Raw genomic sequence first — 1,120,047 nt, 5'->3', positions numbered from 1 at the left:
TATACCTGTCCCCTGTCCTTAAAAGATCTAGGCACTATAAAGCCATGCCTTCTAAATTGTAAGCCGCTGATTGTGTACTGAATCACTGGTGAGCCACATGTCTAAAGAACATGTCCTATTTTAATTTGGTCCATTTGTCTTTTTTTGCATTTATTTAACTCACTGCAAATTCACTTAATTACACTAAGAAATCAATATATCTTATCACAAAAGTTCTCATAAGAAATATTATGGAACTCCTTGCAGCTAGTGACATACACCATGACATTTCCATGACCTACAAGTCTAGAAATCCTATGCCAAATAAGGTTAATATTTAATAGTTTAATCCATTAAGTAGATGCTTATTAAGCATTTATATTTTTCATATTTGTAAAGTACGTATTGTGACTCAGATTTATCACAAGCTCACAGACCACTAATAACAGATAAAATAATTGCATATATAACATTAATTACCAAGAAAGATACCGATTAGTACCAATGGGGAGATCAGAGAATATATCCCAAGAGATCATATAAGGAAGAAATTAATTTTAAATTGGAGCTTCAAACTTTCACTTTCAGCCAAGATGAAGTAGCAGGGACTGATTACCCTCCCACCTGAAACAGTAACAACAACCAAAGCAACCCAGACAACATGTGTGAAACAGTGGTTCTGAAGACCCTGAACGTGAGTCAACGAAGGACAGACATGCTTGAGAGATGGAAAACAATGGACCCAACCCACTGACTGGTGGAAGTTTTTAAGCCATAATGTGAAGAAGGGAGCCCGTGGAGCCTGGAAGCCTCCCCAAGTTGAGGGGAATGGGACTGGGAATCTGTGTTGGGCAAGGTGGCTAGAATTCACAGGGCAGAGTACTAAAGAAAGGAATGATGTACTACTGATAGAGGACTTCAGAGATTTGCAGAAATCCCTCCTCAAATATTCAGCTGAGACTCAATTAGTGAATACATGTGAGCAAGCTATCCAAGGCACAGGAAACGGCCAATGGGAAGGATGAGAGGGTACAGTACCTGAAATTCACGTAAGGCAGAAGTAGTAGTGCCTGTTCTCAACAGATTGGGAAATCGCATCACTCAAAAGTCATCAGGGAGAGTACTAAGAAGGGACTTCCCTTAGTAGTGAGATAAAATTAACTTTAGACAGGGGTTTTGGGAAGATGGTGGAGTTGGAAGCACCAGAAATCTGTCTCCCACCCAAACAACAATGACACTGGCAAGATCTGTCTGATGTAGTTGTTTTGGAACTCTGGAGTCTGTTGGAGGCTTACAACTTCCAGGAAGCTTAGATGGTAAAATTTGGTTGACTTTAGTCAATTTCAGCTCTTAGTTGACAGTAGCAGCGGCTACACATCCCCACCTCCAGCCACATGGCAGAAACTTAGCAGCTTGCACTCAACTTGCAAGAACCAGGGTAGGCAAAAAGGACCCCATTCTCCAAATATTGGGGATCTGAGTTCTGGTCACTGATTACTGCTTCTGATCACAGAGGTGCAGAGAAAGAGGCTGGCAGCCATTGTTGCTGCACCTACCCCATGCCATTGCTTTTTGGGGGCAGGGGGAGCCAGACATTAAAGACTCAGACATTCAAAAACAACTGCAATAATGGAGGAAATTATAAAGTGAGTAAATGTGCTCAAAGAAACGTTCAGAAAAGACCTAAGAAGACATTATCTTTACACCTTAGGCTGATTCTTGGCCCAGAGATAGCCTACAACAATTTTTTAAAAATAACAAAAAATCAAACCCTAGGGAATGGAGAGAATCTGATTTCCAGAGATATACTATTAGATGCAAAAATCTAGTGTTCATTCAACAAAAACTCACACAAAGCATACAAAGAATTAGGAAAGTAGAGCCTATTCAAATGAAAAATACAATTCAACAGAAGCTATCCCTAAAATAGAGCTAATGGAATATATATTAAACAAAGACTTTAAAATGAATGTCCTAAGATGCTCAAAGAACTATAGGAAAATGTGCAGAAAGTAAAGAAAAAGAAGTGTAAACAAAATGGGGGGGGGGGGGGGAACCAACCAAAAAGAACTTCTGGAACTGAAAATTCCAATAACTATAACTGAAATGAAAAATTCACTAGAGGGACTCAAAGACATTTAACCAGGCAGAAAAAGTAATCAGTGAACTTGAAGATAAGGCAATGGAAATTATCCAGGCTGAAGAACAGAAGGGAAAAAAATTGAAGAAAAGAAATGGAACCTAAGGAAACTGTGAGACACCATAAAACATACCAACCTACTCATCATGGGAGTCCCAGACAGAGAAGAGAGAAAGAAAGTTACAGAAAGAACATTGAAGAAATAATGACTGAAAACTTCCTGAATTTGATGAAAGACATAAATATAAACTTCCAAGAAGCTCCACAGACTCCAAATAAGATGAACTCAAAGAGACCTACACTGAGACACAAAATCAAACTTTTAAAAGACAAAGAGTGGGTCTTGAAAGCAGCTAGAGAGAAGCAAATAATTATATATAAGGGATTTTCAACAAGTACAAATTTCTTATTAGAAACTTTAGAGGCCAGAAGACATTGGGACAATATATTCAAAGTGCTAAAGAAAACAACCATAAACCAAGACTCCTATATCCAGCAAAAGTGTGGGAGAAAACAAGATGTTCCCAGATAAACAAAAGCTGAGGGTGTTCTTGGCCACTAGACCTACACTGCAAGAAATGCTCAAGGGAGTCCTACAAAGTAAAATGAAAGGACATTTGACAGTACTTCAGAATTGTATGGAAAAATAGAGATTTCACATGCAATTTTAAAAGCTAGTATTATTGTAGAAATGGTTTGTAATCATACTTTTTGTTTTCCACATGATTCAAGAGACTAGTACATTTAAAAAGAAAAAAAATTAATATAAAAGCTAGTGTTACAGTAACGTTGGTTTGCAACCCCCAACTAATGCATTTAAAAGAATTATTAGTTTATGTTTTGGACACACAATGTACAAAGAGGTAATTTTATGACATCAACAACTAAAAAGGGGCAAAATGAAGCTGGAAAGGAGCAAACATTTTGTATGTTGCTGAAGTTACAAATACTTTCATTATAATTTCAGATTAGAATGTTACTACTTCAGGATGTTAAATGTAATCCTCATGATAACTACAAAGAAAATAGCTATAGGATATACTGAAAAAGAAATTAAGAAGGAATTTAAGTGTTTTGTTACAGAAAATTCAACTAAACATAAAAGAAGGCAAGAATGCAAGAAACGATAGCAAAAAAAAAAAAAAGACTATAGGGCATATAGAAAACAAATAGAGCAATGACAGAAATAAGTTTCTCCTTATCAGTAATTACTTTAAGTGTAAATTGATTAAACTCTTCAGTCAAAAGATAGAGATTGGCATAATGGATAAAAACACATGATCAGCTATGTACTGTCTACAAAAGACTCATTTGAGATCCAAAGACACAAACAGATTGAAAGTGAGAGGATGGAAAAAAATATTCCATGCAAATAGTAACCAAAAGAGAGCCTGAGTAGCTATACTAATATCAGACAAAATAGACATTAAATCAAAAAATTACAATACCTGACAGAATGACCAGACAGAAGATAAATAAGGAAAGACAGGACTAAAATAGTACAGAAAACCAACTATATCTCACAGTCATATACAAAACACTCCACCCGACAACAACAACATACCCATTTTTCTTAAGTGCACATGGGACATTTTCCAGGACAGACCATATGTTAGGCCATAAGTTAAGTCTCAGTAGATCTTAAAAGGTGAATATCATATAAAGTGTCTTCTCTGACCAAAACTGGATGAAATTAGAAATCAATAACATAAGTAAAACTGGAAAATTCACAAAGAATGATCAATGAAATAGACATTGATAGTCTACTAGATCATAATTTCAAAAAAGGAGTGATCAAAGTGTTGAAGGAACCAAAAGATATTGTGTTTAGAGACAGAGAATATATCAAAAAGGAAATTGAAATCATAAAGAGGAGCCAATTAAAATTGGAAAACTCATTTGCTGAGATAAGAGCTGAGCTAAAGGCTGTACAAAGCAGGCTAGATAATGCAGAGGAACAAATAAGTGACCTAGAAGACAGAACAATAGAAATCACCCAATCAGAACAGCTGAAAGAAAAACAAATAAAAACCAATGATTCTGGGACCTATGAGATAATATAAAGCATGCCAACCTAAGCAAAATAGGGGTCCCAGAAGAAGAAGAAAGGGCAAATGAGATTGAAAAGGTATTTGAAGAAATCATGACTGAAAACTTCCCAAACCTAAAAAAGAAATCAGATATACAAGAACAGGAAGCACAGAGGGTCCCAAACAAGAAGAACCCAAACAGACCCACACCAAGACATATTATAATCAGGATGGCCAGAGTCAATGGTAAAGAAATGATTCTAAAGGCAGCAAGAAAGAAACAAAGAGTTAGTTACAAGGGAACCCCCATAAGGCTTTCGGCTGATTTCTCTACACTAACATGACAGGCCAGAAGGGAGTGGCAAGATATATTCAAAGTCCTGAATGAAAAACAGATGCAACCTAGGATACTTTATCCAGAAGGAAATCCTTTAGAATAGAAGGAGAAACAAAGAACTTCACAGACAAGCAAAAACTAAAAGAATTTAGCAACACTAACTTATGCTAAAAGAAATATTGACAGGTCTACTCTAAATAGAAAAGAAGCAGAATGCTACAGAAAGGAGAAAACCATAATTGGAAAGGCAATAACTACAATGAATTACAGCAGAATAAACATTAAATTGTAAGAGAGAAAATCTAAATCATTAAGGGTGGGAGAGGGAAACAAGAAAATATAGAGGTTTTTTTTTTTCTTTTCTTTTCTTTTTTTTTTCTTGCTAGGATGGGTTTGAGCTTATATTACTATCTGTTTAAAACAGATATAGTTATGGGTTAATGTACACACAAAACAGTGTAACCACAAGCCAAAAGCTTACAATAGAGTCACAAAAACTAAAAAGAAACCAAGATAACACAAAGGAAAATTATCAAACCACAAAAAGAAAAAGAAAAGAACAAAGAGGAAATACCAAACCAACTGCAAAACTAAGTTCAAAATGGCAATAAACACACATTTATCAATAATTACCATAAATGTCAATGGACTAAATGCTCCAATCAAAAGACATAGAGTGGCAGACTGGATAAGAAAACAAGAACCTACAATATGCTGCATACAAGAGACCCACTTTAGGTAGAAGGACTCACATAGATTGATAGTGAGAGGATGGGAAAAGATATTCCAGCAAATGGAAACAACAAAAAACAGGAGTAGCAATACTGATTTCAGACAAAATAGACTTTAAAAGAAAGGCCATAAAGAAATACATTATATAATGATTAAAGAAGAAATGCATGATGAGGATATTACACTCATTAACATATATGCACCCAATATAGGAGCACCTAAATACATAAAGAAAATACTAACAGATACGAAGGGAGAAATTGATAGGAATACAATCACTGTAGGAGACTTTAACACCCCATTAACATCACAGGACAGATCTTCCAGACAGAAAATTAACAAGGCAACAGAGAAATTAAATGATACAGTAGAACAATTAGACTTGGTTGATATTTTCAGAACATTTCATCCCCCCAAAATAGAATAGACATTCTTTCCAAGTGCACATGGAAGATTTTCTAGGATAGATCATGTACTCATGCACAAAAGAAGCCTCAGCAAATTTAAGAAGATAGACATTATTTCAAGTATCTTTTCACAATGCCATGAAACTAGAAATCAATGACAGAAAAACAAAGGAGAAAAAAAAAATCACAGCATGGAGCTTAAACAACTTGCTACTAAAAAAACCAATGGGTCAATGATGAAATCAAAACAGAAATTTAAAAATACTTTGAGACAAATAATAATGAAAACACAACAACACAGAATCTATGGGATGCAGGAAAGGCAGTGCTAACAGGGAAGTTTATAGCGATACAGGCCTTCCTCAAAAAAAAAAAAAAAAAAAGATCAATCTCAAATAAACAATCTAACCTACCAGCTAAAAGAATTAGAAAAAGAAGAGCAAACAAACCAAAGTCAGCAGAAGGAAGGTAATAATAAAAATCAGGGAGGAAATAAATAAAATAGAGATTTTAAAAAGAATAGAAAAAAATCAATCAAACCAAGAGCTATTTTTTTTGAAAGAGTAAACAAAGTTGACAAACCTCACACCAGTCAGAATGACCATCATTCAAAAGTCCACAAATGATAAATGCTGGAGAGGGTATGGAGAAAAGGGAACCCTTTTACACTATTGTTGTGAATGCAGTTTGTTGCAGCCACTGTGGAAAACAGAATGGCGATTCCTTAAAAGACTAAAAATACACTTACCATAAGACCCAGTAATCCCACTCCTGGGCATATATCCAGAGGGAATCCTAATTCAAAAAGACACCTGCACCCCAATATTCATAACACCACTATTTACAATAGCCAAGACATGAAACAACCTAGATGTCCATTGACAGATGACTGGATAAAGTTTATACAATAGAATACTACTCAAAAATGATAAAATAATGCCATTTGCAGCAACATGGATGGCCCTGGAGAATGTTGTTCTAAATGAAATAAGACAGAAAGAGAAAGAAAAATACCATATGGTATCACTCATATGTGGAATCTGGGATTAAAAAGACAAATGAACTTATATATAAAACAGAAACAGACTCACAGACATAGAGAGGGGAGAGGCGGATGGGAAGGGATAAACTGGGAGTTCGAGATTTGCAGATACTGACTGGTATATATAAACTAGATAAATAAGTTTATACTGTATAGCACAAGAAAATATATTTAATATCTTGTAGTAGCTTATGGTGAAAAAGAACACAAAAATGAATATATGTATATTCATGTACAACTGAAGAATTGTGCTGTACACTAGAAATTGACAAAATATTGTAAACTGACTATGCCTCAATAAAAAGAAAGAAAGAAATTACAGAAACTTAAATGCATGGGAAGACATGCCTTGTTCATGGATTGGAAGATTTAGTATTATTAAGAAGATAGTACTCCAAAAAGGTATTTAGAGATTCAATGCAATATGTACCAAAATTTCAACAACAATTTTCACAGAAATGGAAAACCCATTCTAAAATTCAAATGGAATCTCACAGAATCCCAAATAGACATATCAGTCTTGAAAAAGAAGAGCAGAGTCCGTGGACTCATACTTCTCAGTTTCACAACTTACTTCAGAGCTATAGTAATCAAAACAGTGTGGCACTGACATAAGCATGGACATATGGACCAATGAAATAGAATAGAGAGCCCAGAAATAAAACCTGACACAGACAGACAATTGATTTTTGTTAAGAGTGCCAAGACCATTCAATGGGTAAAGGACAGTCTTTTCCACAGGTGGTGCTGGGAAAACTGAATATCCACATGCAAAAGAATTAAGTTGGACCCTTGCCTCATATCATTTGCAAAAATTAATTCAAAATGGATCAAAGACCTAAACTTAAAAACTGAAACTATAAAACTCTTAGAAGAAAACCCTTAGTGAAAATTATTAAATTTAAAAATGGTTAAATGGGAAATTATATGTGATATATATTTCACCAAAATTTAAAAAAATAATGTTGTAATTTGCCAAAAACCATTGAATTGTACACTTAAATGGATGAACTGTATGTGAATTGTGTCTCAATAAGCTTTAAAAAAAACACAATGAGATCCCACTGCACACCTATTAGAATGGCTAAAATTAAAATGCCTATTACCAAGTGCTGAAGAAGATACAACGGAACTGGAATTCTCACACTGCTGATGGGAAAATAGTCTGGAACGTTCTTTAAAAGTTCTGGTAATGGCGCCCCTGCAAGCCAGAGAGTGTGACAGTAATCCTCGTTTTGGTTTTGGCATTTCTTTCTAATTTTTTTATCTGTCAGTCTTGACCACAATTTGACCCTCATCATGGAGAGAAGTACCGCAGAGGTCGATGAGGTAGCGGTCAACTCAACCCTAAGAGAAAACCTGTCCTTCCAGCTAGGGAGGCAGGAAGCAGTGACTCTGCAGTCTGAAGAATGTGGAAGGAATCTATGTTTATTATTTTCTCCGTTTTCTCTCCTCTGTTTGCCAAAGGGCAGTTCCTTTTGATGAAATCATGGGGCATGTTGGCAGGTAACACTCAAAGAAAAATCTCATCTTTCTAGCCAGAGCACCAGGAAGAGGGGCCCCCAGGAGCCAGAGAGTCTGGGAGACATCTTGGAGAGAGGAGACCTGGAAAGTCTGTGTATGAGCAGACAGATGTCTGAGCTCAGCACAGAGCTGCACAGCAACACTTTGAAAATGAATTGACATTGGAACCACTGCTAACAGAGGGCAAGACAGGATTTTTCATTCTGAAGTTAACCTGGGTGATTGCCTGCTAAAACAAAAAAAAATCAACAACCTCCAGATAATTGTTTAGAATTTTAGCACATTGAGTCAACCAACATAAAACAGATGGTTTCTGGCTCTGCCCGGCAGAATAGAGTAATAAAAATGGTTGTGCAAGCTGAAACTGTGCCATATGATCTTAAAAATGAAGGAGTAAAATTATGATTTTCCGAGACTTCTAGAAATTTTCATCAAAACCTTAAAAAACTCATACTGCCAGTTATAAATGCATAAGGAAATGAGCAAAATAGTAAAATTCATGTTTATTTTACACACTGTAATTGAAAACATTAGCAACACTGAGAATTCAAGTGTTTTAGTCTTTATAAAATGTACTGAGTCATTTGAACAGTGCTTGTCTTCTTCATAAGTCACATAACTTATTTGACAACCTCATATTCCTTAGTTTGGAATAACTTCCAACGCTTTCTCCTTTGTGCTTTTAATGTCATGAAATATGTCCAAGCTCCTTTAATGTCAAGTTTCTTTTGCTGGAGTCCCTTCCTCTGAAACATCTTCATCTTTTTTTTTTTTTTTTTTTTTTTTTGTCGCAAGCACTTTCCTTACGTGTTTGATAAATTTATCTTTTACTAAGTTCCTCTAGTTGCACATGTGGCGTCCAGAATGACAGCAATGATGACATCCCCACAGCCAGCTCTTTCTTTGATGACACCATTTATATGTGTTTTGAATTTTACTTTCAGTGTATCCAGTTTTCATTTCTTCACTGTACTTTCATCATTGGAGTGATCGATTTTTGTAAACTGTCATGTGTGTTTATTCCTGGGAGACAAGGAGGCAACACAATCACATGCTCTGCTGTCTGTGCATGAACTAACCCATCCTTGTGACCAGTCACTGACAGATTCTGCAAGAAGTGAGGCCATTGGTCTCTGAACATGGTAGCTTACATTACTTACATAGTGATCGGTGGATGGGGAGCTAACGGCACGGTTTGTAGCAAGTCCGTACTTCATGCAGTTACTCGGAGTTAATATACTGTGGTAACTGAAATTTGAACCGTGGTGTTGTGGTACTGGAATCAACTAAACTGTGGTAACTGCAATTTTAGAATCATAAAATGTCCCTTCTGCTATATCCTATTCATTAGAAATGGATCACTAATTCTGCCTCACCCTCAAAAGACAGGGAATTTGACTCTAACTTTTGAATGGAGGGTGACAATGGATTTGTAGACATATTTTAGAACCACCATATTCTTGAAGAATATTTTCACTGAATATAGAATTCTGACTTGATGGCCCTCTTATGTCTACTTTAAAGAGGTTTTTTCACTGCACTCTGGCTTACATGATTTTTGATTAGATATACATGGTTATTCACAATTTAAATGGTTGTTCCTTGTATTGAAAATGTTGTTTATCTCTTGCTTTCAACATTTTTTTACCTTTGGTTTTCAGCTGTTTGATTATGATATACTGGGCATTTTGTTTAGATTTTGCTGAGTTTCTTGAACCTGTAAATTTATATTCACCAAATTTAAGTTTTCAGCAATTATTTTTTCAAAACATTTTTTTTTCTGAGTCAGTTTTTCTTCTCTTTATGGGACTCCAATGACAAAAATACTAGGCCTTCAGATATTGTCCCACAGCTTCCTGAAGCTCTTTCCATTTTGTTTTCTTTTTTCTCAGTGTTCCTCATACTGTTTAATTTCAACTGATCTGTCTTCCATTTACTGATCCTTTGTCCTTTTATTTCCATCTTGCTATTCTATCATTACATTTTTTAATTTCATAAATTATAATTTTCCATTATAAAATTCCCAACTGGAATTTTGATAGCTTCTATGGCTCTAGCAAGAATTTCTTTCTATTTGTCTTAAGAGTATGGTTATTATGGCTGCTTTCAAATCTTTGTCTGACGATTGAACATCTGGGTCATTTTGTCTGTGTTGATTGACCTTTCCCTTGTGAGTAGGTCATATGCCCCAGGTTCCTTGTGTGTCCAGTAATTTTGTATTGCATCCTGGACATTTTGATTATGTTGTGAGACTCTGCAAGCTGTTAAAATCCTCTGAAGAATATTGATTTAAGCAGGTAATTAACCCAGCTAAGTTCAGACTGCAAATTCTGTCTCTCCCTCTTTGGGTGATGGTTCCCATCACAGTTCAGGTTTCAAAGATTTTGTTCACTTCTTTGCATCTGTCCCTGAATATGTACCTAAGGCCTGAGGCCAGGACTTGTGCCAGTTCACATGCAGAGTTAGGGGCTCCCCTTCTCTAGTTCTCTCTTCTGTGGGATTCCCCAGAACATGGGTTTGGCTCCCAGGAACTTCCTGGAGTTTTTGTTGCCTATTCTGCCTTTTCATAGTACCAGGGCCGGGCTCTCCCTCAAGCAGGGCTAGGGGGAGAAAAAGAAGGAAGATATGCTCACATCTGTATCTACGCCTCCATCTCCATCCATGTTTATATCATCTGTATCTATGAGAGAGAGAGAACACACAGGGATTTCTCCCCACCATCCCTCTGGCTCACAGGGACCTCTTTTCCTGGTCCTTTGGCCAGAAAGACGGGGCTTCATTTGCAGTTTTTGTTGTATGTGCCAACTGGAGAGTTCTCTGCAAGTGTTACGAGAACAAAAAGCTCGGAAACTCACTCCTGTACATGCCACTTTTTCAGGCTTTGACCTCCCCCAACCCCGCAAAGTACCTGCTGTTGTTTACTTTTCAGAGTTCACAGGAAGTTGCTATGTCATTTTGTCCAGAAATTTTAGTTATCATGAAGTGTGAGTTAGGCTGCAATGTGCTTACTCTGTCTAGGCCAGCATGAAAAGTCCAACATTTAAAAAATCTTATAACCTGTGAGCTTGAGTCCATTTATTTACTTATTAAGTAAGCAAGTCTTTTTCCCAAGTGGTTTTAGCATTCTTTTTTTTTTTTTTTTAAACTCCTTCCCTAGCAACAGGGATTTTTAGAACCGTTTTTTTTTTTTTTTTTTTTGGCAAGTAAAGAACCTGACATATTATAGTCTTTTGCTACTAAGTGAGAAATGACCATACTGTATGTACCTTCTCCTCCCTTGCTCCCTGGGTCAATAGACCTGAACTTTAGAATTTCTTAAAGCTGTTTTTTCAAAGTTCTTGATCTCTCCAAGTATCATAGTACTGCATTTTTGAATCTGGAATTGGCTTCTGCTGTGTATTTAAATTTGATATAAGTGATAAGAAGATTCATTTGTCACTAGTCTATTCAAAACACCATTTATATGAAGCAAACTTTTAGTAAGAAAAGATGCTTTGAACGAGGTTTTGTGATTAGCTTCAAATCATGTCTATTTATTTGATTCAAATGTAGGGGGGGAAAGATTTAGCTTATTTCAAGAAATCTCTTCAAGCAAAAAAGATTGTTTTAAAATCAAGTGAAACAAATAGGCAAATTTTAATAAGAAACATTTGATTTTAAAACATACTTTTTTCTCTTGTTGTAAAGACAGAAAAATTATACAGTCCATCAGTTATACAACATACGAAATTGTATCTGAAGTTACTTGATGAGGAAGAGTGTGTGGAGGTTCTGATCAGCTCTTTTGTAGTAAGCCACAGAAAGGAAAAGCTACTTAACCTGTTGCTAAGCAACAATGCTTCATAGACCAGAACTTCTGGAAACCAAAGAGAGGGTAGGGGGTATGAATTGCCCAAATTTACAAAGAGAAAGGCAGGGTGCAGTGTACACATGAATGGAGATCTGGGGAACTACCTTTTGAAACTAAGCAAAGGCAATTCAAGTGAGTATTTGAAAAATAAACCGAAGGCCTAATTCTCAAGTTATTCCATGAACTCCAAGGAGTTTTGCATGTGGAAGGGCCAAATTAACCCCCAAAGAGCTCAATGAAATCAAAGTTAAAAAATAATGATAAAGTGAATTTTTATTAACACACATAAGGAAGGCATTTTGCTAAAAAAAAAAAAAAAAGCCACCTTTCATAGGCAGCAAAAGATAATCAACAGTAAAGTTCTACTGAGATGGTTAAATTTCAAGTCTGAAGCACAAAAGAATTCAGCAAAATTTCATGAGAAGGTTCGCATCGCTGTACATTTGAGAATTTGGTGTTTCCCTATTTAAGCTGCTAATACTACAGAGAGAAAGTACTGAGAGAAAAATGTGAACATTTCTGTTTTACCTCTGTTGTGACGAGGTTAAAATTTCTCTCTCTCTTTAGGCAGTCTTAAATATGCAATTATAGATTCTTTTCAAGCAAAACCATGGAGTTCTTGACTCATAGCCTTTCTAAACCTAGGGAAAATACTGAATTGAAAACCTAGAGAGTAGTCAGAATGGGAGATACCATTATCCCAAGTGCTCTGGCTACCAAGTCATTTTCTTTCCTTTATTTCTGTGGTTTCATTAAATTTTCCCTCAGCTTTGACATAAAACTGACAAGTAAAATTATAATGTATTTAAAGTGTACAATGTGATGATTTGATATATGTATACATTGTGAAGTTATTCCCACAATCACACCCATAAACTCATATAGTTTTATTTTATTTTATTTTATTTTATTTTATTTTATTTTATTTTATTTTATTTGGTGAGAATGCTTAAGATCTACTATCTTAGCTAGTTTCAATTATACAATACAGTGTTATTAACTATGGTCACCATGCTATGCATTAGGACCTCAGAACCTATGCATCTTATAACTGAAAATTTGTTCCCTTTTACCAACATCTCCAATTTCCCCCACACCATAGCCCCTGACAACCACCATTCTACTTTCTGTTTCTAGGAGTTCAACTCTTTTTTTTTTTTTTTGTAACTCCATGTATAATTGATACCATGCAGTATTTGTCTTTCTCTGTCTGACTTATTTCACTTAGTATAATACCCTCCAGTTTTACCCATGTTGTCACAAATGGCAGAAATTCCTTCTTTTATAGGGCTGAATAATATTCCATTGTTATGTATGTATATATGCCTCAAATTTTCTTTGTCCAGTCATCTGTGGGTGGACATTTGTTTCCATACTTTGACTATTGAGGGTAATGCTGCAGTAAACAGGGGAGTACTGACATCTTTTCAAAGTGTGGTTTTATTTCTGTTACATATATAACAAGAAGTAGGGTTACTAGAAAATATGGTAGTTCTATTTTTATTTTCTTGAGGAAACTTTATACTGTTTTCCATAGTGACTGTACCAGTTTACATTCCCACCAATAGAGTACAGGATTCCCTTTGCTTGGCATTCTCACCAGAATTTATTGCCTGTCTTTCAAATAATGTTACACATCCTAATAAAAGCTAGTTATGACAAACCTACAGCCAGCACAGTACTCAACAGTGAAAAACTGAAAACCTTCTCACTAAAATCTGGGACAAGAAAAGGATGCCCACTCTCACCACTTCTATTCAACACAGTCTTGGAAGTCCTAGCCACAGCAATCAGGCAAGAAAAAGAAATAAAAGGGATCCAAATTGGAAGAGAAGAGGTAAAATTGTCACTATATGTAGATGACATGATACTATATATAGAAAACCCTAAAAGCTGCACACAAAAACTACTAGAGCTAATAAAAGAATTTGGCAAGGTAGCAGGATACAAGATTAACATACAGAAATCAGTTCATTTCTTTACACTAACAGTGAATCAACAAGAAAAGAGTCTGTGAGTCTGTTTCTGTTTCGTAAAGAAGGTCGTTTGTATTATTTTTAAAGTCCACACATAGGTGATATCATATAATATTTGTCTGTTCCTGTCTGACTTGACTTAGGGAGGGTTTTTTAACACAATGTGAAGGAGTAGGTTACAGGGTTGTGACTAGCTTTGCACCAGTCCCCGTTTGGTTGGTGGTGAGGTAACAGGGTGATGTTTCTGGAGTCAACATCATCAATCTTCTGGTTCCAACCAGTCTGAGATGTACTTGCTGGTGGTCAGCAATTAACTTCTTCTACTTGGTGGGGGTTTTAGTACCTGCAAAACAACTCAAGGTATGGCCCAGGATATTATCTACGGCCCTGGAGGAGAAACTAAGGTCATTCTCTTTGTTTTGTGGCTGAACAATTCTTATTGTGTCTTGCTTGACTCTTTCCCTTTGTTTCTGCATTTTCTCACTTCTCTGATTAAATTTGCTATTTGGAACTCGGGAGAGGCCTAGGAGGCTAAAGATTCTACAAACAAGAGGCAGGTGGGAGACACAGGGTGGGCTGGTGTCTGTCTCTGGGAAGGCCACAGGGCCTCCTTGGTTACACTATTTTTTTTTCTATAAAAACAGTCTATATACTAAGCCTGCAATGGAGTACTTTCAACTTCAGATGATGGAATGACAATTTACATCTCCTCCACCTCCTCATGTCTCACTAACATTAGAGGAACACAATAAAATATATTTAATCTACAGCTATAAGGAAAACAAGAAATGAAACGTCAGCAGTAAGGGTTATTTTTGGAAAAGGAGAACATGAAGCAGAGGTGACTGGATTAGCAGAGTGGAAGAAACTATGTCCTAAAGAGCTTTCAAAAGAATACATTGGGAGTTCTAACATTATACACAAAAATCTTTTTTTTTTTGAATTTTTTTATTGAGGTATAGTGAGTTTACAATGTTGTGTCAATTTCTAGTGTACAGCACAATGTCATACATGCATATACATATATTCATTTTCATATTTTTTTCACCATAAGCAACTGCAAGATCTTGAATATATTTCCTTGTGCTATACAGTATAAACTTGTTTATCTATTTTATATATACCAGTCAGTATCTGCAAATCTCAAACTCCCAGTTTATCCCTTCCCACCCCCCTTCCACTTGCAACCACAAGTCTGTAGTCTATGTCTGTAAGTCTGCTTCTGTTTTATATATAAGTTCATTTGTCTTTTTTTTTTTAATAAAAATCATTATTATTTTAAGTTTCAAATTTATTTTTGGGTGAGGTAGTTAGGTTTGTTTGTTTATGTATTTACTTTTTAATGGAGATACTGGGGATTGAACTCAGGACCTTGTGCATGCTAAGCAAGCACTCTAACACTCAGATATACCCCCATGTACAAAAATTAAATCAAAATGGTTTAAAGAACTAAATGTAAGACCAGAAACCATAAGACTCCTAGAGGAAAACATAGGCAGAACATTCTTTGACATAAACTGCAACAATATTTTTTTGGATCTATCTCCTAAAACAAAGGAAACAAAAGCAAAAGTAGACAAATAGGACCTAATTAAACTTAAAGGCTTTTGCACAGCAAAGGAAACCATCAACAAAGCAAAAAGGCAACCTAATGAATGGGAGAAAATATTTGCAAATAATATAACTGATAGGGGGTTAATAGCCAAAATGTATAAATAGCTCATACAACTCAACATCAAAAAAGAAAACCCAATCAAAAAATGAGCAGAAGATCTGAATTGACATTTTCCCAAAGAAGTAATAATACAGATGGCCAACAGGCACATGAAAGATACTCAACATTGCTAATCACCAGAGGAATGCAAATCAAAATCGCAATGAGATATTGCCTCACACCTCTCAGAATGGCCATCATTAAAAAGAACACAAATAACAAATGTTGATGAGGATGTTGAGAAAAGGGAACTCTTACATTGTTGATGAGAATGTAAATTGGTGCAGCCACTGTGGGAAACAGTATGGAGGTTCCTCAAAAAAAATAATAATAGAACTAGTGTATGCCCCAGCAACTCCACCCCTGGGTGGTGTTTTGAAAAAAAAAGAAAACATTAACTGGAAAAAATACATGCACTCCAGTGTTCATGGTAGCACTATTTACAATTGCCAAGATGTGGAAGCAGCCTAAATATCCATCAACAGATGAATGGATAAAGAAGAAGTGGTACACACACACATACACAAGCACACAAATGAACTACTACTCAGCCATAAAAAAGAACAAAATTTTACTATTCACAACGACATGGATGGACTTGGAGGGCACTATGCTAAGTGAAATAAGTCAGACACAGAAAGACAAATACTGTATGATATCATTTATAGATGGAATCTAAAACATACAACAAACTAGTGAATATAACTAAAAAGAAACAGACTCACAGATATAGAGAACAAACTAGTAACTGTCAGTGGGAAGAGGGAAAGGGGGAGGAGCCGGATGGGGTAGGGAGCTAAGAGGCACAAACTACCAATAGCTACAAGGATATACTGTACAACACAGGGAATATGACTGATGTTTTATAATAACTGTAAATGGAATATAACCCTTAAAAATTGTGAATCACTATGTTGTACATCTGAAACTTATATATTGTATATCAACTATACTTCCATTAAAAAAAAAAAAAGAATATGCTGCCAGGGACATTGTTGCTCGCCTTGCAGAACTCCTGAGTGTTATCAGAACTGAGGCACCAAATACTTCAAAGCGCTGGTGCTGAAACAAGTGACTGGCTGGAAGGCTATGCGCAGAGTGGGTTGCCCTGACCCCTTGCCCTATCACTAGCAGTCCCGGTGGTTACCTCTTCCCCTGCCCCAAGTCACACAGCATAGATTTATTTTCTGTAGACGTTGACATATAGCAGCTCCAGACACAGGGACACCAGACACGGATGAGAGATGACGTTCTCAGCTGGGAGAAAAAATAAAAGAAGGAAGGGCTTAAAACTAAATTTGCACACTGAAAATGAAAACTTTAGCACATTTCCTTCAGCTGTTCCTAGCTAGATTACTTCTGGTTATCAGGCTTCTGTCTCACCCACTACCTACAGGCAAAAGGTTATTCACTAGGGAAATTCTAAAGAATAGTAAAGAAAGTTCCTCCCAATTCTGACTTTGAGGTCTTTAAAAAAACAAAAAAGAATTTGGCTTGCAACTTGGTTATCCTATAGTGAACCCCCCAAACTGACAATCTCTGGTCATTCTCCAGACACATGACACATTCTCTAGACTGTTTGAAGATAGACTCCTACGCTACAGATTTGACCAAACAAACACCAAAGAAAATGGAATTTAGGTGAAATAGAAATGACAAAGAGAATAGCATAAAACTTTAAACATTTCTTATTAATAACCTCAGGCAAATGGAAGAAGACATTACATTCATGAAAGAGACCAGATGTTTTGATAAAAGAGAGAACAACAACAACAAAAAAAAACTCAATGAGCTTAAAGTTAGGATAGCTGAACTAAAATGGTTGGAGTGAAATATTAAAGAAGAGTTCCAGAAAATAGAACAAAAAGAAAGTAAAATAGAAAAGGATAACAGAGGGAGGATGATTAATTTAGAGTATCAATCCAGGAGGTCTGATTTCTGACTCATAGGTCTTTCAGAGAGACAAAAGGATAGGAGAAAACTGCAAAATAATAATAATAATAATAATAATAATAATAGTAAAAACAACAACATCAACTCAAGGAATCATTCAGAATTGGAATATATGGGTCTCCAGGTTAAAAAAGGACCATAGATGCCTAGAATGAATGAATGAAAAAGAATGAAATGAAACAATGAAAAAGAACTACACCTAGATGTAGTTAGCCTGAAGCTTCAAAATATTAAAGATCAAGAGAAAAATCCTAAAAGTTTGTAAATCCAGTGCCCAGCATGGTAGTCATTAGCCATATGGAAATGCTGAGCACTTGGAATGTGGCTAGTTTCTGAGTTGAAATGTGCTATACGTGTGAAATACACACTAGATTATGAAGGTTTAGTATAAAAATGTAAAATACCGCATTAATTTTTCTATTAACCACATGTTGAATGTATTTTCACATAATGGGTTAAATAAAACATAGTGTTGAATTTTTATTTGTTTCTTTTTACTTTATTTTAAGGTGTCTACTAGAAAAATTTAAATTATGTATTATATATCTGCTGGACAGTGTTGTGCAGAAAGAAGCAAATAGATCATATTTGAGGGGGTGGAAGCCAATATGACATCAGACTTTCACCAGTAACTCTAGGAAGCTGAAAAAAAAATGATCTCCCAAATTTAGAGGGAAGTAATTTTTCAATCTGACAGTCTACATTCAGCCAAACCTTCAGTCAGCTGAAAGACATTTATAGACATGTGAACACTCAAAAGTTTGCCTTCTTTGTCTTTTCCTTGAATACTGCTGGAGGGTGTGCTCCAGCAAAACAAGGTTATAAGGAAACAGCCTGAAAACAGTGGAACTCCAAATGATGACAAGTTGAAGGAACTCCTGAGGTAACAGCTGTGCACCAGGTCTAGGAAACCCACGTAGAACAGGAAGACAGAGGACTCATGGAAACAATGGAACCATGGATTTGCTCATACAGAGAGACTTTTGGCAGACGGGACCCTCGTGCTTTGGAAGAATGCAAGGACAGATCCATTTTAAAAACCTCTTTTTTTTGATACTTCACTCAAAGAAAAAAGTTATATATTACACAGTTTTCCAGTGAGCAGTATTCTATGTGCAACAAATAACAACGTAGCACAAAAATTGTGGCATGAAGAAGGGAAAGCAAAAGTGCACGTGAGCCACGTCCATATCTTTTTTTAATTGTTTTTTTTAAGAACAAAGTATTTTATTTTATTTTATTTTATTTTATTTAACATTTTTTATTGATTTATAATCATTTTACAAAGTTGTGTCAAATTCCAGTGTAGAGCACAATTTTTCAGTTATACATGAACATATATATATAGTCATTGTCACATTCCTTTCTCTGTGAGCTACCGTAAGATCTTGTATATATTTCCCTGTGCTATACAGTACAATCTTGTTTATCTATTCTACAATTTTGAAATCCCAGTCTATCTCTTCCCACCTCCCACCCCCTTGGCAACCAGAAGTCTGTATTCTATGTCTATGAGTCTATTTCTGTTCTGTATTTATGCTTTGTTGTTTTTGTTTGTTTGTTTGTTTGTTTGTTTTTAAAGATTCCACATATGAGCTATCTCATATGGTATTTTTCTTTCTCTTTCTGGCTTACTTCACTTAGAATGACATTCTCCAGGAGCATCCATGTTGCTGCAAATGGCATTATGTTGTTGGTTTTTATGGCTGAGTAGTATTCCATAGAATAAATATATCACAACTTCTTTATCCAGTCATCTGTTGATGGACCTTTAGGCTGTTTCCATGTCTTGGCTATTGTAAATAGTGCTGCTGTGAACATTGGGGTGCAGGTGTCATTTTGAAGTAGGGTTCCTTCTGGATATAAGCCCAGGAGCGGGATTCCTGGGTCACAGGATAAGTCTATTCTTAGTCTTTTGAGGAATCTCCATACTGTTTTCCACAGTGGCTGCACCAAACTGCATTCCCACCAGCAGTATAGGAGGGTTCCCTTTTCTCCACAGCCTCTCCAGCATTTGTCATTTGGAGCCACATCCATATCTATCAAAACAGGAACACAGAAGATAATGTCTAAAATAAGTATATTAGGAAATAACTGCACATGAGCATTATTTAGAAACATGGAGGTAAATGACAGAAGAAATATCTTAGCAAGTTGAATGCCGTTTCTTCTGATGACTTCTGATGACTCCATAAGAGGAGGGAGCAATGGGGGGGAGGGTAGGGTGTGCTATTTTTGTTTCTATTACTATTTGATTTTTTAACACTAAAATGATAAGCATTAAAATTACAAAGAACAACAACAAAAGCAAATACAAAGCAAACAACAGCAAAAGGCCCTACTGGATGCCCACTATGTTGATGGTACTATGTGAGGTCCTCCAGGGGCTAAAAAAATAAGTGAATAACCAGCAGGCTTATAAATAATGTAGTGAGTTTGAAAGGTATCATTTAAAATATAGTAATAATGTATATAGACTCCAGTGAAGTGTGGTTTTGTTCTCAGTTCTTCAGTTGCCTTATAATACTCATCAACTTTTCAAGAAGAAAGAGAATCTGCCAGAGTTTTAACTTAGCAGTGTATCACATGCATTTCTTATAAAACTGCGTCTGTTGAGCCATGGCGTACCAGGTGTGTCCATGAAGACATCTTTGCGAGGGGCGTGCTCTGGCAGGGTCTGCGCTGGAATGTTTACTGATGTGATCCTGCATCGGCTCGTCCCTGGTTCTTTACATTCATCACCTATCAAATGTGGGGATCCACAGGGTGTGTAAGATCCTTTTTTTTTGTCATTTCCCCTCCAAGTCTACATTTCTTTAGTCTCATTCATCTTCCTGATTATATAATTGTCCAGAGTCAGGTATTCCCTTACTTCTCTGATTTTAAGGCAATATATGCTCATTGTCAAAATTCTGTAAAATGCAGAAAAGTATAATAAAGGAAATTTGCATGCATAACCCTACTATCTGGTGGTGACCACCGTTAATATTTTGAGGTACAGACCACATTATGAGTACTTGGTAAATGCTAGATAGGATATGCAGTAGCTATTAAAATCATGTTTTCAACAAATATTTCGGGTATTGAAACCATTCACGCTTTCACATTGAATATTATACATATTTTGGTATCTATATGGTGTGACTGCAAAGTGTTCTGCCCAATGAATGTGCAATACTGTATCCTCTGGATGGACCAAACCATTATTTTTGGATATTTTTATTTGTTTTCGATCTGTTGTTATTATAAATGACTTTGTAACAAATAGCATTGAGCATAGATATATTTATCTCTACTCATTTCCTAAGGATAAATTACAGAAATAGAATTATGAGGTCTGATAGTATAACCATTAGCCTTTTGATACATGTTGCCAAAGATTGTATCACGACACCACCACTGACACAGACAAATGTCTCTTTTCCTGCCCCCAGCAGACTCCAGAAGTGATCATTTTCAAAGATTTGCTAATCTGATAGGTACAAAATTATACTTCTTGTTTTTACTGAGATTGAGTTTTTAAACTATTTTTGGCCATTTAAATTTTTTTTAATAACTTCCCCATTTATGACTTTTGACACCTTTTGTATTGAGATCTTAGTCTCTCACCCTTCATGTTAAATGTGATAACACTTTGCCAAATATAGTGTAAATATTTTCCCCAGTTTGCTTTGGTTTATTAGATTTTTAGGACTTTTTTAAATGTAGAGACTTTCTTAATTTTTACATAGATCAATCAATCTTTTCTTTATTGTTTTTTCTTTGTTTTTATGCTTTAAAAGTATTTTCCATATCAATCTTTTTAAATTGAAGTATAGTTTACAATGTGCCAATTTCTGGTGTACAGCATACTGTTTCAGTCACACATATACATACATATATTCATTTTCATATTCTTTTTCATTATAGGTTACTACAAGATATTGAATATAGTTCCTTGTGCTGCACAGTATAAACTTGTTGTTTATCTGTTTTATATATAGTAGTTAGTATCTGCAAATCTCAAACTCCCAATTTATCCCTTCCCACCCCTTTCCTCCCAGTAACCATAAGATTGTTTACTACGTCTGTGGGTCTGTTTCTGTTTTGTAGATAAGTTCATTAGTGTCTCTTTTTCCTTATTTTAGATTCCACATATTAGTGATATCTTATGGTATTTTTCTTTCTCATTCCGGCTTACTTCATTTATAATGATGATCTCCAGGTCCACCATCCATGTTGCTGCAAATGGCATTATTTTATTCTTTTTTATAGCTGAGTAGTATTCCATTGTATAAATATACCACAGCTTCTTTATCTAGACATCTGTTGGACATTTAGGTTGTTTCCACATCTTGGCTATTGTATATAGTGCTGCTACAAACATTGGGGTGCATGTATCTTTTTGAATTAGAGTTCCCTTCAGATATATGCCCAGGAGTGGGATTGCTGGGTCATATGGTAAGTTTGCTTTTAGTTTTTTGAGGAATCTCTGTACTGTTTTCCATAATGGCTGCACCAAACTGCATTCCCACCAACAGTGTAGGAGGGTTCCTTTTCCTCACACCCTCTCTAGCAGTTATCATTTGTGGACATTTAAATGATGGCTATTCTGACTGGTGTGAGGTAATACCTTATTGTAGTTTTGATTTGCATTTCTTGGATAATTAGCAATATTGAACATTTTTTCATGTGCCTATTGGCCATTTGCATGTCTTCATTGTAGAGTTGCTTCTTTAGGTCTTCTGCTCAATGTTTGGATTGGGTTGATTTTTTTTTTTTTTTTTTTTGTTATTAAGTTGTATGAGCTGTTTATACATTCTGGAAATTAACCTTTGTCATTTGCAAATATTTTCTCCCATTCAGTGGGTTGTCGTTTTGTTTTATTTATGATTTCTTTTGCTGTGCAAAAGCTTATGAGTTTAATTCAGTCCTATTTGTTTATTTTTGCTCTTATTTCCATCACCAGGGTAAACTGCCCTAGGAGAACATTACTAAGATTTATGTCAGAGAATGTTTTGCCTGTGTTTTCTTCTGGGAGGTTTATTGTATCTTGTCTTATATTTAAGTCTTTAAGCCATTTTGAGTTTATTTTTGTGTATGGTATGAGGGAGTGTTCTAACTTCATTGACTTAGATGTGGCTGTCCTGTTCCATACTAATCTTGAGTTCAAACATTTAACTCTATTTTCCTCTGGTTCTTCCCCAGTTTTATTTACATTTAATTTTTTAATAAATTAGGGTTTTACTTTGGTGCTTGCTGTGAGGTATGATCTAACAATTTTTTCCATCTAGTTAGCCAATATACTAATCCCTTTTACTTATTTACTTTAAATTTTTGTTAAGGAGTATTCCAGCTAAATATAAAAGTGAAGAGACCAGTGTAATTAATTTCCATGTATCCATCACCCAACTCAGTAATTAACTCATGGCCAATTATGTCTCATCTGTGTCCATTTCCTCTCCTGTCCTGGATGTTATTAAAGCAAATCTCAAGCATCATATAATTTCACCCATAAATATCTTAGTATGAACTCTAAAATATAAGGGCTCTTTTAAAAACGTAACTATAATAGTTATCATACCTAAAATGATATCCAGTCACTGTTCCAATTTCCCTTTTTACCACCAATTAAAAATGAGATTCTTGCAGTAAGAACAATTATTATCAAATAATTAAAGGGATGAAAAGAGTTGGCAAGTTGATTGGTGCTGGGATGGCTCAGACTGGGGAACAAGAACTCAGAACCAGGCAGGTGCATAGGTGTCTGGAGAGACAAGCTGGGAGCAGGGGCATCTCCCTGGCATCTGATCTGTAGGCAGAGACGCAGGAGGAAAACAGAGTCAGGGCTTCCTTCTCCGGAAGCAGAACTCCAGCCCTGAAGGAACCGGGGAAATGGGAAGGATCCCGAGACCAGGGCTTCAGTGTCACACAAAAGCTAGTGACTAGGCTACAGGAGTAGAATACAAGGCTGGGGCTTGCTCACAAGTGAATAAGGGAGATATCCAGATTTTGGCATCACCAGTGAGTCAGAGCAATGCTGGCCTAGTGCTGGCTGGGGGAGTACGTGCTGTCTTTATGGGTAGGATTGGTCCCAGTGTTTGAATTAGCCAAATATTATCAACTAAAGATAAACATAGATTTCAGTGACCTGGACACATGACCCATAACATTTTGTCTTCATTATTATAAATTCATAACAAGTAGGCTAGCCACTTTGTGGACTTTATCGCTCCACTCTTGTCTCCTATCACTTCCCCTGACCCACTTCGTTCCAACCACGTGGCCACCTTGCTGTTTCTGGAATCTGCCCAGTGTGGTCCTGCCAAAAGACCATATTATTTGCTGTTCCTAAGGATAACCAAGTGGTGTGACCTCTCTGCTCCCTCAGGTCTTTGCCAAAATGTCTCTTTCTCAGGGAGGCCCTCCCTGACTGCTCTGTCTAAAATTCAAATCCATGTCTCTTACCCTCTTCTTTATTTTTTTAAATCCACAGCATTGATTATATCAGATCTATTATATATTTTACTTTTTTTTTTTTGGACCCACCCACTCGGCCACCTGAATATAAATTCTGAGAGGACAGGGGTCTTCATCTATTTTATTATCTGCCCTAATCTTCATGCTTAAAACAGTGTCTGGCATATAGTTTGTGCTTTCAAAAATATATTTGCTAAATGAAGCAAATGAATGAATGAATGAAGCTGGCTGGGAGAAGTTGGTTTGCAAGAGTATCATCTGTCAGGGCCCCACAAGGAAACAGAAGGAACACGCAGATGGGGTAATCAGGCAGAGTGTAATGAAGGATTATTTACAAAATGCGCATAGGGATAAGGGGCAGTGTAGTAGCATTGCCATGCCTAGGCTTGAAAAGGAAAAAAAAAAGGAATAGTTACCAGAACCTTGAGAGAGCCAGTGCAGAAGACGGTGCTCTGAAAGGCCTTCAGGAAAGGTACATAGTCAACCCACGCTGACCCAAAAGAGAGGGAGGCAGGGGAGTAAACACTTTCCTCACTCGCACCCCACACTCTAGTCTTCTGCTAGTGCTTTCCATTGGCAGACCTAACAGGAAGCTGGAGGTCAAAGGAAGCTGTCAGTGAGGTCCACAAAGATGAGCAACATTGTGGGGCCCAGAGCAAGATGGAGAAGGGTGGAGAGAGGGTCTGAAAGGAAGAGAAAACGTATGCAGTGTTTAAAGATACCTGTTTGAGCACAGCAGACAATATGGGATATTTAAGTGGTTTTCCAATTTTCATTATATAACATTTATGTTGGTAAACATATTTACCATATTATTCCCTTCTGTGATTTTTTAGTACCTTAATTGTAGAAATGGAGTTTCTGGGTCAAAGGATTCCATTAAGGTCAATGGATTCCATTAATGCATATATTAAGGTTTTGATGCTTGTTAATGTTGAACTTTGCTAAAGGAATTTTACAAAGAAACTAAAGGAGCAGATTTCTGGAGGAGCGCTCTCTCTCTCTTTTTAAATTATGATAAAACCCACAAAACATGAAATTCACCATCTAAACTATTTTCAGGGGTTAAGTGGCATTAAGTACATTCACATTGTTGAGCCACCATCACCAAAATCCATCCACAGATCTCTTCTCATCTTGCAAACTGAACACTACACATATTAAAAATAACTCCCAAATGAAATGAAGACTTATGTGCACACAAAATCCTGCATATGGATATTTCCAGCAGCCTTATTCATAATTGCCAAAGCTTGGAAGCAGCCAAGATGTTCTTCAGTAGGTGAACGGATAAACAAACTGGTCCATCTAGACAATGGAATCATTATTCAGCACTAAAAAGAAATGAGCTATCAAGCCATGAAAAGGCATAGAGGAAACTTAAATACATACTGCTAAAGGACAGAAGCCAATCTGAGAAGGTGACATTCTGTATCATTTCAGGTCTGCCTCAAAAAGTCTGCCTCGAAAAGGCAGAACGATGGAGACATAAAAAGATCAGCGGTTGCCAGGTATTAGGGGAAGGACAGGTGAATCCTTTCAAATTAAACAATATGAATAGTCCATAGCTATTAAAGATCTCCGAGCTCAGACAGTTTCATTGGATAATGGTGCCGAAAGTTTAAAGAGAATTCAAACCAATTCTACATAATTTTATTTGTAATTATGTAAAATGTCTATCTACAGAGTTCTGAAGTCAAAGCAATACAGAAACACAATCAAAAATATTGTAAGAGATCGGAAGGAAGAATTGGGAACGCTGTTACAAGGTACTGACACTAGCAGTGAAGTGGTGTAGTGTTATTTGAAAGTAGATTGGATTCATTGTATACATAGGAAACTAAAAAAAATAAAAAGAAGTATAATTGCTGTGTTAGAGAGGATATAAAATAGAATCCTATAAAATGCTTAACTAAACAGCAGAGATGGCAGGAAATGAGTGGGAGACAAAAAAGAAACAAAAGACAAGGGCAACTTGTAGAAAATAGTAACAAATACAGTCAATATCGGTCTAAATAGATCAATAATCAATTAACACATCGTGGTCTAAATACAAGAATTAAAAGGCAGAGACTGTCAGAGTGGATCCAAATATGAAATCCGACCACTTATCGTCTACATGAATCCCACTTTAAATATGAAGACACAGTTTGACTACAGGTAAAGGGATGGAGGAGGCTCTGCCACGCTAATACTGATGAAAAGAAAGCTGCAGCCACTCTATGACCACCAGGCAGAGCAGACTTCAGACAAGAAGGGTGTCAGGGTTCAGGGATAGGGAGGGAGGGGTGCAGAGGTGGAGCACAGGTCATCTGCAGGGCGTCAAAGTATTCTGCACCATGGTGGATAAAGACATCCCGCCTTTGTCAAAACTCACCAAACTGCGCTCACGAGGAGTGAACCCTACTGCAAACTCTGCACTTCAGCAGATAATAATGATTCAATAATGACTCATCAGTAGTGAGAACGGTACACACTAATGCAAGGTGTTAGCATGATGTGTGAGGATATGTATGAACTCTCTGTACTTTCCATATGATTTTACTTTAAACCTGAAACTGCTCTTTAAAAGGTCTAATTAAAAAGAAAAGGAGAAATAACTCACTTTGGGCCTATTGCGCACTTCTTCTCCCGTCTCTCAGCCTGGTCAGAGCCTCTGTTCGCTGCATCCGAGGGGCCCCTGTGACCTGAGCCCAGACTGGCCTCAGCTAACCCTCTTCTCACTTCCCTCCGCAGGGAGAGTTCTGGGGTCAAGCCAGTCGTGGTAGAATGTAGGGAACGGACACAAAGGCACTGAGCATGGGCCTGCCTTAGAGACAATGAGAGTGAGGTGTAGTTTACCAAGTAAAAGGTGCAGATTTAGCCTGTAGAAGGACCTGGCCCTGCCCAGAGATCCATTTCGGAAGATGACTCGGTGATTGAGATCAGGGCCAACTTGGGAGGATGAAATGCATACTGCAGGGCTGCGTGAGAGAGGTCACTGTGTCACTCCCGGAGCATGCCGTCACCTCCTTCCAGGAACACTTAAGTTGAATGAGGAAAAGCTGGATCCACTGAAAATCCATGAAATTTTGAGGACCCCCCCCCCAGTTCCGTTGTTTTCTCCTGAGTTGCTATGATTCGAATCTATTCTGTTAGTTGGTATCTTTGGGAGGACCCTTCAGTCCGGGGCCTCAGCTGGTTGGCATTCTCTAAACTCTAGGGCAGGGGGAGAGTAGGAGGGAGGGATCCCCGGGACCTTTGCGGCAGGACCAGACTTCCCTGCGCGGAAGGATGCTGTTAAGCAGGAGGATGAGCCTCACCTGGGGACACTCCCCCCCCCCATGCTGCTTCATCCACCTCCTGCACAGACACTTGTGCTGAGAAGGGACCTGGTGTGGCATTGACCCTTCTAGGATTCCCAGAGGGCCAGGTGGGGCAAAAAAAAGCCCAAGCTTCAGGATGCAGCCAGCCATCCCCACTTCCCCTGTGCACTGAGTAATAATATCACTTTCCTTTTGTGCAGTGAGCAGAGCAAAGGTAGACAGATGTGTTTTCTAAAAATCAACGCCCCCCCTCCACCCCAGGCCAGCTGTGGTCAGTCCCTGTGCCAGCCACCTGCTTGCACTGGAGACACAAACCTCCACGCCATTCCAAGTGGTCAGTGGTAACTCTTAAGATGCTGGCAATCAGGCAGAGCTTCAAGGTCCTTTGGAGACATGGAGGGCCAGCTGGCAGTCTCCGAAAGGTCTCCTCAGCTAGTCCTGGAGCAGCCGTGGGCTGCCCTGCTGATAATATATATGAAGGCTTGCAACACATGCCAGGAGTCTTCAGCTTTCCTTGGGAGACCCTGGCATGTGCTGCTGAAGTGGTCTTTATAGTAGAGAGCCAACATAGTTCAGAGGAGGAAAAGAGTTGCCGAAAAGGCTGCCTATCCAGGGAGAAGCCTATGGGAAAGCCATGGAGAAGACTGGACCAGTGGCACAACCCAGTGCAGCCCTCATGTTGCCAGTGGTAGAGGCCACCCCTCCACGTTACAAACCCTGTCTCTGTCTGAACTGAATAGAAATCCAAGTTGGTCTTCATTGCCAGATGCTGGAGAATTTTTTTTTCAAGAAGGGTGGAAAAGCCAGCTCTCTAAACTTTCCCAAGTGGCTGATGAAAACTTCTCTTAGAAGCATCACAGGGTGATGGAGACAACTTGGGGGGGGGAATAACAGATGAATCGAACACTAGCCCTGGTCTTCAGGAAAATCCAGAACTGGTCGCCCAAGAAATTGTGAGGTGGAAGCAGAGAGTGCAGGAGAAGACAGAGGAGAAAGAAAGAAAGGCTGGAGCTCTCAAATGCACAAACGCAACAGGTCTTGAGAGATGATATGAGCTGATTAAATTCCCTGAGTCAGACCATGTTGAAGATGATCCATTTGCTTGACCTGGTTAGGATCACATGGGGGATGAGAATTTGGAAAAGAGCGAAGGAAGGAAGTAGAAAATGGTGATTGGTCCATCCATCTGTTAGAAGTCCTTCAGAAGAGTGTCATTCTCTAGAAAAAGAAAAAAAAGAAGGGTGTCATTGATAATGGTAATTTAAATGGGCTCTTTGACAGCCCCGATGGGGAAGGGGAATGGTAGGAAGAAAATCAAAGGATTGAAGAGCTTGCAGGACAAAATAACACGTCTCCAAACTGTGTCTGCAGTTTAAAATTCACTGCTTGAAAGTGAGATTCAGATGAGGTATCACCTGACACCAGTCAGAATGGCCATCATTCAAAAGTCCACAAATGACAAATGCTGGAGAGGCTGTGGAGAAAAGGGAACTCTCCTACACTGCTGGTGGGAATGCAGGTTGGTGCAGCCACTGTGGAAAACAGTATGGAGATTCCTCAGAAGACTAGGAATAGACTTACCATATGACCCAGGAATCCCGCTCCTGGACTTATATCCAGAAGGAACCCTACTTCAAAATGACACCTGCACCCCAATGTTCACAGCAGCACTATTTACAACAGCCAAGACATGGAAACAGCCCAAATGTCCATCAACAGATGACTGGATAAAGAAGATGTGGTATATTTATACAATGGAATACTATTCAGCCATAAAACCCGACAACATAATGCCACTTGTAGCAACATGAATATTCCTGGAGAATGTCATTCTAAGTGAAGCAAGGCAGAAAGAGAAAGAAAAACACCAACTGAGATCACTCATATGCGGAATCTAAAAAAAACCAAAACATAAATACAAAACAGAAATAGACTCATCAATATAGAATACAAACTTGTGGTTGCCAGGGATACGGGGTGGGAAGGGACAAACTGGGATTTCAAAATGTAGAATAGATAAACAAGATTGTACTGTGTAGCACAGGGAAATATATACAAAATCTTGTGGTGGCTCACAGCGAAAGAGAATGTGACAATGAATGTATGTATGTTCACGTGTAACTAAAAAATTGTGCTCTACAATGGAGTTTGACACAACATTATAAAATGACTATAACTCAATTTAAAAAATGTTTAAAAAAACCCACAGCTTAAAAAAAAAAAAAAAAGAAGCTCCAACTGAAGCTTCAAATAAAGCCTGAATGACATAGAGGGCATATCATGCAACATGGGAGAAAAACCATCTGAGAGGAAGCACAGTGTAAAAATCAAGAAGAAACTTTCCAAAGTGTCCAGGTGCCTGAATTCCAAGTGTCAGACCTGCAACCTGTCAAAGATATGGGCAGAGAATCGGAGAGAACTGTGTCCTCTTGTCAAAGGGAGATCCTCTTGTCTGAGATGAGAGTTCCGGAAATCTGGATGGAAAGAAAATATTCACCTCAGGGGAACACTGGCCAAAGTCGAGTCCAAGTTCCATCCTGTCCCAAGTGAGCCTTGTGCCCCGGCTGCTCCACCTGCAGCCCCCAGGGCCTCCCCTGGCCCCAGACCCCCCAAGAGAGGAGGCTCTTGCTGGGAGGGCTCTGGGGTGGGGGGGTCACCTGCAACGTTGACTTAACTTCACAGCTGCGGGGTCTGGCCTCCCACAACCACAACAGGACGTCTGTCTGTGTTTCCCCCGCAAGGCCACTTTAATTTCTCTCTTGTTAGTTTAGCTGCCGTTAATTAACTGATGTTTCATAGTTCTTATTGAAGTTTGTTATGGCATTGTAACTGCAAGATAGTATTTTTCAATAAAGTTTGTTTAATCCAATTCTTACTAATATATTATTTCATGCTGTAAGGCCATCTATAATTATGGCCTGTAAGTATTATATTTTAAATTTTAATAGGGTCCCTGTTACTTCAGTCATTAGTGAAGTTGGCATGGATAGAGAGGCTTCAACAATAAAACTATTTTAACATGTATGACCTGTCATTAGAACACCGTATAAATAGGGGAGAGGGGATGGCTCAGTGGTAGAGCGCATGGTTAGCATGCACGAGGTCCTGGGTTCAATCCCCAGTGCCTCCTCCAAATGGAAATAAATAAATAAACCTATGTACCTCCCCCTCATAAAAACAAACAAACAAAAAGAATTCTGCATAAATAAATTTATCTCATAAATTTATTCATTCCACATAGGTTTATTGCTTATTAAAAATATTGCAAAAAGAGAAATATATACAATACCACCCCATTCAAACTTCGTAATGTCATTATTAGTTTAATTCTTACTCTCATAGATTAGTTTAGGAGAGTTAATCTTCTGCAGTCATTTTTGTTTCTTGCCTTATATTTGTTTTATTTTTGTTGTTTTTTTAAAGTAGTATTTGTTGCTTAACTAGTTTAAATTTTATGCAGTCAAAAACACAATTTCCCATAAATGACACAACTACACACACACACAAAAGCACAAAGCAGTTACAAAGCATGTTAGTTGTCATGTCAGTATCTGAGGAAATAGTGAAACTGAAGAGAGCTGTAATTTTTTTTTTATTGAAGTAAAACTGATTTACAGCATTATGTTAGTTTCAGGTGTACAGCATAGTGTTTCAATATTTTTATAGATTATCAAAAGTTATAAGATAATGCTTATAATTGCCCATGCTGTACAACATATCTTTGTTGCTTATATATTCTATACATAGTAGTTTGTATCTCTTAATCCCATACCCCTAACTTGCCATCCCTTCTTCCCTCTCTCCTCTGGTAACCACTAGTTTAGTTTCTATGGGTAAGTCCATTTCTGTTTTGCTATATACAGTCATCTGTATTATTTTTTAGATTCCATATGTAAGTGATATCATACAGTATTGGTCTTTCTCTGTTGGACTTACATCACTAAGCATAATATTCTCTAGGTCCATACACGTTGCTGCAAATGGTGGAATTCCATTCTTTTTTATAGCTGAGTAATATTCCATCACATATATATAAATACACACACACACACACACATATCATCATCATCATCTTGATCCATTCGTCTGTTGATAGACACTTGGAGAGAGCTGTAAATTTTGAAAATGTTTTTTGATTGATACAGGGAGAAAGAAAAAATTGTACATACGTTATTCATATATACCCCAATGATCTCTAAATATATACATGCAAAAGAGGAGTTGCTTGATGAATCACGCAGGAATCTTTGAAGAAGCATTTCATTCAAATGTTGAGATGAAGAGACAGTGATGGAAGCACAGTCCCCCCACGGCGGGCAGGTACAAGGGAAAGGACAAGGAACGCTGAGGCCCCCAGAGACTTGCAATTGCCTCCCTAAGCCTGGAGGGATGCAGGAGGAAGAGGAGTCACTCAAGCCCAGTGGGGAGCTATCCAGGGTCCTGGGAACTCTGCCTACACTCTCTCCACACCCGCTTCCTTCCATTTACAGCTGGAGCACTGGGCAGTCGGCGGGTGTGCAGCCCAGACGACAGAGCCTCCTGAGGCAGAGCAGGTCAGACAAGGCCTAGAACACATGAAGAATGACCAGGACCCTTAACTGTATTCCATCTGAAATGCGTGTGCTTTTCATTGCCTTCATTCATAACTACTTATTTAACAAATATTTCTTGAGCTTCTACAATGTCATTGGCACTAAGGGCTTGGGAGATGGACAGAACAAATCAAAGAGGCCTGTGGACCCTCAGAGCTTACATCTAATGAGAACCAAGTTCAGAAAATAAAGAAAAAATATAAAAGATGTTAATCCATGTTTGCAGACAATCACAGTATGGCAATGGTGTATTGACCGTGATGGGATAACACCCAGGGAGTGATATTGCCTGAGATTAAAAGTAAGAAGAGGCAGTTAGGGGGTCATGGGGAGAATATTCCAGGCAGAAGAAAGCAGGTAGAATAAAGGCCCTAAGAATTCCGTTTCTGGGGCTTGGGGACTGGAGCAAAGGGGATGAGGGAGGAAGGGCGGTGAGTGAGCAGGGCTCACGGCACAGATGTTATCTTAGTGCAGTGCTGTAACCCCAGGGAGGATGTGGTCATGTGAGGTGGAGGAGGCGGGGTACAGGTGTGACTTGTGTTCACATAGATATCTTTGACTGTGAAAGAATGGGATGTGGGAGAGGGGCGGGATCTGGTGAAGGGCTTTACAGGAGTCTGCATGGGAGCCTGACCCTGGGACGGTCATCATGAAGGTGGAGAAGGGACCGACTGGGTTTGAGCTTGGGTGGTCGTGGAGGGCAGAGAAGAAAAATGAACAAGACTCCTAGCTGCTTTCAATAAGCCCTGGTTATTGTGGGGCGCTCCTTTAAATAAGCCTTGGTAAAAATCTCCATGGAACCTGGAAAGCCAGCAAGGCATGCGTATGTCATCCCTGTGAAGACCGCTTCTCTGTGGACCTGCAGGTGGGGAAATACGTGTCCTTCTGCGTCTCCACTGGTTTCCACCATAGCCGAAAATCGTCGTGACCACGTGGTTTCTTCTCAGGGGAGTTTCCACAACCTGTCACGTGCGGGACAGGAAGTCTGAAGTGCAGAGAGGACTCCCTGGTGTGAGGGATTTGCAGCCTACGTTGGGTCTGTACGATGGTGGTCTAGGAGACACCAAGATGAATGAGAAGTTCAGTCCCCACCGATCATAGGCAGTAGAAGGGAAAGACTTATGTACCGGAAATGTCATGAATGCACTGGGTACCCTCATAGCTGGGGCTGCCCTGCCCTGCAGGGGGCTTGGGCGACGGGGGAAGGTCACAGAGAGCTCCCTGGAAGAGGTGGCCCTTATCTGAAGTCTTCAGTATGAAGGAGCCGTCTTCAATGTTCTTTGATCTAGGGTCATGGTAATCACTTGGAGACCTTGTTACAATCAGATTCAGGTTCATCAGACCTTGGTGGGACCTGGGACCCTGCATTGCCACAGGTGATGTGTATTCTGGAAACTGATGTGGACCATCCAGATTCTTTTTGATGATCATGGTGTAAGAGTGGGATGAAAATGAAGAGTTAGGGACCTTGCTCTCATTAAGTCACAGCAAATCAAAGACATATGTCTAAACAACCAACTTGGGGGACAAAAGAAACAGGTGGCTAGTTTGTGCTGTCACCTTCTAGGGTCCAGGACTAAGGTGGGAGGGTGGGGCCATGAGCAAAACCTGTGGGGTACTGACCACCAAGAAGTCCTCTCCTTCCAGCTTCCTTTGTGTTCAGCCACTGGTGAAGCCAGAGGGAGACTGGAGGGAAGGAGAGTAACCCAGAGCATTTAATCTGGTTCCTACCTGACAAGGTCACCTTGAGCTGGCACACTCCATGGGCGTGAGACCACGCTCCTTGTCAGCGGCTGAGTCTACATGGCGTCTCCTGAGTTTCCTCCAATCTTTCCCTTTGTCCCTTCAGTCTTGGAGGTGGTGATGGCTCGATCCCACCTAGTCTCAGGCTCATGCCTGTATTCATTCCCTTCGGTTGTTGGAACAAGTCACCATCATCTTGTTAATTTGAATAGCAGAAATTTCTTACCTTACAATTTGAAGGACAGAAGCTCAAAATCAGTCTTTCTGGGCTAACGTCAAGGTGTCAGCAGGGCTGCTTCCTTCCGGAGCACCTTCTACCTTTTCCAGCTTCTAAAGTCCACCTGCATCCTTGTCTGAAGACCCCACATCTTCAAGGCCAGAAACATGGTGTCTTCTCTCCTCAGTGATCTCTGCTTCTGTCATCACATCTCCTTCCCTCATCTGCCTGTTTCTCTCCTATAGAGATCCCTGTGATTACACGGAGCCCGCTTGGATGACCCAGGATAATCTACCCGTTACAAAATAATTTCTTTAACATAATCACATCTGCATGACAGATTCACATCCTAAGGATCAGGATGTGCCCTTCTTTGAGGGCTACATTCTTCTGTCTACCAATCAATGCCGTGTGCACTGCATTTCCCCACATCCACGTGTTTGTAAAGCGTCCCTAGGTTTACAAACCTTCCTCAAATTAATCTATGTCAACCATCAACTGTATTCTTGATCGTGTGTGTCATTGTAGGTACTTATTTCAATAGTGGGTTAAGAAGGTAAACTTAATAATTAAGCAAACATATTTCCAAGGAAATGAACACATTATATTGGTTATTGCTAACTATAGGTACTCTATGGAAATATCCAAAATATGGTTGAGATTCTTGTTGGTTTATTGGTGCCCAGAACTGAAACTGTCTGACGGGGGTAAAAATGCTTAGGAGGCTCACGGAATACCAAGCAGGATAAATGTCAAAAAATAAAAGAAACAAAAAAAAATTACACTTAAGCATGTTATATGGAAACTACAGAAAATCAAGATATGGAGCCAGTGAAAACAAAAGGTTTTGGTTTGGGCTGGTGATTACATGACTCCCAGCTCAGTGCAACACATTTGGGATAACTCTCAGCCCAGAAAATTTCCCTGGGGTGGAAAGAAGAGACTGAAACACACCCAATGTCCAGAAATGTGCAGGGGCTGCTCAAGGCATTGGTTTCTGACCTACCTGTCTCAGAGTGCTAAAAAAAACCAGGTATAATCAAGATGTCTGAGCACTGCTGAGAAATAACCGAAGATTTGGACAATTTGCTGTGCTCCATAGGACCTGCAGTGTAAGTGAGCAAACACCAGAGGGAGCAAGAGAGTAATGTCACCTTGAAAAAAACCAGCAAACCTTCCCTGATTTCAAACTATATTAAAAAGCTATAGTGATAAGGTAGTATAGTGTTGGCATAAAAACAGACACTTATGTCAATGGAACAGAATAGACATCCCGGGAATAAACCCACTCATACACGGTTAATTAATTTATGACAAAAGAGCCAAGAATATACAGTGGGGAAGGGATAGCCTCTTCCATACATGGCGTTGGGAAATTTGGATTCTCATTTAAAAAAAAAGAAAGAAAGAAACTGGACAACTGTCTTACAGCATACACAAAAATTAATTCAAAATGGATTCAAGACTTGAATGTAAGACCTGAAACCCTAAAACTCCTAAAAGAAGATACAGGCAGTAATTTCCTTCACACAGGTGCTGACAATGAGTTTTTTTAATCTGACAGCAAAAACAAAAGCACCAAAAGCAAAAACCAGAGGGAATAAATCAAACTAAAAAGTCTGTACAGTAAAGGAGACTATCAACAAAATGAAAAGACAGCCAGCAGAATGGGAGAAAATATTTGCAAATTATATATCTGATAAGAGACTAATATCCAAAATATATAAACACATAAAAATCAATAGCAAAAAGTCAAACAAGTCAATTTAAAAATGGACAGATTTGACCTGCAAATCAGTGAAGTTAGAACACTCCCTCACACCATACACAAAAATAAATTCAAAATAGCTTAAAGACTTAAATATAAACAAGACAAAATAAACCTCGTAGAAGAAAACATAAGCAAAACATTTTCTGACATAAATCTCAGAAATGTTCTCTTAGGGCAGTCTACCAGGCAATAAAATAAAAGCAAAAATAAGGCAAATTGGGCCCAATTAAACTTACAAGATTTTGCACAGCAAAGGAAACCATAAACAAACAAAAAGACAACCTATAGAATGGGAGAAAATATTTGCAGATGACTAATTTCCAGAATATACAAACAGCTCATACAACTTAATAACAAAAAAACCAAACAACCCAATACAAAAATAAGCAGAAGACCTAAACAAGCAATTCTCCAATGAAGACATACAAATGGCCAACAGGCACATGAAAAAATGCTAAATGTCACTATCAGAGAAATGCAGATCAAAACCACAGTGCCACCTCACATCTTCTATGATCAAAATGACTAGAAACTAAGTCTTGGCAAGGATGTGGAGAAAGGGAACCCTTGTGCACTTTGGTGGGAATGTAGATTGGTACAGCCACTAGGAAAAATGGCAGACCTAAAATTAAAAAATAGAACCACCATGTGATCCAGCAAGTCTGCTTCTGGACATTTATCTGAAAAAAATGAGAGCACTAACTAGAAAAGATACCTGTATCCCCATGTTCACTGCAGCATTACTTACAATAGCCAAGACATGGAAGCAACCGAAGTGCCCCTCAGTGGAGGAACAGATAAAGAAAAGTGTGTGTAGGTATACAACGGAATGCTGTTTAACCATAAAAAAAATGAAATCTTGCCCCTTATGACAACACGGATGCACCTCAAGGGCATCATGTGGTTAAAATAAGTCAGACAGAAAAAGACAGATACTGTATAATTTCTTATATGTAGAATCTTTAAGAAAGAATGTACAAGTGAACAAACAAATCAATAAAACCCCAAGCTCATTGATACAAAGAACAGATCGGTGGTTACCAAAGGCTGGGGGTCGGGGTGAGAGGAAAGGGTAAACTGTTTTTTTTTCTTTTTTAAGTTAAAATAAATTGATTTAAACTGAACTTTGTCAAAATTCACTGAACTGCACAACATAAGGCGTGAACCCTACTGTAAACTATGGACTGTAATTGACAATAATGTCTCATCAATTGTAAGAAATTTACCACACTAATTAATGCAAGGTGTTATCATCGTGTGTTAGGATGTACAGAGGTGATGGGAATTCTCTGTATTTTCCAGTCAGTTTTTAGGGGGTAAAAATAAAACCAAGACTTTATTTAAACCACCATTATTTGGGTTTGAGGCCCTCCACAGTCAAACTTGAATTCTGACTAATACGAGTATTATTTGATAATTTTCACCTTAATTTTTTTCTGTTCTCCTATTCTTCATAAGTCAGAGGTTAAACCTTCTGAATTGATCCTTTTAATTTTTGTTTGTTTTCCATCCTTTGGGGTTTTTTTAATTCTAATTTTCCCTTCTTCCTTTTCTAATCTATTGAAAAATTTCATTTCTGCTCTCCTATTCTCTCTTTTTTAAGTTTGGTTGTGGGGGGGGGGGACAGGGGAGGAGGTAATTAGGTTCATTTATTTATTTTTAGAGGAGGTACTGGGGCCTGAACCCAGGACCTCACGCATGCTAAGCGTGCGCTCTACCACGTGAGCTATGCCCTCCCCCATCTCCTACTCTCTTTCTCTCTCTCTCTGGTAATAGCTTTATTGAGATATTATTCACAAACCATACAATTCACCCATTTAAAGTGTCAATTCAATGGCTTTTATTATATTCACAGGGTTGTACCAGCATCACCACAAGCAATTTTAGAACATTTCATCGCCCTGAAAGAAACCCTGTCCCCTTTAGCCCTCGCCCTCCGATCTCCCAGTTCTCCCAGGCCCTACGCAAACGCTGATCTACTTTCTGTCTCTGTGGATTTGCCTGATCTGAACATTTCATATAAACAGGGTCATACGCTCTGGGTTCCTTCGTGACTGGCTTCTTTCACTCAGCATGTTTTCAAGGGTCACCCACGTAGTGCCATGTATGAGTACTTCATTCTTTTATGACTGAACAATAATCCGTTGCATGAATAAAACATTTTATTTATCCGTCTGTGATCCTATTCTTAATTTCCAAGAATTTGCTCATGTTCTCTGAATTTTGTTCCTTTTCATAAGATGGTGTTATCTGTGTCATGAATACAGTATCTTCACTGTCCTCTCTGAGGATATTAATCATAGTTCTTCTGAAATTGTCTTCTCCCTGAATTGTGTTTTCTGAGCTCCTTTTTCTCTTTTTTTTTTTTTTCCCCATCCTTGGCCTTCATGTTCAGAGCTTTCCTCAAGTGCCTGGTGTTCCTTGATTGCTCATATTTAAGAGTAAGACACAAAATTGCTTATCAAATTCAGTATACGTGTAATGGGTGCGACAACTGGTGGACCTTGCTATACCGTGACAGAGAGTACCTGGCTTTTTCTCTCGGGCTCCCTGGATCTCCCAGGGCCACCTGATCACACGGCTGCAGGGAGCACTGCTCACACTGTAGTCTGTGGAAGGATGGGTCCCTAGTGAGTCTGCAGAGAAGGTGATGTGTCAGTGTACTGACTCGGGGGTGCTGGGAGACAGTGCCTGTCATATATGACTTCTTCATTGTTTTCAAACATGTTTTGTGTTCTTGCCCCCAGCTATGCCTCATGTTCCTGGATGAGAATGTCTCTGGTTCATCCTTCAGAGGGCAAACCTATCATACACTGAACGACAGAGGGGCAGAAGCCCCTGGATGTGCGGGGCAAAGGGGTCTGGCTCCTACTTTGCAGATTTAGGAATGAATCCGCTTGTTTTTAGCCCCATCCTGATCTTGGATTCAGAGATGCCTGGCTCAGATCCTCAGCCTTTTGATCATTCTTGGTGGATTCAATTTACTTTTTGTTGGTTTCTCCAGGTACAGACAATAGCAGAATGGAGAAGGCTGAAACTAAATTAGATGCCCTTTGTACATCTAATTAGATGTAAGACAACATCTTCCAAAACTTTGTGGGCATTTTTTTGCATCTTTTGTCTCACGGTCCTGGAGGCTGGAAGTGCAAGACAGGGCAGTAGCCTGGTTGGGTTCTGGGCAGAGGTCTATTCCAGGTATAGACAGCCAACTTCTTGAATCCTTACATGATCTGGAGAGAAGGAGGGAGCTCTCTGGGGTCCCTCTTATAGGGTCACTAATCCCATTTACTGGGGCTCAACCTGCCGACCCAATCACATCACAAATACCCCACCTCAGAATGCCATCTCTTTGGTTGTCAGGATTTGAGTGTACAAATTTTAAGGGGACATAACACCTAGCATCCTCCCAAACAAACTGATTATAAAATCTTGAGTTTTCCTTGTATGATTGTATGAGTCTTCCTTAATATAATTATAAAATCTTGAGTTTTCCAAATATTTGATGTGTTTCAAACCATTGTAGTTATTACTGTTACTCAAATTACCCCATATTTGGCCCGTGGAAGCCTCTTCGTGGTCCCTGTGTCTGTTTCACGTGTGGCCACTAGTCCTCGTTGCGTCCCTGCTGTCTGTTACAACAAGGAACTTCAAGTTCATCTTGTACATTTCCTACCTCAGATGCAGACCAGCCGTTTCTCTACAGGGTCCTGGTTCCTTTTAGTGGAAATGATACCTACATTCCACAGAGAGGGCACCAGATGTGTTTGGCTACTGGATTTATTGTTTCAAGGAATTGTTTCAAGTGGATAGAGCTAGAACATACAAATTTTAATTAACATTTTAATTCTGAGATAACCGTGTAGATTCACAGGCATTTGTAAGACTGTATTTCTTACAAACAAAGCCCATGTACACTTTACTAATTTTCTCCCATTGGTGACCCCTTGGAACACTACAGTACAATATCTCAGTCAGGCTATTGGCCTTCTTACACTCAAGAAACATTTCCATTACGTCTTATTTCCCTTTTATAGCTACATCCACCTGCCCCTGCCTCCAATCCCTCCTTAATTCCTCTAAACCACTCTTCGCCATTTCTGTAATTTTGTCATTTCAAGAATGTTACAGAAATGGAATCATATGTTGTAGAACCTTTTGGGGTTGCCTTTTTTTCGTTCAGTATGTGCCTCGTGATTCACCCACACTGTTGTGAGTATTCAGTTTGATCCTTTTTACTGCTGAGTAGTGTGACACTGTACGGAGGTACCACATCTGTTTCATCATTCACCTATTGAAGGACATCTGGGTTTCTTTTCCCAATTTTGAATATTACAAATATTAAAAATCTCTAAAAGTTTGCACAGGTTTCTGTGTGAACACAAGTCTTCATTTTTCTGGGACAAGTGTCCAGGGTACAGTTGCTGGGTTGTATGGTAGCTGCATTTTTAGTTTTTACCTTTTTAAAAAAAAAATTAGTTTTTTATTTTATCTGGGGGGAAGGTAATTAGGTTTACTTATTTTTAATTAATTTTTTAAGAAGAGGTACTGGGGATTGAACCCAGGACCTCATGCATGCTAAGCATGTGCTCTCCCATTTGAGCTATACCCTCCCCCTTGCATTTTTAGTTTTTAAAGAAACTGCAAAACTATTTCCAGAATGGCTGTACCATTTTAAATTCCCAGCAGCAATAAATGAGTGACCCATTTTTCCACATCCTCACCAGCACTTGGTGTTATCACTGTTTTTTATTTTAGCTATACTGAAAGATGTGTGGTAATTTTAATTTTTTAAAGTGAACTTAATTTTCATTCCCCTAATAGCTAATGATCTTGAATACTTTGTCATGTCTCATTTCACATTTGTATAAGATTTTTTGCTAAAATGTCTGTTTTTAGCAGACATGTCAAAACATGTCTGTCATGACATTTGCCCATTTTCTAACCGGCTTATTCTGTTGCAGTGTTGAATTTTGAGAGTTTTAAAATATATTCTAGATGAGTCCCTTTAAATATATTTTCTCCAAGTCTATACTTGTTTTTTTCATCCTCTTTACAGGGTCATCTGCACAAAAAAATGTTCTTAAAATCTGATGTCTTGCAGTTTGTCAGTTTTCACCTTTGTGGGTTTTAGTGTTTATGAAAGTCTAAAGATTCTTTGCCTACCCTTACGTCCTGAAGAGCTTTTGATATGCACATTTCTCAAAGATTTATACTTTTTCATGTAAATTCATGATGCATTTTGAGTTAATATTTGTATAGGGTTTTAGTCTTAGGTCAAAGTTTATTTTTTAGCCTACAGATATACAAATGCTATAGCAACACTTGTGTATATGGTTTCTTTTTAAGAGAAAACGCTTTTCTTCCTCCATTGAGTTGTTTTTGTACTTTTGTCAAAAATTAGTTGACCATATTCCTGTGGGTCTATTTCTCAATTCCCCATTCTGTTTATATGATCTATGTGTTTCTCCTTCCTTTAATACAGTCTTGATTTCTGTAAGCTATATAATATATCTTGAAATAGGGTAGATTGCTTTTTTCTAACTTTATGCCCATTTAAAAACTTAATTATTCTACCTTCTTGAATTTGCATAAAATTTTAGAATAATCTTTCCTATTGCTACCAAAACATCTTTTTGGTATGTTGATAGAAATGTCATTAAACCTGGATATCTGTTTGGGGAGAACTGACATCTTCACTCTGTTGAATCTTCTAACCAACGAACGTGGCATGTTTCTTCATTTATTTACATTTTTTTTCGAATCTCTCAGCAGAATTTTGTGTTTTTCAGCATATGAATGTTTCACTAGATTGAGATCTAAAGTATTTAATTTTTTGAACAATTGTAAATGGTATTATATATTTAATTATAATGTGTTCCATGTGTTCATTGCTAGTATTCAGAAATACAATCATTTTGTTTGTTATCATGTATCCTGCTCCTTTGCTGAAGTCATTTATTGGTTCTAAATGGCTTTTGTTTTTGTATCTCCTTCGGGACTTTCCATATAGCCAAATATGTTATCTACAAATAAGAACAGCTTTATTTCTTTTCCTTCCATATGTTTTTATCTCCTTTTCTTACTTTACTGCGCTGGCTGCATTGAATTACAGAGAGGAGAGCAGACATTCTTGCCTTGCTCCCTTTCTTAGGGCGAATTATTCTGTCCTTCACCATTAAGTTGGTTTTCTTGTAGGTGCACTTTATCAAGTTGACAAAGTTTTCTCTAGTCTATGTTTCTGAAGGTTTTTTTATATCACAAATAGGTCTTGAACTTTGTCAAATGAATTTTCTGCAGCCGTTATTATGATCATGAGATTTTCAATCTTCAGCATGTTAATTGGTTAGAATTTGACTTTTTCTATATTTTTTTAACTCAGGTATAGTCAGTTTACAGTGTTGTATCAATTTTTCATGTATAGCACAATGCTTCATTCATACATGAATATACATATATTCGTTTTCATATTCTTTTTCACCATAAGTTACTACAAGATATTGAATATAGTTGCCTGTGTGATACAGTATAAACTTGTTTTATCTATTTTATGTCTATTACTTGGTATCTGCAAATCCCAAACTCCTAGTTTAACTCTTCACACTCCCTTCCCCCTCTGGTAACGATAAGTTTGTTTTCTGTCTGTGAGTCTGTTTCTGTTTTGTAAATTCATTTGTCTCTCTTTTTTTTTTTGATTCCACAGATAAGTGTTATCATATGGTATTTCTCTTTTTCTAGTTATTTCACTTAGAATGACAATTTCCAGGTCCATCCGTGTTGCTGCAAATGGCATTATTTTATTCTTTTTTATGGCTGAGTAGTATTCCATGGTATAAATATAACACAACTTCTTTATCCAGTCATCTGTCAATGGACATTTAGGTTGTTTCCATGTCTTGGCTATTGTATATAGTGCTGCTATGAACACTGGGGTGCATGTATATTTTTGAATTAAGTTTCCCTCTGGATGTATGCCCAGGAGTGGGATTCCTGGATCACATGGTAAGTCTATTTTTAATCTTTTGAGGAATCTCCATCCTGTCTTCCATAATGGCTGCACCAAACTGCATTCCCACCAACAGTGTAGGAGGGTTCCCTTTTCTCCACACCCTTTCCAGCATCTATCATTTGTGAACTTTTGAATGATGGCCATTCTGTCTGTGTAAGTTGATACCTCATTGTAGTTTTGATTTGTATTTCTCAGATAATTAGCAATATTGAGCATTTTTTTTCATGTTCCTAGTGGCCATTTGTATGTCCTCCTTGGAGAATTGCTTGTTTAGTTCTTCTCCCCATTTTTGGATTGGGTTGTTTGTTTTTTTCTTATTAAGTCATGTGAGCTGTTTATATATATATAGTGCTTTTTCCTGCCCTCGCCCTGCTGTGCGAACTCCACTCACTCTTTCCAGAGGCCCTTGTTGTGACCCAGGTCTGTGCTGCTCCCGGCGCCGTGTTCCAGCACCACGTCCGTGCCCCCTCCCACCACTGCATCCTGGGGCCAAGCCAGCGCGTGGTAGGTGGACAGGTCGCTCCCCAGTTCAGTGCCTCTCCCCGTGCCACATGGCTTCCATCTGTGCTGTCAGAAAACAGCCACACCAGCCCTGGCCCCTGCTCTGTGCCAGAACTCCGTTCCTTGTTCGTTTGTCTATTTCTCCTTTCAATTCTGTCAGTTTTTTCTTCATTTATTTTGATAATTTGTCATTAAATACTTGAATGTTTATAATTGTTACATTCTCTTTTGGAATTGATCCATTTTTCATTATATCATGATCTTCTTGTCTCCTATAACTTTTTTTATTTAAAGTCTACTTAAATCTGATGTTAGTATAGTCACTCTTACTCTTTTGGCCATCATTTGCATGGAATATGTTTTCTACTCTTTTGGCCATCATTTGCATGGAATATGTTTTCCCATCCTTTCTCTTTCAGTCTGTTTATATTTTTGGATCTGAAGTGAGTCTCTTATACACAACATATAGTTGGATCATATGTTTTTATCCATTCTGCCAATCTCTGTTTTATTGGAGAGATTAATCCATTTTCATTTAAAGTAATTACTGATAAGGAGGGATTTACTTCTGTCACTGTGCTGTTTCCTACGTGCTCTACAGCTTTTTTTGGTCCCTCATTTCCTGAATTCCTATTTTCTTTTGTGTTCAGTTAATTTTTTTATGGTGAAATGTTTATAGTCCTTCTTTATTTGTTTCTGTGTATATTATGTAGCCATTTTCTTAGTGGTTACCATGGGGATTACATTTAATTCTTAAAGTTATAACATTCTAATTTGAATTTACAGCAGTTTAACTTCAAAAAACCTACAAAAACTCTTCTTCCAACTCCATCCCCACATCTTTTCAGTTGTTGATGTCACAAAATTCTATCTTTATACATTATGTGCTCCAAAATATAAACTAATAATTCTTCTAAGTGCATTAGGCTCCCAAATTATGTGGAAAACAATATTTGGAGTTATAAACCCTAGTTCCAATAATATTAGCTTTTACATCAATAATTTTTGCAACAGATTTTTGTATGTTGATTCTGTATCTAGCAACTTTACTGAATTTATTAGTTCCAATAGGGTTTTTTTTTTTTTGGAGTCTTTAAGGTTTTCTACAAAGAAGATCATGTAAATTCATGAAGCCTTCCTGTAGTTTATATTTCTTCTTACTTTCCTTTTGTGTATATTCTATAGCTATTTGCTTTGTGGTTATCATGGAGATTACATTTAATACCATAATGTTATATTACTCTAATTTGAATATACAGCAGCTTAACTTCAAAAACATACAAAAGCTGTCTTCGTTTACAGGTCCACCTCAACCCCTTTCAGATGTTGATGTCACAAAATTATACCTTGTGTGTCTAAAAAACATAAACATAAATGCATTAGTCTCCTAAGTTATGTAGAGCACAAGATTTGGAGTTAAAACCCAAGTTACAGTAATAGTAGCTTTTAAACAAGTAATTGTCTTTTGCCACTAATTTTTGTGTGTTGATTTTGTATCATGCAACTTTGCTGAATTTGTTTATTAGTTCAAATAAGGGGTTTTATGGAGTTTAGGCTTTTTTTTTTTTTTTACGTAAGAGATCATACTATATATGAACAGAGATCATTTTACTTCTTCTTAGTTAAAATATCTTTTATAAATTTTTGTGCCTAATTGATCTGTCTTGGATTCCAGTACTATGTTGAGTAGACTTGGGGAGAGTGTATATCCTCGACTTTTCCCTGATCATAGAGGAAAAGCTTCCAGGTTTTTTTACCAACAACTATGCTGTTAATTATGGGCTTTTCATATATAGCCTTTATTATATTGAGATAGTTTCTTCCATTCTAAGCTCGTTTAGAGGTTTTACTATGAAATGTGTTGAATATTGACTGATGACTTTTCTGCCTCTATCAGTATGATCATGTAACTTTTAGCCTTCATTCTGTTAATGAGACATATCAGATTGATTAAGTTTTATATATTGAACCATTTTGCATCACAGTGATACGCCCCGCTTGGCTGTGATATATGATACTTCAGTGTAATGTTGAATTCCATTTTCCAGTATTTTGTTGAGGATTTCCCATCACTCTTCATTTGGGACTCTGGCTTGTAGTGTTCTTCTAGTGCCTTTGTCTAGTTTTTGTATCTAGATAATCATAGTTTGGAAGTGTGCTCTCCTCTTCAGTTTTTTGGAATAATTTAAGTAGAATTGGTATTCATTCTTCTTTAAATGTTTGATAGAATGTACCAATGAACTATATGGATCTGGGCTTTTCTTTGTTAAGCAGTTACTGACACCTGACTCAATTTTGTTACTATTTATAGATGTGTCCTGATTTTCTGTTTTCATGATTCTTTTTTTAGGTTATATGTTTCTAGAAATTTATCCTTTTTTTTTCTCAGTTATCCAATTTATAGGTTTTTAATTGTCACAGTAGTCTCCTGTCATTCTTCTTATCTCTATGTCATCTGTTGTCATGTCTACACTTTTATTTCTGATTTTATTTGAGTCTTTCCTTTTTTCTTAGTCTAGCTATATGACTTTCATTTTTATTGATCTTTCAAAAAGCCAAGTTTTAGTTTCATTGATTTTTTCTATTGTTTTTCTATTCTGTTTTGTGTATTCCTGCTCTAATCATTATCATTTCCTTCCTTTCCTAAATCTGAGCTTAGACTGCTCTTCTATTTGTAGTTTCTTGAGTGTAAGTTTACATTATTTGAGATCTTTCTTCTTTTTAAATGTGGGTGTTTATCCCTGTAATGTTTCCTTCTAAAATTGCTTTTTGCATACCATCAATTTCGATCTATTGTGTTTTCATTTGTCTTAATATATTTTCCATTTCCTCACTTAATTTCTTCTCTGATCCACTATATTTTCAAGATAATTTATTTAATTTCCTCCTATTTTTGAACTCCTCAGGTTTTCTCCTGCTATTAATTTCTATTATTCCACTATGGTCAGAAAATATGCATGGTTAGATATTAATCGTCTTAATTTTGTTTTATGACCTAACGTGTAATCTATCCTGGAGAATGTTTCATGTACACTTGAGAAAATGTATACCCTGCTGTTTTTAGTGTATGTCCTGCGTGTGTCCATCAGGTCAATGTGGTATATACTGTTCAGTCCCTCTGTTTCCTTGTAGATCTACTATCTAGATGTCCTTTTTATTATTGAAAGTGGGTTATTGAAATCCTCTATTTCATTATTTTGGTCAGTATCTCTCAGCCAATGTTTGTTTCATGTATTTGGATGCTCTGTTATTGGGTGCAAATGTATTCATAGTTGCTACCTATATATAGGCAAATAAATTATTTTATTATTATATAATATCCTTTTTCTCTTTGGATTCTTTTTTCTTTTCTTTTCTTTTCTTTTCTTTTTTTTTTTTTTTTTTTTTGAGTAAAGGTAGATTTATTTAGAGAGATACATCAAAAGGGCAAGAGAAAGGCCATGAGGTGTGGCCATGAGGTGTTGAGGTGTGAGATTAAAGTAGATACACACTCCATAGACAGAATGTGGGCAGTCTCCAAAGAGGAGGCAGAGAGAGAGGGGAGGCCATGAGGCCACAAGGCACCGTGTTGCCAGTTTTTAATGGGCTCATGTGCTTAAAGTGGAAGGACTAGTCTAACTACCCTGGGGAAGGGGCTAGGACTCCCAGGAAGTTGGCCATTTCCCACTCTCTGGCCTTTTGTGGCTAGCCTTGGGACTGTCGTGGCGCCTGTGGGCGTGTTATTTACCATGCTAATGTTACAATGAGCATATAATGAAGCTCAAGGTCTACTAGAAGTCAACCCTCCCTCTTTGAACATGCTTTAATTTAAAGACTATTCTGTATGATGTAAGTATGACCATTTTTGCTCTTCTGGGTTACCATTTGCCTAGAATATCTTTTTCCATTCTATGACTTTCATTAATTGTGTGTCATTAAATCTCAAGTGAGTCTCATAGACAGTACAAACTGTGCCAGTTTCTCTTAGTTCTGTCTGCCAAGCGGCTGCCACCTTCTCCTCCACGCCTCAGAAGCTCCGCTTCTGTCCCCACTGACCTCCCAGCTAGAGATGGGTTGTCCTAGCACGAAGGTGCCTTTCTTCCTTTGCCACTCCCTCCCTGTGGGACTGGTCCCACACCAATCTTTTTTTTTTTTTTCCTTCCTTTTTTTTTCTCCTACAGGTTTTTGTGAGGAATCTTCCTATATTTCGAAGGAAGAGACACTCTACCAAAGTTCAGTAGGTGTTCTGTGTGATTCAGTGGGTCTACAGATTTAATTCTTGGTGGATGTGTGGGAGGGCCTGAGCTGTGAGTCCCTCCACTCCGCCATCTTGGCTCTCTCCAAAGTCATATGTTCTTAGTGATTGTTGTGGTCACTTCGCAGAAACAAGGAGGGACCTCCACCCAAAATTTGGCTTGGATATTGATACTGATGATGTGCGTGTGCACACACGCACACACACACACGAGAGGATAGAAAGTTTTGTTACTCACATAAAGAGATTTTAAGGTCCAAAATGGATTGAGTGAGCAGGGCAGGGGAACTGGCTTGTGGTTTTTGCAGTGGTTAGGGAGAAGTGTTAGGATGAGGCCTTCTATTTACAGCATGAATTTCCCAAGGTGCCAAGGGCGGGCTTCTTATCAGCATGCCCAGATGTCAGCAGGAGAAGAGGGAATGTGAAGCTTAAAAGCTGTCAGCACTCAGAAACCAAAAATGGTGTCACACCCTATTACGGTGGCTTTCTGTCTCCTTGTCTTGTCACTTACTGAGGGATAGATACTGAAATATCTGTCTGTGGGTTTGTTTGTTTCTCTTCTCAGTTCTCTTTTTCTCATGTAGTTTTAAAGTTGTTATTGGGGGTAGGAACAATTTGAATCATGTTTTCTCAGTGAGTCGACCTGCTTTCATTATGAAATGGTATCTTCGCTTTCACAATAAGCTTTGCTCTGAAATCCGCATTGTGTGACTCCAGCTTCCTGTTGAATGATGTTAGGATGATATATCTTGATCAGTCCTTTTATCTAAACCTATGTGTCTTTATATGTAAAGTATGTTTATTGTACACAGCATATAATTGGGTCTTTTTTGGATGAGACCAGACACGTTTAGGGTGGTAGGGCCATAGTAATTGGGTCTTTTTAAATCCAATGTGACAATTTCTTTTAATCAAGGTGACCAGACCATTTAGATACCATTACAGAATTGTAGCTATTGATACAGTTAGGGTTAAGTCTGTCATCTTCTTGTTTGATTTTTATTTATCTCATCAGTTCTTTGTTCCCTTTTTTCTCTTTTCTACAATTCTGTCCACTTGAGTTTCTAAACTGAAAGCTCTGTGGCCCTCAGCACTGGTGCACTGACCAGTCCCAGGCAGCTGGCCGAGTCTGTTCACCAATGGGTGCTGTCCCTCCGGTCCATTGTTGCTAATGCTTTAGGGTTGGAGGGGGTGATTCCCCATCTCCCCACGAGTTCACCTGGGGCCCAGCAGAAGGAGCAGTGGGCAATTCCTTCTGGTTTTCTGCCACAAATATGGCTCTATCTCCCCTCCCACCTTCTTTCTGTACATACATACATTTGGTATGCACTTAATTTTAGCTTTAAAATATGTGTGTCCCAGTAGAGACAAGTAGGGACAGTTTCCAGATTGTGTACTAGAATTATTTAGAAAGCCACATGTTATGGGCTGAATGTTCGTCCCCCCAACCCCAAAGTTGGTTTTGCAGCTCTAATCTCCAGTCTATCTGTGGATAGGGCCTTTGTGGACAAAATTAAGACTAAATGAGATCATAAGGGTGGGGCCCTGATAGGATTAGTGTGCTTATAAGAAGAGGAAGAGAAAACAGAGCTCATTCCTGCTCTCTCCACATGGACACAAAGAGCTCTGTGGGGACATGGTCAGATGACAGCACCCAGACACCGAGAAAAGAGGCCTCCGGATGAAACCTACCTGCCAGCACCTTGATCCTGGCCTCCCAGCCTCCCGGACTGGGAGAAATAAACATCTGTTGCTTAAGGCATCCCGTCTGTGGTGGTGTGCTACGTCTGGGGACACCTGTGACAACTACGATGCTCTACAAAGCATCTGTGTGCTCCAGTGGTGACACATCCCAGGTGCCGCTGCTCCTGCCCTGCATTCATCACTAAACTGCAGTCAGAGGTTAAGGAAAATAAAGATGCAGTTTCTCCACCCCAGCGTGGGGGTGGCTACCCGAGGCCTCGGGTCCCAATGTCAGCCTCCATTCCCACTGGCCAGGTTGCATCTTTGTTACCCTGTGAGGCCACTAGCAGGTTTCCTGTCTTTCATACTGTGCTTTGGACACCGTACCACGGTGGTGATGCAGCCCTGTAAGGGCCGGCCACCGGCCATAGCCAGGGGTCTCCGACCCCAGGGCTGGCTCCTCCCAGTGACACACATGGATTCTAGAGGAAGGGCCATTTCAGGTCACTGTGGATGCCTGTCCTGTGCATGGGGGATGGATGGTGAGCCCTCAAGACAGAGTGGGGGGACCCAAGGGTCAGAGAAACGAATGGACCTGTGTGCCCAAGGCCCAAGCCTCTGAGCCAAGGGACCATCACCAGAGATGGTCACCATGGTCAGCCTCCCAGGGTCTGATGCCTCATGGGCCTGGAATAGAATGACGGGTGAACACAGGGGCCAGGCCAGCTAAGATCCAGCTGCCTCAGCGGCTTCTCTGAGAGGTCACCTTATTACACATTTGACCCACCCCAGCTGCTATCCCAACACAACGACCCCGAGCTACCAGGGCCACTGTAAAGCACAGTATGAAGTGTCATCACCGCATTCGGGGCCCCTCAGCTAAGGGTACCCACCCCACGCCCCGGCCCGCCGTGTCGTCCCGGGAGTTTCGCCGACGTCCTCATTTGCTCACCACCATCTCGGGTCACCTGCCTGTCTAGGGGTCACCAGAAAGGAGAGTTTGAAAAACCAAAGTCCTGTTTCCCCCAAAATATTTTTTATTCTTGCTTACATTTGTGTTTCCAATTGTGAATAAAAAATGCTTAGAAAGTGGTTACAAAACATCGTGAACCGGACACGAGGCGTGGGCTCGCCTTCTCGGCGTGAGATGACACGGGGCCTGGCGTCTGGGTCGGCCTGCCTGGGCTCAGTCGGGCTTCTCACTTTCAGAATCTAGAAAACAAAACCGCCACAGCTCATTACAGGCCCAATGCGGTCACATGAGGCCCTGGAAGTGGCCTTCCTCGGAGGGCCAGGCCGCCTGACCACAACCCACGCGCTACGCAGACAGACCCCCCCAGGCTGCCTCTGCCATCTGACTACCTTCCCTGCTGAGCAGCTGCCCGACCGGGCGGGGCCTCCCAGTGCCTGCAACCCTGGAGAGCCGGGTGCCTCTGGCTCCCTGGGCACAGCACGAAGAGCAGCAGGCCAAGGTGCCCCTGCCCCTGCTCAGGGCCAGCCCTGGGACAGGGCACGCAAGTGGCCCGAGGCACAAAGCCTGACTGCATCTCAGTGGGGACGTAGGGCGAACAAACCAGGAGGCCACCCAAGCTGGGCGAGGCAGGAGGCAGCACGAACCCCAGCTTGAACATAAGGCCATCAAGGCTGTGCTGAGTTCCAGAGGGCCTCCCCAAACCACAGCCCTGCACCTATAGGACAGCAGAGCCCCTCAGGTGACCCCTGGGCAGGTGGCCCCAGCCCCACCCAGCTCTGTCCACAGTGAGTCATGCCAACCTAGCTTTCTGTGAGACAGCCAACATGGACAAGGGTCAGAGACAGTGTTGAGTTGGCCACGAGACTCACACACTCCATGGGGCAGAGCCCATTGCACATCTAAATACAGGTCAAGTTCAGAATTTGAAAGCCAAGTGAACAGGCCGGCCTAGGCCCGGAGCCAGCAGAGCTGGCAGGGGGGCTCTGCCCAGTGGCCCACTCCCGTCCTGAGCCAGGCTGGCTCAGTGTCAGTCACATGCCAGGAAGCCAGCATCTCCTGCTTAGCGCCCAGGCCCCTCGTGGCCACCCTGTTCTGCTCGGCAAGCTGGTGACAGCAAGCATGGGGCTGAGACTGAAGCTGTGCCCAGGACAGGGCAGTGCTGCCTGCCAGCGCTACCCACCCCTGTCCTCCCTGCAGGCTGGCTGGTTCAGCTCTTACAGGGACAGAAGGTAAGAAAAAGAGGTTGTTCCACACTGTTTTCAAGCAAAAATCTTTATTTTTTCTCCATATATACAGACTCTTGGGGATTCTGTACCACTGACCGTTCACGTACAAGGCCAGGACCCCAAACCTCACGTCCGGTACAGAAGGGGGGGGGGCGGGGGAGGGCAGCCTCCACCACCCTCAGGAACCAGGAATACATGACTCCCAACCAAAGGGCTGAGGGGCACATTACAGAGGACAGAAATCTCTTACTATAGCGTCGTGCCCTGGCAGAAGATTCTGCATAATCACCCAGAAAATTCAATTCTAACTGAATTGATGGAATAATATATATTTAAACCAAAATAATTTAGCTAGTTCTAGTGAAGTCCCGAAAGTATAGCAGTACTGTACAATGCACAGCTGGGCAGCCCAGCCTGCTGCCTCCCAGTGGGAAACGCGAAACGTCTTGGCCAGTGGGGAGTGGGGCCTTCAGCTCCCTCCAAGGGCTGTTTGGTGGATGAGTCCCACTGAAATCTCCAGGAGAGGGACCTTCCCACCCGCAGCAGGGTGGCCTCGGGGCCTGGAGAACCAGGCTGGGGGCCAGAGGTGGGCGGGGCAGCCTGCGAGCAGGTGGCAAAGCTAGGCCCAGCTGGCCACAGGACCTCAGTGCAAACGACGGGAAAGGAGGGCAGGCCGGTAGGAGGGCCGGCAGGCCCCCGAGCAGGAGGGGGCCGTGCTGAGTCTGCAGAGCGGGTGGCCTGCCTGTGCTCCCGTACGGGACACTTATCTTTACCTCCCCCCACACTCACGGCAGCCCTGCAGGCTTTGGGTCACGAGGGCGTGTCTGCTTACCTAGCAGGTTGCATACAGCCAAACACAGACGCTGACATTCCTTACTAAGAGACCAGCTACCATCAGCAAGTACGGCCCCGATCACCATGCATCCTGGGCAGCTCGCTGGCAGCGCCCACGACGCCGCAGGTGACAGCATGTATGCATCTGTTTGCTATCAGTGACCATACACAGCCAGAGAGACCTTGTTTTATGAATACAAAGGAGCACTCCCACAGCATTTGCAACTCTTCAATATTCAAGGTCACTAGTTCAATTTTTTTTTTAAAAGCATGTACAACAAAAGTAAAGGTCAGACTTTAGCTTCAGATTTGGAAACCATTCATATCTCTGCAACTTAAAATGGGAAATAGAGATATTAACACACAAGCCAACTGTAAACAAAGTACACCTTTTCTGATACATAATTTTTTAAGAACATCTCTTTCCATCAGGGAACGGAAAAGCTGGAATTCAAGGCACTGTACTTCTGCAGGGTGATTACGAAGTTCTAACCATTGATTCAAGTACAGGAAGTGAGTGCAAAGACAGCAAGTATGGAGCACAGGAACTGAAGAGGGAACAGTCTGTAGCAATAAGGGAAGTAAGGATTGCCACCCATGTGCCACCCGCCCCGGCTGGGCGCCCACGGGGAGGCAGGGCAAGACTCGGAGGCCAAACCATAACCCGACTCCTCCGGGCAGCTCACTTCAGGCTTGTTCCATCTGGCAAGCGGTAGGACAGAGAGCTACGTGATCCGCAGCCTGGGGCCGGGCGTGCTGACCGTGGGCGGCCGCAAGAACACGGGGAGCGCTGGTGCGCCTGCTGCACCCAAGCCTGGCCCCCCAGTGGGGCTCCGGCTGCCTGCCTGGGCTGCCCAGGGCCCCCAGGACACTGGAGCTGGGAGCAGGTTTCCATACTGGCCCAAAGGCAGTGCATAGGGCGGGGCTGGGAGGCAGGAGAGAGCAGTACCTGGCATGGGCACAGGCAGGGCTGGGGCAGCTCCAGGAATGACCGCGGTGGGTAGAGGACCGGGCGCCGGGGCCAGGCATGGCGTCCCCACTGCTGTTCGAGGTGTGTTCATCTACAAAACAAGAAGAGGAAGACACGTGGCTTCTATCCCCTGGCTTCCCTAAGTGGCCCTGGGGCTCCCTGCAGTTTCTCCATCCTCAAGAAAGCGCAGTCTCGGGACCCGCCACGGAGCACCTTTCAATGGGACACCAAAGTGAAAGTGCAGGGTTGGGAAGCAGCCACCCTCCCTCCCTTACTCTGCAAAGCTACAGCCCGGCCACCTCTGGGCCACGTGCCCTGACTGTTCACAGGCCAGAGCAGGCTGCAGAGCAGAGCCCGTAGAACCTGAACCCTGAAGTCACAGTGAGGGGACCACAGACCTCAACCCAAAGGCCTCCTGTTTGACTGGTCAGTGCCATCATAGGAGGACCACAACAGCTGGGAGCTGTGCAGGGTTGTGTGCCCAGAGTCCCAGGGTCAGTGGCAGGACAGCCCCTCTGCTCTCCGCACCCCAGGTACAACCCCAGAGGAAAAATAGCACAAGGAATGAGAAATGAGCTGTAATGGTGAGACCGGTATGGCCGTGATGCAGAAACCTGCTGAGCTACTAGAAAGGAGGGTATGGACCAACAGTCTTCAAACCCTGGACACAATGTGGGCAGATCTAACCAAGGAACTATAAGAAAGCTAAAACATCAGAGCCAAGTGAGGTTTGCCCCAGGAATGCAATGCTGCTGCCCCAGAAGAAATCACTGCATCTCACTGTAATTACACCCCCCAAGGGAGAACCCCATGTGGTGCTCCCCACAGATGCAGGAAAAGTGTCCGACCAGTTCTACACTCGTTCATGGAAAGGACAGCAGCCGAAGCTGGAGAGTGCCTCCTCCATCCGGAAGGGCTTCTGCAGAACCCACAGCCAACCCTGTGCTGATGGTGCAATGCCAAACGTACTTCCCCCATCATTCTCCCTGCCCTAGAACACTGTTCAGAAAGTTTCAACCAATAATAAGAAAAAGAATTAGTGGTATAGATTGGAAAAGCAAAAGGAAAACCATCCTTACTTGCAGATGACAAGATCGTGTATAAAGAAAACCCAAAAGAGCAGACAAACCAACTTCTAGAACTGAGAAGCAAATTTAGCAAGACTGCAGGATACAAGGTGAAGAAATCAACCATATTTCTATATACTAGCAACACACAGCTGTAAAGCGAAATTAAAAAGCAATATAATCTACAACCACATTCCAAATATCAACTATCTTCGGGTAAATTAAAGAAAGATGTGTAACACCTTTACACTGAAAACCACAAAATGCTACTGAGTGAAAATTAAAAAGACATAAACAAAGAAATGTCATGTTCATAGAAAGACTTACTACAGTTAACGTATCAAATCTTACCCAGGTGATCAACAGACTCAATACAATCCGAAACAAAATCTCATACAGCAAGTTCATACAAATAAATGGACTGTTTCTAAAATGTAGAAGGAAATACTAAAGACCCAGAAAAATCAAGAAATTCTTGGGAAGGAACAAATTAAAAGTATGGAATTAACAGATACAAACTATACATAAAATAGATAAGCAATAAGGATTTACTATGTAACACATGGAATTATATTCAATATATTGTAATAAACTATAACAGAATATAGCTTGCAAAAAAAAAAAGACCACTAGCTATGCCTTCAGCAAACAAAAATCAGCAAATGCCAGTGAAGGAAAGAATCTGTTTTCCAAGGTTATCACTTATAATATTCAGATGTCCAGTTTTCAACAAGAAATCATAAATCTTTACAAAGAAAATGGAAGGTATGATCCATACACAGGGGAAAAAAGGACAATTTAACAGAAACTGTTCTTGAAGAAGTCTAGATACCGCACATAGAAAATAAAAACTTTAAGTCAACTGTTTTAAACATGTTCAAAGAGTTAAAGGAAATCATGAACAAAAAAAAGAAGCCAGGAAAATGACACATGGACAACATGGGAATATCAATAAAGAGACAAACAGTAGTAACTTACGGTGGAAAAGAATATGAAAACGAATATATGTATGTTCATGTATGTCTGAAGCATTATGCTGTACACCAGAAATTGATACAACACTGTAAATTGACTATACTTCAATAAATATAAATATATATATATATATATACACAAAAAAGAGAGATAAGTAATAAAAGGAACCAAATATTACAGCTGAAAAGTATAACAACCAAAATTAAAGTTCCACTAGAGGGGCTCACAACAACAGATTTGAGCAGGCAGAATAAAGAATCAGCAAACTGGAGGCCATACAATTGAAATGATCAAGGCTGAGGAGCAGAAAGAAAAGAAAAAAAAAAATGAAGAAAAGGAAAATGTACAGAGCCTAAGGGATCTGTGGTATACCAAGGAGAAGAGACAGGGGAAAAAAAATACTTCAAGTGCAGAAAGAAAAGACTGTCAACCAAGATTCTACATCTAGCAAAACGATCCTTCACAAAGAAGGGGAAATTAAGACACATGGATAAATGAAAACCAAGAGAAGTTGTTACTAAAAGATTTGCCCCACAAGAAATGCTTAAGGGAGTCCTTCAGGCTGAAATGAAAGAATAGACAGTAATTCAAAGCTATGTGAAGAAATAAAGAAGGGAACTACATAGTTAAATGCATAAGCCAATAATATGGTCCTCTTGGTTTTAATTCTTTTTCCCCTATATGAGTTAAAAGGCAAAAGCAATATATAATAATTATAAACCTATGCTAATGGGCACCCAATGTCCAAAGATGCAATATGTGACAAAAACAACACAGAAGAGGCGGGACAGAAATGTAAAGGAACAGAGTGTTTGAAACAAAGCTGACATTATAGGTTGTTATAAGTTTAAGGTTTTAATTATAAGCCTTAAGTTAACCAAAAAGAAAATAACAAAAACATATACAGAAAAGTAAAAAGGAAGTGGATCAAAATTATACACTACAAAAAAACTCTAAAATTTTTGAAAAGACAATAATGAAGGAATTGAGGGGAAAAAAACCTTTAAGACACACAGAAAACAAACAGCTAAACAGCAGAAGTCCTTTATAATCCATTAATACTTTAAATGCAAATGGACTGACCTCTCCAATTAATAGGCAGAGATTGGCAGAGTGAGAAAAAAAAGCATCATTGATCTATAGAGCTGAAGAACACAATAACTAAAATGAAAAACACACTAGAAGGAATTAACAGTAGACTAGGTAATACAGAAGAATGCATAAGTGATCTGGAAGACAGAACAATAGAAATCACCCAATCAGTACAGTAAAAAGAAAAAGAAATTTAAATGAGAACAGTTTAAGGGACTTCTAGGACAACATGAAGCATGCTAACATTCAAAATATAGGGGTTCCAGAAGAAGAGAGAAAAGAAAAGGATCAAAAATGTATTTGATGAAATTATGGATGAAAACTCCCTGAACCTAAAGAAGGAAACTGATATTCAGGTACAGGAAGTAAAGAATGTCTTAAACAAGATGAACCCAAAGAGATCCATCAAGACACATCAAAGAGACCCACGAAAAAAATTTAAATGGCAAAGGCTGAGGATAAAGAGAGAATTTAAAGGCAGCGGGAGAATAACAAAGAGTCACATACAAAGGAAACCCCATGAGTCTATCAGCTGATTTTTCTGCAGAAATTTTGCAGCCAGAAGGGAATGGTGTGACATACTTACAGGGCTGAAAGGGAAAAACCTACAACCTAGGGATACTATACCCAGCAAGATTATCATTCAGAACTGAAGGAGAGATAATAAACTTCTCAGATAAGGAAAAACTAAACCAATCCTAAAAGAAGTGTTAAAGGATCTTCTCTAAGTGGAAAAGAAAGATGTAAGAATTTAAACGAAGGAAAAATCCCAATAGTAAAGAAAAATATATAGTAAAGGCTGTGGATCAACCACTTACATAAGCTCATACAAAGATTAAAAGACAAATTTGGGAAATCAACTGTAACTACAATAAACAGTTAAGTTATAAATGGGAAGATGTAAACTATGACATCAAAAACACAAAATGTGGAGGAGGGAAGTGAAAATGTAAACTTCTTAGAATATTAACTTAAATGATTACTAGTTTAAAACAAGTAGACAGTACCTTCTCAAACTATTCCAATAAACTGAAGAGAAGGGAACACTCCCACATTCATTCTGTGAAGCCATCATTACTCTGATACCAAAACCAGACAAAGACATTACAAAGCAGAAATTACTGGTCAATATCTCTGATGAATATAGATGCAAAAATCCTCAAAAAATACTAGCAAACCAAATTCAATAATATATTTAAAGGATCATACACTATGATCAAGTGGGATTTGTTCCATGGATGCAAGGATGGTTCAATATCCACAAATTGAAAAATGTGATACATCACATTAACATATTGAAGGATAAATATCACATGATCATCACAATAGACATAGAAAAAACAGTAGGCAAAATTCAACATCCATTCATGATAAAAACTCTCATCAAAGTTGGTATAGAAAGAACTTATCTCAACGTAACAAAGGCTATTTATGACAAACCCACAGCTAACATCATACTCAGCAGTCAAAAGCTAAAAGCTTTTCCTCTAAAATCAGGAACAAGACGAGGATGCTCACTCTGGCCACTTCTATTTAATGTAATATTGGAAGTCCTAGCCACAGCAATCAGACAAGAAAAAGAAAAGCATCCAAATTGGAAGGGAAAAAATAAAACTGTCACTATTTGCAGATTACATGATACTACATATAGAAAATTCTAAAGTCTCTCCACTGAAAAACCATTAAAACTAATAAATGAACTCAGTAAAGCTGCAAGATACAAGATTGAAATACAGAAATCTATTGCTTTTCTTTACACTAATAATCAACTATCAGAAAAAAAAAATGCAAGAAAACAATCCTGTCTAAAAATTGCATCAAAAAGAATAAAATACTTAGGAATAAACTTAACCAAGGAAGTAAAATATCTGCACTCTGAAAACTATGAAACATTTGTGAAGGATTTTGAAAATGATTCAAGGGAATGTAAAGATAACCTGTGTTCTTGTATTGGAAGAATTAATATTATTAAAAATGTCAATACCACCGAAAGCAATCGGCATATTTAATTCAACCCCTATCAAAATACCCATGGCATTTTTTCACAGAACTAGAACAAATAATCCTAAAATGCATACGGAACAAAGACCACAAAGACCCCAAATCGCCAAACAAATCTTAAGGAAAAAAACCAAAGCTGGAGGTATCATGTTCCCCAACTGTACTACACTATGCTATACTACAGAGCTACAAATAGTAATCAAAACAGGATGGTACTGAAAAAGAAAAAGACACATAGATCAAAGGAACAGAATACAGAGCCCAGAAAGAAACACACTTCCGATCAATTAATCTAAAACAAATGAGGCAAGAATACACAATGAGAAAAAAGCAGTCTCTTCAATAAGTGATGCTGGGAAAACTGGACAGCTACACGCACATGAATGAAATTAGACCATTTTCTCACACCATCTACGAAAATAAACTCAAAATGTATAAGACCTAAATAAGGCCGGAAACCATTAAATTTCTAGAAGAAAACATAGGTAGAATAATCTGACATAAATTGTAGCAATTTTCTTGATCAGTCTCATAAGTCAAAGGAAACAAAAGCAAAAATAAACAAACGGGACTTAATTAAACTTAAAAGCTTTTGCAGAACTAAAGAGACCTTTGACAAAACAAAAACACAAACTACTGAATGGGAGAAAATATCTGCAAATCATACGACTGATAAAGGGTTAATATCCAAAATACACAAACAGCTCATACAACTCAGTATCAAAAAAAAAAAAAAAAAACCAAAAATCAAACAACCTGATTAAAAATGGGCAGAAGATCTAAATAGACAAATCTCCAAAGAAGACATACGAAGTTTTTTAACTACCAAACTGGGTAACTTAGATGAAATAGACAAATTCCTAGAAACACCCAACTACTAACCTGACTCAAGAAGACATAGAAAATCTGAATAGACCTATAATAAGCAGAGAGATTGAATTATTCATCAAAAATCTTTCAAAAAAGAAAAGCCCAGGATCAGATGGCTTCCCTGGTGAATTGTACAACTTAAGAATTAACACCAATATTCCTCAAACTCTCAAAAAGTTGAAGAGGTGGGAACAATTCCTAACTCATTCTATGTAGCCAGCATTACCCTGATATCAAAGCCAGATCAAAACAAAACAAAACAAAAATTACAGACTAATACCTTTGATAAATACTAACGGAAAAATCTTCAATAAAACATTAGCAACTGGATTCAGTAACACATTAGAAGGAGCATACACCATGACCAGGGCAGTTCAACATATGAAAATCAATCATTGTAATATACTGTTAATAGGATGAAGGATTAAAAAATACATATAGGATCATCTTAATCCAGAAAATAAAACATTTGGCAAAATCCAACACTCTTTCATGACAAAAGCACTCAACAAATGAAAAATAAAATAGAATTTTCTCAATACAATAAAAGCCATATATGGAAAAACTCATAGTTAACATCATACTTGATGGTGGAAGACTAAAAGCTTTTCCTCTAAGATCAGGAACAAGGCAAAGATGCCTACTTTTGCCACTTCTAGCCAATATAGTATTTGAAGTTCTAGTCAGAGAAATGAGGCAAGAAAAGGGAATGAAAGGCATCCAAATTGGAAAGGAAGAAGTAAAACTATCTGTTCAGAGAGAACATGGTATTATATGTAAATAACCCTAAAGAACACACACAGATACACACACTGACACACACACACACACACACACACACACAAACTGCTAGAACTAACTCATGAATCCAGCAAAGCTGCAGAATACAAAATCAACACGACACAACCAGTTGCATTTTTTATACTCTAGCGATGAACACTCTGAAAAGGAAATTAAGAAAACAACTACATTTAAGGATAGAAAAGAATAAAATACTTCGGGATAATTTACCAAGGAGTTGAAAGACTTACACACTGAAACTACAAAACACTGCCCAAAGAAATTTGAAAAGACGTAAATAAATGGGAAGACATCCCATGTTTGTGGATTTGAAGACTTGTTATTTTGAATATGTCAGTACTATCCAAAGTGAATCTAAAGAGATTCAATGTATCACTATCAAAGCCTCAATGGCATTTTTTCTTTTTTTAACATTTTTTATTGATTTATAATCGTTTTACAATATTGTGTCAAATTCCAGTGTAGAGCACAATTTTTCAGTTATACATGAACATATATATATTCATTGTCACATTTTTTTTCTCTGTGCGCTACCATAAGATCTTGTGTATATTTCCCTGTGCTATACAGTATAATCTTGTTGGCATTTTTTCAAGAAATAGAAAAACTCATCCTAAAATTCATTTGGATTCTCAAGGGATCCCAATAACCAAAACAATCTTGTGAAAGCAGAGTAAGGTTGGAGGACTCACACTTCTTGACTTCAAAACTCACTACAAAGCTACAGAAATCAAAACAGCATGTTATCAGCAAAAGGACAGACTACAGACCAATGGAACAGAATTAAAAATCCAGAAATAAACCACTGCATGCATGACCAACTGATCTGCAACAAGTGTGCCAAGACTATTCAGTGGGGGTAAGGACAGTGTTTTCAACAAATACTGCTGGGACAACTAGACATCCACACATAAACAAATGAAGACAGATCCTTACTGAACACTCTATATAAAGATTAACTCAAAGTAGATAAAAGCCTAAACATAAGACCTACAGTTATGAAACTCTTAGCATCTTTAAAGATCTCTTTATTAAACCCTTAGAAGGAATCATGGAGGAAAAGCTTTATGGCACTGGATTTGGCAATGATTTATTATATAATACCAAAGACTTAGGCAACAAAAGAAAATAAATAAATAAACTGGACTTTGTGCAAACTAAAAACTTTAATGCATCAAAAGACATTATAAACAGAGTAAAAAGGTAACCCACAGAAAGGGAGAAAATTTTTGCAAATCATGTATCTGAAAAGGATTGATATCTAGACTGTAGAGAGAACTCCTACGATTGAATAACAACAAAAAAAGAAACAACTTGATTTAAAAATGGGCAAAAGACTTTAATTATTTCTCCCAAGAAGATGTACACAATGGCCAATAAGCACATCAAAAGATACTTTTAACATCACTGATATTAGGGAAATGCAAATCAAAATTATGAGATACCACTTCACCTATTAGGATAGCTACTATTTAAAAAAATCAGAAAATAAAAAGTATGGGCAAAGATGTGGAGAAACTGGAACCCTCGGGTACTGTTGGTGGGACTGTAAAACGGTACAGCTGCTCTGGAAAGCAGGTGGGTGATTCTTCAAAAAATTTAAGCTAGAATTACCGTTTGGTCTAGTGATTTCATTTCCAGGTATACATCCAAAAGCAGGGACTCAAAGAGATATCTATACACCCATGTTCATAGTAGCATTATTCATAACAGCTAAAAGGTAGAAGCAATCCAAGTGTCTATCAACAGATGAATGGATAAAAAAACGTGGTACGTATATACAATGTACTATCACTCAGTGTTAAAAAGGAAGGACATTCTGACATATGCTTCAATATAGATGAAACTTAAAGACATTATGCTAAGTGAAACAAGCCAGCTATAAAAAGACAAATACTGTACAGTTCTACTTACATGAGATCCTAAAGAAGTAAAATTCATACAGACAGAAAGTAGAATAATAGTCGTCAGGGGCTGGGGGGAAGGAGGCATATACAGGCAGTTATTTTACACTGGATGTAGAGTTTCAGTTTTGGAAGATGAAAAAATTCTGGAGATGGAAGGTGGTGCTGGTTGAACAACAATATGAGTGTAATTAACGCCACTGAACTGTACACACTTCAAAATGGTTACGATGTTAAATTTTATGTTACGTGCATTTTACCACGATTTAAAAAAATCAAACCTTGAAAACTGAAAACTAAGTGAAATAAGCCAGTGACAAAGGGGAAAATATTGTATGATTCCACTTATATGAGGTACCAAAAGTAGTTAAATTCACAGAAACAAAGTAGAACAGAGATACCAGGGACTGGATAACCAGAGTGACCAGAAAGAGGGATTGCAGAGTTATTTCTTAAGGAGTAGTTTCTTTTGGGAATGATGAAAAAGTTCTAGGATAGTGGGGATAATTGCACAACACTATGAATATAATTAATGCCACTGAATTATACACATAAAAATGATTAAAGTGGTAAATTTTATATTATATAGGTTTACCACAATAAAAAGAATAGTTTTGTTTTTTTTAAACCACCTTGGTAAGAATTCCAGACACCTGGACAACAGGATGAGCTGAGCTGACCAACAGGGCGTGGCCCAGCACAGATACCAAGAGCTCCTGCGGGGGAGTCTGGACAGCAGAATAGAGACGAGCCTGCCCAGGACTCAGGGTGCAGACCCCACAGGGCCTTGGTCCAGAATAATGGAGAATGGATCTGATGAGTTAAACTCACAGAGGTGTGGTTGTCAGGAGGGAGCTACAGAAGATGAACAGAGGAGGTTCAGACGGGGAGTATGGACGTGAGAGGGAATGAAAAAGGCTGACCTCAAGCATCCAGGGAGCAGTGACCAAGACCGACAACTGGGGTTAAAAATCCAGTCCCAGCAAATTTTAAAGAACTGAAGCCACACCAAGTTTATTCTCCTATGAGACTCCTCAAGACTAAAAATAGATGTACCATTGACCCAGCAATCCCACTCCTGGGCATATATCCAGAAGGAAGCCTAATTCAAAAAGACACCCGCACCCCAATGTTCATAGCAGCACTATTTACAATGGTCAAGACATGGAAACAGCCTAAATGTCCATCAACAGATGACTGGATAAAGAAGTTGTGGTATATTTATACAATGGAATACTATCCAGCCATAAGAAAGACAACATAACGCCATTTGCAGCAACATGGATGTTCCCGGAGAATGTCATTCTAAGTGAAGTAAGACTAGAAAGGGAAAGAAAAATATCATATGAGATCACTCATATGTGGAATCTAAAAAAAAAAACAAAAAAAAGACAAATGAACTTAAATATGAAACAGAAACAGACTCACAGACATAGAATACAGACTTGTGGTTGCCGAGGGGAGGTGGGTGGGAAGGGACAGGCTGGGAGTTTGATTTGCAGATACTGACAATTATATATAAAATAGATAAACAAGTTTATACTGTAGAGCACCAGGAAATATATTCAAGATCTTGCAGTAGCTCATGGTGAAAAAGAATATGAAATTGAATATATGTGTATCCATGTATGACATTGTGCTGTACACCAGAAATTGATACAACATTGTAAACTCACTATACCTCAATAAAAAAAAAGTTTATTCTCCTATGACAGTGCAATTAGGCTAAAAAAAAAAACACTAATAGAAAGATCACGAAGAAATAACTATATTACTTCAAATCACCATGTAAATTATAAAATATTTTGAAGAGGTAAAAGAAAGTGCTAAGTATCAAAACCTTTGGAATGTAGCTAGTACCATTAGAGGGACTTTTATAGCCTTAATGCCTCAAAATCAATGCACTACACATCTGAAGAAACTTTCTAAAACAACAACAAAAAAAGTAACACAAAGACAGAAGGAAAGAAATAATAAAAGGAAGAAACTAATAAAACATATAATGAAGAATTACCATCAAAGACAAAATGATGAGTTCTTTGAAAAGGCTAATAGGATTTTTAAACCCCTAAGGGAACTGGATAAGGAGAGAGAGAAAGAGAGAGAGGGAGGGAGGGAGAAAACACACCCATTTAAGAGAAATCACCCATTTAAGGAATACAATATAAGACATCAATGCAAATCCTGCAAAATGTGAAGAGAAGTTATTATAAACAGGTTTACGCCAATTAATTTGAAAACTTAGATAAATTTAGAGATGTACCAACTGCTAGAAAAGTACAGTGTAACAGAGAGAAGAAATAGAAAATCCAAATAAAGCTGTAAAATAAATTGAATCCATAATGAAAACCTTACCCTCCAGAGATGGAGAGATGCATGATAAATATAGCAAAAAGTCAATCATAAATCGGAACATTCTCTAACACCATATACAAAAGCAAACTCAAGATGGACTAAAGACCTAAATGTAAAATCAAATAGTCTAAAACACCTAGAGGAAAACACAGGCAGAACACTTTGACGTAAATCACAGCAGTATTTTTTTGGTTCCATCTCCTAGGAGAAATGGAAATAAAAGCAAAAATAAACAAATGGGACCTAATTAAACTTAAAAGCTTTTGCACAGCAAAGGAAACCATAAACAAACAAAAAAGACAACCTACAGAATGGGAGAAAATATTTGCAAATGACACGACCAACAAGGGATTAATTTCCAAAACAAATGAACAGCTCATACAGCTTAACATAAAACAAACAAACAAACAAACAAACAAAAAAAACCCAATCAAAAAATGGGCAGAGGACCTAAAAAGACATCTCTCCAATGCAGACTTACACATGGCCAACAGGCACATGAAAAGATGCTTAATATTGCTAATTATTAGAGAAATGCAAATCAATACTACAATGAGGTATCACCTCACACTGGTGAGAATGGCCATCATCAAAAAGTCTACAAATAATAAATGCTGGAGAGGGTGTGGACAAAAGGGACCCATCCTACATTGTTGGTGGGAATGTAAATTGGTGCAGCCACTATGGAGAACAGTATGGAGGGTGCTTAAAAAACTAAAAACAGAGTTACCATATGATCCTGCAATCCCACTCCTGGGCAGATATCCAGATGAAAAATTCTAATTCAAAAAGACACCTGCACCCCAATGTTCATAGCAGCACTACTTACAACAGCCAAGACATAGAAGCAACCTAGATGTCCATCAACAGATGAATAAAGAAGATGTGGGAGATATATATATGTGTGTGTGCGTGTGTGTGTGTGTGTGTATATGCAATGGAATATTACTCAGCCATAAAAAGAATGAAATAATACATTTCTTAATCCATTTGCATAAAATGGATTTATTAATCCATCTGCAGCAACATGGATGGACCCAGAGATAACATATTAAGTGAAATAAATCAGACAGAGAAAGATAAATATCCTATGATGTCATTTATAAGTGGAATCTAAAAAAAAATGATACAAATGCATTTATTTACAAACCAGACATAGACACCCAGATGTAGAAAGCAAACTATGGTTACCAAAGGGGAAAGGGAGGCGGGGAAGGGATAAAATAGGAGTTTGGAATTAGCATACACAAATTACTGTATATAAAATGGATAAACAATCAGGACCTATTATACAGCACACAGAACTATATTCAGTGTCTTATAATTATAGATTACTATATAAATATACATATATAATTGAATCATTTTTGCTATACACTTGAAACTAACACAACACTGTAAATCAATTATACTTCAGTAAAAAAATGTTTAAAGGCCTTGGCATAATAAGAAACAAAATCATGTAAATGGAGCCTGTGAAGGCCAAGTTGAAAGACTGATCATTAAAGCACATATTTGAAAAGAAAAAACATTAATAAAACATTTGGCAATAAGCCAAGATACAAATACAAGAAGAGTGTGAAATTACATGTTGGGAGAAGGACTTTATGTGGCCCAAATTTTCCATATACCAAAAGAAAGATTTTTTTTTAAACAAAGGACAGCTTCTCTTTAAAAAAATAAATATAAGACAGCTTCTCTTTGGAATATAATTCCATAAGTCCTTTTGAAGTAAATGAAAGCCTAGAATGAATGCTACAATCATCCTATGAGTTACAGACTTTAATATATGCTTCTTGAATAACAATCATGCTAGGACATCTATTTTTTTTATATTTTTATTTAAAGTTTCTCTTTTAGGCTCTTATTCATTCATTAAATGTTTATCAAATAACTACAACACAGCAAGAATGTTCAGAGATGGAAGCAACTCAGACATGTTAGTGTCTTTGAAGAGGTTTTGATTAGGCAGGTAGAGACTTATGTGGAAAATTAAGCATTATAGGTGAAATGAAAAGCATTTATATAGATTTAAATGTTTATAATAAAGTGGAAAAATACACACAAGCAAAATTGCACATAATGTACTTATGAGTAACATACATTTTTCATATATAGAATCCAAATAAAATGAGTATTTGAAACACACACACACAAATGTCAATCATAGGGGGTACCTGACAGTTCACTGCAGAATTTTCAAGCTTCTGGATGTATGTTTGAAATTTTTTGAAATAAAACGTCATAGGGTAACCTTCCTACACTCAAAAAGCAAAACAAAACAAAAAGCCCTTCTGGCCTAAATGACTTCACCAGTGAACTTTGCTAAACATCTCAGGAAGAAATAACACAATCTTGCACACACTCCTTCAGAAGATCGAAAAAGAGGGACAAGGTTTTAAAGTCAGCAGTCCTGATACAGGAAAGGATCACACAACAAAACCTAAGACTTCTGTCCTCCACAGCCTGGACGCACCTGAGCTACAGCCCAGTAGGAAGCGTGCCCCTGGGTGTGGCGTGCAGACTCTGCCCCCTCTGCCAGCCTGGGCTCAGACAGACGACAGGTGCAGGTGGGCCCACCAGGATGAGGCCACACCCACCAGCATGGCCAGTGCCACCTAAATGCTGCCCAACACTGGGCGGGGGCCTGCCGCTCTGCCGAGACCGGAGGTCGCAGCTTCACTCTCACCCCACCCCTCTGGCCCTGGGCAGCCCACCCCCACGGTGCCCCACTTACAGCCCGAGCCTCGCCAGGGGCCGGGGGCCGGCCTGCTGCGGCCTCCATGTCATGCAGCTTCTGCGTCTGCTTCAGCTGGTTGAGCGATGGCTTCAGCGGCGTGGCCCCCACCGTCTTGCTTGTCCACTCGTCCACCAGTTTGTGCAGGTCATCCGTGAAGGTGCCTTTTTTGTTGTTGCTGTTGTTTACCTGCGCCTGGATGTGCAGGGCAGGCTGGGGGCCCGGCTCAGGGCCCGGGACCAGGCTGCTGGTGGAGGACCCTGGGGAGGCACACACAGGCCACGGTTGGTGACACCACACGCCAGTACCACGGATGGGCTGCAGTTATTCAGACAATGGTCTCGCTTAGGCCAGGCAACGCCTTGCTTCAGGAGATGGTCTGCACTGGGGGTGGGGGGGTCCGTGCATCAGTTTTAGACACGAGGGAGCATTTCCATGGACCATCACCCCATGTCATCAGCCAGGTCAGGGAACAGGACTCCAGCTGCTGGCAGCCTCACTCAGCATCCACTCTGTGCCCACGCTGCCAGAGACCACCAGACTCCCGTGTGAGAGTGCACAGAACTCCCGGTGCAGCTGGACACAGACTGGGGGCGAATTCCTCAGGCTTCTCAGCTCTAAACACAAGGATCTGGAGAGGAGTCAACAATACTTTGGGCAGGGTGCTTAGTAGCTGCCACTACCCGTCAGCAAAGGGAAAATGCTTGTGACAGGCTGGATTACTGACGCTCCTGGAAATGATAATGACTTGGTGATTTGGAATTTAAGACAGAAACTGCGGCTCTCCTCACCAGAGCATACGGTAATAAGGGGGTGCAAACACCCAGAGCCTTCTAAGGTGGGCTCAGTGCCCGGAGCAGGAGGAACTGGGAGTCCCAGCTGCCCGGGGAAGCCTGGGGCTGCAGCTTAGGTGGCACTGGACAAAAGTGAGTGCACTTGGCCATTTCACCGAAAGATCTTTTTTAATGGCCCAATCAGGACTTTTTATTTTATTTTTTTAAATTGTGTCCCTTTCCTCTCCCCAACACATAATTTCTGGTTGGCAATTTTGAATAAGCCAATTTTTAAATTTTCTGCATCAAGTAAATGACGTGGTGACCATCTCTTCAAACAAGCCACTGCAAAATGTAGTTTACTTTAGAGGCTAGCAATGAGAAAGCACAGACACAAACAGGTAAACATCAGTGATGAGGTTTCACACGAAGAGCTATTTCTACATGAACATTTCAGCCAGAAAAGAAAAACGGAACCATTAAAATAAAAGAAGGGGGGAGGGGGGAGGCACAAGATGAGAGCAGTGGGAAGCCCAGGTAAACTGATACCCATTTCGTCCCGGCATCTCTCCTCTGAGTGGGGGGGGGGGGGGGCACTCATCTTTAACGCTTCGAGGAAATACTCATTCCTATGGTTTTTGGAAAAGGAGCCAATTAATGACTGGTCATGTGTGGGTATTCTGGAGTAGGAGAGCCTGTTCGATGTAAACTGGTGACAATGCACAAACTCTAGGAGCCATGGCGACTCAAAAGGGTGCCCAAGGGTGGCTGTCTCACCGGGCGGAGGCCAAGCAGCACCCGCGGCAGGTGGGCGCAGGGCTGACCCACGCCCACCCACCCACTGGGCCCTGAGCTCCAGGTCCAGCCATGGAAACCCTGATGCGCACTAGCCACAGCAAAGCCCATGCGATGGAAGCGGACAGGGGGTAAAAAACCCGATAATTACGACTGCTGTGTTCTTTGCCTAGACAGAGACGCTTCAAGGCAGACCCTGCAAGGGAAGAAGAAATGACACAAGACCACAGGGTTAGGCAGGACAGCACACAGGGGGGACAAGCCACCACACTCTAAGCAAAAGTCATCAGTGTGCGAGGAGGAGCAAAGGCCAGCAGTTCAGAGAAAGGACCAGCCTCCTGGGGTAACTGGGCGGCCCCCAAGTCAGTGTGGAGGTTCACATGAGCTTCGCCGAAGGGCGGAGGTGCAGGGCCAAGCCCCAAGCTTCAGGTAGAAGTGTGTGTGTCTCTAGAAGCATATTCCAAAAAAAAAAAAAAAAAAAAAAGAAGAAAGAAAGAGAAAAAAAAAAAAAAAGCAAAGCACACCGCTTGGTTTTCAAATGCAAGGTTTTTGGGAGCCCCACTGATGGGGGCAGGAAACCCATTAAAAGTCAGCCAGGAGAGCTCTCAACAGAGTGGAGCCTGGCTCTGCCTGGCATGAGGCCTATGGGCGGTTTTCCAAGTGCAAAAAGATACATTGTCTTGCAGGTTTGAGGCCAATCCCGGATCCTGGATGGCTGCCCTGAGCAGGCCAGAGGTGAGCGTGGAGGGGGAAATTCAAGGGGTCCTATGTGAGAGGCGGGAGGCAGGGCTAACCCCGGCTCCCTGTTAGCGCTGCTGTCTGGTACTCCATGCCCACCAGGGCAGCGCGGGCCTCCCTCACAGACCAGCACTAACGGTGCTGCACCCTGCACCCCTCAGAGGCTGCCTGTGCTGAGACAGGCAGTACGCTGGCTTTAGTGTCTGGCACTGACGGTCAGTGCCCACCTGGAGGGCGAGTGAGCTGGCTGGGAGGGGCTGCACACCGGCTTACCCTGTGCCATTCCAGGGAGCCAAGCAGGCAAAGATAGGGCAGGTAAGGACAGCTCAGGTATCCCCAAGGTCACTCAGCAAGGCCTCACTAGCACAGAGGGCCTGTCTGTGCTCCCGCTCACGGCCCCTCATTTGGAACACGATACCCTGTACACCCTACACTCCCTAGACGGTGCCCATCACAGCACTCTCTTTATGCAAGGCAAGACACTGCCTCTTGTGTTTGGGGACGGGGACAAAGGGCAGCCCAGGCTCCCTGGGGGAGAGCTTTGCACGCTGGGCTCAGAAACCTAGCAAAAGTTGGGTTGCACTTCCTTAGTTCATACTGTGTGTGTTCTCTGAGGCTGACTTGGTAAAAAGGGAGGGGATGTTCTGTTGGGATCTCTAGTGTGTGAATAAAACTAAGAGGGCCAGGCAGGGGCAGTCCAGACCAACTGATTTTCAGTGGGCGCTTTGAAGGGCCTTAATTGGTCTGTGTCCTGAGATGGACCCCAACTTGGAACACAAGGCCCTTTGGGGGCGCCAGGCACCAAGGGAGGAGGGTCCTGGGCTCTCTGTGACTGCAGGGCACAGGCTGAGTGCAGATTTTCCTAGCTAGGTTCCTGTGGCCGCAGCATCCTCTGGACCTAGGCAGCCCCCCAGACAATTCTGCCAGGTCCCTGCAGCCTGACGGTAGCAGGTTCTTTCAAAATGATGCTCTGTGCCTGCCAGGCAACTCCCAGCGTGGCTAGAGCTCTGTGTTCAGGGCTGCCTCCCGTCACCCTCATGGGAAGCACATGCCAGCGAGCCACAGGAGCTGCCAGCTCAGAACTACTGGAGGGAGACTGGGCCTGAGATCAGGCCAGGAACCCAGGGTGGAAGCCACTGGCCACCAGGGCACAGTGCTCAGAGCAGGGATCAGTCTCTCCATCCTCGCTGGACAGAGCCCAAGATGACGAGCATGTGTCTGCTCCCGGCCTTCCACACTCTCCCCGGTCATAGGCCCTGAGGTGACCAAGCAAAGTCAGCTCTCCGTCCTTAGGGTGGACCTCTGAACAACCAACCAGATCTGAGTCCCTCTGCACCGAGTGCAGAACCACAACTGAGCAGGCGTCATGTAGCTGGTAACCAGCCCTGACTCACGCCAGAGCCCCGTCCCTCCGCACAGGAGCCTCCTCTCTCACGTCTGTGCGCGGGTCTGGGTCCTGCCCTCAACAGCCACAGCGCAGGCGACGTCTGAGGGACGAGCCCTCACCCAGCCCTGCTCACCTCGCTCTCCATACAGGGCCCACAGGAAGCCCACATCAGACCCCCGTGGGGCACGACGGTTTAAACCAACCCCGCCACTGGTTTCCCATAAAGACTGGAGTCCTCCCCTGCAGGATGTCTGTCCTCTGTCAAGGGTATGTAAGAGCTGGCTTGGAGGCCCTACAACTACTCAGAGAAGATTCCACACGAGCAGATCCTGGGGACGCGGCGCTTGGCGGCCTCTCCCAGCTACTGGGGAAACTGTTCTTCCCAGACTGTGAAAGGGCACCACGCAGGACGACCTAACGTCTTGTCCTGGTGCAGCACGTGTCTGCAGGGGCTGCCCGCTGCCTGCCCTCACAAGCCAGGCCAGGGTCTCAGGCAGCCCCCAGGCCTGCGTGCAGTGAGGCCTCTGCCCCTCTTGCCCCTCCTGGCACAGAAACACACGCTGCTCCTGGTGTGCACAGCCAGCCCTGCCGGGCACCCACTGCCATCCAGGCCCTCGAACTGCTCGAAAAATGCCTCAAATCCAAGAGTATCCAATGCCAGGCCCTGCAGCTATCACCATACTTGCCCCTTTATCAGTGTTCAAATACTAACGACACTCACGAGGAACTGGGGACAGCAGCCTCCGTGCAGACCAACCAGGGGCCTCCCTGCCTCCCCCATGACAAGAGGTGCGCCTCTGACGGGGCGGCCTTACCCCCCAAAGCAGCATTAGACGCCATGTCCAGGCCCAGGAGAACAAATGGGCGGACAGAGCCAACACACCATTCAGGGTGTCTCTGTATCCAGCCACCAAGTTCTCAAGCTGAGAAAAGTGCCAAAACTCGTCCATGAAGCGTGAACAGGGAAGCGGGATGTGTCTCGGCTCTGCCCTGGGGCGACTTCACCCTGGCTTCATCAACTGGGTGGCACGGGGCTGCCCGAAGTACAGCCCAAGCTGGGTGGTCACAGGGCAGGGTGGGGCTTGAGGTGGGCGGTGTCCCCTCCCTGGGGGTCCTCTCCTGGCTGGGTCCCCACAGGGAGGGACAAGAACATTCCAGGGTGAGGGAAGGGCCTGGGAGGCTGCACAGAGACACCAGGGTTCTTGCTGCGGTGTGGACACCGGGCTGCAGCAGGTGGACGCCTGAGAAGGACACAAAGCAGGCCCCGTTCCACATGCACAGAGGAAGGCCTGGAAGGCACCTGCGCCTGCCTCTGGTCAGATGGGGGGGGGGGTGCCAGAGGCAGGAAGGATCAATGGGTCTGGCGACAGCTTCCGACCAAAAGGACACTAGGACACGACCACTTCTGTAACCCAACTGACTCCCGAAACATGGTCCCCAACCCTCCACCAGCTGCGAGGAGGGGTCTGGGACCAGAGCCTCCCTCCCACGCCTGCCCTTCTCTGGGGGCCCACCCTGAGGAGGTGCCGAGGCTTCACCCTCCCCGTACTCTCCACCCTGGGCATGGTCGCCTCTCCCACCCCGAGTCACCCTCCTACCTCCTGAAGCTCTACCTCAGGTGCCCCACCCGTCTCTGACCCCTCTCATCTTCTCTGAGCTCCGTGGGAGCTGAGACTTTCTTTCTGTACTTCAAAAAATAACCAGTTTTATTTTCCCAGGGTCTTGTCTCCTGTTCAGCTCAAGGCAGCAAACTAAAAAGCTCTCTAGGCTTCAGCTCTAGGCTGGGCCAGCTGCCCTCCCACTCCCACAGCCACGGCCCTCAGCACCCAAGCTCCAGCTCTCTCCGCGCCTCGCACACGACCCAGATCCCACCACGTGGGCCCTTCCAGCCGCTCAGCTCCTGCAGGCTGTCCCAAATGCCCTCCTCTCTGCCGCCTTTGCCCAAAGTCTTCCTGCCTCTCAGCTCTCGGGGGGCTGCGGCCAGCTTTGCATTTCCCGCAGTCTATCCAGGCATGTGCTCAGCCTCCTCTCAGATCTCAGAGCTGCCTGGCCACCAGGAGCCAGCAGACGGGAGAATTCCCAGAGGAGTTGGAGAAGGGCACACAGGACAGGAGAGGGTGCCTCAGGGTATCCCATCCCATCAGAGCAGCAGGGCGGGCTCAGGCAGAGTCTTCACACCCGCAGTTAGAGGCTGTGAGAGGGCCGAGGGCAGGGACCCACAGCACACTCTCCCGACCAGCAAGCTCAGGGCTTGTGGGGGCCACACTGTGGCCCAGAAGGACTAGGAACCCAGCCAAGGCTTGACTAAACGGGCCAGGATGTGCAAACAAGCAGTATCGCTGGATCCACAGCATCAGAGGAGACAAGGCCAGTCTGTGCCACTGCCTTTGTCCCTACTATGCCTCAAAAAGAATTTTTTTTTTTTTCATTTTGGAATAATAGTGAAACAAATGAAAATCTAAAAAAAAAAAAAAGCAGAACCACATGGGTAGAAAGGCAGCCTGGCAATGGCCTCAGAGGCGTACACGGCACTGACCACTCACACTTTTACCCCAAGGGCCCTGGGAAAACTACCAGCTGCTCTAATCTGCTTCCCATACCCAGCCGGCAGCCCTCCTGGTAGTGATACACACACTCGTCAGATGGTGACACGCCTCGAGACCCAGACACACATGGGCAGAAGAGGACCAGAGAGTGATGGGTGTGCTGAGCCAGGAGCCAGGATGCACGCAGGCCTCCCAACCCCCCACCCAACTCGGCAACTAACCAGCAGCCTGATGACACTCAAGCTGAAAAGGGGCACCTGTCAGCGGACAAGGAGCACTTGGCAGTCCCTGGACACTTCTGTGTGGTCCTGCGCCTCCGACCTGTCCCTCCCGGGGGAGGGTGCCAAGGTTCCTCTGATGGGGATGGACACTGAACTCTGACGGATGCCTGCAGTGGATGTAGCCTCGGATCCCAACAAGCACAATGTATCTTTATTGTACCAGCAAAAGCCACATGCCCCAAACCAGCATGTCCAATCCAATTGGTAAAAAGCTTAATTTTTCTGCTAAAAAAACAAAAACCTGAAAGCCTCACAGCTTTTCATTCATTTGCCAATTGGTCTGAGGGATGATGATGATTTTGGACAGCCCCGAGCAGGTGCGCCATTCCTGGACACAGAGTCCCTGAGCACTAGGAGGGTGTTCCAGGGAACCTGAGGATGACTGGGACTGAGTTTTGGTTTAGCAGAGCTTGGAGGAACTGCGTAATTGACTTCATCTCTGAGGTCCATGAGATGAGAGGGAAATACACCAAGTAAAGTGCTCCAGCTAGAGAGACGAGGTGGGGCCGGGACCAGGAAGAGAGCCTTGGCGGGAGGCTGGGAATCACATCTCTCAGGGTTGGAGAGATTTCAGTTCAGACCAGGAGTGGAGGCGGGGCGGGGCTGTGGCTGGGGCATCCTAGCTGGAGCACGTTCTCTTAGCATTTCCACATGCAGGGGGCGGGCAGTGGGTTAACAGTACTGAATGTTGTGATACGGCCCTTGTACAGAAGTTACACCCTCCAGTGACCTTCTAGAATTGTCTCGGCTCGCTACATGCATGTCTTCAGAGTCCAGACACGTGTGAAACACACCATGCGTCTAGAGAAGGCCGGGGTTGTCTTTTTGTTGTCGCTGGAACTGGGGACAGCGGACGTGTAAATTTGCCACAATCGCAACAGAAATAAACTTACGTCCAACATAAAAAAAAAAAAAAAAGAAAACAAAAAAACCCAAAAAACACTAAACAAGTGACGAGAAAAATAATGCAGAGCACTCTGAGGTCTAGGGGCAGAGCGCCCAAGGCCGGGAGTGGGTGAGCCGCTGCACATGCTTCTGGTGTCCGGGCACAAGCCAAGAGCATGCACTGGTGCTTTCCGGGGCCATAAGGGTGGGCATGGACGGGGTTCCATTGTTTATATTAAATAGGTGATTTCAATGGGGGAGGGGGAGGCGTCCTACAAAATGTATGGAAGGTAATGAAGACAGGGAGGGGCAGGGGAGAAACCAAGGGTCAGGAGGTGATAAAATACAAAAGAACAAATACAGACAGATGGACACAGACACGGGTCCACTGAGGAATCGAGCGCGAGGTTTGCTACTAGACTTATAGGTCACTCTCTCAGACGTTGGGTGGTAAACCGTCCAGCCTGCAAATGAATATAGAGGGAAGAAAACAAAGAGACAGGCATCAAGTACAGTCTCTGGGATTCCGCCTACACACCACCAGCCACATCCGCCTCTTCACTTAGCGTCCGCGGCTGCACCTAGCCCAGCCCGGAGGCCCGCAGCCACTGACCACGCAATGGAAAGGAGGCAACGCTGGAGCGGAAGAGAAGCGGACCCCGGGAGAGCGTGCGGGGCGGGGCGGGGGGTGGGGGTGGGGCGCCAGCCGCGGTCACCACGACTTCTCTGAACAGAGATGGCAGGGGCTGGAGCACCTCGTCGCGAAGCTGCTGCGTCCACGGCAGCGGTGACGAGCATTTCCTCCTCAAGGCCCATCTCCCAGCTCGAGAGCTGTGCCCTCGTCCCCCCAGCCGGCCCTCCTGACGGAAGGACCCGCATTTAGTGGGGAATGGGGTGGGGCGGGGCGGGCCCGTGCCTGGGAACCAGCGCAGAGCACACAGCGGATGCCGCGTCCGACCTCTCGGTGGTCCCGGCGCCTTCCCCAGGCCGGCTCTAGCAAAGCGCACCTCCCTCTGAGCCGCTCACAGCAAGACTCCATGATGGGCAGGCCATCCACTCTTTTCATTCAAAAGCTACGTCTATGACTTTTGTCTGTGAGAAGCTGTCGGCAGCCCTGGCCGCAGCTCACGTCCCCTCTATGCCACACGGGCCCTACGAGGCTAGCACATGCTCGGAGACGGGCGAGCTGGGAATCACCTGGGCCGTGCGCTCCGCCTCCGTCACTGGCCAAGCCGGAGCAGATGTCTGCAGACAGGGAGGCCCGCATGGAGCAAGGCTGCTGGGTCTGAACTGCCTTCCCACATGGGTCTGAAGCTGCTGTGGGCCCCGCCCCAGCTTGGGCAGGGTCCTTAGCAGGAGGGGCTCTGCTGCACTCTGACAAGTGACCTGGGTGGAGGGGGAGAAGGGGGTGACAGGCACGATGAGGCACCACAGGACACACCAGCCAGTCAGGCCACATCTATCCTCCCTGCACTTTGCTAGGTGACCTTGGGGAAGCTGAGTCCCTGCAGGCAATGAGTGTGTGGCTGGGTCACCCGTGGGGGGGTGGGGGTGGGGGGGTGTCAGGAAGGTCAAAGAAAATGACTGCTGTCTCCACCAGTTAACACTGTGCCAGCTCGAGCTGTGCAAATGCATGGAAAGGACCACAGCACACCTGGAAATGCACACCTGGGCTCAGAGGGGACCTGTGGACTTCATAACTCTGATTAGCCTCATGTTAGCTTTAGGAATTGGCATGGAATTCATGTAATTTGTGTAATTCTTGGAATTCATGTAATTTGTGTAATTCTTGCAATTCATGGATGGGTACCCTGCAGGTTATCTGCAACATGGAGAGGAAGGGGTTAAGGTCAGCTCACTGCTGGCTTCCCACCAGGTGCACCCGGCTCACTGGGCCTGACCCCAGAGTGTGGGGGCTCGCGGTCAGTGTGTACTCTCAGTGCCCAGGCATTGTGGTTAAGGGCTGGGGGTCCTCACCATCCTCCTCCTTCCAAAGGCAGATGCTCAACCCCCGCTATCAGGGGGTGACAGATGCCCGAGAAACAGGGTCAGAGGAAGCAGGCTCCGTCCCAGGCAGCACCATACAAGGAGGAGCACGCTGCAACCCACAGGCGGCAAGTCGGCCTACCCAGTCCTTCCCTCCCGGCAAGAGGGGCCCAGGCTCCAGCTCTCGCAGGCCTGAAAAGGCTTCCCTGCTCCAGTGAAGGAGATCTGAGAAGGGCTCCTCCGGTTCTCAGTGCCTGCCTCCCGCCTGCCCCACCCCCATGCCCGAGGGCAGCGGGAGGGCCCCGGGCCAACCTGTGCTGGAGGCCACGACCTTGAGCTGCTGCACCAGGGGGTTCAACAGCTTCCCCGCCTTCAGCTTGCTCTTGCTGGTCTTCCTCCGGCGGCCGACAGGGGGTGCTGTGTGGAAGAGGCCCAGGTTGGGGGGCAGCGGCTTGCCCAGGCGGTGGTACAGGGCCTCAATCTCCTGCTTCTGCTGACTCTGTAGCTCGGAGATCTCCTTCAGGTGCCTGCGGGAGGGGAGAAGAGGGACGCCAGGTGGGCATCCCGGTCACTCCCAGCACACGAGGCCCCTCCAGGAGACGCCGCTGCTGGTCGGAGAGGCAGGAGGGGCGGGGCGGTGAGCCCCACGCATTAGCCTGGGCAGATGGGCCGTGCACAGGGGACACGGGCATTTAAACATCACTTTCTGTTTACATCTAAACCAAGTGGGGGTATTGCCAGGGGCCTTCAGCACCAACACCCCCAACAACACAGAACTGCATGAAGTCCAGCCTAAGGAGATTCAAGTTTTCTGATATCCAGGCGCCTAACACTGGTTTTCATGGTGGCGGGTGGAGGGGTGCGGTGTGAACAGCTTCACACATTTCTGCTCCCAATACGAACCCTACCCATAAACACAAGTGAAGAGACGAATAATCAGTGGCCAGAACTGGAAGGCTGCCTCAGCTTTCAGGCAAATAACTGTCACTTCCTCCGTGGGAGGGAACAGCCCAAGGGGCCTCAGGTGAGAGGAAGCCTTACAGAGCAAGCCTATGGAGAGCATGCCAACAGCCAGGGGCCTGGGGCTCCAGCCCGGGCCAGTGGACCTTCCAGCTCGGGCTGACCCCATAAGTAACACCACCCCCGGGCACAGAGCTGAGCTGACAGGTCACACGGGTGGGAAACTGCCGTTAAGACTCAGCTGGAATCACTAGCTGTCGGCCAGGGCAGTTTCTAAAGCCAGGAAAGGGCCGAGTGGTCCCCGCCGGCCTTCCGCAGGGAGCACGGGGCCAAGGCTGGGGCTGGGGCGGGTAGGGGGCGGGGGCAGCAGGTGCAGGGCATGGGGTGAGGGCAGAGCTAGCAGTGGGACAGAGGCACCAGCCCCTCCTGCCCATGTCCCCACTTCTGGGCCCACTCCAACAGCTCTCAGCCCACGGCCACCCCTTCCCAAGGACGAGAGCCTCTCCATGCCTTACTAGGTATTCGGCGGGGCCCTCCTGCCCTGAAGGAGACTTCAGGGTGTAGCTGTATCTCAGTGACCCTGACCACAGTGGGGGCAGATGATATTTGCAGAGGGAGAGAGCTAGCGTGAGCAAGGCCTGTGTCTGAGTGTTGAGTGTTCCCCCAGGGGGCTGGCCCACTGAGGCCACAGGAGGGGAGGGGTGGTCCCCAGGGACCAGGCCTGACAGCGGGGACGACACCTCTGCCCTGTCACCCGGCCCAAGCAGCTCAAAATGCAGTTGGCAGGACCTGGACTCCTGCTGCCTGATGCTTCCCGGACCCCTGGCCCGTAGGACCTACTTCTCTCGCAGACTCTGCAGCTCCTTCCTGATGTCGGCATCCTCGATCTCTGAGTCATTGTCACTGCTGATGTAGGATGACTGGGAGTGGAAGGAGGTCACGCTGATGGTGGGGACCTTCACGCCCATCCTGCTGGGTGTCTCCTGGCTTGGGGAGCCAGCCCGAGAGGACCTGTGCAGGAAGGCGGTGGCCTTCTTCACAAAGTCACTAGCCACACCACCGCCACTGCCAGGGAGGGAGGCACGCTTCTGCGCCGGGGACCTCCCACGCGGGCACTCGTCCCCAGAGTCGCTGGACACGGGCTCGCCCATGCCGACCTCGATGGAGGAGGCCGTCTGTGCCCGCCGCACAGCCAGCTTCACGTCTGGGCTGCGAGGGGCCTGGTCCAGGTACACGTCGGGCGGAGCGGAGTACCGCAGGGTACTGGGGGAGGCCAGAGTCCACTCATCCTGGGTGCTGACCACTGAGAACCGGCCCACAGTTTTGGCTGGTGAGCTGCCGTCCTGCTGCCCTGGCCACTTCCGGGGGGACCCCGAGACCAGAGGGCCGTGTGTCTGGGGGTGGCTGGCCTGGCCACCCTCTGTCAACGTCCCTGGGCAGCTCTGGGTGGACTCGGCCAAGGTCTCCCCAGGGACTGTGCCGGTCCGGTCTGCGGGCTCCAGACGTGCAGGGATGGCAGAAGCAGGGGTATCCTTGGGAAACAGTGCAGAGGACAAGATTCCAAGCGAACCCCAGCAGAGAGCAAATCCAACAACCCACCGGGCGTCTCACTGGAGAAAACTCCTTACCTGGAGGGCGCTGGGCACTGCGGGTGAGCCTGAGGCCACCTGTCCTCCCTCACAGACCAGCATGTTGCTCAAAGATGACTCTGCTGCAGGAACACCAAAATCATTACTTGGGCTGGTGCAGCCAAGCCAGAAGGGAAAGGGAGCCGGCAGGGAGAAGCTGTGTGTGCAGCTAGGATAACTGAAGACCCTCCTGACATCCTAGCCGCATCACTTCACAGGAGATGCCCTGACTCCCAGGAAAGGGAGCAGGCGTCAGCCCAAACCACTCAGCTCCCTGAACACCTGTGCTCCAGACCCTCGGGCGCAGCCGGGCCCTCCACACACCTGACGGCCGTCACCTGTCTCACCTGTCATTTCTCTACACCTGCTGATGTCACCCTGTCTCATCTGACATCTCTATCACCTGAGGGCATCACCCTCTCTTTCCACGACATGTTCCAGTAAGAAAAGGGCCTTATAAGGTCCTAGAAGGATTAGCTCAATAAGGATGATTTCTAACCCTGCTGCTCCGATGTCCGGGAAAGGCCCGTGTTGTCCAAACCTGTCTCAGGTTCCCACCTATAGAGTGGGGAATCAGCATATTTCTGACCAGCCTTCCTGGGTTGCTGTGAGGAGCAAACAGCAAGAGCAGAAGGGGCTGATGTGTGGGAACCTGGCCCTAGCTGGGACCTGCACACAGCAAAAGAAAGCCAGGGCTGTGTGTCAGCCTGAGCTGGACTGACACGTGGGGGTTGACAGGGGCTGACCGAGCCTCCAGCCAGGCTGGGGGGCTGCCCACTGCACAGGCTCCTGATGAAATGTAGACCCGTCTGTCATGCAACCCCAACCCGTAGGCAGTGGTGACACTCCTCACACGCCTGTGGTGGGGATCGTCCAACCTCGCTTTGCATACCTCCAGGGACAGGGGGCTCATTACCAACTGTCCTCTGTTTCTGGACAGCTCTGACTGCCAGAAAGGTTCACCTTGTCCAAACTAGAAGCTGTCTCCTCAGAGCTCCCCCATGATTTTTGTACTCCCGAAGGCTCCAGCACTCGAAGTGGCTGATGCTGTCGAAGGAAGCCCACGGTACACACCTCACACTCACACACAGAAGTCAGAAGGAGACGGAGCGGGCACTCAGGTACGACCTCTCAGCTCCTCCCTTCCCCGGTACATTCCCGCTTCACCCCTGACCCTCATCTTCCCCAGGTAAACATCACCTGCTACAGCTTCTGCTGAGAAGGAACGCACAGCTTAGAAGGTCAGACAAACTCCCTTGGCCTGAACACAGGAGCCATGGAGGAAACACTATTTCAGAACATCATGAGTGGCTCCAGCCTGGCAGCTTCCATACTGGAACTCCCCAGCCCCAGCCCTGCACTCTGTCCAAAATAACCATAGGCACCTTCTTCTAAAGAAATGGGAGACAGGGATGCACACTGGAAAATACTGAGAGCACGTGGGGGCCAGACGGGTCCTGACAACACCCAGTCCTTTTACCCATTTCCACAGAGGACCTTCTCTCCTTGGAGCATGAACACATGGTTTGTGCCAGAACTCAGTGGGTTTTAACTGAGGCATCATGACAGGCTCCTGCCACGTCTCGGTCCCACCCAAGATGCTGCGGGGATGAAGGGTGAAGAGGCAGAATGTTCCAGAGCAAGGAAGGCTGGTAGCATCTGGGGCTCATTACCTGTCACTGGCAAGGATGTGGCCTGCTCCACTGTCAGGGCTGTTTCTGACTTTTCCAACTGAAGAAAGAAACAGAAAGGAACGAGCTGTGAGCGTCACTTGCTGACATTTCTGCAGCTAAACTGCAAATGCTCTCCTCCAGTCCAAGGGCTGTGCTCCCCCCGCCCCGGGCCCGTCTGAGCATCACACGTTGCTGTGGGTCAGGCATGGCATGGCTCTCCAGGACAGGATGGCCTGGGCTGGGGCACGGGGGCTCTACATGGCCAGGGTACCCCCTGGCCTGGGCTGGAGTCAGCTCCAAGCCCTGTCCAGGCCCCCACGCAGGGAGAGTGCCTCCGGGCGAGGTGGTACTCACTGCAGGCTGCGGCAGCAGGGCCAGGTCCCCCCTAGAGGCCTCTGAGAGGGGCCAGTCCCCTCTTGGGGGCTCCAGGGTGAAGTCTCGGTCACTGGGCTCCACGGGGGTCCCGGCCGAGGCTGAGGAGGTGGGCACGTGCTCCTGGTAGAGCAGGGTTCGCAGCTTCTCATCCAGGCTCTTGATGGTGCTGTCCACGAAGCCCACCCTGGGGGGCGGCCCTTCCCCATCTGACTCCAAGGCCGAGGGCGCCAGAGGGGGGCTGGGGAGCTGGGGGGCGGCCAGGCTGATGGCCCCCACCACAGTGGGGAGTGGGGGAGGGGGCTGGCCCAGGGTGGGCTGAGGGGCCCCGCCAGGGGCACCAGACACGGCGGCCGAAGCTGACAGGGGCTCCCCCCGGGTGCTGGCCTCTCTGGCTGACACCGGCTCCCCCAGACCCATGGGGTGGAGGGGGACCTCCAGAGATGGGGTGCGAGGCCCTGGGCCCACACCCAGGGGCTGTGCAGGAAGCTGGGCGTCATGAGTCTCCACTGGTGGCCACGGGGCCTTATGCTCAGTGGCCAGCCCCTGAGGGGTCCCCGGGCCCCCCGCCGGCATGGCTGCCCCTGTCGCTGGCTCTGGCTTCAGACTGGCCGCTGGTGGGGCCGTGTCTTGGAGCACGGCAGTCACGGGAGGGGAGGATGGCACCACAGGGGCTGGTGCACTGCCAGAAGGGTCCCTGGGGCCCGCTTGGCTCAGAAGCTGTGGACCAGCAGGGAAGCTGGCTTTTTCCTTTGAGGACAGCTGGTCTTTACAGGGAACTGTATCTAGAAGAAACAGGAAAAATGCCTCTGTATCAGCCTACTCTGGTCCTGTTTACCGGGCACTTCACTGGCCAAAAAGACATCTGCTATGAACTAGACCTACACATCGTTCCTCTGTCTTTTCCTCCGATGCACCGGCTTCCCGCGTGCTGGCCCCCGCCTGAGACACCTTGCACAGGTCCTCCCGCCGCCCTGCTTCTCACCCCAGGCTGTGCTCCAGCAGTGCTCCCTTCAGCCGAACTAGCGCACCCATCCCTTCCTCCTGGCTTTTCTGTAGCACTGAGCCATCAGGCATAGCCCGTCACCCATCTGCTGCCTGTTTTTCCAGCCCCCACGCGCCAGGTGAGCTCCATAAAAACACGGCCCTGGTCACTCTAGCACTGGTCAGTTCCACATAATTTTGAAATGAAATGATAAAATTAAGGTGTTTCTGAGTAGTGAACTATACACACTCCCCTGCCTTGGAGTGAACAAGAACTCCTGACGAACTACCACCATGCTTTGTTAAGATCAGAAGCTCAGACCAGAGGAGATGGAGATGGTGGAGCAGGGGATAACAAGTTCCCCTTGCCCCACAAACACATCAAAAATACATCTACATGCCAGACAATTCCCACTAAAATCACACTGAAGGCTGGCAGGAAGCCTCTTATACAACCAAAGCTCTAAAGATCCACACAGAGTCAGGCGGGAAGTGATCAGGTCAGGACCAGCACCCCTAGGAGGGGACACAGAAGTAAAAGGAGTTACACGGGCTCAGAGATCCTCCCTGGGGAGTGAGCGGTTCGCACCATGTGCCGGGCATCCCGTCCCCAGGGTCCAACACCGGGAAGATGTGTCCCCCTGGTTGGTCTGAAAACCAGTGAGACTAACAGGACTGTAAGAAACCTGGCATCCACTCGTGAACGAGGCAGAGGAAGCAGACTAAAACTGCTGAGACTCTGGCTGGTTCCCGCCACTGCTCCAGCGGTGCCCTGGCCCACGCCGAGCGCCCGCTCTGGCACCTCTAGCTCCGGCCTCCCACTAGGTCAAAGGCTGCCGTGGCCAAACTAAGTGTGCACCTGTGGGGGACAGAGCTGGCTCTGACCCGGCCTTGCGTCGTCGGCACGGGGCAGGGGCAGCTGTTGCTGGTGTTCACAGAGGCAGAAAGGGGGATAGTCTGGGGCTCTGACTGGTGTGCGGGAACTGCCCCAGCGCACACACCGGCCTACACCAGCACCCAGTCCAGAAGCGCGGCTCCCCTCTGGGGCAAAGGTGCTGCTGTTGGGAGGAGGGGAGAAAGCACACTGAGAGGAAATTTAAAATGGAGTATTATCTATAAAATTTTGAATCAGTATGTTGTACACCTGAAACTCATAATATTGCACATCAATTATACTTCAAAAGAAAAGAAAGAAAAGGGAGGGGGGGAGGAAGGAAGAAAGAGAAGGAAGGAAGGAAAGAAAGAAAAAGAAAGAAAGAAAGAAAGAAAGAAAGAAAGAAAGAAAGAAAGAAAGAAAGAAAGAAAGAAAGAAAGAAAGAAAGAAAGAAAGAAAGAAAGAAAGAAAGAAAGAAAGAAAAGAAGGAAGGAAGGAAGAAAGGAAGGAAGAAAGGAAAGAAAGAAAGAGAAAGAAAGAAAAGAGAAAGGAAAAGAGGGAGGAAGAGAAAGAAAGAAAGAAAGAAAAGAAAGAAAGAAAAGAAAGAAAGAAAAGGAAAAGAAAAGAAAGGAAAGGAAAAGAAAAGAAAAGAAAAGAAAAGAAAAAAGAAAGAAAGGAAAGAGAAAGAACGAAAGGAAGGAAGGAAGGAAGGAAGGAAGGAAGGAAGGAAGGAAGGAAGGGGGAAGGAAGGGAGGAAGAAAGGGGGGAAGGAGGGAAGGAAGGAAGGAAAATAATTTTTTAAAAAAGCAGCAGCAGCAGCAGCAGCAGCAGCAGCAGCAGCAGCAGCAGCAGCAGCAGCAGCAGCAGCAGCAGCAGCAGCAGCAGCAGCAGCAGCAGCAGCTCAGACCACAAGCATCCTGTCAGGAGCCGGAAAGGCGTCTTCGTCGGGGACCAATCAATGGCGCACAGCTCCACAGCATCCTACCCAGGACCTCTCAGAGCCTCTGTGTGGTCCCAGAACTGGGAACATCGAGAGGAGGATGCAGTGGTTTCCATACTTACTTAGCCTTTGAATCTACTTTTCTGTACTTAAAAAAAAATTATCTTAATAACCAAAGCCAAATTCATACAATGAAAATAAAGAAAAGCTTACCCAAGAAATGGTATGGGGCAGAGTGCCAGGATCCCAAGCCCCAGACTCATGTTGCCCCTCCCCAGCAACTGTAAATAACTTTTACTACATAAGTGTGTGCTCCAAACACCATAATTTACTTTTGCCTAATTGTGAATATTGTATCAGAGGGCTCACATTTATTCGTTCCTGTCTGGCTTCTCTCTCATCACTATATCTGGGAGATGCATCCACGCTGGGTGTCTGTAGACTAATTCACTCTAAGACTGTCCCACCACTCACTCGTCACTGTGTGGCTGGTGCCCTTCGGCTTGCTCCCAGTTTGGGACATGACTAATACTAACACACAAGCGTGAGTGTGACCGTGCGCACCTGCTGGGTGTACACCCAGAAGCAAAGTCGCTGAGTCAGAGTTGCTTCAGCCTTCAGAGGACACTAGCCGGCTTCCCAAAGCAGGTGTGCCACCTCCCCTCCCATAGCAGCCTCTGAGCACTCTCAGGGCTTCCTGCCTTCCCCAAGTCTTCCTGGGGGGTGTACAGGATCTTAACGTGATTTTGTCGTTTGCTTTATTGTGGGTAGTACCCTCGATGGGAGATCTGCCCTCTTAACATTCTAAGTGCGCAGTACGATATTATCTGTAGGTGCAGTGTTGCACGGTAGACCTCTAAAACTTACTCATCTTGCATAATTGAAACTTTATACTCACTGAACAGCAATTCCCCACTTCCACCCCCACCCGCCGGCCCCAGGGCCTGGGAACCACTTTCTACTCTCTGCTTCTGTGAGTTTGACTACTGGATACCTCACAGAAATGGAATCATACAGTATTTGTCTTTTGTGATTGGCTTATTTCACTTAGCATAATGTCCTCCAGGTTTATCCACGTTATCACAAATGGCAAGATCGCCTTCTCTTTTTAAGGCTGAGTAATATTCCATTGTAAGTAACTACCACATTTTCTTTTTTTTTTTTTTGCCACTTGTACATTGTTTTTATTGTAAATCAGTGGAAAATGCAGCATGAAACACATATGTTGCAAAAAGATCTAGAGGCAAATCAGGTTTATGATTTAATTCTTCTAGTAATTGTTACTGAGGTTGTGTCACTGAATTTTTCACTGTTAAACAGGAGACCACATTTTCTGTATCCATTTATCTAGTGATGGACATTTAGGTTGTTTCCACAATCTGGCTATTGTGAATGAACAGGCTGTGCAGATTTCTCTTCAAGATAGTGATTTTATTTCCTTTGTATACAAATCCAGAAGAGGGACTGCAGAATCACATGGCAGTTCTGCTTTCCCTTCTTGAGGAACCTCCATACTGTTTTGGTGTGCAGTGTGCACCATTTTACATTCCCAACAACGGTGTACAGCGTTCCCATTTCTCCACATCTTCATCAATGCTTTTCTTTTCTTTTCTTCCTTTCTTTCTTTTCTTTTCTTTCTTTCTTTCTTTTTTTTTTTTTTTACAGTAGCCATACTGACAGGTGGTGAGGTGATTTTTATCTCTGGATAATGTCAGAATTGGGTTGAATTCTCAGACACCCTGCTGGCATCCAAGAATTTCCTATTCATGTGGGGAAGCCTACACACACACACACACAAGTTGGCACTGGGCCTGGGAACCCTTTTATCCTGTCTTACTCTACACTGCACTACCTAGGACTTCCAGTAGGACACTGAAAACAAGTGGTGACAATGGGTGTCATTATATGGCTCTCCATCTCAAAGAGAAAGCATTCTGCATATCGCCATTAAAAATATTTGCTGCTGTTTTTAAGGCGATATCCTGTATCAGATTAAATAAATTCACTTTTATACCTATGTTGATATTATTTAAAGTCATTAATGGATGCTGACTTTTATCAAATGCTTTCCTCCGTCTATAGAAATGATCACATGCTTCTTCTTTAATCTGTGTCTCTGGCAACTAACATTCCACTCGCTGGTTCTATGAGCTCAACTTTTTTTTTTTTTGAGATCAAACAGTATTTATCTTTCTCTACTTGACTTATTTTATTAGCATAATGACCTCCATGTTGTCACAAATGGCAGCATTTCCTTCTTTTTATGGCTGAATATTCCACTGTGTGTATTTTCCATGTTTTCTGTATCCATTCAGTTGATGACACATAGGTTGTTTCCATGTCTTGGCTGTTGTGAATAATGCTGCAATGAACATGGGAGTGTGGATATCTTTTTGAGACAGTGATTTCAGTTCCTTTGGATGAATACCCAGAAGCAGGACTGTTGGAACATATAATACTTCTACTTTTAATTTTTTGAGGGATCTCCATACTAATTTCCATAATAGCTTTACCAATTTATATTCCTACCAACAATGTATAAGGGATCCCTTTTCTCCACATCTTTGCCAACATTTGTTATCTGTTGTCTTTTTGATCATGGCCACTCTAACAGGCATGAGGTGAAATCTCATTGTGGTTTTGAACTGCATTTCCCTGATGATTAGTGATGTTAAGTACTTTTTCATATACCTGTTGGCAATTTATATATCTTCTCTGGAAATATGTCTACCTGGGTTCTTGGCCAATTTTGTAACTGGATTATTTGGGGGTTTTGTTACTCAGTTGTGTGAGCTCCTCACATATTTTTAGATATTAACCTTTATCAGATAAATGATTTGCAGGTGTTTTCTACCATTTTGTCAGATGCCTTCTCACTTTGTCGATGTTTCTATTGCTGTGCAGAAGCTTTCCAGTTTGATGTAGTCCCGTTTTTAATTTTTGCTTTTGTTTCTTGTACTTTGGATGTCATAGCCAAAAAAGCATTGCCAAAACCAATGTCAAGGAGCTTTTTCCCTATGTTTTCTTCCAGGAGAAAGGTATCAGGTCTTCTGTGTAAGCCTTTAATTCATTTTAAGTTGATTTTTGTGAGTGGTGTGAGTTAAGAGTCCAATTTCATTTTTCTGCATTTGGATATCCAGTTTTCCCAGAACCATTTATGGAAGGGACTATTTTTTCCTCACTGTGTGTACCTGGTGCCTTTGCCATAAATTAGTTAACCACATATGCTTGGGTGTCTTTCTGGGCTCTTTATTCTGTTCCACTGGTCTATGTCTGTTTTTATACTAGCACCATACTGTTTTGATTACCATAGCTTTGTAATATAGTTTGAAATCAGGAAATGAGATACCTCCAGCTTTGTTCTTTCTCAAAACTGCTTTGGCTATTTGGCTTCTTTTGTGACTCCATACGAACTTTATGATTGCTTTTTCTATTTCTGTGGAAAATACCATTGGAATTGTGGTGTGGATTGCATTCAATCTGTAAATGGCTTTGGGTAGCATAAACATGTAAACAATAATAATTAGTCCAACCAAAGAACAGGCACTATCTCTCCATTTATTTCAGTCTCTTTCATCAATGTCTCACAGTTTTCAGTGTCCAGGGCTTCCACCTCTTGGTGAAATTTATTCCTGAGTATGTTATGATTTGTGATGCTATTGCAAATGAGACTGCTTTCTTAATTCATCATTCAGGCAGTTCATTTTAAGTGTATAGAAATGCAACTGATTTTTGCATATTGATTTTGTATTCCGCACAGAGTTCGTTTCTTAGTTCCAAGTTTTTTGGTGGTGGGGTCTTTAAGGTTGTCTCTATATTAGATTATGTCACCAGCAAACAGACATAATTTTCGTTCTTCCTTTCTGATTTGGATGCCTTTTATTTCTTCTTTTTGCCCAGCTGCTCTGGCTAGGACTTCCAGGATGACATTGAAAAGAGGTGATGAGAGTGTGTATCCTTGTCTTGTTCCTAAACTAGAAGGAAAAGCTTTCAGCTTTTCACCACTGAGTATGATGTTAGCTGTGGACTTGTTACACATTGCCTTGATTATGTTGAGGTTCACTGCTTTTACTCTTTTTTTTTTTTCTTATCATGCAAGGATGCTGAATTTTTCAAATGCTTTTTTCTGCATCTATTGAAATGGCCATTTGATTTTATCCTTCATTCTGTTATGTGTTGTGTCAACGTTTATTGATTTGCTTGTGCTGACTCACCCTTGCATCTCAGGAATAAATACCACCTGATCCTGCTGTGCAATTCTTTCAATGTGCTCCTGATTCAGTTTGGTAGTATTTTGAGAACTTTTGCATATAGATGCAATACAGCTTCATCAAGGATACTAGGCCGTAGTTTTCTTTGCTTGTAGTGTCCTTGCCTGGCTTTGATATCAGGGCAATGCTGATGTGGTAAAATGAGTGTGGAAATATTACTTCCTCTTTAATTTTTTTGGAAGAGTTTAAGAAGACTGTTGTTTATTCTTTAAATGTCCGGTAGAATTCACCAGTGAAGTAATCTGGTCCTGGACTTTTCTTTGTCAGGAGATTTTTATTACTGATTTAATTTCCTTACTAGTTATAGGTCCATTCAGATTTTCTACTTCTTCATGATTCAGTCTTGGCATGTTGTATGTTCCTAGACATTTTTCCCTAGGTTATCCAATATGTGGGTATGTAACTGTTCATAGCATTTTCTCATGATTCTTTGTAGTTCTGCGCTATCAGTTGTAATGCCTCCTCTTTCAATTCTGATTTTATTTGATTTGTTGCTCTTTTTTTCTTAGCCTAACTAAAGGTTTGTTTTGTTTGCCTTTTCAACAAAAAAACTAGCTCTTAGTTTCACTGATCCTTTCTATTGTTTTTCTAGTCTCTATTTCTGCTCTGAACTTTGTTGTTTCCTTCCTTCTGCTATCTTTGGGCTAAGTCCTTTTTCCAGTTCCTTGACGTGTGAAGTTAGATTGTTTATTTGAGATCTTTCCCGCTTCTTAACATAGGCTTTTATCACTATAGATTTCTTCTTAAAACTGTTTTTGATGAATTACGCAAGTTTTGGTATGCTGTGTTTCCATTTTCACTTGTATCAAGACACTTTCTATTTCCTTTGTGATTTCTTCTTTGATCCATTTGCTATTCAGAAATGTGTTGCTTAATTTCCATGTAATTGTGCATTTTCCAGCTTTCCTTCGGTTATTGATTTCTAGTTTCATACCATTGTGATCAGAAAAGATAACCTGATGTGATTTCAATCTTCTTAAATTTGTTAAGACTTGGTTTGTAATCTAACAAATGACCAGTCCTGGAGAATGTTCCCTGTGCACTTGAGAAGAATGTGTGTTCTGCTGCTGTTGGGCGGAATGTTCTGTTTATGTCTCTCAAGGTCTATTTGTTCTAAAGTGCCATTCAAGTCCAATATTTCCTTATTGATTTTCTGTCTGAGTGATCTACCCATTATTGAAGGTGAAGTGTTAAAGCCCCTACTATTAGTGCATTGCTGTCTATTTCTGCCTGCAGATTTGTTAGTATTTGCTTAATATATTTAGGTGCTCTGATGTTGGGTGCATATATATTTACAATTGCTATATCCTCTTGATTAAATGATTAATTTATCATTATATAATGATTTTTGTTGTCTCTTGTTCCAGACTTTGACTTGAAATCCATTTTGTCTGATATAAATAAAGCCACCCCTGCTCTCTCTCGGTATTCATCAGCCTGGAATACATTTTCCCATCCTTCACTTTCAGCATGTATATGCCATCAAAGTCGAAGTTAGTCTTTTGTAGACAGCATATACTTTTGTCTTGTTTTTTTAATTCATTGTCTATCTTTTGATTAGTGAACTTAACCCATTTACATTTAAAGTAATTATTGATAAGAACTTCCTACTGCCATCTTATTCATTGTCTTCTGACCGTTTTGTAGTTCCTTTGTTCCTTTCTCCCTCTCTTGATGTCTTCCTTTGTGGTTTGATGATTTCCCATAGTGTCATGCTTTGTTTCCTTTATCTTTTCTGTATCTATTATAGACATTTACTTTGTGATTACCGTGAGGCTTACAATAAAAATGCTGTTATAACTGCCTACTTTAAGCTGATAACTTTGGTCACAAAGACTCTACACTGTTACTTCCCCCACTTTTACACATTTAATGTTTTTGATCTCACAGTTTGTATCTTTTATTTTGTGTATCCATTTTAACATTATTATAACTACAGCTATTTTTCACCCTTTTGTCTTTTATCTATTAGAGTTAAGTCATTTACACACCGTCATTATAATGCTATTCTGAATAACTATATACTTAATTTTACAGGTGAATTGTATACTTTCATGTGTTTTCATTTACATATTACTGTCTTTTCACTTTAGCTTAAAGAACTCCTTTCAACATTTCTTGTAAGGCAGGTATAGTGGTGATGAACTCCCTCAACTTCTGTTTGTTTGGGACAGTATTTCTCTTTCATTTCTGAAGTATAGCTTTGCCAGTCAAAAAAGTAAAGTAGTAACTTTTGGTCATCAGCTTTTTTCCCTTTCAGCACTTTGAGTATATTATTCCATTTTCTCTCCTGAAAGCTTTTTGAGCATTTTCTGGTGTGAAATGAGTATTTTTCCCCCCTCTTGTTGCTTTCAAAATTCTTTGTCTTTGAATTTTTATAGCTTTATTATAGTGTGTCTTGGTAAAGTTTTCTTTGGGTTAAATCTATATGAGGACTTAAGAGATTCATGTACCTGGATGTGCATCTCTTCTTAGATTTGGGAATTTCTTAAATAAGCTTTTTGCCTTTTCTCTCTCTCTCTTCCCTTGGGACTCCCATAATGCAAATATTAGTTGCTTGATGGTGCCCCATAACTCACATAGGCTCTCTTCACTTTCTCCCCATTCTTTCTTTTTTCTTCTACAACTGGATAATTTCAAGTGACCTGTCTTCAAGTTCACAGATTCTTTCTTCTTCTTAGCCAGGTCTGCAGTTGATGCTCTTTTCTGTATTTTTCATTTCATTCATTGTATTCTTCAGCTCCAGAATCTGGTTCTTCTCATGATTTCTATTTCTCTGTTGAACTTTTCATTTTGTTCATGTATTGTTTTCCTGATTTTGTTGTCTACATGTGTTCTTTTGTAGCTCACCAAATTTTCTCAAGACAAGCAGTGTGAATTCTATGACAACCTGGACATCTTCAATTCTGTGGGGTCAGTTACTGGCAAATTACTGTGCTCTTTTTAGTGGTGTTAACATTTCCTTGCTTTTTCATGCTTCTTATAACCTTGTGTTCATACCTGTGCATCTGATGGAGCAGTCATCTCTTCTAGAATTTACAAATTGATTTCGGTAGGGAAGACTTTTACCTGCAACTGGGTGCAGGGACACCAGCTGGGTGGGGTATGTTAGTTCCAGGTAGAGGGCAGGCCCAGGGGTGTAGTCTCTGTGTAGCTCCATCAGCTGGGGTCAGCACTGGCAAAGATAGCAGGGGGTCCTCACCTGCAGGTGGTTGTGGGGGCCACTGAGGTCTTCAGTGGTGAAGGCTGCTGGTGCCTCCTGATCTCTTCTTCTCCCATGGGGATGTTGTGGCTGAGGGGATACCTCTTGGCACTGGGTCCAGCTTATGGGCACCCTCCTGGTAGTAGTAGCACTGGTTTCTGATGTGTAGGTGCTCATGGCACAGAGACAGAGCAGAGGTCTAGTGCACAGGCACTCACAGAGGGATGATGGCTCCAGGTTCTGGCCGGCCGAAAGCAGTGGCCGGGTGCATGAGTGTAGAGTTATCACAGAGCTGGGATCTGAAGTATGGGTGCAACCAGAGCAGCCAGGGTTCTGGGGTCTAGGGTGCACACAGGGCTGGGGGAGGCAGCTGGCAGTCCTGGTCCCAGGGCAGCAGTCCAGCAGCTCCTTCTGGGGGAGACAAATAAGGTGCAGCAGCATCCCTGGGGAGTTTGTGGCAGCAATGACTGTTGGTTACCTCAGTGGTGAAAGCTTCTAATATCTTCTGTGGAGCAGGCAACTGGAGTCCATGCCTACTAATGCTACAGGGTCCTCTACTGTGAAAGCTGTGGGGAGCCCATAGCTGCCACGGTGGCTGTGAGATCCTTAGCTGCAAAGGCTGCTGAGTCCACAGAGCAGGTCCCTGGGGACCATGAAGGCACAGGCTGTGCAACTTACGGATACTTCCACCTCCTTTATCCCTAGCCACCTCCTGACATCTCACGTAAGTCCATCTCCTCCAATCCTTTCTGTGTAGCTATTTTGTTTTGGCTCCACTCTGTTGCCACGGGTTCTTAACTGAATTCTTGAGCCATCCCAGGGCTATTTCTGTTTATAGATAAATGTCTAATTGTTGTTTATAAGGGAGGATGAATGCTATCTCTTAGTCTTCATTCTAGCTGATGTCATTCCTCCCCGTTTTCTCCTGAGGGTCTGTTTCAATCTGTTTTCTAATCTGGAAAAAGTTCTCCATTCCTCACATGAACCTTTTGTCTTCTCTCTTTTTTTCTCAACAATTATCCCATCTTTCCCAGCATTTGAGTGAGTCTACTTCTGTCACTATCATGAGCATGTTTCAGGTTTGACTATGCAGCAGTCACCCCCTCCCTCATGTAGCGGCACTTTGAATTTCCTCTAGGGAACAGTTGTCCCTACTATCAACTCCAGGGTTGCGCATGCAACTTGGGAAAAGTCAGTCTGTGCATTCCAGCCATCTGGTCACATGATTGCTTTCGAGACAGATATTAATCCTAATTATGCATAGTGGAGTCAGGCCGAGAGCTTCTGAATGAGAGAACTCTGTTTCCTGCCTGCACTTGAACCTCGAAGGCTATACACTGAACTGCATCGGCAATCTTGCCACCACAAAGCATAAACGTGAAGTTTTTAAATACGGATTCAAATTTTTTTAAGTTTATAGCACTTTTCAGATTTCCCATTTCTTCTTACATAAGTGTGGCAGGTTGCACTTCTCCAGGACAATACCCACAAAAGTTTTCAAATTAATTGGCATGGACTTATACACTCTTGTCTTTTTCTTTAAGTTTGTCAGACTGTAGCAATGTCCTTCTTTTTCATTCCTGATATTAACTGTGCCTTCTCTCTTTTCTGTAGTCAGTCTGACCAAGGGCTTGCTAATTTTATTAGCCATTTCAAAGAACCAACTTTAAGCTTTGTTGATACCCTATTGTATATTTATTTTATATTTCATTAATTCATGCTTTTATCTGTTTTCTTTCTTTCATTTCCATTCAACTTTCTCTTCTCTTTCTAACTTTTTACAGTGGGTATACTTTCAACTGTGATTTTTAGCCTTTTCTCCCTTCTAATAAATGCATTTAATGCTCCTTTCTAATGAGTGAATTTAAAGCAAAATATAACTTTAGCTGCATCCCACAAGTTTTGATATGTATTTTTTTTCAAAGAGTGGTAGAATTTTATTTTTTGATTAGCTTGAACAAATGGTTTATGATGATAACTTTTCTATTTGTTCACTGATTTTTTTTTTAATTTTCTGAATGCGTGCTATGCTTGCAGAATTTTTAAAAATTGAAATATATTCAGTTTACAATGTTGTGTCAATTTCTGGTGTACAGCATAATAGGTCAGTCATACATATACATACATATATTCATTTTCATGTTCTTTTTCATTATAGGTTCCTACAAGATATTGAATATAGTTCCCTGGGCTATACAGTATAAACTTGTTATTTACATATTTTATATATAGTAGTTAGTATCTGCAAATCTTGAACTCCCAATTTATCCCTCCCCAACCCCTTTCCCTGCTCCAGTAACCATGAGTTTGTTTCCTATGTCTGTGAGTCTGTTTCTGTTTTGTAATATTTTCATTTGCATAATTTTCATATTATTATAATTCAGAATTTTTTTTAATGTCCATTATAATTTCTTTCCTGCTTCCTGGGATTTTAAAAATGTTTTTCTTAACTGTCAAATATGTGTAGACATTTTAGGTATCTTCTTGTTTTCAAATTCTAGCTTACTCCCAACTGTAGTTAGAGAAAAGCCACTGAATGATTTTGGTCCTTTTAAATTTGTTGAGATTTGCTGTGTGTCCTGAATATGGCTAATTTAAAAATATTCCATGTGGATTTGAAAAAAAAAAAGTGTATTCTCCAGCTGTTGGGTGTCCTATATATAAAACAAGACTGCTAATTCTATTGTTGAAATCCTTTATATCCTTACTAATTTTTGTCTTCCTGTTCCGAAAGTTAAAACTCCCATGATGACTGTAGATTACTCTAGTTCTTCATTTAGTTCTGTTAATTTTTGCTGTATTTATTTTGGGGCTGTGTTATTAAAGACATGCAAATATAGAATTATTCGACCTTCCTGGATAGCTGAATCTTGTACCATCATGTTTTTGCCTTAAAGTCTATTTTGTCTGATATAAAAAGATCTACACCAGCTTCCTTTAGGTTAGTACTTGCATGCTTTATCTTTTTCCATCTCTTTACTCTTCACCTTTTGTAGTCGTATCTTAGTCTTATTAGTCATTCTCTTTTTTTCACATTTGACAAACTTTGATATTTATTTCATTTGATTTAATTATTGCTCTATTACAGTTAAAACCACCATCTAACTAATGACTTTCTATACATTCATTGTGCTCGATGTTGCTTTTTCTCTCCTTCTTTGCCTTTTGTTCTTAAAAAATTCTTCCCCACTCCCCTACTCCCCCATGAGTGTGGAAGTTACCTATTATTTGACAGCTCTCAAGAGTATATTCTATAGACTGCAATATACATTCTTGATTTTGGTTCTCTTCCCCAACAATGCAAGAGCCCGGGAGCCCTGTGAGTATAATTCCCTCCCTCTGATAAATGTGCCCTTATTTTCCTGCATTTTAACACAACAAATATATTTCAAATCTCAGAAGACATTATGCTCTCATACAGTCAGCATTCCTTTAGACCTACCCATGTGTTTATAATTCCATTGCTTTTATTCCCTCTTGCATTTCTGACCTTACATCGGGGGTCACTGTTCTTTGGCATAAAAATACCCCCCCCGGTATATATCTTTAGTTGAGATGTGCAGGTGATGAGTCCCTTTAGTCTTTACTTCATCTTAATTGATACAGGACACTGTCATCAGGTACAGATTCAAGTTCTGTGCTTATTTTCCTTAGCACTTTGAGGATAGCAGCATTCCTCGGTGAACTGGCAAACCCCGTCTCTAATGAGATGGGAGCTGTCCAAGTCAGTCTTGCAGGTACTTTAAAGGTACCTGATATTTCTGCTAGCATCCTTTAAACTCCTTTGTCAGCATTTGGTATTCAGTACTTTAACTGCAATATATTTAAGTGTAGTTTTTCTCTCTCTGAGTTCAGAGGGCTTCTTGAATTTGTGGCTTAAGGCCTTTCAATTCTCTGCATTATCTCGTCAAACTTGATTTTGTCTCATTCTTCTACTTTCTAGGAATCCAGTTATATATGCTTGACCATCTCATGGTAATCCCTACATATCTTAGCTCCTCTTTTGTATTTTCCATCAGTTTCAATATCCTTATTCTACTTTAAACATTTTCTTTTGAGTTACTTTTCAGTTTGCTAATTCTCTCCCTAACAGCGTACAAACCATCCAGTGAGGTCTTACCACACTCAGCTGTTGGGTGAGTTTCCTTTCAGCTTGTTTTTGGGTTGTTTTTTTTTTCCTTGTTTGTTTGGGGGGTTTTTCTTTTTTCTTTTTTTTTTTTGGTATAGTTTGTGATTGTCAAAAGTTTCACTCTAGTCATTTATTTATTTTAATACTAAGCAGGTAGTTATCTGTCTGGTAACTCCACCATCTGGAGCCCCTGGAAGTCAACTTTCTTTGTTATTGTTCTTTTGTTTTTAACCACTATGCTGCAGTACAATTGACATGCAATAAATTGGACATATTTAAAGTGTAGAGTTTATAAGTTCTGACACAGGCATATAAACAAAACTCTCACCACCATCAATATAATGTATACGTCTATCATTCTACCAAATATTTTTTCATGAATCTTGTAATCTATCCCTCTCTCCCTTTTCTGCCGTACCATCGTGCCCAGACAACCACTGATCTGTCTTCTGTCCCTACAGATTAATCTGCATTCTCTTTTTTTTTTTTTAGGTTTCAAGATTCTTTAATAAGTTGAGCAAAACGTTAACAGTAAAATTGAGAAAAATAACACAAAAGGAATATAATAAATAATGGCACTAAAATTATCCTTAAAGCCTTAGCAAATAGAATCTAGCAACATGCTACACATATATGAAAACGCAGCCAAGTGGGATCCATTAGTCTGCATTTTCTAGTCTTTCACATAAATGCAATCACATAGTATCCTTTTTTTTCATCTAGCATCTTTCATCAGTATATTTTAAGAGTCACCCATGCTGTAATGAATATCAATTGTTCGTTCCTTTTTATTGCAGAGTAGTATTATACTGTATGGATAAATCAGTGTTTATCTGTTCACCAGGCTATTTCTAGGTCCTGGCCATTATAAATAAAGCTGCTATGAACATCCTATATAATTCTTTGTATGAACGTCTGCTTTCATTTCTCTTGGATATGTACCTAGGAGCAGAATGGCCAGATACTGTGGTAGCTGTATGTTTACCTTTTCAAAAAAAATTAAATTGCTTTCCCAAGTTTTCTAATTGCTTTCCATTTTATACAGTGTATAAGAGTTTCAATTCCTACACATCTTCACCAACTTGGTCTTTTAAATTTCAGCTACTTTAATAGGTATGTAGAGGCATCCCCTTGCAGTTTTAATTTGCATTTTCCTACTGAATAATGACCTTTTCATACACTTATTTGACACCCACATATCTTAGATGAAGTGTCTGTAAAAATATTTTTGTTAGCTTTTTAATTTTATTCTCATTGCAGTTTGAGAGTTCCTCGTATTATCTGGACAAAAGCCCTTTATTACATACATGGTTAATAAATATTTTCTCCCAATCTCAGGCTTATTTTTTCACTCCCTTGGTGTTTCTCAAAGAGCAGACATTTTAAACTTGATGACATTTAATTTACCATTTTTTTTTTTTGTAGATCATGCTTTGGTGCTATATCTAAGAATTCTGTCTAACTCAAGGTCACACAAACTTTTACCTACGTTTTCTACTATAAGTTAGTTTTCAGTTTTACATTTAGGTTTATATTCCATTTTGAGTTGATATTTGTGTACAGCATTAAGTACGAATTGATATTCATTTTACATACGGATGACCAACTGGGAAAAAATTGTTTTCTCTTCACTGAATGTCCTTTGCACGTCTATAAAAAATTAAGTGTCTCTGTGTGTTTGTGTCTATTTCTGGACTCTATTTTTATTCCACTGATCTGTTTACTTGTATTTATACCAATATCACCTTGTCTTGATCACTATAGTTTTATAATAACTCCTGAAGTCAGTTAGTGTTAACATTCCAATCTAGTTCTCTTATTTCCAAATTCTAGTGTCTTTTACTTTTTCACATGAAATTCAGAGTCAGCTTTTCAATTGCCAGAAAACACTTCTGGGATTCTGATGGTAGCTGCATAAAATCTGTTGACCGATTGAGAGGATTAACACTGTAACAACACTGGGTCTTCTGACCCATGAACAGGATGCTTCTTTAAGTCGTTTAGTTTCCATCCACATTGTTTTTTAGTTTCCACTGTACAGGTCTTACAGATACCTGATCAGGTTTAACCCTAAATAGTTCATATAGAGTTTGCTGAGGATGTTTATAGTTGCTGAATTTTATCAAATTCCTTTTCTGCATTTATTGAGCTGATCATATGGATTATGTCTTTTCTATTTTATCAATATGGTAAATCTGATTCCTTTCCTCCAGTTTTTAGGACATACGGAATACAGCTGTAATAACTGTATCCATGTGCTTGTCTGCTAATTCTAACAACTGGTCAGCTATGGGTGGGTTAGAATGCAGGATTTTTCTCATTTTGTCCTGCTTGGTAATTTTGACTAGGTATCAGGCAATGTAAAATTTACCTTCCTGGGTGCTGGATGAATTTGTATGGCTAATAACATTCTTTGTCGTGGGATACAGTTAGGTTATTCTGGCTTGATCTTTTCAGATCTTGTGCTTGAGATCTGCTAGGTGGGACAAGAAGAACATTTTGTGTAGGGCTTATTTTTCTCCATGACCTTCTCCAAGGCCCTTTTCAGTACTCGACCCAATGCCCCTTAAATTGTAAGTTGTTCCAGCTAACTGCTGGGAACAGACATTCCCTGGCCAGTTCCAGTATCCTTGGGGGTGGCTCGTCTCCTGGCACTGGCTAGCATCCTCATGTACAGTCCACTGGCAAAATAATCAAGGGGAATCCTCTGTCAGTCTCCAGCATTTTCCCTTTGTGCTGCTCTCTCCTCTCCAGAAGTCTACCCTGAAAACTCTTGCCCGCAGGCCTCCTCAGACTCTCAGGCCAGTCTCCTCACCACAGGAAGCTGGCTGAACTCTACCTGCGTTCCTCCCTCTCTGCTCTGTGGTGTGGCAACTTTCTCAGCACAGTCAGCTGAAATGATCATACAATTTTTTCAGTCTTGCAGGGATCAATGTCCTTCACTGCCTTATGTTCTAAGTTAAAAAAAATAGTTTCATATTTTTGCATGCTTTTTTAAGTCATTTTGAGGGAAAATAAATCAAGTGCCTATTATCCATTGCAGCCTAAAGGAGAAGTCTAAGGGTCTTTTTTATTGTCTATTGTTGCTTCTGCTTTTCTTTCATGCTGTCTTGCCTCATTATCTGCCTGGTTATATACTTCTTTCAACATAGGTCAGCTTTTTTTTTTTTTCCTTCACTTTTTAAGTTATCCTACAGTAAGATAGCCTTTTTCTGTAGGTGTAGAGTTCTGAGAATTTTAGCACACATATATCATATAATTACTTCCATAATCAAGACACGTAATAATTCAATCACTCCCAAAAACTTGCCTTGACTTACCCCTTTATACTCGCATTTCTCCCCCACTCCTAACTCCTGGCAAACACTGATTCCGTATCTGCATCTTCGAAAATGTCATCGTAGGTGGGATTATACAGTATGCATCCATCTGAGACTAGCTTCTTGCACTCAGCATGCCTCTGGGGTTCACTCATGTTGCTGCACGTGTCAACAGTTGGTTTGCTTTTCAAAGCACCACAATCTGTTTGTCCATTCACTTACTGCAGGATATTAGGGTGTTGCCAGTTTGGGCAATTGGGAACTGAACTCTTATAACCACTTATACATAAGTGCTTAGTGGACATGAGCTTTCATGTCTCCAGGGTAAATACTGAGGAGTGAAACTGCTGTGCTGTATGTTAAGCACATCTTTTATTTTAAAAATACCAAACTGTTATCCAGAATAGCTGTACCATTCTGCATTCCCACTAACAATTTATGAGACCCATTTACTCCATAACCACACCAAAACTTAGTACTGGCAGTTTAGCTGTTCTAACAGGTGATCCCTCACTGTGGTTTTAATGTGTATTTCCCTGGTAGTCAATGGCATTTTTTTTTTTTTCTAATGTGCTTAGCTGCCATCCTTCTATTCTCTTTGGGGAAATGTCTCTTCAAGTCTATTGTCCATTTTTCAGTCGAGTTTTTTGTTTTCTTACAAGTTTGCGAGTTTCTTTATAATAGTTCAGGGACAAATACTAGGCTGAACATGTAATTTGCAATCATTTTCTCCCAGTCTGTAGCTTGTCTTTTCCTTCTCTTAACAGTGATTTCCACAGAACGAAAGAGTTTTATCTTGATGATGTCTGATTTATCCATTTCCTTCTTTTACAGGTTACCTTTTGGAGAGAGGTCTAAGAACTCCCTGGCACAGGTCACAAAGGTTCTTCTCCAAAGTTTTCTTCTAAAAGTCACATAGCCATATTTTTATGGATGTATTTCTGGGCTCTCTATTCTATTCCATTGATCTATGTATCAATCCTCTTGTCAAGGGGATTGATATTACACTGTCAAGGGCACTTTAACATTGTAATAAATCTTAATATTGGGTGGTGTGATTCCTCCAACTTGTCCTTTTTCAAAAACTGCTTAGCTATTTCAATTACCTTTGTTCATTCATATAAATTTTAGAGCCAGCTTGTCTATATCTGCAAAAAATATGCTGTTTGAATTTTTATTGGTATTGCATTAAATCTGTTTATTACTTTGGAGAGAACTGACATTTTTACTATGTTGAATCTTCCAATCTATAAACACAATATGTTTCTCCACAATTTAGGTCATTTTTAATCCATTTCATCAGTGTAGTTTTCACCATACAGATCCTGTATATATTTTGTTAAATTTATAGCTACGTATTCCTTTTTTTTTTTTCCTGAGCTACTGTAAATAGTATTCTTTCAAAATTTTAGTTTTTTTGTTGTTCGTTCACTGTTAGCATATAGAAATACAGAGTTATTTTTGTTATTGACTATGCATCCTGTGATCTTGCTAAACTCACTTACTGGTTCTAAGAGTTGTTTGTTGTTTAGAATCCTTGTGATTTTTTTCCATATAAAATCATATTAGCTGCAGGGACAGTTTTATTTCTGCCTTTTCAATCCACATCGTTTTATTTCTGCTTCTTGCTCATCTGGAATCTAAACTTCTAGTTTGATGTTGAATAGGAACAGAGAGAGTGGACATCTATGCCATGATCTCAATCTCAAGGAAAACACATTTGGCTTTTCACTACTAAATACGATGTTAGCAGTCAGTTTTCTGCAGATGTGTTTCATCAGGTTGAGGAAGTTCCCGTGTTCCTACTTTGTTGATAATTTTTTTATCAATATTGAGTGCTCTATCTTGTCAAATACTTTTTCTGTCTCAACTGATACGATCATTTGTCTATCCCTGTATAGGGAAGGGAAATTCCCATTGATATTAATCTGGTGGAGTAACTGATTTTTAATGCTGCCTTCCAAGGATAGACTCCACTTTGTTACGGTATGTTGCTCTTTTTATATATTGCTGGATTTGACTTTTTAATATTTTATTGAGATATTTTTCCCTCTATATCCATGAAAGATCTGGGTCTGTCACTCTTTTGGTACTGCCTTTGTGTGGTTTTGATATCAGGGCACTGCTGGCTTCATAAAATGATTCAGTAAGTGCACCTTCCTCTTCCATTTTCTGGAGAAGCTGGCATAGAACTGGTGCTATCTGTTTTTTCAAATGTTTGATAGAACTCACCGGTGAAACTATTTGGGCCTAGAAAATCCTTTTGGCAGTTTTTCACTGCAGATTCAATCTTGTTAAATAGGTATAGGAGTATTCAGGTTATCTATTCCATCTTGAATGAGTTTTAGTAGTTTGTGGCTTTCACAGAATTAGTCTCTTTCATCTAAGTTGTCAGTTTCTTATGTGTGTAGGTTTCGCCATAGTATTCCATGCCCTGATTTCATTTTCAGTGACTTCATAATTATCCATAATGTGAGGTCTGTAGTGATATCTCCTCTTTTATTACTGACACCGGTATTCTGCATCTTTTCCTTTGACAGTCTTACAAGAGGCTAATAATTTTATTGATTTTTTCCCAAAGACTCGGTTTTTTGTTTCACTGTTTTTTCTACTGTTTTTGTCTCACTGTTTTTCCTACTGTTTTTGCCTCTAATTTCATTAATTTCTGGTCTTTATTTCCTTCCTTCTGCTTGCTTTGGATTCTGTTCTAGTTCTTCTGGTTTCTTAAGGTGAAAGCTTGGGTTACTGATGAGACTCCTTTCTTCCTCTAACCATTTAGTGCTATAAATTTGCCTCTAATTACTGTTTTGGCTGCATCCCATACATTTTATTATGTTGCATTTTCATTCTTGTTCACATGAAAATGTTTTATGATTTTTCTTAGGACTTTGTCTGCAACAACACTGGTAAGAAAGGGTGAGGGCAGAGCCCTTTCAGTACACACCTGTGCAGCCCATGTGCCTCACCTGCACAGCAAAGGTAATGGACAGGCCCAAGCCTGAGGGCTACCTTGACTTGGCTCATTTGGTGGAAAACCAGCACAGGGACACAGACAAGGACACAGCCCCACAGACTTCTATGGGCCTTGGGTCAACAGTGCAGAATGAGACCCTTGCACTTTGCTGGGCACCCAGCACATGCTGGTGGAACATGAGCACAAGTAAAGCCAGCCTGAGGACCATGGGGTGATGTGGAGTAACAGACAGGAGGAGGCACACTGAGTTATCAGGGAGGAGGGTTTAGGGGGTTCTGGATGCTCATACCTTGGCTGGTTTCTGGCTGCAGGGAGCTCAGAGGAAGTGGGGGTGAAGATTCGGGGGCTTCTGCTGCTGGGTGCTCTGCCACCGGACAGATGATAAACCACCTCTTCCCAGTGTGTAGGACTAAGGGGTAGGACAAAAACAGCTGGTGAGAGCGAGCAGGTTTCTCCCTAGTCTGGTGTGACCCTTTGCCACAGGCACTAGACCTGCCATAGGGGAATCTGGAGAACTCTTCCTGCACCAGTGGGGAGGATGTGCAGCCCACTCAGGGCTCTCACAAGTCCCCCGAGCACAGGCTTAGTGCCCAGGACACCCGCAGTGCATCAGTGAAGGGGTGATGCTGGCTGGGGCACCAGCTGGCCGCAGCGAGTCCATGCCACACTCAGTCCCCACCTGGGCCAGATGTGACTCCTCAGACAGGGTGGATGTCCCCAGATGAAGGCACACTCACCACACACCGCAGCAACACCCGTGTGTGATGGCCAAAACCCCTACAATATGCTCAGTGGGGCTCTTATCAAATGCCTGCTTGAAGGCCGAGTAGGGACAATGACAGAAATGACAGAAATGCCTCCTCTAAATGCGTGACTGGTTGGCGGATGTGGCCTCGAAGGGAGACGTACCATTTTGTTGATACACTGGGGCATTTGCTTGGGATTGGCGGCTCTCCTGAAGGAGGTAAAAGATCAGAAATCAGCAGACTGCATGGAACAAGAACTTTACAGCGCAACCCAGCCTCAAATCATTTGAGGGCCTTTGGGAGTTCGGATGTTTCTAACTGGACTAAAGGCACTTGCCCTCCTGGCCCCCTCACCCAGCGCTGCATAACCTACAGGTTCCTCTACAAGCAACATCACAGTGTTGTATTTACAGAGCCTGGAGCTGGGGGGATAAGGAGGCCCAGGCCCTCTCAGGACCCCGCACCTGGGACTCACCTCCCTGGCGCCCAGGCCACAGGTGCTGAGGTGTGGCGGGCTGACCCCAGGGTCAGAGCCACGGTCCACATCCGTGTCCTCACTGAGCATGTCCTCCGCCTTGTCCATGACGTCCTTCATCTGCTCGATGAATGTCTCCCTCTCAGCCTGCAGGATGAAGTCGTGCTCCACCTGCAACAACACGGGCAACCCTGCTGGTGGGGACCTGCCCCAGAGCACTGGCCACAGTGGGTCTTCACTGACTGATCTGCTTCATTTCAACTCTGGACTAAGCCCAAGAGGGGAGACACAGCCAGGGGGCCCAGTCCCCCCATTCTGGGGGCTGCATGGGTCAGCAAGAGAAGCAGGCTCTCCAGGTGATGGGCCAGCACTGCCCACAACAGGCAACCACCTGCAGAGGCTGGAGGCTGGGGAAGCCTGGCAACCAAAATTCCCCTCAGTGGGGCTGGCAGACGTGAGCCCAATCTCAGTCCCAGGGAAAGCACCACTGAGTCATCGGACAAGGCAGGACACCCAGCCTCACCATGTAGGTAGCAATCTCGTCAGGCGCATCCCCGTCCAGGTCGAACTTGAACGTCACCATCTTGTGGTTGTGTGTCTCCAGCTGGCACTCCACCATCTTGTCACCCGTGTTGCACACCTACAGGACACTCAGGCGGTTGAGATCAGGGAGGAGACCGTGCCTGGCGAGCCCTGTCCTGCCGGCCCATCACGCCTGGCTACTCACATTCAGGATGGTCAGCCGGGGCCGGCTGGCCCTCTCCTGGCGGGAACGCGCACGGGTGGACCTGCGGTGATGTTTCCGGGCGGTCTTGCCTTCCTGCTTCCCCCCACCAAATGCACCTTCACAGCTGTCGCTCATCTCTCTTCCAGAAGTGACGTCGGAACCTCCGTAGCTGTGTGAAAACCAAGAACGTTACGGTCTCCAAGGGAAGGGCCTGCAAGCCGGCCTCGCGTGGGAAACCTGGCTTTTCAGGAAACAGCCAGAAGCTTTTGTGTCTGGGTGTCCCCAGCTGGAAAAACCTAGAGCGCCTAAAGCTAGCCATGCTTGGCAGAGAGACTCTGAGCCTGCTGCCCCTTCTGCCCCTGCGACGTCTGTCCTGGGCGGTGCTGGGGTCCTAGGGAACACACAGGCTTTCTGGTCTGGGACCTTGGTCCTCTCAGCTCCTGACCTGTAAATCAGGCTTCACCAGCTCACAGTAAATGTCAGGATGAAGACACAATCCTCCCCCGTGCCTTGGTTCCCCTACCTGTTCAACAGCGATGGGAACTGGCCAACCAGGCTGTCGTAGGATTTGAGACTTTGCGGAGCACCAAGCTTGGTGCTGGCGTACCAGAAAGGTGGGACACAGTCACTTCCCTTAACCAGTTTCCTCCCCAAACTCGACGTTCCCCATGGCGAGGTGCTGGGAGACCTGGGGTGTGGGCTGGACTCTGCCCTTCCCTCCTGGGCTACCCCCAGCCCCTAGGCCTACTGACTCTCCATCCATAGCTTCTCTATTCTAGAACATCATCAGCATTGCAGACCAGCACCAGGACCCAGAACACAGCTGGGAGTATCTGGCTACCAAATTTCAACAGACACTGACAAAGACCCCAGAAGAGCTCCAGGAGGCCCCACCAGGTCAGGCTTGGAAACAGGTGACATTGTTAGAAGCACTAGCACAGGAGGGCCAAGTGTGCCATTACCTCTCACAGCTCTGAGGGAGGCTGGGCTGCTTGTCCTGCGAGGCCTGCTCCTGAAATAAAAGCACGGGGAGGAGGATGGGTCAAGTTCACTTCCCCACGACACAGCCGCACACAGCTTGCTGTCTGCCCAGCTCCACAGCCCAGCCCACCACCTGCTCCCTTCTGACTACAGCGAGCAGACCAGGCAGGGTAGCAGGAGTGAGGGGTTTTTATCCTGTTAATGCTCACAGCCAAGCAGATTCTTAAAAGCTGGGGCCACGCCCTTTCCAAACATGCCAACCCACTTTGATCATCCCTGGGAGCACATGGCCCAGGAAGAACTGTCACAGGCCTTCCCCTCGTCTCCAGAGAAAGGTACTCTAAATCCATGTGTGAAGATCACGGTCTCCACCCAGGCATGTGTTTAAGGAACATGTGACATCCAGGAACAGCAGAGGGAGATAAAAAAAACACCACCCGTGGCTGTCCCTGGGCACACGCTTCCACCTTCCCAAGGGCATCCCCAACTTCCAGAGCTGAAGTCGCCACGCAGGAGGGCTGCCGTGATGCTGGGGTCAGGGGTCAGGGTGATGGACTGCGGGCCAAGCCCCGAGCAGCGGGCCACGCACCTCCGCAGCCGGCTCCACAGTCAGCTGAACGGCCGGGCGGGGGCCAGGGACCCCAGGCCCGCCGGAGAGTGGCAGGCTAGCAGGCGGCAGCAGCGCAGCGGTCTGGCCAGGCAAGCTGTGAGCAGCCGCCACCACCGTGGGGACCAGGGAGCCGGGGAGCTGAGGCAGGAGCTCGGGGGCGGCGGGCGGCCGCACTTCCGGCAGAGGTGGGGAGAGAACGGCGGCGGGCGCAGGCACCGTGGGGACCTGGCTGGCGACCTGGGTGGTGACATCCACGGCGTACGGAGGCGGGTGGCCAAGCAGGATCTGGGGGTACAGGGGACAGGCATGCAAGTTGGGGTACAGGGCCATCCCCTTCCCTGGGGATCCTGGACCAAAGCAGGCACTTCCACCACCCAGGTGGGTAAGCACACCACAGGGTACAGGCAATGCGGACATCCCCCTCCATCCACCCACACCCTGCAGATCCTGGGGGTCACCGCATGTTTGCATGCGGATTTAACAGAAACAAACAAGAACAGGCACTCTCATGTCGCCATTTGTATAAAATCAAACCTAAAACTGCACTTCATTTATGAACCTCTAGCTGAGTCAGCCTGCGAAGCTGGAAGTGTGGCATATACTTAGCACCAGTCATGAGCTCCCAGCCACTGCCCCCAGGGCCATGGTACCAACTACGCCATCCCAGCCTCCTGTCAGGTCACAGCCTGGGTTCCAATCCCAGCCATGCACAAGGGGGGCTGTGCACCTCAGCCTTCCATGGGGCAACTCAGGAGCAGGGCCTGACTCCCTACGGTTCCCGCCTTAAAAGCTCTCAGCCCCACCTTACAGGGGAGAAGCCTGGGCTCAGAAGGCAAAGGACATGCCCACAGGCACACAGCTGTTGACGCTTAGAGCCAGGCTAGGGCCAGGTGGGAGGGCCCCAGGTAAGCAGCCCCAGGGTGGGAGGGGTTCCAAGTGAGAATCCCCTCAAGGAGAGAGCGCCCCCCAACAAGAGGAGAGGTCCCCCCCAACCACTGCCAAGATGAGAGGCCCCATGCAAGCTCCTCTCCTCACCTGAGGTTCGGTAACAGCCCTGGAGCTCCAGAATACACATGGGCTGCACAGGTGTGTGGAGCCACGGGGGCTACTCATCCAGCAGGGTGGGTGTCCCCATATCCCTTCACTGTCAGCCCAGCAAGCTGCCCACGGCCCCACATGACTGTGAGATCATCCTTGTCTACCATGGCACCTTGGAACCAGCAGCCCAAATACCCCCGGCACTGCCCAGTCCACAACCAGCAGACCCCTCTCAGATCACCATGTGCCTCAGTTCCTGGTTGCTGAAATGGGGGTTAGTGATCCATTTCACTTGGACAGTAACACAACAGGTAGTGTGAGCCTCCCTGGCACCCGTGGAGAGGCTGACGGAGCTGCATCAAGGCTGCCAACCCCACCTGGGTGAGGGCAGGTGCCACGATGCCCAGCGCGGCCAGGGGCCCCTCCACCACAAGCAGCTGCTACTGACATCTGGGAAAGAACCAGCCTTGGAGCTTCTGGCCACCCCAATTCTTGAGGTTCCTAACCCGTGCTGGGAAGCAAGAGGAGGCAGCAGACACCCCTACACACACACACTGGATGACAGGGGACAGCCCTGCCTGCTTATCTGCTCCCACCGTACTGCGGGGGCAAGGTGCTGAGGAGCAGAGGTCTGTGAACCTCTTGCATACTAAGGGGTCTCCCAGCTCCTGGAGGGTGGGTCCTGGCCAGCAGGTGGGTTACCTGGCTCCCAGCGCCGGCGGCCGGAGGAGCCTGCTCCGGAAGGCGGGCGACACTTGGCTGGTGGGGTTGCGGCAGAATGGGGGGTGCCGTCTGCGGAGGGGCAGCCCGCACAGTCTGTGCTGCGTGGAGAGGAGAAGGCGGGACCTCGCTGGGCATCATCTGTGGGAAGGCTGCCGGGTACCCGGGCTGGGATGGGAGCTGAGCCACGCTGGGGTGAATGGACAGGGCAGCCACGCCCTGCGGGGCCACGGCCAGCAGAGGGATGGTGGTGGCGGTGGCCGCCACGTTTGGCACTATGGTCCGGCAGGGCACGGACAGCGGCGCCCCAGGAGGGTGGGGCAGCTTAACCGCCTGCAGAGGCAGGGCCGGCGACACGGGCAGCGGGGCAGTGGCCGCGTTGAGTGGGAGGCTTGGCAAGATGACAGCCGGGGAGAAATACTGAGAGGGAGGAGGCACGGTGGGCCCACTGGTGGCTGGCAGGTCAGGGAGGGCTGCGGGGAGGCTGTCGACGGTGGCCAGTGGAGCGATGGGGGGGACCACAGGAAGCGGAGGCATCTGAAAGAGAACAGGTATGTCGGCCCCACCGGAACTCGGCCCCGCGCACCTGCAGCACATCTGTGCTGGGTGAGAGGGTCCACATCACCCAGTCTCTGCCCGAGATACATCTGTGTAGCTGCTGCAGAGGGGAACCAAAACGTAAACCCAAGTTAAACGGAACCAAGTGAAATGCAAATTAAAACCACATTACTCCACACTTAGCAGACGGCTGAAGTAAAAAGCAGTGATAACGCCAAACAGCCGGTGAGGATGTGGGGAGACTCACTCACTCTAATGCTGCTGGTGGGAATGTAAAGCAGCACACTCATTCCAGAAAAGAATACGCAGTTTGTCAGCAATAAAATGGATTTGCCACACCACCCAAAAAAATAAAAATAAAATAAATAAATGGAACCAAGCGTATAACGCTGTCAAACGGAAGGAAAGGCAAGAAGCCTCAGAGGGGTGCAGGGTGCAGGAGACCCTGAGGAGAGCCTTCCTTCAGCACCACCACGAAGGGGTCCTGGCTGGGCCCCTCTGGGGTGACAGCTAGGTGACTGCAAGGACACCCGGAGTCACATTAGTGACCACCAGCTTCACAGCTTTGGCGTATCTTCATTCAGAAAGACCAGGACTGTCAGAGCTACCAGACTGGCTCCAAACATCTGAAACTACTTTGCCTGATTCCCTTCAATCTGTAGAAATTCACACTGAGACCACACTACTCAGAAGGTTCTTTCAGGGAAAGCGTATCTTCAAGCCCCTCCTGGCTGGCTGAACGTCCTATGCCATGAGGCCTGAGGAAGAGTGGCATCTTGCAACAGCAGAGCACTGGAACCTTCCACATTGACCTTCTATCCTGGAGATAGCTCCTGAATTTAGCACTTCACGTATTTCAGCAGGTTCCCTGACAGTTCTCTCTAAAATGAAGCCTTTCTGGTGGCAGGCACATCTGCATCTCATAATATGTGCCTTTGTGCAATTATAAGGCTGTGAAATATGCAAATTGACTTCTGTGTTTCTGAAAAGCAACTCAATGCGATGACCACTGGGAGCAAGGTGGCACTTTAACTAGACGTTGAACGTGACTCTCATGCAGGAGGGATGAGGACAAGGCTGAGTGACAGGTGGCAGCCGACACGAAAGAAACTTCTGGGTGGCGGCTGTAAACCACAGGAACATTCACATCTTCCTAATGAAGCAGCATTTCCCATCCTAGCCCTGCTCAAACACTGTGATGGGACCCATCAAATGAAAGCCATCCCACGATAAAGGGTCACTGGAGACACGTGTGACCATCCACAACATTAGCCTGGGAGGCAGCACCCAAGCATCAGCCACGTGTTATCAAGTGTTACTAGTCACGTGAAGCTCCCCTCCAAAGACAGGCAGCAGAAGTCACTTTTATAGTTCTCAGCTTATAGGTTTTTCACCTCCTTGGTTAGGTTTATTCCTAGGTTTGGTTTTTGGGAGGGTTTTTTTTGATGTATATTTAAACGAGATTGGGTTTTTTTACTTTCTCTTTCTGATATTTCATGGTCAGTATAAAGAAATGCAACAAATTTCTGTACATTAATCTTGTATCCTGCTACCTTGCTGAATTCATTTATCAGTTCTAATAGTTTTCGTATAGAGTCTTTAGGGTTTTCTATATTGAGTATCATGCCATCTGTATATAATAACAATTTTACCTCTTCCTTTCCAATTTGGATATCTTTTATTTCTTTTTCTTGTCTGATTGCTGTGGCTAGAGCTTCCAATACTATGTTGAATAAAAGTGGTGAGAGTGGGTATCTTTGTCTTGTTCCAGAATTTAGTAGGAAGGCTTTGAGCTTTTCACCATTGAGTATTATATTGGCCGTGAGTTTGTCATAGTGGGAAATTAAAGATGACTCCAAGAAATGGAAAGATATCCCATGCTCTTGGATTGGAAGAACTAATATTATTAAAATGGCCATACTACCCAAAGCAAGCTACAGATTTAATGTGATCCCCATCAAATTACCCAGGACATTTTTCAGAGAACTAGAATAAATAATGCTAAAACTTATAAGGAACCACAAAAGACCCAAAATTGCCAAAGCAATCCTAAGGAAAAAGAACAAAGCTGGAAGCATAACCCTCTCAGACTTCAGACAATACTACAGAGCTATAGTAATCAAAGCAGCTTGGTATTGGCACAAAAATGGACATATACATCAATGAAACAGAATAGAGAGTTCAGAAATAAACCCACACACATACAATCAATTAATCTTCGACAAAGAAGACAAGAATATACAATGGAGGAAAGACAGTCTCTTTAGCAAGCAGTGTTGGGAAAGCTGGAAAGCCATATGTAAATCAATGAAGTTAGAACACTCTCTCACACTACACAAAAATAAACTCAAAATGGCTTAAAGATTTAAATACAAGACATGACACCATAAAACTCCTAAAAGAGAACATAGGCAAAACATTCTCTGACAAAAATCATAGCAGTATTTTCTTAGATCAGCTCCCAAGGCAAAAGAAATAAAAGAAAAATTAAATGAATGGGACCTAATCAAACTCATAAGCTTTTGCACAGCAAGGGAAACCATAAACAAAACAAAAAGACAACCTAGAGAATGCAAGAAAATATTTGCAAATGATGTGACTGACAAGGGATTAATTTCCAAAATATACAAACAGCTCATATAGCTCAATACCAAAACAAACAAACAAACAAACAAATAACCCAATCAAAAATGAGCAGAAGACCCAAATAGACATTTCTCCAAAGAAGATATACAGATGGCCAACAGGCACATCAAAAGATGCTCAACATCACTAATTATTAGAGAAATGCAAATCAAAACCACAATGAGGTATTACCTCACACTGGTCAGAATGGCCACCATCAAAAAGTCTACAAATAATAAATGCTAGAGAGGGTGTGGAGAAAAGGGACACCTCCTACATTGTTGGTAGGAATGTAAACTGGTGCAGCCATTATGGAGAACAGTATGGAGATTCCTTAAAAAAAAAAAAAAAACTCCTTAAAAAACTAAAAACAGAGTTACCATATAATCCTGCAATCCCACTCTTGGGCATATATCCAGAGAAAACTCTAATTCAAAAAGATACATGCACCTCAATGTTCATAGAAGCACTATTTACAACAGTTAACACGGAAGCAATCTAAATGTCCATCAACAGGTGAGTGGATAAAGAAGAGATTATATATATATATACACACACATATATATATACACACACACACGCACACACGTACACACACATATTATACATATATATACGCACACATATACATATATATACATACATATACAATGGAGTATTACTCAGCCATGAAAAAGAATGAAATATTGTTATTTGCAGCAACATGGATGGACCTAGAGATTATCATATTAAGTGAAATAAGTCAGACAAATATCATTTATATGTGGAATCTAAAAAATGATACAAATGAACTTATTTATAAAAAGAAACTCATAAGAGACTCACTGACATAGAAAACAAACTTATGGTTAACAAAAGGGAAGGGCAGGGGAGATAAATTAGGAGTATGGGGTTAACAGATACACACTACCACATATAAAACAGATAAACAACAAGAATTTACTGAATAGCACAGGGAACTATATCCAGTATCTTATACCTATAATGGAAAAGAATATGAAAAGGAATATATATATACATATATATAACTCAATGACTTTGTTGTACACTTGAAACTAACACAATATTGTAAATCAACTGTACTGCAATTAAAAAGCAGTCACTTTTACAGTTGAGTTTGAGCTTTGTGGCCAGTCTTCTCTGCAGTCGGCAAGCTGCTCAGCTGTCCTCTGGACCCCCAAGGAGCCATGGTCAGCACAGTCCCAGGTGGCTCCGTGGGAGGGAGTGACCCTAGTTTTGTGCTCACAGCTCCATCCTGGCTCCTCTGGCCCTACTCTGGACTAAACCTTCCCCCACCCTGGATGCATCTGGGACAGAAGTCAAGGGCAGGAGAGCACAGCAACCTAGCCACCCCAACACTCCAAGTGTTCCTATCTTAAGGGACCCATGTGCCCAGAGGACAAAGAACGGCCAACCAGGCTGGGAAAGAAGGCGAAGCTGGAGGGCAGGGGACGGGGAGGTACCTGTGGAGGGACTTGAGCAATTGGCTGCAGGGGCACCGGCGGCATCTGGAGCGGCTTCAGCTGAGCAGGGGCCACCACCTGGGAGGCTGGAGCCAGGTATGGAGGCAGGTGAGGGGGCACTGGCTGGAGAGGGGCCACGGCTTGTGGGGCCAGGACCTGTGGCAGCGATACCGGCTGGGCCAGCAGAGGAGGCTAGAAAGAGAAGGGGCTTCCCTTACACCAGCACCCTCCTGAGATACCCCCATGTGCTTAGACACAACAGAAAAAATCAATTCACACACGTATACCGACATGTATGTTCAAACACCCAGCCTAGAGCCTGGGACACACAATCTGGGAGAATTATTCTATGCAACGGGGGCCCTCTGAGTGTTATGGACCCCTGAACTCCACAGAAACAAGAGACCCGCCCCCACTCCCATCTACTCCCTGGTCCCAGGGGAACTGCAGAGAAGGGGCATGGGGGCCTGGACCTGCCAGGAGGCTCACGGACCCCGGGCTCGGGCCAGCCAAAAATGGACAGGCAGGGTCCGGGGGAACCAAGGCACTGATGGTACTCATAAGGAGGGGTAGTCAGCACTTACCTGGTGGCCAGCGGGTGTGGGCTGGCCTGGGCCCGTAGGCACAGGGGCAAAGCTCATGGCCGTCTCTGGGAAATGCTGCTGTGGGAGCGAAGGGTGTGTGGGGGGTGGGACAGAACCCACCGACAGGCCAGGCTGCAAAGAGCACCCAGAGCCACGCTCAGCAGCGGCCCTGAGGACCCCTACCCAAGCACACACTTGACATCCACGGGGACCCATCTCTCAGCCCCCATGCCTGCCGGCCTGCCAGGGACACTTATCCTACGGACATGATTCAGGAGAAGCAAGGTGTGGAGGCCCCCAAACCGAGAACGGCCACACCGCCCAAGCAGGGAATGTCCTAGAACAGCAGCTCCAGAGTATCATGCAACCATGAGAAAAGATCATTAAGAGACTTGTGGAACCCTTTGTGGCACCACAGAGAAACGGTTGTTTTGACATTAAATGAAGGAAAGTTAAAAATGCATGTCTCTTGTTTACAGGATTATATAAAAATGTATACATGTGGATATATTCACAGACTGTGAAAACATGGGAATAAATGTCAGGACAGAGCCAGAGCACGGGATGCTCTGCACAGCCAGGAGTCTCCAGTGACTCGCCCATTAGGAGAGAACGAGGGACAGGAGTGAGCCCTCGCTGCCAGGGACAGCACAGACACAGACTGGGAAAGTGTCGGAAATCTGAGCACTGGATGTCTGATGCCGCTAAGAACGGCTGCTAACCTGTTGATTTTTAGGTGCAATAATGGTACTGGGCTTTGTTTTCAGAGTCTTGATCCTGCAGAGATACAGACAAATATTTGGGGGCAAAATAGCTTTCTGTCTAGGGTTTACGTCAAAATACTAGGGATGTGAGAAGCAGGTGAGGGCTGTGGAAAAAACAGATTCGAACACAGGTAACTTCTGAAGCTGAGAACCTGGTTCCGTGCAGGCGGCCTGGAGCCTCAAAGGAGCGGCTCATACTCTGGTCCTAAGGGCACATCACCATGGTAACTAACCCTCCCCAGGAGCCCTGGGGCAGCCTGGGGACCCCCTCCAATGCCACCCTTCTGTCCAAGGTGTTTGTGTGTAAATAGGCAAGACACGGGAGAGAGCGCTCCAGCCCAGTCTGTCCGGTGCATGCTGGCTGGGCCCGGGACCTCCCTGTGCTCAGGCGTCCTGGCCCGTGAGCCAAAGCTGGGACAGATGCAGCGCAGCAGGGACCTGGTGGAGAGCGCAGTGTGGCCAGGGAAGGTCTGACCCTGCACTAGGAGGGACGAGGGCTGGCAGAATGCCCTGGCTCAGCCCCAGCACAGGCGACCTAAAGCCAAGAACCAAACCACCACTCTGAGAAGCAGGTGGCCCTTTTGTAAATGAACTCTTCCTGTGTAAAATCATATTTTATTTCATTTAATGAAATGAGTCAAACTGCAAATGTAAATTGCTAACAAATCCTGGGCTCCAGTCAGCAGAGGCAAATGCTTCAACTTAGTCTTTCCAAAGTGTACAAATTACACCACAGGCATAACACGGAGGCCCTTTCAGTGCTACTTCTCAAGCATCACTGAAAACGTTTCCCGTGGTTTGGTCGTTCACATACCTCCCTTCTGTCCCCCCACACCTCTAACTCTTAACGGCTGCCTAATATACAGTGGAGAAATGCCAGGAGATACTCAACACTCCCTCAGTGAAGCTGGACCCTGAGACAAAATCAAAGGCTTTATTACTGTAAGTGATGCTTGTCTGTCACCTCTGCAACAGTCAGAAGTAACTTCCACCCTGCCAGCTTTAGCACAGATGTGCCCGCACTGGGTGTCACTGGGCTGTCTGTGGTATTTCCTCATCTGGCAGGTCTTTCAGGGTGCATCTCGGGCTGCTCCCGCCTGCAGCCCTGCAGTTACTGGCCAGGATGGCCCTCTGGTGGGTATGCTTTCGTATGGTGGGAACTGACCATGGACCAGCACAGACTGGACGGCCCATCACAGACGGGCCGTGGGGACGGGGACGCTGGCCCGAGGGGGAGGGCTGACTCACCGCAGGAGGCTGGTAGGCCCCCAGGGAGGGCAGGCCGTGCGGCAGGACAGGCCCGTCACTCACGCTCACGGGGGGGCTGCACACACACTGGCTGGGGGGCGGGGCTCCATCCGCCAGCGAGCCCAGCACCACGCTCTGCTGGCTGCTTTGTGAGTCCGAATACACCGTGGATCCCTGGCCACTGTCGAATGTGCTGTCCGCTGGGGAGGGAGGACAAAGGCATGGCTCAACGCAGGCACCCCCAAACGCTCCACACAAGTCTCAGGGAACGCAAATGTGGGCTAGCCTGTCCGTGTGTCTTCTGCAAAACCAAGACTTGGTTGCATTTCCAGATCACATAGTAAATGTGTGCCATTTTAAACAGTCAAGTCTAGAACAGCACAGGGGCAGTACTAGCACCAGAAATGGCCCTAGCAACCTGAGTCCCCACTGCCTGACATCAACAGGAGCCCACCGTGGGCCACCACGGATCCCAGGTGGGCACCTCGCACCATCCTCCGTAGGCAGGAGAGCCGCCCCAAGGGCTCACAGCCAGGGACCTCACCTGGTACTTGACCTGGCCTTAAAGAGGGCGCTCTTACAGCTCTTCAAAGGCACAAGATGGATTGTCCAGGTTAGGAAAAGCTATAGTCACACAGAGGAAATAATGATCACCTGTGTTTTATGGGGAGGGGTGTCTCAGGACCCTGACCACCTTCACTCAGCACGGCAAAGAGTCAGAAGTGGGAAGATCTGGGTCCAAATCTGGCTCCTCTCTTCACGGGCCCCGGCCTAACTTGGTTGAAAAATGGGGCTGACGAGGCCCCCACATCACAGAGAGGCCACGAGAGGGGGACCTGGAGGCCCAACGCAGCACCCCCGACTCCAATAAAAGGCCAGCCTCACCCAAGACGAGCCAGACTGGCCCGTCAAACCCAGCCACAATGGAAGGAGCCGCCTGCGCACGGGGGCACGGACAGAAATGCCGTGGCACACAGGCTCGCTTCACCAAGACGCACCTGGGAAGACAGGGCACCCGCATGGCCAGGCCAGTCAAGAGTGAAGAACAAAAACCTGTCTGAGGTGGCACTCTGGTTTCACTGCCTCCAAAAGCTACACAAGCATTCGGATTTGCCACCTATGAACACCAAGCTATTTCTACAGGAGATGCCTTTCAGTGCCGGCATCATGTCCACGTATAATTTAAACAAATAATAAGGGGACTCTTACTGGCTTTCCAACAAAATGATCTTTCCCAGGGGCTGGTCAGAACTGATTCTGACCTAGTAAGAGATAAGAATGCTGAAGTTTGATTGTGCAAAACTAATTAAACAACTGGCCCTGATTTCTGATGAGGTGGCTGGTGGCCATTTCTGCTTACACAGAGGGAGGAGAGAGACAGAGTATGTGCACATGAGGGAGAGAAAGAGAGTGTGGGCACATGAGAAAAAGAGAGAGAGAGATCAGACCAAATTTCAAGGAAAGCGACTCTAACCATATATGCAACATTTTATATTTTTTAAGTGACGATATCTATTATTGGTATAATTAAAAATTAATTTTAAAAATCATGTTTTAAACCTGTTGACAAATTGCATTCTTGCTGTCATTAGGTGCTGGCCCCATCTTGAGCCTGATCTGGACTGTCGTGAGCAGCTAACAGAACCCATAGTGGGGAATCACACAATATGATGTCTGCTGCACCTTCTGACATATGGAAGCGTGACTGTGAGCCCATCTTGTCACCTAAGACCGGGTTCTTTCTCCAGTGACGTGTGGGCTGCTTGGCGTCCGCATCCGTTCACCTTCGTGAAGCATAAGGTGGCCCAGCCAGCCACAGGTACTGTGGCCAGGGGGATGGCTGAGCACAGGTTTCCTGTTCTGACCCACAGCAAGGTACAGAAGAGCACGTGCAGGGTGCCGTGGGTCACAGATCAGAGGGAGACACGGGTGTGTGTGTGTGTGCGCACTTGCACGTGTGCTTAATGCACTGTATACACGCACGTGCACATGCATTTGTGTGGGTATGTGAACAGGTGTATGTATGCGTGCATATCTTGATGAGTGCATGTGTGATAGATTGCATGTACAGATTATGTCTGGAAGTTATTACCTCTGGAAGTTACAGTTAAAAGATGCATAATATCAGTGACATCCAGAGGAAAATTAACCAGCTTCTGCTGTATACTCTCTTCGACTTTCTCAATTTTATTCAATGTGACTATATCATCTACTTTAAAGAAGCTACAATAAACAGGTAAAAATGTTTTTGAGAAGTGCGGCTGTGGTAAGCCCACTCTAGCCAGACAGGAAGGGAATCTGTCTGCAGACAGAACGCCCACCCCAAACTGAACGCGTTCCATCTATACAGGGGGTCACACCTGTATCATGACACATCTGACCACAGCAGAGCCCCTTCAAAGTTCAACAGAAGGAGATTTCTTAATTCCTGCCCCAGAACTTGTCAACCAACAATTACGTTTTTAAAATAGTGGTATATCAAGTGTGGAGAGTTCTTTCCTACAAAAAGTTTACACTCTTGCATTAATTTTTTGGTTTATCAGAAAACGGAGCAATGACACAGTGAGTCCATTCTCCAAAGCAAATTTGAGCAAGCTGGAGGGAAGTAAACAGCAAGCAAACTGTCTCAAAGTGTTGGCCAGCTGCTGGTTTGAATTTACAGTTTCTGCCTCTCTTTGAAGAATGGTTAGCTATTTTATTGATAAATTAAAGGATATAACTATTAAATGGATTAAACAGATTATTTTGGTCTTTCCACACAAAAGCCCTGAAATCGTGGCCTGGATAGGCTTGGCTCTGCAATTCTCTGTGCTCAGTCACAGAACAGACAGAAAAGGAAACATCTTCCATCCTCAGCTCACAGCTGAATTGTTAGTACACTGAGAGCACGGGCAGGACGCTTTTCCACCTAGACATGCAGAGGACACTGGATTCCCCCTCCCAGCGGTCTGAGATGAAGCCAGGTACACAGTGACTCCCACCAATCCATCCGTGACATTCCCTGGGAAACGTACTGAAGGTCTCAAAGGTCTCAAAGGTTAGGTACCAAAACAGAGATAATCTTGGGGACGGATAGTCCCAGCAGCAAAAGTCACAGCCAAGACCATGACATGACCGCCCAAGGCTGCAGTCATCCATCGGCAGCCCCAGGGCCACAGCAGCTGGCAGGGACAGTGAGCCCAGGCTGAGGTACTGCCCTCAGGTGCCCTGTGAAGTTGGGACCGGTACCTTCCAGGTGGGATGAGCAGCCAGCCGGACTGGCCCAGCTCCATCCGCACCGGCTCAGGGACCAGGGAGGTTCTGGGTCTGTCTGCACGTCTGTTCCCCACCCATCCTAGGAGGCTGCACTTCAGGGAGCCTTCAACCCCTCTGGTCACAGATCTCTTTGCAACGTGGAGATGCTCCCAAGCCCCTCCCTGGATGAATGCTGGTCCACACCAATCATCCATGCCCGCAGGCTGGGCTGGAGGGAGTGGGGGACAGGGGGACACAGGAGGAGGGCAGCACTCACAGGCCAGGGAGGTGGCGCTGGCCGGCAGCGCAGTGGGGAGGAGGTGCTGGTCGGCCTCGGGCTCCTCGGGCTCCAGCGGCCCGGCCTGTGAGTGGTAGGTCACCTGGACCTGCAGGGGCGTGGCCGGGCCCTTGGCCTTGTCAGGGCTTCCAGGGTCCCGCTGCTCCTGGGGCTGCAGAGCTGGCCAGATCCTCTTCCGCCGCCACTGGATCAATGCCACGCGGTCACGGATGGACTTGGCCACAATCTTCAAGTCACTCTCGTGGAAGAATCCTGACTCAATCTGCAAAGGAGATCACCACATGGTTACTGGGATCAGCCCCATCTGCATGCCCCACTACCAGGCCAGCCCTACCGTCTGTGTTACCACCTCCTGCTTGTGGGGGGTCTCTGCCCAAAGTCCCCTCCTTGGACCCCTTGCCCCCATCACCAAGCTCATTCTTTTCAGGGACACTCTTGTCACTGACTGTAAATTCACAGGGAGAGTGACCATCTAAGCTCACACTGGCCCAGCTCCTGGAGCAGACAACACAGCAGGTGCTCATAACATGGGCTGGATAAGCGAGGATGTGAGGGGACCCTAGTCTGCCTCCTGCAGAAATTCAGAGCAGCCCCCACCGGCTAGGCCCCAGGGGTTTCCTGGGGCCCCTTGCTCAGGCTGGCCGAGGGCAGGAAGGGGGTCCTGGCCTCATCTGTGTGCTCAGGAACAGGGACAAGGAGGCTTGGCCAGTGCTGTCCGCAGTGCTGTCGTGGGCATTCTCTGAGCAGTCAGAGGCCATGGGAAGTAGGCATATTTTGTAACTGGAGACTAGAAAGCTGTGCACGCATGCCTAGGAAAATTCTGAACCCAGTTCACCCAAAGGAGTGTGTGAGAGCATTTATACAGGAGTCGAGGATCTCCAGGAAACATCACAGCGCTTTCTGAGGATATTTATGGCAAAACCATGAAACAGCAAAAGCCAGGCTCCTTGCCATCAGTGTGGGATTCCCCATGTGAAATGGGAGAAAACCACAGAAAAACCCTGCGGTGCTGGATGGGAGTTGCGTGAACTCAGGGTTTTCAACGTACAACGTTGAAATGCACCAGATGTAGGTGCAAGTGTGCATGTGCACGGTGTACGTGCACAAACACAACTGCACAGAACACGTGGGCCTCTGAACCACCCATGGAGTGGGCCTGGGGCAATGACAGCCGAAAACGCAGCGTAGCCACTGTGAGAGGGCATGGCTCACCACAAAAGGGCAGATTCAAGCTTGTAGGGAAAGGACGAGGGGACCAGGACACCTCACTGTGCCTGAAATCGAGGACGTGCTCGGAAATGACAAGGGAGCCAGCGCCCAGGGCCTCCCACTGGCCAAATCTGGGACATTCTGAACACCAAAATAAACAGTGATGTGGTGACGGCTTGAAGGACGTGTCCACAAATGCATGTGGGAGAAATGCAGGTGATCTGTGGTGACAGAAGTGATGGGTGTCACTGCCAGCACAAAGGGGGCCATATATATGTAGTCTCTCAGTTTCTGTGTCTCTGTATCTCTCCCTCTCTCTGTCTGCCTGTCTCTCTCCTGTGGACCACTTGCTCCTGTGAGGCCATACATGACCAGCCCTATGGAATGTCCCAGCTGGATGGGAACTGAGTCTCCCGCCACCAGTCACGTGAGCAAGCAATGACCCTCACCTCTGGTCTGCCCTGGCGGACAATCTGGCCACACCTCACGAGGGGCCCTGAGCCAGAAGCACCAATTCCTGACCTCAAGGACCATGCAAGCCCGTAAGCACGTGCAGGGCTGTGTTTGAAGTAATTTGTTGGCAGGGATAGGTTAACTCACCAACAGCATATGACCTACTGAATAAAAGAGAAACCATGAGCCCACAGAGATGTAAATAAATGGAGCCTTTGGGGAAAATGGGATATTTACATGGTTTCAAGGTACATCCCCACAAGATCATTATTTACTGTCACTGCATGTGTGGAACGCTGGCAGACAATGTCAACTGATGTCAGGGAGTGTCCTCGGTGGGCTGGCCATGGTGAGCCACCCACGAAGGTGTCCCAGGACAGTGCGGACCCTGGGTGGGGCTGGGCTGCTCTCGGGGTTCTGACACCCACGGTGGCTGTTAGGAAAGTCCCCATCTGTGGGAAAGACACAGATGTATTCATGTTCAGTCCGGAGATGGTATCTCAAACGGCTGCCTCGAATTTTCAACTTTTTTTTTGTAAGTTTGTGACTACTTGGAAAACTCATTTCTGAAGACACTCCATCTGAGGGAATGAACTGTGCTGAAATCCCACAGACACCCTCACCGAGGCCGCCCCGCTAGGCTCAGCCCAGGATGGCGACAGAGGCACGAGCTGGGCTGAGCGCGTGGTCAGGACCTGCTGAAGAGGCTGAGCCGGGGTTCGGCGCCCACCCTCAGTGCCGCCCACCTGGCCGACCTGACCAGAGGTCCCTGAGAAGAAGGCATCCCACAGACACACCTGCCTGCCATTTCTATTTTCAGCCCATGACCCATTTTTCCTTCCGTCCCGTCTTCACAGTCACCCCCTTGTGATTCTCTCCGAGGTGTTTCTTCTATTTTTTCCCAAACAGGAGAGAACCTGGCCACATTCCATGCCACACTGGAACATCTTACTATCTGCAGGCTGTGAAGGCGGAAGGAAGGGCTGGCACCACAGACAGGAGAATCCCCTGGGCTAGGCTGCAAGGCCCCTCCCCTTCCTTCCCAGCCTGGGGGTCTAAACGAGGGGTTACTTTCAGATCAAAGCTGGCCCAGATCCCCAAGGAACCTGCCCTTCTCTCAGCCCTGGGGCATCTTTGTTCGGATTCACATCCGCACAGGGGCCGGCCTCCACCCGTGTCCCCCACCCACCACTGGTGCCCCACCGCCCACCCTTCCACCGCCTGCAGGACCTGTTGGGAGGAAAGAAAGCTGTCCCATCGGCCTCCCTCCCACCCCCGGGGAGCCTCAGGAAGGCAGCCTCATCTGGCTCCAGGACATCTTCAATACTCGGCACTTGTTAATCCCAGGGGATAACAACGGGGCAGCCCAGGCCTGGTCCGGGTCCTAGAACTGGTGACACCCCCGTGCTTCCAAGGCATTTCCTTCGTGAGGTTACCATCCGTTTATAATAACCAACATTGATGTTTCATTTGTAGTCATCGCCTCTTCAAATTAAGTTTTGAAGAACTATGTGTATTGAGTTAAAGCTGTCAGCAAGTGACGACCCAGCAGAGCAGCCTGGCGGGAGGGAGCCCTGAAACGCTGCCCCACCTAGGCCCCTTCAGGGCCCAGACAGCCGGCCCAGGGACAGCCCAGGAGGGGCCCAGGCAGCTGCTCCCAGGACCCCAGGGAGAAGGAGAGCCCCAGACCCCCGAGTTGGTTCTGGTGTTTACAGATGGGAGGGGAGGTGGGGGAGTGGGGACCGGAGGGGGAGTCAGGCCCCAGCCAAGGGCCTCAGGACCAGCGCTGAGCTGCAAGGCCCAGCCAGGAGCCAGGAGCCAGGAGCAGCGGCCAGCAACAACCCGGGCACTCACTTGAGGGAAGACGCCCCCACGGGGGGACAGCTTCTTTCAGCTCATCACAGGCGCCCCCAAGGCTCCGGGCTAATTCTGTTTCTTCAACAGAGCCGTGAGCATGTAGTTTTAGTTTTGTTTTGTTTTTCCTTAACTGAACACAGCGATGCACCCTCTCCTACACGGATGTCATAGGGCACGGAGGACGCGCCCCATGAAAAGATGCTTTGAAAGGAGACAGAGGAAGGGGAGGAGGAAGCACCGAGCCCAGGGCCTCCAGTGTGAGCTCCTTGAGACACCTCCCAACCGTGAGTCCTGCCAGGTCCCAGGGACTTGGTGAGGACGGGGCCGCGGCTACAGGCACAGGCATGAATGCAAGGCCCTGGGGACCCTTCCCTGCAGCAGGAGGCAGAGAATGGATGAGCCCTCTTGGGAAGGTGGGCAGGTCATGGGAAGGGGCCCAGACCATGTTTGGCGCCACCATCTTATAACTAAAGAGTGTCTGGAACAGAACTGAGAACCGAACCGGGGCTGGAGGAGGTACCCGGTCCAGCAGACAGACAGCACCGTCCGTCTGGGTCTCCGGTGCCTCCAGGACATGCCGCCACGTGGAATCTGTGTCATCCTTAAGCCATCACTATGCAATACTTGTAGGGGAACGAGAACACTGCTCACCGCCTGTGCTTCCTGCCTGCGCCCCGGTCTCAGCAGCCCCGATAGACACGCCTCCTCAAGGCGGCCCCAGGGATCAGACACAGCTCCATGCAGGGCTGTCCCCCCGAGGCCTGCCTCCCCTCCTCCTGTCACCGGGACAGCTGGAGCTGCTGGCCAGGTACCTCAGTCCCCAAGGTCCCTCCAAGATGCTCTCCACACGCAGCCCGCACTCCTGAACCTCAGTTCATAGGCTACCAGTCTGCACACCACCTTGATCATTACTTCTGTTTGCACTTTAAATTTCAGCAAGAAGCATGAAGGGACCACGGTGTCACAGAACAGAGAAACAGATACCCTGAATTCACAGGACTGCTGTGCTGGTAATCATCTTTTTTTTAAAAAAAAGTTTAACGTGGAATCTAATACAAATAAATCTACATACAAAACAGGGGGAGGTATAGCTCAGTGGCAGAATGTGTGCTTAGCATGCACAGGGTCCTGGGTTCAATCTCCAGTACCACCATTAAAATGAATAAGTAAATAAACCTAATTACCTCCCCCTCAAACAAAAACAAACAAACAAAAAAGCCATACATACAAAACAGACACAGACTTAAAGGCGTAGAAAACAAACTACAGTTACCAAAGGGGAAAGCAGGGGAGAGGGATGAACCAGGAGTATGAGATTAACAGATACAAACTATTATACGTAAAATAGATAAGCTGATAATAATCTTAATGCAACAGCCAGCAAATACGCAGCCATTCAACAGCTCCCCACAGAAGGTCATGGAAAGATCCTCCCAGAAGCATGGAGCTAAACAGCCCCATTAAATCCGATTACAGCAGAGGTGTCTGTTTCTGGGCCCAGGAATGTAACCAGCAGCTGGGAAGGAGTCCTGCCGTGGCTTCTAGGCCATCAGCGACGTCACACCCACCACACATGGCAGACGCAACAGGGGCACAGGCTGCTGTCCAGCGGAAGGGAGGGTGCTGGCTGGCCATGCACCACCCCCCCAACCCATGTCCTGCACTGACCTGCTGCACCGCTTACATCAAGCTCCAGGGATCCCCCACCTGACATGTGCCCAGCCCCCACCTCCTGAACCCCACCTTGGTCCATGGCGCCCACACCTTATGTGGCATGGCCAGCCTCAGTTTCCTCATCTGAGCAGGGCTCCAGTGTCCTACTAGGGTCCAAGGAGTCCAGTTATAAAGAATTCATCAGCCACATCTTTGTGACTTACTATGTCTTAGATGTACTATTTTCAGTGACACGTTTATTTAAGAAAAAGAGGGAAAAAAAGGACATGCATTTCTCCGGTTTTCAAAGGCACAGACAAGGGCCCGCTCTCCTGCAACAGGCAAGCAGATTTTTACTTTTGCTCAGATTTTCCAGTAAAAGTCAGTGTCTAATCTATTTCTCACGTACACTTCCTTTTCCTCTGTGATACTGGACGCCTCTACACCCCTGCTGCTCGCCAGGCCCTCCAGACCACAATGCCCCTCAGAAACAAAATGAAATAAAGATCAAAGGCCCACATCTGCACCAAGTTAGCAAGAATCTGATCAAAACACAGCCCTTCCGGACACGCTCAAGTCCTCAAGTACCTCTCTGCGCCGGTTCCCGGAATCCCCTCACTGCCCCATTTCCAAGGTGATGCCCCGCACCCGTGCAGGAGGGCGATTCTGACCTCTGCTGTCCTTCACGGCTGCACTGGACAAGCAGGGGTCCTCGCTCCCCGAACTGCCCACTGACCGCGGGACCACGTCCCTCTTCTTACTTTTCTAAAATCTTTGGAAACCGCACACGTTCAAGGCACACACCGGGATGTGGCGAGGCCCGCGCACCCGCCGCACACAAGCACACGGTACCATTTCCTGAGCCACGTCATCTGGGGTCTCCCTCTCCAGGTCGAAGGCGAACTCTATGGCCCCGCTGTCCTTGGGCTTGCCCTTCAGTTTCTTGGGGTCCTCGACCCAGAGCCGCAGGGCGATGGTGGACTTCCTGCCGTGGTCCTCCTCCGCCAGCTCCACCCTCACGCCCGTGTCCTCCGCAAAGAAGGCGTGGCTGAGCAGGTCCTTGATCTCGTACCTGGGGAGGGGATGGCTCTCAGGCAGGGCCAGGGCACACCTGCAGAGGGGGCCCCGACTTGGGGTGCAGGGCCCACGACCTGCCCAGTTCCCTCCGGAAGGTCCTCTGATCCTACCCGGTGGGCAGTCTTCCCCGCTGAGGGCAGCACAAACCAGTTTACATCTGCATTCCCTGGGTCCCAAGGGAAGAGGAGAAAACTGCTCCTAAACATATCTTAAATGCACAATATGTAAGATTTCTTTTTTTCTCTCATTATAAAAATGAAACGTCCCCATCATTAAGAGACTCAGGGAATTCAGAAAAGAATTTTCAAACCTGGCTCTGCACTGCACAGACAAGGCCTGCTGAGGAGCTGGGGAGCTCTCAGTTGTCACAGGATACCTGGCTCCAGATAAGACTGGACCCAGAAGAGGCAGGCTCCCACCTCCCACAGCTCATCACTGGGTGCCCTGAGGGACCCTGGCCTCAAGGAAGCAGGGAGGTTTTCCAGGGCTGCTCAGGATGGCAATGGGGGCTGGATGTTGCCATGGTAACCACTTTGCCATCCAAATTCGCATCCCTAAATGCTCTGGTGGTTCCTGTCTCTGGCAGAGACAGATCATGGGCTGTCCTGGGCCTCGCCTCCTCCCAGTGTCCTGTCTGTGGTCTGTGGTCACTGTGTGTGGCCCTCGAGTTCCAGGGGCCCATCCCTGACTGCTGCTGACGGCAGCATATCCCATGGGTGGGTGGAACCCATCCCCTGCACACGGCTGCCATGCATGAAAGGGAGACAGCAGGGTGAGAAACCTTCAGGGAAGGCAAAAAGTGCCTGTGAGGACCCAGGGGAAGGCCAGAAGCTGGGGCTCCTGGGAGCTCAGAGGTCATGACCCTGGGGCTCTCTGTCCTGGTCTGGGAGGTGGTCTCCCAGGGTCTGCTCTGAGGATTCATGGCTCTATGTGGTTGTTTCTGTACTTTTCTGATGTGAGCCACATTTCAGTTTTTTTAATATTTTTTTCCTTAAAAAAAAAATGATAACCTGCAGGGGGCAAGAGAGAAGGCCACTTAGATCAGGACAGGGCCTCTGCATTAGAGAGGACGGTAGCAGAAAAGGACAGTGACCAAATCTGGGCACAGGGATGGGGGGAGGGGGCGTGAGCTGGGTGTACGTGGGCAGGGAGGGCACATGAAGGGGCGCGGAAGAGATACAGTGGAGAGGAGAAATGGGGAGGGTGCAAATGGGCAGGAGAGGAGGGACATGAGGGAGAGAGATGGGAGGGCGGAGATGGGAGGAGGCAGGGAAAGAGGGGGAGGGAGGAAGAGAGGACAGGAGCAAGGGAGGGGTGGGGGAGGGAGGGGGAGGGAGGGAGGGAAGGAGGATAGGAGGGAGTGGGGAGGAGAGAGGGGGGAGGAGGGCGGGAGGGAAAAGGAAGGAGGAAGGCTCAGCTTCCTGACGGACCAGCTGAGGAAGGAGGGTCCCTGATCTGAGATGAGCGCTGGTTTGGGGGGCTACTCGAGGGCTCTGAGTTGAACGTGGTGGTTCAGACAAACAGGTGCATGAAGTACACAGCTGGAGTTGAGAGTGAGGGCAGGATGCAACTCGCTGGGGAGCCTGGGCACGAGGGTGTCCTCCAGGCCAGAGGGCTGGGTGGGGACACCACAGAGAGCAACCACGGGCAGAGGGTGGCCCCACTCACCCTCATGCTCCCGGCTGGGAGGGCGAGAAGCAGCCGGCAAAGGGGGTGGGGGCTCCAGAACAGTCCCCAAAGCCAGGGAGCATGTTCCCAGCAGCCGAGGTCAGGCAGGTGCTGCCCACCAACTGCCCAGCAGGCTCGCTGGCACCCAGGACACCTGCGGCCTGACGCGGCCTGCCTGCCCGCCGACGCGCGTCTCCTGGGAAGCAGCTGCAGCCAGGACAACAGCGCAGACCCCAGGCGGCCTGGGGAGCTCACCTCTCCTCCTTGTTTTTGCAGATACATTCTCCGATGATCTCCTTGATTTCAGGGTCGTGCACTTTCTCGAAGCTGGCCGGCTTGATGCCCTGCGGATGAAATGAGCAGAGTCACCTGACACCCAGCTGGGGTCTGTTTCTTGCTCACCTCAAACTAACCCCAGGAGAAGAAAAGCCTTGTTTGCAGTGGCCAGGCAGGAGGGCTGTTTCATTCTAAATCCCCACTGAAGGGCTACTGAGAGTAGTGAGGTCTGGGGAAGAGAAAGACTCAGGGGAGACTCAGAGCAACCATCAAGAATGCTCGCTCTTTCCAGTCCAGCTCCCACTAAGGGAGCACTTGCCCCCCCCCCCCCGGCACAGAGGACGCGGAGTGGGACAGGGCACACCTGCCGGAGGCCACACACCGGTCCGCCAGGCCCTCCCATGCCAGCTGCTCAGAGGGTCTCAGAGGCTGGACAGGGAATCCCACAGAGCTGGCCTTTCTCACCTCATCCCACTGGAGGGTACAGAGGGCACTAATGTGGTCACTGCTGGCCAAGGGCCACCATAAACTCTGGCCCCAGTGTGGTCACAGGCGGAGCTGACTTCCAAGGCCTGGTGGCTCGAGGGGTTTGCAAGCAAGCGTCAGTGTCAGGGAATTCCACCGCCAGCAGTGAGATCAGATGACTTTCAGGCAGCAGGAGCAGGAGGTGGCCGAGCATTCATGCTGACCAGAGACCCCATGGGTGCCAGGGGTGTGAAGCCAGAGGCACGGAGGGAAACAGACCACACAAGAAAATGGGATTCCAGGAGAAGCAGGGGCTGGACTGCAGGGTTTATCTGCATTCTGCTTCGGGGAGGCAGGGAAGGGGGTTGAGGGAGGGGATCCTGGTTTTTAAACATTTTGAACACACTGAGATCTCAACCAGCACATTCTTCCTCCTTCAATGAGACTTTGCCTTCAAAGTACCCATCCTTTTTTTTTTTTTTTTTAAGGTAGACAAAGTGAAGCATACATTTTCCCACAGAGAGGGAGGGTTGGAGGAGGGCAGACCTGGGAGTGCAGGATTTCCAGCAGCTCCCACTACCTGGCTGGGGCCCCCTGGGGACCACCAGAACCCCGACCAGGACCTGTGCCCACAACCAATGGGGGTCACGTTGTGCCTGACACGCAGGGGCTTCTGTGCAGCAACAGACACAGCACCCTGGGTTTTAGGGGCAGACAAGAGGTCCTCCTTGAAGAGGAGAACCTCGTGCCTTTCCACAGAAACCAAGAGAAAAAGGAGTTCAATTACACCAGGAAGAAAGGCCATGGTCCAAGGTTGGGGAACCGGGTCTGGGAAAATACAAATTCAGGTAAGTGTATATATACACTGTCACTTAAATTTCTGAAAGGCTGCGGCCCCCAAAGCAGGGGAAGAATGGGCCCGAAGCACAGCGCCAGGGCAGCTGAGAGCCAAGGGCGCCAAGACCCAGAGCCCCCAGGGAGTGGCGTGGGTGCCGGAGGCTGGCCAGCATGCGGGTGCGGAGTGAGGGACCAGAGCGCCCAGACTGTTACTGCAAGCAGAGGAAACACCGCGGGTCAGGGGCTGAACCTCTCATTTGACTTCCCCAAGGAGGCAGGGTGGGGCCAAGCCCTGCTTTGCTCAAACCCACATGGGTCTACATAGGAGCCGTGGGACCCTGAGCAGTGTCCTACTTCCCAGACCTAAATGGGGGCAGCAGGGCTGCTGGGAGGACTAGGGTGGCTGAGAAGCGTGTGCCTAGGGGGCTCAGTCCCTGTCTCCCTAAGCCCGGTGGGAGGACCACCGCCCTACCCACCTGTCAACTAGACCGAGGTGAGCAGACGCTCGTCCTACAGCCCGGGCACCAGCGTCCACCACGGCCCAGCAGTGAAGCCCTGACCTTCCCTGGGTCCCTCCCTGCCCTCCGGAGGGCCAATGCCCACAGCTGATGGGCCCAGCGCCACTGGGCAGCTACACACCTATCTGTGGGTCTCTGACCCACAGCCACAAGTGCCACTAATCAAGGCCTCTGCCTTCCCACCTCCCACTCTCAGCGGCACACAGGAGGGGCTCAGAGTAATCAAATGACCGAGAATTAAAAACCAAGAGAGAGAAACCAGCTGCAATCCGTGGGGAGGGCTCTGGGTGGAGGGCGGGACAAGGGCAGGTGCTCCAGGGGTGCCAAGAACCATGGCTCCTCATGTTTCTGCAGAAGCGAGGCGGGTGCCCTGGGGGCTGGGGGCAGGAAGCCAGCACCCCTGCGGTGCAGCCTGGTGCTTGCAGGTGCAGGTGGACGGTGAGGTACCACAGCCCCAGCTGCCCCACCCTGGATGCTGCCCCCGCGCTGCCTACTCCATGGGACAGCCAGAGAGGGAGGACAGGATGCTGTTTGCACAGCTGAAACCACCCAATTAAAGCTGACAACTGCCTGGGGCCACGCCAGAAAGCGGGAGAGCCAGCAGCCCCCAGGAGGCACAGAGGAGGGGTTCTGCGGATGGGCGGCCTGGGCGCCTCCCAGAGAGGCCGAGTCAGTACTCCCGTCCCGTCCGCCCCGGGCAAGGTCCCGGTGATGCCTCCGGGCACCGCCCTCGGCACCCACGTCACTGCTGCTGCCATTCCACCGCAGCTCACAGAGCTGGGCTGTCACCCCACTGAGCCTCCAGCTCCCCGTCTGTAAAATGGCTTACTTCCCTTCCTCACACAGCCTCCGTGAGGATTTCACGAAGTACATGGAGCCCAGCCCGGGACGCATGGCCCATCACGGGGGCTGGTGGACTCACACAGGTGACCTTCCTGTAGATCTGGGCAGCATTCTGGCACTCGGAGTAGGGGTACTCTGAGGTGGCCATCTCGAGCATGCACATCCCGAAGGCGTACACATCCACAGACTCATCGTAGTGCTCCTCATACATCTCCGGCGCCATGAACTCGGGGGTGCCTGTGCCCAGGAGCAAAAGACGCAGGGGTCAGCGGTCAGCGGTCACCGGGCCACGGAGTCCCTTGGGCTCTCAGAGCCCCGTGCCTCCTCCCCCATCCACATGCCAGAGCTAGCTCCTCGCCTTTGGTCCCGGAATCCACGATTCAAACAAGATTTTGCTCTGCTGACAGAAGTTCCCCACAATTCCCCCTGGAGCCTAACTGCAGGTCAGGTCAGCTCACAGCGCCACCCCCTGACCACAGAGCTGGGAGACCATTACTTCCCACGAGACAGGGTCTCTGCCGGAAATGACCCTGAGCACACCCCTCCTGGCCACTGGCCCGGATAACCCAGAGCAGACATCACCACGGTGCTACTTAAATTGCAAACACCCAGACCAGCCCCAATGTCCATCACGCAGCACAGTGACTGTCTCCCCTGAAGATGACTGCCTGGGGACAAAGGGCAGGTGCCATTCACCTGGCAGGTACCAGCGAGGTGTTAGGGTGAGAACTGCTCATCGATTCTAAGCACGAGGGATATTAAAATAACGCTTATTCTGAACTTTTAAGGACATGGGAGACTTATAATAGGCTGAATAAAACAGACCGCACACGCATGCTGACCACCCCGTATAAAACAATGAGTTAAAATGACTTGTCTAGGAGGTGGGGTTACACCTGATTTTTTTTCCTTCAGTTACACTTGTCTGGGTTTTTTACATTTTCCTGTGACAAACACTTGCTTTAAAAACCTTTTATTAAAATTGGTTCAGCTGAGCATCTGTCAACTGAATGAAAAGGACAGGGGCCATTGACTTCAAAAAGGCTACTTTTAACTTCTCCATCTTTGTTGACTTTGGAAGATTCTCAAAATGTTCCAGTTGTTTAAAAAAACCAGATGCAAAACAGCACAAACCATTGTGTTAAAAAGCGTGGGGGGTGGGGGGTCTGGGATGCAGGTAGATTAAGGATAATTTTTATTTTTTCTCACTTATTAATGGTTTTAATTTAAGATGCACTGTATGTTTAACATTTTGGGTTTAAAAGTGGGGCAAACAAGAATCTATGTTACGATTTACGGACATGCATAAAGAATTCTGGAAGATTCCATCAGAAATAATGAAGAGCAGAAAGAGGACAGGCGTTTGAGGGAAGTTGCACTGGGAATTTTTCATCCTTTTGGGTTTTTGAACCACATGACTGTACTGAAAATTTTTTGCACGTGGCCATATCCATCCACAGAAAAACAGGGAGAAGGGATCCTCAGGGCTGCTGGCAAGAAGCTGGGAGCTGAGCTGGCCCTGGGGGAACCCCCACTCATCTAGTCAGGGTTCCCGTTCATCCACCTCGGTCACTTCTGAAACCCCTGAGAACCAGGAATGCTGCTTTGCAAGAAACACCCCAAAGCCTCCAGATGTCCTGGCACTGCGGGGGTGGGGGTGGGCGGCAGGGGTGTGGGGGGCCCAGCTCCAGGTGGGATGGTGGGAGATGCCACTTTGGCACATGTGCTTGGACCATGGACCCATTTGAACCTTCTCTTTCCTTACAATGCAGCCATTTAAATCTAAACATTAAGAAGAATGTGTGCGTGGTGGTGCACATACACACACGTGTCCAGTGACCTCTGGGCACACCTCCTCTGCACTACAGCTCCACATCCCCCACGTCCCAGCCTCTGGGCCGTGAACACCTGCAGGATGGACTGCGCCCACTCCACCTCCACCCACTCAGGGCTCTACCAACACAAACACAGTGAGAACACGCCATGATGGTGTCAGATCCAAGGGGCCCTCAGGGACAAACCCTACAAGGGTCATGTAACCTATAGCTGTGTGCCCATGGACACAGCACTGACCATGAGGACACTGCCCAGACACTGAGGATCTTCTCACCCCATCCATCCACCTCCAAGTTTGCTCGGCTGGCACAGAGCCCCCAAGGCCCCATTCAGCAGGGCCAGCACGCGGGCAGCACCTGGGAGGCTGCCACCACCAGATGTCTCAAATGGGCCACGTCTTACCTGCACAAAACCTAACGGCTGCACCCAGGATGGGTCCATAGCATCAGCTGCCCCCACAGGTACCTGGACACAGCATGGAGGGGAAAGCCTCTTCACAGGCCTGGGGGACCCCCTCACCTGACCACAGACCCCCACTCAGCTGATGGCCCCTTGCTGAGGACGGGACCCTGCTGCCCAGGGCCTGTGGAGACACGCTGACCAGCCCCCATTCACGGTGAGTGCAGAGTTTCCTGGGCTCCAGCTGAGCCAAGGCTGGAGTGACCGGGGACCCCTCCAGAGACAGGCACCCTGTGTGGGGCTCAGGGCCCACTGTGCTGGCTGGAAACACCCACCCATCACATCACCCAGCAACTAGAAAGCCTGTTTCCAAGAGGAGAAAGAGCTGCTGGCCAGAGAAACCCTGGAGGGCTCTGCCAGGTGCCCCACTTCCAAGGCCAAATCTGTAAAACCTGCCTGGACTCCTCCAGCAACTCAGAGGCCCGCGGGGTGCACCCCCCACAGCCCTGGCCCCCTCAGCCAGGCCCTCACCCGCTCCACCCATTTCTCAGAAACGGAACCGAGGCCTGGGTCGCCCCGTGCCCCACCACACAGCTCCCCTGTGCAGCCAAAGGCCCCATGTCCACAGGGCATCCCCAGCGGCCACCTTGCCCTAGGTGTCACATTCTGAACCCACTACCCTGCCACAGAAGTTTCCAGATTCCCAGTGGTTTCGTTTTCCAGAAACAGGTCAAGTTCTGTCTCCAACCATACAGCAAAACCATGAACTTGCAAAGCCCTGAATCACTCTCTCAACCTGCGTACGTGGGAAGAAGCCCGCACACCACAGCACGCAGGGCCTCAGTTAGCAGCAGCACCTCGTCTCTCCCAGTTCCACCCAACCCCACCTAACCCACGCTGCTGGAGAAACACCCTGGAGCCACCGGACCCCGCAGCACCTGTGAATGGCTGCCCCAGAGCCCCTTCAAGCACTCTGTGTGCAAAGCCCATGGGAGGCCCCCGCCCAGGTATGGTGGGGACACAGCGCCCACTGTGTACCAGGACCCGGCCTGGAGCTGGCACACGAGACGCAGACCCCATCTCAGAAAACCAACATCCACACTGAATCCCTCAGCCCCCCATGCTCACTCTGTGCCCCAAACTATCCCACGGGCTCCCTTCTGTGAGCCTCCAAGCCTGTGGCTCCCTCCCCACCCCACAGCCCTCTGCCATCCAGACCCCCTTGCCACTCCCAATACCCACAGCAGCCACAGCCCCTCAGGTGCCAGCCAGCCTCACCACCAGACCCAGATAGCTAAGAAGGTCACGTGCAGGGCTGCAGGGCTCACACCCAGGGCTGCAGCCGGCAGGGAGGTGCAGGGAGGGAGAAGCAGTGCGCCTCACTCTTGGAGGATGGTGACCTGGGGCAGGCAGGGGCCCTGGGGCACAGGGGCACAGAGAGAAGGGCTTACCTATGACACTCTTGGCAAAGGATGCTCTCTTGAGGGTGGCCAGGCCCAAGTCGCCGATCTTCACAGAACCTGTGGGCCCGGTGATGAAGATGTTGTCACACTTGAGGTCCCGGTGGATGATGGGGGGCGTCCTGGTGTGCAGGAACAGCAGGCCCTTCAGGATCTGCCGGCACCAGCTGCGCAGGACCTTGGGCTTCATCACCTTGAACCGCTTCAGGTACCTGAGGGTGGGGGTGCGGCTCACCAACGGCTCGCGCGGGGAAGGGGCGTCCAAGGGCTGGGGGTCGTGCATTTATCACCCCAATAGGGCTACTTCTGAGAGAGGACTGCCCCAAGCAGACGGGAGGCATGGCACCCCAGGCATCACGACTCCTGCACCCTGGGCCAAGCCCACCCCGAGGCCCCGGCTGGCTGGGCGGGTGGCACGCTCACGTCTTCAGTGTCCCCGAGGTCATCAGCTCGGTCACCAGCACGATGCACCGCTTCCCCCTGGCACTGGACTCCCAGAAGTCATAGAAGCGCACGATGTTGGGGTGCTGCAGCCCCTTCAGCATCTCGGCCTCCTCCTTGAAGCGCTGCCTCTCCAGCTTGGTGAGCTTCCGGTCCTAGAGAGAAACACACACAGGCTGAGAGGGACTCTGCCCGGCCGCTCCCTCGGCTCCTCACACACCGCGCACAGCAGAGGGGAAGCACTGGACATCCGGGGTCGAGGGACGTCTGACCCAGTCCTGAGTCCTTCCCGTCCACCCGTAGGGAGCAGAGCAGTCCGCCAACCTAGACAGCAGCACAAGCCACTCCTAGTTCTCCAACCTCTGTGACATCAGACCCTGCAGCCTCATTGACCCCAAGGGAGCCCCTCCCTGCACGGTGAGCTCAGGAAAAAGGTCCCCGCGAGCCAGGGACATCTCGAAAACCCATGCTCCAAAACACGCATGAGCTTTTCCCCTAAAAACACCTCTGAGGCCTTCCTCCTCCACGCCCACTTACTGAGCATTGTTAAAAGAAAGGCGCATCCATTTACTTCTAATTTACACACAACTTTGAGGACATGTTCATGACCACAGCAGATGAGAATCTGAAAACTAGGAGACACTGACAAGAAACAAGAGGCGTCAGCAGAGAAGGAAAAGCAGGGCCACAGCCAAGCCCGCATCGGTGCTGGAGGACACGGCAGACACACCTCCTGGGGCCTGGGAACACGTGGGAGCACCGACCTGGACTTTAAGTTTAAATGGGGAACTGCAACCACACCATGACGGTGCTGGGAGCCAGCTGTGCGGTATCTGTCGCCCACACCTGTCCTCCAGCCACATCTCAGGAGGAAGACCACCGACACCCTCAGCACATCCCAACATCCCAAGAGCCTTCCCTGCCCCCGCCCACCTGCTCCAGCATCCCCCGACCTCCATCCATCACCAAGCCTGCCCCCGCCCTGTCCCACCCCAGCTACCTGGATCCCAGCCCCTCCCTTCCAAAAACCCCCCAAAGCGTTCCCACCACAGAGCGCTCAGAACAACCCCAAGAGCTCTGTTGTTTTCAAATTCACCTCATGGATGAATCCTACCTCTATGGGCCCCCTCGTGGCCTTCTCTCCCAGCCCGAGCGTGTGTCCTCAGCGTCACCTCCATCCCAGACCCACCGGCCCACAGAGCCCACGCCTGCACCCTCCCACCAGGAGGAATCTCAGAAGGAAACATAAATGCAAATGAGCACGAAATGGTGAGTTTTGAGACGCTCCAGCAAGTCAGAAGCGGGGAAATTTGGACAGACGTGGGGGAGAAAAAAGAGCTGAAAGGAAACACAGACCAAGACCCCTCGAGTCCTTTGAAGGACAGTAGACATCAAGCCAGACTGCAACCAGTCCACAGAGAAGGGGGCCCTGGGACCGTGACAAGGTCACCCGGTTAAGGAGCCCCATCCCACGTGGCACTGCACCCACTGCGCAGCCTCCCTCCCGCCAGCCCCACCCCCACAAACCCTCCGTCAGCCGCTTCGTGCACAGGTGGGACTGACGGCATGATCACCAACAGAACAAAGAAACACCGAGGCTGATCCCAGAAAAGCGAATCATTCAGGGACAAAAGGAACTTTCAAAAAATCTAGTTCATGTCCTCAGGAGGTTCCAAGACGCTGACACACATAAATAAGAGGAAGCTTCTACCTAGACAGGAACAATCAAGGAAGAGCTTCGGCAAATTAAAGCTCCATATTTTAAAAAGAAGATACTCTGTAATGCAGTGAAACATTAAACACCAAAAGCTACCCCTTAACCAAGACAATAACACAGAAACACGTTCTGCTCGTCAAAAATGATTTGTTTGGGGGGGAGGGAGGGAGGGAGGGAGGAATGAATAGATGGAGCACAAGGGATTTTTAGGGCAATGAAGTTATTCCATATGACACTATAGAGGTGGCTACAAGTCATTATGCATTTGTCAAAACCCACAGAATGTACAACATCGAAAGTGAACCCTAATGCAAACCATGGACTTTGGTTGATAATAATGTGTCCATGTCGGTTCATCGATTGTACCAAACATGCCACACTGGCGAGGGATGATGAGGGTAGGGGAGTATATACGTGGGGGTGGGGAGGGCTATGTGGGAACTCTATTTTCTGCTCAATTCTGCTGTGAAACTGAAACTGCTCTAAAAGAATAAAATCTATTAAAAAATAAATAAATAAATAAAAATAAATGAAAAAAAAAGATTTGTTTAAGAAAATAGTTCAAGCCACCAACTGGGAGAAGCTATTGTCAACACATATATCTGACATGGGATTCACATCCAGAGTACAGACAGAAGTCCTGTACCTCAGTAATAAAGACACAAACAGAGAAGCCACAGGAGAAGATGCACACGTGGCCGACGAGCACTTGAAAACATGCTCAGCATCATGAGCCACCAGGAAAATGCCAATCACAACCCCAGGGCACCACTTCACGCCCACCAGAACGGCTAAAATGAAAAGATGGATCATTGCGACCACAGGGCGGTCCAGACCAGCTGAGCCCTCTGGGCACACATCTGCTGGAAGAGCAAGTCTCCGAGAGCCCCCCGCAGGTTCACGCATGCTCTAGGTCCAGCCACTCCCCTCCAGGACCCACCCCAAGACAAGGGACTGAGAACAGCTCCACCTGTAATATCTCCGAAACGCAGAACTAACGTGTGAGGTTGAAACCAGAACAAGTGTTTGCCTCTAGGGCCGGGGGAGACGCAGGAGCTGAGAACCAGGGGGCAATGGGAACATTCTACGTGGTAACAGAGGACAAGGGTTACACCATGGCACGCACCTGTCAGAGCCTGTCGGCGTGTACACTTAAGATCTATTTCATTATATGTAAGTTATACTTCAGTTTTTCAAATGTAAAAAATTAAATGAAAGAAGCATCAGAAAACTGAATGAGAGAAATAGAAGAAAAACATCCAGAGACATGAAAGAACGAGCTGGAAGCCCTACCAACAGGGAACAGGAGTTACAAGAGGAGAGAACAGATCAAGGAGAAAGGGGAACAGCATCTCCTGCGTGAAAGGAGAACTATTTAGAATAAAGGCACGTGCCGCAGCCAGAACCCACCTCCAGCCTCATTCCAGCAAAATTCAGGCTCCCAAGGACAGAGAGCAAGTCTTACCCACCGAGGAACACCCCGGCAGGCACCCTGGCTCACCAGCAACGCTGGCAACATCTTCAAAGTGCCGACTCGGATCTGGATTTATACAACCAGCCAGACAACATCAAACCACGAGGCCCAAAGACTCGTTCTCAGATACCTGAGAACCCAAAGGTCGCTTCCCAGCACCCCAGGTGAATCAGCTACTGGAAGAAGCATTTTTGCAGAACCCAGAACAACACAGAAGGGGCCTTGGCAAAGCTGACCCCACTGGCCTGCGACAGGGGACTGAGCTCGGCTGCACTGCGTGAAGGAGGCCAGGAAGGCCCCGCTGTGCCCCGCTGTGCCCCTCCCCGCCCCAGCAGCCAGCCAGCTCTGGGCAAGGACATTTCCGCTGCAATTCCCCTCCAGTGGTCTAGTCACTGATCCTAGAGGAAACTCACAGGATTATATATAGTTATAAAAAAATTGTTTTTGTCAGTATTTCAGCATCAACCAACAGCAAAGTAAAAGATTTGATTACAGTTTCAGAGCAAAAGGTTCATGTTATAAGTACCGTAACTGACAAAACCTGAGAGGGAGAGGGAAGTGCCCTGCTGATGCTTCAGTTTTTGTTTTTAGATACCCCGTTAGGTTCAAGTATAACACAAGTCAGATCTTTAATGACGGCGCTTCTTGGAGCTGGGCTGGGCGTGAGGGTGGGAGGCAACAGACCTTATTTTATGTTCTGAGCCACGGGGCTATTTTTAACTAGGTGACACACTGCTTGATAATTTAAAAGGTCAGTTGGCATGTCCTCAGAGCACTGCCCAGATCTGCCTGCAGTGTGCTGCCCAGTATCCCCTCTCAGAGCTGGTCGGGGTCCTTGTCACTGTTTGCTGATCGCTGGTTCACCCCGTTACATCAGTGACTCCATGGAGTCAGGACCACCCCAGTGACTGGTGCATCATCACTGTTTGTGGGGTGGATTTATTAACTGGTGTGCTCGGGGCTCGGGGTCGTGAACCAGGGTAGGAAGAGAGCGTCTGATCCCTTCGAGACCCCCAAATCCTGCCAGCATCAGTTGCTGAGGTCTGGTGTTGAGGGGGTGGGCTCTGGCTGCTCACACAGTATCACTGTGGGACAGTTCTTCACCCCAACCAGAGAGGGACATGAGGTCACTTAGACCAGGATCCCTCCCACCCGGTCCCTGGTGCTGGGTAAATTAGTGGCTCCTGTTTCCCCAAAGATGATGAGAGTCAGTCAGATTATAAAGGATAAGAGCATTTTCGGACAATGCTGGCTTTTGTCTCCTATAGGGAAAAGGCTATTTATGGCACCTCTAAGCGGGGGCAGGGAGGACGGGTGGCCAAGGGGGTCAGAGGAGAAAAGCCTTGGGTCTGACAGACCTTCCCATGACAACCACAGTCACCAGCTCCACCCTGGTGGCTCTCAGGGGATTCGGTGGCTCCTCTCACCAGGCAAAGCCCAACCAACTCCATAAGGAGCAGAGCTGCCTGGTGACCCACAAGTCCAGCCAGGGAAAGGACGGATCCACACACTCAGAGCAGAGTGGGATGTTAGCAGCTGTCGGAGAGTGCCCAGAACAAGCACAGCCGGAGTCCTGGGCTTGACAACCCGGACCTCCCTCCAACCCCATCTGGTCATATAGCAAAACAAAAGCAAGCCTCAGGGGTCTTTGTTGGGAACAGTCCCACGTATAGGGCATCACCCAGGCCAGGGGCTCCAAGGACAGAGAGAGCCGGGGCAGGGTCCCTGGCCCTGCCCAGTGTTCTCTGCACACTCTAGGCCCCGGATGCCCCGGTGGGAAAAACGTTCCCAGGTCCGGAGGATCTGACCCAGGCTCCCACTGCTGCAGAGCTGGCACTCTCCTCGCTGTCCTTTCATCCTGAAGTGCAGAGTCTGGGGTTCAGGGGTGGCGGTGCGCAGGGAGCGGGGTTGTCAGTGGAGAGGGTCCTGCTCTATCCCGACTCCCGCTTCCAGCAGGGGCCCATGCGCCTCACTCAGTCACCAGAGGATCACTGAGGCTCTGGGCATGCAGGAAAGGGCTGTGGACAACCTCGGGGGGTAGAGGGTGGCAGGCAGATAAACGCACAATTACACTATGCCAAAAATCAGAGCAAAGGGCTAGGCTGGACGCACCCCTGGGCCAAAGGAACACCCCCGTGGCCTGGGAAGAAGAGGCAGGGCAGGGGTCCCAGGAGGAAGCATCCTATATGAGGGTGTGGGGTCCCAGGGAGAGTGGGCTGACTGTGGTTTATTTCAGCACAGGGGCCACTGGCTGCAGGGGCAGCAGGCAGGGGCTGGGCTGCCCCGAGGCAGGTGGTTCAGTGGGGCTGTCCTAACCTCTCTTAAGAGCTGAGCTCCCACCAGGGCAGCAAAGGAGAGCCTTGGAGAGAGGGCGATATCTCACACTTTGGGTTGTGATCTGCTCACTCTAATATTCACTGCAGTTTTAAAAATAAGTTCACTTCTTTTAAACCCAAGTATTCTCCTTAGCCTCATCTAAGCCTTAAAATATGTGAAATCACAGGGGAGGGGGTGTATGCTTTTTCTAATTCACATTTAAAACATAGGCATCCTGGGGAGGGTGTAGCTCAAGTGGTAGTGCGCATGCCTAGCACGCCTGAGGTCCTGGGTTCCATCCCCAGTGCCTCCTCTAAAAATAAACCAACCTAATTACCTCCCCACCACACCCCCCTGCCAAAATAAAATAATTAAATAATACAATAATAAAATATTTTAAAAAGTAAAAAACAAAATAAAGGCATCGGAGAGGATGTGCTGTAGCTCACACCTCTCCATTCTTCGATCACAGAATAAAGCTTTCCTTTGCTTCTAAAAAAAATAAATTAAAAAAATAATATAATATAAAGGCATCATTATTAAAATGAAAAGTCCTCCCACTGCTACCACATGAGATGTGCTCCCCACACCTGAGGGAGCACAGACCCAACGTGGAAGGGTCCGTGGAGCCACAGAAAGAGGAAGATCTCACTGGGGACAGACCGAGAGTCAAATCTCAGCGGACAGACGGGCCAGCGAGGGTCAGGCGCTCCGACACTCCCATCGCCTTTGTCATGGGTGCCAGCAAGGCTGCGACTCCCTGGGGAGGAAACGTGACCGTCACTCTCCAGCCCCTCGCTGCTTTCGTAAATATAACCATCTTCTTTATGGAGGGAGGTTTAGGTGCACAAATGACTCAAAACTAACATTGTTAAGGGGGCTTTGTTCTTTTAAGGCCACTGGGCCACTGCCCTTCCCACAAAGGACAGAGCCACCAGCCGCCAGCCGCCAGCCCCCACTGGGCCCTGCCCCATCTGCCACCTACAGGACACGGTGCCCTCACCACGCAGGATCTGGGGTCAAGCCGCAAGTTTAAGTAGCTGTAAAGGATGCCACCTCCGGCATGTTGTAAACACTGCCACTACTTTAATGGTCGATGACACGGTTCCCATGGAATTTGATGGTCTCCCCAGTTGTAGTATAAAAATATGCAAGTAAAAGCATCTCTAGCACAGTCTGGATTCTCATTTCCACTCCACAGACCTAATATAACACAGTTTTTTCCTGAAAGCCTTTATTGATCACCTGATCACTCCTGTATGTCATAAAATGAGGCATGCTGGAATTTAGGAGTTTTTGGTTCCTGTGGTCATCCGGCTTTGAGAGACAAACATTTCCTTCTGCACTGAGGTGTTGTTACAAAACAGTCCACGGCTGATCAAACAAACAGGTAACAAACGTGACCGAACACGCACCTGTTACGGAGCCGGGTGGAGCCTTTTCCCAGTCACTACGCACATCCTCCATGGGTGCACCTTGTCACCAGGCTGAGGCTGGGCCAGCATCAGTCCTGCTCACGTCAGCCAGCAGGTGGGGTGCGGGAGCAGCTACGGCCCCTGCCCAGAGCGGTTCCTCAGGCCTGGCTGGCAGCCCCACCAGGGCCCCCTCCAGTTCTATGGACGCAACAGGGTTCGTCACCTCGTCTGTGGCAGCCCCGTCCCCTTACTGGGGTCTGGTGTCATTTTTGACTCTGGAAAGGGTCAGAGGTGAAGTCCAGGGTGGGCGGGGGGTGCCCCCTGCCTACCTTTAGGAAGGCCCTGTCCCTGGCACAAGCACAGTGGGTCAGTTTCGGGACAGGCCCTTTGTGCTGGGCACCCCAGGGTGGAGGCCTCTGCCCCGTACTCCACCCCAGGCTCTGGGTCGTGGGCAGCTAAGGCCCCCACCCACCATCCTCATCAAAGGACACAGACACAGGGCCATGGTAAGAAGCCAGCGGGAGCTGTCGCCACTTGGTAGGGACAGGCAGAGGAAAGGAGCCAAACAGAGGAAGAGGACCAGATGCAGGATGAGGGACAGCTCTGAGAGAGCAGACAGGCTGGGGGTAGGCGGCACCTGAGAGGGGACAAAGCCACAGGCCACCCGCATCCCGAAGGGCAGGAGCTCGCTGGGCAGGCCCAAGCCCTCCACCTCACAAAGCCTTTCAGGGGGCCTCAGCCGCCACGTGGGCCACGGACAGACCTGTTCACTCTGCAGACAGTCCCCAGGTGGTGAAAGACGGCCATGGCCGAGACACGCTACCTCTGGACACGGCCGCTCTCAGGCAGGCCTCCCCGACAAGCCCTCGGGCAGTCAGCCCGCCACGGTCCAGCTCGCCCCTCCTGGGCGAGCCGTGGGGTCTTTACAGTCCTGGCCTCACCGTTCCTCACTCCCCTCCCGACAGTGGGAAAGGACAGAGGTCTTGGTGGGGGGGGGGGGATGGGTACCAAACTCAGGTCAGTTCTGTCCTGGAAGCAGGCAGACAGGGAGAACAGGGCATGGGGCCACCGGGCCAGTGGGGCAAGGCAAACCAGGAGGCAGGGGCAGCAGAGCCACACAGGACAATGGCAACCGGGGCCGGCGGAGCTTTGCGTTTCTCAGAGGAATGCCTGCTCTAACCCTGGGACCCGGGGCCAGGGCAGTGGCTCAGCGTGGTGTGAAATGCAAACAGGAGGCTGGTGAGCATGGGAGCTAACAAGAGACATCCCCCCGGCCACTCCCTGCTCTGGCCCTGGCTCCCTCACCACCCCCCAACCAGGAGCACTTGCCTGGGGTGGCCCCAAGGCCCAACTGGCAGGGGCTGGGCAGCAGCCACCCCCTGCACCTGACCACACCACATGTCTGGTTTCTAGGAAGGGCAGGTCCCTGCAGGGACACCTAAAGATAGATGTGGATGCACCACAGACACGGGTCAGCCAGGATGAACATTCCCCACCAAGGACAGCGACTGTGGACAGGGGCGGGGCAGGGCAGCCACCACGGCCCAGTGCCAGGGCCAGGCTACGGACCGATCACCCCTGTGGGGCCTCCTCATTGGCTCCGCTTCCTGTACCTGTACCTTCCAGTCGACTGACTGGGTCACCCTAGGGTAGCAGCGGGGTGCAGGGTCCCTGTGACAACGTGCTGAATGCTATGGACACTCCCCCAGAAAGTGGACCGCTCCCCCACACCTCCAACCCCAGGAACACCCAGACCCACAGCTCTGGCTGCTCAGGAGCAGAGAAGAGGGAGGAACTGATGCCCCCTACTGCAGAGGGCCCCATCCAGCCAGGCCCTCTATGCCCCACCTGAGAAAAAGCTGGTCTGGACTCATTCCTCTCCTGTCCAGACGCCCCAACTAATCCAACCAACAGAGGTAAGGTGACCTCATGGGCCAGGCTGCAGAGGCTTTGGCCACCGATGGCCTCAGGCTAGTGTCTGCTGAGTGAACGTGCTCCCGGGCCTGGACACCCATGATGTCCCTCTGGGCCAGGCACTGAGCCAGAGTAAAGGGTAGGGGGCTGTCCCTCTGGGCCAGGTGCTGCACCAGGAAGGCACTGACAGGTGGACCAGCACATGTGACCAAGGCCACAGAGGACCACAGAGGCTCAGGGCAGCCTGGAATGAAGGAAAGCCCAGTGGCTCCCATCTGCCCCAATCCTGTGAACGGACTCCTTGGTTCCTCCCCAAGTTGGCATCAAGTGCCCTGGAGCCACAAACAAGACCAGACAGCAGGCGCACAGGGCATGTGCATGTGAAATGAGCAGAAGGTCTGAGTCTGACTCCTACAGAGAGCAGGGAGCCCCCCACATTCAGTGCATTACCCCCTAGAGCCGTGCAGCCCAGGCCAACGGCTATGAGCCATGTGTGGCTATGAGCACCTGACAAGCGGCTGGTCCAAACTGAGATGTAACCTAAGTGTAAGATACACAGTAGATTCCTAAGACACGGCCTTTCTTAAAAGGAATTTTATGTCTCGTTAATAAGCTTCTATTAATCACAGCTGACCCTTGAGCAGCACCTCGGCTAGGAGCGCTGATTCTCCCCACAGTTGAAAATCCGCATACAGCTTCACAGTCGGCCCTCCATCTCCACAGTTCTGCATCCACAGATGCAACTAACCGCAGATCATGCAGTACTGTGGTACGTATTTCTTGAAAAAACTCCATGTATTAAGTGGACCCATGCAGTTCAAACCTGTGATGTTTCAAGGTCACCCTTACATGTTAAAAAGACAGTATTTTTTTACATACTGGGTTAAGGAAAACATATTATTAAAATTAATTCTAGGAGGGAGGGCATAGCTCAGGTGGTAGAGCACATGCTTAGCATGTACAAGGTCCTGGGTTCAATCCCCAGTACCTCCTCTAAAATAAATAAATAAATAAACCTAATTGCCTCCCCTGCTTCAAAAAAAATTTTTTTTAAATACAATAAATTAAAAATATAATTAATTCTACCTGTTCTTTTTATACTTTAAATGAACTTATATTAAATATTAAGTATGACACATATGGCTCAAAATACATTTCCAGGAGACAGTCGCCCCTTCTAGCATCAACACCGTGCAGCAGACCAGATGCTGATGAAATGCTGCAAGGAGCTTCCGCAGGCCCTGTTGGGAAGGGAGGCCTCAGCAAATGCCCAGGCTTCAGTCTAGTCCCCTCAGAAGGGCTAAATGCTAGAAAATGGACAAAATGGAACAGGGCAGCCCTTAAAAAGGCTGAAGCATGGCTTTGAATCAGCTCAATTTCAGACTAGAGTAACATGATCTCATCTGATTATAACTGCCTTCTGAGGACAAAAGTAAACCTTCTCTAGAGGAAGACGAAATCACCCACAATTTCCCTCACATATCTCCGTTTAAGTTTTCAACATCTCAATCAAAAATGGCCAGGCAGACCAGGAGACAAGACCAGATGACAGAAAATCAAGAGAGAAAAAAAAAAAAAAGACAGTGGCAACGAACTCTCAGAGGATCCAAATATTGTAGTAATTAGACACAGACATTAAAATCCTGGTTAGTGTGGTCAAGAAAATAGTGAGACAGAGAATTTCAAGAGAGCTAAAATCTATGGACATACAGGAAAGAGGCTTTTTTAGAAACTCTTAGAACACAGTGGAAAGGTCCAACCTATACGTAAAAGGGGTTCTGGAAGAAGAAGGCATAAAGAATGAAACAAAAGCAATATGCATAAAATAACAGCCCAAAGTTTTCCAAACTGAAACAAAAAATCTAGACATAGATTCGTTAAGTACTATAAACCTTACGAAGATTAAATACGAGGAAAATCACACCACAGCAACTGCAGCCAAATAAAACTCCTGAAAACCAAGCATACAGGAAAATCTCAGACACAAATCACAAAAGGCAGGCAGGGATGGGTGGACAGAGTTCAATGTTCCAATACCCCTGCCTTGCGCAGGATGTGGCAGAAGTTCAAGTTCTTATCAGGCTCTGGAAATCAAGGATACGTGGTGCAATCTCCAGTGAAACCACTAAGAACTTTAAAAAGAATGCACAGCAAACTCTCTAAGTTCAAACTCTAAACTGCCCAAAGCCCAGAGTTCTAAGATTGGCCCGTTCAATTACAAGGTGGACACGCCTGAATCCACACCTCAGCTGTTAAAATTACCACTACGTGGGTACGTAAGTATGCAATGAAATAATGACCAAAAATTACAAACACATAGCGAAACACAGTAAAATGAAATGACAGGTGAAGTAAACACGCCAGCCCAATTCCCCTGCTCTGTCATCCTCCAGCCTGCCCTCCTCAGTTATCCAGCCCTACAGCCCAGGTCTCCCTGAGAGCCTGCCTGCAAAAGCACGACCATCCCTGCCGCGGCCTCAGTCACCCATGGGAAGATGATACAACCTTCTTCCCAAGGTCAGAGCAGAATCCCAAAGCCAACACAGAGCCAGTGCTCAGCGGAGCTGCTTTCTGCAGGACGGTTTGTTCTCCAGGTGACGGTAAATTCACCTCCCCATTTCACAACTGAGACCCACAGATGCAGGCAGGGTGAGTAGATGGAGTTCAGTGTTCCAAGACCCCTGCCTCGCCCAGGATGCAGCACCCCACAGGATGTCTGGCACCCCGCAGGGCCTCCTCTGCCTCCACCTGCTATGGGGCTCACCTCCAACGGGCAGGAACAGCCCTGAGGCCTGGGAGCGAATCTGAGGTCTGATACCTGCGCACTCCAGGTGGGGAGAGCTGAGGCAGGGAGTCTCTCTCCTTGCCGCTTACACCCTGACGGGTGAAGCAATGCCTCTACCCCGTCCACGCCTGCATCAGGCAAACGCTTACCAACAGTCATGACCTGCTGGACAGCCCCGGAAGGTGACCTAAGACCAGACCTCTGCCCTTGGTGTTCAACCCTATGAGCCAGGCAGCCTGGTGCTGCCCCCATTTTACAGAGGGAAGCTGAGGCTCAGGGAAGCTGAACACCTCTGCAAGCGGCATGTGTGAATGTGATGCCTGGCCACTTTGGCTCCCACTGCCTCCAGATGTGTGCGGGCTCCCAGGAGCAGAAGCAGAGTTGACACGGGTGAAACATGGCTGCGGAAGACAGGCAGACCTCAGTCGGAGTGGCATACGCGCATCACTCTGGGTGGGGAGGCGTGAAAGAATCCAGGACCCAGGCACACGCAGAGAGCAGGGCGCGTTCCCAAAGCCCACCCTCCAGCTCGCCTCTCCAGGGCTGCTCCGCAGACAGCCAAGTCCTGCTCACACCCCTCGCTGGCCAGCCCGCCCCAGACAGCACCCACGCTGGGGCAGGCACCACAGTCACCAGCAGCAGGATCATGTGGCACCTGGCCTCCCCACACCCACCCCAGCGGCACTCCCTCCAGGGTCTCTACACCCTGGCCGCAGGGGCACAAACAGCTCCTCCTTCCCGCACACCCCACGGGTCTCGCCAAATCCACAGGCAGGAGCATCACCGCGTGGGGAGGTGGCACTTAGCAGGGACAGCTGGGGTGCCACTCCCCATGAGGGAGAGTGCATGGAGCAGCCAGCAGGTCAGCCACCTGGCCACGAGGCCTGCCCACCCTAGGAGTGCGGGTCGGGCCCCGACTCAACCTGACTCGGCCATCTCACAGCACAACTCCCCTCCCCATCAGAGCCCAGAGCATTGAGAAAGTGACCGGAGTCTTCAGTGGCCTTCAGCTCCCCTCATTCCTCAGGCCATGCTGGGGCTCCTCCCCTGCAGGGCACCCATGACTCCCCAGGCTAGGGCCAGGGCTCAGGCATCATGTGATGCACATGAACTAGCCCCATCAGCTTCCTTGCCCTTGACACGGGGAAACACCTTGTGTGGTCCAGCTGCGCAGGAATTGCCTAAGACAGGTGCAGATACTCGGCCAAGGTAAACCACAGGACACAGCCAACACGCTGGCTCACAGCCTCCTCTGCTGGGATCACCAGCAGCTTGTAACTCTTTGCAAACCAGTCGTGCCGACCATCCAACCCCTGAGCCAGGAAAGAGCCTGGGGAGGGTGTCCTGCAAGGCCACTGGGCAGCGGTGACTCCCAATGCTCGCAGCACCCTCACTGGGCTGCCACACAGCCATGCACCCAGCTCCCCGTAACACAGGTTTTGTTCTCTCTGGGGGCACAGCTCTCTCCTCCGGGCTGCTGCTCGTCAGCAACGACCCCCAAACCCTGCAGGCCTCCCCAGGCATCTGAGCAGCTGCGGGAAGTGCCCGGCTCCGCCCGAGTGCACGTGTGTGACGGTGCACACGCAGGACACAGGCAGAACCGGCTGGGACACATGCAGGAGACAGCACTCACACTCGGATCGGTGCCAGGAGTCGGGTGTTACTTCCCTATGAAAACCTATTTCCTCTATGGTTTTCAAAACATCTCTCAGGAGAAGACAACGTAAGAGGTGGCAGACAACGTTAACACGGAAACTCCGTCTTCAGACACAGCGTGCCACGCAGCAGGCAAGTGGCCCAAGAAGCGCGCCCACAGCCCGCGCCGAGTCCCACGGCACCCACCTGGGACCCGCACAGGGAAGCCGTCCACAGCCACGACGCCTGTGTGTGTGTCTGGAACTCTTTACCGGACAGGTATTTATAACTGTGAGAAACAGCCGGACATCCCAGGACGGGCCTGGCGGCGGTGATGCTGCCCCTGCGGTCCACGGGGCAGTTACAGACCCCAACCATTGAGGATAGTGGTGAAACGGGCAAGGGCAGAAAGCACCGGGCTGGGGTTTAATAAAATTAAACAGTGAGCTCAAAACAGCCAGCAAGACGGGGGCTGCATTCCAGGAGGGGGGCATGGGGACCTTTTTCCTTCCTTTCCTCTGTTTCCCCAGTTCTCTGCAACCTGTTGGATGTGGTGAAGCTAAAGACAGAGCGCACTCTCCGGCTGCATCCCCAGGCCGTGTCTGGGCAGCGGCCGTGCTCACCACGAGGCTGTTTTCCTCCCCAGAGTCAGGTTACCATGGCTTTTATTTCAAGAGCTCCCTTTGGCGGCTGTTCTATAAACGGCTTTGGGTTTGCACCAAACACACTCACTGGGGAAAGAATTCCTGATTCTGTAAAACCCACAAACCCTGAATGCTTCTCCCTGTTGGGCTCCGTCTCCTCCAGCGGGTGAAGAGGAGGGATGGGCCCGATCCCCCCGCCAAGCGTGCACTGAGCACTTACTGTGCACTGCATAATGGGAGACATGACCCTCCGCGGGAGCTGGGGGCAGGGAGGGGGCCCTGCCTGTGGGGGCAGCAACCAAGGTCCCCCAGAGGCCCCGGCAGGTCTGACCCCTAGGTCTGCACTTGGGACTTGAGCCAAGACTGAGGGTGTGAGAAGATGAATGCACAGGAGACTCCTGATAATAACTCAGGGTGGGATGAGGTTTGTCCGTATACTTTCTGGCCTCTTTGGGATTTCCACGATGGTAAGTTAGAAATAGCAACACTGGGGTGTTCTTGCCCTCAGTCAGCATGTGTGGCCTTGCCTCAGATTTGGACACCCCGGGCAGGACACTGCCAGGAAGACCTGTCCAGGCACGGGCATCGTGGGCAACGCCGTGGCCTCCTGCAAGATGCCACCTTGGCAGATGAAGAGATGCAGGGTCCGGGAGCACCCCCTAAAGAAATGGGCCCCACACATTAGGGGAAGAAGCTGACCCCAGACAGCATGCCATCCACATGGGCCTTGGGGGGACAGGAAGATATCTGAGAAGACACCCAGCAGAGATGCCCAAGACCACTCTGATGGCATCAGTGTCCCCATCTGTAAAATGGGTCCTGGGCAGCATCGCAGGAACTTGCAGCATGAGGCTCCACACGGGGCTGGGTTGGTGCCCAAAATCAATCACCCCAGGTGCTCCCAATGAACAGGCCGAGGCTAAGGGGCTTCAGTCACGCCCCTTCAGACAACTCTTGCTGTCCAGAGTCACTGCCAGAAGCCCCCCATACAACCTGTGGACCCCATGACCTGCTGCCCCAGAGGCTGCTCAAAGGAGCCAGCGTCTCTGGCCAAGTCCACAGAATCCAATGGGGAAGGGCCTGCACCTACACAACCACAGGGTGGCTCTCAGGCCCGTGCCCCCCAGAGCAGAGGCTCCTGTGAACGCTGCCCCCAGCTCTGTCTGTGTAGTGCTCATGCAAACAGTAAAAGTCAAAACCGAAGATAAAATAAAATCTCTCTGCAGTGCCAAAAATACCTCCCCATGGGATGAGGGAGCAGGCACCAGCTTCCACAGCAGCAACTGTTGCTATGGATACAGGGCTCATGCCAGCAGGGGGTGGGGACAGATGGGGGAGGGGTGAGTGGGGGAGGGGAGTGCAGAGATGGGGCTGGGGAGAACACAGATGGGGTTGGGGGCTGAGATGTGGACAGAGATGGGGGCTGAGGGGGGCAGAGATGGGGAGGGAACAGAGATGAGGGAGTGGGGACAGAGACAGGGAAGGAACAGAGGTACCAGCAGGCAGCAGGAGAGATGGGCTGGTCAGCTGGAAGGAGGCACCTGGCCCTTGTGCCCCCCGTCACTGGTGAAGCTGATCTGCAAATTCAGACTCTGGGGAGGGGGGGCCACTAAATGGTAATATTTGTACCAGAACGGGAGGAGGGAAAAGGGGTCTCCCACAAATAGGAACACACATCTGGTTTGAGCCTGACAAGTGCAACACACTCCCCCGGGGAGGCCCGATTCCTGACACTGACTCCCTTCCCCTAAAACTGCCACCTCTGGGGGCTGACGTCACTCTCAGGCTGTGGCAAGCAGCAGGACGGCCCTCCAGTCCTGCCCACCCCTCGGCCAAGCCCCCCAGCACCCCCAGGAGGAGGCCCAAGGGAAGGGCCAGACAGCTGGCCACGTCCTCCCCCGTCCTCCCTCCCTGCCTGCCATGGAGACCCCAGCCCTGCGAGGTCCCGCCCGGCAGATAAGGTCCACTCGGCCCCAGGAAACTTGCGGCTCTGTGATGGGGGCACGTGGGCCACCACCCCCAGAGCCAGGGCTGAACTGTGCCCTGACCAGGAGGCAGGATGGCTTCCTGTCACGACTGTAACAAGCTGCCACCACTGCAGTCCAAACAGCACGTTTATTCTCTCTAAGTTCTGGGGGCCAGAAGCGAGAAGGCAGCCTCACGGGCAGAGTCAAGGTGTCGCTGGTAGCACTGCTTCCTTCTGGGGCCCCGTGGAGGATCCACCCCCTCGTCCACTGTCTACAGGCCACACGTTCCTCAGCACATGGCCTCACCCTCCACCTTCCCTCGTCTTGTCCCCTGGGACCCTCCAGCCACCTTATAGAGACCCAAGTGATGACCTGGGCCTACCTGGATAATCCAGGACCATCTCCCATCTCAGGGTCCTCAACCCAACCGCATCCGCAAAGTCCCTCCAGCCACACAGCATTTTCACAGGAAGCCTCCATCATCCAGCTTCCCACACCCCTCCCACTGTAGGGTCCCCTCCAACCTTCCCCGTGATCGGCTGTCAACCAGCTTCATGGCTGACCTTAAGGTGGCAACACCATCTCTTTAAATATGCCTTTTCCTTCTCTAAATAAAGAAGGAAGCCCCACATGGGCCACCTTTCATCTGCATCCCGGCTATCCCTCCCCGGGGGGCCCATCTGTCCATGATGCCGTGCCTACGACCCCTCCTGGCTCCACACCTTCCAGTGGGCCACACCCTGCCCGCCAGGCCTGCTGTCCCCTCACCCCAGCTTCATATCACAAGCCAAGCTCAGCAAAGCATGCTCATGGCTCCCGGCAGTGCCCCCAACCCTGGTCAGACTGGCTGGCCCCCTTCCCACAGCCGCAGGCACTGGGGGCTCCAGTCTGGCCCCCCACCCAGCAGGGTGGCGGGTACTCTGAGCGGCAGACAGGAATCCCAGGCAGAGGCGGCCCCCAGGCAGCACAGCCTTCGTGGGCCTCAGTCCTCATACCCCCCAGGGGTAAGCCAACCTCCCGGGGCTACAGCCAGGACTCGGTGACAAGCAGAGGGACACACGGCAGCACGGGGCCTCAGCGAGCTTCAGAACATCACTGCCGCAGCTGCTCAGATGCAAGGTCTTCTGAAACCCTCAGAATTCAACCTCCACCACACAGCACCTACCCCCGGGCCCACCCAAGAGAAAACACAGGAGAAACCCTTTGTTGAGAGACCGTCAGCCGTGGAACACCCACCCCCACCCGCAGCACAGGGGCCCACCAGCAGTTTCTGCCACCCCGCCCCCAGGGAGAAAGCCTTCGTTACCAAAAGCCTGGGGGCCTGCTCCCCCGCGGCAAGGCTGCCTCAGAGGGCTTGTGATGCCCATGGAAGCACCCACAGGGCAGGCAGGCCTCTTCTCTGGCACACACACACACACACACACGCACACGCACACACGCAAACCCGAGGCCAGCAAGGCGTGATGGTGTGTCTTCACTGCACATGCAACCTGGATAAGCAACAGCCAGTGGCGGGGAAGCCAGAGTCAGGTGCCACTGCAGCCACATGCAGGCCACGAAGGAAGGACCATGGGAGTAAGACCGAAGGAACAGGGTCATGGGGGCAGGATCGTGGGGGCAGGGGCACGGGGGCAGAACCACGGGAGCAGGGCCGTGGCGGGCAGGAACACCATGTGCCTGTGGTAGCCCAGCCAAGCCCCCCAGGGCCCAACAGTGCTGGCCAGCCACTGACCCTTCTGCTAAACGGCCGGGCACCCCAGTTCCTCTGAGGTCCTCCCCAGGACCTGGGACCAAGGATTTGTCCCAAGTCACGTCTGAAGGGCAAGACCCCACTGTGACCTCTGCCCTGGCCGGCAGCACTCACAGAGGCCCAGCCAGGCTCCAGGTGGAAAGTTGGCTACGTTGCCTCCGCTCTGCCTTGCCAGACAGAGAACACAAAGGGCCTGCCTCAAAAATGCATCCATAAACTGCTCCAGGAAGCAGCCAGCAGGGCCAGAATGTTCCAGAGTCACCATCTTGCTCCCCTCCAGGAACAGAGCAGGCCTTTGTTTTTTATCATCGCCGTCATCAAATATTTACAGAGGCTGACAGACATCTCAGGCAGGCCAGCCATGAGCCAAACACCACGCTTCCCAGGACACAGGAGGTGCAGGTGAGTAGGTGGGGCGGTGAGAGGAGTGAGGCTTCCTGCAGGGCAGCCACTGCTGTCTCAGGCTGCAGCAAGCACGCCCACCAGGGCTCTGAGGCCCTGCTGTCTGGACACCGAGCCCAGGGCATGCTGCCGCCACACTGTCCCACTGCAAGCAGCACACACGAGCAGGCTGGAGGGCTCTCCACATGCAGGCATCCCAGGAAGCCAAGCGCATGGGCGTGAGAGGGCACCCACTCCAGCCCAGGCAAGCAGGGGCCTAGCGCTGCTGAGGACCCGGGAGAGCGCATCCCTGGGTCCCCACGCCCACCTCAGCCAATCCGTTACAGTCCAGACTGGAAACCGCCCAAGTGTCTGTCCGCAGACCCACAGACGCTTACACAGGAGAAGAGGGACCGGCTGCTGATTGGTGCTGCCAGAGCTGAGTCCCAGAGGACACGCTGACGTGCAATGACAGCAGACACAAAAGGCTGAACACACACTGTGTGATCCACATGCAAGAAATTCTAGGGCAGCCAGGCGAGCTACAGGACAACAGGACCAGAGGCCGGGGGTTACAGGTCACAGGTCGCAGGCCGCCCCGCTGGGCGGGCTCCCAGCGCCCTGACCTGCCATGGGGGTGGGCTCCAGCAGCTTCACCTCCAAAACAACAAAGCAATGCCCGCCCCTACCATTCTGTGTTTTCTTTGCCTTCACTTTCAAGGAATACCAGTCATCCCTTTCTTTTGAAAAACTTTCACTGTTTATTTCCACCCGCTTATGTTTCATTTTCTTTCAAGCTGATAGCTTTCAACATGTTTTGCCATTTCCCCTCTGCTCATCCTGTCCTCTCAGAAGCATGCTTAGCTGAGTTTATTCACTTCCCCGTCTCCTCTTCAACCTTTTCACAAATGGCAAACGCAGTCCTCTGTGCAAACCTCCCCTCGGACAGAGCCAGGTCTGCAGCCACAGCATCCCCACCGCAGCCTGGGCAGGCTGCCTGTGGGCCCCCAAACGTGCACTGGTCCTACCGGTGCCCCAGGGGTGCTTTCCAGGGGACATTAACCTCAAACTTGCAAAGGCAACTAAGCAAGACAGGAGGGGGCAGGCAAGCCCCCCGAGGCTGGGCCCCAAACCCCAGGAGGCAGTGGAGGTAGGGAAGGTGGGTTCACTTGGCCTTTAGAATCCTCTTTTAGAATCCAATTCAAGATTCTAAAGGCTAAGAACCCCACTCATAGTCAGGGCCACTGAGGCCTGGGAACACCCCTGCCTCGTGCCCTCCACCGCCCCCAGGAGCCAGCCCCCTCTGCGTGAGTCCAAATTACAGCAGCATACCTGTGCGAACAGAGGAGCCTCGGGGCTCCCCATCACCCCATGGTAAAACCACAAACCCCAGCTGTCTCGCCCAGGCGGCCCAAGACACCAGGAGAGCCCCCCCCCCCCCACAACACGACACAGCTCCTACTCCCCTCCACGCAGTGGCTCCCCTTTGCCTGAGGGTCTCCTCTCCACCGCCACCCACACAAGGCCAAGTCCAGGCCCCATGCCCTCAACTCGAAGTCCTCACCTGGACCCCTCAGGGGCAGCTGTCCCGGGGCAGAACCACCCCAGAGAGTCTGTCCCTAAGGAAACGTGAGGAAGCTTTCCAAAGGACAGACGGCCACCACCGAGGGCAGCTTTTGTCCCCCTAGGAGCCCAACACTCCAGGCGACCACGCCAACCCCTCCATCGCGCAGGGGCGGCAGTGGGGAGGAGAGGCCAGCCAGCCCACAGCCAATGCTAGGGCAGCTCATATGCACGTGTCACAGCGCACAGCCAGGGTGAGGCGGGTGCCGCCTCTGTCCCCAGGGCCAGAAAACATGCGAAACTGAGACTGTTTCACAGGGTCCACTAGAACCAGCCCACTCTGCCTGTGGCTGTGGCCAACCAGACCCAGACCTCCAAGGACCTGCTCCCAATTGGGAGCACAGGACGGCCCCAGTGACCCGGGAGGATGGGGCGGGGGCGGGTGGGGGGCGTCTTCAACAGTGGCAGGGGACCATCTCACTGCGGATAACCAATGAGCCTGCAGTCCTGTAAGTTGATCACTGGCATTCTGCAAAAAACCTACAGTATTTCCAAATTCCAAGCATGTGTGGGCCCCCACCACACTCAGGAAGACACTTGGCGCCTGCATCCCTGCCCTGCTCCCCATCTTTTCCTCTGCCCTTCAAGTTTGCAAAGCTTCTTCCAAAAAAGCTGAATTCACTCTCCCACTTGAACCTTGTAATTAAAGAGAAGAAATGCCTGGGAACCTGTCGGGGCAGATGTCAGTGGATTGCTGCTGGCCAACACAGCAAGATGACTTCCCGGCTTGAAGACACAGCACGGCAGCCACCTTCCTTCTGGGGAGCCCCAGGGACCCCAAGTGCAGCCAGGCTGCACCCCACAGGACACAGGGGGAGGCACCCTGACGGTCTGGTCCTAACCTGGAGGTGAGAAGGATGTCCAAACACCTGCACCCAGTTAGGGGCAGGGCTGGGGGTGAGCGCACCCTGCACTCACCCCCCGGGGGACAGGGGAGGTCCACCCCTGCGGTGGGCTCTTGCCAAAGCCGGAGGAGGTGGGAGCTACAGGCCCTGCAGTGATTCACCATCACTGCACACGTTAGCACGAACGCTACAAGTATGACTCTGCAAAATACCCAAGAACATCAAAAAGAGACAAGAAGGACACGTACCAGAGTGAAAACTGCTATGTCAGAGGAAGGAAATTTGGGGCAGTTTTCTCTTTCAGGTTTCAGCATCTGTCATGTCTCTCACCTTCCTAGGAATTTATGTAGTTGGAACCATCGCCCCCAAAACCCCACAGGCCATCGTCTACCACCCCCCCATCCTCACCACCCCCACTCACTCGGGTGCAGTGCTAGCACAGTGGGGGGACTCCGCCCTCCCCTCCCCCACCACCGCAGCCCGGGGTAAACGGTCCCCTGGACGTCTGGGTCCTCCTGACAGCAAGTCCCACTGCAAGGTCCCCTTCTCCTGATTCAGGGGCTCAGGAGAGCTTGAGATTGTTGGGATTCCCCTAGCTGAGTGTAAGACCTGGAAGGATCAACAATTCAACTTAAAAACAGGCAGGGTCATTCCTGTTCAGGTGCAGGAAGGAAGGAGGCCGGGCAGCCCTGAGCTCTGGAGCAATCCACGCCTGCAGTCCAGCCTCCTGGCAGGGCGCCTAAGTGACCTGGTTCAGGTCCTGCCTCTGCCACCAACTGCCCATTGGGAGGCGGATTAACGCAATCAGCTTTGTCTTTCCAAAGGGTCTGGATGATCCTGGCAGGATCGTTCCAGGATGCTGCAGTCATGGATCAAAGGTCGTGGGGGCAGCAGAGTGACCCCCTTGCAGAATCTGTTCTTCACCACCGACAGTGGACTCACCCCGGCCTAGAGACCCCAGTCAACGTCACCTGCAGGGGGCCAACCCACCCTGTGCCTGTGAGCGACACCAGCACCACCCATGGGGCACCAGCGCTGGAAACGCAGCTCCAGTGCAGTCGTGTGGGAACACCTGACAACTCAGAATGCAGCCTCCATTGGAGAAAAGGGCAGTGCTGCAAAAGATTCAGCAATGAGGATACTTAAAAGGTGGAAGGACTGTTCTGTATTAAACCTGACATGACAACCAGATGCAGCGCATCAACCAACTGACTGGATCCTGGATCCAAACAGGAAAACCATTAGGAATGCAACTGGGAGGCGCGGTCCACGTCAGACACATGGCTGACAACATCCAAGTTAGATCTGAATGTAACACAGCTGCGGCTTTGTAGGAAAATGTCCTCACTCCTATAAAAAACATGGGCTGAAGTATTCAGGGCAAGGTGCAAATGGGCCAGAATAAAACATACACAAAGATACAGAGATAAAGCTAATGTGGCAAAATGTTAACCCCTAGTAACCCCATCCTTCCTGTCCAAGTTTTCCAAAATAAAAAGTTTGTAGGGAAATGAAAATTAAATTGCTGGCAGAGAGGAGAAAGCTAGAGAAAGAGGGAAGGAGGGAGGATGGGGCCGGCAGGTGGAGAGCTGGAAGGTCACAGGATCCCAGCCCCAGACGCCTGGAGGTGGGAGGGTGGAGGAGCAGGATGTGGAAGCCCCTGGAGGCATCCAGGAGTATGTGGGTTGTTCTGTTCTAAAGCCAGACCCAGGCAGAGGAGGGCCTCATCGCACATTGGCACCAACAAGACCTTGGGGGATAAAGTAATCAAGACAGACACAGGCAGGTGCCCCCTTCCCACCTTCCTGCCCATAGCCTGCCACCCCTCTCTACCAACAAAACCCACGGTGCCCAGCCCCAGGGAATCATAACCTATCTATGCTATAAAGCCCTTTCCCAGATGTCTGTGTAGCCAAGGGAGACCACACAACCTCATTCTAACCAGAAAAACCAAAGAGCCTTCCTGGTAAACATTTTCCTTTATGGATTAAGATATGGAAACCCTACCTAACCTCCACCTAACCACCTCCTTGCTTCTCGCCTTCAAATTATGGTTGTGATGCCTGGAGCTATGGCAGCCTTTCTGCCACCAAGAAGCAACAAGCCTGAGAACAAATCCAACGTGACTGAGGAAAGTAGATGAGAAAGTGGGACGGCACCTTTGTTCCTGCTGACACTGCTGAGCCAGGCAGGCCCTGGGGATGATCAAAGGTCTGCATTGCTTAGCCACACTTGGCTTGCAGCTGAGAATTTTCCCAGCTTATCCACTCCTGAGCAAGCACACAAAGAGCCAGTAAAGCAGGAGGCTTGGGGGGAAAAGTCGACATTGGAAGGAAGACAGGTCCTTCCAGGGCAGCTTCTGGCCTGAGACAGGCAGGGAATCTCAAGGGCAAGGCCAGCTTTCCATGTCTAGATCCAAATGCTGCCAACAGTACCACCAATGAGTGAGACAGGAACCCCCATGGTGTTTGCAACAGAGCCAAGACACGCCGTGGGAACACGCGCACTTCTACCAACAGTCAGCCTACACAACACTGCCCAGAGCCCATCCAGGTCCCACGAGACATTTGCAAGATGAAAGAAAAGGTGGAAGGGTGCAAGGCCTCCCACGCCCCACCCACCAACAGCATCACAACACAGCGAGTGTTTTAAAGGCTCTGCGAAGCCCCACAACAGCAATGTGTGCTTGGCCCAGCACTTCCCAAGCCTGCTTAGTGGCACCCCTTTCCACAGCAGCCTTCTGAACACACGTGAAAGATGACGATCCGGGGAGAGGCCACCAGCTGCTGTCTCCGTGCAAGCTTGGATGTGAGCCACCTCCCCGAGTCTCCTTCTCATCTCTGAAAACACAGTCCCAAAACCTCTCAGCGTGCTTCTGAGGACCTCACAAACTCACACGTGGATCTAGACATCAAAGAAAGTCCTCACCATGCCACAGCGTCCCCCCTGCCCTCCGGCCTGCATCCTGCCCACAGCCAGCTGACAGCCAGGCTGGCACCTCCCTGCCAAGGAGGCCCCCGGAAGCCAAGCCAGGATGACCCTGAACAAACCAGAGGACTCGTGAGCACCAGGCCCCACCAAGCACCCCTCTCTACTCCACTGGCTCGTCTGGGCAGGGCTCATGCCATGACATCTTTAATTTCTGGACCCACCAGAGAGAGACCCCCATTCCTGAACACTTGGGAAATATGTCCAGCTCAAGGGCTGGCCAGCCCTGGTCCTCGGGGAAGTGGGGTGTGAGGGGGACCACCTGCCCAGACTCTCTAGACATGTGCATAAAGGCATGGAGACCACTCAGCACAGAGGCCCCCAGAAGCAGACGCTCAGGGAGCCCCTGACCCGTGGCCACCTCTCTATGGCCAGGGATGCGCTGCCCAGCCTGCAACCTCCTCCCCGCAGAGCACAGCTGGGCAGAGCTTTGTGGACAAGCCCTCCATGAGGACCCGAACAGCAAGCACAGAGACAAGAACGAACCCCAAACCACAGCCTCTCCTTGCAAACCGGTAAGTAGCATTCACAGACTGTCGAGAAACAAAAAGATAGATTTTAAAGGCTATGATACCCAAGGATTGCAGCTGTAGTTTAAAAACAAGTATGTGTGTGGGAACAAGAACTTGAGGGTATAAGATGCAAAAATAATAAGTAGTTATATTCACTTGGACTAGGGGTAATTTTTCTTTCACTTCCACAAACTTTAATGTAGCTGTTACACTGTTTTGTTTTTTAATTAATTAACTATTTTTTTAAAGAAGGTCTAGGTTTACAGAAAGGCTGAGCAGAAAGTGCAGAGTTCCCTTGCACTCCCTCACTCCCACAGTTTCCCCTGTTATTAACATCTTGCATTGGTGTGGCATTTTATTAAAACTGATGTGCCAATATTGATATATTATTACTAACCAAAGTCTATGGTTTACATTATGGCTGTCTGGGTGTTGCACATTCTATGAGTTTGAACAAATCGATAATGACGTGTATCCATCATTATAGTTTCACTGCCCTAAATTTTCCGCCCTCTACCTATTCATCACTTCCTCCCCCCAACCCCTGGCAACCTTTTCACAGTCTCCATAGTTTTGCCTTTTCCGCAATGTCACAGAGTTGGAATCACACAGTATGCAGTCTTTTTAAATTGGTATCTTTCACTCGGTAATATGCATTTAAGGTTCCTCTGTATCTTTTCATTGTTTGAAACTTCATTTCTTTTTCGTGCTGAATCCCATTGTCTGGATGTACTACAGTTTATTTATCTGTTCAGCTACTGAAGGACTGCTTCCAGGTTTTGGCAACTATGAATAAAACTACTATAAACATCAGTGGGCAGGTTTTTGTGCAGACATAAGTTTTCAACTTACTCAGATAAATACCAAGGAGCATGACTGCTAAATCTTATGGCAAGAATATGTTTTGGGGGGAGGGTGGAGCTCAGTGGCAGAGTGCATGCTGGGCATGCACAAGGTCCTGGGTTCAATCCCCAGCACCTACATTAAATAATGATAAACAAATAAATAGAAATAATTAACATCTTCCCAATAAAAGAATATGTTTAGCTTGCAAGATGTTGCCATATTGTCTTCCAGAGTGGCTATACCATTTTGCATTCCCACCAGTAATGAACGAGAGTTCCTGGTGTTCCACATCCTTGTCAGCATTTGGTGTTGTCAGTGTTCCAGACTTTAGCCATTCTAATAGGTGTGTAGTAGTATCTCATTGTTTTAATTTGCCTTTCCCTGATGAAATACGATGCGGAGTGTCTGTTCATGTGCTTTTTGCCATCTGTGTATCTTCTTTGATGAGATGTCTGTTAAGGTCTTTGGACCACTTTTCCCCCTCCACGTGCTTTCCTCTGTTCAAGAAGCCAAGGTCAATAGATAAACAACAAGTTTATACTGTACAGCACAGGGAACTATAGTCAATATCTTGTAGTAACTTATGGTGAAAAAGAATTTGAAAATGAATATAGTATGTTCATGTATGACTGAAGCACTGTGCTGTACACAGAAATTGACACAACATTGTAAACTGACTATACGTCAATTAAAAAATTATATATATACAAAAAAAAAAAGCAGAGACAAGGAGGGGGCCATGATTCTGTGTCCCCCTTCCCTGACCCACAGAAAAGGTCTTTGGCCCATTTTTTTTTAATGTGGTTGTTTGGTTTCTTATTGTCGAGTTTTAAGAGTTCTTGATATATTCTGGGTAATACTCCTTTATCAGGTATGTGTTTGGTAAAGATTTCCTCCCAGTCTGCATCTGGTCTTCTCATTCACTTATAGGCCTTTGCAGAGAAGTTTTTCATTTTAATGAGGTTGAACTTATAAAGTTATTCTTCCATAGATCACATCTCTCGTGTTGTATCCAAAAAGTCATTGCCAAACCCAAGGTCACCTTGGTTTTCTCTTATGTTTTCTTCTAGGGGATGTACAGTTTTGCATTTTACATTTAGGTCTATGATCTATTTAAAGTTAATTTTCATGAAAAATATAAGGTCTGTGTCCAGATTCATTTTTCTGCATGTGGATGTCCAGCTGTTCCAGCACCATTTGGGGAAATGACCATCTTTCTCCATTTATTGCCTTTGCTTCTTTGTCAAAGGTCAGCTGACCATATATTCAGGCGGATCTGTTTCAAGGCTCTCTATTCTGTTCCATTGATCTGTTTCTCTTAACCACACTGCCTTGACCTCTTTTCTTTTATTCTTTTCCAAAAACTTCACCATATATTTAAAGAGAGCTGACATAAATTGGAGGTAGTAATCAAGCAGTCCAGGAAATCTTAGATTTCCAGCCTCCTGGGAGTAGAACCGGATTTGAAAACTATTTGAAGCAAGAAACCCTGCAGCTGACTCAGGCTGCCAACCTTGGACAGGCTTCTGCAGTCTCACGGGGTGAGGGTGGGGAGGGTGGGGGGACTCTCCACCCAAAACACAGCCTTTGGATCGTCTGTGTCCAGAGGCAGATCCTAATCTGCTTCTTAGAGATTCCAGCTGCTGTGTTCACACCCCGTCCTTATCTGCAGCTCAGACAATAAAGCAGCAGCAGCCAGGTGCTCAGGCAGAGGTGCACAGGCCCTCAGTCTGCCTGGGCCCCCAGTGCCACCCCAGGGACCCGCCTCCAGCCGAAGGCAGGCCTCCCTGCTCCCCCAGGTTCGGCTGGCTCTCCGCTTCAATCCCTGCTTCTTAAAACTGCAGGAAGCAGTGAGTGTGGGGTGAAAAGAGGCTTAACTCTGAGTGCCTGCTCTACGCTCAGTGCTGGACGTACTTCTCAACACTCCCCATGGCCCTGTGAAAGTCGGCCGGCACTATCCCCAGTGCACAAACGGGTAAACTGAGGTTCTCAAAGGCAGATGCCCTCCCTATGGCCTCCCTGCTGGGAAGCTGCAGGGCTGGGGTCTGAACGCAGCAGGGCACCCTGCTCCCAGTGTCTGTATGCACTGGGCAGGGTGCCCAGCCTGGCTGCGAGACTCCCGACACCCCTTCGTAGCACATCAGGCAGACGCTGGCACCCACCTCGCCATTCAGCCAACACAGACCACAAAAAAGACCCAAGCCTGCAGCCTGCAGGACTAGGTCAAGTTCCCCTCCATCAGTAGTGACCTGGAGCTCTGCGCTGTCACCTTGGGCATCATCCAGTTCCAGCCTGAAGCCAGCCCAAGGCACTGGCCCCAAGAGATGCCTACAGCCAGGCAGGGGGCTGCTAGTCCCAGCCATGCTGGAAGGCGAGTGGCAAGCACCCAGCAGGTCCAGCCAGCCCAGGACTGGAGGACAGTCTCTCCCTAGTCTCACTCTCTTGCCTCCTTGCAGGCTTCTGGCAAACATCCCTCTTCAGTGAGAACCCAGCTCTCCCACCATGACCGTCCTGCTCGCTGTGGTACCCCAGGGCTGGAACCTGGACACATGCTCAAAAAATGCCTCGTGAGCCAATAAACCACACTGGCCTGCACTGCTGAGCCTGGGCACAAGACCCAGCACTGCGACATCCACTCTCTACCCTCCTCCTGGCACTTCTTTTTCCTGCCACCATCACGTGCTGGCTAACAGTCCACCAGCAAAGTTTCACCCAACTCAGAGTGATACTCCAGCCACCATCTAGAAGTGGCACAGGACGTAGGGAGATGCCCACTAGCCGTCCACCCAAGTTAGACCGTCTGGGGATCCCTCCTCTGGGGTCCAGGTCACGGGACAATTTAGGCCTGAATCAGGCTTCACCTGGAACCCTCACATGCCAGAGCCTCCTGGATAGGCACACATGCAGCCACAGGAGCACCTGCTTCCAAGAAGGAACAAGCTGCGATGCCCAGTGTGCCCACAGAAGTGACCCACAGCTCGAGCCGCTTGCCCATCGCTGCTGACCACACTCAACTCACCAGCATCACTTGGGGGCAGGGGAGGGGCCTCTGGGCTCTGGACACCCGCACTTCTGCACCGGTGGGGAGGTCAGGAAAGCCCCGTCTTCACAGGCCTCTGCGGCAGCTGGCAACAGCCTTGCTCGCCAGCCAAACCAGAACCGTAGTCAGGGTGGCACAGGAAGTATCATTTGAGAAAGCAAGCTCAGCGTTGACTCCCAACTGCTTTCAAATTATACCTCTGCCGACAAAATTAAGCTCTGAGCAGATTTTAAAAATAAAAATAAAGAGGAGGGTGACCACCAGGCAAACTGAGTTGAGCCCTTTCTAAGCAGCCTAGTCCAGCAGACAAGCACCGTCCTCTCCGCAGAGCCCCTCCTCTCCCCTCCTCAGCCGGATCAGGCTGCCTGTGGCTCCTCTGAAAGCAGACGAGGCCAGCAGTTGAGCCTCCGACATGATGATGCTATGGGAGGGGCCTCTCAACCCCAGGCCTGGGGCTGCCCCGCATGGCAGGACCTGTCTATGAGAGGTGATGGTACACCTGGATGGACAGGTATGCCAGCTCAGCACCCAGGACAAATGGGGCACCCACAGCCATGGGAGAGGTGCCAAGCCACACCAACAGCAGGTGGACCTGGCCATCCTCAGAGGACAGTGAGGGGACCAGCACGTTTAGCATGGCCGCACACAACAAGCCCCTACGGGCATTAAGAAAGCGCAGGTGGGTGAATGGGACACAGAGGTCCAGCTGGGGTGAGCTGAGCTGGGAACACATGGGTCCTCAGTGGCCACACAAAGGAGATGCCAGCAGGTCACACATCATCAGGTCTGTGATCCCCACACCCACAAGCCCCGCTCTGGCCTGGAGCACAAGGCCATGGCCGCCCCATGGGGGCCCAGTCACCTCTGGGCAGTGCAGAGCCGCAGGAGGACAGCTTCATGACAGCACCTGGGGGAGCCAGAGATCTGTCCCTGGCTGGCCAGGGCTCAGGCCCCATGGTACCTCTTTAGGACTCTCACACCCCTGCGAAGGCCCTGCGAGTACTCCAGACAAAGGGACAAGGACCGATACCTCCATGAGGCAAAATGACCCCCACACTGGGCACAGGCCAGGACATATAGTGCGGGAAACATGAATTCTGAATGGAATCCCCCAAGAGGCAGTGCCCAGCCTTGCAACAGCCGCTCACAGCCGTCTTCGGTGAGGAGGGGGTAGCACAGAGGAGCTGAGACCCGGTCTTCCTTGAAGGCAGGGGACTGCTGATGGGAGGGGGCAGCACTGACCAAGGAGGCTAAAAACCAAGGCTCTCTCCAAGCTCCGAGGAAGACAGAGGAGAAGCAGGTGGTCAGGAGGAGCCAACAAGGCTGCCTCCGACGAGGCTCCTGGACACTGGCCGGGATCCGGGCTGGCTGCATTTTCTCTGCTCGGAGACCCACGCCTTCGGCTCAGAGGCATCAGCAGGTGAAAGAGGGTGCCCTGAGCCACCTGGGGCAGGGCTGGTGGCCCAGACCTCCCCCGCTCCCCACCCAGGCAGCCCAGAGCCGACCAGGAGCCCCCAGCTATTTCACGGGGACAGGATGGGGTCTGTGAGGGGCGGGAGCTGGCCGTGGGGACAAGGGAAACGTGAGCCAGGGTGAATGCAGTGGATCTGGGTGTGTTCGCACTCCCCCTGTTGCCACTGTAATGTGCTCTGGTGCCAGAAATAAACGGTTCATTCAAAAGGAAACAGAAGGGAAGGTAATACTTTAAAATGGCTTCCCCCCAAAGAATCAATGTCAGCTTTGAACGTCTGGAGAATTCAGGACGTGGAAACACCTCGCTGCCCTTGGCTGTGATATGAACACATACTGCGCTTTCTGCAAAGCTCTTTCAACGCTAAATTATATAAGGAAATTGGAAGTCAGGGACCTCACATTCTCCAAGCCGGACTTACTAGGTCCAAAAATGCAGCCTTTCCTTCCCTTGGCAGGGAACCCTGGAACAAGCAAGCAAGTGACACTGTCACAGTTCTGGGGCAGGCCTGCGGGTGCTGACAACCCTCTATGCTCCCAAGGGTCGGAGGAGGAAACAGACTTTGGAAGGTCGATTTTCAGGGCATTCCAAACCTGCTGGCTGAGGGGCTTCTGGAGGTTGGGGAAGAGGGAGTGGGGGTCAGACGGCAGGAGGAATCCTGCAAAGCTCCTTGCACCGAAGGCAATACTCCTGTCAACTCGTCCTCCACTAGGAGCCCCGATGCCTGGGAATTCTGGGGGCCGGGTGGAGGCTGAAGGTCTCCACACTGTGCACTAGGAAACCCCCTTCTCCGGCACAAAGCCAGCATGCCACCTGTCACCCTTCCTGGTGGTCCGAGAGGCCCAACGTGGTGCCCTGCTCTCCACCTTCATCTCCTCTCCTAAGGACAGCCACGCCAGGCTGGTGGCCTCCTCCCATCATGCTGCAATCCCCCTCTGCCATCTACATCCTCGCAGGTGACCTTGGAAGGTTCTCAACAATAAAACAGGGGAAACAACAGCCTCCCGTTTGGTGAGGAGGAGGATGCCACACAGCAGGCTCTTAGCTGCTGTCCTAAGCTGGGTACTTCTGGGGTAAAACCCTCTCAGACCCGCCCAGCAAAAGGCAACTGACCCGAAATGCTGCACATCAGAACGGCTTCCTGGCTGGCTTGGGGCCCCCGGTAACTACTGTATAAGAAACATAACCAGACAGATTAGAAGCCAGCTCCCACCTTCCCACTCCTACCCAGAGTTCAGGACGAGAATCCCCCTGGACAGCAGCCAGGCTCCGCTCCGGTGCCACTCTGCTTAGGGACCCGGGGGCAGAACAACCTGTCTTGCCCTAAAGGGAGTGGGGATGAACAGCCTCCTCCGAGGGTCACATGAGCCTGCAATGCCTCAACCAGATCAGCTGGGCTCCGCTGCTCAGGTCTAACCCAGCTCCCGCCTGCTGCAGCACCCCGACTCCCACCCTCCACCCTGCAGGGGCATTCCGCGGCAGAGCCTCAGTGGGTGCTAGCACTGCCACACTAGGTCACTTGGTAAGAGCAAGAAAGTGGGGAGGGAAGGCACATGGCCACGCTGTAGAATTAGGAACCCCTCCTCTCTCTCTGGTCTTCCCTTTCTGGGTCCTCTGTGTTCACACGCTGCAGTGATGCCCAGCTCACTCCCATGCGGTCCCCGCACACCCCAGGACCCCAAGGCCAGCCCTCAGCAGGGCCCGAACCTGCCGCTGTGAGGGAGGGGAGCTCAGGCCCTCCTGAGGGACTCAACAGTTCACTGGACCCACCATGAAAAGTCCGTATTTCCACAGCAGAACCAAGGAACAGTGGGGAAGGGTGGTCTCTGGAGCTCTGCCTTGGGAGAAAGGCTGAGGACAGGTGGACACCAGATGAATTCGTCCAGCTCGCACATGCACACACACACACAGGCCAGCCTGCAGGAGCCCAGAGGACAAAGCAACCAAATCCCCTTTCTGAGCCAGAAAGGCAGACTGCCTGCAGTGTGGCAGGCGGCCTGAGTCAGGACTGGAAGGGCCCAGCTAACTTTACAGGGTGCTGAGGCAGGCTTACATCCGCACAGCCAGCTCTTGCACAGGCCAGCCCCGTGCCTGACAGCTGTCCCCCCAGACAAGGGAGGGCCCGTAAACACCCACTGAGACAGGCACTGCCCCGTGGCTGGCCCAGGGCAGCTTGAGTTACCGTTTATATAATCTTCCAGGGCTAGGGCTGACACAGTCAACGTGAGCGCAAGGTTACGAAAAATGTATGTCCAGAGCCTCTGCATCCATGAAAACAAAACAAAAGAATACAAAACAAAACCCCACCTGCATTTTGCACGACTTGGTTTTAAGACTGCTCTCACACTCATTTTGTGAACGAACAGGATCTCGGAGAACCAAGAAGCCAGTGACAATACTTCCAGGCTCTGTCCACAGGCCCCAGGGCCCACCAGGCTCACCTTAAACAGACCCCAGGTCAGAAGAAGCCCCTCTGATATCCCCATCTGGGGCATCTACGCCCTGCAGGACACAGGAAGGTGCTCATTTAAGAGCAGCTCAGAGTCCCCCAAACCGCCCTGTGCCCACCTGGACAGGGGGCCTGCAGCCCCCACCACTGCTTCTGCAAATACACAGCCGATCCAGACAGCCTGCGTCAGTACGGCCCAGAATTAGGAGTAAAGACGGAGCAGCACTATAGACACGCTCTCCAAGCGCCCACTCTCCAGCACTGGCCCACACTGTGTCACCCTTAGATACCACACACCGGGAGGTCCAGCCTCCATCCCCCAACCTTCACTACACAGATCGCCAGCACAACCAGCCCCCTACACCGAGGGTGACACACACGGCCGCCTAAGGCCAGGCATGGCCCTGGGCAGAGCGCATTTGCACACCACCCACCTGCAGCCAGCACGCTCCTCACCTGCAGCTCGCACCAGGCCACCTCCACCCAGGTCTCCGTGTCCAGCCCCTTGTAGACTGTCTTGAAGGAGCCGCGGCCAAGTTCAATGTCGAACTTGAGGAAGCGGCCGTCCAGGGAGGTGGCCACAGCCTTGAGGTCGTCCTCGTCGTCCTCCTCCTCCTCGGGCTCCTCCCGGCGTGCGCGCCCGAGCTCGGGCCTCACCTCGGGCGCCTCCGCGTCCTCCTTCCTCGCAGATGCTGCCTCCTCCTCCCGGGGACCGCCGTCGGGGGCGGGCGCGGGCACCGGGTCCGGGCCAGGCTCCTGCGAGCCCGGGGGCTCGGGCCCGGGATCAGCAAGGGCTCCCGGCGACGCGGCAGGAGCGACAGGAGCGGGGGCGGCCGGGCGGCCGCGGGCGCGCTCTGCGATGAGGCGGCGCGTCTTGCAGAGCAGGAGCACCCTGCGCTGCAGCGGCTGCGGGGGCTGCGCCCCCGGCGCCTCGGCCGCCTCCAGGCCCGGCGGCTCCTCCTGGTCCGACTCCACCACGCTGCGCCGCAGGAAGCGCTGGGGCCCGGGCCGCGCCGCCCGCGCCCGCGGCACCGCCGCCGGCTCCGCCATGCCCGCGGGCCCCGCACCGCGCCCGGCCTCCATCAGTGCGCCGGGGGCGTCTCGGCGGCCGCCATCGCCGTCCATCTCTGCGGGCAAGGACACGCAGGCCCGTGTGAGCGCCGGCCTCGCCGCACCTGCCCGAGCCGTGGGATGAGACAGGGCCGCCCCGGGACCCCCGCCCTGCCTGCCCCGGCCGCGGAGGGGCCTGCTGGGCTACCCCTGCGGAGGGGACTACAGACAAGACCGGGAGAGCCGGTTGGGAGCTGGGCTGTCCCTGGGGACCCCGGGGGAGCCTGCAGAGGGAACAGGAGGCTGGGGAAAGGGGCACCTGTGCCCTGCCCTGCCCCGGCGAAGGGGGCCTACCGGGATGTTCCTGGGAGGTTGGGGGGTGGGGGTGCAGACGGGACTGGGAGGCCTAGGTTGGGGGGATGCGGGTGCTGTGCTCTGCTCAGCCCAGGGCCGCAGAGGGAACAAGGAGGTTGGGGGAGCGGAAGGTACTGGACAGGCGGCGGCTCCACAAAGGACGCGGCCGGGGGCGCAGGAGGGACGCGCGGGGAGGGGGCTGCGGCCGCGCGGCGCGCACACAAAGGCGGCAGGCGGGGGGGCTCGGCACTCACAGGGTGAACCGGCGCCGTCCATGCCCGCGGCCGGGCGGCCGGGGCGGGCGAGGCCGCACTCAGGGCCGGGATCCGCGCTCCGGCCCGGAGTCCGCGCTGGGTCCAGGGTCGCTCTCAGGGCCAGGGTCGGCGCTTTGGGGCCGGGTCACCCTCGGCGTTGCTCGCTGGGGCCGGCCAGCTGCGAGGCCGCGCTCCCGCGTGCTGCTTCGGCTCCTCGCGGCTGCGCTCCCGCACCGGCTCCGACCCGGCGCGCGAGGAGGGCGGGGCATTCGGCTGCCCGCCCCCGGCCGGCGCGGCGGGGCGGGGCCTGGCACGCCCACCTGGCCTCGGGCTCGCTCGGCCACCTGCGGGCCGGACCTCGGGGCCGCGCAGGCCCACTTCGGCCTTCATGCTCCCCCTCTAGGCTGCACTGCTGGCCCCTGAGGCTCTTTGAAATATGCCCCTCGGGGCTGCGGGTCATGGACGGTCTGTTATCCCCCCTACAAGAACTGGCTTGGCCATCCTGGTTTGTCCACCTAAAAAGGCTGCCGGTTCCTTCAAGACTTGGTCAGTCCAGGAAGACACCCTGAGTTTCAAGCCTGTCCGTGATGGACATGCATAGACCTGTCCAAGGGAAAACTGAGAAAGGATGGAACTAAGCATGTTCCAGACAGACACATGTAAGCCAGTCTGGTCTCTGTGGGACACACTGATGGCATGTGGGGATCACGCCTGCCTGGTGATGGGGGAGACCACTGGCTATTCACATCATTGCCTGCAGGAGGCTGCCCACCCGCAGCTGGCATATGTGCACAAAATGGGAACAGTAGCCCCACACATTGCAGGGGCAGCCCAGGTGCTGGGGGATTGGGAAAACCTGTTGCTGACTGAGTGTTATGTGCTCTCTGAGCCCTTAGGGGTAGTTTCATGCAGCCCTGCTTACATGCCTCTCATGATAGGGAGATCACTCTCTGCTGACCCATGACCACTGGAGTACACAGCTAAGCAGCTAGTGAACAGGTCACAGTTTGCACATCCATGAGATTGATCTAATGTTCAGCACACAGTTGGTGTTCAACAAATGCTCACGGAGGCAGGAAAGAAGGGAGAGAGAGCCTGTCCTCTGCCTCTGCTCTAATCAGTCCCCAGAACAACTCACCGGGAGGAAGGTCAGGGTCTAGCCTTCCCCCCAGGGAGCCTAGTCAAGAGGTATTTTTGGGGTGTCTGTCTCTGAGTGGACTCAGGCAGCCGGAGGCCAGTCTGTTGGTCACATCTAGTCTCGACAACTATGTGGGGCCCATCCCAGGAGCGAGTGAGACAGCAGAGAGCCCAGGTCCCATAAAAGGGCAGGGGCAAATGGCGGCGGGACTGTACCAGGAGACCAGAGCAGGACACAGCAGGGGTGTCCTGGGGTGATAGGGGCAGGGCAGGCCTCCCAGGGACCTGAAGGCGATGGAGGTTCCTGCTACTGGGAGGGCAAATGACTGGGCCCTCGAGTCTCCAGCCTCTTGAGGAAGTCTCCCCATCCAGTGGGGGCCAAGAAATTCTGTAAGACAATTTTTTTCTTCTTCTTTTATAATAAGATGATATAACATTTCCCTTACTCCCAAATTGGGAAATGTATTGCTTTTTAAATCACAGCTTCATTGGAATATAAGTTACATCCCATAAAATTCATTTAGTGTACAGTTCAGTGGTTTTTTTTGGTATATTCACAGAGTTGTGTGATCATCACCGCTGTCTAATTCCAGAACATTTTCATCACCCTAAAAAGAAACCCATGCCCATTAGCAGTCACTCCGCATGCCCTCTCTCTCAGCCCCAGGCTAGCAGTAATCTACTTTCTGTCTCTACAGATTTGTTGATTCTCGACACTGCATGTAAATGGGATCATACAACGTGTGGTCTTTTGTGACTGGCTTCTTTCACTCAGTCTAACATTTTATGTCATCCACGTTGTGGAATACATCAGGTCCTCACTCCTTTTTGTGGCCGAATAATATTCCATTGTAGAGATATACATTTTGTTTTTTAAGAGCAAGTCCTCATTATATAACTTTTATAAGACAGAAAAAGTAGAAACAAAAACTTTTTTAAGTCATTCACGTGTCACTACCCAAGTGTGACTCCCATGACGCCCCTCGCCCTGTGACAGGCACATGTCTTTTCATCTGCAGCTGTCATTCGGGAGACTCTCAGCAGGCTTGCATCAAATAACCAAATAATGATTCAAATCTTTTTTTCCTATGCAGAGAGTTACTATCTAATTTTACTCAGGCTTATGCTAGAAGCTAGCTTATTCAGTCCAGAGAACTCGGTTTTAGCTCTCAGATGTCCTGGGATGTGCAGGTATTTGAAATCCTCTGCCCAGGACCCTGCTGAAGCAGGCCTGCTGCCAGGTGTGGAGGATGCTGTCAGCCTCCAGTCTCCCCCTAGGGACAACTCTCAAACTGCACAGCTCAGCCCCTGGCCCCAGGAATTTTTTTTTAATGGACACAACTTTTAGAAATGGTTGGAATACTACTTAACCAAAAAAACTGATAAAAATAATGCCATTTGCAGCAACATGTATGGCACTGGAGAATGTTATTCTAAGTGAAGTAAGCCAGAAAGAGAAAGAAAAATACTATATGATATCACTTATATGTGGAATATTAAAAAAAAAAGACAAATGAACTTATATACAAAACAGAAACAGACTCAAAGACACAGAAAACAAGCTTATGGTTACCAGGCGGGAAGAGGGTGGGAAGGAATAAACTGGGAGTTCAAGATTTGCAGATACTGACTGGAATACATAAAATAGATAAACAAGTTCATACTGTACAGCACAGGGAACTATATTCAATACCTTGTAGTAGCTTACAGCAAAAAAGAATATGAAAATGAACGTATGTATATTCATGTATGACTGAAGCACTGTGCTGTACACCAGAAATTGACACAACATTGTAAACTGACTACACTTCAATTAAAAAAAAAGAAAGAAATAGATGGGGTGTGACCTCCCGCAGTTGCTTGCAAGAGTTGATGCCAGTGTCCACCACCTGAGACCCGCTGAGTGAGCCTTCTTTTAGTGTCTCAGAGCAGGATTCAACTTGGTCTGCAAACAGAAGGGCCAAGTGGCTGTAAAGATCTGCATGGATCACGAAGTATGGAGATGGGCAGAAGAAAACACAGGCCATTTGCCACGTGTCCATCTTCTCCTAAAGCCCCAGGAATTTGATCCAGGGATCTTGAGTAACTAATAGCTGTCCAAAATGGGGGTGGGTGGCTGAGCCCACTGGGCGGTAGGGCCCCAAGTAAGTCATGCTGCTGAAATAATGATAATGATGATAATCCCCAGTGCTGAGCTAAGTCTTCGCAAAAATTCTCACCTTGCCCCACACTGGCCTAGAGGGCCTCATTATCAGATGGGAGACAGCAGAGAGGTGAAGAGACTTGCCTGAGTTTGTCGGCTGCAGGCAGTGGGCCTGGAAATGAACCAGGCCAGCTTACCTGCCTACACTCCACTGTGAGCTGCCTCTCGGCCCGTGTCTGCTGCCATCCAGCCTTTTCAGGCCTTCGTGGCCAGACCCTGCCCATCAACTTTTGCTGGCTCCAGGGGCCGGTCCTCGGGCAAGCGCGCACACACCCCATGATGCCCGCTCTCTTATATCCTCTCATAACACCTCTCTCCACGTGGCGCCTGGAGCTCCAGATCTGCTGGCTCTACTGTCACACACCCATGACCCAACTCACCCCTCACTCAGCCCCTGACAGCACTGGGGCCAGGTCTGCGCCCCAGTTCTCCCAGCCGGCCTCTGGCTTCAGGGAGGCATTGCCAGTGGAGGTGCTGGCAGGGGGTACAGAGGGCCCTCCATCCATCACATGGGTCTGCTGCCCTCCAAGGGAGCAGCCAGTGCCCAGCAGCACCCCCCACACACACACACTCCCAGTCCCCCAGGCTGAGCATCCCTTGGGGTTGCTGTCCCTCCATGCTCCACATCTTCCTTCTGTCCCTATGCCGTGTTCACCACTGTCTGGGTTCCAGTGGGAGCAGAGCCCCTACTATGATTGCTCAGCCTGCCAGCATCTGGCATTTAACCCCTGGTATCAAATTCCCTGTGTTGGAAGTACCCACTGTGGTTTCTTTTTGCTGAATGGATGCTCCGCCCAGTCTCAGCCTCAACTCTGTCCCCCCAACTCTAAATTCCTTTCTCTTAGGGGCTTCATCTTAATGGACAGGCCAAGGGGTCAGGGCCCTCCTTCAATTCTAGCTTGACCTCGGGCCCAACCACGTCTGCCCTCCACAACAGCCCCTGCCCTGAGCAAAAGGCCCCAGGCTCTGGGTTATGTGCTCCTCTTGGGCTCACGCCAGCCCTCACTCACCACGGATTCACTGCCTGTGTCTCATCCTGCTGCCCAAATGGATTCACGGGGCAGACTGGCACAGGCTTCCTGAAAGTAATTCGCGGTTGCAGCAAGAGTCTAGAGAAGTGTTTATACCCTTTAAGTCAGTAATTCCCTTTGGGGGAATTTATACAAATGAAGTGACCAGCTATGCAGACAGTGGTGTGTGAAGATGTTCACTGAAGGGTTGTTTATAATAAGCATTAGGAATAACCTAAATTTTCAGCAATTGGAAAAAGGTTCAGTAAACTCTTATTCCTACATAATCAAATTTGATGAAGAACTCTGAATGCTCTTCAGGGAGTGTTACAATGGCACAGGAAGTGATTACAGAAAATTTGAAGTGACAATGCACAGGAGAAAAACCAGAAAGGAACACACCAAAATGTTAGCAGTGGTGCTTCTGCTTTTGTGCTTTTTTCTGCACTTCAACAAGAGACGGCTGCACCTAACGTCTGGCCTGTGTCTTTGGGAAAGGGGGCGCACTGATCCACCAGGGGACTGGAGGCATGGATCCAATTCAGATCCTAGCACCACCCACTGGCTGTGACCTTCAACCCATTAATTAATTTCTCTGAACTCCAGTTTCCTTGTTGGTTACAGAGCAGTGGTGACGCCCAGCTCCCAGGGTTGTAAGAGAATCACTAAAGAAATCCCCAGGGGTTCCAGCAGCCCATTAGGATGGAAACCTGATAGCCATCTTGGACTCTGGCCACCTCCGGCCCTGCCACCTGTCTCCTTGCCGGTGTGACCTGTCCATGGAATGGCCCCTGGTTCAGGAGAGCCATCCAAACCCCATTTCCACAGGAGAACCCACAGGTTTGAGGTCTTGGCGACCTGCTCAGGACCACCGAGCCAGCCGATGGAGCAGACACGTGGGCTCGTGTGGACAGAGCAGAGAGAAGGAGCAGGGGGAGCCAGGCCCCACAGGCCCTTGGACCAGAGCCCACGCCACTGTCCAGGGCAGGTTCTGACGCATGGCCTTGATGGGTTGTCCTGCCAGCTGGGGTAGCTGACTTAGGCCCAGGGTTCACAGGGCTCTCTCCCACCCAGAGTTTCCATTTTACACTCAGGGGCCCTGTCAGCCTCCATGAGAGCCCGGGCAGCCACGCCACTCTCCATGTGATGCAGAAGAGGCTTCTTCCACTGGCTGGAAACTCGGCCTGCTTGACTTGGGGTTTTCCTGCAGACCCAGTTTGAATTGCAATGCCTGTTCGCTCAGAATGAAGAGGTGCCTGGGTGACGTAATGCACCATCCAGCACCTGCCGGGCCTGTTGTGGGCCTGGCCCAGTGTACACAGTGAACAGGACCGCATCACGTGAGGAGGCACCGCCTGTCTCTCAGCTGTGCTTCCTTCTCTGGTGGCTTCATGCGCAGTCTGACCCGTCCTGAAGGAGCCACCCTTGGCCACCAGCAGCTCCACGTCAGCATTCCCAGCTTCTCCCTCCACAGCCGTAGAAAAGCCCTGGGAGGGAACATCTTTAGTTGGCAGGTCATGTGCCCGTCCCTGAACCACCCCGGTGGACAGGGCTAGAATGCTCTGATCGGCCAGACTGGGCGTGTGCCTCCCATGGGCCCAAGGACTAGGTGTGGGAGGAAGGCTTGTTCCGAAATAAGGGGAAAGTATCCCACCTACACCCTGATCTTGACCTTGGGGAAGCAGGCTTGGCTCCCCCTTTGAAGGGCTGCACCAAATCCCCCGGGAGCCCCAGGCACACTTCTTAGCCTCATGGCCTCAGTTTGCTCATCTGTTAAATGGCTCGCCTCATCAGGCCATGCAAGGGTGAATGGGAGGGCACACAGTAGGTGCTCATTAAATGTTAACTCCGCCCTCCTGGAGTCAGCACTCTGCACATACCTGCCAAGGGAGTGGATCACAGCCTCTAGGGCCGTCAGGCCGCAGCATGTTTTTCTAGAAGGTTTTATGTGAAGTGCATCCAGGAATGAAGTCACCGATCGATAAACCACAGCAGTGACCCCTCGATTAACAAACCCTTATTGATCTTAGAGACAGAATTGCCATTTTGCAAGATAATTTGGCACCAAGGACCAGAAGCATACTCTGCATTTGAATAAAGATCTGAAATATGACTGGCACCCACAGGGCATCAGCAGGGTCCTGCAGGCAGCCTTGGGCCCTGGGGAGATTTCTGCAGCAGCATCACAGGGGCGCCCAGGCTGGGGCCGAGCCCTGGAGCCCACAGGATAAGGATGTGACAGAGCAGCATGTGCGATGTGAGGTGTGACATGGTTCTAGTCTGTGTCTTTGAGGATGTGAGGGCTGCGGTGGGAGTGGCGGGGAAGAGGTGCCTTGGGCCTGACGCTGAGGGGCGGAGGCCAGCGCAGACACCAGCGAGACCAAAGCAGGTCTCTTAACCCAGAGAGGGAAGGGGAGCCACCCAAGGGCACACAGTGAGCAGGCCTCAGAACCAGATCTACAAGTTCAAAAGTTCTACAAGTTCTCGTCCCAGCCAGAGAGAGCATTCCGTGAACATTCAACAGGCATGTGTGCAGACTTCCAGGCACAAGAGCAAAAGGAGGCAGGGAGGGCGGGCAGGGAGATTTTCAAAGGAAAGCTAAAACTGGCTAAATTTTAAAATATCAAGAAACAAGATCGAAAGGCAGGCATTTCCTTGAGGAAAAAGACTCAAAGCAGATATGAAAAATAAGGTATCGTTAATGTGCAGAAGCTCATTTGAGTCATTATGGGTTCAATCTGAGTGGAAAAGACCAGACTCCCAAAAGAAAAGGGAACAGAAGCCGGGCTCAGACAAGCACAGAAGGTCACAGAACGTGTAGAGCCACAGTTTGGTCTCACTGGGAACTGTCGCGAGGCAAGTGAGACAAACGGGCATCCGCACATGGAGATGAGCGGACCCGGTTTAATACTAAGGCCCGGTGCTGGCGGAGGGGCGCAGACAGGCAAGCCGTGGGCAAGTCCGTTGGTCCAGCCTTTCAGGAAAGCAGCTTGGAAAGGCTTCCTGCTTACTTACCCTGATTCACTTTGAGGACCTACCCTGAGGAAAGCAAAGATTTGGACCTAGAGTTGTTTCTCTCATATAGTTACTATAGATGCCGAAAGATTGGAAATGATCAGGTTCCAGCAGGAAGGGTGGGTAACCCTTCATTATCCAAAGCCAACGGGTTTGCCATCACCTGTTGCTGCAGCAAACGTGGACTCATACACTCGGCACTGAGTCCCTGGCACAAGAAAGCTTGATGTATCCTGGAAGCTCAAAGAACAATTGTTAAATCAGCAAATAAAAGAATGACCTCAAAGAAAGTACACCGGCTATCAGCAGTGGACTTCCGCTTAGGTGAATCCCATTTTTTTTTTTCAATTTGTGCTATTCTAGTGTTTTCCAACGGCAGTCACAGCTGTCCGTCCCATGGCTGTATCATGCGCCCACCTGCTCGGCCAGCCCTGAACCAGCTGCTGGGTCAGAAGTTGTGATCAATTTTGCCAAATTGTCCTCAGGAGAGGTTGAGCCAATTTACACTTCCACCAGCAACGTAGCCTTGCCCACAGAGCACGCTAATTGGCTTTTGCATTAGGAGAAATGTGGTACCCCAGCAAGGCTTTAATTTCCGTGTCTCCTGTTACAGGTGAGTTCAGCCTCTGCACACAGATCCAATTCTCTTTTCTTTGAATCGCCCACATAGGGGCTGGTGTCTCCTGGCCCTGCTGACCCCCAGAACACCTTTGCTCAGTTTCCAAGTGGCCAGTTCTATCTCCTCTGTCAGCCCTCAGCTCGGAAGTCACCTCTGCAGAGAGGGGAGGTCCCTGCGGATCCCGCAGCCCTGCCTGAACTCACTGGAGCATCTTCCTCCCTGCAGCAGACAGTCAGCTCTCAGCCCAGGGACCCCACCCCTCTGATTCCGGCCCCTGACTCACCCCGGCAGGGCCTGAGCCAGTTGAAGGCAAATCTGTGCCTGCCAAATGACCCATCTTGCTCTTTTGGGAACCCCACTGAGCAAGATTCTTAGCCCCAAGACAGAGGCCAGTGTGGTGGCCACCAAGAGTGTGGCCTGGACTGAAGTCCAGCCCCTGGGATGCCTGGACTGGGGGCCCTGCAAGAAGCTCACCTCTTGGGCCTCGGCTTCCTACCTGCTGACCCCCAAGGTCACCGTGAGTGTGACAGAACAGGTGCCTGCAGGGCTTCCAGCAGGCAGCTCAGGCCAGGGTGTAAGAGGATTGGTCCAGACACGCGCCCCTGAGCACCCCCTTCCGGTCTCAGATTACGCTGGGGCTGGGTCAGCGTCTCCCCACCCAAGGCCCCCTGTCGGCCTGTGCCAGGGCTGGGTGGGGGCTGCTGGAATGACTGCTTAGTCCATGCCTGGTTCCTGCCAGCCAGAACCCCCGACCCCGTGGTCCCTATGCCTGCCTGCAGCCCATGGCTGGTGCTGGTGCTCGAGGTCCCCCACACCACGTGGGCAGTGCTACCTGGAGTCCAGGGTGTTCTCAGGGTGGCACCTGGGGAGGGGCTAGCATGGCCCAAAGGTGCACAGCGGGTTTGCTGCTCATGAAGCACCAACACCAGCATTCACTCACAGGGTCCCAAGGCAGCCTGGGCCATTGCCCGCCCACCCCCACCCCCACCTAAAGGAGGGCTGATCTCCCAAAGGGCAGAGACATCCATCAGCTCACCTCAGCCAGGCCCCATGAGGCTGCATCCTGCTCTCCTCAGACTGAGCCCACCCCCATCAGCCCCTCCCTCCCCGCAGCCCAGGCAGGCCAGGGCAATAACTCTTGCCACTCAGAGCAACAGCTTGGGAGTCCATTCATTGTGGCATTTTAACCTTCATTTTTCCAACAGGAGGACAGCACAGGATTTAGCATTCTGGGGCACGAGCAGGTCTCTCCCATCCCCATCCCCGCCCTGTTTCCCTCCACGTGGCCCACAGGAGGTGCCGGCTTCCGCGTCCTCAAAGGCATTTTCTGCACATGGACCCTTTCACTGTTAGATTTGCCCAAGTCAGGGTGGGCCAAGCACACTGCTGCCTCACTTTCCTCAAAATTCTGATCCTTTTCTTGGCTCATCTGTTTATACTGTAAACACTTTACTGCAAACTACAATGTGAACCCAGAAAAGTGCATTAAACAGCTTAGAAGATGACTACAAAGTGCACACTCACATGACACCCTGGGACCCCAGAACTCTGTGCTCCCGTCTTGACACTCCAGAAATAGCCCCAACCCTGCCTTCACAGCACGCACAGCCCAGACGCTATTATGTTGTCTACCATTTTGCTGCCCGGTGAGCACCCTCGAGCCCTGCAGATGACTTTCAGGGCAGGAGAGGCACTGGGTGAGCCTTTCCAACCTCAAATGTGGCCCAAGGGCTCAAGGAGCCCAGCCCGAGCCTGAACGCTCTGTATGGAAGGTCACAGAGCAGGGCCCCACGCCCAGAAGCCCATGGTCAGCGTGTGGGTACCAGCTGCGCAGAGGACCACGGCCGGATACTCCGTCACTCGGGTGATGCTGGGGAAGACTGCTCAGAGCATCCTGGCGAGGTTTCTCACGCTTTTCTTGGGCAGGTGCCAGCCGTGAAACTGCTTTCGTGGTGGGCGGTCCTGGGGGCTCCCCTCGGTCCTCCCCAGGTGACCCAGCCTAGCCGATGGGCCAGTGGACCTTGCTGTATTGACACTCATCGAACACCATCGCTCCCAGTTCGTCTTCCTCTGCAGACGGCCCCGAGGCGTTTTGTTGCGTGATGTGCTGTGTTCATCTTCCCAAGCCGTGTTGTGGGCGTTTTGGTGTTTCCATCCTTTTGCTTTCACAAACGCAGAATAACTTGTGCCCACGTGGATATGCAGCTTGTGAGGTAAATTCCTAGACGTGGAGTCAGCTTGCCCCCACCATACACACTGAGGACCCATCCAGGTCCCCAGACTCAGTGTCACTAACAAACCCCTTCCTCTTAGATTCCCCAGCCCTCCCGCTGGGACGGGCGGCCACACCTCAGTTCCTCAGGCCTTCACATCAGACCCCTGGCAGCATGGAGGCCAGACCAGCCCCATGAACTCCCTCACGGACGGGGCTCCCGTCCTCGGGAATCCCTCATTTCACACCCTCCTGTCCACTACAGAAGGTGTGTTCTTTGAGATAAGTGCCTTCATCTCATGAACACGTGCACTTTTTCTTTGATGACTTGACTGAAGCAATGTGCTATCACAGAGTTCTTCTCTGAGAAGGGGACTTGACCCAGAACTCGACAGCCACCATGCCGCAGTGTGTCCCCTCTAGACTGTTCGTGGGCACACACGTTTCAAAGTGTGTTTGTTCATTCCTTCAGCAAACCCTCACTGGGTCTTTGTGAGTGGGGCCAGCACACTGACAGGTCCCAGAACAATCTAGTCCCTGGACAGGTGCACTGATCAAGTCCTGCATGACCCTAGTGTCCAGGCTCATCCCCGACTCGGCAGGTCCCCCACAGACAGGCTTGTGGAGTGAATTGTTTCCCTGCCGAGGTCCAGCCTGCAGCCTTGCACCCTCACCTTCTTCTGCAAGAGTTGAACGCCAATAGCACGAGGCCCTGCAGACACAGACAGAGGCAGCCAGGAGGCTCAGTGGCCTTGAGAGGATGTTGGTGACCCTCCCCATCCCGTTTCCCCCCCTGCAAGATGAGGAGGATGGGCGAACAAATGAGTGAATGGATGGTAGTGTCTGCTCAAATGATTGCAGGCTGGAAAGAAGGAAAGGGAAGGAGGGCGGGAGGGAAGGGAGGGAAGATAAACAGGGGAAATGACAGGATAACGATCTATTAAGATAAAACTAGAAAGTTTGCTGACCCATAGGGTCAGCTATGAAGCCCTGGGCGGGTTTGCTGACCTCTCTGAGCTCACCTTGGTGACCTGCAGAATAGAAACCATTCTAATCGAGGGAAAGATGGCTTGTCTGGGATTCCCAACACCTGGGGCTGCCAGCCCAGCATTGTTCTGGCACTTTTCTTGGCTGTGCCCTTTAAGGAGCACAGCGCTGTGCTCAGCACACAGTCATGGGTCACTCATATATACACCCCGCTGTGCTGGGCTCCTCAGGGTCGGGGTCGGGGAGGGGGGCGGTGTTGGCTCTGTCTGGCCTCACCCCAACCTCATCACAGGTCTGAGAGGTAAGAGGGCATCACTGGCAACTGGGCAAAACAGACGCACCTTTTGGACCTATTGTAAAACAGCATTTGTTTGCTATTTAGCTGAATAATTTAATCTGCCCTGAGGTACCGTTTGTAACTGGGGCTGCTTTTAAAATTCGTGCATCCTAGGACCTGAGGGGTGACGGCCGGCCCTGCTAGCATCTCTCCAGGATGGGAGTGCACGGCCTTTAAGGTGCGCAGATTTACTGCAGACCTGACACTCTGCTGTCGCTGCCCTGGGACAGCCAAGCAGGGTCCCAGGGACGGTGAACATCCCCACCCCACCTGCAGAGCTGGCCCCCAGCTGTGCTCCTGTCTGCCGCATCACAGTTTTCCATCACATCCTCCCAAGAAAGAATTATGGGGTGAAATGAATGAGGACTTAAATTTGACAGAAAGCTGGGCGTGTCTGGAAACTCACAGAAATCTTTAACCGTGTCCTGGCCAGGGAGGAGGGGCAGGTGATGGGGCCAGAGTTGCAAGGCCACGACCAACCGTCAGCCACTACATTTCACACTGACCGAGAAAGTCTTTTATTTTACTTGAGACATAATTCACATACCATAAAATCCCCCATTTAAAGCGTACGATTCAATGGTTGTTTGCACATTCGCAGTCTTGTGCAACCATCATCACATAAGCAGAACATACTTATCACCCCAAGAGAAGACCCGGCCCTCCCGGCTGAAGCAGGGAACATGATGGCCCTTGACGACCATAACCTGCTACTTCGACTGCAGAGATGAAACAAAATTTAAAAACTTACTGTTTGGCTTGAAGACCAGAAAATCAGGCACTACAAAACTGAAGACAGAGGGAATCTAAGAAATGCCACAGCTGTGACCAGCCCAAGTTCTTTGAAAAGTATCTCAGTGCTGTTGAGTGTCCTTTCAAGATTCAAGATGGATGAGAAGCAATTGACTGGCTTCTTGATTTAGCTGTTAGACTTGAATAGGGAGATAATGCTGAAAATGCAAGGACTTGGTACCTGATAATGCAAAACATGCCAGCAGTGGAACTAAAAATGCAGGGCCCATGATCAATCTGGATGTAAATATTGAAAAGTCTACAAATGATAGGTGCTGGGGAGGGTGTGGAGAAAAGGGAGCCCTCCTACACTGCTGGTGGGAGTGTAGTTGGTGCAGCCACTATGGAGGACAGTATGGAGGCTCCTTAAAAACCTGAAAATAAACCTACCATGTGATCCAGCAATCCCACTCCTGGCCATATATCTGGAGAAAAATAAAATTCAAAAAGACACATGCACCCCAATGTTCATAGCAGCACTATTTATAATAGCCAAGACATGGAGGCAACCTAAATGCCCATCAACAGATGACTGGATAAAGATGTGGTATATTTATACAATGGAATACTATTTAGCCATAAAAAAGAATGAAATAATGTGATTTGCCACAATATGGATGCTAAGTGAAGTGGGCCAGAAAGAGAAAGAATAATGCCATGTGACATCACTTATGTGAGGAATCTTAAAAAAAATGATAATAATAATAAGGCCACAAATGAACTAATTATTATTTTGATTTCTTGAATACATGTAAGCACATCTGACTGTCCTTTATGATTGGATTACGGCCTTCTGTTGATTCTTGTTTTGTAGTTGGCTTTATTTCTTTGATAACCATGTAAGTTTAAAAGCTAAAGCTCTGAGGAGGGGATAGCTCAGTGGTAGAGTGTGTGCTTAGCATGCATGAGGCCCTGCGTTCAATCCCCAGTAAAATAAATAAAATAAATAAATTTAAAAAGTAAATAGATAAAATAAAAAAATAAAAAGCTAACGCTCTAATCTGTTCTTAGAAACAATGATCAGTACATATACATAAACTAAAAAACTGTGCAGTATACTGAATATATGTACTTACATGCAATATAATGTGTATGTGCAGTCAAACTGTAATAATTCTACCTAATAAAACTGAAAAAGGAAAAAAAAATCTGGATGTAAATGATCCTAATTTTAAAGCCGGTGTCGTGGCTCAGGCTAACTTTTGGGGTCAGCTCGCGATGATCACCTGCAGTGCTTCAAGCAGTTAGCATCTGGTCCCGGAGCCCTGACACAGAATGCGGCTGCTAACACAGATCTAACAGATGAGGGCTTGCCTGGTGTGTCAGGATTTTAGCTTCTCCCCTACCTAGTGTGCCTCCTCTGGCATATGTTTGGGAATTAAATGCCTCATTTTCGATGGAGGAATGCCCCCAGATTTGACTATGTTCTAGAGACCTCCCATGATTGCTTTTTCCTTCATAAAATTTGTGAAAGTGGAAAGCAAAAGAGACCCGTGCCCACCAGGCCATTAGTCCCCACTCAGGACCCACCCCACCCCGCCGACTCCAAAAGCCGCTAATCCATTTTCTGCCTCTGGATCTGCCTACTCAGGACATTTTATACAAAGAGAACCGTACCATGTGTGACCTTTTGTGTCTGGCTTCTTGCACTCAGCATGTTTTCCAGGTTTGTCCACGTTGTAGCATGTAGCATCCTTCTACGGGTGATTAACACTCCATTGTTTGACTTGGAGAGCATTATGCTAAGTGAAATAAGTGGTTTCTCAGACAGAGAAAAAAACCACTTACGATATCACTTACATGTGGAATCTAAAAAATACAACAAACTAGTGAATATAACAAAAAAAGAAGTGAACTCACAGATACAGAGGACAGACTAGTGGTTATCAGTGGGGGGTGGGGAGGGGCAGTGAGGGGTGGGGGAGGGGTATAAACTACTGGGTGTCAGATAGGCTACAAGGATGTATTGTACAACACGGGGAATATAGACAATAGTTTATAATAACTATAAACGGAATGTAACTTTAAAATTGTATAAAAATTAATATTTCATTGTTGAGATATACCACATTTTGTTTATCCATCACCTAGTGATAGATATTTGGGTTGGTTCCACTTCTTGGCTGTGATGAACATCCATGTACACATTTTTATATACACCTAAGTGGAGTTTCTGGGTCATAAGGCGATTCTGTGTTAACCATCTGAGGAACCACCAAACTGTTTCCTACAGCAGCTGCATGAATTTTACTTTCCCACCAGCAGAGGATAAGTTCTCCAATTTCTCCGTGTCCTCGGCAACATTTTCCATTTTTTCTATTCTAACCATCTTAATGGGTGTGAAGTGATATCTTATTGTGGTTTTGATTAACATCTCCCTGATGGTTAGTGACGTTGAGCATCTTTTCATGTGTTTATTGACCATTTGTGTATCTTCTTGGAAGAAATGTCTATTCAGATCCTTTGCTCGTCTTTGAAATGAGTTGTTTGGGGTTTTTGTTGTTGAGTTTTAGGAGTTCTCTACGTATTCTGGACACTAGATCCTGCTCAGATCTGTGATTGGCAAATATTTTTTCCCATTCTGTGGTTAGTCTTTTTACTCTCTTGAGAGTGTCCTTTGATTCACAAAGTGTTTAATTTTGATGAAGCATTATCTGTTTTTCCCTTGGTTGCCTGTGCCCAACAAAATCTTTGACTAAATTCTCCACACTCCTCTGGTCAAGCCCTGTGCCTACTCCTGCCGGGCTCAGTGTCCTGGACGGCAGGTCCGTTTGCAGATCCTGGTGCACTGCGCCCCCTACTGGCCCCTGGCCGTGCAGGACACGTGCTCAATCAGGCTCTGAGGGCACCTGGGTGAAGAATGTTTATTTGACAAAGCAATATCTGTGCTCAAGGCTACTTTTCCTCCTCTGGGAAGAGAGAAAGAGGAAAACATTGCCACTTCCCGAGTCCCAGGTGCAGCTGACCACTGGCCATCTCTCTTTGTAGCCTCCTACCATACTGTGAGAGGAAGATTCCTGCCCCCATTCTACAGAGGAGGAAACTGAGGCCTGGGGAAGTGTAGTAAGTGCCCAAAGTCCAGAGTTACTGATGGAGCTGCAGGGATGGACTGATCATTCATTCATTCATTCATTCATTCAACAAACATTCCTGAGGATGCCCTCCTACACAGACCCCCGCTGAGCCCTGGCCAACTCAGTCTCATGAGATAGACCTCACAGGGTCAAGGCCATAGGGAAGTTCAGCTCAGGACCCCAAGGAGCCCAGCCTAGGGCCTGGGGTCAGGGTCAGGGGCAAGCGTTGGAGAAGGGATGGCATCGTTCCCAGCCTGGCAGCCCAGAGCTGACTGCTGACTGAGGAAAGGAGATGTCAGAGGCCTCATTGCTCCTGCTCCTGCTGTGAGTGGGACCAGTTGCCCACGGTGCTCCTGAGCCCTCCTGGAGACTCCATCACCAGACAGAAAAGTCGAGGAAAAGTGCAAAGTGCGGGACTGTGAGAATGCGGCCCTGCCCTCATCTGTGTGTGTAGACAAAGATCATTGGTCTGTATCTGACTGCTCCTTCTGAGATTCCAAAGGAAACAGAAGACCCAAAGGCAGTGGTTTCCAGGGTGTGGGGGCACTGAGTGGGGTGGGCAGGCATGGAGGGGAGACCTTCTTAAAATGTCTGAGTCACTTCGATGACTTTTCAAAAATTATATTTTAAATTAAAAATAATGATCCAAGTGTCCTAGAATCGATTGCGGGCATTGATACACAATTCTGAACATACTAAAACCACTTTAAGTGGGTGAAATGTACGGAGTGTGGATCACATCTCAATCAAGCTGTTAAAAAATGGGAAATTGTCTGTGGTCTGACTGTTGCTCAGTGAATCAGAGGAAGGACAGCAGGACTGCTGGTTTCCACTGGCACACACGGGCTGGCGCACCTCCAGACATAGGTGTATTTGCAGACTCAGGACCCCCACGGGGTGGCTGAAACAAATTCCTGGCTCTCTCCCAGACCATCCAGCTCAACAGGTCTGGGGCAGGGTCTTGAGAATCTGCATTTCTTAAGGCTCCGGATGACACTGGGCTGGTCCTGGGACCCACTTTGAGAACTGCCTAGACAATCTCTGGTGGTACCGAGTACCTCTGGGGACAGGAACGAGAGGGAGAGGCTTCACCACACGCTGTTCTGAATTTCATACTGTGTGATCAGGCTACTTAACAAAAAGTACGTAAATAAGATTTAAACTGACAATTATTAGAACTTATTAGAACTAGGTGTGTGTAGCAGAGACGGCTAAGTGTCCACTTTCCATTTTCTTCCTCCATCATGGAAACCCTGACCTGTAGTTGGGAATATGGATGCCTGGAAAAGAAAGCACGTGTCCCTGCCTCCCTTCCATCTAGGTATAGCCATATGGCAACTTCTGACCATTGATGTGAGTGGAAGTGTCCAGAGACTTCTAAGAATGCACCCTTCTTTCTCTCTTCCTCTCTCCTGCTGACTGGGATACAAACACGATGGCTGGAACTCAAGAAGCTATCTTAGGCTATGAGATGGAGGAACCACTCTCAATAGAACAGCAGAGCAGGAAGCTAGGAGGAACCTGGACTCCTGACAGCTTGGAGCTGCCACCCCAGCTCCGCCCTGCTTGCTTCAGGACATCCTCTATGTGATAAGAAAGTATTTCTTGATTAAGCAACTGGTATTTTGGGGTTTGTGTCACTCACAGTCACACTCACCCTGAGTGACACAACACATAAAGGACCTTGCACAGCATCTGGCCTGTCAACGGCACCCCAGCTGAGGATCCAAGCCAGCTATGACTGGGGTGGGGTAGAAAGGAACCCAGGCCTGTGAATCTGGGAGGGAAACTGACATAGAGAAGACCAGGAAATTCCACTGCCCCTCCCAGCCCTGGCCCAGCTGCTGGTCATTGGTCCTTGGTCTCCAAAGGCCGACCTACCTAACAAGACGACATGTGGTAAGCCACGTGCTTTTCTGACTGTACATTTTGCCAATTCAATTAGATTTTCCTCTGGTTGATACTGGAGTGAATCATCATTTCCTGACCATCTGCTGTTTGGGTGGCAGGAAAGTCCTCTGAGTGCCAGCGGAGAAGCAGCACAGATTGAACACGCCCCACGGACGCCGCAGGAGCAGGGGGGCTGAGGGCGGGGCGCCCAGGGAGGCCCCGACAGCCGCGCGCACGCGGGAGCTCAGGCGCTGCCAGCCCAGGGTCTGAGCCTGCGTCCAGAGCCCCTCCCACTCCAGACACTCAGTTCAAAAAAGAAGGGAATTCTGACACGTGCTAGAACAGGGTTGAACCTTGCTAAGTGAAATAAGCCAGTCTCAAAAGGACAGATACTGTACGATTCACGATTCCATTTAGATGACGCACCTACAGTCATCAAACCATAAAAAAAATGGTAGGATGGTGGGTGTCAGGGGCTGAGGGAAGGGGAATGGAGAATTAGTGCTTAAGGGGGTTAGTTACTGCTTGGAATGATGAAAATGCTCTAGAGAACTTTTGCATAACAATGTGAATAACATTTAACACCACTGCACTGTACACTTAAAATGATTAAGTGGTAAGTAAATCAGAAAGAGAAAGAAAAATACCATATGATATCGCCTATACGTGGAATCTAAAAAAAAGGGACGCAGTGAGCTCATCTACAAAACCGAAACAGACTCACAGACATAGAAAACCAACTTATGGTTACAGGGGGGAAAGGGGAGGGAAGGGATAAATTGGGAGTTCAAGATTTGCAGATACTAACTGCTATATATAAAATAGATAAACAACAAGTTTCTACTGTATAGCACAGGGAACTATATTCAATAGCTTACAATAACCTATAATAAAAAAGAATATGTATTTTGTACATGTGTGTGTGTATGTGTGTGTGAATGAATCGGTGTCCTGTATACCAGGAACTAACACAGCATTGTAAATCAACTGTACTTTAATTAAATAAAAAAAGAGTTGACTAGATAAACAAATTATGATACATGCATACAATGGAATACCACTCAGCAATATGGACTAGGGATAAATGCAACATATATCAATCTTAAGATAATTCTGCTGCGTGAAAGAAGCCAGACAAAAGAGAGTACGTACTATATGATTCCACTTATGAAACATTCTGGAAACTGCAGATTAATCCACAGTAACAGAAAGATCTGCGGTTGCCCAGGGATGGGCGGGGAGGCAGGGAAGGGCAGAAGGGAGGGATAGAAAGGGGCAAGAGTCTTGGAGGGGGAGGACATGGGATATGTTCATTACCTCAGTTAGTTTCATGAGGTTTCACAAGTGTACACTTTAAATACACTTAATTTGTTATATGTCAATTACACCTCAATAAAGCTGTTCTAAAAATGATTTTTTAAAAAGAATATGAAAAGGAATATGTTTGTATACATATGACTGAGCTATTAGGACCCAGGTGGAGGCCCAGAGCGGGCAACCTGGATTAAGAGGCCCGGGGAAGGTAATCACCAGAGTGAGGCTGCAAGGTCACAAGGGAATGTCCTTTGGAGTGCGTGGCTGGACACCAAATGTCCTCACCTCCCCATCCCTGGGACCGCCAGGCATCAGAGCCCCTTCGTCTGCAGCGTCCATCCCCCCAGCACCCTGTACTGGGAGAACCTGACATTTTGCTCACTGGGAAGGAGGAATGTCCAAGGATGTTTGGGGCTCAGAGGCAAGGAACTGGTACAGTGACCTCGGGGGGAGAAACAGACTTCTAAGACAGGATGCCAAAAGAAATAACCATAACGTCTGCAAAACTGGTCTTCTTAAAATTTAAAACTTCTGCTTATGAAAAGATACCATTGAGAAAATTATAGATAAGACACAGCCGTGGAAAAAACATGTTTAACACCTCCCTCTATCTGAAAAAAACACATGTATCCATAATACATAAAGAACTCCTTTAAAAAATCAAGGCTAAAAAGAGGAATAGCCCAAATTTTCAAATGAGCCACAGACCTGAATAGACACTTCACGAAAGAAGATGTATGAATGGCTGAGCACCTGAAAGTGTGCTCAGTGCCGTGAGTCATCAAGGAGGCTGCATTGATGTATTAAAGCATCAGTAAAGTACCTCTCCAAGTCATTTCAATGGCTAAAAATTTGAAAGCCAGAAAACACCCAGTGTTAGGGAGGGCACGGAGCAACTGGGCCTCATACTTGGCTGGTATGAAATGCTACAGCCACTTTGCAAATGGTTGGGTGCTTTCTTATAAAACTAAATACACACAAGAAATTCCACTCCATTTGCCCAAGAGAAATGAAAACATATGTTTACACAAGTCCTTACACAGAGTGCTAAGAGTGGCAGCTAGTACACAAACAGCACTGGTGAGTCTCAGAAACATTTTGTGAGTAAAGAAAGCCAAGCGTGTAACAAATGCATCCGTTTGTTTGTGGTTCCAGAGCAGTCAAAATGAACCAGGATACTGGTGGCCTCTCCGTGTTGGGGGGGGGGTGGTGGAGGCTTGACTGCACAGGGGCAGAAGGGAACTTTCCTGGGGACAGCAATGTTCTAAGACTTGATATTCATGATGGTCCATCTACACAGTTCTCAAAACGCATCAGTCTGGATCCCCAAGATGGGTGCTTTCTTGGTGTGAGTTATCATTCACTGCTAAGATCTAGAGACAGAGGGGGACTCACAGCCATGCAGAGGGAAGGCTAGAGATGGTGAGAAGGTTTTGCCTGGAGAGGAGAAGCAGCCTCATCTGATGGACAAGTCACGGATCAAGCTCTGGGATGGGATTTCACTGGGCTGAGCAGAAAGCCAGGGCAGTGGTCTCCCTGCATCGACACCTCCCCACAACCCCTGCTCCCTTCTTTCTGATGAACACAGCTCCAGTGTGTTGAGGTGATGGAGTGGAATTCAGTCACCTGGCTGTTAAAAAGACAGGAAGATGTGGTCTTCAGGCTGATCCAGTTAAAAATCTGGGGGTTCAGCTACCAAAAATCAAGAGGGGAAGAATGGATACGGGTGGCAGTCTTGGCCCCGGGGACAGCGTATTCAGCCCAGGTGACAGGTGTCTGGCCCCACTCTGTTGCATATTCCCCAGCCTCCCTTGCAGGGAGAGGTGGCCCTCAGACCTAAAGGGCAGTCTGCCAGGGAAACGCGGGGCTTTTGCTCTCATGATAAAAGAGAGCAGAGGTGGCTGGTGGGCCCTCCCTGTTTCTCCCTGGCCTGCACGCAGACCAGGTGATGCTTGATGCTGTGGCAACGAAGTTGTGACCATGAGGGAACAGCCCTGAGGAGAAGGCCAAGGGCACGCAGGGTTACTGTCTGGACATCCAGCTTCTGAGCAAGGCAGCAATGCCCAGGTGATGGGAGGGGAAAAAACCATTTCTATGGCATGACACCCCATCAGTTCCTAATGGGTAGACGAGATTTCGCTTATAAACCAGCTCTGACATCTTCCCCCAAGGATGAGTTTGGGCACTTGGTGGGTGCTGTGTGTTCCCTGGCCACCGTCTCCCAGGTCAGACTGCAGAGCAGAGGGAAGGATATACTTTTAGTGGCACAATTTGCAATGCCGCCTAAAAACTCACTCACACAGCCTTGGGTCGCTTTTCCTGATACCCCAGTCTCAGGGTGAAGAGTGAGCCTCTCACCCACCTTGATGTTGCCACGACCACGGGTCTGCGTTGTTCCTGGAACCCACCTCCACAGAGTCAGGTGCCTCCCTCCATCCTCAGCTGGGCTGGGCCAGGAGCCCATTGTGGAGGGAAGGAGAAAAAACTCATCTGAATCGACTCTCATAAACCCATGCTTTTTAAGCAGCCTCTGGAAAACATAAGAAACAAGGCAGAAAAACAAGTGTTTCCACTTGCAAATATGGCTGGAATTTTTAAAAGAAGAAAGGGCCTCTGAAGTCCTCAGTGCTAATGTCTTTTAGATACACAAGGCCTAGGTGGACAGCACAGGTCGACCTAGAGTCCAGTAATTGCCCCCTGCGGCTCACCGCAGCCCAGGGGTTAGCGTCGAGCTGAGCCCGAGCCTGAGGGAGTGAGGGCAGCTGTTAGGACCCATGCCTGACCTCTGTGGAGCTGGGTGTCACCCCAGGGCCGCCCCGTCTCAGCCTCAGCACGGTGGGGAATACCACGATTGCTGGCCTTGGTGACAGCTGTACAGAAAGAGGAACTGCCACCCCAGTGGGGGACTGGGCACCAGGGTCCAAGGCCACGGGGGAGACAGTGGATCCCAGGTCAAGGAATGTCGCGGGACCACCTGCAGGAGCCCTGTTTTCTCTGGGGCTGGAGCTGCGGGAAACGCCCATCCCCAAGCCAATCGCTGAACGGCGGGCTCCCGGCGGGATCCATCCCCGGAGGAGCTCAGAGCCACCGTGCACGGGTGCAAAGTCAGAGGGAGGTGGGCAGCAGCTTCAGGGGGCAATGAGACGAGCCCATGAGCCTGAGGGGCCAAGAGGCCGACCCACCCTCCCCTCACTCCGGCCGTCTCCTTCCTCTCTCTCTTTCTCTCCATCTCACTCCCCCTCCCAACTCTGTCCCACCTCCTCACATTTCTTTCTCTCTCACCACTCCATCTCATTTTGGTCCATCCCTGAGAAGCTTTACAAGAACTCCACCCTTTTAAAGCCCTGTTTTCTCAGCATCCTGACAGCAAATGCAGGCAGAGGAGTGAGGCAGTGACCACATGCCCTCCCTCCCTGGGCTCCGTGTTAGAAGGAACCCCGTTTCTCCACCCCCTCGTCCTGGCCGTGTGACCATGAGCAAGGAGTCTCCTCAGCCTGGGGTCCTGTCTGTGGCAGGGAACCAGACGCACAATCGCATGCAGACATTTGCAAAATGCCCACAGGTCCAGGGTTTGCTCGGCTCCCAATAATCTCATCGCAGCGCTTGGCTCACACGAAGTCTGTCTCTTTTAGTCCTCTGGCTGCCCGGACCTGCCTTGGTCTCGCGCAGGACCTGAGCCAAGGCCAAGTGCCTCAGGGGGATGTTGGGCACACCTAGGCCTGGCCATCCTCCTCCCGTCCTGCCACTCAGCTCTCAGACACAGCCCATGGCCGTGGCACAACGACTCTCTGCAGTCTGAGCTTTGATGGTGGCCCCTATTGTGACCAGGGCCAACCTCCATCCTATGTTCCTGTCCCCACGAGCCTGGCCTGCACCAGCATGGAGCTGCAAGTTCTGGGCAGGACTCTGAGCTCTCAAGCCCTCTCTTCTACCCATTAGCTCTGCCACCCTCTGGGCCTCAAGTTTCCTCATCTACAGTATGGGATAATAGTACCTATGGTTTGGCTTATTGTGAGGGATGTGTGTAGGCCAGTCCCCCCACTCCAGGATGCCATTCACCAGGACCACAGGTCAATGCTCCTCAGAACACAGGCCTGGGGAGTCAGCTCCAACATGGGCTCTTCCTGCAAGGTTGGGGGAAGCAAGACCAAGGGCTGAGGCCACCCTGCCAGAGGGCAGAGGCCAGTCTTGAGATGAGTGGGCCCTTCGGGTTCTCTCTGCCCAGCCCAGCCCTAACTTCTGGATCTAGGAGCATCCTCAGGCCTCCCTCTTCTGGCCACTCAGCTGACACAGGGCTTTCCCTGAGGAGTATGTGATGGGCAATGCAGTTAGTGGGGTATGGGTTGGGAGCAAAGGCCACCTTTGAGGGCATCCCTCAGTGTCACTGGTGGGCTGTGATCGCCTTGGGGGCCTCAGACATCATGAGGGTCATAACCATCATGGGGGCCGTGAGCATCACTGGGGACATGGACATATCATGGGAGCCATATGTAGTGTGGGGGCTGTGGGCACCATGGGGGGCCAGAAGCATCAAGGGAGGGGCAGTGAGGTGGGAGATGTCCCCAGACTGAGGTCAGGCTGTCATTTTGGCCTGAGTGGGTGGTGCCCAGGAGCCCAGGATTATCCTGCCCCATCCCTGGGGATGCAGGACCATGACCTGGTGCTCTCTGAAGCATCCCCATTCCTGCCCGTGCCGCCAAATTCATCCACTCCTGCGGAAGCTTAGGGAATGCTGGGAAGATGTCACCTGAGATGGGACAGGGAAGCCAACGGACATACCTTTGATTAGGGGTCAAAAACACCAGCAACATTTTTTAAGTTGTTTCTTTTAACTTTTTTGTCTGTCTATAAAATAATGTAGGCAGTACACACACAGAACTGTGCCTGACAGAGGCAAGTCCTCTAAAGAAAGGCATTTTTGTCATCCAACATACAGATGGATGAATAAAGAAGCCGGTGGGGACAGATGGATGAATAAAGAAGCCGGTGGGCTTACAAGGTGCCATGTGCCTACTGGAGGAAGACTAGTAAGGCAGCAAAGGTGATCAGGAGGAAGACCACATCCCACCATCCAGGGGAAACCATCATTCACATCTCAGTGTCTCTTTTCTAAACAAGCATGTTTACAACATTGAAATTATTTACTTTTGCAGCCTCTCCCCATAACACTCTCGTGTCAGCTCTGATGAGCTGTGCAGCCAGCATCCCTTGTGATGGTTACATGATGCCCTATCATGGAAGGGCCATAAATTATCCTTTCCCCGGCATACATTTAAGTCGCCTATAATTTTTCATTACTTCATATAACACTGTGGTGAATTATACATAACGCTTTTAGCGTAGTAAAGAATACCTCTGTAGAATAGGTTCCCAGCAGCTAAATTACTTGGGTCAGAGGATATAAATATTTTAAAGGCTCTTGGTATACATTTGCCAAATTGTTGTGTGGAAGAGTCGCTGTGTTTGCAGGTGTTTGTCATGTAGCAACTATGGAAGTTTGAATACATTTCAGGGTCTGTTGCTTATTGTGAATCAGGGTTTCAATATATAGGTCTCCAGTTCTGAGGCTATTTTTCTAAATGTGTAATAGCCATTTATACTTCTTTTGATTCACCTTACCCCGTCTCTCTGTTCCCAGCCTCCTACAGACGCATGGTATCTAGTGATAATCACAATGCACATTTTGTTATCCTGTCTTTTCTCTGAAGTTACAGCATAAACACTCTTTTTGTTACTACGTGTCCTTCACAAGAAACATCTACGGTGACTGACAGAATATCCCACCAAGTGAATATAATATAGCTTATGTTCCTGTGTTTCCCCTGCTGGGAAGTTACAGTTAAGTTACAGTTTGTTTCATTGTGCTTTGCAGATACTACATTTTTTTTTTTTTTTTTTACAAATTGAAGGTTTGTAACAACCTTGTTGCAACCTTGCACCTGACGATGCACTTTTAGCAATAAAGTATTTTTTAATTAAGGTATGTACACTGTTTTTTAAATGCATAATACTATCACTCACTTAATAGATAACAGTATAATGTAGGCATATTTTTAATTTGCTCTGGGAAACCAAAAAATTTCTGTGACTCACTTACTGCTATATTCACTTTATTGCAGTGGTCTGGAACTGAACCTACAATATCTCTGAGAATGTCCGTATTTTGGAATTGTCGTGCTCAGTGAATATGAGACCATGAATATACTCATGCAAGTGCATTTTGTTTTTCCCTTTGCTTCCTCAAAATAAAGTCACAGACTTGGGACTACACAGGAGGGAATAAATATTTCACTCCTTCTTGATATATATTTAAAAGTTCACCTTTGGTTCCAGAAGGAATCAGCCACTGCATCTCTCCACCGGCTGTACTCACAGGTGCCAGCCTGCAGAAGACACCACAAATCACCCAAACCCAACTCCCTCAGGAAATAAGCCCTGATTTTATTCTAGAGGAGCAATTTGCCCATCCCACCCTGTATCCAGGGGTAGCTAAGAAGATATAAGCAGAATTTATGGAGTCGGTCATCTGGAAAGCTCCTTAGAAGGGGACAGACAACTGGAAATGAGCCCCTTTTTGCTCCCTATGCCTGCCTTTTGAAGTGATGGTTGGATCTCCAGCAGCCATATTGCATCATGAGATGACTTTGAGGATGGAAGCCCCACACTATGTGAGGCAGAGAAGAAAGATCCCCCAAAATACTGTAGTAGAGCCACGCCAGCCTTAGATTTCCTATCTCCAAGTTTGTTTCAATGTGAGAGAAAAATAAATCTGGTGTTAGCTAAGTCTTTGAATTTTAGATCTTTATTACTAGCAACTGAGCTACTTCTTCAACTCTCCAGAACATTCCTAACACTGGTTTTAGCACATTAAAAATGTTCTAATTAGGTATAGATGTCAAGTGAGACTTGTTGCTTAATTGCACATTTTGGGAGGGATATTACGGACAGAAGAAGTAACACAAACAAAACTGTGTACACTGGGAAGGACAACCATTTTCAGGGACCTAGGAGCCACTTCCTGGAGCGTGACACCATGTGCTCTCATCTTACTGGGAGGGTGTCAGGTGAGACCTAAATGCATGTCACTCCTGTCATGGAGAGCCACTGAGACAGAGCATCCCAAGGGAAACAGGCTGTGTTTCCACGTTTCCAATCTCTCTCTCTCCTTCTCCCCTCCCCACTCCCCTCTCTGTTTCTCCCCCTCCCCCGTTTGCCCTCTCTCTCTAACAGTTTTGGCAGGAGAGGAATCGGAGAGTCCCCGGCCCAGGATGGAGAGGTTGCACAACTTGGAGAAGGAGCTGGAAAACTGACACCCTCAGAGCAGGAGAGCCCCGCCCTGCTGGCACTCTGTGAAAGGCTATTTCTGTCCTCCCTGCATTCAGACAGAGACACCCCATCCAGTCCAATAAATGCCCCTTTGTGCTGAATGGGTTTCCATCAACTCATGAGATGCCCTTAATGAGAGCCGGCTGTACGCTGCCGTGTCCTCCGCACAGCAACAGGCCTGCCAACCTGGACACCATCAGAGCCAGGAACAGATGTGGCCTTTAAGGGAGACACCCCAAAGACTTCACCCCCTGCACAGCACAGACATCCAGGGCCAGACAGGTAACCAGTCCCACATACAGGGCCGGGCTCTTGGACCTGCCTTGAATGTGTGCCGGGAGCCCCAGTGGTCTGATGGCTCAGCCCCCGAACAGCCACGGCCCCAAAAAACAGCCCCTGGGATCAAACAGCCCCCAACCTACTCCATGCCCAACCAGGAGGACATATCTCCTCCCTGCTCCTAAAGGAGCCAGGTGAGGGTCCTTTCCTGGGCAGGCAATTCACCCCCAAACCTCCGCACCCCCTCCCTCAGATGGGAGGGAGCAGCTGTGAAGACAAAATGGAATGTCTCAGTTTCCAAATTCTTCCGATCAGCCTTGGCTAAAAGCAAGGAAAGAACCAAGGCTAGCTGACTGAACAGGATTCAAGAAAAGCTTAAAAGAAGAGGGTGTGGAGACCAACGCCAGACTGAGAAGCACAGATCAGGCATTACAGCCTGCAGGCAGCAGCCAGAGGGCAAAGGGCGAGTTGACATGGAGACACCCTGCTCCCTCACCTGGCTGCCCTGCTGTTTGTTGTTCTCAGCAAACAAGATCCTCTGGGACCCCTGCTTTTCGACAAAACAGGCTTTACCTGGATGAACGCAGCCTTGCCATCTGTTGGACTGAATTTGCTCATCAATTGTGAGACGTGACCAGTGACAGGACATCATCTGGTCATGGGGATCCCAGCCAGCAGGAAAAGCCTGTCGGCTGACCCTAGAACCCCTGGATAAGGACCCCTCTGTAGAGGGTCCCTCTTTAGGGCTCTTCCCTTCATGGGTTTATGCAAGTAAAATAACTAAAGATGGTGCTTTGCAGTGTAGTGATTTCCAGCACGCTGCACTGACAAGTCTAAGATTTTCCACAGCAGAGGGACACGTGCCCCGCGCTGAGGGGCGATTAGCGGTAGCATCTGTGTAAAGGTGCTGGAGCCACGGCAGGTGCTCAGAAGTAGAGTTCTGCACACACACACCCTGCCCCCGCCCACTGCACTCCTCAGTCAAACCCACAACTTGACCCAAATTCCCACCTTGGGGCTCAGAGTGGGGTCCCCGGAGCAGCCACATCAGCCTCCCCAGGACCTGGGTAGAAATGCAGGGGATGGGCCGGCAAGCAACGTCCCTCGGTGGTTCTGATGCTGGCTCAACCAGGATCAGGGCAAGGACAACCCTTTGGATGGCTGGCACTGCATGGCATCCAGCTGGCACAGGGGCCGGCCACTGTCCCCTGTCCCTGCCTCAAAGCAGGGACAGGGGACAGGAGAGATCTACGCCTGACCCGAAGCCCTCGCCCTGCTGTGGCTCCTCGGGCATCTGCAGAGGTCTCCTCAAGGATACTGAAGCCGAGGGAGAGCCTGGGACCTGAGGTGGCCCACGTTTCTCCAGGGAAGAGAGAAAAGGCCCTGAGGTGCCTAAGTGCTCCTGTGGGACTCACTACAGCCCCATGGTAGCCCCCAGCATCCATCTGAGACAGGTGGGGTGGGCTCAGGAAACTTGGGTTCAAATCTTAGCTCTGGAGCCTTAGTATTCCCACCTGTAGAATGGGTGCATAGTGAGCTAGTGCACACCAAAGCCCCAGACCAGGGTCCCTTAGCAACGCCTGCTAGTTCCATCCTTGGCCTCTCAGTGGCGGTGTTTCCACTTGACCATAACCCATGGAAAGCTGTGGGTGCTAAAGGAGACAGCCCCTACCCTGAGCCTCCAGAGCCTCAATGGGAGTGGGGGTCCTGGAAGGGGATGGGAGAGACCTAGGGGTGTAGAGAGCGTGCCCTCAGGGGCATCTGGGGGCTTCCTGGATGTGGTAGCCCCCAGGCTTGGATAATGAGGAGACTCTGACCCTGGGTAGGAAAAGGCAGGAAGTGGGCACTGCAGGCCAGGTGAGCTTGGGCCCCACCCATCCCTCAGCAACTGTTCTCTGAGCACCTGGTGTGGAGATTTCAGACACAGTTTACTATGGAGGAGACATCACCTGTCCACAGGGCCTCCTCATGGCTCAAGTTTGGGCCCTCAGTCCAGCTGGCTCCCTGGACAGGCCAAGGCCAGCCTTTGGGAAAGGAAGGGGGTACCTAGACTAGACCTGACCTGCCACCAGATCCCTCTTTGCCAAACCACAGGCCACTGGCCCCACCTGAGCGCCAGATGCCTATCCTCACTCCCACACTCACCTGTGGCCCAGTGGCTTCGTGGTCTGAGTCAGCGGTCAACGTAAGGGCCAAGAATATGGAGCCCCATCATTAGCGGTTTGCTAACCACAGGCTGGGCTGAGCTGGCTAGGCTGAGGGACACCTGGAGGCTGGACAAAGTGGACATGGCCAGGGTATGCCCTGGGCAGCCACCAGGCGTGGGCTGAGGGTCAGCAGTACCTGGGGCTTTGTGTCTGTGGGGGAGGGGGCAGTCCACACACACACACAACAAGCACAGTTCTTTCAAGGGCTGCCTCAGGGCACCAGGTGAGGGGGCCAGGGGCTACTGCAAACAGGCGGTCTGCAATCAGGTGATACAGAGGAGCTGGCCACGCATTCTGGGGGCAGGATCTTCAAGTGAGGGAAGTGGGGAGTGCAAAGGCCCTGAGGTAGAGAGGAGTCCATGGAACAAACAGAAGGGCAATGGGGAGGGTGAAGGGAAGGGAGGACGCAGGAGTCTCAGGTGTGCAGGATCCAGGAGTGAGGATTTTCATGAGAAGACTGATTTAAGCTGATCAGTGATATAATCTGATTTACTCTTTCAAAATAGAATTTAGGGGGAGGGGTGAGTGTTTCAGTCTGTTACACAGTCTGTGCTTAAGGCAAAAACCTATTTATTAATGAAATATGTAACACAAAAAATAGAATCGAGATCAGCTGTTATGAGAAAAAAACCTACAAAATTACAGCACCCTAAAACAAGATAGTTTTTTTACATTTAAGTATTGATGACACAACTTTGTAAACTGACTATGCTTCAATAAGAAATATATATATATATATATACCAAAAAAAAAAGTGAAATTAGAAAAAAAAAAAGTAGTATTGAGATGGGCAGCCCAGGGAGGGTCTGTGTTCCGAGAACTGGAGACACAGGCTCCTTCTGTCGTCGGCTCTGCTGTGTGAGACTCCTATGCCCAAGATCTCTTTCATGGTCCAATACAGCTGCTGGAGGTCCAGCCACTACATCCACGTTCCAGCCAGTAGGAAGGAGGAAGTAATAGAGAATGGACACCCCTTCATTTAAGGTCCCTCCCTAATGTTGCACACCCTTTCCGTTGTCAGCATGTAGCCAGATGGCCACACTAGCTACAGGAGAGGCTAGGAAATGCATGAAGGCCCCTGTTCTGGGAAGCCATTTGTTGAGCTAAAAATCAGGAGTCTGAATGAAGGAGAAGGGGAGAACCGACAGTCAGGGTGACCACTGTCCCTGCCACCTTTGCCCTGGCTGCTGGGGACAAGGACTTCGCTAAGGCAAGACACCCATAGATGGCAAGTGGAGTCATCTCTATGGGGTCTGGGGACGCATCAATGCACAAATGAGCAGGACAGACAGGTGGGTCAGGCCCCCACAGAGGAAGCTGCATCTCACTGTTGTCTCTCCGCAGCACCAGGTGGGCACCACCAAGCCAGTCAGCCTGCCTCTCACTCACTCTGTCGATGCTGCATTGTATTCCGGACAGTGATGAGCATAAGTCAGCAACACCCTTGTGGGGGAGCACCCACTTTGCTTCCGGGGTTGAGGGCCTTCTAGGGGGGTTACACCTTACTGTGTGGCCTTGGGCACATCACGACTTGCTGGAGGACCACGGGAGGTGATGCATACCCCATACCTCTTTATGCTACCTGGCCCGTTCCCATGATTGACCCAGGCCCAACCTGGGCAAGTGCCCACCCCTGTCTTTAAAGTGTGAGTGATGACACAGCACCTCCTCGCAGGCCTGGCCTCCTCCTCTGTCCCTTCTGGAAATGGGGCGGCAGGCCTGCCCTGCCTTCCAGCTCTGCGCTCTGAGCTGGTGGAAGCTGTGGTGCCTGGAAGTGCCTAACAGAAATGCAGAACCTTGGGCCCACTCCACTGCCATGAGATGGTTCCCCCCGGGAGGGTGACGAGCAGGTGGGCCACCAGCACCCAGGGAGTGCCTATCGCCCCAGGCTGACAGCCAGCCTGTCCTCCCCCTCCTGCTCTCCCTGGTGGTGGGCATGTGTGGACCAGCCTGGGCCCTGGCAGAGGCAGGAGCTGCAGCTGCGAAACCAGCCTCCCAGAGCAGGACCGGGCCCAGGCCTGCCTCACTCAGCCTGGAGCACCCCAGGTATGCAACACCACCTTTCCAACCTCGGTGTTTCCCTCTGTAAACTGGAAACCCCATCCCTGCCTCCAGGCCTCTAAGAGAGGGCCAGGGATTTGGCCATTTTCAGAGGCTCCTGTTCATGAAATGTGATCTGTCTGAACACACATCTTCCCAGATCCCAAGTGACATATCCATGCTCCCCCCACAGTAATTCAGGTGCGTAGGCAATGCTCCTCCCCGCCTCTGGAGCTGTGTTCAGCAGAGTGGAGACCAGGCCCTACTAGTCATGAGACCCCAGGTTCCCCCGATGAAGAGCGAAGCTGCTCCGGCATTCCGGTCTCTGCTCAACCCAGGGCAGGAAGCCACCACCCCAAAAGCCACCCACTTCTGAGGTCTGCTCTGGGCAACATGGCCCTTGTCGATCACTTGTGGGCAGGATTTCATTACCTGCTCAAGGTATCAGCATGAGGAGGGGGCTGGGGTCAAGGCCACCATCACCCTCACTGCTGGGAGCTGGTTCCGGCTTCACCTGGGCTGGGTCATTTCATCTTCATGGCATCCTCACAGGAAATGCATCCTGCATGTGTGTGAGTGTGTCTGCATGTGTGCCCTGACTGCACACGCAGCCCCTCCACCATGTCCCTGTGTCTCTTTGCTGGAGCACGGCCGCTGGCCCTGTACCTCCCCAGCCCACCCCATCTCCTGGGACATTCCCCAGTGGTTACTTTCCCAACGGTCACTTCCCCATGGACCTGAACCTCAGGGTCAGCACCTAGGAACTGGCCTTGGACACTCATGCTGGTCTTTCCAGAATTTGAAACCAGACATGGGAACACACTGAGGGCACTGCCCCTTTCAGTCTGTACTGGGGACAATCTGGTAAACAGACACGCGCAGGCAAATAAGGATGACACGGCAGACTGGGGAAGTCCCTCCCTGAGAACAGGCAGGCCTAGAGGATGAGACTCTGCTGAGGGTTGACTACACCCCCACAGCTCACCCCTGGAAAGCTGAAGTGCCTGCCTGAGTCCCTAACGTGGTCAGAGCAGCCTTACAAACCCAAGTCTAAACGCCCAGTTGTTCCACCATGATCTTTCCTGGCTTCCTCTTTTTGGATGGAGGGCTACCGTGGGACCCACACGGGAGACTTCCACGCCACCCACGCAAACTCTCTCATCCAGCAGATGGGCAGGGATGAAGCCCTCTCAAGCCCTTTTGTCTGGCCTCCCTCCTGCCCTACCCCCAACCTGGGGCCTCCCCTGTACACTCAGGGCCCTTTCTCCTGGCTACCCTCTCCCTAGACCCTCCAGGGGCCAGTGCCACCCCCAAGGCAGAGAGGTGAGTGCTTTTGTGTGAACAGTGCCAACTTAAACATGAATAGTTAGGTTATGTCAAAATAACAGTAACTGGTACTGTAATGGCCACCATGCCCAGGCCTGCCCAGACCCCCAGGCACTGCTGTGTCCCCACTCGCGGCAGCACACACAGACCCCAAACCCAGGCCCACTAGATGGGCAGAGCACTGAGGAATCAAGTCCAAACACCTTGCTGAGAAGAAGGGGAAACCAGCCACATCTTCCAGTGGGCGAGGGCCCAGCTGAGTTCAGCCAGGGCTGGGAGCACCCTGCAGCCCCCAGCCTGTCCCCCCTCCAAAGGCGGTGTAAGCACACCAGCAGGTCAGGAGGGAGGGCCTAGAGCACGGTTTAGTGGGAAATTCCTTTTTTTGCTAAATCCCCAGGATGACTTGCATTTTCCATGCCTTTGGTTTCACTTCCAAAACTCCCGAGCAGTGGGGGTGAGGCACTGGGCAGAGGGGACAAGGAGGTCCCAGTGTCGGGGGTAATCACAAGAGATGCAGGCTCTAGGTTCTAACAGCCACAGGTGCCTACCTCCTGGCAGGGCATACTCGCTAGGGGAGCATCCAGTCCACTGCTTACAGGACCTCACAGTCTCCCTCCAGAGTTCTGAGCACGGCCTCCTGGGTGTCTTCCCAACTGGGCCTCAGCGTCCTCCCCTGTCAGGTGAGAGGGTAATACCTCCTTGCCAGGGCTGTAAGACAAAAAGTGATGCACCTGGCCCCATGTATGGCCCCAGAAGCCCCACTCTGGCTGCCCTGTTCCAGACCCACAGCACTAGAACAGGGCCTGGTTATAGAAGGCATCCTGTGATTACAGGATGAATGAATGAGCCTCCAGTCCCAGGCAGATGTCACTCACTGCTTCCTGACCTTGGGCACTGCTGCTTATGGTCTTTGATCTTCAGTTTATGTCGAGGGGGAAAACATCACAGCCCACCCACATGGCCTTGATCAAATGCCTTGGGCTAAGAGCAAGATGTCCCCCTTCACAGATGGGGAAGCTGATGCACAGAGAGGTCAAACCACCTGCCTGAGGCCACACATCGACTGGTGGCAGTTCTAGGTCATAGAGTCCGACAGTGGCCAGGATGTAGAGTTCTTACAAGGGCCATTAACACCTCCCCAGGGTGGCTGGAATGATCGAGGAGGGGGCCAGTGGCTCTTCTGGAGACATCAGCAGACACCGTGAGAGAAGGAAGAAATGGAGAGGGGGCGGGTGTGACTTGGTGGAGTAAAAAGAAGCTGAGCCCAGGAGCCTGGTCAGGGTCTGGACAGGAGAACACAGTGGCCTGGACTTTGCATACCAGCCTGGGGAGCTAACGCCCGGCCCCTTCGCACCCGCATGGCTTCTGGGAGAGGCTCGCGTCTGGGAAACAAGGGCCAACTGAACCAAGGGCTAGAGGCCGCCCCGAGGGGCTGGCATGGGCACAAGGTGCCACCCCAGGCAAGGGGGCCCTGCCTCCCGTCTGAAGACCCGGAGGCTGCTTCATGAGGGGCGCGGGAGACGGGGCACTGGCAAAAAGCTGGCCCAGGCCGCGGTGATCCGCCTCTGCCTCCCCGCTCCCTCCCGTCCTGAGTGCGTGGGAGGCCTTCAGGCCCCCATTTCCAAGGCGAAAAGACCGAGGCTCAGAGTGTGAGACCCAGACTACTCGCTGACTCAGCTACGGTGTGCGGGTCCGGCAACACGTTGGCGACGCCTGCAGCTGGGCCCCCGGGTGACAAGCGCCTGGTAAAAAAAAAAAAAGTCCACACCCGCGGCAGCGCCCGTTCGCCTTCCTGGTGCGTCAATTAGCAAAGCAGCCAGGCAAAGGCTGGTTCTTGGCCTCGTTTTATAGATTAAAAGTGTCCAGGACAGGAGCACAGAGGGCGACGTGCCTTGCCCACGAACACGCGAGGTCTGGGGTGTGAGAGAGCCGAGATGCAGCGCGGGGTCCTGCGGCCCCCGCAGTCCGTGCGGGAAGAGAGACCTGACTTCGACGTCCGGCTGGCGGGGTCTACGGGCCCCGGCTGGGGGCGGGGCCTGAGGGCGCTGCGCGCGCAGGGCGGGCCGGGGGCGTGGTGGGGGCCGGCCGGGGGCGGGGCCGGCCTGGCGCGCCGCGGAGTCTCGGTAGCGGAGGCGCCAGCCGAGTTGAGACCCCGAGTGAGGCTGCCCGGCGGCCGCACCATGGACTCGCGCCCAGAGGAGTACGAGCTCAACGGCGACCTGCACCCGGGCTCGCTCGGCCCCCCTGATGCCTCGGTAAGCACCTCCTTCCCCCTGCGCCGCTGTGCGACCTTGGCCGGCGCCCGCCTTCTCTGGGCCCCGCGCCGGAGGCTCCCGGGCACCTATGGGCGCCAACCGGGCGCAGCGTCCGCCCTGAGGGTGGCGGTGGTCACCGCTGCCTGTGCGTCCCGCCCCCTACCTGCGGGGTTGGAGGACCCAGCGGTGCCGCTGGGGACGCCGGCCACCCTGACAGGTGAGCGGGGGCGCGGGCGGGTTGGCGGGCTGCCCTGCGCGGGCCGGGGTAGGTACTGCCCACACCGAGCTGCACAGCCAAGGGGCTTGGGCGCCACCTTTCCCCGCCCCTCGGCGGGCCCCTGCCTTCCGGGCTCCCACACCACCTTCCAACTCTGCATCTCCTCCGGTTCGTTGTGCGCCTGGACTGGGTGGAGAGGATCCCGGCTTCTGGGCCCCGGGCCAGCAGCGGGCAGACAGTTACGTCACCCACGGTGTCCACGGCGACCGCACAATCTTGTGCATGCCCTGATGGGGAAACCTGGGGCCGCTGTGGCCCCCTCTCCTCTCTCCACTCGCAGGTCCCCGCGGCCTGTCCAGAGCCTGCCCTGCTGGCCTCAGAGCATCATGGGCATGGGGCAGGTCCCGGCAACGGTCCCATATTAGAGCTAGTACCCTTCTGCCCTGGGGTCCTGTCCCACTGCTGGGACAGGGCCAAAATAGCGGTTCCTAACTGGCTTTGCCTGGGACCAGCACTTCCCCAGGGCCTCTGTTTGTGGTGCGGTCCTGGGCACCGCCCTCTGGTAACTTGTTGACTTTGGACATTCCTTCAGTTTCTGACCCCCTGGGGGTGGGGGCAGGGACCATGGCCTCTCAGCCATGTGAGCCAGACTTGGGCAGAGACTGCCTAGGTGTGGGTGACCAGTCCTCGGCGATGCTGTGGTGTCAGGCCATACTTAGGGGGTGGGGAAGAACAGGTGGGGAAGGCAGGCCCTGGACTGGGGGAACGGGCCCTCCCATGTGTCCCTGGCCCTACTGAATAATCCTCTCCATTCTTCTCTATGCCGAGCACTGCTTTTCCAGGGCCCCAGCCATCGTGCCCGCCCTTCAGTAAAGCCTGACAGCCCCGGGTTTATCCCTGGGTTAGAGATGAGGAAACTGAGAACTAAGAAGAGCCTTTGTGTGGCCTTTCCCTGGTTTGTGAGCACTTTGGAATAGTGAGCTGTGTGTCCTTGGGGAGGCTGCTTCACCTCTCTGCTCTCTCTCTCCTATCCATGATCTGAAAAGGAAGAGCAGATGACCCGGGCCTGCATTCGGGGATATGGGGGTTGCACATCAGGTTACACATGGGCCTAGTGGCTTGGAAGCTGGTTTGAAAGGAAGGGATCCTGCTCACCTCCCAGCCTTTGGCTGCACCCTCCACTCCATGCCTGCTCTGCTCAATGCATTGGCTTTGGGACTGGTTGTGCGCAACGCAGCTCTATAACACTCAGACTCCATCTGAGAGCTAAGACCAGCCTTGGCACTGAGCCCTGGAGGACTGGAATGAGGTGTGGGTATGGCCCCTGCGCTGTGTGAAAGGGCATCCCAGGCAGCGGGAACAGTGGGAGAAAGGCCCAGGGGCTGGACCATCAAGCACCCCGGGGCTGGGGAGGAGGAGGTATGTGAGGTTGTGCCTTGGGAAGCGTGGAGGCCATGGAGGGGCTGGGGGCCTGTGTGAGAGTGAACGCGTTTTTCCAGGGGGACTCCAGTCACAGGCAGGGAGGCCTGGGGAGAGATAGTCAGTACTGAAGGCCGCCTTGCTCACCCTGCCTGGGGCCCAGGCCCACCCAACACTGCTCTCCAGCCTCCGCCTTCCCCTTCCCACCCTCAGGACCTGCCTCACTGTGTTCTTGGGCACATCATTCTGTGACTCAGTTTCTCATCTGTGAAATGGGATGAGAGCAGTGCTTCCCTCAGAGGGTTGTGCCGAGGATTAAATGGGCTGATGTGCGTGAAGTGTTGGAGACTGGACACAGTATTGTTAATATTCCCACCTACCACAGGAGACCCTCTCCCAAAGGTGATGCCCAGACAGGGGTTGGGAAAGGGCACTGCGGCCCTCCCACTGTGCCTCACCTGGCTCTTCTGCAGCCTTCCCTCCTGGTTGCCCTGGCCTGAATCTGAGCTCCCGGCACCTGCTTGAGGGCGGGAAGAAAGGCTTGCTGGGAAGAGGGGCAAACCCTAGGGTCTTCAAATGTGTCCCTACTTGAGCAAGAGCCCCAGACAGCTGAGTGTGTGGGCTGGGTCACTGCTATGTCCTCAGCGTGCCCCTGGCCACGGGAGGACTGACTGGGAGGCCCAGGCTCAGAGCCCCTGTCATTGCCGCGGGCAAGTTCAGACCCTCTCCGAATCTCCATTTCCTCTTCAGGGAAGTGGGGCAGAATCACTCACCTCCCACAGTGGCCAGGCTCAGGGAAGAGGTGTTTGTGTGACCCATGGGCAGATGAGCCCTGTTGGGCCGGGGCAATGGGGGAGCTCTGCAGATGTCCCCCACGGCATGCCCCGTCCACCATGGCCTCCATGCAAGGCCAGTCTGCTCAGGGCCCCTGCAGAAGTCAGTTGGCGTCTTTGCTAAGTCAACTCACTTTTGGCTGGCAGCAGAAGGAATAGTAAACATCAGTTTTATTGTGAAAATAAATGTGGCACCCTCAAGGGTGTATCTCAGCCAGGGGGGCAGCCGGGTTGGACCCTGCAGCCAGTGGCGGACACAGAAGGGAGCTGACAGGATAGGGTGGGATGAGGCTTCTGGGGCCGCATCTGGGCCCGGAAGCTGGGTCCTGAGAGGGAGGAGTGTGTACACAGCCTCAGCTGCCAGGGGAAGTTTGCTTTTTCCCCCTCATTTCTGCTTTCCCAGCAGATCCCAAGGCCAGCGGGGTCTTGGTTACGTTCTAAAAGGCAACATTGACGTGGCTGCGGGGTCATTGCTGGCCAGTGCTGAGCCCACAGGAAGTGGGACTGCCCAGCCCAGCTGCTGCAGGGAAGCCTGCCCCGCCACGGGAGACTTCCTGCCAGGAACTCAGGCATGGAGTGGGAGGCCTCTCCGGGCTGGCAGGGGTGCAGAGGGTTCGAGGGCGGTGCAGGTGTAAGGCAGCATGGCCTGGGGCAGGTGCCTTCACGCCTAGCACAGTAGCAGCTCATTCCCCGCGCTGGTGGATCAGGCAGCAGACATCCCAGACCACAACAGATCTCACTGCGTTCTCAGGTCCCAGCCCAGAGGTGAGGACGCCAGCACTCCCACATCTGCTGGTGCCCGCTGAAGCCAAGGGGAGGAGCCCTGTGCAGGGGTGGCTACGGTGGGCCAGCACCCCACCACACCCCGGCTCCCACTCAGCTCACGCAGCCCTGCTTCTGAGACTAGTACTTTCTATTCCTTGTTAGGGATTTTTTTAATGGAATTAATTACAAATTGGTACAGTTCTTCTGGGAGGCAGTCTTTCAAAGTGGCGCAGAACATCCAGTCCTGCCTTGCACCAGCTGGGCTCTGATCAGCCACTGGGCCCCCGAGCCCTTTGTTTGTGCCCCTTTATGTCCCCGTCTGCCCATTTTACAGATGAGGAAACTGAGGCACAGACCAGTCATTCTGCTGGTCTGTGGTGTGGCATGAGGATGCTAGAGGGGTGGTGCCGATGGAAGCCCTGCACCCCATGTCCTCCCAGGGCAGCTGATGACCCTTACAGATTTGTTGGAGGCCTTGGTCCCTCCTCTTGCAGATGTGAAATTGGGCTCGGGGAGGGCAGGCAGGAATTCCCACGTGGGCTCCTCATTCTGTACTTGTACATGGGGCTTGGAGTCAGTGGTGGAATTAGGGGCAGGCAGGTTTGGACACAATCTGTAACCAAAACCCTGAGGTCCTGCAGGGCTTCAGTGGGCCACAGCCCTGGCCAGCCCTTGTCTACCAGGGGAGCAGAGGGTGTGCAGGCAGGAGGCTGGGAGTGGGCCAGACCTCCTGGGCCCAGCTGGAGGCCATGGGCAGCCCCTGTTTCCTCCCATCCAAGCCTGGAGTGGACTGGAGGATGTGTTATGTCAGAACTGGGTGCTCTGGGTGCCACAGACTGCCTGCTTCAAATCCTGCTTCTGTCCCAACTCCCCTCCCGTGTCCAAGCTCAGGTTGCACAGCAGTGTGACCCTGGGCCAGGTGGCCTGGGTACCCGCAAGCTGCCTGTGGATGGCTGGGATGAGGCCTCCTGCCCACGGAGAGTGGGCTCCAGTGGGCACGAAGCCAGCTTCCTCCACACAGTCTCCTTCCTGGTTTTAGGAGAAAAAAATTTGGCAGCCTCGAGCTCACGCACTCCTGGGACCACCAGAGAGGCTTTAGGGACGTCCTCTTGGCCCCAGGGACACATTAAACAGGGCATTGCCCAGGTCATGGGCAGAGGTCTCCGTGGGAGGGTCCCAGCATGGCTCCTGGCAGCTGGGCAGGCAGGTGGCCTGTCCGGACCCACCGGGCTCCACACCTGTGAGAGGTGGGCTTCGACTGCCCTCCAACCCAGGTGGCCTTCTCAAGGCAGCAGCCTCCGGGGCTCACCCATGCAGTGGTCACTTGTGGGGTTCAGAGCTCCCCCCGCAGCTTAGAGCCCCTTCCCAGGAGGCCTGAGGCACCAAGATCAGGCTTGGGGGAAGCAGGTGAGCCCTGTAGCCCGCTCCCCACCCACAGCTCTGCCACTGGACAAGCCCCACGGAGCCTTTGTCTCCCTCTCTGCACACTAGGAAGACAGTGCTCCTTCTCGCTGTTAGTGGGGGTGCTTGCTGGGTGGTAGAGCTTCCCAGGCTGCGACCTGGCGTGTACAGATGGGAAAACTGAGGCCCGGTCTGGTGGGGGGCATCTTGTCAAGGCCACACCACCAGGCTGTGGTGCGCTGGGGCTCGACCAGAGCACCCCCACCAACCCCCTGGCCTGCAAGCTCTGGCCAGTGCTCCTGATTGCTACACAGGTGGAACAGGAAGCAGTTATATCTGCGGGCAGGAAGCACCCTGCACCAGGAGGGGCCCAAGGGCTGGGGCCCTTGCTTGCTACTCAGGGCCCTGAGACAGCAGCCCGACCCCGCCAGGGCTCCCTGGCATGCTTGCTCCATGGCCTCGTTGCACTTGAGGGAGACTGAGCCCCAGAGGGGTCTGGCCATCCTGGAGTCCCACAGCTAGACCCAGGGGCTGGGGAACCTCTGAGCACGCAGCCCCCACAGGGTGGGCCCGACCCCAGCCCCCCTCTGCATGGCCCGAGGGGACTGTGGTGTCAGCTGCCAGGGCTTCTGAGCACGGGAACCTGGATTCAAATCCCAGTGCAGCCCTCACTTGCTATTGGCTTTGAACGAGGTCCCTCCCCATATCGCTTCAATTTACCCACAGTAAGTGGGTGTGAGGTCAGGGGGACTTCCTAGAGGAAAGCACCCAGCAGAATGGTGAGTAAGATGATGGGCTGAGCCCTGGGCACCGCCCGAGGTGGAGGACAGCGCAGCACAGGCTCCCTGTGCTGGGGGCGCTGCCGTGATGGTGTCACTCTGTATTTCAGGGCTCGCGTGGCTGCATGGGCGTAAAATATTTAAACAGTTCAAGAGAGCACAGAATTAAAAAGGAATTCTCCCTCCTGCACAGAAGCCACCACAGTTCGTCTGGGTGTATACATACGTGTGGATGTGTGTTAATGCATATGTACGTGTGTATATGTGTGCATGTGTTTTGTATATATGTATGTCCGTGTGTGTATACATGTGTCTGCATGTGTGCTCATACATCTGTGTGTAAGTGCTGGTGTGTGCATGTTTGTGGGTATGTTAACACATGCATATCTGCATGTGTGCTTGTGTGTGTAGATATGTATTAGGTATTTATGTGTATGGGGGGTTGTATGGTGTGTATATGTGTGTTTATGCTCGTGTATGTTTGTCTATATGGCTCCCCTGCCCCCAGAAGGCGGGAACTTCTCACTTGGTCTGTACCTGGCTTTTTCTCTGGGACTGGGGACAGGGATGAGCCTCAAGGGGAGACATTTGGCACTTCTGGGTTATGAAACTTAGGGGCACGTGACCACTGGGCCAGCGCCCTCAGGATGCTGCACCCAGAGGAGCACACGCATGAGGGAGCCTGGCCAGCTGGGCTGCTTTGTAAGAACCTGTGTGCTTTTGAGGGAGCGGTGTGCCCTGGACATTTGGGGTCTGGGGAGCGGCCCACCCAGCTGTGAGTGCAGCTGTAGGCCTGGTGTGGAGAGGCAAAAGGGAGACCCCACTTGGAGAAAGAAAGAGGAGACTCCGGGCTGCACATGGAACTTCCCAGAGAGCAGGGCCAAGGCCCTGGATCTGATGGAGGCAGCTTTCCCTGTGGGCTCTTGGGTCTAGAATTTTAAACCAAGTGGATTTGCTACTTAAGAACTGACACTGAGGGGAGGCAGAGCAGATAGCAGAGCTGCCTGTGTCCCCATCCTCCATCCTGGGCGTTATTATAGATTAAACTTTAAAAGACACAGTGTAATTCTAGGGGGCTGAGCCAAGATGGGGGAGTAGAGAGACTCACAGCTCGCCCCCTGCCACAAATACACCAAGAATTACATCTCCAAACCCACTGAATCGCACAGAACACCTACTGAACTCTGGCAGAGTGTTTCTCGCTTCAAAATATAGGAGGATTCTCACAAAATCCAATCAACAACAAGTTTTTACTATATAGCACAGGAAACTATATTCATTATCTTGTAGTAGCTTACAGTGAAAAAGAATTGAAATACGAATATATATATATATTCATGTATGACTGAAGCATTGTGTTGCACACCAGAAATTGACACATTGTAAACTGACTAGACTTCAGAAAAATTAAAAACAAAGAAACCATTCTAACATTAAATCATTATGTGCATACAACAACAAAAAGACGCAGTGTAAAAGTGAAGACCCCACCCTACTGTGCTTCTGTGTAATTTCTACGGTGAAATATCTTCAGCTGCAGAAATTAGAAGCTTACCCGCCTCAAACCCCCACCTCCCATCCCTGCATCTTTCATGAGTCTAGAAACAAGATCTCCTGGGTGGCCCCAGGAGGCCCGGTGGCTCAGGGACACCGGTGGACACGTGGCCAGGGCTGAGGGTTACAGGTTTGTCTTGGGAGGCTGGGGAGGGGCCTGGCCAAGGGCAGGTTGCAGAGGGCGGATGGGCTCAGTAGACAGAGGAGGCCTGGCAGCTTAGAGCAACTGCCTTCAAGTGAAGCCACCACCCCGAGAGGCAAACTCCCGACCCAGGACGGGTCTCTGTGGCCTGGACCCCAGCCTCGGAGGCAGGCCTTCTCCTGTCTACCTACCCTCCCAGCCTCTGCCCCAGGAGAGGAGGGCCTGTCCTGCCGGGGAAGTCACCTCTGGGTGGAGCCTCGGGGCACGGAGGGCACTTGGGAGTGACAGGGGCCTGGCGTTGCGATCTGGGGATGTTCTCAGGCAGAGGTAAGGGAGGAGGTGACTTGTGTTCCTGTTTTATCAACATGAAATGAAGGCAGAGTGAGCCCTGAAGATCCACTGTGCGACATGTCGTGGCCAGTGTGGCACAGCAGGGGTGACCTCACGTGTTCTTAGTCACAGATAATGATACTACGAGGGTGGGAGGAGACTTCGGAGGTGTGATGGCTTGGCTGTGGTGATGGTGGCATGAGGCACACTTAGCGCCGAACGCTTTAAGTTGTTCACGTTGGTTACATGCAGATTTTGTGGGTCAGTCACACCTCAGCAAAGTGGTTTTTAAAAAATTTTAATGAAAATGAAGGAAGAAGCTAAGCTCCAGTGTAGACTCCAGCCGGCTGTGTGCCTGCACAGCAGAGAGGCGGCTGGAAGGCATCGGCCCCCCAGGAAGGCGTGTTTCACGTCTGGGCGAGTGTGCAGGAACCCGGGATCCAGCTCCCAGCCTGGCACCAGTCACCTCCTGGAGGAGAGGGCAGGCAGTGGCACGCAGGGAAGGCTGCCCGACGGCTCCGCCCATGGCAGGCGGACGATCAGCGTATTTCCCATCTAAAACCAGAGGGCGTGCTAACGTGCTTCGTCTCCTTTCTCCAGGGCTCGATTCCTAGGGTGGGTTTTGCAGGGGCTGCACAGCCTTCTCTGGGCCTCGTATTCTATTAATAAGCACGTCCCTTTCCCTCATCGGGGCCCCCACCTGCTAACCCCATCAACCCCCACATCCCTGCCAGCACCTGGGAAGGAGACCAAGCTCAAAGTGGAGGGGACACCAGGGTGGGCCCAGGCCTGTTGCCCCACTGCCACAGAGCCTGGGCTGACCGCCTCCCTCCCCGCAGCCGTCCCTCTGGGGCAGGAACCGGCCCATCAACATGAACCATTATGCCAACAAGAAGAGCGCGGCCGAGAGCATGCTGGACGTCGCGCTGCTGATGGCCAACGCCTCCCAGCTGAAGGCGGTCGTGGAGCAGGGCCCCGGCTTCGCCTTCTTCATCCCCATGGTGGTCCTCATCTCCATCTCCCTGGCGCTGCAGATCAGCGTGGGCGTGCTGCTCATCTTCCTCGGTGCGCGCCCAGGCGGGAGGCCCCGTGGTGGGAGGGCCCCGGGGCTCCCCGGCCCCACGGTCAGCCGACTCTGCTTGCTCACCCCCTGGGATGGGTCTCTTACCCCGTGACAGTTCTGAGCGGGTTTGCACGGGAGCCCCGGCTCTCCCGACTGGGACACATGGTCCAAATTGTAGCTCCCACCATGGCCCCCCAGAGGTCCCCCTGCGTCTTATCCTTCCACTCACCCAGGCTGAGGGCACAGGAAGCTAACTCATAACCATACTAAGTGTTGACAAGTATTGGGCACCTACTGTGTACCCTCTAGTCCTTACAGCGGTCTGCAGGGACTAGATGGTGGCCCTGCCCCCTCCTGCACCCTCGCCCCCAGGGGAGGGTCAGGGCTAGGAGCAGCGAGAGCTTTGGGCTCACCCCCACCTCTGCCTGGCTGTGAGGTCTTGGGCAGGATGCGTGACCTGTTGTTTCCCTGCCTATAAAGTGGGCATAAGGATGGCCTTCGGTAGGTGTGCGGGGGACTAGATCACCACGGACATGCACCAGCGCTCGGAAAGGTGCTTGCTTGTGCCCGTTCAGCACACTGTGCTTTAAAATCCAAGCCGGTCCCTTGGTGGCCAGGTGCCGGGCCCCCCTGCGCTTCTGTCCCTGGAGTGAATGGGGGCTGCAGCAGTCAGGCCACAGAGAGCAGACGGCCCCGGCCAGGGCCCATTGTCTGTAGTGTATTAAAGCAGGCATGTCTCTCTCTGGGGGACAGAAGAGGGCCCCCCAGTGTCGCAGCCCTGGGCAGCGTCTGCTCCTTCTTGCCCACAGTCAGGTACGACCTCAACAACCCTGCCAAGCACGCCAAGCTGGACTTCCTGAACAATCTGGCCACCGGCCTGGTCTTCATTATCGTCGTGGTCAACATCTTCATCACTGCCTTTGGTGTCCAGAAGCCCGTCATGGACATGGCGCCCCGGCAGTAGGGGCTCAGGTGAGCCGGGAGGGCTGGCCCCGGCAGGGTCTGCACCACTACAAGCCCACCCGCTCACCCCGCTTGGCTGCGGACCCAGCCTGGGGGACTCGGGACCTTTCGTGCAGCACCCCCGAGACTTTGCATCTGCCCTCACCCAGGCCTCGCAGGGTGGGCACCCCGGTCGCGTGCACCCGTACACCACACTCAGCCCTCTGCCCCTGCTCAGAGAGACCCAGCACCTGCCCAAGGTCGCCCTGCTTGGGAGCAGGAACTGCAAGGAGGTCGAGTGACCCTTGTAACACACTCAGTAGGCTCCTACTGTATGCAGCCTGGTCGGGGGTCAGATACAGGCAAGCCTGATGGGAAACTGAGGCTCTCCCAGTCAGATGCAGAAGGTCAGCGGATCTCACGTGTGTCGTGTGTCCGGTGTCTGGAGCCTTGGCCGGGGCTGCACGACACAGCGGTCCTCAGGCCTGCCCCAGAGGAGAACTGGGTGCCACAATCAGACCGCTGTCCGTCTGCCAGCACAGCAGAGTGGACAGGAGGCTGTCCCTGCACAGCAAGCACCCATGTGTCAGGGACATATGAGGCCTTCCAGACTGACCACGTGGGCAGTGAGGCAGGGTGCTGGGAACAGGCCTTCGTGTGGCCCAGCTGGAGCGTCAGGCCTCCACTAGCCCACACACCACTGCTGTTGACTCCGCCTGGTGTCCAATTTGGTGCCCAGCTGCTGGCCCCAGTTTGTCGTTAGCTCTGTCCTCCGTGGAACCGTCGGGGTGCCAGCTTGCTCCCTCACTCATGGCATGACGACTGGGCCATTAATCACCTGCTGTGTGCCCCAAACAGTCCTGACTCTCCCCAAACATCCGCCTTAGCGAGGAGACCTTGCGGGCCCCACGGCACATGTCCACCCGCCAGCCCTTGCTCTCGAGGCCCCCTGTCAGAGCGTGCTGGGGCAGGCCTCTAATCCTGACAGGGACCCAGGAGGGGGAACTGAGGCTCTCCCAGGTCAGAGTGGGGCTGTCTGATTCTGGAGTCGGAGTGGCACCAGTGCTCAGGGGCTGGTCGCCAGACACAACACTGAGGCCAGGTCACCAAGACGGGACTGGAGGCCCCTCCGGCTTTGGCGGCCCTCACGTCTCTCCTCTCCCTTCTTAGCAGATGTCCCTGGATCGTGCCTGGCCGCAGCTGCCCAGACCTAGGAGCCGCCTCGCCCTTGAGGCCCACCCCACTGTGCGCGGTGCTCCCCGAAACCGCCAGAGCCCCGGCTGGCCACACTGTACCGCATCCGGATGAGCCGTACATGGTCAGGCCACTCTGGCCAGCACAGGGCCTGCTCTGTCCTCAGCTGCTCCTCTTCCTGGAGCGTGGAGTGGCGAGGCCAGGGAGGCAGAACGGGAGAGCCCTCAGTGGAGTCATTGCCACCATGGACATGTGGCAGGCCCGAGGATGGGGGGCAAGGGCCTGAGGCCACCTCAGGACGTTTCCAGAGGGCTGAGGAGATGCCTGTCCTCCGCCAGCACAGCAGCATCCTGGCCTATGTGCTGCCCACCTTGGCTGACCCACAACCTCTGTGCTTCCTAACCCGGGACAGTCGACACCAGCGACCCTGTGGGCCGCCCGCCGTGGCCACTGACCCAGGCTTCTCATCCTCCACCAGCAGGGGCTGGGCAGGGCCGTAGCACCTCCCTGGGGGTCTGGGCCCCCACTTTTCTAAGTACAGATGAACAATAAAGCTGATGCTTCTCTTCGTGTGGCTCCCAGCATTATCCCTCCCCCCACCCCAGGCCTGGGTGCTGCACTCTGCCCCTCAGAGCCCCCAGCCCATGCTGCCCCCCCACCTGCCTGTGACCTTTGTAGGGGGCAGCCTCTGTTGGCATCTCCAGATGTCACCCCATGTGTCCTCGGGGCATTCAGCCTGGTGACCCCCTGACCAGCCCCTCATGGAAAGTTCCAGCACACTCACATTTCCTGCATCTTGCATGTCTGCACATCTCCCCTCCACACCCGCAGTCCTGGCCCACCCGGCGGTGGTTCTGATCAGTCAGGCCAAGGGGACCGAGGAGGGTGGGGCTGGTGCTGAGCAAGCCCCGACCCTGTGGAGACCAGCAAGGGCCAGGCGCTGTCTCTGGGGCCACAGATTGCTTGACTGGGACCCCAGCTCCCTCGGTCCACTCAGTGGCCTCTAGGGCCTGAGTCTTCACTCTCTGCCCCCTTGTCACCTCCCTTCTGAGCCCTGCTGCCCCCACTCCCTCATCTCCTTATGCGGCAATGCCCCTATGTGGTCTTCTCCAGGCAGGATACCCAGGAACCCCTCCTCCAGGCAGCTGGAGCCCCAGGTGGGGATGCAGCCCCCAGGAGCTCACAAGGTCCCTCTCCCATCACCTCTCTTCCCCTTCCTGCTCTAAGTCTGGGGCAGCTCCAACACCTCGTTCCCTTGAGACATTCGGACTCTTCTGTGGGGCTGAATGATCAGCTCCAAAGAAAATGATCAATAAACAGGAGTCCTTATGGGGGAGATGAATCTAATCCTGGGCTTTGCTTTAAAATAAATGCTCCAGAAACTAGTGTAGGCAGATGGATGAAACAAGATTGAGAGTGCTGGTAACTGCAGAGCTGGGGCCACAGCACCAGCTCTCTGCTCTTCTGAGCATCTGAATGTCCCATAAAGGTTTTAAAAGGTGATCCACACGTGGGACAAGGTCCATAAAGGAAGACCAGCAGGTGGGCAGTGGGTGGACACATGTTCCCAAAGGAGCCAATGTGCATGGGGCCACCGTGCCCGGGAGGGGCCGATGCAGAGCTGTGCGGGTGGCCTGGCCCTGGGGGGCGAGTGATACAGAGGACTACCCCTCCTGCCGGTCACTGTGAGCATGTCTTACTTTCATTGTCTCATTTTTGCCAGGAAGCTGCAGAGGTTAGGCTCCTGGGTCTGAACTGCCCCTACCACCTGGCCCTCGTGGTGTGTCCAGAATGGTGGCTGGGGCTGTGCCTCCAGATCCAGCCCTGCCCAGGGCCCGGCACAAGTGGACGCCACCCAGTGCTGTGTCCCTGGGGTGGCCTGGAGCAGCCCGTGGCCTGTGGTGTGAGCTGACTGGCAGCCTCACCAGAGGGGTGCTAGCCTCTGTGCACCATGGACGTGGTCAGCAGATGGCCTAGTTCATCCTCTGGCCAGGACAGGAAGTTCCCCTAAACGTGGCCAGAGATGGTAAGCCCCAGATGGCTGGACTGGGGCCCAGGTCACCAAGCCAGGCTGGCCTCCACCGATGCTAGGGGCATTGGGGACGGGGCGCATCTTGGCCCCTACGGCGCCTGCCCCAGCTGCCCCACCCTTTACACACAGTACACATGACAGCCCCTCACCTCCCCACCCACCAGCACTCAGGCTCATGTCTCCACAGCTGTTCTGGACCCCTGACCCTCACTCCAGATGCACTCCTGTCTCAGGACCTGTCTCAGGACCTTGGCACATGCTGCCGCTCCCTAGGGTCAGGGCTCTGGCTGAGGCCCTCCTAACCACTTCTGCTGGTCACGGTCATGGTGGGCCATTTGGCTTTACTCTGCCTTAGGTGCCATGGGCTAGCGTCGCTGTCCACAATGTCCTGCTCGGGCCCATATCTGAGCACTTCCCATCCCTGCACCGCCTGGCCCAAGACAGGGCTGCCTCCTGAGGAAGGTTGTGCCCACTGTCTCCCTGAAGGCTGGGGGGCTCTACCTGAGCTGTGGGAGGAGGTGGACCCCCTACTCATGCCTACACTTCTATTCGGTCTGACCCAGCTCTCCCACAGGACGCCACCAGCCACAGCCTGTGTCCCCAGGACACTGTCTGGCATACAGTAGGTGCTTAGTAAATATCTGAGTAGACCCACTCACTCTTCCACGAGTCCTGAGCCCTGTGCATGTGTCACAGTGGCCAAGGGACAGACCAAGACCCAGAGAGCTAGTCAGGGCCAAGCCAGCCCCCAGGCAGGTGTGATAACCCGTGGGGGGGTCCTCCAAGCCTCTAACAGGCTCACTGCCTGCTGACTACCCCCTCTGCCCTGCTGTGCGGCTGCCCTCCCCAGGGACCCCACCTCTGCCCTCCCTGGGGATGGCGAGACCCTGAGAGTGAGTGAGAGGCTTAGGGAGTAATAAGCAAGGAAGTGTACATGCCGAGTTGGGGGGCCTCCACAGAGAGACACACACAGGGAAGTAAAGGGGTGTGGGAGGTCCCAAGGCCGATGCTCCAGGACCAAGGGGACCCTTTGGAAGGACAGCCTGTGGTGCATGAGCCCTGAGGCTGCATGAGCTGGGGCTGGCCTTGAGGGGTGTAGGGTGGTCAGTGTGGGGGAGGGGGCGGTCCTTGCCCCTCCGTCTCCTCGTCTCTCAGTTTCCCTGAATGTGTCCAAGGACACGCGTTTATTCCTGCCTGGCTAGACCCCTGAGTGTGTTCTAGGTTGAGTTCCTCCTACAGGTCCTCCTTCCGCATCCCCACTGTCCACCCCTCAAGGCCCCAGCCTACCCGACCTGAGCGGAGGAAAGGCAGGGTAAGTGAGGGGCTCTGAGGAAGGCAGGCCAGGATGGCTTGGGGGTCCGTGGACTGAGAAGGTGGACTTTTGCTGCAGGATTGGGTCATTCCTGCTTTGCACACCTGCCGCACCCACCCACCCACTTCCTTCCTCCCCTTGCTCTCAGGTGCCTTCTCTCCCCACTGCCTTTAATTTAATTTCTCTTCTCTCACCGCATGACTCTTAAAAATCATGGAGCTGAACGCTTTAACATTTTTCTTCCCTTTCAAGTATTTATTTCAGGGGAAACTAAGCTAACTAAGCTGTTGGATCTGTGCGGCCTGCCCAAGGGCGCCCCTAGACCCTGCCCCAGCCCTCGGTGCCCTCAGAGGGGAGACGGGGCTCTAGTCCTGCTCCAGCTGGGCTGAGACTCAGGTCTCAGCTGCCACCTGGCCAGTGCAGAGGAAGGGCCCCTGCTCCCTGCACTGAAACCCTCATCCAGTCTATGAGATTGGGGTCCCAGGGCCTCTCCTGCAGGTCGGTGTGTCCCGGGGCTTGTGCAGAGGTTTTGAGGGGCAAGGGGTGGGCAAGGTCCTCTCTGAGAGAATCCACAGAGCACTGACCTGAGGCAGGAACTGGAAATAACAATGCTGATTCCAACAGTGTCAGCAGCCGCACCTGGCCCCTACGCCCTCTCTCCAGAGGTTGTGCAAATTACAGTTGGATTTCCCGTCTGTGACCTCACCGGCCTGTAACCACACCACTGCTGGCCGGAGCATCTAGGGCCCTAACTCCCTGCGTCATGGGACCACCACACTTCGCACACACACCTCCTGACAGACACACCTCTCCCCAGCACCCCCGTCACCTCCCTCCCTCCCATCCTCCTCACACCCTGCCTCACTCCCCGCCCTGCATACGGGAGTGCTTCCCCTCCCCAGGCAGCCTGAACACGGGACAGTCATCCCAGCACTGGATGAGGAACTACTATTCTTACTGAAGTGTTGGCAGGATGGGGGGGGGGGGGGGCTTCCTGGTGGAAGTGGCATTTTGAAGTGGGAAGGAAGGGGGCAGGGCACAACCACTGAAGAAGTGACACAGCCATTGAGGACAGGACCATCTGGTTAGAACCAAGATGGCAGAAGATTCGAATTCCTGGAGACCTTGAGCCTCATGGCGCACCCACAGGCCCCATGACAGTTCCCAGCCTGACCATAAAAGGTCAAAAAGTGGGTGGGAAGGTGTTTCCTGGAAATCCTCGCCCCTTCCTCAAAGTGGTTGGAATAATCCTGCTCATTAGGATATGAAATTACCGAGCCTATAAAACCTAACAACTCCACACCTCGTGGTCCCTCTCACCTGAAAGGTCCCACACTCTGTCTATGGAGTGTGTATCTCTCTAAATAAACTTGCTTTCGCATTACCACGCCTTGCTCTTGAATTCTTTCCTGCATGAGGCAAGAATCTATTCTCCCCCAACAGTTTTACCAAAGACCTGCAGGTTGAGTAGCTGGTGGAAGGCTGGGGGGCGGGTGGTTAGTAAAGAGCGTTCCCGCAGAGGGAAGAGCATGTGCAAAGGTCCAGAGGCATGGATCACGAGCAGTTCTGTTGGCAGAGAGAGGCACCCCCAAGTTGGAAAGCCCACTAAAGGGTGGGCAGGCAATCCCCCCAAATGTGTCGTCCCTTGCCCACTGATGGGAGAAAGAATTCTCAAATGGAGGCAGAGGGACATAGTAAAAAAGGAACAGTTTTTATTGCTCAGAGAGAGAAAAGAAAAGCCTTTGAGTGGGGAGCCGCCAGCCAGGTAACCAGTGGAGACAGCTCCAGCTCCTGATCGGGCCACAGGCCCTTTTATTGAAAGGCTCTGCCATGGTTATCTACACTCCAGTGATGTCAACTTTTATTACTGACTCTTTCCTCCCGTGGAGCTTGGCCCTGAAACAGAAACTTTGGCGGAAAGGAGAACAGAGAAGATACTGGGGTATGTTCTTGGAATTAACGTAGCCATTGTGGAACATCAATTGTCCTGTGTGACTATGTCCTTGGAATTAAGGAGCCAGTTGCAGGATAAGAGAAATGATCTGTTTGTATTTTGTTTTTTTTTAAACAGCCTGGCACTTTCAACTCTTGTCGTTAATCAGCCAGCGTCAGTGAGCCTGACTGATCACCTCTCTCAGTTCCAGTTGTGGAGGTAGTGGGGTGGGGACTGGGGACAGAGGATGAGGGCCTCAGTGCCCAGGGGGCCAGCAGGGGAGGCTGTGGCCTGTGGTCCCTTTCACGCCCTGATGGACTCAGTTCATCCCGGGTCATGGTCACTGGCTGATCAGGTGTTTGGCAGGGCCTGGCCTCATGGCGGGAGGGGCTGTGCCTAGAAACAGAGGCCCCATCGCTCCACCTGCCTCAGCCCCGGCCTAGGAGTGGAGGCCACCAGCCAGGGCAGACCGATGGGAGAGGGGCTGGCTGGTGGCCTGCGCTGCTGTCACAGGCACATAGCACAGGCAAAGTCAGGGAAGGGGCCCTTGAGGCTGGGCTCCCAGGAAGGGTCCAAGAACAGCCTGGGCCCAGAGTTTGCTTTGGACCTCCAGGGCCAGGCCTTGGTGGGTCACGGATAGGAAGTGAAAGTTTGTAGTCACAAGAAGTGACCCAGCTCAAGCCAAGCGAACATGTGCCTCGGACGATCACAGCTCACCAGGCGGGTCATGAGACCTGGGACAGGCACTGACCGCCCCTTGCTCAGGGGACGGAATCCTGCCTCAGGGCTCCGGGGTGTCCTGGCCTTACAAGTCTCACATGGCGGACGGTCCCAGGGCCCTCCCCCGCCACAGGCCTGCTGGGCCCGCTTGTCGCCGGGATGTTCCCTCAGAGGTGCCGTTTTAGTTCGGGACTGCTCCAACGAAGGCCCAGAGACTGGGTGGCTTATAAACAACACTTACTTCGGGAGGTTGGAAGTCTGACCCCCGGGCACCGGCTTACTCGGTGTTGCTACACCTGTGACCTTCGCACAGTGGCCTCATTTCCGTTTACCTGGCGACTCCAGCACCTCTAGTCGGGCATCACCGTCACCCAGAAGTGCCCTTTACCTCGCTGCGTCTGTCACTTTCCCCAGGTGTCTGCCTTCACCCGGGCATGTCTGTCAGAGGGCAGGACAAGCAGCAAGAGTGCCCGGGCATCTGCCCAGGAAGAAATTTACCCTGCGAATCAGGGTCTTCCCCGCTCACGATGGCTGGAGGGGCTGCAGACCGGACAGGACATGCTGGGCTGGGCCTCGGGGGTGCGCTGACCTGGAGAACCCCTGCCACCCCGAGTTTGGAGTCCAGAGAGGGTGCAGGGACTAGTCCCCTGGTCTGGCTGGCCAGCCAGGAAGGTGGCCTCTGGTCAGTCTCTGCAGCCGGTGAGAGCCATGGGGCTTGTCTGCAGGAGATCTGGAGCGTGGTGCGCGCTCACACCCCCCTCACCCTGGACCGTGAGCAAGGTGAAGAACCTTCACGGGGGGCACAGCCACGGGGGGCTCTGTTGTGGCATTTGTGTCCTCACCACTGAGCACCGGCAACGGCGCTCACTCCACCCAACGGAGGGTCTGTCCCAGAGAGAAACGTGCATGGGCTTCGCCTTCCAGCAAAGTAGTAAATTCATGAAGCAATTCCCAGTGAACAGCAGTCTGAGAGGTACTATCCAGCTCAGGACATCCGTGCTCAAGGAGGGGTCCCCAAGGGTGCGTCCCTTTTTACAGACGGGCAAACTAAGGTTCAGAGTTTGGAAACACACGCCCAGGGCCCGCAGTGCGGGCGTGGAGGGGCGAGCGGGAAGCCGTGCCGTCTCGGGCTTCAGGGCAGGATGGAGGGCTCCCGTGCCCGGCCCTCACTTCAATGACCGGGCACACAGATGAATGAATCAGCCCACAAACTGGCTGAATGGGGGCCAAACACTATGTCCCGAAGCTGCCTCCTCTGCCCCCCATCGTGTTTCCGTCCCACGTGCTCTGAGAGACTGAGACCCGGGAGTGGAACCCCTCCTGGGCGCCCAGTGGCGGTGTCATTCCTGGAGTCAGCATGCCCTGGCACCTCCGGAAACCCACCGTGGAAAATGCAAGCTCATGATTAATTCTCGGGTTGACAAATATACTTCTGTTTTCCCAGAAAGAGGCTGGAGGCGGAGAAGCTGACAGGGGAGGCCGTGCAGAGAGGAACCCAGCAGGGGCCAGGCCCAGGCCGCAGCAGCCCATGCCTCGTGCGTGCACACGGGTACCTGTGCAAACTTGTTTTCACATATGTGTGCACGTGCGGATGTGCGCTTGCATGTATGAGAGGGTGTGTGTGTGTGTGTGTGTGTGTGTGTGTGTGTGTGTGTGTGGAAGGTGGGGGGCAGGTAGAACCCCACTCTCGGCAGCTATGTGGTCCTGGGCTCCGAGCTCCACCTCCTCATCTGTAACGAGGGCGGTGACGGCTCCACAGAGAAGGCGGGAGCCACACAGTCACAGCCTGCAGGAGGGTAGTGGGTGTCCACGGGCCTAGCACCGAGGACTTCGTCAGCTCACAGGGCCCCCGGAGGTCTGACCAGAGGTCTGACAGTGGACACCAAGGGCAGAGCACCAGGCCTCTTGTGTCCATGAGGGACATTTCCATGAGCAGGTCCTGAGCCTGAGGCCGGCAGGTGAGCCAGATGGCTACAAACACCCTGGTCAAGGGAGCAGGCCCATGTCCCCAAAACAAAGACAGGGGCTTGGCTCTGAGAAGGACAAGGAGCTGGGTGCGGCCAAAGCCCAGGCTGCTGGGGGAGGGCGTGAAGAGCCAGAGCCCAAGACCTCAGACAGCACAATTACATTTTTCATCTCTAAATGTTCTAGAAGGTTCCGTGAACTCTTTTGTTCTCAGTCTCAACACCCTCTCCACCTGGGATCAAGGTGTTCATTTCTAGGCTCTGACCGTATCTGTGTCCACTGAAGCCCCCCCAGACCCACCAAGCCCAGGTCACTGCCTCCTAGGCGGGGGGGGGGGGTCTCCATTCCTAGGATGATGGTCTGAGGGGCCTCAAGGGGCCCAGGACCTGGGTGTTGGCCTGGTGACAAGGGGGCTGAGACAGGGTCTCCTTGGGACATATCACAGGAAGGGAATGAAGACAGTGGCAGAGCCCTCATGTGCCAGGTCCCCCCTTTCCTTGCCGAGTGACCGCCCCTTTCGGCCTGTTTCTTCAGCAGGGATGCAGGGACAACAGCCCCACCTCCTGGGGCCACTGGGAGGAACCAAATGAACACACATGGGCACTAATGCATCACTGGGCATGCGGCCCAGAGCTTGGATAACAGGGCAGCCCAGTGGTCCCTGCCCATCCTCCCCACCTGGGGCAGGGGGCTGGGGCTGGGGGCTGGGGAGGGAGGGGATATGGGCAAGGGTGGCTGTGGGGACCAGTCATACCCCAGGCAGGGGATGGCAGGAGGGGCTGAAGGTGGGAGGGAAGGGGACATACGGCAGGGGGACAACTGGGAGAGACAGTGAGGCAGGGGGACATGTGGGGCAGGTGGCTCCTGTGGAGGGGAGAGGCCCAGGCCCACAGGGGTCCAGGAAGGCGGCCCGCGCAGGACCTGAGCTTCGGGTTGGACTCAGGAAGCCGAGAGCCCTCAGGGTCAGCCCCAGATAGAGATGCTATTATGGCTTGAGTTGGAATCATCTAGAAAACACTCTTAAGAGAAGGGTTGAGACTCAAACATTTAATATTGCTGAGCACCTTTGTACAGTGAAGGTAAAGTGCTTGTTACAGAAATTATAAATAGTGAGAAAGAAACACTTAGAAAAGAAGGAAGTCCCCGGGGCGGCAAGCGGGCAAGTGGCAGGGCTGGGGTGCGTCAGAGCCCCCCCAGGTCGTCTGTGAGGAAGGCCAGCAGGAAGCGGCTGACGTGTCTGTCAACGATGACGGGGGAGAAGCCCAGGACGCGCCGGGCCCCTGGCAGCACCTTGGGGTCTGCAAGACGAGGGATCTCAGAACTCATCGAGAGGGCACCTGCCCGTAACCTCACAGCATCTCACCAGCCCCACACCTGAGTGATGTGCGGTCCCCCTGCCCAGGGGGCCTGCCTGGCACTGGCTCCCCCCACGTGACCTCACCAAGCTCAGCATGGCAGGAAAGGGACAGCGGGGCCGCCAAGCTGGCCACAAGGAGGGAGCCTCCGCCCATCCGTCAGGGCTCTGCCCCAGGGTCTGGAGAGGACTGGCCGAGGCCCGGCCAGGCAGCACCCACCTGGAGGGCAGCAGTAGAGCAGGAGGGCCAGCCCTGCGGCCAGGCCGAGGCAGGTCAAGAAGGCCATGGGTCCTGGGGAGAAACGCACATGAGCAGCTCCCCGAGCCCCGGAGGGTGGGGAGGGGTCCAGAGGCCTAAGGGACAGGCTTACGCCCTGTGCCAGGGTCAGCCGGGCAGGGACGCCCTCAGTGAGCACCCTGGGGGGGGGTTCTGTCCAGTGAGAAGCCAGGAACGGAACCCGACTTGGAATGGAGAAGCCCCCGAGGCAGAGATGGAGCCCTGGGTAGGGGGACAGAGAGAAGGGACATGGGAGGCGGTTACCCCTGTCACTGAGCTCACGGCTTGCGGTGCCCGAGTCTAGCTCTGTGCAATCTGAGTTCTCTGGAAACAAAATCACAGGGCACAGTTAGTCGTGGGTGTGGGTGGACTGGAGGGGAAGGTGACCGCCCTGCCCCTGGGGAGCCGAGGGGCTTGCCGAGGCCCCGCCCCCCGACCACCCAGGGCCCTCAGGCTTGAGGGCACTGAGCCCTCCAGGCTGTGTTCAGGGGAGTCAGCGCCACGGTTTGGGGTCTTCTCCTTCACGGACCTTGAGGACCCTGGGGTGGGGGGTCATGGTTCCTGGGTAAACACAAGGCACCAAAGGCAGCATGAACACCTGCCTGTCCCAAGTCTGATGATGCTGACATGAGGGGAGGGCGCTTTCTCTTTCCCCAGACCTCCGTGTGGCTCCCCAGCCAGCCAGGTGCCAGACAGCCCTGGCAGGGCCCCCTGGAAGGTTGCCTGACTCCACGCAGGGCTGTGGGCCCCGGACGGCTGGGGTGACAGAACCATCCCATGCTGAAGCTCAGGGCCCAGTCCTGCCAGCCTGTCCTTGCGGCCAGAGACGCCGTCCCAGGTCCAGCTGAGCGGCCTGAGGGGAGATACCTTCTTCCTCCGGGCCTCCCCAGCCACTCGTCCTGGAGACCCAGGTGCAGATGCCTCAGGACGAAGCTGCCATCCACACCTGTGCCTCCACTGTACCCATCCTGGCAGCTCAGAGCATCCCTCTGGGCTCACAAGCCTCCTGGGCCCATAGGCAGGACCCTTGAAACCGAAACACACGTGTCTCTGACCAGCTATCTGTGCCGGACACTGTTCTACAGAAATGCCCACGCCACGGGGATCCACCTGCTGACACGGGCTCAGCGTCTGCCGCAGGGGTCACTTCACTCAAGGCTGGTACCGCCCACGGCCACCAGCTACTTCTGATCAGAAGCGTAAGGATTCCCAGATTCACTAGATTACGGAGGGAAGGGGCAGAGCTGCGTGCATGAGGTGCTACCTTATGTGTAAAAATTGGCACAGGAAAAAGGGCTACAGAGGGACAGAAGGACAGAGACATGCAGAGACATGGAGAGACAAAGAGAGGGAGAAGGGGAGACAGAGATATCCGTAATGCCTGAAATAGTATCTCTCCTCTCTCCAGGGGCCGTACGAGATGCAGCCAGAGGGCGATCTCTGGCAAAGGGCTGAGCAGGGAGACGCCAAGGCCTGGGGACCGGGACACACACTTACGCAGGGCGTGGCGGCTAGGCAGGCAGCTGTGCAGCGGCTGGGCGTGGATGTACAGGGCCCGGTAGAACTCCTGGCAGTCCCGCTCACCGCTCCGCTGCAGGTGGCCCAAGAGGTCACAGAGCCGCACTCGCAGAGATACTTTGGGGTTCCGGAACTAGGGGTGGAAGGCACACAAGAGAAGGTCAGGCTGGAGGAGCCCGGGCTCAGCCCCCAGCCCCAGCTTCCGCACCTAGGTGCTCAGAACACCCATGGAGAGGTAGCAGTCGCCACCACAGCCTCATCCATCCCCACGTGGCACCTAAGGCTATGCGGCACAGCCGCTAATCCTTACACTCCCAGTGGGGGCCGGGACAGGTCACCACGAAAGATGGGGCGACATTACCCCAAGTGAGGGAATTCAGTGGCTTGATGATAGCGTAAGTGATAATTTCTAGGAATATGATTCAAGTTTTAGAAAATAAATAGAGGGTTAAGGAGAAGAAGTTGGCTTTTTGGTGTGGCTGATGGAGAAATGTGTGGTTCTAAAGATTGGTGGGCAGAGTACTTAGCATGGAGAACCCCCAGCACCTGGAGGCTATGGCCCGGTGCTGCCACCTGGTGGCAGTGTACCATCCTACAAAGAACAAGAGTTGAACCTTGAAAGTACAGAAACTGCAAAACGAAGACAAGTGCGCAGCCCCGGCCTATGAGGAAAGGACCCAGGGGGTGGGGGGGCTGCAGGGGACTTTCCTGTTCCTTGTACAAATGTATTAAGCTTTTCAAATTTTTCTTCACAATGAATGTTTATTAGACTTTTAATTACGAGATATAAATTTGAGCCCCTACTTTGTAACTCACTGTACAACTTTTGTAACTTAAGAAGCATCTGGGCCATTAGCAGGGTCCATGTGGATTCTAGTTCCGTCGGGGAATCAATCTCACCTGTCCCCAGGAGAGGCCCGATCCTCCAGACAGCCCTGCACCAAGGCAGGGCGCTGCAGCTCCAAGAGAAGGGCTCACGCAGCTATCCAGATGGGAGGCAGGTCCTGCACCCCAAAGACCAGGCTGGTCTCTGGTACCCACCCCCAGCCCCATGGGGGAACCAGAGAAGTGGGTGTGGTGGGCAAGGTGCGTCAGCTCTCACCCAGTGTTCCTGAACAGGACGGGCCAGATTACACCCAAACTGCTTGCCATCTTGAGCTTCTGGAAGGTGCAGAGTGAAGAGCCCTATGGCACGGGGTAGCGCCTGTCTGGTGTCCCGGTGCCCCCCTCTCCCCTAGGCCCCCCCCCTTTCCCAGGCCTGTCTCATGTTGTGGCACGTTGTCACACATCTCCTGTGATCCTCCCAGCACCTCTGGAAGGGGCCAGCAGGCCTGATGACATATAAAGAGACTAAGGCACAAAGAGCTGATGTTCTGGACCCAAGGTCACCCCAAGGAGACAGGTTTTCACCTCCAAGCTGTCCTGTTCCCGCTTCTCCCAGCCCACAAAGGAAGAGATGGGCGCGCACCCTCAGGCCCCCGGCACCTTTTCCGCGTCCTTGTTGCTGAGGATTTGGGGGTAGTAGCGATTCAGCTGGAGGATAATCCTGTCCACTTGCTGCTCACTCAGGCGCCCGAGACCTGTGAGGAAGGGTGTGTCCTGGACCAGGCGGTCGCAGTAGGTCTGCTCTGAAACAGAAGCAGAGAACATGTGAGCCTGCGTGGCCCGAGGAGGGGGTGGTGAGTCCCACACACCACGACGCAGCCATGGCAGGAACCCTTCACGGCAAGGTCCCCACGCCCGCTGGGAGGTGCACGAGCTGTAAGGATCTGGACTGCTGCCAACATCCCAGCTCGTGCACAGCCCAGAGCTCCCCTCGTGTCCTGCCAGCACCCTTGCCAGAAAATGGAGTGGGTGGGCGCAGTGAGAAAGGTACAGAGTGCTCAAAAGCAGAACAGAGCCTCTGGCTCCTCTCTTCTGTGCCTGAAAAACTCGGGCAAAAAACTCAGAAGGGCGAAGAGTCTGCTGTTTGTGGGGCCTCCCAGCACCCTCGGGAAACAGCCAGGCCTGAGGAAGGGCACAGGCAGCCTGGAGAAGGCCTGAGCCCCAAGCTCCCACGGCCGCTGTTGTCACGGGGACAGGAGATGCGCAGACAGGAGCACAGGGTTTGGGGTGGCCTGTGCTGGCATGGCTGCCAGAAATAGGCCTTGAGAAGCTGCCATCAAGGGAGACCAGCATCCTGCTTCCCAGGAGGCTGGGGACAGCCTTTTGTCTTTTCTTTCAGAATCCGCATTAAAGCATCACTGTTGCACTATCTTTCCCATTAAGAGCATCCCTTAGAATGGCAAGCCTTTAAAGACAAGGGGTGGGGAGAGGTTGGTGGGCCGGGGCCAAGGGATCTCTGAGGGAGGGTCCCGAGTCTCTGCAGCACCAGCTGCCTGACCAGGTGTACCACCCTACCCACCTGCGGCGGCTTGTCTCGTCTCCTGGTGGACCCAGGGGATGGGGGGCAGGCGGAGCTGTGCAGGGGGAGAGTTGCTGTATGTGACTGAAGTTAAGTTGGTATCAATTCAAATCAGACAGTTTTAACTTTAGGATGTTATGTATAAGCCTCACGGTGACCACAGAGAAAATGTCCATAGAAAATACACAAAAGGAAGTCAAAATGTGTTACTACAGAAAAATCAACGCAAAAGAAGGCAGTGATGGAAGATATGAAGGACCAAAAAAGCTTTAAGACATACAGAAAAAAATAACAAAAAGGCAGAAACAAGTTGTCCCTTACAGGTAATCAGTTTAAATGTAAATGGATTAAACTCTCTAATCAAAAGACACAGATTGGCAAAATGGATTTGTGATATGATGACTTATGATAAGAAATATGTGTTTGGTCTTTGTCCCAATTCCTGGCACATGGTGCCTTAAACCCAGGGAATTTCCTAAGTGATGAGAGCCATGAAAAGTGAAAGGATATCTTTTGTTACAATAACAAGCCTCTTTCCACCTCATCTGACTTTGTGTTAACGAGGTGATTTTGGGAAAGCCCCTAAATTAACCACAGGGTGGGAGCTGACTGCCAGGGAGGCCAAACCACAAAATTAGAGGGATGGAACTTTCAGCCCTCCCCATTCCCCTTGCCCCCGAAACATCTGGGGAGGGGAGAGGGGCTGGAGGCTGAATCAATCACTGATGGCCACTGATTTAATCAATCATGTCCGCCTAATGAAGCCTCCAAAAACCCCCAAAGGACAGGGTTTGGAGCACTTGCAAGTTACTGAACAAGTGTAGGAGCTGGGAGGGTGGTCTGCCTGGGAGAGGCACGGAAGCTTTATGTCCCTTGTCACACGCTTTGTTCTATGCATCTCTTCCATCTGGATGTTCATCTCTAGCTTTTGAAATATCCTTTGTGATAAACTGGCAGTAGTAAGTGTTTTCCTGGGTTCTATGACCTGTTTCAGCAAATGATCAAACTTAGGAGAGGGTTGTGTTCAATTTATAGCCAGCCTGTTAGAAGCACAGGTGACAACAACCTGGACCTGTGACTGGCATCTCAAGCAGGGGCAACCTTGTGGGACTCAGCCTAAACCGAACCTGTGGGGTCTGACACTGTCCATGGACAGCTGGTGTCAGAGCTGAGTTAAATTTTAGGACACCCCGTTGGTGTCCACCAAAGAACTGAAGAATTGCTTGGCAGGGAAAATCCAAACATTTGGTGACCAGAAGTGTCAGAAGTACTGGGAAATATGAGCATTGTGTGTAGGAGTAGAAGAGAAACAGAGCTTTTTTCCTCTCAGAATTAAAATAAGATATGATTCAACAATATGCCGTCTTCAAAAGACTCACTTCAGATCTAAAGACAGAAACAGGTTGAAGGAAGAAGAATGGAAAAAGATATCCCATGCAAACAGTAACCAAAAGAGAACTTAGGTGGCTATATTAATATGAGAAAAAAATAGACTTTAAGTCAAAAGCTGTTATGAGACAAAAAAAGTACACTGTATATTAACAAAGGGATCAATTCACCAAGAAGTAATAACATATATGCACCAAGTATCAGAGCCCCAAAATATATGAAGCAAATGTTGGCAGAACTGAAGGGAGGAAGAGAAAGCTTTATAATAATAGTTGGAGGCTTCAATAGACCACTTTCAGTAATAGAATAATGAGACAGAAGATCAGGAAGGAAATAGAGGAGGGGAACAGCCTGAAACTGATGATACCTAACAGACACAGACACAGACACAATGCTCCATCCAACAGAGCAGGACACACATTCTTCTCAAGTGCACAGGGAACATTTTCCAAAATAGATCACAAAACACATTTGGCTACAAAATAAGTTTTAATATATTTAAAAAGACTGAAATCATAAAAAGATCTTTTCTGATCACATGGAATAAAGCTAGAAATCAGTAACAGTAAAAAACAAAAAACTGGAAAATTCACAATTATGTGGAAATTAAACAACCAATGCATCAAAGGGGAAATCACACGGGAAGTCAGAAAATATCTTGAGAAAAATAAAAATATAGCCCATCAAAATCTAAGGGATGCAGTAAAAGCTGTACCAAGAGGGAATTTTACAGCTGTAAATGCACACAGTAAAATAAAAGAAAGATTTCAAATCAATAACGTAACGTTACATCTTGAGGAACTAGAAAAGGAAGCGCAAACTAAACCCAAAGCTTACAGAAGGAAGGAAATGATGAAGATTAGAATGAAGATAAATGAAATAGAAAAACAATAGAAAAACAGAAAAAAACTAGAAAAACAAAACCAAAAATTGGTTCTTTGGAAAGATCGACAAAATTAGCAAATCTTTAGCTAGACTGACAAAATTTTTTTTCTATCAAATTACTAGTATCAGGAATATTACTAAAAGTTTTACAGAAATAAAAAGGATTATGAAAGAATACTATGACATTTGCATGTCAACAAACTGGACAATCTAGATGAAATGGACAAAAACCTAAAAACGCACAATCTCCCAAAACTGAATCATGAAGAAGTAGAAAATATGAATAGACCTATAGCCCGTAAGGAGATTCAATCAGTAATCAAGATTGTCCCAAAAAATAAAGCCCAGAACCAGATGGTTTCACTGGTGGATTCTACCAAACATTTAAAGAACTAATACAAACCCTTCTCAAACTCTAGGAGAGGAGGGAAAACTTCCTAACGCATTCTATGAGGCCAACATTACCCTGATACCAAAACCAGACAAGGATGCTACAAGGAAACTAGAGACCAATATTCATCATGAATACTGATGTAAAAATCATCAACAAAATACCAGTAAACTGAATTCAGCAGCGTAGTAAAAGGACTAGACACCATGGCCAAGTGGGATTTATTCCTGGAATGCAAGTATAGTTTAACATATGAAAATCCATCAAATATTACATTCATAGCATGAAGTGAAAAAGAAAACCCACATGATCATTTCTAGTGATGCAGAAAAAGCAGTCAACAAAATTCAACACCCTTTCCTAATTAAAAAAAAAAAATCAATAAATTAGGAATAGAAGGAAACCTCCTCAACACGATGAAGCCCACAGCAAACGTCATACTCGATGGTGAAAGGCTGAGAGCTTTTCCCCTGAGGTCAGAAACAAGGCAAGTATGTCCACTCTCACCATGTCTATTCAACACAGCACTGAAAGTTCTAGCCAGAACAATTAGGGGGGGAAAAAAGGAAATAAAAGGCATTTCAATGGAAAGGAAGAAGTAAAAATATCTCTGCAGATGACATGATCTTATACACAGAAAATTCTAAAGATTAAAAAAACTGTTAGAAATAACCAACAAATTCAAAAAGCTGCAGGATATAAAATCAACACACAAAAATCAGTTGCATTTTTATACACTAACAATAAACAAACTGAAAAGGAAAATAAGAAAATTATTCCATTTACAATGGCATCAAAAAAGAATAAAATACTTAGAAATAAATTTAACCAAGGAGGTGGAGGATTTGTACACTGAATCTATAAAACATTACTGAGAGAAACTTTAAAAGACACAAACAAATGGAAAGACATCCCATGTTCATGGGTTGAGACTTAACATTGTGAAGATGACAGTACTACCCAAAGTGATCTAGGAATTCAATGGAATCCCAATCCAAAACTTATTAAATGTTTTTTGTTTGTTTTTCATCCTAAAAATTCATATAGAATCTCAAGAGACTTTTATAGACAAAACAGTCCTGAAAAGGAAGAACAAAGGTGGATGACTCACACTTCCTGATTTAAATCTTACTACAAAGCTACAGGAATCAAAACTGTGGTACTGACATTAAGGACAGACATACAGACCAATGTAATAGACTAGAGAGTCCAGAAATAAACCCTAATTTGAGCAGAGGGAAAAAAAGAGCAAAAAGACAACCCACAGAATGGGAGAAAATATTTGCAAAGCATATATCTGATTAGGGATTAATATATATAGAGAGAAAATATAAAAAGTCCTACAACTCAACAACAACAAAAATCCCATAAAACAACCCATACAAAAATGAGCAAAAGACTGAAATAGGTATTTCTCCAAAGAAGATGTATAAATGACAACTAAGCACGTGAAAGGATGCTCAACATCACTACTGATTAAGGAATGCAAATCAAACTACAATGAGATACCACTTCATACTTACTGAGGTGAAACAAATATATGGAGAGAGAGGAAGATGAATATGATGAGGAGAAACTGGAACTCTCATGCATTACTGGTGGGCATGTAAAATGGTGCAACCACTATGGAAAACAGTACCCTAGGTCCTCAAAAAGTTAAACATATACTTACCATAAGATTCAGCAGTTCCACTCCTGCATACACACCCAAAAGAATTGAAAGCAGAGACTCAAACAGATACATGCACATCAAGTTCAGAGTAGAAGTATTCACAAAAGCTCAAAGGTAGAAACAACCTAAGTGTCCACGGTCAGATGAACAGATAAACAAAATGTGGTATACACATACAATGGGATATTATACAGCCATAAAAAGGAATGGAAGTCTAATGCGTGGATTTGACAACACGGACGGACCTTGAAAACATTATGCTCAGTGAAATACATCTGATACAAAAGGACAAACATTTTATGATTCCACTTACATGAACTATCTAGAGTAGGCAAATTCTAAAGACAGAAAACAGAAGAGTGATCACCAGGAGCTGGGGACAGGGGAGAAAGAGAAGTGATTGTCTAATGGAGACAGTTTCTGTTTGGGACAGTGATGGAAAGTGCATGGTGGTGACAGTTTCACAACACTGTGGATGTATTTAATGCCACTGAAATGGTTATAATGGTAAATTTTATGACTATATATTTTTACTATACACATAAAAGTGAATGGATAATTAAACTGTGGTTCAGTTTAATAAATTATAATGGAATATAATTCAGTGATAAAAAGACCTATGAAGTCACAAAAAGACATGGAGGAAACGAATGCATTTTGCTAAAGGTTAAAGAAGTTGGTTTGAAAAGGCTACAAATTAAATGATTCCAAGTACTCCAGAAAATGCAAAACTGTGGAGACAGTAAAAAAAAAAAAAAATCAGTGGTTTCCAAGGGTTAGGGAAGAGGGAGGGATGAACAGGTGGAGCCCAGGGCAACTACTCTAATGATACTCTAACGGTGGACACAACACATTATGCATCTTTCAAAACTCATACAATACACAGCACAAGGAGTGAACCATCATGTAAACTATGGACTTCAGTTAGTAATAATGTATCAACATTGGTTCATCAAGTGCAAACAAACACACCAAACTAATGCAAGGTATTAATAATAGAGGAAACAGGATGGAGGGACCCTCCGTGCTACCTACTCAATTTTCTGTGAACTAAAAAGGCTCTAAAAATAAAATCTACTAATTAAAAAGAAATCCTATTTGGAAATTCCACTGTTGAATTTTTAGGGAAAAAAAAAATGGTAGTTACAGGAAGCAGATGAATTGTTGGGCTGGGTGGGGTTCCCCAGGAAGGAGCAATAAGAAACTTTCTGAAGTGACAGAAATGTTCTGTGTCACTTGGGCCTGGACTGGTTGTTTCATGGGTGCAGACATGTGTCAAAACTTACAGAATTATTCACTAAAAATAAGTGTACTTGAAGTAAATAATACCACAATAAAACTGATTTTTTTAAACGAGGTCATTGTGTTGGAACAAGAGGGGTCTCCCCCCCAATTTCTTCCATGGGCCCAACTCAACAGGCCATTTGTCTTCCTCATCGCTCTTTCCTGATGCCACCTCGTCCTGGATGGTTCTTCCCCCCAGAATGTGAATTTCTAATTTCTGATTCTCCCAGCCTCTGAAAGTCTACCTTGAAGTCAGAGTCGCCAACAGCCCCAACATGGTGAGGAAGCCACAGACAGCGATGCAGAAAGACCTGCCATCACCACATGGCAGGACCCTCCTGGCCTCTGACTTCAGCGCCTACAGACTCTGTGATTAAAGAGTTAAGAATACTGGCCATAGTTCATGGTGTGTGCCCCCTGCTTGGGCATTCTGTGCATATAGATAATTTCATCAGCTTTGCAACCACCCCCATTTTCAGAAGGGGACACTGAGGCACGGCAAGTTGATAAGGTACTCACCTGCCTAACACCTCAACCTGCTAGGGAGTGATGGATCGAGGTCAGGACCCAGGCATGGGACATCCAGATTTTCTGCCTCTCTAATCGGCATGCTAAATAACTATGCAGTTAGCCGTATCATGTCTGCTCCTGGTCAAGCCATAGTCTTGCCCAGCACTGCCCGTGTGTGCACCTGTGCACAGGGCGGGCACACAGCAAGCACTTACTGCGGAGTTTTGAAATGCACGGATATAGGTCCAAGGCTCAAGGGTGAGGGCTGTCAGGAGACAGTGGCTAGCACCTTGCAGTGGCTCCTCCTACACTGCAGGCTGCTAGCCAGGTGGGGCCTCCATTGCCTCGAGCTGTGAGTCATTTGGCACGATGGCATAGCCTGGGGGGCCGAAGCTCCGGGCTCTGCCATGCCCTGTGCTTCCTGCGGTGGTTGTGAGCTGTGCACGCAAACCACACCCCGGTGGCCACCCAGAGGCGGGAGAAAGTACAGGAAAGGAAACCACTTTGGTCCCAGGTGCTGATAAACAGTCCCAGACAGTTTTCAATGCAACAAAGAAGAGGAATGCTCTGGCACAAAACTCAGCAGACCTTGGCCAGCAACCTTTGCTAAGCCCTACCTCCCCTATCTTCTTGCCCAGCTGGCACCACAACCATGGACGCCCCCAACCTGTTACCCCGGCCTGGCACTCGAGGCCCTGGGGGAGCTGGCTCCATTTGCCCTCCCAGGCCCCCAGAGCCATCCCTGCACAGCAGCCCCCAACTGTGTCATACTGCCCAGGACCCCCACCCTTGGGACAAGAACACCTGTCCCTGTGGTTCCCGCCTGGCTAACTCGTGCTCAGTTCACTGTCCTCACCACAAGAGCCCTTCCTGAGTTCCCTGGCCCCCGCCCCACCAAAGTCCAGGTGCTTGGGCCTCAACCTCCCTTCCAGAATTGAATCCCCTCCTGTCCCAGTGCCCAACCTGGCCTCAGGCACGGGGCTGAGAAGCCTCAGTCCCCAGCACACCACAAGGCAGGGCCTGGTTCTGCAGCTACAGCAATTGCTGCAGTGACACCTGGCCAGCGTTAACCCTGTGAGCCCACATCGGGCCCCACACACTCACCCTGCAACCCACCACAGAGGCCCCAGAACCAACACGAGGCAGGCGCCTCCTGGTGCATGGAGATGGTGAGCCAGGAACTTGGGGCTTGCAGCCTTGCAGGCCTGCCCATTTGACCCTCCTACCCCTGCACTCTCTGGGTCCTGGTTCCCCATCCCAAAACTGAAGGGCTCTGAGGGGAGAGCTCTCCAGAGGCCCAGGACACAGAGACAGCAGGGAGAAAGGGAGACGTGGACCTGGACAGGGTCTGGTCCTGGCTCTGCCACTGCCTGCCCAAGCGGCCTGGGGCTTGGCACTTGCCCAACCTTTGCTTCCTCATCCACGCATAGGAAGGATATTCCACGTTTCCCCCATACAGCAGTTCTGAGTGGGAGATGCCCGACGTAGGGCCAGGTGCATAGTAGGTACAAGAGACGCCTGAACAATGTCGGGGGTTGGGGCACGAACCCCTGAGCAGTTGAAAAGCCGCACGTAACTTTACAGTCGGCTCTCCGTATCCATGATTCTGCATGCGGGGATTCCACCAACCTCGGACTTTGTAGTACTATGGTATCTTTAAGTATCAAAAAAAACCCAATCTGGATATAAGTGGACCCTCACAGTTGCAACCCCAGTTGTTCAACGGTCAACTGTGCTCAGAAACAGCAGCCACAGATAAAAAGGGTTCAGAGCGATGACAGGGGAGTGGGTGGCAGCTGGGGTCTCTTCTGGCTTAGGCTGGGACACTGGTGTCTTGGAAATCACCAGGTTCCTGCCCATGAAACCCTATTTGTGTGCAGGACTCAGGCTGGGAATCCAGTGAGGGCTGGGGAGAGAACTGGGACTTCTGGGGCCTCCGTGGTCCCCTCCTAGGTGACTTATGCCTCATGAAACAGAAGAGTGTGGCTCTTTAAATGAGCTATGGCTTCTGGAAGCCACCACATTCCCTGACCATGCTATCATGCGGGTCATCACCAGCCTACCACCCTCATGGAGCATCTCCTACAACGGAAGGTCCACAGAGAAAGGCCACCCTTAGGCTCAGTTAGAATCAGGAAGGTGGCAGGCAGGTCCCCATTCCAGAGAGGCCCTGGGTGGGATGGCTTAGCTGGAGATCCCATCCCGGGAAAAGAGGATGGAGGGGCTGGAGTAGTCCAGTATGGGACACAATGCCTTGAGAACTGAGTCTGTGTCCATGATTCCCCCGAGTCTGTCCCTGGGCAGGCGGTGCACCGTGAGAGGTGCCGCAGAGTCCCATGGGTACCACAGACTGCCCAGGAATGCACCACCTGTTGGACATTCTACTAGGGTGGCTGTGAGAATGGAGTGTCTGTATCTCCTGATAGAAGCATAGTAGAACCTCAGAGAGTATTCCTGGGGCCATCTTTACTTTCACCTCCCGCTGTCAGGCTGCATCCCCACTCCAGCATCTCCCCACCTACAGACGTGCATTGGCCCCTGCCCTCCAAGAACTCTCCAAGATCTGCCCCCCAGCCACTAGAACCTCCCATGGTCTGACCTGGCCTCAACCCCCAGCACCCTCCAGGGCCTGCCCATGACCCCCGCCCCCCAGAACTTTCCAGGACCTGGCCTGGCCTCGCCCCTCAAGAACCCGGCCCCGGCCGCGCGCCGCTCTGCCATCGTGCCGCCGACAGGACACGCAGTCACGGGCAAGGTCACTCGCACTGCATCGAGGAGGGGCCCCCGGGGTGGCACTGGGGCACCCGTACACCATGGGCCACCGTGGCCGCGCGCCCGTCCCGTAGGGCAGGCACGACGCTGGACCGCGCTCACCTGTCATGGCGGCGGCACGGCGTGCACCGAGCCGGCCCGGCCCGTCCCCCTGCAGCCGTCCCTCTGTCCGGTTGTCCGTCCGCTGCCGGTCGGCCCCAGCGACCGCCACCCGCTACGACGAGCTTTCTCCCGGCGGGCCCCGCCCCCGGCATCGGCGCTACTAAGCTCTAACCCCGCCCTCACGGGGCCCACCCCTTCCCGTTAGGCCCCGCCCGAGGCGTAGGCGGCGTAGCCGCGAGGGTTTCATCCCTCACTCGAGGCCCACTTCCTAATGCGTGGGCTACGGACGGCGCCGAGAGCCCTTAGCCCCGCCCCCCGCTGACCTCCGCTAAGTCACGGCCGCAGCCCTGGACCCGCCCCTCGCTGAGCCCCGCCCTCCTCAGCTACCGGGCCTCCAGTAGCCTTGAGCCTCGCTCCCGCAGGCTTGGGGAGCCCGGAGCTCCGCCCCTCACTGAGTCCCGCCCCTGCCGTCACCACCAAGGCTCTGAGTCCCGCCCTCTCCCACGCGGCCCCGCCCCCGCCGGCGTTTCCTGCGTCTCCGAGACGGCTCTAAACACCGCTCCCATCCTAGGCCCTCCCCTTTCAGCTCCCGCTACGTCGCCGCCGCCGCCCTGAGCCCCGCCCCTCACTCGAGCCTCACGCCCAGCTCCCGGTGCACCCGCCGCTGTAGTCTACCGGCTCCTCGCCGACCCCTCCCTGTCTTGGCCTCATCCTGCTGAGCGCTTCCGGGCACAGTCCATCTTGCCATTGAGCCCACTTCTCGGAATGAGGGAACTGGAGAATGGGTGCAGTTGTTCGCTGGAAATCCTAAAATTTTCTGGCCGAGTCATAGTGGTCACTACACGGAAGCCATCCCCTCCCCAGATACTGAGAGTGAGCCTGGACTGGCTTGCCTGGGAGGCCCAGCACGGGCCTTCACCAAGTCTTAGGATAACAACAGGCAGGGCCTCCCTCCCTAGGGCAGTAGGGCTGTGTAGCCTGACCTGGGGGTGCACTAGGGCAAGTCCAAGTCAGCTGTAGATCCCCGAGGCTCTCTCCTCTGGGAGCTGTGCACAGGCCACACAGGACCTTTCTGGAGGGGTGGGGGAGTCTCCTCCAGCCCACCAGTGGATCATGGTCTGACGCCCATTACTCAGCATCCTTCATGCTGTGTCACGTCTCTGCAGTTAAAAAAATGTTGCCCACCATCAAGCCATCAGCCACTGCAGCACCTTCCTTGAGGGGAATTCAGGATGGAGAAACAGGATTTTGGCCTTAGTTAAGATGCGTATCTAAAGAGTAATTTCAGTGAGCCCAGATTTTTGCATCTTACCGAATGTGGAAAAGCACTAAGATCATTAATTTTAGATAACTGCTTTTGTGATTAGCATAACCTTTTGGTATTTGAATACTTTTTTTTCCCAGCAAAAGCTCCTATATATCCTGGCTCCTCCTTTACCTCTTTGGAACAGTTCCTTAGAGCTACCTAAGAGACTGTCTCCCCAGCTATAGTTCTTAGCAAGGTCCTTGAATAAAACATAACTGGCAACTTTCAGGCTGTGTTTTTGTTTTTTTTTTTAAAGACAACAGCTCCTAGCATTTGCTTCCCCCAGTTCCTTTCACTCTCTAGAAGTACCATAGGGTGGGGTCTGGATGGACGAGGGACACAGTGGGGAAGGGGGTGCTCTGAGGCCCAAATCCTTCCAGCATTCCAGGCCACTCCTACCCAGGGACAGATGGGGAAACAGGCTCAAGAGTAGCAGACTTCTGGACTTCACCCAAAGTCCAGCAGCCAGGACAGGGCCTCCCAGGTGCCGGATTTGCTACAAGGTCTCACCCCCTGGCAGAATAGACCCTGTCTCCCTCAGGCTGTGTACTCTAGGCCAGCAAGGGAGGAAGCCCGTGGCCTGGGCTGGGGGCTACCAGCCTGATCCCTACCCTACAAGTGGCAGGTGGATGATCAAAGGGTAGGCCCTCAGCGCTCCTCTCCCCAGATTAGGGGTGCAGTGTCTCCCTCCTTGCCCACTGCCCCTACTGCCACTGCACGATGTGGACTGAAGGTAAGCACTTGGGCAGGAGGCCGGGCCATCAGTAACGGGAGAGCAGGCCTCCTGGGGACCGTCACCTGATCTGCCAAACACGGTGGGTCTCACACATAGAGGGAAACAGATTGCCCTGTGTGGACTCCTTGTGGCAAAATGACATCACTCCCCACCTGTCCCTAAACATCCAGGATGCACTGGCCCTGACCCTCACCCCCACCACTTCCACTTCTGACTTTTGCTTCCTTTGACTTTTGTAATCCTGGCAATGCTTTATCTGATCAGAAAGTAAATACAAGTTTAAATTAGGCAGGGAGAGCTCATTCCACAGGGTCTGTACTTGCCACTCCCCTGATCCTCTCTGGGCGGCCCGCCCCTCCAACAGGTCCGCAAAATCAAAAAGCAAACAAGAAACTGGGAAATGCTGGCAGCTCACTTCACTAAGGGCTCATCTCCCTAATTAATAAAGAGCTCAGAGAAATTGGAAAAAAGAGTTCACCACTCCTATATTCAGAGAAATAGGAGACACGCCTAAGGAGCTGCTCAATTTCATTCACAGTCAGAATGTCATGTTTTATGGGTCCAACTGGCACAAATTTAAGATCCTGGTCAGGCTTTCTGTGGGCCTGGCCGTGGGAATACCCCACAAAAGGGCACCACTGAAACAGAGCAGGACCCAATGAGGCCTCCCCAGGACAGACTCCTCCCCCATCGTGTCCTCCACCTGCCTCTTGTCTACAAACTTTAGTCAAAGAATAAGTTTAATCAGAGAAATAAGAAACTGCAGAAACAAAGGAAAATAATCAAGCAAAACAAAATAACAATAATTCAGTCATTAAACAAAGCCAAGGACCTTTAGTTCCTCCTTAAGAGCTATAGATAATATTCTGAGCCACATCCTTTGAGCTGTTTTGTAGATCCTGAAACCCCCACCAGGTGCAAGAAGTTAACTACATGATGACCAGACTGTAGCCATTACAGAAGCTGCCACAATTCCCAGAAGTGGCCTCAAAGAATTGGGAACACACCGACCCTGGAACCGAAGATTACCTGTACTTGGAACAATCAAAAATTGACACAATATTGTAAACTGACTATATATAGGCACACAAAAAAAGAAGAAACCAATCAAGATGACACTGATCAGACCACCACATACTCAACTGACTGTGCTGTTCTGCATGTAGCCCCTCCCTCTGTCTATACACCCCTGAAACTGCCCTGTAAAAACTTGTCCATTGATTGTCAGTGGGGGAAGGGGGCTGGTGTGGGGGTTGGCCTCTGGACAGGAGTCTGCCCCACACGTTTGCTGGCCTCTGGGAATAAAGCAAATTTTCCTTTCTACCAACATGTGCCTATCTTTGTATTGGCTTTCACCAGACCTGCGCTTTGGTAACACCACCACAGGCTCGCAGTCCTGCCTCTCAGGCACTTCCTGCTACCCATCTCCCTACTAGAATGTCAGTTCCTGAGGACAAGGCCATGTCTACTTTGGTCACAGTGCCAGACATACAGCAGGTGCTTCTGTAAATGCACTTAGAGCCTAACTAGATGAAGAAAAAAAAAAAAAAGAAGAGGGTACAGGCCAGAGGCAGAAGGAACAAGGCATGCCTGTGGGCTAACAGGCAGCCTGCCTGGTCAGAGGTGACCATGTGAAGGGATGGGGTGGGTGATAAGGGGCCTGAACACTGAGGCGAAAGGACCCTCTCCTCTCACGTTCTCACATGGCCAAGGGCCACGATTCATTCATTCACTCATTAATTTATACAATAAATGTCTCCTAAACACCTGCCAGGAGCCCAAGACAAAGGTAGATTATTAATGGGAAGGCAGAAGGGCCCAGCTTCCACAGAGCATCCACTAAGGGCAACAAAACACACATCTGAGTGCAGATGCTCAGCGTGGAGAACAGCTGGTGGCTAGAGGCTACCTGGGAGGTTGCCAGCCTCCAAGATGGTCCCTCACATCCTGGGTCACACCCCTCTCCTGTCTCCTCTCCGGCAAATCAGGCTACTCTTTGCGACTGGTGAAATGGGCAGAGGTGATGAGTTTAACTTCTGTGGCTGGGTCATAAAGTGCCCTTTGGTTTCTGCCTTTCCCAGACCACTCTCTCAGGGGGAGCCAGCTGCCATGTCGTGAGGATGCCCAAACAGTGCTGAGGAGAGCCCTGTGTGGGCAGGAGCTGGGCTCCCAGACAACAGCCGGCACCAGCTTGCCAGGAGGGAGTGAATCACCTTGGAAGTGGATCTCCTGCCCCAGTCAAGCCTTCAGGTGAGACTGCAGCCCTGACCAACATCTGATTGCAGCCTCGAGAGAGACCCAGAGCCAGAGCCACCTGGCAAGCCTCACCTGAAACTCTGAGAGATAATAAACGATGATGATTGTTTCGAACAGACGGGTGAGGTCAGGTGATGATAGGCAGGTCACGTAGGGTCCTGCAGGACAGGCAGCTGAAGGCTGACGATCTGAGGGTTTTGAGCTGAGGGGAGGGCATGGAGATCTGCTTTGATTTATATGTTTTTAAAATAACTACTGAACACACAGAATTGGAAGCAGGGTCTCAAAGAGATGTTCACACACCCATATTTACTACAGCCTTATTCACTGTAGCCAAGAGGTAGAAGCAACCTGACTGTTCATCGAGGGATGAATAGATAAGCAAATCTGGCGTACATACATAAAGTGGAATATTATTCACCTTTAGAAAGGGCAGAAATTCTGACACATGATACAACATGGATGAACTTCAAAGACCTTAAGCTAAGTGTGATATTATGATTTATAAGGAGAAACGTGTATATTGTTCTTCATCTTGGTTTCTAGGACAGTGCTTCTAAAACCCTAGGAATTTCCTAAGTGGTAAGAGAGAAAAAGGTATCTTTGTTATGTTAATTAGGTAAATTTGGGAAAGCCCCTAGGTCACCTAAGGATGGAGACTGGTTGCCACGGGAACCAACCCTGTGATTAGAGGGTTGGAATTTTTAGTCCCACCCTCTGACCTGTGCTGGCAGAGGGGCTGGAGGTAGAAATCAATCACCAATAGCCGATGATTTAATCCATCTTGTCTACATAACAAAGCCTCATAAAAACACAAAAAGGACAGGGTTCAGAAAGCTTCCAGGTTGGTGCACCTGGAGGAAACTCCACACCCCTTTCTCATTACCCTGCCCTGTGTATCTCTTCCACCTGGCTGTTCCTGAATTACGTCCTTTTATAATGAATCAGTAAACTAGTAAGTACAGTGTTCCTAGGAGTTCTGTGAGCTACTCTAGCAAATTAACTGAACCCAAGGAGGGGCACAATGTAAAAACCACTACATACCAAAGTGAGCAATGCACACACCTTCGGGCCTCACAACTCCATTCTGGAACTCACCCGATGGAACAGCACCCCAGAACAGAAAGGATGTCAGCAGCAGTGTGGCAGCTGAAAACGTGGGGCTACCCAGGCGTCCCTCGCTGGGGGCTTCCCACGTGAATCAGAGGACAGATGGACTGCCCTGTGTAGCCTGTACCAAGATGTATTTGTTAGTGGTGGAAAACATGACAGACGTGGCTTCAGGGGGCAGCACAGGCTCCTTCAGGACCACCGGCTCTTCTTCGTCAGGGTGTCCTCCCAATGACCCCAGCTGCAAGAGGCTGCAGGGCCTCCAGGAAGCAGGAAGGGTCAAAGGGCAAACCTCAGTGAGGTTCTTCAATGGCCAACAGGTCACACGTCAAATTTCAAAAGGCTGGAAGGTGGATTTCCACTGGCCCAGGAGAGACAAGGGGTCAGACTGCCTCCCTTCATTGGATAGAATGCAGCTGCCATGATGTGAGGAGGCCCAGGCACTAGAGGTGGCCACCACTTCACGAGGTCTCTGCTGACAGCTGGCAACAACCCAGCCAGCCTTCAATATGACCCAGTGTGTGCCACCATCCGACCACAAGCACACAGGAGGGGCCCCAGTGAGCGCTGCCCAGCAGAGCCCTGGCGAGCCTGGAACCCTGAGCTGGAATGTTAAGGGGACTGTAGTTTTACGTCACTATGCTTGAGGTTTTGTTACACAGTGATTGAAAAGTGAGGCAGTGATTTTTACCTTTGCTATTTTTCAAAGAATGTTTATTTCACACCCCTTACCGCAACTTTACAGTTAATGGATGCAGCACCCAGCTGGCTCCCTGCTGGCAGGCAGCACGTCCGATGGGGGAAGATACAAGGCAGCCAGCTGCAGTTGTGGAGAAGTCTGCTGCCATCTTTCGACTCTGTTATGCAAAACTAGATATGCTTAAAAAGTCCCCCAGTCTTTTTAAGGGAGCCTGGCTTGAGGGAGGCTGCAGCTGGTTCTGTGAACCTCAGCAGTGGTTTCAAGGAAGCCTACCTACAAAAACTGCTACAGCTGGGCTCCCCTGGGACAGGACACCCCAGCGAGGGTCCCCAGATCAATGCCCTGAGGGATCCCTAAACCTGGAAGTTGATTTCACTGACCAGTCTTGAGCTGGACACAGGTCGCGATGCAGGCGGCCGGCTGGTGGGGTTGGCCCGGCCTTCCCAGTGCGGAAGGTGGGCGCTGGCCTCCGCCTTAGTCACCCTGGGACATAGGCTGCAGGCTGTCTGAGCATTCTCACAGTCGGCCTGGAGGCAGGCAGGCTCTGCCCTGGCATCGCTGTATGCACCATCACCTGGGTGTGGGATGAGCTGGTGGGGCCACTGGGTGCCCAGGGGTCCTTGTCCATGCCTCGGGCCATGCTGGCCAGCTCTCTGGTGCCCTCGCCAAGGTCTCTGCAAGGAGAGGAGATGTGAGCTCGGGGAAGACTGGGGACCCTGTTTAATCCCAACTCTGCCCCTATGCTAAGTACCCAGGCCCCAGCCTTCAGTGGGCCTGGGATAGACTGCTGCCCTGAGGTTGGGGACCCCATTTCCTCCTGCTCGAGCTGCCATGCACCCAAGGAGTCCCCTCCATCAGTGTCCCTCCCTGGGCCTCAGGCCCCTCACTTATATGAGAAGGGTGACCCGAGGAACAGCACACCCACCTTCCAAGGGTGGGAAGGGGCTTCCTGGGGCTTTGTAGAGAAAGGAAGTTTTTTAAGAATGTGCATAAAACTTTGGGGACCAGGATGTCCTACGTAAAGAAGGGACACAGGGCCCCAGGAACATTCTGGAAGACACCTTCACTCTTGCCAGGCTCTTCTCTGGCAGTCTGGGACCAGATCCCCCAACTTCTATCTCTTCAGTTCCCTTGTGGCCTTCCCTACCCTCCAAACGACAAACCAACCCCTTCTCCAGGTTGAGCAGACCCTGGCCCCACCCTTGTCCACTTGGCCCCACTCCCACCTCCCACTCACACTGGCCTCTGCTCCCTGAGGCTGCCTGGCTTTTCCCTCTCCCTGAGATGCCATCTCTATCCTTCCCCTGCAACACAGGCTTTCCCAGTCTATTCACTTCAGACATCACCTCTTCCGGGAAGCCTTCCCGGATCTCTGTTCCCACCTGCATTTAATTCTCAGAAAAGCTCTAGGAAGCAGTAGAAACTAAGAAGTTATCTGTTGGTTTGGTGAATAAGTGAATGAATTGATTAATTAATTACTGGAATGGAAAGTCAGCTTAGTGAGCATGTGTGTGGATTTTGAAGCCAGACAGCCTGAGTTTAAACCTAACTTCATGCTTAGTAGTTACGTCTGATTCCAGACAAGTTTCTTAAAATGGGATAAAATAGTGCCCACTCCTAAGATTAGAACAGGCAATACTTGGAAGAGCTTAAAACAGTGCCTGGCACAATGTGTGTGCTGGGAAGCGCTTATGAAATAAAAGTAAGGTCAGAGGGCAAACCTCACCCTACTGAAGATGATTTCACCACCCATCAGTGGGAGAACCAGGGCATCTGGGACTTGCCTCGGATGGCACATCCTAAGAGGCAGCAACTCCTTCCCCTATCCCACTGGGGCTTTTCCCAACTGAGACACAAGACAATGTGACTGACACAGGTCTATACTGGGGAGGGGGTACCACAGGGCAGGGAGCGATGGAGAAGCCCTGAAACCTGCCAAGGAAATATGACTGTATGAATAGGAGATGCACTAGCAAGACAACTCCAACATAACTGAAACAAAAAGGAAGGCACTTGCGGCCAGCCGACAGGTAGGGATCTCTTCCCCAGTGTACACAGAGCTCCCAGTGTTTATGAGAAAACACACCAGCAAGCGATTCAGCAGAGCAAATGGAAAATGGCTAAAACCAGCAATGCAACTGGTAAGCAAAGATATGGAGAAAACATCCTTTCTCAACGTTACTCTTAAGAAATGCCGATGAAAACCACCTATGTAACTCACACCAGCTGAGTAAGCAGGTGGAAAACGAATCGCTAAACACTCAGCGAAGGTACGTGATGGTACAGCTGTAAAAACGGCTCAGCTAATGCCGGGTTCCTGGAGAAAGAACTTGGTAATAAAAATACTTGGTCTATTTGGCCTAGACAGTCTGTTCCTAGGATCGCCCCAAAATGTCATCTCGAGAAAGAAAAACAGCTCTAGACATACTCAAACCTGAGCATAGTAGTTGAACTATTTGGAGCAAAGCTCTGGGGACCTCGGACTACCATGGCAACATGACAACATGTCAGGTTAGGTGGGAAGGGTGCAAGGGGGCATGTCCATTGGCCACAATTGCCATGACGTAAGCCTACTTGTGTTCAAAGCTCAAGGGAAGGAGGCCGAGACTCAACTCCTTCTTGCAGGCCTGGCCATTCCAGGAGGCAGCCAGACCCAGCGTGATGAGTGTGGACATGGGACCAGACAGACCCTGGCCAAGACTGCACAGGCCGCCACCTCCTTCGCCTGTTTCCTCCCGTGTGCAACAGGGTCAAGAGTGAAATTAACTACAACTGGTGCTCACTGAGCCTGCGCTCCCAGCCCAGCCAAGGTTACTGACTCACAACTCAACAGGGCCAGGAGGTGAGCACTGCCATGATCATCACCGCACAAACAAGGAAACCGAGGCATGAACAGTCATCACACAGTGAGGCCGTCAGGCTTGGGGCAAATGCTTGGCTCCCGGGGAGCTTCCTGTGGGGAGGGGCTGAGGAAATGGGCAGACTGCATCTGCGATGCTGGCTGTCCACTCCGCTCCCTGGAGGGGCAGTCGATCCCAGCGTAGGGCAGAGAAAGCACTAAATGGGCTGAAACATCTTGTGCGAGAAAGGACGCACTCGGAGAACAGAGGGCACGAGCAGGAGGCAGCAGAGCAGGGCTCCCACCAAGGATGGACTGGAGCCCACAGGAAACATGCGTCCACGTGATACAGGGGGATGGTGACCACTGAGGGTGTCAGGTGGGGACAGGAGACCCATTACACTATTCTGCTTCTGTATATTTGTGGAATTTCCCCATAATAAAGTTTTATAAAAGAATACTCATGAGTTCATAGTTGATACAAAGACAACAACAAAATGAAAAGGAAAGGAAGAAAAAAACAGAGCTCATCCTCATTCCTCACAGAAAAACTAACAGAATCACAACAGAATTAAAATCATTATTCTGTAACCCCCAGGGCGCAAACTGGTTCTGGCTGGATCATCCCAGGATGCTAAAGTCAGAGGTCACAGGGGGAGCAGAGCAACCCTTAGCAGAGGCCCTTCTTCGTCACCTGACGTGGGCTCCTCTCAGCCAAGAGGGCCCAGTCCTCGCGTCTGCAAGGGGACAGCGTGACCCGCCTCTATAATTCACACCAGCACCACCCACGGGGCACCTGCACCAGAAATGCTGCCCAAATGCAGTCATGCGGGAACACCAGAGTCCAGAACACAGTGTCTGTAGGAGATGACTGGTCTGGAACCTGCAAAAGGCAATGCCACCAAAGACAAATAGTCACCCCATTTAAGGAGCCCAGAGACCAGGCAGCCGCGTGATCTTGGGTCAGGGATGCTCACTCAAAGCTAGAAACAACACTGGGAAATGTTCTATCTGTAGTCCATCTTCAGCCAAGATTAGACTCCTTGAGTCAAAAAAAGGTACATAAGGGAACGTCCTTGTATTGGTTCAGAAAAAAGTGCTTGTGTGTGTGTGTGTGTGTGTGTGTGTGCGCGCGCGCGCACGTGCGTGTGTGTTGAAAGAGAGAGACAAGGAGAGAAGAGACTGAGAGACAGAGGAACCGGGAGGGAAATACCAGGGGACAGCAAGTTGACAGAGCAGTGGAACCCTGCTGGGTCCTGGAGAAGGGAAATACTCGTGCCTGGAAGCTTCCTTCTCTGGTCATGGGGAGACAAGACATGGGGTGGAGGGGCAGCCCTACGCACTAGGGTGCAGGGTCAGGCATGGATGCAACAAGAACCCCCAGCCCCTGTCTTAGGGATGGGAGTTGAGGCCCTGGAGAGCCTGGGCTCCCAGTATTTGGGGACAGTGAGGGTCTAGGTTCTCTGGCCCAGTGTCCTGACCAAGCCAGGGCCCCCGCCCTCGAGGCTGCTCCCTTGCCCCCTCGCCCTGCCCATGCCCACGTGGTGAAGCTGTGGTTGTCATGCGCCTGGATGGGCTGGATCCTGGGCTCCCCGCCGACGCCACTGCTGTTGAGGCCCTTGAGGCCGAGGTAGGCGGCCTGCACAGTCTCCAAGTCCTCGCCTCTCAGCTGGAGCCACAGCTGGGCTGCCCTAAGGGGAGACGGGGAGAAAGATATTCAGGTGTCCGCGTGTCCGGGACACTGCATGCAAGTCTCTGTAAGGCCAACAGTCAGTATTTGAGGGCCACACGGTTCCCGTCGCAGCTTCTCAGCTCTGCTGCTGTTGGGGGAAAGCAGTCGTGGACGAGGAGTAAGTGCCAGGAAAACTCTCCTCACAAAGACAGGCTGTGTGGACAGTTCCAGAGATGAATCGAGCTGAGGGGGGCACGACATTGTGGATGTAACTAATGCCCCTGAGCTGTGCATTTAAAGATGGGCACAAGGTCCTGGGTTCAATCCCCGGTACCTCCTCAATAAATAAATAAACCTAATTACCTCCTGTCCCCTCCCTCCAAAAAATAAGTAAATTTTTAAAAATGGTAACTTTTACGTTGTAAATATTTTACCACAATTTAAAACATATAGAATAGAATAGAATAGAATAGAATAGAATAGAATAAAATAAAATAAAATAAAATAAAGTAAAATAAAATAAAATAAAAGGACACGTTTCAGGGAGGAAAAGTAGAGGCAGGCGGGACTCCCACTGCAGGCCATAGTTAACCATCAAGTAGCCAGCCGCGCATGCGCACGGACAACAGCCTGAAACCACCCCCACCACACCCACACCCACACCCACACCTGCAGCACGTCTTAGGAAAGACCATGAGAGTGCGCCATGTGCCCTCCACGGCCTCAGTGCTCTGCGGACAGCAAGATGCGAAGCCCCCAGCAGCCCCGCTCCCTGACCGCCCCCCCTCCCCCCGCCGCCCAGGAGGCCAGGAGTGGCCGCAGCAGGTGCCCCACAGCTGTGCCGGGGCCCCTGTACCTGTCGGATTGCCGCTGCTTACTCCTCTTCACGCATTTCATGAGGCAGCAGGTGAGGAAGCCCACGGACATGAGCAGGATGATGGCGCAGCTGACGATGGAGGAGATCACGGCCACCTTGAAGCCGAAGGTCTCGTAGGGCGGCACAGCTGTGAGGGAGACACGGCTAGCTCACCCAGACCCGTGGGCCAGCCCGCCCTTGGCAAGCCCTGTTCCGTGGGGGAGGCTGGGAGGTGCTGGCAGCTGAGGTGAAGGTCTGTGCAAACTGGTGTAAGGGAGGGACTATCAGGTAAGCCTGCCACCCCACAAAAAGGGGTGTTTGAGCAGGGTTTTGGAGGGTGTTCAGGAATTTTTGGTGGCACACTGGGGGAAGCTCTGACAGGGAGTTCAGTGGTGGTCCCCCTGGGTCTCACCCACTGCAGCCTGGGCCCGAGACCAGAGGACAGCAGACAATCCACCATGGTCTGTTTTTACAATGCTCTGAGCTGGCAAAACCCTTCTGGGGCCTATGTACTGTCACAGGTCAGTTCCCAGGAAGGAACAAAAGCCATGAAAATGCCAGTTTTGGGGTCAAAACAAAGGGCCTTTGGCACATATCAGCTGTGTGCCAAATGCTGAGAACTAATTCTACCAGGTTCTAAAGGATGTGCTGGGTGTTCGCCTTCAACACCTTGTATAACAAATCCAACTAGAAAACCATCTCCTCCCTGAGACTGGGGCGCTATGGCCAGGCACATCCTAGCCTTTGGTATCCCCAGTTCTAGAATTCTTAGTGCATAGAATTTCCCATTAAGGTTTGCCTCGTGCCATGTACAAAAGAAAGAATGAATAAATGAATGAATGAACATAGTTTTCTGCTTAACAGATAAAGTGCTAGTTCAGACAGCACAAGGAACCTCTTGCAGATGACAGACCAAGTCGCTGGCAAAGCTAGAACCTGGAGCAGCTGCTAGGACGTGAGTCTATACTGCTAACGTGGAGCCCTGAGGGACCACCAGCACCGGAAGCAGGACCCTACACAGAAACCCGACTGAGACTTGGCACCCATGACACCTTCTCCATGGACACTCATGTCATCCATGTGACAAGATCAGCAACCCCCACCCCAACCAGGGGCCACTGCTGAGCCGGGGGCAGCTCGGGGAGTGGGCCTCACTCTTGCACATGGGGGTTCCCGAAGACCACTGAGCGACGCTCCCCTTCCAGGCACAGGTGAGGAGGCCTGACCCCACCATCTGGTGGCCTGAGGGGCAGTGGAACACAATGACAGTCCCCACTGAAGTGCCGTCTCCACGAAGCACTTGGAAGGTGCCCTGCGGGGGTGGCTGCACTTGTACACACAGGCCTAGGAGAGAAAAGAGGAGAGACAGCATGAAGACCCCACCCTTCAGGGCAGGGGCTGGGCAGGAGCCCTCACCTGGGACAGGCAACACTGCCCCTGTGACCACGCGATGCTCTGGAGAATGTCACACAGCTACCCAGGCAACTGGGAGTGGTGTCCATATGGCCAGTGGCCTGGACCCAAAAGTGGAGCTGATCCCTACTTTAAGTGAACTCTGGATGTTCTGAAGACCATGCGATTGATAAAATACACATCTGAGCACAACAAAAGCAAAAAGACAATTATTACCCAAGTGTGGCTCCAAAGGCAGAATCGGGGGGGGGGGGGGAGGAGGCAGAGAGATCTACAGATGTGATTTCATGGGAAGTAAAAAAACAAAAACTTTTGTTACTCCCTCCCTAATAATTGAAAAACAAACAAATTCAGGTGAAAAAAATTAGGAAAAGATATTTGGAAAACATAGGACAAAGGTCCAACACCCTTAATTTATAAAGGGGTTTTACATATCAATAAAAGCTGAACATCCAAGTAAAGCAGAGTATGGATGAATGTGTGAACAAGCAAATCACGAGATACAAGTAGCCAGCAGACATGAAAAAATGCTCGCCCTCACGGTAACTGAAGACATGCTAATTCAAGTGGGAGCTCATCTTTCATTCCTCCACTTGGCAGAAAGGAAAAGCAAAAAGACCACGTGTGAAGTTACTAAGGGGCCAGGAGCGACTCCCCTGATGGTGGCGCAGATCCAAACCTTTCTGTGCAGTTTGGTAAAGTGCATTAAGAGATTTCTGTTGTGCATACATCTGAGAATTTAGCCAACGGAAATAGGTATCTGCCGGCAGGATTTCTACACCAGGATGTTTGTTTCCGAGCTGTGCCGAATAGTTAGAAGCTGGAAACCACCTCCATCTCCAGCTGTGGGGATCAGTGCCGTTAATCAAAGCACATCTGACGCAAAGGCCGGCAATGCTGTCCCCAAGTGTGACAATGATGTCCTTATACAAAGACACAGAGGGGCACTCAGATAAAGTGGCGATCACAAGTGGTTTTATACAGTAGTAACTGTGACAACAGCTGGCACATATATAGAATTTACTGTGCGCTGGACACTGTTCCAAACACAACAGCTCATCAATCCACAAAGCACTTTCTGAGGGAGAACCATGATTTCCCCCTTTTGACAGGAGAGCAAACTGAGGCACAGGGTGGTTAAGTCACTTCCTGAAGTCACCCAGCAGCTATGTTGTAGGGCAGAGATTCGGAACCAGGCCAGGAGGCTCTGGGCCTACTTTCTCAACACACACGTGTGATACACAACGTGCCCGTCGTGTCTGGCTCCCCGTGCTCAGCACAGTGACAGGAGAGGTGCCCTGCTGCGTGTGTCGGCAGCTGTCCGTGCTTCCGGTGGAGCTGAGTCCTGCTGTATGAATGGCCCTGCTGGCTTCCCTGTTCCCTGCTGATGGGCATGTGAGTTGTCTCCGGTGTTCAGAATACAGAATGAAGCTACTTCCAATGCTCTGGAGCATGCCTCCCGGTGCCTGAGTGCAAGAGGCTCTTCCTTCTGCTTTTCTGGAAATTTCTGGTTTTGTGCACTGTGTACAACATAGAATGGCCAGTCGCAGACAACAGGGAGACTGGTTGTGGTGCTTGTCTGGCCTGTGCCTGGGGCAGTACTGACCAGAGGCAGCATCCGTGCCCAACTCCCTCCACAGAGACAGGGTCCTAGCTGGGAGCAATGGTGGGGGCTGGGACAGAGGCCAGCACTGCCCAGGCTGAGGACCCCTTTATTCCACACCACCCAAGACAGCCTTCCCCCTGCCCGCCATGCAATGCCTCCAGCCAGGACCTTGCCCCGGGCACCACACACACATGTCCTGCGGCCACTCGGCCTGCCGCACCCAGCTTAGCTCCTGCACTGGCCAACCTGCTCATCACTTGACCGCCTCCATTCTAACTTTGACGTTAGCCACCAGGCCCTCTACCCTTTACTTGCTCCAGCCCCAAAACTTGGAACCTGCCTGGACTCTTTTTCTCAATCCACAACCAATTCCCCAACAAACCCTGTAGGTTCTGTTTTCAAAATACATACCCAGGACACCTGCAGAGGGCTGGAGAGCCCTCCAAAATCTTCATCCGCCTGGAAGCAGCCACATGGAATGCATAGTACCCCACTCACATAGGCTGTGGGCACAGAGCACGCCTAGGACTGCCCAAGGACAGTGGCTGTCACTCGGAGGGCCACAAGTGCACTCACGTGCCCCGAGATAGCACCTCACACGTTTGTGCATAACCAGCCCCATCCAGAGTGGAAACCGAGGCTCACAGAGGGCAAGGCACAACCACACGGCCGCACTGGCTCTGCCCCGCTTAGGGTTAGGGTGTTAAGGTGGCAGAGCCAGGCTTCAGCCTCAGTCCTGCACTCTGTCCTCAGGGAGGCCAAGGTTGCCTAAGACCCTCTCTGTGGGCAGGGACAGCGAGGGACAGTGTTTGGCTGTGGGTGGCCAAGCTGCATTTAGTCCACCCCCTAGCTCTGCCCCCAGGGAGAACCTAGGGGGGCCTCACCAGGCTGAAATGCTGGGTAAGGGAAGCGTGAGCCTGGGGCCCTTGTGGTTTGTGCACTTAGCAGGGAGGGGGGCACTGACTTCTGGATCAGCACAAACAACAGTGAGCACCTAACGGCTGCTCCACAGAGTTACAGCCATGAGGAAGGCCGTCCATCTCCACCTCACAGACGGGGAAACTCAAGCACAGCAAGCTGGATGACATGCTGGGGTGGCAGGGGTGGAGCTGTGCTGGGCCGTGGCCGCCATGTGAACTGCACGTCTGGGAGGGTTCGGGCCTCCCAGTCCCCAGACGTCCATCATTAGTGTCACATTAACAACAGCAATGAAGGTCTGATAGAATCTTCTGGTCAAGAAGGGGCCCGATTCCTGACCTTGTGCAGCACTCAGCCATCCGCAGAGGACGGCAGGGAAGAAATCATTATTATCCTCATTTTAACACGAAGAACCAAGCCTAGAGAGGTGGCTGACCTGCCCAGCACCCACAGCTAGAGTGGGCACCCAGAGACAGGACTGAGGCAGGGCTTAAGATACCTCACTTAACAGCAGAATGAGGGAGTGTGGGTATTTGCAACATACATGTAACAGAGCATCTTTCCTACATAAACAGCACTTACATATTAATAAGACATGATAAAAATCATAGGAGAAAAAAATGGTAAGTTAGGAAAGGAAAAAAAAATGGCCTCAAATCAGGGGGCAGAGCAATTAATTAAGAAAATTAAACGGTATCTGCATTAGAAAGGAAGAAGCAAAACTTCTCTATTACATGACACGATCTTACATCTAGAAAATCCCTAAGCATCTGCTAAAAATCGATGGGAACTAATAAAGGAGTCCAGCAAGGTTGCAGGATACAAGATAAACACACAAAGAACCCCACTGTATTTCAGTACAGTGGCAATGAGCAGACTGAAAATGCAATTAAGAAAACAATTCCATTCACAAAAGCATCAAAAAGAATACATTATTTAGGAATACATCTAACAAAAGAAGTGCAAAACTTCAGCTCTGAAAACTACAAAGCATTGTTGAGAGGAATTAAAGAAGACCTAAATAAATGGAAATCCTTCACTCGCTCATGGGGAAGAAGACTTAACACAGTTAAGACGGCAATAGTCCAATTTTGCTCATGTACAGGTTCAACGTGACCCCTATCAGGGTCCCAGCTGCCACCTTTGCAGAAATTCACAAGCTGATCCTAAAATTCATAAGGAAACGCCAAAGACCCAGAATAGCCCAACAGAATAGAAAACAACCTTGAAAAAGAAGAATAAAGTTGGAGGACTCATACTTCCCTATTTCAAAATTTACCACAAATCTACAGTGATCAAAACAGAACAGTACTGGCATAAAAGGCAGACATATAGGCCAATGCAAGAGCTGAGAGTCCAGGAATAAACGTATATTTACAGTCAATTGATTTTCGACAAGGGTGCCAATATAATTCAGTGGGAATGGTTTTTCAACAATTGGCGCTGGGATAATATCTACATGCAAAAGAAGAAAGTTGGATCTCTCCTCACATCATATACAATAATTAACCTAAAATGAATCAAAGACCTCAATATAAGACATAAAACTCTTAGAAGAAAACATAGGGGTAAATCTTTCTGACCTTGGATTAGGCAATGATTCCTCAATGATACCAAGAAGAACAACAAAAGAAACAGAGAACCTGGGCTTCATTAAAATGAAAAAAATTTATGCTTCAACAGATACTATCAAGACAGTGAAAAGACAGCCTGTGGAGTGAGAGTAAATATTTGCACCATCTATCTGATAAGAGACTGTATTCAGTAATGTATAAATTATTATAATGAATTATAAAAAGACAACTCAATTTATAAACAGGTAAAAGATATGAACAGACATTTTTCTAAAGAGATACACCAATGGCCACCAACAAGCACATGAAAAGATGCTCAACATCATTAGCTTCAGGGGAATACAAATCAAATCCTTAGGGAGGCACGCCGCATCTACCGTGAAAATCACACATGAAATAGACGGGTGATAACGGGTGTACCAAGAACGAGGAGAAACTGGTGCCCTCACACACCGCAGCTGAGAAGTGTAAACGGGGCAGGTGCTTTGCAGTTTCTTCGACAGTTACACAGAGTATGTATATGCATACATAAGATGCCGCGATGCCCCTCCAAGCAGCATACCGAAGGAAAAGGAAAACACATCCATGTGAAAACTTGTACACAAATGTTCACAGCAGCATTATTCATTATAGCCAAAAAGCAGAACCTACCTAGGTGTCCATCAACTGACGAATGGATAAAGAAAATGTGGTCCATCAATGCAGTGGAATATCATCCGGAAGTAAAAAGGAATGAAGCACTGACACATTCTACAAGGTGGATGAACTTTCAAAAAATTATGCTCAGTGCATGAAGCCAGTCACAAGAACCCAGATATTGTATGAAATGTCTAGGACAGGCAAATCCATAGAGACAGAAATAGGTCAGCGGCTATCTGAGGCTGGGGGGAGAGGGGGTTGGGAGGTAACTTCTAAGGGCTGGGGGCTTTCCTTTTGGGGTGATGAAAATGTCCTAAAATTGACTGTGGCGATGGCTGCACATATCTGTGAATGTACTGAAAGCCATCAAGCTGTACACCTTAAATGTACAATTTGACTGTGTGAATTATGTGGCACATGAGTTGTATCTCAATAAAGCTGTTAGAAAAATTCAGCGGAAATATTTATGTCAATCAAAGAAATGCAAATTTGCAGCCTAAGATATACTTTTGGTTTCTTAGCTTGGTCAAGATGAAAAAGACCAGCCCACCAGGTTGGTGAGGGTGTGCGGGAAGGGATCCATAACCCCTGCGACAGAGGGCACAGCAGGGAGGACCTGGGAGGCTGTCCCACCCTGCAGCAGGGGACAGGCAGGTGCTTGCAGGCAGGAAGGAGTGGGGAGCCCCAGGGAGGCAGGGTGAGGAGGACACAGCACCTACCCTGTGCCCTCAGTCTGGACATTTCCTGACTACCCTCACTGGCCATGGGTCACCCAGTACTTAGCGGGTGGTACAGTGGGATGTCACTCTGACTCCAGAGTACGGCCCTTCATTAATCACCAAGCTCTGTCTCCACAGGCACCAAACCAGGAATGAATGAATGAATGAACACATGCATGCATGAATACAAGAATGAATAAATGAACGACCTAACAGCTGAGGGCTATGACCAGCACTCCCCCAGGAAGAACCTCTTTTCTTTTTCAGGATCCGTGGACTTGGACACGTGCTATCCTCCAGCCCGGGAAGTGGACTGGGGCTTTTGAACCGGGTAGCTGCAGCAGGGCAGCCATGGGCTGGCCACGTGGCCCCCTCCCCAGGGCCACTGGGCAGCCAGCACTTCCCAGTCCCCAATTTAGAGCTGTGACTTCTCTATTCTTCTGTGGCCAAGCACCTTCTTTCTGCCCAGCCCCATGTGACCCTCAGGGAAGGGAGGCCCCTGTGGTGGGAGATCGGCAAAGGATAAGAGCTTTGGGGGTTTGTGGCTGCTGGCCCAGCACCCGCACCAGCGCCTGGGGAATGAAAGGCGGAAGGGAGAAACTTGTATTCATCCTTTAAAGATACAAGTAGAACTTCATCAAAAAAAGTCAGATGCCTTGAAGGATGGACAAAGAGATGCGATGAAGCAGGCCTAGTGAAATGTTAAGGGTAGGCTAGAGCTGGGGGAGAGGGGGTTATACATTCTTTCAACTCTGTGGTATGTTTGGAAAGATTTTAAATGTGGGGAGAAAGGCTCAAGCACCCCTGCTGAATTTAACTGACTGCCTGATGGGCCCCGGCTGGCCTGCCAGGCCCCATGGGTGGCTGCCCAGCTCCGTACCCAGGGCCCAGCCCAGACCCTGCATTACTAGCTCCGATGGCCCTGGCGTGGGGAGTCACAGACGGGAGCAGAGGCTCCAGGAACCGAGGCAGCAGGCCAGCCCTGCAGCCATACGTGTCTGGGTATAAGCCACACTTACCAGCTGGGTGACCAGGTCACCCATCCAGCCCTGTGACCCACCTGTAAACTCTGCAGTGAGCAGGACAGGGCGGGGGCTGACAGATGACGTGCAGCCCCCGCCCTAGCCGCGGCCCCAGCGAGGAAACCACTACTGTCGTGGGGAGAGGGCCTGGCTGTCAACAGCCACATCCTGTGCTGTTGCTGGGTTCCGCTGCAGCGAGGGTGCCCGTCCTGAGACAGCACTGAAGGCCGTTTCACCATCCAAGAATGTCACACATCTTAAAGGGCAGAAGTAACCTCTCCCCCTAAGATGCCCAGAGCCTGTCCTGCCTCCCGGAGCCTCATCACGGTGGGAGGGGGAGGGGTGTCCCACAGAAAGGGACCGGGCCTGACCTACAGATGCCCCCACGGTGGGCGTCAAACTGAAGACTTAAGAGAAAGGTACAAGAGAACTTGGAGCGCAGGCCCAGTGAGAACGCCGTTGCCCCATAACCATGCAGGCTGCGGGCTGTGGGTGGAAGGGGCCCCCAAGAGACTCAGAATGGGGGGCCTTAAATGCAATTGTGGCATCCCTCCCCAGACCTGTGGCCTTACATTCTGCATTGCCCGCCAGCCGATACAGGGGTCTCGTGCCCATCAGAGGTAGGGAGCCCCTTCTCCCAGCCTAAGTGTGTTGTTTGAATGTGTCTTTTTTGTTTTCTTTTTTTTTTTTTTTTGAATGGGTCTTCTTTCAAAAATGAAAATGAAAGGTCTGAGGAAATAACTCTGGTAAGGGAGGGTAAGGGGAGGAGGAGCCTTGCCCATGGCCCCCCTGCAGTGAGTACCTCACAGAACCTTCCCCTACCTGGGAGGCGGGGAGCTCAACCTCCAGTGATCCCAGAGCCCGGCTGGGCTCAAAGGCGAAGGGAGAGAAGCCAGGTGGGCCTGCTCTGCTAGGAACACCCCCCCCACAGCCCCCATCCAGGGGTCTGACCCTGCTGCATCACCTCCCAGCCTCAGGTCCTGGACCTGGTCCTCATCTTGCTCAGACTCAATTCCCCAACATGCAGATCAGGATGAGCTGCCCCCCAGGCTCACAGGAGGAGTGGGATCACCTGGTGGAGACCTTAAAGCCATGATGGGAACTCAGGAACACCCCCTAAGAGGAGCCCCCCACCCCAAGTCCACAACACCCAGGACACCTCTACCTGCCACCCATTCCCCTGCCCCACCCACCCCCCCAACTCCAATATCTCCTGCACCCCTTCTCTGGGCCTGGAAGACCAGCGAACACTTCTCTGGGCTGGGCCCATTTTCCACATGAAGGCTCCATATATATTAACAGGGCCCCCACCAGACCTTTCTACGGGACTGGTGACACGTGCCCCACATGGGGCAGGAAGGTGGACCGGTGCCAGGGGGCTACGAGGGCTTCAGTCTACCCACCTTCCAAGAATAGTCTGAGAAGGCACCAAGGTCTGGCAGGTGGGCCAGCTGGCTCCAGACACCACATTCCCCTACCACTGCAAATTGAGCCTCTGCTCACACTCCTCACTGACCCCTCCGCAGCCTGGGGACCCCCGGACTCCTTAGCCAGCCCCCCAGTAGCCCCTCCCCACACTTGGTGTCTAAGAAGCAAATCCCCCCTTCCCTGCTGAAAACCCGCACAGACACCCAGCTGCCTCTATACCCCTTCCTAGGCCTGGTGCCTGCGGCGGACCACCCCACACCCCCAGCTGTCCTTTGCTTCCAGCCCCGTCCAGCCCTGGTGCCTGACCCCGCCCACTTGCAGCCCCGGTCAGACACTGGATGCTGCGTGTCCCCCAGCCCTCCTTTGGCTGGACCCCTGCACCCCTCGACCTTTGGTGCATTTTTTTCTCTGTACCCTTGATGATGACCCCACCTTTTTAACTATGTACAAATAAATCTCAAAGGAGAGGAAAAACAACAGAAAAAAACAAAGGAAATGGATATGATACAAACAGGATACAAACCAAAAACAGGCTCACTGGACAGTGGAGAGGCAGACCTGCCCATCAGGTGTGCGCCCAACAGCCCCATCACCCCCTCACCCTGGGCAATGCTCCCTCCCACCCCCTAACACACAGAGGGGCGCTCGGCCTGACCTGGACAGCTTGTCCTCCCAGCCCATCCCGCCCCCAGCCTGCCAGGCCAGTGGGGGTGAGAAAAATCCTTGTTTGTTAATCTTTTATCTGGAACCTTGGACCATAGGCCCATTCCTCCCGTCCTCCTTCCTGGAGCCCACATGGCCCCCAAACCCTGACCTCGCTCACGGGGGTAAATAAGTTACCTTTTATGCTGGCCATGGCTCCAAGAAGAGGGCACCCCCCCGACCCCCCAAATCTCTCAGGGGAGGACACTGAGGCTCCAGGGAGCCTCCTTCATCCAGCAGCTCTGCCTGTATCCCTGGGAGGAGACCAGAGCTGGGCCTTAGGGGCACAGAGGCCATGTTTAGATTCCCACCCACACCCTCTGGGCTTTGCTTGCTCCTCCATGAAATGGGCCCAGGCTGGCTGTGTGGCTGGGCTGCAGGGGTGAAGCTAAGGGGATGCCCACAGAGCACGTCCTCACCCACCTGGCAGTCCTGCTGCCCCCTTTTCAGACCCCTCCTTCACAGTCCTTTCAGGGGTATGGAGGGGGGTCGCCTCTGGCCACTGGAACCCTGAGTTCCTCCTCCTGCAGTACCATGCTGCTGGACAATCTCCCCGATCAGGGAGTGCTGGAGCTGCCTGGGAAAGGGGCCTGAGGGCAGTGGGAGGGTGGCCTCCCAGTCAGCCATTCAATAAAGATTTAAGATCTTGCTCTGAGCCAGCCTCCCCCAACCAGCCCTTCCCCGGCTGTGCACGGGAGATGAGGGGAGAATCCTAGGACCCTGTGTCTGTTTGGCTGGACTTTCATACCTCCTCTAGGAACAGCAGACTAAAGTACCCATTTTATAGATTGTAGGTGAAACATCCATCCCATTGCTGTGTTTTAGACAGTGCCAAACTGTCTCCAAAGACCCCCACATCCATCCCTTCACTTCACAGCCCCAAAGGGAGATGTGGGTGCCCATTTCACAGTCCAAGAGACTGGGGCCATGGGGCAGAGGAGTGGAGGAGTCCGAACAACAGCTTTACCCTGGAGCAGAACCACGGCCAGCGTGCGTGCACTGAGCCCTCCCTGGCTCCCCCTAGCCTGTCCACAAGCCTGGGGCAGGTATTCAGTGCCCACCACTTAGCACATGGGGAAACTGAGGCACAGAGATAGAGAGAAGTATCCCAGGTCGGGGGGGGGGCTCCAACCCCAAATTCCTGGGAAGGGCTGAAGGGCTGGGACCCCCAGGGCTCATGTCTGGGAGGAGGCCGAGCCGCAGCCAGTCAGAAGCAGGGCTGAGGCCAAGCTGGGCAGGCCAGGTGGTAGGAACTGGACTCTTGGACCTTCTTTCCCCCAGTAGAGCCCTCTGCAAACAGCCTTTTGTATGCAAACTGGACTCTAAGACCCTCTTTCCCCAGGAGAGTCTTCTGCAAACCGCCTTTTGTATGCAGCCCCTCCCAATTCTTGGCTGACCTTGGGCAAATCCCTCCACCTCTCAGTGGACACTCACCTCCCCAGGCATTACTGCACAACCAGCACAAACAGTCCTCTTCACACACAGGGGCAAAACACGAATTCAGGACTGGGCATCAGGCTGGCCAAGGGAGTCAAAGAAAATAAATCCACCCCACCAGGTCAGGGGCAGGTCTCAGGTCTCAGCTCCCACACCACCAAGCCACAGGCCTCTGCTCTGCGACTTACTTCCCTGGGCCTAGTTTCTCCAATGGAGAGGGAGCCGGCACTCTCCCAGTATGGCAAGTGTCACTGTTTTAAGCATGACTGGTTGCACCCCAGGTGGGATGTGACGTGGCCAGCCTGCTTCCAGGCCCAGCTTGCACCTGTGCAATCCGGCGCCTGGCCTGGGGCACAGGTGTGCAGAGACCCTCAGGCTTAAGGGGCAGGGAGCAGCGTGCAATGAAATGAGCCTCCAAGAACAACTGGGGCACAAGGTCTGGGTTTGGTTGTGTTTCTAAAAGGGTTAGATTTTAGACGCATTCATAGAGCAGAGCAGAGCAGAGCTGACATTCGAACCCAGGGCTTCAGGCGCGTTCCGTAGACCCGAGCTGGGCAGGAAGGTGAACCCCCTACAGAATAAGCTCGAAATCAAACACTCAAGATACCAACCAACCCTCCCCTCCTTCCAGAGACCCTGGAGCCTCAGCCCCAGGCCCGGCTGCCCTGGGACCTCAAGCAGTCGCTCCCCGCTCCCAGGAGCAGTTTCCCCACCTGCGAAGTGGGGCTGGGGAGCTAACCAAGGAACCGGGGCACCTCCCCGCAATGTGAGACCAGTTTCGATTTCCCCACGTCTGCCGCACAGACTTCCCCGCACCGAGGCGGCCCCGATCAGGAAAGGGCGCGCACCTGGCTTGGTGGGAGGCTGGACGCCGCCGCCTGGTTTCTGGCAACTCGCCGCCGCGCTTCGGCTCCGCTGGGGCGCCCGTTGGGCGGAGAGAGAGGGTCGAGGAGTTTCGTCCTCGGGCTGTACGCCTCCCGGCGGCCGTGCGCCACCCCCACCCCCAGGGCTGTGCGCCCTGCCCCTCAGCTTCCCCGTCCGTGAAATGGGCGCAGAGCCCCGCTCGAGGCCTGTGGCCTTGGCCCTCACCTGTGCCGTTCCCGGGGGCGGCCGTGGCGTCCCCCATGCGCCCCCGGGGCCTAGCCTTGCGGCGGAGGGTCACCGCCACCCCGCGCATCCCTGCGCGCTCCGATGCGCTCGCCGGACTGCCGGGCAGGGGCCAGCGGGGGCGGGGCGGCCCGGACACGCCCTCCCAGGACTGGGGGCGGGGCCGGCCCCAGGGGAGCCCAAATCCCCAAGGGGCAAAGCCCGCGGAGCGCTAAGTCTCGCTCCAAGGCCTTGCGCAGGCGTTGCCCTCTGCCTCAGCCCCTCCGACGGCCCGGATCCTCCAGACCAGGTGTTCTCAGTGAGCAGCACGTATGGACCCCATCTGTGTCACTGTGAGTCAGCCCCTCTGTGGTGAGTGTCATGTTGTAAGTCCTCAGTGAGGGACCCCCGGGTCGTAGGGGCAGGATTCAGACCCCCAGGATCCAGCCCGGGGCTCACACGAGCACACCCGGTGAGGGAGACCGGCCCTCTCCTTGCCCTCAGCCTCCTACTCAGTTCCCACTGCAGCAGCCCCCATCTAGGCTCAGCGCTGCGGCCCGCCCCTTCCTCTTCCTAGGACCCCGCCCAGCCCAGGCAACCGCCCAGGGAGCTGTGAGACACCGACGACCCAGCCGTGGTATCTGTGGGCGGCTCTGATCAGGTGACCAGCCTGGCAGAGCCGGGGGAAAGTGAGTGGAGCGTTCCTGGGTGTATCTTGGTCTAATAATGGATCCTTCATGTCCATCTTGGTCTACACTACCTAGTCTAATGGTGGATTCCTGGATCTAACTTGATCTCCACTACCTAGTAAAACGGAGAATCCCTGGGTCCATCTTGGTCTGCACTCATTTAATGATGGATCACTCAGTTTATTCCCCATTAGACTGGGTAGTGGTGACCAAGATAGACATGTGGTTCCATCATCAGAGTAGGAATGCTGACCAAGCTAAATGTTGGTAGAAGCTGATGATACATAAGAGCCCTCCCCTTTCCTGGGTCAGAGTTGTTTCACCCCATAGTATCTAATTCCCATTTTAGGCTTGTCACACATGATGACTTTATTTCCCTTTATATGAGCCAAGCATGTTCGTATCTGGGTACCTTAGGACTACACAAATGTGTAGTCTCAGGGTTCTGGAGGCCAGAAGTCTGAGATCAAGGTGCTGGCAGGGCTGTGCCCCCTCTGAAGGCGCTGGAAAGGGTCTGTTCCAGGCCTCTCCCCAGCTTCTGAATGTTCCTTGGCTTGTGGTAGCATCATTCCAGTTTTCACACAGCTCTTTTGTCCCTTTGTCTGATCCCCCCTTACTTCTTTATCTTGGAAGGGTTCAATATTTGCTTTTATTTTTAATTATAGTCAATTACAGTGTGTCAATTTCTGGTGTACAGCACATGTCCCAGTCACGCATATACATTCATGTATTCGTTTTCATATCTTTTTCATTAAAGGTTATTATAAGATATTGAACATGGTTCCCTGTGCTATACAGAAGAAACTTTTTAAAAATTTATTTTTATATATAGTGGCTAACATGTGTAAATCTCAAACTCCCAAATTTATCCCTTCCCACCACCTTTCCCCAGTAACCATAAGATTGTTTAATTTCCCCTTTTTGTAGGGATGTCAGTCCCATTGGACCACCCTAAAGACCTCTCTTTAATTTGATTGTCTCTATAAAGACCCTGTCTCAAGATAAGATCATGTTCTGAGATACTAGGGGTTAGAACTTAATCACTTGAATTTTGAGGAGGACACAGTCCAGCCTGTAACAGCCCATAACATATCAAGAGGGAGACAGCATGTTTTCTTGGCCATCTGGGGCATGGTTTCATGTTCTGGGTGTTCAAGCATGTGGTGCTGGCCTCCATTTGTGCTATTAGGGAACTGGGGGTGGCCTGTAGGAAACCATACACCCTGTCATGCCTCAGAACACCCACTTGTATCAGAGTCATCTTCAGAAGCAGTGGGAGGCACTGGGCTTGGTTCTGGAGGAAACTCAGCCAGTGTGAACCTTGATCTAGGCCTCCCCATCCACCTTTTCTGGGGCTTCTGGGGAATGGCATGCTCCTGGAGAGCACCAGCAACACGACCACGTGCAGGGAGGGAAACTGAGGCCAGGGAGGGAAGAAGGCCCTCAGCCCACCACAGATGCAGACTGACTGGGCCGCCACCTCGCCCCCCATCCATGTTAGGGATGGCAGTTCTGACAGGCATCCTGTGCCTGAGCCTTAATAGTCTCATCTGAGGAATGAAAAAAATCCTCCCACCCTCCCAAGGTGAGGGAGACTGTGATGTGACTGAGGATAGAGCATCGACTGGGCCACACATTCTCCACCCCACCAGTATTTGGACTTGCTGCCACACCCACATTCCCCCCAGCTCTCCAAGTCCTGGCCTGTCTGGCTGTTATCTCCTTGCCCTCAGGCCTCAGCCACCTCCTCCAGGGAGCCCTCCCTGATGCCCTGCCCAGACAGAGCTGTTCTGTGCCATGTGACTTCAAGGCCTATGAAGCAGAGAGGACATATGGCTCCTCTGGTGGAGGAAATGCGTGGGCAGCTGGAGAAGAGGCAAGGAGAACCCAGCAGACACCTGAGGAACTGATCCAAGCCTTGGCCTCTCTGCATTTGGTGGTCCAGGCCTCACCCCATTACCTGCTCCCCATCTCACTTTGCAGCTAGGAGCACATAGTATACTCAAGCAAACATTTGTTGAACGAATGAACTGGCAGGAAGGAACCAGAGAGGCTGGTGAAGGGAGAGGGGTCTGAAAGCTCTGGGTCTCAGTGTTCCACTCTGTAAAATTGGCTTACATGCAAGCTGCCAGAGATTTTGAGGGGATGATGATGATCTGGCCTGAGGGTCTCCTCTTCCCTCAGGGCTTAGGTGGAGTATTGGCTGTCCCAGAGAGCCTTCCTCAGCCTGACTTGCTGGACACAGGGACCACAGGGCGTGGTAGCCTGAGGGGTACGGTGCATAAGCCTGTTTGGAGGTAGGGGTGTTTATTGATGTGTTTTCCTCAAATCGGATAATAACTGTAGAAATGTAGAACTGTAGAACTGATAATAACTGTAGAAAAACAAATGCTTGTTTTTCTTTAAATGTTCTGCACTTTTGCTCCCACTCAATAGAAAAATGAGATTTTTGTCCTTAAAATCTCTCATAACCAACCAAATCCAGAAAGTTCCATCGCAAAATGAGAGTCAAGGAAGTAAGATAGTCTCATGGACTTTGCCTCTTTTTTTTAAAATTACCCTTTTTAATTAAGAGCTATTATTTTTAAAAGTAATCTAAACTTGTAGCTCCAATGAGCTGGGTATTTCAGGAGAGAAGAATTTTCCCAAAAATGTTTTCTGCCAGGCTGTTTGGCATCCTTCGCGCACACCGGTCCTCTGTCTGCTCCACAGGAAGGCAAGAGCCAGTCCCCTTCTATAGGGGAGCCCTTGCCTGGAGCCCACTCCCCGTCAGGGCCCAGGCTCTGACTGCTGGGCTGTCCCCCCTGGCCTTAGGCCTGCACAGGCGAGTCTTTCCTTGGCTTTCCGGAGGGAGACAGGTGAGTCACCCCAGGTGACATCAAGCCGCCACCCACATGTTCACAGTGATGGCTGGGAGACGGGCAGCAAGGCACCTGGGAGGGGGCAGGCCCACAGGCTGTGCACCTTCCCAGGGTGGATGAAAGCAGGTGATGGATTCACAGAACACATAGGATCAGTCAGTCCCTCCTGCATGCCAGGCCTGCTCAGATGTCAGGACAGTGGGCACAGGAGGGACAAACCCTGATGCACTGCTTCCAGAGTTCCTCCTCCACCTCTAGTTAGCTAAACTGTGGATCATTTTTTTCCTGCCTCTTGACTCTTCTCTGTGTTGCCTGAATTTTCTACAATGAGCATGAATCCATTCTTTCATCAAAAAACAGGAAATGAATAAAAGATTTTAAGGGTGGGGTACATGGAAATGGTTATACACATTTGCAGGACAGTTCTGAATTCTACCTGGCAGAAATGACATAGACTGACCCCTCATTTACAGATGGGGAAACTGAGGCTCAGAAGAGCAGAACTTTCCCATAGAAGGCCGTTTGCCTGATTGGATGGTGCCTCGTTACTGTGGCCTGAGGCCCCAGTCATAATGACAGGGTTTGGGCAGCCTCCCCACCCCTGCCCTGGAGACAGGGGTGTGTTTTCACAGCCAGAAGCTGTTCCTAGGTGAGCCTGGAGTAAGATGTGCGTAGGCAGGTTTGGGGCAATCCGGAGGCTTAGCGATTATGAGCCAGTTAAGCTTCTTTGATACCACGCACCTGCCCAGCCAGCACGGAGGGAATCCCCAGTCACAGAAGAATGAGCGCCTCCACTCCGCCCTCTCCCTGTCCCCACTGCTCCCTGCCAGCTTCCCCTACCCACCTCCCCCTGCCTAACACGGACCCTGTGGCCTCTCAGGTTATCTTAGCTACCTCTGCACCCTGCTGGTTGACTTTGGGTACGCCGCTCCCTCTCTGTGGGCTCCAGTCTCCTCCCCAGCTTCCCCAAGCCATACCTGCCAAGACTATGGCTCAGGGGCACCTCAGAGGCCCAGGCTTGGGGCCTGGCACACGCCTTGTGCGGAGGCATTCCCTGGGCCTCCTAGGGGTGGCCTCTCACAAGGCCTGGAAGGCTGGCCAAGGCCATCCAAATGGACAGATTGGAGAGACCTGACCTGGGCCAGCTGCTTGGAGGGCTCCTGTTTCACAGATGGGAAAACTGAGGCCTGGGGGAAGGGTCTGCCCCGAGCAACACAGCTTGTTTCAAACCTTCTCCCCAAGGCCCAGCCTCTGGGGCCTGACATTCTCGCTCTCTGTGCCTCTCAGTTTTCCCACCTGCAAGATGGGCATGTTAGCACTCCTCCCACTGAGGCCAAAGGAAGGATGTGATGTACAGTGCGAGTCCATGTGTGACCATAGTCAGGGCTGGCAGGAGGGGTGGGACAGCAGAGAGCAGGAAGGAAGGTGCTGCTCTGAGCTCCATAGGCTGCATACCTGCCCTCGCCCCCTCACTCCCTATGCTGACATCTGTGCTTTTCCAGTAATCATCATCAGCGCTTTGCTGTCCCCATTTTACAGATTATAAACTGAGTCTCAGGCCTGTGAGTCACACATTTGCTTAGTAGCTGCTTTAGTCAGCTGCAAGGGATAGAAACCCAATGTCAACCCAGAGGAGATGGCTGCTGGCAGCTTCAGCATACTGAGGGAAGCCCTTGAGGCCCAGGATCCCAGAGCAGGGGAGCAACTCTCCCAGCATCCCATCACGTCATGCCAGAGATGGATGGGACCATGTGCTCATCCCTGGGCCAATCACTGTGCCAGGCAGAGGCGTTCTATGGGTCTGGGTTCCGGGAACCTGTGTCTGCATAACCACAGATACTGTTTACAACAGCAACAGTCATTTCTGCTCATGAATCTGCAGTCCAGGCAGGGCTCAGCACCTTGGCTCTGCTCCACAGTGAGATTCCACTGGAGAGGGCTCACCCCTGGGTGTCGACCCCTCTCCACAGGGCAGCTTGGTACTGTCTTCCAGGGGCAAGCGTTCCTGAAGACAGTGAGTGGAAACTGCCTGTTCATTCGGGCCTTGGTCCGGAATGTCTCTGCCATTGTACATTACTCATCAAGCAGCTGTGGGGCTCAGGTTCAAGGTTGAGACAGACTCTCCTCGACAAACTTGAGGGCCACCACGGGGGCACAAGCACTAGGCCAGGTTGTCCCAGACTCTTCTTGGGTGTCTGACGGGTACCTGCACACTAGAAAGCCATTCCAAATGGAAGAACTAAGATCAGATCCAGACCTCAAATATATGTGTGAACTTGCTGAGTTCTGATAAAACACAGACACGGACAAGCCGACCCAAACACAGGTGCATCATGCTAAGTGCTGATGAGGGATACGGGTGATGTCTGTGTTTTTGATGCTTGTCTGCATTTTCTGAACTGTTCAGAGGAGTGTACACTTGATTTGTCTGGCCCGGGGCCATAACGATGCTCTCTAGGGGCAGGTAGGCTGAGCCCATAACCAGAGATGAGGTCATCTCTCAAGGAGCCCATGTGTGGAGTCCCAATGACAGTATACATGGGTTTTCCCGCTCACTGAGGCCCGGCTCAGCCCAGGTACGTCCAGCCTCACGTGGCTCTCGGATATGGCTGCACTCTTTAATCCTCTGCCCCCAGTATCCCCATGGTCCCAAGCCCTCCTGGAGACCACTTGGTTCTCGCTCCTCTGAGAGGCTCAAGGAGGGCCCATTCAGTGAAGGCCAAGACCCTGAGGTTGGATAGTGCCTGGGCTGGATCTCTGTGCATCTCTGTGCTCACTGGGGCCCCTGTGCAGTGGACAACCTGTCAACTGAACACTGCTGTCCTCGGTGGGGAATGTGCCCCTTTATCACGGGTCCTTTGCTGACGGTCACCATCTATCAAAGCCAGACTCAAAGGGTGGTTGGGTTAAAAGGTCCCTGCCCAGCTCTTTCTTGATTCCCTATTTCATTCCACGCAGTCGTTGAATACCTGCTCCTGCCTGGCTCTGTGCCCCGTGCTGCCAGCCTCTGTGATCTCTCGGTTCTCAGGGCCCAGGGGTAAAGCTCTCAGTAAAACTGAATTTCCTCCCATTCTACTCAGCCCTGTGGCTCTGCTGTTGTTTCCACACGTCACTCAAGTGCCACTGCTTCCAGGAAGGACGCCCTGCTTACCCAGGCTGGCTTGGGGCAGGCCATGGGCTTGTGTCCACCCCTTCCCCCTGCAGTAGACAGACTGCACCTGGAGTGCAGGAGCCAGACCTGCTAATGGTTTGAGGAATCTGAGAATGAGAGGTGGTCCAGGTAGGAAATGTTGGTGCCGCCTTGGGCAATCTCCTGCTCTTCTTTTCTCTCCACTTACCAAATCAAGCTATGGCTCAGATTGTGGAATTTGGCATCAATGACCTTGAGCTCAAACTCTGATGCTGCCGTGGTGACTTTGGGCAGGTCCTCTGTGGCAGATGCTGCCTGTTCCCACTGTGTCTCCTCAGCTAAGCCCAGCTCCCAGCTTCCTGAGGCTCCCTCTGGGGTCTTGTGTTAGTCATGTCTTTTATTTCCTGTGTTCTGATGCTTTGACACAGGCCATGCTGACCCTGGAGGAATGGCCTCCAGTTCCTAGAGACAGTAAAGGACTTACCTTCAGCACATCTTTCGTATGCAAGCCAACCCACACGGAGCCCACACCTCAACCACCTCACACCCTGGGCCACTGTCCACCCACCCTAGTCACCCCAGGGCCAGGAGCCCACTGAAATTATTCAAACTGGCCAATCCTAAGCCTGCTCACCCTGCTCACTTGTTCCTTCCTGTGGAAACCACAATAAAGGCCCTTGCCACATCTCCCCCTCTCCCCCTGCCCCATGAGCAACCCTGGTGCTTCCCCGTGTGGCCCTGCGTGGTGCACTGTGCTCCCAGCCCCCTGGCCCCTCGGCAGGCAGGACAGCTCTGAGGTGATGGTTCTGCATTGTGAGGAAGCTGGGCCGGGGGGCTCTCCTGTTGAATATAAACAATCACAGAACATTAGCATCAGACAAGGTCACTCTGTGAGACAAAGAAACAGTACAACTTCATAACCTTCTCTAGGCATGAAAAACACAAAGTCACAGGGCAAATGATAAGAATGTCAGTTGTCCCTACCGTGGTCATATAAGTGGCCACTGCTCTGTTACCAACATCTCTTGCTTCCCTTCATTCTTTCCACTTTCTAATAAAATTCATTGCTACTCAAGCATAGACCAAGCCCCATTTCCTAACAGCATCCAATCCAGCCCTGCTTCCCTGAGCCCTCTTCAAAATCGCCTTACATGAGCCCAAACCCTACTCAAGTCCTCCCTAACACCTTTGCACTGAGAAGACCCACCGTTTCCCGTGGTGAGTGCTTCGCCTCCCCTCACTGCGGCAGGTCTAAAAAGCCAGTGTTGTCCTGGGGTCTCTGCTGGGAGGGATGAGTGAGTGACACACAGGCTTCCCCTGAAGCCAAGCTTCAGTTTCCTCCAGACCTAAGTTGCTTGATAACACACCCTGTGTATCCGTGTCCTGGGGCCACCACAACAAAGTACCACAAATCAGGAAGCTAAAGACAACAGACAGATGTTGGTGTTCCTTGGTGTTCCTTGGCTCGTGGCTGCACCACTACAATCCCTGCCTCCACCATCACATCTCTGTGTGTCCTTTCCCTCTTCTTACAAGGACCAGTCACTGGATTTAGGGACCACCCTAGTTCAGGATGACCTCCTCTTTACTAATTACATCTGCAAAGACCTTACTTGCAAATAATGTCACATTCTGACATTCCAGGTGGACATGAATTTGGGGGGGGCACTCTTCAACCCATCACAGTCTGACCCCCTCTGACCCCCTCAAAAGTTATTTTGGTCCCACTTTCAAAATACTCCATCCCAACATCTCTCACAGTCTTAACCCATTGCTGAAGGGAGAAAAAGGAAGGAATGAAGGAGTCACTGGTCCAAAGCAAGTCTGAAGCCCAGTGGTGCAAGTTCCAGTAGATTTCAAGGCCTGAGAATACTCCTTTGTGGCTTGAAGCGCCGTCCTTTGGCTGCATGACGGTGGCCCTGCTCTCTGGGCCCCGCCTTCTCTGGTCTCTGCCTCTGCATTCGTGGCTTTGCCCTCCAAGCCATCCTTCCTTTACTTTCATTCCACCTCTGGGCCTCTCACTCCAGGCTGGCAGAGTTTCTGCTGGTGTGACAATCTCAAAAACCTTGTTGGTCTTCTGTGTAATTCACAGGGAGCCACACTGTCAGATAAGAGGCGCCACAGATCTTTCCTGAATAACCCCATCTCTGTTTCTGCATTCCACTGAGATGGCCGAGTGGACCCACAAGTCATGTACCTAACTTCTTCCACGGTAGGTTCTCCCACAGCACCATTGGTGTTCTCTTTAGCCCACAACTTTCCAAACAGTGAATTTCCTAATTTTAACAAGCTGAGCACTTTCCAAATCATCAATGCTGGTTCTTTTTTGCTTAACAGTTCCTTCCCCAATTTCTTTCTTTCCTCTCAGAGTTTACTACAAACAGCATGGAGAAACCAGGCCATGTCATCCACATTTTGCTCAGAAATTTCCTCAGCTAAATATCCAAGTTCATTCCGTAAGGTCTGAGTGTTACAATTTCTACTCTCCACTCAACCCTGGAACACAATTCAGCCAAGCTTCTGCCGCTTCACAGCAAGGATGGCCTTTCCTCCAGTTTCCAGTAACCTGTTCTCCATTTTCATCTGAAACCTCACCAGAAGCACCTTACATGTTCAAACTTACACCAGCATTATGTTCATGACCATCTATGCGTTCTCTGAGACAATAGAACCTTTTTCTACATTCTTTCTCAATTCTTTCTGAGTTCTTACCAGAATCTCCTTTATTGTCCATATTTCTACCAATAATCTCTTCAAGGACATCTAGACCTTTTTCATCATGTGCCTCAAAACTCTGCCAGCATCTACATGTGACCCCGTTCCACAGCCACACCCACACTTTTAGGTATCTGTTACAGGAGAACCCCCCTCCAGATGCAAACCCTGTTTTAGTTTGCTAGAGCTGTTGTACAAATGGCCACAAACTTGGTGGCTTAAAACAACAAAAATTTATCCGCTCAAAGTTCTGGGGGCCAGGAGTCTGAAATCAAGGTGTCAGCAGGGCTGCGCTCCCCACCAGAAGCTCTGGGAGTGGATCCGCCCATGCCTCTTCCAGCTGCTGGTCACTCTTGGTGGCCTCTGGTGTCCCTTGGCTCACAGCTGCATAGTGCCAAGTCTCTGCCTCCATCACGAGGCCCTCCCTGTGTGTCCTCTCTGCCTTTTAAGGACACCAGTCATTGATTGGATTTAGGGCCCGCTCTGTCCTCACTTTAATTAACTACATCTGCAAAGAAATTATTTCCAAATAACATCATGTTCTGAGGATCCAGGTGGACATGAACTTGGGGGAGGGGGCACCATTTAACCCAGGAAGCCAACTTGTGTTGCTTTCTTCCCTTCTCTGCCTCGTTCTCCACACCCCCCCCCATTTTTCCTAGTTCCCTCCCAAATAAATTCCTTGCATTCAATCTGCATAGCAGGGTCTGCTACGGGGGAAAAAGCTACCTAAGACACAGGCCCCCTGCTGTGAGCTACTGGGGCCCCACCTAAGACACGGCCCCCCTTCTCTGAGCTACCGGGAATCCACTTAGGACATGGCTCTCCGTGCTGAGCTGCAGTGACCCCTCTGTGAATGGGGATGATAATGGCCCCTTTCTTCAGAGGTTTTGGGAGGACAGAGGAAAGAATGCTGTGGGGCTCCAGGCTTAGATCCGCACGCTGGGAATGGCCACTCCCTGCCTCTGGGAAGTGGGATGCCTTGCAAATGACCCTAATAATTTTCCTTGAGGTGGGTGGGCTGCTCCGTTGCCAGGTTTCCGGTGCTCCTATGGGGTTCAGATGCCGTTTGCGAGAGGCTATGATCTGCTCCCTGAGTTCTGACAGGGCGCAGGGAAGTGGAGCTCCGTCTCCGGGATGAACGTTGACAGGACAGGGGCTTGTGCATTTCCAGGGGGCAGAACTGGAGAGCTGAAGGCCAGACGCCCGGCCCTGCAGGAAAGGGGAGGGTTCTGTCCCTCCCAGGGACACTGCCAGCCTAGACTCCGGTGGGAAGATAGGGTCAAGGCAGGACATTCTGGAGAGGGATGCAGGCTGGTCCCTGCAGACGGGGGCTGCAGGGTGGTAGGAATTGGACACCAGATGAACTTTCCTCTCTCATGGCTGTGTCAGGTGATATCAGAGATGGGGTCCTTCCTGCCTGGTCTCCCATCCTGGTTTGGGCTCCCCGGGAAGCCCTTACGTCCCATTCCAAGATGACTCACCTCCACCCCTGAGGTCGGGGGCTGTCTTGGGTCACATGGCCATCCTGGACCAACCCTGGCTGAGGGAGCAGGAGAGCTGGTCAGGGAGCCCCTGCTGCAGGAGGCCGAGATGGAGTCCTTTCTCTATATACCTTTCATTTCCAGGATCTGGGGGCCAGGTGGTCCACCCAAGCTGGCAGCTCTTCTCCTCTGCAGAAAATTCCCTAGGCACGATCTGGTATTTGTCACCCTGCTGGTCAGAGGGGAATGAGTCCAGCTTGGGGACAGCACAGAGGGGCCATCAGGAGGGTGGGACAGGGGTGAGAGAGCAATGTGGGTGTGCCACCATGCTCAGGGACCCTCAGGATGCTCCCATCAGGGGTCACTGAAGCCCAGCAGGCAGGGGCTTGAGCACAGCCAGGTTTTGAGGGAAAGGAAACTGCAGGCTGGGAGATAGTGTGAGTGAGCCGGGGACAAAGCCTTCCTGGGGCTGCAAGGGCCTCCATCGGACCTTTGCACCTGTGAGCAGGGCACCAAGCCCAGAAATCCGTTGGGTCAGCAGGGCTGGGCCTGGTGGGCCTTGTGGCCAGGAGGGCAGGCAAGGCCAGCTTTCTAGGATGGAATGTGCAGAATGTGGGGTGGGCACTTGGCTGCTCCCCATGGCTGCCTTGGTCCCACCCACTTCTCTGGCCCTCGGTTTCCTCTCTCATAAACGGGGGAGCAGTGGTGGGTGTGGGAGGGTTTGTGACCAGGAAGCAGCCTGGCCTCTTGTCACAGCTGGCTGCCTTGGGACCACCTGGAGTCCCTCTGGTCTGGCATACCTAGGAACACCTGGAGCCCCTTGGGAGCACCTGGGATCCCCTGGGACCACTTGAGACAAACTGGAACCCATTGGGGATAGCTTAAGCCCCTCAGATACACCCGAAGCCCCTCAGGACCATCCGGAACCCCTCAGGACCACCTGGAGCCCCTCAGGGACCACCTGGGGCCCTCAGGACCACCTAGAACCCCCTGTGACCACCTGGAACCTCCCAGGACCACCTTGTGGGAGGCCCCACAAGGAGATGGGGTGACTGAAAGGAATGGGTGGTTGAGGTCCACAACACAGCCACCCTCAGTTATCAGCTGGGCCTCCCGGAAGGATTGTTCAGACAGAGTTCATCTGCAGACACACTGTAAGTGGCTTTTGGGGAGGTGAGCCCACCTTCCTCCCTAGATGCTCAGCACCTGGACTGGCTGCTCAGAGGGGCTTGGGTTCCAGAGCCCTGTCAGACCCCAGGAGGTGGGATGGCCCTTTGAGCATCTGGGGGATGAGGGCTGGAGCCCCCCAAGGCTTGGGCTCTGACGTTTAGGGTAAGCTGGGGCTTCGGGGGCCGATCCTGCCACTTCCACGTGCACGGTGTCCTGCTGTCCCCTGGGAGGGTGGTGAAGGATGAGCACCGGTGTGAGTCGGACCCACCTGGGTCCAAATGCCCCTCTGCTGATTTCCTGGGGTGTGGCAGCCCCTCTGGGTCTGAGTGTGCAGGTCTCTGCAATGGGACCAGATGTCTGAAGAGGAATTGGCTCTATGTCCGGAGACCTGGGGACCTCAGAGGAGGCAGGAGAGCACTGGGCCTTTATAGCCTTAGGTAGCCACTGCCACTCTATCAGCCTCAATTTTTGTGTCTGTTAAAGGAGGATTCCAGACCCAAAGTGCATGACAAGAACAAAGTCCCTGAGCTTCCACGAAAGCTGTTGGCAGATATTAACTGAGTACCTACTATGTGCCAGGCACTATTGTAGGTGCTTCATCCTGCCCTCGGAGCTTCAGTTCTAGATGAGGAGACAGAGGTTAAACAGAGAGAAAATACCCAAACAAAAAAGTAGAGAGACTGCGATGAGGTCTCTCTGCAGAGGTACATTGAGCAGAGTCTTGCAAAGTCCTGCAGGAAGCCCCCAGGCAGAGGGAAGAGCATGTGCAAAGGCCCCGAGGTAGGAAGGAGACTGGTGTGTTCTGAAGGCCCAGTGGCTGGAGCCTGGTGATCTGGGGTGGGGAAGAAGCAGTAGAGGGGAGAGGTGGGCAGGAGAAAATGAGGCTGGAAGTGTGGTAGGGCCAGAGGCTACAGGGTGTTGTCTGATCCCCCAGTCCTAGAAATCCGAGTAGCCAGCACCCCAGTGCCCAGCACACAGGAGGTATGCCAGCTGTGGCTGCTGCATGAAGAAATTGATGAAGAGTGAATGAGTGCCTCCCAGCTGGGTCCCTAACTCACAGTGTGACCTTGGGCAAGTGTATTTCCCTCTCTGGGCCTTGGTTTCACTACCTCTAAGATGCCCCCTGAGTTTTAATTCTTTTCAGGAAGTGGCTGGGCTGGGTGCCTGCCTGCAGCAGGTGCTTGTGTACGCTGGCTCCTTCCTCTTCCCAGGACGAGGGACACGGCCAGCATCCCCCTCTGGGCCTAGTGGGGATGGGTGTTCCCCAGGCTGAGCAGGCAGCAGCCCCTGGGGGCACAGGAGACCCTCAGCTCAGGCCTCTGGCTCCTGTGATGATTGGGTACTTCAGACCCTTTCCTGCCCCATCTGGCATTCTCTAGGACCCTAGAGAGCCCAGGAGCTCTAGCCCAGGAGCTCAGCCCACTGCACTCCCTTCTCCCTCCATCCAGGGGATGGCCCTCCTGTCCTGCAGGGTTGGGGGCTGGACTTGAGGAGGAGGAGCAGATCTAAAAGGAAGGGTGGTGGAGAGGCTGAAAGCCAGGGTGCATCCAGCCTCCACCCTCTGAGGATGGGCAGTATGGTGTGCCCAGGCCCCGGGCTATGGGGGCAAGATGAGGGCGGCCAGAGGCGGGGTGGGAAGAAGCCAGGCCCAAGGATCACCCAGACACATGGTGTGGAGACTGGGCAGGCGGCCCATGTCTCACAGTCCTTACTGGGGCATCCAGAGGGGGTAGGCAGGCCAGATGCCCTCAGTCGGAAGGGTCCCTGGGGACAGACCTGCCTTCTGGAGCCAGGCACTGGCCACCCACCCTATGACTTAAGACTGCACAGTAATTGTTAACATTTTTCAGGATATGTCACAAGAACATCCAAGTGTCTTTCAACTCCTGAAAAGCTGGATGCTCTGGCCACGCAGGTCCATGCCTGTGTGGAGACTGGGCAGAGGCTCCCCCATCTTACTGCTGGCCTTCGGTGTGCCCATCACAGGGGTCTGTTCTGAGACCTGCTGGGGACACTGGGCCCCGTCTCCATCTCTGCCCTGGTCGTTTTCATCGCAGCCAGCTGGATCTAAGTCCCCAAGCCTGCCCCCCAGCTCCCGCCTCCCAGAGCATCTCAAAAGGAGACCCCACAGCCAGGCCTTGTCTCCCCGAGGCTCTCTCTGCCCTTCACCGTGCACCCCTGGCTCCTCCAGGCCTCAGTGGTCCTGCCCTTGGCCCACGCACTTCCTGCAACCCCTCCTCCAGGGCGTCGGTCAGAGGTGGGGTGCCCAGGGACCTCCCTCCCCGCCATCATGCCCCTCCCCTTCCTCCCCTGCGGCCGCACGTTTTCTTCTCAATGGGAACGGAGGCTCCAAATGGAGGGATTTCCTTTCCTCTGTGTCCTCAGGGGCTAGCACTGTCCAAAACGGGCGGCAAGGACATTTTTCACGATCCTGCTGCAGCCACAGCCTGTGGGACACCTCCTGCTTTCACCCTTGCAGCTGGCCCAGGACACTCTCTGATGGACCATGAGATGGAATATGACGTCCTGGTGGACCCCGAGCTGCTAGGGGCAGGATGCCTGCCTCACCCACCTTCCCTTGTGCCGAGTGAGGGCAGGATCCTCCTGAGATGACTGTGGGAACCTGTGTGCCTGGCCCCCCCAGCTGTTGGGTAGAAGAGGAGAGGGCTCAGCTCTGCCCTGGTGCACAGGGAGCTCCCTGGGGAACCAGCCATGGGACCCTGGGCAGGAACCCACAGTGGGGACCCCGGGTGAGGACCCTGGGTGTGGATGCCAGTCTTGCCCCCTGAGACCCCAGCAGGGTGCCACCGTGCCCAGCGGGTCCATTTCAGCTGCCCACTTGGTCTGGAACTGTGGGACTCTCGCGGGCATCCTTTCTGTGATTCAGTTCCCTCAGCTGTGAGTGGGAACACCCTGGGGTTGTGGTGAGACTGAAGTATTGCAGAGTTGACCCTAAGAAGGAGCCCCACTAGGCCCGACCATATGTAGTAGGTGCTCAGTCAATGCATGAGACAGAGAGGGTGGATCAGGGGTAAGGGGCAGGACCAGCGGAAAGCAGCCAGCTGGGCCCCAAGTCCCTTCACTGCCTCTGACACACACTGTCCCTGCCCTTGGGCAGGGACAAAGGCAGGGACTTTGCTGCATTTCCTTGAGCAAAAGCACAGTTGGAAGGGCCTGGCCTCCCCTTCCCAGTGGACAGGTTGCTTGTGTCAAGCAGGGTCAGAACACCCACTGCAGGGTGGAGAGCTCTCTCAAGTGCAGGACTGGGGCCCAGGTACACAGCAGGCATGCAGCTGCAGCAGCACCCAGGCACGTGGAGGACGGTGCTGGCTCACGCATAAGCTCACCTGGGCCCCGCCCACCTCACCTGGGCCCAGCCCACCTCACCTGGGCCCCGCCCACCTCGCCTGGGCCTCTCCTCCGCCTGGGCCCTGTACTGCCTCACCTGGGCCCCGCCCACCTCGCCTGGGCCCAGCCCACCTCACCTGGGCCCCGCCCACCTCGCCTGGGCCTCTCCTCCACCTGGGCCCTGTACTGCCTCACCTGGGCCCCGCCCACCTCGCCTGGGCCCAGCCCACCTCGCCTGGGCCCAGCCCACCTCACCTGGGCCCCGCCCACCTCACCTGGGCCCCGCCCACCTCACCTGAGCCCTGCCCACTTCAACTGGGTCTCACTTTCAATTCACCTGTGCCCTGAGTACCTTACTTGGACCCCACCCACCTCACCTGTGCCCCACCTCACCTATGCCCTGTCACTCCTCACCTGGGCCCCACCCCTGCCTCATCTGTGACTAGTCACCCATTTCTGGCTCCCACGATGGGCCTCTCAGCCCCCAGGTAGGGCCTTGAAAGTCTGCCCATAGGTGGGCAGTGACAGGCACCCCTGCAGAGTGCCTTGTGGATGTTAGAGGGATAAAGGTCTCAAGAGACTGGACATCCCTCAGTTGTTAGTGCCTAAATCCCTGTGCTGTATCCCAAGGCCCTCAGGGCTCTGGTGCAAATAGCCCTTTCTGATGGCCCAGCACTCCGTGGTCCCATATCTAAGCCTGGCTCCCCCTGCTACAGGAGCAAATGGCCCTGTCCACCTCATTAGCAGGACCAGGGATGCAGAGCCGGTCTCCAGGCATGGCACCTTGTCTGAGGCCCCGCTGTCTAATGCCACTGAGCCCTGGGGTCCCCACAGGAGGAGTGACTTGCAACTTGCAGGCCTGGGTGGGGGTCTAGGCCCCCACTACTGGCTGTGCCCCTGTCACCCTTGTTCCCCATCCAACCACCAGCAGGCCCACCATGCGGAGACTGCGCCAAAGCTGTGTCCACCTGTTGGCTGCCAGCATTTACTTATGCAGATAAGCACTGTCCACTGCCCTCCAAGGAACGCAGGCACAAATCTCAGGCCCCCACACGACACCGGTGTGGTCGCCCTGTAGTTTTCAGGAACCCACCACTTGCCCCCGTGGGTATCTGCAAATGGGGTGGTGAGCTACGGGGCAGCACAGGGCTGTGCCTAGTGGCCTGGAGACGAAAGAGGAGGGGGCCTGAGTCTGGTGGGCCAGTTACAGTTCAGCTCACATGGATGTAGACGGTATAGATGGATGAGCAACCGTCAGGAGGGGTGGCGTGACTGCTGACATCCACCAAGTGTCCCTGGACACCACCCAGGAGGCTCCTTCAGTCTTCCGGTGCCAGGTGACCCTGCCTGGCCCATTCAGACAGGGTTACTTGACAGTCACCCCACACTCCACTCTGAGTCGCAGTGCTGGGCCTGCGGACAGAGGCCTGGCTCTTCGAGGAATGTGCTGGGTGACCCTAGGCAGGTGGCTGCCCCTCTCTGGGCCTCAGTTTTCTCCTCTCTGACTTGGAGGGACCCTCCAGGGCCAAGTGCCATTTGACCTTTTGGCCCCTTAGCAGTCCAGGCTCCCTTCATGCCTGCATGTGGCCTCGACGCCACCTCTCAGGTGAGTACCGACCCTGTCGTGGTGGGTGTACAGCCAGAGATGCAGCAGAGACTCAGCTCACGGGCCCTCTGGGGCCTGGGCTGAGGGCCCACGGGCTGCTGTGCTCAGGGCCTCCAGCCACTGCTGCTGCAGCTCGGCGGACGAGGCGCTCAGGTACAAGGACTCCCGGGCCTGCTGCAGCTGCCACACGTGCCCAGCACCCGGCCTCTCCGCGGGGTCCGGCACACTCACTCTGCAGCCGGAGAGGGGGATGGCACGCAGCAGCTGGCCATCCTGCAGCAGAGGAGAGAAGGGTCAGCATCCCAGGGGAGGAGTTCTGGCATCGCAAAAACACAGCTCCCATGAGTGGGCGGCAGAGGGGTGATTCTGGGCAGTTGGGGAAACTGAGGTAGTACAGTCACATAAGCCACCCTCCAAGTGGGGTTGGTCCCAGGCAGCATGGCCCAGGCCTACCTAGGCACCCTGGGCTTGAGGCTCTGAGCTGTCAGAGCAGAGTGGACCCCCCACCACCACCCCGCAACCCCACCCCAAGCATGGCCCCCGGGACAGAGGACACACCTGGCTGCCTCCCTGCAGGTGCAGCACCAGCTCCAGGGGGTCCGACTCAGGGATTGCAGCCCACACCTTGCTCCAGGCTGTGCTACCATCCGACACCTGCAGGGGGCCGCAGAGCAGGTTGGGCGGGGCGTCCTCAGTGACTGGCTTCTGGGGACACAGAGGACAAGTCAGGTGGAGTCTCATCTGCAAGCGGCACTCTTCTGGGGGAGCACCAGGGCCGAGGCTCTGGGGGGGGGGGAGACAGCAGGAGGGGGAGACAGACTGGACAAGGGCCTGGGCCGGCCTGACCTCTCCAGGGTCACCGCAAGGCCACCTGGGGTTGGGCTGGACCCTTGAGGAAGTGAGACCACCAGCAGTGTCAGGACAGAAATAAAGATAAAATATGAAAAAATAGAACAGCAAGGAACCAGAATGTGGTTCATGATTCAGCTGTACACACACACGCACACACACACACACACTCACACACCTCTCCCTCACTGCGGATGTGTTTAGAGCAGTCATGAACACAACCCCTGCATCATCAGGAAGCCCCTCAGACACATCTGGTGAAGCTGGTCTCTGCTTGGACCTAGGACCTGGTCTCCCAGACACAGTGTTTAAAGTGCAGGGATGAGGGGGCCAAGGGCACATGCAACGGGCTCCTCTCTCCTCTACTGAGATAATCCTACACTCGGTTCTAACATACTGATGCATTTGACCTCTAAGGTGTACAGAAACCCTAACTGAGGCTCCACCAGAGCCCTGGCCCACCTAGATGACCCTCCCAGGGACCTTTGAGGAGGGAAACTGACATTATTAATAGCCTCCTAGAAGACCTCGATGTGTAGCTGGCCATGGAGAGAATGGAAAAATGTGCTTTTTTGGAAAGGCACATTCTCTCTTTTCCAGCTTCCCTGTCACCTCATCAAAAAGGGACAGTGCCCTTGAAAGAGGATCTGGAAGGTAGCAGCCACCCTCAGGAGGATAGTAGGAGAGAAGGAGGCTGGTCCTCACTCCCCTTTGGCCCTGAATGGCTTGGCCAAAGCACGGGAGCACTCCCCTCCATGCGGCTTCCAGGCCTCCAATCAAAGTGACCATGAATGAAGATGACACTTGTCCCCATCTGCTATGGGCTGAACTGTTTGCCCTCAAATCCATGTGCTGAAGCCCTAACCCTCCCCCGCACCATGTTTGGAGATGGGGCCTTTGAGGAGGTAATTAAGTTAAAATGAAGTCATATGTATGGGCCCCAATCCAATGTGACTGGTGTCCTTATAAGAAGTGGAGATTAGGACACAGACCCCCACCGAGGGAAGACCATGTGAGGCCACAGGGAGAATACGACCATCTACAAGCCAAGGAGAGAGGCCCCAGGAGAAACCAGCTTGCTGACACCTTGATCTCCAGCTTCCAATCTCCAGGACTGTGAGGAAACAAGTTTCTGATGTTTGAACTGCCCAGTATGTGGTATTTGTTACATAGCGGGAGCTGACTGATACACCTCTAACTCCTAGGTGCAAATGGTTCCCAAGCCCTCGGCTGTGGTGGGCTGAGAAGCCCAATGTGCACACACGTGATATCTGGCATTCAGCTGCTGGCTGCTCTCAGCGCCCTATGGACCCCACTGAGCCCCACCATTCCAGGTTCCAGGGAAGCCGACAGCTCAGGCAGCCCAGTCTCCGCAGGCTGCTGGGACTGGGGACTTGTGTCCGGAAGGCTCACAGGACCCAGCCCACCCACCTCTGTGCTCTGCTTGGGCTCCCCGTGCTCCTCGGAGCGGGAGGAGGCCACTGGCTGCATCAGGAAACACTCTCGGCAGACACGGCTCTGCCTGCCGTGCTCGGCTTTGAACTCGGAGCACTTCCCGCAGATGACCTGCAAGACAGAGGACATCTGTGACCCCCCCACCCCAGGGACAGAAGACTCTCCAGAAGGAGGCTGGAAGGGCCGCAGGACCAGAAGAGACATAACTGAACATGGAGGGGAAGGGCAGACACCTCGAGGCTGGCCCCCGCTGGGCTTCCAGGACCTGCCTTCTTGCCTGGAGGGGCCAGGGCCAGGGGTCTGTGTGCCTGGCAAGGAGGCTGGGAGGAGGAACTACGCACATGGAGACCCCAGCAGCCGGCCTCCTCCCATCTGGACTCACCGCCCCGCACAACTTGCAGTGGTGTTTCCTTTTGGTGATGGAGTTGAAGGTCTCACCGCAGCTCCTGCAGCCCTGCTTCTCCTTGTCACGCCTGGTCTTAGAGGACCCTCTCCTGGGCTCCAGCTGTGGGGAGGCAAACGGGTGCAGTCAGCTTCCCAGTATGTGCAGAGCGGCAGCTGCATGATCCACAGGCAACACACACGCAGGGCAAGAAAGCCTCACGTGCAGAAGGAAATTAACCAGGAGCCCCGTTGGCCGTGGCCGCCTGCCCGGCCTCGCTCCCCAGAAGCTGCCCTGCTGTCACACGGAGTGAGATTCTTTGGGGATCCCAATTATCTCAGGAATAGAATCCCTATGCCTGGAATGACTTGGCCCTACACAGAGGTCAGTGACTTAACCTGGCGTGTCTGCAAAGATAAACACCAGAAATGGAAAAGGCACTGGAGGAAATGGCCCCTGATCTGCAGAGAAGCCCAGATGCCACGGACTGGGTGTCTGCAGCCAGTGTCCGGCCAGGTGGCCCTTCCTTCCATGCTCTGTCCTTCACTGGGCCCCAGAGCATGGTGCCTGCTCCATGTTAGGCACTCAGGCGTGTGCACTCACCCACCCAAACACACGTGAGAGCGCTCGCCGGGGGTGGTGGAGCAGAGTCAGGGGCTGTAGTCCCCTCTGCCTCCCACAAAGCAAGGCAGTGCTGACACCTTTCAGCAAGGCAAGAGAAATAGCACAAAGTCATAAAACATAATATGGTTTGTGTTTACAGAAGTTAAAAGATCTTTGAGACAAGTCACAAGAACACACTATTAAATATTTTTAAGTTTAAACAAGCTGTTTGGTGTAAGGTTTGGAAAAGATTTATAAGAACTACATTAAACTGCTCAGAGCAAAGAGGAATTGGGGAAAGGCAGGTAGCGGGGCAAGAGGGCTTTTCATTTTATTCTAACACTTTACATTTTTTTAAAAAAGTGTTTATTCCTTTCATAGTTAAACACGTTAGCAAAAATTTTTAAAAATCTGATGCAAAGCTAAGGAACAGGTATGCAAATCATGCATGAGAGGTAGACTTCAAGGCAACATGTTAAAAGACTATTTAAAAATGTCGAGTTACACTGCTAAGAAAAGCAAGCAAGTTGCAAAGTAACGCGTAGTAGCATATAATATTTACACCAAAAAGAGGAGTGTGTGCATGGAAAAAGACTGGAGACCACCCAGATGGTCCTATCGGCTGTTTGGAGTAGAGTTACTCTTATCTGACTGTCCTATCTGGATTTTCTCAATTGTTCAACAAGAACATTTTATGAAAGAAGAAGAAAACCAATGAACAAGTATGTATCTTTTTGAATTAATTCTTATTTTGTGGTTGGCTTTATTCCTTTGATAACTATGTAGGTTTAAAAAGCTAAAGCTCTAAACGTTCTTAGAAACAATGAACAGTACATATACATAAGCTTAAAAATATATGTGCAGTAAAAAGAATGATCTATCAAGCCATGAAAGACATAGAAGAAACTTCAAAGACACATTACTAAATGAAAGAAGCCAGTCTTAAAAGGCTACAAACTGTACGATTCCAACCAAATGACATTCTGGAAAAGGCAGAGCTACAGAAACAATAAAAGATCGTGGTTTCCAGGGGTTTGGGGAGAGGGAGGGAGGGAGGAATGAAGAGATGGAGCGCAAGGGATTTTTACAGCTATTAAATTATTCTGCATGATACTATAGTGGTGGCTACATGTCATGCATTTGTCAAAACCCATAGAATGTACAACATCAAGAATGAACCCTCATGTAAACCATGGATTTTGGTTGATAATCATGTGTCCATGTTGGTTCATCGATTGTACCAAACATGCCACACTGATGAGGGATGCTGAGGGTAGGGGAGTACATATGTGTGGGTGGGGAGGGCTATGTGCGAACTCTCTGTATTTTCTGCTCAATTCTGCTGTGAACCCGAAACTGCTCTAAAAAAATAGAGTCTATTAATTAAAAAAAAAAAAACAAAAACAAGCAAACAATAAAAGAAAGCAAACCAGCCACTTGATGACCAGCCCCACCCCAACCCCGCCTCATACCCCCATCAGGGACTGGGTCCCCCCTGCCCTGTGGACAGAGGTTTGAGAGCTGGGTGAGGTAACCTCGGGCCACAGTGCCATCAGTCGTGTCCAGGACCCCAGCTCCACCTAATGCAAGGGCTTGGGGAGTAAGCAGGAGGGGGGAGCGAGTGTGGGAGTGGGCACGGAGCATGCGGTGTGAGGCTGGGCTGGGGGCTCAGCGGGGCTGATTATGTTTCTCCATCTGATTAGGAGCAGTGACCGGTGAGGGACAGCTCCCAGGCCCCTGCTCGCCCCTTATCAGGCGTGAGACCCTACACCCGTCACTTGTCTCTAAGCCTAGTTTCCTCATTTATAAAGCGGGGTGAGGAACCTCTTCCTGGCCCCAAGCCCCATCACAGCACAAGTCCTGACCATTTTTTTGATGATTGCTCTTGCATGTTTCCATGCCCTCCGGAAATGCCCCATTGTTTGATGAGATAGCTTCCTGGCCTTGAACCACCCAGCATCCCCCCAACCCCAGCATTTCCTCTCTGGATGGGTAAGGGGCTGGAGTCCCAGCAGAAAGCAGTCAATTCACCACAAACTTAAGATTTTAAGAAATGCCACAGCGGAGTATGGGATTCCCCCGGATGTCAGTGCTTGTCCCAGCCTCCCCCCTGCACAGACGAGAAAACTGAGGCCCAGAAACACTTTGTGTTTAAAAGAGAAACACTTAAAATAAGTTTTCTGAGCAGAATAAAATGAGGTCTGAGATTTGTTTTAAAATATTTCAGAGGAAACAAGAGTGTGTGTCCGTTGGGGGAGAGAAGACAGATAAAACACGAACAGCACAAAGTTGAAGTTGCTCCAGGCTGGTGTGGGGGGCTTGCTGTCTGTTATAGCTCCTTGCCTGTGTCCAAAACTTCCATAATAAAAATTTGAACAAAATCAGCTAAAAGTATGTTGAACATAAACTCTGCAAGTTTAAGGAGAAAGATATGCACTGGTTGGGGGTGAAGAGGGCAGAAACGAGGGGCCTGTGCAATGGACGTTGTTATGGGTTGAATTGTGTCCCCCAAATTTGTAGGCTGTGGTTCTAGAACGGCACCTCAGAATGTGACTGTATTTGGAGAGAGGGCCTTTAAGTAGGTGATGAAGGTAAAATGAGGTCACTAGGGTGGGCCCTAATCCAGTGTAACTGGTGTCCGTATAAGAAGAGGAGATTAGGACACAGACGCACAGAGGGAAGACACTGTGAGAACACAGCGGGGAGATGGCTATCTACATGCCAAGGAGAGATGCCTGTGAACAAAAAAGCAAAGAGTGTCACTCATCATTCAGTTGTGAAAGGGTTAAGTCGTGGAGGAGGTGCCAAGATGTTGGAGCAGAGAAACTCACAGATCCGCCCTCTCCCACAAATACACCAAGAATTACACCTACAGTGGGAGGGGAGAGCTCAGTGGTACAGCACGTGCTTGGCATGCACGGAGTCCCCAGGACCTCCGCTAAAAATAAACCCTAATTACCCACCCCCAAGCAAAATAAAATAATTAAATAATACAATAATAAATAAATTAAAAATCTGAAAAAAAAAATTACATCTACAAACCCACTGAATCGCACAGAACACCTACTGAATTCTGGCAGAATGTCTCTCGCTTTGAAATACAGGGGGATTCTCACAAAATCCAATAAACGATAAGTTCATACTGTATAGCATGGGGAACTATATTCAATGTCTTGTAGTAATTTATAGTGAAAAAGAATATGAAAAGGAATATATGTATGTATATGTGTGACTGGAACATTATGCTGTACACCAGAAACTGACACACTGGAACTGACTAGACTTCAATAAATATATATATACATAAATAAATGAATAAATAATGTTGGGGAGACACTACCCCCAAAAGGGTTAGGTCGCAACCACTGCAGTGACCCACGACAGTGCACCCTGACGGGAATTCAGGATGAAAAACTAAGACGAGGTACTCTGTGCGTTGGACACACAGGCGCCTAGACAGTTAGATGTTTGTCAGAGAGAATTTCAGTGACCGCAGCTTCTTGCATTTTCCCATACATAGAAAAGCACTAAAATCATTAACTTGAGGCATCTGTTCTTTGTGATTAGCAATAATCTTTACCAAGATGTATGCTCAACTCTATGTATTTCCCAGCCCCAAAATTCACATATATACTGGCTCCTCCCCTACCTCTGGGGAGCAGAGCTGTCTCCCGGGCTGCAGTTCTCAGTAAGACCTTGAATAAAACTTTAACTCACAACTCTTACGTTGTGTGCTTTTCTTTAATCCAACAGGCCTCATGAGAAACCAGCCCTGCCAACACCTTGATCCTGGACTTCCAGCCTTCAGAACTGTGGGAGAGTAAATGTCTGTGGTACCTTGTCACAGCAGCCCGCGTGCACTAATGTCGACGTTTCAGCGCAGATCCTGGCCTGTGCTTCCCAGCTGCGCTGCCTCTGCCAGTCGTCTCCGCTCTGGGCCCCACCGCTGCGAGGCACTGGGGCCCTGGGGCCAGCTGACTCCCCCAAGGGTGATGGGAACACTTGCTCTGCCCGAGACCCCATCCCGCCATCCCGCTCCTCCTCCACCTCATGACCCCTGGCCCCATGGACACTGGGTGTAAGATGGCCTTGGGCCCCTCTCAGTTTGCTCCACGCAGCTTAGGACCACAGAGCGCTGTGGGTGAATGGGTGGCACAGACCGGACAAGCAGTACCAACGCTCTCCACAGCCCCATGTCCTACCCAAGGCCACCCCTGCTACCTGGCCTTGGCCTCCAGCCACACTGCAGCCCTGAGTCACAGCTTTCCGCCCCCACTCAGGGCTCCTGCTCCACGTCTCAGGACTGCTGGGGACCAGACACAAGGAGAGAGGGGAGGGGGGAGGGGCGTGGGGAAGGGGAGGAGCAGGGAGACAAGCGGAACTCGGCCATCCACGGGGTCTGCCATGGCCCAGCAGACCCAGCCCTCCACCTGCCTTCATGGTGACCCCACCCGTCCTGTTTTCCAGGTGAGGACCCCAAGGGCGCTTGAGGTGGGAGCGGTCCGTGGTAGGGCGGCTGGACCACGTCTTGCCTTCTAGCCCTGACATGCACTTGAGCCCAGGGGCAGAACCCCGGCTCTTGGGGCCTTTTCAACAGCACTGCACAGCTGCTGAGAGCACAGGGAGGCCACAGGGGCTACCAGGGCATCTCTGAGGGGCCAGGGGCAGGCACATGGCTGGAGGGGTGGGGCTGACCCATGAGATGGAGGAGAGGCTGTGATGGGCCAGGGGCATGTGGCCAAGAGCTCAGCCCCTGAAGGCCAGCAGGGACCCTGTCCTGGCCAGAGGGACAGAAGGCAGTTCCCAGAGCAGGGCATTTCAGGGCTGGGGCTTGGCAGAGCGACCCACCCTGGCTTCCTTTGTTAGGCAAGCTGAGCTGAGTGCTCAGTCAGGGACCCGGCTGGGTACCAGCTTCCTCGGTGCTGAGGACTGTGATCCACCATGGCCCACCCTTGATATGGCTCCCTAGGCAGTTCCCAACACTGAGGACTGGTGACCAGGTCCCTGGGGACATATTTCCTTTTTGGATGAAGATATAGAATAAGTCAACCAAAGGGAGGGGCTCAGATTTTCTGTCAGATGTGAAAACACTGGAAAGGCCGGGGCCAAGTCTTTGCAGGGAGGTGTAGAACTGTGACTTCTCCAGTAATGGCCAAGTGACCCCACCCAGAGGGCCACAGACTCTCAAGGATGGACCTGGGAAGAGGTCTGTGCCAGGGGCCTGTTTCACTCAGTGTTTTCTCTTCAGCAAATTCACTTACAAAGCAGGGGAGTAGAAGGAACATTCAGGTAAGAATTGGGTCCCAAACAGTGGCCCTGACACCCAGCCCTGAAGATGGAGCCACACAGTTACCATCAGTCCTATGGGGTGTGGACGCTGGCTGGGTCTCAGGCCCTGCCCTGCGGAGGGTGCAGCCCAGTGCCTCCGCCCCAGAGCCCTGCACGGGTGGGCTCGGGGTGGAAGGGCCACGCCAGGTCTGTGCGCACTGAGTGAAGGGGGGTGGGAGCGGGGCCTCGCTCCGCACTGTAGAGGGGTCCATGTGTCACCATGGTGGGCCTGGGGCCCTGCGAGGCCTTTGAACTCTGACATTTCTGTGCTTCTGTGAAGAGAGAGGAAACTTGCAAAACAGGGAAGTCTTTGGATTCTGCAAGACCCCCTTGCAAAACTTCCTGGTTTGGGTTTAGCTTTTCTTAGGAAAGAGGGCCCTATGGGAAGTGTGCAGCTGAGGACAACAGGAAATCAAACCAGCACACCAGGGCTGGGTTTACTTTTCCTCTCCGAAAGCTTACATCTGGCATCTTGTAGCAAAGATCACTCTTTCTGGTGTCAGCATTAAGCCCCACTTCGGGGTACTTTCCACGAATGTCCACTAAGCACGTGTTGGACTTGCCCTCTGTGGCCGGGGCTCGACACACACTGAGCTGCCCCGGGTCCACCAAAATCTGTGCTCACTGGACACACAAATGACAAAAACCATGGCTGGGCCATGTGTGCCAGGGCCAGAGCTGCGAGTCGGTGGCTGTGTTTGTCTGTTGCAAGACCTGGGCCTGGCTTAGGGTGGGTAAAAGGACCGGGACAAGGAGGCCTGAGCTTGAATTGTGATCCCAAACATCTGGCGAGTCAAAGACGCCACAGAGCCCTCGGAAGGCTGATTCCCCAGCTGGGAGAAGGGGAGGTGGCCTGCACATCCACTGGCCGGGCATCACCATCGCTGCCCGGGCGTCACCATCACTGCCCAGCAGGTCTGCTGACTGCAGTCTGGCCTGGGCAGACCCCTGCACTGGGCTTAGGCCCGGAGCCTAAGGGGCTCTCAGTTACCTTCTCACCTGTCAAAGGAGTTGGGTGACCGAGCAGAGGGGCACCCGAGCGGCCAGCAGGCATCCGACACAGCTTCTCCAGCTCCTCCCCACACAAGGGAAGGTGGGGGGTACACGGGGAAGAGTTGCCCAAGGCCTCAAGTCTGGTCCCACCCAGCAGGTTAAAACATTAGAAATGTGACCTTCAGGTCCCTTCCAGCTGGAACAGTCCCTGATAGGGCACTGACTGCTCTGCTCCCGTCTCCCTGCCTTGGCAGTGGGTCCTCCCCAGCCCTGTCTCCCTGACCATGCGCCACAGCCACTTCCACTTTCCCTGCACCCAGGGGTTGAGACCCGCCTGTGGACTCGCCCTGGGGAGAGTGGCACCCAGCAAGGAATGGGGGTTGCTCATGGCCCTTGATGCCTCCAGGCCCATCCCAGAAAGAGAGCCAGACAGCAGATGGCCCTGCATGGGGTATAGCTTGGCTCCCCTGCAGAGACAGGCGAGGCAGTGCTTCGTGCAGAAGGCCATCGTAGAGGTTGTCAGAGAGCCCTGGCCAAGGGACCGTGGGGCTGACTGGGGAGCTGCAGAGGCCCCACTTGTCATTGTGTGCAGGAAGCTTGAGTGTGCAAGCCGCTTTCCGTGACACTCCTAGACATTCCAGAAAGGAGCCCAATTGTACATTGCCAGCCTCACACGCAGGATTGGGCAACTCAGAAAGCTGCTGATGGGCTGCTTCGTGTGGGAAATATTTGTCAGCGACCCCAAAGGAAGCTGTGAGGGCCTCACAGATGAGGTCTTGGGGCAGAGTAGCCCTAATTGAGGCAATCTGCACAGAGGGGACAGTAGGTGCAAAGGCCCTGGGGCATGGCCAAGTGAGGGGAGGCCAGGGCATGCAGAGGGAGGGTGGGCTGGAAGGAAGATAAGGCCAGACAGAGCCTTGATGCAGGAAGCCCCTCGGGGAGTTTGTGGAGCTGTGACAAGACGGGCTCTTCCCTGCTGCCCAAACCGCTTTCAGATTTCCTGACTCTTAGTTCAAACCAATTAGCACAGGCCACCTTCTGCTCCCGCAGCACCACTGCGTGGTAGCAGGAACACTCGGATAAGGGGCTTCCCACCTCTCACTTGTTCCTTGCACCCCATCACGCCCTAGAAACACTCCATCCTTCCCCAAGAGCTTCTCAAGCTTGTCCCAGCACTCGGCAGTCCAAGACACGTGGGGTCAGGGGTCGTGTGGTGACCTGGTAAAATTCTGGCTCTTGTAACAGAGCATCCGGGCGCGTCTGTGCTGGGACCTCAGCCGGGGCTCAATGCTGTCCACCAGCATGGATGGTGTGGGAGGAGGGGACCAATGCTTTCTTACTGAAAATCTAAGTCAGGACAAGAACACTTGCTCCCCATGACCAGCAAGACAGCCACCCCTTCCTCTGCTGCTGCCCCAGGAATGCCAAGTCCCACCACAAGGTTTGGAGCCAGAGGCCAGGTTCCTTCACCAAGCAAGCCCATTTCTTCTTCTAAGATGGGCTGTCCTTACCAACCACCAGCCCAGAATGGCTGTGATAACCAGCAGGGTGGCCCCTGTAGGTGGAAAAGGGAGCTTTAAGAATTGATGTTAAATTCAGGCAGACTTTGCTGTCCAGCTGGGGAGTGCCGGCTCTGATGTGGGATGTGAGAGAGAGAAATGGGGGGGGGAGGGAGAGGTGGGCACAGTGGAGAGAATATGGGAGCAGCATCTACCCATGGGAGAAGTTTCCCTTCAGGAGCAAACCCCCTGTCTAGGGGTCTGTGAGCCTGGAAAGCTGAGGGCTAGGGTGAAGCAAGGGTGCCCGGAGAATCCCCTCTCAGACTGCAGGGGACAGCGGCTCCCTGGCAGTCCAGGGTTAGAACTGTCTTCAGACTTCACAGCGATAAGGCCCAGGGGTTAGTGAAGATGTTGTACCGGATACGCACTGCGTGCGAGGCGCACACATTTGCCCTCCTATTAATCTCCCCAACAACGGACAGAGCAGGAGGGACTCAGGCATGGTCCGAAGGCCTGGCCCTGGCAGGGTGGGGACGTGGACACAGTCTGTCTGACTCTGGGCCATGCCTTCCCCGCCCACACCGCCCCTAGGCAGAGGGAAGGTGAGCAGGCTTAGGGTAAAGGGTCTTGGGTGCCACCCCATCCCTGGGCCCGTCTACCTGGGCTTGTAGCAAGACCCTCCCTCCAGCCTTCTGGGCCCGACAGACTGGTCAGATGCCACCTCTGAGAAGCCTTCCTTGGTAGCAGGGCCCTCCTGGCAGGGCCACCTGACTCCCCAATCCAAGGGGCTAATCTTTCCTCTTTGAGCCTCCTGAGGGCCAGGCACCGCTCTGATTCGTGGTTCATCCAGGCATATTCTACCCATGGGAAAGCGCACAAGCCTTCAGAAGAACTCAGCTGTGTGGCCTCCACCCACCCAAGGAAATGGACATTTGGGTTCCAGGTGTCATGCTCCATGTCGCATGGAGAGCAAGGAAGCTGACCCCCAAACCCTCACCCTCCGGGTCACCTGGTCTGACCACACCCTCTGGGTCACCCTGGTCAGACCTCACCCTCCGGGTCACCCTGTTCTGACCTCACCCTCCGGATCACCCTGGTCTGACCTCACCTTCCACCTCCCACCCCTGCCAACAACTGGGGGGTCACTCACCCCTGCAGTCCCCCCTCCACTGTTGGGTACCGCTGTGGGCGCTTCGGAGTTGGTGCTCACCATCTGGAAGGAACAGAGACAGCTGGCATGAGCAGAGGTTCCATGGCCACATGCTGGCATCGCATGCAGTGTTGGGAACACCCCCATTCCTTCTGTCTGAGCAGAGTCAGGAGAAAGGCTAGTGTTTGCTGTGGCTGTGGGAACCTGCTCCTGCCCGGCCTGGCTGGGAACTGCAGGTGTCTCAGGAGAGTTAACATTTCCCAGCTGGGGGTAGGGAGGTGGGCAGGCGTGAAGTTCCATGAGGCCCACCGGACCTGGCCGGCTACATCACATCACAGCGAGGTGGCCCTGGAATCTAGCTCCTTCCTCAGGCATCCTGCGGAGAGCTCTATGCCCTGCCTTCTACGGTCCGGGTCTGCTCTGCACTGACTTTAACGGCAGGGATGGGAAGAAGGGTGTTCTGTTTTCAGCTCAGCCCTGTTCAAGGTAGGGGACAGTACTTTCTCTGCCTGGGGGTGACACAAAGTTTTCTCCCAAGACAGGCCAGAAAATAAACAAAATGGAGATTTGATGCAAACATTTCATGGTTAACGAAGTGACCTGTGGGCCACAGACTGGTGAGGCCACAAGAAAGGCCAACCAGGCCTGGCGTCTAGGACTCAGGGCTGCTGGGCCAGGCCAGGCTGGGCATCCTGCAGCTCCAAGGATGTCCCTGATGGGGGGCATGGAGTGAGTGACCCTCACTCTGAAGTCACGTTTGGTTGTGCCCAGGCAGAGGAGATGGCCAAGTCCCAGGATGATCCCCAAGGGATGGCTGCAGCCCTGACTTTCCCCACCTGGCCCTGGGTGGGGACCCTGCTACCTGACTCCCCCAGGCCTGGGATAGCTCTGCGTGGGGACGAGCAAGCTACCCCCACTGACAAGATCACAGGTGTACAAGCCAGGACAATGCGTCATGCAGCAGCTTTATCCAGGCCTGTCTGCCCTCCCTCCCGAGTGCTGACTGCCTGGCTGTGAGGTACAGGGGTCCCCACATGGGTGCTCAGTAAAGGTGGGCACCAGGAGAGCATGGGGACCAGCTTCCCTCCCAGACACCAGCCCTTGTGCAAGGGGTCTGGGCTGCCCCAGGGGCACTGGCACTCACAGATGAGTCTGGAGTGAGGGAGGAGTCCTCATCCTGCCCGAAGGAGCCACTGAAGGTCTTAAAAGTCTGGCTGTTCTGTTTGTGCTTCTCAATCGTGGCCTCAATGACCTGAAACAAAAACCACAAAGAACAAAGGCCCTCAGAGAGCATTCCAGGAGGGCGAGAACAGGGTCCTGTGGTCACCGAGTTTTCCCCTGACCAACAGCATCACATGTCGACAAAAGCTGCATTCTGAGATGAGGAAATGAGGCTCAGGGACGTGAACACCGACCAGGTCTCCACACTCCAGCCCACATGCGTCCCAGTGCCATCCCACACGCAGTGCTCCAAGCCAAAGGCAGCCGCTCTCTGGGGACATTCTATACAGATTCAAAGCCATGCTTCCATTTCCTGCATCAGCATTCACATCTAATCTGTTTGAATTTCCTTTTTCTCATCTCATGCAGATTTCTGTTTAAAGACTTTTGGGAGACACAAACCACTGAGGGTTAGCATTTTGCCTGGTGGTGGTCTGCCAACCCTGTTCATTGCCTTGGCTCCTGCTCTGCTTTGGCCCTCCTGACCTTCACCCACTCAGGCTTGTCTCTGTCCCATGTCCCCACCATGGCTAGTTCTGAGCGGAGGCTGCTCTGGCCGCCCCAGGACGCTGCCTGGTCCATCTCTGGAAGCACAGGCTCCTGGAAGTCAGACTGCTCATCCCGCATGAACCACCGCTCCTGCCAGCTATGGGGAGGAGGGTGACATGGACCCCTTTTAAGCTGCCAGACATTGGCGATCTTCCCCCAAGGTAAGGGCGCCTCCCTGCATGCCCACCTCTAGGCCTTTCTGTTTATTTATCTACTGAGGAGCCCCAAATAAGAGAATCGATTGAGCGGTTCATAGTGCTTGAAGGTGCTTATAAACTCGGTCACATCACCCCTTCAATGTGGATAGATGGGTGGGCAATACAGGGGGACACAGGGCCATCCCATCCCTTGTTCCAACACGAAATGGCCACACTGCTCAAGAATTTGGTCATTTGGTTACTTTAAAACTTTAGGAGCTTCACCTGAATCCATTCTTTCTTCTCCTCTTCGGTCCTGTAAAAGCAAAAACAGTATTTTATTAATTTAGTCTTGGGTACTGACTATAAACTGCCAGACTCCTCTCTGCCCTGCAGCACATGCCTGAGCTGCTCACCGCCTGGAGGTGCCACTCAAGGCTTGGAAGACTGGCCCCAAAGGCTTTGGAACACTGCGGCCAGGGTCACCAGATACAGCCAGGTGAGGTCAGGTGTGGCCACGAGGAGTTAGGTGTGGCCCCATGGCTTCAAGTGGGGTCAAGTGTGGCCCGATGAAGTGAGGCGTGGCCAGGAGCGGTCAAGTTTGGTGTGCAGAGCCCTCTGCAGTGGGTGTAAACCAACACCTCCCTGGGCCACAGTGGGTCATTGCAAAGACCTCACGTCGTTGGTGGAAGTGAGAGGTGGGATCTCCCACGCACTGCCACCAGTCAGAGTGAGAGCCTGGCACCACCTTACAGGGTACTGTGACAACAGCCACCAAAATTTAAAGCAGACATGCTGCCCTTTGGCCAGCAATTCTACTCAGGAATCTATTGGATGGACATAACGACACACAGGAACAGAGCCTGGTTTGTGGACACTGCTTCCTGCACCATTTGTAACAGCAAGACCCTGCGCAGCCTAGGAGTCCATCAATGGGAACCAGTCAATGATCATAATGGAAAATTACACTGCTTTAGAAAACGGTGCTCATAAATGGGATGATTTCCGGTAACTTAAGTGAAATAAGCAAGATGCAGAACAGGCTATACAGAAAATGGTCATCTGTGATTTCACAAAGAGACATATATATGAGCACAGAAATCCTGGAGGGATACTGCCAAGATGGTTAAGACTATCTGCTGGGGTGGGGAACAGGAGGTGCGCAGAGGCTTAATTTTCATTGGCTTAGGACTGCTACATTTTAAACTACGTATAAATGACTTAAAATGAATAAATAAAAACACATGGAAAGATTATGCAGTTAAGAAAAGGAAGTCATCTGCTAAAATTTCAGGAAAAACACACTCACAGAGTAACAGACACCAGGACAGCCGAGCCTACCGAGTTTGTAGCTCCAGGGACCTCTTCTTCCCAGTTATGAGGAATGTGTGCGCTGCATTTGGCTTGACGGTGTCCTGCACCTAAAGGCACATGATCAAGGACAAAACAAAAACAGTGGATCACTTTGCAGGCCCTGAACTGTGGAGTCACGTTCTCAGGCTTGGAAGTCTTTGCCTGAGAAGGGAACAGAGGTGACTGAGTGGGTCAGCAGGGAAGGTGCTCATCTTAAGGTCAAGGTTGCTGTGGGCAACTGTGTGAGTCAGTCCACTGGGAAGGAGGGACCACCGATCTGCCCAGGCAGGGCCAGGACCACTCATCCACTTTTCTTGGAACTGTGCAGCCAAATCTGCCTGGAGGTCAGCCGCTAATGCCTTTCCCCACAAATGTACCCACAGGCGCTCAAGACTCCTGACAGAGGGATGGGGACCTTTGGAGAAGAGCCAGGAGGATCTCCACCACTCTGCAGGGGTTTCTGAGGCCCCAGGGCAGGTACCTTGGATCTGCAGGCCTCAGCAACAGGGAGCCATTCCTCATTCTCTCGACACCCTACTCCCACAGCCCTTGGCTGGATGTGGCTCACAGGCTGACCAGTGTCAGAAGGGATTTCTTTTTTTTTTTTTTTTTTTGGTTATCACTAATGCAAATCTTCACTTTTTAGAATGATTAAATACTTTATTTAGCCAGAATTTTTGGAGCGCCATTAATTCAAATCCCTCCCCCACGGGAAAGAGGGATTGATACTGGCTCCAGCAGCCCCACAGCATGAGACACTGATGGGCTCAGAGAACAGAGACAGCGAGGACAGCGGGTTGTCTGGACCTTGCACACAGGTGCCTGCGGAGCCTCATCTGGGCTCTAAATGGGTGCAGGAGAGGAGAGAGCATGGGACCGAGGACCAGGGCTCAAGCAGGAGGGGCACCCTGCCTGCATTTCCCCCAAGCTTCCCTGAGGGTCTATAAGTGGGGCCCTGAGTACTGACTTCACAGGGGACAGGAGTTGGCCCAGGTCCTGGCACTGTCCTTTGCCCTGCGAACATGAGGCCAGCAGTGCCCTGGTGGGTAGGCCAAGCAGAGGGACAGGGGATCCTGTCCACTCAGCCCAGGATGCAAGGCCCTAAGAGATGTCCCGCCAACACCTGGGTCACAGACAGAACCAAGGCTTAGAGAAGGCCAGGTGACCAGGTGCACAGCAGTGAGCGCTTTGCCACCTGCTCTGTGCTCCCCCAGGGCAGCAGATTGGGTGGGAAGGGCTCACCCACCTGGAGGCCGGAAATGTCCATCTTCTCCCGGACACTGAACTTCTGGCCCATGAGCCGCAGTTTGGGCACACAGTAAAGGATCATGCTGTTGAACTGAGATAGGGACGGTCAGGCACGGGGTGAGGGGTAGTTGACGCCACAGAGGAGCATCCCAGGGAGGACATAAGGCGTGGCTCTGGCTGGAGTGGACAGAGCTGGGTGGGGCTGGGCTGAGTGTGGGAGGGACTAGGGTTGGACTAGGGGCGTGGCTTAGCAGCTGGGCACGGCTCTGCAGCCGGTTGGGCTGTGGCTGGGTGAGGGTGGGGCTCTGTGGCTGGGCGGGGCCAGACTCTGCACCTGGGCGGGGCGGGGCGAGGCAGGAGTGGGCGGCTGGGCGTGGCGAGGCAGGGGTGGGCAGGGCTGGGTGTGGGAGGATGGGCGCTCACCAGGAAGAGGTGACGGTCCTGGGCTGTGCCATTCTTGGCCGACAGCTTCAGGATCTGGCCCTCCTTGATCAGCTCGTTGGCAGGGTTGACGATGTCCTCCTCCCCACCCAGTCTCTCGTACACCTCCAAGAGCTTGTGCATTTTCTCCTGCGAGACACATGGGGCTCGGGCAGCTGCACACCCACAGGGACTGGAGACCTGCCGGGGATGCTGGGGACCCAGAGATGAAGACCCTGACCCATAGGTGTGGTCCAGAACCAAGATGAGACCACGAGCCTGCTAACAATGAAGTGGCAGGGAAAACACGGGGTGACACCCAAGTTGGGCATTGAATAACAGAGGTTCACCTTGCAGATAGAAATAAATAATAACCACAGCTAACACCATGGCTAAGTACATGGCCCTGTTGTGCACACGAGTGTTAACTCCTTTAATTCTAGCACCGATCCTGTAATGCCGGTGCCGCTTTTATCCTCAATTTACAGACAAAGAAACTGAGGCACAGAGAAATCAAATGAGTTGCTGGAGATGTTCCCTCCAGAGAACTGGGACTGGCCCTCTCAGCCTCCACCCTGTACGCCAGCTCCTTCCATGGGAGGCAGTAAGGGGCATCGGGTCAGAGGAAACACGCTGGGCGGCTATAACTTTTGCCCTGGACATTCCTCCCCTTTGTGGCAGCTGGCTTCCTGCTCTACCCTCGGATGGTCCAGGGCCATCATGAGATCAGACCTCTCCTAGCCTCAGGTCACCCTCTCTGCCTCGAAACTGGTTGGATGGTGAACCAGCACCCCTAGGGGGCGAGGGGAGAGGGTAGGCAGCTCATGGCTCTAGCTCTGAGCCAAGAGGCCACTGGCCCTGACCTGTCACTGCCATGACCAGGGGCCTGAGACAGGAGCAAAGAGTGAATGTAGCTGAAGGTAGAGCTGAGCCTGCAGGAACCTCAACCCGGCAACAGGCAGCCAGGATCCACCATGCCAAAGCAGCCACTGCCCTTAGACCTGGCCAATCTTAGCCTGCACACCCAGAAGCAAGCTAATTTGGCCCTTCTGCCTCTGGTATGCACACAAGTGGCAGATGTGGGCATGGGAGCCAGTGTGGAGAGTGAGGAGGCGCGGGGAAGGCAGAGCCGAAGGGCCTTGCGTGTCCTGGGGGGGCTGGGCGTGCACCTGGTGTGTACTTGGGGGCTGGGTGTGCAGCTGGTATGTCGAAGAGCTTGTGTGTACCTGGGAGGCAGTGGCGGGCCAGGAGCGTTGTGAACAGAGACTGACAAAATAAGAGACCTTATTACATATATACATTATATATTATATATATAAATAAGAGTGCTAAATGACTTACCAGCAATCAGTCACCAAGCCAGTAAGGAGCAGGCCTGCCTAGCTCTCAGGGGATCCTCTGTCCTCCCTGGGGGTCAGGTGGGTGAGTGTGCAGGCCGACGGTGCCTGGACCACCCTGTGCTCTCCCTGCCCCAAACTGCTGGTCCTTCAGGTGGCTTCCAGGAGCCCCACACTCACCATTTTCCGAATGGCAGCGTTGGAGTGGTTGGCAGCTGTGGAGATGAGCTCCAAGGACCCTGCAAGAGGAAGACAGGGTCAAGCCGCAGGGCGCCTGGTGGCTCTGCACAGGTCCTGGCCCCACGAGGCTGAGTGCCAGGCTCTGCCCTGCTCCTGCTGCTTCCCACGGGTGTGCTGGGCTGTTCACGAGGTCTGGCCTGGGACGTGGGGTGGCAGTGCCACCCTGCAGACACATCCGATTTGCTGGGAGTCTGCCAGGCTGGCATTCCACTCCTCTGCACAGACCCTGCCCCATGCTGCCGGCCAGCTGCTGCCCACGAACCAGGAGCAGCTGTGCCAGCCCCATGAGGTCCTTCCCGAGGCCTAAGCTCTGCCAACACATAGCAGCCCCCTCCACAGCACCCCCACCCACCCATCACCACCTCAGTGGGGACAGGGGTGGTTTCCCCTGACACTCAGAGTCAGTCACTTCCTGTGCCTTGTTTTAGGGGGCACTTGGAAGTCTCTCCCTCTCTGTCTCCCCATCTCTGTCTCTCTCTTTCTGTCTGCCTGTCTCTCTCTCTCTGAATGAGGGTTTTCAGCAAGGGCCCCAGCCCCCACTGCCCAGGAGCCCCTCAGCCTGTGGCCGGCCCCGCTCACTCTCTGCATCCTTCCAGTCTGGGGCGTCCTCCGGGAGCCTCTTCAGGTAGTCCTTGAGCAGCAGCTCGTAGCGGGGCACCCTCTGCACGGGCTCCAGCATGTGGTGCTGCAGAGTCAGGTTTCCGCACATCTCCTGCTTCTGCGGGGGAGACAGGTGGCGTAGGGCACCCATGGACACCCGCTTGGATCCCAGACCCACCTCTGCTTCCAGCCTCTGCAGCCCCCAGGAGGCTGCCTGGAGTATTGCACCTGGCTGACCAGACTGCATCTCAACAGCAGAGGAAACTGAGGCTTGGAGAGGTGGAACGATTGGAGCTGGCCCCCAGGAAGGCCGGCTCTAGATCCAGTGCTGGCCCTTTTATACACATCCTCACTGGAGATTGTTCTGTGGTGACAGCTGGGGGGACCCAGACATAAATGAAGGTGTGAGGGTGCAGGGGCTCAGGCAAAAGGGGAGAAGGAAACATTCAGCCTTAGAGCTATACTCTCTGGGGAGGGACAGGGATGCTGAGAGATGCAGGGGGTTGATCTAGGATTTACAGGAATAAATCATGGGTGACCTGATTATAGCAGGATCTGGGGAAACACGGAAAGTTATCAAAGAGCTACCCCAAATCTGGCCCTGGCCTCCGAACCCTCAGCACAGAGGGGCTCAGTGCCCATTAACCCTCCAGGGTCAGTGAGGAATACATGTGCACGATGCATGTGTGCATTGTGAACACACGTGTATGTATTACATGCGTGCATGGCGTGCATGTGGCACATGAGTGCCTATGCACATGTGTGTGCATGTGTATGCACTGTGTAAGTGTGTGTGTTTAGCAATCGGGGTCACTTGTCCCAACACCCTATTGGATTTGTATGTTACCCACAATCCGTCTAGAAGCTATTCTGAGATAGCGTTTTTAATTTTTAAAATGAAGCCATACATCAGAAGAAAACCTCATTTATATAACTGTAGAGTGGGAAATGCATTTTTTTAATTATTTTTTTAACAGAGGTACTGGGGACTGAACCCCGGACCTCATGCATGCTAAGCACTCCCTCTACCACTGAGTTATACCTGCCCCCTGGGAAATGCATTTATAAGCATTACTTAAAAGATTTTTTTTAAAGAATTACTTTATTTAAAAATTGGTGAATGTGGGGTGGGAAGGGACAGACTGGGATTTCAAAATGTAGAATAGATAAACAAGATTATACTGTGTAGCACAGGGAAATATATACAAGATCTTGTGGTAGCTCAGAGCGAAAAAAAAGTGACAATGAATATACGTATGTTCATGTATAACTGAAACATTGTGCTCTACACTGGAATTTGACCCAACACTGTAAAATGACTATTACTCAACAAAAAAATGTAAAAAAAAAAAAATTGGTGAATGTGGCTAATTAAAAACCAAAAATTTTGCATGGGAAACAACATCATAGATAAAGTTAAAAAATAAAACATCAGTGGGGAAAAATAATTTGCAATACAGATGACGGTTAACAGCTGACGTTCCTAACATATAAAAACCTCATGAATCAATGAGAAAAGATCAACGCGCAGCAGACAACAACAGGCAGAGATGTGAACAGGCTGCAGAAAAAGAGGAAGAAAAGACTGGTGCAACAGCCACTGGGGACCCTGTGGAGGGGGACCAGCACTTGGACCCAGATTCCATCAGATAATAGCTGGTGACGACACAAATCGCACAGTCTCCTGGAGCCGTGATTTCCTCATCCATGAAATGAGAATGACGATTTGTCTCTGGGAGTTATTTTAAGGATCAAAGCATCAGTAGAGCATCTGGATGCATCCCACAATTTCTCCATGTTGAAACACAAGCCCAGCCCTGTGCCCACGAAGCCGAGGTGGGGCCGCCCTACCTGGATGCCTTGGACAATGTCTTTAAACAGCGGTGAGCGCTGGGTCCAGGTGCTCACCAGCTCCATGGCCCGGTCGAAGTTCTTCACGTACTCGCCATACATCTTGAGGAATGGGGCCAACTTCTGCAGAATGTCTCCAAGGCGGGGGTTCGTGTCCCTTCATGGGGGAGTGGGGTCATCAGACAAACAACTCCAGTGAAGGGCCTGGGTGGGACGGGACTTCACCAGAGGGCCACGGGGCAATGGCCTGACTCCCGGCTCTGTGATGGTGGGCAAACCGGTCCCCCTCTCTGAGCCTTACTTTCCTCCCCTGTTTCACGGGGGATGGAAAATAGTGTGTTACCTAGACGTAAATGAGAGGCTCGTGTAAAGCATTTCAACAGTGCAGTCACAGGACCATTGCTGAAAACCAGGAGATGTTAGCAGCAATGGAACCACTCTAATGATGGGCCACTGTTCTCAAAGAGAATGGAGAAAACCGCATTATGCTCCTTTTATGTGAGCAAAGATTAGGAACAATGGGACGATCCAACATTGGCAACGTTATGAGGAAGCAGTACTGGGTAATAATGGATAGTTTGGATATAAATTGGGATTTGGAAATAAGTCCCAAGAAGCATAAAATATATTGCCGAACTTTGACCTTAGAACTGTGAGGGATGTATCCTAAAGAAAAAAAGCACGTGCACAAAGTCATCTTCTGCAGCATCACTAGGAACATGCACTTGGGGATTTAGCTCACAGGCCCCCTAGCAGGCCACGCACTGTCAGTCTCTCCAGGGCCTTGAGGAGAAAGCCCATTTCTAGCAGGTGTGGACTGCGTGGGTCCGAAGGCCAGTCCAGGCCTGACTTTAACCCAGCGGCCTTGGGGACACAGTGTAACCTGCCCTGCAAGGAGGAGCATGTCCTTCTAAAGATTTGCAAATGGACCTGGACTCTGGCTGAGCCTTGCAGGTGCAGGGACGCCCCGCAGTCAAGCCCCTGGCCTCTGTGCTCTCCCTGGCCTGGCTGCAGCTTGGCGAACGGGCTCTTGGGGACGTCACAGGAGAACCGCACACCGGCTCAGTGCAGGCCAGCGAAGAGAGGAGTCACCAGAGACCTCAAAGCAAAGCTGCAGCAGCGCCCAGAATGGAGGGGGAAGCACATAATGTGGACAATGGCAAGTTGGGAGCCGAGCCTGTGATGGTTAATTATCACGACTCGCAGCTGAGCTGTCCCTCTGCTACGAGTGACAGAAATGGCAGAGGGACAGAGGGATAGCCCCATGGGAACACTGTTGAGGGGGAAAGAAATCTCATTTTTCTAAAGCAAAGGTGCAATATATCCTAGGAGGGCAAATAAACCGACAGGCACTGTCTATCTACTGTTTGGTGTTTGCAGATGTCAAACCTCATTTAAATCCTACAAAGCCCCGAGAAGGTATTAAAGTCCCTTTAATTTGCTGATGAAGAAGCTAAGGCTTGGGGACTCTGAGAGGCCATGGGGTCAGGGTTGGCCCAGGACCCTGCAGAAAGAGAGTCCAGGGCCCTATGAGACAGGACTCCCCTCCAGGTGTCTCTTGGCTTTGGGGCATGCAAACCCCAGATTTAGAGGCTGCTTGGCAGGGAGAAATCAACAAACCTGCTGCAACAGGATCACCATGACTTTCACCGCCAAGGGCATTAGAGCCAACCCCCCACCCCCGCCCCCAACCACCACCACTTCCCAGCACCATGAGCTGCACTTACCACTCGTCTGTGATCCGTGTCTGCAGCTCAGGCAGGAGGAACTGTCCGTGGAAGCGATAGATGGAGGAGATGTTAGAGAAGATGCCCGTGATGACTTCCGAAGGGATCCCTGCTTCCGTCAGCTGGGTGCAGAAAACCTGGGCACAGAGAAGCCCACGCGGTGGTCACTGAGTGTGGGTCACTGCATATGGTTGGGACGGTGCTTCCGCTGCAGGTATGCGAGCTCAGCAGAAGCTGCCACTGCCTTACGTTTTCTTAGTTTTTTTAATTAAAAAAATCCTTTGTATTGACGTATCGTCAGTTTACGATGCTGTGTCAATTTCTGGTGCACAGCACAATTCTTCCATCATACACGAACGTACATATATTCCTTTTCATATTCTTTTTTACCGTAAGCTACTACAAGATATTGAATATAGTTCCCTGTGCTATACAGTATAAGCTTGTTTATCTATTTTATATATACCAGTCAGTATCTGCAAATCTCGAACTCCCAGTTTATCCCATCCCACCCACCTCCCCTGCCTTGTGTTTTCTTAATGAGCTTTCCAGTTCATCAAGAGAACCTTAATAGTCTTAAAGCAAGTTTACTTAGGGCTAAGAATTTGGGGTGTGGCAGGGACAGTCCCCTCTAGACAGGGACAGGACATCTTTCATCCATTTCTCATAAGAAATGATTGGTACTGATTTCCTTTCTCTGCTTTGTAAGCTACAGACAGAAGCAGGACCTGTCAAAATCCAGTTTTCTACTGGAGTTTTACTTCCTGTGCTCATAAACCCCATGTTGTCACCTGGACAGGGAGAGTGCCACCCACTATCTTAACTAATTATGCAAAAGGATGTCCAAAGGTCATTTATATGCTCAGATATTTTAACTACCAGGAAGAAAAAACCCCAAAATGACTGGGTAAGAGCTTTGCCTGAGAGCCACAAGCTGTGAAGGTAAAAACTAAGAATTTCTGCAGAAGACTTAAATTTGCCCGAGTTTTAGTATTCATGTCAGTTGGACTCCAACTGCAAAGCCTAGCCAATGCTAGGATAGAAAGTTTGTCTCCCAAACTCGCCATTGAAACTCTGGAAGTAGACAAAGGCAAGCCCCTAGCCAGGAGGGCTACCTGGTCCAGCAGGTGCAGTCGCTTCACGTAGGTCTCCTCGGTGTGCAGGAGCTCCTGGGCAATGTGGAGCAGCTTCTGCGGCTCAGAGCGCTGCAAAGAGAAGAGCTCACCTGGGGAAGATGATCTTTGGGGAGGCAGCATCTGATGAGGGCTACCTGCTGCACACCGGGGATGACCAGGGGCCCCGAAAAGCCAGAGGAGGCTGCTGGGACTGGGATGTAAGGCTCAGTTCTCACAGATGGAATTTCCAGGGAGGTTTCTGGGAAAGGTGTAACAGTTTCTGCCAATCCCCACAAAGCTTCTGAAGCCCAGAGAAAAGTCTATCTTCTTGGGGCTTTGACTACAGAGCAGCCGCAGTAGCCACGTTAAAATGTATTTTAATGTCAACAAGAAGACAGATCAAAAATCTAAAGGCCCTCTTCCCCCCATGAAGACATGGAGTTAACACAATATACAAACCAGAATAGCTTTGTGAAAAGTCCGGAGACCAGCTGAGAAGCTACAGCTTCCAAGCCATTGTAAAACTACGAAGAGAGGCTAGCAAATGGAGAAGAAAAACTGGCAGTGTTTGGCACACCCCTTTGTGTTCCTCCCTCATGCAGCATTGTGCAGCACAATTGGGAGGAGCCTCCCCTTCTGGGGCTCCTCCCTCAGGATGGAAATAGAGGAGTGAACAGTGCACACAATGCTCTGGCTTATCTGGAAGCTGCCTGAGGGACTAGTTTCTGGTTTCTGTCTTGCCTGACTTGGAGTGCTGTCATGACCAGTGCCAAAGTTTGAAAGCTGCTGGAAATAGAGAGAAGCAGTATGTTACAGCTGATGCTCTGCAGGCAGATGCGAGGGGAGCAAGAGATCAGACAAAGTTTAACAGGTCTTTGAACATCCGGCCTGACTAGCAAAGGCTTTCCCTGCACAAAGCAAGCATACTAAGACTGAGAGGTGGTTGTTTTTCAGATGCCCAAATTCCAGCAAAAAATTACCCCAAAAAAGGGGGTGGGGCATGACTCGATTAAAGAAACAAAATAAAATCCCAGAAACCAACCCTAAAGAAACACAGATCTATGAGCTGCCTACAAAAAAATTTAAATACCGGTCATACAGATGCTCAATGAGCTAAAAATGAACGCAGACAGCTAAATGAAATCAAGACAATTATGATGAACTAAATGAGAATATCAATAGAGAAATAGAAATGATAAAAGAAGAGCCAAGCAGAAATTCTAGAGCTGAAACATACAATAACTAGACTGAAAAACTCATTTGCAATTATCAAGTCAGAGGAGCAAAAAGAAAAAACAATGAAGAAAAGCAAAGAGAGCCTAAAGAATTCATGGGACACTGTCAGATAGACCGATAAAAGCATTACAGGAGTCCCAGAAGAAGAGGATGAGAGCGAAAGAAGCAGAGAGCTTACTCAAAGAATTGGTATCTGGAAAAAAAGAAAAGAAAGAAAGAAAGAAGCTGGGTAGGCTCCCATGAAGCCTAACCATAAGGCAAGGGCAAAAGGAGTAACACATGGAGCACCTGCTGGGCGCCAGGCAATCTTATCACCATCACCATACGTTTAAAGACATCTTATTTGCCAAGCACTGACTTTGAAGTAAGGACTTTCGCATCACACGGCATGGGTTTGAGTCCCAGATTACTAACTATGTAACTTCGGAAATGTTACTTATCCTCTTTGTGCTTCAGTTTTGCCATTTGTAAAATAGAGATTGTAGAACAAGGTTATTCTTAGAGTTAAATAAAATTAAAATATTCACAGGTTAAAAAAAATAATTAACGGCTGAAAACTTCCCAAATATGGTGAAAGAACTGGACATACAAGTTCAAGAAGCTCGCGGAACTCCAACTAGGATAAATCCAAAGAACAACACTGGGGCTCATTAGAATAATAAAAAAAGGAAGTGGGATGATGTATTTAATGTGCTAAAAGAACAAAACTGTCAACAAGAATACTGTATCCAGCAAAGCCAGCCTTCAAAAATGAAGAGGAAATGAAGACTTTGCCAAGTAAATAAAAGATGAAGAGTTCATTACCACTAGACCTGTTCTACCAGAAATGCGACTGGAAGTCTTTCAAGTTGTGAAAAGATGGTAGACAGCAACGTGAACCTGTATAAAAATATAAAGTCCTTCAGTAAAGGTAAATGCACAAACAAATATAGTAACCTGTACTATTGTAATTTTGGCACAAAATAACACAAAAAGGACAAAAACATTTGAAAACTAGAAATCTATGTTAAAGAGCATACTGTATATAAAATACGTAATTGGTGGTATCAACAACATCGAGTGTGGGGGAGGGGAGCTGTAAAGGAGTAGTTTTGGTGTATCATTGAAGCTAAGTTGTTATCAGCTTAAAGTAAAATACTATAACTTTAAGTTGTTTTATATAATTGCAATAGAAAATATATTTTGAATACATACAAAAGGAAATGAGAAGGGAATCAAAGCATATTATTGCAAAAAAGTCAATTAAACAGAAGGAAAGCAGTAAAAGATGGACAAAAAAAGCCAAAAGACATACAGAAAGCAATGAACAAGGCAATAATAAGTCCTTCCCTATCAGTAATTACTTTCAATGTAAATGTATTAAACCCTCAATCAAAAGACATGGATTGACTGAGTAGATTTAAAAAATGTAAGGATATACACAGGCTGAAAGTGAAAGATGGAAAAAGATGTTTCTTGCAAATGGTAAACAAAAGAGATCAGGAGTGGCCATATTTACATCAGGCAAATTAGACTTTAAATCTTTTTTTCAAGTTACACAATACAAAGAAGGACTTTATATAATGGTAAAAGGACCGATTCACTAAAAAGATATAACAATTATAAATATTTATGCACCAAACCTCAGAGCTCCCAAGCATATGAAGCAAACTTTGACAAAATTAAAGAAACAGATAGCAATAAGGTCATAGGAGACTTCAATACTCCACGTTCAATATTGAAAAGGACATGCAAAATATCAATAAGGAAACAGGGGTTTGAATTACACCAGAGACCAAATGAACCTAACAGACAAATGCATCACTCTCCATCCATCAACAGCAGAATATACGTTCTTCTCAAGAGCACGTGGAACATTCTCCAGGACAGACTACATGTTAGGCCGCAAAACAAGTATTACCAAATCCCAAAAGACTGAAATTGTAAAAGTATCTTTTCCAATCAAAACAGAGTGAAACTAGAAACCAGCAGCACAGGGAAAACTGGAAAATCCACAGATGTGTGGAAATTAGACAATACACTCTTAAACAAGAGTCAAAGAGGTCACAAAAGAAATTAGAAAGTAGCTCAAAACAAATGAAAATGAAAACAACACATCAGCCTTCTGGAATGCAGCCAAAGCGGTGCTCAGAGAGCTGTTTATAGCTGCAAATGCCTACGTGAAAAAGGAAGAAACAGCTCAGATCAACAACCCAACTTTACAGCTCAAGATGAGAAAAAGAACACATTAGATCCAAAGCAGTCAGGAGGAAGGAAGTAACAGAGATTATAACGAAGATAAAAGAAACAGACAGAAGAAAAACAATGGAAAAAATCTGACAAAACTAAGAGTTGATTTTTGAAAAGATAAACAAAATTGACAAATCTTCAGCTAGATTTACCAAAAAAAAAAAAGAGAGAGAGAGAGAAAGCGAGAGAGAGGACTCAAATAAATAAAATGGTACATGAAAGAAGAGACACTACAACTGATACTATAGAAACGAGAGATCCTAAGAGATGGCTCTGAACAATCATGTGCCAACAATCAGATAACCTGGAAGAAATGGACAAATTCCAAGAAACACACAGCCGACCAAGACTGAATCATGGAGAAATGGAAAATCTGCACAAACCAATAACAAGGAGGGAAGTTGAATAAGCAATTAAAAACTTCCCAACAACGAAAACCTCAGGACCAGGTGGCTTCACTGGACAGCGAATACCATTTACTCTCAAATTTTTCCAAAAAACTAAAGGCTAAGGGACACTTCCTAATTCATTCTATGAGGCCAGCATTATCCTGCTACTAAAACTCTGGGCCTTGTTTATCCTGGAGGGGCTGTCCCTCCCAGGGTTCGCTGGTTCCTACAAGTATAAAGGACTCGCCTGCAAGAATGTCTTTCACACGCAAACCAGCCCATCCAGAGCCCATAACGCAACCACCTCCTTTATATTTGCTGTTCCCCTACTTTCCTGCCCTAATCACACAGGGCCGGATGCCAGATATCCAGGGACAGCCCCTGTGCCCAAAACCCACTAAAATTATTCAAACTGGCCAGTCCTAAACCTGCATATTCTATCTCGCCCATCCCTCTCCTTCGAAACCACAATAAAGACTCTCGCTACATCTGTAACTTACATAATATTGTACCTCAACTATACTTCAATAAAAAAAAAAAATCATTAAATGATTTTTTAAAAAAAGAGTCTTGCTCACAGTTTCCACTCCTGCCTCCCACCCACCCTGGTGCTTCCCCTCCTGACCCTCCGTGGTGTGGGGTGCCCCTCCTCTTGGGAACTGTGAGTAATAAACTGACTTTCAGTGGCAGTCATCTCCTGATCTGTTGGCTTCGCCATTCCTGAACAATAATAAAACCTGGATTAAAACACGGCCCCAGCCCACCCCCTGAGAACTTGGCTGACAGCAGTGCAGGCCAGTGGCAGCCCTCTGCCCAAGTCTATCTCTTGACGCAGCCACGTTAGTCGATACCACCTCCTCCAGGGAGCCAGCAGGTCTGACCCCGTCACTTGCAGCTTATCCACACCGATCTCCCCCAGCACAGGCGGTCTCTAAGCCAGGGGCTGTCAGCTTTACTTCCATGCCCACATGAGTCACAGTGTAGAGCCCAGAGCCCAAGATGCAAAGGGGCGCAGACGAACTTTCTCTCAAGGCCGACCCACAACACGTGGGCACACCTGCACCCAGAGCCATCTGCTTAAAGCTCAGGGCTCCACTCAGATGCCTGGGCTTCCTTCCTGCCTCTGTCACACCTCGTGAGCAACCCTGGGTTTCCCCATTCATAAAACAGCGTGACACTCATGCTGTCTTCCTCAAGGGGGTTCTGCAAGGCGGGCCCCAAGCACTGGCGGAGAGTGCTGGTGGCCACACTGTTTCCACTAAGACCAACCGGCACAGCCACCCTGGGGTGGCGTCCCTGCGCCGCTGTGTGGCCATGGAACTGAGGCTTGGGGATGAAATCACTGCCTGCGTGGTCCTTTCCCAGGGCCTGCCCACCAGCCCATCACAGGGGCCTCTCTGAGTGTGGTGTCTGAATGTGCACCCCGCCGCTGGCACCAGGCCTGGGTGGTGCCACTGTAAACCTCATGTACCCTCGGAGGGGAGCCCTGCAGCCCCTGACCCCTGGGATGGCAGGGTGGCCTACCTTGGCTGGATCCACATCGGCCCTCAGGGCGTTGTTCTCAGGGTCTGGCTCCTCGCTGCTGCCCTCACCCACATCGCTATCGACCTCCTCCCGTGGGGCCTTGCCATCCGTCTTGCCATCCGCCTTGCCATCGGGGGTTGTGTCTGGGTGCAGCGCTTTGGTGGTGGGGCCTGGGCCCGCCTCGCCGCTCTCCTCGCAGGGGAAGTGCTCGCCAACCACGCTGCAGGAGGGGCTGTCGATCCCGCTGTCCCGGTTAGGGATCTTAGAGATGCTGCTGGGGTCTCCCACGGAGCCTGTGTCCTGGGTGTTGTGTCCCGCAGAGGCCTGGCTGCCAGGGCTCCCAGAGGCAGGGTCCCCACAGTGGGCTTCAGGCCCAACAGGCAGTGCTTGGAGCTTCCCTGGGTCTGCACTTGGGAGGTCTAGAGAGGAGCTGCTAAGCCCAGCATCTAGCTCCTTCAGGGTGACAACGGTGGCTGGGGAAGTTGAGGAACCCCCTTCTGACTCCATCCTCCAAGTTGATCTCTCTGAGCTACTTGAGGGGCTGGCCGGGGGCTTCCTGTCAGGGAGAAATGAACACAGTCAGTGTCAGCTGAGCTGTGGGCCGGCCCCCAAGTGGGGCCCCTGGGGAAAGTCAGCATGGGGGGCGGTAGGCTGGGGCTGCATGTGAAGTGAGCACCCCGGTCAGCCTCAGCTGCATCCTGGCTAGGCAGGCATTCGGGCAATGGCAAAAGAAAGGCATTTTACTTTTAAAATAAATTTTTATACTAAAAAAAAAAGATGGCAGGAAGAGAGAGATAGGGAAGGAGGGAGAGAAGAAAGAAAGAAAGAAAGAAAGAAAGAAAGAAAGAAAGAAAGAAAGAAAGAAAGAAAGAAAGAAAGAAAGAAAGAAAGAAAGAAAGAAAGAAAGAAAGAAAGAAAGAAAGAAAGAAAGAAAGAAAGAAAGAAAGAAAGAAGAGAGAGAGAGAGAGAAAGAAAGAGAGGGAGGGAGGGAGGAAGAAAGAAGAGAGGGAGGGAGGGAGGAAGGAAGGAAGGAAAGGAGGCAGGAATGAATCCTGTTGCATGAAGCTACTTGTTCCTCGACGAACTCGAAACATAAGCAGGAAATAACAGTGACGTTAATAATAACCGTTGTGAGCGCAGTGGATGTGGTCTACGCCGCGCCTTGGCATCCACGGCACCCTTTATCCTCCGGTGCAGCTCTGAGGTGAGGCAGGACGCCCATCAAGACCCCTCCTCCCCATCACTGCTGCTGTTCTGTCTGACAGGTGACCAGACACTTTCCAGGGACCCCGGGGGGCTGTGGAGGCCGGATCTTGGTCCCAAATTCTTCCTCCTCCTACGTGCTGGGGCTACTTCGTGCTCTCACATCGCGCCTCTCCTGGAAACCCTTGCGGAGGAAAGTGTCGGTCCAGGTGCACCGAGAGGGTCAAAGGTGAGACAGGACTAGGGGAGACTGATGTTCCCCGAACTCTTCTGTTTGAATCTGCAGTGGAGCTTTGGGGGAGGACGGGGACCAGGAGCGGCAGTCACTTAGCCCTGGGCGACAGATGGGTTACCTGAGGCTGTCGGACTCCGAGGGGGCACCGAGGTGGAAGGGTGGGTTCCTGAGGCTCCCTGCTGGCTGTGTTCTGGGACGCTGGGGTTGGCCAGTCCAGGCTTTGCACGGGGCTGGGGGGATTTGCTGCAAATCTTTTTCTTGCCCACAGTTTTGAAGTGGAGCAGTTCAGAAGTTTCTAAAAAAAAAAAAAAAAAAAAGAAAGGAGAATGAAAATCACCTTCTCCGCTGGCACATGGAGCAGCCTGGGTGACAGGGCCAGTTCTCAAGGGGGAGGATGGGAAGGGCAGCTCCATGCCACCACCCAGGGCAGTGGACCCCTGGCAGGTCACAGGGGCATGGGTGGATGGAGCACAGCTGAGTCCCTGGCCCCCAGTGCAAGGGGACACCTGCGGCAATGTCCGGGGCATAAGCAACTACTAGGGCCCGGTTGAAAACCAGGGCCAGAATTGAGCTTGTCCCCAGCCACGCAGTGACACCAGGAGGCAGGGACCCCTCGAGTGTGAGATAGGCGCCACCACGCACCCTCCCTGTGCTCACACTCACACTCAGCTCTGCTGCCAGTGGCTTCGCCACACTCCTTTCCTCACTTGCTAAACAAAATACTCATCAGTGGAGACACAGATCACACACACACACACACACACACACACACACACAAAACCAGAAAGGTGTCCTGGAGCCTGACCCTTGGCTGCCCACGCAGCAGAAGGGCCCCCGGGCAGAGTGTGCTCAGAAGTGAAGCAGAAGGCACCTTTACAGGCGTGTGGCATCGCGGGCCCGGGAGGCCCCACGAGTCAGGCAGCAATTCTGCAACGGTCTCCCGCACTCTTGCCTTCTAGTGCAATCCAATTTCTTCTGAGTGGACCTTTCTCGAAGTGACACCCAAACCAGTGCAGGGTGCGCATTTATCACTGGCCACTGCCACATTCTTAAAGAGCTTAATGCGGAGAAGTAGCAAGATTTCTAAACAGAAAACACACGCTTTGCTGCATTCTTCTCATAGCACAGGCGATAAACTCGTTTCCAGAAATGAGACATGACACAGTGGTAAAAATATGCCAAATGGAATGTAGGCCACACACTCAGCTTCCTACGTCTGGTGCCAGGTGGAGCCTGCTGCAGCCCCACCTCGGGGATTCCTGCTTCTGGTCAAGATGGAATAACAGAAACTGGAGTTACTCTCTCCTGAAAACAACCAAGTCATGGATAAAACATACGAAACAGCACCTTGAGGACACCCTACACCAGGCAGCAAAGCACAGTGCTTCTGAGAGGTGGGACCCAGGGAAGTGAGCCTTCTGTTGCCCCAGCTTCCTGCCCGGAGAGGGGACCCCAGGTAGATCCCTGAGTGAGGAGACGGAGCTGACAGTCCGGGGAGACCAAGGCAGCTGGAGGTCACAGGATGGACCACAGGACAGAGCTGCACACAGGGAGCGTGGATTGCTGAAGAGGGCCCTTGAGCGTGGCTTGATGCACGTGTGAGCAAACTCCAAGCCTGGAGAAAGAAGTATCTGAGGTCAGAGGAACCATCACCTGGTGTTCAGAGGGCAGGGAATACACGTGTTTCTATCAGCCAGACTGGAAACCCCAAGATCCACGGGCAGTTAGAGAGCTTGGAAGGTCTTGCCCTACAGTGAGCCCTGCTCAGGTCCCAGCTAACAAATGCTGATGAATTTTAACAAGAAAGCCCATTTGTGAACAAGCAACATAAGTGCATTCCCTAAACAGTACTCATGATCAATTATCGGAGCACAAACATATCCAGCATCCTGCGAGGTGAGATTTACAGGCGCTGTCATCCACCCAAAAATAATCAGACACAGAAGGCAGGCGTACACAACCCACAGTGAGGAGGAAGAGTCAGTGAGTTGAAACTCACTCACATCTGACACGGATGTTAGAATTAGCAGACAAGTTCACTAAGGCAGCAGCGGTACCCGTGTTATGTTAAAAAAAAGTCAGCAGATACATGGAAAATGTAAAAAGGTGTGCTGGACCAACTTCTAGAGATGAAAACCACAGAGTGTGAGATCAAGGCCCACTGGAAGGGACTGATGGCAGATTAGACTTTGTAGAAGAAAAACGAGCAAATCTGGGGAGGCAAAAGAAGCTATCTAAAGTGAAGGAGAGAAAGAGAGAATGAATTGTGAGATGCCTGAAAACTTTAAGCAACATAATAAATGGTTACACATAATATATGTGTAACCAGTGTGTGTGTGTGTGTGCATGTAATTGGAGTTCCCAAAAAGGGAGTGAGCTTGAAAAATATTTGGGAAAAATAATGACCAAAGGTTTTCCAGATTTGATGGAAACTATAAATCCACAGATCTACGAAGCTCAGTAAAGACCGAGCACAAGAAATGTTTATGTTTAAACACTTTCCACATAGAAAACTCCAGGCTTAGATGGTGAATTCTATCAAACATTTGAGAGAGAAATGATACAATTCCACACAAACCTTTTGGCCATGGAGGGAAACAAGAACCCTTTCCACAACATGGTTGAATCTGGAAATATTATGCTGAGGGAAAGAAGGCAGGCAAAAGAAAAGGTATCTGTTTGTTTCCCATTTACATAGAATTCTATGAAATGTTCACTCTCTGGTGCCAGAAAGCAGACGGGGTGTTGCTGGAAGGAGGGGTGGGCGTGCTGTGGGGGTTACAACGGAACACAAGGAAACCTTCAAGGGGTGACAGACATGCCCTTCATCTTGACAGTCGGTGACACTGTCACAGGTATGTATACATATGTTGTACCATCAAATTGTACATTTGAAACACATGCAGTGAATTGGATGTCGACTGTACCCCAGAGAAGGTGACACCTCTGAGTTGAGCAAACTTGTGAGTTGCTGATATTCACCGAGGGTCATTTGCCTTGTTACAGAAGGGACAATGACTCACACAGAGGACGGTGGTGAGGGGTGTGGCAGACCCAGAGCCTGGGGAGACTGCAGCAGCCTGGTGCCTGCCTGGGTGTCCCGTCAAGAGGAGGGAGTGGGCCCTTCCTCTGGAGGCCCATTAGACATGATCGTCTTATCTTCCAAGGGCTTTTGTGTGAGGGCAGCTGAACCACGCTCGGCCAGACTGGAAAGCCCAGGGCTCAACATAAAGACGTTCTCCAGGGAGTGGAGTATGTGGCCGAGGGAGGTCCTGGTTGCGGAACAGCTGAGACCACCCTCTGATCTGATCCAAGAAGCTGCGGGATCCAGCCCACGGCCTCACTTACCCTGGTCTCCCTGCTGCCTTTCCAAGACCAAAGTGAGTGCAGGGTAGGCCAGTCCGATTCCAGCCTCCCTTCCACACTGCTCAGAGGAGCGGGGGGAGGGCGGGAGGGATGGGGTGTGGGGGAAGACGCATGTGCAAGTGTGCCCACAATATACACACACACACACCTCCATAGTAGACCCGTGTGCACACAGATCACAAGCACACATACACAAATAAACATGCACACAGTTATACACACACACACACACACACACCTGCCATATGTCAGGAGCTGTGCAGAGTACTTTTGTACGGTTGCTCAGTCACCAAGATGGGTGACATTTTTTGTTTCAGACAAGGTTTCCAAGGCTGACGCTGCCATCCTAGCCTGGGGGGAACCAATACCCAGGACCCTGGAGCTGGGTCCACCGAACATATTGCTCTGAACCCCTTGGACTGAGCTCTGGGCTCATTCTGACTTGCCCAAGGCCAGGGATGTGTCACCACGCATGAGTCAAGGAGCATTTGTCAATTCTGTCTTCCCAGCCACTCAGCTCTCCTTTCAGAAGCCCTGAGCCCCCTGAGCTGAGTGAGCCCACCCCAGGTGGAACGCAGAACGCAGCCAGGGCCCCTGACACCCGACACTGCCACCACTCAGCATCCAAGGCCCCAAAGCTGGGCCTGGGGGAGGTGTGGGGGCTGGAGAAGCACAGAGGGATTAAACGTGCCCCACTCTCCAGGGCATGGTGGGCCACTTCAGCAGCTCCATCCTCAGCAGGCAGTGGATAGAGTAGCACGAAGGCTGTGGTCCCTGCCTGTCTCAAGCCTGAAAGCCCTGTAGACAAGCCACAAGTCTGCCCACCGCCCAGTCCACCTGCTGCCAGACGTCCCCACCTTGGAAGCAGTACAGGAGCCTCCACAAGCCACCACTATGCCATCATTTCGCTTGCTGCCTGTCACCTGGTACCTTGGAGGCCCCAAGTAGGCAGGGACCTCCACTGTCTTGTCACTGACATGGCCCGATGGCCCCTGCCGTGTGCCCCAGCACAGAAGAAGCCTTGGAAACAGTCCCAGCCCTAACTGGCGACAGTTCCCGAGAAACCCTGAGTGAGAGCCACCCGACTGCACCCCACCAGCCCCAGAATCAGGAGAGATGACACTGCTCGGTGGGGTTGCTCTTTGCCCCGCCATGTCTGGGTGGTTGGGTACAAACAGGAGGTCATCCGAACAATACGGGACGCACCGCGGGGTGATACCAGAAACCGCTGTATTGCACACACCCGCACGCAGGTCGCAGGCTGGGAGACGAGGCGGCAGGAAGCCACGAGGCTGCATCAGCAGTGACAGAGCTCTGGCTGCCCTGGCCATGCGGATGCAGCAATGGATGGCATGTCAGCGAAGCTGCCCCGTGCCCCGGAGCTGCCTTCACTCCAGCGCCAGGATCCAGAAGCACAATACTTGCCTTGGGGCCTCAGCCTGCGAAGCGCTCTGGCTGCAGCTGGTGTGGTCTGAGGTCTCCATCGTGTGTGCTGAGAACATGGAGATGGACACAGACACCATGGAGGGCCACATGCTTCAGAATTCGGTGGGAGTCAATGGGACCTCAGGGTGGGCTGGGACGCCAGGGCCAGCTGAGTGGGGAGAAAAGGAGACAGGTCAACACAGCACCGTCCCTGCTTGTTGGCATGCCCCGATCAGATGTTTCCCCAAACAGAGCACACCATCACTTTTAAAAATCACTGTTGCTTTTTTAAACCATATGAGTGATGGATCCTTTTTTAAGAAAACTTAGAAATTATGCAAAAAAAAAAACAAAAAAGGCAAGAGTTACCCATCAGCCCTAGCACTGGGATGCTGGTGAGTGGGCAGGGGTCTGCAGGCTGGGTGGCAGGGTGTGAGGTTGGGGGGGTCCTAATGCTCCTAGGTGTGCTGCAGCCTTTCTTAGAGACACCACATCTGTTTCAACACCAAATTCCAACACGAATTCCCTATGTCCTCAAGAACACATTCCTCCCCGAAGAACTGAAAGCAGAGACTCAGATGTTTGCACCCCCGTGTTCACAGCAGCATTACTCACAATGGCCAAAAGGTGGAACCATGCAAGCGGCCATCGGCAGATGAACACATACACAAAATGTGGCAAATATGTACAATGGAATATTATTCAGGCTTAAAGAGGAAGGAAATTCTGACACGTACTTCAACATGGATGAACCCTGAGGACATGCGGATTGAAACACCCTGGACACCAAAGGACAAGTATGATTCCACTTACAGGAGGTACCTAGAGTCAAATCATAGTGACACAAAGAATGGTGGGCGTCAGGGCTGAGGGACGGGAATGGGGAGGAAGGGGATGCAGAATGGGGAATGTTTAATGGAACGGATTTTCAGTTTCAAATGATCAAAAAGTTCTGGAGATGGCGTGGTGGTGATGGCACATAACAATGCGAATGTACTCAATGCCACTCAACTGTACACTGAAAAGTGGTTGAACTGGTAAATTTTATGTTATATATATTTTACCAGCAAAAAAAAGCTTAAAAAATGGGGGGGAATGCATTTCAGAAAGGTTCTCATCAGAAGTTCCATGAATTAGGGCCAAGATGACAGTGATTCAAAGCACCTAAAACTCCCTGCTGAGCACTCCTGTCTCCCTGGGCTTGACCCGGGCTTTTTCTCCACACACCTACAGGGAAGCGTTGAAGAGATGTGAGGTTGTGGCCAGGCCTGGCCTGGAGCCAGAGCTGCCCGTCCACCTCTCGCCCCAAGGCTGCTGCATCACCTCTCTGGACTGCTCACCCTGCCCCTCGGGAGACTTAGCACCCAAGCAGGGCTTTGCACAGACCCAGGAGTGGGTGGACTATGGCCCACACTCTGTGTGGCTCTGTCCCCTGCCTCCAGCTCATCTTAGGGTCCCTGCCTGACGAGGTGAGGTTCCGAGACAATTCATGGCTCAGCAGAGCATGGGTATTATTGTCAGAGGCTCAATTAATGATGGGGGAGAAAAATGCAGGATGATTTCCTGGTTAATTACATTCCTGAGACCACGGATGCCTCGCTGGGAGAGGAGAGGGCTGGAGCTCCCTGCCCACCCAGGAGGGTCAGCCAGCTCCAGCTCTGTATAGGCCCTACTTGGACCCCCCCACCTCCTTTGGCCCCAGGCCTTGGGCCCTCCTGCGTGCATCTGGGGAGGCAGCAGCACAGTGGGTCTGAGGCCTTGCATCCAAAGTGATCGGTTTCTACCACCAATTGGCTGGGCAACCAGAGATAAGGTCAGTTCCCTGGAACTTCAATTTCCTTGTCTGTAAAATTGACACAAGAGTCCTGCAAAGTTCCTTAAGGCCTGAGGCAATGACTCTACCCACAACTGGCCGTGTCATATGTTTTTAGTGCCCCTAACAGACAGACATGGCCAGGGCGCCTCACCAGGCTGACAGGCCGTTAGCATCACCTGAAGCTCCCAGGTCCCCTGTCACAGGGCCTACTCAGCTACAGTAGGAGTCTGTGAAATTACACAGTGAGTCCAGTAATGATGCTGTGTGCCCAATGCTGGATTGACAGAAACTCAGGAATAGCAAAATGGAAAAATGCTCAATATTGCTAATTATAAGAGAAATGCAAATCAAAACTTCAATGAGGTATCACCTCACACCAGTCAGAATCGCCATCATTCAAAAGTCCACAAATGATAAATGCTGGAGAGGGTGTGGAGAAAAGGGAATCCTCCTACACTGCTAGTAGGAATGCAGTTTGGTGCAGCCATTATGGAAAACATTACAGAGATTCCTCTCAAAAAACTGAAAATGGACCTACAGTATGATCTGGCAATCCCACTCCTGGGCATATATCCAGAGGGAACTCTAATTCGAAAAGGTATATGCACCCCAATGTTCACAGCAGCACTATATACAACAGCCAACACATGGAAACAACTCAATCGTCCATCAACAGAAGATAAAGCAGCTGTGGTATATTTATACAATGGAATACTACTCAGCCATAAAAAATAAAATAAAATAATGCCATTTGCAGCAACACGGATTGGCCTGGAGATCGTCACTCTAACTGAAGTAACCCAGAAAGAGAAAGAAAAATACCACGTGATATCATTCATATGTGGAATCTAAAGGGAAAAAAAAGACACGAATGAACTCATCTACAAAACAGAAACAGATTCACAGACATTCACAGACATAGTAAACACAAGCTTATGGGATTGGGAAGGGATAAATTGGGAGTTTGAGATTTGCAAATACTAACTACTATATACAAAATATATAAACAACCAGTTTCTTCTGTATAGCACAGAGAACTATATTTGATATCTTCTAGTAACCTATAATGAAAAAGAATTTGAAAACGAATATATGTATGTATGTATATGTATGACTTGGAACATTATGTTGTACATCAGAAATTGACACATTGTAACTGAGTATACTTCAATCAAATAAATAAATAAATAAATAAAAAGAGAACAAAAGGAAATGTTAAAAAAAAAAAGGTTATGGAAGGTCAAACCCTACTTCCTACAGTTCGTCATCAAGTTTGATAGCCCCACATTGTCTCATCTAACTGCGCAGTGACCTTATCAGGTTATTACAGAGCACCAGCAAGAGCTCTGTGTCCTGGGAAATGAGGGGCTCCGCAGAGCTGACTTGTAAGGTCAGTAACCATCCACCTCACTTGGGACCTACGTGACCAGTCATCACCACTACACTTGGGCTCAGACAGAGGGAACAGCACCCCAGGCAGAGGAAACAGAGTCTCAGACAGATGGAACCGTGTCCTAGACAGAGAGAACATCATCTCAGACAGAGAGAACAGAGTCTGAAGCAGAGACACCAGCACCCCAGACAAAGGGAACAGCATCAGATAGAGGGACGGGCACAAAGGCAAACAAGAGTGAGCCAGTCCATCTGAAGAGCTGGCAGTGTGCCCAGGCAGGTGAGCCCAGAGGGAGGGGATGGGACCTGAGGGTGGGAGGCAGGATGGATCTCACAGCCGTGGGCAGCCAGGGAGTCATGCAGGTGAGTGACATCCCATTGAGGTTTTGGTTTCATGTCTGTCCTACGGTCAGTTTACTCCTATGCTCACCCCTTTTCCCATGGAGCCTCAGTTTCCTCATCTGTCAGGGGAAGTTGTCAGAGCCCACCTCGGGAAGGTGGACAGGATGTGGCGAGGCAGGTCCCCCAGCACAGGACCAGTGACTCTTCCATGATCACTGAGTACAGGGACACCCCCAACCCCAGGCTCTCAAGGGGCTCAGGGCAGCAAGCCTCAGCCGTCCTCTGCCGCCTCACTCAGCACCTCAGCTCAGCTCTAACCTCGACAGACCAACTGTGGATCCAGGCCTCTGTGAATGCTGAGCACAAAGTCCTGTCCAGTTTGGGGGTGGGGGAGGACTGCACATTTGGAGGAGCTGGTTTTTGTGCAGAGACAGACAGCCGGAGGAGCGGAACCAGGGCCTCTGGCCTCCCGTAACCACCCAGCCAGGGACAAACCACTTCCTTCTCTTTGCACCCGGCCCCATCCGGCCCCAGGGCTCCTCGCCGATCAAGCTGTCAGGCTCCAAAGGTTTGGGTTTGGGCCCAGCTTGGTAGCTTGCAGGCCATGGTCTGGGGCAAGTCTTGGGCCTCAGTTTCTCTGTGGTTGTCAGTTTCCTCTCCTGCAAGGGTGAGGTCCCCCTGGGCTTCATCTGAGGACAGATCCAAGTAACAGCAGAGCTGCCCTGCGCACACCCAGCCCCCACCAGGCACTGCTCACCCTGGGATCCTGGCACTGCCTAGATCCTACTTCACAGACAGGAAAGCTAGATGGTCACCGCAGCTGCCCCAAGTCACAGAGCTGGGGGAGGGGCCGCAAGCCAAACATCCCAGTGGGCCATGAACATCACCCGGGCATCAGCCACCTGCTGTCCCCTTATAGGAGTTCCAGGAAACCCCAGGCCCATCTTTCTATCTTTCCAAGGGGACTCCACAGCACCTCCCAGACCCCAGGAAGCTATAAACAGGTTGACTGTCTGCAATCACGAGGACCCCCACACCGCAAACCCCAGAGGGTCCCAGGAGCCAAGCGCTCCAGGTACGGCAATGCCCCTTCTGTGCAATGGGCACAAACACGGTGTCATCACGGCTGTCCATGACCCTCCCCCACTCAGCAAGTCTCTCACAGGTGACCTGGCCACCACCCTACACCGTCCCGGCACAGTGTGGGGTTCTGAGCAGGCCCTAGTAGGCTCAGCCTTCCTCCCCAGGTAGCAGCGCCATAGACAGGCCCCGTCAATCAGGATCTAAAATGCAGGCGGAGAGGAATCTTCCACTGTGTGTAAAGGTCTAGCCCCTGAGGACCGAGTTTGGGACCACTCATCCCTCCTCTGTAAGCCCAGCCTGCTTGCGGGTCACCCTGAACCAACTCAGCCGCGGCCCCCGGTCCCTCCGACTTGGGTCCATCTTTGCCAGAGCCTAAGCCTCCACTGATGACACTCCACACTGCCCTGGCAGACTTCCTCACTTGCCGCTCAGTGATGCCCACAGGAACCTGACTTGTTACAAATCATGCCAGAGGCATCACAGGAAGACAAAGGGACACAAACAAGACACCGTTCGGCACCACCAACCGCCAAAGCAGCTTCCTGCCATAAAGACATCTGACCCCAAATGGCCCCTGCTCTGAACTTCCCCCGACCCCAAAAGTGTCCCTTATAGGACCCGACACAGGCTCTCAGGGCTGGCGAAGAAGACCGGGAGCCAGTGCCACTCACCTGCCTCCTGTGGGCACACACGCTTCTCTCCAGGACTGACTTCAGGCAGCAGCAAAACACAACTTCCTTTTGCTAGTTTTTGCAATACGGGTCACCCAACAACAGTGCATTTGCATTTCCGCACTATCACACAGTCAAGTTCACTGGCCCTCCCTCTGCTTTATTTGTGAAAATACAGCCCTAACCGGCTGGAATGCCATCTGAAGCCCAGACCACGCTTGCCCCACCGTGGCCTGCAGCGGTTAAAGTTTAACAGGTTGCTCTGGGTGAGCTGTTCTGGGCGTGGAGGCTGCAGCCACCCTGTCTATGCCTCCGTGGGTTTTTCTAAGCAGATCTCCGGGTGCCTGTCACTCAGACCCTCAGAGAGGGGGGCGTCCGGTGGGTTCAGTGCCTGGGCAGTGGAACTGGCCACAGACCATACAGGCAGTGGCCCCTGGCTCAGAGAAAGGGCCCAGGGGCCAGCAGAGGCTTCCAGGTCTTCTTGGATGAGAATGATGAAAATGGTCACAGACCATTGGGAAATTGAGACGTCCGCTGAAAATGGATTATTTCAAAGTGCTCCCAGGGATGAACCCGGTCCCCCTACTCCCTGAGGAGATCTGTCCCTCAAGGGCTTCCCCAGCCAGGTCCAGCCCCCACCCCCAACGCCAGCACCCACGGGGAGGGCTCTGTGACTTTTAGATAGAAAGTAAATCCGTAAAGATAACAGTGTTCCTACAAGGTTTAGATCACGAATTCGGACCCAGTTTAAATAATGGATTCTTCATCCAGCCTTACATGGTTTTTAAACAACAAAGTGATTTCTCTGGGCCTTGGTTTCCTTGGTGTTGCATGGGGCTCACTATAAGCCCCCCTCGGGGGCAGCACGTCACACACAGGGACCTTGTGGATGAAATGAATGAAATCATCAAAGGGGCCGGTTAATGAGATAATTTCTCCAGCCCCCACTGACCTCCCTTGGCAGAGCACACAGCCATGTTTCTCCACAAGTTCCCAAGTGACGCCCACACCACCTGGAGAAGTGACTTGTTCTCGCCCTCAGTTCTTCCAAATATTTACCAGTTGTTTGGGAGATTTGCCATCTACTTTCGCCTCTAGATAATCTTCCTTTCAACCCAAGATTTGAAGAATTCTACAGCTAAGACGGTGATGAGTTCTTGCTCACCTCCGTGATTAATTGCACTGACAGCCACCACGTGTCAAACCCTAGGGGTGCGGCCACCCTGGACCCAGGCCCAGCTCTGGGACACACAGGTGTTTCTCCCTCCGGGAATTTGAAGACCAAGCTGAGGATGAGTTCCATCTGGCCTCCAGCCATCACTGAGGACTCAGAGCAGCCCAGCCAGCAAGTGACAGGGACAGAGTGGTCTCTGTCTCACATCTTGGCTCACAGGCTGTGAGACCTCCAGATGTCACCAAACCTTTAGGAGCCCCAAATCTTCCCATAAAATGGAGATGATATAGGATGCGTGGTTGGATTTTTTGTGAGGAACGAGAGCTTGGCCTGTGGCAGACTGACCATCTGAAAGCTTCCAGCCCAAGCTGGGAAGGACAGTGCCTGCCACCATCTCCCAGAACAGCCCCTCCCCTTGCTGACATCCCAAAGCCAGGAGACCAGCAGAGGGACCCCATCAGGACCTGGAACCCTAGCCCAGACCCCCGCTATACAAAAATGGCCTAAGAAGGCAGAGATGAACACTGATAGCACAGTGAGAGGTCATGGGGTGGGGGATTCATGGTTGGAAAGCAGAATTGGGGTCAAGTGCCCTCTCATCCTGAGAGGAGAGGTCTCCAGTGGGAGGTGACACCATCCAACAAGAAACATGCCTGTGGCAGCCAGCCACCAAGTTGGCTCCTGGTGATCCCACTCTTCTGCAGCCCTGCCCCCTTTGAATAGGGCTGACCCAGTAACGCAGCCAACAGGACACTGCAAAAATATTGAGGGTGACTTCTGGGGCCAGGTTACCCACCACATGGCAGGTTCTGCCTTCATATTCTGGGTCACTTGCTTGCAGGGAGCCAGCCGCCATGTCCTGAAGATGCTCGAGCAGCTCTGAGGAGAGCCCCGTGTGGGGAGGAGCTGGGCCCCCAGCCCACAGCCGGCACCAACCTGCCGGGAGGGAGCGAATCACTTGGACATGAACCCTTTGCCTTAGTCAGGTCTTTGGGTGAGACTGCAGCCCTGGCTAACATCTGAGATCCCAAGCCAGAGATAAACAGCCCAAGTTCCTGACCCACCAAAACTAACCGAGTTGGTAAGTGTTTACTGTCATTTTAAGCCACTAAGTTTTGGGCAATTCATTATGCAGTGATAAAATATGGTCATCAGGAAATGCACAAAGGGTAACCTAAGGTCGGGGGCGGGGGGCACCAGCCCTCAGTGGAGAGGTGTCAACAGGGAATTAGCGGCACACATTCCTATTTCTCTATCCAACTATTTCATCAGTGACCTCAGCCCTGAAGGTACTATTCACTCTTGATGGCCCTGAATAACTTCATGAGTCAAAGGCTATTCAGAGGAAGGCCAAGTGCCTTCCAGCCGTCATCCCCCTGCCCACCCGTCCTCCAAGAGGGCTGCTCAGTCCTCCCCCAAGCGGCTCGATGCCCAGAGGGCAGCACTGATTGGGAGGGCTCCCCCCAGAGTCCCTGCTCTGCCCATGAGACCCCCCCAGCACCACCTACCAGGACATCTGACAATGACATAGGGGAGGCACACCTAAGGAAAGAACCCCGACAGCCATCATCAAAAGGGACCTGTGTGGGACCAAATACTGGAGAGAACACGTGAACAGAGCTTTTTCTGCCAGCAGGAATGTCCACTCCTTTTACTCAGGAAGTGATCCAAAAGGAGAGAGCCCCAGGTCGGCCAAGAGAAGCTGGTGCAAGGATGTTAAATGGCGCAGAACCCCACATCCCCAGGAGAGGCTGCTGCCTGGGGCTCGGCCCTCACAGAGGAGGGTACGGGGCAGTCTCTTGGACTAAGAGACAGGCCAGCGAGGAACCCAGGGAAGTCTTGGTGTCATCTGATTCCTTTCGCGTTATGATTCCCACTCATCTTGTGCGAAAGTCATTGGATTTAAGCTACCTTAAATAAGACGGAGTCTCAGTGACCAATGTGAACTTCGCTACTAGTTGCTGTGAGATGTTCGACATAGGACTGCGAGTGTTTGAGTGTAACATACTAGGACTGTCAATACAGATCAGGCACTTGTTTGGTGACACCCTCAGAAAGACTGCGGGAACAGAAGGGGTGACTGATAGAGACAAGACCCCCTGGAGTGTCACCCGTGCACTTTACCAGCTGACTGCTTATGAAGAGATCACTGAGCCCAGCAACTTGAAGGCTCTTTGCTGGAGGACCTGACCCCATGCTGCTGAGAGATGTTCCAGGCCAGCCTGCGGAGGCTCTGTCAAAGGAGAGGCGACCAGAGTCTACTGCTGGTTGAGACACGTCCTCCCAGACTCCTCCCCTTTCCTATTTTCCCCCTATTTGGACTGACCTGTGCTATGTAACACTGTATGCGATAAACAGTGATTTGTGAATTGAATGTTGGCTGTGTTTCGTGTTATCTCCGATCCTGTGATTTTTTACCTGCCTCACCACTGCGCCCTTTGACAAAACAGGTCTGCACGGAAAGCAATGGAAAGAGAGAAGAAAGATGCCCCAAGTGGTGAAGTCCGGGCTTGATGGAGTCTCTCTACACGTTAGTTTGTCTCTCTGTACATCTGTACATTTGCTTCCTGCCTGAACTCCCTGGTTCACTCCGAGTGTGTCCAGCACCTGCAGTGTCCCAGCTCAAGAGACACAGAGATCGGCCAAAATGAGTATTTTTATAGTACAAAATATTAAATATAAGATGGCCACACAGGGTTGTTTTTTTCTCTGCATTTCTTTGAGCTGGAGGAGTATGGGACTGTACCACCTCCACTTTCTTCTGGACTGTGAAGGGACCACATCTTATCACTCCCGACCTCCCCTGCTGCCTGGTGGGCCATGTTGCCACCCCTGGGCAATGGGAGTGACATGTTCCCTCCAGGCTTGGCCCCTCAAAAAATGCCTGTGCAATCTTCCAGCTCCCTCCTCAACATCTGCCAGGAAAACGCATGGAAGTCAGGCCAGGAGCCACCAGGTGGAGGGGACTAGGCCCCACACTGTTGATGAGCCAAGCTGGATCTGTGTCTCCCAGAACCCCTTCCCTGGGAACCCGAGTTAGGGCTGGTCACAGGGGAAATTTGCACTGAAACTGAAGCGGCACCTTCCTTTCTGAAGGTCGTTGTGATTAGATGGGAAAGACCCAAACAGGAGTGCTGGCAGGTTCCAGCTCATCACCATTCCTCTGGGCTTGCTGTCCAATCCACATCTCTCCCAAAACCACCACCATCATCCCAGGCCCAGCCTCAGAAGCAGAGCCACAGCCTTCTGTGAGCATCTCCAGCAGTCCTCTGTCATGGTCCCGGTCTCCTGGTAGGCGTGCCAGGGGACCCTGCCTTCCCCGCTGGTATTTACTAAGCACATGCCTGAGCCAGGCCCTGCCTGGCCTGGATCTGCGGGGTAACTTGACACCCACTGGCCCACCACAAATGCTGCACAGAATCAGGGTACATCCTCTGGTCATGGAGCGGTGTCCCTAGCAGTGGCCGTCTGATGGCCCCAGAACGTGCAGAATCAGGAGTGCGGCCAGGCCACAACGAGGTTCTTCTGCAGACATGGAGGCTAGGGGACAGCAAAAGTACTTAGCTCTGGGCGGAAGTCACCTCTCACCTGTACTGTGTGCAGCACTGAGCTCTGAGATTGTTACTGGTGACACCCTCGAGATTCTGAAGATGTTTAAGACACTTTCCCACGGGGACAAACTCAGATTTTACTTATAGGCGCCAGCGATGGAAAAGTCCCTGCTGTAAAAGGGGGTGTCGAACCCACCCCCATACGTTTTAAGTGGTGCTCAGAGAGCTCATCGGATCCTCTGGCCCTGGCAGGGTAGGAAAACGGAGGCTTCAGTTTCCCTGTGAGCAGGAAGTGACAGGGCTTGGGGTAGCCCCATCTTCTTGCCTGAGCTACCCCATCTCTGGCTCTCCTGCAGCAGGTGCCAGCATCCTCTCCCAGGGCACTCTGTGAGCCATCAGGTGGACGTTCTGGACCACAGGCACAGGCAATCGCTGCTTCAGTGCAGGGCAGCTTGGGAGACACACAGAGCCACTGCTTTCCTGGATCCTCCGAGTGCTGTCAGCCCCACTGCTCTCCCAATCAGGGTCCCTCAGCACAGCAGAGCCCCTGCCCCCACGCACCCCTCTCACGGCCCCCTCTGTGGCCTTGGGGATCAGGGAAGAACCGCACGGCCAACACCACCCGAGCACCCCTGATGGGGCACCCCTGCACCAACACAATGACCCAGCACAGGCATCAGCCAAGCCTCCTAGTGGGGCCAGGCAGCGGGCAGCCCCACTGCACAGCAGCACTGAGCCAAGAGAGTGACCTGCAAAGTGGTCCTGACCAAAGGGACAAGCTACCATTGTTCCAGGGCCTTTAGAAATGTTGGTCAGGACACTGAAAAGTCTCTCCCTGTTGCATTAATAGAGAGAGATGAAAAATGGTAAAAACAAATGCTTATTCAACACTGTGACTTAAGACATTAGAAACATTAAGAATTAAGGTGTTATGGCGGGGGGAGGGGGTGGAAAGGGATACATTGGGAGTTCGAGATTTGCAGATACTAACTATTATATATAAAATAGATAAACAAGTTTCTACTGCATAGCACAGGGAACTATATTCAATATCTTGTAGGAACCTATAATGAAAAAGAACATGAAAATGAATATATGTATGTCTATGTATGACTGACCTATTATGCTGTACACCAGAAATGGACACAACAGTGTAAATTGACTATACGTCAATAAAAAAAAAAAGAATTAAGGTGCTTTATTTCTTTGTGTAAAAACTTATACAAAAAGAATCTAATTCTCTCTTCTATCTTTTAGTAGAATTCTGGGCACACATAACATTAAAGTCCAATATACTACATATAATACGGTAGCCCAGACTGGATGCTGGTGACTGTAGTTTATGGTATTCTGCCAATGCCAATTTCTTGACCAATGGAGCCTGGTTGTGTAGACGCCCACACTGCGGCAAGCTGGTTGAAGGGTTTACAGGAACTCGTATTATCTTTGCAGCTTGTCGGTACACCTAAAATTATTCCATAATGAAAGGATTGTAAGTTCAGTACTGAATATTTTAATGAGATGGAACCATCCTGTTGTGGGGCCATGAGCGAGTTAGCTTTCTCTCAAGATCTTGCGTCTTACGGCATTTCACATTCTAAACAACTTCCTGGCTCATGCGTCAGTCAGTGAGGCAGCATGAGGAACAAAAGGGTGATGAAAACAACTACCAGATGTAAAGCAGCTTGGTTGATGTTTGTCTGATTTATATATGTGGATTTAGATGAGTTAATTTGACTTTATTGCAAAAATTTGGTTTTATTGCAAAATGGCTTTGTTTTAAAAAAAAATTTTTTTTAAGACTCAGATGGCTGATCTGCCATCAGATGAGTCACCCTCCACCATTTAGTCTGGTGAGGGTGTCAGGTGGGTGAGTGGAGCTGTGGAATGATCCAGAAACCAATAACTCTGGGCAAAGGTCAGGAATGGGTAATTCACAGAAAAGGAAATGTCAGTGGCTCTTAATCAGAAGGGCCCCCCCTTACCTGTAATGAGAGGACCACAGATTACAACCACACTGAGATAACTTCTCTCCTGGCAGACTGGCAAAGAATGGGGGCAGTGGGGAGGTGAGGCCCCTGCCACGTAGTGAGTGGGAGGGGGAAAGGGCACGTTTGCCCTTTGGCCCAGCATTCACCTCTCTGGAAATCAGCTCTGTACAGATACACAGCAACAGCGTGCCAGGTGGTTCCCTGCATCAGGGTTGTTAAGAGCAAGACTGAAAACAACCAAGATCCACCTAGGGGGCACTTGTGGACAAACCACATGGCCACCTGCTAACTGCCGAACGCAGTTTACACACTGGAGGGATCTGGCAAAGCCTCCTCAAAGGATGATGCAGCCGGTCACTAAAATGGGATGATGACAGCCTGGGTGACACAATAGGAAGTACCTGCCCACAAAATGTTCCAGCCATGAGCGAGCTCTGAAAGGTTTATTTTTTTTTAATGGTTCTGAGAAAAAAACATCTGCCTAAATGTAAAGAGAATGTGCAAATATGGGAAAATATTGTTCCTTAACGAATCAATTCTTTTTTTTTTCTTGGTGAATCAATTCTTACAAATTTTCTGTGCATCTGAAAATGCTTAAAAACAGTTTAAAATGATTATCTATAGAGAAGAAGAGGAAGGAAAGGGGTGAATGGAGACAGGGGTGGGAGTGAGAATTCTCTTGTATCTTTTTGATTTTTTAGCCATAAAACCATATTATCTATTTTTTTTAATTGAGTCATTTTATAAGACTAAGATAATAGTGAAAACAAACAAAAAAATTCTGCTTCCTCTCACGGCTTGTCTTCATGACAAAGCACAGAGCCACATCTGTGAGACAGCACTGCACAGGCACAGTGGACACAGGGGAGGATGAGGACAGGAGGGAACATGGGGAAGTAGGTGGAGCCCTAGGGAGCAATGCTAGAGAGACAGGAAGGCCTGGAATGGGACAGAGTGGTGGATGGGGTGCACCCCTCCCTCCGTTCCCCTGCCCCATTGTGGAAGGCAGTCTGGAGCCTTGACCTAAGCAATGATGACAATACACAGCTCACACCCCCTCCCACCCAGCCATGCCCCCTCCAGGTGTCAATTCTTCACGCTCACACAGGTGAGCAAGGACATTCAACACAGTCAACACATATTTGCAATGGGGGAAAACTGGAGACGTTCCGGGTGTCTGACAACAGAGAGACAGTTCAACAGATTACCACAGCACAGGACTTAACTACAAAAGGTAAAATAATTTAATTTATTAAGCACAATAACGCTATAATAATAAGATTAAATTAAGTTAAAAAAATCAATATAGTATGGTATTAGCATAGGGATAGGGCAACAGATCGATGGAACAGAACAGAGTCCAGAAATGGACTCACATTCACATAGTTGACTTTCAGTAAAGGTGCCAATACTCATCAATGGGGAAGGAAATCCTTCTCAACAAGCTGGAATGAGTGGATACCTATATGGAAAATGAACGTTGACCCACCACTCATACCACACACACAAACAACTGGAAATGAATCACCGTCTTAACTGTGAGCTCTAAAATTATAAAGCTTCTGAAAACACATAGGTGAAAACATTCATGAACTCAAGGTAGGCAAAGATTTCTTAGACTATACAAGACACTAGCCATAAAAGAAAAACTTGATAAACTGACTTTTACCAACATGAAAAACCTCATTAAAGGCTCAAATAAGAAAATAAAAAGGCAAGACACAGACTGAAAGAAAATATTTGTAATACATCTCTCTGACAAAGGACTTGTGTCTAGAATACATAAAGAATGCCTACAAATCAATAAGAAAACAGATCAATGATCTAATAAACAATCTGAGGAAAAGGTTAGACTAAGCACTTGACTAAGAAAAGTTTATCGAAATAGACAGTGAGCACACGGGAAGGCGCTCAGCATCACCTGCCATCAGGGAAATGGAAATTAAATTCACAGTGAGATATCACCTTGCCCCACTAGAATGGGTACAGTAAAAAAAGCTGATAATGCTAAGTGTTGACGAGGATGCCAAGCAAACAAAACTCTCACACAGTGCTGGTGGAAGCACAAAATTGGAAAACTGCTTTGGAAAACTGCTTGGCATTTTTCTCATGAAGGTAAACATGCACTTGTCCTGTGAGCCAACAATTCCACTCCTGGGGAGGGAGGGTCTACCCAAGAGAAAAGAAAACACCTGTCCACACAAAGACCTGGTCACAAATGTCTGTAGCAGTCCTATTCACAATTCAAAACTGGAAATAACCTAATTGTCCACCAGCTGGAGAATGAACAAGCAAAGTGTGGTATAGCCATACTATGGACTAAAAAGGAATGAATTACTGAGATACCAACGATAAAAAATGCATCTGCAAAGAAGCCAGGCACAAAAGGCTACTTTAGATGAAGTTCAAGGAAAAGCAGAACTAGTCTGTGAAGTTGAAGCAGTGGTAATCTCTGGGGCTTTGGGGTGGGACCGTGGCTGTTAGTTGGCTACTATAGAAAACAGTATGGAGGTTCCTCAAAAAATGAAAAATAGAACCACCACACAGTCCAGCAATTCCATTTCTGGATATGTTTCCGAAGAACACAAAAACATTACATTGAACACTCCTATGTTCGTTGTAACATTACTTACAATAGCCAAGACATGGAAGCAACCTAAGTGTCTATTGACAGACGACTGGATAAAGATGTGGTATGCATGTACAGTGGAATACTACTCAGCCATAAAAAAGATGACATCTTGACACTTTTGAACATGGTTGGACTTTGAGGGCATTATGCGAAGTGAAATAAGTTGAACAGAGAAAAACGCTGGCACAAGTGGGCCCTGTGCTCGAGCCTCTGCCATTCACTGGTCACATGGGCCACACATGCACCGGGCACTGGGGACACCCATCAGACCCAAGGATGGGACGGAGTATCCAGTGCTGTCATTCTCCTTTCCACGAGGCTGGCAAGAGCCACGGAAATGCCGAACTAGCCAGGGCGGGAGGCTGGGGTGAGAATCTAAGGGACTTTGGAATGGGGGCAAGCTTGTTAGATTTCAGGTCCCAAGACAAACCTTAATGATTATTCCACAGATCAGTAGACAAGACCCAGAAAAGGAAAGGGGAAATCTTTTTAGACTCACACAAACCCTGCCATCTCTGGGTGGTGAGCTTCTGGGAAGTTTCACTTTCCTCTCAATGCTTCTCGGTAATATCTAAATTTCTACAAAGAACATTTATTATATTTGCAATCGGAAGAAAAGCCAACTTATTTAAAAATAAGAAAATAAAAGCTTCTTCATTGCTCATTTGAGATGCCAAAGCTCCAGCAATTGCACAGTCAGAGCCAGCTGTCTCCACATCTGTTTACGTATGGAAATTTTAATTTCTACTTAGCTGTCCTAAAACTCGCTGAGGAAAACTGTGGTTAAGAAACCCAAAAAGAAGGGACTCTGAGTGGAATTTTGCCTTCTGAAAACGTGCTTTTGCGAAAAAGTTTCTAGATTGCTTGAAACTGAGACTGCGTTTTCTTCAAAGACAGAAAAATATTTCCTAAACTTGGCCACTGCCTTGAAATTCACCCCGCATCACCATTGTCGGGCAGCTAGGAGGGCGAACCCTGGGGCTCACGAGGCCACATCCTGGCCAGGTGACAGTGGGAGAGCCCCTTCACCCCAAAACCAGGCCATGGGGACTCCCTAGGAAAACGCACATCAAATGCCAAGGTGTGAGCAGTGAGGGGCTGATTAATCGTCATTTGCTTTATTTTCTTATTTAAAAAAAAAAAAGAATCACTCTATAAAAACATTTGACATTGGCATTGCACTGGAGAAGCAATTGCGGCCTCAAACCCTCAGATGAAGTGGCATTTAAGAGCTTTCCAGACAGCAGGATAATTACAGAGAGGCCCTGGCATGGGCTGCAGTGACATTCAAGCCTGAAATGGAAGCAACCTCTTATCTCTAACAAAGAGCTCTGATGAGCTACACTGAAAGGAAAGTGCTGTGTCTGGAGCTGTTTTTAACCCTGTAAGAAAAAAAAATCACTGTGGAAATAGAGGGATGTACGAAGGAGTAAGGCAGTAAGGGTGGCCTCGCCCCACCCTTCAGGTCCAGGTGCCTGGATTCAGGGCAATGCCAGCAGCACAGAGCCCGGCTGAGCCCAGAGAGATTCGGGGTTGCCCCTGCACATGCTCGATCCACCCACATGGCATTTGCCCAGTCACCTAGACCCTTCCTTTCCTACTGGGATCCTCAGTCTCAACTCCTGATTAACCAAAGGCAATTCAGAACTCAACCAGTCTGCTGATTGAGAGCGCTGCCTTTCAGGGCGCTGCTGCACTGGGCGCTCTGGGAGAAGATGGCTGGAGGGAACTGGAATCTCTCACAGCAGCACTGTCCCCGTGAGAAAGGAGGGAGGGGAGGGGCGGGAGGGAAGAGAGGGGTGAGGGAAAGGGGAGGGGAAGGGGAGAGGGGCCTAAGTGTCCCTTAGCAGGGTTCTAAAGCCAAGGACCGTCTCAGGAAGCAATAACAGGATGGGAGTGTCCACCCACCCCTGCAATTAATTATTTCTTAAGCAGGATAGTTTATTTTGCAGACAAAATTTTTTGGAACTTGGTTTAAGACCAAGGATCATGAGATCAGATGACAGATACCCCCTTTGCCACAGAAGATCTTAGACTCCGACCACACCTGCCCCAGATCCCATACATGTGGGGGATGGGGAGGGAAGACCTTCTCTGCAGCCGCTCCTGGCATCAGCAAGGCCACCGTCCCAACAGTTTCCTGCAGACACTCCCTGCACACGTTGCACACGCACAGGTGGACTCAGGCCAGGCCCCGCCCACACCAGATTCCCTGACCAATCCCCTGAGACAAGGAAACAGCCACACTCTCTTGGACCCAGTCTTTGGAGAAGCAGCACAGGCTGCCAGAAAGTCACAGCCTACCGACCAGGGGGGCCCCAAGCGTATATCTCGGAGGCCAGCGGTTTTATCCAATTTGCAGCCACGATGAGGGACCATTTAGGCACAATGTTTTAAGGACTAAGAGCACGGGAGTAGACAGATATAATCCCACATCTGCAAGGGATGGCAGTTTAGGATGTTTTAAGTTCGGCATAAGAGCCATTCAGCAAAAACTTCCAGCCTCATCCAGCTTGGTCCATGTGGAATATTCTGAGATGCAAAACTGTGTACCAGGAAAAGACAGGCCTTCCTCATTTATCCGTTCAAGCATCTGTCACTAGTAACTTTTTATTTTAAAAGCCCCAGGTGGACCTCTAGAAAGTCAGTTGGCATTCCCCCTAAATGCACTAGACATGGCCTTAGGGCATAGCCCTCACCTCCCAGCCAGGCGGGGTGGGCGGGGCTTCGTCCACCCCCATGCTGTCCCCTCTCCCTTGCTTCTGGAAGGGACAGGGGACAAAGAGCTGGGATGGAGAGCCGGGAGGGTGGTCATTTAGGGACGCCCACTTCTCAGACCCCCTCTGAGTGGGCTCCCTAGGTCTGTTTCTGGGGTCCTTCTTTAGACTGAGGGTCACGAGGTGATCAGAAGCTCTGGTAGTTCATAAGGGTCTGATGTGGAAGTGGGGAGGGGACTCAGGCTAAACTAACCAACACTGAACACACGGGTATAGAGCCCTCCCCTGTCCTGCCGGGCTCTCTCCTCTCAGAAGGGGGGGCCCGTCATAGGGTTTCACCAACCCCCACCCCCGCCCAAGTTCTTTCTGGCAAATACGACCAGCTCTTAGGTCGTATGCACCTGCTTCTCTTGATCCTGCATACTTTAGGCTCAACCAAATCTTTTCTGGAACAAGATAGGAAGGAAAGAAGGGAGAAAGGGAGGGAGGGAGAGGACAGACAAGGAGGGAGGTCGGCTAGCTGGTTATCGGTTGGGGGGTGGCTGGCTGGTCAGTTAGTCGAACCCTAACAAGGACTCTGCCTGTGGCCCTGGGGCAGCAGATGCTGGGAGCCTCTCAGGGAGCGTGGTGGGAGGACAAGTCAACGACATCCCTGGGCAGCACACGCAGGGCTGGGGGCAGCAGTGCATACACGGGGCAGGTGCTGGCTCAGAAGGGATGGCTTCTTGGCTCTTCCCGGGCAGACTGCTGCAAACACTGGCACCTCGCCCCTTGTTGGACACGGCTGGCCCATGCAGACACCTGCGGGTCAAAATCCAATGCCTGGTGGCCCCTGGTGGGCTGGGAATGCGAGGCTGTGGCCACACTCCAAAACTGCCAGTTCCCAAGGGCTCCCCACGCAGCCTGAAGGCTCTGGGGACCCCCTCCTCCGGGTGTCCTGGGGAAGGTGGATGCCCTAATGCTGGCCTGAGGCTGCAGAACTGAGGCAGAACTGACACCCGAGAGCTTGGGCTGGGTGTGCCCTCAGCCCAGGCAGGTGCTTCAGGCAGACAGCCTGCACCCACCACAGACTGCACCCCTCGGGTCCTTTCACACATAGTGAGCCCCACTGGACGGCTGAGAAGGCTGATGCCCTGGCCCAAGGTCATGCGGTGGGGGTAGCACCATCATCCCCCAGCCGAGTGTGCCCTCCCACCAGTGTGACAGGCAGACGTGTCCTGCTCTGAACCCCCCGGCCTGTGTGAGCTGGTCAGTTCCCGGTGCCTAGAGCAGCGCCAGGCTGAGGTCACCCACCAAGTGAGCCACTAAGGGCCTGAGGACAAGCTGTCAAAACCCTGAGAAGTACAGATGAGGAAACTGAGGCCCCAGCCCAGAAGGCGGTCTCTCTGCCAGCAGGATCCAGCCTAGCCCCTAACAGGTGAGCAAGGCTGGGACCCTCACCTACACAGAGCAGGCCCTGCATCCAAAGCTGCGTTGACCAACTGGCCCAACACAGGGACCTGGAAGGAAAAACCACACCTGCCGAGACATGTTTAACTTTTCTGCACAACAGAACCTCCTGCGAACAACCTGTCTGGGGCTGGGCTGCCGTTTCAACAGTGTAACATGCACAGACACCACACACATACTCATTCCTCTCACTTAAAGCCGTCTTAGACCGCGACGCTACCTTCCGCAGCCACCCAAGGAGTCCACAGTGACAGCTAAGATGCTCTCACTATCTTGGTTCCCAGACGAACAGTGGGGAAACTCGCCGCCAAAAAGCCAGGGACAGCCTGGCGTCACCAAGGACCCGGGAATGAGCCTTTACAGCCTCTTTACAGAAAAAGACCCCTCGCCCACATTCATCTGAAGGGCTGGTTTTCCTAATGAAAAAGAAAGTAAGTAAGAAAGAGAGAGAAAGGAATTTTTTAAAAGATAATCCTGGAACCTTAAGTGCATGTTACTAAGGGACAGAAGCCAATCTGAAAAGGCTACATTCTGTAGAATTCCAAACGTATGACATTCTGGAAAAACTGCTGGTGTTCCGGACTTGCCAGGGGTTAAGGGAGGAGAGATGAGTAAGTGGACCACAGAGGGTTTTAGGACAGTGAAACCACTCTGCACCATGCTATAAAGGGGGATGCGTGCTGGGGTACATTTGTCCAAAACCACAGAACCTACAGTACTGAGAGTGAGCCCTAATGTAAACTGCGGACCCTGGGTGATTACGACGTGTCCATGCAGGTCCATGCGTTGTGACAGATACGCCACTCTGCTGGGGGATGTTGCTAATCCAGAAAGGGAAGCAGAGGACCAGGGCGGGGGAGGGGTGTATGAAATATCTCTGTACCTTCCCCTCAATTTTGCTGTGAACCCAAAATTGCTCTTAAAAAATAGTCTATTTTTTCCAAAAGACAGTCCTGACATCTGAAATGGGGTCCCCGTTATCATGGCAACCTCAGGCAATGTCTTTCTGAAGTATGCACTCTATTCCCCTCCCATCCATTTAAAAAGAACTGAGAAGAGTCGGGTGAGGGTGAAGGAAGTCTAGAAATAAGGCAGGTCCTGTCACAGCGTTCAGCATCCTAGATTTGTTCAAAAAATATTCTGGGCAATTCTGTTCAGGAGCCGGGGCCCCTCAGCAAAGCCATGGCAGGTTGTTAGCCTAGACCCGGGTGTGCTGTGACGCAGGGGGACCCCGCCTCAAGTCGCACAGTGTGATGGCCACACACCATCCCCCAGGCCCACCACCCTGGAGAATAAGCAGCCCCCAAGGAACCCAGGATTTCAACCACCTGAAAAGAGGAAAGAGTTCCCCTTTTCAGACACCAGTTACTCACCGCCTTCCCTTGGGGAGGAAAACCATGAAACAGGCAAACAAGCAGAGCCGGGGGTTCCCCATCGGCCACTCCTGCCTGGGACAGCTTGCTGGAGGAGACCCCAAGCAGGTCCCCAAGGAGCAGGACCCCGCCCCCGGCTCCGGAGCTGGGGCCGGGCAGGACCCCTCCCACCAGGCCCGGGGTGAGGCCCGCAGGGACCCCACGAGCTCGGGGCTGCTGGTCTGGCGTGGCCCTGCCTCCTTCTGGCCCTCAAGGGGCCCCGGTGGCACCCACAGGCAGCCCCTTTTCTTCTCTGTCTCGCAGCTGCAGGGAGACACTGAGCCCTGACAAAGCCCGCCTGCTCCTCCAGAGCCAGCAGGAGGGGCGAGGGGAGTGCAGCTCGCGAGCCCGGGATGCCGGCTGTTACCACGGCAACGAGGAGGAGCGGGGAGGGTGGGTGACAGGCTGGTGGGACCTGGAGCCCAGGGAGTCCCTCCAGCCACAGGCTAAGGAGAGGACCCGGGCAGGCTGGGAGGGCTGTTACTTCTTGCTCTGAACACCTCTGCCACTCACTTTTTAGAAGTTTCTGAGGCAACGGGGCATTTAAAATGCTCCATCTCCATAACGAACCCCGTTTTGTAGTGTGTGAACAGTTACTACATGCTTAGGGGGGCATACGGGGAATACACAACTGCTTAGAGGTTTTTGTTTTGAGATTATTGGGGGGTGTGTGTGTGTGTGTGTGTGTGTGTGATGGTGCATGTCCCTCACACTCAGGTTTACTCCCACACCCACGTTTTACCCTCACACTTGCTTGTACCCCTTAATTTGGGGGATGCTAACGGAAACTTGCATCCTTGGGACATGTCAGCTCTCCCAACCCCTGTCTGTGAACTTGACACAGACTTGTTTATTTCCTGTCGCACACCTGTAAGGTGAGTACTGTTATCCTGGAAGTTTTCCCCCAAGGGGGCCAAGGAGATTAGTGCCCCCCTGAGGCCATTCCCTCGATAAGTGACAAGCTTGGATCGAATGGCCATATCACACACTATTTTAAGTGCCCAAACCACGACCCGTGAGCCCTGGCAGACACAGGGCATGGGTGTGAAGCAGGCAGCTCTGCCAGACCAGCCCAGGCCAGCCGTCCTTCCCAGCCTGGTAGCCCGAGACCCTGAACAGCAGTGTCCCAGCTTCCCACTAGGTCTGCATTGCAGACTCTCAGTGTCCTTCATCCCCCAGCCATGGTCTCACTAAATGTCTTTGTAATTCAATGTCCGCAGGCCTAGAAATGCCTGCTGCCGTTCCCTCCGTGAGGGGCCTGGGAGGACACCCCGAAGTCCTCGCTTGTCCCTTTCAGAACTCACAGATACATGTGCACTTGTGGCCCCAGTAAAACACCTCGCAGACAGACTGTGCTAGTATGTTACTTACAAAATTAAAAATGAATGCAATGAAGAGAAATCTTTTAAAGGGAAAAGATGCCTGAGTGCAGATGGAACCCGCTGGGCCATCTCCTTGTCTGTAAAGTTGAGATCTGGCTACTGGGGCCCACTCTCGAGTTGCCGGAGGGTTCCGTAGGGTGACGCTGCACCCACACTTCAGTGCAATGACCCCATTAATGCCAGCACGCCACTGTTTACATGTGCTTTTTATTTTCCAACCTGAATCTTCCATACGTTGCTTTAGAAAGTGGTTCCCTCACCCCTACAACATATTGCAAACTTACCGCTATTAGTAAACAGTCCCTTACAGCCATGGGACTCTTTCTTTCCCAGCCAGTGCTGCTTCCCCTGGGCTGAGCTGGTGGAGGGGGATGGAGGGCATCCCTCCTGCTGCTTCTCTATCCTCGGCCCCCTCATCCCAACACAGGGTGAAAATGGGTGGAAACCAGCAATCAAGTAATTTCCCCTTCTTTGATGGGCATCTCTGTCTCCTCCATCACTGAACCACAGAACCCACCCAGCCTTAATTGCTGTCATAACATCATGAACAATGACCCATTTTACATCGTCACATGAATGGAGAAATTACTCTGACCCAGAATACCGCTTGCTGCCCAGACTTCATGGCCCTAAACCCCTCTGGATCTCAAGGTTTGTCCCACACCCACAGTCTAGGCCTGTCAGGTTGGTCCTCCCTCACATTTCTGGTGTGTTCTCAGGTCTCCTGTTTGGAAAGGAAAGAACAGGCCTCATGGCAGGCATCCTTTGCTCCAATTCCATGGTGCCTAGGTCCCAGAGTGCCAGCCTCCTGGAGCCACTGTCACTGTCAGTGAGGGACATGCACATACACGCGTGCCCACATGGTAAGCAACATACATGCAGTGTCAGGGATGGGAAGTGACATCGCTCCTCTCATCCCATCCCCTGGAGACAGCTCCAAATGTCCCGATGTGGCCTTTCCTATGCCCGGAATACCCACAAATAAAAACACAGGCTTGTGGGCTCAGGAAACTGCCACTGTCTCACTGAATGCTCATTTGCTCATGAGCGCTGATGCACGAATGTGTGGTTGCTTAAACAGTTAGGAGGGTTGTGTAGCAACATGGGATAAAGACAGAGTCACGGCAGCTGGATTACCACTCTGTAAAAACGACTTCTGCAAGTGAGGAGGAGATCAAGCTACGGTGGGACTGTACAAAAATGTTCTTTTTTTTTTTCTTATGTTGCTGTGATGAGAACTGTGTAATAAGCAAGAAACAGGGCAGAAGGGTGCTTCCTCTGTTTTCTGAGTGTGAGGTATGTTTCATGTACTTTCCATAGGCGGCTTCATTTGATCGTCCAAATCCAGGTCCTTCCATCCAAGACAAAAACCCTATTGCTTCACAGAAAAAGGCTCTCTCGCAGTCTGAAATATTGAGGGGCCAGCAGTGCAACATTTCTGGGGTTCAACCCTAAGTCTTTCCCTGAGAGGAGCCCCCCCACACCACCAAGAGGGGCAGGTCTCATGCAAACCCTGTAGGTGTCACCAGATAGCTCAGTCCCCATGGGCCTGGGCCCGTGGTTGACATTTTCTTATTTTTTTTTTTTTTCTTAAAAACTCAGCAAAGAAAAGGTGTCCTTATGTGAGGTATAAGCAGTGTGATTTTCCTGTGACCTGTAGAAAAATGACAGAAATACTTTAATTCCAAGCATTTATCTGCTGGGTTTAAAAATATCCAAGCCGTTGTCCCATTGATGGGATGTTTCTCCTTTGCCTTCCAGGAGCATAAAGGGCAGGCGTGCTTTGTCCTCAGAAAGCTGGACAGGCTTTCTTTTCTTTGCAGCATTTGTGAGCTTTTGACATTTTGTAGAAGCATCAGTTAGAGCTTCCCATCACTCAGCAGACTCAGTCCGGTACCCACTCCCGCCAGTCCCCACCCCACGGGTCTGATCCTGGAGGAGAAAAATCCGGTGGTGGCAATCAACGCGTTCCCATCTCCTGCGCTGGTGCGATGAGCTGGAACAGCACACACCTTCAGCATCAGTGTGTGTCAGACCTGCTGGGGCCAATAGTCCAGAAATCTCCTCCCGCAGATAACAACCAGACTCACACAAACTCGGAATAAACTATTATACATTACTTATAAATTAAATAAGAACCTTTTACTAAATATTTACATACTAAATACTTGGTGCGTGCCAGGGCCTCACACAGGGGTATTATCATTTGCCCCGGGGAAGGTGAGCATCATTAATTCTATTGACAGTTGAAGACAACACACAGGCTGTTAAGATGAGGAAGAGCGGTTCTGGGTGAGAAGAGAGCAGTGAGCGCCTCCCAGCTGGGCAGCCCAGGCTCTCCAACCTGAGTTCCCCGTCTCACCAGCCTCGGCGCAGGCACTGGTGGGCGCTGAGACTGGCCCAGCTGGGCGCCCTATCCTGACCGCAGGTGGGCAGGAGCTACACACACGCCCACACACGTGCACCCATGCACACGCGTGCTCCCACCCCACACGCCATAGCGCATGCCTCAGTGTCTTGGCTCCATCACAAATCTAGAATCCTCTAAAGGATGGTAACTAAAAACAAATAGGGGACTGATTTAGGCACAGAAGGTGGCTGCGAGCCAAACTGATACAGAAAACTTCACCCGGGGAGGGGGGGGGGTTACAGCCTCTCTAAAAACAGCAAGACAGATACGTGCTGTGCCATCTGAGCCGAGCAGCCCTTACGTGAAGCCAGTCTCCCAGTACAGCTGGTGGAGGCCAGTGCTCCGCTCCCTGCCTGCCCTGGGCCACATGACTCAAGGCTGAACAGTCCCCAGTGGGCAGGACCTGGTGAGACCCCTGTCCCAGCGCTCACCCCATCAGCCTGGGGACACCAGGGTCTCTCAGTAAGAAGCCCTTCCCTAGGTGGCCCCAGGAGCGCCCCCACACCTAGTGGCCTGGACTCCCCTTGATGCGCTCCCACTCCATCTGGGGACAGCGGTCCATGGAGCATGGTGCTGAGATTTGAGGATGCGGCACGATGGATGGAAGTGGCAGCCACAGCCCAGATGACGGAAGCCTGTTATGTTTGCCAGGGCCTGATCCATAACTTGGGAAGGCACTGATACTCTGTATTGCTCCAGAAGGTTCCTCAGTGGGAACACCACGCACGCCATGCACAGCTTCACAGGAGCTCGTGAAGCTCAGATCTGAGTGGCACCACCTGCTCCCTTCCCAGCTCCGGCCTCAGCTCCAGCGCCCTTGGACGATGCACCCCAGATCTCCCATCCTCCCATTACTGTCTGAACGCACAGAGGCTTCCCCAGGCTGGGGGTCCTCTCCCACCACCGCTGACATGTTTTCACCACAGCCTTATATGATGGCAAGTGCAACTTCAGCCACTGAACTTCAAAACTCGGAGAATATGGTGTTTAAAACTCAGGCCAACTCTCCCTTGGAAAAAACAGCATATTCCAAATCTCAATTTTGGACTTTCTTCACTTAGCCAAGAAGGTAACATTGGTGGACAAAGAAGTCATTTAGACCTCGTCCTGGTGTCCCCAAGCTTCAGATTCTATCTTGCACCTGCAGGAGTCTGGGGGCTTGAACCTGAGGGCAGCCGATCTCACCTGACCTCCAGCTGCCAGCGTTTCACCCTTGCCGCCCAATGCAGCTCAGCCCAGTGAGGACCCCCCAGACCACACCTTCCTTGTCCACAGGGACCCCCTGAAAATACAAGGTGAGCAGGAAGCATCTGTTGGCACCAGAAAGTAAGGAAATGCTCTCACACACAAAAGAAACCAAGATGGGGGCTTGTCAATAGAGCTCAGGACTCAACCTGAAGGAGCTCCTGTTTGCCAAAGCTGAAATAATTTTAGCAACAAAATAAATGATGGCGTCAGATTTTAACCCCTCAAATAAAATAAATATCCATGAATCTGTGCTGATGTTAGCAACTGAAGTCAATAAACAAACGCAAGAGAAGAGATGGTGCTTCCTTGCAAAATTTCAATCAACAAATGAAGATGGGAAGAGGGATGTGAGAATCCCCATCAGGCAAACACTAGGAGTAAACGCTGTAGACAAGACGTCCCGACGGAGGCAAAAGGCAAGGGTGAAAATGTGAGGAGAAACAGGATTTGCATCGTCTCCCCCAAGACACTTACCAACTATGGAGGGAAAGGGAGGAACATCACAGTGGAGAAATTTACCAGCTCAACCAAGCGATCAAGCTTAACATCGCCAGGGAGGGATGTGCTGACGTCACAGGTGTGCTGACGGGACACACTGAGAAGGACACAGCATCGCTTCTGTAATATTCTTACCGAAACGCATCACCTCACTCCAACCATGAGGAAATGAAGGAAAAGCTCAAACTGATGGACATTCTCTAGAAACAGCGGCCAGTACTCTTTCATCCAGATCAGGAATGACAAAGAGAGACCCAGGCATCGTGACAATCTGGGGGAGATTCCAGAGAAATAAAGAATGCAGGGTGGGATTCTAGAATAGAAAAACTGTGCGTGAGTAGGGTTTGGCAAAATTTGGAGAAGATCTGGCGTTTAGCTAATAATATCATACTAAGGTAAATTTACTTGTTTTGATCATTGTTCTGTGGTTACCAAGAGTTTACATTCCGGGGAGCGGGGTGAGGAGTCCTTGGGAACCCTGCACTAGTTTTGCAACTTTTCTGTAAACCCTGGTGTTCAAGGCTCCTCAGCATGGCTCCAGCCTTCTCCGGGGCCAGAAATATATTTTCTTTTTTCTAGCAACAGAGCATTTAGTTCAGCCTTTAATAAGAAAGCTGTACCCATTAAAGTAAGGTTGAGGGCCGCACCTTGTCTCTCCGATACTTCACACCCAGCTCAGAGGCCTGTCCTCAGTGTCACCCCTCTCACCCCCACCACACACACACACTGGGCAAGACTCCTTGTCTTCGGAGCCCTGGGACACCGGGTGGACACCCACGGCAGTCACCATCTCTCCTCAACTGTTCTTCGGCCCCGCATCTCATCTCCAGAGGCAGCAGGATGGAGAGTTGAGGGACTGTGTGCCCTTGAGCAAGTTACTTACCCTCTCTGAACCTCATGAGAATAATGAGTACCAACCTCTTCTGGTTATTGAAAGGATTAAAAGAGGCAACACGGGCAAAGGTTTAGCACAGCGCCTCTCATCGGTCCCACTGTGACATCATCTCCCCTCGGTGCTGGTGTCCCTAGGACTGCGTGGGCAGCTCCTAACACAGCATCTTCCCAGGCCACCATCAGCTCCTTTGAAACTGGGACTGAAATTAAATAGACCACAGCACATCCTAGGCACCCTGGAGCAAATATATGTCCCCACGTAACTCTTAACATTGCTAGGCTCACATTCAGACACATTTAGGAATAAACCCAAAGTGAAAACAGCCTAATTTCAGTTGCCAAAAACTGCACAAAACCCACCTTCCGTGGAGGCTGGGCTGCTTTTTTGAGTGATCCCAGAGCCTGCTTACAAGTCCTCCGCAGGCTCCCTGGGGGAGGGAGGGTCCCGAAGAGCTGAGCCCGGAGCAGCTACTCAAGAATTTGTGGAATGATCTCAGAACTCTTAAGAGATTTCCAGAATCGTCTAATTCACATCCAGTCCCCATTTCATACCTGTCCAGCCTACCGACATGGGCCAAGGACAGGACAGCCCTGCCCTCCGACCTGGGCGTCCGCAACCCAGCACCCCTGAGACTTCCTCAGTGGAAATAAACAACAGCCAAGCTCCACCCTTGTAGCACCCTTAGAAAGGAAAAAAAAAAGAAAAAAAACAATTGAATAAAATGTCTCAGCACCCAGTGATCAGGGCCTACGGTAAGGGTGATGCAACTTTGTAAATTATGGAAATCACGGCAAAGTCTGTATAAAGTTTTCAGATTTAGGAATATAATTTAAAACGACGGTTCAACACAGTTTTTCTTCAGAATCTCTGCTGTATCATCTTTTTCACCAAGTGTGAGGAAAACTTGCAGAAAGACTGAAGAAAACTGAAGAACCACGAAAGGGGGAGAGAGCTAATAAAAAATGCAAATAATCCTTCTCCATAGAAATGCAAACGAAGCATGTGGGTGGAAAGCAGCTGGTTTAACCCCCTCAGACCTGAGGGCGCTGCCCCTACCCGTACCTCCCCTTGGGCTTCCCTTACTGCCCAAAAGGGAGCTGTTGAACCATTTCCGCTGGGAAATTTCTGGGGAGTGGAGGGTGGCATGGTACCTGGGCTAGAGGGCAGCAGTGTTTTTGTGATTCTCAGCTCACATCTTTGGCACGTACTCATTTCATATCTGTGTGACTCATGACTTAACCTTTATAGAAAGAGAAAATTCTCTGAACACAGGTTTTACTGAAGTGCCCAGATCTAGCATTCAGCTACCCACTGGTTAGGACCATTGACCCCAAATGGATTGTGCTCTCAGAATCCTCTGTGGGATCACAGAACCGAGCCCTTAGCACCATAGGTCCTAACCCCAAGCTTTAAGACCCAAGGACCCCCCACAGCCCCTGCCCCAGTCAACTTCCCTTTGGAATACCTATAAATTCTAAGTTGTAGAAACATCTGGAAAGTCTGGAAGAGGAAGGACATTGGAAAGTCTGAAGAACAGATCTTAGCAAGCTTGTTTTCTGAGAAGGAGGTTACAAAACCCATGGTGTTTACTAGTTCTAAAAGGTTTTTTGTAAACTTCTCAGGATTTTCTATATACAAGACCATATGACCTGCAAATCGAGATCATTTTATTTCTTTCTGTCCCATTTAAATATTTCATATCTGTTTCTTGCCTAATTGCCTTAGACTGGCCACTGAGATGTTGAATAGAAGAGGAGTGAATGGACTTCCTTGCTGTGTTGTGATGATGGGGAAAACATCTCTCTGTCACCAGTAAGTATGATCTTCCTGGTGGGCTGTTCAGAGATCCTCCCATCAGGTTGAGGAAGTGTTACCGAATCAACTTTGGGTCTGCCTGCCTGTGTGCAGTAAAGTCAATTTACTGACACCAGGTTGTGGTGAAGAGAAGTGCGGTGTTTATTGCAGGGCACCAAGTGAGGGATCCAGGCAGCTAGAGCTTAAAAGGCCTGGATTCCCCAAAGGCTTTCAGGGAAAGGTTTTTAAAGACAGAGTGAGGGCAGGGGGTTGTGGGGTGTGTGATCAGCTCGTGGACGTTCTCTTCTGATTGGTTGGTGGTGAGGTCATCGGGAGTCAGTATCATCAACCTTCTGGTTCCAGCCAGTCTGCGGTTTACGGTTTTGTGGGCAGCATGTAATTAATTTCTTCCACCTGGTGAGGGATTAGTGTCTGCAAAACAGCTCTAAGGACATGGCTCAGAATATTACCTATAGCCTCTGAGGAGGAACTAAAGGTCCCTGACTTTGTCCAAATGGCTAAACTATTATTTTTTTGTCTTGCTTGACTATTTTCTTTTCTTCCTGCATTTTTTCATTTCTCTAATTAAATTTACTCTTTCGAACTCAGGGAAGACCTAGGAGGCTAAAGTTTTTCTACAGACAAGAGGCAGGCAGAGGACATGGCTGGGGCGGGAAGGAGAGATGGAGTCTGTTCTGGGAAGGCCCCACAGGGTCCTAATTGGTTACAAAAGTTTCTTCTATTCCTAGTTTGTTGAGTGTTTTTTAATCCTAAAAGGGTGTTGGGTTTTATCAAATGCTTTTTCTGCACCAGTTGAGATGATCGAGTGGTTTCTGTCCTTCATTCCATCAGTATTATGGATTACAGTGCCTTGGACTGAAATTCACAAGTTGAAACCAACATGATGGTACTTGGAGGTGGGGCCTTTGGACGGTGATTAGATCACGAGGCTCATGCTTTTATAAAAGATGCCCCAGAGAGCTCCCTCACCCCTTCCTCCAGGTGAGGTTAGAGGGGAAAATGGCTGTCTCTGAAGCAGGAAATGGGCCCTCACCAGACACCAAATCTTCCCAGCCTCCAGAACTGTGTGTGAGAAATTTCTAAATTTCTGTTTTTTTATAAGCCACTCAATCTTTCTGCACAGCAGCGAGAACTAACCAAGACGTACAGTTCTGCTTATTTGCAGTAGTTATGTTCTGTAAAATCTCCTCAAACACTGAATTAGCAAATACGAAACTGCTGTTCCTAAGAGAAATACAGGGTTAGGATCCCATGTCTCATGTCACCGTTCCATCAACAGGTCAATACATAAACCAGTCAACACATAATCTTTTTTAAAATATGTGTTTCTGTTTAAAGACACTTGATTTACTATATATTGTTGATTCATTAACAATGAATTCTTAGTCACCAGCACACAGCTCAGGCTTGAAATAAGCTCACATAACACACATATTTTCTCCATAAGACACACTACAGTCTTCTTGCCCTTGGTAACACCAGACAGGACTTCACCACTACACTTAGGGCCCTTTTAAACAGCAAAAATCACCCAAAAGTACAAAAACAATCAAAAAGTGGCACTTTGTAATAAATAGACATCAAAAAGGGGTTTGCAGTATGAGGGCTGGAACAAGAAGGCAAAGCGTCCCCTTGTTTGACTTCAGCTGGGAACATGTGTGTTGGCCACTCAGATTTCAGCTGCTCTGCACATTTCTGTGAATGATCACGGAAGTGCCACAAGCATTGATTTGGGGGCTACAAATAAATTTTAACAATCAAGTGGATATGCAAATATGGCATCCATGAATCATGAGGACCAACTGTACGTTGATTGATTTTTGGGTGTTAAACCAACCTGCATTCCTGGGATAGATCTAAGTTGGTCATGGTGTATAATCCTTTAAATGTGCTGCTAGATTCTGTTTACAAGGCTTCTATTGAGGATGTTTTGAATCTACAGTTGGCCCTCCGTATCTTTGGGTTCAAATTAGTGGATTCAACCAATGGAGAATGGAAATTTTTTAATTACAGAATGTTCCAAACAGCAAAACTTGAATTTGTTGCATCGGCAACTATTTACATAGCTTTTACATTGTATTAGGTATTATAAGTAATCTAGAGATGATTTAAAGTATTCAGGAGGATTTGTGTAGGTCATATGCAAATACTATACCATTTTATATACAGGACTTAAGCATCTTCAGATTTTGGTATCTGTAGTGGGTGGGAGGGTGTCCTAGAACCAATTCCCCAAGGATGGACAACTCTATATTCATGAGAGATGTTGGTCTGTAGCTATGTTTTTTTCTGATTTTTTTTTTCCTGGTTTTGGTATCAGGGTAATTCTGGCCTCACAGAATGAAATGGAAATTATTGTTTCTTCCTATTCTGTTTTTTTTTTGTTTGTTTGTTTGTTTGTTTGTTTGTTTGAAGGGTTTGTGAAGGTTTAATGTTAATTCTTTAAATTTGGGGTAGAATTCACCAGTGAAGCCATCAGGTCCAGAGCTTTTCTACATGGACAGTTTTGATTATTGATTCACTCTCTCTACTTGCCAGAGGTCTATTCAGATTTCCCGTTTCTCCTTGAGTCAGTTTTCGTAGTTAACGTCTTCTTAGGAATCGGTCCATCTCATCCAACGTGTTGGTGTACCATCGTTCACAGTAAGCCTTTATAGTCTTTTTCCTTCTCGAAGATTGGCAGTAATATCCCTTCTTCCATTTCTGATTTTAGTAATTTGATTTTTCTTTCTTCTTTCCTTAGTCTATGGGTTTATCTATTTTGCAGGTCATTTAAAAGGACCAATTTTTGGTTTCAATGATTTTCTCTACTCTTATTTTCTGTTTCTTGTATTTCTGCTCTAACCTTTATTATTTCCTTCCTTCTGTTTACTTTGGGTTTAGTGATGGTTTCTTAAGGTGGGCAGTGGGATTTTTTTTTTTTTTTAAATTCTTTCCTTCCTCAAAATCCTGCCATGGCTCCCATGCCACTTGGAATAACATGCTCCCGCTTCACCGTGGTCCACAAGACCCCGAGTGAGCTGGCTCCAGCCACCAACCTGATCTTTTCTCCTGGGACTCAGTGAGCCTCCCCCAACCCCTTCTGCTGCAGGACTTGCAGGCTTGCAGGACATGCCACATGCGTCAGCTCATAGGTGTCCCCTCACAGAGGCCTCCTGGGACCATTCTGGCTCCCACCCACCCAGAACTCATCACCTTCTTTTGCCTTCCTGGCTCTCATCACCATCTGATCTAATCTTGTTTGTTTATTTTCTTCCTTTACTGTCGATCCCTCTCCATGAGGGCAGCCACACTGGATCCTCCGTAGGGCCCAGGTCACACCCAATCGTCCTTGTCATTGCTTCTACTGCCCCTAGTCATGCCACGGCCAACCAGCTCGTCCCCACAACTGGGCAGGGAGATGCCCTCTGACCCCTGGTCTCCTGTAGCCACTCCTCCCATCCAGACCCCTGTTTCATTTCCACCCAGGCTCTTCAAAGTCAGCCTTATTTTGTCTGCTTGGTTCCCACCTCTTCCAGAATGTAAGCTCTGAGGTGTCCCAGGGCCTGAGCAGCAGGCTGAATGTTCAGTGATCTGGTATGGCCATGCCTGTCCCCTGCCAGCCTGGGAGACCCAGTGATTCTGATTATGTCCAGCTGGACAGGCAGTGTGGACAAGTGTGGGTTCCCTGACCTTAGAGGCCCTCCCAGTCCCAGACCCCAGAGCTGCTCTCAGTCCCAGAGCCAGAGGTGACCCACCAGGGATGCTCTCCTCAGTGGTGGCAAGATCAGCGATCATGTGGCCTCCCACAGGATGACAGTCACCACGTGTCCCCACATGGGGACCCTCACAACCTCCAGAGGCTGACTGGCTCTCAGACAAGTCACAAATCATGCCAGGTCGCTGAGTTCAAAATGGATGGCCCACCAGGGTCCAAATCCAGCCCTACCCCCACCCCCCCAGCCAGGTTCAAGGGTTCTTGGGTGGGAGTGGGGGCTTTGCAGACTTGCTCTGAGCTCTCTCCTTTCTTGGTTTCTCTGGGTCCCTCTCCCCTCAACTTCACAGGGACCCACCCCTCCTTCTCAGCCCTCTTGCAGTGGGGGGAGGGGGAGGAGGCTAGAGGAGGGGAGGAGAGGGTGAGAAGGGGCTGGGCAGTGCTGAGCAGGCCTTGGCAGGAAATGCCTGCCAGACCTTCCCCCACCCCTCTCCTTCTCCCCAGGGCCCCACCCCCTATCCTGCTTCCCCCATCTCCCCACCCCTGTGGACAGAACACACTAGAAGCCAGCACAGGGCACCATGGGACTAAAGGAGCATGCTGAGCACAGGCCTGCCCTGAGAAGGCCTCCTACACCTGTCACCACCACCACCACCTCCACCATCATCACCATCACCAAGCCAGGCCAGGGTGAGGAGTGTGACTTTGCTGAACTCTCAGGGGAAGAAGGAGAGGCTGGGAAGAAAGGAGGTGCCCGCAGGGGGATGGTCCATGGGATGTGCAATGCTGGGAGGACTGGGATGGGTGGGCTGGGCCGAGAGCTGTCTGTACACCTGTCAGTGCCCTCGCTCTTGGCAGGGTGGGGTTTCTGGTCGGTTGGTGTTTTGCTTTCCAGAGCCCATACCCTAGCAGTGATGTGCCCTGCAGGCTGTGGGCACCTGGAGGATGGAGAGGCAGATGTAATAAAACTAACCAGCTACTGCACCAGTGAGTTCTGAGCTCCAGGCTGTACACACTGCCAAGAACTCCACACAGCAAGAGCTTCTGCTTCTAGAATGATGGTCCAGGGCCAGCAGAGGCCATCGCGGTCATATGCAGCTTTGAGGTCAGAGGTCATCACAGTAGTCCGGAACGGGGCTGGCAAAAGAGGTCACGGAGGCTTTCAGAAATCGTTACCCCCAACTCATCCTCCTCCTCAGCCAGACTGTGTCAGGAAATGGGGCTGCAGGAAAATGAGGAACCAGACAGATGAAGAGGTTTCTGATTTCAAGGGTGGGGCTCTTATTCTTGTGAAGGACACAGAAAAGGCAAATGAACGAGAAAGTTTCTGGAGGCTGAAAGTTCAATGAAGGAAATAAAACAAGAAAAGGTGATGGTGACTTCGGAGAGACGGAGGCTCTGACCTGCAGAGGATGGGGAAGGCAGAGAGAATAGCAGGTGCAAAGGCCCTGAGGCAGGAACAGAAATGGCTGAGACCAGAGCAGAAGGCTGAGGCTGTTCTGGAGTCCTTGTCAGCCTGGAAGAGTCTGGATTCTATTCTAAGAGCTATGGAAAGGCCCTGTACAGAGGACAGATGAATTACAGGTTGAAAGGCTTCTGGCTGCTGGGTGGGGACAGGCTTCAGGGAACTTTGAAGGATGAGGGTGTAATCAGCAGAGCACAGGAAAAGGTAGCATGGGTCAAGGGGACCAGTGCGGAGGCTGCAGTGGTGGCCTGGAGTGAGAGCTGGGGACCAACCCAAACTTCACAGCGGGAACACAGGCAAGGTTAAAATTCATCCTGACCATGATGGGAAGCAGGAAGGAGGATGGGCAGCTGGGAGAGGGAGAGGAGGGGGAGGACAGGGAGGGACTAAAAGAGAGTGGAGAAAGGCAAGGTGTTGTAAGAGCTCCTGGCTGGAGTGAGGCCGGGTTCTGGACCCACAAGGAGGTGCGCTGAGACCTGTGCTGTCAGTGTTTCTGGGGGACTCTGTGGCCATGAGCGCGGCCCTGCCTGCCTCACCCAGGCTGCATCCCAGCTCTGTGCACAGAGCTGCCACAACAAAGACTCACTGTCGAAGCTGTCAGAAGGTCCCTGGGCCTGAGCCCCAGCCCTTCATCAATGAGTTCAACAGCCTTAGGAAATCCTCAGTTTCCCTGTCTGGAAAGTGGGTATGCTCCTAACCGTGGGGTTGATGTGAGCACTCAGGGAGAAGCCACATGGGTCCAGTGAGACTGGCAGCCCCCTGGGGATGTACACTCATTTTTTCACACCAAGGGAGGGTGGAGGCCTGCCAGTTTCATGACTCCGGGTCAGAAGAAAGGTAATAGGCCAGTTTCTGAGGGTGACCCAGGGGGACCTTTGGGGTTCGCACCCTGGCTCTGCCCCTTGTTGTGCTGCTTGGGCAGGTGGGAGACTCATATGAATTGGCACCTGGAAGGCCCAGTGCCTGCTGCAGTGAGCACTCCATCCCACCCCTTCCCCTACTGACCTGCTTGTGGGCCAGCTGTGGAGAGGCCCGTACCCCCCCCCCAGCACAGCCCTTCCCTCTGAGTCCTCCCCCTTAAGTGGAGACCGCCGGCCTCCTGGACCCTGTCCCATCACTATGGAGGACTTGATGTGTGTCGCCTCTTCAAAGCACCTGGTACGCAGTAAGTGCTCAGTGAGTAACTTTCCTTCATCTCTTAGATTCATTCATAAATGATCCTTTCACCAAGAGGAGAGGCTCCCATCCCAGGGGGCACACACATTCACCAGATACACACTGGGCCGCCCAGTGCAGGGACTGGGAAGTTCACAGGGATCCCCAACTAGGCGACTGGAGGTGACACTGTCACATGTACCCCACATCACAGTGCCCAGAGCAGAGGCCTCGGCCTGTTCCAACCCCATGCCAGAGGGGCTGAGGCTCTGTGGGCAGCTCCCAGTGAACTAATTTTACTCCTAAAATTGCACCTAACACATGCCCTTGACAAGACCCTTTAGAATCAAAGCTCCCTTCAACATTTACAGTTAAGGCATCTCAGAACAAGACTCATGAAATGAGTTAAAAGACAGCAGAGCCTTGTGACTCGAATGAACACACAGGATGAGCCAAAGATGAGCAAGGCGACTCCACACTCTGCAGACCCCTGAGTCATTTTGTGCAGGTGGAACAATGATTGTTCCCATCATATCTCTGATTTAGATCACCCTACATATTTGAAACCCTAAAAGAAAAGGTCTTTGGTACTGCTCAATGGCTGGAACACATCCAACCTTATTACCAAGTTTAAAAAGTTGAAAGAGGGGAAATAGTTGATAGATTTTCAAAAAATCTTTCTCCAAGTTCTCATCCAAAGGGAATTACAACCCTGGAGCTTGGGCAGAGTCAGGGCTTCTGGGGGAGAAATTGGCTTAGAAATGCCACTTGTGGTGGCTTAAAATATATCCACAGTGCTTTGACTCTCTTCTCTCCAAAAGATGGGGCCCTCCTACCCTTGCGTGTGGGTTGGGCTTAGTGATTCACTTTTTTAAAAAAATTGAAGTCTAGTCAGTTTACAATGTTGTGTCAATTTCTGACGTACAGCATAATAGTTCAGTCATACACATACATACATATATTTGTCTTCATATTCTTTTTCATTATAGATTACTACCAGATATTGAATATAGTTCCCTGTGCTATACAGTATAAACTTGTTGTTTATCTATTTTATATATAGTAGTTAGTATCTGCAAATCTCAGACTCCCAATTTATCCCTTCCCACCCCTTTCCGCACTGCTAACCATAAGTTTGCTTTCTATGTCTGAGTCTGTTTCTGTTTTGTAAGTAAGTTCATTTGTGTCTTTTTTTGTCTGTTTTTTTAGATTCCGCATATAAGTGATATCATATGGCATTTTGCTTTCTCTTTCTGGCTTACTTCACTTAGAATGATGATCTCCAGGTCCATCCATGTTGCTACAAATGGTATTATTTTATTATTATTTATGGCTGAGTAGTATTCCATTGTATAAATATACCATAACTTCTTTATCCAGTCATCTGTCGATGGACATTTAGATTGTTTCCATGTCTTGGCTATTGTATATAGTGCTGCTGTGAACATTGGGGTGCATGCTACAGTAATCAAAACAGCATGGTATTGGTACAAAAACAGACATATGGCTCAATGGAACAGAATAGAGAGCCCAGAAATAAACCCACAGACTTCTGGTCAATTAATCTTTGACAAAGAAGACAAGAATATACAATGGAGTAAAGACAGTCTCTTCAGGAAGTGGTGTTGGGAGAATTGGACAGCTGCATGTAAATCAATGAAGTTAGAACACTCCCTCACACAATACCCAAAAATAAACTCCAAATGGCTTAAAAACTTAAAAATAAGACAAGACAATTTTAACAAATGTGGTAGGAATAAGGTGATGTGCCTTCTGAGGTTAGGTCATAGAAAAACCTTCTGCCTTTCCTTTCTGGATCAATCATTCTAGGGATGCCATTGCCAGGTCATGAGGACACTCAAGCAACACTGAAAAGAGCCCTGGGTGGGGAGGAGCTGAAGCCCCCAGCCAACAGCCAGCACCAGCTGGCCGTGAGGGAGTGAATCACCTTGGAAGTGGATCTCCCACCCCAGTCAAGTCTTCAGGTGAGACTGCAGCCCTGACCAACATCTGACTGCACCTTACAAGAGACTCTGAGCCAGAACCACCTGCCAAGCTGCTTCTGAATTTTTGACCCATAAAAACTGGAGGGACAATAAATGTTTACTGTTGTTTTAACCACTATACTTTGGGGTAATTTGTTACAAATCACTAGATTTGTTACACACCATTGATCAGGGGGCATGTCTCCGGATCAAAAAGCACAAACCAGGAGAACTTGGAGCTGCGATCCTTTAGCTTGGGGCCCTGCCCAGATTCCCTTCACCAGCCAGTGTCCCTCAGAGTGCTGGCCGCTTATATCTCAGCGGTCCACAGACCTTGCCCGAAGGCTTCCAGAGTATCCGTATGGTACCAGTTGCTCTCCTGTACCCCGTGAATCAGGCTGAGGCTAGACCTTAGCAGAGACCCCAGCCTGGCCCAGCTCCTTCTCCCACGCCATCCTGCACTACTTCCTCCAGAGAGCCCTCCTCAATAAGCCACTGGCACAAAGTCCCCCTGCCTGGCCCTCTAGGATGGTTGTCAGCTTAGAGAGAAGAACTCAGCTGCTCGCATGTGATAAAGCCTGGATGGTCCAACTCCAGCTCTTTCCACTCGATCACACTGCCTCCCTAGAATGCGGCACGTGGCAGACAGGGTGCTTGTGGAATAAGAAGGTGCTCGCAGCATCTGGGCTTTTGGAAACTTCATGGGGCCTGCCTGCCAGAGACAGGGCAGGAGTTCAGACTTGGAGTACGGGCCCTTGAGGGCTGGAGGGCCACGGGAGAAGCAGCAGTGCACACACGACCTGCATTCCCCTCGGGGTCCAACCCGAACCACTGCATGGCCTCCGACAAGTCCCTGTGCTCTGAGCCTCCAGCTTTGCATCTGCAGAGTGGGGATCATGGGGTAATTCTGCTCTGGCAAGGCTGCTGTGAGAAGGAGGCTGTCGCCCTGCTTCCAGTGTAGTGAATACACCCTGACCACAGAGACCTCTTACAAGTTCATCCCAAGAGCTAGATGGGGCCTGGGATCTCTGTGCAGGGGGTGGGGGGGTGGGGGGTGGGGGTGGCTGCAGAGCAGGACCCTCCCACCCAGAGCCCGAGGGCAGCATTAACTCCTCCTCCCTCCACCGTGATCCTCCATCCTTTCCCCCAGGGATGTCTTCAAACTGCAGGGAACAATGCACTTCCCACTGCTGGGACGTTCAACAGCAGATGTACAGGGATGTACAGTGACCCTGGCCACAAAACCCTGAAGGTGAGGGAGACAGAGGCATGGAAAGGAAGAGTGAGAGTGGCGGGGATGAGAGCTGCGGTGGCTTCTGTGGTTTCTGAGGTCACCAAGTACTTGGAGTTTCTGTTCTCTCTCAGTTGTGAAAAACAACCCTTCCTACAGCAGGAAGCGTGCTTCTATTTGCACACTTCAAAGGTGGCTTCGGCCATGACAGTGGCTTCCCTGACGTCCCCGTCAGCACTAAGGCAAGACACAGGTGCAGAAATGGCTTTGCGTTTAGGATTTCTCTTTGGGACCCAGTGACTCTGCCGAGGGTCCTTTCACAGGACGGTGATGTAATGGAGTGAAGCATCTCAGGATAAGACCATCCTGGCTTAGGATGGGCTGTAAGTCCAATAACTGGTTTCCTTTCCAGAGGAAGTAGAGAAAGACACAGAGACACACCGGGAGAAGACCATGTGAGGATGGAAGCAGAGATTGGAATGATGCGGCCATGAGCCATGGGACTCCCGGAGCCGCCAGAAGCTGGGAGAAGCAGGAATGATCCTCCCCGAGACACTCTGGAGGGAATATGGCAGGGGAACATGTGCTTACAAGAGTCTAAGATGTATTATAAATAGTAACGAGGTGTTAGCACTGATGTAGACAGACGACAAGTGGAACAGACCGGAATGCCCTGGCACATACCTGTGCGGCATGAAAACCGGGTACCAGCCAGGCGCGGCACTGTAAGCCTGGGCAGGTGAGCCCAACTCAGTCATGCTGTTTTATCTTTCTTATGCATGGCTGGATTCGGCTGGCTAGTGTTCTCTTTAGGAGTGTTGCAACTTTGTTCATGAGAAGATTGGTCTGTAATTTGCCTTTCCCATATAAGGCCAACTATGTGGGATTTGTCAGAGTTTAGCATTAAGCTTATGTTAGCCTCATCAAATGAACAGGGAGTGTTTCTTCCTTTTGTATATGCTGGAAAGTTTGTGAAGCATTGGAATTATGGGTTCCTTCCCAGTCTGGTAGCACTTTCTGCTCAAACTGTACTGGGTTTATTTTTTTCTGCATGGGAAGATTTTAATGACTGATTTTATTTATTTAGTGGTTATAGGATTATTCAGGAATGTCTCTTATGGAGTCGGTTTAGCCGTTCTATTTGTCTAGATACTTGTCTATTTCATCTAGGTTTGCAAATTTATTGGCATAACAATTTTTTAATGGCCTTTGGCTAATTTAAATTTTTTGAAGTGCTTGTGGTGTTAGCATCCCTTGTAAATAACAGTAAAATAGCAGATGATCTGGCACTTGCTAAAAGGGCCACTGGTACAGGGATAGTCACCGAAGCAATGTTTTAAATTGTCAAAAATCAGATGTCCGTAACTTGGAGAAGAAATGAGTGCATCGTGGTACATTAATACAATGGAATGAATGCAGTACAACAGTAAAAAGGAATGAACTAAATCTACACATGTCAAAATGGATGAATTAGCAAACACACCACTGAATAAACAAAGCAAGTTCCAGGCTTTACATACTGAAGCCCTTCGTGTGAACTTAGAAATGATAACTTGCACTTACATTGAAAAAGAAAAAGCATGGGCTGTGGGAACACAAATTCAGGTTGGTGTTGTCTTTAGGGATGGAGTGCGGTTGGCCTGGGAGTGGGGCACGGGCACTGAAGCCTTGGAATGACTTTGTTCTCAAAAGAAAACCCGAAGTAAACATGACTCAGTGAGAGAGGGATGTCACAAAACCTAGTGGAAAATATTTTATAGGACCACATGATTCCCACTTAGGCCTAAATTCCATTTGGGGCAGCTTTATGTTCCGACAGACTCTTTTTCCCCTGAAGACTTCTAACTGTAATAGAAACTGATTCGTTGTTTGGTTTTTATTTTAAGTTTCTCTCTGGCTAACAGAAGGCTGTTCTCTTGGGCTTGGTCCCTCCTGACAGAGCCACAGGGAGCCGACTCCATCCAAAGTGCCTTTGCCAAGATGGCTTTGGAGGTGACGCCACCCACCTGGACTCACTCCTGCCAGGTCAGTCCCAGGGAAAAGCCACCTTCCTGCATCCTTGCAAATGGTACCCCACTGAGTTCCCAGAGGCAACCCTCTTAGACACACCCCTTATGCCTGCTTGCAGACCCCTGGGCTGGGGTAGCTGCATCCTACCAAGGTTCAGGGAGGCATCCGGTTCCCTGGGCCGAGGGCAGGGCTGGCTCAATTATTGCTATACAAGACTTTTACACCAAGTTCAATTTAATTCGGCAAACATTCCCAGGGGCCTGCTCTCCGCCAGGTACCATGGGCAAGAATAGGACGCACCATGAGATTTGCAGGGCCCGGGGCAGAATGCAAGCGTGGGCCTGTTGTTGAAGCGGGCCTTGCAGAGCTCTTTCCTTTCCTCCACGGTCTCTCTCTTGACTTGTCATCCTGCTTATATTTGCTATTTAGTTTCATTCATAATAAAGAAAAATTTAAATTTTAAATACTTGGCATGACTTGTACCGTTAATCTTTACAGCGTGCAATGCCGATTTTAAATGCAAATATAAGAGCATTTAACTCACCAAAGCGATACAGATTCATACTATCTGCAGTTTGCAGCTCATTCCTGACAGAGGGTGCTGCAAGCTGGGCCCAGGAAGGTTGGAAGGAGGAAGGGAGGGTCCCGAGCTCAGAGCCAGCCAAGGGACTGCACGTGTGCTCAAGGCATGCACAAGGGTACAGACCTTCATGGGCACCTGTGCCGCCCTCCTGCCTTCTTGGGGGTCTCTGAGGAAACTGGGGCTTCTGCATTCCCCATGGCCATCACCTGAGGTGTCTTTAAGTCTCAGCCACACTCAGAGCCTGAATTAATGCAGCATTGCCCACCCCCCTGCCCACAGACACCCCAGCGTGTGCATATCTGACCCCAACCCTCCCATACCTGCATCCAGCCTCCCTGCCAAAGGGATCTGTTGCTGCTCCAGGTAGAAGTTGACAGGGAGGCTGGGCAGGGCCTGGGCACCAGAAAGAGCCTGTTCTAGGGAAGAAGGATGCTGGTGGGTGGTAGGACCATCAGGGTCCCCGTGAATGCGCCATTGTCCCATCTGCCTTCACTTTTAAGACATGTTCAAAAACTAAAGTTTTAAGAACACAGATGGTGACAGCAGAGCATTCAGCCTGGCATGGGAGCCTCTAGAGAGAGCACAGAGGCCTGATGACTATTCGAGTTGCAGCCGCCCTGACTAGACAATGAGGAGAGGGGCTGGGGTGCCAGCCCCCAGCACTCATCTAACAGAGTGCTAATAATGCACTGGTGGGTGACACCAGATCCAGGAGCTAGAGGCTGCCCACCGCTGGGCAGAGCCAGGTCCTGGGATCTGGCTGCAAGGCCCAGGGGCTCCGGAGCTGGTTTGCACTGCTCTTGGGTGGGGCTGGATCCTGACACAGCTGGTGTGGGGCCCACCATGTTCTCAAGCTTGTGTTGGTCCCAGGGCTGGTGCTGGCCTGCTGGTGGCTAGGCTGGGTCCACAGGTTGCCGGGTTGTATGTGCCCTGTGGCTGGAGTCTGTCTGCTGGTGGGTAAGGCTGCGGGTCTCTGGGGGCCCCAGATCTAATGCCTGTGTGATGGTGTGTGGGGCTAGGTCCTGGGCCCTCTAGTGGCCAAGGCCACCTCCAGGGGCAGCTCTAGGCTCAGGGAGTCTCAAGGCCGCCTGTTTGCTGGATGATGGGGCCGTGTCCCCACCTGGGTAGTTGCTTTGCATGAGCTGTCCCAGTACTGGTGCCTGCAGGCTATTGTAGGGGAGCGGTTGGGGCTGGGTCCTGAGGCTGATAAGCTAGAGGGGAGATTTCAAAATGGCACCTGCCAGCAGCAGTGTCTCCATCACAGAACGAGCTCCAAAAAAATGGCTTCTGCCGGTGTTCATGGCCCCGGAGTAAGCGGCAGTTGCCTCATGCCTCTCCAGGAGACTCCCCCCATCAAGAGGCAGGTCTGGCCCAGGCTCCTGACACATTACTGCTTCTGCCCTGGGTCCTGGACCACGTATGTGTGTGGGCTCTTTAAGCATCGAGTCACTATACCCCCCACCCTCTGGGACTCCCGGAAGTAAGCGCCACTGGCCTTCAAAGCCAAACCTTCCGTGGGCTTGCCTTCCCAGAGCAGGATCCCCAGGTTGGGGCCCCTCACTCCTCTGGAAGGGCCTTTGCAGTAGTAATTGTGCTCCCATTTATGAGTTATTCACCCAGGAGTGTAAGACCTGACTACATTGCAACTCTGCCCCTTCTACACCTTTCATTGTGTCTCCTTCTTTATCTTTAGTTGCAGAAGGTCTTTTATGATAGGCTCTGATCTTTTTCACCAATGGTTGCTCTATAAATAGTTGTAATTTTTCTGTGCCTGTAAGAGGAGGTGAGCTCCGCATATTTCTACTCTCATCTTGGCCGATCTCCCTTGTGTGTTTTTATACAACAAGCATCACTTCCCTCCCACAGGGACACAGGTGGGATTCAGACTTAATTCTTTCCCTCGCTAACTGTACCACAGGATGTGTCTTATTCTGGTCTGTTCTGTGGTCAAGGGCAGGCATGATGCATCAGTGTAACTTACAAGTGCCCCGGTGAACGTCTCAAGTTTGATGGTCCATAAGGCTTCCCTCGGTGTGCCCCAGGGCCTCAGCAGCCAGGATGGAGGGTCACTGCCCCATGGCCACTTTGGTTTCCATCTGAAATAAAATTGTCAAGAGGCCACGTTGGGTCCAGTTTCAGCCTTTTCCCAAAGCTGGGCACCAGCATTATCCAGCATTATTTGTTAACTAACTCTGCCCAGCCCACTTCATAAAAGCCTCATGATCTTTCCAGACTGAATTCTATCACTTACCTTCCTCCGGGTTCTGTCTGTGGGCCACCACCGGTTAATCCACCAGGAACGTTGCTGCCACTGTGGACTAATATTCTGAGCGCAATAAGGATACATGTTTTGTATCCAAAAATGCCGGGGCCTCATAGTACTGTTAGATGAGCAGTGGTCACACGTATACATACTTTAGTCTGAGTATGCCAATAAAGCCTCCCATCATCTTTTCTGTTCACAGTGCACCTGTTTCCCAGGGGAATCTGAACCCACCACGTGACTACCACCGCTTTAACACTGTCAGGAACCCACTGGTTTTTCCTGTTCTATCTAGCAGCTTTCCATCCAGGGAAAAGATGGTATGTACTTGTGCACTGAACACTGTTATGTCGGGAGTGCCGCTGCTATATTTTGTCCATGAAAACCAGGGACCTCTCCAAGCATTCGATTGTTAAGATTTGTAGTTACACAGTAATCAGTCTGCTGGAAGCCAAATGCCACATGGCCTGAAGTCCTGGTAAGGAGTAATCTCCAAAAGTTCCTTCCCTGGTGATATCCTCTGTAGTAGACACAACCTGAGAAGGAAGAGTTAAGATACCGGCGCATCCCTGGAATTCCACTGAGCCATCGAGAATCGATCCTGTTCACCAATGTATCACATGGCCACGATGTCTTCCTGTGGGATGTCAACTGGGCTTACAGACTGCCACATGACCTTGTCAGGTTCCTAGAGCAAACATATGGGTTCACCCTTCTGGACATCTGGTATACTTGTGCTAAGAGACACTATCGTTCTCTTGGACTGAGATTACCTCGAGGCACCAAGGTAATGTTGATTTCCCTTGTTGCATAACCTTTGATGTGTTTATTTCTTTGCTCTCAACTACTAGTTCACCTTCAATCTGTCATTGGTTTCAACCCAAACTTTTCCACCACTACACTGACCCAAACTGAGCAGCAATCTTAGCCTAGCAAGTGCCTCTCCTTCAGTTCACTTCCTTTCATAGAGGGATGGGTTACACAGGTACAGAATTACCATTCTCTATTAAATCACTGCTCTGAGGGTGCTACGTAACATGATGAGTCCACTTAACGAGGTATCTCTTTGCTTAGGTGGGTCATAAAGGGTGTTCCTTGGTCTAAAAAAAATGTGACGTGGCAGTTGAAATGGGTACGGCATCTTCTGTTCAGTCCCTTTATGGTACTTTGAGCATTTGCATCTGCTACCAGGTGAGCAAAGCCCAGTCCAGAGTCAGTGTCTATTCCTGTCAGGACTCATTTATACCCCCTGGGACCACTGGCAGTGGTCTCATACTGTCTACTTTGCAGCTGCATATGGGGTCTCCGGACGGGCATTGACACGGCCGGCTTGAATGTGCCCCTTTGATCCCCAGAGTAATTTCATGGGGCCATGTTCTACACGAACATCCTTTAATGGTCCATTTTCCGGCCATCGTGGCTGATGTACCAAATGTGACCCTGGGAACACCATCTTACTTTTCATTTCTAATCAGATCACCTATTTTTCTTTAAAAGTCCAGTTTTCCAAGGCCCTTCTGCCTGGCTGTATGGCAAGGCCATCGGCCACTGCCCACCAGTCAGTAGAAACCCACACTGAAAGGCTCTTATCATCCCAGCAAGAAAACAGCACGAAATTCAACACACTGAGCTGATTTGTTCTTCAACTAGAGTTTTTCCATTAGTCGATTGCAGTGCACTGACTTTTGAACCAAAACGTTGTCCGTCCACCTTGGTGCTGCCATTTGTAAACCAAATGGCTCTTTTTTAGTCAATAGAGAGCTGCAGCTCCTCATGGTTCCAAAGCTGCCCTAAAGGGAAAAAGGCCACCTGCACATGAATATTATGAGTACTTCTTTGCATTCTCTCATAACACCTTCCTGTATAAACCATTTCCGCATTATTATGGAATGCTTCTGGCCACTGCCTTCTTTATCAGAGTGTGTCTCTAATACCACACAACATAACGTGGGTATTTCTACTTTCAGCCCCAAAATTCCTATGATCACCACTGGGTGGCACTCATGGGCTTTTGCCAAGAGCTCCAGTCTGTGTAAATGCTCCATCAGCAAGCAAGCAATTCTCCTTTTGCAAGGGTCACACAGGGTTACTGTACAGAGTTTGTAGGTACCAGGACTCCAACTGCTCATATGGCATTAAGGTGGTCATCTCTTTGTCCACCAGATATCCAATACTGTTTCTTTCTCTTTTTTTTTTTTTTAATAGACTTTATTCTTTTAGAGCTGTTTCAGGTTCACAACAGAATTGAGCAGAAAATACAGAGGTCATACATAGCCCTCCCCACCCACACCTAGGAGCAACTTGCTTTTCTTCTCAAGCCTTTGAGATGCATTTTCCTGGAGAAAACCAGGAACGCTTATCTCACTATCTTTTTAAAATGCAAATTTCGAGAAAGGGGGTAAGTAATTTGGAACTTGTCAAGGACGAATGGAAATCTTGCGTCTTTTCCATAAATATTAGTAAAAAGTGTTAGGCCATCTAGACATGTGGCTTTGATTTATTCCATCTGCCGGAAACCCACTTTGAATCCAATCTATTGTCATTGAAGAGTCTTACATTATTGGACCTGATTCATGGCCAATGGGAACTATGAGATCTCTGCGTTTGTGTGTTTGTATGTATCTATATGTGTGTGATAGATATGTGGCATTGCCAAAATTAATTTGTAAAAGAGCACTAGTTAATTGGCTAAAGGAAATTAAGTGCTTATGTAAATAGAAATATAAACGTAAGTGGCCAGAGTGAATTTCAGGTCCATGTGATCTGGAAATTGATATCTGATATTGAAGCTAGCTTAAGCTTGTTGGTTTGATTAATATAGACATGTCTTTAGAGTCATCAATGTTAAGTATAATACTCCTGCTGTACCTAGGAAGGAAAGTAAAACTAAAGCTACTAAATGTAAGGGAAACATTTCAGGGTGCCAGAAAGTAAGATCTGTGTTTTCAGTAAAAGAAGGTATGAGGAATGGAATTGCATTTTGTTAAGGGAAAAGAAAGCAGATTTTGTCCTAAAGCTGGTTGTTTCTGAATGGAAAAGAAAATAAGGGGCAAAATAATATAAATACAGAAAATTGTGGGAGGTTTGTGGAAGACAAACCCTGAGGCATCTTGGAGAAATAGCAAATTACCTAGGATTATCTGGTATGTTAAGTGTAGTCAGTCATAATTCCAGTAATTGTGACCAAGCTTCCTTGCTGATTACATTGCAATCTGGTATTTAACCACACCTTCTTAAGTCTTTTGTCATTTATGGAGAGTTACTGTTGGACTCTGGTGCTGTTGCAAAAGAGCTTCATCTTCAAGAATAGTCACAAGAAGGCTATGGAAGCAGTTCCAACAGTTCCGCATCAAGATTATGACTGTACGAGGATTCCAGCCATGTCACCATCTGTCCTGTCCCTGGGACCCCTAGATCAGGCATCCAGAGATTTTTAGTCCCTGACAGGCAGGGTCAACGCCCTTACTCAGTCCTGAAGCAGCTACAGAAGACTGATCGTTGTCCCTCTGCTCCCCATAAGAATATGGGAGTAAGATCTCTAAGGAGGGAATGAGACAGGAGGGAAGGGGTCAGGGCACAACCATTGAAGGAATGACACAGCAGTTGAAGACAGGACAAACAGGTTAGAACCGAGATGGGTAGGATGTGGCTTCCAGTAGACCTTGGGACTCATGGCACACTCACAAGCACCAGGGCAGTTCCTCGGCTGACCATAAAAGGTCAAAAAATGGGCAGGGAGCCTGACTCCCGGAAATCCCTGCCCCTTCCGCAATGTAATTGGAATAATCCTCCTTCTCATTAGCATATGAAATACCAAGCCTATAAAACCTAACAACGCCACAAAAAAAGAATACATTGTACATCTACTTTAATTATTAAAGAAAGGAGCACATTGACCAGAGTGAAGAATATCCAAGTTAAAAATAAGGATTAAACGCGTCTCTGCCCAGGGACGCCAATGCGGGTACTCCTTTGATGGTAAGACTCCCTCCCCAGGTGACAAGGCCGTACGGACTTGCTGTGTACATGGTCTTTTTTTTTTTTTTTTTTTTTTTTTTTTTGACACCTTAAAGAAATGTGTACCTGTTTCATGTTCTTTGTTCTGATAAGATGTGAAATTGTGCTTAAAACCCATGCTTCTCTGGAGCACCTTCTCATAATAATCTGGGAAGCTGGCTTCTGGGTCAGAGTCCCCAGTTTGGCTCAAGTAAAATTCATCTATTCTTATTATTGATTATTTTTTGTTTATTTTCACTGACAGACCCCCGCCCCCCAGAGAGCCCCCTCACCCCTCCTGCCATGGGAGGACACAGCGAAGGAAGAGGAAGCGGGTTCCCACCAGACACTGAATCTGCCAGCACCGTAACCTTGGACTTCCAGCCCCCTGAGAAATAAATGTCTGTAGCTTATAAGCCTCCTGATCATGGTGTTGCTACAGCAGACTGAAAGTACTTAAAGACGGGGTTATGAGCAGAGGGGGTGTGATCTGCTCCGGGTCTAAGGATCCTTCTGCTGCTGTGAGACAATAGATAGGGTGAGGGGTTTGGCGGAAAGCGACAATAGTTTGGGTGGGAGGTGATGGGGCTTGAGCCACAGAGGACATAGTCGGGAGGGCAGGAGGCCAAGGCTAGGAGGTCTGTCGTTTGCTAGTTACAAGTCTGATGACAGGTGTAAGAAGTCAAAGGTGGTACTGAGGATTTTGTCCTGAGCCTGTCTTCTCATTTGTAAAACACAGTTCCCACCTCCTGGGGTGTTGTGAGGACGCACCAAGGGGACGCAGGGCAGGTGCCCGGCAGTGCTGGAGGCCCAGCTGCAGCCCAGCAAAAGCGGCCCTGCTTCTCTTGTCCTTGCCAGTCCCCTATCCAAGCACCCTGGCCAGCCAATTGCTGTGCATCCTTTGGGTCTCCACTCAGTTTCACCTCCTCAGGGAATCCTTTCCTGATGCCTGTCTCCCCAACACTGTCACCCACCATGACTCCCCCAGTGGCAGGCCCTCTGTCCCCAGCACCTAGAAGAGTCCTAGCCTGTCGCCTTCCACCACCACCCTGTCTCCAAGTTCCAAGCTCTGTGGTCAATGCCTGTACCAGATTCCCACAGCCTTACCCCCTCTCTCCTCAGGCCAGCCCCATCTGAAGGCCTGGAGTCGGGTGGGACTTCGGAGTTTGGCCAGCTTGGGTCAGAAGGGGCCACCAATTCTCAGAGCATCAGTCCTTCCTCCTATGTTAACTTCACTCAAACAAGGCAGTGTCTTTTCCGTTCTTTTCCCTAGGATCTCTCCCCCTTAGATTGAATGGTGTGCCCAGGCCTGAAGGTTACCCAAAATCTGGGACTCTCAGTGCTAAAACCAGGACAGACAGGCTGATTTGGCATCCTACTCCTACTGTTGTTGAATGCCCTAAAAATCAGTTTTTAATTTCACAAGTAAAATTATGACATATTCTCCTCATATAAATAAAACATTAAACCACTAAGAGGAATCAAGGCTCCTTGGAGAAATAGCTGACTGCAGGTTTGGGACACAGAGAGTACATGATTCTGGGACAACTTCACCAGAAAGTAAGAAAATGGTCAAAAGTTTTGACATGTTGAAAGGACACAGAGATAATGGAGCTCCCACTGGCCAAATCTGCCACATTTGAGCATCTAAGTGAATAAGGAGAGTAATGGATTGTAATTCATTAAGTAAAATAAGAATCTACAGACCATACACTAATGAACGAAATATCTTCCCTATAGTACAAAGCTAGTAAGTGGAGAAAGAATGATGCAAATAGAAAAGAAATAGTACACTAATCATTCATGTAGGCAAGAAATACCAATGAAAACTAGTGGGTTAAAAGTTTGAGGAGCTCATACAACTCAATATCAAAAAAAAAAACCAAAACAAAAAACCCTAATTAAAAAAATGGGCTGAAGACCTACATAGATATTTTTCCAAGGAAGACATTTGGATGGCTAACAGGCACGTGAAAAGATGCTCAACATTGCTAATCATCAACTAAATGCAAATCAAAACCACAATGAGATATCACTCACAACTGACAGAATGGCTATCATCAAAAGACCACAAATGACAAATGTTGGAGAGGGTGCGGAGAAAAGGGAACCCTTGTACACTGTTGGTGGGAATGTAAGTTGGTGCAGCCACTATGGAAAACAGTATGGAGATTCCTCAAAAAACTAAAAACAGAACCCACCATATGATCCAGCAATTCCACTCCTGGGTATATATCTGGAGAAAACAAAAATCCTTATTCAAAACAATACATGCACCCCAATGTTCATAGCAGCATTACTTACAATAGCCAAGACATGAAAACAACTTAAACATCCATCAACAGCTGAATGGATAATGATGATGTGGTATACATACACAATGGACTCAGTCAGAAAAAAACAATGAAATTTTGCCATTTGCAACAACATGGGTGGACCTTCAGGGTATCATGCTTAGTGAAATAATACAGAGAAAGACAAATGTATGTTATTATCTTTATGTGGACTTAAAAAAATAAATAAAACAAACTAGTGAATATAACAAAACAGAAACAGACTCACAGATACAGTGAACAAACTAGTGGTTCCAGTGTGGAGAAACAGAGGAAGGGGCAAGTTAGCGGTAAGCGATTAATAGGTACAAACTACTATGTATAAAAAGTTAAGCTACAAGGATATATTGTACAGCACAGAGAATATCACCAATATTTTATAATAACTGTAAGTGGAATATAGTCTTTAAAAACTGTGAATCACTATGTTGTACACTTGAAATTCATACAATATTATAAATCAAGTACGCCCCAATAAAAATTTTAAAAGCTTGAGGAGTGACGGGATATTTGCAGTCTCAACTATCTTCTCACAGGATAGTAATAACAAAGAATACCCAGCAGCACCCATGCCATGAGATCAGAACCAGCTCGTGATACTGATGTCAAAGCGCATAACCTAATCTAACCATGGGGATGCACTGGAGTCTACGTCTGGCATTTGGCATTTACTTGGGGCGAAGGCGCCTCTTTAGCTAGCGGTTTGACTATTTCCCCCAGGGGACAGGTCCTGGGCTGGCCGCGCCAGTATGAACCGTCGGATTCCAGTCCCCATCGCCACACGGCCCGCAGTCCCCACAATGCTCCGGGCGGTTCGGATCGGAGTCCTGCTCCACCCACCCCCTGCCCAGCGAAGGTCGCGTCCTCCTAGGCGACCCCGCGTACCACCGACCGCCGCCTCGCAGGCCCAAGGAAGACACCAGAAAACACCAGGGTTTCCGGCTCTGCGACGGAGGCTGCGTGGGCCAATCACTGCCGGGAGCGGGCGGGCGTGGGGCACGACGGGCCTTGTAGTCGGCGCGCAAGAAGGACTACGATCCCCACAACGCACCGCGCAGCCGTGGCGGAAGCGACGGCATTCGGAGGGGCCGCCTGACGCGGGGCTCAAGGCCAATCACGGGCTAGAGAAGACGGGCGCGGGGCGCTACGGGCCTTGTAGTTACCGCGAGCGGGACTGTGGCCCCCACCGTGCCCCGCGCGGTAGCAAACTCACTGCGGCTGCGCGGCGGTGGTGGCGGTGGCGGCGGCGGCGGCGGCCGGGGAGCAGTCGGGCTAGGCGGCGGCGGCGGCGGCGGCGGTGGCGGTGGAGACGGAGGCGGCGGCGGACGAGAGCCCGGCCTGAGCCTCGGAGGGAGTGGCGCGACCCCAGCCGTGGCCACCATGTCCGCGCCGTCCGAGGAAGAGGAGTACGCGAGGCTGGTGATGGAGGCGCAGCCGGAATGGTTGCGCGCGGAGGTGAAGCGGCTGTCGCACGAGCTGGCCGAGACCACGCGTGAGAAGATCCAGGCGGCCGAGTACGGGCTGGCAGTGCTTGAGGAGAAGCACCAACTCAAACTGCAATTCGAGGAGCTCGAGGTGGACTACGAGGCCATCCGCGGCGAGATGGAGCAGCTCAAGGAGGTAAGGGGCAAGGGCGGCCGGCGCCACACCCTCTCGTTACGGGTCCCGACCCCCGACCCTCGACTCGGATCTCTCACTCGGGCCGGACTGACCCCGGCACCGACTCCAGAGCTGGCTCCTGACTGGGACCAAGGCGACCCCCGAGCTGGTCTCCAACTCAGGCCAAATGACCCCTGACCCCAGACCGAGTCGACCCCCGAGTCGACCCCTGACCCCAGGCTGGCCAGGCCAGCACCGGGACTCGCAGGGTCAGTGTGCGTGGCCGGCCGGGAGGCGGCGCTGCGGTGGGCGGCTGGCCCCAGGAGTGGTGGGCAGTGTGCGTTCTAGAAACCCTGGTCTTCTCGGCAAGGTCTGCGGTGTGGCCAGCCTGCCTGCCCCTGATGGCAGGTCTCGGGCACGGTGGGGTGGCGTTCTCTGCAGTGTTTGGCTTCCCGGGGTGGGGGGAGTTGGGGGCACTGGGATGGATGCAAGTGACCGACTGGGAAAGACCAAATCTGGGTCTTCATCATTTTCAGGCACATCACTTCCCTTCTCTGGGCGCAGCTGCCTTCAGCGGTTTCAGCGTCCTCCGTATAGGCCCCGAGGCCGGGAAAGGGCCAAGTCGGGGGCTTGCCTTGCATGTGGCCATCGCAGCTGGCCAGGGTACCCCACTATCCCTCCCCATGTCTAGGGACATTCAGCTCCTGACCACCCCACTGGCTGCTTCTCGGGTACAGTGCTTCTTTCGTCCACTTCCTGTCCTGGTTGTCCTCCCAGGCCCTTCCCTGCAGTTGGCGTGTAGGTCTGTGGGTGTTTGTCGTGGATGAAGCCCTGTGTCTTCTGTGTGATTTACACTCCGGGATAAGGAGGTTGGATCCTCAGGCTGCCAGAGAGCCTTGCGGTGAGAGAGCTAGGCAGTCCTTCCCTGAAGTGGTTCTCTTGGGTGGTTTAAACATCATCTTCTCTCTCAGTCCTCCCTGACTCCCCAGCCTTGTTGTGGGGTGGGCAGGAAGAAGTTGTTTTCTGGGTGGAAAACCCAGGTTTGGACCCAGGCCTTGCACCTTGCTGGTGATGTGGCTATGGTCAGGGACCTTAGCTTCTTCCTCTGCAACATTCTACCCAGAGAAGGTTGGTCCGAGGTATATTTGAAAAGGCTGAGCAAGGTGTCAGGCATCTAACCTGTCAATTTTTGTGATGGTCTGTCCCTTCCCCACTTGACTTCTTGTCCAGGTGGGCTCTTGGCCTTTGGTCTCAGGATCCACTATGCTGCTTCCTGGATGCTCCACTTCCCAGCATCCTGCTCCCAGTGGCCTCAGGCAGGTGCCTGGACTGTTCAGAGACTCCATGCCTCACCGGGGAGACCAGTCAGATCCCCTTTGAGAGTGGAGGGAATTAATACATGAAGGTACTTAAGTCTGTGCTTGGTGGAGTAGGTGCTCTGATAGTAGCAGAAAAAAACTGATAGGGTCTGGGGCAGGTGGGGGTGGGGAGCTCATTCAATCTGAGGTCCTGTATTTGTCAGCACATATTGGTGCCTCCTCCGAGCCAGGCTCAGCTGGCACTAGATCTACAAGAGAGGTGTTATGTGGTCCCTCCAGCAAGGACCTCATCTTGAGGGGGCAGGGAAATGCGCTGGCGATTGAGGGAGGCCAAGGGGGCTGTGAGAACACGGAGTGGGAGCACCCTCCGCTCACCCCCTCTGCAGCTCAGGTGGGCTGGCCTTCCCCGACCCTTCCCTTCTGAGTGCGTGGTGAGCCCCTGCTGGCAGCATGCACAGTCTCCTTCTGTGTTCACAAGCTGGAATTTGTGTCTGCTGTAAAAGCCGACTAGAGGGGACAGTCGCAGACAGAACTACCCCCTGCTTAAGGACCTTTCAGTTGTCAGCTCTGTCCTATCACAAGCATTTGGCCAATGCAGGAACCTTGGCTGAGATTTGTGAGGTGTGTCTGGAGGGTGCATCCTCGGGGGGAACTGGGAAGAAGGTGCACCAGTCTCCTCAGGTGTCCCTCAGGTGCCTGCTTGCTTAGTTTGCTGTTATGTCCTGGCTCCCACACTCACTGGCCACATGGCCTCTGACACATTGCCACACTGTCCTGAACTTCAGTTTCCCTTACTGTAGCTGGGATAAGAAGAGTTCAGCTGGAAGTTGACAGGAGCTAGAGGAAGGTGCATCAGAGCCTCGGCAGATGTTGCCGGAAAACTTGGGCCAGTTCACCCACACACATGTCAGCACAGGCTGTTTGTCAACCTGTCTAATTTTATCTAATGTCATACTTGGAAGTATTAACTCTTAAAAATCAAGATTTAAGGAGGTAATATCTGTTGGATTTTTAAATTTTTTTTTCACCCATAGAGACATGAACCATCATCATTCTTTTAAAACAGTTTCTTGAACTAAAGGGTATGCAGTTACTAACAAATGACATTCCAAATAGAGGTGCCTGTATTCCTGCCCAGCATTTGTAGGTAATACTGCCTTTGAGGGAAGGAGGCTGGCTGGCATGTCCCAGGTCACTGGGTTTGTGAACAGGCCCGAGGAGGGTCTCGTGCAGGGCCAGTGGGCAGTGGTGCTGGCCCTGAGGCCTTTCTCTCTTGATAAGTGTGTGTGTCCTTGTCCATGTCTGTGTCCCACTGACACCGTGGTGTGTGTGCCGGGGATACCCATTGGCCCATTGTACCTAGCCATTTTGCTAGTGATTGAGCATGGCTTAATAAAGGGCCCATCTGTCCCAAGTCCTGCTGTGTCCCTTCTCCACCATGGTGGGGAAGAGAATCAGACAGACTTCGGTCCGTCTCGTGGTGTTTCCTGTCCTGAGTAGCCGTTGACCGTCTCTCTCTGTATCTTCAGCTGCAGTTTCACGAGGGCTCGTGTGCTGGGCTGAAAGTTCCTGCCTGCAGGGCTGGGTCAGGTATCGTGAATGGGTGGTCCTTGTAGGTGGGGAGTGTGAAGGCTGGGGGAGAATGCCCCAGGCCAGTGGCGGGGGTCCTGGTGCAGTCTGAGCCCCACCCTCACCCAGCTCCCGGAACAGGAAGGCGAAGTCTGGATGCCCTTGCTGTCTTCTGTGCCACCTCAAGATCCTGTCTGTGCAGTATGCTTACGTCCTGGGGAAGCTGCTGGTGGCATTTGATGAGCTGCAGCCTGTCACAAGCTAGGACTGGTCCCCATTACATAGTAAGTGCTTATTCAGTAAGTGTCTGTTGGCTGGTGTCGCCAGCTCCTTTCCTCTACCTCACCCAGGCCTGGATCCCCTCCCTGCTGTCCCTGTCGTCACCTCGTCTCTGTCCCTTGTTCTGGCGAGGTCTGGAGTGGCTCCACTAGGTCTCCCAGAGGATGGCCTGGGGCTCCTGGCCTGGCTGAGCCTGCACTGCCCTGCCATTCCTCCCTCTTCCTGATCTTGGATCTTGGGAGCTCCACCTGCCCTTCAAGGCCTGGACACTTTTTGCAGCCTCTTCTGCCGGTCCTCTGGACTTGCCTGAGCCCAGCTGCCAACACCTGGGTGTTCCTCCCGTCCTGCCGCTCAGGGCTGTGGCAGAGCTGATGGGAGCTGCTGCTCTCTCTTCTTGCTCCCACCTTCCTTCCATCCTTCTTGTAATCTCCCTTCTCAGAGGATGGGGAACCCAAGGTAGAGATGGGTGTGAGTGACTGAGGAAAGCCCAGTGACTCAGACCAAGTTGGCAGTGGTCTTTGGGCACCAGGATCCTGTCTGAGGCTCTGTGAGAAGTCACGGCTGTGAGCTGGCTCATAGAGGAGGGAGGTGTGAGCGCTGCTCCTGCCAAAGCCTCCCTGCTCCCCGCTGCCTCCTTCCGTCCTCACACCCCTCCGTGGCGTCGCTACCCTGTCATGTCTGTTGCACAGCTAGGGAAGCTGAGGCAAAGAAAAGCTGAGTTTCACTCAAGGCTCTGAGCCTAGGCAGCCTCTCCCCAAGAGGACATGCACCTGCTTAGGAGGGGGACATGATGAGAGACCTCTGTGCAGAGTCAGCCTCCTTGGGTGTTTACTTTGGAGAACAGGAACAGTCCTGATTTGGGCCAACCCTGTGAGGATTCTGCTTGTCTGATAACACCCTAGAACTTGGAGCAGAGAGCCACTGGGGGCTGGGTGGCTCTCGGAGACCTCAGGCCCTTTCGGGGCCAGCTGTGGGTGGTCTGTCAGCATGAAGAGGCCTGACTTGAGGGGGAATTTAGGCTCCAGGGAATCCTGGAGGTGCTGAGGTGGGCCTGGTCCCAGGGGCCTGCCAGCTGGAAGGGGCAGCTGTCGACATCCAAAGGCAATGACCTCACAGGCCACTGTGGTTGCACTGCTGGGCACTTCCCTTTCCTGCAGAGCTTGTGTCTGGCAGAGGGTTGTGAAGCAATTTTAATGGCTCTTCACTTTTGAAAACTCCCAAAACTCTTGTGTCACCTGGGATTCTGTCTCCTGCAGGGCTTGGGGGGCAAGCAGCTGTGCACCTCCGCATCCCCGTGGTACAGCTTTGGGTCCATGGCTGGCGTGCGGTGCAGGGGCTGCTTGTCCACAGCTGGTGCAGGGAGGCGGCCAGGCCTGAGAGTGGCACTGCCCGGGCAGGCGAGGAGGTGCCGCCTGTGCTGTCCGGGGCTGTGGTTTCCCCACTCCGGCTCCGAGGGAGCAGCTGGACCCTGCCCAGGCCCCTGGGAACTGTGTGGCCCTGGAGGAATGGCTCTGCCCGGGATCAGACCAGCATACCTGGGGCACGTAGGCAGGTAGTGGCTGAGGCTCCCTGGGTTTGTGCAGCTGCCTTAGAGCTGTGGCCAGGTGGACACAGACTCCTGCTGGGCCTTCCCACTTCAGGGTCCCCAGCCCCTTCCTGTGAGGGAAGAGATCAGTTTACCCTTGTCAGTTTGGGGCAGCCACCCCTCAGTCAGACCTGCTTCTCCATATCCATACACTGGATAAAGGACCACTATGCACATTGAAGGTAAAGAAGAATTTGGTTTCCTCTTAGACAGTGAAGTGAAGGTGACTAGCAGGCAGGGGCTGGCCAGGACCCTCCTGGGCCCCAGATTCCACATTGTCTAGGGTTTGGAGTGTGGCCTCTCGAACTGTCCCCCAGAGCTGGAGAGGGCCCAGTGTGGCTGCCTAGCTGCTGTCCTGGGCATCAATGCCTTCCATCCCTGGCTGGCTCTTCCATGGGAGGTGGACTGGCAGACAGGGCTGTAGGGGCAGGGTGGGTCTCGAGTAGGAACCCATGTGATGGAATGGGTAGTAGCAGGCTCAGGCAGGTGATGGCATCAAGGAGGGATGGGCCCTGGCTTCTCTTTTAGAGTTTGATATATTTAAAAAATTGTGTGTTTACTTTAGGAACACCAAAAAAGTAGAAATGAGCATGTTTGTGTAGGGATTATGACATATGTATGGGGAACAACTGGATATTTCTACTTGCCAGCTCTTTTCTTCCTCTGTATGTATGTGAGATACATACGAAACCATAAAAATTAGAAAGTGCTTTGAGCATCTGTAACAATTGTTCTTACAAAGACACAGAGTTTGGTGTTACCCTCTGAGTTGCAGAAAAGGAGGTCTAATTCAAGTGGACAAAGACATGGAGGTTTCCGTGGGCGTGGAAGGTGCTGGTCACTTGCAGTCTGTTGTTGTATCATGTGAAAGAATTGTTGTGGTTTAAGTTTTATGAATTTGCTTTAAGGCGGTTTTTCTGCATTGTTCCCCTTCTAAAGAGCCTCCGTCTTTAAGGGGATGTTTTAGGCATAACCAGAGTAGAGAGGATAGCATGGTCGGCTGCATGTCTTCCTGCCCACTTTGACAGCTCCAGCTTTGGCAGCCTCCGTTATGTGCCTCACTTCTTCCCTAAGTATGTTGGCGTGTTGTGCTGAGAAAATAAGAACTCTTTTATAAAACGTAACCATAGATAAATTTTAACACCTACCACAATTAACCGTGATTCCTTAACATCTCCTACCCGGTCAGCATTTGGATTTCCCTATTTGGCTCATAGTCCCTTTACAGTTGCTCTGTTTGCATTGGGAGCCAAGCAGGGTTCGCTTGGGGTACCTGGTTGAGGGCCCCACTGCGTTCCAGAGCCTCACGTGGCTGTCCTGAGGCTGCCCGTCCTGCCTCCCCAGGCGACCTGGAGCGGCTCTCCTTGGCCCTGTGCAGGCCAGGCACCCCTACTCTTGTCTTCTCTTTCCTTTTTCTTTTTAAAGAAATTTGCAGGAGTGCTGTTTCCAGCTGATTCCTGGCTTGGCCCTTGCACTGCTGGGTCCTTGTTGCCTATGCAGGTTATCTGTTAGACGAGCCTTTATTGTGCCTACTCTGCCCATTGGGGCTCATGGTCACCCTTCAAGTGTGTCCTAACTGATGCTGACAGGCGCCCAGCTCTCTGAGCCAGTAGGGAGGAGCTCTCTTTGTTCCAGTCCCATAGGTGGCGGTGCTGGGGCTCAGAGTGAGGGCTGACATCCCACACTGTGTGCTGGGAAGGCTTGATGTGATCATGAACAGTCTCCTCTTTGGGCCTTGGTTTCCTTGTTTCAGGCCAGCCCATCCCTGAAGCCCTGGCAGTGGACCAGCTGGTCCCTGAAGCCTGGCGATGGACCGTCTCCCTCAGTGATGGTGTCAGGGCAGGCCTGGGACCCCACTCTTCAGGCTCCTGCGGTCCCCTGGGTGCTCTCCTCCCGCCTTCACCCTCACACCCTGCCCCCAGTGTTCTGCAGGGGTTCAGACTTGTCCACCAACCTGAGAGATCCCCTCAGTGTTGTAGAGCTGTGACCCAGAGCAGTCGGAGGGGATACAGGCCCCTGGAAGGTGCTGCGCCAGGTGGGCTGTCTACAGTCTCAGACCTGAAGCTGTGCCTAATGTCACCCCATTGACTAGTGCAGAGGCTGGGACTGCACATCTTCAACCCAGTTAGGCGAGGGCAGACTCTCCCTCAGCAGCTTACAAGCAAGTCTGCGTTCCTGTCAGCACTTAGTATTGTTTGGCTTGGTCACTGTGGCCAGCGTGGTGAGGGAGGAAGGGTGTCTCAGAGAGTTTGGTTTATTTCCTTTGGGAGCAGTCAGTTCTGCCATGACGCTCGTTTTGAAAATGCAGATATGTTCCCGAGGGATTGCTGTATGAGTATAATGAGAGTTTAGCATTTGCTTATGTGCAGTTTTGTCCTCAGAAAACACCAGGTGAGCACAGAACCTGCAGTCAGTGACCCACTGCCTCTGGTGGGACTTTCCGTCATTTCAGAAGGCCTGCTTCCCCTCACTGGAGACTTCCTGCCCGCGGGCGAGGAAACCTCGGGGCTTTCTCAAGATCAAGTGCCATGTTTGGTGCAGCATTTATGTGTTTTTAAACTACCTAACACTTGTCAATCTGTGCTGCCTTTTTTTTTTCATTAATTTAAAAAAATAAACTACTTTAGATCTCTCAGCCGAGGTATTTGTCAGTCATCTCCACTTCAAGGTGCTCTTCTGCCCTTTCCAAACTGTATGCAGCCACCACCTAAGCGGGGGGAGGGGGTCATGCTCACCTCCTTGAGGGGGAGCATCTGCATACATTATTTGGAATTTTTCTGCATGGAAGACTTGTCTCTTACCAACTTGTTTATTCATCCACTCATTTATATTGGTATGGACCCATGGATATTTATTTTATATTTGGGTTATGATTCAGTACTGCTTTATTTTGTTGCTCAGCTTGTTCCAGCTTTGGCCCCTGGCAGCTCTTTCATTTGGCTCCTGTGCCCCTTCAACAAAGCCATCATTGTGACTGTTTCCTTCCCAGTTTCCCTCCTTCCTTCCTTCCTTCCCTCCCTCCCTCCCTCCCTCCCTTCCTTCCTTCCTTCCTCTTTACTTTCCAGTGCTACAGGGTTCTCCAGATTCATCCTGTTTATTCTCTGCCTCAGTCCTAGAATCAGCCTTCTCCGAGGAGCCCTGGTTCCTTTTATTGGAGAGTGGTATTAGAAGCCAAGGTCTGGATGCTGGATGTTTGTTGCTGCTGGAGTGCCACTGCTTCTGTTGGAAGTCAACAGAGCCAGAAGATAGATGTGTGCACACTGGCCCATGCATTCACACATCTATAAACATTTCTAGTGTAGCCACCTGTATGTATAGTAAGCTGAACATGAATTCATACTGGATGTTCCAGCTCTGATCTGTCACCATGTAGATCATTCCCAGCAACTCCCCGTTGCTGTTCTGTAACCGTCCTCCAGTGGTAGGACCCCTGGCTCCCCCATCCCTCACACAGTTCCATAATCATCCCATTCCAACACACATGCAGTAGTGTCTTAACTGTTGACCTGTACCCCCTTGGGAAATAATTTGTTGACCAGAGTATAGTGCTTATATGCAGTTCTTTTTGACTTTTGTCTCTTATATTCCACTGATTTCCAAGTACGTCATTTAAGCAAGCACCTTATTTGCTAATCCCCTTCAGTGAGGTGGTTTCATCCATCTGTAATGCAGTTAGATTGTTTTGCCCATTCCACGTTCCATCCAAGGATCCTCTGACCTCCTAATTTTTTTTTTAATTTTCATACATGAATGTTCACTCTTCGTGCTGTAAAGGTTTGTGGGTTTTGACCCAGATGAATAGTGTTATTTACCTACCATTATAGTCTCATGCAGAATTGTTTCACTACACTAAAAAAAATCCCTTGTGCTTCACTTATTCAACACCCGCCCCCCGCCCCGCAAAAGGAACCCCTGGCAACCACTGATCTTGTGTTTTCTCCATAGTTTTGCCTTTTCCAGAATGCTGCATAATTGGAATCATACAGTTTGTAGCCTTTTCAGATTGATTTCTTTCACTTAACAGTATGCATTTAAGATTCGTTCATGACTTTTCATGGCCTGTTAGCTTTTTTTTTTTAATCAGAATAATATTTCATTGTCTGGATGTACCACAGTTTGTTTACCCATTGAAACTAGGTATCTTGGTTGCTTCCAGTTCAGGGTGATTATTAATGAAGCTGCTGTAAAACAGTGCAGGTTTTGTGTGGACATCAATTTCAGCTCCTTTAGGTAAACACGAGAGAGTGTGCACTTGGCTGGATCGTAGGATAAGAGTATGTTTAGTTTTTTTAAGAAACTGCCTGTCTTGCAAAGTGGCAGCACCATTCTGTATTCCAGCCAACAATAAATGAGAGTTCCTGTTGCTCCATATCCTCACCAGCATTTGGCATTGGCAGTGTTTTGGGTTTTAGCTATGCTAGTTGGTACATGGGACATTTCCGTGTTCTCATTTGCATTTCTCCACTGACATACGTATAGAACATCTTTTCACGTAATTTGTCTGCTGTCTGTGTATCTTTGGTGTCTGTTCTGATCTTTTGCTCATTTTAGAATTGAATTGTTTGTTTTCTTATTTTTGAGTTTTAAGAGTTCTTTATCTATTTTGGATACAAGTCCTACTTTGCAAGTAATTTCTCCCAGTCTGTGGCTTGTCTTCATTCTCTTAACAGTATCTTTTACAGAGCAGAGTTTTTACTTTTAATGCCATTTTGCTTTCATGTTAAGACCACCAGCACCAAACCCAGTGTCACGTAGATTCTTTTCCTATATCTTTATCTAGAAGTTTTCTAGTTTTGCATTTTTCACTTAGATCTATGGTTCATTTCAAGATGATTTTTCTGAGAGGTGTGTGTTCTGTGTCCAGATTCATTTTTTTGCATGTGGATATACAGCTGTTCCAGCTGTACTTTCTTTATGAAGTATGCTCCTTCGGCAGAGATCAGTTGACTCCATGTGTGTTGGTCTACTCTTGGGAACTCGGCCCATTGATCTATGCAGTTAATCATTTTCGCAATACCCTGCTCCCTTGAGTGTGTGTTACTGGTTTTATTAGGTTTCTCTTTTTTATGTGTTAATGGTGAGTCTTTCCTTTTAAGCCCTGTGGTTTTTGTTGTGTGACTTGGCTTGCCTGACTGGGGTCTGCCGGCCCAAGTGTTTCAGCCCTGGGTTAGCAGTGTTGGTCCTAGTCATCATCAATCAATATAGTCCTTTTTTTTTTTTTTTTAATCTTGAGAAAAAGTGATCGAATGCACGTGGTTAAAAAGAAAAATCACTAGCACAGTTGGTTAGACTTTTGATAGAAGAGGAGTGTGATACTTCTCTGTGTCTTTGTGTACCTCTTTTTAAGGTGGTCCAAGGGACCTTCCGTTTGGGCAGCTCGGTCAGGGTTGACTTTGCGCCCAGGAAACCGCCCGGAGAGCTGCTGAACTTCTTAGCCGTTTTCATTTGGCCCAGGCAGCAGTCAGGGGAAGGGTGTGGACCAAGCCACTGCTCAGACGTGGGATTGAGCCTCACTTGGATGTTTACTAGCTGCTTGCCCCGCAGGCAGAGGCCAGCTGCTGAGTCCTTCTGGAAGTGTGACAGATGCATCCGCATTTGGGTTTCAGGTGCCTTCCCTGGCATTTCAGGTGCTCACCACCCTCTGGGGGCCCCTTTCCGGCCTGCCAGGCCCCTACGTCTGGCCCCTCTGCTGGTGCTCGGGCCAGACTCCATCCCGGAGACGCCTGCCCAGCCTTTCTGCATGCCTGCCCCTCCTCTTCGCCACCTTTGTGTCCAGGTCTGCAGGAACCCACAGTGTGTTTATGATCGGTGTGGGCAGTGCTCCACATGCCAGGCTGGCCGAGTCCGCACCTTCCACAGATGCTCCCTGCCACGCACACCTCTTTTTCCTCATGCTCTCTCAGCGTCAGTGTCTCACCTGCACTGTGGGATGCCTTTTGTGTCTGTACTGGGTGAAGTCTGGAACACACCCCTGTTTTCAGGATCCACAGGAGCCTATGAGACTTTGGAGAGGGAGCGTGCCCGGGCCAAAGACGCAGGGTGGAGGGTCAGGTCCTGACATGGCACTTTCTTGGGCTGTGGTTTGCGCAGTGGCTGCTGCAACTTGAAGCGGTGTTGGTGCTGCTGTGATTGGGCTGAGGAATGGCCCCAGGCAGCCCACAGGAGGATGAGTCAGGAGCACTGGGCAGTGGGCCCTCCCGCCCAGGCTGTGATGGAGTGAACCTTCCTTGTGCTTGTGTGTGCGCGTGTGTGTTCACATGCATGTCACAAATAGCAGAGAACGGATCCCCGCAGGACTCATTACTCTGGGTGACCCTTGATGCGTGCAGGGTAGAAGGGCGAGGCTGGGAGACCAGATACTTGGCTTCAGTACACAGCCCCAGCTGCCCACCCTGAGCCTCAGTTTACCTCTTTTCATGGGCAGTACAGTGTGGTTCCTTGGGGTCCCTCGTGGCAGGTGATAATGCACCAGTCCCTCAGAGCACCTAGAACTTAACCCTGCCAGGGTGACTGTGACAGAACACCAGACATGGGGAATACTTGGCCCCCAAAACCGTTTTTCTCACCCTGGCTTCAGCAGCTGACAGGCCCATCCACCTTCCAGAGCCTCTCAGGACAGATGTGAGCGTTGAATCATCATTGCAACCCACACCAGTGGTTCCATAGGCTCTACTCTTATTCCCAGAGCTGCAGACCTCTGGGTCCTTCCAGGGACATGGCCTCACTCACAGAGTCTCTGACCACTTGTTGACTGTGAGGCTTGCTGGATGGCCCTTCCTACATAGGACCAGTAACGTGAGGAAACGTGTTGAGATTAGAGATGATGTGAGAAACCCCAGTCCACTCTCCTGGTGTTTCCAGCCTGGTATATAGTCCAGGCTCCTCTGCCCACCTAACGTCTTCTGAGGCTTGGGACAGATGGGAGCTGGACAGCTGCCCCGACTGCAGCCATTGAATGGAGGTTTGTGTCAGGCAGCCAGCTGCCACAGAAGACAAGGGCCTGTCCCCAGGCCCCAGGACTGGCCTCTGTGTCCCTGGGCAGAGGAGCCAGGGTCCGTGGAGATTGCCGCCAGCTCCAGGCAGGGCTCAGCTGGCCAGAAGCCTGTCTGCTAACACTGAGGCAATTAGGGTGTAATCTTCTCTAAATGGCACCCGAATCTGGCTAAATCCCTCCTGCCCAAGAGTGGATTCCCAGTTTTCTAAAAGCAGCTTAGTGTTTGGACGCTGCCCAGGGCAGCTGGGGTTTGTGGCTGGGTGATGGGACGGATGTGGGGGGTGGGGGTGATCCCCGTGCAGGCGCCAGCCCTTGGGACCAGTTCTTCTGACCCTTATAGCCAGTGTGCACGTGGTCTGATGGGAAACTGAGGCTGGAAGCCACACAACAGGAAGGGCAGGCCAGTGGAGGAGAGGTGTCACACACATGCCCTTCCTGGGCCTCTGGAGGAGATCTGGGACGGGGTGGGCCCTCAGCATGCTGCTGCTCTGGTGGGTGAGGCTTGTCTGCTGGGCTGGGTGTGTGCCGGTGTTCCTGCTCCCAGTTCCCGGGAGGAGCCCCCATTCCCAGGAGGCTGCTGCTTCTCCTGCTGGGGGATCTGTGCAGCCTTCCTGAGCTCCTCCCTGCCCTCCTGCCAAGTGAGACTGTTGGGGCTCCTTGGGGTCCAGCTCCACCCTCACCCTGCCCTTCCCCAGCACAACCTGCCCTTCCCAAGACATCCCAGCTCTGGGAACTACTTCGCTGCAAAGGAGAAAAGGGGTTTTGGAGTGCACTCGGGGAAATCATCTGACCTCACTGAGCCTTGGTTTGCTCACCTGTGACAAGGGAGTTATAAATTTCTACTTTGTGTGGCTGTTGTGAAGATCAAATGAGATTCAAACCCACCTCTGCCTCCTTTGGGTGGTAGCCAGATCTTCCCAGACTGCCTCCAAAAATGCCTTAGGGCCTGGGGCCACACCTGCCACCACTGGTCTCAGTATACGCCCTATGAGCAAGGGACGAGGAAGTGGGTCTGGGGTAGGTGCTTCTTGGAGTGGAAGGTGGGTTGGAGCGGATGGGAAGAGTCAGCTGAAGGTGATAAGCTGAGGTCATGGAGGGCGTGGGGTGGGGGGGTCCTTTTGGGTAGGGAGCGGGTCTGTTTCTGGTTTCTCAGATGACTTGGATTCTAGTGGAAGCTCATGCAGAGCCAGTGTGGTGTATTGAATTTCCTACGTGCCAGGGTCACCTGGGAGCTTTATGAAATTCCAGAGCATCAACCACACCCAGAAGGATCAAATCAGTTTCAGGGTGGGACATGGGCTTCAGGAGGGTTCATGCTTCTGGTGAGTCTGGGAAACCCATCTTGTCACTGGAGCTTATGCAAGAGACCTGAACCCTCCCTGCCCACATGGGTGGAGTGTCAGTCTGCACTTACCTGCATGGTTACAGAATTTATCCCCATCTCTCCATCCCAGTGCGCAGTGGGCTCCGAGGGATGCCCTTGGCTACATCCCCATGCTGGTGGGAGGGCCTGCCTTTGTCACTACTTCCTAAGACTGGGTCAGGGAATTCTGTAGGGAAGGTGGAAGGTCCCAGGGTTAGCCCCTTGCACTTTTTCTGCCTGTCCCCTGCTGTCCCTGAGGCTGACTGCCCTGAGTTGTACCCTACCCCATCATCCCCCAACCCCTGGCTCTGAGACGTGGCCTGATGGAGACCCAGCAGGGATGTCGCAGGGTCGGCTCTGGCCATCCCTGCAGAAGGCTCTGTCTTTGTATGGGAGCTTGGGTGGGCCCACCACCCCCGGGGTTTCCCTTCCTGGAAGCTGCTCCTCCTGGCCTGTTCAGTCTTGCCTACCTGTTAGAACTTGGGTGATCCTGTGAGACAGAGCTGGACTCTTTCGGCGGCAGACGGCATTGTTTGGGTCCATCTGTGACAGATACTTCTGGAGCCACAACTCTAGCTGCTGCCCCGATGATTTTATCTGTAATCAGCTCCCATTTTAAAGTTGGGGCATAATTTACCTAGTACAAGACACAGAGTTGTTTGCGCTCCTGTGGCTGCCCTGTGTGAGGGTCATCCTCACATGCCTTCCAGCCCGCCCCATCCGAGATGGCCATGCCAGCCTTCTGCTGCAGGAGTGACGAGGTTCTGTTCTAGACTCGCATGTTGATGGGCTGCACCCAGGTGGCCCTTTTGTCTGGCTTCTCTGAAAGGCGTCAGAGCTGTGAGGGTTGATGGTTGGCTTTCTCTCTGAGCAGCCTGGTGCCTGAGTCCTGTGCCTGAGTCACCAACAACTCCCCTTGGAGGATGTCAGGGTCACTTGTGTCTGGCTCTCAGCACAGCCACCACGAACACCCATGTGCAAGGCTCTTTGTGGACCTGCACTCTCATGTTCCTCAGTGGTGCACATGAACAGAGCCCACCTCCCCTTGTCCAGGACGGACACACACAGCCACCCACCCTGGTCCCCTGGCAAAAAGGCCAGCTCCTCTGTGAGTTGTGCCAGGAGGGAGATAATCTCCGTAAGTCGTGTGAAGTAGGACCAGGGACCAGCATGACCAGTGTCAGCCAGATCTGGGGATTAACCGGCACTGCCCCAGTAAGCTGGAACATTCCAGATTCCAGGCTTGAGACTCAGAGACCGGGAAGGGCTGGCTGGCTGGCAGGTGGGCCTGCCCCTGGCAAGGGACATTTCTTTCTGGCTTCTAGTGTGATTGTTCGGTGCAGGCAGCTGAACAGCAGAGTCTTGGGTCCAGGTGCTGTTTCTGCTGTCTGGCCTGTTACGCCTCTTTCCTGCCTTTTCTGTCAGTCCCACCTGAGAAACCGTATGGAGTTGCTTGTTCTCAGAGTTCAGTTTCTCACCTGTGAAAGGAGATCCGTCCCGTGAGAGAGCTTGATGGGCGCATGTTGGCACAGACTGTGACGCGCACAGGCCTCTGGTTATCACCTGCCCTCCTGGGCCTCTCCCAGCTATTTTTTCTCTTCACTGCATCCCATCAGAGCTGGAAGTGGGGCCCGGGGACAAGAGGGCAGAGCCAGCCCTGTCGAGCCCCACTGAGCAGGGCTGTGGTCCGGGCCTTGGAGCTGCTCTGTTTCTCAGAGCTGTTTCAGGGACATCTGTCCTGGACGCGTCCTCACTGATTGCCAGCTCTAACTCTGCTTACGCCCCCTCTCCCCTTGCCCCATCCCCTGTCCGTGCTGGTACTTTGTAGCTGTTGTAACTTGTTTCTCTCCAGTTGCCAGCAAGGCTTTGTGCTTGCGTGGGGTGATCGGAAGCATATGGTCCAGAGTGAGCCTGCAGTCCATTTTTTTTTTGTCCCATTTCCTGGCTAGACCTTGCATTCTTTTTTCAGGTTTTTGTGGAAGTGCACTTATGGAAGGTCAGTCTCTCATTGTGTCTCTGATACCTTCTGTTTGATCACTAATGAGTATTTGGTCTCCCTGGGGTATGTTCAGACCCGGGGTGCATTTGGTTTGGGTTTTGTTAACCTAGTAACTATAGCGACATACAGTAAAACATACAGACTTTAAGTGAATGTGTGCACCATCCCTGGGCACGTTTGTGTCCTGCTTCCGGTTCTTTGTCATCACCAGGGGTGGTGGTAGCTGAGGTTCTGAGCATCCCACCTCTCCAGCTCTGTATATTTCAGATAACTGCATCCTTTTTAATGGTTTGATTCTATTTCAGTATGCAGTTTCAGAAGTCATTTTGTTTACTGCTTGAGATATAATTTATTTTCTATTTATTTATTTGTGATAATTGATTGATAATTTTGATAATTGTCATCCCATACTCCTTTTACTAATTAAAACATTAGTTTCTATCGGAGCATAAGATAAACACAGAAAGCACACAGATCTTAACTGTACGGCTTGGTGTCCCCGTGCAGCTCCACAGCTGGAGAAAGGAGCATGCTGTCGGCGTCCCAGGGGCGGTTCTCTGATGCTTGTCCAGGCGCAATGGCTCAGGCCCTGCCCCACAGACTGCTTTTGCCCACTTTCAGCTTGCTGTAGGCAGACCAGTGGCGCTTGGATTCTGTGTGTTCGCTCAGCATTTTGTATCTGGAGACACTTGCCTGAATTTGCAGATTGTTGGCGCTCATCACTGGTAGGGTTCCGTGTGGACACGCCATGCTTTCTCACCCAGGTTTGGGCTGTCAGACTCCGTGCCTCTGTGAGGGTGCAATGTGGATAGCACCCAGGGTGGGAGCACTTCCCAGGGTACCTGCACCAGCAGTGTGGGCATTCCTGGCTCTCCCACCGGCGCCGGCGTCGTCCGCGTTAGATCTAGCCTTTTTGATCCGTGTCCTAGTCACCATCCTGGTACTAGTGTGCATTTCCCTGTGGACCTTTCCTGTGTTGACTGGCTATTTCGAGACCCTCTTTTGTGAAGACCTTCACCAGTTTTTCTGTGGGGTATCTGCCTGTTCCTTTCTGATGTATCAGAGATCTTGATATATCCTGAACAGGGCTCCTCCTGTGCTTCTGCAATGGTTCTGACGCTGATGCAGAAGGAGCCAGCATGAGGGGGTCAGGATGGCCCAGAGTGCTAACTGTGCCCCGCCCCAGATAGCTGAGGCCTTGATATGGCCTCAGCCTCTTGGACTCTTAGATTCTTCCTTTGTAAAGTAGAAACCAGAATTCTCCTGAGAACTTTGAAATAGGCATTAAGTGAAATAATAGGGTTAAGGAGAAATATAAAAGTGGGAGCTATTATTGTTACTAATACTAATTTTTTTTAATGGAAGGAGACCTTACATCTACTTGGATGGCTAAAATCAAAAGACTGACAATAACAAGTGTTAATGAGGATGTGGAGCAATCAAAACCCACACTGGAATGGAAAATGGTGTGCTGCTTTCGCAAACAGTTTGGCAGTTCTTCAAAGTGTCCGGCATAGAGTTACCGTATATATGACCCATCTATTTACTCCCACATACACACCAAGGGGATTGAAAACATGTATCCACACAAAAACTTGTATGTAAGTGCTCACAGCATTATTCATAACAATCCCAAAGTGGAAACAGCCCAAATGTCCATCAGCTGATGGATGAATGGATAAACAAATGTGGTCCTTCCATACAACGGTATAGTATTTAGCAACAAAAAGAAGCGGAGTGCTGGTGCACGCAATGTGGATGAACCTTGAAAGCATTAAGCTCAGTGAGAGAGGCCAGTCATAGAAGAACATATTGTGTAGTTCTCTTTTTATGAAATATCCTGACTAGGCAAATCCATAGAGACAGAAAGTACATTGGTGGTTTTTAGGGTTTGGGGGAGGGGAGCTGGGGGGTGACTGCTAATGGGGACTATGAAAATGTGGAATTAAATAGTGGCGATGGTAGTGAAAATCTACTGAAAATCACTGAATTCGATACATTAAATGGGTGAATGTTACGGTATGTGAATTATATCTCGAAATTTTTTTCATTGGAGAGAAGGGGAAGACTCTCTTCACTTGCTAAATCATCTGGATAAATTGCACTCTTGATCTCAGGGTTTAGAGCAGCTTCCTTCAGCCTAATATCTGTGGTGTCCCTGACATGTGACCTCCAAGTGACAGTTCAGGCACCTGACCCTCCTGCTTGGGTTCAGCCCTTTTCATTACCATGTTTATCATTTTCTTTGAATAATTTTTATGTTTCTGGTTAAATTAATATTCAAGGTTAGTGTTTTTTGATGTCAAGATGATAAATGTGATTGCTGTTTATTTAAAGAATGTTTTCCTAACCTAATTTAATTTGAGAGGATTGGAGATCTCTAAATGATCTTTTTGGAGGTATTTCTTAGTGCATTTTCAGGATAAAATCATCACCTGAGAACAATATGGGGTTAATTTATCCTTTCTTCTGTTTCTTTCTTCCAGTCTCTGTGAACTGTGGTGAAAGGTTGTCTTGCCTCATCCTCTTAAGGAGTGACTCCAGCACATGTCCATTATTTATTAGTGCACTCTGTTGTTAAGTTGGCTCTCGTTTTAAATCTGTCTAGATCGATTAGCTATAGGTGCTCTTTCTATGATATTAAGAAAGTTACCACATCCATTTTTCTAAAGCTTCAGTTGAAAGGCGAGTTGAAAGCATCTTAGAGCAGATGGCATTCTTATTTCCTTTTTAAATACTAGTTTGTCTGTGGCAGGAACGTCGTTAGTTCACCTTCTGACACACTACATGGTTTACTTGCTATGCATCCCTGGCAGGTGCTGAATCAGTATTTTTAAGTTGAGTTAAATTAGTGCCGCTGGTTTTGTGTTCCTGGGGCAAGTGAATGATTCTCAAGGTGAAGTATTGCTTCCGTTTGCTGAGGCCTCACCCAAGTTTTTGCATGCACAGTCAGCACGAACCTCCCCCCCCCCCCACTTTTTTTTTTTTTTTTTTTTTGGTGGGGAGAGGTTATTTCTGTATTTTTAATGGCGGTACTGGAGTTTGAACCCAGGACCTCGTGCATGCTATGCACACACTCTGCCACTGAGCTATGCCATCCCCCCTCCACACTTTTGGAGGGCGGATTTGTGGAGCTCCCATATGAGTTACATACAGGGTGTCCATTGAGCCTGAGGTGACTGCCCCTCTCTCCATTCCCTCATCCTATCTCGTACTGCGAGTGGACATAGAAGTGGACAGAGAGGTTCTTGGGTTCTAGCCCTGGCCCTGCCACAGCGTTCAAAGTTCCCGGGAGCATAGGCCGGGGAATGGGTGAGAGGGGCAGGACTGGCCTGCAGCCGCGTGGTTTAGGGGCAGTGCTTTCAAGTGGATAAAATCATCACCAGGTTGAGAAGATACACTAACTTAGTGAGGTTTGCACTTTGTTTGTTTTGAGGTTTTGTTGTCACTTCCCCTTTGTGAGTCTTTTGCCTCATTACTGTATTCAGTTTCTGTGTTTTTTTTATCCTTTATTTTTAGCGTCGCCCCTCCCCCAGCACAGTACTGCTTTGGCAGGGATCCTCAAGTTCTGATATAAGACGTTTCTGTTTTTTGTTTATTCAGCTTCCTGTTGTTCTGTGGGCCCTCTCTGATACAGACGTTGTTTAAGAGATCAATTTCCATGCACTTGGTTGCGTACTGATACATATTTTTTCATACTGATGTATTTTTAATAGCTCTTATTTTTTAAAGCAGTTTTAAATTTACAGAAAACTTACGATACGTATTTTTAAAAATTTCTTCAACCGTAGTGTACAACATGTATGTGTAGTATCTTCCTGTTTTACATTACTGTGATGTCACTCTGTCCCATTGTGATACCATTTCCTTAGGAAAAAGCTCTATATTGAAAGGAAGTGTGTGCCCTTTTTCCTTCTTTTGAGTCTTCTCGGTGTCGATGCTAATTCTGACTTATTGCTAGACACCCCAGTCTAGTTCTTCCCTAGTTGACACATTCTCGCATGTCTACCATTATATAGTATTTTGTACTTGGCAGTTTGGGCCAGTGAATTAAGCGTTGATAGGTTTAATCAACCTTTGATAGACTTAAATCTCCTAATGCTATGAGATCTTTATCTCATAATATCATAGAGCTTGTTATCTGTATCCACTTCACAGGCCTGAGTCCTGTGTTGAGTTTGATGAGGCTCACGTGGTTTCTGGGGGCTGACAGCTGGGAGCTGGCCACAGGGTGGTTCCTGCATGTGGCCCCACGTCGCGGGAACTCCATCACGCCTTCTTTCCAGTCCTCAGAGTTGCCAGATCCCCCTTTGGCGCCAGTGCCTGGTGCAGCCGTCTGGCTTGTATGTATTAGTTTTGGGGGGAAATCCATCAGCTAATCCGTATCTGTTGAACACCGTCTCTGGCAGCTTGCATTGAACTTGAGTTACTGGTTCCTCTTCCCTGCCTGGCTCCCTGCGTGAGGATTGGGAGGGAGGCCAGTTCCCAAGCTGCTCCTCCCTCTCTCAGCAGAAGCAGACAGTTATAGCTTTCTGCTGGTTAGTAAGTGCTCCATGCCGGAGGCGGGGCTGAGCCTGGGCCGGCAGGTCCAGCAGGCACAAGTGTGCCAGCAGATGGTGACCATGTGGAGTGACAGCTGGAGAGAGTCTTCGCTCCCTGAGCACCAGCTGCTGGGCGGCCCAGCTCTGCCCCAAGGCGCCCTGCCCCGTGGGGTTCTCAGCGTACACTTGCTTTGAGGAGCTGCTCCCAGGGTGAGCATCTGAAAGGGACACCACTTTGAACCAGGAAAGAGATGAGGAATACTGTAGGGGCTCCTGGCTCTGGCTGGGGGCTAGAGAGGCTGTGGTGCTGACAGTCACTGGTTGGTAATCAAGGCCATTGGTGACCTGAGGTGGGGGAGTGATTCTTTCCATTCAGATGGTGCCTCAGGATGCCAGGCTTTAGGGTCCCACCTGGGACAGAATTGAGCCCTGGGGACCTGACAGTGTCTGCTGCTGGTACCACTGGCACCCACCCGAGGCCAGACATTCAGTAAGCATGCTCTTGATAAAGGGGCACTGAAAACTACCTGGAAAGGTCCTTGTAAAGCCAGCCGGTGGGGTTTCCCGTAAGCCTGCACATGAAGACGGTGCCGAGTGGGTGCGCGATGACCATCCCCAGCCCTGGTCCCAGGAGCAGGATCAAGCCAGAAGCCCAGCAGAGGGGCCAGGATGGGCAGCCGGTAGGGAATTTCTGGGATGTCCCCACCCTGCTCTTCAGGTGGAGGTGGATTCTGCCGTGAGCGGGTGGGGCTGGGCCAGCCCAAGAATTCCAACAGCAAAGAAGTTGAGAATCCCAAATCCAGCTTCACTGTGAAAACTGCTTCCTGGAAGGACACCTCACCTTCTGGGAATTCTTAAGCTGGTTCTCCTGGCTTGGCCTGTGTTGTGCCTGCTGCCTCAGATTGTTACCCAAAAAATTGGGTTCACCTCTTGGTTGGTGCTGAGCCAAAAGATACAACCAAGCCAAAGAGAGCAAGAGAAAGAAGGATTTAATACTTGCAGCAAGTGAGGAGAACCAGGGAGCTTTCCCAAAGCAGTGTCTCCCTGAACAGCAAAATTGGGGAAATTTTAAGCTAAGGGTATATGCATATTCATGAAGGGGCTTGAGCAGATTATCTTTGCTATTTGCTCTTGCCTGATAACAGTTGTTCCCTGCATTCTTTTGTTCCCTGAAGATCATTAATTACTGAGACCAACTCAAGGACCAGCATTGTGACCAGGCTTAGAGCACAAAACAGCTTGGGCCGAAAATGGCTTCTTTCATGTCAAAAAAGCCATGCCTAGTTCTTTGTGCTAACAGGATGGCCAGACTGGTCTGGAAAGAAAGGTGCCCCAGAGCAGCCCTTTTTGCAGCCCAGTTCCTACTGCTGCTTCTGCCCTGTTAGGGTCGGGAGTGGGGCTTGTTCTCCTGCAGACTTGTTTCTGGCTCCTTTGTAGGGGTGTCAGAGACTGAGGGTCAGCCTCTTTGAGCTAGGACTGATGTCCAGCGCTCCCTGTAGAGGTGCTGACATCATTCTTTTGATGGGAAGTGGGGTGGGCAGTGAGGACACTGCAGAGCAGACGCACTGCCCTGTGAGGGCCGCAGGGACTGGCCAAACATGTCAGGCGTCAGGGGAACGGACACTTACCCAGAGTCGCCCTTCAAGCCCTGACACTCTCATAAGTGGGCTTATGCCGGGGCTCAGGGCCCATCAGCTGGCTTGGCACCAGGCTGGGCATTCTATAGGCAGCCCGGTTTACAGCTCGGCTCAGTGAGGGGAGGGACTTGCCCAGACTCATAGCCAGGATGGAGCCCAGGCAGCAGGTACCACAGTGCTCACACCTGTCTCCTGTCCAGTAGGAGCTAGGATCTACCAGGGCTGGGACGGAAAATGGTTTCCTGTGCAGGGCTCAGAGGTACGGTGTAAGAACCCAGGTCTCCTCCTAGCCCACCTTGTCCTGCCTCTGGGCTTTTGCCATGCCCGTCTCAGCACCTGGAGCACCCCTCATCCTTCCAAGCACTGGTCTGATGCACATTTCCTCTTCCGCACCTGGCTCAGGGATGGGCCCGTTCAACATGCACTTAATGGTTTTTCTATCGAATGAGCCACAGAGAGATGACAAGGTGCTGGCCCAGACCAGAAGTCAGCGAACGCTGCCCAAGGGCCATATTTGGCCCTCAGCCTTGGTCTTATAAATAGCGTTTTACCCATTTTTGCCTATGTTGTCTGCGGCTGCTTTCACACCACAGCAGCAGCGTTGGGAGTCATTGCAGTAGACCCCGTGCTCTGTGATGGTTCATTTTATGCGTCTACTTGCCTGGGCTAAGCGATCCCCAGACAGCTAGTGAAACATTTCTGGTGGTGTCTATGAGAGTGTTTCTTGAAGAGATTAGCATGACTAGGTAGATCCGTCCCCAGGTGTGGGCGGGCATCCTTCAGTCCGCTGAGGGCTTGAGTGGAACGAAAGGTGGAAGAAGGGCGAATTCACTCTCTGCTCCAGCCAGGATGTCCATCTTCTACCCTCGGGCATCGGTGCTCCTGGTTCTCAAGCCTTCGTACCTAGGCTGATGATGCCGCAGTCTCCAACTTGCAAATAGTAGATTGTGGGACTTCTCAGCCTCTGTGACTACCTAAGCCAATTCCTGTAATAAATCTCTTCTTACATATACCTACATATATTTTCTTGGCTCCATTTCTCAGGGGAACCCTGACTAACACAGCTTTTGGTGCTGAGAGAGTGGAGCTGCTTGGGCTCTCTTCCTGTTTGCCTCCCTGTTCCCGCCCTCCCATCCGTGTCTCTGCCCTGGATGCCCCACCCAGAGAGCTTGTGTGGTGGCCAGAGCTTCTCTGGGGGGACCTTCTCTGTCTGAGGGGTCCTGGGGCCTGTGCCCTGAGCCAGGCAGGTTAGGGAGAGGCAGGTGGGGCCTTTTGCCTGGACTACAAAGTCCCTGTGGGCACCACGGGTAGAGTTGCTGACCCCGATGTGGGCCACTGGGGCCGGGCCCTGGGCCTGGGCAGCAGAGCTTGGGATGGGTGTCTGGGACGACCCATGTGCCACCTCCTTCTCAGGGGCCATCAGGGGTCTCATGCAGGTTGACACTGGGGGCCCTGCACTCACCCCATCCCTGCTGTGTCCTGCTCTCTGAGTGCCCTGTGTCCTGGGCCTGCTGCCCTAGGCACCTAATTGCCGACGCACTGAGATTGGTGGCCACGCTGGGTGGCAAGGTAGGGATGCCCAGAGCCTGAACTTCATGACAGGAGCCTGTCTTATCTCTAAGGGCTTCCACAGTGAGACTTCAGGCTTGAGGGAGGGAGGGTCAGGGCAACACTGGGCTCATTTACCAGAGTGTACAAGCACCCTGGTCCCTGCCCTTACCACTGTTCCCACTCCGCAGAAATTAGGCAGCATGCCTAGTCACTCGGGGAAGCCCCCGGGCCTGACTCCCAGCCCCGCTGCTCCTCACTTGCATCTTTCCTGCCCAGGCTGCCCCCATGGCCTCTGAGTGTCCCAGCTCCCCCTTCTCAGAAAGGAGCTCCTGATGCTTCCCAGAGAGCCCGGGATCCCCCGCCTGGCGTGTACTCACACTGCTCCCTGGGTTGTGTCCCCTCTTCCCACCATGCTTGGCTTTGAACTCTACCTTGCCCCTGGAACCCTGCAACTCCCCTTCCTGGCCTGAAACTTGCCCTGGGCCCCCTCCCCATTTGGCACACCTCACCTTCCCCAGGTGCCTGGCCCTGGCTCCAGGTGTCCACGTGGGTGCGGATGTACTTGAAGCAAGGCCAAGTGTGACTCCACAACTGGGCTCGCTGGGCCTGGGAAACTTCAGAGCAGTGGGCCGGGTGTGGGCTGCGATCCTGTGTCAGGAACAGCGTTAGCCCACTCACAGCTGGGCAGGTGTTCTCTGTAGAAACATCTCAAAAGTGCTGCTACTGCTGCTGCCTCAAAGCCCAGACAAGCACCCTGTGGTCCAGGAGGGCATTGCCTTTCTTCCCCAGAGTAGCCAGGGAATTTTGTGGGCAGGATTGCGATGGAGGCCAAAGCTGGATTCCTGAGCTGCCCAGAAGTTTCGGAGTTCCTTCAGTAGGCACCAGCCTGGGAATTGTGCAGTGAGGCAGGGAAGGCCAGGTCCACAGCTGGACACCCCAGTCAGATGGTCAGTGTCGCTGTTCTCAGAGCATCCTAGGATGAGGAGGCAGGTTTTGAGATAGACTCAAGCCTGAGCAGGATGATGTGAGGTAGGAGCAAGGATACTTCGGTCAGAAGAAATTGAGACAAGTAGGCTGAGTGACCAGAGACATAATCTCCACTTCTGTCACCTTCTGCCTCCTTGTCTGTGAGCTGGGGCAGTGAGCACAAGGGTGAGGTCTCCTTGGTTCTCACCCTTTAGGTTGAATGGTTCAAAAACATCCCAAATTGTCTTAGCTTTATTGAAGTATAAGTGCAATACAGGAAATTGCCTGTACTTAAAGCATGGCATTTGGTAAGTTTTCATATGGGTATATATTCATGAGGTCAACAACATAATTGAGATACTTAAGCTGTTCATCATCCCCACGTTTCCTCATCCCCTTTTGTAACTTCTTTGCTCTCCATCCCCAGGCAACCATGATATACATTTGTTTGCATTTTCTAGTTTTACATAAATGGAATCATACAACATGTACTGTGTTTTTGGTTTGGCTTTCCACTGAGCATAATTTTGAGATGTATCTGTGTTAATGCGCATATCAATAACTGTTTCTTTTTGATTGCTGAGTAGTATTCCACTGTGTGGCTGCACCATACTTTTTTAAAATCCATTTTCCTATTGATGGTCATTGGGTTGTTTTTTGAGTTTGTTTTGTTTTGGTTGTTACAGATACATACATTCCTATATGAGTCTGTATGGACATATGCTTTCATTTCTGTTGGGTAAATACCTAGGAGTGGGTAGTTATGTCATGTATCAGATATATGCTTAACTTTTAAGAATCTGCCAAATTCTTTTCCAAAGCTGTTGTAGCCTTTTACGTCCCCCATCAGCAGCGTAGGAGAGTTCTAATTGCTCCACACGCATGCCATCCTTGGTAGGGTCAGGCATTTTTAATCTTCATTCTAGTAGTATTTAGTGGTGACTCATTATAGTTATTGTTTGCATTTCCCTGGTTACTTAATATGTTGAGCACCTTTTCATGTGATTCTTTCCCATACGTATATCTTCTCAGGTGAAGTAGCTCTTTGATTCTTTTGCCCATTTTTTATTGGGTTGTTTTTCTTACTGAGTTTTGAGAATCCTTGTATTCTGGCTACAAGTCCTTTATCAGATTTGTGATTTGCAAACATTTCTTCCCAGTCTGTGACTAGTCCTTCTCTTAACTTGTCTAAATTAATAGCATAAGTTTTTAGTTTTAGAGCCCAGATTACCAACTTCTCCTTCTATGGGTCACGTCCAAAGTCACAAACATTTTCTCTTGTTTTCCCCTGGAAGTCTTATACTTTTAGTGTTTAAGCCTATGATCCATTTAAAAATAATTTTCATGTATGTTGTAAGGTATGGATTGTAGTTTATTTTTTGCATGTGGATATTCATTTATTCATTTATTCTAGCACCATTTGTAAAAGATTATCCCTTCTCCACCAAATTGCCTTTGTATCTTTGTCAAGTCAGTTACATATGGATCTATTTCTGGATTCTCTATTCTGTTCAGTGCCTCTGTCTATCTTTATGCCAATAGCAATGCTGTCTTAATTACTGTAGCTTTCTAAGTATTAAAATCACTGTTAGTCCTCCTACTTTGTTTTTCTTTTTCAATAGCATTCTGATTGTTCTAGGTCCTTTGGATTTCCATATGAATTTTAGAATCAGATGTTCAATTTCTCTACCCAAAAAATGCTGGGATTCTGATTGGCACTGTGATGAATCAAAAAATCCATTCATGGAGAATTGGCATCTTAACACTATTTAGTCTTTTGGCCCATAAATAAGTATATCTCTCCATTATTTAATTTCTCTCAGCAGTATTTTGTGGCTTTTAGTGTATAGGTCTTCCACATCTTGTGCCACATTTAAGCATGAGCATTTAATATTTTTGATGTTATTATAAATAGCATTTAAATATTTTTCACTTTCTGATTGTTCATTTCTAGCATATGGAAATAAGTTTGATTTTTGTATATTAATCTTGTGTCTTGAAGCCTAGCTAAACTCACTTATTAGTTCTAACGGCTTCTTTGTAGATTCCTTTGGAGTTTCTATGCAGGCTATTCTGTGATATGTGAATAAAGACAGTTTTACTTCTTCCTTTCCAATCTAGATGCCTTTGATTTTTCTTGCTTCATTGCATTATCAATTGGAAACAGTACAATGTCGAACAGAAGTAGGGAGACTCAGTTGTTCATCATTAAATAATGTTAGCTGTGAGGTGTTTAGAAGATGCCCCTTATCAGGTTGAGGGTGTTCCCTTCTGTTTGCTGAGTGTTTCTCAGGGGTGGATGTTGAATTTTGTCAAGGTTTCCCTGCATCTTTTGAAATGATCCAATAGATTTTCTTTTCTTATCTATTAATCTACTTAATTACACTGATTTTTTTTTCCCTAATGTTAATACTACGTTCTCTGGATAAGCCCCTCTGTATCGTAATTCCTTATCCTCTTTATATATTGGTGGATTTTTTGTTCTGACTTTGGTTTTGGATATAGGGTAATGCTGGTCTCATAAAACTAGGTAGAAAATATTCCCTCCTTTTCAGTTTTCTTGAAGGTCTGTGTAGAGCTGGATTTATTTTTTCCCTAAATGTTTGGTAGAATTCACTGGCAAGACCATCTGGGCCCAGAATATTCTCTGTGGAGTTTTTAACTACGCGTTTAATCGCTTTAGTAGATACAGGGCTTTTCAGGTCATCTGTTTCTTTTTGAGTAGGCTGTAGTAGTTTTTGTCTGTCTGGGTCTTTGTCCATTTCATCTCAGCTGTCATATTTATCGGCATAGAGCTGGTCATGGTGCTCCCTTGTTATTAGTATTATTAGTAGTATCTGTAGTACTGTCGCTTTTCATTCCTGACATTGGTAATTTGTGTCTTACCCCTCTACCTAACCCCACCCCGCTTATTCTGACTAGAGGTTTATTGGTTTGATTAATCTTTTCAAAGAACTTGCTTTTGATTTGATTGATTTTTATCTATATTTTTTCTATTTCATTAATTTCTACTCGGCTCATTATGATTTCCTTTTTTCTTTGAATTTCATATGCTCTTGTTCTAGTTTTTTTGGTTTCTGTTTTACTTTTTATTGAGGAAAAACATACAGAGCACAAATCATAAGTGTAAACTTTCAAATGCTAAACATGCCTACATGTAAAGAGCACCCAGTTCGAGAGTCAAAATATCTCCAGCCCCAGAAGCTGCCCTCCTCCAACCCAGGGGCCACTGCTAGCCTGACTTCTACCAGCAGAGGGTAGTTTTACTTATTCTTAGAACTGCCTATGTAAACAGAATCACATAGTGTATCTCTTCTGTGTCTGCCTTCTTTCACCTAATGTTAGATGAGATTCTTCTCTGTTGTCTAAATAATAGTAATTTACTCATTTTCATTTCTGTGTGGTATTTCATCATGTGACTGTATCATGATTTTTCCTTCTGTTGAGAGAACTTGGGAGCTTTCTAGTTTGGAATTTTTGTAAATAATGCTCCTGTAAACACGCAGAGTCCTGAAACGGGTGTGTTCATAGTGTTAGCAGATAGTAGTCTTCCTAAGTAGTTGTACTAATTACACTGCCACCACCAGAGGGTAAGAATTCATGAGGGTTTCAGACAGGGCATAACATATGTGTCCTAGTCCACAATCGTGCTATCCAGTGTTCGTTGAGCAACTGAATGAGTGAATACACAAGCACACAGCTGAAAAGAGAGACAGTTCTGACTGGGGCTGGCTGGGCTCTCATCAGATACCATCTGGGCCCAAAGACTAGCCATTAACAAGAAACAGCCCCTCCATTAAGTAATGTACAGCCTTTATGGGGGGTTTAAAACCATGCTCCATTGGGGTTTATAGGGTCTGCGTTCAGTATAGAACTTGTGTCTTGGAGATGGATGTGGAACATGGCAGCCATAAGGCAACGGTTGAAGGCCTGCATTCCTCGGCCTGGAGGAGGCTCAGAGACCATTTGGGCAAAGACCTGGAGGAGTGCTGGCTGGGGAAGACCAAGCATGGTGAGCTGGGGTGAATACGGGGCTCTTACGAGCTGTGTACACGAGGCCTAGGCGCTCAGCTTTGTGAGCCTCAGTCTTCTCATCTGCTAAAAGGGCTTAACACTGCAGGGCTTTCGGCTGCACCTTGAGCTAGTTTTTAAGGTGGAAACTGGGGTTATTGATTGGATAGGTTTTTTATTTCCCTCCCTAACATAGCCTTTAGTGCTATAAATGTCCTCCTAAGTCCTTGCTTTAGTGACATCCCACAAATTCTCATATTCATTTCATTTTCATTAAATTAGAAATAAGTTACAGTTTCTTTTATGATTTCTTCTTTGACCCAGGCTTTACTTAGAAGTGTGTTGATTAGTTGCCAAATATTTGGGGATTTTCTAGAGATCTTTTCATTATCGATTTCTCATTTAATTCCCTGTGGTCAGAGCTCACACTTTGTACAGCCTGAATTTTTTTAAGTTTGAAGCATGTTTAATGGCCCAGAATACGGTCTGTCTGGGTACATGTTCCATGTGGGCTTGAAAAGAATGTTTGTACTCCTGCTGATGCGTGGGGGATTCTACACAAGCCAGGTAGGTCCAGTCAGGTAATAGTGGTGTCAGGTCTTCTGTGTGTCCTTGCTGATGCCCTGGCTACTTGTCCTGTGAAATATTGAGAGATGGGTGCTGAACGCTTCCAGCTGTAATACTGGATTTGTCGATTTCTCCTTGCAGTTCTATCAGTTTTTTTTTTTTTTTGAAGGAGGTGCTGGGGATTGAACCCAGGTCCTTGTGCATGCTAGGCATGCACTGTACCATTGAGCTCTACCCAACCCATCCCCATCAGTTTTTGCTTCATGTATTTTGAAGCTCTGTTATTAGGTGCATATACACTTAGAAGTGTAAGGTAAGGTTCTCTTTGTGACTTAACCTCTTTATTATCATGAAATGACCCTCTTGATAGTCTTTGCTTTGAAATCTACTTTATCTGATATTAATAGAGCTATTCCAGCTTTCTTTGGAGGACTGTTAGCATGGTTTATCTTTTTCCATTCTTGAACTTCTTAAAACAACTTTAACAGCTTTATTTATTAATATAATTCACTTACCCTACAATTCACTCATTTTAAAATGTACAATTCATTGGCTTTTAATATATTCACAGAGTTGTGCATCTATCACCATAACCAATTTTAGAATATTTTCATTAGCCTCTTAGCTGTCTTAGCTTAGAATATTTTCGTTACCCTCTTAGCTGTCACCCCCTCCAACCTCCCAACTCCACCCCAAGCCCTAGGCAACCATTGATACGCCTTCTGTCTGTCTATATTTGCCTGTTTTGGACATTTCTTGTAAATGGAATCATGAAATATGTGGCCCTTTGTGACTAGTTCTTTTCACATAGCAGAATATTTTCAAGGTTCATATATGTTGCACCATGTATCAGTAATTCATTTCTTTTTATTACCGAATAATATTCCATTGTATGGATAGACTACATTTTATTTATTTATCCCTTCATCAATTGGTGAGCAGTTAGACTGTTTCCACTTTGTGGCTATTATGAACATTTGTGTACAAGTTTTTGTGTAGATGTATATTTTCATTTCTCTCTAGTCTATACCTAGGAATGGAATTGCAGGACCATATGGTAATTCTATGTTTAACTTTCTGAGAATCTGCCAGGCTGTTTTCCACAGCAGCTGGACTGTTTTACATTCCTACTAGCAGGGTATGAGGGTTCCCGTGTTTTTGTAGCTTCACCAGCACTTGTTTTCTTTCCTTTCTTTTTTTTTTTTTTTTTTTTTTTTTTCTTTTAAATTACATCCATCCTAATGAGGTGCTATCTCATTGTGGTTTGGACATGCATTTCCCTAATGCCTACAGATGTTGAGTGTCTTTTCATGAGCTAATTGACCATTTGTTTGTCTTCTTGGGAGAAATGTCTGTTCAAGTCCTTTGTCCTTTTTTTAATTGGTTGTTCATCTTTTTATGGTTGCACTGTAGGTGTTCTCTATATGTTCTGGACACTAGACCCTTATCAAGTACAAAATCTGAAAATATTTTCTACTATTGTGTGGGTTGTCTTCTCACTTGACAGTGTCCTTTAACACACAAATTTTCAAATTTTGATAAAGTACAGTTTTTCTATTTTTTTCTTTAGTTCCTCATGCTTTTGGTGTCACATGTGCTTTTCGGGACCAGTTGCCAACAAGGTCATGAGTATTTGTCCCTGTTTTCTTCTGAGATTTGTAGTGTTAGGTCTTACTACTTAGGTCTCTGATCACCTTGAGTTAATTGTTGTATATGATGTAAGGAAGGGATCCAGCTTCATTCTTTTGCATGTGAACTTCCATTTGTCCCAGCACCACTGTTGAAAAACTGTTCTTTCATTATTGAATTATTTTTATACCCTTGTCAAAAATCAGTTGACCACATACACAAGGGTTTATTTCTGGGCTCTTCTGTTCTATTGGTCTATATTGTCTATCCTTATGCCAGTACCACACTGTTTTGATCACTGTAGCCTCATATTAAGTTTGAATCCTCCCACTTTGTTCTTTTTCAATATTGTTATAGCTACTCTGGGCCCCTTGCAATTCTGTATGAGTTTCTATTTCTTCAAAAAAAAAAAAAAGCCATTGGAATTTTGATAGGGATTGCGTTGAACTGTTCATTATCTTTTTTTTTTTTACCCTTTTTTTTTTTAAATTGAAGTATAGTCAGCTTACAGTGTTGTGTCAATTTCTGGTTACAGCATAATGTTTCAATCATACATATACATATATATTTGTTTTCATATTCTTTTTCATTATAGGTTACTACAAGATGAATCTCTTCATTATCTTTTTAAAGGAGTTTAAAAAAGAAGTCGTCTTTTATAATTTACCCACATACTTACCATTTTGGGTGCTTTTCACTCCTTGTAAATCTGGATTTCCATCTGGTATTGTTTTTCTTCTCCTGAAGGATTTTATGTAACATTTTGTAATGCAGATCTGCTGGTGATAAATTCTTGCAGCTTTTGTGTGTCTGGAGTCTTTATTTCACTTCTATTTGTGAACAGTTTTCACTGGGTATAGCCCTCCAGTTAATGTGTTTTTTTGTTTTGTTTTTTTTCAAGATGTTGCTCCACTGTCTCCAGGCTTGTCAGAGAAATCCCCTGTCACCCTTATGTTTGCTTCTCTATAAGTAGTGTGTCCTTTTTTCCTCTGGCTGATTTTAGCGTTTTTTTCCCTATATCACTGGTTTTAAACAATTTTGTGATATGTTTAGTTGAGGGTTTTTTTTTCGTATTTCTTGTGCTTGTGGGGGTTGATAAGCTGCTAAGATTTGTGGATTTATAGTTTCCATCAAATTTGGAAATTTTCCAGCCATTATTTCTTGAAAGTTTTTTGTCCTCACCACTTCCTTCTCTAGCTGTGTGTTAGGCTCCTTCAAGTTGTCCCACGCCTTGCTCACATCATGTTTGGATTTTTAGTCTTTTTTCCTCTATGTGTTCGTTTTGGGTAGTCTTATTGTTGTTTCTTCAAGTTTCCTCATCTTCTGTGTCGTGCAATTTGCATTCATTAATCCCATCCAGTGCCCCTTTCATCTCACACCTTGCAATTCCATCTTCCCTGTCTTCCTGGATCCTGCTCGGCATGTTCAGTGTTCTGTTCGGTGTTCGCTTGGCTTCCTGAGCCTGTGGAAATCAATCCTGCCCCATCTCCCACCTCTGACCTCCCCTGGTCCTCGTGGACCGGCTCCCCTGCCCCTTTGCCGGCCATCACCAGTGATGGGGTGCCCGGTTCTAGGTTTCACTGTGTTGGGAGACAATGCTGTTTTTCCTGTTCTTTATTGTGCTTTGTTCTGGGATATAGTTTGATCCGTTCAGGTTTTGCCCTTAAGCTTTGTTGGTGAAGACCGGAGAGCATTTACCCAGCTCCACTTTGTCCAGACCTGCAGGTGCTCCCCCTGCTGCCTGTGGGTTAGGGCTCCCCTCTGGCCAGCAGGAGCAGGTGCTGCTTACACCCTGTACAAGCAGTGGGACTGTTTCCTCTGTCCCTCTGGGTGGCCCTGTCGTGGCTTTGGCGGCTTCCTCACAGACCTGCACTGACAGTCCCCTGCAAGGACTGAGGGCCCCTCTGTGCCTTCACTGCCTTGTCCACTGCCTTCCAGCACTGCCTTCTCTCAGGCTTGCCAGGCCTTAGTTTCTCTTTCTGCACCATGGCTGAAGTTCCTTCTGGGAAGAGTGGGGGTGGGGGCGCATTTTGGAGCCTACCTGGGGCCTGCCTCTCACTGTCTGGTGTCCAGTGAATTGGAAACTATTGCTCAGTCTCATAAACTTACCAGTTATTTTTAGTTTTTCCCCAGGGGAGAGAGATCCAGTCCCTGTGACTGTCCCGTCCTGAGGGGATGTATAAGTCTCCATGTGCATGGTCTTTGAAAAGCTGTCCGGTGCTCACAGGCCCCAGGCTGAGAGCTGGGCGGAGGCGAAGACTCAAGCCAAGTCCTGTAGGCCTGGACTCGTGTGTGTGTGTGTGTGTGTGTGTGTGTGTGTGTGTGTGTGTGCGCGCGTGCGCGCGCGCACGTGTATGTGAGGGAGAGAGAGAGAGAACACGCGTGAGCAAGTGAGCGTTTAGCCACCCCACCTCAGGACAGCCTCTGATGATGACTCACTGCCTCATGAGATGTGTGTACTCCGGCTCGAGGTTCATGAGAGTGTTCTGCTCTGTTAGGCTTGTCCGGAGGTTTAGAGAAACACACATGAGCTGGCCGATGCTTTCCAGTGCACCTGCCCCATGGGTTGGGTCCTTCCTGCACTTCTGGCAGGTTCTAGCATGCCCAGGGCTGGTGTGTGGCTGGGGTCGGGGCTGCCACCCGGGATGGGACAGGTCCTGTGTAGATGTGGATTTGTGCTTTGGTCTTTTCCTGGCACCAGGATGGAAGAGGAGTTCAGCATCAGAAATCACAGAGTGAAGGTGACTTGATTCAAAAAGAAACCAGTGTCTTCACAGAGCAGGTTGTCAGTGGCTGGGGGCAGATGAACAAGACCTGGCCTTGGGAGGGAGAGCAATTACCTTGACCAGACTGGCTACTTTATTTAGCCAGTCCCCACTGACAGAGAAACAAGTCACTTCCTACATTTTGAGTTTTTTATGTTACAAACAGTCCTGCTCAATAACATGCTTACACATGGCTTGCACGTTTTCCCAATTTTCTTGGACTGAATTCCTAGACTTCATATTAAATAGTAAATAAATGGAAATGTTCCTGTTTCTCTTAAGAAGTAAAGACATCAGTTTCTTTGCTCTTTAGTAGTCCTTTATTTCATTTTCCTCTTGTGAGTGGGGAGCACTGTAAAAAGACAAGGTCTCCCCCCAGAGGTCTGCATGGGGTGGCCAGTGAGAAGGGGCCCCTGGGCAAGACACAGTACAGGCTCACGTGGGTCACACCCTGGCTACTGCAGTGGTGCGGGATGGAGGGTAAGAGATGCAAAGGTGCTCACTTAGGGGGTGTTGAACACGACATGGTGGCAGGTCCGAGCCAGCCGGGACCTGAGGCATGGACTTGAGCAGACCAGCACTGCTTCTGGTTGCACTTGACCATGGGGGCTCTTCCCTGAACCTCAGCCACACACCCTTCTGCCTATTACAGCCCAAAGCCCTTGCTAGATCTGGGGGTGATGAGTCGGCTTCCCTCTGGTATTTCCAGCTCTGTGCCCAGGTGGGCAGGGTCTCCAGACTAGGACGCATGTAGGGGCCTGTTGCTGGTTCTGAACGTTGTGGTTCGTCCTCCTGTCCCCTCACTTGGGCCAGGCTTATGGTCCCACCTTCCCAGGCCTCCCTACCTGTAGGTATCTCCCAGGATGAATGAATAGAGGGGTCAGGATCAGACAGGGGAAGGGCGCTTCCCTGAGCCTCAGTTTCCATATCTAGAGGGGACCTCAGACCTACCCTGGTCCTGAGGGCTTCCCTGTCCAGCCCCAGGACAGGGTCCTGTCTGCCGATGGGTGCCATATTGGCAGAGATGGTGGCTGGGGCCTCCTACCCCTGCCCCATCGCAGTTCCTCCGGCCAGTCCCTCCATCCCATCCCACCCCGGCCCCTCATTAGCCCCACCCCAAGCTCACAACCCTCATGTAGCCCTTAGTGTCTGGCTTCCACTGTGTCCACCCACTCCCCTCTGCCCCCCTCCCCCGACATCTGGCCACAGGGTTGCCTCCAGGCTCTTTCTCAAGACCATCTCGTCTCCTGCAGGCATTTGGACAGGCCCACACAAACCATAAGAAGGTGGCTGCGGACGGTGAGAGCCGGGAGGAGAGTCTGATCCAGGAGTCAGCTTCCAAGGAGCAGTACTATGTGCGCAAGGTGCTGGAGCTGCAGACAGAACTGAAGCAGCTGCGCAACGTGCTTGCTAACACGCAGTCGGAGAACGAGCGTCTGGCCTCAGTGGCCCAGGAGCTGAAGGAGGTAACCAGCGGAACTGGGGTGGGCTGCTCAGCTGTGGGTGGGAAAACAAACCCCAGTGCTCCCTGGGGACAGGGCCACCCACCAGCTGTTTCTCCCGCACCCCAGCTTCATGTGGCCCCTGATGGTCCCTGTGGTCCATGGTGGTCCAGGAAGGGCTCGGGGTGGCAGGGTCCCAGCTCTGCACTTGGGCTGTGAATCCTGGGTTCCTCCTGTGAACAGTGGAGTTGCAGCACCCACCTGCCAGCTTGTGACAGTAAAGTCAGAAGAGGCCACTGTAGATAGTGCCTAGGATTAGCTTTGTCCTGGGCAAGTGGAGAGGACAGGGCAGATAGCCGGCGCCCTCCGAGAGAGGTGAGGGGGAGGGCCACCGTCCCCAAGGTGGGGTGGGAAAGCAGCAGGAAGCAGGCCTAGCTAGGAGTCTACATGAGCTGCCGTCCTGGCTGTGGCCTTGGGGTCCCGGTCCTCAGAGTTCTCTTCAGGAAGGATGCGAGGCCTTGTTCTGGCTGTGGGAAGACCGACTCTCTGGGGTGGGGAGGGGCAGGTGGCAGTGACAGGTGACCAGAAGGGCAGATGGTTCTGCACAGTGGTCAGCTCTGAGGTCAGTACCTCAGACATGAGGGTGTATGGTAGGTAGGGTCCCACAGGGCTGGGAGGGGACACTGGCAAGGTTTGGGGCAGAGCCCAGGGGCTGGCAGCCACAGGGAGCAGTCCCCCACCCTGGTTTGGGATCGGAGGCCGCCAAGGCTTGTGGACCTGGGAGGGAGTTGGCTGGGGTCCAGGGGGAGGGCACGGTCTTGTGTCCTCACCCGGGAGCATTCTGGTCAGGAGCCAGAGAACGGGCTGCCCATGGGGAAGACCAGCCTCACTGCCAGCTGAGCGCCCTTTGCCAGGAGAGCCAGTGCAAGTGCTCTGCCCAGCCCAGGCTCATTCCGCCCCTTCCCTCTTCCAGAAGAGGGCTGTCAGGAGAGCGGCAGGGGACTTGCTGACTCCTGGCTTTGACATCAGGAAATGAGCTCAGCCAGTCACACACGCTGCTGTTAAGGAACAGGTCTGCTGGGGCCGGGATTCCTGCTGTTCCTGTTGGCGCTCCAGGAGGAAGCCTCCCGCTCCCCACCCCCACGCGTCCTCAGAGCATCTTCCTCCCAAGGCCCCGCCTGTGCACCCCTGGTCACTGCAGGGCAGGCTGTAAGGAGCCATGCCGGGCTCTTGGTTGGACGAGGCTCTGCACCACCACCTGCTCGGACTAGAGCCCTGGTCACTGTCCCCACCATCACTTGTTCTGTTTGTGCTCTGTTCCCATCCCACTCAAGTCACTCTTCTGCTGGTCCTGGCCCTGCCACTTCTGCTCGGGCTGCTGTGCTGAGCTCCTCCATGGCTGTCCCCCATCCTACAGGAGGCTCATGCCCAAGGCTTAGGCCTGGCTAAGGAGCCTGGATCACGTGGCCACAGTACCAAGCGCTGCGCCCAGTAAGCACCAGCCTGCGCCTGCCTTGGTGTGACCCAGCTGAGCAGGCCTTGGTCGCCCAGGAGATGCCCTTCCACAGGAGGGTGTCTTCCCCCCAGCGCCTGGTCCTGCTGTTGTCCGGGTTCAGTGACTGATGGGCCGGCTGTGCTGTGCCCTCTGACCCCCACCCTACCATTCCACCTTGTGTTGACTGGCGTAGGGGCTCATCCCTGCCCCGTGCCCAACCCTCCAAGAGGAACGCATGGCCTCCATCATGTAACAGGTGTAACAAACATGCTTAGCATGCGGGACAGCTCCAGCTACCCCAAAACTTGTCCTCTCGATGACCCTATGGGCATCCAGTTACTTTCCTCATCTCACAGGTGGGGAGACAAAGATGCAGAACATTTGGCTGCCTGCCTGAGGTCACTAGGTCCTGACCTCTGCACTGCGTGTGGACAGGCCCAGCCAGCTTCCATCCTGGGACATGGCCTTGGGCCCTATTTTGCAGAAATAGAAGCAGAGACCCAAGGAGCTGGCCGGAGGCAGAGTCAGGCCCCATGCACGTGCCGCCGCTTTCCACGGGTTTACCTTGGGAAGGTGGGGCGAGGGCTGCTTTGAGAAGCAGGCCTGTGAGTTGAGGAGGGGTCAACATCTGCCCAGTGGGGCCCCCCTAGGTAGTCTTCCTGTCCCAGTGGCCCCTGGCCTTGTTGGCCTAGTGGACTCTGTACATGTCAGGCCCTACCTACACAGGCCCAGGAGTGAGTGACCAAGATGTCCCAGCAGAAGTCATGTCTGATGTCACCTGCCCTATCCTGGCTAGGAGCCAAGAAAGGGCTTATCTCCTACTGTGGTGGCATCTGGGCCACCAATAGTTCTGGAAGAAAGCCAGGCATTGGGTCAGGAGCAGCAGCCACAGGCACCAGCTGGGCTGTGCCGTGTGTAGTGGACAGGCCAAGACAGGAGGACATCTGGCTCTAGAGCCAGGGGCCAGACTGTGGGGGGTGGGAGGGACTGTCACATGTGCAGATGGGTGAGGCCTCCTGTGTCCCCTGTCACTGTGCACCATCAGGGCTGTTCTTGGCAGGCTCGCCTGGGAGAATGTACGTACCTGGGGGAAATCAAGCCCCACGGGGCCTGGGGAGCCTGTCTGAGCCCTCCGCAGTTGGGTGTGTACCAAGCGAAGGTGCCCCTTCCTGGTGGTAAAGGGTGGAGGCTCAGCTGCTGCGGGAACCGGAGTTTAGGCATCTGGGTCCTGCAGCAGCAGCAGCGCCCTCACCTGCCGGGTCAGCTTGTGACCTGAGTGTGCCTTGCCTCGCTGGCCACAGGCCCTTCCCACAGACCTGCAAGGGCCCAGGTGCCCTTTGTCAGCCCCAGAGCTTATAGCAGGAGGCTGTGTTCTGGTCCTGAGCCGTGAAGGTCAAGTCCGCCCAGGCCATGGAGGAAGCTGGCCTGAGTTTCTCTTACCACAGGACCTGCTAGGTTTCTTAGTCCTGACATGCAAACCTGTGGGGAGCTGGTGGATTTTAGACCTTCCCCCTCGGCTTCCACCACCTCAGGTGGCCATGTCAGATCAGGCTGCACCTATCTGAGTACCTCCTGAACGCCCCGCAGTGTGACTTAGCAAGGAGAGGAGGAGGAGTGACAGGGCATTTCTGGCAGAAGGATGAGCATGCACCTCCGAGTCCACGGAAAACGAGAAGGCTCTGTGCAGGGCAGCTGGCGATCGTGGGGTGGGCCGGCGAGGGGCTCACAGCTACAGCACGCCAAGAGCAGCAGGAGCCAGCGAGAGGCTGCAGCAGCATTTAAGCAGGGGAGAGACGAGACAAGAGAGCAAAGCTAATTGTTGTGGGAGCACCTCCCAGCTGACTGGAGGCAAGACTAGTCAGGTAGACGAGCCAGCTGTGGCCAGCCCGCGTGGCCCGCCGCAGGGTGGTGTGGTGCACTGGGTGCGTGCGCAAAGGCTGCAGCTTCCCGCAAGGTAGCATCGCTGCCACCCGCAGAGCGGAGACAAGGCTCTGAGAGGTGAACCAAGTTATGGCAGCCACTCCAGGGCATCTGCCACCCCAAGTACTCCGCACAGCCCCTACCCCTGCCTGAAGCAGTCTGAGCCATCTTCACAACTGGTACTGAGGCTCCAGGTGTGGGTCCATCTGAGTGACAGCACATTTGCAATAAAGACAGTTGGTGGCTCCCCAGGAGCACACGTGCCAAGTGGGCAGGGCCACCCTACAAGGGCTGGAGTCACCCAGGCTGTCTTGAGACACATCCCCTGTGCCTTGACAGCTTTTAGGTGGCGGCAACCACAGCACCCTTCCCATAAGAGGCTGGCCTGGTGTTAACAGCGCCAGGGGTTCCTTTATCCTCTCCCTTCCCCTGGTATGATTGCCCACACTCCCATGCACCTCTTTCCAGGTGCTCTGGGCGCTCCCCTTATCTGACCCCAGCTTTCAGCAGGGCAAGACCAAATCTGTGTTCATTTCCTGTGGCTGCTGTAACAGCTTACCACAGACTGGGGCCTCAGACAACGGAAATTCATTCTCTCACAGTTTAGGAGCTCAGTTTAAGGTGTCAGCAGGGATGGTGTCTTCTGGAGGCTCTCTGGGAGAGTCCGTCCTGTGCCACTGGCGTCCTTGTGTTCCAGTCTTTGCCTCTGTCTTCCCGTGGCCTTCTCCCTGGGTGTCTGTATCTCCAACTCTCCCTCTTACAATGACACCAGCCCTCGGATTAGGGTCCACTCTAGTTCCCTGTTACCTCATCTTAACTTGGTTCTATCTGCAAAGGCCCTGTTTCCAAGTAAGGTCCCACTCACAGGTTCCAGGGCTTAGCACGTCAGCATATCTTTTGGGGGAACACAGTCAAAACCCGTAACATCCGACCCTCTGGCCCTCAGAATTCATGTAAGTCCCAGATCACATCTAAATCCTCTAAATCAGGAAATGCTGAGACTTCAGGGATGGTCCATCCTGAGGTGGAATTCCTCCCTGCGCAGATTATCTGCGTCCAGAATACAGTGTGAGGCCAGGGGAGAAACATTCTCACTCCAAAAGGGAGCAAATGGAAGGAATAAAGAGGCCACAGGTCCCAGCAAGTATAATGCCCAGCAGAGAAAACCCTGCTCAGATTTCAAGGCCTGAGAACAGTCTGCAGCGGCCCCCTGCTCTGCCTTCTGGAACCTGGGAAGCAGAGGGCCTGCTGGCCTCCCGGCCAGCTGATGAACTGGACGTGAGCCATACCCTTGGTGCTGTCTCCAGAGAAACGCTTTCTCATCTGCAGTAAGGACAAGCTGAGCATCTTCCAGGTCCTCAAGTTCTGATTCTTTTTTGCTTACCCGTTCTCTCCTCAATTTCTCTCTCTCCTCTCACGTTTTACTATAAGCAACCATGAGAAACCAGGCTGCACCTTCAACACTCTGCTTAAAAATCTCCTCAGCAAATCATCCAGGTTCCTTGCTTCCTGGTTCTGCTTTCCACCCAGCACCAGAGCATGTTCAGCCGGGTTCTCCGCCACTGCCATCCAGAACAGCCTTCCTCTGCTCCTCACTGCTTCCTGAGGCCTCGCTGGGAGCACCTCTAGCCAACATCACCCCTCTCCCAATGCATTTCATGACGGTACATGTGTTCCCTAAGACAGCTCTCTCCATGGCTCTCTTCTCTGAGTCTTACCAGAATCACCCAAAACAGTCACATTTCTACCAGTGGTCTCAAGGCGATCTGGCCTTTTCTTGTCCTGCTCCTCAAAACTCCTTCAGCCTCTGGCCATCCCCAGCTCCACAGCCACTTCCACATTGTCAGGTATTTGTCACAGCAGTGTCTTTTTCCTGTTAGTAAACTTATGTTTGGGTTTTGGGGGTGGAGGGGGCACCAGAGCAGAGTGTGACAAACCACTGGCTGAAAATGACATTTATTCTCTTGTATTTTCTGTACCTGAAATGAAGGTACCAGCAGGACTGTGCTCCATATGGAGCCTCTCCAGCTTCTGGGTGGCAGCGACCCTCTGTTCCTTGTCTTGTGTCCCCGATGCTCCAGTCTCTGCCTCTGTCAACACCTTCTCCCTGTGCAGACTCCACGGCTCTGACAGGCCTGGGACGTCACCACTCCCACCTCCACCCTGGCCTTCCGTGGGGCCACAGGCCTGTCCTGGGGCTTGAGCTGAGGGAGAGTACAGACCAGCTTCAGAGTGCTCCCATGCGGGGTGGTGCTCCCTGTGCCCTGGCTCCGGCTGTGCCATGATTGGGCTTCTGCAGCGTAGGCTGCTGGCTTCTCCGCAGTCCAGACTCCCAGACTGACTTCAGTACAGCACCCCTTCCCACCTACACAGAGCTTCCCTCGGTGGCAGCTGACACCAGCTGGCAACATAGGTGCCAAGCACGGGCAGCTTTAGGGAGCCTCAGTGAACAAGACAGAGCCCCGAGCAGCACCCAGTATAGTCGGTGCTCCGTAGTAAAGGGATGGGTGATGCCCCTTGGGGTGGTTGAACACCAAGCGCAGTGCCAGTATGGAGGCAGAGAGGCCACACGTCCAGGTCCCTTTCTGTGAAAGCAAATTGGTGGTTGCTAATTGGTGTGTGGTGTCTTTTTAGGGTGATGAAAATGTTTTGGAATACACAATGGTGCACAACTCTGAATAAACTATAAGCACTCAATTGTACACTTTCAGTGAGTCAGCTTAATGGTTTGTGAATCACCTCAAAGAACAAAGACGACTGTCGAGCAGTAAGACTGTGTAAGGGTTCAGCTCAGCTCAGGTTCCCGGTGCAGCCCCGGCACACGGGTTCTGGGGTGCAGAGGGCTTTGGCCTGGGCAGTTCCACTGGCCCATGGTCTGTCTCTTCTTCTCACCTCAGGACCACTTGTTTCATTGAGGGGAGTTAATTTTAAATAAAGCCCATTTCCATCGTTTGTGACCAATAGCTACACCCCCACCCCCGTCTCACCATCTCACCTCCTGTGTCCTCCCACTCCTGAGAGCAGGCAGGTGATCCCAGCAGCTGCATCAGGCCTGCAGGGACAACGCCAAGGTGGGGTGTGCTCAGCTTGCCTTACCAAGATGGATGCAGCAAGCATGGGTTTTATATGTCAGTCATTGTGTTAGTGGGGGGCTCTCCAGAGAAGCAGACCAGTAGGGTGTGTGTGTGTGTGTGTGTGTGTGTGTGTGTGTGTAGAGAGAGAGAGATTGAGAGGTTTATTGTAAGGACTTGGCTCACTCCGTTGTGGGGGCTGGCAGGTCCAAAATCTGCAGGTTGTGCCAGCTGGCTGGAGACCCAGGGAAGAACTGATGTCACAGCTCGAGTCCTAACAGGAGTTGTGCTTCCTAGGTGAGCCTTGCCTTTCTCCAGTCAGTAACTGGGTGTCTGTTTCTTCTGGTGTCGGCTCTTGGGTACCTCCCACTTAGTGAGGGGCCTGCATCCTTCCATTTGCTGGAGGTTTTGGTAGTGAGCATTTGTCAGGAGTACTTGATACATATAATGGCTCTCTCCCCTTTCTGTTGCTTGCTTCTTTTTTTTCTTTCTTTTTCTTTTCTTTTTTTTTTCCTTTTTTTCTTTTTCTTTTTTCTTTTTTCCTTTTCTCTTTTTTCCTTTTTTCCTTTTCTTTTTTCTTTTTTTCTTTTTTTTTTTTTTCTTTTCTTTCTGTCCTATTTCATTTTACCAGTCCAACATTGCTGTTCTGTGTGTACTTAAATGGACTCTTAGAATCTTGTCTACAAAGCATATGCATGGATGTGATCACAAGGAACCTCAGTACCAGCAGAGAGGCCAGGATGCTGGGAGAGGAGGCTGGAGCGAGCTGTGAGGCCCGGTGGGTGACAGTGCTTCTAGCCAAGGATTCAGGTTGGGTGGTATCGGCCTCGGGGTGTCAGATCTTTGTGGATATGTGGGGAAGGCTCCTTGTAGTAGTGGAAACGGAAATGTGGGGTGAGATGGGGAGTTTGTCTAGGGCACCATTCTGCCCCCAGGAGACACTGGCCATGTCTGGAGACAGTTTCAGTTGTCACAACAGGGGAGGGGACTGCATCCAGTGGGTAGGGCTCAAGTCACTACTAAATATCCTGTGATGTACAAGATGGCCCCAGAACATCAGCCAAGGGACCTGGTCCTGGCACACAGCACATCGTGGCAGCTGGTTAATTCCCAACAGTCTGTCTGTCTGCCTGTCTGTCTGTCTATTGATTTATTTTTATTGAAGTGTAGTCAGTTAACAGTGTTGCATCAATTTCTGGTGTACAGCATAATAGTTCAGTCATACATATACATACATATATTCATTTTCATATTCTTTATCATTATAGGCTACTACAGGATACTGAATATAGTTCCCTGTGCTATACAGTAGAAACTTGTTTATTTTATATATAGTAGTTAATATCTGCAAATCTTGAACTCCCAATTTATCCCTTCCCCTCCACTGCTAACCATAAGTTTGTTTTGTATGTCTGTGAGTCTTTTTTTAAGTAAGTTCATTTGTCTTTTTTTAAGATTTCACATATCAGTGGTATCATATGGTATTTTTCTTTCTCTTTCTGGCTTACTTCACTTAGAATGACATTCTCCAGGAACATCCATGTTGCTGCAAATGGCGTTACATTGTCAGTTTTTATGGCTGAATAGTATTCCATTGTATAAGTATACCACATCTTCTTTATCCAGTCATCTGTTGATGGGCATTTGGGCTGTTTCCATGTCTTGCTATTGTAAATAGTGCTGCTATGAACATTGAGGTGCAGGTGTCATTTTGAAGTAGGGTTCCTTCTGGATATATGCCCAGGAACGGGATTCCTGGGTCATATGATAAGTCTATTCCTAGTCTTTTGAGGAATCTCCATCCTGTTTTCCACAGTGGCTGCACCAACCTGCATTCCCACCAGCAGTGTAGGAGGGTTCCCCTTTCTCCACAGCCTCTCCAGCATGTCATTGTGGACTTTTGAGGGATGGCCATTCTGACTGTACGAGTTGATACCTCACTGTAGTTTTGGTTTGCATTTCTCTGGTAAATAGCGATATTGAGCATTTTTTCATGGGCCTATTATTGACCATTTGTATTTCTTCCTTGGAGAATTGCTTGTGTGGTCATCTGCCCATTTTTGGATTGGGGTTTTTTTTTGTTATTAAACTGTATGAGCTGGTTTTTGTTATTACGTTGTATATTATGGAAATTAAGCTCTTGTCAGTCTCGTGTTTTGCAAATATTTTCTCCCACTCCATAGATTGCCTTTTTGTTTTGCTTATGATTTCCTTTGCAGTGCAAATGCGTGTAAGTTTAATTAGGTCCCATTTGTTTGTTTTTGCTTTTATTTCTGTTGCCTGGATAGACTGCGCTCAGATGAACATTGCTAAGATTTATGTCAGAGAAATGTTTTGCCTATGTTTTCTTCTAGGAGGTTTATAGTGTCTTCTCTTAAGTTTAAGTCTTTCAGGCATTTTGAGTTTATTTTTGTGTGTGGTGTGAGGGAGGGCTCTAATTCACTGATTTACATGCTGCTGTCCAACAGTTTTAACTGCAGAGTTTATGCTAGGTCTGCGCTCGCCTCTCTGCCTGCATGATACTTGAATATTCAAGGCAACTCAAAGGCAGGAACTCTTTTTTTACAACATTATTGAGATAATTCACTTCCTTGCAACTCACCCACTTAAAGTGTACACTCAGTGGGTTTTAGTATATTTACAAATTTATGCACTGTCCCAAATTCAATTTTAGAATATTGCATCACTCTGGAAAGAAACCCCCTTAGCAGTCACTTTACATCCTGCCTTCCACCTGCTCCCCAGCAACCACTGATCGGCTTTCTATCTCTAAGGACTTGCCTGTTCTGGACATTTCATGCAAGTGGATTCATACAATACATTGACCACTAACACCTCTTCTTTCACTCAGAATATTATTTTCAAGATTCATTTGAGTTACAGCAGGTGTCAGTATATCATTTCTTATTATGGCTGATTAACATCCAGTCATATAAATACACCATATATTCTTTATCTCTTCATCAGCGGGTGGACAGGTGGGTTGTTTCCATCTTTGCTATTGTGAATAGTGTCTGAACATTCGTGCGCAAGTGTGCATGTGTTTTCGTTTCTGTGGGGTGAATGCCAAAGAGGGACATTGCCGGGTCAGATGGTAACTCTGTGCTGACTGTTCAAGTAGCTGTGGAGTGTTTCCATAGCGCTGCACCACTGGACGTAGTACCAGCAGCGTGTGATGAACTGCTTTTAACCCCGTTTACAGATGAAGAAACCAAAGGTCAGAGCTGGCTGAGACCTTGCACTGCCCACCTCTGTACCACACAGCCCAGGGCCCCAGCTCCCTTTCAGGTGACCGCACTGGGCAACGTGGCAGGCCTGGGACCCCAAGTCCTGGCCGTGCGGGTCACCACGGTGGGCCTGGCCGCCCTGAGCCCCCGTCTGAGCGAGGGCAGGCTGCTCACACCCGCCTTCCTCGCTGCAGATCAACCAGAACGTGGAGCTGCAGCGCGGCCGGCTGCGGGACGACATCAAGGAGTACAAGTTCCGGGAGGCCCGGCTGCTGCAGGACTACTCGGAGCTGGAGGAGGAGAACATCGGCCTGCAGAAGCAGGTGTCTGTGCTCCGGCAGAACCAGGCAAGTGTCCGCGCCAGGCCCGGCCTCACCCTTGCTTCATTCTCCCCGCAGCTGCAGGTGCTCCCTCCCTCGTGCTAGCCGACGGCCCTGCTCTGCTGTGGTCCAGGGATGTGGCCGTGGGCCCGGCCCAACAAAAATGGAAAGAAATACAGGAGGTGATGAAGAGGTGACACCAAAAAATGCCAGAGGCTAGGTGTCCAGTTTTGTCTCCTCTCAGGTGCCCTGGAGGACCCTAGAGCTGTCGGCTCACCCATTCCCCCTACTGTCTCAGGTTTGCCAGCCCCCTTTGACCTTCGTGTGGTCCTGGGCCTCGAAGCCAGGTGGGCCTTAAGGAGCGGTGTGGAGACGTCTGCGCTGTCATCTCATGCCCTTGAGTAACCCTAACGAAGGGTGGGATGAGTAGGACCACTTCCACCTGGGACAGAACTGGGACAGGAGGGTCACCTCCACCCACCTGTGATAGCATGGGGACAGAAGGGTCACCTCCACCAATGACAGGACAGGGGCAGGAGGGTCGCCTCCACCTGTGACAGAGGATGATCGCTTCTTCCTGTGCTGGGACACCCAGCTGGTCCTGGGCCCTCAGGCCCCTCAAGGCCTGCACCTGCCACCCACCTCTCCTAGAACCGTAGCTCTACAGGGTGGGGACTGGAAGGACCTTTATCCCAGGAACCCCAAACATCAGAGACCTGGGTATTTAAATCCTGCATAGGGAAGCATAGCCCATGTATCTACTCTGACAGCAGAGCCTCTGAGGCCCTGACAGCCAGCAGGGAGTGGATCTCCTCCTAGGAACACAGGAGCTCTGCCTCCGGCCACGCATCAGGCCGTCTGTGACACTGCTCACCTGCAGTCACACACACGCATCCTGACGAGGGAAACCGGGCCCTGGGCCGCACGTGGTAGAGGCCAGCACCTCCCTGGTGTTTTCCTACCCCGGTCCTCGACCCTCAGGGACCCTTAGTCCTGCCTCTGAGTGGTTTTGTTCCTTATTTCTTGCATAAATATCACAGAAGAATAGATGTTTTTTAACTTGCCCATAGACCCTGAGCACCCACATCAAGCATCAGTTTCTGTCTGCTCATGTCTTGTCCACCTGCAAATAGACCTTTAGCAAGCGCGACCCTGGATTCCGCCGCTCCTGCTCCTGTGTGAGCCTCTCCCAGTCTGGGTGTGTGTGCAGCCGAGGCACTTCCTGCTTCCCTGGGAGCTTTAGGTCCTTCATTTTTGAAATATGATCAGAGGTGGTGGTCACAGTGCACATCTAGGTACGTGTTTTATGTATCTTAAAATACTTACGCAACTCTTAGTGTGTTACTTTAGTAGTTCTGTAGAATTTAAAATCAGCACACACTTGGTAACTTTTTAAGGCTCCTAATAAATTGGCAGCGTGGCTGTGTTCTGATTTCCACGGAGTCTCCAATCCCGAGCATGTCTCAGGCTTTGTGCTGCTCATGTCACGTGCACATGTGTCCCAGTCACAGGCGTTTCCTGTGGGCGCCTCTGAGCATCTGTAGCCTCCCATCTGCGGAGCAGGCGTGCTGCTGCTGCTTCCTGATCCCTCGGGCGCAGCAGAGTGTCGCCCTCTCTCTCACAGGTGGAATTTGAGGGCCTCAAGCATGAGATCAAGCGTCTGGAGGAGGAGACCGAGTACCTCAACAGCCAGCTGGAGGACGCCATCCGGCTCAAGGAGATCTCGGAGCGGCAGCTGGAGGAGGCGCTGGAGACGCTGAAGACGGAGAGGGAGCAGAAGAACAGCCTGCGCAAGGAGCTGTCGCACTACATGAGCATCAACGACTCCCTGTACACCAGCCACCTGCACGTGTCCCTGGACGGCCTCAAGCTCACTGACGACGCCGAGGCCCTGGCCAACGGCTTCGAGCATGGCGGCCTCGCCAAGCTGCCACTGGACAACAAGACCTCCACGCCCACCAAGGACGGCCTCCCACCGCCCTCCCCCAGCCTCGTTTCCGACCTCCTCAGCGAGCTCAACATCTCTGAGATCCAGAAGCTGAAGCAGCAGCTAATGCAGGTGAGTGGGCAGGTGGCACGGGGATCCCACCCAGCCTGGATCTCATCACAGCCCTGGGCCTTGGGCCCGCATTCCCCATCCCTGCCTCCAGTCCTGCCCACCCATGGTGCTGGCCACCCGGACAGCACTTGCTTGACACTCTGCCGGTGTGGTGCACCTTCTTTTACTTATACTTAGTTTAAATACTGCATTACTGTTAAGTAGAAGAGCATTGCAGGTGGAAGGTGCCCAGGGAAGTAGGCTTCTGATTACAAGATTGAAGTTTGGGCACTGCCAGAGGTTTTCTTATGTCCCTCTGAAGAGCCCACATAGGGTTTCCTGTGCTGTGTCCTATAGACAGGTCACATCAGGGTTTCCTGCCCCGGCCGAGCAGAACCCCAAGGTCTTCAGCCTGGTCCCTTGGTATGCTGCATGTCTTTGAGGAGGGGGTCACTCATCCCCGCAGGCGTCTGGAGGGAAGGAGCCATCACAGCCCCACGTGTGACATCCCACCCGAATTTGCCAGAGGCTAGCAGGGTGATGGTTGTGGCTTGGCTGTGGTCACTGCTGGGACTGTCCGAGGCCCTCTGAGCGCAGGGACGCCTGTGGGCTGTTGACGGGCCCTTTCTGTGCCTTCGCAGATGGAGCGAGAGAAGGTGGGCCTGCTGGCGACCCTGCAGGACACTCAGAAGCAGCTGGAGCAGGCACGAGGGGCCCTGTCGGAGCAGCACGAGGAAGTGAGCCGCCTGACGGAGAACCTGAGTGCCCTGCGGCGCCTGCAGGCCAGCAAGGAGCGCCGGACGGCCCTGGACAGCGAGAAGGAGCGAGACAGCCATGAGGATGGCGACTACTATGAGGTGGACATCAACGGGCCCGAGATCCTGGCCTGCAAGTACCGCGTGGCCCTGGCCGAGGCCGGTGAGCTCCGGGAGCAGCTGAAGACCCTGCGCAGCGCGCACGAGGCCGGCGAGGCCCAGCGCGCCGAGGAGAAGGGCCGTCATGAGGCCGAGAGCCAGGCGCTCACTGAGAAGGTCTCTCTGTTGGAGAAGGCCAGCCGCCAGGACCGTGAGCTGCTGGCCCGGCTGCAGACAGAGCTGAAGAAGGTGAGTGACGTCGCGGGCGAGACCCAAGGCAGTCTGAGCGTGGCGCAGGACGAGCTGGTGACCTTCAGCGAGGAGCTGGCCAGCCTGTACCACCACGTGTGCATGTGCAACAACGAGACGCCCGCCCGCGTGGTGCTGGACTACTACCGTGAGAACCCTGAGGCCCGCGGGCGCCACTCCCCGGCCCTGCCCAAGGGCCCGCCAGCCACAGAGGGGGCCAGGGACGGCAGTCCCTCCCCTGGCTCCTCACTGCCCTCGCCTCTGAGTGACCCGCGCCGGGAGCCCATGAACATCTACAACCTGATCGCCATCATCCGTGACCAGATACGGCACCTGCAGGCAGCCGTGGACCGAACCACGGAGCTGTCCCGGCAGCGCCTGGCCTCTCAGGAGCTGGGCCCCGCAGCAGACAAGGACCGGGAGGCGCTCATGGAGGAGATCCTGAAGCTGAAGTCGCTGCTCAGCACCAAGCGGGAGCAGATCACCACGCTGCGCACGGTGCTCAAGGCCAACAAGCAGGTGTGCATGGCGCTCGGGTCCAGCAGCCGCGGGCCGGCGGGCGGGGCAGGGCGTTCCTCACCCTCCCTGGCCCCCCACCCCCACCCCCCCCCCACCCTGTGCTGGTCCTGCTGCTCCAGGAAGGACGTGAGGAAACGTCACTCAGCGCCGTGGGGAGGGGCCGGGGTCTTGAGGGGCCGCAGGCTAGCTGGGGCCCTGGTCCGGGCACTCATCGAGGCAGCAGGGCTTCACTTGCCCCTGTCCCCTGCCCACCTCCTGCTTCTCGGACCCCCAGACGGCAGAGGTGGCGCTCGCCAACCTGAAGAGCAAGTACGAGAACGAGAAGGCCATGGTGACCGAGACCATGATGAAGCTGCGCAACGAGCTCAAGGCCCTGAAGGAGGACGCGGCCACCTTCTCCTCGCTGCGTGCCATGTTCGCCACCAGGTAACACGTACCGTTCCTGTCGCTGCTCAGCAGCCCGGGAGCCTGGCCCTGTGGGAAATCACATTTCTGCTGTTGGTGAAAATCCGGGGGCCCCAATTTTGTCTCGTCTTTGCACGTGACGCGAGAAAGTTGGAAGCAAAAGGTTAAGAGGCCAGGTCCCTAGTGGCCAGGCTGGAGGCATGAGCTTCGAAGGGGAAACAGGTGGGCAAGTTACACAAGCTGTATTTGAGGTCAGTAACTGACAGATGAGGAGTTTGCCCCCTAGAACTTGGTGAGAAGTTTGTAGGTTTAGAAGGAAGGCTCCCATCCCAGCAGTCCTGGGCCCCAGTGTTCCCCCTCTGATCCTGCCAGTTGGAGTTTGTAAGGTGGTGGGCAGCAGCTTGCCTTAGGCCAGTCCTGTGGCCCGGAAACCTGGGGAAGTGGAGGCTGCTTTGAAACCTGGTTCTGGGCATTTCCCTATTCAGAGGATTGCGGCGCCACCTGCTGGCCAATGTCAGGGGGACATGGAGGGGTGTCCCCTGGATGGTCCTGGCACATCCTCCAGGGTAGGAAGGCTGAGGCTCTGGGTTAAACAGGGTTAGAACTGAGCTCAGGGCCTGCTTCACCTCGTGTCAGGGTGCTGGACATGCCCTGCATTTCAGTGATGTGGGGGAGAGGAGCAAAGACAAAGAAAGAAACTTCCAGGCCTCTCTGGAAGCTTTCTCTCCTCCGGGGCAGAATGCTTGGGGAAGAGCTCCCAGTGAGTCGGTCCTTCAGCACATGCTGTGTTGACCCTTGCTTCCTTACATCGTTTGATTTAAAAGCCTGGCTTCTCAGGTGGAACTGAGATTGCAGACTTCTGGGCAAGGATTAAGCTTGCTGATGGCCCGTGGACGGGGTGTAAGGTGGGCACACCCAACGCCCCCTCCACCCAGGCCACACTCCCTCCTCCAGGGACAGACCCAGCTCCTTATCCGCATGGGGGCACATGTCACGGTTCAGCAGATGCCAAAATGGGGCTGTTTGTGGCATCCACGTGTGCCTCTCCCAGGCTCTGGTTGGCCACTTGTCCCAGACTTACTAAGCACCTACGTGTGCATGGGCTGTTCCAGGACCAAGTGCTGCTCTCAGGTTCATCCCCACAGCCTGAGAGCCAGGTGATACCACACCTCTAGCCTGCTGCCCCTTGGCCACCTGGAGGTTACACTCTGCTGGCTCTCCCAGGTCCTTCAGCCACGCGCTCGCCTCTTGCACCCCCACAGGTGTGACGAGTACATCACGCAGTTGGATGAGATGCAGCGGCAGCTGGCAGCTGCCGAGGACGAGAAGAAGACACTCAACTCGCTGCTGCGCATGGCCATCCAGCAGAAGCTGGCGCTGACCCAGCGGCTGGAACTGCTCGAGCTGGACCATGAGCAGACCCGGCGGGGCCGTGCCAAGGCCACCTCCAAGGCCAAGCCTGGCACCCCGAGCGTAAGTCACACCTGCGCCTGCGCTAGTGACAGGGCTGAGGGTGCCGGGCTCGCTGCCCAAGTGCTCTGCGGCGAGAAGTATAACGTTTACTGTGATTAGGGCTGCGAGGTCGCCCGCTGCAGCTAACCTGCCGCACGTCACCTGTCCGCTTCACCTCAACTAACCCGGCAGCAGCGGGACCATGGTGCTAGGCTGGCCTTAACCGTGACTAACGCACAGAGGGAAGAATTTAGCCGAGGCAGCCTGCTGCTCCACCTGGACACCGTGAGCTCTGTCTGTTCCTCACCCCTCAGGACCACCCTTCACAGCTCTCAGTGGAGTAGTCAAGGTGGGGTTGGAGCCGTGCGTCCTGGCAAAGATGTGGCCCCCCAGGGCCCAGGTGCCGTCGGCTCGCGCTGGGAGGGGCCGAACCTGCATTGAGACTTGCATGTTCCCTGCATGTGTCTGATGCAGTCGTGCTGCGCCAGCTCCCAGAAAGCAGTGTTAGAGGTTCCAGCCTGCATCCCAGGTGCAGCCTCGGAGGACGCTCTGTGCTTGGCACAGATTGCAGAGAGAATTACTTTGTAGTTTATGCAGCATCTCGCTGCAAATCATATCTGGGACAGAAGTACCGAATTCCTTTCCCCAAACCCAGAGATAGAGCAGCCCTGAGCCCTGCGTCCTCCAGCCCAGGCACACTCGTGCACTGGGCACCGGTCGTGCTCGAGGCGCAGGCACACCTAGCCACACCCTGAGGCCAGAGCTCGGCAGCCCAGCTTCTCTTTCTGAGATCTGCATGCTTGTCTGGTGGCCTGCAAGGTGACCAGTTGGCAAGCCAAAGGCCTGGGTTTGTTTTCAATAAGGAAACCTTCCCAAGTGCCTGGCCAGACCTCTGTCCTTTTGTACGTAGGGTGTCCCCAGCTTTCGGGTGGGTTTTTTCACCCTCTGCCCATTATCAGGCCTTCCTCCGGGGGGGCTTCACACTCCCAAGAAACAGGGCTCTAGAAACCCCCTGAGTCGCCAGGGAGCCAGGCTGAAATGAGGGACTGGGTCCCATAGCTGTCGCCTGAGCCCAGACCAGTGTGGGAAAGGAGCCTTGCATGGACCCTGTGCTGGTTCTCGGATTCACAGTGGGAAGGATATGCTTCTTGGCAGTCAGTGCAGTTCCGAGGGGTGGTGACAGGCGGGAAAGGCAGCCACAGGATGTCCCCGTTCTCAGAGGCAGCAGCCACACCAGAGCTTTGGCAGCAGAACCTCTCCCAGTATTTCTCTCCTTGTCACGTCATCCATGGGGGCCACCAGCAGTAAAGCTGCAGTCTCCCTGGATGCAGCTCCTTGCCTCCTCTCTCTGTGGCCCAGAGGGGGAGTTTGCGTTGCCCCTACACACAGCTGTCTGCCCCCGTTCCACTCTTCCCCAGTTGCCAAGTGTGTCTCAGTCCCCAGCAGACTCCAGGCGCTGCCCAGACCGACTGGGGTTTGGCAGACCGCCAGGGTGGTGAAGCTGCGTGGGATGGACCATATGTGTCCTCCCTTCCGTGTGCCCGTCCCCAGCCCCCGGCCACTTTGCTGATGGGATGTCAGGTCTTGGATTCCCCTTCCACCTGAGGTGTCAGGCCATCCCCCTTCAGCAAACGGGACCTGCAGGGGCACGGCTGCCCGCTGGCCCCGCACACTGCTTCTGCCCTCCTCGCCAAGCCCGGCACGCCGCTTCCCTCCAGACTCGTAACGGGTCTTCACGAGGCCCTTGGAGCTGGCGGCCCCCCGCTAACACACGCAGGTCTTCTCCGCTGCCAACTAACACACCTGTGCCCTCACGGCTTGGTGAGAGCTTCAGTTGCCTGACAGGTTCTAACGCTGTCTTGTTTTCTCCCGTTTCCAGCTGTAGAGTAGCTGCTGGGAGGACTCGGCCGCCGGCCCTGTCACACTGCAGCCCCTCCCCCCTCCCGTGGGCCCACGCAGAGGAAGGAAGGGCAGCCTAAAAGTCCACTTAGAAATGGTTTTGGATATGCCACTGCAATTCTTTTCAAAATAGCATTCCCCAAGTTTTTAATGGCAGAGGGAAAAAAAAAAAGCTTTAATGTTGAGAATGCTGCCAGCTGCTGCTTGGAAAGGCCTTTGTGCAAGTGCTGAAGAACCCGCTTGGACGGCGACCACCAGGCTCGCTTAGGAACCCTCTAGAAACACTCACCACTGGGGTCTCCCTGTTACACACGCTCCTTTTTTATCTGATCAACCTGTGCACTTTTGATACTTTGATATTATATTTGCTTCTTTAATCCCTGGCATAGAGATGGTCTCAGATGCCGTAGTCTGTCTTGTGGTCCTGCAGCGCTCCGTCTTAGCTCCCAGTAGTGTGTTGATCTGATATCAGCACGGGACACAGACGTGTCCTCTCGCGTGTAGCTCTAGGCTGTTTAGGTGAAGGCTTCAACCCGGCAAGGAGCCCAGCTAACTGTATCCACGCTGTGGTTCAGCAGCCGTTTAGATCATACGGCATTGTGGTTCGTGTTTGAAATTACAGATTTTAAATGCCATGTTCATTAAGAAATCCAGGGTATTCCGATTCTGGGGTTTTTTCATATTGTATTATTATTATTCTTAGGAATAGTTCAATGTAACAAGAAGAAAACTTGACCTTTGCTCTGGTTAAGCAGTAAAAGGCACTTGAAGACAAAAGGATAAATTATTGAATGAGTAGTATTACCTACAAATTCCAGAATTTTCTGGGTTTTAGGACATTGTGAAGCATGACTGATTAACAGAATTTTATACAACTGTACCAGTGAAATTCCAAATTGGAATTGTTTTGTTACTCTGGTTGTTGTGCCAAATTATGGTACACTTAGAAAATCCTACAGTCGTTGATTTTTAAGGTGTTCTATTTCAACGCCTTTTTGTTAGTAACCATTGCCAGCAGTGCCTTCATCGGTTAAGGGAGGTGTCCCAGCTTGGTGTATTCTAAAACAGGCAGTGAAGAGCTAGTTGGGAATGTTGGGGGCCCGTGTGGCCCCGTCGTGTGAACAGGTGTGCACCTTCAGACCTGAGCCTGGGCGTCTTCATCGAGGGAAAGAAAACAGCAATTGTACAAAATTCTGTTAGTCAGTGATGCTTTACTGCGCAGATCCTTGCAGATTCAGGGGCTGAGTAAACGAAAGTGAACGCAAACCTTGGGTGTGCTTTGGGAACCGAATGGACTTTGCGGGACAAGTTAAGCAAGCTGTGTGAACAGCACGCCATGTTTGTGAAGGGGGGGGCGGGGGCGGGGGCGCCGGCCCTGTCGGCCGCGGGCAGGGGGTGAGGGTGAGCCGCAGTGCTCTTTGCAAATGAGAGAGAGAGAGAGAGACGCTCTGTATTCTCTTGCTTGGTGTAACTAATCACTGTCAGTTTCAGGAAACAGAAGTCGCTGAAGCCCCTTAGCAAACCAGGTCCGCGTCCCGTCCTGCTTTGCTGAGCGAGGTTGCGCGAATGATCGAATTGGTACCCGCGGAGGAAGAGGAAGTCTCCTCCCTTCTTCAAAATTCAGGACAAATTATAATAATATACGTAGCAGGAATGAAAGAGTTCTGTTTCCTGGAATAAGCATTTCTTATTCCTAGTCGTAGGGACCCCTATTTTTACCTTCTCTTACAGTGTTGATTCATAAGAAATAATGTTACATTTACGAAAACTTCATCTGTATGGGGTATTTATTTGCAATGATGTCTGAGTACTGTATTTTTTTCTGTGCATTACCTTAGTGTCAGAATATTGTCTTTATTTTAAGATCATATGCATGTTCTCCTGCCAAGGAACCTTTACACAGACCCAAACAAACAAAAAAATGCCTTGAGATTCTGAGAAAACAAGGCCCAGCATGAAAAAGGAATAGGAAGGAGAAATTAGTCACGACTTGGGACACCAGACATACGGCGTGAGTGTCTGCAAAACCAGTGCACATAGGAACAGTGGGCCTGGGTAAAGGGTCATGTTGGTAGGACCAGTAAATAAAGAATAATAAAAAGACAAAGCATAGTCTTGTTCTCTGTGGCTGCTCTGACCCCCCCGCTCCAAGTGACTGTGGGTCTGCACCTGAAACTCTTGCTGTCTGGACTGAGGAACAAGTAGACGCAGGCAGCAAGAGTTACTTGTTGGTCAGCACAAACCCACATTCATCCACAGCAGTGTGTTCAAGGCACGCTGAGCTCGTCCAGGGATTGCTTGTGAATTTGAACATGGGGGACACATCCTATCCGAGGGAACAGGAAGTCTTGGGGACACTCTGCCTCTCCTTCTGACAGTCTCATTCAGGCCTGAGTGACTTCACGCAAACCCCAGAGCTTCCCTCAGGGAAGCTGTCTGAGGCCAGGGTCCCACTGCCCTGGCGTCTCCCCAGGACCCCTCCCTCTGCTACTGAGAGGCCCCTCCCCCTGATGATCCCCAGCTGTCCCATTGTAGTATTGTGGGCCCATAATCAGTTTAAAACTTTCTTTCAAAAGGCTTATTTTTCTCACTCAGTAGCTAGAAGGAATCTTCTTTCCCTACTGGCCTGTCACCCTAAGGGCCCCTGGAAGATGGTGAGAAGAGAGCCTGCAACAGATGTGGAGGAGACCCTCAGGAGGAGGGGGCATTGGCAGTGGACTCACCAGAGCAGGCTCCTTTCCAGGTGGGGACACCACCTGGCCCTTGGCACCCACGATGTGCATAGTGCATCATGGCTACGACCCAGTCCTTCCTGTTGGGGTGTTTGATTTGCAAAAGCATGTATGCCAAGGTCTTCCCAACCCCTCAGTGTGCTTTGGGTCCTCGCAGACTTGGTTCTTCATTTCACAGGTGGAGTGGCATCCTCCCGAGTGGCTGTGGTCCTGGGAGCCTATGGGAGGGGCCAGTTGGCATTGAAAGGCCTTCCACTCAGTCTTCCCTTCCAAAAAAGAATGTCCGTGTTTCTACCACCCCCTGCAGTGGTTTTCACCCCCACACCCCAGCAGGTTAGCAGAGCTGGAAACAACAGCGCCAGCTTGGAGACAGACCTTACAGTAGCTGACTTCCCTTGGCTGACTTAACCTCCCTGAGCCTCAGTTTGCCCTCTGTAAGTTGGGGGTGGTTATTCTTTGCTCGAAGGTTGTTGTAAAGCTTTAAGCCCTGTGTGCAGCAGGTGTTCAACAAATGACTTGCTTGAATGTGGCTCTGGCTGCTATTATCATCACCAAGGTCTGGGGTGCCACTCCATGGAGCTGGGCCTCTTTCCTGTGGGGAGTGTGATTTTAGGTCAACTTTTTATCAAAACATAAGTTACATTCAGAAGAGTGCACACATCTTAATGTACAGGCCACTTTTGCACACATTGAACACAGCTGTGTAACCAGCAGCTATAAAGTTTCCTGGGCCCCCCAGGAGTGCTTTTGGGGGCACATTAATGAGATATCTTTGCCTGCCTGCCATGGCAGGGTGCTAGGCTGCCTGCTGTTCATGGGAGCCTCCTGGGAAAACAAGCATGCCTACATTCTGACATCACTGACAGGGAATTTTGGTTTGCCTCTGCTCACCTTCAGTTGTGTCCAGACAGCAGAGCTGGAAGAGCTGTGTGTTATCGCCTTGTCAAATTTCTTGTGGGCAAACACAGCAGCCCTTGAGTTTGCTTTGGTCATCCATGAACTTGCCTTTGTCAGCCTAGGTCCCTGGAGTGCAGCACTCCCCCACCCACCAGAGCACCTCGCTCCTAAGCAAAAGGCAGTGCCACAGTGCCTCAGCACAGAAAAGGCCTCCCCACGTGCGTACTGTGAGCCCACCCCCTCATGGGCCTCCTAAGAGGTGAGAAAAATATGAATCACTGGACACACACACACACACACACACACCAGGATCCTTCTATTCCTCTCTCAAGGAATCAAGATTTGTTTTATTTCCCCTAAGGTGTTTGTGAAATACAGCACGCATACATAAGAGTGCAAGCAAGTGTACCAGCTGGATATTTGCAAACTGAACACACTGTGTGGCCACCATCAAGATGGGAAGCAAATGAGGGCAAGAAGCCCCCTAAAGCCCTCGTGCTCCCTGCACCCACTCCCTCCCTGAGACAGCTCCCTCAATCTGTCAGCGCAGGTCACTTGTGCCTCCTTCTGTACTTTGTATGAATGGAAGCATACCGTAGAGACCCAGACCTGTGGTACGTTTACTCATCAAACTGCATTCATTTCTCACGCAGTCATTGAGCTATGCGTTTACGAGTGACTCGGTTTTGATTCAAAGATAAAAATCAATTGCATGTACATAATGGGGAAAGATAACCCATGCAAACAGCAGCCAAAAGAAAACAGGAGTGACAGTACTAATATGAAACAAACTAAGACAAAAAATTGTTACAAGAGACGAAGAACATTATCTAATGATAAAAGAGTCAATTCAAGAATATATAACAATTATAAACATACATGCAACAAACAACAGAGCACCATTTTTAAAAATATAGTGGGGTATTGGCAAAAGATTAGACAAATAGATGAATGGGACAGAATAAGGGATGGTACTGGAGCAACTGAACATCCACATGCAAAATTTTTTAAACTATTCTTTATGATACAATAAAGATGTATATATGTCATTATATATTTGTCAAAACCCATAGAATGTACAAGACCAAGAGTGAATCCTAATACAAACCACGGGCTTTATGCAAAAATGATGTATCATTGATTATAACAAATGTACCACTCTGGTGCCAGATGTTGATAGTGGGGGAGGCCTTGCATGAGTATATGGGAATTATTCTGGGCTTTGTGCTTAATTTTGCTGTGAACTTAAAACTTAAAACTTGAACTCCGGAAAATAATCTATTTTTTAAAGTCTTCCGACAAAGAAAAGCTGAGGACCAGATGACTTCATTAATTCTACCAAACATTAAAAAGAATTAACACCAATCCTTCTCAAACTCTTCTAAGAAAAAGGAGAAAGCAGACTTATTCCAGGAGGGCAGTGTTGGGCTGATACAAAAATCCTTGGAAAGGAAAGCTGAAGACCAGTGTCCTCTATTATCAGATTATACATGTACAAAGTCCACAACAGGAGACTAGGACACCAAATCCAACAGCATGTTAAAGTATTGTATAGCATGATCAATGGAGACTTATTCCAGGAAGGCAAGAGTGGTTCAACATATGAAAATAAATGTAATGTTATATTGACAGAGTGAAAGAAAAGAAACCTTATTACCATCAATAGATGCAGGTGCATTTGACAAAATCTAACACCCTTTCATGATTAGACAAAAAAAGTTCAACAGATTAGGAGTAGAAGGGAATTTTCTCAGTTTGCCAAAAACCCACAGCTAACATCATCCTTAATTGTTTAAAGATTGAAAATCTCCACCATAACATCAGGAACAAACCACAATATCCATTCTCACCACTCCTACTCAACATTGCTCTGGAACATCTGGCCAGGACATCAAAATGGAATAAAAAGTACCCAGATTGGAAAGGAAGAAGTAAAACTATTTCTATTCACAGATGATATGATCTTACATATAGAAAATCCTAAAGAATGCACACACACAATATTAGAGTTAGTAAGCAAGTTGGAAAAGGTAGAAAGATAAAAAATCTATATATTAAAATCAGTTGCATTTCCATACATTATCAATAAATAGCACAAAAATGAAATTAAAACAGTTCCACTTACAATAGCAACAAAAGTATTAAAATACTTAAGACTATTTCAAAACTTACTACAAATTTAGAGTACTGAAAACAATATAGGACTGTCATAAAGACACATGTAGAATAAAATGTAACAGAGAACCCAGTAATAAACCCTTGCATATGTGGTCAAATTATTTTTTGACAGTGGCACCATGACCATTAAATAAGGGAAGGACCGTCTTTTCAACAAAAGATGCTGGAAAATTGTATGCACACATACAAAAGAATGAAGTTAGAACTTTATTTTACTCCATATACAAAAATTTACTCAAAATGGATAAAAGACCTAAAAATAAGAGCTAGAGTTATAAAACCCTTAGAAGAAAACAGGGGGTAAGCGTCATAACATTGGATTTGGCAGTGACTCTTGGATGTGACACAAAAGCCCTTCCCCCTCTGAACTGACTTCCAGAGACTTAAAAGTCTGGCACCCTTCCTCCTGCCACTCCATTTTCTGCTTTTCCCCTTTCAGGAGCCAGACTTTAAAGACTAGGACACTTGAAAAACAACTGCATGTATGGGAAAAATTAGAAACTGATGGCTTGACCAAGGAAAGGCTCAGAAAAGACCTAATAAGATCTTAAGTTTATACCTCAGGCTGATCCTCAGCACAGAGACAGCCTACAACAATAAAAAATAATAACAAAAACAGTAGGGGGAGAGGAGGTATAGCTCAGAGGTAGAGCATCTGTTTAGCAGGCAGGAGGTCCTATGTTCAATCCCCAGTACCTCCATTAAGATAAATAAATAAACCTAATATCTTCCCCAGCCCAAATAAAAAATAATAATAATAAAAAAATTTTTTAAAGCAGTAAACCCTGGGAAAGGGGAAGAATCTGATTTTCAGAGTTACCACATTTTTAGATTCAAATGCTCAGTGTCCAACAAAAGTTAAAAAAATCACAAGATACACAAACAAGAAAATATGGCCTATGTGAGGGGAAAAAATAATTTAACAATCTGTTTCTAAAAAAAACGTAATGACTAGTATATTAGACAGATTTTAAAGCAACTGTCTTAAAGATGCTCAGAGAAGTAAAGGAAGATGTGGGGAAAGTAAAAAAAAAAAAAAAGTGTGAACAAAATGGAATAATCAGTAGAAAAGATTTTAAAAACTGAGAAGAAACCTAAAAGAAATTCTAGTGCTATGAAGTACAATAAGTGAAAAGAAAAATTCACTAGAGGGATTCAAAGGCATATATGAGCAGTGAGAAGAAAGAATCAGTAAACTTGAAGGTAAGACAATGGAAATTATTGAGGCTGAGAAACAGAGAAAAGAATCAAGAAAAGCAACCAGAGCCTCAGGGACCTGTGGGACAGTATTAATAAGACCATCATATGCATTGAGGGAGTCACAGAAGGAGAAGAGACAGAAAAAGAGCCAGGGAGAAAACTTGAAGAAATTATGCTTGAAACTTCCCAAACTTGATGAAAGATACTAATATAAACATCCAAGGAGCTCAACTAACTCCAAATAAGATAAACTCAGAGACCTAATCAAACTTTTAAAGGAGAAAGAGAGAATCTCGAAAGCAGCAGGAGAGAAACAAGGGATTTCTCATCAGAAACGCTGGATATTAGAAGATAATGGCCAACATAATCAAAGTACCAAAGGGAAAAAAATCTGTCAATCAAGAATCCTATGTCTGGCAAAACAGTCCTTTAAAAGTGAGAGAGAAATCAAGACATTCCCAAATAAACAAAAGCTGAGGGAATTTGTGACCAATAGACCTGCCCTGCAAGAAATGCTTAAGGGAGTCCTGCAAATTGAAAGGACACTAGACAGCAACTCGGAGCAGTATGGAGAGTAAAGATTTCAGTAAAGGTAAATCCATGGGCAATAATAAAATCTAGTATTATTGTAACATGGTCTGCAATTGTACTTTTTGTTTTCTGCATGATTTAAGAGACTAAAACATTTGAAGAAAAAATCAATATAATTTTAGTTTATAACTCCAAATCCTGTTTTCTGAATAATTAATGGGACTAATACATTTAAAAGAATTATTAGTTTATGTTTGGGAGCACAGAATGTATCCAGATGTAATTTGATGACATCACAACTGAAAAGAATGGGGACAGAACTGTAAAGGGGCAGAGTTTTAGATATTATTTAAGTTGCTATATATTCAAATTGAAATGTTATAACTTTAGAATATTATATGTAGTCCCCATGGAAAATAGCTATGAAATATACACGAAAGAAAAGGATGAAACTTAAACATTTCACTACCAAAAAATCAACTAAGCACTAAAGAACACAGGAATACAGGAAATAAGGGACCAAAAAAGCCATAGGGCGTATAGAAAACAGATAATGACAAGAGTTCTCCTTCTCAGTAATTACTTTAAATGAAAAGGGATTAAACTTTCCAATCAAAAGACGGAGATCTGCAGAATGGATAAAAATGCACGTTCCAACTATATGCTTCTACAAGATACTCACTTGAGGTCTAAAGACGTAAACAGGATGGAAAGTGAAAGGATGGAAAAAGATACTGCATGCAAATAGTAACCAAAAGAGAGCAGGAGTGACTATGCTAATACCAGACACAATAGACTTTAAATTTAAAAAGTTTACAGTAGACGAAGAAAGACATTATACACACACACACACACACACACACACACATATACATATATATACACACACATATATGTATATATACACATATATATACATATATACACATACACACACACATATATGTATTAATAAAAGGTTCAGTACAGCAAAAAGATACAAGCATTTAACCACCAAATGACAGACCATCAAGATATTGAAGCAAAAAGTGACAGAATTGAAGGGAGAAAAAAAACGGGTGTACAATACTAATTGTGAACTTCAATACCCCACCACAGTGATGGATAAGACACCCAGATAGGAGATAAACAGGAAATGGAGGACATAAACAATACAATAAGCCAACTAGAACTAATGGACACGCACAGAATGCAGAACACCCCAACAACAGCACCGCCACATACGTTCTTCTCAAGTGCACATGAGACATTTTCCAGGGTAGACTGTGTGTTTGGCCACAAGTTAAATCTCAATAGATTTTGAAAGATAGAGATCATACAAAATATCTTCTCTGGCCACAGTGGGATGAAGTTAGAAATCAATAACAAAGAAAACTGGAAATTTTACACACAAAAAATAAACAACACATTTTATTTTCTTATTTTTTTGTGGGGGGAGGTGATTAGGTTTACTTATTTATTTATTTTTAGAGGAGGTACTGGGGGTTGGATCAAAGAAGAAGTCAGAAAGGAAATTAGAAAATACTCAGAGATAAATGGAAACAAAAACACAACATACCAAAAACTTAACAGGATGCAGAGAAAGCAATGCTAAGGGGGGAACATATAGCTATAAATGTTTACATAAAAACAAGAAATATCTCAAATCAACAACCTAAATTTGCAACTTAAAGAAAATGAAAGAATAAACTAAAGCCAAAGAGCTAGCAAAAGGAAGGAAATAATAAGGATCAGAGCACAGATAAATGGAACAGAGAGGAGAAAAACGATAGGGAAAATTGATGAAACCAAAAGTTCATTCTATAAAAGATCTACAAAATCAATAAACTTTAAGCCAGATGAACTAGGAAGACAATAGAGGACTCAAATGATTGAAATCAGAAGTGAAAAATGGGACATTACTACTGAATCTACAGAAATAAAAGGATTGTAAGAGTACTATGAACAATTACATGCGAACGAATTAACTAACTAGGAGAAAAGGACAAACTCCTAGTGGTGGGGGAGGTCATGGAGATGTGACTGCTGGTCGACCCACGAGCCGGACCCAGGCCATTGGAGGCTTCCCATCCCCTTCCCTTTCCTTGAAATGTGTGTTCTGTTTACTGTCCCTGTTACCAGAAGCTGCCCTAAGGACACAGCCTTGAGGAGAAACGTGGCGCTGAGACTATCTGGATGATTACATGACTGAACCTAGTTAAGGCCTCTGTATAAACTTTTAAGGTTATGAAGGCAGGTATGAAAATCTACTCATCTTGTGGCTGCCCAAGACAAGTAAGTTCCCTTGCTTATTAAACTTGCCACCTCCCAATGTAAAGTGTTCTGCTTCTTCCTGTGGTCTCTCTGCCATCGTGAGGGCAGGGTCCAGTTTCAGGTTACATCCTGGAATCTCCCAAAGAGGTTGTGAACCAACTAGAAACACAAAACCTACCAAGACTTCACAAATTGTGAAAGAAAATCTGAGTAGACCTATTACTGGTGAGAGGATCACATCAGTGATCAAAAACCTCCAAAGAAAGCCCTGGACTAGATGGCTTCACCAGTGAATTCTACCAAACATTCAAAGAATAGCTAATACCAATCATTTTCAAGTGTTTCCAAAAACTGAAGAGGAGGGAACACTTCATAACTCATTCTATCAGCCCAGTATAACCCTGATCCCAAAGCCAGACAAAAACACTCCAAGAAAGGAAAACTGAACACCAATATCCATTATGAACATTGCTGTCAAAATCCTTAACAAAATACTAGCAAACAGAATTCAGCAGCATATTAAAAAGTTTATGTACCAAACAAGATTTATTCTTGGAATGTGAAGATGTTTCAGTGTATGAAAATTGATCAATGTGATATATACCACAACAACAAAACAAAGGGGGGAAAACGTGAGATTACCTCAATTGATGAAAAAGCATTTGACAAAATTCAACATCCTTTCATGATTAAAACTCTGAAAAAAATAAAAATATAAGGAAACTGCCGCCACATCATAAAAGCCATATATAAGAAAACTGCAGCAAATATAAAACTTAAGGTTGAAAGATTGAAAGCTTTTCCTCTAAGTTGGGAACAAGGTAACAATGCCTGCTTTCATTACTTCTATTTAATATAATACTGAAAGTTCTAACCAGTGCAATCAGGCAAGAAAAAGAGATAAAAGGCTTTCAAATGGAAAGAAAGAAATGAAATTATCTTTTTGCAGATGATATGATATTATATGCAGAAAATCCTAAAGAACCTACAAAAAAGATCTAATAACTCAGTAAGGTTTTAGGATACAAAATCAATGCACAAAAATCAGTTGCATTTTTATACAAGAGCAATGAACAATCTGAAAAGGAAATTTTTAAAAATCATTTAATTTACAATAGTACAAAAATAAGATACTTGAGAATTAATTTAATGAAGGAGGTAAAAGAGTTGAACAATAAAAATAACAAAGCATTGTTGAAAGAAATTAAAGAAGACATAAATAAATGGAAACATACCCCATGTTTATGGGTTAGAAGACTTGACATTGTTAAAATATCGGTATTACTCAAAGCAATCTACAGATTCAATGCAATCTCTATCAAAATCTTAATGACTTTTTTTTTTTTTTGCAGAAATAGAAAAACCCATCCTAAAGTTCATACAGAATTTTAAGGGACCCTGAATAGCCAAAACAATCCTAAGAAAGAAGAATAAATATAAAACATTAAACTCTTAAAAGAAAATATACACAAAAGTCTCATGACATTGTATTTGGCAGTCACTTCTTGGATATGACATCAAAGGTACAGTAAGCAACAAAAGAAAAAAAATAGGCAAACTGGACTTCATGAAAATTTTTTAAATTTTGTATATCAAAAGTCTTTCTCCACAGAATGGGAGAATGTATTTACTAATCATATATCTGATAAGGGATTAATAACCAGAATATAAAGAGACCTCCTGAAGCAAAAACAAAAACCCTTTTCAAAAATGTGAAAAGGATTTGAGTAGACATGTCGCCAAGGAAGAGAGTCCAATAGCAAATAAGCACATGAAAGGATGCTCAACATCACTGATCATAAGGGAAAAGCAAATTAATACCTCACAGCCATTATGATCAAAAAAAAAAAAAAAAACAGAAAAGAAAGAGAAAAAAAAGGAAACAGGTCTTGTCAAGGCCATGGAGAAACTGAAACCCTTGTGCACTGTCGGTAGGAATGTAAATGGTATAGCTGGTGTGGGAAACAGCAGAGAAGACGAAAAATTAAAAATAGAATTACCATATGACCCAGCAATTCAATTTCTGGGTGATACACGCAATGACTTGGAAGCAGGATCTCAAAGAGGTATTTGTACACCCATGTTCATAGCATCCTTATTCACAACAGCTGAAACATGGAAGCAACGTGTCCACCAATGGATGAATGAACAAAATGCAGTGTATACACACATTTCGCCTTAAGTAGAAAGGAAATTCTGACACACGCTTCAACATGGATGAAGCTTCCTCCACAGCAGTGGAGTAGGTTGCGTGCGTTAGGAACACATTATATAGGAACATTTTGTACTTGTAGTTTTTCTTTGCACCTAAAACTGCTCTAAAAGGAAAGTTTATTAATTAAAAAAAAATTCTTCATGACTTCTCATTGCACTTAAACAAAGACCCAGCCCCTCATCCTGCCTGCCTTTGCCCTCCCCACCCAACTCCAGTCCTGCTGGCCTCTCAGTCCCCTGAGCAGGCTCTTCCCTGGACCACTTCTCAGCTCCCCGCTGTCAGCCCGGCCCCCACCCTCCCACTTTAGCTCCCGTTCCTCCCCACTCTGGGGTGACATGCACGATGCCCCACAGTGGGCTGCAGACAACCTAGTGGCATTTACCTCCCTGGGAATGTGTGGACAGTGGGCAGTCTTAGGAGGGTAATTTCCACCCAGGGGGCATTTGGCTCTTCCTGGAGACATTTTTCGCTATAACCGTGTAAAGCAGGTGCCATTGCCTGCCCCGCCATGATCCAGCCCTTTTTCACTACCGCCTACAAGCACTGCATAATCCAAAGATTCAAGGAAGTCCCAGCGTGCCTTGAATCTTCTTCCCAAGTTCCGAGGGCTCCTCCCTCACCACTCTTGCGGGGGGCTGGCCCCAGGTGCCTCCCCTGCTTCTCCTACCATCCTGCTGGGCTTCCTGGGCGCCTCCTGCTCCGCCTTCACCCTCTTGGAGGCTTCCTGCCCTTTGCACACCACTAAGCCAAACAGACCCAAGTATCGCCCGTGAATGTTCTCTGCCACCAGGGGTGCATCCTCACTGCTTCCAGTCTGCTCCATGGCTCTCTGTGGCCCAGGCGATGGCCAGTTCCAATCCGGCTGAACCGCAGGCAGGCTGAGGTGTTTCAGACCCTTCCCTCGGCCACAGTTGCCCACCTGCAGCACACACTGGCCAGGAACTCAAAGTCCAGGGCACCCTGCTGGACTCACGCAGTTCTTTCCTCCTTCACACTCATTAAACCAGGTAAATGAGCCAGTGCCCTCGCCCCAGCTTGTGGACCATGATGTGTCCCCAAGAATGGCCTTTGTCTCTGCCTTTTCAGAGTCCCCCAGAATAGACACCACGTCTTTTTCTAGATCTTGTGTCGGTCATCCAACACACTCATTCTCCTCGCTCATCACTTCTCAGTCACCAACTGCCTGGAGCATGCCTCGGAAACACCATGCACACTTGGCGTGGCAAAGCAGCGGTGCACACACACGTGTCCCAAGCGGAGAGAGAGAGTTTGGTTTCATTCACTCATCCATTCGTCCATTTACTGGACAGGTATTTATTGAGTGTTTACTGAGAGCTGGGCACGGCTGGGCACTGGGCCACATGGGCACCACAGTGACTGGGCAGTCATAGGGTTAAGTTCCAGTGTGGGATGGGGGCAGACACTGAAGAAATATACAGACTAAACAAAAATGACCTTGTGTGGTGATAGAAGAAAGAGATAGAGAGATTAATAGATGAGATATGTATCACCTATATATATCTATATATATGGAGAGATATATTTATGAATGTGATGTACATACATAAATGTGATATATATATAATATATGTGTATATATCACACTTTCTTTACCCATTGATCTACGCACGGGCACTTAGACTGTTTCCACGTGCTGGCTATTGTAAATAACGCTGCGATGAATGTGGGAGTGCAGAAATCTCTTGGAGATGCTGATTTCATTACTTTTGGATATATATTCAGAAGTGGAGTTGCTGAATCATATGGTAAATCTATTTTTAATTTTTTTGCCTGATAAATTTGATGTGTCACAATGTGTACATTTAAGGTGTACAGTCTGTTACTTTGATACATTTATATATTTTAATATGAGTGCCACTGAAGCAATATTTATCACATCACATCATAGGACAGTATTCATTATACTGTGCATTAGATCTCTATGGCTTATTTACTACTCATTACAAGTTTGTACCCTTAAACGCCATCTCCCATATCCTCCTCCTGATAACCACATTTTACTCTCTGTTTTTTTTTTTACAGGTTTGATCTTTTTTTTTTTTTAGGATTCCACATATAAGTGATGTCATAGAGTATTTGTCTTTGTCTGATTTATCTTGCTTAGCATGATGTGCTCATGGCCCATATATGCTGTCGCAATGGCAGGATATTTTCCTTTCCCATGACTGAATAATATTCCATTGTGTGTGTATATACACACACAGCATCTTTTTATCCATTCATCCATTAATTCATTCATTAATGAGCATTTGGGTTGTTGCCATATCTTGGCTACTGTAAATAATGCTGCAGAGAACATGGGTGTACATATATCTCATCAAAATTCTGTTTTCATTTCCTTTGAGTGTATACCCAGACATAGAATTGCTGGCTCAGTCGGTAGATCTGTTTTAATTTCCTGAGGAACCACCATACTGTCTTCCATAGCGGTTGGACTAATTTACATTCCCACCCACTGTGTTCAAGGGTTTCCTTTTCACCACATCCTCTCCAGCACCTGTTGTCTCTTGTCTTCTTGCTGACAGCCATTTTAATAGGTGTGAAGTGATATTTCATTATAGTTTTGATTTGCATTTCCCTGATGGTTCGTGATGTTGAACATCTTTTCATGTGCCTGTTGTCCATTTGGAAGTCCTCTTTGGGAAAATGTCTATTAAGTTATTCTGCCCATTTTTAAATTGGGTTTTGGGCTTTTTGTTGTTGTTGTTGTTGTGTTAGTTCTTTATATATTTTGGATATTAACCCCTTATATGGTTTGCAGAAAGTGTTCTCCCATTCTGTAGGCTGCCATTTCATTTTGTTGATTGTTTCTCTTGCGTGCAGAAGCTTTTGAGTTTGATGGGGTCCCAGTTGCTTTTGTTGTTTTCCTTTTGGCATCATGTCCCAAAAAAATCATCGCCAAGACCAATATCAATGAGTTTCTTTCTAGCTCTCTTCTGAGAGTTTTATGGTATCAGGTCTTATGTTTAAGTTTTTGATTCATTTGAATTAATTTTGGTGAATGATATGAGGTAGGGATTCAATTTCATTGTCCTGCAGGTGTTTCTCCAGTTTTCCCAGCACCATTTGTTCAAGAGACTATCTTTCCCCTATTGGGTGTTCTTGGCTCCCATGTCAAATATTAATTGACCATAAATGCTGGGGTTTAATTCTAGGCCCTCTATTATGGTCCACTGGTCTATGTGTCTATTTTCTGCCACGATTATACTGTTTTTTTATTACTGTGGCTTTGTAGTATACTTTGAAATCAGAAAGTATATTACCTCTGGCTTTGTCCTTTTTTCTCAGGATTGCTTTGGTTATTTGGGATTTTTTTTGTGATTCTACACAAATTTTAGCATTATTTCGTCTATTTCTGTGAAGAATGCCTTAGTTATTTTGATGGGATTGATACTGAATATGTAGGTGGCTTTGGGTAATATAGTCATTTTAGCAGTATTTATTCTTCTGATCCATGAACACAGAATGTCTTTTCACTTATTTGTCTTTGATTTCTTTCTGCAAATTTGGTTCTCATGGTATAGATCCTTCACTTCCTTGGTTAAATTTATTCCCAAGTATTTTGTTGTTTTTGATGTTATTTGAATGAGAGGTTTTCTTTATTTCTTTTTCTGATGCTTCATCTTTAGTGTAAAGGAATGCCACTGATTTCTGTAAGTTGACTTTGTAACCCGCCACTTTACTGAAATCATTGATTAATTCCAATAGTTTTTTTCATTGACTTTTTGGGATTTTCTATATATAAGATCATATTATCAGCAAATAGCAACAATTTCACTTCCTCCTTCCTCATGTAGATGGCTTTTATTTCTTTTTCTTGCCTAATTGCTCTATTTAGGACTTTCAGCACTATATTGAATAGGAGTGATGAGAGTGAACAACCTTGTCTTGCACCTCATCTCAGAGGAAATCTTCTCAAATTTTCTCCATCAATTGTGATGTTAGCAGTGGGTTTATTGTATATGGCCTTTATTATATTAAGGTATGTTCCTTCTATATCCAGTCTGCTATGCCATCCTTTTTATCACAAAAGGATGTTGTATTTTGTCAGATGCTTATTCTGCATCTATTAAGATGATATGTTATTTTTAGCTTTCATTGTATTGCTGTGATGAATTACGTTTATTGATTTGCCTATGTTGAATCCTCCTTGCATTCCAGGGATAAATCTTACTTGGTCATGTTGTATAATCCTTTTCATGTGTTCTTGATTCTGTTTTCCAATATTTCATTGAGAATTTTTGCGTCTATATTCATCAGGGATATTGGTCTCTAGTTTTCTTGTGATATCCTAATATGATTTTGGTATCAAGGTAATGATGGTTTGTAGAAATGAGTTTAGATGTGTTCCCTCTTCCTCAATATTTTGGAAGAGTTTGAGGAAGATTGGTATAAATCTTCTTTATTTTGTAAAAGTATTTATTTTATTTTAATTTTTTTGTGTGCAGGAATTAGGTTTATTTATTTACTTCCTTTTTAATGGAGGTACTGGGGATTGAACCCAGGACCTTGCACATGCTAAGCATGCACTCTACCACTGAGCTAGACCCTTCACTGACCTAACTTCTTCTTTAAAAATTTTGGTAAAATTCACCAGTAAAGTTGTCTGCCCTTGATGTTTTTGCTTTGGGAGCTTTTTTGATTACAAACTCAATCTCTTGACATTATTGATCTGTTCCAATTTTCTACTTCTTCCTGATTCAGTCTTGGTAGGTTGTGTGTTTCTAAAATGCATCCTTTTCTTCTAAGTTATGTAATTTGTTGGGGAAGGTATAGCTCAGTGGCAGAGTGCACGCTTAAGTTATGTAATTTGCTGGCATATAATTGTCCAGAGTAGTCTCTTAAAATTCTATGTATTTTTATAATATCAGCTGTAATTTCTCTTCTTTCATTTCTATTTTTTCATTTCTAATATTATTTATTTGAGTCCTCTTTTTTTTCGTAGTCTGATGAAAGGTTTATCAATTTTGTCTATCTTTTAGAAGAATCAGTTTTTAATTTTGTTGATCCTTTCTGCTGTTTTTATGGTCTCTATTTTGTTTATTTCCACTCATTTTTAATATTTACTTCCTTCTGCTAACTTTGGGCTTATTTTTTCCCAGTTCCCTATGGTGTAAATTTAGGTAATTTATTTCAGATCTTTCTAATTTCTTAATATATGCATTTATTGCTATAGACTTTCCTCCCAGAACTGCTTTTGCTGCAACCCACAAAATCAGATATGTTGTATTTTCATTTGTTTGGGGGTAATTTTTTAAATTTCCCTTTTGATTACTTTGATCTATTGATTGTTTCAAGGTGTGTGGTTTAACTTCCATACATTTGAAGATCTATTCACTTTCCTCTTGTGTTGATGTCTAATTTCATGCCATTGTGGTCAGAGAAGATAGTTGGTCTGATTTTAATCCTAGATTTGCTAAGTCTAGTTTTGTGGCCTATTATCTGATCTATCCTGAAATAAGTGCCATGTGTGCTTGAAAGGAATGCGTATTCTGCTGCTGTTGGATAGAATGTTCTGTATATGTCTGCTAAGTCCATTTGCTCTAAAGTGTGATTCAGTTCCAATGTTTCCTCATTTATTTCCTGTCTGGATAATCTACTTACTAGTGACAATGGGATATCGAAGTCCCCTACTGTTATTGTATTGCTATCTATTTCTCCCTTGAGATCTATTAGTATTTAATAGCTTGTGGTGCTCAGATGTTGGAGGAGTGTATATCTATGGTTGTTATAGCTTCTTGATATACTGACTCCTTTATTGTTATATAATGACCTCCTTTTTCTCTTGTTAAAATTTTTGGCTTGAAGTCTATTTTGTCAGATATAAGTACAGCTACACCTGCTTTCTTTTGGTTACCATTCTCTTGGAATATCATCTTCTACCCCTTCACTTTGAGCCAATGTTTGTCTTTGGAGCTGAAATGAGTATCCTAAAGGCAGCATATAGTTGGGTCTTGTTTTTAATCCATCCAGCCATTCTGTGCCTTTTGATTGGTAAATTTAATCCATTTACATTTAGGGTGATTATTGATCTACCAGGACTTACTGCTGCCATTTTATCTTTTGTTTCCTCATTGTTTAGTATCTCTGTTGTTTCTTTTCCCTTGTGTTTCTGTCTACCTGGTTTTTTGGGTTGTTTTTTTTTACACAGACAATAGCGTGTTATTCGCCCTTAAAAAGGAAACAAACTCTGACACCAGCTACGACATGGATGAACCTTGAGAACTGTATGCTCGGTGAAAGGAACCAGTCACGAAAGGACAAATGCTGTGGGATTCCACTTCTACAAGGTTCCTGCAGGAGTCAAATTGATAGAGACAGAAAGGAGAACGGTGGCTGTCATGGTTTGGGGGAAGGGGACAGGGAGCTGTTTAATGGGTCAGAGTTTTAGCTGGAAAAGTTTTGGAGATGGCTGATGGTGATGGGTGCACAACAAGGTGAATGTACTTAATGCCACCAAACTGTACGCTCAAAAATGGTTAAAATGAGAACTCTTACATATATATTACCACACACACACACACACACACACAAAGGTTCTCCTACAATGGAGTGACCAGCCCAGAGCCGGGCAGGTGAAACCACAGCAGGCTTCTCAAGGAAAAAGATGGCCCTTCTCCGGGTACATCTACTCTGACAGGGTGACAGGTAGAGCCCACCCAGGGTGGGGTACTTCCTCTGCCCTCTCAGGGACCACAGAGAAAACAGAGGGTGTGACCTGGCTGAGAACCCCACTTCTGTTTTTGGCTGGACAGAGCGGGGTGCAGTAAGCACCTGCCTCCCCTGTGGGGACAGGGTACACAGCCCCCGTCCCCTGCACTCCATGGTGCTGGTGACACAAACCCACCCCGAGAGGTGGGGCTCTGCTCCTCCCTGTCCTCCCAGCAGACGGGGACTCCCGAAGGCCAGCCAGCCGAGAGGCCAGGAGACCTTAACCACCCCACGAAGCCCAGGGTGATGGGGAGACGACTGGTGGCCCTTTGAAGGTTCCCTGATCTCAGACTTGTGACAGGAGGGTGGACTGAAGAGACAGTGGGCAGTGCCCTCCCCTCTGGGGCCCTCCCTGGGCCCTGGGCACCCCAGGAGGCCGCACTTCCCACCCTGAGGCCAGCCTTGGAGAGCAGCACTAGGCCCATGTGACATCTGGGGAAACGGAGGCACAGACAGGTCACACCTGCCCGAGGCCCCTAGCCTCTCACCTTGCCCCTTCCCTAGGGAGGGGGCGAGAGTCCCTGAGGAAGTCCAGCCCGAGGCCCCTATTCTGTGAGGTCGAGGATGCCTGTGGCTGGCAGGACATGGGGCACACATCACAAAAACGGCCCTCAAATTGGAGACCAGGCCAGGCCACGTGTGGCCCCTCCCCAGCAGCTGTGGTCTGTTGATGCTTATCCTGGGGGATGGGCACGGGGCGGGTGGAGACCCAGTGGTTGTCAGTTCAATAGTGCCAGTTGGGCTTGAGCCAGACTTTGTCTCTGAAAGTCACAACCTACTCTGTGTCAGGTCCTCAGCAGAGAGCTGGGACCCACAGGCGGGTCATGGAGGCCTGAGTCTGTCCTGAGGGCCCCTGCTGCTGGTGGGACAGAGGCCAGCAGCCCCCCTCTACCTTTTTAAGTTGGTGGTTTTTCATGATGATTTGCTCAGCACTCCCCAACCACCTTTTTAAAATGTTTTCTGTTTTTGCTCTAGATTTTTGTTTTGTGGTTACCATGAGGTTGGTATAAAATGCCTCATAGATAAAATAGTCCTTTCTCTGCTAATAGCAACTTGTCTTCATTTGACCACACAAGTTTCATCCTTTTTCCTCCTCTCCCTGTATGTTTTGTTTTAACAAATTATCTCTTTTTATATTGTGCCTTGGTTACCAAATTATCATAGCTGTAGGTATTTTTAATGCTTTTTTAAACTTCATGGTATAATTATTTAACACTCTTCTAAAATAAAGTTACAATTTTGTGATCCCATCTATTTATCACTTCACTCGAAGTTTTGTGTACTTTTGTCTTTTCATTTCAGATAGAAGAGCTCCTTTCAATATTTCTAGTGGTAGTGAACTCCCTCAGCTTTTGTTTATCTGAGAAAGCCTTTATTTCTCCTTCATATCTGAGTGATAACTTTGCTGGCTAGAGTAGTGTCAGCTGGCAAATTTTATCTTTCAATACTTTAAGTGTCTTGTTCCATTCTCTCCTGTTCTGTAGTTTCTGTTGAAAAATCTGCTGACAGTTTAATGGGGGGGGGGGTCTCTTTGTAGGTTACTTTCTCTTTTATCCCTGGATGCTTTTTAAAATTCTGTTTTTAAATTGAGGTATAGTCAGTTTACAATGTTGTGTCAGTTTCTGGTGTACAGCACGATGCTTCAGTCATACACGAACATACATATATTCATTTTCATATTCTTTTTCCCGTAAGCTACTACAAGATCCTGAATATAGTCCCCCGTGCTATGCAGTATAAACTTGTTTATCTATTTTATATATACCAGTCAGTATCTGCAAATCTCAAACTCCCGGTTTATCCCTTCCCACCCCCGTCTCCCCTGGCAACCACAAGTCTGTACTCTATGTCTGTACTCTATGTGAGTTTAAAATTCTTTCTTTATTATTGACTTTGAACAGTGTCATTATAATGTGTCTTGGAAGGGATCTTTCTGCATGGAGATAGTGAGGTGATCTATTAGCTCTGTGGACTCATATGTCTAGTTCTTCCCCCAGGTTTGTGAAGTGCTCAGCTATTATTTCTTTAAATAACCCCTCTGCTCTTCTCATTCAGGTATATCAGTCTTATGTTGGCTTTCCCAATGGAGTCTGATAGCTTTCATATTGCTTCCTCGCTTTTAAAAAAATCTTAGTTCTCTCTCTCTTTTCCCACCTGAATGGTTTCTAGATTCCTTTCTTCCAGGTCACTTATTCCGTCTTCATCTGACATGCTCTGTTTCCAATGCTTTTTAAAGCAGCCTTCATCTCATTTATTGAGTTCTTCAGCTCAAGACATTTGATTTGATTTTTTTTTTCAATGCCTTCGGTTGATTACTTTTCTTCCTGAGTTCATTAAATTGCCTTTCCGAGTTTTCTTGTAGCTCGTTGAATTTCTTCATAACAGCTATTTTGAATTCCAATTTTCAATTATACAGATTATAATTGAATTATATTTAATTATAATTATAATAATTATATAATAATTATAATTATACAGATATAATTTCAATTATACAGATTCCAATCTTCTGTAACATTGAGTTTAGTTGCTGGAAATTTGACGTTTTCCTTTTGTGATACCTTATTACCTTGATTTTTCACAGTGTTTGATGAAATATGCCTCTGTTGCCGCATTTGCGGTATCAAACCGCCTTCTTATTTAAACAAGGCTTTGTTTACTTTGATTTGAACAGTTCAGTGAATTGGCAATTAGAGGCCTTTCTTTTGTTTCACAGCAGGTGGCACTATAGCGCAAGTTTTTGGTTTCTCTTCCCTGCACTGCCTCCTGGCTACGTTTGGGAGCACATGTCCCACCCTCCACCCCTTCTGCAAGAGAGGTTGCCAGCCGCCAAGTTGCTGCTTGACCACCAGGGGGCGCTGGTGCCCTATCCAGTTCTGAAGTAATCAGGGTCTCAGGCCCACCACCGCTGCCAGGGGTTCCAGGGGTCTCAGGCCTTGCTGTTGGGGAGAAGGTTTGTGGGCACATTTTTAATTTTTAAATTTCCACCAACAGTGCACAAGGGTTCCCTTTTCTCCACATCCTTGTCAACATCCCTTGTCTTTTCGATAATAGCATTTCTAACAGGTGTGAGGTGATACTGTGGTTCTGAATTACATTTCTCTGATGATTTGTGACATTGATCATGTTTCCATGTAGCTGATGGCAATTTTTATATCTTCTTTGGAAAATTGTCTATTTAGGTCTTTTGCCCATTTTAAATTTGGCTTATTTGGTTATTTGGCCAATGAACTGTGTGAGTTCCTTACATATTTTGGATACTAACACCTTATCAGGGTTTGTAAGTATTTTCTTCCACTCCGTAGGTTACCTTTTCATTTAGCTGTTTCTTCTGCTTTGCAGAAGCTTTCCAGTTTAATGCAGTGCCACTTGTTAATTTTTGCTTTTATTGCTTGTGCTTTTGATGTCACATCTAAAAATCCACTCCCGAGACCAATGCCAAGGAGCTTTTCCCTTATGTTGTCTTCTAGGAATGTTAAGGTTTCAAGTCTTGTATTTAGATTTTGGATTACTGATTTTAGTTTTTTCTTTTTTCTGATATATGGATAGTTACTGCTATAAATGTCCATCTAAACATGGATTTTGCAGTACCCCACACATTTTGGTAAGTTGTATTTTAATCTTCATTTTGTTCAAAATTTTGTCAAAAATTTTGAGATGTTTTCTTTGATCCATGTGTTATTTAAAAGTTGATTTTTTAAATCTTGTCTTAATCCACTCTTACTGCTATAACAAAAATAATACAGACTAGGTACCTTATAACAAGAGAAATTTATTTCTCATAGATCTGAAGGCTGGGAAATCCAAGGTCAAAGTGCCAGCCGATTCAGTGTCTGGTGAGAAGCTGCTTTTCTGCTGTGTCTTCACATGGCAGAAGGGGCAAGGGAGCTCTCTGGGGTGTCTTTTAAAAAGTCACTAATCCAAAAAAACACAATTAAAAAGACACTAATCCCATCGATGAGGACTCTATGCTCATGACTTAATCACTCCCCAAAGACACCCCCGCCCCAACCCTAACCCCACCTCTAAATACCATCACACTCAGGATTAAGTTTCAAATAAAATTTGGGAGGGATACAAACATTCAGTCTAAAGCAAACCCTACTGGGGTTTTCCAGCTATCCAGTCAAATTTCATTATGATCTGAGAGCATACATGGTATGATTTCTCTTCTTTTAGATTCGTTCATGCGTTTGGGGGACCCAGAATGTGATCTGTGTTGGTGAATGTTCCATGGAGCTTCAGAAGAATATGTATTCTGCTGTTGGATAAAGTAGTCTACAGTCACTCACTATACCCAGTTGACTGAAAGTGCGGTTGGGTCCAGCTGTGTCCTTACTGACTTTCTGCCTGCTGGATCTGTGCCTTTCTGATAGCAGGGTGTTCGAGTCCCCCGCTATAATAGTGGATTCATCTGTTTCTCCTTGTATTTCTATCGGCATCTGTCTGACATAGTCTGACACTCTGTGGTTAGGGCACTACCCATTAAGAATAGTTACAATTCCTTGGAGAATTGCCCCCTTTATCATTATGTAATCCCTTGATGATCCCTGATAACTTTCCTTGCTCTGAAGTCGGCTTTGTCGGAAATTAATGTACCAATACCCACTTTTGATTAGTGTCAGATGGTGTATCTTTTCCTTACCCCTTCACTTTTAATTTATATGTGTTTTTATATTTAAAGTGGGTTTCTTGTAGACAACCTATCGTTGCGTTTTGGCTTTTGGTCCTCTCTCACAGTCTCTATCTTTTGATTAGTATGTTTAAACCATTGACGTTTAAAGTGATTCTTGATATAATTGGATTTGACATCTATCATGTTTGTCAGTTTGCTGTTTTGTTGCCCTGGTTCTTTGTTCCTCTCTTTGTCTTCCATCCTTTTTCTGTCTTTTGTCATTTCAACTGAGCATTTTATATGGCTCCATTTTCTCTCTTATCTCAGCATATTAATTACACTTTCAAAAAACTTTATTTAGTGGTTGCCCTAGAGTTTGCAAAATACATTTACAACGGACACACATCCACTTCAAATAACACTATACCACTTCCCAGGTAATGCAAGTCCTACCTAAAATAATTCTAATTCCTTCATCATGTCCCTTGTATCATTGCTGTCTTTCTTCACTTATACGTAGGCTACAATTGTTGAATACATTGTTGCTTTATTATTATTGAAATTATCTGTTAAGACAGTTAAGAATAAGAAAAATAAGTCTTTATTTTACCTTCGCTTATTCCTTCTGTATATAGACCCCCGTTTCTTACATATATCTTTTCCCTTCTCTCCGAAGAACGTCTTTTCACATTTTAAGCAAAGCAGGTCTGTTGGCAATACATTCCTTCAATATTTGTTTGTCTGAGAAAGTCTTCATTTCTCTTTCATTTTTCCCCAATTTTTTAAATTGCAGCAAACGTGTGTAAAATCTACCATTCTAATCATTTTAAGTGGTATTAGGGGATTCATACTGTTGTTCGACCATCATCACTGTGCATACCCAGAACTCTTTTTATCCTACAAAACTGAAATTCTGTGTCCATTCAACAGTAACTCACCACTTTCCTTTCATGCTAACTCCAGGAAACCACCATTCTACTTTCTGTCTCCATCATTTTTACTACACTGGGTATCTCATAGAGTGGTGTTTGTATTTGTTCATTTTCTTTTAGTGAAAGGCTGTAATTTCCTTGCATGTACATTCCATAGCTGTTTTCTTTGTGGATATCATGGGGCTTGCATTTAACACTCCGATTACAACACAATTTAAATTTATGGCTCTGTAACTTCAAATATGCAAAAGCTCTGCTCATGTACAGCTGCATACCCACCCTTTAATTTATCGATGTCATAAAATTACATCTTTGTATATTGTGTGTACAAAAGGACCCTAATAATTATTATTAATACATTATTCTTTCAAATAATATAGAATACAAAAAGTACAGTTACAAGCAATTGTTACAATAATGTTAGATTTTATAACTGCCCTTTACCTTTATTGAGATCATTATATCTTCTTTTTTTAAACATTTTTTTATTGAATTATACTCATTTTACAATGTTGTGTCAAATTCCAGTGTAGAGCAGAATTTTTCAGTTATACATGAAAATATATATATTCATTGTCACATTTTTTTCTCTGTGAGCTACCACAAGATCTTTTATATATTTCCCTGTGCTATACAGTATAATCTTGTTTATTATCTATTATTCATTTTGAAATCCGTCTGTCCGTTCCCACCTCCCGCCCCCTTGGCAACCACAAGTTTCTATTCTATGTCCATGAGTCTGTTTCTGTTTTGTACTTATGTTTTTGTTTTTTGTTGTTTTTTTTTTGATTCCCCACATAAGCGATCTCATATGGTATTTTTCTTTCTCTTTCTGGTTTACTTTACTCAGAATGACATTCTCCAGGAACATCCATGTTGCTGCAAATGGCGTTATGTTGTCAGTTTTTATGGCTGAATAGTATTCCATTGTATAAATATACCACATCTTCTTTATCCAGTCATCTGTTGATGGGCATTTAGGCTGTTTCCATGTCTCGACCACTGTAAACAGTGCTGCTATGAACATTGGGGTGCAGGTGTCATTTTGAAGTAGGGTTCCTTCTCCCTAAAGGGGGTCTCTTGTATGCAGCATATTGAAGGTTCTTGCTTTATTATCCAGTCTGCCACTCTACGTCTTTTGACTGGAGCATTTAGTCCATTAATATTTACAGTAATTAATGATAGATGAGTGTTAATTGCCATTGTGAACTTATTTTTGCAGTTGATTTGGTATTTCCTCTCTGTTCCTTTCTTCTTCCTTTTGTGGTTTGGTAGTTTTCCTTTGTATTATCTTGGATTTTATTTAATTTTTGTGACTCACTTGTAAGATTTTGGCTTGTGGTTATCCTTTTTTGTAAGTCTATTAACCCATTACTATAACTGTTTGTATTAAACAGGTAGTAATATAATCTCAAACCCATCCTATGGAGAACAAAAAATTTAAAAAAGAAAAAAAATACTCTATATTTCCTTGCTTCCCTCTCCCGCTCTTAATGATTTAGATGTCTTCTTTTACAATTTTGTGTTTATTCTATTTGTAATTCATGGTAGTTATCACCTTTCCAGTTATGAGTTTCTCATTTTTGTAGCATCCTACTGCTTTTCTATTTAGAGTAGACCTTTCAATATTTCTTTCAGCATGGGTTTAGTGTTGCTAAACTCTTTGAGTTTTTGCTTGTCTGTGAAGAATCATTTTGAAGTTTAAAGTTTTTCTTTGCTATTTTTTTGCTTGTTGGTTGGTTCTTTTTATTTTTATGCAATTGCTAAAGTTATACTCTGTTTACAGACATTACAAAATATTGGCTTTTTCCCCCATGTTGAACAATAAATCCTTGTAACCTACTTTACACTCAATAGTCTGTAGCTCCTACTACCCCACCTGTAAATTGCCCTCCCACTGGTAACCGCTAGTTGTTCTCTGTATCTGTGAGTCTGCTTCATTTGTGTTATATCCACTAGTTTGCTGAATTCTTAGATTTCATGTGTAAGTAATATCATACAGTATTTGCCTTTCGTCTGGCTTATTTCACTTAGCATAATGCCCCCCAAGTCCATCCACGTTGCTGCAAATGGCAAAATTTTGTTCTTTTTAATGGATGAGAAGTATTCCATTGTATATATATACACCACAACTTCTTTATCCAGTCATCTGTCGGGGGACACTTAGGTTGCTCTCATGTCTTGACAATTGTAAATAGCGTTGCTGTGAACATTGGGTGCACGTATCTTTCTGAATAGGTGTTTTCATTTTTTTCAGATATATGCCCAGGAGTGGAATTGCTGAGACATGGTAGTTCTAGTTTTAGTTTTTGGAGTAATCTCCATACTGTCTTCCACAGTGGCTGCAATAATTTATATCCCCACCAACAGTGAAGGAGGGTTCCCTTATCTCCACGTCCTTGTCAAAATGTGGTATTTGTGTTCTTTTTGATGATAGCCGTTCTCACAGGTGTGAGGTGCTATCTCATTGTGGTTTTGATTTGCGTTTCCCTGATTATTAATGATGTTGAGCATTTCTCATGTGCCAGTTGGCCACCTGCATTTCCTCTTTGAAAAAATGTCTATTCAGTTCTTCTGCTCATTTAAAAAAATTAGGTTGTTTGTGTTTTTGATATTGAGCTGAATGAGCTATTTACAATGCATCTATTGAGATGACCGTATAATTCTTATTCTTCAGTTTGTTAATGTGGAGTATCACATTGATTGATTTGCAGATATTGAAAAATCCTTGTATCCCTGGAATAAATCCCACTTGATCATGGTGTATGATCCTTTTATTGCATTTTTGGGGTCGGTTTGCTAGTATTTTGTTGAGGAGTTTTACATCTGTGCTCATCAGTGACATTGGCTTCTAATTTTCTTCCTTTGTGATATCTTTGCCTGGTTTTGGTATCAGGGTGATGCTGTCCTCATAGAATGAGTTTGGAAATGTTCCTTCCTCTGCAATTTTTTGAAATACTTTCAGAAAGATAGGCATTAACTCTTCTCTAAATGTTTAGTAGAATTCCCCTTTGAAGCCATCTGGTCCTGGACTTTTGTTTGCTGGGAGTTTTTAAATTATTGATTTGATTTCAATATTGGCAATTGGTCTGTTTGTATTTTATATTTCTTCCTGGTTCAGTCTTGGGAGATTGTACCTGTCTAAGAATCTGTCCATTTCTTCTAGGTTGTCCTTTTTATTGGAGTATGGTTGCTTGTAATAGTCTCTTAAGGTCCTCTTTACTTCTATGGTATACGCTGTAACTTCTCCTTTTTCATTTCTGATTTTATTGATTTGGGTCCTCTACCTTTATTTCTTGATGAGTGTGGATAAAAGTTTATCAATCTTGCTCATTGTTTCAAAGAATCAGCTTTTAGTTTCATTGATCTTTTCTTTTTCTTTTTTTTTTCCAGTCTCTATTTTATTTACTTCTGCTCTGATTTTTATTATTTCTTTCCTTCTACTAACTTTGGGTTCTGTCTGTTCTTCTTTCTCTAGTTGCTTTAGGTGTAAAATTAGGTTGTGTAATTGAAAATTTGCTTGTTTCTAAGGTAAGCTTGTATCACAACAAAACTGCTTTTGCTGTGTCCCATACGTTTGGGATTGTTGTGTTTTTGTTTTCATTTGTCTCTAGGCATTTTTTGTTTCTTCTTTGATTTCTTCAGTGATCCATTGCTTGTTTAGTATCATATTGTTTAGTTTCCACATGTGTGTGTTTTTTGCAGTTTTTTCTTGTAGTTGACTTCTAGTCTCATAGCTTTATGATGGGAAAAGATGCTTGATATGATTTCAACTTTCTTAAATTTGTCAAGGCTTCTTTTGTGGCCTACCGTATGATCTATCCTAGAGAATGTCCCATGTGCACTTGAAAAGAATGTGCATTCTGCTGCTTTCAGATGGAATGCTCTATATATATCAATTGAGTCATCTGATCTAATGTGTCATTTAAAGCTTGTGTTTTCTTTCGATTTTCTATCTGGATGATGTGTCCATTGATGTAAGTGGGTGTTATAGTCCTCTACTATTCTTATGTTACTGTTAATTTTTCCTTTTATGTCTGTTAATATTTACCTTATATATTTAGGTGCTCCTATGTTGGGTGCTTATATATTTCTAATTGTTACATATTTTCTTGGACTGATCCCTTGATCATTATGTAGTGCTCTTCTTAGTCTCCTTTGACAATCTGTTTTGACTGAAGAAAAAGAACAAAGCTGGAGGAATAACCCTCCCAGACTTCAGACAATACTACAAAACTACAGTAATCAAAACAGCATGATATTGGCACAAAAAAACCTAGACATATGGATCAATTGAACAGAATAGAGAGCCCAGAAATAGATCCACACACCTAAGGTTAATTAATCTTTGACAAAGGAGGCAAGAATATACAGTGGAGAAAAGACAGCCTCTTCAGCAAGTGGTGCTGGGAAAGCTGGACGGCCGCATGTAAATCAGTGGAGTTGGAACACTCCCTCACACCATACACAAAAATAAACTCAAACTGGTTTAAAGACTTAAACATAAGACAAGACACTCTAAGTCTCCTAGAAGAAAACATAGGCAAAACATTCTCTGACATAAATCTTAGCAATGTTCTCCTAGGTCGGCCTACCAAGGCAATAGGAAAACAAAAATAAACATATGGGACCTAATTAAACTTAAAAGCTCTTGAACAGCAAAGGAAACCATAAATAAAATGAAAAGGTAACCTACAGAATGAGAGAAAGTATTGGCAAACAATGAAGTTGACAAGGGCTTAATTTCCAGAACATACAAACATGTCATACAACTCAATAACAGCAACAACAAAAAACCAAACAACCCAATCAAAAAAAAGTTGCAGAAGACCTAAACAGCCATTTCTCCAAGAGGACATACAAATGGCCAATAGACCCATGAGAAAATGCTCAATATCACCAATTATCAGAGAAATGCAAATCAAAACCACAATGAAGTATCACCTCACACCAGTCCAGAATCACCATCATTAAAAAGTCGACAAAAGATAAATGCTGGAGAGGGTGTGGAGAAAAGGGAACCTTCCTACACTGCTGGTGGGAATGTTAATTGGTGCAGCCACTGTGGAAAAAAGTATGGAGACTCCTTTAAAAACTAAGAATAGAGTAACCATATGATCCAGCACTCCCACTCCTGGTTGTGTATCTGGAGAAAACTCTAATATGAAAAGATACATGTACCCCAGTGTTCATAGCAGCACTATTTACAATAGCCAAGACATGGAAGCAACCTAAATAGCCATCAACAGATGACTGGATAAAGAAGTTGTGTGTGGGGGGGTGCATACACACACATAGTGAAATACTACTCAGTCATAAAGAAGAATAAAACAATGCCAGCAACATGGATACATGGATAGACCTGGAGATTGTCATAGTAAGTGAAATAAGACAGAAAAAGAAAGAAAAATACCCTCTGATATCATTTATGTGTAGAATCTTTTAAAAATGACACAAACTCATTTTCAAAACAGAAACACACCTACATAGAAAACAAAATTATTGTTGCCAGGGGATGAGGGTGGGGTGGAGGGATAAGCTGGTGGGGTGGAGAGAGTTCGGGATTTGCAGATACTGATTACTGTACATAAAATAGATAACAACAGGGTCCTACTGTATAGCACAGGGAATTATATTTACTATCTTTTAATAGCCTATAATGAAAAGATACATATATATATATATATATATGTAGTATGAAAGATATATATATATACACATACATATATAGTATGAAAAGATACTATATATGTATACATATAAATATATATAAATATATATAAAATCGATCACTATCTGTACACCAGAAAGTAGCACAACATTGTAAACCGACTATACTTCAATTATTTTTTCAAGTCTCTTTTGTCTGATAAAAGTATTGCTACCCCGGCTTTCTTTTGGTTCCCATTTGCATGGAGTACCTTTTTCCATTGCCTCACATTCAGTCTGTGTATGTCTCTAGATTTGAAGTGTCTCTTGTAGGCAGCATATTTACAGGCCTTGTTTTGTATTCCTTCAGCCAGTCTGTATCTTTTGTTTGGAGAACTTAGTCCGTTTACTGTAATTATCAATATGTATGTTTTTATTGCCATTTTGTTAATTGCTTTGGGTTTGTTTCTGTAGGTCTTTTCCACCACCTTCTTTTGTACTCTTGTGATTGTATGACTATCTTTAGTGTTATGTTTGAATTCCTTTTCTTTTTTGTGTGTATGTATCTGTTATAGATTTTTGGCTTGTGGTTACCGTTAAGGGTTTTGTATAGCAGTCTACGTATATACGTGATTGTTTTCAGTTGCTGATCTCTCAAGTTCAAGTGCATTGTAGAAACACTGCATGGGTACTCTCCTCCCCTCACGGTGACTGGGCTTGGTGCTTTATTTTACATCTAGTTGTTCTGTGTGTCCCTCAGCTGCTTATTGTGGATACAGGTGATTTGACTGCTTTCGCCTTTTAACCGCCCTACTAGCTCCGTGTGTGGACGTTTCCCTGCCTTTGCTAGCTTTTCATCTCTCTATCAAATCTGAACGAGAGCCTTGCTGGGTAGAGTATGCTTGGTTGTACATTTCCGCCTCTCATCACTTTAAATATATCATGCAAAGTTTGATATATTTTGGCCTGCAGAGTTTCTGCTAAAAAATCAGCTGGTAGACTTATGGGAATTCCCTTCTATGTTATTTGTTGCTTTTCCCTTGCTGCTTTTAATATTTTCTCTTTAATTTTTGTCATTTTGATTATAATGTGTCTTGCTCTTTTCCTCTTTGGGTTTATCCTGTTTGGGACTCTGTGCTTTCTAGACGTGGGTGACTGTTTCCTTTCCCAGGTTAAGAAAATTTTCAGCTATTAACATCTTTACATATGTTTTCAGGCCCTTTCTCTCTCTCTCCTTCTTATGGGACTTCTATAATGTGAATATTAGTGCATTATATGTTGTCCCAGGGGTCTCTTAAACTGCCTTCATTTCTTTTAATTCTTTTTTTTTTCTGTTTAGTGTCAGTGATTTCAACTACTCTGTCCAGCTCACTGATCCATTCCTCTGTATCATTTAGTCTACTCTTTATTCCTTCTAATGTATTTTTCATTTCAGTTTTTATATTCTTATCTCTGTTTGGTTCTTTACATTTTCTAATTCTTTGTTTAAAACTTCTAATGTCTCAGTCTGTGCATCCACCCTTCTCCCGAGTTCTGTGACCATCCTTAAAATTATTACCCTGAACTCTTTCTCAGGTAGATTGCCTGTCTCCACCTCACTTTGTTCTTCTGGCGTTTTATCTTGTTCCTTCATCTCAAATGTGTTCCTCTGTCACCTCAAAGTTGCCACTTGTATTTTTATGTATCTGGTAGGTTAGTTGTGTCTCTTGACCTTGGAGAAGTGGCCTTCTGTGGGGGACGTCCTGTGCACCTGAGCAGTGCACTCGCCTCTCATCCTCTAAGTTATGTGCTCTAGGGGTTCCCCCATGAGGGCTGTGTGGGTCCTTCTGTTGTGGTGGGCTGTGTGGGAGGTCTGGGAGGCTTGGTTTGGCCCCTAGCCTGGTTGGTTTTCAGGCCCCGCCTTGTGCAGATGCTTCTGAGTGCTGGTTAGCTGGTCGGCACGAGGCAGCTGGCTGCAGAACTCTAGGGGGCTAATACTTGCTCACTCATGAGTGGAGTTACGGCCGAGAGGCTCTGGAGCTGTTGCCCACCCAGTGGTGGGCTAATCCAGGTCCTGGGGTTACTGCTGGACTATGGGCAGGACGAGCCATTTCTTGGAGTCTGGCTGCAAGACCCAGGGATCTCAAAGCTCATTTTGGATCATTGGTAGTGGGGGGTGGTTCCTGACACTGTTGGGTGTGGGAACTGGGGTGTCCCGAAGCTTGCACTGGCCTGCTAGTGGGCAGGGCCAGGGCCCACCTGGTCCCAGGGTATGGGCTGGCCTGCTATGGGTGGGCTAGGTCTGCAGGGTGGCGGTTGTGGTTTTCTTGCATCTGGTGTCCGCCCTCTGATGGGTAAGGCTTATCTAGAGGCGTAGGCTTCCTGGGGGCATGGCTGATGCCCGCCCACTGGTGGTTGGAGCTGGGGTTTGGCCCTCTTGAGGGCAGGGCCCTGTCTAGGGGCACGTCTTGAGGCACTGTAGGCTCAGGATGGCTTTAGGCAGCCTTTCCACTGATGGTTGGGGCTGTGTCCTCACCCAGTTGGTTGTTCGACCTGATGCATCCCAGCACGGTCACCTATAGGCTATTGGGTGGGGCCAGGTCTTGGCACTAATTAGCTAGAGGGAGGATCCCCAGATGGCAGCCCCCAGCAACAGTGCTCATGTGGTAAAATGTTCCCAAACATGGCTGCCACCAGTGTCTGTGTCCCCAGGGTGAGCCACAGCTGTCTGCTCTCCCCTGCCCCCACCTCCCCGGGAGACTCTCCAAGACCAGCGGGTAGGTCTGGCTCAGGCTCCTGTCAAATTACGGCTTTTGCCCTGGGTCCTAGTGCACATGAGATTTTGTGTGCACCCTTTAAAAGTGAAATCTCTATTTCCCCTAGTCCTGTGGGACTGCATTTCGGGAATTAGGCCCACTGGCCTTCAAAGCCAAATGCTCTGGGGGCTCATCTTTGTGCAGCAGGACACCCAGGCTTGGGAGCCAGACGTCGGGCTCAGAACTCACTTCTGTGGAAGAACCTCTGTAATATAATTATTCTCTAGTTTGTGGGTTGTCAACCTGGGGGTATGGTTAAATCAAGAGTCCAGCCCTCCTACACATCTTGTTGTGGTTCCTTCTTTATGTCTTTAGCTGTAGAAGATATTTTATAGTAGGTGCCCATCTTTTCCATCCATGGTTTTTCCGCAGATAGCTGGGATTTTGGTGTGCCAGTGAAAGGAAGTGAGCTCAGGGTCTTTCTACTCTGCCATCTTGGCTGATCTGTCTCTGAGAGTGTCAATTTCGCCCTCACTTTTGAAGGACAGCTTTGCTGGGTGCAGGATTTTCGGTTGACAGCCCTTTTTTTTCTTTTATCCCTTTGATATATTGGTCTACTGCCTTCTGGCCTTCAAAGTTTCTGATGGCAAACCTGCTGATACTTGGGGATCCGTTGTATGTGACAAGTCATTTCTCTCTTGCTGCTTTCAAGATTCACTCCGTCTTTGTCTTTTGACAGTTTATGTATTCATTTAAATCTGTATTACAGAAGTGTTACATGAATACATAATGAGGCAACAACATAAATGTTAGAAGAAACTGCCATTCTTTCCTTCATTTCTCTGTCTCTTCCCAGATGGAAAAATTTCCGTTCCCTTCTGTGCATTTACACACACACACATACACACACACACACACACACATTTGTTTCACTTAACCATAGACCCTGAATGTCTTCCATGTCAGTACAGGTCTAACTCACATTTTCTTACTGCCTGTGTAATTTTCAAGTATATCGTAATTCAGTGTTTCTGGGATTCACCTGGGGAAGTTGTTAGAACATGGGCTGCTACGCCCCCTGCAGGTCTTGTGCTGGGGTGGGTTGGTGCAGGCTGGGGCTATCCTGAGGTGTCCATGTTGGGAACCAAGACCTGCCCACCACTTTTATGTTTGTACAAACATCCTGTACATATCTTTGAGCACTGGAGGGAGGGTTTTGTAGGGTAATTTATAGGCATGGAAATGGGTCATCGGGGATTAGCTACAGCTACAATCTTTTTAATGATACGGCCAAATTTGGCTCCAACAATGCAGATCCTCTCCCCCAAGAGTGCACATGTCCTGTCTGTCCCTTCTCCACCACCCATGTTAAACATTATGCAAAATTGCTTTTATTTTGCCAGTTTGATATATATTTTAAGATATATACTTATTTTAATTATTTAATTATGAAAGAAGCTGAACAATGAATGCCTTCCTTTTTGTGTATTTTTTATTTTGGATCTTAGATTTACAGAAATGTTGCAAGATAGTGCCAAGTTCCCATATGCCCTTCCCCAGCTTCCCTCCATGTTAACATACCTAACAATGGTACATTTCCCAGAATGAAGAGATCAACATTGGTCCATTACTATTAACTAAACCCCAAATTTTATTTGGATTTTACCAATTTTCCCATGAATGTCCTTTTCTGTTCCAGCATCCCACATTATATTTAGGTGTCTCACCTCCTTAGGCGCCTCTGGTCTGTCCATGTCTCCTATGACCTGGGCAGGCACCTGCAGAAAATCCTGGTCAGTTATTCTGCAAAATTTCCCTCAACTTGGGTTTGTCTGATGTTCTTCTAGTGATTAGACAGGGATTATGGGGTGCGGGGGTGAACACCCCAGAGGTGAAGTGCCTTTCTCATCATGTTATGTCATATCAAGTGATACATGATATTACACGCTTCCTTCAAAAATAAAATCTGGTAAGGAATTCCAGATTTACATACAAATAGCAAAAATAGAAAAAGTCCTCACATCACTGGGCTCCCAGTACCAGTGTTTTGCCACTCTGTTTCTGGATGGCTCTTCAACGTGGTTGGAAGATGAGTTTTCCATTTCATCTTCCTTCCTTTTCTCTTCTCTTCTTTTCTTCCTTCCTCCCTCTTTCCTCTTCTTTTTCAAGTAAGAAGACAACACTGGCTAGCCACGGTGAGAATCTAGCTGAGGCCTAAGTGGAGGAGCATAAAGAATCCGGGCAAAGTGTCTTCGTGCGGGAATGCCAGCTAACGAGGGCCTTTTGGTGTTTGCTTCACTTCCAGTTTTCACCTGAAGAGGGGACTGGTCCCCCCCAGGGTACTCGAGCATTAGTTAGGACTCTTTAGGATGAAAATAAAAGGAACCCAACTCAAATTATTTAGGCGAAAGAGAGAATTCAATGGCTTAGAAAGCTGGAATCAACTGAGTTGGGCTCGATCCTCTGGCTCACTGTGCCCCCTTCCTTGCCACCTCCCAGCCATTTCCCCTCTGTTGCTGCCACCTGTGGTGCCCGGATGGCTGCTGGCAGCACGTGCTGGCCTCCCAGCTTCTCGCTCGCCCAGCTGCCGGTTCTTCCCACAGCCATTTCAGGGCAAGCCAAAGAAGGGAGCCTCACTGGGTAAACCTGGACGAGCTCCCTGCACCGCAGGCACCGACCACTGGGAACGTAATTCTTGACTGCCAGGCTGAAGGCACAAACCCAGCCTCGAGTCTGAAAATTGAGTTAAGTCAGACCAGTGGGCTGAATAAAGGAAAAGTTACTACCCCTAGTAAAAACTGAGTTTGTGTTAAAAAAAAGGAAGGGTGTGTGGATCTAGGGCATGAGAAACCCCATTCCTCTACTGTCCCCTTGCTCGTGTCTTTCTTTTCCAGCCTTTCCTTTTGCCAGTCCCTGCAGATGAGCCCACTCTCCTTCACGTCCCTCACTGTCACCCCACCATAATTCTTTCCAAGTCCCTTTACCTGCAGCCAGTGGGGTATCACACTAGAGATGAGGTCGGTGTGGTCCACCTTAGGAGCATCTGTGGAGAATTTTAAAACAATCACGAAATCAAAATTTAATCTTTTAAATAATCATACACTAGTAATTCTAATCCATGTCAGTGATAAAATGCTCCTTAAAAAAAGAAACCAAGATACAGAAAATTTTCAGCACCACAGAGGCTTCCTGAAGGAAATGTTTTAATACTTAATAATCTGATCCCAATTCCCCATTCACAGATGCTGAGAAACTCAATCTCAGACATGTTTAGGGTCTCCTGGCCTTGTGGGGGGTGTAGGAAGGCCTTCTCGCCCTTTGTGGGTGCTCCCCTCCGCTTGGGGATTACTTACCTCTAGGAGTGGGCTGGTTCTGTCCCCATTTCTCAACCATCCCTGGGGAGGGGCCTGAGCTACCTCCTACCTGGGCCAATCCTTTGGGGCCCAAGGTGGGAGAGATGCTCAAAGCTACTAACTCATTTTCCTGACTCACCAGCTTCATTTCACTACTATTCTCAAGGCCTTGCCAAGTGGTCTGAGCTGTTCTCAAAGTTGGGTCTGCAGGTGTTTCCTTGTTGAAGCACATACCTGAGGCTGGGTTTTCTTCATATACCTCCAACCAAAGCAATATATTCAGTGCAGAAGCAGACGTGAGACTCCAGCTATCTTCTGTGGAGTCAGACTTTAAAGAGATTTGCAAAAATGTAAAACGGCTGCCACTCTTCTCTATATTTTGGGGGAAATATAGCTACTTTTTAAAAGAGGTAGTTTATTATTTTTAAGTGAAAGTGATTTTTAAAAATTTATATTATGGTAAACACAGACAGATTAAACCCATATTAGCAAAAGCTTTTTGAGGCCCTCAATCATTTCTAAAGAGTATAAAATGGTCTTGGAACCACTAATCTAATTTAATCTTCATAGCAGCTCCATGAAGTGGTATCATCAGACTCATTTCAACAGTGAACAAACTGAGGCCTGGAGAAGGCAAGAAAGCTGTCCTCTGCTTCACTGCTGTTAAATGGCAAGGGCAGAATTCAAACCTCATGCTCAGTAGTCAATGAAACCTATTCTTCCTGTAGGCAGATAGTGTGGTGGTGGTGGTGGTGGTGCTACCCAGAGAGAAATAGAGGCATGGCTTTTATGACAAAAGAGAAGCCATTTTTGGCTTAGGCTATTTTGTGATCTAAATCCGGTCACGAGGTTTGCCCTTGAACAGGTCTCAGTAGTAATGATCTTCAGGGAACAAAAGAATAAACTGTTATCAGGCAAGAGAAATAACGTAGTGAAGATAATGTATCAGTAGTAAAGACAATTTTGTTTCAATGGTAAAGTTTAGACTGAAGCACTCAACCATTAGATCAGGTGGAACCTAAGGTATGATGTTGACCTTTCCTGACTCCCATGACTGCAATCAACTAAAGTTGGACTCTGTGACCATCCAAGCCCTTTCATCAATATGCATGTACCCTTAGCTTAAAAACGTTCCCAACTTTGCTATTTGAGGAGAAGCTGCTTTGGGAAAGCTCCCTGGTGTTGTCCTTACTTGCTGCAAGTAATCCTTCCTTCTCCCGCTCTTTGGCTTAGTTGTGTCCTTTGGTAGACACTCATCAAACGCAATTTTTCAGGTAATAACTCTGGCAAAAACGCCACTCGCCTCTCTGAGCCGCATTTCCTCATTTGTGAGGCGTGGACGACAATGTTTCTACCTCCTGGGACTACTGGGGTGATTCTACATCAGGTAAGGAGCAGATGATGATATTAGTAACCTCGTGAGTGAGACATGTATTCCATTCTACAGAAAAGGCCCAGGCGCGCGACTGAGCAGTCTCCAGCCCTAGGGACGAGCCCCCTCCTTCCCCCCCGCCTCCCACCTCCCCATCCACCGGGATCGGCCCCTTCCCAGCTCCCGGCCCGCCTGGAGGCGCCCCTCGCCAGCCCCGCAGGGGCCCCTGGCTCCCAGCGCGCCAGAACCACTCCACCCGCAGCGCGCCTGGGTTGACATTCTCGGCCCGGCCAGTACCGGCAACGAGGATCCAAGCTCCTCCCGCTTGCGTCACTTCCAGCGCCCAGGCCTGAAACCTCCCTTCCGGTTCTCAAGTTAGCGCTCCGGAAGTGAGTCACTATGCCAGCACCTAATCCGCCACAGTGGTCAATAGAGGAGAAGCGGGCCGCACCCGGAAGTTGCCCGGCTCGGCCATGGCCGCCTCCGGGGGCGTGGCTTCCGGCGGCCCGCGCCTGCGAGTCCGGCGGCTGGGTCCAGCGGCGGCAGCGGCTGACAGGCGCTCCTGCCGGGGCGGCGGCGGCTGGTGCCCAGGCGAGCCAGCGACCCCCAGCTCGCGGCCCCGCGAGGCTCCAGGGCCGCACTGGGGGATGGACGAGGGGAAGATGGACGAGAATGAATGGGGGTACCACGGTGAAGGCAACAAGAGCCTAGTGGTGGCCCACGCGCAGGTGAGCGGTAGACTGTCGGCGCTGTTCGGGGCCCTCTCGCTGCTCCTGGTGGGTTCTGCGTCCCCCAGCACCCTCTACCCGCGGATCGATTCCCCAGCAGCCCTCCCCCCCAAGTCGATGGAGCGTCCCCCCAGTGTCACCGCCCCCTCCTCGTTAGTTCCGCGTCCCCCCAGCATCACCTCCCCGTCTGGCCGCTTCCGCATCTCCCCGTCACCCGTTTCGCCCAGGTCGGTTCCGTGTCCCTAGCTCTCTCCTTCCTCTAGGTTGGTGCCTTGTCTCCCCAGCACTCCCCTCCCCCCAGATCGATTCCCCGTTTCCTTCAGTGTCACCTCCCTCCCCCTTCCCTGATCTGTTCCGTGTCCCCTCAACACCTTGCACCCCTACCTCACGCGGTGCCGCCTCCGACTGCCCACCTGCGGTGAGGCTGCCTGGGGTAGTCATAGGCAGGATAGAGGGTACGAGTGAGCTCTGGAGGAAGAAGTGGAGGTAGAAGCGAAGTGCTTGGGGTGCTGCTACCTTCCAGCACCGAGGGAGACGTAGAGAATTGCTGTTCTCCTGCTGCTATTGTTAATATTTGTGGAGCATTGCCAACAGGTTCTTCTCTAGAGTCTTTTAGAATTTAAAGAATTTCCCTTCCTTAATTCAGTGAGGATGAGAGTTTCAGAGGGTGCAGGAAGGACTCTCAATGAGTTGAATCCAGGGAGAGGAGCCTTTGGATTTGTTGAAGGCCCAGATCTCTCTGACGTCTTGTTTTCTGATACAGCTAGGCAGGAATGTGGTGGGCTGGGGGAGGAGCGATAGGTGTCATTGAGGGCTTAAGAGCTTGGGAGTTGCAGTCACACGGAGCTGGGCGCTATTCCAGTTCCACCACTGCCTGGCCCAGGCTCAGTTTCTGCATTTGCAAAGTGAAACTACTAACAGAATCTCCTTTGTGAAATAGCTGGAAAGATGAGGTGAGTAGGAGCTGGACAAGTTATGCAAGTGCCATCATCCCCCTTGGACTCAGCGATTTAGGAGCTCTGACCTAGACCAACAGCTCCTATGGGATGACGCGGCGCTGGGTGATGCCCTGCTCTGTTGCTCCTGAGCTGGGGGCACTGGGGCAGCTGTAGGGTAAGCTGCAGTCACCCAGGTGGCCCCTGCGTTCTGCTTTTGCATTTTGTTACCCATTAGCCCTGTTGGGAAACTGAAGAACTGAGACTACAGGCTTTGCTCAAGAACCTTAGACGAATTAATAATGACAAGGCTTACTTAACCTGAAGCCATTCATCTCTGTGCAGTCTGCTGGGCCCCATTGTGTTTCAAGGTCCGGCAAAGCACCGGATATTCCAGCATGAGTCCTTTTTGTTCTTGGGTTATTGTGGTGACTCCCTGCATCCTTCCACAATTCATCTTCCAATTCCTCAAGAAGATTGCATGGTATATCTTCATTTTATGTAAAGCTAATTAAGGCTTCTTTTAGTGGGAGCTAATGTACTGAATTTCAAAAGTATGAAGGTTGAAGGAGCAAGTTCCAGACTCAGAGTAAAAGGACACCAGGTCTTGGACACTCAGGTGCCTTCTCCAGCATCCCTGATAAACATATGTCAACTCTTCAGGGCAACTGGCCCAACCCTGGTTGCACAGCCCCAGTTGTTAGGGTTCTTTCTTTTTCATTTTCTTTTTCCCTTTTAAACTGAGTCATTAGACTACCTTGTGCCATTTCTCTTCATTCTGTGTTTTAAATCTAAATTGACTTTACTATGCTCATTCCTACTTGGTGGTTGTTAGCTCCTCATTTGAATTCGAAGGCTATCATTCCAAGTATTCTTTTAAGAAAGTGTTCCCACTAAGGGAAGGCGCCGAGTGAAGGGAGGACTGTGCCCCTTGGGTGTGGAGAAGCCTTTATACTTTGCGCGGGGCCTTGAGGACCAGGAAGGAGGAGAGAGCCCTGGAAGGCAGCTTTCAGGACCCTGCTGGGCCCAAGGGGAGGGTGGGTGCATGTGTGAGAACAAGCGTTCCTGCCCCCGTGGGTTGACTGTCCAGACCTATCTCATTCATTCTAAGATTGATGGTGGCCCTTGCCAGGTTTCTTTCAGATCAAGAGACGATCCCTTTCTTGGAGACGGCATCTTTTTTTTTTATTTGTTATTAAAAAAATTTTTTTTCAGGGGAGGTAATTAGGCTTATTGGTTTATTTATTTTTAATGGAGACACTGGGGATTGAACCCAGGACCTCATGCGTGTTAAGCACACGCTCTACGACTGAGCTACACCCTCCTCCGCCATCATCTGCTTTCGGAATCAAAAGATCCTTAAAAAGTGGTGAGTCTGTCCCCTGTCCTTTTCATTTTCAGTGCCTTCAGCCCGCCAGTCTCAAGGGCAGGCATCTGCACGGAAAGAATATGGGATGAGACACAGACAGACAGACAGACAGACAACCTTCCGGGCTGGTGGGTTGGGAGACTTCCAGGAGCACAGGACTTGTAGAAAATGGGGACTGGATACGGAGGAGCTAAGTGCATGCTGACGGAGGGCCGTGGTGTGGAGGTGTGCTCAGGGCTGGGCAGTAACAGATGACAGTGGGAGACCCTGACATTAGGCCAGTTCTTGACAGGTTGCTGTCAGCTTTCCAGTGGCCTGGTGCACAGCATCCTTGGGTCCAGCCGTGCAGTTTAACCCTTTCCCAGACACTGGCCTGTGGCCCTGGCACCGACCCTCTGAGATGCCCCAAGGCTGTGGTCAGCCCGGCACTGTACTCTAGTGGGTGCCTGGTGTCCCTGGCATTGACCTTGTTGGGCGGGGGGTCTTGGGCAAGGGCATTTCCCTTGAGGGCATGTACTTTCCTTTCATTACTGCAGCCTGGGGACACTGTCACTTGGTAGTGGTCGTGCCACACTTCTGTTCATGCTGAGTTGTGGTCACGATGCCCAGGGCTGCCCTCAACTGCACTGTTGCCGAGTTGAATTTCTCTCTGCGTGGTGTTGCTTTTACGTCTGCACTGGCCCTTCTTCATCTCAGTCTTCTTGTTTTTGGCTCTGCTTCCTGTCCTGTGAAGGTCACTGTAAGTCTGGTTTGTCACTTGATCTCTTAAGTGCCTCCAGTGGGGGAGTTACTGAGGGCAGGCCTGGCAGAGAGTCCTCCTCAGACACTGAGCTGCCCTCCAGCTGCCCTCGCCCCTGAGGTAAGGGGCAAGTGGGCGCCCACTCTCTTTATCACACTAAACTGTCGTGACCTTTGCCTTCTTATTCACAAAGGTAACGTGAAAGACCCGCCAACTGAGATCTTTTATCAAAAGTCCTTTCCTGATATTGCAGTAAGCTTCAGATCGGGCTTCAGGTCCTTTCTGCAATTGTTCTCATGCCTTGCGGTGTTTGTCTGGGTCCTGAAGATGTGAGGTTCAAGCAGTCAGGGGCTGTCTGTTTCTCTTCTTGTCTTGTCTGTTTCAGGACTTCTGGTTTGTAGATCATGCTTGTTGGAAGCAATCAGAGTTGTTCTGTTTCTCTTTTTGTTTTTTGTTTTGTTTTTAAATATAGCATATCCCCAAGTCCCGGGATAGTCTCTTGTTTTTCCTCCTGTATCTAGTTAACATAGTCCTAGTGTTTTGTGCCCTCTAGCATTTTTTTTAAACAAGTAACTTATTCTGTATTTGAGATTTTTAATGATATTTGTACAGATTGATACAGCTGATGTGACTTCTTTCTTGGTGACGTCTCATCGGGGACCTCTGCCTGTAGCCATGTCTTTATTCTTGGGATCGCCTGCAGGTGACTGGTTAGGATTATTTCCAAAGTATGTTCCCTTTGCTGGTTTCCAGTCCTGGCCTTGGTGAACGCTGAGCTCTGCCTTTCCGGCATGTGGCCGTCTGCCAGTCTAAGCCTGGTATCCTGAGGTGGCATGGTCACTTCCTTGCCCTGATGGCACCTTCCATCTCCGCAGTCAGGACAGCAGCTGCCCCTTTTACCAGGAAGGGAAAAGTAAGGAAGGTTTCTGTGTCTGTTACAGAAGGACGAGACGGCAGCACCAGGTCACCCGCCTCTTGGTGTGTGTTTGGACACCTGCCCTGTGGCCATGATGTGGCCTTGGAGGGCCTGGGGTCCTTGAAAGCTCTCCTCAGACTTGCATGCTGCTCTGTGACACCCTCACTGTGTGTTCCATGCACTTGTAGTTTGTCTTTACAGATCATTCTGCTTCTCTTCTGGCTGTTGGATCTTTCCATCCCTTCGGGACCATCTGAGCACCTCTTCTGCTGCAGCCTCTGCATGCCCTGCGCTGAAATGTCACCTGGGCTTATCCCTCCACTGTCCCGTCTCCCGTCTCGCGACCTGCATCTGTGTCTGCTTCAGTCCTGTGGCGGCCGTAGGTCTGGACGGGCACATGTAACCTGCGAAGGAAAGTGTCCTGCCCAGTCCGGGCAGCTGCTGTCCCCGCCTGTGGTCCCCACCTCCCGGCGGGCCTCCCTTCGGAGCCCTGGGCTTCTGTCTTTGAGATGTCTCACTTCACCCGGCATCTGTTCTGTCTGAGGCTGCCGGCCCAGCACCGTGTCCCACCCCTTGTCCGTCTTACCCTGCTGTGGGCCCTGGGGTGTGTTTCCGGTCATGTCAGCAGAGGCAAGTGACTTGGCCCAGTATTCTGTCACAGGTGTTGTGGTGGAACCCGGCTGGGGCCGGCTGGGGCACCTCACCGAGAAGCAGGGCTGAGCCGTTTTGGGACGTCTAGGGTGGCACCCAGGGGTCGATTCCTTCTGTTGTTGTGTTTGTCTGTCTCCCTTTCCCTTGAAAGTCGCCAGAGCTCTGCTTCCCTGGAGTCTCTTTGCGGCCGCATGCTGGGTCGTCTCCCAGTCCGAGTGGAAGACCAGCCCTGGGCTTGGCCTCCAGCGAGGCTGCAGTGACTGATCATTTTTCACCTCGTCTTTGCCAAGAGGCCCTGGATTCTTAATTCCACCCACAGGTTTCCTCCCTTGGGCTTCACATGGGCAGATGACCCTCTTACTATATTGTTTTTGTGGCCTTTTATTTTTATTTCATACCAATTATTGCTTCCTCCCTCTGCCCCAGAAAATATAGAATATTAGAAGGAAGAGAATAAAAAACACCCAACAGTTCTCTACTAAGAAATTAATGTTTGTTAACACTTGGTGTATTTCTTTCTAGTGTATGCTTTTATTGGGGACTTAAGAATTCTGTCTGTTTTTGTTTTCTGCCTTTTCCTTAACCCTACAGCATAAATGTGTAGACAGTTGCTCACACGCGTGTTCAAGACTTCCGTGCACTTGGGCAGACAGAGTTCCTGTGCTCTCAGACGTTCACATGGCTGTTTCAGAGCTGCTGTGAGCCAGCCTTTGCTGATGTCTTGGTGTTTTGACGACTTGGGCGAGTCCTCGGAGTGGATCAAAGGAGCATCTCCTAGGCTCCTTGGGCACACGCGCGACATGCCAGTCCACCCCCACCCCCACCCCGGCCTGGGACCCTCACGAGTCCTGAATGCTTCCTGCTCCTTTTATAAGTGACAAGTTGTACCCTTAGCTTTCTACGTTTTGAGGTTGTGTCATGTGTGTATGTGTTTATATGTGTCATTCCTCCGTCCACTGCCTTTTTCAGCGTGTTAAAATCTTTACTTTTCATTTAGTGTTCTGAGGTGTGAGAGGTATCCTTAAGGGCCGAAAAAGTGTGGCCCCAGCCTGAGATCCCCTGCCTTGCTTTGGTGAGGAGCTGCCTCCACCCCGGACTGTGCAGAAACCCTAAATAATCCCCTCTTCTTGGTCACCCCTCTTTTCTCTTTACTTTCTTAGCATTTTATCCTAGACTCTAAGAAGAAGGTACGTTTTAAACATCTGGTTTCAGATATTCAGTTTCAAAGGAAAGAAGTTGCTTCCTTCACAGCTGGTTAAGACCTTGTGAGCTGGCAGGGCCCTAGTGCTTACCAGATTAGGTGCTGGTTTCGGCTCCTTCGTGGGAACCTCCCCGTGGGCGGCTGCCTTCGTCCCTCTCCACGCCGTGGGTGGCCCTTGGACTCACTGTGTCTCCGTGCCAGTCAGGGCTGGTGAGGTTGACTTCCCACCCGTTCTGTACTGTCCACTTGAAGGGATGTTGCCTGGTCCCATGGCCGGCCAGCCATGCATGGCATGACCAGCCTGGCCTGGTCAGACCCTCACGAGGGACAGTTAACACTCGCCATCCAGAACAGGTGCACCCACCGAGTTACTCATGTTTGTGACTGGCCTTCGGGGCTGACACTGAAGCTCCTGTGGGGCAGGTGGGCAGTTTCTGGTGTCAGTTTTGAGTGATAAGTGGGGCAGTAGAGAATGTGGTTTTCCCTGAAGCAGACACAACATGACACTCAGAATTTCTCAGTGAGTCTTGAGAAACAGTGGAGCCCAGGTGAGGAGGGAGTGTACTTTTAGTGGGGCTGAGTTTCTGGGAAGTTACCTTGAAAGGGTTTCTGCATATCACCTTCTCTTTCTCCTTGAATTTTGATGGAATCCTCTGCCAGGTGATGTCTGTGGTAAAATATTGATGTCTGCCCTGATTTGGGAGGGACTGGGGCACATGCATGCCCTCGACGTTGGCTTTCTCAAGGCCGGGCTTGGATGTCTGGGGTTTTGAGACGAATGTGTGGCATCTGAGTGGGGCAGGAGGTTCCCGGGGGGCTGTTGACTAAGGAAACGGATCTTGTCTCTGTGGGCTTTCCTTGCTCTCAGGCATGTTTTGGTTTCTAAAGCTACACCTTCTGAGTGTCTTCAATCGCCAGCCCCTCTCGCCCCACATAGTGCTCCAGACAGTGGCTGACCTCCTCCACCGCCACCCTCCTCCTCCTGCTCACTGCTTCTCTCTGGGCACAGCCCTGCTTCCGACCTCAGCTCTTCCTCCTGGAACTCCCTGTCTCCGTGGGAATGGTTTCTGATGTTGTCCAAATGGAATTAACTTCCCAGGTTACCAAGCTTCCACAACACATCCAGGTCACATGAGAATGGCCATCAAACAGCCTGTACTTGTTTAAAAAGTTATTTTTTTTCTTACATTCTTGTAATGTATGTTATATGAACATGGTAAAAAATTGGAAAACCCAAATAAGCAGAACTTTTAAAAAATAGGTTCCCCAGTTGTTGATACCTGGACATGTGGTTACCTGTTCGGGAGCCTTTTCCGACATTTCCTACAAACTCAGTATGCACATACTTTACTTAAAATTTTTTATTTTACAAACTTTAAAAAATGAGGACAAACCTATAGAAAAGTGGTCAGATTATAAGGCTATATACGGCTTGATTATCACAAAGTACGTGGACCCATAGTCCCACGACCAGCCCCTTCTAGAACCTTTCTCAGGGACCATCCCACCTGCCTGAGAACTTAGTCTTACCCGTTTTTGGATTTTACATAAATAGCACTATATCTGTACATAGTTCTTTAATACACACATACACATGCATGTGTATATATTTATATAAAAGTGGGTTCATTCTATAAGTCCTGTTCTGTAATGCTTTCACTTATCAGTAGATGATGACTGTCTATAAATATGGATCTCCCTTATTTTCTTGTAAATGATGGCACAGTATTCCACGGTCTAGAATGTGTCCCTCTGTGTTTAACCATCCTACTATTGTTGGACGTTTAGGTTGTTTCCATTTCATTTGGAATGATAAACAGGACTTTTATATACAGTAGCTAAAGTCTTCTGGGCATCTGCAGTTATTTCCTTAAGAGAGATTCCTGGGAGTGGGCTGACTGGGTCAGAGGGCACAGGTTTTTCCTTTGCTCTGTGGCCCCCGGTGTGTCCTCATGTGGCCCGGTACCAGCCCCCACCTCCTCCCCGAGTCCAGACGGAATTAATTTCCCAGGTAGTGGGGGTTCCCGGCCCAGTGGGCTGCCTCCAGTCTCTGCACTGCTGAGGACCGGTCCTTCTCCGCAGCCGCTTGTCCCCAGGCTTTGGGTGGGCACTAATCAGATTTTGTTTTATTTTCCAATAGCGTTGTGTGGTGCTTCGTTTTCTGAAGTTTCCTCCAAATAGGAAGAAGGTAAGATAAGTGGATTTGCCACCCAGCCATTAAAAGAATTATTTAAGAAAACTTTGATTTTTTTTTTTCTGATGCAGAAGCATTAATGCTAATTTTGGAAATTTGAATATGACACAAGCATTCTATTCCCGCAGAATCCAGCGCTTTGACCTGCTGGGGTCACTAAGGGTCATCTTGGTGAATCCCTGGGTACTGAGCCAGGAGCCTCCGGTGCAGCTCAGAGAGCCCCGCTTGTGGCTGGGAAACCCCAGGGCCAGGTCTTGGCTTTGCCGTGGTGATTTCCTAACACTCTGCTGCCTCAGTTTCCCCATTTGTGGGATTGTATCTGTGAAAATGAAATCTGTAATGCTGTGGGAAACAGTGTTGCAAGTTGCAACAGGCAGTTCAGATGGAGCACTGGGTTTCTGCTTGTTGAGTCATCCAAGCACAGTACTGCGGACACCTTCGGAAAGCCATGCCCGCTGACCACTGACTTGCAGTGTCTCTGTCCCTCAAGGTGGGATGTCATTGTGGTGTTTATCCAAATCTCAGTGGTCGCAGGGGTCAACATGGAGTAGCCCTGCTGGAGCCTTTCCTCTTTCACGGTCCTGGAGGGAGGGAAGGAGGTACAGAGGCGGGGTGTGAGCATCGGCTCTTAGCTTAAAAGGGGAGAAAAGGCAGGAGCTGCAGGGCACTCCCCACTTAGTGGGGCAAGGCCAGTGTTTGTCCTGGTGGGTGGGAAACTGGGCTCAGGATCGGGTGTAGGAGGGATGAGTCACCACCCCATCAGAAAAGGAGGTGTGGTGGATGGCTGCTGGGTGCCGGTGGCAGCTGATTATGCAAATGAAGGGCACCCTTGGAGGATAGCTTCCTAGGAAGTGAAGAGGGCACTGTGGGAGAAAGCAAGGGGCAGCCATCGCAGTGGGGCTGCAGTGAGATCCGGGGACAGTGTGGTCAGCACAGAGAAAGATGGCACAGGATGGGAGGGTGCAGCTGCCGAAGAGAATTGTGCAGCGTGGTTCTGTTTCTGCAGAATCCAAGTGGAAACTAGACACATCTCGGAGATTCCCTCCAGCCCCCCTCCCCTCCCCCTCCTTCCCCACTCAGAGTCTGCAGAACCAGGGCCAGCGTTTTCTGGATGCCTCTGTTTTCAGTTTTCCCTGTTTAGATTTATTGAGGCAATGTCTTCCAAGGCAACAATTTGCCTTTCTTTATTATGTAAATGGCACAATGTGCCGCCAGCTGCATTGTTTGTGGGGAATGTGTGTGTTAATTTTGCTGACAAGAAGAGCTTTTTGTTGGAAGCTCTGTGGTCACAGCTCTCCGGAGCCACTGTGTGCACTCTGGGGTTTTTGTCCGGCTTCATGCTAACTCAGTAGTCCCTCAGATGCAGGCCATGGTCTGCATGTGTTACGGACCTTCCCAGAGCCTGAGCCATGTGTCAGGCACCTGTCAGCCTGCCCTCGAAGAAGAAAGCCCTCTCGCTCCTGAGAGAGACCTGCAATCAACCCTTTGGGTCAGAGTGAGAAACACAGGACTGATTTTCTGTCTTCCCCAAATCTCACGGTTTATTGACTCTTTAAGAACCTCTGCGGAGAAAATATTTTATTTCTACCTTTAGAGGCTGAAGAGTAAAATCTAAATATCTAGTGATTTTTGGCTAGGAGAGATTTTCAAAGTCATTCCTCAGAAGGTGTGCACAGGCTGCTGGTGGAATCCATGTGTGTTCCTGGTGGGGAGGAAGGCTGGGGGCACAGATACGGTTCTCAAACTGACAACTTCAGAATCACGTGGGACCTGGGGAGAATGCAGATGTGGGCCTGGGGGACCCTGGGGACAGGAGCTCCAGTGATTCTGGCAGCCTCCATGGTGAGGCTCCCCTTCCTCCAAGTCCAGGGCCAGTGGCTTCTTTTCATGGCCGCATGCACGGCGGCTCTGTATGTGCCGGGGGCTCATGGTGATGTCAGAGTCCACTTTCTGGGGGGTCCTGGTCATTAAGGTTTTCTTGTCCTTCTCTTTTACAGACCTCGGAAGAAATATTTCAGCACCTACAGAACATAGTGGACTTTGGCAAAAATGTCATGAAAGAATTTTTGGGGGAGAACTATGTTCATTGTGGGGTAAGTGATTTTTTTTTTAACAGTCTAAATTCACACACATGTTCTATACCAACAACCGATCAAAGTACCGACTTATCAATTATAGTCTGGAAGTTTGTGCTTAAAGATAACCCTTCGCGTTACAGAGTTTCTAAGTAGTTTTCTCATTTGTTGCTCTGTGAGGTAACACAGCAGACAGTGCTATTCCCGTTTTCTAGCTGAGAAACGTGAGGTTCAGAGATTCTTTGTCAGACCCTCACTTGCCAGGACCCCTGGTCTCCACCGATCTGCCCTCATGGAGGCATTTGGCTTGGTGAGAGCTCTTCAGTGAGGTCCAGGCAGCATCACTGAGCCCTTTGCCTCTGGGGGGCATCTTTGAGCAAGGTAGGGAGGAAAGGGGGCCCGCATGCTGGGAGATGTGACCCAGGCTTGTGGGAGGGCCCAGCTGAAGCCCATGTCAGGTGATGGCCTCTGCTTGCGGGTGGTCTGCACTGCTGGCTTTTTCTGGTCTCGGTAACCGAGAGGAGAGCCTGTTACAGGTGAGGTCTGCTGTTCGGACACTTGTGGAGAGGGCAGCATAAGAAGCCGCAGTGGAGTGGCCCTGCGATCCTAGCTGAACCCTCGAGGTGGCCTCGGGCCGTGCCTGGGACAGCCATTCTTGCATCTCAGCTTTGATCACCGCTGCTTCTCTGCTTCTGCTGGCCTTGCTGCTTGTCTTAGATCAGGGCCCTGAACAGACTAGCAGGTTTGTCATTTTGAACAGAGAGAGCACTACCTCTATTTTGGAAATTCTGTCCCTGTGTCTGTTCTGAGAAAACCAGTGCTAAGGAGGGTGAGTGACAGTTCCTTTGAAGCTCAAGGATCACCTGGCAAAGTAGAATTTAAATGGCTCTGACAGCAAAGCATCCTCTAGGAGGGTCCTTTGACCCTACCGTGGGTGGTGCTGCGTTGGGACCCTTGGGCTGCAGTCTTCATGAAGGCTGGGGCCAGGGATCCTCTTCCAGGGTGGCCCAGAGCCATGCAGCTCATGGTGTGGTGCCGGCCGTAGCCCGGTCCGCCCTCCCAGCGTGGACTCCCTGCAGGTCGCCGAGCCTCCCTGTGACTTGGCCCTGGCTCCCCCAGCACAGGATCTGAGAGGTGTCCGGGACACGGCCTGTCCGGAAATTGTGTCTGTCGTTTCCACGGCCTCCTGGTGGCTTCACAGGTCAGCCCTAGGCAATGCGGGACTGCCCAGGGGCAAGGGTCACCGGGACCATCCTGTGAGCTGGCACGCACCACCCCTAATGAGGTCCCCAGCTGTCCCGGTGAGCTGTGAAAGCCTGAAACAGCCTGGCTGTGAGAGTCCGAGTCTCTGAGCTGTCTGTGTGCTGGGTGCCACCTGCTTTCTGGCTTGGATGGTGTCTGACTAAGCGCAGGTGTGCCAACTCCCGGCTTCCTTCCTGGGGAGAGAACGTGTTTGTCTGGCCAAGTGGGAGTGTTTCTCTGCCTCAGAGCACTTGGGGGCTCTAGATTTTTCTTCCAGGAAGGACCAGCGTTGAAGAAGAAGGGGGCAGAGCTTAGGATTCCAGCCAGCGCCAGCCTAGCAGGTGGGAACCGCATCTGGTTGTCCCCTCCCAGGGCCCAGGGTGCGTTCTGGCTCTGGGCATATGAATTGAGCCCACAGGGGTCACATTCCAGGAATATCCGTCCCGTTGACCTGCGTCCTCTGCATGGAGGCCCTGCCGGGGTGAAACACAACCTGCTTTTCCTGCAGGTGATTGTCGTGTCAAGAGAGGACCGCCACTCAGGCCTGGCGCGGTCCAAATGTGGGGTACGGAGCGCATCTCTGGCCCGCACAAGACCGTGCGGCAAAATCAGCATGTGTAAATGGGGCTGTTTTCTCTGACTGATGTCGTGAGCTAGGTGAAGTGGAGCCCTGGCGAGTGCTTCCCTGCTCTGTGTCCTGGGACAAGACCTGTCTAGCCCAGCGGTCAGAGAGCAAAGCTCAGACAGCGACAGACACACCCCTCGTGCCTCCGGCCCTGCCGGGTTGGTTTGGGGACTAGTCTGGGCCAGCCTTCTGGTGAGCGGGAGGTGAGGAATGGGGAAGAGGCTGCACCCCTTGTGCCTGAAGGTGTTTGTGTCTTAATTACGAGGGGCAGTTGAGAGCCTGATGGATTTTAGAAGGTTTGTCTCCCTTCCTGAGGTTGGATGCATTGGGCAGCCGGGACTTCGCATTTGAACTTCTTCCTCAGGAGAAGAGGGGATGCTCTTCTCCTGAGGGAGCTTCTAGAAGACGGGGGCCCCCTCCAGGCTGGGAGTCCTTTGTCCTCCTCTGCGGCTGTTCCTTCATCCCCTCCAGGGCAGATGCCTGTGAGCAGGGAAGCTGGTAGGGCCACGCCTTCCAAGTTACACGCTTGTGAGAGCAATTCTGTGGTCTTAATTATAATTCATCCTAAGTTAGTACTTGGTGCAGGTGCTGGCTGAGTGCCCTGCTGACGATCACTGTCTTTCCAGAGAGCTGTCTGTCTGTCAGGCAGGATGGCATGGTTCACACTGGTTCACGGATCTAATCAAGGGCTAGTAAAGGCGGGGTGTGGACCTGAGACGTGTGTGTGGCTGCTGTGAGCCACAGCCTTGCCCTCGTGGTTGTGCAGGACCAAGGGCGTTTCCTTGAGTGAGGATCTTGATGCAATCAATTCTGTTATCTTTCTCGCATAGCACCTGTAATTTGCCATCTGGACGCTTCATATTTTTGGCTTCTTTAAAGTGGAGTGAGAACTTAGATTTTTGTGGGATGATCTTCTTGACAGGGCAGCGAAGGGCCGTCTTGGGCATGTTCCTGTGACAGGGCAGTGATGGGCTGTCTAGGGTATGGCACGTGAGTGGACAGGGTCACCACATCCTCATTCTAGGCAGGACTCTTGCAACCCCTTGGGATTTCTTGAGAAGTCAGAATTCTGCAGCCCTGGAAATACCTGGGGAAGGTGGTGAGCAACGTGGATTACATACAGACTCTTAGTCTGGGAGACTGCAACAGCAAGGTGGAGAGAAGTTGCTCCTTTGCTTTTTGCCCAAACACACCAAATCTTGGCCATCCTGAGTCCCGTGGCTGGTGGGCACCCAGGACGCCTCACCCAGAGACTAATACTCAGTCAGACCCTTTTCCTGGAGCTGCTTCTCAGGCAGGACTGTCTGAGGAGACAGCTGTGAGGAGCTGCGTGCGGGCAGAGGACTGCCTCAGGCCCCTCCTCTGTGGTCCACGGGCACGTGAGACTGCGGGTGAGGTCACGGTGGGAACAGAGGAGGAGCTGCGTGAGGAGGGCTCTGTGGAGACCTTAGTGCACAGAAACGTCAGTGTCTCTGCTTAATCTGGGCATGTCCTTAAAATAACAAATCAGCCTTTATTCCTAAAGCCCCCACACTGATTATTTTTTTAAATGCAGTGAAATATACATGACAAGTTACCGCCATTTTTCAGTGTGCATTTCTGTGGCATTCAGTGCATTCACATTGTTGTGCAACCCACCCTGAGCATTTCTTCTTTGTTCTTACAGGAAGTCGTTCAGCTGCCTTTAGAGTTTGTGAAACAGCTCTGTTTGAAGATACAGTGTGAAAGACCAGGTAAGGGTTTCTAACTTGCAAATTTATAATATTCAACTTGAAAAGTGTTTGATACTATTGCTCATGGTAGGGAGATAGAGTTTGTAGGAATTCTTTTGCCAGGAACTTCATTACAAGGGGTAGACCTCCTAGGAATACAATTCTGGGCATCAGGTATGAAGGTCACCACAGGGAATACATGACCAAGAACTAATTAATAAAAATAAAAATGCATTTGGGAGCAGAGGGGAAACTGAAGGAGTTGGGGGAGACTTAGGGAAGGGAAGGCAGGCCATGGGGGGCTGGAGGAGTCCAAAGGAAAACCGGAGTAGACCAGAGCCACAGGGGTCCTAGAGGGGTGGCAGTTCTGAGGACCTTCTCCCAGAAGCTGGTACCACCCAGCCTGCTTATCCTCCTGAGACGAGGTGAGAGACTTGAATTTTTGTACCTCTCCTGGTACCTCTCGAGCTTCCCCCCATCACCACACATACTTCCCCCGCATCACCATGGATGCCTTCCCCATCCCCTCCCACACTTCCCCCATCCCCTCCTTGACCTTTCCCCGCCCCTCTTCACCCCATCACTACACATGCCTTCCCCATGACCTCACACATTTTCTCCTCAACACCTCACGCACCTTCTCTACCCTCGCTTGCTCGTGGCAGTAGTGGCACTAACCATGTCACTATCAGAGGCAAAGTGTGAAATCTGTGCTGTTGAGGGAGGCAATGCCTCCTCCTGTCGCTCAGCCGGACAGTCGGGCTGTGCAGTGAGCCAATATACAACTTCTTCCATGTTTGATTAGGACAAACAATGAAAGGAAACAGGACACTGCGCCCTGGAGTCCCCGGTTTGGGGAGCAGGGAGGAGCAGGCCTGGATGTGTGGGGAGGGCCGATGAGGGGCAAGAGGCAGCAGCCTTGTTCACAGCCTGGACTGTGTCTTGGCTCTGTTGTCCTTAACCAGACAAGGACAGATGGAGACCTGCTGTGGTTTCACCATCTCGCTTCTCAGCCTCTCAGCATCATTAGTTCTGTAATCAGCAGTTACACCACCTAAGAGTAATAAGGCTGTCCCCTGTTGAAATAATGCCTCATAGCCAGCCTCGTTATGTGGAAGGAGGAAAGGTGACTTCTCTGGGGACCTAGAGGCCCTTTCTTATGTGACTGTCCACCACATAGCCTTCAGCAGGCAGTGCTGAGGAAATGTTGGTGTTTGAGTGTTCTGAAGGAAGCTTTACAAGGAAGGTGCTACTGCCTCCTTCTTCTCTGAGCTCCTGGGTTAAGGGGGTCAAAGAATTGGGAGGCACTTCCTAAGATCACCCTCACTTCTAACTGCATGTTTGGGGGGTCTCCGAGACCAACCTCAGGTCTGATGATTTGCTAGAAGGGCCGACAGAACTCATGCTTACGGCTCATCACCGCTAAGGGCCAGATTAAAACCAGCTGAAGGAAGACACGTCAGGGTTTTTGCTGGGACTTGGGCATACAGACACAGGTGACCACCTGTGTGGCCGCCCTCAGCCTCCAGACCCTCTGGAGGTCAAGCTGATACTACAGGGCTCAACCCCTCGCCGTGAATCCCAGTGTCCCACTCGCGTCACTCTGGGTCCCCAGGTAAACTCCTCAGGCAGGACATTCCAAGGCCTAGAGGGGACCTCCCAAGGCTGATCCTTCCCCGACAGGAGTCTGCCGAGTTACCGCAGCGTCACCTTGTCTGTCATCACTAAGCCTCGGCTATATCCCTTGCTCTGTTTTCTAGAATCTCGCTGTGACAAGGACCTGGACACTCTCAGTGGTTACGCTCTGTGCCTTCCCAATTTAGCCAGACTTCAGACCTACCGTTTTACAGAGCACCGGCCCATCCTGTGTGTAGAGATCAAGGTGAATTTTTGTCAAGGGGGAAATGGTGCGGGGAGAGGGAACAGATAGGTCCAGGCTGTGAAGCCCTGAGTCCTCTGTCTGGAGTCCACTTTCCCACAGAAATCCCTGGTGTTTCCCACCAGGGCCCCATGATCGAGGCAGCCCCCCCCAACTCCCAGAGACTAGGCTTACTTCCTGCTCCCTCTGTGCGTGCCGCTTGGACCTTGCCACTCTGGTTCCTCCCACTGGCCGGACCTGAGGGGCATGGCTTCCCAGACCCCAGATTTAGGCTCTTTCCCCGGTGTTATGACAGGAACCCAGCCAGGGACAAGCCCTACCGACAGCCACCAGAGGGAAGCATGGGTTCTGCCGTGTGGGTCCCCAGGCCGCCTCCTGACCTCCCTCCCTGCTGTGCCTGCTTGGCTGCTTGGTGACACTCCATGCCATGCTCCAGGAGCTCAGTTTGAGGGTCGCCCTTTAGACCAGGTGACACTCTGTTCCTTTGCTTCTCAGGAGCACGCTCCGGAGAGAGCTCCCAGAGGCATGCAAGTCTTTATGCCCCCTAAGTCCCTGGTTTGTCGTGGCCAGGAGTCCTGAGGCGGGGGCCACAAAGGGCATCATTGTCTAACAGAGGGCAGCGATTGCTGGAACAGCGCCAAGCCCCTGCGTCAGCTCTGAGTCTCTCTCAGGAAGCCTCCCCGACGACCCAGGCCATTGTTTGTTTCCTTCCTCCAAATCTCTGGAGGTGACCTCTGGGTCATGCTCTTGGCCCTGGGCACTCACACCCCTGGGCGTTAAGTGTGGACGGACGCTCTGCTTCTCTGACCAGAGGGCGAGTGTCGCAGGCATCACAAATGGTGGGCAGCGTGATCTTCAGTGCCCTCCATGCTAGGCACTGGTCTTTAGTACTGTATGTGCCCAGGAACCGTGGCTTTTTTTTTTTTTAAAGGATGAGACAGGTTTGTGGAGCAAATTAAAGCACACGTTTTTGGCTTGTATTGTTTGTTGTATGACGGGGAGGTAATTAGGTTTCTTCATTGATTTCTGCTTGGAGGCGGTACTGGGGATTGAACTCCTAGCCTCTTGGATGCTGGGCATGCGCTCTACCACTTGAGCTAGACCCTTCCCCAACAATGGCTTTTTCAAAGGCAACCAGAGTTCCAGGCGTTCTGGGTGCCCAGCAGCCGTCAGATACGGGCACCTTCCTGTTAACGCATTCTTGTCAGAGGGACTGAGGGTTCTGCTTCCTGGAGCTGGGAGCTTGGGGCAGGTCTGCTCTCCTCGAGTCTTTCCAGTCTTGTTCTGTAATGAAACCACAAAGCTACCCCGTGTTGTACTTTGTCAGGCCAGCAGCCGGGGCATCACTGTTTTTCCCCAGTGAGAGTTCTGGCTTTGGATTCTCTAGCGGCAAAGAGATGCTCATACGCTGCAATGAGGGAAGCATCCATTCCCGCTGGGGACTGAAGACAGAAGCGGCTTTTGGGAATGTTTTATCTGTCGCTTGCTGATTCTCCTGGGGAGTTGTAGTTCATTATCCAGTATTTAGTTGTATGTCTACCTAAAGGTATGTGATCTCTCCCTAAGCTGTTTTTCTTCCTTACTTGTTTCTTTTGCAGCCAAAATGTGGGTTTATTCCTTTCTCCAGTGATGTTACGCATGAGATGAAGCATAAGGTGTGTCGTTACTGCATGCACCAGCACCTCAAGGTGAGACGTGTCGCCCAGCAGGGCTCCCTCCCTGCGCAGAGCCTCGTGGTGAATGGCTGGGCCCGAGGGGTGACCACCTTGAGTTTTTAAAGGAGTATCATAAAGTGTAGATATTATTTACTTTTTCTTTCATTTTTTTCTCAGTTGAGATATTTACATATCCTAAGATTTACCCTTTTAAAGTGCATAATTCAGTGGATTTTAGTCTATTCATAATGTTGTGCAACCATCACCACTATCTTCATTTTTCTTTCTTTCTTTTTTTAATGGATGTACTGGGGATTGAACTGAGGACCTCGTGCATGCTAAGCACATGCTCTACCACTGAGCTGTACCCACTCCCCTTTCACCACTAATTCCGGAACATTCCATCACCTCGAAAAAGAAGTCCTGTGCCCAATGACAGTCTCTCTCCAATCCCCCGTCCTGAGATCCCCTGGCTACTACCTATTTCTGTGGATTTGCCTATTCTGGGCATTTCATATAAATGGAATCACATAAATTCTGGCTTTTTATGACTGTACGCTTTTCCTTAGCATGCAGTTTTGAGGTTTATACATGTTATAGCATTTATCAACACTTCCATTTCTTTTATGGATGGAATATGAATGATATTCCATTCTGTGGGAACATTTTGTTTATCCACTCATCTGTTGAGGGACATGTGGGTGGTTCCCTTTTGGTGACTGAATAATATTGCTGTGAACATGAATGCCAATGTACATGCTTGAGTCCTGTTTTCAGTTCTCTTGGAGAGATTCCTAGGAGTGGAAGTGCTGGGTCTTAGGGAAGTTGGGTTTAACTTTCTGAGGAAATGGCAGTCTGTTTTCCACAGCTATAGCGCCATTTTATATTCCCACCAGCCAGTGTATGAGGGCTCTAATTTCTCCACACCCTCACCAGCAGCCTCACTATTTATTGTCCCTGTTTGTGATTACAGTCATCCTAATGGATGTGAAGTAGTATGTCATGTGGTTTTCATTTGCATTTCTCTAACAGCTATTGCACTATGTTGAGCATCTTTTCATGCGCTTATTGGCCATTTGTATATCTTCCTTGGAGAAATGTCTATTCAAATCCTTTGTCCATTTTTGAAATGAGTTGGGTTGTTTTTTTTTTAAGTTGTAGAGTTTTAAGGGTTCTCTGTATATTTTGGATATTAATCTCTTCATCTGATACATGATTTGCAAAATTTTTTTTCCCATTCTGCTGATTGCTTTTTAACTCTGTTGATAGTGCACAAAAGTTTTCAATTTTGGTTAAGTCTAATTTGTCTTTTTTTTCTTTTGTTGACTATGCCTTTGGTGTCATATCCAAGAAATCTTTGCCTAAGCCAAGGTCATGAAGCTTTTCTCCTATGTTTTCTTCTTAGAGTTTTATAGTTTTAGCTCTTATGTTTAGGTCTTTGATCCATTTTGAGTTAATTTTTGTATTTGATGTTAGGTAAGGGTCCACCTTCATTCTTTTGCATGTGATGTTCAATTTTCCCAGCACCATTTGTTGAAAAGACTGTCATTTCTCCATTGAATGCTCTTGGCGCCCTTATCGAAGATCTGTTGGCCATATATATATATGAGGGCTTATTTCTGGCCCTCTGTTGCATTCTATTGGTCTATATGTCTGTCCTCGTGCCAGTATCACATTCTTTTGATAGTTCTATCTTTGTAAGAAGTTTTGAAATCAGGAGTGATAGTCTTCTAGCTTTATTCTTCTTTTTCAAGATTGTTTTGGCAATATGAGGCCCCTTACAATTACATATGAATTTGAGAATTGGATTTTTCATATCTGCAAAAAAATAGACTATTGGAATTTGGACTGAAGTTGGAACAATCTGTAGATCACCTTGGTAGTATTACCATTTTAACAATATTAAGTCTTATAATCCATGAACACAGGCTATCTGTCCATTTATTTAGGCTTTCTTTAATTACTTTCAGCAACGTTTTATAGTTTTCAGTGTACAAGTCTTTCACCACTTTGGTTAAATTTATTTCTTGATATTTTATTCTTTTGGAATATTGTAAATGTGGTTTTAAATGAAATTGCTTCCTCAATTCCCTTTTTGGTTTGTTAATTGCTGGTATATAGAAACACAACTAATTTTTATGTGTTGATCTTGTACCCTACAACTTTGCTGAATTTATTTATTAGCTTTAGTAGCTTTCTTATGGATTCTTTAGAATTTTCTATGCATAAGATCATGTTACCTGTGAACAGAGTTTTACTGCTTCCTTTCCAATTTAGATGCCTTTAGCTTCACAATTTCCAAGAAACCAGCTGGTATTTTTGATAGGGATTCCATTGTGCTGCAGATTAATATGGGGAATTATTGCCACCTAGCAGTTAATACTATGTGAACACAGGATGTTTTTCCATTTATCTTTAATTTCTTTCAATGATGTTACATAGTTTTCAGTGTATAAGTCTTATACTTGTTTTGTTACTTATTCCTAAGTATTTTATTTTGGGGGATGCTGTTGTAAGTGGAATTTTTTAAAATTTCACTTTCAGGCTGTTCATTGCAGAAATACAATTTTTTAAATATGTATATTTAATTGTGATGAAATACACTTAACATAAAGTTTACCCTTTTAACCATTAAGGGTACAGTTTAGTGGCATGAAGTACATTTACATGTTGTGCAATTGTCACCACTATCCATCTCGAGACATTTTTTCATCTTATAAAACTGAAACTCTACACCTATTAAACAACTCCACATTTCTTCCTTTCTTAAGCCCCTGGCAACCACCATTGTGTTTCTGTCTCTATGAATTTGACTACTTTGGTTACTTCATATGTATGGAATCATAGTCTTTTTGTGATTGGCTTATTTCACTTAACGTAATGTTCTCAAGTCTCATCCCAGCTATAGCTTATGTCAGAATTTCTTTCTTATTTAAGGCTGAATAATAGTCCATTGAATATATATACTGTATTTTGTTTATCCGTTCATACATTGGTGCATACCTGGGTTGCTCCCATTTCTTGGCTGTTGTGATAATGCTTCTATGAGCATGAGTCGTACACATATTTCTTTGAGACTCTGCATTCGATTCTCTTGAGTATGTATCCAGAAGTAGAACTGCTGGATCATATGGTAATTCTTTTTTAAATTATGAGTACAGCATTAAATAGAGGTAGTAAGAGTAGACATCCTTATGTTGTTTCTGATCTTAGAGGTAATGCTTTCAGTTTTTCAATATGGAGGGTAATGTTCTCACTGTGAGTCTATCAAAGATATTCTTTTAGGGTGTTTTTCTTTGTTTTTTGTGTTTTTAATCATGGAAAGAGTTGGATTTTGTTAAATGCTTATCCTGCATCTATTGAGATGCTCACGAGGTGTTTTCCTCTTTCTGTTCATATGCTGTATTATATTCATTGATTTTCATACATTGAACCACCCTTGTATTTGATTGATAAGGCCCACTTGGTGATAGGTGTATAATTCCTTTAATATGCTGCTGAATTTCTTTGTTAGTTTTTGTTGAGGATTTTTCTTGAGGGATATTTGTCTGTAGTTTTCTTTTCTAGTGATGTTTTTGTGTGGTTTTGGTACCAGGGTAGTAACTGGCTTCCCAGAATGAGTTAAGAAGTATTTTCCTTCTTTTATTCTTTAATTTTTCAGAAGAGTTTGAGTATTGGTGTTGATTCTTTAAGCATTTGGTGGAATTCAGTAGCAAAGCCGTCCTGGGATCTTCTTTGTTGAAAGCTTTTTGATTTCTGATTCAGTGTTTCGTTACCAGTTGGTTTAGATTCTCTGTTTCTTCTTGAGTCCGTTTTGGTAGCTGTATGTTTCTAAAAATTTGTTCATTTCATTTAACTTGTTGGCATATAATTGTTCACAGCATTCCTCTAAAATTCTTTTTATTTCTGCAAGGTTGGTAGTCATGTTCTTTCTTTCATTCCTGATTTTAGTCATTTGAGTCCTGTTTCTTTTTTCTTGATCTAGCCACAAGATTGTCATAATTGATCTTTTCAAAGAAAGAACTTTTGGTTTTGTTTCTTTTCCCAGTTTTTCCCGCTCTGTTCTCTGTTTCATCTGTCTCTGCTCTATCTGTTATTTCTGTCCCTGTGTTTGCATTTAGTTTGGTCTTACTTTCCTAGTTTTTTAGGGTAGAAAATTAGATTATTGATTTGAGATCTTTCTTCTTTTTAATATAGTTGTCTACAAGTATAAATTTCCCTCTGAGCACTGCTTTCTCTGCCTCTCATTAATTTTGGTATATTGTATTTTCATTTTCATTTATTTCAATTTATTTTCTGATTGCCCTTTTGATGTCTTATTTGACTCACTGATGATTAGGAATGTGTTTAGTTTTCACATATTTGAGAGTTTCTCAAATTTCCTTTTGTTACTGATTTCTAATTTCATTCCACAGAGTTTGGAGAACATTTACATAATTTCATGTGTTTTTAAATTTATTGAGACTTGTTTTGTGGTTTAATATACAGTTTCTCCTGAAGAATGTTTCATGTTTACTTGATTAGAATATATTCTGCTGTTGTTGGCTGGCTTGCTCTATAGATAATTGTTTAGTCTAGTTGGTTTTATAATGTGGGTCAAGTCTTCTATCTCCTGGTTGATTTTGTGTCTTGTTGTTCTGCCTATTAATTTAACTTCTTAACCTAAACAATCTAGCTCAATTAGTAACAATTTAATTTCCATGATATACACAAACTCTGCTCCTGTAAAGCTTTGTTGCCTTCCCCCTCTGTTGTACTGTTACTGTCATGTAAATTACATCCTGTATGCTTGTCAATACAGATTTGTAATAATTGCCTTATGCCATTCAGGGGACATTCTATGGTTTAAATCAGGGAGGAGGAAAAAAGATACAAACAAAATCTATTATCCTTTATGTTTACCTATGTAGTTCCTTTACCAGTGCTCTTTAGTTCTTCACATGGATTTGAGTTACTGTTTCGTGCCCTTTCATTTCAGCCCAAAGGATTCCCCGTAGTATTTCTTGTAGGGCAGGTTTTGCAGCAACACATTTCTTTAGTTACTGTTTATCTGGCAATGTCTTAATTACCCTTCCATTTGAAAAGATAATTTTATAGATAAGACTTCTTGGTTGATGATCTTTTTCTTCCAGCACTGTGGGTGGGCTATCCCAGTACCTTCTGGCTTCCATGGTTTCCAATGAAAAATCGGCTGTTGATCTTATGAAGGCTTCTTTGTACATCAGGAGTCACTTCTCTCTTGCTTCTTTCAAGATTCTCTGCCTCTCTCTTTGGACAGTTTTGTTATGATGTCGATCTCCTGGACTTTATCCTAAAATGCACTGATTGTGTCTTCTGCCTACTCAGACCTGTTGTTGAGCCCTTCTAGTGACTTTTTTATTTTAGTTATTTTATTTCTCAATGACAGAATTCCTACTTGGTTTCCTTTTCTAATTTCTATCCTTATTGATATTCTCTGTTTGTGAAGACATTGTTCTCCTTGTTTCCTTCAGTCGTTTGTCCTTAGTTTCCTTTAGCTTTAAGCATATTTAAAGTAATTGAGTTAAAGTCTTTGTCTAGTAGCTCCAGTGTCTAAAGTGCCTCAGGGCCAGCCTGTTGATTGCCTCTTTCCTGTGTATGGACCATACTTTTTCGTTTCTTTGCATTTCTTGTAATGATTTGTCAAAAATGGGCATTTTAAGTAATACAGTGTGCCACTCTGGAAATCAGGTTCTACAACCTCTCTAGTATTTGTTATTGCTGCTTGTTGTAATTGTTATTTTTTTTGTGACTCTTCTTTGCTAATTTTGAGAAGTTTATTCTTTGTTGTGTGTAGCCTCTAAAGTGTCTGCTCCATTAGCTTAAGTGAGCAGCTAATGGTTTGGCAGAGGTTCCTTAAGTGCATGGAACCAGTTAGTTTCCCAGCCTTTGCTGAGGGGCTCTGTGTGTGTGCTGAGGCCTGCCGTCAGCACTTGACCTTCACCTCTGCAGACCCTCAGATCACCAGGAGGGGGTAGCCTTTTTGGGTCTTTCCAGAGCTTGAGCGTGGCCTTCTAGATGCCCGCGGTGTGCTGGAGCTTTTCAAAGCCCTGTGTACATACTGTTCCTCTGCTTTTTCTCTTTAGCTTTAGGTTAGCCTATTGTTTGCCACAACTATTATCCAGTATCTCAGGCAGCCATGAAGTTAAACAATCACCTCTGAATATTTTCACAAATGTCCCTGGGGAGAAATGCGCCTTTTCAGCCAGGTAGCTCTGAGTCAAGTCAATGAAGACAGAAAACCAAGAGACAGGTCAAGTAATGAGCACTCTCTGGGAGTGAGGTTTTGGAGAAGATCCTGCCCCATTTAGCTTTCTCCTGGGGCTACTGGGGTTCTGTTTTCCCTGTGATTGGGCTGTTGGTTTTTAGGATTCCCTCGGTGCTGGAGAGAAGGGGTAGGACTGGGGGATTAAAAGTGCCACATAGCTCACCATTTTTGTTTAGATATGGGTGTTTTTCTTGTATGATTCTCCCCAGATTGGTACATGCCTTTGGTTAATTTTCTGAGTTCTGAAAATTTTGATTCTGACAGCTTTTACCAGGTTTCTCCTTGCCCTAATGGAAGAGAGAATTTTCAGAAGACCATGGTCTCTTTTTGCTGACTCATCCCATTTTTCCTTTGTGATATTATAACTTTCTAGGCTCTTAGGGGAGAGGAGGGATACGAGCCATTCCCTAGGAGATGGTTTTCATTGTCACCATTCGTTTTCAACATATGTGAATGGATTTTTAAGGCCTTTTTTGGGCAGGGGGGAGATGTGTTTATTTTGTTTTATATATACATATATATATATATATATATATATATTTTTTTTTTTTTTAACAAATTATACTCTGCATAAAGTGACTTGGGTCCAGGTACAGTTTATTAAAACTTTCTTTTTTTTCTTTTTTCAGCATCCTCTCCAGAAAGTTTTTTTCCCATTTTTTAAACTGAAGTATAGTTGATCTACAGTGTTTCAGGTGTACAGCAAAGAGATTCGATTGAACACACACACACATATATATGTATCTATCTATCTATCTATTCTTTATCAGATTTTTTCCATTATAGGTTATTATGAGATACTGAATATAATTACTTATGCCATACAGTAGGCCCCTGTTGGTTATCTATTTTATATATGTTAATCCCAAATTCCTAATTTATCCCTCCCCAGCTTTCTGCTTTGGTAATCATAAGTTTGTTTTCTACATCTGTGAGACTATTTCTGTATTATAAGTAAGTTCATTTGTATCTTTTTTTTTTTAGATTCCATATATAAGTGATACTATATTTGTCTTCCCTTGTCTGACTGACTTCACTTAGTATGATCATCTCTAGGTCCATCTATGTTGCTGCAAATGGCATTATTTCATTCCTTTTTATGGCTGAATAATATTTCATTGTGTGTATATATAATGAATATACCACATCTTCTTTATCCATTCATCTGTTGATGGACATTTAGGTTGTTTCATATCTTGGCTGTTGTAAATAGTGCTGCTATGAACATTGGGGTGCATGTATCTTTTCAAATTAGAGTTTTCTCTGGGTATATGTCCAGGAGTGGAATTGCTGGATCATATGGTAACTTCATTTTTAGTTTAGGTTTTTTTTTTTTTTTTCATTTTTGGTTTTTTAAGGACCCTCCATACTGTTCTCCATAGTGGCTGCACCAATTTACATTCCCACCAACAGTGTAGGAAGGTTTCCTTTTCTCCACACCCTTTCCAACACTTATTATTTGTAGACTTTTTGATGATGGCCATTCTGACTGGTGTGAGGTGATACCTCATTGTAGTTTTGATTTGTGTTTCTTAAATGATTAGTGATGTTGAGCATCTGTGCCTGTTGGCCTGGCCATTCGTATGTCTTTGAAGAATTGTCTAGTTAATTCTTCTGCCCATTTTTTGGCTGTGTTTTTGTGTTTGCTTTTTTGATATTGAGCTGTATGAGCTGTTCGTATATTTTGGAAATTAACCTCTTGTTGCTCTGATCATTTGCACATATTTTCTCCTATTCTGTAGGTTGTCTTTTTGTTTTGTTTATGGTTTCCTTTGCTGTGCAAAAGTGTTTAAGTTTAATTAGATCTTACTTGTTTATTTTTGGTTTTATTTCTGTTATTCTGGGAGATAGATCCAAAAAAATATTGCCACAGTTTATGTCAGAGTATGTTCTGCCTATGTTTTCCTCTAGGACTTTTAGAGGATCTGGTCTTACATTTACGTCTTTAATCCATTTTGAGTTTGTTTTTGTATATGGTGTTAGAGAATATTTTGTTTTCATTCTTTTCCAGATAGCTGTCCAGTTTTCCCAGCACCACTTACTGAAGAGACTGTCTTTCCTCCGTTATATATTCTTTCCTCCTTTGTCATAGATTAATTGACCATAAGTGCATGGGTTTATTTCTGGACTTTCTGTCCTGTTCCATTGATCTATATGTCTGTTTTTGTGCCAGCACCGTACTGTTTTGATGACTGTAGCTTTGTAGTATAGTCTGAAGCTGGGGAGCATGATTCCTCCACCTCCATTTTTCTTTCTCAAGATTGTTTTGGCTATTCAGGGTCTTTTCTGTTTCCATACAAATTAAAAAATTTTTTGTTCTAGTTCTGTGGAAAATGCCATTGGTATTTTGATAGGGATTGCATTGAATCTGTGGATTGCCTTGGGTAGTATGGCCATTTTAATGATACTGGTTCTTTCAATCCAAGAACACAGTATATATCTTTCCATCTGTTTGTGTCATCTTCATTTTCTTTCATCAGTGTCTTAAAGTTTTTGGTCTTATAGTTGCAGGTCTTTTGCCTCCTTAGGCAGGTCTATTCCTAAGTATTTTATTCTTTTTGATACAATGGTAAATGGGGTTGTTTCCTTGATTTTTTCCCCTGATATTTCATTGCTAATGTATAGAAATGCAACAGATTTCGGTATATTAACTTTGTATCCTGCAACTTTGCCAAATTCATTGATGAGTTCTAGTACTTTTCTGGTAGCATTTTTAGGATTTTCTATGTCATCTGCAAACAGTGACAGCATTACTTCTTCTTTTCCAGTTTGGAATCCTTTTACTTCTTTTTTGTTTCTTCTCTGAATTGCTGTGGCTAGGACTTCTAAAACTGTTGAATAAAAGTGGTGAGCGTGGGTATCCTTGTCTTGTTCCTGATTTTAGAGGAAATGCTTTCAGCTTTTCACCATTGGGTGTGAAGTTAGCTGTGGGTTGTCATATATGGCCTTTATTATGTTGAGCTATATTACCCCTATGCCCACTTTCTGGACAGGTTTTATGATAAATAGATGGTGAGTTTTATCAAAAGCTTTTTCTGCATCTATTGTGATGACTGTATGATTTTTATTCTTCAGTTTGTTAATGTGGAGTATCACATTGATTGATTTGCAGATATTGAAAAATCCTTGTATCCCTGGAATAAATCTCACTTAACTGTGGTGTGTATGATTCTTTTTTTGTATTTTTGGAATCAGTTTGCTAGTATTTTGTTGAGGAGTTTTGCATCTGTGTTCATCAGTGATAACGGTCTGTCATTTTCTTTTTTCTTTTTTTTTTTTTTTGTAGTGTCTTTGGTTTTGGTATCAGGGTGATGCTGGCCTCATAGAATGAGTTTGGAATTGTTCCTTCCTTTGCAGTTTTTTAGGATAGTTTCAGAAGCAGGCATTAACTCTTCTCTAAATGCTTGGTAGAATTCATTTGTGAAGCCATCTAGTCTTGTACTTTTGTTTGTTGGGAGTTTTTAAATTACTGATTCTATTTCACTGCTGGTAATAGGTTTGTTCATATTTTCTATTTCTTCCTGGTTTAGTCTTGGGAGATTGTACCTTTCTACAAATTTGTCCATGTCTTCTAGGTTGTCCATTTTATTGGCGTATAGTTGCTTGTAGTAGTCTCTTATGATCCTTTGTGTTTCTGTGGTGTCAGTTGTAACTTCTCCTTTTTCATTTCTGGTTTTATTGATTTAGGGGCCTCTCCTTTATTTTCTTGATGAGTCTGGCTAAAGGTGTATCAATTCTGTCTTTTTGAAGAACCAGCTTTTAGTTTTACTGATTTTTTCTATTGTTTTTTAGTCTCTATTTCATTTATTTCTGCTCTGATCTTTATGATTTGTTTCCTTCTACTAACTTTGGGTTTTGTTTGTTCTTCTTTCTCTAGATGCTTTAGGTGGAAGGTTAGGTTATTTATTTGTAATTTTTTCTTGTTTCCTGAGGTAAGCGTGTATTACTGTAAACCTCATTCTTAAAATTGCCTTTGCTCTGTCCCCTAGATTTGGGATCCTTGTGTTTTCATTTTGATTTTTCTCTAGGTATTTTTTTGATTTCTTTGATTTCTTCAGTGATCCATTGGTTTTTTAGTTGTACGTTTAGTAGCATATTGTTAGCCTACACGTGTTTGTGTTTTTTGCAGTTTTTTTCTTGTGGTTGATATAATCCCATAGTGTGGTTGGAAAGATGCTTGATATGATTTCAGTTTCCTTAAATTTAGTGATACTTTCTTTGTGGCCCAGCATGTGATCTATCCTGGAGAATGTTCCATATGCACTTGAAAAGAATGTGTATTCTGGTGCTTTCAGGTGGAATGCTCTATAAATATTAATCAAGTCCATCTGGTCTATTATGTTGTGTAAGATGTTTCCTTATTGATTTTCTGTCTGTGTGATATGTCCATTGATGTAAGTGGGCTGTTATTGTCCCCTACTATTATTGTGTTACTGTCCATTTCTTTCTTTATTTCTGTTAACATTTGCCTTATATATATTGAGGTGCATTTGTACTCTCCTCCCCTCCTGATTACTGTTTTTGATAATATATTTTACATTTAATTGTTTTGTATCCCTTAACTAATTATTATGGATACAGGTGATTTTACTACTTTTGTCTTTTCGCCTTCCTCCTAGTCTGTGTGTGGATGATTTCCTACCTTGACCGTATGTTTGCCTTTAGCACTGAGCTTTTCCATTATGTAGTTTTGTTTCTAGTTGTGGCCTTTTCTTTTCCCTCTAGGGAAGGTCCTTTAGCATTTGCTGTAAAGCTGGTTTGGTGGTGCTGGATTCTTTTAGCTTTTGCTTGTCTGTAATGCTTTTGATTTCTCCATCAAATCTGAGTGAGAGTCTTGCTGGGTAGAGTATTCTTGGTTGTAAGTTTTTCCCTCTCATCACTTTAAATATATCCTGACATTTCCTTCTGGTCTGCAGAGTTTCTGCTGAAAAATAAGCTGGTAGCCTTGTAGGAGTTCCCTTGTATGTTATTTGTTGCTTTTCCCTTGTTGCTTTTAATAGTCTCTCTTTATCTTTAATTTTTGTCATTTAAATTATATGTCTAGGTGTGTTCCTCTTTGGGTTAGTCCTATATGAGACTCTCCGTGCTTCCTGGACTTGGGTGACTGTTTGCTTTCCCAAGTTAGGGAAGTTTTCAGCTATTATCTTTTCAGTTATTTTCTCAGGCCCTTTTCCTCTTTCCTCTCCTAAGAACTGTCTTTACTAGGAAACAGTACTTGCTCATTTAACTGACAGAATATGGAATTTTATGAATTAGGTCTCTTGCATTCCCAGAGGTAACTCATGTCAGTTTGTATATCCTTCCAAACTTCTTCCTGTGCCAACAAAAACATACACATTATTGAACTGGAAATGAGGTGATGCCTTTTCCATACACATGATCTACCGTGTGCTCACATGTGTATGTATGCACACATACACTTTTATAAAGCAAATAGGGGTTTTGCCATAAGTAATTGTTCTGCTAATTGCTTTTTTAACCTAAATAATCCTTGGAGATTGTTTGTTATGAATCCTTCAAGACTTTTTCAGTGCATATCGATATATGCATGTATAGATGTATAGATGCATATATCCTTTTTTTTTTTTTTAAGTGACATCATATGCATTGTTCTGCCAGTTACTTCTCCTTAAGTAAGTGTTGATGAGTTTTAGTTCTGCCTCTTTCAGTTAGTAGCTGCATATTACTCATTCATTCCTTCATTCAGTGTGTGGCCTGCTGTGTTCTGGCCCGGAGAGCGGAAATGTGTTTTGATTTATTTAGCTGTTTCTAGGTCTTCCTATTATAGTTACGGTGTGGTGAGCGTCTTTGACCCAGTGATGCCTCATAGGTTTGTTAAGTCACGGGGTACCCACGTTTAAAATTTTGATGGAAACCAGCAAGTTGCCTTTCTTTTTTTTTTTTTCTTTTTTTTTTATGCTCCAAAAATGTTTTATTTATCAAAATTTTAATTTCATATAATTTTCACATGTCATGAAATATTACTGTTTTTTCTTCCCCAACCATTTAAAAATGTAACAAGTTGCCTTTCAAAAGGTTATGCCAATTTATCTTTTCACTGGTAACATGAAATTTCTTGGTAGATATACCCTCCCCTTCCTGGATATTATAAATTTAAAGATTTGTTCATCGTATTATCAAAATTTAGCCTTGTCATCTTATAAAGGTGCTTGTTGCCACTTCTCTGCTCACATGGAGGGGCTGGCAGCCACGTGAGCCTCTCAGAGCAGGGCGGAGGTTTCCTGGGGTCACAGTCAAGCTTGCTGCCCCTGCTAGTGATGTGCACCTGGAGGTGATGTCAGCCGCTGGGCCCTTCACCCGCCTTGGTCATGTCACTGTCACTTGGGCTGACCTGTGTCTTAGAGCTAGCCCAGTGCTGCCCCAAGCCAGTCACTGACACCATGTGGTGGTTTCTCAACAGGTGGCAACTGGGAAGTGGAAGCAGATAAGTAAATACTGTCCCCTCGATCTCTACTCAGGGTAAGAGAACACTTCTCCTTTGTCCCTAGTCCTGCCTTTCTTGGAGGCCGGGGTGGGAGGGTGGCATTCTGTGCAGTGTAGAGGGGGACGATGGTTCTGTGAGGTGGGGGCTGCTCACCTGCAGATAACCAGGGCCCTGGGCCTCCATAGGTTTCTGCAGGTTACCTGCGGGAGACGGCAGCCGGGGAGATTTTGTCAGAGGAAGGGGCAGAGAGCAGGGTGGGCCAGGGATGGGGGTGCCTCTGTGAGGAGGGCTGGGGGCAGTGCAGCTCCTCAGCCCATAAAGCTTGGAGACCTCAACTGGTAGCTGTGGGCATGGCCCCTGAGCCACAGGCAGGTGAATGCCCAGTGCGCTCTAATTCTGTCAATAATATTTTCCCCTTTTAGGAATAAACAGAGAATGTACTTTGCTTTGAAAAGCTTGTTACAGGAGGCACAGAACAACTTAAAGATATTTAAGGTAAGAGTTGCTTCTATTTTAATGCACTTTCTAGGGTGGGGCCGGTGGGTTTCTGAGCTGAGCTGGGTGAACCCATGGCGCTTTGGTCCCTGACAGGGCTCTGTGACCTTGCAGACGAGGACATCTGGGCTGGGGCTGCCTCAGTATGATCCTTTGGGTCCTTTTTCCAAGCCTCATTTTATGGGCATGTCATCCCGTGCTTCCTGGGGTGTGTGACGTGGACCGCTTGACCGCTGGGTAGCCTTGGGCTCCCTTGTCGCACAGACCCTGGCTCTGGTTCTTGGATGAAGGCGGCCCTGGCTGCGTCCCAGGCGTCCTTCTGTGTGGTTGACTTGGGAGCGGGAGCTGGGGCGGGGCAACCTAGAGGGTGGCCACCCCTGTACCGTTCCTCCAGGTTAACTTAGGGAACTTATAATTGGGGGACCTCCTTGTCAATTAATGAGTTCTGAGTCCTGCAGCTCTGGTCATTCTGCTTCCTGACTGCGTAGGAGAAGGGATCTGCTTGCTGAATATTTCCCGTCGGGCCCAGACACCTCTGCTTCCTCATTGCCACCTGCTGCTGGCGCCCTGACCGGGCTTGCTGAGGTCCGGTGGTCACCTGGCCTGCTGCTGGCAGGAGTCGGGCATGCGTGGAGGAGAGGCTGGGTGGCAGGGGCATGGGGAGAGAGGCTGCCGGGGCTGGGGAGCAGAGCTGGCCCAGATCTGGAGGAGGGCTTGGTGTGGCCTGTGTTGGAGCTGTGTCTCCTTTTCTGCTCATCACTGACTTTGCCCCCAGCGCTGGTTGCATTCTCATTAAGTGTGACATATGAGTGAGAGCTGATGACAGGGTCCAGGCTCACAGGCGTCGGGTCTGTGTGGAGGAGCAGGGCCGTGGAATCTGGACAGCCCTGTGCCTTCTGCGTCCTGCTCCGTGTGGCTGGTGCTGTGCTGAGCACTGGGTGCCCCTCAGAGGTGGGCTCGGGAGGGGCGGGAGGGAAGCCTCTTTGTGACTTCTTCCCCCGACGTGGCTCAGAACTCTGGTCAGAGTGAATCGGCTCTGCCCTTTCTGCCTGCACCTTGCCAAAGCTAGAAAAAGAAGCCATGTTTTAAAATCAGTTTTTATTCTGAATTCTTTTAAAGACTTGAGGAATTTTATATTTAAATCCTAAAGATAAATTCCCTTTCATCTGGGGATTTATTTGGAGCCTGTAGTGCGGTTTTGTCCCAAGTGGACCCTGTTCTGACTGCCCCCTGGACTGAGCGGTGGATCTTGCTTGGCCCCTGGCCCAACCGCCCTGCCCTGGGACCTGGGACCGGGACCCTGGCTGTCTGCTGCTTCTGTTGAAATCAGCATGGGAAAAAGATACAGGAGTTGAGATCATAGTCTCAGAAGAGACAGATTAGGAGAAGTGACATGGAACGGCTTTTTAAAATAATGCCTGGAGCAACGCAACACATCATCACAAGTGCCATGACCCCTCAGGAGCAGGCGCTCTGGTTCCGAAGCTCACGCCTTCCCTCGCTGCAGGGTTTCAGGTGTGGAAGACAAGTTTCCTGGGTCATGGTTGGTGCCCCTGTCGTGCTGTCTGTTGCTGGGGCCTTCTCCTTGTCTGAGTGTTGTTCACAGACTCCACGGCTGTGGCTCTGTCCATCCCATTGCAGGACACTTGTGAGACGTGGCAGGGTTGTCACCAACCCTGGGACAGTAGCTGTCTGCCACATGTCACATGAGGTCCTTGAGCAACCATATTTGTATATGGAAAATGCCCTGGATTTCTCCCTGGATTCCAGGCCTTAGGGAGGGGCCTGCTACTGTCCAAGGGTCACTCAGCTGCTGCTCACAGGCCTGGAGGAGAGCATCCTGGGCTGCAGGCCAAGCCCTGGCCCCTCTCCTGGCTGCAGCCTGTGTCGGCTGTGTTGGCTGAACACTTCACCTTGGCCTGCGTTCCTCCTGGGAGCTCCTGCTTTTCCCCTTTGCTTGATACACCCTCCTCCCTCTGTAAGGCCCATCTCCAGGGTCAGGGTCTCTGAGCTCTGACAGCGCTGACAGGGACTCCCAGGGGAGGCACCTTGCTGCTGAATCCCAGGACCTTGTTGAGGGAGGAGTGCCCAGTCCACCCTTCTCACTGGATTGAATTGACCCCCCTCTGCCACCTGGGGGCAGAGTAGGGGTCCTCCTCATTTGCATTATCCACTACTGCGTTGCAGCCACATGCCATCTCTGTTTCTGTGGCTGGGAATTAAGGGGCAGTGTAGCAGGTTCTGGCTCGGGGTCCCTCTTGAGGCTGCACCCCATCTGAAGGCTCTGCTCCCAGGATGGGGCCCCCCACAGCCACTGGCAGGAGGCCTTAGTTCCTGGCCACGTGGGGCTGCCCAGTGTGGCTGCTGTGATCTGAGAAGACAGTCGTCAAGACCGAGCGCACAGCAGCTCTGATGACGTAATCTCACCGGGGGTGTGCTGTTCTGCACGTATTCTGGCTGTTGCACAGCCAGACCCTCCCCAGGGTGGAGAGGATGACAGGGTATGAGCATCAAGGGGTGGGGGGGCCCTGGGGACCTTCCTGGAGGCTGCTGATGGCTGTCTCCCAGACGAGGAAACCAGGGACACGGGATTCATCGCTCCCCTGGGATCAGCTGCTGCTCAGGGGTGTGGGGACCAGAGTTCCCTTAGGGGCCTTTCCCCCGACACTGCAGTGCCCCATGAAAGGCACAAGGTTGGACCCACTGAGCACCCCTGTCTGTAGCCCTGGGAATGCTGGTGTCATAAGGAGTCATAAGGATGGCCTCAAAGATGAAGGTTTCTATACTAGCGATGCTGTTGGCCTCACCCACCCTGGCTGGCTGGAGCCTGGCACTGTCTTTCACAGAGGACAAAAGCCCTCTGGGATGCTGGTGGCCAATGTACCTCCATCCTGGCAGAGAAGTTTGTCTGCTCAAAGGTCAGACTGATGCCATATGTCCCTCAGTAGCAGTGTCACTTGGGCTCTCGAGTTACGGGCTATTTTGGGAGTCAGGGCTGTGGGCTACGTCGAGGTTGCCAACATGCCACGTGTTCCGCTCTGAGGGTTTGTATCTCAGGCCCAGGGCTCTGGTCTTTGGTTTCTGAGAACTTTTCTTTTTCACATTCCAGTGGAGTTTGCCTCTTGGTCAATGACATGGTGCTTGAGGGTGGGCTTCCCCGGAGGGCTGCAGTGTGCAAAGACCCCAGATGGTGGCACGTATAAAATGTCAGGTCCCTTTGCCTGTCTAGTCGGTGGGGCCGGAGGCTCTTTCCTCCTAGCCTGGTGGAGTTGACATCTCCCCGTGTCTTTTCCTTCCTGAAGAACGGTGAGCTGATCTACGGCTGTAAAGACGCCCGCAGCCCCGTGGCCGACTGGAGCGAGCTCGCGCGCCACCTGAAGCCATTCTTCTTCCCGTCCAATGGCCTGGCCAGCGGGCCGCACTGCACGAGGGCCGTGATCCGGGAGCTGGTGCGCGTCATCACGCGGGTGCTACTGAGCGGCTCGGACAAGGGCCGGGCGGGCGCCCTCAGGCTGGGGCCTGGGCTGCGGGGCCCCCTCGTCTGCGAAGCCAGCCCCTTCAGCAGGAGCCTGCGCTGCCAAGGTAGGCCTGGTGGGGGCGCTGGGCTCGGGGGAGCAGAACCTGTGGCACAGCCTGCGAGGGTCCTTCCTGGCCTCACGGAGCTTCTGCGAGAGCAGCCTGGGTCCCGTCAGGGCTCCCCAAGGCCCGGCCTCACCGGCCTTCTCAGCCCCCCATGGGGTACCGCCTTTCTCACCTCTTATCTGGGCTTGTCAGTTGCAGCATAGTTTGGGCTCCAGGGTTTTCCCTAAAATATGGTCCCGCATGTCTGTGCATCCTCTGTGGCGGGCTGTGTGTTTTCTCTATGTTGTCTTGTTCCACCTCGCTGCAACCCCAGGGGTAGGCTTCCCTTGGCCTGTTTCTTAGATGGGGAGGACTAAGGCACAGAATGTCGAGGTCCCGCAGCACAGAAGCCCTTTAGGGTGGACGGGTGGCTTCATTGGGCGGCAGTTTGCAGACAGGTGTCAATACAGGAATGTGAGACCTGTGGCTCCGGGCGCCTCCACTCGAGGCCCCATTCCTCGCAGACTCACCAGTGGGCTGACTGTGACTTGGTGGGAATCCAGGCTGCAAGGTGACCCAGTGACTGGTAGGGGTTTTTACCATGCACGTTAACGGGCCCCTCATTTGCCGCCTCTGCCATGGCTGGAGGGCTCCGTGTCATGCTCAAGTACGAGGCATGTGGACTGACAGCGAGGAACTTATTTTTAGGGGCCAACTAGGAAGATTCAGATTATTCAAGTTTTGTGCTGACGGCCGGCTGTACGACACAGAGAGATGGCGCCCTGCTTCCGTGTGGGTTTTAGGCGTTGTTTATCACGCAGCTGCCCAGGCACAACAAATTACCCTTCTTCTAGCCCCCAGGCCGAGTTCTTCTTAGCACGAATGGCTTTTGTGGGCATTTTTCTTGTTGCAAAAGTGACACCTGATCATTTCAGGAAATCTGGTGACGTTATGCCCATATTCGGGGACCTAACTGCTTTTAAGTAGATGGAACGTGTCTGGAAGGACACAGATGGACCCTGGTTGCTGTGGGAGTGTTGCCGCCTGTGGTCTTGCCTTCCAGACCTTCCCTGCACACACACACCCACACACGCACACACGCACACCTGACCCAAGGGAGGCGCAACCTTAACATGACAAGATCACGTTGTATCTGTAACCTGCTGCTTTTACCTAATTAGCATAAATCTGTATCTACATCAGCAAGTGTATTTTTTGAACTTTTACTGACCATGAGGTAGAGACTCCACTCTACAGATACCCTGTAATTTTAATGGATCCCCTCTAGCTGGGTCTGTGCATTTTCACACTGTCTTGCCTCACCGAGCATGTTGTGCCAGAATTGGGAGGTCCGAGCGCCAGGACTGCACACGGCCGCAGCGGCTCCCTGCGACTTGGACCCACGCTCAGCGACGTCTGTTTGTTCACAGGACGTGGGTCTTTCCTGGAAGGGTGGGGTAAATGGGCTGGGACTCTGGCTCCCTAGCCCTCGAGGCCCCTGGTGCACAGCAGGGGCCCGAGAACGCTGGAGTGTGGAACGGACCTGGTTTCCGCACTGTCCCTGCCGTGACAGCTCCCTGCTCAGTGTGGCCGCTCGCCTCTCTGCGTGGGCCGTGGCTCTAGGCGCCACAGGTGCAGTCCTGCAGATCTGGGGATGCCCCCGTGGTTGTTCTAAATGATGTGCCTTGTCTGATACAGACTAAGGGTCATCTCTCTAAACTTAGGTCTGGGCTGGTGTGATGGAGGCGGAAGGATGTTGAGAGGAAGGGGAGGGCCAAGGGACACATGGGTCATGTGCCCCAAACACCCACTCGTCGCAGCCCCAGCAGCTCCGTGAGGCAGGGTGCGGCCTGTGCCCGCCGCCTTCTTCAGTCCTCGACAGTAAACCTCTCGTTTTCCCCTGATGTTCTTGGTAGGAAAAAACACCCCGGAGCGCTCAGGGTTACCGAAGGGCTGTCTTCTGTACAAAACCCTCCAGGTGCAGATGTTGGACCTGCTGGACATCGAAGGCCTCTACCCTCTGTATCGGCGGGTTGAGCGGTACCTGGAGGAGTTTCCTGAAGAGAGGTGAGGACCAGGGCCCCTTTCAGGGCCCGCGACAGCCCTGAGGGCAAGATGGAGATGGGGCAGTGGGTCGCCCCAGTGGGAGGCCAGCACGGGCCCCGCACAAGGATGGCTCACCTCCGCCACCCCCCCTCCCTGCCCCCAGACGCCAGGCCCTGTGAAGGAGGACCTGGGTCCTGTCAGATCAGTGGTCACTTGGCCGCTTCTAGGCGGGAAGGCACATCCTGGGAACAGACGGGACAGTCCCACAGCAGGCCGTCCCGTGTCCTGAACTGGGCTCAGCCTGCAGGGGGCAGTGCCGCTCCGCGGCCAGCCAGCTGCTCCCGCCCAGCCCCGGGCTCTGAGTCAGCCCGGCTCCTTCAAGCCCCCTCCGGCCGACTCGGTGTGGGTTGCGGGGGTCCACGCCTGTGGCATGTGTTGGGGCTGGGGCCCTTGCCCCGGCCTGGCTCTATTTCCTCCCCACCTCCCCTTCACCAGCATCTCTGATCTGGATGCCATTTGCCGTAAACAAGAGACATTCAGCCTTGGCCCTCCTAGTCTTACAAATTCTGTTTAAAACCTTGATGCTTCCGAAAGAGTTTAGCGTTAGGAAGAGATGGATCCACTAATGTTCTTTAAAACCAGATGTGTGATTCTTAAACTGTTAAGAATTTAACAAACAATTTCCAGGCCGCTTTGTCATCCTGTTTTTTCTGTGTGTTTTTTCCCTTCAGAAAAACATTGCAAATAGACGGGCCTTATGACGAAGCATTTTACCAGAGGCTGCTGGATCTTTCCACTGAGGACGATGGCACGGTGGCCTTTGCACTGACGAAGGTGGGTAGACCCTTCCAGACACACGCTGTGTGCTCCTCAGGCTCTCAACACTCACTCGGGGATTTCCCAAGAAGTGTTGCTCTGTACCTCCCCTGATGGTTAAAGCAGAAAAATTGGGAATTTAAAAAAAAAATGTAGCTGAAGTGTCCCAGACAGGCTGGGCCAGGTGATGGTATGTTACTTTCGTTCTGGGGAGGATTTCCCCCGGCTCCGCTGGCTGCAGCCCACCCTGGCCCAGCCCTCTCCGCACCCGCCCCGCGCTGAGGTCCGGGACCTGCGGCCACTGCTCTGTGCTTCCTTCCCAGCTGCCTGCGAGCAGGCTGGGGCCGACCATCCGCCCCCTTACCGCCCTCGCCGGGCCCCCCCGAGGCTGCGTGTGGCTGGCTTCCCTCCTCCCCAGAACTCGGGCCAGGGCGCAGCCCGGGAGAACCTCTTAGGGACGAGGCCCGGTCCTGGGCTTTCCAGGTCTGTGGAATCAGGGAGTTCAGGGGCTCCATGCACTTGGATAGGGAAAAAGTGACATCTTTGTTTTCACTAACCTCTGATCGAAATTTAGTGTTTCCTTCCGCCACGAATGTGGCAGCAACCGCTGTGGGGTCAGCAGGACCCCAGACTTTGCCATTAAGAGAAATCAGACCCTTTCATTTCACACTGTAGGCGCTACAGACATCTCATGGTGTCTTTCTATTCATCGCTCCTGAGGTTCTGTTACGTAGTAAAGCAAAAACATTCACTTTAAACAATATTTTGGTATTTGAAATGATCGCTCTTCTTTTTCTTTTCTGAATTTCAAAATGTTACTGTGAGAGGGATGCGGAGGCTTCCCTGGGCTGGCAGAGGTTTTGCCAGATCCTAAAACGGTTACGGAACACTGCTCTAGTGAGAGCCAAGTGACAAAAGGCGGGCACAAGCCGAGTGGCCTGCTCCTCCGTGCCCCCTGGGCAGCTGCCCTGGGCGTCTGGCCCAGCTGTCCCGGTGCTGACCGCGTGCCTGTGGTTCTCCACTTGGGGAGGGCCCTCCCTGCTGTCCGTGGCCGAGGCTTGGCCGCTCTTCCGCAGGTGCTGGGTGGCTGAGGAGGTCCGCTCTGAAGCTCAGGGCCCCCGAGGGAAGTAGCTGCGGTGCTTGGGGCAGAGCTGGCCTCCAGGCCGGGAGACATCCCGAAGGGGGCCTCTGTGTCAGAGTAAAGCAACAGGCTGTCCTTCCGTCGTCTGCAGCCTGGGTACGCAGATTTAGGAAGTATCCGTGGTCTGTCTTTCTTCAAAAGAAGAAACAGGACTTCCTTCTTTTCCCCCCTGCATCTCTATATTTTTCAAAATTCCTAATAAATAGGCACGGATTATTTTTAAATTTTATTGCAGTTTTTTAGCCTCGTGTATGAACATATCTTGTGAGAGATTTAAGCAGCTGTGATGTAACTGTCAGAATGACTGTAATGGGAACACTGAGGCAACACTGAATGCCGGTGCAGAGAAACCAGATGTGCAGAACTTAACGGGCACTCACCCTGTGTAACGCAGCACCTGCACAACTGGGCGTCTGTCACAGAGGAGGGAAGACGTAACACTCATCCAGAGCCCTGTACAGGAGTGTTTGTAAATAAAGTCATTTATTTAAAAAAAAAAGCCTTCTTTGTAATAGCTAGAAACTGGGCACAACTCAGGTGTGTGTCAGCAGGTGGCCCACAGCAGGTTACGTAAACTGGAACCGCTGAGCAGTAACAAGGAGCGAGCTCTGGATGAGTCTCCAGAGAAACGTGCTGAGTGACAAAAGCCAGTCCCAGATGGGCACACACGATCATTCTTGAACAGACAAAGATGAGTGGCTGCTGTGGGTTGGAGAGGGGGTGGAAGGAAGGTGGGTGTGGCTGTAAAAGCAACGAAAGGGATCTTGTGGTGAAATTGTTCTCTTTTAACTGTGTTTATTTGTTTAACTGGATTTGACTGTGGTGGTAGATGCGGGAAGCTGTGTGTGTGATAAAGTACACGCACACACACACGAGTACACGTAAGACTTGGTTGGGAGATGGGAATGAAATCATGGTGTGTGTCGCTGTCACTGTGGGGCTGTGATGTTGTGCTGTATAGTTTTGCAAGGTGTCACCATTGGGGGAGACGGGGTAAGGCATACTCAGGAGGTATGTTTTGATCTCGAAACAATTAAATGAGAAAGATTCAAGCAGTGAGTGTATAATATACAATATGACAGTGTTCCTGCCTAAGCAGCAGACATCAACTGTTAATAGTATGTGTCTTTTCAGAATTTCACACTAACACACACACACTCACTCATACCGTTTGGCGGGTTGTCCACACTCTGTATGCTGTTCATCAGATGGCATTTTACGTGGCTGGAGGTCTCTCTGTGTTGGAATATAAGCGTCCGCCTCTTTTTTTGTTGTTGTTTTATAGAGTTAAGTTCTGTTAGTTGGAATCTGAAGGGGATGGTTGTGAGCCTTGAAACTGGGGAGCAGGTTGAGAACGTTTTCTGGGCCGCAGACTCTAAAAAGTTCTTTCATGACGACTGTGTATCTAATTGAACTTTGGACCTCTGATGAAATGAGAGAGGAGAGGATACTGGATTCATTTTGAAGCTCAGGAAACTGCAGCCCAGAGTAACTCTTGCTTTTTGACGACTGTATAGTGTTCTACAGCAGGAGTCAGCACACTTTTTCTATAAAGGGCCGGACAGTAAAATGCTTTGGGTTTTGTAAGCCATCTATCTCTGCTGTAGCTATTCAGCTCTGCCATTAGAGCTCAGAAGCAGCCCTAGACAAATAGAAAGGAGCATGGCTGTGTTCCAGCAAAGTTTTAGTTACAGAAATAGGTGGTGGGCTGGATTTGGCCCTGGCCTGTGGTTTGCTGACCTCTGTTCACTTTTGCCTGCTAGTTTTTATATTGCATTGTTTGCTCAGTTGGTTTGGAAGTTAGATATTCTGCTATATCATTTTTGTGGTTACTTGTCCAGTTTGACCTTGCATATTTAAAGACTAAAGTTAATAATTTGACCCCTACTCCCACCCCAGCCCCCGCTGCACAAATACACAATGTAGGAAATTGGGACACTTTAATTCCAGTAATCTCTCCCACCTTATATGCAGTTATTGGCTGTTACTCTGTTTGTCTTGTTCTTTTTTAAAAATCCACAACTTACAGTATTATTTTATACAGGTGTTTGTTTAGGTCAATCACATTTACCTATATCTTTGCTAAACATTCTTACATCTCAGATCTTTCCTCTTTTTCCCTTTTTTTCCTGTAACTTACATATCATACAATTGATAAAATTTACAAACTACAATTTACCTGCCTAGAGTGTGCAGCTTAGAATTTTTACTCTATTCACAGGTATGTGTCATCATCATCACGGTCAGTTTTAGAACATTTTCATCACCTTAAAAAAAATCCTATACCCTTAGGCTGTCGTCTCCTTATCTCCTCATCCTCACCACCTGTAACCACTAATTTACTTTCTGTCTCTATGGATTTGCCTACTCCAGACATTGCATATGAATGGAATCATTTAATAGGTGGTCCTTTATGACTGGCTTCTTGCAAGTCAGCATAATATTTCCAAGGTTCATGTGTATTGTAGCAGGTATCAACACTTCATTACTTTTACTGGCTGAATAATATTGCATTGTTTAGGTACACTACATTTTGTTTATCCATTCATCAGTTTGATGGGCATTTGGGTTGTTTCCACTTTTTGACTATTATGTATAAGGTTGCTATAAACATTTGTGTCTAAATATTTGTGTGGACATGTTTTTGCTTTTCTTGTGTGTATACCTAGGAGTGGAGTTGCTGGGTCAAATGGTAACTCATGTTTAACCTTTTCAGGAACTGCCAGACTGTTCTCCAAAGTGGCTCTACCATTTTACATTCCCACCAGCAGTTGTACAGGGTCCCAGTTTCTCCGTATCTTTGACAATACTTGTTACCTGGCCTTTTTAGCCATCCTGGCGGGTATGAAATGGTATCTCATCATAGTCTTGATTTGCACTTCCCTGAAAACTAAGAGCATTTTCTCATGTGCCTGCAGCCCACTGGCCTATTTTCTTAGGAGGAATGTTTATTCAGATCCTTTGCTCACTTTTTAATTGTGTTATTTGTCTCATTGTTGATTTGTAAGGATTCTGTATATTGTGGATAGTATAGGCCCTCATCAGATACATGATTTGCAAATATTTTCTTTCATTCTGTCAGAGATCTTTTTCACTTTTCTGATAATGTACTTTGATGCAAAATGTTCACAATTTTAAAATTTTATTTATTTGTTTGAAATACAGTTGATTACAGTACTATAATTAGTTTCAGGTGCACTGCACAGTGATTTGACATTTGCATACATTGTGATACGATCACCGTGATAAGTCAAGTAACGATCTGTTCCTATACAAAAAAAAAAAAAGGTTTTCGTTTTGACGAGGTCCAGTTTACCTAATTTTTCTTTTTGTTCATGCTTTTGGTGTCATATCTAACAATCCCTTGTTAAATCCAAGGTCATGAATATTTTCCCCTGTTTCTTTAAAGAGTTTTAGATCTTTTTTTTTTAAGAGTTTTAGATCTTAAATTTTGTTCTTTGATCCATTTCGAGTTATTCTTTGTATATGATTTGAGGTAGGGCTCCCGCTTCATTCTTTGCACACGGATGTTCAGTTGTCCGCACGCCATTTGTCGAAGAGACTGTTTCTTCCCGTAGATGTGTGGGTTTATTTCTCGATGCTCAGCGTGGCCCCTTGATCCGCATGCCTGTACTCAAGCCTGTACCTTGCCTTGATTACTGTTGCTTTTCAGTAAGTTCTGAAGTTGGGAACTGTAAGTTCTTCAGCTTTGTTCTTTTTCAAGACTGTTTTGGCTATTTGGAGCCCATTTTAATTCCATTTGAATTTTACAAATCAGCCTGCCAAGCTCTACCAGGACGCCAGCTGGGAGTGTGATAGGGATTGTGGTGAATCTGAGGAGGGTGTGCGGCCGCCGGCTTCACGGTGGTGAGTCTTCCTGTTTGTTAGCGTGGGATGGCGTTCCAGTTATTTACATCTTTGTTTTTACTTCAACAATCTTTTGTAGTTTTCAGAGCATATATTGTGTACTTTGTCACTTTAATTCCTGAATGCTTTCTTTTTGAGGCTGTTGTCAATGAACTTTTCGTAATTCCATTTTTAGATTGATCATTGCACGTGTATAGGAATACAGTTTGTTTCTGTGTATTGGTCTCGTAGTTTACAACCTTGCTGAATTTACTAGTTCCTTAGGATTCTCCCTATATAAGATCTCTTAGAGATAGTTTTACTTCTTCTGTTCCAATTTGGGAGCCTTTTATGTTTTGTTCTTACGTGACAGCCCTTGGCTAGAACCTTCAGAGCAATGTTGAGTGGAAGCAGCAAGAGCAGACGTCCCTGATTTGTTCCTGGTCTTACTGGGACGGCGCTCAGTCTCTCATCATAACGTGTAACGTTAGCTGTGGGCTTTTTGTAGATCCCCTTTATCGGGTTGGAGAAGTGCCCTTCGTTTCCTAATTTGTTGAATTTTTTTTTTTAATCATGAAAGGATGTTGTATTTTGTCAAATGTCTTTTCTGCATCAATTGATATTATCATATGTTTTTTATTTTTTATTCTATAGTTATAATATGCTAGTTTATTTTTGGATATTAAAACCAACGTTGCATTCCTGGGATAAACCCACTTGGTCATGGCATGTGATCCTTCTTATATGTTCCTGAAGTCAATTTGTTATTATTCTGTTGAAGATTTTTGTGTCCACACTCTTCAGAGATAATTGGTCTGTAGTCTTCATTTTTGGCCTTTTTGAATGAGCTGCGAAGTGTTTCAGCCTCTTACTTTGGAGGGGCAAAGTTTTGAGAAGGATTGATGGCAATTCTTTAAATATTTGATAGGATTCGCCAGTGAACCCATCTGGGTCTCGGCTTTTCTTTGTAATACCCTGTTGGTTTGACACCCAGTTCAGTCTCTTCACTTGTTACAAGTCTAATTGTATTGTCTGTTTCTCCTTTAGTCCATTTTGGTGATTTGTATCTTTTTAGGAATTTGCCTGTTTCACCCAAGTTGTCTAATTCATTGTCCTACGGTTGTTTATAGTTTATAGTTTTCCTCTTCTTCTTGAAGTACATCCTTTAGAAGTTACATTAGTGACAGTCTTTTGGTAAATTCTCTCTGTATGTGTCTATCTGGATAGTTTGAAAGGTAATTTTCAAAAGCACAAAGAGGATTGATTGTTTTTCTCTTGGTATTTAACCGTTTTACGCAGCATCATTTGACCGTGGATGTTGCTGCTGAGATGTTTTCTGTCTGTCGATCTGTCCTCTCACAGGAGGTGAATTTTTTTCTCTATGACTGGTTTTAATGTCTTCTCTTCTTCTATTTGACATTTTAGTGCAATGTGATGAGGTGTGGTGTACTTTTTTATTCTGCTTGGTGTTATGTTGTGCTTTCTCTATTTGTGGATTTGTCTTTTTTTTTTTTTTTTTCTTTCTGTTCAGGAAGCATTTTATTGTTGCTCCAAGCTTAAGAATTTTCACTGACAGAAAATCAACACTTTTAGGAAATCTCCCGCATTGCTCTGCTCAGCTTCTGAATCTTGGTTTTTGCAGACATATCAACATATTTCTCTCCAATACGGTCAATCATTCCACCCATGATTGATGGGTCAGTCTTAACTTCCAATTTACTTAGGAAGCTCTTCAGGACCGTTTTTAATTCAGTAAGAGTGGCTTCATCTAAAGTGGATGCAGTGGTAACCATGCAAGGTACTTCTCCACGGTGGACACTCATCATGGTGAACAAGGCAGAGATGACACCAGGGGTGTTGCTCAAGCGACCATTCTCAGCAAGCAAGTTGATCAGATTGGACGTGAGGGGAGAAAACGTCTCTTTTGCTGACATGTCATCCAGGCTTTTCACTTTAATGGAACGCTTTACATAGGGATTCATAATAGAAGCCGCCAATTTGGGTTCCTTCAAGATTTGTGCTACTCTCAGCAATTCCTTTTCCACCTGCTCCAGTTTATTCTGTTTAGACGCAGCAGAATAGAGAGCAGTGGCCTAGCGACCTTCGATACCATGTACTTGAACAGGTGGCCTCACAAGCTTGGCAAACGGCCTGACCACAGGTGTACTGAAGCGTCGCACCTGCCGGGAGAGCCCGGATACCACTGGGGCGGCCATCATCTCCTGGGCGGCGTAGGTCAAACCCGAGTTGACGAGAGAGCGATTTGTCTTTTAGTTCTGGAAAATTCTCATCCATTTTCTCTTCGTATGTTTTCTTCATTATCCTGTTTTCTTCTTCTAGGACTCTAATTAGGTATCTATCAGACTTCATTTTTACAATTTTCTTCAGTTCTACCTTCCCGTTCACTGAGTCTTTCTTTACCTGTATCTAATCTGCTAGTTCATTTGTTCATTGAGTTTTCCATTTCATTAGTTAAATGTTTAATTTCTCAAAGTTCTGTTTGGCTCATTTTCACATCTCCTTGGTATTTTTGATAGTTCCTTGCTTGCCCACTTTTAAATATCTTTTATTCCTTTAAGTAGTTTATGAATATTTATTTTATATTCTGTATCTGATATCAGATACAATAAAAACCTTGGAGGTGAAAAAGCTCTTGTTATTTTGGCTGACCCATCCATGCTGCCTTGTTTGCTTGGGTTTTTAATGCTCTATGATTGAGAGCTCACAATTGTTTGGCCTTGACCTGTGGGGATCCTGGGGACCTAAACAAGGGATGCTTTCCTTCAGGGAAAATATGCACCCTTGGCTTAAAGAAGAAGTCTCAGGTTTAGACCCTGTTCTCTGTGGCTTGTTCCTACAAACCATGCATGTGCCAACCCTGCCTGTAGGGCAGTTCAGCCTTCCCAGTTGCTCACTTGCTCAAAACCCTAGTTTCAGCTCTTTGGGGAGTGACTGTGAAGATTTGGATTATGGATTTCCCTTCCCTTCTATTTTAAACTCAAGAAGACATTATTATTGTTTTTTACAGTCAGTGTCTGTTTACCCACATATTTATCTATTGCGTTACCCTTAATTCTGCCCTGCCTCTCTGACCTTTTATCTGGGATCATTTTGTTTTTGTCTGAAGACCACCACCCTTTAATGTTTCCTGTAGCGTACATCTGCTGGTGATTCATTCCTCGTTTGTGTTTAATAATTAGTGATTTTTTTTTTTCTCATCATTCCCGAATCTGTGTCTTGATGTCTTTCCTCAGTTTTGGAAAATTTGGGGCCTTAAGTTGTTCAAGTTTTGTCTCTGCTCATTCTCTTTTCTTCTTCTGGACTCCAATTACATGTATGTTAAACACATTTTCCTGGCGGACATCATTCCAGGCAGTACCTTCAGATCTACAGGTGCTCATAGCCTGGCCTTAACAGCACGAACTTCAGAGCCAAGATTCCTGGTTTTGAGTCCAGCCTTTCTGCTGCCTCGCTGTGCAGAGTGGGTGGGTTCTGTCTGTTTCCTTATCCCAGCACTGGGTCCCTGGCAGTGCCTGCCTGTGGGGTTGCTGTAGGATGAGGTGAGTTAACACGCAGCCTGGTGACCCCTCTGGCTTCAGTGTCTTTCGTGGTGGCTGTGTGACATTTCAGTGTGCTGTGCGACCGGGGGATGTCTTGAGGTGTAGAGTGACACTTGCTCAGTGCTGCCAAGTGCGGCTAGCTCAGCAGTCGCTGAGGCCACTCTCTGCTTCTTCTACAAGGTGGGCTGTGATTGACTTGAAGACAAGTCCTAAGTCCCAGGGTTGCGAATCAGGGTCCGCACACTCCCTGCAGTGAGAGGTCAGGAGGCGGGACCGGCCTCTAACGAGCGCTTCGGGCTTGGGTCTTCCTGACCCACATCCGGGTCTGGGACCCGTTCCTGGCCCTCGCTGGTGGGGCGGGGGTGTGGGTGGCAGCGCCCCGGAGCTGACCTCTCCTTCCCCGCAGGTCCAGCAGTACCGCGTGGCCATGACAGCGAAGGACTGCTCCATCATGATCGCGCTGTCCCCTTGTCTGCAGGACGCGAGGTGAGCCGCCCCCCGCCGTGCCACGTGTCCTCGGCCTGCCAGGATCGTGCGGCCCGGCAGCAGAGCCGGCATCCCTGTATCAGAGAGGCCCCGGCAAGCTCTCGTTCGTTAACAGAGGCCGGTGTCTAAGGCCTGCCTGTTGTCCCGGGGGTTATTGACTCTTGGTCTTCAGAAGCTGGTCACGCAAGTCAAAAAGGCATTTTTGAGGATAATTTTAAAAGACTGTTCTAGTAAATTCAAGGTTACTGTTATTTTCTAAGGAAATACCTCAAGGACTTAGAAGCAGTTTGGATACTGCGGTGTGAATTCTTTTCTCTCAGAGAAAGCCTCAGGCTCCTGTCAAGACTCCGGCCCAAGACCCTGTAGGTGCCCGTGGGCCTGTTTCCAGCTCCGGATGCGCTGACCTTCGCGGGCGCTTTGAAGCCTTTAAAACAACACATCCACTGTCCGGGCCCTTCTTTGCAGCACCTCTCCTTGGATGTCATTACCCAGTCTCCTCTCCTGCCTTTTTTTAGGAACGCACAATGAACCTGATAATCTTTTCTCAGTGATGAGATGGCACCTCCAGTATTGACCTTGAGGGCGCCAAACCCCACACACAGCATTTGTGGAATGTTCCACATGCTTCTGATGTGTGTTCTTGGGTCAAGATGACCTCGTCACTGGCTGCCAGCCACCCTGTTTTCTGATGCTTTTGAACTGAGCATTCCCAGGAGTCCCGCTTCTTGGCAGGCACAGAATTGTCCGTTTTCTGATAGGAAACAAGGAAGGATGTTTATAGAGCATAACTGGGAAAATAAAAAAGGTTGTTCTGTTTAGTTGAAAACTCTTATCATCCCCTAAGAAACTGCCCAGTGCCCAGCTGTGAGGAATCCACTTGCTGGATGAAGCTAGTGGTGTTAGATGAGAGAAAAGTACACAGAAGGTCTTCCCTGCACCTCTAAACAAGGATGCAGTCGGGATACAGAAATGTGGGGGCTGAGGGCCGGGAGTCCTGACCCCCTTGACCAGCTGCTCGACAGAAACCGACACACTGGCAGAGGAGCAGGGACACGTGTCCAGACCCTTCTGAGCCATGTGGCCGACAAATGGTCAGACTCTCCTGGGGAGTGGCCCTGGGGCCACGCCCCCACCAGCCTGTGTGCGGACGCGTCATCTTACTGGCTATTGGTCCTGATGTGATGTGCGGTTCCCCGAGGGCCAGGGATGTGCACTGCCCCCAGTCCAGCTGCGTGGAGCTTGGCTTTCGGGCCCTGAGAGTGAGACGCAGAAGCAAGACCTTAATTAGCACGTTCTCTGCTCTTCAGAGGGGCGTAGCTACGCCCCCAGCCACTGAGCCAGGGATTCATTGTTTCTGTAAACGGTATTTCTGAGCAAGAGTTGAGCGAGAGTGCAGGCCTTCATCGTCCTCACCAAATAGAAGGATGCTCACTGGCCTTCCCTTTCCCAGGCAGATTTCCAAACTGGTGTTTGGTCTGTTTTATTTTTTTAACAATTTCTAAGTCCAGAAGAGTAGTGTGCCTGGGAAAACCAGGACTCCTGAATACTTCCCTTGGGCTAAACTGAGCTTGAATAATATATTTAACCAGTCGTTCGGATGCACACTGTGTTTGGAGCACGCTAAGAGCTCAGTGGTACATAACACAGTCTTCGTACAAAACTCAGAATTAGCCTGGAAGTGTTTTCAAAGTACAAATTATTGTTCATGTTTTGTTATTATCATATGACTCTTCCAACATTTAGAAAAACCACAGAACTAAAACCCCGAGAAACAAATTACAAAACACTGCAGATACAATTTTGAGAATAAAACATGAAACCAGACCTGTCTCTCTCCAAATGCGAAAAACCATAAAGGAGCATGAGTTCCTCAGCAGACATGGGAAAAGACACGTCAAGAGAAGTCTGTTCTTAGCAGTTTATCCATTTGGCTGTTGAGGGGCCAGATCTACTTTCTGCTTTTTCTTAGGTTTTGTAATGCTTGGCTCCTGATGACGTAACGTTTTCGGCATTCGTTTATACTACTGGGAGAGGGGGAGTAGCAGTCGGGTATTCGACATGATTGCTTTTCCATCTTTCTGCACTGTAACCCTCTGTCGTCTGGCGTGCTGGCAGGTACCACAGTGGGTGCCTCTCCCGCAGAAGCGTCAAACGCTAGCGCACACAGCTGGCACAGAGTCGGAATGCGTGTGGACGCACAGAGTGGGCGCTCGTGGTGAGCCGGGAGGAGAGGGTTTGGGAGGGTTGTGTGTTCTCAAAATTGCTCTTTTGCTTCCAGCTCCGATCAAAGGCCCATTGTCCCTTCGTCGAGATCCAGGTTTGCCTTCTCTGTGTCTGTGCTGGACCTGGACCTCAAGCCCTACGAGAGCATTCCTCATCAGTACAAGCTAGACGGCAAGATAGTCAACTACTATTCAAAGACTGTACACGCCAAAGATGCCGCCGTGATGTCGACCAGGTTCAAGGACAGCGAAGATTGCACATTAGTTCTCCACAAGGTCTAATTTTTTCTCCCCTGTAGCATCTTTGAAACTTGAACATAGAATGTGAAGGTTGAGTGATAGAGCTATTTTCTGTTGTCTTGGGTGACTTTTGGCTGTGAATGCTTTTGCTTTTTAACCCCTGTTCAGGTGGGGCTGCCTCCGGGAGACACGGAATGAAATAGCACTAAGACATCCTCCAGGACGAGGAAGGACGGACCGGAGCCCCGCACTGTGCTGTGTCCCAGGAGGCCCCTCTGGGCGGGTCTCCCTTCCTGCCCAGGGCTGTCTAGTCTCTACAAAAAAAGCCTTATTATAAGACCCAAGGTTTGGCTCTCCTACCACCAGAACCCTAACATAGAAAACTTGAATTGTCATGCACACCTTACGGTTTGGACTTTAAGGACAACACGGATACTACTGGAACTCTCCCAGCTGAGTTACCCGGTCACTTTGTCAATGCAAGCCACGTGTCAGCGCGGGTCAGTGGCTCCCTGCGGTGGAGGGCGATGCGCTGTTGGCGTGGACATCAGTTCTGAGCAGCGGACTCGGGTCCCTGTGCACGTGCCCCACCCGCCGCTCTGCACAGGGTCGGCAGGGAGCGTGGGACTCAGGTCAGGGGGAGACACCACTCGTGTGAGCAGTGACTTAGTGTGTGTGTGTGTGTGTGTGTGTGTGCGCGTGTGCGTGTGCGTGTGCATGCTGAATGAGTCTGTCTTTTGACGTTAAGGGAGACGAGGCGTTCTTTTCCACCTGGAATTGCTGCTGTGGGTGTGGGAAACAGCTGCCACTCGGCGCGACGGTGGCCCCGGGGTGGATGTCACGGGGTAGCTGTGCTCCTGCCAGCTCTGTGTTCCTGGCATTTTGGGTGTTTGTGGAACTTCGGTTACTTCTGCAAGCCAGCACCGAGTCTTCCCTCCGCCCCATCCCTGCTCCTCCCTCGGGCTCCACTGACACACATGGGGGTGGTGGCCTCGGGTGGTGCCGGGCCACCTCCCCGTCGGGGCTGCCCAAGGCCCCGCTTCCGCGAGATGAGCGACTCCTGGCTGGCACCCAGAGGGCTCTTGTTGGGGTCACCAAAGTGTGCCCAGCTGCTATGAAAACTGTTGGGAATCTTGGCTTCATTTTTTATCCTATGGGAGGTTGTATAGATAGATTATTTATATCATCGTATTGAGGGACTAATGAAGGCTTATTGTAATATAATATTATAATACTAGCAAAACCATGAAATTGTATGAAAAATACTACATGAATAATAAGGAGAGTATTTTGCTGATTGTAAATTTTTTTGTGGGGAATTTTGTGATAAATTGAGAATTACGCATATTTGAATCAAGCCAGCTCTTCTAGAATTTATTCTTCAATTCTGTCCTACCATTTCCTTCTTACTTCTCCACTTGGGCGATACTCAGATGACACACGACCCTCATCCGTGTGGTGTGTTGGGGGTACAGGGGCTTTGGGGGGGCTCCGCCCGTAGGGACGTTCTCGTGGGCAGGTTGCAGGCTCCCGAGTGCGTGGAGGTGGGCGGCTGCCCGGGCTGGTTTGGCCTGAGGTGGTTCCTTGTTGGGGGCCTGGGGTGAAGCTGGTCTCGCCGGGCCCCAGGGTGTGCAGAGGACCCCGATTCCCTATGTGCGGAGCCTTGGGGCTCTGGCCTTTCAAAGAGGCTGGGTGGGCGGCCTCCCGTGGCCTGTCCTGGCTGCACTGGGCAGACTGGAAACAAGCAGCCAATAGTTGGGGAAGATGGATGGGCGAGCATCCCTGCTGGATGGCCCTTTTGGCCCAAGCCTGTGCTCCTCTCACATGCCACCGTGCCCCCCCCACCCCCGCCCCCCGAGGCCCTCATTCCGACTGAAACAATATTTTCACCTCTTCTACTTTAAACTGGTGACTCAGGCCAGTGTAGCACTTAGAATCTGGGGGACTTTAACAAAGACACTGTTTCTTCTGTTCCGGGACACCAGGGGTGCTAGGGACAATGCCGTATTTGCTGTCTTCCTGCCTTTTTTAAGCTAACTGCTCTCTTTTTTCGTGTGTGGAAGCCCCAAGCAGAGTGACTGTCAGAGGATGTGCTGCTGAGAGGTGCTCTGAATGACTCCAAGAGCTGGGAGATTGGGGGGGGGGGTCTCCTGGGGTATCTGAGGAATGTCTTAAGAAATGAGGCAGCCTTGGCAAGGGGCCTGCCTCCAACAGTCCCCAGGCGCTGAGTGGCAGCAGGAAGCCCGCCCCACGGGATGACTCGGAGCTGCTGTGAGGCGGGGGGCACAGCAGCTTCCCGCACCCCAGGACAGACGTCCACTCCTGTACTTTCTCATGTTAAGTTTACTTTGAAAAATACTGTGTCACTTGTTTGGCATCTGGAATTTAAATAACTGTATTTATTTTTCATGTCCTGACAACTTATATATAATGTGCCATAATTGCATAAACACGTTCTAAAGAGGTAGGGTTTCTAAGTGGAAAAAAAGCAAATGTTTATATTCAATAAAATCCCCTGCCTCCAGGGGCAGCATCTTACTCTTCTGTGTTCACTGTCTGGGAACTAGTTCTCCTCTGTGCAAAGCGATTTTATCAGGCTTTCCAGAGTGGCTTCAATGCCCAGCACACCCAGCAGGGTTCGGAAGCTGAAGGGAGCAGTTTCGACGACTCTGTTCTTGTCCAGTTCCAGGGCTGTTAAAGAAAACACACTGTAAGAAATTTCACCGAGGCCGCCCCTCATTCCCGCCTGGCCACAGTGAGCGGGAAGCCGGGATGACCGACTCAGGGCCGGGCACAAAGCCCTCACCTGCACGCCAGGGGCGGAGACAAGCGTGCATTTAGCCCAGGAGGGCCACGGGGGAGCAAGTGCCCTTGCATGTGCTTTTGGAGTGATTATTGATAAGAATATTTTGAAAACCGATGTAAAAAGTACAGAAGACTTGCTTCTTGCCACGTAAAATTGGAGGCAATAAGTAGGTGTCCCCAGCGCATCCCCACGGGGCCTTACCTTGTAGTGGAACTTGGGTGAGAAGGTCCAGCTTTGGCAAAACCTTCCCTTCTTCATCTATCTGTATCCTCCAAACAATGATTAGTTCAAACCTGAAAGAGGTGCGATCCGCTGCTAAGGGCTTTGCGAAATCCGGTTAAAAGGGTGACCTGCCCACCTGTCTCTCCAGGGGAGGGCGCCCACCTGGCAGGAGCGCCGCCCTCCTCCCCACCTTCTGAAGCTCCTGCCCTTCCCCAAGGCCATGGGCAGACTCCCCCGATTTAAAGACATCTACCCACAGATGAAGAGAAGGTGTGGTCAGTTAAACGTGGTAAGATGTTCAACGTCATTAGCAAACAGGAAAAATGGAAACTGAGACCATATGGCGTAGAAAGATACGGTTTGGTACCCACTACACATTAGCCTGACCATACGGGATGGCAAGTAACAGGAACTTAAAAATTACTGGTGGGAAATACAAACTGATAAACTATTTTGAAAAGAAATTTGGCAGTGAGAGCTGAGTTTACCCTATGACCCAGGAGTTTCCCTTCTAGGTATATGTCCAAAAGCAGCTTGTGTACTTGTGTGCCAGGAATGTCAGAAATAGTGGGAAATGACGAATAACCCACATGCCCAACACCTGAATGCAGAAACACATATATTCACCTAACGGAGTAAAAGTGCTGAAAATGAATGAGCTTCAGCCACAGGCACCCCCACCAAGGTGCATTTTGGAAACAATGCTGAATAACAAGGCAAGTTCCAGGAGCTTAGGTAACTGTACCGCCACGGGAAGGCCTGAAGGCAGAACATCTTGAGATACTCAAATGCAGGTCACAGAAGCACACCACGTCCAGGTGGGTCTCCCCCGGTGCTCACAAAGGCACCCACGGTGGGTGGAGGGAAACCCGGGGGAGTTCGCCCCTCCCAGCCTTCCCTGAGGTAAGTTGATCAGAACAGCTCCGCTTTTCCTTGGCCTCCCAGGGACCCCGGCAGTGAGACCGGCACACGCTGGGCTTTCCCTCACACCCCGTCTGACGTTTGCAGTCCCACACTCCCCTTCTCCCTCACCCAGGAGGCCCCCCTCGTGCTCTTACGACTCCACAGATGTATCTCAAGATGTCAGGGGGTTTGCATTTGTTTTCTACTATTTGCAGTCCTCAGTTTTAGGAGGGAACTCCTGTCTGGCTCTGGGCAGGGGCCTGGCAGGGCACAGGCACTCACCCTGGCTGGCGGGGGCTCCGGATCCCCATGCAGCTGGAGGAGGCCCCCTCTGACAGGTGCACCACCTCTGGGTACTTCTCCTGTGGGGAGGAGAAACAGTTATAGAGAAATCTGTGGGGCGCAGGGACGCTGCTCCAGGAGACTGAAAAAAAGTGAGAAATTCTTTTGAGGTGTGTCTTGCATTCCCTGAAAGTCTTTAAGTTTCAGATGAGCCATGTGCTCAGGTCGTGCTGGCATCACAGTGTCCTGACCACGGGCCCAGGAGAGCCATCCCCACTCCTAGACTGCCCCGGCCACTGGCCTCCAGGCTTCACACTGTCAACTCCCCAATGCTAACGTGTCACACAAGCCCATTTTGAGTTCACCGGTCTGTCTGCCCAGGGCCCCACAGCATCCTGTCTGTCTCTGATGACCTGGACAGCTGGACGAGGCTGGTCAGACGTGCTGCCCAGCTGGCAAACCCAGGCGACTGCTGTCATAGGTGCTGCCTGCCAGCTTTCTCACTGTAAAGTGAATGTTTCTCTGGAGCTGTTAGCATTCGACCTGAAAAGCCTCTCAAACTCAGGCCTGTGGGCTGACCCCCCAGCACCGTGGACGCTCCCACCCTGTCCATCCTCACGCCTGCTGCTGAATGGCCATGGCTGCACGTCAGTAAGCGGGGGCAGATGGCTCCTGAACACCCAGCGAGAGGCTACCTGGACTCTCCTGGTGACTCCCCTAACTCCCCTGTGTGTCTCCCCCCAAGCGTGGTGTCCAGCTATTCTGGGTACTGGGGTTTGGGGGAGCATGCTTTGCTAAAAGTCAGCTCTGTGATGAGATTATGTACCATTTTAGAGTCAAAAGGATTTTAAAATGGAAATGAAGTCCAATTTCACACATCTCCAGGCCTGCAACTCTCTACTTGAGTTGGCTCCCCCTATCCCCATGTAATGTAATAGTTCTGGAAATGTCTGCTTCTTTCTATTATTTGTAACAGGCCCTGGGAGCCTCTAGTTTACCAGAACTGACACCCGTAATTTAGACTTCACTTTAGGTCATCAGAACAACAAAGTTTTGCAGGAATCTTAACAGAATGTTCGCAACAGATCTTCTGAGTTCTTGGAAAACTGCCCAGCTATTGTGGCCGCCCCAAGCCTCGTGGAAGGACAGTGAGGTGTGGCTTCATCTGAGAAATGTCTGGGGTCTAGCAGCCAGTCAGAGAACCCCCTCCCCCTGCAAAACAAGGGGCAGGGCTAGAACTGGGGGTGGCATGACCTGTGGGCTGCAGAGGATGGGGACTCCCTGAGGCTGCAGGTACTTGACGGCTGAACCAAGTCAGCTCCATCAAATGGGGGCTTGTGGGGACAAAGATGCGTCACAACTTTTAAAGGACTAGTTCGCACATCAGTGAGCTTGCTGCCAGCGTGTGAGGCCAGGGCTCCCAGACCCCTGTGCAGAAAGGATGCTGATGAAGCAAGAACACGTCCAAACACCAAGCCATTCTGACCAGAGGCTGGGGTGGGCCTGGTTTAAACTTACAGATGATTTTGTATTTCAGCAGAACAGTTTTTATGAGAAAATGTATACCTAAGTGTTTGAAATTGGAAAGGCCTGGTTGATTTTTTTTTTTCAACCTCAAGTTCTTCTAAATTAATAACAACTGTATGAGGAATGTAAAGGGGAACATGTGAATGTGGCGATGTAACTTCCAGGCTGCGCTGGAAGCACGTGGCCCGGGCCGGTTCCAGCGTGGGGCCCAGGGGCTTGGTCCGCCTCCAAGCAGACCTCACTGCCTCTCCAGGGCTTCTCCTCATGAGCAGAAGGAGGGTTTAGATTAGCAGCTTTCACTAAAAAAGATAAATAAATAAACTGTACTCTCTTTAGTTAACAAAGAAAAAAAAGCAGAAATGCTGACATTCAGAAGACATTTAGTCTGTGTTTCTGGAGGGCTAGAGGGTTGTGTGGAAAGCTTCCTTTTATACAAATTAATAATATTGCCCCGTTTATCTAGCTTCATTCACTTGCCTGGTGACCTCAAATATTCAGAGCACAACCACTGACAGGAAGAAAACAACTAAAGGCTGAAAAGAGGCCCAGAGAGACAAAAAAAAAAAAAAGCAGAGTCCAGATTCGGTCGTTGACAGAAACACAAAGGGTGGGGGTGGGTCTCAGTGACAGAGGCGTACACACACAGGTGGCTCCGTGGGAGAAGACAGATCAGTTGTGAAAAGTGATAATAACTCTGAGTGCAAATGTCTGAGGTCACAACAAGATCAGCACATTTCAGCAGCAACTGAAAGTTTTAGAACTTATGGTTACCGGGGGGGAGGGGGTGGGAAGGGATCAATTGGGAGACTGAGATTTGAAAATACTGACTGGTATATATATAAAATAGATAAACAAGTTTATACTGTACAGCACAGGGAACTATATTCAATATCTTGTAGTATAGCTTATGGTGAAAAAGAATATGAAAACGAATATATGTATATTCATGTATCACTGAAGCATTGCGCTGTGCACCTGTACACAAGAAACTGACACAACACTGTAAACTGACTATATTTCAATAAAAAGTTAAAAATTAAAAAAAATTTTAAAAAGAAAGTTTTACCTATTTCTGTATTTGACAGTCATAAAAACCAACCAAATCACCAAGAGAGGATTAAGACGATGTACTCTGATAGGGCAGCGATCTGGTCAATGTTTTAGAATATTTAACATGTAAAAAAAAAAAAGCTACAGACAAAGGTCACCTGGAAAGTTACCAGCCTGACCTGGAAAGCACCTTCGTTAGGTACTTCACATTCTGCCACCAGTAAAGCGAAGGTCCTGGTCTGGTACCTAAAAGGAGCAAAGGGGAGGTCTGTGCCTCCAGTGTTGCTGGGAAGGCTGGGGACAGGCTGTGCGATGTGGGTCCTCAGCACACACTGGGCCAGTCAGCCTTTCACAGGAAGCTTGTCCCAAGCGATGATTCAAAACGGATGTTTATTTAGCTGCTTGCCATATGCCGGGAGTTTGCATTCAAGAACTCTCCCGGTGTTTACGATAGAAAAACAGGAACTGTGAGAAAGTCGGCAATTTGTTATCCATCCCGTTTTCCACCTGAGACCTAGCGTTGCTTTCGGAATGGCTGCTGGGTGCTGGTCCAAAGGGAAGAGAATTTTTTTTTTAATTTAAGTATAGTCTGTTTACAATGCTGTGTTAATTTCTGGTGTATAGCGTGGTGATTCAGTTATACATATATATACATTTTTTTTCATTACAGGTTATTACAAGCCACTGAGTATAGTTCCCTGTGCTACACAGTAGGACCCTGTGGTTTATCTGTTTTGTAGATAGTAGTTAGTATTTGCAAATCCCAAACTCCCAAATTATCCCCCCCGCCCTCCGCTTTCCCTCGGGTAACCATAAGTTTGTTTTCTATGTCTGTGAGTCTGTTTCTGTTTTGTAAATAAGTTCATTTGTGTCATTTTTAAATATTCCACATATAAGTGATACCATATGGTATTTTTTTTCCTCTTTCTGGCTTCACTTAGTGTAACAATCTCCAGGTTGCTGCAAATGGCATTATTTTATTCTTTTTTATGAGTTTTGTTCCATTGTGTATATATACCACATCTTCTTTATTTATTCATCTGTTGATGGATATTTGGGTTGTTTCCACGTCTTGGCTATTGTAAATAGTGCTGCTATGAACACTGGGGTGCATGTATCTTTCGAGTTAGAGTTTTCTCTGGATACGTGCCCAGGGGTGGGATTGCTGGATCACACGGTAAGTCTATTTTTAGTCTTTTAAGGAATCTCCATACTGCTTTCCATAATGGCTGCACCAAACTACGTTCCCACCAACAGTGTTGGGGGGTTCCAAAGGGAACAGACTTTTTAACAGAACTTTAGAGAAAACCAGCTTTGTGTCACAGATCAGTCAAACCATCCCAGTGCAGAAGAGCAATGATGACCAAACCAGCACCCCCAACTTAAATGAGTGGGAAACCTGATCCTCGTGTTTAAATGTACCCTCGAATGTCCACGGATACCCTTATTCATCTTGACTTTACTATTTTCCGAAAGAGGATTCTGGCTGAATCAATGATTTTTTTCCCTTAGATTGAGATTTAATTCACATTAACAAAATTCACCCCTTTAAAGTGAATATTCACTTTAAGGTGAATTCAAGTATAATTCAGTGAGTTCTGGTATATTCACAAGGTTATGCAGCCACCACCACATTCTAACTCCAGAACACTTCATCGCCCTGTAAAGAAACCCTGGTCCTTTAAGCTACTGCCCCTTAATCCGCTCAGCACACCTTTGCTCCTTACTCAGTCACGAGTAACCAGTTACCTACTTGTCTCTACAGATCCCCCTATTCTGGACATTTCATACAAATGGAATCATACTATCTGTGGACTGTTGGGACTGGCTTCTCTCTTAGAATGTTTTCAAGGTTCATCCATATTGTAGCATCTTTTCTATCGCTGAGTAACATTCTACTCTATGGACGCACCAATTTTGTTTAGCCATCCATCAGCTGTTGGACACTTGGGAGGTTTCCACTTTTTGGCTACTGGGAATAATGCTGCTACGAACATTTGTATACAGGTTTTTTGTGTGGACATATGTTTTCATTTCTTTGGGTTACATACCTAGGGGCGGAATTGCTGAGTCACATGGTAACACTGTGTAACCATCGGAGGGGCTGCCAAACTGTCATCCACAGTGGCTGCACCGTTTTTCTCATTCCATCAGCAGTGTATGAGGGTTCTCGTTTCTCCATCTCCTTGCCAGTATTTGTTATCTTTTAACAGGGTTATTTTTCTTGTTACTGAGTTGTAGTAATCCTTTATATATTCTAGATTATCTGATATATGGTTTTTTAAAACGTTCTCCCATTCTGTGGATTATCTTTTTATCTCCTTAATGGTGTTACTTGTATAAAGTTTTCAAATTGGTGAAATCCAGTTTATCTATTTTTGTTCTGTTTTTGGTTGTGCTCTTTTGGTGTCTTGGTTAAGAAATTACTGCTTAATCCAAAGTCGCAAGGGTTTTATATTTTCAGCTCCTAAAACTATTTCTTTGATATGTTTTGAGTTAACTTTTGTATATGGTCTGAGGCAGGTGTCCAATTTCATTCTTTTGCCTGTAAATATCTCGTTGTCCCAGCACCAACTACTGAAAAGACTTCCTTTCTCATTTAGTTGTCTTGGCTCCAGTCACATTTAAAACAACTTTTAAGACTTTTTTATTAAGATATAATTATCACACAACATTAATTCTAGGTGTACAAAATAATTTGATACGTGTATATATTGCAAACTCATTACCACAATAAGTTTACTTAGCATCCAGCACCACCACCATAGTTAAAATTGTTTTCTCTTGATGGGAATTTTTAAGATTTACTCTCTTAGGGGAGGGTATATAGCTCAAGTGGTAGAGTGCATGCTTAGCGTGCATAAGGTCCCGGGTTCCATCCCCAGTACCTCCTCCAAAAATAAATTAACCTAATTACTGCCCCCGATAAAAAATTAAAAAAAAAATTTACTCTCTTAGCAACTTTCAAATATACAATATTGCTAACTACAGGTACTATGCTAAACATTCCATCCACAGGACTTATTTATCTTATAACTGGAAGTCTGTAGCTTTTGAATCCTTCACCCATTTTGTCCACCCCTCAACCCTTGCCTCTGGAAACAATCTGTTCTTTGTATCCGTTAGTTCAGTTTGTTTGTTTAGATTCCACAGTAAGTGAAATCACATGGTATTTGTCTGACTTATTTCACTTAGCATAATGCCCTCAAGACCCATCTAAATTGTCACCAGTGGCAGGATTTATTTCTGTATTATGACTGAAGAATATTCCATGCTGTGCGTGTGTGTGTGTGTGTGTGTGTGTGTGTGTGTGACATTTTCCTTATCCCTTCATCCACTGATGGACATTTAGGCCGTTTCCATGTCTTGGCTGTTGCAAATAGTGCTGCTGTGAACACCAGGGTGCAGGTGTCTTTCTGAATTAGGGTTCCTTCTAGATATATGCCCAGGAGTGGAATTTTCCAGTCACATTTTAATACCATTTTGTATTCTGAAGACAGTCCAGTCCAGAGATGCGTAGATCAGTGAGGTCACACTATGGGACAAAACTCATCCCGGGCTTCTCAACAAATGGTGCTGGAACAATCATATATCTATATGTAGAAAAATGACCCTCACTGCTTACTGTATACTAGACACAAAAATGTATTCCAGATGGATCATAAGTTTAATAGCTACAACATAAAACTTCTGAAAGAATAATGCAGGAGAAAATCTTTGTAATCCTGAGTTAGTCAAAGACTTCTCAGATACAAAACAGAAAGCAGGATCTACAAAAGAAAAATAAATTGGGAAACTGACAAGTCGTCTTCATCACAGTTAGAAACCACTGCTCTTAAGAGCCACAGTTAAGAAAAAGACAAGCCTCAGATTGAGCAACCAAGGAAGAGATGCGGAAGGCAAAAGGTATCACTAGTGGTTAGGGAAATGCAGATAAGAGCCACAATGAGGTACCACTGCATACCTACCAGAATGGCTCATAGCAAAAAGACTAGCAAAACCAAGTTGTGGAGCAACTGAAATGATCATACCATTGCTGGTGGGAACTGGGTAAGTTTCACAGCTGCTTATGAAGTTAAACATACACTTACCATGTGATCCAGCAATCCCACCCTTAGGTATTTACCCAAGAGAGATGGAAATATATATCTATACAAAGTTGCATGCAACAGCTCATTAATAAGAGCCCCAAAGTGGAAGCAGTGAGCGATCCTTTCAAAATGTACAATGGGTTATTATCTCCCCCTTAGTGGGTGTGGAAACAGTGGGCGCCAACCATGTAACGATGATCAGCAATGCTGCCCACGCGACACATGGACAAAACTCAGAAGCAATGTGCTGAGTGAAAGAAGCCAGGCTTGAAAGACCACACATACTGGATTCCATTCATGAGACTGTAGAAAAAGAGAACAGAGCAGGAGTCGCCACAGGAAAAGGTTGGAGTGCAGAGACATCTGTCAGAACTAAGCAAATTCTACAGTCAGAAAGGGTACCTTTTACTGTGTGTAAATTGACATCAGTAAACCTGACTTCAAAGAGAAACCACACCCTGGGCAGACAGCTTGTTTCCACAAGGGGTGTTCCTCCACTCTGGGGGAGCAGAGCAGCTTTGCTCCACTCAGGTGAACGGTATTCCTTGTCAAGCCCTCCCTGCTCTGCGCCAGGCACCGTTCTGGAAGCGAGGATCCAATCGTGAGCTACACATATATACATGGACGGTGAGTGACCGGGAGGCGGTCGGGGGTCCTCCTTTGGCAGGTGACACTCGGGTTCAGACCTGAATGATGGGAAGGCAGGGAGGGGATTCCAGGCAGAGAACGGACACCTCAGAGCCAGCCCACGGCAGGAACAAGCGGGCTTGCTGAGGTCTCAGGAGCAGTACCAAGTGCTCATATGGAGGACAGTACAGGGGAAGATGGGTGGTGGGCCGGGCCAGCACATGCAGGCTCCTCCCCCAGAGCCTGGCTTGTGGTCTGACTCCCATTCTGAAAGAATTACCGTGACTGCTATGCGGTGAGGTGGGTGAGGTGAGGAAGCAGGTGGCATGTGCCCTGGAGTGACAGATGCTGGTGGCCTGGTGGTGACAGTGGGGATGTGTTCCAGAGGAAGAATGGAACTTGCTGATGTGAGAATAGAGAAGGATCGAGGAGGGCAAGGATGCAGGCGACTGTGCTGCTGGGGAGAGGTGGGCACCGGTGGGAAGTAGTGGGGCTCCCAACACAAGGGCAGTGTGTGGTGGATGTGCCCACGGAGACAGGTGAGGTGGAGGCCAGGTGTGGGACAGGGGGCACAGGCAGGGCTCAGGGAGGAGGTGGGTGGCCGTGCGGCTCCATCAGTGATGCTGGGACCAGGGTATTGGTGGGGTGGTGAGGACTTGTGCTGGATTCTGGTGGATGAAGAGCCCAGGGTTTCAGCATTTCCACAAGGAGGCCTTGTTGCCAAGAGAAGCAGGGAAACAGTGGAGCTGACAGTGGGGGGCTCTGGGGTGCTAGATCGGGTGTGGGTTGACAGGAACGGGTGCAGCGGAAGGAGGTGGCTGATTCTCAAGTCATCGTGGCATGCGGACAGGCTTGGGTAGATGGTGGCAGAGGCAGCTGAAGTTAATTTGTAAATCAGGCCCCACAAAAACCAGGACCCCTGAGGCCTGGCCCACGGCACAAATCTAAAGCAAAGTCAGCCCGCACATCCGGACAACATCTGACACCAATCACAGTCCTCCAGCTCAGCCTCAGTGAGCTCACCTTACCCCAGGAAACAGCATCTCCTGGCCAATCCTGCCCTGTTTCTGTGTGGTACAACTCCCTTGGGCACAGTGGTCCCCTGCTTTTGAGGCACTGGACTTCCCTAATGCATGGATTCTGTCCCTTGGAAAAAAGGCATCAAACTAGTTACTATATCATATTATTTTTGTCATTTGACACAGTGCATGGACCGCAAGGAGCTGGGTGTAGGAAGAGAAGGGGCAGCCTGTTCACCAATACGCCCAGGATGGGGGCCTGCACGGCTCTGGAGGGGGGCAAGTGGACAGTCAGAGTCGAGCTGGACAATGCGCACCGCGCCCCACACCCAACAACCCCGAGACGAGTGTTCCAACCGTTCCCACCATCAGACGGATTAGAAATGCCTACACTGTCCACATTTGGAAGAACGACTATTTGCTCTCATTTTAAAGAGGAAACTAACAAATATTAAGTGGCTCCTCCGTGCCAGACACAGGTGCAGTCTCTCTGCACACATTTCACATCTATATAATCAAACCTGTCCCATTAGGATGTTATGGAGTGAACAGGTGTGCGGTCCTGGAAGCTCTGAGGCCATCCTACCCGGATGGGCCAGTCTGTGTCCTCTCTGCAAGCTCTCCCTCAGCCAGTCACTTGTCCATTTCTAGGGTGATGGGCAGATGTGACACCCCTCACCCCTGCACCCTCAGTGGGCATCTCCCCAGATGGGGCCGTCCTCCTGCTGTAGCAAAACATACCATTCCAGCCAGAAAAATGCCTCTTTCATATGTCCTCAGCCCTCTTCTGCGCCGCTCACAGCCACAACCCCCCACCCCCACCCCAAGCCCCCTGCCAAGCTCCAGTCTGTCCCTGCTTCAACTCTTGGCACTTTGGAAAGTGAGGCCCCTTGGGCTGTGGATGGGCCTCAATCCAGGTCTGAGGTCACGAGGCCACATCAGGAGTGGCACGGAAACGCTGCTGTGATGGTCCCCAAAGTCACCCTTTTCCCTCTGTATTTGGTATTTTGCCAGGGGACATCATGAGACCAGGCCACTTCCTGGCTCCTCCTCGGACGTCCGCTCACCCGCCTGGGCCCGCGGCTGCCGCCGGGCTGAGTCAGCCAAGTGAGGGCTCCCAAAGGGCGACGGTCTGCTCCCATCATTCCTTCCACAGTGATGAGTAGCTTTCCGCCAGAAGGACGAGACTTTCTTTCTCCCTTATTTTGTATCATTACTGACTCATAGATCACTAGTTTATTCAACAGGAAATCAGCGTTTCTCCAAGGAGATGACGGTATTTAAAAACCAAGACCTGGGCTCATTGCTCCTGGGGCCTCAGGGCTCACAGGCCCTCTAAGGGGAACGAGCTGGGAAAACCATATTGGTGTGACTCATGCACAAACATGCACACATCACAGACTCTTTGGAATTTTTCAGCACACACTTATTAACAGCAAGCATGAGATCATCCCAACACCTCAGTCTACCCACCCAGGATTCGCTAGCCTTCCTCCGTCTGCAGCTATAAACTCACTCTGTTCCTAGGGAGGAAGAAAGCTTACAAACATAATTCTTCTATACTTTCCCTTTTTAGAATGGAAAAGGGAAAGTCAGGTAAGCAAACTCAGCCAAATATACAGCCAAAAAACAAACACACTGCGATCAATCTGAAGGCAAGTGTACCCTTAAAAGATCAACCCCATTAAGATTACTAGACAGTACATAAATCATAGCCATGTTTTCCTAGGTCAGTCTACCAAGGCAATAGAAATAAAAGCAAAAATAAACAAGTGGGACCTAGTTAAAGGCTTTTGCACAGCAAAGGAAGCCATAAACAAAAGGAAAAGACAGCCTACGGACTGGAAGGAAATATTTGCAAATGATGTGACTGACAAGGGCTTAACTTCCAGAATATACAAACACCTCATACAACTTAATAACAACAACAAAATAGAAAACTGAAAAAACCAACCCAATCGAAAAATGGGCAGAAGACCTAAACAAACATTTCTCCAGTGAAGACATCCAGATGGCCAAGAGACACATGAAAAGATGCTCAGTGTTGCTAATTATCAGAGAAATGCAAATCAAAACTACAACGAGGTATCACCTCACACCGGTCAGAATGACCCTCATTAAAAAGTCCACAAACAATAATGTTGAACAGGGTGTGGCGAAAAGAGAACCCTCCTACACAGTTGTTGGGAATGTAGTTTGGTGTAGCCACTATTCTTTAAAAAACTAAAAATAGAGTTACCATATGATCCAGCAATTCCATTCCTGGGCGTATATCTGAAGGAAACTCTAACTCGAAAAGGTACACGCACCCCAATGTTCATAGCAGCACTATTTATAATAGCCAAGACAGGGAAGCAACCTAAATGTCCATCAACAAATGAACAGATAAAGAGATGTGGTGTATATATACACCATGGAATACTACTCTGCCATAAAAAAGAATACAATAATGCCATTTGTAGCAACATGGATGGACCTGGAGATTATCATACTAAGCGAAGCCAGAAAGAGAAAAAAAAATAGCATATGATAACACTTATATTTGGAATCTCAAAAAAAAAAAAAGACACAAATGAACTTATTTACAAGACAAAAACAGACTCATAGACATAGAAAACAAATTTATGGTTACCAGAGGGGAAAGCAGGGGGTGGGGGGAGAAATTGGGAGTTCAGGATTTGCAGCTAATAACTACTATATACAAAATAGATAAACCACAAGGTCCTATACTGTACAGCACAGGGAACTATATTCAATACTTTGTAGTAGCTTATAATGAAAAAGAATATGAAAAGGAATATATATATATATATGCACAGGTACGTGTAACTGAATCACGATGCTGTACACCAGAAACTAACACAACAGTAAATCAACTATACCTCAATTTAAAAAAAAAAAAAGATCACTGGACAGAAAATATCACTTCAGCGGGGGATACAAGTCCAAGCAGTAGTTCTGGTTTTAAGTGAGTTACTGTCATTCTAAGCTAACTGGGTAGCAATTGTATGCTTTTAAATGCAGTCTGTTCTCTCCTAAACTAATAATAAAAAAGGCAAGCCAAGCTGGTTTCTTTTAAAATACTCAGAAATGGTAATTAAGAAGCTGAATACGCACACATTTGAACGTAATAATCAATGCCAGAAATTCTTTAGAGGTAATTTAACAACTTTCTGTTTATACAGTTTTTAATATGTAATTATATGTGCAAAATACTGAAATGCAAGCAGATAATTAAAGTAATATTCCAGATATTCACTGGCAATTTTATCAATGCTCAGATTTAAACTCTCTCTTTCTTTCAGAAATCTCAAAGTAATGCCCAAAACATTGAAACTGATTATAATTTAAAGTTACTATGGTCTCATTTAAATTCTTTCATGGAATCACAGACTTTCTGGGTTTTTAGAGTTAAATATCTTTGTCAAAAGACAAATTACACACTCACACTGCCACACATGATTTATTGACTTCTTAGCATCTGCAGGCCCTACGTCCTTGACACGCATGAGCTCAGTCAATGCTCACAGCAGTCACATGAAACCACCGGTGTGATGACCGTTAAAACAAAACTGAGGCTCGAAAAATTAAGATACTTGCTTAAGATCACACAACTGGGAAACTGATTCAAACCCAATCGGACTCTAAAATTGAGTTCATAAACAATTCTACCATATTATCATGTCTAAATCCAAACAGAGTTGTAATATACAGGGCGGGTGTTACAGCCATCAACTTGTAACATGATTCTGCTGGCAACTGATTTTGATGACAGGAAACATAACTTGTTAGGAAATATAATTGCCCCTAAAAGTTTGTTCATACATTCCACGTGGTGTAAGATTTAGGTCCCCAACAGGAAAGGGCTCTTGATCTAGTGAAGGAAACTTGTTGTGCCTAGGGTTTTTTTTTTTTTTTAATTTTTAAACAAGTCCTTAGTTATCTCTCCAGAGGAGGCAAGGTCCAGAGTCCAGGCCCTTTCTGGTGGACTTCTGTCTGGGCCAGGACAGACTGTCTCTCATACAGACTTTCTACTAATTCTCCTCCTGCCCACAGCCCTTGTTTCAGAAGTTCCACAGAACAAATCAACCTCTTTCAAGCGTTGGGTCTCAGCTTTGTCTGGTCTTCATCAAACACCACGCTCTTATCTGCTTCCTGTATGTTACTGATGCTTTCCTCCAGCCTAATTCTTCATCCTTGCGCCTTACATCTTTTAAATTCCTCTCTGCTGCTGTTTCACACGGTGCCTGACAAAGGTGGTGTGTTTCAATTGTCCGTTTTGAGGCCTTTCATACTTAACAATATTTTCAATTTTCCCTCATTATTTGATGAATAGTTTGGGTACAGAATTTAAGGTTTAAATAATATTTAAGTTACATTTTATATATAAAACCAATGGCATATATCCTAACTTGCATTCCAGAGTCCTATGTTAAATGCCTTCAGTTTTTTAAAATGGAAGAAAATATATGAACCATCAGGCCAACTCATGTCCTTAGAAACAGGGCAAGCCTGCACCTCTGGGACAAAATAAAATAGGACATAAATAACTTATGTAAATAAAATTTTAAATGGTCAAAATTTCATATTACATCAAGTCCTGATGGTTTAAGGAAAAATAGAATAAAATGAATATTGGGCAAAAGAATCAAAACATGAGGGGGAAAACAAGACTTGGTGCAATAGTGCAAAGGACAATAATATTTTATTATATTTGCATAATAGTTCTAACTGTGTGATCTTCACATTTTGAATCACGGGACACCTTTATGAGGCAGGGATTTAAAAATATGCCCATTTTATAAATAAGAAGAGAAAAAAAAAAGGGCTCAAAGATGTGCAAGGCTGCTCCAGTGACCTGGAGTCCAAAGCAAAGAAGCCAAGCTGAGCTGGCCTCCTGATCCCAACGCCTTTCTCGAAGCAAATTTCAGTGACACCATGGTCCCACTCGGTACTGATCAGAGTGGAGGGAGGTCAGAGTGAATTTACCCTGAAACCAATAAGGCTTATTCTGTACATGGGCCTCTTCCAAGTCCCTCTACTGAATTTTTAAAATAAAGCAAACTTTAGTTTTTAGAACAGTTTTAGATTGATAGAAAAATTGGGAAGATAGTACAGAGTTCCCACCTTATTAACTCCTAACAGAAGTGTGGTATATTTGTTACAATTCATGAACCAGTATTGGTACATCACTTTTATAACTGAAGCCTGTATTTTACTCAGCTTGCTTAGTTTTAACTTAATGTCCTTTTTCTGTCTCAGTATTCCCACGCAGGATCCCACGTGACACTTGTGAGAGAGGCAGGAATATTCACCTAAATGCTTACACCCCCTTATGTCCTGCCATGGGTTTAAGTATTATGCTTATTTATTACAATAAGGAGCTCCCAGTTTTCACCTAAAGAATCTTAAGAGAAAATACATAGTTGTTCTTTAGGTCTAAGAAAAACACACGCCTTGTCATCTGGCCACAAATGTTAATAAGCAGCCCCGTCAGGACCGGGCAGGAGGAAGGGGCCAGCTGAGCCAGGGCCCCACTGAAAACTCCCAACAGGTAACAGGAGAGTAGCAAACACTGAAAATGCTTTCATTTATTCGCATCTCTACAGGCCACGCATGAATCGGCAAAATGCATCTTGTAATGATTCGTGTGTTTGGCATGGAGTATCTCTTGAACTGACTGAGGATAGAAGGCTTTTGCTCTCCTGAAATTGCTTCATTTTCCTAGAAGACCTCTTCAGTGGAAGTGTTTCAAGTTCATCCTCTCACATGTGATGAGGTCTACACATACGCCGAACTTGCATTGACTCATTCATTCACTCAAACTGATCTGCAGTGTCTACAGCGTGGAGCTACTGTGGACTGCCAGACCTGGCTATTTCTGCCCTTGTTTTCTTATCACCCCTCCTCCGGCCACAGAGCTGCCCCTGTTCACAGGATTTGATCAGGTCCTCACTGACTGTCAGCAACTCGCAAACAGCAAGTGGCATGCCCTAGGCCAACCGACAGGCAGATGCTAGGAAGACAAAGTCTTTTCCTGCAGGGGTTGCTCACCTGGGAAGAGACGACCCAGGGGCTGCAGGCAGCCTTTTCCAGGCTGCATGAGGCCAGCCTGCTGCCCTGGCAGAGAACCAGCAGAGAACAGTGCAGAGATGAGGGCCTCGCAGCAGGAGGGAGATTCCTCTAGCTGGGTGTGATCTCCAAGGCCAGGTAACCCTTTCTCTGACTGAACTCCAGCCCTCTACTACTACGGGACAAACTTTCCTTTTTGCTAAGCCATTGTGAATTGGGTTTCTGCCCCATCGTCTGTCACTTGTGTTGCAAGAGCCCCAATAAAAACCCTGGGCACTTTGCTAAATGCTGGGTATATCCTGGTGAACAATATAACACTGAGCATCAGGGAAATACAAACAAAACCCACAACGGAACACACATACACACCTGAAGGGCTACAAAGAATTGACGAAACCAGTGTTGAAGCTCATGTGAGCAGCTGGAACCCTGCCATCCTGCTGGTGAGAGTGTGAATGCACAGTTACTTTGAAAAATTGTTGGGCAACGCCTCCTAAAGTTGAGCATACATTTACCCTAAGATTCAGCAATTCCACCCAACAGAAACAGGTACAAGTGTCACCAAAAGACAGGCACACGGCAGCCAGAACCTAGAAAGGCCCAGGAACACAGTACTGGCTGAACGTTTTGTGGCTCATCCACACAACAGGCGGCTACATTTGAAGGAGCAAAACCCACAAAGGGACCAGCAAGACCTCCCAGGCAGGGCCACTGCCTTCCTGCTTTTGTGCTTCTAAAATGGCTTGCTTCTAGGAAAATGAAACTTACCCCTAAAACTCCACTGGCTTCCAAAAGCTCACTCCTGATCAGTCCATTTCTAACATCTAATTTGCATTTACCCCTAAAATCCCATTGGCTCCCAAAAGCTTGCTCCTGATTGGTCCATTTCTAATACCTCATTTGCATACGGCACAAACTTAATCAAAAACTAAAACCCTATAAAAGTCTGTGTAAATCTACAGGCGGGGTCCAGAGCTTGGAGTGTTAGCTCCTCTGGGCCCGCCGGCATATGGTGTAATAAACCTGAGTCCTCCAACCCTCCAAGTGTCGCTTAGTCTCTCGACAGGATTCAGGTTTCTGCAACACATTGGCAATGAGATCACCAGTTACACTGCACACGAGTGGATTTCATGGACGTTGCATGGAGTGACAGGCGTCAACCCCATCCTGTGGCGTCCTATGGCAGGTGGGTGGGCCCTGGCCCTGGCCCTGTGGGGGACATGACTGAAGGGCATACAGTTGCTCTGAGGGCTGCTCGTGCCCTGCTTCCTCTTCTGGCCCATGGTTCTACAAGTGTATCTCACTGTATATTTATAATGTGTGTGCACTTTTCCGTATCTATTTATCTCAACAAGAAGTTAAAATACAAAAGACAGCATCCCTGAGCTCATGAAGGATACGATCTAGCGGAGAAGACAGACAATAAGTAAGTAAATACATGAACGCCTCCCCTCTGCTGCTGCCATCCAGGGTGGGGAATGCTTTGTTCTTTTTGTTCATCTGGAAGCCCTTTAGCCATCTTGGTTAGTCTGCTGTTTCTTTTTGGGTCTTTTCCAGCTCTGTCTTATCTGTCCTGAGCAGTGACCATAAATGCATGAAATATTGTGCACAGATGTTCCAGGATTTGGGACAAAAAAACCATAAAATCTATTTTGTTTTACCTGATCTTCCTGGATTAAGACTAGCAATCTGCAAGCCTTTCCTGATGCGGAGATGTCTGAAATACTGTTTTGGGAAGGAGTCAGTGTGACTTTCCTTGGGTCATGACTGATAGATAAGGGCAGAACTTTTGACAGGTATTTTTTTGGATTTTTTTCCCTTGAAGGTCTTATCTTATGCATTATGCAATATTATGCAATTTTTTAAAATTTCTTTTCAGTGTGTTCCGAATAATGTTTTCAGTTCATTCCCATCCTCTCCATATTTCAATATGTGGAAAGGCTTAAGGTTGCCTGAAAATATGGAGATTTTACTGCTCACTCCTTGGCTCACTTACACAAAAGTACAATTGCTTAACATGTCTCTATTCTGAAAATACGGCCCACCTGATTTTGTTCGACTGGAATTAGCTGAATCACATTTGATAAATGAGCGAAAAGTTGCAGCTTAAAATTTTTTCTTACATGAAAATTTTACTTGTAAAGACATTTGTTTAAATGTTTGTAAGCTTCCTACTTATCTTTCATAATCTCTTTCTATTGAAGAGTTTAGCTAACCTGTACATTTAAATAATATTTGAAGAAACGTACTAATTTCCAGAGGCCAAGGCTAACCAAAGAAATGGCCTGCATAAACCTGAGCTTTATTTGGAAACGGAGAGAGATCTCTGTTGAAGGCCTGAAGGGGAAATTGGGCCCCAGGACCCCAAAGGCTTGCATAACAACTGTCCAATGTGGATTATGCAGCCCGGCGACAAGAGGAAATGAAAACAGTGGATGTGGGCCAACAAAGTCAAGCTTTTTTTTTTTTAAAAGACAAAACAGCCAAAGGACAGATTCCAATTTCCTAAGTCATACTTTACGCCTCAGATACCAATTCCATGCTGTTTTAAATATTAAATAGCTATAAGCATTGACACATTTGTGACAGAAAGAGGGTTCTCTCCTCACAAGTGCAGTAAGCATCGAATACTACTAACCAGATGTACTGGCCTTCCTCTTATAAAGCAGGAAAATGCATAGAGAAGAAACCCAAGTCTGAATTTGGAAAAAAAAATCTTAAAACAACAACAATTTGTTACCCTAACAGAACTAGAAGAGCTGAAACCCCTTGCTGAAGCATGCTCACGCTGACACAACGTTAGTGAACTTGCTTTAGCAGGGCCCTCCTGTTGCTTCTGAGGGCACCTGCAAACAGCTGGGCTTTTCTGCCCACACCCTTGATGTGAAAGTGACAATGATGTTCTGATGAGGTGCTGCCACATGACGGGGCCCAGAGACCCTGACTTACGCAAGCATGGTTACGAACGTCTGAAATCATGTAATTACAAGAGGCAATCAGCCTTTTCTTTTGGGGTAGTGTGGGCAGTGATGGTGATACTGTGCAGTTTTGTTTATCAGAAAAAAAAAAACAACCCTTTTAAACGCGTTAAAAAGTCATAATCAAGGATTGGCTAGAAACTAATGATTAGTCAGGAATGTGGTTATTTTCAATTTAAATTACAACCAGACTTTGTAAGATAAGGTAGTTTAGAAGGGCATTGAACAACAGTTTGAACTATCATAAATAGCTTAAAATAAAGCAGCTTAATGTTAAAAATAGATTTGCAGGATGCTTAGTTTGAAATCTACCTTAAAAGCATACAGAACCACTTCAGACCCAGTAGAATATATTATAAAAAAGATAGACAAGTGGTGATGAGAATGTGGAAAGTGGAAACCTGAGGCATTGCTGGTGAGATATAAAATAGTACATCACTTTGTAAAACAGTTTGGCAGTTTCTTTTTCCTTCTTTTTAAAAATGTCCTTTATAAATTCTGAGATGATACATTTGCGTATGAAGGGAAGTTACAATTTGTCCTTTAAATTTTTTTAGTCACGTTGTGTTTATTCATAACCTCACACACAGCCGCTCTTCACGGGGCTCAGAATTAAGGCTGACTGTCCCTAGCAAGGTGAACGCTCCTGTCTCGCCTCTTCCTGTAACTTGAACCCTGGCCCTAGGATTGGAACTCCTTCTGGGGAGACATGACTGGAGGGACTCCTAGGTTCACTCAATCCTCTTCTTGATCTAACTTAGTCCCTCTTTTTTGTTGTTGTTGTTGTTTCTTTTTTTTTTTTGTTATTGAGGTATATAGTCGGTTTACAATGTTGTGTCAATTTCTGGTGTACAGCACAATGCTTCAGTCATACATGAATATACATATATTCATTTTCATATTCTTTTTCACTGTGAGCTACTGCAAGATATCAAATATAGTTCCCTGTGCTATACAGTATAAACTTATTTATCTATTTTATATATACCAGTCAGTATCTGCAAATCTCGAACTCCCAGTTTATCCTTTCCCACCCTGCTCACCACTGGCAACCACAAGTCTGTATTCTCTGTCTGTGAGTCTGTTTCTGTTTTATATATAACTTTGGCTTTTTTTTTTTTAGCTTCCACATATAAGTGATATCACATGGTATTTTTCTTTCTCTTTCTGGCTTACTTCACTTAGAATGACATTCGCCAGGGACATCCATGTTGCTGCAAATGGCATTATTTTGTCATTTTTATGGCCGAGTAGTATTCCATTGTATAAATATATCACAACGTCTTTATCCAGTCATCTGTCGATGGACATTTATAACCTAGTCCCTCTTTTCACAGAGAATTCTGTCATTCAAATCTTTCTGCACTGAGACAAACAACTGAGGTTACCTGACAGGGTAACATTCTTCTCTTTAAATATAGTGTCTATTTCATTCTCTCTGTCTGGAGCTCTGATTAGATCATGTTGAACCACCTCATTCCACGCCTCTTAACAGAACTCACTTTTTTTCCTGCCTAATTATCTTTCTGTTCTTTTGAGTGATTTCTTCAAATAAATCTTCTAATTTTCCTCTTTAGTAATATCTAACCTGTTGTTTGACTTCTTTAAAAAATTTTTTTTAAGTTGTTTTTTTTTAATGGAGGTCCTGGGGATTGAACCCAGGACCATGTGCATGCTAAACACACGCACAAAAACTGAGCTATACCTCCACGCCCCTGTATAACTTTTTATTGTCCATTTGCTTTAGCTGGGGTCATTTTTTTTTTTTTTTTTGCTATGACAGTTTAGTGAGCACAGTGTGAGAATGTCCCTTCAGGGCAGTTTCAGGCAGGGTGGCTTCTCCAGAGCCTGGAGGAGTCCCCGTATCTACAATTTATATTCCTTTCTGGACTTGAACTTCTACCTAGACCACATGTAGGCAGGGCAAACTGAGGCCTGTGTCTATCCATGCCAGGGATCTGGAGAGCTGGGTTTCTCCACCTACCAACTTCCCTGCAGCTTCTTTGGGCTGATCGGCAGTTTTTCTCCTCGCCTTTCAACTGACAGGAGTATTCAGGCCCCGTGCTCGGGGAGGAGGACCCACCCCAGCGCCCATCTGATGCAGCCCAGGCTGTCTCCCATGTCTGGCCCAGGGCCCACTGCTGCTTTGAGATGCTGTGGGCTGCCCAGCACCAGCTCTTGCTCTGGCTCTGGCTTTGGCTTTGATTTGTCTCCTTATATATGGCTCTTGAGACATTGCTACTTCTTTCTTTTGAGTCTGACTATGTACTTAACCCAGAATTTCTGTACAATTAAAATGGTGGTGTGGCAGCCAGTACATATGATCATCTCAGCCTGCCATATTTCTGTAAGTTTCCTCTTGCTTTCTTTTTGGTCAGAAATATCACATTTTCATTTCTCTTTAACTATACAAGTAATTAAAAAATAAATTCTCACTATAAAAATTAAATGGTTAAAGCCAAAGTTAAACTCCTTTTTGACATAACCCCAATCCTAGTCTCAGCTCCTCTCTCCCCGGTGAGTAGTGTGCGGATCTCTCTAGACCCACAGAAATGGGAGGGATTGTGGAACCAACATGTGCTGCTGGTGGGAAAGCACAGAGGTGCAGCTGCTCTGGAAAACAGTCTGGCAGTTTCTTATAAAGTTAAACACACTCTCACCATGTGTCCTGGCAATCTCACTTCTAAGTATTTACCCAAGTAAAATAAAAATGTATGCTCACACAAAAATACTAAAATGTTTATGGCAGCTTTATTATTAATCACCCAAATCTAGAAGCAACTCAAATGTCCTTTGGCCGGTGAAGTACATCCGTATCATGGACCCAAGGACATATATACACATACCACGGGCGACTCAGATACATTCTGCTGAGTGAAAGACACTACACTAAAAAGCCCAAGGAGGGAGGGTGTAGCTCAGTGGTAGAGCACATGCCTAGCATGCACAAGGTCCTGGATTCATTCCCCAGCACCTCCACTAGGAAAATAAATAAATAATCCCCCCAATTTTTTTTTAAAAATTAAGAATATGAAAATGAATATATGTATATTCACGTATGACTGAAAAATTGTGCTGTACACCAGAAACTGACCCTACATTGTAAACTGACTGTAACTCAGTAAAAAAAAAGGGGGGGGAGCAGGGAAGTCTATATACTGTATGAGAGTCTGGAAATGGCAAAATTTGAGGTCCAGAAAAGAGTGGTTGCCAGAGGCTGGAGATGGGAAGAAGGGTTGACTACAAAGGGGTATGAGGGAATTTGTTGGGATGGTGGGAGTTTTATACCTCGATTGTGGTGCTGATCACTCAACAATATGCATTTTTCAAAACTGTATGAAAATTACATCTCAATTTAAAATACCTCATAAAAATATAAAAAATAATAAACAGAAAAAAAGACAAAAAAGGAAAAAAGAAAAATAGTTTAAAAGAAAACACTTAAATAAAATCATACTACACCCACATTGTTTCCTCATTTGCTTTTCTTCACTCAACAGTGTGTACTGAACAGCTTTTCCTGTGAAGATAGAGTTGTGGTGTCCTTTTTAATGGCTGTGTAGTATTCCACTGTGAATATTGATCAAAGGTGTGTCAGCCTGTCAGGGGAAAGTTCTTCAAAGGAGGGGAGTGCTTTAGAAGAAGGAGGGGAAGGTTGGGCACCAAACAACTCATGTTCACCCTCCACAACCACATTCTACCAGGCACTCTTTGCTACACAGCATGAATACAGTGTTGAGACCATTCCACAGAACACAATGGACACACCCACCAAACCTGGGTTCAGATGTCCACACTGACCCATCACAAGAGGGTGTGAAGAGATTACTCAAATAAGGATTCTCGGGAGGGAAGGGCAGCTCCCAAGCTGCTTGTAAACAAGGATGGGCAACTGGCTCTGGCTTTTACTGTGGCTGAAATGCAGCTGGGGCTTGTGTGCTTTGAACTTGCTGGTGCCCAGTAGGGAGCATGCAGGCTTTCTCATCAGTTTGCCCAGATGTGGACAAAGGGGAGGAAGGAGGGCGAGGTTTAAAAGTGGTCAGGTGTCAAGTACCAAACATGTGGTCAAACTCTATTACACATCCCTAAGTTCTTGATTCTTTAAATATCATTCACACATCTCCAAAATTATCTTCCTAAAACACAATTGTCTTCACGTCACTAGCCTTCTTAAAAACTTAGAGATTTTGTATAGCCTAGAATAAAGGCTAAAGTTCTTTCTATTTTTTTTTAATTGAAGTATAGTTAATTTACAATGTTGTGTTAGTTTCAGGTGTATAGCAAAATGATTCAGTTATATATATATATTTTTTTTTTTCAGATTCTTTCCCATTAGAGGTTATTACAAGATACTGAATATAGTTCCCTGTGCTATAGGCAGATCCTTGTTAATCTACATTATATATAGAAGTGTGTATCTGTTAATCCCAAACTCCTAATTTATCCCTCCCCTCTAAATTTCTAAATTTAGTGTTCAAAGGCCCTCTGTGAAATTTTCCCAAACTTACAGCTGTCACTTCTAATACTTCACCCTAGTCCCAGTGAACAGTGAACACCCTAGTCCCTCCCACCACCTTTAAAAAATCCTTGTCATTCTACTCAAATGCCATCTCTTTAGGAATCTCTTACACATCCTTATATAATCTGTGTGTTACAGAGTCATTTGTGATTAGAGAGGTGTACATGTTTGTTCCTGCAACTAAACACTGAAGCTTTGAAGCAACTGGATAACACACAGTGTAATAAAAGTCTTATTCACTGTGAACTACTATCAAGGCATACAGTAGGTACTTAGTAAACATCTGTTGAATTATGAATGTAGATGAACTACAAATGACAAAGCTAAAGGAAACAAAAGGGATTTAGTGAAACTGGGAAGTATGAAAGAATGATGGAAAAAAAAGTTTTAAAAAGAAGGTAAAAATAGGGAAGTTTTTAGACAGATGTTTTAATATAAAAATCTCTAGAGCTTTGCGAAAAACGCCTGGCCCAAGACAGAAGCAATGACTGCAATTCCTGACACATAAGTGCTTACTGAATAAACAACATGACTAGTTGGTTAAAACAAACATAAACAAAGAGATAAAATGCTGAGCACCTGCTCGGTGCCAAAAGTACACGAAGCACATATTTAGTTGAGACACCCCCATCTGATTTTGAGAAGCAAAGAGTAACTGGAATAAGGCAGACGCATGCTAGGAGTCACTGCCCGTGGCTTGTTTGGAAGCAACCAGTATCCAGCTGTGGCTGACGGTCATGAAATGGGCCAAGCTGGTACTGGGTGGGGGATAGGTGGGCAATGGAGCTGGGGGGGAGTCCCTGAGAAAACATGAGGGAGAGGCATTAATCACAGTGGTTTGATTCAGTCTTTGATTCCTATTTGACATGGAGCATAATGCTTGCATAGAGCTTGTAATGATGGTTCAAGAAACTGAACCAAGATGGATGGACATGAAGGGCGTTATGCTAAGTGAAATAAGTCAGACAGAGAAAGACAAATACGGTATGATATCAATTATATGTGGAATCTGGCGGGAGGGTATAGCTCAAGTGGTAGAGCGCATGCTTAGCACGCATGAGGTCCTGGGTTCAATCCCCAGCACCTCCTCTAAAAATAAATAAACCTAATAACCTCCCCCCCACCACAACAAAATAATTCAATAATACAATAATAAATTAATTAATTAATTTAAAAAATTATATGTGGAATCTAAAAATTACAACAAACCAGTGAATACAACAAAAAAGAAGCAGACTCACAGATACAGAGAACAAACTAGTGGTTACCACTGCGGGGGCGGGGAGAGGGGCAATCGAGGGGTGGGGGCTGAGAGGTACAAACTACTGGAAGTAAGAGGCTCAAGGATGCATTGTACAACACGAGGAATACAGCTAATATTTTGTCACAACTGTAAATGGAAAGTAACCTTCAAAAATTGTATAAACAATTAATTAACTAAAAAAGAAAAGAAACTGAACTAAGGCGAGCCATCGAATCGTAGACAGAAAACTTGGTCGCTGCCAAGAGCTTGACCATTGCTAATCCTCCCTTCCAAAGACATAAATAAGCCATTTTCAGCATGAAAACACTTGAAATTCACTTTCATTGTTCAGAATGACATTTACCAAATGGCACACCATCATAGATAGATGACGGCGTGGCTCCTCCTGCTAACGTGCTGATGATTTCATAGTGAAAATATTGTTTGTTTCAGTAACGCCTGCTTGAAATTAGTCAGTTTGAAAGCAAAACAACCCTTAGCCAGAGAGGACTTTTTGCTCTTTGTGCATTATAACAAGCGGTTTTCAACCACCCTCTGAAAAAGAAAAAAAAAAAAAAAAAAACCAAAAACTTCTCAGTAACTTAAGTATATTGTCAGAAAAATGAAATAAAGCAACCATAGCCTTTGAATCTTGTATATAATACTTAAAAGACAATTCTCCTGAGAACGAGCTAGAAACTGTATAAAATTTCAATAATCACATAAATATTTTTAAAGGAATCAAACTAAAAAATAATCAATCAATCAACACTTACTGATAGATTAATAGGTACAAAGGTTGCCCTAGGCTACACAAGAGAGTATTCCAACTATATAAAGCTGCTCTCTTCAGGAAGTAAAGATAAATACATGCTGACCGAAGAAAGTTATATTAAATATTAGTAACTCTTCTCTTTGTTACAAGAGCTTTACATGGGCTAATCTATGTGAAAACTCTTCTGCTGAATACGTTTAACTCTGTACTACCTTAATCACCAACACCCAGCCAAACTTGTATGACCTGCACTTGACCTTGACCTTAGCGATCACAGGAGCAAGGGTAAACACATGACCCAAGCTGGCCAAATCAGGTTCTCCAGAGAAATCTGAAATTGAGGTCCGTAACACCCATCTGGGAAGGTAAAGGCTTGGGTTCCTTGAGATGGGGCGTTGGCTAAGTGCCCGTCAGCACAGTGGAAGCTGTTCTGCAGAAGGCAAGACCTACTGAGGGGAGGATGAAGTCAACATACAGAAAATGGTCGGGATGAGGCAACTCAGAAAAAGAAAGCAAGACAAGAGTCCTTGGGGGCTGCCTGGACCAGAGGGTGACCTCATTCCTGGCCCAGGCCCTTGGGAATTCCTAATGCCCTTCAATAAGAGGGTATTCTCAGTGTCCTTTCAATATACCCATGTTGCATTTAGAGCTTCTATTACTTGCAATCAAAAAGTCTTCACAAACACTATGGTCATTTCAATTCCGTTAGTGACAGTGAAGAGTACAGGACGAATGGGGAGAGATTTTTTTCAGAACGACTATCTACGATATGATGAATGAACACAGATATTAAAGAAGGGGGCAGAATCAAGCTTTAAACTATTTGTTCTTTGCCTTTGGTCAAGCTCCTCAGTCCTGAAACAGCTCTTTTTAACAATTTTTCCAGCTTTACACTTATTTTCTTATGGAGAAGATTCAGCAACCTCTTCATTCTGCCACAGTTGGAAGTAACACTTCAGCTGACTTTTGTAATTTTCTTAAGAAAATTTTTTACCTCTTTGCCTTCTTTTTGATTAGCTTTTTAAAATTTCTATTTCTGTTTGTCAAATGGTTACCTTAGATATTTCAGCATGCATCCTTAGCGAAGTCCCAATTAATCGATGTCTCAATCCTCCTCATGAACAAAGGACTTCACAACATATTAATTTCAGTTACTCTGTACCGCTGTGTACTTTAAAATTCTAGCTAAAAAAAAAAAGACTTCACTTGATATCATTATGACTTTATTATACAGTCACTGTTTGATGTATTTACCATATTCTTTGCTCTTTTTTGCTTCTTACACCTCAAACCTTCTTCCTGGATCACCTCCCTCTGTCTGAAGAGTATCTTTCATTCTAACATGAATGTCTGTTTTAAAGGTAAATTCTCTCAGTTTCTACTTATATGACATTTGCTTTCATTTCCCCCAGTTTTATTGAGATATAATTGACATACAACATTGTATTAGTTTAAGGTGTACAATGACTGGATATATGCATATATTGCAAAATGATCACTGCTGTGACATTCTTGTGCATGTTTCTTGATATATATGTGCACACATTTCTTCTGAATACCAACCTCGGAGTATGTGTGTCTTCAACTTGTGTAGATAATATCAAAGTGTTTGTACCAATTTACAGCCAATAATAGTGTATGAAAATAGCTATTGTTCCATATTCTAACAATTGTTACCATCAGTCTTTTCATTATTAGTCATTCTGGTTGGTGTGCACTGGTATCTCATACTGATTTGAAAATACTTTTCCCTTATTTGACTAGTGGGGTTGAACATTTACATGCGTTTATTGGCCATCTGAATTTTGTGAACAGTCTATTCAAACTCCTTGCTCCTTTTTCCTTGTCAGTTTTTGGCGTTCTTTACATAAACACACTTGCCATAAATATTACTTACGACTGCGTTTGCCATTTAATGTATCTAAGATATATCCCATATCAATAAATATAAATCTACTTTGTTATGTTATTTTTAACACAATAAGGTAAGCTACTACATAGATATACAATTTATTGTAATGTAACCAATCTTCTATTGACAATCTTTTAGGTTCTTTGTAATTTTTCACTATTTTATATACTACAGTGAATATCCTTCTAAGATACTTTTGTACATTTGTGCAAAAATTTTTGCTAGCTAGAATTTTAGAAGCAGAATGGTTAACGCTTGGTCAAGGCCAATGAAATGACCAATATAGAAAAAAACCTATGAATTTATATTTCTACCAACAATGTGTGATAGTGCTTATTTAGGAGAGAGTTTTAAAATTCTCTTCTTTTAGTTCCTGTAATTCTTATAAATCTTGCCCAAAGTCCTGATTATTTATCATAGTCTATGATCACCATTCAATTTTGTGGCTTCAGTACCATCCATCCACATGCTGGGGGATCTTAAATCTTTAGTCTAGGTTCCTCTTTTGATCTGCAGGCCTGATCACATCATCCTTCTCCACCACCCTGTGTTCATCTCAGGACATGGCTATTCTACCATGTAGCTACTCACGGCAGAAAGCTGGGCTTTATATATTTGATTCCCCTTCCTCCCCTTCCCCTTAAGCCTTGTTGATTTTACCTAATTAGCTCTTGAATTCCCCCCTACCCTCATAAAGAAATCCTCATCCTCTCTTGAATTACCGCAGTGGTCTCTTAAATGGTGCCCTGCCACTAGACTCGATCCTTCCATTCACTTCATAAGCCACAATGGAGAGTTCTCTAAATGCCAGACGGGTTATGCTCCTTCCCTGAAGCCTGTGGGTAAAGCCGCAAACCTCCAACATCATTTTTAAAGCCCGTGGAGATCTGGCCACTCCTCTCTTGCACTCAGCCCTCCAGACCTCACGGTCACCTTCACTCCTCAAAGGGTGCCGGTTTCATCGCAGGCATTTCTCCTACACTATCCTCTCTGGCTAGAACATTCTCTCTTACCTTGTCCCTCTGTATCCAAACTCCTATTTAACCTTCAAGTTTCAGTTTTAAATATGGCTGGAGTCATATTTAATAAATAGCTAGATCTCTTAGGTTTGAGATGACTCCTAGACATTGAAACAGACATGTCAAGAAAGCAGCTGCAAGATACCAACATATGGAGAGTCTACAGATGATCACACTCACCTCGAGAGAAACTGTAGCTAGAGAAGAGGCTTCAGGCCTGAGATCAGGTCCACAAAGAGGAGGAAGCAGCAAAGGGGACCAAGAAGTGAGACAAAGGATTTGGGCTGTAAAAACCAAGAGAATTGAGCGTTGGAAGGAGAGGGGCTAAAAACTGCTTTAGTAACTCCAGATAGGTATTTCCTGCATGTTTCCAGTAACAGCCCACAATCCAGCCACAGAAGTGATCACACTGTTTAACACTGACACAGCCGTTTGATCCCTTGGTGGCAAGAACTGACTTTAACCGACCAAGAACTATCTCCACCTTACTTATTGTTACAGATTTCAGCAATGAGCTCAGGATGCACTCAGCAAAAACTTACTGAATAAATGAATCACTAGTACCCATATGTGTAAATCCTCAAGGAATGTACATACCTTTGGAAAGCAGGGTGTAATCAGTGCTGGCAAAGCAGTGCAGCCAGTGTGCCATGGGAGAGGTGTGGAACTGGAGAAAGCTTCTTGGAAAAGATGATAGTAAAGTTAGGTAGGGTCTGAAGGAAAAAGCAGGCTATCAGGAAGTGGAGGCTTGAGCTTATAAAACAATACCTGCTTGTTTTTAATGTTAATTACCCAAAGGCAAGGCAGAGGTTATATGCATATATGCCTGTGTCTGGCAACATCTGAACTCCTCATCTGGCAGAAAAATGCCCCTAGTAAAGATGAGCATTGCATTTTAAAATACCCCTATTTATGCATTGTGAGTTTATCTTCAACAGTGGTATGATTACAGATAATTTTAGTCTTCTTTACATTTTCTAGCAATTTCTAAATTTACTACTCTGCTGTAATTTGGGGGGCGAGGGGTTTAGTTTTGTTCTTTTTAAGATCAGAGTTTCATCTGGGAAAACTAAGAAAAGAATTTAATTCAGAAAACAGGATCCTTGCACATATACAAAAAACTCAGTCATTTCCAGAATAATTCTTAAAGATTCCATAAATGCTAAGAAGAGTTTGAAAACCACATTCACAAACCTGGCAGAATTAAAATTACATTTCTCTTTAAAAATGGAAATACAGCATAAATAATGAAGTCAATATTAATTTTTTCCTACTCGTGGATGCTGAAAGATTCTAATGGAAATGAAACAGATGATATCACCTACCAGTAATGGGGAAAAAATGAGGCCATGGACAAACACACCATGTTTTGATTTATGAAACTCCAAGGGAGCTTCACTTTCTCCCCCATGAGTGATGGGTTAGCTGGTTGCCAAAGTCTTCTTTTTCACTAAATACCATTCTAAATATTGTGGCTGCTCTGATTTATAGCCATCTCCTTCAGACAGTGTATCAGTGGAAAAGAATCCCATTCCCAGCAAATGGTAAAACCGCCACATGTGAAATCTTCTTATAAACCTCACGCTAAGGAAGCATGGGCTTCAGGGTTTGCAGGAGGAAGATTATAGGAGACAAGTTCTGGAGGCTGAGGCTGTCTATGGTGGCTTTTCCCCAAGTGGGGACTCCACAGCCAGAAAGCCAGAGATAAACACCTGAATGGTCGAAAGGAGTCTTTCTCTAAAGACAAGAACTGAAGTCGGAGAGGAGGACTCACCCAGTCCTTGCTGGGAGGCAGAAGGCCAGGCTGAATTCCGGCCCTGCCTCCTCTGCAGTGACTTGCACTGCATCTGCTCTCCAAACACTCAGGCAATCTGGTTTTCATCTCAAAGGCATCTGACTCCTATGGATTTATGCGGGTGTGGAGCCCTAACGGTGATGAGAGTCAGTTTCTGCTGATGTGGGCTGCAGAAAACAGTTCTACCCATGCTTCCATGTCGGCTGGGGGAAGGGAGCACTGCGGGGCTGAGCTGAAAAGTAACTCTAGCTTGACTGTTGTAGAGCAACTTGAAGTCCATCTCAGTACTCCCATTTCTTAGCAAGTGAGGCGTATCATTTAACTCCATGAAGCTTTAGTTTCTGCTTTTAGCCTCTGTAATCCTTCAGCTTTCTTCTTCTGTAAATTGGAGAGTGACAATGTCCGACACTGGGTTGAAGGATTTACTGAGGACTGTGCCTAGCGGAAAGCTAGGTATCTGGCACATGCAGGGACTCGTCAGTGCTGGTTCCTTTGTTTCTCTTCCATCCCCATCATGTATAGAGTGCGTAGGGACAGATGAGGACCTGATTCTGCCAATGGACATACTGAAAATATCTACTCTATCCCTAAGTCATTTTAAAAGTCTACAAGACTATTTAAGTGTTAAACAATGTACTATATTTTTGTAAGTGTCCAAGCCAGGATATGAATCCAGGCAGTTGGGAGCCACAGTATGTCCTTAATCATGTTTTTAATGCCTCCAGCAGGTTAAATGTGTCTTAGAAAACTAATTAAGCCATTGAGATACATCAGTATTGAACATTCTGGGATTTAAGCCAGATAAATGACATGACATGGAAGGACTGTTCTTACCCTGAATATGTATTTGAAATATATCTTTAATAAATTTCTATCTCTGCTTCCTTAGTTATAACAAAAAAATGTATTCTAGTTTTAGACTTGAATGTACACTCTTTTGGCAAAAACTGACTTACTCTAGTTTTTAAGAATAGAAATTAAGCCCTAAACACCAAAATGTGATTTTTCTTTGTACAAAATTTGTTTTGTAACCTAAACTCTCTTGAACTCTTGTCAGAAAATTACAAGTGTTAAAACAGGTTGGTTTGGATAAGCAATATCCTGGCTGAAGGGACATGATATAAACTCACATATCCTTTCAAGCCTAAACTTAAATAAACAGCTATGAAAAGCAGAGATGAAACCAAAATTTAAAACCCCTCCAAGCAGTAAAACCACTGATTAGGTAAATCTTGCCTTTCCATGAGTTATCCACAATAAGGAATGAACACAAGAGGAATAACAAGTTTAGGGGGTAGCAAGTACATCTTGTTCTGAATGTGCTGAGGCAGTGAGTGAGTGGGAGAGATCCAAGCCACGTTAAATAAATGGAGGTTGGCAATTTGAATATAAAGCTCAGTTAACAGTTCAGAGCTTAGAACAGATCCGCAGCTCACTGGCGTATGTGAAAGCAATGTGATTAGTGCTCGTTTATGTTCGCTTAATGGATGGAACATGATCATGAGAGAGAGCAAGAGCAGATAGAGGGAGGCGGCTGTGGAGGACAGGGAACATCAATATTTAAAATGTACAAGTGGGTGGGGCAAGGGCAGTAAAAGATGATGAGAAGGAAAGTGAGAAAGATACAAGAAGAGCAGACTGACTTCCAAGAACAGAGCAATCAACAGGAAAATGACAAGAAAAAAAGAACGCTGGTCAGATGGCTTCCAGGGGCCACTGGACGCTTGGGAGAGCACTTTTACAACAACCATGTATGACGCAGCAGAATCACAGTAGAAGAAGGAACAAATGGGAGGTTGAATACAGGGAGACATTTTCTGTAGATTACTCTTTCAAGAAATAAAGGAGAGAATGGGTAGAAGGAATAGATGGCAGTTTGAGGACTGCCAGACAGGATATAGGAAGATTCTTTCTGGCTGAGAGAAGCTTGAGCACAGTAGTTGGTGAAGAACAAAGTACGATTATGCAAAATGCCTTGCTGCTGATTCAAGGACACCATGTTTCCACACACGGTCACTGCCATCATTTTAACACCAGGCTTGAATGTCACACTCTCGAGACAGTTGAGTCATTCAGGTTCAGGTCATGAATCCAAAAGGATGGATAACTGGGAGGTGTGAATTCACACCCAAGACCAGACTGGCAAATGTTAAGGGTCTCCACCCGATCCGTGGACACGTTCATGAAGAAGCTCTTTAGCTATGTATGAGAACCTATTTGCTTCTCGTTTATTTGCTGTACTTTTTGTACCCAAACCAGATTATGTCAGAACAGCTTCCTTGATTTGTAGTTACATTACAATAGCACTTCTCTTATTTCAAGAGCAAAGTACATTCAGAAACATAAGACATCAAAGACATCATTTTGGGGAACTGTGCTGTATCACGAAACCACCACACCTAAGTCGTCCTCATGCTCTTATAGATTCCTGCACCCGGAACATTTTCTTCCCTGAAAACTATGGTTTCCACTCACGATACTTTTTGGTTTCCAATGCTAGTCCCACACTTAGACCCGGGTGAGACGGGATCTCTCAGAGTTTCTGAACTGGGCTCCACACTGGCCCTCCTCTGGCGCTCCCCCTCCCCCTCCACTAAGCAAGGTGCCCACAAGCTCTCACAGCCAGCACCCCCACCTCAAGATCATGCTCTGGGAACCTAATACCCCCAGGGTTTCCTGCCCTAGTGGCTTTGTTTCTAGGGCCCACGCAGCCCCCTTTCCTGGCTCTGTCACCCTGAGGACACACCAAGTTGCTAATGTGAACAACCCTCGGCCCAAAGGGTTTGCTTGCATGGAGCTGAGGAAGAACTTGGAAGCACAGGGAAGCACACAGCATGGGGTAGGAGAGAAGTGTGGTGGGCCACCATCCCCCTCCTTCCTGGGCCGCCATGTTCTTGTGGAGGTAAATTCTGAGAAGTGCAGATTTCCAGGTCATTATAAAGGATAATTTTTAGGGTAAGAGAATGTAGCCCCAGTGTCATTTATTTAGCTATTGGCTAGCTTGATTTATAACTTTTTGCACATTTGTAATCTCATATATAAACCTTCATCTACACTCTTGCCTCAATCCCTTCGTCCTTTCCAGTCTCCCCAACTGATTGCTCCTGCAGCACAACAGGAAATCAAACGAAACTAAAAGGAAGAAATGACAGATCCTAAGAACCTTGGTTATATCAAATGTCATCTCTTTACTCAATTCTTAATACAAGGAACTGCACGACTTCATTAGATTATCTCCTCTTATCAACACTTCAGCACCCCAGCATCCTCAAGTTGCACTGTTTTTTCACTTGAGTCTGTCTCCACACCCAGATGTAATGCAGAGGAACCCATCAATGAGTCTTCTGCTTGATATGCTCAGCATGGAGATGCAGGGTCTGTTCTAGAGATCTGGGACTTTAAAGAAGGGATGCAGACCTAGTGAACTGGAGGACCCATGAACAGAGAACCTGACCTAGAACCTGCCTCTGATTGTTCACACTGGCTGTTTTACTAAGCCTGGTCCCTGATCAAACTCTACTCAGGGAGTGAGGGAAGTCCCCAGAGAAGGTGGACTGCCACAGTTCCTATCGCCATCTTAAGAAGGCAAAATCAAAGACACGAGGGAACCTTAGCACTTAAATGTCATCATCAAGCCCACTGTCTGAGAAGTCCCTTCTACAGCATTCCCAATAGAATGTCATCTGGTTCTTGCTGGAATCCTTTCAGTCTCATGGATGCAGCATCTCAGTCGGCAGCTCAGCTGGACGGTGCTGGTTATGAGAGGTTTTCTGTTTGTTTTTTAAATTTAGCCAAAATCAGCCTGTCCATATCCTCTGTCCACTGATTCTGGTTCTAGTCTCTGGAGCATAACAGAACAAGCCCAGGTCCTGTTTTCAGATCTGTAGTCTCTTCCGTCTTTGTCCCTCAGTCCCTCTAAACTGATGCAGCAGGGCCATTTCTCCAATAAATTAAGTAGCCAAATGTGAATGAGCCCTTCTGCTACTTTCTGTTCCATTGATCTAGTGTTTTTCCTTGTGTCATTACCAAACTGTTTTTATTACTGTAGCTTCTTATAATAGGACTTGATATTTTAGGACAGGAAGTACTCTAGCCTCGTTCTTCTTCAAGAATGATTTGGTTGCCATGAAACTAGAAATCAACCACAGAAAAACATAGGAGTAAAAAACGACAGCATGGAGATTAAACAACATACTACTGAAAAACCAGTGGGTCAATGATGAAATCAAAGAAATTAAAAAAAACTTTGAGACAAATGACAATGAAAACACCACCACACAAAATCTATGGGATGCAGCAAAAGCAATCATAAGAGGGAAGTTCACAGTGATACAGGTCTTCCTCAAAAAAGAAGAACAATCTCAAAGAAACAATCTAACCTACCAGCTAAAAAAATTAGAAAAAGAAGAGCAAACAAAACCAAAAGTCAGTGGAAGGAAGGAAATAATAAAGATCAGGGAGGAAATAAATAAAACAGAGATTTAAAAAAAGAAAAAATTCAATCACACCAAGAGCTGGTTTTTTGAAAGAGTAAACAAAATTAACAAACCTCTGGCCAAGCTCACCAGGAAGAGAAAAGAGAGAGCACAAATAAACAAAATAAGAAAGGAAAATGGAGAAATCACAACCAATACCACAAAAATACAAAATATCATATGAGGATACTATGAATAACTGTATGGAAACAAAATGGATAACCTAGAAGAAATGGACAAACTTCTGGAAACATACAGTCCATCAAGACTGAATCAAGAAGAAACTGACCACTTGAACAAACCAATCACTAGAAATGAAATCAAATTAGCAATAAAAAAAAAAAAAAAAAAAACCTCCCTACAAACAAAAGTCCAGGACCAGAAGGCTTCACTGGGGAATTCTACATACAAAGAACATACAAAGAATTCATACCAGTCCTTCTCAAACTCTTCCAGAAGACTGAAAAGGAGGGAGTACTCCTTAACTCATTCTATGAAGCCACCATCACCCTGATACCAAAACCAGACAAAGACACTACCAAAAAAGAAAATTACAGGCCAATATCACTGATGAACATAGACGCAAAAATCTTCAACAAAATATTAGCAAACAGAATCCAATAGCACATAAAAAAAGATCATACACCATGATTAAGATGGGTTCATCCCAGGAACACAAGGATGGTTCAACACATGCAAATCAATCAGTGTGATACACCACATCCATGAGAGAAAGGACAAAAACCACATGATCATCTCAACAGATGCAGAAAAAGAAATTGATAAAATTCAACACCCATTTGTGACAAAAACCCTTACCAAAGTGGGTATAGAGGGAACATATCTCAACATAATAAAAACTATTTATGACAAACCTACAGCCAGCATAGTACTCAACAGTGAAAAACTGAAAACCTTCCCACTGAAATTTGGGATAAGGCAAGGTAGTCCACTCTTACTGCTTCTATTCAACATAGTCTTGGAAGTCCTGGCCACAGCAATCAGGCAAGAAAAAGAATAAAAGGGATCCAAATTGGAAAAGAAGAGGTAAAATTGTCACTATATGCAGATGACATGATACTATATATAGAAAACCTTAAAAGCGCCACACAAAAACTACTAGAGCTAATAAAAGAATTTGGCAAGGTAGCAGGATACAAGATTAATTAATGTACAAAAATCAGTTGCCTTTCTTTACACTAGCAATGAATCAACAGGAAAAGAAAGTAATGAAACAATCCCTTTTAAAATAGCACCCAAACTAATAAAATACCTAGGAATAAAAATAACCAAGAAGGTGAAAGACTTATACATGGAGAACTATAAAACACTGATTATGAAAATTAAAGAAGACTTAAAGAAATGGAAAGATATCCCATGCTCCTGGATTGGAAGACTCAATATTGTTAAAATGGCCACACTTACCAAGGCAATCTACAGATTTAATGCAATACCTATCAAATTACCCAGGACAGTTTTCACAGAACTAGAACAAACCATATTAACATTTATATGGAATCACAAAAGATCCAGAATTGCCAAAGCATTACTGAAGAAAAAGAATGAAGCTGAAAGAATAACCCTCCCAGACTTCAGACAATACTATGGAGCTACAGTAATCAAAATAGCATGATATTGATACAAAAAACAGACATATGGATCAAAAGAACAAAACAGAGAGCCCAGAAATGAACCCACAAAATTTGGTCAATTAATCTTTGACAAAGGAGGCAAGAACATACAGTGGAATAAAGACAGTCTCTTCAGGAAATGGTGTTGGGAAAACTGGACAGCTGCATGTAAATCAATGAAGTTAGAACACTCCCTCACACCATACACAAAAATAAACTCAAAATGACTTAAAGACATAAACATAAGACAAGACACAATAAATCTCTGAGAAGAAAACATAGGCAAAACATTATCTCACATACATCTCAGCAATGGTTTCCTAGAGCAGTCTACCCAAGCAATAGAAATAAAAGCAAAAATAAATAAATGGGACCTAATAAAACTTACAAGCTTTTGCACAGCAAAGGAAACCATAAGCAAAGCAAAACGATAACCTATGGAATGGGAGAAAATATTTGCAAAAGATGATACTGACAAGGGCTTGATTTCCAGAATATATAAACAGCTCATACGACTTATTAAAAAAAAAAAAAAAGCAAACAACCCAATCCAAAAATGGGCAGAAGACGTAAATGAGCAATTCTCCAATGAAGACGTATGAAAGGCCAATAGGCACATGAAAAAATGCTCAATATCACTAATTATCAGAGAAATACAAATAAAAACTACAATGAGGTATCACCTCACACCAGTCAGAATGGCCATCATTCAAAAGTCAGCAAATGACAAATGCTAGAGAGGCTGTGGAAAAAAGGGAACCCTCCTACACTGTTGGCGGGAATGTAGTTTGGTGCAGCCATTGTGGGAAACAGTATGGAGATTCCTCTAAAGACTAAAAATAGACTTACCATATGATGTAACAATCCCACTCCTGGGCATACATCTAGAAGGAACCTTAATTCATAAAGACACCTATATCCCAATTCTCATAGCAGCATTATTTACAATAGCCAAGACATGGAAACAACCTAAATGTCCATTCACAGATACTGGATAAAGAAGCTGTGGTATATTTATATAATGGAATACTACTCAGCCATAAAAATGATAAAATAATGCCATCTGCAGCAACATGGATGGTCCTGGAGATTGTCATTCTAAGTGAAGTAAGCCAGAAAGAGAAAGAGAAAGACAAATCCCATATGATATCACTTTAATGCGCAATCTTAAAAAAAAAAAGACGAACTTATTGACAAAAACAGAAACAGACTCACAGATACAGAAAACAAACTTATGTTTACCAGAGGGAAAGGGCGTGGGAAGGGATAAACTGGGAGTCCGAGATTTGTAGATACTGACCAATATATATAAAACAGATAAACAAGTGTATACTGTATATCACAGGGAACTATATTCAGTATCTTATGAGCTTATGGTGAAAAAGAATATGAAAATGAGTATATGTATATTCACATATGATAGAAGCATTGTCCTGTACACCAGAAATTGTCACAAAATTGTAAACTGACTATACCTCAAGTAAAAACAAAAAGAATGGCTTGGCTATTCTTTGGCCTTTGTATTTTCATATACATCTTAGAATCTGTCAAAAAAAAAAAAAAAAAAAAAGGAAAGTATAGCTTTTCTGTGATTTCATTCTCTAACTGTAGTAAGACACAATTGATTTTTATATATTAATTATATATCTGGAAAACACATTAGATGAGTTAATAATTTATCTGAAAGTCATTTCAGATTTTTTTACTGAGATAATATTGATTTGTAACATTATGTAAGTTTCATGTGTACAACATTATAATTTTATTTCTGTATACCCTGCAATGTGCTCACCACCAGAAATTTATTTTCCATCTGTCACCATACAGTTGATCCCCTTTACACATTTTGTCCTCCCCTCATTTCAGATTTTCTATATATACAAGCATTTCACCTGGGCTAGTTTTTTCCTTCTTTACTCAATTTTCTTCTTATTCCTTTTTTTTTTTTTTTTTTTTTTAATTTCTCTTCCTTGCTTTACTGCACTGGCCAGGACCTTCAGTGGGCCTGCTTGTCTTGTTCCCCGAAAGGGAAAATTCCAATATTTAACCATCATGTATTTTTAAATAGCTTTACTGAGATATAGTTTACATATCATTAAATTCATCCTTTTAAAGTATATAATTTAGTGGTTTTTAATGCTAAAACTTCATAGTTGGGAGCCATCACCACTGCCTATTTTCGGAACATTTTGATTACTCTATAAAGAAACTCTACCCACTGGTAGTCGCTCCCTATCCTGCCACCCCAAATCCCATCTTCCTCATCCCAATGACCACTCGTCTACTTTCTGCCTCTGGGGATGTCCCTATTGTGGACATTTCATATAAATGGAGTCATATAATACGAGGCCTCTTGTAACTGGCTTCTTGCACTGAACATAATGTTTGAGGTTCATCCACGTGGTAATACGTATTGGTGCTTCATTCCTTTTTATTGTTGAACAATCCACTGTAGAAATAGACTACACTTTATTTACCCACCTATCAGTTGGTGGATATTTGGGTTGTTTCCACATTTTAGCTGTTATGAGTAGTGTGGCTACAAAATTGGAAATTTGTGTACAAGTTTCCATGTGGATTTACATTTCCACTTCTCTTGGGTATACAGCTAGGGGTGGAAGCGTGTCGATTTTTTGTAGATACTCTGACAAACTAAGGAGTTACCTTCTGTTTCTATTACAGTAAAAGTTTTCTCTCTTATTCTTTATTATTTTTTTCTCTCCTCCTTCTTTAAATGTTAAGGTGATCATATAATATTTGGATTTTATCCTTCAATCAACCAGGTATTTCTTGAATAACCTTAGGGCAGTCATGATACATTCTCCTATAAATACACTACCAGACTTGGTTTGCTAGTATCTTAGCTTTTCTGAATCTGTGTTCATTAGTTAGACTGATCTACAATTTTCCTTTCTTGTAATGTCCTCGTCAGGTTGTTGTATGGTTATGCTAACCTTAAAAAATTGTTTGATAGACTTTGTTGATTAAGATAGGCCTACAGTATCCTTTGTGGGGAAGTCTAAAATTATGGATCTAATAGTTATAGACAATTCAGGTTTTCTATTTCTTCTTCTGACAGTTTTATTAAATTACGTTTTTCTAGGAATTGTCCAGATCATCTAAATTTGCTGACACACAGTTGTTCATAATATCCTCTTATTTTAACTGTTTTCAGAATCTGTAGTAATGGCATATTTTTCTAGTCCTCATACTGGTGATCTGTCCTTTCTCCCTTCTTCCCGCATTAGTCTTGCTGCAAATTTTATTAGTTTTGTTTCAAAAAATCCAACTTTTGGCATTGCGGCCCTTGTCTCCTGTATTAACTTTTCTATCTCATTGATATTTTAGCTCTTTAGTATTTCTGACAAACACTGCCAAGGCAAAAAGTTGGTCATGAACCCTCTCAGATCTGAGCCCAGTGATTCCTCATGGTCTTTTTAAAAACTTTACTGATAATTTTAAGATTAAAAAAAAATAGTGATCTAGCTTTTTTAGCTGTCTTTGATGGGAAGGTTGGTAGAATCTCCCCATCTGTCAGTACTGGATACAGAAAACTGTAAAAATTGAACTCCGTATCTAAGAAATTTATGCTGCTTATATGTATTACCTATTCAAAAATATGAAAATCATTTAAAAAAACAGCGGCAGGTAAATGGACACTTTATATATTCCTGGTGGGAGTACACATTACTAGAATCTTTTTGGGGAGCAATCTGGAAAAATGCACCGAAACTCAAAAAGGGGAAATAACCCAAATGTCCACTGGCAGGTGAATGATACAGGAATTTATTATGGCATATTTATACATTAGTGCTCCATTTAAATGTAAATACTCCTTTGAGAGGGTAAATTCAATGAAAGTAAATGAAGCAAGTGTCATACTTCAGTGTGAGTTAGCTGAAAAGGCATTTGACTATGGCACAAGGAAGGGATATAGAATACTGAAGCAAGGTAAGACTCCCATTTCTGAGCGGGGCCCTACTTAAAATTTCCAAACTTTAGCCTTATCTTAAGTGTTACCTACAAGTTGTCATATGGAAAACACCTGTACCCTTGGAAGAGAAACTAACTCATTGGTTCTCTATACCACAGCGGTGAAAATACTGGAAAGGTGACCTTACTCAAACACATGTTCTGGAGTTGGAACCAGCACCGGGCGTGCTTGCAGCCTGGGTGCTGGTGGACCTGTTCACATCCTCCCTGGTGACCAGCACCGAGTCTGCAGAGCGGCTGTCAGAGCCAAGTTTTAGGACACAGTTATGGCTGCAATCATAAAAGGGAGGAGAACACTAACACCAGCATTTTCCATGTCCTGCTGTGGTTAGAACAGTTTTTGCAGAAGGACTCATGGAACAGTTCATTAAACCACATGATTTTAGAGCAGGGACCTCAGAAACTGTATGATCTGTCTCTCTGCAACCTTGCCAATCTTGGTATGGTAATCTTGGTTACTCCTCTATGCTGTTATTTACGTGACTTCTTTTTCTGATGGTTTAATTTTGTTTAAAGTTACTGTTTCTTTCTGATCTGGGTATTAAAAACTCAAAACATTATAAAAATACAGAATTACAAATGAAAATCCTCCCATAATTCCATCACCCAAAGATAACCACTAACAGTTTGTTGTTTATTCCTTCTAATTTGTTCTCTAGAAGATGCTAAATTGTATACATTAAAAGAAGGTAACATAATAGCACTTGTACTGTTTTGAAATGTCTTTCCTCCTTTTAGTGTGTTGTGGACAACTCTGCATGCCTGTATAACAGAGTTACTTCTGTCTCGCTCCATAGCTTTTGGGCAGCCTACTTTGCCCTATCAGTATATAACTGAGTTAATTCTTTCTTCTTCTCTCCCTCACGCCCTGGCCCCATAAATACAACACTTCAAAGTACTTTCCTAGAGGCACACTTGTGCAGAGAGAGATGTGTTTCTATAATGGATTCCTAGAAGTAAAATCCTGGGACAGAGTATAGCTGTTGTTAAATTGTTCTTAAAGAAAATAAGAGTTTATGTTTGCCTTAAGCAATATATCTAACACTGTATGTCGTTCACTTTTTTTTTCCTCCCAAAACAAGGTATATATTTCAAATCAGGCCACATTTTTTAAAGACTTTTTTTTAGAGCAGTTTCAGATTCACAGCAAATAGAGAGGAAGGTACAGAAGTTTACCCATCTATATCCCCAGCTCCCCCATCACACAGCCTCCTCCATTACCAACACCCCTCACTAGAGTGGTACATTTGTTACAACTGATGGATCTACACCAATAATCATCATAATCACCCAAGACTATAATTACATTAGGGTTCTCTCTTGGTGTGTGCACTCTATGGGTCTAGACTACTGAATAAAGAAATACATCCATCATTATGATATCATACAGAGTATTGTCACTGCCCTAAAAATCCTCTGTGTTCTGCCTATTCATTCCTCCCCCCACCAACCCCTGACCTTGTTACTGTCTTCACAGATTTGCCTTTTTCCAGAATGGAATTACTCAGTACGTACCCATTTCAGAATGGCTTTTTTCACTTAGTAACATGCATTTAAGATTCCACCGTGTTTTTCATGGCTTAATAGCCCATTTCTTTTATAGCACTGAATAATATTTTGTTGTGGGATGCACCACAATTTATCTATTCACCTACTGAAGGGTATCTTGGTTGTTCCAAGTTTTGGCAATTAGGAAAAAGTTACTGGCAACATTTGTGTGCAGGTTTTTGTGTGGATCATAAGTTTCCAACTTATTTGGGTAAATTGCAGTGTTAAGAGTATGTTTAGTCTTCTAGGAAGCCACCAAACTACCTTCCAAAGTGGCTGTACCACTTTGTATTCCCACCAGCAATGATGAGAGGTCCTGTTGCTTCACATTCTCACCCACATTTGGTATTGTCTGTGTTTTGGTTTTTGAAATTCTAATAGGTGTGTCGTGGCAGCTCATGGTTGATTTAATCTCCAAAGCTCTTTTCTACTTGTGCGTAGGTATTCGTAGGGGGAGGTGAGGGGAACTCCTAGCTCTCATGTTAGAATCTTCCCAAATGTTTGGTAATCTTGGGCTATCTGCTCATGTTAAAAACACTGACCAAAAGCTCTGAATGTGTGAGCAGAGATGGTCAACTCTGTGGTTGTACTGGGTTGAGCTAGTTTGGATTCTGAACATGGGGGTTCCCTGTTCCACCAGCCACCCAAGGCCAATGTGTGATTTTCATAGACTTATTGCATTAAAAAAATCTTAACATTCATACTAGCCTCCACATCCCTTGGGCTTTATCAGACTGCAGAGATGGGTTCAATTTAGGGGTAAATGCTTAATACTTGAACAAATGATGGAGACATCAGGATGACTGTGGTCATATGCCCTGCTACTCCTGAGGGCAGTTTGCCAATGAATCTCACCATTCCCAGGATCTATAATTTCTAAGCCTGGAACACCCACAGAGCTATCCTCTTTCACACATGTTCTGGGGTGTGGGGGGATGTCATCTATCAGACAGAGCCTACGTGCCTTCAGACTTGAAGGAATTTCTCAAAATTTCTTGTCTTCTAGCAGTATTAATTATTTTGAAGTGCAGTGTTATATTTTTAAGAACAAATACAGTTTTTGATATTTTTAGGAATTTGGGTAGCCCACGTGGTTATTAGTCCATCATCTTGATCTGATCTATCCAGGTCATGCCAACATTTTGGAAAAACAGAAATGAAATTCTTCTGTCAAATAATGTAGACCCTTGAGGTAAGTAAGAATATAAAAAAAAAGATATTATAATTACCTAGTCTAAGATAGGCATTTTATATATGCTATTCGTTCTATCTGCACAAAAAAATTTGAAAGATAGGTATTACCATCCCAGCTGTTCAGAGAATAAACTTGAGTCAGAAACAGTAGGAACTCACCCAAGGTCCCCATAAGCAGCACTGTGGGCCTAGGACCTTGAGCTGTCTCGGACCTGCTCATCTGCAGATGAAGAAACAGGCTGAAGTAGACAATTCATTCGCCAGAGTTAACTATAATCGGAAGCCTCATAGCTCCCTTGCATATTTTCTTGTTAATTGCTTCAAGGTTGGAAGTTATGTAATTTCAATGACATTAATATGTAACAGCTTTATGTTTTGTTAACAATACTGTGTGTGAGATTGGTGTGGCTGGCAGAGAGAAGACCAGAGAGTTAAATAACGTTAACCAGATTTAAGGCATCCCAGGAACGCGTAACTTGGCAATGAGTTGTTGAGCCATCTCTGCAGTCTGATAAAGTTCAAGTGATATGCAGGCTAGTATGAATGCTAAGATTTTTTTTTTAATGCAATAAGTCTGTGAAAATCACACATTTCTTAATCAAGCCCCACTTCAGTGCTTCCAACTCCGCCCTCTCAGACTCCAAACTAATGCTTTTTCCCCCTGCTGCTGCTTTCCACTTTTTCTGTGATTTAGAACAAATATTTCCCTTGGTAACCATTTTCCCTGGTTACTCGCTTGGCTGATTTTCTGCACAAAGAACTGAAAGGCATGTATCCCCAAGGGACGCAGTTATTTTAGATTTTACTAAGAAGTCAGTATTTTTCAACATTCCTTTCTTTGTTTTAAAGAAAGCTCTGGTTTTGTTTCATTTTCATCTGGAGACTTAAATGACACCAAGCAAAGCCTACTTAGTTTAGATTTCCAGGTAAAATGTTTTAAATTTTAAGTTTCTACTAAAGCATGTGGAATGGTTTTAATATTTGAGTGTTTTATGTTGCAAATATGTTTAACACTTGAGGAAATTAGCTCTTACTGGTTTTGAAAGTTTAAAGCGTGTATTGTGCTGTTTACTTGTTTTTTTCAGAATGACTAATTCCGAAGTATTTAAAACTTTATGAAATTAGGATTAAATATATTTTTATATGTTTAAATAGAATTATATGCTCAATAGAAGTGTAAGTTGGTTTGAAAATTTCATTCTTTCCGATTTTTAAGTCCTAAAGGAGCATAAAGGATTAATTAAAACTGTTTTTCATTTTAAGCCTGTTAAGTGAAGTTAAAAGGGGTAACAGGCATCTCGTAGCTTTGTGCAGAAGTTTAAAATTCTAAATTTAATACTTTTAAAGCTTATTTAAGACAGCTGATGAACAACTTCAAAAGGAGAAAAACAAAAAGTTAACTAAGATTTACAGATTATATTTAATGTTGGGCTAAACACAATAAATGCTAAAAAGAAAGAAAAGTTTACTTGATCACAATAGCTCACTGTGTCATAAAAGTTTACCTCTAGAAACATACTCAATTGCAAAGTTTTTTTTATTGAGGTAAATATTAAATACAATGTAAAATTCTATAATTCGCTGAAAATAATGAAGGCCTAGACATCAATTATAAAATTAGTATTGAGGTCGTTTCATGAAAATTATTTAAACATTTCAATAAGACTATTTAGATTCTGATTTTGTTAAAATTGAGATAGCTCTGTAAATTTACCTCTGTACCTATCTATTCAGATTTCTGAATAAGTAAAAGTGAGCCAATCTGAGAGGAGAAAAAAAGAAAAAAGACATAGAGAGATGGTTTCCAGGGTGGAGACACTGGGAGAAGGGTGAGCTCAGGCAGTGCTTTGCGAAGTAAGAGGCTCAGGGACAAGAGGATGCTGGAGACCCTCATGAAAGTTTCTCTCCAGAGCCCTCAAATCCGGGGCCTCTCTCACCCACCACAGGATGGAGGTTCACACATACGGCTGTCAAAGCAAGAGAATCTCCACGAACACGCGAAGCACAGAATTTACGCTCTGCTCTCCATCAGAGTTTGCTTCCCCTGCTACTCTGCAGTTTCTACTTCTATCCTGTCCCACAACCCAGCTTTTCATATTGCTTTCCCCTGCTGCTGTTGCTATTTCTTCCCAACATATTAGCTTGCTCTCTGAATTAACTTTTACAATTTCAGTTGCCAATTAGCTAGGAGATTGGCTCCCCCTTACCTTTTGCATGTTAGTTTTTCTAAAACGAATGTACATTACAGAAAGTTGTTCTGATATAGTTTCATTTCAATGACCTACAGTTAAGGTTTTGAAATGACTGCAGTAATTAATGTACATATACACTGAACAAAAGATTCTAGGCTGAAGTTAGCAGACGTGAAAATACCAGATGCTGCTATTTGATGAGCGAAGGTGAAGTACTGACAAGTCAGAATATGATCCAAGTGCAACCTGACTAGAGGCAGATAATTCTGGCAGATGAAATCATAAGAAGAAGTACTGAGGTTCCAGAGGGCAAACTAAGCAGACATCACAATCTCTTTCCTTCTCACCAAATACCTAGAAATAATAGAAGATATATTACAAACAAATACACAGGTGGCTATGTAGCTGCAGTAGGAAATAAGCAAGGAAGCTCCTGGTGAGATAGAAAGTGTGAGGAACCCTTAAATACAGAGAGAAGATGGGAATGAATTTAAAGAGGGAAAACAGCCTTGAACAGGTATGGGAGAGAACTGCGTAAAAAGAGCTTGTGTGGAAAAAAAAAAGTCATTAGATTAACAGATTCCAAGAAGGATACATTAAAGAAAAAAACCTATACATTATGGTAAAACTTCTGAATACTAAAAATGAGTCCAAAATCTGAAAAAAACTTCTTCAGAGAGAGGAAAAATATTTATTACAAAGAGATGAGAAATCAGATTCAAGTTAAACTTTTCATTAGTAACAGTAGATATAAGAAACAAATGTAACAATACTTGTAAAGTATTGAAGGAAAACTATTTTAACATCATAATTCTAGTTCTAAATAAATAGAATGATATTTTCTGTCATATAAGAATTCAAAATTTTTACAACCCAAATCATTTTCTTATAGAAAAAGGGATATATTTCAGGGAAATAAAACTGATCTGTGGGAATTCCTGCTCCTCATAATAGCAGACCAGGCAATTCAGACCTTTGAGCCTGCTGAGAATAATTAGAAAAAATAGGAAAAATAAGAGGGCCATTATTGGGCATAAGACTGAAATTCAGAGTCTGGAACAGCTTTTCTTCTGGGGGCATCTGTGGATTCAGAAGAGGTGACTGAGAAGCTTAGTGTAGCTTTAAAACGGCCTCACAAAGTAAGACAGAAACAAAATCAAGGAACAGGGCCAAGCAAGCAGCAAGGGTGACAGGGAAACGTGATGCGGATGGTGTTACCAGGCTTTGGTTTGGGACCTAAAGCACTAATTATTAATTAGATGTAGTGAAACTCATCTTCAAATCATTCAGTCTATGATTGATAGTGCCCTTAACCTCATGACTGAATGTAAACCCTTTTAGGATAAATAAGATATCACTCTAGGCTTCAAAGTATTTTCATAATTTTTCATATACAATATATGGCAATCAAATGTCATCAGGCAAATGAAAAAACAGAACAAAATGGCTAAAAATCTAAAGAAGAGACACAGAAACAGACATATAGAGGGTCCAGAAATGGAGTCTTCAGAGTCAGACTTTAAATAAATGTTATTACTATGTTCAAAAAATAAAAGACAAGATTGAAAATTTCAGTAGAGAATCAGAAACAATAAGAATTGAAAACTTGAAAAACTAAAAACAAAACAAAACAAAAAACAACAACAAAAAAAACAAACAAGGAAGTCAATGGATGGATTTAACAGCAGATAAATCACAGGTGAATAGGTAATTTGTGAACTGGAAGATAAGCTAGAAGAATAAGAAGGATCCGTCACAGGGTGACAAAAAGATGGAAAACACAAAACAGGGAAAGAGACATTAAAGACATAATGATAAGGCTCTTACACATGTCCCTGTAGTTCTAAAAAGAAAGAGGAGAGGTAAGTAGGAAAGTATTATTTGAAGAGGTAAGGACTAAGGAGTTCCCAAATTTGATGAATATCAGGCTATAGATTCAAGAAGCACTATGAGTCCCAAACAGGATAAAAATAAGAAAATCTTATCTATGTATAATAGCATAAAACAGCTGAAAACCAAGTCAAAGAGAGTATCTTAAAAGCAGCCAAAAAGTTACTTTTAAAGGAGGAATAATTAGGTTGACAGATGAGCACTCAATACAAAATATGGAGACAAGAAGAATTGGAATGAAATCTTCACAATGCTGAAAGAAAACACTTGTCAACCTAGAATTCCGTATTTAGCAAATACATCCTTTCAGAATGCACACAAAATATAAACATTTTCAGATAAACAAAGAATTGGTCCTTAGGAGTCCTGCACTAAAGGAATTACTAAAAGGTATTCTTCAATGAGAAAACAATCCTTACAGCAGACTGGAGATGCAGGAAAAAATAAGAAGCAAGTAAGATAATGTTTAGGTAGATTTAAATCAGTGGTTCACGAATGGGGGCAGGATGATTCCCTCTACCCCCCCCCCCCCCAAGGATACATCTGGTAATGTCTTGAAGACATTTTTGGTTGTCAAAACTGAGAAAGGTGCAACTGGTATCTACTGGGTGGAAGCAGGGGTGCTACTAAATATACAAAAGCCAGCCCCAGCCTCCCCACACTCCATGAGAAAAGAATCATCTGACCCAAATGTTAACAATGCTAAGGTTGAGACAGCCTGATCTAAATGAACTTCAGCGTAACATAATAAGCTTTTCAGGGTTTAACATATATAAATAATTAAGATATATGACTAAAGTAATATATGTGCCAGAATGAGGTATGAAAACTTGTCCTGGCCCTTGTATTGTCCAGGAAGAGGTAAAGGTACTAATTTATATTAGACTTTATAAGTCAAAGATGTATGTGGTTATCTCTACAAAGAACAGAATAGCAAAAACTGTATAACTACTAATGGGATAATAGAAACCATGCAATCAATTAAAATGAAAGTAAGCAAAAATGGAAAAAAAGAACACAAAATAGGCAGGACAAGTAGAAAGCAAATAGTCAGAAAACAGATTTAAACCTAAACATAGCAAGTGTTACATTAACTATAAACAGACTAAATATTCCAATTAAAAGATAAAAATTGTCATATCGCACTACAATGATAGGCTAATATGAAGTATATTGAAAATATGAAAGGTTGAAAGTAAAATAATGCAAAAAATATATCTTGCAGACATTAACAAAAAGAAAGCAGCTACATTATGAGACAAAGTTGATCTTAAGATAAAATACACTACTAGAGATACAGAAAGGATCTGGGAGGAGGCTATAGCTCAAGTGATAGAGCACATGCTTAGCATGCATGAGGTCCTGGGTTCAATTTCCAGTATCCCCTCTAAATAAATAAATCTATCTAATCCCCCCCCAAAATAACAGAAAGTACCTAATGCTAAAAGGACCAGAAAAATATATAACTATACGTGCATATATACCTATACTATAGCCTCAAAATATATTAATAAACACAACCAAAATGACTTACAAATATTAAATTACACCCATAAGTAAACCCAAGGAACAACACAGTTCAACAACAGAGAATCTATTATTACATTGTTGTAAATGAAAAATTAAGAACACAAAAATATTTCTAGAAGATATATGCATAAGAATGTTTATAGTAGAGAAAAAAATGGAACAAATTAAATATCCATCACCAAATTCCTTGTTAAATAACTTATGGAAAGAAAACAGAACAGACAAGATGGATGAATGTACATTGACATAGATGTCCATATGACCACAATTTACTACTGAATGGAAAGAAAACAGGTTATAATTTCATTTGTTTAAATACTTATGTTCATACATGTTTAGAAGGCATCATGAAAGACACACTTAAGCTAGGGGTTGGGAAATCATGCCCCACAAGTCAAATCCTGCTTTTCAAAGTGCCATCAGAACACAGTCACGCCAATCCATTTGTTTCCTGCCGATGGCTATTCTTGGCTGTAGTAACAAAGTTGAGTAATTTCAACAGAGATTATTGGCCCACAAAGCTAAAAATATTTACTCTTTGAACTCTGAAGAAAAAGTGTGCTTATCCTTGGACTAAACTACGAATCATGGTTAAGGCAACTTGTCTTTTATGCCTATGTATCATTTTGAGATTTAAAAAAAATGTACTATTTAAATAAATTCAAACACATCTTGAAAAGCATTGATAAAAAAGATTAAAAACTCAGGAGAGAGAAAACTGTTTGAAAATGGCTTTTATCTTTAATTCTCTTATGGGCCATGATGTGAGCAACAAATTGTAGCTCAGTCTAAGGAAGACTTTTCTGACAGAGCTGTCTGAACAGGGAAGATGAAGAATTTCCCATTACTGGAAAAGTAGATGATTTCAAAGATTCATTCAAAATCTGAGTTCTGTACAGTGAAGCACCATTATAAATGACGTAGATTGCTACGAAACAAACGCATCACCTGAGCACAGCAGAAACACAGATTGAAAGTAGGATCATAAATCATGGAACATGCAATTCTGACTACATGAGCATTTCAAGCATACCACAGAGATGTGGATATGGTTACAGACCATCACAATAAAGTGAATACCACAATAAAGGGAGTCACACAACTTTCTGGGTTTCCTGGTACATAAAAAAGTTACATTTACACTATACTGTAGTCCATTAAGTGTGCAATAGCATTGTCTAAAAAAACAACAATGTATCTACCTTAGTTAAAAAATACTTTATCGCAAAAAAAATGCTAACCATCATCCAAGCCTTCTGCGAATAACAACCTTTTTGCAACAGTAACATCTAAGATCATTGATCACAGTTCACCATAACAAATATAGTAATAATGAAAAAGTTTGAAATACTGGGAGAATTACCAAAACATGACACACAGGCACAAAGTGAGCAAATGTTGGAAAAATGACGCTGACAGACTTGCTTGAAGCACAGTTGCCACAAACCTTCCATTTGTAAAAACTGCAGTATCTGTGAAGCATAATAAAGTGAGGTGCAATAAAATGAGGTCTGTCTGTGCTATCTTCACAGTTCTGTCTCTTCCAGAACGTCATATAGTCACAGTCACACAGTATTAGCCTTTTCAGAGTGGTTTCTTCCACTTAGTATATATAATATGCATTTAAGATTCTTCCCTGTCTTTTTATGGCTTAAGAGCTTATTTCTTTCTAGCACTGAAAAATAACCCACTGTCTGAATAGAACACAGTTTATTTATCCATTCACCTACTTAAGGATGTCTCGGTGGTTCCCAAGCTTTGGCAGTTATGAATATACCTGTTGTAAACATCCATGCGCAGGTTTTTGTGTAGACACAAATTTTCAACTCACTTGGGTAAATATCAAGGAGTAGGACTGCTGGATTGCAGAGTTTACTTTTGTAAGTAAACTGCTAAACTGTCTTATGAAGTGGCTGTACCATTTTGTGGTCCCACCAGCAATGAGTGAGAGCTCTTGTTCCACATTCTGACCTTTTTGATTTTGGCCATTCTAATAGGTGCACAGTGGTATCTTGTTCTTTTAGCCTGTCATCTACTATTTTAAAAGTCCATATTTGGGACAGGAAAGTAGAAATTCTGGATGATAACTGTGGATTTGTCTATTTCTTCTTGCAGCTTATCAGTTTTTTTCTTCATATATTTTGAACTTGTACCACTAAGTGTGTAAAGGCTTTTAGGACTGTTGGATAGATTCTTTCATCATTACAGAATGACTTTATTCTTTTTTTCTTATTCTTTTTATTGATCTTATGTTAATATAGCCGTCCACTTCTCTTTTGATCAGTGTCACCAAGGTATATATTTTTCTATCCTTTTAATTTTAACCCATTTGTATCTTTATGTTGAGCATGAGTTTCTTACAGGCAGCATAGAGTTGGGTCTTAATTTTTAAAAATTCATTCTGACAGTCTCAGCAGTTAATTGTGGCAATTAATTAATTTACATTTACTATGATTTACAAATAATGTTTTGGATTATTTTTTATTATTCCACTTGATCTCCTTTATTGGCTTATTAGTAAAAACTTTTTTTGGTGTTGTTTAGTGATTACCCTAGGCTTGTATTATGCATCTTTAATATTAGTTTACCTTTAATTGATATTCCACTTTGCTTATAGTATAAGAACATTACAATAATATATTTACATTTCATCCTCTCTCCTTTCTGCTTCTGTCATACATTTTACTTCTACTTAAGGTGTAAACCCCAAAATACAGTATTATTGTATTCATTTACACAACTGTTATGCAGATGACTGTATTAACAGTCAATTACCTTTTAAAGAGATTTAAAAAATCAGAAAATAATGTTTATCTACATATATGTCATTTCCTGTGGTCTTCATTCCTTTGTGTTGACCCACAATTCTGATATAATTTTCCTCTGCTTTAGCACTCTTACAGTGCAGTTCTGCTGGTGATTAATTCCTCCAGCTTTTCTATGTCTGAATATGTATTTTGCCAGTGTTTCTGAAAGATGTTTTCACTGGGTATAGAATTCTAAGTTGATGGTTTTTTTCTTTCAGTACCTTAAAAACGTTGTTCCACTGTCTTCTGCCTTGTACTGTTTCAAATGAGAAGTCTTTTATTCTGCCCTTAATTTTGTGTCTTCTTCTCTGGTCACTTTTAAGATGGTCTCATGCCTAGTTTTAAAGCAATTTGATCATGATGAATATTTGGCATAATTTTCTTTGTATTTCTTATGTCTGGGGTTGACTGATCTTGGATGTGTGGGTTTATAGTTTTCATCATATTTGGAGAATGATCAGTCTTTACTTCTTCAAATATTTTTGTGCCTTCCTAATCCTCTCTGTGGACTGAAACTAGACATATATTCATCGCTTTGAAGTTGTCGCACAGCTTGATGATGCTCTGCTCATGTTTTATACTAGTTTTTTTGGTCCGTTTGTGGCTGTGTGTGTATGTTTCATTTTGGATAATTTCTACGACTGTGTTTGTAAGTTCACTAATTTTCCCTTGCAACGTCTAATGTGCTATTCATCCCTCACAGTGTAGTTTTTCTCTGTCACGTTGTATTTCACATTTTTAAAAGTTAAATCTGGATTTTTAAAAATTTCTTTCCTCTACCACCCCGAACATACAGAATATAGTTTTAATAACTTTTAATGGCTTATTTATGTTGGCTGTGCCATATCTGGGTCCATTTCAATAGACTGATTTTTCTCGTTGTTACGGGTCAACTCTTCCTGTTTCTTTGTGTGCCTGGTAAGTTTCTGCTGGGTTCCCCAGCAATTGTTGGGTGCTCTGGGACATGGTTAACTTGCTGCACAAAGTTAGTACGTTCAGGAGGGGCTGCTGTTCAGTTTTGTTAAACGGGATCAGGTTAGCCATTAGCCTGGAGCGAACTGTTCTCTCTGACAGGACAATGCCCTTCTGAGCCCTCCGCCTGCTGCCCTTTGCAGTACAGCTTCTCCACTCCAACTGGTGGACACACAGGGTCTGCCCAGCCCTTCCCAGTCCCAGGAATTTTCCTTTTTGCCCTTCATGGTAGATCTTGCTCCACTGTTGAGTAGTTTACTCACATAAATGTGCTGATCAGTACTCAGTTGAAGACGTGATAACCTCTAGGGTTCTCAGGGTGGCTCTCACTTCCCTGGGCTCTGCCCTGCAAACTCTTGGCAGGCCCCCAGGTTTTCAGGGAGACTGTGGGTGCTCTCTCTGGGTCCCAATCCTAGGCTTCTGCTTGGGAAGGAATCCCCCTCCAGGTAGTAAGCAGGAGCTCACCCTCACCCCCTCTCAGAGATTTCTGTCCTGGGCTACTCCATGTTTAATGTTTGAAAAACATTGTTTCACATATTTTGTGCCCTAATTTTAAGTTGTTTCAGATGGGAAGATATATCTGGTCTCTGCCACTCCATCTTGGCTAGAAGAAGTCAGATTTGATAAGTACTGTCACAAAACTGGTGTAAATGGCTGGCAGGCTTTCTAGGAAGTGACCGTGAACTGACTTCCACATTCTCCCGCAGTTGCTGCTTGATGGAGCCAGCTGTCTAGCAGCAGGCACACCAGCAATGCAGGCATGGTGACCCCCACGAAACAGTGCTTGTATTCTTGACCTTCAGGTGATGTACCGTATGGCAGAATGTCAACAACATTCTGAGTGACATTTGTACCTAGGCAAAGGAACCAGGGCGGCACCCCTGTGTTTAGTACAACCACTGCAGGTTTCTACTGAGAGAGGATTACAGCGTTTGGCTGGACTTAACACTGATCACACCCATCTTGTACATATTTGGGTGGTAAGCACTGTGGCTTGGGGAAGGCCCACTTTACCCCCAGTACAAAGTCTTCCCTTCAGATGCCTCTAAGATTCCCACAGCTTGTCTGCTGGTTTTGAAGCAGACCTGTAAGATAGTAGCATCTGGATGTCAACAGATCACTTCATTTCATACGGAAAACTAGAATCCAACGCTTAAGGGGTCTCTCGGCGATCTCCTACGATTCCAACAAGATTGCTGGGCAACAGAGTCTGTGGTCACTTCTTGGCCCTTTGAGCCTTCAAAGTTCCTCCTTTGTAGTTTGGAGTCTTAACCTCTGTATATATTTTCACTCTGAGCCTTCACTATCCCTGCCTAAGGTGACATATTCTGAAATATAACATGGTTTTGTTCTGGTTGACAGAGATGACCAAGGCAGGCCTATGAGGAGTGGTATACATTCCATCACTGAGCGAGGCCGCCACTATTACCTTATGATCATGAGTCCTTGGGGTCCCTGTGGTTTCAGATTCTCCTCCACACACTCTGCTGTGTGGAGGAGGAACCACATCTCAGACAGTACTGACAGTGATGGAACCTGAGTGACAAACAGGAAGGCAAGAGCTGCCAGGCAGGGGAAGGGCAGGGACACAGGCCTAAGTTCAAAGGGAGAGTGGACACTGCACAAGACTTCCCTTGCAGGACTAGCCACAGGCCAGCATATGCATGGCCAGGTAAAGCCTTCAACCAGCTCCTATGATCACCTTGTGGAGGGGTTCTCTTTACCTGCGTCTGCTACCTGACTTTACAGGGCTTGGACCAGGCTACCCGACTACAGAGCTACGATCGCGCTTACGTCATCATCGCCAAGAGCGACGCTCGCCAGCTGCTCCATGTGTGGGGCCCTGTGCTGCTCTTGAGACCAGCTGGTTAAAAGCGCCTCTTTGTCCCTCTGCCTTCTTTGTAACTGCTGCTAGTTTCCTGCTGCTTTTATACGGCACGGCCATGCTCCCTCCTCCCCTACCCCAGACAGAGGAAGCTATAGCACTAGAGAATAAAAGAACAAAATAGAAGAGCTGGGAAAATGAGTTGTGGATGACGTTAGTCACAGAACGGCTTGGCAGAAAGGTGGAGACGCATCTTCTGAGTAACCTCTGAAAACCTACGACACGGTGGTCCGGAGAGGGGTCGGCAAACTCCAGCCCGGGGGCCAAGTCTGACCCACCGCCTGTTTTGGTAAACGGAGTTCCATCAGAACACAGCCACACCTGTTGGTGTACAAATCGTCTGCCTTGATGTCACGAGGGAAGACTGGGGTAGCTATAACAAAGAACACGTGGCTTGTAAAGCCTAAGATCGTTTACTGTCTGGTTCTTCAGAGAAAAAGTTTGATCACGCCTGGTCTAGAGATAAAGATAAGACACTAAAAGTCCTTGGATTCTGATAGAGAAATTCTAAATGTTGACTTGGCAGTGATACTATGTCATAGAGCTCATATATCGTATCTATTATTTCTCAAAGATGTGCTGCTGAGGGATACAGGCAATTATAAGCCGATTTTCATAGGAAGAAATTTAGTCACTAACTCCTAAATTCTGTTTCATTCTCATTCTAGGAGTCAAATGGTGAAAAAGCAAGCATGAAGTTTTCAGGGTTGTATTGTTTTCTGCTACTTCTCGTTTTTCAAATCGACTTTGGACAAAATGAAGAAACTTCTAGGAAGCAAAGAAGGAAGATGTATTATAGAAGATCGAGGAAAAGTACCTTGCCCACACACAGAGTCAGCAGGCAGCTTGGAATTCAGCAAATGAGGATCGTTACACCAGCCGCAACACTTCCCGTGGTTAACTTGGATTATAGCACAGAGGAAAAGTTTGAATCCTTTTTAAGTGTTCCTGGAGTAGAATCAAGCTATAATGTGTTACCAGGTAAGAAAACAGTAAGGGAGAAGAAGAAAGAAAACCTCCATGAAGAAAATTTTCAAAAAAAAAAAAAAATACTATCTTTTGATTTAATCTAAGATAAATTCTGAAATAATTAAGAAAAACATTTACAGAATATACTAATAATACAAAATTATTGGAAAACAAAAAATATTAGTTATCCTACAACTATATTTATAAAACTATAGTTACTATTTTGGTTTATTATTTCTAGTGTGTTTACTATGCCATGTATTTCATTTCTTTTATGGGGGGGTAATTAGGTTTATTTATTTATTATTATTTTTTATTTAACAGAAGTATTGGAGATCGAACCCATGACCTCGTGCATGCTAAGCATGCCCTCTACCACTGAGATACACCCTCCCCCCTCCAATGCCATGTATTTTAAATAGCTGTAATCATAATACAGCAACATACATGTCAATTTGTAAAACTGCTGGTTCATTTATGATGACAGATCATCTAGGATATAGAAACACATTACTCAGATGATTCGATGAAAACATCTCTATTTAATGTTTTCAACCAAAAATGGAGTTAAGCCACTGAATTTACATCATGTAAACCAAACTACTGAATTTTTAAAACTGAATTTTGAAAAGATTGGAAATTCTTCTAAAGATTTCAACTAGGCATTTTTAAACAATAATATTTAATGAGTCACATTTTTCCAGGTTTGGAAGAAAAAAATAATGATATTATGCATGTGTCAACATTACATAAATCTTTCAAATGACAAATGAAAAATATCACCACATAATATTCTGTGGCCAATACTTCATACATTGTCTCCAGAAAATCAAATGCTTCTAAATGATGGTATTTCCATGGAGTTAACAGAACATACAATTATCCTGAAAATAGATAATGTGGGTCACATTTACAGCGTGATTGGGAAAAGAGCGAGCCTGGAGGCAGGGAAGTCTAAAATGATAATTACAGTATACCCATAACTGCTAAAGAATGATGAAGTCAGTTTCCCTAGTTAAGCAGAACGATATATCCAAGATCTAACAGAAAATGCAAAGTCTGAAAAGTAGTATGCATAATGTGATCTTAAATATTTAAAAATATGTAATGTAGGGGATGTGCATTAAAAAATATAAAAGATGCATACTAAACATTTCTAAATTGTCCTAAAATATTTTCCAATGGTCTTACTGAACTTTTAAAAAAATTGCGGTAAAACACACATACAGTAAAACTTACCATTTTAACCATTTTAAAGTATACAATTCAGTGGCATTTAGTATATTCACAATGCTGTGCAGCCATCATGTCTATCTAGTTCCTGAACATTTTCTTCACCCTAAAAGGAAACTGCATACATATTTACCCCACTTTCTCCTACCCCCTAGTCCCTGGCAACTGCTATTCTTTGTCTGTGAATTTGCCTATTCTAGATAGTTCATATAAAAAGTCGTATAATATGTGGCCCTTTGTGTCTGACTTCTTTCACATGGTGTAGTGTTTTCAAGGTTCATCCATGATGTAGCGTGTCAGTACTTCCTTCATTTTTATAGCTGAATAATAGTCCATTGTAGAGAAATATCGTGTTTCATTTATCCTTTCATCCACTGATGGATATTTGGGTTGTACTTACCTTTTGGCTACTGTGAACAGCACGGCTATGAACATTTGTGTACAAGTTCCTATTTGAATTCCTATTTCTATTCTATTCAGTTTCTATTTCAGTTCTATTTCTGGGGGGTGGGGGGTGGGGAGCTAATTAGATTTATTTATTATTTTATTTTCTTGATGGAGGTGCTGGGAATTGAACCCAGGACCTCATGTATGCTAGGCATGCACTCTACCACTGCGCTATACCCTCCCCACTATTTCAGTTCTATTTCTAATTCTACTTCAGTTTCCTTGGATATACACCTACAAGTGGAATATCAGGTACCTTGGAGTTGGGCCATATGGTAATTCTATGTTTAATTTATTGAGAAACTGCCAACTGTTTCCCACAGAGGCTACACAATTTTATATACCCACCAGAAATGTACAAGGATTCCAATTTCTCCACATCCTTGCCATTACTTTCCATGTTAAAAATACAGCCAGTCATTCTTGGAGATGTGAAGTGGTATCACATTGTGGTTTAATCTGTATTTCCTTAATGACTAATGATGTTGAACGTCTTTTCAGGTGCTTATTGTGCATTGAGTATCGTCTTTGGAGAAATGTCTACTCAAGCCCTTTGCCCGTTTTTCATTTGGCTTGTCTTTCTCTTGTTGAGTTACAAGAGTTCTTTATGTATATTCTGGATATTCGACCCTTATCAGATATGATTTGCAAATATTTTCTCCCATTGTGTACAACGTCCTTTCACTTTCTTGACAATGTCTTTTGTTGCATCAAATTTTAATTTTGATGAAGTCCAATTTATGTTTTTTCTTTTGTTGTTTGTGCTTTTGGAGTCAAATCTAAAAATCCATTGCCAAATCTAAGGTCATGCTTTATTTAATTAGTATTATAGTTTAAGGGTTTAAATTTAGGGTTTTGGTCCATTTTGTTAGTTTTTATATTTGTCATGAGGTAGGGGGCAACTTCATTCTTTTGCATATAGATATTCAGTTGTCCCAGTATCATTTGTTGAAGAGATGATTTCTTCCCCATTGAATAGGCTTGGCACTCTTGTCAAAAATCAACTGGCCATACCAATAGGCACATGAAAAAATGTTCAATAACACTAATTATCAGATAAATGTAAATCAAAACTACAATGAGGTATCACCTCACATTCAAAAGTCCACAATCAATAAATGTTGGAGAGGCTGTGGAGAAAAGAGAACCCTCCTACACTGTTGGTTGAAATGTAGTTTTGTGTAGCCATTATGGAAAACAATATGGAGATTCCTCAAAAGACTAAAAACAGACTTAACCATATGATCTAGCAATCTCACTCCTGAGCACATATACAGAGGGAACCTTAATTCAAAAAAATACTTACACCCCAATGTTCATAGCAGCACTATTTACAATAGCCAAGACATGGAAACAACCTAAATGTCCATTGACAGACGACTGGATAAAGAAGATGTGGTATATTTATACAATGGAATACTACTCACTCATAAAAAATAATAAAATAATGCCATTTGCAGCAACATGGATGTCCCTGGCGAATGTCATTCTAAGTGAAGTAAGCCAGAAAGAGAAAGACAAATACCATATGATACCACTTATATGTGGAATCTTGAAAAAAAAAAAAGATGAACGAACTGATTTACAAAACAGAAACAGACTCACAGACATAGAAAACAAACTTATGGTTACCAGAGGGGGAAGGAAGTGGGGAGAGATAAATAGGGAGTTTGAGATTTGCAGATACTAACTACTATACATAAAATAAATAAGCAACAAGTTTATACTGTACAGCACAGGGAACTATATTTAGTATCTTGTAGTAACTTATGGTGAAAAAGAATATGAAAATGAATATATGTATGTTCATGTATGACTGAAGCACTGTGCTGTACACCAGAAATTGACACAACATTGTAAACTGATTTTATATGTATGCAAATCAACTGGCCATAGATGCATGGGTTTATTTCTGGACTCTCAATATTCCACTCATCTATATGTTTAGCCTTTTGCCAGTACCATCCTGGCATAAGTTGATTATTGAAGCTTTGTAGTAAGTTTTGAAATGCTGAAGTGAGAGGTCTCAAATTTTTTTTAAAAGATTTTTTTTGGCTATTTGGAGTCCCTTGTAGTTCCATATGAATCTGAAGGTTAACCTTTCCATTTCTGCAAAAAGGCTGTTGGAATTTTGGTATAGGATAGTACTTTGATAATCAGGAGAAAACTCATGTATCTGTTTTTCTCCAGGGGAGGAATTGGATGGATGGGATTAGTCTATTGCAAGAGATGCGTAGGACCTGAATTGGGCTGACATAGTGGTGTGGGAAAGAAAGGGACAGATGTGAGAGCTGACTTCCAGGTGGAATTTCAGGACAGTTGCTCATAAGATGGAAAAGAGTTATCAGGTATAACACCAGGGTTGGAAGGAAAACATCCCCTTTAATATTCAGACTGGCAGTCTAACGGCCTGCTTAGTCAACACACTTATCCAGGTATCTACAATCCTGTATGTAGAGGAAACAATATCATAAAACCCACTGCACTGTGTACTTTAAAAGGGTGAGTATTATGGCTTTTGAATTATATTTCAATAATACAACAATTCTAAAAAAGAGGTAATTGCAATGTCTCGTTGAGAATTCAGTGTCAGAGGCACCACAAGAATACTGTCTGCTTTCACTTTCTCCCTCTGCACACTGGGAAGGGTACAATGTGGGCTTGTTCATCATTAGTGCTGTTCCAGACCTCTGCTTTTTGGCACCTGATGGAACTACACTGCTTTGTCTCTTCTGAAGTTAGATGTAGCCATGTAATTTGCTTTGGTCAACATAATTAGACACTTTTAGAGCTTGTGTGTGATTTGCTATGTCACATTCCCACTGCTGTGGCCATCGGGACAGCCTGCTTGGAGATGAAGCCTACTGTTTGTCATAACTAGAAGGAACAGAGCTCCCGTGGACTCACATTGGACACACAGCATGAACAAGAAATAACTGAGATTCGGGGGCTGTCTGATGCTACTGTGTAACTTAGCCATCCTGACAGATGCAGGATGGGGGCACAATTCACAGAGTCCAGTTACCATGAGGAAGTTACTCTAAGTCAGAGGGGTTGAGAGTAGAGCACATGAAAAGCATTTCAGAGGGTCACACCTGTGAGATACGTTTACCCTGTGCAGGAATGAACACAGAATGTTATTCTTGCGTGGGTCTGTCACACTGGGCTGCACACTGGGCTCACTTCCATTCACAGGTGCTAGTAACCAGACAGGAATTTAAATGTGTTGCTGTTCTCTCCTAGGAAAGAAAGGACGCTGTTTGGTAAATGGGATGACCATGTATAACAGAGCCGTATGGTCTCCTGAGCCCTGCACCACCTGCCTCTGCTCGAATGGAAGGGTCCTTTGTGATGAAACCAAGTGCCACCCTCAGACGTGCCCCCAAACAGTTATACCTGAAGGAGAATGCTGCCCGGTCTGCTCAGATACTGGTATAAATATTTAGCCTAAACAAAATATCGCATGACTTAGTCTTTGACTCTCATTTGTTTTACTTTGTCATTAACTTAGGTTTTAAATTACGGTAAACTAGCCATCAGGGTACTTAAAATATTGGCACAACGATAAACATGGAAATTCTCTGGGAAAGCGTACAGTAAGAGAGAGACATAAAAGATCTTGGCTTTAGAGTTCTCTCTCTATTAGAATGAGTAAACTTGGACGAGATCACATGCCACGCTTGACTCTTCAACTTTAGAGATGCAGTGACAGAATTTCCACAGCCAACAGCTCCCAAGTCCTTAGTATACGTGAAGAGCTCTGCTTAGTCCCTCACAGGCATTAGCTCACTTAATTCAACTCCACGTGAAGCTCATCAACCCACATGAAGATGAAGAACCCATGGTTAACAAAGGGAGGAGGGGTTTGCATCTAGAGAGAGTAAAGCCCAATTCTCCCAGTCTGTGAGCAGGCATTACTGCTTAGGTAGTTCTAAAGGAACACGCCCCTGGAGCAGTGGCTTTCTTTTATGGCACTGCTGTGCCCGAAAGATCACACCACGAGGCTTTATTGGGTTGCTCACCATCCCTTATCCTTTAAGGCTCATAACCTGATGGGCCCTCAGGAGGGAGGCTCAGGACTCCTCCAAGAAAAGCCTGGCCAATACTTTATGAAATGAACAAATAAATATATGTTAAATAATTTTACAAAAAGGGATAGAGATGTTTCTGTTGTCTATGATCAAGGTAGACTGTTTTCAAGCACACAGGATGATCACAGGGTAATTGTCCACAAAAGGCTCCTGCCAGGAAGATCTTTAGAATATTTAGGGATTATATTTTGGTGTGTACTACCGGTTATTTTACTAAGATATTATGAATTCTAAAAATGTTAGAAAATAGAAATGTTTAATGATACTGATTTCTTGGGAGATGAAACACAAGGTTTACAAAAGCAAGATCCAGAAACTCTCAGATATTTTCCAATGGACTTGAACTATTATTTTGAAACGCTGTGGTTATTTTGGAAAAATGAACTTGGATATACAGGAAAGAGTTTAAATGTTTCAATATGATAGTTTTAGTTTCCTTTTGCTAATTTTTTCCCCTATTCTCCTTCTGCATGTTCCATCAGAGATGTGAAAAAAAATAACTCACTGACTTTATAATATATACTGAACTGAAATCTCAAGTAATTCCTTCAAATAGTTATATTTTGAGTTCTTTTCTGGGGTGATTTACATATGGCATGAAATAAGAGTATGGAGATGATTAAGTAAATTTTTATATTTTGATAAAAGAAAATCTACTGAGCTCACTTCTCCCTGAAACTTTTCATTCGGAGGGTGAGTCCGAAGTCTGGTCTTTGTCAAGGCTTCCCCACTTTCTGCCAAAGATAATACCGGCTCAACACAAATGTAGATAAACTTTCTACTATTATGTATGATCCTCTCATCATCATGGAATAATAATAACACTCTCGTGCCTATATCAAAGCTAAAACAACACCATTTAAGTCCAGGACATCTTCCATAGATCTCAAGCAGTCAAAAATGATTTAAATACATAGTCTGGGAGGGAAAAAGAGGAGAATTTACTACAATTCTGAATTTCAGAGGATGCTATTAGGCTCATGGAGCTGAAGGAAAATTGGACAAATATAATAAATACAGAACAAAAGCTGATTTCACTACCATAAACAAGTAAAATATATACCTGTTTCACTTTTTTTTAAATGTCTGACAGTGTACAAATTCTTATTTTATCAATAACCCCAATTAACTGGACAGTATGTATTATAAAGATATTCACATCTGATTATACTGCAATCTCACAACAGGGCTGCTTGCCATTTTGCAACATGACAATATTATTCCCTTCTTTAGTTACCAGGTAGCATGATACTTCAGTAAAAATAAATATTAAGGCTCACAGGGAAAAGAAGAATTGTCTATAACATCTTACGCAACAGAAATAAAGTTTATTTATTTCTATTAAAACTATTCACGCAAAATTTTCAAGATGCATTTAGTGTTTAAACTGCGCTCCTATGTGTGGGCTTAGCTTGCACAAGGTCCTGGGTTCAATCCCCAGCACCTCCCTTAAAAAAAAAATAAAAATAAATAAACCTTAATTGCCCACTCCCTCCAAGAATAAAAATTAAAAAGTAAAAAATAAAATAAAATAAAATGAACTGCACTGATGTACCTGGAGGGAATAATATTTACTAACTTCATTTTCACTATGATTTTTTCCTTTCATTAATACCACAACTTGCCCCTGCTGTCTTCTGCTTACGTGGTCGGTAGCCTCCTATTTGCTCCTCAGTGGTGTAGCATTAAATGATAGAACTGAATTTTCTGGTGATTCTTCAGAACAAAGCGAACCTACCAGTTTCCTTCATAAGCAACAGCCACCTCCTTGGGTGGAAATGGATCAAGCACTGAGAAAAGAGGAGCTCCAAATTGAGGAGGATGAAGAAGAAATTAAACAAGATGAAGATAGGGAGCAAAAGAAAAAGACCCCTCGACCTGAAGACTGGGGGAGGCCTCCCACGGAGGGGCAGAGCAGAGACAGGGGTGAGCAGAGACCTGGAGAGGAGGGGAGGCAGGCCCATCAGCACAGAAACCCAGCACAGGAGGAGGGGGAGGACGAGGAGGACGAGGAGGACGAGGAGGACGAGGAGGACGAGGAGGACGAGGAGAAGGATGAGGATGAGGACGACTATGACACCGTCAGAGGAGACGTGTTCAGGACGCCCTCTCGACTCCCAATCCCAGCTCCTCCCAGAGGCTCACCGCCTCTGCCAAGCAGATGCTCTCTGTCCTACAAAACCATCACCTGTAACCACGTCGCCCTCACACAGGTACCACCGCTAACAGCACCAGAAATAACAAGCCTGGAGCTTGTTGGTAAGAGATGTTGATTTCTGTTTTATTTTGTGCTTAACTCTCATTGCCCTATGAATGTTATATTTTAATTTAATAATATAACTTGACTCTAAAAAGACTAATTTCACAATCTTCAAACTCATAAACTTTGCAGAAGAGATAAGTGTTCGCTGCAGAATAGCACAATTAGGTATAAAGCAAATTTCTCCAAGTGAAATCGCGATTTCCCATTGGCTTTTTTCTAAAGTCAGCGGTATGAGGTAAAATTGATATACAGTAAAACTTATTATTAGCATGTTATTCTTTGAGTTTTGACAAATACACACAGTCATGTAATCAGTACCATAATCAAGATATAACATTTCCAACACCTCCCCAAATTCCCGCATGTCCCTCCTTCCACCAGCCCTGATATTTTCTGTCTCAACAGTACCTTTTCCAGTATGTCACAGACACGGGATCATACACAATGTAGCCTTTTCAGTTGGGCTTCTTTCCCTTATCATGCTTCTGAGGGCTATCCAGGGTGTTGCGTTTATCAGCAGCTTGCTGAGCTGTGGTGTTTATCAGTAATTCTGAGTCATTTTTCCATTGCTGGGGTGGACGTCTGCATTGGATCCAGCTGAAGGACATCTGGGTTATTTCCATTTGGGGGCAATTATGTACACAGATGCTGTAAATATCCACATACAGATGTTTATGCGGACCCAAGTTTTCTTTCCTAAGTCCCAAGAGTGGGACTGCTGAGTGATACAGTAAAATGCAGGGGTGAGAGAGTCTGAGTGGGGGGCTTCAGATGTGTCTCGGGGCAAGTCACAGAAATAATAAATAATCATATAAATACTCAGTAGACCCAGCCTGACACCTGGGTTCAGGGTGGCCAGTCTGCAATAGGACACTTCTGGTGTATTGGCCTTCCTGACATCATGTTCACATGACTTTCTAAGGAATTCCTCTCATGCCCAGAGCCTACTGCTCCAGTGACGCCCCCTCTTCCTATGGCCTCCATGCCAGGTGTGCTGTGCCTTAGAAAGACCCAATTTGTTAAAGTCTGAAGTTTTACAAAAGATGAATGACCTGTGCTCAGTCACAGAATTTAGGTTTTTTTAAGAAGGGCACCATGCAGTTTTTAATAGTACTCACCATTTCTGGTAAGCTCATTTTCTAGGTTTAAAACAATCAACTACTGTACTTAACTAAATGTCAAGCTAAAACCCCTGTAAATTTAAGGCATTCAGGAACTTTTATAGATTGAAGTCACAGAATTATAACACCAGTCTGGAGGCGATCTGAGGGATAATCTCCCGAAGCTTCTTATTTTGAGAACACTGATGCTCAGAGAAGGTAAGTGACATGCCCAGGATTTCACTGATCAAAACAGCATACTTCTGGCCCAGGTCCCAGGAAGTGCCAACGGAAAATATGAAGAACTATAAAAATCAGTTTCTGTATCACCTTCCATAAGCACATCTTTGTTGTGAAATGCATAATGCTATCAAAATTTTCTAGCAAGCCACATTTTGGCTCTTTTAAGCAGCTTCGTCTAATATATGATGTATTAGAACATGACAGGTCCTTAGAGTGAAACTTTTGACCATATGAAATAGTCTAGTTCCAGTCTTGTTTTTCTTCTAAATACTCATTTTCTTATGTATGTTGTCCTTGCTGTAAGTATTGCCTTTCCCTCCACATAAAGCTCTCTTTTGCTATCTATGCATGTGCATGTATACATGTACTTATAGGCACATAGTCCTAACACACAATTGCTTCGTGTCCTAGGTAACTCTATCACCTCCATTCCAGATGAAGCATTTAATGGATTACCGAATTTGGAAAGGCTTGATCTGAGCAGAAATAATATCACCTCTTCAGGTATAGGTCCAAAAGCATTCAAGGTAAATACACACTCTGATTTCTAATGGTCCATTTGGATGGCTCTCCCATCACTTGCACTGGCCGAGGGTGGAGATGGAGGGGGGAGGAAAAGTAAAATGTTTTACTGGAGTTTTCGCCTAAGTAAGTTTCCTCTCTGTTGTCCCTAAACTGGATTCGAGTTTTCTCTTGAATATAGTCTGTTGTTTTACAGGTTTCTAGCTGTTTTTTTCCATGCTTTGCCCTAAGAGCACTCACACAGCATCAATGACAAAACTAATGTTTTGAATTTATAGGGGAGCTTCTCCTCAAGTAGCTGAAAACATGTTGAAATACAGTCTCTTACTACATGAGGTATTTCTGGGAAAAAAGGGAAGTTTATCTGGAAATTCTATTAACATTTGCAGGCCAGCAAGACAGAGCTTCCTTATTTCATGCTACCTGCAAAATCTGGTAAAATATGTATCATCAGGAGAGGGTTTGGGAAAAACAAATGGGATCAGATGAAAATTAACACGGGGATAGGTTGGGGAAAGGGGGAAGACGGGAAATAGCATAGAATAAACCTTTGGAAGACTCATACTTAACTAAAATTTTCTTCTAAGAGGGAGAAAAGAAGGTATCAAGGACTTTCAGAGAAACAAAGGCAGAAGTAAGAAAGGAGGGGTTTGTGTATGTAAATAAATACTCATAAATGTGTACGCTTAAAGAAGCCCAAGTGAAATACACTCCATTCCAGGAGGTCAAACTTCATCCCCTTGGATGGTCCTCTGCCCACTCTTTGGACAAATCACTGGCCTCTTACAAGCTGAGTTCCCGGTTCTCATTTAGATTCTGGGCTATAGATGAGAGAACTCCAGACACCTGGTGTCCACGTTCGTGTCAAAGACTGGAGTCTTGCCCCATGCTAGCTGTCCTCCTGATAAAACAGCGGCTGGGACTTGTGCATTTCTTGTATTTGATAAAACAAAATGGGGACACTGTAGGAAATAACCTCCTTTTCTTGTTTTGGGATTCTCTGTCCCATTTCCAAACTGACTCAGCACCACTGAAGTAAATCATTCGGCAACGTTGGCAGTGCAGGCTAGTCTGGCCAACAAGCATGTTGCCACAAATGTGGAAATGCACTCTCCAAACAGTCAAAACTATTTGGGTACCATATAGAAATAGTTTGTGATTTTCACAGCATTTATATTTGAAGAATTACAACAATTGGTGCTATTTTATGACTCTGTTTCTACTTAGTATAGATAGAAACACAGGTTTACAAATACATGGAAAGGATTCAAATTGCCGTCTTGTTAGCATCTATTACTAGGAGATGGTTGTATGATTTAATTTACTTTGCGTCTGCTGCTGAGAAGTGAAAACCTGAAGTCTAGGAAAGTATGACCATCCAGCGGTGATAGGACCTTTCTCTTGCTTACTAAAACCGCAATAAAAATATGGGCGAGCGTGATGCAAAATCATCAAATGTAGGTTACTGGGAATACCAGGGAATAAATGCTATTAATAGGACCAACATCAACCTAGCAGGAAGAATATGGAGATTCTTTCCAATCCTGAGTAAGTGCAGGTTCTTTGTGAGACTTTGGTACTGCAAACTGATCGTTAAATGAGACATGTGACCGTATATCTGTGACAAGATAAAAACGTAATTTTGAGATTTGCCTTTTAAGCATCTAAAGAATTTAATGCGCCTGAGTATGGATGGGAACAACTTGGTTGCAATTCCATCAGAGCTACCACCTACATTAGAAGAACTTAAAATCAATGAGAACAAACTTCAGGTTATCGATGAAGGAAGTTTATCAGGTATTTAACACTTGGCTTTATGATATGTGTCTTTATAATCTTTCTTTTGTAGTTGTGTGGAAATTTTACTTGCAATTATTGCTAAATAAATAGCTAGTAAAGTTTTTCAGGTCATGTTACTATTTAAGTTGATAAAACTTATTTTAGCTACTGGCTGGTGAAAACTTTTTAAAATGTACATTAAACTGCCCATTGTCTTTAAAAAGTATTCTATAAATTTTCAATGATTTCAGGTTTTCATCATTCCAAATATAATAACTGAATTACAAACCCGTAATATCCTAAGAGTGACACTAACATCCCCCATACAGCCATGTGTTCCAGGGCTGTGTCTGTACCGGTGTTTTTGGTGGTTGCTGGTGGTGGTAACACAGCACCATGAACATACCTTAGATGCTCAACGCACCCAACCCACAACTCCCACTGCCTGCACATGTTTTGCTGTCTTAATTTGTCCTGTGTTGGCACACGAGACTCATGTATAAAGATAAGTAAATGGGCACCCCATGCGAGGCTGAGGGGCTGTCCTGCAATCACAGTGCATAAACTTGAGCACACGACGTCTATGGCAGTCACTTTGGCGTTGACAGTCTTGTTCTCGAGAGTTGCCCTGGCAGTTCTGGTACTTGTGTGTCAGTGAGGCACATGAATCCCACAGAGCAGGGCAAATGATGTGCGTGGGTGTTTGGTTGCCATGACAGCCTGGCTTTCCCACGGATGGGCTTCAGTGAGGGTGTCCCACATTCTGCACATTGATACAACTGGAACTGACTCTTCTTATGACTGTTTCTGGACTGAGCTGGATAACTGAAGTTGTCATATTATAAACTCTGTATAAAAGAGGCAGCATTATATTTAACTTTTTATGAATTTTAGCTAATGTCCTTGGTTAGATTATATGCTTCTTTAAGATAAAGACTGCCTAATTTTTCTTTTTATCTTCCTAAAACTAGTGTAGCTCTTGAGGTATAGTGCTCAACATTATTTGCTTATTTGATTTGAAATATATTTATATGGATGTTGATAACTCTAGCCTTGAAAGGAAAACAATTAAATTATTTCCTTTCATTCTTCCAAAAACTTCATAGCAACATACCACTTCTGGCGATGGGAAAAAAACAATAATGAGAATTGCCAACTCTGAGGCTTATAGAGTTATGGAAATACTCCATTTCCAGATGGATTTCACAATACACATGAAAAAACATCAATAAACACAAATTGTGAAGGGCTTCTGTCATATGGTAAGATATCAGAGAGCTGGATTTCTAAGTGCTAGGTGAAACAGGCCAAAGGAGCACCTAGTTTAGAAAAGGTGTTGGGCTGAGTATGTACCACACGTGAGATGGTCCTTCTGGCTGTGTTCTCAAAATGACGCGCGCTAAGTCCTTACTTGGAAGGTGCTCTCACGCATTACTGCAACTGCTTCTCCACACGCACTTCGCCTTCCTGAAAAAATTTCCATATTCCCAGAGGGTTGACTGTGGTCCAGGGTGAAGTGGCCTCCCGGCTTGCTCCCTCTCGCACCGCCACAGTCTGAGCATACATACCGTGTATGGTTCTTACACATACATAATACACATAAGCCAGAGAATAACTGTAAAGTAATGCTTAGTATCATTCATTTGTGTTGTGTGTTATGTTTCTATCTCTTGTGAGATCACATAATGACCATTAGTGTACCTCTAATATCTATCTTTCTCTAAAAAACTTCTATTACATTCCAAAACCTCAACTATGTACAAGATAAACATGCTGGAACAGTTTTAGCTTTGGAGATTAAAGAGTTTTGGAGAAAAAGAAAGAAATGAGCTATCAAGCCCTAAAAAAAAAGTTTTGTTTATATGAGGAAGTAGAACCACTTATCATAGTTTACTAATTGGCCTCATACTTCCTGTCTCTTCACCCTTTAGCTGATCTTAAATACCCCCACCAGATTGTTTTGTCACACTGTTCTCTGTCCAGAGGCTTCCTGCTGCCTAGAGAAGGAAAGCCAGGCCATCCTGTGCACAGAGGCCCTGCACAGCCCGCCTCGGCCCCTCTCAGCAACCCTCATCCCCACCTGTGGGTGGGCCGCTCCACAGCGGGTCTCTTTCCCACTCTGAGCACACCACGTGGGTTCGTACTTCCATGTGTTCACCTGGCTGCCTCATCCTCCCAGTTCTACGTTCATCCATCATGGGAATGTAGCCCCACTCACACTTCCACACCACTCAAGTCCACACTGCCGTCTCCCCCTTGTCACCTTCTACAATCTATGATCTGCACTCCTGATGGTACTGTCTTGTGTTCATGCTTCGACTGTGCCTTGCCTCACTGATATGCCTAAGAGCAGGAACTGAGTTGCACAGAGCATTTCGCTGCAATACCCATGACCTGAGTTGAAAATGAAAACACCCCCATCCTGGAAACCTTGGCCACTGAACAGGCTCCAAAGTTACTCCCTGAATGTTTGACTCAGATGCCTCTGGGTATCCATCATCACTGTTGAGCTGTCCATCCCCCTTGCAGTTTTCAGTTGATTTGGAGCACTCTTGAGGCTGGTAGAAACAGTTTAGAAAAAAATTGTTTGTATAAAGGCCTTTCTTGGTAGCTCAGTCCGAATGCGTGGAGGATTTGTGATCATTCTCCTTTCAAAAATGTCCATCTGGCTGTATTCTTTGCCAGAAAATGAACACTGAGATGGGAATTCACTGCTGTTCGAGACTGAAGGTTTGCCAGGCAAAGAGTGCTCTTTCTGTGTCCTGCAAAAAGGAACCCCTCGTTGCATCATATTTCTCATACGTCCCTGATTATGCTGCCATTTCATATCTATCTGTCTTTGCAAGTATTCCACATGACCTTCTACAACCTTCTACTTCTCACGTGTGTTCAAAGTCCCTGCTTGGCCACTGCTGCCTCTGTGGGGTGACCCGGCCCACCCCTTCCCTCCTCTGGCTTCTGTTCCTTATACAGACTTTCCTTTTTACCCACTGTACAATCTTGCCTCCCTCTGTCACAGATTAATTGACCGTAAGTGCCTGGGTTTATTTCTGGGCTCTCTATTCTGTTCCATTGATCTGTGGGGCTGTTTTTGTGCCAGGACCACACCATTTCAATTACTGTGGATTTGTCGTTTAGTTTGAAGCCAGGGAGTATGGTATTTCCAGCTTTGTTCTTCTTTCTCAAGGTTGTTTTGGCTATTTAGGGTCTTTTATGTTTCCATACAAATTTTAGAATTATTTGTCCCAGTTCTGTGAAAAATGCCATTGGTACTTTGATAAGGATTGCACTGAATCTGTAGATTGCCTTAGGGAGTATGGCCATTTTAACAGTATTAATTCTTCCAGCTCGTGCACATGGTATCTTTCCATTTGTTTGTGTTGTCTTTAATTTTTTTCATCAGTGTCGTAAAGTTTTCTGAGTACAAGTCTCTTACCTCCTTGTCTAGATTTATTCCTAGGTATTTTATTCTTTTTGGTGCAATTGGAAATGGGACCGTTACCTTAATTTCTCTTTCTGATTGTATAGAAACTCAACAGATTTCTGTATATTAACTTTGTATCCTGCAACTTTACTCAATTCATGTACTAGTTCTAACAGTTTTTGGTGCCAGTCTTTAGGATTCTTTATATAGTCATGTCGTCTACAAACAGTTTTACTTCTTCCTTTCCGGCTTGGAATCCTTTCATTTCTTTTCCTGATCTGATTGCTGTGGCTACGGCTTCCAAGTCTGTGTTGAATAAAAGTAGTGAGATTGGGCATCCTTGTCTTCTTTCTGATTTTAGAGGAAATGCCCATTTCTTTACCATTACTTAAGATATTGATTGTAGGTCTGTCATACATGTTGAGGTACGTTCCCTCTACACCCACTTTATTGAGAGTTTTTATCATAAATGGATGCTGAATTTTGTCAAAAGCTTTTTCAGCATTTACTGAGATAATCATAAGACCTTTATTCTTCAGTTTGTTAATGTGGTGTATCACACTGATTTATTTGTGGATATTAAGTCATCCTTGCATCCCGGGGGAAAATCCCACTTGATCATAGTGTATGATCCTTTTAATGTATTGTATTGTCTTGCATTTATTCATTTATTTATTTATCTATTTGAAGTATAGTTGATTTACAATGTTGTGTTCGTTTCTGGTATATAGCAAAGTGATTCAGTTATTTGTATAAATACACACACATATATTCCTTTCCATTATAGGTTATTACAAGATATTGAATACATTTCCTTGTGCTATATAGTAATACCTTGCCATTTATCTGTTTCACTAGTGTGAAATCTGTTAAAACCAAGCTCCTAATTTATCCTTTCCCACCACCTTTCCCCTCTGGTAACCATAAGCTTGTTTTCTATGTTTGTGGGTCTGTTTCTGCCTTGTAAATAAGTACATTTGTATCGTTTTTTAGATTCCACATATAAGTGATATCATATGATATTTGTCTTCCTCTGTCTGACTTATTTTTACTGAGTATGATAATCTCTAGGTCCATCCATGTTGCTGCAAATGGCATTATTTCATTCTTTTTATGGCCAAGTAATATTTCCTTGTATAAATATATGACAACTTCTTTATCCAGTCATCTGTTGATGAACACTTCAGTTGCTTCCTTGTCTTGGCTATTGTAAATAGTGCTGCTATGAACACTGGGGTGCATGTAACTTTTTGATTAGTTTCCTCTGAATATCTGCCCAGGAGTGGGACTGCTGGATCATATGGTAACTCTATTTTTAGTTTTTTAGGGAACCTCCATGCAGTTCTCCATAGTGGCTGCACCAATTTACACTCCCAGCAATAGTACAGGAGGGTTCCCTTTTCTCCACACCTTCTCCAGTGTTTACCATTTGTAGACTTTTTGATGATGGCCATTCTGACTGGTGTGAGATAATGATACCTCTTTTAATGTGTTGTTGAATTTGGCTTGCTAATATTTTGTTGAGGCTTTTTGCATCTATGTTCATCAGTGATACTTGCCTACAATTCTTCTTCTGTGTGTGGTATTTTTGATCTTCGTATGGGGGTTACAACCTTCCACCATACAGCACAATGATTCCTCTACATGCCTGCCCCTCCTGAACCATGCATTCTGCATTGAGTCCTGGCTGAAACGAGCATCTGGGATGTACAAAGTCTTGGGGAAAAGGTTCTGTGGGGGATACGAAGAAAGCAGCTACAGCGTCAGCCCTTCGAATAAGCTGAACGTTTCACGTGACATTTTGAAAGGCTATGGAGATTACATGTTTTTTAATTATCCTAATATCCCAATAATTTAATTTTTTATAGACTTAAATCAATTGGTCACCTTAGAAATGGAAGGAAACAATCTCAGTGAAGCCAATGTCAATTCTTTAGCTTTCAAACCTTTGAAGAGCCTGTCCTACCTGCGTCTGGGAAGAAATAAATTTAGAATTATACCACAGGGTCTTCCTGCTTCTATTGAGGTACCAATATCTTCCTTGTAATGTTTTACACTTTAAATACAGCACACTACAACAAAACAAACAACGTATGTTAAAAGATTATTGTGATGCATATTAAACTCAACAGTTGTGGTGTTACATACAGAATTTACTATATAATTTGAGCACTGTTTTCATACAAGATTATGAATCAAAATTATAACTACTAGTAGAGAATCTTGATAAAGTGAAACTTGGTTCTGCTGACAGCTCTTGGGGAGAGAACAGGAAAGATTAACTAAGAATTCAAACAGGAACTACAACCTGCAGAAAGCATCTTGATTTGCAAGGTAGTTTAAACTGTCCCAAACTGGAACTGTGATGTTCATCCCAGTCTGCTCCACCCAGAGTCCCACATGGACTAGCAGTGACCCTGTAAGGATGGACATGATCTGCAGAGAAGGCTGCTGACTGCGCCGGCACCACCCCACCCTGGCGCCGCACCAGCTTACTAGTTTTGACCAGCTCCCATCAAGGGCCCAAGTGCTGTCCTGTCTCCATCCCCTCTGGAGGCAGTCCCTGCTGCCCAGTTGTGTGGACTCCCTTACTGTGACAAGGAACACACTTAACTAAGGGAGCACTCTGTGGGGCCTTCAGTGCTGAGTGTACACTCTGACTTCCTGCATTAACAACAGGGATGCTGGCAGATCCAGCTGACACCTCCTCTGAGCTCTGTTTCTGCCACATAAACAATCAAACAGCAGGACGAAGCTCCCCAAGGCGGTGGACCCAGTGACCCAAGTGAGGGCCATCAATCTCGATCCGATACGGCTGCCACCACAGCCACCATGCTGCTTCTTCCTTCTATTTGCAGATTAATATTGACCTTTAGAATTTAGCAAAATTGTAAAGATCCATGACCTAGCTTTATGTCAGAATCATTGGAATTCTAAAGAAATAAAAATTCCTGGACCTATCCCAGACATGCTAAATCAGATTGTTTGGAATCAACAATTTATGATTTCTTTTAATTAAATTTTTAAATAGATAAGGTATGCACACAGTAAAACACACACACACACACACACACACAACACTTGAATAATACAAAAGGACAATGTGTCTATATTCCATGTCTAACCCTTCCATCCCCGGTTTCTCTTTCCAAAGACCCTCTCACTAGCACGGGGGGCACCGTCCATGCAGGTTCATGTGCTCTGAATCCTTCTGGTGCACGGCTTCCTAGCTACAGTTTCAGTGTATGAACGAGTGTGCTCTAACAGTTCATTTAGGTTGGAATTTATACTTTAAAAAGCTCACAAGTGATTCTAACACACAACCAAGTTTAGAAACTTCACCCCTAAATACGTATGAAGGTACAAGTCAAAAGCTAAAGGAACACTGCACTCATTTCCAACAAATACCAAAATTACATGACAAAGAGGGGGAAATTAGTACAATAGGAATAGGAAGTTACTGTGAATATAGATACCGATGCTACTTCTGAACTCCAGCAAGATCCCTGAGTGAGCAATCCCTTGTAATGCCAAATGAATGTAACTTGAAGATAGAAAGCTGTTGAAAACTTACTAGTATTTCTAGCAAACTTCACCCAGATGTTAAATAAAGGCTGTTAATGAGCTTTTAATTAAAGTAATTATAAAATAGCAAGTCTAAAAAATGTGAGCCCCAAAAAATTACAGACAGCATGGCCTGATAGGAAGCAGACTGAACTAGAGCTGGGCCCAGCCAGCAGGAGTTTCACTCATGTGTTAGCTGGGTAACCATGGAAACACTCTGCCATCTCTCCAGGCCTGAGTTTCTCCAATGCTAAAGGGGGATTAATTTCTACTCATTTTTGAGGGTTTTGAAGCCCAAATGAAATAACTTATGTGAATAAGTTTTGTAAATTAGAAAGCTTTATATAATTATTATGGCATCCTATGTCTTGCATCATTTTAAGGTGAAAAATAATTAAATAAAATCCACTTACTTCCATGACAGTACATTTTATTTTAATAATTAGTTAGAAAATCTGACAACAAAAGATTGAACTCACTTGGGAAGAACAGTCAGACTCTAGATAACACTAGTGAGAATGGGCTGATTTTAATCTCTGTGAAATTAAGTATATTTACCAATTAGTATGAAGAAAAATAATGGTCTCCTCTCTTAATTATAGGAACTATACCTAGAAAATAACCAAATTGAAGAAATAACTGAAATTTGTTTTAATCACACCAGAAAAATCAATGTCATTGTACTACGTTATAATAAAATTGAAGAAAACAGAATTGCTCCTTTAGCCTGGATAAATCAAGAGTAAGTATATGGTACAATCTGACTTTGTTAGATGATTTCTTCCTTTTGCCATTACTCAACAGGGTATAAACATGGCCAAGTGAAGGAGGTGACAGCATCCTTTCTTAGGGAACCTCCTCTCACCTACAGCTTGGCTTCATGCATGGAGTTCAAACCATTCATGGTATGACTGATATTACCATGGCCATGGCCACCGCTGCTGTATACATCCTACCACGTCCAAGTGCTGAGCAAGCAGCGGGGCCTGCCGTCTGATCACTGTGCTGCTCACGCTCTGCTGACTCCCCAGGCAGTCATGAAGTTTAACCAAGGCAATCCCCTACCCACCGTAAGGAAGGGAGCTGCCCTCTTCTTCCTTCTCCTCCCTCAACATTAGGTCGAAGCACCCACTATGCTTCACTGTCCCATACCACACTGTCTTCATTCCTGCAAACTATTTCTCTATCTCGTCTTACTAAGTAGACCAAAGAGTGTGTGACCTGATAGCAGAGGCAGAAAGCAGAGCCCATCTTTCTGGAGAGGAATCAATGGCCCCAGGCTGTAGCCCTCAGTGAAGGGGAAAGTGTGGGGGGCCTTTCTCATCAGGACGGAGAGGGAAGCGGGTCAAGCCTGGGCAGAAGGTGCACCAGAGCAGATCTGGAGTCATGTGGGAAGGGAACGAGTGATCTGAGTGGCACGGTGGGGACGAGCATCTTTCAGAAGCAGGACAGAGGGAGATGAAAAGGGGCCTTGAGGGCCCATTAGGTTCAGCAGAATGTGGCAGTGGCAGGGCAACTGAGTCTTCATCAGGTGAAAAGTCTTCATGCGGAGGGCAGAAGCCACAGGTGAGACTTCTGAGAAAAGCCAGGCAGCTCACCACATCTCCCAGATCTTCTGGCCAATTAACCACCTTTTCTCGATCCCTCATTCTCATCCCGACTCCCAGGTCCCAAGTCATCAGATCAAATGTGGTACAAGAATGCAAAAACCCTCAACACGGCTACTTCCTTGCTGGAACCAGAGATGGTTTTAGAGATAGGCAGTTTGATGTTAGCTAGGACTGTGGACTTCATTTCTTTTTTTCTTTTTAAAATTTTTTTAATTTTTAAAAAAAATTTTGTGTACTTGACTTCTGATTCAGATATCTGGGGGAACTCTTTGGGCCTCACCATTACCCCCGGGATATGAGTTTTTCTCTCTGAGCTCTGGTGCTCCTCTCTAATGGAACTCGAGCAGCTGTGTGGTACCCAGGTAAAAGTGACCAGCCACGCAGCCAGACCACACAGAGCCACACCTGCACTGGGAGTCATTACTGCACACTGAGGGCTGGCGGGAGAATGGGCGAGCATCCTGACTGGCCTCTCAAAACCTGGAGCCAAGAGTCACTGCCCTGATGTTCCCACCACGTTTACTCTTTTCTTTGCTGCAGAAATCTAGAGTCGATTGACCTCTCCTACAACAAGCTCTACCATGTCCCCTCCTATCTGCCCAAGTCCCTGCTGCACCTTGTGCTCATCGGCAACCAGATCGAGCGTATCCCTGGCTACGTGTTTGGCCACATGGAGCCAGGCCTGGAATACCTGTACTTGTCATTCAACAAACTTGTGGATGACGGCATAGACCAAGTCTCCTTCTACGGGGCTTACCATTCTCTGCGAGAGCTGTTTCTCGATCATAATGAATTAAAATCTATACCACCTGGGGTACAAGAAATGAAAGCACTACATTTTCTGAGATTGAACAACAACAAGATACGGTAAAATCAGGCTTTTTCAAGTATCCATTTAAATTGCTGTGCGTGACAAAACAGATGACTGAACAACCATGACATGATGTCTGGAATTTAAGGGGAAAAAAAGTGACAAGAGGTTGCATTAAACGAGATTGGTGAATGATAATGATTGTTGAAGCTGGGTGATCATAGGTACATAAGGATTCATTGTATTTTTCTCTACTTTTGTGTATGTTTGCAAACTTCCATAGTCAAAAACTGAAAAAGCAGAGTATGATTACATAATCTCTAAAACCTTAAAAGACTTGTCCAAGGGAGGCTTCAGGGCAGTAGACTATGGTGCTGTTCCTAACTCCATATATAATTTCAAACAATCCAATCACTAGAGCAAAAAAGCTAAGTATATGCTAAAACTTAAATGGCTTCTATCTAGATATTCTGAAGACAAAATTCTGAATAAATTTATTGAGACTCAGCTAGCCTCACTTCTGGGGACACACTGTTCTGTGTGTGTTCCATCTGCCGACTGAGTCATCACCTCTGCCTAGAAAGTATGAATATCTCAAGAATTAATCTAGAACGCTTTGTTTGTGCAGCCAAAGAGGGAGGCAGATCCCTGAGCTCTGTGGCCCTGCCCTTGAGGATTACACCCCCTTTCCTCTTCTACTTATCTCTAAAATTCCAAACATAAACTCCTAAAAACCAAAACACAGACAGAGTCAAGGGTTTTGAGGGGAAGAGGTGGGGGTGGGGAAGGCTTTGTAAGATTCAGAGTCAAACTTATTTGGCTAAAATACTTCATAGGCCGTGCTATACACTTCTTATTTCACTGCATCGACAGGCATACAATGTTTGTCCCACTTCTGGTGGGATTAAGGAGGTCATGGCCTGATAACCTCCATTACAACCTTTCTCCTCCACTGCACCAATGATTTCTTCACTCACGGATGATGTTGCCTGAAGCTGTTAACAAATGGTGACTTTCTATTTGCATCATTCTTTCCACATTTGTTAGCTGGAAGTCCTCTGGAAAGAATTTTTGCTTATCAAACAGGGCAACTTTGTTATTCTGAAAGGTAGGATAAATGCTCAGTTCTTTTCCTTTAAATTGCCCATCAGAGTAAGAAGTTGGTTACAAATTTGTAACTATGTGAGGTGATGTATGTTAAGTAAACTTATGGTGGCCTTCATTTCAACAATATACACATATATTGAATAATTCTGTTGTACACACTTTAAACTAATACAATGTTACATCAATTTCATCTTTATAAAACTGGAAAAAATATATATATGCATTAAACATGAATGAAAAAGACTAAAATAAATTAAAATTTTCATAGTTGTTGTCTCAGGAAAAGAAAAAAAGTTGGTGCCTAAATATTTTTGCTTATTATTTTGTTTTTGACTTTTTCTCTGGAGAACCAATATGAATTTATGACTTTATATATTAAGAATGTTTCAATCAATTGCCAATTATCTTTCTTAAACTGTTCCATCTTTGGCCAATGGCAGCCCTTTGAACTGGCTCCTATGTCCTCGGAGAGGCCTCCTGGATGGCTCACTTTTATATTCCCCACTACAGACCCAAGCCAGCCTTCTTCCAAAGAGTTCTAGCTCGTCTCACTGGGGAGCAGTATTCAGAGGCCCCAGTCTGGGCACCAGCCATGCTCCTTTCAAATATGTACTGTTTCAAGGGTTTTTAGTGCACTGCCAGAAAACACGTATTTTGTAAAGAAAGAGTTCATACCAATGTTCCTAACCCAGTTTTAACATTATAGAGAAGTCCTTTTGTTTTAAACTTGTTTTTCTTACACTGAAAATCTAGACTCCCAGCAATAACTTGTTTATTATCTTATAGTATATAAATAATAGTTTCAAAATGATAATACCATATTACAACAAACAACAAAAGTGTTTTAGTGTATAATATTTTTGGTAGCTATATTTGTCTTCAGAATATGTTCCATGAAGGATGCATGACTTAAATACAGCGATTTTCTCTGTAACAATATGTCAACAACTTAATATTCAGAGAAGTCTTTAATTTGTTTTGGTTTTTAGGAATTGCTGTTTACTATTTAATTAATATTACTTTGCTATGCCTGTCCCTTATACCATATTCCATCCTTCCCTATAGGTTAAATTTTTAAATTAATTTTCCATTTATCCTCCCAATTTTTTTTAATATAAGCATACATACATATACACACATTCAGATTCTCCACCCCCTCACAATTATTATACGAATTATTACACAGAAGGATTTTTCTCTCCCTCTCTCGTGTATATTTTTTCTATTCTTTACTTTTTAAAATTATCAGTATATCCTGGATATCACTCTATATCAGTAATATACAGAATTTCCTCATTCCTTTTTACAAGTGAATAGTATTCCACTATGGAGACAATTTATTCAACCTGTTCCCTACTGACTGACATTTGACTGTTTCTATTCTTTTATATTATAAATAATGCCACAACGTGTAACTGTGTTCGAATGTCATTTTGTATTTTTTCCACTCTAACTTTGGGATAAATCCCTAGAAGTTCTGGGTGAAAAGTATAAAATGCATACGTAATTTTGCTAGATACTGCCAAATTCCTATCCAGGGGGCTGCACTGTTTTTAATTCTCTTCAGTGATGTTTGATCCTACACAGCCTCATCGCCAGAACATGTTAATGAACTTATGGGTTTTTTTTGGAGGGGGGTGCAAATCTGACGAGAGTGGTACCAGTATCATTTCAATTTATATTTTCCTTATTATGAAGAAATTAAGCATCTTTTTATGTTTACATGTCATTTCATTTTCTCTTCTCTAAGCTGGTACCCAGGTATCTCTTTTTTCTCATTTCCCTCTCCTTCCAGCTTTTTAGGTCTTTGTATAGTAGCCCTTTATCTGTGATATATGTTGCAAACACTCTTTTAGCTTGCAATTTGTCTCCTAACTGCATTAAAAAAAAAACTGTAGTCAATTTATTAATCTTTTCTTCTAGTGCTTCTGGTTTTTGAGGCATAAATAGTAAGATTTTCCCTCACTCTCAGGGTATGACCATGCTTTATTCTGCTATTTCTTCTTCATTTTTTCACATGCAGATCTTTGATGTTTTTGAAATTTTTTTTCTGGTGAATAAGGAAAGGATCCAACTTTATTTTAAAAACAAAAGTATTTTAAACAAATGTAAAACTTAACTCCTCAATTATGAAGGTAGAGTATTACTTGGATCACTTGTGACTTGTATGTGTCTATTTTCCCTTAGGAATATTCTTCCAGAACAAATCTGCAATGCTGAAGACGATGAGTCAACCCTGGAACATCTTCATCTTGAAAACAACTATATTAAAACAAGAGAAATATCATCCTATGCATTTTCATGCATAAGATCATATTCAAGTATTGTCCTTAAACCACAAAATATCAAGTAATTCCAAATTTTTCTTTGTCATTTATAAATTATACTCATGTATCTGTTTCAGTAGCCATTTCTCATCAATAAGAGAGACATAATGTCATGTTATACTCAGTATCACGTTAGTCAACCCGATTTGCTAACCCACAGAACAACCAAAAACATATCTATAAGGTTTAGTCATATAGCAGTTTCAGTGAAGGTTCAGTTCCACATTTTAGAAAGAAGCCATGTCATTACAAAGTTTTCTCATGAGAATAGGATGTTGTGCACTGCTGAGCTAGACTAGAAGAATTTAGAACAAAATAAGCACATCCTTTACAACAGATCTGAGTATTGTTATTCGTTAAGAACTCCCTAAGTCCTTTTGAAAACTATGTTATGGTTCAAGACAAAGAAGCGAATGACAGGAACAAAAAAAATTGGTGGAATTTATGAATTAGTGCTCTGTTTATTATTCTACTGTTAAAACAATAATTTATTGATTTTCTGTAAGACACTATGATACAATTAGTGGTATAAATAAACATAATTATTGGCTTAGCTTTAGTTCCTTCCATTAATTACATGTGTGGAATTAAAAACACCACTATAAAGTTAACTTCCTGGTTTTGAGAACTGTACTGTGGTTAAGTGTGTAGTTATTAAGATTAGGGGAAGCTGGGAGAAGGGTACATGTGAATTCTATATGATTTTGTAATTTTTCTGTAAGTCTAAAAGGTTTAACGGTATTTTAAGATCACCCTCATTATTCTTTGCTGAAGATCAAAAGATTTTATGGAAAGCAGTAGAATTTGTGTAAAGTATAAGTTAATTATTTTGGACTAAATCTTGTAAATGTAAACCTAATGCATACATTTTTGAAAATGTTTGCTCCCCTAGTCATTGTTAGCACCTGTTTTCTTTGCCCTAATTTGCTCAAATGTATCCTTTTACTCAATTCAATTTAACAGAAAGCTAATCACTATGTACTAGACCCTACCAAAACCATATATATTAAAATTTTCATTAAGTAATGCTCTTTTATCTCTATTTCTAAAATAATTTGTAAAAGATACATATGGAAACTATGTTGACTTTTCTTGTTACTCTCAGTTTTGTATCTTGAAAATACACCAGACTGGGAACTTAAGTTCTAGTCTTGGCCTCCTTAAGCAGGTTACACTAGTTTTTCAAACTTCAGTTATTTAATCTTTTAATAGTTCTCTCGCCAACCTCAGAACCTTCTAGCCCCACTTCATAGGGCTGTCTTGAGAAATAGAGAAGAATGAAAAGCATCTGGGAAGTGTGATGTGCATGGTGAGTATACTTATTATTACCAAACTTTCATACAAAATTGATACCAATCAGCATATTCAACCAAAGTTGATTATTTCCTGGGCAACTTTAAAGACACAGAAGTTTGGTTTATCCCATTTGAGCTAATGTTATTTCTAAGCCCCCTTTCTCAATATCTAGGCTCTTGAGATTACAAAATGAACAATAATATGATAAAGACTGTTAGAATCAAGGGTCAAAGACTTAAGTCAAGTAGCTAAGATCTGAGATAAAATCTTATAGAACAAAAAGTTGAGATTTATAACCAGTTTAGGAATGTAGGGCATTACTAATTTAAATTGGCCACATTGGATGAAAGAGACAGATAAAAACAAGAAGATATGGTTATTCATTCGTTTAACAAGAACACTTGTGCAATTATTCTATGTGAATATAAATGTATTGACATAAATGGTTTAAGGCCACCTAAGCAGTAAACAAAATTAGTGTCAGAGGGGACTCTGAATAAGGCGAGTCAACAGAGTTAGCATCCTGGCACAACACCGATGAATACTGAAACCCTCTTGCATTCATTTCTCTTCTTACTTTATTCATATGTGTTCCAGATGCTGTTCTAGAGAGACCCAGGGATGAACAGATCAAATGAAGTCTACTCTCTGGGAATGCATAGCATGGTGGGGGCAATAAGCAGGAGATCAAAATAGTCAAATCAACAGGCGAAGTGTGATGAAGGCAGGAGAACAGGGTGTTGATACAATGAAGCATGCTGGGGTCCTAAGGCCCCTCTGCTGGGACCCTGGGGTACTTCCCAGATCCTGTTTCTCAAGAGTGTGCAAGCAGTACGAGTAGCAAGAAGACATGGAATACACCAGTCCCAGACACACAATGAGACCCTCCTACACACTCAGGGAGGCCCTGCCAGAATCTCAACAAAGGCTGAAAATCAGAATGACTGATGGAAGCTTTGTTCTTAGGATGAAAAGACACTTTTACTTCTATTGATTTTATAATTTAAAATATAAAATATGTCTAGCACTGAACTTGTTTAGCTTTGAAATTTCACCATGCTCTGGATAGAAGTTTTAATTCCATTTTTAAAAAGCGATAAATGTCCTTATAGCAAACCTTCTTCATGATACGTAATGTTTAAAACAAACAGGCATTCTGTTTGGCTTCAGAAATATGCTGTGATTACTGACTCATATGTATACTAAGGAAATCCTGGCCTAGCCACTGTGTGAAAATATTAATGGTGTATCATCTTTGCACATATGAGATTTGGCCTATTGTAGATAAAAATGTTTCAAAAAGCACTAAAGATACGATCTGGTGAAAGACACAGAGAGGCTAGAATCATAAGGAAATAATTACACGGGGAATCAGGACACTTCGGGTGCCCATCTTGGTCTCCAATGATTAATCATGTAATCATTCTACTTTTCTGGGATCACTTGATTCAATTATAAAACAATGTGCTTGGAACACATTAGTGGTTTTGAGGCCCGGCTCATTAGGAGTTCATGGTGCCCTGGGGCGGAAGTGTCCTGAAGAGGAAATACACACACTCCATTCAGACAAAGCAGCTTTGCTACCATCAGAAAGGATTAGATGCCGCTGTTCCTGCACGCCTACCCCACCTCCCTTATTTCTTAAAACCAATAGACAAGGTACTACATCTATCACACAGCAACTTTTAAGAATCACAAAGAATATTCAGCCAAAGTCTCTGGTCCTAATCCTCTTCCCAGTTCTTCCTAAACTCCCAGAGTACTTGGCTAGAGAGCCCTGGCCTGAAGGAATGCTTCTCAGGTACGCAGATTCCAGCTGCCTGGACACAGTCAACCTCTGGGTATGCCGGAGCAAGGAAGTTTAGTTGATATGTCTGTTTGTTTGCAGCTCTATGCACCATGGGGTGGGATCAGCTCTAAGCACCTCTGCCACCAAGACTGCTGACCTCTGACCTGAAACACCCTAGAAGGCAGTCAGCCGAGTGCACATTCTGTAGGATGGGCACAACGTGGTGCAGTGCTGCCGGATGCCCGCACTGGGCTCACATCTTCCTCTCTGCCCGACCTTGTGACTCCCTACAGAGCAGGCAGGTCAGGATGCTGGGGTGAGGGCATCCTAGGGAACAAAAGGGAATATGTGGCTGAGTCTGGACTTAACCTGCATCTTCTGAATGAAGTTCAAAAAGCAGAAAGTCTGGACACCAGAGAGCAGCTATGGCACACCTCTGAATCTGAGGGTGCAGGGCACCTGGTGTGGCAGGTGCTGCCAAGGGGGCGAAGAAGATACAGCAATATCTCCTTGGGCTTGTATTGTCAAACGGCGCCATACACATCCCTTGGGAGTTGGCCTTGTGAAGTTAAAGTTAACTATTCCCACGGATGACTGCTTTGATTAACAGGGAAAACACATGCACAATAGTAGCTGACGTCTGCCTCTGGTCCACATGGACAGCACTAAGAGCAAAGGAGGGTGACTACCCCATTCCCATATAAGAATGTGATCATTCCAGTAACTGTCAATATTATGTAATATAAACTTTTAAATTCATTGAGAAGTGTTAATAAATTATAATGCTTGTTTCAAGATAATTTTACATTTGGTAAGTATGTAGAAATTAAAGCCCTAAATTCATGGGTATGTAGTTAAAGGATAAAATCCCAAATTTTCACTCGTGGCACACATTATGTTAAGCACACAAAATGCTGTGTGCTGTGGGCAAAAATAGCTTCCCTAGATTGTCAAATTTAGATCAGGATTAACAAAGGAAGCCTGTTTGTACATAATATAGGAAATAATTAGCATTGAGTTTGGAGGAGAAAAGATCAAGAGGGTTGAGCTGGGCCTTAGAATGGAGTTTGAATCGGCTGAAGGGGAGGGAATGACTGACTGAAGGAGGCATGAGCCAGACGTAGCTGAGCCTCACCACTTAAGGAGAGACTACACAGGAAACAAGAGGCCTGGGGATGGTTAGAAGACCAACAAGAGGAGACCAGACTTAACTGTGATAAGAAATGTAGGCATCACTGACAAACTCTGACGGGAGGAATATGTCATGCAAGCAATGATTTCAGGACGGAAAATGGCCACCACTGTAATAATCTAGAAACAGAGTAAGTGGGACCCACACAGCACAGGTGACAGGAGGAATGCAGAAAGAGGAATAGGTATGAGAGAAACTTTGAAAGAAAGAAAGAAAAAAAAAGCCCTACAGTTTCATCTCTGGAGAGTAAATACAAGGGCAAGCTTGCCATGTGATTAGTGACCATTTGTGGTTTTCTGAGGGGCTCAATTTCAGAAGAACATTATGAGCCATGAACATCTGAGAATATATTAAAAGTAAAATAAACTGATTACAGAAAAAGAAAGAAAGAAAGAAAGAAAGAAAGAGAGGAAGGAAGAAAGAGAGGAAGGAAGAGAGGGAGGGAGGAAGGAAGGGAGGGAGGGAGGGAGGGAGAGAGAGAGAGAGAGAGAGAGAGAGAGAAAGAAAGAAAGAAAGAAAGAAAGAAAGAAAGAAAGAAAGAAAGAAAGAGAGGAAGGAAGAAAGAGAGGAAGGAAGAGAGGGAGGGAGGAAGGAAGGGAGGGAGGGAGGGAGGGAGGGAGAGAGAGAGAGAGAGAGAGAGAGAGAGAGAGAAGAAAGAAAGAAAGAAAGAAAGAAAGAAAGAAAGAAAGAAAGAAAGAAAGAAAGAAAGAAAGAAAGAAAGAAAGAAAGAAAGAAGAAAAAGAAAAAGAAAAAGAAAAAGAAAAAGAAAAAGAAAAAGAAAAAGAAAAAGAAAAAGAAAAAGAAAAAAGAGAAAAGAAAAAGAAAAAGAAAAAGAAGGAAGAAAAGGGAAGGGAAGAGAAGAAATCCTCATGGAGAGTGATGTAAGAGACACAAAGAAGAGAAAGGAGCCAAAAAGGAGAAGTGCTCTGAGTCTCAGTGATGCTGCTGAGAAGCTGAGAAAAAGGGACAGTTTGGGTGAGAATATACTGAAATTGGAGGGGGGAGGGGGGTCCCCAGTGGAGTTCAGGCAGGAGGATGGGAGGAGTGGTAAAGATAGGAATGCACTCAGCCGGAGGTGAATCCAAGGATGCACACCGAGGGGCATGTGAAGAGAAGAGCAGGGGAGCCGAATCTTAAGGTGCATCAGTTCCCCATTTCAAGGGGGAAAAAGGAGTCAAGACCACCGCAAGTCTTAATCTGACTTGAGCCATGTGACCTTGCTTCAAGGAGCCTCCAAGGCACCAGACAAGCTATGCCTGGAAGCTCAGCCCCTCAGGAAGTGCCCCCTCTCCTCAGCATTCAGCACATGCTCCACCAAACCTTGCGGCAGACAGTTCTGGCATTATGAGTTGGGTCTGTAGGGATAATTTCTTTGCATGTGGGGTGCTGTGCAGTAGATGGGTAGGGAGTGTATCTTGTTTTTCTAAAAAGATTGTAGAAGTTAGAAGAAAAAAGATCATTCATTTCTTGGATCCCTGCATTCTGTGCACAAAATAGGTACTAAAATGATGGTTGACTCAGTCTAAACGATCAGCTCATGAGTTGTCCAAACTTGATATTAATACTCCTAGACAGAACAAAATCTGTTAAATTTAAGGAATTTTAAAGGAAAAGTGAGAAAGAGTTATATAGGGGCATAAAATAAGGAATAATTTTCTTATTAATATTTCCGAACATGGACATCAGAAAGCAGAGTATATTTTGTCAACAATTAAGTCATGCTTTGACAACTGGTAAGACATAGTAATCAACTGGTTTTTCTCCACAACAGTGACATTGATGATGTTTTCCAAAGCCATCATTTACACAACATGAATTACTAGGTTCATAGATGCTGACATAAAAGAATGAAATACTCAAATTCTGCTGTTTAAGTGAAACCTCAAAGGGCTGGGTAGAATCCTCTGTAATATCTATTCCACCTCTTTCCCTTATTTAGAAAATGGAAGGTTTCCTCATCAGAGAAGTATTTACAAATTGCTGATGCACTATTCATCTGTCCATAGTTAAGTATGAATTCAGACCCTCACCCAATTTAAAATTGAAAAGCACTGGAAGTATTTATGAAAATAGAAGTTTCGGGCCAGCTCTAATCTATACCAGATGAATCCAGGGGCCCTTAAACCCTAGACATCTATGAAACGTGAGGTCCATCTTTTGAGTAAGAAACAAGAATGAGTATCATGGGTCTGAATTGGAATCCTTATTAACTGTGGACTTGGCCAAATTACTTAGACGGATTTCCGGTTTCTTCACCCATGAAACTGGGGAGAACAACACCTGCCTCCCAAGGCTGCTGGGACGGTTAAACAAGACGGTACCCAAGACGGTACCGGGCACAGAGTGGATGTCAGATGAGTGTCCGTTCCTACGTGGGTGGGTGTTGGGAAACCAGCAGGTAGGAAGGTTCAGTGACTTGCTCCAGGCTGCCAAGTCTCTTAATATGGTAGATATTAATTATTAAAGGAAACTGATTGCTTAGATTGTGAAATACAATGGAAAAAGGAGTGGGCCTACTACAGCAGGACAGGAGCCAGCCAATGCTCTCTGCAGACGGCTGCGCTCCAGTAGGGCCCTGCAGCCGTGTTGGCGGCCTTTGTGCTGTGTTACTGCATGGTCACACCCAACAAAGAGCAGAGTGCAGCCAGCCTAGAACGTGCTCGACCAAGGGCTCTATAAATACAGGGTGAAACCAGGACTCAGAAGCTAAACTACTTCTTGTCATAAACATGGGAGTAGTTTAGAAGCAGATTTTTTTTTAAAAAATTGTGATTATAGGAGAGTAATATATAGTAATATAGGAAGTAATTCTGACTTACAAGTGGGATTCACTCTAACTTTGTAACACCAAAAAAAGAAAGAAAAACTGTGTTTAAAATAGCCAACCAAGCTAGAAGAATATTTCATCAATAAACCTATCCTGCAGATGAATTCCTACCTCAAGATAACCCACAAGCGGGTCCACAGGGACAGAGTAAGAGCGTGTGTAAGCCTTGGCCAGGCTCAGCACGCTCTGGGCAGTGGTTCTCCTGGGGAGGTTATGTATTTCATTTACTACCCTTGTGCACATCAGCTCTGATTAAACCTACTCCAAGAGATCCAGAGGCATTTGTAAAAGATTTTCAGAGAAACTAAAATAGACTGTAAACAGTGCAGTCATGCGTTAGGACACATTTCATCCTTTTATGTCTTAAACAATGCTCTGGCATATTCTAATACATTACTCACATGTCTTTGCTGAACAAGAACGGTTGAAACTCCAGGTCACGCTGGAATTTGGTCTGTCACACGTTGTTATTTGCAAAAAGGTAAATGTTTCTAACTAGATTAATAGAGACTGAGTGATTACACAAGTGAAAAATAAGGGCATGACATTTCTTCTTTGACACTATTTCTCTTTTCACATGAAAATGGATTAAAAAAAAAAACTTACAGTGTGAGGTATTTTTCCTTTGCACAAATGTGAAGAATGTGAGTCCACACAAGGGAAAGCAGACTATATTAAAAATAACATGTGACTGCACTAAACACATACTAGTTTGGAAAAGAAAAGGAATACATCATGTTATTAGAATGTCATGGTGTGTTTCTAAGTAACAGAATCTCTGTGGTCAAATAAACTTACATTAAACTATCAGCTGATACAAGCAAATCTTTTTATAAATTAGAATCTGCTGAAGGTTCATTTGTTTCATGTAAGTTGAGAATTACATTCACAATTACCAAATTTATTCACAAACTGTCTGAAATGCTGACTAGTATTGTGATACATAAAGAATGCATTGTAAATTGTCAATCTACTCCAGGTCAGTAGTTCCTGACTACTTGAAGAATGGACCCCTCTGAGGATATGATGAAAGCTATGATGGACCTTCTATGCAGAAAAAATATGTATATACAAACACTCCGAAAGTATCAAAAGACTCATAAAACGCATCCCCAATCCTCTAAGGATTCAAGTATTCTAGCCAAGAACCCCTATGTAGGTAAACACCTTTTAACTAAAAATAAACTGTGCATGTTAATATTTCACTAGAATTAAGGAAAAATCAAAGAGTTAAAATTAATTTAAGGGAAATTGCATTATTTCCCACAACTATTTAGCAGTTACTCCCCCCATTTATTTAGCAATATTTTTAAGGCCATAGAAAAGGTGAAGGAATACAACAAACATCTGTATATTCCTCACCTACATTCACCGCTTAATACTTTGTCACCTTCATTTTATCTTTTTTTCTCTTTCTATATCCCTATCTATACATATATACACAAATATATATGTATTTATGGGGCACAGGGGCTGGACCTTCTGCACATTAAGTTGGGTCTCTAAGAACATGACAATTTCTTACATAACCAGGACACGGTGATCACCTTCTCCCACATTATCAAACCCATGAAATTTAACACTGATTCAGTATCAACTAACATACCGTCCATATTCAGATTTCCCCAAGTGTGCCAACAATGTCCTACATTGCTGTGTGTGTGGTGTGTGTACTACGCAGCTCAAGATCTAATCAGAGTTCACATTCTGACCCCTTACTCTATAATCTAGAGTAGCAATTCTCTGCTTATGTTTCACTCCTTCCGTTTTTGAAGGGTCCAAGCCAGCTATTTTGTAGAACGCTCCCCAATATGCGTTTGTCTGATTGTTTCCTCACGATTAGATTTCGGTAAAATCTTTTTGGCAAGCATCCTATACAGGTGGTGTCGTGTTCGCCTTTTGCATCCTGTTAGGAAGCACAAAATGTCGGGCTGGCCCATTATTTGTGATGCTGAGACATTTGGTTAAGGTGGTATCTTCATCTCCTTGTAATTAAGAAATATTCCCCAAAGGTAAGACTTTATTTAGGTCTGTGTAAAATCTTGCCATCCAAAAACCTTTCACTTAGTGTTTTTAGTTCCCACTGATTATCTCTGCCTGAATCAGTGACTACGTTGGAGGTTTCACAGTGGCAATTTTCTAACTCTGTGATTCATTCTGTACTCATTAGTTGGCATTCCTCTATAGAAAAAGCTGTGACCTTTTTGACCCCCCTTCCTCTGTTATTATAAAAAGAATTTTGCATTTGATGTGTTACAATCCACTGCCTTCCTTATTCTTATGCCTTCACCCGCGCTTCTACGTTCTGTTCACAAGTCTACAGTTATCTCTGAGTGCTTTTGTGCCTGCTGGTGCGATGAAATGTTTCAGGCACATCTTATGAAGATTCTTTGGCCCTGACCTCTTACTTGACATTTCTCTCAGGAGCCTTGCTCCTTCTAATGAAAAATAGTTTTTTAGAAACAGACCTGGAAGCTGGATGTGCTCACTGTTTTTAGGCTTTCGCAGTGGAAAGAGCTAGGAAATTTATTTAAAACAAAACCATTACTCGTACCCACTCCTGAAAGCAAACTGACTTTTGAGACATTACTTAAAAATATTTGACACTCACATTTTTTATCAGTTCAACTCAATTTATGGCATTAATTCATTGTCAGAGCAACATCCAACAGGATGATGACAGGAGCTCAGCCTACAAGTTGCAGAAGTGAGTCTTCACCAGCACAGAGTGTAGAAGGGCTGCTGAGAACCAGGGACCAGAAGCCCGTCTAAAAGAGGCCACTGCACTGAGCTCAGCCAATTGCTAGAGCTGCACAGGAATTCAGGGCTGGCTTCGTCAGACTGAGTTTTTAAGATATGGTAACTATGGACTTCGGTATAAAATTTCCTGGTTTTTAAAAATACCAAATGCTCCAAACAAAACACTCTGTGGGTTGAATACTGCTTGTAAGTGTTGACCTACTGCAAGAAGTCAATTCGTTGTAAACCATGGAGCCCAGTTCGCTATAAGGGACGCCTGAACATTCAAAACAAACCATAGAATCATATTAAATCCATGAATTCACTCCTTTCAGGAGACTGAATGTCTACTACATACAATTTCTGTTATGCATAAAGAGCATACCTTATTTACATCCTAGGATTTGATGGCCTAGAACATTCTTTTCTTAACTGTATTTTTAAATTTTTATTTTATTTATTTTTGTTTGTTTTTAGGGGGGGAATGATTGGGTATTTATTTATTTAATGGAGGTTGCTGGCAATTGCACCTAGGACCTCGCGCATGTTAGGCATGCACTGTACCACTGACCTATATCCTCCTCAACCCCACCCCTCCTTATAACATTCCTAAACTAGGTATTTGCGAGGCACATCCTGTCACATCCCTCAGGGCTTCCCCAACAACCCCCCACCCCATCTTGTTTTTTTCCCACAGCACTTAACACCATTCTCTGAATAAAAGGGTGGACAGATTCCTTGTAACTACTACTATGAGAGCCTGTTTACACAATTCATTCCAATGCACTCAGGAGGTTAAGATAAAGAGGGGAGGAAATACTAGATAGTGGCTGACAAACATTATAAAATTCAATCGTCCTGAGGATAACTGAGCTCGGAAAAGTGTTACATGTGGCCACAGTCACCCCTACTCCTCACACATTGGATTCTCAATTTGCCTGAGATGATTTCTAAGGGCCTTTCCAGTATTCATTTGCTTGGACTTTGACCGCTGTTCTCCATTTCTACATTAGCAGAAGGTGAGGAAAGGGTCTTAGAAATTATATGTGAGCTTGGCTTAAACAATTTACTTTTATTTTCACCACCATCGGAATATATTGGACCATGCAAGAAATTTGTGTTGACATTCCTTTTATGGCAATCAACGTTTCTGTTCACAAAGTGTCAGCAGAGCAAGTATTTTCCAACTTTGTAATTTATCATCTTGTTTACAACATAATAATGCGCAGATTATTCATGATTCTTAAAGACATTGTTTGTACAGCAACACAAATTCTCCGATATTTGGACCAAAGCCTGATGAGGCAAAATCCAAACAATGAAAACCAAACATATATGTAGAAATGAATTAGTTCCACTTCATAGGACCCTTATAGGAACCCAAAACAGAAGATTTTCTCCTCATAATACTTTAGGGAAGAGGAGGTGTACACTGCTGTGTCTCGAATGACAACCAGCAGAGGTGTGGAGAAAAAAACCCCTAGTTTCTTTCCAAATGGTGTGTCCACGCACACTGGGCCATCTCTGCAGTTGGGGTAAAGCTTGCCATCTGCAGCTCCAGGGCCGTGGGAGGGACTCTGGGCTGTACTTCTAGTCACAATGTCTGTAGAACAGAGTAAATAAGCCAAAAAGACCACCTGCCTCCTGGCACTGTATTCCAGTGTCTATTTCCTTCCCTAAGCCCATGGACCAAAGATCACATCACCATGCTGGAGGGAGACAAGCTCGGGGCTCAGAAGTCGGAAGAGAGAGGCTGCAACACATCTTTAGGAAAACAGTCTCACAGGAGGTGCCTCCTTGGATAAGGTGGCAGAATCCTGCCTAGAACAGGGTCACGGCGAGGCAGATGCCATGATTGAGGAGGGATGACGGGAGGCTGGGAGAGTGACATTGTGTGAGCGTAGGCAGAGGTAGAGTGGGACGCATAGGTCTCCCTGAGAGGAGGTGCTGCCACTCAGCCCCAGCCAAGGGGTGCCATGGAAAAACAGAAGCTGTGCTCTGGAAAGGCTTTACTTTTCAAGATAAGTTGAAACGTCCTAATTCTTACATACAGAGTAATTCCACCTGACGAAACCACACACACATGAGCCTCAAATGACAGACTGAGGAATGCACAAAAGTTCACAGCTGCACTCCAAATGGAAACTAACCCAGTTGAATATATACTTTATGTATAAATGTGTTACATATATAATATATAATGTCTGGCATATTCATACAACAGAATATCACATAATACAGACCTGCCTTGGAGACACCGCAGGTTTGGTTCCAGACCACTGTGATAAAGCAAATATTTCAATAAAGTGAGTTACATTTATTGGTTCCCCAGGGCATATAAAAGTTATGTTTACACTATACTGTAGTCTATTAAGTGTGCAATAACATTATATCTTTAAAAAACGAACGTACCTAAATTAAAAAATACTTTATTGCTAAAACCTGCTAACCATCATCTGAGCCTTCAGCAAGTCGCGGTGATCAAAGACCACTGATCACAGACCACTATAATATAATGACGACGGAAAAGTCTGAAATATTGCAAAAATTACCAAATTGTGACACAGAGATATGAGGTAAGCAAATGCTGTGGAAAAAATGGCACCAATATATTTGCTGGACACAGGGTTGCCACAAACCTTCAATTTGTAAAAAACACAGTATCTGCAAAATGCAATAAAGCAAAGCGCAATGCAATAAGGTATGCTTGCAATGAGAATGAACAAACTACTGCTAACCACAGTGACCTAGATGGAACTCAAAAAACGTAATGTTGAATGAAGAAAGCCAGACTCAAAGGAGAATGCCCTGTACGACCCACTAACATACAGTTCAGGAAACAAGCTATGGTGTTTGAAGTCAGGCAGCAGCAGCCTCTGAATCAGACAGAGTGATTCTCAGAGGGGTCTGGGAGTGCTCGGATTTCTTGGTAAGGTCAGTTTATAAAAATTAATTGAACTGTACCATTATGATGTGTTTATTCTTTGTAATATATACTTCAGTTAAAAGTTACAAAACAAAACATTGCAAAGGACAAAGAGAATTTTGCCCAAGAAGCTTCCCATTCATGGTCTCTGCTCAGATGGAATTCAGGTTAATAAAATCCAGCTCAAATCTCTACCATGTCCCAATTCATCAAGGTAACAGACAAACGTCTGGAACGAAACATAACTGAATTAAGGGCACATGAGAATTTTAGCCAAGCAAGGGGGCCGCCACACCTTGGGTGCTGCACCCAGGGCAGGTCTACAGCTCTCAGGGGCCAGCGTGTGGGACCATCCGATGTGAGGTCCACAGAAGAGTGCTTTATTTAAGTGGGGGCTGGCTGCCCTACCCACTGGTGGCACAGCACTCCTTCTATGGCTCGCTTCACCATGTGCCATTTCTCTGGGAATCGGGAACTAAGGACAGTCAGATTCTTTATGGCCGGAGAGAACAGACCCTGTTAACCCACTGGAAACATGCTTCAAACAGGCTGGCCCCCAAATCTGCATATGAGGAAGACGCCAGTTTGGCCGTTACCTAGCACTAGTGATCATAGCTGGTATTTGCCTGCAAAAGGAAAGTCCAAGCAGGCGTCACCTGCATCCTGGCATCAATGTCTGTATCACAGCATATCGGCTGGGCCCAGAAGTGTTATACTGGGTTTGATCTGCAGCAACCCTGACATGCCTACGGCAGGGCTAAAAGCTTTCAAAGAAAATCCTGAGAAGTATGCTTGATGTAATAGCTTCAGTCATAAGGGGAAAATTAACAGCATGGCTCCTTTCTTAGGTACCCCTGGAGGTTGGGTTTATACTTCAATAATGTACTCTTTCAGTACTTTGTCCTAAAATGAATAAATATTTTGTTAGTCTATATAGAGTGAGTGGTTTTTAAATCGGTAATTTATAAAGAGTCACTCATTTAAGAATTTCACAAAGTAGTTTTTTCAAATCAGGTATTTCTTGAATGACTTTGACTGCACTTTCAATGGCCAGTTGCCATGAATTATTAAACTCTCTTTTTTTTCTTCTTCAGAATCTTCCAGTAGACGTCTAGGGTTTAGCTAGAAGTCTTGGCTATGATACAAACAGTGATGGAAAACACATGAGCAGTAACAAGTTTTAATCTTGCTTCTCAGTACTAACATGGGCTAATCTGTGGAAGCAGCTTACTCCAGTGTCACCCAGGGTGCAGCCACACCAGGCTCTGCAGAAGGGTGTTTTTCTTTTCTGTGTGACACCTTTGTATTTTTTCTTCTTAAATAGTAACTGAAAACATTTACATTATAGATAAGTAGTACATGGTGAAAAATTCTACTTGCAAGAGGACTTACTCTCTTCTTACAAGGTATGTTTTCATGTCTTTTTTTCATGTACTAGTGTACAATTACTTGTCAATACTAAGGGAATATTAATGTTATTAATGTAAATGCTTGAAAATGACATAATAAAGTTTAAAGTTTAATGTATAGTTTCTTTAAAATAGCACTTAAATGCATATCCAAAATTACTCTAGCTTTTATGTTTTACATATAATGGATTTACTTTCAGTGTATTTTTTGAATAGCTAAGTGATAACCTGTCATTTTGCTTTATCATAAAAGTTAACATGATTGATTTTAAAAAATCACTTAAACAAACATCTTAGGAATATGTTCTTTAAGAAAATAATATTACCTTAATAATTAATGATAAGAAAGTTTGGGGATATTGCAAATACATTAAATAAAAACAGCAGAAACATTTTCAAAGGGTGAAACTATGATATTTCCTAAGATGTTTAAATATATATATGAGTTATTCAAGTGTTTTTACTTACACATTTGAATATTCATTTTTCCTTGCTAAATGTCTTCTTTATTCTTTTGTAATGAAATGGCACTGGACAGTTAAAATGGAAATTCATATAAGTCCAAGAAATAATATTTATCAGCAATAATTTAACTAGCCCTATTTTCAATATGAAAGATTAGAAATGTGTTTTCACAAAATCCATACAGTCAGATTTCCTTTGTCCCCTCCCAAAGTAAATTTTTTATTAAATCTTAGATTTAAGAAAATTAACAATGTATTTGACATTCTAAACCCTAGTAATCCAAACAGAGCACAGCATTCTTTCTTGATTTATTTGGAGGTGTGGCAGCCATAAACAGTGGCCACATGGTATACTCACAAATCTGAGAGGGGTCTAAATCTATAAAGACAAAGAGTTTACTTTTTTAAAGTCACACCAAGAATCGAGTTGTTTAAAACAACATTTCAAGCCCACACACATGTGAAAGCATCTTGATGTTTTAGTACTTAGCAATATAAGGTAGTGGTGGAAAGAAGGAGGGGTAGTCAGTCTTCTGTTACAACTACTATATTAAACAAAAGCATTCAGATAGCTGATGTGAGGGTTGAGACAAAATAGATTAATTTTACAAGCACAAGCCTTAAGGAAGCATAGGAAACCTTAGAAAAATGAAGAAGTAGGAGTTTTTTGTTTTTAAAGACAGCAGCTAGCTTGCTAGATGCACTGAAAAACTGATGAAGGACAAAACTGATATGAAAGGAAGGCAGCCAGCAAGTTCTTCAATCAGTTGTATCATACTTTCAAGGTAAAGTTAATTCCTTTAAGGAAAGTATAGTGTTTAAAAATATCAGTTTCTATGACTAAAATGTACTGTGAGGAAGTTTCCTAATGCATGTTCGGGTATTTACCTCACTTGTCCATTTACAAGGCTGTGCCTTGATTAAACCTGAACTTAGTCTGGATTCCTTCTGTGAATACACAGGGCATGGTATAGCACATTTATTTACTGAGAACTACTATTGGTACTTGTGAATTGACAGGAGCATTTCGGCCAAGGGGAAAAGTCCCAGGCGGACTTTAAGTATAGGATTTAAAAGCACAGTGATTTATTCTCCTAATAATAGTGTCTGAGAGGAAATACCATTTCACTTAGACAAACTTTCCATTCTAAGTTTGTGGAACATTTAAGTGGAAAAATAGGAACTTATGCAAATTCAGAAAGACACTTCTTAGCTACATTTCCAGTCCTGAGAATTTGGCCAAACCTCTCGCCCTGTCCTCCCCAAGGAGAGTCTGGTTAGTGTCTGGAAGTCACTGTGAGAATCAAACCCATTTAGAGGAGGTTAAGCGGAAGGGTGGACAGCACAGGAGTCAGGAGGCCAGCCTCGGCCCCTTCCGCCGTAACAGAGGGCCTGGTGGCAACATCTCAAAGGCCTCTCCTCCGGGCTCTAACGTGCCATAGCTTATTAATAACAGTAGTAGCGCTGAAATAATATTTCAAATATTCTTCTAATTAAGAGAAACTTGAAACCAAAATTCAAAGCTTTCCATGAGAAAGATACCCTGGCAAAACTGGTCTAAATTAGGGAAACACTGAGCTTTCCTGAGAACAAGACATCAACATTTTTAAAGGTTTTAAAAATAACACAACCTAAATACTGCCAGAACTAATCAAATAACAGCTTCAGCCATATTAATAAACTCAAAATTTTAAAGTTAGAGATTCCTCCAAAACCAAAAGCCACATGACTTAAATGAGAAACAATATTCTCTGCACTCTTTCTGAATAATAGGGAAAAAAACATGGCTTTATAGTGTTCCCTCCTGGACATTCCAATCTTCTTCTACTGATAAAAATCTGATTAACTGGAACAGGGTGAGGTTTAGGGTGTATAATGACTTGTATTTTATCAAGGCTTTGTCATCTCAAATGAGAGGAATAAATGGTAAATTCCTCATGGAATCAAAGTTCGCCCAAGTTCTCTTTTCAAGTAACCAAGGGAAGAGAATGTAAAAAGATCAGAAATCCACATGGCTGACATAAGACAGAAGCAGCACGGAGAGAAGAAGGTGCCAGGAGGCATTTTTGGTCCCAGGGTAAAGAATTTCCTATCAACCACAGATGGACAGCAGTGGAGCTGGATGCCCCTGGAGGAGGTGTGTTCCCTGAGACCTCTCACTGGACCACGGACACGCCACCTGGTTCACAATGTTCTGAAGGGAACTCCAACACTGGAAGGGAGTTGAAACTCGATGACATTAACCACTTCCACTTATCTCCTCTCTCACTTGCCAGGGAAGGGCCCCGGAAGGCCTGACGGGTGGCCGCCCCCACCAGCCTTCAACCGGAAAGCTTCCCAGCCACCAGTGCCTGATCTAGCAGGCCAGGGTCTCCATCCCACCTGAGGCAGGGAGAATCTCTTGTAGGTTATCAGTGTAAGGGAGAAGAGAGAAGGAGTGAGGGACACTGGCTGACACTCCTCCTGACCCCACGGGTCGGCTGATCAGCAGCCCTCGGGAAGAGGCATGAAAGAGACACAAGACCCCAGACGCCTGGCCTTCCCCCTCCCCCTCCCCCATGCACCGGCCCTCTCTGTGTCCCCCCAGGTCCCAGCGTACACTGGCATCACACCAGGGTCCCTCTAAGTCTGTCACAGCTGCTCTGCTCCTCCTCAGCCTGGCCTGCACCCCGCTCCAGGGCTCTCCTAGGTCACAGGGCAATGTGACTGCAGCAGGAAATGCCAGGAACCTGGGGTCTGAAGAAGAAGGGAAGCCAAGTCCTTGGCCCTGTTGCCAGGCCACGCCAAGACGTCGTGTTCCTGGCTTCCACTTTGCGTCTCTATCATTTTCCTCTCGCTAAATGTATTTATTTTTAAGTTCTAAGGTTTCCTTAGGTCTGTATTTCTGGTGTAGTATGTGTTAAGTAGATTTTTCCGGTCTAGACTAAGAACCTACAGCTCATTCATCTCTTAAGTTTCTACGCAAAAATACTGAAACTCAACGAACCAACCAACTCAAAAATAACTTTTTATGAAACTCTTTATGTCCTGTGGACCACAGTAAATGGTGGTAGGCCTCAAGAAATTGTGGCCCCAAATTATTTTGAAGGTAGCCACTGTCGGTTGACTTCTAAGCGCACAGTGTATGGGGAAATTTTAATTGTACTACCTGAAGCTATGGAAATGGTAAGAAAAGGCAATAGTATATGAAAGACCAGAAGAAAGACAATTTTTTTGCAGGTTGTTATTTAAAATATTTTAAAAGCAACATAATAATTTTAAAAATATGTACACACACAGACAAAAAAATAATCCTTCCCTCATAATGCCACTATCCCCCTTTATTAGGTTTGAGTATTCCTCCTTCAATCTTTTTTTGTGTATGTGTATTTTATAGATGTCTTTATTTCTGTTGGTTTCAAACAGTAAACTGAGGGTTATGAGGAGTAGACAGACTTATGGTGGAGAATTCTACTTTCAGAGTCTGGAGACCACACATCTGGAGATTCCTCCAGAACGTTAGAGCTGCAGTGTGCATAGTCAGCAATGCTGCCTGCAATTTGGACCCATTTACTAACTCAAGCATTTATTTTTTGTTTTCCTATTGACACACCTGACACTCAAGTATTAACTTTTACAACAATCCCATGCTTCCCTGAGAGTAGGGGGTTAGGAGCTGTGGTTTTGTTTTTTGACCAGGGAAGTGTGGGAGAAGTGGACAGAGATTGGGGGGGGGGCATCTCCACTGAAAGCACCCAGATATGTGCTACTTCATGGATTCTCCATCCTAACACCATGCCTGGCACACAGTGGGTACCTAATAAATGCCCAATGGAAAAACTCTAGCCACCTCAAAGAAAGTCAGAGACAGGACCTCAAATGACAATGCACTCAATAACTTCTCTGCCAAGGTCACACAAGGTCAGGGGCAGCTATGGACCTAGAAGACAGAGCAGCAATGCACAACAATGTAAAGAATAAACTGGTACGAGGGACAAGCTTTACCGAAGGATCAAAAGTAAATTAGCTCGGGAAAGAGAGTTCTGGAACTCAAGACAAGGCAGGGCACCAAGCACTAAAGAGCCATGAACCACACAGAAGCCCAAGGTCAAGAAACATAATGGAGCGAAGTCAGGCAGGCAGCCAAGGAGCAGAAATGATGTGCCAAAGTGATGTTCGAAATGAAGCCCAGCTGACTGTAACCAGGTCCCTGTGCCAGGATCCCAGGGTGACGGGATCAGTAACCTGCCTGTCCCCGGGGCTGGCTGACAGAAGCTGCTGGCAGTGTCTTTCTGTACCTTACGAATCTGACCACGCAACCACTCCCATTCCGACCTTCCAAAAGCTGTGAGTGCGCCCCTTTATGTATAAGATGTATACCAGACGGCAGCGTGTGGAATGCCTGGAAAGGAAGAGATGTCAAAGGCCACCAGATAGAAGAAGATAAAAGAAGAGAGTGCCCCTATGTGGGCTGCAGCAGAAGATGCAAAGAATGGGTTGGGACACACGAGCTCTAACTCAAGTTCTAGTTCTGTTTGGTCACGTGGCCTTGGTAAAGCCACGGAAGTTCTTGCATCTCCCATCCCTCCTGGTCAATGTGAGGGACGTGTGTAGAATAAACTCTAAACTGACAATTCCACAAGGTAGTGTAGAGATGGCAGGCAAGAACCAGTCCTGAAGTGGGACTCTGAATAAGATTATAAAAACAGAAAGCCTCTTCTGTTCTACATCCTACAGTGCCCCCTTTCCTAGCACAGAACTGAGTGTGAGTTATCACAGGCAAACCTGTGCAAATATCATGGCTGGTGATGTCCAGCCACCCAGGGGGCAACACGTGCATGTTACCATATAGACTTCTAAGAGGTAAACAATGTTAATTATCAGGTTAATCACTGATGACAGCAGGGTGTTTCTTAAAAAAACTTTTCGCTGATGATGAAAAGATATACACACATAAATGAATTTTTAATTAAGTTAATTAATTCATTTCTGATTCTTATGGCCAGAAAAAGCAAGGCTATGGAGAGGTATTAAAGCTGATTTCTGGATTCTGGGAAATCGTAAGAAGCTGGTATAATTCTAAGATTTGGGGGGGCCAGGTCTTCTTGAGGCTAGACCAACTCTGACTGACTCTGGAAGCCCTTTGTGGCTGAGGTGCTGTCTAGCGCTAGGCACAGCAGGCCAGCAACACTGCTGGGTGACCTGGCTGGGTGTGGACTCTCCTGGCAGGATGCGGCCTCACCAATGGGCATTATGTGCAGCCACCTGCATGCGCCAAAGAGAAGATAGGCATACGTCTGTTTTAGATGGTATCATAATGCTTCTCAGTTTCAAAAAATTACAAAGAATGTGTGTTTCACAGGTGATGGTTAAGAAACCATGAAATGTTAAATATACTTGTAGGACTGTCCACCATTAAATGACAGCAAATCCATTCAGGTTTTTTTTCACATGTACATTCCAGTTTTCGTGTGGGCTTTCAAAAAGCACAACTGAAAGCAAATCCTCCCTATTCCCCACCTGCCCCCCAAAATCTAAACAAAAAGGACTCAGCAGAAAGACGAGTAAGATAGAACAGTCCGGGCCTCAGATGCTTTGTATCAGATATTAGACAACGGAACAGACTGGAAGGAAAATCCAGTAACGCTGTGGAGAAAGTAAGCAACTCTGAAAGTGAGGCTGGGGAGGATGGCGGGAGGGAAGTTAAAGAAAATTTCCAGATGTTGTACTAAGGGGACATGAAGGATTTTACTTTAAAAGTGATATAGATATTAAGGCAATGGAAGGATTCCAGGAATAGAGTGTCAGGTATGATAATCTGTTTTTGTTTTTAAAAAACATTTATTAGTTTCCTAACTATAAACATAGTACTTATTGCTCAGTATGAAAATTAAAAAAAAAAAAACAGACAAGTAATTCATGAGTCTTCTACCTAGATATTATCCTCAATTAGGTATATTTGCGCCAGGTTTTTTGCATGTTTGTCTGTAAGTACACTATATATAGACTTTAAAATATTTTCTTTTATTTCAAAAAAATAGTATTTCATATTTCTAAATATCTTTGCAAAAACTTTGTGGGTTTCAAAGTACTTCATGAAATAAACAGATCCTATTTTATTATTTCCCTTTAATCATTAATATTACATTTAATTTTTTTGCTATTATATATATAATTCTGTGATGAACATCTTTACATACATTAGAACTGTTTCCTGGGACTAGATGCCAAAAAGTAGAATTATTAGATGAAAAACAAAGATATTTTTAACACTTCCATTGCACATTGCTGAACTGCTTTCCAAAAATTTTTAATGAACTTATTCTCACACTAGTAATGAATAAGAATGACATTTCATTTTACTCTCGTCAGCTCTGAGTTATGTACAAACGCAGGAATTGTACCTATTTAAACTTTAACTTAATCCTCAATGTCTACTTAGTTCTAGAGTGGTCCCCCTAAAAGGCCGACATGAAGGAGTATGTGCTCCTAGTGTTCTTGACTTTGTGCTCTGCCAAACCCTCATTTCATCCTTCGTACGTGACACTGAAGAATATGATGCTAAAGGACATGGAAGACGAAGGTGATGCTGACGCGGACAACTCTCTTTTTCCAACAAGAGAGCCAATCAACCCCTTCTTCCCATTCGATCTGTTTCCAACGTGTCCGTTTGGATGCCAGTGCTACTCAAGAGTTGTGCACTGTTCTGATCTAGGTAAGAACACACGTCAACTCGTTTTAAAGAATCATGTCATTCTGACAAAATTAAAAGGATAGGAAAGACCTCACTGAAATTTCCAAAATCAGCTGATTGTAAAGGAATTTTTCATTTAAGTTCGTTTTTCATTTAACAAACCCCAAGTACATCCAAACTGTTAAAAACCCAGAAAAATCAGAGGAAAACAAGGGGAATTTCATATACAGAACATTTCCTTCTCCTCCCAAATTTTAATCGGAGCTTCATTTTCATTTCCTTCAGAGAGAATGGATGTCACTGGTTTCATCTTAGCATGTCAGCTGGTTAAAACTGTGCTTCTCAGCAAAATCCATGACAACAAAATAAGTTGACTGTCCAGAACAGTCAGTAGCTTATCGTTTGTGAACTCTCTAATCTAGACATTTTAAAGACAATATTCTATTTGTTTTGAGTGACTTGAGTTTAGAATTGTCTAGAAAAGAAGTGGCTGAACTAAATCACTTTCTAAAGTCTCTTAAAAACATGTAATTCTCTGAGTATTTTATTCTTTTAATACTTCTAATGAAGGTGCTCTCAAAAAAAAGGCACACTGGTGGAGACGTGTAATAGGATGGCACATTAAGAACTGCTGTGCTCAGCTATTTCCAAAACAGGCTCAGGCTTGAGTCACTGTGGGAAGCCAAAAGCATGGCACACGCCTCCTGTTCTGGGGCTGGAGGCCCAACAGGGCCACTTCCAGGGGACAGATGAGTAGTGTCTCCGAAAGCTTTAGATTCATTTCCTACTGCCACAGCATTTGTGGCAAGTCAAAGCTTATCACAGTGAACTCTAGAGACTTTTAAAAAGTGTGTTGTTATGGGACATAAAGGTGAACAGAAAAGCATCCAGAAAAAGAGGGTATTATCATGAGCTAGAATCACTGAGAAAGTCTTAATGGAATATATGGACTAGGGGAAATGGGCTTTAAGCTTTACCTTTGGCATTCTCGTGAGAAGGAGATGACAGGATGCAAACCATGTCTGAGAAAAGCTGGTCGGGAAGCACACAAGAATGACTGTGGGAAGAGCCGCAGGAAGGAGAAGTATAGAAGCTGAGACAAAAGCTCTATTAGGGAATATCAGAAGGTGGTGTCGTTTTTAAGTGCATCCCACGCAGGAAAAAACTCCGCTATCAATTGTAGAGTTGAAGCATTCGAAAGAACTTTGTAAAACCAAAATCAGGATAAAAATATCTGTGTCTACTTTGATGGTGCTGAATGTAAACTGGGTTGGTTCTGGGTAAGACTGTGACTAAGAAGATGTTCATCTTTAGCCACACCAGCCTCGTGGGGTGGTCTTCATATGTGCTCCAGCACAAAGTCATCGACTTCAACTTAAAGACCTCAGAGGAAACGCGGCATAGCTCTGCTCCAGTACATGACTGTTGTCAGAGAACCGAGAATAACCAAACTGCGTCATGACACACAGCTGGCTGCAAATCGTGTTTTACTTACACGATCTCCCAAATATTTAGCTTTTAAAAAACCACCTAAACCAAGAATATATGTAATAGTCTGACACATACATTTAAAATGACACATCGCTGTTAGCAGTGTACATTTCACCTCCCCCAGGACCACTGACATGAAAATGACACATTACTCTTCTATCTCAGGAAATGAAATTATTTTCAGAGCTCTGATTTTAGCAGGAGTCGGGTAGGGGAAGGCTTGTCAAAGTTTATGTTACGGGGTCCTGTCTGCAGAATCTCTAGCTCCCAACAAGACCTTCCACTTCATTTCCAGACCAAAACAATCTCCTAACAAAATTGCTGCCACCTTGGTAACCTATCAAGTTCCCCCCTTTTCCCTTTTTCTATCTATGTTAAACTTCTTAAAAGAACTGTCAATTTTAAAGTATAAAGGGGAAAGTATTGAGGGCTGTCAAGTGGGCCATTGATATTCACAATATTTTGATATTGAGTTCTTCAATTTGGAGCTATTAAATATATTAGTACTTTTCAGGAGTAAGGATGGCTCCACCAGAAGTGTAGTAATATATAAAACTCACTTTAAAATGGATTTAAAAAAAGATGAATTGATGGGTGGACAGTAAGTACAGTATAGTGAAAGGTTGATGAGAGAAAGAGAATATGAGTTTTCACTGTAAAGAGTCTTTTAACTTTTCTGTATATTTGGACATTTCAATAATAAAATATTGAGGAAAACCAAGAAGGCCCCATGCTCAGCAAGCCTGACTACCATATGGAATGTCTGGAAGCAATCAGGGGTGAGTATGTTCAGCCATTTAGGGAAAGAAAGGAAAGTAAGGAAGAAATGTACTACCCATAGGTCCTGGTAATTTTCTGCCTCTTTAAGAGAGGAAAAACACATTTAAACCTTTAAGTAATTTAATTAACATTTACTGAGTACCTACACAAAAAGGAAGACGCAGCTGCTGAGATGAGCAGACAGAAAAGGAAGCTATTACTGTACCTGCAGAGAGGAATGGTTGACTAACAGGTGGGCCCTGGTAATTTCAAACTAGAGTATGTGGCTGGAAAAGAACTAAGGCTGTGGGTGATAAACTCAGTAAAAGTATACCACACACTTAGATGTCAATGATGGATATGGATTGTTAAGGATGAATAAGTCTTTGTAAATCAAATAATATATGACTAATTAGAGGGGCTTATCATTAAAGGAAATGAATGGTAAAGTTCTGGATAGTGTACACAAAAATAACTGAATTTACCTGTTTTCTAAGCACAACCCACAGGCTCCAATTTAGCACGACAACAACCGGAAAATGTGCAAAGAATGTTCATTTCTTTAGCCAAAAGTGCATCCGCAGAAGCTGTGCCCCAGTATGTCTCCTCCTTGCAGTCATATTAGCACACCCCAGCTTATCTCCATCTAATATCACCTTGCAGCAGATGAATATTGAGAGCCAGACCCAGTGAGACACCTGGTAAAAATAACTTAGGTGACTTGATAAGGTCTTTAGCCCTTTCCAAGGAACAATGTTTCTGTCATCTGTTACTTAATGGTAAGCATGGATTTCTATCATGTCTGCAATCTTATCTGCAGCGTATAACGTGTATGCAACGTGTTTGTTTATTTCTCAGGTTTGTCCTCTGTCCCAAACAACATTCCATTTGATACTCGAATGGTTGACCTTCAAAACAATAAAATTAAGGAAATCAAAGAAAATGACTTTAAAGGACTCACCTCACTTTATGTAAGAATATATGCTCGTATTTTCAAATATTCAAGTGAAAATCTCTATCATGGCTAAAATGACTACTTGTATTTTGTGTTTGTGTAAATAAGTCTTACGTTCTGTGTGATGAATGACAAAATCCTTGTTATTCAGCAAGGTTCTAGTTAGTGAAAAATTATAGATTTAATTCAATTAATAATTTAAGTCAACTGCTATTTACCGAATAAGAGCCAGGTGAAAGGCGATGGGCGAAGAATTCAAGTAAATGGTCCTTAGATGAGCTTATGATCTATTCAGATTAATCATGGTCACTATACACTAAAATAATGAGACTAGAACTCATTGGCATACAGTGTAAGAAAAGTTGTACCCAAACCTGCTAACTTATCTTAGTTCACACACAGCTCTAATAGCACCACACGCAACATATGTAACTGACTGATATGTATCTGTATAGCTTTTTTCCTAGACCGCTAAAGATGACAAAGAACTTTTCCTTAGGCAGGTAGGGTATAGCTCAGTGGTAGTGTACATGCCTAGCATGCACAAGGTCCTGGGTTCAATCCCCAGTATCTCCATTAAAGGATGAATAAATTAAAAACTCTTAAATTACCTCCTTGCTCCCCCAAAATAAAATAAAGAACTTCTCCTTACTGTATTTATCAATATTTTAACTTTCTAAGTTTTACAAGATTCTTATTTCTCTGTTTAATATTTTGAGCCTCTAGATTTTAGCAGGTAAAATTTCTCATTTTATTTGGAATTGGGTTTGAGGGAGAGCTAGATTCCACACTGTCACATCTCCCACAGCGTCATCTCTTCCCCTCTTGCCACGTTCTCATGCTGTGCGGGACAGAAGAAATGTGAGCCTGTCATCTGTGAGGCAGAACTAACACTAGGAGGATGAGGTAGAGGCAGCATGAGGGCAGCAGTCTCTTGCTGCCATCCATGCAGGCTGGTTCTCTCCTCCATCTGAGCAGCCTGAGGCCACCCTGCCCGCCTGAACTCTGCTGATCCATCCCAGCAGGGAGGGAAAGGGGACTCCCGAGCCCCATTACGAAATCTGTGCCTGTCAGCTGCATGATCATGTTCTAGGCACCATGGGGGTGCTTTTTACTTACCCTCTCTTGCTCAACCCTCATGCCAAGGCTGCCTGGCAAAGAGTGCTGCCCAGAGGGAGCCCAGGCCACCCTCCCTGCAAAGCCACACTCTTGCCTGCACTGCCAGGTGGCTGGGCTCGTGGGGCCTTGACTGCTACTGTCCCTTGCAAGTGTACCATGCAGACTGGCTAAGGCTCCAGACATAATAAAGTTTCCATGTTAAAAAACAAACACAAGAACAGAGCAAAGGGAAGAGCATATATTTATCTTATAACAGGCCTCACAAATGCTACGGCAATCAGAAATAGCACAATGGGTTCCACACCGAGGGCCCACCCAGTCCACCCCACTGCCTTCAGACCAGAGAAACTTTTAGAGAATAGCAAGGCCATTATCCTCCCCTCGGAAGCTGGAAATAAAACCTATGAATGCTTCTACCACTCCTTTAGCCTAAATTTATCGACACAACCACAAGAACAATTAATGTCATATTTAATACTGAAATCATAAAACTTTTAAAATTTGTCATATCATTATTTTATTGCACTTCTGGAGTATTCCAGGGACTTAGTCCACATGTGCTTCTGCTATTCATTGAGAAATGAGAATCGGAAAGGTGTCAGGAGCCGTCTTGGGCCTCCCTGATTTTCTTTTAGTCAATTTTCATACAGCATTGTGTTGGAGGTGGATGTTCTGGAATTAGGCAGTCCTGGGCTGAAAATCTTGGCTCTACCAGAAATGTGTATCAGGAAAGTGGCTTACTTCTCTAAGCCTGACCTTCCTCAGCCGCAAAAGAGGCGTAACAACAGTATGGAGTTCAGAATAGTTATTTAGATGAGTGAATGCAGGTAAGGTGCTCAGAGTCCAACTGCTAAGTACTATCTCCACCAGTCTAGTGTTTCCAGACTGGCCAATGTACTCATGTAAAGCACCTTTTAAAGCACACACTTTCTACTTGGATTGTGGGCATGTATATTTCAAAATATTTACTTAATTATAATATCATCTTATAAGGTGCTTGGCTTTACAGAGACTCATAACTTTTTCTTTTCAGATCTTCTGTAAATTCTCTAGATTATGTTTGGCATTCTGGTTCTTACACAAAGGACAGTTCAGCATTAGACAATGAGTGAGATCTTCTTACACACACACACACACACACATACACACACACACTCCCCCAGTTCACTTCCAGCCCGTTATTATAGCCACACTCATCATGAAGACTTACTGTCCTACGTCTGAAAGCCTGTACTTTTCTCATCCTCTGTCCTTACATATAACCACATTGTCTGCGGCTCTGTGACTGCCACTTTTGGAATTTTCATGTGAAAGCCAAAGCTGAAAGTACAACTTAACTGGAGACACTCTGCTAACCCAATCTGCTGGGGCAGCATTTTGATGGCGCTACGTAAAAATTCTTATCCCATTTTGTATCAGTTAGCCTTCGATTTATGCAGCTCTGATAACTCCAAGTCTTAGCCAGAGGAAAAAAACAAACAAAACCCCACGCATGGTTGCTGGATCCAACTGAGGCACACACTCCCTTTGGAACTCCAGACAGGGGCAGCCCACATGAAGTGTATACAAGAGCAAAGTGTGCAGGGCAGAGGGGCAGGGCCAGGCAGGGGGCAAGTTACTCTTCTTCACTGTTCCCATTTTTTCATCACTAAGTGGAGAGAGAATTTCTGTTAAATTTAGCTCATGGGGTTGAGTGAGAGTTTGCCAAGGTGTTAAATGCCTCTGCCCCCTCATTTTTTCAGGACAGCCAAAGGAAAAGAAAACAAATTCTAAATTGGCAGCACACAGAAAGGAGTATATTTTAGCAGTTGGTAACAAAATGTAGCATAAATTCTTCTCCTGGGCTTAACCTTTCTTAGCTGAAATCGTTAAGAGTAAAGATATGTCTGAAAGGAGGGTAAGAGAAAGGAGGCACTGAGGGCTTACAGTGAAACCAGTAAACGTAATAATAAAGAGGGTTTAACTGTCAAAGTATCTGTGTTTCTTCTGTGAAACAACAACAATGTGAATAACACCCAAAAGGCATATTAAGTCAGTCTGGAAACAACGGGAAGATTGTTGTAGAATGGGGACTGGGGACAAAAGTCTGAAAAGGAAATGAATCCAGAGCTGCTCCCGGAAAGAATGAGAGGACCTGGATTAGCAGAGGGGGATAAACAATCCTAGGAATGCTAAGCCACCTGCCATCACCCTTGGGAACCACTGAAAATTCCTTCTGCAAAATCTGGCTCGTTCTGAAAATAGTTACGAGGGTGATTTGCAAGCCCTGGTTACCAAAGACTTTCCGAGTTCTGCTTCTGAAGTTCCCACATCCGAGCAGACTGAGATGGCTGCAGACGGCACCCTCAGCATGCCACGAAAGGCTTGGCTGTGGAGAATGCAGATTCAGGCTGCTGCAAGCTCTTTCATTTTCTGGGGTTTTGTCTCTTCTGAAGGGAGCTGCCGTGTTGTACCGAGAAATAGCCACAGAACTGAGAAGGGGTTGAGTCATTTCTCAGAACCTACTACCATCTTCCCAGTGTGTAAACTATACCAGAATGCTGAGGGCGCTTTGTAAGAGTTTATTCCTACAGGCCTCTTTTCTGGGAAAAACGGTAAACATTAGTAAACAAGACAGAAGTGAGATTTTAAAAGTAGATAAAAATCATGCAAAAATGTTATTTGGTGTGCACTAAACTTAATTTTGTAGAGTGAACAGATTTTAAGATATGATAAAGATAAAACCATTCATTACTTCCATGAAGAGAAATGGGAGAAGGGCGCCTTAACCATGTGAACACTCACCTACTCAAGGACAAAACCAAAGGCATGAAACCAGTAGTTAAATCTTTGCACTGTTTCAATTCAATAGTAAATATATATATTTTTTTAGCTTATACTGGGCTGGAGAATTATTTACATGGCTAACAAAGTCTATGAACGACATGATTTGCACTGATTTCCATGAGTAACTAATCACTGTAGAATACTGGTAAATCAAATCTACTTCGTAATATGGTGTAACTTTTTATGCTTTACCTAGGCTTTGATTCTGAACAACAACAAGCTAACAAAGATTCACCCCAAAGCCTTTCTAACCACAAAAAAGCTGCGAAGGCTGTATCTGTCCCACAATCAACTGAGTGAAATACCGCTTAATCTTCCCAAGTCATTGGCAGAACTCAGAATTCATGACAATAAAGTTAAGAAAATACAAAAGGAGACGTTCAAAGGAATGAATGCTTTACACGTTCTGGGTGAGTTTCTGCAAACAAATGAGACATTCTGAAATTGTAAGCAACATGCAGATGTAGGGGTCTTTATCATCATTAACAACTTTTAAGACTGATAATTTCCAAAATTAACTTTTGAATCTACTAAGCTTTACCTAGATAAGCCATTCATAAATCAATGAAAGTATCAAACAAAAATTTATAGCACTTAAGGAAATACATCTTTTGTAATATAAACACATACATACACTCTTAAGAATCCCTTCTGAAACACCTAGTGTGGTTTCTGTTTTCTGACTGCACTTTAATTGGTAAAATCAGTTATTCTTATTTAACTTAAAGGTAGCAATTTTAATGTATTGCACAAACTATTCAAATACAATCTACAAAATTAATTCAGATATTATTTGGAATGTACATCTAACTCTCCATGATCTGCTTTAAGATGATTGAGCTAAGGCATTTTACTATTGCATACTTTAATGTCTACAATATTTTACTTTTAACACACATGGTATAACCATGCCATCTCCCCCTACAGTATCCATTCAAAATTCTTAACCAATATTTTCATTCATTTATTTACTTATTGAATTCAACCAAGTGCCTTGCACTTACTAAATAGCTTCAGTTTCTGGTATTTCTTCTTCTTTTTTTTTTTTTATTGAGGTATAATCAGTTTACAGTGTTGTGTCAATTTCTGGTGTACAGCACAATTCTTCAATCATACATGACTATAAATATATTCATTTTTATATTCTTTTCCACTGTAAGCTGCAAGATATTGAATATGTTTCCCTGTGCTATACAGTATATCTGGCACTTCTTTAGTTATAGTTCTGATAATCCAATAATTTCTAATTGACTTATATTTTAAAAGTTTAGGTGACAAATAAATGAATGTACACTGGAGAAAACAAAGTGAAATATATTGAATTATATGCAAGATGATTTTTTTTTCCTAACATGATATTACTATAACAAAACCTTGATCATGCTCATGGTTGGAAAAGAGTGATAAGCTACTGATGTAGTAATTCAAAGCAAAACAGCAGAGCTGTTTTGTATTTCAACCTACATAATACAAATAGTCTTCCTCTGAGACTAATAGAAAAGAGAGTAGATAGAAACAGATAGTGAGGAAGAATCTGAACGATAAAGCTCACACTTTTCAGAATTTTCTTGGGACCTGCATCTCATATACAACATGTGTGTCCTAAATGATGTAATTTCCCCTCACAGAAATGAGTGCAAACCCTCTTGATAACAATGGGATCGAACCAGGGGCATTTGAAGGGGTGACAGTGTTCCATATCAGAATTGCAGAAGCAAAACTGACCTCAATTCCTAAAGGTTTGTATTTATACAGTATTTTTTAATTGCCATTTTAAAATGACCATTAAGTGTAATGTTGTAAACTGTACACATTGTCAAAACTGCACTGCATTTATAATCCTTTTTACCGGTATATCTGGTCAGTGTAGTATGAAATTTTGTGTTTTCTCATGTACAAAAAGATCCACACATAGTGCTTTTTATTCTTGATAGTATAAGATCAGAATCTTTTTTTCCCAGGGAGAACAAACATTAAGAAGCAATGAACTTTTCATTTTCTGTCTCTTTCCTGACATTTTTTCATCTAAACTTGTCATTCTGTGAAGTGTCTATCAGAGGTGAGAATTCTGTAGAGAAGAAAGCAGAGGAAGATGCACAGGGTCAGAGACCTGTCTCCCAGCAGAGCAGCGGTGGTGCAGGGTGGAGACCATGAGGCAGGACTGGGGCAGACACTGGCTCGATCAGGGATAAGTGTGTACTCTGGGCAAGGTGCTCTATACCTCATTTCTTTTGTTCCCAGGGATGCTGTGCAGATTAATAGGCTAATAATATACAGAAAGGTCTGCAGACAATGTCGGGCACATGGAAACGCCCCCTCTTGACATAATCAATACCAGAATGAGCATCCCACTCTTTATCATATGACCTTGAAGCTGGCACCTCAAAGTAAAATGCCTCTTAAGTTGGCCACTGGACCAGTTTCCTAATGCATTACTTCTAATGACTGACTAGACAGGAGCCATGCTCAAAGTCTCCCTTTCTTCATCCCTGACAGGGTCTCTTCTACGCTGACTACCTGGATCAGAAATAGCCCCTATGAGTAATAACATATTTTCCTTTCAAACAGCCCTGTCTTTCAGTATTCACAGTAAAAGCAGTGGTAACCTCTTTTCTTCTATTTCACCATAACCCCTTCTCTATTACTCAACGGATCCAGAAGATTAACAAAACAAACAAGCTAATAATTTAAAAGACACAGCAAAGCTGCTATTATTAATCAAGTGGTGATCTTTCATTTGGGAGAAAAATCATCTAAAGCAAAAGTGGAAAGACAATTTTTTTAATATAGGAAAAACCAGTTTAACTCATAATTGCACAATTAAAAACCATTTTAATTTAGTTTTCAAGGAGGTGGCTGTTTTCCTACAAGAAACCCAAAATGTTATATTTACCTTCTCATCTTTAGAACAACAACAGCAAAAATACATTCTCTACCTAACAAATGAAATAAAATCCCCTTCATTTGCTGGAAGCTGGCAGAGTGAGGAAGAGGGCAGGGCAGAGTGGGGACAGAGAGGATAAGAGGGTGTACTGGGGCAGGAGAGTAGGGGGCCACCCCAGAGCTGTGGCTCAGAGGTCCCGCAGTTACCATGGCTCTTTATATTTACACTAGCAGCTTTCTTACACACAAAACATCCGGAGACTAATTCTCTCCAAGTTTCAAAATGTAGCTTAAAAATAAAGTTTTAACTCCTCATAAGTTCTCAAGATTCTTCTGAAGTCTAATAAAGGAACATTTTATGCCTTTAGAAATTTAAACTGGAATCAAATCTCTCAATTTACAAAGCTACTCCTTCAAGAGCCCTATGACATTCAAAGGCTAGTTAATTTTTTTTTTTTTGCTTTGATGACTTATTTGCTCAAATGTTAAGGCTCACTGCCAAAATGCCATAATTCAATCACTACCCACTGTGACAGGATGAATTAGGCAGAGGTCCAAAGGGTTCTAACCAGATCTGATAAATAAACAGAAAGAGAATGAAAAATGTTTTCCTTCTTATTCATTTGGAAAATCCATTACCAAGAGGACTGTGTGGAAGAGAGGAGGGGCCTATCTGAAGACAGGGCAGGAATAAAAATAGCTGTTGAAAGTATGCTATATTTGTTGGCAGTCACTGAGTTTCTGCCTAAATCCATACAACAGAACAGTCCCCTAAATTCTATGAACGCTCTTCCAAGAAGTTCCCCTCACTCAACGTGAACAAAGAGTTCTCTCTTCTTTGACCTGCAACAACATAATTCTAGAACAGGCTGGTACAATCAATGGTATTTTTCTAGTGATTTTTGTCCATTTGATAGATTTGCTCAATTAGTATTTAAGATCTTTGAAGCCAGAAACTTTTCTTTTGCATACTGAAGTGAGTATAGTCATTCCATAAATATAATTAAGCTCAACTGCTCAGAATTCATGAAATTAGAACACTCCCAGCTTACAATTATGTTCCTTCTCTCTGGTTTATTTACTTTTAAAATTCAAAGTACCTTATGGAATCAACATATATTCAGCCATGAAAAGTACTGATACTCATAAGGATGCTTCAATTAATTTCAACAGTTTTTAGTGCTATTAAAGTAAGGAAATGTTTTATCAAGAGTCGAAAAAAAGAATGCTTTACCTTGCTAACTAACAAGAACCTTTGATTGAAAAATAATAATTTATGTGTAGGATTAATAAAATAAGATCTGACTGAATTTTCCGGTTAGTCTCCTTCATTCCAGCTTCATGTCGGAATGGGCTGGGGTCAGAACAGGCAGGTGTGAGAAGAGAAGGTACAATCATAGGGTATTTGCCATGTGCCATGTGGCACTGCAGATGCTTCTCTCAATTTATGCAGAAACTGCTACTAATTGAAAAGAATAAATATTGCAGTGGATCAAATATATCAAGTAAGGCAAAAATCCATGAGTTCATAATGATATTAAAAAATTCATTGGTTCCCCTCTAGGCATTGCACCAATTAGTTACTTGAAAGAATCAAGCATGCATGCTGCTTTTTCTATAAAAAACTGTATTATAAAGCAACAAAATAATTAACGAAGGAAAATTCCTTAGAGAAGAATCCCACCTAATCAATGCCAAAATCAGAAATGACAAAACCAGAAAATCACCACTTTCTCATTCTTAATGACACAGTAAGTCTAGGTAGCTTTAATCAATGAATGGGTGCTAAGGTCATCAGCTGAAAGAGTGACTTACTGAATCTAATCTGGTCTCCAGATCTAACTTCCAGGTCATAAGAAATAAGGGGGCTAGAGGACCATGATAAACTATATTACGTGGAAGCCATCAGCCCAATTTACAAATGAGTATCTCAGACAAGTTAATACCTGAGAAAAATCAACAGAAGGAGAAACAGAAGGGAATATGTAATAGAAGAAGAGATTTTAAGAGAGATAAGACCCAAAGGTATTTTGTAACCTTTTTTAGATACTGACCTGAACTAATCAACTATAAAACAATATATCTGAGATCATTAGGGAGATGAATATTAGAAGATAGTAAACAATTGTTGCTAATTTTGTTAGATGTGATACTGACATGACGGTTATGTTAAAAAACAAACAAACAAAAAAGATGACCTTATGGGTTAGAGATGTCTAGTAAACTCTTTACAGGTTGAAATGACATTATGGATGAAATTTGACTTTAAATACTCCAGCAAAAGAAAATAATAAAAACAAATCAACAAATAAGTCAATAGTAAATAACTAATGTGGGGAGATGAAACAAGATTGGAAAAATGGAGATAACTGTTGAAGCTAGGCAATAAATGGTGGTTCTCAATACTAGTTTCTACTTTTGTGTACGCTTGAAATTTTCCATAATAAAAAGTTGAAAAAAAAAAAAACCAAAAAACAGATCCCTTAAAAAACTGCCTAAGTCTACAATGTGAAACTTAACAGGTAAATAAATAATCAGTGGGGCTTGGTCTTAACCTGATCTAACATACATATTTTTTTTCTTATCACTAGGCCTACCTTCAACATTACTGGAGCTACATTTAGATTATAATAAAATTTCAACTGTGGAACTTGAGGATTTTAAACGATACAAAGATCTGCAAAGGTAAACATCCCTTAAATCCTAACTTGGAAGTAGTAGTCAATATGATGAAGGTATTAATGAAATTTCTTGGAGAATGTGTACAGGGACCGAATCAAGATTAAGGGAAAACTAGAAGGAACTGCTGTCATTCTGTCTCGGTGCCAAGTGGAATGAACAGAAGGACACTTCAAACGTCCCTTTTGTTGAATATAGGTTAGATAAAGAATTTTCTGCCCATGGAGGAGAGGGGCTGTTACATACTGAACTAGTTTAGTAAAGGAAACCATGAAATACCTTTCTCTGAACATGTAATACAAGTATTTCTAACTCAGTTGTGGTGTTTTCAGCCAACTGTATCTGCTTAAGAGGTGATGTATTTTATTTCATTTTTAGACTGGGTCTAGGAAACAACAGAATCACAGATATCGAAAATGGAAGTCTTGCTAACATACCACGTGTGAGAGAAATACACTTGGAAAACAATAAGCTAAAAAAAATCCCTTCAGGATTACAGGAGTTGAAATACCTCCAGGTAAAACATTCCACTTGTGTTCTGTAAATATTAGTACTTCTATTTCTATAAAACATATTAGTATCTGTAGCAAAGATCAAGCAAGTAGCAAGGGTAATTCACACCTAACGACCCTCCAAGTTGCCCAAAGTGCTTCACACTATAGGAGAGTTAGAAGCCCTGTTTCTATTGAGACGTCAGCTAATCTCACCGAGGCAGAATCTAGAGGTAAGAACAGCCAGAACTGGTATCTTCGCCTTGCCAGCAAAAGGCTCCTTCTTTTTAACATGCCAAAATGCTGTCAGTTAAGCAGATTGTTTTTACTTCCCAGGAATCTCAGTTGCCAAAAGAGATCAAAGAAAGAATGTAAAGAGCTGTTAAGGGAAAGAAGGGAGAGTCCTATATTGTCATTCTGTCTGAGTAATAATTTAATAAGACATACACACCACCTATGAAATTGTATTTTGTCCATTGGTGCAAATAAAGATTCAACTAGTAGTGCTGTATTACAGGTAGGTATTTAAGATGTTGATAGACATATTTTTCTATAAAACTGACAAAAAAGCAGCTCTACATTTCTCTCCTTCGATCAAAAAAGGCTAGCTAACAATTCTTCATATCGCAAGTCTAATTGTTAGAGCATTAAATCCCATTGTTCTGCTCTTTCCTAATACTTTTAAAACACATTATTATAAACATAGCACTGAAGTAATCACACACACACATACCTATATGTGTATTAGGTTGCTATGAGAATTGAATGATAAAAGTATATGTGAAATTGCTTTGTAAACCAACAAGATTCATAAACATATACACAGAGAGAGAGAGACAGAAAGACAGACAGAGACAGAAACAGAGAGACAGAGACAGAGGAGAGTGGCACGAGCTGACTAGGCAGTGCCCTGGGCTTTGGCCTGAGTCCTACGACACACTTCACACACACAGCACTTTTGTATATAACACAAGTGCCTAAGCCCTGTATTTAGCAGGCATAAATGAGTACATATATTTTAACTGAAATTCAAATCAGTGTAAAATAAAAGAGACAAATCCATGAACAAATGCTGACTGTAAACAGAATATTTTCTTTTTGAATTTATTGTGAATTTTACATCCATTCTTTTTCCCTACTACAACAGATAATCTTCCTTCATTCCAATTCAATTACGAAAGTGGGAGTGAATGACTTCTGCCCGACAGTGCCAAAGATGAAGAAGTCTTTGTACAGCGCAATAAGTTTATTCAACAACCCGGTGAAGTACTGGGAAGTACAACCTGCAACGTTTCGTTGTGTTTTGGGCAGAATGAGTGTTCAGCTTGGGAACTTCAGAAAGTAATAATTAGTAATCAGTGATACCCATTTAATAAAAAATTCAAAAATCATTACATTTGGAATACTTGAACTCTATTAATAATGGTGGTATTATGCACATAAGTAAAAATCTATTCCCATGTGCCAAGTCCATTGATTTACTGTATGACAAAAAATTTCAACAGAATTTTGCAAATACTATTGACACATCAGGATTAAGAGAAACAAGCATCTATTGCAGTTTCTTTTTACATACAAATGATTTTGCATAATTCTCAAGCTTGAACGTTCTTTCTCAGCACCAAATGTTAGATATTCAGTATTTAATACTTTATCAAGTGCATTTTAACAAGAACCGTACTGTAAGTGGAATGCTTGACTTAGCAAAATTTGTGCTCTTTCATTTGCTTCTAGAAAAAGAAAACTGACAAGAATGGGTATATAAAGAGTACATTATACTATTCTTCTGTCTTTAATAACTTGGATATTACTGTAATATTTCTAATAATGTTGAAGTATGATTTGATATAATCTTACTCAAATTCTCGTGTCTTAGAGCCTTATTGTCTTTACGTTTAAAACTCCCTATAGTAAAGCCTTCAGTGAGTGTTTATTACCAACTCAAAAGATGTTGTTCATAACAGCTATTTTTCGAGATGTAGCACATGCTTTTCTTTTTAATTGTTACCTAATTAAAAAACCTCTATAAAAATGCGTAGTGAGTCTGTATGTACAATTTGTAACTCACACCTTATATTACCAGTTATTATAAGCTTTTAACAATATGTCAGTTGTTAGGTTATGTAACACTGTCACCTCAATGCTAAGGAATATTTTCCAGCTGTCCCTTTGTAAGACCTTGACTGGAAGAGCCTGGATACCATCAATTTTACACCAAATTGTCTCCTTAAATATGCACAGACTGGATAACTCTGAGAACACACCTGGTATAACTGAATAGGGAGAGTATTAAATAGAACACACAGAAACAAAACACTCTGTATAAAAATTACGAGTACTTAAGTATTTTTTGTTGGCGTTCAACATAAGTAAAACTAGAAAATAAGGAAAATATTAAACTATTGGTTTGAAATAAATATTTGTGCTTTGGTTTAATTTTTCTTCTCCCACCCAGGACCATAAACTATTTTTCGTAAAATTCTAATTTATATATAAATTACACCTATGCAAGATAACCATCTTTATGTTAAAGTACCTCAAAACCTAGACTTTATAAATAATCTGGTTTGGAGCAGTACATTACAGATATGTAGTAAGGGGTGGAGGGTCTAGATACCCAGGTGAAGAATGAGTAACTAGGTCTTGTTCTTCATAGTGGGGTTCTCCAGCTTTGGCCCTGCTGACACTCTGGGCCGGAGCATTACCTGTGGTGGATGCCACCCTGTACTTTGCAGAAGGTCTGGCAGCTCCCTGGTCTCTGCTCACTAGATGCCAGTAGCACTTGCCCCCCACCCCCCACCCCCCACCCCACAGTATGACAATCAACAATTTCTCAAGATAACGCCAAAGTGCCAGAGGGACAGGGAGAACCCAACTATAGCTGGTTGGGAACAACTGCTTTATAGGAAATTTACTTAATTTCTAAATTCTGAGACAAGCTTGGAAACTTGAAACAAAACCAGTTATCTCTGTTTGGTAAAAGTGTAGAGGCAAGATCAAAATGTGATTAAAATAATGAAGGTTAACGACCAGTAGTGATATAGCAGGAGGAGCCCAGGGATGCAGAGCACTGAGCTGGAAAAACATACCCAGAAATCTAGTTCCCTTTATAGTCTTGGGCAAATCACAATCTCTTTGGACCTGTCTCCTCATCTACAATGGGTAGGGGTGGCAATACTGATCAATTAGGTTGCTATGAGAATTGAATGATAAAAATATATGTGAAAATGCTTTGTAAACCAACAAGATTCATAAAATATATATAACCATCATACTGGATAATAATTTACTGACAAGAAAGATTAAAGACTATGAAGTCTTTAAAAATAAAAGAATACATTACAAGGATAATTATCCTAAAATTAAAATTTTCTAAAGTTCCAATAGTTTTAATAAATAAAATTCACTTTTTAAACAATATATCATAAAAATAAAAATTTGACATCATGCCACTTATAAGAATATAAGAAGTCAAATGTTCACTGAGAGTGTAAGAATCCAGTTCCTGAAATTAATAATTAAATTTATAAGGTTAATGCTAACGTAAGAATTATCTAAACGGATTAGTCTATGATCTGAACAGAGCAGCTTAAAGTAGCTAAGTTAATCTTTTCTGAAAAGACGGCAATTTTTTTTAAATACCGGAAATGATTCATGAAATCACTGCAATTAATTTCCCACAGTTAATGTTTGTGTTTTTCATTCCACAGCTGCTAACCACTTTTGGTTATAAGTTTGGAAAACAAAAAACAAAACAAAACAAAAACCCTAAATCGCTAATAAAAATTAAAGCAAGCAACCAAAACTGCATTAAAGTTTTCTGCCAAAATCCCATTTTATGGTAAACATAAAATATTACCCACTTGAAACCCATAAAGTTTGGGAACAGATGAATTACTACAACTTACTGGGTTTATTATGAAATTCAAGGTAGAAAAAACAAATCTTGGTGACCACCTCTTCTCATTTCCTCCCAAATACTATAATAAAAAAGGATCATTGAATTCATGAAACAAAAGTAATACTTTTAGAAACACTAAAACTAAAGCTTTACTTTAAAAAAATCAATTTTGTTCCTCCTTAAACTTTTGCATTATTTTTCTTTCCTTCGTAATTCCATCTTTTGGTAAAAGAATTGTCTTACATTGGCTTTCATGACTTCTCCGCTTACACGGTCCTTAACTTACTGCACTGCCGTAATAATTCTCCTGAATTTATTTCCCCCAAATTGTATGTATAAATGATACGAAACAGTAACAGGTGGTATATAAAGAACATTTTCAGACGTTCTTCCAAATGCCTTACTTTCATTTTTTCATTTAACCCTCACAGTGGCCCTAGTAGGCAGCTCTCTTTACTTATGCCTGGTTTTTGAGGTGTGGAAATTGGAAAACAAACATTCAATACCTCTTGGCCTATCTGCGATTTGAACCCAGCAGCCTAGCTCGATGTTTTTAACCACGATGACACACTAATTTTTCAGTCAGTGATCATCCTTATAAAACAGTGTACAGTGCCTCCTCCTTGAGATTCTCTGCTTACTTGGCTTCCACACATCATATGTTTTGGGTTGCTCGTCAGCAGCTAGTGTTCCCTGATACTCTTTTAGCCTTATCTTTCTGTCCCCTGGCAATCTCACCCATTTCTAAGCATTTGACCATAACCTCTCGGGTGAAGCCTCTGAAATCCATCTTTCAAAAGCGGGCCTTGCTGGAGAGTAACAAACTCTTAAAAGCAAACCCAAACATTTGGAGCCATAAAATTCAATCAAAATCAACATCATAATTTCTTTTAAACCCACACTGACACTCTTGACTTTTTCTTTCCCCTAGGCTTTCTGGTTCTAAACTTTACAGAGGCTGAAAGAGGCTGAAACATAGAGACAAATTAGGCCAAGGGGCAAAAGCATGTGCCACGTCCAGCTTTAAACACGGCACAATCATATGAATTCATGATACTAAAACCTGCAGTTGGAGTGCTGGAGATTTCCCTTTTATTAGGGAAAATTTACAAAAGAAGCAAATGTAGACAAAGCAATATAATAATTTTCATGTACTTCTCACTTAGTTTTAAAAATTCTCAATTTATAGCTAGTCACATTCACTTACACACTTACTGCTATTATTATTTTTGGTAACAGCTTTATTGGGATATAATTCATATACCATACAGTTCACAATTTAAAGTATACAGTTCAATGGTTTTTAATGTATTCAGGGTTAGAAGCCATTACCGCAATCAACTTCAGAACGTTTTCATCACTCCAGAAAGAAACCCTGTCCCCGTTAAAGTCACTCCTCATTTACTCCCAGCCCTAGGTAACTGCAAATCCATTCTGTTTCAATGGATTTGCCTATTCTGGACATTTCATATAAATGGAATCATGCAATATGAGGTCTTTTGTGACTGGCTTCTTCCACTTAGCATAATGTTTTCAAGGTTCATTCACGTTGTAGCAAGCATGTCAGTACTCCACTCCTTTTTATTGCCAAGTAATCTTCCATTGTATGGATGGACCACATTTATTCATCCATTTATCAGCTGATGGACATAAACACATGTTGTTTTCACTTTTTGGCTATTTTTTATTTTATCCATCCTAGAGAATGTGAAGTGGTCCTTCACTGTGATTTTGATTTGCATTTTCCTGATGACTAATGATGTTGAGCATCTTTTACTGTGTTTACTGACCATTTTGTTATCTTTGGAGAACCATCTATTCAGATCCTTCACTCATTTAAGAATATTATTGGGCTGTATAAGTTCTTTACCTATTCTAGACACAAATTCTTTATCAGACTTATGATTTGCAAAATTTTTCTCCCTTGTTTGGGTTTTTTTTCCCCTTTCTTTCCCCTTTCTTGGTGATATCTTTGGCATAGAAAAAAATTTAAATTTTGATGATATCCAATTGATCTATTTTCCCATTTGTCTCTTGTGCTTTTAGTGTCACATCTAAGAAATTGTTGCCTAATCCAAGGTCATGAAGACTGATATTATGTTTCCTTCTAAAACCTTAACAGTACTAGCTCTAACACTTAGGTCTTGGTTTCCATTTTGAGTAAATTTTAGCATGTGATCCAGTTGTCTTAGCATGTTTTTTCAAAGCTGATCAAGATATAAAAGATTTCTATCACTCCAGAAGGTTCTTCCATGCCCCTTCCCAGTTCATACTCCCATTTTTGTCCAGCAAACATCCAGTCACTCAGTCACTCCACCAAATACTCATCCCAGAACCTTGCCAGCAACAGTATAACCCTCTAATAAAAATTTTCTTAATAACTGTTAACCTGAATAAACATAAGTAGCAGGAATTCTGCTTCCTGGATCCACACATCCCATCCTCCCCTTTAGCACAAAAGAACACATTTCCACTAATTTGGCAAAGGGAAATGCATTTTATCACCACTTCCTGGGTCTGAAAATGCCATTGCTTTGTATTGTGTCCCAGTCAGTGCAAAAAAAAAAAAAAAAAAAAAAGTTGAATGGATTATATAGACAACTACTTTTTAATTGTATATATGATCTTGGAACTTTACTCTGTGAAGGTAGAGAGTACTGGCTGCTCCATCTGCCTCTGAGCGCTCCCTTGGTCTCTGCCAACTGTGGCTGGCAGTGTGACGGTCTTTCTAAATTCTTCTCTCTATACCTCCTTATTTGATGAGAGTTCTATGATGTCTCCTAATTTTGCTACCATGTGGCTTATTGATCTGAAATGTACTTTCATCTCCTGTGACTGAGAGCTAACTGGGAAAAACACAAATCCACAGCCCCGCTATCTGGATCGTAAGGATTAGCAAAATGTCTTTTTTTTTTTTTTTTTTGCAAAATGTCTTTTTGAAATAAGAACGACTCCCACAAAAACAGAAAGAAAGAAAAACACCACTTGCACCTGATTCGTACATATCTGAAAAACCCAATTGAAAAATGGTGACACACAGTCACATGTATAACTAACAAGACTGGTAGCCATAATACATTAAAAAAAAAAACCCTAAAAATCAATAAGAAGAAGACAAATAACAATAGAAAAACGAGCAAAAAACATTAACAGGTATGCCTCAGAAGAGAAAATCCAAATGGCTGAAACACATTTGAAAAGATTATTCAACCTCTTTAGTAATTAGGGAAATGGAAATTAAAATCGCAAGCAGTACCACTATATACTTAACCTATCGAACTGGGGAAAAAGTTAGATAATGCCAAGTATTAACGACATCTAAAAACAACTGTAGCCTTTCTTTCCCTTCACCTTCACTCACTTAGCAGTGAGACACGTGGCTCCCCCAGTCACCATACAGTTACATAACCATTCCATTCCAGGATGCATGACAGCAGTGCCAGAACTACTGACCCGTACCACTGAGCTCATTCACTTTGTCTCTACTTTGCACCACCAACACATGTTTACTTTCTGTCTTCCTCTTCCATGACAACAGGGACTTTAACTGCTGAGTCCTCAGCACCTAAAACTGCCTTGAACAAAATAGGTGCTCAACAAATATTAGCTGAGTGAGTAAGTGAATGAAAAATTTTTATGGTGTATTACCGTAATTACCAGGTCTCAGTTGGACCTTTCCTCACCAGCACTAGTCATCTGGCTCTGAGATACTGTATCTACTTCAATCAAATCAAATTTAGACTTCTATTTCTCTCCCTAATTGCTACAGTTATAACCACCAACTGAAACAGTGAGCTATGACAGTCACTTGAAGTTTCTATTTTTTCCTCTAAGGCCTGACTTGACCGCCCCTCTCCACCCCTCCCACCCCCTGCCAACCTAAACCTCTTGGACACCGTCAATGCTGTCCAAATTTCCTAGTCACTTTGATTCTGAGTGTTCTAGCTATCTGTTGATAAATACTTCATTTTTTAGGAACATGAACAACATAATCACTGTCACAAGTTCAAATCACAGAGTTAAATGAAGAATTAAATAAAAGTTAAGTGGCTAATTTGCAGTTAATCTTTCAAAAGAATTGTGAGGGCATGTAGACTAAATTTTAGAAAAAGTACACAGGTTTGCTCTGTTTTCCTCAGTGTGGAAGCCTGAGGTTTAAGAATAAACACTAATAAGAAACACATGGAAAAGATCAGTAACAAAATGAAATCCCGGCCCAAACACAGTCTGCCACGTTTTACATACCAGTGTCTCAGATAATAGACAAGATTTTCACAATATTGCCAAAACATCACTTGAAACACTGTACATTTTTTAAAAATCTGAAGCATAATAAAAAAAAAAAAAAACTTGTGAGCTCTTTGTAAAGATCTAAGGGAAAATACTATTTTGATGAAAGAAAAACAAATTCCAGGATTCACTTTACCTTATTAGTCTGCACAAGCTTGAAAGACTCTCCCAAAGAATGCACTCAAAGTTCACTTCCAAGAGATACAAGTTAACTCTCTGTTTATAATATGAAAAGATTAGTATGAAAATACAGCATTTAAGTAGTTAACTGATACTCTTCAAGAGAGACAGCTCAGTGAAATGAGTAAACTTAGTGTATCAGCCAAATATAGGCAATAATGGTTGATCAACAGTAGTCCCTAGCTCCATCTTACTCAATACTATAAAATTATTTTTTTTAACTACTAAAAACAGGCAAATGTACCTTCTGAGTGATTTCCGTAACTAAGAGGTTAATGTTATTAGAAGGCATGCTAGTGGGTATACGTGGAAGGTGAAAAAGGAGACAGCTGATAGAAAAGAAGGTATAATTCTTCGTGTGGAAAAGCAATATACTTCATCTGTGTAGCCACTGACAATGCATTTCATTTTAAAAATAAACTAGATGTGAAATGGTGTATGTTTCTAATCCTGGTTCCTTCTCTTAATAAAGGTAAACACTGGTATGAACACAAGATATCAGAAAACCAAGGTCTCAAGATAACTCTGAGTTCCACCTTAAATTGCCAAGACACCAGTTCTGTGTTACAGTGGACCTTAATTTGAAGAATTCTTTGGCATGAAAATGAAAATAAAAACAGTAATCAGTACATGCTGTTTCATTTAGTCCTGTTTGCCTTTCATATTAGAGGAAATTCTTGCTGCACCTCAAACCAAAATTAAAGGGAAGAGAAAGACGTAGGCCGCATAAATCTGACCAAGAACACAAGCATTTTAATTTGAGTCCACAAGGTCTGGGATAATGAAAAGAAATATATAATTTTAATTCAAGCCAAGTGTTTTCCAAGCAGATTATATTTGCTTAAATTGCTATAGTAATTCAAGGGACAGCCCTGCCTGGACACACAGTTACTGTGGATTTTTAAGAGACTCAGTTTAAAAATTTAGGAATTTCTGATTCATTTACAGGATTTGCAAATTCATCAACCCTTGAAAACTAAAGCAAACTCAACAGGTATGATGATAAAATAATTTTCAATTTTTTTAAAGAAAATATTCCTACTGTTAAAAATAAAGTATATTTGATTTGTTTAACATTAAAATAGATTGTAGCCATCATAAATGCACAATTTTTGGAAGCAATATTTGGTAAAAGCTACATTTAGATCTGATTAGCCAAGATATTCAGGGAAAGAAGTAATACAGTGGTTTTAATTTTCTAACTTAAGATTTACCCAATAATCTTTGTTTAGATTTTTTTTTTTATTTTGAATGAAAGATTCTCAGGTTAATGGAATAATTTTCTGTTTCTCTCTCTCTCTCTCAACTTTAAATTACAACAACAAAATAGCAAATGCCTTTGAGCCATATATCTAAGCAATGCTAGAGATTTCAGTTGTAGACAAGAGGGCTATTTGTACAGATAACACTAGAAATTTTCTCAAATTTCTCTACTGACCAAATCCCTGATATTATAATGGTTTTGCCTCTTTCTCAGAGAGAAAATACAAATAGTCTATCTAGCCCTGAAGGATATAGTTTCTTGAGTTTCAGGTAATTAAGATTTAAATCTATTATGGCTAAAAATAATTTTGAGACTTTCATATTTTTAATAGCAAAAGGGTCTTACTTTCTTAGGTCTTGGGTGTAATAGTGAAGTTTAATTTTACAAAGTTAAATTTAAAACTGCTTTGGAAAAAATTCTGAATCATATAGTAACACTTGGTTTCTTATTTTTTAGTTTCTATGGTATACCAATAAAACAATTAGGTCTTTAAAAATAACAAAATGCTATGGAGATTTCCAAATACTTTAAACTTTCCAGAGTGAAGTTCCATCTCATTTTGATTAGAAATTTAAATTAGGACTTTCTTGATGAAAGCATGAGTGCTTTTTTCCAGGTAAGAGAAATGTTATGACATAGAAACTTTTTAAGCTATGATGTGAAAAATTCACGTTAATGGATAATTATTAAAAACTAGTAAAACTTTGCTTTAAGTTTCCTTTTTCACATTTGTTATTCTACTAAACAAGGTAACAGGAAAGCGAATACAGTATATTGTGATGGAGAAATAAGATAAAAGAATAGTCACGTTCTGACTGTTCATTTAAAGAAATCACTGTGGTGAAATTAACACCTAGAAATAATCAACATTAGTAGCAATAAACACCACTAACAAGATGTAATCTACAGCTTAATAATTTAATCATTCATTCAACAAATCTTTGGGCACTTACTGTGCACAGTGTTAGACTCTGTCAAAAATGAGAGGTCAGGAACTGTGATGACTTGACAGTGAGTTTATGTTTTGCTCTGAGTTATCCCATAGGAAATGAGGCATAAATTATAGAACATAAGAGACAGAAATAATAAAAATATGCTTAGTAAATGGCTGGGAAGAGACCAGCTGAATGAAAAATTGGGGTAAAAAGAAACAGATTATTTTAAAAGGGAAATTTATGAGGGTGAAACCGAAGAGAAAGAGAAGAGAAAATTAATGGGCAGATCAATGGAGACAGGGTGGGAGTCAGGCCAGAAAACTGCACTTAGTCAAAAGGGAGTGGGGCACAGTTGAGCTACAGGTGAAGGTCCTCAATGGACGAGGACAATGAGGATGAGTACAGATTTAGAAGAGAAAATGTCTTCAGGGAAAGACCTTTCTTCTTAGGTGACCAAGAAGACCAAAAGCAGATAACACTAAGAAACCCTTTACTTTCAGAGAGGCCATCATGCGGTCTTGATTGCACGGCAAAGGTACGCAATTAAGTGCTCAACCAAAAGGTCTCCTTTTTTCCCAATAATTTTTCATAATTGTTGAATAGCAGAGTCATGACTAAATTCTCAAATATAAGGTTACTAACTGATAATTACTGATGTTCTTAACACAAGGATAAAATGCGGAGTTCTGATGAGCAATGCTCTTTTCAGAGTTCAACTGTGTTAACAGCTCTGACAGCCGCTATGTAGCCAGATCCCATGTAGCTGCATGTCTGCCTCTTTGCTTCTACTTTTATCTTCTGGGGGCATAGAAAACCTACAGAAGCCCAAATCCAGGGCACAGTACTTTAAATGAAGTATGACAAGTACTTTTTAAAAAGTTAATACACTATAACATAATGAGTATAATAAAATACTATAAATTTAATATATAAATATTATCAATTAGAGAGTGATATATATAGAATGTTCTATACCCATTCCTGCTAATCTCCCCAAATCATGGCCAAATGATGTCTGCAAAGATCTCCCTGTCTCCTCCAAGCAGGGTTAAGCCACTGGGTCCCACACTACTGGTGTCTGTGCTATAAACCGTATTTCCCTCTGCCTGAGAATATGGTTCACTGTGTTGTGTCTCTCTTGTCCACTAAACTATACGCTCTTTATAGAAGGGACCATGTCTTCATGTCTTCTTCATTCTGTGTTCCCCATCAAGCACAGTGCCTCATTCCCAAACTTCAAGACAATCGTTAACTAAGTAACCCACTCAAACTAACTAAATCACTAGTAATGTTTGTAAGGGGCTTTACTAACCATGTTCACACACAACTCTGGTACAGCATCACTAACTACAGCAGATAAAGAGCACTGCCAATCACACCCACTGGGAGCTCCCCAGCCCCAGGTCTGGGTCAGCCGGCGCTGAACGCTGCCCTTTGGATTGAGACCATACCTTTTCACTTCTCCCCCCAGGACCCCATCTTACCCCATGCACAAACACTGCGGTGTGAAGATCACGGCTCGATTATAGCAATGAGTGAAACGAGGTGTTCACTCTCAGAGTGCAAATTCCAGAGGTCACAATTCAGGCCTCCAGGTTCTGGTCCAGATTGGCTATAACAGTCTTATTTTGTTCCTTCAACAGTTAACCACCAGTTCCCAAATATTTCATCCTTTATTGCTTACATGTTTTTGCTCATCTCTTCTATCTGCAAACCTTCTTCTCTACTTCCCTCTGTGAGAACCCTCATATTCCTTCAAAGTCTAATTCAAATGCCATGTCCTCCATGAATCCCACAGATAAGAAGGAACAGTGGATGAAGTTTATTTGTATTTGCAAAGGAAAACTACAAATTCAAAATCACAATGTTTAAAAAGACCAAACCATGACTATTTTGGTATTTTTCTGTAGGTAGGGATAAGATTAAATAGAAGAAAATATATTAAGAGTAAATGATTGTCTATCCTGTTTTCTTGTGAAAAAGGAAGCAAGGTCAGCATCTAAACCAAAAGGGGAATGAGGTGTTAGAGGCTTGTGTAGGAGAAAGGGAAAAGAAATGGACTAAGGAGATATCACTGGACAGCACTTGAGTGGTCACGGCTTTAAAGTGGGACCAGCTGGCACGGCCCTGTTTTCTCTCATTGTATTCAGCTGCATGAGTCAGGCCACGCGTAGTAACCAGGGCTGCACTTTACCACAAGAGTATGAGGATACAAGGGCCTAGCAAATTTAGGGCATGTACAAAGGAGTGATGGCTGTGATGCACGATGGGATCTAGGTTGGTAAGAACCTACTGGGATGTATGGATGAGGGGCAGTGAAAAAACAGGAGGATCAATATATTTTAGGTCCCACTGATACTGAACAATTACTGCAGTTGGAGTTACTACATGAAGTAAGTTATAAAAAGTGGTTAGCATGTGAAACAGCTGCAGTTTGCAGCATCAGTAATGACAAGGCCCATCGTGCAGGTGCACTGGAGGGAATGGTGCAGAAGACTGGAGGAAATGACATTAGAGAAAAAAAAAAGACCAAGGCTCTCTGCCTCTACTTGAATAACTACTTCAAATCGCAAATATGCACAATATTTACATTCTACACTTTTTAGTAGAGTTTCCAGTAAGAAACAAGAAACTAAGATATTAGGATCTAGAGCAGTCTTTCTCAAATGGGGCTCTATCAAAGAAAATAATTTAAGTAACTAATTTTTCAATTATCCCAATGATGATAAATAGTTTAGCACCATTCTAGATGAACAGAAGGTAAGTCATTTAATGACATACAATAATGTGTTAGGACATTAATTCTCTCATGAAACCCTGGATGAGAAGGGTAGAGAAAAATGGCCTCAGAAATAAACAGGTTTTTTTTTTTTTAACTTTTTCCCAAATATCATACGTATTCCATCTGGATCACTTTCCAATTTGCCAAGCACTTCTTCTACATGCATATCTCAGGTGTGTTTATGACCCTAACAATGACCAGGTGGGATAAGCGGGCGAGAAACTACAATTCTCGTTTTACTGATGAGGCCAGAGGCAGATAAGTGAGGTGACTGTCATAAATGATAGGACTGAAATGAAGATTTTTAGGCTCCTCCTCCAGTATTACACAATCCACCACTCACTACAACTTCCAAGTTTCAGCAGAACTACTGTTAATTGTCTTCCTCGAGCTAAGGACTCCCTCCTTTACAACTTTACCCCACACATACCCTCCTACTCACTGTATTATATGTCTCTCTGATTCTCCATGAGGAGACAGGACAGTGTTTTTAACATCTGTATATCTATAACTTAATTCAAAAATATTAGTGGGAAGAAGCTAGAAGGGTAACAACAAAAAATGCAAAGAAGAGGCAATTAGAAACTCAGACTTTGTAGAATGTAAATATTGTATTTGGTATTTGAAGTAGTTATTTAAGTAGAGTCAGAGACGAAATAATTGGATTTTGGAAATTATTTCACAGGGAAAACTTGAAGTCATAGTTAGGCTTGGACAGAAAACACTAAGAGGAAACATGATAGCTATTTTTAGTATCTCAAGTTTTCACATTAAAGGGAGTGTTCCATTTCCTTCCAAAGAGCAGAAGAAAACAGAAGTTGCAGGGGGAAAATCTGGGTTAATACTAAGAATCTCCTAAATAACTAAAACATAGGGTCTCTTTTCTCATAGGGAGGGAACATCACTGAAGGGCCAAGTAGCCAGTGAGAACACCCAGCATTTACAGTGGAAAGAGCTCTCAGCTTTAGGGTACAGAGATGTCATGCTATCACTGTAAATCTTAGTCTAGTAAGCAAGACAGATCGAGATTCTCTTAAAAGATGGTTATAGTCTGGTTCACTGCAATATGTGACTTTTAAAAAACACCACCTTACTGGTACTTAGACATTAATTTTGGTCTGAGCATCACCCATAAATTCTGGACATTTCAATATATTTCAATGTAGACATAGATATTATGCATTTTGTATGTCAATTTATTCAAGAATTATTCTAAGTTTCACTCCCTTTTCCTACAATATATTCCCTTTTTGCCTTGCAATAGGACAATAAAAGAAAGAACATGGGCTTTTTAAGTCCACTATGTGTCCTCGTCTTCTTCCTTGGAATTGAAGTATATTGCCAATATGAAAGTTATCAATGGGATGATGATTACGAGCAAGAAGTAGATGATGTCTACCAACCAGAATTCCCATTTCATCAAAATGTAGACTATGGAGTTCCATTTCATCAGCCTATGTCAGGCTGTGCCAGCGAATGCTCCTGTCCACTTAACTTTCCATCATCGATGTACTGTGACAATCGTAAACTCAGGACTATCCCAAATATTCCAGCGTACATTCAACAGGTCTATCTTCAGTTCAATGAAATTGAGGCTGTGACTTCAGATTCCTTCGTCAATGCCACTCATCTTAAAGAAATCAACCTCAACCACAACAAAATTAAATCTCAAAAGATTGATCATGGTGTGTTTGCTAAATTGTCGAATCTACTACAACTGCACCTACAGCATAACAATTTAGAAGAATTTCCGACTCTTCTTCCTAAGTCTTTGGAAAGGATTCTTCTTGGTTACAATGAGATCTCCAGAGTGCAGACAAATGCTGTGGATGCGCTAGTAAACTTGACCATGCTTGATCTCTGTTATAATCAAATTGATGATTCTACGTTACAAGGAAGAATCTTCGCCAAAATGGAAAACCTCATGCAGCTCAACCTATGTAATAACAGATTAGAATCGATGCCTCCTGGTTTGCCTTCTTCACTTATGTATCTGTCTTTAGAAAATAATTCAATATCTTCTATACCAGAAAAGTACTTCAATGGACTTCCAAAACTTCATGCTCTAAGAATGTCACACAACAAACTACAAGACATCCCATATAATATTTTTAATCTTTCCAATCTTATAGAGCTCAATGTTGGACACAACAAGCTGAAGCAAGCATTCTATATTCCAAGAAATTTAGAACATCTGTATCTAGAAAATAATGAAATTGAAAGTATGTAAAATTTCATTGTTTTTAAAGAACAAATCTTTAAAAATCTGTGCTTTACACATTGCTGAAAATAGTTGCTTTGAATCAGGCCAAGGAAATAGCAGAAATAGGCCCCTAGAGAAAACTGTACCCTACAGTTTATAATCTTTTCTATTAAATGTTATCACTTTGAATATTAAGGATTAGTACCATAGAGTATATGAAGAAATGTGAGATCCTGAGTGGTGGAACTTTAGGTGATTTTCTCTTTTTCTTTTTGAGGTTGTTCCTACTAAGAATTTGTTACTTAAATTATGTATTTAATATGCAAATAATTATTTTATAGCCAATGAAGCCATCATTTATTTTGACAATATAAAACTCATTTATAGTTTCACCTTCATTTTATTATTTGATTACTGTAAAAAAAAATTAAAGCTAATTCTACTTATAAGTATTTTAGTTAATAAAACTATACCCCATAAACATTTAAGTAAAATCCACTGTAGGCTTATGGAAGTAATACAGTAAGATTAATTTTTAATTTGTATTTTTCAGATCTCAATGTCACAGTGATGTGCCCAACTGTTGACCTGCTATATTACCACCATTTAACATACATTCGTGTGGACCAAAATAAGCTAAAAGAGCCAGTAAGCTCATACATTTTCCTCTGCTTCCCTCATTTACACAGTATTTATTATGGTGAACAGAGAAGCGCTGATGGTCAAACAATACAACTGAAGACCCAAGTTTACAGGAGATTTCCAGATGATTCTGAGAGTGAAGATCACGATGATCATCACGAAGGCCCAGGAGAAGAAGAGATAGAAGAAAACGTTGACCCTCACTATTATGGAAGTCAAGAATGGCAAGAAACTATATAGGTATACATTTATGACTTCACAAAATCTTGTTATTCAATATAAATTTAACTAAATGTGCATAGCTCATATTATATATGGAATTGTGTATCTGTATAAGATCAAATTGAATTTAGGTTGCTGATAACATCTGCATCATTACATAAGAGTAGAACTTACTCAAAATGATCCAAGTCTTTAGAAATGTAAATTAGAATGACTAGTGGGAATCAAACATTACACTTCAAGTATAAAATTATCATCATGATGAGAAAAAAGCAAGTATGGCATTTCTACTAAGAGTAATCTTTCTGAGAATGATGAAAGAAGTAGCATTAGAAGCTAAGAACTGTTAAGACTCACTATGAGCATTTAGGGTATAAATACTAGGAGGCTCCATTAATGTAACAGGCAGCCATTCATTTAAAGAATAGACTCTTTTCTTTGATATGATCTCTAGAATAGCTTTCACACTGTATTTGAGATATCATCACCATGACATCCACCTCCCTGGCCCTACCACTTACAGCGTAGAATGATATTTCTGACTTTGGAAGAAGTGTGGTTTACTAAGGATCTAAGACACACAGATTCATGAAATCAAGTAGTATTGTTTTTCTCTCAGAGCACCAAAGCAACAAAAATTTAAACCCTGCATTTGGATAACTAAAAACGCCAAATCATCAGAATTCGTATTCTAGCAAATTTCACCAATTGTACAAAACAATGTTTTCTGTGTTCCATTTAAACTGGGATAAATGTTTTCATAGTAAATTCACTAGAGGAACGTTTTAGTTACATAAAGATTTGCTAATAAATAACTGCTTTGTTTGCAAGGTTAAGTTAATGATAGCACAAGAAAGAATGTTGACATTATTAAATACTTCTATTTTCCTAGCACAATATATTAGAAACACATATCAGCCAATGTTCATAAAACAATGCTAAAGTCGAACAGAGTTCCTTTGAAATTTGAATGGCAGGCTTTGATGTCTTCTTTAAAGCCTTAAAAATCACACATTAGTTAAAGAGTTTTAAGTATGCCTTACAATGAAGATGATCTAACTTCTATGGTGAACTTTCTTGATTTACCAGGTTAACATCTCATAGGATTCCTCAGATAAGGAATAAACACAAATCTGGGACTCCCTACACAGGGAGCCCCCAGAATGAACAGCAACAATTTAAACAGTCTGCAAACAGACCAGACAGGTAAAACTATATTTTAGAAGCAGTTTTCTACTGGTGAGTCTATTTTACTGGAGACACAGTTTAAAATGAAGCCTCTAATGCTCTTTACATCTTTGAGTAGGTTATTAGCAAAGGGTAGAAACAGAAAAGCCACCTGAGCTCAGGGACAAGCTCAACAACCCGAATGAACACAAACAACACTCCATTTATTCATTTAATTAACATTCATCAAGTCATTCGGCACGCAGGGCTTGGCAACGAGAGGTCAAACAGAATACGTAAGTAGACCTCACACCTGGTGAGGTAAAGGTAAGACAAAATGTTAGTGATATGGGTAAAGCGCATTGTCAAAAGAGGGAAAAAATTTTAAGCATCACCTCCCCCTTTAAGAAAATTTTTTTAAGTAGGGTTGTAAATTTAAACATTTATTATGAGCTAGTATGTGGAAAATACTGTAGGTGTTGTAGGAGATAAGAAAGAGAAGATTATTTGTTACCCAGAACAATTTAAAATTTAATGAGGAGCCGTCAGGGAAATGCAAATCAAAACCACAATGAGATACCCCTTCACACTCACAGGATGGCTATAATCAAAAAGACCAATAATGAGTGTCAGTGAGAAGGTGCGGAAAGTAGGATCTACTCGGGAGGAAGTCTGATGGTGCAGCCGCTTTGGAAAGCAGTCTGGCAGTTCTTCAAAAGGTTAGTTACGTATAATCCAGTAACTCCACCCCCAGATACAGACCCAAGAGAACTGACACGTACGTTCACACAAAAATGTGTACACAAATGCTCACAGCAGCAGCATCCATTAATAGCCAAAAAGTGGAAACCGCCCAAATGTCCTTCAGCTGATGAAAAGATAAACAAAATGTGATATATCCACACAATGGAATATCATTTAATCAAAAGAAGTAATGAAGGACCGACACATGCTACCACATGGATGAACCATGAAAATACGCTAGTGAAAAATCAGTCACAGAAGACCACCTATTGTATGATCCCACTCACATGAAATGTCTAGAACAGGCAAATCTACAGATTATTGGCTGCCTGGGGTTGGGGAGCACGGTAATAGTGGGAAAGTGGAGAATGACTAATAATGGATAGAGGATTCTTGTTGGGGTGGTTAAAATATTCCGAACTGACTGATGATTGTGCAAGTCTGAAAATACTAAAAACTATTGGATTGTACACTTTAAAAGAGTGAATTGTGTGAGATGTAAACTATCTCAATAAAACTGTTATTAAAAATTTAACAAAGAAAATAATATCTAATAACTCATTCTAACACAAGAAAGAAAGAAAGAAAATGTGGCAGTAACTGAAATATGATGGGAACACAGATACACTAAGTTTACTTCTGGCCAGGATGTGGTGAAGCAGCTGAAGGCTTTAAGTAAGAGGGAGGACCCTGATGTATGAGTAGGAACTGACTGGCGAGAGTGGAGAAAACTAGCTCCTGACGTGGGAACTCGAGATTAATATAAAGATGTGCTAATTACTTATTTCACCTCCTGCACAGTTAAAATCCTCTGATTTTCAGAGTTCTGGAGCTTCTATTTTTACCTCTTCCTAAATTGATTACAGAAAATAAATTTTAATCTTCAAAGAACAGGCTTAGTGAAGGATGAAACGACACAATTTAGCAGTTCGTAACAAGGAATTTGAAATCATATCCCTGAGTAGAAAGCCTGACTTCACACTTGTAACTAGGCAAGATGACTCTGAGTAAGTTACTTCTTGAAGCCTCTTTTTCTGCATTTCTATAAGGAAGGTGGTTCTTGTAGGGCTCTTATAAGGACAAGGAGAAATAGAGACATCCTAAAGCATTTATCAAAGGGCATGTCAGTGATCAGTTATAAGCATCCTCCAAGCAGTAAACATTATCGCAGCATATCCAGCCCAGCGGCCCGCTGCATCTATGTGCCCCCAGCTGTCAGCTGCGTTTTGCATGCCTTGGTGCTGTCTCAGGGACCTCCCCCACCCAGAAAGCAATCAGCACTTTCAGGATCCTTTCAAGATTCTACTTGTACAAAAGATGAGTAATCAAGAGAGGCTTTACTAAAAGTTTCATTAGGGAGAGAGAGGAGGGAGCTTAAACCATATACTCCATGTCACTGTTTGATGGTGTAGCTTTCCAAAGCACCTCTAGCAGGCCTACAAGCATAGGGAGCAGGCACAAGGCGCTTGGATGCCTGGCTCCTCTGGCCAGAATAAGGTCAAACTCTGTCTATTAGGAAGAAGAGGTCAACCCTGCTCCCCTTTATAAGCACATCATAAAATGTCCTCCAGCTGCAGGGCCCTGTAAGGAGGCAGGTTAAGAACCATCTTTTGTTACTCAAAAATGCCCTGAGGAATTCATACCTACTCCAAGTATTTCCTATTAAAAACAGAACAAAATAACCACCAATGGTCTCCCTAGGAGAAACTGAAGAACAAAACACTTCAACCAGCATATCAAGACTATACAGTTAACCCGCCAGAGCTACAGACAAAACCAGGTGATATATTTATAACAGGAAAGGAAACAATGAAAATTCATCAATTTTCTCACTACACTTCAAAGTATTAATTAGTTATAGGGGCTACCAGGCTGAACTATGTGACCACTAACAAGTAAATCCTAATCGTATCATGAAGCTTAATTTACAAACATAAAAGCATAACATACATTTAGCTTTTAGAAAGGAAATAAAAGTAAAGGATATTTAATAAATTTGCTCACAATAATACCGACTGAGAATGCTTAGCATATGTTTAAATACTATCTGAAAACTATACATTTTCATTTTATTCCCCAAGTTGGAACCACTAAACTAAAATGCAGATACATGCGTATCATGTAACATACTTAACTGCATGGGGCAAAAAATAGAAGGAATAAAGCTGTTTCTTCTGTATACTTCTGCTGTTGCAAAGAATTCATATGACCCAAGGAAAGTTAGAAATAAAGCCCTGATTTCCTGATTCCAGAACCACCACTTCTCAATCTTGGAAATAAAGATTAACAGCAGCTGGAAACAAAATTAAACAGCAACAGATACGAAACCAAAGTTTCTTATATGTTCCAATTTCCTAAACAAATATAACCAGCTACGCCTAGCAAGTAAATACCATGGCATTTATGGATACGTCTGTCATTGCACGTTTAGGTTAAGAATTCACTACACATAGACTTATGTACTACTCAGAAAATTTTAACTCACAAATATGATACATTTTTAACATTAACCCTTCCTTATATTGAGTCATAATTTCTCTCTTTAAATTTTAGCCTTTAGCCTGGGAAGTACTTGGGTTCTCATCTTTAACTCAATTGACCAAACAACTAGGGCTTCAGGCATAAGCAGAGACTTAAAACATAGATTCAGACCACAGACATTCCATAAGATCCTAGGATGCTGGTTAGAAACAAGTCAGAGGTCCTAACTCCCACTGCAGGGGAGATGACCGCACAAGGAAAAATTCTGGGACCACTTTGAGACACTCAATCAGTCAATCATGCCTATATAATGTAGCCCCAGTTTAAAAGAACTGTGAGGCTCAGTAGCTCTTTCCTGGTTGGCACTACCCCATGTCACACATCAATGACAGGAGGGTAACACATCCTGAGATTGATGGAAGCTCTGCACTTGGAACCTTCCCAGATTCTGTCCAATGCATCTCTTCCTTTGGCTGATATTTATGTGTATCCTTTCCCTGTTGCAAACCGTAACCATGAATATAATGGCTTTTAGCAAGTTGCATGAATTCTAGTAAATTCACAAACGTGAGGGTGGTTTTGGGAACCACACCCCCTCAAACTTGCCCTTAGTCCTACATTCTGCATGGAGCTGTGGCCAACAACCACATGGGCTCACACACCCCTCTACCTTACTCGATCCTGAAAGAGGATGCAGCCATGGCCAACACAGCTTTCAGGTGGGATACAAGCAAAGTCATTCCTGAACTCCTGACCCACAGAAACTGTCAGATCATAAATGTGTGCTATTTTAAGCCACTAAACTTGTAAAACTAACTAACACAATAGATAAGCAGTGGAATTTTTCAGACATTCAAACTTAGAGGGATATTTCTAAAATGAAAACAGGATCATGTCACTCACTGACTTAAAAATCTGTCAGTGGTCTCTCACTGGCTACAAATAAAGCTCAAACACCTCAGCAAGGGAAAAAGACTCTCCTTAATTCGACCCCTAGTCCCCTGTCTGACCTCTTAATATGCACCACCCCTCTCAGCTCTTCTTTCTCTCCCTCCAAGCTCCAGCCATATACAACTAATTATAAATCTTCTCAATGATCTACCCTCCCACCTGTGTGCTGCTCCCATTCTTAGAGCATTTCTCCCTCTGGTCCTGCCCATCATCCACCCCCAACCCCTCATTTTCTCTCCAGAAGTCAGCCTGGCGCAGCCTCCATGGCTTCATCCTCTCCCGGGCAACTGCAGAACCCCGTGTACATTTCTGTGTGGCAGGTCCCACTGTGCGTTCTGTTGTTTGTTTCCTGCCCTTCTTGCTGACTTACACACCCCTCCTCCTTGAGGGGAGACAGTGAGTTTTGCTTGTCTGAGCTTATTTTTCTGTAGTTCTGGCAGAGATTGTGCTCAGTAAACTCCTAAATGAGTGAGTGCCAATAAAACTGTGTTCACTGGTCAGAACTTTTCAAGAAAAGATGTTTTAATCCACAAAATAATTTTCTATAGTACAAAGTATCAAACTGTGTATACCATTAGTAAACTATGAATCTCTAAGATTTTCTAAATCTATTAACACCTATCCAGTTCATTTCTCAACATCCTGTTAAACCTGCCACACAGAGCAAAACAAATCAGTATCTGCTATTTCATTATTAGATATTTTCAGACTTTAAAGCCATAAACTGACAATTTATCTCAACCAAAAGCATAGAATATCACAACTAGATTTAAAATAATTTAAAAACATGAGATTCAAGTCTTAGATTATTAAAGCTTTAATTTGAAAAGCTTCTAAAGTCAATTTTGAAAGAAAAGGAAACAAATTACTATTCTTTCATTTTCTATTTCTTAATAAAATATTTTTCCATATCCATATTTATTAAATTTTCAGCTTAGAGAAATAAATGTTACCTTGATTGCTAAAAGTACCAAAGAGTGATAAAAGTAAAATGAACCTTTAAAGATGTTCACATAATTACCTAAAATACCACTTGAATTTTTAAAAATCAAATTTAATATTAAATAGGTAATACCGTTTCCTTCATTTAGTAAACAAAAATATCTTTTACTATCATACTCCAAATTACAAATAAAATTTATTTTAAAAAGCTGATTCTGACACTCAAGTTTTTGTTATATGTAACAAAATAAAGGGTGAGAGGACCCTAAGTGACTAAACTAGAAAATTGTTTGTGCTAAAACTAATTTCTACATTGGAAACTTCTTGGCTATATACTAATCTTAGTACAAGAACAACATTTTTACTCCTTATAAAATTAAGAGCAGAGATTATGCTTTAGTTTGTTGTTTTATTTCATTCAAAGGGCAGACATTTTTATATCCTCGGAAAGCATTAATATGAAAATATGATTTTTAAACTATGTCATCTTCATAAACTAACATTCACAAAAACATATTTATTACATAAAATAAAAATAACACAAATTTATGGTAATCAGTAGAAGCAGTCTGAGTATAGCAGTTACAAATGTTTTAAGCACAGTTCTCTAGTACAACACACTACATTTCACCCCAGAGAAAGAATGTTGGCAAAGATCTCTACCACATGGAAACTGCTTTTAAAGCTGTTGAGCCCTGAAATTCTATTCAGCAGTTTGAAATTAATCCACAGCTTTTCTCATTCACCCTCCCACTTGGGACTAATGCAAGGCATGACCATCTATTGAGGAAAACCACAAAAAACTTCAAAAACAGCTGCAACGGTAGGCTCTTTTTTCACATATTATTTTAAATGTCGTCTGTTGAAACGTGACACGTAACAATCTTAGTAAATATAAAGGCCATCTTTGGTCTTTTTTAAGTTTCAGTTACCTTGAACAATTTTTTTTTAACAAGCACGTTAGTGTATCATTGCATAACTTTAATATCCATGCAGGCAAGAGCAGGGTGCTGCAAAAGTCACAAAACCATGTTATTGCGAATTTTCAACCATTGATTTTTGACAAATTGGTATCTACAATGCTGCACCAGCAATTCTGAGTGATTCTGTCTGAAGTTACTTATGAAAAAGTGTAAGATGTGCACCAGCAGATAAAATCCAGTGGCGAGCCTGAAAGAATCCCCCCCATTTCATTCTCCCTAAATCCTTCATTAAAGTCCTATATTTTTTCCAGCCTGCGTTTTTCATAGTTTAAAAAGCAATGCTATTAACTGAAAATAATATTTTTATCTATTAAAAAACTATAAAACTAAGAAAATTTAAATTATGGCTTTTCCAATATTCTGTACCACCTAAAAGTAAGTGTTAATGACTACTTTTCATAATGTTAAACCTAAAGTTTAAGTTTTAAAACTGCGCTTGGAACTTGTTTCTATTCATACGAATACAAATCATGAGTGCTTATAAAGTAGTAAAGTTGAAACATGATAGTTTTAAACTCACATGAGACAGGATCATGGGTCTTCACTTTAACTATTTATATTACAGGTATCCTAAGAAGATTTCAGTTGCATTCAAGTACCTTTGTTTAAGGCACCTAATTATTAGCAAACGGAAATTATCAACATTGCTTGGATTCTTGATAGAAAAAGAACTAAAATCATTTTCTGAAACTATTTTTCAGAATGTCACTGATACGTAAAAACTTTTAGCATCTAATTAAAGATCACTAAGGGTTAAATACTTGTTCTCTGGCCCCTACTGCGTTCACCGTGCCAGAAAGTCCTCTAAGCTTTTAAATATTGCTTCGATGGTCTGCGTTTCTATTTCCAGGGAAAAGGAGAGTATTGCCCCACAGTCAGCAGGCCACTAGCTTATTAACTTCCAGTCACCTTAATTTTTGCTAAAATGAAGACTCTGCAGTCTACACTTCTCCTGTTTCTGTTTGTGCCTCTGATAAAGCCAGCACCACCAGCTCAGCAGGATTCACGCATTATCTATGATTATGGAACAGATAATTTTGAAGAAACCTTATTTAGCCAAGATTATGAGGATAAATATCTGGATGGAAAAAGAACTAAGGTATTTTATTTCTACTCTCAATTTAACTTCTAAAATAGTTGTCAATTTAAATGCATGTTTGTTTTTCTCTGAATGTGTCTGATAAGGGGAAAGGAAAAGCACTTTAAATAATTCAAAATAATTCAAAATAACTGTCCCCAAGATTATATTTTTAAAGTATGCATGCTTCCCAAATTAATGAATAGAATCTATGATAACCAAACAGTATCTATAGCAATCATAACATGAAATTTAAGGGAAACTAAACTTTAAGATGATCTCTGACCAGCTGAGATTTTTTTGTTAATACACAATGCCCTATATTTGCATATTAAACTGAAATAGGAGAAATGCGTATAAAGAGAAATAAAGATGGATTACCAGCTTAAAGTTTACTATTTTAGAAAGAAGTGGTTCAAGGAAATATAAATAGAAGAGTAGTTGCTAATTTTGTATCTACAGCATTTCACAATAATTTGCATATGTCAACCATATACAATATCAAAAAAACCCGAAAACTACTTAATATGGTGCTTAATTTTTAATCAGTTTCAACAATTTAGACTCTATCATTTTACCAAGTATCTGTAACTGTCATTGAGTTAATACTCTCCAGGGCTGACTTTCATACTACATCTTTCATGTTCTACTTGTATGGGGGCTAATTACTTGTGGTTTCACTGGCACACAGCAATGAACACTGGGAGAGGGAAAAGTTAATACAGCACATTAGTAAGTGCTGCCAGCCTACTGTGTGTCTCTATGTCTGTCTCTCTCTTTCACAGCCACATACACAAAATGGAAAATGAGAAATACAGCCAAATATAGAACAATGTTGATTGGTTCAAAAGTTCTTCTCCACTATAAATAAGATGACCAAGATTTTTAAGAGTGAACGATCATACTTGCTTCTTTTTCTTTTTTGGTACACATGAACAAATGTTAACACTACAATTTCTTTCAATGGAGTTGGTTAATATGCTATTATTATGTATATATAAGATAAGTATATACATAGTCATAGCTTAAAAAGGCCCATCATAACAACAAGCTGCTGGCTCACATGGCTGATTTGAATCTACAAATCAGTTAGAAGGATACTTTCAAAATTCCCTGGTCCCTAAAAAGTAGTAAGTAAAATGTTCTCTGCTGCTTCTCTTTACTTTGCTTTAAAAGTCTATCTTAATGTAAATAAAGGGACCAAGATATTTGTGAAGTGGAGCAGAATTAACTGCTCTTAATAGACAAATGGAGGGAGGAGGGACTGTTCAACCAGGACACTTATGGGAGAATGCTGTCCATAATCCCTCAGTTTTATAGTCCAAATTGGGCTTTATCACACCTGATAGTAAATTTTTATTTTTCCAATAGGAAAAAGAAACTGTAATACCCGATGAGAAAAGCTTTCAATTACAGAAAGATCAGAGTGTAACACCACCACCTCCGAAGAAAGAAAATGATGGTAAGTATGAACATTCTATCATCAAGTTTTTTTAAAGGAGCTTTAAAAAAATAGCTTATAATGGAACTTTATTCCATATGGTAATCCAAAATTGCATCAGGACATAGTAAATCCAAACGGCAGAGTTTTGTCAACAAGGTCAAACAGGTATACTGACAGTGCTCATCATATGCTAGCCCACATTATGAATGAGGAACATGTAACGGGAACATTCAAGAACTGAAGTTTCGTCTAAGTGTGCTTTTCTATATAAAATCAATTCAAGAAATACTTATTAAATACTAATTATTTGCAAATACTACACAGCCTAAGGATAAAGTAAATAAAATTCTTGCCTTTAAGGAACTCACAGAAGAGCAGAAAGTGTAAGTATCATACTGAAAACTGACTTGAACAAATGGAAAGACATCCCTTGTTCTTGGACAGGATGATTTAATATTATAAAGATGTCAGCTCTCCCTAAATTTATAACAATTAGCTTCCTTAAAGAGCTGGCAAGGTTGACTCTCAAGTTCATACGGAAAATCAAATCTGTAAGAAACCGTATATTAGAATATAAAGCCTCCACATTTTTTTAAAAAGTATAATACTTGTGCATAAATGAAAGTCTGCAGACAGAAATACATGAAGAAATTTAGTGAATAATAAAGGTAGCATTTTAATCACTGAAGCAAAGACGGTATCTTTGAAAATTTGGGCTAGGAAATCTAAGCAGTCAACTGAAAAAGGATACAACTAGATTCATATCTTATACAGAAAAAAGAACTCTAAATAAATTAGGGTCTCAATGTAAAAAGTGAAACCATACAAATACTAGAAGATAACCAAGGTGTGGGGCGTCTCTAAACCCAGAGACAATAATAGAAAAGATCAATAAATTTAACTCCATAAAACGAAGTTCTGTGAAACTTTTGCTTCATAAGTGAAGCCAAAGACAAATGAAAATTGAGAAAAATATTTGTAATATGTATCACTGATAAAGAGTTAATATCTCTAATTTAGAAAAAGTAAAAATCCAAGAAAAAGAAATTGATCAAAAATCTACTGGAAAAATGGGCAAAAGATATGATTGGACAATTCACAAAATGATATAAAAATGACCCTTAAACACATAAAAAGTGGTCAATCTCACACACAGAGAAACATAAGTTTAAATTATGTTGAGACACAATGTTTAACCCATTTGACAAAAATTAGAAGTGTGACAATATATTAATATATTCCATTGGCAAAACTGTGGGGTATCAGACACTGACATACCTTGCTGCTGGTAATACAAACTGGTACTTTGGACAGGGACTTGGTAATATCTAACAAAACCAAACGTCAGGATTTGGCAATATTTTAAAAAACCAAACACAAGATTTATTCTGTGACATAGCAATTGACTACTAGGAATCTACACTAAAGATATACCTCCAAAAGTAAGAAAATACATATGTAAAATCACTGAAGCATTGCCTGCAACTGTAAAATATTGGAAACAATCTAATTGTTTATACATTGAAGAGTGGTTGAATAAAGTATGGTACATCTACATAGGGGAATACTATGCAGTTGTAAAAATTAATGAAGAAGCTCTCTAACATGGAGTGATTTCCAGAGTATATGAAAAAAATCAAAGTGCCAAAGAGTATCTACAGTGTGCTGTCTTTCATCTAAGAATGAAGGGAATGCAAGAGGATATACATGCATCAGCTCTCTTGTGTGAGAAGAAGGGTAATTAAAACACCAAGACTAGTTTCCTGTTGGTTACAGATGGGACAAGAGGTGGAAAGGAGGGGAAGATGGGAACAAGAAATACTGGGGGGAAGATTTGATTTTAGAACAAGGTTACATTTCACATAGGCAAACAAACAAATATATTTATAAATAAAATCAACAAGGTTAAGTTAAGAAGAACCCAAATTGGCATACAAACAGAAAAACATACTTAACTGCATTTCAAATGAATTACGTAAGACACAAAGGGGGAAAAATATAACCAGTAACTCTTAAATACAGTATTTTGACTATATACTTTAAGGCTAAAGACAAAATAGAATAGGCAAATACTGAAATTTCAGTGAGTAGGTTTTCCAGCATTATGGGCTAGGAATAATGAAACTTAATGAAAATCAATGTGTGTTCTACGGCTGAGTAAAGTAAACACACAGTGGATGATGAGGGTCAGGTTTCTCACTGTCAGAGAAGGATGTTACAAGTATGGTAAGAGGGAAGGTTAGAATGAACACTGTGAAGTTGGACTGGAATGAAAATACCACTATCAACTCATGGTTTATATACAGAAATAGATATAGACATGTTTGCCTCTCAGTGTGAGTGTGTGAATATATGCAGGTAATTTATTTATATGAATATATGGTGCATACAGACATGCATTTATGTATGTCTATATGCATGCACATAAATATGTATATAGCACATGTCTACATAAATATACATGTGTGTAGGTATGTGTATTATATATGAAGAGAGAGCCAAATACACATACATATATTTCCCAGCTCTCTCTGCTAAAAGAGCCCAGAAACAATGAGATCCCAGTAGCAATGAGCACACCCACACCCAAATCTTGGTTTCTAAAAACCATTCTCCACTAAATAGGAACCAGTATTCTCCTTGAAGAAATAGCTGATTTCAGGCCCGGGGCAGGGAAAAGGCAAGACTGGTTTAGGACATCCTATCATGCCAGAAAATAATTTAGTTCTCAAAGAACAGTGGGGACATTAAATTTTTAAATTAATCAAAATATTTTAAAATACATAGGTATAAATTTATACAAGATGTATAAGACCTGCTCCCTGAAATCCAGACAATCATGCTGAGAAATTAAAGAAGACCTAAATATATGGATAGATAACATTGTATCAAGGACCAGAAAACTCACTATCATTAAGATGTCAATTTTTCCCAAATTCATCTGTAAATTCAATGCAATCTCATTTTAAATTCCCAGCAGGCCATTTTGAAATTAACAAGCTGATTCGAAAATTTATATGAAAATGCTGAGTCATGACAACGCTGAGGAAGAATAAAGTTGGAGGATTTACACTACCTAATATCAAACTTATTATAAAGCTAGAGGAATTAAGACATTGTGGGATCACCATAAAAATAAACAAATAGATAACAGAACAGAATAGAGTCCAGAAATACACTTTCATAATGTGGTCAACTGGTTTTTTACAATGGTGCAATGCAATTCAATGGGGAAAGGATAACCTTTTCAAAGAATGGTGCTGAAAGAATCAGAAAGCTGTAAGAGATAAGCAAAAAAAAAAAAAAGAACTTCCTGACATCATACATAAAAATTCAAAATAGACTCCATATCTAACTATAAAGAGCTAAACTACACAACTTTCAAAAGAAAACATAGGATAAAAAGTGATTGGCAAACATTTTTAAAATATAACACAAAACCATGAACTATGAAGGAGTCAATTCTTCTTAAAAAATGTTTGCTCTTCAAGAGACTGATAAGAAAATAAAAAGACAAGCCACAGACAGAAGAAAATATCTGCAAAACATAAACTGACAAATGACTTAAGCTACCAAATACACTTTTCTAATTCAATAATAATAATACAAAAGCCCATTTAAAAATGGGCAAAAGATATGAATAGACACTTCACCATATGTGGATGGCAAATAAGTATATAAAAAGATGCTCAGCACATTAGTCATCACGAAAGTGTAAATTAAAACACAAGATACCATAACACACCTTACCTGAAAATGAAAAAGTCCGACCACACTAAATGTTGCCAAGGATGCAGAGTAACTGGAACTCTCATGCACTACTAGTAGGAACGTAAAATGGCATAACCACTATGGAAAACAGTTTAGGACTTTCTTCAAAAGATAAAATATATACCTATAGTAAGACCTAGCCATTCTACTCTTAGGTATTTACCCAGGAGAAGTGAAAGCATTAAGTCCATTCATAAACGTTCATAGCAGCTTTCTTTGAAACAGACAAAAACTGGAAACAACCCAAATGTCCATGAGAGATGACTGTACAAACTGTGTCTATTGACACAATGGAACAAATAGGAATGAACTCAGTAATAAATAGGAACGAATTACTGGTACATGCAAAAATAGATGAATCTTAAAATAATTATGCAGAGTGAAAGAGGCTAGACCAAAGAGTATACAGTGTATGATTCTTTTGAAATAAAAACGCAAACTCATCTATAGTGAGAGAAAAGAGACATGGGCTGCTGGGAGGGAGTACCAAGGGCATGGGGAAACTTTCTGGGGTGATGTATATGTTAATTATCTTGATTGTGGCTTTGGTTTCATGGGCATATACGTATGCCAAAACTTATATATTATACAAGTTAAATATGTGCAACTTATTGTATATAATTTAACCATAAAAAAGCTGTGGCAGGATAAAACAGTTTAAGAATCCTCACTGACTATCTAATCTATGACAATTTGATTGCCAAAATAAATATGATGGTAATATATTATGACCCATGGGATAAAGAATCCTTACGTTCATACTGACAGAAATAAACAAGAAGGGAGTGTTCCACCTTATATAAGAATGCTAACTAACAAATGTAGCAGAAATGATGGAATTAGAAAATCACTATTTGGCAACTATCCTAGTGATAAATAGTTCAAGTAAGTATCGTCAACAGATGACAAAATCAGAGGGAGAAAGTTTGATGACAAACCAGATGTGTAGAACCTCAAAGTACTTCTCCAGAAAGTACTTATTAATTACAAAGTGAAAAACAGTAACTTTACAGAGTGAGAAACATGACAGACAACAACTGAACCAAGTGACTAAAGACAGCATCATGAGGAATGAGACAGATACCGCATGCTCCCTGATACATGACACTAAGGACGCGACATCATTTCCACGGTACTCCTGCCAAAAATGAGGAACCTCAGACAAACCCTAACAGAAAGACATTCTGTAAAATAAATGCCCTGAAAAATAAAATGTTCTAAAAATTCAAAAATTTCCAAAACAGTAAAACAGTTTGAAAAATGAAGACTAAGGAACTGTTTCAGGTTGAAGGATACAAAAGAGGCAGAACAAATAAATGCAATGAGTGATGCAGGTCATCATGGCACCCTAACTCTAATTTTCCATGTTATGCCCATGATGACTCTAAGTTTCATGTTATTAGTTTGCTTATTTAACTAAATGGTTTCTAAACTCATTAGAAATATGCTTGAGTCACACAAAGTGATAAATCAAGCTTCTGTTTACCTTAAGTCCTGCTTTACGATTTTTTTTTTTTTTTTTGGTATTCAAATGAAGAAATCTAACTGTCAATCAATTCAGCAACTAAGTGATCACCTCTAAAACAGACAGGAGAATAAAAGAGATTGTGGGTTCTGGAATTAAATAAAATTCTGATGAGTGATCAGGCACAGTACAGACCACTAGCTCTCATGTCTTTCCCTGCTGTCACCCATAATTCTGTCAAGTATCTTTTCAAATTAGCAGTAACATTCATGATACCAAGAATTTTACCCCTAGAAGTGCACTATTTTTGAACTACTGATTTTTATGATTTTGCTTCTCGATTCAGAAATGCCCACGTGCCTGCTGTGTGTTTGTCTAAGTGGTTCTGTGTACTGTGAAGAAGTTGACATTGATGCTGTCCCACCTCTGCCGAAGGAATCAGCCTATTTGTATGCACGATTCAACAGAATCAAAAAGTTGACTGCCAAAGATTTTGCAGACATACGTAAGTTAATTTAAAATAAGATATAGTATTAACTCATGTTAGTGTTTAACTCATATAAACACAAGATTTTAGGTCCCTGGGGCCTATCACACGTAGGGTAGTCACTGTCGGAGTGTTTAAAGTATCCACTACATTTAACAAAAATCCACTGCTTTACTGGTGAATCTCATTTCTATTCAGATGTCCTGTCATCTTTCTTTACTGGTGAATTTGGAGTTTATGGTGACAGCTCATCTAGAACATGGGCAACGACATCTTCTCAACCCCAACACTTCAAGATCCAACTGCCCCAGCCAGTCGGCAGTACAAATATAATCAGGGTATTTCTTCAAAGACAACATTTTATTTTGTACTTCTGCTATAAAAACATAGAAACTGCTTTTTTCTTTACTTAAATCCGGCTGCATATTAAACACATCTGTGAAAGTATTTTCAAAATAAGTGCTGATACCAGGCCTTAGTCCACAGAGATTCTAACTTAGGTCTGGGGAGAAGAGGCACAAGTGTTGCCATTAACCACAACAAAACTCCTCAGATGATTCTAATATGGAACTAGTGCTGAGAACGGGGCCTTTCACTCCTTCCCAGGTCATAAACAATCTTGGACTTTGGGTGTTTTATCAAACTTTACAGCAGCTTGCCACTAGTGTGTTACCATGAACACACCAAATTCCCCCACTTCGGCATTCCCAAGTCCAAGTCTTGGATCACTAATCCTTCATGAATTTTCTAAATTCCAATGTTGTCAAGTGCTTCTGAAGAAAACCACATCAAGAAATGCACACTGGCCCCACTACACATTTATGAGATTAACTGTATCGGGTTTCATGCCATCACTGGTAGCTCCCAACTGACTGAATACAGTCGCTCCTCATTACTTATAGATTCCATGTTTTCAAATTCACCTACTTGATAAAATGTATTTGTAACCCCCAAATCAAGACTTATGGCACTTCTGCACTCATTCAGACATGGGCCCAGTGGTTAAAAAATGTAAGTCACAAAGGTAAAGTTGAATGAGATGATCTGCTCTTTATTTCAGCTTTTATACTGTAAACAAATGTCCTATTTACAGTCAACTTAGTGCCACATTTTCGTGCTTTCTGCTGTTTAAAATGCTCCCTGAGTGTAGTGCTTCTGAAGTGCTGTCCAGTGCAAGAAGGCTGTGATGTGCCTCACAGAGAAAATACGTGCGTTAGCTAATCTTCATTTAAATGTGAGTTACAGTGCTGAGGACCGAGTTCCATGTTAATGTATCAATAATATATACTAAATGAGATGCCTTTAAAAAGAAACACATATTAAAGTTTATACTAATTGGTTGATGAAAATATGTGACAAGAGACACAAATCCTGTATATTCCCTAGGAGCAATGGGTCCATATTTACTAATTCAGCATTTGCATCAACTTTACAGACATGACTACCTCCAATGGTGAGGGGCAACCATATTTCTTAATCATTCCAGACAGACAAAAGTGATACACATACCAACACACACTGAACTTGTCTCTCAGTATGCACCACTTTAATAAATTAGAGAACATTTTTGGCTTTGTTGTTAAGCAATAAGGCGTGGAGAGATTAAGATAATAGACCCACAATCACAATGCAACATGCTGGCAAAAAAATCCAAAAATATTTACATGGTTCTATTTAGTCAAATGTAATGCTTACTTTCTATAATACGCAACAAAGAATTTCTTTCAAACTGCCTGAGCATACTGAGAATTCAAACAAAAAAGGATGGAAGGATTCTATTAACTTTAAGTTCTCTTGCAAGCCTGAGAGTCTAGAGCTCCGGTGAGACAGGCCAGCAGTGTCAAGCACAGAGTTGATGTTCAGTATTCAGTCAACAAACTTACTGAGCTCTAATTGTAGAAGCTCTACTAGGCACTAAAAATAAAAGTTTGAATGACCTGTTAAGTGGCTTTCCTCAGTCCACACAGTTAAGAACTTAACTTCATTTAAAAAAATATTTTCTATATTTTTTTTTTGTATATTTTCCCTTCAAGCTAACTTAAGACGACTTGATTTTACGGGGAATTTGATTGAAGATATAGAAGACGGTACTTTTTCAAAACTTTCTCTGTTAGAAGAGCTTACACTGGCTGAAAATCAACTACTGAAACTTCCAGTTCTCCCTCCCAAGCTTACTTTGTTTAATGCAAAATACAACAAAATCAAGAGTAGAGGAATCAAAGCAAATGCATTCAAAGTAAGTATTTCATAGTATGACTGAGCACAATATAATACCAGTTTTATACAGCCACTGACAACATGGTAAACAAAAAAGAAACTATGGTCTAAATTTGTTTTGTTTTAAAACTATTTTAATTTAATAATGGAAGACATTATTGACATAATAAATAGTGATACCATTAGGCTTATTCAGTCCAGTTTATGCCTGTACCTCACTTAAAATATATAACCTTTATCTTGTTCCATGGGACTATATGCTGTCACATCTTTCTCCTTTATTCACACAGCAAATACTCATTTATAGACAAGGTCTGCACTCTCATGGCACCAATTCTCTACAAAAATCTCAAAATGGGAATTTTCCTGTGTTTCTTTTTCCTTACAATATTAGTAAATTCACAAATGCCAGAAAAAATAATGTTCTAATGTAAACACTGAATTTTCCTTTTAATACTTAAAAGCATTAGACCATAGAATTCTTAGGTAGACATTCTTTTGAATTCCATGATGGCATCTAATACAAAATTCTGTATGTAGTAAAAATTACATACATTTCTTAAGTGAGTACTTCGAGAAAATAAATGCACAGGAAAAAGGGAAGGTGATCTACTCCGACTTGGGGAGCCAGGCTGTCTCAAAATGCACAGTCTGCCGAGAAGTAAGCACCTCAGCCCAGGACTTCAACAGCTAGGATATACTCACTCTTGGTCCTGAAAGAAATCTCAGATAAAAGGCTGAGACATTGACGCCACTGTCAGCAACAGAAGACCACGCTGAAAAAGAAAGTCTAGCTCCTAATGATAGCGCCTAACAGTTCCTCAGAAGTCAGGGGACTTTTAAAAACTAGACTTCCTTTATTTGATTATTAAAATATTTTGTTAAAATTTATTATTTATTGTTCATTCTAAAATGTATTTTCTTTTTTAAAATTTTTATTGGTGGGGGAGGTAATTACGTTTATTTATTTTTAGAGGAGGTACTGGGGGTTGAACCCAGGATCTCATGCCTGCTAAGCACGCGCTTTATCTCTTGAGCTATACCCTTCCCCCTTAGACTTACTTTAAAAACAAACCAAAAAAAAAGCTTGTAATTTGAAGACACGTAATTTGAGCAGGTAAGCCTTTGAATAACTGGCATGTTAAAGACCTATAGGAGCTGATCAACATTTCACAAAAGGAATGTTTGAATATTTCAGATTTTACACAAGGATTACAGAAGGGATTCATGACAAGTTGGCATGGAAATGATAAACTCAGCTACTTTGCAGTTTTGCTTAAGGCCCTAGGTTGCAAAAGCCATTGGTAAAATCAGGTTACTCATCCAGGTAAAAAGGCCCATTGAGGAAGACAGGAGCTTGGTACCCATATTGTGGATTGTAGGATGCTTAAGATAATAGCAAATTTATTTTTAAAAAACATTAGCAAATTCTGCTACAGAATGCATAACAAAGGTAAGGTAAAAGATTATTGTCAGGGGAAACTACTTCTTGAAATCATATAAAATTATACAGAATAATGAGTTACTGATCATGAAAAGTAATCCAATATAGAGCATGTAGGGGAGAAAAAAAATCATACCTAGCTATGTGTTTAATAAATTGCTTTGGGAAACAAGCACACACATCTCTTATGGGTATGCACTTTGCTACTAATTGGTAGAGCTGAAATGGAAAGTTCTGGCGGTTTAAGAGAGATTATGGCAGCACAAGGATCCAAATCCAATCCTGCATAAGAATTACCCTCATTACCCGCTCCCAAGACAAATTCAAAGGGCCCCAGAAACCAGCGTTGGGGATGAGGCCGGGTATGACTGGGTATTCAGAGGTGAAATGAATGGACAGAAATGTGGAGATGCATCAGGCTCTACTGCCTGCCCTGCATAAAGGGCCAAAACATTGTTATTCGTAAAAGCAAAAGCAAAACAAAACAAAAACCCAAACCTAGAACTGCCACAGCAATGATTAACAATATTGTGTCTATATTTAATATGTGTGTATATAGCTTGAATCCTGTGAAGAAATGTACTGACCTCAATAACACACGAGCAAAACTACCTTTTCCTTACAGAAACTGCATAACCTCTCCTTCCTCTACTTGGACCACAATGCCCTGGAATCTGTGCCTCTTAATTTACCAGAAAGTCTGCGTGTAATTCATCTTCAGGTATGACTGCTCCTGTCAACATATCTGACTTTAATTCAAATTACTATGGGTCAGTCTTATGATTCATTAGGAAGCTCACTTATTCCCATGTAAATATTGCCCATCAATAGTACTAATGTTTAGCCAAATGCACCCTCCTGCCTAGAAGCTCCAGTTCTCTCCAGAACACAAAGGACCAGTGACGCTGGGAGTGAGGTCTGCGCTTAGGGTAGGGTTTGTCTCCAGGTGTGCAGTTAGCATCTCCTAGCTAACCTGACACGTGAAAAACTGAAGTTAGGAGACACTGAGACCCCTGGTTTATGTTCCTTTCTCTAAACAGCAGTAAAGACTTGCTTTTGGAGACTTCTCAGCTAACTTTACTGTCTGACGTCAACTTAGGTTACTAGAAAAGTGAGGAGGAATAAACTAAAATGGGTCTTTCAGCATCACAAGCATTCTCACTCATTCTTCTTCTTTAAAGTATATTTAAAAGGACACAGTACCCATTTTGAGTTGACACTCTAGAATAGGATATTTTTTCCAGCTAGTATAATCTTATTTATATTCAGATATTTGTTACATGGGTTTTGCTCTTAGAAATACCAAGTAGTGCATTCTTCCAAAGGAACACTGTAGACTTTTTAAAGGGAGGCTCAGATTGCTCAGAGAAGGTTTTTATTACCACGAAGACAAAGACAGATACACCGTATGAACAATATTTTAAAAATCACTTTATCTAACTACTATATATAGAATAAACAACAAGGTCTGACTATATAGCACAGGGAGCTATACCTAATACCTTGTAATAGCCTATAATGAAAAAAATATGAAAAGGAATATATATATATATGTACAACTGAATCACTATGCTGTACAACAGAAATTAACACAATATTGTAAATCAACTATACTTCAATAAAGAAAATGGTTTTGAGAAAACAAAAAACGTTCACTTTATCTAAAAAGAATAAAATATTCTGTGAGATCTCATTACATAGCATAAAAAAGGAATGATTTCGAATCGCTAAACAATTATTTTTTCCCTTTTGTTTTCCAGTTTAACAACATAACTTCAATTACAGATGATACATTCTGCAAGGCTAACGACACCAGTTATATTCGGGACCGAATTGAAGAGATACGCTTGGAGGGCAACCCAATTGTCCTGGGAAAACATCCCAACAGTTTTATCTGCTTAAAAAGATTGCCTGTAGGGTCATATATTTAACCACTATCAATGTAGCATATAAGCTAAAGTACACACATACTCACAGTCTGTCTCAACAATGTCTAAAGGAGCATAAATATTTAATACTAATTTTGTATCCCACTATGAAGGAATCGATGGAAGCAAGGATGTTTAAAAATCTTACATATAACAACAAGTAAAAAGTAAGATTGAATCTCAAAGTTCAAAACAAAGTAATGTGAAAATATTTGAACAGCATTACAAAATCCTTGTAAGCTTATACTAGAAAACCATTTAAAAGATATGTTTTTATATAAATACCCCAATTTAAGAACTATTATGAAGTGAGAGGATAAAGCCAAGAAACTTTCAACTGTTTGTCTTTCCTGGCCTCTACTGGATCCCTAAAGCATTTAAGGCAAATGTTGTAAAATCTCTGAAAAGCTAAATATTTCCAGTGACCTTCCACTTTTCTTTTATGATTCATACATTATTCATTATGAAGTAAGAATTCTGTTTTCTTTCTATTAAGGCAGCTATTTTATTTTTACTTAGCCTGAGAAGTAGGGTATAGTCTTGTATCTAGGCAAAACTTTCCAAATAAAGCATAATTTTACTCTCTGATAAAGACCTAATACAGCAATGTTTAATTATTCTGCTTTGTAGTCACACAGTTAGCGCCTTTAGTAAAACAGTACAAAATTTTCTTTAATCTAAATATTAACACTCTATCAATAAACATTTTAATTTAAGCACACCAAAATCAGTAGGCTTATAAGAAAAACTGAAAATCCATCCTGTTTCTCAGAACACAGGCATAAATAAAGTTCTCCACTATAAAGGCTTTCAATTATGATATATACTGCAAAATATTTTCTTTTTATACTATAGGAATGAGAGTCTCATCAATAAATTTATCCAAATGTAAGATATGACAGTAGAGTGAATTCTGTGGCGCTACTCCACACCACCTTCCCACCTACCCATACACATCCATATTCATGCAAACAGGTCAAAGGTTCACAAGAAAGCATCTCAGCAACATTTTCTAAAGACCCATGATTAACTGATATGTTTAAAGATGAGAATTCATCTTCAATCTAATAGTGATCATTTACGGTGACAATGCTGCCAGATTAAAGTCCCTAAAATAACGTTCCTCTCACCCAAATGTCACTCAAAAGTTTTAATCTCCAGTTTTGGGGTTGCATACAAAATTATCAGTGCTTTAGAAACAAAGAGTCTGAACCATGTATATACAAATTACCGACATTGTTTCCAACATAAATTATACAGTAGAATCAAGTTGGTCTCTGTATACTATTTCCAGAACAAATATTATCTGTGTTTTTTCATTTGCTTCTGTTTTTTCTGTACCTAGAATGACCTTCTGTTTTTTAATTTCCTCCCCATTTGTCAAGGTTGACTCTAAGATGAAACTTTTTCATTAAAATATCTGTGATCTCTTAAGGCCACATAATTACCCTTATAACACTTACTGACTCATTCACTTATTTTATTTTAGTAACTGATAATCATAACTATTATACTGCTTACTCATTTTGTGTACGTGCCTCACTTCTCTGTGATGGAAAGCTCCCTGAGCCCAGTGACCACATCCAGCATTCCCTTTATATATTCAAAGCACCTAGCATAATAGTGAGCGCATCTAAATTGAATATACAGTGAACAGTGCAAAATGAAATCCATTTAAACTGAAGGGATCTGTTTCATATGGAAAAATAGAGTATTTAAACTATCACTATCTTGAATAAATCAATAGAAATAAATTGTAACTTCATCTGGAGAAATAAACTTGGTGAAGGATTGCTGAGTGGTGGAACCAACACTGGGGAAAGTGATCAGAGGAGACATCCCTCACATTTCCAGCTGTCAGAATAATAACATATGCTCTTCATATAACTAAACTCAAAGAGAAAAAGCACCATAAAATGACTCTGAAATTTAAGCAAATTTAAAAGCCAGTTCTTTATATAAAATACCAATTAGGAAAGAGCACTGGTTAAAAGGTAAAAAGAATTATAGAATTATCTTAAAATTTAATATTTTTGAGACTTCTAGCTAAGAAGAAGATATGAACCGAAGACCTGACAACCTTCTATATACCTTTAAGTCACAAATAAAATAATGAGAGAAAGTAAAAATATGCTGATCTCCATTATCTTAAATAGATATTGCTTCATTTTTGATGCTGATAACTAAAGAAATAGAGGATTAAAATTAAAAATATTTTACCTTTATAAATCTTCCTGAAAGAAACTAAAGAAGACATGCATAAACGGAAAGACATCCTATGTTCATGAATGGAGGACTGAATAGTTTACTATGTTAACACTATCCAAAGTGATTTACAGATGCAAAGCAATCACTATCAAAGTCCCAATTGCATTTTAGGAAAAGTCGGAAAAACCCATCTAAAATAAATATGGAATCTCAAAGGAGTCCCAACAGTCAAGACAAATTTGAAAGGAAGAACACAATTGAAGGATTCCTACTTCCTCATTTCAAAATGTAACTACAAAGGTACAAGTAATCAAAAGTGTGGTACCAGGTATAAGGACAGACCTACAGACCAAGGGAACAGAAAAGGGAGCCCAGAAACAAACCTTTGCATATATAGTCAAATGATTTTTGACAAAGGTGTCAAGACCACTCAACAAGGAAAGTACAGTCTCTTAAACAAGTGGTGTTAGGAAAATTGGATATCCACATGCATAAGAATGAAGTTGGACTGTTAGCTTATAATGTACACAAATATTAAGTCAAACTGGATCAAATAGTTAAACTTAAGAGCTAACCTACAAAAAAACTTTATGACATTGAATTTGACATTGATTTCCTAGACATGACACTAAAAGCACAGGCAACAAAAGAAAAAAAATAGATCAACTGGACTTAATCAAAATTAGAAATTGTACGGATTAAAGGACACTATCAAGAGAAAGAAAAGACAATTCACTGAATAGGAGAAAATATTTGTCAATTATATATTTGATGAGTGATATACACATATAAAGAGCGCCTACAACTCAACAACAACAAAAAAACCGCCCGATTAACAAACAGGAAAAGGACTTGAACAGACATTTCTCCAAAGACATACAAATGGCCAATTAGCAGATGAAAAGATACTAAAGATCACTAATCATTAGGGAGGGAAATGCAAATCAAAACCAGAAAGAGACACCACTCCACACCAAATAGGTTGGCTGTAACAAAACAAAACAAAAACAAAAACAAAAAAAAACCCAGACAACAAGAAATGCTGGCAACAACGGGAAGAAACTGGAAACCTCATGCATTGCTGTTGGGAATGTAAAATGGTGCAAGCCACTATGGGAAGGAACATGCAGTTCTTCAAAAAATTAAACAGAGAATTACCACACAATCCAGCAATTTCACTTACACGTATATACTTAAAAAAACTGAAAGCAGGAACCTGAACAGATATTGTACACCAATGACCACAGAAGGATTATTCACAACAGCTAAAAGGTGGAAACAATGCAAATGTCTATCAACAGATGAATGGATAAACAAAATGTGATAAATGCATACAATGGAATATTATCCAGCACATGCCACAACATGGATGAACCTTGAGGACATTATGCTAAGTGAAATAAGCCAGGCAAAAGAATAAAAATTTTATGATTCTGCTTAAATGAGATATTTACAGTAGTCAAATTTATAGAAACAGAAAACAGAATGATGACTCCCAGGAGCTGGCAGGAGGAGAGGAATGGCAAATTAGTGTTTAATGGGGACAGAATTTCAGTTTGGGATCACGACGATGTTCTGGAGATAGATAGTGGTGATGGTTGCACAACAATGTGACTGTTTCTCTCCATCCTAACAACCTTATCAGCAGAAAAGACCAGCGCATAGCAACACGCCATCCTTTAGAGGAAAAACACACCAATTACACTTCTACACTTGCCTCAAAAGCACCTAGAAGAACATCAGCTTTGAAAATAGGACTGGTGCTCACATTTCCCGCTACCCATTCTAATGTATAGGTAAAAGTGGCCATGTGAGGTGATTCATTACCGTAACTGCCAGCCTACTCTTGAAGCATTACTGTGTTTTACCAATTCCAAAGAAGAGCTATTTGACTGTTCTGGTGCAAGAGCACCTGCAAGTAAACAACATAATCATGAGAACTCATCAAGGGATCACGGTACAGGTACTGGCATGTTTCTTCTAAAGGAAAGTCCTATGCCCGACAGATTTTATTAGCTTAACCAAATAGAATGCAAATGATGATGATGATGATAAAAAAGAATCCAAAATAAAGAAGAGTTAGCACCAGTCATAAAAGCAACAGTCATGACTCAGGATTTTGAGGGAACCAGAACTTTCAGATATTATTCACGTTAACTCTTTCAGAACTGGTTTCGGTGTAGATCACTGTTATCATAATTTGATGCTATCCAACTAAGGAGAACCTGGGTGATTACAGTGCAGCCAGATATAATTCTAACTATATCAGAAAACAAAGAGAATAAAAATGTCTTTGAATCTATTTGTATCAGACCTAAGAAGTGCTGTGTTACTCTACAAGAATCAGACTCCAATATTTAAACTTGAAATGCACAATAAATAAGAAGCTCAAAATACAGTCTGGCTCAGGAAGTGAAGATGACACTGCTACGTGGTAAGGCGGCTATGCTTGTCATCTTCATTAGCATTTGGCATTTGACTTCAAGTATACTTTACAGATTCATTTTTTAAAACGTATATTATAAAATAAATAAGACTATAACTATACTTCTTTTGTTAGAGCAGGCAGGTAGCTAGATACGAGCAGAGAAAGGGAGACACGGGCAAACAGCAGAAAACCACACAATTTGTGAACAATGGGGGTCCTGGGACAGACCAAGAGAAAAAGATCCTCTGGACGGATTTAAATAAAAACCATACCTTCTGGGTTGATAAGTGTCCTGGAGTCAGAAGGGTGGGACAGGACAGGAATCCCCACCATCTGAAAGCAACCTTTCGATCATTATGACCTCTGTCCAAATGTAATCTTTTGCTTACGATACCCCCATCCGAATGTAACCTTTTGTTCATTATGACCTCATCCAACTTTCTGATCAAGACTAAATAAGCATGAAAAATCCCTCCTCTCCACCTCAGAAGGAGGAGCTGGGATGAAGATCAGGAAGGAAGACCCCAAACCCCTCCCCAGCAATGAATATTCCGCCCACTCAGTTTTGCACTCACATAACGAGCCTGCCAAGGAGACTCAGGGCAGCCACCCACCTGGGTCTGCCCGCTCGTTCCTTGATAGTGTACCAGCTGTCCCTTAAGAAATCCTGGCTTTGCTTTCTTAACCTCTGCGTCTTGTCTCTGAATTCTTTCTGTGACAAGACAAGAACCTCTCACCTCCAACACTTTCAATATAAATGGTTCACTGATTTGTACAGAAGCATTCCTCCTTCATTTATTCCAAATATCTGTAAATTCCAGAAGCCAATAAAAATATTTTCTGTTGTCTGAAAGCTTTAAGAACGCTACGTTAACCCCTCAAATTAATATCACCTTCATTTTTCATATATGTTTAAATTAAAAGACTTTAGACTGTACCTTGAAATGTTTAAATGTGCGCTTACGATATTCACACCACTCCACAAAGAAGTGTAGGCTTCGGAAAAACATAAACAGATCTCTTCTTTCTTCTGCTCTGTGGAAATAAAGGGCCCTAGATTAATAAATATGGTTAAATGAAAACCCCAATCAGGCTTTATCTTATTATTGCTTTTCACAGATCTCAGACCAAAGCTAAAAAAGTACTTGATACATTTCTATACATTGAACTCTGCACTTTTGAGTATGTGCCCCTGTGATTCTTCAGACTGGAATTCCCTTTTCTCCACCTTCAAATGTTTAAATTCTAGCTATCTTTCAAGATATTACTGAAATGCCACATTCTCCTTGAAATCTTATTTGATGACCTGTGGTATAGAGTCCTTTGTCCCTAGTTCCTAGCACAGAGCTTCAAAAATCTTCGGAATTCCTGAGTGACAAGGGTTCTTTTTTTGTGCTAATGTGGTAACTCGAGGTGGCCCCTAGGTAGCCCCAGGATGAGGGCTGTTACCAGAAAGACCCATCACATGATTAAAGGGTTGGAATTGTGGGTTGATCAGTCCTACAAGGAAGAGACGGGAGCTAGAGTTGTTTTATCACATGGCCAATCATTTAATCAATGATTCCTATGTAAGGTAACCCGAATAAAACCTCTGGACAACAAAACTCAGTGGCACTTCCAGGTTGGTGAACACAATGACGCACTAGGAGGCTGATGTGCCCAGATTCCATGAGGAGAGAGGGCAGAGAAGCTCTGTTTATCCTCCTCTTCCAACTCCCACCCCGCCCCTCCCCACCCCTAGACTTTGGTCTATATATTGCTTCCATTTGGCTGTTTCTGGGTTGTAACTTTTATAACAGAACTATAATTTTTAGTGTGACACTTTGAGTGAGTTCTCTGAGTCCTTTTAGCAAATTTCTCAATCTGAGGGGGTTGTGGGAATCCCCAAATTCATAGCCAGTAGGTCATAAGTGCAAGAGGCCCCTGAGACTTAGGGCTGGCATCTGAAGTTGAGCGGTCTTATTGAGGACGTTGTCCTTAACCTGTGGATCTCTGCTAAATCTGGGTAGTGTCAGGACTGAACCGAATTACAAGACACCCACTTGGTGTCAGAATTTTTGTGCCTCATCACCACACCATATGTCCTATTCCAAAATAGCTAGAAATAATTCATTCCTATGCCTATGAGTTCCCACGGGAATTTATCTTAATTCTCTTAATACTGTACCTATTGCTATATTGACACCTACAAAGGCTTCTGAGCAACTTATAGGCAAGATACACATGTATTCATTTAACCATTCAGTCAATAAATGATTATGGGAGTAGAGTTCCCATTCTAGTCACGACAGAGTGGCACATTCCCTGAATGCTCCCATTAACTGCAATTTAGAACCACGGAAATAACACGTAAAGCAAATATTGGAAGATTCTGAAATGTGGACAGAGGAAGACAGAATGGGGAGAGAATTCAGAAATTAAGGGAGGCCCAGGTAGTGAGTTCCATAAGGTTTATTTTTACCTCCTATATATCCCAATCTGGACACCAGAGCAGACTGCAAGTAAAAAAAAAAAAAAAAAAAAAAAAAAAAAAGGCTCAGGAATAGAATGCTCCTTCTAGTCAGCAGAGGCCAGAGGCCATGCAAGATGAGAAAAGTGAAGACTGGTTTTCTGGATTTTTTTTTTTTTTTTTTTTTTTTTTTTTTTTTTTTGGATTTGACACCAAAAGCTAAGGCAACAAAGCAAAAATAAACAAAGGACTACATCACACTAAAAAGTTTCTACACAGCAAAGGAAACCATCAACAAAATAACCATCAACAAAATGAAAAGGCAAGCTAGCAAATGGGGTAAAATATTTGTAATCATATATCTGAAAGGCATTAATAACCAAAATATATAAAGAACACATACAACTCAACAGCAAAAAACTTCAAAACAATCAGATTTTTTAAAAAGGCCAAGGATCACTATAGCATTATGTCTTTAAAATAAAGGTACATATCTTAATTTAAAAAGACTTCACAGTGGGGGAGAATGAGGTGAGGGGGATTAAAGAGTACAAACTTCCAGTTATAAAATAAATAAGCCACAGGGATGTAATACATAGCATAAGAAATATGGTCAATAATGTTGTAATAACTTTGTATGGGAATGGATGGTTACTAGACTTACATGGTGATTATTTCATAATGTATGCAAATACCAAATCACTATGTTAATACACCTGAAACTAACATAATATTATATGCCAACTATATTTCAGCTTAAAAATTAGTTTCTAGAAAATATAAATACATTTGTTATCTATTTGGACCCAATCAGTCCATGTCTGATTGAGGACTCCTGAATATTAAAATGATCTAATATGTACAATAAAGAGGAAAAAAATTCACAAGTAAAAAAATTACTTTATTGTTAAATAATGCTATCCATCATCTGAGCATTCAGCGAGTCGTAGTCTTTTTTGCTGGTGGAGGGTCTTGCTTCGATGTTGATAGATGCTGACTGATCAGGGGGGTGGCTGCTAAAAGTTAGGGTACCACCACCCTTATTCTTAAAGCAAGACAACAGTGAAGTTTGCTGCATCAATTGACTCTTCCTTTCATGAAAGATTTCTCTGTACCACACAATCCTATTCCATTTTACCCACAGAACTTCTTTCAAACTGGAGTCAATCCTCTCAAACCCTTCCAATGCTTTATCAACTTGGTTTATGTCATATACTAAACCCTATGTTATCATTTCAACAATCTTCACAGCATCTTCACTAGGAGCAGATTCCATCTCAGGAAACCAATTTCTTTTCCTCATCCATGAGAAGCAACTTCTCATCCATTAAAGTTTTATCACAGATTGCAGCAATTCAGTCACATCTTCAGACTCCACTTCTAACTCTAGGCCTCTTGCTAATTCTACCACATCTGCAGTTAGTTCCTCCAATGAAGTCTTGAACCCCCTAGAGTCATCCATGAGAGTTGGAATCAACTCTTTACAAACTCCTGGTAATGCTGATCTTTTCACCTCATCCCATGAATCAAGAGTGTTTTTAATGGCATCTAGAATGCTGAATCCTTTCCAGGTTTTCAATTGACTTTTGTCCACACCCATAAGAATTCACTACCTATGGCAGCTACAGCTTTACAGAATATATTTCTTAAATAATAATACTTCAAAGTTGAAGTGACTTCTTAATTCATGGGCTGCAGAATTAATGCTGTGTTAGTAGGCAGGAAAACAATATTAATCTCATTGTACATCTCCATCAGAACTGCATTGTCAATGAGCAGTAATTTTGGAAAAGAATCTCTTTTCTTAAGTAGTTGGTCTCAATAGTGGGCTTAAAATATTTAGTAAATTGTGTTGTAAACAGATATGCTTTCATCCAGGCTTTGTTGTTCTATTTATAGAGCACAGGCAGAATAGATGTAGCATAAGTCCTAAGGGGTCCTAGGAATTTTGGAATGGTAAATGAGTATTGGCTGCAGCATGAAGTCACCAGTGGCATTAGCACCTAATGAGAGAGTCAGCCTGTCCTTTGAAGCCAGGTTTGACCTCTCCTCTCTAGCCACGGAAATCCCAGGTGGTGCCTTCCTCTAACATAAGGCTGCTTCGTCCACATTGAAAATCTGTTGTTCAGTGTAGCTACCTTCATGAATCTAGATCTTCTGGATAACTTGCTGCAGCTTGTGTATCAGCGCTTGCAGCTTTACCTTGCACTTCTATGTTATGAAGATGGTTTCTCTCCGCTAGCTTCAAGCTTTTCTTCTGCAGCTTCCTCACCGTTTTCATCTTTAATAGAATTGAGGAAAGTTCGGGTCTTAATCAAGATTAAGCTTGGGCATAAGGGAATGTTATGGCTGGCTGGATCTTCTAGCCACTAAATCTATCTCCAAATGAGCATGAGGACTGTTTTGCTTTCTTATTTATGTGTTCACTAGAATAGCAGTTTTAATTTCCTTCAAGATAGACAGATACACACACAGATGTATATCTATACCTATCTATCCATCCATCCATCCATCCAATGGAATACTATTTATCCATATAAAGAAAGAAATACTGACATTTGCAAAAACATGGCTGGATGCTGAGGGCATTATGCTACAGAGACAGAGACAAAAAGACAAACACTGTATGATTTCACTTATATGTGGAATCTAAAACACAAACAAAAAACAAACTCATAGATACAGAGAACCCAATGGTGGTTACCAGAGGTAGAGGGTGTGAGGTGTGCAAAATGGGTGAAGGTGGTCAAAAGGTACCAATTCCCATGTATAACATAAGTAAGTCATGGGGATGTAATGTACAGCATGATGACTGTAGTTAATAATACCGTATTGTATATTTGAAAGTTGCTAGAAGTGTAAATGTTAAAAGTTCTCATCTGAAAGAAAAGATATAACTGCATGCGGTTACAAATGTTAAATACAGTAATTGTGATAATCATTTCACAACATATACATATACTGAGTCATCATGTTGTACACCTGAAACTAATGTTATATGTCAACTATATCACAATAGAAAAAAAAACTCAATGTTCAAAACCATGCAATTTAGTACACTGGACATAATAAAGTTTATTTTGTGGTTTCTTACTCAATAGCAAAAGTTTTCAAAAATTAGGCAATAAAATTTCTGATGCAGTTTAAAAAAAAGACAAGAAGAGGGAAGCCATGCAGAAAAGAACCCTCATGCCAAAGAGGAGCTATGTCCCATATTCCACATCAGGCAACTGACACTGCTGGCAATAAACAAAAGCATAAGCATGTGGATCAATGGAATAGAACTGAGACCCTAGAAATAAAATAAGTCAACTGATTTTTAACAAGGATGCCAGATCCATCCAATGGGGGTAAGAACAGTCTCTTTCAAAAACTGACACAGGGACTATCAGGTATCCACATGCAAAAGAATGACGTGGCACCCTTAATTCACACCATATGTTCTAAACACAAAATGAATCAAAGATCTAAATATAAAAGCTAAGACTATAAAACTCTCAAAAGAAAACACAGAGGCAAATATTTGACCTTGGATTTGGCTACAGTTTTTAAATATGACAAAATCATAAACATAAAAAAATATAAATAGACATTTTATAAAACTTTAAAATTCTGTGCATCATAAAACATTATCGAGAGAATAAGAACAAAAACTATACAGTGGCATTTGCAAAACATAATGATCCAGTACCCAGAATAGAGAAAGAACTCTTAAAACTCAACATAAAAGCCTACAGAAATGCAGAAAACTGTAAAAGGGAAATAGAAACTGTAAAGAGGAGTCAATTAAAATCAGAAAATTCAATGGCTGAGATAAGAGCTGGACAAAAGGCAGTCAAAAGCAGATTAGATAATGCAGAGGAACAAATAAGTGACTTATAAGACACAATAACAGAAATCACCCAATCAGAACAGCAGACAGAAAAGCAAGTGAAAACTAATGAAAGCAAAATAAAGAACCTATGGGATAATATAAAGCATGCAAACCTATGCATAATAGGGGCCCCAGAAGGAGAAGAAAGGGTGATTGAAAGGTATCTGAAGAAATCATGACCGAAAACTTCCCAAGGAATCAGATATCCAAGTACAGGAAGCACAGAGGATCCCAAACAAGAAGAACCCAAACAGACCTATACCAAGACATATTATAATTAAGATGGTCAAAGTTAAAAATAAAGAAGTGATTCTAAAGGCAGCAAGAGGAAAACAAAAGTTAGTTACAAAGGAACCCCCATAAGGCTTTCAGCTGATTTCTTAACACAAACATTTCAGGCCAGAAGGGAGTGGCAAGATATAATCAAAGTCCTGAATGAGAAAAAGCTGCAACCTAGTATACTCTATCCAGCAAGACTATCCATTATAATAGAAGGAGAGATAAAGAATTTCACAGACAAGCAAAAACTGGAAGAATTCAGCATACTAAACCTATGTAAAAAGAAATATTGAAAGGTCTACTCTAAATAGAAAAGAAGCAGGAAGCTATAGAAAGGAGAAAACAATAATTGAAAATGCAATAACTACAGTGAGTTGCAATAAACATGAAAAAACATGAAGATGTAAAAGAGGACATGAAAATCATTAAAGGTCAGAGAGGGGAGCAAGAAAATACAGATTCTTTTTCTCTCTTTTTTAAAATTCTTTTTAGGATGTGTTTGAGCTTATATGACTATCAGTTTAAACAAAACAGATTCAGTAATGAGTTAATATACTTGAAAAACAGGATAACCACAAATCAAAAACATACAACAGAGTCACAAAAACCAAAAAGAAACCAAGATAATATAAAAGAAAATTATCACATCACAAAAAGAAAAAGGAACAAAGAGGAACTACCAAATCAACTAGAAAACTAAGTTCAAAATGGCAATAAACACACATCTATCAATAAGAACTATAAATGTCAATGGACTAAATGCTCCCATCAAAAGACATAAAGTGGCAGGTTGGATAATAAAACAAGAGCCTACAATATGCTGCATACAAAAGGCCCACTTTAGGGTGAAGGACGCACAAAGATTGAAAATGAGAGGATGGAAAAAAGACATTTAATGCAAATGGAAACGACAAGAAAGTAGGAGTAGCAATACTCATATCAGACAAAAATAGTCTTTAAGACAAAGGCCATAAAGAAAGATTAAAAAAAGGACACTATATAATGATTAAAGGAGCAATACAAAATGAGGATATTACACTTACTAACATATATACACATCCAATGTAGGAGCACCTAAATATATAAAGCAAATACTAACAGACATAAAGGGAGGAACTGATTGAACACAATCATAGTAGGAAACTTTAACACCCCATTAACATCACTGGGCAGATCTTCCAGACAGAAAATCAAGTTAGGCAATGGAGATACTAAACGACACAACAGAACAACTGGACTTGGTTAATATTTTTAGGACATTACATCCCCCAAAAAACACACTATACATTCTTTTCAAGTGCACATGGAACATTCTCTTAGATGTATCACATACTTGCGCACAAAAGAAGCCTCAACAAATTTAAGAGGATAGAAGTTATTTCAAGCATCTTTTCTGACTACAATGCCATGCAACTAGAAATCATCCACAGACAAACAAATGAGACAAAAACAATGGCATGGAGACTAAACAACATGCTACTTAAAAACCCCATGGGTCAATGATGAAATCAAGGAAGAAATTAAAAAACATTTTGAGACAAATGACAATAAAAACACAACCACACAAAATCTACAGGATGCAGTAAAAGCAGTCCTAAGAGGGAAGTTCATAGCCATACAGCCCTTCCTCAAAAACCAAGAACAATCTCAAACAACCTAACACCTAACAGAACTAGAAAAAGAAGAGCAAACAAACACTAAAGTCAGCAGAAGGAAACAAATAATAAAGATCAGGGAAGATATAAATAAAATAGAGATTTTTAAAAAATAGAAAAAAATCAGTCAAAGCAACAGCTGGCTTTTTGAAAGAGTAAAATAAAGTCACAAACCTCCAACCAAGATCACAAAATAGAAAAGAGAGATGATACAAATAAACAAGACAAGCAAGAAAAATGGAGAAATTACAACCAATACTACAAAAATACAAAAAACCATAAGAGAGTACTATAAACAACTATACAGCAAGAAACTGGACAACCTAGAAGAAAGGGACAAGTTTCTAGAAACACAGTCCACCAAGACTGAAACAACAGGAAACAGACCACTTGAACAGACCAATCACTAGAAGTGAAATAGAATCAGCAATATAAACCTCCCTGCAAACAAAAGGCCAGGACTAAATGGCTTCACTGTGGAATTCTATCAAACATACAAAAAAGAACTTATACCAATCCTTCTCAAACTCTTACAAAAGACTGAAGAGGAGAAAACACTCCCAAACTCACAAGCTGCCATCACCCTGATACCAAAACCAGACAAAGACACTACCAAAAAAGAAAATTACAGGCCAATATCGTTGATGAACATAGATGCAAACACTGTCAACAAAACATTAGCAAACAGAATCAAACAACACATAAAAAAAGATCATCCACTATGATCAAGTTGGATTCACTCAAGGGACATAAGAATGAGTCAACATACGCAAATAATCAATGTTATACACTGCATGAACAAAAGAAAGGACAAAAATCACATGATCATCCGAATAGATGCAGAAAAAGCATTTGATAAAATTCAACACCTACTTATGATTAAAACTCTTACCAAAGTGGGTACAGAGGGAACATATCTCAACATAAAGAAAGCTATTCATGACAAAACCAAAGTCAGCATAACACTCAACAGTGAAAAACGGAAAGCCTTCCGTCTAAAATCTGCAACAAGACAAGGATGCTTCCTCTTATCACTTGTATTCAAATAGTTTTGGAAGTCCTAGCCACAGCAATCAGACAAGAAAAAGAAATAAAAGGGATCCAAATTGGAAGAGAAGAAGTAATACTGTCTCTATATGCGGATGACATGATATTATATATAGATATCCCTAAAAGCTCCACACAAAAACTACTAAAGCTGATAAAAGAATTTAGCAAGGGTGTAGGATACAAGACTAACATACAGAAATCAGTTGCATTTGTTTACACTAAAAATGAAATATCAGAAAAGGAAAGTAAAGAAACAATCCCTTTTAAAATTGCACCAAAAACAATAAAATACTTAGGAATAAATCTGACCAATGACATGACTTATATCTGGATAACTACAAAACGTTGATAAAGGAAATTAAAGAAGACCTAAAGAAATGTAAAGATATCCCATGTTCTTAGATTGGAAGAATAGTGTTAAAATGGCCATAATTCCCAAAGCAGATTTAATGCAATTCCTACAAATTACCCATGACATTTTTCACATAACTAGAACAAATAATCCTAAAATTTATATGGAATCACGAAAGACCCAGAATTGCCAAAGATATACTGAAGTAAGAGAATAAAATTGGAAGAATAACCCTCCCAGGTGTCAGCCAAATCTACAGAGCTACAGTAATCAAAACAGCATGGTATTGGCCTAAAACCAGACATATGGATCAATGGAACAGAATAGAGAGCCTAGAAATAAATCCACAAACTTTTGGTCAATTAATCTTTGACAAAGGAGGCAAGAATATAAAATGGAGAAAAGACAGTCTCTTCAGAAAGCCTTGTTGGAAAAATTGGATAGCAGCATGCAAATCAATGAAGTTAGAATACTCCTTCACACCATACAGAAAAATTAACTTAAAATGGCTTAAAGACTTAAATATAAGACAAGGCACAATAAACGTCCTACAAGAAAACATTGACAAAACATTCTCTGGCATAAATCTTAGCAACACTCTCCTAGGGCAGTCTACCCAGGCAATAGAAATAAAAGCAAAAATAGACAAATGGGGCCTAATTAAACTTACAAGCTTTTGCATTGCAAAGAAAACCATAAGCAAAATAGAATGACAACCTACAGAATGGGAGAAAATACTTGCAAATTATGTGAGTGACAAAGGCTTAATTTCCAGAATAACAGCTCATAAACTTAACAGCTCATAAAACTTAATAACAAAAGCAAACAAACAACCCAATCCAAAAATCAGATGACCTAAATTCTTCAAAGACATACAAATGGCCAACAGGCACATAAAAAATGCTCAATATCACTAATTAGCAGGGAAATGCAAATCAAAACTACAATGAGGTATCACTTCACACCAGTCAGAATGGCCATCAGTCAAAAGTCCACAAATGATAAATACTGGAGAGGATGTGGAGAAAAGGTAACCTTCCTACACTGTTTGTAGGAATGTAGTTTGGTGGAGCCTTTATGGAAAACAGTATGGAGATTCCTCAAAAAACTAAAAATTGACTCAACACATAATCTAGCAATTCCACTCCTGGTTGTATATCTGGGGGGACTCTAATTCAAAATGATACATGCACTCCAATGTTGGTAACAGCATATATACCATAGCCAAGAGATGGAAACAACCTAAATGTCCATCAGGAGATGACTGGATAAAGAAGTTGTGGTATATTTATCTAAGGGAATACTACTTAGCCATAAAAAAGCATAAAATGCCATGCAGCAACATGGATGGACTTGGAGATCATCATTCTATGTGAAGTAAGGCAGACAAAGAAAGACAAATACTATATGATACCACTTATATACGGAATCTAAAAAAAAGGGAAAAAAAGAAAAAAGAGGACACTAATGAACTCATCTACAAAACAGAAATAGACTCACAGACATAGGAAACAATCTATGGTTACCAGGGAGACAGGGATTGAAAGGGATAAACTTGGGTGTTTGAGATTTGCAAATATTAACCACTATATATAAAAATAGATTAAAAAATTAATTTCTACTGTATAGCACAGGGAACTATACTCAATATCTTATAAAAACCTTTAATGAAAAAGAATATGAAAATGAATATATGTATATAATATGCAAGACTGGCGTCATTATGCTATACACCAGAAACTGACACATTGTAACTGGCTATACTTCAATTATAAACAAAAGCATTCAGGATACAGATCTTCTAATAAACAAACAAATAAAAAATATTAAGGCCACAAAGGTCATTCTTCTTATCAAGATTCTGTTGCTTTTCCTAAATAAATGTTCTCTACCTTTGGTTTATTTCTAGAGTTCCAAAAAAATTTGATTCTGATGGTTTTGGCCAGTTTTCATGTTGCTTTTACAGAGGAGAGAATGTTCAAAGTTACATAACTCTGTTAGTTTCACTGACATCTATGCCTTGAATTTTAAAAGGACTCAGAAAGGGCCCTGTATTAATCATGTCTTTCTTTTTCTATTTTTCAACGCTTTGATATCTGGCAACTTGCTAATGCTGAAAGAACTGTCCCTCTCAAGGTTAGCCCATTTCTGGAGACAGTAAACAACTTGTTCCTGAGTGTGCTTTTCTAATACAATCCAACCAATCCAGAGCCCATATCTCAACCACCTTCTTTGTATTTGCTATTCCTGTGTCCACTTGCCTGGGGCTAGGTACCAGACATCTAGAGACAGTCCCTGTGACCTAGAGGCTACTGACATTATTCTAACTAGCCAACCTAAGCCTCCTCACCCTGACTCACCTGTTTCTTCCCTCTGAAATTGCACTAAAGGCTCTTGACCAGTTTCCCCATCTACCTCTGTCTCCTGACCTACTCCAGTGCATCTCCATGTGGCCCCTGGTGACACGGCGTGCCCCTCCACTTGGGAACCATGAGTAACAAACTATCTTTTCAATGGCAGTCATCTTCCTGAACTGTTGGCCTTACCACTGTCAAATAATTAAAAAAACCTATTAAAATAGGTTCTCATGCATTTATTATTAACTTCTAGACATTAGCCAGGTAGTACATACATATGAGCATAGCTGTTTATTTCACATGCAAGCTGTGGGTTCCTGTAGAGAGGAAAAAGACTACCACAGAATATATGAACAGCAGTGGTGAGATTTATTTTCTCAGCACCTGGTTTCTCAACCAAATGGTCCTATAACCTTGAGTTGATGAACTCACTGGAAGTGCTTTTCAGACGGATCTGACCAGACTGGTCTTCAGGGAAGCTACAGTTATCTTTCTGTGAAGGTGACTAATTTGAGGCAGCTCAGGATAACTGAGTAAATGGCTTTCTGAAGCCACTTTGAAGCTCATCTTGGTGAGCCTGTTAGAACTTGGAATCATAACTTCATGAGGGCTCTTGTGGAAGTCAGTATGAGGATTAATTAAGTTGTGATTCTTGGAAAATGGCCTAAAATTGCCTCAGACATATGAAAAATAAGTATGTGTATATAATAATCATTCAGCTTACAATGATTACATGTACAATGATTACTCTGAGGAGTGCTTTTATCCAAAATGCCTTCTAGTTATCACTTTTTATGCTTTTCTGTGTTCTTTATTTTGGAGGGGAAAAAAAGAGTGCATTAACAATAAAACTGAAAAAAGCATTTGGCACACAGAATTCATTCTTGAAGAATCCTTGTAAATAGATCAGTTGAGTGTATTGTAAATAGTGGTGGGCATGTATACTTACTGAAGGAATTTAGGAATCTATGCCACAAGTAATATAAAACAATAAGCAATTTGTCAGATGAAGTAATTCCATGCAGAGTGGGTGGCCCAGAGGAACATTGCTTTGTAGATGCAGTTTTGTTGAGAAGCATTCCCTAAATATTATCAATCATTCCATGTTGTAAAGGGGAGAGCAAGGTCACGAATGATCTTCTAATGGCTCTATCATTCCAATCCCAATAAGTTCCATCATTTCTCCAAAATATTTTTATTCTTTGATTCATAAACATATTAAACTTTTGGAATGGCACAGAGACTTGCAAATAATTTTATCCAGATTCTTCACTTTGCAGATAAAGGAAGAGCTCCCAGGGTTTAAATATCTTTCCTAATTCTTTGGTATTAGTTATTAGTTTAAAAAAAATGTATTATATGAAGGTACACTGTCCTTGTCATCACATATTTATAATTCACACTAAGGATAAGATACACATACTAAGTGATTATAATAGAAGGCAAAATATGATTCATATTTAGAGATTACCTAGAGTTGATAACCAGCAAGGTATACTTAGGCAAGGCTAGCTCCCTGACATACTCATATGTTACCCTTTCAATGAAGCCTTCCCTGACCATGCTATAAAAGTGGATACCTCCACCTCATACCAATAGAATGGCCATCATTAAAATGTCTACAAACAATAAGTGCTGGAGAGGGTGTGGAGAAAAGGGAACCCTCCTACACTGTTGGTAGGAATGTAAACTGGTGCAGCCACTATGGAAGGGTATGGAGTTTCCTTGAAAAAATAAAAATAGAGTTACCACATGATCTTGCAATGCCTCTCCTGGGCATACATCCAGAGAAAACTAATTCGAAAAGGTATATTCACTCCCATGTTCATAGCAGCACTATTTACAATAGCCAAGACATGGAGGCAAACAAAATGCCCATCAACAGATGAATAGATAAAGAATACACATATATAAACATATATACATACACACACAAAGGAATATTATTCAGCCATAAAAACAATGAAATAGTGCCATCTGCAGCAACATGGATTGACCTAGAGATTATCATACTAAGTGAGGTAAGTCAGACAGAGAAAGACAAATATATGATATCATGTATATGTGGATCTAAAAAATACAAAAAAATGGTGAATATAACAAAAAAGAAGCAGACTCACAGATATAGAGAACAAACTAGTGGTTACCAGTGGGGTGAGGGGAGGGGAGAGGGGCAATACAGGTATAGGGAATTAAGTACAAAACTTCCACGATACAAACGAACTTATTTACAAAACAGAAACAGACTCACAGACGTAGAAAACAAACTTATGGTTACCAAAAGGGAAGGTGGGAGGGATAAATTAGGAGTTTGGGATTAGCAGATACAAACTACTATATGTAAAAGAGATAAAACAACAAGGTCCTACCGTATAGCACAGGGAACTATATTCAATATCCTGTAATAAACTATAATGGAAAAGAACCTAAAAAAGAATCTATCTATCTATCTATCTATCTACTTACCTACCTACCTATAACTAAAGCACTTTGCTGTACACCTGGAACTAACACAACACTATGAATCAACCATACTCCAATTTAAAAAAAAAATAAAGACACCTCTGCTTCATCCTGTATATTCCCTATTTCCCAACCCACTTTATTTTCCCCCAGACCATTTATCTCTATTATTCACCTTATGTATCAGCTTTATTTATTGCCTTTTTTGTCTCCTAGAAAATAAGTTTATGAGGGCAGAGATGTTTTACTTTGCTCATTGCTGCGTGTTAAGTACATACAACAACGTGTGCCACATAATATACATACATGCACTTACACTCCTATAGCCCTTATTCCGTCATCATGTACCACACAGTACTGGTTTCGCTCATTTACTAGTTTGTCAGCTTCATGAAGTCAGAAATGTCATATCTTGTTCAAAGTTATTCTTAGAGACTAATATACTACAAAATATAAAATATGCTCTCAATACACATGGATTTATTTATTTTAAAATTGTCATCCTGGGGCAGGAGGGCTGTATTTTGAGCCTGGAAGTCTTTTTATGCCAGAATATAAGGAAGTACTGAAAGACATGATAAGAAGAGTAAGCAATTATAAATCTTTGGAAAAAATAAGAGTGAATAAAACCATATCTATAGTAAATAGATATATATATACATTTACGCACATACATGGGGAGAAAGGAGATCTATTTCTTAAGCAGAAGGCCGAATTCCTGTTGAGGAATGTAAAGGGAAGTGCTAGGCTTGAAAAATCATAATGTTGCAAACATCACAGTGAAGAGTGGATCAGAAAAGAATCACCAGGAGGGGCTAAGTATAGGCAGAAATTTTAACAAAGAGTAGTATCTGTATGATCATAAAAGTGTCTGCCCACAGAATGCTGATTAGTTGCAAGGGAGGAAAAAAAAAAAGCAGTGATGACACAGTGGCAAATCAGGCAACAGTTAAGACTGAATGATCAAAATTAACCTCACCTCTGAGGGACAGATATCTGAGAAGGACAAAACATCACCCACATAGCAAGTTACCTGAGAATACACAATAGCAATTAATCATGAGAAAAAAGACAAAATAAGAAATGTTCTACTGAGAGTGCAGGGAGAGATGGAAGAACTGTATTTTTTTCCAGATGGCAAAGTCATAAAACACTTTGGAATTGTTCCAGATTAAAGGAATCTATAGAGACATGATAACTACATGCAATACGTGACACTAGACTAGGTCATGCAGGGGAAAAGAAAATATAATAAAGAATGTGAGCCAAAAATACTGCAAACCATATCAGCAAACAAAGAATGCTGAAACCATCAAGTCATCAGCGGCTGCCGCCACCCCCCAGTGAAGACAAGCCTGCAGCCCGGCCTCTGCAGCCACTCACAATGGTGCTCTCTGAGGGATTCAGAATAAGAAAGGACAGGACACTGGCCCTAGACAGCTAGGTGCTTGTCAAAGGAATGAATTCAATGAGCCCAAATGTTTGCTTCCTCCCATACATAGAAAAGCACAAAATTCTTTAATTTGAGATGCCTGGTTTTCTTTAGATAACAAGCAATGTTTTATTGTTCCAACTACCTGGTCTTTGTTGTAAAGCTCCTGTATATCCTAGCTCCTCCCCTACCTCAGAGCAGTCCCTCAGAGTGATCTGAGGGGATGTCATCCTGGCTTGAGTCCTCCTGCCAAATAAAACATAACTCTCAACTTTTAGGCTGCGCATTTATTTCAGTCGACAAGGACATTATTAGATCAAATAACCAAATTGGAATATGGATGGCAAAATAGATAAAAGTATTTTATCAATGTCAATTTATGGCCTGAGGTTGATCACTGCACTATGAGTATATAAAATACCTCTATTCTTAGATTGCAAAGTATTTAGGAGAACACAACAATGATATATGCAACGAGTTCTAAAAAGGTTTCATCAGAAATGGCAAAAATCTGGGTAAATATAACAAACTATTACTCTTAAATTCTTGAAATTATGGGGAAGCGTAGCGTACGTGGAAACTCACATGCACCAGGTCCAAGGGCGGAGGCAGTGATTTCATAGGAACCTGGGCCAGGCCTGCCTGCTGGTTTTGGAGGGTTTCCTGGGGATGTAGGGAACGGCTGCAGCTCACTGGGACATAAAAGCTGGTGGTGGACATTCCAGGAGTGTTCATCCACATGAGCCTTCCTGGAGGCTGACACCTTGATTGAATCATTAGCATGGGCCCTAGCGCCACCCAACAGCCTATAGGGAAGCCTCAGGCCAAACAACATACAGGGTGGGAGCACAGCCATACCCATCATCAGACTTCCTAAACCACAAACGCTTCTAGACACAGTCCTACCCACCAGAAGTCCAGGACCAAGCTCTACCCAGCAGTGGGCAGCCACTGGCTCCTCCTGCCAGGAAACCTGCATAAGCCTCTAGTCCAGCCTCATCCACCAGGGGGCAGATACTAGAAATAAGAAAACAATAATCCCAAAGCCTGTGGAATGAATCCACAAACACATAGAAAGATAGACCATATGAAGCGGCAAAGGAGTATCTCCCAGGCCAAGGCACAAGATAAAATCCCAGAAGAGGAATAAGTGATGAGAAAGAGTTTAAAGTAATGATGGCCAAGATGTTCAGAGAACTCAAGAGGAGCATAGATGCACAGAGTGAAGTTTTTAGCAAAGAGTTGGACAATATAAAGAATACCCAAACAGAGCTAAAGAATAAAATCACTGAAATGAATAACATACTAGAAGGAACCAAGAATGGATCAGTGACAGATTAGATTAGAAGACAGATTAGTGGAAATCACTACTGCAGAACAGAAAAAAGTAAAAAGAAAAGAAATGAGGATAGTTTAAGAGAACTCTGGGACAACAAGCAGCACACTAATATTCACATTATAGGGGTCCCAGAAAGAGAAGAGAGAAAGGACCTGAGAAAATTTTTGAAGAGATAATAACCAAAAACTTCCCCAATTTGGGAAAGGAAACAGCCATCCAAGTCCAGGAAGTGCAGAGAGTTCCACACAGGATCAACCCAAAGAGGAACACACCAAGGCACGTAGTAATCAGATTGACAAAAATTAAGGATAAGGAGAAAATAATAAAATTAGAAAGAGAAAAGCAACAAATAACATACAAAGGAACTCCCATAAGGTTATCAGCTGATTTTTCAGCAGAAACTCTACAGGCCAGAAGGGAGCGGCACAGTGTATTTAAAGTGATGAAAAGGGAAAACTTACAACCAAGAATACTCTATCCAGCAAGGCTTTGATGGAGAAATCAAAAGCTTCACAGATAAACAAAAACTAAAAGATTTCAGCACCACCAAATCAGGTTTACAACAAATGTTAAAGGACCTTCTCTAGTTATCAAACCATAAGAAAAGAGAACAAAAAGATGAGAAAAAGACGTACAAAAGACTCCTTTAGCAATTCAGTGTCTTTTATGGTCCCGTATAAATTTTGGAATTGTTTGTCGTAGTTCTGTGAAAAATGTCATGAGTACTTTGACAGGGGGTGCATTGGATCTGCAGATTGCTTTGAACAGTATGGCCATTTTGACAGTGCTGATTCTTCTAATCCAAGAGCACAAGATATCTTTCTATTTCTTTGTCTCACATTCAATTTCCTTCATCAGTGTTTTACAGTTTTCAGAGTATAGGTAACCTCCTTGGTTAAGTTTTTTCTAGGTATTTTGTTGCTTTTGATGCAATGGAAATGTTTACACCAGATATGAAGTTCTGGTTTTAGAAGTGTAAAAAAAAAAAAGTGAATTAAGGACCACAAATGGCAAAAATATCCTTTTTTATGGGTGAGTTGTATTCCATTGCATATATATGCTACAGCTTCTTTATCCATTCATCTGTTGATGTGCACATAGGATGCATCCATATCTTGGCAATTATAAATAAAGTTGCTGTTAATAGCAGGGTATATGTATCTTTTTGAGTTAATGTTTTTGTTTTTCTCAGATATATGCCCAGGACTGGAGTTGCTGGGCCATTTGCTGGTTATATTTCTGGATTTTTGAGAAAGCTCTATATTATTTTCCATAGTGGCTGCACCAATTTACATTCCCAACAACAGGGTACAAGGGTTCCCTTTTCTCCACATGCTTGCCAACATTTGTTATTTGCGTTCTTTCTGATTATGGCCATTCTGATAGGTGTGAGATGGTGTCTCATTGTGATTCTGATTTGCATTTCCCTGATATTAATAATGTTGAGCAGCTCTCCATGTTCCTGTTGGCCATCTGCATTTCCTCTTTTGGAAAAATGTCTGTTCAGTTCTTCTGCCCATATTTTAAATGGGTTGGCTGGTTGGTTGTTTGCTTTTTAATTGAAGCACAGTTGATTTAAAATGTAAGAAAGAAACATTACTCTTGATTAGTTTACTTTTTCATTGCTAATGTAAATGATACATTTTATTCCCTTACAAACAGGTAAGCAAGCAATAGATTTACTGTATAGCTCAGGGAATTATACCCAATATCTTGTAGTAACCTATAATGAAATATAATCCACAACAAAACTGAATCATTATGCTGTATGTACACCTGAAACTAACACAATACTATAAATCAACCATACTTCAATTTCAAAAAAATAAACTTAAAGAAAGTTAAAAAAAGACTATAGATAACTATATAATTAAATCACTATGCTGTATATCAGTAACTAACACTGTAAATCAACTATATGTCCATAAAAAAAAATAAAACTATTTAAAAGTGGAGTAAGTCACAATTCCTTCAGCCCCATTCACATCCATAGTTTTCCATTATAGGAAGAAATTCTGTGTGTGTGTGTGTGTGTGTGTGTGTGTGTGTGTGTGTGTGTGTGTGTGTGTTGGCTCTTACAGCAGTAAGAGTGATTTCAATTTATCTATTTTTCCCAAGCATAGTTCAAATTTCAGTAAATGTAAAACAGATGTTTCCCTAGATTTTTTTCACAAAATCTTGGCAGTGACGCATTTCAGTTTCAACTAGAGTAGTCAAAAAAGTAGTGTTACTCCAAAATGTCTCTTTCTCAAGGATAAAGCAAAACCTAAAGAGAAATTCAGAATAAAAACTTTAAGCTTTTATTTAAAAAACAAATTCCTAGGAATATTAGGTCTAAAATCATGTGATTATCAGAAGTTAATTCATTAAATACTATCAGTCTCTCTCACACACTGTTGGTGGGAATGCAAAATGGTATAGTCACTCGAGTATACAGTCAGGCAGTATATTCAGTTTATTATAAATTTAAACATATTCTTATCATATGGCTCAGCAACCCCACTTCTGGTTACTTACCCTAAAGACTACTCACATTCACATAAAAACGTCTATTGAGTAGCACTATTTATAATCACCAAAAACTGGATATAACCTGAACGTCCCTCCAATAAGTGAGTGGATAAACAAACTATTATCCATACAATGGAATACTACTCAGAAATGAAAAGACAGATGAATCTCAACGGCATTATGGTAAGTAAAGAAATCAGTCTCATAAGGTTGCACACTGTGTGATTTAATTTATTTGACATTTTGTAAAAGGAAAAACTCTAGTGAAGATGAGAGCACGTTTTGCCAGGGGTTAAGAGTTGGTGGACAGTGTGAGGGATTTTTCACATTGATGAAGCTGTTTAATACCGTGACTGTAATGGTGAGTACCAGAAACCATTCAGTTAGAATAACACAGAAGGAAGAAATTGAATAAACTGAACAAAGCCACAGGAATATGCAGTAGAACACCAAAAGATTTTACACTGATATCATCAGAGACCCAGAAGCACAGAAGAAAAAGTGCTGAGCAAAAAAAATATTTGGAGGAATAATGGCTGAAAACTTTCCAAACTGGGTAAAAAGATGTAAATGCACAAGAAGCTCAGATAACCCCCGAGAGGATAACTCAAAGAAATCCATGCTTAAACATCTCATAATCAAACTATTGAAAATTAAAGAAAAAGAAAACTTCCTGAATCAGTTAGAGGAAAACAGACACAACATAATAGAGGATCAAGGATTTCAAGACAGCAGATTTCTCAGTAGAAACCATGGAGGCCAGAGGAAGTCAAACAACATTTTTAAAGGACTGAAAGAAAAGAACTCTCAACCCGGAATTCAGTATCTAGTGAAAATTTCTTCCTGAGATGAAGGTATAAAAATGACATTCTTAGATGAAAATTTGTCCAAGTGAAAGTCGTCAAAAAGAAATGCTAAATAAAGGTCTTCAGATGGAAAGAAAACAATGCCAGAGGGAAACCTATAATAATAGGAACTAATGAAAAACAACCAAAATGGTAATAATCTGCATAAATGTATCAGACTATTCTTCTCTTAAGTTCTTTAAAATATGTTAAAAGGCAGAAAGTAAGAATTATAACAGTATCTGACTGGGTCATAATGTATGTGGAAGTAATACACATGATGACTATAACATGAAGAGATGAGAGTAAAGGGATCTATTTAGTATAAAGTTTTTACTTGAAGTGGCAAAAAAAAAAATTAATTCCAAGTAGACTGTGATCCCTAAAGAAACCAGCTATATATATAATATATATATATACAATACATATTTAGATATAATATTTAACATATATATTTATATAATGTGTAAGAGACATAGAAAAAAATCAAATTAAAGTGTAATTTTTTTTAAATGTTCAAAGAATCCAGAAAAGACATGAAAGGAGAAAAAAGCAGAAAAAGACAGAGAGAATAAAAATAACTGCTAAATGGGTAGATCTCAATCCAAACATATCAACAATTACATTAAGTGAAAATAAATCATAGATCTAAATGTAAGAAGTAAAACTATAGAAAATTTCTAACTTTTGAAGGCAACATTCATAACCTGAGGTTGGGCAAAAAGTTCTCAGACATCACACCAAAAAGAAGAGCTTAAAAAAGAAAAAAAAAAGGTAAGCTGTGTTTTTGAAATGAAAACGTTTTGCTCTCTGAATGATACTGTTAAGTGAAAAGACAAGCTACAGAATGGGAGAAATATTTGGAAATTGCATATATGACAAAGGACTTATATGCAGAATATATAAAGAATTCCCAAAAGAACAGTGAGAAAATAAATAATGTAATAAAGCAATAAGTAATGAAGCAATAAGTAAAAGACTGGAATATAAACTTCACCAAAAAAAGAGGACTCGATGGCAATTAAGCACATGTAAAGACGCTCCCATTATTAACCATTAGGGAAATGAGATTATACTACACTCCTACTAGAATGGATAAGTCAAAAAATATATACATACCAAGTGTTAGGGAGCATGAAGAGCAAAAGGAACTCTCATATATTGCTGGTAGAAATGCAAAACTCGTACAACCTTCTGGAGAATGGTTTGGCAACTTCTTATAAAGAAAAACATACACTTACCATATGACCCAAAGGTCCCACTCCCAGGTATTCATCCTAGAGCAAAAGTCAGTAAACTCTCCTTAGAGGGTCAGACAGTAAATACATCAGGCTTGCAGTCTGCATGGTCCGTTACAATTACTTCACCCTGCCACTGTACCATGAAAGCAACTATAGACAACACATAAGGAATAGACAGGACTGTGTTTCAATAAAACTTCTTTTATAAAAATAGGCAGTTGGTCTGTGAATCAGATTTTGCCCATTCCTGCCTAAGAGAAATGAAAAGATATGTTCACACAAAACCCCCTACACAAATGTTTCCAGCACTTCTATTCATAATAGCAGAAAAACTAGAAAACAAAAGAGGTAACATAAAGAACTTTTGAGCAATGACCAGTCCTGACAGTGAGGTTGAAAGATCAACAGATGGGTTTAATAGCCCATTAGACACAATTTGAAGCAGTAATTATCCTCTACTGGAATATTCATCTAAGAAGATAATCTAGAATAGTTACACTGAAAAGCAACCATTAAAAAAATGAATATATGTATGTATGTGCATGACTGGGACATTGTGCCATACACCACAGATTGACACATTGTAATTAACTGTACTTCAAAAACAAACAAACAGATTCTTTAAAAAAAAAGAGAGAGAGACAGATTTGAAAATGAGACACATAGAACTATTATAAATAACAAGTACTGTCAGTGAAAATTAAAACTCAATGGATGGGGACTTAAGAGCAGATTAGTCAGAAAATGAAGAATAATTACTGAACCAAAATACAGATCTGAGGAACAATCAAGAATAAGCACAAATGAAAGACTTATATGCGGAGAAGTACAAAACACTGACTAAGGAAATTAAAGATGACTTAAAGAAATGGAAAGATACCCCATGTTCCTGGGTTGGAAGAATTAATATTGTTAAAATGGCCATACTACACAAAGCAATCTACAGATTTAATGTGATCCCTATCAAATTACCCAGGATATTTTTCACAGAACTATAACAAATAATCCTAAAATTTATATGGAATCACAAAAGCTCCAGAATTGCCACAGCATTACTGAAGAAAAAGCACAAAGCTGGAGGAATAACCCTCCTAGACTTCAGACAATACTATAGAGCTACAGGAATCAAAACAGCATGGTATTGGCACAAAACCAGAGATATGGATCAATGGAACAGAATAGAGAGCCCAGAAATGAACCCACAAACTTTTGGTCAATTAATCTTTGACAAAGGAGGCAAGAACACACAATGGAGTAAAGACAGTCTCTTCAGCAAATGGTGTTGAGAAACCTGGACAAATGCATGTAAATCAATGAAGTTAGAACACTCCCTCACATCGTACATAAAAATAAACTCAAAATGGCTTAAAGACCTAAACATAAGACACTATAAACCTTTTAGAAGAAAACATAGGCAAAACATTATCTGACAGAAATCTCAGCAATGTTCGCCTAGGGCAGTCTACCCGGGCAACAGAAATAAAAGCAAAAGTAAACAAATGGGACCTAATTAAACTTACAAACTTTTGCACAGGAAAGGAAACCATAAGCAAAACAAAAAACAAAAAACAAAAAATCTACAGAATGGGAGAAAATAAATGCAAAAGATGAGACTGACAAGGGCTTAATTTATAGAATATAAAAATACCTCGTACAACTTAATAAAAAAAAAACAAACAACCCAATCCAAAAATGGGCAGAAGACCTAAACAAGCAATTCTCCGATGAAGACATATAAATGGCCAATAGACACATGAAACAATGCTCAACATCACTAATTATCAGAGAAATGCAAACCAAAACTACAATAATGAGGTATCACTTCACACCAGTCAGAATGGCTGTCATTCAGAAGTCCATAAATGATAAATGCTAGAGAGTATGTGGAGAAAAGGGAACTCTGCTACACTGTTGGTGGGAATGCAGTTTGGTGTAGCCATTATGGAAAACAGTATGGAGATTCCTCAAAAGACTAAAAATAGACTTACCATATGATGCAGCAATCCTACTCCTGGGCATATATCCAGAGGGAACCTTAATTCAAAAAGACATATGCACCCCAATGTTCATAGCAGCACTATTTACAATAGCCAAGACATGGAGGTAACATGAATGTCCATCGACATCGATGACTGGATAAAGAAGTTGTGGTATATTTATACAATGGAATACTACTCAGCCATAAAAGATGCTAGAATAATGCCATTTGCAGCAACATGAATATCCCCAGAGAATGTCATTCTAAGGGAAATAAGCTAGAAAGAGAAAGAAAAATACCACATGATATCACTTACATGTGGAATCTAAAAAAGAAGACAAACAAACTTACTTGCAAAACAGAAACAGACTCTCAGACATAGAGAACAAACTTGTGGTTACCGAGGAGGGACGGGGAGGGGATAAACTGGGAGTTAGAGATTTGCAGATATTTATTGATACATTTATAATAGATAAACAATAACTTCATGTTTATAGTGCAGGGAACTATATTCGATTTCTTGTATTAACTCATGACAAAAAAGAATATGAAAACGAATATATGAATGTTCATGTATGACTGAGGCATTGTGCTGTACATCAGAAACTGACACAACATTGTAAACTGACTATACTTGTTATATATATATATTCTTTTATATATAAAAGATATATTCTTTTATATATAAAAGAATATATATATATTCTTTTGTGTGTGTGTATGTATATATATATATATATATACATACACACACACAAAAAATAGAATAAACACAAAAATATGAAGAGATAGAAAACATAAAGGAAGGGCAAGATGCCTGCAGAGGAAAAAAGATAATATGTCCCAAATTCCAGAATGAGAGTCAAGAGAAAATCAAGAAAGAGTTCCACTTATATTAAAGATGTAAAAAGCTGCTGAGAAGACCACTCTCAATCTAACGTCAAGGAAAAGTCTGACTAATCTATAAAATCTTAAACTTTCTTGACCCAATAAAAGCCCTAAAGTTATAAGGCAACCAAGTAAATTAAATTTTTTCTCCCTCAAAGGAGAAACAGGACACATAAACTACTTACAGGTTAAACGTAGGGGAGGGAAGCAGCCACCATACAAGTGGGTAACAAGAAAGCAACTCAAATTTCAACAAATTCTTAAAGGACAAATGTAGGGTAGGGTGTCATTTTGGAACAGACAGGAACCCCAGACACAAAGGGACTCTCCCAGAAAGACTGGAGTCATGGCAGGAGCCCACAGAGAGCTCCCCGCAGTGGCACAGGTATGAAGAAGACGTGATTAGCTGCTGCTAAAACAAAAAGCCAGAATTCTCCTCTGGTAGGAAGCAAAAGCCCTAAGCTCCTAAAGAAGTAGCAGCAAAGCAATGGGAGAAAAAAAAATCTCTTGCAAGGGAGGACGAGGAGTCAAACCGAGTCTGATTCTGGGAGGGGGGGAGAAAATACTTCTGATACCAGAAGAAAGATCCACTGCTTTGGGAAGAGGGGCAGAAGCTAAATCCCTCTGCTCCATGGGAGGGGTAGGAAACCCTGTGGGTGCAGGATCCTACACTAAAACCAAGCATAACCCTGCTACCATGGTGGGGTGTCCAAGAGAGGGGCAAGGAGCTCTCTCCCACTCAAGACCAACCCCAGATTCAGGCTGAGTCTGGCTGCACTGGGGAACAGGAGCAGGAACAGTGGGTTCCACAGGACCCGCCCGATACTAAGGATGGACCATGGAAACACAGAACTCCCTTTGCTCCCACCATGAGCCTAGCACCAAGTAACAAGCATCTACATCTACTGCTGGGGGAGTGTCTAGTGCAGTGAAGAGTGCAGTGTAATTCTGTTCTGAGATACAGATGTGTAGGGACTGATAAAAGCTGAGAGTGAGGCTGAAATGCTGACGAAAGCCCTCCAGGTACCCAAACTCCATTCTACCCACAAGGAAGAACTAAATTTGAATTTGAACTCACTGCTGGAAGAATCTGAAGCCTTTGGTGCCTGAAGTTAAGAAAGAAACAAAAGTCCCACACCTATAGCTCAACTTGCTGACTAGCTTGAATTAAACTGCATACTAACAGCCTGATAAAAGACTGTGCTCATTTCTGGGCATAAATACTATATGTTTCAGTGTCTACTGTTTCTCCACACAGTGTCCATCAGTCACTAAAAAATTATGAGATACAAAAATTTAAGAAAGAACAACCTGTTGTAAACCAATCACCAGAATTGGACTCAAAGATGATTCAAATGTTAGTAACATTAGACAGGGACTTTAAAGTAACTATGATTAAAAATCATAGAGACACAAATAGGAATGGAATAGAGAAGAAAATGGGGATTTATTGTTTAATGGGTATAGAGTTTCAATTTTACAAGATGAAAAGAGTTATGGAGACAGATGATGATGGTTGTATAACATTATGAATGTATTTAACACCACTGAATTCTACACTTACAATTGGTTAGAAGGTAAATTTTATGTTATATATATTTTATCACAATTTTTTTAAATTGGGAGGAAAAAAGGAGCTAGTACAAAGGAAAACAAAATAGTCTTCTATCTTGAATGTGGTGGTGGGTTCACGAAGCTATATATGTAATAAAATTGCATAGAACACAAACACACACACACACACACACACAAGTGCTTGCACAACTGATAAAATTTGTGAAAGCTCCCTAGATATTATGAAGATCAATTTTCTGATTTTGATAGTATACTATAGTTATGCAAGATGTTACCATCGTCAGAGGCTGGAGGAAGGGTGTATGAAATCTCCTTGTATACTGTTTTTGTTTTTTGCAACTTCCTGTAAGTCTACAATTATTTGCAAATTGAAAGCTTAAAAATGTGTATGTGTAAGAATAGATGAAATAAGATTAGCAAAATATTGATAACTGATGATGTAGCCTAATGGGTAGCGGCAGGTTAATTATACTATTATTTTACATATCCACGTGTCCTCCACTTTTCCAAAGTTTGATTCACACCACTTCACTTTTATGAAAGATCTATATTAATACCTCTTTTCGCTAGTTAAAAAGAAGTCTGAAAAGATCTTTCACTTTTAGTTTTTAAAAAAGCAAAAAGTGAAAATAGTGTTCAAGTTGTGTTTAGCAGCAAGCCGTCACAGAAGCACACACGGAGCAGCTAGAGTGGTACCACCAAGCTCCTTTCCCAGAAACTACACTCAGCATCTCAGCATCAAGCCACCATAGCTTTGAACTGTGTCTGTAAGCATCTGTGCTGTATCTTGATTTATTTTGTGCATCCATCAGCAAAATGTGTCCTGAGGTAATTGCTTCTTCACGTTACACCATTCTGGCTTACAAAGGAATTTCATAGGAATGCTCTATTTTTGAGCAACAGGGAAAACTTACATTTGAAAATTTCCATAAGAAAATATAAAAGAAAAAAAACTGATTAATAGGTTATAAGATCTAGTAAAAAGAAAAAACTTGGACAACATGCATGAACAAATGGCGAATTTCAGCAGAGAGAAAAATTAAGAATCAAACAAAAACACTAGAAATAAAAAATATTACACTGGAGATGAAGAATTTCTTCAGCGGGCTCACTGGCAGACTGGACCTCAGCTGAGGGAAGAATCTGTAAACTGGAAGATAGGGTAACAGAACTTATCCAAACTGAAATTCAAAGAAAAAAAAAAAGAGTGAAAGAAATAGAACAGAGTATCCAAACACTGAGACAATATATCAAATGTTCTAACATACGTGTAATCAGAGTTAGAGAAGAAAGAGAACAGGACAGAAAAAGCATCTGAAAGATATGGTTGGGAATTTTCACATAAACATACACTAGAAATAGCAGAAACTGTTGAAAAGCAAAATTAATAGAAGGTGAAAGCATCTGAAAAATCACACATACACAAAAACAATATAGCAGATCTATACCCTCCAGGGGACACGGAAAGGATTTCTTTAAAGATGTGAAGGAAAAACTAATGTTAACCCAACTGTCAATGGTCAAAAACACATTCCTGGTTTTCCTCCCATCTCTCAGTTTTCTAATTCCTTTGCAGGATCCTTCAGTTCTATTCAGCAGTATATTTTAGAATCCTTTAAGGTTCAGTTCCAGTCCTTCTTCTATTTTCACCCTATATTCTCTCCATACTCATTACTGCTCAAAGTTTTTACTTTATCCACTGGCAGATCACTCCAATGTTTATATTTCCTACCTATACCTCTTCTTAGCTGTTTACTTCTTTTTACTTCAGTGTTTCAAAGGTACTCATGTTCAATATGTCCAAACTGAAGACACAATCTCGCCTGACGTGGTACTTTTCCAACTTTTCTTATCTCAACAAACGCAGTCACCACCAGCAAGCAGGTTCTGACTTTGGACAGTTGACTTGGGACAGGAGTCACTATCTGTCATTGACTCCTGACCCCTCTTATTCCATCAACATCATGCCTATTCAATTATACTTCCTGAATATCCCCTAAATCCATCTAGCTCTCTGTCTCAACTACCATTATTCTAGTCCAAACTACACACCTGTTTCCCTGAACTGTTTCAATGGGCTAGTCACTGACCCCCCAGTATCTAATTCTATATCCCTTAAATCTCTTCTCCTTCCAGCATGAGGAATAATTCTTTCCAGAATGTCACACTTCTGCCTTCCTTAGGCTCAGTTTAAAACCTTTCAGTGCTTCATGTTGGTCTTAGGACTATGATCAAACTCCTTATACTTAAATCCATAGTGTGACCTTACGTATGTTGCTAGTCTTGTCTTCTACCACACTCTCCTGCTCTCATCCTCCTCTAGCCACTCTGGTCTCCTGGCCATTGCTCACAGTTGCCATGCTCCCCTCTACCACAGTGTCTGTGTATAAGCTATTCTGTCTAGAACCTCTCTGTTAGTGTATCCCTGCTCATTTTGCAGATATCAGCTCAAGTTTCAGGAAAGTATTTTATGTTCTCCCCAAAAGTCAAATTCCTGATGGATGCTTCAACAGCATTGTGTAACTCTTTCTGTAGCAATTATCACAGCCATAATTTTAGATTTATTTCTGCGATTATTTAATATCTGACATCTCTTCTAGTCTATAAATTCCATGAAAATCCAGGACTACATCTGTTTTTGCTGACATTTTAATTTTAATGCTTATCACATGGTAGATGTATAATAAACTTTAATTGAATGAATGACAGATACAGAGAATATTAAATGTAAGTCACAATAATGGTGCTATGCTGTCAAAAATATTTTGGTATCTACTGATCAAGGAAAAAGAACAGGTAAACTTAAAGTTGTAAAGTGAAACAATCCCTTAAAAAAAAAAGTAAAGTATCTTACCTAGACACAAATTCACTTAATTCTGAATAATCGGTGGGCTCCATTATTATGCTGAGGTCAGTAATCACTGAAGATACACTCTCCTTATTCTAAAATAAGGACAAAAATACTTTTTTGTATCAAAGCACAGTCAACTTTTAAATAAAATACAAAGACAAAAAACTACTTTGAAAAAACAAGGTGAAATGTCACCCAAAAATAGGAAAAACTAACCAAGAAAGGGAAATGCAAACATGAGTTACTTCTTATAAGAATGAAATCAGACCCTCAATCCATACTAAAAACCAAAATGAACTCCAAACAATTACTTACTTACATATAAAACACCAAAATCATAGGAAGAAATATAGACATTTAACTGATTACTAAGTTAGAAAGAACTTTCTAGGCAAACAATAACAAAAATAAATAAATAAGCAAGTAAAAATAATGGATGACATTTAACCTGTAACATCATTCTGACAATGCGTAACTTAAAATATTTATATTCTCTGTCCCAGAACTTTGAATTCTAAGACTCTATCATAAAGTAATGAGAAATGAAGACAAAGACTAATGGCTCCTTAATACAAAAAAGCCAAAAACAACTCTGTATTCAAATTCAGGTTTTCTCCTTCCCTCTAGTCAAGTTTCTTCTATTACATATTACCTATAATTTCTCTTTCACTTTTTTCTTATTTTTGGAAAAATCATATATTGACTCTTCATTGTCCTCCAGATTTTCCTTCTTTTCCTTCTTTTCAGTTGCACTTTTAGGCAATTTTTTTCAAGTCTATACTCCTGGCTACTTTAATTTTCAGCACTATAATCATTTTCTCTCTCTCTCTTTTTAAATTGAAACATAGTTTATATCGTGTCAATTTCTGGTGTACAGCATAATGTTTCAGTCATACATATATATACATATCTTTGTTTTCATATTCTTTTTCATCATAGGTTACTACAAGATATTGAATATAGTTGCCTGTGCTATACAGAAGAAACTTGTTTATCTGTTTTATATTCAGCACTATAATCATTTAATTCTTTCTTCCTTTCTCTAAGCTCTCGTTCCTTCTTATTCAGTCTTCTTTGAATGCTTTCATTTGAGAGTCCAAGAAGTCATAATGTAGCATGTTCCTGTATTTCCTGGATTAATTCTTTAAAACTGTATTTATCTCCATTTTCTAATTCCTTTTGAGGCAAGGATCCTAAATGATGATGAACAAACTCTGTATCATCTTTATGCTCTGAACTCTGTGGATCTTATTTGTTACCAGGATTAGATCTAGCAATTTCTAGTATTTTCTAAGGGGATATAGGGTGAGTGGATACTGCTTGACTCTTCCCCATTAGTCTGGACACTGACTGTCTATATTTTGAGTTGCTGGAGAAATGGATATTAATGGCTTATAATTTGTTTAGATTTTCAGCTACTCAAGAACATAGTGAGAATTGTTAGGAGCAGCTGTAGATAAAGTAGGCTGTCAGTACACATCTACCACCATATCTAACCAAGAACAAATTCCAGAGACACTTAGAACTCAATAATGAAAAGACAAATAACCTAATTAAAAACTGAGCATCTCAACAGACATTTCGTCAGGGATGATTTACAAATGGCCAATAAACTTATGAAAAGATGTTCAACATCACTAGTCATAATCTGGTACTTTCATCTAACCCAGTAATTCTATACCTACACATATACAAGAAAAATAAAAATGTATGTCCACTTAAAAACTTAACAACCTGACTTCAAAGATCCTGCCTGAATTTCAACAGCACATTCCTTTCTACCACAGTCAATTTAACCTAGGCCCGCATATGTCATTTTTCTCTACAACTTGTGGGTAGAGACATTCAAGAAAAGGGTCCTGTTAATTTCACAAAAATTTACATACTGCTCATGAAGCAGCCTCTATCAGACTGTAGTGTTTTCTATCATTTGGGTTTGAATGTCACCACATCAGGTAAATTTTCTTTGGAGTCTGTGATATGAGACACTCTTTTCAAAAATTTCTCTTGAGGTATAATTGACATATAACACTATTAGTTTCAGGTGTTCAAAATCATTATTCCATATTTGTCTATACTGCAAAATGATCACCACAATTGCTCTAGTTAATATATGTCTCCATATATAATTACAAAAATTGTGTTTTTTTGTGACGAGAACTTTGAAGATTTACTCTCTTAGCAACTTTTAAAAATGCAATTAACTACAGTTGCTATACTGTACATTAGATCCTCATAACTTATTTATTTCATCTCTGGAGGTTTGTACCTTTTGACTGCCTTCAACCATTTCCCCCATCTCCTCTCCCTGGAAACCACCAATCTATTCTCTTTTGTTTAGGTTGTTTCTTAGATTCCACATATAAGTGACATCATACAATTATTTCTCTGTCTTACTTCACTTAGCATAATGCTCTCAAGGTCCATCCATGTTGTCACAAATGACACTATTTCACTCATTTTATGGCTGAATAATATTCCATTATATATACAGACTATAATTTTCTTTATCCATTTGCCCATCAATGGACCCTTTGGTTGTTTCCATGCCTTGGCTATTGTAAATAATGCTGCAATGAACATGGGGGTGCATATATCTTTTCGAGTTAGTGTTTTTGTTTCCTTGGATAAATACCAAGTTGAATTGCTGGATCATAGAGTAGCTATTTATTTTTTATTGAAGTATAGTTGATTTACAATGTTGTGATAATTTCTGGAGCATAGCATAGTGATTATTATACATATATATATATATGTTCTTTTGCATACTTTTTCACTATAGGTTATGACAAGCTATTGAATATACTTCTGTGTGCTATGCAGTAGGACCTTGTTGTTTATTTTATATATAGTTCTTAGTATTTGCAAATTTCCCAAGTCCTAATTTATCACCTCCTCTTTTCCCTTGGTAACGAAAAGTTTGTTTTCTATGTCTGTGAATCTGTTTCCGTTTTATAAGTAAGTTCTGTTTTGTAAATAAATTTGTCTTTTTTTAGATTCCACATAAAAGTAATATATGATTTTAGTCTATCTTATTTCAGTTAGTAGGATAATCTCTAGATCCATCCATGATGCTGCAAACTGGCATTATTTCATTCTTTTTTATGGCTGAGTAGTGTTCCGTTGAATACACACACACACACACACACACACACACACACACACACACACACACACACACACACAGCACATCTTTATCCAGTCATCTGTCAATGGACATTTAGGTTGCTTCCATGTCTTAGTTGCAGTAAATGGTGCTGCTATGAACAGTGGGGGTGTATATGTCTTTTTGAATTAGAATTTCCTCCAGATATATGCCCAGGAGTGGGATTGCTGGGTCATATGGTAAGCATATTTTTAGTTTTTTAAGGAATCTCCATACTGTTTTCCATAGTAGCTGTATCAAATTACACTCCCACCAAAAGTGCATAAGGGTTCCCTTTTCTCCACACTCTCTCCAGCATTTATCATCTGTGGACGTTTTAGCCCACATTTAAGTCCATTCTGACTGGTGTGAGGTGACTGTAGTTTTGATTTGCATTTCTTTGATAATTAGCAATACTGAACATCTTTTCACGTACCTGTTGGCCATCTGTATGTCTTCACTGGAGAAATGTCTGTTTAGGTGTTTTGCCCATGTTGTGATTGGGTTGTTTGGTTTTTTTGTTACTGAGTTGTATGAGATATTTGTATATTGTGGAAATTAAGCCTTCGTCAGCTGCATCGTTTGCAGGTATTTTCTCCCAGACTGTCTAATTTTGTTTACAATTTCCTTTCCTGTGCAAAAGCTTGTAAGTTTAATTAGGTCCCATTTGTCTATTTTTGCTTTTATTTCTAGTACCTTGATAGACTGACTTAGGAAAACATTGCTACAATTTATGTCAGAAAATGTTTTGCCTATGTTGTTTTCTAGGAGATTTATGGAATCCCGTCTTATGTTTACTTCTTTAAGCCATTCTGAGTTTATTTTTGTGTATGATGTGAGGGAGTGTTCCAACTTCATTGATTTACATGCAGCTGTCCAGGTTTCCTAAAGCCACTTGCCAGAGACTATCTTTCCTCCACTGTATATTCTTGGCTCCTTTGTCTAAGATTAATTAACCATAGGTATGTGGGTTTATTTCTGGGCTTTCTATTCTGTTCCATTGATCCCTATGTCTGTTTTTGTCCTAATACCATGCTGTTTTGATTATTGTAGTTTTGTAGTATTGTCTGAAGTCTGGGAGGGTTATGCATCCAGCTTCATTCTTTTTCTTCAGTATTGCTTTGGCAATTCTGAATCTTTTGTGATTCCATATAAATTTTAGGATCATCTATTCTAGTTCTGTGAAAAATGTCCTGGGTAATTTGATAGAGATTGCATTAAATCTGTAGATTGCTTTGGACAGTCGGCCATTTTAACAAAATTAATTGTTCCAATCCAAGAGTACAGGGTATCTTTCCATTTCTTTAAATCATCTTTAATTTCCTTTATCAATGTTTTAGAGTTCTCAGCGTATATGTCTTTCACCTCCTTGGTCAGGTTTATTCCTAAGTGGCATTCACCAGTGAAGTCATCTGGTCCTGGATTTTAGTTTGTTGGCAGGTTTTTAATTATCGATTCAATCTCATTAGTAATTGGTCTGTTGAGATTTTTCTGCTTCTTCCTGACTCAGTCTTGGAAGGTTGTTTCTAAGAGTTTATCCATTTCTTGGTACATAATTCTTCACAGTACTCTGTTATGATCCTTTGTATTCCTGTGGTAGCAGTTGTAGTATCTCCTCTTTCATTTCTGATTTTACCTTTTTTTTCTTAGTGAATCTAGCTAAAGGTTTGTCAATCTTGATTATCCTTTCAAAGAACCTGCTCTTGATTTCACTGATCTTTTCTAATGCGTTTTCAGTCTCTCATTTGTTTCTGTTCTAATTTATGGTATTCCATTCCTCCTGATTAACCCTGGGCTTCAATTCTTTATCTTTACACCTCAGTTTCTTGAGGTATAAAGTTAGGCTTTTTATTTGAGATTTTTCTTGTTTCTTTAGGTAGGCATATATCACTATGTCTTCCCTTTCAGAACTGCTTTTACTGAAGGCTGTATGTTTTGGACTGTTGTATTTCCATTTTCATTAGTCTCAAGGTATTTCATTTTGCTTTGATTTCTTCTTTGATCCACTGATTGTTCAGTAGCATGATTTAATTTCCATATATTAGTGAATTTTCCATTATTCTTCTTGTAATTGATTTTTAGTCATATCATTGTGGTCGGAAAAGATGCCTGACATCATTTCAATCTACTTTTATATAAGATTTACATAGGTTAGTCTGGCCTATTCTGGAAAATGTCCCATATACCTATGAAAAGAATGCATATTCTGTTGCTTTTGGAAGCAATGTTCTGTATATATCTGTTAAGTCAACCTGGTCTAATGTGTTCTTTCAGGTCAATGTTTCCTTATTGTTTTTCTCCCTGGATGATCTAGCCATTGGTGTGTGATTTAAGGTCCCTTATTATTATTACATTGATGTTTATTTCTCCCTTTAGGTCTGTTAGTACCTACTTTACATACGTAGTTATTCCTTTGTTGTGTGCATAAATATTTGCAAATGTTATATCCTCTTGTTGAATTGACCCTTTTATCATTTGCCCTTCTGTCTCTTATTACAGTCTTTGTTTTAAAGAAGCATGTATTTTGTCTCATATAAGCATAGCTACCACAGATTTCTTTTGATTTTCATTTGCATGGAGTATAGTTTTCCATCCTTTTGCTTTCAGTCTGTGTGTGTCTTTAAATCTGAAGTGAGCCTCTTGAAGGCAGCATATAGATGGGTCTTGTTTTTTATTCATTTATCCACTCTATTTCTTTTGACTGTAGAATTTAGCCTATTTACATTTAAAGTAATTATTGACAGGTATGTACTTCATGCCACTTTGTTTGTTGTTTTCTGACTGTTTTGCAGTTCCTCTGTTTTCTTTTCTTGCTCTTTCTTTGTGGTTGAATGACTTTCTTTAGTGGTACTCTTATATTCATTTCTTATTACCTTTTTTGTATCTACTATAGGTTTTGGCTTTATAGTTACCATGAGGCTTAAATAACAATTTACATTTGTAACAGTCTATTTTAAGTTGATAACAACTGAAACACATTCTAGAGCTCTACATGTTTACTCTCCCTCCTCAACATTTTATGTTTTTGATTTTACATTTCTTTATCATGTATATCCCTTAACTAATTACTGTAGCTACAGTTATGTTTTACTACTTATGTCTTTTAACCTTCATACTAGCTTTGTAAGTGATTAATTCAATGCCTACACTTTATATTTACCAGTGAGATTTATACTTTCATGTTTTCTTGGTACTAATTAGTGTCCTTTCTTTTCAACTTAAAGAAATCCCTTTAATATTTCCTATAAGGCTGGTTTACTGGTGATGAACATCTTTATCTTTTGCTTTTCTGCAAAACTTTTCTATCTCTGCTTTGATTCTGAGTAACTTTGCCAGGTTGATTATTCTTGGTTGGGACGTTTTTTCTTTCAGCACCTTGGATACATTATGCTACTCTAGTCTGATCTGCAGTTTCTGCTGAAAAATCTCCTTAAAGTCTTTAGGGGATTCCCTTGTATATAACAAGTTGTTTTTCTCTTGCTGCTTTTAAGAGTCTCTCCTTGTCTTTAATTTTTGGTATTCTAATTTTAATGTGTCTTGGTGTGGGTCTTTTTGGGTTTTTCTCATCTGAAACTCTCTAAGGTTCCTGGATCTGGATAACTGTTTCTACAGTTTACGGAAGTTTTCTGCCATTATTTCTTTGAATGTGTTTTTGGATCATTTCTCTCTCTTCTCCTTCTGAGATTCCCATAATTAGTAGGCTTCATGTTAGTAAGCTTCATGTTGTCCCATAAATCCCTTAAGCTATCTTCACTTTTTTTCATTCTTTTTCCTTTTTGTTGCCTTGATTGGGTGAGTTCCTGTACCCTGCCTTTGAGTTCATAGATCCTTTCTCTTGTCTCATGTAGTCTGCTGTTGAACTTGTCTAGTGTATTTCCAGTTCAGTTATTGTATTCTTTAGCTCTGTGACTTCTGTTTGGAACTTTCTTACATTTTCTGTATCTTTGTTGAAGTTCTCAATGTGTTCATCCATTTTTCTCCTAAGTTTGGTTAGCATCTTTTTGATCATTACATTGAACTCTTTCAGGTAAATCACTTAACTCTGTTTAAGGTTTTTTTCCTGATGCATTACCTTGTTCTTTCTTGCGTGGAACACATTTCTCTATTTAACTGTATTTGATTATCTATGTTGGTTTCCATGCATTAGCTGTAAGAGCCAGCTCTCCAGTCTTGAAGGAGAGGACATGTGTAGGATATGAACCTTATTCTTCAGCTCTGCCCTAGCTCTTGGTTGTCTCTGAAACCTCTGTGACTATCCAAGCCGTCAATTTTATTTTTTATAGCTCCCAGTGGTTGAAGTTGTGCCAAGACCAAATACTCTTAATTTTGAAATTTCCCTATTTTGAACCTTTTTTTAATTTTCTTAGGGCTTCAGGGAAAGTAGTTATGAAAATATACTTAGTCTGCCACTTTCCCCACAAACTGCCACCCATTTGATTTATTACGCTGCATGTACTACAAATGCTGACACATGTTAATTTTCACATTTTTCCAACTCCTCACAAACTGTACAACAGTGTTACCAACACCAAACAGTAAATTTTGGGGGTAAGTTTGCATGTTCCAACCACGTCTGACAATAGGTGTGCCAACATGGGTAATCATTCAAACATTCTGGGTGTATTTTCCTGTAAAATAAGAAGGTTGAGCTAGATAAATCTCTAAGGATACTTTTGATTCCAACATTCAATTAATATGATTCTAGGTTGCTTTTCATTCTAACATTGTATTACTATGATTTTATTATAACAATATTCTATAAGTAAGGTAGTTTTATTATTTAGTTACTTTTTAATTTTCTGATAGCTAAACATCTCCCTCTAGTGGAAATTTTGTTTTTTAAAACATTGTAGAACACAGAAAGTTGCTATTTCTTTAGCATTCCTTTTTTTCTGTCAGTCTCAACTATGAAAATCTGTTCAACATGTAAAATGGTGAAACTATTTTAGAAAGCAGTTTGGTACTATTAATCAGAATTTACAGGTACATCTCCTTTAACCTCGTAATTCTACTAGAGATATAGTTCTAAAAGTGTATTTACTCCAAGTAGGCCTAGAATACGTGACAGTTTACCATTAAATAATGAAAATCATAGAATTCGAAAGGTGCAGAGAGAAAGCAAGTGTTCTTTACATACCCTGGGAGAGCATATTCTTTCTGTAGCAAATTAAGTAAAACTGAGCAGTTCAAAAGCACCTACATACTTTCAAATGTTCACATGACAACTTAATGTCCCTTTAGAGATTCAGCAATGTTCTATGTCTTTCAAAGAATATAAATCATTCCTTTCCTTAGATTTTTTTTCCTGCACCCTCTAAGGCATATGGGACAGAAATTGCTAAAGTCCCCAATATCTGTACTTCTTCCTTGCACCAATTTTTTCACTGGCTGCATGGCCATGCATAATGAAGACTAAACTTCCAGCCTCCTTTGCATTAACTTATTGGCCATTAGAATGTACATGACAATGATGGATGGTACAGCTTCTGGAAAATGCAAGGTGTCTTTCTAAGGCAAGGGCGGGGTGACAGGGGAGGGGCTTGTTTGCCCAGCCCTTTCCTGATGTCTGAAATGCTAAAGTGATAACTGCCCCATGATTTGGAAGCTGCATGGGTGATGGCAGAGCCTGATTTCAATGAAACCACCATACCAGCCCTTGAAAACCTACCCTGAAATTTTGCCTAATCAATAGAGAAATAAACTTCTAGTACTTTGAGCCTTCCTTAAAGTTTTCTGTTATGTGAAGCTCAACTAATTCTAATTCACTCAGCATATGAGCTAATAGTGTAACTTAAGGCCATTACTAAATGGTTACAAAATTTCCAGTCATGCTTTGGTGGTATGAGCATCAGATTAGCTTAAAATACTGTTGACAGGGAAGTGATGTCCAGGCTGGTGACACTCACTACTGGCTGTAGGAGGTAGAAAGGCCTGTACGGCAGGGCCCATGTGGCTCTGTTTCTGTCTGTGCAGCCTCATGGTGGCCACCCAAGACCAGCAAACCAAACCACTGTGGGAGCTGCAGGGGCCCAGTGCCAGTTTATGCTGGAAATGCCTCTGGTCAGGCAACAGCCATTCTTCAGAAGTACATCACATTATAAAAAATGTCCTAGAACAAACCTCATACTTGATTTGATTCATGATGTGATCAAATTATGCAACCTCAACAAAATGAACTTAAAATACTGTCTATTTTATCTCTCAGTTCAAAGTCCCACTAATGAGAACACCAATTAATCTTTGGGCACAACCTATCTTGGAATGTACAGCTCCCTTGAGCAACTCATTCACCTCAACTTCAGAGGATGGTCTTGTTTCAGTTAGACTTGTAGACAGCCTCCCAAGGATGAGCCTCATTTTGCCAGCAGTCTGGCTTCTGTCTAGATAACCCATGGGGTGACTATAAAAAAGGTGAATGCCAATAGCAGAAGAAGCCTGCAGGACCTCAGGGCTACTAGGATGCCCCTGAGCAGTTTGGGGGCAATGATAGCACACTGATAATGCAGATATTCTCAGACACGGAAATGGACCTCAGATCTCGGACTCTGCCAACCTGACATAGATTGTAGGCCTGGTTATTAATAGAGGCCAGCACAGAGGTAAGCACTTGGTGTATCAACACTCTGAGTTTAGAATCACGTTAGCCACGAAGAAAGAAAATCCAGCTGGACCGACTATGCATCCTTCTGCAATGAGACAACATCCAGGAATTCCTGGGCCACACAAAGGAGAAGCCTGGAGTCCTGAGAGGGGCTGTTCATCCTAAATGAGATCAACCCATTTGGGTCCACATTCTGTTTTAGTCTTCAGCAGATTATCTTCGAGGTCATGCAGAACTACAGTATCATCTTGGTGACTTAGCATGGCTACAAGGCCTAGTGTCAACCTGGGGACAGAATACCACCCTTAGGGCCACACTATGGATGTTCTTGCTCACTCTGGCAGACTGAAGGTGGATATTCTGAGGTGGTTGCAAGCTGGAAGCTTTATCATCGGATAATGGGCTTAGATATTTCTCAGTCCACTCTCAGCCTGCCAGAGTCAGCGGTGACAACCATGGACATGGACTGGACCATAGAGTTCCCAAGAAGCAAAACCTCTAGCCCAGATACCTGGATCCAGTCACTCTTGACCAGTCAGGGGTGGCTGGCTGACACCTGACATCAACCCCTGTCCCAAATAAAAAGGGACAAGTTGGGGCTGTTTTTGTGGCTGAGAGTAAGCACGACGAATTCAGGCACATGCCCATAAATGCAAGCAAGCAGCTTATCCATAGGACTTGTTTGTGACAACTGGTCTACATCCACCTTAGTTATCTGATGGCTGAGGCCAAGGCAGCCTTCCTGCCTCCCCTGTTCCTCTCCTCTGTACACACTCCCTGGAGGCCCAACTCATAAAACCAACTGGTTAAAACTGCTTTCTGCTACCGAAGCATGTGCCCAGACTTGATCAGTTCTCAATTTATGTCTGGATCCCACTCTTCTTAGAGCCAGACTCTGAAGATCCAGAGCCTTGTTCTGTCCTATCCTGGCCAAGGGCTGCACGTTAAGATTCTGCCTGCATTCTGATTTTATGTGAAAATCCTAGCCAACAGTATCTTCCTCCTGCAGCAGTCCTGTAGAGCTTGCTGCTATAACCGTGAACCACCCGGAGTCTAATCCTCCAGCCCTGAGCAGAATTACAGTGGGCCCAGATGACCACAACTACAGGAGAGGCCCTGAGCAAGAACTGAGCTGCTCCCAAATTCCTAACCCACCAAAAATGGGTGAGATAATAAATGTTTTTGCTGTGTTAAGCTGTTAAATTTGGGAGAAGTTTGTTAAATAGCATCAGATAACTCCTAGATAACAGATGGCTGACATATGACTACTGAGGGCATCCAGGACTGTTCCCATGGCCTTGGGTCTCGCACTGGGAGCCCAAGAGCATCTTGCTACCTGCCCTCCAATAAAGCACTACGCTCTCAGAATCAATCCTATTATATGCAGTTGCTGGGGTATTCATACTTAAAAAAATTTTTTTTTACGGTACCACTTTGCACAAATGTGCTACAAGAGGGCTCTGGCTCAAGAATTCCTCCTCAGCTCAGCCACTCCTGAAGACCACGGTGTGGGCATTTTTTATTCCCTAGCAGCAGATTCTGTGTTATCTGTCACAACATATTCCTTAACTTACTTGGATTTCCAGAATCTGAAATTCAAGTTGAAATGTAATCATGTGGCAATTTCCTGATAATCTGTGTCTCTGTAGAACTTTCTTTGTGCCTGTAAATCAGAAAAACAAATATTCTGTTTGCAAATAATTTTCTTCAAATGTCTGTTATTTAATTTTGTGTGGATATCTATAATACACGTGGGTATATGTTTGAGAGTGTTTTGTAGTATTTGCACTGAAAATATCTGGAAGAATCTGCAACAAATTGATTACCTCTGTGACATAGGATTAAAGACAACCTGTATTTTGCAGTTCGCAATTATATCAGAGATTAAGGTAAGAAACAGAAATATGCTAGTATAACTGTAGACAAGTTTGATTCATGGTAACTTAGACATTTTTCATTTTTTCAACATTATCTGGTTCTTGTTAGACAGTAAATAAAATCCATATATTTATCTCAGTTACCTCTCAAAACTTTACTAAAATGACAGCAAAAGTACTTTTCTAGGCATGCAGCCTGATTTCTTTTTTTTTTTTTACAAGTGTTTCCCATGTAACCGCCATCAAGACCAAGACACAGAAATTTTAAAGTACCCCATAAAGGTCCCTCATGCCCTTTCCAGGCTGTATATACACTATGCTCCCTCGTAAGAGATAACCATGATTCTGACTTTATTATCATCTATGTTTGCTAATGAAGGTATTTTTAGAGGGTACAATTTTTTTTAAATTGAAGTATAGTTGCTGTACAATGTTATATAAGTTACCAGGTATACAATATAGTGATTCACAATTTTAAAGGTTATAATCCATTTAGTTATTATAAAATATTAGCGATACTCCCCATGTTGTACTATATATCTTTGTACATATTTTATACCTAATAGAATTAAGTACCTGTATCCCTACACTGCTCCCTTGCCCCTCAAAAAGGGCACAATTCTGCAAGGATAAAAAGCAGAAGAGAGATGAGAGTAACCTAATTTTGGAAGCAGGAAATCAGATGGATGAGCTAGATAAATATCACACAAGAAAATGGTACTGACCTGGCAGATCAGGAAAACTGAAACCTAAGCCAGCACTGGGGAAAGCTCAGAATCAAGCCCACTCAAAGGCAAGCTCAATGAGCACCATCAAATACATCTACAGATGGGGTGAACTTACGGCTCGCAATAGAGACGAAGACTTCTGCACAATAAAACCTCACTCTCTACACTCTCTGTATTCTATCTATTCCTTTCAAGCATCTGAAGTGTCTAAATTTCATTACTCATTTCTGTATGTAATTCAAACTTGCACTGAGATGAACTGCCCAAGTTCCTCTGAGGGTCACTCTTCCTCTCCTTTGCTCACTGAGGGTTATTTTGGTGGAAAAATCAGGAAGCATTGCCGAAAGTGATGCCTTCTTTAGGAAATGCTACTCTCACCTAAACAAAGTTCCCAACACCCAACTGCACAGCTGAATCAACTTCTGCTTACCTGTTAGTTCATCACAGACGCTTGAAAATAAAACATAAGTCATTGGGACACAAACCCTCCTCTGCCAAAGGGTTGAGCTCTTGAAATACTTATCTTGGCCACAGGCCATGTACATTAGGGGTATATCATTAGACGACAAAGCTCTCATGTCAGTAGTGAACAATGGCTAAGATTTATAAATTAATGGCACTGCTGTTCTCAAAATCACTTATCTCAGGGATTTGGTCTGTTCCTGGAGACAACAGCTGGTACATGTATGGGGACTGAAGGAATGTGCAGGGTACTGTTTGTGTGTGTTTGCATGCAATATAGTGTGTGTCTGCAGTCAAATTGTGGTGGTTCTACATAATAAAACTGGAAAAAAAATCACTTGTCTATTAGTTACTAAATGACAGAAACTGTCTTATTTACTATCTACTTCAGGCAGCATTTAAGAGTATTACACACACTGTGACATTCAATGGATACCTGACCAAACAAATTTACCGCAACCACACATTCAAATTGTTACCACGCAGAGTTTTAATTCAATGATATGATAACCAATTTCCTATGTATAATAAGGTTAACTACAATACCACTTGTAGATTAAAATTAATGCTTACCCGTTTCTGTCATCTCAGCATTCATTATGTCCTCTGTCCTCTGGGAGTAATTTCTTATATTGATGCCAGTAAGGGTACTTAGAAACAGAAGTTCTGATTCTAAATGTCCAAGGTGACTTCTCAGATCTTTTGAAGATTCCCATCCTTCAGAATCTGACTGGCGTATTTCTTGAAATGATCTTCTAAAAAGCGAAGACCACAAATAATTACTCCAATGAAGAAACCACTCAAGTATTTCAACTAATATTTACAAATTTCTTCAAATCATTCCCATTTTGTCCTTCTGTCTTCCCATTAAAACTAAGTAAGATTTTTTTTTCAAAACCTATGTGGCAACGATTAACAATGCAATCACTGATCTCAATATAAAACAAACCTAACCAATTTATACTACCATATTTATCTACATATTAGAAATAATTATATAAAACAAATAATAACAGGAGTACTCTGCAAAATTAAAATGTCCATTTAGGTTGGAATACTTAAAAGGTTCCAATCTAAATGTCTGATATCCTAAGACATCTCAAACTATTTTAAAAGATATGATGAAATTAAAAACAAAATAAATTAGCCAGTTTTAACTTCAAAATCAAGTCACAAAGTGCTTTATACCAAGAAAGAGATTCTTGGGAAACTGAAAAACATAGAGGGTGAAAGGTCCAAGAGAATAACAAATAGCATAATTTCCTTAGACAACATTATAATCAAACATTCTTCACTGAGAATATATAGCTCTATTTTCCTTGAAAAAGTAAAATTTCAGCAAATAACCGCATGAAATGCTATTTTACTTTTTGTCTTCCTTTACTTTACTGCCATCATGCTTTCAGCCCCATTCTAAATTCTACTATCTTGTCAGTATCTACTGACAAGTATATGCAGAATAGATAAACAAGATTGTACCATACAGCACAGGAAAATGTATACAAGATCTTGTGGTAGCTCACGGTGAGAAAGTATGTGACTATGAATATATGTATGTTCATGTATAACTGAAAAATTGTGTTCTACACTGGAAACTGATACAACATTGTAAACTGACTGTAACTCAATAAAATAAAATAAAATAAAATAAAATAAAATAAAATAAAATAAAATAAAATAAATAAATTCTACTATCTTAAACCATGCCTTCCTTGGATTATGGGCATGATTATCCTGATTCTCACTTGACATCTTGGGTCCTCCACTATCCCTGCTTCTTTTCTCCAACATCAAAAGAAAACCCTAACACTCTTGCTTCTGCTGTTCTAAACATGCATTTTTTTTATTCCAGATGAATGGTTAATGATTACCCTCAGCTCTTTTAAGCCAGTAACTCCTAATGCACACCTCTAATCACATCTCTTCTTCCTGCAAGGTAGATTTAACTTGATAAACTATCAAATGTTTTTTCCTCAAATTAGCTTTTCCTCTATAAATTTCCCCACTTTTGTTAATGATAAAATCTGCCCCTTGAAATAGCAGGCTCCATTTCTCAGGAATCATCCTTGGCTCTGTTATTCCTCTCACATCTGGATCTAAGGTCATCTTTTCTGCCCCCTGCCAATAGCTCTCCCTCCTTTTCTATTTCTAATTCCACTACATTAGCCTATGTTCTTATGACCTTATACTATGTCTATAAAAAACAGCCTAACTTTCTATTCTTCACATTGGGAATCCAAAACTTGTATAAAGTCTGTAGAAATTTTTTAAGCTTTGTTTTAATGCTGATTTAAAATATCACTATAAGTATATATTCTGTGTCATCTGAGAGACTACAACACAATCTTTTTTTTTTTAATTGAAGTACAATTACAATGTGTCAATTTCTGGCGTACAGCATAATGTCTCAGTCATGCATATACATATATATATATATATATTCGTTTTTCATTAAAGGTTGCTACAAGATATTGAATCCAATTCCCTGTGCTATACAGAAGAAACTTTTTTTAAAATCTGTTTTTATATATAGTGGTTAACATTTGTAAATCTCAAACTCCCAAATTTATCCCTTCCCACTCCCTTTCCCTGGTAACCATAAGATTGTTTACTATGTCTGTGAGTCTGTTTCTGTTTTGTACATGAGTTCACTGTGTCCTTTTTTTTCTTCCTTTTTTATTTTCCACATATGAGTGATATCATATGGTATTTTTCTTTCTCTTTCTGGCTTACTTCCCTTAGAATGATGATCTCTAGGTCCAACCATGTTGCAACAAATGATATTATTTTATTCTTTTTTATGGCTGAGTAGTATTCCATTGTACTGACATACCACAACTTCTTTATCCATCTGTTGATGGACATTTAGATACAACATACTCTTATCTATTTGTTATGAATTGACTTTTAAAAACTTAAACCGATAAAGCAAATGAAAAAAAGAACAGAGATTATCTCGTATTAATGAGTTCCTTCCAAGTAAATACTAAACAATGTCACAGCAAACTATGAATGAAAATTTCAAGGTATTTCCAATAGAGCAAACTAATAAGAGAACTAAGTCATCACATTAAAGGATAGATATGCAGAACACAAGCATGAGAAAGGGGAAAATGGGGAGCTACTAGTTAATGGGTACACAGTTTCACTTTGAGGCAATGAAATAGTTTTAGAAATGGATAATGGTGATAGTTGCACAACAATGTGAACTAAACCGTATACTTTAAAAGGGTTAAAATGGTAAGTTTTATGTTATGTATAATTTACCACAAAAATAAAAGGACAGCCTGCACTTTCTCATTCACAGCGGTAATTTTACCTTAATTTATTATTTGCAAATTTATCTTACAGCATACATTTTTTTTGTCCAATATTAGATGTTCACAAGAAGCTTTCTCTCGTTTAAAGGAAATTTACACAAGACATGAGTTTAAAACTCAATGATCTAGGATTCTAGGAAGATGGCAGTGCAGGAAGTACCAGGAATCTATTTCCCCAACCGGGCAGCAATTGCACTGGTAGAATCTGATACGAATTTTTTGGAACTCTGGAGACTGCTGAAGGCTTGCAACTTCATGGAGAAGGCCCAAACATAAATTACAGTAAATTTTGGGCAATTTCAGCTCTTAGCACAGGAGTAGCCACCCATGCTCTACTCCAATAACATGGCAGGCAGCTGTGCACGTTTTTGGAGAAGCCTGCAAACAACTTAGGGGAACAAGGGTGGGCTAAAAGGACTCTGTTCCCCAAATATGGGTACCTGTGCTCCAATTGCTGATTGCTGCTTCTGGTCACAGAGATGCAGACAAAGAGATGGCAACTATTGTTGCCCCTCCCCCCACTGCTGCAAGCCCCTCCCCTCTGGCTGGAGGTAAAGAGCTCTCACTCTTTGCTTCCCATCATTTTTGCCTTTTCCTTTTCAGGAGTCAGAAATTAAAGACTAGGACATTAAAAACCAAACTAGATACATAGGGAAAATTAGAAAATGACTGCATATACCAAGGAAAGGCTCAGATAAGACATCTTTAGGCATTAAGATAACATTTCAGGCTGGTCCTCAGCACAGACAGCCTACAACAACAAAACAATCCAAAACAATAACAAAGAAGTACAAACACTGGGGGAGGGGAGAGAATCTGATTTCCAGAGTTACCACTGTTAAATTACAATGTCCAGTGTTCAACAAAGTATCACAAGGCATACAAAAACCAGAAAAGTATGGCCCATTCAAAGAAAAAAAATTCAAAAGAATTTGTCCCTGAAAAACACTTAATGGCAGATATAGCAGACAAAGACTTTAAAACAGAGATTGTAAAGATGCTCAAAGAAATAAAGGAAGATATGGAGAAATTTAAGAAAATAATGTGTGAACAAAATGGAAACATCAGTAAAAAGACAGAAAACTTAGAAAGAAACCAATAAGAAATTCTGAAGCTGTAAAGTACAATAACAGAAATGAAAAATTCACTAGAGGGATTCAAAGGCAGATCTGAGCAGGCAGAAGAAAGAATCAATGAACATGAAGATAAGACAATGAAAACTGAGACTGAGGAACAGGAAAACACTGAAGAAAAGCAAACAGACCCTCAGGGACCAGTGGGACATGACCAAAAGGACAATGTATGCACCATGGGACAAGGAAAAGCAACAGGAAAGGGAGAGGAGAGAATATTTGAAGAAATAATGGCTAAAAATGCCCCAAACTTGATGAAAGACATGAATATAAACATTCAAGAAGCTCAACTAACTCCAAATAAAAGGAATTCAAAGAGGGCCACACTGAGACCCAAATTTTCAAAAACCAGGAATAAAGAGAGTAGCAAGAAAGAAGCAAATCATCACATTCAAGGGATCTTCAATAACTTATGAGCAGATTTCTCATCAGAAATCTTGGAGGCTAAAAGACAGTGGGCCAATATATTCAAAATGCTAAAAGAAAAAACCATCAACCAATAATCCTCTTTCAGAAAAGTTTTCTTTCAAAAGTGAGGAAGAAATCAAGATATTTCAAATAAACACTGGGTGATGAAGTTTGTTTCCATTAGATATGTCCTGCAAGAAATGCTCAAGGGAGTTCTATAAAGTAAAATAAAAGTACACTAGACAGTAACATGAAGTCATGTGGAGAAATAAAAACCTCAATAAAAGTAGTACATGAACGTGCAAAATCTAGTAGTAATTTAACAATGGCTTGTAAGTGAACTTTTTGTTTTCTAGATGATTTAACATTTGAAAAAATTATTAGTCTAAAGGTACTATTAGTGCAAATCTCCTCTGTGACTCCAAATCAAGTTTTCTACAAAATTTAAGAGATTAATGCATTTTAAAGTATTAGTTTCTGTTTGGGGTCACAAAATGTATAAAGACAAAATTTTGTGACTTAAAAAACCAAAAACATACTGACAGGCATATGTAGAATAGATAAACAAGATTATACTGTCTAGCACAGGGAAACATATACAAGATCTTGTGGTAGCTCACAGAGAAAAAAATGTGACAATTAATATATGTATGTTCATGTAAAACTGAAAAATTGTGCTCTACACTGGAATTTGACACAACATTGTAAAATGACTATAACTCAATAAAAAAAAATTAAAAAAAAAAACCAAAAACAGTGGGGATGGAGCCGCAAATAGGCAGAAATTTTGTATATTGTTGAAATCAGGCAGGTATAACTTCAAATTAAGAGAGCTGTAACTTTCTCATATTATATGTAATCCCTCTGATAACCACAAAGAAAAGTTACAGAATATACATCAAAGAAAAATTTTTAAAAATTTACATGTTTCACTCCAAAACTTCAACTACTCAAAAGAAGGCAGAAATGCAGGAAATGAGGGACCAAAAAGTTCAAAGGCATATTAAAAAAACCCCACAAAATGACACAAGTAAAGTCTCTCCTTATCAGTACTCATTTAAATGTAAAGGAGTTAAACTCTCCAAATCTAAGACAGGGATTAGGAAAATTCATAAAAACCACACGATCCAACCGTATCAAATACCAAAAGTATGGAAAACCATATTCCATGCTCAAAGCAGCAGTGGGGATACTAATATCAGACAAAATGGACTTCAACTCAAAAAAGGCTGTAAGAGATAAAGAAAAAAATTATATATTAATGAAAGGTTCAATAGAGTAAGACATAAAAACTGTAAACATTTACACACCTAACGACAGACTATAAATTCAACTATCCCTCAGTATTTGCCGGAACCAGTGCCCACTACAAATGACAAAATATGTGGATGCAGAACCTGCAGATACGAACCTGTGGATACAGAGAGTTGACTATATTTTGAAGCAAAAACTGACAGAATTAAAGGGAGAAACAGTTCTACACTAACAGTTCAAAATGGCTACATAAGAGGATCCTGAATTCACCTCCTCCCATAGTCACACCAAATCTACACCTACATATGAAATAACTTTCTCTGAAAGAAATGCAGGAACGAGCTGAGCTACTTCTGCACATCAGGCAAACGAGAAAAAGCCCACGTGGAAATGGATGGTAGAGGCTGAGACAGTCTCCCCACCAAAGCCAGCCCCCAGGTGGCAACCCACAATCGAGGGGGACTAACAACCCTGACATGCTCCTTGAGAGTGAAAGGTGTGACCACGGCTGGCACCTGAACTTTTAAGACCAGCACCTGAGATGCAAGCCCCTAAAATATCTAGCTTTGAGAGCCAAAGAGGCCTGTGGGTCCATGAGACCCACAAGGCTGTATGGGAACAGAGGAACAGTTTTTAAACAACTCATACGCACAGACTCACCTATCTCAGAATCCAGCGTAGAGGCAGCCAATAGAAAATCAACCTGTGTTTCTGTGAAAGAAGCCTATTCTCTTACCTTAAAGCTTTGGCCTCAAGGGCGGCCTTCTAATTTAAAAACAGACAGAAGTCTACTCAAATACCTCCAAAGACAGAGTCTAGTGAGCATGATCTTTGCACTCTCTGTCTCACTCCAGGTCACTAGTATCTCCTGGAAAGGAGTTTGTGCACTCTCTGGTGCCCTGATTTTTGTGGCTGCCGCCCAAGGGGACACCTCTTGATCACCAGGCTCTGGAAGCCAGCGAAACTTTCAGCAGAACTTATTGTGGGTCCCGTAACACTGTAACAAAAGGAGAAACAGTTCTTAAATGACTACTAGCCCCAGGGCACAATGTGGATATGGCAGACTAAAATGTACTCCTAGTCTCACTGTAAAAGAGACAAGCTTATCTTCTCTTAGAACACACATTCAAGTTTGTATTCTATGTCTATGAGTCTGTTTCTGTTTTGTATTTATGTTCTTTTTTTTTTATGGTTGCCAAGGGGGAGAGGGGTGGGAAGGGATAGACTGGGAGTTCAAAATTTGTAGATACTGACAGGCATATGTAGAATTGATAAATAAGATTATACTGTATAGCACAGGGATATATATACAAGCTCTTGTGGTGGCTCACAGTGGAAAAAAAAGTGACAATGAACATATGCATGTTCATGTATAACTGAAACATTGTGCTCTACACTGGAATTTGACACAACATTGTAAAATGACTATAACTCAATAAAAAAATGTTTAAAAAAACACACAAACACATTCAAGTCCCAACTGCAATCCTCTGAAAAGACTGAGGAAGTCAGAGGATGCCATTTTCATGCCCTCCCTCTGGCCAGGCCCAAGTCATCAGTGTCCCCAAGATAGGGGCTTGTTCATCCTCACTATGGTGAATGTCATCCAGAGGAGACATCCATTCATAGCCTGGCTATGGTGGCCAGCAGGGCTTGTGTTCATAACTTCAGCAGAAAAATAGCAAAGAAACACTTCTTACTTGGCTATCACAAAGCCTCGGGGCAGAAGGAGCAGACAAAAACACCCATCTCCCAATTTTCCTTGAAAGAGGTATATTTGGATACTTTAAAGGCTCCTCCCTGAGGGAATTGTCTCCAATCAGGGTGAATCTATCTGTTGACTGAGAACCTCCCCTCTGGGACACTGGCAAGTCTTGGGCATACCCTCAACTGTTGAGAGCAACTAAGAAAATGTACGCTGCTTGGACAACGCCAAGGTTTGAGAGAAAACCAAGACCAAGGGCAGGGTTGAATGATAAGTTTCATCTACCATACGAGGTCACTCCTTCAAGACTGCAAGAGAGGGTTGTTTTATTTAATACACAGAAACCAACACAGAGAGTCAAGAGTATGAACAAATACAGGAATATGTTCCAAATGAAAGAATAAGATAAAACTTGAAGAAAACACCTTAATGAAATACAGATAAATGGTTTACCTTTTAAGTCGTTTAAAATAATGATCATAAAGATGCTCACAGAGCTCAGGAGAACAATGGATGAACAAAATGAGAATGTCAACAAAGGGACAGAAACTATAAGAAAGTATCATTTCTTCTAGGTTGTCCAATTTGTTACCATACAGTTGTTCATAGTATACTCTTACGGTTTTTTGTTTTTCTGTGGTATTTGTTGTAATTTTCTTCATTTTCATTTCTTACTTTGTTTATTTGTATCCTCTCTTCTTGGTGAGCCTGGCCAGAGGCTTGTTGGTTTTGTTTACTCTTTCAAAAAACCAGCTCTTGGTTTGATTGATTTTTTCTATTGTTTTTTAATCTCTATTTATTACCTCCCTGATCTTTATTATCTCTTTCCTTCTGCTGACTTTAGGTTTTCCTTTTCTAATTCTTTTAGGTGGTAGGTTAGGCTGTTTATTTGAGATTGTTCCTGCTTTTTGAGGAAGGCCTATATCACTATGAACTTCCCTCTTAGGACTGCTTTTGCTGCAACCCATAGGTTTTGTGTGGTTGTGTTTTGATTGTCATTTGTCTCAAGGTATTTTAAAATTTCATCTTCAATTTTTATACTGTACATCAGAAATTGACACAACATTGTAAACTGACTATAATTCAATTTAAAAACATATTTAAATTAATAAAAGTTTTTAAAATTAAATTAAAGGTTCATGAGCTAAACTACTCCAGTGCTTATTCAGCTCTACCACTGATTAACTATGAGCCCTTAGCCAAGTTACTTAACTTCTCTAGACTTCAGCTTCCTAATCTGTAAAATAAGAATGATAGTAGTTAATATTCCCTAGGATTGTTACGAAGTTTAAATGAGTTAATATTTGTTAAGTATTTAGAACACTTTCTAGCATATATAGTAAGGGCTTTTAAAATGTTAGTCATTTCAAAAAATTTATTGCATTGGCTAAAATTCACAGAATTATGTTTATAAATGATGAAAATAGGGCATGTAGTAAGCCTCTAATGTTTTCCATTCTTTTCTCCTTTTCCACAATTTAATCTGTCTCTTCCTAAATTACTATGTTGTACACATGTGTGTTCTTAAAAGAAACATAGCTGCATTTTATGAAATGTTATTTGGAATCTATTAAAAAGTTTAAAATAGCAGTTTTATTCTTTAGTCTGTGGCCACGAAATTATTATAATAAATTTCTCAATGTTGAATCACTTGTACATTTCTAGTATAAACATCATTTGTTGTATTATTCTGTTTTGTTGATTTCTACAGTCCTGTATTTAGTATTTCAGTGAATTTTAGAAATTTCTGTGCTACTTTTGTTAGTGTTTTTAAATTTTTTGTTTTTTAGTATTATACTTTTCATTAAGTGAATAAAAGTGAAAAAAAAAATAGAAGTCATGGACCTGAAGATAACAATAACTGAACTGAAATAATTACTAGAGGGGTTCAACATCAGACTAAATGAAGCAGTAACAAAGATCGGTGAAGTTATCCAATCAGAGCAGCAAAAAGGAAAATGAAATGAAATGAAAAGAAGCTAAAATAGCTAAATAGACTTATGGGGCAAATGGACCAACATTCAAATTATAGGGGTCCCAGAAGGAAAGGAGCAAAAGAAAGGAGCAGAAAACTTATATGAAGAAATAGTGACAGATCTGGGGAAAGAAACAGACATCAGATACAGGAAGAGTACAAAGTACCAAATAAGAGAAACCCAAAGAGATCTACATCAAGATACATTAAAATTAAAATACCAAAAGTTCAACAGAAGGGAACCCCAAAATACTATCAGATTTTTCAGCCCAAACTTTGCAGGCCAGAAGGAAGTGGTATGATATACTCAAGGGCTAACAGACAAAAACTGCCAACCAATAATATCCTACTGGCAGAGCTCTCCTTCAGAATTGAAGCAGACATAGTTTTCCAGACAAACAAAAGCTAAAGGAGTTCATCACTACCAGATAGGCCTTACAAGAAATGTTATAAAAAACTTCTCTACCCTGAAGCAAAAAGTCACTAAGTAGTAGCAGGAAACATGAAAGTGTAATTCTCACTGGTAAAGGTAAGTATATTGAAGAATTCAGAATAATCCAATGGTGCAATGGTGGTGGGTTAATCACTAAAAAGCTAATACAAATGTTAAAAAGCAAAAGTAGTAAAATAACTATAACTATATACTTTGTTATGGTATACACAATATAAGAAGATATAAGTTATGACATCAAAAACATAAAACATTGGGGAGAGGGAGTAAAAATACAGAGCTTCAGAATGTGTAAGAACGTAAGTTATCACCAACTTAAAACAGATCATTATAAACATGTTTTATGCAATTCTCATGATAACTACAAAGCAAAAAAGCTCTGATACATAAAAGATAAAAACAATGGAATCTAAGCATATAACTGTAGAAAATCAACAAATCACAAAAGGAGAGAGCAAGAGAGGAAGAACAAAACATAGGAATTACAAAACTTTCAGAAAACAATAAAATGGCAGTAAGTACATACCTATCAATAATTACTTTAAATGTAAATGGGCTAAATTTTCCAATCAAAAAATACAGATTGGTTGACTAGATTTAAAAAGAGACCCATTTACATGCTGCCTATAAGATACTCACTTCAGATACAAGGACACACACACTGAAAAGTAAAGGGATGGAAAAAGATATTTCATACAAATGGAAGCTAAAAGAATGGTAAAATAGCATATTTATATCGGAAAAAAAAGACTTTAAGACAAAGATTGTAATAAGAGACAAAGATGGTCATTATATAATAATAAAGTCAATGCAACAAGAGGACATATTATTAAATATTTATGCACTCAATATAGGAGAACCCAAATATATAAGACAAATATTAACAGACCTCAAAGAAGGAAATAGACAGCAATACAACAATAGTAGAGGATTTTAGTACACTACTTACATCAATATATAGATCACCCAGAGAGAAAAGCAATTAAGGAAACAATGGCCTCATAGAACACATTTAGACCATAAGATCTTAACAGACATATACAGAACATTCCACTCAAATGAAAGTACACATTCCTCTCAAGTGCACAAAGCACATTCTCCAGGATGGGTTATCTGTTAAGCCACAAAACAAGTTTCAATAAAGTTAAGAAGACTGAAATTATATCAATCATCTTTTCCAACCACAATGCTATTACACTAGAAAATTGACAAATTTACAAATATGCAGGACTGAAACAACATTCTACTGAATATGACTGAATGGGTCAAAAGAAAAATCAAAAAAGAAGTCAAAAAATAACCTTAAGACAAATGAAAACAGAAATAAAACACACCAAACTATTGGCTACAGCAAAAGCAGTTTTCAGACGAAAGTTCATAGCAATAACTGCCTATGTAAAAAAGCAACAACATAAAATCTCAAATGAAAAACTGAACTTTACATCTCAAGGAACTAGAAAAAGAAGAACAAATAAAGCCCAAAATTAGTAGGGGGAAATATCAAAAATGAGAGAAGGGATAAAAATGAAATACAGCCTAAAGAGGTGATAGAAAAAAATCAAGGAAATCAAGAGCTGATTTTTTAAAAAGGTGAACTAAACAGACAAAACTTTAGCTAGAATCATCAGAAAGAAACAGAGAACACAAATAAAATCAAAATGAAAGAAGAGATGTTATAACTGACACCACAGAAATACAGAGGAAACTACTTACATCCTAAGAAAAGTATGAAAAATTATATGACAACAAACTGGACAATCTAGAAAAAAATTGAAAAACTTCTAGAAACATAAAACAAGACTGAATCACAAAAAAGAAAAAAAGAGAGAGAGAAAATCTAAACAGACCAACTACTAATAAGGAGCTTGAATTAGTATTTAAAATCCTACCTACAAACAAAAGTCCTGGACCAGATGGCTTCACTGGTGAATTCTACCAAATATTTAAAGAAGCAAACCAATCCCAAACTCTTGCAAAAAACAGAAGAGAGGGAAGACTTACAAACTCATTTTATGAGGCCACTGTTACTCTGATACCAAACTCAGACATGGACACTACAAGAAAATTATAAGGTATATACCCCTGAAGAATATAAACGTAAAAAACCTTCAACAAAGCATTAGCAAAGCTAATTCAGCAATACATTAAGGAATATACATCAAGATCAAGTGGGATTCAGCACTGGAATGGAAGGATGGTTCAAATCTGCAAATCAATGTGCTACACTCTGTGAACAAAATTAAGGATAAAAACCGTATCATCACCTCAATAGATGCAGAAAACAGTCTGACAAAATTCAACATCCATTTATGATAAACCTCCACAAAGTGGTTACAGAGGGAACATATTTGAAAATAATAAAAGGCATATGATGAGTCCAAGACTAACATCATACTTAAGAGTGAAAAGCTGAAAGTTTTTCCTCTGAGATCAGGAGTAAGACAAAGGATGCCCACTTTAACCTCATTTATTCAACATAGTATTGGAAGTCTTAGCCAGAACAATTAGACAAGAAAAAGAAATAAAAGGCATTCAAATCAGAAAGGAAGAAATCAGTCAAATTTGCAAATGACATATTATTTAGAGGAAACCCCAAAGACTCTACCATAAAACTGTTAAAACTAGTTAAGAAAAGAGAGAGAGAGAGAGAGAGAGAAAAGAAAAGAAAAGAAAAGAAAAGAAAAGAAAGAAAGAAAGAAAGAAAGAAAGAAAGAAAGAAAGAAAGAAAGAAAGAAAGAAAGAAAGAAAGGAAAAGGAAGGAAGGAAGGAAGAGGAAGGAAGGAAGAAAGAGAGGAAGGAAGGAAGGAAGAAAGAAAGAAAGAAAAAACTCAGTAAAGTTGCAGGATACAAAATCAATACAAAAATCTGTTGTGTTTCTATGCATAATAACAAAATATCAGAAAAAGAAAATAAGAAAACAATCCCACTTATAACTGTACCAGAAAGAATAAAATACCTAGGAATAAATTTAACAAAGGAGTAAAAGACCTGAACACTGAAAATTATAAGACATTGATGAAAAAAACTGAAGAAATACTAATATTTGAAAATATATTTCATGCTCCTGGATAAGAAGAATTAATATTGTTAAAATATCCATACTACCCAATGCAATCACCAGATTCAATAAAATCTCTATCAAAAGTCCAATAGCATTTTTCACAGAAATAGAAAAAATAATTCTAATATTTGTATGGAACCACAAAAGACCTGGAATAGCCAAAGAAATCTTGAGAAAGAAGAACAATCCTGGAGGCATCATATGTCTTGATTTCAAACTATATTACAAAGCTACAGTAATCAAAACAATATTGTATAGTCATAAAAACAGACACACAGATCAGTAGAACAGAAAAGGGAGCCCAGAAATAAACTACATATGGTCAATTAATTTATGACAAAGAAGCCAAGAATACACAATGGGGAAATTTCTTCAATAAATGGCTTGGGAAAACTGGACAGCCACAAGCAAAAGAATGAAACGGAACCACTATCTTACACAATACACTAAAGTTAACTTAAAATGGATTAAAGATCCCAAACAATAAAACTCCTAGAAGGAAACATAGGTAGTAAGCTCCTTGACATCAGTCCTGTCAAAAATTTTTGGATTTGCCACCAAAAATTAAGGCAATAAAAGCTAAAATAAACTAAAATAAAATAAGTGGAATGACATCAAATTAAAAAGCTTCTAGAAAGCAAATGAAACAATCAACAAAGGGAAAAGGCAACTTATAGAGTGAAAGAAAATATTTGCAAATCATATATTTCATAAGGGGTCAATATCCAAAATGTATAAAGAACTCATACAAATGAATAGCAAAAAAAAATAATTAAAATATACAATCTGATTTAAAAATGCACAAAGGATTTTAATAGACATTTTTTCAAAGAAGACATACAGAAGGCCAATCAAAATCACAATGAGATGTAACCTAACACCTGCTAGAATGGTTATTATTAAAATGCAAGAAATAACAAATGTTGGTGAGGATGTGGAGAAATGAGAATCTGTGTATTCCTGGAAGCAATGTAAATAAACTAGTGCAGGCACTGCAGAAAACAGTATGGAGGTTCCTCAGAAAGTTAAAAATAGAACTACTATATGATAAGCAATTTTACTGCTGGTTATTTATCCAAAGGATAACTAACAGAAACACTAACTCAAAAAGATATTGCATTATTCCAAGCCACACATATGGAATGTTATTCAGCCATAAATCTTGCCATTTGCAACAACATGGATGGACCTTGAGGGCATTATGCTAAATGAAGTAAGTCAGACAGAGAAAGACAAATACTGTGCGATCTCACATATATGTGGAATCTAAGAAACAACAAAAACAAAGAAAAAAACAAGTTCATAGATACAGAGAATAGATTCACGGTTGCCAGAGGCAGGGGGTCGGGGGATGAAGGATGTGAGTGAAGGTGGTCACAAGGTACAAACCTCCAGTTATAAAATAAATCAGTCATGGGGATCTAATGTACAGCATAGTAACTATAATTAATAAAACTGTGTTATATATTTGAAAGTTACTAACAGAGTAAGTCTTCAAAGTTCTCATCACAAAAAAAATTTTGTATGATGATGGGTATTAAGAATTTCTTGTGATCACTTTTAGTATATGCAAATGTGAAATCATTATGTCATACACCTGAAAATAAAATGTTATAAGTCAAATATAGCTCAATAAAAACAAAATAACAGTTGGAGACTTCAATCCCCCACTTAGAATGATGGAAAGAAGCACCAGGTAGATCATAAGTAAGCAATAAAGAACTTAAACAACACAATACACCAATTAACTCTAACAAAATATACAGAATACTCTACACAAGAGAAAACAAATTATTGTCAAGTGCAAATGGTACATTTTCCAAGGTAGATCAGATGATATATTGGGCAACAAATTAAGTTTCAGCGGATTTTAAAACACAGGTATTCTACAAAGTATTTTCTCCAACCACAGTGAGATGAAGTTAGAAATCAGTAACAGAGGAAAACTAAAAAATTCATGAAATTGTGAAATTAAACAGCACATTTAAAAATAACCAATAATGAAGAAATCACAACGGAAATAAGAAAATATTTAAAGACCAATAAAAATGAAAACACAACATATCAAAACTTAGGAGACACAGCAAATGGAGTGCTAAGGACACTTCCAGCTATAAACACTTACACGTAAAAAACAAGAAGGATCTCACATCAACAACCTAGTGGTAAAACTTAAGAAACTAGAAAAAGAATGAACTAAACCCAAAGCTAGCAGAGGGAAGGAAACGATAAAGATTAGAGCAAAGATCGATGAAATAGACATTAACAGGGGAAAATCAATGAAACAAAAAATTGGCTCTTTGAAACAAAATGAAACTGAACAAACCCTTAGCTAGGTGGACTGAAAAAAAAAATTGATGGCTCAAATTACTAAAATCAGAAATGAAAGGGGGGCATTCCTTTGAAATTCCAAATGAAAGGGGGTTTCTGTAAAAATAAAAAGCATTGAGAGTACTATGAACAACTGTACAATAATAAATCGGATAACCTACTTGAAATGGCCAGATTTCTAGAACCAAAGATTAAATCATGAAGAAACCCCCCCCAAAAAAAAAAAAATCAGAATAGACCTAAAACTAGTGAGGAGATTGAATCAGTAAGTAAAAATCTCCCAATACAGAAACACTCTGGACCTGATGGCCTCAATGTTGAATTCTACCAAACATAAAGAACTAATACCAATCCTCAACCTTTCCCCAAAAAATTGAAGAGGAGCAAACACTTTGTAACTCAATCTATTAGGCTGGCATTAACCTGATACCAAAGCCAGACAAAGACACTGCAAGAAAACTATAGACCAATATTGCTTATAAACACTGATGTAAAAATCCTGAATAAAACAGCAGCAAATCAAATTAAGCAGTATTTTAAAAGGATTATACATCATGACCAAATGAGATTTATTCCTGTAGTTCAGCATAGGAAATTCAATCAATGAAATAGACCACTTTAACAGAATGAAGGAAAAAAAAACACATAACCATCTTAATTAGTGCAGAAAAAGCATTTGACAAAATTCAACACCTTTTCATTTAAAAAGAAAAACCAAAACACTAAAAAAACTAGGAACAGAAAGGAAGTACCTCACATAGTAAAAAGTATATGTGATTAACCCACTGCAAACATCATAATCCACAGTCAAAGACTGAAAGCTTTTCCTGTAAGATCAGGAACAAGAATGCAGCTTTCACCACTTCAACTCAACATAGTACTGAAAATTCTAGGTATAGCAATTAGGCAAGAAAAAGAAACAAAAGGCATCCAAATTGGAAAGGAAGAAGTAAATTATCTGTTTCCAGGTGGAATAATCTTGTACGTATAAAACCCTAAAGATTCTACAAAAAAAAAAAAAAACCTGGTAGAACTAATAAATGAATTCAGCAAAGGAGCAGGATATCAAGTCATCACATGAAAATCAGATGCATTTCTACACCTCAACAAAGAACAATCTGTAAAGGAAATTACAACAACAATTTCACTTGCAATGCCATCAAAACAGAATATAATACACGGGAATTACTGTCATCAAGAAGGTAAAAGACTTGTCCAATGAAAAGTACAAAACATCAATGAAAGAAAATAAAGAAGACATAAATAAACGGAAACGCATCTCATGTTCATGGATTAGAAGATAATGTTATCAAAATGTCAATATTGCCCAAAGCAGGTTCAATGCAATGCCTGATGTCAAAGGTACAGACATCAAAACAGTGTGGTGTTGGCATAAAGACAGACATACAGCTGAATGGAATAGAATACAGAAGCCAGAAATAAACCCTCACACAAATGATCAAATGATTTTTGACTAGTGTGCCAATACCATTCAAATTATGCTGGGAAAACTGGATATCCACATGAAAAATAATGAAACTGGATCCTTACCTAAGATATAAAAACTAACTCAAACTGTTTCAAAGGTGTAAACATAAGACCTAGAACAATGAAACTCTTAAAAAACAGGATAAAAGCTTCACGACATTTGATTTGTCAATGATTTCATGGATATATCTGATACCAAAAGCATGGATAATGAAAGAAAAAATAGACAAACTGAACTTCATGAAAAAAATTTTAAATTGTACATCAAAAAACACTATTAAAAGAGTAGAAACGCAACCCACAGAATGGGGGAAAATATTTTTAATCATAGATATGATAAGGGATCAATATCCAAAACATATAGAGAACTCCTAAAACTCAACTTCAAAGACCCAAACAACCTGATTCAAAAATGGGCAAAAGACCTGAATAGACATTTCTCCAAAGAAGATATACAAATGGTCGATAGTACATGAAAAGATACTCAACATCACTAATCATTAGGGAAATGCAAAACAAAACTATAGTTAGACACCACCTCCTACCCATTAGAAGAGCTACTATCAAAAAAAGAGATGTGTCAGTGAAGATGTGGAGAATCTGGAACACTGGTGGATTATCAGTGGGATCATAAAATGGTTCCACCACTATGGAACAGAGTATGGAGGTTCCTCAGAAAATTTAAAAATAGAATTAACATATGATCCAGCAACTCCACTGCTTGGTATATATCCAAAGAATTCAAAGCAGGGTCTCAAAGAAATATCTGTACACACATGTTCATACCAGCACTATTCACAATAGCTAAAACATGGAAGCAACGCAAGTATCTACTGACAGATGAACAGATAAGTAAAATGTGGTATATGTATACAAGAAAATATTATTTAGCCTGAAAAAAGAAGGAAATTCTGCAACATGCTATAATATAGATGAACCTTAAGGATATTATGCTAAGTGAAATGAGCCAGTCACAAAAAGATAAATATGTATGATTCCACTTACATGAGGTACCTAAAGTCAAATTCATCAAGACAGAAAATAGAATGGTGATCGCCAGGGGCTAAAGGAGTTGGGGAATGGGAATTATTGTTTAATGAATATAGAGTTTTAGTTTTACAAAATGTAAAGAGTTACGGGAAAAGATGGAGGTAATACATGCACAATATTATGAATGTAATATCACTTACATGTACACTTAAAAATTGCTAAAACAATACATTTATATTATATGTAATTTATTGTGATTTAAAAAAAAAAAAAAAAGCTTGGTACACATGTCCTACACTTCCTTCTCCATCATAGTGAAAAGAAACTTTACATTAAATTCAAAGTCCCTGGATTGACATTATCTTCCGCAGTCTGGATTCTTCCGACTTTCTCAATTTAATCACTGAGGAGGCCCAATGAATAGTCTACATGGTATCCTGAGCTAAAAATGACATACTGTAGCCAGTAAAGAAATCATCTTTTGTTACAGTGCTTCTCAAACTTCCAAATGTGCATAAGATTATCGAGGTCTTATTAAAAATCAGATTCTGACTCAATAGGTCACGGTTAGGTTGAAATCTGTATTTTTGGTCAACTCCTAAGTGATACTAATGCTTCCAGTTTGTGGAGCACATCTGGAGTAGCAAGGGTTCCAAAAATACATTTACCCTTTCACTTGTGGAGGAACATATTTGCTCCCTGTTCACCTGCTTCCCTTTCCCTATTACTAGTCCAGCCTCCTCTACCTTCATGATCCCATCCAACATGCATCACTTTCTTTAATTTCTCAAATTCTACCATCTCATTTCCAGTTATTTCAGGAAAATCTCATTCTCTCCACATCTATGTCAAGTCAGTATTAACTAAAATCTGAAGACAGTTTCTGCTTTCAAGCTGCTTGCAAGTTTGAGACAATACATAATTAACTGTTACAGGCTCTTTCTCTCCTTCTTCAGTTAAGCAGTGTCTGGACTTTTGAAGTTTGATTCTTGGGTTCCAGTCCAGGTCTGACACTTATTTTCCCTGAGACCTTGGACAAGCAACTTAACTTCTCTGAGCCTCAATTTCTCTAACTTGAAAACGAGGTTAACAGCTTGTCATAGGTATTAAAAGAGATGATGCACATAAAGACCTTTGCATTTCTCAGTCTGGTACTTAGTAAGCAATCGACAGACCCTGGCTATAACTAGTTAAGCCAAAGACGTTAAGATGCCACTGCTCTGTGGCAGATAGAATTTATTTCTATTAGTGCACACGGTTCCACTCTCCTTTAGACAGGCAGTTTCTCCCCTTCCCTTACAAGGACGCTTCCCCATCTGCAGGCAATGGACAACCACCTTCGCAGCTTTTGCCAAATTTTCCTATAGACTACATTACCTATTTTTCTATCAAATTACTTTTTACCTAATTATTTCTCAAAGGAAATTTCATATCACTACCGTAAACGAAAAATCAGCATCATTTGCCATAGTTAGGTGAAACAAATACCATGAAACCAAAGTTATTAAACCCCAACTTTATGCTGTGACCCACTAAATTTAGGCAAGGCTGCTACAGCGATAAGCAAAACTTCCACCTTGACAGTTATCAGCAAGAGAAAGAGAACTTCAAGGAAAACATCTTTCCCATGACTGCGATTAAATCAGTTAACATACGGTAATGCGTTTACAACCGGGCCCATGCATGGGCTCATCTCTCCCAGCACTGCAGTTACAGACAGAAAAAGGGTTCCAGCCCACGTCTGGTAGTCTGCAAAGGTCTGTGGGGATGTCCTGGCGCCTGCAGTGGAGTGATATTTTTTTTACCCTTCACACCAGGCCTGAGGAAGGCCACGTACCGGACTCGGGTGGTGTCTGCCCCGGGATCCGGCAGCTCCACGCAGGCCCGCCTCAAGGCCGTGATTTCGGCTTCCAAGGCGCGGGTCTCGGCACGAAGAGAATCCATGGCGAGGTCCCGACTGGAAGCTGCCTTTAGCAGGCGCGCCCCTTCAGACACCTTCAAGCCGCCCGCGCTGCTGGCGGGAACCATCGCGGAGCTCGGCGGGGGAGGCAAGGGAACCATGCGCGATCCCCGCGCATATAACCCGCGCTCGCCAGCATCGCGGGACCGTTTTCGTGCCTGCGCACTTTTCTACAGCTGTCCCCCAGCAGTCCCCATTCTTCAAGAGAGTGGACTCCCTCCAACCCGAAACCCAGGGGCGCGGCTGTCCACCCTGCTCTGGTGGCGCCATGGATCAACCAGGACGCTTACGTCACAGAAGAGGAGGTTCCGGGAACTTGTGAAGGGTGAGTCTCTTTATTTTAATTCCCCCCTCACTTCCGCCGCCTTTTCCAGAAGAAGACAAGCCGATAACTCCCTCCAGTAAGAATTAAGGAATTTTACTTTGGGGTCATTTGCGAACGTTGAGGCAAGGTGATGGAGTCATCGCGGTCTCCCAGAAGACTGGGAATAAAGGGCACTGGGGACCTGAGTGTGGTAGTGGAACCTTAAGATGCCGGGTTGGAAATCGAGTCGGAAGGAAAAGAGACGACACTTGTTGGGACACGTGACGAGAAGTTAGGGCCGTAAGCGGCGCTCGGTGTGGAAGACTAGTCGGTGAGCGGTGGGTTTGGGGCATGGGTTGTGAGTGGGGCATTTGGCCCACCTTTTTCTTTCTCTTCTTTGATTCTTATCGGAGGAAGAAGGCTAGGGTGGGTAGGTTGTGGGCGGAGGAGGCTACCAGGAAGATAGCCGCTGCTCACGCCCAGACCAGAAGCCATGCGCTGGGCTTCTGCGCGCTGTTTTGGGGTCGCGCGTGGGAGGAGTCTGTCAGCTTTGGGGGAGGGGAAGGTTGGGAGCTGAGCGCCAGCCTGGTGATCGACGGGATTAGAGATCTCATGATGAACATCAAATCTCAGTACCTCTGGAAGGGTTTTTTGAGTCTCTTCTAACGCAATAACCTCCCTCGTATAGTGTTAAGAATTACAGGTTATGAAATTAGCTCTGGGTTAGTACTGGCTTCACCGCTAATTCTCTGAATGGTACTGGGAAAGTGACTTCACCTCTCCTGCTAATCTGAAACAAGATGCCTACAAACTGCTTCGTATTACGCTGGCACATAGGGTTTAAAAAAAAAAAGTCTGTATTAGCTGTGATATCAGTTGCTCTTTTTTTTTTTTTTTCGCCTGAATTTCACTTGTAGGTATTTGATTGTGACATAATATTGTAATTGCTGCATTTGCTTACTTCTCATGTGGCTGTGAGGAGATCCGGGATGGAGACCATTTTCATCCTTTAGTGTGTTAGCCTGCCTCATCCCATGTCTGTCAGCGTTTAAAGTGCATAAATGAGTGTATGAATGAATAAAGGAAAAGCATTTAGCAATGTGAATAAGTAAAATGAGGAGGAGTAGAGTATAATATTGTGAACATTTAAAGTGAAAGTACCCGCCTGTACGTGTGTGTGTGTGTCTGTGTGTAGAGGTGCTGTTCCAAAACGCACTCATGGAGAACGTGGAATTAGGGCATGAACAGTCTGCAGGGATAAAATTTGAAAGCAATACATAAGAAGTGAAACACAGGTCCAGGCAACCAATTGAGCATAGAAGGTTCAGGGAAAGGAGTTGTGGGGGTTTTTTGTTCGTCTGTTTTTTAAGATTTGAGAAGATTTAAGGGAAAGAACTCTTCTCTGTAAATAGAAAATTATTTTTTCCTCCAGAACACATTTAGTGTCTCTCCAGCCTTGATGAAAGCCAACAGAGAAACGAAGCGCCTTTTTGTGGGTGGCCTTGGCCAAAGCATTTCTGAGGCAGACCTACAAAATCAATTCAGCAGATTTGGAGAAGTTTCTGATGTGGAGATCATCACTAGGAAAGATGACAAAGGTAAATTTATACTTCTTCATGGCTAATTAAAGGCAAAAATAACTCAAGTCAAGTACCACAAAATAACAGAACCCCCAGAGATGAATGTTAGCCTGAGCACTGAAAGTGATGTTATTTCATTACATGATACCGTTGTAGTAACCTCCCATCCCCACCTATGCCCTGGAGGTGTTATGTATGACCTGGAACTTGCCCAGAATTATGCTTCTGAAATTAAGAAAAAAAATTCTAAATTCTTAAACATCTGATTTCTGAAACATGTAGCTTTCAGTTTTCAGAGCTAAAATTCTAATATGCAGTAAGTATCCTGTTAAGTAGAATCACATATATAATCAAAATGTTTCCTTAACTGGCTACATTTTTCCCTACATATTTTCTTTTGGAATATTTAGATAATCATACTTAGAAAATGCAATCTTTGTATCCGATGAAAAATAAACAAGGTTTTTCTTTGAAAGAATGTTTCTAAGAGCTCTTTTTAAAATTTTGTAATGTAATTGTTTTACATTGTTCTCTGGGTTAGAATTTAAATAAATTTCTTTTTCATTTTTTATTTTTAGGAAACCCACAGAAAGTCTTTGCATATATCAACATCAAAGTAGCAGAAGCAGACCTGAAAAAATGTAATGAGTATTTTCTGTACTATTTACCAGTTCATGTCACTGTGTAACTTGGAATAACTTTGATTCTAAATCTAAACAATCATCTTTAAGTCATCAAGAGAGACAATCAGAGTCAAGAGAATTATAATATCCTACAATTCAGGTTTAGATTCATCCCATAACAAATGACAAACGTTAGCACATTGCCAGTGAGTTTGCTCAAAAACAGTATTCTAAAATATTTTGGACAAGGGACCACACTCCAGTAGAAACTGCCTGTTACACATATCCCACTGGGTATTATGCCATGCCTTCCTCTCCGGTGTGTTTATTTCTCAGCAACTAATTCTTGTAATTAAATGCTGCTAGGAGAGGACTTTAGAGTATGCCCTTATAAGATCATATCCTTGAAATTATGAGATCTCTGTTGAAAAGTTTAGAAAAGCTAAGGGCAAACTATGGTCTTCAATGACTAAAGAAGAGGAGATAATTCATACTGCCAGTGATGTAAGGCATTCTAGTTATTTGGAGGTTGAAAAGTCAAAGGACACTGAGAAGGAAACATGCTAATGGAGAAAAAGGGCCATTGGCCTTTTATAATTTCATTTGCAAGAAAAATAATAAAAATAATTTGTTCAGTTAGAAAATAGATTTGACAGACATGTTGCAGTTAAGAACACATCAGTTCCACTGCATGACCTGGCAGTTTATTTAAACTGGAAGACCCAGTAGGTTTATCTGATGTATGACCAAGAATTTGCTTGCTTCTTACTATTGCATAGTATTACTGTGAAGATTAAATTGAATAATACCTTTGTACTTAAGATAGTACCTACCACATAGAAATTTCTGTTAGTGGTGATTATTAAGGAAGCTGATGACAGATACTGAGAGGAATCAACTACTAGTATGTAGTAGTTCAAGCATGGTTTCTTTGCTTGCAGCCAACATGTTTGCAGGTTACACAGGGATAGTTAATATGAGGTGACAAAAGTGAGGTGCTGCACGATTCCAGTATCCTCTGATTCACTCTAAGAAAATTACATTAATGTTTTATGCTTTTAGTATAGGAAATAACAGTGAAATGTTAAATAAATACCAGCCATTTGCTAGAGGTTCCTGACATCACTTTATAAACAAATGAAAAATTTTGCTTTATGGTTTCTGTGTTTGCATCTTTCACATATTCCAGTTACATTGGGAGATAGGGAGTGTAAAGACTCTGATAAGTGGTCAAGATGAGAATGGGACCCAGGCCTTCTCTTTCTGGGTCTCATTTTTCTTTATTCTGTTTCCTCTGTGTCTTTGTGATAAACAGATTTTCTTGATACTAATCAGTAAAAGCACTTGCTGAAATATATTTTTGCATTGCCTTGTATAAGGGTACTAATTCTTTGCTTTATAGGTATGTCTGTTTTAAATAAAACAAAATGGAAAGGTGGAACGTTACAAATTCAGCTAGCAAAGGAAAGTTTTTTGCACAGGTAAGATTTGCTCTACATGGATTTAACCTAGTATTTTAATATTGTAAATTTTGATTTTATATATTCACTTTATTGATTTGAAACTATTGAGTAATACATTACTGCAGTTTTAGCAAACCTATGCATTACAAGTAGAGCTAAAACCTTTCTCAGCTGTGACTCCCTGTGATTCCAGACCCCACCAAAAAAGATGATGTAATACACTTGCATGCTTATATTTTAACCTATAAAAATATATACGTATTTCAGCTTTTTAAACACAACCTTTTATGATTCCCATTTCTCTGTAATGGCTGTTTAGTATTTCAGAAATTGACTGTGCCACAGTATAGTTGGTCATCTCCTACTGATGGACATTTAAACCATTTCCACTTCCTGTTGACACTAGGTGACCCTTGAGGATATCTCCTACGTATGTGCAAGGGTTTTTGTGGTGTTTATGTCAGCAAAAGGAACGGCTGTATCATAGGGTTAGGCACGTTTAAATTTTAATAGACAATACCAAATTGCATATGTTGGCTGTAGACTGTTGATAGTGTTATACAAAAACATAAGGCTAATAGGAAATCCCTGTATTAATTATGCATGTGATTTAAGAACAAGACAATGTAAAAAACTATTAAAGCATGTTAAGATCCTAAAAGTTATTCTTAGGGAGAAAAGATTGTATGAATTTGGATGCTTTCAAAATAGGAGACATTTGGATGTGAGGGCGATCTGGCTGCAACATCTGTCACCCCGTTGATCGCCATGGTTGATTCAGCTGATCTGGCTGGCTAGGCGGGTGTCCCTTTGCTCCCTCACCACTCCATGTGCGTCCCTCCCAAAGCCGCCTGCTAGGTCGCTCAGTCGAAGAGGATGACCAGCCCCGATAGAGGAGGACCGTTCTTCTCGGTCGAGGGTACACGAGTAGCTGTGCTCCCCTGCTAGAACCTCCAAACAAGCTCTTAAAATAGGAGACATTTTAGGAATGTACAGATGGAGCGACCAAGAGAGGTTTAAGATTGTACTGAACTAGGGAAATGCCACAAGGAGAAATAAGATCTAAAACAAGTTTTGAGGGAGTGGTCTGGTGATACAGGTGAGAATTTGATTGATTGCCTCTGTGAGCAGGGTGGTGATGAGACTTTTTCTTTCAGCAGCACTATGGTGCCTATTACATGCAGGAACTGGGGCCCCAGTCCTGAGCATGTAGAACGCACAGTGCTGCTACTTTGGGATGTCTATGCAGGCATGCGGAAGAAGCATGAGTCTGACAGTAGTTCTGGAAGGTGGAATGTGAGGGAGACAGACCAGAGGCAACGAGGCCTGTGCTGATTGGTCAGCACCATTGACCTGGCCTGAATAAGGTGGGAGAGTTTGAATTGGAAGCTTGATTATGGGAGTAGAAATAATCAAGACTTGGCAGATTAGGCTCTGCAAGACACCTCTCCCTCATAAGGAAAAATGAAGGGATTAAGGGTAGGTTAAACACCAAAAGTGCATAAGTTGAAAAGGAAACTACTGAGGGCCCCTAAATGATCTCTGTAATATTAAACAGCTTTATAACATCAAAACACGAAACAAGCACTGTCAATAGTGTGGTTAGGTTATTTAAAATTAACTCTTACTTATATTTTTCTCTTTGATACAGATTGGCCCAAGAGAGAGAAGCAGCAAAAGCAAAGAAAGAAAAGTCAACGACAGGCAGCACCAGCTTGTTAGAAAAGATGGGAGTGGTGGATTTCCATGTGAAGGCTGTGCCAGGGACAGAAGTACCAGGGCACAAAGTGAGTCTCTTCTGAGTAGCCCGGGAACCGATTCCTGAGGCCACGTGACCATGGGCATCCTGTTTAAAGCAGCTGCTTTTTTTCTCTTGCTTTGAAGCAGTTAACATAGATAGTGCTTTATGGTCTTCAAAATGCATTTACAACTCTTGGGAAAATATCCCCCATTTTACAAAGAAACAACAACCCAAGTGGAGGCGGGTCTCCTAGGGGACACAGGTGGCCAGGAGTACAGGCAAGTCCCATGTGTGTCCTTTTACTGGCTGCTATTTGTGTAGCATCTGCATGGTTTATATGGGATCAATAACTGCCCTAATTTTCCTTCTTCCCTTTTTGTTTCCTCATAAGCTTTTCTGAGAACTCCTGTTTCATTTTCAGAAAACTAAACCAGCAAAAACCACTGTCCACTATGAGTTCAGTTTTTTAAAAAGTTGTATTTATACAGTGTGTTTAATCTTTTCCATTTGTGACATGTATAGTAAATATATTCCTTTTTTTTTCTTTTAGAATTGGGTTGTGAGTAAATTTGGAAGAGTCTTACCTGTCCTTCACCTAAAGAATCAACAGAAGCGTAAAATATCCTTAGCAGTTGGCCTTCCTGAGAAACTGTATTCATCATAGTGATGGATACTTGCAAAAATTTACTTCATGCCTTTCGAATTTCATTGCCTCTGTGAGTAAATCTTTAGATGTTTGTGTAACCGTTTTTATGTTCTCGATTTCTAGGCAAGGTAAGACCTACCTACCTACATGTATGAAACAGAGAATAAGGAGAGAGTGTAATGAGGTTTTATACAAGTAAGCGGTGCCAATGATGATTGTTAAGGAAGCACTTTCACGTATTAATTTATACGTCCTTCCTCTCATTTGACATGGACTCAAAGCCATTACAAAGGAGCCAAAGAAGGTCAGGGGAATATAGCACAATCATTAAAGAAGGCTTTACAGGAAGTAGAAGGGGTTTCACATTAACAGAAAAGAGAGGAAGGAGTCCAAGAGAGAGGAAAACAGTAGGTAGAAGTGTATAGACAGGCAGGAGAATGGGGATGGAGAAGGAGTATGGAACCCAGGATGAGCAAGTTCAAATGCCTGTTCCCCAGAGGAAATGAGCTCAGATTGCCTAAGACCTTGAATTCTTAGTGTCGTGGGCTTCTGGGCAGAGGGTGTGTTTTGTGTTCTTTTAGCTCTAACCCTGTGTGTCAGGGAAGCAGAAGCAATTTTAGGTATTTCAGAGAGGGGGAGTGTAATGCATGCAGTAGGTTTAAAAAGTGCTGGAGGAGTGAGAAGCTGACCGTCAGGTGGTCCAGAGATTAATAACTGCAGCAAACCTCTACCACCCTGAGGCAAGAGAAGCAGAGAGGTGTATCCTCATTGTTCACGGTTACTATGCCTCCGAGGCGCCTGTAGCCCTGGCCTCAGCTGCTGGTTCTCCTGTCCCTGCCAGTGGCACTAAAGTCAGGGAACTATTTCTTCCTCTCCATCTTCCAGCTTCCCACCAATGGCACCACTGACAACAGAGAGGAGGATTTTGAAGGATAGTGTGAAGCCAAGATAACATAGACACTGTTTGGCAGCACCTCGCATATAATTGGCATGTATTCAGTAGTTACTAAATGTACAGAGGGACTTCTTAGGACTGACAGTTTAAAGCAACTTATGCTTGCCTATTCGTATGTTTTAGGAAAACAGCAAACTCCAGCTGTCATTTTAGCACACTGACATTAAGATAGAATCTGTCTGGACAATGTCAGCAATAAAACAGACCTGGTCTAGTAAAGACCGTCTAGTAAAGCCGTCTAGTAAAGACCTGCAAAACGCTTCACAGAGAGTGAGTAAAATGTGAAATGGATGCTACTGAGCTAGGAGGATTAGCCTAGGATGAGCCAGTATTGAGAAGACAGGAATGGCCAGAAAAGTCTGTGAATCTTTCAGTCTCAAGTTTGAGATACCAACACGCAGTGTCTGGCTGTGCCCCCTCTAGGTTCCCCTCTATACTCTGCTTTATGGTATTAGCTCAGGGGATAGATTTCTTAGACATATATAAGTCTTGTGACCTCAGTACCTAGAATATAATCTGAATCGGTTTGCTGTGATATACACATACAGCCCAAGTAATTTCTGCCAATTAATAGTGATGGTGCTTGGTTTTCACTCTGGACATGCCATAGAAAGCTCAGTTCCAAGGACCCTGAGTCACCTAATGAAGTCCTTCTTTTGTCTGATAGGAAACCCAGGGTAAGATGAGTCAGAGTCTTGCTTGAGATTAAACAGTATTCTTTTTGCTTCACCAGATTGATAGGTTTTTCTAAAACCTAGTGCCTTTTTTTGTTCCTTGACTATTGGTGACATCATAAAGTATGATCCATCAAAGTACTGCCACAACTTAAAGAAGATAGGGGAGGATTTCACCAACGCCATCCCTATATCCAGCCTCACTTGGGAATTGGAAGGAGGGAATGATCCTATGAGTAAGAAACGACGAGGAGAATTCTCTGACTTTCACGGCCCTCCCAAGAAGACAGCAAAAGTGCAGAAGAATGAGGGCCCCACTGCACCTCTGGCTATGAGACCAAAACCCAGTGGGGTAACGGAGAGTCCGCACTTACCAAAGCAACGGGCTGCACAGAAAACACCTCGTGATCCCATCGCTCTTAAATTACCCCGCGTACCTGATTCTGGTAGTCAAAAACTTAAAAATCTATTCTTTCAGACTTCCGGCTTGGAAACTGCCAAGAACAGAAATAGCATGTCTGATGATGATATTGATTCTGAAGATGAATTAAGACTAATGATCGCAAGAGAGGAAAACTTAGAGAAAATTGCATGGTCCTCGGTAAATGAATCTGAAAATGATCCCTTTGAAGTTGTAAGGGATGATTTTAAATCAGACTTTCACAAATTTCATACTGCAAGAAGTGTAGGTATCAAAAATAAGGTCTCTTGCCTTGATAGTGAAGATAATGTGGGAAATGATTGTGACTCTGATTCAGGAGATACAGATGAAATCATCGCAATGAAAAAAAATGCTAATGAGGTCAAAACCAGTATAGACTTGTCACAAATGGAAAAGTCTGTACACAAGGAAACTTCCTTGAAAAATAGAAAAATATGTGATCTTTCTGAGGATTGTATTAAAGTACAAAAAGGAAAAAACAAGGTAGAGATAGCCGTCAGTCACAGAGTTAAGCCTCCTAGTTGTAAATCTCTGGCTGACTCCAGTAACAGTGGAGATGCTGATTCTGTATCAGAATCAATTCAGTCTGAAGGAGATAAGGAATATAACGCCATGATGAAAAACTGTCTCCGTGTGAACCTCACCTTAGCTGATTTGGAACAGTTGGCTGGCAGTAACCAGGAGGCTCCAAAGGAAGATACTGAGAGCAGTGGTCAGGAAGCCCCTGCCAAGTGTGACAAGGCCTCCAACAGCCACAGGACTCCAGGTGGCCTCCGCAAAGGCCGACAGTGTATTCATCCTGAGGAGATTGTGGCTTCCCTTTTAGAAGGAAAAGAGGACACTCACGGAAAACAGAAACCAAAGGAAAACAATTTAAAGCCAAAATTCCAGGCTTTCAAGGGAGTAGGCTGTCTCTATGGAAAGGAATCGGTAAAAAAATCCTCAAAAGAGGATGTTGCTTCTAACAATGTTAATAACGATCATAATTCCTTGAAACTTGAGGATCCCAGGAGCATGTCCATGGAAAAATGTTCCCCATTTGCTAATGGCTTATCAAGCGAACTGACTCATTTCCAACATGGAAAGAAGGCAAATGACTCAAAGCAAATCCAGCCTCGAAAGAGGCAGTCTACTTTTGAGAGCCAGGGTCAGAAGGTGGTATCCCCTAGCAGTTCAGAAGAGGGAAGTAGAAATTCTAGTCTGTTGCTACAAAAGGGTAAGAAATCTTTAAGTCTTGCTGCCAAGACTCCCAGGAGAAGCTTTGATGAAGACTGTTGCCACAGGACTGGAAAGTCAGGAGAGGACTCTGAAAAGAGGCCTGATCTGAGCATCCCCAAGGCCCTTGAGAAATTGCCAGGGGTCTCCTCCAGGAGAGAAACTCAGGGAAGCAAAACTGACTTCCCACTTTCTGTTAATAGTTCATCAGATGTTAGTGCTAAGGATAAGCATGCTGAAGATAATCAGAAGCGTTTGGCAGCCTTAGAAGCAAGGCAGAAAGCAAAAGAAGTACAAAAGAAGCTGGTTCATAATGCTCTGGCCAATCTGGTGAGTATGTTTTCTATCTGGATTTAGCAAGAACTCTATCCAACTCCAACCTTTCCTTCCCACAAAGGTAGGCATGCCCTTTAGAGCTGAGTGTGTGTGTTTTGTGTCCTTGTAGCTTTAGTATATACCACAAAGGATATCCCTTCAGGAGTTCTAAGTGATGTAGTTAAGTGACAATGTGTCCTGATAAATCTGAATTTGCATATAAATCACTTGTCAAGTGGAGAGAAGCATGGAAGGTGGGAGGGGGGCTTCCTCAGCTGAACTGAGTCTAGTGTGAAAGGAGCAGTGGGAATTTGTCTGGCAAAGATAAAAAGATAGGAAGAGAGAGGAAAAGCATTCCAGGATAAGGAAGCAGTTTGTACAAAAGTAAATATTTACAATCAGTGTGACCAAATGTGTACAGTACAAGAGGGTGAGAATGAGACGAAAGAAATAAGTAGGGGTGGGTTGTGAAGAGGCTACAAGGGTTGGACTTTACTCTTAAGGCTGTGAAAGGACTAAAGAACTTGAAGCAAGGCGGGGGGAGGGTATAGCTCAAGTGGTAGAGCACATGCTTAGCATGCATGAGGTACTGGGAGGTCCCAGTACCTCCTCTAAAAATAAATAAAGAAATAAACCTAATTACCTTCCCCAACAACAACAGCAACAAAAAGAACTTGAAGCAAGGGAATGAAGACTAGTTGTGTATATATTGAAACAGTTGGCAAATTAGAGCTCACAGGCCATCTAACCTGTTTTGGTAGAGCCTCCAAGCTAAGAATGGTTTTCACATCTTTAAAGGGTTTAAAAAAGAAGAAGAATACAGAACCAAAACCGTATGTGACCTACAAAACCTAAAATATCTCCTGTGGCCCTTGGCAGAAAAAGTTTGCCAATTTCGATTTGGGAAAGATTGTTCAGGACATGATGAGAACAACAAATCAAATGAGACAAATACGAGAACAGGGACAGGACAGCCTTTGGGACATCTTGAGCCAGAACCAAGGCACTGACAATGGCAGCATATTTTTAAAATACCAGGAAGGTTCACCTGATGGGACTTGGTAATAAACTGGATATGGAGAGAAAGAGAAGTCATAAATCCCTTTGGGATGATGGCAGCATTTTGCTAGATGAGAAGATAGGAGGGGAGGTAGATTCTGCAGGGGAAAGGGGTGAGGTCTTAAGGTGTAATGCTTTTGATGACCATTCTAGGATGGTCATCCGGAAGACAAGCCAACGCACATCATCTTTGGTTCCAACAGTGAAAGCGAAACAGAGGAGACATCCACTCAGGAGCACAGCCACGCAGGAGAGGAAGCAGTGAAAGTAAGATACTTAGGTCGTCCGTGTGGGCATTCCTCTACTTTGGCAGATCTATTTTTGACATATTGCATACCAAGACCCGCATGCAACTGTTGGGCTTATCATAAAATCCTCTGGGGACCACAGGGCTCCCCAGACCACCACACATGGAGATAACAGGGGCCTTAAAGATTTTCTTCCTCATGAGTCTGTCCTCCACATGGTCTGCAAAGTGACATCAATGTTAGTGAAACCCTGCAGAAAATGCTCTCACAGATAACAGTTTGCCCGATCCAGGCTGCATTGAGAGCCTTTGAATTTATTGACCTGAGAAGCCGGGTGAATATCACTGAGTCAGGAGTTTCCATTCTAACCACCATCCACTCTTTCCTGGGAGCTGCACCTGGGTTGCTGTTTCTTAAATGTGAGGAGAAAGATTACATAATGAAGGAGATAGTGATTGTTCTCGTTATTAATAAATGTTTCTGTCTCCTAATCTGTGTAACAGGAGTCCATGGGAAGAGCATCTGGGAAGCTGTTTGACAGCAGTGATGATGAGGAATCTGGTTCTGAAGATGACAGTAACAGGTTCAGAATTAAACCTCAGTTTGAGGGCAGAGCTGGACAGAAGGTGAGTGAAAACTGAAAATAATAAGTGCAGGCAGACCTTGACCCACAGTCCAGTGTTTCGGTATTTGTTTTTAGAGTGAGTCCTCTGTCATCCTCTCTGATTGGTTCATGGGTAGGTGAGGTTATGCAAATAATGAAATGAATTTCAGGGCATGGAGGTATCCTTGAAGGGTCTTGTTTATAAGCAATTTCTTAGGAACGTGGCTGTCAATTGCTTATGTGCTTTGTCTGTAGCTCATGGATTTGCAGTCTCACTTTGGCACTGATGACAGATTTCGCATGGACTCTCGATTTCTAGAAAGTGACAGTGAAGAAGAACAGGAAGGTAAATGCCTCATTGTCCAAACAGTCCTGATGTCAGAGATGGGGGACCCTGAGAAGCCGTCTTGTCTAGTTCCTTCACTTAGCACACGGAGGGACTCTGTACCCCGAGACACTGATTTGTGGAGCTTGTAATCCAGTAGGTAGCTTACCCAATAGACCTTGAGTTTGTTTGTACATATTAATTTATTTAGAAATTTTTAATTACTTGAAGCTGCCAGAAAAGACAGGAATAGGTAGCATCCACTAGAGGTACCATCTTCCCTCATCCTGTCCCTGGCATAAGAGAGGAGGCAAGAACCCTACCTGACAATAGATCAGCTGGTCCTGGTGAGGCTGTGGGGGACAGTCACATGACAGTTGGCTTATTAAAAGGAAGAGTGTTCATCTTGCCTCGGATGTGTGTGCCGGGTGCGGGTTTTTTAAAGTAATGTACCATTTAATGCAGCTCTACTTGAATTAATCCTTATTTGAATATATCTAAGAGCAATGATGCTATCAGAAGCATCCTGATTCAGCCCTTTTATTTCCTATAGTGTTTTTCACAGCAGTGGTTCCAAACTTTCTCTACAAGACCCTCTCTGCTCTTATCCTTTGCAAATGACCTTACCTCCTACTTAACCAAGAGGGTGGCCACCTCAAGTGAGCTCCCTGCTTTCCTTTCCAATCTCAGAACTTCTCTGTCTGTACTTTTTCCCCCTCTCTTTCCTGAGTTACTCTAATCTGCATCTTAAAATTGAATCTAATTTAGAAGCAGTTGGCTTTTTATTGAAAATGCTATCTCTGGATGTGATGCTCTCCATTGTTTGAGGTGATCATTATGCATTGCATTTCTGGAAACCAGTGTTCAGAGAGTCAGTCCTCCAGGATCCACACCAACTTATGTTTCAGGGCTTCTCACTCAGAATTCCATGCTGAGAACAGGAATGGGCAGCCTAGAAGCTTATACAGAGGGGTTACTTTCTAACCTCTGCCACCTCTGTCTGTCTCTTTACCACTCTTTTCATATGTATTCCCTCAAAGCTGTGAGTACCCACAGTGACATCTTCTCAAGCTTCCCCCTCTTCGGCCTGCCTATAACATTTGTCAATGTTGATCACCCTTCTTGGAGTGTTCTCTTCCCTTTGCTTCCGTTGCACTATAACTTCCTTGATTTCTTCTTAATTCTTGCTTCCTGATTTTCCCTTTGCCTCGAGGTTCAGTAAGTCCCTGTGGCTTTAGCCTTCTTTTCTACGTGAGTGTTTTCCAAATCTGGGTCACCTTTGCTCCTGACTGTTCTGCTGAGCTCCCGGCTACTCTTTTCTCAATGCCTGATGGGTATTTCTCACAGGAGCTCTGAGCCTGTCTGAAAACTCAGCAAGTCCCAAACGGAATTAACTCTTTCTCAGCCACTCTGGACCCTTCTGTTTCTGTTGATGGCACTTCCATTCTTAGGGCAGCCAGACATAGAACCTTTATCTTTTGTTTCTTTCCTTCCCAACTTTTGAGGCTGAATTTTTTGTGAATTGCACAGTCTTCCCTGCAAATAAACCAGCCTACAAATACCTTGATCTCTTTCTAATCATGTTCTACTTCCTAATGGTCAGTAAAATTAGGGTAAAGTTGAAATTGCCATTTTTTGAAGTCAAAAGTTGTTGAAAATTAGCAATTTCATATAATTTAACCCAATGCAATGCAAACTCTTTGCACTTTATTATTTCAATGTATGTGCTCATTTGTTTCCTAGCCTGGCCTCCCACCTCTTTATCTTTCCTACCTTAGATTCCACCTGGTTTGTAAAGCATTTCTTGATCCAGTTGAACGTAATCTCTACTTCTTTTGAACCCTTAGAAACTTCTGGGTAATCTTTATAGAGAACTTAGTCAAATCAGCATTTTATTCTAGTTTCTGTTACTTGGTGGTTTGTATCCTGCAATAAGTTGAAAAGGTCTTTAAGGCTTAGGCTTCTTTTGTATTTCTGTCTATAATTCAAACTAGCAGTTTAACTTTGTTCTCTGATACTTGTCTGTTCCTAGTAGTTAAGGAGATCAGCTTATAGGGTCCCACGATACCCTGTGTGTAAGCTCTCTTCCTTGCAGTATTCATTACTGAATCTAAGGGCTAAAGCAACTGTCTGATAACATCATGTTAATAGTCAGTAAAATTGCAACCTTTCACTCTCTTCCATTTTTAGATTTACATGTAATTTAGATTTATTTAGATTAATTTTTAGAAAATTTTTTAAAAATCAAAGAATCTATAATTCCTTTAGTTTTGTACTTCTGTCTTACTATTACATTTGTCAATCTTTACCATAAAAACTTTTAGACCTGCCACTGAAAGCCATTACATTCAGATTTCATTTTCATAATTACAAACAGAAGTGGGAATTTTGTTGACTGGTTATGCGGTTTCTGGATTCACCATGACACTGGGGATCTTAGGGAGAGGGAGGTGGGCAAAACAAGGTTTAACTTTTCTTTTTCCTTAGCTTGTTGTGCTTTGCGCACGTTTAGGTGCTTGATAAACATTTGACGATCGAGACTTCTCAAGTTAAGTTTGCCAAGAGATTAATTATCTTTTTCCCTCGAAGAAATAAATGAGAAGAAAACTGCTGAGGAAGAAGAGCTCGCTGCAGAAAAACTGAAAGCCCTGAACGTTGTGCAGAGTGTTTTGCACGACAACTTAATTAGTTCTACAAGCAAAGGATCGGTAGCTGCTAAGAAATTTAAGTATGGCTTCTGTTTCTTCCCATTCCACCATATTTTCCTTTGCCACAAAACTAGGCCATTTTAAACTTTCCGGGGCAAGCAGTTAGCAGTATATATTAGACCCTTAAAATTATGCTTCCCTTTGACCTAGTGACTCACTTTAAGAAGCTAATCTTAACTTATTTCTATATTATTAGTGAAACAATTAAACAGCTATTTAAATATTAATAAATGTAACTACTAGGGAAACTTGCAAATACATAATTTAGAGAGACTAGTGTAATGAAACCTCTGTACACCATCGCCCGGCGTCTCCAGTCACCAGCGTGTGACCAGCTTTCTCTTCTCTACCTTCATTCACTTCCCCATACTTTCCCCACTGAAATATATTTTGCAGATTCACCAATTGTATATTATTTTACCTATATATTTTATTATATTTAAAATAGTATTAAAAATTTTTAAAGATTTGGGAAATTCAAAACTAGATAATTTAAAGTAGGATTGCTTTTAAGGAACTTCTAATACACTTCCTTGATATTATATGACTTTCTCTTGCTCAAAAAGTGGAATTGCCCTGGTATTGAATTATAATTTGCTATTAGTTTTTTGCCTTAATGTTCTGATTTCTCTCTTCCAACTTATCATTCTCCTTTTTTTACATAGGGATATCATACGTTACGATCCAACGAGGCATGACCATGCCTCTTATGAAAGAAAGGGAGATGATAAATCAAAAGAAAGGTAAGTTAGGCTACTACTTTTCATAGCAGGTTCATGTGAATTAATCTCATTTCAGACAGTGAGAAAAGTAGATAGTAACCAATATTACATACATTGGTCCCCACTGTATTTACAACAGGGAGGGGGGAAAGTTAGAGAGGAATTCTTGATGTGGTAGAGAGAGTCTTACTTTCGACAAAGCAATCTCATGCATGTAAAATGATCATTTGTGCCTCTAGTATGGTGATCATATGCCCTCTAGTATGGTGTCTCCTACTTATTTTAGTGTTCTGTGGCTGCTGTAACAAATTACCATAAACTTGGTGGCTTAAAACCACAAAAATTATTTTCTCACCATTCTGGAGGCTAGGAGTCTGAAATCCAGCTTATTGGAAGAGCTGTATTCCCTCTGAAGGTTCAGGAGAAAAAGAAGTTTGTTTTAAAAAGGACCAAAGTATAAGTAATATGTATACATTTCTTGTAACGTAGAATTCTTGTATGTTATTTCAGATAATCCACATTGAACAGTGGGGATATTTTGTATAATATATTGGATTTGTTTTTATTTGTATCTAAGGTATGTTAGTTATCTTGCTGCGTAACAAACTATCTAAAACTTAGCATCTGAAAACCAGAAACATTTATTATCTTGAAGTTTCTGTGAGTCAAGAATTGGGGAGCATCGCTATGTGATTCTGGGTAGCGTGTCTCAAGAGGTTGCAGTCGAAATGTTGCCTGGGACTTCAGTCTCCGAAGGCATGGCTGAGCCTGGATGATCTGCTTCCAAGATGGCGCGCTCCCACACCTTGTTGGCTTCTCCATTAGGCTGCTCCTCGGGCTTTTGCTAACACTCTCCTTGCTGACCTTCCAACTTTTGCCCATTGCCGGGGCTCTGAAGCCACTCCTACATCTCGGGCTTTTTACAACAGCACCTCACTTCTAGGTAGCAAAATATTTATCAGTTAGGTATTACTGTGTAAAAAATTGCCCCAAAACTCAGAACGTGAAATCTTAAATATTTATTAGGTCCCAATTTCTGTGGGTTAGGAATTTGGGAGCACTTCACCAGGTAGTTCTGCTGAAGGACTCTCAAAAACTTGCAGCCAAGATGTCACCTAGGGCACCAAGCTCTGAGAGCTTGTGATCTGCTTGCAAGATGGCTCACACATTTGGCTGTTGGCAGGAAGCCTCAGTTTCTTGCCTTGTTGGCCTCACCAGCTCTTGTTTGGCTGCTTGAGTGCCCTTACAATGTGGCGTCCAGCTTCTCCCCAAGCCAGTGATCCAGAAGCGGGAAAGAGCAAGGAAAATGCCACAGTGCATTCTATGACCCTAGTCTCAATAGTCATATGCTGTCACACCTGCCTTATTCTGTTCCTTAAGAGAGGTCATTAAGTATTAAGTACAGCCCACACTCAAGGAATGATGGGATTAATTTCCACCTCTCAAAGAAAGAAGTATCAAAGGACCTTTGGACCACTGTTTAAACCACTACATTGTGGTTCAGTGATAATCACTTGGAACTATCTAAAAAATACCATGTTTTATAGCGCTCTGTTTCATGGGAGGTATATCTGCCTTAAATTCTAGCCACTTTGGTTTACTTGGTGAAGTATTGTTTCTCTCTCTGAGAGAGTTTCCACCAGTAAGATGATCATTTCGTACATTATTATTTTAGGTAATAAACAGTTAGAATATTTGGCCCAATAAGTAGAGTAGACTGTAATAGAAAAAGGGATCTTAATCTTTTATTGGCTAAAAATACAATATTGGAGACTGCCATGTAACTCTTGATCCAAAATCAAAGAGAAAACCATATTCCTACATATAGAGGAGGTTGATGATAACAGGATAATTTCATTCCAGAACAAACTAGACTTAGCACCTTTATAATGCATTTCTAAAACAGAATTATGACTAAGTCTTTAAAGCCAGTTTCATACAATTCACAGAATTTTAGAAACTAGAAAGGTCTTACAAGTCATTTGGTTTAACATGTTTCATTTTGCAAATGAGGACACTGAGGCCCATTGCGGTTAAGTGATTTTCTTATTCAAAGCTAGCATTTTAGGTGTAATTTCTGAAATGTAGTTCAGAGGATAAGAGGAGAATATGATGTGTTTAATCAAGTACTTGGAGCTGTTTGAAACAGTTTTGTCTATAAAAAGCTTTTTGGTCAAGATCCTGCCTTCTGAGTTTTATATTTTACATATGGATCCTCTTGGTTGTTGAAAAGATGGGATTAAAGTTATCCAAGGTGTTTTTCTTTCCTGAGTTCCAGAAATTTTCCAAAAATTGACTTTTTGTGATGCACCTGTCTCTATATATGTCAATGCAGTAAAGCAAAGCGAAAGAAGAAAAAGGAGGAAGCTGAGAAGCTACCTGAGGTGTCTAAAGAAATGTACTATAACATTGCTACGGATTTAAAACAAATATTCCAAACTACGAAAGATGCCAGTGAAAAGAAAGACAATAGGCCTTGGAATGAGGACTCTGATGGAGAGAAAGCTGAGGAATTCCAGGACCCTGCAGCTCCGATGACTGGGGATGAACAGCCCAGCGGGTTCACATTCTCCTTTTTTGATTCAGATGCTAAAGATGTAAAGGAAGGTACTTTTTTTTTTTTAATTTTTTTTATTTCAGGCAGTTTGAACTTAATGGACTAAGTCCACTGTAAGTGTAATAATTTAACATTAGCTGAAGAAAGGATTCTTTGTTCCGTCTAGATAAACAGTATTATAGTCAGTATTATGTGACCTTAAATGTAATGTGCATGGAGCTGCGTTTAACACAGCAAGAAATTGTTCTTGCGTTTAAGGAAGCAAACTTCTACATAGTTGCCACACGAAGGGAAGCCATACAATAATGTGCAGCACCCCTTCTTCTGTTAAGTAGACGTAGTCCTGAAGAAGTAAAGAAGTCGTATTTAAATAGCTTTGTGTCTTAGACGCAGTTGGAGAAGCCATGACTTCAGGAAAGCCAGTGCTATATGGTAGGGGAAAGGGAGAAATAGGTAACCCTGGCCCTATACAAATACGCTATGTCATCAGTGTACCAGTTGTTTCAAACGTTATCCTTGGAGATTTGCCAGAACCTTAAGAAAAGTGTCAGCCCGGTATTTACAATTTTGCATTCCATTCCAGGAGGTTCACCTCCAAGTCCTCCATAGTCCAAAAGTGGAAAAAAAACAAAAACAAAAACAAAAAAACCTTGGAGAAGAGTATAGCTTAAGTGGTAGAGTGCATGCTTACCATGCATGAACTCCTGGGTTCAATCCCCAGTACCTTCAGTAAAACAAACAAACAAACAAAAAAAAGCTGTTTCTTAGGAAGTTGCTCCTCACCTAGTGTTTAAGATGGAAGTGAGCTTTTCTGGACGTTCAGGTAAAAAGCAGAATATACCTGTACAGAAAAATACATGCACACCTAGCTACAGTAAGTTCTAGTTTTTAAAGATCAGCATTTAAAACAGTATCTGTGTGTTTAGCAGGTAAGTATTAAATGCCAGCTTTGTGGTGCTCCAAAAGGAGGTACAGCCGTCTAGTAGTTTTCCTACATTTCTCTAAGTATGTAACAATACGTCATGTGCTCTGTTTATTTCCTTGCCTGTGTTGTCCATTTGAGCACCATGGTCAGCCCTAAACTGTTAAGGGGAGTTGGTGTGATACAGATACTGCCTTTCATTCTTCTAACTTTTAGAGCCAAGTGTGAGAAATTGGCCTTGAAGTGAGCACTAAGACACGTCAGCAACCTGGGAGATTTCCTTTAGGCACTTGGGAAATTTTGAGCACTTGAGAGGTGATCATCCACGTCTTATAGCAGCAGCTTTTTCAGCAGTTCAGAGAGAGGTTTTGGGAACTGGAAATGTAAAGATATGTTCCTATCCTCATTTATGAATGAGCAGGAGGGCAGCCTGGTTTCACTGCATCACGTTCTAGTTTAGGCTCCTCATGCTAGCGCAGGTGGCGTGCTTATTTTGTTTTTTCTTTTAAATTGTGTTGCTCATTTATAAACCTTTAGTTTTTGTATCTTTTTATAGCATTACTATATTCCTTATCAGATCATTGCCAAAAATAGTGTTTCTCTATGTTTGAAAAATCTAAAAAGATACTAAATATTTTGAATAATTAAAATATTCAGAATTTAGAAATACGACATGTGTGTGGTAAAAGTAATCAAATGAGTGTGTTCAGGCATAGCTGGTCATTAGGTTACAATTCTGTCATCTTTTATTGTCATGATGACATAGAGACTTACAGAGTTGAGACCGTGAAACCTGGAAAGATTGCCTGGCAGGGAGACCCTCGTTTCCAAGACAGCAGTTCAGAAGAAGAAGATGATACTGAAGAAACAGATGACAAAAAGCCCAGCCCTGAGTAAGTAATGTGTTTCTGTACAGGTATATTTCATAATTTGTAAAATCTGAGTTAGACATGGTTTAGAAATGTTATCGAAGTATCTAAGCTTAGCTTCTCAAGACAACTTAATTTTCTTCTTTCATATCCTTCAGAGAGTTCTGTAACCTTTTTGTAATTGGGAGCATATTTCCTTTTCCTTGAGATTTGTTTAGCACTGGGTGGGGGGTGTGATGTGCACAGGGAAGGCAACCTGACACTGAGTCCCTGGTCTGGAAAGAGGGTGCCGCAGCTGAGAATTTCCATAGGAAACACTGGCAAGCTGGGTAGCCATGGCAGGGTGAGCGTAACAATAGGGAAGCGTAAGGAAGATGGGGTTTGTCCTTAAACAAGTCTTTGTTACCAAAACTTTAGGTAGAAGAGAAGAATATTGAATAGAAAAAGGGTGGTGTCACTTTAACTCAGGGGAAAAAAAAGAGCAAAGCACCAAGCACGTGTATGTAAGAAATAGTTCACTTATATTTACAATGTAAACATTTATTGTTAAATATTGAAATTAAGCAACCAGTTCTCTCTCTCTTTCTTTCACTTCAGAGAAGTATCTTCACCTGAGAAACAGACCACTAGATTTTTCTTTTTCTCTAAGAATGATGAGAGACTTCATGGTAAGTCAGCATTTGGCTGAATGGTATAGGACAGGTAATGGCGCACCTCTCGCCGCGGTGCTTTCTGATACAGTAACAGGCACCCAGGTAAGAGCCGACGGGGAAGACTCTGATCCTTCGCGGTGTCACGTGCTGTGGCCCCCTCGTCAGATGCATGTCGGCTTGTAAAGCATTGGAGGACTGAAAGCTCTCACTCACCGCCCCCCCTCATTTGTTCGCTGTCAGTCAGCAAGGGCTTGTTTTGTTCTGGGGACCTACTATGCTAGACATACAGAATTCCTAAGTTTTTAGTACCTTTCTAAAAAATTCACTTGAAAACTCTGAGGCTGTTGATGAACTCCTCAGTTCCTGAGCCTAACACAAACAGAAGCCAAGTTACATCATTGTAAATGGTTTATAAACAGTAAAATCCTAACAGATCTACATTTTCATTTTGTAAAGAAAACAGAATGTATTTTTGAAAATTAGCATAGATTGGGGAAAAATGGTCTTAACTAGAATTGAAGACCTTGATAATGCCCCAGAATAGTGTCTGGTTTTGGTATTAATGTGCTGCCTCGTCCTTCTTTATTTACCCCTGCTAGGTTCTGACTTATTCTGGAGAGGAGTGGGAAGTAATGTTAGCAGGAGTTCCTGGGAGGCCAGAACAAATAACTTGCGTATGGTGAGTAGTTGTAGCTCCATATTGTTTGTGTCCTAAAATAGATACAGTGTTTTCTTTGTAATGTTTGCCTGGTACAATAGTAACAGGAAGGTATGAAACTTGAGATGGAAAGGATGACAACTGAGAACCTGATTTAAATGCTCAGAATTAAGCATTTGCTGGAAGGGAAGTTAGAAGTTGTGTAATTCATGGATGGACCTAGAGATGATCATCCCAAGATGATCATCATCTGTCAGAGAAAGACAGATATCTTATGGTATCACTTATATGTGAAATCTAAAAAAATGACACAAATGAACTTATTTACAGAATATAAACAGACTCACAGACATAGAAAACAAATTCATACTTACCAAAGGTGAAAGGCGTGAGAGGGATAAATTAAAAGTTTGGGATTAGCAGATACAAACTATTATATATAAAATAGATAAGCAATAGGGTCCTACTATACAGATTAATATATATTCAATAGCTTGTAATAACCTATAGTGAAAAAGAATATATATATATAAAACTTAATGACATGCTATACGTCAGAAACTAACATAACATTATAAATCAACTATACTTCATTTGAAAAAAGAAAAAAAAGGAAGTTGTTCGATTCAAGCCACACATGGTGCGGTAAAGAGACTGGAGGGTGTCCCCATTGAGTGACAGGTCCAAATTCCAGCCATGTTCACTGAGTAACAGAAAATCATGAGATTTCTGAAAGACTGAATTAGTTTCCATGGTAAACAAAGCCAAAAGTTTGAGTATTTCCTGTATATTCCAAGTGAGCACTTCCAGAATGGTTTCTACAACCATGACACTGAATAACTTAAATTTTACTTTATAGTTACTGAACACCTTGAAAATTATTTACATTTATTTTTAACCAAGGCTTTTGATTTTGTTTTTCTAGGATTGTCGGAAGAAACATAAAGATGCCAAGAGGAGAGTGAAACCAAAATAATAAACGTCATTATTAGTTTTGATACTGAATGTGAACAAGGCTCACCTGTGGAAATAGGGGTGATCTGGAAAACAATTTTAGCTGAAAGAGGAATTCAGAGTGAAGGAATATTCAAAATCTGGTGGATATCATTCTGGTTGCTTTCTTTTTCTGTAGATTTCCTCTGTATTCTTAATTACTTCAAAAAATTAATGTGAACTTTTTTTAGTGAAACACAAGATTATATACTGTATATATAAATTATATACTTTTTGTACATGATCTCTTTGCCCTCCACCTTGATAACTAATGGGCATCTTCTGACACAAGGTTTATATAAAGCCTTTTAAAGTATATGGGTCAGAGCACTTACATTTTCCATGTTTCATGTGAATTATACTTGAAATATTTCTGATTGTATCAAGTGCATGGTACCTTCATTTTGTGGTTTTTGTTTGAGGTTGAATATTAGTCAACCTTGAATTCTATACTAGTGTCCTAATGAATAAGCTAACTGAAATGCAAGACATTTAAGACCAACATCATGGGAGAGTTCTGTGAGGACCAGAAGAGGATGTCAAATACAGAATTTCCCTGTCCTTGGCCTCCAGGAATTGACAGAGGCAGCCCACCAGTCACCAAAATTCTACTTAGACCAGAGGCTTTTGAAAAATCCAAGTGCCTTGGATATGAAACATATGAAGTCACAGTTAGGAGTCAGGACCCTAGGTCCAGATAGGAAAGCAGATTTAATGCCTCCTTAAATCACCTTGGCTAGAATTCAAGACAGATAAGCCTCCTATCAAACTGGGCTCTGTACAGAATTAATGCTTTATGTATGAAGTCCCAAGGAATTATCCTTGAGCCATAGTGTGTATATCTGAAATTAAGTATTTACTGGTTTACCTCTTGATCAAATGTAAACTCGGCAAGGGCTGGGATGTCACCTGGTTTTTTAACCATTATGTCTGCACTGCCTAGAACTATGTCTAGCACTAGTGTGTACTCAGTAAACAGGGTCCAAGGAACTGAGTAGCTGAAGAGTCATTAGGGATTCCTGTATTTCCAGGACTTCAGACTTCATAGAAAGTGGAAACTGCCACTCAGCAGGATAAATAATCCAAATATTCCACTTTCTCTTGATTATACTTCTACCTTCTTTTCTATTGCTGCATAACAAGCCATCCCTTTAACTATCATTTGTTTGGTTCACAAGTTAGCAATTGGGTTAGGACTCAGTGGGGACTGCTCATCTCTGCTTTGTGTAGTGTCATGGGAGTGGCCCAGCGGGGGCTGGCGGGTCCACTTGTAAGATGGCCTGCTCACCCAGAGCCTGTCCATTTGTTTCCTCACAGCATGGCAACTAGGTTTCAGGAGCAGGAAGCAGATAACTCCCAGTTTCTTAAGGCCTGGCCCAGAGACTGGCTCAGTTATTTCCACTATATTCAACAGGTTAAAATAGACACTAAGCCCACCCAGACTCAAAGTGAGGGCACACAGATACCTCTCAGTGGGAAGAGTGTCCAATTTGTGGCCATGTTTAAGTCTGTTACACCCTCTATCTCTAGATCGGATAAGTGACATCAGGTAGCCTTGTGCATCCCCAGTTCCTACTCCCAGATACAACCACCTTCAATTTTACGTTTCCTGTGATAATTTATCTCTGAATTTCTACCCAACATGTTGATGCTATGATTTCTTGGTTTTTCCGTTTTAGACATTAAATTTAGACATTGGACGTTTAAAAATAATCAGAGCTATCTTCCCTACCTTTTTTCTCTGGACACATCTGTCTGGAAGCTCTCTGTCCTGTTGTGATCTGGGCTGTCTGGACAGATGATAAAAATGAAGTGAGCAGGGTGGCAACTTCAGGGATGTGAACATTAAAACGTTCCAAGTACTTCTAGTTAATGAGCTAAAGATAGCCTACTAAACATACATGTTCAAGTGAGTTGTTGAATGGAAAGTTACCCTTCTGGGCAAGGACATGAAATCCCCTACTCTAATCCCCTTAGAGTGTTCCTAAACTGTAAGTGACTTGAATGAATGCTGCACAGACTATCAAAATGTCTTATTTAAACTTATCAAGGGATGGTTTATACACATTCTCAGGCAGATCGTTTTGTTTTGTTTTTTTCTGTCCTCTATTGAATACACTTAAGTGGTTACACACAGAATTACTCCAACTTGTCAAGGGCTAAAATTTCCGTTACAGTCTGGTGCCAATACCTGAGGTCTACTGTCCTCTGCACAGCCTTTTTATTTTTAACCAGCAGATCCAGAAGGTGCTGGGCAGACCCACAGCAGTGATAATAAATACATAAGTAAGCAGGCAAAGAAATAAGCAAAAAAAATTGTTTTCAGTACAGAAAGCATTAAAATACAATAATCCTAAAGCTAGTTGTCAGGTATTTCCTTCCTTTTTATTATTTTTTATTATTTCTCCATACGGCCGTTTACCATAACTTCTGCAGTAAAATCCATGAGACCTCTGGAGGTGGAATTTAAGGACAAAGGAGAGGCTTCCATGTGCACCACTGACCACCATTCAGCTCCTCTCAAACAGTTCTGTGGCCTCTGCATTTCCCTGAGAAACAGGAGAGTCTCTTCAGATAGGTCAGGGATTTTAGTGCACAGCAGAGTTATCCGAGATGCGTGTTAAAATGCAGATTTCTGTGACTCACCTCCAGGGTCTCAGCAGGCCTAGCCCGCGCACCAGGACTCCTAATTTTTGCATACACCAGAATGGTTTGGTGCAGGTCTCCACTACAGTAAAAAAAAAAACATAGACCCAGTGCCCAGGGCTGCTTTCCTTAACGGTCACCTAGGAAAGAAGCCTTGCAACTGCGCACTCACGGCCCCATCGTGTAATTACTGAGGCCACTGTCGCTGGTTTGGTGTACGCGTGGTGAAATGTCCTGTGTTCTGAGAGGTGAACACCGACAAAGGGCCGTGTGAACAACGCCCAGTCAGGACGCACAACATCAGCTTCCTGTCGGTGCCTCTCCCAGTCAGTCCCCACCCCCGAGGCCCCGAACAGCCATGTCCATGACCGTCGCACTAGCTGCGTGAAGGGCGCGGCTTGCGGCCACCACTCGGCGGCAGCCGTTCAGCGGAGTAGCAAACTCGCCTTGCCGTGCACACCGCAGTGCCGGGTCGGGTGGGCATGACCGGCGCCCCACGCGGCCAATCGGCGCCCGGCTTGTTGATGGGTGTCAGGCGGCGCGCCCTGATTGGTCGGTACAAACCGGCCCCTTCCTCCTAGCTCCACGCTTTCAGGGCGTTGCATCACCTCTGGACACCTCTGGTGTAGCTGCGGCTCCTTTCGGGGTGCTCCAGCCTGGAGGCCCCTCAGGTACGCCCCGTCCAGCCCTCGGGGCCCCTCGGGTCACTCTGTCCTGCCCGCACGGCCGCTTCAGGTCACCTCGTCCTGCCCACGGGCCCCGCTGGTACTCCCCTTTCTGCCCGAGGGGACCCATGGTCCTCTCGGATACACAAGATTTTTTGTTTCCCATGAGCTGTGGGTTAACTGTGTGCATATCGGCTTCTTAGGAGTATATTAGGAGGCGGTCTAAGTTGGGCGAAAGAACTCAGAACCAGGTACCAATCCTGATCTGACTCTCGGGGGGGCCGAGGGTTTCAACCTGAAGTTCCTCAGCTTCAGCCTTTCAGCCTGAGATACTGGTAACACTTAAACCGTTGGGTGGTTGTGAGAATTTGGTGGATCGAGCTGGCTGGAGACGTGCAGAAGGTGGACGAAATTACTTGGAAGTCTAGGCATTTCTAAGAACAAATCAAGTCTTAGGCTCCCATGAAGGAGCATTTATTGCTGGTTGTCTGGGATTAGAGGGAAGTAAGCATAGCGTCCTCCGTCCTCGGTTCTCACACAGTCTAATAATACAATATTCCAAGCGCACAGAGGAGGAAGATAGTTCTTCAGTGGGATTTGGAGGTTGGAGAAGGCTTCTCAGGAACTGCAGTGGGTTTGGGACCTTGAAGATGAATAGGAACTGGAGGGGGGGGAGGTTCAAGGGACCATAGTATAAAGTATAGAAGGATTTTAAAGTGTGTATGATTCAGGAGGTGGGGAGTTGCTGTAGTCACTGCAGCTGAGGGTGTGTGGGAGGAAAGATGTGATTTCCAACCTTATGAATTTATGACTTCTTTCTGAAAGTGGTGTTTGAAATGAGTCCAGAAGACGAGTTTTTTTATTAGGTGGGACAGTATTACTTCTAGCGTTCAGGTTTTGCGGAGAGCTCAGAAAGTATGAATCTAGAGGAAAAGCAATTGATTTAGAGATTTCTAGTAATATGATGAACTTTAAAAAAAATAAATATCATTAAAGTGGTGGACAGTACATCCTCTTCATAAGTGATTAAAGAGTGAATTATAGGGAAGAGAAGGCAACTAAGTGTAGATTGCACCCTAAATGTTTTTGGAAAGATGAAATAGTGACTGAGCAAGGGCAACAGAGTAGAATTTGTGGACAAAGAAGTAATAATAGTTTACATCAATGACGTGATTGTTGCAGGCTGCGATAGCCATTATTTCACTTAACATTAAATTAGCATTGTGAGTGTTTACAGCCTTTATTTTACTGATGAAAGGATTGAGGCTTAAAGGTGGAGTAACTTTTCCTATAGCTCACATACTAAGTGGTGGCACCGAAACTGTCAAATTCCAAAGCCAGTGTCTTAACCATTATCCTTGCCAAGAAGAGCCCATGGAGTGGGATAGATTGGAAAGGCAGGTAGGAGGAGTATCACTGATGGAAACTAAGGATGCTAACAAACAAATGTTTTTGAGCACTTAACGTGTGTAAGCACACACTGGAGGTTAGATAGTAAGATACTTTTGCCAGCAACAAGTTTAAAGTTGAATTGGAGAATGTGTGGGACATGGAAAGCAAATAAAGTGCAATGTATAGGAGAGGAACAGATTCAGGGAAGGGGGATATTAGTTTTGAAAAGGGGGGACTGGTGGAAGTCCCATAGAGAAGAGTACCTTTAAGCTAAGCAGTGCTAGAGTATGTGGAGAAAGGGCCTGATACGAGAAAGCTGTGTGGCAGTAAAGCAGTTTTGTTTTCTCAGCAGTGTCCAAGGGTGTGATGTAGCTGGAGCTTGGGTTTTGTAAAAGGTCATGAGTAGTAACTGGGGGTAAGATTATGGTGGCCCTGAGGGCCCCACTGAAAAGTTTGTATAGAAACCATTGGGAGTGAGGAGCCTTTCTTTTAGTGAGGGGAGTAATTAGGTTTTACTCATTTATTTATTATTTTCAGAGGAGATACTGAGAATCAAACCTAGGACCTTGTGTATACTAAGCATGCACTCTACCGCTTAAGCTGTACCCTCCCCCCCTTTTTTTTATTATTATTAAATACAGAAATGATACTTTTCCAGTAGGAAGGTGGTGTTTAGGCTATATAGTATTTATTTTTCTCTTTATTTTTAAAATTTTTTATGATAAAGTTAATATATACTCAAAAAAAATCAAAGCAGATTAATATGAAGTAACAAACAAAAATCTGTTCTTTAATGCCTTCCTCATCCAGTCCTACTCTGGTGGTAGCCGTGGTTAAGTTTGGTGGGTAGCCTTCTAAATTCAAATGCAGAATTACTTAAATAGACTTAGTATATGTATGTGTGTATATATATAATATATATCTTTAAAATGATATAATATCCATAGTATAAATTGCTGTAAATGTCACTTGCTCTTTTCTTTTTCAGTATGTGTAATATATATATTTATAGGTTATGATTTACTATTTTTAATGCCTGCACAGTATTGATGCACCATAATTTATTTTAGTCTGTTATCTATTCAAGGATATTTAAGTTGTTTTCAGATATTTGTCTATAGAAACGCTTCAGTTAATATCTTTGTCCATAATTAATACATCTGTGGGGTATATGTTAATAGGATATAAGTAGTCTGTGAAAAGGCTGCAGATGGACCCACATCTTGGGTAAAATTTGACTTAATACAACGGGTTATGAAGACCTGGGAATGAAGGAAAGGAAACAGAGAGATAGGCTTAGAAGTCAGACCCACGTGACTTGGTGATCAGTTGGATGTGGGGATCATCCAGTAGTATTAAGAGTGACTCAGAAATGTCAGGGAATGGGAAGGAATAGTGGAACTGCTAGTGGGATTAAAAATGGGAGCAGGTGCAGCAAGGAAGATCATGAGATTTATTTTAAACAAAAATGTTTTTTGGATGCTTTTACAAAATCTGTTGAGGTAAACACAAGTGAAGGTCAAGGAGGGTGTCTCAAATTGCTGAACAAGAAGTTGAGGCTGAAGAGGTCTGAAGGAGTCATGGAGTGGGGAGGAGTTGTAGAGGCCTTGGATTGTGGTTAAAGGGAAGAGATTACTTCCCTGAATGTGACCTGGTAAGGTTACTCTCCCTCCTCTTTCTGCTCTTCCTTCCCCCAAAAGCCCCGTGGTTGCTGGATGCTGTTGTGCAGGTACAGCTCTCCAGTGGATGTGAGGGGCCAGAGCAATCCTGTGATTTATGCATGGGGGCTGTTTCTTTTTAGCAGCCTCCATAGCCCGGTCACTGATACATGGCTCTTCCTGGACTAGTCCGTACCATTGCATTGCGTCTTTGTGTTTGGCATAGTAATGCAGCGATTCTGAATCTTTTGGGGAGTAGATGCTCTCCAGAAAATTTTATACAAGTTTAAAGCCGTCTTTACAGACAGCTTAAACTTCATTTTCTCAAAAAGAAAAAAATTCAGGTAGATATTCCTAAATAATGATCAGAAAATTTCAAGAGACTGACTTGAATTTTGATGTGCATGCTAATCCCCTGGGACCTTGTTAAATAGCGGGTTCTGATGCCTCAAAACAAAGTGGGGCTGGCGAGTCTACTCTGATCAGCTCCCATAGACGCTGGCAATCATAGGACCAGCTTTGACAAGCATTAGAAGTGACAGAAATAAATGTGTTAATATCTAAAATCTATTAGTCTTCAAATGTAATCCCTTGTGTTTCAGTTGGCCTCTAATAAAGTAGTCACTGAACCAGTGGGACTCCTACTATATCAGTAAATGCACAGATTAACACCCCTCTCTGTCCTTGAAAGGCTGGAGGTTGTAACAAGAGCTGAAGATCCAAAATCCCTTTCAACTACTACTTAATAACATTTAATGGCACACTCATTTAACTGAGTTGAGTTAAATGACCCATCTGTTCTTTTCTTAATTTTTTCCTATATAGAAGTCAAAGGTACTCTCACATCTCAAAAATAAATGAAAAGAGGGAAAAAGGAGAGACACAGCTTGTAACAAACTTAAAAAAATATTTTTTTTTTGATGGCATGGGTTAATTACTGTGCTTAGACTTAAGTGTTTTCAGAAATTGGTTGAGGCATGTAAGTCTCTTTGGTCCTAGAGTCAGTTATCCCAGACTGTGTTACAGTTCTTGAATTCTTAAGGTTTTCCATCCTCTCTCTTGTTTTCTCATTATTAGCAATCCTGTCCCCTTCTAATCTGATATTGGCTTGCAAGTCTAGTTACCAACGGTCTTAGAATTATAAAACAAGAAGAAATGGGCTTTGAGGAGGAGTGGGCTTGAGGCTGCTCACTAGAGAGTTAAGCCCCGATTGATCAAATGTTTTTGCATGCAATTATTAACTCTCAAAAAGACACTTTTAAGACTTCTCTCACTAGGTACTAAATCAGAGAGGAATAGGGTTTATTCTTTATAAAAATCACCAATAAACAATAAAAATGATAAAATGGAAAATTAGAATGAGCTAGGAATTATTTGAATGTGATTCTTATCTTTTTAGCCTTAAAAATGTTTTAGATTTTACCTGTTTTCCTCAAAAAGAGTAGATTATTGCAGTAGAAGTGCTATTTGTCTTGTGAATGTAGGTAAGAATTTTTACCTACGTTGAGATTTATTTTTAGATTATTAATGAATCATTCGAATTACCAAGATTTTCATCTTTTAAGAAGCATTTTATATACAATTACCTAATGTTGTATTACAGTTGAAAAATAAGTAAAGTGTGAATTGGACAAAATTTTTAAAATAGTTTTAAAAGTCCCATGTATTCCTACCTCGCACCATATACAAAAATAACTCAAGGTGGGTCAATGACCTAAATGTAAAAGCAGAAACTTCACAACCTTGTAGGTAGTGGTTTCTTAGACATGACACCAAAGGTTCAAGTAACAAAACAAATAAATAAACTGGACTTCACCAAAATTAAAAGTGTTGGTGCTTCAGACAGTTTAGCACGAAGAAAATTAAAAAAACAATGCACGGACTAGGAAAAATTGTTTGCAACTCCTCAAACTGATAAGGGACTTGTATCTAGAATAGAAAAAGAACTCTTACAACTCAATAATATGATGACATCCCAATTAAACAACGGGCAAAGGATGAATAGAAATTTCTCCAAAGAAGGCATAAAATGGCCCATAAGCTCAACATTACTAATCATTAGGGAAATATAAATCAAGACCACAGTGAAATACCACTTTATACCCACTAGGATTTCCTGTAATTCAAAGATGGACAATAAGGGGTGAGGATGTAGAGAAACTGGAATCCTCATTCACTGCTGGGAGAATGTAAAGTAATGCAACAGCTTTGGAAAACATCTTGGCAGTTTATCAAAAAGTTAAACAGAGTTACCATATTATCTAGCAGGTATTTACCTAAGAGAGCTGAAAACATATGTCCACATAAAAACTTATACATGAATATTCCTAGCAGCACTGTCCAAAAGTGGAAGCAATTAGAAGATCCATGAACTGATGAATGGTTAAACAAAAAGTGGCCTATCCAAAAAATGAAATATTATTCAGCCATAAAAAAAGCAATGAAGTATGCGTCCAACATAAATGAACCTTGAAGTAAAGGAAGTCAGACACAATAGGCTTATATGCATAATTCCATTTATATGAAATGTCCAGAATAGAAAAATCTGGAGAGGCAGAAAGCGATTTAATGGTTGCTGGGGGCTTGGGGAGAGAGGGAAAGAGTGACTGCTAATATGCACTGGTTTGGGAGGGCAGGAGAGGGAGTGGTGATGAAAATGTTTTGGAATTTGAGAGTGGTTGTGATTGTACAACCTTGTAACTATACCTAAAAAAAAATAAATAAAATTTAATTTTACACTTTAAGAAGATGAACTTTATGCTATGTGAACTTTACCTCAAAAAACCTGTGATTTTTTTTTTAAACACCATGTAGTATCATGGGTAGTGACAGGTGTATTCACTTTAACGTATGGTACTGTTTTCCCTAGACCTCTCCTTTGAGAATAATAAATTTGATTTCTCTTGCAGTAACAAAATGGTTCAACAAGTGCCAGAAAACATCGATTTTCCTGCTGAAGAAGAGAAAATCTTGCAGTTTTGGTCCGAATATAATTGTTTTCAAGAATGCTTAAAGCAATCAAAACATAAGCCAACGTATGTGAATTTCTTTGTTAAAAGTAGAGTCTTTAAAAATAATCATTTCCTACTCTAAGTTTCATTATGACAAACTCTTTATTCATCCTTGTGTTCCTAGAGTCCCCTACCTCTCTATGTAGTGTGTGTTCTCAGTAGTAGGTACATGTTGAATGAATGAGTTCTTCATTATTAGGGTAGATTCAGTTTCTTTAAGAGGTCTTCTGAATAGAATTTATATATCATCACCCTCTTCCTTTCTGCTTTTCTCCTCACCACCCTCATTTAAGCATTTAGACTAGTAATGTAGTAGCCTCATATTGGAGTACTTCCTGTCTCTAGTCTTCATTCACCTAAGGAACAGTTCTTTCTTTAATTACTTTTCCTTCATGTGTCTCCTATGCTCAAAAACTTTTTAATAGGCATTTGTTGGACTGTTTCATAGATTCGATAATTCAGGATCAGGGTAAATAACTTCCCTTATTTCATGGAGTTAATAAATGAAGAATGGATGGTCCAATGCAGTTCTCTCCAGCTCCATCATAATTAGCTTTTTTTTAAGGCAGGGACTCCAGTAAATATCTTACCAGTTAGTTGTGAATTTCCTAGTCTCATGGCTTTTCTTCTCCCTGAAGACTTCTGTTACAGGGGCTGTGTATAGAAAAATGCTGTCCTAAATTTTTGCTGTTTTAAAATAACGTATTTTTATTACCTCTGTTAGATTTACCTTCTATGATGGGCCTCCTTTTGCAACTGGACTGCCTCACTATGGGCATATACTTGCAGGGACAATTAAAGATATAGTTACAAGATACGCTCACCAGAGTGGGTTTCACGTTGACAGAAGATTTGGATGGGATTGTCATGGTTTACCTGTGGTATGTTCAAGTCACCAGCCTTAGAATGTTCTGATTCTTTATAAGCATTAGATTTTGTTATATAATATATTCAAGTATGAATTTTTACTATAATCAGACTTTCTTAGCTTTATTTCTATAATACTATTTACAGTTCATTTTCTCTGAGAACTAATTTTTTAAAATCTGTTTTATTTTCTGGAGTTGTTGAATTGGATTTGTTTCATAGGGCAGGGATGTTAACAATCTTACTGCAAATTTTCAGGAATATGAAATTGATAAGACACTGGGAATCAGAGGACCAGAGGATGTAGCCAAATTGGGGATTGCAGAGTATAACAGCCAGTGCCGAGCAATTGTGATGCGATATTCTGCTGAGTGGAAGGTATGTTGGATGTTTAAGTAGAACGAACAGAAATTCTAGTTTTTAAATGGGAGTTGAAATGTTTCATGGTCCTTTGTGTTTTTTATGGCATGAAACCAGAAATGGGACATAAAAGAGCTTGATCATCCTCTTTAAAGGAGTGTTCAGCTTCTACCTTCAACTCCAGGACTTAAAATGTTAGCTTAAACTGAACACTTTCTTGTCTGATTTCTATGTGCTTGATCAGTCTTCCATATTTAATCTCCTGTGCACCCACAGGATATGACTGGAATCATGCTGTTCTTGCAAATCGATCAACTTGAATATTGCATTTAAAAAATTCAGATGTTAAAAGCAATTCACATTTGGACCCACTGTTTATTAATTTGACTTTGACCTTGTTTACTGCTTCTCTTAGCAATAGAGCTCCCACAGCTGGTACCTTTAATCAACTGTCAAGTGCTGCCAGGGCTCTTGTCCTCTCTTATTCTGCTGGGCTTACGAACAAAGGTCCACAACTCCCCCTTTCCTTCCTGGCTCTCAGATTAATATATCTGTACAACTTAACATGTCTGGCTTTTATTTTTTCCCATCTTCACTATCTTACCACTGTGACTGTCAAGCCTGCTATTCTTCAAAATTCCGTATTCTGCCAAAGTATCAATCTTCTAGACTTTAGACTTTAATCCTCATAATCAAATTAAATGTCAAATCCTATCAAGCCTTTCTTCTTAGATCGCTTCTCTAGTAATTCATTCTGCAACCTAGCCTCTCACCCACCACTGTCTGATTCCCTGTAACAGTCTCCTAGCTGGTCTCTTGCTCTTGTTCTTGCCACTTGGCCTGCCGAGTCATTTCTCTCACAAGACTGTTTGTTGTGCTCTTTCCTGCTCAAAACTTGTCTTCATTATTTAATAAAATCAGATTTAATCAACCTAAAATTCGAAGCTCCTCAATTTTCTGCTAACCTAACTTTCTTTAATCTACCTTTTCTTGCCTAGTCACCAGTAGGGGAAAATCCTATTGATTATAATATGCATGTGAGCCTTTTTTTGTTTTTTAAATTGCAAAAATATGGAAGAGCCTCTATACCTATCACCCACTTCTCAAAAGCTAACACCTTTAATAATGATAGTATAATTATCAAAAGTAGGAAATTGACACTGATCAACATTATACACCTTATTCAGATTAACCAGTTGTCCCACTAGTTTTTATTTCTGGTGTAAGATCCAATTTAGGAGCACAGATTGCATTTAGTTGTCATACCTCCTAAGTCTCCTTCAATCTGGAACATTCCCTCAGGCTTTATCTTTTATGACCTTGTCACTTTTATTGATTGATTGGTTGATTGGTTGGTTGGTTGACTCAGATTCTGGGGATTGAACCCGGGACCTCGTACATGCTAAGCATGCCCTCTCCCACTGAGCTATGTCCCTCCCCCATGACATTGTCACTTTTAAAGAATACAGACTAATTATTTTGTAGGAAGTCCCTCAATGTCTGATGTTTCCTCATGATTCAGTTTAGGTTATACATTTTTGGCAAGAATGCTTAGAAGTAACATTGTGCCCTTCTCAGTCTATCATATCAAAAGTCCTGTGAAGCTGATATGTGTCATTGGTGATGTTAACTTTGTTCACTAAGGTGATTCTGTCAGGTTTCAGCATTGTAAAGTGTCAGTGTTTCCTTTGTAATTGCTGAGTATCCTGTTTCTTATCATACTGTGACTCATTAATTTTAGCAACCATTGATGATTCTTGCCAGCAAACAGTAGACCTGTGGTTTTTGCTAAGTGGTAGTTTTGGTAGACTTTTATAAAGGAATAGTAATATGTGTAAATGACATTATCTACATATGGGATGAATGCCAAGAAAACTGGTTCTTAACCTTATATAATGTGTTGTTTACAATATAGATTTACTTGAACCATTGATCTGTTTTTCCAAAATCATCATATACAGTGATAACAGAAGTAAAACAAAGTGCTGTACAGTAACAAATACCATTGTCTAATAACTCTTAATTTTCATTTTTTTAAAGTCTACTATTACCAGACTTGGTCGATGGATTGACTTTGACAATGACTACAAAACTCTGTATCCACAATTCATGGAATCCGTGTGGTAGGTTTGATTTGAAATTGTAAATATAAAGACTGTTTTGTTACTGCTTAGTAGATAGGTGCTCTGGCATGAAATCAGCTTGGTTTCAGGTCCGTAATTATTTGCCTGAAATCTTTGGGGACGGAAGTTAGGAAGATACGGAGATTTCCCATATACCCTATGCCTCCATACGTGCGGTGTCCTCCATTATCGACATCGCCTACCAAAATGATACATTTGTTACAATTCATGAACCTATGTTGACAGATCATGATCACCCAAAGTCCGCAGATTAGGATTCATTCTTGAACACTCCGTGGATTTGGACAAATGTGTAATGACATGTATTCATAATTCTAGTATCATACAGAGTATTTGCATTGCCCTAAAAATCCACTGTGCTCCACCTATTCATCTCTTCCACCCCTAGATTTATTTTTGAATTCAGTCAATTTTGGATTCTAGAAAGGTAATAGGTTATCCATATGTCCTGTAGTATATAATGCCCCTAGCAGAATAAGGAGCAACCTGTTACCAAATTCATTAGTATTTCTATATCAGAACATGTTATTCACACTAAGTGAAATAAATAAAGAACATAAATGTCCTGATGTTAGTCAAAGCCTTTTTTGTCAAATTAATTGGTACCAAATTTTAGGAAAATTAGGTCTCAGAAGTGAATGAGTTTGTTTGTTTTAAGGAGTTAAGTCTAAGATTGTATACTTGAATTTTTTACTGAGAGAAGTTATCTATGCAGTCACTGTTTCGTAACAGTTTCAAAATGGATTTTGCTTCCTTTTACTCTTACAAGACAGCTGTTGCAGTGCCAGTCTTGATAGGTGATTTAACTTGAGCCTCCTGCAGTAGTGTGCGAATCACTGCATATCAGTAATGGGCAAACCATTATTATGGCTGCAAAATGCCCAGTGTGCATAACTCAGGCCTTGAGGAAGTCTTACCTTTTATTAAATTATGCATAATCACAGGTGAGTTGCAAAGCCCTTTTGTAGGATGCATTTTTTTTTTGCACTGCACTATAGGCACTCATGCCTCTTACTGCCTTTCTGTCTACCTGGTCTCATTTTTGTTGCGCATGCTTGGCATATGTCATTTGCCTTTGAGGAGCTTGGGGCAGTTCTCAGACTCTCTGAGTCTGACATGCCCTTGTGGGCGCATCTTCAGACCCACATACCCAAGAGTGGGATCTGATCAAATTATCCAGCATGGCAGCAACTTTGGACGGGGGGTTCCCCATTTTATTGAGTAGCTGGAGTCCTCATGATTAAGTATCTAAAAAGCAGGAGAGGGGAGGGTGTAGCTCAGTGGTAGAATTCCTGTTTAGCATGCATGAAGTCCTGGGTTCAATTCCCAGTACCTCCATTAAAAAATAAACCTAAGTACCTCCCCAACCCCCCCCCAAAATTATAAAAAATAAAAAGCAGTGTTTATGTTAAACATCTAACAAAGAAGGTATTATTTATGCTCTAGATCAGGACTTTTGAGAACGTAAATGTGGTTAGTATGGTCAAAAAACTAGAAATTAGAAATTTTAATAAATTTAAATGAGCACATGTGGCTGGTACTGCCATGCTGGACAGTGTAACTCTACATCATACTTCCTAATTTACATAAAACACACCTGAATGGAGGAAAGGAGTCTTCAGAGCCTCTTAATATTAGAATGTTAGTTATTCCTGAGGAACATGCTGGCATATAAATAAGGCACTTGGACCTAGAGTGAATTAAAAAAAAATAGTACGAGATACATTTAAAATGATAACATTAATTTAATGGTGATAATTTAGATAGAGTTGATGCTTTTGAGAATATACAGTACTTCCACATGAATTTTCCCAGATGGTCCAGAAAGGCCTGTGAATTGGGTTAGGACCCTGTCTGAGGTAAAGGTAAGTGATTGTGACTTGCCTGAGATCACACAGCTAATTATGTGACTCTTAGGCTTGAATCTGTGTCTTATGACATCAACTCTGACTCTCTTCTCTTGGTCTCCTGTGAATGTTCTTGTATCAAAGAATATAATTTAAGATTGAGCCTAACCTTGTGAAATTTGTTACATCTTTTTTTTTTTTAACTTTATTCAAAGCCAAAGAAATCCATGAAAATATATGCACAGTTTTTCATTAAAATGTATTTTAGCAATTGGGGGAACAGTTTAATTCATTTACTGTGCCAACCACATAGGAACTGAACTATAAAAATGAATTAAATAAAGGCAGAGTTAAGCAAGGGTTCCCACCAAATGCATCCTGGCATTGAATGGGGAGAGGTGAATAGTCACCACAGGAGAACCTGGCATGACTGTTTTGCAGTGTCTTGGCACATTTAGCTTAAAGCAACATGTTTAAGTAAGTTCATCGAAGTTTTTGACTAACTGTAAGAGAGATGCCTGATCCTAATCCCAATGGTTGTACTTTTTAAATTGCCTTTGTAAAACTATCCATCATAGTGAGATTTAAGCAATACACCAGAAAACTATTAAGAAGAACAAAAAGTCTAAAATCCCAACCATAGTTAATATATTGGTGAAAATCTATTTTGGTAGTCTCTCTGAAAATGTAAATATATATACTGATATGTACAGTTTAATATAATTGGTACTTTATTGTGCAATATGGTATCAATTGGTTTTCTCAGTCAACCTTAATTAATGAACATCTTTCCATGTCAGCTGATATTAGCACTTTTAATGTGTACATAATGTCTCATTATACTGACCTGTTGTAATTAATTTACCAGCTATTCACCAGTTGACAGACCTTGTGTTCCCACTTATTTGGCTGTCAGAAACTATAAACAGAAACTGGCAAGAATGTTTGCATTTGGGGAAACAGAACTTTGGTTATGTAATTGTTGTAAAATTCTGTCTCTTGACTTGCCAGGTGGGTCTTCAAACAACTCTACAATAAAGGCCTTGTTTACAGAGGTGTGAAAGTCATGCCCTTCTCCACTGCATGCAACACTCCGCTCTCCAACTTTGAATCTCACCAGAATTACAAGGTATGTGAGACATCATTGGGCGTTGTTATGTGCTCAGAAGTCTGATGGTCGTGGTGATCACAGTAACTTAGCCCCAACGTGGAATGTTAGCCTGGGGAGTCATTCAGTTTGACCGCTTCTTACTGGTAATGTTCCCAGTCACTGAACCGAGGCTGTTAGGATTAAAAATGAGGGTTTTTCTTCCCTCCATGAGATTTGTGATTGATGTGTCTTAATGCGTAGGTTTTGCTTGTTTTAATTATATTTTTATGCCTTTCTTTGTTTAATAAGTCCAGCTCTGCTGTATTTCCCTCCAGTCACTATTTCATAAAGGTCATTGGCTTGGGTGTTTTTATGCCTCATCTGAGACCTTATAATATCATTTATTTGTTGAAAGTATTTGGAGGAGAATCTGATTTGGGATTGGTGAAGTATTATGGTCTTGTCTTTGATGAATGAAATAATTTGGTGCCATTGGTATAACAGAAGAGTTTTGATGTGTCTTGTGTTTACCGAGTGTCCTCCTTAACTTTTTCCAGAGAGAGAGTAGGGGCTATAAGTCGTCAGAAATAAGAGCTGTCTGTTCTCATGTGTGTATATTCAAGGGGTGTTGTTATTTCTCAGAGTTTATCTAACCCTCTTTGTTTTTAAACATTGATTTGTTTGGAATTCTTATTTTATGGCTCAGGTTTGGAAATTATATATTAAATTTTACATTTCAAAAGCACTTTTCATCTTGTAGAATGCTTTCACACATCCCGTTGGATCTTTGCGTGTCCTTGTGAGGTGGGTGTGATTATTCCTGTTGTCTTAATACCCTTCTGTGATAGTGTTCGTGTTATTGTATTTTTTAATAAAATATTTTAAGCATATAAAAATGCAGAGATAACATACTAAGTACTTGGGTACCAAAGGCTTAGCTTTGTCAAATCTTAATATATTGCTGTATTTGCTTACTTTTTTAACATGGAGAATTTCAGGCATACACAGAATAAAGTAATTAACTCCCATGTGCCTCTCATGTATCCCCAACAACCTCTGTGACCAATTCTGCCCCATCTACACACATTCCACTTACTTCTCCCAGACCCTTTTTCAAAAGCAAACTTCAGACATATTATTTTATCAGTAAATAACCCATTATATGTCTTTAATAGATTAAAAAAACCTTTATCTTTTAACATTACCATAGGTATTATTATCACACCTTAAAAAGTCACCATTAGTCACGTTTAACACTTTTTTTTTTTTGTCATAGTCAGTTTACAATGTTGTGTCAATTTCCAGTGTAGAGCACAATTTTTCAGTCACACATGAACATACATGTATTCATTGTCACATTCTTTTTCACTGTGAGCTACCATAGGACCTTATATATATTTCCCTGTGCTATACCGTATAAACTTGTTTATCTGTTATATATATATACACGTGTCAGTATCTACAAATCTCAAACTCCCAGTCTGTCCCTTCCCACTCCCCTCCTCCCTGGCAACCACAAGTTTGTGTTCTTGAGTCTGTTTCTGTTTTATATTTAAATCTCTAACATTCTTAATATTAAATGTTGTGTAATCGTTTAATTCCTGGATATCATCAGTGTTCACATTTCTATTTGCCTCATAAATAGCATCCTTTTTTCCCTCAGGTTATTTTTAGATTTTTTTTTTCCGATTAATATGTAAGTAAGGTTCATCATACATGGTAATAGTTGTCATTTAATTGTTTTAATATGTAGATCTTCCATTTCTTTTTCTGTCTTTTTCTTCTTTTTTCCTTGCAAATCGTTTGGGAAACAGGTTTTGTCTTACAGAGTTCCCCACAATCTGAGTTTTGCTGATTACGTCTCCATAGTCTAATTTAACCTTTTCTATCCTCTGCGTTTTATAGAAATTAGCACTTCATTTTTATGTGTGTTTTTTCCCTTCAGCATGTGTGTCATTAACAGACGTCAGTATTTGTTTATGTTCTTTGAGGGGGTGAGTGGGTTAAAATTTATATATAATTAAGTGCATAGATCTTAAGTGTACCATTTAATGGGTTTCAATAAATGCACCTTTATTTTGTTTTAAATACATCAGATATTACAGATAATAGTGGATTAGTTTTGCCTGGTTTGTACTTTGGAGAAATGGAAGGATCCGCTGTGTGTTCTTTTATTGTCTGGCTTTTTTCTCTCAGCATTGTGTTTGTGACAGTCATCCATGTTCTGTGTAGTTGTGACTCTTTTGCGCTAATTTCTGTGTGGGTGAATATACCACAATTTATTTATTTACTGCACCTTTCTCTTTTCCATTTCCTTCTTACATCCTGATAGGTGACCACTATACTGAATTTGGTGTTTCTTTCCCATGCATATTTTTGTATTTTTACTATCTACATAAGTATCCATAAACAGTATATAGCATTGTTCTGTATGTTTTTAAATCTCAGCCACTGTACTTAATTCTACATCTTGCCTTTTATACTAAACATTATGTTTTAAAATTTCTTCATATTGATACATATAACTTTAAGTTTATTTTTAACTGCTGTATAGTTGTATCGTAAAACAAATAGATTACAAATTATTTATTCATTCTTTTGATAGATATTTGAGTTATAGCCCTTTTTTTCTTTTTTTCTTTTAATGGTAACGAACACTTTGTAATATAAATCTTTGTGTACTTATGCTGGAGGTTTCTTTGGCAACTAAATTTTTACATGTTAGACCCCCATAGTTGCTTGTTAGGTCCTAGGGTTTTCAAAGTTTATACTCTCCTGTAAGTCATTAAGTACATTCTCTTATTGGAAAAGAGCAAGCCATACAGAAGTTAGAGAAATAAATTGAATTACAGGAAGAAGTCCTTCCAACTGTTGCAACTTGTAAACCAACTTGTGGTATATAAAAATACTTATTATTTTTATATTGTCTTAATTTTTAGCCTTTAGAAGTCTGGTTGACTTTATGCAGCTTCTGCTCATTGTGGAAAATGTAGAAGCCATGGAAGGTATAAAGAAGGAGCAGAAATATTATCATCCCAGTACCCAAAGGAAATGACTGTTGATGTTTTATTTAGGTTTCCCTTTAGTGGTTTTTTTTTTTAATTTTTAAATTTTTTTATGTCCATTACTGTATAAACTAAAATTAACAATTTTTTACATCTTAGTACCTATTTCCTGGTTTAATAAGAACATGTTTTTGCTCCTCCACTTACTTGCTCTATTCCATATACTTGCACAAAATTAATGTATATATGAAGACAATACCTAAAGTTTAAAAAGAATGTTATCAATCAACCTGTCAAAAGCTCTCCCTTCCCATGGTCCCTTCAGTTTAGCATGTATCCCCCCTCTATAGTAACCGCTGTCCTCACTTCCAACATCATTGATATGTTTGCTGATTCGGTACCATATATAAATAGAATTGTGCAGTTCTTTTTTTGTGTCTGGCTTCTCTCGCTCAAGATTATGTTTGTGAGAGTCATCCATGTTATATGTAGTTGTGTTTTTAATTCCTTTCTAGTATGTAATTTATCCATTCTAACGTTGATGGGCATTTGGGTAATGTCCAGTTTGGGGCTCTTATCAATAGTATTACTGTGAACATTTTGGAACTTGTCTTTTGGGGAGCATAGTTCACATTTCTGTTGGTTACATTCCCAGGAGTGAAACTGTTGAGTCATGAGGCATACTTACATTTAGTTCTAATACAGGAGATGGCAAACTTTGAAAAGGGCCAGATAGTGAGTATTTTAGACTTTGTGGGCCTGTCAACCCTGTTAAAACCATTCTTAGCTCAAAAACAGATAACGGCCAAATTTGACCTGTAGACCATGGTTTGCTGCCTCCCGCTGTAACAGAGGTTTCCAAAGGGGTTACACTGATTTGTGCTTCCACTAGACAATACAGATCACTGTGCATCCTTGCCAACGCTTAGTATTTCTATCTTTTTTTTGCTGTGGCAATTCTTTGATTGTGTGTTGGTTGTAAACAATTGTGAGGATTGTTTTTGGTTTTGCTTTTACTTTTGACTTAATTTTGGAATAAAAAAATAACTATTTTCCAAAATAATTACTTTATTGACCTAACTATGGACTTACTATAAAATAGATCATTGTAATAGTGAAACCTCCATTATGTTTCCCTCAGGATACACTTAAAATGTTTTATTTGTGACTAAGGTAATTATTAAAGCACTTTCTTTATATTAAAAGTGTATTGGGAATTTCTTGCTTTGTATTTTCTTTATATAAATACAGCAATTTTTTTTAAGCTCAGTTTATTCTGAAAATCTGTTTATTTTATTCTTTAGGATCAGTTCCTTTTTCTTCCATGTCTATTGTTATGAATTTTGTTAAAAAAAATTTTTTTCATCTTGTTTTATTTTAGGATGTTCAAGATCCTTCAATATTTGTAACTTTCCCTTTGGAGGAAGATGAAAACGTGTCCTTGGTTGCGTGGACAACAACTCCCTGGACTCTGCCTAGTAACCTTGCCCTGTGTGTTAATCCAGATATGCAGTATGTAAAAATTAAAGGTCAGTGTGAGCCTGGTTACTTATGATTGATATGGATAAGACAGTTTTCACTTATTTTGGGAGAGAATGAAAGCTTACATTTCTCTCTGGAGGGAAAGTAGAACTTTTTTTAAAAAATGTATTAGACTTAATCAGGAAAATTACCTCTGAGAGGGTTATTTTATTCCCATTTCTGATTAAAAATTAACACAAAAATTAAAATTGTATTGAGATATAGAAAGTAAAAATTTCTTACAATTTTCAGATTATAATACACTTTTACATGTCATGCTCCTATTACAGATGAAGAACTTGAGATTCAAAGAGGTGGCATCTCATTATTAGGAATCTCCAATGTGTGTTTTCTCAACACTACCAGGCACTTAACTCAGTTCAGGCACTAGGTATCTGCAGATAGAGTCAGATATCACAGTCAGTCCTGCAAGAGAGCCCCCACCACTGCATCCCCAATTCAGATGCAAGTTATAAGTCCCAGTTGTCACCTGTGATTCTAACCTACCCATGACTTCCTTGGGTCTGAGGAGCAACTCACAGAAGTCAGAGTAGGGTTGTAGTTATTAGATTATCTGTTTATTAGAAAAGGATATTGTAAAGGGTACGCATGAGGGGCCAGATAAAGAGATATATAGGGTGAGATCTGGGAGGGTCGCAAGCACAGGAGCTTCTGTCTCTGTGGAACTGGGGTGTGCTGTGCTCACGGCATGCGGATGTGTTCACTGCCCTGGAAACTCTCCGAACCCCATCCTTTGCGGTTTTTAATGGAGGCTTTATTACACAGGTGCATTGATTAAGTCGTGGGCCATTGCTGATTGAGCTCAATTTCCAACCCCTCTCTCTTCCCCCAGGGGTTCAGGGTAGAGGGGTGGGGGAGGGGAGCCTGGAGGTGGGGTGTGAAAGTTCTAATTTTGTAACCCTGTGATTGGTTCCTCATCCTTAGGTTACCTAGGGGGGTTCCAACGTCACCTCATTAACATAACAAAAGACACTTATGCCACTCATCCCTCAGGATGTTTCACGGGATTTAAGAGTTCTGCCAGAACAGGGACAAAGACCAAGTATATATTTCTTATTATAAATCACAGTATCATAGACTTGGTGCCAGAGCTTGAGAACTTTGCGCCTTTCAAATATTCCCTGATATCAAGTTAACCATGGTCTCAGTGAGGCCTTTTCCCTAGAAATCTATGTGAAAAAAGAAAATTGGTACTTTTAGATTTCAGTAGTTTATGACTGAGCAGGGAGAAGCCAGGGAAAGAAGGAAAACTCATAACCAAAAAAAAATGTGTTTTCCAAGATAGTTGACTTGATCCACAATGGCTTGTGCTGTCAAGGGAAGAATATTGAGAAAGGAACAGGAAAGGATTGGGGATCAGTAAACAGGTATTTATTATTATTATTATTTAGCTGTGCCTTCGAAGTAGCTAGGACTAAGAATGGGTTTCTCATGATGCTGCTGGGAGAGAGCTGTTGTCCACACAGAGCCTGGCCCTGGTGTCTGCTGCTGCTTCTCTGGGCAAGTGCATTTCTGTCTGTATAAGGTCCCTGTGCACCTGTGGGTCGTGGCCATTCTGAAGGGAGCCTGCCGGCCTTAAAGGCTATCAGTCGTGTCATTTCTCTGCCTGCATGTGACTTTTGTACTTGGTGGGCTGTGTGTTCTGTATTTTATTCAGAAAATGACATTCCTTTGAGACCAGAGCTGGTGAGTGGCAGCAGCATTTGTGGTAGTTTTTCAGTGAATTGCAAAGGCCTTCACAGTGATCCGTAGAGTCTCATTTTTCTTACAGTAAATGTATGTCATAAGCTCTGGTAAATTCTTCGGTATGTCGTACTTTACAGGTGGAAGTTTAAATTAGCCTAAATTTTTAAAGGCAATTTGTCAGTATCTATTAAATTTTAAATGTTTATGCGTTTGTTTCAGCTTTTCTAAGAATAGTGTCCTCCAGAAACATGTCCAATAAGGATAACAAAGATCTGTACAAGGATATTCATTATCCCAGAATTCATGGTAGTGGCAACTTGAAGACAGTGTTAATGTCTAGTATTAATTGATACGTTAAAAACAACTTGTACCTTCATAAAACAGAGTACTATAGAGCTATTTAAAAGAATGAGAAAGATCTGCATGTGTTCATGTATGGGAAGATAGTCACAGTGTATTATGTGAAAACAAATAGCAAAATTGTATTGAGTTATATCCCATAATTATTAAGTTGCACATTATATATAGTGCATATGTTAGTATATACATAAAAATACTCTGGGAGGAATACACACTGAAATAATAACGTTGGGGTTGGGAGGATGAGATTATGGGGAACTTTTACTTTGTGATCTTGTTAGTTTGCTAATGTTATTAATTTTTAAATATTCACATACAATGCTTTTGGTAGGAGAAAACGAAGATTAACTTACATAAAACGGATAGAGGTAAAATTAACAACAACGAATGAACTACTTTAACAGCATTTGATGTTTTTGTCAGTTTCGTATTTGGAAAGCAAGTGTTCCCCAGCGTTCTTTGTAGCGTTCCCCTGTCCGTGCTGAGCACATGTCCATGCAGCTGATGCAGGAGGGAAAAGTATACTGATGCGTGTCCTTAGAATAAGCGAGAGCTGATTCCACTTTTCCCTTGTTCTCATAGATGTTGCCAGAGGAAAATTACACATTTTAATGGAAGCCAGATTACCAGCCCTCTATAAATTAGAGAGTGACTATGAGATCCTTGAAAGGTGAGTGTACAAATCATTGATTTGTATGTGTGTGTGTCTTTAACATTAAAAAGTGAGATACTTTACTGCCCAAAGGCTATGTCACTCAAGTTTGGTTTGTGCTAAAACCAAGTACATTCAGGTCACACTTAGGAGCAAGTGAACCAGAAGGACGTGGTGACTTAATGTGGCTACAACCTCATTTCTTTGATGATTTTAATTTAATTGTGAGTTTGCCTTTCTCCTTTTTTCTAGATTTCCTGGTGCCTATCTCAAAGGCAAGAAATACAGGCCTCTGTTTGACTACTTCGTGAAGGTGAGCTTAGAGACCTCTGTCAGGGGCTCTCCACAACCCGTGTATTTGATAGCTGGAGAGATACTCATGTTGTCTTATTGTTGCATTGTTTGTATGAGTGTGCCTGGATCCAAAAATCTGTTTTAGTAGTAAAAAAAAATTTAATTCTATTTGTATCACCTTCTTGTTTTAATAATTAAAATCCTTTCGGAATTTTGAATACTTTTCTCAAGTAACATGAGGAATCACTTACACTGGTAAGATTTGTATCCGTATGTTTGTATTGTTTATAGTCTGCATATCACCCAGGAAAGTCTTCGGGGTTTTTGTTTGTTTGTTTTCACAAATTTAGAATAGTGCTCAGAATAAAACTGTGTGTGTAAAAGTAAACAGTTTATTTCAAGGAATTGACAAGGTGGGTACTTTAAATGTAGACACTACAACAGAGCTCAAACATTTAGCAGCAGTTTTTGTAAGAGTCATAAGGCTGTTTTATGTGATTTTTCATTTTCTGACAACAGAGAATCCATAGCTGTAGTTGTAAGCCCCACCACCAACCACCACAACAAAGAACAGTCAGCAGGAATTTCCTGCTGGTCCTTATTTATGGGGCCTAGAGTAGAATAATGAGTAGCACCCTCAGCCCTGCCTGGTTTACACGTTATACAGAAATTGTGCTCAGTGAGACATAGCATTAGCCACAAAGCTTTACGTCACAGCCCGAGGTGAAATACGTGTTTACAACTCTGGTCTGGTTCAGGGCAGAGACACAGTTTGGTTAATGCAGATGATCCTGCCGTTTGGGCTCTGTCCACAGTGTTGCTCACCTCTGTCTCTTCGTTTTTGTGCACCTGAGTGTTTTCCCGTGTTTCTTATCTCCTAATGGATTTCCGAGCGCTCTGCCTAGTCCGGCCCCTCCCTGTGAGTCTGCAGTCGTTTAAACATACCCTTTGCTTCTGTCAAATTGGCCCTTTCTTCTCCCTCCCTATTTTTGTTTTTATTAAATTTTCCTCCTATTTAAAGTGAAAAAACACTTTATCATTCTGTAATGTCATATCATCTTGATATTCTTCAAGGCTGAACTCAGTTGCCATCTGAAAAAAAAAAGCATTTTCCGAAATGGTTCTTTGATTTCTCCCTCTGAAAAATATCATTACTGCATTCTTCTCTTGTGTATCTTAACATGTTTTGTTTTATATTGTGTTTGTTTTTATTTGTCTTAAAACTCTTAGACTAGATCTTGACCTTTCTGAGTTATAGACCCTGTTGAGAACCTGATGGAGCTCAGCCCTCTCAGAAAATGCACGTGGACACAACAGAAAGGAATCCTTGGGTTAAATTGGAAGTCTCTCTGGCACATGCACTCATTTCATACCGATTTAAGTTATTTAAGACTAACACTTGTCCATTCAGTTAGCTTCCTGAAACTTCTGGGACCTCTGGTGAGTTTTAGAAAGATGCTACAAATTGACTTAGAACAAAAATCATCTGAGGTATACCTAAAATACACGTGTTCGGAAGCATGACATGGAAATTACGAGAGGAGATGCGGTGTGTGGAGAGCAGCGCCATAGCTCTGTGTGAATGCCGACCCAGCTCAGCCCGGCAGGGGCAGAATCTGGAACCGGACTCTGAGAGACAGGAATAGGGTGCAGAGTCTCTTTATCTACAGTTAGAAACAGTAAGATAGATACCTTTGGATTCCCTGCTCCTACATCTGATTCTGAGGACACACATATTCTCTCTCCATGTTTAAGCTATCGGAGACACAACTTTTAGCACCTGTCATTCCCCACTAACAATATTTCCAGGTGATTTGGGTTGCAGCAGTTAAAAATTCATGGGTATTTTTCAAGTTCAGTTTTAAGTGAATGCCGAAGGATTAGCGATCTGTGCTCTAGCTGAAAATAACATTGTGTTTGGAACCACAAGACCTTTTAGGTCCCGGCTTCACCATTACTAGTTGTGTGATTTGGGCCAACCTTTGTCTTCGTTTCGAGTTTCTTCACCTGTGAAATTCAGATACAACCAAAATACTTTTTAAACATGGGACTGCGTGTGCCTTTTTTCACGGGATTATAGGGTTAATTTTGAAAATCATTTCTGAAAGTACTTTTTACAAAGGCAAGGAGGTAAGAAAGCAAAGTTAGTTTGGCTGAAACAAAGGGTATGTGAAAAGAAATATTAAGAAATGAAAGTAGAAAAAAGTAATCTGTGGTCTTCTATGTATGAACCTGACTTTATTGTTGTTACAAAGAAAATCAAACTGGAAACTTTTCCTCTCAGTGTTCCAGGGGATGGAATACCTGTAACTGGAACTTGTAAATCGGCTCCCAACCTGATTCTTTCAAAGTTTGCCTTTATTACTTAAATAACCTGAGCTGGACTGAAAGGAAAAGGCACAGCAAACCGTATGCAGGGATTGAAACTGTACCAGAAAGGGAAGCATTGAGGGAGCGTGTCTTCTGAGACATTTTCATGATAAACTGCATGCTGGGGCAGGGTGAGATCGGAGAATGGATGAAAAAGCAGTTTTGTGGCTAAGAAAGTTAGAAATTTTTCTCTGCAAGTCTTCAAATACAGATTTCATTTATAAATGTTGGACCATTATTCATGGGATAGATGTATGGAATTAGCATGTTTCTTCCCAGTCTGAATTATTCTGCCTTTTCTATTTCTGAAAATATTTTTGGATGTTAACATTTTTTTTCAGGCTCTTACCAAAAACATTATCAAATTAATGTGATGATGTGGTCTTGTTTCATCTGTGAAGCCGGATAACCTTTCTTTTCCAGTATAAAGAGAACGGTGCCTTTACTGTGCTGGTTGACAACTATGTGAAGGAGGAAGAAGGCACTGGGGTTGTACATCAAGCTCCGTACTTCGGTGCTGTGAGTAGTATAAATCATGCATGTATGTTTATGAGAAGTTAACGTCAGTGGCCACTGAGTCGTGTGTGTGTGTGTGTGTATTTGAGAGAGGGACAGACAGGCAGGCAGACATTGCTTGCTCTTGTTCAGACTGTGGAGTCAACCTCTTTTCAGGCTCACTGCCCCCAAAAATGGCTTATAAAACTTGTATCCGTGATTCCTGTTCACCAAGTTGATCTCTGAAAATGATGGGCTAAGTCCTGGGTGTTGCTGGGTATTTAATCTTTCTAAAATGTGTCCATTCACTCACAGTTTACTTGCAGTGCACTTTGCTCTTTATGATGTGCAGTTCTGTGAGTTTTGACAAGGGCTCAAGGCATGCAGCCATACAGTCCCCGCAGCCGTCACAGTGCAGGAAGTTTCTGTCACCTCCGCTGTGTTCCTGATTAAGTACTGCACGATCAGATGGGAGAATTTGACCTCTTCCCTCAAAGCTATGCAGTGTCATTAATTTTAAATTTTGCCCAGAGTAATTTTTCTAAAACTAGAATCCTTTTTCTGTCACTTGTATATGAATAAAACGAAAGAGCATAGGGATTAAGGGCATGTATTTAGAACCAGACCTCACCTTAAGTCACAGCACTGCCACTAACAGACTGTCCCTGGGTAAGTTACTTAGCCTGTCCGGACTTCCTTTTCCTCCTCAGTAACATGGATGATAGTACTTGCAAGGATTAAATGGAACCATCCATATAGAGCACTTAGCTCAGTGCCTGATGCTGTAATAGTGCATTCACACCAGTGTAGCACCCAGTGGGGACAGACAGATTCCTCTTGGCTTGATCACTGTGTCAGTGAGAGAGGCCATGAAGCTAGTCTGCCTCCGCTGGTCTTTTTTTTTTTTTTTTCATACTTAACCTTTGCAGGGATTTTATTATGGAAATCTTCAAACATAACACAGACATAAAGAAAATATAATAATTTCCTTATGTTTGCATCATCAAGCTACATTCACTATGAACATTTTGGAATCTCTGTTTTATCTGTCTTGCTCCCTCTCCCCTTCCCCAGCACCTTTTCTGTTTTGGCTGGAAGGTCTTACAGCAAATCCTCAATATCGTATGTTATATCTGCAAAGACTTCTGTATGCATCTGACTGAGAAGCTACCATGCCACTGTAGCCAACAAGATGAGCAATTGCTTAATATACCTAATAGGTGGTCAGTATTCAAATTAGATGTTTTCCCCAGGATGACTATCGGGTCTGCATGGACTTCAACATCATCCAGAAAGACTCTCTCCCTATTTGCCCTGTGGATGCTTCGGGCTGCTTCACGGCGGAAGTGACGGATTTTGCAGGACAATATGTGAAGGTCTGTGTCTCTGTGGCTTCAAAAGGTGTCAGTTTCATCATACTTCTTTCATTCATCGGTTTTTTGTTAAATAGTTTCCATATCTAGGATTTTTTTTTTTCCCTTGGGAAGTTGATTTGGTTTGGCTTTGTTTCAGCACGTAAGATCAGAAAAGACAGACTTATTAGCAGCCACATTCTTTCTAAGGGTCTAGTATCTTCAGAGGAAGCATCCTGTAATTTCAAGGATAGGAATCAGAAAAAAGTGGGCTCTGGTTTATGACTCAGAAAGTAGCTTTGTGACCTTAGGGTAATCGTTGCTGATTGAAAACTGCACTGCCTTGAATGGTATGCAATGTACTTTTAAAGTATTTGAAGTTACACAGTGGCTAAAATGTGGGCCTAGTATTTTTATAATACGCTCTACCACTAAGCTGCACCCTCCCCCTTAATACTATACTTAATTATATTGTGTTACGAAGTATTACAGACTATTTTAATGGCTGGATTTTAATTTTTTTAATAGGATGCTGACAAAAATATCATCCGGACCCTGAAGGAGCAAGGCCGACTCCTTGTTGCCGGCACTTTCACCCACAGCTACCCTTTCTGCTGGAGGTGAGGGCAGTGGCTTCAGGTTTGTGGGGAACTTGATACGTGTGCCCATCCCGTTTGTAGTTCGTGGTTCCCATCTCATCTGTATCTTTCAGTATTTGAAAACTTTATTCTTGTTTTAAGGAAAATTTTAAGGATTCATATATAGTTATTTCTTTCCTCAGATTTTATGTGAGAAATAAAGACATATACAAATATATTTTATGTTGGGGCCACCTTTCTCTTGGATGAGATGAATCTGTAAAATTCTCTAATGGAATTTAGGGAGAAATATAATGTGTTGCAGGTTTTAATACAACATGATACTATGAAGATATGGATGAAAATGGTATATGCAGGGGCATCATGTTGTGTTCCCATGGGTTCCCTTTGCTGAAGCTGACATCATTTCTTAGACAACTGTCACAAGCAGAGCTGTATTTTCTTTCTTATCTTGTTCTCTTATTAGCCTTTACGTTCTTAGTATCGCGGAGGGAGATGACCAATTCTGAGCGCATAGGTATTAGTATTTGCAGTAAAATTGAATGTCAGCAGGAAGCACAATAGGTGGGGGTGATGTCGGTTAGAAACAAAGGGTCAGTGCTAACCCTGGGCCCCTGCCTGCCTCAGTCTGACCAGCCACGTTCTGCATTTTGGCTTCCAGGTCAGACACTCCCCTCATTTACAAAGCAGTGCCCAGCTGGTTCATCCGAGTGGAGCACATGGTGGACCAGCTGCTGAGGAACAACGATCTGTGTTACTGGTGAGCAGTAAGATGTGTGTCTTTATAATGTCCTTTGTCACGTAGCTAGTATTGGTCTACACTTTCCCCAAGTAACTTTAAAAGGCAAAAGATTTGTATGATCTGAAGAGAAACCAGAGTATCCCCACTAAGTAATTTTAAAAGCCATCTTTTACTGTATATTGTAATAATACAGTTGTTAACATTTTTTTCTGTTTATTCAGAAACACAAAATAATTTAAATAATATTACATGACAGAAATAGCATCCCTCTTATGACAAGGTGTATAGGGGAACATTTTTCTTTTTTAAACCTGTTGGAAATGAGAAACTGCCTTTTATTTGATTTAAAGAATGGAAATATTTTGGAGAAAAATCTGGCTGTACTCTCAAGAGTCCATTACCTTGAAAAAATAGTCATTTTCAGGATAGTCATTTACTTTTGGATATACCCACCAAAACCGTATAGACTTACTACTACTTTTTTAATTAAAGTATAGTTGATTTACAATGTAGTGTTAGTTTCTGGTGTACAGCATCGTGATTCAGTCATATATGTATATATATGTTCTTTTTCATAATCTTTTTCATTACAGCTTATTACAAAATACTGACTGTAGTTCCCTGTGCTATACCGTAGGACCCTATTGTTTATCTGTTTTATACATAGTAGTTTGTATCTGCTAATCCCACACTCCTAACTTATCTTTCTCCCATCCGTTCCTCCTTGGTAGCCGTAAGTTTGTCTTCTATGTCTGTGAGCCTGTTGCTGTTTTCTAAATGAGTTCATTTGTCTCATTTTTTTAGATTCCACATACATATACCTACTGCTTTTGACAGTTGTTATTTACATTCCTAAAATATGTCTGTGATGTCTTGTGCACCGTGGCTTCACGGATGAGGACTGCAGGGACAGAAGCCTTGCTCCTCAGCTAACATCTAACTCGCAGAGAGGTGTGACAGGAGCCCCCCACCCCACCTTTTTCCACAAGGGATATGTTCCAAGATCCCCAGTGGATGCCGTATGCCTGAAACACAGATAATACTGAACCCTGTGTCATATATACTGTGTTTTTCCTATACATACATGCCTGTGATAAAATTTAGTTTATAAATTAGGCGCCGTAAGAGAATATCCAAATTGCCAGCATTGCTGCTCTTGTACTTTGGGGCCGTTGTTAAGTAAAAATAAGGATTACTAGAACACAAGCACGGAGATAATCAGCAGCTGAGAGGATAATGGAGATGCCTATAAGTGACAGACGGGTAGGTGGCATATGCACCCTGGATACGCTAGACAAAGGGATGACTCACGTCCCGATGGGGCGGGGTGCAAGGGCACAGCACTTCATCATGCTGCACAGACCAGCGTGCAGTTTAAAACTTAGGGACTTTTTATTCCTGGAATCGTCCTTGTAATATTTTTGGGCCACAGTTGACTGTGGATAACTGAAACCATGTAAAGTGAACCACAGATAAGGGGGAGATCATACTTCAACCTGTAGATGCAAAAATGATGTAAGACCAGACCTGTGTATCCCAGGAGAGTGTTTTTCACTGAGAATTTTGAGAGAATTACTATTTCTAACTTACCCCAAGAACCCAACTTGTTTGAAAAAACTGCATTTCATTTTGGAAGAATGGGGAGAATCTCAGGGCAGCAAAAGGAAATTACAGCTTTCTTCATTTCTTAGCAAAATGATCCTGACTTCTCAAGAAAAAGCAGAGCAGTTTTTCCATTTTTATACCCAAGAAGCTCTTTAGTTTCCCTAATGTGTGAAGTGTTGAGTACGGAAAGTGATCCAGGTTGGTAACTGAGGTGCCTGAGAGGACAGGATGTTTGGGAGCCTAGGAGTGCCCTAACTCAGTCTTGAGCTTGAGGAAGTTTCTTACAGAGTTGAACCTTAAAGGATAAGGAGCCATTTACCAGTCGGAGGCAGTAGGAGCCTTGGCTTGGGCGGGGGGCGGGGGTGGCTGAGGGAAAGAAGGAGATGGGGTGAAGGTTACCACGGTGGAGGGATGGCACGTGCAAAGGCACTGAGGTGCAAAGCTGCTTTCTAAGGAACTTGCCTCATTGCTAAGCCAAAAGTGCAATGGCAGGGGGGCTGCAGGTGAGCCTGGAGAGGGAGCTACCCACCAGCTACAAATAGCCCTGCTTGTTGGGACTCTTACTTTGTAGGTGATTAAGAGCCCATGCTAATGAGTTTCAGTAAAAGTGCTGTTGTGTGGGTGGCCTGAGGACTAGATCCGAGTAGGATTAGGCTAGCTGTCACCATGGTGATTGGTTAGAGGACGACAGCAGTCTTCCAGTTGGAGTGCAGAATAGGGAAGTGTATGTGCCGTGGAGTTTCCTGTTCCAGAACATCTTCCCCAGGCCGAATTCACAGCAGAAACAGCCATATGGATCTTCTGGTGCTGTCTGTGCAGAAGACATTCTCCCAGGAGTGAGCGTTTCCAGAGCGTTAGGTCCACAAAGCATTGTACAAAGGCTTACACAGATCTAATTTGCCAGCTTGCTTACTAACGTTCTTATGTGATGGGTCATCCGATCTGTTTATTGTAGGGTCCCAGAGTTTGTTCGAGAAAAGCGATTTGGAAATTGGCTGAAAGATGCACGTGACTGGGCAATTTCCAGAAACAGATACTGGGGCACCCCGATCCCACTGTGGGTCAGTGATGACTTCGAGGAGGTGAGGCCGGCCAGTGTTTCCTGGTGTTGATTTTTGCTGAAGCTCTTTGTTCACGCTTCTCAATATGGGGTAAAAGACTGGTTTCTTTTTTTTTTTTTTTTCCTTTACCTCTTTCTTATTTCATCTGTTTTTTTCCTTCTTTATTCCTTCCTAGAATCACGACATAAATAAGAATATGTTTTTAAGGTTTTACTTTATTTTTACTTTACTTTTACTTCAATTAAATACGGTTTTGCATTTCCCTCTGTGTACAAGTGAAGGGTGCAATTTGTACTTTTCTCAGGGAAGTCCTCATGTTGTCTATCTTGTGTTGCTCAGATCCCCTTTTGCTCTCTGTGGGTTACTGATGAGCAGAACAGGGACTCCACACCCTGCACTAAGTCACTGCATGTTAAACCGCCCTCATAGTGATGAACAATGATGACTTAAAAAATTATCAGAGCATTGCAGACTTTTAATCTATAAAATCAAACATTTGTGCGTGTGGGTCTGTGTATTAATCATACCTGGTTATATAGATGTATTCCCTTCTGTTCAATGCTGAGTGCTTTAGAAGTCATGAGCAACAGCAGCCCCGGTACCTCCATAAGTCTCCAGTGGGCACCTGAGAGGCAACAGTGAAGTAGCTGAATCAGAGGGCTTTTCAGGACTGAGCAGGGAGGGCAGAGAAAGAGGCTATGGGTGTTCATTAGGTAGCGGATGACCTCAGGGTGTGAACCCAGCAGCTCCTGCTGGTGCAGCCCCTGTCGGATGACTCCTGTTCTGAGTGCCCCCGCTGGGCCCATCTTCCAGTCTCCCTACATGAGCACAATCCTGATAGCTTGCGATCTGATTCTTTGGTCCAGTCCGTGCACGGTAAATTAGTTCTCGCTTTGACTTGGGAAGATTTCAGATGAAAGCCAAATTCAAGTGCCAGGAAGACACTGAGATGCCTTAGAGTAGCAGTCTAGGTGTTTCACTCATGCTTGTGATTTGTGGCAGAGATTTGGGCACGGTAAATCCTCAGGAAATACTTGCTGAGATGCTGGCTGTGAAATTCTCTCCATGTAGAGAATCCCTCTGATACAGGAACAAGTAGCAAAGAAGTGAAGTCGGCCCACCTGCGGTCTCCCGTGAGGGTGAGATGTGGATGAAAACTGCCCTGAAGTTCAGAGGTGTCTGAAACTGACCATGAAAGTGATGTGAATTAACTCTGTGATCTCGGCTCTGAGGGGCTCCTGCGTTTGAACTCTGTTTTCACAGGTAGTATGCATTGGGTCAGTGGCTGAGCTTGAAGAACTGTCAGGAGTGAAGATCTCAGATCTCCACAGAGAGAGGTCAGTTTCTGAATGTTTGACGCGCTTCACGTCTGTCACTGAAAGAGGGTCAGGGCAGGTCCTAGCCTGTAAAGACGTGCTCTGTGCAGCAGGTCGCAGAGCTACGTGCAGAACAAACACCGTTTGCTGGGTTACTTTGTCGCTGGTGATTCGTGTCGTGCTGAGGAAAGGTGGCCTCTGTCCTTGACTTAGATGTCAGGAGACTTTGGTCTTACAGCTGTCCAGACTGAGCACTCAGTGCTCTCTGAAAGCCTGTGCCGCTGCCAGTGTTTCTGCCTGCAGGTGCATGTGAAAGAGCTGTGAGGGCCTTGTGTTTCCTCACCGCAGTTAAACTCTTAAGTCCTGTTTTGCTTAAAATTGATAGAAACGGCTACTTCTCTGTTTGTCAGCATTGACCATTTGACCATTCCTTCACGCTGTGGGAAGGGACTGCTGCGTCGCATCTCTGAAGTGTTTGACTGTTGGTTCGAGAGTGGCAGCATGCCCTATGCTCAGATTCATTATCCATTTGAAAACAAGAGGGAGTTTGAGGATGCGTTTCCTGCAGACTTCATTGCTGAAGGCATTGACCAGACCCGAGGATGGTATGTTCCTTGTTCTTTCAAGTGTTGTATTGATTTGATTTGATTTGATTTAGCAGGTATTTTACTGAGCATCTAGCATTTATCAGCTGGGTATGTCAAACAAGACAGGCTCTGCTAAACATACCATACAAGTGTCTTTTGAGTAGGAATGTCTCACTACACTAGGGCTGTAGTTTTAGGGTTTGAATGATTTCTTTGACATTTTGGAATCCAGAGATTTGTTATAGCGAAAAATTAAGTGATATATAAAACAATTCATGTGTGTCCTTAGCTTGTTAACTTCAAATCATTTACCCAAATGTTGAATGAGTATTTATATACAAGATAATGGTGTTGGGTTCTACAGATTTGAGGGATGGTTGAGAATGTACTCAGATGTTAGGACAAGCCTCATAAATTAACATTCTAAAACATCCAGATTTAAAATTAAAAAAAAAAACCATGACGGCAAGGATTTTGACATTGGTTTTATCTGATGCCTTGTCTAAAGCAGTACCCTCATCCTCTTAATTAAAAAAAGAGGCGTTACCTTTCCTTCATGGATGAGCTTGGTTCTAATTATACATTCATTAGAAATGTTTCTGCAGGAGTGTAGAAGGAATTCCAGCTTTAATATTCTGGAATGTGCTGTTTTCAGCTTCCAGTCCATATACTTACAGAAACAGCTACCACACATAAATTCCTGTTCCTAGCGGGGACCAGATGGCTTCCCAGTGAGTTGTTTCTCTGAGGAGTTGCAGTGTCTGGCAGCTTTTAAAGGCCCTCATGTGGGTCCGCATGTGCACACTGCCTCCATCCCCTCTGGCAGACGTGGGCTGCCTCTCATAAGAACCAGGGTCCTGAGCTGCCTTCAGAGGAAGGGGTGTTTTGTCAGGTATTCATAATAGGCAAGGGGTCCGATCTCCATCTTTACCAGTCATGTCTGGTGATGTTCTTGGTGTGCAGAATCAGTTCTGAGATGACACAAGTGCATCACTTGTGGGGACACCTTCCAGGGATGTGATAGAGTTCTTTTAGGGAACAAGCTAGGTAGCAAATAGACAACGTACATGAGACCTGATAGAATGAGGACGTTTTCTGTGTACCTGTAGTCTACCTTTTGACTTTTGAATGAGAGTGCCTCTTGTCATCAGACCGTCCCACATGACCTTGTGCTAAAGGCAACACACACCTCTGGATTTTCAGCCTGGCGTTTCTGGGAGGTCCTGAGAGGCCACCCAGCGCTGCCTTGCTCTGCCGTGTGGCTGTCCGACTAGCCCCTCGAGGAGGGTGGTAGCACTGTCCCCAGCACTCCAGGGCTTTATTTGCTTTAAATAAAACGCACTTTATTTTTTTCTAGTGTGAAATTCTAGTATGATCTGCAGTGGGCCCCGTGCCTAGTTTTCCAGCCCCCCCCCCCAGATGATTCTAATGTATCACCGGGATTAAGACCCATTGCTTTAAGTGATCATCAAGAAGTGTAACTCACCTAAAATAGAAATTCAGTCAAATGAATGAGCACAGTTTTCTTTCCTGTGCTTGGACTCCGCTTCTTTATTGAACCATTTCTTTGTGGGGTTTTTTCCAGGTTTTACACCCTGCTGGTACTGGCCACAGCTCTCTTTGGACGGCCGCCATTCAAAAACGTGATCGTGAACGGGCTCGTCCTGGCAAGGCAAGTGCACCCCTCTGTGTCATGATGGGTTCTAGTTCCTGATCTTTGTTCTTACAGCATGTTGTGGTTGGAGCCAGCCATTTGTGGATAGAGGAATTTAGGAATGCCCCAGCTCTGTTCCTATTCTTTTTCTCCCCTTTTTGCTTTTTCACTTTTTCCTGCTCTCCCTTCTCATCCAGCTTCTGTCTTGTGCACTCCAAATGTCACGTTCTGTCTCTGCACATCCCTCCGTCTCGGAAGGGCTGAGTTGAGGGCTAAGCCTGATGGGGAGGACTGCGGGGAGGGCGTGTGTCCCATTATACTACTCGTGATAAAATACCATTTTTCATTTAGAATTTTATGAAGTGCTTTTGCTTACAGCTCTTAGTAATCCATACATGGTCCTTTAATGTAGATTTCTGCTGTCCTCTTTTCAATATCGAGGAAGCTGTTAGTTCTAGAGTTTCATTATAGAGGAGTCTTATTTTTTCCTTTGCTTCTATTGCCTCTTGTTACTAAAAGCTCAAACAAGTGAAAATAAGGAAATGAAGTCTTTATGTATAAACAGCCTGCCTGACATGCCGTTTGAGGTGGGGGATGATGCCCAGCACCGTGCCAGGCCCTGTTTCGAGCATTCACACATCTTTGCTCATTTAATCCCCAGAGCTGTCTGAGATGGGCCCTTTAGTTGTCTATTTTGACATTTGAGGAATTTGAGGTACAGAAAAATCAAGGTCACACAACAAATGAGTGATAAATTCAGGTTCTGTACTCAGGCAGTCTGGCTAGACAGTCTGTGCTTTTTTCTTTTTAGTTGAAAATCTTACTGAATTGTAGTTGTAAAAATTACTAGAGACCCCTCATGTGCTCTACCTGGTTTCCTCCAGTGGTCACATTTTTGGAAACTGTAGCACGTTGTCACAAGCAGGATGTTAATACAATCCACCAATCCTACTCAGATTTCACCAGTTCTGCTCATTTACTGTGTATATTTAGTAGCACGCAAAATTATCTCACATGTAGGTTCCTGCATCCCCCAGCGCGCGCGCGCACACACACACACACACCCCAACGGCCTTCCGGCCTTCCACCCTAATCCCCACCCTGCAACCACTGATCTATTCCCCATCTTTGGGATTTCATCATTTCAAGTGTAGAAATGAATTCATACCATATATAAACTTTTGTGATTGGCTTTTATTTTTTGCTCAGTGTAATTCCCTGGAGATCCCTCAGGGGGTTGTATGTGTCCATAGTCCCTTCTCATTGCTGAGCAGTGTTCCATGGTCACCCACAGTTTGACCTTTCACCGGCTGAAACACATTGGGGTTGTTTCCAGTGTTTACGAAGAATAAAGCTGTGAACTTTATATGTTTTGTGTGAATATGAGTTTTCATTTCTCTGGGATAAATGCCTTGGCTGTGTGTTTAACTGTTACCCTCAGGCGTCTTCCTGCTGCCATTTATCCTGCAGCTTCTCCACTGACTCACTACAGTATTCAAAAAGAAGCTTAAACAGCGTTAACAAAACAACCTTACTGTTGTGCCTTAATAATGTTTTGTGTCCCATTTGCACTTATGTATTCCAACTTATAGATAATCTATAAACATATATAAAGATGAGCTGTGATGTTGACTTATTTAATTGGCATCTCCCTTTTGTTTTTCAAGTGATGGCCAAAAAATGAGCAAACGAAAAAAGAATTACCCAGACCCACTTTCAATCATCCATAAATACGGTGCCGATGCCCTCAGGTACAAACCACTGCTCTGCCTTGTGTGTATTTGTCATTTCTTATGTAAGCATCTCACATTCTATTAATCATGTTCCTTAGATTTGGTTTATGATTCACTTTTTTAAAAACGTATCTCTGTCATATGGAGAATTACTGGTTGGTGTGGTGTTGACTTTAAACCTGAAGGTGGTTTTCTAAATCTCTAAATCTAGAGGTCTTTCAGAGGATGAGGACCTGTGTTGGATTTTACTGAGTAACACAGGCACTCCCAGGCTACTTGCTGGTGCCCCTGCCTCTCCCTCCCTGTCTTACTGGTGTTAGAATTCTCTTACCTCATTTATTTCAATTTTGCACTTACTCTGAAAATAGCCATATATGGTCTATTTGTGCTAGAGCAAATAAAAAAGTAATATTGAAAAGTTTTTAGAGGAATACGAGCCACTGCTTGAAATAGTCATTGTCATGAACACTGAATGCTCAGGTTAAAAGGAGCAACAGAGGTCTTGTTCAGCATCCTCCTATTATGAACGCAGAGACCGACACCCAGGGGTGTGTGGCCAAGCATGTTCATGGTCTCCATGTTGCCCAGGAGCAGTTAGTGGCATGTCCTACAACCCCCCGTTATCTGTTAGACTCAGCTTGGTGTACCTGACAACTTGGGACTAATAATTCTTTGTGTTGAGGGCTGTCCTATGGGATGTTTAGCAGCATCCCTGGCCTCTGCTCCACATCCCCTCTGTGCTGGCAGAACACCTGTGGCTGTTTCTAGTGAGTCTCTGGTACCTGCACATGGTGTCCTGCGAGGAGAGCCAGGCTGCTTTGTCCTGGTGCCACTGTACTGCCCAAGGCCTGTGCCAAGATGGACCAGCACAGGGTCCATCCAGCACAAGGGCACGCTTCTAGGCTGGTCCAGTGCCACATTTTGGTGTGCAGTTGCATCTTCCCCTTATAATTTGCTAGGTCTCTTACACAAAGTAAGAGCGTTGTCAGTTTTAAATCAACTGTTAGAAGAGTATAATTCTCCACTTCTGCAGAAAAAGTGCTGATTGGTGTTGCCCTGTCAACTTGTCAAGCAATATTTGCTTTACTGTCTGCATTCCTCTTGGGTGTAATTTTCTCCTCTTCCAGATTATATCTGATTAACTCCCCTGTGGTGAGAGCAGAAAACCTCCGCTTTAAGGAAGAGGGTGTCCGAGATGTCCTGAAGGATGTCCTGCTCCCTTGGTACAACGCCTATCGCTTCTTCATCCAGAACGTCCTGCGGCTACAGAAGGTGAGGGTTGCAGTGCTGTGGGGTGGGGTCTGCCCCGGGGGTGGGGGAGCTGGGTTCGTGCAAGACATTTAGGGGTGAGCTGTGAGGTGGTGTTCCGTGGGAGACTCAGCAGAGTGGGCCCTGTGGGTCGGGGCTCAGCCACTGGGGGGGCCGTAGATGAAGACGCGCAGGAGTCGGGGTCCACGCTGGGCTAGGAGCGCAGAGCTGGAGCTTCACCTGGGCGGATGCTCACCTGTGCGGGACACAGAAGCCTTGCCTGTTGAAGAAGAGTTGCCCTGGATATTCATTTGACCAGCCAGATTTGGTGCTGGGGACTTGGTGATAGGGGAACCAGTGAAGCGTCAGCTGCTATCAGAGAGTAAGTGCCTAGGATGCTGCAGTTGGGTGATCAGGGAAGGCCGCTTGATGAGTGCATTTGGGCTGAGACTCTGAACTTCTCACTGGGTTGTTGGGATAAAAAAATAGCGATTGTGACGTATGTGCAAGTGCCTCAGAGCAGTTTCTTGCTGGCCTGGGAGACATCTGAGAAGCTGCTTCCCCTGCCCCCACTGACCGCTCTCAAGCCAGCAGGCTTCACTGCACATATGCCTGTTTGTGCTTTCTGGACTCCATCTGGGGTCAGGGCCCAGGTACCACTCATCTTTTTATCTCTAGCACCTTACAGTAGATTTTCTTACAAAATTACTTTTGACTAAATATGTGATATTATTCCTTCCTAAGAAACTAGTTGGAGAGCTGAGCTTTGAGCATCCCATTGCAGCAGGCTGGTCCCTCGCTTCCTGCTGCCTCTGGCTCCTCTCCGTCTGCTAATGACCCCTCCCAAGAAGAGCAGGCATCTTCCCCAGGCCCCTAATGTTGATCCCGTCCTTTTGATCCCACCACCTCTCAGGCCAGCAGTCTTTAAACGGGTCTGCTTTGCAGGCCTCTGCTGGTGTGGGGCCCAGGAACACAGGCTGGGCCAAACCACTCATAGCTGGGGCTCATCTGGGCATGGCAGCAAGATGCAGGCTCCACCATCAGGTGCCTAAATCAGGGCTGGAGTCAGTGTGGTCTTTTCCCTGCCAGCCTGGTGGTGGTGCACTTGAGTAGAGATATGGGAAGTGGGCCTTCAGGAACAAGGAGGATTTTGCAAAGGAAAAAGAAGGGGTGGAATAGAGCATTCTAGGTAAGTTGAATAATCAAAGACATTAATTCCTAGTGTTCATTTTCAATTTATAAACAGTTGTCCAGTCCTAGCCAGTTTTACTGTCCTTCCTTCCTTAGGTTTAAAGTAATTAACTAAACACTATACTTAACAAGATTGTTGAAATATTTCTTAATTCATAATTACTGTTTGCGGCATAGAAATCATTTTTACCTAAATTCTCTTTAGTTCACTCAAAAACATAACTCATTAATTGAGGACTTCATGTTCTAAGTTTAGATCTTATTTAGAAAACATGGCTAAAAATCAGAAATTTAGACTGCCAAGCAGGTCTGGGTTTGTGTGGTAGTTTTTTCAGCTTTGTTTTGCTTGTTTGGCTACTTCTTTCAGTTTAAGTAATTTAAAGAATTCATTTCTCTGCAGTAGTTTCCCCCAAGCATGCAAAATGTTCCAATAATTATTACTTCCTAGGAGGAAGAAATGGAGTTCCTTTACAAAGAGAACATGGTTAAAGAAAGTGCCAACATCACAGACCGGTGGATCCTGTCCTTTATGCAGTCACTTGTTGGGTTCTTTGAGACTGAAATGGCAGGTATGTCTCTCTTGGGCCTTCCTCCCAGGAGTAAGGACTCTTGTCTTTATAATTGCCATTTGATATTTAATTATTTTTCTTTATAAACATAGAGGAAATTTTAAGAGATACAGAACAGTAGATAAATGTGTCTTTTAACCTCTCAGATATAATTTTAAGGCTCATTAGTTGTAGAAATGTGTTGTTCCAAGGCTTAGGGGATTGTCTTGGGGGTGTCCAGCGGCCTCACCCCTCCACAGACACCACGTGGGTCCATGGCATCATAGGCTTCAATAGTGGATGCCTGTGAGTTCAGAACCCACCTTCACCAGCTGGTTCTCTGAGGGAGACGTTGCTTAAAGTCTGTGAGCCTCAATTTCTTTCTCCGAAAAATGCCTGGTATGGTTATTATAAGACTCAGATAGAAATCATGTACGTAAAGTAGCCAGCCGATCACAGGTACTCAGTATGCAGTGTTTGTTATTGATGTGTTTTTAATTCATCTTTATGTCTGTTTTGTTAAATAAATAGTCCCTGTTCAGTCTGGAAAAATTGGGGCATACAGAAAAGCAATAATGAAATTGACATTTCCCCACATTTCTGTTACCTAACAACAGCGAATTTGGTTTTAGACGAAGGTTAGAAAAGTAGGTTATGTTGGTTTCCTTGAGGTTGAAGACAAAACAACCATAAATCAAGGTAAGGAATTCCAGAAACTGTTAACCAGGATACCTGAGATGGGTCTGATGAAGTAGGGCAGAAGAGGAAAGATGGCTTCCCTTGTGTACCTTGGTGACATACACCAGCCTCCCCTAGGTCTGCTGTTCAGACACAGCACTCCAGTGGACCTGAGGGGCCAGAGCTTCCCTGTGGTCCCTGCAGGGCTCTGCTGTTCCTCAGTTGGTACATAGCTCTTCGTGGAATAGTTGGTGCCTTTGCACTTGGGATGGTTAGTCCAGGAAATCTGAATCCTGAAGGACTACACCCACCCTATTAAACATACGTAATAAGGATCACATGACTGTCGAGCTGTTGGACACATGCCATAAGTGAGGATGGAAATGAGCGTATGAGGCAGACTTCTGTGCTGGGATCTCACCACACTCCCTGGGACACCTGCTCATCACTGTGTCCACTTTTCCCTCCTGAGTGATGTGAATGAGTGGGAAATAGTGAGGGTTGTTGCCCCAGGACCCTTGCCATCTTTCAGCAGCAGCTGCTGTGGTCTCCTGAGCATGTATACCCCGGCTGGGGCCTGGTCGGCCCGAGGACCAGAGTTTTGGCAGCAGTTGCACACACAGCCTAGGAGTAAGGGCCAGGTGCGAGAGGCCAGGCAATGCCCCCTGAGCCAGTGAGATGGGCTTCAGACCCAGACTGCCCAGGGCAGTTCCCACTCCACCAACTCGTCAGCTTCGTGCCCTCGTCTCCCCATCAACACAGTCCTGAGGACTGAAGAGGCAGCATCCTTGGAGAGTCTGCAGTTACTATTAGTGATCTTACTTTCTAAGAGTTGAAACTTGAACACAGGAAACTGTCTTCCTAGAAGGCGAGAAGTATAGTGAACCCTAGAGATAACTTAGAGAGGCCTTTCTTTGCAGAATAGGCCTCTGGTCACAGAAATTGCCTCTCTAGAAATGTGTGACCAGCAAATGCCTAGGGCTTGGTGCACCAACCCCCTACTTCTGGCCTTTGTGAACTGAGCTTCAGCAGAGAGCAGCTCTGCCCTTGGCAACTCTGACTGCGTTCTCTTAGACCAGGAGCCTCATTAACAGTCACTGAACTCTTCACTAACACACATCGAATTTGTTTATATTTTGGTCTTACTCTCCTTGTCTTTGGTGTTTGTTTTTATGTAACAGTTATCAGTTAAAGGGGGGGGGTGAATGGGAAAATCCTTAAAATAAGTCTTTGCCTCAAACAAGGTTGGCTAGACACCTTTAAGTTCCTGCTTGCCCTGTGAGTTCCTCGGGGGAGCCTTCAGATTTTTCTAATTCTTCAAGGTGTTACCGAGTCCAAACTCGTTCTGCTCGCCGCACAAGCCAATAAATCAAGAGACGAGGTGCTGGGGCAAGGAATAGCAACTTTATTCAGAAAGCCAGCAGACTGAGAGGACAGCAGACTAATGCCCTGGAGAACCATCCTACTCAAGTCAGAATTCACGTTCCTTTTATGCCTAAAAAAAAGGGGGGGGTGTGGTCAGTTGCTGCAAACTTCTTGGTGCAGGAATTCTTTGTTCTTGGAGTCATTTGTTCTTGCAGCTGTGAGTGGGGCAGATCATGGTACCCCTGTGAACCTCCAACAAAACCAATGTTATTTTCCATTCTGCAACTTGTTATCTTTATGTAAGTGCAAAAGTGGTAACATCCTTAAAGGTCAGAGCCCTGAGAATAGGCTCTCCTGTCTATTTCAGGCAAAAGGCAACATTGCTTCACAAAAGGTGCAGAGCCAGCAAGACTGAGCCTGGAAAACAGGGCACAGGGTTAAAGCCAAAGAAACAGATCTAATATGGAGTCAGATTTGTTCTTTTCTATTACAAAGAGTCTCTCCTTCTGCTGCGTACTTTTGCTTTCTTTCCTTGGCTATTTAAACGTTTAGAAATTGTGTTCTGTTTTGTTCACAGCCCGCGCCTGAGTTCCTCAGTGGCAGCACTGCTGACAGTTTGGGCTGGGTGGTTTTCTGCGGTGGGGGCTGGGCTGTGCATGGTAGGCTGTTGAGCAGCATTCCTGGAGTCCTCCCACCAGATGCCAGGAGCGCCCACCTCCCCAGTTTTGATAACCAGCGTATCTCTCTAGACATCGTCAATGTCTCCTGCAGGACAAATTTGCTCTGGTTGAGAAGCCCTGATCTATGCTATGCCTCTTAGCATCTAATTAGAGCTTTTTATGTGTCTGTTAGTTGAGGTCAAGGTAGCAGAGTGGAAGGAAGTCAGGCTTTCGTGGTCCTGCCAACTTGCACGGTTCCAGATAAATGGTGCCTCGTGGAGTTCTGTGGCAGGCAGCCTCGGCCTCTCAGCCATGCAGGTGGGGTTTCCGGTTTTCTCACTGACATGGGAGTTTGTATGTAGCTTACAGCAGGGTTTGTATGCACCCCTAGGCACCTTGACAGCCACGTAGTACGTCCTCAGTGAATGAGTTATTGTTACTGCTTCACTTTGGTACTTCCTGTCTGCTTAGCAGGTATGGCGGCCCTTGGATGATGGCAGGGGCCGCTTGCTCCTTCTTGTACCCAGATGTCTCCTAAGCACCCTGCTAATACGTTCTTGCCGCCTGATTGATTGTCGTACTCTCAGCTTACAGGCTCTATACCGTGGTTCCTCGCCTGGTCAAGTTTGTGGATGTTCTGACTAATTGGTATGTCAGGATGAACCGCAGGCGATTAAAGGTAAGTGTAAGCTGCTGTTAGGAGGAGCAGAAAGTAGAGGAAGTGTGAGAGTTGAGGGAAAATGAGAACAACCAAAAGGAAAAGAAAGAGCGTTTTCAAACGCTCTCACTTTTTAAAGCTATCTTTCTCCTTTTTCATTGTATATTAACTGGATGGGGGACCCGTAAGTTTAAAAGTCATCATGCATATTTTAAAATCATAATTATGGACATTCACATGGGAGGGAAAGTCTCAGGCCAAACAGAACTATACTGAGCAGATGTCTTAAAACCCAGACTAAATTCAGACATATTTTGCAAATGTGGTTAGCTACAGCTGTGATCTCACGAGGGGCCCCTCTCCTCACTTCTCCCTCTAGAGGGACAGTTGTAAATTGACTAGACTCTTCCTTAAGCCTGTTGAAGACTTAGGGTGAGTGAAGCTTGGGTTCTGTCCCCGGGCTTAAGCTGTGCATAAACAACAGTGGTAAAAAACACAGGGAGTGAGGGATGCTCAGATCACAGGCGAGATGGAGATACCCGTTGCCAGTCAGTCCTGCCTTCAGATGTGTCCATAATTAAATCCCATAACAAAGCAGTAACTTTGTTTTTGTTCAAATACATTACACACAACATGCACATGTATGTACACATGTATCTAGAAAGACACACACTAAAATGTTTGTAGTAGTTATCTCTGGGTACCTTAATCATGGTTGAGTTTTCCTGTTGTTTTTTTTAATCTTTGTTTATGTTTTTCCCTACACTGAATTATTTGGTTTTAACAGTTTGGTGTGTGTTTCTTTTTTATTCACTAGGGTGAAAATGGGGTAGAGGATTGTGTTCTGGCCCTGGAAACCTTGTTTAGTGTTCTGCTCTCTCTGTGCAGACTTATGGTAAGATGCGCGGTCCTGTTCTAAAACTAGCCCTGTGCGCTGCTCGTGGTACCCCGTTTCTGCAGTGTCCTCCATCCGTATCTATTCTGTATTCATTCCACCAGAAAAAGAAATACAAGTTCTAAAACACCTTTAATCTCCAGTTTCTTTTCCGAAATCTTGTTAGCTTGTATGTTCAAGTAAGGGCTGAAACGCGTTAGTTTTAAAAGCTGGATTCTTTCTTTTCACCCCTGGCTGTACATTTCCGGCCAGGGTCTCTGCACCTAGACTCAAGAGCTGCATCCCTCACCTTAGTGTGGATTCCTGTAGCTGCCTGTGAGCGCAGGAAAGTTCCTAAACTTTCAGTTAATTGAGATATTAATTAAATGACACACAAGTAAAAATTCCAGTTTTATTTTCCTGTATCTTATTTCTGCCACTCTAGTTGAATGTTGTAAGCCTTCTATTTGTTCCCTAAACATACATGGAATGAGAACCTGCTTCGTGCCAGGTTCTGGACCTGGTGCCTCATGTCTGACTTCATTCTCCGTCATCCTGTGAAACGGGTGGTGTCTCCCAGTGCACGGACGACGTTTGTGAGGTTTAGGGACGTTCATCCCTCTGTGTACTAACGTGACGGGCGCACAGTCAGTGGCTCCTGTCTGTATTACAAAACCCCCGGGCATCCTCCAGGGTGTTTTGAGCGCCTCGGCTGTAGTCCTGGTCCCATGATTCATGGGTGTTCATCTCACCAAGTTAAAAATAAGGTCGTTCCTTTTTCATAGGGTGTGTTTAGTAACCTCATGTCCACTTCTGTGCATATTCCTTTGTCATTTCTCTAAAATGTTTAGTTACTAGTTTTCACTCTGAAATCAGTCAATGATGGCTGCATGTGAATAACTGGTGTCTTCTTTCCTTATACAGGCCCCCTATACCCCTTTTCTTACTGAATTGATGTACCAGAATCTAAAGCTGCTGATTGACCCTGTTTCTGTCCGGGACAAGGACACATTGAGTATCCACTACCTCATGCTGCCCCCTGTTAGGTAAGAATCAGACACACGTGAGCCTCGCCGGGGCCCCGGGAGGGAGAGCTGCCAGAGGCGCACTGACATGGGGGCCCCAGCTCCCTGCCGCAGCCCTGCCCTGCCTCCCTCCTGAGCTGCTGCTTGGGCTCCAGAGTGGGTGGGAGGGATGCTCAGTGCGGAATCCCCTGTCGAGCTATGCCAGGTGGGCTGTGCGTAGGCCTGCTGGGGTCGCCTTGGGGAGCTGCCGGGCACTAAGCAGCAGGCTGAAGCTTGCTGCCTGCTTCTCACCGTGTGCCCCCAAGGCAGGCACGTGCCTCCCTCCTCCCTGGGAAGCCTAGCCTGTCCCTCTTCCTCATTTAAGCATGCCTATTCTTTGGGATTTTTCTCCTTTTAAATCTAATCTCTCACTTCCCTACCTCTACCAATCAGAGAGGAGCTGATTGACAAGAAAACCGAGAGTGCAGTGTCTAGAATGCAGTCTGTGATTGAACTTGGGCGAGTGATTCGAGACCGCAAAACTATTCCGATAAAGGTTTGAGGTTTTATTTCTATTTTACATTGCACAGACCTAAACAATTATGTGTTTGGAGTATTTTATTATAAAGAGCTTCCCTTAATGGCATAAATTTCTTTTCTGCAGTAAGGGTGTGAATGACAGTGCTAGTTAAGCCTGTTTAGTCTAGAGTTTGAGATTGCAGTTTAGCGGACTGGCTGCTTAGTGAACTTTCCCTTCCCTTTTCCTTCCAGTATCCTTTGAAAGAAATTGTAGTTATCCATCAGGACCCGGAAGCTCTTAATGAAATTAAGTCTCTGGAGAAGTATATCATTGAGGTAAGACAGTTGATTTGTGTGATTTGGTCCAGACTTCTTTCCTTAGGAAAGAAAATGCACTGTTTTGATTAGTGCCCTTCCAACTTTGAGTGTATAATTTGTCTTTTTCCTTCTGTGTATCAATATATACATAAATTTTACCATCCATGAAATTTACACTTTGCTTAGAACGATCGTAAGTTTTTACAGTGTAATTATAATTCTTTAACAATGATTTCAAGATCCATGATTTTTCATCTTCATGGGGTCATTTATCCCTTTATCCACTAATCTTTCCCAAAGTACTTTTTGACAATTAACAACAAAAAAATTTTGTTTCTTCAAATTATACAAATAACAAGTCAACACACACTGGTTGTAAACATTTCAGGCACCGGCAAAAGTACAAGGTGAGTCTCTTCTCGCCCCAGCCGCTCCCTGGAGTCTCGTCACCCCCTCGTAGGGGTGTTTGGTAGGGCGTCTCCGGCTGGGTTGTTCCCACACACAGCTGTACATACATGTACACACACCACTGGCTTTATTTGTGAATAGTGAAGATTGTGTAGTTTTTAACTTATTTTTTCTCTTTGTAGTATTTCTTAAACAGTATCCCATGTCAAAACATAGAAATCTCCTCTATTCTTTTTAATAGCTGCATAGCATTCACTTTCTGGCTGCATCATAATTATTTAACTACTCTCCTGTTGTTGGAAATTTAGATTTCTGATTACAAACGAAACAGGTGTGTGTGCGCACGTGTGCGTAGAGATCAGAGTATGGATGTCGGATAGGTTCCTAAAAGTGGAGTCAGAAGTTTAAACTGTCATGTTAGTTGTCCTCCCAAAAAGGCTTTATTCTGTGATGTTTTAAAAACAAATATATTTTTAATTTCATCTTTATTTAATAGGTAATATTTAAATCTTTATCATAGAAAATAATTTCTATATTTGATTTTGAATTGGCTTGAGAATTCCAGACAAATTAGAAACTAAAGAATTTATAACTCTTTTGAAACTGAAAGTTTATAACTAAAGAGTTTAAAATTCTGTAATCAATGCTTAAGATATGGATAAAGATAGAATATACTTGGATAGAATATCTTAATCACTGTGAGATCAAATAATATAGTTGTGTATAGTGGCAAAACTAGAAATTTCCTGATAATTTGCTTTAATTGACTTTAATTGACTGTTCCTTGATTATCTTATTTTTATATTTTGTACTGTGTGGTCACCGTTTCCTGCTATGTTAGTAATCCATAGCTAACTAGCATGATGGAGGCATGAAATGTTATAGTTAACTGATTCTTCTGGTTAATTGATAGTTGACTTGGTGGTGCTTTGAAATTGCTTGAGCAGAGGTTACCCCTAAGACATGAAGTTCATATTTCTGATTCTAGAGTCCTTGTTAGTTGAGTTAGGCTCAACTTACTTGATCAATCTGGACAAGGTTTTTCTCATCCCATACAATTCAGTGGTTATTAGTATTATTTATAGAGTTGTGCAGCTGTCACCAGTTTTATAGCATTTCCGTCACCCCCAGAAGAAACCCAGTATCCATTAGCATTCATGTGTCATTTTCTCCTCAAGATCCTACCATCCTCTGGCAAACACAAATCTGTTTTCTGTCTCTGGATATGCCTACTCTGGACATTTTCTGTTAATGGAATCATACAATACACGGTGTTTTGTGTCTGATTTCTATGATTTAGCACCAAGGGTCATTCATGTATGAGTGCTTCAATCTTTTGTCTTGCTACATAATAGTCCATTGTATGGATATACCACATTTTTTGGTCCCTTCACAGTTGATCGGTATTTGGGCTGTTCCCACTTTTTGGTTACTATGAATAATGTTGCTGTGACTCTGTGTGTGCAAGTTTTTGTGGACATGTTTCCATTTCTTTCATTTTTATTTCATCTTGTCTACCAACTATAGGAATTGAATGTTCGGAAAGTTACGCTGTCTACAGATAAAAACAAGTATGGCATTCGCCTAAGGGCGGAACCGGATCACATGGTCTTAGGGAAGCGTCTGAAGGGAGCCTTCAAGATGGTGATGACGTCCATCAAGCAGCTGAGCAGTGAGGAGCTGGAGCGGTTCCAGGAGAGTGGTGGGTATCTGCTTCCCTGAGGGCACCTTTCGCGGCCTCAGCTGGGTGGGTGTCTCATACTTAGGCTCCTCTTTGACTTTTACTGTCACAGCCTTTTCTTAAATAAAAGTATTTATTATGAATAATTCTGATAACTTATTAAAAAGTAAAGAAGAGAATAAAAATGACCCGTAACCCATCACCCATCCATTTAACATAGATTGAGTGCCCACTCTCCAGTGTTTGATGTGTTAGGTGCTGGAGTCCTAGTAAGAGTCCAGTTTATTTCATTCCAGTTACGTATATAGTTACATACAATTACGGCCTTACGAAATAGAGATGATGCTGAAATTTTAAATTTCACACTTTTCACTCATGTTTTTAAATTGTACGTTATTTTATTTTTATTTATTTTTTTATTTTGCATTTTCACTTTACATTATAAACATTTCTGTGTGTTACTAGTCTCTAAAATGCTATTTAAGTAACTGCTGCAGAAATGTTCCTTCCTGTGCACACCTGATAATGTTTTTAACTAGCCTTTTATTGTTGGTGTTTTTAAGTTGTTTCCGTTCTTTTGAATTGTATAAATAATACTTCAGTGAATATTTTCACATGTAAATGTTTTATGGAATTAAGTCCTTTTGACTAGATTCCCAGATAGAAATTACTGACTCAGATAGTGGACCTTAGGTTATCATTGAATTCTACAAATGCTATTGTGGGCCTAGAAAATCTACCCTAGTAAGAGAGAGAGCAGAGCCCCCTGAGATTCATTACCAGCCAGTGGTGTAGAATGTTACTGCATCAGATGCTGCTTGTGGAGAAAAGGTGACTTTTAGAGGTGCCAGAATGAAGACTAGAAGATATTCAAAAGAAAAAATTTGTTATAATTTTAATTTAAATTAATTTAAATTTTAAAAGACTTAAAAAGTATTTTTAGATAAAGGGATTTAGCACTGAGGTTGGAGCTTCCTGCAAAGGAGAACTGGGTCAGAATTTATCACAGTTTCTCTAAAGTATCTAGAATACGTATTTTGATCTCTGAATGGAGCAAGACTGGAGTCACTCATGCAGCAAATGTTTTTTAAAGCCCTTCTGTTTGGTTGGTACAGAAAACACAGAGTTAAATAAGACAGATACTGTCCTTACCCTCGTGGTGCTGGCAGACGTTGAAGATTTACGCACACAGTCATAGCTTTGATGAGTGTGCTGAAGGAAATCTCCGCTAGGGAGCCTTCCCAGGGGCCCAGGAGTTCTCAGCTCTGCCGTGGTTAGAATCATGCGGGGTCTGATTACGGCTACCTGGCATCTTGCGGCTCTCCTGGGGCACCATGTGTTTGATTGTTAGGGCTCCCTCTGAAGTTGAAAATCATAAGCATGGAAGTGCCATGAGGAGAGATTTTTAAGGATTCAGAAATCCGATGAGTAGTTGTGGAAATGTCCCAAGATTCCCCAAATTTTTAGCTATAATTTATAAAACATAAGGGGCCAGCAACGAAAAGTTGAATGAGTACTGATTTAACTCGCTTTGTTAAATTAACAAAATCTTTGTTCAGCCTTCAAGTCACAGATCTTAAGTTGTTTCACCAGTTAGCCAAACTATTACTAATTCCTGAAATAGGCCTTATTTGAAACTGAAGGCCTACAGTTTCTAAACCGTAGTTTCTGAATGGACAGTTCTGCATTGACAGAATGCGAAATAGTTTTCAGCATACGGTGACATAAAGTGAAAATGACAGTCCATTGCTCACAGACCAAGATCATTTGTGGGTGACCACACTAGGCTTCCCTGAAGGTGGGCATTGCCATCCTCAGCTGTTTATACATTCTGCCTGCCATGAAGGCATGATGCTCAGAACTTCACACTGTCTACCTCTTTTCACCCTCACTGCCGGCAAATAGCAGAACACCAGGGTCCTACAACCAATGAGTGGTGGACCAAGTCCAGTTTGACTCTGCAGACTGCTTGCTTCATTACGCCATGCTGCTCTGTGTTTATGGCAGGGATTCATTGCCTCCTGGCACATCTTTGGACCTGGAAGTTTACATACAACAGTAGACATTGGTGGTGATTTAACTGTCCTCAAGACAGCAGGGTGCAGCCTAAAGAAAGTCTGTCCCATCCTTGACTACAACCATGACATGAGTCAGGAGGACATGATCTCGTAAAGCCTCTGTAGCTTGATGACATGAAGCTTTTATTACAGAGTTGCACAGTATGCTGGCAGTAGGGCAGCTTGGGGAGTGGGGTGCGGATTCAGTAACCGTGGCAAGTGCTTCTCCCTTAGGGACCATTGTCGTGGAAGGCCATGAACTGCACGAAGAAGACATCCGTCTCATGTACACCTTTGATCAGGCTGCAGGTGAAACGACACAGTTTGAAGCACACTCAGATGCGCAGGTATTTTTCTGTTCTCTAGACCATTTCTTTACCAAAAGGTAAGAACATAAGAGGAGAAACTTCACCTGGGCCTCTGCTGACCAATATCGGTAGCTTGTCTCAGGGTAAAATAAACCACGTATTTATTTTAAATTGGCCTTACTAAACTCCTCTATTATAACTCCTTGACATAATACATTTCTTTAGTGAATACATAAATATTTTGTGACTTACGCCTGTTAAGTGTCCTAAATGTTGGGTCATACAAAAACAAGGTATAATCTCCCCTTTCAAGGAGTGAGTCAGTCATGGAGACGGAAAAGTAAGCCAGTTCTTACTATTTTACCTGATAAGTGCAGAGAAGGATTCCTATTTGAAGTCTGGGGTGGAAGTGGAGGTGGTTAGAGAGCACCCCTTTTGGACTCTGGGGTCTCCGTTTTTTGTTGTGATGGATCACACCATCTGTCTTCACTCTTGACCAGACTCCTCCAGGCAGACAGGTTCTAAGATCTCCCGTGTGTTGGTGGGGGGCTTGCTGGAGTCCCTCTGTGCTTAATATGCCACGTACAGGGGGACACACGGAGTATGAGGCAGGCCAGCCTCCCCTGGGCTTTACACAGGGGCTTCAGTGTGATGTGGACAGAACTCCATGCGGGCAGACAGTGGTGAGAAGTCAGAGGTGAGGAAGCTAGGGAACAAGGAGTTGAGGGCAGGGAGAAGGTTTGTAAACAGTGAGAGGGTGCAGTCCTTTCTGATTACAGCCAATATGAGGGAGACCAGAAGAAGCTGTCCATGTTTAAGGAAATACATCTTGTGATGCTTCTGAGTTTCCTAATGAGATTATGCATCGTGGGCCGTGGCTGCCCTGCCCTGGCTCATCATCCATTTCCCATTCTACCTTCTCTGCCTTCACAAAGTGGAACAAGTTTTGTTAACTTCTCTGATGGGAGTGTCCTCAAAAATACAAATGGGATGGTGCCTAATTTACAAGTATGTTCCACTCTGTAATGGAAGTGTCACTGTCGTTATTACCATGTCATCACTGACAACCTTTAGGACAGATGAGATAGAAAAGTAGATCACTTTGACAAGACGGTGGCCATTTAAGTCATAATGAAAAAAGTACTGTGGTCCATTGTAGAAACTGTGTCTTGAATCACACCAATAAACCAAAGGATGAAAAGGGTCATGGTTAATGAAAACAGGAGATGGCAGCTTTGAGGCCTTCAGTCTGCCTGTTTTTGGTGAATCCGTTGTGAAAAGCTGTGCTGCTGTAAGAGCTTTATGATTGGTGATTTTACCTATTAGAAGAGTTGGTATTATTTTTTAGGTAGGCAAAAAGCAGAGTTAGACAAGAGACTCTCTTAAAAGCCAACGTCTCCTGTAAGCTGCACCCTACAGAAGAAAAATGAAAAGCTGGACCTTTCTCCTGAGATGAAGGAACAGCTGTTTACAGAGGACCCCAAACTATTAAAAAACGACGTTAATTTTATGTCTTTGGCTCAGTTGTGTGACTATATAGTGATGCATTATAGACTTCTCAGAATTTAGTTTTAACACCATTTTGCTGAGTTTGAAAGAACAGATAGTCCATATTTGATTGTCATGGTTGTCACGGTGTGCACCATTCGTTTGTACAGGCTTTGGTTCTCTTAGACGTCACCCCTGACCAGGCAATGGTGGATGAAGGAATGGCTCGGGAAGTCATCAATCGCATCCAGAAACTCCGCAAAAAGGTCAGTTTGTCAGATTAAGAACAAGCTACTGTTTGGGGGTTTTGTTTTGGGTTTTTTGTTTGGTTTTCGTTTGTTGAGGAAGAGAGGAGAGGCAGGTATTATAAACCGTGGTAACTCATTGATGATAATGAGTCACTGATCTGTGGTCCATTCAGATTGTACCCTTCAGGAAAGGTAGGCCCCTTTGACCCCCTCCTTGTTCACTCCCAAGCTGGATGTGGCTCTTTTGATTCTCTTATCAGCAGCTTTCAGCCAACCTGTGCTCCTTGTCCTTCTTTTTCAGTTCCTTAGGGCTTCCACACAACTGTCTTCTGGATACATAGCCCTCCTGACTGGCACAGAAGGTCATCAGAGATGACACTGGGTGTCTCTAAGAAAGGGCAGCGATGCAGTCATTGTAGAAGGGCATCTAGCTCGGGGGAGAGACTGTTGAATCTGGGCAGTCGGGTGGTTCTTGCTCACTCAGAAGCTGGGAGCCAGGGCAGGTGCTCAGAGCCTGTTGCTCGCCCCCACCAGGTGAGAGAGCCAGGTAGCTTCTACCCCAGGTTCTCCTTAGGCCAGGTGTCTGATTCCTGTAGTTCAGGGTCTGAGGCGGCCACTCCAGCAGACAGCAGAGTGCTCGTGAGTTCTGTCTTGCTTTAGAGCTTTGTGAGTTCTTGCTTGATCACTCCTTTCTTCAGAGAACTGATCAGGATGCTGGACCCTTCCATAATGACTCAGTGTGGGATCATCAGCCCAGTTTAACGGTCACCTACGATTTGATTGACAAATATGCTTCCCTTTTAAATTCTCTTTATGTGCTTTCAGTGCAATCTCGTTCCAACTGATGAAATAACAGTTTATTATAAAGCAAATTCTGAAGGAAAGTATCTGAATAATGTTATCAAAAGCCACACAGAGTTCATATTTGCCACCATAAAGTCTCCTTTGAAACCATATCCTGTTCCTACATCAGATAAAATCCTTATTCAAGAAAAAATGCAGGTGAGTTGTGAGTTCTGATTTCTTTTGAACTATTAAGAGATTTAGGATTAGATTTTATGTTAAGTTTATGGAGTCATATCTTGATATTCTGTCTCCCAGTAGCAATTAATATAGTACTTAGTCCTGAGATATTACTCTGGACAGTAGTGAGTAGGGATTAAAGAGATGCGGTCCAGAAGAGAGGAAGGAAAATTAGAGCTGTTCTCATGGGAGTTCTCTTGGGGAAGATAACCAGGATTCACGTAAGAATTGCCAGGTTAGACGGCTGTACGGTGCTGTTTTATCTAAAACTGGAAAAGTCAATATTGTGGATTCTGGGACTGACTTTAAAAGTAAATAGCAATTGACTTGAAAAACAGTTAACTTTTATGGTAGTAGATTAAACATAAAATTACACTTTCATTTCCTATTGCTACATTTTAGATGTAACTATGAAAATCTGACCAAGACATGAAAGATACTGGCCCATAGTTCAGAAGCAGGTTATTTATAACAAGGGAAATTCTGTGTCGGTTGGTCATGTATTCAATTGTTGGTTCCTGGTCTCATTCCTACTTTGAATGGGACAACCGGAACCAGACAAGCAGGGCCTGAATGTGAGTGTCTTTTCAGTGGGACAAGTTACAGAATGGCTTCATTTTCTATTTTGCATATTTTAAAGCATAAGGTAAAAAGAGAAAAAGAGGAGAAAAATTATAGCTCTTGACTGTTTCAGTAGTGAGATTGAGTATGCTCTCAGAATCGTATAGAGCTCTTTTCTTACTAAGTGGTTGCTGTCTTAGTTGGTGACACTGGTCAGATGCTGCAGTCACATATTCTCATGTGTATAGTTAAAAGGGTCTGACCTGGAACTTACACTCACCAGAGGATCATCCACGCCTGGCCCAGCTTGTGCGTATGTCAATCTTAACATCTGTACAAATGGCAGTGAGCAGAGTAAGAGTAAGTGAACTCCATGGTTTGTATTTTATTTTTTAATTAAATCTATGAATGTCTTTAAGGCTATTTCAAGAGAATTGGTAAAATTGGATTGCCTTTTCTTTCTAATTGTTATCAAAATGAATCCACAGAAGTAAATGGTTGAACTTGCACTCCTAGGAAGACAGGGTAGGCATGCTTTTCCAGTTTCTCCCACAAAGTACAGCTAAACATCCCAGACATAACAATATATTAAAAATAAGCATAAAAAGACTCAGTGGTGGAGGGAAGAAGGTAGACCCGTTAGGGGTCTTGGAACAAGTAAGAAAACAGTAGAGGGTTCCCTGGTTTTTCTTTTTGCTTTACATATCCCAGCTTGTAGCTGAAGAAGCTGGCAACCTGGAACACCAGTGAGCATGGACCTAAACACCCCACAAAATCCTGCTCTCTCTGGGCGGGACCAGGAAACGGGCAACCTAGCAAGACAAAAAGTCTTCTAGACAATAACTGCTCTACTCCAGCCAAGCAAGACAGAAGAAACTGTGGCTCCATCACCACTCACACCAGCAAAAGCCAAGTGGGGAGCCTAGACCTTGGCCAGGCTGAGGAGCCTCAAGCCCCCACTGCCATGGTCAGACCGCTGCCATGGTCAGAGAACACCAAGCAGCGAGCTGGGTCATCCATCCTGCCTAAGTGATAATGAGTTCTTTTGCCCAGTAGTGTCATTGTGGGCCACGTGGAGAGCCTGGACTTCTATCCCCATCATGCAATAACAAAGCATCCCTTCCCTTCACCACTGTCCAGTAGTCATGAGGCTACGTATCCCCACCACCCTGTCAAGGTGTCAGTGAAGGCCACGTGGGGAGCAGTAAGGAGACACTCCTACTCTTTGTGGCCAGGGAGGTATCTGTGGAGGTCTAGAGGAGAGTCAGAACTTTCTCCTTGCATCACTTTACAACCCCCACCCCCACCCCTGTGCCCCAGAAGTAACAAGGAGTCCTGACCTCAGTACCAATGCAAGCTGAGTAGGGAACCTGGACTTCTCTCACCAAGCAGTAATGAAGCAGTGTTCTCTCCCCTGTGCCTGCCCAGGTGAGATCAAAGTCAGCTAAAACAGAGGAAGGATTTCAGTAAGAACCAGAGTCTCATTATACCTAACATGTTCAGGTTTTCATTGACAATTATTCATTATACGAAGAACCAGGAAAATCTTAACTGAATGAAAAAAGTCACATCAAGATGACAGAAATGTTCACATTATCTGACAGAATGTAAGGCAGTCATAATAAAAGTGCTTCACAGAGCAGTTACAAACATAGAGAAACAAACGGAAAATAGTCTCAGCAAAGAAATAGAAGATACAAAGAATCAAATTAAAATTTTAGAACTGGTAACCACAGTAATTAAAACACAAAAACTCAGTGGAAAGGCTCAACAGCAGAATAGAAGAGACAGAAAGGAATTCATAACCTGAAAGATGGAACAACAGAAATTACCCAATGTGAATAGCAAAGTTTAAAACAATTAAAAAAAGAAACTAAAAAAGAAAAGTACAGAACCTCAAGGATCTATGGGATGATAATAAAAGTTCAGTATTCTTGTCCTGAATTCTGAAAGGAAGAGAACAAAAGATAAGCCTGAAAGGTATTCAATGAAATAACATCTGAAAACTTCCTAAATTTGGCAAAACCCGTAAGCGTACAGATTTAAGAAGCTGAGAAAACATCATACAGGATAAACCCAAAAGAATGCACATCACATATAACGTGCTAGAACTTCTGAAAATGTAAGACAAAACATTTTGAAAGCAGTGAGAGAAATGTTTGCAACACCTAACCTGTAAGGGAGAAACAATTTGATTGATACTGAATTTCTTGTCAAAAACCATGGAGGTCAAAAGATAAAAAGGATAGTATTTCTCAAATGCTAAAAGATGATTACCATCTACCCAGAAGTTTGTATCAAGCAAAAATTTCTTTCTGGGTGAAGAGAAAATCAAGACATTCTCAAATGAAGGAAAACTAAAAGAATTTGTTAGTAGCAAGGCTTACCCTAAAAGAATAGCTAAAGGAAATTTTTAAAACAGAAAGAAATGATAAGAGAGGAACTCTAGGGATATCAGAACAACAGAAAGAACAATGGAAAGAAGCAAAATATGGGTAAATTCAACAGACTTTTCTTCAATTTTCTAAATTATGTTTGATGGCTGCAACAAAAACTAACATCTTAATTCACATGCAAAGAATATTTAAGACAATTATAAATAGGGAAGAGCAAAGGAATGTAAAGGGGAGGTAAAAATTCTGCACTTCTCTCAAACTGAAAATGTCAACACCAGTGGACTAGTAGTTGTGTATATACAGTGTACCACCTGGTGCAGCCACTAAAAAAGACTACACCAAGAGATACATCTAGAAACACTAAACAAATAAAAATAGGATTCTAAAATATGTTAAAGGAATCCACAGAAAGTATGGGGGAAAAACAAATAGAAAGCAGAAAATAAAATGGAAGACTTAAACATTAATCATTACTAAATGTAAATGGTCTAAATACATCAATTAACACAGGTTGGCAGAGTGATAAAAACACATTACCCAGCTTTTTGCTGTACATAAGAGGAGCCCTAAATATAACCAAATAGATAGGTTGGAAGTAAAAGGCTAGAAGATCAAAGGAAGCAGGGGTGTCTGTGTTCATTTCAGTAAAGTAAACTTCATAGCAAAGAAAATTACCAGTGGTATTAAATAATGATACAAATGTCAGTCCAAAGGAAAACTTGATCCTAAATAACATTAAACAAAAACTGATAGACCTTAAACAAGAACAGAAAAATCCATAGTTACAGTTTGAGTGTTGAGTTTACCTCTTTCAACAATTGACAGAAGAGCTAGACAGAATATCAGAATCTAATCAGTATTTATGGAACACCCCACCCAGCAGCAGAAGAATACATATTTTATTCAAGGTCCATTTACCAAGATAGGTTATAGCCTGGGCCATAAAACAAACCTCAGCAAATTAGAGTTGAAATCATATAGGGTATGTTGTCTGAAACTCTTTAAATCATATAGGGTATGTTCTCTGACTACAGTAGAGTCAAACTATAATTCGGTAACAGAAAGATAAAAGCGAAATTCCCATACATTTGAAAATTAAAGAACAAACTTCCTAAGTAGTCCATGATCAGGGAAAAAGTGTCCAGGAAAAAAAATGCATAAAACCGAATGAAAATGGAAAATACAGCATCAAAATATGTAGATTACAGCTAGTTTATATCTCTGAAAACTAACAGAAAAGAAGAATAGTTTCAAATCAATAATCTAAGTTCCAACCTCAAGAAACTAAAAAAAATTAAGCAAGCAGAAAGAAAGAAGATAAAAAATGAGAGCAGAAGTCAGTGCAATTGATAACAAGAGAGCAATGAAGAAGATAATGAAACAAAAAAATGTGGTTCTTTGAAAAAATTAATAAAACCAACAGACCTCTAGTGAGACTGATACAGAATGAAAGAAAACACTAATTACCAATATCAAGAATGAAACAGGACACCAGTACAGACTGATCAAAAAGATAAGCAAGTGCTATGAACAGCTCTCTACACAGAAAATTGACAATTTTAATGAAATAAACCAGTTTCTCAAAAAGCACAAACTACCTCTGACTCACTCACATGAAGTAGATAATTTCAGTAGCCCTATAGCTGTTAAGGAGATTGAATTCATTATTTTAAAACTCTCAAAATTTGATTGTCTGGTTGAGTCAAAGACTATCACAGCTGTCACTGATGGTGGTGCACAATAAAAATGTCCAAAAAGGATCATAAATACGTTCACAAAGTGGATACCACATACCAGTTAAAAGTAATGAAAATGTATCTCTCTAACTTTTCTATATCTCAAACATTTTAATGAAGAAAGCAAGTTTCATAATTATACCTATAATAGGATATCATTCATGTAAATTTTAGAAACAAAATCCATCACCATGCATTGTTTATTGAATAAATATATAGAATTACAAAATTTGAAAACATAGACTTGAGAAGCAATGTTCATAATAAGTTTGTCTTGGGAAAGGGAGGAAGAGAGACTGAGGAAAAAAGTAAAAGAGATGGCAGTTAAAAAATTAAATTAACTGTGCATCAATAAAAAAAAATGAAACTCTCATGAAATTTCCAGATCCAAATAGTGTTGCTAGAGAATTCAACAGACTTTAAAAAAATAAACACCAGTTCTGCACAGATTCTTCCAGAAAATTGCACAGGAAGGAACACTCCCCAGCTCACTTTATTAAGGTAATATCGACACCAAAACCATATGCAAAAAGTACAAAAAAAGAAAACTACAAACCAATATCTCTTATGAATATAAATGTAAAGTTCTTGCCAAAAAATTGTTAAGTAGAAAATAGTTAATATATACAGTTACGCATCATGACAGGTGAGGTTTATTCCACGGTTACAAGGCTAGTTCAGTATCCAAAACCAGTCAGTTTAATCTATCACATTAACAGGTTAATAGAGTAGAAGATTATACTAATTGTTACAGAAAAAGCATTTGACAAAATTCAGTATCCATTCATGATTTTTAAAAAAACTAAGAAAATTAGAGGAATTTCAACAACTTGATAATGAACATCTATTGAAAAACCTACAGTTAATACTATACTTGACTGGAAGAGATTGAATGTTTTCTACCTAAGACTAGGACCAAGGCAAGGACACCGTTCTCACCACTCTCACTCAGCATTGTACTAGAAGTACTTGCCAGTGGAATGAGGCAGGAAAAGAAAAGAAACAGAAAGAAAAGGCATACAGATCAGAAAGGAAGCAATAAAATTGTTTGTGTATGAAGATGACATGATTGTCTGCATAGAAAATTCTAAGGCGTCTACAGATTGAGGTGTGTCCTGGGGACCCTTCTGTTGGTTTGCCCACCAGCACTATCACCAGCTGTTCCCAGAGTGTTCAGGTGTCCGTTTGGACCTGTGATGATGCTTCAGGCACCGTTATGTTCCTCTCAACAGCCACACAGTGATGTTTGGCATGTGAGCTGGTCCATCATTGCCAACAATGTGTCTGTCCCAGGTCACAACAGGTGCTCCTGTGGAAGGAGTTAGGCACAGGAGCAGTGCATGTGCATAAGCAGCGTCACCGAGGCCAGGATTTTGCATCAGCTTTAGTCACAGGGGCCAGCAAAATGAGCAGTGGCAAAAACAGGTGGGACCTAGCACCCCCATCTGCTGACTTCAGTACTGCCTCTTTCTGGGCCACCTGACCCAACAACTAGGAAGAGGAACCCACTACTCCAACAAGATTATCTTCCTGGGAATAGTTACAAATGCAACCACAGTTTATCATCTGTGTCAGCGTGATGTGGTATGGTTTTTAATTCACTGTTTGGCTGAAAGCACTCATGTAAGGAGGAAAATTACGATTGGTCTTTAATTTCTTATTTTAAAGTATTTTGGCTAGTTTTATAATACTGTTTGGGATTCGGCTTTAATTGGGAGGATTTGTTTCTGGAGTAATTGAATAAAATCATCACTTTTTTAAAAAAAGTCATATTGCTTATAAAGAGAAAAAGAAAAACAGATTCACAGGATATAAGATAAACATATAAACATCAGTATTTACTGTATTCTACCAGTAAATACGTGGGGAATAAAATTTAAAGTGTAATACCATTTACAGTTGCTCAAAAAAGAGATACTTAGGTATAAATTTAATAAAACATATACAGGACTTTTATGCCAAAAACTACAAAATACTGATGAAAAAAACCAAAGATCAAAATTTTAAATTCTGCTTTGCAAAAAGATCCTGTGAAGAGGATGAAAAACCAAACTACAGACTGGGTTTTTCCAAACCACATATCCAACAAAGTGTGTGTCTAGAATACTTAAAGAACTCTCAAAACTCGACAGTTTAAAAAATCTAATTAGAAAATGGGAAAAGACATGAATAGACATTTACCAAAGAAAATATACTGATGATGTGTTTCCCTTTGCATTCAAATTTAACTTTTTTTTTTCCTTCATTCATATTTGTGGCTTTTTAGGTGGAGTATTGCTTCTGGAAAATCCAAAAGGCGATAATAGGTTGGACCTTTTAAAGCTGAAGAATGTTGTTACTAGCATTTTTGATGTAAAAAATACAGAGCTGGCTGTCTTCCATGGTGAAACAGGTGTGTGGAAAGTCAAAAGATACCCATATGCTTTGACACGAGGTAGATCAGTGAAGGTCTTGCTTTGATAGCCATCATGCTGCATAACCTCGGCCCCGATCCTGACTCTGTGAGTCAAGGGCCAGCCTCTCCAGCAGTGCCTGCCTGCAGGGTGTCTCTCTGTGCCTCCTTTGTGCGCTGTGGCTGACAGAACCCTGGACTTACTAGATGAAGGTTCTAATGCTACCCTCTTACCTGTCAGCCATGTGATACACTCTAGGCTTCAGAGACTTCCCGGTGAGTTTTAACTTTATTAAACATAGTGCCTGCATCTTGCTAAATCCAGATTCTCAATAAGACAAGCCTAAATAAAATTGTAAAGAATTGTAAGTACATTTCCTCCCACTGTCATGGGTTGAATTGTGACATCACCACCCAATCCCCGACTCCTTCCCCAAAAAAGATACGTTGAAGTCCTTATACTTATTCAAAGAATGTGACCTTCTTTGGAAATAGGGTCATTGCAGATGTAATTAGTTAAAATACAGTAATACTGGAATGGGGCTCACTGGTGTCCTTATAAGAAGAGGGCCATGTGGAGACAGAAACATACAGGGAGAAGGCTATGGGGACAAAGGCAAAGGTTCGAAATAGGCAAACCTGCAAGCCAAGAAATACCAAAGGTTGCTGGAGCCTTTAGAAGCTGGGAAGAGGGAAGGAAGAACTCCCTTACAGGCCTCAGAGGGAACACGGCCCTGCTGACACCTTGATTTTGAACTTCTCGCCTCCAGAGAACCATGAGACCAATTTTTGTTGTTTGAAGCCGTCCCACTCACCAATCCCTAGATTGTGATTCTTACAGCAGTTGTAGGAAACTAATACAATTTTCAGAAACTTACAAATAGCTTAAAAGAAGAAATCTAAATGGCCAAAAAATAAAGGGAAAACTGCTGAACCTCAATGGTAAAAACCACCATGAGGTACTATTAAGTGCAACCAGATTGGCAAAAGCTAGAAAAGTTTCACAGTATCCAGTGTTGTCGGGGATACTGTGTACTAGGACCTGTCATTCAGCTGCTGGGTTGTAAGTTGTGAGAAGCACCGTGGAAAACCTTTGCTGTTCCATGTATCAGTTAAGGGCTGGATAAGGGAAGCAAACATGATGTGGGAGAAACTGAGGAAATAAAGGTCTGGAAGAAGGGTGGTTCACTGGAGGATCTGGGGAAAACCTCTGACCAGGATCCGCCAAGGGGAGCTGGTAAGTAGGCCAGGGGACAGCTTGGGTCTCTATCTGAAGTCGCCGTAGGATGAGAAGCAAGGACAGACTGGAGCTCACATCTGTGTAGCCACATCTAACACTGCCTGTCAGGGGACCTGCAGAGGGAGATTTGCCAGAGGGTCGCTCATGCACCTGGCTCGGAAGTTGGAACAGCACTGGTGGAGTGTGGGCTTCGTGCTGTCCCCTCTGACCCAGCGAGCAGCAGCCTGGGAAAGCTGAGCAGAACCTGGGCCCCACATTGACCTTAGTGGCACAGTGGCTGTAACTAAACTTCTACCCTAAGCAATGTTTAAGTGTATATAAATGAAATGTGTGTTTTGTGTGTCTATTTTTCTACGTATGTTCATTAGTCAAATAATTTGTCTTCTGACCATAATTAAATTTTTTTAATATAAGGCTTGTTTTCATGATAGAGTTTAGGATTCTGATATAGGAGGAAATTTTAAGAGGAGCTATAATACGCAGAAAAACATACTAAAAGGGGGAAAAAACAATTTGCCTTATGTTTTAAGTTATGAATATTATGCTATTTTGCAACATTAATATTTCCTACTATTTGCATGTCATTAAAGTCTGACTTTATAGGAAAGGCAGTGTCCTTTGGTAAACAGAAATTAAGTGGAAAGTTTCACTGTAAAAATACATGATAGTTTAATAATTAAATAGGAGAAAGTGAATGACTTCAGCACTGAACTATTTCCCCTGAAAGAATGATTTTTTTGTTGTTTCTGTTGTTATTTTTAGAAATAAAGAACCAAACCAACTTACTGAGTCTGAATGGAAAAACACTTTGTGTGACCGGAGGATCATCTCCCTCTGTGATCGACAGTCCTAGTGCTCTTCTCTGTCAATATATCAACCTGCAGCTCTTGAATGCAGACCCCCAAGGTGCGTGCCTCCCCCCCGCTGAACACCCTCAGTAGGCAGGTTAAAATGTTGAGTGTTAAGATTTTCTTTAATGTATCAATCTCTCTTGTATTTTCATTGAAATACAGTCAGTTACAATGTGTCGATTTCTGGTGTCCAGCACAATGTCCCAGTCATGCACATACATACATATATTCATTTTCATATTCTTTTTCATTAAAGATTATTACAAGATATAGTTCCCTGTGCTATACAGAAGAAACTTGTTTTTGTTTTTTGTTTAATCTATTTTTATATATAGTGCCTAACATTTGCAAATCTCAAACTTGCAAATTTATCCCTTCCCCATCCCCTTTCCCCCGGTAACCGTAAGGTTATTTACTATGTCTGCAAGTCTGTTTCTGTTTTATAGATGAGTTCATTAGTGTCCTTTTCTTCTTCTTCTTCTTCTTTTTCATTCCACATATGAGTGATATCATATGGTATTTTTCTTTCTCTTTTCCGGCTTACTTCACTTAGAATGACAATCTCTAGGTCCATCCATGTTGCTGCAAATGGCATTATTTTATTCTTTTTTATGGCTGAGTAGTATTCCATTGTATAAATGTACCACAACTTCTTTATCCAGTTATCTGTCGATGGATATTTAGGTTGCTTCCATGGCTTGGCTATTGTAGACAGTGCTGCTATGAATGTTCAATCTCTCTTATTTATATGGATGTTTCAAGTCAGCTTCAACCCAGTAAGTTAAAGTATAGACTCCCACACTTCTTGGGGGAGCACTCCTGGCTTGTTTCTTTTGGTATGTTAATGTAGAAACACCCCTCCATCTGGCATGGTCAGGAAATGAGATAAATTGGTTTAGGTAAAAATTATAGCTAAATGAAGCTGAATTTGTTTAAATGCCAAAACATTTTAGTTTTTCTTTTTGCCTCATATTTTTCCTTGGGAAACGTTCTGAGAACTGTTGTACATATCCATGCCTTGATCAACAGACTAGATTGATTCTTACTTCTCCTTGATATTTTGGGGTCCTCATTGTGCACGTATATTACTGTCTTCAGGGTCTTCGTTTGACTGTTCACCGAATATCTCTTCCCTAAACTGCTGGGCTTTTACACTAGTTGTTTTTTCTTCTTCCCTTTCCCCTTCTCCCCTGTGAAGTATTTAAGGCTGTTTCTGCAGACTGTAATTAATCCCAGTCTTGCTGTTGTACCAACTGCCGGCTTTCAGAGCCTTAAGCTCTGTCCGTTAGAGCTGTCGAGTCACCACCTCCATCAGGGATGCAGTAGCCAATGGAGAGCTCTCAGGATTTAACCCACTTTGTCTTTTCTTCTGTAGAGTGTTTAATGGGAACAGTGGGCACTCTCCTCCTTGAAAACCCACTTGGGCAGAATGGGCTCACCCACCAAGGTCTTCTGTATGAAGCAGCCAAGGTGTTTGGCCTCCGGAGCAGGAAGCTAAAGCTGTTTCTGAATGAGACTCAAACAGACGGTAAGGAGATTATAGAACATGCTAAATTTTTTCGTCTTTGTTTCTCTTTTATTAGAAATAGATTTGGATGCCATCAATCACTTATACATTATATGTATGAGACATAGTACTACTGCTATCTCTTTTTTTGCTCTTTCTTCAGAAATCTGCCATGCTGTAAATGTTTAAAAAATAATAATAATTAAAAGGATGATTACTTTTTGCTTTGGAAATATCTTTAAAATTATATTGGTATGCAATTTAAAATACATGCTTCTAGATAAGTTAGCCTACTTGCTGATCCTAAAATTGCCCTCTTCCCCAAGAATCAGAATATTCTCATTTTATAATACTGATAACAGCTTGAAGGGCACTTAAAACTGACAGTGTACCTCCTCCTTTACCACTTACAGAGCACGCCTTTTCTCTGTGAGCTGCTTAAAAATGTGAAGAGCTAGGTCATTAGTTGGCATATTCTCTATTCCATAAGTCAGAAAACAGATTTGGGACAAGGCACTGGCTGGTGTCTGCAAGGATATGTTTGCTCTCTCACGCTCACCCTTGTATCATCCACTTCGGTGATTTCAGCTTCTGTGGCTCTTCTGACAGCTTCTCTGTTGACACTTCAGCCTTCCCCCCGAGTTCTGCTCTGTAGTCCCTCTGTTGGAGTCATTTCCTCAAATTGCTTCCCTTGATGGGATCTGTTTTTTTTCCCCTGTTTATAGCCGTCCTTCTTGCCATCCCAACTCAAAATGTTTTACGCTTCCGTCCTTTTATTGATACAGCCTCACCGCCTGGGGTTTACTGGACTTTCTGAGGCAAGCTTTGTGTCTCCTAGCACTGGTGGGAAGTTGCTGGACATTATCTTTTCCAAAGTTACATCTTATCTTTGATTTTCTGCAATTTGAACATCCTACGCCTAGCTATAAATTTTTCGGTATAAGGCATTCTTCATTTCTGTTGCAGTGTTTTGATTTTTAGCATTTCCTTTTAATTCTTTATTAGAATTTCCATCTTTCTGTTTACACTGCCCATCTGTTCTTACACGTTGTCCACCCCTTCCATTAGAGTCTTTAACATTCACCCTAGTTATTTTAAATTCCCCGTCTGGTGATTCCCAAATCCCTGCCATGTCTGAGTCTGGTTGTGATGCTTGCTCTGTGTCTTCCTAGCGTGTTTTTTCCCTGTTAGAACACCCTGTAGTATTTGGTGGATAGCCACACGTGATGTATTGAGGAAAAGGAACTGAGGTAAATAAGCCTTTAGTGAGAGCGTTTATGTTTATCTGGCTAAGAGCTCCTCTGTTTATTGTTTCCTGTAGCTGTAGGTGCCAGAGGCTCAAATTTCCTCTGACAAAATAAGGGCTTTATCTCTTCTGTTGTCTTATGGTTGCCCTAAAGGTTCCTTTTTAAATACAGTTCTTGCGCGTTCTCGCCCGTTCTGTCTGCTGTGACGCCGTTTTACCACACAGGAGCCTGTACGATGTTGTAGTGAGGGGTGCGGGGAGAAGTTCGGGCAATGTTCTGTGATCTTATGATTATTTTTCGGTCTTTAGTGAACCTGTGCCCCTGGGCTGTGACCGTCACAGGTGTCAGCTTTTTACTATTTCCTCTTTATATGAGAAAGGAAGGTTACAGGGGGCTAGAGCGGGCTGTTTCCCTTTCCCCAGGTTAGTCTGTTGTTAATAAGCACAAAGCGGATAAGAAAAAATGGATACTTCTGTCATTTTACTGGGAATTTTTTTCTGGAAGCCTTGAACCTTTTTTGGCCTCGTTCCCTCCATTTTGGCTTTAGTTGATTTTTTTGGACTGTGCTATTTTGATTCTTTCCTCACTTCCTCTTGTGTAACTTTTTTTAAGGATGTTAGTGTTTACCATGGGGATTACAGTTAACATCCTAAATTTGTAAGAGTCTAGTTTGAATTGGTACCAGTTTGACATTAATAGCATACAAAAACTCTGCTTCTGTACAGCTCTGCCCCCATTTATAGTCTTGTCAGAAATTATATGTTTATAATTTTGTGCCCCAAAACATAAATTCTTAATTGTGTTTATGTATACACTTATTTTTAAATCAGGTAGAAAACAAAAACTAGAGTTCAAAACAAAAAATGTGACAGTACTGCTTTGAGTTACTGTCTAGCATCCTTTCACTTCAACCTGAAGGATCCCTTTGGCATTTCTTGGAGGGCAGGCCTGGTAGTAATGAACTTGCTTTCCAGAGTTCTGACAGAGTTGATTCTGGCTGTTTGTCTTGTGATGTTTCGGTTGAAACCCAGTTTAAAGGAGCATTTCTTTAATTCTTTGGGGACACTATCGACCCAGGCCTACTTTAAGCTCAGTTATTTGGGGCCACAGAGAGTGTTTAAAATGTATTAGTGTCCCAGTCATTCAGAGGGCCAGAATTCTCACAGCAACGTGTTCTCTCTCTCCCTAACCAAGCAAATTCTGTATATTGGTTTACTGTGTCTAGTGCGTTAATTACCAAAAACTAGGTGGATTAAGACAACGGAAATGTATTCTCTCTCAGATCAGGAGGCCAGAGTCTGAAATCAGGATGTTGGCAGGACTGTTCTCTGGGGGAGAATTCGTTCTTTGCCTCTTCCAGCTTCTGGTGGTTCCAGGCTTCCTTGTGGCCACATCACTTTTATCTCTGCTTCAGTGACCACATTACCACCTCTTTGGTCTGTCTTTCCTTTTTCCAAAAAGAGGTCACAACCACAGTTTGCGGGAATTGGAGCATGGCCTTACCTTTTGGAAGGTTGTTATAAAACCCACAACGTTCTCTTAATGTTTTTCTCTGTGGTGAAGGGTCTTTTTGAAATTACTCCTTTTAGCATGGGTTCCTTATTCCTTATTCAGTTTTTTGAAGGTGGTTTCATTGGACGTCCCAGTTTGTGTAGACCCTAGGCTTTTTCTCATCTCACTTTCTTGGCCTTTAGTGCCAAATCTTTAAGCCTCCAGGACCACCAGAAAATCTTAATGTTCAGGTATCTCTTGGAATTCACAATTTTTTGGCCTCTATGGATTTTTCTCAATTTCTTCCCCTCTCAGCTGTTTATTTATTTTGTTAAATTAATGTTTTATATTGTACTCTGACATTTTCTGCTACGTTGTTAAAAATGAAAGTCTATTTCTCTCTATCATGAAGCACAGCTGTTAGGCTTCAGATCTGTCTTCTTTACCCCTCCCTCGTGTCAGGGCCTCATGGTCTGTTGAGAACAGCCTGTCTGCAGCCTGTATCCCTCCGCCAAGACTTGTCTTCATGAACAGCCCCTTGACGCTGTTCCCCTGCTCAGATCCTCCAAGGCTCACCATTCTAATGCTTCAGGATCTGCAGAAGACTTTTTCACTCTCCGACACAGTTGGTTCTTTCATTATGGTTTGGTAATAAAGATCAATTATAAATGTAGTTTCCTGCTTTGATGAGCTTGTGTGAAACTTCAGACACATTCTTAACTTCTGTCTCTTACCCTCAAATCCATCAGTCACCGGGTGCAGCTGGGCGCTGGGAACGAAGGGATGTCATCACCTCTCACTTGTTCTGCACACACGTAGGCACCTGGTTGAACTGGTCAAGGACAGAGTCACATCCATGTGGGTTAGATAATAGTACCGCTACCTGTGATTCACAAACCAGACCTTACCTTTAAAATGTCTTCCATTCTTGCTGCTCTGCTGTAAGGTTGACTGGGCAAGTTTAATAGGTAAAATCTAGACAGTTAAGTGCTTTACCCAAGATAACCAAGAGGCCTGGTGGTAGTCTTCCCAATCCACTGTCTTTTCCCAATCTGTTATCTCCTGCCTCATTTTCATCATAGTCTTCCTCTCAAGATTGTTTTTCCTAAGAGATTAATAATTTGGTGAATTAGAAGGATGACCTAACGCTCACAGTTTTAGAAACTCACTGATGCCTTCTTGCTTGTTCCACTATTTATTCTAAATATCATCTCCAGCTCCTGTAGTTCTCTGTTAGGGGGGCAGCTTTTGAGAGTGTTTTCACATCCAGGATTCCTGTTAGGACAAAAGCCACTTGTAAAAAAAACTTGGTCCTTCCCTTTGAATTCAGATCTGGCTAGAAGCAAACTGGAGGGAAGGAACTTGTTAAAATTTTATTCTCTCTCGCTCAGCTTTTATACATTCAGTGTGTTTTGGACCTGAGCCTTCAGTCTTTGACAACTTCTTACTTTCTAGGACGTTGAAAGATGTACTAGGTTTATCACATACTCTTTAATTCCCCAGACCTGGAAATGACTGTTCTTCCTGTCATAGGGAGTTAATACTTAGAAGCCATAAATCTGGGCAACTTGCTTGGCATCGCTTCTAGGCATAGGAAATACCTGTTTGGGTGGGGGTGGGGGGGCATCTCGGGCAGCACTCAGAGTTAGTCAGGTGGAGGGCACGGTCCTCCAGAAGTCTGCCCAAAACTTCTAGCCCCAAGCGTAAAGAGTTAGGCTCCAACCTCAGACTTACACTAAAGAGTCCACATGTGACCACTGTCACTTCTGGCACCAACTGCAAGTTCAGAGGGTTTCCCAAAAATCACCCTCAGGTTTGATCGTTTGCTAGCAGAATTCACAGACCTCATGGAAGCTGGTGGGAAAGGATGGAAATTAGGCAAAGGTTAGAGATGCACGGGGCCCAGTCTGGGAGAGGATCCAGATATGTAACTTGAGGTTGTCCCTCCCCAAGGAGCCGTGGGCAGCGTTGCCTCCTCCTGGCCCCAGCGCATGACAGTAGTATGGACAGCGAGTTACCAACCAGGGCAGCTCACTTGAGCCTCGGTGTCCAGAGTTTGCATCGAGGCTTCAGGATATAGGTATGATTGCTCACATGGTTGGTCTCAGTCTCAGGTGATACCGTGTGACCCAAAGCTCCCGCCCTGAATCGTTACGGTTGGTTTTTCTGGTGTGGCCAGCTGCACCCAGGTCACCTCGTTAGAATAAGCCATCAGGCGTGTTGAGGGGCCCACAGTAAGTAACAGAAGATGCTCCTGCCACTCGGGAAATCCCAGGGGCTTAGCCTTTTCCTCAGTAGCTGGGACAAAGTTTAGACTTCTCTTCAGGTGAAGCCAGATTTCTTACTACCCAGGCAGTTAACTTTTTTTTTTAATATTCATCCAGAATAGGTAGAAAATTATTTCTTTAAAGCTTTTTCTTTCCATTCTAGAAATTACAGAAGAAATCCCCATGAAGAGTTTGAACACGAAGACTGTGTATGTTTCTGTGTTACCGACGACAGCAGACTTCTAACATTGTTATCAGTATGTTTCAGTCAGCCTTTCCCTGGCACATCCCTGTCCCCTGCGCACGTGTGCACGCACACACACAGAAGATACTTCCTTCAGGTGCATGTATAATATGCTGCTTTTGGTCTAAAATTGAAATGGGATTGATTCATCAGGTGACTTGGGAATTTACAGTAGTATTCACACTCAACCTTAAACACCTATGCATCCATGCTGGGGGGAGTTACAATGTTACCTCAGCACTTCACAGTATATTTCTGTACTTGAATTTTTAAGTATAGAACACAGAAGTGGTTTAACTGGTACAGTATATATATTATATCATCCTATGGCCTTTCAAAACTTATTTGAGATCACTTGAAGGAATGGACAATGTTATATATTTTCGCTACCTGCGTTTTCCTGCATAATTTGATGGAATATTTTAAGTTTCAGTAAATCAAACCAATAAACTTTCTCTCAGATAATACATATGTTAGAAGTAATTCATTCTCCCATAGTTCAGTGACACTTGGAATTTGTAATCTTTAAAGAACACAAAAACTTAACAGTAACTCCTGTATATATAAGACAGTAGACTTAAACATCTAATTTGACTTCTTCCCAAAATCCTGTGTCAAAGAAGCACATGCCAAGACAAAATTAGATGTGCAAGACTTTATTGGGGGAAACATACATAAAAGATAAAGGAGAGGGGGAGAGGGCAAAGGGAGAGGCAGCCTTCAGAAAGAGTCCAGAGTTAGGCAGAAATGACCTGGCTTTGTGCTCGAGCCTTGCTCACTCAGGGGCTGGGAGCAGCTGGGGGGACCATGACCTCAGCATAATTGATCTGTGGATCTGAAAATGTAGTAGCTAGGGGCTGCCAATCAGCTGTACCCCTTACATCAGATTCTCCTGAAAGGAGCTCTGAATGGTACATCTCTGGCTGCTGGAGTAAGTGCATTCAAATCCAAACCCACAAAATTGGAGGGAACCGAACAAAATAACAGGTGTTGTCAAGGATCAGAGAAACTGGAACCCTTCTGCACTGTTGGTAGGAATGTAAAGTCTTACGGTCACTATGGAAATCAGTATAGAGGTTCTCAAAAATTAAAAGTAGAATTATCATATGATCCAGCAATCCATTTCTGGGTATATATCCAAAAGAACTGAAAGCAGGTTTTTGAAGAGATATTTGCACACTCAGCTTCATTGCAGCATTATTCACAACAGCCAAGAGACGGAGCTACCCAAATGTCCCCTGGGGGATAAACAGATAAGGAAAATGTAATATATACATACAATTGAATATTATTCAGACTTTAAAAAGGATGAGCCTTGAGGACATTAAACAAAGTAAAATAACCCCGTCACAAAAAGACAAGTGCTGTGTGATTCCACTTGTGTTAAGGTACCTAGAATAATCAAATTCACTGAAACAAAATGCAGTGCTGGTTGCCAGGGGCTGCAGGGAGAGAAATGGGGAGCTGCTGGGTGGGAATAGTTTCAGTTTTGCAAGAGGGAAAAGTTCTAGAAGTCTCTTGCACAGCCATGTGAATATAGTTAACACTGCTAAACTGGATCCTTAAAAATAGCTAAGTTGGTAAATTTTATGTAATTTTTACCAGTTAAGAATTTTTTTAAATGTCAAAGGAATAGAAGCCAAACTCAAAGAGCTCCCAGTGGCCAAAGCTGAAACAATTTGAACAAAAATATAATTTAGTATTGAATTAAAATCCAAAGTACAAAGTAAATATCCACGAGTACGTGCTGATATAAGTGATTGAATAAATAGAAATGAGGCAAATCTCCTGTATAAAATTCCAAATAATTTGTATAGATACTTCCTCTCAATGTGGTGTACATTAAATCCACACACCTTGAGAGTGGGTTATACTTGGTGACTTACTTCAGAAGAGTATGGAAAGGGGGCAGTTAGTCACGTCACAGTTTAGAAACCTGGCAGACTCTACCTGGGACCAGTCATGATAGCGCACACTCTCGCTAGGACTTGGTGAGAGTGGTACTTGACATCTGGTTGTCCTCCCAAGAACTTAGAACCCCAGTCTCACCATGAGAAAAACATAGGGCAAACCCAAAGTGAGAGACATTTCTACCAATACCTGACTCTTCAAAATTCAAGGTTATCAAAAACAAAGAATGTTTGAGAAACTCACAGACCAGAGGGGACAAAGCAGATACAATGGCTAAATATGATGTGGCGTTGTAGATGTGATCTAGGAACAGAAAAAGGTCTAAAGAGGAAAATGTATGAGATCCAAATAAAGTACGGAGTTTAGTTAACAATATTGTATCATTGTAGATTTAATAATTGTGATGAAAAATGTACCATGATAATGTAAGATGTTCACAGTAGGGTAAACTGTGTGTGGAATATGTGGAAACTTGTACTGTCTTTTCTATAAATCTGAAACTATTCTAAAATTAAAAGGTTTTCTTTTAATAAATAGAAAATGTGAAATTTAAAATCTATTTGTAATAGCATCACAAAATATGAAATACTCAGGGATAAATTTGACCAAAGATGTGCAGTTAACTATAACCTGAAAATTATAAAATATTGCTCAGAGATAATAAAACCTATGTAATTGAAAGAGGTATGTTTGTATTAGCTTGGGCTGCCAATAACAAAATGCCGCAGGCTGGGTGGCTTAGACAGCAGACTTATTTTCTTAACAGTTCTGGAGGCTGGAAGTCCAGTATCAGCAAGTCTGCAAGTATGGGTTCTCCTGAATGTTCTTACCATGTCATCGTGTCCTCACATGGCTTTTCTGGGTGTGTGAACTCCTGGTGTCTTTTCTTGTCAGGGCACTGGTCCTGCTGGATTAGGGCCCCACCCTCACGACCTCATTTAACTTAATTACATTTATAAAGGATCTACCCCCAAATACAGTCACATGGGCAGTAGAGCTACAACACTTGAATTTTGAGAAAATAACTCAGTTCACAACAATTTTCATGGATTCAAAGACTCAGTATTGTTAAATTAAGCTAACAATGCTCCCAAATTGATCTATAGATTTGATGTGATCCCAAACAAAATCCCCGGAGGATTTTTTTAAGTAACATTAACTAGTTCATTATAAATTTTATGTAGAAATGCAGAGGCTTTAAGACCCAAATAAATTTTACAAAGTTGGAGGATTTGAATAACCTGATATTACAAGATTTATAGAACTAAATAAGACTGGAATTGGCATAAAGGTAACAAATAGATCATTAGGGCAGAACAGAATCCAGAAATAGACCTACACATATATTTTTAATTAATTTTTTTTAATGATGCCTAGGACGACAATGGGAAAAGGATAAACTTTTCCCCAACATGGTGCTGGAATGAGTGGATTGTCATAGACATACACACAAAGAGAACCTTGATCTATACCTCTCCATATGGTAAAAAAAAACTAAAATTATATCAAAATACAAACATAAACAAATATGAAATATAACAAAATATATGTATTTTACCACAATAAAAGTATCTGTGTTTAACAGAACTAAGTGTAAAAGCTGTAATAATAAAACTTCAAGAAGAAAATCTTGGTGACCTTGCATGGTAGGAGGAATAGTCCCCTGAAGATGCCCACACCTCAATCTCTGGAATCTGTGAATGTATTAGATGCTAAAGATCACATCTCTGCAGGTGTGATTAAGGTTATAGGCTTTAAGATTAAAGAGATTATCCTGGTTCCTCTGGGTGGGCCCAATCTAATCATAGGAGCCTTTAAAAGCAAAGCACTTTCTCTGGTTGGAGGCAAGAGAAATTGGCAGAAGGGGAAGTTGTAAAATACATGTTTGGACACGAGGATTGGCCGTGCTGTTGTTGGCTTATGATGTGTGGGACCCATGTGCGAGAACTGGCGAGAGGCCACTGGGAGCTACGGTCAGCCCCCAGATGACAGCCAGCAAGGAAACAGGGACCTCTGTCCCACAGCATAAAGAAACTAGAATCTGCCAATAGCCTGACTGACCTTGGACACAGATTCTTCCCAGAAGGCTCTGAAAAGAACCAAGCCAGTCAACACTCACTTCCGCCTTGTGAGACAGGGCAAAGAAAGCATCTAAGTCCACCAGACGACTGACCCACTAACTTCGCTGAAATAATACATTTGTGTTGTTTTAACCTTCTGAGTTTGTGGTCATTTGTTAGAGCATAATACACTCTGAGCTAAGATTTCTTAAATCACAAGAATACAACGTATAAAAGAAAATACAAGTAAATTGGACTTGGAAAATTAAAGACTGCTTCTTCAAAAGGTATTGTATAGGTAATGAAAGGGAACCCCCAGACTAAGAGGAAGTATTTGCAAAACATATCTGGCAAAGGACTTGTGTCTACAATATATAAGGATCTCTTACTTCTCAATGACAAGACCAACCACCCAGGTGGTTTTTTTTGTTTTTTTTTTTTAATTTGGCAAAAGATTTGAATGAACATTTCACAAAAGGTATACAAATGGCAAATAAGCACATGAATGATGTTCCACGTCATTAGTCATTAGGAAAATGGAAATTAAAGCCACAATGAGAATCCTTACATAACCCCTAGGATGACTAAAGGTTAGAAGTGTGACCATGATGTGTGTTGGCAAAGACGTGAGGGCAACTGGACTTCTCATTCACTGCTGTTGGGATTGTAAAATGAGACCAGTAATTTGAAAACAGTTTAGCAGTTTCTTAAAAAGTTAAACATAGAATTCAGGTCCATACAAGATGTCACAGATTGGTTTTTCTTGCTCGTCTGGGATAAGAGCAACCATAAATGATGGAAATAACTAAATAGGCAACCAAAGGAGAACTCTGAAAAGTGGTAAATGGAAGGTGAACCGGTTTGGTATGCTATGCCTGGGAAAACAAGGCAGTGGTAGGGTGTCTTAAATTTCCCCACCCAACAGAAGATGGTGACCAAACCTAGCAACAGGCGGGTAGCTCATTCCTACCGCAGATCAAACAGGAGTCCTGAAACGTACACCAGGCAAGCCAGCGCCGGCAACAATGGAGCTCTGCTAAAAATAGCAGTGAACAGTAAGCCCCACTCCCACCCAGAGACTTGGCGTTACAGGAGGTGGCCTGTAGAGGGCACCCGGCCACAGAAAGCACCCAGCCAAGGCAGACTTTGTCTTCATTGGCCTGAGACTCTCCTCTCCTGCCCAGACACCATGGTTGCTAGGGTAACTGGGGTGTGTGTGTGTCTGTGTGTGTGTGAGAGAGATGGGGGTGGAGGGGAGGAATGTCCCACCATAACAAGCATGTGACCTGTCGGGCTCTCTGTCGCCAAAGATAAGAGAGATCCCACCAGAAGCTCTGGGACAGGAAAGCTTCTTTGTCCCTTGAGGCCAGAAAACCCCTTCTCCCAGAGAGAAACCCAACATCCCATCCTGGGAAGACTCCTCTTGTCCGTTCAGGCGGCACAGCAGGGACCAGTGGGAGCCCCAGTGGCATCACTTAAGCAGACCAAATGACACCACTGAGCCTCTAAAAGTTAAACTGTCACTGGAACCACTATCCACAAAAGTAGGTCAGGACCAGCACACTAAACAGAACAGGACACCTGCCTGCTAAAATAAAAAATTTAAATAGGGCCCCAAATCTCCTAACAATAGAAAAATCACCCTTTACTCTAAAAACCAAGAAAAGCACAACTTGAATGAGAAAGGAATCAACTGACACCAACACCAAGTTTAATCAAATTTTGGAATTATTTAACAAGAAAATGTGAAGAACTACACCCAGAAGCTCTTAGAGCCAATCAGTGAATCCAGTAAAGTTATAGGACACAGAATTAACCTACACAAATTGGTAGCATTTCTATACACTAATGATGAATTATATGAAAAAAATGACCCCATTTATAATAGTATCAAAACCAATAAAATATTTAGAAACAAATTAAACCAAGGAGTTGAAAGAAAGAAACTCATGCTCCCTACTCAGCCTTCTCTGACACCATCCCAGTGGGTAGGGAGTGGGGATCACTTGAAATAATTTGTTCTATATTTGAGGGTGAAAATCCAGACTTTGCGTGTGTGGTGGGGCACAGCCACAGTGTATTTTATAGTATTTAGCTGGAGTAGAGAGGTTATTCACTAAAACTTCTCTGTCTTGCTAGGCATTCCCTTTTCTGGCCCTTTGACTAGAGCTTTGGGCACGGGGACCCTTTGTGTTTGTTTTTGTTTTTTTGGTCTGCACCTGCTGGCATTCCTGGGTTGTTGGCTTCTTCAGCTGCAAGTCTGGGATATATGAAGCATAAAGAAAACCCACAGAACTGACCACCCTTTCCTTCCTTTCCTGTGATATTGTGATTTATAATGAATATATATTTAGTCTTTGTCCCTATCTCTGGCGTAGATCCCCTAAAATCCTTATAATTTCCTGTAATGAGAGAAAAAGGGGTCTCTTGTTATGTTTATAAGGTGACTTTTGGACAATGACTAACATGAGGACTGGCTGCCAGGAGAAAAAATCATGAGATTAGAGGGTTGGAACTTTCAGTCCCACACTCCCACCCCACCAATTACAGGGAGGGGAGAGGATCTGGAAATTGAGTTCAATCACCAATGGCCAACGATTTAATCATCATGCCCATGTAATGGAATGTCCATCAAGACCCAAAGGACAAGGTTCAGAGAGCTTCTGGGATGGTGAACACTTGGAGAAGTGGGGAGAGTGGTGCACCTGGAGAGGGGATGGAAGCTTCTTGTTTTCCCCGCATACTTTGCCCTGTGCATCTCTTCCAGCTGGCTGTTCCTGAATTACATCCTTTTATAATAAGCCGGTAATCTAGTAGTAGTCTTGTCAGTCTGAGCCCTTAACCTGCAGAATCTAATGCTATCTCCAGGTGAATGGTGTTAGAATGGAGTTGAACTGTAGGACACCCAGCTGGTGTCCCAGAACTGCATGATGGTGTGAGGAAACCCCACCTCCCCACACATTGAAAGCAAGCGCAGAATCCTTAGGTCCCAAGAACCTTAGCCCGTCTGCCTTCTTCTCTCCACATTTCAGAGCCTTCTTGTGTTTGATTTCCTTGTAATTTCCAGGGAGTTAATTGTGCTTAGAGGAATGAACAGGGGAAAGAACATCTATTCCGTCTTTCTGGAAGAACAGAATTGTTGTGAGAATTATATGAGGCAGTGATTCTCAACTAAGGGTGAAAGTGCCCCCCATGGAGCATTTGGCAAAGTCTGGAGACATTTTTGGTTGTCACAACTTGTTGGTGGGGGTGCTGCTGACATCTAAGTGAGCAGAGGCCAGGGGTGCTGCTAAACACCCTACAGTGCACAGGATGGCTCCCCACAACAAAGAATTATCCAGCCCAAAATGTTAATCATGCCGAGATTGAGAAGCCTTGGTGTGACCTTGGGAAAGGACCTTATGATCTACAGTGCACCATTTATCATTATCATCGTGAGAGAAAAAAATATTTACATGCATTTGAGCAAGCTACCTCCTTGGATCAAAGGTTTTTTTACTTGTGGTTTTACATCAGTATATGACAAGAACCTTCTATGCTATAGGCTAAGAGATTTTAAGCTTCCATACTGTAAGCAGAGCACACCCAGCACAGCCCACTACACATACTAGGCAGCTTGTCAAGTGCACAGCAGAGCTTTTCAATCCAAAAAGGTCTCCGGATCTTTTAAATAGCAGAACTTAAGGAGAATACGAAGAGGATGACATTAATAGAAGCCTCCAAGCAGGTGAATGAAAAATAAATATTCTAAGTACAAGTCTCAGGCTTCAGCAACATTTTCCAGTTGCTAATCTGGCCTGAGGAGGCTTCAGAAGAAAGAAAGATCCAGCTCTGCCTTTCCTCCCTTCAACTCTTAACTACACAACCTACATCCCTTCAACATGGCCGCCCACAGGCCTGCGTGACTGCACAGGCGCCGCCATATTGGCATCAAGTCTAAGCCTTTACAGCGGAGGGGGGAGGGGCCAGCGCAGCGCCATGTTGAATACTGGCGGCTTCCAGCACAGAAGCCACTGCTGAGCATGCGCACACCCAGGCGGCGCCTGCGGAATCCTGCAGGGACAGGGAGGGATCCAGCAAGAGGAAGTGGGTCCCGTTGTAGTTCTTGGGATTAAATGACCACTGTCCTGAAAGAGCTTGGATGAGGGGCAGGTGAGTGCGGGGAGCATCACGGGGCTGAGTGAAGCGGGGGAGGGGCTCTGGTGGCCGCGAGGAGCTTTCGGGTCAGTGATGGAGGCGGTCAGTAGATGAAATAACGGGGGCTGGTGGCGTTTTAATGGTGGCTTCTCGGAGGCTTAATAGAGTGTGTGGGGTCTTTAATGGTGGATCCGCGGAGACTTGGGGTGGGAGTGAAGCGGTCTGTGACGGTGGATTCCCAGGCAGAGAGATGGGGCTTGTGAGCTCTTGGATGTTGCATCCGTGGGCGGATTCCTGGAGTCTGCGGGGTGCAGCTGGGGAGAATAGCCGTGGGGCCTGGGTAATGAGGGATCTGAGGGCTGAGGGATGCTAGATCCTCATTGATTTCCTCCCATATGCTTACTGGTTTGTTTCTATTTCTGATTTTTTATTGTGAATAGAAATAATAAATAATCATAATGGAAACAGAAAAGAGTTTTATTTGAGCCAAACTGAGAACTGTAGCCCAGGCGACAGCTTCTCAGAAGGCTCTGAGGAACAGCTAGGTTGAATCATGGTTTTCAACATAGTCTGATTCCTTAGTAGAACAAAGAGCATACGTCAAACCTGACACGGGTGTATTCCTTCAAGGCTTCAAAGGAGACAGATCTAGTAGGTACAGGGCTAGACAGCAGGACCCTGGTGTCTGGGAAGGGAGCCTTACCTTCCAGGGAGTGTTAACGCTGGATGCTATAGAAAAGGAGTTAATTATTCTTATCTTTGAAACAGACATTCTTTATCTTAAAGGTTAAAGCAGACATGCCGTGTGTGTTTGACAGGCAGTTTTAGTTTGTACAAAATTCAGGTTGGAACATGTATAAGCCAAAATGACTTCCCCATATCTCAATATATGAATTTTTTTTATCATCATGGTACATTTTACCAGATATTTAAAAAATATATTGCCGTGAGATTGCATATACATTTCAGTTTAGTTTCATCCGTTCTGTATCATTTGTCATTCGTAATATTTATGTATAATTTTTCTCTCTCTTTTTTATTATCAGGCAACTCCAGATCTATTTTATTGGCCATTTGAAGTACCGATTGTTTGTACTGTCTACTCTTTTTATCCTTTTCTGTTTAGATAATTTATCTTTTTTCTCCATTTGATGTAAATTGTCATCCTTACCCTTACCTTCCCAGTCTTTTACTGGCTATGTTTAACCGTATAAAGTTTCTTTTAAATACATCTTTATCTTTATCTTTGAAATGTATCATTTCAGTTTGATGTTCCACTTTGATCCTGAGTTATTTGAGTTTCTTCATTCCCACATTATTAAGACGTGTTTTTAATTGCTTGTTTTAATATTATTGAATTGTTATGAACTGTAGCCTGCAAAGTCTCAACTTTGAAAATTTTATCAAGATTCTTTGAAGACAAGTTACACAAGGTGCATTGAACTTTGTTCAATGGATATAAGAGAAAGTGTAGTCTCAATTTGTATGGTGCAAACTTCTCTTTATGTATATTAAATATAATCCAGGTGATTTCCAGGTCTTTCTCTTTCCTATTTTTGGTCTACATCATATTCTAAAAGAGATGAAATAATCATCTCTAACTAATACTTCACTCTAGTTCTGTGTGCTTTTTTGCTAACTTTATTTGTGTGTGTTTGGGGAGACGCATACATACACCTCATGGTTAATGTATTTTGTATCATTTTTTTCTCGTATTGAATGCTATTATTAAAGGACCTCTCTTTTCAACAAAAAGAAATTTCAGCCTTGAATTTCTCTTTGATATTTGTATTGTCATTCCTGCCTTCAGTTTCATTTCATTTGGGTGATTTATCTTTGCCCAGAGCTTTATTTTATATTTGTATTTGTATTGTTTAGGTTAACTACTTGTAATGGAAACATTTTGGTTTTTTCAAATCTAACCTATAACCCAGTCTTTGTTTGTTTGTCAATAGGATATTTTACCTTTTCAGTTCAGTGTGATAATGATTTACCTGATTTTGTACTTTCCATTTTAATGTTTACTGTTAATTTTGACTCATTATTTTCTGCTTTTTCCTCTTCATACTTTTATTGAATTGATGAAATTTCTGTTCACTGTTTCCATCTACACCCAGACAACTTTTGTTTTTTCCTGAGATAATTAGAAATGTTTTGTCAGAGGATAGTATTATTAATTTTCTGTTTAATGGCCTCCTTATCATATCATCATTGTCCTTTTTAATAATTAAAAATCTCTTGAAAAAATTTTTGCTGAAGAGTATTTTTCTATTTGAGATTTCTCACCTGATTCATTTTATACTTATTTTTGTGGGATACTTTTGTGAGTATTTTCCTCAGATGATGAAGGAGATATTCTGAACTGCTTTTATTTCTGAAAATGTCTGTCTATCGCCCTAACAGAGAAGTGGTCTTTCAGATGATACTTCTGGCATCGATCATTTCGCTTTCATTACTCCAAATGAAGCATCTTGATTTTCTTAATTCTTTTTCTGCAAATAATCTGTTCTTTCACACATGCTTTAGATTTAGAAGTGTTTTAGATTTTAAAATTTATCTTTAAAATTCAAGAATATTCCTAGATTCATTCATTGATTAAGTCCCATCCTGTGTGTGTGTGTCTGTGTGTGTGTGTCTGTGTGTCAGTTTGCAGAAAAGGTTGATGGTATGTATAGGCCTAATGAGTGGTGTGGATAGTGGGCGGTGTGCTTGGCTGATTTCTCAGGGCCCACTGCAGGTGCAGTGTGTCTGGAATTGAAGTCTTGGGATCCTTGAAGGAGATGCTTAGTGGTAGTGTGGGCAAAGAATGTCACCTGCCATGTCAGTAAACAAAGGATATTGTGGCCATCAAGCCATCAGCCACTGCAGCTGCCCCTGACAGTGCACCTCAAGGGGATTCAGGATGGAAAAAACCAGGATACTGGCCCTAGGTAGTTAAGGTGCACATCAAAGGAATGATTTCAATGAGTCCAGACTCTTGCATCGTCCCATCCATAGAAAAGTGCTAAATTCATTAACTTGAGATGTCTGGATTTTCTTTAATCAACAGTAATCTTTTGATGTTCTGACTACTTGGTTTTGTTTATTTATTTGTTTGTTTGTTTGTTGCAAAAAGTCCTATATATCCTGGCTCCTTTCTTACCTCTTTGGAAAGTCCCTCAGAACTCTCTGAGAGGCTGAATGCTGGGCTTAAGTCCTCAGCGGCTCCCCTGAATAAAAAATAATTCCCACCTTTTAGGTTGTGCCTTTTTTCTCCCCAGTGGAGACAGTGGTGATAAAGGTGTGGAGGCCAGCTATTGGTACGTGTGGTATTGTATTATAATAAGAAGCATATATTTTGGTTTTCATCCACCATTCCCAATGCATAGCTCCTGACATGACACCCTTGTAATTTCCTAAGTGATCAGGGCCATAGGGTTTGTTCCTGGCTCCTGAAATAGCTCCCGAGGGATAAAGGTGAAATGGATGCTCTTTGTTATAAATAATAAGTTCCTTTCAACCCCACCTGAGTTTATGTTGATGAAGTGACATTTGGAAAGCCTCTAGAGAATCACTGGGTGGGGGCTGGTTGCCAGGAGAACCAAGCAAGTTATTAAGAGTTTTGGAACTTGAAACCCACCCCCTGGCTGGAGGTTGAATCAGTCACCAATGGCCAATCATTTAATAAATCATCTGTACATACTGAAGCCTCCACAAAACCCCAAAAGGATGGAGTTTAGAGAGCTCCTGGATTGAACACGGGGAGATTCGGGGAGAGTGGTGCACCTCTCGTGGCATATCTCGCCATATACGTCTCTTCAATCCGGTTGTTTCTGAGCTATATGCTTTTATAATAAGTGGGTAATCTAAAAAGTAAAATCTTTTCTTGAGCTCTGTGAGCTGCTCTAACAAATTCACGGAACCCTAGGAGGGGGTCCTGGGAACCTCTGATTTATGGTCCAAAGCACAAGTAACAACCTCAACTTCATTGGCACCTGAATTTGGGGTGGGCACAGTCTTGTAGGACTGAGCCCTTAACCTGTGGGATCTAATGCTAACTCCCAAGTAGGTGGTGTCAGGATTGAGTTAAACTGTAGGACACCCAGCTGGTTTTGTAGAGTTGCTTGATGTGGGGACCCCTGCCCCCAACACACACACACACACACACACACACACACACACACACACACACAGGCCAGAAGTATTGAGAATAGAGGAAGAACACACAGGAGGAGTGGAGCCAGGACTGCGAGATAGAGGTGTTGGAGGCTCTGGGATCAGGGACTGCAGAATGAGTGACTGGGGCCCCTGGGCAGCAGGACACGGAAACCAGTGGTTCCGAGGTATGAGTAATGGGCCCTGGGGTGAGGTCAGTGTACAACCATCAGCAGCTGAAGCAGGCAGACTGAGGAGCGGGGGCGAGGAATTAGGTGCCAGAGCAGGTGATGACTTGAGGGACCCGTGAAGTCAGATGAAGTAAGAAACAGTAAGTGTGTTCTAGGTGGGTTACTGATTTTGTAATAGTGACAGTAGCCACGATTTAATGAGTGCTTGTGTGCCACTCATGGGCCGGATGGTGATCAAGTGCTATAAAATTGGTTTATTTCTCTTCAAAGTATAAAAAGGAGGAAACTGAGACTGAAGTAAGTCCCTCAGACTGTCACAGCTGGAAGGTGGAAGAGCTGGGGTTCAGATGTTCCTTGATTCGGTTCCACACCTTTTGTCTCCCCTGTACCACCCTGTTCCACACTGTTCGATGCACTCTTGGGAGGACAGCCGAGAGGCTGTCACCGAGTGGCACGCTCCCTGCCAGGATCCCCCGGTGTTTCTGCAGAGCCCTGAGGGCAGACCACTTAGTTGAGCCTTTGGGATCTTTTTGTCAGACTCCAGCCAACCTTGGCGAATAATCACTGGCAGCCTTTGGGTGTTCACTCAACTCCTGGGAAGACTGGCGTTCTAAGATAACACACAGGTGAGGCCCAGGATGAACATGCCAGCCGAGTAGAGCTTGTCCCAAAGACCCCTTACCCAGCTCAAATCCTGCCTCTCCAGGGATGTGACAGCTCCTGTGAGCGGGGAGGGGGAGTCCCAGATGCAGGAGATTTCTCGGAGCTGGACTTGCTAAAACAAAGCATGATCTTTTGCAATGTGAAAAGTACTTGGCCGATGTCATATACTCCAAGGCTTTTCCCTGTAGTGGGAAAGGATTTATTTTTTTAAGTTTTTATTATAGAAACTTTCAAACTTACACAAAATTAGAGAAAATACTGTAATGAAGCCCCAGATACCCTCATCACCCAGTCTCAGTAATAATCAACCATTTGCCACTATCGTTTCACCTGCTCTTCCCGCCTGTTTCGTTTTAGCGAGGATATTTTAAAGCAAATCTTGGATACTGTGTCAAGTCACCCACAAAACTTCAGCATGCAAATCCAACTGATGGGGGCAATTTTTCCCCCCGCATAACCAGCAGGCCATTACCCACCCAACGAAAGTTACGTAGCTCCCTCGTATCATCTGAGACTCAACCTGTAGTCACAGATTATTGTGGATGAAGAAAGTCACCTGCCGTGTCAGTAAACAAAGGATGTTGAGACCATCAAGCCATCAGCCACTGCGGCCACCCCTGACAGTGCACCCCGAGGGGACTCAGGATGGAAAAAACCAGCATAGTGGCCCTAGACAGGGAAGGTGCATGTTGAAGGAATGATTTCAGTGAGCCCTGACTCTTGCATCTTCCCATCTGTAGAAAAGTGCTAATAAGTTCATTAACTTGAGTTGTAGATTTTCTTTAATCAACTGTAATCTTTGATGTTTTAACTACCTGTTTATTGTTTTTGTTTTGTTTCATTTTGCAAAAACTCCTGTATATCCGGGCTCCTCCTTTCTCTCTTTGGAACAGTTCCACAGAGCTGTCTATCTGAGGGGCTGTATCCTGGGCTTAAGTCCTCAGCAGCTCCCCTGAATAAAAAGTAATTCTCAGCTTTTAGATTGTGTATATTATTCAGTCAATATTATCAAAAAATGACTTTTTAAACATTTTTTCTATGAAAATTTCAAAAATACAAATGTACAAAAAGTAGTGTAAACGTTCCCCGTTTACCCATCGATTTCCACAATTACCAAGTCACAGTCATTTGTCATCTGTCCCTTCTTCCAACACTTTGCCTTTTCTGTTGGATTATTTTGAAGCAAATCTCAAACATTTTGTCATTTTACCCATAAGTATTTCAATATATCCAATTATTTTAATAAAAATAGCCACAGGGCTATTATCACACCTTAAAAAATTATAATACATTTTAAAATATCATTTTGTGTTGATTGAATTGGTAGGTAGATTTAGAGACTCGATCAGATTCAGGTTTCTTTTTTGTTTTTTTAGGGAGCAAGTCTACTTCCCAGGTGATATTGTGTACATCAGGAGGCACGTAATGTCTGGTTATCTGTTTTTGTGATGTGAGCAGCCGCTGATGATTGTTTAGATCCACTTTTCATTAGGGGTGCAAAATGGACATTTTTCCCATTCCTTCACTTGTAGCCAGAATAATTTATATAAATAGTGTTTGATTACCCTCAAGTCCAGCAATGCAAGAAAGTTAGTAGAGATGCTTGACTCTTGCATTTTTTTTTTTGTTTTGTTTTTACAAGTTTGATGGCTTGATTCACTAACACTTTCCAGAGGTTCTAGAGAAGTTCTCTCATGATCTGGATGGCAGGTGCACAAGTCTGAAAAATAGGGAAAAGTGCTGAATACCTAATATCCATGTGCTTTATATAAGTTATACCACACAGAAGAAAATCAACGAAGAAGTAACCCAAAATTTGTTTATATTAGAAAAGTGTATTTAATAGAAATACCTCTAATATAAAAGTTAGAAGCAAAAGTAAATTTTGAAAGTCCATCATAAAAAAATATTGGGGAGGACAAGTCTAGGGTAAAAGGGACACAGGGGCCAATGCATGAGCCTTGATTGGAAACTGTTTCCAAGAAAACAGCAAGAAAAGGTGTTTCTGGGGTAATTGGGAATTTCAAATATGCGCTGAATATTAAAATGATACAGAATTGCTAATAATTTTCTCAGGTGTGATATTGATCTTTTAGGAGACTTATGTGATATATTTAGGAATGAAATGTCATGACAGCTGCAACTTTCAAAAGGTTCAGCAAAAAAAAGATATAAATGTATACATATACTTAGATATTCATATATGTATGAATTTACATGTAACTTTATGTGTATCTAGAAAGATTAACCAGGAGTGGCAAAATACTGATTGTTGAAACCAGATGTAAAGTATATGTGTATTTCTTGTACAAACAATTCAACTCTCCTTTATGTTAGGAAATTCATTAAAAAAAAAAATCAGAAAACAATGGCTTCAGTCAGTAAGTGACTCAGCTCAGGTCTTAAGGTTTGTTTATTGACTAGAACCAAGTTCATTTGCTATATTGTAGCTAAGACAGAGTTTCCACTGACAGGTCCCTTTTAAGAACTGTAAGCAAAGATCAGTGGAAAAGCTAGAAGTCTCCCTTTCTGGTCTTTGTGGATATTCTCGCTCCTTGTGATGGGCTAGTCACAGAAGCTCGGAACAAAAATCGTTATATTCTTTAAAAACAGTTCCTTTGTCTTTGACCGGCAAATAAGAACATAAGCATTCAAATTACCTATAATTTTACCATCACCCAAATATTATATCTGCTAACATATTAGTATATTTCCTTCCTGGTAGTTCTGTGTGCGGGAATGCATTCTTGTTGTGTGTGTGTGCACGCGTAGGTACACACATACTGTTTAGAGAAGATGGAATCATACCGTTTAATACATCTTCTTATTCTTGGCACTTTAACGTATTTTTCTACAGTGGTTTAATTTTTTTAACAGTGGTTTCATTTTACAAACTATATCTTTTGGATATCCTATAAAGTATTTAAGCTGTCTACAATTATTAGGTATCAAGATGTTTCTAGCCTTTTCTTTTTTTTTTTTTTTTTTTTTGGTGTTAGCTATGCTCTGGTAAAACTCCTGCATTTAAATCTTTGTGTAACACAGGATGATTTTTTATGATGTAGTTCTAGAAATAAGTTTTTGGGTCAGGTGCATGGACACTAAATGATGTATGTGTCTATGTGTGATACTGAACTCCATTCTCTTATCTGTCCCTCTGTCAACCTGTTTTCTCAGATCTCTGCACTTTTCCCAGAAGAACCAGAAATGACCAAGTCCCTGGTGAGTTCTTATTTGTTCATGTGTTTACTTGTTGCTTTCTTTATTTTCTAGTGGATTTTAGGAGGCATCTATTAACCCATACAGTGAGGTGGACAAGTATAAATAAATAAAAACTAAGATCAGAGAAAGTAAAGACTCTCAACTCCAAGTCAAGCTTGGATTATAGATACATGTGAGTTGTCCGGTTTCACACAGTTATGAACTTTGAACTGTAAAATTGTCTCTGATCGTCCTGAAAGACACAACAGTAAAGGGAATGAAACACATGGTTTATGTTGTTGAAAAGTAATGCATTTCACCTATTGTAAAGACTTCCTGCTTCTTGGTATTTGAGAAAAGTTTTGATAGATCTTCAGATGAAGGGAAACAGAGCAGTGACTTCAGCCAACCTGTTAGAAGTGCACTAGCAGGTTCTCTCCTGCTGACTTATAAAAACCAGTGCTTCTCACACTTGCTCATGACTTCAGATTCTAATTTAGTGGGGCTGGGACTCCCATGGGATGTTAGTGCTGCTGGTCCAAGGACCACCTCGTGAAGCAATGTTTTGCGTTTTATTATGAATGAGTGTTGAATTTTGTGAGATGCTTTTTCTGCATCTGTTGAGATGGTCAGGTGATTTTATTTCTTCAGCCTATTGCTATGGAAGATTACATTGATTGATTTCCAAATATTGAACCAGCCTTGCAATCTTTGAATAAATTCCACTTGGTCATAACGTATACTTCTTTTTATATATCTGTATTTGCTAATATTTTGTTAAGGATTTTTGTATCATATTTTGGGGGGATATAGACCTGTTTTTTTTTTCCTTTGTTATTGCTATGTATGGATGAAAGTCTCAAACCCACACCTGGCTTTTTTCCTTTTCCACACCACTCCAGTAGAGTGTGAAGGGGCACATTTGTTCAGCCAGGCAAGAGTGGGAATCTAAGCTACTCCCTGCCTTTTTTCTGATGGGTATGTGATCAGGCCTAAAGTTTTTGTTTGTTGGTTTTTTAATCAGTTATGTTTGGCTGGAGTACGTTTTGTCTAATAAAAGTTTCCTGTCTTTCTAGGTTGCCCCTTTCCTGGGCTTTTAGCTAAAGAGAGCAGACTTATTTTTGTTTTTCACATGTGCCCTTGTTGGTGTTTCTGGGTTGTGGGATTTTTCTAGTACCTGGTCAGGGCAGTATGAGTCAGCTGACTTCAGGGAACGCGTGCTGTATAGTTCCTTGGCTCCTGAAGTCCCTAGACAGTTCGCCTTTTTTTCTTTAAACTTTCAGAGTCTTCCTGGGTTTGTTTTATGGAGAGTGTCTATGGTTTCTAGATGTACCTAGTGGATGAACAGGGACGAGTGCCTCTACCCCATCTTTCCAGGAGTCAAAGTCAGTTCACTGATTTTTTTTTTTTTTAAAAAGGAGTTATTTATATATTAAGCATACTTTTCTTATTTTTTTCAATTATATTTACCTCTTTGTTCTTTGCATCTTAACCTTTAAAAGTAAAGATTTAATTTTGGGTATCATGAAACTTATACCTGTATTTACTGAGTCAAAAAGTTTTTTGAGGCTTCCTAGAAGAAACAGCTGTCATCTGCTCTCTTACCCCTCGAATTCCAGCTTCTCTGAACTCAGTTGAACTAATTCATTTAGTATTTGCTTTCCTATGTCTTAATAACATGTTTATATTTGTACCTCTTGGTTTTCAGTTTTAGGTGGTATCTACTGACTTAGCACAATGGAAAATAAGGTTTTAACTCTTTTAGACACTTAAGCCTTCAACACTCACATGCACATTTCTTAGGTCCCCTCCTACTTAAATAGGTATATTATAATTTGGGGTAAATCAATAGGCTGTATTTATTATTATGGTTATTTTAATTATCTCTCAGTTAAACCATTTATTTTACCTTTTATGCACGATTGTTGTGTCTTACCTGGAATTAATTATTGTTTGGTTTAATCATTTGTTTCATTTTTCATATTTGGATCACTAATTGAACTCCATTTTCTTCCCAGGTATATATATGTCTTCTCAATGTGTTAAAATACACTAGCTAATAGCAGTCACAGTAATCACAAACGTTAACATCGTGCTTACTGTATGCTAGGCACTGCTAACACGCTCTATGAACTGATTTAATCACACCCCTTTGACGTATCTATAATTATCCTCATTTTACAGGGGAGGAAACAGATCCACAGAGAGGTTAACTAACTTGCCCTAGATCACACTGCTAGTCAGTGGTGAAGCCAAGAGTAAAACCCAGGCAACTGGGCTCCAGAATATAGGCTATTTGTTTGAGCTGTTGAAAGAAACTTCCCTTGGTGTTTTTGACCTGCTCGAAGTTGCTGTCTGTTGGATACTCATCCACTGACTGGGGGGTCTCCTCTTAGCATGGTACTAGGAATTCCTTTCGCGTCCCTTGAGTGTTGGATCTCTTTTCTGGCTCTTTCTTGACTTATGCTTTCATTTTTAGAGAATATTATCCAGTAGCTCTCTAGAAAGTGTGTGTGGAAAGTAAATTTTTTGAGACCTTGCATGTCTGGAAATATTTTTATTTTACCCTTAATAATTTCACAGCTAATTCTAGATTGTAAATCATTTTTACTTAGAATTTTTAAGCTATTGTTTTTTACCTTTACCACCCCACTTTCTCTTATTGGATGTGGTAAGCAGAATAAAGGCCCCCACAGGTGTCCACATCCTGATCCCTGAAACCTGTGAACGTTACCCCACGTGGCAGAAGAGACTTTACAGATGTGATTAAGTTAAGGATTTTGAGGTGGGGAGGAGATTGTCCTGGGTTATCTAGGTTGGGTTGGGGGGCAGTGTAATCACAAGGGTTCTGATAAGTGAAAGAGGAAGGCAGGAGGGTCAGAGTCAGGGAGAGATCTAAAGATGCTACTCTGGTGGCTTTGAAGATATAGGAAGGGGCTATGAGCCTCTAGAAGTTAGATAAGGCAAGGAAATGAGTTCTCCCTTATAGCCTGCTGACCCGATAAGACCCGTTTTCAACTTCTGACCTTCAGAACTGTAAGATAATAAATTGTGTTATTTTAAGTGTGTTGTAACTTACTGCAGTAGCAATAGGAAACCATTACAGGTTTTGGAACCTGGAAGTGGAATGATGCTGTAATAAATACCCCGAAATGGGGAAGTGGCTGTGGAATTTGGTAATGGACAGAAACTGAAAATTTTGAAGAGTGTAATAGCAAGAGGCAAGGTTTCCTTGAACAGACTGGTAAATTGAAATAGGGATGTTAACTCTGAGAGAGGAATCAGAAGGAAGTGAGGAGCACGGTAGAAAAAAAACTTGTTTTGTTTTAGAAAATAACTAAGTTATTATTATCAGACTATTGATAGAAATAGGAGTGTTATTCCTTTAACAACAACAAAAAAGAAATAGGAATGTTAAAGATGCTGCTGGTGAAGACTCAGAAGGAAATGAGGAACATGTTATTGGAAGCTGGAGGAAAGGACATCTCTGTTACACAGTGGCGGACAGTTTAGTGGAATTTTGTCCTGTACTTTTGTGGAAAGTAGATTTGTTAGTGATGCACCTGGATTTCCCTCTGAGGAGATTTTCAAGGGAAAGTTTGGAGATGTAGCCTGGTTTCTGCTTCCTGCTTATAGTAAAATGTGAATGTTAAGAGAAAGAGATCGAAGGAAGAACTGTTGAGCAAAAAAGAATTAGACCTGATGATTTGGCAAATTTGGGGGCTAGCAAGATGCCAAAAGACACTGAAGTTAGTTTCACTATCAGGAAAGTATGCTGTTGAGAGAAAGCCAAGGGTGCAGATAGATGCTTTATATATTTTTCTAGGTTTTTAGGTAATTAACAGGAGGAATAGGGTGGAATGCACTTAACTCATTTTATTTTTTTTTCTTGAACTGGAAGTCTCAGTCTTTGCTGTTAACTTGATTATTTGATTTATTTACATTTAATGTAATTACTGCTATATTTGAATTTGTATATCCAGTTTTATTCATTTCATATTTCATTTATATTTGAACCATCTGTTGATTTTTCTGTTCCTTTCTTGACCTTTCTTTCAGTCAAAATTAAAATTTTTACTTTGTTAACTTGTTTGTTATATATTCTTTTGTTTCCCTAGGTGTTAGAATATTCATCTTTGACTTGTTATTATTTCACCCCCTTCTCAATAGCTGTTACAGCACCTTAATTCCACTTACTGCTTCTCATTTTTGCATTATTACTTTCATGCATTTAATTCTACATAAATTTTAAAGTTCACAGGATACTACTGTTACAGTTTTTGTATAGTCAATATTTACAGTTTTGTAAAGTGGGATTTGAGAAGCTTCTTGAATCTTTGAGTTGATATCATTCACCATTACCTTTTCAAATATTGCTTATGCCTCTATCTTCTCGGACAACAATATGTTACTCCTTTTCACTGCCTTACATGTGACACGTCACATGCTCTTGTGTTTATTTTCATTAAAAAACCTGTCAATATCTTGTAGTAACCTGTACTGAAAAAGAATATGAAAACAAATATATGTATATATATGTATGGCTGAACTATTGTGCTGTACACCAGAAACTGACACAACATTGTAAACTGACTGTACTTCAACTAAAAAAAAAAAACCCTCTGTGGGTCCGTTTGGATGTTTTCCATTTGCTTGTCTTCCATTTCAGTCATTCCATATTCCGCTATTTAAAATTTGTCAGTTCCTAATTTTGGATACTGAATTTTGATTTGATTTTTTTATTGTAAGTCCCATTTCCCTAATGAAATTCTCCATCTTTTCATCTAACTCTAATCCTCTGTAGAACTGTTTCTATTGATTTTTTTTTTCCCCTCTGGTTCGGATGTGTGGCCCTGTCTTTGGGCAGGCGTAGGATTTCTTTTATTGTATCAAACCGTGTTTAAAGCATTGTAGAGGATCAAGGTTATGGTCTCCTTTCTCAGAGGAATAGTTTCTCCCTCTGTTGGCAGGCAGAGTGGAGGGTGAATACCTTTATCCGGTCAGGCACAGTTGAATCGAGGCTGAGTAGAAGCCCTAGTAAGAGTCTGCCTCTGGGTCACTCTGGCCACCCAGGATTTTCAGCTAAGAGCCCGGGTTGTCCACTGTGGACCCTCCTCCTTGCAAATGCCAACTCTGTTGCCTTACCACACTACTAAAATTTTGCTTCACTTTTCAGAGGCTGTCTACTTAAGTTCTTAGTCTTCTGTTCATACAGCCTGAGAATTTGGCAGATGTCCGGGGTGGGGGGTGGGGGTGGGGCTGGCCATGTGTTTGAGCTCCCCTGGTTTCTCTGTCACCCAGCCGTAGCCTTCTGCTGGTCCAAAGCTGGATTCTTACCGTTTGCCCACACCCAGAATTGATAAATACTCCCAGTAAAAAAGTGGCTACATACATCAGATTAAATCTTCAATGTTCTCTTGAGAGTCTTAGCCCCTAACAGCTTTCCAGCGCTTTCAAACAGATGGTTTCAGAATTTCATTTGGCATTTATAGTTTTTCTGGAAAGAAGCACTGGACTGCCACAAGCTATTATGTGCCATCTGGAAATAACAATGCCTCAAGAGGGTCCTCTTCACATATCATATAGTTTGCCCATTTAAAGTGTACATGCAATGGTTTTTAGTATATTTACAGAGTTGTTCAACCTTTACCATAGTTTTAGAACATTTTCTTTCCCTGCCCCATCCAAACTCATACCTTTTAGCTGTCACCTGCCAAATCCTCCCATTGCCCCTAGCCCTGGGCAACCAGTAATCTTTCTGTCTCAGTGGGTTTGCCTGTTCTGGACATCTCATATAAATGGAATCTTACAGTATGTGGTCTTTTGTGATTGGTTTCTTTCACTCAGCGTAATATTTTCAGGATTCATCCACATTGTAGCATACATCGTACTTCATTCCTTTCTGTGGCTGAGTAATATTCTCTTGTATGAATATACCACATTTTACTGAATAATATTCTCTTAATACCACGTTTTAAAATTCATCATTAGTTGACATACATTGGCTAAAGATACTGAGAACCTCTCTTGTGCTTTTTGGCCATTTGTGTATCTTCTTTGGAGAAATGTATATTCAATTTATTGGCCCATTTTTAATTGGATTGTTTATCTTTTTATTGAGTTACAAGAGTTCTTTATATATTCTAGATACAAGTCCTTTATCCAATATGTAATTGCAGACATTTTCTCTGAGCCTTTGGGGTTGTCTTTTCCCTTTCTTGATAGTATCATTTTAAGCAAAGTTTTTAATTTTGATGAAGTCTGATTTATCTGTTTTTTTCTTTGGTTGCTTGTGCTTTTGATTTTATATCTAATAAATCATTGCTACATCCAGCATCATAAAGATTTACCCTTTAGCTAAAGTGTAAGTCCTTTTGAACATTTAGGCCTTTTGATCCATTTTGAGTTTGTTTTTGTTTTTGTTTTTGTTTTTGTTTTTGTTTTTTTTGTATGGCATGAGGTAAGCATCCAACTTCATTTTTTTGCATGTGGATGTCCACTTGTCTCAGCACTATTTGTTGAAAAGACTGTTTCTCCCCTTTTAAGTTGTTCTGAGACCTGTGTTGAATCATCAGTTTACTATAAATATGACGGTTTATTTCTGGATTCTTGGTTACATTCCATTGACCATTTTTCGAAAAAGGAGCCTATTTTATTCATCTTTTTTAAAGAAAGAATGAACTTACTCAGTAGATTGCTGAGTTCAGTAAAATGAAAGTCTGAATATACTTTCTTTTTTGAGGAAAGTGTTAATGAAATATGGCACATATTCAAAAAGAAACACACACATCAAATGTGTGCAGCTTGATAAATTTTCACAGCTTATTCTTTTGTAACCAGTACACAAATAAAGACTAAACCAAAACCCAGATTGGTATCAGAACCACAGAAAGAATGGCATGATATTTTTAATATTTATTTTTCCCTTGAAAATAATAATGTAAAATTTAGGTATTTATTGGGAACTTTATAGGTTGTATCTCATTAAAAAATTATTAAAAATAAGTTCCTAAATGTCTTGTTCTTGTCCCGCAATCCTGACTCCTTACCCTGAAGAGGCATGTGTTTTTCCAGGGATCGGTGTCTTTCAAGGATGTCACTGTAGACTTCAGCAGGGAGGAGTGGCAGCAACTGGACCTCGCTCAGAAAAGCCTATACACGGATGTAATGCTGGAAAACTATTTCAACTTGATCTCAGTGGGTAAGCACAGCTCTGCTGGGCAAGGCTGTATCTCATTGAGTGTATTTTCTTTCTCAGTGGGATCTCTGACACCTGTGGGATTTCTGAGGCATGTGGGACTTCTAAAGACGGCAGGACATCTGAAGTATGTAATACTTCTGTCCTGATTTTGTCCTGTATTCTTAACAATTTCTTCTGGGTATTATGAGTGTACTTCCGTTTCCCTATGAACTTTTCTGAAAAGTAAATGGAGTGCTTTATTGTATGACGTCTGAAGTCAAGTCTTCTGTCACTTCCTCCTGCTAGGGTGTCAAGTTCCCAAACCGGAAGTCATATTCACCTTGGAGTTGGGAGAAGAGCCTTGTATGTTGGACGATGGAATCTCCAGCCAGAGCTGTCTAGGTGAGTAGGAAACCAAAGCATAGGAGACAGTGGAACTGAACTGAAGTTGTGCCGGCAGAGGCTGGCAGCTTCTTGAAGTGCTATTAACATGATGTTTCTCTAACATCCTGAACTTTCGGAACCACATGGATAGAGTTGATATTGGCCCCTTGGAAATCTAAACGTCATCCCCACTGCAGGCTGCTTCCAATATCGGTGTATTTGCTTGACTTCTTTAAAAAAAATTTTTTTTAATTGAAGTATAGTCAGTTTACAATGTTGTGTCAGTTTCTGGTGGATGGCGTGCTTGCCTTTTGAGGAGGGATGTGCTACAGCTACTCTTGATTTTTGCTTGTTTTCCCTTTTTTTTTTTTTTTAACTTTTTTATTCTTTTTACCTCCACCAAAGTCTTAAATCCTTTTCTTACTCATTCAGATACTCATAGATTTGCTTTTGCAGGGGTGGAGTAAATGGGGTTGTTTGTTTGTTTGTTTATTGAATTTATTTTTTGAATGGTGGTGATGCAGGAAAACCAGATGTGGTGTGTGAGGAGGGCCGTGTGCCAGGTCTTGGTGGAGCCCCTGGGACGTGCCCTGCCAGGTGTGGGTCCTTGGCTTCGCACAGGAAAGAATTAAAATGCAAGTCATAGTGGATTAAAAGTAGATTTACTTAGAGAGGTGTACACTCTATATGCAGAGTGCAGGCTGTCTCAGAAGGCAAGAGGAAGGCCAGGAAGTGCAGGGTTGGGTGTTTCATTTGAAGTAAAAGTAGATACACATGCCATAGACAGAGTGCGGGCTGTCTCAGAAGGCAAGAAAGAGAGCGGCCTTGGTTTGCTTTTTTAAAAAAAAAATTACTGTGGGTCACACTACTGCCTGTTTCTTTTCATTTTCTCTCTTTTTCTTTAATGCTTCAGAATTGTCTTCTAGAGATGGCCTTAATTTACCATCTCACATGCCTCTCTTACTGTTGACTTTGAGAGTACCATTACTTACCTTTGGGGGCAGCTTTTTGTTGTATGTGACATTAGTAATTATGCTTTCTGACATTTTCTTCTGTCGACTGATATAAATGCACAACTTTCAGTCTCTGCTTCAGATGAGTTGGCCCTTTCTTCTGTTACATGCTTCCAATTAGGTGCATGTAACTGCCCCCCAGCTGAGCATAAAGAATTAAATTATAGACATTTACCCTTTGTAATGCTAAAGCTCATTCAGGATGCCTGATGCTACAAGATTTTTCTATACATAAATAAATCGGTGTTTTGGGCACACTGGCTAATAGGGGAAAGAGAAAGCTGGGAGATTAGCGAGGATTTATAGATGAAGGAAATAAGAATCTAGACTTAGAAATACTTCTTTTCAGCCACATAGTTTGTCCCTTTGTTCTTCTGACACCTTATTATGTAGTTTTGGTTTGAATCTCATCTTCCCCAGTTACTAAATATTTGGTTTGGGCAAATTACTTAACTCTTCTGTGGCTCAGTTTCCTCATCTGTGAAATAAGGACAGTAATAATGCCAACAGCAAAGCATTGTGATGATGTTTAAATGAGGTGACATTTAATGCCTGGCACGTCTAAATGCTAGTGTTTATCATATAGTTAAATGTAATATAAGTGCTCATTTTATTATTGCATATTATTATGTATAAAGAGATTATAGCACATATAGTTATTCATGTTATGTATTTACCTATATTTATTATTCTATTTATATAGAACCTCTCCCATTTCTCTGTGTTTTACCTTAAATCCACTTTGTGTATTGTCCCTCCTACATTCTGTTAACTGTTCTTTGTGTGTTTTATCTTTTCTTTTTTAGATCAGAGTGTTGGTTTCGAAACATCACAACAGGGGATGTCGGAAGAAGTTTCCGTCCATTTTGAGAGAATGAATCTCTTCACAAGAGATGACCCATACTCCGTTCTAGAAGAATTGTGGCCGGATGGTGAACAGACAGGGAAATGTGAGGAAAACCAGAACAAACAGTTAAGTCATGTCACCTCCATCGACAAAGACACACTAGCTAATGAGGACTATGAATATAATGACAGTGGGAAAATATTTCATGTAAACACATACCTTGTTCCTTCAAGAAGAGGACTCCATAATTATGACTCATTCCGAAGGAGTTTGAAGCCTATTGTAAGCTTAGGTAGTTATAATAGAAACAGTGCAACGGAAAATTTTGATAAAATTATTCAATATGGTAATATTTTCCCTCATATGAATTCTCATGCAGAGACAAATGCCTGTGAATATAACCAGTATAAGAAACTGCTGAGTCAAATGCAAGTTCTCATTCAACATCAAAAAATTTATGCTGGGGAGAACCTCTGTTTATTTTCTGATTTCATAAAGCTTTTCTCCCATAAATCACACCTTTTTGCACATCAAAGGATTTATGCTGAAGAGACACATCATGAGTGCAGCAACTGTGAGACAGTCTTCTCTCAGAAGCCCCAACTTGCTGGGCCCCAGAAGGTTTATACAGGAGCGAAACCCTTTATATGCACTGAATATGGGAAGGACTTTTCCCTCCATTCAAACCATGAGGAAACTCATACCGAAGAGACGGACTGTATATGCAGTGCGCATGGGAAGGCCTTTGTCCAGAAGTCAGATCTGTTCAGACATCAGAGAATGCGTCCCGGAGAGAAAAAAACCTATGAATACGGTGAATGTGGGAAAAATGTGTCTCAGAATTCAAACCCCAATGGACATAAAAAAGTTCGTCCTGGAGAGAAGCACTTTGAATGTACTGAATGTGGAAAAGCTTTCACTAGGAAGTCGACACTCAGTATGCATCAGAAAATCCACACGGGAGAAAAACCCTACGTATGTACTGAATGTGGGAAAGCCTTTATCCGAAAGTCCCATTTTATTACACATGAGAGGATTCATACTGGAGAGAAACCTTACGAATGCGGTGACTGTGGGAAATCCTTTATAAAGAAGTCACAACTCCATGTGCATCAGCGAATTCACACAGGAGAGAATCCCTTTATATGTTCGGAATGTGGGAAGGTCTTCACCCACAAGACCAATCTCATTATACACCAGAAAATTCATACTGGTGAGAGACCTTATAGATGTACTGAATGTGGGAAGGCCTTTACTGACAGGTCAAATCTCATTAAACACCAAAAAATTCATACTGGAGAGAAACCCTATAAATGCAGCGACTGTGGAAAGTCATTCACCTGGAAGTCCCGGCTCAGGATACATCAGAAATGTCACACTGGAGAGAGACATTACGAATGCAGTGAATGTGGGAAGGCGTTTATTCAGAAGTCAACACTGAGTATGCACGAGAGAATTCATAGAGGAGAAAAGCCCTATGTTTGCACTGAATGTGGGAAAGCCTTCTTCCACAAGTCGCATTTTATTACACATGAGAGGATTCACACTGGAGAGAAACCTTATGAATGCAGTGACTGTGGGAAGTCCTTCACTAAGAAATCGCAGCTCCATGTCCATCAGCAGATTCACACGGGGGAGAAACCCTACAGATGTGCTGAATGTGGAAAGGCTTTCACTGACAGATCAAATCTCTTTACACACCAGAAAATTCATACTGGCGAGAAGCCCTATAAGTGTGGTGATTGTGGGAAGGCCTTCACCCGGAAGTCAGGCCTCCACATCCATCAGCAGTCTCACACTGGAGAAAGGCGCTATGAGTGCAGTGATTGCGGGAAAGCCTTTGCGAGGAAGTCGACGCTAATTATGCATCAGAGAATTCACACAGGAGAGAAACCTTACATTTGTACTGAATGTGGGAAGTCCTTCATCCAGAAGTCGCACTTAAATCGGCATCGGAGGATTCACACTGGAGAGAAGCCCTATGAATGCAGTGACTGTGGGAAGGCCTTTATTAAGAAGTCACAACTCCATGAACATCATCGAATTCACACAGGAGAGAAACCATACGTGTGTGCTGAATGTGGAAAGGCCTTCACCATCAGATCCAATCTTATTAAACACCAAAAAATTCATGCGAAACAGAAATCCCATAAATGCAGTGACTTTAGGAAAGCCTTCAGCTGGAAGCCACAACTCGGTATACATCAGAAACCTGACGCTGGGGAAGTAGGATGCCTAATGCCACAGTCATGGCGTGGGGATACAAAGTTGTGAGAAGCTATAGCTTGACTGAGAAGCAAGAGGTAACAAAAGTCAACTTTGTCTGGTCAGAAGTATGAGTACGTGGCTGATGCCCAGCTCTGCATGTAGGGGGAGACAAAAGTACTTAAGCAGTGTATTGTGGCCATGCTTGGTTACTCGACAGACACGGGGATTGTCAGGGCTCCTGCAAATAATAGTACACGTGCAAGGATTTGACTTGGCAGTTTTTCCTGTTTCACATTTTGGATAAGCAGCTTTATAAAATCAAGGGTGTTGAATTTTTCATGCCGTGGGTAGCAAAAATATTCAATGTTTTGACCAAAATACTTTCTTAATGAATAGACTTCTGAGAAAAATCTTCATTGTCCAAGCGCCCTAAGGACACTGAGATCAAGGCAACAGTGCAGACAGTTCAGGTCTACAGTGAAGAGAAGCTAGATGTTTTTGTGAAAATTGACATTAAAGGTATGAAGAAAGGACTCTACTTTTTTTTCTTTTCTTTGGGAAGTCATTATTATTTATTGTTTATAATGCCTATTATTGTGGGCTATTTGGATTAATAAATTTTAAATTTACAATTTGGCTTTGAGATTGGCAAATTAGACCTGAGTATTCACAGGTAACCAGCCATTAGGTCACCATTATATCCCCTTGTTTACTCATCCCCCTGCCATGGCAGCAGGTCGCTCACGCCCAGGAAATATAAAGTGCTCCCAGCCTGTTTCCCAAAAGTGGTCAGTGATGGGTAGGCAGCCGCCCCATAGGGTGCTTGTCACACTAGAACTGGCCCTGAGATCACGGGGCTTGGCCACGGGTTAGAGTTAGCGCTTTGGGTTCTCAGCCTCTTCTGCAGACACCTGTATGTTTTACTGAGTTCTGTTTGAAAAAGAGCCAAATTAAGAAAGTGGGTTTTAAAACCTAGACTTCTTCCCTTTCAATTTTGTTAATACATTCTCTACGTATTTGTTATGTGCTTAGTTTACTATGAGACAGTTGCCTTGCATTTCTTAGCAAGCGTGAAATGAGCTTGTTTTCTTAAAAGATACAATACGGCTGCGCATTTGGGTGAGCACTCCTGTCTCCTCTCAGGCTCCGTCAGTGAATCTGAATCAGTTGTGTTTTCAAATCGTCTATATTCTTAGACTTTTTTCTTTTATTCTGTCAGATACTGAAAGAAAGACATTCTAATCTTCCAGAATAATTGTGAATTTGTCTCTTTTTTCGAGCTGCCAATTTTTGTTTCTATATTTTAAGGCCTTATTTTTACATACTTTCAAATTTAAAAGTGCTCTACTCTTCCTGGTTAATTGAAACTTAATCATTAGGAAATGTCCCCTTTTTATCTCTAGTGATGCTTTTTGTCTCAAAATTTACTATGTAAGTTATTAATACAGTATACATACGTCACTTATTAAAGGTTAATGTAAATTAGTACTCACACTACTTTCTGTATCAGGTAAATAGTTAGAACATTATTCCCTTCTTGACATACGATGGTATTGGTGTCATGTGCTTTAATTCCATATGTAGTTGACATGCTCAATCATTGCTGTTTCAGAGTCAGCGTTCATTTAAGTTAATCCACATATTTACCTTTTTCATTACTTTTTTCCCCCTTCTTGTCCTTTAAGTTTCCTTCTAGAATCTTTTTTTTTTTTTCCCCTAACTGAAGAACACCCTTTAGTGTTTCTTTTAGTGTATGTTTCCAGGTGACAAATTCTGTTTTTGTTTGTTGGAAAATGTCTTTATTTTGTTTTCATCTTTTAAAGATATTTTTCCTGAGTATAGAAGTGTCAACTGGCAGTTATTTTCTATTAGTATTTTGAAATATTTTGTTATGATTTGTCGTTCATCGTTTTGTGGAAAAGTTAGCTTCCAATCTAATTACCTTTGAAGGTAATTTGCTTTTTAAAATTCTTTTCTCTCCTTTACAATTTATGTCTTATCTTAGGCTGTCAGCAGTGGGACAGTGAGATGCTTAGATACGATGTTCTATGTATTTATCCTATTTGGAGTTTGCAGTGTTTTTTACAATCTGTACCTTAATGGATTTTTTTGTTTGGTTGGTTTTTGTTTGTTTGTTTGTTTGTTTGTTTGTTTGTTTTTGCACATTTGGGGAAATTTCTAGCTATTATTTATTCAAGTGATGCATCTATTTCATTATCTTCCTCTTTTTCTCCTAGTGATGACCTGACTGTCCAGATCCTGTTATCCTTTTACTCTGGTTGTTGTTTCTCTTGGGTTTTGATGATGTCTTGTCTCCTCATGTACCTGGTGATTGTAAATCAACTGCCTAGACACTGTATGTTAAAAATTGCAGATGTAATTAGACGGTCTGGATGATACCATCTTTTAGAGAGGATTTGCCTTTGCTTCTAACACGTGCAGGCTAGGAGCACAAGCAATCCCTGATTGCCTTCCTCCAATCACATATTGAGTTTATTCAAAACTGGGCTTCAGTCCCTGCGAGGGCTTGTCTATTTTTTTTTTCCCACTCTTATTCCTAGGGGATACCCCATTGACTTACAAATTTGGGAGATCTATCAGGCCTCTCCTCCTTAGAAGGAACTTAATTCTACTGTTTGTCCCTTTAGTCCCACAAATTTGTAAAACAAACAAACAAACAAAAACAAGCACTGTCTTAAGCCTCTCTTGACCAGTATTTGCTTTAAGAATTAGCAAACACTTTTTAATCAAGAGTTCCAAATTCCAGAGGTAACATCTTATCTCTAAACTTATTCCTGCAGTTTCTCACTTTGGTAGCTCTCCAGTGCTGCCACAAAATTAAGTGTATTTCATACTTTCTTCCACCGTTTTCAGTTCTCGGAGTGCTGGTACAGGCCACCTGCTCTGCCATTAGCAGAAGTTTTCAATTCACTGAGCTAGCTATTCCTATTTAAGGAATGCAGAGTCTGGAAGTACATTTTTTAAACTACCAAAACTTTCCAAACTAACCTAAAAATGAAAGTGCTCTGATTTGCAGTATTACTTTACTCTTACTTTTTGTTCCTGAAAGCTAAGGCATCCACTCTTCTGTTAAAGGCTTTATAGACTTTGATACACACAAGAAATTTACTTCTGCTGTGTCAAGTTGTATTATGGTAGCTGCCAAACTTTAACAAAAGGAGGAGACTGTCTAAGAGCCTCGCAGATGTCTTTAATAGTATTTTTTTTCCCCTTTGGATAATTAATAGAAAATTAAGTTAATGAAAATTGGTGTTAAGATTCCAGGGATTAGAAAATAACATAATTCTCAAGCTTTTTGTTCTCAGGTACATTAATAAAATACATTTCTACTTTACGAAGACAAAAAAAAAAAAAAAAAGAGCTACTTTACCTTTTGTAAATACACTATTAATCTCTAGGGGAAAGTAAGATTTTTTTTTTGTTGACTTCCAGTTATCTCAAGAGGCACTTGGGAATTGGTTGAGGAATGGATGATGGGAAATTATCAGTGGAAAATGAGAGCTAAATCTTAAATAGGCGAACTTCAAGGTCAGTATGGATTGACTGGGGGCAATGTGGGATACGGACTTGACTAGGAAAGTAGTATGAGTTAGCCATGTCTTTTTATGCCAGTACTATGATATAGTTCATTTGTATTTATAGCAAAACTATTTTAAGACAGTTATACAATATACATTTTTTAAATGCACTTTATTTAATTTTTCATGAAGGAATCTCATTCTGTGAATTCAGTAAATGTAAGAAAACTTTTACTCAAGCCAGTATTTAATTATGCATCAGGTAATTCATAGCGGACAGGACTTCTTTTGTCTGATTAAATATGGGTAGCACGCAGTCACAAATAAATACTTCATTACGAAACTCATTTTGGAGAGAAAAACCTATAAAAGCAGTGACTGAAAGACACTATACCTGGAAGTTATCAGAAAATTTCTGCTAGAGCAAGATGAATATATTAAATATGGGAATAGCTTCATTCAGAAATGTTTTCAGTATTCAGTATTTATACACGAGTAAAACTGTGTATTTCTTGAAAGTGAAAAAGTCTTCTCACCAAAATCAGAACCAATTATAAGTTACTCCTACTACAGAAGAGCCCTATGATTATTGTATATTTTATGTCAAAAAGTCTTTGTCCATGAGTTACAGCTTACTGGGTATTAGGTAAATAATTGAGAAGAATAAATCTTCAAAGAACACATTTTCTTCAAATGCCATAAAATTCATACCAGGAGGAAACTATATTTGATACAGTGGAAGAAGCCTTTCTAGAAGCAAATTACACATGAAATATGATTCATTTTGTTTACTAGTTTAATTTCACACCCATGTCTCTAGAACCTATGGGGACAAATACACTAGACCAATGATCACCTTTCTTTTAATTAAAAAATATATATATTTAAACACCCATGCACACACATAAAACTTTGATAAACATGACTTTTATATTTTAATCTCTTGAATTTTATACTTTCTCCATTCAGCAACTCCAGCCATCAACAGTCAACAGATAAGCAGTGTTGATGAACTTCTTGTAATTTTTTCTTTTTACTCACAATCGTGTAAAGATACATTCATATGTTACCATGTGCACATATATATGAGTGTGTTTCCATTGTCTTAAGCTGGGATTATATCATATACACAGTTTTGCATCTTTTGCTCTCAACAGTACTATCAACCAACTGAAGTGTCCATGGTATGGACATGCCATAATTTGTTCCAGCACTTTACCACTGTTTATTCACATTTTTGTCACTAGGAAAAGTGATCTGATAACCATCTTCAAGAGGTGACATAGCATAGGGGTTAGTGGACAGGCATAACCATACCCTTACCTACTGGAGCTTTTTTTCCCTTTTTTTCTTCCCTGTAACATACTTCTTAGGAGTGAGACTGTTGGACTGAACAGTGTTTTCTCATTTTAATAGAAGTTGCTGAATTTCTCTGGAATAGGACTAGCATTTTGTATTTCTAACACTAGTATAAAATGTGCCCTTCCCCTCTGTTAAACATAGCTGTTACTTTTTAACTTAGCAGAGTTTTATGATTTCAAAGTGGTAACTAGTTTTATTTTAATTTGCATATTAATACGCCTCTTTAAATGTTTCTTAGCTACTTTCTTTGCTAATATGCAAGTTGCCTTTATAAACCATTTATTCATACATTTTTGTTTTTGGATTGTCTTGTCAATTTGTGACAGCTTTTTATATATTAAAGGTAGTAATTCCTTTAAAAAAAAAAAAAACCGTATTGCTTGTCCCTTGACCTTGAATATATTTTCCCATTCCCATTTTATTTTTTACATGTTTAAATACGCCCATCTATTCTTTTGCAGTTTCTGAATTTCTAGTCTTAGTTAAGCTTCAAGTATTATAAGATTTTTAAGTGTTTGTGCGTTTTTTGGTATATCTTGTGTATCTTTTGGGAAAGTGATTAATTTTTTTCTTGACTATGGATGGACAGTTGTAGGCACTGTTGGTTTGCTGAGCAATTCCAGGGCTCCTCTCTCACTACTTCATTAGCATCTTCTGAAGCTGATAGCGGCCAAGGGAACTGACTCAGGCCAGGAGAAGCCAAACACTGGTAGTTCTGGGGAAACCTTTGCTTTCTTAAGAAAAGGGACAGACTTAGCTGCTGCCATCAATTTACCCTTCCTGCCTTGTACGTGATGCTCGGGGCAGTCGTAACCTTTTCTCAACCACAGGGGAAAGGGCCAAAGACTCGGAGACGTGTCTTGACGTGTATTTAATCAACACTAGCAGCAAATTGTCTTCAGACTTTTGCTACGTGATAAAAATAGATATGTTTTTTATAAACTGTTGCGGGAAAGTGTAGTGTGAGAGGCTGATCACATCCCAGTGAAGGTCCTTGGCTTTGTGCAGGAAAGAATTCAAGAGTGAGCTGAAGTAGACTGAAAGGTTTATTCAGGGAGATACACACTCCATAGACAGAATGTGGGCCATCGCAGGAGGCAAGAGAGGCAGCCTGGAGGTGCGGGGTGGTTAGTTTTTGTGGGCTTGGTAATTCCATATGCTAATGAGTGGGAGGATTATTCCAGTTATTTGGGGGGAAGGGCAGGGATTTCCCAGAATTGGGCCACTATCCACTTTTTGGCCTTTTATGACCAGCCTCGGAACTGTGATGGCACCTGTAGGTTTGCTATTTAGCATGCATGTTACAATGCGTGTATAAGGAGGCTCAAGGTCTACTGGAAGTCAAATCTTCCAACCTCGTGGGCTTAGTTGGTTCCAAGCAATTTATGTCCTGTCCTCAACTGCTGTGTCATTGTTTTAATGGTAATGCCTTGCTGTCCTCTTGTCTCAAAACCATTCTATTTTAGGTTTCTCTTGCACCTGAAAATATGCCTAAATTTATTCAGGCATCAAAATGTATAAAGTAATCCATCTTTTTCTCTATTAAAATAAATAGAAAAGATATTTTAATACCTCAGTAAACTAGGTACCCCACAGAGACCTAAGTAAAGTAGAGAGATCACAAAGTTATACAAGATGTGTAATGGGTAAAAACAACCACAGATAATGGGTCAATCAATAGGACCAGGGCAGAATACTACCTAGAGCAAATTATTTCCTAGTAAGACATAATTGATCAAAATTGAGGAAAAAACTGAAAAAAGTCAATAACCATAAAATGAATTGTAAATATCATTACAGAGCAATCATGTAAAATATACCAGGACTATAGGAAGCTACTTCTTAGGTGGGACACATAAACACTGAACTATAAAGGAAAAATTATAAATCTGACTTTTTGAAATTAAAAACTTATCCTTTGAAAGGCAGCGTTAAGAAAATGAAATAACAAGACATTGAATGGGAGAGAATATTTGCAATAGATATCTGACAAAAGATTTATATTCTGAAAATATAAATAAATTTACAACTCAAGTGTAAAAGGGCAGATAATCCAATAAAAAATGGCAGCAAATTCAAACAGATTATTCATGAAAGAAGATATGAAATAGCCAATAAGGACAGAAAGGGTTTTCAGCATTAGCCATCAGGGAAATACAAATGAAAATCAAAATGAAACACCTCTATATATTCATTAAAAAGACTAAAATTAATACTTCAATTAAAAATGGGGAAAAGACTAATAAGCATTAAAAAAGATTAAAATTAAAATGATTGACATCATCATGTCTTGGAAGATTTGGAGCAACTGGAACTCATACATAACAAGTGGGAATATAAAATGACACACTGTAAAGTAGTTTGGCAAATTCTTAAACAGTTAAATATAAAACTACCATACAACCCAGCCATCCTATTCCTGTATTTAACCTTGAAGAAATAAAACTTATGTCAGTGCAAAGGCTTGTACATGAATACATAGCAGCTTTATTCATAATAGCCTCAAAATGAAAATAACCCACATGTCCATCATCACGTGAATGGATAATCAAAATGTAATATATTTATAAATGAATACTATAATACTATTTGGCAATAAGAGGGACTATACTAATATGTGTAACAACATAAATAAATTAGAAAGTCATTTTGAGTAAAAGAAACCAGACAAGAAAGAATATTACATACTGCATGATTGTATTTATGTGACATTCCAGAAATGCAAAGTATTAAATAGTGAAGTGACAAAAAACAGATCAGTGGTTGCCTGGGACTAAGGGCAAAGGGAGGGATGGCCAGCAAAAGGATACAAGGCATCTTTGGAGGATGACAAAAATGTTCTGTATTTTTATTGTGTTGGTGTACACAACTGTCAAAATGCATTGAATTGAACACAATGGATGCAGTTTATTGTATGTAAATTATATCAATAAAGTTGATTTTAAAAAATAACATGAAAAGATGGATTTATATATGAATTCAGTTAACATTTAAAGAACAGATCATTTTTTTAAACATTTTTTATTGTTATAGTCATTTTACAATGTTGTATCAAATTCCAGTGTAGAGCACAATCTTTCAGTTATATATGAACATACATATATTCATTGTCACATTTTTTTTTTTTTTTTTTTTTTTTGCTGTGAGCTACCACAAGATCTTGTATATACAGTATAACCTTGTTCATGTATTCTACATTTTGAAATCCCAGTCTGTCCCTTCCCTTGCTGCCCTCTTGGCAACCACAACTTTGTATTCTATGTCCATGAGTCTGTTTCTGTTTTGTATTTCTGGTTTTTTTTTTTTAGATTCCACATATGAGCGATCTCATATGGTATTTCTCTTTCTCTTTCTGGCTTACTTCACTTAGAATGACATTCTCTAGGAACATCCATGTTGCTGCAAATGGCGTTACGTTGTTGGTTTTTATGGCTGAATAGTATTCCATTGTATAAATGTACCACATCTTCTTTATCAAGAACTGATAATTTTATAATTCAAATTCTTCCAAGTCCTAAAGAAAGACAGTGTTTCCCATTTTATATTTCTTTTCATCGCTGCATTGCAGTTTGCCATGACCATGACCATCGTAGTAAATACAATACAAAAACAATTATTGACTCATGTTCCTTATGACTATAGAGGCTTTTATCAGATAGAATCTCACAGTACATAATGAAAATTAGTAATGATTTTAATTCTAAAATTCAAGAGTAACAGAATATCAAGAAATTAGAATAATTCAATTTAAAAAAGTTAAAAAATTAGAATAATTAGCTAGTTTAAAATTTTAAAAAGGCAATATATTTGTATCAATATTTACTGCAAAATATTTGATTAATACATCATCTTTGCTAATAAAATATGTATGGTAGAAAACTACTTAAATACTGTTATTCTCTAATAGCAACAAAAAATATTTAAAATGAGAATAAATGGTTGAATTAAAATCAGTAATTAGGGACTTCTGCTGGTACCATTATTATTTAACATATTATTAGAAAATAGGGCATATAAATTAAAAAAAGATGAAAAGTGCAAATATTGATACAAACTTTGGAAATAGTATTAAAAATAGATTCTAGTGGCAGATGCTTTAAAACAGCAGACATGCCACTTAATTCTGTGAGAAAATATAATTCATCTTTTTATTATTAGTAATATATGCACCAGCTTAAAATATTTAAAACATTACAAAAGAATATGCAGTAAGGCCATCACCACAGCTTCACTGTCCCCACCCACGTTCCTCTGCCAATTACGATCTTTGAAAATGTAAGCAGAAAACAGGCGTGGCTTGGTAATTAGTCTATGTATGAGGACACATACATGTGTATCACTTATTTTTTAAATGTTATTTGTATATATTCTATATGTATGTTAATAATGGGTGTACCATTATTATTTACTCCATCACATTCTGACGGGCATTTATTTGTATCTAGTATTTTTACATGTCAGAAAGTGTATAGTTTTAATAACAAAGATTTCCAGGTTGGGGATATCTTAAATTTATACATCATAGAAATTAAAAGATAGTCAAAAATTTCTGACAGTCTGATAAGTGAAAAGGATAACTATATATACATATTTTAAACTATATTTTAATATGAATGTGGTATAATATTGTGTGGGTTTTTTTTTTTTTTTTTTTTTTTTTTTACTGTCAACTGCCTGCTCATTTTCTTTGCCTGTTGTTTTCCTGTTTCTTTGTTGATTCCATATATTTAGGAAATGATCCCTTTGTTACACGCTTTGCATGTGATTCTCACTAATCTGTCATTTCTCTATTGATTTCGCTTCTGATATATTCAGCTATGCATTTTTCTTTCAAATTTTATTTTGATAGCATTTCAGATTTAAAGGAAATTTGAAAGAAAATTACAAAATTACCATATATCTTTTACTCAGGTTCACCAAATATTAATATTTAACTACATTTATTTCAACTCTTTCCTCACTAACACATGCATATATGAAAAAGCACACAAACGCATCATGTTTTTTCAACCTTTGAGAGTATGCTGAAGACATGATTCCTCTTTTTCCCAAATTTTCCAATTTTTATTTCCTAAAAACAAGGACATTCTCCTATATAACTACAGCACAATTACCAAAACAGAAATTAATATTAATTCAGTGCTATTACCTAATCCACAGAAACTTATTCAAATTTTGCCACTTGATCAAATAACATACTTTATTGCTATAGCAAATCCTAGGTTGTTTTACATCATTATCGCGTGTTTTAGTCTCCTTTAATCTACAACAGCTCCTCGTTTTATGTGCTTTATGACCTTTTTAATGAAGAGTAGGGACAAGTTATTTTATAGAATATCTTTAATTGTTTTTGTCTGGTGTTTCCTCATAATTAGATTCTGATAATTTTATTTCAAGAAACCATATAAATGATTTTGTGTTCCAAGTTCATCATATCAGAAGGCATAAGATATTGATTTACTTTATTACTGGTTTTATTAACTTTGATTACTTCTTAAGGGTGATGTCTGCCGAGTTTCTCCCTTGTTAAGTTTCTGTTTTCCCTTATTATTAATAAGATCCCTGGGAGGGAGAACCTTTGAGACTACGTAAATATCTTTCAACTCCTCAAGGATTCAACCACTACACTTAGCATTTGCTGATGCTTTTGCCTGAATCAATTATTCTGATGGTTGCAAATGATAACTTTCTAATTCCATATTTTAATGCATGTGTTAGATGACTTTCTACTTTTAAAAATCTGTATGTTATTTTTATTTTCCAGCTTTATTGAATCATAATTGATATGTAATGTTGCATAAATTTAAGGTATACAATGTGATGATTTGATACACATATATATTGTGAAATGTTTACTATTGTAAGGTTAGTTAAAACTTCCATTATCTCACATAATTTCTTTTTAAGATCTACTCTTCTAGCAACTTTCAAGTATATAATGTAGTATTGTTAACTACAGTTACCATGATGTACATTAGATCCCCAGAACTTATTTGCTCTTATATGGGAAGTGTGTACCCTTTGACAAATTTTCGTTCCCTGTGGCCCCCAGCTCCAGCAACCACCATTATACTCTGTTTCTAGGACACTGGCTTTATCCAATTCCACATATAAGTGAGATCATACAGTATTTGCATTTGTCTGGATTATTTCACTTAAGATTATGTGTTACAGACCCATCCGTGTTGCTTCATACAGCAGGATTTCCTTCTTTTTCTAAAAATGTGTGTATAATAGCCCATTGTGTGTGTGTGTGTGTGTGTGTGTGTGTGTAACATTTTCTTTAACATTGATCTGTTGATGGACACTTAGGTTGTTTCCATACTTTAGCCAATGTGAATAGTGTTGCAATGAACATGAGAGTGCAGATATCTCTTCAAAATAATCATTTCATTACATTTGGATGTATAGACAAAAAGTTTGAATTTCTAGGTCATATCAAAGTTCTGTTTTTAATTTTTTAAGGAATTCCTATATGGCTTTCCATAGTGGCTGTGCCAATTTGTATTCCCACCAGAAGTGCACAAGAGTTCCCTTTTCTCCCCATCCTTGAAAACACTTGTTCTCTTTGTTTCTTTTTTATAATCATTCTAACAAGTGTGAGGTAATACCTTGTAGTTTCTATTTGCATCTCTTCCCAATAATAAGTTATGTAGAGCATCTTTTCATGTACATGTTGGCCATTTGGATGTATTCTTTGGGAAAATGTCTATTCAGATCCTCTGCCCATTTTTTAATGGGATTGTTTCTTTTCTGCTACTGAGTTGCACAAGTTCTTTCTATATGTTGGATATTAACTCCTTATCCTATATATGATTATCAGCTATTTTCTCCCATTCTGTAGTCTGCCTTCTCATTTTGTTAATTGTTTATTTTGCCTTTTAGTTTGATCTATCTCACCTTTTGACTTTTGCTTTTATTGCTTGTGATTTAAAAAAACGTTGCCAACATCTATGTCAAGAAGCATCTTTCCTCTGTTACCTTCTAAGAGTTGTATTATATAAGCTCTTACCTTTAGTCTTTTGCCCCATTTTGAGTTAATTTTTGTGAGTGGTGTGAGGGAGGAGTCAAATTTTATTTTCCTGTATTTGGTTATACAATTTTCCCAACACCAAGTGTTGAAGACTATCCTTTCCTCATTGAGTATTCTTGATTCCCTTGTCAAATAGTATTTGACTTAATATGTGCCTGTTTATTTCCAGGTTGTCTATTCTGTTCCATTGATTGATGTATCTTTTTTTATACCAATACCATATTGTTTTCGTTACTATGGTTTTGAAATATATTTTGAAATCAGGGAGCATGGTGCCTCCAGCTTTGATCTTTCCTAAGATTGCTTTGGATCTTTGGGGTCTTTTGTGATGCCATACAAATTTTAGAATGATTTTATCCATTTGTGTGAAAAATGCCATTGGAATTTTTATAGAGATTACATTGAATCTCTATAGACGGCAGTGGGCAATATGGCTATTTAAATAATATTAATCCTCCTGATCCATAGACACAGGATATCTTTCCATTTATTTGTATCTTCTTCAATTTCTTTCATCAGTGTCTTATTGTTTTTAGTGTACAGATCTTTCATCTCTTTGGTTAAATTTATTCCTAAGTATTATATTGTTTTTGATACTATTGTAAATGGGATTAGTTTATTTTTTTTTTCAGATTGATCACTGGTGATGTATAGAAATGTAACGGATTTTTCTGTATGCTGATTTTATATCCTGGAACTTTACTGAATTTATTTATTAGTTCTAATAGTTTTTTGACAAAGTCTTTAGGATTATTTCAATATAAAATTTGTCATTTGAAAACAGACAGTTTTACTTCTTTCTTTCTAATTTGGAAGCCAATTATTTCTTTTCCTTGGCTAATTGCTCTAGCTAGGAAATCTAGTACTATGTTGAAAAAGAGTGGCGAGGGTGGGCACTCTTGTCTTCTTTCTAGTCTTAGAGAAAAAGCTTTCAGCCTTTCACCATTGAGTAATATGTTAGCTGTGTGTTCATCATATACGGCCTTTATTATATTGAGATACATTCCTTCTATACTCAATTTGTTGGGAATCTCTATCATGAGAGAATTATTTTTGAATTTTTCAAATGCTTTTTCTGCATCTATTGAAAAGATTTTGTGATTTTTATCTTTCCATTTATTTATGTGGCGTGTCATATTTTTGACTTGTGTATGTTGAGTCATCCTTGCATCCCAGGGATAAATCTCTCTTGATCATGGTGTATGAGCCTTTTCATGTGCTATTAAATTGACTGGCTAATATTTTTATAAGATTTTTTAATCAATATTCATCAGAGATGTAGTTTTCTTTTCTTGTATTGTCTTTACATGGCCATAATAGTGAGGGCATATGTGGGTGAGGCACATGAACAGTCGTTGTTCTGACCATCCAGAGTGTAAAGGCTTGTAATTTGTGGGGCACTGTGTAAGATACTCAGATAGGTTTTGCCTCACTAGTTGGGCAATTTAGCTCTGTGCCAAATGATGCTCTGGTCCTGTCTAAAAAACTTTAGGAGAAAGATCCTAGGGGATCAAATGTTTCCAAGTAACTAAACTGCATTCAAGAACAAGTATCAAGGGGGTTGGGTATAGCTCAGTGGTAGAGTACATGCTTAGCATGCACAAGGTCCTGGGTTCATTCCCCACTACCTCCATTAAAAAAAAAAAAAAAAAAAAGGAAGAGAATTGTCAGGCTTAGATATCTCTTCGGGGCCAAGGGTGATCAAGCCTCTCCTGGGTTCAGAACATCTCCAGCCCAACAAATCTGAGGATCCTAAAAAAACTGTCAGCTATCTTGTTTCCTGAAGACCACCATGTGTGGATTGCCTGGATGTTGCATCCCCTGTTGCTTGTGTATGTAGTGGGGAAAAAAAAAAAAACAAAAACGATATGAGTGACATCATATGGTATTTTTCGTTCTCTTTCTGGGTTACTTGACTTAGAATCACATTCTCCAGGGCCATCCATGTTGCTGCAAATGGTGTTATTTTGTCTTTTTTATGGCCGAGTAGTATTCCATTGTATAAGTATACCACAATTTCTTTATCTAGTCATCTGTCGATGGAACATTTAGGCTGCCTCCATGTCTTGGCTATTGTAAATAGTGCTACTATGAACATTGGGGTGCAGGTGTCTTTTTGAATTAGGGTTCCCTCTGGATATATGCCCAAGAGTGGGACTGCTGGGTCATGTGGTAAGTCTATTTTTAGTCTTTTGAGGAATCTCCATAATGTTCTCCACAGTGGCTGCAACAAACTGCATTCCCACCAGCAGTGTAAGAGGGTTCCCCTTTCTCCACAGCCTGTCCAGCATGTCATTTGTGGATTTTTGAATGACGGCCATTTTGACTGGTGTGAGGTGATACCTCATTGTAGTTTTGATTTGCATTTCTCTGATAATTAGTGATAGTGAGCATTTTTTCACATGCTTATTGATCATTTGTATGTCTTCCTTGGAGAATTGCTTGATCAGGTCTTTTGCCCATCTTTGGATTTTTTTTTTTTTTCCTTCAGCACTTTAAATATGTCATCTCAGTGACTTCTGGCTTCCAAGATTCCTGCTAAAAAAAGAATCTGCTCATAATCTTATTGTCAATCTCGTCTGTGAAAAGCTGCTTTTCTCTTCTTGCTTTAAAAGATTCTTTTTGTCTTTCACTTTTGACAATTTATTTATAATGTGTGGTTCTCTTTGGTTTTAGCCAACTTGGAGTTCATTGAGCTTCATGGAGTTTAGATCCATGTTGTTCCTCAAATTTGGTAAGCATTTGGCTGCTAAGCCTTCAAATAATCTGTTTCCTTTCTCTCTCTTATTCTGCGTTGGCCATAATATAATGTAAATTGGTCCACTTGATGCAGTCCCAAAAGTCCCTTTGGCTCTGTTAACTTTTCTTTAAATTTATTTGTTTCTCCTGAGATTGAGCAATTTCAAATGTCCTACCTTCAAGTTTACTGATTCTTCCTGTTTGAGCGTGTTGAATTCCTCTAGTGATTTTTTTCAATTCAGTTGTTTTTCAGCTCCAGAATTTCTTTTTAGTTTTTTCTTTTCTTCTTTTTTAAAAAATAATTTCTATCTCTTCATGATAAACTCATTTTGTTTATGTATTGGTCTCCTGATTTCCTTTAGGTCCTGGTTCATGTTTTCCTTGAGGTTTTTAAGACAGTTTAAAAAAAATTCTTCGTCTAATAGAATACAGACTTACGGTTGCCGGGGGGGAGGGGGTGGGAAGGGGTAAACTGGGAGTTCGAGATTTGCAGATACTGACCGGCATATATAAAATAGATAAACAAGTTTATACTGCATAGCACAGGGAAATCTATTCAGTATCTTATAGTAGCTTACAGTAAAAAAGAATGTGAAAATGAATATTTATATGTTCATGTATGACTAAAGCACTGTGCTGTACACCAGAAATTGACACAACATTGTAAACTCACTATACCTCAATAAAAAAATTGTCTAATATATCCATTGCCTTTGTTTCTTCAGGATGTGTCACTTTATTTCCTACCTTTCAGTGGTTCATGTTTGTTTTTGTTTTTGTTTTTGTTTTTGAATGCCTGTGGGTTGTGTTTTGTTTTGAAAATGGGCATTTGAAAAAACAGCCACAGTTTTGCAGACTGGTTCTTTGCGAGCAAAGACCTTCACTAATGAGCTGGATCTGTTCTGAGTGTTGCTGTCACCCCAGGGTAAAGGGTTAGGTCTTCTCAGGTCTCTCCTATGCATGTATCTTTCCTGGGCCTGCTTTCCCCTCCCCCCCTTAACTCCCCATAGATGCTGCTACTTTTAAAGGTTAATTTCCCAAAGAGTCTCTCCCCAACTTCTCTTTGGGGCCTCAGATGCTCTATTGTATTTCTTCACCAATCATCTCTTGCCCCAGGTGTCTGTGAGTCCCCAGCTTTCAAAAGCAATGCTTTCTGTTTTCCATGGCTTTTCCCAGAGAAATTCAAACTATGCTACTTCCCCCAGCTGAGCTCTCAATTCAAAGAAACAGAGACCAATTTCTCAGGTGGCCCACAAACACGTTAGAATGTTGCAAATAGTCTACTCTGCACCCTCCTTTTTGATGGAGAGACTCGGGAACTGGGCTGTTGCTTCCTTTAGACCATACTGTGCTGTATCACACCAGGAAATTGTTGAGACCAACTGAGTAAAAGCACCATTAAGTTTCCTAGTATTTAGAATGTGGCTTTTTATCGACTGGGCATTCACTTGATTGCTGTAGTCCTTTAATTGTTTTCCAGGGCTCCTATAAATTTAGTTTAGCCCATCAATAGGTGTTTTTTGTTTGTTTGTTTGTTTTCATGTTTTCATGGAAGAAAGAGAGCCTGGAACTTCCCAGTCTGCTGTCTTGTTAACAGCACTCTACATTATAATACCTGTGGTCAGTATTCTAGCTCGTTTATCCCAATGCTCACCAGTGGTTTCAACTGTCAACGTGAACACAGGCTTTAGGCCTCCCTCATAGCTCCTCACCAGGAGTCAAAATGAAATATGTGGTTTTTTTTTTTTAAATTACTATTTAAAATTTTTATATAATTTTTAAAGGTTACACTCCATTTACAGTTTTTTATTTGAAGGTTAAGTTTCAGATTAATTTAAAGAAGTAGAGACAACCATCACTGCAGTGAAAAATGAACACAATTTATACCTTTAAAAAAAATTTCAGAAATACCAAATCAGGCAAGCTTCCAAAATTCAGAGTATTAAAAAATGCAAGTGTAGCTGCCCAGACAGATATAGCCCCTAGAAGACGGTGAATTTGGAGATACCGAACAGAACCAAAGGAATTTGAAACTGAAAGGGAGATTTGTCTGAATTAGCAGACCAATTCTTTCATTTTATAAATAAGGCAAGTGGGCAGACATTGAGCTCAGTCAGCTAGATGGGTGGTGCTTCTAATTCCTGCTGCGATTTGCAACAATGTGTATTTAAGCTACAAGGAGATAACTAGCCAAAACACATTAAGCCCACTGACTTAGAAAAACATTTCAAGACCAATACGCATGGTGCGGTGAAGTTGTACTGAAGCACAGCTGCACACCTCACATATTTAAGAGATTAAATGGAAAGAATCTCTCAAGGACTTTAATGCTCAGTTTTGATAAACACAATCGAGTTTCCATCCAGTTTTCTGATGTTTAGCAAAATGTACTAGCTTTAGAAAATGTATGTTCTTCAACTTTCTTCTATACTTTTTTTGGCCTTTCGTAACTGAGCACTGGGTTTGTTTTTTTTTTAATGTAAGTAGTGTGATGTTACACACATTTTAGGAATAAACAAAATCCATATTTCAGTAACTCAGTATATGTATACAATTAAAAGCTATCAAAATACGCTTTTCACTGGGAAAAATAAATAGAACGGACAAATGGATCTATACACAAAGTAGAAGTTAACTTTGGTAGATTTCAATGTAGGAATAACAAGCATATTTGCCCTCACTCCCCCAGAGCTGCTCATCTTCAGAGTTAAGATATAAAAAATATTTTAAATTGAGATAATTATGTTGACATTTGTTTCTCCACATCATCTTCGGCCAAGGTCTGAGCACGTACAATTCTCTGATTGTTGGAACCATAGTCAGAAGTATCTGGGACGCTGGTGGTGGATGTTTGCGGTTAACACTTGGAGTAACCACTATGGCTGTCCACACACAGCAACTGCGTTCGTCAAATGGTCTATATCCTTCTCATAGTCACCTTGGGCTAGTAACTCTTCAGCAAGCTGTCTTTCTTGGAGGAAGAATTTCTGAGCAGCTTCAACATCTTCAAGGTCAGGTAACTTGAAAAGTCTTTCTCCCCTTGGGAAGCTTTTGTTTCTTTCTTCATTTTCACAACCTGTTCTTGAAGTTGGTGTCACTCTATCAAAGTAGATGTAGTACCTAATGAAAAGTGCCCCTGCCCAAGATGGTGCTGTTCTGGCCCACTATCTTCTCTCCACGGAGGAGTGGGGTGGGTGGAACAAATACCTTTCAGCTTTGTTTACTCCAACAGGACTTTAACAGAACTTCTGTGACAATTAAGTGAAATAATGACGAAATGTAGAACAAGGCAAATGGAAGCTATTTTTGTAATCATCATCATCCCACTATATCCATCAAAATTCTGGAGTTAGTTCAGTGACAGGCATTTCAGAAGATGCTGGCGAACAGTCAGGAGTGATGCACAGAGACAGAGCATCAGGGGTTTTTGTTTTTTCCCCCCAACAGGGCCTTTGTCCTAGTCATCCTATGCCCCTACCTCCTAGAGCAATGCCTGATACGTATGGTTGGAACCCTCAATAACTAAGAGTCAAATGACTGAGCGAGTTCCCTGGAAAGGACTAAATCACTCTAGCATTCTGGGTAGTTCCTTGGGAGCCCACTTACTCTGCTAAGAGCTAAGGAGTCTAGTGGACATTTATGTTTTTAGGGTTATTCAGTTGTCTTGCAACCTGGTGGCCTCCATGGAGTGATTATGAAAATACTTGTCTCTTGGGATTGGAAAATTGACTCCTTTTTTGTCCTGAAGATTTTTTTTTTTTTTTTTTTTTTTTTTGGTATCTGAACATTATTAGGGACAGCCCCATCCTTTGCCCAACCTGTGCTCTGCATTTTTAGGTAAACTGGTAGGATGTTCGAGATTACTCTTCTCTGGGGTCCCTCTACTTGCTGGGGCAATGCAATGGATTGGAGTCAGTTTTTCCCTATTCCTCCTCTTCAGGAAGGGAATAATGTAATGTTTATTTGAATTGCTATTGTTAGGTTCACTTTCCCCCACAAAATTATGCGAGCTTATCAGTGCTACACCAAGAATAAGGGTCTTAACACTCACTGAGAACACTGGATCCACACCCAACTGGAAGATGAAGTATATTCATTCACTCAATATTCTAAGAAATGGCATCTGAAAATTAATGAAAGTGATTTTTTAAAAAAATTCTAATAAATTCACTGAATTTTGGTCACTTGAAAACTCAGGGAAAGTTTTCTATGGTAGATTCTAAATCTATTCAGACAAAAGGCTTTTTGATTCTTCTTAATTACAAAGCAATAGCCATATAACAGAAAATTCATATGGCATTTTTCTTTCTTTCATATTTTCTTTACCTATTCAACCAGTAAGAGACACTTGGTCTGCCTCTACTTTCTGGCTATTGTGAATGATGCTGCTAATAAACATGTGTGCAAGTGTCCTGTTGTGTCCTCGCTTTTTTTTTTAAATAAAAAAGTTATCTCTTGATATCACATATGTGGAATCTAAAAAAAAAAAAAAGACACAAATGAACTTATTTACAAAACAGGAAGACTCACAGACATACAGAACAAACTTATGGTTACCGGGGGGAAAGGGGGTGAGAAGGGATACATTTGGGAGTCCAAAATTTGCAGATACTAACTACTATATATAAAATAGATAAACAGCAAGTTTATACTGTGCAGCACAGGGAACTATATTCAATACCTTGTGGTAACCTAGAATGAAAAAGTATGAAAATGAATATATGTATGTATATGTATGACTGAAACATTATGCTGTACATCAGAAATTGATATAACATTGTAAACTGACCATACTTCAACTAAAAAAAAAAAACATCTCTTTTTGAAGGGAGATTTTGAAATAAAACTTCTTTGAAAATACATATATCTTCTGCATTAGCTTAAGGACTAAAAACTTATTTCAGCTGAAAGTCACCCAAAGGAGAACCCAAAGATCAATGGTATTATCGGCTTTAAAGAAACACAAAATACCTAAAAGTATCCACTGAAACTTTATTATGCATTAGGAAGCTTAACTTAAAAACCAACAGCATAGTAAAAAGATATGTTATCTTTGTTCTTAGCAGAACAGGTTTCAAAATATATTTTCTTTTAAATGTATTCAGTCAGTACACAATCCTTTATAAAAGTTGTATATATTTTTTGTCAATACCTTCATTACATTTATAAATACAAGATTTACACAGCACCCCATCAAAAAAATTAAAACTGCTTATGAATATCTACATATATTTCATACCTATAAAACTTTCAAAGGAGTGCTCTGTTAAAGATGGGCCCTAGTTAATGGTCCACTTACTGGTGCAGCAAAATACATATAAATCTGTAAAGTTTTCTTTGTCCATAAAACATCTCAAAAAATTAGCAAGACACATTGTGAAACTGAGCTTCTTAAACCATCATATTTTAGAAAGGAATTTACTGGGCATATTCTCAATGAGATTTAAAAGGCAGATAAACAGATGGAAATAAAGACTGACTGAAAACAAATGCCTACATAGAGCAGTTAAGGCAGGGGTGTGATGAATGAGAACATTGAGAAGCAGGACACAGGAAATGTAGGTTGGAGCAAATAGTAATAATGCATTACGTTGAGTCTAAACTTGGATGTAAACTCCTCTGGTATCCAGCTATCAACTCTCATCCTCACTTCGGAATGTTTACATTGTTAAAAACTTCCTTAGAAGCACCCTCCCATTTCTATGTTGCTACCAGAACGCTTCAAGTGTATTTTTCTTCGGTAAAATCACCTTGGATCTGACTAAGACATCAGGTCCAGGAATCTGAGTTGCTAATTCTTCCTGATTAGAATTTATAAAAAATTTCCCTTCATCTGGTAAAGGTTATCACTGATCAATATTATTAATGTCTAGAGGTGTATATGCTGAGTTTTGTTCCAGCCAAGAATAGGAAGTAGAGAGAAGGAAAGGAGAGTAGACTAGATTTTTGCTTGACCTTTGAACAAAGGCAATAGATCCCTGATACTGAGTGACTCTTAAAAGCAGCCACTCACAAAACACCCACGGGCTAAAAGGGCACAGGTCAGAGGAACAGGAAGGGAGAAAACATGGGATTTTTAATCTCAAATTTTGCCAGAGGTGGCAGTTGCACTACAATCCTGCATCTTCTACTAAAAAGGCCATGGGCACGCTTACTCTGGACTTATTAAAGTAAAGCCATCCTTTTTATCAGAGATGACTTTTTCTACTTGAGTTTCAAAGTTGAGACTCCATATAACTTTGAGAGTTGCATACTGATGCAGGGAAGTATTTCAAATCTTGTTCTCACATATAAACAGAAAGGAAAAGAATGGTAGAAAAGGAAGAGGAGGAGGACGGGGAGGGAGACAGAGGGATGGAGGTGGTTACTTCTCAAGCTTGGCCCTGAACGGTGCCGCTAGCAAGCATCTCCCCTCCAGCACCATGAAGTCCCCATGTGGTGTGGCCCCCCCATGGCTCTGAGATGGTGTCTGCAGAGCCTCCCTTTCTGCAGTTCATAGCTCAGTGCACCGATTCCCAGGCTCCTCGAAGGAAGACAGTTCCCAGATGCTGCTGTCCTGCAGCAGTGGCTCGATGTCCTCACCACTGCCCCGCTCCGGGGCGTTGTTGGTTAGGCTGCCACTGATGCTGCTGCTCTGTTTTTGAATTCCACTGCCTTTGCTGTATTCAGGGATGAATAAGGCAACCAGAAAAGACATAAGGACTATACATGCCCCAAACAAAAACGGTGGACCTGGGATGACAGCTCCCTGATGGGAAACAAATGAAGATGAAGAATTTGGTTAGTCTTTCAATCCAAAATTTGTCTTAGATGACCCAAAACACACACCACTGAGAAGTAAGTTATTTTCTCATAAGCAAATGTTTAAGTGTCACGGCAAATACTAACAAGAGTATGGGGTTTGGAATATGATGGGGGCAACTAATTACTTCATTGTGCACCACTCCCCAACAGCTTAACTAAACTTGTAAGCAACAGCTGTTTGTCTCTAACCCCACCCTGTGACCTGAGATCATGCGCTCTGTACGTGAACATTAATTCCAGTTTTATACAGAAACGTATATTAAATACAGCTTGGAAGCAAATAAATAGTAGAAAAAATACTCTAGCTCAATTTCTAGCTGGAATCTTAGGTCATTTCATATTTTATTTGGCCTGGGCTTCACCAGAGAACAGTATTGTGATCAGAGTAACTGTGTAGGTGAAAACAGAACCTGAACAAAGCTAAGACAAGTTTTTTACAGAAGATATTAAATCACTGAAATGATCCCTCCTTAATCCCGGTAAGCAATGAAACAGCACTTACTGCTGTCAAATACAACAGTAATGCTACAACAGTAAGAACACTGTCCAAATTTAAGGTCAGAAGATTTTGCTATAATCAGACATAATCACTATTATAGAATTAGACTTATTACCAAATTACCTGCAGGGCAGCATTGTTAGAATTCAGCTCTGGCTCCAACTCGGTCAGCTCCACGTGGAACACGTAGAATATGAAGCCATACAGCGCTGGCCCCAGGCCGTTACACAGTCCTCTTATCCCAGTTATGATGCCCTGGGCAACTCCTAAGTCAGGACAAGGAGAAGGGAGCCAGTTTTCTCACCAGAGCATCTCATGTTGCAGATTTACCAGTACTTTCTTAAAAGTTATGAAATACGGAGTCAGCCGGACTGAGTGGTCTGGGCTGAGGCAAGTAGACTGCAGGGACTTCAGCTATCACATTTTCACTTCATTGCACAAATGTTTTCTTGGTCTTCTATGTCCTTTTAATACTGTCATCAGTCCCTGTCCTAAGATCTATACTGATATGAAATGACAGTGATGTTTCTGCAATCCCTTTGGGGCTGAATTCCCCCATAACAGCAGATCTTAATGTGGGAAGAAAAAATCTTAATATTCTCCATTTATGGGCCAATTTCCACTGCTCTGTGGATTGAGATTTTTCTCTTCTACTCATTGAGTGCTGCTTTTACATTAAAAATATGCCCTTTGCCTCTTGTCTCCCTGCCCATGTGTGAGCCCACAGCAGTCCTGACATGCACCTCCAGACAGATTCTGTTCCTCACGATGATCTCCATGTTCCAAGTCCATCTCCCTTACACCTGCACTGCAAAGTCCAGAAGTGCCAGTTTCTAGATAGCTGTTTTTTTTTTTTTTTAACATGGCAGGTAAAAAATTAGCTTGAGCCATATGAGATGGAGGTTTAGGCAAGTCAAAAATGGTCAAATATAATTCAACTTAAGACAGTATGTTCTAATGAGTTTATATGCTGACATTTAGAAACACCTGTATTAATACATATAAGCATTTTAAAAAGGCAAAGAAAATTCATGCCTTGAGAGACAGGATCGTGTCTGTCAGATGCCAAGGCTAAGCTCATCCCCCCAGATAGCTCCTGCCTTCTGATGACCACAGCACCTCCCCGAGGCTGCACAGACAGCCGAGTTACCATCATGAGGGTGACACACAGAATCTGTGGTCTTCAAATGACACTATTTAAAAGCAGATATGAATAAGATGGCTAATTTCTGATGTGGAAAAATAGGTGCAATGAATAAACTATCTTTTCCAATCTATTTTTTTATTGAAACTTTTTAAAGGTCTCTAAAGACATTCAAATTTTTTTCTTTTAAAATTCACTACTTTCTGACTACAGTCAAGTGAGCCACTAAGTGACAGAGAAGCATTAATTCTGGCAGAAGGACCTGCCTGAAAGGGAAGCCAAAGTCACAAGAAGGATCAAGAAAGAGTCTAGACAGCCCAGTACTACTCTCTACATAACCATCTTCATTTTGCCTCTCACTCTGCATCCAATTATCAAGAACTACAGATTTATTTTTTCTTCATCCTCTCAAAGAATCATTTCCTAAACTGAGTAGCAGACTTTGAGTGATTCCAAATTAAAGAAATTTTAGTGATTACAGTGATTAAAAAACTCATTCCTTTACTAGTCTATCATTATTTAACAGACATCTGTTAATAGTAAATTCTGACGGTAACACACAAAAGAGGAGCCAAAACTGAGAAGAGAAAATGGATAGTTGTACTTGTAACTCTCAGTATTCTGATCTGCTGAGTCCAGATTTCGAAAATATGAATATAAGATGAAATCAGGCAGGAATACATAATCTTCCTATTTGCCAAATAGAAATGATTGTTGAGCAGGGACCACGTGGCTGTGACCCCTTGCTCTGCAGACATGGAGAGAGGCTCAGAGCTGCTCATGCTTCCGGCAGGGACACCTCTGCTGAAGGAGGAAAGCAGGGAGGGGGACAGTGACCTCACCTTGCTGATCTGACTCTGCATTCCGAGAGACGAGGGCACTTAGTGCTGGAAATGTGATGCTGGACATGGCAGCCACGGTCCCCGCTGCCCACATCATCCTGCAATGACAGGCCAGGCTGTGGTCAGGGGGCAGGCCAGCCCCAGGGGGCCTGCTGTTCACAGCATAAGCAATGGCAAAAGCACAAAATTCTTTGTTTTGTTGTGTTAAGTTCTACTTATTTTTTCTCTCTTTAAAAATGGATTTATTTATGTTTTAACCTGGAAGGTTATATACATCGCACTGCCTTCACTGGCTGGGAACGTTTCATTTTTTATTTTCTCCCTGTCAAAATCTGTTCTTCTTCCTGGCTTTCCCTATTACCATTTTTAGATAGAAGCTCAATGAACTTCAAAAGGATTTTTCTCTTTTCTATAAATACCACATTTCTCCCACCAATTTTCCACTTTTTTCTTTGTACTTCTCAAAGGCTTACCTCCATACTGCCCTTGAGTTGCTCAGTTTGCTAACTCTCAACAAAGTATTGTGTGCCACCAACAGAAAAAACAGACCTGAAGGTCAAGACAACATCCTGCGGACTTCCAGGCTGCTTCCTTTAGACCTCTGTCCTTTCCTCAGTGAAAGGGACCTACGTGTGTGTCAGTATTAAACGTGAGTATGAGGAAAGCGAGGCCCCAACTGGGCTTAAAATCTTCTTGGCCAAGCTGTCTTGGGGATGAGATGCATGCCCTTACTTAAAAGGAGGAACCTTTGACAATGACACAATCTTTTTAAGGTAGCATGAGTTTGAACCAGCTACCAAACCAATGTTCATGTGACTGAAATTAAGATTTCAAAGAACAAGAAGAACCAACCACTGACCGCCTTAAGGATATCGTATTTTTCTAAATTATGCTGTCCATTTATGATCGCAAAATGGGGACCAACTCAAATATTTAAAATCGAGATACGAACTCTTAGTATTTGGTAACCAGGCACACAGGGAGACTTGCCACATAACAAAATAGTACTCAAAATTCTTTATTTCTTCTTATTCCACGGGGCTTAATTTGACCTTCCTTCCTGTCTTTATGGGAGACTAATATGTTAAAGGAGTAATAACTGCCTCAAGGTACATAGGATTTTGGAAGAGATCCTAGTGTTCATCTAACTCATATGCTTTATATTCTGAAGGCTATGTGGACTATCCAAAGTCACTCAGCTCATTATGACAGTAAACCTTGTCATAATCAGTCATTTTTCCTTGTCTTCTTGCTTTGTTTTTGACTATATGTGGTGTCTCTCGAATCTGACAAGTGTGTTTAAGAATCAGACTTAAAACTTTTTTGGGGGGCAGTCAGAGGAAGATATATATACATTCAATTTAAAGTTAACAACTCACTGAAAGCCAGTTGAGGTGAAGGCAATCTTCCCAAATAATCCTAAATTGTCTAGCTCTACCTTTTCCCAAATCAAGTCCAAACAGTTTTTGAAATGCTGAATATACTATGCCAGTAAAATAACTCCTGCTTCCTTCATATCACACTCAACTAACTTGAGCTCCTCTAAAAGATATACCTATCTGTTAGTTCATGAGAATCCAGGGGAGATGCTCACCATGGCTGAGATCCAAAACCGTACCAGGCTAACTGGAGCATCTGGAAGCCCAAACCAAGGAGGACAGTGTTCTTATTGCCTAATGATCTCATCAAGATGGTGAGAAAGACAGTCTGCAAAGCAAAAAGGGTAATCCTGAGAATCATGCACACAGAGACGGAACCAAGGACCTCTAAGGGCAGACCACCTGACCTGGGACCTTGCAGACAATGCAGCACTGACATAGCTCTAAGGGGTGAAGCATCAGGGCCTCCTCAGACTGACATGGGCTAAGGGCCTCGAGCCTAGCCACAAACCTGTTTATCTGGTGCTTAGCACTTCACAAAAGGTCATCACAGCCCTTCAACAGTTACTGGATTGAGAAGCACAGGCCTCACTCAGTCTCTTTGGAGAAAGGCCAGTCACTTAACCACCAGTGAATAGCAACCCCCTTTACAGAATATGTGAGATTTTTGATGGGGTTCACAGTTTCACAAAGTTGGATTGATACAAATGTGATTTTAACATATACTGTCTTAAAAAATTAGTTGAGATATTCGGAAAAGGCATAGGATAAAAAATGAATGTGGGATAACTGACTAACCACAGTTAATAAAAAAAAAAAATCCTAGGCAACTTGAAATTTAACATAATTTACATTTGCTGATTCAGCTTAAAAAAAAAAAGGCCTTTGGTTTGATGCATTCCTACAAGCCTTATCAATTGTAGTTTTTGGGCCAAACAGTTCTGCAGCCTTCTCATTTCTCCTTGGGGGAGTTACCACAAGGCAGTGCTCCACTTGACCTTCCCATGTGTTAAAGCAGCACGTAGCTGCTTCAGGGAAGTGGCCTCCAGGCAGTCCCATACAGTGAATGCACCTAAGCACATCAATAAATTAATTTAAAGAACACATGCCCTGCCCTTTGTGGTCCTATAGTTATGACAGATGGGGATGTTTACTAAATCCTGTTTACATACATTCTTATGCACTGACTTACCGCATTTCTTCAGCCCCGGGGATAGCAAGTATTTTAATAGTGATGAATTTTCATTTCTGTTTTTTGCTTTCACTACTTTTCAACATCAAAATACCATTCAAACAACCTTCTGGTTAATTCTGCAATATCTGCAGTTAGATTGTGGCTGGTGGTTGTAAAAGCAAATTTTTATTTGCTGAATTGACCCATTAGAGGTAACAAGTATTGAAGTACTGACAAGCTGTATTAAATTCCCTCTAAATCACAACCTCAAGATTCTATTAAAAATGGAATAGTTCTATGGACTGTATGTAGGTCAGTTTATCAGTTTACTAGGTATGATGCTGTACCACAGATACAGTTTTTTTGGATTACAAACGTTTAAAAAAAAAAAGATGGGTAAAAATGACACTCACCTGAGCCACAATAGACAGAATTCCTACCATAGCTATGAATGCTGTAATTTTAATAGATCCAAAACCTATGATCTGTGGAAATGAAAACACTTTGTAATACAGATATCATAAAAATAGTAAGAAATGTCATGTTCTATTAAAGCCATAGAATAAAACTGAGGCAAGTTCATAAAACCTTGACAATGGCAAATTTAGACAGTGCTCAAAGTTGAACCTATTTAACCAGTACAGCTGAATCTTTTATAAGAAACCCTTACAAGCAGGCACAACTTAATTTGACAAATATTAAATAGTAATACAATATTTTCAGTTATAGGCTATTATTTTCATATCCCTCCCCATCTCCAACCCACCAAGAGACAAATACAAAGTTTATCGAAAGAATGTGAAGCAAATTATCTGATTTTTCATGCTGTCAACACAGAATATGCTCATTGGCAAAGTCAGTGGCTCTCAGCTTTGGCTCAACACTAAAATCACGTGGGCAACAGAGAAGGAGAGAGGAGTGAAGAGGGGAAAGCGGAGAAATGAGACACTGGAACTCACTTGAGAACAATTAAATCAGACTCTCTGGGCCCAGACACAGGTACATTTTAAAGTTTTCATGGTGATTGAAATGAGCAGCCAAAGTTAGCTGGCAGTGATTTCTAAGCCTTTTAGCTTTAAGAGCAGCTCTGAAATGCCTAAAGCTTTTAAAGTTTTAAATACCAAGTTTTTAAAGTTAATTTGCCCTCTATTGAAATTCTATAAAATTCAGAAAAAAACTTTAGGAATTAGTGTATACATTCTTCACATTTCATAAATTACTGGCTTACTTTATTTAAGTCACACAATCAGCTATTAAGAGTTAGAGCTAGAACCTCTTGTTCCCAAAATAATATTCTATATTACTCTCTAATCAAATGAAATTTTTAAAAATTGGAATCTATTTCTCAGCTTAATTTGTAAATACATTTTTAAAACAGGTTTACTGAAATGGAATTTAAATACATACCATTCATCCATTATAAGTGTTACAATTCAATACTTTGAGAATATTCACAGAGCTGGGCAATTATCACCATGATCACTTTTAGAAGACCTCATCACTCCTCAGAGACGCATGGTACCCCAGTAGGAGTCCCATTTCCCCAACCCACCCTGCCACCCAGCCAGGAGTCTACTTCCTGTCTATGGATATATTTATTCTGAGCACTTCATACAAATGGAGTCATACAATATACGGTCCTGGCTCCTTTCACTTAGCATGATGTTTTCAAAGCTCACTCACACTGTAGCACGTATCAGTGCTTCACTGCCAAATAATGTTTCATTGAATGGATATATCACATTTGTTGATCTGTTTCATCAGTTCATAGGCATATTGGTTGTTTCTACTTTTTGACTACTATGAATAGTAATTTGTGTCAGAGTTTCTGTGCAGATAGGTGCTTTCGATTCTCTTGGCTATGTACCTGGGAATAGATTTGCTGGGAACCCTATGTTGAACACTTTGAGGAGCTACCAGACTGTTTGTCAGTGGCTGCCCCGTTCTGCATTCCCACCAGCATGTATGAGGGTCCCCATTTCTCTCCCTTTCTGGTTACAGCCATCTTAGCAGGTGTAAAGTGAAGCATTACTGTTTTGATTTGCATTTCCTTGATGGCTAATGATGTTAAGTGGCCTTTCACGTGCTTATTGGCCATTTGTGTATCTTTCTTGGAGAAATATGTGCTCAGAATCCTTTGCCTACGTTTTCAGTTGGGGCATTTGTCTTTTTATTATTGAGTAAAGTTCTACAAAAATGCTGGATACAAATTCCTTATCAAATACATGATTTACAAATAAATACAGTTTAAACTAAAATATGTATGTGTTGATTGTGTGTGAGCTCTAAAAAGCGAACACAAATACAACATAACAGAATGATTCTGATTTGTTGCAGCTGTTGGTGGTGGTGGTGACATAAGCATAAGTATAGGAAAAAGATAAAAAAGAAAATATTCACAGTTGTTTATTATCCGCATGAAGGACGAAGACAAATTTTTTCACTTTTTCCCTTGGGGTTTCTCATTTTTCCTATATTATTTTCTACATTAAATACACATTTAATGCAATTTAATGTATAATTTCATTACAAATGCATATATAATTTTCTATATTAAGCACATTATCTCACCACTTTTCCTTCTAAATCTCCAGTACTCACCCACTATAAACAAGCAAAACAAGTAAAAATGCTTGAAAAAAAAGTTTCACTTAGAGACACACTATCATATAAAATATTATACTCTCCTACTCTTAGGAAAGCTATGAGAGTGGCGAATTTAACAAATCGCATTTAAAACTATCTCTAAAAAGAAAGGAATTTATCTAAGAGGAGGCCTGCTCTGACAAAGTGGAGTAAACCATTAGGAGAAGGTCTTCCAGTGAAACCAGTAAGAGACCAAAGCAGGATTGCACTGGAAGGCGAATCAGGTCTTAGCCATCCCAGAGGTCTGAAGTAGCAGCTGGAATAGGAAACTTTTTTTTTTAAATTGCCTTAAGTCAGATGCCTTTTGGAGGGACAAAGTATAAATTTTTAAAGAGAAAATAATCAGAAGCATGAAAAGATTATTCTGACGATTGCTTGTGAGCACCTCGAAGTCTCAGTGGTACTGAGCTCTGGCCATTAGGTGGCTCAGCAAGCTGGCTGTGAGCAGACTCAGGGGTCAGGGTGTTTCTGAAATAAACTTCACTTCTTAGTGAAATTCAATGGGTATTATTAAAAACAAATTCTGTTTCTAATTCTCAAGGAAATGTTTTCCACAGTAAACATTTATTGTATTTTAAAACATGTAGCACTAAAGGTCTCCTGACGACTATGTCAGCACCTACATTTGTAACTAGAAGCAAGTTAACACATTTTTTTCGTCTGCACTGCTCTCCCCAAAATACCTTTAGATAGATCCCAAACTTTGATTTTCCTCATGTTCAAAAGCTACTAGGCACCTACTACCCACCTGCCTGAGATAGAGGAAAAAACTTGAATACTGTCCAGCTTCAGGGAGGTATGAAAGGAAAACGGTGATGCAGATTAGCAAGACGGTAGAATCTTTTCCCACTTTCTTCAGTGACTAGGAATAAGCAGAAAGAGAAACACATAAAAAGCAAATAGATACTAATGTCACTGATATTCAGGGATATTGGCTTGTTTTGATCTCTTAAGGGGGAATAACAAAAGATGCATGGATTGAATTATAAAACAAAATGAACATTAACATTAAATCTATCATCTCTCTAAGGAGGTTACAAGTCCTAGTTCTAGAGATGTATGTTTCAAATATTACAGCTTTCTCTCTTTCTCTCCCTCTTTTTTTTAAAAACACTTGCTTATCTTTGTTAACAATACTGGATCACATCCTGAGACAGACCCTGAACAAACCATGAACAGACCCTAAAAAATACTGCTCTGGAACCTCTTAAGAAAATCTCATCTCTCTCTTTCATTCACAATACAACTCCCTTAAAGCCATAAACAGTACAGAGTTTTCATTACACAAAAATTGACTCTATTCTTTAAAATGTTAATATTAAATTTGCCTGTAAAACTGGTAGCCAAATAAATATGCTCCAGCCATGGGGTCAGTGACAAGATTCTCTGACCAGTAACAACTTTTTGAATGTCACAACCTTCTCCAAACTCCTTACATTCCTCTCTACATAAGATGTTTGAGTAGACCAAAGGTGCACCAGAAGTGGTCCATGGAGTGGAGAGAGCTGCAGTGCATTTTACGTCATCATAATTGTAACCTTCATATAATTAAAAGCAAAAGCAGCCAATGTCTATTGGGACCTTGCTATACACCAGACACGGGACTGGTTAATTTACATATATTCACTGCAATCCTCACAACAGTCCTGAAAAGTAAGCCACAACAGTTCTGTTTCACAGAGGGTTTCCATGTGTAGACTGACTGCCACGTGACAAGGTCAGACGTCTCACTGGCTCCACTCCTGGTTTTCTTCTCTCCACATCTATTTCTTTCTTTTTTTTTTCTATGTTTTTTATTTTGTTGAAGTATAGTCAGAAAAATATGGAACGCTTCACAAATTTGTGTGTCATCCTTGCGCGGGGGGCCATGCTAAGCTTTTCTGTATCATTCTGATTTCAGTATATGTGCTGTCGAAGCGAGCACCACACCTATTTCTTGATGTCTGACATCATAGCACAAACAGAAAGAGCAGGGTCCCCAGCTCATGCACTGAGGGAACTTTTTAGAAAAGAATTTCTCATGGGTTACTTTTGTTATATGTGTTTTTCCTAAAAGATAAACTTAGGGGATAAAAAGCAAAAATCAAATCACTGGTTGTTTTTTTCTGCACATATTTCCTTCAAGAACAATTTCAAACCAGATAGAGAGGGAAGATTCTTTTTCTCAGCACTTTTTTTCGTTGTTAATGGAATTCCCCTATGCCAAAAAACAAACAAAAAAATAGAAAACAAAGAATCCAATTTGTAAAAGATAAGTTTAAAATCTCTGTTCAAAGTGGGTGTATATTAACAACTTAAAAATAACTACTTCAGTCAGTTCAAATGCATTTAACACTTTTGAATTTAAGTGAATGAAAACAACCACTTCAAATGGCTACATTCATTTATTTTGTTTAAAAAAAAAAAGGGATGAAAACTGTGCAAAAAGAAATAAAAAAACTTCCTTCTCAAGCCTTCATCAGGAATTAACCAGACAAGAATTTCTTGTCCCTTCCCTTATGATAACCACATGCTGGATTTAAGAAGTATGAATTATATATACTCCTTGGTGTACAGCCTACCTCAGTCCCTTACTTAGCAATTAAATTTTTTCTATTTTTACTGGAGAAAAAAAATGATCAACAACTGCTAGGATGCTTGAGGCTGCAGAAATGTTCTTTTATTTACATGGCTCAGAAAGATGTATGTAAGAAAGTAAATGTTTTAGTGTTTGTATTTACCGCAAAAGGATCTGCTTGTCTCCACGAAATCTGAGCTCCCCAGGAAAGAGGTCTCATCTTCTCTGGCAGAGATTCTGGAACAGCCAACAAGATGAAGCAGATGTCCAGAAGAGCCACCACTGTGGCCACCAGCACAACGAGGCTGTCTCCGTAACTGGCAGAGAGCAATGCGCCAATAGCTGGGCTGCTGACCAGACTGGCTGCAAATGTGGCTGAGACCTATGGAAAAAGCACACTCTCACCCAGGGTCCCCTATGCTGCAGGTGCACACCTATGCTCCTGTTCTCATCCAGGGTTTCACAGGTGCATACCTAAAGCCATCCTTCCCTTGGCTTTAAAAAGACAAAAGGATTCAGTTGCATACAACTTTTAAGAATGAAAGAGAATTTAAGTAATTTTGTTTTAAGGATTTGTTCACAATTAACTAATTGGAGATATTCTAGAAAGCTATGAGTGAAAAAGAGGAGGATCCTATTAGAAATAAAAACTGTTAAACCTTCCCCATAAATAAACATACACGCTTTAGTCTAACTGGGGAATGGGGATGTAGAGAGAAAGGTATAAAAAACATTTCTGCAGGGCTGATGATAAATGTCTACAAATAACTCAGGGACTGTGCAAGTTTAACTTCATAATTTCATCTTCCAAAAACATGTACTATCTTCACCATTTCATCCTTTTGGTGACCACTTTACTAGCACCAAGAGGGGGAAAAAAATCCCTGACAGTCTTAGAAAAGGCTATAAAAAAATTTCAAAAAAAAAAAATCTGTTTAGAGAGACATCGGAGCTTTTTAATGAGAGGCCCCTGGGCTGGGGATCTCCTTCATGCTGTCACCCCCAACCTCCACCTAATAGCAGAGACCACACAGCCAAATGACCACACCTGCAACTGGAATCCATGTGGAGCTGCTTCACTCTTTCCCACGAGCAGGTAGAATGCTCCCTTTATTTTGGACTGTAATCTGAATGTTCCTAAGCTGAAATGGACAGTCTCCAATGGGTGTCAAAAGCACATTTATAAGTGGTCATCTAAACTTCTAATGGTTTTTAATAGAAACTACAGAAAGCATTATGATTGAAATGATGATTCCTGGCTAGCCAATGCCATTCTTCATTCATCCGTTATGTGCCGCCCCCACAATGTAAAAATACAATGTATCTGAAATTAGTATTAAACCAAAAATACTATAAAAAACCAAAAGTTAAAAAAATTTTTTTCTGGGGATAAAGTGGGGTTATAGAGAATTTTAATTTGGGGAATGGGAATTCCTTGGTTCAGTATTTATTGAGTGCTTACTATGTGCCAGATAATTAAGAAGACAGAGCTCCTGCCCTTTGGGTTTTTTCAAGTTATCTAAGAAGATCAAGGCAATCACGTAACTACATGATGAACTGCAATGTCATGCAAACAACTTTGGGAGCACTGTCACAGTATCCTTAAGTTCTAGGGGAGCATGGCTGTGGCGTCCTCAATGTGCCATGGCAGTACTGCTGCGGGGTCCTCAGGTGCTAATACTAACAATATCATATCTGCATGAAATGAGTCATCCATTCATTTACTCGTAAGAGTATTCCCTTATCTTAATCCTTATCAAATGACTATGTACACTGAGAAAACACTATGACTCAATGTACAAATAAAGAAGTAATGTCTTAAGTGCACATAGATGACAAGGACTAGAAGCCTTTTTTCAATCTCTGAAATTAATCTTTCTCACTAAAATGCACAGTCAGCCTTAAAGCTTCTAAATTTCAGCTGAAGCTGCTTTTTGTAATTCCACAGCATTCCAAGTGCAAACGACCTAAAGATCATGGAGTAGACAGAAGAAAACACTCAATCATTTATTTCATTGCAGATCAAAAAGACATTATGGAGTCAAAAAGACTCTACTATCATAATTCTGTTCTATACAATTGGACATTTTCTAAGATAAAGATTGTTCAGTAACTCAAGATTTGGTCATTAAGAGCAATGAAATTAAGTTATTATCTATATAACAATAATTTAATATATAAAAACACACTTGATACTTCAGTTTTGAGTAGAAAATGACTGCCTTCTACTACACTCCCCTACAAATTCAAAGGGGTTACAGTAACTGCTTCAGATGCAAAGGAGAAAGAATGACTTGATTATGAGATTCATGTTCATTAATAAATGATGCACTCCAAACCATGGTAAACTTTTAAATTCATCTTTCCCATCCATGTAACGTACCCTGCAATACTGCTCTGAGGAAGAAGTGCCCTATTTTGTGGTATTTCTGTAATTCAAATATTTGTAAATTGCCACAGAGAAAACCTGAAACTACCAAAAGCAGAAACGAAACCTTGATGAGACTCTAAGTCTTGCAAAACAGAGGAAGAAATGTGCACTATAATTTACAAGTCTATGTATCTGAAGAGCTGAAAGGCTCATAACTTAGAAGGTACCGCAGAGCAAATGGTCTCAGACACTGAGGGGCAGGTCCAAACTCCCTTCCTAACACAGCTCCATCTGGATAGGTCCTACGGTGCTCAGGATTTCCTCCAGCCATCCTTCCCTCTGCTAATACCCACCTATAATACCCTCATCTTCCTCCCTCCCTTCTCTTAGTGGTACCCTGAAGTGGGCACAGCACTTGAAAGATTAGTTTAATTTCTTCAAGTACGCAAAAAGTAAAACAGAACTATCACATAAATATAGCAATAGTGAGAAACCACAAGTTTAGTGGGAAGATCTGTTATTAAAATATATAATAATGAATATTCTGGGAGCCAATTTAATCACGTGGAATATGGAAATAAAAGTTTTAAATATCAGAAGGGGACAGGGAGCAGCAGCGGTTTCCTAGTCGTTCTATTTCATTAGCTACGTAACTCTCAACTAGCCGATGCTCAATCAATACTTGCTGAATGAATAAATGGTTTTCTGGGCTCTATGACTCCATGAAATTCTATGTAAAATGTTGTCTTTCTTAAAACTCAAAGCAGCCAACTTGCTTCGTTTGTGAATTTATCGAAATCCCTCTTTCACTTAACACTCATATAACTCTGAGGAGCAAATCTAAAGGATGACTTCACCACAACAGTCTCAATGAGCGTTAAGTCACTTCATATAGTTTCATTACTGCAGCCACTGAAAGAATGACCACTTTTCTTGGTTTACTGGAGGAGTTTCAGTAAGGAAGGTGTACATAAATATTCTTCAGCGGATCTCAAAATGCTCCTCAGAGTTCCAGCTGGACTTGACTGACGATCTTGTAATTAATTGGCAATAAATCTTCCTATATCTGTAAGAGAGGGAGACTTCAAGCTTTTTTTCTTTTTCTCTTTTCAGTTTTGTCATCTCAACTCCTGACAGTCAGAGGTAAATGTAAAGGTTAATCACTGGCCAAATCCTGAGTCCTGTGAACAAGTCCAGGCAGGCTCACGTGGTGGCTGAGAGGGCACACTTCCGCAGGGAGCTCCTCTCACTAACATCTCTCAACATCCCTGCGAACAGACATCATTGTAACTGCCATTTTACAAATGAAGAACTGAGCAAGAGACAGGGGAACTAAGTCCTGATCCCTCTGGTTCCAGAACTCTCTCTCTCTGAGATCGTTAAGTACTGCTGCTTAGCGCAACAGCTTTGCAAATGATTTTTCTGGTGAAAGCAAGGAACAACAATTAATAAAATTGGAGAAAATGAGCATCTCAATGTGTATTTTCCACACTGCTGAGAAAAGCCGCCCCAGCAGGATAAACGAGGCTTCGGCACCCCTCAACTCCGCATCCGCCCTTAAGGGCCCACCCTGAACAACCTGCCTTCTCTGAAGCCTTCCTATCTGCTTCTCCCTCTGTCCCTTCCACAGCTCTCTGGAGATGCCCTGTTTTAGGACATGACAAGAGAGACACTGGGTGGAGGAGGGGAAAAAGGGAAGGAAGGAGAGAGCAGGCAGTAGCTAGAGGGCAAGTGGGGTCAAAGGAGGTGTTTTTAAACTGCTGATATCTAAATTCAACAAAGTAAAAACTGCTGTTGTGTGCTGTGGAAGAGCAGTTAACCGACTTACAGGTCCATCACTGATTCATACGATTCAGTCAGTCAACACTGAATTGACTAATTACTATCTTTCAGGAAGTGGCATTTAAAATAAAGAATGAGACTCAGGGGAGATGTAACCTGAGTTTCTGGCATTCAACCCCCCTCAATCTACTCAACAACTTAGCCAGATCATCTTTCTTCTTCTACCTTCTTACTATAAACATTTTAAACACAGGAAAGTTGAGAAAACAGCACAATGCACACTGAAGGCAGAATAAGCCACCCCAAAATGTGCCATTTTGGCACGTGGACTGTTTCGAGCTGAAAGCAGTTAAGACCCAGGAGACGCAGGAAACACTTTTTAACCTTTTCCTTAACAGCCTAAAAGAATTTAGAGAGGCGGCCTACACTGGGAGGAGGGACAACTCCAAAGGTAGCTCTCCAGCAGAATGGCTTACCCGCGGGGCAGGCAGACATCTGTGCACCAGGTGCTTATTTGCTCTTCTCATCTTCCTGTGAACTGTCTTCCTCTCCTTTGGAGCCCCAGGCCCCTACCCTCTTTCCTCCTTAGCTCAGGATGGTTAATTAGCCCCAATTACTTGATTGCCCTTGAGTCTCTCATGTCTTTGTGGGACTCCTATACATACAAAATTAAATGTTTTTCTCCTGTTAATCTGTCCTATGTAAACTTAATTATTATGCTAGCCAAAGAACCTGAAGGGAAAAAGGGGACATTTTTCCTGTACAACACCTACATGCCCCAACAGGTTCACGCATTGAACACATACCCACAAATGCTCACCTGTCGTCTTTTCCCCATGAACCACTTAAGCAGTTCTCAGAGTTGTGAACTCTAAACTAAAGGGCTTCAGGCTGCCATCTTCTACTGGTCTCTCTTCTCCTACATAACCACAATGCCATTATCTTGCCTAAGAAAACTACAAGTGATGTGTCTAATACTCAATTATCCTGTAAGAAGATTTCCTATAACTTTTGTTATGCACTCAACAGTTATCTACTGAATGAATGATTTTTTCCTGCGGTACCATGTCGCAACTTAGTGCCTGAGTCACACAATGAGCAATACAGTAACAATGGATTAACATGGCTGAGGTTCTGTTGCCTCTCCAATGCTGATTAGGTGCCCAGAGACTTACGATCTTAGCACCTGTTTACTGTTTATGGTTCCTCAAGGGATCAGCTAACAAGAAACAAGTTGCAACAATTTTAAAAAAACTTTGCAACTGACAACTCACACATTCCTGCCAATCTTCCAATCCTAAAAGCAGAGAATAAATTACTAGCAATTTCTATCTTATTATTTTTAACTTCTCATAAGTCTCTTTTTAAATTTCAATTGCTTTAGATTTTCTTTTATGTAAGCCAATATTTAACACTTATTTTAAGTCTCAATTTCCAGTGCATTTTTAGTAATTTATTTCTCTGGTTAAAAAACATAATGTTATCTTACCCATCCGTAAGCTGTACTTCGCTCATGCGCCTGCGTGATGTCAGCTACATAGGCAAATATCACAGAGAACGTGACTGAGAAGACTCCAGACATGGAAATCATCGCAAAATACCACCTATAAAAAGATGACTGTAAGTACCCGTAAGAGAGGTAACATATACATACGTTTATAACCAGAGTCAAGGATACCATGCAAAGACTGTAAACCAAAAAATAAAATTTAAAAATGCATGTATATTTAAAAACAAAAATTGATTATAATAAAATCATAATCATCATGAACAGGAAGAAGTAGAAACATACTAATTCTGTCATTGCTCAAGGGGTGTCAGTATATGCAGTTTAAAAAAATGAAAGAGTAAGGGGTATTCATTAAAGCCATAGTTTTAAAGGTAGCCAGAACAGTAATAAAAACTTTCTAAATTTCCTAGCATTAGCTAAGAAAAAAGGCATAAATACATAAGCAGAAAATATTTTAAAAATTAATGTAATTAAGATTAAAAATTTCTTTCATATACATAAAAGCTTAAAAAAATCTGGTTAAAATATTAGCAAACACAATCTCAAAGATCAAAAAGTAGGGTTTAATCCTAGGACATAAGGATGTTTCAATATTAGAAATACATTAATATAATTCATCATGGTAACAGATCTAAGGAGAAAGTTCAACTGATCACCATTCATGCAAAAGGCGTCTAATAAAATGTGACATTCAACCCTGATTTAAAAAAGGAAAATCTCTAAACAAAATAGGAGCAAGTATTTTTCAACCCGAAAGCTAGCTTAATACTTGATGATGAAACATTACATTTCCTTTATATACATGAGGAAGACAGGTACACAGTCATCACTTTGACGTAACGTAATTCATCGGTCAAATAAGTAACAGAGGCAGCAGCATGAAAACTGGAAGGGAAGAGCTAACTATTCTTTCCCTATTGATCATGGAAAAATGAGAACTAAAATTCGTATTACGATTTAGAATAAGCGACTGGTCTTAATAAAGTACACACAAAAGTGCCTCCTGCCTTTCTATATAAACTATGTTCATGCCAGTGCCCTAGAGCAATGAGCTGACAAAAACAACACATGTGCAGGGTCAAACGAGCCACGGTTGAGGCACTACAGCCCCCTCCCAGGACCCAACCCTGTAACTTACCTCCTGGCAAAAACAGCCGCCTTTAGAGACATATTTTACTCCTGTTTCTTCACCTAAGTAACTTATCTTTGACTTAATTCTATGTCTTCATTTCCCCATTTATAAAATGGGCATGATGGCAACTGCCTACTGGCTTTCTGTATTACCAAAGAGTTCAAATGAAAACAGGTACTATTGCTCTGAAATGGTTAAAAGGTGTTCTGCAGATGTACTGTTCACGTGTGACCCAAAAGAGACAGTCATGATGGAGGGCCAAGCCACTCACCAGGGGCTGATTTTCATCAGTGGAATTGGGAAGCAGGTGAAGAAGACAGTGCAGAGGAGAAAGGGCTTCCTCCCCCACACATCAGACAGAGCGCCTATGAGCGGGGCACTCAGAAAGGAGAGCAGGCCCTGGAGAGGGAGAAAGCAGAAGCAAAGGTCAGGTTTATAATATGATCCCCCAACTACTTGTAATTCTTATTTTCTAAACGCACTTCTAAATGCTCCAATTCATTTTAGTGGCCTCCAAACAGAATTAATTTGAAACATCAAACATAACCTGTTATAAAAAAAATTCCAACAAAGTTCCTAAGTGTGCTGTTTGAAAGGCAAGAGAGGGAAAACAGCTTGTTTTCTGGGAGAAACTGGAGAAGAGAGGTGATGTGAAATACATATACCCACAGTTGACCTCTGAGGTGAACAAACACCAAGCAAAAGAGAAGCCAGAAACTTAATTCAGTTTAATAAATATGTATAGCGTATCTATTCTGTGCAAAGCTCTGAATTAGCTGGTGAAAATAAGACCCTCAAATGAATACATACCTTCTGCTCTCAAAGGGCTTATAAGCTAATAGGGATAAATAGGATGAGTATCCATATACTAACGCCCGTAAGAAAAGTAGGTTCTCTTTCCAACAAAGTTAAAGTTCTATTTGCCTGGTGAACTTAGGATGGAGATAATGCAAGTTGCACAAGAGTTAGGCTAACGGGAAGCAAGAACACCACACATAAGCAACGGAAGTAAAGAAATTTTTACTACTTCCTCACAATTTGCCAGTCACTCAAAGTGCCAGTGCCAGCTAGCCACTCCCATATCAATTTCCTTTTTTTTTATTTCTAAGTTCTTATTTTATTTGAACATTTTTTATTGATTTATAATCATTTTACAATGTTGTGTCAAATTCCAGTGTAGAGCACAATTTTTCTGTTATACATGAACATATATATATTCATTGTCACATTTTTTTCTCTGTGAGCTACCATAAGATCTTGTATGTATTTCCCTGTGCTATACAGTATAATCTTGTTTATCTATTCTACAGTTTTGAAATTCCAGTCTATCTCTTCCCACCCCCCCGCCCCCTTGGCAACCACAAGTTTGTGTTCTGTGTCTGTGAGTCTATTTCTGTTTTGTATTTATGCTTTTTTTTTTTTGATTCCACATATAAGTGATCTCATATGGTATTTTTCTTTCTCTTTCTGGCTTACTTTACTTAGAATGACATTCTCTAGGAGCATCCATGTTGCTGCAAATGGCGTTATGTTGCCGTATCCTAAGTTCACCAGGTGTTTATGGCTGAGCAGTATTCCTTAAACATAAGACAAGATACAATAAACCTCCTAGAGGAAAATGTAGGCAAAATATCAATTTCCTTTTTGACGTCAGTGTCCTTCATTATATTATGTTCTCCTTTTGTGTATTTGAATTTTTATAATATGTTTTAAAAGTTCCCCATCATAGCATACAAATAGAACCCTCCAAAATCTGGCACCTAAACAGACATCCTGTGTTTTGGCTATATGCAATACTTCTTAAGTTTTCTGAACATACCATGTTCCTTTATGCCAGTGAGCATTTGGAAACGCCCCTGCTCTGCCTGTGTGCAATTTCCACACTTGGACCTGGTAAACTACTAGTCATTCTTCACAACTCTGGGCAAGGAGCAACTTCTCTTCTATTTTCTTAGCTACTCAAACAGAATCAAAGAATTAACCCTGCTTTTTGAGATGTGCAAAACAAACAATCCCCACCCCCCATCTGATACATATCTCTTCTATTCTGACACTCTACTACAATGACTTGTTATTTGTCTATCTTCTCTATTGGATTAGAAACTGAGATTAAGGTCAGAGGGATGGTTTCTTTTCATCTCTGTACCCTTGGTGCCTATCAAAGGGCCTAGTAACAGGGGCTTTCAAAGAGGTTTGGTAAACTGAACAGATGTATTAAGAGGAAATCAACTCAGTAGTTTCCAAGGTCACACAGTTGAGAAAAGGAACTGGATTCTAACCCTCTATCAGTCACCATTAAACTCAGGGCCCACGGGCCAGGAGACAAGAAAACTGAAGACGAGGTGAGAGGAAAAAAGCTTTTTGATTCCTCTGAAATAACGTATTAATTCATACTCAAGCATTGTAACAGAAAAGAATCTGACTCCGTATTAGATCTGTTTCTTTGGTTTTAACCCTGTGCCCTGTTTTCTAGGCTCAGTCTTGCTAGCTCTGCACCTTTTGTAAAACAATGTTGCCTTTAGCTTGAAATATACAGGAGAACCTATTCTCAAGCTCTGACCTTTAAGGATATTAACACGTTTGCACCTATATAAAGATAACAAGTTGCAGAATAAAAAATAACATTTGTTTTGTTAGAGGTTTTACAGAGGCACCATGACCTGACCCACATGGACAGCAATAAGAACAAAGAATTCCTACACCAAGAAGTCTGCAACAACCAATCACACGCCCTCCCCTTTTCAGTAGAAAAGGAGCCTGAATTCTGCCTGGAGTAAGATGGTCCTCCAAAACATCAGTCTGCCATCTTCTTGGTCTGCTGGCTTTTCAAATAAAGTCACCATTCCTTGTCCCAACACCTTGTCTCCTGATTTACTGGCTTGTCGTGTCGTGAGCAGAATGAGTTTGGATTCTGTAACAGCATCAAGTCTTGTAATTTCTAAACCACAGTGGATTTCCAGGGCATTCGGTCTGTTCTTAACTCATCAAAAGAGTTAAATGACTTCCTTTAACTAAGCTGAAAGATCGCAGAAGCAGGGCTTAAATTCATGACGTGCAACTATCAGTTTCATGAATTTTAGAAAAAATATTTTATGTTGCTTTAAAATTCCCTAAAAGTATCAAATACCTGAGTTCTCCAGTAGTATATAACTCACAGAGAAAAACATGTTAAGAAATTTAAGAGGACAAGGCAGTAGAAGCAAAAGCCAACACAAAAACAGTAACAACCCTATAAACACAAAGAACCCTGGAAAAGTTTTTAGACAGTTCTGATTTCAGATTTCATACATACATGTTTAAAATATGAAATGAATGCCATTAAAACAAAGAATATGAGAAGGCCAAGTATTAAAGTTTTATTTAAAATAATGCAGTGTTTATAGAAAAAAGATACTGCCTTCTAGGTTCTGGATTTAAGGTGTAATTTCATCTATTCATTAAATTATTATTATTTAAATCAAACTCTTGGTGACAATAGATATTGAAAATACCCCCTAGGAGAACCTACATTTTTATTAAGATACTAAAATACAATCCAATAAAATACTTGCCTATTTGGAAAACTTGTATTTCCTAAAAATCAAAGACTTTCCTCTGTCCCAGGGATGTTTTTTCACTACCCAATCTAACCCTAGATCCTATGAGGCTGCATTAAAAGAGCAGTAGATTGAGAAGGACAATCATACCTTGCTTAGGAAAGTACTTCATCAGTCCTAAAGATGCAGACCACAATTTACAAATGAGAACAAAATGTTTAAAACTTAAAACCATACTGACATCAAAGCCCTACATTTAACAATAATACAGTCAATTTTCATTATTCACACTGATTATGTTCTATAAGGTTGCCAGCAACACTAGATTAACTCAAAATGGCTTGAAGACTTAAATACAAAACAAGACACTATAAACCTCCTAGAAGAAAACATACGCAAAACATTCTCTGACATAAATCCTAGCAATGTTCTCCTAGGGCAGTCTAGCCAGGCAATGGAAATAGGGAGCAAAAATTAACAAATGGGACCTAATTAAACTCATAAGCTGTTGCACAGCAAAGGAAATCATAAACAAAACAAAAAGATAACCCACGAAATGGGAGAAAATATTTGCAAATGATGTGACTGACGAAGGCTTTATTTCCAGAATATATAAACAGCTCATACAACTTAACAACAACAAAAAAACCCAATCAAAAAATGGTCAGAAGACCTAAACCAGCATCTCTCCAATGAAGACGTATGAATGGCCAATAGGCACATGAAAAAATGCTCAATATCACTAATTATCAGAGAAATACAAATCAAAACTTCAATGAAGTATCACCTCACACCAGTCAGAATGGCCATTACTCTAAAGTCCACGAATGATAAATGCTGGAGAGGCTGTGGAGAAACGGGAACCCTCCTACACTGCTGGTAGGAATGTAGTTTGGTGCAGCCATTATGGAAAACAGCATGGAGATTCCTCAAAAAACTGAAAACAGAGTTACCATATGATCCAGCAATCCCACTCCTGGGCGTATGTCTGGAGGGAACTTTTAATTCGAGAAGATACATGCACCCCAATGTTCATAGCAGCACTATTTACAATAGTCAAGACATGGACGCAACCTACATGTCCAGTGATAGGTGACTGGATAAAGAAGTTGTGGTACATTTATACAATGGAATACTACTCAGCCATAAGAAAGAATAAAATGCCACATTTGCAGCAACATGGATGAACCCTAGAGATCATCATTCTAAATGAAGTAAGCCAGAAAGAGAAAGAAAAATACCATATGATATCACTCATGTGTGGAATCTTAAAAAAAAAAAAAAGGGACACTAATGGACTCATCTACAAAAGAGAAACAGACTCAACAGACATAGTAAACAATATTATGGTTACTAGGGGAAAGGGAGTGAGAAGGGATAAATTTGGGAGTTTGAGATTTGCAAATGTTAGACATTATATATAAAAATAGATTTAAAAAATCAAATTTCATCTGTATAGCACAGGGGACTATATTCAATCTTATAATAACCTTTAATGAAAAAGCATATGAAAACAAATACATGTGTGTATATGCATCACTGGAAAACTGTGCTGTATACCAGAAATTGTAACATTGCAATGGACTATGCTAAAACAAACAAACAAACAAAAAAGACAGAGAGAGAGAGAATACAGAACCATTGCTGCTAGAGCTAATACAAGGCTGGGTTCCTGCAAGCCTCTGGCCACATAGCGTCATTAACCTATCAATACATAACCTTGATTTATGTGTGTTTCTGTTTAAAGATGCCTTATTTAATAAGTATATTGTTGATTTATTAACACTGAAGTTTTAGCCAGCAGCACTATGACTCAAGTCTGAATGAAGCTTACTTAACACAGTATTTTCTCCATAGGGTACATCAAGGTTCTCCTGCACTTAGAAATATTTGACAACACTTCGGCACTACACGTGGAGCCATTTTAAACAGAGAAACTGCCAACTAAAAGAACAAAAATGCAGAATATGTGGCACTAAATGGACGGCAAAAAAGATGTTTAGACAATGAGATGTGAAATAAGAAGGTTTGTCACCATGTTCAACCTCAGCTGGGAACATAGTTGGGCAACTCAAATTCCACCCTTATCCCACACATGAGTGACCATAAAATCACTGTACTGATCTTGGGGTTACCAACACATTTAGTTAAGTAGGTAGATTTGCAAATATGAAATCCAAGAACAATGAGGACTGATGTACTAAGCCATGGTATCATAACTATGCTATCATGGTCCAATGAGTACTGGATAAAACATGGTGTGCAGGAGTCCAGGTGCGGGTGGCAAAATCATCCAACAGTTAATAAGTCACTTTTGTAAATTAGATTCCCAGGCCAAACAGGTTCTTAAGGTGGTATAATTAATTGGCCAGTAATTCTGACATGGCCTTACAGGCTTTAATTTGACAAAATAGCAACTAAAGCTTATTGTCCAATTAAATGCAATTACCAAATAAACTTTTTAAAGCATATGAAGAATGGCAAAAAGTTTTAAGCATAAGTTTTCCTTAACATATGCAGTTGGCAAATATTTGACTAAAATAATTGGGCCAATACCCTTAAAAGTTTTAAAGCCAAAAAAATTTTTTTTTGTTTACCTTCAAATATATAATTAACTTTGGAACAGAGCATGAGAGAACAGTGGTAACAATGAAGAATAAAGTGCAGTCATATAACTGCTTCTGAAAATCTTCATTTATTTCATGAAAAATTTTGTATCTCATGATAACTCTTCAGTATTCCTAAATAAGCCACAAGGAATCTACAACATACAGACATAGGTTACCCCCAAATAATATGGGGGTGTTATCATTCATTTTGCTTTTTCATACAGTATTTTACTAATGATGACTTTTCTCTTTCATTTCTTTAATAGAAAGAAAATTTCACCAACAGAACTGTGGGTTTTATTTATATAACGGACAAACACAAATCTTTTTACATTAAAAAAAAGTACTAAAACAGGGGTCACTTTTCTGACTGAGGAACCACTGAGACCCTGCACGGGACAGAGCTTCCCTTCCCAGGGTGCAGATCAGTTTAACAGGGCCAGTGAGAAATGACACACGAGTGACTTTAGTCCAGGGAGGGATTTGTGAAGCATGAGGAGGGTCAAAGAACAGCTGATTCTGAGACTTCAAGGAAAGAACAATACGGGCAAGAAGGCTGGAGTATTTTGTTTTGATTGGGGGGGAGGGGCAAGGGAATAGAAGTTTGGAAGATTCATGGAAAGAAAGCAGAAACAAAAGCGTATGAAAGGGCAATTAATTTTATTTAATTAAAACATAAAGAAACAGGCTTTCCCTTAACCTCAGAAGTAGTAGGGCCACTACTTCAAGTTGATTCCAATTAAGAGTAACAGCTGCATTCACATATGCCAAATCGCTCTGTGCACTTCACACAAATGCCTTACGCTGTGAGTTGGGTGCTTTAGGGCAAGGAACTAGCCTAAGGCCCAGGGCTCGTGAGAGGTAGAGGCAGGCTTCAATTCAGGTGTGATGTGGCTCTAGGAGCTGAGCCTAACCAATAAGCCCATAATTCAAACCAATTGTCACACTAATTTGTTACCCACATTTCAGAGTGTCTATCTGAAAGCACATAAAGTACTAGACTTACCTACTTGCAAGTTCTCTTAAACATGTTTCAACAAATGGATAAATTAGCAGTCTGTTTCAAAAAAACTACTTAAAATTTATGAAGTCATTTCTCTCAAGTAGGCTGTTTTAACCATTCTGTTTACAGATAATTAGAAGGATAGTCTTTTATCCAAGTCCTGGTCCAAATTAAGAAAGCAAGAATTATTGAGTGTATGTATGAAAAGCATTTCTGTATTTAGTAATCCTAAAGAGTAGCTGTAAGGGGACTTCAAAGGCATCTTGTTTTTTTTTTTTTTAACTCTTAAATACATCAGCCAACAGTTTCTCTGCATGCTTATACTATGTACTGCTTGATGATTTAATTCATTAAATAGCAGGATGAGACAATTCAGCAGCAACTCCTAGGATTAGAGAAATTCTTGGTGTATTAAATGCCCCTGGAAGAATGTCCTGGCAGACGACCTACATGGCCATCTCCTAGGTCACACTTGACCGTCAAGTCTAGACTGATAAGAAGCAATGCTGTGGCCAAGCCCTGGGCTGGACTGGTGGGCCTTCTACTTTTCCCCCTTTCCAAGCCCTTGCTGGGATTTCAAAGCTAGACAAGATGAAAACTACACGCTTTACAGGCACCCTCTTCATATTGATCGATCCAGGTGTAAATCAACCCTGGACATCTGGCCCGCTTAAGTTTAGTTACTTTGGGACACTGATGAAGATATATCTAATTTTGTAATAAATATAAAACATGCTAAAGAGGGAAGCTTCAATAAATTTCAAGGTAGACATCGAGCAATCAGACCAGCTGGTCTTAATGAAGAAAATGCTTATAGTCACTCCATCTGCTCACGTTAACCAGCAGTCATACCCAGACTTCATCTACTAAGTCAAACCACGGCATCTCAGTCTGGTTATACTTCCGACAAAGTGTTGCCAAAACTTCTTCAGTGGTTAGTTTCAGGAGCTTGGCTAGGCTATAGTGCCTAGTTATTTAATCTAACACTAGTGTGGGTGTTGCCGTGAAGGGATTTTGTAGATGTGGTCTAACATATACAATATCAGCTGGCTTTAAAATAAAGGGCAGTACTACTCTCAGTAATAATGGAAGCCTCATTTAGTCAGTTGAAGACCTTAGGAGCAAAATGTGAGGTTTCCAGGAGAAGAAAGAATTCTGCCTCAGGACTGTAGCATCAACTCCTGCCTGAGTTTCCAGCCTGCTCTACATATTTCAGATTCGCCAGCCCCACAATCATGTGAGCCAGTTTCTTAAAATAAACCTCTTTACATATATTATATTGGTCTTGTTTGTCTGGAGAACCCTAACACAACCTCTCATTGCTAATCACTTAACAGTGTCCACTGCATGTTTTAATTCCATAAAAATAAAAGCTGCTATTGAAAAATGTTGGAAAGACTCTGAGAAGTGGGATCAAATGTGAGTTTTTCCCTTTGTAACCGTTAAGATGAACAGGTACTAAACCAATAATCATTGAAGTGTGAAGGGATTACCATAAAATACATTATTTAGAAATAAAGAATTAAACAATCCTCATTAGAAAAATAAAGAACTTAAAAAAAAAGAAAGAAAAGAAAGAAAGAAAAAAAAAAAGAACTTGAAGGCACTTCATAGAAGTAGCCAGCATATAATGTAAAAATACCCAACATCACTTGTAATCAAAGAAAAACAAATAAAATTACAGCAAGACATCATTTTCAGGATTGGTGAAGATCCATAAAGACTGTGTTAGAGCATGCTGGGACAGACACACGCTGCTGATGGGAGTGTGAAATGGCACATCTGCTCTCGGAGATGATGTGGTACTTACTATACACTCAAGATCTTTAAAAAAAAAAAAAAGTGCCCCAAAATGCCCTTTTGACTCACCAGACATACCTTTACAACTCTCTTTTTTTAAAAGGAATCAATAAAAAATATATTTATTTTAAAAAATTCAATAAAAATATATTTATTTAAAAAAATTTGTTACAGACTTATCTTCAATAGTTTGAAATTAGAAAACACTAATATAGGGAAATGGGTAAATAAATTATGGCACATTCATACAAGGGAATATAATATAATCATTTCCAACGATTCTGGAAGTTTTTGATTTGAATGGTAGTGCAGGACTGAAAAACTGAATGCAAGCTGAAAACATGTAAAGAGATTTTATTCAATGTGGAAAACTGATTTATCCTATGACCTTTAGAAATTTTTGTCAGAACAATGAAAACTCTTACTATCAGTTATGTTTAGTGCAATTAAAGAAATAGTAAAACTAGTATTTATTTAGAGCACTACGATTTAAACTATTAAAGATTAAAGTGGTTTTGTGTGTGTGTGTGTGTGAAAAAACTTATCAAGTCAACTGAATAGGGCTTATCTTCTTTGTAAGTCATGTAACGTACGATGTGCAGTATCTTCCAGGCACTGGAAAAGTGTCAAATGCCTTTCTAACTTTGGATCAGCTTCCAACATTGTATCCTCTGTGCTTTCAATGTCATGCAATATCATCTCTGGGAGTTTCTTTAATGTGAAGCTTTTTGCTGGCATCAGTTCCACTGCTGGGACATCTTCACTCTTTTCATCACAACCATTTCCCTCACTTATGCCGGTAAGTTTAGCATCACTAAGTTCTTTTGGCTGTCTAGAGTCCCTCCAGCCAGCTGGTTCTTCTATAATTCCTCTGAGGTTCTAGTTGAATCTCACTTCCATCCTTCTTACTATTTCTCTACTGCATTCTCATCCTTGTTGGTCACTTCTTTCTTTCAATGATCTGTTTTTTTAACTATCATGTGGGTTTATCACTGGAGACAAGGAGGGAACACTACTGCACGCCCTGCCGTACGTGCATGAACTAAGAAATGCACAGTGACCAGTCACCACTTTAAAATGTCATGACTAGTTATGATACACACCTGTTACTTATGCAGTGTTCTGTGAACTAAGGAGTTAGCAGCAGTCTGTACTTTATGCAGTTACTCACAGTTAATACACCGGTAATGGAAATCTGAATTGTGCTGTTGGGGGATTCACGTTATTTAACTGAACCATGGTAACTGAAATCTGTGCATGAGGAAACGTGCAAAGAGAAGGCTGCCTGTGTTCCATGCAGTTTTAATGTCATGAGAAAATTATTATGATATAGTGACCAGTAATATAAGAAAAAAGATACACAGTTCTAGTCTCCATATAAGCTGCACACGACCATATAAAAACACATAGAAAAAGACTAGAAAGAAATGTTAATTTGACAAATTTACTAAGTGCCTATCAGGTGCCAAGAACTGTTGTAGGTGCTAGGGACAGCCCCGAGTGACCAAAGTGGACAAAAACCCATGTATTTATGAAACTTCCAGTCTAAAAGAGGAGTGAGAACACACAGTAACAAGATAAAGATAAAGCAAAATATATAGTATATCAGAGGTGAGATGCTTTGGAGAAAAATAAAGCAGAGAAGACGCCTTGGGAGTGATGAGAACTGGATACATTATTTAAGATAATAGTGAAGGCATCGCTGAGAAGTGACATCTGGGTGAAGAGCTGAGGGTTAGGGAGCAAAGCCTGCCAAAATCTGGGAAGAGCAATCAGAGACGAAAAGACAGTAACTGCAAAGCCCTCGGGCCAACACAGGCTGAGAAAGCTGTGGCTGGAGCACGGTCAGCAGAAAGTGGAGGAGAGAACAGGGATGCTGCCAAAGGAGAAAACGGGGTGTGGGTGGGGCTGGTCAAGAAGAATGCCACAAACTGGTTTATATTTTATCAGGATCTCTACTGAGAGGGGACCAGGTAGCTTTTTGATTATGTACCTATTGAAGGCAGAACCACAGAATTTGCTGACAGTTTGGGTCTGGGACATGGAAGAGAAGTCAAGGTGGACTCCGGGGATTTTGGCCTGAGCCAGGATGGCATGGCCAGTAACTGATATGAGGAAGGCTTGTGAGTTGGTCATGCTGGAGGGGAAGATTAGGAACTTAGTTTTGACTCTGAGATACTTATTAGACAAGGAAATAGAAATGTCAGTTAGGCAACTGGATATTAAGGTTGGAGTTCCAAACCAAGGTCTAGGAAGGTATTTATTTGAGAGCTGAAAGTGGTATAAGTCTGACGATATTGCGAAGGGAGTAAGTGTAGCTATAAAAGAAACTGCTGTCCGCGGCTTGAGCCACCCATCTGTCAGAAGTCTAGGAGATGAGGAACATATATTACTTGCCAGAAACAGGGTTAAGAGAGAAGTTAATTTGAAAACATACTTCACAGAAACTCAAGTTACCATATGACCCAGCCTTTCTACTCCTAGGTATGTACCTAGGATGAAGTAAAAACATACGTTCACATGAAACCTCGTACAGAAATGTTTACAGCAATATTATTCACAATAATAAAAAACTGCAACAGCCGCAAATGTCCATCAACCAATAAATGGATAAACTGGTATGTCCATAAAATGTTTGGCCATAAAAAGAATGAAGTACTAAAACGTGCTACAACACAGGCAAAGCTGGAAAACAATGTAAGTGAATGAAGCCAGTCACAGAAGACCATCATACTGTATGATTCCAGTTACACAGAAGGTTCAGAATAGGCAAATTTAGACAGACAGAAGGTAGATTTGTGCTTGCTTAAAGCTGAAGAGATGAGGGGAAAATAGGAGTGACTACTAATGGACACAGGATTTCTTTTGGGGCAATGAAAATGTTCTAAAATTGTGTGCTGATGGCTGCATAACTCTGTAAACATACTAAAAACCACTAAAATGTACACTTTAAACAAGTGACTTGCCTGGTAGGTAAATATTACCTCAATAAAGCTACTGCAGTAACAACCCCCACCAAAAAAAAGGCCTAAAATTGGAGAATTCACAGAACAGAACTGTTTACTTATATCCTTTATTGATGCTCAGCCCAAATCTAAACATTTTCTTCCATGCATTATGATAGTAAACTTACAAAGTAAAAGTTAGCTGTAGAAAATCTACAAAGATGAGCAAAAGATATAAAGAAGAAAGTTAAAAATCATCCAAAAATCCATACACTTTCAAACTTCAGGTGAGTCCTTTTTTAATCATCCCCCCCTCCCTGCTTATCTACATTTATTTTGGTCAAAACAAACCTGAAACCATACTGGATAGCTTTATTTTTTTAATTGAAGTATAGTTGATTTATGTCATTAGTTTCTGGTGTACAGCACAGTGATTCGGTTATATACATACTCTTTTTCATTATAGGTTATTAGAAGATACTGAATACAGTTCCCTGTGCTATACAGTAGACCCTTGTTGTTTCTCTCTCTTATATATAGTAGTTTGTATTTGCTAATCTCAAACTCCTAATTTATCCCTCCCCCTCCCTTTCCCCTTTGGTAACCAGAAGTTTGTTTTCTATGTCTGTGAGTCTGTTTCCATTTTGTAAATAAGTTCATTTGTATAATTTTATATTCCAAATATAATCAAATGATATTTGTCTTTCTCTCTCTAACGTACTTCACTTAGTATGATGATCTCTAGGTCCATCTTTGTTGCTGAAAATGGAAAAATGTGTTCTTTAGATACCTATAATACATTATACGGTTGCACGACAACATAATTACTCTTTTAATTTTAAGGCATTTTAAAAGTTTCCATGTTTACTATTACAAATAGCCCTTTACCTGAATCTCTGAATAAACTCTATTTGATACGAACAGTTTTCTAGAAATGGAATTACTTTGTTAAAATATATAAATATTTTAAGGCTGTTAAAATACTGCCTTCCAGAAAAGCTATACCAACTTATCCTCTCATCAACAGTGTATGAGGATCCAATTTACCACAAACTGAACTAGTTCTTATCAGTTAAAATTGCTTTACCAACATGTATATGAAAGTAACATCACATTTAATTTGGGATTCACTGCCTATTAGTGCTAAACGTACTTTCACACTGCTACCTTTTGTAAACTGCTGGCTTATACCCTTCTGTGCCCTTCAGAGGTATCAGTCCTTTTCCTATGGTTTGACTTTAACAGTGTTTTTAAGTATTCCTCCTTCTACACACGTTGCAAATGACATTTTGTCATTTGTATTTTAAGTCTGAGGATGGTGGCTTTGACTTACCAAAGCTAAAATATTGATGTAAATGATTCAATCCTTTCCTTTATGAATTCTTCTTTTTAAAAATAGAAACTCTTTCCCCAAACTGGTAAGAAAAATGGTCACCAAGACTTCCTTCTAATAGTTTTTGCTTTTTACATATTGAGTATTTAACATATGAATGTACTATGCTAATAGCTTTACAAATACTAGCTAATTTAATCCTCATAATCACCCTATTAGAGATCTTTCCTCTTTCTCATTTCATTAATGAAACTGAGGTTAGAGAGGTTAAATTACATGACTAAGGTAACACAGTTAATAAGATGCGGAATGAAGATTTAATGCTAAAGCAATTTTAAGCCATATTCATTCCACTGTGCTCACATCCATATTAAGACAGTTATGCTTTGCTGTAGGGTTCTCTCATCATATCCCCACCCCTGAAAACAGCAGGCAGTTACTAAACTCTTTATTTAAGTTCAATAAATTGAAGTTCAATAGCTGTTGAAGTTAAATAAGCCCTTGTCCATGCCCCTCAATCAGTCCAAATACTTCTTTTTTTTTTTAGAATAATGATATGGATATCTCTAAGTGTAATAAGCACGCCACTTGGCTTTAGGGTATGAACCTCACTGGCTTTATTTTGCAGAACCACACTAAAACACATTTAATTAGCTCCATAAAACAAGAAGAAAAAGATCTGTGGAGTAACTTCCCACAAGAATCTACTGTAAGGATAATGTTCTCTCTCACTTTTTTAGTTTTTCTTTTTATCATGTAGATGAAAACTGCTCACAACTGGTGCTTACATGAACACACACCAGATTCTTGATAATATTCCTTCTCCTCAAATTAAAAACCTATTTAAGTTGCCCTAATTTTATTTATGTTATTATTACTGTAAGCATTCTCAAATTCTTTTTGAAAACAGGCAAAGAATAAATAGTATTCATTACAATTAATGCTGCTCAAAGCTATGAATTCAACAAATTCCTATGGCTGAATTCAGCAAATTACTATGGCATAATTTTAAGTGTGCTGTTCAGCACAAAGTAAAATTACGTACATTGATATTACCTAAGATGAAAAGGGCAAATTTGATGCTATACCCATATACTTTACTACAAAGTGGGCCTGGAACATAGCATTGTATTTTAGCCCCTTATTTATAAGCCTTTCAGAGTATCACATTAAAATTCAAATAATGAATTAATAAGGCTTGTTAAGTCAAGTGGTTGAGAGCTCAGAAAGTTATGGCTAGAACACCAGCCTTGCCAAAAGACTATATGCCCAACAATAAATGTTGATGCTTCCTTCTTCTTCAATCTCAAAGCCTATCTCAAAAGAAGACATTTTTTATACTTGCCCATTTTATTCTGTTGATAGCGTAATTAAAACTTCACATAATTAAACCCTTCATATGCTGTGTACATGTTAATTAAAATAAAGTACTGCTTTTACCAATAAACCAGGCCTTATGGATTTGGGCTGCATTTTATTTTGACTTTGATAATCCAGCTAAAATTTTTACTTACAAAATGTATGAACAGTAATTGCTTCCCTAAGTTCCAAGTTCCATTTAAAATTCCAGAGTTAAATTACTAAGGATTCTTGGCTTTGGTTCATTGTGAACCACACAAAAGTTGTTCTTACCTTTACACCTTGAATGAGACCATTCATGAGGAATGTGTGTTGAGGAAATGTGTCATGTAGAACCTACAAAAAGCAGAAAAAAAAAATCAGGACAAATTCAAAGGCAAAGTAAAGGGGAAGATTTCTGCCTTTGTTAATCGCAGGGTATGTAAATAAAATGAACCCTGCAATGAAAAATTTTCAGTATCAATTAAACATGGAAAATATCCTAGAAGTACAAAAATGTAACAAAATAGTGAGGCAGAAATCTAAATAAAGCAAGAAAGTAAAAAGGTATGTCCAGCATTCAATTGCTTTCGCTACAAAAGCATTTGCAGCAAAAATAAATTCTTAAACTGTCTACCCCCTCAACCATGAACAATTTTAATCATGTACTACAAAGAGTTATATAAATTCAGGTATGGACCTGCAGCCCAGTTTCATGTCACCTAGGTAGTCAAGGAAACCTCAAGCCTTAAATCTGGGTTATAGTGATCCAGACTGGTAAGCACCTCCAAATGTCTAGAAGAAGAAAATCTAAAATCACTTCTGAAAAGGCCATCATCTAGGCTTCAAATCAACCATACATGTATCTCTTCAAACATAATGACAAGCACATAATCAAAGGTAATCAGAGAAGGGGAGGGTATAGCTCAGTGGTAGAATGTGTGCCTAGCATGCACAAGGTCCTGGGTTCAATCCCCAGTACTCCATTAAAATAAATAAAAACCTAGTTACCTCCCCCTAAAAAAGAATAGAATATAAATTTTAAAAAAATTTTTTAAAAGGTAATCAGATACATAAATAAATAAGACATCATGAACAAGAAAATAGTAACAAACAAGCAAACATAAATACAAAACAAACAGACTCACAGACATAGAAAACAAACTTATGGTTACTAGGGGAAGGGGGTGGGAAGGGATAAATTGGGAGTTTGAGATTTGCAGATACTAATATATATAAAATAGATAAACAAGAAGTTTATACTGTATAGCACAGGGAACCATAGTCAGTATCTGGTAATCTATGGTGAAGAAGAATAGGAGAACGAATGTAGGTATATTCCTATGTGACTGAAGCATTGTGCTGTACACCAGAAACAGACACAACATTGTAAAGTGACTGTACTTCAATAAAAAATATATTTTTTAAAAATTTAAAAGAAATTTTTAAAAATTTTAATTAAGAAAAGAAGCTATTTATGACAAACCCACAGCAAGCATAAAATACTCAATGGTGAAAAGCTAAAAGCCTTCTCATTAAAATCTGGAGCAAGACAGGGATGCGCACTCTCACCGCTTCTCTTCAACAGTCTTGGAAGTTCTAGCCACAGGAATCAGGCAAGAAGAAGAAATAAAAGGGATCCAAATGGGAAGAGAAGAGGTTAGAATTGTCACTGTATGCAGATGACATGGTCTATATATATAGAAAACCCTAAAAGCCCCATGCAAAAACTACTTAAAGGTGATAAAAGAATTTGGCAAGGTAGCAGGATACAAGATGAACATACAAAAATCAGTAGCAAAAAATACAGAATTTAGTTGCATAACAATAATGAAAGAAATGGGAGATGAATATATCTCTCTCAACAAAAGATAGAACAGGTAGACAAAAACTTCAGTGATTATATGAAACGCATCAAACACAATTAAAATAGTTAACATATGTAGAACACTACTCCAGCCACAGAATACTTGTTCTCTTCAGATCATACGGAACATTTATCAGAATTAACCATATACTAGGATATAAAGCAAGCTTCAACAACTTTAAAATAACTGAAATAATTCACAATATGTTCTCTGATAACACAAGCTGGAAAACACCCCAAAATTTTCGAAATTAGACAATACACTTGCAGTAATCCATCGAAAAAAGTAATCCATTAGAAAAAATAAAGGTGATAAAAGTACAGTATCTTAAACTTCATGAGTTACAGCTACATTAATATTAATGCTTAGAGAGGAATTTAAAGTCTCAAATATACATAACTGAAAAGCAAAAAAAAAAAAAAAGGGCTGAAATCAATGTTCTAAGCTTCTTTACAAAGAAGCCAGAAAAAGAATAGCAAATCCAACCCGAAGAAATAAGGAAATGAGGCAATTGAAAAAAAAAAAAAAAAAAAAGGAAGAGAAATCAATGAAATAAAATTCAAACATTCAATAATGGAAATCAATAAGGCCAAAAGTAACTTCTTTGAAAAAGTAGTAAAAGTGATAAACTCTTAACAAGATTGATCAAGAAAAAAACAAATTACTAATATCAAGAATGAAGATTATGTACAGCAAAGGAAACCATCAACAAAATGAAAAGGCAACCTACTGAATGGGAGGAAATATTTGCAAATCATGTATCTGATAATGGGTTAATATCCAACATATATAATGAACTCATACAACTCAACAGCAAAAAACCCCCAAACAATCCAATTAAAAAATGACCAGAAGATCTGAACAGACATTTTTCATAGAAGACATACTGATGGCCAACAGGTACGTGAAAGATGCCTAGTATCACTAATTATCACAGAAATGCAAATCAAAACCACAATGAGATACATTATCTAATACCTGTTACAATGGTTATTATCAAAAAGACGATAAATAAGAAGTGTTGGTAAGGATGTGGAAAAAAGGGAACTCGTGCGCTGTTGGTGAGAATGTAAATTGGTGCAGCCACTGTGGAGAACCATATGGAGGTTCCTCAAAAAATTAAATAAAAGAACTACCATATGATCCAGCAATTCCATTTCTGGGTATTTATCTGAAGGAAACAAAAAACATTATCTGGAAAAGATTTATGTACCTCTGAGTTCACTGTAGCATTACCTACAGTAGCCAAGGTATTGAAGCAACTGAAGTCTTCATCAGTGGATGAACAGATGAAAAAGATGTGGTGTACATATAGGAATACTATTCAGCTATAAAAAAAATGGAATTATGCCATTTGTGACAACATGGATGGAACCTGAGGGAATTATGCTAAGTGAAATAGACAAAGAAAGACAAATATCGCGTAATCTCACTTACATGTAGAGTCTGAAAAACAAACAAAAAAAAACCCCAAAAGAAGAAACCAAGATCATAGATTGGTGGCTGCCAGAGATGAGGGGTAAGGAGTGGGCAGAATGAGTGAAGGTCAAAGGTGGAAACTTCCAGTTTTATAATGACAAAGACAAATAAGTCATGAAAATATAATATATAGCCTACTGACTATAATTAATACTACTGTATTGCATATATGAAAGTTGCTAAGGAGGTAAATTTAAAAGTTCTCATCACACAAAAAATGTGTAACTACGTATGGTGATGGATGTTAACTAGACTTACTGTTGTGATCATTTTCCAATATACACAAACACCGAATCATTATGTTGTAAACCTGAAACTAATGTTATAATGTCAACTAGACCCCAATTTAAAAGAAGACATTTTAAAAAATGAAATTATTATGAACCTTTTGCCAATAAACTAGACTCTTATACATTTAGTGAAAAAATTCTTTGGAAAACACAACTTAACCAAAACTTACACTAGAAGAAACAAAAAATGTAAATAGTCACATCTCATTAAAAAAAAATTAAATGTATTAAAAATCTTTGCTAAAATAATCAAAAGAACAACAACAAAAAAAGCCTAAGCATATTCTTCCAAACATTTAAAGAAGAAATATCAGCAAACTCACTCAAATTTTCTCAGAGAATGGGATATCTTTTCTAAATTGTTTTACAAGGTCAACAAAATCTTAATACTAAAACATGACAAGGGCATTATACAAGAAGAAAATTACACTCCAATTTCTCTTGTGACCATAGATGCAAAGATACGAACAAAATATTAGTAAATCATATCCAGTGATAGTAAAAAATTATATACATATATATCTCACAACTAAGTGAAATTTATTCCAATATAGGAGTGGCTTGATATTCAAAAGTCATTATAGGTGACATCAGAATAATAGGGAAAAATCTAATTATTATCTGGTTATATGCAGAAACTTCATTTGATAAAATTTAATACCCATGCATGATAATAAGCAGCGAAGGAACAGAAGGCAACTTCCTTTCTCCGACAGAGTGTCTAGAAAAACCATTTACAGCAAACATACTTAGTGGTGAATTTCAGATTGCTTTCCACCAGGGATCATCTATGAGATAAGGAAGCCCATGATGATTTTGTCTATTCAACATTGTGCTGGATGTCACAATCGATGTAACAAAGAAAGAAAAAGAAATAAAAATGAAAAGGATTGGAAGGAGTTAAAAACTCATTATTCACAAAAGATACTAACGTATATATGAAACCCACAAATAAACTATAAGTGAATTTAGCAAAATTACTAGACACAAGGTCAAGACATGGGAATGAATTGTTTTATGTACCAGCAACAAACAGAAAATTAAACCCTTAAAACTACACTATTTAAAATAACAAAACCCATCAAATACCTAGGAATAAATCTAGTGAAAAATTCATGCACTGAGAAATGTAAAATATGATTTAGAGAAAGTTTTACAGACTGAATAAAAGGATCACATCCCATGTAGATTAGAAGACTCAATACTGTAAAGTTGTCAGGTCTCCCTCAATGAATCTATAGCCAATGCAATCACATTCAAAATTCCCAGCAAGTTATTCTGTGAAAGTTGAAGAGCTGATTACAAAATGTATATGAATATAAAAGGCCTACAACAGCCAAGGCAATCTTGAGGAAGAAGAACCAAGCTTTGGAAGTTATATAAGATATCAAGATATCGCTATGGAAATCAACACAGCATAGTATACAACACAGGACATATACATAAACAGAATACAAAACCTAGAAACAAATCCATATGGATATGGTTGCCTGATTTATGACAGAGTTGACACATACAGAGGGGAAAGAAAGATTTTTTTTAAATAAACGATGCTAGTTCAATTACATATTAACATGGTATCAAAATGAATCCTGACCCCTATAAAATACAATTTTTTTTTCTAGAAGGATGGTAGATCTATGTGTGAAAAATAGACCAATAAAGCCTTGTGGAAGAAGAAAGTTTTGTAAATAAGATTTTAAGAAAGCAACAAAATGTAACAAAAAAATCAGTAAATTGAACTACATAAAGATTATGAACTTCTGTTCATCGAAAGGCACCATGAAGCATGAAAGGCAATCCAAGGAGGGGGGAAAGATATCATTAAAACACATCCACATGAGTTAAAAAACAACTAGTATCTGGAATATCTGGAATATATAAAGAACTCCTACAACTAGTAAGAAAAGGACAGACAATTCAATTATTTAAAATAGATGAAACACCAGAGCATCTTTCACAAAGATATTCACATGGCAGACAAATATACATAAAGGTGGTGTGACTACAACGAAACAAGTGACTGCTAAACAATCATCAAAAAAACCTGGAACCTAGCAAAAAATATCTTCAACTGGAAACATAAAGAGGGAACCACAGTGGAATGGTAGGATGGGCATGCTCACCATATAATAGAGCCCCATACCTCCCGGGTGGGTGACCCACAAGCTGAAGGATAATTAAGTTGCAGAGGCCCTCACAGGAGTGAGACTTCTAAGCCCAAGGTCAGGCTCCCCAACCCGCGGTTCTTGCACTGGGAGGAGGAGGAGACCCCAGGATATCTGGTTATGAAGGCCAGTGGGGCTTAGTTTCAGGAGCCCCATGGGACTAGGGGAAAGACTTCATTCTCTCAAGAAGCCTACAGATTCTCACGTGCACCAGGTTCAAGGAAAGAGGCAGTCATTTCGTAGGAACCTGGGCCAAATCTCCCTGCTGGTTTTGGAGGGTCTCCTGGGGAGGTAGGTGACAGCCGCAGCTCACCCAGGGGACATTAAAGCTGGTGGCTGACATTCCAGGAGTGTTCATCTACATGAGCTTTCCTGGAGGTTGACATCTTGATTGGATCATCAGCACCAAGACCTAGCCTCACCCAACAGCAGACTTCCTAAGCCACAAATGCCTCTAGACATGGCCCTACCCACCAGAGGTCTAGGACAAAGCTTCACCCAGCAGTGGGCAGGCACCAACTCTTCCTGCCAGGAAACCTGCATAAGCCTCTAGTCTAGCCTCATCACCAGGAGACAGATACCAGAAATAAGAAAACAACAATCCCAAAGTCTGTGGAAGGAGTCCACAAACACAAGCCTGACACTACACTGGGTCCAGCTGGACCCTGGCCCTTGGGTGACAAGAGAGCAGTGTACTGCTAGGACGCATAGGACCTCTCCCACAGGGGGCCACCTCACCTCTCCAAGGTCGAGAAACATAGCTAACCTACCTAAAAATACAAACAGAAAGATAAGACAATATGAGGCGACAGAGGAGTATCTTCCGGGCCAAGGCCCAAGATAAAATTCCAGAAGAAGTAAGTGATGAGGAGATAGGCAATTTATCTGAGAAAGAGTTTAAAGTAATGATGGCGAAGATGTTCAGAGAACTCAAGATGAGTATAGATGCACAGAGCAAAGTTTTTAGCAAAGAATTGGACGATATATAGGATACCAAACAGAGATGAATAAAATCACTGAAATGAGTAACAAACTAGAAGGAACAAAGAAGAGACTAAACGAGGCAGAAGAATAAATCAGTGAGCTAGAAGACAGATTAGTGGACATCACTACTGCAGAACAGAAAAAAGAAAAACAGAATGAAAAGAAATGAGGATAGTTTAAGAGCACTCTGGGACAACAAAAAGCACACTAATATTTGCCTTATAAGGGTCCCAGAAAGAGAAGAGAGAGACAAAGGACCTGAGAAAAATTTTGGAGAGATAATAACTAAAAACTTCCCTAACCTGGGAAAGGAAACAGTTACCCAAGTCCAGGAAGTGCAAAGAGTTCCACACAGGATCAAACCAAAGAGGAACACACCAAGGCACATAGTCATCAAACTGACAAAAATTAAAGATATGGAGAAAATATTACAATCAAGAGAAAAGCAACAAATAACATATAAGGGAACTCCCATAAGGTTATCAGCTGATTTTTCAGCAGAAGCTCTACAAGCCAGAAGGGAGTGGCGTGATATATTTAAAATGATGGAAGGGAAAAACTTACAACCAAGAACACTCTATCCAACAAGGCTCTCAATCAGATTTGATGGAGAAATCAAAAGCTTCATAGATAAACAAAAGCTAAAAGAATTCGGCCCCACCAAACCAGCTTTACAAGAAATGTTAAAAGATCTTCTTTAGTCATCGACCTATAAGAAAAGAGAACAAAAAGAAGAAAGAGAAGAAAAAAAAAAGACCTACAAAAGATTGCTCTGGCAATTTGGGGTCTTTTATGGGTCCACATAAATTCTGAAATCGTTCTACTTCTGTGAAAAAGGTCGTGAGTATTTTGACAGGGGTTGCAATGGATCTGTAGATTGCTTTGGGTAGTATGGTCATTTTGATAATGTTGATTCTTCCAATCCAAGAGCATAAGGTATCTTTCCATTTCTTCGTATCATCTTCAATTTCCTTCATCAATGTTTTACAGTTTCCAGAGTACAGGTAACCTCTTTGGTTAAATTTATTTCTAGGTATTTTGTTCTTTTTGATGCAATGGAAATATTTATGCCAGTTATAAAATCCTTGTTTTTGAAGTGAAAAGAAGAAAAAAAAAGTGAAGGGCTACAAATGGCAAAATATCCTTCTTTCTTATGGGTGAGTTGTATTCCATTACATATATATGCTGTATCTTCTTTATTCATTCATCTATTGATGTGCACTTAACAATGCTTCCATATCTTGGCAATTATAAGAATGTTGCTATTAATAGCAGAGTATGTAACTTTCTGAATTAATCCTGATTTTGTGGTTGGCTTTATTCCTTTGATAACTGTAAGTTTAAAAAGCTAAAATTCTACATGTTCTTAGAAATAATAAACTACATATCTGTAAATTAAAAAAATATATGCAGTATATTGTGTATATGTATTTACATGCAATATATTGTACATGTGCAAATTGTAACAATTCTACTTAATATAACTGAAAAATTAAAAAGTAAAAAATATATATACATAAAGGTGTGTTCAACTTCATTGATCATTAGGAAGATGCAAATTAAGGCCACACTGTACTTATGACTAAAATGAAATACCAATTGATAAAGTTGTGGAGCCCGGCTGGTTGGAGGGTAAATTGATTCAACCACTCTGGAAAACTTTTGGCAGTATATACCCAAACTGAACAAAACCCTGCCATTTCACTCCTACATATATATTACAAGAAAGAAGAAAAAATGTACACATTATTCACAGACATATAGGAAATACCACTAAAGCAATACTTGTAATAGGCAAGCACAGGAAACCCCAATGTCCATCACCAACAGAATGGATTTCAGTGATCTGCTAAAAGTCCTGAGTCACAGGACTCAGAAACTGTTACACTGATAGTTATAACTATGGCAAAAGGCTAGAGCTCAGAACTGCAAACTCACTGTTCTTGTCGGAAGTTCAGTAGCTTAGTAAATAAATGCTCCTCTGCTGTGTGTCTATGGTTGAACTTACAGAGCACTGAAGTGGTTATTTTTGACTGTTTTGTCCAGCTTTATTAGGGCAGAGTTTGCTGATCTCCTGTTATAGCAAAAGTCAGAAGTCTGACAGTAATTTTCGGAAACCTGTGAAACTATCAAGTGTAATGGCAGTCCCAAAGGAAAGGAGCAAAGGGGCAACAAAGACATTTGAAAAAATAATGGCCAAAAACTACCCAAATTTGATACAAATATTAATCTACAGACCCCAGAAGCTAAACAAACACCAAGTAACATTAACACAAAAAGATGCACACCTAGACACATTATAGCATAGTCAAATCGCTGAAAGATAGAAAGTGTTTAAAGCAACAACAAAAAAAAGGAATTACCACTCATAGCAGGGACTGATAAAATTATTCTACAAATAAGGAACACACAGTACACAGTAAATATTTTAGGGAAGATGGTCTGTGTTGCAACCACTCAACTGTGCCATTGTAGACCAAAAGTTGCAACATCAATGGGCATTGTCACAGTCCAACACTATTTTACTATGGATACTTAACATTTGTATTACATGCAATTTTCATGTGTCATCAAATAACTTCTTTTGATATTTTCCAACTATGTAAAATGTAAAAAGCATTCTTAGTGTACAGACCACATAAAAACAGGCAGTGGTCCAGATCAGGCCTCTGGGCCATAGTCTGCAGACCCCTTACATAAGAACAGTACTTATTAATAGCTGACTTCCCATCAGATACAATGGACGCCAGAAAGCAATATAATGCTATATTAAAAGTGCGGAAAAATCTATCAAAAGACCAGAATGCACATCAAATATTTTATATGCCAAATTTTGAGACAAAGAAACCCACCAATGTTTCATTTATATTTCTACGTCAAGTCTTCTTATAATTGTATTAATTAGGTAAACTGGAAATCAGTATTTTTTTTTAAGCATTCCCAAGTTTTTAGGTATAAAAGTATGCTACAGACTACAACATACAACACACAATAAGACAGAAATAAACGACATTAGTTAATGCTCATTATATTCTAACAGTCAGCTGTGCAAGAAAAAGCAAAGATTTAACACCCTACTGTCATATGTTATAGACCCTTTAGTGAATGCTACTTATTTTAGTAATTATAAGGTACACAAGAGGGTAGGTTCTGGGTACTCTGGTCAATACACCAATAGGAAACTGTTAAAACACAAGATAAGCCTGCAACACCTTGTGAATCCTGACAGCAAGACAGTTTCAATGGGACAACGTTAGAATTTTACTTCCTTTCATGTGGAGAGCAAATCATGCCTCAAAGTGTCTGAGTATTATGCCAAAAATGCCTGACAAACAGCCCTATCCATCCCACCCACCTCAGCTCCCAAGAAGAAACACTGATTAAAGCAAAGAAAGCAGAAGGGCTGGACTATGGAGCAAACGGGGCTGACAAGATAGCGTATGTTTGTCGAATGAACACTTATTTTGTAAGTAAGTAAGAAGGGATAGGAAAACCGAACGCGGCAGGAAAGTGTTTAAAGAGGATTCGCTGGATTCTTAGATACTATATAGAGAGAAGATAGGGTTAAGCCCTTAGAATCTCTAGCAGGGGTCCAAGAAGGTCAGCTTGCAAAAGAAAATCTGCAAAATGCAAAAATGAAATTCTTCACAGGAACTAATATTAAGTACATCTTCACTGAAATAAATGCTCTATTTAAATATACCTGATGAGTTTTAAATAAGTTTAATCAGAGCACTTTATTTACAATAAAATGAGATCAGGCCCTCTGGACAGGACTAGAGGCAGGGCTGTAAGGTGAGAGAGAGGTCATTTTTATGTGTGAACTACTACTGCTACAAGAAGGTTAAAGCCATTGTATGAGGTCAACTTCGCAGCTTTGCTTCAGTGTATTAAGAGTGGAGACCTTTCTGATGCTTAATTAACAAACTAAGTTGTAATCTAGAACATGGCCACACGAGACGGGCAACAGATTTCACAGAGAAAATAACTAAGAAGTAAACTGTTCTACAGTACTTCAAAGAGAGGGTCCTAATAAATGCTAGGATGCAGAGGTAGTCAGACTGGACAAAATGTGAATATGAATATACTGTTCTGTATCTCCCAATTCTGATCTCAAGACTGTTTTTCTTTCCTTGATGGAAGAAACAGCACAGAGTGCTATCCATTAGCTACAGCAAGTGGGGAGGAAAAAAAAAGAACATACACATGAACCACCATCCTTATAGTTACAGCATGGTGGGTGAAGAATCCAGATTCCAAGAACTAGAACTGGGTTATAGTAAACCCCAGCATAAAGGAAGAGGATAACAAACTCCAGATGAAGGGGAGAGGGGATGGCTCAAGTGGTGGAGCACATGCTTAGCACGCTGGGAGGTCCTGGACTCAATCCCCAGTATCTCCTCCAAAAAAACACACCAAATCACTAAGTAAACATAATTACCTTCCCCCTTTAAAATTTTCTTTAAAAAAATGACAAACTTCAGCTGTAATGAAATAAACTCTTTTTGTGTCCCTTCCTTATCAAACAACCTAACATTGTCACTTCTCTATCTAACCAGAAAAGGCAGCAAGTGGAGGGCATATGTCAGAGAAAATCTTCTCAAAAGGAGAAGTGAACCAGTTTCCTGACATCAAAAAAGAAACAGAGTTAGCAAACTATGGTGTAAAGGCTGGGGAGATAGGAAAGTAAAGGACATTTAGCTTAATTTAGCAACACCAAGAGCTTAGAAAAGAGAACCATACCTACTAATTGAGCAACACTTCCTCTATGACACTGTACAGTGAGCTAGCAACTCTATACTCCTCATAGAAATGCTCATTTTAACCAAATCTCTGCAAGCAGCAAAACTGCATTCCACGGTCTAACAGGGACACAGAAACCTTAAGAAAATTATCTGCTTGGGGCAGTAAGAAGGAAGAAGGTGCATCAGGTCCTGGGGCACATTAAATAACTAATGAATTAGATTTAAAAGGGTCAAGGGTCAAAAAGCCCCAAGGATTTTTAACTGGAGGGAGGTTTTAGAATTTCTGACACCGTATCAGAAACACTGAGGTATTCTTCATTTCAATTTGAATTCTTACCAAATAAAGAATGATTACAGGGTTGTTCTATATTGAGAAACCTGCTGAACCATTACAACAGATTATAAGTAACTAACTGCCTCGGAAAAATACTGTTTAGAAACTGTTAACTTTGCAACCTAAAGAAACTGTGGGTAAGAAAATCAGAGAACCAAGGCCAAAATTTAAAAGCAGTTTGTTAAAATGAGTGGCCTGGTGTGTCTTTATGCTAAAAATACGTCTTGGAGAAGCAATCACTCAAGGACATATATGTGTATACCTGCAATGCAAACATTTGTTCAAAGAAAATACATGCTGAGTGTCAGCCGTGCCACAAGCACTAGGGACACGGTGATGAACAAAGACAGGCAGGATCTCATGAAACTTAAAGTGGGGACCACTCATCCCCATTAACTAATAACCAGTTACCTTCCGTAGTAAGCACTATGAAGAAAAAGGCAATGCAATGAGAAAGAATAAAAGAGAGGATTAAAAACAGAGGCAAATTTTTTAACCTGACTGCTCCATCCAAGTGTACAGCAAAGTTATAGGTAAGGCTGATAGCCACCCTCTAAAGTTCTCTATTTTCTAAACCTAATTTGGGAACAAAGATTATCCATAAACAAAGAGATCCTCTGGTAAGGCAAAATGGTGATTGGGAACAGTTAATCACCAGTGATTTTTAAAGAACAATTTAAGACAACTGAAATGTAAGGCCAATTAAAAAATGTCTTTATTAAAACTAAGTGTTCAGTAGTTACTAGGCACCTAAAATCTGCACCACTATCTTTTCTTCAGCATTTCCCTTCCCTCTAACAACACCATACATCAAACATCCAAATTCTTGCTAAGAAATTCAACAGTCTCTGCAAAGACATGGCTGTAGGTCAGCTACCAAAAATGGAAATTGGGACATTCTTACATTCATCACAGTCATTGTTACAAGGTACTTACCAATCTCCTATTTACTATACTCTTAAGTCAAAGGCCATCACATCTATATAAAGTAAGTTACAAACTTCAACAAAGTTTTGCAATAATTTCCTCTAGGGCATCTTAACAGTTTTCCTAAATATACATACTGTAGATCATTCATAGCACTCCCAAGATTTTGGTTCAATGGCAGTGGCCCTGCTACCCAGGAATATTTAATAGGCAGCTCAGGTGTTTTGTTTCAGGTGGTTCACCGTCTACACAGTGGAAACAACTCAGTGGTAAACAGTCTGACGTCACTGTCTAGAACTACTCTCAAACACATACCCTGGGGACATATGCGCAAGAATGTCTCTGATCTCATAAACAAGGACCTAGAGTTCAGCAATACTTACATTTAACATTGGAGTTGTCAACAGGCCCCACGCAAAGAATTCAAGGAAGATGACAATAGCAGCATGGTATACACTTGGTCGGCCAAAGCCTTGTAGCTAAAAAAAGGAAGAAAGGTATTATATTTAAGATAGAACTTCATTCGGTGGTATCCCTAATTTCTTCATCTTCCTTAATCACAGAAGGTGCCAAGATCACAGACTTTCTATTTGTTCCATTAATGCAAATCACTGGAGCTCTGGTAGAAAATTAACTGGTTCTTCAAGAGACTGGGGTTCCAGGATCTGAATATTCTGTCTCTTGTTAAGTATGTGTTCCTTAGCAATTTGGCCTCTCTAAGCCTGAAGTTTCCCTAGCTTCATCAGAGAGGTAGGCAGGGAATCACATGCTCAAAAGACTCAAGGCAGCATAGATAATTTACAATGGCAGAGGGCAGGGGAAGAACAAAAAGGACTAGGTCAAGTCTGAAATCACACGTCATTCCTAAAGGTTTCAAATTCTAGCTTTCTGTTTCTCTTTCTGTTTTGTTTTAAGACTGTGCTAATTCTGCTAGTTTCCTGCAGTCTGTGACTTCTGGAGATAAAATCTAAAGGTCCGTGCAATTTAATGTTCTCTGGCTCTGTGACAATGGTTATTATAAGATCAAGTGCTTTACTAGCATTTTGTCATAACTGAAACTGATACTTACAAAAGACTTCGTAAAATCCCAGGGATTTTAAGTCTTCAAAAGGTAAAAAGCACATCTGTGTGGCTTAATTAGAATCTAATAATGAGGAAATGATCAGACAAATCCAGATTGCGGGACATTCTACAAGACAACTGGCCTCGTCTCCTTAAAAGTATCAATGTCATAAAAGACTAAAGTAAAGGTAGGAGACTCGTACAGATTAAAGAAGACAGAGTCATGACAACCTAACGAGGGATCCTGGACTGGCTCCTGGATGAAAAGGGGACAGTAGGAAAAATTTTGAATATGTGCTCTATATCTAATCTAGATAATCATACGGCATTGTTTCTGCAACTTACTGTTAAAAGGTTTGGTTAAAAAAAAGGTACACATACACCTTTCTAAAGCATATGTCACAAAATTTCACTAATTTGTCAGTTGTTGAATTTAGATAATGGGAATGACTATTCATTTTACTATTCTTTTAATTTTTAAGTTTTAAACATTTTCAAAAAGAGCCATTAACAGTTGTTATTAAAAATCCAAACCTGGGGGGGGCACAGGATACAGCTCAGTGGTAGAGTGCATGCCTAGCAGGGTCCTAGGTTCAATCCGTAGTACCTCTATTAGATGCAAATAAACTTAATTACCTTCCCCTAATAAAAATTTAAAAATCCAAATCTGTAAATTTCTAAAGGTTTGCAATGTCTAATAAGTAATTTTAAATGCCATTAAATGAGACATTTGCAAAACAGGAAGCATTTTACAAAATTAAAAAAAAAAAAAAAAACTTAAGCATCAAACAACTAAAAAAAAAAATCAAAAGACTTTTAATATAACACAACCTTCAAAAAGCACCAGGATTCACCAGTCCTTTCCCAATAGAATTGTGAATGGAAATGGTAGCAACTAATCAGCCTCTGGCAGTGACAAGACATTCTGTATCAGTTGTTCCAGCCACTGGAGTCAGAAACCTCGCCATTGTCCTTGACTTCTCTCCTGCTCCCTGGCTCTCCCCCATCTAAGCCTCCACTATCTCTTGCCCTGAATTACAGAGTAGCTTTCCACCATTGCTCCTTCACCCCCTGCAGTGCAGCCAGAGCAATCCATTTAAAAGTAAATCAGATGTTACCCCTCTGCTCCAGCCTCCCAGCCTCCCAGCCTCCCACTGGCAGCCACATATCTTACACATCCATCAAGGTCCTCCATCTCCCTATTCCCTTGTTATCTTCTATTGTTTCCCAGAAGATGTCTAACAAACTTTACGATTCATTTTTGTTTATTGTCTACCTCTCTTGGAATGGGAATGTAAATGCGATGAAGGAAAAGGATTTTTGTTTTTGTTCAGTGACTTGTCCCAAATGACCCTTCCCCCAACCCACTATAACAAGAAATCAACAAAACACATGTGAGATGGAAGGAGCTCTCCTGGGAGTAATGTCTTTTCTCTGGTATTTTAAACAGCAAAACCCAGAATGTAGAAAAAATTTTGAGACAAATGACCCAGTTTCCTCAAAGAAATGGTATTGTGCAAAGGGGGAAAAAAAAGGAGAACTACATACTACATTAGTATAAAGATTAAAGGAAATTTAAGAAGTATTAACCAAGGCAATATGTGGATTTCGGGTTTTAACTCAAAGTAGAAAAATACAAAACAAACTTTTGAGTCAATCATGGAAATTTGAAAATGTAATAGATATTAGATGATCCTCAAGACTTATATTCATTGTAATAATGGACTGAAATAAGATTTTTTTAACATTTTTTATTGATTTATAATCATTTTACAATGTTGTGTCAAAGTCCAGTGTAGAAGGATTTTTTTTTTGAAGTCCTTAAACCATAGTCACATACTAACATATTTAATTTTGAAATGAGAAGATATCTGTAATCTGTTTTAAAATCTACAGCATAAAAATAAAAGCAGAAGTGGTGGCAAAAATAAATTTAAAAAAGTAAAGAGCTTACATGCATTTACTAGTAACTTCTGAATTATTTGGGTGGAAATTCTGAGTTACCCACTCCACACTGCAAAGCAATTGCTCTCAAACTGTGGGTGAATAATCAGGCTAACACCTGGAACCTGCTCATTCATGGTATCACAAAGAAAGGTAAAGGTTATTTTCTACACAATGTGATACAAGAAATAATACCACTTATAAATTATCTTGCCAAAATAAAAGCTTGGATTCAATTCAGCTGACACTTAAGGACCACTTATAGAAAATGCAGGTGAAGTAATATTGATTTTGTGTTTTTCAACCGTTGGTGTAGGATTATGAGTATAGGGGCATATTCATAACAAAATATAAATAAAAATACCCCAAAACTTTAAAAAGCTACCAAAAACTTTAAAAAGAACTTGTCCCATTAACAGTGTTTGAGAATACCTGTTTCCCCATATCCTAAGACTGCACATAATTTTTAAACGTTTCCTAATTAGATTTTTAAATGGTTACCTTATTTTGTTTTGCATTTCCCTGCTTACAAGTTAAGCTTCTTTCCTATGGTTATCAGGAATTTATAGTTCTTTTTCTATGAACTGTCTGTTCATCCTTGCACATTTTTTTCATTGAAGACTGTAATCTTTCGTATTGGTTTATAGGACCTCTTTATAATCAATATCAAATATATTTATATTATGCACCATTAAATCATTCATTCTCCCTCACCCACTGGCATTTGTAACCTTTTAAAAATAAAAGACACTAATAGACAATTCAACAATAGCTGGAGACTTCAATACCCACTTGGAATAATAGGACAATTAGACAAAAGATCAGCAAGGAAGCAGATTTCAGTTAACACTGTAACACTAACTAGATGACTATTAAGCACTCCATCCAACTACAGCAGAACACACATTCTTCTGAAGTACACATGGAAAGACCATAAAATAGGTCTGAATAAATTTAAAAGAATTAAAATCACACAAACTATGTTCTTGACCACAATGTAATGAAATGAGAAATCAGTAACATAAAGAAATTTGGAAAATTAATAAACATGTGATATTAATCCACATACTCTCAAGTAGCCATGGGTCAAAAAAGGAATCACAAAGAAAAGTCACAGAACTTTCAGATGAACAAAAATGAAAACGGAACATATCAAAAAATGTTGAATACAGCTAAAGCAGTGCTTACAGGGAAACTTATAGCTGTAAATGCCTGATTAATAAGGAAGATCTGAAGTCAACAACTTTTCAGGTAGAAACCAGAAAAGAGCAAACAAACCACAAACAAGAAAAAGGAAAAAAATAATAGATTAGAGCAGAAATAAATGCAATATAGAAAAAGCAACACAGAAAATCAACAAAATCAAAAGTTGGTATTTATGAAAATGGCAAAAAATTGATGAATCTTTAGCAAAACTAACCAAGAAAAATAGAGGGAAGACAAATTGCTAAAATCAGAAACGAAGGAAGAGTTTTAAGAGAGTACTGTGGGCAGCGAGAGCCAACAAACTGGATAAAGTAGATCAAAGGGACAAATTCCTAGAAACACACAATCTACTATGACAGAATCGTGAAAAACTAGAACATACAAGTAGACCTAGAACTAGTAAGGAGATTGAATCAGTGATCGAAAACCTCCTGATAAAGAGAAGCCCTGAACCTGAACCTGATGGCTTCACTGTTAAATTATCAAATATTTAAAGAACACTAACCTCTCTCAAACTCTTCTCACAAATGAACGCATTTTATGAACACATTCTATGAAGACAGTGTAATCTGTATAAAGCCAGACAAAGACACTACAAGAAAAGACAACTGGAGACTGATTTCACCTATGCTGCTGAAGCAAAAATCCTTAACAAAATACTAACAACCCAAATTCACCAGCATATTAAAATATACACCATGACTAAGTGAGATTTATTCCTGGAATGTAAGAACAGTTCACATATAAAAATCAGTCAGTGCAATATAACACATTAAAATAAAGGGGAGAAAAAAACCCCACATGCTACATCTCAACGGATGCAGAAAAAGCATTTGACAAAATTAAGACCCTTTAATGATAATAAAAAAAAAAATCCAAAAACCTAGCATAGGAGGAAATTATCTCAATATGATAAAAGCCACATATGAAAAATCCACACCTAACATCACACAATAGTCAAAGGCTGAAAACACTTTTCCTCTAAAATCAAGAACAAGAAAACAGGACCTGCTGTCACAGTTTCTATTCAACACAGTACTGGAAGCTCTAGCCAGAGTAACTAGGGAAGAAAAAGATAAAAGGCACCCAAACTGTAAAGGAGGCAGTAAAATTATGTTTGCAGATGTCATGATCTTATATGGAGTCTCAAGGAATCTTGAACAGCCAAAACAATCTTGGGAAAAAAAGAACAAAACTGCAGTTCTCATACTACCTGATTTCAAAACATACTACAAAGCTAATCAGAACAGTGTGGTACTGGTATGAAGACAAACATAAACTTATAGCCAGCATAATAATGGTGAAAAGCTGAAAGCCTTTCCACTAAAATCTGGAACAAAACAAAGATGCCCACTCTCACCACTTCTATTCAATATAGTATTGGTAGTCCTAGCCATAGCAATTAGATAAGAAATAGAAATAAAAGGGATCCAAATTGGAAGAGAAGAGGTAAAACTGTCACTATATGCAGATGACATGATACTATATATAGACTACCCTAAAGGTTCCACACAAAAACTACTAGAGCTAATAAAAGAATTCGGCCAGGTAGCAGGATACAAGATTAACATACAGAAATCAGTGGCATTTCTTTACACTAACAATGAGATATCAGAAAAGGAAAGTAAAGAAACAATCCCTTTTAAAACTGCATCCCCCCAAATAAAATACTTAGGAATAAATCTGATCAAGGTAGTGAAAGTCTTATATGCATAAAACTACAAAACACTAAGGAAATTAAAGACGACAAAGAAATGGAAAGATATCCCACGCTCTTGGATTGGAAGAATTAATATTGTTAAATTGGCCATATTTTTCAAAGCAATCTACAGATTTAATTCAGTCCCTATTACCCAGGACAGCTTTCACAGAATTAGAACAAGTCCTAAAATTTATATGGAACCACAAAAGAAACAGAATTGCCAAAGCATTACTGAAGAAAAAGAATGAAGCTGGAGGAATAACCCTCCCAGACTTCAGACAATATTATAGAGCTACAGTAATCAAAACAGCATGATACTGGTACAAAAACAGACATACGGATCAATGGAACAGAAGAGAGAGCCCTGAAATAAACCCACAAACTTTTGGTCTATTAATCTTTGACAAAGGAGGCAAGAATATACAGTGGGGTAAACACAGCCTTTTCAGCAAATGGTGTTGGGAAAACTGGACAGCTGCATGTAAACCAATGAAGTTAGAATACTCCCTCACATCATACTCAAAAATAAACTCAAATGGCTTAAAGACTTAAACATAGGACAAGACACTGTAAAGCTCTTAGAAGAAAACTTAGGCAAAACATTACCCAATATAAATCTCAGCAATGTTCTCCTAGGACAATCTACCCAAGCAAAAGAAATAAAAGCAAAAATAAGCATGTGGGATCTAATTAAACTTACAAGCTTTTGCACAGCAAAGGAAACCATAAGCAAATACAATGACAACCTATGGAACGGGAGAAAATATTTACAAAAGATGAGACTGACAAAGGCTTAATTTCCAGAGTATATAAACAGCTCATACAACTTAACAACAACAACAACAACAACAAAATGTCCAAAAATGGTCAGAAGACCTAAAGAAGCAATTCTCCAATGAAAACATACAAATGGCCAATAGGCACATAAAAAAATGCTCAATATCACTAATTATCAGAGAAATGCTAATCAAATCTACAATGAGGTATCACCTTACACTAGTTAGAATGGCCATCATTCGAAAGTCCACAAACGATAAATGCTGCAGACGGTGTGGAGAAAAGGGAACCCTCATACAATGCTGATGGGAATGTAGTTTGGTGCAGCCATTATGGAAAACAGTATGGAGATTCCTCAAAAGACTAAAAATAGACTTACCATATGATCCAGCATCCCACTCCAGGGCATATATCCAGAAGGAACCTTAATCCAAAAAGACACATGCACCCCAATGTTCACAGCAGTACTATTTACAATAGCCAAGACATGAAAGCAACCTAAATGTCCATTGACAGATGACTGGATAAAGAAGTTGTGGTATATTTATACAATGGAATACTACTCAGCCATAAAAAATTAATAAAATAATGCCATTTGCAGCAATATGGATGTTCCTGGAGAATGTCATTCTAAGTGAAGTAAACCAGAAAGAGAAAGAAAAATGTCATATGGAATAAAAAAAAAAAAAAAAAAAGACAAATGAACTTATTTACAAAACAGAAACAGACTCACAGACATAGAAAACAAACTTATGGTTTACAGAGGGGGAAGCAAATGGGAAGGGATAAATTGGGAGTCCAAAATTTGAAGATACTAACTAATATATATATAATAGATAAACAATAATTTTAACTGTACAGCACAGGGAACTATATTCGATACCCTGTAGTAACTTATGGTGAAAAAGAGTATGAAAATGAATATATGTATGTTCCTATATGACTAAACTGTGCTGTACACCAGAAATTAACACAATGTAAACTGACTATACTTCAATTAAAATATTCAAAATAAATAAATGCATATTGAAACAAACAAACAAAAAAGACAGACATATAGAACAAAGGGGTATACCAGAATCCAGAAATAAATATTTTCATACTGGTCAAATGATTTGTAACAAGGGTGCTAAGACCATTCAATAGATAAAGGGCAGCCTTCCACAAACGGTGCTAGGAAAGTTGGATATTCACATGCAAAAGAATGAAGACAACCTTTTTACCTTACATCACGTACAAAAAATTAACTCAAAATGGATCAAAGCCCTGAACATAAGAGCTAAAACTCTGAAAGTCTTAGAAGACAACAAGAGAGAAAGCTTCATGACATCGGACTTGGCAATGATTTCTTAGATGTAACACCAAAAGAAGAAGCAAAAAATGAAAAAAATAGATAAATCAGACTTGATCAAAATGAAAACTTTTGTGTATCAAAGGACATTCAATGGAGTGAAAAGACAACCCATGGCAGAAAACACTGAAAATCCTGTATCTGATAAGAGATTAAAATCCAGAATGCATAAAAAAGTCCTCACAAGTACAAAAAACTGATTAAAAAACAGGCAAAAAACAAATAAATACATGAAAAGACACTCAACATCACTAACCATTAAGGAAATGCAAATCAAAAGCAAAATGAGATATTACCTTGTGCTCATTAGGATGGCTATGACTAAAAAACAAATATAAAAGCCAGAAATGGCAAGTGCTGACAGGATATAGAGAAACTGAAACCGTGGTGCACTGTTGGTGGAAACGTAATATGCTATAGCCACTGTGAAAAACAGTATGGGGTTCCTAAAAAAAAAAAAAAAAAAAAAAAATTACCTAATGATCCAGCAATTCTATCAACTTTTGGGTATATATCCAAAAGAACTGAATGCAGGGTCTCAAAGAGATATCCATGTTCATAGCAGCATTACTGACAACAGCCAAAGGATAGAAGCCACCCAAGTGTCCACTGGTAGATGCGTCTATGAACAAAATATGGTATATGCATGCAATGGAATACTATCCAGCAATAAAAAAAGAAATTCTGACATGTTACAACATGGATAAACCTTGAAGACATTATGCTAAGTGAAATAAGCCCATCGTATAAAGAAAGATGCTGTAAGATTCTATTTATACAAGGTACCTAGAGTTATCAAATTCATAGAGACAGAAAGTAGATGGTGGTTGCCAAGGACTGGGAGGAGGGGGAAATGGGGAGTTAGACAATTTAGTGGATACCGAGTTTTGTTAATACAAATAATAATAAAAAGTTCTGGAAATAAACAATGGTAATGTTTGCAAAACAATTTTAATGTACTTAAATGCCACCAAACTATACACTTAAAAATGGTTAAGATGGTAAATCCTATGTTACGTACATATTACTACACTAAAAAAAGTAACTCAAAATAGCTCGTAGACCTAAAAATAAGGTCCTTCATTTTCATGATGAGTTTGTATACACAACACTATAGTCACCATCCATGCAAGAAAAAGTTATGTTGGACTCCATTACAATTAAAAACTTGTGTTTAACAGAAAGTTAAACTTTTGTGCATATATAATATGCACAATAAGCAAATATAAAGAAGAACCAGAGATGAAGAATACAATAAATGAAATGAAAAATACACTTAGAAGGGATCAACAGTAGATTGAATAATGCACAGGAATGGATCAGCATTATGAAAGACAGACCAGTGGAAATCACTGAAGCAGAAGCAGAAAAAGAATAAGAAGAAATGAGGAAAGTCTAAGAGACCTTCAGGACAACATCAAGCATACTACATTTGAATTATAGGGGTCCCGGAAAGAGAAAGGTGCAGAGAGAACGTATTTGAAGACATAATAGTTGAAAATTTCCTTAACTGGGGAAAGGAAACAGACCTCCGGGTCCAGGAATTACAGACATCACAAACAGGATCAACTTGAAGAAGATCACACCAAGACACGTGGTAATTAAAATGGCAAAGATGAAAGATAAAGACACTATTAAAAGCAGCAAGTTACATACAACGGAACTCCCATAAGGCTATTAGCTAATTTTTCAGCATAAATTCTACAGACCAGAAGGGAGTGACACAGTATTTAAAGTGATGAAAGGGAAAAACCTACAACCAAGTATACTCTACCTGGCAAGGCTTTCACTAAGATTTGATGGAGAGATCAAAACTTTTACAGACAAGCAAAATCCAAGAGTTCAGTGCCACCAAGCCAGCTTTACAAGAAATGTTAAAAGAGACTTCTCTGAGCAAAAAAGAAAAGGCCACAACTAGAAACATGAAAATTATAAAAAGAAAAATCTTTTTGGTAAAAATCTTATTTGCTAAAGACAAACATACAGGTATAAAGGTAATAAATAAATCAGCCATGTATAAAGCTAGTAGGGAAGGTTTAAAGACAGAATTAGTAAAGTCATCTATATCCACAACAAGCAGTTAGTAAGGGACACACAAAACAAAAATATGTAAAATACGATGTCAAAAGCAGTTTAATGTGGGGTACAGGGATTAAAAATACAGGGTTGTTAAAATGCATTTGAACTTAAAAGAGATCAGCAACTTAAAATAATCACATATATACAGACTGTTGCATACGGTGTGGGGAATATAGTAAATAAATATGCAGTATCTTTGTATGGTGACATATTTTAGACTTACTGTGGTGGTCATTTTGAAATGTACAGAAATACCAAATAATTTTGTTGTGTAACAGCAACTAACATAGTGTTGTAGGTCAGTTATACTTCAAAAACAAACTCATAGAAAAAGAGGTAAGATTTGTGGTTACCAGAGGTAGGGGAAGGAGAGGTTGGGGGAGGGGGGACTGGATGAAGGTGGTCAAAGGCACAAACTAAATGAGTAATAGAGGTGTAATGCACAATATGATAAATATAATGACCACCACTGTATGTTATATATGCAAGTTGTTACATCTTTCATATACAGAGAAAGAGAATACATCCTAAGAGTTCTCATCACAAGGAAGAGAATTTTTTTCTATTTCTTTAATTTTGTATCTACAAGATGATGGATGTTTGAACTAAACTTATTGTGGTAACCATTTCATGATGTATGTAAGTCAAATCATTATGCTGCACACTTTAAACTTACAGTGCTGGATCAACCCAAAGAGACACACACCAAGGCACATAATCATCAAATTGACAAAAATTAAGGATGAGAAAATGTTAAAATCAAGAGAAAAGCAACAAATAACATACAAGGGAACTCCCGTAAGGTTACCAGCTGATTTTTCAGGCCAGAAGGGAGTGGCATGAAATATTTAAAGCGATGAAAGAGAAAAACCTACAACCAAGAATACTCTTATCCAGCAAGGCTCTTGTTCAGATTTGAGGGAGAAATCAAAAGCTCCACAGATAAACAAAAGCTAAAAGATTTCAGCACCAAACCAGCTTTACAACAAACGTTAAAGGAATTTCCCTAGTCATCAAATCACAAGAAAAGAGAACAAAAAGAAGAAGAAAAAGACATACAAAAGACTGCTTTGGCAATTTGGGGCCTTTTATGGATCCATATAAATTCTGAAATTGTTCTAGTTCTGTGAAAAATGTTGTGAGCATTTTGACAGGGGTTGCATTGGATCTGTAGATTGCTTTGAGTAGTATGGCCATTTTGATAATGTTGATTCTTCCAATCCAAGAGCATAAGATATCTTTCCATTTCTTTGTATCATCTTCAATTTCCTTCATCAATGTTTTAGTTTTCACAGTATAGCTAACTTCCTTGGTTAAGGTTATTTCTAGGTTATTTTGCTATTTTTGATGTAATGGGAATGTTTATGCCAGTTATAAAATTCTGGTTTTTGAAGTGAAAAAAAAAAAAAGTGAAGGGCTGCAAATGGCAAAATACCCTTCTTTTTTATGGGTGAGTTGCATTCCATCATATACATATGCTACATCTTCTTTATCCATTCATCTGTTGATGTTCCCTTAGGATGCTTCCGTATCTTGGCAATTATAAATAACACTGCTGTTTTAATAGCAGGGTGTATATATATTTCTGAATTAATGTCTTTGTTTTTCTTGGATATATACCCAGGAGTGGAACTGCTGGGCCAAATGGTGGTTCTATTTGTAGGTTTTTGAGAAACCTCCATATTGTTTTCCATAGTGGCTGCACCAATTTACATTCCCACCAACAGTGTACAAGGGTTCCCTTTTCTCCACATCCTTGCCAACATTTGTTACTTGTGTTCTTTTTGACAATGTCCATTCTGACAGGTGTGAGATGATACCTCATTTGCATTTCCCTGGTATTAGTGATGTTGAGCAACTTTCCATGTTCCTGTCGGCCATCTGCATTTCCTCTTTTGGAAAAATGTCTGTTCAGTTCTTTTTCCTGTATTTTAAATGGGTTGGTTGGTTGGTTGGTTGCTTTTTAATCGAAATACAGTTGATTTAAAATGTTCTGGTGTACAGCATGGATGGACTTGGAGGACAATATAGTAAATGCAATAAGTCACTCAGGAAAAGACAAATACTCTAAGAGATCACACACATGTGGAATCTAAAAAATATAACAAACTAGTGAATATAATGGAAAAGAAACAGACAGAGATATAGAGAAGGAACTAGTGATTACCAGTAGGGAGAAGGAAGGGGGAGGGGTGAGGTGGAGGATTAAGAGGTACAAACTATCGGGTATAAAATAAGCCACAGGGCTGTATTGTACAACGTGGGGAATATAGCCTGTATTTTATAACAACTATAAATGGAGTATAACCTTTAAAAAGTGTGAATCACTATATTGTATGCCTATAACATACAATATTGTACATCAACTACACTTCAACTTAAAAAATACAATACTGTGAAATAGACACATTTTTAAAAGGTTAAAATATAATGTGAAAAGAAAAGCAACAAATTACTTTGAATGTCTTCACTTAAAAATACCAAGTGTTAAAATGTGTTAATTATATTCATAAGAAACAGAATCCGCCCCAGAGAGTTTGAGCAAAAAGGCCAATTTATTTAGACTCTTTGAGATGGCTGACCAACAACTCTAGGCTATACATCCAGTCACATGATAGAACTGGTGGCCAGTGGAGCTGCTGCTTTTGCCAATAGCAAAGTTTTCCTCTCTCTGATGATAGAACTTATCTGGTTTAACACAAAGTCTGTTTTTTCCATTAGATCTTTCAATGATTAATCATAGTTATTTTAAACTCTGCATCTAGTAATTCTAAATATGTCTTGTCCTAATACTTAAATTGTTTCATCAAACTGTATTATTTTGATTGTCTTTTAGCATGCCTCGTTTTGTTGTTGTTGAATGCCAGATGTATTTTATTATATACAGTTACTGAATTAAATAGGTCTTGAATATAAGGAATGTTGCTAACCAGGTATTGAATTGGGCTAAATACAACTTTTGTCATATCTCTAAAAACAAAAAAGACAACATAGAGAAAAAGCTTCATGACATCAGATTTGACAATGATTTCTTGGATATGACACCAAAAAACACAGGCAACAAAAGCAGATAAATTGGACTTCATGAAAATTTAAAACTTGTGCATCAATGGACACAATCAACAGAGGGATAAGCAACTTATGGAGAAAATATTTGCAAAGCATGTATATGGTAAGGAGTCAATTCAAATAATCCGATTTTAAAGTGGGCAAGGGACTTGAATATACATTTCTCCAAAGAAAATATACAAATGGCCAATAAGCATATGACAAAATACTCAACATACACGAATCATCAGGAAAATGCAAAATCAAAATGAGGTATCACCTCACACCCATCAGCATGGCTACTATTCAAAACAAAAACAAAACAAAAAATAACAAGTGTTGAGGAGGATATAGAGAAACTATAACCCTGGTGCATTGTTGGTGGGAATGTAACATGGTGCAGCCACCATGGGAAACAGTTTAGTGGTTCCTTAAAAAATTAAAAACAGAATTATCCAATGATTCAGCAATTTCACTTCTGGGTAGACATGCAAAAGAATTCAAAGTGGGGTCTGTACACTCCTGTTCACAGTGGCATTATTTATAATAGCCACAAGATAGCAGCAACCCAAGTGCTCATCAACAGGTAAAGGGAGAAATTAAATGTGGCATATACAGGAAATGGAATATTATCCAGTCTTGAAGAAAACCCTGACACACGCCATACATCAACAATCTTGAAGACAACATGTCTTGAGGACATTATACTAAGTGAAATAAGCCAGACACAAAAAGATAAGTGATTCCACTTATACGAGGTACCCAAAGTAGTCAGTATTCAGAAACTGAAGGCAGACTGGTGATTATCAGGGGCTGGGATAAATGGGGAGTTGTTATTGAATGAATATAGAGTTTCAGTTTTAGAAGATGAAAAAGTTCTGGAAATTGGCTGCACAACACTGTGAATATACTTAACACTAGTGAACTGCACACTTAAAATAACTCAATTGTAAATACTGTTACATATATTACAATTAAAATTTTTTCTTAAATCAACTGTATTTCTATATTTTGGCAACAAACAGTTGTGAATTTAAAATTTCTTAAGAATGTACATTTATATTACATTTACATTACATGTTTAATAGCACCAAAAAGGTATGATATTTGGGATAATGTGACAAATGATGCAAAAAACACTGTTGAAAATTAAGCACAGCTGAAAGAAATTAAAGGTGTAAAATAAAGAGATATCTCATCTATGGATCAGAAGACTCAATATTGTTTACAATTCTTTCTAAACTGATCTTCAGGATCAATATACTCCCAATGAAAATACTAGCAGATTTTTTTTGCAGAAACTGACAAGCTGATTGTGTCATTCCAAAATGTAACAGACCCAGAATAGTCAAAACAATTTTAAAACAGAAGAACAAGGTTGAAGGACAAACTCTACTTATTTCAAATTTTACTGTGAATCTCCAGTAATAGAAACTGAGTGGTGTTGATGTAAAGATAAATAGATCAATGAAACAGAACAGAGAATCCACAATAGACTGACACATATATGGATAACTGAATTTTGACAAAGGTGCAAAGGCAATTTAGTAAGTCTTCTCAGCAGATGACGTATGTGATAACAATTGGTTATCATACACAAGAAAAGAATTCCTACCCATGCTTTGTACCACATAAAAAATTAATTCAAAATGAGTTATAAACACAATTGTAAAATAAAAAAAAATTCTAAAAATACAGAAGGAAATCCTTGTGACACTGAGTTAGGATTTCTTAGATATGAAACCAAAACCATAATCCATGAAAGAACATATTCATAAAGTTAAATTTTATCAAAATAAAAACTGCTCAGAAGAAAATATTTGCAAACAAATATCTGATTAAAGACTTGCAACCCAAATATACAAAGAATTCTTAAAACTCAATTATAAACAATCCAACAACAACAAATAAATAGGCAAAAGACTTGAATGGACACTTCATCAAGAGGATATACAGATGGCAAGTAAGCTTATGGAAATATGTTGAACATAATTAGCCAAAGTGAGGTTAAAAAAAAAAAAGTACAGTGAGATACCACTAAAGATCTATTAGAAGGGATAAAAATAACTGACCAAGTGTTGACAAGGATGTAGATGAACTGGAACTCTCATAGTGCTAGTGGCAATGTGAAATTTAAAATTGAATTTTTAAAGGTTTAAGAAGTTTGGTAGTTTCTTAAGAAGTTAAACAATACATCTACCATATGATCCAACCATTGCACACCTAAGTATTTGCTTTACACTAAATCTACTAAATACTTAGGAGTGGAAAAGAAAAGAAAGTATATTCCATTCAAAGACTGGTTCATGAATGCTCACAGCAGCTTTATTTGTAATAACAAAAACTGGCTTAGGAGTGGAAAAGAAAAGAAAGTATATTCCATTCAAAGACTGGTTCATGAATGCTCGTAGCAGCTTTATTTGTAATAAGAAAAAATGGTGAGAAACCAAAAGTTCACCAAGCGATTAAGGGATAAACTGTACCAGTACCCATACCTTCAACTGTATATATGTAAATTGTATATATGCACATATATATGGTACATTGTATTTATGTACATATGACTGAACACTACTGAGCAATAAAAAAGAATGCAACTACTGATTTATATAATAGCAACATGAATAAATCTCAAAATAATTTATCTAAGTTGAAAAAGGCCAAACAGAAAAACAATATATTCTGTATGAGTCCATTGATACAAAACTTTAGAAAACAAAAACTAACACATAGTAACAGGAAGCATATAAATGCTTGCCTCCAGAGGTGGGGGTGGAGAGAGGCAGCACAGACGGGCACAAGGAAGCCTTACAGGGTGAGCGATATGTTCACTATCCTGGTTGTGGTAATGATTTCACAAGAGTACACACATCAAAACACAAATCTGTACACTATAAACATACACAGTTTTTGTATTCCAATGAAGCTATTTTCAAAAGACAAGTAAACACAAAGCTACATAGAAAAAAGTCAGGCATCTAGGCAGGAAGTTGACCCAACTTCACAGATGTTATGTTTTTGCAGGGTTGAAAACTGTTATTGTAGTTGATTACCGGTATTTCTCTCCCAATTTTCATAGATCAGTGCCCTTGCTATGCCACAACCTCTTTCTCCAGGGCACACCTCAGATTCCATAAATCATTTGTGAAGGTTCTATGAGACACTGAACTAGAAGGAGGAAGGGAGCAAAGGAAGGAAGGCGAAAGAAGGGGGAAAGCAGAGAGAGAACACAGGCAAGAAAGAGAATTAGGAATAAAAAGATGTATTTCCATAGTGTAATGAAGTATGTTTCTCTCATACAAGAAAAGCTAACATCATCCTTAGCAGTGGGGAAAATATATATTCCTGTCACACAGAGAACACTGGGCACTTTTACCATTACTACTGAACATTTTCCTCGATATTCTGGTTCATATAATATAGATACACAGAAATAAGACATGATATTATTGTCACTTGAAAATGTGTGAATATTAATCCAGAAGACCCTAGAAAATTAATTTTTTTAAAGATAAGGTATAAATTACCAATATCAACAATTTTTTTTTAAAATAGACAAAAGAAGCTATAGTAGTTAAAAAGAGCCTAAGAGGCTGTCAGGAACAGCTTTAAGACAATTGATTTGAAATTTTAGATGAAACAGACAAATTTCTAGCAAAACACAACTTACTAAAACTGACAGAAAAAGCCAAAATCAGGAGAAAATCAAAATTATTCTAGAGCTACATTAAACCACAAAAGCCAAGAAATATAAAGTTCTAGAATTGTATTATCAATCCTACACAAACTCTTTAAGTAAAACGGAACTCTCCAATTAGTTTTATAAGGCCAACCAAAGGAGACATAAAAGCAACAAGCTAATTTCATCAATAAGCACAGCCCTGGTTTAAACCAGACTGAATGATTAACTTCTATATTAACATACATTTATTGATCAACTGCTAAAGGACTATTTCAGATTAAAAGACACACAGCTATAGTCCCTTGCCTTCAGAGACTGAATCTAGTAAGAAAAACTGGGAAAAGATGCTCAAGATATTCGAAGAAGCAAGATCTAAAAAAAGCTTTCTATACCGGACCTAAGGACAATACAACAGCAACAAGGCTGTGTTTTGACAAAGGCTAGGCTTAATGAGAGAAAGCTGACCAGAGATGTGCACAGTACTAAACACGAAACAGCACAATGCACTCACTTTTATAAACTGAACAGATCAACTGCTCACAAATGCTTTTCGTTTCTCCTTTTACCTGCTATAATTTACTTGACAGAGTTTGGTTGTGCCAATGTCCCAGCACTATTTTATTATTGAAATGATCATACTGATTCCTAACGGTGTTAAGAAGTGAAAGCTATAATAAAAAAAACTTCCCCTAAAATGGCCCTAGGTCCTCTTTCACCTTTTTACAAATAAAATACACCTAGTCATTTAAGCCTTTTTTGGGTAACAGAAGCTGCTCATCAGTAATATTTCCATTTTGTCTATATTAATATATAATATTCTTGTTCTTATAAATCAGAATTAGCCTTTATAGGGACCCCTCTGAAACAGTCTGAGAAAAAATCAGCTAAATAGACATCAAATGTCACCAGAATGGTATTGATATTGAGAGGCCCCATGTTAGGAATCTTAACTGGTATCCAGGTTTTGGCTTTTTGGAGTCCATGAACATTCTGAAAAACATAGTATGCTAAATTTGGTTTTGTTTTCTTTGCAGCAAATCCTTAATTCTTACCAGATGCTCAAAGGTAAATGACTCCAACAGGACTTTTCTTTTGCCTGATTATGGAAAATGTGCATTCAATGATAATGCAAATAATTCTGACACATCATTTCAAGGTGTATGTACACCCACAATTAGGGAAGGATAGAGCAAAGAGGTACAAAAAAGTTGTCAGCTGACTGTGATTACTAGTAGCATTAAGAACCTGAAGCCATGAATATGCTAAAATCAAGCCGTAAGGAAATTTCTACACATTAAAATGAAGTCAAATCACGGGGGCTGAAGAATGTAGCACCTGAAAGCAATGCTTGAAAGAAACTAAAATAGTAAAGATGCATAATTTGGGGGTACTGGCATATGACATGAACATAAATATGGTTAAAGGCACTCACTGATTTTCCTGCCAACCCACATTTCAAAAAGTATCAGTGGCTGAACCCTGCTACCTGCCCATGCTAGTCATCTCACTAAACAGAGCAAGCACCAAGAAAACTCACTGTCAGTATCCACTGCAATTTATCAATACTTGACTAGGGGCACCCTCAGAGACAAGGAAAGACTGAACAGGCACCTACTTGTGCCCAAATTAGCATCAGGACTCACAGGAAAAGGAATCAGGGAATAAACTGTCTCAGTTTCTTTAAGTAAACATCCCTCAAAAGTTTCTGCTCTAGGCACATAAAATTAGCAAGTTTGATTTTTAGGTTGGGAGTCTAGTTCCTGAATCGATTAGTAAATGGGAAAGAACTGAATGCTTTTATCAGACAGGGATCACCTACACATTCTGACCAACCATGCATGCCAAAAATACTGAGAAATAGTAACAGGTAATATTTATTTGGGACTTACTAGGTGCCACGTTGTAGCAACCCTCACAATCCTCTAAGACAAACACTACTATTAATTTGGAGAGGTTATGTAACTTGCCCAAAGTTATACAGGTAATAAAAGGTGGTAACTGGGATTCCAAGCATGCTCACCTAATCATGTTATAATGCTTCAACCTGCTAGATTATTAAGAAAGGGGGACCAAGGAAAATACGTAGGACCACAGTAATGATCATATTTACATGTTAGATCCTACTAATCAACACTGTGGAGAGCAATCTGATGGCAAAGTAAGTAGGAGTATCGAGAGAGTCAAAATCTAGGTTACAAATGCTGAGGAATTGAACCAAAGGAATGCAGAAAAGATTAAAAACCTAAAATCTTTACCTGTAAACTTAGCTAGACTTACTAATGTATCACCATGAGGGTATGGGAAAGGACGAAGGACGTTACGAGGATGGCCACTGGTTAGTAATTACAATTACGGTCTATCAATTCAAAGACAGGAGAAGGAGCTGGTAGCTGGGTTTGGTTTAGAAGGCAAGAAAATGATAAGTCCACTTTTTATGTAATCAAAAATAAAAGGAGAAAAACCAGTTCTATAGAAATTCCCTCCCTCTACCAAAAAAAAAAAAAAAAGCCAAAAAACAAAAACTTCCGAGAAATTCTATCTTTGAAATGAGGAACCTCTAATTTTCCCCCCAAATAAGAAGTCACTTGGGCAAGGAGGAGCCTTCAACATCATTTAGCATTCTTTAAAAGCAAACTAAAATACATAAGCTAAAAATCTGAGGCCGACTGCATGTATTTAACTTTCCTATAATTTCTATTTTCCTTTGAAAAAAGTCTCCTTGGCATTAGCCTCTACTTATTGTAATGTTTCTATACTTCCTGTCCCAATAGACCTACCCCCACCAAAGAAAAAGGTCTTTTAAGAAATGACAGACTCTATGCTTAGTTTCACCGTCAAAAACCAAAGCGCCTCTGGCAAAGCCTGTTCCGCCGATTAAACCAGTGTTTCGGAAGTCATCTGAGTATCACATGAAATTGGAAAGACACTAGCCTGAACATGCTCCTCAGCCGGGCCCTAGGATCGGCAGCTTCCTCTGATACCATCTTCCTGGTCACCAACCGCTTGTGCGACCGCCTAGAGAACCGGGAAGGGACAGGGAGGCGCTGCTCAGCCTCCGACGCCAACTTCCCGGTCCAGGGCCTAAGGCCGGCTCTGAAGGCTCTCCATACATCCTCTAAGTAAGCTCAAGCCAGAAAGTGCACCATCAAAGTAGGACCGTAACACGTACGGAGAATTCTGAAAGAGCCAAATGAGTTATATTCCCGGGCCCATGTCGGGCGTCTTTTGAAACAATAACCAAGTCGCCTAAATTTCTGTCTAGCTACGAGCAGCGCTGGGAAAGCCTAGCAGTGAGGAATTCAGCTGGCTGACTCGGGAAAGGACAGGCTTTCCGAGAGCCAGAGCCCCTCTCGGAGCCCGAGAGGACGGTTCCCCCAGGGGACGAGGACCCACCCCCGCGCTGAGCGTTCCCGGACTCCTGCCGCGACCCCGCCCAGCCTCCCCGGACCCCGGGCTCCGGGCTGAGCAACGCGCTCGGGCTCCGTGCCCGCGCTCACCGAGCTACCGCCCGTGGCCCGCGCGCCCGCGCGCTTCTCCGGCATGGCTCCCGCCTCGGGCTCCAAGGCCGCCTTCTCCTCAGGCTCCGGCGGCGGCTCGGCGTTCATGCCACGGCCATGCCCGCGCCGGCTCGGGGCGCTCCGGGACTGCAGCGACGCCGCAACTGCGGCGGGGGGGCCCGCGCTCTCATGGGCTCCGCGGCCCAAAGCGGCCTGCTGGGAAGGCGGCGGCGCCAGTGGCGACGCCAAGGGCTGCGAGGGCAGTCGTGGCCGGAACCGTAGAGGAAGCGAGCCGAGGAGCGCAGCGGCAGAGGCCACCAGCCGCAGCCGGCGCACGGAGGCCAACTCCTCAGCTGCCCGCCGCAGCACTTGCGGCCCAGGGCAGTCAGGAGGCCTCGCGCCGGCCCCGCCCCCGCTTCCCCACAGGCCGGCGCGGGGCAGCCAGCCCTGCCCCGGATCTCAGCTCCAGCCTCAAGCTCGGCGCCTGCGCCCAAATCCTCCCGCAGCGCCCGCTCACCTAAAGCCCCACCTACACGTCTCGACAGTCTTGGCTCCGGTCTTCGCAGCGCGCCGGAAGTGCGTCATCTCCCGGGGCCGCCAATCGTATTTCTTTTTCCGGAGAAAAGCCGAGTCTGGGAGGCTCAGGTGGGGAGGGTTCCTGTATGGCACTTTTCGTCTTGGTTCGGCACCAAATCGCCAAACAACTTTTTCCTGTTGCTCTCAACAGCTGTAGAGATGGGCACTTTCTGACACAGAAACAGAGCTCCCAGGTCTGGAATACCGTACCGAAGAAGTGACATACGCACTATAATTACAATATTCTGTTCCTTTTCCAAAATCTAAAAAGAAGTTGATGGAGAGCTTACCTGGACGGTGGGATTCATGGGAAGGGCAGTCTTAGAAAATACCAGGTCTTTGTTCCAGTCCAGAACTGCTTGATGGTACCAACATGGTGAATATGAACAGATTACTCAAAGCCTCTGATCCTCTTAGGATAAGATAAGTAGCTGATGTACAGAAATCTGCTAATACTAATCGTGACTCCATAAATAGTGTTATAATTACTGGCAGGATACCACATACTGTCTTGCAGACGCCAACCTAAACTATAAAAGGAAAGCAACTTGGCTAGTTAAAGAGTTAACGCAACAGACAGGACCTGCTCCACAAATTAGGGGTACAAATATAGTCAGAGTATTTTTTCCTGTTAGATATTTGAGCATTCAATGCTTCCTTCAAAGACGATAAACACTTTGAAACTCTGAAGAACATAAGTCTTCCTCCTTATTAAAGAGACTCAGGTAGACTGTATATCCACCGGCTTAGGTCCCTCCCATGCCTTGCGCTAGTGTCCCTAGCTCAGGCAGCCATAACAAAATACCATAGACTGGATGGCTTAAACAACAGGAATTTATTTCTTACCGTTTCAGAGGCTGGAAGTCTGAGCTTGGGGTGTCAGCAGGTCAGATTCTGATGAGATCTTCCTAGCTTGCACATGGCCACCTCACTGTGTCCTCACGTGAGAGAAAAAGAGAGCAAGCTCTTTGGTGTATCTTATAAGGGCACTAATCCCATCAAGAAGATCTCTGCCCTAGTGACCTTGTCCAAACCTAATTACCTCCCAAATCTCCACTTTGATGATTAGAGCTTCAACATATAAATTTTGAGAGGACACAAGTCAACAGCACTTGGTGTACTGAGTTACAGCTTCATTTACACTCACTGATCAGACATTGCTTCCCAAAGCATACTGGTGTCCAGAATCAGTTTTTCCTGAAAAAACACAGAAGTTCTTTTCCTGAGCTCAAGTAGTCTACCTAGACTGCCCCTTCTGTCAGGGACTTTACTGCTACTTGGCCTTGACTGAAGACTCTTTAGTCAGCACTAGGAAACTGACAGGATTTTATAAGCCACTGGCCTTAAATTGAGAGTAGGAAATTCCCCCAACGGGATAGGCGACAACCGGCCTGAGGTTGGCCAGTTGTCATCTACCCTGTTCTTAAATATAGCTAGGGAAGAGGATATGTTAAATAGACCCAATCTATTTATGGATGGCTGTTATTTTTTGGAATTGTGTCCTTTTATTAAACCCCAAACTGCTTGCCTATTTCAGCCATGCTTTGATTCTGGTTTTGCCTTCTATATCTACACAAAAATGTTCAATTCCATTTGTTTTAAATGCCAGGATGAACCTGTTACCTTTATTGATTATCCTCCACATACATACCAGTTTGTGCCAATCCCAGTTAAAGTGCATTGCCAAAAATATAACAATGTAAGTAATGTTGGATGATGGCACTGTGAAGTCTGGGCCCTTGATTTGGAGAGCCATAAAAGCAATTTTTAGGAGATGTATTGTTTATTGCATTATATTGACAGTTACACCATAAGAATTAAATAGACCCTTATTCTTACCTTTTAATTAATTCTGCACTAATCAAAGTCAAAAAGCTGGAATTCCACACAATTTAATTCAACATCCAAGGCTGTAGGAAAGTAATGGCCCTCACTGAAAGAGACATGTGTTATGGTATTTGGAAAACTGGATATCCACATGCAAACCATGAAATTGGACCCTTGTCTTACACTGTTCATAAAAATCAATTCGAAACGGATGAAAGTCTCAAACGTAAGACCTAAAACTGTAAAACTACTGAAAGAAAACGTAGGGGAAAATCCAGACAAATATTTTTTGTTATATGATACCAAAAAAGCACAGGCTACAAAGGAAAATTAGACAAGTGAGATTGCATAAGAAGCTTTTGCACAGCAAAGGACATAATCAACGAAGTGAGAAAGCTATCTACTGAATGGGAGAAAATATTTTCAAATTATATATTCAATAAGGAGTTAATATCCAGAATATATAAAAAACTCATGCAACTTAAGAGAAAAAAAAACCTGAAATGACCAACAGGTATATGAAAAGATGCTCAATTTCACTAAACATCAAGGAAATACAAATAAAAACCACAATGAGATATCACCTCAAACTTGTTAGAATGGCTGTTATAGAAAAGACAAAAAAATAACAAGTGTTGCAAGAATGTGGAGAAAAGTGAACACTAGACACTGCTGGTGAGAATGTAAATTGGTACAATGTGGAAAACAGTATAGAGTTTCCCTCCAAAAAAAAAAAAAAATAGAGCTACTGTATGATCCAGCAGTCCCACTTCTGGGTATATATGAAAAAGAAATAAAATCAGAAACTAAAAGAGATATTTGTACTCTCATGTTTATTGAAGCATTGTTCACAATAGGCAAGATATAGAAACAACCTAAACATTCATCTTCAGATGACTGTTTAAACAAATGTGTTATATACATGTATATGTCTATGCAATTGTATTTTATTCATCATTTTAAAAGATGTAAATATGATCATTTGTGACAATGTGGGTGAGCCTAGAGGGCATTATGCTAAGTGAAACAAGCCAAACACAGAAAGACAAGTACTATATTATCTCACTTATATGTGGAATCTAAAATAGCCAAACTCCTAGAACAAGTGAGTAGAATGGTGGTTTCTATGGACTTGGGGGATGGGAAAATGGGAGATCTTTGTCAAGGAGTATAAAATTTCAGTTATGCAAGATGAGTTCTGAAGACCTAATGCCTACAGCAGTGTGACTGTGGTTATCAGTACTGTATTGTATTCTTGAAATTTGCTAAGAAGTTTGAGCTTAAGTATTCTCATCACAAAGAAAGAAAGTAAAAGAAAAAGAAAGAAAGAAAGAAAGAAAGAAAGAAAGAAAGAAAGAAAGAAAGAAAGAAAGAAAGAAAGAGAGAGAGAGAGAGAGAAAGAAAGAAAGGAAAAAGAAAAGGAAAGAAAGAAAGGAAGAAAATGGCGATTGTATGAGGTGATGGACATGTTAAATAGCTTGATTGAGGTGACTATTTATTGATCAATATGACTATCAAAACAGTTGAACACCAACATTTTTCACACATTTTTTTATTCATGAATTACACCTCAATAAAGCTGGAGAAAATTCATGAAAAATAATTAATAAAAATTTTCATTGAAAAAGGAAGAGCTGTTAAACTCATGGTATGGTTTATTACAGTGAAAGGATGCAAATCAAAGTCAGCAAAGGTAAAAAGCACATAGGGCTGAGTCCAGGAGAGACCACATACATTTCCAGTTGACTTTTCTGAATGGTGTCTACGGACATTGCTTAATTACACCTTAACACTATAACAACGTGTGACAATGAACATGAAGTTCTGGTAATCAGGAAGCTTACCTGAGCCTTGGATCCAAGGTTTTTACTGGGGGTCAGTCATATAGCATGGAGCATCAAGTGACTGACCTTAGGTACTCAGGCCTCAGCCCCTCCAGAGATGAAATTGATACCAAGTGGCCAAAAGCCCCCATCGTAAATCACATTGTTGGCATAAACTTCCTAGCGTAGCCCAAGACTCCAGGCAAATCAAGCCATTCTTATCAGGCTTATAAGGGTATTCCAAGGGCTTAGAGGTTATCTCCCAGAAGCCAGTCAAGGGCCAAACCTTTGTTTGGAATATGTAGGCTTTGGGCAACCCAGACCTGCTGAGTTAATCCTTGACTGCACAGAATCTAATCAAATAAACTACTTAAATGTGATTCCTTCTTACCAAAATGTTTTATGATATACGCTGGAATCAAGACTATTGCCACTCAGCTTGTCATTTCTAGAAATAAATTACCAGGTTAATAAGGGTACCCTCCCCATGGCAATTACTAATTCAGAGATTAGGGATGGGAGAGGAGAGACAGGCAGAAGTAGGTGAAAACTTATACATGCCATCAAGGAGCAGAAAACCTAATAGGAGAGACATGATAGTAACACCGGCTAGTATTTAGTGAGTGATTGTTTGGTGCTAAGTGATTTACATGTTCTGTTACCTTTAATCTTCATCTCAATATTATAAGGTAAGTATTTTAATCTTCATTTACATATGGAGGAGACCAAATGAGATATATTTAGAAATTTACCTTTGCTGCCAGTAAATGGTCAAACAAGATACAAGTCTCAGTAGTCTACTGCTGGTGGGAATTTAGGCTGGTAAAATAAAACCTTTCTGGAAAGAAACAGGTAATTCTTATTGATGTAAATATGCATTGCTCAACAACCCAACAAACCACGCTTATGTATGCCAGAGAAATTCTTACATCGATCATAAAAGGATATTGGTAAGAATTTGTATTGTACCATTACTTGTGGGAGGAGGGTATGGGAGACAAGCTGGGCCTCCATTAGAAGGGAGATGGATAAATTGAATGTGACAGGTGCATATATAGAACAGTATGTAACAGTGAGAAGTAAGAGACTATATGCCTACAAAAACTTTTGAGTGACTGTTCCATATTAAAAAGAAACTAAAGGTACCTAACAACCAAATATAAACAACCTTTCTTGGATCCTTGGTTAAAAAATAATAAATAAAGGCAGCAATAAAATAAATTTGAGGGAGAAAATATGTAACATATAGGGCGGTGAAAAGGTTAGTATCTGTATTTTATGAAGAGTTCTATATATCATTTTAAAATCTCTTTCTCCAAATCTGTTCCCCATCAAATAAGCAAAGAATCACGAAAAAGGCAGTTTCAAAAGGAGAAGTATAAATTGCCAAAAAACATGAAGAGATATATTCAGTCTGTTTGGTAACCAAAGAAATGTAAATTAAACGACAATGAAACATCATTTTCCATTTTAATAACAGCAAAGATTAAACAATGATAATATTTGAAGTTGGTGAAGGTGTAAATACTCTACCGGTGAAGTGTAAGTTGGTTCAACGTTTTGGAGTTAACAAATTAGACAATATAAGCCAAATTTTTATGTAAATATTCCTTTTGACCTAACTGTTAAACTCGTAGAATCTGCTCAAATGAAATAATTAAACAAATGGATAAAAACTCATTTGGCAGCTTTGCAGGGCAAGAACAGAAGGAAGAGAACCAGGTATAGGGCTACTTCAATAGTCCAGATAAGATATGGTGGAGATTGCATAGGGTGATGGCAATAGGGAAGGAGAGAAAGGGACAGATTGGAGACGGGACCGAAAGGCCTTGCTTATAGACTGGATGTGAGAGCAGCTAATAAAGTGCACTTATAACAGCCAGATTTGCTCAGCTCCTCTACAAAGAAGTGGAACACCTAGAATAGTGGAATTTTTGCTGAGGCTAAAGTTTGGGAACTGCTTATTAAGACACTGATGCTTCTAGTAGTGTCATGGGGCTAGAAAGAGAAATAGAGCAATTGTTGAGGTTCTGTGAGTGAAGTGCCTTGGCAGACAGTAAGAAAACAGAGAGTAAAAGGAACTGTACTCAGGAGTACAGGAGTGAAACACACCAGGATTCCACCATCAATGTGAGCCTTACTTCCTTTGATATCCCAGCATTCCTTCCCATTCTCCATCACCTTCCCCTTAACACACACATAAATACACATACGTCCAAAAGAACTTCTTCAACCACATAAACAGACCTGAAGTCTTCCTTCTAGGCAGCTCCTAGAAGGGCTATTCAAAGACAAGCGTCCTGGAAAAACATCAGTTCTAAAGAAATTTGTCATATCAACCATGTCTCTTCTAAGCAGAATCACAGAACCAGCCATTCAAGTTATACAAAGAAATCCTGCTGTGGTTTTGTTTTGTTTTTGTTTTTTTTTTTTTTTGGCAATGTAGTATATAATATCATGTCTAGATGAAAAGTACACTGGAAAGGATTAATGACAGCTTGGACTCAGCAAAAAAGATTAGTGAACTTGAAGACAGCAATAGAAGCTATGCAAAATGGAATACAGAGTGGAAAAAATCTGGGAAAAAGTGAGGAGTGCCTCAGTGTCTGGCAACTTCACACACTGACCTAGCATGGAATTCAAGTCCCCAAATGAGAATAGGTAGGGAGGGACATGAAAATATTTGAAAAAAAACAATGGCCAAAATTTTACAAATTTTATGAAGCCTATAAACCCATAGATCCAAGAAGCTCGATAATCCTTAAGCATGAAGAAACAAGAAGAAAACTAGACCAAAGTACGTCATAATCAAATTGCTTAAAACTAGTTGTAAACAGAAAGACTTAAAATCAGCCCAAGCAAAAAAAAAAAAAAAAACACATTATATTCAGAGGAACAATGTTAAGAATGAGACCATATTTTTCACTAGGAACAATGCAAGGTAGAAGAGAGTGGAGGAACATCTTGAGTATTGAAAGAAGAAAAAAGTCAACCTAAGCCTAAAATTCTATCATTATTTATTTTGTTGTTCAGATTGTCCTATTTTTGCCTTTCAGGTATTCTGTGTCCTTTTGAGAAATCACTATTTTTACTTTAGAACTTTGTTACTTTTTGACACTACAAGATGCTCCAGGTTAATTTTGTATCTCCTCAGTCCAACCCTAGAATCAGCCATTCTTGTTTCCTTTTCTTCCAGAGTAGTTCTTAGAAACTAAGATTTGGGTGGTGAGTGTGCTTGTTGCCACTGAATTGTCGATGATTTTAGATTCTTTCACGTATACACAACTCTGTATTTGTCCTTTGTTTGAAAAGATTCACTTTAACTTTTTTTTTTAATGGAGAACTAGCTTTACATAATCTTTTCAATTCCTTTCATTCCATCCAGCAAAGCGTTACATATGGAAAATTTGGCTAAAAGGCAAAAGTGACTTATCCTCTGGAAAAAAGTATGTTAAGCTGTTATGCATACTAGGATGATTCAGAATCAGGTCGAGTGGGCAAACATTTCATATGGAAGGATGGAATTTTGAGTGATCCAGGCAGACAATGTATGTGAACTATGTAAAATTTAGAAATCTAACGACTCTCCCTCTTGTCCTAGTTCTTTGTGTTCCACATGCTGAATATGTGTGTTGCTGCCACCTGATACAATCTCTATGCCTACAGCCTTAATTGTTGCTGATGTAGGTCAGCTCCTCCCTCGCCTTGCCACTCCCTCATAATCAATTACCAAATGTTACTTGTGCCTTTTCTCACCTCCTTCCTCTCCTTCCTCACCCCCACATTGAGGCAACCATTGTGTCCTGTTTATTCTATATCTCAAATCATTCTGCACCTACTCATTCCTACTGACACTGCCTAAATTCATACCCTTCTCATCTCTCAGTAGTTTAGTGTCTTTATCTTTGGGTTCACTTCCACCTATGCATGCACTCTTCATACAAAATTGGTCTTTCTAATACAAATCCATCTTATTATGTCACTTCCTTTCTAAAAATTCTTCAAGTTCTCCCTTTTTTATACAAGACAAGGCTCCATCCAACCCAATAGCATGACATGCATGGCCCAGGGTAGCTTTTGTCCACCTCTCAGCCTCATCATCTAGTACCGTTCTACACCTATGTCGTTGTGCCCCCATACCTGAGGCTTTCTCTGTATAGAATAGCTTCCTTTTCTCCCTCAACTCAGGAATAATCTCTACCAGGGCTTTGTCATATCTCCTCTTCCGTATCACATATCCTTTCCTTGTACCTTCTATCTACTTTGTGTATATTTCTCTGTCAACAAGTAACTGTCTAAATGTTAGAAACATACTTCTAACCCAAAGAGATGGTGAGCACATACCAATATTTCATTATGTTATTAATAAGGGAACCCATAAAGTGAATTCAAAAGAGAATTTGAAAAACTATGATTGCTACAATGAATGAGAACAAAAAGGAATAATAAATTAAAATTGCTAAATTAGATGCAGCCCTACTTAATATCCTACAGGGCAGTTAAGCTGTAACATTTGGGCTTATCTTATTTTCCCACCATGGAAAAGAAAATCAGCTCATCAGTTTCTTATGGGATAAATTCTCACTTTGCAGGGCTGTAAAGTATCTGGGGCTAATTAATAATAAATAGTTAAAAGTAAATAATCAAACTTCTCCCTAGAGTTAGATGACTCTTAGGTGGGGTTATTCAACAATTGTCTTCTCTGTGTAGCACAAGGAACTATATTCAATATTCTTGTCGTATCTTACGGTGAAAAAGAATATGAAAGCGAATGTATGTATACCCGCGTGTGGCTGAAGCATCGAGCTGTACATCAGAAACTGACACAACATTGTAAACTGACTATACTTCAATAAAAAATAAATACAAAAGAAAACAATTGTCTTCTAGCATGACGTTGATGGATATGGCATTTCCTTGTTTTATTTCCAAGTTTGGAGTAATTTTTCTTAGTACTGTTATTGGCTATCTTGACAGTGTACTTTTTAATTCATTCAATCCTGGTACGTAGTCTGAACTTGAGGGAACTTAGGTTATTGTTATTAACTGGGATATGTATACTCCTTGGGACATGGGAAGATTTTTCCAGGGCTGACTTGGCCATTGATACCTTTTAAATAATGAATTTTCAGATTCTTGCCTGAGGCGTGTACTCTTTCCCACAGCTAGCCTGCTCCAAAAAGTGTCACTGTTTTGGCAATTCTTTCCCACATCCCCTTCCACAGTCATCCTTCACCCACTTCACTAAAGATTCTCCATCCATCTCAAATCTGATCGTGCACCATGGACCTCAGTGCTTCCAAGGGCCAAGCAAAGGGACAGTTTAAGGAAACCTCGACCCTGAGAGAGTGATTTCTCATTTAAGCAACAGGCTCTTGTCAAGTCTTCACTCAGACTCCTAAGACCATATTTATCTGAACTAGACAATAAAATAAGAATTTTTCTGTCAAGATGTGAGTTGGACACAACACAATTTGGCTGACTTGTTTGATGATGAGGGCTAGTTTTGGCAAATAGGTCAAAGGGTGTTTATTTTCCATAAAATAAAAGAGCCAAATTGATCCCAAGAATTTGACAAAAGTGTGTTAAAACCTGCCTGCAATATCCTGGAAAAATATATTCTTTGTATCTATAAACTAATGATATAAGCGATTTAAATGTTAACCTAAAAATGTATGTGGACTTGAATAGGTTTAATTTGTTTGCTTATTTGTTTAACATTGTTTTAAGAGGCAACAAGCGAAAAACTGAAAACCACTGCCCGGGAAAAAAATTCTGGACATCCAAACTCCAGCTGAAGCTACAGCCAAGACCCTCATCTTTTTTTTCTTTTTTTTTTTTTAAAAACAATGTTAGGGCATGGGGTTGGGGCTTCTTGGTCAATATCTAAGATGAGGTAGTCCTGAGGAGAAAGTGTATTTATTTAAAAAAATTTTGTTTAAACATTTAATTTTTTTGTACAATTTTATTTATCTAAGGGGAAGGTAATAAGGTTTATTTATTTATTTTTAGATGGAGGGACTGGGGATTGAACCCAGCATTTTGCGCATGCTACGCGTGCAGTCTGCCACCGAGCTATACCCTGCCCTGCAAGACCCTCATCTTTCTGCTGTTGACTCACTGGGCCTTGTGGTGCCCCCCTTGTTTAGTGTTGCCCTGCCCTTCAGCCTGGTCAGCTGATCTTGGTCCCACTGATTTGATTTTAGCACTGTTGGCTCAGAACTCATCTTTCTGTCCCTATTACTTACTGCCTTTAGTTGAACAGGTGGAAAGTTCCTAAAATCTGAATCCATCCTGGCTCCCCATGCTGTGTGTTTGGGAAGCGCAGGTCAACCAATGTAGCTTGGATTATATTACTATAAACTTTAGATTTCCTGGCCACTATTCCTGTGTCTACTACCTTTTCCCTGGTGCACACTTCTTTTTTACTGTCTTTATTACAGTTACTTGTGTACTAAACAGCCTCTCTTTCTTCGTAGAGTTTTACACTTTTGAGAAAAATACTTTGCATTATTTGTCTATTACAAAGAGTTGAATTGAAATAAACTCAGCTGACCCAAATAAATCCAACTAGATTGGAAGCATCTCGAGTACAAGCCTGTCTTATTCACAATTACCAGTGTCGACAGAAAGAATAACAGCACGTTTATCGAGAGCTAACTGAAGTCAGGCCTAGACTAAGCCCTTTAATACACAGTTATTAGTGCATCAGGACAAACTCGTAGGCATCATCTGCATTTCAAATTCAGGGAAACAGAAATAAAGAGATTAGTTATATAAGGCACTCAAAGCCACACAGCCAATGAATGGTGGTGCCAGGATTCAACTCGAGGCAGAATGACCCCAGAGATCTTGACCACAAGTTGATATTATCTCACAAATTGGATTTGTTTTAAAAGTTCTTCTTGAAGGTAATTAGGTTTATTTATTTATTTTAATGGAGATACTGGGGACTTGAACGCAGGACCTTGTGCATACTAAGCATGCACTCTGCCCCTGAGCCACACTCTCCTTCCTCTCTGTGGATCTGTAAAACTGGGTGAGTAATGAACAAAACAGCCTTGTGTTACTGATGCAGTTTCAGTAGGCTTCGGGAGGATCGGGGCCCAGATGAGCCACCTTGACCTGGAGTGACAGGAACATTGTTCCCATCTGGGCACTGTGGGGCAACAGGGCGGCTGAGCCTGCACAACTGGGCTCAAAGGTCATGAGAGCTGCAGTGAAGGGCACTACAACCAGGGAGAGAGGCCCAGCAGAGAAGGGGCTTGCATTTGAGTCTACCGATGTGCCCTTGGGGACTTATTCACAAGAGCAGGGGGATATTTTGGTAGGGACTGCGTGCCAGCATGAGCAGGTAGTGAGGCGCTCAGAGTTGTAAGATTGTTAACATTTGTGGTAGCATTGTTACTAACAGGCTGGGAAAGACTGGGATAATCTGATTTCACTATAATTCTTTGAGAAAGTATGGAAGTGCTCCATGGTTCTCTCAGTGCATCAACATTATTAACTCTTATTTTAAATCTTTTGCAAAAAAAAAAAAAAAATAGAGTGCTGAATAAAGTTGTCTCTCATTTCCCCTTAAGAACATTTTGCTGTCTAGTTTCTGAAGTCCTTGCCCTCATACGTTGACTCAGCAGTTTGAAATCAGATTACAACGCCATTGTGAAGCTCCAGCAATGCTCCCATTATTTTCCAGTTCCCATAAATGTAGCCACTAAAACCAGTTTCACTTTGACCAAATTACTTCATCTCCGTGGGACACAGTGTCCTCATCTACTAAACAAGGATGAACTGTTTTCTACTCTCCTTGCATAATCCCAAAGACAATGGCAGGGAGCATGACCCTTTAAACCCTCAAAGTGGGTTACTGTGGTATTTCTGCCTTTAAGATTTTACTTACTGGGTTATGATTTACTTGCTATTAGTGAGTTTTGGATCAGAGTGTCATTCTAACTTGAGCTTTATTTCCATAGAAATGCAACTGCCATGACCTGAATTGAGACCAGTGACCAATTGTACCTTGGAAAGCTAGGGCTTCTTATAATCAGACTTGAGAACCACTGACCCTGTTGAAACCCATAAAACGGAGAAGGTAAACTCAGAGGAAAATACAATCTAAACCACCAAAGCAGACAGATGTCTTTTCAAATCATGAAAATAGATGTTTTGGAAAATTACAGATAATAAAGTATGGAATGATCAGAGAAATTACGGATTTTTTTAAACTTTTCAAAGAGTGATATAGTTTCATTGACATTGCGATATGAAGGGACAGACTGGGAGTTTGAAATTTGTAGACACTGACAGGTATGTATAGAATAGATAAACAAGATTATACTGTACAGCACAGGGAAATGTATACAAGATCTTGTGGTAGCTCACAGTGAAAAAATATGTGACAATGAAAATATGTATGTTCATTTATAACTGAAAAATTGTGTTCTACACTGGAAATTGGCACGACATTGTAAACTGACTGTAACTCAGTAAAATAAAATTAAAAAAAAATAGCCAAGAGATATTGCCTCCCACCTCCTCCATCCCCAAAATTCTCAGTAATGGAATTTCTTAGAAAGTTTTTAGAAATAGTACGTGGAGAATAAAATTTTTTTACAAATGTTCTCATTGGAGTGTATTAAAAATACTTTATTACCTACTGATCCAGTAGTAGAGACAATAATAAAAAATAATAATGTGATATTTGGTGTCATGGTATAAAGGAAACAAGGTAATCATGTAGATTGCATATGGTCCCAGTTAATTATCAAATATGAGCAACCTATTAATTCGATGTCTGGCTTCCCTATAGAAACCAAGCCAGGTGTATTAAACAGCATCTCACGTTATCAGTGAACAGGGAAGGAAGGTGATGCTAAACCCCACCTCCTGCCTTACAACCTCTAATTAGGTGACCGACTGGCCTGGTTTGCCTGGAATTAGGCGTTTCCCAAGACTTAGGACACTCAGCGTTAAAACCAGGGCAGCTCTGAGCGTACTGAGATTGTTGGTCTCCTCTGCACGTCTAAGGTCTTTAAAAATGTGTGGAAGATTTGTACGTCTCTGTCCCGGGGCTTTTCTCCCTGGCAGCCACAGAGCTGCGCGGTGACGAGGGCCAAGGAGTCAGTCCCTCCCGCCTCTGGGACATCCTGCTCTTGCAATGCAGTTGCTTTGAACTATAACTCCAGGCGACTTGCTTCACGAGGACTAGAGACGCTGCCGCTGGGCAGCTGGGGCAGGGCTGTCCTGGCGACTTCTGTCTTTGGTAGTCTTTCCCCATCGCTGTTGACACCCTCACCTCCTATCCCATGGTGGCTCTGACGTGTATTCTCGGTTACTTATGTCCCCGGACACTCCCCTACAGGGATTTGCTTGCCCAGCATGCTGTTAACGAATTGGCAGCGGTGCCAACTACGGGAAGACCTCTTCCAGGTGTGTTGAGTTTATATCTGATCACTCTTGCCTGCTTTCAGCAGGAATCCTGTTAGGTTGGTTTAGCCGGAATCCCTTCTTTTTTTTTTTTTTTTTAACTTTTTTTTATTGAGTTATACTCTTTTTACAATGTTGTGTCAAATTCCAGGTTAGAGCACAATTTTTCAGTTATACATGAACATACATACATTCATTCTCATATTTTTTTTTCGCTGTGGCCTACCAGAAGATCTTGTATATATTTCCCTGTGCTACACAGTTTAACCTTGATCATCTATTCTACATTTTGAAATCCCAGTCTGCCCCTTCCCTTGCCGCCCCCTTGGCAACCACAAGTTTGTATTCTATGTCTATGAGTCTGTTTCTGTTTTGTATTTATGTGTGTTTGTTTCTTTTTTTTAGATTCCACATATGAGCAATCTCATATGGTAGTTTTCTTTCTCTTTCTGGCTTACTTCACTTAGAATGACATTCTCCAGGAGCATCCATGTTGCTGCAAATGGCGTTAAGTTGGCTGTCAGAATCCCTTCTTACTGAGGTTTCCTGCCAGTAAATTTCTATCCACTGAGCTGCTTCTTGGCTATAAATTCTCACCTTTCCTTGTTTCATTCTGAGTTGAGCCCTATCTCTCTCCCTTACTACAAAACCCCATTGTAGCAGCCCCTTTGAATAAAATCTTCCTTACCATCTTGAACAAGTGTCATAAATAATTTTTTCTTTACCAAGATACACACGCTAGCTCAGACATGCTTAGTTTTATGCATATGCGAAACATTTTTCACTACACATGCATTCTTATCACGGACAGTTTTCTTTTCATTTTACGGTCTTTCTTCCCCCCTCATTTCTCCTGCCCTCTGTGCTCAAGGAAACCAATGTGACCAGTTTGGTTGGTATGTTAGTTTTTTTTCTTCCTCTGTGTATTGAGTCCCTGATTTGAGCTGGATATTGTTCTAATCATAAGCCAGAGACCTGCCCATAAAAGTTCATATCGTGCTGAAAAGATAGGGAACAAACATGCAAAGAAAGAAATAAGATCATGCAGGATGCTGATAATTATCATGGAAAAGACAAAGTCGAGAATTTCTGAGGGTGGTTTTACCTGATGTTTGGGGTGGCCTCTCTGAAAGGCAGACATTTTAGTTAATATCTGAGTGATGAGGAAACAGCTGTGGGGAGATTAGAACAGAAGGAACAGCCTGTGTAAGGCCCAGAAAGGAAATGAGTTTGGGGTGACTGATAGACAAAGCCCAGGGTGACTGGAGCATCAGAACACAGAGCAACAAAAAGAAAGATGAAGCCAAGAGGTGTAGCCTCCATAAGGCAAGGTCAATGTCCAAGTGTAATAACCGATAATGAAAAAGAAGATGAAAAAGAATATATATAACTGAATCACTATGCTACATACCAGAAACTAACACAATATTGTAAATCAACTATACTTCAATTTAAAAAAATCTAATATGCTGGAAGCCATCAAAGGTTTCAAGAATGATATAGTGATTTTTGCTTTGCAATGATTTCTTCAATTCTAGTATAGTGAGTAGAATTAGGGGCCAGAGTGGACACAATGAGACCAGTGAGGAGGCTGTCGCCACGGTCCAGATGAGAGGTGGCAGTGGGGCTTATGAGCAACTGAATTCTGAAGCGTTCTAGAAGAAAAGTTTGATGGATGGAGAATAAGGCTGAGACAAACCAAGGCAGGAAGAAAAAAAAAAAACAAACAGAGTATGTGGAAATGCATTGTGTGAGGATATTGGGATCCTCTGATGTGACAAATGTGAGCAGGCCATGAGGGATGGCCTGGAGGTCAGAGCAGGGTGGGAGTCTCGTAAGTCATACGTGGGCTTTACTGGGGATGCAGAATAATGAAGCCCACCTCCTGATTTAGCAACACTCCTGGGCTTTCTCTCCCTCTCACTATAGGGCACACATGCTGTGCCTGAGATCAGATCGAGGCAGAGGCTTGGAAACCAGGGCTGTCCTGTTGATGCCTTCAAGTGGAAAGGCCAGAGCAAAGCGATGCGTTCAGAGAGCTTTCTCAAATATCAGCAGGGAAAGATTAGAATGTCAAGACACAGGGTTCAGACTGACACTTTATTTGATTATTATAAACTATGTAACAAGAAAGTAAAGAGGGAACTCTTTTGTATTAATATGTAATAAGGACTTGTGGTTCATAGAATAAATTATTTGGGAGCCTCAAAAATTTAGTGTTTTTTATTTTTAGTTAGTATAAAACCTTCAGGGGCTACACACTATTCTAGGTGCTGGGGTGTGGAAAAGTGAAAAAGACAAAATCTTTTTTGAAAAGAACTACAAAAGACAAAAAAAAAAAAAAAAAGACAATGTGCTGTCATGGGACAGGATTGGGAGAAAGTAGACGAATAATTATACAGTGTTGGGTCAGTTAATGATGACAGATGGGATGGAAAATAAAGTAGAAGTGAAATGATGGTTAGTAATTAGTGAGTAAGTAAGTAAGAAGTAAGATGGGCCAGAGACACTATTTATAAGGGATACTCAGGAAAAGCCTCTTCTGGGAAACGAAGTGGGTTCAAAGACCCGGCTGTAGTGATGGAGGAGGCCGCGTAAATATTTAGGGAAGTAGCATGCCGGGAAAGGGAACAGCAGGGGCCAAGGCCTTGAGACATTAAGGGAAGGACGAGGAGGCCAGCGTAGCCACAGGCCACGAGCAGGAACGGTGAGAAACACGACCGGAGACACAGCCGGGGCTGAGGTCCCCATGGCCTGGAGGGCCATGGTAAGGATTTCAGATGCTGTTGGGTCAAGGGAAGCCATTGGAGGATTGAGAGCAAAGAGGGACGTGATTATCTGATGTTCTCAGAGGATGGCTCTGGCTTCTGTGTGTGGACAATTGACCCCGGGGACAAGAGAGGAGAAGGGAAGCAGGGGCGCCAATAAGGAGGATATTACAGGCCAAGGTTCCTAGACACATTATTCATTAACGCCCCAAAGTAGAAACAATCCAAATGTCCATCAGCTGGTGTGTGGAGGGACACAATATTATGTATTCATACATGGGAATACTATTTGGCAATTAAGAGGGGCAAACTGCGGATTCAGGTTACAACATGGTTGAACCTGAAAGATGTCAGAAACCGAGGACCACATATTGCATGATTCCATTTATATGCAACCCAGAGAAGGCAAAGCTGTGTAGACTGAAGATGGACGACTGCCTGAAGACTTCTACAACCCCAAGCAACACTGCTTACGAGAAGAGGGAGCATGAATGGATGGCTGCTAAATAAGCTAGTAATGAGAGAAAGGTCCACCCACAACCTAGTGATGGAGAAAGGTCCATCCCACTTACAGCAGACGGGAAGCTGATGAGAAGCAGGCGGCGTCGCCGGGCTGAGTGCCGGAAAGCCCTAGGAATTAGAGGAAGCAGATACCTAAGAAGCCAGGGGTGAGGTTGGGCTGACAATTAGGGGATTATTTGAAAGTTTTTATGAGAAGCAATTAGATCCAACATCCTCTACACTATCCACGCTATCCTACAGAGTCAGCAATTATCCCCAATATAAAGCAAGAGACAAATACTTCTTAACAGTTGAAACTGACAGCCTTTAAACTCAGATTCAGTGACGGTAGAACAGGGCCAGGAGAGATGGAGAACCGAATACAGGGGAATTAGGCAAAAAGTCTACTCATAGAATGATGAGAACATCTACCAGCCTCAGAATTCTGGGAGCGAGGCTGCGGAAACTAAATCCTTCTGCACAGCCAGAGAAAAGACCTACCCACAGGGACGTTCACTTCCCAAAGGAAAAGCTAGGTGGCCACTCGTTTACCATACAATGAAGTCAATAGGTTCCACTGATGTAGACTTTAGTTAGTTATTTAGCGCTTCACTCTTAAATATGAGCAGGAGAGAATCACCAGACCTCTGAAGAAAACTTCTGATACAAGAAGAAAACAAAGAAAGAAAATCAGCCGGAAGTACAAATAATGCCAGGAGTTTTCAAGTTTAATTTCTTAAATTGTAAAATCGTGGCAGCCGACACTGCATGGCTTTCGAAGCCTAAAATATTTACCGTCTGGCCCTTTGCAGGACGAGTTAGCTGCTCCCTGCTCTAGACCATCACTGTCTAAGGGAGGACACATTTGCAGTTTTCCTCCTGAGGCCCGGTACCCTTCATTTCCAGTAAAAGCAAGTGGGACACCCACGTGGACTGGGGTGGAAACTCCACCCTTAGAATGCCGGCTCCCACAGGGCCCGGAGTCTGCCCTGTCCCTGCCAGGACCCAGCACAGTACCTAGCATCTCAGAGATGTCCAGTAAGTGCTTCTGTTTGAAACTTCGAGCCATAGGAAGCATCAGGTGCCCTAACCACCATACAGGGATGGGGACCCCAGAGAAACAGTAATAGAAACATGTGCAGGAAGACCTCAAACACAGGAAGGAACCACCTTCATTGGGTTTTTATTACGTGCCAGGCACCATTACGGTGCTTTCTAGCTTTTGTTTTATTTACTCTTTCTAACAACCCTTTATAAATGAAGCAATCCTGTTTGCATGTTACAACTGAGGGAACCGAGTTTCAGCGAAGTCAAATAATTTTCCAAACGCTGTACCTCTAAGAGATGGAGAAGCTAAGATTCAAGCACAGGTCTTTCTGGGACCAAAGTCCAGTTTTTTTTGTTCTCTATACCACAGGATTTGCTAAAACCTTACCCAAATGTAAGCCATCTAGTTGTATCATTATTTTCATCATCACTGTTAAAAACCTCATTAGTTAGACCAATGCGAAGGGGCTGACATGGATGGCCATTGTCATCACTTTGTGGAGTCCTGCAGGCCTCATTGCCAAGGCTCTTCCTCGATAGAGCCACTCTGAAAACCTGGAGCAACACAGGGCAGGTCCTCGGGATGTGTAACTAGTGACTTGGCCACCAGTGCCCCAGGATCTAGCTGGGGATCGCAGTAGGGGGTGGCCATTTTGCTTGTCCGGCCATAAATTCTCATTTCAGGGCCTGAGTGGTTTGAGTCCACACACGGGGCTTCCCGTGCCCTAGTGGAGTGTGTCAGGGAGCTGGTTAACACAGCTCTCCAGGTCTGTCTGTGCGCCTTTCGCAAGCTCCCAGGTGCTGCTGGTGCCACTGGTCCTTTGATGAGCAAGTCTAAGGAAAAGACTTCCCTTTTCATTTCAGTGGCTCCGACCGGCCTTCCCACCCACCCCACACCTGCTGTGGCCTCCCCATCAGGCTTTCGTGAAGCCTAAGGAGCGGTGGGAGCTGCTCCCACTGACCTCTCAGTGACGTTTGACATTCTTGGTCATGCTGCCTTCATGAACCCCATATGCCCCTCGGGCGTCTGAGAGGGGCCTCCGGCCCCTCCTCTCCTGCTTCTCAGACTCCCCTCTCTCTCTCTCTGGTGGCCTCTTATCTTCCACTTATGCACCCCTTGAACTTTGGGGTTCACGACTCTCTTCTCACCCTCCCTGGGGAGCAACCATGCCCACTCCTCCCACCTCATCCTTCCTGATCTAGCCATGCTCTCTTTTCAGGGGGGACCCCAGCCAGATCCTCCAGTCTTTGCTGGAGGCTGGCAGCTCCCCTAGGAGGCTGGTGTGAGTAGGGTTAGAGGAGGGCAGCCAACCCAGACTCAGTTGGGTTCGATGTGATACTTTATGTGACCACAATCATAATTCATCGTAATGCCAATTAGGGAGCACTCTCTATCAGTGCTCATGCAAACCCTGTGATTTCTCGTGACCTTGGCAAGTTGAGTGTTTGACCACAACTTGTGAATGCTGGAGGACTCAGGGGCCTTGTGGACACAGTACTGCTCTTGCATACAAATCTGCACAGGACATAAATCTCCCTATTTGAAAAATAGGTGGCCTGGTCAGAAAATGGTCACGCTTTCCCAAGTTTCCAAGTCATCAGGACAAATTACCAAAAACTGCCTCCACAGGGCATATTTTGGATAATTTTCATTCACTGGTTTTCCCTTGTTATATATTAGGATATATCCCACAAGTGTTGTGTTTTCAGTGGCCCTAAATGGCTTTCTGTCTTCTGCGTGTGCTTGTTAACATACAGCATCTGCCAGCCTAAGGCACGGGCACACGCTGACATGGTTTTTAACTCTGGTTCAACCTCAGAGCTGGTTTAGTAAATCACCCTTCCCTGAAGATTCGTACATCGCTGCGAAGGTATCATCTTTGCAGTGTTTTTAAGCCTGGGCAGGGTGAGTTGTGTCCAGGATGCAAGATTTCAGCATCCGGAGATGAACAAGGGGAGGGAACACAATGTTTCAATATTCCAGCCGCTCTAATTCCGTTACGCTTGGGCACATGCTCCACTCCAGTCTCTGTGCTCTCTCCTGCCCTGCCTGGAGGAGTCGGCATGGTCTGCGTCTCTGTTTCCTCTACTGCTGGCTAGAGACACGGACCGGGGCGGTGAGAAGGGAGCCACGGGGGTGCGGTGCTGAGCAGCCGCGGTCGGTCCAGCCTGTTGGTGATGTGCCGAGCCCGCCGCCACTCCGGGCACGGGTAATGCGCAGCACCAGCCGTCACGCTACCGGAGAAGGAAACGCACAGGAACCAGGAATCCGGATCCGGGATCCTCCGCAGCCCCAGGCTTGTCTAAACGCACAGGGCCCACTTTGTGGCCGGTTCCCGGCGCGCCACCGAGTTTGGGGCTGGGATCTGAGTCCTGCAGCTCACTGCTGCTGGCAGCAGGGGATTGATTCTTTTTAGCAGGTTCCCTTTAGCCCAGTGGAGCGGGGAAGTGTTCACAGAGCCCGGCGGCTATCTGCAGAGCGTTGGTGCAATCCTGCCTGCTGCCCGGAAGGTTTGGCTGCCGCAGTTCCCCGCCCCCCCCATTCACTGGGCTGTAAATCGAAGCTGTCTATACGGGCCAGGCGCTCAATCCCTGGGGCTACAGCCTGCCCAGGTCTCCTGGCACCTGATTTCCCAGTGGTCAATTAGGTGTCTCTCTGCCTGTAGCACTGAAGCAGTGGAGGGGCCAATGCCCAGGCTTTGATGGAGCGTGCCGTGCGCAGAGACCTCCCCAGTCGACTTCCTCATCAAAAGGCAGCATCCATTCATACTTCTCTCTCTGCCTGTGGACAGAATTCTGGGCATGGACTCTTGCGATCTCCCGTTTTGCATGTGAAGCAGAAACTAAGATAAAAGGGAAAAGGAAGGGGGAATGCGATCCTAACGCAACAAGGCGCTGGAAGCTCCCGAGAGGCCTCTCCTCTGCGGGGAGAGGGAGAAGAGGCAGATCCCGAGCCCAGCGCCCCAGCCAGCTGCGGCTTCGCTGCGGAGCCAGCACACACGCCTACCTCGCCTGATTGCCGCATTCCCAGGGAGGTCGCGCGGGGCCCGGCGGCGCGCCCAGGGCTCACGGGCCGTAGGATTTCTGCACCCGGCGAACGATGCGCGGGCGGGCTTCCCAGGGCCAGGGCCGAGCCCGAGCCTGAGGGGGCGCTCCGGGAGGCTAGCCTCGGCGGGGAGTCCCACCGCAAACCGCAGGGATGCTCCGCGACTCGCAGTCCAGGCCATGCGGGTGTGTGTCAGATGTGACTTGTCTGCGACAGGTGACATCATTTTAAACTAATCTTTCACACCTCTGGGTGGTGGGTGAACTTGGGAAACTGAGGAAGCAAGAGCTGAAGCCCAACCGCGATCGCGTGAGAGGAAATACTCCCGACCGAGGTCTGAGAGCCAGGTCCTCCTGGCAGAGCAGAGTGAGATTGAGCCAGTGGTCAAGGTGGACCCCAGGTAGCTCTGAGGAACGAGGGAAGCCGCTCTGGTTTTCAGGTTTGTTTTTTTTAAAGCATATTGCAGCTGCAGCTTTGAAGTTTGCCGCCTCTTCCCCACCCCCAACCCTGGGTTTGGGGGCGGGGCGGCACTTTTCCTCGCAGCTGCCCAGGCCTTTACCAACTGAGGGGAGAGGGCTGCAGGGTCTGCAGTGTCTGGTGGTAGCTTCCTACAGGGGACACGGTGACTCGAAGGCACTGTGGGTGGGATGGCACCCTGAGGCTGGACCTCCTGGGAGCTCTGAGGGTGGGGAGAAGTCCGGGATACCTCTTGGTGCCTCATCCTGTTTTCCTGCCCTGCCACTTGGTGTTGGATGACATTTTGCCTGCGCAGGGGTTTCACTGTCATGGAGCTGGCTGTGATGCTGTAAGGGAAGTGGACTGTTAGGGTGACCTGGAAGAGAGAAGAGAGAGCGCTGGAGCTTTCCCTTGTGTGGCAGTGTTAACCCCATGGAGCCTGCTCTCTTGGCACACCTGTCCACCTGGGTCACCATCTGTGGGAGTGAGTGGGGCTGCTGGCTGACTGGCCTTGCCAGCTGGTGGGCCGAAGCTGGACTTGCCTGGGTCCTGCCAGGCCAGGAATGTGTGGGCAGGAAAAGAGCAAAGCTCCCCTCCACCCCGTTCCCTCTCAGGAGAAGGGTAAGCAGGCCCCACCATGATGGTGCACAGACTTTCAGAGTGGCTCTATCAGGGGAGAGCCTTGGCATTGAGGCCTGCAGGACTCCGCAAAGTGATGCAAATGGCCATCCATGTCGGCCCCTTCGCATTGATCTGTGCACTAATGAGGCTGTTTTTAACAGTGATGATGGAAATAATGATACAACTAGATCGCTTACATTTGGGTAAGGTTTTAGCAAGTCCTGTGGTATAGAGAAGAAAAGAGTTGAAAATGTTGCCGTTAGAATATCGGATGGGAGTGAGGGAGAAGGAACTGATGTATTTGTTATATCCTTTTAGAATTAAAAAAAAACTTAGACTGTGCCCATGTTTAACTTTTTCAACTCTTTTGGATGTTTCTTATATGTAGCTCCATTCTAAAATTAATGGACGTAATCTGACCTCACTTGATCAACAATATTGACTTCTTATAGTGCCAAGAAAGGACTTTTTTATACCTATCTTTTTTAAATGGAAATTTTAAATTAATTAGTAAAACAAAAACTTTGTCTCACGTAGTGTCTTTTACGTTAGATTTTTACTTTGTCTTCTATTAATATGGGAGCCTCCACTTTCCATATTTTTCACTTTTTAATATTTCAGCCATGTCTTTCCCCATGCTGTTACCTGAGTCCGTTTGGATCATTTTATTTTAGGTGTGTAGACTGTAGACTGTACATACTCCGGTTTGGGGTTTTGACCCCGTCTGTCTTGTCTTTTAATGGAAAAAGCCTGATCCATTTGCTTTTATTGATACAACTGCTAGGTTTGATCTTTCTTCAGTCATCTCTTTCTAAGCTTTCCACCTTTTAATGTTTGCTTTCTGGCTTGATAAATGGATTTAGCATTTTGAGAGATGAATTCCATTTAAGGCCATAACTGATTCTTATCTTTAAGGTTTTTTCAAAAAATGCATTTCAAAGGGCATTTCTTAAACTGCATTTCCTAAAAAGTCTGAATCTGGACCAAAACATTAATTCATCCCAATTATTATGTTTAAAACAGTTCATAGAACTTTACTGCTTGCTTTCTTTTCTGCTTTTTCTCTTCTTTTATTCTCTCTTATGATTCACAGTCACCTGCCTTTCACAACTTATTTTTGAGATTTTACCTTCTCTCAACTCATTCATACTTTTATTCATGTAACAAACCTTGTTCCATATAGTGTACTGGGCAACAAGCTTGGAGAAAGGGACACAATTCTTGCCGTGTAGGCATTTGAAAGCCACTAAGGAAGCAGTGGCGGTCCAGGGAAGTGGCGTAGCAGAGGTATGCCCGTGCTGTGGAGGAGAAGCTAGGAGAGGCATGCAACCTGGACCGGCTTCTCAGGGAAGACTTCCTGGAGGAGAGGACACTTGAGCTGAATCTTAGAACATGATGTTGATTACTGAGTCCAGGAATGGGGAGAGATCTTTCCAGCAGAAGGAGCATCATATGTTTAGAGACAACGAAATAAGAAGATGTCTTGGGTTGTGGTTGCATAAACGTGGTGGCCAGTAAGAAGGGAAAGGGTCAGAATGGTGCAGTGAGAGATCCACTCACTTGGTCACAGAGGGCCATGAATGTCACTCTCAAGAAGGATGCTACCCAAGAATCCTAAGCAGGATGCAAATGGGATGCAGGGTGGGGATGGGAGGAAAGAGGAGAGGAGGTGGCAGACCTTCTGTGAGGGTATTTATAATGAAGATGATTAAAATAAAGAGGAAGTGATGGAACAGAACAAATGGTATAGTCAGGAGACCTCGAGACCGTGACCTTGGAGGGACAGCAGGGAGGTTACTGCTCCACGTGCTACTCCAAACTCTCTGGTTCACTTTTTTCTCCAGCTCCAGGCAAAACTCCATTGGAAGTGGAGTAAGACTTTCCAGTTTATACCATGAAGAAAAATCACCTCTGAGGTCTCACTGGTCACAGACCAATGGTTTGAATGAGCCATCTTTTGTGGTGCAGGAAATTCAGGCAGAAGAAGATGGGAGAAGGTAGAAGTCACTTCAAGCCCAACTTAATGAGGCCAACGAGGTTGCAGAGAAGCTAGGTAAGGCCCCTTGTCCCTGCCTCAAATCCTCACCCACCCCTTGTGAAGTCTTTCATCTTTGAAACAGAGATAATTTAATATGGTATGGCAATGTTAGGAGTTACAAGCAAAAGCATGGCTTCCTAGTTCAGTGCCGGTTTTTTAGGGTAGAGTGATGTGGTCATGGACGTGGCAGCTGAGCAGCACATGAGCGTGAGAGGAACCCTTTAATTTGGTATTCCCAATACTTATACATTACACCTTTTGTTATTGTCCTACGGTCCTTGGGTATTTCGTTCTATCTTTTTCTTTCTTTTTCCTCTCTGAATTGGAGTTTTTAAAGTTTCTGTTGATGTCTTCAAGCTCCTTGATTCTTTCCTTGGCTGAGTCCAGTTTGCTGATGAGTCCACCAAAGGCCCTCTTCATTTCTGTTATGGTGTTTTGATCTCTAGCCTTTAATTTTGATTCTTAGAGTTTCCATCTCACTGCTCTAACGACCAGTCTGCCAATCTGTTCTTGCATGTTGTCTGCTTTTTCCATTAGCACCTTTAGAATGCTAATCATAGTAGTCTTAAAGTCCCAGCCTGCCAATTGCAACATCTCTGCCATATTTGAATTTGGTTCTGATGTTTGCCCTGGCTCTTCAATCTGTGGGTTTTTTTGTCTTGTTCTGTTTTTGTTTTTTTGTTTTGTTTTTGCCTTTTAATATGCCTTGCCAACTTTTTGTTGTTGTTGCAAATCTGACATGAAACGCTAGATTAAAGGAACCCGGGACTAGTTACTGCAAAGTTGTCTTCTTCTGACCTTCAACTCCAGTAGAGTGTGATTTTCTGTCTACCTGTCTGTCTCTTCCATTTCGGGGGCGAGGTTTGCCCTCTGATGTCAGTTTTCTGATGGATCTAAGAAGCACTGTTCATTTTCATTCTGTTCATCTTTGCTCCTGTTGTGTGGATGGGAGATGACTTCCAAGTTCCTTACATGTGGACCTGGAAACCCAAAGTCCTTGATTTGGAACTGTATTCATCAGAAGCTGATAAACAATTTTAAGGAAACTGGTTTTAGAATTTTGGAAGGAGAGCTTTTAAGGATGTCATGAAAGAATTAGGCCTTTGCCTTCAAAGGAAGATTCCCTACAGACACAGTGAATTTTGGAGGACTCTCCGTTCCATTTTGCAGATAAGCACCAGGAGGTTCAGAGAGGTAAAATGATTTTCTCATGATCACACAGCCAATAATAGATCTGGGGCTTGAGTGCTGGTCTCCTGATAGTAAGTTCAGTGTTCTTTCTGGGGCCCATATATCTGCCAGGTGTATGATCCAGAAGGTCCTTTAACCTTCATTCATAGAGGTGATAGGACCACAGAGAACCGGGAGGAGGGGCATGTGTGGCCTTACTGGAGGGGAAGATGGGGAGGAAATAATAGAATGATTCAGAACCAGAAAGAAACACCCCGAGTGGAGGAAGAAATGCTTTGAAAAGGAAAAGGGCCACGGGAGCCAATCCGCGCCCGCGGGCTGTCCGGTCCCGCGCCGGCCCCGCCCCAGCCCCGCCTCTGCCGCTCGGATCCCTCCGCCCGCCCAAGGGTCATTTCGTCGGGCAGGCGGCGGTCAGTTGGAGCGGCTGGCAGCCCTGCGGCTTTCCAGAGCGACACCGGCCCTGCTTGCCGCGGCCAGCGGCGGCAGCGGCTGCAGCGGCGGCCGCGCGGTCCCTCCGGGAGGCGCGGCGCTGGCCGGGCGGCGGCCGCGGAGCTTCGTGCCCAGCCCGGCGGCGGCGGCGGCGGCGGCGGCGGCTGCCCGGCAGCCAACATGGCGGCGGCGCCGGCAGCGGCCGCGCGCGCCCCGAGGTTGTCCGCGGGCAGGTGTTCGAGCGGGTGCCGCGCTGCAGCAACCTGCCACCTCGGCGAGGACTCCCGCGGCTTCGAGTGGTGAGTGTCCGCCCCTAGCGTGCCGGCCGTGCCTGCCCGCAGCTGCGGCGTCGGCCCCGGCCCCGCGACCCCGACCCCGACCCCGACCCCGAGCCCGGTCCCGACCCCAGCCGGGCTGCTCTGCTGTCCGCGCGCCGAGGGTCTCGCGTCGTTCCGGGCCGCTCGGGCTGAAGCGTTGCTCGCGGCGCTTCTCCGGTCGGCCCTTCCCTGGGCGGCCCTCGCTCGGCGCGGGTAGTCGGGGAGGGACCCGTGGGGGGGGTGGTGGGGAAGAGGTCGAGACCGTGGCACCCAGGGACCCCCCAGGACGGGAACGGGCCCATCACCCCCGTGTGCTAGCCTCGCGGGCTTCCCTTGACGTGCGACTGTGAAGTCGCGAATTCCCTTCAGGTGCCGGCGGCGGCGGCCGCGGTCTGCAAAGCGTTTGGCGGCGGCGTGTGTGCACAACCCCGAAATCGTCATCGTGTTTGCCCCCCTCGCCTCCGTTTTCCGCGGCCGGCTTTGGTTCAGCACCTTCCGGGGGTGCTCTCCTGCTCAGGCTGTCTAAACGGCAGGAAGCAGCACCAGTGTTGGTGTGGAATGTTTCTTTTCTTTTCTTTTTTTTTTTTTTGAAGGCTTATTTCATTTCCTTATTTTGGCATTGCTGGCAAGGATAATCAATTTAAACTAAGAGGCATTTCTGCATTTCACTTTTCTTTTTTTTTGTTTTTTAACGTTTTTTATTGATTTATAATCATTTTACAGTGTTGTGCCAAATTCCAGTGTTCAGCACAATGTTCCAGTCATTCGTGGACATCTACACACTCATTGTCACATTTTTTTCTCTATGAGTTACCATAACATATTGTGTATATTTCCGTGTGCTATATACAGTGTAATCTTGTTTATCTATTCTACAGTTTTGAAACCCCAGTCTATCCCTTCCCACCCTCCACCCCCCTGGCAACCACAAGTCTGTATTCTGTCTATGAGTCTATTTCTGTCCTGTATTTATGCTTTGTTTTTGTTTGTTTGTGTTTGTTTTTGTTTTTCAGATTCCACATATGAGCGATCTCATATGGTATTTTTCTTTCTCTTTCTGTCTTACGTCACTTAGAATGACATTCTTCAGGAGCATCCATGTTGCTGCAAATGGCATTATGTTGTCGGTTTTTATGGCTGAGTAGTAGTCCATTGTATAAATATACCACATCTTCTTTATCCAGTCACCTGTTGATGGACATTTAGGCTGTTTCCATGTTTTGGCTATTGTAAATAGTGCTGCTGTGAACATTGGGGTGCAGGTGTCATCCTGAAGTAGGGTTCCTTCTGGATACAAGCCCAGGAGTGGGATTCCTGGGTCGTATGGTAAGTGTATTCCTAGTCTTTTGAGGACTGTCCACACTGTTTTCCATAGTGGCTGCACCAAACTGCATTCCCACCAGCAGTGTAGGAGGGTTCCCCTTTCTCCACAGCCTGTCCAGCATTTGTCATTTGTGGATTTTTGAATGACGGCCATTCTGACTGGTGTGAGGTGATACCACATTGTAGTTTTCATTTGCATTTCTCTGATGATTAGTGATATTGAGCATTTTTTCATGTGCCTTTTGATCATTTGTATGTCTTGCTTGGAGAATTGCTTGTTTAGGTCTTCCGCCCGTTTTTGGATTGGGTTGTTTAGTTTTGTTCTTACTGAGTCGTATGAGCTGCTTATATATTCTGGAGATCAAGCCTTTGTCGGTTTCATTTGCGAAAATTTTCTCCCATTCCGTAGGTTGTCTTCTTGTTTTGCTTCTGGTTTCCTTTGCGGTGCAGAAGCTTGTAAGTTTCAATAGGTCCCATTTGTTTATTCTTGCTTGTATTTCTTCTAGGAGAAAATTTTTGGGATGTATGTCAGATAATGTTTTGCCTATGTTTTCCTCTAGGAGGTTTATTGCATCTTGTCTTATATTGAAGTCTTTGATGCATTCTGAGTTGATTTTTGTATATGGTGTGAGGGAGTGTTCTAGCTTCATTGTTTTACATGCTGCTGTCCAGTTTTCCCAACACCATTTGCTGAAGAGACTGTCTTTAATCCAAAGTATATTCTTGCCCCCTTTGTCGAAGATTAGTTGACCAAAAGTTTGTGGGTTCATTTCTGGGTTCTGTATTCTGTTCCATTGGTCTATATGTCTGTTTTGGTACCAATACCATGCTGTCTTGATGAGTGTAGCTGTATAGTATTGTGTGAAGTCTGGGAGAGTTATTCCTCCAGCCTCTTCCTTTCTCTTCAGTAATGCTTTGGCAATTCTAGGTCTTTGATGGTTCCATATAAATTTTATTCTGATTTGTTGCAGTTCTGTGAAATATGTCCTGGGTAATTTGGTAGGGATTGCATTAAATCCGTAGATTGCCTTGGGCAGTGTGACCCTTTTAACAATATTGATTCTTCCAATCCAAGAGCATGGGATATCTTTCCATTTTTTAAAGTCTTCTTTAATTTCCTTCATGAATGGTTTATAGTTTTCTATGTATCATTCTTTCACCTCCTTGGTTAGATTTATTCCCAGGTATTTTATTACTTTGGGTGCTATTTTAAAGGGGATTGTTTCTTTACTTTCTTTTTCTGTTGATTCATTGTTAGTGTAAAGAAATGCAAGTGATTTTTGGACGTTGATTTTGTAACCCGCTACCTTGCTGAATTCTTCAATCAGCTCTAGTAGCTTTTGTGTGGACCTTTTAGGGTTTTCTACACACAGTAACATGCCGTCAGCATATAGTGACACTTTTACCTCTTCTTTTCCAATTTGGATCCCTTTTATTTCTTTCTCTTGCCTGACGGCTGTGGCTAGGACTTCCAGGACTGTGTTGAATAGGAGTGGTGATAGTGGGCATCCTTGTCTTGTCCCAGATTTTAGTGGGAAGCTTTTGAGTTTTTCACCATTGAGTACTATGCTGGCTGTAGGTTTGTGTCATTCTAAGTGAAGTAAGCCAGAAAGAGAAAGAAAAATACCATATGAGATCGCTCATATGTGGAATCTAAAACACAAAAACAAACACAAACCAACAAACAAAAACAAAGCGTAAATACAGGACAGAAATAGACTCATCGACATAGAATACAGACTTGTGGTTGCCAGGGGGGTGGAGGGTGGGAAGGGATAGACTGGGGTTTCAAAATTGTAGAATAGATAAACAAGATTACACTGTATATAGCACACGGAAATATACACAAAATGTTATGGTAACTCACAGAGAAAAAAATGTGACGATGAGTGTGTGTATGTCCACGAATGACTGAAACATTGTGCTGAACACTGGAATTTGACACAAGATTGTAAAATGATTGTAAATCAATAAAAAATGTTAAAAAAAAAAAAAAAACCCAAAAAGGAGAAGAAAAAGAAACGGGCCACGGGAGCCAATCCGCGCCCGCGGGCTGTCCGGTCCCGCCCCGGCCCCGCCCCAGCCCCGCCTCTGCCGCTCGGATCCCTCCGCCCGCCCAAGGGTCATTTCGTCGGGCAGTCGGCGGTCAGTTGGAGCGGCTGGCAGCCCTGCGGCTTTCCAGAGCGACACCGGCCCTGCTTGCCGCGGCCAGCGGCGGCAGCGGCTGCAGCGGCTGCAGCGGCGGCGGCGGCGCGGTCCCTCCGGGAGGCGCGGCGCTGGCCGGGCGGCGGCCGCGGAGCTTCGTGCCCCGCGCGGCGACGGCGGCGGCAGCGGCGGCGGCCCGGCAGCCAACATGGCGGCGGCGCCGGCAGCGGCCGCGCGCGCCCCGAGGTTGTCCGCGGGCAGGTGTTCGAGCGGGTGCCGCGCTGCAGCAACCTGCCACCTCGGCGAGGACTCCCGCGGCTTCGAGTGGTGAGTGTCCGCCCCTAGCGTGCCGGCCGTGCCTGCCCGCAGCTGCGGCGTCGGCCCCGGCCCCGCGACCCCGACCCCGACCCCGAGCCCGGTCCCGACCCCAGCCGGGCTGCTCTGCTGTCCGCGCGCCGAGGGTCTCGCGTCGTTCCGGGCCGCTCGGGCTGAAGCGTTGCTCGCGGCGCTTCTCCGGTCGGCCCTTCCCTGGGCGGCCCTCGCTCGGCGCGGGTAGTCGGGGAGGGACCCGTGGGGGGGGTGGTGGGGAAGAGGTCGAGACCGTGGCACCCAGGGACCCCCCAGGACGGGAACGGGCCCATCACCCCCGTGTGCTAGCCTCGCGGGCTTCCCTTGACGTGCGACTGTGAAGTCGCGAATTCCCTTCAGGTGCCGGCGGCGGCGGCCGCGGTCTGCAAAGCGTTTGGCGGCGGCGTGTGTGCACAACCCCGAAATCGTCATCGTGTTTGCCCCCCTCGCCTCCGTTTTCCGCGGCCGGCCTTGGTTCAGCACCTTCCGGGGGTGCTCTCCTGCTCAGGCTGTCTAAACGGCAGGAAGCGGCACCAGTGTTGGTGTGGAATGTTTAAATCTTGAGGTTTTTAAATGGATTTGGTGTTGGTACTGTTGATGTTTCAGGAAGGATAAGTCAGCATCGGTGTCTTTATGTCTTAAGGGGTCATTTGGAATTGGGCCTAATCTGACTTTTTCCCCCTTTTACCGTACCTCGTGAGCTCTCGTACTAGCATAAAGGCTTCCAGACTCTTTAGCACAATGACTTGGACTTTCCCTGTTACAGCTCTAGTGCTCAGTGTGTATGCAGTCCTAATGGAGTTGTTGCAAAAGTACTTCTAAGCTACCTTGTGTGGCTCCAGATTCCTCAGCTGCATTGGTGGAATAGGGGTGAGGGTGTTGCTGCTGCTGTTTTTGTTGTTGTTGTTGTATTAGAACGAACTACATGTTGTATTTTGTATTGATGGAGAGTTGTGGAAGTGTAGGCTCTCTTACACCTAAACCTTCATGTGAGTGTGTCCTTTGTGCCGAATGAAGGAAGCAAACTACTTCTGAACACTTCGTGTCAGGTACTGTGCTAGGTACTGTTACCTCATGTTACCTCAACAGCCACCTTGCAGAGAGGGAAGGGCAGTGCTCTCTCAGATGAGAAAGTATTTAGAGGTGAAGCCAGTTCCTAAGGTCTCACAACTAAAGAGTGAGACTTGAGATTGTAGACTGAGATCCTTTTTCCGTTGCCAGAGCCGTTTTATTAGTCTCTGTTTTCCTTAGTGTTATTAATAATAAAGTTGGAATTTTAGGGTATTTTACTCTTACAAGCAAAGGTATTTCAGAATCGTGTTTGAATTTGCATTGTCTTAATTTTAGAAATGCGTAGAGGGAATGTTTTACCAAGTATGCTAGCTAAGTGAAAAGACTAGTTAAAATTCTTAAAAAAGAAAAAAAGGAAAAAGAGTTGAATATTTTCATTCTCTTCAGGAACGGAGGGCTTCACAGTATAGAGCTGTGAAGATTCACTCGAACTCAGGGCCTTAGGAGCCATAAGGGAAATTAAATTAGGACAGGTCTAAAGAAAATAAGGTCCTTGAAGGTAAAGATTGTATGGCCCACAGCATCGCTTCTCTGGCATAGATCTAATTGCTGTGCACCTGCTGGTAAGTGTGCCAGTCACCAGGTTCCATTGTGAGAGGCTAGGAATTGCCCATCATGCCCTCGGGCCCTTAGAAGGAATGATTGCTTATATGTGTACTGAAGAAAGTCCTTAGTTTCATGACATGTCAGTTGAAAGGGTTTTTTTGTTTTTTTTTTTTTAAATCTGATAAGAATTTTTCCTCGTCTGAAAATGATTTAGATGTGGTAACTTCTATCCAGGTCGTCGACTTAGGTGACTTACGTCTCTATTAGGTGCAGTGTCAAGTCCTCTTAGTGTAATTTTTTTTCTCCTTTCTCAAGTAAGATCCAACTACAAGTACTAGAATATTAGAATCCTGGGTCCAGATTATAGCCTTGAACCTTCAGATTGATGATATTTAATATAAGTTTAATTTATATTGTGCTTTACTAGTATTTAGTAAATGTTGGTTAAGAATGCTGGTTTTATAAAGGATTTCTTACTTGAAATATTAATAATATTTGAATAAGTGATATTTTTATTTACTTATTGTTTAAAAACTATTTAATTGAGTTATAGTCAGGTACAGTGTGTCAATTTCTGGTATACATCATAATATTTTAGTCATACATATATATACATATACATATATTTAGTTTTGTATGTTTTCATTAAAGGTTACTACAAGATACTGAATGTAGTTCCCTGTGCTAGAGAGAAGAAATTTGGTTTTCATCTATTTTTATTTTTTATTTTGTCTTCTCGATTTCTTGATTAAAATATTAATAATATTTTATATCTATGTTATTGCCAGGTTGCCAGGCCTAAGAGTTCTGTTGCTTTTTGTTTTCAAATAGTAATTAATTGGATGGCTTCACTAGATTATAGACAGAGTGTCTCCAGTTTCTGTCTGCTGTGAATGACTCTGCCATGAACATTCATCTCTTAAGTTCTGATGTGGACATACAGTTTAACTTCTCTTGGGTACACAGGGGTAGAGTTGCTGTGGGGGAGTGACGTGTGCGTGTGTTGGGGGAGGGGATGGTAAATGAATTTATTTTAAACCGTAATAAGACTACAGGTTAACTTATTGAACAAATGTGAACACCCTGTGCACTGGCCACTGTGCCGGCACTGGAGCAGCATGGAGACCAGACCCGGTCCCAGCGCTTGCAGGAGTTTACTCTCAGAGGGGCAGGCGGACTGTCCTGTGCCCATGATGCTTCAGCTACTGGTAGGTGCTGTGAAGAAAACCAAAATAATGAAAAGGGGAGAGAGTGTAAGGGGAGGGTATGATTTTTTTGTGTGTGTGATTTTTTTTTTTTATGTAATAAGTTAAGATGTTTTAAATGCTGTATATTTAACAGAATTTTTGGCCATCTTAAGTGTATAAAAATAGTGTAAGAACAATACAAAGAAGGTTTTCCTCTGCATCATTTGAGAGTAAATTGTTGGTACAGTGCCCCGGCTCCCCAGAACACCGCACACGGCCCTCCTGCACATCCGTAACACGGCCGTGCCCGTCGGGCAGTGAGCGCCAGCCCAGGACAGTTTCCTGCTTTTCAGACCCTGCTTGGTGGGCGCATGGTGCACTTAGCTCCTGTCTCCTTGGTCCCCTTCAGGACACAGCAGTTCCTCACACCGCTTTGGCTTTAATGCCTTGACACTTCGGCAGATTGGCGTGTTTTTAATTTTTTTTAACAAACCACCAAACCATTTTCCAGAGCACCATTTTACACTCTGTCGGCAGGGGTCAGGTGCTTCAGTTCTTCACATCCTTCCCGACACCTCTTTTTGATTCTGTCCCGTCTGGAGAGGCTTTGCGTGGTATTGCATATTGAGCCATTCCGCCTGTTTTGTATTTCGCTAATGTATTGAAGCATCCTTTCAGGACAGCTCTGATCCCTTACCATTCAAGTGATGGTAAAAGTGATACTCTTTAGGAGTGTTGTAAATTCTTTCTTTAGTCCCAAGTGAGCTGGAAAGAAAAGACATTCCTGAGTCTCTGTCCACTCTGACATAACTGGTAGAAAGAGCCCTTCACAGAAATTAGTCATAAGAAGGCCAAAGTTTCATAGAAACTTCAGGAGTGCTTCTGGTTACCCCAGCAGGCGGGATGTAGCATTCAAGAGCTGGTAAATGTTTCTCCCACATCCTAGAACTTAATACTTAACCTATTTTAACGTAAATTGGCGAGTATTTTGGCCTTCCGTGGTTTCTGGCTTGAGCAGGAAAGCCTCTAGTGTCTCCCTGTTAAGTAAGATGCTGGCATTGAGCTGAGGTGTGTTTTATTTATGGCAGTAGCCAGCACTTGACATTTTGCTTGTTTTCACGTAAATGAGTGAATTTTGTCAAGTGTGTTTTTTGCCTCCATGAAGATGATCGTTAACGAGAGGTTAGCACTCTGTTTAGTGTTATTAACACGAGGATCATGTTAATGGTTTCCTTCTGTTGAACCTCCTTTACAGTCTTGGAGTAAACCCCGCTTGGTGTTTGGTATTTGTTGTATTGTCTCTTATAACGTGCTGTTGGGTTCTGTTTGCTAGAAGTTGAATATTGTGTCCTGCTCTTCGTAAGTCGTATCGTGTCTGTTTCGTGTGTGTGTGTGCAGGCTGTGTGGTTCAGGGTTATTGTTACACTTGCTTCATGAAGTGCATTTGGAAACTCTTCTGTGCTGTGAGATGGTATTGTGACGACCTCATCGTGCAGTGGAGAGTCTCCCCGTGTGACCACTGGCTGTGCTGGTCTGTGTTTCTTGGCCCACCTTCCAGGTGGTTCCCCACAACCCCCATGGGACTGCTGTTTCTTCAGCGCTTCTTGTCCGTTAAGCACCTTCATGTATGTCCCCCTCCTGTGATGCTCCTTAAGCAGTGTCGTGCTTAGCATTCCCTGGTTTGAATTTTATGTGCGTGGAGTCACTGTGTGTGTTCTTCAGGTAGCTTTGTTCACTCATCGTGTTTCTGAGTATAGTTAATCGTTTTCCCTACTTCCACGTATAAATATACCACAGTTTATTCGTTCTGCTATTCATGGACATTCGGGTTGTTTCTTGTTATTCAGTGTTTCTGAGAATAACCTTGTACAGCTCTCCTGATACAGGAGAGTTTCCTTAGACGCATCCCCAGGGGTGCAGTTGCTGGGTGGGAGGGCACATGCGTGTTCACTAGGTGATGCCGCGTTGTTTCCACAAGTACTTTTTCCAGTAAACTTTTATGCTATTCCTCTTGTATGTGTTTTGTTCAATCGATTCCTGGCTACCTGATGTTTGTTGTGGTTACTGTAATTTGTGTCTGTACTCGGTTTGAAAAAGGCATGTGACTTTCACCAGTTGATATTATGATATCCTGCAACCTTGCTAAAGTCTTATTGCAGTGATTTGTGCTGAAGTTCTTTTACGACAAGCATATCATTTGAAAACCATGACAATTTGGTTTATTTTCATTACTTAGACTTTTTTTTTTTTCCTGTCTTAAGAGCAGTGGTGAGAGTGGGCATTGCTGATGTTAAAAGTGAAGCTTTCATTGAATGAGAAGGGCTGTGAGTTCTGTCGGTGTTCGTGTGGTTTTCCATATTAGTTTTTTTCCTTCAGATTTTTAGAAAGTCCTGAATGACTGTTGAATTTCCACAATGCTTTTTCACTGCTTCTCTAGAAATTTTCATGTGATTTTTCTTCTTTCATGTGTTACAAATTTCAGGTAACATGAAAAGGTTTCTCTAATGCTGAAGCAGTTTTGCATTCCTGGGATTAAGCCCAGCTAGGTCATCATCACTACTGCCTGCTGCTGGCTTTGGTTTGCTCATAAATCCTTGGGGTTTTCTCCTTGTGTTCGTGAATGCAATGGGCCCGTGGTCTTTCCTTTCTCATGCTCTCCTGTGGTTTTGGTGTCAAAATTAGACCATCCTTAGAGAATTAGTGAGGAGGTATTCCTTCTTTTTCTGTATTCTGTTTCTCTTTCTGTAAAATTGGGATGATTGAGTCCTTTAAAGTTTGGTAGACCTTGTTTGTAAAGCAATCTGAACCTGAATTTTCTTTGTTTGTCTGGTTTTGATGGGAGCATGTTAAACTACTGATTCAAAAATTCTTTAACAAACGGTTACATGATTTTTCATTTTCTGTTTTTTGTTGATACTTTTCATTTTTCTAGGAATTAATTTTACTTGTTTTTACATTTATTGGACTATTGTATTTTCTTTACTACTTCTAATTTCATTTTCACGTACTGAAACAGACGTAAAACGTACCTGTTTAAAAAATAGTAAATTAATAATGTGATTATTGTGCCAATTGTAGAATAGAACATTGTCAGTATCTTAGAAACGTCTTATCAAATTCCCTTCAAAGGTGACCACTATTCTCCGTTTTGTGATAATTGCTCTTTCCTGCTTCTCTCTTTTTTGTTTTACTTCAAAAAAGTCTTTAAAATTTATTATTTTTTAACTTTTGACTTTAGTAGAAATGTAATATATACGCAGAACAGTGCAGATATCAGAACTCACAGCCTGATAAATTTTCGCGAACTAAACACACCATACAGCTAACCAGTGCCCAGATGAGCAGTCAAAGCCTAGCGTGTTGGAAACCCTCAGCTGGACCAGGATGCTCCCGCACAGAAATCCCACAAATCCCACAGTGGCGCCCACTGTCATTCCCCTTTCACACACCTTTAACAGACGCCCCATGAACTTACTCTCAGCCCATTCCCCATGTGTCCTTGGGATTAAGAGGGAGCTGCCTCCACCACTTCCCACGTTGCAGGAATCCCAGGAGACTAGAGGAGGCTCCCTGTACCACGGGGCAGAGAGGCAGGAAGCCCTGGCCTGTCATCCGGCCGCTTCAGGGAAGCAGAGAGAAGCTGCCCAAAGACCAGGGCTGTCTCCAGGCTCCATTCTAGAGAACTGGTTAGCGTGCAGAGGGCTGAAAGGCATGAAAACAGCTCTCCATCCCTAGTTCAGGGTTATAGGTGATGATGGGATGTCGCACAGGCCCGTGGGCAAGCAGGCTTGAGAGAAGAGGATGATGCAGGGGTTCCTGGGGGCAGTGAGAGCTGGGGGCTCCCAGGAGCATCTGAGGACCCCGTGTCAATGTGGAGGAAGATCTAGTCGGCCCCCTGTGGATCCATAGCTCCGGGGACCGCCTCGTCCTCCCTCTGAGGAGCCCTCTCTGTGGAGCAGCCCAGACACGAATAAGACTACGGTGGTCTGAGAACATTTGCAAACAAAAGTATTTTTATTCCCATTTAAAATATATCACCCCAAGGTGCTGCTCCCAGCCACATCCGCCCAGACCCACCTCCCCCACCCTCCAACTGCCACCACCCCACCCCACCGCACCCTGGCCCTCATGGTCCCGCACTCCCTCCCTGCCCCCCTCCCTGTCCTGTACATCAGCAGGCTCAGCACTGGATGAGGAAGAGCCCCTAAGGTCCCCTGGGGACCTGGCACTGGAGGCTTATTACTTGTTGCAGTGCCTCTTTCTCCTCCTCCTCCCACTCCCTCCAACAAATGGGTCACACCTCCTCATTTTTGGTTGTGAGGGGCGCACCAGCCCCGGAGGCAAGGCTGGCGTCCCAGAGAGCCCGAGGTCAGGCTTGGGCTGGGGCAGCTTGTCATCAGACCCCTGGCCTCCACACAGATCCCGCTTCCTAGGCTTGGCAGCTGGTGGAGGAGCTGCGCTAGGTCCGATCCTCTGAGGGGAGGGGCCTTGGCGAGCCCCCTGAACTCCAGGGCAGAGAAATCTCAAGGGCCCTGGGGCAGAGCTGTGGGACTTCCCTCCCCAGGGCATGAGGCAGTACTGAGTGGCCAAGATAAAGTCCAGACTGGGAACCTCCTCCTTGTTCTCCCTGGACCCATCCCCTGGCCCTGGCCCTGGCCCTGCGTCCTCCCTAAGAGGAGAGGTCTCTCTGACAGTTGAGGTGTCCCTGGGTCCCAGGCTCGGTGCAGTGTGCCTTTGACCCTGGGGAGGAGAGAGGGGCTGTCCAGCCTGGGATGTAGGGAAAGCCTCATGTCCTGGAGAGTGGATATAGAGTTTGGGTCTGAGGAGGCCACTCTCTGTTCCGCTGCTCGTCGCAAGTTGCTTGAACTCAGTCTCTGGTGGGCTTTCTTCATCGCTGACCCCTAGCTGGGGGCCGTGGTCATGCCTCTGGGCATCTTGGGTGACATCAGACTCGCCCAACTCCTCGTTCAGGGTCAGGAGTGGTTTCTGCACCAGCTGTTAGGAGGGAAGTGGACGGTTACTGGCCCCAAATAGACGGGTGAGGAGAGGAGGAGGACTGGGCAGCGGAATGGTGGCACTGGGGGACAGATAGGGGGGTGTCTCCAGGAGTCCAATCAAAGAATGCACACTGTAGCACTCCTGCTGTCCTCCTGGGCCTTATTCCCTGCTGTGTGTCCTTCCTTTCTCACTGGGCCCCCGTCCTCTCCTTCCTGTGGTCCTGCATTGCCCCCCCAGTCCCTAGCAGGCCCTCCACAGTGCCAGGCCTTCCAGGCAGGAAAAGGTTTAGCAGAGCCCTGTGGGCCTCCTGTTCTGGGGTCCGATCCCTTCCCTGGCTCACCTGGGTCCTGCCTCCCTTGGTTCCCTGGGTGTCCCGTGCCTTCCCTCTTGTACCTGGAGTCCCTCCCTCCCTTGTCTCCCTGAATGTCCCCCCTCCTCTGGCTCACCTCTTCAAGGGTGAGTCCTTCCTCCTGTTCTAACTCCTCAGCCAGTGCCAAGGGATCCAGCTGTGACTCTGGGGAAAGTAAGTCCTCCAGGAACTGAGGGTGAATGATGTCCTCCACCTAAGATGGAAGGAAGTGGCTGTGAGCGTCCTTGGCCAGGAGTAACCTGTGAGCCACGAATACCTGGAGCAAAAGTGAACAGCAGAGACCCACCCCATTCTCTACAAGTTGGCATGTTTTACAGCACCGTGGCAGTCAGCCCCCCCTCCCCCCCCAGAGCTCAGGGACAAGTAGCAGAGCTTAAGTCCCAAAGGCCTGGGCAGAACCCCAATCCTGGGTGCTGAGAGTGTGAGTCCCTGGAATCTTGCAGCCCCCAGGCTCCAGGCCCAGCCCACCTTGGTGACAAAGTCTTCCTGGGAACACAGCTGGTCCATGTAGCTCAGGAGACCCGGGTCCGGGTAGGTCCCGTCCTCAGGGCATGCTGCTTCTGGCTCCCAAGTGGCTGAGAGGACAGGCCCCAGCAGCTCCTCCAAGATGTCCTCATACTCGCTGAGAGCCTCAAGGGGAATCTCCTTGGGCTCCTTGGTCTCTGGGGGCTGCCGGGATCTGTCTGGCTGTGGGTGGTTGGTTTTGGCCGTGGGGCTGGCCTTCCTGGGCACGCAGGCTAAGGCAGAGCGGGAGGAGGAAAGGAGGGTGAGGGGCTGCCGCATCCAGCTCGTGACCATGAAGTGCGCGTGTCGGGTAGGGCAGTGTTTGGGGGACATGGACGTGGGTGTGGGTGGGATCAAGACCACCTGCATTTCCACTCAGTGACAGGGTGTGAGGAGGGAGAGGTAAGTGGGAGCATCTAAGAGAGCCACGTGTGAGGACGTGTGCAGCCTCCAGGTTTCCAGTGATCTCCCCATCCAGCCCACTTCTGAGGCAGACTTTCTGTGGGGCCCTCAGACAGGGAGGTGGGAGAGGAGTTCCACAACTGAGCAAGTCGATACCCCGTAGTGACAAAGGGCAGCCGAGACCCGCTCTGGGTGGCTGTGCAGGTGGAAAGACCAGTGCCCCACTGAGGGAAGAGGACTGATGTGGGGACAGTGGCCATCCCTAGCTCCCTGTTACCTTTGTGTTCAGCTCCAGTGGGCACGTGAGTGCCTGGCTGTGGGCCCACCTTTGGGGCCGGGGGCCCCCACGGTTCCAGCTTCGGTGGGGCTGGAGGAGGCAGGCCCTGCACCCCCTTCGTGCACTGCAAGTGCTGAGGCTGCATTTCATCCTCAGCCTCAATCTCCTTGAACCTGAGGGGTGAGGGTGGCACAGGCCATGCTGAGAAAAAGGCCTGGGCTCTGGAGCCCACCCAGGTTGCAGGGACGGAGGGATCAGGAGAAGATGTGCTGGGGGTGGTCACGGCCCTGTGAGGTGGTGTCGCCAGCGGGGAGCTGCTCCTGGGGCACATAGCAGATCTGGGGACACCCCTGCCTCCCCAGCACTGCAGGGCATTCTGCAGCATAGACCCAGGTCCATAAATTGAACCAGGCCTGGACGGAAGGCCCACAGGTGACCCTCCACTTGCCCCCTGCCCGTGTCCAGAAACACAGGAAGGGCTGACAGCCAGAGGCCAGATCAGGCATGTGTTCCCCACGGGGGTCCTTGCCCGGATCCAGGATCCTGGGCTGAGGCTGAGAGTCCTGGAACATAAGCCTGGAGACAGGGCCCAGGACAGGTTGTAGGGTGTGAACCCTAAGGTCAGTGGAGAGGCTTTCCTTTCCTCTGAGAAGTGCTTGTTTGTTTTTGGTTTTTTGAATAAAGGGGATTAACACGAAGAAGTCTCAGAAAGAGCCAGAGACCCTCGTGGTGAAGGACACGCTGGCTTGCCCAGCCTCCTCAGGAGGGACACCGGGTTACGAAGTCAGGCCACACTTCAGGAGGAGAGAGGGTCCCAAATTCCATGTCAGTGGCCGCCAGCCCCTCAGCACTAAGGAGGCAGCAGGCTGGTGGGTGGAACACATTTCCCTGCACAGGCACTAGGGCTGCAGTGTGACCCCACCGGGCTGACAGTTTCCCCACTCCACCCCGGGTGAGCCCTTCATCAAGGCGAAGAAGGCCACTTCAGGAGAGGGCGGAGCCCCGGGCAGAGGACGAATAGACCCAAGCTGTCAGGGTGCGGGAGTGGCTTTTGGAGAGGAGTCCGGCCTCTGGGCTGCGGGGACCCTGTGCTGGGGGAGCTCCCTCCTCCCTCCTCCTCTCTGACCACAGCCAGATCCTGCCCTGGGGTGTCGCCCTCACCCACCACAGCCCTTGGGCCCAGGACACGGACTCACTTTGCCGCCATCTCATAGTAATTCATGCGGTCGAAGTTGCTTGTGCGCTCCCATTGCTGCTCGGCCCGCCGCAGTCCCTCCTCCAGCGTCATGGTGGGCTTGAGTCGGGCCAGGGACCGAAGCACTGGGCTGTGAGCCCTCAGAGTCAGTCTCAGTGAACAGCCCAGTCCCCACCAGCCTGACCCCACCCGGCATCATGGACCACACGTCCCCCAGCACAGCATGACTGAGCGTTCACAGACGAGCCCACGGGGCCTCCTGCCCAGTCCTCTGAATCACCTGTAATTGTCCCCGTGTCAGGTGGAAATGCCTGTCAAGCTCACAGCTCTAGTAGGAGACAGTCCCTGCCCCTGGGAGAGCTCTACAGTCTCCGTGTTTCAGCTAGAATTGTCCAGAAGAATGAGGACCAGGCCTGCATACAGCTCTCCCCTGGGCCCTGTAGATCCTCCCCCTCCTCTGCAGTGGCGTCCCCTGGCCATCCCACACTCAAGTCCTTTGTTCAGACGAGACAGCAGCACAGGAGAGGGTGGCATCCCATCCATGGCTCCTCCCCTTGCCCAGCACCCTCTCTGACTGCCAGTCTTCAGTAAATATTCCCAAGATAATCATGGGAGGTAAAGTCAACTGGACTCGCCTAGGGTGGTGGGGTCAGTTGAGAGAAGGCACTGAAAGGGTGTCAAGGACTGGAAGTGTGAGCGCATGATGGACAGTGTGCCCTGTCATAGCGTGGACATCACCCTCAGACCTCCCTCTCGGGATCCCTAGAAACGCAACCTGCAAGTGCACCCCAAGGTCCTCCGTGTGAAACTCCAGATGAGCTCATGTGCCCCCGAGAACTGACTCACATGACAAAGCAGAAGAGAGCTTGTGCGTCAGGGCTCTGGGGAAGGTGCCTCCGGGCCAGGCTCTTGAAGCGCTGCCAACGTCGGTAGTGCTTGTAGATGTCGTTGCAGCTAAAGGAGTCATCCTGAGGTGGCTGAGACTGGGAGGGGGCCAGACTCCCCTCCCTGGAAGCGCCAGGTGGCCGTGGCCCAGTGTTGATGGGGGCCACGCTGGGGGCCAGCTGTACAGGTGGTGGTGGAGCTTGAGAGGGACGGCCGGGGGCCCAGCCTCCCGTGCCAGCCTGAGTTACCCCGACAGCTGGGGTGGTCACTTGGGGTGCTAAGGACAGGGGAGCAGGGCAAGTAGCAGTCCCACTGAGGGCCCCTGGTGCACCCCAGGTGACAGTTCCTGGAGGGAGAACGAAGCTCTGCATCGGAGGGAACTCTGTTGGCCTCCCTTCTGATCTTGCGTAGACAGGGATGTTGCAAGGCCCAGTGGCAATGGGGACTTGGCCACCAGTAGCCACCAAAGGTGTCGTGGGGAAAGCTGGCAGCAGCAGGGTGGTGCCAGGAGGGAACGATGGGGTCAAGGAAGGTGGCAGGTGCTGCTCCCAGGGTGGCCGGTGTTGGGGGCCAGGAGCGGGTGGGGGAAAGGGAAGTGCCGTGAATGGAGACACGGAGGCACCAGTGCTCATGAGCACATCCGTTCCCAGCAGTGGAGATGCTGTTGAGACAAAGGAAAGGGGTGAGTGGAGGAGGAGAATGGGCAACCAGGACTGGGGCTCTCTGGGGAATCAGAGAGTCAGTGTCAGCAGGTGAAGGACATTTGGACAGGGGAGGCTGTGCCGTGTGCAGATGTCTTGGACTGGTTTTCATGCTCTGACCTCTAACTGGGAATTACTCCAGTAGGGAACTTGCTCCCATTCACCCAGGTCCCTGACCCCTGCTTGCTGGGAAGAAATAGCCTCAGCAAGCACCGACTCGCAGGGCCTCCCTAAGGAATTCCCCTGCACCTGACTCTCACAGGCTGTCTCCCAAGTCTCGGAGGTGGGTGGACACCTGCTCCTTTGCAGGCTCACTAGCAGGTAGAGAGCTTCTCCAAGGGAAGTTGTAGGCGCCCAAAGGGCCTTTGTGAACCAGGCAGTGTCTAAAATATTAAGGTTCCACCTCCTCCTTACTCTTCTTTTTCCTGATGTTCCGTATAAATCCTCTTTCTTTCTTTCTTTCTTTCCTGGCCTCACACAACAAAGCAGAAATGCTGGAAACATCTCTCCCCGCAGAACCCTGATGCAAATCCATAACACACTGGCCCAGCGTGCACGTGACGTCAGGGCCACCCACAGCAGACACTTAACGTGGGCCGGGTTCTGCCACCCCATCCCCAGTGCCCAGAGTCACTGCCATCGCTCAGGAGTTCTGCTCCTGGAACAGGGGTCTGAGAAGCAGCCACATGTGCGATTTCCATCCTTTCACAGCCAGTGATGGCCGCAGAGGAGTAGAAAAGGCCAAGGAATACAGAGTTCCTGTGTTCCTTCCCTTTCTATTTCCCAGTGATGGGATGTGAAGACAGACTAAGAAGGCACGAGCCAGGTGCCTTCATTGATAAAGTTGTCTGGAACAGACCCCTGTTCAGGAGAACAAGGCACACAGCCCAGTGCCCCTAATGAATCAGAACAGGTGCCATAGGGTGTTTAATAATAACACAGAAGATTGTCTTCCTGCTCCCGGGCTACACTCCTCTCCTTTAAAAAGGAAACAGCCTTCGTTCATATTCTACCACCACCACCCGCACTCCACGTCTGTTCCCTGTCCATGAAATGCTGGCGTGAAATGTGAACAAACTTCTCATGTCACAGGCAGGCCTGACGGTCCTCCCTGAGATGCTGGACAACTATCACAAGTGTCTGCAGAAGTGCGTTTCCACAAAAGGAAGAACAATTCAGAACAACTGGGGGCCTCGAGCCCTGTCTTGGTTGAAACTGAGAGGTTGCCCATCCCCTGCGGAATCCAAGGCAACAAACAGTTACCTGAACTGAGGAGCGGGTTCTGGGCTGGAAGGAGGGGAGAAGTTCTGGGCTGTGGCAGTTAGAGTAACTTCCTGCCTAGCTCTTGGAGAAAGCAGTTCATAGCAGATGTGGCCACAGATCCCCCCTTTGAATAGTTTTCTGGCTAAGCCCTTCTCTCCCCGTGCCCCTATTAGATACAGGATGCCCCGGTTCAGATCCCTTAGAAGGAAATCGTGGGGCAAGCTCCAGGTGCCTAAGGAACAAGGTACAGGGCTAGGCTTTCCCCATGACCCTCCCTGTGCCACCAGCTCAGACCTACTAACCCTGACACACAGGTTTCACAGTGGCTTGTCTCCCTTCTACAAAGAACCACCCTGCCTGCTGCTGTCCCTTCTCCACACCCAGGGCAATTCCCCTGAGTCTCCTTGATCCACCTTCAATGAGCCCTCCTCCCCTTGTGATCTTTGGTTTCCACCATCTCCCCAGGCTCCCCAGGTGAGATGTCCTTGGGCGTTCAGGGCTCTCTCCTTCCTCCACTTCAGTCCACCTCTAATGTGCCCACGGTGAAATATCACATGTGAACCCCAAGGATTTGAGGGGTGGCAGAGTCTCTGAGAACATATCCCCAGCATTCAGGCTTACCTCTTTGTAAAGCCATTCCCACAGACGTGGGCACAGACCAGCGCTGCCTGGTAGCCTCAATGAGAGAAATGCAGACGAGGACCCAGAGAGTGAGTTAACTGCTCCAGCAGATGCTCGGAATTCAAGCAAAGGCAGGTGAAGTTTGAATTTAAACAGTAGAATGTGAGGCTCAGGACACTCTGTAGTGGGGGAGGGGCAGAGGGCAGCGGGCAGGTGGGCCTGGGTGGGTGTGGGGAGACTTTCCCTGCAGGGCTCTGGCAGGAAAGCAAGAACCGGAAGTTCCTTCCGCCTTACAGAGTGGCAGCATACGTGGTGTGTGGCTCTCTAGGCAATTTACTTTATTTTTTTTTTAAATTGGAGTATAGTCAATTTACAATGTTGTGTCAGTTTCTGGTTTACAGCAGGTGCTTTAGTCATACACGAATATACGTTTACTCATATTCATATTCTTCTTCTCCGTAACGTGCTACAAGGTAACAAGTATGGTTCCCTGTGCTATACAGTGTAACCTTGCCTATCTGTTTTATATGTACCACTTCATATCTGCGAATCTCGATCTCCCGGTTGATCCCTTCCCATTCAGTTCCCAAGTCTGATAACCATATGTTTGTTTTCTATGTCTGTGAGTGTGTTTCTGTTTTGTAAACAAGGTCATTTTTCCCTTTTCTTTTTTAGAACCCACATATCAGTGATATCATACGGTATTTTTTTTTCTTTCTGGGTTACTTCACTTAGAATGACATTCTCCAGGGCCATCCATGTTAGTGCAAATGACATGATTTTATTCTTTTTCATGGCTGAGTAGTATTCCATTATATAAGTATACCACAGCTTCTTTATCTTGTCACCTCTTGATGGACATTTAGGTTGTTTCCATGTCTTGGCTATTGTAAATAGTCCAGCTATTAACGTTGGGGTGCAGGTTTCTTTTCGAATTAGAGCCCCCTCTGGATATATGCTCAGGAGTGGGATTGCTGGCTCATATAGTAAGTCTATTTTTAGTGTTTTGAGGAATCTCCATACCGTTTTCGTTAATGGCTGTACCAGATACATTCCCGCCAACAGTGTATGCGGGTGCCCTTTTCACCATTGCCTCTCCAGCATTTATCGTTTGTGGACTTTTGAATGATGGCCATTCTGACTGGTGTCAGGTGATACCCTGTTGTAGTTTTGATTTGCGTTTCTCTGAAAAGTAGTGATATAGAGCACTTTTTCATGTGCCTTTTTGCCATTTGTGTGCCTTCATTGGAGAGCTGCTTCTTTAGTTCTTGTGCCCATTTTTGAATTGGTGTTAAACAAGAGCAGTGTCATCCTAAGTAAACTAAAAATTTTTATAAATGTATTATGTGAGCGGTATTACTGAAAATGGCATGAGTAGTATTTTTAACAGCAGAAGGTTTTTCATTCTTTGTGTCTACGAAGGTAATGCATATGGGAGGGAAGGTTGTAAAGGACAAAAATGTGAATCAGAGACTTCTGAGGATAATCTTTAAGGGGGTACATATGGAGATGAGTGTTTCTAATTTAGACATGTCAGTTTTATGAGTTGGTTTTTCCTGTTATTCACTTCTGCATTCTTAATATTTTGTCATGTATATTAATATTACCCTCTGCTTCAATTTTACAAGTAACACTGAAGGGAGTTGCCAATTGCATCAAGTAGAAAATGACCTTATGTGATAAAAACATACTTCCTATGTTATTTTAAATATATTTGGCATCATTTTGTTGAAGAAACCTTAAGTGCTGCCAGATCACTTAGTACGCCTGCAGTAGCTGAACAAAAAATGTTCAAGTTAAAGGAGTGTAAAAGTGTTATAGTCATTTTAATATCCTCAGTGTAAGGAAAAGAAGTTGAGAACGACCACAATTCAAAAACATAGTGAAAGCTTTTCCCTTCTCAACATTACTAAAAATAAGGAAAATATCATTTTTCAAAACTATCAACATCGAACTGATCTATTGGTTAAATCTGAAACTTGAGTGCTAAAAATTTCTTTAAATTATTAATATGCTACAGGGAATTTTACTCTGTGTTTATACATATATAGGCATACATATAAGCATGTATACCTTAGACATGTAAGTGAATTAAACTTTTTTAAAGTGTTGTTTGTAAGTGAGTGCTCTTACTGAAAATGCTGCGACTAGTACATTTACCAGCAGATTCTTTTCATCCCTTGTGTCTTAGAAGGCAATGGGTATTCTAAGGAAGACGAACTTTTGAAAGCAGTATGGAAGCTTATGGTCACTCAGCACCAAACAGTAGCATCTGATCAGTGTCCAAGGTCTGGGTACCAGCTAAGAACAATAGTCATATTCCGAAAGGATGAAAAAGAGGAACATTATAATTGTGTATGTCATTGGGTATGTTTTCTCCAAGCATTTAATGATATAAATGGAAATTATCTTCTAGACCCTCAAGCCTGAATGGGGTGGCTGGCCGCAGACACTGGTTCACTGTAGTTGATACTAAGAGTTAAAAAAAGAGTTTGTGGATCCTTTTGTCCTCCCAGACCTGGGCTTAGTCCACACTTTCACTGTGGCAGGGATGAGCTGGGGGAGGTGAAGTGAGGGCTGGTGCTGCCAGGTCACAGACAGGTCCCAGGCAGAGCAGACATATGCACACCTAGACCAGGTGTCAGCACAGGCTGAGGGCAGTTGTCAGTTCAGTTGTCAGTTCCCAGCGCAGGCTGCTGCTTAGGACTGAAGTCAGCTGAGGACCTTAGGCTAATAGGCAAAAAAAAAAAAGATCGAGAATCCAATCAGTCACCCTAAAAAGAAACATTAAAAAACAAACGTGTCATCCAATGAGTGCAGAGTCTAGCAGCATGGAGACGTGTCAGAAACACGTGGACAGTTGCTAAAGGCCCAAGAGGGATTTTATTCAGACTGCTGCCATGGAGGAGAGAGATTTCAGTATAAACTGAGCTCAACTCCTCGGGGAAAAAATGCAGGAGGCTTTTTAAACACTGGGGTTCGCTAAAGAACAAGTATTGGAGGATGTTAGTGGGAACGTCGGTCCATGTGATTGAACCTTCTGTGCTTGCTGACTGGTGCTCATGGAAGTTAGAGTCCTTGTCTTCCACAGAGACTGGGAGATGGGGTCCTATGTTTTTCTTCTTCCAGTTTTATTGAAGTATAATTAACACACTGCACTGTGTGAGTTTATGCGCTGTGTGAGTTTAAGGTGTCCAGCATAATGAGAGGTCCTATCTGTCTTGATAACTACATTTCAAAGCGCTAGTTCCAAGGTCCTTGAGATAAACATTTCTTTGTGTAGAAGATTTATATCTCAGTGGTAAAAGAAGAACTAACAGTTGCAAGTTTAGATTCTAAAGGAAATGCTGTAAGAAAAGGGATGTCAGTGGCCTAGACTCAGGTTTTGGCTAGAAGCAGCAACAAATTCTTTTGGGAATATTGAGCTTTTTCAGGCAGGAATTTTTAAGGGGGCTGGAACATCCTAGGGGCATGGGCTTGAGGTGATGGAAGCCATGCTAGAGTTTAGTGAAGTTTCTTAATGTGTGGGGAGGGCCGGGGAAGTGCATGGAGGTGGAAATCTGTTACTGATTCCAAACTCGTTCTGCGCACTGCACGACAGGCCAATAAATCAGGAGATGAAGTGTCTGGGCAAGGAATAGAGACTGTATTCAGAAAGATGTTAAGCAATAGTAATCTATAATTTGATACTGTCTCTTTAAGAACCTGAAAGCTGTCTTTTTGACAGTTAAGGAGAGATAAGAGACCCATTGGGGAACCTCTGCAGTGGCAACAATCTGCGAACTGGAAAGACAAATCACCTGAGTTCTCTCACGCTCCCATTCCTAGGATGTCAGGTCATCTCAGAACAGAGGATGCTTCGAGAAAAGTAGCTTATGAACTTGTATGTTTGGGATGTGCCCACTTTCTTAATAGTAATTTAATAGCTCTAGAAACCAAAGCTGTGTGTGTGTGTGTGTGTGTGTGTGTGAGGGAGAGAGAGAGAGAGAGGGAGAATTTAAAGATTGAAAGTATCCAGAATACCCTTTCTACACATCTCAGTAACTCAGGCAGAATAGCCAGGACACTGGAGAGGGGAGACATGTTAGGGCAGTGATTCATCGGGGTAAAGAACATGAGGGTAGTAGAGAATACTGTTTTGACTTTCTAAGGAAGTGACTATATGTAAAGAAGCAAACATTTATATACTGCATATAAGCTTATACGTTTGCATGCTACACTTATACATACTACACATAGCATATAGTATATAGTATGCATAGTGTGTCCAGAACATAGTAAGTTGTTCTCCGTTTTCCTCTAAGAGATTTTAACATTTTTGCATTTTGTATTTAAGTCCTTTGTTCATTTAGCCTTTTGTGTGAGTTTTGGGATAGGGAACCATTCTGATTTTTCCATATCGGTTTCAGTTGTTTATGCAATTTATCTTATACACTATTTCCCCACTTTAATATCACCTCTGGTTTTCATATGACCATAGATTGTTGCAATAGCAATTCATAGGCTTAGGTATTATAATTTTACAGTAGCTTTGATATATGTTAGAGTAAGCTCCACCTCCCATTCCTGCAAACTTATCCTCTATGAGATTGTCTTGGATATATTTGGCCCTTTTCTCTTGCATATAAACTTTGGGAACAGTTTAGTGGCAATAGTTCTCTTGTCTTTTTTCTGGTATTAAAAAAGAATGATTTCAATGTTTCACCAAACAGTATGATATATGCTGTAGCTATAGATTATTTGTTGACTCCTTTTATCAGATTAAGGAAGTTGCCTTTTATTCCTAGTTTGAGACATCATGAATGGTTATTGTATGTTGTCAAATAATTTTTGAGACAATGATAATTTTTCTCCTTAGTTTGTTAATGTGAAGATAATTTCAGTAATTAGTTAACAATTAAACTAAACACATTATCTCACTAACTCGGATTGTTTATGGGTTTTATACATTGCTATATTCACTTTCATATGTGCGCAAGTGAGATAAACAATATCAAGTTTGTGTTAGTCTCAACTACAAGAGTTGAAGAGTGGTCTTTTTCCTCTCTTCTCCCAAATAATTTGTGTATTATGGTAATTATCTGTAACATTATCTAAGCCTCATTTTCCTTGTAGAATTATTAATTATCAACATAATTAATGGTAAGGGTTGCATTAAGATTTTCCAGTTCTTCGATTGGTCAGTTTTGATGTTATATTTTCCAAGAACTTGTTCATCTCACTCATTTACAAATACATATGTATGAAATAGTTTATAACCTGAAACAGATCAAACGTATAAATAACTGTTATATATGTATAGCTTAAGAAGAATAATAAAATGAGCGTCTGCACCCATTATTCAGTTATGAAATAGAATATTTCCAGTATCTTAGGAACTTCTATTGCCTCTCATTATTTCCACAGGGAGTGATCCTTGTCCTTAATGGATGGATACTGATTGGGAACACTAGAGAATTGATTTGGGGGGAGAAGTTAAAAAAAATCACAAAATTGTTTTGCTGTATCTCATGCCATGTAGGCAGTTGGGTACATGAGTCAGATGTTCATGGGAAAGCTTTGGTCTAGAATAAAAATAAGTTAAGTCTTTTGTGAACAGATAGTATTTAATGTCCATTGTTAAGCAGCAAATATTCATTCATGGTCATATTTAAGGCTATTTTAGTGGACTAATGATAGTTTGAAGGAGAGAACTGATTAGAAGTGAAGACATGGAAAAAGATAAGAATGGAATTTTTTATTTGTTTTTGCAAAGTGTGGCTAAGTGGAATAGAAAGAAATTAGGTTGAGGTGGTAGCTATATAAATGATTTGACTACTGAAATTTTTATTTTATTTAAATTGAAATTATTTTAAAATAATTTCAGACTTAAAATATTGCAAAACAAATTTCCATGTTTATACTTTTCTCCTGTAGTCTCTAAATGTTAATATTTACTGTGAAATAATAGAAATATATTGGTCTCTGCCCTCAGTTCCTGGCACAGAATTCCTAAAACCGTTGTATTTTCCTGAGTGGTAAGAGCATTAGGACCACCTTTTGTTCTGATATTTGGACTTTGACACTGTTTCTGACAGAGTTCCTAAATCTGTTGGAATATCCTGAGTAATAGTGAAGGGGCAAAACCCACAAAGGGACCAGGAAGACCTCCCAGGCAGGGCCATTGCCTTCCAACTTTTGCACTTCTAAGAAACGGCTTGCTTGTAGGAAAATGAAACTTACCCCTAAAATTCCATTGGGTCCCAAAAGCTCGCTCCTGATTGGTCCATTTCTTACACCTCATTTGCATATGGCACAAAGTTAATCAAAACCTAAAACCCTATTGAAAGCCTGTGTAAACCTACAGAAGGGGGTCCAGAGCTTGCAGTGTTAACTCCTCTGGGCCCACCGGCGTAATAAACCTTAGTTCTCCAACCCTCCAAGTGTCGCTTGGTCTCTCGAGGGGATTCAGGTTGCTGTAACGACAGCATTATCTTCTGTTCTAATGAAATGACTCTTGATGGGCTCCTGGATGGGGGCTGGTCACCATAAAGACCAAGCTATGATTCTAAGTTTGGAATTTTCAATATCATCCTTCTGCCCTCATCATTCTTTAGAGAGGAAAGGGTCTGGAAATGGAGTGAATGAAGGATCATGCCTATATGATGAAGCCTCTATGTGATCCAGCAATCCCACTCCTGGACCTTAATTCAAAAAGATACATGCACCCAAATTGTTCACAGCAGCACTGTTTACAATAGCCAGGACATGGAAGCAACCTAAATGTCCATTGACAGATGATTGGATAAAGAAGTTGTGGTATATTTATATAATGGAATTCTACTCAGTTGTAAAAAGGAATAAAATAATGCCATGTGCAGCAACATGGATGGATCTGGAGACTGTCATTCTAAATGAAGCCAGAAAGAAAAAGAAAAATACCATCTGGTATCACTTACATGTGGAATCTCAAAAAAAAAAAAAAAAAAAAAAAGACAAATGAACTAATTTACAAAATAGAAACAGACTCACAGACATAGAAAGAAACCTATGGTTACTGGGGGAAGGGAATGGGATGGGATAAATTGGGAGTTCAAGATTTGCAGATACTAACTAATATATATAAAATAAATAAACAAATTATAGTGTATGGCACAAGGAACTATATTCAGTATCTTGTGGTGAAAAAGTATGAAAATGAATATAAATATCTTTATGTATGACTGAAGCATTATGCTGTACATCAGAAATTGACACATTATAAACTGACTATACTTCAGTAAAAAAAAAATATACCAAAAAAAAAAAAAAATCCCAGTGGTATGTGGTTCAGAGAGCTTCTGAGTTAACAAACACATAGATTTCCTGGAAGAGTTGTGTGCTCCCAGAGAGCACGGAAAGTCCTCACTCCTTGTATACCTTCCCTCTTACATCTGGCTATTCCCAGGTTATATTCTTTTATATTAAATCAGTAATCTAGTAAGCAAGTGCAGTTATCATGGGTTCTGTGAGCCCCTCTAGCAAATTAATAGAACTCCAGAAGGAGGTTGTGGGAACCTCTGATTTAGTCAGAAGCATGGATTCTGGGCTTGTGATTGGCATCTGAAATGGTGTGGGTTGGGGAGTCTTGCGGGACTGGGCCCTTAACCTGTGGGATTTGACAAGGTCTCTGGTTAGTGTCAGAATTGAATTGAATTGTAGGACACTAGGTATCACAGAGAATTGCTTGTGGTGGGGAGAAAAATCCATACATCTGGGAATGAAACTGTTGTGTGGCAGTGGTGTGAGAGTAAGAGAGAAACACAGGAGGAAAAAAATTTCTTCTTTACATATTTTACACTCTTGATGGCTTCAGTGCTCATGTAATAGAAGAGATCTGACTCTATTTTGGATCTGTTCCGTTAGTTTTTTAGCAACTGTGCCCTTTTTCCTGGGTTTATTCTTGCTAGCTCTGCACCTTTTGTAAATGAATGGTGCCTTTAGCCTGGCTGGTAAACAGGAGAGCTTTTTCTCAAGGGTCTGACCCTTAAGGATATTAACACTTCAGCACTTATATAAGGATAACAAGTTGCAGAATAGAGGGTAGCCTTTGTTTTGCTGGAGGTTTTGCAGGAGCTCCATGACCTGGCCCACGTGGACAGCTGCAGGAAGAAAAAATTCCTACAGCAAAAAGTTTGCACCAACCAACCACACCCCATCCCCCCCCCTTTTTTTTTTCCTGTATATAAGGAACCTGTATTCTGACTTCGAGAGGATGGTTCTCCAAGACATAAGTCTTCCATCCTCAGTCTGCTGGCTTTCCGAATAAAGTCACTATTCCTTGCCCCAACACCTCGTCTCCCGATTTATTGGCCTGCCTTGCAGTGAGCAGAGTTTGGACTCAGTAACACTCAGACCAATTAGTTTCCTAAGTTACAGGAAGTTTATTTCTTACCCTGATACTTTTCAGGCCACATGTTATGAATTCAAGCCCCAAATGCATGTGGCTATCATTTAAGAATTATCATGGAAAGCTTTTTTAAAAATCCCCTATCTTACTGGGGTTAAGGAAAAGGCATGCATACATTTTTACTGTTTCCTTACAGGGGTGGAATTTTCCTAGTTCGGGTACTTAAAACATTACCTATTAAAACTCCTGGATTTATGTGGGAGCTGGTGTAGCCTATATTTCCCCCTGTTTGGGCATGAGTCTCTGTCTTCCAAATTAGGGGCTCTTGACTTTTAAAAACCCAGGCTCTGGACCACTAGTCACTGGGAGGCACTCCAGGGAAAATGCCAATTTAGATAACCAGTCAGATCTCTGGAATCATTCTTACTTGTTCTTTCAGGTCTCTGAAGAAATTCTTTATTTTGATTGAGCCATACATGAAGACAGAAGCTTTAAAATATTTTATTATGTACTTCATAGGAATGGGTTTCTTAGAATATTTAGTCTTCCAAGTGTCATCATTTCTACCATTGTTCTTTTGCATCATCCTAAGTATTAATCAACTCCTACCATTTATGCCAGTTAGTACAAAATTTCACTACCATATTCATTATCATTATTTCATTTCGTTCTGCGTGGCCCAGACCATTTAATTTTTTTTCCCCTAGAAAAACAATATGAGGGTGGAAGGTATAGCTCACGTGGTAGAGTGCATGCTTAGCATGCATAGTGTTCTGGGTTCAATCCCCAGTACCTCTTCTAAAAGTAAAATAAATAAATAAAAACCTAATTACCTCCCCCACCCTGCTAAAATAAATTAAAATTTTAAAATTCTTGAAAAAAACTATTTTTAAAAAATTGACAACAATAAAACAGTATGAAGTTTCCTTAAAAAACTAAAAATTAAAGCTACCATATGATCCATCAATCCCATCTGGGCATATATCTGTAAAAGATGAAAATTCTAATTCAAAAAGATACATACTCCCCAATGTTCATAGCAGCACTATTTACAATTGTCAGGACATGGAATCAACCTATGTGCCATCAACAGATGACTGGATAAAGAATACGTGGTATATATAGATATACAATTGACTATTACTCAGCCATAGAAAAGAATGAAATACTGCCATTTGCAGCAACATGGATGGACCTAGAGACTGTCACATGGAATCAAGTAAGTCAGACAGAGAAAGACAAATATATGATCTCACTTAAGTGTACAATCTAAAAAAATGATACAAATGAACCTATTTATAAAACAAATAGATTCACAGACGTAGAAAACAAATTCATGGTTATCAAAGGGGGGAAAGGAGGGAAGGGATAAATCGGGAGTATGGGATTAACAAATACACATCGATAAATATATATATAATGTAGGTAAACAATAAGGATTAACTGTACAGCACAGGGAACTATATTCAATATATTTTAATAACCTAAATGGAAAAGAAATCTGAAAAAAAATTATATGTATTTTATATATCTGAAAACATATAACTGAGTCACTTTGCTATACACCTGAAACTAATACAGTATTATAAATCAACTATACTTCAACTTAAAAAAATGTTTTCCTAGAACTCCAAGCCCTTTAATGATTTATTCTCAGGGACTCCACTGTTTCTGCTTAGAGAAATGCTCATTCATTCCAGTATTTTATTTCAAAATTATTTGCTCATCATCTCAAGAGACCCTGTTTTACTCTTTTGGCCACACTTCATAATGGTTGTGACTTTGTAGTGGATAACATGAGAGTTCCTAACAGATTAAGCAAAATTGCCCTCATAAAAAGGACCGTATTGAGGAAATGATACCTGTTTTTACTCCTACATTTTATTTTCTTAGTGTTCTTGAAGTATATGTGTAATACCAAAATCGTATTAGGATAATCAGAATGTATATCTCGCTTTAAAGTTTCTCTAGGGCAGAGCCAGGCAGGCAGGAGCAGGCCGGAAGGCGGAACCGCGATGCCACGGTGGAGCGCAACCCGGGAGAGCAGCCGGGGCCGGGACCGAGCACCAGGCATAGTGCGAGCGGGAGCCGCAGCCAGAGCCTGGGCCAGGCCGCGGGGTCCAGGACCGCAGGGCCGCGCTGCTTGTAGCCGCGGCGACGCAGTCCCCCTGCGGCTGAGGGGCTTCCTCCCAGCTGCTGCCGGTGGCCGGAGCTCAGCAAGCCCCCGCAGCCTGGGAGCACGGGGATTCCCCCCACCACATTGAGGATCCAGAGACAGCCAGGAAAGCGGGGTGCCTATCCAGATTCAACACAGAGCGACTCCCCAGCCGGGGAAAGTGGAGACTACCTCTGTATTCAGAAGACAGCGACCTCCCTGCGGTACCGTGAGGACTCCTCCTCTTCAGTCTGGGCCCCCACAAGATCTAGAATGCAGTAACCTCCTTGTCCAGGATTGTGGGGACCTCTTCTCAAGATCCTGCTCACTACAACTCCACACCTCAAGACACGAAGACCCAGCTCAGAATGCCCCTAGATCAAGGATCTTGGACGCCCCCCCAATTCCGGTACACAGAAATCCCAAATCTAGGGACCTGAAGACAGCAAGAGGCCTCAGGGACTCTCCTACCCCACCAAAGCTCCAGGGCCGGGCTGACAACGAAAACCGAGACGGCGCCCAGGCCCCCTGCTGTGGCTTCCCGAGGCCCCAGCCCAGGGAGATGAGCATGGGCTGCCCAGAGCCCGAGCCGCCCCACTCCCTGCCCTGCTGTGGGCCAGGGACTGCCCCAGGGCTGGGTGCCCGCACTGACCCTCTGCACGCGGGCCGCGAGTGACGTCACCAAGCAGTAGGAACTTGACCGGGAGCTGGGCAAGGGCGCCTATGGGCAGGTCGATCTGGTAGCCGACAAGGGCACAGGCACGAAGACGGCGCTGAAGTTTGTGAACAAGTGCAAATACCAAGCTGAAGAACTTCCTGCGAGAGGTGAGCATCACGAACAGCCTCTTCTCCAGCCCCTTCATTATCAAGGTCTTCCATGTGGTTTTTGAGACCGAAGACTGTTACCTCTTCACCCAGGAGTACGCGCCCGCTGGGGACCTGTTGGACATCATTTCTCCTTAGGTGGGGCTCCCCGAGGACACGGTGAAGCGCTGCGTGCAGCACCTGGGCCTGGCGCTGGACTTCATGCACCGCGACATCAAGCCGGAGAACGTGCTGCTCTTCGGCTGCCAGCGCCGCGGCGTGAAGCTGGCCGGCCAACTTGGGCATGACGCGCCGCGTGGGCCGCCGCTTGAAGCGGGTCAGCGGCACCTTCCTGCTTCCGGCGACTGAGGCGTGCCAGGCGGGCCGCGCCCACGGCTTCGCGGTGGACACGGCCGTGGACGTGTGGGCCTTTGGCGTGCTCATCTTCGGCGTGCTCACCGGCAGCTTCTCGCGGGAGGCGGTGTCGGGCGCTGACGCCTTCTTCGAGTTCGTGCCCTGGCAGTGGGGCCGCCTGCGGGGGCTGCCGTGGCAGTGGCGCCGCTTCACAGAGTCGGCGCTGGGTGTGTTTCAGCGGCTCCTGGCGCTGGAGCCTGAGCGCTGCCAGCCGGCCAAGGAGGTCTTCTTCCACTTCCTCAAGCATGAGCTCACGTCCGAGCTGCAGCGCCGGCCCTCGCACCGCGCGCGCAAGCCCGCCGGGGAACTGCCCGCTGGCCGCCGGGCCGCTGGGCCTCGAGGCGCCCAGGCCGCTCAAGCGGACGGTGCAGACTTAGAGCGGTAGCTGTTCCGGCCTGCGCCACGTGCGCCGTCGGGCCCAGGCCCGTCGTCTTCCCGGTGCCCGTGCCCGAGCCAGGCCTACCCCACCCCCCCAACACCGGGTCCCCTGGCAGGACCGACGGCCGCCGGGACAAGAGCAGAGGGCAGACGGTGCTGGCCACGGCCATCGAGATCTGCGTCTGAGCCGCCTCCGCCGCCCTCCGGCCCGGGCGCCGTGCAGCAGCCAGGCGGGGGCGCGGGGAGCCGCCCTGGGCCAAACCGGCCAGGCCGCGCGGTGGCAGGAGGGAGTAGCGGTAGATGAAACAGGCGCCCGGCCGGGGCGGGCTGGTGAGATCGCCACCAAAAGACCTCTTGCCCCGCCTGTGGGAACCAAGCCCTACAGGCGGAGGATTCAGAAGCCCCGACACCAGGAGCAAGGGAGCTTGCTGGCGGACTCCCCCACACCTCCCTGAACCCTGGAACCCCGACTAGTTGCTCCTGCCCTGTGACCCCCTGGCAGATCCTCCTGCGGTCCCACCCCTGGTCCTGCCCTTCCCCCCCACCTGCCCACTCTGGGCACATAAAGACTGAAATACTGGGTCAGAGAATGGGCTTCAGACCCCTGGGCGCTGGCCGGGAGGAGGGTGAAGAGCTGAGGGCAGGGGTGTGACTCAGCTGCTACTTGCCCCTTTGCTGGGAGGCTGGAGAGGAGGGACCAAGCCCCCTGCAAAATATAGCAATGTCTGGATGTTGCTGAAGCCTGTGTGTGTAGGCACAGGCCCCAAGGATCCAGTGACTACCCTCTTCTCAGTCTCCTGGTGAGGACACTGAGTCCACAAAGAGGGAGGCCTGCTGAGATCCCAGCCATAGAGGTGTGGTTCTGGCAGCCTCCCCCCTCCGCCACAGGGATATCAGGACAACTGAAGGGCTCTCAGGGCAGTGGCCTCAACATCCCTGGGTCGGGGGAGTGCGTGCAGAGCACAGGGCCAGGCCCAGCTCCACCTGCTGCCTGCCGCCCAGAGAACCTGTCTCAGATCTTCTCAGTCCTTGCCGCCCCAGCCCAGACTCAGTGTCCTGGGCTTCAGGCAGGCAGCTAGGTGATTTGTGCCAGGAATTTCTCCTGGGTTTCTGCTGGGGTCCAACATGCTAGCCTGGGGCTGCCCCCATCCCCATGTCTCCCAGGTTGTTGGTACTGGAGTGTGGATGTGAGGATGGGGCGCCATGGAATTGGAAGAGGGTGAATGTGCACAGGTGTGCACGTAGCCTGTATGTTCGGTGACTGCATCCAGACACCTCAGTAAGTCTGCACAAGGATTCCCACCAGGCAGCTGCCAGAGGGCGTCCAGGCCTGTGTTTCAACACACCCCTCGGAACCGGGCCAGGAGGCACCAGCAGGTTGGTTCAGGGCCCCAGGCAGCAAAACAGACAGGAGGAGCCCAGCCTCACCCAGTACTCCCTCATGAGCCCCGCCCTCTCTCTGGAGGCCTGGGACCCTGCAATAACCTCAGCGTGGGTGAGGCTGCTCCCTGTACCTGCTGTGCCCTACCCTCTGTCCCAGGCCACACCTTCCAGGGTCCCTCCTGGGGCTCGGGCATCTGAAGGGGCTCCCTGATGGGCCAGGCTGACCAGAGGGGCCCCTCAGCCTGGAGCCCCCACCTTTCCACTTAGCCTCATTCCCACTGCGCAGAAGGGCTATAGGTCCCCCTGCCCTGCCCGGGTCCAGTTTACACTGTACAGTTGCCCCAGGGCCTGGCCTCCCCCTCCCCGGTGTGCCCATCTCTCTTGAGACCCACTTCCCTGGCGGGCACTGGCACCCTCCACATGCCAGGTAAATGGCAAACCCCTATTCCTACTAAGGGCCCAGTCTCAGAGAAAGCCTATCACTGCCCCCAGACCACCTGGAGCCCATCCGGGCACCTCGCCCAGCCTCGACATCTCCTTTTGCCTTAGGCCTCTCGACATCCTGTCTCCTGCAATAACAAGGAAGCAAGATTCCAAGTAGATGTCCATCACGTGGGCCGTCTCACTCTTCCCCTCTTTCTCTGTTAAGATCCTGTTTGGGAGTTTCTCCCTTGTCGTAGTATCCAGGATATTAGAGGTGGGAAGGGACCGTAGGTCTGTAGCCCAGCCCATTTTCAGAGGCACAGAGAAGGGGCAGTGACAGCCTGATAGGGAAGCAGGGCTGGAACCAGGCCTGCACCTTGGCCATCAGGGCGTTGCTGCTGCCGCTGCCCTCACTGCCCCCTCTGCTCGTCGGGGTTGGACCCTTTGCCCCTTAGGAGAGGTGTTGGGTACAGATGTTTACCTCAGTTTATGTCACTGTCTGTCAGAGAAAAAAATAAACAGCAAAAAAAAAACCCCACTGTAGACATGAAGACTCAGAAGACAGAAAAGAAAACCCTTGCTACGCTCCTGTGGTGTGTGTGAGTGTGTGTGCACAAGGGAGCGTGTGTGTTCACCCTGGGCAGGCCGGGTCACCCCCGACCCCTGTTCCAGCCCCCAACACTGCCCCCTGTCCTTGGGTGCTTCCAAGAGGCCCCTCTTCCTTAAAAGTGTGAAACTTATCATTATTTCTGTTATAAGAGTTTTAATTCTCAGATAAGCAGAACATAGAGCCATGTCTTTGTTTTATGGGTATTCTTGTGTTTTTACAAAACACGTAGATGAGCAATGTCTAACTTCAAACATGGTAAGACACTAGATAAGAACTCATCTACAAAACAGAAATAGATTCACAGACATAGTAAACAATCTTATGGTTACAGGGGAATGTGTATGGGAAGGGATAAATTTGGGAGTTTGAGATTTGCAAATGTAAGCCACTATATATAAAAATAGATTTAAAAAACCCTAAGTTTCTTCTGTATAGCACAGGGAACTATATTCAATATCTTGTAATAACCTTTAATGAAAAAGAATATGAAAATGAATATATGTATGTATGTGCATGACTGGGACATTGAGCTGTACACCAGAAATTGACACATTGTAACTGACTGTAAAAAAGTTAAAAAAATGAAGACTATATATATATATATATATATGTTTTCTTTTCTTTCCACATGCCCTGGTTCTACCATTCAGGGGGGAGTTATCTTTACCATTTTCTTTTTTGTTTATGTACTATTCTCTTGAACTCTAAAGAATGCTATATATAATCATCTAATTCATTTGATCAGTTTTCGTCAGTTTGGACTTCTTATGAATGATAGAGAATATAGCTCATTTCTCCCAGTTTCTTCTCCAAAAAGTATATTTTCTGCTTGTTCCTTAATCTCTAATTTTAAGTTTTTAAAGTAATTTTTTGGTTTTGGTTATAATGTACTGTTCTTAATATTATGCTTAAATAATATATTGTCTGTCCATTTTGTGCAACATTGATGGGCCTAGCAGGATGTGGAGATTAGTCCTCAACTTTTCTTCTTTGCAGCATTTCCCATCGTGGCTTTCAACCTTTAGCAAATATAGTTTGATGTTTATATCGTCAAGTTTTACGTAATTTACATTCTCTTTTATAATATAACAAAGCCTTCCATGCTTTATCCATAGGTTGCTTTTCATTGTGGAATCTCGAAGGAATTGACAACATCATGATTATTTTTGTTTGTGTTTTTTTTTAATAACCACAGGTGCAGGTAGCATGATTTGATCCATATCAAGGCAATGAAATCATATGTGAATACACTAAGCCTCCAAAAAATCCAGGTTTCAAGAATCGAGAAGGTAAATTAATTATCTTTTTTTCTCCATTGATTGTTTGAAATCATGTCATCTCAACAGTGTATGCCATCAATTCTAAAAGACATTTCTGAAAGGGAATTCAACCTACGATAGATATCCTTTTATATTCATGAAAATACGGTAGTTTCCTGCAGGTTTTGTACATGTGTGGTGCATTATTTATTGTTTTAGGAGTTTTACTTACTTTTTATTTTGAAGGACTAAAAAGAAACAGCACCTCTTTCAACATATCACGAAGATAGCCTAATTCTTATTGTTCTCTTTGATAAATGATTAATTTTAGACATCTCACCAGGCCTGCTGCCAGCTGTCAGCATTAATTCCTTGCATGTTCATTCCCAGGACATCCAATCATACTTGAATCTAATGAGAAGCTCTTTGTTCAGTTTCTTTTCAGTTTCCTGTATACTTGAATGTCTCAAGAAGTTTTTAATTTCTTTCATATTACATTTGCATTTTAGTTAAGTTTATAGGTGCAAAGCAATTTTCACTGTGTTTTGTAACATTCTGTCAAAATAATGAAAAGTCAGATCATCCTTTAAAGAAAAATTGATTTTGATTGACATTAGGAATTTTACCAGCAAGGTTGGAGGAAAAAAATACGATGGAGTAATATGTTTAAAGATTTGAAAGGAAACAATTTTAAGCCTTAAACTATATGCAACCAATGTCTTTTTAAATATAAGGGCACACAGAAAGATTTTGTTAGAAAATAAGTCCTGAAAAGTTTTATTTCACATAAATCTGTCTGAAAATATCCCTAGAGGAAAAGGTCCAATAGGAGGAAAAATCAACCTGGGAAGATGCTGTTAGGTTTGCAGAAACGAGGGTGAATGTTAGTGACGTTTACTGTATCCCAACAAACACATGAAGAAAACGTAGCACACGCAAAATAGCCCAGAAGGAAGGCTCCAGGAAATATCTCCTTAAAATAGGTGCTGTCATGATGGAGAAAGCAAAATCAGTGGAGGTGGGAGTACTTGTTTGGTTTGCTGAGATGATATTAATATTGACGTAGGTATGTCAACTGGGAAAAAAAAAAGGCACAATCCAAAAGTTGAGAATTATGTTTTATTTGGTGGATTTCCAGAGGACTTACGGAGAGCACGCTGAAGGACTGCTCAAAAGAGGTAAGGGAGGAGCCAGGATTATATGGGGGTTTTGCAACAAAAAACCAAGTGGTTGGAACATTAAAAGATAACTGCTATTTAAAGAAAACCAGGTATCTCAAGTTAATCAATTTAGCTCTTTTCTATGGATGGGGAGATGCAAGAGGCTAGGCTCACTGAAATCATTCCTTTGATCTGCACCTTAACTGTCTAGGGCCCGTATCCTATTTTCCTCCATTCTGAATCCCCTCAGGGTGCATAGCTGCAGGTGGCTGCAGTGGCTGCTGGCTTGGTGGCTGCAGCATCCTTTGTTTACTAATGTGGCAGGCAACATTTTTCATCCACAGCTAAGAAACTGAGATAGAAATTAAATTCATGATATAAAACCATTACAATACTGAAAAAGTCCCAAATTTCAAACAAATAGAAGAACCTTTGATCTATAAAGTGGAAGATGCCCCCCAAAGGGGGGCAAAAAGTAGCAATAAAGAAAGTAAAGATAATAAGGCATAATATCAGATGGCAGAAATAAATCACAATAGAACAAAAATTAAATCAAGGTAAAAACTGTCATAAGATTTCTAAATGTCAAAAAAAAAAAAAAACCGTATCAAACAAAACACACTGAAAATAAAGTAATAAGAGACCTGTAGAGGGCAAATATGGATGCAAAGAAGATAAGTCTAAATTTTGATAAATGACTGAATTCAAAGTGAGCCTATTATAAAGGAGGAAAAGACTAGACTGTCGGAGCAATAGTACATGTAGAAGATGATACACTTGTGACCCTGCAGGTTCATGGCAATACAGCCGAATAAACTCACATTCCCATTTTCCCACTAGAGCTATATAAAAACATTATTACCAACAAGCAGGGGGTTATTTTAAAGCCCACATGGAGCATTAAGACAAATTTACCATATGAATCCTTCAGTGAATCCAGCGTTACCGCGGAGAGGATGGAGAGGGGCATTATAAGGGAATTCTGTGTAAGACTTACAGCTGCCTCTGTGTGCTTCAGGCTGGGCTTGAGGCGTCAGGGGTCTGGAGGAAATGAGAAGGGGAAGGCGAGGCACATTTAGAAAGAAAATATGTACCAAACACGCTAGGGGTGTTTGAAGACATGACTCCACCCCAAGGCTTTGATCCTTCCTCCTCTTCATCCTGCAGGTTTGAAGGGCCAGTGCCTTGCTCACGTGAACCCACTCCTGGCTTCTGGACGTAGCAGAAGTGCACAGGGCTGAATGTTTCTGGCCCCCCGCAAATTTGTATGTAGAAATCCTAACTCCTAAAGATGATGGGAGGTGGGGCCGTGGGAAAGTGCTTGTGAGCTTCCATGAATGGGATTAATGCCTAATAGAAGAGACCGCAGAGAGCTCATTATTCCTCCCACCATGTGAGGACACAGAGAGAAGACTCCGGCTGAGCCAGGAAGAGAGCTCTCCCTCTGAGGTGACCATGCTGGCAACTTGATTGTCTAATTCCCAGCCTCCAGAACCACGATAAAAAACATTTCTGCTGTTTTTAATCTACCCAGTCTATGATATATTGTTAGAGCCACCTTAATGGATTAAGACAACATGTTTCAAACCTTATGTGGAGAGTGGGGATGGTCTTATTTCTGCAAACTGAGAATAAATTGGGTAGAGATAACATATGAAAGAGTTTTTTAAGTAGAAGATTTTGGATTCTTGGATTTAAAAGTACTGGATTGGCTTAAGAAAGGATGAGTGTGTGTGTGCACGCACACGCGTGTGCATGTGTGTTCGCAGTATGTCCCAAAAGCTTTGTGCAGTTTAAAGCTAATAACCCCAGAATTAGAAGAGCTATATTGCAAGGATACAAGGATTTTTCAATACCCACAAATCAAACAGTATGATACCCCACAAATCAAACAGTATGATACACCACATTAACTAATGGAAGAATACATCTCAATGGATGCAGAAAAATCTTTTGAGAAAATTCAACATCCATTTATGATAAAAACTCTCCAGAAGGTTGGCATAGAGGGAACATATACTTCAATATAATAAAGGCCTTATATGACAAACCCACAGCTAACATCATACTCAACGGTGAAAAGCTAAGAGCATTTCCTCTAAGATCAGGAACAAGAAAAGGGTGCCCACTCTTACCACTTTTATTCAACATAGTTTTGGAGGTCCTAGCCACAGCAATCAGAGAAGGAAAGGAAATAAAAGGGCTCCTAATTGGAAAAGAAGTAAAATTGTCACTGTTGCAGATGGCATGATACTCTGCTTAGAAAATCCTAGACGCTACAGGAAAACGCCTAGAACTCATCAATGAAGTTGGTAAAGTTGCAGGATACAAAATTATACACGGAAGTCTGTTGCATTTCTATACAATAACAATGAAATGTTAGAAAGAAAAATTAAGGAAACAGTCCCATTTACCATTGCATCAAAAGAATAAAATACCTACGAATAAGCCTACCTACATAGGCAAAAGACCTGCACGGCCAAAGAAAAGGAAATAATGCCATTGCAGCAACATGGATGGACCTAGAGGTTATCATAGGAAGTGATGTAAATCAGACCAGAGAATCACAGATATCATACCATATCACCATATCATACCATATCATACCGTATCACTTATGTGTGGAATCTTAAAAACTGATACAAATGAATTCATTTACAAAATAGAAAGAAACCTACAGGCATAGGAAACAAACTATGGTTACAAAAGAGGGAAGGGGCAGGGGGAAGGATAAATTAGAAGTTTGGGATTAACAAATACACATGACTAGGTATAAAATAAACAAGGATCAACTGTACAGCACAGGGAACTATATTCAGTAACTTGTAATAACCGATAATGGAAAAGAATCTGAAAAAGTATGTATGTATGTATGTATATATGTAACTGAATCACTTTGTTGTACACCTGAAATTAACATAGGACTGTAAATCAACTACACTGCAATTAAACAAGAAATGCTACAAACTGACAAGAATATCATTTGAAAGTTTAACTACTTGTAATTCTTTCATACTTATGAATTAAAAAAATAAATTAATTTTTTTTGTGGAGGTCCTTCTGATATAAAATGGTCTAAAACACACACTACTCAGAGTTCATAAAACTAAGTAAGTGTGAAAGGAACCTAAACTCTGTGCCTGGATTTATACAAGACACAAACATCATGTGGGGAAGTTGGAGTTGAGTACAAAGGACATCCTGGGGAAATACAGCCAAAATTTCAGGGTCAACATCAGGTTGTCAGAGGCTCTGAAACTGATGGGCCTCAAGTCAGGAGCTCTAAAAGATGGGGGAACCAGGTAGTATCTGGTTCCAGATGGAAAGAATAGAAAACTGGCTGAGGCCTCTCTGACAGGATGAGAGAAGTTGGAAGGAGGGATCTAGAAACTCCAGGAGGTGCAGGGACCACTGAGGCCAGATGGTGGGGAAGGGGGAGTGGTTCAGCCAAGTCCTCTTATGCCCCTCTTCCATCCACAGGAGCCCTTTGTGACAAGGCCATAGCTTTGTGATGCAGACAGGAGGTTTTGCCCTCCTGCAGACTCCCAGTGCCCCATTGCCTGAAGGCAACCGTGCAGTTCAGAAGATGGAGAATCTCTTCTCTTTGAACAGCGTTATTGCTACTTGGCTGAGCTCCAGTCCAACTTCTTGGGTTACGGATACCATCTTCGCCGTCCTCTGCGGACTGGGGCTTTTCCTCCTGTTACTCCCCTGCTTGCCGGGGAGTCCATCCTTACCACCACCCAGGCAACAAAGAAACATCAAGAAGGTAAGGAATCTTCGGGGTTCAGCTCAAGCCCAACGGAGATTATCTTTTTTTTTTTTTCTTCTTCTTCTTATTTCCATTTTCCTAAATCACCTAGAGTAACACCCAGGATAGGAACTCCCAGGAAAGTATAGAACATCATTTTTCTAGGGACAAGCCAGGCCAGACAGGGGTTAGGGTGAACATGAGGATTTCTAGCCCAGGATCTGAGATCAAGAGTCCAGGGCAAGTCCCAAACGCAGCGACCAGCGGCTCAGGACTGGATTCCTCAGAGTTTAGTCTCTGCAGGAAGAGTGATCCTTGAGCTCTGGTTCACAAGCCACCTTCCCATGGCAGGTGTCACAAGTGAGCTTTTCCTCTGTGTTGGGGCTGATCTGAGGCAGTGCTGAGCCCCCGAGAGCCTCAGAGCAGAGGCTGGAGTGCAGGTCTGGCCTTGGGAAGCAGAATCCTATCGAACAAATGTCACATGGGCACTTAGGTCTGAGGATGTGTGTGTTTCTTGATGAGAGAAACAGTGACAGAGGAAATCCGTAGTAGGTATCACTTAGAAAATCCCTCTTTGCATTCTTCAAAGAAAAACTGAAAATATTGTTACCCACTTTAAAATTAAATAAAAGGGAAAGAAACCCCACAGAGCTCCATGAGTTAGAGACAGTCACACTGTCCATGAACACTGGGCATCTTGTCTTAGAAGAGGAGAGTTAAAATTTGGTGCCATCCCCCGCCTTTTTTTCCCTCATCAATCAGCCTCAAGTGCAGCCGAAGGGGAGGAGCAGGAACAGGAAAAAAAGCGGAGCTTTGAAAGGTGAGCCCCTGCCACTCAGCCCTGCATGTCCCGAGAGTTAGCTCCCACCCTTCCTGTCCCTGAGGGCCCAGCTCCATGGTCTCTGAGGATACCAGTGGCAGAGTCCATTCTTCAGAAAATAGAGCTTTGAGGAGGCTCCTGGGAAGGAGATCTGAGCCTGGGTACTTCCCAGAAATTTGTGCTCAGAATGAAGCCATGAAGGGCCTGGAAATGGGGTCTGTGGGCTGTAGGGGACCAATGGTGCCTGGTTGGGAGGTGGGACCTCCAGGTCCAACTATGAACAAGTTGTTTAACTTTGCTCAGATTCCTTTGTGAGATGACTACTGGCCTTTCTCCCCTACAGAGCAGTGATAAGGGCCACTGGGGGGTAGTGAAGGTGGAAGCACTTTGCAAATGACAAACCCATCCATGAGCCTTGCCATCACTGCCAGGGACACATGGCCTTGGACACTGATGCCTGGGCTCCAGAGTGTAATACCTCAAAGATTGCCTTTAAAGGGACTTGGCACTCCTCAGTCTCCTGAAAGACTCTTAGGCCTCTGCCTTCCCCACCATGACCCAGTCTCCTGATTTTCAGCTTGCAGAGACTATCTGCAGGAACTGGAGAGCACTCCCAACATGGTTTCACTTCTACAAAGGTAAAGGATCTTCCCCTTCTTTCCTGGGTCCTCCTTCCTCTCAAAACCTACAAATGATCCCAGCCCAGGGATGGGGAGCCATGAGAGGGTGTGGCTAAAGCCCTGGGGTGAGCAACAGCAGGCGCATTATGAAGTCAGTGTTGGGGCAGAGGAGGTGCCCCCCCCCCGCCCCCCTGCCTGGCCTGCCCAGCCCTCCAGGGCCCCATCTGCTCCTGGCTGCAGCTTCTGCCTCCCATCTCCTGCAGCCGCGTCGGGAAGCTCCCTGACAAGGGCAGCTTTCATCAGCCCTCACGTCAGGACCCCTCTGGTGAGGTTTGCAAAGCAGTGCCTGCTGGAGCCCACCAGCTATGCGGGGAACCTGTGGAAGAAGCTGTTCCTGCCATGTCCCTGTTGGCTCCTCTGACCGCACATCCTCCACCGCTGGCCTCCAGCAATTCTTCAGGCTCGACAGCCTCCTCAGTTTCTGTTCATCCACACACATTACTGAGTTCCTTTCAGCCATCAGAGCCTTTCCTTCCCCCTGACAGCCCTTCACCCTGTCCAGTTGCTCCTCCTCCTCCCTTACCATGTCCGCCTGATTCAGAGGGCTGCCCTCCACCTCTCACAGCCCCAGCACTGCCAAACTCAATTCTGGCTCTCCCACTGGGCACTGTCCCACAGAGCATGTCTCCACATACTCCTTGGTCACCTTCTCTTGCCCCAGGCATTTCAGGCCTTGGTCACTCAAGCTGTCCCACTTCAGCCCTGTCCCGGTGGCAGGCAGCTGCCAAAGCCTTGTGCCCCGCGACCTCCTCACAGTGTGAACCGCAGAAAAAGCACCTTTCCCACGACCCACCAAAGGCTTCATTCTTGGCAAGCCTCACAGACAGACAGACAGAGGCTAGTCGCCCCTCTTTGCTCAGCTCTGATGACCAGAAGCTCCCGGAGATACAAATCACAAAGACAGTTGAGATCAAGATTTGGAAGGAAAAAGAAAAAGATGAATCAGATCTAAAACGAATGAGCCCAGACTGCCACCTGAATTCCTCAGGGAATATGTTGAAATCACTGGATGCTGAGCAGGACACCACACCCTCCCAACTGCCAGGTCCTCCACAGCTCTCATATCCCAGTATGCTGGGGAACCATCTACAGCAGAAGTATAACCAGCTTTTCTGGGGTCTCCCTTCTCTGCACAGTGAATCCCTGGTGGCTACTGCCTGGATCTCTGAGAGCCCTTCAGCACCACAGTCTCCTTTCCTTTTCAATGGAATTTTGAATGCCTGCCCAGTTCAAATGCAAGCTAAAACATCTCCACTGTTTTCCCAGTCCCAGCCCTTGTCCCATCTGGAATTCCAAGCCCGACCTTTTATTCCAACAATACCTCAATTTCAGCCCCCACCTCTGGCTCGGGTCCAAACCCAGGTCCACCCCCAGTCCTCCCTCCCAATCCAACCACCTTCCTCGCCACCCCAAATTAGGCCCTGTGGAGTATCTTATCCTACAGCACAGTATAATCCACAATCTCTTAACCCAACTGAGATTCAACCTTCAGAATGGTGCTTGTTGCAGAAGCAACTAGAAAATGAGTGTTCTTTATCCTCTGGAGTCAAAAAGTCTCAGGAAGCCTTTAATGTCTTTACTTCCAATCTCCCTGAGGACAGCTGGGCAGTATCTATCCTCCCTAAGAATTTTCCAATCAGTCCTGAGCTCCGGAAGCAATTGGAACAACATCTCCAAAAGTGGCTCATCCAACACCGGTGGGAGCTGCCCCAAAGGATCCAAGAGTCTTTAGAAACAAGGCAGCTTCAAGGTGAATTACCAGGGATGTGCGAGGGAAAGGGCCAGCGTGGGCCCTCATGGCCCTCTTCCCTTACAGGTGAAAGTAGCAAGGATGCACAGAAGGTGGGGTTTCAGCTGAGCCAGGACCTGGGCCAAGGCCTGGGGCACATTCTGGGGGAGGTCCCAGAAGATCTTTCCAGGAGCTCAGGAAGCTCCCGAGTAAAGTTTTACGGGGTTAACTCTGAGGAGTCAGAGAGTGACTTGCGGCTCTTGAGGAATGACTCAGGAATTGATTTACTAAGGCGCTTAGACAAGAATCTGGAAAATATCCTGAAAGGTCCTTTGGGCAAGAATTTAGGACAGATCAGTGAGGGTCTGAGGCCTGGGAATGCGTGTCAATCCTGGCTTGCTCTCAATCATGCTTCCCCCAAGTCCGATACTCACATGGAAACCAGAAATCTGGGAGTTTTGAAGGGTTGGAAACCCTACGTGAACACCTCCCGTAGGGTTTCCTTCCTTGATCCAGACATTCGAAAGATGCTAGACACCCATGTTAAAAGGTTTTGGGTAAAGCACAGATGGGGCCTACCCCTTAAGATCCTGAAGCTCGTAAACTTCTTTAAGTTGAAAAAGACTCAACCCTCACCCATTCAACAGGTTAGCTTTTACCCTTCAGCCACCTGTGTATCTGGGGCCCACTCAACAGTCAAGTTTGCGGAGTTCCTAGGAAAACCTCCGCAGGCCCATTTGGGAAAGAAGGTGATAACAGAAAAGTCAGTTTCCAGCCTCGTGAGGCCTCTCCTAGCTCCCTCACTTGTGTGTGAGGAAATCCAGAGGACTGTAGAACGGATCCCATCTGGTGACTACTATGGGCCCCCAAAGGCCTCTCTAACTGAACAGGAGGGAAAGCCGCCCTCCCAGTCCCTCACCTGCAGACTTGTGGGCAGAATCTGGAAGAGAGAGACTGTGGAGGGGGCGAAAAGGGACAGCCTAGAGTCACATCTAAGTTCAGCAACGGCCAGGAATGAACCAAGAGAGGATAGTGGTGGTCAGGCCTCACAAGACTCCAGCCATAGGGTAACAATGCTGCGGGTGAACTTAGGGTCCCAGTCTTTGGGAGCTGAAGAAGCCAGGGAGGCTGTGGAAGCCAAGAAGCCCCCTGCTCTTCAACCACAGCCTAGAGGTATCTCGGGAACAAATATGTTGACAAACCCCCAAACCACAAATGTACCTATGGGGAGTGTAGAGGCCCTGGGGACAAGGAAAAGCTCGCTGCTCCCTAGAATGTCTGTTTTCCGGCATCCAGGTGAGCCAGGCCTTAGCACAGAGGTTGTTAGCGACTATACGCCCAAAGTGGAGGTACAGTCAGACAGCCAGCTTCAAGACGGTCCCAAACACTTGTCCCCTACTGCAGACAACTTGGCCTCTCAGGGGCCCCAGTGCCATTCCCAGACAGTGCCCACTGGAGACAGGTTAGCTTCCCGGGTGCTAAGTGGCTTCACAAAGACCCAAAGGAGTGGCCAGGGGCAGGAGGAGCCCAAGACTTCAAAACTTCAGGATTTACGGAAGAGCCAGAGCAAGACGCCAGCCCCTGCCGACGAGAGAGAGGACGCTCCAAGGCCTAAACCAGGAGCGCATGAAGAAGGGTGTAAAGAATCAGGGACCTCTCAAGCTGGAAGCGTGAGCCGCCCTGCCCAAGTGAGGGGGATGATAAACCCTTTTGGGAGGAAGTATCTCCAGGTGATGCCAGAGAAGAAGCAGGGGCCGACAGAAAGCTTTTTCAAAAAAAGGCTAAGGCTCTTTTTCCAGTGGATTTTCTCCAGGAAAAAAATTAAAGGCTGGGATGCTCCGCAAAGGTGCAAGCCCGTCCCAGCTACTACCCGGAGCCAAGCGCCAGTCAAAAGCAGATCAATTTTGAACAGTGAGACCACTGAGGCTCAGGCACTCATGACGGCTGTTGGACAGATTCTAGAAGAGAAAATGGCAGTTCACCATGGCCTTCATGCCACAAAGTTAGAGGCACACAAACCAGAACTCCAAGCCCCTGCATGGGGGTGCTTTTGCTACCACAGGCTTCCCTGCTATCAGAAACAAGAGAGGATGCTGAGTTACACAGCCTGCAGCCACCAAGCCACCTCCAAGGACCAGGGTGGTTCTACCAGGGAGAGCGAAGTCAGACACCGACAGTCCTTGAGAAGTGTAAGATTCAGCAATGAGCAGCTGGGCCTGAGGTGCCGCCCATCTTTGCCCCTCAAGAACACTTTGTCTCCAGTCAGTCCCTGCCAGCATGGGCCAAGGGTGTCAGATGCCCCAGCCCCCCGTCCACACTGTCCAAGGCACTGTCCAAGGGGAGGTGCCTTGTCTGGTCAACCATAAAATGCTTCTCCAGCCTTTCCTTTAGTAGGAAAGCATGTCTCCAAAAAAAAAAATTCAGTCCATGTAAAGAAAATGCTTTTCTCATTAACCCTTTCAAAACATTTAATGTTCCCTAATACATAATTTTGTTTTTTCTCATAAGAGCATAGTGTAATGGTTTCTGTGCTGTGTACTTCGTCTTCTAGAAAGCAGGGGCGTGGAGGGAGGCAGACAGGAGCATTGCAAGCTTGCTCCTTAGCGCAAGTTCCTTTATTGTACCTTACAAATACTGTCATTACACAAACAAAGACCACTCTCTAAAAACAAGATGGGAAAAACGTGAAGACCACACCCCAGGATTTGTTTCAGTCCGTCTTTCTCCTGCGTCTGCTCTACGTTGAAATTTATGCAGGTACTATGGGTAGGTTTGCAGAGGCATTAGAGCTGGATGTTCCTCCTGAGGCTCCAGGAAATCTCAGAGCTACAAGGGTAGAAGTTTAAGGGGGGGTGGGGTTGTAAGCCCTGGGTTCAGCAGCAGGAGAACTCTTGCCCATGGCTCTCCTAGTGGGGACTATATAATACCTGCCCCTAAGAGTTCCTCCTCTCCCTCATGGGCTGGGGTTGAGATGTAACCAAAGAACCCCTCTTAGCTTAGCCTTAATAAAATGGTCAGCATTACCCTCCCCCACCTCTGCATTTCCCACACTTTAGAGCAGCAGCAAGCGTGGCTCTGCCAGCTGTGTGTGTGTAGGTGGGAGACTATGAGGGGAGGCTACTGAGGGCTGTCTTGAGCCTTGTCCAAATAAATGAATGGCTCTGTTCGTGGGTCGCTTGCCTCCCCCTCTGTGTTAACCCCAGCGGAGGAGTTCTGGATGAATGGAACAGGGATGTGCAGTAACTGATGGCCAAACACTGCGAACCTAGGGTGGGATGTAGGTGCAGCACAAAGGTTGGATCCAAGGAAGGAGACAGAATGGCACCAGGTGCCCAAAAATGTGCAGTGAGAGAGCTACCCCCTGACATACATGGCACCACCATCTAAATGCCTGGAGAGGAGGAAAAGTTAAGAGTCCAGTAGCTCGTCATGGCCCCACCTCAGGGTCTCTACCCTATTCCAACTCTACGATCACAGACCTAGAGGGGCTACCTTGAGGTCAAAACAGAAGGTCAGATTTGCAGAAGTAAAGCAAATTGGGGGAGGTCAGTCTCAACATTATCTTTAATAAGCTTACACACCATTATCTCTTGAATTCTAGAAATGATGACTTAACAACAGGTGTCAAAGCCATGACTCAGGGACCCAGGATGTGACTCCCAGTCTGGTGACCTTTCCGTAAACACATGGCCCAAAAACTGCTCCTGGGGAGATGTGGGGACTTAAAAGGCCAAGAGACTAGCTTGCGATTATGTAGTAAGTCTTACCTGGTTCCCAGTCCTCGCTTACCCCAGAGCCTGGCACGAGAAGAAATCAGGATTTGTCACAGGGTGGTGGTGATGTGGGGGTGACCTCTTCAAAATCTGGGGGCGGGGTACAGTCCAGGGGTGTTCTGCTGCTCTGCTTGTATTACAGCTTTTCCTGTCCTCTGGCCCCCACCTATACGGGAAAGCAGGGAGGTGAGGAACAATTTCTCTAGAGTGATTTGATGCTTTCTGCCACATGCAGGGCAAACAGCGGGCACAGCTCCAGGGGGAGAGGCTTTCCCACTGTGGGGAGTCCTGCTCTGGCTGATAGCCCTGATCCAGATGACAAGAGAAATGGGCCCCAATCCCTATATCCGTCGAGCTCCTCAACATATGGCACTGGGACCGGGGGTGGAGGGGCAGGTGTGGCACAGGACTGCTCGCCATCCTGTTTCTCACTGGAGCCAAGTCCTGCCTCTGGGCCCCCATTCTCAAGGCTCCCTCCAGAAAGGAGGAGTTTTTGAAAGCGGAGCAGTGAGCAGCAAGCGTGAAAGCAGGACTCAGGGCAAAGAGTTGACCCTGGTCCCTTGGGAGTTCAGGAGAGCATGGCGCGGGGCTGGGGTGCTCAGTCTGGCTGCTGCTGCTGGGTTCTCTCAGGGGCACCCAGAAGTGAGTTCTGCGAGTATGGGGGGGCTGGGTGTGGGCCCCGCTGCTCCTGCCGGGAGAAGTGTCACAGACAGACAATGCTGATGGAACTGCAGGAAAACAGAAAGAAGCAAGTCCCTTTGCCTGTCTCCTGCCGCTCAGTCTTCCAGCACAGGAAGACCAGAAATGGAGACCCATGCAGAGACAATACACAAAGACTTCATAGAGACATCTCTCAAGAGAGACCTCTCACACAGACATCTCCCACAGAGTCACACGTTGCCCCACAGGGACCGCATATGTGTTGCCTTACAGACCCTCAGATATAAAGCAAGCACAGATTTAGCAGAGATTTCCTAGAGATACCTCCCAAAGAGGGAGATACCTCATACAGCGCGTTCAGAGACCTTGTGCAGAGACCTCATGTGGCCTCACCAGAGATGTCACAGAGAAACTCACAGACTTAGAGACAGTACACAGAGACCTCCCCTGCGCCACAGAGACGTCTCACTGAGACCTTACCCAGATAAGCCACAGAGACTTGGCACAAAGACCTCACAGAGACCTCACGTCTATTCTTCAGGATCCTGAGCAGCCACACATTGACAAGCCTTTCGTAATGAATATGAAATCACTTAGCAAACTGGCAGCAAGAAAAGGATGCCATCAGCTGTGCCCCCTTGAGATCCCACCAGACACTCAGACACTGTCAGCATTACTCTAAGTGGGGTTCTCTGCTTGGGCAAATACTTGGCAAGTTTTGTTATCCTATAAGGTCATTGCCTCTGAACAAAAGACTTACATATTCCACATGCAGATCTGCAAAACTAATTCTTCAGGTTTTCATTAGCTTGAGAATCACAGATTTTTAAACACAACTAAAACACCGTCAGCCTCCAATGAGAAAAAATATCTGTCCAGGTTTATTATCATCCAGTCAAATGGTGTCTGTCACATTTTTTTATCTTACTGGGGACAAGACTTGAACTTGAAATGGCTTACTTGTTTCCTTTGGAAACACAAGAAATACCTGTCAAAAATGGACTCTAGGAATGAAATAAACTAGGAAAGAAGCCTCAGGGCTCACATTCACTTCCAAGAGGGCTATGGAACCGGCACATTATTTCACACACCACCGCTTGCATCAGCTTTGTGGGGCTTGCTTTATTTCTTAACAAGCCAATAAATAACATGAGGGTTTTTCACAAGTCAAATTCCTAGTTATTAATATTCTTATATCATTTGGCAAAATTATACCTCTTAATATTATTTTATTTCTTAAAGTGTAGTAATGCCCTAAAATGATATTACATGTTTCCAGGATATGACACCATCCTAATGTTCAGCTAACATACTAAAAAGGACAGGTTATTAAGGATTCATTTTAAAATAATTCTATGAAATGTATATTTTCTGACATGCAGTCAAGATCCACTTTATATTCATTATAGGGTTAAAAAAGAACACATTGCTTTAACAATTTTTGAAATATAAAATATATCACTTAGTCCATGCTTGAGGTTATACAGATGGCTTAGTAAAACTACTGAAAAAGGGGTATCTTAATATCTGAATTGAAGAGAATGCACATTTAATCAACATTTGGTTTATAATAATGAATAGCGTAAGCTTCATAGATACTTAACACTTTCCAAAGGGTGTACTTTGATAAGACTACTTATTTCTCACTGCTAATAAGCAACCTATTGTCCTTGCCTTGGAAAATCTATTTTAGTGACAGCTGTCAAGCATCCATGACCGGTGAAGTCTCTCAGATTATCCAGCATCCCATGACAGCATCACAGTCCTTTCTCTAAGAGGAGCAGGTCTGACACAGGGGCTCCTTTGGCTTATTTCAACAAGAAATTGAGTTTTTCTATTCTCCTAATTAAAAAATGTATAATTATTATTTTTTTCACTTTACTCCCTTATAATGTCTTTGAATTGGAAAACAATGAAATATGGTCATGTATGTAATCTAATACTCTAGTAGAATCAGATTTTTTAATTTAAAAATTTTATTTTTATTAAAGTGTAATTGATTTACAATGTTAGTTTCAGGTTGTCAGGTCATTTTTTAAAAGAAATATTTTATTTTATTTGTTTTGTTTTTGTTTTGGGGGAGATAATTAGTTTTATTTATTTACTGATTTATTTTGATGGAGGTACTGGGGATTGAACCCAGCTCTACCACTGAGCTATACCCTACCCCCCACAAGGTTATCAGATCATTTTTAAATAGTGCAGCTTATGCAGACAAGTTTATCAATCAGAACAAAATGAACTTAATTAGGAAAAAGTTCATACAAGAAAATATCCTTTTCAAGTTGACTATTTTAAAACAGTTAAAATAAATTATTCTTTAGTCCTTTCAGTTAAAGTTGCTAAGGGTGGCCAAGAAAGTCTGGAAATATGATAAATGTTCATAAAAGTACTTTATTGCTATAACACATTGAATGTGCTGTTCCTCATTAGTAATTCAAAGTTCATTAAGCTGTGCAAAATTGCAATGAACAATGTGCATTAAACAACTCTCATCAGTCACTGGACATTCATCTGTCATACATGCCTCAGATGATTTGTGTGTCTAATTTTCATGGAAAAATTTCTTTACCCCAAAATAAGAAATCACGGGGGAATCAATCTATCAAAAAGCTATTAATAAGCAGACATCTATGTTTGACATCTGTATCTGTGGTCATCCATATTTTGTTTTTAATAAGATTCACCTAGTGCAAATCTTAAAAACATTTCTATCATTTTATATGTTCAGACAAAACAGATATCAAAAATTAGATAACAGAGAAAACAACAACAGATCCCCTTTGGTTTTAAAAAAATTTACATCAAAGCATTTTGTTGAAAGTGACATGACTTTTAATCAACAGTTAAAAGACACTCTATAATGATACTTAGAATATAGTACAAATTTTTATTTTTTTTACAAACAGATTGTTATTTAAAACAAGTCTCACACCGATTTTGATAAACCAGGCGCTCTAGAACAAAATGTTGAGGCGTCGCAATTATGTGATGATTTCTTAATACGCCAAGGGATAAAGATTTTTCCCGAAGTAGTCTGTCTACAATGTTAACCCTCGAAGTAGTCTGTCTACAATGTTAACCCTCGAAGTAGTCTGTCTACAATGTTAACCCTGAAGTGCTGCTCCCCGCGATAGGTTACAATATTCTGTTTCATATACTTTTACTTTATAACTAATTCCCACAGGAAGAAATGTTTGGAAATGTTCCCGGATACATACAGTCACACTTTCTCCCATGCTTGCACCATGGACACAGGAGGAAGCATCCAGGTCCTGATGATCCAGAGCCTTCAACACTGCAGCTGCCTCTTTGAGGTTGGTCAGAATCATAATCATTCCCAGAACAGGAACAATATAACTGTGCCCCTGGCCATGCGGATTGTTGCATTTCCCAGACAGGCAAGTTGTCTTCCTTACTCTGGTTTGCCAGGGCGCTCTTGCTTGGCCTGCAGCAGGGCTGGCCTCCACTCACTGTGGTAACCAGAGGAGCCCATCGTCCCCCTGGAACCTGCAATCTGGGCTCTCCACAGACACGTGGTACTAGGGATAAGCTAGTGGTAAATGAGTTCATCTGTATCAATTTTTTAGATTCCACACACAAGTGATGTCATATATTTGTAATTCTCTGTCTGATTTACATCACTTGTGATGATAATCTCTAGGTCCACCCATGTTGCTGCAAAAAGCATTATTTTACTTTTTATGGCTGAGTAGTAGTCCATTGTGTATATACATACATATTATATATATACACAAACACACATACATTCATACTGTATCTTCTTTATCCATTCAACTGCCAACGGACAGTTAGGTTGCTTCCATGTCTTAGGTTACTTCTGTTTTAACTAATGCTGCTATAAATATTGGGATGCACGTGTATTTTCAACTTACAGAGTTCTCGCCAGATACGTGCTGAAGGATGGGATTGCTGGATCATATGGTAATTCTGTTTTTAGTGTTTTAAAGAACCACATACTGTTTTCCATAGTGGCTACACCAAATTACATTCCCACCAACAGTGTAGGAGGGTTCCCTTTTCTCCACACCCTCTCTAGCATTTACTGTTGTGGGCTTTCTAACGATGGCCATTCTGATTGGTGTGAGGTGATACCTCATTGTAGTTTTGATTTGTGTTTCTCTGATAATTAGCAATATTGAGCATCTTTTCATGTGCCTACTGGCCATCTGTAAAAATGTCTAGGTCTTCTGCCCATTTTTGGACTGGGTGGTTTGGTTTTTGTTGTTGAGTTTTGTATGAGCAGTATATATATTTCAGAAATCAATCCATTGTCAATTGCATCATTTGTAAATATTTTCTCCCAGTCCATATGATGTCTTTTCCTTTTGTTTATGGTTTCCTTTGATGTGCAAAAGCTTTTACGTTTAATTAAGTACCATTTCTTTATTTTTGCATTTATTTCTATTGTCTTGGGAAAATAGCCTAGGAAAACATTGCTGTGATTTATGTCAGAGAATTTTTTGCCTATATTCCCTTCTAGGAGATTTACAGTGTCATGTCTTACATCTCAATCTTTAAGCCATTTTGAGTTTATTTTTGTGTATGGTATGAGAGTGTTCTAACTCTATTGATTTACATATGGATATCCAGCTTTCCCACAACACTTGCTGAAGACACTATCTTTTCCACATTGCATATTCTTCCTTCCTTTTTCAAAGATTAATGGACCCCATAGAAGTGCAGATTTATTTCTAGACTCTCTATTTCTGTTAAAGTGATAAAAATGTCTGCTTTGTGCCAATTCCATGCTATTTTGATTACTGTAGCTTTGTAGAATTCTGAAGCCTGGGAGGGTTATACCTCCAGCTTTCTTCTTGTTCCTCAGAATTGCTTTGGCAATTCAGGGTCTTTTTTGATTCTGCATAAATTTTAGCATTATTTGTTCTAGTTCCGTGAAAAATGTCATGGGAAATTTGATAGGGATTGCATTAAATCTATAGATTGCTTTGGGTAGGGCGGTGTTTTAACAATATTAATTCTTCCAATCCAAGAACGTGGGATATCTTTCCATTTTTTTTAATTATTTTTAATTTCCTTAATCAGTGTTTTGTAGTTCTCTGCATATAAGTCTTTCAATTCCTTGCTCAGCTTTATTCCTAAGTATTTAATTTTGATGTGATTTTATTTTTTTAAGTTTTTTTGTATATATAGCTTTTATTGACGTATAGTCAGTTTACAACGTTGTGTCAGTTTCTGGTGTACAGCACAATGCCACAGTCATACATGAACATTCATACGTTCACTTTCATACTCTTCTTCACCACAGTTACTACTACAAAATACTGAATATAGTTCCCTGTGCTATACAGGATGAACTTGTTGTTTACCTATTCTATATGTATCAGTTAGTATCTGCATAACTCTAACTCCCAATTTATCCCCTCCCACATCCTCCCCTCCAGGAACCACAAGTTTGTTCTCTATGTCTGAGAGTCTGTTTCTGTTTTGCAAATAAGTTTGTCTCTTTTTTTAGATTCCACATATAAGTGATTTCATATGGTATTTTTCTTTCCCTTTTAGACTTATTTCACTTAGAATGACAATCTCCATGTCCATCCATGTTGTTGCAAATGGCATTATTTTATGCTTCTTGATGACTGAGTAGTATTCCATTGTATAAATATACCACATCTTCTTTATACAGTCACCTGTCAATGGACATTTAGGTTGTTTCCACGTCTTGGCTATTGTAAGTAGTGCAGCTGTAAACATTTGGGTGCATATATCTTTTTGAATTAAGGTTCCCTCTGGATATATGTTCAGGAGTGGGATTGCTGAGTCATACGTTAAGTATATTTTTAGTCTTTTGAGAACTCTCCATACTGTTTTCCGTAACGGCTGCACCAAACTGCATTCCCCTCAGCAGTGTAGAAGGGTTCCCTTTACTCCACACCCTCTCCTGCATTTATAGTTTATGGAATTCTGAATGACAACCATTATGACTGATGTGAAGTGATACCTCACTATTGTTTTGATTTGCATTTCTCTGGTAATTAGTGATATTGAGCATTTTTTCATGTGCCTATTGGCCATTTGTATGTCTTTATTGGAGAAATGCTTGTTTAGGTCTGCCCATTTTTGGATTGTGTTGTTTGTTTTTTCCATCTTATGGTATATGAGCTGTTTATATATTCTGGAAATTAAACCCTTGCCTGTCTCATCTTTTGCAAATATTTTCTCCTATTCGTAGGCTGCTGTTTTGTTTTGCTTGTGGTTTCCTTTGCTCTGAGAAAGCTTCTAAGTTTAATTAGATCCCATTTGTTTATTTTTGCTTTTATTTCTATTGCCTGGGTAGACTGCCCTAGGAGAACATGGTTGAGATGTATGTCAGAGAATGTTTTGCCTGTTTTCTTCTAAGAGGTTTATAGTGTCTTGTCTTATATTTAAATTTTCAAGCCATTTTGAGTTTATTTTTGTGTATGGAGGGAGGGAGTGTTCTAACTTCACTGATTTACATGCAGCTGTCCAGTATTCCCAACACCATTTGCTGAAGAAACTATCTTTACTCCATTGTATGTTCTTGCTTCCTTTGTCAAAGGATGATTAACCAAAAGTTTTTAGATTTATTTCTGGACTCCCTATTCTGTTTCATTGATCTATATGTTAGTTTTTGTAAAAAATACTGTGCTGTTTTCATTACTGTAGCTCTACAGTATAGTCTGAAGTTTGTGGGAGTTATTCCTCCAGCTTCGTTCTTTTACTTCAGTAGTTCTTTGGCAATTCTAGGTCTTTTGTGCTTCCATGTAAATTTTAGGATAATTTATTCTTGTCCTGTGAAAAATGACCAGGTAATTTGATAGGGATCACATTAAATCTGTAGATTGCTTTGGGCAGTATGGCCATTTTAACAATATTAATTCTTCCAGTCCAGGAACATGGGATATCTTTCCATTTCTTTAAGTCATCTTTAATTCCCTAAGTCAATGTTTTGTAGTTCTCTGCATTTAAGTCTTTCACCTCCTTGGTCTGATTTATTCCTAAGTATTTTATCTTTTGGATGCAATTTTAAAAGGGATTGTTTCCTTACTTTCTTTTTTCATATTTCATTGTTAGTGTAAAGAAATGCCACTGATTTCTGTATGTTACTCTTGTATCCTGCTACCTTGATGAATTCTTCTATCAGCTCTTGTAATTTTTGTGTGGAGCCTTTGGGGTCTTCTGTATATAGTATCATGTCATCCACATATAATGACAACTTTACTTTTTCTTATCCAAATTGGATCCCTTTTACTTCTTGTCTAATTGCTATGGCTTGGCTTCCAATAATATATTGAATAGAAGTGGTGAGAGTGGGCATCCTTGTCTTTTTTCAGAGTTCAGAGGGAAGGTTTTCAGCTTTTCACCGTTTGATATTATGCTGGCTGTAGATGTGTCATAAATAGCTTTTATTATGTTGAGATGTTTCCTCTATACCTACTTCGGTTAGAGTTTTTATCATAAATGGATGTTGAATTTTATCAAGTGCTTTTTCTGCATCTATTGATATGATCATGTGATTTTTCTCTTTTCTCTTTTTGATGTGGTGTATCACATTGGTTGATTTATATATGTTGAACTGTCTTTGTGTCCCTAGGATGAACCCAACTTGATCATAGTATATAATCTTTTTTATGTGTTGTTGGATTCTGTTTGCTAATATTTTGTTTCATTTTTTGGTAGTGTCTTTCATTTTGGTATCAGGGTGATGGTGGCTTCATAGAGTGAGTTTGGGAGTGTTCCCTCCTCTTCAGTCTTTTGGAAGAGTTTGAGAAGGACTGGTATAAGTTTTTCTTCGTATGTTTGATAGAATTTGCTGCTGAAGCCATCCAGTCCAGGACTTTTGTTTGCACGGAGGTTTTTTTTTTTTTATCACTGATTCTATTTTACTTCTAGTTATTGGTCTGTTCAAATGATCTAGTTTTTCTTGATTCAGTTTTGGTGAACTGTATGTTTCTAGAAACTTATCCATTTCTTCTACATTGTCCGATTTATTGCCAAATAGTTGTTCGTAGTATTCTCTTACAATTTTTATGTATTTCTGTGGTATTGGTTGTAATTTCTCCATTTTCATTTTGTATTTTGTTTATTTGTATCGTCTCCCTTTTTTTTTTTCTTTTGGCGAGCCTTGCCAGACGTTTGTCAATTTTGTTTACTCTTTCAAAAAACCAGCTCTGGGTTTGATTGATTTTTTTCTATTCTTTTAAGTCTTTATTTTATTTATTTCTTCCCTATTCTTAGTTATTTCTTTCTTTCTGCTGAGATTAGTGTTCTTTTTCTAATTCTTCAGGTGGTAGGTTAGGTTGTTAACTTGAGATTGCTCTCATTTTTTGAGGAAGGCCTGTATTTGCCATTAACTTCCCTCTTAGAACTATTCTGCTGTGTCTCATAGATATTGTGTGGTTGTGTTTTCATTATCATTTGTCTCAAGGCATTTTTCAGTTTCTTCTTTGATTTTATCATTGACCCACTGGTTTTTTTTTTTTACTAGTATGTTGTTTAGTTTCCATACTGTCATTTTTATCTCATTTATTTTTCTTTAACTGATTTCTAGTTTCATGCCATTGTGGTCAGAGAAGATGCTTGAAATAATTTCTAGCCTCTTAAATTTGTTGAGGCTTCTTTTCTGCCCAAGCATGTGGTCTATCCTAGAGACTGTTCCATGCGCCCTTGAAAAGAATGTATATTCTGTTTTGGGGGGATATAATGTCCTAAAAATATGAACCAAGCCCAACTTTCAATTGCCTTATGGATTTTCTGTCTGGAAGACCTGTCCAATGATGTTAGTGGGGTAGTAAAATCTCCTACTGTTACTGTAGTCTCATCAATTTCTCCCTCTATGTTTGTTAGTATTTGTTTTATGTATTTAGGTGCTATACTGGGTGCATATATGTTAATGGGTATAATATCCTCATCTTGTATTGCTCCTTTGATCATTATATGATCATTATATGATCAAAAAAAAAAAAAAAAAAAAGAGTGCTCTCTGCCCTGATCATCCACGGAAGTCACCTGTCAATTGTGAAAATCACACCCTAGCCACACTTTCTCATGTAGACATCTTCTGCCCTCAATTGGATAGTGAGTGTCCTGAAGCCATGACCTGTATTTTCTATCTGTACCCCTCAGAGCAAATGGTTTTTGACTCATTTATCCCATTATTCATTCAATCGATAGTTTCTGAGCACCTATTCTGAGATACAGTAATGAACAAGACAGACAAGAACCCTGCTCTAATGGAACTTATATTCCAGTGTGGAAGACAGAAGTAAGTTAAATGAAAAAAAAAAAAAGATAATTTCAGATGAGTGTAATGCCTATGAAAAGTAAAACAGGGAAATAAAATAGCAAGTAACTGAGCAGGCAAGACAGGAATGGACATATTACAGGACAGCAGACATGTAATCAAGACAGGCAGAAAGGAGAGAAGCCTCTAAGCAGCTCGCCCACAGTTTAAAGGAGTCAGAGGGGAAGCTGCAAGTTGCAAGGAGTAGCCAGAAAAAATAGAAGTGCCAATACTTTAAAACAATAAAAAGTCATATAATAGAGTCGTCATAATATAGTTTTTGCTACACATGGAACTGTATCACTTATTGTGAGAAACTTGATCAATAAGTCCTTGTGACATTCTAGTAACTAATCTCCCTTTAGTGGGCTTCAATTTTGCTAATAGTAAATTCTATTCTACAAAAATAATTGTAGATAAATAATTCCTGAGTTAATAAAATTAGTGAATCATAATCTAATGTCTCTAGCAATAATCTATTCAATACATTTATTTTTTTATTATATTATAAAGTTAATACTAGGTGGGGAATCTCAAGCTTTTGGGGTTCTCAGAAAGAACCAAAGGCCTCTGTGAGAAGATTGGTATGAAATTAGAAATCAATTACAAGAAAGAAACTGGAAAACTCATACATGTGGAGATTAAACAATATGCTTTTGAGCAAACAATAGGTCAAAGAAGAAAACAAAAGAGAAATCAAAAACTGCCTTGAGGCAAATGAGAATGGAAAACACAACATACCAAAACTTATTCAATGCAACAAAAGCAAGTCTAAGAAGTTTGTAGTGGCAAACACCTATATTAAGACAAAAAACAAATCTCAATTAAATGACCTAACTTTATGCATTAAGGAATGAGAAAAAGAAAAACAAACTAGGACCAAAGTTAGTACAGGAAAGGAATAACAAAGATCAAATCAGAAATACATGGAATAAAGACTAAAAAGACAATAGATAAGATCAACATAACTAAGAACTGTTTTTTTTTAAGCCAATTGGACTAACGGGGGGGGGGGGAAGACATGAATAAATAAAACTAAATAAAGTGATGAAATACCATTAAGATAAGTACAATGTTAATGTAGTTCTCTGTGGAATACTTTGTTAAGTTTTGAATTTCAGAGCTAATAATGAAGTAATAATAATAAACCAGGAACATAGTGTTAAAAATAGACAAAAAAGTTTACATATTTATGGGTTTATATTCAGAGATGAAAGCAGAATAAAGCAATTGTTTTTATAATCCATCTGACCTATGATCTCCACAAGATTATTTTGAGATGTAGGGGGAAAAAAGTGGGAAAAAGCCAATTTTTGTGTGTAAGACATTGGATAGTAGATTAATAGATCAAATATAGCAAAATACAGATTAAGACAATAATTTCCTTCTTATGGATGAAACAGAATCGATAAAAAAAGATAGGGGTTTATAAAATAAGCATGAAAAAAACATACAGTAACCCCGAGCCAATTTATTTTGGAGAAAATTATGAAAATACGCAAGCCATTAGTAATGCTGATAACTTATTAAATGGGCAAAAAACAATTCTATTTTTCCATTCTGGAGACAATGTACTGATTTTGCTTAGTTAGTTTTCTCATTTCCGTAAATCTTAGAATAATTTTTAGGAGAAAGAAAACTATTAAGAGTTTGTTTCCTTTTCATGAAACTGAACTTTGTATTATTGAAAATGTAAACAACAGGTCACCGTACGAATGTTTTCAGGGAATAAGCACATTCAGTGAACACAGCCAGGACTCTTTCAGATGTAAATGGCAAAGACAATTCCAATCTGGCTTTAGCTCAAGTAACAGTAACGATCAAGAGGTGGCTTCAGTTACAGCTGTATCCATGGCACAAACAGTATCTCTGGGATTGGGCCTTACCCTTTCCATCTCTGTCTTCCTCTGGTTTGGTTCCATTTTGTTCGTCTCCTGTCACAATTCATATCTTGTGACAAAAACAAGGGAGACTTGCGAACATTGATTCCTACAGGAACATTCAGAGGGCTCCACCACTAGGGATCTCCTCTGGGTATGGGTTTGCTCCTCAAGGCCTTCAAAACAGTATCTTTCTCCCTTAAGCTCTTTGTTTCTGAACATCATCAAGGATGGTCCATTTTTTAATGTTCCAGGTTGATCTCAGTAAAGAGATGGCAGGTATTTAAGGAACCTGGTGGTATAGCCAAAAAAGAGCCATTTTCTAGGGTGTCCGTATTTCCTGAGCGACTGCAGAGGCACCAGTCAGGACCTGCCAACAGGGTGGCAGCAGCCCAGTTAATCTTTAAAAGACTGTGCTAGCTCACTCCTTTCCCACATAATAATCAAAACTTTTCAGTGTTGTGTAAAGATAAGTGTCATAGCAGTGATGCCAGTTCCCACACGTATTCAATAAAAATAGTGACTTTAAAAATGTTATATATAATAGCTGCATTGAATTACAACAGATAAGTTAGAGGCGAACTTTCTTTAAAAGTTAACACTGTGGAGGGGGGTGGATGGAGATCAAGACAGCAGAATAGAAGGATGCGGAACTCACTTCCTCCCACAAATACATCAAAAATACTTCTGCGTGTGAAACAATTCTCACAGAATACCTACTGAATGCTGGCAGAAGATCTCATACAACTAAAGCTGCAAGGAAGATCACCATGTAAGTGGGTAGAATTTTTTTTTAAGCTATCAGGATGGGATCTGTGCCCCTGGGAGGAAGCTATGAAAGAGGAAAAAGTCCCTCACCCTGGGAACACCCTTCACTGGCTGGGAGATCAGCCAGGACAGACAGGGAGCTTTACAGGGTCAGAGGAGCATGCAGTGGCCAATTTGTGACAGGCACAACAGAGAGACCAGAACAGATGGCCGTTATCGTGCTCCCCAGGCAAGGATGGCACATGTGCTTGTGCGTGTGGGGGCTAGGGGCTGAAACTCAAGCTTCAGCTGACAGACCTGAGGAGAGGACTGGGGTTAGCTGTCTGGAGACAGCCTGAGGGACTGGAGCGTGTTTGGGGCTGAACCCAATTGGGGGTATGTGCAGGATGTATTCTGGGATCTGCCTTAGTCACACACCTGGACCTACTAGTAGCTATGGGAATCAGCCTAGACCCCAGCCCAGCCTCCACGTTTGTTTACAGCCCCAAGCAGAGAGGGTGGGTTTGCTCTCTTTGGACCCTTTGTGGACCTGCGCCTCTGGGACTTACAGGCAGTGAACAGGGTTCTGACTCATGGCCGGGGCGAGTATGGGAATTTACAATAAGCTGGTGTATAGTACCATATGTGGAGGCTGGGCTGGGGTCTGTGCTGACCCTGTGGTGGGCTACAAATCCAGGTGTGCAGCTGCACGCTTGATACAGTGGGTCCAAGTGCCTGACATTGGTGGATCTGAACTGCTGGTTCCTGGGGCTGAGAACCCGGGGGACACCAGAGCAGGTGGCTGACTTTCCTGCAGCTAAGACAGGGACAAAGGCAGCACCAACAAAGAGTACTTTGGAAGCACGCGTAACAAGTGACTGACAGCGCCACAGAGGGCACTTCCCAGTGGACATCTCCTGCCTACTCTTCTTCCCAAATGAAGCGCTCCGATCATGTCTTTTACACACCACAGCTCAGAAATGGATCTAGAAGGAATCCATAGAGCCAGAGAAATATAAGTAAAATGAAGAAGCAGAGGAGCCACTCCCAATTAAAAAAACAAGAGAAATCCCCTGGAAGAACGATCAATGAAATAACCCTTGATAGTCTACAAGATCATAACATCAAAAAGGGAATGATCGGTACAATAAAGGAACTAAAAAAGACTATCAGTAGAGACAGAGAATATTTTTAAAAGGGAACTATAAAGAAGAGCCAATTAAAAACATAAAACTCAACTGCTGAGGTAAGAGCCGAACTATGGGCAGTCAAAAGCAGACTAGATAATGCAGGGGAATGAATAAGTGACTTAGAAGACTGGATAACAGAAATACAGGAAATTACAGAGGACTGAAAGAAATGGAAATATGTCCCATGTTCTTGGATTGGAAGATTAATATTGTTGAGATGGCCATACTGCCCAAAGCAATCTACAGATTTAGTACAATGCCTATCAAATTACCCAGGACATTTTTCACAGAATTAGAACAAATAATCCTAAAATTTACATTTATAATTCTTTTGCCAAAGCAATCCTGAGGAAAAAGAACAAACTTGGAGGCATAACCTTCCCAGACTTCAGACAATAGTACAAAACTACAGTAACCAAAACAGTGTGATACTGGCACAGAAACAGACACATGGATCAATGGAACAGAAGAGAGAGCCCAGAAATAAACCCACACACCTATGGTCAACTGATCTTTGACCAAGGAGGCAAGACTATACAATGGAGTAAAGACAGTCTCTTCAGCAAGTGGTGCTGGGAAAGATGGACAGCCGCATGTGAATCAATGAAGTTAGAACACTCCCTCACATTATACACAGAAATAAAACTCAAAATGGCTTAAAGACTGAAATGTAACACACAACACCATAAAACTCCTAGAAGAGAACACAGGTAAAAATTTCTCTGACATAAATAGTAGGCATGTTTTCCTAAGTCACTCTCCTAAAGCAACAGAAATAAAAGCAAAAATAAACAAATGGGACCTAATCAAACTTAAAATCTTTTGCACAGCAAAGTAAACCACAAATAAAGCAAAAAGACTGGGCGAAAATACTTGGGGATGCTGTGACTAACCAGGGCTTAATTTCCAAAATACACAAACAGCTCATACAACTTAATAACAGAAAAACAAACCCAATCCAAAAATGGGTAGAAGACCTAAATAGACATTTCTCCAAAGACATACAGATGGCCAATAGGCACATGAACAGATGCTCAATGTCATTAATTATTAGAGTAATGCAAATCAAAACTACTATCTATCCATACACACATATGTAAACACACACACACATCACTGAATCTCTTTGCTGTACACCAGAATGACTGACACAACACCGTAAGCCAACTATACATCAATTTTAAAAATTAACACCATGAAAAATGTGGAGGTTTTTTTGTTTTGTTTTTCAAAGTAACAATGCAGACAAATAGATTCTAATAACACCTATAAAGACCAAAGCCCTTTTGATTTCAGATTGCAGAACAATATTACCATGCAGAGTATTCACAAGCAACGTCGACATGTATCTTTCCTCATATTGAAATATCTCAATTGCACAGTTTACAATTAGTTAGATCCAACAACCCAACCACTAGAAAAATCCTCTATTAAGTACATTTTAGGGCAGCTCACTAATTTTTGAGTAGCTGAGTAAAAAGATAAAGTATATGAAAAATTCAAATGCTCTTTTATGACAAAGAGGCAATTCATTTTTCTACAGTTACAACAGTAAGAACTGTGCATGTGTCCTATGATTTTAAGCAGCCTTACATTCTCCTTGTACTACACTTTTTATATACTATTTCTGTCTCTATGTCTCTGCCTCTGTCTTTCTGTCTGTGTCTACGTATAAATAAGTAAATACATAAACACATAAATAAATAAATGCACACATAAAAATCTAGAAATGAAAGCACTACACATTAGCAAGAACAACAAAAAAACCCCAAAGCAATAGATCATATAATTAGAATCACTTCTTTGGTATATTTTTCCTAAGTATTTTGGTCATGTTAATGACTTGCTCCAAAATTTTAACATGGGCATAGTAAAAGTCTGTATTTCCACGTAACTCCACTGGAGATTCTAATTTGGTTAATATGGAGTAAACAAACTCCACACCCTTTTAAGGATTATAAGAAAAAATCCTGAAATAAATACTTAATGTAACTATTAGAGAACTCTGACAAGTTGGATAAAAGCAGGAAGGTTCGAAGGGATGATCTAGTGTTGAGTTCCCTGATTTGTTTCTCTCCTTTCTGCCTCCTTCCCCCTTCCTTCCTCCCTCCTTTTCTCTTCTTTCTCCTCCTCTCCTCACCATCCCTCTTCCCTCTCCTCCTTCTCCACTATCTTCTTCCTTTTATATCTCTGGGCTTAAGCTCTGGAACAGCCTTAACCAGAACTGCAGTCAACCAGAGATAGGGAAACTCCAACAGAATCCCACTATCTCTGTTCACAGTACCAGGGGTGATGGTTCCATACAGTAAGGAATTCTTTTGACTTTCAAAGGCTAGCAAAACTTTTGATACCCTAGCACCAAGTAAGAAATGTAAGTCCCCTATTTCAAATAGCATGTTAGACTCAGCCCTCATGAGACGGAGTTCTTTGGCCTCTCAAATGCCAGGAATGAGATGGTACCCCAAAACTTCTCTACTGGCAAAGCAAAGGCAGCTCCTGTTGGTTGAGTGGCAACAAAGAGCCCTCTGTGGAAAAGGAGTTCTCCTTGGCATCCTCCCCTTATCTCAAGAAGAGGTAGTCGGAGCTGGTAACTCCACAGGCTTTTGATTTCAGTGCATGTCTCCAAGGTTGGCCTAGTTGTAAAAAGTGTGTAACATGGGGCTTTCTACCCAGAAAACTGGGGAAGCGTACCCTTGTGAGCAAGAGTGTTCACAGAGGAACACAGAGATTATGTTTGTGAAGAGCTTGCGTTTATGAAGTCCTAAATTCATTTCTAAACTGTGCATGCATGAAACCAACTGGAAAAGGCAGAGTAAAGGATTTGAGAACTGAACTATGATCTTGAATATTGCCTAAGTCCCAGCCTGGCATATAAGAGGCACACAGGTGAAGCAAACTAGAATATCATTATGAATTTTGTGGACACTAAACTAACAGTGGAATTACAGCTTGAAGAAGGCTGATAAGAACTTGTGGTCTAAGTCTTGCCAGGTTGACTGACTTACACAACAAAACTCAAAAATTTTTCTCGAATATTTAAAGAGTATCTAGAATCTCATAAAATAGCATTTAAAATGTCCAGGATACAATTCAATATCATTAGGCATAAAAAGAATTAGGGAAACCTAAACAATTATTATGGTACAGAAGAAGCCAACCATAAGGGGACGTAAATATGGAATAATCAGGCAAAAGTGTTAAGGCAGCTATTATAAACAAGTGCCAAGATGTGTCAGAGCAAATACTCTTGAAATAAGTGGAATAGATGTTCTCAGAACTAAAGCTATTTATTCATTTCTAGATGGAAATTCTAGAACTAAATATACTGTAACATAAATTAAAAATTCACTGGAGGGTCATAAGAGCAGAATGAAATGAGAGGAAAGAGCTGGTGAACTTGATGATAGATTATTAGAAACAGAGCTTGAAGAATCCATAGGACAATATCATAAGATTTAAAAACTATGTCATCAGAGTGTCAGAATGAGAGGAGACAGAGATTGGTGCAGAAAAAAAATATTGGAAGAAATAAAGGCTGAAATTATCCCAAATTTGCAGATAAGATATAAATTTACAGATCCAAGTATCTATCTCCACAACTCACGAATGGAATGCATGTAAAGAAAACCACTAACATAAAATAATCAAAATGCTGTAAAAAAAAAAAAATCTTGAAAGCAGCCTGAAAAAAATGACATATTACATGCAGGGAGACAAAAGATGGTGTAACTTACTACCAATCAAGATCAGAAAGTTAAGAATCATTAAGACAGCAAGATGTAAGTGCAGTGAAAGACAAAATAGCCCACAGGAAAAGAATACAGGCCACAGAAACATACTTAGCATTTATAGCCACATGTTTGCTTGCTTTTTTTATAGAAGGAACATGTCAGTAAGGAGAGAAGACATAACTTAAGTCATAGGGTTCAGGTACTTGGTAATTAAGTAACTAATGAAAATAAAGTGTTGTTTAATTTAATATGCTAATAATAAGCTGTCACATAGCAGCTTGAAATACTATGAACTTAGGGGTCAAACTGACCAACGATAAAATGTATTTATAGTCCCCATTTACTACTGTAAGAAATTTAACTTACCCTGGGAGATGGATTTCACAGTCCCACCATTTCAAAGGTGAATTTATTCATAAGAAAGAAAAAGAAAACAAATAAATGGAAATTTAAACTTTAAATATCAATAGGAAGAGTCAAAATCATAAAAAATAAAAGTCCATTCTACCCAAATTATCAGTCTGATTCCAGCAAAAACCTCAATGAGATTTCCTGAGGATCTTCATATGATGACATAAAACTTATGACAAAGAACAAAGCCTCCCCCCCCCCAAAAAAAAACAAGAAACACTCATGCAGTAGTTATGTGAGGAAACTTATTACTGGATATTAAAATTTATGGTAAAAATAAATTAAGACAGGTCTGTATTGGCAAGGTAGAGACAAATAACCTAATGAAACTGAAGAGGGAAAAACTGGAAACAGATATTCATGAGAGAGGTGGTACAGCAGGGCAATTTAGAAAGACGGATATTTTAACAGCTAGACCAAACATATCTGTATGGAAACACCACGAATCCATATTCTACACTTTATAATAATGCCATTGTATATATTAAGGGATTAAAGACTTAAATATAAAATATAAATATTGCAGTCATTTAGTAAAACATATGACAAAATTCATCATGAATATTGTAACCCCAACAGGAGAGAATAATTGAATACTTCTAATCTTTCTAGAGAAAGGGAAAATATATTCCCTAAAGAAAACAACAAAATGACAATACAAGTTTCAGACTGGCAGAATGTATCTGCAATGTTCCAGATGCCACAGAGAATACTCAGAAAATATAAAGACTTTCTAATGTCAATGAGAAAGACACTCAAACAAATAGAACACTAAGTGGAAGACAAAAGTTGTTAATTTATCAAAAGGACAAATAAATACATGAAAATGAACTTCACTGTATTTCTATTTTTTTTAATTAAAATAAGACGGCATCGCCCAACCCAACAGTTTGACAAATTCCGGTAATTCTAAATTTTGAGAAGCTGTTGAACAAAGCAAAGCCTTACACGTTGCTAGAAACTGATTAAAAAAAAAAAAAAAAAAAACAAAAACACCCTTGTGGCAGACAGACTCTTAAGTGGTCCTCATGATCCCTGCCTCATGTTGTCCACAAACTTGTGTCGTTCTCTCCCTTTGGGTGGAAGTGGAACCTACATCTTGCTTTTAACCAAGAGAACATAGCAAGTGTGATGGGCTATTACTTCCATGACCATTACTTAGGACTGTGAGTCCATTTTATGAGAAGACTTTGATATATTCAGCAACCTTGTTGAGAGGCACACATCGGCAAGTAGCTGAGTACGCCTTTGGTGAACTGTCAGGAAGAAATCAAATCCTTTCGTCCAGTGGACACAAGGAAGTAAATTCTAGCAATAAAAACTACATGAGCTTAGAACTGAATCTTTCCCCAGTTTGAGCCTTCAGACAAAACTCTGCCCTGACCAGCACCTTGACTGCAGTCTTGCAGATGACCCAGCTAAACTGTGTCAAGACCTATGGGCCAAAGAAACCATTATATAATAAATTAATGTTGTTTTAAGCAACTAAGTAAACAACAGTGTTTCTGGGCCCTCTCCAGATTCTTGGATAGCAATACCATAGAGTTGACTATTGCTCCCACAAGACTCTGTTTTAGGCAAACAAGGTGTCAGAAGTCTTTATCCCACTGCAAGATGCCCAGGGAGGTATATGGGAAAGAGGGCTCCTCTGGGCAGTTTAGATGATAGAAAAAAATGCAGCCCTGATGCCCAGGCCATGCCTGTTCCCTTGAGCAATCTGGTTAACAGCTGGCAGGAATGTCCAGGAACAAGATGGACCTCACGTCAGCCTACTGTGAGTAAAGGGAACTTAGGGACACTTCAACCTACTATTCCCCCATGGACTCCACAAAACACACAGTCTTTCTTGCCAAACTAGATACTGCATTTTTCTTCCCAGACTCTGCGGGCCACTGGGGAAAAAATGCAGGCTCTGGGACCAGAGCTCTGAGTTTCGGTACTGGCACCTCAAAAAACTAACTGTTTTTCTGTGAGTTATTTTAAAAGCATTTCATCATTTCTAAAATATAAAGAAGAGTATTCCTAACATCATAAGTATATCCTGGGTATTAATGATACAATTGACATAACCAATTAGTGACTGGTTTACACAATAGGTATAAAGTATACTGATGGTGGTTGATACACAGTTAAACCTCTGTAAACATTCTCAGTTATTAACCAAGGGAACAGGAGAAAATGCACACTTCCTGCACATCATTCTGTTTACTTGGTATTCCCACAGTCTCAGAGTGCCTCTGGCATCTCCAGTGAGCATACAATCCTGGATGCCTAGAACCTCTCTCCCCAGAGTCTTATGTGAGTCTCACATGCGCATGGAAGACCTTAAAAACCCTGCAGAAGTAACTACTGGAACAACTGTTGTGACCTGACAATCACATAAAGCCTGTCTTCCACATGCCAATTAATTAGAAGTTGGAGTTTTGATGTTCACATTTTCTCCCCTGATCTCTCTTAAACTTCGCAAGCACTTCAGTGAGACAGGTATAATTTGCTGATTCCCTTGACCCATCAATCAGAACAAGAAACATGGCAATTTGTAGAGTTAAATAGAAATTTATTTTACGTTCATGTGTGTAATAATTCACTATGGTAAGCATTTCAATTCTCACATTAATCTATATATTCAGTGCATTTCTCCTCAAAAATTCCACAAGATTTCCTGAGTACACTGGCAACTAATTATTACCTTCAAAGAGAAGGCAAAAGCCCAAGAATAACTTTTAAAAATAATCTTGTAGAATTAAAAAAAATAAAGATGGAAAGAATTGCCATACTACCAATCAAGATTTATAAAACTCGTCATCAAGACAGCATGATGCAGATGTTATGACAGAGCAGATCACTGGAAAAGAACAAAAACCTAGTCACTGATCCATCACTGGGTCCACCGACTTTGATTTATGACAAAGGGGGCACTGCACATCAATGGAAAAAGATGAATACACAGAAGTAGGGTGTATGCGCTTTCAAATTCTTCATTGATTCCTTCTTTACTGAGCCCACAGGAAGTGGAAGCAGAGGTGACAGGGAGGGCATTTACTTTTAAGTACACCTCTCTTTCCACATCTTCAACTAACCCTCAATGAATGATTTTTTCAGATAAGCTATGAATATAAAAATGCTGTGGTTCATCTTATATTGTATATCTCCCAAACATCAATGTTACTGTTTCAATAAACTGTGCAACTGATATGTCGTCATAATTGGCATGACATGGGTTTCAGTCAAGTTAAGCAACAACCAAGATGGCAACCACAGGAAGCCTGATCAGCATGTTTCTGCTGAAGGTTCTGATCTTACTGCGTCTCACGTTTATCAGCATATTTCTTTTTATTTATTCTTTCTATTCTATTTATTCTTTAAGCTTTTTATTTTGAAGTAATTGTAGATTCACATGAAGTTGTAAAAAATGTACCTGGAGGTCCCCTGTATCCTCAACCAAGTACAGGCTTATTTTTGAGAGTATGACAACTTCATATATTCAGACTTCATAGGGTTCTGTGTGGATAAATGTTCTCAGGTCTCTGGGCTTCTCTCTTACAGAGACATTAAGCATGCTGTAACACCCAACATGCTAGACATCACAGTAATTCTGGTGATTCAATTATTAAAGCTCATATGACTTCCAAAAAAATAATGTATGACATGTTAAAATATAATGTGATATATACAAATACAGAAAAGTGTGGAAGTGGCTTTGAAACTGGCAAATGGGCAGAGGTTGGAGAGTTTTGAAGTCCACACTAGAAAACGCTGATACTGCCAGGAAAGGACTTTTAAGGGTGATTTAAGGGTGATTCTGATGAGAGCTCAGAAAGAAAAGAGGAGAGCTATAGTGAAAACTCATCTTTTTAGAGAATACATAAATGTGTACAGAATGTCGGTAGAAATGGACAATGAAAGACATTCTGAAGAGGTCCTAGATAGAAATGAGGAACATGTTACTGGATTATGGAGAAAGGGCTATCTTTGTCAACAACTGGGAAGAGGCTTGGCTGAATTATGCTCATGTTCTAGGGTTTTGCAGAAGGTAGAATTTGCTACTGGTGAAATTGGATATTTAGCTGAGAAAACTTCTAAGCAAAGAAGTAAAGGAGTGGTTTGATTCTCCCTGACTGCTTGTAATAAAGTGTAAGAGGAGAGAGGTGAATGAAGACAATATTTAAGCAAAAAAGAAGCCAAAATTTTGAAATCTGGAAAATTCTCAGCTGGTCCGTTTTACCTAAAAAAAAAAAAAAAAAAAAAAAAAAAAAAAAAAAAAAAAAAGAAAAGATAACGCTGTTCTGAAGAGAATATTAAGGATGTGGCAGATAATTGTTTGATGAGGATACCAGTGTGGATGTGAACCATGGACTTAATCATCCATCTTAAAAGAATCCAGGAATAGAGATGGAATTATACTAACAGAAACACTGCAAACTGGGACTCAAGGAAACAGAAAACAGGATGGAAGGAAGGGAGGCTGTGAATATGTGCTATCCTCAATTTAAAAAGAAAAGGAGGGGAGAGCCAAAAAGCTGTTTTAGATATAACCAGAGCCACTGCTTAGGTTTCAACATGGCAAATGAACTCCAACCAAAGGCATAAGAGTGGGGCCCTCTGAAGCCTTGTGAGCAGTTATCCCCACTTGGCAGAGCCATGGCATGGGCAAAGCCCCAGCAGAGAATCATGGCATGGGAAGGGCCACTGCAGAGAGCCACGATGTGGGCAGTTCCCAAGCAGCTGCGAGGGTAATATTGCCACCCCACTGGGTCTGGGAAGCAGAGAATTAATCCAAAGAAGATTATCTGAGAGTCTTAAGATTCATGGTGTTTGCCCTGCAAGATTTTGGACTTGCCTGGCACTCATTAGCCCTTCCTTCTTTCCTATTTCTCCCTTTTGGAATAGGAATGTCTATCCTTTGCCTGTTTAACTATTGTATTCTGATAGCACATAACTTGCTTGGTTTCACAGGTTCACAGTTGGAGAGAAATTTTGCCTCAGGAAAAATTATAACTTGCCCATATGAATCTTACCAATATCTGATTAAAATACGGAGATTGCTGAGGATTTTTGCAAATGGCCCATTAGTTACTTGCAAGTTTCCATAGGTTATGGCTATTAGTAATAAAAAATAAATAAAGTGACTTAAATTAAATCTCTAGGTTAGGAATAATAAAGAAGACTTGTTCTAGACGAAATATTCGCCAGACACAGCTAATCAAATAATTCAAGACCTGTATATGAGAATGTATGTTCATTTTAATAAATTCTTCAGTACTTAAGACACAATTCCACCACCAAAAAAACCTGTTAGAACTAATAAATGAATTCAGAAAGCTGCAAGATACATCAATACTGTATTTCTACACACTAAAAACAATCAGAGAGAGAAATTAGCAAAACAATCCCATTTACAATTGCATCAAAATGAATAAAATACCTAAAATAAATTTAACCAGGGAAATGAAAGACCTGTACACTATAAGACCTGAAAACTATAAGACACTGATGAAAGAAATTGAAAAAACATGAATTCCATGCTCGTGGATAGGAAGAATCAATATTGTCAACATGTCTATACTCCCCAATGCAATCCCCAGATTTAATATAATCCCTATCAAAAGTCGCATGGACTTTTTCACAGATATAGATAAACAATCCTAAAATTTGTATGGAACCACAAAAGACCCCAGAGAGTCAAAGCAATCTTAAGAAAGGTGAACAAAGCTGGAGGCATCACATTTCCTGATTTCAAACTATATTACAAAGCTACGGTAATCAAAACAATATGGTAATGCCATAAAAACAGGCAGACAGATCAGCTGAGTAGAATAGACAGCCCAGAAATAAACCTACAAATCTACTGTCAATTAATTTACAAGAAAGGAGCCAAGAATATAAAGTGGGGAAAGGAAAGTCTCTTCAATAAAAGGTGTTGGGCAGACATAAAGGGAGAAATTGACAATAATACTCTAATAGTAGGAGACTTTAACACCCCAACTTACATCAATGGAAAGATCTTCCAAACAAAATCGACAAAGCAACAGAGGTCATAAATGACACAATTGATCAGCTGGACTTAATACATATCTACAGGACACTACAATCAAAAAAAGGCAGAATACACTTTTTTTTTCAAGTGCATTTTATAAATTGAACATCCATTCATGATAAAACTCTCATCAAGGGAGGACGAGGAGGAGGAGGAGAAAAAGATATCTAACTTGGAAGGGAAGAGGTAGGTTGTCACTGTTTGAAGATGACATGATACTATATAGAGAGAATCCTAAAGTCTCCACCCTGAAACTATCAGAACGAATAAATGAATTCTTCATCATAGCAGGATACAAGGTTAATATACAGAAATCTGATGTGTTTCTATACACTAATAATAAAATATCAGTAAGAGAAAGTGAAAAAAAAAACTGTTTAAAATTGCATCAAAACATAGCAAGGAATACACTTAACCAAGGAGGTGAATCTCATGCTCTTGGACTGGAATAATTAATGTTATTAAAATGGACATGCTACCCAAAGCAACCTACATATTTAATAAAACCCCTACCAAAATACCCAGGACATTTTTCAGAGAACTAAAACAAATAAATCCTAAAATTCATATGGAAGCACAAAAACCTCAAATTGCCAGAGCAATCCTGAGGAAAAAGAACAAACCTGGAGGCATAACCCTCCCAGACTTCAGACTACATTACAAAGTTATGGTAATCAAAACAGCATGGTACTGGCACAAACACAGACACATAGATCAATGGAACATAACAGAGAACCCAGAAATAAACCCACACACCTATGGCCAATTAACCTAAGACAAAGAAGGCAAGAATATACAATGGAGAAAGACAGTCTCTTCAACAACTAGTACTGGGAAAACTGGACAGCTACATGTGAAACAATGAGATTAGAACATTTCTCTAACACCATATGAAAATAAACTCAATGGTTTATAGTTTTCTGTGTATAATTCTTTCATCTCCTTGGTTAGATTTATTCCCAGATATTTTATTACTTTAGGTGCTATTTTAATTTTTTAAATTTTTGTTGTTGTTGGGAGGGAGGTAATTAGGTTTATTTGTTTATTGATTTTTAGAGGAGGTGTTGGGGATTGAACCCAGGACCTCATGCATGCTAAGCATGCGCTCTACCACTTGAGCCATACCCTCCCCCCGGGTGCTATTTTAAAGGGTATTGTTTCTTTACTTTCTTTTTTTGTTGATTCATCCTTAGTGTAAAGAAATGCAACTGATTTTTGAAAGTTAATCATGTAACCTGCTACCTTGCTGAATTCTTCAATCAGCTCTAGTATTTTTTGTGTGGACCTTTTAGGGTTTTCTATATATAGTAACATGTCATCAGCATATAGTGACACTTTTACCTCTTTTTTTCCAGTTTGGATCCCTTTTATTTCTCTCTCTTGCCTGATTGCTGTGGCTAGGACTTCCAGGACTATGTTGAATAGGAGTGGTGCTAGTGGGAATCCTTGTCTTGTCCCAGATTTTAGTGGGAAGAAGGAACCCTACTTCAGGATGACACCTGCACCCCAATGTTCACAGCAGCACTATTTACAACAGCCAAGACATGGAGACAGCCTAAATGTCCATCAACAGGTGACTGGATAAAGAAGATGTGGTATATTTATACAATGGACTACTACTCAGCCATAAAAACCGACAACATAACACCATTTGCAGCAACATGGATGCTCCTGGAAAATGTCATTCTAAGTGAAGTAAGCCAGAAAGAGAAAGAAAAATACCATATGAGATTGCTCATATGTGGAATCTAAAAAACAAAAACAAAAACAAAAAAAACCCAAAGCATAAATACAAAACAGAAATAGACTCATAGACATAGAATACAAACTAGTGGTTGCCAAGGGAGCGGAGGGTGGGAAGGGATAGATGGGGTTTCAAAATTGTAGAATAGATAAACAAGATTATACTATGTAGCACAGGGAAATATATACAAGATCTTATGGTAGCTCACAGAGAAAAAAATGTGACAATGAATATATATATGTTCATGTATAACTGAAAAATTGTGCTGAACACTGGAATTTGACACATTGTAAAATTATTATAAATCAATAGAAAGTTTAAAAAAATTAACTCAAAATGGCTTAAAGACTTAAATATAAGACCTGACAGGAACAGATGCTCAACATCACTAAACATCAAGGAAATGCAAGTCAAAACCACAAGGAAATACCATCTCAGACCTATTAGAATGGCTATTATCAGAAAACAAGAAATAACAAGTATGAGTGATGATGTGGAGAAAAAGGAACCCTTGTGCACTGTTGGTGGGAATGTAAATTAGTGCAGCCACTATAGAAAACAGTATGGAGGTCCCTCAAAAATAAAAAATTAAACTACCATATAATCAGGCAATTACACTTCTGGGTATATACCTGAAGAAAACAAAAATACTAACGTGAAAAGATATATGCACCACTGTGTTCATTGCAGCATTATTTTAAAAAGCCAAGATATAGAAATAGCCTAGGGCCATCAATGGATGAATGGATAAAGATGTGGTATATATATATACACACAGTGCAATACTAGTCATAAAAAGAATGAAATATTGCCATTTGCAACGGGATGGGTGGACCACAAGAGCATTATGCTAAATGAAATAAGTGAGACAGAGAAAGACAAATACTGCATGAGCTCACTTATATGTAGAATTTAAAACAAAAACAAAACTAAAAACAACAACAAAAACTAAGTTCATTGATACAGAGCACAGATTGGTGGTTGCCAGAGGCAGCGGTGGAGGGTGGGAGGAATGAGTAAAGGGAGTCAAAAGATACAAACTTCCAGATAGAAAATAATTAGCTTATAAAAATGTAATTGATAGCATGGTGACTATAGTTCGTGATATTTTATTGCATATTTGAAAGCTGCTAGGAAAGTGGATCTTAGAATTCTTTTTCATTACAAGAAATTTTTTTTGTAACTATGTACAGTGATAGATGTTAACTAGACTTATGGTGGTGATCATTTCAAAATATATATCAAATCATGTTGTACATCTGTCAATTATATCTCAATTTAAAAAGAAACAGTTTCACTTTTTGATAATGCCTTTTGAAGAGCAGAGGCTTTATAATTTTCACCAAGTCCAATTTATCAATTATTCTTTAAATTTTATCTATCACTCTCTAGGTGTTGTATCTAAAAGATGTTTGCCTTACATAAGGAGGCAAATATAGAGGTCCCTCAAAGTTAAACATAGTACATATGATCCAGCATTCCACTTCTGGTTGTAAACCCAAAGGAGATAAAATCATTATCCCAAAGAGATATCTGCACTCCCATGTTCACTGCAGCATTACTCACAGTAGCCAAGGTATGGAAATAAACTTAGTATCTACTGATGGATGAATGTATAAAGAAATTGTGATATATATTTCATCCTTAAAAAAGGAAATCCTGCCATTGTCAACATGGATAAACTTTGGAGGCATTATACCATATAAGTCAGAGAAAGACAATACATAAACATATGTGTAATCTATAAAAAAGAAAAACAGGAGGGAAGGTAGAGCTCAGTGGTAGAGCACATGCCTAGCATGCATGAGGTCCTGGGTTCAATCCCCAGTGCCTCCATTAAAAATAACTGAGTAAAAATCTAATAACCTCCCCTCAAAAAATAAACAAATAGAAAACAAAAGATGTCTAAAAAATTAAAATAAAAAATAAAAAAATAAAAAGAGATAAAGTTAAACTGATAGAGAGTAAAATGGAGATTGCCAGAATGTGGAGGAAATGCTGGTAAAGGGTACAAACACTCAGTTATGAGATGAATGACTTCTAAGAATCTAACGTGCAGCATGTTGACTATAGTTAATAATACCGTATTGTATACTTAAAATTTGCTAAGAGACTAGGTCTTCAGATTTTTCATACACAAAAAGCTAACTTAAAAAAAACTTTTTTTTGAGTTATAGGTAGTTTACATTGTTGTGTCTTAACTTCTTTGATGAATGAGTGAGGTGATGAATGAGTTCATTAATTTGATTGTGGTAATTATTTCATAATGTATACATGTATCAAACAATCACATTATACCTTTAAAATATACACAATTTTGTCAATTATAACTCAATGAAGTGGGGGAAATGTGAAAAGAATTATACTTTTCTTGTAAGAATTTTTAATGGTTGCCCTACAGTCTACAATATACATTTTTGTGTTCTAAGTCCACCTTCAAATATCACTATATAACTTCACATGTAGTTCAGATAGCAGAGTACTCTCTTCTGACTACTCCTTGTGACATTGCTGTCATTTATTTCATATATATATGAAATATATATTATTTCATATATATATATATATATATACACACACACCCCTTATAATCACTCACACATTGTGACAATTGTTGCTTTAAAAAAATTATGTTTTAGATCAGTTAAGAATATGAAAAATAAAATATTTAATTTTACTTATTCCTCCTCTGATAAACTGACATATCTCCAAGCCAAGTTTTTCCTTGGCTATGACAAAATATACTAGTAAGCCCATCAAAGGCATTCTTCCCTTCTGTCACTGTATGCTATATTTCTAGCATTTTTTGCATTGTGGCAAAATACTTATTACATAAAGTTTACCATTTTAATCATTTTAAATGTAAAATTCAGTAATATATATATTCACATCGTGCAACCATCACAACATAAAATCTTCATCAGAACTTTGTCATTACCTCAAATCGAAATTCTAAACCCATTAAAATATAACTCCCCATTCCTCCCTTTCTCCAGCCCCTAGTAACCACTATTCTATTTTTTGTCTGAGTCTAACCTCATAGAGTCATAGAGTTCTAGGTACCTCATATAAATGGAATTATATTCTATCCTTTTGTTTGTGGCTTAGCATAATGGTTTAATGTTCTTCCATGTTATCAACTGAATTTATATCCCCACCCCAATTCTACCCCACCCTCCAGTACCTCACAATGTGGCTGCATTTAGACAGAGGCTTTGAAATGGTAATAAACGTAAAATAAGGTCATATAGATGGGCCCTGCCTTATTTCAGGCTGCTGTAACAAACTACTATAGACTAGATGGCTTGGGTTATTGGTGAGTGCCCCTGTCCTGGTTTACAAAAGGCCAGCTTCTTGCTATGTCCTCACATAGTGAAAAGAAAGCTATGTCTCTCTCTGTACTCTTCTTATAAGGGCACAAATTCCACTTATGAGGGCTCCACCTTCATGCCCCAATTAATTTCCCAGAAGCCACAACTCCAAATACTATCATATTGGGATTAGGGTTAACAAATGAATTTTATGGGGACACAAACTGTACATCACAAGCCCTAAGCCAGTATGACTGGCATCCTTGTAAGTAGAGGAGGTAAGGACACAGACACAGGAAAGACCACGTGAAGACAGAGGGAGAAGATGGTCACCTACAAGTCAAGGAGCGAAATGTCAGAAGAACACATGGTCTTGGATTTCCAGTCTCCAGAACTGTGAGAACATAAAAATGTGTTTGTTAAGCCACCCAGTCTGAGATACTTTCGTATGGCAGCCCTAGTAAGCTAACACGATTTAAGTCGTAGCATGTATCAGAATTTTCTTTTTTGAACCTGAACAACATCCCATTGTATGTATATGCCACATGTATATACGTATATGTATTGTTTATCCATTCATCCATCAATGAATCTTTGGCTTGCTTCCACCTTTTGTCTAGCTTGAATACTGTTGCTATGAATATTGACATACACATATCTGAGTCTCTGACTTCAACCCTTTTGGGTATATACCTAGATGCAGAATTGCAGAATCATATTATATTCTAAGTTTAATTTCTGAGGAGCCACTATACTGTTACTTATCGTTGATGCACTATTTTACATTCCCACCAGCAATGCACCAACAATTCCTCCATATCCTTGCCAACACGTGTTATATTCTGTTGTTGTTTTTTGTTTATTTATAATAGCCATATCAATGTATGTGGTTTCTCATTGTGGGGCTGACTGGCACTTTCTTAATTAGTGGCACTGAACATATTTTTGTGTTCTTATTTCCCATTTGTATATTTTCTTTGGAGAAAGGTGTTTCCACTTTTTAATTGGGTTGCTGGGGGGGGTTTGCTGTTGTTACCACATTGCAGGAGCTTTCAAACTTTTATCAGATTCTACCATCTCCTTTTTGATTTTTCCATTGCGTTCCCATCTCTCTGCTTCCATTACCTATCTGTTCTTGCATGTTGTCTACTTTTTCCAGACTCTTTAATGTAGTAATCTCAGTGATTTTACATTTTCTGTCTGATAACTCCAACTGTGTCATGCCCGAGTCTGGTTCTGATGGCTGTGCTTTATCTCTTCAGACTATTATTTTTCTTGTGTTTTGGCATGTCTTGTAATTTTTTATTGAAAGACAGAAAAGTTGTATTGGGTAATAGAAACAAACAGACCTGTGGTGCGAGGATTTATAGCTAACAATTGGACTGTGTTAACATTTGCTCTAACTATGGGTACCAAATGTTTCAATTTCCTCTCATGTATTTTTGTATCCTCTTAATTACTCTCCCCCAGAGAGTCTGTGTTTTGCAAGTCCTTCAGTTGTAATTCACTGTTACTATGTAAGAACCGTGCTGTGGTATGGGGGAGAGGGAATTTAATATTCTAATGAAATCACTGAGTCTATGTCCCAGGTGTGTGACCTTTATAAGTGTCCCTGGCCCTTCTCCAATGGTATAACACCCCCTAACCCTCAACTCTCTTTCCTTGCTGCAGAATTCTCAATCTATTTCATTGAAGCCCTGACCCCTGTTGACACTCTGGTTTTTCCCTCCTTAGGTGATAGAAGGCTAAAGTGGGCTGGAGTGGGAATAATTCCTTCCCCTACTGAGGAGAAAGCTCTGACAAAATTATTTTTTTCTTGGTCTTGAAGAATATGCCTTTGTTTGGAGAAGGCTCTAGGTATATTCTATAATGACTGCCCCTCTCTGCCTCCACTAGAGCCATGAGGAATCTTTCTCAAATCTCCACCATGAGAACCTAGTGGGTTTCCTGGAAGTAAAGCTTTCAATGTGTCAGAGCTGCCCTAAAACTGGTACTCTCAGAATTGAGAAGTTTTTCTCTCTCAAAGTTTTCCATATTCAGCCTCCAGTAATTCATCAAAGTTACTATTTAAGTATTCCTATCAGCTTATGGCTCCTGTGGCCTCTGCACCTGGTAAGAAAATCTCAACTGTATTTCTGGAAGTGCCTGTCTCTCTTGATTTGGGAGGGACAGTGTGTCCAGTGACCTCAGTTGTCTGAAGGGTTCAGGGGAAAATCTGATTTTCATTTCCTTCAGCTTTTATTGTTAAAAGGACAGGAATGACAATTTTTAATCTCTTCACATGTTGAAACTTAAATAGCAGGTATTACAAAAGATTTTTAAACATGCTTGGTCTACTAATTCCATCATCTGTGTCATGTGAGTCTTCTATAGTGATTAGTTTTTATCCTCATTATTGGTCACATTTTTGTTCTTCTTGGCATTCCTGCTAATACTAGGCTGGGGGTATCAGATATTTCGAATTTTGGTATCTAGATACATTTCATTAAATATTTTTCACTGAAACAACCATAACCAGTTACAATTATTTAAATAAAAAAAACTTTTAAAGCCTCTGGATATTATCTTAATATATAGAAAAGGAAGAAAAATATCTTCAAGAATATCTATAAAATCTCAGTAGTGAGTTTCTAGAACTTGAGCCATGACCTATACTCCCTCTCTCCAGTCCTTCCTCATTACTCAGTGTTACAGAAGCTCCACTCTGGGTGGGTGTAGCTAAGAAGATGGATTCCCCCTACCCCGAGTTTCCAGTCAAGGGTTATGGTATCTCCTTGGGAGAGGCAAGCACTAGCACAGCTCACTGTCCCAGCTCCTTGTCACAGAGGCTAAATTCCAGGGAAGTGCATCCAAGAGGTTAGGGGCTTCCTTCTCCTCCCTCAGCCACCACTCATAGAGCAAAAGGTCTTTTCCAAGCATGGTAGGCTGAAAATACCAGGACCCTGATGCTCTCACCCCAACCCTACTCACAGGACAGGGGTCCCATATTGGTACAGGTAAGATGAGAAGACCAGAGGCTACTTCCCCAGCCCAGCACCTCCCACATGAAGCTGGGATATCGTCTAAGAGAAGAGGAGCCCTATATCCAGCTCCAGCTCTGAAGCAGTGGTACAGAGATCTTTTTCCCTAGCAGGGGAGAAACATGCCATAAAAAGAGAGCTCTTAAGCTTCCCCCCAAAGATCGGACTTTATTTTTAACATATTATGGGGAAGCTTCAACCTAAGCAGACTCTTGAAAGAAATGGAGATTTGGGCAGTAAACAATTAAGAGGAGACATGTAGTTCTATGACCACAGCAAGCTAAAGTATAGGCTAGCTAGTTTACCAAAGAAGACTAGCGAAAAGAGACAACTAAGAAAAGCTTTCCTGGGGTCAGGAAAAAACCTCAAAGGCTGGCTTCAAAAACTACTCCTGAAGAGAGGATCAGGCTGTGAAGCAATTTATGCCCCAGAACACTGTCACAAATGATAAGGCAATCAACAGGAAATGAGTCGAAATTACTAATCGCTGGGAATTAGCTAACAGTGGGGTGTGACACCAACGGAGGTAAACAGCTTAAAAGAGAAATCAGGGTAAGAAATAAAGAGGGCCTTGCTAAAACCACCGTCACCTAGGGTGACTGTGCACATGGCTAACACAATGTTTTCTGAGGAGTGACATCAGAGGTCACATCAGACACTGTGAGGGCAGACTTCAATAAAATAGTTCAGTCAAATCATTAAAACAAAAAGCAAACAACACAAAAAGCCCCATGGTGGGAGAATCAGTAGCCAGTGAGGCTACAGTATATCTAAAATACCCACTTCAAAAAAATTACAAGACAAGCAAAGAAATAAAATGTTACCCGTATGCAGGAAAAACAAGTAGTAGAAACTACCTGCGAGAGGGCCCGTATGTGGGAGCTAGCAGACAGTTCTGCAAAGCAGTGATTACAAATACGTTTAGAGACCTAACGGTAACCATGCTAAAGGAGGGAGAGGAGATATGATGACAATGTCTCAAGAACAGAGAATACCAATAAGGAGAAAGACATGATAAAAGGAAATTCTGGAGTTGAAAAGCACATTATCTGAATGAAAAATTCACTAGAGTGGCTCAACAGTAGATTTGAACTGGCAGAGAAATCAATGAACTTGAAAGATGAATTGTGTCAAATTATATAATCCAAAGAACAGAAATGAATGGAACTTCAGAGAAATGTGGGACACCATTAAATGCATCCCCTATGCATAACTGCATAATGAGGTACCAGAAGAAGAGGATAGAGAGAAAGCAGCAGGAAAAAAATCTGAAAAAATAATAACTGAAAACATCCCAAATTTGAGAAAAAAAAATTTATCTACACATCTACAAAGCTCAATAAATTCCAAGTAGGATAAACACAAAGAGATTCACACCAAGATACATCAGTTAAATTATGTATGTTAAAGCTAAAAACAAAGAGAAATCTTTGAAAGCAGTAAGAGAAAAATGACTTATCACATACAAGGGAATCCACACAAGATTAACAGCTAAATTTTCATAAGAATATCCAGTAGTTAGCGATCAAGTACTTCCTGCTCTGGTTGGTGTTAAATGGATACTCACAAAACTTGCTACCATTTCTGGGTTTGGCTTCAAGTGCCCAATGATTAAAGCCAATGCTTCTAATATTATCAAAGAAATGGCATAAAATATACTGCATCACTTTATCCTCTTGGTTACATTTCTTCAGATGAAGGTATTCACTTTATTGCCCATGCAGTGCAACAATGGGGAAGGAAACATTATATTCTCTATTAACTTCAAAGTAATGGTTTATTAAACAATTGTAATGGGCAACTAAAACATCTGCTTCAATAGACAGGTGGTGACAAAGGACCAAAGGACTGGTCTACAAACCTTCGGTGTTGTGCTTTGCAACTTAACATGAGGGGATTAAGGATGGGTCTTGATTTGATAAATTACTATGCTTTTGTGTTAGTATTTGGTAGATGGAATAGATTGTCTTAGATAAGCTGCAATAAATAGACCTGGTGGCTTAAATAACAAACATCTGTTTGTCACAGTTCAGGAGCCTGGAAGTCTTGAGAGCAGGGTGCTGACACGGAGAAGAGAGCTCTGGTCTCTGCACCTTCCTATAAGGGCATTAATCCCATCATAGGGGCTCCATCCTAACCTCATCTAAACCTAATTATCTTCCAAAGATTCCACACTTCAAATATCATCACACTAGGGAGTAAGGCTTTAAAATACGAATTTTCAGGGGACACAAACATTCAGTCCTTGGCATAGGGAGTGAAAAAGGAATTTATGTACAATTTATCCCTATTTCACAATTTTCTTTTTCAAAGCCAGATCTGGAAGTCCCTATAGTGGGGCTAAAATTAAAGTCCAAGACCCTGGAAACATTCCAAAACCAAAGCCTATGTCTATTACTGTGATTAATGGCAAGAATTCCAAAGGGATTGATGGTTTGGATAATCTTTATTTTACCAAGCTGGGCCTGACTATGCACATTTGCTGCCTACTGGAAGGGATAGCTGTATTTCTCTGTCCTTATACAACCCAACCCTTTTGATCGGGAATGACCTCAGAAGGAAGCCCTGGTCATCTCATTTTGTGACCATCACTATCGCTATCACTATCAATGACATCACCGAGAAATGTTTATTTTAAACTTAATGATATAAATGGGGGCAATGTGAGATTGTTGCTAAATGGAGGGGAGCCAATAAGCAACTGTTACATTAGGGAAGAATCTAAGATAACTCTGGTGCACTAAGAAAGGCTTAGAACAAGTGTATAATATTCTCTTAGTTTAGATTCAGATGCCCTTTGGGGCCATACAGATTATCAGGTATGGAATATGTGGCTGAACCACACTGACTCCATTTTGTCAGCTCTATCTTAGGCCTGCAGTCCTATCGTCTTCCCTTTTCTGCATGACTGAGCTTTAGCCTAATTCACAAGGAATGCATCTACACCAAATGACTTCCCTATCAACTATTTCACCCTTGCCTTCATCTGATATGAAAACTATAAACAAGCCTTTTGCTGATGCAGATGGTTTCCTTCCCACACATACATACACACAAGAAAGCTTAGAAAATTTCATGAATCTCCAATGTTCTAGAAAAAACAGAACCAGATTCAGACATAGTAGGCAGGCCACGCTATATCTAGCATCAAGCTGTTAGAGCAAAGCCAACAGAAGGAGGACAGTCACTCAAACAAAAAAAAAAAAAAAAAAAAAAGGGAAAGTGGACAGGCCCAGAGCAGGTTTAGCTACTGTCTTCTAACAGAACTCACCAGCAATAATGGATTCTGTTACATAGACTCATATATATGTACCACATAGCTCAGAGACTGGTCACACATACTGGTGGTGACCACAGAATTCAAGTTATTCTTCCATTTTAAAAACATCACATTCCACAGTGAGTTTGCAAATATTCTTACATATTTTCTAAACAATTTGGTATTACATATAATACAAGTTTCTAGTACAACAGTTCTACTTGAGAATTTTATCTTCAATTCTGAAACTGATACATTTCCTCAGAAAAAAACTTATCTACAGCAAACTCAGTATTTGTTAAATAGTGTTATTTATCAGTTTATCAAAATGTAAGATTTTAGTCTAATCTTAATTATCTGATGTTTAATGAAGTTTACTTTGCAGAAAAGGCTTTTTTGTATTTTTCCCTGAGGTTTCTGATTTTTATTTAATGTTTCTGATCATTCAGGAATACTGACAGACATTTTTTCTGCCATGTAATGTCTCTGATATACAATGATAGGTTAAATTCTTATACGTCTTCTGACATTTATTATATTCATAGGGTTTCACCCAATTCTAACAGAGAGTTGGCTAAGCTATGTGCACTTAACCAATATACCAAAATCCTTACAGCCAAACAGTAAAAATTTAATTTTTGCTTAAAAAAAATTGGTAAAGGTCTATCAGTGGAGATTCCTTTCACCCAGTTATTGACTCTACCTTCTTCCATCCTGTGCTCTACCATGTTCAATACACAGCACTCAAGTCTGCCATGGATAGCTCTCCATTCCAGTAAAACACAGGACAGGAAGAATTTAAGGTGATTTATTAAGGCCAGACTTAGCTTAAACGTAACAGCATCACACTCTATGATCAGCCCCACCCAGATGAAGGAAAGACAAGCTATATACCCAGTGGAAAAGGAAAACAGTTAAGGGAAATAACTTGCCAGTCCATGTGACATGGGGTCCTCTACTGTGCTGTCTAACAAGGTATAACTCCCTTCAGAACTTCCCAAATTCACTACATGCAAGCGTTTTCTTTCTGGTGTGCATTCTGGTGTGATGCACTCTAAGAGCTGCCTTACGGACAAAGGCTTTTTGGCATTCATAACATTCATAGGGTCTCTCCCCTGTGTGAATTCTCAGATGTACCCCAAGAGTTGAATTTTGGGAAAAAGCTTTCCCACATTCATTACACTGATAAGGTTTCTCTCCTGTGTGAATTCTCTGGTGTGCACTAAGGTGTGACTTTTGGGAGAAAGTTTTCCCACATTCATTACATTTGTAGGATTTTATACCTGTGTGAATTCTCTGATGTACCCTGAGGGTTGAATTATGGCCAAAAGGTTTCCCACATATATTACATTCGTAAGGTTTCTCCCCTGTGTGAATTCTCTGATGTGCACTAACATACGACTTCTGGGAGAAAGTCTTCCCACATTCATTACATTGACAGGGTTTCTCCCCTGTGCGAGTCCTCAGATGCGCTCTGAGGTGCGATGTCTTAGAAAAAGTTTTCCCACATTCACTACACTCATAGGGTTTCTCCCCTTTGTGAATTCTCTGATGTGCCCTGAGGGCTGAATTATCAGCGAAAGTTTTCCCACATTCATTACATCCATAAGGTTTCTCCCCGGTATGAATTCTCTGATGTGCACAGAGGTGCGTCCTTTGGGAGAAAGTTTTCCCACAGTCATTACATCCATAAGGTTTTTCTCCTGTGTGAATTCTTTGATGGACAATAAGGGCTGCCTTATAGATGAAAGCTTTCCCACATTCATTACATTCGTAAGGTTTTTCCCCTCTGTGAATTCTCTCATGTCCACTGAGGTATGATTTCTGGGAGAAGGTTTTCCCACATTCACTACATTCATAGGGTTTCTCACCTGTGTGAATCCTCTCATGTGCTCTGAGGTGTGTCTTCTGGGAAAAAGTTTTCTCACATTCACTACATTTGTAGAGTTTCACCCCAATGTGAATTTTCTGATGGACTCTGAGGGCAGAATTATGGGCAAAGGTTTTCTCACAGTCATTACACTCATAGGGTTTCTCCCCTGTGTGAACTCTCTGATGTGCTCTGAGGGCTGAACTATGGGCAAAAGTTTTCTCACAGTCATTACATTCAAAGGGTTTCTCTCCTGTATGAATCCTCTGATGTATATTGAGGTGTGTCTTTTGGGCAAAAGTCTTCCCACAGTCATTACACTCATAGGGTTTCTCCCCTGTGTGAACTCTCTGATGTGCTCTGAGGGATGAATTATGGGCAAAAGTTTTCTCACAGTCATTACATTCAAAGGGTTTCTCTCCTGTGTGAATTCTCTGATGTCCTCTGAGGGTTGAATTATCAGCAAAAGTTCTCTCACAGTCACTACATTTATAGAGACTGACTCCAGTAAGAGTTCCAGGATAATGTATGGGATGCGAATTTGAGCAAAAGGAGTTTCCACATTCCTTACATTCATAGGATCTCTCCCCTGGGTGGATCCTCTGATGCTGAATGAGGTGTGCTTTATGGTAAAAGGACTTCCTGCACTCAATACATTCAAATGACTTCTGTCCTGTGTCACAATGCTGATGTACACGGAGGGCTGAGTTCTGATGGGAGGCTTTCCCACATTTATCACACTGGTAGAATTTCTCTCCTGTGTGAGTTCTCCGATGTACTGTAAGGTCTAATTTCTGGTAGGAGGCATTTGTAAATCCATTATAAACACAGAGTTTACCTCCAGTTTGTGTCTTCTGAGGTACTACACGGGCAGAGCTGTGGCTCAAGTTTCCTTCCCTCTTACTGCTTTCAAGAGCACCTTGTCCTGTAACAGTTCTCTGAGGCTGAGTGGGGAGTGAACTCCTGCCCCAACTATTCCCACCTTCATTACCTTCACAGTGCGTCACAGCTGTGTGAACCTCACCGCACTCCCCAACAGTGCTTCTGTCGCAGGACTCACCACATTCATTAAGATCAAAGCATTTCTCCTTTCTACCAGTTCTCCTGTGGTTAAAAAGAGTTGCTTTATCACAGTTTTCCATAAATTCATTATCCTTACAGGACTCCTCTTCTGTTTGTGAACTCTCAGCTGTAACACAGGCAGCCTTCTTGCGCAAAACCTTTCCAAATTCACTGCATTCAAAAGATTGCTCCCGAGTTTGAAAGGTATGATGATCTTTCATGTAACCGAGGGCCTTCACGTTTCTGTTATATTCAGAAGCCTGCTCTTTAGTAAGAGTTTTCTCATGCTGAATAACCAGCTGCAACTTTTCACACACATTCATGGAATCAACCTTCTTTCTGGAAGAGTTTCTACCACTAATAATTAATTCAGAAACAACTGGCAAATTCATTCTACATGAGTCAGAGTTACAGGCCATTTTTCCTAAAGAATTTTGAGTTATACAGAGATTAAATGGTTTCTCTAAAACTTTCTGCTGTTCTTTACTTAATATTTTGTTATCAATGAGTATTACTTGCCACAGAGGTTTCTCTTGCTTTTCCTGGTTCCCCTCAATGTGGACATCAACTCTGTAACATCCTAAAATGAGAAAAATTGAAAACATGAGTCCTACATTTCTTATGGAGAGAAACTTAAGGTTGTATGTTATGTTACACACTGTACCCAACTGTTTCTGGTCATGTTTCCAAAGCTTAATAATTCACACATAAACAGAAAGACACACACACACTCTCTCCTCATCCATGTTGTTTAAAAAAAAGAAAAATAGGTATTATTTCCAGGGCTGGCCAAGATGGAGCAGCCGGGTCCAACCTCTTCCAATTAAAAATTCCTGGACCAAACAGGGAAAAAATTACCAAAACAAATGAAGATGCTACAAGAGAAAATGAAGGTGGACTTTAGGACATAAGAAATGACAGAGTAAGAAGTTCAAGGCTTTTCTTTCTGTGTTCCGTATATTTTATACGGGGTACTGTAGTGCTGGATAAACCTGCAAAACAAACCCAACGACAAGAGCTCCAAGAAAAGCTTGTTCCTTCTAGCCAAATGTCAGAGAGGAAAGGTGGTACAATGGAAGAGAAAACCTTTTTGACTATACCCAATACTAGGGAAAAAAAAAAAAAGATCTGCAATCTGTTACCTAAGCTTCCACTTTAAGAAACTAGTTAAAAAGAAGTTGAAGCTAAGGAAAGCAAAAATAAAGTTTAGAGAAGACAATAAAATTGAAAACAGGGAAAAATCAATCAGACCAAAGTTTAGTTTTTTTGAATATATTTTTCTTTTTAAATGATAAAAGCCAGCAGAGAAAAAAGCCCCCATTATCAGTATCAGAAAGAAATGCAAAAGGGGATATAACTACTGACACACCAGACATTAAAGAGATAACAGAAGAACATTAAGAGAAACTCTATGTGCATTAGTCTGACAAATCACATGAAATGGACAAACGTCTCAAAAAATTAAAAACAAAAACAAAAACCAACTACAAGTAAAATGGCATAACCTCAAGAGATCAGTATTTATTTAAGAAACTGAGTATGTGGTCAAAAAATATGTAGTTCCAGAAAACAGCTTCAGGACCAGAAGGTTTTAACTAGTGATTTCCACCAAACATTTAAGTAAGAAATTATACCAAATTTACATAATCTCTTCTAAAAAATACAAGATAAGGAACTATTTCCTAAACAATTTTATGAGGCCTGTATTATCCTCACAGCAAAACCAAACAAAAACAGTTTAAGAAAAGAAACCTAGGGACCAAAATCCCCCATGACACAAGTGCAAAAATCCTGGAAAAAGAAAAAAAAAAGGAGCCAAAGGACACAGCAATATACAAAGATAGTAAATCACAATCAAGTGGGATTCATCCCAAGAATGCAAACTGTTGGGAGTATTTTTTTAAAATCAATCAATATAATCCATAATATTAATCATCTACGGGTTTAAAACCACAAACTCATGAATTAAGGCAAAAATATTTCACAAGATTGAAAATCCAATCACTAACCTAATAAAGGGAATCTACACAAAAAGCCTACAGCTAACATATATACTTTACAAGTGAGAAAGTGAATGCTTTAACCCTAAGATTGGGAGAAAGACAAGGGTGTTTACTCTCAGCACTTCTACTCAATCAATGCAATAAGGCAAGAATAAAAATGAAGACAGAGAAAGTCTACGCAGAAAACCACATAAAGATCTTCAAAAAAGCTCCTTGAACTAGTAAGTTTTACAATGGCAAAATACAAAGCCAATATACAAAAATCCAATCATATACAAACAATGACCAACTGGAATTTGAAATCAGGTAAATGATGATTTACCATAGTACGAAAGAAGAAAGGAAGAAAGAAGGAAAGAAGGAAAGAAAGAAAGAAAGAAAGAAAGAGAGGGAGGGAGGGAAGGAGGAAGGAAGGAAGGAAGGAAGGAAGAAAGAAAAGAAAGGAAGAAAGAAAGGAAGGAAAGAAAAGAAAGAGAAAAACTTGGTATTTGAATGCTGAAAACCACTGATAAAAGAAATAAAAGAAATCCTAAATAAATGGAAAAGTGTATGTTGTTTATGGATTGGAAGACTGAATATTGTTAAGATCATCTTCATTCTTTCCAACTTTCATCATCTTACGTTTGTTTTATATACATGTACTAAATATATAAGCACATATTTAACTGTACTTAGCAGATGGATTAGAAAAGAAAACAGCTCCATCTTTCCCCTGGTTAATACTTTTTATATCTTATTGATTCCCTCCTTAAGCTGGTTTATAAACAAATTTTCCTTATCATCATATAGAATATTTCTAGTTTTGCTCTGATAATCAGGTTTTTAAGCTACCTGAATGAAATTTTTTGTTTGATCCACCAGGTAACCTCAGGATTCTTTCTCTACTGTTCTGTGGGGATAGTGCCACCTGTCAAAGACCAACTTATCTATATAGCACATTTTTTCTTGTGCTTTCTTTACTGTTCTCTAATTTATTAAACTATCCCACGCCCAGCTCCACACCACTTAACTACCCTGAGCATTACATAAAGCTTTCATATCTGGAAGAGCAAGTCTTTCCCACATCGCTCTCCTTTATGAATAAGATTTAGTTTGATATTGCATTAAATCTTTACAAATATATCCCCACTTGTATTTATTATTCAAATTCTTCTTTTGTTTTGGGGGTAAAGTTTTATCTATTAGATTTCTATTCTAAGAACCATTCTAAAATTTCTGTTTCCTAGTTTATTAATTTTTAATTTCACTTTCAAGTTCTTCTGTTTTCACAAGTATATACTTGTTAGTTTTTAATTTAACATAAATATGAGACTAAAAATTTACCTATTAACTAATTTAGCTATATCCTAAGGTTTCTAATAAGTACACTTATTATTTTATAAATGTCATGCAATTTTGGATTTGATTTCCTTTTATATACTATTGCTTAAAGACATAATTTTTAATGTTTCCATGCCAAAGAATTTGTTTACTCATTTTATCAGTTTCTAGATTTATCAAATATGTTAAGAGAGTATTATCTGTGGTGACTTTAAATTTCTTGGATTTACTGGGGTATTCTTTTTGGACTAACCATATTTTCACTCTTATGATTATATTCCATGGGAACTTGAAAGGCTTGTTATTTGACTTCAGCATACACATACACAAATATTTATTTCACTTTAACACAATTATCACTTATATCCTCTGTAAGAATACTTATTTAATATCCACAGCATCTATTATTTAATCAGATGAGAAATAATCTCCTACTCCTATTGATTTTTAAGTTTTTAGTACTCCATTATTTTGTGATCACTGGTAACATATTTTTTGGTGCAGGCATTCAAATGCTGAAAGGGTTACTTTAACCTTGAGCTAGAAGGTCTCCAAGTTAATGCACTGCCTGAATTCAAACTTGAATGGTAACAGAACATGAAACCCTAAATTTATTTTCACGTAATAACTTTTATTATCCTTTTATTACAATCTTTCTAAGATACTTATTGAGAATACCCCATTTGAGCCAATCAGTATAATCCAGTTATTTACATTTAGTGACTAGGAGATAGCCTTGATCTAAATTACATCAATCTTTATGTTACGCTATCTCTTCAAATGGCTTCATAACATAAAATGCCAATATGCACACTGAAGGTATATTTATTTACTTTAAGAATTATTTTGTAATTATAACTTTCAAAATTCCTGGAATTATTTATTAGTTTAGTCAAAGGTCAATAAGCAGATGAAAGATGCTTCACAGCATTACTGGTCAGGGAAATTGTTATGGACAATTTGTTAAATATGCTGAAGCCCTAACCCCCAGTATTTGGAGATAAGGCCTTTAGGGAGGTAATTAAGGTTAAATGAGTTCATATGGGTGGGGTCCCGATTCTGTAGGACTGCTGTCCTTTTAAGAAGACGACACATCAGAACTTTCTCCACGCATGCACAGAAGAAAGGCTACATGAGAACACAGTGAGGAGGTCATCCGAAAGCCAGGAAGAGAAGCCTCACAAAAAAAATCAACCCTGTTGGCACCATGATCTTGTACTTCCAATATCCAGAACTGTGAGAAATAAATTTCTGTTGTTTAATCTATGGTATTTTGTTACGCCAGTCCAGCTTTACAAAAATTGCAAATCAAAACCTTAATGACATACCACTTCACATCCACTATGATGGCTAGAATAAAAGAAGTCAAGTAAGTGTTGGTAAAGACAGGGAGAAATCAGAACCCTTACATGTTGTCATCAAGAATGTAAAACAGTGCAGCCACTTTGGAAAAACCTGGCAGTTCTCAGAGTTACCATATAATCCAGCAATTTGACTCCAAGGTGTATAAACTCAAGATAAATAAAAGTATATCTACATGCAAACATTTGTTAATAAATATTTATGTCAGCATTACTCAATCACAGACAAAAGCTGAAATCCCAAATGTCTACAGACTGATAAATGGACAAACAAATATGGTATATCCAAACAACGAAATACTATTTTGCCATAAAAAGGATGAAGTAGTGATGAGATGCGTGCTACATTATGAACCTTGTAATGCTAAGTGAAAGACACCAATCACAAAAGACCACATAATGTGTGATTCCACTTATATGAAATGTCCAGAATAAATTAATCTATAGAGACAGAACATAGATTAGTGGCTGCTAGGGCTGAAGAGGACACGGGATAGGGAGGTGGTAGCTGAAGGGTACAGTGTTTCTTTTTGAGGTGAAGAGAGCTGACAGGTGATGTTTACACAAATCCATGAATCTATTAAATGCCAGTGAAATGTACACTTTAAATGGGTGACTTATATTATATATGAATTACATCTTAATAAAGCTGCTTCAAAGGAAAAAAAAAGCTTTCAAAGTGTTCCCTTCAATGTCTGAATACCCCAGGTGTTTCCTTCTGTCGGTGCTCACTCACCTGGATACCTCTGGTTTAGGGATTCTTCCTCTAAGGACCAGGGTTCTTCATCTTGTTCCAACTTGACAATCACCTCAGGTGTGGGAAAGCAATACCCTGCAAACATAACAACTGAAGCTATACATACAGACCAGATCCATGGGCTTTTTAGTTTCCCAAGGTGGACCAAAATGAATGTGCTCATTTGAAGTTTTCAACGGGAACACAAATGACCCATTGTTTCTGTTTCTCTCAAGGTTTCAGTTACCTTAGAAATCTTACTCAAAAGCCTAAACAATATTAATCTCTATAAAAGGTCCATTTGTTTTTGCTAATTTTAAAAAAAGGAAATGTATTCCAGACGGAGTCACTTGGTAAAGTCTGCTCACCCACTGAGATGAGATGGCTGTAGTTCTCCAGCATCACATCTCTGTACAGGGTCCTCTGAGCAGGGTCTACATACTGCCATTCATCCTGGGTGAACTCCACAGTCACGTCTTCAAATGACACTGAACCCTGAAACAACAAATTTTGTTCAAAAGTTCAGGATTAGGTGACAAAGAAAACACCCTTGAAAACTACTGCTTCTCCTGTTTACTTCTAAGGCTCTAAAACAAATCATTATAAAGGATGCCTATCTTTGACCTAATTTGTCTTTAACTTTGGAGTTACTCGATTAGGTACAAAGATTTTTAACTTACCATGATTCATTTAAAAAGTTTAGAAGTTACAGATCTTTTTTAAGATACAAAAATTAAAAGTAAACAGACTTCTTACAACTTTTCTGCTATATCCCAAGAGATTATCCTGGGTATTCTAGAGATTTCTAGAATGGTCAATCCCTCCTTGGACATCATCACTGTAAATAATGGGAGACACATTAGAGATACACGTAAGTCGTGGAGATAGTATACATGTGGGACCTTATGTATAAGTAAATGTATAGAATTCATGAAGAGCAAAGAATAATTTACCAAAGACCAGTATGAAAGAATACTATCTACACTGAACTAGCTGATATAGGGATAGGTATATAATCAGAGAGCAGAAGGATCCACAAATCAAAAGTACACAATAGCGTCACAAAAAACAAAAAGAAACCAAGATTATACAAAAGAAAATCATCAAACCACAAAAAGAGAAAGAAAGGATCAAAGAGGAAATAAATCAACTGGAAAACTAAGTTCAAAATGGCAATAAACACATCTATCAATAATTACTGTAAATGTCAACGGACTGAATGCTCTTATCAAAAGAAACTGAGCGGCAGGTTGGATAATAAAACAAGAGCCTACAATATGCTGCCTACAAGAGACCCACGTTAGGCAGAAGAACACACACAGACTGAAAGTGAGAGGATGGAACAAGATAATTCATGCAAATAGAAACAACAAGAAAGCAGGAGTAGTAACACTGATTTCAGACAAAATGGACTTTAAAACAAAGGCCATAAAGGACACTATATAATGATTAAAGGAGCAATACAAGATGAGGATATTACACTCGTTAACAAAAATGCACCCAATGTAGGAGCACCTAAATACATAAAGCAAACACTAAAAGACATAAACGGAGAAACTGACGGGAACACAACCACAGTAGGAGATTTTAACACCCCATTAACATAATTGGAGAGATCTTCCAGACAGAAAATAAGTAAAGCAATGGAGACACTAAATGACACAATAAAACAGTTGGACTTGGTTGATATTTTTAGGACATTACATCCCCAAAAAAGATACACATTCTTTTCAAGTGTGCATGGAACATTCTCTATGATAGATCTATACTCAGGCACAAAAGAAGCCTCAAATTTAAGAGGATAGAAATTATTCCAAGCATCTTTTCTGATCACAATGCCATGAAACTAGAAATCAACCACAGAAAAACAAAGGAGAAAAAATAACAGCATGGAGATTAAACAACACGCTACTAAGAAAACAATGCATCAATAATGAAATCAAAGAAGAAATTAAAAAATATTTTGAGACAAATGACAATGAAAACACAACCACAGAAAATCTATGGAATGCAGCAAAAGCAGTCCTGGCCTTCCTTGAAAAAGAACAATCTCAAACAATCTAATCTACCATCTAAACGAATTAGAAATAGAAGAGCAAAAAACCCCAAAAGTCAGCAGAAGGAAGGAAATAATAAAGATCAGGGAGGAAATATATAAAATAGAGATTAAAAAAAAAGAAAAAAAAAAACAATCAATTAAACCAAGAGCTAGTTTTTTTGAAAGAGTAAAACAAAATTGACAAACCTCTGGCCAGGCTCACCAAGAAGAAAAGAGAGAACACAAATAAACAAAACAAGAAAAGAAAAAGGAGACATTACAACCAATACACAGAAATACAAAAAACCTAAGAGAGTATTATGAAAATCTACATGGAAATAAACTGGATAACCTAGAAGAAATGGACATGTTTCTGGAAACGTACAGTTCACCAAGACTGAATCAGGAAGAAACTGACCACCTGAACAGGCCAATCACTAGAAATGAAATCGAATTAGCAATACAAAGCCTCCCTGCAAACAGAAGTCCAGGATGAGATGGCTTCACTGGGGAATTCTACCAAACATACAAAGAACTCATACCAGTTCTTCTCAAACACTTCCAAAAAACTGAAAAGGAACAAGTACTCCCAAACTCACTCTATGAAGCCTTTATCACCCTGATACCAAAACCAGACAAAGACACTACCAAAAAAGAAAATTATATGCTAACATCACTAATGAACATAAATGCAAAAATCCCCAACAAAATATTTGCAAACAGACTCCAACAGCACATAAAAAAGATCATACACTATGATCAAGCTGGATTCATCCCAGGGTCACAAGGATGGTTCAACATACGCAAATCAATCAACATGATACACCACATCCACAAAAGAAAAGACAAAAACCCCATGATCATCTCAATAGATGCAGAAAAAGCATTTGATAAAATTCAACATCCATTTATGATAAAAACTCTTACCAAAGTGGGTACAGAGGGAACATATCTCAACATAATAAAAGCTATTTATGACAAACCTATAGCCAGCATAGTACTCAACAGTCAAAAACTGAAAACCTTCCCACTAAAATCTGGGAGACGACAAGGTTGCCCACTCTCACGACTTCTATTAAATATAGTCTTGGAAGTCCTAGCCACAGCAATCAGGCAAGAAAAATAAAAGGGATCCAAACTGGAAAGAAGAAGTAAAATTGTCACTATATGCAGATGACATGATACTATATGTAGAAAACCCTAAAAGCGCCACACAAAAACTACTAGAGCTAATAAAAGAATTAAGAAAGGTAGCAGATACAAGATTAACATACAAAAATCAGTTGCATTCCTTTACACTAACAATGAATCAAAAGGAAAAGTAAAGAAACAATCCCTTTTAAAATTGCACCTAAAACAATAGAATACTTAGGAATAAATCTGACCAAGGAGGTGAAAGACTTATACAAGGAGAACTACAAAACACTGATTAAGGAAATTAAAGAAGACCCAAAGAAATAGAAAGATATCCCATGCTCTTGGATTGGAAGCATCAGTATCATTAAAATGCCCATACTGCTTAAGGCAATCTACAGACATAATGCGATCCCTGTCAAATTACTCAGGACGTTTTTTACAGAACAGGAACAAACGATCCTAAGATATATGTGGAATCACAAAAGACCCAGAATTGCCAAAGCAGTACTGAAGAAAAAGAACTAAGCTGGAGGAATAATCCTCCAGACTTCAGACAATACTATAGAGCTACAGTAATCAAAACAGCATGGTACTGGCATAAAAACAGACATATGGATCAATGGAACAGAACAGAGCCCAGAAATAAATCCACAGGCCTATGGACAATTAATCTTTGACAAAGGAGGCAAGAACATACAATGGAATAAAGACAGTCTCTTCAGCAAGTGGTGTTAGGAAAACTGGACAGCTACACATAAATCAGTGAAGTTAGAAAATTCCCTCACTCCATACATATAAATAAACTTAAAATGGCCTAAAGACTGAAATATAAGACAAGACACAATAAATCTCCTAGAAGAAAACAAAGGCAAAACATTATCTGACATAAATCTCAGCAATGTTCTCCTAGGGCAGTCGTCTACCCAGTCAATAGAAATAAAAGCAAAAATTCAGATGAGAAAAAAAAAATGAGGCCTAATTAAACTCATAAGCTTTTGCACAGCAAAGGAAACCATAAGCAAAACAAAACAACAACTTATGGAATGGGAGAAAATATTTGCAAACAATGCAACTGACAAAGGCTTAATTTACAGAATATATAAATAGTTCATACAACTTTATAACAAGAAAACAAACAACCCAATCCAAAAATGGGCAGCAGATCTAAACAAGCAATTCCCCAGTGAAGACATACAAATGGCCAACAGACATATGAAAAAATGTTCAATATCACCAATTATCAGAAAAATGCAAATCAAAACTACAATGAGGTATCACTTCACACCAGTCAGAATGGCCATCATTCAAAAGTCCACAAAAGATAAATGCTGGAGAGGGTGTGGAGGAAAGGGAACCCTCCTACACTGCTGGTGGGAATGTAGTATGGTGCAGTCATTATCGAAAAACAGTATGGAGAGTTCTCAAAAAACTAAAAACAGACTTACCATATGATCCTGCAATCCCACTCCTGGGCATGTGTCTGGAGGGAACTCTAATTCGAGAAGATACATGCACCCCAATGTTCATAGCAGCACTATTTACAATAGCCAAGACATGGAAACAACCTACATGTCCACTGACAGATGACTGGATAAAGAAGTTGTGGTATATTTACACAATGGAATACTACTCAGCCATAAAAAGAATAAAATAATGCCATTTGCAGCAACATAGATGGACCTAGAGGTCATCATTCTAAGTGAAGTAAGCCAGAAAGAGAAAGACAAATACCATATGATATCACTCATATGTGGAATCTAATAAAAAAAGAAATGAAAAGAAAAAAAGGACACTAATGAACTCATCTAAAAACAGAAACAGACGCACAGACATAGTAAACAATTTTATGGTTACTGGGCGAAAGAGGGTGGGAAGGGATAAATTTGAGAGTTTGAGATTGCAAAGGTTAACCACTATATACAAAATAGATAAAAATCAAATTTCTTCTGTATAGCACAGGAAACTATATTCAATATCTTATAGTAACGTATAATGAAAAAGAATCTGAAAATGAATATACGTATATATATGCATGACTAGGACATTATGATGTACACCAGAAACTGACACATTTGAACTGACTATACTTCAAGGAAAAGAGAGAGAGAAAAAAAAAGAAAACTATCTACACTTAAGTAGCAGATATAGGGACAGGGATATAATCAGAGAGCAGAAATAGCAAACAATCTGACAACTACTTTCTTGTGTAGGTCCCATCTAGTGGTATGAGAAGCTTCTTGAATGCTGCCGCCAAACACTGATATTTGGGGGAAAAAGGGGAAAAAGTGGGTTAGAAGTTTCAGCGAGACAGATCTGTTCATGTGGCTACTAAAAGGCTGTAGAAAACAACGCTGGAAATGTCCCTTAAATGAATACACACCTGGTTTTAGACCACAGAAAGGAGGTCTAGGGTGAAGACAAGCATTAAGAAGTTCATAGCAATTTAGGTGGTAACTGAAGTTGTCAGGAGCAATTAGATAGCAACTTGAGCACATACAGATTGAGGAAAGAAAAATACCAAAAAACAGCATTTAATAGATATTTAACATAAAGAGGCTGGAAGGAAAAAAAAAAAAAAGGTAGGGGCCACAAAGCCAGAGGAAAAGCAGTTTTCTGGAGGGTAATAATACAATCATGAGAGGGTAGAGTCTTAGAAACTGAGAAAAGGGAAAGTTTCCATGGAAAAGATTTCAAGAGGCTGGAAGGAGGGAGAAATGAGGAGTAGCTATTCACTGGGTATAAAGTTTCAGTTATACAGAATCATTAAGTTATACAAAATCATTACAATCTGCTGTACAGACAAGACTGTACTGTACACATAAAAATGTACTGAGGTAGCTCTCATGCTAAGTGTTCTTATCACAATTAAAAATAGAAAGAAATGGAACTAGATTAAGAAATAAGAGGACAGAAACAGCCTTTTCCCAGTGTTATTTATCCAATTACTTATTCATTCACATTTTCAGTATTATTGAGTAAATACCTCCTCTGTGTGAAGCTCAATGTTAGGAGTTGGTAACGAAAATAAACAAATAAAAGAACAGGAACACTTCCCATAAAATTTTATTCTAATCTAAAAAAAAAAAAAAGATCTGTTAACTGTATTTCCCAAAACAAAACAAAAAAATTAATGAGAAAAGTGACACTGTTTTCATTTTTGCCCATCTCTCTAATATCTGGTTGAATAAAAATCAGCTGAATTCAAAAAATTAGGCAAATAAATGATATAAGTGACAATGATGAAGTAGGGATCTAAGAAAATTCTTTCCTCCATAAAATCAATTTTAAAAAAGGGCAAAAATTATAGAAATTAATAAAGGCAACCTAGGGAATACTTACACAAGGGGAAAAAAAAAAAGGCTGAAACACACTAAGAAAGTGATACCTTTCAACTTATCCTGTCCTGTCCCTCTCTCTCCAATGCTGAAGTGCTTTAAGAACTAGCCTGCAAAAGCAGTTAAAATGAGCAGCCTGGTAACTACTAGAGTTCTGTCAAAGACTCACTCCAAGAAAACGCATTATTTGGTCTGTTTGGAGGTCTTTATTTGAGCTAACTCAGAGTCGTATAGTGCAAAAAGTCTTATCCCCAGAGGCATTTGTCAAAAGCACTCAAAGGCATTTGTTTAACTTACTACCTGAGGCAATGGGTAACAGCTGGGGCAAACAATGGCATCATCAAAAAGCTTAAAAGGAAAAGCTGGAGAATGAGATGTCTATAAAGGTTCCGAAAAACTCCCACATATTCCTGAGAGCCTAGAAGGCCACATACATGCATGGAGCTGTGCGTATGCCCAGTGCTGGGCAAGCTCAGGAAAGATGTGAGCAGGCCCTAAGCTCTCACCTCTAGGTGACCTTAAGGTTTGGTGTGAAAGCTGATGCAGAGTTGTAAACTGCCTGCATGACCACTGAAAGAATGCCCTGACATGCACACAAGCCCCTTACCAAAAACTTGGGAGACTTACTGGTTCCAGGCACTTAAGGAAACTTCTGTAGAGACTTCAACTGCCTCAGTGACAGGCTCTACAGAATTAATTCATAAAAGTCACCACACAAATAAATTTCAAACATGACCACTATGGAGGGGAGAAATTTGGATTCCCAGAGTTGCCACATTATTTTATTTAAAATGTCCAATTATCAAGACAAGAATAAATTGAGACACATATGCAGGAAAAAGTGTAATCAACAGAAACTGCTCCTGAGGAAGCAGATGTTGGATTTACTAGGTGGTGACTTTAAATCAGCTATTTTAAATATAACTAAAGACCTAAAGGAAACAATGTCTAAGGACCGAAGGAAAGGATGAGAATGATATTTCCCTAGATAAAGAATATCCATAAAGATACAGAAATGATTCAAAAGAACTAAATGGAAACCCAAGAGTTGAAAGTACAAAAACTGAAAAAGAAACTTTCAGTAGAGGGGTTCAACAGTAGATTTGAGCAGGTGGAAGAAAGTATGAACAAACTGGGCAATATGCCCATTGAAATTATGCAGTATGAAAAACAAAGAGAAAATAAGGACAAAAAGTAAAATATGGGATAGCATAAAGTTTACAAACATATGCATAATGAGAGTCCCAGACAGAGAGGAGAGAAACAGTCTGAAAGAATATTTGAAAAAATACTGGCCAATCAGTCTCCACATCTGATGAAAAGCATCAAACTACATATCCAAGGCAGGGAGGGTATAGCTCAAGAGGTAGAGCAAGAGGTCCTGGGTTCAATTCCTAGTACCTCCTCTAAAAATAAATCTAATTACCTTCCTCCACACCGCAATCAAATAATTAAATACTACAATAGTAATCTACATATCCAAGAAACTCAACAAACTTCGAGTAGCGTAAACATGGAGTAAGACATCCACACCTAGACACATGATGATCAAACTGTCAAAAAGGCAAAGACAAAGGGACAATACTGAAAGCACTAAGAAAGTGACTCATCATGTACAAACAGTAGGAAAAGCTGATTATTAATCAAAAACCTGAGGACAGAAGACAGTAGTATAACAGATTCAAAGTGCTGAAAGAAAAAGAAAACCTTCCTAGATAAACAAAACCAGAACTCACCACAGGCAAAACTGCCCTGTAAGAAATAATACAGGGAGTGGCTAAGAAAATCTGTACAGACAGAAAGTAGGCTAGTGGTTTCCTGGGGCCTGGGGGTAGGGAGTGCAATGGAGTTGCAGGAGGGAATAGCTAAAGCATATACAGTTGCTTTTTAAGGTAATGAGAATGCTCTGAAATTGACTTTGGTGTTGTGTGCACACATCTGGGTGCATACTCAAAAAAACTGAATTTTGTACTTTAAATAAGGCTGAAGTAATGTGAATTGAGTATCAATTAAGCTTTTTTTTTTTTTAATGAGAAAAGACAGTCATTCCAAGGCAAAAGAGACGATTAAAGGGCCAAGGGTGGAAATGGGATGAGCAGTGGAAAAGGACAAGGGAAACCAGATGACTCCATGAAGACATCAGCAGGGGAAGGACAGAGTCCGTGGAGGGTGTCACAGACACTAGGGGAGAAACTGCAGAATGGTAATACAAGAAGTAGAGGCAAGTGATACAGAAAAGTTAACCAGGGAAAGGATTAGACAAAACCCAATGGATCAAGTCTTTGGTCACTGGAGATCACAGGTAAGTGAGAGGAATCAAGGCATCATGCAGAGGTCTCAGTGTGAATGGAAAGAAAGGGCTGAAACATTTGAAAGACAACAAACAGAATTTTAAACTCTCTGCTGAGCTACCCAAGTACCATGAGTACTCAAGATATCTATGGAGAGTAAATTTAAGGATATTCAGTTGATTCGTCAGAAAAAAATGTCTAACTTAACCTCTGTGTTTGAGTTTCTCAATAGTAGAATTGACTGAGTTCACGTTTAGCATTACACCTTCTACTTTTATTGAAGAGCAAGTACAAGCAACATTCTACATTATCTTCGGGTTGTTACTGGGATGTTGTTAACTAAATCACTTACTTGAAGAACAACAAAAGATATTTTTTATCTTCAATTGTCTTTACATTCAATAAGGAATCATTTGGCTTTATTTTCTCACCAATGTCAACCTTTAAAGAAGTATTCTGTGTCTGACATGAACACTGACACGGCTATCAAAAACCTCAAATAAATCTGGAGCTCCAATTTGATAAATCTGTAATATCAGAGGTCCTGCTTATTTATATCCACATGCCACCTTTGCTCTGCTATTCATCTGTACAGGTGACCCTTGAACTACCCTGGGGGGGTGGGGGGTGGGCAGGTTAAGGGTGCCCAACCTCTGCACAGATGAAAATCTATGTATAACTTACAGTCGATCCTCTGAATATGTGGTTCCGCTGTACCTGTGGTTCCATGTCTGCAGATTCAACCAACTACACACTGCGCAGTACTGCAGAATTTACTGTTAAAAAAATCCACGTGTAACTGGCCCTAAGCAGTTCAAACCTTTGTTCAAGGGTCAACGGTATTTCTAGATCTTCTCTGAATGCATCTTATCCATTTCTATTTCTGCTTTTCCATGTTAATGTACAGACACTTAAGCCCTTACAAAATCCACTGCAAAACAAACAGGTCATTAAAAACTGAACTCACCTGACGTACGTCCATTTTCTACTGCTCCCGGGAAAATGTAAAGAACTGTGAAGGTTCAGCTGGAAAGGAGAGAAGAGAAAAGGGGTCATGAGAAACCTCATCTCCTATATTCATCTGTCTAACAATCTCACAGCACCGACTGGAGCAAAGGCTTCCCTACGGGAGAATGTTCCTTTTGACATTCCTGAGAAGGGACAGGGAACACCACACACAGGTAGCGCCACCTGAACATGAGCACCTCTGATAGGACGATGTGGTCTCAACCTTGCATTTTCACTACGGCAAACAGCTTTCTTTTTCCTATAAATTAAAGCTTTATGCAAGGTTATACTGTATAGCACAGGGAAATATATACAAGATCTTGTGGTAGCTCACAGTAGGAAAAAAAAATGACAATGAATTTAATTATGTTCGTGTATAACTGAAAAATTGTGCTCTGTGCTGGAATTTGACACAACACTGTAAAATGACTATAACTCAATAAAAAAAGTTTCCAAAAAAAGAAATAAAAATGCTCAATAGTCCCCCCCAAAAAACCTTTATGTTTCCTTCTAATAATTAACAACAATAATATAAACAACCACAACAAAACTGAAACAACAGAGGTTTAAACAAATTCAGGTACCACAGGCGACATCCTCTACCTTCGTTAAACGTAATGTTGTCAAAAAACTACTTCGGCTGGGTTGTTAATCAAGTTCTTTTTGAGTTTATACCATGAGTTAGAGCTGAATAAAAATGGAATGTATTATACAAAAAATATATATTTTAATCCTTTGTTCTAAAAAGGATGCAATTTTTTAAAAAGATATTTTAATAACATGGTTATAGTACTTATCTTTGTTAAGTAAACATCATTGTGCTTGGTTCTGCTCTGTGTGACTATAACCATTCGTTTCAGACCCAGTATTTTGGGGCTTCTATAAATGGCCAATACAGAAATCTCTTCACCCACTATCATTTTATTATTATCTCTGTTCAGGAACATAGGTAATTTTTTTCTATGTTATTGTCCATCACCAAATGTGGCATCTAATTATTCTCATGGTGTGAGTGCAGCTCAGTTTCTGGAAAGAGTGAGGGGAGAGTGAAGGGAATGGGGTGCTGTCTATGATTTCATCAGCTCTGGCTGCTTATATTTTGCCTGGACATCATATCCTCACTAGCCATCCAGTAAAGAGCCTTTTCCGGTGCGGCCTGACGGTCAGACATCTCTCTCCACCCCAGGTTACCACCTTCTGCAAGTCGGTCTACACTGTCCACTGTCACAGTCTGTGATGGTTTCCACATGCGATGACATCACCAAGTCTGACTCACCAAATTTCAGTCATGCTATACAGGGATCAAGAACTGTTTCTGATGGAGCAACTCAAGATCTGCCCCTTTCTAGAACTTTCTGCCTCTGCTCTGAAGCTCTGGTGAGGTGTCTGTCAGATGAGCTGTTCTTCCAAGTGGCAGTTATTGTTGCGACTCCCTCTTTCCTATCTTAGAAGAGCTACTTTACTCCAGAGGGGCCAAAGAAACAAATTCACTTATTTGAAACCTTCATCCAACACTAGAAATCGGACTCTTTTGGAATTCACTAAAAATGTACCATCTATTATGCAGCCATTAGCTGCGTTCAACTACCACACCTGAAGTCAAAATAATATTTTGAATGTACCTAATTGAATGTATCAGTAAAATTAACTTCACCCTTTTTACTTTTTACTGTTGCTACTGAAAAATTTTTAATTACATTTTGTTTGCATTGTCTTTCTATTGGCCAGCAGCACTGCATTAGATTATTAGACTGCTTTTGAGAATGGAGACAGATTGGACAGTTCAGGAACTTTCAAGAGCCTCACTCTGACCAGGGGCTCTGCGAGGAACCCACAAATCCCAGTACATATCTCCCACATGCTGAGATCCTGTCTGCAGTCACTTCACAACCATGTCTTTGGGAATTTGGAGACAGGCTGCCAAGAGCTTTTAAGTTTGCAACTCGGTAGGGGGCAGGGAGGGTATTAGGAACAGCAAGAGACAGGGAGTAAAATCTATTTGTATTTGCAACCTCTCACCTACCTACCAGCTTGTGTCCTGGAGTATGTATCATTCCGCCCACTTGAAATTCCTTTCATTAAAAAAAAAAAAAGGCATGTTTATAACAAGCAGACTTATGAGGGTTATGAGGGTTAAACGAAACGCCAAAGGGAACAGTGTCTTATGACAGCAGTTTACACAGTGATTCTTACAATCACTTCTCAAAATCTTTTGCAGATTTATTTTATTCTCACAGTAACTGCACAAGATACGATTAGTAGCCTCGTGTTCATCAAGAACGTTACAAAGGCGCATTCTCCTCCCGCCGCTGGCGGCACCCGCACCCGGCCAGCGCCGAACACCTCCTGACCAGGATTCAGGCCCACCTCGAGCAGGCCGGGCTGGCCCAGCCCGGACCACGGGGCTGGGGGAGGGGAGGGCCCAATGGAGGTTCCCGAGACTTCCCGCTCCCGTCAGCGCGAACAGAGGGTCTACCCGACCCAGCAGGGCCCTAAGCCGCGCGGAGCCGGGTCCCTATGCTCTCACCTCCGGTGGCAGCCTTGCCTCCGACAACTACCCGCAGACGCCGAGATTCTGCCCAACTTAGGCGGAGGGGGTGAACCGAAGGCGGAGCGGGATGCGCGCTTGCGCAGACTGAACTCCCGGGACCCCTTCCCAGAGTGCTGAGCGGTGGGCCCGAAACATTCAGGACTACATTTCCCATAAATCTTTGAGACCACAGGAAATAATTTTTGAAGCTTTTCGGCTTGGTTTGTGAGCTTGAATTCTTGACAATTTCACCTGATCCCTGGCGACTTTTCCTGAATTCCTAGACATATGGGTTTAACTTTATGATATAACAACATGTTGCGAAATCTGGTTCTTCATCGGATCCTCGTTGGAAAAATAGTAACAGTGAAAGAGACAATTTAAGAAACACGAATGTGGACTAGATACAAGAAATATTAAGGAAAATTACCATTACTTTGGTTAGTATGATAATATTCGGATGATGTAGGAAATTGGTCTTATTTTTTAAAGATACATAGTGAAATATTTACAACTATGAAATTATGTATTTGTAATTTACTTTTTAAAAATTCTGCAAAACAATTAGATGAAGCAAATATGGCAAAAGATCAAGAATCGTTAAATCTGCGTAGTATGTGAGTGTTTTAATTTCTTTTTCACAAAGGGTAAAAGACGTGGCGGGGGGTGGGGTGGGGGTGGAGGGGAGGTGGTGGAGTAGGGTTAGGGAGAATTTACTGCAACTCCAGAAGGGTACCTTTCAAAATCAAGCTGCCAAGAGAAGTAAAGATACAAACAACTAATACAGCTGTGAAATAGAACAAATGCTAGAAAATGGAGCCACTATTAACATAAAAGAATAACATCTGTGACCAGCAAGGGGGAGGAGGAAAAGGTTAGCTGTTCAAAATTACACAAGTGATACTTGAAAATATATACAACCCAAAATAAGAAAATTATTATCAGTTAATAATAATGATCAATTACTAACCTGGCTTGTATAGTGGAGCTTAAGTTCAGCTTTTAAGACTGCCAAACTGTCTTCCAAAAGTGGATATATCATTTTGCATTCTCACCAGCAATGAATGAGAATTCTCTTGTGCCATAGCCTCACCAGCAGTAGGTATTGTCAGTGTTTTGGATGTTGTCCATTCTGACAAGAGTATAGTGGTATGTCATAATTTGCAAATCTGTAATAATGTCTGATGCTGGAGTTCTTGTTATGTCTATTTGCATAAGTATATCTTCCTTTTGAAGATATTGTTTTAATCAATATTTGTATATTTTAGATAAAATTTCTTTAGTGGACATGTCTTTTGCAAATGTTTCCTCTCAGTCTGTGGTTTGTCTTTTCATTCTTTCACAGGGAAGTTTTTAACTTTAATGAATTCAAACTGATCATTTGCTCATCCATGGATTGTGCTTTTGATGTTATCTTATATCTCACTGCCAAACTCAAGGTCACCTAGTTTCCTTCTGTGTTATCTTCTAGAATTTTTATAGTTTTGCATTTTATTTGTTTATGATCCATTTTGAGTTAATATTTGTGAGAAGTGGAAGAAACCAAAACTCTTTACTGCCCCTTCACACCCAACCCTGTAGAAGCATGTCTTCTCTTTCTCCCGGTCCCTCAATCCTGCACAGCCCTCAGGACTGCATCTTTAACCCTGATTGAACTCATCTGCTGACACACCTGCCTCCCCTACTAGGCCTTGAACTTCAGCTCTTAGTCATCGCTCCAACCTGTGTCCATCACATGACCAAGCTCACTTCATCACAGACTCGGTTAACCTGTCAATTACTTTCCCACCAACACAATGGACACGGTGAAAGAAATACAGTCTCCCATATGCCTTTTGTTTTTTGTTTTTTTTTTACAAGCACAACCTTCATGAATTCTGGCACACAGTAATGTAAATGTTGTAAAGGAGATGATTTCTGCAGCAGTCCCTGACTCCCTGACAATCCTCACAGAGATGTGGGATGGCAGGACTGGAGCTAAGGTCCTTGGATACCTCTTGAATACACTCAGAAGTCTCAGTCCAAGTGAAGGCTCCTTTCTATCCGCTGGAAACAGCTATCAGTTGAGAAGAAGGAAGCCTAGAGACTTGAACCTCATCTATGATTCTCAGACCCAGCAGTCATGAAGCCCCAAACTTTTACCTGGAAATGAACAGTCACCCTACCTACAGATGCAGAGTGGTCTAAGAGGGAAAAGGCAGAACTCATTTCTCAGAGTCAAAACCAAGAAGGTTTTGGCTACTGCTTTTCACAAGGGAAAGATTAGGATCACAAACTTACTTATAAGGAAATGAACTTCGTAGAGTTGTAAAAGGCAATTAGCCCTTGATGTTCAAAGTTACTATTTTGCATCTTGCATCTCCACAACAGGCCCAAGTTGGTCATGACGATCATCATTTTATACCTTGGTGCCAACACATTCAGGAACTCAGACTGCAGGAAGCACGCTTCCAGGTAACTCGCTGTAACACAGGAAAGTCTAGAGTAGATCATGGGGGAAAAATGACACGTATTGAGGTCTAGAACAAATCTCAGTTCTCTTATACATTTACAACCTGTGATCCCTGGACAAGTTACCTGAGACCTGGTTTCCTTATCTGTAAGTGAAAAAAATATATACCGCAAAGGTCAGGATGAAAACGACTGAAACCACAGCACCTAAGACAAGCTTGCAACTAATGCTAATCAGCTGGTCACGGTGAAGTCCATGCAGACTTCACGCCTACACCCCACCCCCAGCTCCCACCAGCCACAGATGGGTTCAGAGTGCAGAGCGTGCTGAAACACTCAGCATTTGAGACAGACCTTGGGTATAATGTTGGTTTTCAAATGTACAGGAGCCCCAAGAAGTGAAAGAGGAAAGAAAAGCAAAAAGGAAGAAAGAGCATCTCAGGGTCAGGCCGGTGGGCAGGCACAGCAGGCTGGAAGAGGGGTGGGGTAGCTAGAGATGTCTGTTGGGCAGTCGGTCGTCCTCTACTTAGTAGGTACATTGCTGCGAGCAAGGTGAGGAATAAACTGTATGTAGTTCCCAGAAAACTCAACCTGGATGCTTTACAAGAAAATATTTTTATTACTTCAGAATTGAGAACATACAAAATAAATTCAGCAGAATGACCTATCACCTGCAGTCCCCACCAGGAGCACATTATTAGGGGTGTTACTAATACCAAAATGAATTCTCTTTGCATTTTACTTGCACTCAAAGCTGTTCAGAAACTCTGGATTTTCTGTTGCTCATGTAAGATGGTCTCCTCACATCTTCGAGCTCCAAAAACCATACAAGAGACTTCTTTATTAAAAGTTACATTAACAGTTAAGCCAGCACAACTAGGAATCTAGTCTGGAGCCTCTGTAGAGGATTTATACTACCGCTGGTCCTGCCTTTCAACCAGGTGGTACCAAAACCCAGCAAAGTTCCAAGGGAGGGATGGGCGGAGTGCTAGAGCCCAGAGTAAGAAGGAAGTTCATGGAGGAGATGACTCTCACAGGAAGGCAGGACCTGCCCAGGGCCCAGCCTTTCTTGGGGATGGGCTGAAGGGAAACACCACTGGCATCTTAACAGGATGCTCCTCCGCTGCAGGGACTGACTGCTGCCTGCACACTGCACGTGGGTCGTGTGGCACGTCCACCTCCACCACATACACACCGAAGGCCATTAACACCTCCAATCAATGTAACAACAAAAAGCAAAACAAAACCCACATACATTTCGCAGTTCCCTGGAGAAGGGGTAAAAATCACACCCACTGACTGAGTATCCCTAAGGAAGCATAAAGAAAAGAGAACAAGTACAATGGGTAGAAAGTCAGAGACAAGGGAAACACAAAATTTGATGAGTAACCAGCAGAAAAAGGGCATCCTTCAGTGACTTTCACCCACCAACTCAAGTCCCAGCTCCTGAGAAAACAAAGTCCTTCAGAACTCAATCCTGCCCATCCCAGCTGCCTCCCTTCCAGTCTTCTCTCCAAGGCACCCACCCACACCCTCCCTTCCCAGACAACTTCTGGTTTTCCTGACCAGATGGGATGTGCCGTGCTCAGACCTCTGTGCCCTGGCATGTGCATTCTGCTCTACCTGGAGTGCACGTCTCAAGGCAAACTCCCAGTCGTACATCCACACCCAGCGCCAAGGTTTGTGAAGCCAGACACAGGCAGCCCCACACCACCCTGGCCTTCTGCCCCCACAGGACTCCCCACGGGCCTTCTGGGCTCCTATCCAACTGCACCCCACTGTCTGGAGCAGGAGCTACTGAAGGGCAGGTGCCCCCCGAGTCCTTGCAGAGAACTGGTGCTCAATGAATTCTAACTGAATGACCTTGCATGAAAGGTTTTGTAAAAGGCTAAAAAAGTGAATCACACAGAAAGCAGACAATAGATATTTTCTCCTATTGAAAGCATGTATTTTCTCAACTCTGATCTTTGGTTGAGTATCACTGAGGTACCAGGCAGACATGCTCTATCACTTCCCAGCTGGGTATCTGTGGGCAAATTAATTTTGCTGTGTCTCAAATTTCCACTTACTGAAAGCAACCAGCTCTGCAGTGTGGTTAAGAGGACTGATTAATGTATGCTTAAAAACAAACAAACAAAAGTAACAGAAAGCGTTGACTAAATGGTGGTTCTGACTAGCCTGCTGTAATCACAGACACCTTAACAGGACCGGATACTGTACCAGCAGGAATGTGAGCACAATGAAATTCTGGTTAAGACTATGTTTTCTTTAGGAGAGCTGAAAGTCAACAAACCCAATAGCTTGTCTTCCAGCTGCACTGTGCTCTCCACACTCCTTACTACCGATTCCTAGTGACCACTATGTCCCCCGGCTCCGCTGACAATGTGGACTCCCAGGTCTTTGGTCTCTGACCACACCTCCTCTTCCTCTTCTGTAGCTAGTCCACTGTGGACACCTAAAGTCAGGCATTCCTTCGGCTCAGCTCACACATTTTTTCTCATCTTCTCCCCTCTCTCAAGGCTTCCATTAGGATCTCTATGGAGATGACCTCACGACCTCTCAGTCACATTCAGAAAATATTTCAACCTGAATTTATCCAACATAGATACTTACCTTAATTAGATCATGAAGTGTACAGCTTCAACTTCTCTCTTTCATGCCATTTTTCCCTTTTCCCCAAGTCTTTTACATCTCACCTGTCCTCAGCTTCCTCTTTGCCACCTCCTAAAACTACTTGCTTGCCAAGGTTCCTTCTTGGGTCTTTCTGTTCTGTCTCACTAGTTCTTAACCTCTCTGGGATAACGAACCCTTTGAAAATCTAATGAATGCTATAGATTCTTTACTAAAAAGATAAACACAGAATATATGCATGCAATTTCACCTAACCAATGATTGCAAATAAGAATCTGTGTTCATCCACACCAGACTACCACTTACACATTTTCATCTCCAGATTCTATGTCCCTCTTATTTAGGACCCCCTCTGGATATAGCCTAAAGGGCCAACGGGCATCATAAACTTAACAAGTCCAAACCAGAATTCACTATATCTCCTTAACAAACTCCCTCTGCCTACAGTATTCCTCCTCTAATAATGGCACCACCGTGCCCTCAAGCTAGAAGCCTTAGAATTAACAGCCTTCCCCATACCACATCACCAGGTCCTGTCTCAGAATCTCTCCCAAATCCAAATTCTTCTTTAGCCTCTTACCCTTTAAGACTTTATCATCCTTTGCTTCATCCCATATCTGCCATGATGAAAAGTCCACCACTCCTCTGACACGATCCCATTACCAACTCTAACATTTCCATCTTCACGCCACTACATCTCTTCACCTCTAGAAGGTCACATAGCCTGATTCCCCATCTCAGTTTCTTCTGGTAATTAACAGCAGTTCTGATCTAGATTCTCCCAAAATTTCAAAACTATTCATGTGCCTGCCTCTTCTCAAAAACTATGATGCTTCTCCATTGCTCAAATATAAAATCAAATTCCGTCCTGCCCATAGAGTCCTCCACAAGTTACCAACTAAGTCCTTTTCCAGGACTGGATTCCACAGCTTAGACTGTCACTTGCACCTTTTGTCTTCCTATGAAAAACACATGCACTCAGAAAGGCTCAGTTCAAACAGCATTCTTTATATCCTCTACCTAATAATTAGCAAAGGACTTTGCACAGAAAGGCAAAATTCCTAATGAACAGATACAGAAATAGAAAAAAAAATTTTCTTCCTTAAAATCTCTAAGTCCTTCTGGAAATATTAACCTTTTGAAAATATCAGTGATTAAAATATTATTAATATTTCAATTAAGAAATCCTTTATAAATCGTGCATTGTTATGTAGGATGCTTCCATGTCTTGGCAATTATAAATAATGCTGCTGTTAATACAGGATGTAAGTATCTCTTTGAGTTGATTCTTATTTTGTGGTGGCTTTATTCCTTTCATAACTATGTAAGTTTAAAAAGCTAAAGCTCTAAACGTTCTTAGAAACAATGAACAGTACATATACATAAGCTTAAAAATATATGTGCAGTAAAAAGAATGATCTATCAAGCCATGAAAGACAAAGAAGAAACTTCAAAGACACATTACTAAATGAAAGAAGCCAGTCTTAAAAGGCTACAAACTGTATGATTCCAAACAAATGACATTATGGAAAAGGCACAGTTACAGAAACAATAAAAAGATCATGGTTTCCAAGGGTTTGGGGAGTAGGAAGGAGGGAGGAATGAAGAGATGGAGCACAAAGGGGTTTTAGGGCAATTAAATTATGCTGTATGATACTACAGTGATGGCTACGTGTCATTATGCATTTGTCAAAACCCATAGAATGTACGACATCAAGAGTGAATCCTAAAGTAAACTACGGACTTTGGTTGATAATAATGTGCCCATGTTGGTTCATCGATTGTACCAAACATGCCACACTGATGAATGATGTTGATAGTAGGGGACTATATATGTGTGGGTGGGGAGGGCTATATGCGAACTCTGTATTTTCTGCTCAATTCTGTTGTGAACCTGAAACTGCTCTAAAAGAATAAAGTCTATTAAAACATTGTTTTTAAAAAACCAAGCATTGTTAACCACCATTTACTAAATACTAATAAAGCACAATATAGATTAAACTTATATTAAATATCATCAACCTGCAGAAAAACAGCTATCATCTGGACCCACGATTATAATTCCAGTACTGTACTTGGACCTTAAGAAAGGAAAAAAAATTACACTAAGAGAACTTGACATTTCACCTGATAGACTTAAGTAACGTAAGTCAACAACAGTGATAGAAAGTTACCAGATCTAAATCACCTTCAGGCTAGGAAAAATTCTTTCCGCATTTAAAAAAAAAAAAAACTTTCAACTGACATGTCATGAAACTAAGGACTTTCTTCAGTACACATTTAACTGTTAATTTCTTCTAAGGGCCCAAGGACGTGACGGGCAATTCCCAGCCTCACACAATGGGACCTGGTGACTGGCACGCTTACCAGCAGGTGCACAGCAATCACACCTACGCCTGAGAAGCGATGCTGCGGGCAGTACCACCTTTCCATTACCTTCTAGGACCTTCTTTCCTTTAGACCTGACCTAATGTAATTTCCTTTATGTCTCCTAAGCCTCTGAGTTCAAGGGAATCTTCACAGCTCTATACAGTGAAGCCCTCTGTTCCTGAAGAGAATGAAAATATTCAACTTTTTCCCTTTTTTTTTTTTAAGAATTTTAAGTAGTCTTTGTACTTAGCTAGCATACTTGGTAAAACATTCCCTCTATGCATTTCTAAAATTATGACCATTCAAATTCCAATACGTTTCTGAAATAAATTTGCTTGTAAGAGTAAAATACACTAAATTTCCCAAATTATTAGTAACACTAAGGAAAACAGGGAGTAATGAAAAGGGCTCTGGCAATGGAAACGGGATCTCAGTCTACAATCTCAAGCCTGACTCTTTAGTTGTGCGACCTCAGGAACCGGCTTCACCTCGAAATACTTTCTCATCTCACAGAGAGCACTGCCCTTCCCTCTCTGCAAGGTGGCTGTTCAGGTAACATGAGGTAACAGTACCTAGCACAGTACCTGACACGCAGTGTTCAGAAACGGTTTGCTTCCTTCATTCAACACAAAAGACACACTCACATGAAGGTTTAGGTATAAGGGAGCCTACACTTTCACAACTCTCCGTCACCATAAATTAAGACAGGTAATTGGTTCTAATAAAACAACGACAACGACAACGACGACGACAACAACAACAACAACAACAACAACAACAACAACAACAACAACAACAACAACACAGTCACCCTCATTCCACGAACGCTTCTGAGGGATCTGGAGCCAGAAGAGGGAGCCTGCATGTGGTTCTCCAAGAACTCCAGCAGGGCTGCATACATACTGAGCACTAAAGCAGTATAACAGGGGAAGTCCACAGTCCTTGTGCTAAAACATCTGGATGCCTTTATGCTAGTAAGGGAGCTCACGCGCAGTAAAACGGGGGAAAAACTAAAATTAGGCCCAACACCAAATGACTCCTGAAGAAATCAAGACAGCGATGCTAACTTATCCTTCCTGAAACGCCAATAGCACCATCTCCAAACCCATTTAAAAACTTCGAGAGTGAAACATTCCACACCAACACTGGTGCCGCTTCATGCTTTATAGAAAGCCTGCGCAGGAGAGAATCCCCGGCACCACGAACATGCTGAACCGAAGCCGTCTGCGGAAAACGCAGGCGAGAGGGGCAAACAAGATGATGATTTTGGGGTCGAGCGCACACACCGCTGCGAAACGCCTCGCAGACCACGGCGGCCGCCCCGAGCATCTGAAGGATTTCGCGGCTTCACAATCAGACATCAAGGGAGGGCCGCGAGGCCAGCACCCGGCGGTGGGGTGGGGCGGTTCCTGACATGGGGGTCCGTGCCTACCGGGGTCCTATGCTCCACTCCCACCCACCCCCTCTCGCGCCCAGCGAGGGCTGACCCGGGAAGCGCCGCGAGCAACGCCCCAGCACGAGCGGCCCGGCCCCGCCCGAGGCCTCGGCGCGCGGATGGCGGGACAGCCCGCCTGGAGTCGAGGTCGACGCCAGGCTCGGGGTTAGGCTCGCGGGGCCGGGGCCGGGGCCGGGGCCGGGGCCGCAGCTGCGACAGCCGAGGCCGGGCGGGGGCCCGCGCGGGCGGGCGAGGCCAGCACGCGGGGCGCGGACACTCACCAGTCGACGCCGTGGGAGCCCTCGCCGAGGTAGCAGGTTGCTGGAGCGCGGCCCCCTGTCGAACACCTGCCCACGGAGCACCTCGGGGCGCGCACACGCCCCCGCCGCCATGTTGTCTCCCGGGCCGCCGCCGCCGCCGCCGCCGCCGCCGCGCTGGGCACCAAGCTCCGCGGCCGCCGCCCGGCCAGCTCCGCGCCTTTTGGAGGCACCGCGCCGCTGCCGGAGGGAGCAGGACGGGCACCGCTCGGGAAGCCCGGCGGAGCCGCCGTCCGCTCGACCAACGGCAGCCTGCCTGCCTGCCTGCCTGACCGTTAGGCGGGTGGAGGGAGGGGCGCGGCCGAGGAGGGCGCCGGGGCGTGGCCGGGCAGCACACGCGGCCGCGCACGGATCGATTGTACGAAGTATGCCGAAGTGATGAGGGATGTTGAGGGTAGGAGAGTATGTATCTGTGGGTGGGGAGGGTTATGTGCGAAATCTGTTATTTTCTGCTCAATTCTGCTGTGAACCTGAAACTGCTCTAAAAAAAAAAAGTCTATTAAAAAAAAACTTCAAAAAAAAAAAAAAAAAAGCGTAGGTGCTCCAGATCCTTGGCCCATGACTAGAGGACTAGGGAGGGTGTGGCTGAAGGCCCTGAATCCTTGGGCTGTATCACTGTACACGGGCATAGCTAATAGGATGGGACGAAGGGTTGCAGGGCTGGGGGGTTGAGAGACAATACCCATCACTGGTGTTGTAGGAAGCCAAGTGTGTGGCTTGGGGCTCTCATTCCGCTGTTGGAGGGCTTAAGAAGGGTAGAGAATGAAGGCCATTATAATATTGCTCTCCCTTCACAGAGAACCAGAATCCAGAACAAGCAACACAGTGATTCCCCCCACGTCTCCCAAGAGGCTGAATACTGTGGGGCTCTCGGCCGCAGAGTGGATGGAGTGTAGCCGTCTAAAGAAGTGGTGGGAGATCTAAATGGGAAGTGAACTGAAGGTGCTTCCTCTCCTAAACAAGGGTTTCCTAGAGGGTTACGTGCTGGGTTCTCTCTCATGGTGTGTGGACTTGGCAGTGAAACACAGAGACTCAGTCTAGGCCTGCAACCCCTTAAAGGATTCTGGCCCTTGGTGACCCCAATCAGTTCTAGACCTGCTTTTCTCAGTGTTTCAAAAACTGCTGTGAAAGGAAATTCTTCCACCTAAAATAGCTCAGGGAGATATCAAACTTGTTTGCCTTATTCCATTTCACTTACTTCTGTCCACCTGAAGCTGATGGAAAATATCATGAACCTTAAATAAACTCAGTACACTAGGCTTTCCAGACTCACCCGATGCTTTCTTCACCAACCAAAAAAGAGGTGTATTTTATGAACTACCAACAACATGGGTCAGCAAACTACAGCCAGCCAGCTGTTTTGCAGATGAAGGTCTACTGGACCACAACCACACTCAGTCTTTACGTAGTGTCCATGGCAGCTTTCACACACAATGGCAAAGGTGAGTACTTGCAACAAAGAACATAAAGCCTAAAATATTTACTATGTGACCCTTTACAGAGTACTGATTCCACCTGGTCTCAGATGCTAGCTTTCAATACTGACAAGAACAGCCACCATGCAATCCCTTCCTAACACTTCAACCCCCTACGTTTCCTCCTCAGCGAACTGCTTATTAAACGTAGTTCCCCTCCCCTCCCCATCCTCTGTATGGGTGTGCCTGTGTTGCTGCATCTAGAGGTTCCTGTGAAATGGCCTTGGTAAGTATTCGTAAGTGCTGACCCTACTGGACTTCCACTGTGAAAGTGAACATCCCTTCAGTCTTGGCGTGCAGTTCCGGCCATCAGGCACCCACCGTGGTTGCTTTCTCATCAGCGAGTGTACTCTAGTTTAGCTCAGTGAACTATCAGTTTATTTTGTGGAGTTAGGCTGTCCACATTTTCAAAACTCACGGGCAGGTATGTACGTTTCTGGCCAGCAGCTTCCAATAAATACATGGTTGTAATTCTGGAGTTCTGACAGCTGAGCTTCCCGTATTGCACTACTGTCTACTTGTCTGGGATTTGATGGGGAGAGAAAGGCAGCCACTGCCTTCTCCTTGGCTTGTTTGTGTTCCTGCTGGATCACAAAGTCTAAGATCAGTGGTAAACTGCATATCGTTGTAGGTGTGCCATTCAGGGTCTTCTGTGTTCAATGTGGCGACTGATTCAGAAACAGTTAACGCTGCTCTTCTGGGAGTCACAGCCTCTAAGAAGAGCACTGAGCATCATTTTTGTGCCTATCTAGTAATGTGTCAAATTTTAACTAAAAATGACAAGAATTACAATGTCCACTTTGGGAAACCCTAATCCTTAACATGGTTTTAAACATACAGAAGTTGCTCAATAAAGGGAGAAATAAAAAGTAAAATTTTATCAAGGTAATGCTTTTCAGTTAATCATAAAAATTTACACGATGTATTCAAATTACTCAGTTTATAAACCATTTTACAATCTACAGCTGCTCTTGTGCCAACTGGTTTTTCAGACCAGTAATTACTTCAGTAATTGGACGTGAACTCAAATGTTCCAAAAGAAACTTTAGAAAAAGAAAATCACGTCTAATGGCCCCTTAAAGAAATTTTTCCTTCTGCAGCTGCAACTGTGAGGAAAAAAAAGTATAGCAATGAGAAAAAATGAATGGCCGTAGACACTGAATTGATTACCAGAGAAGAAAGAATGCTGTGCGTTCCCTGCTTTTAAACAATTTAAAGAATTTTGAAACTTCGTCCAAACATGTATAAAGAAGACATTTTCAGCATTAATCAGAATTAATCCCTGGAAATTGAACATCTTTCATAATGTATCGTCTCAGTGATTTTTAGACGATAAAAAATAAAGGCTATACAAAACATTACTAGCGAGGGAAGGGGGTGGGAAGGGATAAATTGGAAGTTTGAGATTTGCAGATACTAACTACTATATATAAAATAGATGAACAACAAGTTTCTACTGGATAGCACAGGGAACTATATTCAGTATCTTGAAGAAGAATATGAAAACAAGTGTGTGTATGTACATGTACGACTGAAACATTAAGCTATACACCAGAAATTGACACAACACTGTAAACTGACTATACTTCAATTAAAAAAAAAAAAAGAAATATTAGCATCTGTGATAGTTAATTTTACGTTATCAACTTTACTGGCCACAGGATGCCCAAACATTTAGTCAAATATGATTCTGGGTATTTCCCTGAGGATGTTTTTGGAAGACTTTAGCATTTAAATGGAAAGACTAAGTAAAGCAGGTTGCTCTTCCTAATGTGGGTGGCCCTCATCCAATCAGTTGAAGGCCTGAATACTGTGAAAGACTGACCCTCTCCCAAATAAGAGGGAACACTTCCACCCTACCTTCAAGCTGTGACAGGAGAGGGTGAGGGGTAGGGGAGGGGGATGGGATTTGTTTGTTTGTTCTTCCTATCAAAATTGAACTAAAACACTGATTTTTCCTGGCTGTTGAGTCTGCTAGCCTTTGGACTGGAATTATACCATAGGCTCTCCTCAGTCTTCTTGTTGACCGTGGATCTTGGGGCTTCTCAGCCTCCATGACCATATGAGCCAATTCTTTATAATACACCTCACATTCTTGTGTGTGTGTGTGTGTGTATACATATACATCCTATTGGTTCTGTTACCCAGTAACCATAATGCTGATTTTGGTACCAAGAAGTGGGATGCTGCTATAATAAGTATCTAAAATTGTGGAGTGGCTTTGGAACTAGGTGGTGAAGGCTGTTAAGAGTTTTGAGGTGCATACTAGAAAAAGCCTAAATTTACAAGAAGGGACAGTTGGTAAAAATATGGATATTAAATGTGACTTTGGTGAGAACTCAAAGAAGGAGAGTTGAACAGAAAGCTTCCATCTCATCAGAGGGTACATAAATATGAAGTGACTAGTATTCTACAGTATGCATTTTCTAATGCTGAGCTTTGCATATGTAAAATAAATTCCACTGGGCACATGGTGTGTAATTATTTTTAAACATGGTTGGATTCAGTTTGGAATGTTTTTTATAACTAGTACAGGTTTGTAGATCCACCACCAACTTAATTACTTTCATAAATACAGTATTTCTCAGATTGTGCTATCCTGTGTCAGCAGTATTTTTCAAAAATGTATCCATTTCGTGTAAGGTGTTCAATCTGTTAGTATAAACTTGTGCATGATATCCTCTTAGTATCGTCTTAAAGTCTGAAGTGTAGTGGTAACTTCTCTTCCATTCCTGATTGATTATTAATGTCTTCTTTCTCTTTTTCTTGATTAGTCTACGTAGCAATATATAATTCCGTTGATTTTTTCAGACAATCAGCATTTGGCTTAGCACATCTTTCTGTTGTTATATTTCATAGATTCCTGCTCTTATTTTCATTCTTCCCTTCCTTTTACTCACTTTGTATTTATTTTGCTCCTCTTTTTCTAGCTTCTTAAGGCAAAAGCTTAACTCACTGATCACAGACCTTTTATTCTTTCCCACTGTAAGCACTCACAGCTATAGCTATCCCTCTAAGCTCTGCTTTAGCTGCATCTCACAAATTTTTATTTTGCTAAAGTGAATTTGAAAAGATTTAGGTAGTGGTTTGTAAAACTTGGTATTGGTAGGATGTAATTTCTCCCCCAAGTTATATATAGATACACTAAAATCTCAATAATAAACATAGCCCACATTTTCTTTTCTTCTTTTTTGTTAAATGAGAAGCTGATCCTAAAATTTAAGTGGAAATTCAGAGGACCTAGACTACACAAAGCAATCTTGAAAAAGAAAACAAAGGAAGAGAACTTACACTACCTGACTTCAAGGCTTCCTGTGATCCTACAGTAATACAGACAGTGTGGTTTGGTTAAAGGACAGACACATTAATCAAAGCAACAGAACAGAAAGTGTGAACAGAAAACAGACCCATACTTAGCCCATCACTGAATTTTCAACAAAGCAATCCAATGAGGGAAAGGAAAGACTTTTCAACAAATGGTGCTAGAACCACTCTGTATCCATATGAAAAAGAAAAACATTGATTCCTGCCTCAGACTATACACAAAAGTTAATTCAAGATGGGTCACAGATCTAAATATAAAAGCTAAAACCATACAGCACTTAAGAGAAAATATAGATTATTTTCATAACAATAAGAATTTAAAAAGGGAAGAAAATTAGACTTCCTCAATGTTAAACATCTCATCAAAAGTTATGTTAAGAAAAGGAACAGAAAAGTTTCAGATAGAGAGGATATTTGCAAAATGGACAAATGACAATGGACTGGTATCCAGGATTAATAAAGAATTCATAAAACTTAATTTTAAAAAATACAAAAGATCTGAATGTATTCACAAAGTAAGTTATAGTAAACATATATATATATATATATATACACACATACGATTAAAAAGCACATAGAAGTGTTCCACATCAGTAACAATCAGGGAGATGGAAACACACACGAGATACCACTACACATCCGACACCAGAGATAAAATGAAAACTGTCAGGGAGGATGCGAGGTGACAGGAACCCTCATACATTTGTTCATGGAAATGAGAAACTGTACAATCACTTTGGGAAAGATCTAGTCATTTCTCATAAAACTACACATACAGTTACCCTATGACCCAGTGTACTGGGTTGACTATTATCCCACCAAAATTAATCTTGACTTGGAACATATGAATGTGGCTTTATATTGAAATACAGTCTGCAGATGTAATCAAGCTAAGATGAGGTTCTACCGGATTAGGGTGAACTGTAATTCATTGACTGGTATCCGTACAAGGAGAGGGAGATTTGGATGCAGAGACACAGAGAAGGAAGAAGGATATGTGACTACAGGGGCAGGCTGGAGTGATGCAGCTACAAGCCAAAGGTTGACAGCAACCACCAGAAGCTAGAAGAAAGGCAAAGAACAGCTTGGCCTTTAGGACCTCCAGACGGAACTAACCTTGCAAACAGGTTGATTTTGAACTGGGATAGAATAAATTTCTTTGTTTTAAGCCTCTCAGTTTGTGGTAAATTGTTACATCAACCGAAGGAAACTCATATACCCAGCACATACCCTAGGTATTTATCCAAAGAAAACAAAACAAAGGTTTACCAAAAACAAACAAAAAATTAGCATAAGAATGTTGATAGCAGCTTTTACAAACTGACTAAACACTGGAAGCTATCAAGGTGTCTATCAAAGAGAATGGATAAACAGTTCTATATTCATATGACAGAATGCTATTCAGTGTTAAACAAAGAACACACTACTGATGTATGCAACAATGTGCTTAAAAGCTATACTGAGCGAAAGAAACCTTACACAAAAAAGTATTATTATAGGATTCCATTTACGAAAAATTGTACAGCAGGCAGAACTAATCTACTGTGAAATAAAATCAGAACACTGGTACCTCCGATAAGGGCAAGAGTTTACAGGGATGAGCCCCAAGGGTAATGATCTGTATTTTGATAAAGTTTGGGTTATCGAGTTATATCCATTGTTTGAATTCAGAGACTACTACACTTAAGATTTTGCATTTCCTGTAAGTAAGCCCCACCTTAAAAGAAAGAATAATCAACTTTCAGTAATGAATGATATACATGCTACCCGTTACTCTAGGAGCCAAACATCTTTCACGGGGCCCACCAAGCTGAGGTGAATTGCCAGGAACTGGCACTTTCCAACTGCAGTGTCTGGAGATGCTCAAGTGGACACCCTGGACCTGAGTCTGTGGGTCCCCGCCTGCTGACCACCCACAGGAGCCGACCCAGGAGACCATCCTTTTCCTCTCTCCACTTGATTGTCTTTGCCGAGACCACTCAGTGGTCACATCAGATATTAAGACATACTCACACCCAGCAACCGCTCTGAGGGACAGACATCATCTGAAGGGAATGAGTAGATGCTAAGGACAAGCCATGAAGACCTCACAAAATGACAGCAATGGCCACCCATGATCAGGGACTCCTAAGCTCTTAAGCTGCCCATGGGGAGAACACAAGTCTCTTTTCCAACAAGAGTAAAGCCTTGATAGAGTGCACTTGCTCAGATATGCTCAGCTACCCAGCTCTCTCTGAGAGGAACTGCTTGCACTAAACTCCCCACTCATACCAACTGAGACATTGCTAGAAATCTGTCAGAATGATTCCCACGGCCAAAGCAGGGACAAGGGCAGAGTCAACAAAGAGTCCCTGAAGCGCCCCATTCCTGTCTACCATGCACCACAGCTCAGAAATGAGTCTGGAAGCCTCCATTCCAGCAAAAGAAAAGGGGAACAGACCCACCCCTGTCAGGGCTGTGACAGCCACAGAACAAAAAGGAGGTCCCGCTCAGCAACTAGGGCAGGCTCTGATCGCAACACTGGCCACACCCCAAATTAAAGGGATAACAGGCAACACACACAGAAGAAAGATGGGACAACCATCCATACTGAAAACAGACCTCACAACAAAATTATTAGAGGCTCACAGCTACACAGAAATGCATCCTCTTCAGAAATCTGTCAGAAAGGCCAAAGTAAAAGACGGTGTTAACACCAAATTCTGGAAAGAACACAGAGAAACTGGATTACTCCAGCACTGCTGGTGGGAATGTAAAGTGGCATAGGTGATCTGGAAATGACTATGGCACTTTTGTACAAAACTGAACGTGTATTTACCACACGGCCCAGCAATGTGCACTTCTGGGCATTTATCCCAGAAATGAAACGGCTATGTTCACACAAAAACTTACGCATAAATGACAACAACAGTTTTATCTGTATTAGCCACAAACTGTAAACAACCCAAAAGTCTTTCAATGGGTGAATGGTTTAACAAAATGTAGTACACTCATACCACAGACTACAACTCAGCAATAAAAGGAATGAAATATTGATACACGTAATGGACCCACGAGATCCATTTGGGTGGGTCCCAAGAGAATTATGCTGAATGAGAAAAAGCAATCCCAAAAGGTAACATACAATATTATTTCCTTTATAACATTCTTGAAATGACAAAATGGTACAGACAGAAGAGATTAGTAGTTGCCAGAGGAAGGTGGAGGGAGTGAGGTTGGGGAGGAGTGAGCTATGGCTATAAAAACATAGCACAAGGAATCCTTGTGATGGAACTGTCCTGTTTCTTTGAATATACTGGTAGTTACATGAACGTACATGTATAAGTTCCACAGAACTAAATAAACATACATATACGCAACCCTCCTTCACTGCTGGTGGGAATGCAGTTTCGTGCGGCCACTGTGGAAAACAGTATGGAGGTTCCTCAAAAGACTACGAATAGACTTACCATATGACCCAGGAAGCCCACTCCTGGGCATATATCCAGAAGGAACCCTACTTCAGGATGACACCTGCACCCCAATGTTCAAAGCAGCACTATTTCCAATAGCCAAGACATGGAGACAGCCTAAATGTCCATCAATGGATGACTGGATAAAGAAGATGCGGTCTATTTATACAATGGAATACTACTTACTCAGCCATAAAAACCGACAACATAACGCCATTTGCAGCAACATGGATGCTCCTGGAGAATGTCATTCTAAGTGAAGTAAGCCAGAAAGAGAAAGAAAAATACCATATGAGATCGCTCATATGTGGAATCAAAAACAAAAACAAAAACAAAAAACAAACAAAGCATAAATACAAAACAGAAATAGACTCACAGACATAGAATACAAACTGGTTGCCAAGGGGGTGCGGGGGTGCGAAGGGACAGACTGGGACTTCAAAACTGTAGAATAGATAAACAAGATTATACTGTATAGCACAGGGAAATATATGCAAGATCTTATTGTAGCTCACAGAGAAAAAAATGTGACAATGAAAATATATATATGTTCATGTATAACTGAAAAACTGTGCTCTACACTGGAATTTGACACAACATTGTAAAATGACTACAAATCAATAAAAAATGTTTAAAAAAAAAAAACCCAAAAACACATACATATACTCACAAAGTGAAGGTAAAAGTGGAGAAATCTGAATAAAGTCAGTGCATTGTATTAACAGAAATACAAGGATGGTTTAACAGGAAAACAATCAATATAATTTACCAAAAGAAAGATTAAAAAAGAAAAACACGTATTAGCATCTTTACAGATGCCAAAAAACAGCTGACAAAACCCAACACTCATTCCAAATAAAAACTCACTGAACAAGGAATAGAAGGGAAGTTTGTCAAGCTGAGAAAGGGCAGGTATAAAACTTACACTTAGGAGGAAAGCACTGCCCATAAGATCAGGAACAAGGAAAGGATGTCCACTCTCACCACTTAAATTCATCACTGCACTGATGTTTTCGCCTGTGCAACGAGGTAAGAAAAATAAATTAAAGACATGAAGAATGGAAAGGAGTAAACTACACTGATTTACAAATAACATAATCATCTACGTAGAAAATATGACAGAATCTACAAAACTACTAGGACTGAGAAGTAGGTTTTGCAAAATTACCAGATACAAGGTCATCATACATAAACTAACTGTATTTCTAAATTATATCAACAGACAACTGAAAACTGAAATTTTAAAGTACCTTAAATAGCATCAAAAATATGAAACACAGAAGGGTAAATCTGACAAGATGCGTAAGACCTGTGTACTACAAAATAATGCTGACAGACAGAAATTAAGAAGTCCCATAAAAATGGAGAGACAGATTGCGTTCATATATTGGATGACAGAGTGCTATTAAACTGATAAGAACGGAGACTACACTTGATCTTAGCCAAAAGTCCGAGAAGTGATCAGAATGTTATTTACATGTAAGTTCTCCTTGAACTGATGTAGATTCAACTCAGTTCCAATCAAAATCACAGCTGGCTTTTTTGTGTCTTGTGTGTGTGTGAAAATTGACAACCTCATTCTAAAATCCATGTGGAAATGCAAAGAATAACTAGAATAACTATGTTTTAGCATAAATAAAACAACTTGAAGAAAATGTCACAGGATTTATACTTCTAAGTTCCAGACTTGATTATAAAGCTACAGTAATCAAGACTATGTGGTATTGGCATCAAGATAGGTAAAGAGAGAAGTTGAAAAAAACAGAGTCCATATAAATACCCATACACAACTAATTTACTACAAAGGTGCATAGGAAATTCAGTAAAGAAAGCGTTGTCTTTTCAAGAATAGTGCTGGAAAATTTGGATATTTTTATGAGAAAAAAATTGTACTTGTATCTAGACCTGGTACCAAGTATAAAAATTTACCCAAAACAGGGTATAAAACTAAACATAAAGTAAAAATTATAAAACTTCTAAAAAGAAAAAAACATATGAAACTCTTTTTGATTTTCATTTTAGGAAATATTTCTTAAATACATCACCAAAAGTTAAATTCATGAGAGAAAAAAACTGAAACTTGGACTTCACCAAAGGTAAGAAATTCTCTTTGAAAGACACTATTAAGAGAATCAAAAGCCACAGAGAAAATATTCATAAATCAAATATCTGATAATGGACTTCTATACAGAATATATGATGAACTTTCAAAATTCAATAATAAAAACATAAGAAATCAACTTTTTAAATAGGCCAAGATTTGAGAAGACATTTCACCAAAGAAGATACACAGATGGTAAAATAAGCACATGGAAAGATTCTCAGCATCATCAGTCATCAGGCAAATGCCAAGTAAAACAGAGTAAGAAGCCACTACGCAGCTATGAAAATGTCTGAAGTTAAAATAGTACTACTAACTGCTGACAAATACACGGAGCATCTGGAACTCTCATCTACTGCTCGTGGGAATGTGACACAGTGCAGCCACTCTGCAAAACCCTTTGTGAGTTTCATTAAAAAATATACACTCTATCGTACAACGCAGCCATTCCAGGGCCAGGTATTTATCCAAAAGAAATGAAAGTATATGTTTACACAAAGATTCTTCATGAATGTTTGGACAGACAACATTTATTTGTGTTTGTCGAAACTGGAGACTACTCACATGCCTTTCAGTAGATGAATGGTTACATAACTGTGATCTCTATACCACTACTCAGCAATAAAAAGAAATAGACTATTGATACATACAACATTAGGGATCAAACTCAAAATAATTATGCTGAGTGAAAGAATTCAGTATGTATTCTGTACGATTCAATTTACATGAATTCTAGAATATGCAAACAAATCTATGATAGAAAACAGCTAAGTGGTTGCCTGGGTACAGGAGGAGGGGGAAGACAGGGAGGGGCAGGAGACAGGGATTACAGTGAGCCACAAGGGAACTCTGGGGGTGACAGGTATGTTTGGGATTTGGAACATGGCAGTGGCTTCATGGCTGTGCATGTATGTCAAAACTTACCAACTTTTACACTTTAAATATATGCAGTAAATTTTATAATTTGATAACATAACTTACAATTATCCCTTAAGTATTATACCATATAATACCTTATACCATAATAACATTTCTTATTATACCATAATTATCGCTTATATAATAGTTCTTTTTGAAAAAAACACTGAGTTTGCTATAAAGTCCAAGTCCAGATATATAGTTGTATTTAGAAGCAAAAAACAAAACAAAACAAAATAAAAAAATAATATGCCAGGAATGTTGACAATAAAACACTGAAAAAAGATAACTCAGGCAAAAATTTATCCTTACCTCCCAACATTCAAATAAAACTAATTCCAATTGGATTAAAGAGATAAATGTTCCCAAAATGGAATCTTTACAAATCAGTAACAGAAACAGCCCAAATCAAAAGTAGGGAACTACTCTGAACAGTCAAGTCACAGAAAAGGAGGCACCAGTGGCCAGTCAACACAGGAAAAGATGCTCGTGCTCACTAGGAGGCCAAACCCCTCTGAAATTTCACCACAAACCAAACAAATGGTGAAAAACACGAAGATGAGGAACAAGAACTCATCCCTGCTGCTGGGAATATAAGACAGCACTGAACAGCTTCAGAACACGATGCGGTGTAACACAATCAGGTTGAAGCCACCCACGCCTACGGACCAGACACTGTGCTCTCATGTATGCGTCTTCAGAGAAACTCTTAACATGTCTTTCCAAGGAAGTAACAAGAATACATAGCAACATTATTTAATAGCCGAAAATTGGAAATAACTTAAATGTCCAAAAGAAGGGAACAGATAATTCAGCTACATTAAAATATTCATATAATTGATTTGTATGAAACAGTTTTTTAAAAGTGTAAACTAAAGCCAGCACCCGGGGGAGGGGTGGGGCGGTTCCTGACATGGGGGTCCCGTCCTCCACCCCCACCCATCCCCTCTCGCGCCCAGCGAGGGCCCACCCGGGAAGCGACGCGAGCAACGCCCCAGCACGAGCGGCCAGGCCCCGCCCGAGGCCCCGGCGCGCGGATGGTGGGACAGCCCGCCTGGAGTCGGGGTCGCCGCCAGGCTCGGGGTTCGGCTCGCGGGGCCGGGGCCGGGGCCGACGCCGCAGCTGCCGCAGCTGCGCCAGCCGAGGCCGGGCGGGGGCCCGCGCGGGCGGGCGCGGCCGGCACGCGGGGCGCGGACACTCACCACACGACGCCGTGGGAGCCCTCGCCGAGGTGGCAGGTTGCTGGAGCGCGGCCCCCTGTCGAACACCTGCCCACGGAGCACCTCGGGGCGCGCACCCGCCTCCGCCGCCATGTTGTCTCCCGGGCCGCCGCCGCCGCCGCCGCCGCCGCGCTGGGCACCAAGCTCCGCGGCCGCCGCCCGGCCAGCTCCGCGCCTTTTGGAGGCACCGCGCCGCTGCCGCTGCAGCCGCCGCCGCTGCCGGAGGGAGCAGGACGGGCACCGCTCGGCAAGCCCGGCGGAGCCGCCGTCCGCTCGACCAACGGCAGCCTGCCTGCCTGCCTGCCCGTCAGGCGGGCGGAGGGAGGGGCGTGGCTGAGGAGGGCGCCGGGGCGTGGCCAGGCAGCGCACGCGCACGGATCGATTGTATCAAGTATGCCAAAGTGATGAGGGATGTTGAGGGTAGGAGTGTACGTATGTGTGGGTGGGGAGGGTTATGTGCGAAATCTGTTATTTTCTGCTCAATTCTGCTGTGAACCTGAAACTGCTCTACAAAAATAAAGTCTATTAAAGAAAAACTTGAAAGAAAAAGCGTAGGTGCTCCAGATCCTTGGCCCATGACTAGAGGACTAGGGAGGGTGTGGCTGAAGGCCCTGAATCCTTGGGCTGTATCACTGTACACCGGCATAGCTAATAGGATGGGACGAAGGGACTTAAACATGTTGTTTCACTCGGTTCTATTGTGCGGTAAGTCCAAAATTCATTTCATGAACAAAATTTCCCACAGAAACAGATTCTCAAACATTGAGATCAGGTTAAGTTTCCAATGATTGAGAAATAGTGGGATGAAATGGTGAAAATCTGGGAATGTTTTTAAACTCTAGAGCCATCGATTTGAATGTGAATGTTTGTGGTTTCTTCATCTTTAAAGGTATGACACTGAGGTAGTCGCTAGTTTTAATACACAGCAATTTTATCATCAAAATCTATCAAAGATGCACACAGACCAAAAATATTAATTAATTCTAGTGATAGGAATAACTAAAATGCCCATCAACTGATGAATGAATAAACAAAATGTCATATTTCCATACAGCAGAATATTATTCAACCTTAAAGGAGAGTGAAGTATTACTGATTTGGGCCATAACATGGGTGAACCTTGAAAATATTAACACAAAGTAAAAGAAAACAGACACAAAAGACCATATATTCTATGATTCCATTTATATGAAACATCCAGAACAACCAAATCTATAGAAACAGAAAATAAATTAGTTGTTGCCAGGAGCTGGGGGAGGGAAGTGTGGGGAGTGACTCCTAATGGGTGCGGGGTTTCTTTGGGGGATGATGAAAACATTATTGAATGAGAGAGTGGTGAGGGTTGCACTACTTTACGAATATACTAAAATCTCCTGGATTATATTATTTAAAATGGCAAGTTTTATTGAACGTGAATTATATCTCAATGAACAATTTTAAAAACGTTTAATTCCAATGATAGGCAAACCCCTAAATTTGGCACTCTTGTAAGAATGGAGGCTGTGCTGTAGATATCACTGTTTGTACACCATCAAATGCTCCTATACACAGCAGATACACAAAAATACATTTTAAGATTAAATATAAGAATGCTAACTATTAATTATTAGTTAATAGCTTACAGCCCCTTCTATGTCAGAACTCTAATGTAGATTCCAATTTATTCTCTCAGGCAAAAGCCCTTAAGAAAAATGCCTAAATGTCATGATGTATATATAGGTCAGATTCTTTTACATAATTCAGACTTCACACAAAATAGCACCTGAAAATGCAATGTAGAGAACCCTAAGATATGTAATTTCTATATCTCAAATAACAAACAACAAAACAAACCAACCTCTCTGTTCCCTTGTGCTCTCAAAAGAAGTTAAGATCGTGGTCCCGTTATGAAACAAGTACGTTCTGACTGCCTGACACTCTTCCAGGTATGGAAACCTCACCTTAAAAATCAAAGTCACTCAGATGCTCATGCCCTGGCATCAACTTTTCAGGAGGAAATGAATAAAAGGAAAAAATATATATTGAGAGATGTTGGTTCTAGACAGGGTAAGGCTCAAGGTGTGCTAAAGCTCCCACAGGAAGTGGCACAGAAGGGACAGGAAAAGTAATGTTTCTTTTTGGCCAAGAATGCTTCTCTATTAACAGCAGAAATGGTAAAGAGAAACATACAAAAGGAAAGCTTTCCTTACTATCTTAGGGAACATTCTGAATTACGTGTACTACATAAACATTTTCTCTCAAACATGTAAAAGATGTGAAAACTGAGGAACATACAGGCCTTGGTCATGTCTGACAACATCAAAACCAATCATTTTTAACTGATACAGTAACAGGCCAATATCTACCATATGAGCTCAGTATTACGATCATGTTCAGATCTTGCAAAAAAAAATTCTACACTTGCCAAATTTATTACAGGGCAGAATCTAGATATAGTGGCTAACGTATTTTCAAATACTGTTTGCACATTTTTTTCCCTCATTTTATTTGGTCATTTTCTAAGAAACAAGACAGAAATTACAGACTGGCTGGTACTTGGGTTTATAGCATGTTTTACTGGAGGATAGGAGTCTAGGTGTCTCAAAATTAAGAACTCTTAAAGAAAATTAAAATCAACCTTTCTCCTCTGAGGGGATCTCTAGACACAGCTCTATGAACAATATATTCTCTGTGTGTTCACAGGAGCATGCATGTGTGTGCACATATGCGTATGCGTGTGTGTGTGTGTGCATGCATGCTTACCTAAGAAAACTGCAAGGCAAGATCTGCAGGTGTATTGGGAAGGTCATATATCCATGAGGCAGGAGCTGATTTGGGATTTGGAGGCAGAATGTCATAATCCTGCTTCAAGCAACTGCATGATTTTCCTATTTCATGTCTAGAGTTCTTCCTCCACTTTAAAAGTTGCCCATTTTTACTTACACTATGTCTAACTCCAGAAAAATATCTCAAATACACAGCCATGGACTTTTGATGTTATTAATGCAGTATGTGGGTGAATGAAGAGCTGTTCTGCTTTAGCTCAATGGAATCCCAAAACAGACTTTTATGAGAACTATTGCTGGGGCCATGTCTTATACAATGTGCTCAAACTCCTTTCCTTTAATTGCAAAGATTTTAAACATAAGGTTTTTTCTATATACTAACAATGAACACTAAAAAAGTGAAATTAAAATGTTATTTACTCTGAGCTGAAAAACATACCAGTAATGCACTTAGCTTGGCCAACTGAAAAGAATCAGCTTTGAGGAAATACCTTCTTATCAAGAGGTTGCTGGTCAATACTTTCAACTCACTAGATGTTGAGGCTTCAGGGTCAGATTATTCACTAGACACCTTTTTTTCTCTCAGTGTTTCATCATTACTGTCTAAGGTGCTCAAGATTTTATAGTGTACAGCCTGCAGGTCTTGTCTCTGTGTGGGGAGGTTGTGAAGAGGAACCACAGATTGGCGTAGGTAAGAAGGCAGAGGAGAGAGCACAGGAAGTGAAACCACTGAAAGCCCATGATCTGGGAGAAATGGGTAAAAATGGTCAAAGGCACAAACTTCCAGTTATAACATAAATAAAATAAGTCCTAGGAATGTAACGTATAGCATAGTGACTACAGTTGATAATACTGTATTGCATATTTGAAAGTTGTTAAGAAAGTAGATCTTAAAAATTCTCACCTTAAGAAAAAATTTGTAACTATGTATGATGACAGATGTTAAGTACACATTACATGTCTCTCTGTGTGTATATATACATACACATAAATATGTGTGTATACGTGTATGTGTTCATGTTATAAATACATTATGTTCCTTTTCTCTGGAAAACTCTAATACAGGTTTTGGTACCCAGAATGGTTCTAAAGGAACAGAATAGTAAAGATGTGTTTACTTAAGTGGTTCTTGGTTTTCTAGAACTGGTTTTCTAATCTGATTAGAATTAAAGACACTAGTGACCTTATTTCTACTATTAAAGAGCGTACTGATAGTTCATTACAAAGACATATATATACATGTGCATATATACATATATACGTGTGTGTGTGTGTGTGTGTGTGTGTGTGTGTGTGTGTGTGTGTGTGTATATACACGAAATACCACTACAGAATATTTCTCATCAAATGTTTATAAAAGGCAAGGTCTACATGACTATGTATTTGAGACTTTACATCATTTTGACAAACTAACAAATGTAATGAAATTAGCTTATTGCTTCTAATTCATTAGATTAAATGAGGAAAGAAAAAGATGAACTTAAGTCAAGCAGATTTCCAACTCAAGAACCATATTAATTGACCTGAAATTTCCTATCTTCCTTGAAATAAAACTTTATTTCTGGTACCTCTGAGACTGAGATTTCTGAAAACCTAACCCAGAGTCTCATCCTGAAAGTGGCTGAACTACTACACAAATTGAATTCCCATCCATGCATCAGTCCAAGTAATGGCATGGGACCCAGAAAATTGGAATGGGGCCATATGGGCCGTTCCTGGTTAAGCTGGAACACTTAAATCAAAATTGTGCAGAGTCTGTTTGCCATTAAATGAAGCCCTCCCATCTTGGTCTGAGGGGGTTAACTCTGCTTTTCCTGAATCCTATAATGGTCTCCCCTGAGGTCACTGACTTGCAAGGCACTGCTGATCCTTCTCGAGATCCACACACACCGGCCCTCTTGGCTTTCAGACCTACTAGTAGACTCAGTTCTCAGCAGGTCCCAAGCACGAGGTACGAAATGTGATCTCTGAGAAACTGTATTGCACTCCAAAACAACTGCATCCTTCCCCCAGTTCATACAGAAAGAAATCCAGGGAAATTGTGAAGAAGTGGATATCAAGATCTTGGGATGATGGTGGAAGAAACATCGAGTCCAATCAGGTAGAATATATTGATTTGGCTCACTCCACAGAGATTTTCTATTCAATGTCGCATCTCCATGGGGTACAAAGAGCTCTAGCAGTTTGTTTAATTGACTGGCTCTAACATGGACCAGAAGGTGGAGTACACAAAATGAAACCAAACTGTCTTGGCACACTGTCGAAGGAGGCATCAAAAGAACCATACTAAAGCAGCTCAGAGCGCTCCAAGTGAACAAAGAAACAATTTAACAAAATGAGGGAAACAGTACAAGAACAAAAGGAGAAGTTCAACAAAGACAGAAAATGTTGAAGGAAAAAAACATACAAAGGAGCAGAAAAGAAATCTTGGAGCTAAAGAACGTAAAAACACAGATTGGGTGATAATGTGACCTTCATTGCATACGTGGGTCTCTTCTGGATAAGATGGATCGATGTGCTTTTGGCCAGTGGATGCCCAAAGACGCAAAAAATTGTCCCTACTCTGCCGTGTGGTAGGCACCTGACTTACTCAACATTGCTACGTGCTGAATCTGCTCTCAGGGTCCCCACAGTCCTGCAGAAGAAGCCCTTTGGACACCAATGCCTTTGTCCTGGCCCTGGCACCTAGCACTTCTCTTTCTCTTTGGAAGGAAAGTGCAGCTTTCCCAGTTTCCGTTTAGCAAATCACTTTCCTGGATGGCTGTGTTGTGTCAAGCCAAGAAGGGCCTGTCCCACCAATTAAAGGATTTATACTCAGTCCCAGGCTGCACTGAAAAGGCCTCCCTGGCAGAGGCCAGCCTGCTGTGTGTCTGTGTAACACTTGTAGTCATTAGAAATGAGGAGAGTAACTCAGAAGTGCCAGGTAATTCTTCTGGGTCTCATTTCTACATGCTGTTTCCAGGGGATAATGTTCACAATGGCAGGTGGTAACCCTGGAGCTCCCAATTGTGGGGTAGGTACTTGGCGTGAACTCAGAGCAGTGTCTCCTTTTCACCCAGGTTAGCATTTCAGTGTTTTAATTGGCAGTACTGTGTCCGTGGATGCCAAAGGTCATCAGTTTGGAGACACTTCCTACCTCCTCCCCTCTCATTTCTCATCTTTCAAAGCTCCTAACAGGAAATGTTTATGCTCCCATGATATAACCAAAGTACAAGACTATGCCCAAAGACCACAGCCATCCCCGGGGGCTGCAAGCCTTATGGGCTCAATTCCAGCTACCAGTTTAGGACCAGTCAGCAGCAACACAACTGGGTATGTACACTGGGGTATGTCTGAGATCACGAACTTCAGAACCACATAGCTGCAGATGCTGTCGTGGCTGGGAAGGGAGAATGCGGATGTGTTCCATTGGCCAGGTGTACAGACCCTTATCCTGACAAACAAGAACTCATCCCTGATCCATCAGGTCCAGCCAGGGAGAAGCAGCCACCTGACATTCAGGCTGGGGGCCTCCAGGGAGTCTGTGCTTTCAAAAGCATTATATAAAGAAGCACAAGGAATCTAGAACCCCTCGTTCATAGGTAACATAGGTGTTTATGGAACGAAGGCCCAGCAGCAGCCTTAAAAGCTGCATCACAAACCTTTTCCCTGGATAAGAAATGAGCAGGAAGGGGAAGTCAGAGGTCATAGACGAGGATCCCAGGAGGATTCGCATCTAGGTAAAGAGCGAACATGAGGTGGGAAGCCCCATGAAGACCGGCAGGACCCCCAAGCAGGGCCACTACTTTCCCGTCAGCGCCACCTGGTTCCCTGGCCCTGTGGCATTATCTGGCTTCTGTGCTTCTGTAAATCAGCTTACTTCTAGGAGAACGGAACTGGCCCCTAAGAGTCTCTTGGTTCCCAAAGCTCACTCCTGACTGGTCCATCTGTTACACCTACTCTGCATATGATGTTGCAAGATCTTGACCAGTAACCTATAAAAGCCTGTGTAAACCTACAAACGGGGTCCAGAACTTTGGAGTGTTAACTCCTCTGGGCCCGCCCGCATAATAAACCTGAGTTCTCCAACCCTCTGAGTGTCGCTTGGTCTCTCGCCAGCATCCAGGCTGCGGTAACACCCTGCTCTAACGCTTTGGTGTAACAAACATAGAGCCCCTAGCGGACTGAGGAGGGAAAGTCCTGCTTTCCCTAGTTTCCCCATTTGCAAATCACCTTCCTCTGGCCTCGTCCTTTCCACAGGCACAGTTTATCCCTGTCGTACTTCCCTACGTAGTGCTAATGCAGTACCAGAGATTGAACTACAAAACTCCAAATCCCTAATACTTGCTCCAAAGAAACCTCAACAAGAAGCAGAAAATGTTCCCTCTTCCTGCAAAGTATAGAAAAGTAACCACTGCTCTGGGTCAGGAATTGGTCCTGGCAGCACAAAGTCGTTTCAAAGACTCCCACATGTCAGTGGTTGCTGCTGTGCCTGCGAAAGGACTTCAGCCTCTGAGTCCTGGGAGTTCTGAGGAGCTGTCTCTGCTCCTGGTCCAGGTTCATGATACTGAAATGAAACACCTTTGGGAGAAGGGGAATTGAGATTATTCTTTTGTAGCCAGGAAGGGGGGACTGGCTCGTCTCTCTTATCCCGCATACAATAAGCTGATGACCCTGTAAGATTTCTTAATTCGAGGAGCAATGTCAGAGTCTGATGATCACTTAAATTAGCATAGGAAAAAAATTTTTTTTTACACCCACAATTCTCAGGCTATAAAAGAAATAGGGCTTTAATAATATTCAAATCAAGCATTTACTGTTTACAACAATTAAATATTGCTCCTCCAAAACAGGGAACTAGAACTTGGGAGAGAGATGTCAGGGAGATGGAAACAGAGCACCTGAGTGCCACAGCTGTGTCCCTGCTGCAAAGGAAGAGGTCACACTCGCTGGACACACATTCATCTGTGAGCCTGATGATGGGACTCCTTCAGCCAAATAGAACAGGGGCTCCACCTAGCAGGGCAGGATGTCACTACAGGACAGAGTGAGCCTACCAGGAGCCACACTTCAGGAGTCCCTCCCATTCTTTGCCCACTGGCTGGAGTCCCGGTGCCCCAGCAGTTGCCAGGCAACAAGGTCTGAGGCAGATCTGGGACCCTTGGTTGCAGGCTCTCCTGACTGGCCAACAGAGAAAGTCCACCGCTACCTTCTCCCACCTGTGCCTGGCCTCACTTCTCATTCTCACTAAGCATCTCCATGTCCCAGAAACAGACATCAAATTTCTCCTCAAGCCTTAGGTTGTAATTTTCTGTGGCCACCTGGAGCAGCATGATTTCTGTCACTAATCTGTTTTCCTAGAATGAGAGGGAAAAAGAAAACGCCAGCAGAGTCTGGGTGGGGAATGAGCTGGGGCCTTGTGGGCTGTGAGAAGCGGGGCTGGGGGCTGGTGCTGGGTTTTGGTACACATGAGAGCCCTCCTTCCCTCTAATTCCATCCAGGCCCTACTTGTTCTCAGAGATGGGAATAAACAGCCCCTCCTTTAGGAATTTTCCCTTGACGCCATCCCCCGACCCCCACATACCAAATGGAATGGTCCCCCTTCTCTGTTATCATACTCTCCAGTAAATGTCAGATGCAGGGATAAAGGCAAGAAGTGTTCTGTGAAAGGGGTGGCCTGCGATTTCCACTCCCCCAACCTCCCCCTGACGGGCGTACCACAGCTGCTCACCTGTATCCTTCTTCTGGCGGTTCATGTCATGCCCCTGTGAGGCAGACAGCCAAAGGCCATCAGAAAGAGCCCTCTATCATACTAGCCTCCCGTGACCACCCACCAGGTTTACAGAAGGGCCAAGCACGCGCAGAGGACAGGGTGTGGACCTAGGCCGCCAGTCTCTTGGCCCCAGAGAGGGGAGAACAGGTGGAGCTCAAGGGTCTTGTAGCACCACCCTATCTGATGACACCAAGAGAGGCAGGAAAGCGCTGCCAGATCACTTCTGTGTAGTTGAACTTGGAGCGGCCCCTCTTCACTCTTACCCAGTTTAGACAAAATTTCATGCAGCTTTGCAGGCAGGTAGCTCTGCTGCTCCACCAGCCTAGGGGCCTGTCTTATGTGGAGTCTCCTTTCACTCAGCCCTCCAATGCTCATGCTGTCCCAACTCACAAGGGTGGCTATGAGGCCCTTATCCCTCCATTTCCCAGATGAGGAGACAGAGGCCCAAGGAGAGGCAGTGAGTTTCTCAGGGGCCCACAAAGGGCAGGTCACACTCTCCTCTTAGCCAGAGGCCCCATCTCAGCTTCCTTCACCCCATCCCGGCCCACCACTGGTGAGAGTCTTGTCTTCTGTGCTCTCACGTTGTGTCCAGGCCCCTATCTGGGCAGAGCTATGGATGAAGGGGAGGGGGTATCTTGGAGGCCTGGCTGAGTTGCCTGCTTACCCCAGCCCCACTGGAATCTCTGCCATGCCAAAGCCTTCACCTCCCCCAAGAAACGGCTCCAGACATTCCCCTGCACAGCAGTCTTTTTCTGCCCGGGAATGTGAGCCTTGAGGTGCCACCTCTTTCTTACAGGATAGGGGATGACAACACACTTTGTTCCCTGTTTCATACGAAGCTTCTGAGGCCCATCAGGGATGATCTACTAAGAATGGATCAGTTCCCCCAGGCACTTTTCATAAGCCACCTGGGCCATGTGTCACGACTTCTGCCTAGCACCCAGGTGAGAACCCTGACTGTGGCTGATGAGCAAGGACTGTACGAGGGCACAGTGCAGAGTCACATAATGCACACACATCTGTCTCTGGTCCAGCCATTTGGACTCAAGGCTGGGCAGCCCATTTGTATATCTGTTCCAAGCGACCCCCTGCAGTGTCCATCCTTGGGACAAGAAGGGTGCCCTACCCTTAGGGGTGTGATGAAGACAGAAGAGCAGCAGGGGCTTGGGTTCCTCAGGACAGACTGGTTTACGAGGCAGATTTACGAAAGAAAGTGATCCCCACCCACCCCATCCATCCAGCAGCCTGTTGAGAAGCCATACGCCAGCAGGGCGAACCGGCATGGAAGCCAGAGACTCTTAACTTTGCTGTCTCAGCATGTGCCTGATTTCATCACCAGGGCCTCCTGTCTTTCTAAACACCCCCAAACTGCCTGTGCACAGAAACAGATCCCTCTTCCTGTTAATCCAGAGCAGACTGGAATTTCTCAGAGAAACTTAAACACCACATCCTAGCCAGTTCCCTTTCCTCTCTCACCCCTGGCTCTTTCCAGACCTCAGGCCTCCACTCAACCTTAATAAACAAACACCTGTTTTTCAGCAGCTCTTCCTGAGTGGAGGGGAAACAGCGGAGAAGTTTAAGAAATCTGTGTGGGGTTAAAGTGCAAATCCCTCTGGTTTGAGAACCGGCAACATTCACACCACCTGGATGAGGGATTTTGCTGGCTTTCTCTGAGCGCTAAGGCTCTGTAGGACTGGGGAGGGAGCCCTGAGGTTGGTCACCTGGGGTATCCATTTCCATTTATATTGAATATCTGTTCTAACCAGTTTGAGTTTTAACTGGGCATGGAGTCCTGTTGCTATAAAGGAAACACTTGAATTTTCCATTTTGGCTCAACCCAGTATGTGACATTTAAGGAAACTTATTCCTAAAGCAGTAGGAATGGTGGCCTGTTTCCCAAGGAGGCTTAGAGCCTCAGTCCACAAGCCCAGCCCCTGTCTGTTAAGTTCGATGCCTCCTAGGAGGTCCCAGGTGACTGAGGGGACAATGGCAGACATATGGGAGATCCCACAGTGACCTCCTATGGAGAAAAATTTCCCCATGTCTCCTTCAGAGGGTTAGTCGAAGCACTCTGCAGAACAGAGAGGCTGGTGTGCGGCATGGGGAAGTTCCTGAGAAACTGGCACCCCTGGGGAAGGGAAGAGGCTCAGCTGAGAAGTGAGAAGCTGTTGCTCTGCTTTCTCTGGCTTCAGTCTTCCTCATTGCTCTCTTCTGTTCTGGATGAGACATTCCAGGGAGCCCATAGAGGGCATAGGAGAGACAATAATTAAGACAAGGGGGTTTAAAAAAATCCACAGGGAGGAGAATTTTAGCTCAACCCAGGGAACGAGACACATAGGAGGTAAGCATCCAACTCATCGTCACTGTCACATGTTAAGTCAAGGTCAGCGTGGCCCTGGCAGGAAGGGCCTAGGGGCTGTGAAGGGGCTTGGACCAAGACTTCAATACTGAAACCTGATAAAGAAGAAGTAGTTCCCAAGGTTCTAGAGAGACTGCACTGGACCTCCCATAGCATACCCTGGCTACCTTGTTCCAATGTTTCACCACCCTGGCCTTCTCCTGGGCGACCATGCTGGGTCCCTGAAGCAGGTGGAGATGACACGGTTGAACTGGGTGATAGCGACATGTACGGTTGGTGCCATGTGCTCATTGCCAGGCTTGTTCCTCTGGGATCAGATGGAGCCCAGGCACCTTCTTAAACACTCTGGGGGAAGGGGAGTGTCACCCAGATCTGCCACACTCCATCTTTGCATCCCACAATGGAACAACCAATCAAAATGGGAGCTCAGGAAGCTGAGGATGTGGCCTGAGCCTTGTAGGAGTCCCTGAGTTTTATTCTCTGTCCACTGAGGGCACCAGGACAATACTGACCATGGGAATCAGTATCCACAGGGCCCAATACTGATGGGTAAAAGCAAGGGACATTTTCACCCAGTCTGTCCTCACTAACTCCAATCTCCAGAAGGCAGCACAATTCTGCTCAATCCAAGGGGGTGTTTTCCACCCATCCTCATCAGCCCACGAGTCTGACTCCCCTTCAGATGGACCTTCCCCTGTGGCAGCTACAGTCACTGGCTCTGTCTGTTCGTCTCCCTTATGGTTAAGCACCCTTCAGATGTGTAACAAGTGAAGACTATGAAGCCTCCCGAGCATACGGGTGATCCATGCACCTGGCTGCACACGGTGAGCTCCTCTCCCCCAAAACACAGGTCAGGCCCCACTTAAGTTCTTATTTGTCCTGCCTCATTGAATCTGCACAGCCTCTCTGTGCAGGAAGTCCTGTTACTGTCCATCTCTACTGACCTCAGGTACACAGTGCAAGTTTGGGGTTTAAGAAAGCTGCCCAGGTTATATGGTTGATAAGAGGCAGGCCTGGGACTGGAACCCTGATCACAGGGGTCCAGATCATGGGGCAGCTTATTGCAGAGGGAAGCCCTGCCCCAGCCTCCCCATAAGAGCCAGCCTACTCACCACATCTATCAGAGTCACCTGGTCTGCCACTAGCCTTAGAGGAAAGACCATGAATTCAAACTTCTCCTTAGTCATCCCATCCTTCCCGGTCCCATGCCAGAGGCTGCATGGTGCTGGGGCCAGAGCTGACTGTCTCTCTGTTTTGGAGCTGGAGATGAAAGATGCACTGGACCGGATGTTCTGAGTGATTCCAGCTCAGGACCGAGGACTCAGGCTGGAGCACATGTGGCTTGCTCCACCACTAGAGCAGCTGATGGAGGTGGCACTGCCTGCAGTACCAGACGTGCTGATAGAGACAGAGGTAGAGCTGTCTCTAGGTCCTGAGTTGGCCCTTCTTTTGGCTCTTCAGCTGGCAAAAGCCTTGGAGCTGGTGCTGAAGCAGGATAAAGGGAAACTTTCACCCACATAATTGACTTTCCCATTGCCTTCCCTTAAAAGAAAGATCCCACTGCCTTTAAAGGAATACACAGCCCATGAACCCCCCCCTCACATAGTCTTCCCTGCCTGCGGTTTCCCTTATCCTCTGGCCCTGCCGTAGTGGGCTCTAGAAGATCCATCTCAGCAGGGAAGAGGGGCATGGAACTTCAGGGCTCAGCCAGGCCAGAAGAGCTGCAGGTAAGCCAACTTTAGCTTGGAACAGCGACAGTACAGGGGCTTCCATGTACGCTGCAAGTACGAATACAGCCAGGTGCCAAGCTGGAAGAAAGAGCATGCAGGTGGTCTTGTGGGGAACAGTCAGACGCCTAACCTCTCATTCAATGCTGTGCTCCCACGGCACCCTTCTTTGGCTCCTGGACCCAGATGATGGCCCCAGCCCACTTCAAACCCCTCCGTGGCTATCCTTGCAGCAGAAAGCCTGGTCATAGACTACGTCTAACAGAGATCCTACGAGAGTTTGGTCTTCCTATTGACACGCTTCTCTCCAAGGTCATGGAGCCCACCACAGTCTCCATGCACATGAGCAGCAGGACTGAGTCTGAAACAGTTTTACGAGCATCAGGTTGTTTATCACACCTCCTATTCTGGTCCCCAGTTGTGGAGGTCAGAGGAGATGGGTGTGGAGAGGGCAGGCAGAGTGAGACATAAGTATGGAGGGGATGGGCGTCTCAGGGATGACTCAGTCTGGCCTCCCCTCTGCTTCCCACAGGTCTGGGACCCCATCCACAGCTCTTTGACTCATTCATTCCTGCAGTGGATGTTCTGATAGGAATTAATAGATAGGTGAGATTCAGGGTCCTGCCAGTCCCTCCCCAGCCACAGCCCCATGCTCTCCGCCTCCATTCTGAGGAGACATGAAGCTAACCTGGCAAACCCAAGGACGGACCACTCGTGTTTTTAGTTGATCCCGTGGCCCATCATTGTTGTTGAATGTGGGAAGATGAATCCACATCTGGAGGAAACTATGAGCATACTACATTTAATGTACTGTGTACACTGAGAACCCTGACGTAGATCTTTATAAAATTGGCCAAGTGGTCATCGGTGAAGACCCAAAGATACCCTGGGAGTTTCAGTTGTTGCAATTATGATTGTCATCTGAAAGCTGAATGAAAAATTTAAATATGAATATTTTAAAAGCAAATTAGCATTTCCTCATACAATACAGTAAAGGAAATGATCTTACAAAAATTAAACTAAAAGAAAATTTGAAACTACGGAAAACTCATTAAAAATTCCGGTTTAACTTCAAAGTTAAAATTCATCTAGTGCTAGAACTATAGCTGTTGGCAGATTTAATCTTTTTCCTGTTCCTTTTCTTTTCTTTTCTTTTTGGCCCTTTCCAATGTTATCTTTTTTGAAATTTTTTTCTTTCACATTACCCTGTATTATCTCCCAACAATTCTCATTTAAGGTTCCCCCCTCTTATCATTCCCTTCCCTACCTTTATTCTCACATTGTCTCTAAAGAGCTATTTTAACAACTCATTTACTTTTAAGATGAGAATGAGAAATTCAGACTCTTTCTGAGGCCTTAGGTGCGCTCATCTCTTTAAATCTTTGCTTTTCCACTCCAGCTTCAGGCATTATTGAGATGTAATATTTTCTTTCTCTACCTTCAAATACTCGACTTTCATTTTCAGCAGATTCAGATCTGCCCAGGCCATCAGACGACTGAAAACAAGTGTTACATCATCAGCGGACTCATGTCTTGGAGGTGACCATGGGCATTGCTGCTCGGACCTGTAAAAACTACAAACTCTCAGCACAAATGACTCTGTGCATTTGTAACAGAGAACAGATGTGACTCTATATTGGATCTCTTCTTTTGGTTTTAACCACTGTGCCCTTTTTTCCGGCTTATTCTTGCTAGCTCTGCACCTTTAGTAAATGAATGTTGCCTTTAGCCTGGCTGGTAAACAAGAGAGCCTGTTCTCAAGGCTCTGACTTTGAAGGATATTAACACTTCTGCACTTATATAAAGAAAACAAGCTGCAGAACAGAGGGTAGCCTTTGTTTTGTTGGAGGTTTTGCGGAAGCACCATGACTTGGCCCACGTGGACAGTTGCAGGAACAATTTCTACAGCAAGAAGATTGCAACAACCAACCACACCCCCTCCCTTTTTTTGTATAAAAGGAGCCTGTGTTCTGACTTGGAGAGGATGGTTCTTCAAGACATTAGTCGGCCATCCTCTCATTCTGTTTGCTTTCCGAATAAAGTCATTATTCCTTGCCCCAACACTTCATCTCCCGATTTATTGGCCTGTCGTGCGGAAAGCAGAACGAGTTTGGACTCAGTAACACATTTCCACCTCCATGCAATTCCCCGGCCCTCCCCACACAGTAAGAAACTTGACTAAACTCTAGCATGGCTTCCATTACCTCAAAGCCACATCCCTAGGATGTTTCAGCCCCCTTAAAAATTCCTGCCTGACAAAGCTCAACACTGCCAAAAGAATTTGTTGTTTGTTCCAGCCAAACCCTGAGTCTAGGCCACTGACCTCCCTTTTTGTACAGCATTTGCTTTAGAAAACTTGCGAATGTCAATTCTTTCTTTTACCATTGAGATATAAATCTTCTACACAAAGAAATGTTTCTCTCAAGGACCTCAGAACTAGCGCTTTGAAATGTAGTTATCAAGACGGACAGGACCTCTCTTTATGCTGGACACCTTAAACTCACACAGTGCAGGGGGTTCATTATAGCTCAATAAAACTGGAAGAATAAAACAGAACCCCATCTCCCAGTCTCTGTGGAAGACAAGGACTCTAACTCCCATGAGCACCAGTCAGCAAGCCCAGAAGGTTCAATCACATGGACGGACATCCCCACTAACATCCTCCAATACTCGCCCTTCAGCGCACACCAGTGTTTAAAAAGCCTCCTGCCTTTTTTCCCAGAGCAGTTGAGCTCAGTTTATACTGAAATCTCTCTCCTCTATGGCAACAGTCTGAATAAAATCCTTCTTGGGCCTTTAGCAACTGTCCATGTGTTTCTGACATGTCTCCATGCTGCTAGAATCTGTACTCACTGGATGACAGGTTTTAAAAAATATTTCTTTTTAGGATGACTGATTGGTTTCTAGGTCTTTTTTTTTTCACCTGGTCATCTAAGCTCCTCGGCTGACTTTAGTCCTAAGCAGCAGCCTGCGCTGGGAACTGACAACTGAACTGACAACTGCCCTCAGCCTGTGCTGACACCTGGTGTAGGTGTGCATATGTCTGCTCTGCCTGGGACCTGTCTGTGACCTGGCAGCACCAGCCCTCACTTCACCTCCCCCAGCTCATCCCTGCCACAGTGAAAGTGTGGACTAAGCCCAGGTCTGGGAGGACAAAAGGATCCACATACTCTTTTTTTTAACTCTTAGTATCAAGTAGAGTGAACCAATGTCTGGGACCAGCCACCCCTTTCAGGCTTGAGGGTCTAGAAGATAATTTCCCTTTATATCATTAAATGCTTGGAGAAAACATACCCAATGACATACACGATTATAATGTTCCTCTTTTTTATCCTTTCTGAATATGACTATTGTTCTCAGCTGGTACCCAGACCTTGGACACTGATCAGATGCTACTGTTTGGTGCTGAGTGACCATAAGCTTCCATGTTGCTTTCCAAAGTTTGTCTTCTGTCGAACACCCATTGCCTTCCATGACACAAGGAATGAAAAGAATGTGCTGGTGAATATACCACTCACTTTAAAAACTACACTTTGAAAAACTTTAATTGACTTACACTTCTATAGGTTGTACATGCTTCTATGTACACCTGTGTATGTATAAACACAGAGTAATATTCCCTGTAGCATATTAATAATTATTGCCTGATTTAAAGAAATTTTTAGCACTCAAGTTTTAGATTTAACCAATAGATCAGTTTGGTGTTGATAGTTTTGAAAAATGATATTTTCCTTATTTTTAGTAATGTTGAGAAGGGAAAAGCTTTCACTGTGTTTTTGAGATAGTGGTCGTTCCCAACTTCTTTTCCTTATACTGAGGGTATGAAAATGACTACAACACTTTTACACTCCTTTAACTTGAACATTTTTTGTTCAGCTACTGCAGGCGTACTAAATGATCTGGCAGCACTTAAGGTTTCTTCAAGAAAATGACGCCAAATATATTTGAAATAACATAAGAAGTACATTTTTATCACATAAGGTCATTTTGTAATTGATGCAACTGGCAACTCACTTCAGAGTGTTACTTGTAAAACTGAAGTAGAGGATAATATTTATGTACATGACAAAATATCCAGAATGCAGAAGCGAATAACAGGAAAAACCAACTCATAAAACTGACATGTCTAAATTAGAAACACTCATCTCCATACGTGCCCCCTTAAAGATAATCCTCAGGAGTCTCTGATTCACATTTTTGTCCTTTACAACCTTCCCTCCCATATGCATTACCTTCTTAGACACAAAGAATGAAAAACCTTCTGCTGTTAAAAATACTACTCATGCCATTTTCAGTAATACCGCTCACATAATACATTTATAAAAATTTTTAGTTTACTTAGGATGACACTGCTCTTGTTTAACACCAATTCAAAAATGGGCACAAGAACTAAAGAAGCAGCTCTCCAATGAAGGCACACAAATGGCAAAAAGGCACATGAAAAAGTGCTCTATATCACTACTTTTCAGAGAAACGCAAATCAAAACTACAACAGGGTATCACCTGACACCAGTCAGAATGGCCATCATTCAAAAGTCCACAAACGATAAATGCTGGAGAGGCAATGGTGAAAAGGGCACCCGCATACACTGTTGGCGGGAATGTATCTGGTACAGCCATTAACGAAAACGGTATGGAGATTCCTCAAAACACTAAAAATAGACTTACTATATGAGCCAGCAATCCCACTCCTGAGCATATATCCAGAGGGGGCTCTAATTCGAAAAGAAACCTGCACCCCAACGTTAATAGCTGGACTATTTACAATAGCCAAGACATGGAAACAACCTAAATGTCCATCAAGAGGTGACAAGATAAAGAAGCTGTGGTATACTTATATAATGGAATACTACTCAGCCATGAAAAAGAATAAAATCATGTCATTTGCACTAACATGGATGGCCCTGGAGAATGTCATTCTAAGTGAAGTAACCCAGAAAGAAAAAAAAATACCGTATGATATCACTGATATGTGGGTTCTAAAAAAGAAAAGGGAAAAATGACCTTGTTTACAAAACAGAAACACACTCACAGACATAGAAAACAAACATATGGTTATCAGACTTGGGAACTGAATGGGAAGGGATCAACCGGGAGATCGAGATTCGCAGATATGAAGTGGTACATATAAAACAGATAGGCAAGGTTACACTGTATAGCACAGGGAACCATACTTGTTACCTTGTAGCACGTTACGGAGAAAAAGAATATGAATATGAGTAAACGTATATTCGTGTATGACTAAAGCACCTGCTGTAAACCAGAAACTGACACAACATTGTAAATTGACTATACTCCAATTTAAAAAAAAAATAAAGTAAATTGCCTAGAGAGCCACACACCACGTATGCTGCCACTCTGTAAGGCGGAAGGAACTTCCGGTTCTTGCTTTCCTGCCAGAGCCCTGCAGGGAAAGTCTCCCCACACCCACCCAGGCCCACCTGCCCGCTGCCCTCTGCCCCTCCCCCACTACAGAGTGTCCTGAGCCTCACATTCTACTGTTTAAATTCAAACTTCACCTGCCTTTGCTTGAATTCCGAGCATCTGCTGGAGCAGTTAACTCACTCTCTGGGTCCTCGTCTGCATTTCTCTCATTGAGGCTACCAGGCAGCGCTGGTCTGTGCCCACGTCTGTGGGAATGGCTTTACAAAGAGGTAAGCCTGAATGCTGGGGATATGTTCTCAGAGACTCTGCCACCCCTCAAATCCTTGGGGTTCACATGTGATATTTCACCGTGGGCACATTAGAGGTGGACTGAAGTGGAGGAAGGAGAGAGCCCTGAACGCCCAAGGACATCTCACCTGGGGAGCCTGGGGAGATGGTGGAAACCAAAGATCACAAGGGGAGGAGGGCTCATTGAAGGTGGATCAAGGAGACTCAGGGGAATTGCCCTGGGTGTGGAGAAGGGACAGCAGCAGGCAGGGTGGTTCTTTGTAGAAGGGAGACAAGCCACTGTGAAACCTGTGTGTCAGGGTTAGTAGGTCTGAGCTGGTGGCACAGGGAGGGTCATGGGGAAAGCCTAGCCCTGTACCTTGTTCCTTAGGCACCTGGAGCTTGCCCCACGATTTCCTTCTAAGGGATCTGAACCGGGGCATCCTGTATCTAATAGGGGCACGGGGAGAGAAGGGCTTAGCCAGAAAACTATTCAAAGGGGGGATCTGTGGCCACATCTGCTATGAACTGCTTTCTCCAAGAGCTAGGCAGGAAGTTACTCTAACTGCCACAGCCCAGAACTTCTCCCCTCCTTCCAGCCCAGAACCCGCTCCTCAGTTCAGGTAACTGTTTGTTGCCTTGGATTCCGCAGGGGATGGGCAACCTCTCAGTTTCAACCAAGACAGGGCTCGAGGCCCCCAGTTGTTCTGAATTGTTCTTCCTTTTGTGGAAACGCACTTCTGCAGACACTTGTGATAGTTGTCCAGCATCTCAGGGAGGACCGTCAGGCCTGCCTGTGACATGAGAAGTTTGTTCACATTTCACGCCAGCATTTCATGGACAGGGAACAGACGTGGAGTGCGGGTGGTGGTGGTAGAATATGAACGAAGGCTGTTTCCTTTTTAAAGGAGAGGAGTGTAGCCCGGGAGCAGGAAGACAATCTTCTGTGTTATTATTAAACACCCTATGGCACCTGTTCTGATTCATTAGGGGCACTGGGCTGTGTGCCTTGTTCTCCTGAACAGGGGTCTGTTCCAGACAACTTTATCAATGAAGGCACCTGGCTCGTGCCTTCTTAGTCTGTCTTCACATCCCATCACTGGGAAATAGAAAGGGAAGGAACACAGGAACTCTGTATTCCTTGGCCTTTTCTACTCCTCTGCGGCCATCACTGGCTGTGAAAGGATGGAAATCGCACATGTGGCTGCTTCTCAGACCCCTGTTCCAGGAGCAGAACTCCTGAGCGATGGCAGTGACTCTGGGCACTGGGGATGGGGTGGCAGAACCCGGCCCACGTTAAGTGTCTGCTGTGGGTGGCCCTGACGTCACGTGCACGCTGGGCCAGTGTGTTATGGATTTGCATCAGGGTTCTGCGGGGAGAGATGTTTCCAGCATTTCTGCTTTGTTGTGTGAGGCCAGGAAAGAAAGAAAGAAAGAAAGAGGATTTATACGGAACATCAGGAAAAAGAAGAGTAAGGAGGAGGTGGAACCTTAATATTTTAGACACTGCCTGGTTCACAAAGGCCCTTTGGGCGCCTACAACTTCCCTTGGAGAAGCTCTCTACCTGCTAGTGAGCCTGCAAAGGAGCAGGTGTCCACCCACCTCCGAGACTTGGGAGACAGCCTGTGAGAGTCAGGTGCAGGGGAATTCCTTAGGGAGGCCCTGCGAGTCGGTGCTTGCTGAGGCTATTTCTTCCCAGCAAGCAGGGGTCAGGGACCTGGGTGAATGGGAGCAAGTTCCCTACTGGAGTAATTCCCAGTTAGAGGTCAGAGCATGAAAACCAGTCCAAGACATCTGCACACGGCACAGCCTCCCCTGTCCAAATGTCCTTCACCTGCTGACACTGACTCTCTGATTCCCCAGAGAGCCCCAGTCCTGGTTGCCCATTCTCCTCCTCCACTCACCCCTTTCCTTTGTCTCAACAGCATCTCCACTGCTGGGAACGGATGTGCTCATGAGCACTGGTGCCTCCGTGTCTCCATTCACGGCACTTCCCTTTCCCCCACCCGCTCCTGGCCCCCAACACCGGCCACCCTGGGAGCAGCACCTGCCACCTTCCTTGACCCCATCGTTCCCTCCTGGCACCACCCTGCTGCTGCCAGCTTTCCCCACGACACCTTTGGTGGCTACTGGTGGCCAAGTCCCCATTGCCACTGGGCCTTGCAACATCCCTGTCTACGCAAGATCAGAAGGGAGGCCAACAGAGTTCCCTCCGATGCAGAGCTTCGTTCTCCCTCCAGGAACTGTCACCTGGGGTGCACCAGGGGCCCTCAGTGGGACTGCTACTTGCCCTGCTCCCCTGTCCTTAGCACCCCAAGTGACCACCCCAGCTGTCGGGGTAACTCAGGCTGGCACGGGAGGCTGGGCCCCCGGCCGTCCCTCTCAAGCTCCACCACCACCTGTACAGCTGGCCCCCAGCGTGGCCCCCATCAACACTGGGCCACGGCCACCTGGCGCTTCCAGGGAGGGGAGTCTGGCCCCCTCCCAGTCTCAGCCACCTCAGGATGACTCCTTTAGCTGCAACGACATCTACAAGCACTACCGACGTTGGCAGCGCTTCAAGAGCCTGGCCCGGAGGCACCTTCCCCAGAGCCCTGACGCACAAGCTCTCTTCTGCTTTGTCATGTGAGTCAGTTCTCGGGGGCACATGAGCTCATCTGGAGTTTCACACGGAGGACCTTGGGGTGCACTTGCAGGTTGCGTTTCTAGGGATCCCGAGAGGGAGGTCTGAGGGTGATGTCCACGCTATGACAGGGCACACTGTCCATCATGCGCTCACACTTCCAGTCCATGACACCCTTTCAGTGCCTTCTCTCAACTGACCCCACCACCCTAGGCGAGTCCAGTTGACTTTACCTCCCATGATTATCTTGGGAATATTTACTGAAGACTGGCAGTCAGAGAGGGTGCTGGGCAAGGGGAGGAGCCATGGATGGGATGCCACCCTCTCCTGTGCTGCTGTCTCGTCTGAACAAAGGACTTGAGTGTGGGATGGCCAGGGGACGCCACTGCAGAGGAGGGGGAGGATCTACAGGGCCCAGGGGAGAGCTGTATGCAGGCCTGGTCCTCATTCTTCTGGACAATTCTAGCTGAAACACGGAGACTGTAGAGCTCTCCCAGGGGCAGGGACTGTCTCCTACTAGAGCTGTGAGCTTGACAGGCATTTCCACCTGACACGGGGACAATTACAGGTGATTCAGAGGACTGGGCAGGAGGCCCCGTGGGCTCGTCTGTGAACGCTCAGTCATGCTGTGCTGGGGGACGTGTGGTCCATGATGCCGGGTGGGGTCAGGCTGGTGGGGACTGGGCTGTTCACTGAGACTGACTCTGAGGGCTCACAGCCCAGTGCTTCGGTCCCTGGCCCGACTCAAGCCCACCATGACGCTGGAGGAGGGACTGCGGCGGGCCGAGCAGCAATGGGAGCGCACAAGCAACTTCGACCGCATGAATTACTATGAGATGGCGGCAAAGTGAGTCCGTGTCCTGGGCCCAAGGGCTGTGGTGGGTGAGGGCGACACCCCAGGGCAGGATCTGGCTGTGGTCAGAGAGGAGGAGGGAGGAGGGAGCTCCCCCAGCACAGGGTCCCCGCAGCCCAGAGGCCGGACTCCTCTCCAAAAGCCACTCCCGCACCCTGACAGCTTGGGTCTATTCGTCCTCTGCCCGGGGCTCCGCCCTCTCCTGAAGTGGCCTTCTTCGCCTTGATGAAGGGCTCACCCGGGGTGGAGTGGGGAAACTGTCAGCCCGGTGGGGTCACACTGCAGCCCTAGTGCCTGTGCAGGGAAATGTGTTCCACCCACCAGCCTGCTGCCTCCTTAGTGCTGAGGGGCTGGCGGCCACTGACATGGAATTTGGGACCCTCTCTCCTCCTGAAGTGTGGCCTGACTTCGTAACCCGGTGTCCCTCCTGAGGAGGCTGGGCAAGCCAGCGTGTCCTTCACCACGAGGGTCTCTGGCTCTTTCTGAGACTTCTTCGTGTTAATCCCCTTTATTCAAAAAACCAAAAACAAACAAGCACTTCTCAGAGGAAAGGAAAGCCTCTCCACTGACCTTAGGGTTCACACCCTACAACCTGTCCTGGGCCCTGTCTCCAGGCTTATGTTCCAGGACTCTCAGCCTCAGCCCAGGATCCTGGATCCGGGCAAGGACCCCCGTGGGGAACACATGCCTGATCTGGCCTCTGGCTGTCAGCCCTTCCTGTGTTTCTGGACACGGGCAGGGGGCAAGTGGAGGGTCACCTGTGGGCCTTCCGTCCAGGCCTGGTTCAATTTATGGACCTGGGTCTATGCTGCAGAATGCCCTGCAGTGCTGGGGAGGCAGGGGTGTCCCCAGATCTGCTATGTGCCCCAGGAGCAGCTCCCCGCTGGCGACACCACCTCACAGGGCCGTGACCACCCCCAGCACATCTTCTCCTGATCCCTCCGTCCCTGCAACCTGGGTGGGCTCCAGAGCCCAGGCCTTTTTCTCAGCATGGCCTGTGCCACCCTCACCCCTCAGGTTCAAGGAGATTGAGGCTGAGGATGAAATGCAGCCTCAGCACTTGCAGTGCACGAAGGGGGTGCAGGGCCTGCCTCCTCCAGCCCCACCGAAGCTGGAACCGTGGGGGCCCCCGGCCCCAAAGGTGGGCCCACAGCCAGGCACTCACGTGCCCACTGGAGCTGAACACAAAGGTAACAGGGAGCTAGGGATGGCCACTGTCCCCACATCAGTCCTCTTCCCTCAGTGGGGCACTGGTCTTTCCACCTGCACAGCCACCCAGAGCGGGTCTCGGCTGCCCTTTGTCACTACGGGGTATCGACTTGCTCAGTTGTGGAACTCCTCTCCCACCTCCCTGTCTGAGGGCCCCACAGAAAGTCTGCCTCAGAAGTGGGCTGGATGGGGAGATCACTGGAAACCTGGAGGCTGCACACGTCCTCACACGTGGCTCTCTTAGATGCTCCCACTTACCTCTCCCTCCTCACACCCTGTCACTGAGTGGAAATGCAGGTGGTCTTGATCCCACCCACACCCACGTCCATGTCCCCCAAACACTGCCCTACCCGACACGCGCACTTCATGGTCACGAGCTGGATGCGGCAGCCCCTCACCCTCCTTTCCTCCTCCCGCTCTGCCTTAGCCTGCGTGCCCAGGAAGGCCAGCCCCACGGCCAAAACCAACCACCCACAGCCAGACAGATCCCGGCAGCCCCCAGAGACCAAGGAGCCCAAGGAGATTCCCCTTGAGGCTCTCAGCGAGTATGAGGACATCTTGGAGGAGCTGCTGGGGCCTGTCCTCTCAGCCACTTGGGAGCCAGAAGCAGCATGCCCTGAGGACGGGACCTACCCGGACCCGGGTCTCCTGAGCTACATGGACCAGCTGTGTTCCCAGGAAGACTTTGTCACCAAGGTGGGCTGGGCCTGGAGCCTGGGGGCTGCAAGATTCCAGGGACTCACACTCTCAGCACCCAGGATTGGGGTTCTGCCCAGGCCTTTGGGACTTAAGCTCTGCTACTTGTCCCTGAGCTCTGGGGGGGGGAGGGGGGGCTGACTGCCACGGTGCTGTAAAACATGCCAACTTGTAGAGAATGGGGTGGGTCTCTGCTGTTCACTTTTGCTCCAGGTATTCGTGGCTCACAGGTTACTCCTGGCCAAGGACGCTCACAGCCACTTCCTTCCATCTTAGGTGGAGGACATCATTCACCCTCAGTTCCTGGAGGACTTACTTTCCCCAGAGTCACAGCTGGATCCCTTGGCACTGGCTGAGGAGTTAGAACAGGAGGAAGGACTCACCCTTGAAGAGGTGAGCCAGAGGAGGGGGGACATTCAGGGAGACAAGGGAGGGAGGGACTCCAGGTACAAGAGGGAAGGCACGGGACACCCAGGGAACCAAGGGAGGCAGGACCCAGGTGAGCCAGGGAAGGGATCGGACCCCAGAACAGGAGGCCCACAGGGCTCTGCTAAACCTTTTCCTGCCTGGAAGGCCTGGCACTGTGGAGGGCCTGCTAGGGACTGGGGGGGCAATGCAGGACCACAGGAAGGAGAGGACGGGGGCCCAGTGAGAAAGGAAGGACACACAGCAGGGAATAAGGCCCAGGAGGACAGCAGGAGTGCTACAGTGTGCATTCTTTGATTGGACTCCTGGAGACACCCCCCTATCTGTCCCCCAGTGCCACCATTCCGCTGCCCAGTCCTCCTCCTCTCCTCACCCGTCTATTTGGGGCCAGTAACCGTCCACTTCCCTCCTAACAGCTGGTGCAGAAACCACTCCTGACCCTGAACGAGGAGTTGGGCGAGTCTGATGTCACCCAAGATGCCCAGAGGCATGACCACGGCCCCCAGCTAGGGGTCAGCGATGAAGAAAGCCCACCAGAGACTGAGTTCAAGCAACTTGCGACGAGCAGCGGAACAGAGAGTGGCCTCCTCAGACCCAAACTCTATATCCACTCTCCAGGACATGAGGCTTTCCCTACATCCCAGGCTGGACAGCCCCTCTCTCCTCCCCAGGGTCAAAGGCACACTGCACCGAGCCTGGGACCCAGGGACACCTCAACTGTCAGAGAGACCTCTCCTCTTAGGGAGGACGCAGGGCCAGGGCCAGGGCCAGGGCCAGGGGATGGGTCCAGGGAGAACAAGGAGGAGGTTCCCAGTCTGGACTTTATCTTGGCCACTCAGTACTGCCTCATGCCCTGGGGAGGGAAGTCCCACAGCTCTGCCCCAGGGCCCTTGAGATTTCTCTGCCCTGGAGTTCAGGGGGCTCGCCAAGGCCCCTCCCCTCAGAGGATCGGACCTAGCGCAGCTCCTCCACCAGCTGCCAAGCCTAGGAAGCGGGATCTGTGTGGAGGCCAGGGGTCTGATGACAAGCTGCCCCAGCCCAAGCCTGACCTCGGGCTCTCTGGGACGCCAGCCTTGCCTCCGGGGCTGGTGCGCCCCTCACAACCAAAAATGAGGAGGTGTGACCCATTTGTTGGAGGGAGTGGGAGGAGGAGGAGAAAGAGGCACTGCAACAAGTAATAAGCCTCCAGTGCCAGGTCCCCAGGGGACCTTAGGGGCTCTTCCTCATCCAGTGCTGAGCCTGCTGATGTACAGGACAGGGAGGGGGGCAGGGAGGGAGTGCGGGACCATGAGGGCCAGGGTGCGGTGGGGTGGGGTGGTGGCAGTTGGAGGGTGGGGGAGGTGGGTCTGGGCGGATGTGGCTGGGAGCAGCACCTTGGGGTGATATATTTTAAATGGGAATAAAAATACTTTTGTTTGCAAATGTTCTCAGACCACTGTAGTCTTATTCGTGTCTGGGCTGCTCCACAGAGAGGGCTCCTCAGAGGGAGGACGAGGCGGTCCCCGGAGCTATGGATCCACAGGGGGCCGACTAGATCTTCCTCCACATTGACACGGGGTCCTCAGATGCTCCTGGGAGCCCCCAGCTCTCACTGCCCCCAGGAACCCCTGCATCATCCTCTTCTCTCAAGCCTGCTTGCCCACGGGCCTGTGCGACATCCCATCATCACCTATAACCCTGAACAAACTAGGGATGGAGAGCTGTTTTCATGCCTTTCAGCCCTCTGCACGCTAACCAGTTCTCTAGAATGGAGCCTGGAGACAGCCCTGGTCTTTGGGCAGCTTCTCTCTGCTTCCCTGAAGCGGCCGGATGACAGGCCAGGGCTTCCTGCCTCTCTGCCCCGTGGTACAGGGAGCCTCCTCTAGTCTCCTGGGATTCCTGCAACGTGGGAAGTGGTGGAGGCAGCTCCCTCTTAATCCCAAGGACACATGGGGAATGGGCTGAGAGTAAGTTCATGGGGCGTCTGTTAAAGGTGTGTGAAAGGGGAATGACAGTGGGCGCCACTGTGGGATTTGTGGGATTTCTGTGCGGGAGCATCCTGGTCCAGCTGAGGGTTTCCAACACGCTAGGCTTTGACTGCTCATCTGGGCACTGGTTAGCTGTATGGTGTGTTTAGTTCGCGAAAATTTATCAGGCTGTGAGTTCTGATATCTGCACTGTTCTGCGTATATATTACATTTCTACTAAAGTCAAAAGTTAAAAAATAATAAATTTTAAAGACTTTTTTGAAGTAAAACAAAAAAGAGAGAAGCAGAAAAGAGCAATTATCACAAAACGGAGAATAGTGGTCACCTTTGAAGGGAATTTGATAAGACGTTTCTAAGATACTGACAATGTTCTATTCTACAATTGGCACAATAATCACATTATTAATTTACTATTTTTTAAACAGGTACGTTTTACGTCTGTTTCAGTACGTGAAAATGAAATTAGAAGTAGTAAAGAAAATACAATAGTCCAATAAATGTAAAAACAAGTAAAATTAATTCCTAGAAAAATGAAAAGTATCAACAAAAAACAGAAAATGAAAAATCATGTAACCGTTTGTTAAAGAATTTTTGAATCAGTAGTTTAACATGCTCCCATCAAAACCAGACAAACAAAGAAAATTCAGGTTCAGATTGCTTTACAAACAAGGTCTACCAAACTTTAAAGGACTCAATCATCCCAATTTTACAGAAAGAGAAACAGAATACAGAAAAAGAAGGAATACCTCCTCACTAATTCTCTAAGGATGGTCTAATTTTGACACCAAAACCACAGGAGAGCATGAGAAAGGAAAGACCACGGGCCCATTGCATTCACGAACACAAGGAGAAAACCCCAAGGATTTATGAGCAAACCAAAGCCAGCAGCAGGCAGTAGTGATGATGACCTAGCTGGGCTTAATCCCAGGAATGCAAAACTGCTTCAGCATTAGAGAAACCTTTTCATGTTACCTGAAATTTGTAACACATGAAAGAAGAAAAATCACATGAAAATTTCTAGAGAAGCAGTGAAAAAGCATTGTGGAAATTCAACAGTCATTCAGGACTTTCTAAAAATCTGAAGGAAAAAAACTAATATGGAAAACCACACGAACACCGACAGAACTCACAGCCCTTCTCATTCAATGAAAGCTTCACTTTTAACATCAGCAATGCCCACTCTCACCACTGCTCTTAAGACAGGAAAAAAAAAAAAAGTCTAAGTAATGAAAATAAACCAAATTGTCATGGTTTTCAAATGATATGCTTGTCGTAAAAGAACTTCAGCACAAATCACTGCAATAAGACTTTAGCAAGGTTGCAGGATATCATAATATCAACTGGTGAAAGTCACATGCCTTTTTCAAACCGAGTACAGACACAAATTACAGTAACCACAACAAACATCAGGTAGCCAGGAATCGATTGAACAAAACACATACAAGAGGAATAGCATAAAAGTTTACTGGAAAAAGTACTTGTGGAAACAACGCGGCATCACCTAGTGAACACGCATGTGCCCTCCCACCCAGCAACTGCACCCCTGGGGATGCGTCTAAGGAAACTCTCCTGTATCAGGAGAGCTGTACAAGGTTATTCTCAGAAACACTGAATAACAAGAAACAACCCGAATGTCCATGAATAGCAGAACGAATAAACTGTGGTATATTTATACGTGGAAGTAGGGAAAACGATTAACTATACTCAGAAACACGATGAGTGAACAAAGCTACCTGAAGAACACACACAGTGACTCCACGCACATAAAATTCAAACCAGGGAATGCTAAGCACGACACTGCTTAAGGAGCATCACAGGAGGGGGACATACATGAAGGTGCTTAACGGACAAGAAGCGCTGAAGAAACAGCAGTCCCATGGGGGTTGTGGGGAACCACCTGGAAGGTGGGCCAAGAAACACAGACCAGCACAGCCAGTGGTCACACGGGGAGACTCTCCACTGCACGATGAGGTCGTCACAATACCATCTCACAGCACAGAAGAGTTTCCAAATGCACTTCATGAAGCAAGTGTAACAATAACCCTGAACCACACAGCCTGCACACACACACACGAAACAGACACGATACGACTTACGAAGAGCAGGACACAATATTCAACTTCTAGCAAACAGAACCCAACAGCACGTTATAAGAGACAATACAACAAATACCAAACACCAAGCGGGGTTTACTCCAAGACTGTAAAGGAGGTTCAACAGAAGGAAACCATTAACATGATCCTCGTGTTAATAACACTAAACAGAGTGCTAACCTCTCGTTAACGATCATCTTCATGGAGGCAAAAAACACACTTGACAAAATTCACTCATTTACGTGAAAACAAGCAAAATGTCAAGTGCTGGCTACTGCCATAAATAAAACACACCTCAGCTCAATGCCAGCATCTTACTTAACAGGGAGACACTAGAGGCTTTCCTGCTCAAGCCAGAAACCACGGAAGGCCAAAATACTCGCCAATTTACGTTAAAATAGGTTAAGTATTAAGTTCTAGGATGTGGGAGAAACATTTACCAGCTCTTGAATGCTACATCCCGCCTGCTGGGGTAACCAGAAGCACTCCTGAAGTTTCTATGAAACTTTGGCCTTCTTATGACTAATTTCTGTGAAGGGCTCTTTCTACCAGTTATGTCAGAGTGGACAGAGACTCAGGAATGTCTTTTCTTTCCAGCTCACTTGGGACTAAAGAAAGAATTTACAACACTCCTAAAGAGTATCACTTTTACCATCACTTGAATGGTAAGGGATCAGAGCTGTCCTGAAAGGATGCTTCAATACATTAGCGAAATACAAAACAGGCGGAATGGCTCAATATGCAATACCACGCAAAGCCTCTCCAGACGGGACAGAATCAAAAAGAGGTGTCGGGAAGGATGTGAAGAACTGAAGCACCTGACCCCTGCCGACAGAGTGTAAAATGGTGCTCTGGAAAATGGTTTGGTGGTTTGTTAAAAAAAATTAAAAACACGCCAATCTGCCGAAGTGTCAAGGCATTAAAGCCAAAGCGGTGTGAGGAACTGCTGTGTCCTGAAGGGGACCAAGGAGACAGGAGCTAAGTGCACCATGCGCCCACCAAGCAGGGTCTGAAAAGCAGGAAACTGTCCTGGGCTGGCGCTCACTGCCCGACGGGCACGGCCGTGTTACGGATGTGCAGGAGGGCCGTGTGCGGTGTTCTGGGGAGCCGGGGCACTGTACCAACAATTTACTCTCAAATGATGCAGAGGAAAACCTTCTTTGTATTGTTCTTACACTATTTTTATACACTTAAGATGGCCAAAAATTCTGTTAAATATACAGCATTTAAAACATCTTAACTTATTACATAAAAAAAAAAAAATCACACACACAAAAAAATCATACCCTCCCCTTACACTCTCTCCCCTTTTCATTATTTTGGTTTTCTTCACAGCACCTACCAGTAGCTGAAGCATCATGGGCACAGGACAGTCCGCCTGCCCCTCTGAGAGTAAACTCCTGCAAGCGCTGGGACCGGGTCTGGTCTCCATGCTGCTCCAGTGCCGGCACAGTGGCCAGTGCACAGGGTGTTCACATTTGTTCAATAAGTTAACCTGTAGTCTTATTACGGTTTAAAATAAATTCATTTACCATCCCCTCCCCCAACACACGCACACGTCACTCCCCCACAGCAACTCTACCCCTGTGTACCCAAGAGAAGTTAAACTGTATGTCCACATCAGAACTTAAGAGATGAATGTTCATGGCAGAGTCATTCACAGCAGACAGAAACTGGAGACACTCTGTCTATAATCTAGTGAAGCCATCCAATTAATTACTATTTGAAAACAAAAAGCAACAGAACTCTTAGGCCTGGCAACCTGGCAATAACATAGATATAAAATATTATTAATATTTTAATCAAGAAATCGAGAAGACAAAATAAAAAATAAAAATAGATGAAAACCAAATTTCTTCTCTCTAGCACAGGGAACTACATTCAGTATCTTGTAGTAACCTTTAATGAAAACATACAAAACTAAATATATGTATATGTATATATATGTATGACTAAAATATTATGATGTATACCAGAAATTGACACACTGTACCTGACTATAACTCAATTAAATAGTTTTTAAACAATAAGTAAATAAAAATATCACTTATTCAAATATTATTAATATTTCAAGTAAGAAATCCTTTATAAAACCAGCATTCTTAACCAACATTTACTAAATACTAGTGAAGCACAATATAAATTAAACTTATATTAAATATCATCAATCTGAAGGTTCAAGGCTATAATCTGGACCCAGGATTCTAATATTCTAGTACTTGTAGTTGGATCTTACTTGAGAAAGGAGAAAAAAAATTACACTAAGAGGACTTGACACTGCACCTAATAGAGACGTAAGTCACCTAAGTCGACGACCTGGATAGAAGTTACCACATCTAAATCATTTTCAGACGAGGAAAAATTCTTATCAGATTTAAAAAAAAAAAAACAAAAAAACCCTTTCAACTGACATGTCATGAAACTAAGGACTTTCTTCAGTACACATATAAGCAATCATTCCTTCTAAGGGCCCGAGGGCATGATGGGCAATTCCTAGCCTCTCACAATGGAACCTGGTGACTGGCACACTTACCAGCAGGTGCACAGCAATTAGATCTATGCCAGAGAAGCGATGCTGTGGGCCATACAATCTTTACCTTCAAGGACCTTATTTTCTTTAGACCTGTCCTAATTTAATTTCCCTTATGGCTCCTAAGGCCCTGAGTTCGAGTGAATCTTCACAGCTCTATACTGTGAAGCCCTCCGTTCCTGAAGAGAATGAAAATATTCAACTCTTTTTCCTTTTTTTTCTTTTTTAAGAATTTTAACTAGTCTTTTCACTTAGCTAGCATACTTGGTAAAACATTCCCTCTACGCATTTCTAAAATTAAGACAATGCAAATTCAAACACGATTCTGAAATACCTTTGCTTGTAAGAGTAAAATACCCTAAAATTCCAACTTTATTATTAATAACACTAAGGAAAACAGAGACTAATAAAACGGCTCTGGCAACGGAAAAAGGATCTCAGTCTACAATCTCAAGTCTCACTCTTTAGTTGTGAGACCTTAGGAACTGGCTTCACCTCTAAATACTTTCTCATCTGAGAGAGCACTGCCCTTCCCTCTCTGCAAGGTGGCTGTTGAGGTAACATGAGGTAACAGTACCTAGCACAGTACCTGACACGAAGTGTTCAGAAGTAGTTTGCTTCCTTCATTCGGCACAAAGGACACACTCACATGAAGGTTTAGGTGTAAGAGAGCCTACACTTCCACAACTCTCCATCAATACAAAATACAACATGTAGTTCGTTCTAATACAACAACAACAACAAAAACAGCAGCAGCAACACCCTCACCCCTATTCCACCAATGCAGCTGAGGAATCTGGAGCCACACAAGGTAGCTTAGAAGTACTTTTGCAACAACTCCATTAGGACTGCATACACACTGAGCACTAGAGCTGTAACAGGGAAAGTCCAAGTCATTGTGCTAAAGAGTCTGGATGCCTTTATGCTAGTACGAGAGCTCACGAGGTACGGTAAAAGGGGGAAAAAGTCAGATTAGGCCCAATTCCAAATGACCCCTTAAGACATAAAGACACCGATGCTGACTTATCCTTCCTGAAACATCAACAGTACCAACACCAAATCCATTTAAAAACCTCAAGATTGAAACATTCCACACCAACACTGGTGCCGCTTCCTGCCGTTTAGACAGCCTGAGCAGGAGAGCACCCCCGGAAGGTGCTGAACCAAGGCCGGCCGCGGAAAACGGAGGCGAGGGGGGCAAACACGATGACGATTTCGGGGTTGTGCACACACGCCGCCGCCAAACGCTTTGCAGACCGCGGCCGCCGCCGCCGGCACCTGAAGGGAATTCGCGACTTCACAGTCGCACGTCAAGGGAAGCCCGCGAGGCTAGCACACGGGGGTGATGGGCCCGTTCCCGTCCTGGGGGGTCCCTGGGTGCCACGGTCTCGACCTCTTCCCCACCACCCCCCCCACGGGTCCCTCCCCGACTACCCGCGCCGAGCGAGGGCCGCCCAGGGAAGGGCCGACCGGAGAAGCGCCGCGAGCAACGCTTCAGCCCGAGCGGCCCGGAACGACGCGAGACCCTCGGCGCGCGGACAGCAGAGCAGCCCGGCTGGGGTCGGGACCGGGCTCGGGGTCGGGGTCGGGGTCGCGGGGCCGGGGCCGACGCCGCAGCTGCGGGCAGGCACGGCCGGCACGCTAGGGGCGGACACTCACCACTCGAAGCCGCGGGAGTCCTCGCCGAGGTGGCAGGTTGCTGCAGCGCGGCACCCGCTCGAACACCTGCCCGCGGACAACCTCGGGGCGCGCGCGGCCGCTGCCGGCGCCGCCGCCATGTTGGCTGCCGGGCCGCCGCCGCTGCCGCCGCCGTCGCCGCGCGGGGCACGAAGCTCCGCGGCCGCCGCCCGGCCAGCGCCGCGCCTCCCGGAGGGACCGCGCCGCCGCCGCCGCTGCAGCCGCTGCAGCCGCTGCCGCCGCTGGCCGCGGCAAGCAGGGCCGGTGTCGCTCTGGAAAGCCGCAGGGCTGCCAGCCGCTCCAACTGACCGCCGACTGCCCGACGAAATGACCCTTGGGCGGGCGGAGGGATCCGAGCGGCAGAGGCGGGGCTGGGGCGGGGCCGGGGCGGGACCGGACAGCCCGCGGGCGCGGATTGGCTCCCGTGGCCCGTTTCTTTTTCTTCTCCTTTTTGGGTTTTTTTTTTTTTTTTTTAACATTTTTTATTGATTTATAATCATTTTACAATCTTGTGTCAAATTCCAGTGTTCAGCACAATGTTTCAGTCATTCGTGGACATACACACACTCATCGTCACATTTTTTTCTCTGTGAGTTACCATAACATTTTGTGTATATTTCCGTGTGCTATATACAGTGTAATCTTGTTTATCTATTCTACAATTTTGAAACCCCAGTCTATCCCTTCCCACCCTCCACCCCCCTGGCAACCACAAGTCTGTATTCTATGTCGATGAGTCTATTTCTGTCCTGTATTTACGCTTTGTTTTTGTTTGTTGGTTTGTGTTTGTTTTTGTGTTTTAGATTCCACATATGAGCGATCTCATATGGTATTTTTCTTTCTCTTTCTGGCTTACTTCACTTAGAATGACACAAACCTACAGCCAGCATAGTACTCAATGGTGAAAAACTCAAAAGCTTCCCACTAAAATCTGGGACAAGACAAGGATGCCCACTATCACCACTCCTATTCAACACAGTCCTGGAAGTCCTAGCCACAGCCGTCAGGCAAGAGAAAGAAATAAAAGGGATCCAAATTGGAAAAGAAGAGGTAAAAGTGTCACTATATGCTGACGGCATGTTACTGTGTGTAGAAAACCCTAAAAGGTCCACACAAAAGCTACTAGAGCTGATTGAAGAATTCAGCAAGGTAGCGGGTTACAAAATCAACGTCCAAAAATCACTTGCATTTCTTTACACTAACAATGAATCAACAGAAAAAGAAAGTAAAGAAACAATCCCCTTTAAAATAGCACCCAAAGTAATAAAATACCTGGGAATAAATCTAACCAAGGAGGTGAAAGAATGATACATAGAAAACTATAAACCATTCATGAAGGAAATTAAAGAAGACTTTAAAAAATGGAAAGATATCCCATGCTCTTGGATTGGAAGAATCAATATTGTTAAAAGGGTCACACTGCCCAAGGCAATCTACGGATTTAATGCAATCCCTACCAAATTACCCAGGACATATTTCACAGAACTGCAACAAATCAGAATAAAATTTATATGGAACCATCAAAGACCTAGAATTGCCAAAGCATTACTGAAGAGAAAGGAAGAGGCTGGAGGAATAACTCTCCCAGACTTCACACAATACTATACAGCTACACTCATCAAGACAGCATGGTATTGGTACCAAAACAGACATATAGACCAATGGAACAGAATACAGAACCCAGAAATGAACCCACAAACTTTTGGTCAACTAATCTTCGACAAAGGGGGCAAGAATATACTTTGGATTAAAGACAGTCTCTTCAGCAAATGGTGTTGGGAAAACTGGACAGCAGCATGTAAAACAATGAAGCTAGAACACTCCCTCACACCATATACAAAAATCAACTCAGAATGCATCAAAGACTTCAATATAAGACAAGATGCAATAAACCTCCTAGAGGAAAACATAGGCAAAACATTATCTGACATACATCCCAAAAATTTTCTCCTAGAAGAAATACAAGCAAGAATAAACAAATGGGACCTATTGAAACTTACAAGCTTCTGCACCGCAAAGGAAACCAGAAGCAAAACAAGAAGACAACCTACGGAATGGGAGAAAATTTTCGCAAATGAAACCGACAAAGGCTTGATCTCCAGAATATATAAGCAGCTCATACGACTCAGTAAGAACAAAACTAAACAACCCAATCCAAAAACGGGCGGAAGACCTAAACAAGCAATTCTCCAAGCAAGACATACAAATGATCAAAAGGCACATGAAAAAATGCTCAACACCACTGATTATCAGAGAAATGCAAATCAAAACTACAATGAGGTATCACCTCACACCAGTCAGAATGGCCGTCATTCAAAAATCCACAAATGACAAATGCTGGACAGGCTGTGGAGAAAGGGGAACCCTCCTACACTGCTGGTGGGAATGCAGTTTGGTGCAGCCACTATGGAAAACAGTGTGGACAGTCCTCAAAAGACTAGGAATACACTTACCATACGACCCAGGAATCCCACTCCTGGGCTTGTATCCAGAAGGAACCCTACTTCACGATGACACCTGCACCCCAATGTTCACAGCAGCACTATTTACAATAGCCAAAACATGGAAACAGCCTAAATGTCCATCAACAGGTGACTGGATAAAGAAGATGTGGTATATTTATACAATGGACTACTACTCAGCCATAAAAACCGACAACATACTGCCATTTGCAGCAACATGGATGCTCCTGGAGAATGTCATTCTAAGTGACGCAAGCCAGAAAGAGAAAGAAAAACACCATATGAGATCGCTCATATGCGGAATCTAAAAAACAAAAACAAACAAACACAAACAAACAAAAGCAAAGCGTAAATACAGGACAGAAATAGACTGATAGACAGAGAATACAGACTTGTGGTTGCCAGGGGGGTGGAGGGTGGGAAGGGATAGATAGACTGGGGTTTCAAAATTGTAGGATAGATAAACAAGATTAGACTGTTTACATAGCACACGGAAATATACACAAGATGTTATGACAACTCACAGAGAAAAAAATGTGACAATGAGTGTGTGTGTAGATGTCCACGAATGACTGAAACATTGTGCTGAACACTGGAATTTGACACAACGTTCTAAAATGATTATAAATCAATAAAAAAATGTTAAAAAACAAACAAACAAAAAAAGTGAAATGCAGAAATGCCTCTTAGTTTAAATTGATTTTCCTTGCCAGCAATGCCAAAATAAAAGAAGGAAATGAAATAAGCCTTCAAAAAAAAAAAGAAAAGAAAAGAAAAGAAACATTCCACACCAACACTGGTGCCGCTTCCTGCCGTTTAGACAGCCTGAGCAGGAGAGCACCCCCGGAAGGTGCTGAACCAAAGCCGGCCGCGGAAAACGGAGGCGAGGGGGGCAAACACGATGACGATTTCGGGGTTGTGCACACACGCCGCCGCCAAACGCTTTGCAGACCGCGGCCGCCGCCGCCGGCACCTGAAGGGAATTCGCGACTTCACAGTCGCACGTCAAGGGAAGCCCGCGAGGCTAGCACACGGGGGTGATGGGCCCGTTCCCGTCCTGGGGGGTCCCTGGGTGCCACGGTCTCGACCTCTTCCCCACCACCCCCCCCACGGGTCCCTCCCCGACTACCCGCGCCGAGCGAGGGCCGCCCAGGGAAGGGCCGACCGGAGAAGCGCCGCGAGCAACGCTTCAGCCCGAGCGGCCCGGAACGACGCGAGACCCTCGGCGCGCGGACAGCAGAGCAGCCCGGCTGGGGTCGGGACCGGGCTCGGGGTCGGGGTCGGGGTCGCGGGGCCGGGGCCGACGCCGCAGCTGCGGGCAGGCACGGCCGGCACGCTAGGGGCGGACACTCACCACTCGAAGCCGCGGGAGTCCTCGCCGAGGTGGCAGGTTGCTGCAGCGCGGCACCCGCTCGAACACCTGCCCGCGGACAACCTCGGGGCGCGCGCGGCCGCTGCCGGCGCCGCCGCCATGTTGGCTGCCGGGCCGCCGCCGCTGCCGCCGCCGTCGCCGCGCGGGGCACGAAGCTCCGCGGCCGCCGCCCGGCCAGCGCCGCGCCTCCCGGAGGGACCGCGCCGCCGCCGCCGCTGCAGCCGCTGCAGCCGCTGCCGCCGCTGGCCGCGGCAAGCAGGGCCGGTGTCGCTCTGGAAAGCCGCAGGGCTGCCAGCCGCTCCAACTGACCGCCGACTGCCCGACGAAATGACCCTTGGGCGGGCGGAGGGATCCGAGCGGCAGAGGCGGGGCTGGGGCGGGGCCGGGGCGGGACCGGACAGCCCGCGGGCGCGGATTGGCTCCCGTGGCCCGTTTCTTTTTCTTCTCCTTTTTGGGTTTTTTTTTTTTTTTTTAACATTTTTTATTGATTTACAATCATTTTACAATCTTGTGTCAAATTCCAGTGTTCAGCACAATGTTTCAGTCATTCGTGGACATACACACACTCATCGTCACATTTTTTTCTCTGTGAGTTACCATAACATTTTGTGTATATTTCCGTGTGCTATATACAGTGTAATCTTGTTTATCTATTCTACAATTTTGAAACCCCAGTCTATCCCTTCCCACCCTCCACCCCCCTGGCAACCACAAGTCTGTATTCTATGTCGATGAGTCTATTTCTGTCCTGTATTTACGCTTTGTTTTTGTTTGTTGGTTTGTGTTTGTTTTTGTGTTTTAGATTCCACATATGAGCGATCTCATATGGTATTTTTCTTTCTCTTTCTGGCTTACTTCACTTAGAATGACACAAACCTACAGCCAGCATAGTACTCAATGGTGAAAAACTCAAAAGCTTCCCACTAAAATCTGGGACAAGACAAGGATGCCCACTATCACCACTCCTATTCAACACAGTCCTGGAAGTCCTAGCCACAGCCGTCAGGCAAGAGAAAGAAATAAAAGGGATCCAAATTGGAAAAGAAGAGGTAAAAGTGTCACTATATGCTGACGGCATGTTACTGTGTGTAGAAAACCCTAAAAGGTCCACACAAAAGCTACTAGAGCTGATTGAAGAATTCAGCAAGGTAGCGGGTTACAAAATCAACGTCCAAAAATCACTTGCATTTCTTTACACTAACAATGAATCAACAGAAAAAGAAAGTAAAGAAACAATCCCCTTTAAAATAGCACCCAAAGTAATAAAATACCTGGGAATAAATCTAACCAAGGAGGTGAAAGAATGATACATAGAAAACTATAAACCATTCATGAAGGAAATTAAAGAAGACTTTAAAAAATGGAAAGATATCCCATGCTCTTGGATTGGAAGAATCAATATTGTTAAAAGGGTCACACTGCCCAAGGCAATCTACGGATTTAATGCAATCCCTACCAAATTACCCAGGACATATTTCACAGAACTGCAACAAATCAGAATAAAATTTATATGGAACCATCAAAGACCTAGAATTGCCAAAGCATTACTGAAGAGAAAGGAAGAGGCTGGAGGAATAACTCTCCCAGACTTCACACAATACTATACAGCTACACTCATCAAGACAGCATGGTATTGGTACCAAAACAGACATATAGACCAATGGAACAGAATACAGAACCCAGAAATGAACCCACAAACTTTTGGTCAACTAATCTTCGACAAAGGGGGCAAGAATATACTTTGGATTAAAGACAGTCTCTTCAGCAAATGGTGTTGGGAAAACTGGACAGCAGCATGTAAAACAATGAAGCTAGAACACTCCCTCACACCATATACAAAAATCAACTCAGAATGCATCAAAGACTTCAATATAAGACAAGATGCAATAAACCTCCTAGAGGAAAACATAGGCAAAACATTATCTGACATACATCCCAAAAATTTTCTCCTAGAAGAAATACAAGCAAGAATAAACAAATGGGACCTATTGAAACTTACAAGCTTCTGCACCGCAAAGGAAACCAGAAGCAAAACAAGAAGACAACCTACGGAATGGGAGAAAATTTTCGCAAATGAAACCGACAAAGGCTTGATCTCCAGAATATATAAGCAGCTCATACGACTCAGTAAGAACAAAACTAAACAACCCAATCCAAAAACGGGCGGAAGACCTAAACAAGCAATTCTCCAAGCAAGACATACAAATGATCAAAAGGCACATGAAAAAATGCTCAACACCACTGATTATCAGAGAAATGCAAATCAAAACTACAATGAGGTATCACCTCACACCAGTCAGAATGGCCGTCATTCAAAAATCCACAAATGACAAATGCTGGACAGGCTGTGGAGAAAGGGGAACCCTCCTACACTGCTGGTGGGAATGCAGTTTGGTGCAGCCACTATGGAAAACAGTGTGGACAGTCCTCAAAAGACTAGGAATACACTTACCATACGACCCAGGAATCCCACTCCTGGGCTTGTATCCAGAAGGAACCCTACTTCACGATGACACCTGCACCCCAATGTTCACAGCAGCACTATTTACAATAGCCAAAACATGGAAACAGCCTAAATGTCCATCAACAGGTGACTGGATAAAGAAGATGTGGTATATTTATACAATGGACTACTACTCAGCCATAAAAACCGACAACATACTGCCATTTGCAGCAACATGGATGCTCCTGGAGAATGTCATTCTAAGTGACGCAAGCCAGAAAGAGAAAGAAAAACACCATATGAGATCGCTCATATGCGGAATCTAAAAAACAAAAACAAACAAACACAAACAAACAAAAGCAAAGCGTAAATACAGGACAGAAATAGACTGATAGACAGAGAATACAGACTTGTGGTTGCCAGGGGGGTGGAGGGTGGGAAGGGATAGATAGACTGGGGTTTCAAAATTGTAGGATAGATAAACAAGATTAGACTGTTTACATAGCACACGGAAATATACACAAGATGTTATGACAACTCACAGAGAAAAAAATGTGACAATGAGTGTGTGTGTAGATGTCCACGAATGACTGAAACATTGTGCTGAACACTGGAATTTGACACAACGTTCTAAAATGATTATAAATCAATAAAAAAATGTTAAAAAACAAACAAACAAAAAAAGTGAAATGCAGAAATGCCTCTTAGTTTAAATTGATTTTCCTTGCCAGCAATGCCAAAATAAAAGAAGGAAATGAAATAAGCCTTCAAAAAAAAAAAGAAAAGAAAAGAAAAGAAACATTCCACACCAACACTGGTGCCGCTTCCTGCCGTTTAGACAGCCTGAGCAGGAGAGCACCCCCGGAAGGTGCTGAACCAAAGCCGGCCGCGGAAAACGGAGGCGAGGGGGGCAAACACGATGACGATTTCGGGGTTGTGCACACACGCCGCCGCCAAACGCTTTGCAGACCGCGGCCGCCGCCGCCGGCACCTGAAGGGAATTCGCGACTTCACAGTCGCACGTCAAGGGAAGCCCGCGAGGCTAGCACACGGGGGTGATGGGCCCGTTCCCGTCCTGGGGGGTCCCTGGGTGCCACGGTCTCGACCTCTTCCCCACCACCCCCCCCACGGGTCCCTCCCCGACTACCCGCGCCGAGCGAGGGCCGCCCAGGGAAGGGCCGACCGGAGAAGCGCCGCGAGCAACGCTTCAGCCCGAGCGGCCCGGAACGACGCGAGACCCTCGGCGCGCGGACAGCAGAGCAGCCCGGCTGGGGTCGGGACCGGGCTCGGGGTCGGGGTCGGGGTCGCGGGGCCGGGGCCGACGCCGCAGCTGCGGGCAGGCACGGCCGGCACGCTAGGGGCGGACACTCACCACTCGAAGCCGCGGGAGTCCTCGCCGAGGTGGCAGGTTGCTGCAGCGCGGCACCCGCTCGAACACCTGCCCGCGGACAACCTCGGGGCGCGCGCGGCCGCTGCCGGCGCCGCCGCCATGTTGGCTGCCGGGCCGCCGCCGCTGCCGCCGCCGTCGCCGCGCGGGGCACGAAGCTCCGCGGCCGCCGCCCGGCCAGCGCCGCGCCTCCCGGAGGGACCGCGCCGCCGCCGCCGCTGCAGCCGCTGCAGCCGCTGCCGCCGCTGGCCGCGGCAAGCAGGGCCGGTGTCGCTCTGGAAAGCCGCAGGGCTGCCAGCCGCTCCAACTGACCGCCGACTGCCCGACGAAATGACCCTTGGGCGGGCGGAGGGATCCGAGCGGCAGAGGCGGGGCTGGGGCGGGGCCGGGGCGGGACCGGACAGCCCGCGGGCGCGGATTGGCTCCCGTGGCCCGTTTCTTTTTCTTCTCCTTTTTGGGTTTTTTTTTTTTTTTTTTAACATTTTTTATTGATTTATAATCATTTTACAATCTTGTGTCAAATTCCAGTGTTCAGCACAATGTTTCAGTCATTCGTGGACATACACACACTCATCGTCACATTTTTTTCTCTGTGAGTTACCATAACATTTTGTGTATATTTCCGTGTGCTATATACAGTGTAATCTTGTTTATCTATTCTACAATTTTGAAACCCCAGTCTATCCCTTCCCACCCTCCACCCCCCTGGCAACCACAAGTCTGTATTCTATGTCGATGAGTCTATTTCTGTCCTGTATTTACGCTTTGTTTTTGTTTGTTGGTTTGTGTTTGTTTTTGTGTTTTAGATTCCACATATGAGCGATCTCATATGGTATTTTTCTTTCTCTTTCTGGCTTACTTCACTTAGAATGACACAAACCTACAGCCAGCATAGTACTCAATGGTGAAAAACTCAAAAGCTTCCCACTAAAATCTGGGACAAGACAAGGATGCCCACTATCACCACTCCTATTCAACACAGTCCTGGAAGTCCTAGCCACAGCCGTCAGGCAAGAGAAAGAAATAAAAGGGATCCAAATTGGAAAAGAAGAGGTAAAAGTGTCACTATATGCTGACGGCATGTTACTGTGTGTAGAAAACCCTAAAAGGTCCACACAAAAGCTACTAGAGCTGATTGAAGAATTCAGCAAGGTAGCGGGTTACAAAATCAACGTCCAAAAATCACTTGCATTTCTTTACACTAACAATGAATCAACAGAAAAAGAAAGTAAAGAAACAATCCCCTTTAAAATAGCACCCAAAGTAATAAAATACCTGGGAATAAATCTAACCAAGGAGGTGAAAGAATGATACATAGAAAACTATAAACCATTCATGAAGGAAATTAAAGAAGACTTTAAAAAATGGAAAGATATCCCATGCTCTTGGATTGGAAGAATCAATATTGTTAAAAGGGTCACACTGCCCAAGGCAATCTACGGATTTAATGCAATCCCTACCAAATTACCCAGGACATATTTCACAGAACTGCAACAAATCAGAATAAAATTTATATGGAACCATCAAAGACCTAGAATTGCCAAAGCATTACTGAAGAGAAAGGAAGAGGCTGGAGGAATAACTCTCCCAGACTTCACACAATACTATACAGCTACACTCATCAAGACAGCATGGTATTGGTACCAAAACAGACATATAGACCAATGGAACAGAATACAGAACCCAGAAATGAACCCACAAACTTTTGGTCAACTAATCTTCGACAAAGGGGGCAAGAATATACTTTGGATTAAAGACAGTCTCTTCAGCAAATGGTGTTGGGAAAACTGGACAGCAGCATGTAAAACAATGAAGCTAGAACACTCCCTCACACCATATACAAAAATCAACTCAGAATGCATCAAAGACTTCAATATAAGACAAGATGCAATAAACCTCCTAGAGGAAAACATAGGCAAAACATTATCTGACATACATCCCAAAAATTTTCTCCTAGAAGAAATACAAGCAAGAATAAACAAATGGGACCTATTGAAACTTACAAGCTTCTGCACCGCAAAGGAAACCAGAAGCAAAACAAGAAGACAACCTACGGAATGGGAGAAAATTTTCGCAAATGAAACCGACAAAGGCTTGATCTCCAGAATATATAAGCAGCTCATACGACTCAGTAAGAACAAAACTAAACAACCCAATCCAAAAACGGGCGGAAGACCTAAACAAGCAATTCTCCAAGCAAGACATACAAATGATCAAAAGGCACATGAAAAAATGCTCAACACCACTGATTATCAGAGAAATGCAAATCAAAACTACAATGAGGTATCACCTCACACCAGTCAGAATGGCCGTCATTCAAAAATCCACAAATGACAAATGCTGGACAGGCTGTGGAGAAAGGGGAACCCTCCTACACTGCTGGTGGGAATGCAGTTTGGTGCAGCCACTATGGAAAACAGTGTGGACAGTCCTCAAAAGACTAGGAATACACTTACCATACGACCCAGGAATCCCACTCCTGGGCTTGTATCCAGAAGGAACCCTACTTCACGATGACACCTGCACCCCAATGTTCACAGCAGCACTATTTACAATAGCCAAAACATGGAAACAGCCTAAATGTCCATCAACAGGTGACTGGATAAAGAAGATGTGGTATATTTATACAATGGACTACTACTCAGCCATAAAAACCGACAACATACTGCCATTTGCAGCAACATGGATGCTCCTGGAGAATGTCATTCTAAGTGACGCAAGCCAGAAAGAGAAAGAAAAACACCATATGAGATCGCTCATATGCGGAATCTAAAAAACAAAAACAAACAAACACAAACAAACAAAAGCAAAGCGTAAATACAGGACAGAAATAGACTGATAGACAGAGAATACAGACTTGTGGTTGCCAGGGGGGTGGAGGGTGGGAAGGGATAGATAGACTGGGGTTTCAAAATTGTAGGATAGATAAACAAGATTAGACTGTTTACATAGCACACGGAAATATACACAAGATGTTATGACAACTCACAGAGAAAAAAATGTGACAATGAGTGTGTGTGTAGATGTCCACGAATGACTGAAACATTGTGCTGAACACTGGAATTTGACACAACGTTCTAAAATGATTATAAATCAATAAAAAAATGTTAAAAAACAAACAAACAAAAAAAGTGAAATGCAGAAATGCCTCTTAGTTTAAATTGATTTTCCTTGCCAGCAATGCCAAAATAAAAGAAGGAAATGAAATAAGCCTTCAAAAAAAAAAAAAAAGAAAAGAAAAGAAACATTCCACACCAACACTGGTGCCGCTTCCTGCCGTTTAGACAGCCTGAGCAGGAGAGCACCCCCGGAAGGTGCTGAACCAAGGCCGGCCGCGGAAAACGGAGGCGAGGGGGGCAAACACGATGACGATTTCGGGGTTGTGCACACACGCCGCCGCCAAACGCTTTGCAGACCGCGGCCGCCGCCGCCGGCACCTGAAGGGAATTCGCGACTTCACAGTCGCACGTCAAGGGAAGCCCGCGAGGCTAGCACACGGGGGTGATGGGCCCGTTCCCGTCCTGGGGGGTCCCTGGGTGCCACGGTCTCGACCTCTTCCCCACCACCCCCCCCACGGGTCCCTCCCCGACTACCCGCGCCGAGCGAGGGCCGCCCAGGGAAGGGCCGACCGGAGAAGCGCCGCGAGCAACGCTTCAGCCCGAGCGGCCCGGAACGACGCGAGACCCTCGGCGCGCGGACAGCAGAGCAGCCCGGCTGGGGTCGGGACCGGGCTCGGGGTCGGGGTCGGGGTCGCGGGGCCGGGGCCGACGCCGCAGCTGCGGGCAGGCACGGCCGGCACGCTAGGGGCGGACACTCACCACTCGAAGCCGCGGGAGTCCTCGCCGAGGTGGCAGGTTGCTGCAGCGCGGCACCCGCTCGAACACCTGCCCGCGGACAACCTCGGGGCGCGCGCGGCCGCTGCCGGCGCCGCCGCCATGTTGGCTGCCGGGCCGCCGCCGCTGCCGCCGCCGTCGCCGCGCGGGGCACGAAGCTCCGCGGCCGCCGCCCGGCCAGCGCCGCGCCTCCCGGAGGGACCGCGCCGCCGCCGCCGCTGCAGCCGCTGCAGCCGCTGCCGCCGCTGGCCGCGGCAAGCAGGGCCGGTGTCGCTCTGGAAAGCCGCAGGGCTGCCAGCCGCTCCAACTGACCGCCGACTGCCCGACGAAATGACCCTTGGGCGGGCGGAGGGATCCGAGCGGCAGAGGCGGGGCTGGGGCGGGGCCGGGGCGGGACCGGACAGCCCGCGGGCGCGGATTGGCTCCCGTGGCCCGTTTCTTTTTCTTCTCCTTTTTGGGTTTTTTTTTTTTTTTTTAACATTTTTTATTGATTTATAATCATTTTACAATCTTGTGTCAAATTCCAGTGTTCAGCACAATGTTTCAGTCATTCGTGGACATACACACACTCATCGTCACATTTTTTTCTCTGTGAGTTACCATAACATTTTGTGTATATTTCCGTGTGCTATATACAGTGTAATCTTGTTTATCTATTCTACAATTTTGAAACCCCAGTCTATCCCTTCCCACCCTCCACCCCCCTGGCAACCACAAGTCTGTATTCTATGTCGATGAGTCTATTTCTGTCCTGTATTTACGCTTTGTTTTTGTTTGTTGGTTTGTGTTTGTTTTTGTGTTTTAGATTCCACATATGAGCGATCTCATATGGTATTTTTCTTTCTCTTTCTGGCTTACTTCACTTAGAATGACACAAACCTACAGCCAGCATAGTACTCAATGGTGAAAAACTCAAAAGCTTCCCACTAAAATCTGGGACAAGACAAGGATGCCCACTATCACCACTCCTATTCAACACAGTCCTGGAAGTCCTAGCCACAGCCGTCAGGCAAGAGAAAGAAATAAAAGGGATCCAAATTGGAAAAGAAGAGGTAAAAGTGTCACTATATGCTGACGGCATGTTACTGTGTGTAGAAAACCCTAAAAGGTCCACACAAAAGCTACTAGAGCTGATTGAAGAATTCAGCAAGGTAGCGGGTTACAAAATCAACGTCCAAAAATCACTTGCATTTCTTTACACTAACAATGAATCAACAGAAAAAGAAAGTAAAGAAACAATCCCCTTTAAAATAGCACCCAAAGTAATAAAATACCTGGGAATAAATCTAACCAAGGAGGTGAAAGAATGATACATAGAAAACTATAAACCATTCATGAAGGAAATTAAAGAAGACTTTAAAAAATGGAAAGATATCCCATGCTCTTGGATTGGAAGAATCAATATTGTTAAAAGGGTCACACTGCCCAAGGCAATCTAC

General features: G+C 44.0%; 22 protein-coding genes, 3 long non-coding RNA genes and 3 other non-coding genes across 72 annotated transcripts; 16 read left to right on the top strand and 12 right to left on the bottom strand.

Moving 5' to 3' along the window:
* Positions 1 to 50,216: 50,216 nt before the first annotated feature.
* WNK2 (WNK lysine deficient protein kinase 2) lies at positions 50,217 to 166,451 on the bottom strand. Of its 9 annotated transcripts, XM_031447149.2 has the most exons (30): positions 166,212 to 166,451; positions 165,010 to 165,680; positions 132,764 to 132,936; positions 132,332 to 132,552; positions 128,725 to 128,882; positions 125,962 to 126,050; positions 123,814 to 124,033; positions 117,769 to 118,051; positions 114,258 to 114,457; positions 112,246 to 112,377; positions 111,662 to 111,853; positions 106,998 to 107,552; positions 105,237 to 105,542; positions 104,629 to 104,678; positions 103,667 to 103,835; positions 103,463 to 103,579; positions 102,940 to 103,110; positions 102,628 to 102,673; positions 102,008 to 102,127; positions 81,007 to 81,809; positions 80,653 to 80,710; positions 78,980 to 79,062; positions 78,192 to 78,883; positions 76,704 to 76,918; positions 75,603 to 75,791; positions 74,771 to 74,869; positions 68,720 to 68,764; positions 67,001 to 67,260; positions 53,178 to 53,289; positions 50,217 to 50,407 (listed from the first exon to the last, which is right to left on the bottom strand). In XM_031447149.2, the coding sequence occupies exons 2-30, from the start codon at positions 165,676 to 165,678 to the stop codon at positions 50,382 to 50,384; spliced, it is 6,453 nt and encodes a 2,150-aa protein (XP_031303009.2). In that variant the 5' UTR covers positions 165,679 to 165,680; positions 166,212 to 166,451; the 3' UTR covers positions 50,217 to 50,381. The 9 variants fall into 9 exon arrangements, with proteins under 9 accessions (XP_031303009.2, XP_064346152.1, XP_064346154.1 ...); XM_064490082.1 differs by lacking the exon at positions 74,771 to 74,869; XM_064490077.1 differs by lacking the exon at positions 50,217 to 50,407 and having other exon boundaries at positions 50,976 to 53,289.
* A 33,622-nt stretch (positions 166,452 to 200,073) lies between these two features.
* On the top strand, positions 200,074 to 211,441 carry NINJ1 (ninjurin 1). Of its 2 annotated transcripts, none has more exons than XM_031447298.2 (4): positions 200,074 to 200,234; positions 208,514 to 208,739; positions 209,547 to 209,709; positions 210,850 to 211,441. In XM_031447298.2, exons 1-3 carry the CDS (start codon positions 200,160 to 200,162, stop codon positions 209,699 to 209,701), a joined length of 456 nt encoding a protein of 151 aa, XP_031303158.1. In that variant the 5' UTR covers positions 200,074 to 200,159; the 3' UTR covers positions 209,702 to 209,709; positions 210,850 to 211,441. The 2 variants fall into 2 exon arrangements, with proteins under 2 accessions (XP_031303158.1, XP_031303157.1); XM_031447297.2 differs by having other exon boundaries at positions 200,076 to 200,234; positions 210,853 to 211,441.
* An 8,426-nt stretch (positions 211,442 to 219,867) lies between these two features.
* On the bottom strand, positions 219,868 to 239,348 carry CARD19 (caspase recruitment domain family member 19). 6 transcript variants are annotated; one of them, XM_064490071.1, is made up of 6 exons: positions 237,764 to 239,348; positions 223,470 to 223,612; positions 222,885 to 223,145; positions 221,964 to 222,117; positions 220,410 to 220,790; positions 219,868 to 220,133 (listed from the first exon to the last, which is right to left on the bottom strand). In XM_064490071.1, exons 3-6 carry the CDS (start codon positions 223,035 to 223,037, stop codon positions 220,018 to 220,020), a joined length of 804 nt encoding a protein of 267 aa, XP_064346141.1. In that variant the 5' UTR covers positions 223,038 to 223,145; positions 223,470 to 223,612; positions 237,764 to 239,348; the 3' UTR covers positions 219,868 to 220,017. The 6 variants fall into 6 exon arrangements, 5 of the variants coding, with proteins under 5 accessions (XP_064346141.1, XP_064346143.1, XP_031303159.1 ...); XM_064490073.1 differs by having other exon boundaries at positions 220,410 to 220,481; XM_031447299.2 differs by lacking the exons at positions 222,885 to 223,145; positions 237,764 to 239,348 and adding an exon at positions 233,394 to 233,659 and having other exon boundaries at positions 220,410 to 220,481; positions 220,731 to 220,790.
* A 137-nt stretch (positions 239,349 to 239,485) lies between these two features.
* SUSD3 (sushi domain containing 3) lies at positions 239,486 to 257,568 on the bottom strand. 4 transcript variants are annotated; one of them, XM_031447169.2, is made up of 5 exons: positions 257,416 to 257,568; positions 246,024 to 246,212; positions 244,869 to 245,016; positions 243,882 to 244,031; positions 239,486 to 240,175 (listed from the first exon to the last, which is right to left on the bottom strand). In XM_031447169.2, the coding sequence occupies exons 1-5, from the start codon at positions 257,501 to 257,503 to the stop codon at positions 239,980 to 239,982; spliced, it is 771 nt and encodes a 256-aa protein (XP_031303029.1). In that variant the 5' UTR covers positions 257,504 to 257,568; the 3' UTR covers positions 239,486 to 239,979. The 4 variants fall into 4 exon arrangements, with proteins under 4 accessions (XP_031303029.1, XP_064346145.1, XP_064346146.1 ...); XM_064490075.1 differs by lacking the exon at positions 257,416 to 257,568 and adding an exon at positions 257,175 to 257,293; XM_064490076.1 differs by lacking the exon at positions 257,416 to 257,568 and adding an exon at positions 248,299 to 248,319.
* Positions 257,569 to 281,545, top strand: LOC105084671 (uncharacterized). The gene is made up of 2 exons (XR_836724.3): positions 257,569 to 257,784; positions 281,458 to 281,545. It is a non-coding gene; the product is annotated as an uncharacterized LOC105084671 (long non-coding RNA).
* On the bottom strand, positions 273,781 to 330,332 carry FGD3 (FYVE, RhoGEF and PH domain containing 3). 3 transcript variants are annotated; one of them, XM_064490069.1, is made up of 19 exons: positions 330,271 to 330,332; positions 310,080 to 310,248; positions 305,407 to 305,583; positions 303,851 to 304,406; positions 298,473 to 298,562; positions 297,358 to 297,494; positions 295,631 to 295,787; positions 293,759 to 293,897; positions 293,120 to 293,178; positions 291,606 to 291,752; positions 291,181 to 291,273; positions 289,923 to 290,002; positions 288,867 to 288,897; positions 287,819 to 287,926; positions 286,675 to 286,737; positions 277,102 to 277,224; positions 276,696 to 276,830; positions 274,974 to 275,120; positions 273,781 to 274,688 (listed from the first exon to the last, which is right to left on the bottom strand). In XM_064490069.1, exons 4-19 carry the CDS (start codon positions 304,355 to 304,357, stop codon positions 274,473 to 274,475), a joined length of 2,232 nt encoding a protein of 743 aa, XP_064346139.1. In that variant the 5' UTR covers positions 304,358 to 304,406; positions 305,407 to 305,583; positions 310,080 to 310,248; positions 330,271 to 330,332; the 3' UTR covers positions 273,781 to 274,472. The 3 variants fall into 3 exon arrangements, with proteins under 3 accessions (XP_064346139.1, XP_064346138.1, XP_064346140.1); XM_064490068.1 differs by lacking the exon at positions 330,271 to 330,332 and adding an exon at positions 315,384 to 315,533; XM_064490070.1 differs by lacking the exon at positions 330,271 to 330,332 and adding an exon at positions 315,384 to 315,533 and having other exon boundaries at positions 274,974 to 275,117.
* A 30,173-nt stretch (positions 330,333 to 360,505) lies between these two features.
* BICD2 (BICD cargo adaptor 2) lies at positions 360,506 to 414,644 on the top strand. Of its 2 annotated transcripts, XM_031447152.2 has the most exons (8): positions 360,507 to 360,892; positions 394,900 to 395,112; positions 404,996 to 405,148; positions 406,746 to 407,180; positions 407,801 to 408,781; positions 409,056 to 409,207; positions 410,449 to 410,659; positions 412,518 to 414,644. In XM_031447152.2, exons 1-8 carry the CDS (start codon positions 360,653 to 360,655, stop codon positions 412,521 to 412,523), a joined length of 2,391 nt encoding a protein of 796 aa, XP_031303012.2. In that variant the 5' UTR covers positions 360,507 to 360,652; the 3' UTR covers positions 412,524 to 414,644. The 2 variants fall into 2 exon arrangements, with proteins under 2 accessions (XP_064346137.1, XP_031303012.2); XM_064490067.1 differs by having other exon boundaries at positions 360,506 to 360,892; positions 410,449 to 414,644.
* A 32,041-nt stretch (positions 414,645 to 446,685) lies between these two features.
* On the bottom strand, positions 446,686 to 450,052 carry LOC105084668 (uncharacterized). 2 transcript variants are annotated; one of them, XR_010382550.1, is made up of 3 exons: positions 448,794 to 450,052; positions 448,191 to 448,249; positions 446,686 to 447,568 (listed from the first exon to the last, which is right to left on the bottom strand). It is a non-coding gene; the product is annotated as an uncharacterized LOC105084668 (long non-coding RNA). The 2 variants fall into 2 exon arrangements; XR_010382551.1 differs by having other exon boundaries at positions 446,686 to 448,249; positions 448,794 to 448,887; positions 449,752 to 450,052.
* Positions 450,053 to 450,459: 407 nt separating this feature from the next.
* Positions 450,460 to 501,534, top strand: IPPK (inositol-pentakisphosphate 2-kinase). Of its 3 annotated transcripts, XM_031447291.2 has the most exons (14): positions 450,460 to 450,659; positions 458,611 to 458,658; positions 460,662 to 460,757; positions 464,273 to 464,339; positions 466,079 to 466,200; positions 467,796 to 467,885; positions 480,560 to 480,618; positions 481,006 to 481,078; positions 484,381 to 484,660; positions 486,556 to 486,706; positions 487,417 to 487,519; positions 496,455 to 496,534; positions 498,813 to 499,032; positions 499,165 to 501,534. In XM_031447291.2, the coding sequence occupies exons 1-14, from the start codon at positions 450,579 to 450,581 to the stop codon at positions 499,192 to 499,194; spliced, it is 1,500 nt and encodes a 499-aa protein (XP_031303151.1). In that variant the 5' UTR covers positions 450,460 to 450,578; the 3' UTR covers positions 499,195 to 501,534. The 3 variants fall into 3 exon arrangements, with proteins under 3 accessions (XP_031303151.1, XP_031303152.1, XP_064346134.1); XM_031447292.2 differs by having other exon boundaries at positions 498,813 to 501,534; XM_064490064.1 differs by lacking the exons at positions 450,460 to 450,659; positions 458,611 to 458,658 and adding an exon at positions 458,940 to 459,154.
* On the bottom strand, positions 493,976 to 494,737 carry LOC105084667 (ATP synthase subunit O, mitochondrial-like). The gene is given in 1 exon segment (XM_064490066.1): positions 493,976 to 494,737. A coding segment is annotated over 1 exon segment (630 nt). The 5' UTR covers positions 494,708 to 494,737; the 3' UTR covers positions 493,976 to 494,077.
* CENPP (centromere protein P) lies at positions 501,367 to 720,475 on the bottom strand. Of its 2 annotated transcripts, none has more exons than XM_010974832.3 (8): positions 720,024 to 720,475; positions 700,644 to 700,825; positions 698,578 to 698,666; positions 687,261 to 687,349; positions 659,057 to 659,153; positions 503,210 to 503,289; positions 502,004 to 502,095; positions 501,367 to 501,687 (listed from the first exon to the last, which is right to left on the bottom strand). In XM_010974832.3, exons 1-8 carry the CDS (start codon positions 720,245 to 720,247, stop codon positions 501,560 to 501,562), a joined length of 981 nt encoding a protein of 326 aa, XP_010973134.2. In that variant the 5' UTR covers positions 720,248 to 720,475; the 3' UTR covers positions 501,367 to 501,559. The 2 variants fall into 2 exon arrangements, with proteins under 2 accessions (XP_010973134.2, XP_064346135.1); XM_064490065.1 differs by lacking the exon at positions 720,024 to 720,475 and adding an exon at positions 706,846 to 706,961.
* On the top strand, positions 545,272 to 582,469 carry ECM2 (extracellular matrix protein 2). 2 transcript variants are annotated; one of them, XM_010974825.3, is made up of 10 exons: positions 545,272 to 545,603; positions 556,622 to 556,934; positions 561,846 to 562,034; positions 564,350 to 564,952; positions 566,711 to 566,826; positions 568,483 to 568,618; positions 573,893 to 574,050; positions 576,191 to 576,330; positions 577,739 to 578,065; positions 581,304 to 582,469. In XM_010974825.3, exons 2-10 carry the CDS (start codon positions 556,646 to 556,648, stop codon positions 581,467 to 581,469), a joined length of 2,124 nt encoding a protein of 707 aa, XP_010973127.3. In that variant the 5' UTR covers positions 545,272 to 545,603; positions 556,622 to 556,645; the 3' UTR covers positions 581,470 to 582,469. The 2 variants fall into 2 exon arrangements, with proteins under 2 accessions (XP_010973127.3, XP_010973129.3); XM_010974827.3 differs by having other exon boundaries at positions 545,273 to 545,603; positions 564,416 to 564,952.
* On the top strand, positions 595,363 to 618,378 carry ASPN (asporin). The gene is made up of 8 exons (XM_010974828.3): positions 595,363 to 595,618; positions 602,507 to 602,779; positions 605,867 to 605,979; positions 610,105 to 610,318; positions 611,537 to 611,647; positions 615,383 to 615,476; positions 615,849 to 615,987; positions 617,109 to 618,378. Exons 2-8 carry the CDS (start codon positions 602,536 to 602,538, stop codon positions 617,304 to 617,306), a joined length of 1,113 nt encoding a protein of 370 aa, XP_010973130.3. The 5' UTR covers positions 595,363 to 595,618; positions 602,507 to 602,535; the 3' UTR covers positions 617,307 to 618,378.
* OMD (osteomodulin) lies at positions 624,996 to 633,152 on the top strand. The gene is made up of 3 exons (XM_010974829.3): positions 624,996 to 625,326; positions 630,578 to 631,535; positions 632,070 to 633,152. The coding sequence occupies exons 2-3, from the start codon at positions 630,596 to 630,598 to the stop codon at positions 632,396 to 632,398; spliced, it is 1,269 nt and encodes a 422-aa protein (XP_010973131.3). The 5' UTR covers positions 624,996 to 625,326; positions 630,578 to 630,595; the 3' UTR covers positions 632,399 to 633,152.
* Positions 639,387 to 654,378, top strand: OGN (osteoglycin). 2 transcript variants are annotated; one of them, XM_010974830.3, is made up of 7 exons: positions 639,387 to 639,488; positions 640,499 to 640,747; positions 642,098 to 642,188; positions 647,753 to 647,911; positions 649,927 to 650,129; positions 652,180 to 652,275; positions 653,315 to 654,378. In XM_010974830.3, the coding sequence occupies exons 2-7, from the start codon at positions 640,574 to 640,576 to the stop codon at positions 653,483 to 653,485; spliced, it is 894 nt and encodes a 297-aa protein (XP_010973132.1). In that variant the 5' UTR covers positions 639,387 to 639,488; positions 640,499 to 640,573; the 3' UTR covers positions 653,486 to 654,378. The 2 variants fall into 2 exon arrangements, with proteins under 2 accessions (XP_010973132.1, XP_010973133.1); XM_010974831.3 differs by having other exon boundaries at positions 640,214 to 640,747.
* A 180-nt stretch (positions 720,476 to 720,655) lies between the features above and the next one.
* NOL8 (nucleolar protein 8) lies at positions 720,656 to 742,804 on the top strand. Its single transcript, XM_064490063.1, has 17 exons — positions 720,656 to 720,781; positions 721,883 to 722,048; positions 722,609 to 722,671; positions 724,056 to 724,134; positions 725,768 to 725,903; positions 726,408 to 726,478; positions 728,250 to 730,119; positions 731,317 to 731,430; positions 731,915 to 732,037; positions 732,271 to 732,361; positions 734,930 to 735,068; positions 735,714 to 735,791; positions 738,106 to 738,377; positions 740,016 to 740,142; positions 740,716 to 740,786; positions 741,371 to 741,450; positions 742,355 to 742,804. The coding sequence occupies exons 2-17, from the start codon at positions 721,910 to 721,912 to the stop codon at positions 742,403 to 742,405; spliced, it is 3,504 nt and encodes a 1,167-aa protein (XP_064346133.1). The 5' UTR covers positions 720,656 to 720,781; positions 721,883 to 721,909; the 3' UTR covers positions 742,406 to 742,804.
* A 2,827-nt stretch (positions 742,805 to 745,631) lies between these two features.
* IARS1 (isoleucyl-tRNA synthetase 1) lies at positions 745,632 to 815,486 on the top strand. Its single transcript, XM_010974823.3, has 34 exons — positions 745,632 to 745,739; positions 751,693 to 751,818; positions 752,519 to 752,675; positions 752,920 to 753,039; positions 755,062 to 755,144; positions 758,024 to 758,141; positions 762,489 to 762,636; positions 765,278 to 765,365; positions 765,600 to 765,660; positions 768,435 to 768,530; positions 769,760 to 769,882; positions 770,387 to 770,478; positions 771,119 to 771,217; positions 773,760 to 773,886; positions 775,129 to 775,202; positions 775,592 to 775,786; positions 777,354 to 777,440; positions 779,090 to 779,173; positions 780,283 to 780,427; positions 782,043 to 782,163; positions 785,432 to 785,523; positions 786,320 to 786,397; positions 787,301 to 787,422; positions 787,834 to 787,936; positions 788,152 to 788,235; positions 790,153 to 790,327; positions 792,598 to 792,710; positions 794,330 to 794,425; positions 795,233 to 795,409; positions 796,240 to 796,351; positions 802,390 to 802,515; positions 804,518 to 804,661; positions 805,982 to 806,134; positions 811,282 to 815,486. Exons 2-34 carry the CDS (start codon positions 751,700 to 751,702, stop codon positions 811,362 to 811,364), a joined length of 3,795 nt encoding a protein of 1,264 aa, XP_010973125.3. The 5' UTR covers positions 745,632 to 745,739; positions 751,693 to 751,699; the 3' UTR covers positions 811,365 to 815,486.
* On the top strand, positions 748,825 to 748,957 carry LOC116151813 (small nucleolar RNA SNORA84). Its single transcript, XR_004135395.1, has one exon. It is a non-coding gene; the product is annotated as a small nucleolar RNA SNORA84 (small nucleolar RNA).
* Positions 815,487 to 819,370: 3,884 nt separating the features above from the next.
* ZNF484 (zinc finger protein 484) lies at positions 819,371 to 847,144 on the top strand. Of its 2 annotated transcripts, XM_064490062.1 has the most exons (7): positions 819,371 to 819,485; positions 827,636 to 827,680; positions 834,734 to 834,860; positions 835,146 to 835,241; positions 837,043 to 839,810; positions 842,745 to 842,840; positions 843,800 to 847,144. In XM_064490062.1, the coding sequence occupies exons 2-5, from the start codon at positions 827,666 to 827,668 to the stop codon at positions 839,355 to 839,357; spliced, it is 2,553 nt and encodes an 850-aa protein (XP_064346132.1). In that variant the 5' UTR covers positions 819,371 to 819,485; positions 827,636 to 827,665; the 3' UTR covers positions 839,358 to 839,810; positions 842,745 to 842,840; positions 843,800 to 847,144. The 2 variants fall into 2 exon arrangements, with proteins under 2 accessions (XP_064346132.1, XP_064346131.1); XM_064490061.1 differs by having other exon boundaries at positions 842,745 to 847,144.
* An 11,792-nt stretch (positions 847,145 to 858,936) lies between these two features.
* Positions 858,937 to 927,808, bottom strand: MFSD14B (major facilitator superfamily domain containing 14B). 5 transcript variants are annotated; one of them, XM_064490057.1, is made up of 14 exons: positions 926,934 to 927,808; positions 926,378 to 926,617; positions 926,029 to 926,283; positions 905,547 to 905,642; positions 892,663 to 892,725; positions 878,076 to 878,203; positions 876,652 to 876,766; positions 871,173 to 871,391; positions 869,201 to 869,314; positions 866,220 to 866,291; positions 864,848 to 864,960; positions 863,254 to 863,351; positions 861,391 to 861,533; positions 858,937 to 860,712 (listed from the first exon to the last, which is right to left on the bottom strand). In XM_064490057.1, the coding sequence occupies exons 4-14, from the start codon at positions 905,553 to 905,555 to the stop codon at positions 860,458 to 860,460; spliced, it is 1,329 nt and encodes a 442-aa protein (XP_064346127.1). In that variant the 5' UTR covers positions 905,556 to 905,642; positions 926,029 to 926,283; positions 926,378 to 926,617; positions 926,934 to 927,808; the 3' UTR covers positions 858,937 to 860,457. The 5 variants fall into 5 exon arrangements, with proteins under 5 accessions (XP_064346127.1, XP_064346129.1, XP_064346128.1 ...); XM_064490059.1 differs by having other exon boundaries at positions 926,029 to 926,238; XM_064490058.1 differs by having other exon boundaries at positions 926,378 to 926,442.
* Positions 870,269 to 870,376, bottom strand: LOC116151807 (U6 spliceosomal RNA). The gene has a single exon (XR_004135391.1). It is a non-coding gene; the product is annotated as a U6 spliceosomal RNA (small nuclear RNA).
* Positions 927,809 to 946,877: 19,069 nt separating the features above from the next.
* Positions 946,878 to 949,617, top strand: LOC116151797 (uncharacterized). Its single transcript, XR_004135367.2, has 3 exons — positions 946,878 to 946,964; positions 949,447 to 949,474; positions 949,571 to 949,617. It is a non-coding gene; the product is annotated as an uncharacterized LOC116151797 (long non-coding RNA).
* Positions 949,618 to 955,251: 5,634 nt separating this feature from the next.
* SBK1 (SH3 domain binding kinase 1) lies at positions 955,252 to 989,130 on the top strand. Its single transcript, XM_064490056.1, is given in 9 exon segments — positions 955,252 to 955,372; positions 978,844 to 980,578; positions 980,580 to 980,733; positions 980,735 to 981,031; positions 981,033 to 981,449; positions 981,451 to 981,546; positions 981,548 to 982,909; positions 985,144 to 985,237; positions 987,535 to 989,130. Coding segments are annotated over 6 exon segments (1,215 nt in total). The 5' UTR covers positions 955,252 to 955,372; positions 978,844 to 980,498; the 3' UTR covers positions 981,719 to 982,909; positions 985,144 to 985,237; positions 987,535 to 989,130.
* Positions 962,159 to 1,035,871, bottom strand: LOC105097319 (NUT family member 2G). Its single transcript, XM_031447113.2, has 8 exons — positions 1,035,844 to 1,035,871; positions 969,414 to 972,143; positions 966,790 to 967,489; positions 965,945 to 966,073; positions 964,749 to 964,921; positions 964,034 to 964,302; positions 963,642 to 963,758; positions 962,159 to 963,192 (listed from the first exon to the last, which is right to left on the bottom strand). Exons 2-8 carry the CDS (start codon positions 969,427 to 969,429, stop codon positions 962,437 to 962,439), a joined length of 2,160 nt encoding a protein of 719 aa, XP_031302973.2. The 5' UTR covers positions 969,430 to 972,143; positions 1,035,844 to 1,035,871; the 3' UTR covers positions 962,159 to 962,436.
* Positions 989,462 to 995,854, top strand: LOC105104715 (spermatogenesis-associated protein 31A6). The gene is made up of 4 exons (XM_010998472.3): positions 989,462 to 990,136; positions 990,881 to 990,938; positions 991,516 to 991,576; positions 991,822 to 995,854. The coding sequence occupies exons 1-4, from the start codon at positions 989,879 to 989,881 to the stop codon at positions 995,711 to 995,713; spliced, it is 4,269 nt and encodes a 1,422-aa protein (XP_010996774.1). The 5' UTR covers positions 989,462 to 989,878; the 3' UTR covers positions 995,714 to 995,854.
* Positions 995,130 to 1,075,087, bottom strand: LOC105104714 (zinc finger protein 658). 14 transcript variants are annotated; one of them, XM_064490055.1, is made up of 11 exons: positions 1,074,764 to 1,075,080; positions 1,071,468 to 1,071,559; positions 1,070,729 to 1,070,986; positions 1,055,368 to 1,055,549; positions 1,052,581 to 1,052,629; positions 1,050,517 to 1,050,575; positions 1,041,117 to 1,041,243; positions 1,040,749 to 1,040,844; positions 1,035,848 to 1,035,908; positions 997,115 to 997,286; positions 995,130 to 996,173 (listed from the first exon to the last, which is right to left on the bottom strand). In XM_064490055.1, the coding sequence occupies exons 6-10, from the start codon at positions 1,050,529 to 1,050,531 to the stop codon at positions 997,133 to 997,135; spliced, it is 453 nt and encodes a 150-aa protein (XP_064346125.1). In that variant the 5' UTR covers positions 1,050,532 to 1,050,575; positions 1,052,581 to 1,052,629; positions 1,055,368 to 1,055,549; positions 1,070,729 to 1,070,986; positions 1,071,468 to 1,071,559; positions 1,074,764 to 1,075,080; the 3' UTR covers positions 995,130 to 996,173; positions 997,115 to 997,132. The 14 variants fall into 14 exon arrangements, with proteins under 14 accessions (XP_064346125.1, XP_064346124.1, XP_064346123.1 ...); XM_064490054.1 differs by having other exon boundaries at positions 995,130 to 997,286; XM_064490053.1 differs by lacking the exons at positions 995,130 to 996,173; positions 997,115 to 997,286 and adding an exon at positions 1,022,407 to 1,035,370 and having other exon boundaries at positions 1,074,764 to 1,075,085.
* LOC116151816 (U2 spliceosomal RNA) lies at positions 1,071,822 to 1,072,004 on the bottom strand. Its single transcript, XR_004135396.1, has one exon. It is a non-coding gene; the product is annotated as a U2 spliceosomal RNA (small nuclear RNA).
* A 16,221-nt stretch (positions 1,075,088 to 1,091,308) lies between the features above and the next one.
* Positions 1,091,309 to 1,100,268, top strand: LOC135322235 (NUT family member 2G-like). The gene is made up of 7 exons (XM_064490043.1): positions 1,091,309 to 1,093,038; positions 1,094,963 to 1,095,662; positions 1,096,379 to 1,096,507; positions 1,097,531 to 1,097,703; positions 1,098,150 to 1,098,418; positions 1,098,695 to 1,098,811; positions 1,099,261 to 1,100,268. Exons 1-7 carry the CDS (start codon positions 1,093,023 to 1,093,025, stop codon positions 1,100,020 to 1,100,022), a joined length of 2,166 nt encoding a protein of 721 aa, XP_064346113.1. The 5' UTR covers positions 1,091,309 to 1,093,022; the 3' UTR covers positions 1,100,023 to 1,100,268.
* Positions 1,100,269 to 1,120,047: the final 19,779 nt, after the last annotated feature.

This window comes from Camelus dromedarius, chromosome 10, assembly GCF_036321535.1.
Source record: "Camelus dromedarius isolate mCamDro1 chromosome 10, mCamDro1.pat, whole genome shotgun sequence".
NCBI classification, from domain to species: Eukaryota; Metazoa; Chordata; class Mammalia; order Artiodactyla; family Camelidae; genus Camelus; species Camelus dromedarius.
The sequence above is the reverse complement of the archived record's forward strand: the minus strand, read 5'-3'. Positions and strand labels throughout refer to the sequence as shown.

Bases quoted from the DNA above. Each gene is read 5' to 3' on its own strand.
- WNK2 (XM_064490077.1), bottom strand. From the start codon at position 165,678: ATGGACGGCGATGGCGGCCGCCGAGACGCCCCCGGCGCACTGATGGAG. The intron at 104,679-105,236 runs GTGCGTGGCCCG...CTTTTATTTCAG, and splicing joins CTGTGGAGCCGGCTGCGGAG to GAGCAGGCCTCGCAGGACAA. The intron at 53,290-67,000 runs GTAAGTGGGGCA...CTTGTTTTGTAG, and splicing joins CCCCTGGCGAGGCTCGGGCT to ATGAACACACCTCGAACAGC.
- NINJ1 (XM_031447298.2), top strand. From the start codon at position 200,160: ATGGACTCGCGCCCAGAGGAGTACGAGCTCAACGGCGACCTGCACCCG. The intron at 200,235-208,513 runs GTAAGCACCTCC...CCCTCCCCGCAG, and splicing joins TCGGCCCCCCTGATGCCTCG to CCGTCCCTCTGGGGCAGGAA. The intron at 208,740-209,546 runs GTGCGCGCCCAG...TCTTGCCCACAG, and splicing joins CGTGCTGCTCATCTTCCTCG to TCAGGTACGACCTCAACAAC.
- CARD19 (XM_064490071.1), bottom strand. From the start codon at position 223,037: ATGGGGCTGGGGGTGGGTACCAGAGACCAGCCTGGTCTTTGGGGTGCA. The intron at 222,118-222,884 runs GTGAGATTGATT...TTCCACCCCTAG, and splicing joins CGGGCCTCTCCTGGGGACAG to TTCCGGAACCCCAAAGTATC. The intron at 220,134-220,409 runs GTGGGTGCTGCC...CTCGTCTTGCAG, and splicing joins GCTCTACTGCTGCCCTCCAG to ACCCCAAGGTGCTGCCAGGG.
- SUSD3 (XM_031447169.2), bottom strand. From the start codon at position 257,503: ATGCGCGGGGTGGCGGTGACCCTCCGCCGCAAGGCTAGGCCCCGGGGG. The intron at 245,017-246,023 runs GTGAGGCCCACT...TCTCCCTCACAG, and splicing joins GGGAACCCCCATGTGCAAGA to CTGTGCCGCCCTACGAGACC. The intron at 244,032-244,868 runs GTACAGGGGCCC...GTCTCCCCTTAG, and splicing joins AAGCAGCGGCAATCCGACAG to GGCAGCCCAGCTGTGGCTCC.
- FGD3 (XM_064490069.1), bottom strand. From the start codon at position 304,357: ATGGAGTCAGAAGGGGGTTCCTCAACTTCCCCAGCCACCGTTGTCACC. The intron at 293,179-293,758 runs GTGAGCGGGGCC...TTCCTCTTGCAG, and splicing joins AGACTGGAAGGATGCAGAGA to GGTCCTTGGAGCTCATCTCC. The intron at 291,274-291,605 runs GTGAGCGCCCAT...TCCCTATCTCAG, and splicing joins AGGACCGTCACCTCTTCCTG to TTCAACAGCATGATCCTTTA.
- BICD2 (XM_064490067.1), top strand. From the start codon at position 360,653: ATGTCCGCGCCGTCCGAGGAAGAGGAGTACGCGAGGCTGGTGATGGAG. The intron at 405,149-406,745 runs GCAAGTGTCCGC...TCTCTCTCACAG, and splicing joins CTGTGCTCCGGCAGAACCAG to GTGGAATTTGAGGGCCTCAA. The intron at 407,181-407,800 runs GTGAGTGGGCAG...GTGCCTTCGCAG, and splicing joins TGAAGCAGCAGCTAATGCAG to ATGGAGCGAGAGAAGGTGGG.
- IPPK (XM_031447291.2), top strand. From the start codon at position 450,579: ATGGACGAGGGGAAGATGGACGAGAATGAATGGGGGTACCACGGTGAA. The intron at 480,619-481,005 runs GTAAGAGAACAC...TTCCCCTTTTAG, and splicing joins CCCCTCGATCTCTACTCAGG to GAATAAACAGAGAATGTACT. The intron at 487,520-496,454 runs GTGGGTAGACCC...CCTTCCCCGCAG, and splicing joins TGGCCTTTGCACTGACGAAG to GTCCAGCAGTACCGCGTGGC.
- ECM2 (XM_010974825.3), top strand. From the start codon at position 556,646: ATGAAGTTTTCAGGGTTGTATTGTTTTCTGCTACTTCTCGTTTTTCAA. The intron at 564,953-566,710 runs GTAAGAGATGTT...TTCGTGTCCTAG, and splicing joins AACAAGCCTGGAGCTTGTTG to GTAACTCTATCACCTCCATT. The intron at 574,051-576,190 runs GTACCAATATCT...TCTTAATTATAG, and splicing joins GTCTTCCTGCTTCTATTGAG to GAACTATACCTAGAAAATAA.
- ASPN (XM_010974828.3), top strand. From the start codon at position 602,536: ATGAAGGAGTATGTGCTCCTAGTGTTCTTGACTTTGTGCTCTGCCAAA. The intron at 602,780-605,866 runs GTAAGAACACAC...TTTATTTCTCAG, and splicing joins TGTGCACTGTTCTGATCTAG to GTTTGTCCTCTGTCCCAAAC. The intron at 610,319-611,536 runs GTGAGTTTCTGC...TTCCCCTCACAG, and splicing joins GAATGCTTTACACGTTCTGG to AAATGAGTGCAAACCCTCTT.
- OMD (XM_010974829.3), top strand. From the start codon at position 630,596: ATGGGCTTTTTAAGTCCACTATGTGTCCTCGTCTTCTTCCTTGGAATT. The intron at 631,536-632,069 runs GTATGTAAAATT...TGTATTTTTCAG, and splicing joins AGAAAATAATGAAATTGAAA to ATCTCAATGTCACAGTGATG.
- OGN (XM_010974830.3), top strand. From the start codon at position 640,574: ATGAAGACTCTGCAGTCTACACTTCTCCTGTTTCTGTTTGTGCCTCTG. The intron at 640,748-642,097 runs GTATTTTATTTC...TTTTTCCAATAG, and splicing joins TGGATGGAAAAAGAACTAAG to GAAAAAGAAACTGTAATACC. The intron at 647,912-649,926 runs GTAAGTTAATTT...TTTCCCTTCAAG, and splicing joins CAAAGATTTTGCAGACATAC to CTAACTTAAGACGACTTGAT.
- CENPP (XM_010974832.3), bottom strand. From the start codon at position 720,247: ATGGTTCCCTTGCCTCCCCCGCCGAGCTCCGCGATGGTTCCCGCCAGC. The intron at 659,154-687,260 runs GTAAGATACTTT...TTATTTCCACAG, and splicing joins TTAAGTGAATTTGTGTCTAG to AGCAGAAGAAAGAAGAGATC. The intron at 501,688-502,003 runs GTAAGGCCCCGT...TTTCTTTAACAG, and splicing joins CACCCAAGTTCCACTACAAG to CCCTGGAACTGGACAAGAAC.
- NOL8 (XM_064490063.1), top strand. From the start codon at position 721,910: ATGAAAGCCAACAGAGAAACGAAGCGCCTTTTTGTGGGTGGCCTTGGC. The intron at 730,120-731,316 runs GTGAGTATGTTT...TGACCATTCTAG, and splicing joins ATAATGCTCTGGCCAATCTG to GATGGTCATCCGGAAGACAA. The intron at 740,143-740,715 runs GTAAGTAATGTG...CTTTCACTTCAG, and splicing joins GACAAAAAGCCCAGCCCTGA to AGAAGTATCTTCACCTGAGA.
- IARS1 (XM_010974823.3), top strand. From the start codon at position 751,700: ATGGTTCAACAAGTGCCAGAAAACATCGATTTTCCTGCTGAAGAAGAG. The intron at 775,203-775,591 runs GTCAGTTTCTGA...TCTGTTTGTCAG, and splicing joins TCAGATCTCCACAGAGAGAG to CATTGACCATTTGACCATTC. The intron at 775,787-777,353 runs GTATGTTCCTTG...GGTTTTTTCCAG, and splicing joins ATTGACCAGACCCGAGGATG to GTTTTACACCCTGCTGGTAC.
- ZNF484 (XM_064490062.1), top strand. The intron at 834,861-835,145 runs GTAAGCACAGCT...TCCTCCTGCTAG, and splicing joins TTTCAACTTGATCTCAGTGG to GGTGTCAAGTTCCCAAACCG. The intron at 835,242-837,042 runs GTGAGTAGGAAA...TTTCTTTTTTAG, and splicing joins CTCCAGCCAGAGCTGTCTAG to ATCAGAGTGTTGGTTTCGAA.
- MFSD14B (XM_031447312.2), bottom strand. From the start codon at position 925,619: ATGAACGCCGAGCCGCCGCCGGAGCCTGAGGAGAAGGCGGCCTTGGAG. The intron at 869,315-871,172 runs GTAAATACAAAC...GCTTATTCCTAG, and splicing joins GACAAGCAGATCCTTTTGCG to TCACTGAAGAAAGTGGGAAA. The intron at 863,352-864,847 runs GTGAGCATCTCC...CTGTCATTGCAG, and splicing joins GGTTTTGGATCTCAGCCATG to GATGATGTGGGCAGCGGGGA.
- LOC105097319 (XM_031447113.2), bottom strand. The intron at 966,074-966,789 runs GTGAGTCAGTTC...GAGGGCTCACAG, and splicing joins GCTCTCTTCTGCTTTGTCAT to CCCAGTGCTTCGGTCCCTGG. The intron at 963,193-963,641 runs GTGAGCCAGAGG...CCCTCCTAACAG, and splicing joins AAGGACTCACCCTTGAAGAG to CTGGTGCAGAAACCACTCCT.
- LOC105104715 (XM_010998472.3), top strand. From the start codon at position 989,879: ATGCAGACAGGAGGTTTTGCCCTCCTGCAGACTCCCAGTGCCCCATTG. The intron at 990,137-990,880 runs GTAAGGAATCTT...CTCATCAATCAG, and splicing joins AACAAAGAAACATCAAGAAG to CCTCAAGTGCAGCCGAAGGG. The intron at 991,577-991,821 runs GTAAAGGATCTT...CATCTCCTGCAG, and splicing joins ATGGTTTCACTTCTACAAAG to CCGCGTCGGGAAGCTCCCTG.
- LOC105104714 (XM_064490044.1), bottom strand. The intron at 1,040,845-1,041,116 runs GTGAGCAGACTT...TTATGTTTGCAG, and splicing joins CAGCCATCTCATCTCAGTGG to GGTATTGCTTTCCCACACCT. The intron at 1,035,909-1,040,748 runs GTGAGTGAGCAC...TTCTCATTTTAG, and splicing joins CCTAAACCAGAGGTATCCAG to GATGTTACAGAGTTGATGTC.
- LOC135322235 (XM_064490043.1), top strand. The intron at 1,098,419-1,098,694 runs GTGGGCTGGGCC...CTTCCATCTTAG, and splicing joins AGGAAGACTTTGTCACCAAG to GTGGAGGACATCATTCACCC. The intron at 1,098,812-1,099,260 runs GTGAGCCAGAGG...CCCTCCTAACAG, and splicing joins AAGGACTCACCCTTGAAGAG to CTGGTGCAGAAACCACTCCT.